The sequence below is a fragment of the Phacochoerus africanus genome, chromosome 3, assembly GCF_016906955.1.
Source record: "Phacochoerus africanus isolate WHEZ1 chromosome 3, ROS_Pafr_v1, whole genome shotgun sequence".
Classification (NCBI taxonomy): Eukaryota; Metazoa; Chordata; class Mammalia; order Artiodactyla; family Suidae; genus Phacochoerus; species Phacochoerus africanus.
The window spans coordinates 78,509,881-79,663,313 of NC_062546.1; the positions used below are offsets into that span (position 1 = coordinate 78,509,881).

At 37.9% G+C, this 1,153,433-nt stretch overlaps 1 protein-coding gene across 1 annotated transcript; it reads right to left on the reverse strand.

Annotated features, from left to right (window-relative positions):
• Nucleotides 1-12,781: 12,781 nt before the first annotated feature.
• Nucleotides 12,782-844,936, reverse strand: THSD7B (thrombospondin type 1 domain containing 7B). The gene is made up of 28 exons (XM_047772023.1): nucleotides 844,782-844,936; nucleotides 683,547-684,357; nucleotides 646,800-647,048; nucleotides 633,092-633,261; nucleotides 572,815-572,970; nucleotides 560,631-560,828; nucleotides 474,087-474,278; nucleotides 472,112-472,346; nucleotides 462,310-462,425; nucleotides 437,165-437,294; nucleotides 432,365-432,468; nucleotides 297,951-298,145; nucleotides 286,230-286,493; nucleotides 245,045-245,223; nucleotides 158,199-158,204; nucleotides 121,967-122,100; nucleotides 113,647-113,797; nucleotides 63,448-63,589; nucleotides 61,946-62,061; nucleotides 58,893-59,010; nucleotides 41,855-42,000; nucleotides 35,600-35,759; nucleotides 33,845-34,018; nucleotides 33,649-33,744; nucleotides 31,233-31,315; nucleotides 28,621-28,813; nucleotides 25,284-25,371; nucleotides 12,782-13,701 (listed from the first exon to the last, which is right to left on the reverse strand). Exons 1-28 carry the CDS (start codon nucleotides 844,918-844,920, stop codon nucleotides 13,620-13,622), a joined length of 4,827 nt encoding a protein of 1,608 aa, XP_047627979.1. The 5' UTR covers nucleotides 844,921-844,936; the 3' UTR covers nucleotides 12,782-13,619.
• Between the last annotated feature and the right edge of the window lie 308,497 nt (nucleotides 844,937-1,153,433).

The window sequence follows — 1,153,433 nt, forward strand, 5'->3', positions numbered from 1 at the left end:
CTTCCCAAGCCTCTCCTTAATCCCCCAAAAAAGTTAGTCAAGGCTTATTGTCAGTGTTCCTTATTGCATATATGAGCTTTCCCTAGTCTGTAAATTCATTAAAAATAGAAATATACTTAGGAAACCTTTGTCCAGTTGTCCTAATGAGCTTCAAAATCTCAGCAGTAGCCACAGACTCAATGACTATTTTTGTCTTTTGGAAAACAAATGTCATTAACAAGTTATAATTTTTGCTTACTGTAAGACTTCATACCCTTATGACCTTTGTATAAAAAGGTGATAATTCCGTAACATATCAGGATAAGTGGATGAGAACATGACTGACTGAGGGGGAAGGTGCTAGTCACCCCCACTACAGTGGGGTATTGATAGTGAAGCACACCTGTAGCCTGGGGGGGCAAACCAGTGCACTCTAGTGTATTGGTTGGTCAGTTGGGTTTTATTGTACTTTGGTTACAATACCATCTTTGCATGCATTTCTCAGACAACTTCTAAACACTATAACATATAATACATAAAATTTACAAAACTTCCATAATATCTGTTTCAAATCACTGAGCTTGGTAGTTAATGTTAGTGAAGAACTGTGCAGCACTTGCCAGTAAACACACCACTTCTTGGGGCTTCTGCCCACAGAGGAATGTTTTGAGGCAGAGTCATTAAACACTAGTCTTTCGAGATTCCATTACCGTAGTCGTTTCTCATTCAGGGACTATTTGCTGGACTGAGAGCTGGAGCACAGTACAGGGAAGGAAAACAGATGAATGGACCTGAGTCAGTTTCAGGTGAGGAATGTAGGAAGTCAAAAGTCTTGGTGGTCTGGATGATATCCTCTTACTCCATTATGTAAAATCTTCCTGTGGCTGCCCATTAATTTAGAATAAAATTCAAATTCTTCACCATGACTTCCATGGCCGTATGCTACATACTGCTTATTTCTCTAACCTCACTCAATCCTGCAATAAATATTTAGTGAGTACCTACCATATCCCAATCATATGGGATACATATAGGAACATAATTAAGATCTTCACCCTTATGATATTAACAACCTTTTTTTTTTCTTTTTGGTCTTTTGTCTTTTCTAGGGCCACACCCATGATATGTGGAGGTTCCCAGGCTAGGGGTCTAATCACAGCCACAGCAACTCGGGATCCAAACCACATCTGTGACCTACACCACAGCTCACAGCCACGCTGGATCCTTAACCCACTGAGCAAGGCCGAGGATTGAACCCACAACCTCATGGTTCCTTGTTGGATTTGTTAACCACTGAGCCATGAAAGGGAAAGTAAGGGAAAAATAAATAATAACCCATAAAATAAACAAGTATAGGGAAGAGAATTTTAGAGGTGATAGGGCTATGGGAAAAATAAAATGTTGGGGAAGTCAAAGGGGATTGAGAGTAACAACAGGAATGGAGTCAGCAATTTTTTGTGTGTAAAAGGCCAGATGGCATTCTAGGCTTTGTGGACCATAGCGTCTCTGTTGCAACTGTTCAACCCTGCCCTTAGCACAAAGGCAGCCATAGATGATAAGTCAATGAATGGGTGTGTTTGTGTTCCAATAAAACTTTATAAAAACAAGCAGTTGATCTGATTAGACTGGTGGGCTATAATTTGAAGACTTGTAGTGAAAGTGTTAAATTATCACTGGAGAATGCCTCATTGAGAAAGTAGGATTTGAGCAAAGTTACTTTCTGTCCCATTGTGCTATATAATTTTAATCACAACATTTACTATCACATTAACTTTTTAATGTTTTATTGGATGTTTGTGGGCAAGCTTTGCTTCTGTTTCTCCTAATGATTATGTAAGTGCCACGATGGCAGTGAGATGGTTTCCTTTTTGCTCAGCACCTGGAATAGTGATGGCACATAGTAGAGATCCAGTAAATATTAGTGAAGTGAATGGGTGGAGAGTGAATGTCATTTCTAAAGAGAGCAGCCTATATTTAGTTCCAGCAAATTGTAACCATGAAAGATCAAGGTACTTCTTACTAGATCTTCTGGGTTTTCAAGAGAAGCTAGAGATCCAAATTTTTATGTAAATTCTCTCAATTTCAAGTGATTGCAACTAATGAAAAACATAAAATCATTTTGCATGTCAGACTAAATGATTCTGCAAGCTAGTCATCCAGGACTTCTATATACATTTATGGAGTATATACATCAGTAGGTCTTTTTGAATTTCATTTCTATACTTAGTGGTGTGAAAGGTGATTTAAGTGACTTATTCATTGACTAGTATGTAGTAATATAGACCACATTCACATCTTAAGACTTCCTACCACTATTCTATGACTATAAGAACTACACGTGTTAATATTTTATATACTGTAGGGGTAATATGCTCTCCTAAGGAAAGGAGTTCACAGATTTCATGCATAAACTTTTGGAATCTATATATACCTATGGAAAATACTCTTTCACTTGCTTTACTTGGCTTTGCTCTAAAGGAGTGAAATTCCCAACTCTTTGGATCTGTGTGGTATAATTTTCAAGTAAAGTAAAAGTAGGACGGGATTATATTTCATTTATTCACAGTGTATCTCCTTGCACTGAGCCTAACCCATGGTAGATATTTAATAAATATGTATTGTTGGAATGAGAGAATGAAATCTGCATTAATTATGATATTTGAAAAATAGGTATAACTAGAATAAACATATTTTGAGTAACTATTATTTGAAAAATTATTGTTCTCAAGCCATGGTTTTTGAAAATCTAATATATTAACACAAATTCAATACATGAATGATTGTTGAATCTATAATGAATGAAAACTTCAGTGACCTAAGGGCCCTAACTGAAAATGCTATATAGTACTATTGTAGGTAATATCTATTACACTTTTGATATGTAGTAAATTCAAATTATTTTATATTTACTTTTATTACAAGGTAGGGAATTTATTAATAAAACCATGGTTATGGCAAAGTCATATGACTCATACAATTTCAAGAAACTATGGCAGGAAATCACTATGAGTACCCTCAGATATACTTAGTAGTATGGCGAGCATGTTTCTTAGTATTTTTTTTTTTGTCTTTTTTTGTCTTTTCTAGCGCCGCACCCAGGGCTTATGGAGGTTCCCAGGCTAGGGGTCGAATCGGAGCTGTAGCCTCCAGCCTAAGCCAGAGCCACAGCAACGTGGGATCTGAGCCACGTCTGTGACCTACACCACAACTCACTGGAACTCTGGATCCTTAACCCACTGAGCAAGGCCAGGGATCAAACCCAAAACCTCATGGTTCCTAGTTGGATTCGTTAACCACTGAGCCACAACAGGAACTCCTGTTTTTTAGTATTTAGCATTATTTGTTACAGATCATTTGCAAGATAACAGAAAACAAAGCAAATGATAGTCTAACCTATAAAAAATGAGGCAAGAGATTTAGCACTGAGATTTTTTTCCTTTATGATGCTTTGGGATCAGGTTTAGAAAAGCATGAATGATGTGTTTTGGTATTCATTTTTTGTAATATGCTTATGTATGGGTGAATTTATTTGTACTTTAAGGGACAAAATTATTACAGATACTTAAAATATGTAGATAATATTGAGGATTATTTTTTAAAAATCGCATTATTAATCTTATGATTAGAAAATGGTAACAGGACTATTAATCCATACTGATAATTTGTTTTTCCTATGTTTTCCTTTTTTTCTGAAATTGAGATAAAATTAACATATAACACTAGGTTAACTTCAGGTACAAAATACAATGACAAAATACAAAATACAATGTATAGACTGTGAAATAATCACTGCAGTAAGTCTAATTAACATCCATCACCACATACAGTTACAAATTATTTCTTGTGATGAGAACTTTTAAGATTTACTCTCTTGGAGTTCCCACTGTGATGCACTGGGTTAAGAAACTGACTGCAGCAGTTTGGGTCACTTTGAAGGTATGAGTTCAATTCCCCACCCAGTACAGAGGGTTAAAGGATCTGGCGTTGCCACAACTATGGCACAGGGCACAGCTGTGGCCTGGATTCAATCCCTGGCCCGGGAACTTCCATATGCCACAGGTTTGGCCATAAAAAAAAATAAATAAAAAAACTCTCAACAAATTTTAAATATGCAATACCCAATTATTAACTATGTTCACCATGCTATGGATTATATCTCCAGGACTTAATAATTTTATAACTGGAAGTTGGTAACTTTTGACACTTTTACCTATTTATCTGACCCTAATAACCCCTACCTCCTAACTCTGGCAACTACCAATCTGTTCTTTTTTTTTCTCCCCTTCGGTAAGATTCCACATCTAAGTGACATTATATAGCATTTGTCCTTATCTGACTTACATCACTTAGCACTATGCCCACAAGGTCCATCTGTACTCTCACAAATGGAAGAATTTCCTTCTATTTTATGGCAGAATAATATTCCATTGAATAGATGTCACATTTTCTTTATCTGTTCATCTGTTGATGGATGGAAAACAGGTTGTTTCCACACCTTGGCTATTGTTAATAGCGGTAAACATGGAGTGCAGATATTTTTTTGAGTTAGTGTCTCATTTCCTTCAGATAAATATCCAGCCATGGAATTTCTAGATGATATGGTAGTTCTATTGTTTTGTTTTTTGAAGAACGTGCATACTATTTTCCATAGTGGCTACACCAGCTTACATTACCCCTAACAGTGCACAGTGGTTCCCTTTTTTCCACATCTGCACCAACACATTATTTTTTGTCTTTTTAATAAAGCCCGTTTTATAGGTATGAGATGATGTGCCACTGTGGTTTTAATTTGTATTTCCCTGATGATTAGTGATATTGAGAACCCTTTCATGTACCTATTGGCCATCTGTGTGTTATCATTGGTAAAAATGTCTAATCAGACCTTCTGAACATTTTTAATGAAATTGTTAGGGATTTCTTACCATTGATTTGTATGAATTCCTTAAATATTTTAGATATTAGCCCTTATCAGTTATGTGATTTGCAAATATTTTCTCCTATTTGGGAGACTGCATTTTCATTTTGTTGATGGTTTCCTCTGCTTTATAGAAGCTTTTAAATTCACTGTAGTCCCACTTGTTTATTTTTGCCTTTGTTGCCTTTGCTTTGGTGTCAGATCCAAAAAATACAAGCAAGACTGATGTCAAGAAGCTTATCACCTTTGCTTTCTTTTAGGAGCCTTATAGTTTTAGGTCTATGTCCAAGTCTTTAATCCATTTAGAGTTAATTTTTGTGTATGATGTAAAATAGGGATTCAAATTAAATCTTTCGTATGTGGGTATACAGTTTTCCCAGCACCATTAACTGAAGAGACTCTCTTTTCCCAATTACATATTTTTGGCTCCTTCATCATAAAGTAATTGGCCATATATGTTTGCATTATTTCTGGGTTCTCTATTCTGTTCCATTGATGTACATGTCTGTTCCATATCAATAATATACCTTTTTGATTACTAAAACTTTGTAATATAGTTAGAAAGCATGATGTCTCCAAATTTGTTTTCCTTTCTCAAGGTTACTTTGGCTAGTTAGGGTCTTTTGTCATTACATACACATTTTAGAATTGTTCTATTTCTGTGAAAAATTCAATTGAAATTTTGAATTGTGTTGAATTGTGTTGAATCTGTATATTCCTTTAGGTAGCATGCAAAGTTTAACAGTATTAATTCTTCCAACCCATGAGTCTGTAATAATTTCCCATTTATTTTTATTGTCTTCAATTTCCTACATCAGTGTCTTACATTATTCAATGTAAATATCTTGCACTTTTGGAATCTGTTGTCACTCTATGGGTTAAGAACCTGACTAGTATCCATAAGGATACAGGTTCAATCCCTGGCCTCACTCAGTGGGTTAAGGATCCAGCATTATTGCAAGCTGTAGTGTAGGTTGCTGATGCAATTTGGATCTAGAATTGTTGTGGCTCTGGCATAGGCCAGCAGCTAAAGCTCAGATTCAACCCCTAGCTCCAGGAACTTCCATATGCCATGAGTATAGCCCTTAAAAAAAATCTTGCACTTTGTTGATTAAATTTATTCCAAGGTATTTTATTTTTTCACAAATTGCAAATGGGATCGTTTTCTTAATTTCTCTTTCTAATAGTTTTTTATTAGGGTATAGAAGTGCAATATAATGATGCAAGTGACTTTTTTAATATATTAACTAGATTAACTGAATTTTTTTATTCTGTTTTTTTGTGGAGTCTTTAGGGTTTTATGTATATAATATCATGCCATCTCCAAATAGAGACTTTTTCATTTCTTTCTTTTCAATACATATACCTTTTCTTTTTATTGACTGATTTCTCTGGTGAGGACTTTGAATACTATGTTAAATAAAAGTGGTCAGAGTAGACACGATTGTCTTATTCCTATTCTTAGGGAAAAGTATTTCAGCTTTCAACCTTAAGATGTTAGCTATGGGCTTATCAAATATGTCCTTGTAATGTTGAGGTACAACTCCTCTATACCCAGCTCATTGAGTGTTTTTATTGCAAATAGACATTGAATTTTGCCAAATGCTTTTTCTGCTTCTATTGAGATGATCATGATTTTTATCCTCTGTTTTGATAATTTGATATATCACATTGATTGATTTATGGCTGTTGAACCAACTTTACATGCCTGGGACAAATCCACTTGATCATGGCGTGTGATCCTTTTAATGCATTTTAAAATTCAATTTACTACTAATATTTTTGTGGATTTTTGCATCAGTATTCACCAGGGGTATTTACCTGTCAATTACTTTTTTAATAGTGTTCTTGTTTCAGTAACAGGGTAATGCTGCCTTGTCAAATAAGTTTGGAAATTTCCTTTCCCCATCTAACTTTGAAATGCTATAAAATTGAGTTGTGGTGATCGCTGTACAAGTATAAATGTAGTAAAATTAATAAAAATAGAGTTTGATAAGGATTGGCCTTAGTTCTTACATTCACCAGTGAAACCATCTGGTGCTGGAATTTAGTGTGTTGGGAGATTTTTGATTACTAGTTTAATCTTAGAAGAAATCTGTTCAGATTTTCTATATTTTTTTTGAATTTTTGTCTTTTTTTTTCCACTGTACAGCATGGGGACCAAGTTACACATACATGTGTACATACTTTTTCCTCCTATTGTTGTGTTGTGATGTAAGTATCTAGACATAGTTCTCAGTGCTACACAGCAAAATCTATCTTTTTAGGGCTGCACCTGTGGCCTATGGAGGTTCCCAGGCTAGGGGTCTAATCAGAGCTGTTGCTGCCAGCCTATGCCAGAGCCACAGCAACACGGTATCCGAGCTGTGTCTGTGACCTACACCACAGCTCACTGCGATGCGGGATCCTTAACCCACTGAACGAGGCTAGGGATCGAACTTGCAACCTCGTGGTTCCTAGATGGATTCATTTCTGCTGCTTCACAATGGGAACTCCAAGATTTTCTATTTTTTATAATTCATTCTTGGTAGATTGTATATTTCTGGGAATTTAGCCATCTCTTCTAAGTCATCTGATTTGTTGGCATATACTTTTTCATAGTAATCGCTTATGATCCTTTGCATTTCTGTGTTATCAGTTGTAACATTGCTCTCATTTCTGATTTTATTTGTTGGAGTCCTATCTGCTTTTTTCTTGCTGAGTGGAGCTAAAGATTTGTCTATTTTATTTGCCTTTTCAAAGTAAAACAGCTCTTATTTTCAGTGATGTTAACTATTATCTTGTTAGACTCTTTCATTTATTTCCATTCTGATCTGTGTTATTTCTTTCCTTCTGTTAGCTTTGAGCTTTATTTGTTCCTCTCCTATTTCCTTGAAGGGCAAAATTAGGTTGTTTGAGATCTTTTTGGTTTACTAATGTAGACATTATTGCTATGAACTTCCCTCTTAGACTGACTTTTGCTGATTTCTGTAAGACTGATATATTTCCTTTTTTATTTGACTCAAGATTTTTTTTTAATCTCTTTCAATTTCTTCTTTGACCCTTTGGTTTTCAGTATTGTGTTCAATCTCCACATATTTGTGACTTTTCCAGTTTTATTCTTATAATTGATTTCTGATGTTGTGTTTGAAAGACACCTGATAAAATTTCAGTGTTCTTAAATTTATCAAGATTTATTTTGTGTCCTAACACATGATTTATCTTGGAGAATTTTCCATGTGCACTTGAGAAGAATGTATATACTATTGCTTCATATGGAATGTTCTCTGTATGTATGTAGTGTTCATTGCTCTAGTATGTCATTTAAGGCTAATGCTTCTGTATTGATTTTTATTTGGATGACCTATCTGTTGATATAGTGGGGTATTAAAATCCCTACTATTGTTATATTTCTCACTTTGGGTCTTTAATATTTGCTTTATATATTTAGGTGTTCCTATTGTGGGTGCATAAATATTTACAATGTTACATTGTTTTGCTGAATTGACATCTTTATTATTGGGTAATGACCTTCTTAGTCTCTTGTTAGAGTTTTTTTCTTAAAGTCTATTTTGTCTAATATAAGCATAGCTACCCCAGATTTCCTTTGGTTTCAATTTCCACAGAATATTTTTCCACCCTTTCACTTTTAGTCTGCATATGTCATTGCATCTGAAGTCTCTTGTAGGCAGCATACAGACAGTCTTTTTTTTTTTTTTTCTTTTAATCCATCTAGCCCCTTTGTCTTTAGACTGGAGAATTTGGTCCATAGACAGTGAATGTAATTATTGATAGGTATAGACTTACTACCATTTTTAAAAATGTTTTCTAATTAGTCTGTTCCTTCTATTCTTGTTCTCTCCCCTTGTGATTGCTTGATTTCTCTAGTGGCATCCTAAATTTCTTTCTCTTTAGTATATCTGTTATTGTTTTTTTGCTTTGTGGTTACCATAAGGCTTACAAATAACAAACTATATTTATAACAGTCTATTTTATTTCATAACATAATCAGTTTGAATACATTCTTGAACTCTACATATTTATTCCTCCCCTGACATTTTTTATATACATATATACACATATATTTTTTAAAAATTTTTGACTGCTCTGTGGCATATGGAGTTCCTGGGCTAAGGGTCAGATCTCAGCCACAATTGCAAACTTCACTGCAGCTGCAGCAATCCCAGATCCTTTAACCCACTCTGCCAGGCTGAAGATAAAACCTGCATTCTGGTGCTGCAGAGACACCACTGATCCCATTGTACCAAAGTGGAAACTCCCACATTTTACATTTTTGAGAGAACAATGTGCATCTTTTATCTTGCATATCTATTAACAAATTATTGTGATTATTTTTGCTACTTTTGTCTTTCAACCTTCATACTAACTTTACAAGTGAGTAAACCATCAACTTTACCACATTAGACTACACTGAGTTTTACTATGCTTTTGCCTCTACCAGTAAGATTTATATCTGCATATACTTTCCTGTTACTAATTAGTGTTATTTTGTTTCAGCTTTTAAAACTTCCTTATCATTTCTTGTAAGCTAGTCTATTGATGAATTCCTTCAGCTTTTGCTTATCTGGAAATGCCTTCTTTCTTTTTAATTCTGAAGGACAACTTTGCTGGGTAGAGTATTCTTTCTTGGCAGTTTTTTCTTCAGTACTTGACCTGGTTTGGGTCTCTTTGTGTTCATCCTATTTGAAAAACTCTGGACTTCATGGATGTAGATCATCTGTTCCCTTCCCTTAGTTACAGAAGTTTTCAGCTATTATTTATTTAAATGTTTTCTGGGCTTTTCTCTCTCTCTTCTTTTGAAATTTCTATAATGCAAACATTGCTCAACCTGATTTTGTCCTATAAGTCCCTTATGTTGTCTTCACTCTTTTTCATGATTTTTCTTTTTGCTGTTCTGATTGAATAAATTTCTCTGCCTTGTCTTCAAGTTTGCTGACCTATTCTTCCAATTCATCTTGTCCATTGTTGAACTCCCTTATTTTTCAGTTCAGAAACTGTACTCATCAGCTTCATTACATTGTTTATATAGTTTTATATTTTCTGTCTGTTGTTGAAACTCTGAATTTATTTATGTATCAGTCTTTTGACCTTGATAAGCATCTTTCTAATAATTATTTTGAACTGTTTGTCAGAAAAATAACTTAGTTCCAATTTGATTATGATATTTTCTGAGGGATTTTCTTGTTCTTCTTTCATTTGAAACACATTTCTCTGTTTTAAAATTTTCCTTGATTCTCTGTATTAGTTTCTAGGGATTAGGTAAAAAAATCATCTCCCCTAGTCTTGAAGAAGTGGTATTGTATAGAAGGTGTACCTTTTCATTCAATCCTACATTTTCCTCTCTCTCAAACCTCTTTGATTGTCCAAATAGATTTCTTAATTCTTAGTGGCTGCCAGTAGTTGAGGGTATGCCAAGACCTTTCAGTGTCCCACATCAGAGGGCATTATCACCTAGATTTAGGCTAAATGGATGCTGGATCTTCAAACAATAGATTTTAAGTTATACAGATATACCTCTTCCAGAAAATGACTGGAAGATGGACATTTCTGCTTTTTCACTCTGCACTTAGCCCCAGCGTGACAGATAAGAGCTATTTCTTTGTTTGATACCATACTATTGAGCCCATGAACACAAGCTGCACTGGCTATGAGAGCTAGGCTATCAAGGAATATGTCCTCTGTGTAGAAGCCACAAAATCTAGGCAGCCAGGCAGGTGTACCAGCTCCTTTTTGGAGATATCAGTGACAGGGGTGAGGTAGAGAGTGAGCCCAAAGATTATTCCACCAGCCTCCTTAGTCTCTGGAGAGGATTACAGTTGGCTCCTAAATATGTGCCTGCCTCTCAGGCAACAATTATAAACATAATTTAATTTCCTCTTTCATGGAATGCCTGGGCATTTCTGTCTGTGGCCTTTGTGCTGTGTCCTGGAGAGAGGTGAGCTAGTTAAGAAATATTTCTATTGTCATCCTGTGGGACCTGCTAATGTAAGCCCCACTGGCTACCACAGCTAGGTGATCAGGATGCCCTGATGCCTTGGTGGCAATGAAAAACCAGGGCACCAGATATGTGAATAAGCTCCTTACCAGGAGATAGTAGAGACCTGGGGTAAGACAGAGGGAGACCTTTAAGATGGTGCCCACCAGCCTCCAGGGCCTTTGGAGAGTATTTCAGTTAGCCCTTAGATGTAGATTAAATTAGATACCTGCCCCTTCCAGCCAAAGGATTAAGATATGCAAATAGGCCTTTTTCACAGAAATTCTGGACACTTTTCAACTGGGTGCCTCTCTGCTGGGCCCTGAGAGTAGCCATGGTGAGTTCATGCAAACTCTTTAAGAACTGTTTGTTAGCCATGGCCTTGTGCATCTCGTGGTCATAAGCCCTGTTGGTCTTCAAAGCTAAATGTTTTGAAGGCCTGTCTTTTCCGGTGCAGGTCTTAAAAGCTGAGGTTGCCAAATATGGGGTTCAAATATTTTAATTTTCAGAGAGAAGCTGGGCATTTTGAGTTTCTCCTGATATGGGTCATTGTTAACAGGGGTGGGGCTTATAGGGATTGTGTCTTAGCCTCTCCTAACCATTTTGCTGTGGGCTTTTTCCTTTTCTTCCTCTTTTAATTTTGTTGGGGTATAGTTGATTTACAATGTTGTATTAGCTTCAGGTTTACAATAAAGCAAATAAGTGATACCTATACCTATATCCATTTCTTTTTTTCTCATATAGGTTATTACAGAACATTGAGTAGACTTTCCTGTGTTATATAGTAGGCTTTTGTGGGTTTTTTCTTGTCTTCCTGATGTATAGGAGTCACTCAGCTACTTTGTGTTTTTCTTTTGGAGGATTGTCCCCTAGGTGGCTGTAGATTTGGCATATCTGTGGGAGGAGGTGAGCTCAAGATTCCCCTATATTGCCATCTTGAACCAGAGCCCCATTTTACATTTATTGTTCATGTCTAACTTAAGAGGAAAATGATTGCATTATCTTCATTTTGTGGCTCTGTTGTTTCTGAGGCAGAGGGAATTTATAATATTTGCATAGGATCTCACAGGCAATAAAGGGTACAGCTAAGATTTGAGCCCCAAGCAGCAGCTCTTGAAACTACCATGAAGACTACTGCAGCTTTCACTAAAGTGAATAAAAGGATAACTCTAGGAGTTGTTTCCTCAAATGTGATATTGACATAAGCTAGTCTCTTTCCATTTACTTTTTTCATTTAAAACCATGGTGCCATTGAATAAAATCAGTGTTAAAATGGTTAAAAAAAAGTCAGAGTATAAAAAACATCCTCTATCTTGCTCACTGTATCACATTTCTTACATTTCCATTTTCGCAGGCTTCTGAGTTCATTTACATATCAGTGTTTGCCTTAGGACAGTGGTTTGCTCCAATGTTACCTGAGCTTTAAATATTCCTTCAAAGCTACTCTGTCTAATCATGCTTGGGTCCATTTCATAGCATGACCGATAGTACTGAAAATGTGGGTTAAGATTCCTTTTCTCTATCAGTGATTTCAGTTGTCAAGCTCTAAAACAAACAGTGACACAAGGAAGCTGTTATTAAAGCTGTTTGATGGAATCATGGGCTCTTCAGAAGTGAATAAATCTAGAACAGTCAACATCACAGTCTCTTGAGCACTTTATTATAAATACAAGTAAATACCACAAGATGGCACCTTCTTACTTTTCAACATCAACAATTACAAACATTTATCTTCATAAAATGGTTTCAGCTTTTTCATGTGTTGTTTGAGATATTATTGAAACCTTTATAAAAGCAAGACTTGCTACAAACAGGATCAGCGTTCGATGTATATTAAATGAGGTCAGATAATTAAATTCAAAAAAAGAATTTATAAATATTCAGATAAGAAAATCGAAATTACAAAAGCAGAGTTTATCCTCATTAAACTGAATTACAACTGTGTGTGGTTAATGCTATATCTACATGGCTAAGTTTTTGTTAAAATACACAAATTTAGTTATTAAATAATTTATCTCATTCTCCAGTACAACCACCTATTTCATTTGTACACCTAACATTCAATACATATTTCATCCCAAACAGCCTAGCTTTCATCTAGTCCAGCAACTACATACATTCCATTTGTTTTCAATAGATGCAACCCATGAGGTGCCATCATCCCATCAGCTCCAAACAAAATATAATATTTAAAGGTACAAACTCAGAGAATTTCTGAAATGGCAACCCATTTTCTCTGTGTTCATGAAAATAGGCAATCCACTTTGAAAGTCTTTGAACCAATGTAAACGCTAGAAAACTCAGTGTTGAAGTATGGGAAGAATAAAGATTTGCACTAATATAGTGCATAACAATGCAGTGTCAGATTTGTCATTTACAGTAAATGCCTTGATTGGACTTTCCTCCAGATTGTCATCATGCTGCTGAGAATAAAGTTTACTCAAGTCTGTGGGAATTTCATCATGTTTTCTTCTTCCCATTTCCAAGCAGGAAGAGAAGGGTTTTTAGGTCCCTTGGGAAAATCAAAAAATTAAACACTCACACCCACAAGCAACTGGAAAGCAAAATGGCAGGCCTAATACTCCTTGACTCCATGTCCAAATGAAGTTGAGGCAAGATTACGTTTGCAGTATCTGTATTCTGCCCAGTATATCACATCATGAGATTCCTCAAAAAACTGAGAAGTCTGAGAGCTACAAAAGAGAAAGCAGTTAAGGCAGTTGATGTCTACATTTGGATTTCTTTTTCAGGTTACATGTCTAAGTCTCCATCGTAGGCTAAGGTCAGAGGCTTCTGTTGAGGAGGTGTGCTTTGATGTGCTTTTGGCTTCTTGCTGTAAAGGGAAAAGAGTTCCTGAGATAAAGTTCACAGAGCTCCATTTCATCTGCCAAAGTAAACTGTGAGGTACAGGAATTCAAGTGGTTAGACAAAAGATTCATTTCTCTGGACTGGTGGGTTCCTTTGTGGAATACTAGTAGCAGGAGAAGACTTTGTTTTTTTGTTTTTTTGTTTTCAAAATCTTAAAAATGGTTTAGTGGAAAGAGTAAATATGGTAAAAAGGCTACTTTGTTGATACTCAGCAATGTAAACATCTGGTGCTCACTAATTCCTACCTGATTGCAACCTCCACAGCATAGATGTTTCACATAGGCAGCTGGAACAGCAAGACTGCCATGTTTTACTCTGGCCTGGTCTGGTTTTTACTTTATTTTATTTTTTGTCTTTTTAGGGGCCACACCCAGGACATATGGAAGTTCCCAGGCTAGGGGTCAAATTGGAGCTGTAGCTGCGGTCCCAGGCCATAGCAATGCAGGATCTGAGCTGTGTCTGCAACCTACACCACAGCTCAGGTCAACTCCAGATCCTTAACCCACTGAGTGAGGCCAGGGATTGAACCCATGTCCTCTTGGATACTAGTTGGGTTTGTTAATGTTGAACCAAGACAGGAACTCCCTGGTGGTTTTTAAGTCAACACGCTTTTTCTATGGCCCAAAACCTGATATCTAGCTGCTAAGTCATAAGAGTCTGTCCAGAAAACCTCACTGATTCTGCACCAGGCCAAGCCCTGCTCCCTAGGTCTCAGTTCTCCCTGAGGCTGACAATTTTTCCAGGTCACAGAGGCGACTGTTCATTCCTTCTCCTGGAGAGAGAAGCTGAAGTCAAGTAATATTACCAAATCACACAGTGGTATCCCAGATCATTACAGCCCTTTGATTCTTAGTATGGGTGAATCTCAATTGGAGAGGATTTATAGTTTGAATTCTGCCACACAACTGCCCCACCCCCACTGTGAAGTCTCCCTTCCCTCTTCAGGGCCATGGATTTGCCACACCCTCACAGTCCAGCTCTTTTTGGGTTGTCCTTCTCCACAGGAAGCATCTCCCTCTCTGTCTCCAAATTTCTACGCTATTTATTTTACAGCAGCATCTGTTATTAATTGGGAGCACAGGAGTGCCAAGCCCTGTGCTGAGCATTTTACATACAATATCTCAGTGAATCCCACAACAGCACTGAGAAGGAGACATTAGGTTTGTCCTTACTTTACAGAGAAGGACTAGAGAGGTTATTTACCCTCCCCCAAGTCACTGAGTGGCATAGCCTGGAATCTAAGTTTATCTAAAATGCACAGGACAAATGCTTTTAATGCTTCAGGGCCTTCTCTTTGTATCAATGTAATTCATTAGGCACTTGGTAGAAATGTTTTTGTCTGTACAGGTAAGTTAATTTTTATGCGTTGAGTGAATGTATGTTAAAGACAGGCATCTTAATGTGCACAATTGAGTGGCCTTTGAACACTCACAATGTTGTCTAACCATCACCCCCAGGGTAAAAGTTTACCCTCTAAGCAGTCTCTCCCCATCCCCCACCCCCTCCCTGGCAACCACATATCAACTTTCTGCCTCTGGAGCTTCACCTATTCTGGGTATTTCCTATTAATGGAATCATACTATATGTACAGCTTTTTGTGTCTGGCCTCTTTCACTTAATAGTAAAGTAGAAAATTTTATGTGGATTCTACCATGATTAAAAAAAAAAAAAAGATGTTCGATAAAATAGTTCTAAGGAGAATCTCCTAGGTTAAAGTACTCAAATTCTAATTCGGGAAAAAAACTTTTTATGGTTTAATGTATGAAGCAATTAATAGATGCTAAAGAGGTAAATGAAATGATTTTTAAAAAACCTACCGAAAGCAATCATGGATCCCCACCTGGCACCCGCCGTGCACTGGGTGCTCAGCAGCTGGTGGCTGAGTGCTGGGCACTCGCAGGTAGATACCTTCTCAGCTGAGGAGGCAGAAACATGCCTCTGCGGAGGGACCCTAGGCCTGTGATTTCCAGCTTTTGAGGTCTCTTCTGTTCCCAAAAGAGCAGTTACTGCATAATTATCTGAATAACATTTAACTCAACTTTATATTAGTATTATATGTCTCTTATGATGGCTCTAGTCATATTTCCCGCCGTTGGCTCATGGAGGGTGGACCCAGTTTGTGTCCTGAGTATGCTAAATCTACAGCATTTAAAGGGACTAAGAAATCACACAAATGACAATTTAGGACATCTTGGAAGTGACATCTTGCATAACCATACTGGTGGTGCTAGTAGAGCTTGTCCTAAGGTCAAAAAGAGTGAGAAGAATTTCATTTCAATGACAATAGAGGTCTTCCCTCTCCCCCATTTCCTGCTGTTTTAGGGAAAGAGAAAAGAGGAGGAAGAAATGGAGGTGTTTCCAGAGTCTCTCACAATCTACTGTTCCCTGGCTTTGCTAAGGGCTATTTGACAAAGACATGGGAAAGCTGAGTCCTGGGACATGGGGAGGAAGGAGAGAGGTATGTGTGTGTGGGAGAGAGATAAATTAGGAGTTTAGGACTAACATACACACTACTATATATAAAATAGATAACAAGGCTCTACTGTATAGCATAGGGAACTGTACTCACTGTCTTATAATAACCTATAATGGAAAAGAATCTGAAAAAGCACATATTTATGCATAATTGAATCACTTTTTTGTACACATAAAACTAACACAACATTGTAAATGAATTACACTTCAATTAAAAATAGTATAATAAAATACCTCTGGCCAAATAATATTCCCTAGGATACATTTAAACTTGGCCAACCTCTAGAAGATAGGCCTGGAAAATTCTTCTTGAATATTGCAGATTTTTATACGTTTCCATGTATGGAATTACGAACCCTCTGTTCACCTCTTGGTGAGAAGAAAGAGGGAGCTCTTAATACGTTGGCCTGGGATTTTTGTGGGCTGTGGGGTGGTTTGGGATGGTTGTGATGAAGGCTTCATTTCATGATGACTCTTGTCATATATTGTAAGCTCTCAACTGGCAGAAACTGAAATCACAGCTATGAATATGTGAGATTTGAGAACCTCGAGAGTTTTAAAGGTCTCTGGTGTTGGCAAGCACTGAATAAGGTGGTAGTTTTGTTGGGCTGCTGTGGCTTTACAAAGCCTTCTGGCTGGTTACAAAGAACCCTAAGAAGAGGAGCTGAGTTGAGGGCTGACCACTGCCAAATCAGCATATAGGAGACTTATCTTTGGAGGCACCAGCTCCCTTTCTTTTCTCCCTTCCTGGTACTCATTAAGAAATTCATGAAGAAACCATTTTAAAAATCATTTTCTCTCCCCAGCTCTGCTATCAGGGGAGGTGTGACTCCCTCGCTCAAACTAAATCAAGACCCACAAATGACTGGCACATGGGCTGCTGCCACCACCAGTCATCCTGTATCCATGGTGAACATCTCCAATCCATCTCACTCTTCTTTCCTGGTGAGCCCAGGAATAGGCTCATAACCCTTCGTAATGGAGCACCCTTGACAGCCATCACCACTTTCAGTGTTGGTACAAGGGAGAAAACCACTACACAACCCTGACTGTGAGAGATCATTGCCTGACATATTTTAAAAGTGACCTCTTCCATGATTATTTGCATTTTAGCAAAGGATAAACCCATTAAGCCAGAAAAGCGAGCTCATTATGAACTAGCAGGCAAGCTGCGGGCACTTTTCAGCACCTTTGAATTTGAGCCACAGAGACCACCCTCAGGCCAGATGACTTAACAAGCAGCTACTCAGGAAGGTGGAGACTCTGGAAGTGGCAGCAGAAGGAGAGCCTCTATCCTGAGTTGTGCTGAACAAGGTAGAATAGATGTAGTTATCTGGAGTAAGTTCCATGCACTATGTCTAAATTAACTACAAGCTCACCCAGTGTTCATCCCCACTAAATTCACTCATGGATCTTCATTGCCAGTGAAGCTGGGGCATCAGTAATATTTTTAAAACTCCAAATGCTAATGACAATGTACAAAGGGTCATATCTAAACAAAGCAGCCCTTGAGGAGACTATTTTTTCTTTATTTTCTTAAAACACTTCCAAGTTTTATTAAAAATTATTTCATCTAAAGTGTTCACCTCATACCTGGAATATTATAGCCCCTCTCCTGTCCTAAGCTTTTCATTTTGGGGAGGAAATATAAAATCTCCAAAACTGGCATCCTCTAACTTTTTTGCAAGCTATTTAATAGAAGCAGATGCTGTGAAAATATCTATTTAGATTCTTTAGGAAGCTCCTATGTAATAGTAAGCAGTACGTGTTTTGATATTGATAGGTCTGGGAGTTCTTGTCGTGGCACAGTGGTTAATGAATCTGACTAGGAATCATGAGGTTGCAGGTTTGATCCCTGGCCTTGCTCAGTGGGTTGAGGATCCGGTGTTGCCACGAGCTGTGGTGTAGGTTGCAGATGTGGCTCGGATCCTGTGTTGCTGTGGCTCTGGCGTAGGCCAGTGGCTACAGCTCCGATTAGACCCCTAGCCGGGGAACCTCTATATGCCACGGGAGCGGCCCTAGAAAAGGCAAAAAGACAAATATATATATATATATATATATATTGATAGGTCTGTTCCCAAATCTGTACCTTACTCTATTTGGGAAATAAGGAGCCCCTAAAAATGTGAAAGATAGAGACATGCTTTGAGTCTAAAGAGTTTCTGGGGGGTGGGGGATTACTCAAGGGAGTGAAATTAGAGACTGAGCTGGTGGTCCAGTGGAAAGAGTATACATTTTGGGGTTAAGGCAAACCTGAAGTTGATTTTACCAGGCTGATGACCTCAGATAAGTTATTAAACTTTACTGAGGATCACTTACTCTCTCTTTATAATGAGGGTGATAATAGCAATGCCTCACTTGATGAATTGCAAAGACTAAATAAGGCAATGTATGTAAAGCACTTTGTTTGACATGCGAATATTAAAATTTTTTTCCTGACCTACATCTCTAAAGATTATGGGCACTGAATTATTTTTTTAACTTATCTACTTATTCATTTATTCATTTCTTCAATAAATATTTATATTCTCTAAAAAATTCCATAAAATATAGTCCACCTCTTCTTCTCCCCATCCCTCAGGTCCTTGGGGTTTGTCAGGAACATATTTATATGAATCACTACAATACCAGTGTGGAGTAAATGCCACAGGGGAGGAGGCGTGGACAAGTTATTCCAGACTGCTGGGTAAGGAAAATGTTGGCACTTGAGTTTTATTGGGAAGTACTGGTTGAAGGGCAATAGCTAATGATGAAAAATTAATTCTAGAAGAATGGGATAGAAGGAGTCAACCATGCGAGCAGAAACCTTCCTGTGAAATAAGATACCACCCTAAGTACCCTCATGTAAGGTAACTTTTCTCAAAACATTTTCCTTTAGAAAGAGCTTATAGCTTTACATTCAACTCCTATAAGTCTTTCATATTATGAGAGGCTACCTTTACATATAAAATTTTTAATGAAGATCTTAAATATAATGTACAGTACAAATAAAATGGTCAACTTTCCTAATATACAATAATAGATATTTGGGCCTTGGGATAAACCCTCTGAAATAGCAACACACATTCAAAGAAGAGCTATATCTCAAACAACTTGCATGGACATGAATCCAGTAAACTCCAAAAACTGAATTTGTGGAAAGGAAGACTAAACCAATCACAAAGTGATCTAAGAGAGAGATGCAGACTTTGAATAAAACTGTCATAGAATTAGAAAACATGAGTATTTCATAATGAAAGCATATATAGGATTGTTGATAGGGATATATGAGCATGTGGATAAAATGAAAGAGTATAAAATTTACTACTTCATTCATATAAAGCTAAGGAAGTGAAATTCCTAAAAAAATTTCCTTCAATGATGAAATGATTTAAATATCTATCTGAGCCTATACAACACACAGGGCATAGAGAAATAGTGGAAAATGAAGTTGAAAGAGTTGTTTGGGCTCAAATGGAAGACGAGTTGACTGGCAAGGCAGCTAGAACATGACTTTGCTTTTGCTGTCAATGGGAAGCCATGGCTGGTGTTGAAGTAAGAAAGGGGCTAAATTTTAGGAAGAGTAATCTCGCTATGGACTGCTGAATCCAACTATGGAGCTGTTGTGCTTCTTCTAAAGGGGAATTATTAGGCTGGGTATTGAGGAGAAAAAAAATAAGGCATGAGAAATACTATATATAAACATTCATATAATATAATCACTAAAAAGTAAAGGATTTTTATTTTTATTTATTTATTTATTTTTTGCTTTTTAGGGCCACACCTTTGGCATACAGAGGTTCCCAGGCTAGGAGTCAAATCTGAGCTGTAGCCGCTGGCCTACGCCACAGCCACAGCAACACAGGATCCGAGCCATATCTGTGACCTACACCACAGCTCACAGCAATGCCGGATCCTTAACCCACTGAGCAAGGCCAGGGATCGAAGCTACATTCTCATGGATGCTAGTCAGATTCGTTTCTACTGAGCCACGATGGGAACTCTGATTCCATTGATCTTTTATATTAAAAATTCTTTAGAAAATTGTTACCACAATTCAGTGAAGTACCTAATTAATCCCTAGAGCCTAGGGTCATACAGGAAGTGCCTCAATAAATATTTATTTATTGTTGAAGGAATGGATTAATGTTAACATAATTTTAAGTTGGAGGGAATGGAGAAACGTAAAAGGGCAAAATTTATGACTCATTAAATTTTAATTTTCATTCTTTTAGATATTCAAGGGAAGAAGGAACCATAGAATGTGGAATTCGAGGTGTGATATTAAGTAGAACACATCCATTTTATAGACTAATAGACTATTTTATGGTGTATTGGGCCAGGGCTTTGAGAGCTGTTTCTCATCTGTCAAAAACCTTCACGTTCTTTGTTGCAATTAAGACCTTTTCCATTTTCTAATGGTGAATGCTTCCTATCACTCTAAACCTCATGTAAGATTTTCCACTTCCTATTTGTTCATTCGGACAGGACATAGACAATACTCACAAAGCTTATCAGTTCAAGCATAATTGGCCAAATTGATTACAGGGTACCTGAAGGTGTTACTTTTTACTACAACACTGTAGAAACATGACTTGGATAGAAATCCAACTTCTGGAAATTCAATTTCTATCACCACAGGTGGTAGGAAGAATTAAAGTCACTTTATTTTCTTCACTAACTTTCACTGACCAAGAGCAATGATTTAAAAATCTGTGTAACCTTGGAAATGCAAGCCTAAAATACAAAGACTAGATTTGAACTGACATTAAAACTTGGGAAAAAATTCTCAAGAAAATAGTTGATGAGACAGATGATGAATATAAATATCTCGATTTAGAGAAAAAAGCAAAGTAGCACTTTGATCTCATGAAAATTAAAAAAAATTCCTTTAAATTCTGCCTAGGAAGTTAATAAAATATTCTCAGCACACTTGAAAATATTCTAATGTATTTACCTCTGTCTGGCTTCAAAAGGAGCTCTTCAAATAAAATATATTCTATCCAATAAACTAACCATCATTTTCTGAAAAATAATATATTTTTAGGAACTAGTTACTTACAAAATGGGGTTCCTGGAATGGAAAAATTTTCTCTCATAGCTGGTCAATATAGATAAACACTTGGCTCTATATTCGAAGCGTATGAATAGGTTGCTCAAACCAACTGGTGGATTTAACATAGCTGGTTCAAATTGGTCAGTTTGAGAAGAAAATTTAAGAAGTAGAATTTGTAGAGTAATGGCTCTCAGCCTTGGTTGCATAATAGAATTACCTGGGGGCACTTGTAAATATCCAGATAACTTGACCACATGGGGCTAGGACCCAAGTATCAGTCTCCAGGAGGTGTCAGGAAATGCCAGGTTTCCAGCAAAGCTGAAAACTACTGATCTGGATCAAAATTCTAAAATGGAAAAGCTCTAGACCACTCAGCCATCCTGACACCTTAACTTTCTAGAGACTTACATCCTGCCGAAACTGAATCAAGAAGAAATAGACCAACTGAACAGACCAAGCACTACAAATGAATTTGAATGTCATAAAAACACTCCCTACAAATAAAAGTCCAGGACCAGATGGCTTCACAGGCAAATTCTACCAAACACACAAAGAGGATCTGGTGCCCATCCTCCTTAAACTTTTCCAAAAGGTTGAAGAAGATGGAACACTCCCAAAGACATTCTATGATGCCACCATCACCATAATTCCGAAATCAGACAAAGACAACACCAAAAAAGAAAACTATCGGCCAATATCTTTGATGGATGTAGATGCGAAAATTCTCAACAAAATTTTAGTCAACCAAATCCAACAACATATAAAAAAGATCATACACCATGACCAGGTGGGATTCATCCCAGGTACACAAGGATGGTTCAACATATGCAAATCAATCAATGTCATACACCACATTAACAAAAGAAAAGTCAAAACCACATGATCATCTCAACAGATGCAGAAAAAGCATTTGACAAAGTCCAACATCCATTCATGATAAAAACTCTCACTAAAGAGGGTATAGAGGGAACATTCCTTAACATAATCAAAGCTGTTTATGACAAACCCACAGAAAATATAATGCTCAATGAAAAAAAGCTGAAAGCCTTCTCACTCAAATCTGGAACAAAACAGGGATGCCCACTCTCACCACTGCTCTTCAACATAGTTTTGGAAGTCCTGGCCACAGCAATTAGACAAACAAAAGAATAAGTCATCCATATAGGAAGAGAAGAGGTAAAACTGTCACTGTATGCAGATGACATGATACTACACATAGAAAACCCTAAAGACTCAACCCAAAATCTACTTGAATTGATTAACAAATTCAGCAAAGTAGCAGGATATAAGATTAACATTCAGAAATCAGTCACATTTCTGTATACTAATAATTTAATATTAGAAAAGGAATATGAAATACAATACCTTTTAAAATCGCACCCCAAAAAATCAAATACCTGGGAATACACCTGGCAAAGGAGGTAAAGGACTTATATGCTCAGAACTATAAAGCATTAATCAGGGAAATTAAAGAAGATGTAAAGAAATGGAAAGATATTCCATGCTCCTGGGTTGGAAAAATTAATATTGTAAAAATGGCCATACTACCCAAAGCAATCTACAGATTCAATGCAATCCCTATCAAATTACCCATGACATTTTTCACAGAACTAGACAAACAATCCAAAAATTTATATGGAACCACAAAAGACCCAGAATTCCCCAAGCAATTCTGAAGAACAAAAACCAAGCAGGAGGCATCACTCTCCCAGATTTCAAGCAATATTACAAAGCCACAGTCATCAAGACAGTGTGGTGCTGGTACCAAAACAGACATATAGACCAATGCAACAGAATAGAGAATCCAGAAATAAACCCAGACATCTATGGTCAATTAATCTTTGACAAAGGATGCCAGAGCATACAATGGGAAAAAGACAGTCTTTTCAGCAAGCATTGCTGGGAAACCTGGACAGCTGCATGGAAATCAATGAAACTGGAACACACCCTCACACCATGCACAAAAATAAACTCAAAATGGCTGAAAGATTTAAATATAAGACAAGACACTATCAAACTCCTGGAAGAGAACATAGGCAAAACATTCTCTGACATCAACCTTATGAATATTTTCTCAGGTCCGTCTCCCAAAGTAACTGAAATAAAAGCTGGTTGGAGTTCCCGTTGTGGCACAGTGGTTAACAAATCCGACTAGGAACCATGAGGTTGCGGGTTCGGTCCCTGCCCTTGCTCAGTGGGTTAAGGATCCGGCATTGCCGTGAGCTGTGGTGTAGGTTGCAGACGCAGCTCGGATCCTGCGTTGCTGTGGCTCTGGCGTAGGCCAGGGACTACAGCTCCGATTTGACCCCTAGCCTGGGAACCTCCATATGCCAAGGGAGTGGCCCAAAGAAATAGCAAAAAGACAAAAAAAAAAAAAAGAAATAAAAGCTGGTTTATTTTTACCAGTGGGACCTAATTAAACTGACAAACTTTTGCAAAGCAAAGGAAACCAAAAAGACAACTTACACAATGGGAGAAAATAGTTTCAAACACTGCAATCTGACAAGGGCTTAATCTCTAGAATATGCAAGCAACTTTTAGAACTCAACACCAAAAAAGCCAACCACCCAATGCAAAAATGGGCAAAAGACCTGAATAGACCATTCTCCAAGGAAGATATACAAATGGCCAAGAAGCACATGAAAAAATGCTCACCATCCCTGATTATTAGAGAAATGCAAATCAAAACTCCCAAGAGATACAGAATGACCACCATTAAGAAGTGCACAAATAATAAATGCTGGAGAGGGTGTGGAGAAAAGGGAACCCTCCTGCACTGTTGGTGGGAATGTAAGCTGGTACAGCCACTATGGAGATCAGTATGGAGGTTCCTTAGAAATCTATACATAGAACTACCATGAGACCCAGCAATCCCACTCTTGGGCATATATCTGGACAAAACTTTCCTTAAAAAAACCCATGCACCTGCATGTTCATTGCAGCTCTATTCACAATAAACAAGACATGGAAACAACCCAAATGTCCATTGACAGAGGATTGGATTAGGAAGACTTGGCATATATATACAATGGAATACTACTCAACCATAAAAAAGAACAAAACAATGCCATTTGTAGCAACATGGATGGAACCAGAGACTCTCATCCTGAGTGAAGCAAGTCAGAAAGAGAAGGACAAATACCATATGATACACTTACATCTGGAATCTAATATAAGGCACAAATGAACCTTTCTACAGAAAAGAAATAAACTTGTGGAGAATAAACTTGTGGTTGCCAAGGAGGAGAGGGAGGGGGAGAGAGTGGGGTGGATTGGGAGCTTGGGCTTAATAGATACAAACTATTGCCTTTGGAATGGATTAGCAATGAAATCCTGCTGTGTAGCAATGGGAACTCTGTCTAGTCACTTATGATGGAGCATGATAATGTGTGAAAATATAATATGTACATGTATGTGTAATTGGGTTATTATGCTGTACAGTAGAAAAAAATTGGGAAAATAACTATCAAAAATAATTAAAAAAAAGATAAAATGGAAAATCCCTGAGATTTACCACTTAAACCTTCTGATAGTATTTGAAAACCAAATAAAAGAATGTTATTTATTTATTTATTTATTTATTTTTTGGCCTTTTTTTGTCTTTTTAGGGCCACACCCGTACCATATGGAAGTTCCCAGGCTAGGGATCTATATAATCAGAGCTGTTGGTGCTGGCCTGCTCCAGAGCCACAGCAATGCCAGATATGAGTCACATCTGCGACCTACACCAGAGCTCAAGGCAATGCTGGATCCTTAACCCACTAAGTGAGGCCAGGGATCGAACCCACAACCTCATGGTTCCTAGTTAGATTCGTTTCTGCTGTGCCAAGATGGGAACTGCAAGAATGTTATTTCAAATAAGGACAAAAACATAATAATCTTCCACTTCAACTACTGTGTAATTCTACTGTTGGTGATTATTTCTGGGGTCAAAGGTCCTGATATAATGGCCAATGATCCTGACATAAGTTTTCTTTGAGCATAATATGTCACCCATGAAGATATGAAAGATAAACATTTTACCCATTAGTACTCACCAAACAAGGTAGGAAGTAAATACTAGGAAAATCATGATAAGAAAACCACCACCTGAAACGCCATAAACCCACATTTTTACACGGCCATCTGTTTAAAATAGAAAATAACAGGCTTAGTGTACAAAAGCTTTATTTCTATATGAATTAATTTATGACTTATTTCTCATCAGAATTCTAAGACTTGAATAAGTTAGAAGTGTAAGTGGAAATACTCACGTGTGACCACTAATAAATGTCAAAAAAGCAGGTGAAAATATAAAATTAAGATAGTTTATGAAGTTTTTCACAATGCCAAAGACCAGAAATCAGTACTTTATAGTATGTAACAATTAGTAGAATATTTTGAGTTTATTTTCATTTTATATATACTCGCATACATGTAATACAAAAGTATTGCCAAAACACCCACATGTGTACAAGTATATATTTTCTTTGGATTTGAAAGCTGCTAAAGAAAAATGGAATAAGTAGTCTGATCTATTATTTTATTTTTACTATGCAAGGTATATATAACTTTACATAACTTGACTGTATGTTTAGAGTGTGTGTGTAAACTTGAATTGTTTCTGGAAACCTCAGAGTTTTTGCTCTGTTTTACATGAGTAAACAGTTAACTAAATGAACTGGACTGACAATAGCAATGCCTTACTCTCCTAGAGGAATTATGTTCCTCTCTGAAAAATATACACACAAAAGTTCATTATACAATATGAATGCAATTAACTGTGGTCCAAGAACACCTATCAGCATCTTATTCTAAAGACTTTCGTGGTGATGAAAAACAATCAAAACCTATTATAAACAACACTTGTTTGGAATAAAATCACAGTTACTTTTAATTATATTATGACTACTTATTACAGTTTTTGCTTACAAGATACTTTCAAGCCTCAATCAGGTTATAGAATGAGGTTTCAATGTAGTAATGATATTTTTCTATCGTCATAAAATTTTGAACAAAGTTTTGATTCTGATCTCTTTGAAACACTAATGATGAAATTCCCTATTCCAGATTTTTCGTATTGGCAGTTAAAAAAAAAAAAGCCTTCCTGAGTGAAAATGCACCTTCCATCTTGGCCCTAAATCTCATAGAGCTAAAGTACTGGAAGATCCAGATCCAGTGCTTTTAAATCCCAAGTACAGAGGTACATGGTACGTGACCTTAAAGCCACATTACTTAAAGAAGAATTAATACAGCTTTTTATAACAGCATAATGGATAGGATCAAAGTTCAAACTATTAAAAAAAGATATGTAGTGAAAAATCACCTTTACCTGCCACCCTTTCGCCCTCTCCAAACAACCTCCATCCCCAGGAGCTACCATTCTACCAGTTTGGTGTGAAACACTTCATAGTTTTCTCTGCATATGCAAATATGCAAGTACATACACAAAATACATGTACTTAAAAAAAGACACAAATGGTGCATGCCACTCACTTTGGTACTTTTTTCCTCCTAAAAATATATTGGAAAATATTTCCATGCTGATTCATAAAGGTAGGTCTATCTCATTCTTTTTAGTACCTCTATGAGACATTGAAGTATTGTATCATATTTTTGTTTTTCTGCTTTTCTACTTATAGACATTTAGGGTGTTTCCATCCATGTGCTATATAATAAACAATCATAATGTCATTTACATACTTTTTGGTATACATGTGTATTTTTGGAGGATGAATTCCTAGGAGAAAAATTTTAGGTCAAAATGTATGACAGATTTTGCCTAAGTGTCCTCCGGAGAGGATGTTCCAATTTATATTTTCATTATGAGAACCCAGTGAAAGTTATAGTCTCTCCCTGACTAAATATATACTATATATATATGCTTACATTGATATGTACACAGTAGTGTATATGTCTGTATGTATGTGTGTGCACACACACAAATACATGCATATATATATATATTCACATACATGATACTGATGCTATAGTTAGACCTCGGAAGATTTAGGACCTCACTTGTGGATTTGAAAACTCACTTCCCTGGAACCTCAGCCTAATTCCCTTCCTGAAATAGGTTTTACAAGTGGTGGGTGAGCCTGGATATATTCCATATCATGCTTCCCTCAAATTTAAGTCTATTGTTGTCAATTAGCTAAATGTCATTAAATATCACAAAATGAATAAGGTATTTTTGAATATGTACAGCATGTGCAGACAGAAATGGGAATTAAACCTGAGTAAGATATTGTGATTGCCTTTAAAAGTTGATCAAGGGGTGTAGATCTTGTTTCTTCCACTAGATCTTGGGTCCTTGTTCTCTGGGTTTACTTCATTTCAGCATGGCATCAACGCACTTTGGTATGGCGAAGGCCTAGGGTCTGGAAGGAAAGTTCTCAGGGTGTATTTTGCCTGAGCTCTGTGTCTCTTCCCTCTTAATGCTCCTTTCATCAGTTATGCTATTTTGCTCATTTACAGGATTTTGTTTCCTAGAAGAGGTCTGTATGGCAGGCCCAGAAAATTTTACTTCACAGAGTGGGAAGTAGAGACCAGTGCTTTTTAAAGCCCCAATGACCTGCCTTTCAAACCTTTCTGCCCCTTGCTGGTGATGTGACCTTGGTCAAATTAATTTGCACAGCTAATTTCAGAATCCTCATGCCTAAAATAGGGATAACAGCATCTCATTATGTTGCAAGAACACAGTGAGATGAGTCAGGTACCATAACTAGCATAGAACCACAGAGTACATAGAAATCATCTAATAGATGTTTATTCTTGTCCTTAACATCCACTCATTTTTGAGTCCTGCAGGACTGGCACTGTGCCAATACTCATGACAAACCTGCAGGGCAGGTGCCTCTAGAGTGATTCATAGATGAGGAAACAGTTCCAGAGAGGTGAAAAAATTACACTCGGTCACCAAATAGGTGTCTTGAGCCATGATGCCAATAAGGTCTGTCATCCTCTGAACCTGCTTCTCTTAACTGTTTCCCTGGTGTTTCTTGAACCGGAAGGGTCCCTGCACATTCCCTAGGTAACTGCATGTTCCTGAGAATCTATTCCAATTTTTACTTTTAATTTCAATGGTATACACAAATCCACAGTTATATAAGCAAATCCTTTTGCAGAGGTAATTTACAGTTAAAATATTTTTAAAGATTGATATTTTGATTACTTAACTCAGTGACTGGGGTTGACACTTATTTTCAACCACCCATGAGAACATTTTATATCACCCAACACTCAAATCTGAGAATCCTTGAACTAGACCATATGGCCTTTTCCTTCTCTTTTTCTTCTTTCCTCCATTTTTCCCATCATGAGCAGTGGTCATAATATGAACCCTAATCCTCCTTGAAGAATTTATATTTCTTACTCATAACTGACATATACCTGGATCAAAGGGTTGAAGAGACCATCCTTTAAAAATATCATGTATTTTTGAATTGACAGGTCTGTTTTTCCCAGTGAGGTTTTTCACATCAGCTTTTTTATCCTCTGAGCCAGGTACTTTCATGCAGTAATCCAGGAAACCATTTGATCTCATTATCTCTGTATAGCCCTTCTCACAGCCACAGACTCCACCCTATAGCACACACAAAAAATGTTTATGGTTACACAGTGAGTTGTGTAGATGAAAAAGAACACTTTAAATGTTGGAATCACTAGAGTTCCCATTGTGGCTCAGTGGTAATGAACCTGACTAGTATCCATGAGGATGCAGGTTCAATCCTTGGCCCTGCTCAATGAGCTAAGGATCCAGCATTGCTGTGAGCTGTGGTGTAGGTCGCAGATGTGGCTCAAATCCCACGTTGCTGTGGTGTAGGCTGGTATCTGCAGCCCCAATTCGACTACTAGCCTGGGAACTTCCACATACTGTGGGTGCAGCCCTAAAAAGAAAAAAAAATGGAATCAAATAATATTTGCATGATATGTCAAGGCAATTTAGGGTTTTTAAGCACCAGACTTGGCAAAGAAAAAATCCAATAAATAGTTCTTTCCGAATTCCAAAGTCAACCCTTAAATAAATCATTAGTTTCTTTTCCTAGAGGTTTATAATTTTTAGTCCTTCCAAATGTGAAATCCAAATTCCTTGCCAATAGAGGACATTAACTACATCCTTTTCTCTCTTATAGGAATGTTTAAGGCATTTAATTAAAAATTAGCCTCAACTCTCCCCCTAGCTGTTTCAGATTCCTGCCCACTCACTCCAAACTGCCCGTGACCCTCAGAAACACAGCAACAAGAATTATGTACACATCTTTGAGTTTTGTGCTCTTTGAGGTCTATTGCTGCCTCTGTGACTTTCTACCATTGATCACTAATTACTCTGAACTGCCTCTCTGCTCAGAGGCTTAGTTTTGCAGTCAGGGGACAGACCAAAGCCTCAAAGTAGCCCCAGTGGAGAAAAAAGACTTGACCGAAGATAAGTGAGAGAGGAGAGAGAGAGAAAGATATGGATGCCTTTTACTAATCCAAGTGTCACACCACATCATATCATCACATTCCTCACTGGCATCATGACAGTGTGTCCTTCATATTTATCTGTAGATTCCTGGTAATTTTCATGTCCAGTAAATCTCTCCAACAAACCAATTATGATAAAGCATAATGGACAAGGATTTACATCTATCTCTGGAAGGGAACTGAAAATAATTGTTTTCTTTCCTCCAACAAACATAAAGGCAATAGAGGAGAATAGAAAATAAGCACAGGATTATGAATCTCTATGACTTTGTTGTTGGGGCTCCTTATGTAAAACTATATGTTGAATTTTCTGAACAGGTCCTAGCCTTACATAGCCACTCATGTAAATCCCTATGAATCGGCCAGATTTACTTAGGTCATCAATTGTTGAATGACTGCATGAGTTTGAAGAGCAACAGACACTCATATAATAATGAGCAGTCCAACAAACCAATTATGATAAAGCATATAATAATGACAATTATTACAGTATTTCCAGTAGTTTTAATTGAAGGCATTACTCAGTGTTCAGCGGAGAGAACTAATTAAGAAAATTGGTATAAGCTCAGTTATGAAAGCTATCTTTTCAAGATGCATCTCTATTAGAGTGAAAAGTTGTATCCAGTCTCATATGACAAAGGTTTAAGGGAAAAAGTTAGTTGACATCTTATCAAAGAGGGCCTTCAGAGAGTTGGTGGAAAGCCAGAACTTCTATTTTGCAAATATCACTATCCACGAAGTTGGTGCTGATCTCTACTTTTCCTTTTTTTTTTCCCCTCTGGAAACTTAATCACTAGCTTTTCTGTGGCAAAGAATTAACCTAACTTGAAGTAGAAGAGACATAAAATAGGAGTGAACACTTGAGTTATTTTTAACCAAATCACTTTTAGAAAGAACACACAATGAGAAAGACTTGTTTCTTTGAGAGCCAGGGCACAGTAGGAGTGCCATTGATTAGAATATATGACATATGCATTGTTTCCTGAGCAGTGATGGATGGGAGTTTAGGGAGGAGAAGAAAGATTTCTGCTTTAAAAAAAGTATATACACACACACATACTATTATTACTCATAGCCACATATTCAACATATTTGAAATCAGATAAAATATATTCACACTACAGTAAGGATAGGGTAATCAATTTTGCTAAATAATATTTAGCCAACATGAACATGCATTTATAATATCTTTCAAAATGTTTTAGGTATATGAAAGGCTAAGAATGGAGGGAAAAAATATCAACTGAGAACACTTATTGATAAATAGAGCTAACATAAATTAGGTATCTGAAAAAGAGGTGTAGCTGTAGATGGATTCAAAAGGGAAAAAAAAAAAAAAAAAAAAAAAGACTGCTTTCTTTAAGGCATGCCCAGAAAAGAAATTCTTCATAGCTGTGATTACTACTGCAAATGCCTCTAGATGGTATCATGGGCCCATGGAACTGCAGCTTGGGCTGTAGGAGACCTCAAAGCATCAGACAGCCTATGGATAGCACAGCAATTGAAACACTTGCCTGAGTCTCCAGCACACGACTCACCTGTGTACAGTAGGAGAAGGGTTTTCTGCAGGCTGGGTTACACTGCCGAATAGCAGCAGGGCGGGCCTGAGGGGAGCAGCCTCCTACGAAGGAAATCCCATCATCATTTACAGATTTTCCTATGATAAATAGCCATTGTTTTCCTCTCTGGCTCTGGCTACTTTGTAATGGTACTATTTTAAAAAATCTGTTTGCTGACAGTGGGGCCCAGTCTCATTTTATTGATTATTCCAGGATGGGCTATTTGAGATATGACGCTCTGCTAAGAGAAGATGTTTACAGTGGCAATTTTATACCCATGCACTGGCAATATGATTCTATCATATAGCTATAGCCATGCTTGAGGGCAAAGTCTACAAGTGCCAGGATCAGTAAAAGAATTTATAAAATCTCAGTTTAAGTTCAGAAGCAGAGCATAATACACTTGGGGATCTCTTCTGTGTGTGTATCTATCTATCTAGCTATCTATCTAAATTTCCCCCCAGCTCATGAATACCCCAACTAGGCACAGGACCAATTCTCAACAACAACATGCTAAAAGAAGGCCACTAATCAATTCTTGGGACCGCAATATCAAACACTTTGCCAGCATTTTAAATATATTTCAACCAGAACAGGCACACACATACTCACATACAGACTCCCACACATATTTTTAAGAGCAAATGTATACCATCTAGGAGAGATAATCATACCTCTGACATCGCACTTGCAGGTGCTTATTAAATACTTTTGAGTAAATGGATGGAATAATATCTCTATAATCTGAAAATCATTTATATATTAATCATGCCTTCCTGGACTCAAGCTACTAAGCAAAGAAGTTGACACATTATCCGAGGGCAATATTTAAACTGTATTTATATACTATGAATTGCATTGATAGGTTCTAGCCACTGAATTACTATAATTGTCAACCAACTATAGTTTATGATTTTGTAACTAGCAAAAAGCCTTGGGCCTAAGGCTATGTAAGGGATATAGTCAGATCTACATTTTCCCTAAGAATGAAGCAGCTAAATTCTCACTGTTACTTGAAAAATAAAACAAATAATCCCCACAGAAATTAAAAAAGCGAAAAACACATCAGGATCCAGAATTTGCAGGTAGGTGTGAAATTGATCACATGGGTGTTTGTGGCAATAAGCACACAGTTGCTGCCAATAGAGTTCGGGAGGGGGAGGTGCTTTCCACCCCTTAAGCCAGGAACCCCCCCAATGCAGTGTGTAAGCCCCAGGGAAAAGGGATCTCTTGGGAGTTGGGAAGAATTTGTTATGTTTGTACAGTTTATGCAACATTTTTTATTTCAAACTCTAATAATTATTATCATTGAATTATTTCAAGCTCTAAGAATACTTGTCAGGTGCCACACATAACCTGCTCATTTGTCAGATGGCTCTGTGATGGACACTGGGCAAGTGGTACACCATGCAGAGAATTTGATAGTAGAACCCTTACCACTGGGTTAAGTCTCTGCATACTGCTGCAAATGAGGCTTGCTCTGTTCCTGGTTAGGTAGATTTACAGTATAATTAGTTTTTAACCACAATTTACAAAGTGGGCAAGTAGCTTAAATTATTGTGTGGAAAAACTAGGGATGGAAGGGAATACCAAACATGCAAAAATAGGTAAATTAGAAAAAGGGGAAGTCGACAATCTTTCTATCTCTGTAGAAAAATGGAAATTCTCCTGTTCTCATCAGCTCTTAGCCACAGTACCAAGAAAAAAAATGACAATTTAATTTTCTTTGATAGGAAGGCATTATAAAAAAACCCTTTAAAATGATTGAGAAGACCATTTGAAGAATCAAATCGCACTCGCCATCATGAACGAGGAACACTTCCCTCTGTTTATATCAGATATTAAATAATAATCATGACTAACGCATGATTAAAAAATGAAGCTTCCAGTGCATCAATATAAGCATCTATAATTTAGAGCAAAATGTTTTTATATCATTAATGTGTTTTAATTTTTATTATATCTTTATCAACGCTTTAATTTCAATTTCTGTATAGGTTTCATAACATGATACATGAGCACAATAGTATAGGAATAGGATCTGTTGAGATATGTTCTGAACTACTTTTTACCAAAAAGGTACATCTTTTAAAATTTTAGAGACCATTGTTTTAAACTACCATCTGTCTTTTTCAGTCTGTCTCAGATCATAATATTTAAAGACATTTTATTGTGTTTCAGCTTATTTCTTTAAGTCGTTTGATCTACGATGGGACTTTAAATAGAAGTGTTTGCTTTCTAAAATATAAAGGTCTAACCACAATTTGCCATGAAGATCATCTAAGGCTACCTGCCTGGTCTTGCCTAGCTAATATTTTGTAAGTTAATTCTTCTCACCAACAGCAACACTCAGAGATCTTTTCGAAGTGCCCACATGAATCTTAGGCAGGAATACCTGTGACGTTAATGCCATCTGAACGTTGGCACCATACAGTTCGTTCATTATTGTTCCAAAGACTTGCTTTCCATGTGTAGTGATAACATTTACCTCCTGCAAGTAAATACGATAACAGCGGTTCTATTATACCTCACATAAAAGGAGAATACACGTTGATCAATCAAGGCTCAGAGTGGAAAAGTGCTCTTGGTACCTGTACAAGGGCGTGTTTCTAGAACCTGCTGGGGGCAGTTGTCTTGGTTCTCCAAAGACTGAATTATAAATGTCCTTGATCTAGATTGGCGGCCCAGAGTCTCAAAACTTCTTCCATCAATGCAGGTCAATTCGCAGGCGCTCCACTCTGACCATTCTGTTAAGTGACAGTCTCCTGGAAGATTTCACAGTGCACAGCAGAGCCAACAATGTGAAAACTGACTTGACACCATTCATAGGCACAGGGTTCACAATGAGGTTTGTGTGGTGATGCATTGATACGGGTGGGTTCCAGAAACTACACATTCCACTTGGACACATTTTATACTTAGAAATACTAAGACTGATGAAGTCATTTATGGTTTAATCTAGTGGAGCAAAAGAGTGCCCAACACTATATGGCCATGACTGTGCTTCAAATCATGGCAGTTTTATCTTGAGAACACTGTGTCTACCAGTGATAATAAAAATTTTTATAAGAAAATGTAAAGGAACTGTTTTTAAAGAGCAGCATAACATAAAATGAATGTTCATAGAAATCATATAAAGGGAATAGGTTGGTTACTGAAGTAGAATATCTTTGGATGTAAAGAATGTCTAATAATTAAACATTTGTGTGTATGTGCATGTATATATGTATATACATATATATGTGTTTGTACACACATTTTACATGCCATATTATAAGGATACAGAAGGATATATTAAGCTACCTTAAACTCCAGCCGTACAAACAATGTTGTCTTGTTAGGATTAAAATAAACTCATAAATTTTATGTAGCTAATAATGACCTTCACAATTACATAGAACTTGACTGTTTAACAGAGGGCTTTCATGAACCTATAGACTTACTTGTTCCCACCATGTCATTACCCGGGGGTTCATCCACTCATGGATTCAGTCAGTCTTTTTTTAAGAGCTGGCCAAAGTACCAGGTGCTGTCAGGTCAGGTATATTAACATATTTCTATATGGAGCAAGTGCTCAAAGGCGTCAACTTAAAAAATATGCACTACTTAAAAGTAGAGAGTTAAGTTTTGAGGTAAAATGAGGACTACAGTCTGGGAGGCAGCATTTCAGATAGCTCTGAGATACCACTCCAAAGAGGTAGGGGGAAGGGCAGTATATATGTTTGGTGAAAGGGGAGGTCCATGCTGCTAGGCACACATTGTGCAGAAGTTTGCTGCTAGTCTCATGAAGGAGCATATGTGTCACCATGAAGGATTTTAGTGCTTTTCTAGATATGAGGAGATGCAAGAATTGGGCTCACATAATCTTCTGGAAATATCTAACTCTCTGAAGGCCTGTCCTGCCAGTTTTCCCAGAGCACAGAGTGCCTCACTCCTGATCTATACCCAGAGTTTTTTCCGGGGGTGTTGATGGTCGGCAGGTGCAGTGGCTCTTGATTCAATCTGTGTAGAGGCAGATGGCGAGTGCCAATCTCCATTTCCCAAAGGGATGCGGCTATATGTCCCAGGTGAAACACCAGTGAAGTGATAATAAAAAGATTCTAACTTAGCTCTTCCATTTCCAAGGCCACTGCTTCCCACCCCCCCCCCCCCCCCCCCCCCGCCACCTCGGGCCTCTTATGCCTCCACTGAAGCTGTTAAGTATATTCCATAGTGATAGCCATAATTAAACATAAACTTGAGTTAGTTTAAAAACTTCAACTTTGATGAGAGAGCACTCCAGAAAAAAAGAGAAAATAAGCAAAGGTCACTGTGGAAAGCGCTCCTAGTCATTTGAAATTGCCTACCTGGGCAAGGCACAGAACATGGCTGCTTCAGGAGGCTGTCCTGAAAGGGCCTCTCTCCACACAGTGCATCACCCACATGTACAGTCCAGTGGGATGTCGAGCCATTGTGCACCACACAGGAGATGCTGCGGATCTGGACTCCTTCCCCACAGTCTCCACCCTGTTCAAGGAAAGGATGCTGAGAGCATTACTCAAATCATAATCATCTCCACGTTTTGGCCCCTGTCACCTCTTGCTTAAGAAAATCCTAGCTGTGTATTTTTGGCAGCTTCTTCCTCTAGAGATTTATCTTGCCATTGTTGATGATAAGGCATCTCTGAGCAATTCTCTTAGAGCTGAGAGAGAGACTGAAGTATAAATGCAAATTTATGCCCTGGGATTTATGCACTCAGAATATGACGATTCATTTTGGAACTCAGCCAGGATTGACTGAAAAAGAAAAACAATACCTAATTTGCCTAGGTGTATGTGATGAAATGGCCTCATCCATAACCACTCCCCAAGAGAGCATGTACAGCCACAGGGCATACGCGTCTCTTTTACTTTGCTTGTTTTTCTTTTGTAGGGAGTTCAGTACTTTCTCACATGGATTAGGAGGGTAAAACACTTATTACATGGTAAAACACTTATTTTTCTCTATTGCCATGAGTTTTCCCAGAATGCCTTCTGTGCTGGACATTATTCCTTGAAGATATTTCATAAAAATCTCACTCAGATTATTCTGAGCAATTAGAAAAAAATGTGCAGTGTCTCACAGAAACAGAAGCTTGGAATTGGAATACTCTTAATGGTTATCTAGCCCAACCATCTGCCTGCTGAAGGATTTCCTACCATAACATTTGGGCAGATACTCATGAGTATTATCTCCTCAGTTTTAGCCAGGTGCTCAAACCTCTTTCAAAGAGGCCCATTGGATGCTTAGATTAAATGTAGAGGGTAATTCTGATTTTGCATAAATGCTTTATAAAACAGAGTCCAAGACAAAATTCTATACTGAGGTGGTGAAATCCCAGGGGATAGCAAGGGTGAGGGTAAAAGAACCATCTCAGGAACAGACGGCAAGCAAAGAGAAGGTATTGTGTTGTCAAGTTACCCTCAACTTCACAGGTAAACTCAACTGGTTTCCTGGCCAATCATATCTTCCAGACAAAGCTTGGGGAGGGAGAACTAGCTCCTCCTTGGATCCAGTTGTCATGGATCAAGCTTCATCCCAGGGAGTACTAAGTCCCCTATACTTCTAAACAATGTCACTCAGCTCCAACTAAGTCTACAAGTTGGTGGAAGAGCTAGAGTTTGTCATGATTCCTACTAGTATGGTTAGAGAGACAGAGAATGAGCCTTTGCACAGGTTCTGCTGCTGTAGACAAGGACGTTACAACCCATTGTTAAATGATAGTCTGAAAAATGGGCTCTGCACTGGGAAACTCCAGCTCTTCCCCCTGCAGGACCTAGAAACTACACTGCCAAGCCATGGAGCTTCTGCGGCTCTGGCAGCAGTGGGAGTAAAGAGGGACAGGGTGGTTAGTTAAAGCAGTCATGACAGTGCTCCAGGCATGGAACAGGTGACTCAGGGGCTGACAAGTCTGCTGATCACCAACCAGGTTAAGGCACTGTGGCAGCGGCTGCTGAGTGTCATAGGCAGGTTGTGGATAAAGTGCCAGCAATGCAGGATGGTCTAGGGGTGGCTGCCGAGAAAAAGTGTTTACAAAAGGAAGTTTGGATTCAAAACCATATTGGCAAAAAAGAAAATGTGCAACTTGGAGGAGGTACAAGTTGTAGCAGCTTAGAGCCTGAAAGATACGAGTAGACACACAAATCAGGACCATCACATCCTATCTAAGAGATGTTTTAACAAGAATTATGAATTGTTTATCTAAGACGGCAATCCCCACACCTGATCTATCAGTACCTCATAATTGCTCTAATCATCTCTATGGCCATTGTGAAATTGTTAAAAAAATATACCCTAATTTGAACCTAAGTACAATTTTTTCTCCCCTTTTTGTCTTTTTAGGGACGCACCCATGTCATATGGAAGTTCCCAGGCTGGGGGTCCAATCAGAGCTGTAGCTGCTGCAACACGGGATCCAAGCTGCATCTGTGACCTATGCCATAGCTCATGGCAACACTGGATCCTTAACCCACTGAGTGAGGCCAGGAATCGAACACATGTCCTCATGTATACCAGTCAGGTTTGTTACCTCTGAACCACAATGGGAACTCCCTAAGTTCACTCTTTTTGACTGTGTAGGTGGCTTGCAGAAGTGCTCAGACCAGGGATTAAACCCAGGCCACAGCAGTGGAAGCACCAAATCTAATCACTAAACCACCAGGGAACTTCATAGGTACACTTTTTTTTTTTTTTTTTTTAGTTAAGTGGAGGTTCAAAATCAATTCATGATATATTCATTGAAAGCAAATGCTCTAGTAAATGTTTACTCTCTAGAGTGGAAAATAATTGAAATAAGTTAAATTTCTCTTTGTGGGAGGATTCTCTCTATAATGTATTATTCCAGATAATGAATCCATGGCTGAATTGTCTAACGTGTATGTGTTTCACTCTAGAGGGTCAGAGTTTCTGAACTTGGAGAGAAGACTCTGGGGATACAGCAGCATATCTGGAATTTGCAGTTACTGCTCCCTGGAAGCTCAGGTAACAGGAGATGGAACAGATGAGAGTTTTGTTTGACACTTCAGGAGATGGAGTATGGAGAAATGACAGGAAACAAGTCTACACCAGGGACCACTTTAAAAACCAAGACAAACAATAACGTGCTCCTAGTATGTTCAACCTTAATCTCTTATACCTTTGACAACAACAGCTGTAGTACAGAGAGAAATCAGCATCAGAGTGGTAATTTCATTCACAAAGTAAGCCTTCATCCAGTCTCATTCATGAGACTTTACACACTAGGGCCTGAAAATAGAGCCAGGCTTCTTAGAGCAAGATGGTCAAAGGCAAGGATTCTGTCACTAGCCCTCCACTGTCCAGATCAATAATGGACTTGGAGTATACACCACATTGGCATTACCAGATGTGGATAGGCAGATGGTGCTAATAATCATAATCATACTTTTCATCAAACCTACAATAACAACCTCAATTTATTTAGTTCCTTTTTTTGGCCATGCCTGGAGCATGGGATTGGACCCATGCCACAGCACTGACAATGAGGGATTCTTAACCACTAGGCCGCTAGGGAATACTCTGAGCTCTTAATTTATGTCAGGTATTATGCTCTCAGCACTGCATAGGAATTGTCTAAGCCCTACCAAAACCTGTAGCAAAACAGGTACTCTTGCTACCTCCATGATATAGATAAGTAAAGAGAAGTTTGGAGAGTTTAAAGACTTGGTGAGGAGTTCCCGTTGTGGCTCAGTGGCTTAAGGACCTGAAACTGTCACTCTGAGGATGCAAGTTCGATCCCTGGACTCCCTCAGTGGGTTAAGGATCTGACATTCCGCAAGCTGTGATGTAGGATGCAGATGTACCTGGGATTCAGTATTTCATGGCTTGGGCCATAGGCTGTAGCTCCGATTTGACCCCTAGCCCAGGGACTTCCATATGCTTCAGGTGCAGCCATAAAAAGGAAAAAAGAAAAGAAAAAAAAAAAAAAAGATTTGGCAAAAACTGCAGAGCAGGAAACTCGAAAAACCTGGACCCAAATTGAGCCTGCTAGAGTCCAGCATCTGAGCTCCTAACCAGATATTATAACATATATGTGGATACATGTTATCAGCTGAGGAACTTGGAAATAGTGAGGAAACCGTGAAAAAAGGTCTGAAGATAAACACTTCCATTTGCAAATCTCTTTCCACACAAGATGGTGGCAGAATTGGCACATCTACTGTGCCTTGTGCAAGAGCCTCTCCTTTGATGGGAAGCAGCCACTTCAACATCACCGCCACCTTAAGTGAACAGGCTTCCCACCTGAATCTGGCAGGTCAGGATGTTACAGAACAACAGAGAAGCAGGAGGACAGCTTCAAGGGATGTGTGCTTCCTTTGTGTGCAGAGGCCCACTTGCATTTTGATCAGTAATTCCCCAAACTCAATTTACACATGCAGTTAAGAAACAGCAACTCAATGAAAAGATACTATGCCATTTATCTCGCAAAGCATTCACAATCAGGCTCCAGGAAAAGCAGGAATGCAGTTCAAACTCAGGACTAACTCAAAGATCATCATGATTCCCTTTCTCTTTTGCCTCTGCTTTTTGGTGTGTCACTTTCTTTGTTCTTCTTGCTGCAGGGTGAGTGACTTTATCTATGAGGTGGGAAACTAGGGCAGCTAAGAATTCAGGAATACAGTTATCTTTGAACAGTTTCAATTCCATTCCAAATTCTTGGGGAAGAAGGCCAATTGACCTCATTTTGGGTAAGGTGCCCAAAGAGGAATAATTAATATAGATTTGTTTTTGTGAGAGCTTTGCCTAGATTGAGTTTAACTCCAGTTTCTTCCTGACTGGAAGTGTCCATGAGTGGAGTGACCTCTCTAGAAATTGGAGGCCCCTCTGAAGTTTCTTGACATACCTGCTGTGTTGGTCCCCTCAGCCTCTGTTCCCGGGTATCTCCAACAGCCTGACTAGCACTACTACAGAGAATGGTCACAACCTCCCACTCTTACCCCTGTGGTTTGGACAATATGTGACAAGCTCAATTTGTGAGAGCAAAATGAAACATTATATTTGGCATTTCTCCAGAATGTTCCTATGGGACAGATTGGCAGATTTGTCTTTAAAAAAGGGCTCCTGACACCTGAGAAGATAAAAGGGAAAGTAAAAAAGACCAAGTGAGGGGCAAAGCTGTCCTAATAAGCCTTTTAAGAGGTGGAGTGTGGTGTTTGTCCCCCATTCTTGCCCTTGTCTTCCAGTCCCTCTCTCCTTTTCCCAGCAATGGGCTCCTGAATTCTTTGAATATATTTTCACTATTCTCTCAACAGTTATCACATTTATAAGGAGAAATCTTCCTTCCATTTTCTTAATTGTGCTTCTAAGCAGCACTTAAAAGAATGGCTGAGGGTGTAGAAAAGAGGAGTTTAGACTAAGTAGACCAAGTATTCATATTTAAAGCCATTAGGTTACTACCGAATTAATTAGCATGGTTACATTTTTTTTTTTTTTGTAAAAAGACTGAATAAATATACCACACATTTTTGTTCCTCTGGGACTTATTACAGTACATGGGCATTAACTTTGCAAGATAGTAATGCTGCATAACAATGTCATCCTGACAGGAACACTAATCTTCTGTGCTGCAGATTTCCCTCTTTTTTTTTTTTTTTTCTTTTTGAATTTTGTCTTTTTAGTGCCACACCTGCAGCATATGGAGGTTTCCAGGCTAGGGGTCAAGTCAGAGCTACAGCTGCCAGCCTATGCCACAGCAATGCCAGATCAGAGCTGTGTCTGTGACCTAAACCACAGCTCACAGCAACACCGGATCCTTAATCCACTAGTGAGGCCAGGGATCAAACCCACAAACTCATGGTTCCTAGTTGGATTCGTTTCTGCTATGCCATGACGGGAACTCCTATGCTATAGATTCCTTAAAGCAGAATCAAAATTATTGTTGCCTAACTAAAGTCCACTTTAGAATAGGAATTGAAGGATAAACTAGTAAAATAAGAAAATAAGGAGAAATCAATGTGCTTTTCCTTAGACAAGGAGCCAGAGAGAAAATGCCATAGAGGATCTTTGCTGACACAGCAAAAGCTCTGGGTATGTGATATATTATGATGTTACTAGGCATTTATATTTCAGGTCAATAAAAAGCAATCATTGAGGAAAATGGAGTAACCGTGGTTCGGGTAATAAGGTTAAGATATAACTTTCATACACTTTTGGTTTTCTGCTCATATGCAAGATTTTGTCTAAGCCTAAAAGTGCTTTTTTTTAGAAATACAGTCCACAGGCAAACTGTGCATTTCCATAGCATCAGGGTTTTACCTAATTACATACTGCTTTGATATTTCCAACATGCCAAGAAGATAGGGAGTTGAGAGCACTGAAGAGACTGGAAGTCCCCTAACCCAGCTTATTTTAAATAGTGCCTAACAAATGGTTACATATTTCCTAATAATACACTCTATGTGGGGTTAAAGTCATTTGGTTCTTTTTCCCATGCTCTCTACTTCATAAAAATACATTGTTACAGCCCCTGGCACTGTAAAATGTATTTCATTAGCACATAGGTTTGACCAGACAAGTACTTTGGACAAACTAAGTGTCATTACTCTAAGTGTCATTGCATGACCTACCTCCAATTTACATGCAGACCAGTTGCTGAGGACCCAGCTATAGCAGGGGGTCACTGGGCAGCTTTTCTGCTGGGTAAGCTCAGTGGGGCATGGCCTTCCTTCTCCTTGGGTAGGCGTAATGATAAATCGAGTCCGGCTCATTCGACCTAAAAGGATAAGGAAGATGTCAGCTTTTCAGTTAGAGTTTGGCTTGGAAAGAGAATTAAAGGACAGAATGTTGCCTTCCATGCAGAAGTCTTCATTAAAACACACTGAACTTTTGTCATGTCCAGGTTTCAGTTTTCCTGCTATTTTAATTTAGGTTTCTACGGAGACACAGGCTATCTCAGGTCTGCAAAATGCTTAAGGATTTGAAACTCTGTCTTCTACTTCTTTAGTCATCCTAAATTCAAACTCTGTATTGTTGCCAAATAGCTTGATCCCATAAACCCTGGAAGAATGTTAGTTCCATTTAACAAATATTATGAGAAAAAGAATGTATATATATATATATATATATATATATATATATATATATATATATGAATGACTGGGTCACTTTACTACGCAGCAGAAATTGACAGAACACTGTAAATCAATTATACTTTAATAAAAAAATTTAAAAACCAAATATTTATTTATTAAACTCTAGAATAATCCAGGCATCCTGCCATGTGCTTTTCCTTAGACAAGGAGCCAAAGAGAAAATGCCATAGAGGATCTTTGCATCTGGTGATGAAATCTCCAGATGTACCTTCTGCCTTCATAAACCTTATATTCTAGGCTAGGATTATAATTATTAAGCAAAAATAAGAGTTGTATCTTTTTTGTTAGTTTATAAATCATCAAGGTGAAAATTGCGCATAATCCAAATTATCCTAGAAAATTCCCACCCCAAGATTCCAATAATGTCTCTGTATTAATTCAATATGGCCAATTTTCATAGAGTTGAGAGCCACTTTTTTTTCCTACTTGGGTACAAAATAAAGTTGTTGACTTGTGTAAAGAAGCCATGATATTTGAAGGATATAAGTTGAAATACTGCTATTCCATTTCCTAATGAAAGGAAATTGGTTAAGAATCACTTGGAAAGAGCAGAGCTCCCATGTTAACTTATTCCCTCCTGGGCATAATGTCATAAGCTCATTGAGTAGAAAAGTGGGTGAAATTTAAATATCTGTTCTCTCTCATTCTTTCTCTCATTTTTGTCCTTGCTCCTCTTTTACTGATGAGGTATGATGTGCATATCATTTTATTGCTATTCGTTATCTGTGAATTCGATGCCCTTCCATTTTTGTTATCAAATTAATGATATTGTATTTGTGGTAAATGTTAAAGGAAAAACAGGGTTCTATGAGAGCAAGTTCTGGGGATGCCACCCAGTCTGGGAAGGAATTCAGGGAACATCTCCCTAAGTAGTTGAACTTGAAGCAGAAATCTGATGGAGTAAACCAGACATGATATACAAAGAGTGTCCAACAGAGGAAAGAGCATGTGAAAAGGTCAGAGATGCAAAAGAGCAGAACAGGTTTGAGGACCTGACTGAAGGCCAGTGTGGCTGGACAGAGAGAGCAAGGAACAAAACAGAATGAGGCAATATTGGTAAAGGTATTAAAAGGGGGTCTTTTTCCAATGTCAAAGATTCTAAGTTTCTATCTTAAGAGAAATGGAAATATTGTGATGATTCAATTCAGCACAGAATTTACTTGATAATCTTAGGTAAGAGTAATTCTCAGATGCTCTTAAGATCAGGGAGAAGCAAGGGTGAGTCACATCTTCAGTGGCCTAGACCTTAGTGGCCACTGGAATATTATCATAGATTTGGTGGTACACTAATTCTCTCTGAGAAGACTCTTGAGGAAACCTAGGAAGTTCTAATCACTGGATTCTAAATTCCTTGAGGTTTGGGGTTCTGTCCCTAACATGGTACTCCATATATATGAAGCACTAATTTAATATTTAATTCAGATTTTCATAAACTTTCTATGTGATATTATCTGTTATCTAAGAACTACATGATGACATATCAGTGTAATTGTTCAGCAGATACCATGTGCTGAGAAATTTTCTAAATACTTTATATATACCAACTCATTGAATAATTATTGCAACCCTAGAGGAAAATTCTATTTTTGCATATTATAGATAAGGAAATTGAGGCACAGAAAATTTAAGTCACCTGTTGAAGGTAAAACAACAAAAAAATTTAAGTTGCAGAACAGGATTCAAACCCAGAATATTTTGCTCCATGGCTACTGTATGAGCCATGATGATAATTCAAGAGAATATCATGGACCAGGCAAGAGAGCAAGGATAGTATCTATCATGGTCTTTTATGGGAAATAGAAGAGGAACTTTGGGTAATGGTAAAATTTGTGAACAGTGGAATCTACCCATTTTACATCCTTGGGCACTGAGAATGACCGACACATTTGGACAGATATTTCTTCCCAGCATCACTCAAATCAGATCATACACGTTGGACTTCACTTTATTCATATGAAACATTGTTCCTACTTTTTGATGAATACATTTGACTCAAGATTTCACATTAATTCTTGCTTAAATACGTTTCAGTTTTAGAATCATCTTGATGTTTATTCTCTTGATCTAAATATCTATTACTCTAAAGTCATAATAATTGCATTCTGTTCTCTATCCTTATTTTTAGGAATAATGAAAATGGAGTGTCACCTTTATTACAGCTAAAGAGGTTCTATTTCATTGAAACCAAATAACTTAAAGCTTATTCTTGAATTGATGGCATGCATCATGACCATTAATGTAGGACTATCTTATTTATTTCCATTAAAGTGACAGATATTTTCTGCTGGACACAGAGGTGGGGGGAACCTAATGAAGTCAACAGAAAAAAAAAGCTATTACTTTTTGAAATAATACTTACAGCCACTCTCTGAAAGCACAGCTATTTGATTTCTTTGCCTTTTGCTATCTAAACACAAAGATTTTCAAACAGTGCCAATTAGATACCCAGAAGAATATAATAATCCTACACTTTGAAGTACATTATCATGTTTAATTGAATAATATAAACATTCAATTAAAAGAGTATTGGTAATAAAGGCTCAAGAGTGTATATAAAGGTACTTATTGCAACTGAAGTTTCTGTGGGGACACTTGATATCTTTATATAAGTGCCTTTTTCTGTGGTAGGGATATTTGGTTAGATAAATTAAGCAACCAGAGAAAGTATTCCTCAAATTTGGCACATTCCCCCCAAATCCTGAAGTTATAAACATAAAATTTAGCTATATGGGACATGGATAGTATGGACAAAGAGGGCCAACCATCTCCAATGGTAGTGACCTGATATTACCTGGGATTCCACACATCAGAAAGGATGTGATATTCAACCAAACACCTATCTCACAGCAATAAGTATTCTAAAAGAACCACTAATGACTGGAGACTTAAGGAATTATTTTGGTGACAGGAAATTTTCATGTGAGAGGGAAGGCAGTGAATGATGTGGCCACATGAAAGATACTTGAAATTATGGTGTGATACAGAATATGAGAGAGAATTTTAAAATAGGTGATGTATGGTGAAAAGAAACCTGGACTTGGCATCCAAATTCTGTAGCTGGAAACAATTCTCTCAAATTAATAGCTAGTAAATGATGTGACTGCATGAAAGTACTTGAACTCCTCTGAGCATGAATTTCCTCTTCTGTAAAATAAAATTAAGTATACGGAGCGTCCTTATTATCTGAGGATAATGCATGCTGGGGAAAATGCCATGTAAAAGTGAGTGTATTTCTGGATAGCATTGAGAACTTTGTCTAGATACTCATATTGCAACAGAAGAAAGGCTGGGGGAAAAATGTAATTGTAATGTATACATGTAAGGATAACCTGACCCCCTTGCTGTACAGTGGGAAAAAAATAATAATAAATAATTTAAAAAAATTGAGTGTATTTCAATGGGAATCACATTATTTTGAGTAATTAATAAAAAATGTCTAAATGGGACTTTGGAACTACAAAGGATGCCAGTAAGCTTATTTTCTCTAATATCAACTATTATGAAGATGATTGCAACTATGAAATTATTGGGACAAGAATAAATCAACTATTGATATTTCTTATGTAATTTTATGATTACCCTCTACAAGTTGTATCACAATTGGCTTTCTCAGTTTGATCATAGAATCTTTGGTCTTTGAGATACTTTATCAATTTTCTCAAGAGCTCCCTTTAATCTTTGGTGTAAAGATGGTTCCGTTTTTTTCATCCCTTTGTTGTGGGTACACATTCTCTTTGCAGCTAGAGATGGAAAAACCCTGATGCAATGCCAGTGTATGAGCATTAATGCAGGAGGCTTTTTGACTGGGGTATGGTTTGGTAAAAGGTCAGTTCATCAGTGACTATTTTTATTTGTTTGTTTGTTTGTTTTGTTTTGTTTTGTTTTTTCTTTTTTAGGGCTGCACCCATGGCATATGGAGGTTCCCAAGCTAGGGGTCTAATCAGAGCTACAGCTGCCAGCCTACACCACAGCCACAGCGACGTGGGATCCTAGCGTCTGCGACTTACACCACAGCTCATGGCAATGCCAAATCCTTAACCCACTGAGCGAGGCCAGTGATGGAACCTACATCCTCATGGATCCTAGTCGGGTTCGTTCACTGCTGAGCCATGAAGGGAACTTCCATTGGTGACTATTTTTGTATTATGGGGGTTCTGCTCCCTACAGATCTCACAATTATGCTGAGAAAACTGAGATAATAAGGACACCTTGGACTCATGTCATTTTGGTTAAATGAATTAAAAAAAAAACACCACATATAAACTACAATACAGTGTATCTAAAATGTAGTGCTTGTTAAAACCTATTATTTTAAAAATCATTTATTTTGACAGCGACTATTTCATATCAATTTCTACAACTGGCCCTGGAGAAAGCCTGCAATGAGTATAGAAAGCATGCAAATGGTATGCTTTTGGACTTTTTAACATTAAATGCACATGACTACCAAGTCCCTAATAATTCAGCCTGGTCCTCCCAAACCCCTTACACCCTAGACTATACTCCTCCTGTCCTCAGAGGAGGCTGCCTAAGAGTGAAGGTTGCTGCCACCTGTGTCCTCATGTGTCCACTCTGAGAATGAGAGAAATTTCTTGGACATTCTCTGGACAACTCTTATTTGGGTATATGCATCTATTTGAAACCTGAATTCAATAGCCAATAAAAGCAATATACTTAATGGGTAATACCAAAGAGAGATAAAATGGAAACCAATTCTCTTATTCATCTACACTTTAGGCTATAAAAGAGAGAAAAACATCAGCTCCAAAGTATGTTTCCAGTTTAATAAAGACCCCGATTACAGGAGATTAACTTTGCTAGCAATTCTCTTTGAACTATTCCTGTCCTCCCTTGAGGAATATTGGGAACTCATTATAAGCAACAGTGATAGTAGGCATACTATTAAATTAGCAATAATTTCAGGCAATAAAGGAAAAAGGATTGCATGGTAAGACCTCATGAAAAAAAACAGATGATGGGGTACACACACACACATACCCCAGAGAAGCCAGTACTGGTAATTGCATACAGGTTTAAAGAATACTAGACTGGATCACACTCCCATTGAACTCAGTAATAGTCAGACTTCACTCTGAAGTTCCACTGACAAAGGGGATGTGGGGAATTTTAAGCAAAGCCACCCCCCCCAAAACCGATTAAATATTTGTCAATGTATACATTCATGAAAGGAAAGGGAGTCAAATGCAGTAGTGCTTTTTTCTGCCCATGCTTTCAGGTCCAAGTTGCCAGCATCATGTGCTGTCACAGTGATAGGTTCTCAACAATGGTTTTTCTGTGGCCCTGAGAGATGCACACTGAATTAACTGAAAATTATGGTTTTGATAGCTCTGGACAATTTGAATATGACCCAAGCAAACAAAGCAAAATATTATGTATGAGAAAATGGAAAAGGAAATACAAGAATAACAGTGCAATGAAGAATAGACCTATCAAACCTTAAATAGTTCATTAAATAAAACATCTGAGCAACTTATATGAACAAAGCTATAAATTACAATCTACCATAGACATGTGCATACAAAAACAGTATAGTATATGAAATAGTAGTAGTATATGAAGTCGCTTTGAGCTTATAAAATGTTATTTGAATATTATTTTTACTGGCTTGCTTTCCACCTGGTAATTATTTCTTTTTAATATGAGTTGAATTTTCAGGGAATGTGCACAGTCCTTGGCAGGGAATGGCCATCTAGAGCTACCATCTATGATGAGTTGATATCCAAATGTCAAAGGACAAAGGACAATGTCCAATGTCATTAACATCCAGTTGATTATGGTCCTTCCTGGTTGCACCAAAAAATTATGTTACTGAATAAAATGTTCCACTTTTAAGCATTTTATTGTATGAATTTATTCTTAAGCTTTTGTGCCTGCTACCTAATAGTAGCCGGCAGAAAATAGTGGCAAATGACAAAATACATGAAAAAAAAAAAACAAAGGGATACTAACAAAAAACTCACTGATATTTATTGTATAATAACTTTTGTCATTTTGAAAGTATTCCTCATTATAGAAAATGGGCCTAGATTAATTGATTGAATACAATGTGCTATGATATAGAGATGCTAGAGCATATTCTTGCTTAGTTATTTTCCCTTCCTTATCCTGCTATTTTTGCTTCTGTTTCCCTGAGAGCTCACCCCCCTCAAATATACCATGTCCACAAGAATCCCATTCTCATTTCATATGTGGTAAACTGAAGCCCAGAGAAGTCAAGGAATTTTTGCCAAATCACATAGCTAGAAGGATTGTAACAAAAATTGGTCTTACTTCAGAAGCACATGCTCTCCAACAGATTTCATCTGGTCCAAGTCAGGTATGAGGTTCTATGCTGAGCTTGTTAGACCTCTTGAATAAGTGTGAGAAGTTCACTTAGGTCTATCTCCTCCAATACATGTGTTACCTGTATTCATGTGTCCTATTTTCCTTTAGAAGAAACTAATTAAAATTACAATACTAACACCTTTCTATGGGATGACTCTTTACTTGTTTTGAGGGACTTGTAATTTTCTAAAAGCAGCAGGAAGTTGGACTATATATAAAATGCCCAGTTAATTTCATGCTGCTCTTTATGCTGGACATTTGCTTTTTACTTCTCTTAACAAACATCGTCTGGAATTTCTATCCAAGGTTATTTTTCTTGGTAATATTTTTTCTTTTTTGGCTACTCTGGGGCATATGGAGCTCCTGGGCCAGGGGTCAAATCCAAGCTGCAGTTGGAACCTGATCCTTTAATCCAGTGTGCTGAGCTGGGGATAGAACCTGTATCCTGGTGCGTTAGAGATGCCACTTATCCTATTGTGCCATAGCAGGAACTCCTATCCAAGGAGTGCCCAGTTTTTCAAGTGCCAAGTTTATTTTCAATATACACCTTGGACTGGCTTGGATTTTGGATCAAGATTATTTTCTAGGAGTTTCCGTCATGGCGGAGTGGTTAACAAATCCGACTAGGAACCGTGAGGTTGTGGGTTCAATCCCTGGCCTTGCTCAGTGGGTTAAGGATCCAGCGTTCCAGTGAGCTGTGGTGTAGGTTGCAGACTCTGCTCAGATCCTGGGTTGCTGAGAATTGTTTCCAGCTACAGAATTTGGATGCCAAGTCCAGGTTTCTTTTCACCATACATCACCTATTTTAAAATTCTCTCTCATATTCTGTATCACACCATAATTTCAAGTATCTTTCATCTTTATATAAGTGCCTTTTTCTGTGGTAGGGATATTTGATATCCTGGGTTGCTGTGGCTCTAGTGTAGGCTGGCGGCTACAGCTCCAATTAGACCCCTAGCCTGGGAACCTCCATATGCTGTGGGAGCAGCCCTAGAAAAGGCAAAAAAAAAACAAAAAAAATTATTTTCTAATGTACCAGAGGGGAGAAAAATTATGGTCCTTATCTGCAACGTAAAGACAGACCTTTAGCATATGTTTGGTTAAACATATGCTAGCAATGGAAGATGGAACAGTTCTGCATTTGGAGTACAATGCATGGGTTTTCTCTATAAAGGGATTCCCTGGCTCATCTAAAAATTGCATCAGGCACCCAGATACCTTGCATCCCAGAGAATACTCAGGCAAGGCAAGGAGTCTGTAAGTTTTTTCAAGTAAAATAGACCAGTCCCAGCCATGACGATGTACTGGAGAGTGAGGTCAGCTAAGCAAGGAAGTAATAACACCACAATTTTAGAGGTAAAGACAGAATCTGGTATTACAGGAGTGAGATAGGTCGGTGAAGGGCAGAAGATTAGGCACTGTTGGCTTGGCTTGGAAATAAAGCTCAGGATTTCTCTGCAGTGAATGCGCATTCCAGCTGCTTATTTTCAGGTCTGTTCTTAACAATCACATTTCAGACTCTTTAAAAGCTACTAAAGCTGGAGTTCCTGGTATGGCACGGGGGTTAAGAACCTGACTGCAGCATCCGGGGTTGCCTTGAAGGTGCAGGTTTGATCCCCAGCCTGGCGCAGAGGGTTAAAGGATCAGTTTTGCCTGCCACAGCTGCAGCTCGGATTCAATCCCTGGCCTGGGAACTTCCATAGTCCGGGGTTGGGACCATTTAAAAAAATATGCTATCAAAACTTGACAGACCACTGGAAATACATAGCAGAAATACCTCCAATGGGGGTCTCTCCATGGGATGAAAAATGACAAGGTCACAGAGAGTGATTTTTGGCAGTTCTGGAGCTATTCTGTCCATCCCATTCACACATTCCCTGTCTCTAAGATTGTCTCCCCATTCTATGTTCCAATTACATGCACTAGAAAACAAGGATACATTTAGGAGGCTTAAGAATTCAGAAACTTCTTAAAGTGCTCACTGCCCTTTGTATTCCAAACTGAGATAAATTTCCTCTGCTTATTCTTAAATAACTTATGAGTATTTTTATAAAGTGATGTAGCATCCAACCCAGGGCCATGTACATAACATGAACATGTACATAGTGTCAGATTTAAAAGGGCCCAGTGGAAAAAATGGGGCTTAGGAGACATAACTGAGCACCTCAAACTTCTCTACAACTGACAAGCCACATGACCTTGAGCAGTTACTTAATTGCCTATCACCTTACCTGTGAAGTTATGTCTACGTTTCACAGTACTCTTGTAAAGAATTATTAAAATAATTCAAGCACCAATAATTGTACCTTTGACCAACAGATATTAAAAATTATTATTCTAATATTTCATCATTTTACAGTTTAAAAATAGCGCAAGCAAGGTCTGCAAAGGCTGGATCAAAGTCTTACAATTTTCTGTTGGAAAAGCCAACTCTAAAATTGTATATTCTTATCTAGTCTTTCTTTTTTTCCCATTCTACAATTTAGCTTTTTGTTCCCTGTCATAGGAGCTAATTACCTGATAATAGTGAACAAGTTTGAACTGTTATAACTATTGGGCTGTGCTTGATCAAGTATACCATACTGATCACATTTCATACAGATACTAAAAATGAAGGTTAAAAGAGTTGCCTGTTTAAAATATGAAAAAAGCTGGAAATCATAAACTTGTACTTTGGAGTCAATACAAAATTATTATTTCATTATGAGCTAGGGTTGATAGAAAAATCATAAGCCATCTGGGAAACACAAGAGACAGGCTGGATTACACAATGTAGAAAAATATTATAAAATAATTCAATGATAATAATTATTAGAGTTTGAATTAAAAAATATAAAAGAGGAAAATAATCTGGGATTAATAACATTCCTGGAATGTTATCGGTTAAACTATAATTATGAATAATTCATGAAATGCTAAATTTAGGGAGTTCTACATTCCACTGAACTGATGAAAATTCAACAGACCAAGAACATGACTAATCCAAATATTAAGCTCTTCTATTACAAGCTTTGATCTTTGAAATCTATCTGAAACAATCCCTTAGTAGAAACCTAGAATCAGTTTCTCTTTAACGTGAAATAAATTGGATTCAAACTGTTATGACCTTGAAATCATTAACACAATTAGAAAGTATATACCAAGCATCAAGTGTACATTAAAGAGATAACCCAGACACTTGGAGATAAAGGAAGAGCTCATTTCAAAATTTTCCCTCAGATCAATGTAGTTCTGTGGGTTTGATGGCAGAGTGTGGCTGTGCGGAAGCATTCAGGACTCCCAGCTCACCAGGATTTGCCCAACAGTCAAGGCAACTTCCTGAAAGGATACAATTGTGTGCATTTTGCCTTTGATGAAGAAGTCAGTCAAGAGCCGCAGGTGCAACTTGCGCACTTCAATGTGACTAAATAAACTCTGTCTCCTTGTGGTATCTGCCCTATTGCCACCACCAGTTGGGAAAAAGAAAGTATCACATACAAAGACAGCTGCAGGCACACTGTTTTACAAGAAGCAAGACACAGATGTTTTTTCAATGACAGTTTCCAACTTTTTCAGTGCCAAAGTTTGGTCTCTTTTAGCAAACAAGTTCATCTGTGCCATATATTTCTGCTTTTGATGATCATTGTTAGTTTGTTGCTTTTAGCTTGTGTTGCCTGAGGATTAAGGCATGATTTAAATACAAAATTGTCTCATTTTGGAAACATTTAACTGTTAGGGGGCTAGGGATGAGAAAAGAGTAGTGCTGGAAGATTGGAGCTGGAAGGCTGGAATGGGGTAGTAGTTTGGGGGCTGGTGGGATATAATAGAGTACAATATAGCATAGTGAGGTATAATATAGTGATTATAGACTGTCTCATCAGTGTTCTGGCAGTAGTTGCTTAAAAATTCAAGGGCCAGCCACTATCAAGAATAGTATGAATAACTTAAAAAAGTATATATATATATATATATATATATATATATATATATATATATACACACACACACACACGCATATATATATGTATAACTGAATCACTGTGCTGTACACCTGAAACAACAAGGCATTGTAAATCAACTATACTTCAGTTAAAAATTCAAGGGCCATGTGTCTTATTCTTTGTACTGTTAACTTTATTTTTTTAAGATTGAACCTAAATATAATTTTTAAAAAAATACCTATTTTCATATTTTAGTATGTAGGTCCTGACCTAGACACTTGACTACAACAGGTAGTCAAACAATGCTTGTGAGATTGAGCCCCGAGCAGTCTAGTAAAGAAAACACCAGTTAAAAGAGCTATGGTACCTTGTCATTTAATTCTGATATAACTATCACCTCCTCAGTGGCCTCTCTTCCCCTATGCCTTACTTCCTTGCAGGACACTTATTCTTTATCACATAACCTGGTTTTTGCTTCAATATAGCACTCATCTGTGTGTTACTTTTGTGTGTATTTACGTGTACATTTGCTGTCTGTAACTTCTTTTCACTATCTAGTTTTCCACCTTGAATATCAGTTTCATGAAGTAAGAGGAATTTGGTTACCTGGGATCTTATCTGTTCCATATACAGTATATCCTCAGCTCCTGGGAGAGTCTGGCTCTGGGAAAGTTTCCAGTGAGCACTGGTGAACTATGTGAGTAAACTTCTCTACAGCCCTGCCTTCAAGAAGAGAACTCAAAAGATCAGGGTCACCACATAATTTTTTTTCCACACTGCCACTTTGGACAATGAAAGAGTACACCTGTAGGTATCAGGATAATAGGTGTAAACTTTATCAATCTTGGTTGAATAAAGCAAAAGCGGAATAAATTTATATTCAGATTATTGGAGGGTTTGTAAAATATCAGGATTCTGGAATATTTTTAAAAGGCATTATTACATCTTTATTCACAACATCAAGACATCTTAAGGTCAAAAAAGGATTCCCAAGTTAGCTTAGTAGATCCTTAGGAGCTAGCTAGAGGTGATTTATAATTAATGCTACATTTATTTGCCAATAGATACTATCACATGACTTCCAAATGCCTTATATGACTTGATTTCTCTAAGTAGTTAACATTCCTTCCCTAGTCCTTCTGTGCCTTAGGCCATACACTGACTTTCCTTAGGAAATTTTCAATTATTTGTCTTCGTTATTCTAAGGATTAGAAAATGTGAATTTAAGTTCAAACCCTAGTAGTGTGATTCAGATGTGGAAAGTTTTTTTGTTTTGTTTTGTTTTATTAGTTTTTCTAGTAGACTAACAAAGTCTGATGGGTCCACAGCACTAAAAGAACTACTTGAAAAATTAAAGTTATATTTTCTAATACTAAACTTACAATTTGGGGTATTTTCAAAGGTAGTGTATTAGATAGAAAAATTAAAGTTATATTTTCTAATACTAAACTTACAATTTGGGGTATTTTCAAAGGTAGTGTATTAGCATAATATTGAGACCTATCATGTTTCAGTGGCAAAATTAGGACTTTCAGGCAAAATCACAACAAACAGATCTTCTGTCTCCTTGCATGAACACATCGTTGAGTAATGGAACTCAAGACTTAAGTTAATTAGAGAAAGAGGAAAATAGCCACTGGCAGGAGTTGGCTGACTTTATTTAGGCTTGTGATCTAGTCTGCAAGCTCTTCTTCAAGTTCCCCCTATGGTGAAGAGCCACAGGGGCAATGACAAATGTTAACTGAAATTCTCCCAATGAGCCAGGTACTGTGCTTCATGAGAACCAGAGGGATTCACCCTCAAAGAATTCAAAGAGGATCATTTATTCTTTAGATGGGCAGATATTAATTCAACTTATATATAATTAAAGCAATAGGAGGTTACAGTGGGAGTGATGGTGAGTTACTCCAGATGATGAAAGGAGCCAAGGCGGAAGGAAGTATACACCCAAGGATGTGACTGATATATACTATATTACGGCATAGTGGTCCAACATGAGAATGAAGGGTGATCAGGATAGAGAAGCAGGCACAGGTGAGATCCTACAGGTCCCTGTGGACCATGGTCACAATATAGGACTTCATCCTTTCTTTGTGTTTCCATGCCACCCTTTAGCTCTCTGAGAGTCATTGCTCCTAGAAGAGGCCCATAAGAACAAGACTGCAGTGCTTATGGCTATGGGATAACCAGGGCAGTTCAACCTGGAAAGATCAGGAACCAGTTATTCACATCACTAATGCAAATAACACCTCCTGCTTAGTGAATTCATCAACATGCAATTCCCTCCTTGTTTGTCTATTGTTTTCCCTCAACTAGGTTGTAAGCCCCTTGAGAATAGGGAAATTGTCTTTTCCCCCTTCAATGCTTCATGCCCAAAATACTGTATTACATTTGGCACATTATGACTTAAATCAACAGGAAAACAATTGTTCAGATACGTATTCTTAAATATCACTTAGGCTATGATTTTAATATATGGAATTTGAGGGAGTAAAAGGATGAGATGTGAGAGAAGACAATGAGAGAGATTGATTCCATGGAATAATCTTTAAAAGATCCTAGGGATACAAGAGAAGATATTTGCAAATTATACGATGGACAAGGACTTAGCTTTCAAAATACACAAATAGCTCATACAACTCAACAACAACAAACAAACAACCCAATCAAAAAGTGAACAGAAGACCTAAATAAAACATTTATCCAAAGAAGACATACAAATGGTAAATAGGCACATGAAGAGATGCTCAACATCACTAAATATTAGAGAAATGCAAATCAAAACTATAATGAGGTACCACGTTACACTGGTCAGAATGGCTATCATTAATAAGTCTACAAATAATATATTCTAGAGAAGGTATAGAGAAAAGGGAACCCTCCTTTGCTGTTGGTGGAAATGTAAGTTGGTACAACCACTATGGAAAGAGTATGGAGATTCCTCAGAACACTCAAAATAGAATTACTGTATGATCCAGCAAGCCCATCCTGGGCATATATCCAGACAAAAGTATACTTCAGAAAGATATATACACCCCTATGTTCATTGCAGCATTATTCACAATAACCAAGGCATGGAAACAATATAAATATCCATTGATAGATGAATATATGTACTTTATCTTAAGACATGGTACATATATATACAATGGAACGCTATTCAGGCATAAAAATAATGAAATAATGCCATTAACAGCAACATGGACGCAACTAGAGATTATTATACTAAGTGAAGTCAGAAAGACAAAGACAAATATCATATGATATCCTTATATGTGGAAGCTAAAATACTGCACAATTAACCTCTCTACAAAACAGAAACAGACTCACAGACATGGAGAACAGACTTGTGGTTGCCAAGGGGGAGGTGGGGGGATGGATTGGGAGTTTGGGGTTAGCAGATACAAAAAGTATTAAAAGAATAGATATACAACAAAGTCCTACTGGTTGGCACAGGAAATTATATTCAGTATCCTGAGATAAACCATAATGTAAAAGAATAGAAAAAATTATGTATACACATAGCTGAGTCATTGTGTTATATAGCAGAAAGTAACACATTATAAATAAATTATATTTCAATTTAAAAAATACTTAAAAACGAGAGATCCTAGGGTGTCTCTGCTTTTTTTTTTTTTTTTTTTTTTTTAGGGCCACACCTGCAGCATATGGAAGTTCCCAAGGTAGGGGTTGAATAAGAGCTGTAGCTGCCAGCCACAGCCACAGAAACACAGGATCCAACCCACATCTGTGATCTATGCCACAGCTCATGGCAATACCAGATCCTAAACCCACAGAGCAGGGCCAGGGATAGAACTTGCATCCCCATGGATACTAGTTGGGTTATTATCACTGAGCCACAATAGGTACTTCTGGGAGTCTCTGATAACCTTCTACTACTGGTGGGTAGGGAGGTTGAGGTGGAAATTAATATGAAATGAACACCCATGCTGTATCAGGTACAGTGCTAGACACCTGTGTAACTTCATAGAATTTACTCCTCAGACCTAAAACAAAGCCTCTAATGTGCATAAAATCCATTTTAGAGATAAAGGAACTGAGATTCAGAATAATTTTCCTAAAGAGCTTTAATTCAAACTTGGACTTACCCAACTTTAAAGTTGATGCCCAACTGGAAACTATTCTGTGCTACCAATCAGAATATTTGAGAAATTGGTATAGGTCAATCTCTGAAATCTTGGTTCTGAGATTTACCATTTGGTTTCATGAGGTGCTTTGCAGGCTCTCAATTATGCAGGCAATGGCATGTTGTTATTATTGGACATTGTGATTTCCCCATTTTCATTGTGAGTGATGCTCATTGTGGAAGTAAATTTAAATTTCCTTAGCTAAATTTTCCTAACATTATTTCCTGAGTACTGCTGTCAGATCTGTCTTCTCCATGATTTTAAAGCTGAGGACACAGATAAGCACTTTTTCCATGCTATATCCTGTCTTGACTCCTCAAACAATCTCAACTAAGGCAGAGAATCATCAAGCACCCCAGCACACCCATTTGTGAGTAGCTCAGAAATAACCCCATATCCTAGTGCCAGTGGTCCAGGCTAAGAACTTCTAACAAACTTCTTCCAAATATCTTTGGTGATCAGGAGTTCCCACCGTGGCACAGCAGAAACAAATCTGACTAGGAACTGTGAGGTTGCAGGTTCGATCCCTGGCCTTGCTCAGTGGATTAAGGATCCGGCATTGCCATGAGCTGTGGTGTAGGTCACAGACGCAACTTGGATCCCGCATTGCTGTGGCTGTGGCATAGGCTGGCAGCTACAGCTCCGATTAGACCCCTAGCCTGGGAACCTCCATATGCCATAATGTGGCCCTGAAAAGACAAAAACAAAAAAACAAAAACAAATATCTTTGGTGATCAGATCCAGGTCTTTTAAGCTCATCTCCCCCTGGATTCCAAGAATCCTCCAACTTGCAATTCTTCTTCCCTACTCCTCCCCTACTTACTGACTAGCCATAAAGCAGGATTTTTCCATAGGTCCCCACCCAAATGCCTGACATTTACCTCATGATAAACTGTAAATCTCTTTCAGGACCAGAATCCTATCCTAAACTGCAGCTCTGTGCTTTCCTGGTACACTCTCCTTGTTATCTTTCCATGGACCAATATCTTGATTCCTACTTTAGTTTGATGGCTGGAGTGCCACCTCTGTTGCCATTTGCCTAGCGTGTGACTATCAGTTGCCTTCTGTATTCCTTGCCATTGTGCCTTACTTACCTGGGAAATGTTGCTGTCAACCACTATCTGTTCACCAAAGATTTATACGCCCTTTCTTCCATGGGGGCAGTTTCCTCTATAATACTGTTGCTAAGAAATAACCCGCCATCTAGAAACTACATTTCCTGCTTGGCCATCTTGTACTGAGCTAGAGAAACGGTATCAAATTTTATCCAGTAGAATATATATAGCAGAAATGAAAAAAAAAAAAAGGAGTCTCCATTGTGGCTCAGTAGGTTACCAACCAACTAGTATCCATGAGGGCACAGGTTCAATCCCTTGCCTTCCTCAATGTGTTAAGGATGCAGTGTTGCTGTGAGCTGTGGTGATGGTTGCAGATGTGGCTCAGATCTGGCATTGCTGTGGTTGTGGTATAGTTCCCTAGCTTGGGAACTTACATATGCCATGGGTGCAGCCCTAAAAAAGAAAGAAAAAAAAAAAGAAAGAAAGAGAGAAAAAAAAAGAAAGAAAGAAAAGAGATGTATGGAACTTCCAACCTGTCCATAAAAACCTCCATAGGACCAGCTGGACATCACCCTCCAGAGAAATATATGTTAAGGTGGTAAAGCCTCCATCAACACAGCCTCTTGTGTCCTTGATCGCCTGTGTAAAGCAGAAACTCCCCCTCCCTTTACGTAAGTGAAAAATTAGTCTCTAATCTATGATATTAAGCTGCTATGATGGGGGAGAGTACCTGCTAGAGGAGCCAGCTTTACTTATTGAATACATACTTCTGAAAAACCACAGAGGCCAACAAATTTTGAATTGGTTAAACTTGGGACCTTTTGAATAAACACTGTTCCCCAGGGCCAGGGGCCCCTCCAGAATTTTCCAGTGTTACCCAGCCAGTTCTTTACTCTCTGCTTAGTCATGAAAGACTGATATGAGGCCAGGCTCATGTTGCATCCAGCTGGCTAACATACCTTACGTCCACTTGTCAGGCTATCACACGTAGAAAGATGTTTAAAAACTAAGTAGTGGGAACAAACACAGGAAATCCAAATACCTCCATGGCCACAAGTCTGCGAGCATGCTGTCCAGGCTGTCCACCCAGAGAGCTGACAGTTGACCATGCATTCCACCAGGCAGGGAGCACTCATCCTCTGAGGTTTTTCCAGGTTATGCTGCAGGTGGGAAGGAAATATGAATGTACTGGAGAATTCACATCAACCTCAAGTCAATCTGCTATCTTTTGATGGGATAATCATCTTTATTCTTTGATCATAATCATTCTACATTTTCGTAGGGAAAAATACCCTTGCTTATATAAACTGGTGGCAAGCCTAGCAAATGATGGTCCTTATTTCATGAAATAGAAACTTGCCAACCCAATTTTCTTTTCACGAAAGCCCCAACTTAAGAAGAGACCTGCAGTTAAGGTACAGGGAAAATCAGGCAATTATGTGATGCAGAGATCTCTCCTATCACTCAGCCAGCAAGGAACCAGGAGGATACCGCAGTGCTAAATTCAGGCACCTTGCACTTCTGGATGGGTCAATAGTATACAGAGAGCTCAAACTAACAGCTACCTAGCCTTAAAAATAAATAGAAAAAGGATAAAACCCAAATCAGCAACCCATCTAAAGTTCATTAAAAAAGACCAGCTATGCTAAAATATAACCATGGTCTTAAGAAAGAAATTGATGATTTAAAAAAAAAAATCAGGAGTTCCCACTGTGGCTCAGCAGGTTAAGAACCCAACTAGTACCCATAAGGATGCAGGTTCGATCCCCAGCCCCACTCATTGGGTTAAGGATCTGGTATTGCTGTGAGCTGTGGTGTAGATCACAAATGCAGCTCAAATCTGGTATTCCTGTGGCTATGGTGTAGGCCAGCAGCTGCCGCTCTAATTTGACTCTAGCCTGGGATCTCCCATATGCCACAGGTGTGCTCCTCCAAAAAAAATTTTTTTCAAAAGAAAAGATTTCTTTTTTTCTTGTCCTCTTTGAAACCCACATCTAGGCAAAATGACATATTTTCTAACAGCTAAGGTTGAAGAGGTCTCAGTAAAAGAGTATATAAGCCAAGAAACACAGAAAGAATGACAAAAATTTTTGCTTTAGGAATCACCCACTGTGCTTGAAGAAAATGCTGACATTCAACACATGTAAAATGAATGATTACAGCATGATTGCTTACTAAGTGAGCAAAATAGAAATTACTACATGGGATCTATGATCCATTCAAGAGATAATGGGTTTTCTATTAGGGCTAATAATTTGGGATTTCAAACTAACATTCTTTAAATATTTGTTGGACATATGATATTTGGAAAGCATATAAACTTGTTTATATATTAATGAATGATTTATATAATTCTTGGTATCAAAAGAGAAGATTTATTATGTACGCTAAATGTAAGATTTTCACTTATTTGAAGTTGTTGTAGACTGGTGATTTCTTTTTCCTGAAGCAGACAATGTATTGAGAGGGAGATGAAATGAAACAAAATGTTAAAATAAATTACTGACAGAAGTTCCCGTCATGGCTCAGCGGAAACGAATCTGACTAGTATGCATGAGGACGCAGGTTCCATTGCTGGTCTCGCTCGTGGGTTAAGGATCTGGCATTGCCGTGAGCCACAGTGTAGGTCACAGACATGGCTCGGATCTGGTGTTGCTGTGGCTGTGGTGTAAGCCGGCGGCTATAGTTCTGATTGGACACCTGGCCTGGGAACCTCCATGTGCTGCAGGTGCAGCCCTAAAAAGATTACATAAATAAATACATACATACATACATAAATAACACTTGGTAGATAGAACTTTGCCCTGTATCAACCAGTCTCCAAATTTCATTAAATGGGACATTTAATTTCAGATGATCTAGGGTCAAGGTTGATATTGGTCTTTGGTAATCCTGCTGGTTTAAAGAGCTTACTGAGACAATGCTTAACAGGGATGAATCAGGATAGGTGAGGAAGGGTTTGTTCTGATTTTAATTTCTACTTGTGGACTCCACTTACTTAAGAAGAAATGGGACAGTTTTTATTTTGCCAGTTTGTTAAATAAGTTTCTGTGGAATCCTGAGTTATCTGGCTCCACATATTTTCAATTGTTCCAAATTTTGCTTAGTGAGATTCTTATAATATGATAGAATATGATCATCTTTATTTTTGTTAAAATGCCTGTATAGTGTGTTTCACTATATGTTGGGAAGGAAGTGCCAACTTTTTTGGAACAGGTTTAATTACAGCTTTTGTCCAAACTCCATATATTTTGTCATAGAGAGAAAAAAAAGGAGCAATAAAATTACAAAAATTCAAAATCCACTAGTTTTAAATTTGGTAGGGAAAGTTTTTAACTTACTTTGAGACAAAAAATACAACTGTGCTTATTATCTAGCAATCACTTACTAAGCAAATTAGCAGAGTATTCTAATAACAAGTGTCAGTGTTCATGTTATATACAAGAGACAGTGTTTACTATATAAGCAAATGTATCACCTGCCCAATACAAGAAGTCACATCTAAAGATTAGGGTCACCTGATGTGAATACTTTCTTGGTAACCAAGTCATCTAAACAGGTTCTTTAAAAAAAAATGAAAAAATGTTTTTCCTTCTTTTATTTACTTTTAGGGCCACACCTGTGGCATATGCAGGTTTCCAGGCTAGGGGTCAAATTGGAGCTGTAGCTATAGGCCTATACCACAGCCACAGCAACATGGGATCCCAGCAGCATATGTGACCCACACCTGTGACCTACACCGCAGCTTGCAGCAATGAAATGACACAGGATCCTTAACCCATTGAGCAAGGCCAGGGATCAAATCCACATCCTCATGGAGACTATGTCAGGTTCTTAACCCACTGAGCCACAGAACTTCACAGAAAATATTTTTTTAATGAACCCATTTCCCCAGTGTAAAATTCCCTGGTTATTTTAACTAAGTTCCAACTGGTGAGGCAGAACTGTCTGATACTAGTATCTCTTACTGTAACTGAATCTAGGCTATAATGAGAGGAAAGCATTATGTCATTCATATCAAGCACTGGGGAGGTTGCAGGCTAATAGTAAGAAAAACACAGCCATGGGTGTGGGACACAAATATAAGTAAATCACCTGCTTGCATTGGTCCATGCCAACGGGCTTGCCATCACTGCGCACACAGCTCAGAAGGCGGGTCCTGATGCCTTGCCCACAGGTTGCATTTTCGCTCAGCTGGCATGCGCTCCACTCTACAGGCATAGGATCAGCACACTGAATTTCCAAAGTATGGCCGTTTTGAGCAAACTACAATATACCTTTGATTGTCTGTACTGATAGAGAAGGATAGCGTGCACAGAATCCTAAAACAATTTCCAAAAGGCTTCAAAAGACAGCATGCAATTCTTTTATTGCAAAACAAAAAAATCAATCAGACAACCCAATAAAAATGAGTTCCTCCTAAGTTTGCTTTCTTGAGATCAAAAGCCAAATGGCTTTTAGAAACCATCTCACAGTTGGCTGGGGTAGGAAAAGAAAAATACTAAGCAGGATGACAAAAGAATCATCTCTTTACTGAGGATAATTGAGAGGAAGAGAGAAAAAAAACCAGAAATGATACTAGTCTTTGAAGAGGCTTTCAAGGAATAAATATAACTATCTAAACCATTTGGTCTGTTTGGTACAGTGGAGCCAAGAGAGGTACCTCAGAAATAAAAAACCAGATATAGGGACCACTACAGAAACTCTAATTTAAATAAAATTATTCTCTCATGAGAGAAAGTTTTGTAGATCTGGCTAGTTTGTATTATAAACTAGACACTGGGACTTAGAATAAATTATCCCATAACTGATTCTTTTTAAAAAAGTCTTATTTTTGTGTGGGTAGAAAAAAAAGAAAAGATCCTTGATCATACACAGTGAGAACCTCTTTAAGGAGTGTTTTCATATTTGATAGATGATATAAGAGTTTAATAGGAAGAGCTAACCCATGTAGAGTAAATTCAGCATTTTAAAGACATGTTTGTCTGGTAAAGCAAATTTTATTGTATTTCTGCAAAATTACTATGAACACTAATGATTTGAAGCATCTTTAGCTAAAGAAAAAAGGGCAAATATACCACGTCAACTTTCACCTATGAAGACAAGCAGACAGCATCATAGAATTCTCAAGGAGGTGTTCCAAAAGAGAAATTTCAGTATTTCTGCTGTGACCTCAGGGGGGAATTGGTTTCAGAAAAAGGCTATTGCTTTGCTTGTACAGGCATGTGGTGGCTTGGTCATCAGTGCTGAATTAAGTGCTGAATTCAGTGCTGACATTGAACATGGTTCCACATTTCATGGCATTCTGTGTATCTACTGCTGGTGCAGGGAATGGCAAGTGGCAGATCAATGGAACTACATGGTCCTTCGGTTTTAGACACTGAGTACTCTGGTACCTAGGGAAATCCTGAATAAGGAAGCTTTTGTGATTTTTCAGTGCCCCTAAGACATCCCTGTCTAGTCAGGCAGACCATTCATCCTTAGTGAGCCACACAGAGCAAGTACATTGCAAGCTAGCATTTCTTGAATAATAAAAGCCATGAAAGAGCTCAAATTTTATAACAGCATTATTACATCTTTGTGGATTTCAGCCATACCTGTTAGATTGTACTGGAACTGGAAGCAGTTTTCATTGAGGAGGCAGGGCCGCACCTGCGAGTCTTCTGCGCATGTCCTTGAACTCAGTGAGGGCCGTAGCAGATGGCGGGTTCTTCTCTGCATTGTGTGTGGATCACATGACTATGAAAGTCAAAGAGCATTCAGAGTTAGAAAGGATCCCGAGTTTGTTGATAAGTTCTATGTGATTATCTGTATATAAGTAGGCATGGATACAATAGCTACAGGGCAGACACTATTAAAAGTATGAAACATAATATTTAGAAAATAAAACTATTATGTGATTCAGTATATATCATTTTGGGATTTTTCACCTGACAACTCTTTCTTGTTCTATGTTATGACAAAGCCTACATTTCTATCTCCCATGTATAATTAGGCACACAGAGGCTATTTCCATCAATTAAATACACTCTGTGCTCTCAAATCCGTCAGCCATGTAGCAAAAGATGAATGCATTTGAATGTTTCAATGAATGAAAAAAGGAAAACAAAGTCCCTTGTGCCTGCAGACAGTCTCACCAATAGAAATAATCACACAGGGAGTTCACCTATAGCACAGTTGGGTAAGGAGCCAGCATTGTCACTGCAGTGGCTTGGATTGCTGCTATGGTATGAGTTTGATTCCTGGCCACAGAACTTCCACATGCCATAGGCATGGCCAAAGGAAAAAACAAAATCACACAGAATATTTTAATAAGAAAAATAAAAAAAATGGAATTTACTGGGTCACTTTGCTATACATCAGAAAATGACAGAACATTGTAAATCAAATATACTTTAATTTTAAGTTTTTTTTAAAAACACAACAAATAGGTTGAGAGAGGGATGATGAAATCAATATTGCCATATACCAAAACTTTCTTCTTCTTTGGAAAACCCTCTGATCCACGGAAGATGAGCCACTGTGTGCTGTCACCAAAAAAATGTACACATATGAACTTAAAAGATCTCTTACAAAAATCATTTTACCCATGAGTCCACAAGTCCTCAACTCATAGAACCCTCTGGAGCCAGGTAAACCTGCCTGCCACCTGTCATCCATCTACTCTACCCACATAGAACTTTCAAAATCTCCCCCAACTGGAACAATCTCCTTTTATGTGTCCTAAATCTTATCCTTCCTCTTCTTCAAAACACTAATCAATGCTTCATCATTGACAGTATTTCTTTTAATAATGACAAATTCTTCTCTTCCTTCCTAAGCAACCTTCCACCCAGGCTCAAGAATTACTCTACAAGACTTGATTCTAAATATATACACATATGGTATACCTGCCCTTATATGATCATTATTTCTTTATTACCCATCTCCTTCCTTTCCTTATAAAACTCTCTGAGTGTGTTATAGATCATGGTTTCTACTTCTCATGTCACTCCCTGAACATCTTGGTATATATTTTACACAGTGGTTGTTCAACTTAATACCATTAAATATATGGTATTAAACAACAATATAACCCCAGAACCAAAAATCTAGAAGCAAGTAGATGTTTACACTTTAGGAAAAATAAATGTCTCTGAACTAAGGTTACCAAAGCATTGTTTTCATGTTTGAGATGTTTCATTTATTTGTTCTTTTTTGTTGTTGTTGTTGTCTTTTTAGGGCCGCACCCATGGCATATGGAGGTTTCCAGACTAGGGGTTGAATCAGAGCTGTAGCTGCCGGCCTTTGCCACAGCCACAGCAACGTGGGATCCAAGCTGCATCTGTGATCTACATCACAGCTCATGCCAATGCCAGATCCTTAACCCAGTGAGTGAGGCCAGGGATTGAACTCACTTCCTCATGGGTGCTAGTCGAGTTCATTAACCACTGAGCCATGATGGAAAATCTTATTTATTCATTTTAACTTGTCATATTGAAGTGAGAAAAAAGACTGTAAACTTAATATTAGCTATTAATCAAAATGGATTAGAGGGCCTCACTGAAACATGCAAAAAATACCACAAAATTGTCTTCTAAAGTTAGATGTTTAGAACCTCTGGAACACATTGACTATTTACATGACTTTATAGTTGATAATCTGTCAATACTTGTAAAGTAATTTTATGTTTTAACTGTATTGAAGTGTCTCCAGATGATCAAGAAGGGTCATTGAAATCAGGTAATAATTCATAATTATCTGCAAAGAATCCCATGCTAAATGCTGACCAATAACTTATTACTAGTTCACCAATTTGACTTTTGTTCTCATGAGAGAGAATAAGAACTTAAATGATTTACCAATGAAAGCAAATACAAGTGTCTTAAAAGCTACTCCTGATTAGTGTTCTACTACTTTTCTACCTTATAAAAATCAATTAATGTTTGAACCAAGTGAGCATATTCAAGGATTTAGATCTTCTTTGTCTAAACCATCAAATAAAGCAAAAGAAAAAATAACACACACACAAATATGCAAAACAAATCAAATTACTTTTTAAACTTAAACAATTCATTTTATATTTTGTAACTTAATTCTTCATCCAAACCTGGATAAGAAAGGGGTTTGAAGATAGGGGCATAATTTGATAGGCTTTAAGAATACCCTCCCTCATACCATACACACTATCAATCTCTAAGTCTGCTGGATATGCTTTTAAGATGATACCCTCTGCCTGTTATTCATAACCTTGTAGACTTTCATAACCACTTTCTAGAAATTAGTATATTGAAAACCAACACTGCAGCTAACCCTCTTACTATTTCTATCCACAGAAATAGGCAAAGAGGGGAAGGAAGGTGACTGAAATCTACAAACACAATCCAACCTAAACTCAGGTGATGTTGTACATTCCACCTTATAAAAATTGTCCTAGCACTCTAACAAGTGGTAGATGAGTTGGTGTTTCTCTTTACTCCTTTCTCTCTGTTAGTTATTTATAGGAGGTTCATAAAATAATGAAGAGATCACCAGGAAAAGGAGGGTAAGCTAAGGCGGAAAAAAAAGAATAGAAAAGGAGGCTTACATCTAGAAGACTTCTTTTAGAAGACTTCTTTACTGGATCAAGACTCTTCAAATATAAAAAGTCTGGATCTCCTCTCCCCTTAGAATATTTATACAAAGACATACTGTCAAACTCCTAAGCAGAGACGTGAGGAAGGGATGTGTGGATAACTAACCCAATTTTGGACCAGTCTCATTATAAAGAATAAGGTTATATAGCTAAAGTTTATTTACTAGGGAAGGAGATGACAAATAAGAACCAATAGTCTCTGGTGCCTAAGCCCCTTTATGAGACTAGATTTTGAACTTTGAAAACCAGCACTTACCTTAAAGTTAAGCCCTTCATCATGACCTTCTGCCCTCATACATTTTGTTCCCCCTAGCAATAAGGCTTTACCCCTGGGCCTGACCTCAACATCTGAATTCTATCAAAACTGAATCAGATATTCCCTCTGAGAGCCTCCAGGGACTCCTTGCACTCTTATAAATGGAATCACCTTGTCTAGTAAACATTTCCACTGCACTCATATTATGTGTGCATTGCCCCCATGGGCTTTGTGGAGATATCATATCTTAATTACCTTAGACCTTCAGAACTTTTATCTCTGACATATAATAGGTAAATAATAAATATTTGTTAGTGTAGTATAATTTGGTTCTTTCTGGGCAATAAGACTGGGCAATTTTTATAAGCTGCCATTAGCAGATAAAAGGTCAATCCAAAACTATGATCACACTTCCTAAATGTAAGGGTTTCTACAGGTCTGTATGATATGATAAAAAGAAAATACATGATTTCTGTGGTGGCCTAGAGATTAAGGAACTTCCTCATGCCACGTGCATGGCCAAAAAAAAAAAAAAATGGAGAGAGAATACAATATTTTCTCTACCTCTTCTATAAAATCTAGATATTTCACAAAATAATAGAATCTATCATTAAATAACTAAATTATATCAGTAAATGAGTTTTAATTTACCCATATAAAAATAACAGATAATTTAGATAATAAAGTTTAAATAAATACAACTAGGAATGTGTAATTTGTATCATTTGATATTTTTCTAACACTGAACTATTAACACTGACAGTTTAACAAAACCTGGTCTAAATCCAGGTATTTGTGAATTAAATCACTCTGTAAATTTCTTGTTTGGAGATAGCCATTAGTTCCCAAGGCCTGAATTTGTCAGCTCCCCTCAGATACAGAAACCCAAGGCTTTTACTCTGTTACAGGGCATTTCTGATAATTCTTCAATGGTCTCTCCTTCATTTAGCTGATGAGCACTATTGTCAATACCTCTACTGTCTATATTGCAAGAGGCAAAAACAAACAAACAAACAAACAAACAAAAAACCCACCAAAAACCTCCCAATTTATGGGAAAGGCAAGTACAGAGGAACATGGTAAACCTCACTGTGGGGATGCACTTTACTAGGCAGACTGGGGAATTCAACAGGAAAGATGACCTGTTTTCCTTACCAATAAATTGCTAGGAAGAAAAAAACAAAAGTGAAAGAAGAAGCCAGATGTATATTAAAAACACATATATTAAAGATGTATATTAAAAATGGGCAGAACTAAGCTATAATGAATGGCCCACTCAGATTATAGATCTAAAGCAAAAGTAAGAATAAGGTTGTCACTGAAGTCTGTACAATTTACCTTGGAGGGAAATGAGGAGGTTATAAGCTGTGAAGCTCTTTGTGAGTAAATGGCAAGTTTCCATCTCCTAATCTGGGTGGCTTCTTCAGGAATGTTTGCCTGTTAATTAAATTGGACAAACTGTTTTATGTGTTTTCTGTATTTGCGTTAAATTAGGAAGACTTTTAAAAGTTTAGAAAATATCTCTCCTAACGTCCTTGGAAAATTAGGTATCTTTTCCTTATAGGATTTGACAGTCTTGTGATAGCAGTCTTTCCCAAAATACATTGCTTTCTACAATGTGTTAATAGGTGCCAAGAAAGAAAAGAGTTTTGTAGATGCATTTAGGAAATATTGAACTAAACAGTGATAAAGAAGGATTTCTGTAATAGATCTTTACTATGTCTTTACAGAGTGTGCTTTAAATCATTAAGTTCATTATCTTATTTCTTCTAGGTCACAGGAGTAGACTATATATCCTAGCCTTTTTTGCAGGTGAGGGTGACCATATAACTTAATTTTGGTAAATGAAAGGTAAGTAAGAGGCCACGTGTGACTCTACTTTTCACCCTAAAGCCTTCTACATGATCTTCACCCTCCCCACTGAGCTGGAATGGTGATAACTGGAATGACTTTGAAAGACAAGATTGAAGATGGCAGATGCTCCATTAGCCTTGGTCCCCAGATGATTGTATGGAGCAGAGAGTGTCATTTTCCCACTGGGAAATCCCACTTAGGACTGTTTTCAGGGAGATATATTGAATTATGTTCCATTTGAACAATTAAAATGGGTTATTTGGGAGGTTTTTTGTGAATTACCTATTATTATATCATACATTGTGAGTCTCTAAGAGTTTCAAACTTGTACATATCAATTCAGCATTCCATAACACATTCTGGAAAATGTAGGCTTGCAGATTTAAAGACATAAATGAATGGAAAATTCTTTGTAAATTACACAATTATTAATTTATTATCTCTGTGAATCAACTGTTCTCCCTAAGAACTCTTCTAGTAAGGTTTCCACTCACTTTAAACAAATAGTTTTTTGAGAATACATTAAATGCAAGTCACTGTACCAATGAATAAAACATCATCTCAGAGAGGATTTTCTTTTTATGCCTTGGATTTCCAAGAGATCATACCTTGTCTCTCCCAAACACTTAGTTACATTTTAAAGGAACATGTTAATGTTTTAGAAGTTTAGTGTTATTTTATCCTTCCTATAAAACAAAGGTGTTTATACTAAATTTTCCTCTGAGGAAGTTAAGTTTAATTTACTAATTTGTGTGTGTTGAAAAATAAAGTGGCAGGTGAGTGAGATTGATCTAGGTCATCTAAGGAAGTTTTTTTTTTTTTTTTCCCAAACTTCAAGTTATGACATATTAGTGTGTTGTGAATACTATTAATAACTAATACTTTTATAATACTTACTATATGCTGGTCTCTGTTCTAAATTATTTAACTCACTTCACCTTCATAATAGCCTTGTAAGGTAGATATATTATTTCCTCCATTTTATCAGCAGCACAGAGAAGTTAAATAATTTCATCAATATCACACAGTTAGGAAAGGGAAGAGCTAAGACTTCAATCCAATTCAGTCCAATACTATAATCCCTAGAATGTGTTCTCAATTTGGTGGGTGAAAATCAGCACTTTTAAACTGATAAACCATAACATGGAAAGTGTTTGTCATATATTTAAGGTGAGAATTATTTCATAAAACTCTTATTTATGAGATATATGTGCATGTATGTATGTATATATATAAAAGTAAGTGATGATGTGTGTAGTCATTTGTGATATAAAATACTTTTTAAAAATTTTTTATTATAGTTGATTTACAATATTCCTTCAGTTCCTGCAGTGCAGCAAAGTGACACAGTCATACATATAAATACATTCTCTTTTTTTTTATACTATCTTCCATTATGTTCTAACCCAAGAGACTGCACATAGTTCCCTGTGCTGTACAGTAGGACCCCACTGCTTATCTAGTGCAAATATAAAATGTTTTTCTTATAGTGTGTCATGGTTAAAAATTTTCAAAAGCCACCAATCTAATGAAAGATGCTTATCAAAATAACTTTTCCATTAAATAGTCTGTCATGATCATTATTTAAAGACTATGTTTTCATTATAATGGTATGTAGTTTTGTTTTTGTTTTTTGTTTTTTGTTTTTTGCTTTTTAGGACCGCACCCACGGCACATGAAAGTTCCCAGGCTAGGGGTCAAATTGGAGCTATAGATGCTGGCCTACACCACAGCTCATGGCAATGACAGATCCTTAACCCACTGAGCAAGGCCTGAGAATGAACCCACAACCTCACGGTTCCTAGTCAGATTAATTTCCCCTGCGCCAAGAAGGGAACTCTGTGTAGAACAGGCTCTTAAAGATACAGCTTATCTTTTGGGAGATTAAATGGATAATAACAATGGAGACTGAGACTATTCTGGATATAGCCTTCTCCCTCAAATGAAGCAGTAGGCAACATTTTGTAACATGAACATATAGCTAGCATTGTGGTGAACATTTCATAAGATTATTTCCCTTCAACTTCCCAATGATCTAGGTGGACTTTTAATACCCTTGTTTTCTATAGACAATGAAACCGAAACTCAAGGAATAAAACAAACAACTTTATAGTAGGTGCTCAAACCAGGATTTGAATCTGAGAAGGCCAGTTGCTTCACAGTATCTTTAACTGCTCTACCTGTAAAATAGCTGTGCTTGTGGACATGTTGTGGTGGGAACAGAGGGTAAAAGCATGCATCCTGGAGCTTCACTGTGATCGTGGGTACTGTGGCTATTTATTTTAACCTGAAAAGCACTGAGTAGGGAGTACAGTAATGAGGTATGGAAAGAAGAGAGAGAACAGACACAAGGAACTGTGGCTTATAAGCTAATGAAAAATCAAGTTAGATCGCAGACTGAAGAATGGGAGAGTCAGACTAGCGATAGGACAATGAACAAGGCTTGCTGCCTGCCTCTGAGGAGCCAGCAATTCATGAAAGATGCTCCCAGTCTAGGGGCTTGATCATTATATTTAAAGAGTTAATTGGAAAGAGTGCCAGACAAATGTCTCAGTATGATAGGACAGGCAAGAGCAAGGGCAGAAGCTATGATATCATCAAGATGCTTATAGGTTCTGGTTCTGGTAGGGGTTTGCTGGCCTATTGCTAAGGGGAAGTTAGGATGATCCATAAATAACAGAAGATGTTGGCTTACCTAAGAGTGAGTGAAGATTTGATAATGGACAGGGACATACGCACATAGTTCTTCTAGCTGGTATTTCATGACATTAAAGAGTTGTAAAGGTACATGTTATCATCCAATCAAAGGCCTTGGAACAGATGAGTGATGTATGGCATATCCAATTGGAGAATCTGAGACTGTCACCTGTTTATATTATTTTGGGCACTTGGGAATGAAGAAAAATGACCAAAATACAAGCTAAAATACTTCCCTGTATTTCTAAAAAAAAAAAAAAAAATCAAAGTCATGAAAGGCAAAGAAAGATGGAATAAACTAAAGAAATATGATTTCTGAATGCACTATGGCCTGTATCCTGTCATGAAGGAAAGCGAGTGCTATAAAGGGCATTATCTGGACCACTGAGAACTTGGGACTATGGCCTAGAGATTAGCTATAAATATCGTGTCAATGTTATATTTCCTGAATTACTCAACTCTTCTTGGATTACATTAGAAAATATTCTTGTACTTAGGAAATGCATACTGAATTAACAATATTGTGGGGTAAGGGGGCATGATGCCTTTAACACATGATCAAATGATTTAGAAATACTAAGAGCATATATATGCACACATATACTATTATTTTTTCAAAAACATATATATGTGTATGTATATGTATGTATGTTTGTCTTGTGTATGAAGGGGAGCAGAGAGGAAAAGAGTTAATAAACCATATGTTTATAACTTAAAAATTGACAGTATGAATTTACAGTGAATTTGAAATATTTCTAAATAATTTCTGTTTAGGAAGAGAGAACTGTAAATAGCACTGACTCAGCAATATTTAGGAGAACTTAATGGATGACAGAAATGAATCCTGCTTCATAGGTATCTCTGATGCCACCCAGAGGATACCGAGGTGGCAACTCTCAACTGAATTGAGAGCACATAAACTCCTAATCTCAAACTCAATCACTCTCCTGCTCTTTCCTCTCTTTCCTTTCCTTCCTTCTTTCTTTTCCTTCCTTCTCCTTCTTGTTTTTAATTTTTTTTTTCATGTGATGCTTACCCCTCTTTCTTCCCTCTAAACCCCAACCATTTTAGGACCAAATAGAAAGATAAGCCAGAATAAGCAATACACTGCACTAGGGCTCCTGGCCTGTAATGGGCCCTAGGATGCAGTCTGGAATGAGAATCTCAGGACAAAAGTGTTGGTCTCTGCCAGCGGTGTATGTGTGCTGAGCCCCTCTTTAGATACCAGAAGACTAAAGGATAGTCAATTTTGTGACATTTTTGTCTTACTGTTTGTGCCCCATTCTATTTCCAGTCTCTACCATGAACCAAAAAATAAAAAGAGGGTCCAGCACTGCCTCGAGAATGTTTCTCCACTTTTGCCTTTCCTCTCCAACCAAAGAATATTGGGCCCCTTTCCTCTCAGCGGGGTCTTATCCTTGGCTGACCAAAGTCATTTGATCTGCTAGAGGAAAAGGTGTTATTAAGTTCCGTACATGGGGGCCTGAGAGCACAGAGGTCACCCACAAGGGGCTCTGATCTGGGTTCATTCTTTCTAGTCACACCATTGCTCTAGGCTGTCACTAACATGAATCTTTTCTTCCTTTTCTCCCCCTTCCCCATCACTCCTCTACTCTCCTTTGGCTAACTCTTACTCGTCTTCTAGATTTTTGTATGGCTCTTCTTTCCCTAGAAAATTCACCAATCCTCCCACGAGTTAGAAAATGTGCAAGCATATGGAGTTCCCATCGTGGTTCACTGGAAACAAATCTGGCTATATCCATGAGGACACAGGTTTAATCCCTGGCCTCACTCTGTGGGTTAAGGATCCGTGAGCTGTGGTATAGGTTGCAGACATGGCTCAGTTCTGGCATTGCTGTGGCTGTGGTGTGGGCCAGCAGCTACAGCTCCGATTCAACCCCTAGCCTGGGGACCTTCATATGTTGCAGGTGCAGCCCTAAAGGAAAAAAAAAATTGTGCCAGCATATGCTCTTATGACACCCTTTGCTTTTTCTCTATGAATACCTTCTCCTCTGTTGAAATCAATGAGGAATTTTCTGCTTTCCTCATTAGACTGGAGGCTCCTGGAAGACAAGGATCTTCACTGCCACAGCCCCCATGCCTAATATAACATTTGTTACAGAGGAGGCACTTAATATTGGTTGACTATATAATATCTGCAATTTATTTTGGTACTTATATGCTAAACACTGTGTAAAAGATTTACACATATCAATCCCCACTCCAACTTCTGAGATGTCCACTACCATTCCAGCTATTTATCTTACTGAAGTTAAGTAACTTGACTGAAGTACCAGTACTAAGAAGGGAAACAAGGAGAAAAGAAAATATAGTGCATTTGGGCTGTTCTCTAAATCTCCAACTTATTTCTTGCAGTTGTTTATTCAGCGTTGATCTCTTCCTAACACTTGCCTTTCAACATGGAAATGAGGATTGCAATAATAAAAATTAAGGCATGTAACCAAACTGCATTTTATCTGAGAAACTCCTGGAATAGGAAAAAAAAAAAGTCTGTGGCTGGGACTATGGTCTGCATAAAATCTGTCAATATAAACTAATTTTAAGGTAAAAATACTCATAGTATTCCTATCTGCAAGTACTATTATTTTTCTCTGTCACTGCCATATAATAAATATAGTATTTGCAAACTTAAAAAAAAAAACCCTACTGACAAAAATGAAAACCTAAGGAAAAGTAATACCATGAGATAAATCTAATCTAGTCAAATACATCACATCCTTCTTTAAGAAGCCATAATTTACTTGGAATTATTCATAGATATTTTTTGAAGTTATATACATGTATATATCCAAAACAGAAAGGAAGTTAAGATGTGGAGAAAAAATACACAAATTTTAAAAACCTGAAGTGTGTACAAAACTCAGCAAGTGGTTCTATTGTCCATTATGACCCATCAGACAAACCATTCAGGAGTACCCATCTGGTCCTGATATCATTGATGGAGAGGTTCTCTGAGAATCAATGCTGTACTACACCATAGGGGAAATTATATTTTCACATTTTTTCCTCCATATAACCAACTTGAGGGATTGGAATGATGCAAAGAAGGACTTTCAGGATAACCTTCATCTCCTGTAAATGCATGATTAAAATTCAAAGTGAAAACCTGGCCTTTTGTTCTTGTACATGAAACATACCTTTGGGATGAATAGAAATCACAAGTAAAATGGAATCTAGATCACAAACCTGAGTTCAAAACCATTAATATATACTAGTTTGATGGCAAAGTTAATAAAAGCCATCATAATAATGAAATATCATTGATGGTAAAGACAGATATCATGTAGATTAAAAAAAAGAATTGAGGAGGGAGGCAAGATGGCAGAAGAGTAGGGGGACATGCTCACCCTCTCCCACAAACGCACACAAAAAAACCACATCTACATGTTAAACGACTCACAGAATAGCAACCAAATGCTGGCAGAAGAACTTAAAACCTCCAATAACGGCAAAAATCTTGTGACATAACTGGGTAAAACAAGAGAAAAAAGGAGAGTGAGAGAAGGGGAATCAGGACCAGATGGGTACTCCTGAAAGGGAACTGTGAGGGAGAAAGGGAGCCTATACCCTGGAAAGTTACCTAATCAACGGAAAGATCAACCAAGTCAGAGGGATCTGCAGATGTTGAGAAGTGCGCAGCAGTAGGTGTGAGATCTGAAAAGCGGAGTGAGAGCTGAACAGATCATCTGAACTATTGGCACAGTCACCAAAAACCAAGACACTCGGGTGGGGGCTGGGCACCGAGACCTAGGCTGTGGAGGTTGGTCCCTCAGGAGCGGGCTAGAGTTGGTAGTGTGGAGACAGCCTGAAGGATTAGGAAGCAGTGTGTTGCGGGTGGAAGGAGCAATACACTAAGGGCTGGGGAGTGGAACGCCACAACAGAGGGAACCTGGGAGAAGATCTGGACCGAAAGGAGAGACAACGCACCAGTGTTGGAGAGGGGAGAGGAGGGACGGGCCACCATAGAATACTCCTTGTGCCCCAGTGAGCGTGCTTGCCTGCCAGCTAGCAGCAGTGCTTTCCAGTGCATCCCCCCTCCCCTCCCCCAAGTGCACCTGACCTGAGGCTTCCTGCCATCCTGGAGGGCTGGCCTCACCACTCCCAGGAAGCCAACCACCTCAGGGGCATTCCCCAGCCTGGCCTGCCCGCCCTCTGGAGGGGCTACACCCCCGTGGAGCAGTGCCCAGCACCACCTGCCCCCTAGAAGAGCTCTGCCTGGCCACGAGGAGTCTGCCTCCATCACGGTGTGGTCCTGGCAGTACCATCTGCCCTGGGGAAGCACTCCATTGCCTCCCAGCAGCCCGGCTAGCTGCTCCTGGCCTCGGGAGGTGCTGCACTCCCATGGAGCAGCTGCCTAGCACTGCCCATCCCCTGGAAGAGCTCCGTGGCCCAGAAGTGCTGGGGCAAACCCTGCCCAGCCACAGATGGCTGCCTCCATCGTGATTTGGTCCTGCCAGTCCCGTCTCCCCTGGGGAAGTGCTCCTTTGCCTCCCAGCAGTCTTGCTAGTCCCGTCCTCAGGAGATGCTGCACTCTGGAGGAGCAGCTACCCAGCACCGCCTGCCCCCTGGAAGAGATCTGCAGCCCAGAAGCACCAGGGCAAGCCCTACCTGGCCATGGGAAGTCTGCCACCACTGCGGTGGGAACCTGAGAGTCCTGGCTGCCCTTGGGAAGTCCTCCTTCGCTTCAGAGTGATCCTGCTAGCCCTGCCCACCCTCGGGAAACACCCTGCTGCATCAAAGAAGACCAGCCAACACCACCAGCCCTCAGGAAATACTCCACAGCAGTGCCAGGGCAAACCCTGTCCAGCCACAGGGAGTACACTTGCACCATGAAAAAGAAAATAACAAGCAAGATGAAGAAGTTCAGAAACCATTCCCTGTTAAACCAACAGGAGAACTCACCTAAAACAGTCAACAATGAAACAGACCTCTTTAATCTGACAGACTTGGAGTTCAAAAGGGAGATAGTGAAAATACTGAAGGAATTAAGAGAAGGTATGAACAGTAATGCAGATGCCCTCAGAAAGGAACTCGAAAATATAAGGAGAAGCCAAGAAAAACTAGAAAATTCATTTGCAGAGATACAAACTGAGCTAAGGGCAGTAAATGAATAATGCAGAATGAATGAATTTGTGATGTGGAAGATAGAATAATTGAAATCACCCAAAAAGGACAGCAGAAAGAAAACCAAATGAAAAAAACATGAAAGCAATAGAAGAGACCTATGGGATAATATAAAGCAGGCCAATCTATGTATAATAGGAATTCCAGAAGGAGAAGAAAAAGATAAGGGGATTAAAAATATATTTGAAGAAATTATTGTTGGAAACTTCCCAAATCTAAAGGATACTGATTTCAAGATACAGGAAAGACAGAGGGCCCCAAACAAGTTGAACCCAAATAGACCCACACCAAGACACATTATAGTAACAATGGCAAAAGTTAATGATAAAGAAAGGATCCTAAAGACAGCAAGAGAAAAGCAAAGTGTCAATTATAAGGGAACCCCCATAAGGCTATCAGCTGATTTCTCTACAGAAACTCTACAGGCCAGGAGAGATATTTAAAGTGCTGAAAGGAAAAAATATGCAACCTAGAATACTCTATCCCACAAGAATATCATTTAAAATAGAAGGGAAAATAAAATAAATTTTTTTTCCCAACAAACAAAAGCTAAAAGAATACAGTAATACAAAACCCATTCTAAAAGAAATATTGAAAGGGCTTCTCTAAATAAAAAAAAAAAGAGGGGGGAAGAACTAGGATAGAGGAAACCACAATCAGAGCAGTCACTCAAAAAAGCCAGCATACAGATCTAATTATGAAGATGTTTAAAACAAAATAAAATTAAAAAGAAAAAAAGACCTCAAAATCATAAAATGTGGGCAAGGGAAGTAAGGAAATGAAGAGATTATTTTTTAATTTTAGTATGGTAATGAAGTGTTTGAACCTACAAGACTATCAGGCTAAAACACACAATTATAGGAAGGGGTTAACATACTTAAAAAACAGGACAACCACAAATCAAAACCAAACATTGCATTTACAAAAAGTGAAAAGAAAAACACTCAGACCATCCAACCAAAAACAGAAAGAATGGAGAACCATAGAATCATCTGGAAAATGAGGTTTAAAATGGCAATAAAAAATCATCTATCAATTATCACCTTAAATGTCAATGGACTGAATGCTCCAATCAAAAGACAAAGAATGGCTGATTGGACAAAAAAGCAAAAACTTTCAATCTGCTGCTTACAAGAAACTAACCTTAGGGCAAAGGACAGATATAGATTGAAAGTGAAGGGGTGGGAAAAAATATTTCATGCCAATGGACATGACAGGAAAGCAGGAGTTACAATACTTATATCAGACAAAATAGACTTTAAAATGAAAGACATAAAGAAAGACAAAGAAGAACATGATTTAATGGTTAAAGGATCCATTCAAGGAGAGGATGTACTATCATCAACATATATGCCCAAAATATAGGAGCACTCAGATACATACAACAAATATTAACAGACATAAAGGGGGAAATTTATGGGAATACAATCATAGTAGAAGACTTTAACACCTCACTCACATCAATGGACAGATCCTCTAGACAGAAAACCAATAAAGCAACAGAGATCCTAAAGGAGACAATAGAAAAGTTAGACTTAATTGACATCTTTAGGACACTACATCCAAAAAAATCATAATACACATTCCTTTCAAGTGCACATGGAACATTCTCAAGAATTGATCACAAAGTTAACCTCAACAAATTTAGGAGCATAGAAGTTATTTCAAGTATCTTCTCTAACTACAATGGTATTAAACTAGAAATCAACAACAGGAAAAGAAATGAGCAAAAACCTACTACATGGAGACTAAATAACATGCTAATAAAAAACCAATGGGTCAATGAGGAATTCAAGTAGGAAATTAAAAAATACCTCGAGAAAAGTGATAATGAAGGCACAACTTGTCAAAATCTATGGGATGCCACAAAAGCAGTGCTCAGAGGGATATTTATAGCAATACAGGCCTTCCTCAAAAAAGAAGAAAAATCTCAAATTGACAACTTAACCCACCACCTAAATGAATTAGAAAAAGAAGAACATTAAAAACCTAAAGTCAGCAGAAGGAAGGAAATCATAAAGATCAAAGAGGAAATCAATAAAATAGAGATTCAAAAACAATAGAAAAAACTAATAAATCCAAGTGCTGGTTCTTTGAAAAGGTAAAAAATAACTGACAAACCACTGGCTAGACTCACTACAAAGAGAAGAGAAAGAACCCAAATAAAATTAGAAATGAAAAAGGAGAAATCACAACAGATAATGCAAAAATACAAAAAGCAATAAGAGAATACTATGAACAACTATATGCCAACAAATTTGACAACCTGGAAGAAATGGACAACTTTCTAGAATCTTACAGCCTGCCCAAAACTGAATCAAGAAGAAATAGACCAACTGAACTGACCAATCACTACAAATGAATTTGAATACATCATAAAAACACTCCCTACAAAGAAAAGCCTAGGACCAGATGGCTTCACAGGCGAATTCTACCAAACATACAAAGAGGATCTGGTACCCATCCTCCTTAATTTTTTTCAAAAGGTGGAATAAAACGGAACACTCCCAAAGACATTCTATGATGCCACCATCACCCTAATTCCAAAATCAGACAAAGACAACACCAAAAAAGAAAACTATCGGCCAATATCTTTGATGAATATAGATGCGAAAATTCTCAAGAAAATTCTAGCCAACCGAGTCTGACAACATGTAAAAAAGATCATACACCATGACCAGGTGGGATTCATCCAGGTTCACAAGGATGGTTCAACATATGCAAATCAATCAACATCATACATCACATTAACAAAAGAACAGTCAAACCCACATGATCATCTCAATAGATGCAGAAAAAGCATTTGACAAAGTCCAACATCCATTCATGATAAAAACACTCACCAAAGTGGGTATAGAGGGAACATTCCTTAACATAATCAAAGCTGTTTATGACAAACCCACAGAAAATATAATACTTAATGGAGAAAAATTGAAAGCCTTCTCACTCAAATCTGGAACAGGACAGGGATGCCCACTTTCAGCACTGTTATTCAACATAGTTTTGGAAGTCCTGGCCACAGCAATTAGACAAACAAAAGAAATAAAAGGCATCCAAATAGGAAGAGAAGAGGTAAAACTGTCACTGTATGCAGATGACATGATACTACACATAGAAAACCCTAAAGACTCAACCCAAAATCTACTTGAATTGATTAACAAATTCAGCAAAGTAGCAGTATATAAGATTAACATTCAGAAATCAGTCACATTTCTATATACTAACAATGAAAAATTAGAAAAGGAATACAAAAATACAGTACCTTTTAAAATTGCACCAATGGTCTCCAAAGGAGACAGTTAGGGGGGTGGGGGATGTGCTTGGGTTGTGGGATGGAAATCCTATAAAATTGGATTGTGATGACCATTGTACAACTACAAATGTAATAAATTCATTGAGTAATACAAAAATAAAAAATAAATAAAATTTCATCCCCAAAAATCAAATGCCTGGGAATACACCTGACAAAGGAGATAACGGACTTATATGTTGAGAACTATAAAACATTAATCAAGGAAATTAAGGAAAATGTAAAGAAATGGAAAGATATTCCATGCTCCTGGGTTGGAAAAATTAATATTGTAAAAATGGCCATACTACCCAAAGCAATCTACAGATTCAATGCAATTACCCATGGCATTTTTCACAGAACTAGAACAAACAATCCAAAAATTATATGGAACAAAAGACCCAGAATTGCCAAAGCAATTCTGAAGAACAAAAACCAAGCAGGAGGCATCACTCTCCCAGATTTCAAGCAATATTACAAAGCCACAGTCATCAAGACAGTGTGGTACTGGTACCAAAACAGACATATAGACCAATGGAACAGCATAGAGAACCCAGAAATAAACCCAGACACCTATGGTCAATTAATCTTTGACAAAGGATGCAAGAGCATACAATGGAAAAGAGTCTTTTCAGCAAGCATTGATGGGAAAAGTGGAGAGCTGCATGCAAAGCAATGAAACTAGAACACACCCTCACACTATGCACAAAAATAAACTCAAAATGGGTTAAGGACTTAAACATAAGACAAGACACCATCAAACTGGAAGAGAACACAGGCAAAACATTCTCTGACATCAACCTTATAAATGTTTTCTCAGTCATTCTCCCAATAGAAATAAGAGCAAAACTAAAGAATGGGAACTAATCAAACTGAAAAGCTTTTGCCTGGCAAAGGAAACCAAAAAGAAAACAAAAAGACAACTTAGCCAGTGGGAGAAAATAGTTTCAATGATGCAACTGACAAGGGCTTAATCTCTACAACATACAAGCAACTTACACAATTTAGCTGCAAAAAAAGCCAACCACCCAATGGAAAAACAGGCAAAAGAGCTGAATAGACCGTTCTCCAAGAAAGATGTACAGATGGCCTACAAGCACATGAAAAAATGCTCAACATCCCTGATTATTAGAGAAATGCAAATCAAAACTACCATGAGATACCACCTCACACCAGTCAGAATGGCCATCATTGGTAAGTCCACAAATAACAAGTGCTGGAGGGGGTGTGGAGAAAAGGGAACCCTCCTGCACTGTTGGTGGGAATGTAAGCTGGTACAACCACTATGGAGATCAGCATGGAGGTACCTTAGAAATCTATACATAGAACTACTATATGACCCAGCAATCCCACTCTTGGGCATGTATCTGGACAAAACTTTCCTTAAAAAAACCCATGCACCTGCATGTTCATTGCAGCTCTATTCACAATAGCCAAGACATGGAAACAACCCAAATGTCCATCGTCAGATGATTGGATTAGGAAGATGTGGTATATATACACAATGGAATACTACTCAGCCATATAAAAGAATGACATACTGCCATTTGTAGCAACATGGATGGAACTAGAGACTCATACTGAGTGAAATAAGTAAGAAAGAGAAAGACAAATACCATATGACATACTTAAAACTGGAATCTAATATACAGCACAAATGAATGTTTCCACAGAAAAGAAAATCATAAACTTGGAGAATAGTTTTGTGGTTACCTGGGGGGAGAGGGAGGGAGTGGGAGGGATCAGGAGCAAACCATTGCTCTTGGAGTGGATTTACAATGAGATCCTGCTGTGTAGCATTGAGAACTATGTCTAGATACTTACATCGCAACACAACAATGGGAGGGAAATGTATGTATACATGTATGTGTAAATTGGCCCCTAATTTTGTACAGTGGAAAATAAATAAACAGAAATAATAAAAAATTTGAGTCATTTCAAAAAATTAAATTTTATGTTTCAATATTTTTAAAAGTTGAAATAGTTACTTTAAAAAATTTTAATTCAATTTTTTTCAGCTGAGCTCATGGAAGATCCTGGGCCAGGGACTGAACCCATACCATAGCAGTGACCAGAGCCACTACAGTGACAATGCCAGATCCTTAACACACTGAACCACAGAGGAATTCTGAAATATTCATTCTTTTCATACTTTTTGAAGAAAACCCTGTACCTACTTTTGGAAAGCTTTAAGCAGTTACAAATATTTATTAAAATGAATTTGGGCTCTGAATCTGATATTTTAAAATTTTTAATATTACTAATTTTTGATGCATTTGCAATTCCAATAAAAATCCTATTTGATCTACCAGAAAGCAATTATTGCACTCACTTTTTTAGATCAGTAAACTGAGCTTCAAAGAGTGTCCGCAACCTTCAAAGTCAGACAATATAAAAAGCAGAAGCAAAAACAAAATCTTGATATCTCCTTTTTGCCACCTTCATGGATGTTAAGAATTGCATCAATTGTTGTCTTTATATATCTGCTTTATGAATAATGTTTTACCAATATTGATTCAATAGCAAGAAGACTAATGTTATAACAGTGGCTAGTTAGTCTTCATTTCCCCATTCTAAATTGTACATGTGACCTAAATCTTCCAAGTACACCATTCAATGATCTAAATGTTCCCATGTCAAAACCATCCTAAAAAGAAACTGAGGTTTTGAAAACCTACTTTAGCACATTGTGATGACATGGCAGGCATTGGCAGGGCCTATTTCTTTAAAAAGCTAAATCCAGAAATAAATGTCATTTTTCCATGTCTTTCTTTGTTGCCTCACAGATTTTACCGTATGTATAATTCACAATGAAGACAGTGATATGAGATACATTTGAGAACACTTTGAAGAACAGGAAGCATTCTACAAATACAAAGTAGTGCAGTCCATATTGCAATTGGTGATCACTCAGGTGAGGGGAGGAGTTCACGCTGGGCTGTGCCATGAGATAGCAGGTCAGCAAAGCACCATCTAAAGGAAAACCAAAGCCATCAAGTTCCAACTTTTACAAAATACCCAAAGGGTGGAGCCACTCCATCAGCACAATAGGAAACACATTGAAAACTTGTGGAGCACAAAAGAGATGATAGTCAGACTCTGCAACGTGAGTCAGTGAGCATAAGGAGAGCTGATGTCTGCTGAAGAAGTGTCTTTGGGGAGTGTAGACACACATGTGTGGTACTAACAGAACACCCCATGTCAAGGAATCTCCACTCCCTAATGCCACAGACTCAGAAATAAACAATAATTTTGCCAGATAATGTGGAGCATATTTCCTCAAGAAGCCTGGTATTTTCTCTTAGTCTGGAGGCCCAGTGCAACCAGAAGGAGGTGAAGGGAACAAACAGAAGTAAATGTGGGATAGATTGGGCCACGGCACATTTGAAAACTCAAGCACAGTTAATGGAAGTAAAATTCAAGAGCATCCTATTGAATAGATGCAATCAATTTTCATAAGATTAGAATAGCTTGTCATAGTTATGAATGAATAGGTCAAGCTGAAAGAACACAGATGCTGGCTTTTGAATTAGGCACAATTTCAACTTCAGGTATTAGGAGTATAATTCATTATTTCACCTCTGTATCTTTTATTTTCCTCTCTAATAAAAGGGGGGAAGTAATGCTCTATCAGGAATATTAACTGATATAATGCATACAAAATGCCTAGCATGACAAAGCACTATTTTGCATCCATTCTTTTTTTTTTTTGTCTTTTTGTCTGTTGTTGTTGTTGTTGTTGCTATTTCTTGGGCCGCACCCGCGGCATATGGAGATTCCCAGGCTAGGGGTTGAATCGGAGCCGTAGCCACCGGCCTACGCCAGAGCCACAGCAACGCAGGATCCGAGCCGCGTCTGCAACCTACACCACAGCTCACGGCAACCCGGATCATTAACCCACTGAGCAAGGGCAGGGACCGAACCCGCAACCTCATGGTTCCTAGTCGGATTCGTTAACCACTGCACCACGACGGGAACTCCATTGCATCCACTCTTATTAGGAAGAATGGTTCCGAGGATATAACTGAAATCAACATTCTATACTGAATGTCCATTTTACTTCCAATGTGTCCTAAGTTCTATTACAACTGATGGAGTTCAAAGAAGACAAAATGTGTCTATATTGGTTCTATATTATAGAGTGTGTGTAGGGGAAGGGGGGAGAAGAAGGAGGAGAGGTGAAAGAGATAGCACAAAGGAAGCCTAAAGGTAGTGGAAAGTGATTATTCCCTGTGACCACAAGCCTGCAGGGAATTCCTGAGTCTTCCATGAAGAATGGCTTGATAGGGAAAAGGCAAAAGGACACGTGAATGATGCCCCATCTATGAGCAGTGAGTTATTCCATATGCTTCTGGTGGAATCCTTCCTGTTATATATTAAATCCTCCAGCTCCTATTAACAAGTAAAGTTTTATGAAAGCATTCAAAATGAATTTCTTTGAGCTAGATGTTTATCGATATCGTACAAGACAAGAAGAAAAAAAAACAAAAGAAAAATCTCTAAGGTTTTCTTTGGAGGGTTGCAAATCATTGAAATATGAGTTACAGAGGTATTTACAAGCTTGGCCTAGATCGAGTACAGTAATCTATAAATGCTGTTCAAGTGATTTATGGCACAACTGTTCTAACACATTAACAATAGCAGGAAGTACATTTAATTTATTCTCAGTGATTCACATTTACATTATTCACAACAAGCCATTTATAAGGAAATATGCAACCCTTAAACTGAAGTGAATGCATCTCTAGTGGGTTTTGAACAGTTATAACTGTCTAATAAATGCTCGTATCCTAACTTACTATGCAACAATGTAAATGCTCACTAGCTATCCTGTAAACACTCTATTCTGTGAATCAGTGCACAGCTCTGGACCACATGGCAGAATCTGTAGTTTGAGAAGTTCTCTGGCCCTGAATGATAAAGAATCTATTTTCTTTGCTGAAATTTTGCTAGAGTGTGAACAAGGAAATCACCTTTTATTCCAGATCTTATGTTTTAGATTTGTCAGATGTAGCAGATGCTGAAAATCTCAAAGTTTTGAGATGCTGAAAATCTCAAAGTTTTTTGGGTTACTCTCTGGAAAATGTACCATTGGCAGACTCCTATGGCATTGGATGAATTTGCAATCCATTTTCATCAAAATAAAAATGTGCTTGGCTTTTCTGGATTCCTCATAGAAAATAACCACATGCATACAGCTTGGAGACTTAGGTGAAAAAGAAGGAGAGAAAAGAAGAAAGGTGGAGGGAAAGAGACAGGAACAGGGATTCAAGTTTGAGAAAATGAGAGATGTGGGAAAAGGAAGCCCCATGCTAAGTCACCAGGGATTTTCATATATTCTATCAGAAACTCTCTGAGGTATAGTTACCAAAATAACTATGCTAACGATGTGAAAAGTGAGGACTGTATCTCTAGATTTAGATGATTTAATTATAATTTGAAAAGTCAGTGTCTTACCAATAAAGGGTAGCTCTGATTTAAAGTAATTAACCTGTCACTGCCAAAGCTGTGTAGCCTTTCAGAAGTTTCAACTTAGAAAACTCAATGAGAAGAATATTGTTCTTTTATAAATTTAGACCATTAAATTTACAAATGGAATTATATTGTGTGTTTGGAACATAATACAGTTCACTGACTTCATGTCTTTGTGACTTGATGATGCTTTCAGTTGCTTTAACTATGCATTTTCTGTTTCTCAGCCACTGGTCAGTCATTCCTTGTCAACCATGCAAACAATTACGTGAACTAGAAACCATTTTTTTCCTATGATTACTAGCTAAATTTTGTTACAGCTCTAAGATATCCATAAATAAGAACAATCTTTTATAAAACAACAGTTATTTTCCTCTTATTTTGCACATCGGACCTTCCTGGATTAGTAAATGACTTTGACAGCTCATACAGCTGATGCATTTTGAACAAAAATACACCTGTTTTCAAGCCCTAAAAGACCACGCCCTGAGGCCTGATGCACATCTGAGAGTTCCATTGTCTAAGACTATTTTAAAGCCAGGGAATTATAACTCAATATTACAAGCATTGATATCATAGGCAGAACCGCATTATTCTAAATGCCATTATGGCAAAGACCGTACCCAACAATCTATTTCCATGTATCATTCAATTGTCCATGGCAACAGGAATTTTTTATGTTAACTACAAGGATGACTTACTGCAAATAGTTGTCCAACTACAATTTCAGACCATTTCTTTCAAACTGAGGGCCATTCACAATGAGAATAAAGTGTAAGAGTGTATTATATTAACAAAGTAATTCTCATTAGTGCTTCTCTGGGAAAGTAAAAGTCTGGTAAGGGAAGAGTAGAGCAAAGGGCAAACAGCTTTATTTGTTAATGAAAATGAAAGTGATATACTGCATTTTATTAAAAAATACACCCCAAATTTTTCCAGTAATACCTCAACAGAAGAAAGAATCAGAATAAATTAGTTTTGCAAACTGTCTAGACCGTAACTGGCTATTGTACTCTGGGAATAATTACTTAACTTTGTATATTCATATACAATATGGACATGATCATATCTGTTCCAAGTTCCCGTATTATGATTGTGAGATCATATATGTAAAGGTATGCAATTACAACAAATCTTTCTCTCACTGTGATTTCCTCAGCACTTATCAACGTATTCTGAAGAACTAGCTTCATTCTGTCTTAATATTGACTCTGTGTGTGTGTACATACAGAATAATCAGAGGGAAAATACATATATATCATTGTGTCATAAATTTTACCCTGTTTTTAGAGCTCCCATATATCTAATTTTTTCAAAGTTTTGCTGAGATTTACTCTTAAATTACCCCTATATTACCTACTTCCAATATACCAATCTCCATTCTAACAAAAATCTCAACATCACACACATTACTTCATACCCATGAATTTGGAGCCTAGATTACCAGAAATACTAGTTTCAAAATATTTTTGTTGTGTGAAATACCATAGAACTGATTAAATATTTATGAACGTGGTCAATAAATGTTATATGCATACATTCTATGTTTCTATGGCAATGCACATTTTGTAGCAAGATTTCTGAAATGTACACATAAGCACCTTGTTATATTATTTCATTTTAAACTTCTATAAATATAAACTTCTATAAATGTTAAAGTATATAGTAACAAGGGAATAAATGTACTGATCAATCCACAGTTATTGGACCACAGAAAATACCATGAAGTACTACCAGTTATGAAGAGAAAGAGAGAAAAAAGAGGAGTAGGAATAGGAGGAAGAGGAAGAGAAAAACAGAAGAGATGGTGAAAAAAAGAAGGAAAGAGGGGAGAACATATTTGAGGAGGAGGAAGCAAGGAGGTGAACAGGAGACAATGGGGGATGGGAGGGAGGAGGAGAAGGAGAGAGGAGGAAGAAAAGAAAAATAAAAGAAATGATATATGTTAGAAACTCATAGCACAAACCTCACATTCACTCACTTTGCATGCCCTTTGATTAATTTGACTGAAGTCAGTTAATTTTATTTTGATATAAGATAAATACAAGTTGACATATAGGTAAGAACTGTTTGATATCTGATCAGAGTATTTTAAAGATTATGGTAAGATTTTGGTTTCAGAGACTTCCACCTGCTCATCTGAGCAATCAGAAAATGATGTTTGACCACAAAGCCAAGTGAAATGTAATTAAAGGAATATTTTTAGTGGAAGTCTTTAGCAAGTGTTTAATTTTCAAAACAGAATAATCCTATATGCTGGCAATTTTAAAATAATCCCTTAATCGTCCATTCAAAACCTCCACTCTCTGCTCCCATTAAGCTGAATCCCTGCAGTTTGTTAACAGTGACCCTGACACTCTGAGTAAGACACATTCTGCTCTGTCCATAGAGGATGCTATGTCCTACAGTCCATATTCATGTTTTCTGCCTGTGCTTGACAGCTTATACTATTAACTTTCTCAACTTCTTGCATTTGCAATGATCTCATGATCCCACAACAATATTTAAAGGTTGTAATATATTTGACTATTTTCTACTGCTTTGTTTTTACCACTTGTGTCAATTCCTTTTTTCTTCCCTGAGATTCTGAGTTTTTTAAGGATTAGAAAAATACAGATCTTTAAAAGCACCCAGAAATGTGAAAGATCCCCAAGCTTACACTTAATAATTTGAATTAAATATCAAATAGGGTGTTTACTATTATGGCTCAGTGGTAACAAACCTGACTAATATCATTGAGGATAAAGGTTCAATACCTGGCCTCCCTCAGTGGGTTTAGTATCTGGTGAGCTGTGGTGTAGGTCACAGACACAGCTCAGATACTGTGTGGCTGTAGCTGTGGCACAGGCTGGGACCTGAAGCTCCAAATCAATCCCTAGCCTGGGTACTTCCATATACTCCACATGAGGCCCTAAAAAGAAAAAAAAAATTAAATAGGTATCTAGTTAACTTTCAACTAAAGGTGTTTGTAATGAATGACATTATTTTAAGAAGTCTTATGAGACTAATATATCAGTCATGATAGATCTATAGCTATCTTTATTACCACATGTGCATTTAAGTCAAATTCCTCATAAAAACAATCAGCAAAAAGGGATATTAACTTATCTAAAAATGACAGTTCATTTTCAACATCTATTCATAATACTCTAAACAAAGTGGGTATAGAGGGAACATAGATCAACATAATAAAAGTCATTTATGACAAAACCACAGACAATATAATGCTCAACAGAGAAAAGCTGAAAGCCTTTCTACTAACACCTGGAACAAAAGAGGATGCCCACTCTCACTACTTCTATTCAACATAGCATTGGAAGTCCTAGCCACAGCAATCAGACAATAAGTAAAAAAGTAAAAAGTATCCAAATTGGAAGAAAAGAGGTAGAATTATCACTATATGCAGATGACATGACATTATATATAGAAAACCATAAGTACTCCACACAAAAATTACTAGATCAAATCAATTAATTCAGTAAAGTAGCAGGATAAAAATGTAAGTCAGAAATAAGTTTCATTTCTGTATACTAATAATGAAGTATCAGAAAGGGAATATTAAAAAAAAATACCTTTTAAAATTGCAACCAAAAAAAAAAAAAAAAAAACAACTCTTGGGAATAACTCTGACTAAAAAGGTGAAAGACTTATACACTGACCACTACAAAATACCAATTAAGGAAGTTAAAGAGGTTTAAAAGATATTGAAAGATATCCCATGCTCTTAGGTTGAAAGAATTAATATTGTTAAAATGGCTATACTGCCCAAAGAAATCTACAGATTTATGTGATCCTTATTGAATTATCATGACATTTTTCACAGAACTAGAACAAATAATACACAAATTTATATGAGACAATAAGACCCAAAATTGCCAAAGCAATCCTGGGGGGGGGAGGGCTGGTAGCATAACTCTCCCAGATGTCAGACAAAACTACAAAGCTATAGTAAACAAAACAGTGTGGTATTGGCAGGAAAACAAACATCTGGGTCTATGGGCCAAAATAGCCCAGAAATAAGCTCACACACCTATGGTCAATTAATCTTCAAGAAAGGAGCCAAGAACACAAAATGGGAAAAGGTCTCTTTAGCAAGGGGTGCTAGGAAAATTAGACAGCTGCATGTGAATCAATGATATTAGAATACACCTCACACCATGTGAAAACATAAACTCAGAATTACTTAAAGATTTAAACATAAGACAAGACACCATAAAATTCCTGGAAGAGAACGTAGGCAAAAGATTCTCTGACATAAATCAGACAAATATTTTCATAGATCAGACTCTCAAGGCAATAGAAATAAAAACAAAAATAAACAAATGGGACATAATCAATATTAGAAGCTTTCACACAACTAAAGAAATTATTATGGAAGATGTGGTATATATGCACAATGGAATACTATTCAGCCATAAAAAATAACAAAATAATGCCATTTGCAGCAACATGAATGGAACTAGAGACTCTCATCCTAAGTGAAGTAAGCCAGAAGGAGAAAGACAAATACCATATGATATCACTTATATCTGGAATCTAATACATGGCACAAATGAATATTTCCACAGAAAAGAAAATCATGGACTTGGAGAATAGACTTGTGGTTGCCGAGGGGGAGGGAGTAGGATGGATTGGGAGTTTGGGGTTAATAGATGCAAACTATTGCTTTTGGAATGGATTAGCAATGAGATCCTGCTGTGTCGCACTGGGCACTATGTCTAGTCACTTATGATGGAACATGATAATATGAGAAAAAAGAATGTACATGTATATGTAACTGGGTCACCATACTGTACAGCAGAAAAATATATACACATAAAGATAAAAATTATTTAAACAATGAAAAGACAGGGAGTTCCCATTGTGGTTCAGGGGGCTAGGAATCTGACTAGTATCCATGAGGATGCAGGTTTGATCCCTGGCCTTGCTCAGCAGTTTAAGGGTCTGGCATTGCTGCAAGCTCTGGTGTAGGTCACATATACAGCTGGGATCTGGTGTTGCTGTGGTTATGGCATAGGCCTCAAGCTGTAGCTCTGATTTGACACCTAGTCTGGGAATTTCCATACGCTGCAAGTGCAGCCCCAACTCACCCCTTCCCCCCAAAAAGAAAAGACAACCTGGAGAATGGGTGAAAATATCTGCTAACAATGCAAGCAACAGGGTTCAATCTCTGAAACATACAAACAACTCATACGACTCAACAACAAAAAACCAAACAACCCAATTGAAAAATGGGTAGAAGGCCTAAATAAACATTTCTCCAAGAAAGACGTATGAGTGGCCAGTAGGCATAATAAAAGATGCTCAACATCACTAATTATTACAGAAATGCAAATCAAACTCTAACTCTAACGAGATACTATCTGACACTAGTCAGAATGACCATCATCAGTATGTCTACAGATAACAAATTCTGGAGAGGGTGTGGAGAAAAGATAACCCTCCCACACCGTTGATGGAAATGTAAGTTGGTGTAACCACTATGGGAAATAGTATGAAGGTTCCTCAGAAAATTAAATATAGAACTATCATATGACCCAGCAACCCCACTCCTGGGCATGTATCTGGACAAAATTATAATTCGAAAAGATACATGCACCTCAATGTTCATAGCAGCACTATTCATAAAACCAAGACATGGAAACAACCTAAATGTCCATCTTAAGGAACATGTAGTATATATATACAATGGAATGCTACTTAGCCATAAAAAGTATAAAATAATACAATTTGCAGCAACATGGATGGAAATAGAGATTATCATACTAAGTGAAGTAAGTCAGAAAGAGGAAGACAAATACCATATGATATCATTTATATGTGGGATCTAAAATATTGCACAGATTAACCTATTTACAAAACAGAAACAGACTCTCAGACATAGAGAACAGACTTGTGGTTCCCATGGGGGAGGAGTGAGGAAGTGGGATAGACTGAGAGTTTGGAGTTAGTAAAAATGAACTATTACATTTAGAATGGATAAACAACAAGGTCCTACTGTATACCACAAGGAATTATATCCCATCTCCTGGGACAGACCATGATGGAAAAGAATATAAAAAAATAATGTATATTTATGTATAACTGAATCACTTTGCTGTACAGCAGAAATTGGCACAAAGTTGTAAATCAACTATACTTCGATAAATTTTTTAAAGAAAGATAATTCATTTGGACAAAGTGAAAGTTGAGTACTTGCAAATGAAACCCACATAGTAAATCTTTACTTAAATTTTTAGGGATCAATATTTGAAAAAGTTTTTAGCTACATAAAAATTGATTTGGAATTATACAAGCAAGACAAAAAAAGTGTTAGGATCAGAAAGCAATTTTGCATTCTCTTCCTTTTGAGAGAGTATGTGTCTCTTTGTTGTTAGGATGTGTCTGCTTTAGGGCTGCCTAGTTGGCCATATTCTATATATATGATAAAAAGCATGCAAAGACTTATGAAATACCGTAGAAATACTCTCATACTACTTTCTATGAGGAGATATGAACAGTATAATAAATAAAAGGAACATGTATGGCATTTTCATATCTCCTTTTTATTAAATATTGTCATTTTTGGAATAAAGAAACATATAAAATACATCAAAGAGGAGGATTTGAGTTTTGGAGGCCAAAATATATACTGTAGTGATGAAATATGGAAATATAAGGAAATGAGCCTATCTCATAAAGACTGGAAAGACTGTGTCTTCTACAAAGAGTTCTTTGCACACTAGTTATTTTGGCATAGTAGTGACATATAAGGTCAATTTTTGAAAATTAATGGATATCAGCAATCAACAATAGGAAAATGAAAATAGCAATTTCATTTATCTAAGACAAAAAATATAAAAATGGAAGGAATAATAAAGTTAAGGTAGGCAAGACCTCCATATTGAACAATATAAAACACTGCTGAAAGAAATTAAATAAGACCTTAAAATGCAGAGGTATACCAGGTTTGTAGAGTGGAAGACTACTGTTAAGCTATCAATCCTCTCCAAATTGATATATTTATGCTTTTGATTCCATGCATGGAATCCATATAACAGCAAAGAGACTCAGGAGACCTCCCACAAGGCCCATTTAGGTCTTGTCTCATGAGGATCACTGGGAGAAGTAAGGTAGATTACTGTGGATCAGCTAGAGATGGACAAGAACACAGGACTCAGAGCAACCAGCACATGGATCTTGGCAGACAATGTTTCTGCTGCTGGTGGCACCCTTATGCTTTGCCCATGTGCATAGCTGAGCTGATGGCTCTCTGCAGACAGGGAGCTTAATTAGTTGATCTATCTGAGTTGGGTCCCCCAGTCAATGGGCCATCCTGGCCATGGAACCCAATTTACAATGCAACCTGGACAATGAAGCAAGTCAGCAGTCCTACTCAACTACTGAGCATAGCCTCTAGTCCCTTGTTTCTAGTTCTTTAACCAGGAAGCATTGCAAAAGATCATAGTCAGCCATGGAATTTATCCAATAGCCAGCCTTAATAGAGGATCAAGCTAGCAGCCCTGCATAACTGTTAAGGCATGCCTCCAGTTGTGCCTAACCAGGAAGCCCAGTCAGGGGCCCTGGGAAACCATGGAGGTCATCCTACAGTCCTGCTTAGGCAGAGCCAAATCAGAACCTTGGCCCAAATACAAAGCATAACCTCCAGCCGTGCCGACCAGGGTGTCTGACAATAACCATGGGCAGGCTTAGAGCCCAGCCTATAGTACTATTCCATTTTGAAGCTCACCATACCGCCCTATCCAGCAAGAAAAAAAAAATGCCTTTTTTACCTAACATCTTATTTATGAATTTAAACATATTTTTAAGATTACTTACAGAAATGAAAGAAAATAATAATATTCAATTACTGAAGTGCACAAAAAAATGCAAGGCATTGCCCATGAAGCCAAAGGAAACAACTGACATTTCAAGGGCTGTTCTTTTAAAGCACAAGACACAACAGGTGCCCATTATAAAAATTAAAAATTTTAAACACTCCTATGAAAGACCAAAAAAAAATGAATGTATATAATTAATTTTCAAAATGAAAATCCTTTTCAAAAGAAAATAGCAAAGAAGGAGTTCCTATTGTGGCTCAGTGGGTTATGAACCTGACTAGTACCCATGAGGATACAGATTTGATCCCAGCCTTGTCCAGTGGGTTAAGGATCCAATGTTGCCATTAGTTGTGGTGTAGGTCAAAGATGAAGCTCAGATCCTGTGTGGCTGTGGCTGTGGCATAGATTGTGCTGTACCTTGGATTTAACCCCTAGCTTGGGAACTTCCATATACCATGAGTGTGGCCCTAAAAAGCAAAAAAAAAAAAAAAAAAAGTGAAAAAAGAAAATAGCAAAGAAAAAAGTGAAGATAACACAAATAAAAAGTAAAGCAGAGGAATTCCTGTCGTGGCACAATGGGTAACGAATCCGACTAGGAACCATGAGGTTGCAGATTCGATCGCTGGCCTTGCTCAGTGGGTTAAGGCTCCAGCGTTGCCATGAGCTGTGGTGTAGGTTGCAGACATGGCTCAGATCCTGCATTGCTGTGGCTCTGGCATAGGCCGGCAGCTCTAGCTCCAATTCAGCCCCTAGCCTGGGAACTTCCATATGCCACGGGAGCAGCCCAAGAAATGGCAAAAAGACAAAAAAAAAAAAAAAAGTAAAGCAGAAAGAAGGCAACATAGGATAAAAAGGCAAAGTTTTGATGAAAAAGGACCAAGTGAAATTATTGAAGGAATTGAGTTTTTTGTGCTAAATACCAATGTAGAAAAGAATAGAGATAAAAAACAATTATAAAGGCAAGGAGAATTTGACAGAAGTACAATCATAATAGCATAATGTAGTAGACCACTGTCAGTCTATAACTTTTCAAATGGCTCATGACAAATATGGACATAAGAATATTGAAAACTATAATAAATAGAGCTTAATTTTTCCACATATGTGCATGCATCCTAAGAAAGGCATTAACTCATTCTTTTCAATAATGAAACATTAACAAATATTGATCATACGCCAGTCCCCTATACAAACCATGATATGTTTTAAAGCAAATAGAAACAATAAAAGATTAAATAGGAAAGCCTTTAAATTTAAGGCTTTCAAATAACTGAATCCACATGGGCCCCACCTAGCCTGTGGAGCAGTTCCACAAAAGGGCAGGGGCAACAGAGCCTGGGGACAGTGATTTAAAGCCATGAAGGACGAAGGGCATGTATACTCATTTTCAAGGCATTGGTAAAAAAATGTTTACTGAAGATTAAATAAAAGATTAAATAAAAGATTAGATAGGAAAGCCTTTAAATTTAAAAACATATATCTTGTAAAACAACTATTTAAGATATAAGGACATTTGTATTTTTATGAGCTTTTTAGATAACAGTGAAAATGAGACTACTTCATATCAAACTTAAAGTAAGAACCAAATCCTTACTATTCCAGTTGGTCTCACCTTGCCGAAATTCTATTATAAATAAATCCTATAATATCATTGATATTAATTTCCTTAAATGTTTTCATTACTACAAAATGCAGTATTAACACACATGAACAAGTGTTTTATTCCAGTTGGAAAATATGTAAGTTAAAACCCAAAGAAAAGGAGTTCCCGTCGTGGCGCAGTGGTTAACGAATCCGACTAGGAACCATGAGGTTGCGGGTTCGATCCCTGCCCTTGCTCAGTGGGTTAACGATCCCGCGTTGCTGTGGCTCTGGCATAGGCCAGGGGATGCAGCTCCGATTCTACCCCTAGCCTGGGAACCTCCATATGCCCCGGGAGTGGCCCAAAGAAATAGCAAAAAAGACAAAAAAAAACAAAAACAAACAAACAAAAAAAGAGAAATAGATTAAGTACAACAAACAAAAATAAATTAGAAATGAAAAGATTAGAATAAAGAAATTAAAATCACTGAAATAGACAGTCTTCTGGCATATATAACCAAAATAGATAAAGCAAAAAAAAATAAATAAATGAAATGAAAATGAAAGGAGATACAATAACAGATACAAAAAGTCTCCTTATATCCCACAATTAACTCAAGAGATAATACGCAGGAGAGACAACCCCCCTTGGTTGGTGGAGGACACTGGGAATAACAGAAGGGTTGCAAAAAGCCTGGACTCTGCTTGTGAACAATGTGCAGTGGTAACTTGTCCCCAAGGCAGTGTGGAAAGGGGTCTGCTGTTACAATTGCTTGGTTTCCTCAGACTGCCTTCCCACATGCCCCAGTCCAAACCAAATAAAAACTCCATCTCAACTCCCTCCATGCTATGGCACTGGATGTGGGATGGCCACAACCAGGGAAAAGACTTGGCAACAGGATGCAGAGATGACCGGATTCCAGGGAGGAGCCTGGGTCGGATGTGGTGGCCAATGTTAGTGTTTCTTCAAGTAGCACAAATCTCTGTTAGCAGCTGCACCACCACAGCTCACCTCCAATACAAACTGAATCCACATGGGCCCCACCTAGCCTGTGGAGCAGTTCCACAAAAGGGCAGGGGCAACAGAGCCTGGGGACAGTGATTTAAAGCCATGAAGGACGAAGGGCATGTATACTCATTTTCAAGGCATTGGTAAAAAAATGTTTACTGAATTAGGGAAAAGCACTGATGTGCACAGTGAATGTATTAACAAGGAAATAGAAAACATAAAAAGACAAAATTGTAAATGAAGAATTCAATAGCTAAAGTGAAAAAAAAAAAACAGGAAGGAATGAATGGCAGACTAAATAATACACAAGAAGACATAAGTTATGTGGACGATAAAATGGAAATCATACAGTGAAAATAGCAAAAAGAAAGATGAATTTTTAAAAAAAATGAAAACAATTTAAGATATCTCTTAAATTTTTAAAAAAATGAAAACAATTTAAGATATCTCTTAAAACAATTTAAGATATCACTACGTGTACCAAAATTCACATTACAGGGGTGCCATAAGGAAGAGAGAGAAGGGGATCAAAAAGTTATTTGAGGAAATTATGGCTAAAAATCTGCCAAAAATGAAGAAGGAAACAGATATTCAGGTACTGGGAGCACACAGGATGAACCAAAGATGAATCTAAAAAAGATCAACAAAAGGATATATCATAATTAAAATGGGAAAAGTTTAAGAGAGAATTCTAAAGGCAGTAGGAGAAAAACAAAATGTCATATACAAGGGTATCAAGAGAAAAACAAAATATTATATGTACAAGGGTATCTCTGAAAGGCTATTGCTTTATTTTTCTACAGAAACTCTGGAGGCCAGAAAGGAGTGACATGATATATTCAAAGTGCAGAAAGGGAAATTCTGCACCTAGGCTTACTCTACCCAGTATGATTACCATTTAGAATGGAAAGAGAAATAAAGAATTCCTCAGAGAAGAAATAACTAAAATCAATAATTAATCCTAACCTATCATAAAGGAAATATTAAAATTTCTTCTCTAAGTGTGAAAAAATAAGAATCTACAGGAAAGAGAAAATTTCACTAGAAGAGGCAAATATATAGTAATGATTGAGGAGCAACCATTTACATAAACTAGTTAAAAAGATTTAAGAGGAAGAAAAAGTTGTAAAAGCAACTATAACTATAAACAACAGTTAAGGGATAAGCATCAAAATGTAAAATATGATGTCAAAACTGGGAAACATGAGAAAGGGGAGTAAAAATATAGATCTTTTAGGATGTGTTTGCTCTTAAATGATTACCAATTTAAAACAAGTAGATATAGTTCAATAAATATGAGCCCCTTGGCAACCACAAATCAAAACCTATAATAGTTAAGCAAAAACGAAAAAAGAGAGGAACGCAAACATGCTACTAAAGAAAATTATCAATCTACAAAGGAATAAATTAAAAAAATTGAACAGGAAGAGCTGCAAAAACAATAGGAAAACAAATAATGGAATAGCGATAAGTACATATGTATCAATAATTACTTTAGGAGTTCCCACTGTGGCTCAGAATAAATGAACTCAATATACATGAAGATGAAGCTTCAATCCCTGGCCCTGCTCAGTAGGTTAAGGATTTGACTTTGCTGTGAGCTGTGGTGTAGTTCACAGATGCGGCTTGGATCTGGCATGGCTGTGGGTGTGGTGTGGCCAGCTGCTGTAGCTCTAATTTGACCCCTAGCCTGGGAACTTCAATATGCCACAGGTTTGGGCCTAAAAAGAAAAAAAAAATTACTTTAAATTTCAATAGATTATATGCTCACATAGGGTGATTGACTGGGTTAATAAACAAGACTATTCCACATGCTGCCTACAAGAGACTCACTTTAGAGCTAAATAAATAGACTGAAAAACAGTATTTCATGAAAACTGAAAAAAAAATAAGGTTAGCAATACTCTTATCAGACAAAACTTTACAACAAAAGCTGTTCACAAAAGACAAGGAAGAGCACTATACAATGTAAAGGGATCAATACCAGAAGAGGATATTTATTACATTTATTGATATATATGTGCCAAATATGGGAGTTCCTAAATATATAATTAAACACTAATAGTAAGTACTCATAGTCATAAAAGGAGAAATTGACAGCAATATACTAACAGTAGGGAATTTTAACACCTACTAACATCAATAGACAGATTATCCGGACCAAAAAAATCAGTAAGGAAACAATGGTGTTAAATGATGCAATGGATTAAATAAGACTTAATAGCCATCTATAAAATACTACACCCCAAACCAGCAAATACACACTCTTTTCAAGTGCACACAAGACCTTCTACAGGATAGATCACAGGCTAAACCAGAAAAGCAATCTCAAATCAAAGAGGATAAAAATTCTATCATACCTTTTTTCTCACAACAATATTATGAAACTAGAAATCAATTATAAGAAGAAAAATAGAAAAATAACAAATACATGGAGACTAAAAACCATGCTACCAAAAAGCCAAAGAGTGAGTGAAGAAACCAAAGTGATATCTTGAGACAAATGTAAAGAGAAACACAATACTCAAAAATCTATGGGATGCAGCATAAGCAGTTCTAAGAGGGAAGTTTATAACAATAAGTCTTTCCTCAAGGAACACAATAAACCTCAAATAAGTAACCTAATTTACCACCTAAAAGAACTAGAAAAAGAACAAACAAAACCCAAAGTCAGCAGAAGAAACAAAATGCCAAAGATCAGAGGGGAAATAAAATATGATCAAAAAAAGAGAAAGAGAGAATAGAAAAGATCAGTGAAATCAAGAGCTACTATAAAAAGAAATAAACACAATGATAAACCTTTTTCCAGGCTTACCAAGAAGAAAAGAGATGCAAACAAACAAACAAAATAAGAAATGAAAGAGGAAGAATAACAACTGATACCACAGAAATAAAGAAAATCATGTTAACACACTACAAAGAGTTAAATGTCAACAAATTGGACAACCTAGAAGAAATGGACAAATTTCTAGAAAGATAAAAACTGCCAAGACTGAATGAAGAAGAAACAGACCATTTTTTACAATCATTAGTAATTAGATCACTTTGCTGTACAACAGAAATTGACGAAACATTGTAAATCAACTATACTTTAGTTAAAAAGTTTTTTTAAAAAAGGAAGGGAATACAGAAACTCCTAGCAAACAAAAGTCAAGGGCTGACCAGAAGGCTTCACAGGGTAATTATACCAAATATATAAGAAAAAATAATACCTGTCCTTCTCAAACTATTTCAAAGTATTGAAGAGGCTAGAATACTACCAAATTCATTCTACATTATCCTGATATCAAAACCTGACAAAGATATTTCAAAAAAAAAAACAAAAAACAAAAATACAGGCCAATAATCTGATAAGCATAGATGCAAAAATCCTCAACAAAATTTGAGCAAACTGAATCTAACAATATATAAAAAGGGTTGTGCACCATGATCAAGTAGAACTCACAGTCATAAGGATGAATCAATATTCACAAATCAACTAATGTGATATTCTACATTAACAAAAGGAAGAATAGATATCACAAGATCATTTCAATAGATGCAGAAAAAGCATGTGACAAAATTCAACATATATTTGTAATAAAAACTTTCATCAAAGTGGGTATAGAGAGAAGTTATCTCAACATAATAAAGGCCATTTCTCAAACACACAGCTAATACATTCAACAGTGAAAATCTGAAAACCTTTTCTCTAGATTTAGGAACAAGATGTCCACTCCCGCCCCCTGCCCTCCACCCCATTTAACATAGTACTGGAAGACTTAGACACTGTCATTAGATAAGAAACAAATAAATAAAAGACATTCAAATTGGAGGGAATGAAGTAAAACTTCACTATTTGCAGATAAGATTATGTTTTATACAGAAAGCCCTAATATATCCACCCCAAAATTATTAGAATAAATAAATTTGGAAAAGTTGCAGGATATAATATTAATATACAGAAATCTACTTCTTTTCTATACACTAATAATAAACTATCAGAATGTGTATATATGTATGTATGTGTATTTTACATATATACATATATATATACACATATATATGGGACTGGGTCACTTTGCTGTACAACAGAAATTGGCACATTGTAAATCAACTATACCTTAATAAAAATAAATTAACAAATAAAAAATAACTATCACAATGAAAATAAAAATCAATATAGTTTAAAAACCACACAAACAATCAAGAAATGAAAGATCTAAACCCTGAAAACTAAAACATTAATAAAGAAAATTGAAGATGATTTCAAAAAAGGAAAGATGACTGGTGCTTTTGGATTGGAAGAATTAATATTATTAAAATGACTATACCCAAAGCAATCTACAGATTTAATGTGGTACTGATTAAAATATCCACAACATTTATTACAGAACTAAAAAAAATAATCCTAAAATTCACATGGAACCACAAAAGACACTGAATTGCCAAAATGATCTTGAGGAAGAAAAGCAAAGCTGAAAGTATTACACTTTCCAGCATCAGACTGTATGACAAAGCTCCAGTAATCAAATGAGCATGGTACTGGCACAAAAACATATACAAATGGAACCTATTGTCAATTAATCTCAACAAAGGGAGACACAGAATATTAGATCGAGAAAAGACAGTCTCTTCAAATAGTGGTATTGGGAAAATTGGACAGGTACATGTAAAACAATGAGATTAGCACATTACCTCACACCATATACAGAAATAAACTCAAAATGAATTAAAGACCTAAATGTGGAGGGAAGGAGTGGGATAGACTGAGAACTGGGGGTTAGTGGATGTAAACTATTACATTTAGAATGGATAAACAACAAAGTGTTACTGTATAGCAGCAGGAAATATATCCAATCTCCTAGGATAGATCATGATGGAAAATAATATTAAAAAAGAATATATATATATGTATGAATGATTTGCTGTACAGACAAAATTGACATAATACATAAATCAACTATACTTTAATTAAAAAAAACCCTAAATGTAAGATTTGAAACCAGAACCGTAAAGATCATAAACCATGTTCATAGAAGTGAACATAGTCTGAATATTCTTCACCTACAACATAAAGCACAGCAGTATTTTTTGGATCTATCTCCTAAAACAAAAGAAAGGCAAAAATAAACAAATGGGACAAACTAAAAAGTTTTTACATAACAGGGAAACTACTGACAAAATGAAAAGACAATCTATAAAATGAGAGAAAATATTTGCAAGTGGTGTGACCAACAAGTGAGACATCTAAAACATACAAACAGTTCATATAACACAATATCAAAAAAACACCCAATTAAAAAAATGTACAGAATAACTGAAGAGACAGTTTTCCAAAAAAGACATATAGATGGCTAATAAGCACATGAAAAAATTCTCAAAATCACTAGTCATTAGAGAAGTGTGAATAAAAATCACAATGAAATATAACTTCACACCTGTGACAATGAAATATAACTTCACACCTGTGAAATATAACTTCACACACAATGAAATATAACTTCACACCTGTAACAATGAAATATAACTTCACACCTGTGAAATATAACTTCACACACAATGAAATATAACTTCACACGCATGGCTATCATAACAAATGCTGGCAAGGACGTGGAGAAAAGAGAACCCTTGTACAACATTGGTGGGAATATTTAAATTAGTGCAGCCACTATTGAAAAAAGTATGGCGGTTCCTCAAAAAACTAAAAATAGAACTATCATATGAACCAGTGATTCCACTCCTGGCTATATATCCAGAAAACAAAAACAACAACAAAGTACTAAAACAGTAATTCAAAACGCTACATGCATCCCAATGTTCATATCAGCACTATTTATAATATCCAAGATACGTAAGCAACCCATGTGTCTATCAAGATAGGAATGGATAAAGAAAATGTTTCATTATTATTTATTATTATTCATCCATAAAAGAGAATGACATTCTGCCATCTGTAGCAATATGGATAAACCAGAGGATATTATGCCAAGTGAAATAAGTCAGGGAGACAAAGACAAGTACTATATCACCTATATGTAGCATCTAAAAATAATGTAAATTAAAATATATAGCAAAATTAATGCAAATTAATGTATATAGCAAAACAGAAATAAACTCAAAGATATAGAAAACAAACTAGTGGTTACCAGTGGGAAAGGGAAACCGGGAGGGGCACATTAGGGGTATGAGATTAAGAGATACAAACTACTATGTATAACAGATAAAAAATAAGGATATACTGTATCAAATAGGGAATTATAGCCATTATTTTATAGTAACTCTCAATGGATCATAACCTATAAAAAATATGGAAACATTATGCTGTATACCTGATACCATACAATATTGTAAAATAACTAAATATCAGTAAAATAGTTCAAACATCACATTATAATTAAAACTTGGAAAGAAAATGAAATAATTTTTTTTTGTCTTTTGTCTTTTTGTTGTTGTTGTTGTTGTTGTTGCTACTTCTTGGGCTGCACCCGCGGCATATGGAGGTTCTCAGGCTAGGGGTCGAATCGGAGCTGTAGCCACCGGCCTACGCCAGAGCCACAGTAACGCGGGATCAGAGCCGCGTCTGCAACCTACACCACAGCTCAGGGCAACGCCGGATCGTTAACCCACTGGGCAAGGGCAGGGACCGAACCCGCAACCTCATGGTTCCTAGTCGGATTCGTTAACCACTGCGCCACGACGGGAACTCCATGAAATAATTTTTTACTTTTAGAATTATTTAGAAAGTTTTCTAATAAAATATGTTATGATAAAGTGATGTAAATATCAAAAAGATAAAAACAATTATTTGCAAGTTATATGATTGTATGTAGCTTATAAGATTATATGATAAGGAAAACCTAAATGAGTAGACCAGTAAGAAAACTACCAGAATTAATAAGAAAATTTATAAAACATAGTGAATGCAAGATATACATAACACCCAGTAGTTTAACTTGACACTAGAATTAACCAGTTAGAAATGCATATGGAAAAAATAATGTTAATAACAGTGATAAAAATTTAATTATATACGGCAAAAAAAAAACATTCTCATGATTATATTTAAAAAAACACCTAAAATACAGAAAACAGAAAAGTGGAATAATTTTCATTTGGAATTTAATAGAATAGCCCATAGCATACCATACACAAAACTAGATGTCAAATGAATTAAATATCTTTACTTATTTTTAAGCAATTAAATTATTAGAACTGTATTTTAAAATTATAATCTGTGAATTCTCTAAGAAAGAAACTGAATACTTTTATATGGCATGAGATACATAAATTGAGTTAATATTCAATTTATAGAGAATCTAGTTAAAATTGGAAGATTATACAGAACACCTCCCAGTAACATCACTGAGATGACATTAAAAGGATGAAAATGAGAGTAAAAGAATTTGTTTATAAGATGTACAATTGATTATGACCATGGTATAATTTAAGGATGTGACATCAAAAATTTTAGGAAACCATAACAGTGATGTGATGATTGCTTTAGTTGACCTGACAATACTGAATTCCAAATCAGCAATGGGTAATTGTTGGAACTTGGTTCATTTTCTAAGGCCTCAAAGGAATAGGAATTCTAGCAGCAACTACATCTGAAAAAGGAGATGGATTTAGGGCTCAAAACTAGAGTACTCATTCAAAATATGTTTTTGAAATAATTAGAACCACCATACAGCTTTGATCACTTGGAGACATCCAGATGCCTTCAGCTATAGACTAGAATTTTATTGTTTTATTTATTTATTTTTTAGTCTTTTAGGGCCACACCCATGGCATATGGAGGTTCCCAAGCTAGAGGTCAAACTAGAGCTGTAGCTGCAGGCCTATGCCATAGCCACAGCAACATGGGATCCAAGCCACGTCTGAGACCTACAGCACAGCTCACAGCAACACCGGATCCTCAACCCACTGAGCAGCATCAGGGATTGAACCCTCATTCTCATGGATAGTAGTTAGGTTTGTTACCACTGAGCCACCATGGTAACTCCTAGAAATTTATTATTTTTAAATGTGTAAAACAGAATTCTCTGTACTGGAAACACTAGGCACAGTTAAGCACAGACTACCAAATTGAAAACAAAAGGATTATGTAACTGCCTATATAATAAACATTGAGACCTGTAGTGTTTTTCCCTGTTTTGTTCTGAGAATATTGTCAACCAGGATTATATCATTTGCGCAATGTCTGCTGAAAGCTACAGTCAACCCTAGATTTAGAATAATTTCAGCCATTAGTTCTTTAAATATTTTTCTGTAAATATTTTTCTGACAATTTCCTACTTTTCTTCAAGAGCTCCAATTAAAGTTAAATTAAGCCACTTGGTAATGTCATATAGATCATTTAGTTTCTACTCATTTTTTTTTTCAGTCTTGTCTCTTTCTTTGCTTTAGCATGGTTTCTATTACTATGTCTTAAGGTTTGCTCGTCTTTTCTTCTGCAAAGTTTAATGTGCTATTATTCCCATTTGGTAAATTTTTCATTTTAGATATTGTATTTTAGATCTCCAAAAGTTTACATATGATTCTTTCAATATGTTCTATTTTACTCTTCCGTATTTCCTTTAAACTCCAAGGCATACTTAAATATTTATTATAGCTGTATTTAAATCCCTTATTCTCAATTTCTATAATATCTGTTATTTCTGCTCCTGCTTCTATTGACTGGTTTTTCTCTTGCTGATGGATCACAGTTTGTTGCCTCTTCATATGTACAGTAATTAGGTATGAGATACATTTATAAAAATGCACATATCATAGGAATACAGCTGAATAACTCTTCACAATGTGAAAACAATTGAATTACCAGACCAGAACTCAAGAAACAAAATATTGTCAGCATTGCCTAAGCTTGGGTCATGCCTTCTTTTAGTCACTAACCACTCTTATACACTGTGAATGTTACACTGTTAAATTTTCTTTTAATAAAAAAAAAAAACTTTTTGTCCTCTATTTAAGTGTGAGGTTTTTTTGGTAGGCACTAAAGTTACTTGTGGATCCCCTGATCTGCCTAAATTTTGTTTCTAAATTTCATTAGGGTAATTTTAGAGTAGACTTTACTGTAGGGCTAATTTAACCCTCCTCCTAAGGTATAATCCTTGTGGGTTTGAAAAGGTATCTCTCTACTGGCTGGGTAGAATTAAAATATCTCCCAGACTTTCATGACCTTTGGAATGTATATACCCAGCAGCTTCCCAGAAGTTATTCTTTGTCTGAACTCATGGAGTTTTACTTCTTGTATGTGCAAATTAGTATTTAACCAAGAATTAAAGAGACCCCTACGTAGATAATCTAGACTTCTTTCTTTGCCTAGCTCTACCCTTTTCAGTATTTTGAACTTTAAATTTCAGTCTCCTCTATATCTCAGACCTCTGATCTCTGCCTCCTCACCATGATTTTGGTGGAGTTTCATTCTTGGCACCACCATCCAGAAAATTCCTCCATCCAGGAAGCCATGGTGATTATAAGGGTCACATTCATCATTTCATTTTCCTCCCTAAGGATCATGATTCCAAGCTACCTAGTGGGCCCGTATCTAAAAACTGTTGTTTTATATATTTGGCTCCTTTATTAGTTGTTTGTAATGAGAGCATAAAGTCAATCTAATCCAAATAAATCTAATAATATTCCATCCTTGCTAGGAGTAAATGCTCTCAGTCCTTTCCAATTCTCCTTAAACCTTATAATCATGCTGCTTTAATCATTAATGAGCTAATTAAATTTTGACATGTATGAGAGTCATGTTTTTAATTTTTTGAAAATCATCCTTCTGCAAGGTATAAAAAAATACTGATGTTCTTCTGTTGTTGTAATTGATCATATTTCCTGGGAAGATATATATGGATGAAATGATACAAAGTCATTTATAAGAGAAGGGTTAAGAATTGGTCAGGAGGAAATGAGTAAAATTGTCATACGTAGATAATTATTGAAGCTGGGCAATCAATACTAAAGTTGAGTGATCAATAGTGAAATTGAATGATTAATTTATGGGGCTTTTTATATGATTTTTTCTGAGAATTTATATTATAGAGATAACAGATAAAGATAGGACTAGAGAGAGGGAGAGAGAAAGATATACAGACAGAGAAATTGAGAGCAATGAAATTCTTATTTTGTACATCAAATTGGTGATAGTGAGAGTCAAAGAAATTGTACTGCATAAAAAAGAATGATAACAAACCTATTAAATTTTAAAAAGCATCCCAATAGACCGCTTTTATAGGACTATCATTTGCTGCAAACCTGCATGAAATTAGACACCCTTTTTGCGGGACCTGATGTGGTTGTGGAAATAAGAATGGTTCTGAGTGATATGAAACATTACAGGGGTGAAATACTCCACAAGTCCCTGAGTAATGAATTATCTGCTTCTGACAAGAGCCAATATCAATTTAATAGAAGCAACCAGAATTTGCAATCTACAATACAGAAAATTATCCCCTTTCTCCCTCACTTTCAGTTGTGAGTCAAAGAAAAGCACTGGGTAGCTGGAGGGTTGTCATCCTTAGACATGCCTTCCAGAGACAGAGTTTGTCATGCTCATGCCATCAGCCATGAAGGGAGGCTGATGAAACACTTGGACCTAAGGACTAGCAGTAAACATTGGGGTAAAGTGCTTCCCTGGAATTGTAACTTTCAGAGGTAGCACTAATGTGCTAAAAATGCTAAATGATCAGTAATAGAATATCAATGTTTACAGACTTTACCAAAAATAACACTGGAGCACCATGAAAATAAAGGCATTTTTCTTCTAATACTGAATTCTGGGGCACTTCTCAGAAAACTGGCAGGCATTTCTCTTTCTCTTTTAAAACAGTGTCTTTGCCTGCAGGAGTAAGAGCAGAGTATATGTGCCCATATTTGTGCAATGGCTTTCACTAATATATGCCACATACACAAAGAGTGAGAGAAAAAAGTAGAGAAATAAGATATATTTTAGAAATACACTAAGGCTATGGTAGAATCTAATTTTGATGACACTTAAGCCCTACATAGTTTCTTTGCAAAGTTTTCCTTTGTGATCTTTCTCCAGAGGTTGTTCTGGTGATAACATAAAGATTTGAGTTACTGTTTGATCATGGGGTTGCATTTGGACCACTGTTTAATGAATCTCCAGTTCCCACAGTGTGAGAGGATGCCCAGCTACAGTTCTAGCCAAGCTTTGATGCATTCAGCTGAGAGTGAATCAATTAAAGTTCAAATAGGGTGGTGGGGGGATGCACTGAGGGTTTGGGATGAAAACGCTATAAAATTTGTTTGTGATGATTGTTGTACAACTATAAATGTAAGAAAATTCATTGAGTAATTAAAACAAAACAAAGAAACCAAATAGGTTTGCTAAATTTAAGTCATCTTTCTGGAGAGGTTTTCTGAAGGCTTGCTTCTGTAAAGAAAGTATACATCAGTTTCAAAATTCATCTCCAAGACTCTCTTTGCTTTTCCTTATCAATATAATTATTTAAGAAATTTCTAGGAGTTCCTTCTGTGGTATAGTGAGTTATGATACAGCTTGTCTCTATGGAAGTATGGGTCTCCCAGGCCCAGTGCAGTGGATTAAGGATCTGGGGTTGCTGCAGCTGTGGCATAGGTCACAACCCCCCCTCAGATTTGATCCCAGGCCCAGGAACTTCCATGTACCATGGGTGTGGCCAATAAAGAAAAAGAAAAAGAAATTCTGGAGTTCCCACTGTGGCACAGTGTGTTAAGAATCTGACTGCAGTGGCTCAGGTTTCTGAGGATATGGAGGTTTGATCCCAGGTCCAGCACAGTGGGTTAAAGGATCCAGCATTGATGCAACTGTGGTGTAGGTTGTAGCTAGGGCTCAGATTCAGTCCATGGCCCAGGAACTTCCATATGCCATAGATGTGGTCATTAAAAAAAAAAATTCTTTGTTGAGCCTCCAAGGAGAGTCATTAATAGAAAATTCTTATTCTGTAGGGATTGATAACATAAATGAGGAAAACCACATATTTTTTCAGATGGGTCAGAGGCTGAGCATTTTCAGAATTCAGAAGTGGATAAATCTCTCCTGAAAATTCTATGAGTACTCATCAGCATAATTTTAAAATATGAAGGGAAGCATAAAAATTGAAAAAAATTAGGTAGATAAAAAATATTGTGTAATAAAAAATGAACAAATACATATATGTATTTGTTATATATACATACCTGCACATGTGTATTTTTACATACATACCTTTGAAGAATGAACACTATTTCAAAATGTTTTATATGTATAATTCCATAAGCTTCCTTTTACATTAAAGCATTCTACAGAAGTGAAATATCAGAATCAAAAAATAAATTATACATATGTCGATGTGTGTGCATACATGTGTGTACTTTAGTGTGTGTTATGGGAACAAAAAAACAACATGAGAAAAAGTGAAACACATAGCCCATTTTCTTCAAATTCTGTCTTAAATTGCATTTGTTTTTGCTTGACCCATTTCTAGGCTCCAATTCTTCCCAGTATAGTTAAAATGGTCTCATTACAATCTTTAATGCCTCTGTCTTTTTCTTCTTTGTTATAGTTGGCAATTGGCAGTTATAGGATGGTGCAGTAACTCACTCATTCAAAGTTATCTTTCTGATGCCTTGTTTTTGGGAAACACTATTAAATTAGGCATAAGTCATTTTTCAGCAAAGAATGTGACATTTTATTTTCTCTAACAGCAAGTATTAACTCATTTTGGAAGGAGGGATAATTCCTGCAACACTATAAACAATGTAAGGGGGGACTTTGATTTGCTTCTCCTTCCTCCTCTTCTTCTTTTTTTTTAAACCTGTAGTAATACCTCGTGCTATTCACTTTATAGTTATTATCTTGAGTCCTTAGGCAATTGCCGAAACCAGCTGTTGTTATCCTTATTTTTCTAATAAGAAACCTACAACTCACAAATGTAAGTACCTTGGCCACAATCACAGGGTCCAAAAGGGTTCCTGTGCATTAGCTGCACCCTTTGTCAAGATTCCCTTCCTTTCCTTCCTTGGCAAACTATTTAAATGAGGTAGACTGTTCAGTTTAGAAGGATCCTCCTTCATAAATCTAATTGTCAAAGTAGGCCAGAAAAGGAGACAACAGATTTACAGGAAGTGTGGCTTATATCTATTTCTTTTGTACTGAGTAGGAGTCTATAGACTTCCTGTGCTTTCAGTCGCTATGCCTCTTTTGAGCTCTTTAAAAGAGCAGGTGTCTAAGCTAAGCCTCAGTTTACTCATCTATACATTCTGGGGGTAACAGTATCTATTTCATAGTTGTTTTATGCAGATTAACTGAAATAATGAAGTACTGAGCACATTGTCTGGCACGTGGAAATCATCTGTAAATATAAGCTAAGTTTCCACATAATGCTAGGTGTTTATTCAATAGTTAACAAGCCATGTTGTGTGATAGGAACTATTATACGTCAGGAACAAACACACTCATAGAAAAAGAGATTGGATTTGTGGTTACCAGAGGTGAGGGAAGGGGGAATCAGGAGAAGGGAGACAAAAGGTACAAACTTCCAGGTATAAGATAAATAAGTACTAGAGATGTAATGTCCAATATGACAAATATAATTAATGCTGCTGTGTGTTAAAAAAATTGAGAGTAAATCCTAAGAGTTATCACAAGAGAAAAATTTTTTTTGTCTTTAAATTTGTATTTCTATGAGATGATGGAATTTTTATCATGATAATCATTTTATGATTTATGTAAGGAAAATCATTCTGCTGTGCACCTTAAACTTCTACAGTGCTGTATATCCATTATATCTCAATAATGTTGGAAATAAATAAATTTTAAAAATGCTATTTCAGGGAGTTCCCGTCGTGGCTCAGCAGTTGACGAATCCCACTAGAAACCATGAGGTTGCGGGTTCGATCCCTGGCCTCAGTGGGTTAAGGATCCGGTATTGCCGTGAGCTGTGTTGTAGGTCACAGATGCAGCTCGGATCCCGTTTTGCTGTGGCTCTGGCATATGTCGGTGGCTACAGCTCTGATTCGACCCCTAGCTTGGGAACCTCCATATGCCATGGGAGTGGCCCAAGAAATGGCAAAAAGACAAAAAAAAAAAAAGAAAAAAAATGCCATTTCAGAGTTCCCGTTGTGGCTTATGGGTTAAGAACCCGGCTGGTATCCATGAGGATACAGATTCTATCCCTGGCCTCATTCAGTGGATTAAGGATCCAGCCTTGTTGCAAGTTGTGGCATAGGTTGCATATGTAGCTCAGGACCCGTGTTGCTGTGGCTGTGGTTTAGGCTGGCAGCTGCAGCTCCAATTTGACCCCTACCTAGCCCAGGAACTTCCATATGCTGCTGGTGCAGTGCCCCTCCTGCCAAAAAAAAGGCCTTTTCCACCCAAAATAAATAAGTAGATTCATGCAAAAAATATTTTTTAATTGAAGTGTTAGAAATGGAAATTCATGGGAACCACAACAGATTTACTGACTCAGAATTTCTGGGCGGGGCAGAGGAGCTGTGAGAAAATCAGTGACTCAGAGGTTAGAAAGTGCATTTTTAATTATTTCATATAGTACATACAATCTTATTAGTGAACACTGTGTGAACTAATAAACACTGCTAAGTCAGCTATTGAATTCTTGGCTGCACCTGTGCAGTAATATTTATAAAAGATACCAAGAAGTATAAACTCCTTGGTGCACAGATATTCTGGCATTTGTATTTGGCCTCAGAGTGTAGGATACATAGAGGAATTCAAGAAATAGTTTTAATTGATTAATTGGTTTTGCTAAGTGTCTTTTCATTAACTGCCAAATCTACTTTCTTAACCATGCTTAAAAACATCATTAAGCTTATTTCACATTAAACAACATTTTTATAGCTAAATCAAAATATAAATTTCAGAGCATTGTGCAGATATGTAACAGAAACACATTTTTGTCTCTGAAATAATCTTTTTTTTAAGAGCTTATTTTTTTATTTATTTGTTTATATATTTGACTCTAAAGTCCTGGCCCTGGGTATAAGAAGAAGAAAAAATAATGCAGCAAACTGGTTTCCTCAACATATGTCACACTGCAGACTACCAAAAGAGAACTTGGTAAAATAATTGCCAAGATTTAGAATCTATGAATCAGCACAAGTATACAGAACAATTATACAATAATTGTTAGCTTTTTTTTTCTCAGAAGATGGGCACTGAAGTGCTAATTAAACTTCAGGCACATGGATCCAGTTTGCTAACTTTGCTGTAATCATGATCATAATCACCATCAAGCACTGCTTCAGCACCCATGAGGTTGGGGCATTATGCTAAGATGATACAATTTATTAAAATGATGCAACTTATCTGGAGACAGGGAATATAATCAGTTATGAGCCCTGATTACCATTTCTTTTCCATTTTAAAATCTTTATTTACACTTGAGAGCAGTATGCATCTGAGAAAGAAGGAGGCCATTGCAGTCAGGTAGACCTTAGCGACCCCAGATAAGTGTTCTAACATCACAGCAAAATGTAGTCCTGAAACTCCAGCACAGTGTCCATTGCATAAGATGTGCTCAGTGACAGTTGTTGCTGTTGTTGTCAGAGATCTGATTATTAATATATAACTTCAAAGGGATATAAGCAGTTGAAGAAACAACCTCCTCGCTTCATGATGACAGGCGAGTAACTGTCTGTGTCATCTTCCAGATACGTGAAAGGAGGTTAAAATATTTTCTCCAGTTTCAATGTCTCAACACTTCAAAAATATAGTGAGTATGCTGAGAAAAGCAAACCTTAAATAAATTTGGCTCCAAGAAACTGAAGGAGCAAACACAGAATGCCAGGCCATGACAACATGGTATAATATGTACCTTAGCTAAATATTTTAGCTCAGTAGCTTAAAAGGGCAATGTTTTCATGCAAAGTGATTATAGCTTAGTGGAGTCTTCTGTGAGCAAATTTGAAAAAAAGAAGTGAGGACATTGGTGATCTCTACAATTAATTAAATTTCTTTAGGTTGCTAATTCTTCTGCAGGTTGACTAATAACGAGTATATGTTACCACACTTTCTCAAGTATGAATATATGTCCTCAGTCATGGAATAATCATACAGAAAGCCAAATCATACAGAAAGCTATTATAGCTTTGCTCTTAAAATAAATACTGCATATTAAAGAAAAAGAAGTTATGACTCTAAATCTACCTTAATTCTTCTAAAATAAGTGAGCAGAGGATGTGAAATCAAAGGCATGGACTCCACGAGACAGAATAAGGCTCATTCTCAGCTCCAACACTTATTAAATGTAAAATTTTGTGCAAGCTATTTAGCCTTTCTGAGAATCAGTTTCTTCAGCTATACAATGGGACTGATAATAGTAGGCACTTAGTAGGATTATTGCAAGAACTAAAAGGAATAATTTTTCAATGGGTTTTGCACAAAAGAAGTACTCATGAAATGTTAATTTTCACTACATTCAAATTAACTTAAAATAAATGACTTGGTTGGACAACATTATTTTCTTACAAATTACCTTTTAACTAGGCCTCTTCATCTTAATATTGTATTCTCCTGTTGTTACAGCAGGCAGATAACAAGGTATGAGCAGAGCAAGGGGTTGGGCACAGTGCAGGTGGCAGGAAACCACACATCTTGTGAACAGTTGGGGTCCAGGGGCAGATAAAGAAAAACAGAAACCTCCAGACTGAGAGGAAAACACACATTTTAGGGGTGATAAGTGCCCTGGATGCAGAATAAGAAAGGTGGGAAGAGGTGCAATCTTCAGTGTCCAAATGTAACCTGTTGCTCATTATGCCCTCATTACAATACAATTAGCCTTATAGATAAGAAGTTCACATCCTGCCCTGGTTCCATGACGCTGCCCATCAAAGCTAAAAAAAAAAAGGATAAAATTCCCACCTCCAGTCGAGAATATGGTCCTGGAATAAAACTTAGGGAATATGACTCCCAAACCCCTCCTTCCCAATAACCATTGTTTGTATGTCCCTCATAACTGGTTTGTCAAAGAAACACAGCGCAGCTGCTGGCCTATCTGCCTGCCTCCCCTCTGGAGGCATATTTCTCACAAATCCTCACTTTATTTTCTCAAGTTTCATTTAGTTTCTGAATTCCTTCTGTGACAAGACAAAAAAGTTTTCTGGATGAACACTATCCCCAAAGAACAACTCAACTAATAACAATAACAATAAAAATAATAGTAAAAAAATGTCTTTCTGGAATAGGATTATAGAAACATCAAATATAATAATTTGCAATAATTAATAAGGGATCAACAATTAATAAATCAAAATACAGGACATTAACTGATTTCAAAAATATTTTCCATTTTCATACAAAATTTTCCACAATTTTTTCCACAAATTGTCAGTATCACTACTGAAATCAAAGTATTCTAATTATTTCTTTCCGAGTGTTTGTAACCATATAATATGTTCCTTATCCTCATTTTTTTTTTTAGCTCTTTAGGCAGGAACATTAAGTATAAAATATCAAACTTTACCTTCTGTGACTACTAAGTTGAATCATACTACTTGAAGAATATTTATTTTGCCATATTCCTGTTATGTCGTCATTTAAAAAAATAAAGAAGAAGAATGCAAAGGCTTTTTACTTTTAAAAAAGGTTGTTGTTTTTTTTTTCTTTTTTTCCCCCAGCTCTGGAAGAAGAATATGGCAAAAGAACACCTCATCTTTAGGAAAATAGCATAACGCAAAAACAGATCATCACTAACAGAAGCTAAATCACACAGCAGTGTTGCGCTACAAATATATATTGATTCTGCCAGGAAAAAATGGACCAGAACCAACAGATTATAATGAGAACCATTTTGGCACTAAAGAAGCCCCTTTAACAATGGGTGTGCATTTGAATCCTAGTGTGATCATTACAGGATCATTTTCCTTATTGTCTTCCCATGATAAAGCCCTTGAGAGAAGTGCTGGCATTTTAAATTGCTCAGTCTCACGGGACGAAATTCTTTTTCTTCCTTAGGCAAAATTGTCTTCCCAAGTTACAAGAAGAATGCTTTAGAGCGCCATACTGTGAAAGTATAGAGAACAACAGTGATGGTGGCCCCGAAGGATTAGGCTATAAACAAGAGAGGAGATGTTACCTGTGGGCATTTGCTCCAAGGTCCCCACTCAGACATGACACATTCATTGGGACACAGAAGGAAGCAGGACTGGGTTTCTGGAGGGATTTCATCCTGGTTGCAGAGGTTGTTGTCCACTGCTCCCTCTTCACCATCAGCGGTATTTACACATCTGTAAGGCAAGATTCCAAGATGTCTTGACCACTTAAAACAGTGGAGGGTAAATTTAAAAACTTTGTGATGTATCATGATCACCTACCCCCCAAAGATAAACATAAAAATAATACCAATAGAGAAACTAGGAAAAGACAAAAATCTTTCAGCTAGTCAGGCTTTATTGAGGCAGAGCCCTTTATTCAGCAGAGAGAAAAGGACTAGAGACAACTGTCATCCTTAAAGAACTCTCCATCTCAAGAGACTTACTACAGTATATTTACTCAGGCCTAGCACAAAGTGAATCTTCTTTAATTGCAACAATTGTTTCAGGCTCTCCTCAATAATTCCATCACTTTGAAATAGCTAGACCTTTCATAGTTTTGGTGATTCTCTTAAAACCTTCCTAAAGCTATGTAGCATCAAAGCTTCCCTAGGTTGCATCCAATATATATAAGGTCATAGTTAAGTCATGTGAAAAAAATACATGAACATGTTTTTCTTTCAGGTATTTTATGCACATCAGGCAGGAATTTTGGTATCATAAACCAAAGGCAAATAAACAAGTATTTTCATGTAGCAATTGAGCACATGGTTTAGCTGCACACTTATAACTGCATTGAGATCAGTACTGGTGAACGTGAGATAAATAATCTGCTATTGATTCAGTCAAAATAAAACCTAAATGTTATACCACTACATAACTGCCAGAATGGCTAAAGTCACAAACATGGCAGATATCAAGGGTTGGCAAGAATGTGGAGCAACTGTAATTCTTCTCACTCTGCTGGTTGGAGTGTAAGTTCTTTAGCCAACTGTTGGCAATATCCACTAAAACTAAAATACACATGCTCTGTAACCAGACAATTTCATTTCTGTTCATATAAGCAAGAGAAACTAAAACAAGCAGGGTTCTGTGGGCCTCCTGAGAACAAAAGCCTTTGTGTCTCCCAGTTTTTTCCTTCCGTCTCCATGACCTTCCCTGAGTTCCAAAGGGTAGGTTCAAACAGTTGTTAATCAGGGAAAGGAGGGGATGTGGAGACAAGGGTAAAACAGTCAAGAAACAACTTTGCAGCCTTATGGCAGGGCCCTGGGTCCTTCTCAAGGGATACACATATCTGAGCTCTTCTGCAGAAGTAAATGCCCTCAAAAATGAAAGATGTTAACTACTTAATGAAACTTTCCTCATTCCATAAAGAAGAAGGATGACCAGTCCTGGGGCCACTAAACACCAGCTTTGAAGAATGCAAGTTTGCACCTACCATCATCCTTATCTGTGGCCCTATTTTCCACTCCCAAACTGTAAGATCATTGCCTATTCTCTCCCAAGGGGGGCACAGTTTTTAAGGCATTAGCCTTCTGTGGCCTCCCTTGCCTGGCAAAGCAAAAAAAGCTATTTTTTCCTCCTTCACCCAAAACCCTGTCTTTCCCATTGGACAGAAAGCTGAGTTTTGGCAACAAAATGTTTACAAATGTGAACCTATCCTACAAAAACAGAAAAGAAAGAAAAAAAAAAACAGCCTGAACAAGTTCATAACACCACTATTTCATGGAATCAACAGCAGAATAGACTATCTATTGGGCCATAGTGAAATAGATGCACATATTGTACTAACCTCATTGCATTAAATGTTATACAGTGATGAGAATACCTGAACTACTCACATGAAAGCCTGAATGGAGATCACAACTATTATGTTGCCAAGAAGCTGGACGCAAGAGAGTATATATTATATAATTCCATTCATATCAAGTTAAGGAAGCGGTAATACTCATCTATGGTGTAGGAAGACAGAATAGCAGTGATCCGTAGAGTAATGGTTTTTGACTGCTAGGGGCTTAGGTAGTCTTGGTAATACCTTACGTCTTGGCCTCTGGGTTGTTACACAGGTGAATTCATATTGTGAAAATTCATGGACCTGTGCCCTACGTTGTGGGCATTGCTCTGCATTTACATTATATTCCAATTAGAAGTTTGTATTTATATTATTTTCTCAAAAATATTTAATAAAGCTTTACTATATATAGGCCCATTTTGCTAGGCATTAGGACACAATATTATTCTTTTTTTTTTTTTTTTTTTTGGCTGTACCTGTAGCATACAAAAGTTCCTGGGTCAGGGATCAATTGAACATGTACCACAGCAGTGACCTGTGCCACAACAGTGACAATGCCGGATACCCTAACACTTAGGCAACCAAGGAACTCCTAAATTATTATTTGTTAATAATGATTCATTTAGTAAATATTTTGGGGGTCCTACTATGCATCTTACTTGGGTGCTTGGGTATAGAATTAAAAAAAAAAAAAAGACAAGTAAGATCCCTCCTTCTTCTAGTGATAATGATCATATTAAAGGTGATAATGACAAGGATGATGATATAAATGATGCCACTTTTGATCTGGTAATTTCAGACACGATGCCACAGCCAAGGAATAAGCATTTTAAGAGGGCTGTGCTGGAGAGCTTTTGGTGCTCCCTAAATCCTGCTATCCTGGGGTGAATTATCCTATATCTTAGGAGTTTCTTTTATATAAACAATAATTTTTAATTCAGGAAAATTGCAAAGTAGTCTATCACCTGGTACAAAATAAAAAAGCTTTCTGAGGAGTTCCCGTCGTGGCGCAGTGGTTAACGAATCCGACTAGGAACCATGAGGTTGCGGGTTCGGTCCCTGCCCTTGCTCAGTGGGTTAAGGATCCGGCGTTGCCGTGAGCTGTGGCGTAGGTTGCAGACGCGGCTCGGATCCCGCGTTGCTGTGGCTCTGGTGTAGGCTGGTGGCTACAGCTCCGATTGGACCCCTAGCCTGGGAACTTCCATATGCCGCAGAAGCGGCCCAAAGAAATAGCAAAAAGACAAAAAAAAAAAAAAAAAGCTTTCTGAGGTGCTAAGTAATAAAAAATTAGATGGTGTATAAATCAAGTTACAGAGAATAGTAAACGGAGAGGAGATGTAAGTAGTGTCTTCTAATATAGCAAGGCAAAGTACAGAGTCATCTAGGGCCTTGAATTTCTCCTGTGGGGATAGTCAATGGTGGAAGGAGGGACCACAAAATGGCTTTAATGTCTTTCCTTGGTCAAACTTAAAAGCTGGAAATTGCTTTCCTTCTGGTCTGCACACCCTCAGCTGATGTTCTTTTATTATTTCACTGAAAAAGAAAGGTAATATTTCTGGTCAATGGAGTCCAGTCACCATTATGCAATAGTCTTTGTTCACTCCCAATAGGCCACACACAGAGAAAAAAAAATGATAGTAAAGGAATTTATTACACAAAAGGAAAAAAAAAAAGGAGGAGGTGGCATTATCTTCAAGGACAAAGAACAGGAGAGAGGACTAAAGGCAATAATAGAAAAGAGACTAGTGGTAAGGGACTAAGCCTTCAGGGGCAAACAAAGAAAGTAGCTCCATTTACATATCAGAAGACATGAAAAATTCAGGAATTTTGGGCACCAAGTACCTTTGGAAATGTAGATGACATGAAGGTCACTGAAAAGATGGAAGATTTACTGAAAGTATGTGTAAGAAGTACCTAAACCCTAAAATCCACTCTCCCAATTCCCAAAGCCTGGTGATGGCCCCACCCCTGCCCCTACAGGTAACTGAGGGTTTATGAACTGGAGAGAATCACAAAACAGGTCTTTGGGTTAGAGAACACATGGCCTGATTAAGGATGGGGACATGTTACTGAAAACCAGGTTTAGGAGAAATTAATAGCATGAAAAATTTACCACTACCTTCATGACTTAAATAAAGCCCATTTATTATTTTGTAATTCTGTAGTATGGAAATACAACGTGGAACTCACTAGGCTAACATCTGTGCTCTGGCAGAACTGTATTCCTTTCTGGAGGCTCTAGAGGACAACTATCTCCTGACCTCTTCCACGTTCTAGAAGCCACCATATGCCTTCCTCTATCCTCAAAGTCAGCAGCCTATATCTCTCTGCGCCTTGCTTCTGTAGTGACATTTTCTATTTTTCCCTTCCCATCTCCCCTTCCACTTTTAGGACTCTTATGGATACATACACTGTTCCGATCCAAATGATGCAGGACAATCTTCCCAGCTCAAGCCCCTTAACTTAATCATATCTACAAAGACACTTTTGCTATTTCAGGTAACATATTCACAGATCTCAGGGGTTAAAATGTGGATGTCTTTGGGGGTGATCATTCTGTCTACCACATCAACCTTCTTTCATGATTTAGGAAGAGCTTCTTCTGGTGGTTCTGATAAGCATAAGAGGAAAGACTGAAATTTAATGTATTCCCAAATGAAAATGCCCCTGAAATCATGTATCTTGTGTCATCAATTTTCTTGCCATACGCCCCTTTCATCATCACCTCATTTCTATTCAAACTCATTACAAAACTACTTTAAAGCACATCTATATTCATTCTCCCCATGTTGTTCTCTCCTTTTCCTTGATTATTACCTTTTGGACTTACACTAATCACACTTTTATAACCATTTCATAGATACCTCACATCAAGATCATCAGCAGACTCCCCTTTGCCAAACTCAATAGCCAATTCTTTTTTATTTTCTTCTTAGGGATGCACCCATGGCATATGGAAGTTTCCAGGCTAGCAGTCAAATCAGAACTGCAGTTGCTGGCCTACAACACAGCCACAGCAACGCCAGATCTGAACCACATCTGAAACCTACACCATGACTCATGTCAATGCTGGATCCTTAACCCACTAAGTGAGGCCAGGGATTGAACATATATCCTCATATTTATTATTCAGGTTGGTTACCACTGAGCCACAATGGAAATTCCAATAGCCAATTCTTATCTTAGTACACTTCACGGAACTATTAGAAAAAATTGATTACTATCTCTTTTTTTATAAAAACTCTTGTCTCCCCATTTTCTTGGTTTTCCTCCTAGTCTATTGGCTCTTAGTCTCATTGATAAGATCTTTCCCTTTGCTGTAATATATGAATATTGGCATTCCTCATGTCTCAATTTCTTTCTTTCTTATCAATATATGTCAGACTAATAAGCTGTTGATGCCCAAATTTATACCCCCATCACTTTCTCAACTCTAATCTGTAATATCTCAGATCAAAGTTTAAGGTACTATCTCAAATTTATGGTATTTAAAAAGCTAGCTTTTGGTTCTCTCTATAAAATTTGCTTTTAGCATTCTTCATCTCAACAAATGGCACCACCATTATGATTCCTCAGATTCTAAATCCTGGCAGCCATCTTTGGTACTTCTCTTTCTTCCACATTCTGCGATCACTTTATAAGCAAATCCTGTTATCTGTACCTTCCTAATATAGTCCAAATGCGACCTTCTCACCATTTTCACTATTACTAACTAAGCCCAATCCAACCATCAGCCTCTCTCACCTGGAATTCTGGGATGTCCTTCAAACCTTCATCTCTGTTTCTACTTATATAGCCCAGAATACCTTCTCTAGGCTACATCCAGCAAATTCCCTTTCAAATGTGAGTAAGAGCATATCATTCACTGTCTCAAATCTTTTATAGTTTCATCATGCAGTTAGAAACACATACTTTAACCTTATTTTAGAAGAAATACAACTTGAGTATTGGTAGCAGCCACATGGGATTTGGTGTTACCCATCTTGTTATAACAAGTCAAGAAGGTTCCAGCTTTGGAAACTCCTTCCCTCTGAAATTCTCTTAATAAGATCCTTACATTCATGAAAGTCTCTCACATTTGTTCAGGTGTTTGCTGAAATATTTTGCTGTTCAGTCTCTCCAAAACAGTATCCTCTATCACCCAATCTAATTTCATTTTTCTTCTTGACATTTTATAGCAAAGACATTCCATTATATATTAATTTTGGTGCTTAATTTTTTCTCTGCTGCTGTTGAGGACAGCAGCTTGTTTTGTTCACTTTTGTGTTCCCAGTGCCTAGAGCAGTGCCTGATACATAGAAGACAAGCATTCATAAATATTTTTTGAGTGAATAAATGATTGCAGTCATGTATGAACCATGAAAACATGAAGCTGTCTCCTAGTTTGGAGGTTTCAAGAAAATGAACAGATAATCTGTTTCATTCAGTGTAATGCCATTTTATTAAGGCCAGTAACAGTTTGGAATGCAAGATACCCAGAAAATCTTCTTCACATATTTAAAAGTGATCGTATATGTAAAGCATGTAACATAGTGAGTATGTACTAGTTAGCTAGGGCTATCATAATAAAATATTATATGCTGGGTGGCTTAAAGCACAGAAATTTAATTTCTCACAGTCCAAGAGGCTCGAAGTCTTTCTTTGATCAAGGTGTTGGCAGGGTTGGTTTCTTCTAATGCCTCTCTCCTTTTGGCTTGTAGACAGCTGCCTTCTCCCTGTATCTTGACATGATCCTTTCCTCCATGTCTGTGTTCTAATCTCTTCTACTTAGAAGGATATCAGTCAGATGGAATGAGAGTCCATGGCAATGATCTCATTTAACATTAATTATCTCTTTAAAAACCCTATCTCCAAAGATAGCCACATTCTGAGGTATTGCAGATTAGGACTTCAATACATAGATGGGAGGGGCACACTTCAGTCCATAACACATGGTATTTGCTGGTTGTACTTTTTTTTTTTAATGGATGCCATGCTTTGTCCATTTGAGCTGAGATCTATGGTTTAAAGGCTCTCTTGTTCAAGTGTGTTTTTCTTCAACCAATCTTGCCACAATTCTATCAGTAGCCATATATTCTCTTAAAACTTTCCTTTCTCTCCTGATATTTTGCCGTAATACTAAGAGGCCTGGCTGGGATAAGAGTGAGAGATGCCACAGCTCACTGACAGATATTCCTTGATCAGCTAGGTCAGTCAGTCATTTCTCAAATCCTTGATAGAATAGGACCCCAGAGACACAGATTTGGAAGAGAAAGAGGCAGAGGCCGAAGTTTGTGACAGCTGGAACAATTAGTCTCCTCCAAGCAGGAGGAGTTCCAGTTGTGGCTCAGTGGAAATGAATCTGACTAGTATCTATAAGGACACAGGTTCGATCCCTGGCCTCACTCAGTGCATTAAGGATCCTGTTTTGCCATGAGCTGTGGTGCCATGAGATGTGGCTTGGATCTGGTAGTTCTGTGGCTGAGGTGTACGCCAGCAGCTACAGCTCCTATTCAACCCCTAGCCTGGGAAACTTCATATGCCCTGAGTGTGGCCCGAAAAAGATTAAAAAAAAAAAAAAGAAAGACAAATACCGTATGATACTACTTATATCTGGAATCTAATATATGGCACAAATGAACCTTTCTTTCCAGAGAAAATAAATCCATGGACTTAGAGTGCAGACTTGTGGTTGCCAAGGGGGGGCAGGGAGTGAGATGGACTGGGAGTCTGGGGTTAATAGATGCAAACTATTGTATTTGGAGCGGATAAACAATGAGATCCTGCTGTATATAGGGAACTATATATAGTCATTTACCATGGAATATGATGGATGATAATGTGAGAAAAAGAACATGTATGTATAAGTGTGACTGGGCTACTCTACTACACGGTAGAAATTGACAGAACACTGTAAACCAAATACAAAGGAAAAAATAAAAACCATAAAAAAAATCTTGCCAAATCATTTCTAAATAGACTTTTGTGACGAACACAGGCCCAGTATTTCCTTTGCTTACCACTGCTTTATTTACAAAACAAAAACTTTAAACAAATTCCCCAGGTAAATAACCTAGCATTCCTTAAATTCTTGAAGGGATGTTTTCTTTGGATATTAAAATACATCCTGCTACGTTCATAGGTAGTTTCATATTAGTTTCCAAGGCCAATAGTTGAAGTTTGAAATGACCTTTTCATGGTATTGACATGCAAAATGAAGAGAATGTCCATGGACTATACTAACCACAGAGCAAAAGAGAAACAAGACATCACAGTCAGATTCACCTAATTCGTTAAAAGTGATGGCTGTGAATCACTATAGAGATGTGGGCTCACTCCATGCGGTTGGTTTTCCCACTGAAGACATTTGCAGGAAACTTTAAGGATTGTGGCTGCACTGCAGACAGAATCCCACTATATACATGGCAGTTCAAGGCACAGATGCTTCCAGGGATATTTAAAGATGAGCAAAAGTCAGAGGATAGGCTGTGAAAACCAGAGTGTACTTGGGTAAGCAACACTGCTGTTTTTATAAAAATTTATATAAATTCCACTGCCAACCACATTTCCCAAATACCTCCATTTCCACACACCTGATTTTCCTAGACTGTGTTCCTTCTCCACAGCGCAGGGACCTCAGCTCATTGTGGATTTTGCATGGAGACCAGTGTTCTACAACCCAGGAATACTGATTGCACTCCCTGTAACATGGGACTGCCTCATGAACCTGTCAAGAACAGGAAAGGAGAAAAAAAAATTATATACGACTGTTCAAGTTAGGAAAAAATAGCCTACCTTTTAGTAAAGTCTGCCGAACATAACCCAAGAACTAACTCTAGCCCAAACAGCCAAATTGGATTTCCCCAAAGCAAGATATATTTGGACTGCCTGAAATTACTTACTTGCCTAGAGAAACATACAGGGGGAGTCAACTAGAATATGATAGTATGCCTTTGCAGAAGAGAACAAAGGACAGTTATTTCCTATCACCAAGTAGGAATTCCATTTTCTTTTCATTCCCTCAAAGAGCTCACACAGCATCTATTAGATGGTCCAGCTCTCAATTATATGGTACACTCTATTCCCAGATATACTTTATGATGTCAACTGAAACAAATATAGGTAAGGCAAATTTACTCTTGAATATAAGAGGTTCTTAGAATGCATAAGGCAAGTGGTATTATTTGCAGTAGAAATTTCTTTTTATGCCTCCAAATGATCAATATTAACAGCAATCATTTAGCTTCCTGGGCATTGTGGATTCATGTGAATTTAGCTATTTGTAGGATGTTTTCAGAGCCTAGCTAAAACACAACACACAGAGACCCACACAGACACTCAAACACAAGATAAATAAACACATGTTATAGGCTGTGTGTGATTACTGACTGTAAATCCATATAGAATTACAGTAAAAACAATGAGTACAGTTAATGAATTCTTAGGTTACTTCCTATGTATCTGTTTGTGCAGATTTTTTTCCTGAAGTTTTACACTAATGAGTAGTAAACTAAATCTGTCTGCCTCTTCAAGAATGAATTTAAAATGCATTACTCCTCAACAGAGAAAATAGCATTCTCCACCAGTAAGGAAGAAAAGATCTTGGGTCATATATTATGTTACTCTAGATCACAAAGATGGCCCTAGGTTAAGATGCTAATGAACAGTGATTCAACTTATTACAAAATAGTTAATTAATGCTTCTTCTTTTAAACAAGAACTTAAGCCCCGTTGCTATCCACCTCTTGCCTTTCTGATTCCATAAAATTGCAAATGATGACCAGGCAGTTCTATCCAAGAGCAATTACTTGGAAGTTTCCACTAAACGCAGGGGAAATCACTCTTTAATGGGATAATCAGAAAACAAGATTGGAGCACTGTCAGCATGTTAGATGGAAATCAGATGAGAAAAGGTTATTTGTGGGACTACATCTTAGGAATCACAAATAATGTCAGAAACTATTTTTAACTGTGGGGTTCGATTTGGCTTTCTCATGTAGGGCATACAGCAATAAGGGAAACCACAAAGTGAAAAATATGTCAGGGCAGAATGAAAGGAGATGGGAAAATAGAAGTGGAAATGGGAAAGTGGAAAGAATTAAGAGAATCACGCTGTGAATGCTGACAACGATGGGATGAAAGGGCCTTAAGCAGTGCCCACATCAGAATAAGGAGGTAGTAACTTTTAAGGGAGCAAAGTTTGCCCCCCAAAACTCAAAGGGTAGAAGAGGTAAGAGAAAAATCTACAATGACAAGATGTGACATTCCCCCCACACACACACACAACCCAACAGACACCAGGAAACTGAGATGACACCAGTTGGGGGTTTAGCTGACCCACATACACCACGGAAATCAAGCTTTCACTGAACTTAAGGGTTTGTCTTATAACTTTTCAATATGTATCAGACAATTTAAAGAAAGCTTTTTGGCTTCCATAAGAGATATAAGAAAGTCTGGTACAGCATTTTGCACACACAAGAAGGATGAAAAAATTAGTATTAGATAATCATTTTTTCCCACCACTCATGCATGAATCTGAGAGCAGATGGATGGGATATCCTGTCTGAAATGGACCTATTTTTCTAAATTTATCCATACTAAGCAGAGCTTACAATTTTCACTCTCCCTCCTATATAAAGCCCAAGCTCAGGTGGAAAATAAAAATTTAGTTGCATATATCTTTGATATGTACATTTGTACACCTGTTCATATATTGGTTTACTGTTTTTACTATTTATGCTCCAGTGATCTATACCTATAGCAGAGTTGCTAACCTCATTGATAAGCTGTTGGAAAGCAGGGAGTAGATCTTTGTAGGGAGATATTGACCCATTTTTTGAACAATGGTGTGTAAAATGGAGCCTCTTGAAGAGTCTACATCACATGGATTTACCGAATTTTTTTTCCTTGTATGTTTCTGCATTTTTAATATTGCTTATATGGTTGCATCTGGATGTCAAATCCCTACCTTCTTTCAAAATCCAAGTAAATCCCATTGCTTCCCCAAGGCCTTTCCCACAACTCCAGTTGGCACGTCTTTGATACCCAGTGACAGTTAACAGTTTTAAGCAAACTTGCAGCCAGTTTATTTTTCTTTAATTTTACTTGTATTACAGTATAGTTGATTTACACAGTTGTGTCAATTTCTGCTATATAGCATAGTGACCCAGTCATATATATACATATATATATATATATTATTTTTTTCATATTATCTTCTATCATATTCTACTCCAAGAGACTGGATATACAGTAAGACCTCATTGCTTATCCATTCTAAAGGTAACACTTTGCATCTACTAAACCCAAACTCTCAGTCCATCCCACTCCCTCTACCCTCCCCTTTGGCAACCACAAGTCTGTTCTCTATGTCTTTGATTCTATTTCTATTCTGTAGATAGGTTCATTTGTGCCACATTTCAGACTCCACATATAAGTGATATCATATACTATTTGTCTTTCTCTTTCTGACTTACTTCACTTAGCATGAGAATTTCTCATTGCAACCATGTTGCATACCCAGTTGGTAACGACAGGATGCCTATGTGCAGGGCTGGGACAGTGGTGGCAATTAGGGCCATGCTGTGTGGAACTGAGGGAACAAACACATTCAATGAAGTCATCCTCTTTACGTCTCTCTTCATGTCTCCTAATCTCTTAGGCTGCTTGAGCTCTTTTTTGTCTTAATAGCCACATGTCTATTTTGGACCATAAATCATACTGAGAGAATATTCTCACAGAAATGAAATCTGAACTCTCCACACTTAAATACACTTCTGGTTTTAAGCAAAGTCAGACCTGGATGATGAGTGTTTGCATGACTACTTGGGAAAAAAAAAAAACTTGAGTTTTAGGAAGGCAGGGACTCTATTTCTATGGTGTCTGCATTTTATAAAATGTTCCAAAGGGGGTGATATCCATTAAATATTTGCTGAACTAAAAATAGTTTTTGCAAGGGCACAGATTGCTAAATGACTCTCATTTAATTTTCTAAAGAAAAGAGGTTCATAAATGAAAGATGCAAGGGGTATTTTAAAAAGTTCAAAGTACAATAAGAGGGGACAAAAATGAAAACCTTTTCTTTCCATTACGGGGCTTTGGTGAAGAATAGCCATCACTATGTTATCAAAAAGTGCTACTTGATGATTTTGTTACAGGAAAGAAAGGCTGTCCTCAAAGAATTGTGAGAGTTGTTTCTTTAGATTCCTTGTTCATAAGGCAAGGAATCTTACCTAGAGAATCAAAAATACCCAGGGAGGCAAAAAAGCAGCAGGCATTCAAGAATAAAAATTTACTACTGAGATATGCAATTTCTTCTCATGTTAATCTTTATGTTCTGGTGTTTTCATATTGCTATTTAGTTGGTGCTTATTACAGTTCCATAATGGAAATGTGTTAAAGCATGGACTTTATCAGGGAATCATATGGAAATGTTCTAAAGGAGAGAAATGAGCCATGGGAAAGTTAAATGAAAATCATTTCTAAATGGCACAAATTAGGAAGAAAATAACAGGGCTTAATAGGGCCACCAATGCTAAGAAATGCCACTGAAAAATCAAAAGCCTTTGAGAAAGGTACCATTTCATTTTCCTAGTAAAGAATCGTATTTATTACTTCTATATTGGTATTTTATAATTTTGTAGTTTCAGAGTCATAAACACATTTATTGAGTCAGTTTTTAAATATTTATTAAATAAGACTTTGCTCACTGTAACTGATGGATTTAATTAAGTACTCTTTCCTGATGCCACTCTCCAACTATAGACTGACTGGTATAAACTTGGAAGCAGGGTCTTGGTTCAGCAGTTGTCATTATTATATATCAGAGGCTTGGGGTTCAAGGCCTTAAATCAAATAACCCAACAACAACCACAATAAAAACAAAAACAAAGGAAAATTCATGGCCTACAGTTTTCTGTAGCAATAACTTTTTGCTCCAATGAAGCTGTGAGGCAAGACCCAGGTAGAAACATTCAGGCTTGGGACCTCCTTGCTGGGCATTGTAGGTCCTTAGTAGAATCTGAAATTCAGTTCAAAGGCCCAGATGGAAGTAGAGATTCCTGCAAGTCAGAGCCAGGGTCTGTCCCATTGGATTGTGAAAGACAATGGTCTCCAGGAGAAGTAATGGTCTCAGTAAAGCACTTGGGTTCCCCTCTCCCCCCAAACGTTGTGAATTCATAATCAAAGATGCACAATTTTGTACTTAATCAGGTCTATGATCCTCATCCCTTAATTCAAAGATCTTCCTTGCTAGTCATTTTCTGCTTCTCTGTACTTCCTTCCTTTATCCAGGGCTCACATTTTTCCTTTCAAAAGGGTCCGCTAGGCTATACCTTTCTTCACCTTTCCAAATTCTGTACCTCTTCTTATCCAATCAGCCATGAAATTATGCTCTCCTTCATTATGACTTGGTGAACTGGCTGGAAAGTATCACATTTACACAAATGATCTTTTGGTTCCATTTTTGTTCATCATGAATTTATATCTGTGCACAATATAGTGTGTATATGCAATGCTTAAAAAGTACAGTCTCAATGCAGCTGCACCCACATGCTTTACACCATGCCCATCATTGGTCCCTGGTTATCAATGATGCTATGATAACACTCTGTGCATCCTGATGACTTATACAAGACATTCTGTGTCATAGGTCTTGATTATCACAATCATTTCAGACAAGGTTGGTGTGATCCTTATTTACAGGTTAAAGTAACTAAAACTTGAAGAAGCTAAGTTAGACATGTATGACTTATACATGATGAAGCTGGTGCTCAAACTGAGATTATTTGAAAATCCCACTCTGGTGACACCAAGGTTTCCTGGGCTCTGCCTGTTTAGCTTGTCACTATGCTTGCAGAGATAGTCACTATCTTTTCAGTGATGAAGACAATGCTAACATTTATTAGTTCCTGAAAAAGTAAAGCCAAGACCTGAATATTTCAAGATGCCTATAAATGATGCATATTACTTTATTTATTAAAAATATTACCTAAGCAATTAATTCCTAGTCTTTGGGTATGGAATCTCTTCTCACCCTATGAGAAATCCAAGAAATATCTCAGAAAACTAACTACCCTACCCCCAAGTTGAATCACTTCTATGTGTTTTGAATGTTTGCAATTCTTTGTGTGAAGATGATGGGTTAACAAAATATCACAAATATTTTAAAATTGGTATTTGTGGGAAGATCATCATGTCTGTTATTCTGTGCTATGAGTTGCTCAAAAGGGCAACTTAGAGTCAGGATTTTCTGGAGATTTGGAGTCAGGTGATCCATATTCAGGAGTGTGGGTAACTGGCAGTTTTAGCCCAGATATTCAGTTTTGAGGCCCTGGCTAACCTCCTCCCCACTACGTTTTTACACACTACCTCCTTAGCCACACAGCAACCCAAAAGACATCCTTATAATTCCCAGAGATTACCATCATTCCTGGTGTGTAAGATTCATGAATGGTTTTAAATATGCATTATATGTTTTCATTTCAATTTTGATGTTAAAAAGCCTGAAAATGAATTTAATGATGATGACTAAGTTTTATTGGCAAGATTTATTGACAAATAAGTTGTTGAATTTTAAAGCCAATGGGAAGTTTATTAAAATAATGACTGTGGTAGCTTCATTCCCTAACTCCTAGGAATAGTGATTTCCAAACTTGATGTGTGGACCTGGAAAACTGTGGCATTATTCCAAGCATGAATGCATTCTCATGCCAAGCCCTGCCTGTAGTCTCAAAAATATAATCTCAGAAGTGTTAGTTCCAGCACTTGTCAAATTAGTGCAGGGAATGCTGTGATTTTAAAAGTTTTCATTTCACTTCAAGGCACTGCTGTATTTAAAACCACTCATTAGAAATCTTCTCAATCCAGGAGTTCCCGTCATGGCGCAATGGTTAAGGAATCCGACTAGGAACCATGAGGTTGCGGGTTCGATCCCTGCCCTTGCTCAGTGGGTTAACGATCCGGCGTTGCCGTGAGCTGTGGTGTAGGTCGCAGACGCGGCTCGGATCCCGCATTGCTGTGGCTCTGGCATAGGCCGGGGGCTATAGCTCCGATTCGACCCCTAGCCTGGGAACCTCCATATGCCATGGGAGCGGCCCAAGAAATGGCAAAAAGACAAAAAAAAAAAGAGAGAAATCTTCTCAATCCAGGTTAAATAAGAACACAAGGTTCTAAAATCAAACACTCAGGGAACCAATCCCTTTACATACAAGGAAGAGAATAAACGTACTAACAAAGAGTTATGCCTTAAACTATTTATATTTAAACAGATAAAACACACAGAATAGCAAAACACACATTCTAAAAGTGAATGTGTAAATAGGCATTTCATGAGAAGTTCTAATTTCTAGATTCTTTACTTTTCATTTTCTAATAGTCTATAGCACTTAACACTGTCCCTCTGGCCTGAATATCACTGCTGATCTTTTAAGTCTTCATTATCAAGACCAACCTTCATGCACAGCTAAACTGTCTCTGCCATCCTCACAGACCTATTTCTCTCCCATGAAGGGGCTGGAAGGATAGGAGGGGGAAAAGCTTGGGACTGATACTGATTAAGTGTGGCCCTCAAGCCATGTATGTACTTCTTCCCCTTCCCTAGGTTTCCTTCCTCCTTCAAGGAAGGATGTCACATTCAGCCTACCCATTACAGAGGGTGTTTACCAGAGAGGAACCCCAAAACCCACATCCAAAAGGCCATGATTAAGCTCAGTTACCTGTGCTGATAGAGGTTACACTGTTTATAATGGTGAATATGCAGAAATGCTTTTTTTAACGCATAATAATATATTCCCCCCTTGAGCATATTTACATTTCTTATTGTGCATTATTTAAGCAAATATAAAAATAAACTATGGTCTTAAAGTGAACTACATAGTGAGGGACATCAGTAAGAAAAATTGTTATTGTATAGCTCTCAAAAAGTACAGGATATTCTACAGCAAAATTCTCATGTGTGTGCATGTGTGCATGCACATGCACACACGCATACACACACACACACACACTCACAAGTGCAAATCAGAAGCCCTCTGTCCCTGGTATGTGCTGTAGAACTGAGGGAACATGTTGCCACAGGCAACTTGGGGCAAGGTAAACAGTGCCCATTCTGTACCACAGCACTGTGTAAACAATCATAACAAATAGAATGTGAGAAGGAAACTCACTCCAGAGTCTCAACTGGGAGGAGCCACCCACTGCCATGCTGTGATAGGAGATCAGATGGGATTTTGGAGATTGTTTGCAGTATGCTAGGGACTACCGTCATGGTGACTCTTTTGATTTTCATAGAACAGAATGCAGTTATCAGTCAAGCTAAAGCGGAAAAAAAAAAAAGCAATCACGTGCCAACTGACTGGTACTTTCAGAAAACTTTGGAAGAGATGAACTCGTAACCCTTCAGAAAAGAGGTTAGGGATGAGTATTGAGGACTGTACCCAATATAAGCCAATCATAGAAGGGTAAATACTGAATGAATTATACATATAGGAGGTATCTCAAATAGTCAAGCTCACTATAGCAAAGAACAGAATGGGAGTTGTCAGGGGCTGTGGGGAGGGAAAAATAGAGAATTACGTATAAAATTCAAGTTGTGCAAGATGAATCAGTTCTAGAGATCTGCTGTATCACACTGCCTATGGTTAACAATACTGTATTATACACTTAAAAAATCTGTTAAAAAGGGGTAGGGCTATCTTATGCCAAGTGTTCTTACCACTATAAAATTCAAAAGAGTGATGTGTCTCATAGGGGTTGGAATGTACCATGAAAACCTGACCATTGAAGAGAAATTTCTATCCTTACCATGGATGAGATACTGTCTAGGGTTCTGGTGCAAAGTTTAGATAGATAGATAGATAGATATACAGACAGAATGAGTCTAGGTCTAGAACATGACCACCAGCATCAGGTGGGGAAGAAGAAAAAGCTTTTTTTCCCCCTGTTGCAATAGAGAGATTGAAACAGACTACTTTGCCTTCGGGCAGGCGACAAATTTTTCCATGTTATAGACATAAGGCAGTGATGAAGAATAGATTATCAGATCTCAGCTTACAGAAACAGATGTCCAAAGGTAAAGAAAGGCAGGTATTGCTTGGAGTTTATGAAAAAAAAAAGGAGAATAAGGGGTTTAGGACTGAGACTTGCAATTCTCATATTATTTAAGTGTCCAACATAAGTGAAGGATTTGGGAAAACCTTTACATTCCTTTATTGGCCTTTCCTGGAAGAAGGTCTTGAACAGCTGCCACTCATTCTTACTAGCTGACAGCATCACACTATCCCTACTCTAGGATACAGGCAGCTATCTCTTCATGTAATGGATGTAAGAAGCCTACTGAAGAATGCCTAGGAAATCAATGTAATTTGAATTATTAAAAAACTGCATTTGTAGAAAGAAATAATAAGATCTAAGTTGCACATTCCTTAGGCGAAGAAACCCTATATTTGTGTGGCTGAACCATCACATATAAACGGACAAGGATGAGTAGCTCTAGTTGGGATTAATCTATGATGAACTACATTGGATGGGAGATTTGTCAATCCAGCAAGCCAATAAACCAATATCTAAATATAATTCCTTTTTTTGACATTTCTTGCCTTATTAGTCTAAATTTTTAAATTGTTCTTTCCCCAATACAATTTTTTCCTACTGTACAGCATTGTGACCCAGTTGCACATACATGTATACATTCTATTTTCTCATATTATCATGCTCCATCATAAGTGACTAGACAGAGTTCCCAGTGCTACACAGCAGATATCATTGCTAATCCATTCCAAAAGCAATAGCTTACATCTATCAACCCCAAGCTCCCAATCCACCCCACTCCCTGCCCCTCCCCCTTGGCAAACACAAGTCTATTCTCCAAGTCCATGATTTTCTTTTCTGTGGAAAGGTTCATTTGTGCCTTATATTAGATTTCATATATAAGTGATATTATATGGTATATGTCTTTCTTTTTCTGATTTACTTCACTGAGGATGAGAGTCTCTAGTTCCATCCATGTTGCTGCAAATGGCATTGTTTTGTTCTTTTTTATGGTTGAGTAGTATTCCATTGTGTACATATACCACCTCTTCCTAATCCAATCATCTGACGATGGACATTTGGGTTGTTTCCATGTCTTGGCTATTGTGAATAGAGCTGCAATGAACATGTGGGTGCATGGGTCTTTTTTAAGGAAAGTTTTGTCTGGATATATGCCCAAGAGTGGGATTGCTGGGTCATATGGTAGTTCTATATATAGATTTCTAAGGTACTTCCATACTGATGTCCATAATGGTTGTACCAGCTTACATTCCCACCAACAGTGCAGGAGGGTTCCCTTTTCTCCACACCCCCTTCAGTGTTTGTTATTTGTGGACTTCTTAATGGTAGTCATTTTGACTGGTGTGAGGTGGTATCTCATGGTAGTTTTGATTTGCATTTCTCTAATAATCAGGAATGGTGAGCATTTTTTCATGTGCTTGTCGGCCATTTGTACATATTCCTTGAAGAAATGTCTATTCAGGCCTTTCACCCATTTTTGCATTGGGTGGTTGGCTTTTTTGGTGTTGAGTTGTATAAGTTGCTTGTATGTTCTAGAGATTAAGCCCTTGTCAATTGCATCATTTGAAACTATTTTCTCCCATTCTGTAAGTTATCTTTTTGTTTTCTTTTTGGTTTCCATTGCTTTGCAAAAGCTCATTAGTTTGATTAGGTCCCATTGGTTTATTTTTGCTTTTATTTCTGTTTTTTGGGAGACTGACCTGATGAAAGCAATTTAAGAGATCTGTGGGATAATATAAAGTGGGCCAATCTACACATAACAGGAATTCCAGAAAGAAAAGAAAAAGAAAAGGGGATTGAAAATACATTTGAAGTAATTATGGCTGAAAACTTTCCAAATCTAAAGGATACTGACATCAACATACAGGAAGCACAGAGGGCCCCAAAGATGTTGAACCCAAACAGGCCCAAACCAAGACATGTTATAATAAAAATGGCAAAAGTTAAAGATAAAGAGAGGATTCTAAAGGCAGCAAGAGAAAAGCAAAGCATTATTTATAAGGGAACCCCCAGAAGGCTATCATCTGATATCTCTACAGCAACACTACAGGCCAGAAGGGCATGGCAAGATATATTTAAAGTGCTGAAAGCAAAAAAAATTTCAACCCAGAATACTCTATCCAGCAAGAATAGCATTTAAAAGAGAAGGGGAAATAAAGAATTTCTCCAACAAAGGAAAGGTAAAAGAGTACCTCAATACTAAACCCATCCTAAAATAAATACTGAAAGGGCTTCTCTAAATTAAAAAAAAAAATAGAGAGGAAAAAAGAGAAAAAGAAGAATTAGGATGGAGGAAACCACAATTAGAAAGCAGTCACTCAAATAAGCCAGCATACAGATCTAAATATGAAGATGTTAAGAAAAAAAAGAAAATATAGATTCTTTGTTTTTTTTTAATTTTAATGATGTGTTTGAGCCTATATGACTATCAGGCAAAAGCAAGTAGATATAGGCAGGTCTTAACATGCTTAAAAAATAGGGCAACCACAAATCAAAACTGATCATTACATTCACAAAAACGAAAACAAAAGTACCCAAGCATAAAATAAATGGAAACCATCCAACCCAAAAAAAGAAAAGAAGAAAAGAGAAACATAGAATCAACTGGAAAACAAGGCTTAAAATGGCGATAAATACGTATCTATCAATAATCACTTTAAATGTCAATGGACTGAAGGCTCCAATCAAAAGACACAGAGTGGCAGACTGTATAAAAAAGCAAAAACCTTCAATCTGCTGTCTACAAGAAACTCACCTTCGAGCAAAGGACACATATAGATTGAAAGTCAGGGGATGGGAAAAGACATTTCATGCCAATGGACAAGACAGGAAAGCAGGAGTTGTAATACTCATTATCAGACAAAATAGACTTTAAAACGAAGGCCATAAAGAAAGACAAAGAAGGACACTATTTAATAGTTAAAGGATCCACTCAAGAAGAGGATATTACAATTGTCAATAAATATAATTCTCATCAACTATAGACAAGGCCCTGGGACATAGAGGAGGAAGCTTGAAGACTGCAGCTACCTGGGGTTAGTAAATGGGAAATTTGGTGAGGCAGAATTTTATTTGTAGACAGTGATAGCTACTAAGCCTTCTGATATATCAATTAAGAGAGATATTCCAGTGAAGTATGGCAAATATTAGTCACCTTCAATGTGAGGCAGATGAGAATGTGTGAGAGGGCTGAGAAATGTGAAAAGGTCTCAATGTGAGGTTATGGTTATAAAATGTAGCGATTATCTCCACTATTTTCACAATACTTCCAATGTAACAAAGAAGAAGAGATACCAAGATTTGGTGGTGAAAATGAAAGAGACAAGTATAAAATGAATGCTCCTTTGTTGAAATCATGTAAGACTAGTATATTCTAGAACCTGCTGCCACATTAAAGTTTCCTCTTTTTTACCAAGAGCATTGTAAGAAGAAAGAAACGGCATCAGCTTTGTAAGTGCCCTGAATTCCAGAGAGTGTTGCTAACGAGCAGAGGAGCAGAAATTCTTGGGTATTCGCCAAGAAAAACTTCTTCATAATACTTTCACACCATCTTATTTCATCTTATGTTGGTCTAGTTGGGCTAAATCTGAGGTTATATGTGACCTGAAAAGCAATCTAGTCTTTGGAAGGTTTGCTCAGAACTTCCCGATATTCGCAGTAGGCAAGCACACAACTGGTTTCTGGGATGAAGTCCAAAAGGAAAGCCCTGCAATTGGCAAGCAATGCCTTTTCACATGTTTCTTGTCATACAGTGAGTGCTCTGGGCCCACCACACTACCATCTTTTAATCAGGGCAGCATGCAAATCCCTCCTACCCTGAAATGCATCAGTTCTCATGTACCACTTACACCAAAGTCTATCAGGGAGTTAGAATAGGACCAAAGAAAGAGCCATCAAAATGGCCTTTATTCTGTCTAGTAAGACCAATTTACAAACAAAGAAAGATATAAGAGGTGTGGTCTGCAAACCCCATTCCTAATTTGGCTAATGTCCAAAGGCTCCTCATAAAAGTCAGGAGAGGAACAGAGCAATACATCTTTTTATGCAAGAAAAAAGAAAACATTATTATTTCTTTATAGTTTGGGGCAAAAAAGAAAAGTATAAGTGATTGTTATAAAATATTCCTAAGAGACTTTGTGCACAAGATGTATGTCACATGTATACACACACACACACAGAGTTTTCTTTTTCTTCTGCAGATAAATTCATGAGAGAGCAGTTTTAAGGCTCCATTGCACTCTAACAATTTTCCCTGTTAAAATACACTCCCAGGCACAATACAAAATAGCTTTTTAAAATATGAACTCTTAGTGTGAGTCCTTCCGTAACAAACCCGAGGTGTCTAGGAGGAAATTAAAGTGAAACATAGAGCTACAAGTGATGTTTTATAACCAAGGATGGCACAGCCTGACCTTTGCAGAAATGAGAGGCAAGATTGATTGGCTAATGGAATCCCTGCCATTCACTTACATGGTGATAAATTGGGATCTTGGCTCTGATTCCCACCTTAATTTCATCCACTGAAGATTCTTCTTAGGGACTAATTGAAAGCTGCTTCCTTACAGAATAAAGAGTATTCTGGGGTAAACAGTTATTCTGAGGCCAAAAGTGAGGAAGAGGCAAAGAGTGATACAGAGCTTTTAGGCACTTCACAAGATAAAAGCAGAAGATGATTGCTGAAGGCAAATTACAGTTTAAGGAAGACCCGTACCTGGCCTCCATTTCAGTATATTTTGTTTTGACCAAAGGAAAGAGAGCTGATGATAAGGTAGAAGTCATGTCTGACAAGAGCAAATACCACTACATACAACGTAAGTGATGAGACTGACTATTTCTGGGTGCTTTCAAAATACAGGATCTTTGAAAAACCTAACAAAGAAGTTCTTAACATGTGTTACAAAATGATTGATTAACCCATTTACATAAAGTGGGCAAGTTTCTATAAACTTGAACCTGATACAAAGTTAAAACATAAATACATAGCATGGGCATAACCAATGACAGCTTTTCTGAGATGTTTATGGAGAACTGAGAATTTCAGATATCATATTTCCTACAAACAATCCTTCCCCCACCCTAAAAGAACTTTAGACACTGTGTTCTTGGTTTAAACTCTGTGCTCAATAGATACATATTGACATAAATGCAAATAAGTACAGAAATATCCTCTAAGCATTTGCTGAAAAGCATATATAGACAAACCATGATGCCGGTATCACTTGAAGTTAAAATGTTTGCTCTCTTTGTAGGAACTTTCCAGGACTTTAGTATTATGCATCAATAATTCAAATGTAGTTGCTTGTAACTATACTCTGGTCTTAGATACATTTTTTTTTCTATTTTTATGGTGGCACCCATGGCATATGGAAGTTTCCAGGCCAGGCATTGAATCTGAGCCGCAGCTATGACTTATACGACGGCTGTAGCAATGTGGATGCTTTAATTCATTGGGCCAGGGGCCAAAACCATGCCTCTGTAATGACCTAAGCCACTGCAGTTGGATTCTTAACCCACTGTATCACAGTGGAAACTCCCGGTCCTAAGATTTGAAATCATATATCCAAAGAAACTCAAAGTTATTCTTACATTTCTCAGATTTTATGGTTTCAGAATTCTCTCATCTCAGATTTCATTTTTGATTTCTCTTAATATAGGTGATAGTAATTGAACAAGATTAAACCACTTCCCATCTTAATCATGGATGTTTTGAGCTAATTATGAAAAGTACAAGTTTCTAAAAGGACTGACTTCTTCTTTCCCTGAAGGTAAGTACAATTCGAGGTGTTCAGGACTCACCATACCTATTAACTAATGGCAGACCCTGCTGGCATGAGGGAGCCAGGCTCACTGTGACAAATGGATCTCTCTGAAGGGAGTGACCTTCTCTTATATCTTTTAGGTTGCACTTAGCATTTTTCATGTGCAGCTCCCATAGTAGGCTCATAAACAATGCATGTTGAACTTCACTGAACACTAGGAAGTACAGGGCTTACAGTTCTAGATCTGAGTTAGCACCTCACTTGGGGTGGGGCAGGAGGGAGCTTTTTAAAATATTATTCCTTAACAGGAATCACACTGCTTTGAATTGATGAAATGGCATCTGTAGAGCAATTGAGGAGACAGGCAGCGTCAAGTACTTACTTGCATTGGATTCCTGTCCTCCCTTAGTGAATTCCTTGGGGGAGGGATCCTATTAAATTGATAATGTGGTCCTCTGCAGGGGTGGCTTCATTTCAGTGATGGGTGAAGTGATGCTTTGTACCATGTTAAGGATTAACTGTGGTCTAGTGAGCAAAGGAGTATGAAGGGAGCTATGAGAAAGGGGTTGTGATTAAGGTTTTGCCATTGATTTCTGGCTTCAGAGACTCTTGGTGTCTGTCTTTTCTCTTCACAACCTGACATTTTTACTGTCAAGAGAAGTACAGTTAGTGGTATATGGGTAGAAACTTTGAGGGAGGTCACTGTACTAAGTAATATTTGTTTTAAGTAAGATTAGCACTGAGGCATCCATCAGGTTGAAGCAATTTTGAAGCTGGAAGTAAACTGTATGATCTTCTATTCCAGGTGCATCATTTTCTTCCTCAAAAGTACACCAACACTCTCATCTAGATTAGCTTAATAAAATTTGAATAGTTTGGGGTTTTTGTTTGTTTGTTTTGCTTTTTAGGGCTGCACCTGTGCCATATGTAAGTTCCCAGGCCAGGGGTCAAATCGGAACTACAGCTGCCAGCCTACACCACAGACACAGCAATGCAGGATCCGAGCTGCATCTCCATCTACATCACAGCTCACGGTAACACCAAATCCTTAACCCACTGAGCAAGGCCTGGGATTGAACCCACATTCTCATAGGTACCAGTCAGGTTCATAACCTGCTGAGCCACAATGGGAACTCCTAAACTTTGAAGAGTTTTTCACACTGCATCCTCAATGCTAGGAGGAGGTGACAAATCGAAAGAGACAAAGGCCTTGAAGTTTTATCCTCTGGTCATCTCATACCTCAATGAGAAAAAGAGATGCACATCAGTAACAGCTAAGCCAGCAAAACAACCCGAGTCATTCTAGAAAGAGCATTATTATTTCTGATAAAGATACAAAAAGCTTTTTACATAGCCACATCAATTTTTGATATTCTCTTGAGTGGAATGGTACCTTCCAAAAAAAAGTCATTAAATTTATAGCTGAGGCATAAAAAGTGCCCTGTGCTGAAAGCCCTAATTAAAAACTATGAACAATTTAGGGATCATTTATGGCCTACAAGGTAGAGAATAAGGTATTGATTAGGAGAAGAAAGAAAAGAGAGTATGCATAGCATGAAAATCATTCTTCATTACAGATAAATGTAATTTGATAACAGTTAAACTGTTAGCAGCTGGAGATTTTAAACAGTTGCAACTAGACCTTTTGCAACTGACTTATTTACTAATTCATTAATTCGTTAGACATTTACTGATTTTCTACTGCGTAAGACCAGGAATCTCCTTAGACACTGGATAAAGATGATGCAAATTCTTTCCTTTTATGTGTGACAACTATAAACACATCATATGAATGGAATCATAAAAACATATGGCCTGAATGGTTCCTGCTGTGACACAGTGGATTAGTGATCTGGCGTTGCCACAGCTGTGTTGTAGGTTGCAGCTATGGCTAAGATTTGATCCCTGAATTGGGAACTTCCATATGCCCCAGGTGTGGCCAAAAAAGAAAAAAAATATATATATATATATATACGGCATTTTGTATCTTTTTACTTTGCTTAGAATAACATTTTCAAAGTTCCTTCATGTTGTAGCACAAATAAGTACTTCATAATTGTTTACGAATGAATAACACTCATTTTTATGGATATACCAAATTTATTTATCCATTCTTCAAGTTGATGAACATTTATGTTGTTTTCATCTTTTGGCTTTTATGAATAATGCTGCTATGAACATTTGTGTACAAGTATCTGCATGGATAGATATTTATTCAATTCTCCTGATTATATACCTAGGAATGGAATTTCTGTGTCATGTGGTAACTATGTTTACCTTTTTGAGGAACTGCCTCTGAGTTTTCCACAGTGCTACAACATTTTATATTTCCACCAACAATGCATGAGGGTTACAAGTACTCTATATTATTTCAAATACTTATTATTGTCAATTTTCAATTATAGGCATCTTAGTGGATGTGAAGTGATTTCTCATTGTAGCTTTGTTTTATATCTCCCTAATGAATACTGAAGTTTAGCATCTGAATACTGGTCATTTGCATATTTTCTTTGGAAAAATTTCTATTCAAGACCTGATGCCCAATGATTGTGTTACTTGCTTGTCTTTTTACTTTTGAGTCACAAGCCTTCTTTATATATCCTGACCACTACATCCCTATAAAATATATGATTTACAAATGTTTTTCCTATTCTGTGGATTGTGTTTATGCTTTCTTGATTATTTCCTTTGAATTGGAAAAAGTTTGTAATTTTGATGAAGTCCAATTTACGTTTCTTTCCTTGTGGTTGCTTGAATTTCAGGTATCCACTACCTGATCCAAGATTTCAAAGGTTTATACTGATGTTTTCTTTTAAGAGTTTTCTAGTTGTAGCTATATTTTGGTCTTTGATCAATTTTGAGTTAATTTTTGTATATGCTGTAAGAGGGTGATACAAATTCATCCATTGCATGTGGATATCCAGTCGTTCAAGCACCATTTGTTGAAAAGACTACTTTCTCTTCATTAAACTCTACTGACATCTGTGTTACACCAAACAAGAGTTTCACAAAGATATTCATGTCCTAGTCCCTGGAGTCAGCAAGAGGGACTCTGAGGATGTGGTTAAGTATATTGATAGATAATCCTGGATTATGAGGTGGGCCAGATGGAGTTAAAAGTGTCTTTCTAAGAGGATCACAGAAAGGTCAGATATATGGGGTGATATGAAAATGATGTATTCACTGTGAGTCATGGCAAACTCTAGAAACTGGAAGAGGAAAGAAATAGAATCTCCTTTGTGGCTTCCAAAAGGAATTTGTCTTACTGACATCTAAGAGATTTATTTTGGACTTTTCACCTCCTGAACTGTAAGATAATTTACATTGTTCTAAGTCACTAAATTTGTGATAATTTCTTTCAGCAGTAATAGGACACTAATGCAGCACCCGTGTCAAAAATCAATTATCATAAATGTGTGGGTTTATTTCCAGATTCTTGGTTCTATTCCATTTATCTACAGACCTGTCCTAATGTATAACAATTGTTAATTATTGTAGCTTTGTAAAAAGTTTTGAAATTGGAAGAGTCTTTGAGATTTGTTTTCTCAGGATTGTTTTGGCTATTCCTATTCCCTTGCATATTTTGTATGATTTTAATCCACTTGAATTTATTGAGACTGTTATGTGCCCCCAGCAAATGGCCTATGCTGAAGAATGCTCCATGTACATTTGAGAAGAACGTATATTCTGGTGTTAAAGGCTAGACTGTTCTGTACTTATACAGTTTACCTTTACTATTACTAGTACTCTTTATTTCTTCATGTAGATTTGAATTACTGTATATACTGTCCTTTCATTGCAGCATGAAATACTCCCTTTAGTATTTTGTGTAGGGCTAGTCTGCTATCAATGAATTCCTTCTGTTTTAGTGGATGAGAGAGTTTCTTAAGTTTCCCTCACTTCTAAGGGACAATCTTACAGAATACAAAATTCTTTTTTTAAATTATTTTTATATGATTTTTATTTTTTTCCATTATAGTTGATTTACAGTGTTCTGTCAATTTCCACTCTACAGCAAAGTGACCCCTATTTATTTTCTCATGTTATCCTCCATCATGTTCCACCACAAGTGACTAGATCTGGTTCCCTGTGCTAGACAGCAGGAGCCCATTGCTTATCTATACCAAATACAATAGTTTGCATTTATTAACCCCAAACTCCCAGTCCATCCCTCTCCCTGCCCCTCCCCCTTGGGAACCACAAGCCTGTTCTCTAAGTCCATGAGTTTCTTTTCTGTGGAAAGGTTCATTTGTGCCATATATTAGATTCCAGATATAAGTGATATCATACGGTATTTGTCTTTCTCTTTCTAAACTAACTTTACTTAGTACGAGAGTCTGTAGTTCCAGCCATGTTGCTGCAACTGGCATTATTTTGTTCTTTTTTATGGCTGAGTAGTATTCCGTAGTGTATATATACCATATCTTTTTAATCCATTCCTCTGTCAATGGACATTTAGGTTGTTTCTACATCTTGGCTATTGCGAGTAGTGCCGCAATGAACATTCAGGTGCATATATCTTTTTCAAGGAAAGTTTTGTCCAGATGTATGCCCAAGAGTGGGATTGTTGGGTCATATGGTAGTTCTAAGTTTAGTTTTCTGAGGTACTTCAATATTGTTATCCACAGCGGTTGTACCAATTTACATTTCCACCAGCAGTGTAGCAGGTACCCTTTTCTCCACACTCTCTCTAGCATTTGCTATTTTTTGACTTGTTAATGATGGCTATTCTGACCAGTGTGAGGTGGTACTCATAGTAGTTTTGATTTGCCTTTCTCTAATAATTGCTGATGTGGAGCATTTTTTCATGTGCTTGCTGGCCATCTGTATATCTTCTTTGGAGAAATGTCTATTCAGGTCTTTTGCCCATTTTTCAATTGGGTTGTTTTTTTTGCTGTTGAGTTACATAAGTTGTTTGTATATTTTAGAGATTAAGCTCGTGTCAGTTGCATTGCTTGAAACTATTTTCTCTCATTCTGTAGGTTGTCTTTTTTTATGGTTTCCTTTGCTGTGCAAAAGCTTTTTTAGGTTTTATTAGTTTGATGCTTTTTTCTCCTTCCCTCCCTTCCCCGCCACAGAATGTTGAATGTATCTTCTCCCTGCCTTCTGGACTTAACAGTATCTGATGAGAATTTAGCTATTAATCCTGATATTGATGATCACTTGTAAATGATTAGTCATTTCTCTCTTGCTGCTTTCAATATTCTCTTCAACTTTGACAGTTTTTACTATGATTTGTCTATGTGTAGATTTCTTTGACTTTATCCTATTGGAGTTTGTTGAGTTTTTAAATGTGTATATTGATGTGTTTCTTTTTTCACCAAATTTAGGAAGTTTTGGCCCTTACTTCTTCAAAAATTATTTCTCTTTGCATCTTTCCTCTTTACCTGGAACTCCCATAATGCATATGTTTAAATGCTTGATAGTGTCTCAAAGATTTCTGAAGCTCTATACATTTCTCTTCATTATTTTATTTTATTTTATTTTTATTCTTCAGACTGCATAATCTTAGTTGACATATGTTTTAATTAATTGAATTATTTTTCCTCTCTGTCCAAATATACTGTTCAGACCATTTAGTTAAATTTTTATTTCATTTTTTGTACATCTTCCTCTCTTTTTCTTTATAGAGCCACGCCAGTGGCAAATGGAAGTTCCCAGTCTAGGGGTTGACTCAGAGCTGCATCTGTCAGACTATGCCACAGCTACAGCAATGTGGGATCCAAGCCATGTCACCAATGTATACCATAGCTCATAGCAACACCAGATCCCCAACCCACTGAGTGAAGCCAGGGATTGAACCTGCATACTCATAGATACTAGTTGAATTCATTTCTACTGCACCACAACAGGAACTCCGTTTTCTGTACTTTTTTAATTTCAGGTTATCTGTTTGATTCTTTCTTTAATTTCAATTTTGTTATTGATATTCTCTATTAGCTTTGCCATCATGCTTTCTTTGGTTTCTTAAATATATTTAAAATAACTATTTCAAAATTTTTGTCTAATGAGCCCAATTTCTCAGTTTCCTAGAAACAGTTTCTATTGACTTCTTCCTGTGTATATTCCATAATTTTTCCTTTGCATATCTCATATTTTTTTGTTGAAAACTGAACACTAGAAATGTAATATGGCAACTATGGAGACCAGATTCTGTCCCCCCCGCACCAGTGTTTGTTGCTGTTACTATTTATTATTGCTATGGTTTATTTGTTTAGTAACTTTTTGGAAGTAGCAATGTGAAGTCTACATTGTTTGGCATGTCTAATGATGTCTCTGTTTAATGATTTGCCAGAGATTTTCTTTAATGCCTAGTACCAGTAAATCTTCCAGTCTTTGCTGAGGGGCTCTATGGGTTAGAGCATACATTCAGCATTAGGCTAGGCTATTTACCACTCCACCTTTGTCCTCACTTTCTGCTTGCACAGGGCCTCAAGTTTAGTCTGAGGAGAAAGTGTATTGCAGGGGCTTTCCTGAGTGTGCGCACTGCCCCGTGCATGTGCATGGCCTTTTACTTCTCAGGAAGAGTCAGAGTTTTTCAAAACCCCTATGGATATCTCATCTCCTAGCCTTTTCTTTTAAACTTATTTTTTTTTTAGTATAACTAGCATATGGTATTATATTAGTTTCATATGTACGGCATAGTGATTTGATGTCTATATACATTTTCTAAATAATCACCACACTAAGTCTAGTTACCATCTTCCACCATACAAAGTTAACACAATTTTAGCGACTATATTTCCCATGATTTACACTATCCCCATGACACATGCACTTTATAACTGGAAGTTTGTACCTCTCTATCCCCCATCCATTTCACTCACAGCCCAATGTCTCTCCCCTATGGCGACCAATAGCCAGTTCTCTGTATCTTTGAGTCTGGTTTTACTTTATTTGCTTTGTTTCTTAATTCTACATATAGCTGAAATCATGTTATATTTGTCTTTCTCTGACTTATTTCATTTAGCATAATACCCTCAAAGTCTATCCATGTTGATCATCTCAATTGATCAAGAAGAAGCATTTGAAAAAAATCGAGCTTTTAATTTATGATGAAAACTTTCAACGAAGTGAGTACAGAGGGAATGTACCTCAACTTAATAAAGACCATATATGACAAACCCACATCTAACATCGTGTAACGCCATGATGAAAAGCTGAAATTTTCCCTATAAGATCATAAGCAAGATAAGAATGCCAATTCTTGCCAGTTTCATTTAACATAATATTGGGAACTATAGCTACAACAATTAGGCAAGGAAAAGAAATAAAAAGCATCCAAATTGGGAAGGCAAAAGGGAAACCATCACTATTTGCAGACAACATAATTTTATATGTAGAAAATCCTAAAGATGCCGCTAGCAAACTACTAGAGCTTATCAATAAGTGCAGTAAAGTTTCAGAATACAAAATTAGTATATATATATATATATATATCTGTCACATTTATATACCCTAATAACAAATTTCAGAAAGAGCATTAAGAAAATTAATTTATAACTGAAGCAAGGATGAATGAAATTGATGAAAGAAACTGAAGATGACACAAATGAACAGAAAAATATACCACGCTCTTGGACTGGAAAAACAAACAAACAAAAAAAACCCCACAAAACAACAATTTACAGAGTCAATGTAATCCCCATCAGAATACCAATGGTATTTTTCACATAACTAGAACAAATAATTCTAAAATTTGTATGGAATAACAAAAGACCCCTTTTATGCTTTTTGTTACCCTACTGTTTGTGCCTACTGTTACCTACTCTTCCAGGTAGACATAAGCTAAACAATTCTCTGATTATTTTGGACTAATGTTCCAAGGAAAAAGCTGTTCATATTGGGCTAGTTCTGAGTCAGGTCAAACAAAGACAGTCTGTGAGCAGGGTATTCCAGTGAACATCGGACAGTCAAATAATGATATTTTTTCAAGAATAGGACTTTGAAGGAGGCCTAACCCTGTTTAGTCCTCTCCAGTGGCTGCCAGATGCTGATTTAAAAAAAATAAAACATGATTATAGGCAGCTTCTTTCAAGTCTACTGTGGAGTTGGGTTTAGGGACATGGAAGCAAGGTTAAGCTAAAAATGCCATAAAATTTTCTGTTTGAGATTCAGCCATTTTTCTTGGAAAAACAAAACAAAACAAACACAAAACAAACAGATCCTCAGATTGCAGCAAGCTTTTGATTAATTTACAGAGTTCTGAGAAACTTGATTTAGATTATTTTTTCCAGTGTTCTTCTTGCTATTATGCAGGAGAGGATTTAGGGAGAACTTTTCTCCATTAGTTTCACCAACATTGCCTATTTCTTTAAATCAGGTTTTACTGAGTTATAGCCATGCTCATTCATGTATGTATTGCTTTGGTACTACTATGGCAGAACTAAGTAGCTGTGACAGAGATCTTATTGCCTGCAAAATTATATTTGCTAATCTCTTCTCTACAGCTCACAGTCCATTTTATATGACATTATAATCTATACTAAGCTTTTAATGTCGCAGTTTTTATATTGTATGACCAAGTTTTGAAGGAAATTTTCAAATGGGATCCTTTTTGGTGTAAAGTAAAATAAAAATAAAATATGCTACTCAATAAGATGAAGGATTGATTATTTAGAAAGAAATATGTGATGTACTAGGAGGAGAACATTCACTATTTTCAACCTAAAAAAAAATGAATGACTTTAAGTCAACAAAATGAAACATTTTGGGTCAGTAAGCTAAAACAATCTACCAGGTTGAGTGAGTCAGGCAGCATGGTATATAGCCCTCTTAGCAAAAAGTCACTAGTCTTAATACATATGTAGCAACAAGGATGCAATTAGAGATTCTCATGAAGTTAAGTCAGAAAGAGAAAGACAAATACCATATGATATCACTTATATGTGGAATCTAAACTATAGCACAAATGAACCTATCTGAAAAACAGAAACAGACTCACAGATCGAGGACAGACTTGCTGTTGCCAAGGAGAGGGGGGAGTAGGATGGACTGGGAGTTTGGGATTAGTAGATGCAAACTGTTACATTTAGAATGGATAAGAGATAAGACCCTACTGTACAGCACAGGTAACTATATCCAGTCTCTTGGGATAGATCATGGTGGAAAATAATATTACAAAAAGAAAGTGTATGTGTGTATATATATATATATATATATATAATATATACATATGTATAACTGAATCATTCTGCTGTATAGCAGAAATTGGCACAACACTATAAATCAATTATACTTTAATTGAAAAGAAAAGAAGAGAAAAGAAAAGAAAGAAAAAAAAACTCTTCAGCTTGTCACTAGAGATTTCTCTCAATGTCCTCATGGATTAACAGATTCTGTTGAGAATACAAATGTTTGGGTTACCATCATACAGAAATAGGTGCATATTTATTCAGGCTTAGCAACTTTAGGTCTTGGTCTTCATGTTTTTCTATTAAATATTTTAATACTTATAAGTTGGAAAAAAAGTCATTGGTCTCACTCAGAGAAAAACTTTCTGTAAGACTTTAAGCATTCATCTTGACAAATCATTAAAACAATCTTAGAAGTTAAATATGAGAATGTGAAATAAATCCTTAAATTCAGAAAATTCATCTTCTACATAAACTGTTTATGTATGCCTAGGTCATGAAATGGAAGAAAACCCTAAGAATATCATGCCATGATTTTGTATACCTTATGACCACAAAAAGCTAACTGGAGCATTTAGATGGAGCATAGACACAGCAGGAGGTACAACATCACCAAAGTCTTTTGATTTGCTACCTAGCCTAGCCCCCAGTCAACAAAAGACTGAGTAGGCCCTGAAGCTCTACGTTTTATAATCTCCCCAGCACATGGAATCCAAACTACTTAGCCTTACTTTAAGTTCCCTTGTTAGTTCTTGTAAAAATTTGCACATGAGAAAAACCTGGATTCTCCTGTGACTGACATACTCACTGTAATAGCACTTAGCTCCTGGTCCCTAAGTCATCATAAACACTACTCTAGTCTGCTATAGAGATAGCCTCTGAAAACTTTACTGGTGGTTTTACTTATTATATGACCAACAATATTTCAAATAAAATTGTCATGGACAGAAATAACATGTGGATTTATTAAAACTATAAAAGCAAAGACCTGAGATGTATACAAGATATTGATGTAATCTTGAAAAAAGATTTGTGCCTTTACAAAACAAGAAGAGAGAGACATTCAAAGAGAGAAAGCTATTGCTATTCTGAATATTATTTGCTAAAAACTGGGGGATCCTAGAATCAACATCTTAATAGGAAGCTACATACGGAATTCTCAACACGAAGTTTGGAGCCAAAGAGATCATGCACAATGCCATCACATATACTCTGGAAGAGGAAGATTTAATATCAGAAACCTTTTCAGAGTCTGGTATATTCTGCTGATTCTAACATTTCAGAGCATTGTTTTCTTTATATCATAAAATAAGCCAAATATGGCCAATTTAAGCAGATATAAATCAATTTTCTGGATTTCTGAAATAGTCATTTTGCTGATATAAAGGAATTCATTCAACAGCAACATATAAGCAACTGATTCTCCTATGGGAGGATTTTTTTTATTCCATGTGTGAACAATGTTTTGATCAGGATTTACAAAGAGAAAAAAAAGCTGATTTGTGAAAGAAAACATCAAAGCTTCTTTTCACTAAATGAAAACAGAAAAAGATCAAAACAGATGGCAACACCAACCTGAGCCTTTGTAGAAGTCCATGTTGGCAGTGCATGACCAGCAAAAGGGAAAGAAAATTATATAGGCATTAGTTGAGCTGCTATTATAATGCAAAACTGAAAAAAATATAGAAATTCTTTCCTCTGGTTATTCAAAATTAACAGCTTACACTTTAGCTAGAATTTGAATGTTTCCCTCCCAATTTCCAAGCAAAATACCCCCTTCTAAGTGGAAGTAAAACATATGACTGTGTGGGAAAATAAAGAACACATGAATCTGAGACTATTGAGCAGATTTTCTCTGGCTGTCCTCTTGCTATAAGAGCCCAATCCTAAAACCAAGGCTTAAGGAAATACAATATGGCTTTGAAGCTTAACCCAAACTCCTTAAGAGGTAGCCCAAGTCTCAAGTCATAGCTTATTAGATATAGAAAAAAAGAAAAGAAAAAGAGAAGAAGACATAAGATTTATTATTTTCGAAGATTACAGCATAGATCAGACTAAATCTTAGAATATGGATTCCATGACACTTGTGCCCAAAGCCCACTTCTCCCCACAATGTATTTTTACTCTTTAATCTTACCACAATTATATTTTTGAATTTACTTAAGTGGTATTCTAATTACTGTCATCTCTGCAAATAGACTATATGTCCCTTGAGGGCAGAACTAGTATCATTTTGTTATCGTTGTTGTTGTTGATCACTGGATTCTCAAAAATTATCCAGTGCTTAGCATTGAGTATATATTTCAAAAATGTTTTAGAAAGGCGAATGAATGCATGTTATCCCAAGGCAATACAAATCACACATATTTAGATACATCTAAAAATTATAGCCCAAATTAAAAATTCTTTTTCAGTTTGAATTTAAGTTTTACTCTTTCATGCAATAGTTCAGACATCTTAACTTACAGAACAATAGTTCCAAAGGAACTAGGTTGGGTAAATCAATTAAATATCTATTTACCTGCATCCTGGGAATTCTAAACATATTTGAATCAATGCATGATCATCACAATCTATCGAATGCTTATTTACATCTAGAAGTCATTGATGTAGGGCTTTGCAGACTTAGCAAGTGGCCAGACTTACTGTCACTACGTCAAAAATATTATTAAAATGGATACATTTGCCAGCTACAAATTATATAGGTTAATCCAAAGAAGAATATATTTGTCTTTAGATAGATGTATAAAGATATTAAAAGTCCTTAATGATAAGAAGCTCAGGCAAATCTCTGACATTAGAAAGTGTCTGTTTTCACAACAGCTAGACATAGTTTACTCAGAGATAAGTGCTCAATGAACAATGAATAATGTTCACATTATTATTTTATTGCACATTAGTATTCTATCAATGGAATGATTCACGTGCTATTTTAATTCCATTACCAAATCTTGATGATTACCACCCATGGATTGGAATTTAAATCAATGAACAGAGATACTTGGGTGTACGGCCTCTTCTACTCCTTTTTTTGTGTAGATACACATTTTGGACCATCCAGAACATAGAGTAACTAGGGATTTAGGTTATATAGCTCCATAGTTCAAGGACTGCTAAAACTATTCTATTTTAGTTCATTGCACTTCTACAGAAAATACACACAAATATATGTAAATGATAAACATGTTATTAATATTAAAGGCCAAAAATTCTCTCCATGAATAATAATGGGTAATTTCCTTGATAGAGATGGTTACATTTCTACAAGGCAATAAATAAAAGCAATCAAAAGCACCACTTTGGTTTTTCTCCAGGATACATACTGAAGTTTACCAAAGCATTAGTAAACACATTAAATATGGGAAACTTTGAAGAACTAAGTTGTATTCCAGAAATTACATTTATTATTTTTCCTATTTGTCTTTTAAAAAATGTTAGGGCCATAAACTTGTTTAAAATATATAATTTTTGAGATTAATCCCCTATCGTTCTTGCTCAAAATTCTTTGAGATATTTCAACCACTTTATATATATATATACATATATATATATATATATATATATATACAGCTTCAATTTTTCTCCTTGGCTTTAGTCAAACCGCTTTTGGCTATTTCTGCTTTAAAGCATTATTATCATATAAATAAATGTGCCTAAACAGAACCTACTTAACCATCCCACTGAGCCAACTCCATTTCCACGTATCTAGATAGTAGGGTTTTTTTTTTGCCACACTATAGCATGTAGAAGATCTGGTGCCAGGGAGTGAACTCATGCCAAGCAGTGAAAATTCTGGATCCTTAATTTGCAGAGCGACAAGAGAACTCCACTAGTCTCTCTTGAAAGGTCAATTCAGGTCTTACTTTCCCTTACCTTAAAATTTCCCAAGCCTGTGCTTCTACACTCCCCTGAATTTCTGGGCTCAATAGATAGGTCCATAGATTTCACTTTTGAACCATATGTTCTGTCTCCCTAGATAGAGTCTGTGAACTGGAATTTGGCACTTGCCATCTGCCTCTACACGTACTGAATCATGAGCTACTGCAGCTGCTAACGCTCAATGCCCTTTGAAAGAAGCTCAGGGTGGAGATCAGGAGTAAGACACTCTGATCTGAGAAAAGTGGCAGAACAGGTCTTCAGATAGTTAGATGTTTTCAGGAGATTTTACGAGCCCAATTTTCATCTCCTTGAATCTGGAAAAGCACTGCAATCCGTCATGGGGACATCTGCTCCACATGACTAATAGTAACTGTCACAAGACCAGGAACAAACTTCTGGAAAATGTGTGCTTGGTTGCATGTAAATCCCCTTTCACCAAAATCACATATATACTGACATTTCTCCCTGATTCTTTGGAGTGGTATTTCAGAGCTATTGGAAATGCTGCCTCCCAGGCTATAGTCCTCATCTTGCCTCAAATAAAACTTAATTCTCAACTTTTAAGTTGTGCATATCTTTTACATAGACAAGTTCAAGTCTGTTTTGAGACTGGGGTCATAGCCCTTATATTAGACAAATTCAGACCTACTCCCTGGACTATTCAAGCACTGCAAGGCTCTTATCACAAGAAGAACCACAACTTTGGTTCTCTTACTCATGGCACACTGAGCTTTAAGTGACTCCAACATGCTATTGCCTCCTTGTAGCTCATTTCCCTCCAGCCACACCACTCTTCATGGACATAAAATTTCCCACTAAATTGTGCATTTCTTTGGTATTTAGTGCATGGTAGTAAGAATGAATTAGGCATTATATTCATTTATTCAACTGAAGAAAGAAAAGTTGAATGACAGACACAACTCAAACATGCTTCCTCTTTCCTTAAAGCACCTGTATTTTGCTGTCTCCTTAAAGGCCAAATGAGAAAAAACAATGCATTACCCAGGAATTTCATCAATGCTATTTTTCATTTTTGTTGTTGCTGTTGTGTGTGTGTGTGTGTGTGTGTGCGTGTGTGCGTATGTGTGTATGTTTAGGGCCACACCTGTGGCATATGGAGATTCCCAGGCAAGGGGTCGAATCAGAGCTGGAGCTGCTGTCCTACGTTACATCCATAGCAACACGGGATCCAAGCCGCATCTGCGACCTACACCACCGCTCACAGCAATGCCGGATCCTTAACCCACCGAGGGAGGCCAGGGATCTATCCCATGTTCTCATGGTAGCTAGTCTGGTTTGTTAACTGTTGAGCCACAACGGGAACTCTCTATCAATGCTATTTTTCAATAAGTACAACATCAAGTTGGTCATAATATGCTATTCTAGGCTTACAATGACATAGAAGGAATTGCTATACACTATTTAATAGCTGCCAATGACTTCTAAAATAATAGATGCACTGCTGTTAGAACCATAGTTCTCATTAATCTTCTGAAATCCTCCAAAAATAGGTAGGGAGGCAGAAAAAGAAATGACTCTTTGTATTTGATGGTACTAAAAATGGAAGAATAAACCTGGATCAAAGGCATAAGAGGAAATGGAAGGAAAGGAAAATAATCAGTATTTCAAAAAATGGAAAATCAAAGTTGGAACAAATAAGCTCCTGTGCTAACACTATGAACTCTGTGTGTGTGTATCTGTGTATGTGTGTATGTGTGCATGTGTGCACATGGGCACATGTGTGACCATGTGTGCCTGGGGAGAGTTACTTAACATACACTTTTAAATTTTTTTTTTCTTTTTTCTTTTTTTTTTTGTCTTTTTGCCATTTCTTGGGCCGCTCCTGTGGCATATGGAGGTTCCCAGGCTAGGGGTCCAAACGGAGCTATAGCCGCCGGCCTACACCACGGCCACAGCAACGCGGGATCCGAGCCGCATCTGCGACCTACACCACAGCTCACCACAACGCCGGATCGTTAACCCACTGAGCAAGGGCAGGAATTGAACCCGCAACCTCATGGTTCCCAGTCGGATTCGTTAACCACTGCGCCATGAGGGGAACTCCCACTTTTAAAATTTTTGAATAGAAAGAGTGATATTGGAGAGAGAAAGCTCCTAAGATTGGAGCTGATAAATCAAGTGTTTAGTCAAAATTTTCATTGTGCTTCCATCTAATAAGAGAACCAATCAGGCAAACAACAACATTATCAGAGGCAAATTGCTGGTTCTAAGAGTCCTTTAATCAGATGCAACTTGCTTAAATCCCAATAACCTAGAAAGCCCACTGGCAGCCCAGGCTAAAGGCATGTATGCTATGACTACATTAAGAGAGATATAATAATCCATCTAGGGAATCATCACTTTCCTCTTTTGCAGAGAGCTATTTACATGACACTTGAAATAGGCTGATTTACATAACATTGGACTAAGTTACTAAACAAAGCCTTTGTTGGAACCCAAGATCTAAAACAAACAAGGCAAAATTCCTCAAATAACAACTAATGCCCCAACAGTTTTGCTTAACTTTTTGCCATCCATCAGAATAACAAGAATTTTTTTTTTTTTTTTTTAAGTAGGATGTTGAGAGGAAGGAGGGGTAATGGACTTAGTGGATTAAGGTGAGTCTGAAATTTATAAAATAGCATGACAGAGTTTTTATTCATGTGAATATGGACAAAAGAGGTAGATTTAACCAGTGTAGGAATAGCAGGTTTTATTCTGCATTTTATTTTCTTTGAGACAAAATTCTGGACAGTCATGTCATAGGGAATTGGAACATTCCTAATATACTCAAAGAATGAGTTAGGAATAATGCATTCAAAAGAAACTAAATTATATGTAGGGAGTCATTTATACCCAAAAGCAATCTGGTGAGTTAAGATAAAACAAATATATTTTGTCTTCTCCATCTGAATATTTCTAAGCTATGCTGTTAACAAATATGCCATTTCACTATGCATATCTGTAAGGATTATGCATTTATATAAATAATGTATGTTATATATGTTACATAAGGTATATTATATATTAATTATAGACACCATAGATATATCAGATATCTATATTATACATCTATATTTCTTCTGAGTAAAATGAAGGTCACTTTTCCATTTTTATGACCCAAATATTTTAAGATGTATGAATTAAAATTTAATATCAAAACCACAACTTATCCACAATTTTGATTATTTATCACCAGACTTATTTGTTCTAATGACTGATTTTATTCATATGATCACTAACTAGCAAGTTTCTGAACTTGTTTTCATCTTGTTCACGTTATTATAAAATTTCTAAATCACTCGTTATTAATAAACCACAAATAGGATCATAAAACCCTGAAGATAAGAGCAGAGTCAGAATAAGAAACACTGGGTCACTTTGCAGTACAGTAGAAAACTGACAAAACACTGTAAACCAGGTATAATGGGAAAAATTAAAATCATTAAAAAAAAGAGAGAGAGAAACAAAGAAAGGAGAAAGACAACCATACTCTACATCTGAAGACAAATTCTGAGGTTGACAAACAACATTCTTAGTCTGTATTCCATAACTAAGCAGTTTAATTGTTTATAGCAAAGCATTTAATTTCCTGCATTCTCTAATAAAAAAATCTTACCTCAGAGGTGTTAATTTTCCCCCAAAGACTGTGTGATCTCATCAAATTAAATCTAAATGAAATGTGTTTTGTAGGAATTTAGTAAGTTATAAAACAAATGGAATCAGAATAATCTAGAATGATTCTAATTTTTTTCTCAATCTAAAAGTTTTGCCTTTTCTATAATTAGATTATCTCTAGTTTCTTCAGTGATAAGTAATACCAATGATCTAAGGATTTCTCTTTTAGAAGGAAAGTCAGCAATAGCTTCATGTGTTTAGAAAAACATCCTTTAGTGGCATTTGATATGCAGAGCAGCTACCAAAACACTTTGATCAAGATGGTTCTAATGATACCCTAAGATGTAGATTCATAATGGTCCTAAAGTAATTGCATCCACCAAACATTTATTGACACCTACTGTGTTCTCAATATTATGCTAAGCAATTAACTTGGTAAATCAGAGTTCCTAACCTCACTTTTTTAAGATTCAATTCCAAAAATACAATTAAAATGAGTTCTTCCTTTCAAGTCCACCTTGCTCTATAAGATGTACTCTCTCTGTTTATTTTATAGGACTCTAATCATCTCTATTTGGCCATGAGCCCTACACTTAGGCTTATTTCTTTGCCAAGAAAAGCACTACTTGATATTCTCTGAGCAAAATAACACAACCCACCCAAAGTCTCCATGTCACTCCAGGAAGACACTTTACCTACTAAGAATTTAAAATAATGCTAAATTAAGCATGACATGGGTAGGGGCACAAAGTACACAAGCATTGACAGGAAATAGTCACATACGCTTCTCTTTTTTTATGTGCACCTTCGGCCCTTACAATTAACTGCAGGTGTACAAAATTGCATGCAGATATAATTGGACCTGAAATTAGCTGACTGCCGGTATAACTGGTCAGTTGTACCCTCCCAAGGGAGTCTGGTGAATTATGCCAATTCTTAGGTAATTATAGGCATAATTATATGGATTTCCATGTAATTTTATTACTTAAAAAACTCTAGCACAGAAACTAAGATATGAATATAAGCTTTTGTAATTTTTTTATTAAGTGACAGTGTTTCTAGGTTTAAAGTATTTAAGAACTGAATTTCATATGACCAGTTCTTAGTCTGGGTGTCTGCCTGTGCTGTCAGTCATTGTTTACTTGAATCATACCCATGGGTTTTCCAATGAAGTGCTGTGGCAAGGGCATGGGTGATAAGATATTTTCTTGGGCTGAGTATTAAACCTAAAATGCCATTGTTCATTGTAGAAAACAGTATATTCTGATTAAGACTGCTTTGGCTACGAAAATAATGAAGTTGCAAGCTTTATTTTATTGCTTTATTTTTGTGGCTGAACTCACAGTGTATGGAAGTTCCTAAGCTGAGGACTGAATCCAAGCTGCAGGTGTAATCTACACCACAGCTGTGTTAATGCTGGATCCGTAACCCACTGAGCCACTCAGACTGGGCAGAGACAATTCAGGATCTTTAACTTGCTGCAGCACAGCAGGAACTCTGGGGATGCAATCTTTAAATCCACCTTTTAACAATGAGATCCAAGCTAGAAAAAGGCTTATTACTGATAATAAGTCTAACCCAAATATTACCTGTTTGGATATTAGAGAATGGATAAATCTAGCTGGCTTTATAGCAAAATTCAAGGACTAGTGCTCCTCTGCATTCTAATTCCAGCCACTCAGCTCTTGCCACATTCCTTGTGGGACCACACTCCACCATTTATCACAACTCTAGTCATCAGTCCTATTCTGGTTGACAGGTGCTTCAGCCTACTTTGTGCTTTATGCAACCCTGTTTGTTCTTTCCAGGCCTCCTGGAGTCTTGCTTCTGCATCCTGGCCCCTGAGATTGGGCCTGTAATATCGATCACCAGGACTCCCCTTACTGCTACCTCTTTGGACCTTTCCATTTTGCCTGCAGTGGTGTAACTCATCTTCCTATCTTAGTAAATACAAGAGCCTGGCACTAAAACAGCCTCATTATCCAAGCAAGGCCAATGATCAAGCTTCCTTGAAGCTCTGTCATGTTGTCATTATAGAGCTCATTGGACAAATCCAAGAACTATCCTTTAGTCCCATGTCAGCTGTGCTCCAGCAACACACCATTTGCAGGGATGACAATATGAATAGTGCACTTTGTCACTGAGAAACATGGGCAGGCCTGGCTGGTCAGTTAGCCATGTCCGGTGACATCAGTTAGCCATGCAAATCTCACACATGGCTTAACAGATCAGACTGCAGTATTTTCAGGGTCAGAGAAAAGACTGTAAATCTACAAAACATTCACAAATTTTAAAAAGGTCTGTAGTCAAAAATATTTGTCAGACATTGTTTTATATATGGTATATATATTATATATATCATCTTTCTCTTATAATGCATGTTTACATAGCAAAAAGTCCTACAACTAGCAGAAAGAAGCAGGTTTAATTTCTTAAAATTCATGTTTTTCAAATCTATTTTAATATAGAACCTTTTGGGGAGCAGAATATCTGATAATAGCCTTTCTAACATACCTAGAATATGCTCTGAAAAACTTTGTTCAAAAGTTCCATTTGTAAACATGGATCACTCATTTGGGAGACCAAGCACTTCTTTATCTATCATTTATTTATTTATTTTTTTTGTCTTTTTGCTATTTCTTGGGCCGCTCCTTCGGCATATGGAGGTTCCCAGGCTAGGGGTCTAATCGGAGCTGTGGCTGCCAGCCTACGCCAGAGCCACAGCAACGCAGGATCCGAGCCGCGTCTGCAACCTACACCACAGCTCACGGCAATGCCAGATTGTTAACCCACTGAGCAAGGGCAGGGACCAAATCCGCGACCTCATGGTTCCTAGTCGGATTCGTTAACCACTGAGCCACGACGGGAACTCCGTTTATCTATCATTTAATCAACAACTGACTACTGCAAAGGGTAGAAGAGACAGAGGTATCTCTATACTGATTCCAAGAGCAACAGTAGGATGCTGATGTTCTGCAGATCTGCACAGCTTTTAAGTTCTAATCCTCCCAGGTGCACCACTAATAGTAACTTTTTCAATTAATAGTCAATAGTTAAAGGAAGCAGTTAAAAAAAATTTAAAAGGTTTCATTCTGTTTAATTTTCCCAGGCACTACTTAAAAGACACTTTCTTCCCTTTTAATATCAATTGAAGAATCATCCACATGTCACTCAAATTTCAATGGCATGACAGGACACTTATCTCAGTGCAGCCAGTTAGTTAGACAACCACACTCCACACCCACGTATCTCTACTCTCACTTCTCATCTCCACCACAACAAGAAAAGTATGTGTGATATCTGAAGGATGGGTTCATTCTCCTGATGGCTAAAGACATATCCCTCTTACTACTATCTGGAAAATAAACAAGAAGGACCTATTGTATAGCACAGGGAGCTTATGCTCAATATTTTATAATAACTTATAATGGGAAAGGATCTGAAAAAGAATATACATATCTGTAACTGAATCACTTTGCTATAAACCTGAAACTAACACAATATTGCAAGTTAACCATGCTTCAAATAAAAAAAAAAAAAGAAATGATTAAAAAGAAACATGAAACATTCCTCTCTAAAAGCTTAAATTTATTGGGAGTTCCCGTCGTGGCACAGTGGTTAACGAATCCGACTAGGAACCATGAGGTTTCGGGTTCGATCCCTGCCCTTGCTCAGTGGGTTAATGATCTGGCGTTGCCGTGAGCTGTGGTGTAGGTTGCAGACGCGGCTGGGATCCAGCGTTGCTGTGGCCCTGGTGTAGGCCAGCGGCTTCAGCTCCAATTCGACCCCTAGCCTGGGAACTTTCATATGCCACAGGAGCGGCCCAAGAAATGGCAAAAAGACAAAAAAATAAAACTAAAAGCTTAAATTTATTTATTTATTTTATTTTTTATGGACACATCTGCAGCACATGGAAGTTCCTAGGGTAGGGGTTGGATTGGAGCTGCAGCTACCGGCCTACATCACAGCCACAGCAACACCAGATCTGAGCTGCATCAGTGACTTATACCATGACTTGCAGCAATGCTGGATCCTTAACTCACTGAGCAAGGCAAGGGATCAATCCCACATCCTCAGAGAGATAGTGTCAGGTTCTAATCTGCTAAGCCACAGTGGGAACTCCCTAAAAGCTTAAACTTTCAATTTGTATTTCTGAAGTTTCCTATGGTTCCTCTGAATATAGATGCACTGAAGATGTCTTTTTACATTTTTCTTTTTGAGGATTCTATATTCCTTAAAGCATCCAGATCCCTTGAACATTCTGTATTACACTTGCCTGTCTTTATTGCTTGTTTATTCTTCTCCTTCAAGGCTCAAATTTTATTTCATCTTCTTTATGAGGCCTCCTTAAGCACAGTGAAATTTTTTAGGCTTTCTCTTTCAAACAATCATTACTCCCTTAGCATGTGCAGGCCTTATCTTGTTACATAAATCTTAGGTGATAGATTGCATTGAAAATTCCCCAGTTGCATTGAAATCCTCCCTTTGCCTGTATGTCATTGTATTTCTAATGCCTGTCACAATGAAACATTCATTCTTTCCTTCATTCATTTATTCAACACATATCTAAAGAGGACCTCTCTAAATAATAATGACCATATCTGGCTTGCTCATAGTCCAGTAGAGAAAGAGAAGGAGGGAAGGTGGATTCCAGTCATGTAAATACAAATAATTCATGAAAGTGAAAATGGTCTTAGAACAATAAAGGACCATCTCTGTCAGAGTGGGAAAAGCCTGGAAAGATGTAACTTAACCTCTATCACTAGCAATAAGTAGAAATTTGTTGAAAAGTGAAGAGAATGATTTTTCAGGTGGAAATAATTAAATGTAGGAACACGTAATGACTAAAGATAATTGTATGCTCAAGGAATGCCAAGAATTTCTGGTGTGCAGAATGTAGAGGATGGAGAAAGAACTAAATGGGAGAAAGATGAGTCTGGAAAGTGCCAGACAGTTGAGTGCTTTGTGTGCCATCCCAAGAAGGGTGCTCTTTACCCTGTGGACCAGTAGATCTTGAATTTTGGTGTGTACTTCAGAAGATCCTAAAGATTCCAATGAAGGGAGGAGGTCTAGAGTGGAGTCCAGAAATAGGGGTTTGTAATATCTCTGGTAATTCTGATATAGGCTGTCTGTAGATGACATTTTGAGAAATGCCCTGTGTACAATAGGAAACCTAAGGGAGTATTAAATAGGAAATGTGGAGGCTGGATTACACTGGGAGCTTCATTCTCCATGCTAGGAGGCTTTGGCATGAGATCAGGCAAGAGCTGTCAACTTTTTTTTTTTTTAAATGTCTGCATTCATACAGCTTATGGAAGTTCCTAGACCAGGGATTGAATGCAGGCTGTAGCTGTGACAACACTGCCCTGGGCCAAGGATCAAACCTGTGCCTCTGAGTGACCCAAGCTGTTACAGTCAGGTTATTTATTTATTTATTTTAGGGCCACAACTGAGGCATTTGGTAGTTCCAAAGCTAGGGGTCAAATCAGAACTGCAGCTGCTGGCCTATGCCACAGACACAGCAACATGGGATATGAGCCATCTCCATGACCTACACCAGAGCTCATGGCAACAATGGATCCCTAACACACTCAGCAAGGCCAGGGATCCAACCCATATCCTCATGGATATTAATCAGGTTCTCAACCCTCTGAGCCACAATGCAAACTCCTGCAGTCAGATTCTTAACCCACTGCACCACAGCAGGAACTCCTCAAAAGGTGTCAATTTTAATGATAACATATAAATAGTTTGTTTACTTAATTAGTTGCTACTATGTTTGCATTAAACAAGATAGCATCTGAATGATCTACAGGTAAAGGCACTGAATTATCTTTTGTTTGATTAAGCATATTTCAGTATCTATCACTCTTGTCATACAGTATACGATCCCACCTAAGCCTCATAAAAACTTTAGGAGGTAGTCATTTCTATGTCCAACAGATGAGGAAATAAGGGCTCAGGGAGTTGAAGTTACATGCTCAGTGTTACATAATATGTACATGATAGGAGTGTGGATGAAAATCTAGGTCTATATCACTCCTTTTCCTATGCCATACTGCTTTTCCAAATAATTGCAAAGTAACTTCCAAAGCATGCAATGAAATGCAACAGACATCAATTTTGTGTCCAACAAAGCTGAATGTGAATTTGATATTACTAAAGGTTAGAAATGTAAGTATCCAATTAGCTTGTATCAGGATTGCCCTTCTGCAAATAACAAAATCTTAAACCCAAAGGGATTAAGCAAAATGGGAATGTATCGATTTTATGGCTGAAAATTCCATGGTAGACTCTAGGTATTACTTGATTCAGGAAACCAAAAAATGACTAGAAACCAGCTTCTTCCTCCCCATCTCTTGACTACTTTTTCTTTGTTACCTCCATGTGCCATTCCTCTGGTCCTGGCAAGATATTTCTTCCAGAGCTCCAGGCTCAAAGCCTCCAAAGATCAAGTCTAATGGAAAAGAGGATGTTTCCCTCCCAGCCATCTCTGTCAAAGGTCAAGTGCAGTTCCTACTGGGTCATATGTCCATTCCTTAGTCAACCTCATACCCAGGGCTACTCAGTGCTCTGATTTCCATGTGGGAGTCTTACTGTTTACCTGTGGATCCAGCAAAGGGTCAGTGCCACCCAAACATCACAGACTACAAGTAGGGAAATTGTTCTTTAAAATCAAACTGGGGTTCCAACATGGGAACAACAACACTAGCAAATATCCATCATATTTTTCCAAAGAAAAGAGGGAGATAATTGATCATGGCTTTATATTTTTATGACAGAATCAATTAAATTCATTGATGAATTACATAATGCTTTCCTAAATGTCCCTATTTCCTTAGGATAACACACCACAAAAAAACCACAAAACTTTAACAAAGAACATGTTTTAAGTGTTCTACACACACACACACACACACACACACACACACACTGGTTTCTTCAAGACTACTTTGTTGTAGTCCATTCAAATAAGATTACAGTATAAACAACTAATTGAATTCTATCATTTTATTTTCAAAATAACCCACTTATCAATTGAATTCAAACACCTGAAAAAAAGAACCCAAACCTTTAAACTAATTTGTGAGCACATAGATTCACAGTCATTCTTTAGCCAAAATACATGAGTTCTTTTAATCCTTTAATCAATACTTCCTTCTAGCAATTCATATCTTTTTATTCCCTTTCTAAAATCATTCAATTCTCTGATGAAAGTGGAAGGATTTTACTGATCCTCTCTTTGGTGGTTTGTTTCAGATTTGGAAGCAGTATAAAATTCCTGGGTATTTTCCTCTTTAGGTAAAATTTTATGTATCTTTGAGTGTATATGTTAATTTTCAACCTGCTAATTCCTCAAACCACAGTTCAACCCTCTAAGACACCATCCCTCTGTGCTCTTACAGGCCCCTTATTCAAAATTTTTAGCACAGTGTGCCATGATTAGTCAGTAGTCATAGCATAATGACAAATTAATTACACAAATAAAATGAATTTAATTAAGCTTAAAAAATCTGTTTATTGCTACATAAATGAAAAGCTCATTGAGGTCATAGCTCTGATTCTTCAACCTCCAGCAGTGTCTTGTAAATAGTAACTCTTGGTGGAATGAGTGAACATATTATAATATTATAATTATTATATGCAGTCATATGGTAACTGAGTCTTTTATATTTTCTTTTTTTTTTCTTTCTTGGCTGCACCACAGCACAAGGAATTCTTGGGCAAGGGATCAGATCTGAGCCACAGTTACGACCTATACTGCAGCTGCAGCAATGGGGATCCTTAACCCACTATGCCAGGCCAGGGATTGCACCCACATCCCAGTGCTCCAGAGATGCCGCCAATCCCACTGCACCACAATGGCAACTCCTATTTTACATTTTCAAAAAGTTGATTTTGCTCCTGAAAAGGGAGGAACATGAACATATCCAGTAGCCAGGGATTCTGTTCCTACAAGGTAGAAGCTAGTAGGGGGTACAATTCTATTTCTCCCCACGTCTTCCCTGCCCAGACGGTAAGGGTACTGACACTGGAGAGAGGAGGGAGAAGTGAGGCAGAGACAACAGGCCAAATGACTGCCAAGTTGGAAGGAGCTGGCTGGGTGCAAACACCTGGAGCTGAAGTTTCAGAGCTAGGAAATAAAGACTCAGGGATAAAAGACATCATACTTATAGACTAAGGAGGAAGGGGGCTGGCTGGCACACCAACTCTGACAGGCGGATGAAGCTGGCTTTCATGTGGCACTTACCTATAGGATATATGACTATATTAGGAGATAGAAACAGAGGGAGTAATCTGGTTACACAGACACTTACTTATCCAGCCCCCTCTGACTCATTGAATATGCATAAATGTGTGAACTCACCAGCAGCTCTTTGCTCTCCAGCTTTTTTCCCCCTAGGTTGCTACTTTCTATGTTATTTCCATTTGTAAGCACAGCATATCACAAAATATTGGGATTAATGATATTTAAACAAATTGTATTACACTATTATGTTTGCCAAGCGTGGCCCACATTGATCAACACAACAGATTACAAACACAAAACACTACTTAAGCTGCATAATGAAAGCATATTTTAAAATGTACCCCTGAGTGGCAGTTAGGAGTTTCCAGAGAAGAGAGAAGAATGGCACATGGCTGGGAAAAGGATAAATAAGCATAAGCAACCAGTTCTTGCAAAAGGGTTTACCTCATGAAACGTGTGCTGCAAAGACATGGCAATAAACTGGCTGCAAAGTGAGGAGACCTCTGCTGCTCCCAAGAAGTGGATGTTCCTACCTCAGCCATCAGGGGGCAATGGTTGTCTTTCATGGTATTAAGAACTAGAATAAACTGAGATGTCAGGTTGGTGAGAGAGTGCTAGGAATTATGTGTGGTGTATCTTCTATTATTTCTTTGGTAGTTCATGTTCTGAAACTATCTACTAAAGAAAAACATACCACTTAAAAGTTGCCAGTTATGTTTTATTGGAGGCACTTACTGAGGACTACAGCCCGAGCGACAGCCTCTCAGATCACTCTGAGGAGTTGCTCCAAAGAGATAAGGGAGGAGCCAGAACATAGGACTTTTTTGCTGGGGCAAAACAAAACAAAACATGTGATTGAACAGATATCTAAAGTTAATGACTTCAATGTTTTTCTATGTATGGAGAAATGCAAGAATCTGGCTTCATTGAAATTATTCCTTAGCTATGCAACTTAACTTTCAAGGTCCAGTATGCAAAGCATATCATACTTCCAGTTTTTCTGTATCCTGAGTTTCCCTCAGGGCTCACTGTCAAGGGGGGTGATCCTTGTTTACTGGAATGACAGGCAACATTGCCTACCTACCACACCCATCTCTTGTGCGAATGTTGCTCAACTGAACAGAACATACATGAATAATCCATGGCTCTTGGTACTTTGAACCTCCTAACCAAACAACAAATATTTATTTCATACTAAATACCAAGTATGTGCCAAGCATGTGGGAAACATAAATCAAACTCAAGCAAAGGAACAAACAAAAAAGATGCACCAACACAATCCCACAAAATTTGCAGCGTGAACTCTTTGTCCTCAGTCTCAGTTTTCATCATTCATGAAAAAGAGAGGAAGCGGCAAAATACCAAAAAACACCATCCACAATTCAAGTAATACAAGTTCTAGGGCAGTGATGATATCCAAAATATTTAACAACCTGCATGGCTGTATACCATAATAAATATATATTTAGTCTATCCCCTGTTCCTGTCATGGGACTCCTAAATCCTAAATCCCTTGGAGTTCCCTGGGTGATAAAGTCATCCTTCATTCTAATAAGGCAATTCTGGATGGTCCCTCAGATTGCATCAGGATGTGGACTGATCACCAGTGAGACCAAGTCATGATTAGAAGCCTGGATTTTTCAGTCCCAACCTTTGACTTTCCAGGACGAGAGAGGGGCTAGAAACTGAGTTAAACATCAATGACCAATGATTTAATCAATCATGACTATGTTATGGAGCAGTTAGTGTCAGAATTGAATTAAATGAAAAGATAGCCAGTTGATGTCCAGAGAGTTGGAAAGCTGGCTGGTGTGATGAGAAGATGCCCACACATTTGGTGTCAGAAGAGTTATGAGTAATGGTTTTCCTTTAGTCTAGGACACACCAAAAAGAAAAGTCACCAGTCAGAAAGAAGACCAGCTGGCAAACCCAATAGTTATCTATCCATGGCCTATCCTTTCTAAGAGGATGAGCTGTTCTAGGAACAGCCCAAGATTGGAAACTAAATGTCAAACCACTGCATATCGATTTCCCAACCTTATAAACATAATTCTTTTCTGCACACTCAGTGCTTACAAAGCAGAATCTAAGTTCTTTGACAGTTGGCACTGTTTCTTATTCAACACTTAATACATGGCAGTTGGCTCTAGAACATTGGCTTGGCAAACAGAAACAAGGATACTGCAGCCACCTATTAAAACTGCAGTTGTTTCTGTTCTGGACTGGGTGAGACAGTGAGGAGGGACCTTTTACTCCAAAATACCTTGGACCCTCAGAGAGCAGTGAGCAGGAGAGAAGGCAAAATCCACAGTGAGCTCCATAGAGCATGGGCCCCATGCTGTGCCTGTCACCCAGCAAGTTCCAATGGCCCCTGTGGACGGGGTGGGGAGGGGGCCGGTTCCACACTGACAACTTCTTCATGAGTTGGAAAATGTCTCTTAGGCTAACTGCAAAGCTTCCCCAGGCCGGGTTGGGATTTTCCAGTGCTTAGTGAATATCCTATTAGTATCTCAAGATATTCTTTTAAAAGCTTCCATGGCAAATCTTTTGACATTTTGACAGGCTACAAAACTCAATGCGGCAGGACCTTCCATGTGCTGCTGTTGTTTGGGTTTCAATGCAGTAAACACACATGCACTTTCACTCAGTGGTCTGTAAATAGGGTTGGATGAAATCCAGAAATTGATTAGTAGACTATTTTAATGCAGAGAAAAGTCCATAAAAAATTACCTTGACATAAAACTAAATCCCCTAAATGTATTTTTTTCAACTCAGAGGTATGTGTTGAGAATATATTTTTTTTTCAGAATATGCTAGAGTAGTAGTTTTCCACCATGGCTGCACATTTAGAAACATCAGGTGATCTCAAAAATATGATGGTGCCTGAGTTCCACCCTTAAGCTTCCAGTGTGCCCTAGAGCTCCTTAAGTAGATATTGCAAGAACTAGGCCATGGGCTGATTTGTATAGCATAAAGGAATAACCATGGCTCACTTAGACCATCTTGGTAAACTCAGTATAGCTGGAAGTCTAAATGACTTAATACATTTGGGTTCTATGAGCATGAAGAAAGGAACGGTTGGAAGAATGGCTATTGGGCAATTAATCACTGGGTGGGCAACAGACTGTATCTGCCTTACATGGTATCTCAAATGGTTCATAGAAATGTTCAGAGTGAAATGGGAAACTTACCAGAGCAGAGTTTGAAAATAAACATAGTTATCACATCAGTGCTTCTAGTACCCCTCCTGTTCTGGGTGAGAACACAAAGTAATTGCCCATGGCTCAGGAAAATATGGATTGGATTCAGTAACTTCTAAGCTTTCTCCTACCTCTAAAAGCCCATGGTTCAAGATACAATGGAAAATTTCCAATGTGAAAAGAAACAGGGCTTTTTGGCACTGAAAAATCTCATCTCTTATGAAGATATAACCTGGTCACATGGATAACATTCGGAGATTATACTGACAAATAAAATGAATGTAGCAAAAATTGAACATTGAATTAATGAAAGAAAAAGCTATTAAAAAAATAACAACCATAGCCTATAATCAGGGCACTGAATAGCTCCATAGTCCATTTCTACATCCATGAATCTGAAATGATATTTATAGCTTTACAATGGGCTCAGGAAAGTATGTCACTCCCTGAAGATTTTTAGATTGTGGCATTTACAGTGTCAAATAATAATCCTCTGGTGTATTCATTCAAAACACACATCTGTGGTAGTAGCCACACTGTGGAATGTCCTCCACCATGTGTTAGGGATATTTGAAAGATGAATGAGATGTGATCCTTGCCATCAGACATATAAATAACTAGTTTGGATACAATCATTCAGCACAAATAGTAGTAATTGGCCAAGTCTGAAATGCAGAAATGATCTATCTGGAGTAAATGTATATTGTGCCACAAATATAATTCTAAGTGTTCTGTTCTGCTCTGCTGAGAGATTTCTAATCAAACTCTGCTTTGTTCTCATTCACCGAGCAGGAAGGTTTACTACGAAGCAAACTTTGCCCTTATGAAGCTGGGCTTATAACAATGTCAATGAAATAATGCAAAGGAATAGAAAGCCCAGAGCCAAAGGAGTTGCAACTAAGATTTCTAACCACTAAGGCATTTCACTATTGCCCCATCCTTATTCTTTCCTTATTTATTTAAAAGAAAAAAAAAGCAACATTGAATTGCTTTCTTTTCCTCACCTGAAATTCATGCAACAAATATCCATCAAGTACCTCCTAGGTGGCAAGAAATAGGCTAACCACTGAGAAGAAAATTAAGCATACAAGGCAGTCACAACACTGTCATTTCTGGGTTATTATCATTCTGTTTTTGAGATGAAGGAATTGAGAAACATAAATTGACTTATTCACATTACAAAAGAAACACATACAAAGCTTGGAATTAAGCTTAGGTATTGTATACCTAGATGTTGTTTATTCAGAGCATCCATGGAAATGCCTTGGTCATTGTACCAGGAAAGGGTTATCTAAGCTGGTTAAAACCTCGGAAAAAGATGGCCGAGCCCATACTGTCCTCCAGCTGAGTTCAGAAGAAAGGGAAGTTTACTTCCATGTAAGAAGCGGCACAGGTTTTATACAAGGCAAGGCCAAGCAAGACTGTGATTGTGCTTTATAACCTCCACAGGGAAAGATTCAAGCTCTGGGTCTGCTCAAAAGTAACACAGAACATGGGGTGAGGATGCCTAATAGCTCAGGACACATGCCAGAAGAGTCTGCCCGGCTGTGTGCACGTCCCTTAACTGACAGGCCCTCTCATGCTCTGCATGTGACACAAGGACCATATGGTAAGAAGCGCACTCCGGCTCTGTGGTGAGCCAGGCTGTCAGAGAAGACTCAAAAGCCAGGCTGATGCCAACATCCCTTCTACTGTCCCTGATCCATGAGCAACAGCCTTGCCAGCTGGCATCTCCACCTCATCCAACCCTGTTCTGATCATAGAAAGCAAGCAGGGCTGAGGCACTAACAATTCTATCCCCTTGGATCAGTGCAGCCCTGACAGGGAGAGATAAATTAATGGGCCAGGGAAGGGCTCCAAAGAGAAGGCAGAGGCATGGGGTGAGTGTGACTGTGCCTTCCTCTGGGATTCTTTGCTTTTCACAAGGCTGTGTTGCACTTTGCAGGACCCATTCTAATTTATCTATTGAGGAGTCTCCCAACCTATTAGAGTGTGAACTTTTGGGGACAAGGATGGTCCCTCTGCCTGCAGGGGTCACAGCTCCCACCTGGCACTGTGGCTGGTGCAGAATGACAGCTCAATGGAGATGTTTGACTACTTTGGTGAACAATGATACTGTGGTGATGAATTAGGTAGAATACCTATTAAATAAGGACTGTGAAATTTCCATAATATGGCCCTGAGATCCCAGGAACAGCTCCTTCTCACCCAGAAATTCATACAAAGTACAGGTCATTCCACAGGCTGTGCTCAAATAGCAATGTGCTTCTGTACTAGATATACTGTTGGGCAGCAAAAACAACAACCCGGACCCCAGAGAAACGACCGGAAGTTGGAGGAGCTAACATTTTACTTCTGTCTGACCACAGAGTTCACCCACAACAGTTTGCTAGACATAACTTTCAATTTGGAGATGTGTTAAAAGTCTAATAAAAGTGCTGATAATTTTATGTACTGATTATAACTCATCCAGTATATTAAAATATCAAATGTAATTCTGTAGAAATTTTATCACCCTCTAGCATTATGAAAGCAATAATATATAATTGAGATTTAGTATGAAGCATTACCCTATTTTTTGGTTTCTTAATACCTATACTCTGCTGAAGTCTAAGGACACAAAGATGCTGAATATAAAGTATCTGATACCAAAGAACAGGATGTGAATGGACTGTTAAAAAGAAATCAAGTAATAAATGACCTTACCATTCTTCCAAGTGTTTCTGCTGTAACAGTGTCTACCTAGGAGCCTTCAGACATAAAACACATCTAGTATTTACAGGCATCTTTCTCCTACATATCCAGTGCTTTTAATGGAGAGTTGAAAATCAGTTTCAGTTCTGGATTCAGCTGCTTTCACATAGATAGAGTAACTAGTTCACTTCCTTATACCTAATTTGCTCCCATGTTTGATACAGGTGCTTCAAAAATATTAATGATGTTGATTTTGTAGAGAGAATATGTACCCTAGCATCTGGCATATGGCTAGCTACCATTTATAACAATTAGATTCTATGAGTTATAGAATTTGTCTTCTTCTCCTCCCCACCCCTCCCTTCTCCCTCTTCTTCCTCCCCTCTTCCCTCCTCCTCCTCCTCGTTCTTCTCCTCCTCCTTCACCATGATCATGATCATCATCATTGCCATAGATGAAACAGAACAAATAACTGGACAAGACCTTAAGAGATTTAACTAATTCAAGCTCTCCTTTTTTTTTCTCCAGAGAAGAGAAGCCACACTATGAGAACTAATATTGTCCACAAAAATCAGCCAACACAATAGGAATGCATTCTATCTCCAAGTCTAGAGCTTCCTCAGGAAACTATTAAACAATATAAAATACTTTTAGGTTATTAAGGGCATTGTAAGAGGAGGTATCTATCTGTTAGCATCTCGCTTGCTAAGATAATGTGACAAGGTTTTCCATATTTCAGGGCTCTCTGTCAGAAAGGAAAAGGCAATAGGTATTGAAAACTTTTTATAGTCTTTTGCTGACTTCACTCATTCTTTGACATACATTCTCCCTTTTAAAAATTTTAGTGACCAAGTAAATATATTATTTCTATATTTTAAGTGTTTAGGAACTGTCTCTAAGAAACTATTTTGAAGAAGATTTAAGACATTATCAGAAAGGCCTAAATGAATAAAAATAGAACAACTAAGACCCTTACTTATGAGAGATGTTCTATTTTTTTGTTTCCTTTTAATGTGTTAAGACATGTGATTATTATATTTAAGCCTCAAACTTGTCCTTCTATATTCACCTTAGAACCGCTAGGGCTGGAAGTCTGCAAACTACAATCCGCAGGCTTCCTTGCTAGAATTTTCTGATTAAATTTTGTGGCTCAGAATTACTCACACTAAAATGGACATCACCAAAAAGTTAGACATTCTGTTTCTGGTGGACAAAGCTATAAGTGGTAGCAACAGCAACAGAATCAGCAGCTCAAGTTCTACTAATGAAGCAATTTAGAAGCAGCAACTCACAGTTCCATAAAATAAGGAGACAAGAGCTCTTGCTTACAGCCACCTGCTGTGGTTCCAGTAGCATTGAAGGCGACTGTTCTAACAATCTTAGCAGCAAGGATGCTCTTACAGGCACCCCAAAGATAGTAGTATCTACTTGATATTTGGGTAATGTCATCTCCTTTTACTAATCCAGCTATTCTAACACTTTTGGAAACTTTTCTATTTAAAAAAAAAATTCTATGACTGAAATCCCTAGATTGCTGTTGATTTCTGAGCTAAAAAAAATGGTATGAAATTAAGATACACTTAATGTTTACAGTGACTTTTACAAATTTACAGTGATTATTCAGGCCAGTATCTTTATCTCCACTGTAGAGATGAGGAAAAAATGATACTTAGAAAAGTTAAGGGATGTATCCAGGATGATCTAGCTAATAAACAAAGGAATTAGAATTGGAAGTACTGTTCTACTGGGCTCAGCTACCCTCATTATTCAATGTTAAGTATTACCTATCTAAGCATGTTATAAACATTTTGAGTGTATTTTGTTCCAATTTTGAAACAATTCATGGTCACTTTATAAAATTTGGAAAAATACAAGAAACAAACATTGTCTTTTAAGTCTTCAAATGAACTGAGCAGCTCTGTGATCATTTATCCTGGGCCTTTAAATTTATGTGATATACAATATAGTATGTATCACATATGATGTCTTAAAAATCAGTGGTAAAGGAGGGTGCAAGGTCAATTTTAAGGCATTTGTCAATTTTCAGTTGCTGTCCAGTGAGAAAAATAGTATCAACAATGAAAAGAGACAATCAGTCAGAGGAAAGGGGATAAAAAGCAAAATGTAATGCTTTTTAGAGATAGAGATAGAAAACAACTGAATTGCCTCTTTGAGACATATGAAACTTATATTTTACAAAGGTAACTGGAATGATATAGTCACAATCTGTGTCTAGAAAAACTCATGTCCCCTCTCAGAGGCTCTAGATATCACCTGTCTCCTAGGACTCAGGCTTTGTTCACAGAGACCCCCACCTTCCACCACTGCCTCATCTGCAAACTCAGCTTGTTGTCTGGACAACCCCTTATTAAGTAAACAGTTCCAGAAGAGCCCCTCACCAGGCTTCCTCTAGATTTGCCTCAGTTTCTCTTTCCTAGGGCTCCTTGAGTAAGACAGAAGGCAAAGAAAATCATTCATTTTCTTAATGAAAATTTCACCTATTTGAGTTAAATGATTTTTGGTCCCATTTATACTACAAGATTCCTGTTACATTTAATATGTAATTACATACTTTATAAGTTACTGAAAGTTTGATATTATCAATGCATGTAGTATATTTATACCTATGCATTGCAATATGTGGATCACCAGTTTCTGACTATACATCAGAAGATTTTATCTTTCCTCTTCTGCTTTATTGATCAAGCCTAGATCTTTATGTGAAGCTGAATCCTACACTCTCCATTTCTTCCACCTCCAATTAAAACATCAATGCTATAGAGATATTATGAATTTTTCAACAATTCACTTTAGTATGCCCTTTCAGATATGTGTTGCAGAAAACTTCCTATCTCCCCAAAATTCTTGACCTCAAAAATTCATTCATAATTGCAGTGCAATCTACTGCATATTATTATTTGATTGATTTATTGTACTAAGTATGGGATTTGGATTAGCAAAATAAACAGCATTGTTGGAGTTGCCATCATGGCTCAGCAGTAACAAACACTGTTAGTGTCCATGAGAACCTGGGTTCGATACCTGGCCTCATTTAGTGAGTGGGTTAAGGATCCAGCGTTGCCATGAGCTGTGGTGTAGGTCACAGACAAGGCTTGGATCCTGTGTTGCTGTGGCTGTGGCATAGACCAGTGGCTACAGCTCCAATTTGACTCCTAGCCTGGGAACTTCCATATATATGCCTTGGGTGCAGCCCTAAATAAATTAATTAATTAATTAAACAGCATTGTTATAAAAATGATAAATATGTCTCACTGGCTTAAAAAACCTTAAGTTTTTAAATGTGGAAAAGCTTTGAGAAGACACCAGGAAATATCAGAAATCTATCCCACATGCCATTCTGAGGTTTTAAGTGGTGTTGTTTGGACATTTTAGGCTTTTTTTTTTTTTAAGTAATTCAGCCAATGTTAAAAGGTGAAAACAACAAGGTGACAGTTTGTGAGAATTTTTGATACTGTTTTAGCCTTGTTCCTCTAATACTATGAAAGAAAAGATGGTGGTGGTGATTATCCCAGAATGACTGAATATGAATTCTGAGTCTGTCCTTTAGTAGCTGGGTGAACTTTGGCAAGTCATTTATCTTGTTTGTGCTTAGTTTAATCATCTAAAATGAGGACAATAATAATGCTTCCTTGTAGGAGTGCTGCGGAACAAATGAAATTAAAATAAACCATTATGTGTATTGACTTTTGAACTATGTCTGCATTAAGTTATTCTTTGAATATCTGATATCTTTTATCATAGGCTTTTCAAGTTCCTTTAAAAGTCTCCAATGCTCATTTAAAAGAAAATAAAACTTATATACATACAGATTTTATGAATGATTTAAAATGACTTATAGAAATATTTAAAATAAGGTAAAAAAATAAATCAGTAAAAGTTATTAAAAATTATCATTTCAGGACCTTGGAAAACGACCAAAGGTAAGCAATGCCTTTATTTGTGCTAATTCATTCATAAGACTAGTGATTTTGTGGCCATAGTGCTGGACACAGTTCTGTTTCCTCAGCTGGGGTGGCACAATCACATAGCTTTACCATTTGGCGTTTACAAACTCAGTTCAGGTCAGGTGGCAAAATACGCAGAAATTTCAGTGAGGAATTTTAGAATTGAGGAACGTGTAGAAAGCTTGGAAAAATAAACTCTTCATACAACCCTGGCTCATTCTTAAACTACACATGCAGGTAGGACACGCCAGGGATACAGAGAAAAAGACTGAAAACCTGGGGAGAATTGAGGATTTGTTATGCCTTTGAGTCCATTTGTCAACCAACACATAACTCAGGTGACAGAGGCAGGAAACCTTAGTGGAGCACCATGTCTGCATACATCACTGGTTGCCCATGAACTCTGAAAGGGATCCAAGCTACCAAACACTAAGCAAACACACTGGGACTGTACATGGCAGGGCATACAGATATTGCAGCTTAAATCCAAAAGCTTAATTGCCTGTCAAAACAGGCACAGCAACTCCAGGAATAAAAGGACACTGACATAAAAGTAACCACAACATGTCATCTACATGGTTTGGTTTCTCACAAAGTAAATTACTAAACATGTAAAGAAATAGGAAAGCTATCAATGCCTGGGGTGGTGGTCAGGGGAAGTCAATAGAAATTGACTTCAATTGCATTTAACACATGAAGAATTCAAAGTAGATTCTAAATCTTCTGAAACTTTAAGAAAACATATACAAAGAATGAGAGGAAAATATATTCAAAGCACTTAAAATATGGAAATAATGAGCAAACAAATTAGAGGACAGATCAATACCAAATTAGAAGAACAGGAAGAAAAATTAAGAGAAATGAACTAGAGGCTCAGAAATCTGTAAAGCAGTATCAAGCATTCCAATGCATATGTAATTGGAACCCTAGAAGAAGACACAAGCAGGAAAGGGGAAAAATTTGTGAACAAGGATGGCCCCCCAAAAATCCCAGATTGGTGAACAATATTAACTTATGCATCCAGAAATGCAATGAACTGCAAATAACATAAATAGAAGTGAGACTGCACCTAGATCCATGAGAGTCTCATGCTGATATAGATTATCATAAAGTAAAATCTTGAAAGCAGCAAGAGAAAAATCACAAACCACATAAAAAGGAAAAAACTATATGATTAATGACAGAATTTCCTTCAGAAACAGTGGAAGCCAGAAACATTGGAATGTTATTCAAAGAAGTATCAGAAAATAAAATAAAATCAATGATGAATTCTACATCCAGCAAAATCATTCTTCAAAAATAAAACTTTTCCAAGATAAAGAAAACCTGAATGAATTTGTTGCTGGGAGAACTGTAGTATAAAATATACTAAAAGGAGTCCTTTAGGCTGAAGGAAAATAACAAATGATGAGTTAGCGACACAGGAAGAAAACACTGGAAGAAATGAAGAGTACCAGAAATGGTAAATATAGGATAAATGTGTAAGACACAAACACACACGTCTCTCTCTCTTTTTTTTTTTTGTCTTTTTGTCTTTTTTTCTTTTTTTTTAGGGCTGCATCCCTGGCATATGGAGGTTCCCAGGCTAGGGGTCAAATTGGAGCTGTAGCCACTGGTCTATGCCAAAGCCACAGCAATGCAGGATCTGAGCTGTGTCTGTGACCTACACCACAGCTCATGGCAACGCTGGATCCTTAACCCACTGAGCAAGGCCAGGGATCAAACTCGCCACCTCATGGATGCTAGACGGGTTTGTTAAGCACTGAGCCATGATGGAAACTCCTATTTCTCTTTTCTTAAATCTAAGACAGAATTATGTAAAGCAGAATTTACAGTATCATATTGAGGGGTTTATAATGTATATTGATGTAATATAGTTAACAAAGGATGGAGGAAATGGAGCTACACTTGTACAAAGTTCCTATGTTTTATCAGAAGTTAGTGTTATTTTATATTAGATTATAATAAGCGAAAGATATTATAATCTCCAGAGCAGTCACTTTAAAAAGTAAAGGTATATTTAATATTAATACATAAATGACTTTAAAAACCAAAAATGTCAAGAGCAAGGGTGAAATTATTAAAATACATAACTGAGGATAGAAAGAATATAAGAATAAATAATAAATCAAAGAAATAGAAAATAAGTAGCCAAATACCATATTTAAATCCAATCATATCAGTTACTAGATAAAATGTGAATTTGCTAAACATATCAAATGGTAAGATTTTTATATTGGATACATAACAAACTCCAACTATATAATGTCTCTAGAAAACACACTTTAAATTTGAAGACATAAACAGGATTAAAGCATAGAAAAATTTAATGAAACAATAAACAGAAAAAAAGATACGATTGCTATACTAATACCAGATTTCAAGAGAAGAACTATTACTGGAAAAAAGTATTTTCATAATTAATGATAAAAGTAATAATAAATTATAAACCTATAAAAGTTATAAAGTAGAAGCACCTAACCAAAGGAGTGATTGCAAAAGGGCAAGAGAAAAATGTGAGGGGATAAAAGAAATGTTACAAAACTTGATTTTGGCAGAGACCAAACATTTCTTTCACTGCATAATTAGAATGGCTAGATTTTATTGTACATAAATAAAGCTATAAACAATTAATAAAAGACAGGGGGGAAAAAAGGACACATACACATAGGAAAGCATCCTTAGACTACATAGGACTGACATAAGGTTTTTCAGGTCTCTGGACAATTTGTTTTTTCAGGGTCACATCTACAGCATATGAAGTTCTCAGGCTAGGGGTCAAATTGGAGCTGAAGCTGCCAGACTATGTCACAGCCACAGCAATGGTAACACCGGATCCAAGCCTCAACAATTTATGGCAACACAGGATCCCTAACCCTGAGCAGGGCCAGGGAGCAAACCCCAATCTTCATGGATACTAGTTGGTATTCAGGAAACCCCTCTAGGTAATTATTTTGACAGGGCTCCTCCAAAATAAATGCCAGAACTCTTCTAGAAGACTTCATATGATCCTGACAAAGAAATATTGCTCTGGTTGGCAAGAATAATTTCTTTGCCAGGTCGTCCTTCAAGAAGCAGAATTTAGGAACTTCCTGGTGCCTTGGAGGATTAAGGATCCAGTGTTGTTACTTCCTTGGTGGGATTTGATCCTTGGCCAAAGAACTTCAGTGTGCCACAGGCATAGCCAAAAAAGAAAAAAGAAAAAGAAGCAGAACCTGGCCATCACACCTCAATAAAGCAATAAGCCCTGAGACTTCTTGGTTAATCCTGCCTAAAACAGAGTCAAAGATTGCTCTTAGATGGAAAATAAGACCAAACCCCAAGTAGCTCAGGCCTGGTTCTGGCTCAGGACTGTACGCAGACAGCAGTGCTGCTGCTACTAGATGATTCTAGAATCAGGATATTTTATTTTTATTTTTATTTTTATTTTTTTTCTTTCATTTATTTTATTTTATTTTTTTTTAATTTATGTATTTTTTTTTTTATTTTCCCACTGTACAGCAAGGGGGTCAGGCTATCCTTACATGTATACATTACAATTACATTTTTCCCCCAGCCTTTCTTCTGTTGCAACATGAGTATCTAGACAAAGTTCTCAATGCTATTCAGCAGGATCTCCTTGTCAATCTATTCTAAGTTGTGTCTGATAAGCCCAAGCTCCTGATCCCTCCCACTCCCTCCCCCTCCCATCAGGCAGCCACAAGTCTCTTCTCCAAGTCCATGATTTTCTTTTCTGAGGAGATGTTCATTTGTACTGAATATTAGATTCCAGTTATAAGTGATATCATATGGTATTTGTCTTTGTCTTTCTGGCTCATTTCACTCAGGATGAGATTCTCTAGCTCCAACCATGTTGCTGCAAATGGCATTATGTCATTCTTTTTTATGGCTGAGTAGTATTCCATCGTGTATATATACCACCTCTTCCGAATCCAATCATCTGTCGATGGACATTTGGGTTGTTTCCATGTCTTGGCTATTGTGAATAGTGCTGCAATGAACATGCGGGTGCACCTGTCTCTTTTAAGCAGAGTTTTGTCTGGATAGATGCCCAAGAGTGGGATTGCAGGGTCATATGGAACTTCTATGTATAGATTTCTAAGGTATCTCCAAACTGTTCTCCATAGTGGCTGTACCAGTTTACATTCCCACCAGCAGTGCAGGAGGGTTCCCTTTTCTCCACAGCCCCTCCAGCACTTGTTATTTGTAGACTTAATGATGGCCATTCTGATTGGTGTGAGGTGATATCTCATGGTAGTTTTGATTTGCATTTCTCTTATAATCAGCGATGTGGAGCATTTTTTCATGTGTTTGTTGGCCATCTGTAGATCTTCTTTGGAGAAATGTCTATTCAGGTCTTTTGCCCATTTTTCCATTGATTGATTGGCTTTTTTGCTGCTGGGTTGTATAAGTTGTTTATATATTCTAGAGATTAAGCCCTTGTCGGTTGCATCATTTGAAACTATTTTTCTCCCATTCTGTAAGTTGTCTTTTTGTTTTCTTTTTGGTTTCCTTTGCTGTGCAAAAGCTTTTCAGTTTGATGAGGTCCCATGGGTTTATTTTTGCTCTAATTTCTATTGCTTTGGGAGACTGACCTGAGAACATATTCATGATGTTGATGTCCGGGAGTGTTTTGCCTATGTTTTCTTCTAGGAGTTGGATGGTGTCCTGTCATATATTTAAGTCTTTCAGCCATTTGGAGTTTATTTTTGTGCATGGTGTGAGGGTGTGTTCTAGTTTCATTGCTTTGCATGCAGCTGTCCAGGTTTCCCAGCAATGCTTGCTGAATAGACTTTCTTTTTCCCATTTGATGTTCTTGCCTCCCTTGTCAAAGATGAATTGACCATAGGTGTCAGGGTTTATTTCTGGATTCTCTATTCTGTTCCATTGGTCTGTCTGTCTGTTTTGATACCAGTACCACACTGTTTTGATGACTGTGGCTTTGTAGTATTTCTTGAAGTCTGGGAGAGTTATGCCTCCTGCTTGGTTTTGGTTTCTCAGCATTGCTTTGGCGATTCTGGGTCTTTTGTTGTTCCATATAAATGTTTGGATTGTTTGTCTAGTTCTGTGAAAAATGTCATGGGTAATTTGATAGGGATTGCATTGAATCTGTAGATTGCTTTGGGTAGTATGGCCATTTTTACAGTATTGATTTTTCCAACCCAGGAACATGGAATATCTTTCCATTTCTTTACATCTTCTTTGATTTCGTTGATGAAAGTTTTATAGTTCTCGGCATATAGGTCCTTTACCTCCTTGGTCAGGTGTATTCCAAGGTATTTGATTTTGTGAGGTACAATTTTAAAAGGTATCATATTTTTGTATTCCTTTTCTAATAGTTCATTGCTGGTATACAGAAATGTGACTGACTTCTGAATGTTAATCTTATATCCTGCTACTTTGCTGAATTTATTAATCAGTTCAGTAGTTTTGGGGTTGAGTCCTTAGGGTTTTCTATGTATAGTATCATGTCATCTGCATACAGTGACAGTTTGATCTCTTGTCTTCCTATATGGATGCCTTTTATTTCTTTTGTTTGTCTTATAGCTGTGGCTAGGACTTCCAAAACGATGTTGAAGAGCAGTGGTGAGAGTGGGCATCCCTGTCTTGTTCCAGATTTGAGGGAGAAGGCTTTCAGTTTTTCACCATTGAGTCTTATATTTGCTGTGGGTTTCTCATAAATGGCTTTGATTATATTCAGGAATGTTCCCTCTATACCCACTTTGGCGAGGGTCTTGATCATGAATGGATGTTGGACTTTGTCAAATGCTTTTTCGGCGTCTATTGAGATGATCATGTGATTTTTGACTTTTTTTTTGTTAATGTGGTGTATGATGCTGATTGATTTGCGTATGTTGAACCATCCTTGTGAACCTGGGATGAACCCCACCTGGTCATGGTGTATAATTTTTTTTGATATGTTGTTGGATTCGGTTGAGAATTTTTGCATCTATATTCATCAGTGATATTGGCCGATAGTTCTCTTTTTTGGTGGTATCTCTGTCTGGTTTTGGAATGAGGGTGATGGTGGCATCATAGAAAGTCTTTGGGAGTATTCCTTCTTCTTCAACCTTTTGAAAGAGTTTAAGGAGGATGGGCACCAATTCCTCTTTATATGTTTGATAGAATGCACCTGTGAAGCCATCTGGTCCTGGACTTTTGTTTGTAGGGAGTGATTTTATGACCTCTTCAATTTCATTTCTAGTGATCGGTCTGTTCAGTTGGTCTGTTTCTACTTGATTCAGTTTTGGCAGGCTGTAAGATTCTAGAAAATTGTCCATTTCTTCCAGATTGTCAAACTTGTTGCCGTAGAGTTGTTCATAGTATTCTCTTATGGTTTTTTTGTATTTCTGCTGTATCCGTTGTGATTTCTCCTTTTTCATTTCTAATTTTGGTTATTTGGGTTCCTTCTCTCCTCTTTTTAGTGAGTCTGGCCAGGGGTTTGTCCATTTTGTTTACCTTTTCAAAGAACCAGCTCTTGGTTTTATCAATTTTCTCTATTGTTTTTTGAGTCTCTATTTTATGGATTTCTTCTTTGATCTTTATAAGTTCCTTCCTTCTGCTGAATTTAGGACTTTTTTGTTCTTCTTTTTCTAATTCATTTAGGTGGAGGGTTAAGTTGTCAATTTGGGATCTTTCTTCTTTTTTGAGAAAGGCCTGTATTGCTATAAATTTCCCTCTGAGCACTGCTTTCGCAGCATCCCATAGATTTTGAGAGTTTGTGTCTTCATTATCATTTGTTTCAAGGTAGTTTTTAATTTCCGTCTTGATTTCCGCATTGACCCATTGGTTTTTTAGTAGCATGTTGTTTAGTCTCCATGCAGTAGGTTTTTTCTCTTTCCTTTTCCCATGGTTGATTTCTAATTTCATGGCATTGTGGTCAGAGAAGATACTTGAGATAATTTCTATGCTCCTAAATTTATTGAGATTCGCTTTGTGTCCCAATATGTGATCGATTCTTGAGAATGTTCCATGAGTATTTGAGAAGAATGTGTATTCTGCTTTTTTTGGATGTAGTGTCCTGAAGATATCAATGAAGTCTAACTTTTCTATTGTTTCCTTTAGGATCTCTGTTGCTTTATTGGTTTTCTGTCTAGAGGATCTGTCCATTGATGTGAGGGGGGTATTAAGGTCTCCTACTATGATTGTATTCTCATCAATATCTCCCTTTATGTCTGTTAATATTTGTTGTATGTATCTGGGTGCTCCTATATTTGGGGCATATATGTTGATGATAGTAACATCCTCTCCTTGGATGGGTCCCTTAATCATTAAGGAGTGTCCTTCTTTGTCTTTCTTTATGTCTTTTGTTTTAAAGTCTATTTTGTCTGATATGAGCATTGTGACTCCTGCTTTTCTGTCTTGTCTATTGGCATGAAATATTTTTCCCCACCCTTTCCCTTTCAATCTATATGTATCTTTTGTCCTAAGGTGAGTTTCTTGTAGGCAGCATATTGAAGGTTTTTGCCTTTTTATCCACTCAGCCACTCTGTGTCTTTTGATTAGGGCATTCAGTCCATTGACATTTAAGGTGATAATTGATAGATCAGTATTTATTGCCATTTGAACCTCGGGTTCCAGTTGATTCTATGGTTCTCCATTCTTCCTTTTTTTTTTTTTTTTGGTTGGATGGTCTCCTGTTATTATCTGCTTGAGTGTATTTTTTTTTCATTTTTTGCAAATGCAATATTTGGTTTTGGCTTGAGGTTGCCCTGTTTTTTAAGTATGCTAACCCCTTCCCATAATTGTGTGTTTTAGCCTGATGGTCCTGTAAGTTCAAACACTTCATTACTATATTAAAATGAAGAAGAGAAACATACAAACAAACAAACAAAAAGGGTTCTTTAGTTCCTACCATCACTTGCCCACATTTTATGGTTTTGATGACTCTTTTTTATTTTTTTCTTTTTAATTTTATTTTGTCTGAGGCCTGTTCATGATTAAATCTGTATGCTGGCTTATTTGAGTGACTGCTCTCTGATTGAGGTTTCCTCAGTCCTAGTTCTTCCTCTTCTTCTTCTTTTTTTTTTCTTTTTTCTTCCCTTTCCTTCCATTCTTTTTGGTTTAGAGAAGCCCTTTCAATATTTCCTTTAACCTGGGTTTTGTGTTGCTGTATTCTTTAAGTTTTTATTTGCTGGAAAAAAATTTTATTTCCCCTTCTATTTTAAATGATATTCTTGCTGGATAGAGTATTCTAGGTTGCATATTGTTTCCTTTGAGCACTTTAAATATCTCTTGCCATTCCCTCCTGGCCTGTAGTGTTTCTGTAGAGAAGTCAGCTGATATTCTTATGGGGGTTCCCTTGTAGGTAACATTCTGTTTTTCTCTTGCTGCCTTTAGGATCCTCTCTTTATCACTAACTTTTGCCATTTTTATTATGATGTGTCTTGGTGTGGGTCTGTTTGGGTTCAGTTTGTTTGGGGCCCTCTGTGCTTCTTGTATCTTGAACCCAGTAGCCTTTAGATTTGGGAAGTTTCCAGCGATAATTTCTTCAAATATATTTTCCATCCCCTTATCTTTTTCTACTCCTTCTGGAATTCCTATTATGCGTAGATTGGCCCGCTTTATATTATCCCATAGGTCTCTTATATTGCTTTCCAGTTTTTTGATTCGGTTTTCTGTCTGTTGACCGGATTGGGTGATTTCCATTATTCTATCTTCCATATCACTGATTCGTTCTTCTGCATTATTCATTCTGGTTTTTACTGCCCTTAGTTCAGTTTTTCATCTCTGCAAATGAATGTTCTAGTTTTTCTTGGCTCCTCCTTATATGTTCTAGTTCCTTTCTGAGGGTATCTGCATTACTGTTCATCTCTTCTCTTAATTCCTTCAGTATTTTCACTCTTTCTCTTTTGAACTCCAGGTCTGTCAGACTGCAGAGATTTGTTTCATTGTTGACTGTTTTAGGTGAGTTCTCCTGGTGGTTTGACTGGGGGTGGTTTCTCAGCTTCTTCATCTTGCTTGTTGTTTTCTTTCTCCTGAGGGAGTTGTACTCTCCGTTATCGGGCAGTGTTTGCCTTGTCACTGCCGTGGAATATTTCCTGAGGGCTGGCGTTGTTGGTCAATCTTTTTTGAGGCACTGTGGCTTTTCTGGAGTGTTGATGGGGCTAACAGTGTTTCTTTGGAGCAAAGGAGGACTTCCTGAGGGCAGACAGGACTGGGAGGTCCACACCACGATGGTAGCAGATGTCACTTGGTCATGCAGAGCTTCCTCTGGTGTTTTTAATCTGTGGGGTTCTTGCAGGGGGTTGGCAGTGTTGGGCAGCTGTTCCTCAGGAGTGAAGCACCCCCTGGGGGCTGGAGAAGCTATCTGGGTCACTGAGAACCTAAGAGGCTCTTCCCTAGGGCAGCCCAACTCAGAAGGACAGCCTGAGAATGTAGGCAGATCTTTTCACAGTCTGGCCAAGCTTGTTGCAGCTTTTCTGGGCTGCAGGGGGTCCTCCAGGGGGCTGGTGGTGCTGAGCAGCTATTCCATGGGAGTGGGGCACCCCCTGGGGGCTTGGGCGGGTAGCAGGGCTGCTGAAAACCCAAGAGGCTCCTCCCCAGGGCAGCCAGACTCAGAAAGACCATCTGAGATCTTTTCCCAGCTTGGCCAGGCTTGTTGCAGCTTTTCTGGGCTGCAGGGGGTCCTGCCTGGAGGTGGCAGTCCTATGCAGCTGATCCTCTAGAGCTTGGCACCCCTTGGGGGCTTGGGTGGGTAGCAGGGCCTCTGGAAATCCAAGAGGCTCCTCCCCAGGGCAGCCCGACTCAGAAAAACCGTCGGAGAATTAGGCAGATCTATTCATGGCCTGGCTAGGCTTGTTCTAGCTTTTCTGGGCTACAGGCCTTTTCTTGGGGGCTGGCGGTGTTTGGTGCTGCTCTGTGGAAGTGTAGCCCCTCCAAAGGGCAAGCAGACCTGTGCAGGGACAGCCCCTGCGGTGGTAAGCTTCAGGCAATTGTTGAGGCCAGCCCTCCCGGATGGCAGGCAGCCCCAGGTCTGGTGAGAGCGTAGGGGGTGGCGGGGGTAGGGGGAGGGGATGCACTGGGAAGCACAGCTTTCAGCTAGCTAGTGGGCCTGTAAGCTTGCTGTGGCGTGGGGGGTATTCTATGGGGACCCACCCCTTCTTCTCTCCCCTCCCCAGCACGGGCGCAGACCAGGCTCTTCTCCCAGGTTCCCTCTGATGCGGCTTTCCACTTTCCAGCCCCTAGAGTATTGCTCCCTTCCTCTGCGACAGCTTTGTTTTCTAGTCTCCCAGGCAGTCTCTGCCCCATCAAATGGTTTCTAGACCTCCCAAGCAGTTTCCGCTCCACCCCGCCCCCCCAGCCTGTTCTCGGGGTCTAACCTCTGGAGCCTAGGTCTCGGTGCCTAGCCCCCACCCAGGCATCTCAATTTTTGGTGACTGTGCCCGTAGTTCAGATGGTCCGTTCGGTTCTTGATCGGCTTTTCCGTACTCCAACTTACTGCTACACTCTTCTCTGCATCTGGAGATTCCTCCGGTTTGTTTGATCTTTCCCCTGTGTAGGTGACTTTCCAGGGTGCGGGATCCCTTTCTCCTCCGCAGTTCCCTTTCGGGAGCGCCCGTCCCGCTCAGATTCACCTTCTCTCACTCTCCTCTTTTCTCCCTTTCTGCCCAGTAATGTCACGAACTTCTTGCCATTATTGGAGTTTAGGTTCCTCTGCCAGCGATTGGTTGCTGTTCTGTGCGAGTCATTTATTCTGTAGATGTGCTTTTTTTGTTGTGTTTGTGGGAGAGGGCGAGCGTATCCCCCTACTCCTCCGCCATCTTGTCCTCTCTCTAGAATCAGGATATTTTATATCAAGGAGGACATTTCAAAACTCAAAGTCCTTGAGAAGGGACTGAAGCCCTCCTTTCCCAGGTCCATGGGCAGTACTAAGACTATACTTATGCATATAAATTCAATTTAATCAATTTACTTTCAAAATTGTTTCTTTCAAACAAATCAAATCTAAACTTGGCTCAACTCATCATTCTTCAAATAATATTTTAGGTGTCTTCTTCTTCAACAAATACAGTAATTGTTGCATGCACGTGATACAGCAGATTTGACTCTGATCCAGAGAGTTTATTCCATCAAATGGAACTCCAGAATTTTTAATTTTTTCTTTTCATGGCTGCATCTGTGGAATATGGAAGTTCCCAGGCTAGGAGCTGAATCAGAGCTGCAGCTGCCCATCTATGCCACAGCCATAGCAATGTTGGACCCAAGCTGTATCTGCAACCTACACTGCACCTTGTGGCGACACTGGATCCTTAACCCACTGAGCAACGCTAGCGATCAAACCACCATTCTCACAGAGACGATGTCAGATTCTTAACCTGCTGAGCTACAACAGGAACTCCTCCAGAATTTTTAAGTCACAAAACTTCAAAGTCAGTGGAATTTGTTGCTGAGAGGGAAAGACAGTGGACTTTCCAGTACGATTTATATTCTGAAAATCCCAAACCCACAATGCATAATTGAGGTTTGACCTCTCCTGGGAGTGGAAAATTCCTAGATTTTGCATTGAGGTGGCTCTATTTCAATGGTTTGAAGAGAAGCATGAAGGAAAGATTGTTACTTTCTGGCCCTGGAGTGAGACCCATTTATAAAGTCCCACCTATTGCTGTCATTGTAAAATGATGGTTGACAAACATCAGATTTTGGATGAATGAGGATATTCTATTCCTGGAGGGATTATCTATTTTCCTTATAAGTGTATAATTATGCACTGTGCTGACCTTCCAAATATCTTCAACCTCCTCAGGTCTACCAGCTGAGCCTCTATTGTTATCCTAGAGTAAACACTACTTTCTTCAGAGAACACCAATTATGTAATTGTTATGTCTTGCAAGCCACTGAGGATGAGTGTGTGTGTGCTGAGTGTAAGGTGGCCAATTCACCTTTCTTTAAATCTCTGCACAGGAGTCCTTTCTGATGCAGAGATTTTTTTTCCCCACTATTGCCTCCTGAGCCCAGGAACCTGGCCAATTTGCAATAGCTTGGAGGACATTCCCAGACAACAAAGGCTTGAAATCTATTACCACTGAATCAGGTTTTCATGGGGAGGTCATCACAAAACTTGAAAGAACATAGTATAAGAGAGAGTTCTGGAGAGAAAGATGCCCTCTCTGAAGCTTTTTTCTTTTTCTTTTTTTTTTTGTAGTAAATATTAAAGTATGAATCTTCTAGTGTGCCCTACTGACCCTCCCTCCTGAGTGCTTATCTAAGACTTCCCACATCCCCTTTATTTTCCACAAAGCAATGTCTGAGAATGAGAACAGAAAGTCAAAGGAAGGTAGATTCAACCTTCTTAGAGAAATGAAGTGTTTGTTTTAATTGACATTTGTAATAGGGAAGAACAAATCTGACTCCATGTTAGATCTGTTCTTTTCCCTGTGCTTAGTCATGTTGGCTCTGCACCTTTTGTAAAACAATGTTGCCTACAGCCTGAAATATAAGGGCTTGGATCTGTAAGAGTTCATTTATATAGAGATAAAAAATTGCAGGACAGAAATAACATTTATTTTGTTGGAGGCTTATAGGAACATCCTAAGGAGACAGCTGTAAGAACAAAGGATCCTGACACCAAGAAGTTTGCAACAACCAACGATGTCCCTTCTTCACTGTGCCATTAAAATGGCTTTACTGAAACCCTTTGAGAAGTTTCAGGTTTTTTGGGGCCCAAATTACTCATCCCCTTGTATGGCCCAGAAAGAAATCTTTTTCTGCTCCAAACTCCAACATTTCAGTTTGTCTGGCCTCACTGTGTTGGGCACACAAATTTGCATTTGGTAACACATTAACTGAAATTTGCTAGAGAATTTGGATATGTTTTTATCCTGGAATATTAAAGAAATCAAGATAAGGGGTAGAAAATGCTAATTCTGACAAGAAAGTAGTTCTCCGACAGTGTGTAACAAACTTCTAGAGCTAATCCCCCTTGAGCAAAAGTGACAATGCTTAAAATGAAAAGGCATCAAAGGGCTTTTTGTGCCTACAGGTCACTCTTGAAACAAAGCTTCTAGCTGTATTAACCACAGTTCTAGCTTCTGTAAATTTGATACTTTAACATCTGCCCTATATGCATATGTTGTAGAGTCCTAGTTGTGGACAATATGCCAGAGCCACCTTGCCATGACTTCCTGCTCCCTCACCCAGCCCAACCACTTCTCAGGAGGCATTCTCTTCCCTGGGGGTATTTTATTCTAATGCAAACCAATCAAATCCAGAGCCCACACTCAACCATCTCCTTTGTCAGAATCTCATACTCTCAGCTACCATACACCTATCCTAGTCACTCCAGGGCCAGGTATCAGACCACTAGAGGTAATGCCTCCTGTCCCAGAGCCTGCTGGAATCATTCAAACAAACCCATTCTAAGCCTGCTTAATCTGCCTTGCCTGTTCCTTCCCATGGAGATCATAATTAAAACTCTTGCCCACTGTCCCCCATTCCTCTACCTCCTGCCAAGCCTCACGCTATCTAGTGTGGATCTGCATGGTGTAACGTGCCCTCACTTTCCCAGACCAGAGGAACTGTTTTTTCAGTGGCAGTCATTTTCCTGATCTGTTGGCCTTCTATACATCCAATGTTCTATTCGTTTATTATATTTTGAAACACGGGCTATTTATCATGCATGGTTACCACACTTTGTACAACATTACCCCAGAAGGCTATTCACAGGTTATTGGTCCAGATATGATCATGTGATACAAAGCAGCCATCTGTAGACTGAACATTGGCCTAGAGTTGGTCTAGTACAAAGCGCTAGTCTTTATCTGTATTCTTTGATGGCAAATAAATGCAGAAGTGATGGATCCATGAAAGTGGGCTGATCAATACCAGAGTGTCCCCTACCACTGCAACCCAACAGTAGTCCTTGGTCCAATGGCTTAAGCAGATCCTGGGGGCTTGTTAGACCCATAGAATATCAGTCCCCTCCAAAGACCTCCTGAATAAGAGCCTGCACTGTAATGAAAATCCCTAAGTGCTTGTTTGCTCATTGAAATTTGAAAAGAACCATGTGTGATGGTCATGAGAATGAGTTTGTCCGTACCCCAAGCTGCTGAACTCTGAAATAATTCACTGTGTTTGCATAAGACCAAGCTTCCAATCAGCTTCTCCCAACCTATGACTGATTGCAGCAGGAGTATCACGCAGGCCCATTCTTAGAAATGTGGGACTGCCCTGACACGTAAATTTGGCTCATGGACTCTCTGATGGCCTTGGTGAATTTTCCTTAGAACTACCTTCTAAGATGTTTGTACCCAGTCTTTTCTTCCCTCTCTCCTTCATCCAAGGTGAGACATACACTGTGGTCCAACAGATCTCCTGACACACCACATTTCTTGTCACAGTCATTTCCCCAAATAAAAGTGCTTAAGGGTTTAATTCTTTCTTAGGGTTTGTCTTTAGGACAACTTTAATTAACATACAGGTCTATACCATTTCAAGTGGCAGCTTTCAAGATCTGCGGAGGTTACAAAACTACAAAGAAAGAAACTGGCTGGAGTTACAGTTGTGGTTACTTGATTATGGATATAGACATAGACATAGATATAGATATAGGTATAGATATCTTGCCTCACCAGCAATACAACAGTCTTACAAACCTCTTCCTGAGATCCAAGATTGAATATCAGATAGATGCTGAAAACAAGACAGATACACTGAAATGATCAAAAATCTAATTCTACCATTGGGATCTAATTCTCATTTCACTCAATTATATTTGATAGCCATTTTAGCTAAAGAGAGTAGTAAGTATCTTTATTTAAAAGGACAAATGTTGGAGTTGTTGCTGTTGCTTTGGGCTAGCTCATAATGAGAAAATTGTCAATTTATATGGATTAGATGGAAGGGAAATAATACAACACAAACCTTGGAAGCTGAACTCTCAACTGCACAAGAGGAGTTGAGGGAGAATGGCTAGGACCTAGATTATATAGATGTAATAATGACTATCATTTTCTAAAAAAATATACAGGGAAAGGATTTTTCCAGTTACACAGTATTTCATGTATGAACATAGATACTTTGCATGAATTTCTTCAATTTCTTAGTATTCTAAGAATGTTATAAATTCAATTCGTCATCCTGAAAATAAACACTACAAGCCACAACCCATGGAGTTATAGATATGGTACAGGGCTGAGCCTGACAAGAAGTAGTTTTCAAATAAACATTAATTTGAGGATAAGGTATGCTTAGCACTATAAAGGGGACAATCAGTACACTGACTGAATCATCAATGGGATCTCATTTACGTTTTTCTATATTCCATAAGTAGATGCCATTTCCAGTTATCAGGGAAGGAAACCAGAGTTCGCAGAGGTTATGAACCTTGAATGAAAAAAATGCATCAAGCAAGTAATCTGGAAACTGAAAACACTGAAGTCCAGTGCTATTTTTATTAGTTTCCATCTACATTGCTTAACATTCTTCACATGAGGACACAATAGAAAAGTTAGACTTAATCAACATTTTCAGGACATTACATCCAAAAAAAATTAGAATATACATTCTTCTCAAGTGGACATGGAACATTCTCAAGAATTGATCACATACTGGGGCACAAAGCTAACCTCAACAAATTTAGGAGCATAGAAATTATTTCAAGTATCTTCTCTGACCATAATGGCATGAAACTAGAAATCAACCACAGGAAAAGAAATGAGAAAGAACTAACTACATGGAGACTAAACAACACGCTACTAAAAAACCAATGGGTCAATGAGGAAATCAAAAAGGAAATGAAAAAAATACCTCGAGACAAACGATAATGAAGGAGGTATAAGACTTACATCCTTAGAACTATAAAACATTAATCAAGGAAATTAAAGAAAATATAAAGAAATGGAAAGATAGTCCATGCTCCTGGGTTGGAAAAATTCATATTGTACAAATAGCCATACTACCCAATCTACACATTCAATGCAATCCCTATCAAATTACCCATGACATTTTTCACAGAACTAGAACAAACAAGCCAAAAATTTATATGGAACCACAAAAGACTCAGAATTACCAAAGGAATTCTGAGGAACAAAAACCCAGCAGGAAGCATAACTCTCCCAGACTTCAGGCCAATATTACAAAGCCATAGTCATCAAGACAGTGTGGTACTGGTACCAAAACAGACGTACAGACCAATGGAACAGAATAGAGAACCAAGAAATAAACCCAGACACCTATGGTCAATTAATCTTTGACAAACGAGGCAAAAACATAAAATGGAAAAAGACAGTCTTTTCAGCAAGTATTGCTAGGACACCTGGACAGATGCATGCAAATCAATAAAAATAGAACACATCCTCACACCATGTACCAAAATAAACTCAAAATGGCTGAAAGACTTAAATATAAGACAAGACACCATCAAACTCCTGGAAGAGAACATAGGTAAAACATTCTCTGACATCAACCTTATGAATATTTTCTCAGGTCAGTCTCCCAAAGCAACAGAAGTAAGAACAAAAATAAACCAATGGGACCTAATCAAACTGACAAGCTTTTGCACAGCAAAGGAAACCAAAAAGACAACTTACAGAATGGGAGAAAATAGTTTCAAATGATGCAACGGACAAGGGCTTAATGTCTGGAACATATAAGCAACTTATGGAACTCAACACCAAAAAAGCCAACCACCCAATGCAAAAATGGGCAAAAGACCTGCATAAATATTTCTCCAAGGAAGATATACAGATGGCCAACAAGCACATGAAAAAATGCTCACCATCCCTGATTATTAGAGAAATGAAAATGAAAACTACCATGAGATACCACCTCACACCATCAGAATGGCCATCATTAAGAAGTCCACAGGAGTACCCGTCGTGGCGCAGTGGTTAACGAATCCAACTAGGAACCATGAGGTTGCGGGTTCGGTCCCAGCCCTTAGCTCAGTGGGTTAATGATCCGGCGTTGCCGTGAGCTGTGGTGTAGGTTGCAGACGTGGCTCGGATCCTGCGTTGCTGTGGCTCTGGCGTAGGCTGGCGGCCACAGCTCCGATTAGACCCCTAGCCTGGGAACCTCCATATGCCGCAGGAGCGGCCCAAGAAATAGCAAAAAAAAAAAGAAGTCCACAAATAACAAATGCTGGAGGGGATGTGGAGAAAAGGGAACCCTCCTGCACTGTTGGTGGGAATGTAAGCTGGTACAGCCACTATGGAGATCAGTATGGAGGTTCCTTAGAAATCTATACATAGAACTACCATATGACCCAGCAATCCCACTCTTGGACATTCTTCTGGACAAAACTTTCCTTAAAAAAGACACATGAACCAATATGTTCATTGCAGCTTTATTCACAATAGCCAAGACATGGAAACAACCCAACTGTCTATCCCCAGAGGATTGGATTAGTAAGAAGTGGTACATATATACAATGGAATACTACTCAGCCATAAAAAATAACAAAAATGCCATTTGCAGCAACATAGATGGAACTAGAGACTCTCATCCTGAGTGAAGTTAAGTTAAAAAGAGAAAGATGAACACCATTTGATATCACTCATATCTGGAATCTAACATAGGGCAGAAATGAACCTTTCCAAAGAAAAGAAAATCATGGACTTGGAGAATAGATTTGTGGTTGCCAAAGGGGAGTGGGAGGGAGTGGGTTAGATTGGGAGCTTGGGCTTAACAGAGACAAACTATTGCCTTTGGAATGGATTAGCAGTGAGATCCTGCTGTGTAGCACTGAGAACTCTATCTAGTCACTTATGATGGAGTATGATAATGTGTGAAAATAGAATGTGTACATTTATGTGTAACTGAGTCACCCTGCTGTATAGTAGAAAAAAATTGTACTAGGGAAATAACTATTAAGAAAATAATAAAAATAAAAAAAAATAAAAAAATAAAATGAAAATCTCAAGGCCCTGCAACAAAGAAAAAGATATAAATATAAAATTAAAAAACAGTGTAGTATCCACACATGGAATTCTCCAAATACTTTCATATCTCTGTCCTCCTACATGTGGTATGCTTATAAGTACTGAGTATGAAGACAAGCTTAAAATGGGGACAATCTCAGAGTTCCCATCATCGCTCAGTAGAAACGAATCTATCTAGTACCCATGAGGTTGCAGGTTCGATCCCTGGCATCGCTCAGTAGGTTAAGGATCTGGTTTGCTGTTAGCTATAGTGTAGATCACAGATGCCACTCAGATCCCACATTGCTTGTGGCTGTGGCGTAGGCCAGCAGCTATAGCTCCAATTTGACCCCTAGCCTGGGAAGCTCCATATGCTACGGAGCTTTTTTTGCTGGCCTACGCCACAGCCACAAGCAATGTGGGATCTGAGTGGCATCTGTGATCTACACCACAGCTAACTGAAAAAAAAGACAAAAGAAAAAAAAAATGGGGAAAATCTCTGATTTTTGACCATTCCACAGAAATAGAAGCAAAAGTGATGGTGACTGAAAAAAGGCATGAGGAAACCTTTTTTGGGGAGAAATGTTCTATATATTGATTAGGGTGTTGGAAATGTTTTGTGTTTTGACTTCAGATGGCAGTTATACGAATGCATACATTTGTTACAACTCATTGACTGTACTGACTCATATACTGTATACTTAGGATTGTGTTTCATTATACATAAATTAAACCATTAAAGTTGATAATATGAGTACAAAAAATGTCCCAGAGTTACAACAATGGTATGCCTATAGATTATAATATAGGTTCTCTTTGGATGTATGATTCTCTGCAAATAGCAATGACAGAGTTAAAGTTTTATTTAAAAATATATATTTGCCCTGCTGCTTCTTTGAAATGATTTCATACAGTTTATAGCCTGTTATTATATAAAATATATAACATATAATAATGACTATCATCCTCTAAAAATGACATGGAAAATCCTTTTTCCTATTGCATTACAGTCAATGAACATAAACACATTGCATGATTTTCCACAGTACTCCAAGAACATAAATTCATCACCTAAAAATAAATATTACAAACCATGACCCAGGTAGTCAGAGGCATGGTATGGGACTAAGACTGACCAGAAATGATCTTCAAAGTAAGGATAATTTGAAAACAAGGTGTGTCAGATTAATGAAAGTGGGGCTTGTCTCATGGTATAAAAATCCCAATTCAATTAATTATCCAGCTTATATTTATTGCAGCAGTGAAGACAATTTTAGCTTGGCAGAGTTAGCTAGTTCTACCACATTTTAGTCTTAATCCAGAAGAAAGGTAGTTGATTTGGAAGGATTCACTTAGTGCCAAGGGTCAAGTTTAGCAAGAAGCTAGATTGTATTCAGTTTGCCCTTGAGGTTTCATTAACGGAATCAATATATTTGCTTTGAAATGTTGGAGTTGTTCCCTCTCTCTTTCTCTCTGTGTGTGTGTGTGTGTGTGTGTGTGTGTGTCTATGACTATCATTTTTTAAAAAAATATACAGGGAAAGGATTTTTCCAGTTACACAGTATTTCTTGCATGAACATATATACTTTGCATGAATGTGCTTATACAAACACATATATACAAATACACATATATGTGTATGTAGCTATCTATTGATTGGTTGACTGATCCATCTATCTACCAACCTACCTACCTAGTTCTCTATAATTAAGGATTTATGCTGCATAGTGAACTGCTAATTTGATTTACACTCCAACTTAGTAAAAGAACTGCTAAAGTACAAAATCATTACGATGTAAGAACATTAATGTTGGAAGAATAATAAATACAAGGATCCTATCCTTAATGCACAGAACCCGACTTCATCATCATTGGTTTTATTAGCTCATATATTTTCAGATTATGCTAAAATGTTTCACCAGACATCATTTATTGGTTTATGAGTTTCTTGTATTAGGCTTAGGATCAGAATGAGAGCTGACAAATCAACACTTTTAGCTTATGCATTGATCATCAGTGCCCAGTTAATTCCTTCCTGTTTAAATTACTCAATTCATTAGTCAGACCACAACTGCCAAAGCACTTCCACTTGCATTCAGAGGAAGCTCAATGTTCTTCACTGAGGGAGAGCCCTGCTTAGATTTCTATGACTTCCTCTACAATTAGCTGCTGAATTTAACTTACCTCTGCTCTTCTGTGACTTCAGAGATGTTAATTTCCTTGCTAACCCACAATTAGAGGAATAAATCACCAGCAATTTTTTGAAGAAATCTTGAGTTAAAGCAAATTACTTGAGTGATTCCTGTTAAGTTCAAATTGCTAATGCACTGAGGACCCCTTTGTGCGGCTGTGTGTTGCAGTGGTGTGGGGTGGGAGATGGAGGAGGCTGTGTCTCTAAGGTTTATTCCACTTCTATGAGTTTCCCTTCTCAGAGCAATCTAAAGAAACACTGACCAATATGGGTAAAGCATAATAAATGGAGGAATGAATTCATTTCATAATGTTGCAAAGTAAAACCTAATAAAAAAACTTTCTTGACATTATATATCTTGACCTCTTTGATAAAATACCTTTACAAAATGTGTTGTTTTATTTTAAAAGATGTAGTTAGCACACCTCCATGTAATACTGAAGTGATCCTAATATTAGTAATGACTTCACTTAGTACTCCATACATACTAGGCTATCATTTTGGTAGGTGCTTTACGGTGAGAGGTGTAGTCACATACTCTATCATTTGCCACCTCGGAATGTCTCTTTGACATTCTGTTTCAAGCTGAAAACAATCAAGGACCAGAAGACTCAGGAAGAAACTTTGACTTTCCCAACTGCCAAAGAATGCAGATGCAGGACCTGTTCCAGGAAGGGAGCCATCACCATAGATAACTATAGTATGAACTAGGTGAGTAGACAGGGAAGAACCTAGCAAAGTCTGCCTGCTAAATTTCCTCTCTGTGTCCCACTATCTCTTCATGGCACGGCAAACATTTGTTTACCAAACATTTGCTTTTTCTTCTTCATGGAAACTCTCTTCCTCTCCTCAGAAGTTCTAAACCACTATCCTCAATATCCTCTTTTGTTTTTGGCTGAAGATGACATTGAAGATGAGGATTTCAGCCACATTAGTGAGTTATTCCTGGGTCTTTCCCATGTATACATGTTATTAAACTTTTGTTTGATTTTCTCCTGTTAATTTGTCTCATGTCAATTTAATTCTTAGAGCAGCTAGAACAATATAGAAGGGTAGAGAAGATTTCTCCCTCCTCCTGATGCTATTCTACTAAAGAGATAAATTCCCCTCATCTTTGCCAGATTGTGGAATCTCTTCATTTCAGTTTATGACTACTCTTCAATGTAGACTGCCACTTGCTATCTGGTTATACAAGAATGAAGTCACTGGCCATTGCAGTCACTGACCTTTAACACAGATGTTCAGGTTGGAGATCAGGAGGAAGGCGCCTCTGTGTTCTGGGAAAAACTGATAGAACAGACCTTTGGATAGTTATTTTCAGAAAAAGATTTTACGAGCCCAATTTCCTTCATCTTCTCATATCTTGAAAAGCACTAAAATCATTAATGGTGGCATCTACTCCTGTAACCAGCAGACTTCTTGTGACCAGTAGCAACCTTTTCGTGACTAGCAGCAACCTTCTGCCAAAATGTGTGCTTTACTGCAGGTATGCCCCCTTCACCACAATTACTTATATACTGACCTCCCCCCTTTCCTCTTTGGAACAGTTCCTCAGAGCTATTTGAAAGGCTTTTCCCAGGCTATAGTCTTCACTTTGCCCCAAATAAAACTTAACTCACAACTCTAACATTGTGCATTTTTTTCCCAGTGGACAGTGTTTACCTATATCCATGGTATTTACTACAAAGGGAAGGAGGTAGTGAATCCTTAATTCCATGATTTTATAAAAGGGTGCTAGATAAAGCCCTAAAAGAACTGCACTTTTAAAGTAAATGTCACAGTTCAGGGTGATTCTAAATGTTAACTATCTCTGCCGAGCAATTGATTTTACTCATGTGAGGTACTGGAATGTTTAATCTTACAAACCTAACAAAATTGAAAAATGTTCCTGTTTTTTTCCCCCCTTTATAAGAAACCACAAGTCTGAAAGGCCCTAAGCTTCAAGTTACAATGCACATTTTCAATAATTCTTTCTTGTGTAACTGTCATGTTCTAGGCTATAGGTGAGGCTCTAACAAGGCACTGAGTAATACACTTAATGGATCTGTAATATGCACTTTTTCTGTGTGTGATAATGCTTAGAAATGCTCTCAGTATGTTGTATTAATGTGTGTATGAACAAACTGATACACATTACTGAATGCTTGTTGGATGTCAGGCTCCATGTTAGAAAGTGTGCAAATATCATTTTGTTTAACCCTCATGGAAAACGTAAGAAATATATAATATGTATGCCTATTTTACAGATTTGAAAAATAGCTTCTGTGAGTGTAAATGACTCTCAGTAGTAAATGATTGGGCAAACCTAAGTGGGCTGACTTAAAACAGATCTACTTTGCCTCCTTTGGTTTATTGGAGGGTCAATGCTCTAGACCACAGAAACTTGACAAAAGTGTGGCACAAATTGAACTGAAATGAGAACTTGGCCATCAGCCTGAATGAGTACATCTACAATATCTAGATATTTGCTTTTGAGACAAAAAGATGTCTCTGAACTATTGACCTAATTGCTTTAACATGCATTTCCTATGGCAGATCTATTTTTTTAATTTATATTTTTGGCTGGGCCCACAGAATATGGAAGTTCCCAGGCCAGGGATCAAACTCACACCACAGCCATGCCCAAGCTATAGCAGTGACCATGCCAGATCCTTAACCACTAGGCTACCAGGGAACATCCACTCTGGCATATCTAAACACAGAGTCAAAGTTTACATTTAGGTTAGGTTGTTATGACATTATCTTATCTTATGCCCTCACATAAATTTTCTTATTCAACATTCAATTCTTTATTCTGAGATTACAAAATGAGTATTTTAACTAAGTCAGGGTTTCACTAGAAAGTGATGGTTTTCAAAGAATAGGAAGACTTTAACTGAAATTGAGGGCTTTTACCTGCATTCTAGGATAAAATGGTGGGTGTCTAAAATATGAGCTTTTGCTAATTTTCCCTAAATTATCAGGGACTAGACATAACTACAATCTTTTACTAACCTGTTTTTCTTCATAAGTTGGCATTTTTACTTGTTTTAGATTTTAACCTCCGCAGAGAATAGACTTTTGGTTGCCAAGGGGTAGGGGGGAGTGGGAAAGAATTGGGATGGATGTGGAATTTGGGGTGGGTAGATGCAAACAATTACATTCAGAATGGATAAGCAATGAGGCCCCACTGTATACTGCAGGGAAGCATATGCAATCCCTGGTTTAGACCACGATGAGATATAGCATGAGAAAGAGTTTGTGTATATATATATGACTGTGTGTATATATATATGTGTGTGTGTGTGTGTGTGTGTGTGTGTGTGTGTGTATGACTGGGTCACTTTGCTCTACAGAAGAAATTTACACAACAATTTAAATAAACTATACTGTAATAAAAAATTAGCAAAAGACTTTACCCTCATCTTTCCCTCCAAGATTTAGTTTCAGTATCCTCCTCATTGATTGTGGATCATACTATATTGACTGATCTCCTGCAATGTACTCATCCTCAGAGAATATCCAATAGGCTTCAAGGTGTGGAGTGACTCCATCTAATCACTTCTTTGTCATTCAGCCACAGTTACCATGTTGTATTTCTCAGTCAATCCTCTCATGGCCCAGCTCATGCTCCCCACTGATGCTGTACTCTGTTCATGAAGCCACTTGAAGAAGCTTCAAATGTCATGGCTCATGGCACAGACAGAGAGAACACCATTATCCACTGATGGGCATCAATAAAGACTAAGCAATTTTTTTTGTTTGTTATATTATTATTGTTTTGTCTTTTTAGGCCACACCCACAGCATATAGAGGTTTCCAAGCTAGGGGTAAAATTAAAGCTGTAGCCTCTGGCCTACACCAAGCCACAGCAATGCCAGATCCAAGCCATGTCTGTGACTTATACCACAGCTCATAGTAATGCCAGATCCTTAACTCACTTGAGTGAGGCCAGGGATTGAACCTGTATCCTCATGGATCCTAGTCAGATTTGTTTCTGCTAAGCCACAATGGGAACTCCCTAGGACTAAGCAAGTTAATATGAAGAAAAGAATGTATGAATATGTATAACTGGGACACTTTTCTGTACAGCAGAACTTGACAGAACATTGTAAAACAACTATAATTTTTTTTAAAAAAAAAGGACTAAGCAATTAAAATACTTGTCATATGTAAATATCCTCTGGATCATATAAAAACCCTGGGGTGCTATTAGCGGTGATCTTTGTCACAAAATGTTGAAAGAAAAAAGGATAAAGATGAGATGGATCCTCCAGGGCAAAACTGAGAATGGATGCACAGTTAAAGGAATAAGTTGTGAGGAGATAATGAAAGGGGGCAATGAGGAAAAATTCTGTTGTTACCTAGGAAAGCATTTATGTATCTGTGTCTTTGCCAGGCTGAAACTATCCATATCCTGTTTTCCACAAACACCAAGATGTATTCAAAATTCTGCAGGTTGGCCCAAGCTTGGGCTTATCAGACACAACTTAGAATAGATTTACAAGGAGATCCTGCTGAATAGCATTGAGAACTTTGTCTAGATACTCATGTTGCAACAGAAGAAAGGCTGGGGGGAAAATGTAATTGTAATGTATATATGTAAGGATAACCTGACCCCCTTGCTGTACAGTGGGAAAATTAAAAAAAAAAAATTCTGCAGGTTGGACAGGTCCCTGTAATGTCTATTTTACCTTATGTTTATAGTAAACCACTGAGTTTAAAAGAGAAACGGGACCCTGGATTAGAATAGAGTGAAACAGTAAATGTCCTCTGGATACCAGTATTACATATACATAATTGGTCCCATTATGCAACTAATAGAAATTTCCTGATCTTGCCTCATCAACTTCTATCGTAACTTCCACATTTGCTCCTCTCCTAGAAGAGGCTCCCCAGCTACCCTGAGTTTCCTGCAGTTCTGCAGTTTCCAGATGCTTGTGAGTCTGACTCTCAATCACAATCATTCACAGGAATTCCAAAAGCTCCTTGTCCATATTCTGTGCCCAGGGAGCCTCGGTAGAGTCCCTACTAGTGGTCATGGTCACAACTATGTCAAATGTTCAGTAGGGCTCCATCTCTCAGAGGCCAAAACACTAGTATTCTTGGCAGAAGTGGAGAGTATATCCCCTCCCCCAACATAGCACCCTGGGATAGCTTTTATCTCTCCAAGAGTTTCATAAAGGCTACCATGAAAATAATTTCTTACTATATAATGCCTCTCCCTCTTCTTATTCACATCCAATCCAAGTGACCAAATCCTACCCTTTCTCTTTTTTTCTCCCTTTGTCTCTGAATGATTTCTATAGATGACTACAAAATACCCAACAAACAGTTAAAAACCTTCTCCAATATTCAACTTCTCTCCTCAAAAGTAAGATACCCCCACAGTGGAAGTTCCCATTGTGTCTCAGCAGTAATGAGCCCAACTAGTATCCATGAGGTTGCAGGTATGATCCCTGACCTCGCTGAGTGGGTTAAGGATCTGGCATTGCTATGAGTTGTGGTGTAGGTCACAGATGCAGCTTGGATTCCATATTGCTATGGCTGTGTTGTAGGCAAGCAGCTACAGCTCTGATTTGACCACTAGCCTGGGGACTTCCATATGCTGCAGGTGTGGCCCTAAAAAGCAAAAATACCCCCACAGAATATTTCCAAAGAGGGTCACTGACCAGTAAACTTTATAACCTCTGAAGCTTAGATTGGGACTTGTAGGACATTTGTTCTAGATTATTCAACTTGAGAAGATACATAGGATCACCTGGTTGGATGCTCTCATTTAAGGATATGAGGCTGAGATCTCAAAGGCATGACTAGTGTCACGAAGCTACCTGATTATGAAATCAATGAAAATTATCTAAATCATGATAATAAATTCTCTACACATAAAATAATATTTCTCTCTCCCTTTATAGAGATGTGATACACTAAACTCAATAGTCTTAAAGTAAATTTTTTATTCTCTGTGCCTAACAGAATACCTTGGCACATAGGGAGTGGAGTGGTTCAAAAAATACCAGTGGAGCAGAGAGTTATAGAGGGCTGGGGGAGTAGGAGGTTCAAACTATTGGGTGTAAGAATGGCTACAAAGATGTAAGGTACAACATGGGGAATGTAGCCAATATTTTGTAAATGGAGTGTAGCCTTTAAAAATTGTATAAAAATAAATTTTAAAAGAATTTTAAAAAGAGTGAAATCACAATAAAAATATATCTTCAATGATTATTATACTACTCAAAGGTACTATACTATAAATATATACTCAAAGGTACTATAACATCATTAATTTCATTTCATATTTATCTGAAAATATCTAACAAGTCACAAAAAGTATTACTTATACTACCATTTAATGTATGGCTAAGTTCTTTATGTCTTAGATATTCAAACTGCAGTGATAGTAAAGCAAGTTTTCTATGGTACAGTGAGTTCTGCTATGGTGCTTGGCATCCAGGATTACAAGAAAAGTAAATTACCATCAAATTTATATTCTCAACATGAAGGTTACATTTTGTTTCATCTTGGTAGAAAATATTCCTTTGAAATTTTTGATCCTTAAAAGGAAACCAGCTTTCCATGAAAACCAATATTAGTTTACTCTCTTAAAGTTGAACATGTGTGACTTTAAAAATAGGAGCCATTGAAAGAGTCATGAAACCTTCCTGCTACTTAATAATGTCTTTATTTCATGAGGGTAATTTTAGTCAGCAGCCTCTGGCAGTCAGAATTACATTATACTGCTATTGGAGATTTTTTAAAGGACTCAAGAATTTCCCCCCCATATTTCCAGGGAAATTTCTTCATTTAAGAAATAGGTTTTTCTATATTCTATCATAAAAAGATTATATAAAACTGGTATATCTGGAAATGAGTCTAGTCTCAAAACAAGGCTGTAATAACCATGATTAATGATATGGTATTCCTGGGGATCGACATGGTTTATCAAGAGTTGAAAGAGTTTTTAGGATCTCGGATACTTTTGCTAGTAAGTTGCAAGAAAAACTAATTCTATCAAAAGTTATTATACCATCAATGTTAATAAACAGATCTTTATCTTTTTTAACAAGCCAAAAGAGATGCTTACAGTAAGAGCTTATGTGTTTAGTTTTGCCTGCGAGAAGCCTAAAAAAGGAACCAGCAATCTTTTTTTTTTATGTCTTTTTGCCATTTCTGGGCTGCTCCCGCGGCATATGGAGGTTCCCAGGCTAGCGGTCTAATCGGAGCTGTAGCTGCCAGCCTACACCAGGGCCACACTCACTCACGGCAACGCCGGATCGTTAACCCACTGAGCAAGGGCAGGGATCGAACCTGCAACCTCATGGTTCCTCGGATTTGTTAACCACTGCACCACAACAGGAACTCAGGAACCAGCAATCTTTCTGGAAGTCTTTATCTGGACTAGAGTTTGGGCAAGGGTTGGCTGGGATTAGTATTTCTTTTTTTTTTTTTTTTTTTTTGGTTAGGAACATTTGGAGAATCAAATGAAAATTATAGCTATTCTCTGCATAATAAAAAAGAAGGAATGAACAATCATATAAAAATTTTCCTCAATTTTAGGTGGTTCACTGATCCCAGAAGCCTAGATGATTGGAACCTCTCAAGAGTAAACACTGAGAATATTAATTTTTAAATCCCTAAGGTCAGGTACATTGTAGACACTCAAAAATGATGGCTAGATTAAAAAATTATCCTTCTGAAAAAAATTAATGAGAAGTTACCATTCTATGGCTATAAATTATATACAATTTTTTAAACTGCCCCTGTTCTCAGAGTATTTAAACATAATGATCACTTTAGAAGTCTTCCAATTATAAGAGTTTATCTTATAAATAAGTGGATCAGAGATTTATGCTGCCAGAAAGATCAAATACTACCCATGGTCTTCTAAAAGTGCAGCTGAAGGAGAGAAGTTATTGATGTAATGGTAATTATAACTAGCAATAACTTAAAAGATCTGGCTGCAGGGAAGAAATCTGTGTATAAATCTGGCCATATTTGGGGGAGTGGAAAAAAAAACTGTAAAACGAAGAGGACTTAAAGAGATAAGAAATGGGCCTATTGGTGGGAGGGGACAAAATTTTGACAGGGAGCCCTGATGAATGTATATAGACTCAAATTTAAGATGTAAGAGGAGACAGACCTACATTAGCTGGGGTGGAAAGTGTATTGATTTGGTTGTTGGGAGACCAACAAATCAATCACTCTTTGGCTGTAGGAGACCTCAAGAAAGTCACCTAAGAGCAGTGGGTGGAATCTATCCATTACTTATAAAATGAGGGGGCAAAATATTCAACACTGAGTCTTTGATAGCTTTAACAATTAACTTTCTTTGGTTCCTGTCTACTTACAGGATTTCAAGGATGGCTTAAACTACAACTCATCAATTTCTTCTTTTTTTTCCCTTTTGTTTTAAGCTTAAATTTTTGTGACGCTGATTTGGGCCGCATGATGGTTTAAAAAATAAAAGTAAAACAAGCAAAGTACAAACAATTGAGTTTATGTTGAAATGTGATTCACTAGAAATAAAACTTATTTTTGCAAACCAAAATTTTTAATGATTATATTGGGCTATAACAGGGGTGAGACTTTAATTTCACTTGTTATCTTTGTAAAATGTGCTATTTGAAATTTAAGAAGTATACATTTGGTCCAAGTATAAACATCAAAATGTGTTGGAGAAGAATTTTGTCCTTGAAAGAACTACATGCATAGATCCATTTAGTTATATGATCTTCCATAGTTCAGAAATGTATGGGAAGGAGTTCCCATTGTGGCTTAGCTGGTTAAGGACCCAATGTTGACTCCCTGAAGACGCAGGTTCTGTCCTTGACTGTTCTCAGTGGTCAACGATCTGGCATTGCTGAAAGCTGCAGCATAGGTTTCAGATGTGGCTCAAATCCTGCATTTCTGTGGCTATGGCAGAGACCTGCTCTGATTTGACCTCTAGTCTGACAACTTCAATATGCCTCAGGTGCAGCCATTTAAAAAAAAAAAAAAAAAAAGTATGGGGTCAGGGGCCATTTAGAAAGGCTGAATCTATCATTGGGTGGTTAATGAAAAATGAGGCTTGACTTTCTAAATCACTCATTTACTCACTCTAGAGTTTCTCCCAATATAGCCCTGGGATGATGAATGTTTTACCCTTGGAAGTAGCTATTTGTGTAGAGAAAAACACTTCCCTAATGGCTGAGAGAGTAAATCCCAGAGTAAACTTCCCTGTATTTTGGAATTACTATGGATGAAGGATTGAAGGAGGTGATAGCTAATTTCCTGCCAATACCAACAGGGAAAAGGGTTCAAGTGTGTGAAGTGTCTAAACAACTGGGGATTAGAAGTTAGCAGCTTTTAAGAAAGAGGAAGAAGGCAAGGTTTACAAGCTTATTGTCTTTTTGTCTGACTATAGTAAGTATTACACCTGTTTTTTTGAGTATTATTTAATTTGAAATGGTATATTCTTTGAAGTTTTTGTGCATTTTCCTAATGTACTGCCAAACAGAGTGGTCTATGTAACATATATGGCGGGGGGGGAGAAAAATCAATAATTACACTCTGGTAAGTGATAAGTGATAAAGGGTACCCCAGTATTCCATCAATGTGCAAAGTAGCACTCAAAGTGGTCTGGGATGAAAATGGTTATGAGTCATCAGTCTTGGAGAAGATGACATAAAACATGGTTATTTACACATGGGAGTTACAGAGGAAGAGAGCAGAAAAACAGACTAGGTGGGCAGGATGGGGGTTAGGAAAATGCACTGTTTGTGGGGAGGAAGTGTGGTCTGAATGCAATTCTTGATGACTGGGTAAAAGTGTCTATAGCACCAGATCATAAAAGCAATGGTTATAAAGTGAAGGAGGTTAAACCTTCTCAAAACAGTAAGGTAGCTACAAAAATTATGGAAACAATAACAACCACAACAACAAAAAGAGAGTTCCTGTTGTGGTTTAGCAGTGAGAAACCTGACTAGTATCCATGAGGATATGGGTTCAATCTCTGGCACTGCTCAGTGGGTTAAGGATCCCACATTGCCCTGAGGTGTGATGTAGGTCTCAAATGATGCTCAGATTCCACATTGCTGTGGCTGTGGCACAGGCCAGCAGCTGTAGCTCCGATTTGACCCCTAGCCTGGGAATGTCCATATGCCACAGGTGCAGCCCTAAAAAGCAAGCAAACAAAAATTATATACACACACACACACACATATGTATATGTATATATGTGTGTGTGTGTATATATATATAATGGAAGCAAAATATAGCTTAAGAAGTTAAAACTAGATACAAGGTAGAAAATATATGCAGGGAGAGTAAGAGGATAGTCAGAAGAATGGTCTAGTGATGTTTAACAAATGCATATGCTTCCTATGGAAAATTAGATTTCTACTTTGCTTTGATCTGCTCAACTAGATCCTTAAAAAGTGCAGGAAAATAAGTAGTCAGATTGTATTCCCTGTCCATATACCACATGATCATTTCTGATTAGAGTGTATAATGAATGGAGAATATACAGGGTCTCAACTAAATACTATTCTCATTTTTTTTCTGTATTTAACTTCTGGAAATACACATATGAAGAAAAACTTGCAATAAGTACCAACTGACTTCCTTAAAAGTAAATTCCAAGGAACATATTATAGTTGATATGATCTACTCTCCTATAACTTATGAACTTTCATCTTCTGTAGTCTTAGGTACAAAATGATGATATTAAGGAAATACAGGGGTACAATTATCAGAGAATATTCTGTTCATTACACCCAGCATACTGTGCTCTGCTTAATAAGGCTATGAAGCAGAATAATAATGTTAAGCTATTTTCAACAGTGAAAACTGAATCAGTAATTTTCTGTTAACTACAGCTTTAGAATTTAATAATGAATGTCCTCTCTTCATGCATCTTGGTTGATCAAAAGGCAGGAAAATTGATTTCTCTTAGGAAAATGATATGCTATTATTCAATTTATTTACTAGTAAAAATGTATATTCAAAAACATTATGCATAAAATGTAATTACTAAGCAGATAATTCCATATTAAAAAATGGTAAAGTAGTAGGAAATGTGAAGATTTAAAGCGGAAGTTTTCACTGGTAACTACGCCTAGTCAATTATGATGGAGTATGATAATGTGAGAAAAAAGAATGTATACATGTATGTGTAACTGGGTCACCATGTTGTACAGTAGAAAAAAAATGTATTGGGGAAATAGCAATTGGTTACAACCTAAAAAAAATAAAGGCTGAAGTTTTAACATCATTTTCAAAATAATGCCAAGGATATAATATCCAATGGTAGGTAGATTTCCTGAGTACTAGTATTATTCTTCTTAAAATACATTCTGATCAAAATGAAAAAAATAGAAAATAAAGTAGGAGCCCAGCATAACATATATCTATTACATTACTATTCTCTGCCTTTTAGAAAATTTCAGACTTTAAAGATTGTCTGCATCTTGCCTCACATCTGTGTTGCTTTGTTTCTCTCAGAGCCAGAAACCAAAGGTAAAATGGGACTCATGAGCTGACCTTTACCACGAGCCATTCTTTTATTTGAAGGTGATAGTGGATTTTCCTCATGGTGGAAGTTGTGAGGCATTGAGTGCAATCACATATCTTATTGTTCAAGTGTGTGCAGTGGTGATAGCAGAGGGGGAGTGGGAGGAAGCAGCTCTTAGGACAACAGAAGCCTGGCATAGCTGCATTGTGGTTTATTAGCCTCAGAATGTTCTCTGATTACTTATAATAAAGTTAAACTCTTGCTGACATTTAACCTGCATCTTTGTGGCCAAAAATAATAAGATCCATTCTATAAGCTGTTAGAGGAAGCAATTGTTAAAACTATAAAGGAAAAGCCTTCGTGAATTTGGCTCTTAACTTTCTATAACTGTCTATCCAGAAAAACAAGACAGAGTCAAGGAACACTATGGATAAAACATGGGGAAAAAAAAAATTTACTGCTGTCCAAAAATGTCCCCCTTAGTTTATTGCCATAGTACTTAAAAATTACATCATTTTTAAGTGCGAAATTCTTGTTATTTATTAACTGCTAATTTATATCAGACACTATGCTTGGTACTTTAGATATATCATCTAATTTAATCATGGCAAGATTCCTGAAAAGTAGCCATTGTTAAACATTTTTTATGAAAGAAACTGAGGAATAAATGGGGCTGGAATGACTACTCGTCTTCTTGACTCCAAATCACAAACTTTCTCCATTAAGCCTTCTTATCTCCTCCTAACTTAGCTTGAATTAGGATTTTTCTTTTGCAAGGCAAATTATAGTGGGCAGATGACAATATTATGCCTATCAGCCACTTATATCTTATTATAACTTATTTTCAATTTAGATGATATCTTCCCTTAGGGTTGATTTAGTTGATATAAGAGTGGGAGCAGGGAGGTGCCTAAATGAGAGAAAGAGATGATAAGAGGTTCCTTGTAGGCATAAAGACACAAGGAATATTTGGTGGCTAGAATATTGAATCCTGGAAATAGGTGTAAGATGGAAAGAAAAGTTTCAAAAATTAAATTCATAATTTTTCTGTTAGCTAGCCCTATTTAACTAGGGTTGAAATCTGCTCTTAAAATTAGAAAATAAAGATGTAAACAAAACAAACAGAGCATTACTCATCATCCTGTTATGTAGTTACAATCCACTGAAGTTATCCAATGATAGTCCACACTGAGGGGGAATTCAGGAGGGGAAAAATAGGATGATGCATTCTGTTCTTTGGATGTATGGGCCCCAAGACAGTTAAGATTCATATCTAAGGAAGAATTTCAATGATTCCAGATTCTTGCATTTTACCACGCATAGAAAAGCATTAAAATCATTAACGAGATATCTGTTCTTTGTGATTAGCAGTAATCTTTCATCAAGTTGTATGCTTAATAATATGTTTTTCCTAGTGGAAAAAAATTCATATATCTATTTCTATATGGATATGTATATATACTGGCTCTTCCTCTACCAGTTTAGAGCAATTCCCTTAGAGCTACTGAGAGGCAATTTCCTGTGCTATAGTCCTTATAAGGTCTCTGAATAAGACTTAACTCACAACTATTCACATTATGTATTTTTCTTTTAGTTAACACTTCTGGCAACCATGAAGGAACCAGAGTGGACTTTTTTCCCTCCCCTGAACTCTATGAGGATCAAGAGCTTTGGTACAAGCAAGTGTCCCTTGAGTCTATCCACCTCCTTGGTGAGTCCAGATGATTGGGTAAATGTCTCCTGGGTCTCACATATTTCATCTTAGTCAACAATTTTGGGTTTCGTTCAGTGACTAAAAAGACACCTGACTTCTCAATTGAAAGATACTGAGAAAATGCTCAGTTGAAAGACACTGAGGAGTTTTGAACTGCATGAATATGTAGGAGGCTCTCCTGACATTTTTCCTTGAATTGGCTACTCTAACAGAGTTTGTCAGAATAAAAGTAAAGATACCATGAAAGCTCAGCTCTGAATATAAGGGACATGTCTCCTCCCAGCTGGTTATAGCTTTCTCAGGCAACAGTCAAATTTATGGAGGTGGTGGAGGCAAGCCCTCACTTGTGCAGCAGTTGCATACAGAAACCCACTCATGAATTTAAAGAAACTCACTCCTCCATAAATGCGTATATGAGGATTGGCCATCCATTGCTGCAAGTGCCCAAGGTGGTTTTAGACTACTAGAGTGAGAAACATGTCAGAGCTGAAATGGTTCAAGGTACCAGTTAGAGGAGTTAAGCTCACAAACATCATACCAAACCACCACAAAGACTTCAACTGTAATTTCATCCTGAAAAACTGATCTTGAAATTAAAAAGTTTCAAAAACAGAAGAAATAGGGGTGCTAAAGAACTAATCTCCAACTAACATCCCAGCCTGGTTTATGTATAGAATTTATACTTGCAAGTACTTAGTTCATTGGGAACTAAGAACATCTTGCCCTGAACTGACACGATAAGGTATTTTTGACATCCTAAAACTAGAGAGAACAAGAGTCCTTCCAGGAGGAGCTTGCATTTCTCTCCCTGTGCCTTTGAGATGTAAATAGTATACCAGGTCACAGAACTCTTATCTAAATCATCTCCAATTCTAGAGATAAAGGTGGAGGAAAAAAAAAAAAAAAAAGCCTTCTTAAACCCAAGCAAGTAAAATTAACTTATTCCAACTACTATATATAAACTAGTGAGTTTTCTACCATAATGTCTGATTCATAATTAAGTTTTAAATGAAGCTATGAGATCTGTGGTTATGTCTGTTTTTTATGTCTATGTGTACATTATGGATATGCTATGCTTCTACCTTAAGATGGCATTATCAAAACTAATTTGTAGAAGAGCTGTATTTAATTGACTTAATGTAAGTGCTTAAAAATTAAATATTTTTAAATATAATAGAAAGTAATCAAAATGAATTTCAAAGTTCACATGATGTAGGAAATGTTTAATATTAAATTAATTTAAGTTATTGGTTTAATTAATACAGACATGTTTTACTTTTATTGTACCTAGGTATACTAAAAGTCAAATAAGATCATATTATTTCTATTACAAAATTAATCAGCAAGAAAAATAACTTTAGATGATGGCTGACTTGGTCTAATGTCTCTTCAAATTTTAATGGGTAAGGTAAACATAATTGTTAGAAACAAGTAAAGTAAATAAATATAAGTGGGGTAGAGCACTTAAGTGAAATTTTTGTGAATGTTTTATGATACATCTACTTAAAAATAGTTTCTTCAGATTTTCATAACTTGGAACCTCAGAGTTTTACTAAATGATAAAAATTTAGGGAGTTCCCGTCATGGCGCAGTGGTTAACGAATCCGACTAGGAACCATGAGGTTGCGGGTTCGGTCCCTGCCCTTGCTCAGTGGGTTGACGATCCGGCGTTGCCGTGAGCTGTGGTGTGGGTTGCAGACGCGGCTCGGATCCCGCGTTGCTGTGGCTCTGGCATAGGCCGGTGGCTACAGCACCGATTCGACCCCTAGCCTGGGAACCTCCATATGCCGCGGGAGCGGCCCAATAAATAGCAAAAAGACAAAAAAAAATTATTGACTCTAGATCATTTCCAAATAAAACAAATTACTGAACCATTAATATCAAATCAGGCTTTCTTTTACAGAGAAACTAAAGATACTGGTAAATATGTTTGCTGCCAGATTGAGACATTGCTATAAGGAAACTATACATGTTTTTTTCTAGAAACTATACATAGTATTTATGTTTGCCAATACACAAATGCTAATGTAAAAGATAATTCATAATTGCTTACTTCTTAGTTTTCACTAGAAATTAAGGTTTTTAAAGGTTAAGGATTCTAATTAGAATATCTAATTAAAACCACTGAAAGTTAATAATAAAACATCTTTGTATGCATGGGAAAAAATTATAAGGAATGGAAATGTATTTTGTTAAGTGAAAAGAAAATTTTGTCCTAGAGAGTGGTTAAGAGAGAGAGTAAGAGGTAGAGAGGTAAAGAAAGAGGAAGTGAGAAAGGGAGAAGTGTAGGGAGGGAGGGCGAGAAAAAGGAAAGACAGAGGACAAAATCTGAAGGTTAAAAAAGGACTTTATAGAAGCTTATATAAAAGAAACCTTGAGAAAAGAGTTTAATATGTGGCCACGACTGGCAAAGATTAGAAAAAATTTAATTGAGTAAATAAAGTTTAATATTAAATGTAAGTTAATGCAAAATAGAATTTGGTTTTCTTTCTCTTTTAAGAAGACAAACATTTCTTAGAGTATTGCTCTGCTTTTGATAACAGACCCAAAAAGTTTCTTTGCCTTGTAAGCAATCTTTTATAACCATCAGTATTTGCTTTTAAAACCTTTATTGCCACTTTGGTTAAGTGAATAAGTATTGTTTCACAGTGACTTACGATCTTATTTGACAAAGTCTTTTAAAAATTTTTGATAGCTTTGAAAAGCTTCCTCCAATCCAATTTTAAATAAAGTTTTTTTGACCTCTTGCTATCTCTGGGATGCTTCATAGGGCCTCTGAAACATCTCAAAGAAAGATAATACACTAACTAAGCTTATTTGGTATGTTAAATTACATGGTAAATATTGTCAAATGAGTGATGATAAACTTTCTCAGATTATACTGTAGAGCCAAATGTTATATAAAATTTGGGAGTTCCCATTGTAGCTCAGCAGGTTAAGGACCTGACGCTGTTTCCAAGGATGCAGGTTTGATCCCTGGCCTTGCCTAGTGGATTAAGGATCCAGCATTGCCATAGGCTGTGGTGTAGGTCGCAGATGTAGCTTGGATTCCATATCACTGTGGCTGTGGCATAGGCTGCAACTGCAGCTCCAGTTAGACCCCCTGGCCTGGGAACTTCCATATGCTGCAGGTGCAGCCATAAAAAGAAAAAAAAATGGGATATTATTAAAATATATGCTAGTATGTTATATTTCTAGTTATTGTTTTAAAATGCTGTATGTTACAGAGATAACCAAATTTCCTTGTCAATTATATTGTAATCCAATCTTTAACTATGCTATTTAAAAGTTTTGATCATTTATAGACAGTATTAGTTTACTCTAACACATTTATAAAGTTGTCTCTTCTTTAAGAAATAGAAAGAACTTTATTTATTTGCTTTTTAGGGCCTCACCTGCAGCATATGGAAGTTCCCAGGCTAGGGGTCGAATCAGAGCTACAGCTGCCAGCCTACGCCACAGCCATAACAATGTGAGATCTGAGCCTCGTCTGTGATCTACATCACAGCTCATGGCAACACCAGATCTTTAACCCGCTGAGTGAGGCCAGAGATTGAACCCGCATCCTCATGGGTATTAGTAAAATACGCTTCCACTGAGCCAGGACAGACACTCCCTAAAAAGGACTTTTGACAAGATCATATTTCTAGAAACTTTCAGATCATATCACTGAACTGGGTAAGAAATTATGGAATTCTAATGGAAAACCTGATGACTTCATAAAACTGTTAACACAAGATCAAGATTTACAAGAATTAGTTACTTTGGGCTGAATGATAATTTTATGAATTTTTATTTGAAATGTTATTGCCTTCTGATCTTTGTTATCTAGATATGAAAAAAAACATTTACCCCTTGGGATAATTATAGTTTACAGCAATTAGGTAGATTATAATTTTGTAAACTGAATTTAAACATTTATCTTTTCTCTCTACATGATCTCTCCAGAATTTGGAAACTTTTAGTGAGTATTATTGGCATGGCAATATAGTTATTTGGATAAGTTCAGTAAGAATTTCTTCTCCTTATAACAAGACATTGTTATTATATTACCATGGTCCTTGACTGGAATGTCTTAGTTGAGAATATGAATAGAATCAGATATGACCAGACAGCTTTCAAGAGTTAAGGTGGATTTTATGAAGCAATAAGGCCCTTGGAAAAACAACGCTGTGCTTTGTTTGAAGGTCTCTCAAGGAGTCTCATCAGATAAATAAGGAAGGGTACTTCCTGGCAGGTGCAGGAGTCACAAGACAAATGTGGGGGAATTTCAAGAAAAGAAGAATCCACCCATATCTATAGGTATTATAGTTGGAGTGTGATGACAAGTCCTTGGCATGGCTTTCCTGACCTTGAGAGGACTTTTTAAGCTCAATCTGATATTCCTTATGAAAAACTTCTGCAAAGTTAATTTGAAGGAACTTATCTGATCAATTATAATTATGTAAATAATCAGACCAAGTTTACCAAAACCAGACTTATTTTGCAAACATATTAGTGTTAATTTGTCTATATTTGGTAAAAATGAGGGTAATTTTAGAGAGAAAAATATATGTTTCAGTGGATATTAAAAGTTGTAGTGCTATTAATTATTTGAGGTTTGGTCTTTACTGCCTAAGACTCACTTCCTAGATGGTTCCTTATTACTATGCTGCATTATTGTATGATTTAATTGAATTATTATCCTAAACTTGTTTCTGAAGCTTATCATAGTAATCTATCTTTGGATGAAGATCAAATATCAACTGGGAAATTATGCATACTGGAAAAGACATCATTTAATGACTCTCTCCACAGTAAGTGGAAGGACCCTTATCAGATACTCAACCAACTCAGTGTGCAGAAAACCTGAAGGAAATTGACACCTGGGTTCATATCTCACACCTAAAAAGGACCCCTATACCAGACTCATTTATAGAGAAGGCTGCTAACTCCAAACTCACCTTAAAATGAAGCTCTTACAGAGAAGAAATGACACCTATGTTGGGACAAGAAGATGATGTTATCACAGGTAGCCTGCCATTTCAAGAGGCAGTACCTGACTCATATGATTATTCAGTTTTTTCTTGATTTCTTGGACTTTTGCACAGGAATAAAATGTTTTTCTCTCATAAGCACAATCCTATGCAAATTTTTAAAAATCACTCCAATTGTTGGGTTTATGGTCAATTACCTATGTCTATTACTTCTGGTTTATCTTAGTGGATTTATATTTTCCAAGGCTCTGATGGGATGGCCTTTAGAAAATTTCTTTTAGAAGAAAAATTTTGTAGTTCTGTTCAGGCCACTATTGATATTACTTGATGGGATCCCCTCATTTTGCCAGTCAATCATATTTGCTCTGATCCTGCCTACAAATATGAATTTTCTTTAAATTTACTCAAGCTCAATCAGATCAGTGAGTGAATTTAAGTCAAAGAACATATATTAGGAGGGACTATCCCTCAGATATAGTGTGGATTTTTATGATTAACATTAGACTATGGTCATTTAAGTTTATAATCCCCCTCTAAGCTGGAAACAATTAAACTATAATAAAGATGCAGCCTGACAGTGCTTGGAAACTAGGCTAGATGCTTTATGAGAAATTTCAAAATGTCATTTCCCTCAAAGATAGCAATGGTTATGAAACTGACAGGATTAGGCAATCAGGAACTTACTGTGTTCTACACAATGGAACTCAATGGCTTTGCAGCACCAATTTCTGGCCCTGGCTTCTACCAGGATGGATAGGAAGATGTTCTCTAGGATTCCCTTGGGTCAAGGCCACATATCTGACAGTTTGGATATGACTCCAACAATTTACCATCAGTACAAGCCAGATGGATCAAGAGATCTGTATTTCATTGGTATGATCATTTAGCAGCTATTTTTGTGCCTTTAGTAGGTTTGGAAGATGTAGTTGCCCACATGAGGCCTTAACAAAGTTCACTCAACAGGGCTTAAATGATGGAATCAGGCTATAAGCTTACTGAAATATGAGGTCTCAATGATGAGAAAGGGGTATTACAAAATCACATGGCCCAAAATATGCTTACAGCATCTCAAGGAGGTACCTGTACCATTAATTCAAAACTGAATACTATGTTTTTATACCAGAAAAATCCTGTACTGTAACACTTTTAAAAATAAAAACTCAGATTTCTGCCTTAAGTGATTCACTTCTTTGTCTTGGTGATCTTTAAAGAGCTAGTTTAATATCCAATCTCCTGGGATAGACCATAATGGAAAATAATATTTATTTATTCATGTTTTTAAACAAGTGGCCGCACTTGCAGCATATAGAAGTTCCCGAGCCAGGGGTCGAGCCACAGCCACTGTAGAAGCAACTCTGAGTAGCTATGTTGTGAGCCACATGGGAATACAAAATAATATTTTAAAAAAGAGAATATATATATATATATACACATCATATATATATATATATGATTGATTCATTTTGCTGTACAGCAGCAATTGGCACAATATTATAAATCAATTGTACTTTAATTTAAAAATGAAGTTTCAAAAAACCCAATATCAACAACAACAAAAAATAAATAACTATTTTGATTCTGGATGCTCATGGTTTAAATTCTTCCTTATGACTATATTATTGTTGCTAGCTGTATTACCTATATCCTGTCTATTTTGTAAGACTGTTGTTTCTTGCATTACCCTATGTGTAACCAGATTGCTGACAAAATTAATGATGGCTAAATATCTTGAAGTAATTAATCACATACATAGCTCTACATAAAGTTAAATGTAATAATGCAACTCTAGATATGGGAAGAAGGAACAAGGGAAAAAATTCTCTGGATCATAACAGACTAGTAAAACAGATGATCCAGAGAATTTTTAGGTTATTAACAGGGCCTAATTCAGATATAGCACATGAATGGCCTATCAGCAAAGTTCTCACTCAGCCCAGAAGTGAGCCTTCCTAGCAGTGTGGGACGAACTGGTCATACAATGCCTCCCAAACCATAGTCAAATTTATGACCAAAAAGGGAAGCTCTAAACAAAAAGAACAAAAAGTGTCATTCATCATTCTCATACAAAGTGTTAAGTCACAGTCCACCAGAGTGGCCCACAAAAAGTGTGCCCTAAGGGGAATTCAGGGGGAGGAAAACAACATGAAACCTTCTGTGCTTTGGATATATGGGCCCCTAGATTGTTGAGATGCACATATAAGGAAAAATTTCAATGACCCCAGATTCCTGCATCTTCCCATAAGGGAAAAACACTAAAATCATTAACTTGATATATCTGTTCTTTGTGATCATCAATAACTTTCTCCCATGATGTATGCTTAACAACATGTCTTTCCCAGCCAAAAAATAAAAATAATAATACACACACACACACACACACACACACACATATCCTCCCCTCCTTCTTTGGACTAGTCTCCTTAGAGCTACTGAGGAGCTGTTTCCTGACTTAGAGTCCTCAGAAAGTACTGAATAATACAACTTACAACTTTTATGTTGTGCATTTTTCTTTCACTTGATAATCTCATTTCCCTCCCATTGCAATATTGGGTATGTACTTGTATCCTCAAGTACCAGAAAAGGAATTGACAGTTAAATGTAAAAGTACAAAGGATGAATACAGTTGAAAATAGAGATAATCAAGAAATTGCTTATCTTCCTTATTGAAATACAAAGATTAGCTCAGACCAAGACCAGATTAGAAGCAATACTCTTAAAAAAAAAGAAAGAAAGAAAGAAAGAAAAAGAAATGAAATGAAAAAAGAACAGTTTTAGATTCAAAAATTAAACAGCACTGATTGCATAATAAAATCAGGTAATAATCACAGCACATAGAACACCGGAAACAATCTGGAAATTAGTAAGAGTTGTACATTAATCTACTAGGAATGATGTAATTCATTTCCTTCAAAGAATTTTCCCCCAACTTCTAACTCTTAAATAGTTTATCTTTCTTTCAACTGACATTGAAATTAGGAAAGGCATAAGCTTTTAAAGAGAAAGTGGAATATAACTAGTGTAGCATGAAACAAGTTCTGGCTCAAAGTTGTGCTGACTTCTAGTAGCCTGGGGTGAAGCCCCAGCTAAACCTATCTGCAACTGGCATCCACACTTGTATTCACATGGCAGCAAAACAATAATAGTCCATCTAGACAAAAACATTGAAGATAGGTAGGTAAAATTATTGATTAATACATTGCTTGGCATCATGTAAATATAACTGAGCAGCTGATGTATTTCCTTTGTCTCCCACCTCTATATAAGCCCAGATTAATGGACAAAGTCAAAAAAAGTAATAGTCCTAGGAAAAAAGTTGGCCATACCTATAATTCCTGATGGTCTTTTTCAGTAATTAATTCAGAAAAAAATATGAATGTGTTTTCTCTCTCTTGCCACCTTTGCCTCGTCTCTTTTCACATGGAATCTGGTTAATGGTGGAAAAAAAAAAAAAACAGTATTTCTGGTGTGTGTATGAGCTGCATGTATGTGTACATGTGTGTTTGTGTTTCCTTAAGGATTAAATGAAAATTTCATATTTGTTTTGTTAAGAGGTCCTAAGGTTTATTACACAGTGTTATTTTGCACATAATAAGTATTCAAATTGAAAATGGCCTATCTTGCTGGAGAAAATGTCCTTGTAACAACCTGGGACAATCTGTCTCTAACTTAAAAATATAAGGACACACAAAAAAACTCCATTCCAGAGTTCCCGTTGTGGCTCAAGGGGAACTAATCTGGCTAGGAACCACAGGTTGCAGGTTCAATCCCTGGCCTCTCTCAGTGGGTTAAGGATCCAGCATTGCCATGAGCTGTGGTATAGGTCGAAGATGCAGCTCAGATCCCACTTGCTGTGGCTGTGACTTAGGCCAGCGGCTGTAGCTCTGATTAGACCCCAAGCCTGGGAACCTCCATGTGCCACAAAAAGCAAAAAACAAACAAACAACAACAAAAAAAACAACCTCCATTCTTATGTTCACTGCAGCATTATTTACAATAGCCAAGATGTAGAAGCAACCTAAATGCCCATTGAGAGATGAATGGATAAAGAAAATGCAGTATGTAAATACAGTAGAATATTATTTGGCTTTAAAAAAGAAAGAAAGCCTGTCACACACGAAAACATGGTTGAACTTAAAGACATTATGGTAAGTGAACTAATTTAGTCATAGAATGACAAATGCTGCATGATTCCACTTGTATGAGATGTCTAAAATAGCAAAACTTGGAGTTCCCGTTGTAGCGCAGTGGTTAACCAATCCGACTAGGAACCATGAGGTTGCGGGTTCGGTCCCTGCCCTTGCTCAGTGGGTTAACAATCCGGCGTTGCCGTGAGCTTTGGTGTAGGTTGCAGACGCGGCTCGGATCCTGCATTGCTGTGGCTCTGGCGTAGGCCAGGGGCTGCAGCTCTGATTCGACCCCTAGTCTGGGAACCTCCATATGCCATGTGAGCGGCCCAGAGAAATAGCAAAAAGACAAAAAAAATTAAAAAAAATAAAATAAATAAAATAAAATAGCAAAACTCATACAAGTAGAGAGTAGAATGGTCATTGCCAGAAACTGGAGGGAGAGAGAAATGGGGAGTTACTATTCAACAGACATACAGTTTCAATTATACAAGATGAATAAGTTCTAGAGATGTGCTGCACTATATTGTGCCTTTGATTAACAATACTATCATGTACACTTAAAATTTTGCTAAGGGGATAGATATCACGTTAAGTATTCTTACCACAATACAAAAAAAAAGGGGGGGATTAGTTGTAACTGTCTTGGTCTAAGGATCTCAAATTAAGATAAAATAAAATATTTGAAGGAAATTGAAGACGATTTAAAGAAATGGAAAATTATCCCATGATCTTGGATTGAAAGAATTAACATTATTAAAATGGCTACTACTCAAAGAAATCCACACGTTTAATGTGATGAATCCCTATCAAATTACCCATGATATTTTTTACAGAACTAGAACAAATAATCCTAAAATTTATATGGAGCCACAAAAGACCCAGAATTGCCAGAGCAATACCGAGGAAAACGAAAAAGGCAGGAGGCATAACCCTCCCATACTTCAGATAATACTATAAAGCTACAGTAATCAAAATCAGTGTAGTATTGACATAAAAACAGACATATGGGTCAATGGAACAGAATAGAGAGCCCAGAAATAAACCCACACACCAACAGAAAATTGGACAGCTGTATGTAAATCAATGAAGTTAGAACACACTCTCGCGCCATACACAAAAATAAACTTAAAATGGCATAAGGCTTAAATAGAGGCAAAGCATACTCTGACATAAATTGTATCAATGTTTTCTTAGGTCAGTTTCTCAAGGCACAAGAAATAAAGGCAAAAGTAAACAAATTTGACCTAATCAAACTTGTAAGATTTTGCATAGCAAAGGAAACCATAACAAAAAATGCAAAGACAACCTACATACTGGGAGAAAATATTGCAAAATATACAAACACCTCAAACAACTCAATAACAAAAAACAACTGAATCAAAAATAGGCAGAAGGCCTAAATATATATTTCTCCAAAGAAGACATATAAATGACCAAAAGACACATTAAAAGAAGCTCAACATTGTTAATTATTAGAAAAATCCAAATCAAAACTGCAATGAGGTGCCACCTCACACCAGTCAGAATGGACAACATTAAAAAGTCTACAAATAACAAATTCTAGAGAGAGTTTGTAGAAAAGTGAACCCTCCTACACTGTTGGTGATAATGTAAGTTGACGAGGCCACTAAGGAAAACAGTATGGAGGTATACCAAAAAGCTAAAAATAAAGGTGCCATATGATCCAATGATACCATTCCTGGGCATATATCCAGAGAGAAGTATAATTTGAAAATATACATGCACCTCTATATTCATAGTAAATACATGGAAACATCATAAATTTATATCATGGGATGAGTGGATGAAGAATATATGCACAAACACACACAATGAAATATTAGCCATAAAAAATGAAATAATCCATCTACAGCTCCATTGGTGGACCTAGAGATTATTACACTAAATGAAGTAAATTAAGTATAAAGACAAATATCATATGGTATCACTTTATATGTGGAAACTAAAATATGACACAAATTATCTTATCTACAAAACAGAAACAGGAGTTCCCTTTGTGGATCAGCAGAAATGAATCTGACTAGCAACCATAAGGATGCAGGTTCAATCCCTGGCTTTGCTCAGTGGGTTAAGGATCTGGCGTTGCCATAAGCTGTGGTGTAGGTTACAGACATGGCTCAGGTCCGGCATTGCTGTGGCTGTGATGTAGGCTGGCAGCTGCATCTCCAGTTTGACCCCTGGCCTGGGAACCTTCATATGCCGTGGGTGTGGTCCTAAAAAGCAAAACAAACAAACAAACAAAAACAAAACCAGAAACAGACTTAGAGACATGAAGAATGGACTTTGGATGCCAAGGAGTAGAGGAAGGGTATGGTGGGGAAAGGTTGGATTAGGAATTTTAGACTATCAGATGCAAAACATTACATATAGAATGGACAAACAAGGTCCTACTGTAGAGCAGAGGGAACCATATTCAATGTCCTATAATAAACCATAATGGAAAAGAATACAAAAATATTATATATACACATATGTATGCACAGAACATATATATGTATAGCTAAATCACTTTGCTGTACACCAGAAACTAATACAACCTTGTAATTCAACTATACTTCAATTAAAATAAAATAAAATGAACCATTTCCTTAGTTACTTGTTATTACTGTGAGCAGAAACACAAATGTGAAAAGGGTTCAACCAACTGTATCCCATGTTTACATATAAAGGGTTTAGTTGGATAATCCAGAATCAGTAATACTTAAATTTGTTATTTTCATAAGAATTATCTTTGTAAAAAAAACAATCATAAATACATGCATGCATAGTTCTCTGGAACAACTTATGGGCTGTCTAGACTGTCCATTATACTCTGTGAAGCCTCAGACTTCAGAGGGAAAAATTTTCATACAGAAGATAAGCATATTTATCACTTTCTCAAAACAATGCTCTGTTAGGATCTCTCCAGGGACCAAAAATTATTTTTTTAATTTAAAAGCTTTAGCACCCTATTAAAATCTTTAACTTCCTTTACTTTCAAATATCATTAGTAATTAATTTTTAAAAATATTGTCTTGTGTATTGAAATGGTGAATTATCAACATGAAACATAATTAACATTTACCCTTGGGGAGTTCCCATCATGGCTCAGTGGTTAATGAATCCAAATAGGATCCATGAGGACAGATCCCTGGCCTTGCTCAGTGGGTTAAGGATCTGGCATTGCCATGAGCTGTGGTGTAGGTCGCAGAGGTCACAGACGCAGCTAGGATCCTGCGTTGCTGTGGCTGTGGTGTAGGCCGGAAGCTGTAGCTCTGATTCAACCCCTAGCCTGGGAACTTCCATATGCTGTGGGTATGGCCCTAAAAATACAAAAGATTTAAAAAAAAAAGAAAAAGAAAAAAAGAAAAAAGAAAAGAAAAATTTACCCTTTGAATTCTGTAACATCTAGCAAAAAGAAATATCTAAAAAGTTACTGTACAATGGCCAATTATGCTTAGTTGGTACCCAAACAATATCTTTAGAATGTTAGCGGCCAAATGCTAATTGACGGCCAGGAAATATACACATTTTAGTTCTATTCACTTTATCACTGTTTATAATGTCATCATCTATGCCAGCTTGGTGTTCATTTGATTTTATGTCCTGTTCAATCTATGTGCATTTCTCCTTAGTGAAAATCAAATTCCCATTGATTTCTTTGATGGATTTTTCTAAAGAATATCTAGTTCTTGAGTTGTTCAAGCATTTTCTCTACATGATACTACACAGAAAAAATATGTTGTTCCACTGACCTCACAATCAGTGGTGTTTGTGAAGCAATGGGGGAGGGAGACAATAAAAGAAGGAGAGGTTTTTCTCTTCAAAGGAGTGGTTTGATATAATTTGTGATTTCAGGATGGCAACATGTATGAACTTTTTTTTTTTTTTTTTGCTTTTTAGGACCACACCTGCATCATACGGAGGATCCCAGGCTAGGAGTCGAAACGGAGGTATATCTGCAGGCCTATGCCAGTGAGACACTGGATCTAAGCTGTGACTGTGACCTACACCACAGCTCATGGCAATACTGGATCCCTAAGCCAGGCCAGGGATTAAACCTTCAACTTTATAGTTCCCAGTTGGATTTGTTTCTGCTGCACCACAATGGGAACTCCTATAAAAACATTCTATACTGAAGATGTATTTAGGATGTGTGTGTGTGTGAGTGTGTGTGTGTACATTAGGAATAATTCTGGGTTCCAATTCAGAATTTCCTTTTTATTTATTAATTTTTAAATTTTTTAACATTGATCAAAGTATAGTTGATTTATGTTTCAGGTATATAGCAAAATGTTTTAGTTACATATCTATATTCCTTTCCAGATTATTTTTTATTTTAATTTTTATCTTCTTTTTATGGCTGTCCCTGTGGCATATGGAAGTTTCCAGGCTAGGGGCTGAATTGGAGCTGCAGCTGCTGGCCTATACCACAGCCATAGCAATGCCAGATCCTTTACCCACTGAATGAGGTCAGGGAATGAACCCACATCCTTATGGATACTAGTGGGGTTCTTAACCCACTGAACCACAATGGAAACTTCATCCTTTTCAGATTCATTTCCATTATAAGTTATTATAAGATACTGAGTATAGTTTTCTGTGCTATACAGTAGGTCCTTGTTGTTTATCTACTTTATATATAGTAGTATGTATCTATTAATCCCAATTTACCAATTTATTTCTCCCCTTCCCTTTCCCCTTTGGTAACCATAAATTTGTTTTCTATGTCTGTGAGTCTATTTCTGTTTTATAAATAAGTTCCTTTGTATCATTTTTTAGATTCCACATATAAATGATATCATAAGATGTTTGGTATAACTGATACACAATAAAAGCTGTATACATTTGATATACATAATTTGTTAAGTTTGTTATGTGAACATTATGAGCTTCCCATGTACATATCGACCATGATAATATAAGCACAAAGTAATAATATATACATTATCTCCAAAAGTCTCCTTGTGCCCTTTTATTTATCTAAGAACCTTTAAGATGAGTTCTACCCTCCTAAAAAATTCTTAAGTGCACAACACTGTATTATAAACTATACATAGGCTCTATGTCAGTATTTCCTATTTTTAACCATTCAAATCATGATTAATGTGCATCATATCATCTACAGAGTAACTCCATACTGATTTTAAAAGCTACAGTAAATTTTTTCAAATATACATTTTAATTCAACAAACAAAATTCTTAAAATAACAACAAAAAAGCAAGTTACAGTCATCAAGCCTAAATTGGTAAACACTAAAGAAATAAAACCTAATTATCTCTGCTCTATTTGTTATGGGATTGGGTGGGTTAACATTTTCTTGAGAAGAGGAGATATAGGAGGACGAACAACTGGTTACCATGCTTTTCCACTTGTTAGCATTATAATAATACCTATTGTAAATTATGAGTAGGTCCAATCTGAAACAATCATATCCCCAAATCTACTTCTACATCAATGTTTTGAAACCCAAAGTGCTTTCCTCATAGAAATTAATGTATGTATGCATATGTAAACATATATGTGAGAATATCTCACCTAGTTGTTATTATATATTTCATTACATCCTTTAAGTATAGGAAGTTACTTCTGCTTTTATTATAAAAATTAGTATCAGTTGAAATATTTTATCCTTTTAGTTTGACCAACCACAGTGCATCTTGTATTAAGCATTGTCCTATGCTTCAGATCTAAATATCCTACTTAATATACAGTAGTGTACATATATTAATCCCAAACTCCTAATTTATCCCTCCTCCTATGTTTCCCTTTTGGTAACCATAAATTTGAATTTGAAATTTATACGAAATAGATACTTAACAAGAATCTATTGTATAGCACAGGGAAATCCACTCAGTATTCTCTAATAGCAAATATAGAAAAAGAATCTGAGAAAAAATAGATATAGGAGTTCCCATTGTGCTGCAGCGGAAACGAATCTGACTAGTATCCATGAGGATGTGGGTTTGATCTCTGGCCTCACTCAATGGGTTGGGGATCTGGCATTGCCATGAGCTGTGGTGTAGGTCACAGACATGGCTTAGCTCCAATTTGACCCCTAGCCTGGGAACCTCCATGTGCTGTGGGTATGGCTTTAAAAAGCAAAAAAAAAAAAAAGAATAGATATATGTATATGGATAACAGATTCCCTTTGCTGTACACTTGAAACTAACAATACTATAAGTCAACTATACTCCAATAAAATTTAAAAATGAATAAATACCCACCTACTGATTAGAAATCTGCACCTAACTACCTGCAGAAACCTCAAACTAAGCATCCTTGGAAGTAATTGCATCATGTCTATCCATTAATAGTGTTAGCATCTTGTCAGCTATTCAAGCTTAGAAGATGATTCTTTCTTGGCCCTCTCTGCCCCAAGGTTCAAGCCATCAACATGTCCTATAAATTCTATCTCTGAAATGACTCCATGGGCTATAACCAGTTACACTTGATAACTCACTGTTCCCTGACTACACCATGGTCTGTGGCCCTTGTGTTTCCTCATGCCCAGAAGGTGTTTCTTCTGTTTTCTATTTGTTAAAATCCTCCTAGAGACTCAGCTCAGCTGTTTCTTTCTCTATGGAGCCTTTCCTAACATCATTAACTAGAATGAATTGTTCCTCCCTTGCTGCTTCTGGAAATCCATCTATAAATACATAAAAATACATACCCAATAACTAAAACTCAATGAGGCAGGTGCCATGGATCAGTACCTTCAGGGCAGGGGTTAGATCATATTCGCTCCTGAGTATATTGCTCCTGGCACAGTGCCCAGTATGTGCAGTGATCATTAAAGGTTTCACCTGGGAAAAGGGGTGTCTGCTTTCTCATACACTGGGCCATTAGAGCCGGGCATTAGCTAGGACTCTGGAGACAAACTCTCCTGGGTTTTAATCCTACAACCATGACTTTCTAGCTAGGCGACTATAGGCAAGTACCTAAACCTCCCTGAAGGTTATTTCCTTCATCTCAAGAAACACCATGATAGTAGTAACTTCCTAATAGGATTAATCCAACACTTAAAACAAATGATGGAGGTAAGGCATTCTGCTTGTTAGTTGGAACTCTTATTCCCTGGAGCAGGAGAGCCACCAAGACACCTGAGGAAATGACTGCTGGTGCAGAAGAGGGTCAAGGGATGAGGAGCAGTGGGTCCCAAGGCATCCTGTTGGGGACACCTCTCAGTTCCAAGTGGGACAAACTATAATCTCGTAGCTTTTACCCATGGCTTCTGTCACTTGATAACTCCCTCATTTAGCTGTTTGCTAGAACAGAACACTATGTGTGTTTACATGTCCAGGTGTCTGAAGTATACTTCTATTTTTCAGGAGAACCTAGGCTGTCTGAGGCAAAAGGATCTACTACAGCTTTATTTTTTTTCCCTCACCCTGTCAGTTCTCCCTCTTGTGGAACAGGTGAGAGACTGGAACACAACCAAGGTGGAAAGGGTGGTTTTGGGAGCATGAGCTGAGGAGAGACAGCCCTAATTGGAGGCTGGTGAGAAGAAATAGCTAGCCTTAGGAGGGTGCTGAGCATTTCATCTGGGAAAGCTAGTTCCAGATGTCCAGTCATAACTGAGGATGCTCTCAGGAACACCCAAGCCAGGATTGCCTATACCAGCATTTCTCAAACTCTGCTCCATGTTATCTCCTATAATTACTCAATGGGAGATTCTAGGATTAAATAAGTTTGGTAAATATATCCTATCCACTCTATCACCTGGAGAGTTACATGGTATCGTAGTATATTGAAAGTTGTAAAAATGCAAAATAAACACATTTAATTTTGTTCAGTCCTGTATTTCTTAACATTTTTGAACATAAGAATTTATAGGAGTTCCCTCATGTAGCCCTGGGTTAAAGATCCAGGATTGTCACTACAGCGGCTTGGGTCACTGTTGCAGCATGGGTTCGATCCCTGGTCCAGGAACTTCCAGATACTGAGGGTGCAGCCAAAGGAAAAAAAAAATTATACAGCTATCTCTACACTTATTCTTGCTTTCTTGGTGAACATGCAAATGATAGATGAAAAGCTGCCCTGTACTAATAACTAAAGTAGCCAACCATGTTGTATTGAAAAGTGAATCTATGGCTAAGCTCTTATGGAATGCAGTTTCCACTAATCCGAAGGATCCACACCATCTAGTTTTTGCGACATTGCTCCTGAGAGTCCTAATAGGCTCTGCCATTTATTTATATAATCACTGATTTTTAATATTTTCCTTAACTCCAGTTACTCTGAAACACTCTTCATTTATAGGAGACTTGAGGGTTAGTAAACTACAGCCCACAGGCTAAATAGAGTCCACTGCCTGTTTATGTAAAGTTTTTTTGTGGAACTCAGACACATTCACCTGTTTATTTATTGTTCATGGCTGCCTTTGACATAAGTCAGCAGAGCTGAGTAGTCCTGGCAGAGATCACACAGCCTGCGAAGCCTAAAAAATTTACTATCTGGTCCTTTAGAGAAGAAGGTTGCTGACCGCAGTTTCTCTGATAATTTTTTTTTTTTAATTTAGAATTAGATGACATCTTTCCTAACTTTTCAGAACTTGTTATCCACACTGTTTCAACCTGGAAAATGTCTAGTTAATAACCTTATCTAGTGCCATGACAAAACCTTATACCTGTCATGGAAGTAAAACTAAAACATCAGGCATTCCTGCTGTGGTGTAGTTGATTAAGGACCAGACTGCAGCGGCTCAGGTTGCTGTGAAGGCATGGGTTTGATCCCTGGCCCCATGCAGTGGGTTAAAGGACCAAGCATTGTTGCAGCCATGGTGTAGGCTGCAGCTGGGGCTTGGATTCAATCCCTGTCCCTGGAACTTCCATATGCTACAGGTGTAGACATTAAAAACAAACAAACAAACAAACACCTAAAACATCAAAAACTGGTATTTCTATACAAACTGCAAAATGCATGGCATAAAGGACATTTCAGAGTTTTGAGAGGTAACTAACAGGTGAATGCATAGCACTCTGGGAGAATTTTTTTTTTCAAAATTATGACTTGATTTTTAAAACTTTACAAAGTTGTCTTTTTAAAACTCTAGATGCTTCCCACAGTCATTCTCATGGTTAAAATTTTAATCTTATTAATTTATTAATGCACTTAAATTTAGCCTCTTCTGAACACTAATGAAAATCTCTATTTGAGTTATAATTAATTAGAAAGTTCTTGAAACATGCAATTTAGCTTAATCAAAAGTGAGAATTCTCATCCCTTCTCAATAAGGATAGAACTTCAGAGTAATTGCTCAGTATGTAGAACACTCTACATGTGAATTTAATAAAATAATCTAATACTTAGAGCTAGCTTTTTGTTGAATCACAGAATTTGATAACTACATGAGAACTATGATAAATGTCTCGCATTGGTATTTTATGTCTATTAGCATGTGTTTTATGTTTTTGCTCCTCTTATATTAGGTGAATTTGCATTGGTATTTTAAATTAGCATAGTATATTGTAAATAAAAATGACTTTCTAAAAACTCTGTAAGATAGTGTGGGCACAGATTTTTTTGTAACTATTGAGGCAACAGCTATGATTTATTATTATTGTTATTATTATTATTATTATTATTATTATTATTATTATTTGGCTTTTTAGGGCTGCGCCTATAGCATATGGAAGTTCCCAGGCTAGGGGTCAAATGGGAGCTGCAGCTGCCAGCCTATACCACAACAATAGCAACACAGGATCCGAGTTATGTCTGTGACACACACCACAGCTCCTGGTGATGCCAGATCCCAAACCCACTGAGCAAGGCCAGGGATCGAACCTGCATCCACATGAATACTAGCTGGGCTCGTGACTGCTGAGCTGCAATGGGAACTTCCTAGCTATGATTTTAAGTTGCTGATGAAAGAACACCCTGAGCTAATTTCTCTGTAGAATCACTAATGATCATCTAATCCTATGTTCCTATCCCAAATGTTAAAGAATGTTACCAAAGTACTTCAAAAGTGGTTAAATCCAAAGACCTTAAAACTGAATGAATATCTAAATACATATGAGCAAAGACTCCAATATGGTGGCTAGAAATACATAAGGAGAATTAATGATATCACTCAAGCACATTGCAGAAAGTTGTCCTATAATGTATTTATTATGACTAAATGAAAAATCTCAGAGGAAAATGCAGTTTTCTCTTCCCTCCATCAGAACGTTCTACACTCATTCATCTACTTCTGAGGTAGTTCTTTTCAATATGTGGTTTGTGGATACCTAGGGAGTCCTGGAGACACTTTCAGAGGGTCCAGACATCAAAATTATTTTCATAATAATAATAATAATGCAGATGTTATTCTTTTAACTCTTAAGACATTTATTAATGATGATTCAAAAGCAATGGTGGGTAAAAACACTGGTCCCTAAAATAAACCAAGGAGTGGCACAAAACTGTACTAGTTGTCATTGCGTTCCTCACCTAACACATCTGGTTACACATCTTTATAATATTCTGCCTAATTTTAAAGTATACATTAAGCATTTCTGCATACTGAAGTCTGGTGGCTTGGCTGAGACAAGATACTTGTACTAATTGAGGTAAAGGCTGAACTAGCTCCTTTGATCATTAAATGACACGTATATTTTGCAGACAAACTATGATTATATGGAATTAAATACTTAGCAGACAATTTCTAAAAAAAATGAAGTTTCTGTCATTTTAAATAAAACAACTAAGAGTATTTGTGTGATTGCTAAAATTCAAATTGCTGAATGAAAATTAAAATTTTGGAAAACTTGATACTGTCACCACAAACTTGGGAGCTCCCCAATATTTAAAGTCTTTCCTGGTAAGATCAGTGATGATATTAATGAATATGAATTCTTTTTATTTTATTTTTAGGGCCACACCTGTGAAATATGGAGGATCCCAGGCTAGGGGTCAATTTGGGGCTACAGCTGCTGGTCTACACCATAGACATAGCAACACGGTATCTGAGCCTTGTCAGTGACCTACACCACAGCTCATGGCAACGCTAGATCCTTAACCCAATGAGCAAAGCCAGGGATCAAACCAGTCAGGTTAGTTACTGCCAAGCCACAACAGGAATTCCTGAAGTTTTGATACTATGTGATGAAATAGGTCAACACTTCAGCATAACATGATCAACAAATGTATTCCAAATGACCAATGTATGATGTCAGAAAATTATGCATGGATTAAAGATTTATTCAAAGTGCCAGATAGTCCAATGGATTTTAATGTACTAGATTAGAATAAGTTAATTGTCATGATTTCAGATTTCACATCACAACTAAACTTAGAAAAAATGACCATCTGTCAAGTTTGTGTATATTATTGACACCATTCAAAGTTACCTATAAAAGGTCTACTAAAACACCTTTCTTTTTTCTATCTACATATCTGTGTAATTCTGGATTTTCTTCATATACTTCACTAAAGCAACCTGTTGCAGGAGGCTGAATGAGAAGAAAATATGAGAAGTCAGCTGTCTTCTATGATACCAGATATCAAAGATATTTGCAAAATGTAAAACTCTCTTAAAGCTGGTTTGAAATATATAATTACTCTCAATAAAACTATTCATGTTAGCATTAAGGGATTTTAATTACTTCTAAATAAATTAACACTTTCCAATATCTTACTTTAAATTTAAAGTACAGTAAACATAGGTAGATGTGACCCATATAAATAAAAGCTATTTGAGATCCTTATTTGTTTTTGATAGTGTAAAGTTTTCTGAAACCAGAAAATTTGAGAATCACTGGTTTGAGGGCTCTTTCCTAAAAGGCTTGAAGATGAAACGCTCCTAATTTCTTTCTCATTTTGACCAAAATAATTTAATAAGTATTACACAAATCTCACACTCTGGCATTGTGACAAGCAATTAATACTTATTGGCAGCCACTAGGTACCACAAACAAGATGCTACAGTCTGGGCAGGAGGAAAAGGATTGAACTGAACTAGGACTTCAAACACCTGTAAGCAAATACTAAGCAGGTGGTACACATGAGTAATGTAATCTATTTGAAAACTAAGCCCTTTCTGTTTTCTTGAAACCCTCTACATTATTTTTATATCATTTATGTTGCTTTTGATAGAGACTTGAATTCCAAAAATAATATTTTCATCTTCAAAGTATCCTAAGAAAGCAATAGTGCAAGTCTCAGTATAAAGTGTCACCTGATAGTACTGCCTTCTGGTCCCCTCCCAGCACAGGAAAACCTTCTCTGCCCTCCTCCAGCTATACCTCTTTCCTGTGGGTAAAAACCATGCAGAGTCAAGGGGACACGCCCAGTGGCAGCCTTCCTTCTAGAGTTTATTTGACCACCTTCCATGAACCCTGGAGCCCAGAATTCTCCACCAAATGAGTTTGAGCCGTTTCCATGCCAAGATCTGCCCTCCTGAGGAGTGTAGCCACAGCCCTCTCCCCACTTGGGTATTCCTAGGTCTAAACACTGGGTACGCGGTGTCTGCCTTCAGTGTCCTCCTTCATTGTTTGCCGGTAGCTTGTACAAGTAGGCTGGGGAGTCTGGGGTAGAGCAGAGGCTGCCAGAGCAGAAGCACAAACCATGGGCTGAAAACTAGATCTTCTGATGGCACTGCACTCACTCCAGAATTCTGAGAATCTCAAATTTGAACATAAACTTCTGTGCAGTTATGAAGGTATATTTGTTAAGGCAGAACAATAAACATTTTATAGAATAGTTTGTGGCCTTGGTTTGTAACTTAATTACTGAACACAGGAAATGTGGGTATCTATTTGTGTCCTCTCCTCAGCTCACAAATATTTAGGGATGAACTTGGCTACTGATGCTTGGCCTAGACATAGGAGAACATTATGGGGAGAGACAAGGTAGGTGGTCATTATATTGACATAATCTGTCTGAAGAGGAAGGCATTCTCAGATTCACCTGAAATTGGCTAGATATTCTCATTTTAAAAAGGATTTTATAAATACAAAAATTTTAACACAAAATTTTCTGTTTTTAAAATCCTGACAACTAATCAAAAATATTAACACCTACTGAACAGTCTAAATAACACTCTGATGGCCTGAACTTTCTGATGGACCACCAGATTATAATGCGTGGGCCTGAGGAAAGTTGGTAACATGATGGAGTTTCCAAGGACCCTCTCCTATAATCTTCATGAGACTCATGATAAATAACTATGCCAATAATAATAGCTACTACTTATAGAATGCCAAGTGCAAAGCCAGGCATTGTACTAGAACCACTGAATATATTATTTCAACAGCATTCATACTTTCAAATGTGTTTTCACCAGTGGGAAAACTTTAGAGTTAAACCATCATTTTTTACCTAGCCAGTCCCCTTTATAATAAATCTTACCAAGAAATCTGTTTATGCTTTTGCATGATGACTTGACTGCAGCAAGTATAAATAATGTGCCATTTAGGTAAGAACAATTTATCTGGTCTGTAGAGAGAGTAAGCTTTGGCACAAATTGTAATTAAGTGAATTAATCTGCTTCCCATATTGATTCCAAGCCTGTTAGTCAGTAACAGATCCTGGGCAAGTGAAACTTGAACCCTTCTGATCAGTGTGGGTATTGGGCATGAAACTCTTCTGTTTCTATGCCAATAAAGTGTCATCTCTTGATTACAACTTCGTTTATAGCCTTTCCATAACTACTTCAAATGGTATTCTAGATGGGCTATAAACCAGTTAATCGGAATAAATTAAAATTTGTACTTAGCACTAAAATGTAAATTAATTGTATGTTTTCTCCCAAATCTAACCATTTTAAACATCTGGTATATACATTTTAGTTCTTCATTCAGGCTAATGGTGATAATTTTAGCAAGTTGTTAAAAAAAAACACCCTTCACTCCCCAATCATAGCAGTCCAAGGGATGCAGCTAATGTGTCTGCATCGAAGCATCTCTTACAAACTCATTAGAGAAAGAGCCGGTCCTCTTTGGTTCATCATAAAGCAAAATAGAGCAGAACGTTATCATCTGCCCACCGCCAACTGGACAATGAAACCACTGGCCTTATTGCGAAGAAAGTTTAAGGTTTTCAATAAGCAAGGGCATTTAGTACAGAAAATTAATCTTTTCACTGCCATATTTTATACTCGTGAATATCAATTTTCACCAGCTGTGATAGCTTCTTTTGTAGCATCTGCTAGAAAGTTGAAAAAATGCATAGTAATTGTCCTTAAGCATAGCACTGCTTTTTTTATTTTTATTTTTTTTGATGATTAAGGCCAATGGAACTATGGGAAATGCAAATGGTATAAATTATATAAAGATTGAAAATGCTCATAACTTACTTTTAATTAAGTAATAAGACAGAATAGATTTTTCTATAGTTTTGAATAACGTGCTTTTTCAAATGACAGGCAATAATTCATGCAGACTATCAAACATTGAGTTTGAGATGTCCATATTTCACTTTTACATTCCAAAGCTGTTTCAGTTCCTCTCTCTTAGTTCTTTGCTACCCTTAATTAGCATTAAAGAGCTAACTCAACCAGTCATTTCCCAAGAATTATTCAGCATTTTACTCAATTATCTTTCTGCTTCGGCTTCCTGGATGTAGATAACTTTAATTCTAATGCTTACCGTTCTAAGGAGAAAAAAAAAAAAAAAGAATGCAGATAGGTCTATATTCAGGTCACCAAATGTTCCATTTTTATGGATTCTTTTCCCTGTACTTTACTGTATTTGTTGTTTCGGCTTCATATAGGCATGGCTTCAGTCACTACATGTAGAAAAATCACCATATTTTAAAAAAAGTTGATACAGCAATTCAATTTTTAACAAAAAGATGCAATCTCTTTTTTAACAAACAACAAAAAAAAGAATGAACCATACTGATACAGCAAAATGGCTGAATTGATCTTTTCTTCTTACTCTAGATCCTAGGGCTTGATTGTGCTTGTCTTGTTGCTAGCTCTGAATGATAAATTCAAACACTATAAAGAAGCCATTAGGGCAGAAAATGTAAGGCTAAAAATGGAATCTGAACATAAAGTATCTTAAATACACATGCATCACTCTCTTAGTTCCAGCTGCTATATCAGAAATACCATAGACTGGGTGGCTAATAAACAACAGATACTTTTTCTCACAATTCTGGGGACTGGGAAGTCCAAGCTTAAGGTGGTAGCAAGTTCAGTGTCTTGTGAGAGCCTGCTTCCTGGTCCACAGAGAGCCATCTTTTGTTTCCTCACTTGGAAAATGAATCTAGGGAGCTCTGTGTCTTTTATAAGGGCACCAGTCACCTTCCAAAGCCCTACCCTCAAATGCTATCACATTGGAAATTAGGTTTCAAAATATGTATTCTGGGTGGACACAGATATTAAGTCTATATTCAGCCTATTCTCCAATGACTTATAATTTACTCAAGAGCAAAGAATGTTATGCTTTAGCTTGGAAATTCTACACACGCGAAAAATCCATTTGCCTCTAAAATTTTTCTTTTTTTCTTCTTTTGTAATTGTTAGGAAAGCATGTGGACTTTAGTGACATGGTTATGATAGCTCATTCCTTAGAAAAAAATGATAGTGGCAACAGAAAACAAGATATGTACCATCTAGCAGTTTCGAGTCTCAGGATCAATTGGGACAGACACACACAAAATAACACTACAAATAACTACATGGGTATGTACATATTAATCGATGTGCTAAGTGTCTAATGTCTCATTGTTTTGCCTTTTCTAAGATTCCACTTGCACCTGTTCTGGAGTAATCATCCCTCAGGGGCTTTTAACATGTTTTTAAAGCAGCTATATATCTAAATCTAAATATATAAATCTTTTTAAATGAACAATTTCCCTGAGATTTATCTTCCATAAATATGGGCTTTTATTTCACCTTCATACAAAATGATATTCAGCTCTACGTATGCTTGCCATCTGCTATTGTTACTCACATTACCAAATGGTGTTGCAACATTAGTCCACAGAAGGTTTTACTTGGATTGAAACATTCGGGAGGGATCCAAAGAAGATACTAGACTCGCTTTCCTTCATTAGCACCATTACAAGCTGTCTCTGGTATGTATAACATTCCAATAGGCCTTTTAATTACTGATAAATAACCCGAGAAAGATTTGTATGGGCTGCATAGAGCAGGGAAAACAGAAGACAGGTGATGTATGAATGCATTACGTATTTTACATTTAAGCTTGTTTATTTCTCATATAGAGTGAGGAACTGGCAAGTTGGTTATGCCGAATAACTTGTAAAACGGAAGGATATCCTTGTCAAAAAAAAAGCATCACGGAAGAGCCCTAGTCAAGGCAACTCATATCTGCATGTGGAAAGTATTAGGTCACATTTCTTAACACAGCAGAATTTCAGATATTTGATCTAAAGCATTAATTTTTGCCATCTTGATATAAGGCGCAAAATGTTACCTAAAACTAATACTCATCAAATTAATTGTCAAAAAGAGAGTAAAATTAAGAGTATACAGTGGTCATTTTTGTTCACGCTTCAACACACATTCCATCCCAAATGATTAGTCTAGCTGAGAGCTCCTGGCTAATATACATTAGTATCTGTACATCTTAGTATACATTAAGGTGTAATCTGCACAGCAGCACCTTGGCCATCCTCTGGAAGCTAATCTAAATTGCAGTATCTTCCCCCTTTCCCTCAGAGCTATAGAACCAGAGTCTGCATTTTAGCAAACCCTGTTACATGATTCATATGCACATTAAAGTTTTAGGGAGTTCTCACTGTGACACAGTGAGCTAAAGACCCAGCATTGTCCCTGTGGCAGTGCAGGTTCCATCCCCAGCCCAGTGCAGGATCCAACAGCTGTGGTGTAGGTTGCAGCTGCAGCTTGGATTAGATCCCTGGTCCAGGAACTTCCATATGCATGGGTACAGATAGAAAAACAAAGTTTGGGGGAGTTCCCGTCATGGAGCAGTGGTTAATGAATCCGACTAGGAACCATGAGGTTGCGAGTTCGGTCCCTGCCCTTGCTCAGTGGGTTAATGATCCGGCGTTGCCGTGAGCTGTGGTATAGGTTGCAGATGCGGCTCGGATACTGCGTTGCTGTGGCTCTGACGTAGGCCGGTGGCTACTGCTCGGATTCAACCCCCATATGCCGCGGGAGCGGCCCAAGAAATAACAACAACAACAACAAAAAAGACAAAAAAAAAAGAAAGAAAAGAAAAGCAAAGTTTGGGAAGCACCGTTCTACCAAACCACTGTCTCATAAGTGGATTTCAGGTGTTTCTGAAACACTGATGGCACCATCCATAGAGACTAGGGTCAGAGACCAGCCACTAAAGTAGTTTTGAATATATATAGTCCAGTTTGCCAGAGTTTTATGTGTATCATGAAGTTTAAAAGAGCTTTGGTTAGGAGTTCCTGCTGTGGCTCAGTAGATTAAGAACCCAACATAGTGTCAGTGAGGATGCAGGTTCAATCCTTGACCTGACTCAGTGGGTTAAGGATTGGTGTTGCCTCAAACTGTGGCATAGGTTGCAGATGCAACTTGGATCCCACATTGCTCTGGCGGTGGTGTAGGTTGGCAGCTGCAGCTCTGATTCAACCCCTAGTCCAGGAACTTCCATATGCTGAATGTATGGCCCTAAAAAGAAAAAAAAAAAAAGTTTTCATTAGAAAATATTTGTTTGAGCTAATCAAATTCATCCTATCACTCCTTCCAGAGATGAGTTTAGGAATGGACACAAAATCCAGCATCAGCCATTGAGGTGTGACATCCTTCGTGGGAGGGGGGAAGGCTCTGGGAAAATTTTCTTATTCCTAAGATTCTCAAAAGTGAGAAACTCTCTTACTCTTCTGATCACTGCCGCATAAGGAGATTATGCCCACTGACGCTGCAGACTGTATGAACCTCCAGAGGAGGAAGCCAAAGCCGAGAGATGGAAAGAAACCATGTCCTTGATGATAACTTTGCTGAGCCACAGAACCAATCAGCCTCTGAGCCTGCATGACCACTGGGTTTCTTGCTGCATGATGTCATGTAATTCCTTGTTTCAGCCAGTTTCAGTCTAGGTTTCTATTAGTCACAAATCATTCTTATATAGAGGAGAAGTGAGTCCAAACTGGTTTCATTTACTTTTATTTTTTTTACTTTTATTATTATTATTATTATTTTTTGTCTTTTTGCCTTTTCTAGGGCCTGTCCTGCGGCATATGGACCGTTTCCAGGCTAGGGGTCCAAACGGAGCTGTAGCTGCCTGGCCTACGCCAGAGCCACAGCAATGAAGGATCCTAGCCGCGTCTGCAACCTACACCACAGCTCAAGGCAACGCCGGATTCTTAATCCACAGAGCAAGGCCAGGGATCGAATCTGCAACCAGTCGGATTCATTCACCACTGCGCCATGATGGGAACTCCTGGTTTCATTTATTTTTAAAGAAGGTAAAGCAGGTCTAATGGTATGGACATCTAGAGCCTGACCATCTATACTTTAAACCCTTCACTTGAGTTTCCACAGATGCAGGTTCCCAGTGGAAACTCCTGAAGCAATGAAGTTCAAATGAACTTAAATAACTCTTCCTGGCATATTATTCATTCTCAAGAAGTGTTTGCCAAATGAATGAAGAATGACACAGGTACAGAGAATGAAAGTTGTTTTCCAAAACACTGATGATGACCCTAAATTCAATTTTATTTTTGACATCTTCTCTTTTTGGAAGCTACCTGGGCTAATTAATAAATTGCTGTTACTCAGAAGTCTCGGTCCACATCATACACTTACACAGTTGTACCTGTCATTTATTTTTTTCCTTAGGGCGACACCTGTGGCATATGGAAGTTCCTAGGCTAGGGGTCAAATCAGAGCTGCAGTTGCCAGCCTATGCCACAGCCACAGCAGCACCAGATCCAAGCCTTATCTGTGACCTACACCATAGCTCATGGAAACACCAGATCCTTAACCCACTGACCGAGGCCAGGGATCAAACCCACATCCTCAGGGATACTAGTTGGGTTCTTAACCCACTGAGCCACAACAGGAACTCATTACATTTTTATATGTCTCTTCCCATGTCCCTAATCATATAACATGATGATATACATGTGGGATTTGTTGAATAATGCAAAGTAAAATACATCTACTAACCTATTGTTACTACTCCCATGTAATGCAATTTTCTACCTACTTATGAGTATTTGCATAACCACCAGGTAAGTTTCCTCATACAGGAAAAGACAGTTGTTGGGGGTTGCATGTTCAGTTAAATCATCTCCCAATAGAGGTCACTTGCTCATAGTAAAGGCAATTTGCCTTTAGTGGGCAGGGAGAGTCATCCTCAGGGGGAAACTCTGCAGGATGAGGCCTGAGCATCCCTTCCTTGTTCTCGTAAGAGAATAATGCACATCTAGTCCGCATGCATGTTGCTGACATTTCCTATTGCATTTGTGTTCACTTGTATGGAAAAGATATTCAAAAAGGAAAGGAAAAACAATACAGAGGCAGGGCTCCTGTTCTAGTTGATAATAGGTGTCAGGTCATCTCTCTGAGCCCTAGTTACATCATTTACAAGATGATGGGATTGCCTTTGCCAGCAGCCCCCAGCCCTAGTTACACATTAGAAGCAGTTGAGGATTTTTTATTTATTATTTATTATTTATTTATTTTTTAGGGCTGCAGGTGTGGCATATGGAAGTTCCAAGCTAGGGGCCAAATTGGAGCTTCAGCTGTTGGTTTATACCACAGCCACAGCCACAGCCACAGATCTGTGACCTACACCACAGCTCAGGACAATGCTGGATCCTTAGCCTACCAAGTAGGGCCAGGGATTGAACCCACATCTTCATGGATACTAGTTGGATTTGTTACCTCTGAGCAACAATGGAGACTCCCAGAATCACCCGAGTATTTTTAAATACAGGGAGGTGGATCCCATCAGCAAAAATTCTGATTTATTTAGTCTAGGTAGGATGGAATGCTTCCCCAGTAAGTCAATGTGCAGCCATGACTGGGAACTAGTAGGTTAGATACTTTTAGGTTTCTTCCTAACAAGCTAGTATTCTAGTATATGACTGTTCTAGAACTTCTTAGTTGTGATCAGTCAGTTACTCTCTTTTCATGCATAGAGAACACCATCTAAGAGTCTGACATGCTAGTCCCATCCTACTCTGCCTCCTCTTACATTTTCTTTCAGGTCAATAAAATTATATTTGGTAGCAGCCACAGAGAAAGGGACATAGTGTGAGGTTCATCACCTAAAGGAAAAACAAAGGCTATATGTAGGGTCATTCTGAAGCCCTCTGAATTACCTTATTTCTAGCTCCTGAATTGGGGCATGTTTTGGTCTCTACACCCAGATTTGATCTTTCCCATCACCAGTATCCACAAAAGGCATGGGATCAGTTTCAGGGGAGACCAGATGAGATGGCACAGCCAGATAATTATAAATCTGTTTTTAACCCAAATGCAAACAACTCAAAATACACATACAGCTGTCCACTGGTCTGTAGTAAAGTGTAGTTTTATCGGGAAAAAGAAGGTGGACTTCTGGTTATGATATGGATTACACAGACCACATACAACCCCCAGTAAAGAATATACTAACTGAGCAATTTCAATGCATCTCAGTACTTTAAATCACAGAAGGATAATACCATCAGCAACCTTTCACTGTGATCTGGCCAAATTCCAATTGCCAGTGTCTAAATCTTTGTGCCCATGAGCTTCTACCAAAACAGTAGAAGGATCACTTATGCTTGGCCCAAAGTGCACAGAGTGGACATTCTCCTCAATGAGGGACTCTCTGAAATTTCAATACAGCTATCCCAGTTTCCTGGCCCCTCATGTCTGATCATGAATTTTGTATAGTCTCCTGGAGTTCTCCACAAGCTTAATCTTCTGTGGCTACTATGGCACATAGCTTCATAACAGAGGTACTGTATTGTTTCTTCCCTTCTCTGAAGCACTTTTTATTCTCTTCCCAGTGGTATGCTCTGCACTTGATATACAAATTCTTGATCTCAAATCCTATCTCAGGTTCTGCTTCTGGGAGAATCCAGCCTAAAACAACACTGCTATCAGCTTTCAAGGTGCTCATTAAGAACTAAGCAGTATCTCTCTTGTGGGGGTGGTGTGGAGAGGCAACCAAATATCAAAACTAAGAATAAATGAGAAAACCATACAGTAAGGAAAGGAGACCCAAGTAAGGGTGAATGAGGAGTGTGAGGGGCTGGTGGAGGCAGAATCCAATGCAGACAGTCCCCAGCTTATGATTTTTTGACTTTATGATGGTACAAAAGAAATACACATTCAATAGAAACAATAGTCCAAATTTTGAATTTTGATCCTTCGCTGGTCCAATGATAATCTCTCATGATTCTGCACAGGGGCAGGGAGCAGCAGCTGCCAGTCAGCCATGGGATCAGGAGGGTAAAGGACCAATACATTTACAACTGTTTTGTAACCCAGGCAACATTTCAGTTTTTTTCCCTTTCACTACAGAATTAAGTAAATTACATAAAATATTCAACAATTTTGTTATTAAACGAGCTTTGCATTAGGTGATTTTGCTCTACTATAGGCTAATGGAAGTATTCTGAGCATATTTAAGGTAGCTAGGCTAAGCTATGGTGTTTGATAAGGTAAATGAATTCAATGCATTTTTGACTTAAGATATTTTCAACTTACGATGGCTTTATCTGGACATAACGCCACCGTAAATCAAGATCTATATTAAATAGTTACTAGGGTAGGACACTTTTAGTAGTTGAATTTGAGCAAAGACTTAGAAGTATAAAAATACACTTATGCTAGTATCGAATGTCCTTTCAAATAAACAAAATACAAAAATTTGGACCAACAATGACTTCAACTCTTCTGTGTTCCCTTGCTTCAAAAACAGAGAAAAGAAACAGCAATTTTCACTCTGTGTTGCTGCCATTCTAGTTTATGACAAATGGTTCCCATTGGCCCCTGTTTGACATACAGTACATTGGAAAGCCAACTCAACTCACATTTCTTTCCCAATATTGTTATTCAAACTAATTTACCTTGGATTCTAAGGGCGACAAGATTGGTGTCTATTAGGATGGAAGATGGCTTTGGACAACACTTTCGTTACTTAGGAATATCCTTTGGAGGCACACTTTACAATTGGTTCCATCCATGCTTTCAGCACAGGTGATAAGCACAGTTCCTTACCTTGTCATCTAAGAGAAAGATTTATCTTCAGGGAGGAAAGCAACAACTCCAATCTGCCTTGGGCAGTCTATATTTAAATGGTAGCAGAGCTTAATTTTAATCCAATGTAGAGGGAATTTGATGAGGCGCTTTTAGATAAGAAGTGATAAAGTCAATCCACATATTTAATTTCATTCAAGAATGCTTGATGATTCATAATTAAAAGGCAATTTCTATTAAAAGAGACATTAGACATTAACCAATTGATTTATAGGATCATCCTGAGACTGTAAAATTCTCACTTTATAAGAGAGCCTGTCTAAAGGCTAATAAAGACATCTAAAGATAGAAGTAGCTCCTTCCTCCTGATTTAGGCAGTTTCCCTGGCCTGAGGGCCTTGCTGATTTGACCATGAGGTCACAGAATGAGGCCAGATCAGGAAATGTCTTATAAACTATATTATATAGTTTTTTCTTTATCCCAAAGGTAATAAGAAAGAGGGAGAGGAAGCATGATTGATAGATATGGTGGTTGTTTAGGAGAGATGTGAGCAGAGTCTAGCAAGAAGGCAGCACTCAGACACTTGTTCTCTTTGGGAAAAGAGCTATGACTTGGGAGGAGCCAGCAGTCATTGATGTGCTATGATGTGGGAAATGCTAAGACAGACATTTAATGTACCCATGTGGCATTCACACTTTTTTTCCATGATGTCAGACAGGTTATATTACAAGTCATTATCTAGAATTATATACTATCTGCATTTAGGAAGATCTATAATAATATACAAGTTAAAATGAAATGTCAATTATTTACTGAAGTTGAATATACACATAGGCTATGACCTAGGAATTCTACTCTTACGTCTGTACCCAATAGAAATGCATACATGTGCACACCACAAGATGCGCACAGGAATCGTTGCAGCAGTGTTATTTATAATAACCCCAAATCAGAAACAACCCAAAAGTCCATCCACTAACAATGAAAAATGGATAAAGTGTGAGATATGTATATATATTATATATAAAATCTAATAATGGGATATATACAAGAATACAACATAAAGCAATGACAATGAACAAAATTTTCTATACATTATAACATGGATAAATATTACAAACGTCGTGCAGAGGAGAAAAAGGCAGACACAAGAGTACATAGTGCAGAACCCATCTGTATAAAGGTTTTTAAAATGATAAAATTAATTTGTCCTGTTAGAAGTTCTATTTGGTGAAAGGAAGGTGGTTGTAAAGGAGGTGGAGCTCAAACGAGGGCATATGAGAGGTTGATAAGGTATTATTTCTTGATGCGGGTGGTAAATGAATGGGAAGATTTCCTTTGTAAAAAGTCACAGAGTGCTACCTGTAATGACTTGTTTATTTTTCTGTTACACTCATTCATAAAAACATTTATATAAAGATCAAAGAGTCCCAAGCTCATAGGAAATTAGTTATGAATATCTAAAAATTTACGCCCATTTTTGCCACTAGGGAAACGGTGCAATGCCATATAAGATGTTTAGAAATAAAATAAAGCAGACTTCCCATAGAGGAAGTGGTGACAGCAGGTTTACTTTTGTATATAAGCTGAGTGATTACAATGAAAATATTGGATTTTGTATATCTCAGTAGCTAAATGTAAAAAGAAAAGCAATCTGCATAATTTAGATGTAAAGGGCAACATGGTATAAGTGAAAACAAACTGAATTAGAAACAGGAATTATGTGTTAGAGACCACGGAAAATTAAACATCTATCAAGTTTTTAACCATATGCCAGACAATAAGACAGGAAGTTTATTTTGATTTTATATTAATTAATATAATAATCTTATAAGGTAGTTGTTATTAAACCCATTTTACAGATTATGAGACTGAGACACAGAAAGGTTAAATAATAATAAATAATCTCCTGTACCCACAGCTAGAAGATGCAGGGTAGCCTTTGACCTCAGACTTGAATGACTCTTAACCCCTTATATACATCAATGGGTAAAGCTGGGCAAGTAATTACCCCCTTCTAAGCCTTAGTCTCTTCTTCTGTAAAGTGGGAAGGTACTCCCAGATTTGCTTCGAGTTGCAAAGAACTAGTGGTTGTATTCCTTGCTGATATTAGAAATGGCAGGTCAAGTCAACCACCGAGAAAATCTTTTCCAGAGATGACCTCAGCAGAAATTGGAGCTTCTGGGGCAAGACTCTCAATTAGGCAGTGTTCACCAATTTGCCTGATCAAAAGAAGCAGCAAAGACAAAGCTTTGCTAATAAATACACATTCTCATATCTACTCTAACCCTGCTGACCACAGTTTTCAGAGCAAGGGCCTGGGAAAGTATTTTTATACCAACCTTTCTCCTACCCATGGTGATGGTTCCATTCTTACAATCAGTAAAGGTTATGAAACAATACTCTATATTTCAAAAGGTTTAAATAAGCTTCTCAAAGAGACTATTTTTACCATGACTCAAGTCATACAGAAAAAATTAAATCACAATTCAACAAGTTCTTTTCCACTGGGTTCATTCAGGGGATTTAGTCAGGGCCTAGGTAACTTGCTTTCTGCTAACTTAATATTGGGATAAAGCTTAAAAAATCTAAAGAGTACAAACCTGCAACTAGTAGATAAATAAGTCCTGGAGATCTAATGTTCAGCATGGTGATTATAGTCAACAATTCTGTATGATAAATTTCAGTGTGGCTGAGAGTAGATCTTAATTGTTCTTACCACAAAAAGGAAATGATGGTTATATATGAGTGATGTGTTAACTAATGCTATGGTGGTAATCATATTGCAATACATAAATTTATCAAATCCAGTTATTATACATCTTAAACTAATGAGAGAGGAAGGAAAGGGGTAGGGCACAACCATTACAAGAATGATACAACCATTAAGAACAGCATACCCACAAAAATCAGTTAGAACCAAGTATGCTCAAGATGGTGGAAGAATCAACTTCCAGTAGACAATGCACCTCATTATATGCTCATCGTAATACATTAGTGAAGTGATACACCACAGGTGCCATAAAAGGCCAAAAGTGAGCTATGGCCCACTTCTGGGAATCCCTGCCTGCCCCGCTCCAAGACAGAGTATTCTTCCCACTCATTAGCCAATAAAATCACCTAGCCCATAAATCTAATCACAGCCACACCTCAGGGTGCTGTTCCCTCTTGAGAAGGACCTCATTCTGTATATGGAATGTGTATCCCCCTGGGCCACTCTCTCTGTCTTTTTTGTTGTTGTTGTTGTTGTTGTTGTTTGAGGCTTATGGAAGTTCCCAGGCTAAAGGTCTAATTGGAGCTATTGCTGCCAGCCTACGCCAGAGCCACGGAAATGCCAGATCTAAGCTGCATCTTCAAACTACACCATAGCTCACGGCAATGCCGGATCCTTAACCCACTTGGCGAGGCCAGGGATTGAACCTGCAACCTCATGGTTCCTAGTTGGATTCATTTCCGCTGCACTGAGACAGGAACTCCTCCCTTGGCCACTCTCAATTTTACAAATGACTGCATGCCCTGGGGCCACTCTCACCTTCTGAGGGGCCCATACTCTGTCTTTGGAGTATGTATCTCCCTGAATAAACCTGCTTTCACTATACTATTGCTGCTCTTAAATTCTTTCCTGCTCAAGCCAAGGACCCTCAACTGGGTCCTGATCATCCTCTCATGCCCCTTTACCCTGTATGGTGTTATGTGTCAATCATATCTCAAGAAGAAGAAGAACTAGAGAATCAGCATGCTGTTTAGAATCTTTCTTTTAAACAAATCTTTAGCAGGTTATTCGAAGGAAGTGCTACACTGCTCTTTAGGACTGCACCTAAAGCATATGAAAGTTCCCAGGCTAGGAATCCCTGCGGCTGTAGGCCTACGCCACAGCCACAGAAACACTGGATCTGAGCTGCGACTCACACTACAGCTTGGGGCAACACTGGATCCCAATCCCACTGAGTGAGGCCAGGGATTGAACCCACATCCTCATCAGTATTAGTTGGCTTCTTAACCCACTGAGACACCGCAGGAGCTCCAAGATCCGTATATTTTTTTAATGCATGAGAGGAAAAGGGAAGTTTCCATGCCATATTTATAGCTTAAAAGATAGGATGCTTTAGGAAAGAACTGAAATGTAGGTCCTGCCAATATTTTTTTTCTAGAGAAGTACCAAGCAGGTCTACTTGAAATATTTGGTTAAGACAACAGTTTTGCAAAATTTCAAATACAGATGATGCAATTTTCTGCTGATGTTACCTAATATAATATTCCAGAACTTCAGGAGTTAGGGGTTAGGGATAATACAAGGTACGAAAGCACACTGAAAGTGTTCCAGAGACAAAATTTTATACAATTTGCATGCTTCACAATTTTATAGCTGCCTCCTGCCAATCCGGGGAACCCTGTCTAGGGACAGCATTAGGTATATTTGCCAAGCTAGCTTAGTAGAGAACACTCCAGAGGTACATGGGAACATCATGCATAACAACTAGAAGTGAGTTTGAATATACACAGAGAAGAAAAACCCAGTTACTAAAAAAAAACAGTAAAATGCAAGAAAGTGGGCAACAGTTAGAGGAAAATTGCTTCTCATGAGTGATTCTGTCAGTTTTCAAGAAAAATGATCAAATTTGCAAAAAGATTTTAACAAGCCTGAAGGGTAGTCCTTTTGGAATGATCTAGAAGATGGTATGTTAGATGCAAATGCAGGAGGAGAGGAATCTCTTGAGAAGAAAAATACATTTTTTTTTCTTGGAGAGCAAGAACAAAAAGGAAAAGTTGCCTCTCCTCCAAGCTCTACTCAGCTCAGTTAGTGCAATGTCATAACTTGAGAATGGAGTTCGGATTGACAGACAAGCATAAAGAATACAAATGGACAAACACCAGCCCTTAGAAGCCATTTCACTCTGCCTATGAGACGGACTTTATAGTGATGATAATTACTGTGTTGGGAAGTGGTGAAATGTTTAGCAGTATCTGCCTTTATTAAATCTTCCTCCATGGGAGGAGGTTATTTATTAAACAACCCTGGGGAATAAATCATTCTGCTTCTCTTAATTCTATCACATATAGAATTTCATAGTTAGAACAAGTTCTCATTAAAGGTGTAGTCACCAACCCCCACCACCCCATGCAAGAAGGATGAACCTGAATGTGCTTAATCATGGTAAGAGTGGGATTCCCATATTAATGCTCAAGAAAACGACTTCTTGCTCCATTAAAGTCTGGGGCTCCTGCCAAAGCACCAATTCCAAAGTGAGCAGGACTCTGCCAGGAATGATTTGGACTAGGCTAAGATGAGTAGGAGTCCAGCTGGTGGAAAAGAAGCAAGAGGCCAAAACTGGTTAAGTCCAATTAAACTTTAAGTGTAGCCATATTTTTCTGTATAAACAAACATTCTGGTTGAATGACATCCTATTTCCACATCCTAACATGCTAGTAATAATTAATGAAGCTGGATCAAAATGAACATGAGCTATTTCTCTTTGGAAAATGTTTCTCATACAAAGCCACATTCTAGTCCATGCTAAAATATACCTGTATATCTTCAGAAAAAAAGTATTCTTTAAAATATGATTACCTTGCTATAAGAAATAAAATGCATTATACTTATCACCTCCAAATTTAGACTATTCTTTGGAGAGAAAACACCCTTTGAAATATCAGTTGTTTCTAGAGAACTCATGTATTTAATTTATATACTTTCATTCAGTTGAAAACATAATCAAAACTCTTCCAAAAATGTATTTAAATAGATAGATAGCATGCATTTAAAAATATAGATAATGAATTTCAATGTAAGATTTTTTTACTCAAACAGTGGATACATGGATTTGCAATATGTAAGCAACATAGAATTTTCTGAACTCCCTTGTCTTCAATTGTGTAAAGAACTCATAGAAAAATGTTAAGTCCAATGGAGCTTTAATGTCCTCATATTTGATCTTTTATTAAGCAGAATACCAAAAGAAAAAATACAGCAAAAATAAACAGTACAAATGCACTTAAATCCGCTCACCACAGTATAGACTGAAAAAATTTGTTATAATATGTATTTGATTATGCACAACAGAGTCAAGGGCATCAGCCAACTGACCTGATAATCCAAGAAACTATTTAGAAGTTCTCCCCTTAAAGAAATCCTTTGGGTAAACTGCATGCCTAATCTATTTAGCATCACAAATATACTTAGCAGACAGCCACAAAGGTATGGCTGTCACTTTGGCACTGCTGGAGAAAGAGCTATCCTGTTAACAGGTTTTAGTTTAAAAAGGAGGCTTTTTCTTGAGAGATTATAAATACTGATTTCACTAACAGATTTAGAGCCATTTATGAGCTTGGATACATAATACCAACCTTTTTATTTATACCCCTGAGTTAGATTTCAAAGGGGAGTCCAAACACCCAGGATTTTTCAGGCAACTCATGAAAGACTCTTTGGGCAGTAATAATTTGCAGGTTCTTATTTCTTCCTTCTAGAAGAGCTTGTGTGTTTTGAGAATTCGAATGACAAATCACAGCTTAAGAGACCAGAGTTCTAATAGACATTTTTCTGTCTATCCAGACAGAAGGCTTCTTTTCAACTAAAGCATCCAGAAAATATAATTTGACAATCCACAGGATGATGTACCAGTAGCTAAAATGAGTCTCAGAGGTAGAAAGACAGCCCTTGGCCTCAGAAAGATCTCATGTTCTAAAGACAAATGAAGGAGGAGGATGATAAAGCATATGCAGGTAATACTAACATTTACATCAGCATGTGCATAATATATATGAATACACATACGAAAGTTCAATTTCTTAACAAACAGCATGCTAGGCTTCATCTGATATACACTGAATTTTCCTCATGCATGGGTACTAGAGATATGCACCTCCCTTACTGCTATGATTTGGTTACAATTTTTAAAGGTCTTATGAGTGAATGGATGAGAGAATATTAATCTGGTTCCAAAAAATAGAAAAATAAATCTAAGCCTAAAAATCAATTGAAAAGGAGACAGATAACCTAAGGCCAGCAGTAAAATTGAACTTTATAGAAGAACCAGCCTCAGTGGGTGTACTTCTAACTAGATCATATTTCCAGCTTGGAGAAACAAATAGCGATCTCTTCTGAAGAAGGATTGCCATGAATAATAGAAGCTGGGAAATATTTCCTGAATAGTGAAAATTCCTGACAACCCAATTTATTTTTGGATGAATTAAAAAAATATGGATAACTTCAACAGATTTTTATATTAACACACACACACATATACAAAGGGGATTCTCTCATATATAGAAGATATATAAAGAAATCCACAGACAGCTTTCCACAAATACACTTAAGTACAGGTAAAAGTTTGCTTTCTTTAGAAATTTGAAAGGGGAGGATTATTACTTACTGTCTTGATCGATCAATTAACTTCTGTTAAAATATTAAGTTGAGATTTATTGAGATGAAGTTTTTCGATTCAAGTTTAACTAAGCCACATAACTTCTAGACACCTAAAACCTCTTGATATCAGAATACATGCCACACTAAATTTGATTTCTGATAATTAAATTCCAGGATTCACTTCTGAGCACCACATCAGCATCTTTGGAGGGCTACAAGCCCCTCCCTGAATGCGCAAACGCTAGAAACAGCTCCTATAGGCAAAGCCACCCTCGTTTAGTTTTCACATGTGGAATTTACCTAAATTATTCTTGAACCTGGGCTTAATTTTTAGCATGTATGACTTCTTAAGGTTACAAGTTTTATACATCAATTAACTGTTTAGAATGAGTTTCCTTTAAGTTGTAACAGGCATACCAGTACCTTTATCTTATACTCCCAAATTTGATACAGATGTTTCTGTACATTTGCCTATACATATGGAAAATGTAGTTTTATAATCTGTGCTCAAATGAAGTCCTTTTACTCCCTTGATAATTTCTTAGCTCATAAAACTAGCATATTAATATTAGTATTTAACATGTGTTATAAAGGCTTAAGTTTTTTTGATGGTTTTGAGGGGAGAGAATTATCATACATAATTCATAATTATAAATGCTTGGTAGATTTTTCCCTTTTTAAATGCCTGCATAATCCCCTAGGGAGAGTTAGTCTTCATGCAAAGTACTCATTTGAAAGTCCTCCTTTGACCATCAGCCTCAGACTTTCACTGCTCTGATTATTTCTTTCCTGTGTTCATTAATCATACCCCATTCTTCCTTCCCCTAAACCACTGTACTTGTGTTTTGTTTTGTTTTGTTTTTGCAACCTTTATGTTGATTTTGCAATCCTCTTCATCATCTTTATCCAATATGTTTTATATCTACTTTAAGAAAATGGGATCATTATGTTACCCTACATATCTATACTTTTTTTTCCTTTTTGGCCACACCCTGGCCAGGGACTGAATCTGAGCTGCAGCTGCCACCTACACTATAGCTGTGGCAACACCGGATCCTTAACCCTGTGTGCCAGGCTGGGGATCAAACCCGTGCTGCCACAGAACAACTCTTGATCCTTAACCTGCTGCACTATAGTGGGAACTCCTATCCTACATAATCTTAAACAACAAGACAAGCCTAATACTCTGTCCTACGTTAGAACACAAAATATTTTTGCCATAATAATAATTTTTCATTTTCAGTGAGTTATGCATCTTTTACCAAAACTAGGGGAAAAAAATAGCTAGAGATTGTCAGTCTTGAATTGACAAATGATATCTAAATACAAATAGTATTAGATATGCTATTCAAATTAATTAAAAACAGGTGTGTGGATTTCCCTTCCATTAAACAACGTTTATAGAAAATCGAATCAAGATGGAGTTAAGAGGGCATAAATGAATATAACAGAATGAGTAATAGAAGCCTGCATAGCCATTTGTTAAAGGAGTTTCAAAGTCATAAAGGATCTACTTCCTCATATAAGATACTCTTCACCTTTCTAAGAATAAAGAGCTTTTAACAATCACCATCTTGTACTCCACCTATTCAACTGATTAAAATTTATATATTAGTCCTAATACAATAAGAGAACATAATCATGGGAGAAATTTGCATTATTATAATTCTTAACTAAATCTTAAGACTCTGCTACATGGGCAGAGACAACTGAAATACTCTAATCAACTCTGATTACTTAAGATGGTAATTTTCCTAGATGTCTATATGGAAGGGTATCCTTCAGGATTATATTTATAAAAAACAGCTTTCATTTGGGATCCAAGGTAGAGAAATAACTCAGAAGAGATATGAAGAGGTGTGGAAGCATTGATGAGATTAGGAACAAAGAAAACTTGGATGAAGGGTTAAGTGAAGGAAAAAATTGAACATCATTTTTGGAGTATATGGATGAGACCACTAATTACATCTATTGCCGTAAAATAATTGACATTCTTTCAACAATATCTCTCTCTCAGACACACACACACACAGCCCTACCTTTCATAATATCATGATTGATCAAATTACATTTCAAGATAATTTAAAATACAATTTTATTTCATTTTTGTAAACATTCTTATTGCTGTTACCAAGTTGTTCTCAGTATTACCTAAGAGTGAGCAAAGCTTCAATGACTAATTCTATTATATTAATTTCTACCTTCTTACCACTATTCCAAACTTGAATAGCTTTTTATGAGCTACTTATAACAAGATGATTTCCATTTCAACAGGAAATAATAAAGGGGACACTTTTTCAGCTTTTTACTTGTTGCTTCATGCACTTTACCTGATTCTTGAGATCCAGCTTGGGACACGGTCGACCTCCATTGTATGGTTTTTCTTTCAGCCATTTGGATCGAATTCTTACTCCAATCCCACAAGATGAACTGCAAGACCCCCAACTGGACCAATCACTTAACTTGCAATCAAATGGGCAAGGGATGATGCATTCTTCTTGCATATAACCTGAAAGAAAAAAGATTGAAAAGAAGGGAGGAAAGTCTAATCAAAACGTACTGATCAAATTTACTTCTGTTTCCATGATCACAGCTTAGATTGCCTAACAATATTGCCTCAGGGGTTTCAATAAACAGACAAAAATGTTAAGACTGTCTCTACATTCCAAATGTGTGCCAGCTGTTTACTTCCTAGGCAATTCTGAGATTGAGGAAGCATGGAAAAGTACATAGTAAGTCCTGCTTTATGATAAGAAGAAATGAAGCAGCTCAGGGTTAATGATGGTACTATCTCTCCTGGCTGGACCTTGTGTCCTACAATTCTCAATCTGGGAACAGGGAGCATAATAGAGTCAATCTTAGTACCTGTCCTCTGCGAGGCTTTCACAAAGAAAGATTTTTGTTCTCCTGTTGCGACATATGTTTTTATAACATTTTCTTAGCCTCTTTGCTGAAAACTCCATCTTGTCCTTCCTTACTTTGTCCCATCTTCCTGCTTGAGAAACAGTCACGGTGATGGTGAATGACTTAAGCTTAAGAACAAAGACCTAAGGGCATGGGTTATTCACGGGGTCAGCGGAATGAGGACATAATACATTGGTCTAGGCATGCCAGACCTGTGCAGATTGGCACGCCATTTGCACAAGCATGATATGTCTTCTAAAGAATAAGAGAAAGAGAAACCTCATGGCCACGTGGTTTATGAGTGGTCGTTAGCAGAATATGCATTAGCAAAGAGAACCAAGGTGCAAACCTAGGCACATAGGGTTGCCAAAGCACAGCGAGGATTCTCTGAAATGCTATGCATAGATAGCTAACTCACATGCTAATAATTCTTAAATGCCTAAAGTTTAAAGTTTAACCATCTACCAGCTAAGTGACTTTTAAAATAATTAAAAAAAAACCCATATCCTGCACCTACAACCCCTTTTTCACTTGACATAATCCTCAATAGCACAATAAAAGCAGTGTGGTTTCTTGAGGCAGGGCTCTTGGTCCCTGAGACCTTGAGTCCCCCGGTTCCCACCTTTACTTAAGATAAATGTCTCTGTGTCTTGTTTTATGTTAACTTTTTTTTTTCCTTAAGTTCCATAGTACCCGTTCTTCAGCCCCATTCTGCTGAGCTGGTCTTGGCATTCTCCCTTCTGTGTAGTGTGATGTGAACTTCAGAGGGAGACAAAGGATGGACTATACATTAGAAAGAGCAGGATATTATCAAAAGAAATAAGGAGGAATGGTGAAAGATTACATATGAGATATTGGACTGGAATTAAGAGGAGTGGGTTGAAGTTGAAATATAGATGCAGAGGTTCTAACTTTACTAACTTACTCCTGTCCTTACCCCACCTCTTGCTACAGTCTTTCTCTGGATGTCCTCTCTTCTATCTATCTCTACTGACCACTACCAAATATGTATTTCCAACTCTGATCTCTCTACTAACTTCTATGCCATCAAGAGATTCACACTAATTGGCTGCCCAACAACTCACAAATTCAACATGCCTACAACTGAGGCCATCACTTTCCTCCTAAAACATTCTAATTCTCTTGTTTACCTCACTTTAATTAACTGCAGTATATCTGATTTCTGCACACTGGTATATGTGCCTATATAATCTCTTCCCTTTGAGTTTGGGCAAGGCCAGTGAATACAATAAAAGTCAGTCCCCTGATTAGGTTATGGTATGTGCCAAAAGGGAAAAGACTACAAAGATATTATTAACATGCCAAATTACTGATTTTGAGTTAATCCAAATGGAGATCATGGTGGGTGGGCCTGAGTTAATCAGGTGAAAATCATTTGGACCTTTCTGAGAGAAAGATATTTTTCCTACTGGCCTTGAAGAAGCAAACATGCTGTAATATGCCTATGGTGTGGCCACAGGGCAGGGGCCTACAAGCAGCCTCTAGGACCGGAGGGCAGCCCCTGGCTGTCAGCCAGCAAGAAAACAGCCCTATAGGTGCATGAAAATAAATTCTGTCAGTGATTCCAAGGAAGCTTGGAAGAAGAGGTTTCCCAGGTCACACTTCTGGTAAGACTTAAATCGTGGCTCGCCTCTTGATTGTAGGCTGGTGAGACTCTTAAGCAAAGAATATAGGGATACTATGGCTGTACTCCTAACCTATGGAAACAGTGAGATAATAAATGTTTTGAACTGCCTTATCTATGATAACTTGTATGCAGCAACTGAATAAATAAAAGATAATCCAAAATAGAAAAAATTCAGTTATCTTAGACTCTTCTCCATCATTCTACACATTATTTTATTTTATTTTATTTTATCTTATTTTATTTATATTTTTTAGGACTGTACCCACAGCATATGGAAGATCCCAGGCTAGGGCTCATATTGGAGCTGCAACTGCCAGCCTACACCACAGCCACAGCAATGCCAGATGTGAGCTGTGTCTGCAACCTACACCACAGCTCATAGCAATCCTGGATCCTTAACCCACTGAGTGGGGCCAGGGATCTAACCCATTGTCATTATGGATACTAGTCAGGTTTGTTACCATTGAGCCACAATGGGAACTCCCTCTACACATATATTAATTGGTGTGATAAGTTCTGGTGTTGAAGCATCATAAATATGTCCCCTACTTTATAATTCTTTTGCTACTCCTTGTTTCAAGATCATACTGCTTCTGGCCCAGAATCCTGAAATACACTCTCCACTAGTCTCCCTTTCTCCTAATCACTATCTTTTGGCACTAGTCAGTCTGAGGAAAGAGTTACTTTTCTAAAATACATAATAACTTGTTCTATTCCTTTTAAAGCCTTTACTGGTTCTACATTGACTTGAAAATAAAGGTTACAACCACTTTGCAGAAAATCTAAGTTTTTTTTAATAAGAGATTCTAAACAAAGGTTTTCAACTTTGGTGGTAAAATACGTTCCCTTTGCCCAGGATATACTGTGGACCAATTCAACTAAAATCTCAGAGAATGGGACTTAGGCATTCTAGTAGTTTTCAATGATCCTCAGGAATTTCTAATGTGTAATCAAGTCTGAGAACCACCTCCCAAACTTGCTTTCCTTTCTGCCCTTCCCTCTCCTATACCTTGAAATCTTTCCCCATAGACTATCTCACCTTCTCCAAAAATACTTATGCCTTTCCTCATGAACACACACTGCTCCTTCTCTAACCAGTTTAGTCTTTCTGGTTCATTATTTCAACTACTCTTTTGCTGGTAGAGTTGGCCCTCTGGGCCCACCATTCCTTCTGCCATGCCAGTCTGGCAAGTCTTCAGACCTAGATTAGCCCAGTCATTTTCCTAGTCTGTGCTTAATTCTGGACACCCAGCAGAGATTAAAAGAGTGCTAATGCCACACACTGCCTGCTGATTCTTCTGAGCTGTCTTCTCAATTCCACTCAACATTACGGCTTTTCCAAGACTTTGCCACCTATTTCAAAACTTTCAAAATCAAGTTCCCTTTCTAATTCTGACCAGTTTATAAAGTGAAATTTTGGCCTTGATAACTTTGAATAGCTCATTATCTAAAATTTGACCAGTAAATTCTATTTTACTTAAGAAAACTGGTTGATACAAAGATGACTTTTTTTCTGGTAGGTGTAATAAAATTTAGTATATAAGTATGCTATTATTTGAGTTTTAGGAATGTAGGAAAACTGTTAATGTAGATTATTTCAATACTGTATACTTTCTAATACAGCTGTATTTAGGTATCTGATTAGGTTGTGGGTCCAAATAAGATACTTGCAGTATCATAAGCATCATTTTATAATGGTGAACATTAGAGTGTGGGCTGATAGTTTTACATACGCAGTAAAGATATTCCTCTACCAGTATGGAGAATTTTCAAAACATTCTTTCAATGACCCAAAAGTTTAAGAAGAGATAATAATAATTTAAGTGCTTTCCAACTCTCTTCTTTCCCCCAAATAAAGAAATGAATAAGAACTATCACTTTCCTATGAATATAATTATATATATATTCCCATTTTTTTCCTTCTCTCTTCCTTTTACAATGGAAAAAGGAACCATTTCTTATATAAGGCACAATTTCACCACTTGTTATCTCTTCAAGCCTCCCTCTAACTGTACAGTTATATTTCTCTTACATTAATATTGGAATGATGTCACCTTCCCCAAATAACACTCACTGATGAAAGAATAAAAAAAGCCATCAGGAAGGATCTTTCTGTGTTTCAAAAAAGATTTCTCCATTTGAGATTGTTAAAGGACCAGTTCTCTATTGTTTAATATAGTTAAAATTCTACAATCCTTTCCAAGGAGCCTTGATGGTTAGTTCAGTATCAGGTACATAATAAATACTAATTATAGGATTAAATAGAGGCCAAAGGCATTACCTAGTTTTACAGAGAAACTGAGTCACAAAATGATTTCATTTGATATTGAATAAAAAAAGAACTCATGTAGAATTAACTTCCATGGTATAACAGCTTCAAATATGAAATTTTGGGAGGTTTCCATGACTTGCAAATATTTGAGTACCTACTTATATCCTATTTTAAAGCAAATTTTTAGTTAGATGGCCTCATATTGCTTTTTTATTTTCATTTTTTTTATTTTTATGGCCACGCCTGCAGCATATGGAAGTTCCCAGGTCAGGGATCAAATTGGAGCTGCAGCTGCTGGCCTATTCCACAGCCACAGTAATACCAGATCCAAGCCGTGCATGTGCAACCTACACTGCAGCTCGTGGCAACACCAGATCCTTAACTCACTGAGCGAGGCCAAGGATTAGACCCGCATTCTCAAAGAGACAATGTTGGGTCCTTAACCTGCTGAACCACAACAGGAACTCTAGAAAACCTTTTAATTCAATGAGATTTTAAATCATTTTCATCTATTCTTGCATATTGAATGATTTTAGAGAGCCTCTTAGCAATACTATTTTGCTTTTCTTTCCCCATGATAAGCCATAAATCCAGAGGATCTCTATGAAAGTCCAGATCATAAATTCAGTGAGTATAAAATAATTTTGAAATTCAGCAGGTCTATTGAAACAGTGACTTTTATCTTTCAGAAAAGTTATTTTCATGCTAGAGTATACCACAAAGGAAAGACCATAGTGAGAACTATTAATAATTGCATATCCTAATAGCTATCTCATAATTGAAAGAATTAGTTTTACCCACATACTTAATACTCACAGTTTTTGGCAGCTGAATGTGATCAAATGTTACTGCCTACAAGGTTAACCTGCCATAAGAGAATTCCAATTCCTGATGATGGAAACTTCACCAATGTTTGCAAAACTCATTTACATAAAATATATCATAGACTAGCTTCACTAACATTCATAAATCTAAATCCAATGGCTATGAAAGGAGGAGTTTTTCTACTGAAAATATTTCACACTATAATTTATATGCAGAATATGGTGTTTGGACCATCATATGACTTGGCCTGGGGATGCTTTCAGTTCTACTTCAGTTATCTGTATGCATATGAAATTAGGTATGAAGCAGTCATTATAGAATTATCAACAGAGAATACATCCAACACAGTGATTCTGTAAATCATATACATTGTACATAGTAGGGGTTTAAAAACTATCTTTTGATTTCCAAGGGGGGAAGTTTTGGGTTAATAGATGCAAACTATTACATTTAAAATGGATAGACAATAAGGGCCTACTATATAGCATAGGGAGCTATATCCAGTTTCCTGGGATAGACCATGACGGAAAAGTATATATATAAAAGAAAGTACATGTATATAATGTGTGTGTACGTGTGTATGCATATGAGTCCCTTTGTTGTATCACAGAAATGAACACATTGTAAATCAATTATAATTTTTAAAAAAAAATCCATTGATATTATAGAGAAAGATGAACTAAATAGAATCCACTAATAGAATCTCTATGTTATAACTGGAAGAATTTATTTAACGACTTACATTCAATAAGACTGAAGCCCAGGAACATGGGATGGCTTAAATCTATATTACTAGTCCCCAAATACTGCTCTTTAGGTTGGTGAAATAGATGTAGGTGAAAACAGATCTCTGAATAGAGTGATAAAACCACTTCCCAGGATATCACTTGCTGTGCATTTTTTTCCCTTGGGCATTCAAGTACAAACACCTCCCTTGCCCTCCCTATCCCCAACACCCCATAGGATCTTGATTTGGAGGATGTGAAAGAAGGAAATATGGATATTAAGCCTGAGAATAACCTAGATTAATTTACTCATATTTTCCAACTGTGTAAAGTGATGACAAACATCCTGCTAGACAGTGAACATTCTATTTATTAACACTGCTGAAATGATGAAAACAAAGTACCAAAAAATAAAAGAGGGAAAAGAAGGAGAAAACAAGGATTACCTCTTCTCTACTTCAAAATGAAGATCTGAAAAGACTTCATCTTCCCATTTTATGTTCTTGCCTCCTTTGTCAAAGGTTAATTGACCATAGGTGTCAGGGTTTATTTCTGGGTTCTCTATTCTGTTCCATTGGTCTGTCTGTCTGTTTTGGTACCAGTACCACACTGTTTTGATGACTGTGGCTTTGTTATATTGTTTGAAGTCTGGGAGAGTTATGCATCCTGCTTGGTTTTTGTTCTTCAGAATTTCTTGGGGAATTCTGGGTCTTTTGTGGTTCCATATAAATTTTTGGATTGTTTGTTCTAGTTCTGTGAAAAATGTCATGGGTAATTTGATAGGGATTGCATTGAATCTGTAGATTGCTTTGGGTAGTATAGCCATTCTTAAAATATGAATTTTTCCAACCCAGGAGCATGGAATATCTTCCCATTTCTTTACATCTTCTTTAATTTCCTTGATTAATGTTTATAGTTCTCAGGATATAAGTCCTTTACCTCCTTGGTCAGGTGTATTCCCAGGCATTTGATTTTTGGGGGTGCAATTTTAAAAGGTATTGTATTTTTGTATTTCTTTTCTAATATTTCATTGTTAGTATACAGAAATGTGACTGGTTTTTGAATGCTAAGCTTATATCCTGCTACTTTGCTGAATTTGATGATCAGTTCAGGTAGTTTTTGACTTGAGTCGTTAGGATGTTCTATGTATAGTATCATGTCATCTGCATACAATGACAGTTCTACCTCTTGTTTTCCTATTTGGATGCCTTTTATTTCTTTTGTTTGTCTGATTGCTGTGGCTAGGACTTTCAAAACTGTGCTGAATAATAGTGGTGAGAGTGGGCATCCTTGTCTGGTTCCAGATTTTAGTGGGAAGGCTTTCAGCTTTTCTTCATTGAGTATTATATTTGCTGTGGGTTTGTCATAAATGGTTTTATCATGAATGGATGTTGGACAGAGATTGGATTAGGAAGATGTGGTGTATACACACAATGGAATACTACGCAGCCATAAAAAACAACGAAATTATGCCATTTGCAGCAACATGGATGGAACTAGAGACTCTCATCCTGAGTGAAGTCAGTCAGAAAGAGAAAGACAAATACCATATGATATCACTTATATCTGGAATCTCATATATGGCACAAATGAACCTTTCCATATAAAAGAAAATCATGGACTTGTAGAATAGACTTATGGCTGCTAAAGGGGAGGGGAAAGGAGTGGGATGGATTGGGAGCTTGGGATTAATAGATGCAGATTACTGCTGTTGCAAGACATGTTTTTATAACATTTTCTTAGCCTCTTTGCTGAAAACTCCATCTTGTCCTTCCTTACTTTGTCCCATCTTCCTGCTTGAGAAACAGTCACGGTGATGGTAAATGACTTAAGCTTAAGAACAAAGACCTAAGGGCGTGGGTTAATTCATGGGGTCAGCTGAATGAGGACATAATACATTGGTCTAGGCATGCCAGACCTGTGCAGATTGGCACGCCATTTGCACAAGCATGATATGTCTTCTAAAGAATAAGAGAAAGAGAAACCTCATGGCCACGTGGTTTATAAGTGGTCGTTAGCAGAATATGCATTAGCAAAGAGAACCAAGGTGCAAACCTAGGCACATAGGGTTGCCAAAGCACAGTGAGGATTCTCTGAAATGCTGTGCATAGATAGCTAACTCAAATGCTAATAATTCTTAAATGCCTAAAGTTCAGAGTAAAAGTTTAACCATCTACAAGCTAAGTTCTTTTAAAATAATAAAAGAACTTATAAAATAATAATAAAAAAAAACATATCCTGTACCTACAACCCCCTTTTCACTTGACATAATCCTCAAGAGCACAATAAAAGCAGTATGGTTTCTTGAGGCAGGGCTCTTGGTCCCTGAGACCTTGAGTCCCCTGGTTCCCACCTTTACTTAAGATAAATATCTCTGTGTCTTGTTTTATGTTAACTTTTTTTCCTTAAGTTCCATAGCACCTGTTCTTCAGCCCCATCCTACTGAGCTTGTATCGGCATATTGCCTTTGGAATGGATTAGCAATGAGATCCTGCCGTGCAGCACTGAGAACTATGTCTAGTCACTTATGATGGAGAATGATAATGTGAGAAAAAATAATGTATACATGTATGTGTAACTGGGTCACCATGCTGTACAGTAGGAAAAAAAATAATGTATTGGGGAAATAAAAAAAAGAAAAAATGAAGATACGGGAGAACTTTGCGAATTAAAATTATATCATATCTTCATTTTTCAATATTTATAAAAATCCATTATTTTAATTGTATACATTTTAGTTCTACTATTTAACTAGTAAAATATACCATACTAAGATGTACCCCATTACTTAAGTCAGGGTGGTTTGAAGTAGGTATTTGTCCAGGAGAGGAGGGGAAAATATGGAGGCAGATGTTTTGACATGATTACAAGAAAGACTTTGAGAAATAAGATTAATACTTAGCCATTGTTCTCAAGGGAAATACTGATTGTTAAACATTTATTTAAAATCTCAACCATTAGCATGTGTATATGTTGTGCAAACTCAGTAAGGTTGCCAGCTTGCTTTAGTGAATTTACATTTTGGCCTGGGAATACTGCTCATGAACAGAAGTTATATTTTTTCAAAGAAAGAGTCTTTCAAAGATGGGCCCAACTTTGTTTAAGCTTCTAGGGGCCTGAGAGGGGAGAGTTGGAAAATACTTATCATTATCTCTTTTTAAAATTTCAAGTTATTAAAATAATATTTTTGAAAAGATTCCCTACTGATAGAAAAATAACTTTATTGCACATAAGAAAACTCATCACCACACTCTAATATTAACCATAATAAAATGATGGTTATGGTATTGAAAATAACAAAGTATCTTATTTGAACCCACAACCTAATCAGATACCTGAATACAGCTGAATTAGAAGTTACACAGTGTTCAAAGAATGACATTAATGAGAAAGTTTTCTAGCATCCATTAAAACTCAAGTATTTCATAGCATAATTTTGTAATAAATTTTATTACATTTACCAGGAAAAAAAAGTCATCTAAGTGTCAGCCAGTTTTCTTAATCAAAAAGTATAATTTACTGGTCAACGTTTAGATGATGAGCTATTCAAAGTTATTAAGGCCAAAATCGTCATTTTATATACTGGTCAGAATTAGAAAGGGAACTCGGGTCTAGACTTGACTGAGATACACAGCTCACTATTAAGTAGAAAAAAAGAATCATTATGATAATTCCAGAATGTTCTCATTAATGTTGGAGTGACAAAGTAGAAAAATCAACGTCGACCTTTGTGAACTAAAGTGTGGCTCTTGCCATCAGCCTCTACATGGATTAAATCATGAGCCACTGCAACTGCCAATGCATGGCAACCTGGAGCAGAGCTCAGGGTTAAAATCAGGAGAGAGGCCTTCTGTGCTCTGGGAAAATTGGAATAACAGGTCTTCAGCTAGTCAGATATTTTTAGGGGAAGATTTTATGTTCCCAATTCTTGCATCTCCTCATATCTAGAAAAACACTAAAAGCTTCCATGGTGACATCTGTTCCTTATGACCTTCAAGAGATCAGCAACAAACTTTTGTAACAGGTATGTATGGCTGCATGCACCTTCCTCTCACCTTTATCATATCCTGATATTCCCCCTTTCCTCTTTGGGTGGTATTTCAAGTGCCTGAAATACCACAGCCTGGGCTATAGTTAAGGATAAAACAAAGAATGTCGAGGTCATCTGTGAATGTAGTCACCTCCAAGGTTGAGAGCCCCTGAATCCAGCATGCTGTGAAAATTCAGGATGCTAGCCCTGATAGCTGAGGTGCATATCAAAGGAATGATTTCAGTGAGGCCAGGTCTCTTTTGTTACTTCAACCTGTCCCTTACTGCCGAAACTCCTATATAGCCTACCTCAGAGTGGTTTCTCAGGTCTACCTGAGATGCTGTCTCCTAGGCTAATTTTACCCCAAATAAAATTTGACTCTCAACTTTCAGGTTGTGCATTTTTTTATGTTGATACCTTAAAGAAATTCATATTTTGATAGAGAATAGTCCTTATAAATAAGAAAAAAAGAAATGTGGTATATAATCAACCACTTAAATTATATGATGTGAAAAATATATATAAGTTATTTAACAATTGTAAAAAATGAATTCTGGCTTTAATTTTATAATCATTTCATGTGAAAATATTTCTCATCAAAATTCTGTTTTTTTTTACTAGTTGCTCAGGTTTTTTTTACTAATTGCTCAGTCTGGCTCACTTACTATAACTAAATGTATCAATGTCAATTTAATCAAATTGTCAGAACACATAAAGAATTGGTCTTTTAAATTGAAGTGTCCCGATTTCACCTAGATGGTCTGCAAGTGTTCATACAGACAGAATTTGAGTATTAATAAACTCATGCCAGGTTTCTCTAGGCAGACAGGAGATGTTTTTCCCACAGAAGATGTTGAGGACATTAGAGAGTAATGGAACACTAGACACAGAACAATTTGAACTGTTCAATTAGGACTGGATGTACCAAAGCAATTTTTTATCATTACTACAAATAAATGCTGCTAAAATTAAAGTGACCGAATGCTTTAACCACATAATAAACTTGTCATTTAAAATACTTCAAAGACACAGATTGTTAACAAGCCAGTTACTACTGGGTAATTCTTAGAGCTATGGTTACAAGAGCTTGTATGAAGTCCACATCATCTTGCCCTGAGAAAATCTTGACTTAAATTACACCAGACATTCTCTACTTTACATTTCCTTTTGAAGAGCTGAAAGCTGATCTCGAGCATGTCTGAGTCAGTGCTGTTCTTTTCATGTTGTGAGTGCACCTATCCAGGTATTTTAGGTTTTGCTTCTGGACATATGGCATGATTACACTTCCCTGCCCCTGGAAGTTAGGTGTAATCTTGTTCCTTGCTTTAGCCAATGAAATGTGGGCAGAAGTGAAGTGTGACACTTCTAGGTGGAAGCGTCAAGATGTTCCCCATAGTGGCTGGTCCATCCTGGAGTGAAGAGCCCCAGCCAGTGCCAGATGGACATGGATACTGAACGATCTTAGTGGCTTTCAACCACTGAGATTTTGAAGTTGTCTGTTTCATTTGTTACCATATCATAACCCCTCTCACCCTACTGGATCAACCTTGGTATAAGAAAGCATATCTTTGGAGGATGAAATAAAAAGCCCCTCTGGAGCAAATATTTGGAGTACTTTGAGAATCTATATATAATGTCTGGAGAAAATAAGATTAAGTTTTATCGGCAGTTAGCACAGTCTGAATGACAGCACCTTTAATTGAGACTATGACTCTGCAAAAGTTGAGCCTTTAGAAATATATTTCAGGAAAATTTGTAATTTGTTATTTTAAAAAAGGACCAGCAATATGGATAATAAATCAAGGTCTGACCTTATGTGATCTGGAATAAAATATTAAATTTCAGTAGTTCAATTTCCTCATGGCAAAAATAAAAATGTAAAAATACTTGTCATTTTTATCTCCCTTTAATAATGTGAGGTCAAAAAATATAAGTGGGAATTTGTGGAAAAATTAACATTCAATAGAAGTGGCATACTAATATTTTACCACTACTAAAAGCTATATAGCAAAGTAAAAATGTTTTCCCCTTATCCTGTTTTCAATGCTAGTGACTGATAGAGAATATGATTCTGTGAAGTTGTTTCAGCAGAAAAATTATAGGGTAATAATTTTCAAATTTGGGTGTCATTTCTCACTCCAGACCATTTCCATGTAAATTAAAGGCTAGAATAACATTGACAAAATGAGTGATTCTGTACTGGATCAATAAATCAATAATTGCTTGAGTCCATTGCTGGCTTTCCAAGTCTGCTGCCATCAGCCAAGGGCAACCACTCATTATCTCTCATCTGGACAATTATAGTCACGCCTTCACTGGATTCCAGGCCTCCAATATCTTCTAACCCATGCCATGTCTGACCAGCTGCCATATTAATGGTCCAAAAGCATAATTTTAAATAGATCATGGCCTAACTTAAAAGAAATATTCTCTCAAGCATGGCAGAATTTTGATAAAGGATAGACATGAAGAAGGCAATCTAGGCAGGAGAGAGGCCGCAAATTAAATTAAGAAGATGAGCATGAATCCCAAAGGTTCTCAAGTCAACAGAGGAATCTTCTGTATAGCAATCTGAGATTGGGGAGAAGTATAAAATTGGCTGCAGGTGGAGCCACATTCGGGGGTCATGCTGGAGGGCTTAGAAAGTTAAGAATTCAGATAATTAATTCAGGCGTGCTATTGTGGAGAAAAGACAGCATAAGAATAGGGCACTTTCTCAAGAGATGATTAGAAAATTCCTAAGTTAAGTAACAAATAGCTATGTCTTAGTCTAAAGAAACACTAACTGTAATAGATAGAATTACTGTGATATATATTACTAAATATATGTTATTATATATTGGCAAAGAATAATATAATAAAACATGAAAGAGTATTACTTATAATTAACTACATCTGACATGAACAAAGGTTAATCCACTGGGTACATAAAACCTACTACTCAAAAGACCAATGAACCAGCTCTTTAAATAGCAGTTTCATTTCCCAACTGTTAAGATGAGTTTAACATAACTAATTCTAACAATCAGCCATGGCCAGTTCACAAGTAGATAGATGCTTCTAAGTATTCCATGCAATTCAGAAATATACGAGCCTGGAAAGAAAGTGTTTGTCCTTTTGCTTCATTTCAGAGGTCCCCAAAGGAAACTCTGACCTGAATCCAGGCATTATATTGTGCCAGGATATTGGATTTATTTATTATCTACCTGCTTATTTATTTTCTTGTTTATATGTTTATTTTGAGGCCAAAAGTTCAACACTGGAGGATTTCATATGAAAATAAAAATTTCTGGCTTCTCTTGAAAACGTGGAGGATATGAGAACACCAGAGTCCTCATGTCAGCCTGGTAAATTACCTGGAACCAAGCAGCCAGGCCTCTTCAGATTAAACATGTATTTTCCATCTTCTGAAGTCTCTTGGATTATGATCTACATTTCTAAGGATTTCACCCCCAACTAAATAAAGCAAAGGGAAAACTCAACTCATAATTCCAGTATGAAAAGAGATGAAGTGGAGGCTGCTTGTACTGTAGGAAAAAGTGGAGGATACTGATCCTGGCCAGTCAGGGATCACCCTTATTTATCACATGAAGGGATCCATGAGGCATCCATCCAGAAGGCTTCACTTTGGAAGAGGCACATATAAGAGAGAGTCCCTGAAGTTTAAGCATCATTGGGTAGGTTGAGTTCTATTGCCATCAGTAACCTGCCTATTACTAACACCTGCATTTAAACATAATTGCTAACGGTGCACATAAGAAACATCACAAAATACCTCCAACAGCATGAATACTGAGACTGAGGTAGATGAGGGCATTCAGAACCAACATCCTCCAAGCCCTGTAGCACAGGACAAAGCTCATCAAGTAATAATTTGCACTTGGAACAAACTTTAGGATGAAATTCCACTTATTTTTCATTTGCTGGAAGGTCGGGTCATCCAGACAATGATTTGTATTCATGAACAATGAAACAAGTTGTTACTATAAATTCTAAATCATGGATTGCAAGATGAAGAAAATTTACCTACCCAAGTTTGCTTTTCCAAAGAACTATATCTTTCTCTGAGCTATTGCAGGAATCAATGTATTGGAATGAATTCACAGTACATTAACTCCTTGTGAGCTACTGTGAAAAAAAGCCTTTGAAACATCGCTAAGGTATAAAATTAAATATGACTCCCAGCCTTGATTTATACCACATCTGATAATGGTGAATTTGTTTCACTTACTAATAAATTTGTTTCCTAATAGATTGTGCATCAGCCAATCCAGAGATTCACATTTATGCTTCTCTTGGCTTCTATAGACAGATAGCTTATGATTTTATTTAATTAGATTTAATGAAATAAGTACTAAATGAAAAAAAAAGAAGATGCAGGAGGAAGGTGAGGTATTTCATTTTATTTTTCTCTAAGAAAACTTAAACAGTCAACAGTTACATTACTAGCATCAAGGAACTATGGATAATTCCAATTCATAAAAAGAGGGGGTCTTTTAAATCAGGAAAAAGTCACAAGAGTGATCAGAAAGATGTCTCAGAAGAAAAAAAGCAACAGAAAAAGAGAGTCCACTCATTTCCTGGGATCACTGTAACAAACTGCCACAAACTCAGTGGCTTCAAATAGCAACAAGTATTCTCTCATAGTTTCAGAGGCTGCAAGTCTGAAATGAAGGCATTGGTAAGGCTGTGCTCCCTCCAAAGTCTATGGAAGATAATCCTTCCTTCCCCTTCCACTGGCTCCTGACATTCCTTGGCTTGTAGGAACACACCTCCAAATGCTGCCTTCACCACACAAGGATGTCTTCCTGGTGTATCTGGGCCTTATATCTCCCTCTCCTTTCTCTTAAGGGGACACCAGTTGTTGAATTTAGAGCCCACCCTAACTTAATTCTATCTGCAAATACCTTATTTGCAAATAAGGTCACATTCACAGGTACCAGAGACACAAATCCAATCTACTAAAAAGAGAAATGAAGACTCCGATAAGGAAGACAACATAACATATGGATGAGAATTTGGCCTTTGATAACCACACTAACTAGGCCTATACCCAATTTTATCAAGAGCTACCTAAATCCTCTAAACTTCAATATTTTCATCCTTAACAAAAGTTGGCTGACTATGGCTTTCTACTCAGATCCAGCCTTTGCCTCTTTTTGTAAATACGGTTTTGTTGGAATAGTGTTGCACCATTAAAGTGTTGTAAATGACCTCTTTTCCACTGCAAGAGCAACCTCTGATTTACAAAATGGGAATAGCAATAGCACCCACTGCATAAATTATTTTGAGGATCAAATGAGCGTACCAAACAGTGCTGAGGAGACAATGAGCACTCAGGTCAGTCAGCTGTTTCTATTAGGTAGGCACAGTGCCATGGTGTATAATGGCATGGGCTTAAAAATAAGAAAGAGCTAATTTCAAAGTCAACCAGGGCACTTATTAATAGTGGTATTAATTTGTGGCTGTCATGAAACCCCTTCAAGCTTCAACTTCTTCATCTGCAAAATGGAGGTAATTATTATGGCTCTTTCAAAGAACTGCTCTGTGCATTAGAGGGTCTGGAACAAGGGACTGGCCATTGTGGCAACCATTTGTGGTTTTGCTTTTTTTTCTCTCTTTAGGGTCACACCTGAGGCATAGAGAAGTTCCCAGGCTAGGAGATCTGAGCTGCATCTGTGACCTACACCACAGCTATGGCAACACCAGATCCTTAACTCACTGAGCAAGGGCAGGGATTGAACTAGCATTCTCATAGACAACAGTGAGATTTGTTTCTGCTGTGCCACAATGGTAATTCCCTGCTACCATTCTTATCTGCCAGTAAAGTAGGTATAACATCATCTCAGTGCATGAAATGTGGATGGAGGTAGAAAGATAGTCCAGTTTGAGAAATCCTATATAGGAAAAGATCTAACATTGTGAGTCTTCAAAGGAATGCTGCTATCACATCAAGGCTCATACATCTATGGCACAGATGGATTGAGAGAGTGTTCATGTGAATGTTTGTCCTATTGACCACATAAATAGGACTGGTAATGATTAGCTTGTGGTACATGACAGCTAATAGTTTCATGCTAATTAAAACGGGCATATTTAAACTATTGAACAAACAAAGCTTGAAGACCACTAAAGACTGAGATGATGATTTAAGACCTTAAAGAAAAACACATTGCACTCATGATCAGCCCTAGTCCTAACCTATCATGTTCCTCTTCCTGAGTTTCCCAAGCTCTCTGAAATGGCTTAGAGGGACTTCCATAATCTCCTGTGCTTCCAGGTCTCTCTGTTATAAAACTCGGTACCTTTATAAGGCTCAACATGTAGTAGTATTTTTTAAAGTGGAGATAGAATTCAGGAAGCACTGAAGACAGCTTCTTTTGTTTTATCTCATGCTCTGTGCAACCATCTCAGCTTTATAGGGGTGTCTTTATAATCAACATCATCATAGAACCTGAGGCTATAGTTATTTATATTTAGAGTGTAGCTCTGGTCCAGGAAAGTGCTAAAGTATTCCATGTGGAGTTAAAACATACTACTCATTCTTCCAGTGTCCCAGAAGATGACTCAGAAAATGAGATGGGATAAAATCTTTAACTCTCGTCATTTAAGAGAACTGAGATAGTACCAACTAAGGTATTTTAAGGTATGAATTTTTGTTTTGGAACAGCTGGAAGCAGTCAGGTGGAACTTATCCACACCTAGATCATGCAAAAATGTAGGGGCACAATATATAGACCACAGAGCTAAAAGTTTGGCTCTAACTTTTGTGCCATATATGAGACCCAAAATCTGAAGGCTGTCAACAGTTCAGTTCTAAATGTACAGGTACAGAATTGAAAGCAAAGAAAGAGTTGGAGGAAGAAAACATTCTCAGCATTTAAAGGCTTTCAACTACTATCATTTTGGTATACTCCTTATTTTGTTAATGCTCTTATTTTTAGTGGGTTTTTTTTTGTAAATTATATTTAATACTATCTTATTAGCTACATGACGATCATACTATATAGCACAAGGTACCATAACAGGGATATTCATATCATTACTTGACTGGCCAAGACTGGAATGAAGCCCAGATAATTTATCACTGCTGGAAAATAAATAGAAAATTATAAACATGTGTAAAATATATAACGCTGTTCAGTGCCCCCAAAGGAGTAAAAACCTATATACCAAAGAATAAACAGAGGCAGTTAGTATATTCATTAAATGACATTTTTGGGAGTTCACACCATGGCACAGTGGATTAAGAATCTGACTGCAGTGGCTTGGGCCACTGTGGAGGCACAGGTTAAGTCCCTGGCCCAGAAACTTCCATATGCCATGGGTGTACCCATAATATTAAAAAAAAAAAAAGAGAGAGACACACACATATGCACACACTCATACACACACACTCTGGAACCAGACTGCATGGATGAGAAAACTATCTCTGACATTCCCAGTGGAGCAAGCTTATGTAGATTTCTTAAACTCGCTATTCCTTGAATTCCTTATTTGTAATATGGTAACAAAACTAATACCTAGTTTAAACTGTTGATATAAGAATAAAATGAGTTAATAGAGAGATAACACTTAGAGACAGGTATAGCCCATTGTAAATGTTCAATAAATGTTAACTATCATTATTTATCAAGAAAGAACTAACAAATAGCACTTCCATATGATTCAGCAATCCCACTACTGGGTGTATATATATTTAAAGGAAACTAAATCAATATATCAAAAAGATATCTACACTCCCATGTTCATTGCAGTATTTTTCGCAATAGCCGATATATGAGAACAATATACTGTCTGTTGATGGATGAATGGACAAAGAAAATGGAATAGAATGGAATATCACTCATCTTTTGTGATATTCACCATTTGTGACAAGATAGATGAACTTGGAAGACAAGCTAAGTGAAATAAGCTAGACACAGAAAGAAAATTACTGCATGACTTACCTGTATGTGGAATTTAAAATAGTTGAACTCATAAAAACATAAAGTAGATTGATGGTTGCCAGAGGTTGGAGGGTATGGGCAATGGGGAGATGCTGGTCAAAGGGTACAAAGTTTATCTTGTATAAGATGAATAAGATTTGAAGATCTAATCAACAGCATGGTGACTATAGTTAACAATACTGTATTAGATACTTGAAATTTGCTAAGAGGGCAGACTTCAACTGTTCTTACCATGCAGACAAGAAATGGCAACTAAATGGTGACATATACATTAACTAGCTTGATTGTGGGGAGTATTTCACAAGTTACATGTATATAAAAACATCAGGTTAGAACCCTAAATATATACAACTCTTATTTGTCAATTATACTCCAATGAATATGAAAAATTAAATTGGATATTTACCACAAATGTAAGTTAAAGCACAAGCTAAATAATTCTATTTATACTTCAGGAATACACAGACTTTAATATAAACAGATGCAGAGAGGATTGGAAGGTTATAAATAAGATATGAGGGAAGCTAATAGGGTTGGAGATACAAAGTGATGGGGAAATTATGAAACTAAATTAAAAATAAAAGAAGGATGTGCATGGACTGAAGATGAGAGCAAGCAGCAACTCATCACATCCTCTCTCCAGGAATTTTAAGTGAGAGTCATAGAGAAGTTGGTAGAGACGGAGGAGGGAGGGGAAGGCTAGGCTATGAAGGAAGACTCAGGAGACCAAGGACACAGTGGTAGGAATTGGAGTCATTCCGCGGCGAGCAGGAGCAAAGGGCAGGACCAGGGACCACTGTGTGCTTCCTTCTGAGATGAAGAAAGTTCTCTTTGCTCCCTTAGCTCCCCATGTATGCAGCAGCCAGCCCGAATACCTGAGGTTACTTCAGTTTGTCCTTACTCTTTGAAATTAAAAATAGCCTAATAATATGTCTGTTTGATTGGGCACTCTACAGAGAAAGTTTCCCTAGGACATACATGATAAAGTGCTTTAGTTCAACTTGTGACATAAGGAACTATTATAATGACCTTCAAGATAACTGCTGTTATCTTGGTCCTGCTCAAAGCCCTGCAGTGAACATTTGGCAAAAGCAATGGGAAAAACAGTGTGTTTAAGATCCCTGTGCATGGTGACCCATCCTTCCACTGCTTTATATCATATCAAGAGTTTGAAAAGATTTTAAATATTTTAATTTCTTCCATGTGATATTATACTAAGGGTGAGCTGTGTGGGCTCTGAGATTATATTCCTGTTAAACAGATATTATAAATAACAAAGGCAAACCCCTTGGCAGAGTGACTGACAATCAACATACACTCAAAAAGCTAATATCTGGCCCCTCACATTCCATAAGTATGGTTCATAGTATTCAAAAAAAAACTTGTCAAAACTTGTAACATTAATTGTTGCTACTTACATAGATAATATAAATGGAAAGGAGTGTAACTGAAGAGAAATCTGGAACAAAGCTCCTGGGATTTAACAGCCTGAGATATGACAATAAGGAATGTGGGGGGATATGGACAGTATTAATAGTTTTTTGTTTTTTCCCCTAGAAGAACCCTTTGGGAAAAAGAAAAAAGGACATAGAAAGTAAAGTGCAGATAGTATTGAAAATTACAGTATTTTAGGCTATGAAATACAGTAGACCTCTTGGCAAACAATTTCTAAGAAGAGAATCAAAAAATTGTGTCTTGCAACTGACAGAAACCATAGAGATTTAAGCCAGATTTGAAGAAGAGGAAAGACAAATGGAAAGAAAAATGTATTAAACTGAGAATAAGACTAGTATCAAGAGTAGAGGAGACCAAGTTCTTGCAAAGAAAATAGTAGAGTAGGAACTGAAGAACAATAATCATAGCCACCATTGTCTCTAGATCAACATAGGGAATATGGAAAATAAACACAGTCAAATTAAGACTCGGGTTAAATCAGGGTAGGAAATAAATTCTACAGTTACATCTTCACATTGTCATGCCTCCTTCCAAATAGTGTCACTACTGAAAGGAACAATGAGCTGTTAGGAGACCAAATCTCATTGGATGCTGTACAACTTGGCCTGGGCTTCAAGCCATTGAGACATCATCTTGGCCCAGGAGGTGTAGGGCTAGTAAGAGGGAAAAGAGCCATAAGATGTTGACACACATCTATGGCAGTGCTCAATTCTCACAAAAATCCATATACATACCACTAAAGAATATGTGGATACTGATGATACTGGGCATCAAAATGAACTCAATGAGATCCATTTGGGGAAAGTGATCTAATTTATTTTTTTTTTGATGGATTTGCTACACTGGTAGAGGAAAAAGAAGAGGATGCTAGAGGTTGAAGGAAATGTTAATAAAAAAATCTCTTCTTATTCCCTCATAAACAATTATAAGGAGCTAGAGGAATTTTTGTGGTTACTCAAACAATGTTGATTAGTGGATCAGAGAGATCCTGAGGTATGTCTCCCTGAAGCTGAAGGGAGAGGGGGGAATTCTTGGTTCTGCTTTGCTTGACATTTTGATTAACAACTTAGATAAAGACAGATGGTATGCTTATCAAATTGGGGGATGGTAGAGAGTTATAGCTAATATGTTGGATGTCAGACTCAAAATTTAGAGAGCTTAACAAGCTGGAATAATGAGCTCCAGCTAAGAATATGAAAGGCAGCACAGGGAGAAGCACCATGTGGCATTATGGTATCCAACAGGAAACTGAACATATACATTCACAATGGGGGTTCAAAAAACTTTACAGCCATTTCTAAAAAAGCAGACTTCAGGATTTTTTTAAAATGCAAGTTGAAAATGCACCAGCAGTTACTATACACATTAAATTATGCACAATGTAAACTTCATCTGCCAAGAAGTATTTGAGATGGCTTACAAAACAAAACCTGCACAAAGGTGCTATTAAAATGGTCCAGAAAAAAGTAAAAAAAAATATGATGCAAGAATGGGAATACTATAAACCTATTTATTCAGAAGACTTTATTTGAGCATCTCCTCTGGCTGAAAGAATGTTTTTTGCCCACTACACATTTATCCATCGCCTTTTAAATCCTATTTTCTCCTTAGAGCAGCCTTCTCTGGCTCCCCAGTTAAAATGATGTTCCCTTTTACTCTTCTTTCCTAGTACCCCAATCAAGTCTGTCATAGCACTTAGGATAAAATGAATGTATATAATCCATGTATACATTTTCTTAACATATCTCTCCATGACTGGACTGCAAGCCCCATGAAGGCAATGACCATGTGTTTTGTCTAACACTATAGCCAAGGTTTGGCATGGACTTTACACATAGTAGAGTTCAATAAACATGTCCAGAATGAATTAATAGGTAAGAATTAGGAGCTAAGAATTTGAAGGAGAAAAAGGCATGTAAAGCGGTTATATTTAATATAAACCATGTTCTCCATGAATGTATGATCACATTTCTGTGAAAATACAGAGCTGGTCTAGTGAAGTTGGGGGAAAAGGCTTTTTGAAGAAAATAACTTGACTTCCAGCTCAAAAGATGAGGAGGAGTTCACTTTAAAAAGACAAAGACACAAAACAAAGAAGATGGGCAAAGGAATAAAGTCATACAAGGACAGAAGGTGCGTGGGGAATGGTGGGAGGAAGTCCAACATGGACACAGCATATGATACATGACACGTGGGGTTGGAAGTGACACTGGGACGTCTTGTTCCCTAACTATCATTGAAGCGCCTATTGCCAAATGGAAACATATTGGAGAAAAATGAGCATGACGGTGAAGGAACTAGTAATTTCATATGAGTCAGAGTACAAAATACTCTGGATATTTAACCTGGAAAATAAAATACATATATATTTATCAATATAATGACCATTGCATATATTTTCAGATTTCTGAAATGCTCTTAGATAGACAATACTTTAGATCTATTTTTTTAATCAAATAAATTAATTTGGAACCAATGAGTGAAAGGAGTTAGATTTAGATTAAAAAAATAAAGATCTTTCACATTTTAACGCTATTCAGCCGACTGTCGTAAAACTTGTAGTCACTGGGAGGTTTAAGCAGCAGGTGGATCACTCTTCCACTACCATCTAAATTAAAAATATCAATTAGAGTTCTGAAGTCATCTCTTCTAATTGTCAACATCATTCATACCCCCTAACTTGCCACCTCCAAGTTATTCTGGAGTTTATATTCCAAATCTGTAATTACAGAAATTTCTCTCTTAATTTCAAATATTTTCAATTGTGTGTGTTTAACATATCTAATAATTGCTTTGTTCAGCTCTCAAACTACCCAAAACTGAGGTCTCCATTTTCTACATTCAAGCTTGTACCTTATTCTTGTTAATGTCATCATCCATCATTGACCCCGTTTTCAAAACTAGTCCCAGTTCTGTCCTGTTTCTCCATCTTTTATTAGTGTTATCCCTCCATCTTTTATTAGTATTATCCCTCCTGACTTACAAATACTGTCTCATCCCCATGGACTCTGCCTTTTTTCATCCTCACAGGGGCCCTTGAAACTCTCTTCTGATGATTTCTCTTCCTTTAATGTTGTTCTTACTGAATCCAATCTCAAGCCTGAAGCCAGAAATGTCTTGCTAAAATAAACACAGCCCTCATTACAACTCTACTTTCTAAAAGCAGCAATGTCTTCACAGTCTGAGATTTGAAGAGTCGGGGGAGAGAGAAAGACAGAGTTAGGACAAGGACTTCTGGGTACCTCATACCCTCTGCCAGTCTTATCGATGAGATAGCCTGTAGGGAACATCTACTTTTTGAAAACAGTTATATCTTTAAATTTCTATTTTCTCTATTTTATATATATTTACATATATACACACACACATATATATTATATACGTGTGTAGTTGATTTGCATGCTGTGTTAGTTTCAGGTATGCAGAACAGTGATTCAGTTACATCTGTATCTACGTGTGTGTGTGTGTGTATATATATATATATATATATATATATATATATATGCTTTTTCATATTCTTTTCCCTTATAGGTTATACAAAATATTGAGTATAGATCCCTGTGCTATACAATAGGTGCTTGTTGGTTATTTATTTTATATACAGTAGGGTATATATATATATATGTAGGTATGTGTGTGTGTGTATATAAATGTGTATGTGTGTAAATATATATACACATATCTCCTAGTTTATCCCTTCCACCACCCACCCCTGGCTTTCCCTTTTGGTCACCATAAGTTTGTTTTCTATGTCTATGAGTCTCTTTCTCTTTTGTAAATAAGTTCATTTGTATAAAATAAAAAATAAACAAATGGGACTTAATTAAACTTAAAAGCATTTGTACAGCAAAATAAACTACAAAGAAAAAAAAGACAACTTATAGAATGGGACAAAATATTTGCGGGTGGTGCAACTCACAAGGGACTAACTTCCAAAATACATAAATACTTCATAGACCTCAATATCAAAAAACCAAACAACCCAATCAAAAATAGGAAGAGTTAAATAGACATTTCTCCAATGACAGACAGATGACAAACAGGCACATGAAAAAAATGCTCAACACTGCTAATTATTAGAGAAATGAGAAATCGAAACACCTCACATAGGTCAGAAAGACCATCATCAAAGAGTCTACAAATAATAAAAACTGGAGAGTGTGTGGAGAAAAAGGAACCCTACTACACTGTTAGTAGAAATGTAAATTGGTACAGCCAATGGAGAACAGTATGGAAGTTCCTTAAAAAATTAAAAATAGAGGGGAGTTCCCATAGTGGCTCAGTGGTAATGAACCTGACAAGTATCCATGAGGATATGGGTTCAATTCTTGGCCTTGCTCAGTGGATTAGGGATCCAGCATTGCCATGAGCTATGGTGTAGGTCACAGACGTGGCTTGGATCTGGCATTGCTGTGGCTGTGGCATAGGCCAGCAGCTGCAGCTCTGATTTGACCCCTAGCATGGGAGCTTCCAATCCTGCAGGTGCAGAACGAAAAAAAAAGTTAAAAATAGAGTTACCATATGATCCTGCAATCCCACTCATGGGTATATATATAGACAAAAGCATAATTTAAAAAGATACATGTTCCTCAATGTTCACTGCAGCCCTGTTTACAATAACCAAGACATGGACGCAACCAAAATGTCCATCAACAGAGGAATGAATAAAGAAGAGTGGTACAGATATTCAACGGAATATTACTTAGCCATAAAAAGAATGAAATAATGTCATTTGCAGCAACATGGATGGACCTGGAGATTATCATAATAAATGAAGTAAGAAGTCAGGCATAGAAAGAAAAATATTGTATGGTATCACTTATATGTGGAAGGAAAGAAGGAAGGAAAGGTGGGGAGGGAGGAAGGGGGAAGTATGAAGGAAAGAAGGAAGGGAGGGAGGAACTTCTACTTCTGATGAGTATGTCTTAGGCAAAGATAATTGAGTAAATATGTCACCAGAGTGAAAGTTTAAGAACTACCATCCTAAGACAGGTGTGGTTCTATGACACCTAAATATCAGCAGTTACTTCTCAGAGGACAGTAAATCTTAAAATCTAACATTTCACCTTTTGTTCCTCTTTCAGCATTATATACTTTTTGTCCTGTAAGTATTAGGAGGCTCTGTTCAGTTTTACGTTGATATATACATAGTTATATAATAAAATAATTTTAGCACAGGGGCTCTGTAGCATGAGTCACTTAAAAAACAAGTTCAAATATTACTCAAGGTTTTTTTAAGTGCCTTGAATAGCACAGACACTTTAGCACATGAACTCCTACAGAAGTTAACTCCAGTCATGTCCAACCTCATCTGCCATCACTTGCACATGTCCTAGTCAAACAGCACTAGTCACTTTCACCAAACTACAATGCGTCCCTTCCTCTCCTCCTTCAATACCCAGATCAATCATTCCCTCTTCTCTGAGACACTGTGGCTTAAATCATCCCAGAACTAGCTCATCACTGTCTTCCCTGAACATTTTGTTTATATTTCTCTTCTGGTATGTTCAACATTTAATTAGGTTTACTTATTTACAAGTATTTCTATCATAAGAAATTCTCAAAAAAATCCTATTAATTAGTCAAAATCCTTATGCTCATATTTTAGAAACATGTTTGTATATGTGTATGTGTATATGCATATATACACATGCATATATATGTATACATAGGCATGTTACACATATATTTTGCCACCTATTCTTTTGAATTATAAAACCATCAGTTAGATCTTAAAATTTCACATTTTTTTTCAGAGTTCTCATTGTGGCTCGGTAGGTTAAGAACTTGACATAGTGGCTTTAATTCCTTGCTTAGTGGGTTAAGGATCCAGATCCAGCACTGCTGCAAGCTACAGTGTATGTTGCAGGTGTGGCTCGGATCTGGTACTACTGTGGCTGTGGCGTGGGCCTGCAGCGGCAACTCCACTTCTACCCCTAGCCTGGGAACTTCCCGGGGAGGTCATAAAAAGAAAAAAAATTAAAAATTAAAAAAAATTTCATGACTTGGGATATAATTCATATAATTTATGCATTTAAACTGCACAATTCAAAGTTATTTATTATATTCGTAGAGTTATAGAAGCACTACTATAATCAATTTTAGAGCAGTTTTATCACCTCAGAAAGAAACTGCGTATTCAATAGCAGTCTACTATGGACTGTATTGTGTTCTCCCCAAATTCATATATTGAAGCCCTAAAATCTCCACTGTGGTAGTTATTTGAAGATGGGGCCTTTTGGAGGTAACTAGATTTAGATGAGGTCAGGTGAGTGGGGCCCTCAGGATGGGATTAGTGCCCTTCTAAGAAAGATCATCAGAGAGCTTTGTCTCTCTTAAGTATACTCTTGTTCTGTCATATAAGGACACAGCATGAATGCAGCCATCAGTAAGCCAGGAAGAGAACTCACCACAACCAGACCATACTGGCACCTTGATCTTGGACTTTCAGCATCCAAAACTGTGAGAAAATAGACATACCTTGTTTAAGTCACCCAGCCTACAGTATTTTGTCTGGTAGCCTGACCTGAACTGACTAATACACACTCTACCATTACTCTCCTACCTATATCTCTCCCCACTACCAGGCTCGGCAAGAAGTACTCTACTTTCTGTTTCTATAAATTTGTCTGTTTCAGACGTTATATGTAAACAGAATCATACACCATATGGTCTTTTGTGTCTGACTTCTTTCACTTAGTATAATGATGTCAATAAACATTTCATTTGTGTTATATCATGTATCAATACTTCATTCTTTTAATTGTCAAGATAATCTGCATTATAAATGCTACATTTTATTTATCCATTTATCAGATAATGAAACTATGGGGTGTTCCCATGTTTTGGCTTTCATGAGTAAAGCTGTGAAATATTTGAGTTTTACATGAATATACGTATTCATTCCTTTTGGGTGTATATTTCATTTCTGTTGGATCATATGGCAACTCTATGTTTATCTTTTTAAGGAACTGCCAAACAGTTTTTCAAATCAGTTTACATTCCAATCAGCAATATATGAGACTCCAATTTTTCTCACAGCTTCACCAACACATTTGTTGTTTTGTAGCCATCTTAGTGGGTATGAAGTAATAGCATAATGATTTTGATTTCCATTTTACTAAAGACAGCAATACTGAGCATCTTTTTCATGTACTTATTATCCATTTGTATGTCTTCTTTGGAGAAATGTTTATTTAAATCCATTGATCAATTTTCCAAAGATCAGGAACAAGACAAGGATGTCCACATTCACCAATATTACTCAACATAGTTTTGGAAGTCCTAGCCATGGCAATCAGAGAAGAAAAAGAAATAAAAGGAATACAAATTGGAAAAGAAGTAAAACTATTACTGTTTGCAGATAATATGATATGATACCTAGAAAATCCTAAAGACACCACCAGAAAACTGTTAGAGCTCATCCATGAACTTGGTAAAGTTGCAGCATACAAAATCAATACACAGAAATCAACTGCATTTCTATATACTAACAATGAAAGATCAGAAAGAGAAATTAGGGAAACCATCCCATTTGCCATCACATCAAAAAGAATAAAATACCTAGGAATAAACTTAAAGAGAAAAAAAGACCTGTACTCTGAAAACTATAAGATGCTGTTAAGAAAAATCAAAGATGACAGAAATAGATGGAAAGATATACCATGTTCCTGAAAGAATCAATATAGTCAAAATGACAATACCTAAGGCAATCTACAGATTCAATGCAGTCCCTATCATATTACAAATGATGTTCTTAGCAGAACTAGAAAAAAAAAATTAAATTTGTATGGAAATACAAAAGACCTCAAATAGCCAAGATAATACTGAGATGAAAAAAAAAAAAATGAAAATGGAGGAATCAGTCTCACTGACCTCAAACAATACTACAAAGCTACAATCATCAAAACAGTATGGTACCGGCACAAAACCTGAAATATAGATCAATAGAACAGGATAGAAAGCCCAGAAATAAACCCAAGCCCCTATGGTCAACTAATCTATGACAGAGGAGGCAAGACTATTCAGTGGATGTCACTGCAATAAATGGTGCTGGGAAAACTGGACAGCAGCATGTAAGAGAATGAAATTAGAACATTTTAAAAATCATACACAAAAATAAACTCAAAATGGATTAAAGACCTAAATGTGAGGCCAGACACTATAAAAATCCTAGGGGAAAACATGGGCAGAACACTCTTTGACAAAAGTCACAGTAACATCTTGTTTGATCTACCTTCTAGAAAAATGACAATAAAGACAAAAATAAACAAATGGGACTTAATTAAACCCAAAAGCTTCTGAAGAGCAAAGAAACCATTAAAAAATGAAAAGACAGCTCACAGAATGGGAGAAAATCTTTGCAAATAATTCAAATGACAAAGGTTTTATCTCCAAAATATACAAACAATTCCTACAACTCAACAACAACAAAAAACAAATAACCCAATCAAAAAATGGGAGAAAAATCTAAAAAGACATTTCTCCAAAGGGAAACCCTCTTCCACTATTGCTGGGAATGTAAATTGGTACAACCACTATGTAAAACAGTACAGAAAACTAAATATAGAACTACCATTTAATTCAGCAATCACACTCCTAGGTATATATCCAGACAAAATTTTCATTTGAAAAATATGCATGCACCCATATGTTCATCATAGCAGCATTCACAATAACCAAGACATGGAAATAATATCAATGTCTATCAACATATGAATGGACTAGAACGATATGGTACATATATTCAATGGACTACTGTTCAATTAAAAAGGATAAAATAATGCCATTTGAAGAAACATGGGTGGACTAGAGACTCTCATGCTAAGTGAAATAAGTCAGAAAGAAAAAGAAAGACACCATACGATACTACTTATATGTGGTGTCTAAAATATGGCATAAATGATCTGTCTATAATACAGAAACAGATCATGGACATGCAGGACAGCCTTGTGGTTGCCAGAGGGCAGGGGGGAGAGAGGGGGTTGACAAGGTGTTTGGGGTTGGCAGGTGCAGACTGCTGCATTTAGAATGGATTGGTGATGGGGTCCTGCTGTACAGCACAGGGAAATGTGCCCAGTATCTTGGGTGAGAACCTGATAGAAAATGAAAAAAAGGAGTTCCCGTTGTGGAGCAGTGGTTAAACAGTCCGACTAGGAACCATGAGGTTGTGGGTTTGATCCCTGCCCTTGCTCAGTGGATTGATGATCCGGCATTGCCGTGAGCTGTGGTATAGGTCGCAGATGCGGCTCGGATCCTGCGTTGCTGTGGCTCTGGCATAGGCTGGCAGCTACAGCTCCGATTGGACCCCTAGCCTGGGAACCTCTATATGCCACAGGAGCGGCCCAAGAAATGGCAAAAGACAAAAAAAAAAAAAAAAAAAATGGCTGTGTCACTTTGCTGTACAGCATAAATTGAAGGAACATTGTAAATCTACTGATGTTCATAAAAACTAAAAAATAAATCATTTGATAATTTTTCAACTAGGTTATCTTTTTTTGTTGTTTTTGACTTAGAAGACTATATATTCTGGCTTCAAGTCCCTTCTTATCAGATACACTAAAAATATTTTCTCCCATTCTGTGAGTCTTTATAAATTCCTGATGGTGTCTTTTGCAGCACATAAATTCTAAATTTTGATGGAATCCAACTTATCTATATTTTCTTTTGTTACTAGTGCTTCTGGTATATATCAGATGACTTTGCCTAGCTGAAATCATGAACACTTAGTGTTTTTTTTTTTTTCTTCTAAGAGTTTTACAGTTTTAGCTCTCAACGTTTAGGTCTGTTATCCATTTGGTGTTATTTTTTGTGTGTGTATGCCATAAAAGAGAATGGCCAAACTTTTTTCATTTGCATATGGATACCTAGTTTTCAAGTATCATTTGTTGAAGAGATTATTCTTTCCCCATTGAACAGTGTCAACAGCGAATTTCTTAAAAGTCAGTTGATGGAGTTCCCGTCATGGCACAGTGGTTAACGAATCCGACTAGGAACCATGAGGTTGCGGGTTCGATCCCTGGCCTTGCTCAACGGATTAAGGATCTGGTGTTGCCGTAAGCTGTGGTGTGGGTTGCAGATGCGGCTTGGATCCTGCGTTGCTGTGGCTCTGGCATAGGCTGGTGACTACAGCTCCGATTAAGTCAGTTGATCATAAGTGTAAGGAGTTTATTTGTGGACTTACTGTTCTGTTCCAATGATCTATATTTCTATCCCTATGTCACTGTCTTGATATCCACAGCTTTGAAGCAAGTTTTAAAAATGGAAAGCGAGTCCTCTATCTTTGTTCTTTTCTTTCAAGACCTCTATTAATTCTTGGTCTCTTGTAATTTTATATGAATTTAGAGCCATTTTGTCAATTTCTACAAAAAAAGCCAGCTGGGATTATGATGGGAAATGTGCTGAATCTGTAGTGAATTTGAGAAGTGGTGACTTTTTAGCAATAGTAAGTCTTCTGACCCATGAAAGTAGTATATCTTTCCATTTCTTCAATTTCTTTCAACAATGTTTTAATTTTCAGAGTTCATACTTTTTACTTTGTTGAAATTATTCTTAATTATTTTTCTCTTTTTATGCCATTATGCATGAAATTGTTTTAATTCTGATTTCTGATTTATTACTGGTATCCAGGACTATGTCTGATTTGAAATACTTATCTTTTACTTTTTCTAGCTTTGAATATCATTGATGGTATATTGATCTTATATCCTGAAGATCTGATGAATTTCTTTATTAGCTATAATAGTTTTATAGGAAAATTCTTCAGGATTTTCTATTTACAAGATTATGATATCTACCAATAGTTAGTTTCACTTATCCATTTTTCACCTAGATAATTTGAAACTTATCTTTATTGCCTAACTGGGTTGGCTAGAACCTCCATTATAGTGCTGATTACATGTCCAAAGTGGACATCCCTGTTTTATTACTGAAGTTAGGGAGATTTATTTTTTTAAGACAATGTAGGCAGAGAATTATTTTGCACTTCATAAGCTATCTACCTGTTTGCCTCAAAGGAAAAAAAGATTGATATACATTGATTCATAGAGAAAAATAGTTTAGAAGTCCTAGTTATTTCTGAATTAGAATAAGATAATGATGCTTCTTATTTCAATTAAGTAAAAGAAATCTATACATGGATTTTTATCACAAGCCCACAGATCTCAGGAGAAAGGTGACAGCACATATGGCCTTTTCTAGAAATGTATTCCAATAAAATTCACAGATACTAAGATATAAGGCCCTAATCTAACTTTCTTTTATTGTCTACCTCTAATCACTGAGAGAGAAACATTTATTCTATTTTTGGAAATAATTCTGGATAAGAAATACAGGGTACATGAAACTGTGTAGCTGGTTTTTCCCTGAAATTTTTGTTTCATTGTAATTCCAAAAACTAAAGTATGATATGACTCAGAGAGGGAAGACAATACCCAATTCAGAAGTTCCTAAGAGTTCTGCATTATGAAACTGTGACTACCTCCAGTGAGTATTACTTATGTATCTTTATATACCATTATATATGAAAGAGCCTGATGAAAACCAGGTGTTCCTTCAATGTTTGTTAAAAAGAATAAATCAGTACATCAACAAATGAACCACTGTTTCTATATATCCCTTAATTGGATGACTTCTTGGACTGTGAGTTCCTGAAACATTTTCAGTAGCAGAACTCTCTCTTCAAAGATCTTATCAGCAAGTGTTTGTTTCTAATAATTGGTTTTTCTTTTTTTCTTTTTTTTTTTTTTTTGTCTTTTCAGAGCCACACCTGCAGCATATGGAGGTTCCCAGGCTAGGAGTCGAATCGGAGCTGTAGCCACTGGCCTGCACCACAGCCACAGCAATGAAGGATCTGAGCAGTGTCTGCGACCTATACCACAGTTCATGGCGATGCCAGATTCTTAAACCACTGAGCGAAGGTAGGAATTGAACCCACATCCTCATGGTTGCTAGTTGGGTTTGTTAACCATTTAGCCATGATAGGAACTCCTGTTTCTAATAATTTTTTTTCTTTTTTTTTTTTTTTGGTCATTTTGCCTTTTTGCCTTTTCTAGGGCCACACTCGTGGCATATGGAGGTTCCCAGGTTAGGGGTGTAATCGGAGCTGTAGCTGCCAGCCTATTCCAGAGCCACAGCAACGTGGGATCTGAGCCACATCTGCAACCTACAGCACAGCTCATGGCAACACCGGATCCTTAACTCACTGAGCAAGCCCAGGGATAGAACCCTTAACCTCATCGTTGTTAGTCGGATTTATTAACCACTGATTCATGACAGGAACTCCTCTAATAATTGTTAATGAGATAAAACTAGAATACAAAATGCGATAAATAAATAAGATAAAGCTGAGGTTTGACTAGATACAAGGGCATACCCCCAAATCCCATTAAAAAAAGTGAAAAAAAAATACTGATTACATCTTACTTAAAGAAAAAACTAAAAGTTCTAACTGCATTCTTCATTACAATATTTTAGCCATTGTGATATTTTGCTTAATTATTTTTCAGATTACTATATCAATTGTTTGCATAAATCCCCTTGGTAGATACTACATACATGAAAGAATGAAGAAAATAACACTATACCACTGCTTCTAACACTTAAGGGAGTTTCCAGTTCTTTTTCATTTGCACAACTTTTAAAAAAGTTTAGCTTCAAAACACAATAGCCTTAACATATTGCAGCATGAAAAATAATGATCCCCAAAGATATCCAGGTTCTAATCTCTGGAACCTCTGAATGTTACCTTATATGTAAAAGAGATTTTGTGGTTACGGTTAAATTAAGGATATGGAGATGAGAAATTTATCCTGGATTATCAGCACAAACTGAGAAATCCTACACATCCTTACAAGAGGGAAACAGAGGGAGACAGGGCATATAATTGACACAGAGGGTAATGAGACTCTGAAGCAAGATTCTATGCCACTGGCTTGAAGACACAGGAAGAGGCCTAGAGTCAAGGAAACTAGAATCTGGGAAAAGGCCAGGAAACAGATTTCCCTCTAGAGCCTCTGAAGGGAGTATGGCTCTGACCTCGCCTTGATTTCGACCCAGTAAATTTTGGACTTCTGATCTAGAGAACTGTGAAAGAGTTAATGAACATGTATTATTTTCAGGCACCTAGTTTATGGTTTTGCTATAGTAGTCATAAAAAATGAATACATTTATGTACATTAAAATTCCTTATACATAAGCACATATTTATATTCTGTGTTTTGCTAACAATTATTAAGTATGTGTAATGTGCTGACTCTCTGCCAGGTGTTTGTGATGATACAGTGATGAGTTAGACAGTCCCTTCCTCAAGGACCCAGCACCCCTCCATGGCAGACTAGCAATAAAGTAGATAAAAATATGGGAAGCACCAATATTGGGGACCTGCATCTCATTATGGGATATAAGGTAGGAGTTCCTGCTGTGGCCCAGTGGGTTAAAGATTCAGTGTTGTCTCTTCAGTGACTTGGGTCACTGCTGAGGTACAGGTTTGATCCCAGTCCAGTGTAATGGATTAAGGATTTGGTGTTGCTGCTGCTGTGGCATAGGTTGCAACTGCGGCATGGATTCAGTCCCTGATCCAGAACTTTCACATGCCATGGATGTGGCCAAAAAAAAATAATAATAAGGGATATAAGGCAGATATACTCAGCTCTTAGTGGGTTTGGGTTGGGGAAGAGCTGACTGTAACGATTCCCTGAGGTTTCCCAGAAAAGTTGATATTTCTAACCTGAAACCTGAAAGGTTATTAAAAGTCAACTAGAGAGGTTCATTGTAAGGAAGAAAATTAAAGTCCTAGCAGAATTACAGCATACAGGTAGAGAAGGCAAAAACCTCGTAAGAATGAATGATATGTTTTGAGATATCCAAAATCCCAAGATGGGTGGAATTCAACATGGAAAGGAAGAAGGATAAGGCTTCAGGGGTATACAAAGGGTAAATCAAGAAGGGCCTTGCATGCCACACCAAGGGGACTGGGCCATCAGTTGACCATATGTTCCAGCAATCCCACTCCTGAGCATATATCTAGAGAAAACCATAATTCAAAAAGATCCATGCATCCATATACTCATAGCAGCATTATTCAAAATAGCCAGGACATGGGAGCAACCAAAATGTCCATCAATGGAGAATGGATAAAGAAGATGTGGTACAGGAGTCCCCATCATGGCTCAGTGGTTAACAAATCCAACTAGGAACCATGAGGTTGCGGGTTCGATCCCTGGCCTTGCTCAGTGGGTTAAAGATCTGGTATTGCCATGAGCTACGGTGTAGATTGCAGGTGTGGCTTGGATCCCATGTTGCTGTGGCTCTGGCGTAGGCCGGTGGCTACAGCTCCGAATAGATCCCTAGCCTGGGAACCTCCATATGCCATGGGAGCAGCCCTAGAAAAGGCAAAAAGACAAAAAAAAAAAAAGATGTGGTACATATATGCAATGGAGTATTATACAGCCATAAAAGAGAATAAGTAATGCCATTGGCAACAATATGAATGGACCTACAGATGATCATACTGAGTAAAGTCAGACAGAGCAAGACAAATATCATATTATATCACTTATATCTGGAATCAAATAAAAAATGATACAAATGAACTTATTCACAAAACAGAAACAGACCCACAGATATAACAAAAAAAAAAAAAATTATGGTTACCAAAGGGGAGAGGGGAAGGGAGAAAGATAAATTAGGAGGTTTGGATTAACATAGACAAATTACTATATATAAAATAGATTACCAACAAGGACCCACTATATAGCACAGGGAACTCTACTCAGTATTTCATAATAACCTATATGGGAAAAGAACCTCAAAAAGAATGAATATATGTAGAACTAAATCACCTTGCTGTCCACCTGAAATGAACACAACATTATAAAACAACTATGTTCCAATAAAATAAAAGTACAACTTACCTGACAAATGAAGAAATAAAAATAAAACCTATGAGAGTGACAGTCATATTGTGAAAGAGTCTTCTCATTGAAATGAGACAAAATGTTGGTGTAAGGAAGAAATGAGTATGAACCAGTGGATGGACCTTCCACTGCAGTGGATCTGAGGTAACAGTGAGAAAAGTCAGAGCAAATATGGGAAAGCCACTGGGATAGAGGAACATGGGAGTGAGAGAGAAACATCTCTAAAGCAGTGATGTCATGTGAATTTTTAACAGCAACATTCACATCAAAAACAAAAACAAAAAAAAGCAAAGCAAGCAAAATCTCAACATGAAAAACACACACATTCATCTTGTCAAACTTCAATTTCTTTGCCTCACATTAGGAACTGTTATTCCTCCTCAAATGGTGATTTGAAGAGCTTTTCAACATCTCCAGAAACATAAAGGTACAGAGGTTTAGGAAACAGGTCATTTAGCAAAAATTTCAGATGACTAAGGAGTTTCCATTTATTTCTATAAGAGATATAATTATTTAGTACCTCCGTGTTATAGACTCATTAGCAGAGTTCACAATAGTTTTAAAAATTTGTGAAATCTTTGATCTACACAAGTCTTCGCCAGGACACTTTATAAAATGCTCTCCTAACTAACTGAGTTAATAAAGATGTAAATTTCAGTCCTCTAGCTTTGTCAAAATAAATGTGTCTCTGTGTAGTTGTGATAAAGCTTTCAATAATAATCAATACCACACAGAACATTTACTTTCTGAAGGTTTTAAGATTAAATTAACATTTTCCAGTAATTTCTAACATATAAAATATTATTCATTAAATTACAAAGGTTTTTTAGTTTGTTTTGCTTTGTATACTATTCATACCTCCTTTTTGTTTTATTTTGTTTTTTTTTTAGGGCCACACCTGTGGCATATGTAAGTTCCCAGGCTACAGGTTGAATTGGAGCTGCAGCTGCTGGACTATACCACAGCCACAGCAACGTGAGATCTGAGGCCTGCCTGTGACCTAGGCCACAACTTGGGGCAAGGCCGGATCCTTAATCCAATGAGCAAGGCCAGATCCTTAATCCAATGAGCAAGGCCAGGGATCGAACCCACATCCTCATGGATACTCTCTCTGCATTCTTAACCTGCTAAGCCACAACTGGACCTCCCATACCTTCTTATATATGACAGGAAATTAATAAAATTGCTGTTCTAGAGCTCAGCTGCAAATGCCAAGTTATTTCTAGATAAAATACTAATGAATATAATTAATTGCCTTTCAAATCAATCATAATTTATATGGAATCAGATATGAAGCAGATTACATTTTCACTTTATATTCAGATGAATTAAAGTTTTATTCACATAATCATCACTGGATCACTAGGAAAATTATTTTTCTTTTTTTATTGCAGTTTTATTATTTTTTTTTTAGTTGTAATCAACTGTTATTTCCCCATACACTTTTTTTTTCTACTGTACAGCATGGTGACCCAGTTACACATACATGTGCACATTCTATCTTCACACATTATTATGCTCCATCATAAGTGACTAGACATAGTTCCAAGTGCTACACAGCAGGGTCTCATTGCTATTTCATTCCAAAGGCAATAGTCTGTATCTATTAAACCCAGGCTCCCAAACCACCTCACTCCCTGCCCCTCCCCCTTGGCAACCACAAGTCTATTCTCCAAGTCCATGATTTTCTTTCTTTGGAAAGGTTCATTTGTGCCATATATTAGATTTCAGATATAAGTGATATCATATGGTATTTGTCTTTTTCTTTCTTTTCTGCATTTTTCCATTCTCTCAAAAAACATTCCCTTCCACTAGTAGCAGTGTATATCCCTGTATATCAAGGGAAAAATAGAATTGGGTATTCTATAGTGTTTGTTTGACTATATATTGCAGAGGCCAATTTTCAATGGCTCTGCATCCATTATACCCAAACCTATTCTACCCCAACAGCTTTTAACACACACACACACACACACACACACACTCAGAGCTTTTATCTAGGCATGCATGTTGTCTCTTGCCATATCTAACCTTGTTTTTTCATTCATTCAGCCAACATATACTGAAAGCCTGTTACAAGCCAGACCCTGTGTTAGGTATTGAGGATGGAGAAGTGGACCTTGATTGAGTTCTGAATTTCAATGAGCAATCATATTACAAGAAAAATCAAAATATACACAGAATTTTTTTAAAAAGATAAATATATTCATAAAGGAATCATAAGGATGATAAGGTAGACTGATTTATTAGAGGAGTTAGGCAAAGACTTGCTATGATCAGAGAGCTGAATGAAGTCAGGGAAGAAGGCAGAGAAAGGGAGAGAGAATGGAGTATGATGGGGCATGGGGGTGATTTTGTGTCTTATTCTTTTGACAAAAGCTGGAATAAGAGACAAAGTTGGAAGATAGCTGAAAGTAACTCACCTCAAATATCTTTATTTTTTACATGCTATTCCATTGCCTGAACTAGGTAATTAGAGTCAACATCTGGCTTATTGTCACATACAGTTGGGAAATATATCAAATGTTTGGACATTAAGCACTGATGGAATTCAAAATAAGCAGACAGTTGCTGACAGGCTATATATGTAAATTCCATTCTTAAACTTTTTTTTCTTTTAATTAAGTGTGATTTTAATATTAGTCCCCTCAGTGACATTTCTAACAACAAAGAGACCTGGCTAATGTTAATCTGTGGTTTAAATCTTCCATGAACTCCATTAGGAGAGAGAATCCAGAATTTAGTGAATTGTGTTGCCCACAGCTATAGTTACAAGCAGGGACCACGTAGAATCTCCTCAGCTTGAGGAATAACTGTTTCTGCTATCATCTTAGGAAATCCCATTTGTGTCTACCAAGTACAAATGGAAGACAAGACCTATGTTAGACCTTAGAAAGGCAAAGTATTTACTGCTCTTGCTAGGAGAGCCAGATTGAGATCACTGCTCTCTGCTTCAGTTTGTCCATGAAGAAAAGAGAATTCTTAATAGTGAGTTAACTAATAGATATTAAAAAATGTCTATATTAGTGACTACATAAAAGTATTCTATTCCCTTGATAGATGGATCTGTCTCTTAACCTTAGAAGTGACCCAATGGGGTAATTCCGTTTACTATTTTTAAAAATATTTTTTGAAGTACTACAAAATATATTGAAAATACATCATAATAGTTATGAGCCTCTGGTAAATATTGATCAATGCACTGTTTTCACTTGGTAAAAATCTTTTAGAATCTCTAATAGCTTTTGCTATTGCTCTGTAAATTGGTTCTGTTTTCAATGCCTCCTCTTCCTTGAGGATATTTTCTTTTCTAACCTGAAATGATTATTTCTAAATTATACACACACAGACAAACCCATGACAAATTAGAGGTGAAAGATAGTTAATATATTACAAAAAAGACAACTAGCATTGGAATAATCTTGTCAATTCTATCTCCAAATGTTATCTTAATTCTCCTGTTTCTTTATTGATGCCATCCTAAGTCTAACCTAAAATCATGTCTTACCTTGACTATTGCAACAGTCTCCCAATAGCATCTTTGCTCCTTTGAAGCCAATCTTTACACATTAGCCAAAAGTAATTTTTTTTTATTTAAAATTTTTTTTATTTATTTACTTTTGGCTGTGCTCACAACTTGTGGAACTTCCCAGGCGAGGGATCGAACCTGTGCCACAGTATCAACCCAAGCCCATGCAGTGACAGTGCTGGATTTTTAACCTACTGTGCAATAAAGGTACTCTTAGAGTGACTTTTTAAACACCTAATTTGGATCACATTATGTACACCTCTTCCCATCTGATGGTTGCACTAGATTTAGATCCAAACCCCTTGCTTTGTCCCACCAGATTCAAATGACAGGGCTTCTTTTTTTTCCAGAACTTCTTTTCTGCCTTACATCCTCTGGACATGCTTTTTCCATTAAGTGGAAATTACCTGGCACATATTTATCAGATGATTGTTACCTTCTCACCCTTCAAATTTACGTCACTTCAGTGAAGATTTTCCTAAAGTCTAAAGAATTTCTATTCAGGATCCTAAGGGCTAATCCAGACTTGAAATTCCTTTTATTAATTTGTTTTGTTTCTATCCTCCACTAACAATAAACCGCACAATATCTGATTTTCCCATAATTATAAACCCAAATTATAGAAGAGGACTAAGTACACAGCAGGTACTCAATATACAAGATTTGGTCAATTGAATGAATGAACCAAAATGTAGGTAACATCAGAATCATGGGTGGTCTTAAGTCATTCCTCTCTTCTCTTTTTAGAATAATAATTAGATATCCATTAACTAAAATTGCTTCTGTGTATTACATCAAAGGACTTGGAGGTTTCCAGTCCACCTGTTCATCTATAAGTAAATAAAAGTGGTCTTGGTGGGGGATGTAGATACAAGGGGGTTGTCAAAAACCAGCCCCACTCCACTCACTGAGATGAGAAAAGAAAGAACCTTGAGAATGCAAAACTGTGTGAATACCCATGGAAAAAAGAATGTTTGGAAGTCCAGCCTACCTAAGGGGAGATTCCAGAATGTCCTTGGAGTAGGCTAGAGAAGAGTTTGATTGCAGAGGAGTGGGAGAAACTTCCTAAGGTAGCCAGCCCCCTTCTCAGGATGATACTGCAAGGGGGTTTTGAAAGAAGTGGTAGTTACTTCTATAGCAGAAGAGGTAGAGTAGAAGAGGTGGTAACCATAAAGTAAAGCAAGCTATTAAAAAAACGTAAAAAAATGGGAGTTCCCGTCTGGCTCAGCAGAAGTGAATGCGACTAGCATCCATGACGACACAGATTCTATCCCTGGCCTCTCAGTGGATTAAGGATCCGGCGTTGCTGTGAGCTATAGTATAGGTCACAGACGTTGCTCGGATCTGGTGTTGCTGTGGCTGTGGTGTAGGCTGGCAGCCACAGCTCTGATTCAACCCCTAGCCTGGGAACCTCCACACGCTATGGGTGCGGCACTAAAAAGACAAAAAAACAAAAACAACAACAACAACAACAACAACAAAAACTTCAAAAAATGGGCAGAGAGAGAACACAACAACATACCACCAAGGAGAACCACCAACTTACAAAAGGCAGATAAAAACAGGGTAAAAGGAACAATCTTTTCCTTTCACCCTCCTTTTGTTTGTATATTTTACTGCTTCTGTCCTCATTTGGATGCCTTTTACTGTTCCTGCCTAATTTCTCTAGCTAGGATTTTTTTGTGGCAATATGGATGGACCCTGAGGATATTATATTGAGATGTTAGACAAAGAATGACAAATGCTGTATTATACCACTTATATGTGGAATCTAAAAAAGCCACACTCAAAAAGCAGAGTGAAATGGCGATTTCCAGGGGAGAGGGTGGAGGGATAGGGCAGGGATAGTATAGTTTAATGGCACAAATTTGCAATGAGTAGTAAATAAGTCCTAGAGATCTTAATGCAAAGTATAGTAAAAATGGACAAAAATATTGTGTTAGAATCAAACGGCTAATAGATTACAATCCTTCCAATCACTAAGAAGGAATAATAATTATGTAATATGATAGGTGTTAATTATCACTATAATTGCAATCATATTACAACATATACATATATTGAATTAACATGTACACCTTAAATGTATGCAATGCTATATGTCAAATATATTTCACGAAGTTAAAAAAAAATAAACCAATATGTGCATAAAAGCTGAAAATCAAAGATTAGAGTCAACCAATGTTGGCCTCTATAAAATGGGCCCATTATTTGACTGTGATGTATTTCATGTTTTTGAAAGTAAAATCACAGAATGCAATTCTGTAGACTTATCCAGGAAGCAGAGCGATGATAGCACCAATTAAAAAGTCATTAAACCTTAATTTGCATTCCTATAATGATCCGAGTATATACTAAATAAAATGAGCCAATACACTGGCAATAAAGACTAAAGATGAATTTTCAATTACTTGACTTGAATGTTAAAATGGAATTCAATTTGCCATTTCTGGCTTTATTGAGGAAGCTTATTAGAACATAAGACCTTAATGACAGAGACCAAAATCTACCACTTTTTTTTAGAGTTTCCCACTCAAACATGAATTCTGTTCATACCTTCCATAAAACCTCTATGTATTTTAGTGCTTACTGAAAAAAAAATGTGGTAAAAACTGAAAAATAGAGCAGGAAATTCATAAGCTCCACTGTCATCATTAGTCTCAAAATCTTCCATCAATATTTATCCCACCTGTATTTAATTATCCTTCTTTTGTCTGTTCATCCATAGCTTTTAAATTATCCGAGGTTCAACAAAATAAAAAGATAGTCTTCTCTCTGATTAACATCTCAAAAATTCTTCCAGATTGCCTAATTTCTTTTCTACAGCTTTAGTCTATTAATTTGGATGTACTTATACATTGTACTGTAAAACGTTTAAAATTAACTTTTTCATTGGTATTTTATCACCCCACTTACAAGAAATAAAAGGCCTGACACCTTCTATATATTTGATCAGAGCACCAATAAACATCCTAAAATGTATTTTAGCGCTTTGGCTTTCTTGGAAAGAGAAGCAACTATGCTCACCTCCAATGAACAAGCAGCCAGAGGTAAAGTATAGAGGGAAGTAAGTCAAAGATGGCAAACAATCAAATTCCAGCTAATCAGTGAGATATGGATATGTGCCTTGCATGTGTCCATATTTTATGAAAGACAGTGTGCTCTTGACAAAGGAGAATAGAAATAATTACTAACAAACAAGGCTACCAATCTTAGAACTGGCGCCAACCTCCTGGGCTGTTACTCCTCACCCATCTCCTTACCAGAGCTGTTGCAATGGGCAGGGTCAACAGGTCTTCCATTTTTATCAGAACAGGCTATTGCTCGAAAGCGTGTGCCTTCTCCACATTCTTTGTTGTCTCCTTGTACCCGCAATCCTCGAGGAGACTCCCTTCTGCCTTCAGGAAGAATACAATCTGACCAATTTCCATAAGGGTGAGATATAAACACATCACAAGGACATGGTTCTGTTTCCACTAGAGGGTACAAGTCAGCATCCTGGCATTTCTCCTTCTTCCTGCTTTTCCCTGTTCCAACAAGAGACAATGATGTATTAATTACATATCTGCTCTTTGTTAAAAGTCACTCACATTGTATTTAAAAGCTCTTAGACATTAATTATTAGAGAAAAGCAAATCAAAACTACAATGTGGTACCACCTCACACTGGTAAGAATGGCCATCATTAATAAATTTACAAACAACAAATGCTGGAGAGGGTATCAAGAAAAAGGAACCCTCCTACACTATTGGTGGTAATACTGATACAACAACTGTGGAGAACAGGATGGAGGTTCTTCAGAAAATGGAATATAGAAGTGCCATATGACCCAGCAATACCAGTCCTGGGCATATATCCAGGCAAAACTACAATTCAAAAAGATACAGGTAACCCTACGTTCATATAAGCACTATTCACAATAGACATGGAAACAACCTAAATGTCCATCGACAGATGAATGGATTAAGAAACTGTGGTACATATATATAATGCAATACTACTCAGACATAAAAAAGAACAAAATAATGACATTTGCAGCAACATGGATACAACTAGAGATTATCATACTAACTGAAGTATGTCAGAAAGAGAAAGACAAATACCATACAATATCATTTACATGTGGAATCTAAACTATGGCACAAATGAACTTATATACAAAAAAGAAATAGACTCACAGACATACAAAACAGACTTGTGGTTGCCAAGGGGGAGGGAGGAGAGAGTGGTAGCGACTGGGATCTTGGCATTAATAAATGCAAACTATTACATTTAGAATAGATAAGCAATGAGGTCCTACTGTATAGCACAGGGAACTATATCCAGTCTCTTGGGATAGACCATAATGGAAAAGAATATTTTAAAAAAACATAGGAGTTATGATCATGGCTCAGTGGAAATGAATCTGACTAGCATCCATGAGGATGCAGGTTCAATTCCTGACCTTGCTCAGTGGGTTAAGGATTTGGCATTGTCATGAGCTATGGTGCAGGTCACAGATGCAGCTTGGATCTTTCATTGCTGTGGCTGTGGGGTAGGCCAGCAGCTAAAACTCCAATTTGACCCCTAGCCTGGGAACCTCCACATGCGGTTAGTGTGGACCTAAAAAGACAAAAAAAAAATAATAATGTATATATACGTATAACTGAATCACTTTGCTGTATAGCAGGAATTGGCACAACATTGTAAACCAACTATACTTTAATAACAAAAAAATTTTTAAATTAACAAAAGTTCTTAGACTATTAAGTTTTAAATGAAATAAAGCCTTTCTCCTTTTCATTCTTGGTTTTACATGGAAGTAAATCCCTAGGATAATGGAAGCAACTACCAGAGCAACTGTGAGATTTAAGTTAATTTAAAAGAAATTAAATTTCAGGTTTGAGAGGGGCAAAAAATACTTAGGTATTTGCTACAGTGGCTCAACAGCTAGAAGAGTCATTATTGATTTATTTAATATTGATTTCCCTATAATTTGTTGATAAAAACAGATTACCTTGTCTTCATTTTCCTTGAAATTAATGGTTTCCAGGGAAACCAACCAAATGGTGTAAATATTGACTCCCTCCCTTTTTTTCAAGTAACTTTTAAAAAACAGTTTATTCAAGGAACAAAACTATATCCTCCCAGACAATGGCTCTGGGAGTGAGAACGATATCCACAAATGAGAATGATGTGGACAAAGTGGAACTTACTTTGGTTCCTACTATCAGGCAGCTCATAAATACTAATAGAAACAAGAGATTAAAATAAATACTGAAATCATGCTGGATAATTTAATCTAAGAAAAAGGGATGACTTGCACTTTGCACTTTGAGAGACCTTTTTAAGTATTTTAGACCATGACCTTACCTTACCAATTGATTTTGATGGACCTTTTAACTGTAATCTTAACTCTGAGTAATGAAAATGCAGAGTCATTTTTCACAGTGATGTATACTTGATAATCTTATTTAATGGATTCCAAGACAGCCTGTAACTTGACTCAACATTTCTACAAACACACTTTCTAAAAACTTTTCCTAGACCTATAATTTCACTTTGTCTCCTCATTAGTGCATCCTTAGCTGGAGTCTTGGCTGTTTATAAAAAACCAACAAACAAACAAACAAAAACCAATGTAGGCAGCTTTACTAGTCTATTTCCAGCCTTTACGGCTGTTTTGCTCGCTACTAGCTGGTGCATTGAATATTTTCTCATTGACAGATAGTTTACATTATACACCACAAGTCTATAGCTGTCACCTGGACGATTGGCTCTATGTCTTCTGTGATTCTTATGGTCACGATAAGTAAAGACTCCTGCAGGACCTGAAGTGATTTTATAGAAGCCTCAGCCAAACCACTGTCCCTCTGGGAGGAAAGTACTCACTTGCTTCTCCCATTAGGGGAACTTACTGAGAATAAGTGTGAGAAGCACAGCCTCTATCACCACTGCAAAAATTTTCTGTATGAGAAAAATAGCAATGGGTGGGAATTGGCTCCTTATCAGTATTTAACATGCCCAAGTCTCTGCTGCTTTCCAACAGTCCATAAAGCACTGTTATCTCCACATCTACATCTTCCACTCTCTTATCAACATACTTAACCCTAGTTCTGAGTATACTTACTCCTTAAAACTACTTACTCTTGCCAAAGTAATAAAACAAAGAACTGAACTATCTTCTATTTCCTTTCAGACTTGATCATTAAATGAAAAGTCTGAGTGTTGACTATACTGTTTCTCTCAAAATATCCTTTCCAAGTTCCAGCATACCTTACCTTTTAGACCCTTGCCCCTACACCATGCCCAAACCATCAATCTGGGGACATCTTCTTTGTTTGTTGAATTATTTTCCCTCTGTACCTCTTGTAACTGATGGGGTTCCTCAGGGCACTGCCCTAGGTTCTCTTCTGATCCTACACCTTCACCCACACAGAATTTAAATAACTATATATATCCCTTAAATTCTTAATTACTGTCATCAGCCCAGCTTTCTTACTCAAGCTTTTGATCTATAGACTGGAAATTTCCACCCAAAGGACAAAACTTATCCTGGCAAAATCCACACACATGCTTTTAACATAACAACATTTCAGTCTCCTTCTGCACTTCCCAGTTCTACCAATATGACCAACACAAACACTGGAGTGTCACACTTGAGGCATTCTGTTGTGCTACTTTTATCTGTTTAATGATAAAGATCTATCATATCAAACACCTAACTATGTCTTGAATCAGTCCACTGTATGCGTTTTGATTGATGTCACCCATATTTAGCTTTCCTCCAAACCCCCAGCTTAAACCACCAAAATGACTTCTTCCAAGATCTTAATCCCTCCATGACTCACTCCCTTCAATCTATTCCCTGCCCTGCAGCCAGGACCAAATCACAAAGTTGGAGATCTGATCACATCATTCATCTATTTAAAGCTCTCCAGTAATTTACCACAGTTCACAGAATAGAGTCTAGATTCTTTACCTTGGTCATTAAAGTTCCAGAGGATCCGGGCCTATTTTCCTTTCCACTGTGTTGTACCACTCTGCCTTTGTTATAAGTAATAACGAGAATCTTTTAGTTCCTAGAAGCTACTCATTTATTTTCTGGAATTTGTGTGTTCTACTCCAGAAATTGTCATCAGTTCTACCCTTCTGCCATAACCAATTAATGACCACTTGTCCTTTTCAGTCAAAAGTAACAGATTGCTCTCTCCAGAAAGACATCCTTAAACATACTCTTCATCTCAGTTCTGGAAGAGGTGTTCTTCTGTACTTGCATAGCATGTGGCAGACAAAATGATGCTCTCTAGGAATGTCTGCATCCTAATCCCTGGAACATGTGACATGCCACTTTACATGGATCTTGGAATAAGGAGACTATTCTAGGTTATCTGGCAGAGCCCAACATAACCACATGATCTTAAATTCAGAGAATCTTTCCTGGACTGAGTCATAAACATGTGGGTGCATGTGTCTTTTTTAAGGAAAGTTTTGTCTGGATACATGCCCAAGAGTGGGATTGCTGGGTCACATGGTAGTTCTATGTATAGATTTCTAAGGTATCTCCATAATGATCTCCATAGTGGCTGTACCAGCTTACATTCCCACCAACAGTGCAGGAGGGTTCCCTTTTCTCCACACCCCTCCAGCATTTGTTATTTGTGGACTTACTAATGATGGCCATTCTGACTGGTGTGAGGTGGTATCTCATGGTAGTTTTGATTTGCTTTTCTCTAATAAGCAGGGATGGTGAGCATTTTTTCATGTACTTATTGGCCATCTGTACATCTTCCTTGGAAAAATGTCTATTCAGGTCTTTTGCCCATTTTTCAATTGGGTTGTTGGCTTTTTTGCTATTGAGTTGTATAAGTTGCTTGCATATTCTAGAGATTAAGCCCTTGTCAGTTGCATCATTTGAAACTATTTTCTCCCATTCTGTAAGTTGTCTTTTTGTTTTCTTTTTGGTTTCCTTTGCTGTGCAAAATCTTGTCAGTTTGATTAGGTCCAATTGTTTATTTTTGCTCTTATTTCTGTTGCTTTGGAATGTGTAGGGAAAAATGTTTTCTTTTCCAGCTTCTAGGGGCTAATTACATTCCTTGTCTCATGCCTCTTTTCCTCCACAGTCTTGAAAAATCACTAACAGTGCATCTGTTTGATTATTCTTTCATAGTTATGTTTCCTGTGACAGTATGGAGGTATCTTAGAAAACTATACATAGAACAACCATGTGACCCAGCAATCCCACTCCTGGGCATATATCCAGACAAAACTTTCCTTAAAAAAGACACATGCACCCACATGTTTATTGCAGCTCTATTCAAAATAGCCAAGACATGGAAACAACTCAAATGTCCACTGACAGATGATTGGATTAGGAAGAAGTGGTATATATACAAAATGGAATACTACTCAGCCATAAAAAAGAATAAAATAATGCCATATGCAGCAACATGGATGGAACTAGAGACTCTCATACTGAGTGAAGGAAGCCAGAAAGATAAAGACAAATACCATATGATATCCCTTATATCTGGACTCTAATATACAGCACAAATGAACCTTTCCACAGAAAAGAAAATCATGGACTTGGAGAATAGACTTGTGCTTGCCAAGGCAGAGGGGCAGGGAGTGGGGTGGTTGGGGATCTTGGGATTAATAGATACAAATTATTGCCTCTGGAATGGATTAGCAATGAGATCTGCTATGTAGCACTTGGAACTATGTCTAGTCACTTATGATGGAGCATGATAATATGTGAAAATAGAATGTGTATATGTATGGGTAACTGGGTCACCATGCTATACAGTAGAAAAAAAATGTATTGGGGAAATAACTATTAAAAATAATAATGAAAATGACAAAAAAGAAAACATTTTTCCCTAGACATTTCAGAAAAAAAAAATGCTATCTTACCTACACCTTGTTTATAGCCCTGTGAAACATGCACCTGACTTCAGAGTTACAGAACTGTAGGATACTAAATTTGTCTTGTTTTAAGCCATGAGATTTGTGGTAATTTGTTACCACCCTAATGCAGCACTCATATAATAGCTATTGTAGTACATACTACACTGTGTTGTAATTGTCTGTAGCAAAATTCTATCTCCCATTCGACTCTAAGCTGTTAAATTAGCATCATGTCTACCTATTTTTTGTAGTGTTCCCAAGGCCTAGCCTACAGAAATGGCAAACAAAAATTGTTCCATGAAAAATTTAGAAGTTTTTTTTTTTCTTTTTTTAAAGGGACATGGGAGGAGGGAGGGAATGGGGAAGGAGGGAGGGTGGCAAGAGAGAAGAAGGAGAGGAACAGAGAGAGAGAAAGAGTGAATAGGAAGAAATAAATTAATGGTTCATGTACAAAGTAATCAAAAGTTACTGGCACAACAAATATTCTGTACAAATATACACTCTATATTGGTGATATCCTTCTTAATTACATGGCATTGCTATTTGAAGGAGGATTTAAACAAGTTACTTAATGTGGAGATGGTTCTCACAAAAAGAAACTTATTATCAGAGTCCTTAACTTTGATTACATTCTAGGCATAATCAGTATTTACCTCTGAATTCAGAACCAGTTATACTTAAAAAATATTTAAAAAATAAATCTCTACTACAACTCTAACGACATATTTCACCTTATGTCAGATGGACACTTGTAACTGATTCTACCAAACAAACAAAAAAACCCAAAACAAAAAAGACCACTGTATTTAAAAAGTTGGGTATTAGTTATCCAGTCATTTTGAAAAAAATATGTGTGTGTATGTATATATAAATATACAGATAGATATAGATATAGATAGATCTAGACAGATCTCCTACTTGATGTATTGATTATTTCAGTATTGTATGAACAACTGCTTTAATTATCACTGAATCTAAATCCTGTGATTTTACATACCATATAGAGAACACCCAGTTATTAAACTAAAGACTCTGGTTAAAAAATATAGAAAAAGGAAAATAAACACCCTAGATGGTCTCCTATACAATGGAGAGGATTGTATTTGTATCTGTATGCTTCTCTATTTATGTCTATGTTAAAGAGAGAACCATATTGCTTTATACTCTAAACCCTTGCCTATACTATCATCCTTGTTACGGATTGCTTATTAAATTTACTACCAAATTACATGGGAAAAACCAAAACACAAGCATTAGTATCACAACAATAAAAATAAAGCTTGAGAAGTCAAATTTTTCACTAACTGTTTTTTTTTTTAACCAATGATTATACAAACAAAAGAAAAGCAAAAAGCATTTTGTTCTCCATCCAAATCTACAAAGATCAACTCATTGCAGTTGCTGACTGTGAACTCAGTGCTTCAGAAAGAGGAAATTAAAGACAATAATAGGATACTCTGTGTTTTGGACAAAAAACCCTTAGATAGTTAGAAGCATTTCACAAAGTGTTTTAATGAACCTCACTTCTTGCAACTTCCCATACATAGAAAAAGCATTATGATTACTAACTTGAGATTTTTGTATTTTGTGACCAGCATTAGGTTTTCACCAAGATGTATGCTGACTGCAGGTATTCCCTAGCAAAAACAAAATCACAGCAACTATCCTTCCTCCTACCAATGAGCTGAGAGGTGGTCTTCAGGGCTAGAGTCCTCAGTGAGACCCTGGATAAAGCTTAACTCACAACTCTCATGTTGCACATTTTTCTTTAAATTGAAAGTTTTGATGACCACAAAGGGACCCAAAGCAGATGTTTTCCTTTGCCTGAACTCTACAAGTATCTGCAGCCTTGGTCCCATCATGGGTCCCTTGAGCTTGCCCACCTCTTCAGGGAGTCCAGGTATATCTCTCCCGGGTCTTGGATCTCCTATCTTGGTTGAAAGTTATGAGTTTTATTTGGTGGTTGTTAAACTCCTTGCCATGAAGAGTAGGTTTACCTTGAACTTAGGTTCAAGAAGAGGCAGCTAGGTTAATCAGTTAAAAGACACTGGGAAGATTTTGCTCAGTTGAAAAAGAACAAGGTCCTACTGTATAGCAGAGGAAACTATATCTGATCTCCTGGGATAGACCATGATGGAAAATAATATTTAATAAAAGGAATGTGTGTGTACACATGAAAAAAGGAGTGTGTGTGTGTGTGTGTGTGTGTGTGTGTGTGTAACTGAGTCACTGTGCTGTACACCAGAAATTGGCACACCATTGTAAATCAATTATGCTTTAATTAAAAAATAAAATAAATAAATAAAAACAAGGAATGGTTTATCTTAGTTGAGAGATACTGGAATGTTGCTCAGTTGAAAGACACTGAAATTTTGGACTAGGTGATTAGGTAGGGGGTTGGACTGATGTCTTTCTTTGAACAGCTTAACAGGATTTGTCTGAATAAAAGTGAGAGCTTCCAGCTCAGAAGATAAGGGACACCTCTCTTCCCAACCAGTTACAGCTTTCTTATTCAACTAGGAAACTTATAGGAGTGGCAAGCCCTCATACATACAGTGGTCTCATAGGGAAATTCATTCATTAATTTAAAGAATTTTGGCCTAGGGACTCACACAGAAGATTGGCCACCCTGTGCTCCAAGCACACATGAACGTTTCAGACCACTGAAGGAGAAACTTAGACATGCAAAAGAACTGAAATAACCCTAGGGTGCCACCTCGAGAGGTTAAGTTCACAAATAGCACACAGCCTAACACACACTTCAACAGTAACTTTATCCTGATAAACAGACACTAAAACGTGAAACAAAGCGTTCAAATGAGAAGTGGTACCACATAGACCTCTGCTCACACTCTGCCAGGTTTGTGTATTTATGGAGCTTACACTTGCAAGTAGTTAATTGAGAAATGAAGGAAATTGTGTCCTGAGAAAGATCAAGATGGGACGATTCTGACCTTTCAAAACTGGTCAAACTCACCTTAACACAATGCTCTAACAGAAAAGAAATGATACCCAAAGGGAAGGAGACGATGACAACATCAGAATCAGAGAGCTATTCCAAAATGCCATACCAAATCTTGATTTCTTGGATTTTAATACATGAAACAAATGTTTTTCTATCATGGGCATATGGAAATTTTTAAAAATCTATCTAATTTTTTGGCTTATGGTCAATTACCTACATCCAGTACTTCTGGTTTTACCCTGGTGGATTTCTCCTCTCCAAGGCTCTGGATGGATGGTCCATCAAAAAGCTTTTTAACATAAATATTTTTAATATCAATATGAATTTTCTTTTAAGATTACTCAACTTCAGTTAGAACGATGAACTTAATTTCATTCAAACACCAAAATCTCCTGCTTATCAGGAAGGACCCTTCCTCAGTTAAGGGATGGATTAGTATGGATAACACCAGGCCATAATCATTTTAGTGTAAAGGTCCCTATTTTGTACTTATAATAGAAGACATTTAGTGACCTACATTAAAAAAAAAAAAAAAGTTGGATTTCTGCCAACAATCTGCTCCCTGGTCTTGGTGATCTCTTAACAACTGATTTGATGCTGGAAGTTCATGGCTTCAATCCTCATTATGACTTTATTAATACTTTTAACCATATACCTTGTATTCTGCTTATTTTATAAGATTGCTGATTCTTGTGTTACCCACTGAATCTCTAACAAAAATAATCATCACTAAGAGACTTGAAATGATTGAAATATAGTTCTATATAGAATTAAAATAATTATAATAGCATAACTTCAGATATGAGAAGCAACAAGGAAGACTCATTTCCTGGACCATAACAGACTAGTAAGACAGGTGGTCATTCACCTTTATGATAATTATTAGGAGGTCCTGGTCCAGTCATAGGTATATCATTGAAATCTTCCCTCAATATAGGAATGAGCCTTCCTAGGGCTGTGGGACAAATTGGTTATGAAATGCCTCCCAAACTTTCATTGAATTTATGACCAAAAGGAGTAAACATCAAACATGGGAAGAGGAAAGATGCTCTTCATCCAACTCTACGAAGATTAACCTATTGTAGTTGCTGACTGACAGTAAACTCAGTGCTTTGGACAGAAGAAATTAAAGATAGTAACAGGATATCCTGTGCTTCAGACAAACAGATACTTAGATAGATGCATTTCAGGAACCATTTTAATAAACCCTATTTCTTACATCTTCATATATATAGAAAAAGCAATATGATCATTAACTTGGGATTTCTGTTCTATGTAACTAGCAGTAAGTTTTCAACAAGATGTGTGCTAACTGCATGTATTCCTAAGGACAAAAAAATCACATAAACTAGGCTTCCCCCTACTTCTTTGGAGCAGTTCCTCAGAGCTATCTGAGAGGCTGTTTCCAGGGCTATGCCCTCAGTAAGACCCTGGATAAACCATAAGTCACAATGTTCACATTGTGATTTTTTTTTCAGTTAACAGTACTAAGTAATTCATTTGACTGATTCTTTTTTAAACAACTCGTATTTCATGAAACTGGCCAGTTGTCATCTGGATACTAAGACATACAGAGATCAATTAGGTAGGCAAAAGCATAGTAGCTAATAATTTAAAAGAGAACTAGTTTTTCAATCTGAGTAATTCTTGGGATAGAGTTTGCATAAAAAGGTGTAAGAGTTCTTCAGTATTTACATTAAAAGCGTATGTTAAGTAAAAGTCAAATTCATTAAGGTTTTGATAATTAATAACACAAACTGCACTGGTTGTAAAATGAATAAATATCTATCCTAGGATTTTCAATATTTTTCATTTTCAGTTTGCAGGTACAAAGTATCATTGCCAAAACTCAAAAAAAAAAAAAAAAAAAGAAAGAAAGAAAAGAAAAAGAAAACAATTGGCCACTAGTTAAAAACTTTCTTTTCCCCTTTAGGGAAAGAAAAATTTCCCTTAGGAAATTCTCTCTCCTCTCACTGCTACAGAGAGTTGCTAGGATAATGACTTCTGAAGCATTACCCAGGAAAACACAAACCAATTTCTATTACATTGCCCCTGAACTTGGAATTATTCCTATCCTATATATTCTATCCTATTATATTGTTGCTCTATAAGAAATTTGTTTCTTAGAAATGTAAGCAATGTTGCATGAAATTATATAAGAACAAATTTTTATAGAAGAGAGATCAAAATATAGTATATCTTATTTGATGTTTCTGCTTATGATTATATGTTTCACCTGTACTTATGAATGGGCTGGCTCATAGTTTGTGTTTCAGAAATTTTGTTAAAGGAATTCAAACAAAAGGATTCTTGAAACCAAGAGAATTAGCACTTGAATTGCTTATGAGCACAATGGTCATCTCTGCTTAATTCTTCAACATTAACACAAATTTTCTTATCCCAATTATTATTTTGGAATTTTCCCTTTAGTTCCTCATTCCCTGAATTTAGTTTTCTGCGTACATGAGAAAAATACAATGAAGAGAAGTTCTGGCATAGTTATGTAGACAAGAAGGTATATTACTACATCAATTACTTGTATATTATTGGCAAAAAACTGCTCTAGGGCCTTGATTAAACTATTCTTTGTTTTAATCTCCATTAAACTTCAAGGATGTAGATAGAACTTATAATTAATATATACAACAAAGCAGAATCTATTATGTAATTTGATTTTTTCTTTCCATGACTAAAATTCTAAAATATCTAGTTATTTATAAGGTAATGGCAAAAGACGATTATATAGGTGAGATCTGCCTTTAATGTTCTGAACAAACGTGGGACTACTTTCAAGCTTGCTGAGATCATGGCATGAAAAACAGCAGAAACCTTGTTACTAGCTACTCCAAGGAAAGTGGTGGATATTGCCATTTATGACTACAAAGATTATAAAGCTATACGAGAGGAACTTCATAGCTATAGAATGGTTCACATCTTTCACTGGTTTCACAAGTATTAACTGAGTACATACTATGTGCCAAGCATAAGCACTGGGGATATATGATGGCAGGGGCTGAGTGGGGAGAGGGAGATACCAGAAACAGTTTCCTATTCTTCTGGAATTTACCTTCTCCTTGATGGGTTCAAGAGAGTATCAGTTGTCTGAAACTAAAGAGTAAAAGGCACACCCTACCTGTGAGCTGTCGCCGTCTACTTCGAGTTGTTTCACAATTTCTGGAGCAGGGCGTAAACTTGGACCACGCAGTGAAGGTGCAGTCATCATGACACGGGACTGTACATTCTTGTGCAAGGGGAGGCATACCATTTGTCTTCTTGAGGCACTCTGTCATTTCTGCCGACTGGTTATTATCAGAGATGCATGAGACAGCTAAAAAACATGGATTCTTTTGTTACTATTTTAATTAAATCAGTCTGCTGCTGGTTCTTGGACAAAATAGCAGAATTCCCCAATGTTAGAAAAAATTTGGTTATCACTGTGATTGCAAAAGGTGTTCAACACAGCTAACCTTATTTCTCTCTGGAAATTAAATGTGTATTGTTGCCAGTGGAGGTATTTGAAAATTTAATTGGTTTCATTATTAATCCAAACCTTGCATTGACAGCAACCAAAATAACATTCAGTCATTTATTGTATTCCTGCTTGTGAGTATTTGACCTCTAGGGATGATATAAAACTAGAAAAGGGAATCTGCAAAAGAGTAATATGAGAACAAAAAAAGGACAAAGCCATCAAAAACCATCTGAATTTTTCCTAGATATGATTTTTGTTTGTTTAAATGGCACTTATAGAAGTGGTCCTACTTTCTCTTGACAATCAGTATTAAAAAAAAAAATTCTGCTCTCTGTAAGTAAATGTTTTTCCCTAACATTTCAGGATCAGTTAAAAATTCAAAGCATTTTTTTTTCAAGTACAGGCACAATCTATCCAGATAATCCTGTTACAGATATTCTACCAATCATAGATAACTCTTCAATATTTCTCAAATACTTTTTCAGCTAGGATGTCTCTAGTCATACCATGAACTAATAATCTCAAAGTAAAACATTTATGAGATTTTGCTTCATTTTTTATTTGATTCTTTGGGCTAATACCATTTATTTTATTCAATTATGAATGAATGATATATTCATGCATATTTTATTCATTCTAATTAAGGACTTGAAGGATATATCCTTATTTTCTAGACCAGCATGTCTCAACCTTGGTACTACTGACATTTTAGATTGGCTTACTACATTTTGTGGGTACAGGAGTGTGTTTTGTGCATTGTAAGATATTTAGCAGCGTTCCTGGCCTTGACCCATTAGATGCCAATAGCACACATGCCCTCCCACATTTGAAAACCCAAAATGACCCCACAAACTGTCAAATGTCACCACCATTGAAAATTACACTTCTAAACTAATTTCTAACCAGGGATGTCTATGATAATATAGAGAAGGCATAATTTCAGACCTACTACATCAGCATCTCTGAAGGAGAATTCCACCTACATTTTTGTTTAAGTATTCAAGGTCATTCTGATCCAGCCTGTCCGCTTACCACCAACATTTGGCATGATGCCTTTGGACATGGTATGTGTAAATGGATATTTTGCTCAATTCATCATCCTAGAGATGATGGATCATTTTTATTACAGTTCTTTAAGATCTACCAATTTTTAAGGAATTAAGAGACCACAGCTTAGGATCATTGTTGTTAAGAACTGTTTATATAAACAAGGAAAGTGTACATAGGGGCTTTCAGTTGTCCATTTCTCTTATATTCTGAATTCCTTCATTCTAAGCACAACACAGAACAAGTCAATCTGAATACCATCCATACACCCATCCCAATCTACTTATTTATTTACATATTTATTATTTATGAACTTGTAAAAGCCAAATATATCCAAAGCTTTAGGACCAAGAATTAGCTACTATGACAATGGATGCCAATACAATATTTCCCATTTTGTACATCTGCTCTGTGGCAGGTGGGACCATTCATTTTTTTGAATACTTTTTGTTTTTATCCACATCCTATGAACAAAATCTATTGCACATCAAGCCAACATCACCTGCATTTTCTTTGTTGGGAATATTACAGCCATTAATGATGAATACAACAAGATACTTTTTTAAGTAGGGTACAAGTAAATGTTATTTGAATTCCATGTGTAGATAACTAATTTCGAGTCAATTTGGGGGACTTTTACTGAGCCAAGTTAGTTTTTTTTCCAAGATTACAATGCACGGAATAACATGAAGAGGAATTTTAAATGTTTTAAAATTTTAAATGTTTCAACAAGCATTGTTATTTGAAAACTAAAACCTCTATGAATATACAAATGAAGAATTTTTTCTGAAGATAATAAATTATTTTAAAATGTTCACTTTCTATAATTTCATTGGAATAAGTTTAAAATTTGAAAGGTATGATAAACATTCAATGATATTTTTAAGCTATACAGACTGTGAAATTTGTAATACACTGGATTTATGAATGTCTAAAATGACCTATTTTGCATAAGAAACTAAGAAAGAATAACTATAGCATATGAGAGAATTCACAGACACTGTTGTCAAGTGGAAGGAAAGCAAATTCCAACTCCAAACATCTGGGAATTATGTGAACTGAGATATTTAAATTCTTAATTCTTTAGTCTCCTCTTTAAAATGAGTATAATAAGAGCACGTATAACAAAGGGTTGTGAGAAAACTCAAAATCGTGTGTCATGCTCACCAATGGCCAAACCAAGGATATTATTATTATTATCCCATATGTGTGTGGTGTGTGTGTGTGTGTGTGTATGTGTATACAATTTTTTTTTAGAAAAAGAGATCAGAATTATGGATACCCAAAGTGGGGATAAGGGGAGAGGAATTGGATGAAAGCAGTCAAAAGGTACAAACTTCCAATATAAGTACTACAGTTTTAATGTAAAACATGGTAAGTATAATTAACACTGATGTATGTTATCTATGAAAGTTATTAAGAGAGTAAGTCCTAAGAGTCCACCTCACAAGAATAAACTTTTTCTATTTCTTTAATTTTGTGTCTTTTAGTGATAGACAGTCAATAAATTCATTGTTATATTATTACAATGTAGGTAAGTCAAAATGTAAGTCAAATGATTATGGTGTACCCCTTGGACTTATATAGCACTGTGTATCAAATACATCTCAGTAAAACTTGAAGGAAAACAAATGAAAAGACTATCTTTACCCCCATGGAATTATCAATCTTTGCTTCTTGTGAAATATCAATTGACTGTATTTGCAGTATCTACTTCTGGGTTCTGTTTTCTGTTGCATTGATTTATGCACCCATTCTTTTGACAATACCCTGCTATCTTAATTAATGCAGCTTTATATATAGTCTTGAAATTGAGTATCATGGGTCCTCCAACTTTGTTCTTCTTAGTCAGTATTATTTTGGTTACTTTAAGTCTTTTGCTTTCCATATAGATTTTAGAATCATAGCTATAAAATAGCTTATTTGAGTTTTGATTGGGATTGTGTTGAATGTATAGATTAATTGACACATATGGCATCTTAACAATATTGCATCTTCCAATCAACTAATTTTAAATTTTGTTTTAAATTAAATAGGCTGATAGCTTTAGCAAGTATCCATGCACACACTCTTGCTTGACATACCTCATTTCTTCCTTGGCTATCCTCAGAATCTGAAGGATAAAGGTGATGAGAAATCTGGGTGAATTTTCACCTGATTCTGTACTACACTTAAAATCACAGTATGTCAGCCAATATATTAGATATGCCCTCAATACATTCACTGCATTAACAGGATTATACAGAACAAATCAGATCCATCACTCTTGGATAAACTGATGCTGCAGTCTAATGGAGACATTGCATGATTCTAAGGGCTAAAGAATACATTAAAAGTTGTCCCATGAAATTTGATCCATATTATTCTCAAGACCACCACTCTAGGTTATTACTAATAATCAATTAACTCAAGAGTGAGTGGCAACTGACACACGACAAAGCCTGCAATGATCAATATAGCACAGGTATCATAGTTTTCAAATTTCGTTGTTTAAGGTTCTAATTTATTTTCAATTATGAAAAAAAGCACTAGAAACAAAAACATAAACCAGATAAATAAAACAATTTCCTTCTTGGGACTGTTGTAGTCAAAAAGGAATCATTCAATAAACATTTATTGAATGGCTGGGTACTGAACTAGCCTAGAGGATAGGCAAAAAATGAAGGAACAGCAAGTGAATAATATGCAGGACTGGAAATTCAACAAAGGAAAAAGAGTAGACACATACACAAAGGAAATGAAAAGAGGAGACATTTAGAGAAAGCGGAGATAACTAGCAGCTAGAGGTAAAACCCAATTCAGAGATCCCTTCCATTGGGCAACTCATGGGCAAAGGATATTTTTAAATGTTATTTTTAACCTAAAACATAGTTCTGTGACCAATGTTAAATGTGTATAGACTCCTTAAGTCAGATAATTTCTTTTGAGGATCAAGTCTGAGGTAGTAGGTAGAGTGAATTTACCAAATTGTGGGTCTTGGTGTCTAAGAGAACTAAGAATGACTTCCAGTCTTTTTAGTTATCTTGGGCAAATTGTGTAAACTCTCCTAAGACATTTAACTCATCTATACAATGGGAATTATAATACCTACATCATAGGATATATTAAGGCAAATGAATTACTTAGTACAGAACTAATAAGCACTTGGTACATCTGCCTGGAGAGTTATCTTTTATTATGAGGAAGGCTTTCAGAAATGAAATGTAACACATGGCTTGAAAGAAGATCCCACCATCACTTGTCTTGGTTCAGGAAGAATTTTCCAAATCCTCTCAAACCTTCTTGACCCCTAAGAAATGTGATCAGAACCTCCCTTAAATTATAATGTTGAAGTCAGTAGCCTCTTCTAAAGACTGCATGGCCCTGCCAAGGATATTGTTACATTTCCAAGTGACACTTGGAGCATTCTACTTAGTGTCTATAAAAATAATATAAGATAGTAACTCCAGGAATAGTAACTGAAATCTAACCTTTACTGGGAATTCTTTCCAGAAGCACGAAAATAAAAATCCTCATCACTTAAAGAGTTTAATGAGAAAAGAGTGAATATTTACACAAAAGAGTGTTGGCCATATTTATACCTCACTTGCTGGGTGTGGTCCTATACAACAGAAACAGCTGTCATGTTCCTCTGTGCCTATGCTGAATTTATAAGAATTTTAACATCTAAGTAATACTCAGAGTCATATAGCAAAGCTTTTAGAGCCATTAGAACTATTTGAGCTTAATTACTAAACATAAGGCAGAAACAATCCCATCTACCATCACATTAAAAAGAATAAAATACCTAGAAATAAACCCACATAAAGAGGAAAAAGACCTGTGCTCTGAAAACTATAAGATGCTGATGAAAGAAACTGAACATGACACAAACAGATGGAAAGATATACCATGTTTTTAGATTGGAAGAATAAATATTCTTAAAATGTTAAAAAGACTATACTAATCAAGGCAATTTATAGATTCAATATAGATTCAATACAATCCCTATCAAATTTCAAATGGAATTTTTCATAGAACTAGAACAAAACTTTTCTTTTTTTGTTCTTTTTCTTTTTTCTTTTTTTTTTTTTTTTAAGGTTTGCACTTACCATATATGGAGGTTCCCAGGCTAGGGGTCCAATTAGAGTTGTAACTGCCAGCCTACACCACAGCCATAGCATCACCAGATCTGAGCCATATCTGTGACCTACACCACAGCTCATGGCAATGCCAGATCCTTAACCCACTGAGTGAGGCCAGGGATCAAACCTGCATCCTCATGGATACTAGTCAGATTCATGACAGGACCTCCCAAAACATTGTTAAATATGTATAGAAACAAAAAAGATCCTGAATGGACAAAGCAATCTTGAAAAAGAAAAACACAACTGGAAGAATGAGGCTTCCTGACTTCAGCCTATACTACAAAGCTACAATTATTGAAACAGTATGGTAATGGTGCACACACACACACACACACACACACACAAACAGAAATGTGTATCAGTGGAACAGGAGAGACAGCCCAGAGATAAATCCACACATCTATTGTCAACTAATCTATGACAAAGGAGCAAGAATATACAATGGAGAAAAGCTGGTCTCTTCAATACATGGTGCTGGGAAAAGTGGATAGCCACATGTAAAAGAATGAAATTAGAATACTCCCTAATACCATACACACAAAATAAACAGACAAACACAATTCAAAATAGATTAAAGGCCTAAACTTAAGGCCAGATATTATAAACTCTTAGAAAATATAGGCAGAACACTTTGACATAAATCTCAGCGTTATCATTTTGGATCCACCTCCTAGAATAGAACAAAAGTAAACAAATGGGACCTAATCAAACTTAAAAGTTTTTGCACAGCAAAGGAAATCATAACCAAAACAAAAAGACAACCCATAGAAGGGGAGAAAATATTTGCAAATGAAGCAACTGACTAGGGATTAATCTCCAAAATATACAAACATTTCAAGCAGCACAATATCAAGAAGACAAACAACCCAATCAAAAAATGGTCATAAGTTCTAAACAGACATTTCTCCAAAGAAGACATACAGATGGCCAAAAAACACATGAAAAGTTGCCCACCATCACTATTAGAGATATGCAAATCAATACTACAAAAGGTATTACCTCACACCAGTCATAATGGCCATCATCAAAATGTCTGCAACAATAAATGCTGGAGACAGTGTAGAAAAAGGGAACCCTCCTACACTGTTGGTGGGAATGTAAATTGGTACAAGCACTATGGAAAACAGTATGGAGGTTCCTGAAAAAACTAAAAATAGAGTTACCATTTGACCCAGCAATCCAACTCCTGGGCATGTATATCTGGAGAAAACCATAATCCTAAAATATTCATTGCAGTGCTATTTATAATAGCAAAGACATGGAAGCAACCTAAATGTCCATTGACAGAAGAATAGACAAAAATGTGGTACATATATACAATGAAATACTATTCAGCCATAAAAAGAACAAAATAATGACATTTTCAGCAATGTGGATGGACCTAGAGATTATTATAATAAATTAAGTCAAACAGAGAAAGACAAATATCATATGATATCACTCATATGAGGAATCTAATAAAAAGGATGCAAAATAATTTATTTACAAAACAGAAACAGACTCATAGATTTCAACATCAAACTTATGGTTACCCAAGGGGAAATGTGGTCGGGAGGGATGAATTAGGAGTTTGGGATTAACATATATATGCTGGTATACATAAAATATACAACTAACAAGAACCTATTGTATAGCACAGGGAACTATACTCCATATTCTGTAATAACCTATATAGGAAAAGAATCTGAAGAAGAATATGTATAACTGATTCACTTTGCTGTCCCCTGAAATTAACACAACATTGTAAGTCAACTATACTTCGATAAAATTTAAAAAATAGCTTATGCTCTGGCATCAAGAATAAACCTTCTTAAGTTAACTTTCTCTACCTTCCTGGTGGTCTAGACACTAGACAGCTAATGCACATGGATATTTACTACATTTCTGCCCTAATAGACCTTATTGAAACTGACCCATTTATTCATCCAACCAACCGTTCGCTTGGTCACAAAATATATATAAGGAACTATAAATAATTATAAAAAGCATTGCATGTGAGTGTAAGCAGATGTACATGTACAGAGAAATAATATAGCTTTCAGGAGACTATAGTAGCAGCAGTGACAGACAGGTAGACAGAAAATAGTAGTACAATATTGCAGTTTTCCTAATGGCAGTAACCAGTGGGGAAATCCTGGTATATAAGAGAAAAGTAAGTACTTCCATCTTGAATAGAAAGGAGTGTAAGGGGCAAGCAGGAGAAAAATAAGGCATTACAGAGAATTTACCTGTCAGATATCTGCTATTTAGTTGAACTCTGGGTCTTTTGGATCAAAGCACATCACTTGCAGGTCACAATCAGGAGAAAAGATTTCCTTTTTGGTGCTTTTCAGTATTTAAAGTACTGTAATATCCTAGCGGGAAAGGTCTTTCCATCAGGCAAGGAAGAGGCATTTACTACAGACCATTCCTGTTATATAGTTAGTTCTACCTAGAATGAATCATTGACGAAGAAGGAAAATTCAATGCTTAATTATATTTTATTTATTAAACTTGAAGTATTGCTGTCTTTACTGGAGGAAAATTGTACTCTCAGGTAAAATTAGCTCAAATAGCTGCAGAACAATCTGGCTGTGTGTTGTTTGAAATTGAGCTCTCTTAAGCTTTGGACAGAAAGCTCTCAGAATAGCTGCCTGGAACAGCTGGGTATTCTCCTTAAGGAATGACAGGAAAGCAGGTGGTTGAAATCCTCCAAAGGTCTCTGTGGTGCCTGAGGTCACATTTTTCTATTCAAAGTGTTTAGCAGTATACAAAACACATAGACTTGAGTTCAGCTTTATCTCTCTCTTAATCATGACACAGCCTGAGCCTTGAGAAGAAGCCACCAAAATGGGGAAAAGAGTTACTAATTGCTTTCCCCTATTATGTGATTCTTTTCAATTCTAGCAGCATGAAAAGGATTGGCCTGGCAGGAAATGTAAAATTATCTAAGAATTTGGAAAAGAAATAAAGCAAGGACCTATATAAATTCTCCATTCATCTCACAGCTAATTTTTTGAAGACAATGGCTATTAATGTGGGCTGGTTAGGCAGCTTTCCTAGACTTTAATGATGACTGAAATCAGCAGATTATTAACTAATACTAAATGGCTAGTCTTTCTGCCCCTTATCACCTCTAGACTCTGAGAGTCAGACATGCCATGATAAGTTGGTCTTCTTTTCAATTATAATATGAAGAGGATAGGGGTTGCTGACCTTATGATGAGAAGTGATAATGTTCTACCTGGAAAGACAAAGTAAGCATTGAAGCTCGCTACTTCAGATCAGTTCACGTTCATCAGTTCACCAAGGCCATCCACATTACTTTCCTGAAGTCGCCCCAACACAAGTTCAACTCTAATAGCTGATAAGAAAGGATACGAAGAATTGCTTTCAAGAGGTCATGATTTCCAGGAAATGAGGGTGACATGCTAGACAAATAGAAGGGCTCTACTAGCTTGCTGTCCTGCAATCGTGAACTGCTTCAGTTCAGGGACAGAGCTCAAGGTGTTAGCACATCAAGGATAGGAGCGGGGAGGGTGGGCAGCCAATGCTCAGCTAGGACCACAGGCAACGTGTTCTACATGGCAGACCCTGCACTAGTGGCCTGGGATGTACAGATAAAAGAAACATGGAAATAAAATTTCACTCCACCCTAGGTTCTACAAGAGCCTGGCTCTGGAGACTTAGGCACTGAGCAGTCAGGAGCTTTCCAGGACAGAGGGGACATACAAAGGGTGAATAGGATGCACCCAGTGCAGACACGAACCTAGCCAGGGGCTTGTCACACTTTATTATGCCTGTATAAAAGGAACACACAATATGACAGGCTGGCTTCCTTCCCTTGCTATGCACCTTCTTTTTTTGTTTTGCTTTGTTTTTGTTTTTCTGGGGCCGCACCCATGGCATATGGAAGTTCACAGGCTAGGGGTCAAATTGGGGGCTGCAGTTGCTGGCCTACACCACAGCAATGTGGGATCTCAGCCACATCTGTGACCTACACCACAGCTCACTGCAATGCCAGATCTCTAATTCACTGAGTGAGTCCTCATGGACACTAACCGGGTTTGCAACCAATGAACACTTTCTAAGACCATTTACCTCTCCCTTGATAATGCTCATTACACTTGTAATGACATGTTCCATGTCTGTGTAGTGAGATCACTGATTTAATGGTGCAATGCCAGGTTGCCCCTAGCACATGGAAAGTCTAGTGTTGTAATACAAGAGGAGGTCACAAACCACAAGTCTAAAGAGGTAGAAGTTATAACCGAAAGTCACAAACTTGTAATAGATGACTTTAATTCTACTTAACATACATGTCTATATGAACATACATGTCTATATGACTTGAAATATCAGAATCTAAGAAAAATTCTGGGATGACTTGGAGGTTCCAGCTGGAATGTGACAGCACAGGGATTGTGGGCCCAGGCCAGGGTCTTAGGCCAGCCCTCTTCTCATCTCCCTCCCAGCTGTATTCTACAACCAGAGGGGTCTTTTTGCACTTGTGAGTGGGCCCAACAGCCAATGCCCCAGAGCTCAGTTCATAAACTGGCCACCCCATCCACCTTTCAGGCCTGGGGTGCACACAGAGGTAGTGTAAGCTTTCCCCAGAGGTAAGATTCAAAGAAGACGCCCTGTTAACTTCTTGAAGAGCAGTTAGGGTAGGGAACTCCAAGCTCCAGACAACTGGGAAGAATTATATAAGAGGATGATGAATGGGGGAGCAGGGGCCCCAGTGAGGGGTCCTCATATTTGCAAAGGAACAGGCTGGAAGGGGGCCAGAGAAGGACCCCCTAAGGCATGGAGGCCAAGGCAGGTCACCTCTTGCTGAGTCTAAGGGCAGACCTGCACTCCACTCCAATCACTTCATTAAGAAAGATGCAATCTTTCCTAAGTGCTCCCTTCCTGGTAATCAGGAAAGGTACAAAGGCCAATTAAAGCTATTACGGTTTGAGACATTTTACTTCTTTTCCTTCCTAGTTAAAATAATTATTTTCAGCTCAACATGCAGTTTATTTTTTCTTCTTTAAAGGGCTGCACCTGCAGAAAATGGAAGTTCCCAGGCTAGGGGTTGAATCAGAGCTGCAGCTGCCAGCCTACACCACAGCCATAGCAATGCTGGATCCTTAACACCCTGAGTGGGGCCAGGGATCAAACCCACATCCTCATTGACATCATGTGGGGTTCTTAATCTACTGAGCCACAGTGGGAACTCCCTGTCTTCTCATTTTTAAAATATTTTATTGAAGAATAGTTGATTGACAATGTTGTGTTAATTTCTGCAAGGTGTTTCAGTTATACACATATCCATTCTTTTTCAGATTCTTTTGCCATATAGGTTGTCACGGTATAGTGAGTAGATATCCTTATACAGCAGGTCTAACTAGGCCCCTCCAGGATAGTAGCCAGGTGCCTGGGGCACCCAAGCAGGGGTCTCAGATCTGCAAGAAGGTCCTTCATAAACACTCTGGGTCTTTGCCAGCATCTGCAATAGGTGTGGCCCCCATCCACTGGGTGGCTGCTTGCCCTGGTGACATCCACCACTAAAGTCTCATCTTAGGTTGAAAGACTCATGATTGACTCCCTCTAAGGATGATCAAGGACACTGTCCTCTAAGCTTATGAGGCCTCAGCACAGCTGGGTACCTGCTAGGGCCCTGTGATCCGTGTCATGGGAGAGTCAGGGCAGATTCTCCTGTGAAGCTTGCTGGCATCAGCAGCTACCATACCTTCCTTGGGTATGTGGGCACTGCTGAAGAATCTTTAGCACAGAAAACTCAGGAAGTATTTGAGGAGACATTAAGGCCCTCCTGCTGGAGAAGTGCTCCTGTAGGGCATCTCTTCTAAGAGTCTCAGACAGGACATGGATCAGAAAAACTTCAGCTTTCTTCTGTTTCCCTAGCCAAATTCTCCATCTCTAAAATATCAGCCCCGAGTCAGGGAAAAACTGTAACACATGTCCCTTCTGCTCCACTTACCCTCCCCCACATTTTTCTCTTTTTCCACCAATCACCCATCCTAGCAAGAAGAGGAGAGCTTTTTATTCTTCCTGTTTTACAGACACTTCCCCTGCATAGCATCCATCACCCTCCTGGAGTGGCTTGATCCTCTCCCTTTCCCTGAAGCCATACATGATAGGATGCCGAGAGAGGAATCTGATTGGACTAAGGATCCACATTAAAAAGCACTGAAAAAATATGAAGCCTGCCATATACAAGCTTTACCACTAGGTACTAATGCCCTGGACAGCCCAGCCTGTGACTGGCCAGGGTACGGATGTCTCTCCTAATAACGAAGGACACACATTAAGGTGCCCCAAAATCATAGAGAGATTCTCTGAAGCCCCACCATGAAGAAGGAGGCAGGGGTCATTGGGCAATGCATCTTTGGGAGAGGAGGGTGCCAGGTGCTAAAGGACTTAGGTGCTCTACTGGATAGCCCAACATCATTGGTCCCTTAGTTTAAGAAAAGACCTATGAGATGTGTGTGTGTGTGTGTGTGTGTGTGTATCACTATGTTTCCAGGGTGTTATTGTTCTTCTGTTGCCAATGTAACAAATTTCCAAATATTTAACAGCTTAAAAGAACAGAATTTTTTCTTACAATTCTAGGAGTCAGAAGTCCGAAATCAGTTGCCCAGGCTAAAATTACGATGTCAGTAGGGTTGTTTTTTTTTTTTTTTTATACAGAGGCTCTAGGAATAATCAGGTACATTGCCATTTCCAGCTTCAGTGGCTGTCTATTTTTTCTCTCCCAGCCCCTTCCTCAGCCTTCAAAGCCAAGAATATGGCATTATCACATCTGTCTCTGCTTTCGTCATCAAAGTGCTTCCCACTTCCCTCCTATAAGGTCTGTTGTGATCATATTGGACCCACCTGGGTAATCCAGCAACCTCGCTCCACCTCAAGTCCCATAATCAGTCACATCTGCAAGATCCCTTTTGCCATGTAATGTAAGGTAGTCACAGGTTCTGGGGATTAGGACTTGGGCATTTTAAGCGGGGGGAGGGGGGCTCAGCCAGCCTACACCACAGAACAAAGGTATGTTTTCCTGCTCTGATGCACTCAGAGCTTCATTCACTGGAATGAGAACCAAGCTTACCTCATCTACTTCCAATAACAAGAAGAAAAACAGAGTTAACACAATCAGGTTTAACCATAACTTTCCCAGTCCCTGCTCTCACACCAGGTTGGTTTGGTTCTGTTTAATTATTTCATTTTTCAAACACCCTGCCTGGCTTCCCTTAGCCACCCAGACAACTGTTATAACTACTCTCTCCACATTCTGTTAGGTACTCTTAGGGAAAACAAGTGGACAGGTAGAAATATTTCTCATTCAAGATGAACAATCTATAAGAATGTCCATCTATCTTAAACAAAAGTGCTTTCTAGGGAGTTCCCACCATAACTCAGTGGAAAAGAATCTGACTAGCATCCAGGAGGACACAGGATGTTCTACCTCTGTCCTCGCTCAATGGGTTAAGGATCCAGCATTGCTGTGAGCTATGGTGAGGTCACAGACACAGCTCAGATCTGATGTTGCTATGGCTGTGGCATAGGCCAGCACCTACAGCTCCAATTTGATCCCTAGCCTGGGAACCTCCATATGCCATAGGTATAGCCCTAAGAAGACCAAAAAAAGTGCATCCTAATGACATACTGAGATTTGGGTCAGTCTGAGCCATGTGAAATGCAAAGCCACTTTCCCCCATCCAACTGTTAACACTTTAATTGTTGGCTTCATGAGTGAAGAAAGGGACAATTTCTTTAGAGAATTACTGAAATTGAGAACGGATGAGAAGAGCTGGAAGGAATAGGAAGTTCTATGTCCTGGAACAGAAGGTCGAGTCTAAGCGCTCTTTCACAGCAAGTATGTCTTTTTCATCCTGCTCTGAACTGTCCACTCTGAGTGACAACAGCCATGAACCACTCTCACAGTCCACTTCATGAGCCAAGAGCTGCCAGGGTTGGGGTGCACATCAACACAGGCTCTCAGATGCTGCATGGAATAGTCTTCCTGGCTTGTTTGCCCAATTACACTGGCCACAGAGGAGTGGGAGAGACTGCTCCAATCCTTTCCCCAGGTAGCCAGCACTGGGGTGGGGCAGGGCCAGGAGCCCTGGCAGCTTAAGTGCAAACAGAGAAGGAGGCTTCCTAGCACGGCATTTCTCAGGCATGGATACTAGTGTCACCTCGGCCTGACTAAGCCAACTTCTCCACTCAAGGATCAGTTCCAGGCCCTTCCCCTTTGGATGTCAATCACCTGAGCTCAACCTACCAGTTCTTCCACGTTCTCTCATTCTCTCAGTGGATGCCCTGGCCATTCCATTTCTGTGACAATTATATATAGTCGAGAAGATATTTTCACTTGCTGTTATCCAAATGAGTCAATTTGGAATTGAAAGCCAGTTCTTGCCATATTCCAAGGCTTTTCGTTTTCCCCTTGTATTTTTTTTTTCTCTTCCTGTGCCAGGCCTAGCATGTGAAAGCTCAGTATTTGGAGGTCCCATTCTTCAAAACTATCATTTGAATAAAATGTGTGCTTATTATTACATGCTGAATGACATATAGGCAACTTCTGAGTGGCACAGCATGAGCTGTGGAAATTGCATTAAACAATAAAGCCGTAATTGCTTGTTGGGGTGCTTTAATTGACTCCTAAGTACCATATGCAAGCTGCATGGCTACAGGAGCCCAATTAGAAGGTTGCTTATGGAAAGATACAACTTATTTTGCATGCTGGAAACATATTCCTCAATTATGGTTGCTCTCTCAGAAAAAAATTCAAATAAATAAGAAATGATTAGTAAGGTAATAGTGTAGACTCAGTCCCTCAGTCACCCTGAAGCACTTTCTTCAGACCCTAATACAAGATCAGGAAGTGAACAGTTAAAAATATCCATTTGCTTTATTCCAAGGCATTTTTTTAAGCCTGAGAGCTGCCTGTACTCACAGCTAATCAAGGAAATATACACAGATAGGGCTCTTAGCTTCAAGGGATTTGTCCTCTAATTGAAAAACACTGGTAGGAATGACACACTTCAGGGAAAAAGCAAAAAAGAGAATGAAATAAAATTATCAGTGATTCTTAAATCATATCAAAAACAAAACCAAAACACAAACAAAAAGAGGTGAGAGTCATAGAAGGGAGATCTTAAATTCTGACTGCTAGTCTTGTGTGGTAGATTTCCAGAAGGGGATGCTAGGAATTACAGTCAAGTTACAGCCTTGGTTGGAAGCAAAGTGATCAGGATCAGCTGTGGGACCCTGGGGAGTGGGTGCTGAGAGTAGGAAACACAGGAGGTCCAAGCTGACTACTTAGTAAAATCAGGAAATCAGAGGTTCCAAACAAGTAGGGTGAGCATTTCCAAAAACTTGAGTGGAAAAAGCAGCCAGTAGGAATCCTAAATTGTCCTTCTCTAGGACACAGTGTGGCCTGACAAGGATGTCTGCATGAACACAAGTGTTCCTGAAGTAGCTTTAGACCCCCGATGATCTCCATGAGCCAAAATGAAACTACTCAAATAAATAAGCAAGTACAGAGAATAACTCGCTTTTAGGCAAAGCTGAGAGATTAAGACTCTTAACACCCCAACACTCCCTCCCCTAAACCAGGCAAAAAAAACAAACCAAAAAAACCCCGATATACTCAGAATAGACAAGAGAGGGTATGCAGGGTCAGCTTTAAAAGTTTGTAGCCTTTCCTTCCAGTTAGATTGCCTCTCTGAGTCCTCTTTCCTATAGAGAAATATAAAAACACATATTGAAGGAGTTCCCGTCGTGGCGCAGTGGTTAAAGAATCAGACTAGGAACCATGAGGTTGCGGGTTCAATCCCTGCCCTTGCTCAGTGGGTTAATGATCTGGCGTGGTGTGAGCTGTGGTGTAGGTCGCAGACACAGCTCGGATCCCGCGTTGCTGTGGCTCTGGCATAGGCTGGCAGGTACAGCTCCGATTGGACCCCTAGCCTGGGAACCTCCATATGCCGAGGGAGCAGCACAAGAAATGGCAAAAAGACAAAAAAAAAAAAGAAGAAAACCATTTATGCATACATGTAAATCATCACTTTCAGCAAGACATTTGGCAGCCAACACTCTAAATTAAACCATGACAGTGACTATGAAAGAGCCATCTTTGCAACCAAAGTTTTTATACATCAGTGACACTCCCTGATTTTACACCTTAGAGTAGCTCCATTTACCTCAGTTGACTTTATTCCATTAAAAATAATTCAATAGGGAATGACTGCTCATGGCACAGTGTTTCTTTTGGAAATGATGAAAAGTTTCCGGAATTAGATTGTGGTGATGGTTATCCAACTTTGTAAATATACTAAAAATTACCAAATTGTGTATTTTAAAGAGTGAATTTATATATGTATAACTGATTCACTTTGCTGTATAGCAGAAATTATCAAAACGTTGTAAATCAACTATACATCAATAGAACTTTAAAAAATGAAAATAGAGTGAATTTTTTCTCAACGAAGCTACTATAAAAAATTCATCATTTAAATATTCTGAACGGCAAATAAATAAATGTAATTTTAGAAAAATAACTCAGAAATCATATTAAAAAATTGTCAATTAGGGGCTGCATTTCCAGAAATCTTGGGAATAATAAGCATTACCAGCTAGCAAGAAACTATTCTCTTAAAAGTTATGCTCAAAACCATTTATATTAACTTTTATAAGCAAGTAGTAATAAAATTAGGTTTATTATTAATGCAGTTATTTTCTCATGATTCTGGCCCACAAAGTTTTATTTTTAAATTGTGTCTTCCATTAAGAAACAAAAAACGTTTCCCTAGACTTTCTGTGCTGCCATATTTACCAAGTTAGAATTCCGCAGAAAGCTATTTGCAGAATATGGTCAGTTGATAAGAAAAATAACGGTTTAATAGAAGACAGAATTTTTGTCCTCAGAGGGCTCATAATCTACACAAAATACTCAACTTCTAGCATGTGGGGGGGGGAAACTCACTATACTATCTATGAAACACCTGCCTCTAAATATATTCAGAATATATTAGCACTGCATGGTGGTTAGAGTTAATTTCTTACCATGTTATAAAAATCCATCAGATAAGAAATCACCTAACTCTCCTTATAAATGTGTGTTCTTTTTCTTTCCTTCTTTCTATATCATGGCCTCATTAGAGGTGTAAACTAATGATGAGACGCTTTCTAGTATTTCCAAGTCGTTTTTTTCACAGCCACTAAAAAGAGATGAGATTCTTTCAGAAATATCTCCCATGTCAAAACTCTGTGTCTAATGCCAAATGAAGTCCTCAAATTGAACCATATGCAAGTTTTTTTGACATTTCTTTTATATATGTGAGAAAAAAATTCACACACACTTCACTCTATAGAACATTGTCTATAACCATGCAAAACTCTGGAAAGGCTTTATGCTCCTCCAGTCCCTATTCTCTGTACATGTACAGGGAAATATATATTTGGCAGGTGTTAGAGAATAAATATGCTAATTCACACACTGCATGTAGAAAATGATTTATTCCATTTTTAAAGGGATATGGCAGTATTTACATAATTTTCACCTGTATCTCTGCAAACAGCTGTTGTGTAACCAACGTTGAAATTGGGAGAAAAAAAGGGCCTGGGTGTTGTTTTAACAGTTTCTCTGGGTTTGACAGATTGATGGTGCTTTAGTTACCTGCTGCACTCCACAGAGAGGCACAGGGGATTGTTGGGTCAAATCATTGCATCAAGTAATTACAAATTTTTAAAAATAGGAATTTAAGGATTCAGGATTGTCACTGCTGTGGCTTGGGTTCCCTGGCCCAGGAACTTCCACATGTCCCGTACTTACTCTTGGAGTATAAGAGGTAAGATTCTTAAAAGCCTTTGTAAAACAGGAATTTTAATTCTATCTGCCATGAAATAAGTTATCTTGATAATGAGTGCTGTATGATTAATAAGGAAGCTAAACTTCATGGCATATAATCATTCCGGTAACAGTAACTAAGTAACCAACGAGATGTGAAACTCGAATTTAGAAATAATTTCGTGTTCTCTATTGAAAAACCACTTCAAGGATCCAGGATATTAATTATTGCATTGCTACAGAGAAACAATAAATCAGCCCAATATCCACATTTATCTTTCCCCACTACAAAAACAGACTACATTTTCTTGTGGATCTGTCCATTTAAAACATCTTCTAAGGAACTCTCCTTTTTCTACAAGTGGTTTCTTCTTTGTAGATCACTATGGGTACTCATGCCTTACATGGGACCATAATCATCACCATTATGATTGATTGTTTGTTATGAACAAAGCTGATGTCAAGTCAAGAAGATATTTGTTTTCATTTTCTTGGGTCTCCTCCTCCATAGACTCTGCCAAGATGCTGCTGAAATTATGTTTATTCATTCCCATTTCCTCTTTGGTCCCTCTGGAGACCAAGCAGTTGCTACATCCTTTATGAAAAACAAATCTGTTATACTTTAATTCTGTTCTAGAATCTCAAACTTAATAAAACCCCATAATAATGATTCATTCAGTGCCACCATGCACCATATATATGTATATTCACTGCTCATACAACTCAGTTTTTCTGACAAGACTTTTTAATGAAGAACAATTCACTTCACATAATATGTAGATGGATTCCTAAAAAGTTGTATGCAAGAAATATGAAAGAAATGAATCTATTTTACACCACAGAGAAGCCTGCTAGGGAAAGGTTTTCTATCCAGAATAATGGTATTTAATCTCAAAGATTTCTTTTTCAAGGTAAACAACCGATACTATGCTTATATGAAACTGAATTAGTTTAAAATGATATACATCTCAAAATCAAATGCCTCCAATTTCTTATGTGTAACTTTTTTACCTTATAAAGGAGCTGAATTAAGATTAAAAATGTCTTCCAATGTCTTACCAGTTACAAGTGAGGTTAGGAATTTGATCTACTTTACCTTTAAGCACTGAGAACTAGTCTTTTTTGTTTGCTTATTATATATGTGTGTGTATATACATCTATATTGTAATTTTATTGGAGTATAGTTGACTTATAATGTTGTGAGTTTCAGGTGTACAGCAAAGTGATTTAGCTATATGCATACATATATCCATTCCTTTTCAGATATTTTTTCCATAGAGGTCATCACGGATTATTAAACAGATTTCATTGTGCTATACAGTAGGTCCTTGTAAGTCTTCCATTCCATTTACAGTAAAGTGTATATATGTCAATCCCAATAACAAATTTTATCCCTTCTCCCAATGTTTTCCTTCTGGGAACCATAAGTTTGGTTTTGAAACCTGTGAGTCTGGTTCTGTTTTGTGAATAAGTTCTTTAATATCATTTTTTATTAGATTTCATTTATTAGAGCTCTATGATATTTGTCTTTCTCTGACTCACTTCACTTAGTATGATAATCTCTAAGTCCATCTGTGTTAGTACAAATGGTATTATTTTGCTCTTTTTATGGCCAAATAATATACCATTGTATATCTGTATCACATCATATTTATCTACTCCTCTGTCAATGGATATTTAGCTTGCTTACACTGTCTTGGCTATTGTAAATAGTGCTGCAGTGAACATCGGGGTGATGTATTTTTTGAATTATGTTTTTCTCTGGATAGATGCCCAGGAGTGGGATTGCTAGATCTGGATAGATGCCCAGGAGCGGGATTGCTAGATCTAAGGGTAGTTCTATATTTGGTTGTTTTTTTTTTTTTTTTTTTAAGGAGCTATACATTTTGTTATTTGGAGATTATCTACAATTTTAAGAATTCTGACGAACAGAATTAAATTTTTTTCGTATTACTCAATGAATTTATTACATTTTTAGTTGTACAATGATCATCACAATCCAGTTTTAAAGAATTTCCATGCCACAGCCCCAGCACAACCTCCCACCCCCAAACTGTCTTTTTTGGAAACCATAAGTTTTTCAAAGTCTATGAGTCAGTATCTGTTCTGCAAAGAAGTTCACTGTATCCTTTTTTCAGACTCCACATGTCAGTGAAATCATTTGATGTTGGTGTCTCATTGTCTGACTGACTTCACTTAGCATGATAATTTCTAGGTCCATCCGTATTGCTAAAAATGCCGTATTCCATTCCTTTTAATGGCTAAGTAATATTCCCTTGCGTATATGTACCACATCTTCTTGATCCATTCCTCTGTCGATGGACATTTACGTTGTTTCCAGGTCTTGGCTATTGAAAATAGTACTGCAATGAACATTGGAGTACATGTGTCTTTTCGAGTCATGGTTTTCTCAGGATAGATGCCCAGGAGTCGAATTGCTAGATCTAATGGTAGTTCAATTTTGAGTTTTCTGAGGAATCTCCATACTGTTTTCTACAGTGGTTGCACCAATTTACAATCCCACCAACAGTGTACTAGGGTTCCTTTTTCTCCACACCCTCTCCAGCACTTATTGTTTGTAGACTTTTTGATGATGGCCATTCTGGCTGGCTTAAGGTGGTACTCATAATGGTTTTGATTTGCCTTTCTCTAATAATGAGTGATGTTGAACATCTTGTCATGTGTTTTTTGTTCATTTTTATGTCTTCTTTGGAGAATTGTTTGTTTAGATCTTCTGACTATTTTTGGATGGTGTTTTTTTGTTTTTGTTTTTGTTTTTTCTGGTATTGAGCAGTAGGAGGTGTTTATAAATTATGGAGATTAATCCCTTATCAGTCAATTAATTTGCAAAGATTTTCTCCCATTGTGTGAGTTGTCTTTTCCTGTTGTTTAGGGTTTCTATGGCTGTGCAGAAACTTTTAAGTTTGATTAAGTCCAATTGTTTATTTTGTTTTTATTGTCAATACTCTAAGAGGTGGATCTGAGATGTTGCTGTCATTTATGTCAGAGAGTGTTTGGCCTATGTTCTCCTCTAAGAGTTTTATAGTATCTGGTCTTATACCTAGGTCTTTAATCCATTTTGAGTTTATTTTTGTGTATAGTGATAGAGGAGAGTGTTCTAATTTCATTCTTTTCCATGTGGCTGTCCAGTTTTCCCAGCACCACTTATTGAACAGTCTGTCTTTTCTCCATTGTATATTCTTGCCTTCTTTGTCATAGATTAGTTGGCTGTAGGTGCATGGGTTTAATTCTGGGCTTCCTGTCCTGTTCCACTGATCTATATTTCTGTCTTTGTACCAGTACCACACAGTTTTGATGACTGTTGCTTTGTAGTATAGTCTGAAGTCAGGGAACCTGATTCTTCCAGCTCCATTTTTCTTTTTCAGGATGTCTTTGGCTATTCTGGGTCTTTTGTGCTTTCAAGCAAACTCGAAAATATTTTGTTCGAGTTCTGTGAAAACTGTCCTTGATAATTTGGTAGGGATTGCATTGAATCTGTAGATTGCCTTAGGGTAGCATAGTCATTTTGATAATATTGACTCTTCCAATCCAAGAACATGGTATGTATTTCCATCTATTTGTGTCATCTTTGATTTCTTTCATCAGTGTCTTATAGTTTTCAGTGTACAGGTCTTTTGTCTCTTTAGGTAGGTTTACTCCTAGGTGTTTTATTCTTTGGATGCAATGGTAAATGGGACTGCTTCCCTAATTTCTCTTTCTGATTTTTCACTGTTAGTGTGTAGAAATGCCATCGATTTCTGTATATTAATTTTGTATCCTATGACTCTGCCAAATTCATGGATGAAATCTAAGAGTTTTCCTGTAGAGTCTCTAGGATTCTCTAGGTACAGTATCATGTCATCTGCAAATAGGAATAGTTTTACTTCTTCCTTTCCAATTTGGATTCCTTTTATTTCTTTTACTTCTCTGATTGCTGTGGCTAGGACTTCCAAAACGATGTTGAAGAGTAGTGGCAAGAGTGGACATCCTTGTCTTGTTCCTGATCTCAGCAGGAATTCTTTCAGCTTTTCACCATTGAGAATGATGTTTGCTGTGGGCTTGTGGTATATGGCCTTTATTATGTTGAGGTAGGTTCCCTCTATGCCCACTTTCTGAAGGGCTTTCATCAGAAATGGGTGTTGGATTTTGTCAAAGGCTTTTTCCGCATCTACTGAGAGGATCAGCTGGTTTTTATTCCTCAGTTTGTTAATGTGTTGCGTCACACAGATTGATTCATGGATACTGAACAACCCTTGCACCCCTGGGATAAATCCCACTTGATCATGATGTACAATCCTTTTAATGTATTGTCGGATGCAGTTTGCTAGTATTTTGTTGAGGATTTTTGCATCGATGTTCACCAGTGAAATTGGCCTGTAGTTTTCTTTTTTTGTGGTATCTTTGTCTGGTTTTGGTATCAGGGTGATGGTGGCCTCATAGAATGAGTTTGGGAGTGTCCCTTCCTCTGCAATTTTTTGAAATAGTTTCAGAAGGATAGGTGTTAGCTTTACTCTAAATGTTTGATAGAAATCAACTGTGAAACTGTCTGCTCCTGGACTTCTGTTTGTTGGAAGATTTTTAATTATGGTTTCAATATCAGTACTTGTGATTGGCCCATTCCTCTTTTCTATTTCATCTTGGTTTAGTCTTGGAAGATTGTACTTTTCTAAGAATTTGTCCATTTATTCTAGGTTTCCGTTTCTTTGGCATGTAGTTGCATGTAGCAGTCTCTTTTGATCCTTTGTATTTCTGTGATGTCCATTGTTACTTCTTCTTTGTCATTTCTAATTTTATTGATTTGAGTCCTCTCTCTTTTTTTCTTGATAAGTCTAGCTAAGGGTTTATCAATTGTATAGACCTTTTCAAAGAACCAGCTTTTCATTTCATTGATATTTTCTATGGTTTTCTTTGTTTCTATTTCATCGATTTCTGCTTTGATCTTTATGATTTCTTTCCTTCTACCAACGTTAGGTCTTGTCTGTTCTTCTCTCTCTAGCCGTGTTACATGTAAAGTTAGGTTGTTTATTTGAGCTTTTTCTTGTTTCCTGAGGTGGGCTTGTATTGCTATAAACTTTCCTCTTGGAACGGCTTTTGCTGCATCCCATAGGTTTTGGAGGGTTGTATCTTTGCTGTCATTTGCTTCTAGGTATTTTTTTAAATTTCCTCTTTGATTTCTTCAGTGATCCATTGGTTGTTTAGTAGCGTGTTGTTGAGTCTCCACAGGTTTGTGTTTTTTTGCAGTTTTGTTCTTGTTGTTGATTTCCAGTCATATAGCATCATGGTCAGAAAAGATGCTTGATATGATTTCAGTTTTCTTAAAGTTATTGAGGTTTGATTTTGAGCCCAGGATGTGATCCATTTTAGAGAATGTTCCTTGTGTACTTGAGAAGAATGTGCATTCTGTTGCTTTTGGATGGACTGTCCTATAAATATCTATGAAGTCCATCTGTCTGATACATCATTCAGGGCCTGTGTTTCCTTAGGGATTTTCTATCTGGATGATGTGTCCATTGCTGTAAGTGGAGTGTTAAATTCCCCCACTCTTATTGTGTTGTTGTTGATTTTTCCTTTTAAGGTTGTTAGCAGTTGCCTTATATAATATGGTGCATAGATATTTAAAATTGTTATATCTTCTTCTTCTTGGAGTGATCCTTTGACCATTAGGTAGTGACCTTCCTGGTCCCTTAAAACATTCTTCATTTTACAATATATTTTGTCTGATATGAGTATTGCTACTCCAGCTTTTTTTTGGTTCCTGTTTGCATGGAATATTTTCTTCCGTCTTCTCACTTTCAATTTGTATGTGTCTCTAGAGGTGAAGTGGGTCCCTTGAAGACAACATATATATGGATCTTGTTTTTGTATCCATTCAACCAGTCTATGTCTTTTGCTTGGGGTGTTTAGTGCATTAACATTTAAGGTAATTATTGATATGTATGTTCTTATTGTATTTTATTATTTTCTTTGGATTTGGTTTTTGTTCCTCCTTTTTCTTCCATTCTTCTCTTGTTCTCTCCTCTTCTGTTTTGGTGACTCTCTTTAGTGTTGTATTCAAGTTGATTTTTCTTCTTGGTTTGTATATCAATTGTAGATTTTTGGTTTGCAGTTATTCTGAAGTTTTGACATGAGAGTCTCTCTATGTATATGAGATGGTTTTAAGTTGTTGGGCTCTTAATTGCAAGTGCCTGTCCAGTGTTCTGCATTTGTACCCTCCTCTTCTCACAATTTCTGATTTTGGTGGCATAATTGTGCATGGATGATTTTGTATCTTTACTGTATATATCCCTTCACTGTTGAGCCTTGTCATTTGTGGTATTTTTGTTTCTGGTTGCAGACTTTTCTTTCCTATCTAAAGAAGTTCCTTTGGTATTAGTTGTAAAGCTGGTTTAATGTTGCTGAATTCTCTTAGCTATGTTGCATATCTGTGAAGCTTTTTATTTTTAAAGAAACCTCCCTACTGTTCTAAATAGTGGTTGTACTTATTTTCATTACCAACAACAGGGTATTAGGGTTCCTATATATCCACACTCTCTCTAGCATTTATTGTTTATAGACTTTTTGATGATGACCATTCTAACTGGTATGAGGTGATACCTCACCGTAGCTTTGATTTGCATTTCTCTAATAATTTGTGATTTGTGGCATCTTTTTCATGTGTTTTGTGCCATCCGTTTGTCTTCTTTGGAGAAATGTCCATTTAGATATTCCAACCTATTTTTTTTTTGATTGGGTCGTTTGTTTTCTTGATATAAAGCTGTATGAGATGTTTGTATGTTTTAAGGATCAATCCCTTGTTGGTAGTTTTGTTTTCAAAAATTTTCTTCCATTCTGTGGGTTGTCTTTTCATTTTGCTTAATTATTTCCTTCACTGTGCAAAACGTTAAATTTAATTAGGTCCCATTTGGTTTTTTGTTTGTTTGTTTTTTGTTTTTCTTTTGTTTTTTTTGTTTGTTTTTTCATTACTTTATAAGGTGGATCCAATAATATATTGCTGCCATTTATGTGAAAGAGTGTTTTCCTGAATTTTCCTCTAGGAATTTTAAAGTATCTGGTCTTATGTTTAGGTCTTTGACCCATTTTGAGTTTTGTGTCAGAGAATATTCTCATTTCATTCTTTTACATATAGTGCAGTTTCCCAGCACCATTTTCTTTTATCCATTGTATATTCTTTCCTCATTTGTCAGGGATTAATGGGATTAATTATTCTTTCCTCCTTTGTCAAGGATTAGGCCATACATGTGTGGGTTTATTTCTGGGCTTTCTATGATATTCCACTGTTCTATATTTCTATGTTTGTACTACTTACTTACTGTTTTGATAACTGTAGCTCCACAGTATAGTCTGAGGCCAGGGTTCCTGATTCCTCAAGCTCCATTTTTATTTCTCAATATTGCTTTGGCTATTTGGGGGTCTTTTCTGCTCCCATACAAATTTAAATTTTTTTATTCTAATTCTTTAAAAAATACCATTGATAACTTGACTAGAAATTGCACTGTATCTGTAGATTGTTTTGAGTAGTATAGTCATTATGACAATGCTGATTCTTCCAATCCAAGAGCATGATTTGTCTTTCCATCTGTTTATGCTATCTTCAATTTCTTTCATAAATGTCTTACAGTTTTCATAGTACAGGACTTTTGCCACTTTAAGTAGGTTTATTTCTAGGTATTTTATTTTCATCATGCAATGGTAAATGGGATGAGTTTCTTAATTTCTCTTTCTGATCTTTAGTTGTTAGTGTATAGAAATGTAAGGGAGATTTTTGTGCATTAATTTTGTATTCTGCAACTTTACCAAATTCACTGAGGAATTGTAGCAGTTTTCTGGTAGCATCCTTAGCATTTTCTTTTTGTAGTATCATGTCAATGCAAAAAAACTGACAATTTTGCTTCTTTTCCAATTTGGATTCACTTAATTTTCTTTCTTCTCTGATTGCTGCAGCTAGGTCTTCCAAATCTATGTTGGATGAAATTGATGAGAGTGGACATTCTTGTTTTGTTCCTGATCTCAACAGAAATGCTTTAAGCTTTTCACCACTGAGAAAAACAGAGACTGGATGAATGGATACAAACATAAGACCCACATATATTCTGTGTAAAACTTCCACTTCAGATTTAGGGACACATACAAACTGAAAGTGAGAGGATGGAAGAAGACATTCCATGCAAATGGAAATTAAAAAGATTACTCATATCAGACCAAATAGACTTTAAATTAAAGAATGTTATGAGAGACAAAAAAGGACATTACTTAATGATCAAGGTATCAATACAAGAAGAAGATAGAGCCACTGTAAATATGTATGCACCCAACTAGGAGCACCACAATATATAAGGCAACTGCTAACAGCCATGAAAGGAGAAACAGACAATAACTCAATAATAGCAGTGGACTTTTACACTTCACTGATATAAATAGATCATCCAAACAGAAAATCAATAAAGACACACAGGCCTTAAATGACACATAAGACCAGATAGTCTTAATTGATATTTGGAGAACATTCCATCTGAAAGCAGAAGAATATACATTTTTTCCAAGTACACATGGAACATTCTTCAGGATAGATCACATTCTGGGCCACAAATCAAGCCTTAGTAAATTAAAGAATACTGAAATCAAATCAAGCATTTTTTTCTGGCCGCATTATGAGACTACAAATCAACTGCAAGGAAAAACTGCCAAAAATACAAACAGATGTTGGCCAAAAAATATGCTACTAAACAACCAAAGGATCATTAAGGAAATGAAAGATGAAATCAAAAGATATCTAGATACAAATGACAATGAAAACATGACAATCCTATGGGAAACAGCAAAAGCAGTTCTAAGAGGGAAGTTGACAGCAATACAATTTCAATTTTGGAAACAAAAGAAATCCCAAATAAACAACCTAAACTGATACCTAAAGCAACCATAAAAAGAAGAACAAACAAAACCCAAAGTTAGTAGAAGGAAAGAAAGTATAACTTTCAGTGCAGAAATAAATGAGCTGGAGATGAAGAAAATAATAGAAAAGATCAATGAAATGAAAAGCTGGTTCTTTGAAAAGATAAACAAAATTGATAAACCTTTAGCCAGAATCATCTAGAAAAAAAAGGAGCTTGCTTAAATCAATAAAATTAGAAATGAAAAAGGAGTAATTACAACTGATGACACAGAAATACATAGGCACTTCAGAGACTACTACAAGCAACTATATGCCAGTAAAATGGACAACCTAAAAGAAGTGGACAAATTCTTGGAAAGTTACAACTTTCCAAGACTGACCTAGGATGAAATAGAAAATATGAATATAGCCAATCACAAGTAATGAAATTGAAATTGTGTTTAAAAAACTTCCAAAAAATGAATTTCCAGGACTAGATGCCTTCACATGAAAATTCCATAAAACATTTAGAGAAGAGTTAATACTTGTCCTTCTGATACTTTTCCTAAAACTTGCAGAGGAAGGAACACTACAAAGTTCATTCTATGAGGCCACCATCACCCAATACCAAAACCAGACGGACACCACATACACAAAAAGAAAATTATAGATCAACATCATTGATAAACATAGATGCAAATTCCTCAACAAAATATTAGCAAACTGAATATAACAATATATTAAAATAATTATACACTGTGATCAAGTCGGATTTATCCCAGGGATATAAGCGTTCTTCAATAACTGCAAACCAATCAATGTGATATACTATATTAACAAACTGAAGAATAAAAGCCATATGATCATCTCAATAGATGCAGAAAAATCTTTTGACAAGACTCAACACCTATTTTTGATCATAACTCTCAAGAAAGTGGGCATAGAGGGAACTTATCTCAAAATAATAAAGAACATATATGACCAACACACAGCTAACATCATTCTCAGTGGAGAACTAATTAATCTTAATGTGACTGATGATATTCAAGTCACAGATTTAACTGCTTTGAAGAAGTACCAGCCACCTGCATGATTCAAACTACTAAGGCTAAATGGGCCCTATAACCAGATCTTCTCCTGATAATACAATATTTTACACATTTGCTTCAAGTCTTCACAGCAGCCAAGTGAAAGCTGTTTTTAAATGAGAATTCTCGGCCAATAACTAGGATCCAAGCACAATCTGAGGAGGCAACACGTCCATTCAGGAGAATGAGTCTAGCTCTGGCCCACTGGGCTAGGCTTACTGAGACTCAAGCATATTTATATGCAAAATGAAGGAGATGGACCAAGATGATCTGGGTATCTTCCAGCTCTAATAATCCTTGATTATATTATGAATGCATGCATGTACAAAGCATTCTGTTATGTATTGTTACAATCCATGATTTTATTGAGAATTTACAAGATTAGCATAGACAGCTGGTACTAAAGCAAGCATTTATACATAATTGTTTTTATTATACTTAGTGACACATTGCTAAGTACAAACAGCATGCTAACACATGATGGAAAACATTCTAAAATTTTGGTAAAAACAAATTTCATACTTCCGGCATTTTCAATGACAAATATAAATTAGACTTCCAGGTAAAGATAGCAGAGTGGAAACTTGAATACACTTCTGCTTCCTGTTTAAACTTCCTTAAAACTTTCTGAGTCCTTAACACACTGAGAGAATGAGAAAGAAGAGAATGGTACCATGATTCTGGAAGTTGTAAATCAAGGGATAATAGAAAAAGGATTAAACAGCCCAAAAAATGTTAAATTCTTAAATGGAAACAGCAAAAATCAAAGATTAATGTGACTTACATCACAGAATCTAAAGAAGTAGGGCTGAATGGGGAGAAACAGTTCTGTTTTAAAAATCAGAAATTGCTCAGAGTTGTTTACAAAGCAATCAGATCTCCAGCTGATTCTCTCACAGCACACTGAAAGAATATTGACTCCCCTCCACTCACCCCTTTTGCAAAGGACTGGAGGATAAAATGAGTATGTCAAACAAAGGCTGACTGAGCTGGAAGCCAAAGGCCTAGTGGAGAAGATTTAAGACTATTTGATCATGGTCATTCATACTGAACACTGAAACATCTCACCTTCTTCCTTAATGCCAAGAAACTGACAAATAAGTCTTCCTCCTCATGGCAGACAATTTGGAAGTCTTCTTTGGGAAATACAATGTATAAGAGGAAAGACCTAACTCTGCTGACATGAGAAATTTCCCAACTGAACAGCCCAGCTAGATCATGCTAGTCTTAAGCTAGCATTGGCACCCAGATTCATGTAATTCACTTAATTATCATTCAAGTGTGAGAACAGAATGAAGATGTTTTCAGACATTTATGGTTATGAAAACTTTACCTCCACGTCATCTCTCAGGAAACTACAGAAGGATGAATTTCACTAAAAGAAGAGAGTAAATCAAGAAAGAGCAGAGGACAGAATGAGTAGAGAGGATGAGGTTGAAGAAAAGTCCCAGGATGACAGATATAAATATAGTAATTGAGTTTAGATTGAATAGGTCAGAAAGATCCATGAAGAGTTTTTCTGAAATATGAAACTGATGTATCTAATCATCTTGAGAAAACATTTACTCAGTCAGAAGTTTGGGTTTTTTTTCAGTGCTGAGAAGATGAAAAACTAAGTAAAGAAAAAAATCCAGAAAATGAATAACTACAGGGATAATATAATGTTACATGAAAAGAATGATTATCATAGTTTACCTATACATATCAAGGGTCTCAAAATTCATAGTCATGCTAACATAAACACTGAATATATTGATCTAATAATTTTACATAATACCTACATATGGTACTGGGAAGTGTACCTGCCTAGTGAGGGCAGGTGAAACAAGAGAGCTACATCCTTATAACTCATAGTGAAAAGGCAATAGTTAATACTTAAATCTGAAATCAGAAGAAGACACAAACCAAACACAGTTTCTTGAGATATGGTTCAAAAACCAACATAATTAGCTAAAATCAATTAAATCAGTTGACTCTAAAGAAGGCCAAATCAGTTGACTCGAAGGATGCAAACTTCATAGATTTTTTTTTTTTTTTGCTTTTTTAGAGCTGCATCTGCAAAATATGGAAATTCCTAGTCTAGGAATCAAATCAGAGCCACAACTGCTGGCCTACACTACAGCTACAGCAATGCCATATCAGAGCCATATCTGTGACCTATACCACAGCTCACAGCAACGACAGATCCGTAACGGATCCTTAACCCACTGATTGGGGCCAAGGATAAAACCCACATCGTCATGGATACTAGTCAGGTTCATCATCACAGAGCCACAATAGGAAATCCTAATTTTTAAAATTTTTGTTGTAGAACTGTTTGACCCTTCCAATCATGGACATGTATACATTTGATAGAATTAAAATTAAAACGAATGAGGGAATGATTAAAACAGGTTAAATCTAACATCTTTAAAATACACTCTGAAGTATATATATTATATCAAATACATAACATACTGGATTACGTATCATAAATATTTCCCTTATAGGCAAATTCTTTTCAACTTGCCTCCTTTTGGCAATAAAATACAATGGACTTGTTTTGGTACCCTAGTATTCCACCTATTGCTTTCTTATCTTTCTCAACAAAAATGACAGAACAAAAAGTGGCAGGGTTTTTTTTTTTTCTCCTGACTTTGTGAAAAGAGCAGAAACAGCTAATCATGCATTTCATTTATTAATGGCATACTATGTGCCAGGTATTCTATTAGGCATTATGAAATAAAAACACAAAAAAGAAATCCAGACTTTGGCTGCTGACAGCTTAAGTGGTTGGTTGGAAAAGCGGCTGGTTAGATGGGTGATGTAATTTACTTTTATCTTCCAAAGGAGAAACTAGAACAGGATGCAGAGAAAACTATTGATAACATGAGGAAGATGAAATGCAGTGGTCGTTAGCTCGTAATAAGACATGTGCTAGCATGAAAAACAGGGCCAATAAGACAATTATTACTGAGCTATGCAGAAATGGAAAGGTAGTTGTCTACTTTAAAGTCCTTCATTCACCTTCTTATTTAGAACGATTCTGCTTTTTTTCATGCAGTCCTCAATGATTACTGGCTTAAAAGTCACATAATCTCAGATTTTATATCCATGTTTCTATTTCTCCATTTCTAGGGGAAGAGCTTTAATTTCTGTTTCCCTCTGATTTCACAAGTCACAAAGAAATAGTCCAGTGGCAACTCTAAGACACTAGACATGAGCTGTTATTGAGGGCATCTCTATTCCTCCAAGCTGCTGTGTGCTAAAGCAAATAAAACCAGAAATCAATTTGAGTCTGCCGACCACAATTAACAAAGCCAAGCCAAAATAATCTCATTTTATTCTCAGCCAAAACAAACTCATTAGTGACTGTGAAGTATCTTCTTCTGTTCAAACTGTGCAACCTTTTGGGGAAAAGGGATGCAAACACGCAATATTGTCTGAAGTTGTTTCCAAACAAAATAAAAACCAGGAAGAGGTAGTGGGAAAGTGCCAATCAAAATATCCAAGAAAATTGTTCATGGCCTGGTTGTGAAATAATACAATATTCTTAAAATACTTGACTTTAACACATTTGGGTACTGCTAACAGTCAAGTTGCCCAGTAGCATGTTTTCTTGGAAATGTTGAACCATTATAAAACAAGCCAAGGAGTTGCCGTCGTGGCTTAGTGGTTAATGAACCCAACTAGGAACCATGAGGTTGCAGGTTTGATCCCTGGCCTTGCTCAGTGAGTTAAGGGTCCAGCGTTGCTGTGAGCTGTGGTGTAGTTTGCAGACGCGGCTCGGATCACATGTTGCTGCGGCTCTGGAGCAGGCTGGCAGCTACAGCTCCAATTAGACCCTTAGCCTGGGAATCTCCATATGCTGCAGTTGCGGCCCTAGAAAAGACCAAAAGACAAAAAGAAAGAAAGAATGAAAAAATAAAAGAATCCAAGAAGATTCAGTAATCTATACCAAAGTGAGAGTAAGCTTGAATAATTCCAAGCAGAGCTCTAAGACTCTGTTATTTAAATATGACTGAAGATTCTGAAAATTACGTGATGGTCGTCTTTTTTGTGGTCAGGATTTCAAACGCAAATAACATAATGAACACATTTTCTGAGTAGGTAACAACTGGGAATTAATGCGTTAGGATAGAGCTAAAAAACACAGTCTTCTACTTAATGGGTTTCTTTTAAAATTTCTTTCCAAATGGGAGAAACTTTGACTACATTTGTTTTTTAACAGTGAATCCGTAATGTTCAGTTTTTTCACACAGTAAAAATATGCCTGGAATGAAACCCAGACATTTGAATATGACATCATTGACAAAAATGAGTTTGTGCTAAAATCAACTGAGTTGATATGTTATCCTTTACTAAACAATTGAATGTAAGCTACCTGAAGAATCCAGAATTAATTTACCTAATATACTCTTTATTCATAACATAATTTCCATATGGCTAGGGGAAAACCAAGGGGTTAAATAACTGCCTAAATTACTGACCCATACTTTTATTTCATTACTATTTGTCTTTTTAGGTCCACACCTGCAGCATATGGAAGTTCCTAGGCTAGGGGTCAAATTGAAGCTGCAGATGCCAGCCTACACCACAGCCACAGTAACGCCAGATCTGAGCCATGTCTGCGACCTATACCATGGCTCATGGCAGTGCCCACTGTGAACCTTAACCCATTGAGTGAGGCCAGGGATCAAACCTGCATCCTCATGGATACTAGTTTGATTACCACTGAGCCACAACGGGAACTCCATACTTTTTTTTTTTTAATTTTTAAGAAAAAAATAATGAGAAAGGAGAGGATAAAAATAGCTTAGCCCTTTGGTAAGGATTCTTAGAATAAAACTCCATAACTTTTTTTTTTTTAATCTGGAGATTTGGTTAACTTCTAGATAATTCCTCAATTCATCCCTCTTTAATATTGGAAGATAGTTCCTTTTCCTTTTATTAACAGAGAAAGAAGGTAGTGTGCTTACATTCTCTATATCATCTTCAGATATAGGAGAGCTTTTCTTTCTTGTCAGCCATTGGCTATCAAAGGAAAATATCATGAGTCCTTTATAGCTAACATGCATGCATAACCCCCCCTTTCCAACATTTTCATGCATGCATAACCCCCCTTTCCAACATTTTCAGGCACACTGAATGATTTATGTTATGGACTGAGTATTTGTGTTCCCTAAAATTCATATGTTGAAAGTTTTACTCCCAATATGATGGTCTGATGAGGTCATTGGGAGTAAATAAGGGTTATATTAGGTCATAAGGATGGGCACTATGATGGAATCAGTGAACTTATAAAAAGAGGAAGAGAGAGAAAAATATCTCTCTACATGTAAAATAACCAGGAAAGGCCATGTGTGGACACAGGTAGAAAGTGGCTACCTGCATACCATTCTAGTCTCCAGAGCTGTGAGGAAATACATTTCTGCTATTTAAGCCACCTGGTGTAGGATTTTGTTGTGACAGTCTGAGCTGACTAATATAGATTACAAATACAACAGCACTTTAAAGCCGGAAAAGTATTCAGAGAAGTCTCATACCAAGGGTTAAAAATTGGTGGCCTTTTGAATTAGTCTACAGTCTTGTTTTGTGGGTGTTCATAGAATTAAAAAAATACTATAAAAAATACTTTAGGGGGTGATAGCTCTGTAATTTATCACAACCCCCATTCATGTCAGTCATATTCTCCTGCCCTAATAACACATTTGTGCAACTTGATTTATGATTTTGACTCTGATTACTGCTGATCTTCTCCTTTTATACATGAGGAAACAAAGTTCAGAGATGTAAGGTAACTGGCCCAAGTTCAGGCAGTAATTAAAATGAGAAATGGGTCTAGAATCCAGATTTCTTGATAACTTATCTGATTTTCTACTACATAGTCTGCCTAAGGGATATGTTGGTTAATTATAGCACCAAGACATGAGGCTAGAAAATGATTTGGTCATCTGAATAATTTGAAATAATTTGGTGTAATCACCAAGAAAAAAATATCAAGCAAAAAGGAGAAAAATAAAAAGGCCATTTATTTTTTATTTTATCTATTCATCTATCCAGATGGATTGTTTCTGGAAAAGTACATAGTAACTTTGAAGATAAAATATCATTGCTTTAATAATAAAGAGACAAAACAAAAATTCTCATATTCTGTTCCTTAAAGTAGTTCTATCAGAATTGACTTCAGAAAGAATTTAAAGGTCTTTTGTGAGGAAAATATATTAGAGATTATAGCAAAGGAAATAATGGAAAAGTAAAAAATAATTATGGAAATTCTGTATTTTGATATTGCAGTAGAGGAAGTAAATCCATTAACATGTCTATATTTTAATCTAATTACATTATGTAGGTACCTATGAAATATTAGAGAATTATTGACTTTTTGTTTTTTTTTTCTTTTTGTGGCCACACGTGCAGCCTATGGACGTTCCCAGACTAGGGAACCTTCATCCTGGTGCTGCAGGGACACCACCAATTCCATTGCACCACAGCAGGAACTCCAGAATTATTGTAATTAATATTCCAAAAAAGTTTCCCTTTCCAACACAACCTCAAAACCTTTGTGTTACATCTCCTTCTGATATTTCTTCTCCTCAAAATATCCTATTGATATATACAATTAGTAAAATAGAAATAGGAGAAAACCTAGGCATTAATAGGCCTTTCCTTCAAATCTTGCAAAGATCTGAAAAAGCAAAAATAAATAAATAAATAAAAATCACTCCCCAGATAATAGGCCCTTGAATTCCATAAATGTGTATATCGGTAAAAGTGAAATGTTACATTTGAATGATGCCTTGGTTAACCAAGAAATTTCCATAGATATTATTTTGTTTGATCCTTCCCCAAATTCTGGAAAGCAGATGAGGCAGGGAATTACCTCCACTTCAGAGAAGAGGAAACTTGAGGCTTAGAAATGCTAGACCTTATGTCCAACACAGTTGGCCACAAATCCATATTTTCTGTAGCCTTTCAATTCCACATTTCACATGTTAAGAGTTAATGCTTCTATGGACATTGCAAATTCTGAGGACATTTTTAATAGTCACTAAGTTTTTAATATTCATTAAGTTCATAGAACTCAGCATGTCCTTATTGGCTAAGTTAATTTTTATCAATGATCACCTAAGCTTTAAAAGAGTAGCAGTTATTCAGTTAATGTAGCCATGCAAGACATATATATTTTTTGACTGAGCCTATGGCATGTGGAAGTGCCCAGGCCTGGGATGGAATCCACACCACAACAGTGAACCTGAGCCACGGTAGTGACAACTCCAAGTCCTTAGCTACTAGGCCATCAGATAACTCTCGTGATAGATATGTTTTAAGCCCATTTTTATCCTTACTGCTGGATTTCATGTTATTCCTATATTACAAGTTAATTACCTATTCACTAATTTATTCATTATTTCAATACAAATATATAAACAACTCATACAACTCAACAGCAAAAAAAAAAAAAAAAATTGAAAAATGGGAAAAAGACCTCAATAGACTTTTCTCTAAACAATGCATACAGATGACCAACTGGCACATGAAAAAATGCTCAATGTCACTAATTATTATAGAAATGCAAATCAAAACTGCAATGAGGTATCACCTCACACCAGTCAGAATGGTCATCATTAACAAATCACCAAATAGCAAATGCTGAAGAGGGTGTAGAGAAAAGGGAACCCTCCTTTACTGCTGGTGGGAATGCATATTGGTACAAGCACTATGTAAAACAGTATGGAGGTTCCTCAGAAAACTAAATATGGAACAACTATATGATCCAGCAATCCCACTTGTGGGCATATATCTGGAAATCTATAATTTGAAAAGATAGATGCATCCACATGTTCATTGCAGCACTATTCACAATAGCCAAGACATGGAAAGAACCTAAATTTCCATCAACAGATAAATGGATTAAGAAGATGTGGTACATATATACAATGGAATATTACTCAGCCATAAAAAGAATGAAATAATGCCATTTGCAGCAACATGGATACAACTAGAGATTCTCATACTAAATGAAGTAAATCAGAAAGAGAAAAACTAATACATGTGGAATATGAAATATGACACAAATGAGCCTATCTTCAAAACAGAAACAGATCACAGACATTGAGAGCAGACTTGTGTTTGAGAGGGTGGAGAGGGGAGAGAGGACAGGGAGTTTGGGGGTGGTACATACAAATTATTACATTTAGAATGGATGAGTGATGGGATCATGCTGTACAGCACAGGGAACTATGCCCAGTCACTTGGATTAAAACATGATGAAAGATAGTATGAAAAAAAAAGGATGTATATATATATATGTGTGTGTGTGTGTGTGTGTGTGTGTGTATATATATGGCTGGGTCACTTTGCTGTATAGTAGAGATTGAAGCAACATTGTAAATAAACTATATTTTAATAGTTTTTTTAATCCAAAAAATAAAAATTATTTATCTTTTCTGATAATCAAAACATGCCTCCATACTTGGAAAATATGAAAAAAGTATAAGGAAAGAAAGAAAAAAAAAACATTTCTTATAATTTCGCAAAAAAAATATTTTTTAATACCAACTGTCTTGGGAGCTTTTGTGTTTGTGAATGTGGGGTTGAAGGGTTGTGGGGAGGATAGAAAGATAAATAAAGAAAAAACCCCACCGTCTACATAGGACCTTACAGTGGAGCGGGAGAGATGTCATATGCATCTCTAAGAAGAGTACCTGACTCATGGCCTGTATTCCTAGAAGTTCATGGAGTCCTGGATGTGACAGAATGTTCTAGGCAGTATCCAAAGTTACAGCAGCCCATGACCTATCTTTAAACTGTAGGTCTGGAGTAAATCCAGACCAGATAAAGGCCAGATACCTGTTGCAGCATGCTGCACCTCTGTCCTATTGCTTGCCTTCAATGACAGCCTGTTCTTAAAGCACCTACCCCCTTCTTGGCGAACTTCCTTGGTAGTGACACATTAAACTTCCAGGTAATCCCTCTAGATTTTACCTCCTTCTCATCTGCTCTGAAGCCTTGACACCAATTCCTCTTTTCTTTTCTTTTCCTTATTTTTTTTTCTTTTTTCCTTTTCTATGGCCGCTCCCGCAGCACATGGAGGTTCCCAGGCTAGGGGTCGAATCGGAGCTGTAGTTGCTCGCCTGCACCAGAGCCACAGCAACACGGAATCTGAGCTGTGTCTGCAACGTACACCACAGCTCACAGCAACACCGGATCCTCGACCCACTGAACACGGCCAGGGATCAAACCCGCAACCTCATGGTTCCTAGTCGGATTTGTTAACCATTGAGCCACGACGGGAACTCCCGTATTCCCCTTTTCTTTAACTCTCATGGCACTTTTACATAAATCTGTTTGTTTTGTTTTGTTTTTTCTTTGTCCTGGCACTAAACACCATCAGGCATTTCTTTTAAATACAAAGTCTAGGTCCCTACCCCTCTGTGTGTCCTCCTGACCTCTGTACAGACTGGCGGCTGAGATGCCTGGAGGAGGTACCTCACCAGTACCAGGAAGGATGTGTAGGATTTTGCCTGATAACATGAGGAAGGAGGAAGTCCTACAGAGAAGGAATGGTATGGCCAGTGAGCCCTCCTTGGACTAAGTCTGCAAGGGAAATAAGATGATAAAAGTGCCTATACATAAAACTGTGGAAGGCCCTGGATGCCATTTTAGGGGCTTTGGTCGCTGTAGGTAATGGGAAACTGTGGAATCTGCTGTGCTGGTTTTAAGCAGAGGAATATGTTACAGATGTCTGTATAAGTAAGAGTCTTCTTTGGAAACAGCTGCAGGCACTAGAGAACCTGCAAATCCACACACACATTTACAACCAAGGACATTGATATAAATGGTTTGTGAGGCTCATGCCTGTGTTGTGATGCCTGGAAAAGTAGTTACTAAAGCCCCACTAAAGTAATTACCCACTGAATAAGTATTTGCTAAGTACCTTCTAAATTCATTTAATTTTGGCAGTGATGGTATCCAAAGTATAGCTTATGGCTTCTGCTCTCAATGGGTCTATAAGCCAAACCTGATAGCTCTCACTTCCCTTGAACCTGCACATGATGACAAGTGATATCAAAAGCAGAAATCAGGAAGTCACTGAAGCTGCCAGCAGGGCTGCTCATTGAGACCCACTCTCCAGAACCCGTGCCCCTTGTTTCCTGGGATGGTATCTTTCATAAACCAGTAACAGGTTTGGCACTGCTTAAGATAATTTTTCAAATTAATTTAGTATATTTATATCTACTTTCAAACATTTTTGTAGATGTTATAAGTTTACATCTAAATCATCTACTGTCTTCAAATTAAATCAGATCTTAATCATGACCAAAAATGCTCTTGCAGATGCTATTATATAAGATTGAAAAGTAAAGTCTATTTGAACAATTTTATAAAACAAGAGAAAAAGAAATAAGGTTCGTTCTCATTAGGACTTTGGTTACCAATTTTAAAAACATATCTTTTCAGGGAACATGACCACGAGGAAATTTATGTGAAAATAATTGACTAAACAATTTTCTATTCTGTAAAAGAAATTTGCTTTACTTGTTCTCAGATATTTGAAATAGGCAGCATCTCAGGATTTGTGCCGGAGGGCAGGAATGCTCACTTAAGCCAAAAAAAAAAAACAAAAACCAACCAAACAAACAAAAAAACCCAAAGCCCCAACCCCCCCCCCCAAAAAAATAAACAACAACAACAACAAAAAAAACACCATTAAAAAGGGAAAGTGGAGTTCCTGTCGTGGCGCAATGGTTAACGAATCTGACTAGGAACCATGAGGTTGCGGGTTGGGTCCTTGCCCTTGCTCAGTGGGTTAACGATCCGGCGTTGTGGTGAGCTGTGCTGTAGGTTGCAGATGTGGCTTGGATCCCGAGTTGCTGTGGCTCTGGTGTAGGCCGGTGGCTACAGCTCCAATTCGATCCCTAGCCTGGGAACCTCCATATGCCACAGGAGTGGCCCAAGAAATGGCAAAGAGACAAAAAAAAAAAAAAAGGGGGGGGGGGAAATATCAGTGCAAAGGCACAAGAGAATAAATGCAGAAATATTTTGCTTTGAAATGTGAAAAAGTGATAAGAATAAAATGCATACTTAGAAGAGAAGTCTTTTGAAACAGAGGCTAAAACCTCACTCTCCATATGAAATGTTCTAACAGTGTGAATAGAGTGAGCTACAGGGTGAATTATCATTATAGCTCAATTATTGCCCAGGTTATTGCAATTTCATCACTATTATTTGTCTCATTCTATAAGACTGTTGATCAATGACAACATATGGAGCTGAAACATCAGAGAGTAGGTGAGCAGCAGCGTTAGAGCTGCAGTAATGCTCAAAAGACAATGAATTAGAGCATTCATTTCCTCCAAATATATTTTTCAAACAGGAATTATTTCCAGTGGTTTCATTTAAAGTATGTTCAGATGTCCTCAAAAACTAGCAAATGGAAATAGGAAAAAGGGAGAACTTAACTAAACAGCTACTAAAACACTGAGAGCTTAATATTTGGGGTTTTTTTGATGGATAGTTGATGTACAATATTAAATAAGTTTCAGGTGTACAACATAGAGATTCACAATTTTTAAAGGTTATGTTCCATTTGTAGTTATCAAATATTGGCTATATTCCCTGTGTTGTACTATATATCCTTCTAACTTATTTATTTTAAACATTGTAGTTGGCACCTCTTGATTCTCTACCCTATCTTGTCCCTCCCTTTCCTGGTTCATAACCACTAGTTTGTTCTCTATCTCTGTGACTCTGTTTTTTGTTGTTTTTATATTCACCAATTTGTTTTATTTTTTAGATTTTATGTATAGGTGATATTATACCAGTATTTATTTTACTCTGACTGACTTATTTTACTTTGCATAATACTTCCAATTCAGTCCATGTTGCTGTAAAGGGAAGATTTTCCTTCCTTTTATGGCTGAGTACTCTATTGTGTGCATATATATCACTCTTCTTGATCTATTCATCTGTCAATGGACACTTAGGTTGTTTCCATACTTTGCAATTATAAATAATCCTTCTAGGAACACTGGAGTGCAAGTATATTTTTGAATTAGTGTTTTCAGTTTTTTTTTTTTTTCAATTTTTGGATAAATACCTGGTAGTGGACTTGCTAGATCATATGGTAGTTCTATTTTTAGTTTTCTGAGGAACCTCCCTATTGTTTTCAATAGTGGCTGCACCATTTTACATCTCCACCAATAGTGGCAAGGTTTCCCTTTTCTCTATATCCTTACCAATGTTTGTTATTTGTGGTCCTTTTAATTATAGCCATTCTGACAAGTATAAATTATTATATCACTGTCGTTTTGATTTGCATTTCTCTGACTAACATATTGAGTATCTTTTCACATGCCTGCTGGCAAATGTGCATATCTTCTTTGGGAAAAAAATGTCTATTCAGGTCTTCTGCACATTTTTCAACTGGGTTGTTTGGGGGGGGTGATGGTCAGTTCTGTGAGTTATTTGTATGTTCTGGATATTAACCCTTTATCAGTCACGTATTTTCTGCCATTCAGTATTGTCTCTGTTTCATCAATGGGTTTTTTTTTGCTGTGCAAAAACCTTTAAGTTTAGTTAGGTCACACTTGTTTATTTTTTCTTTTATTATTTTTGCTTTGGAGATGGAGCCAAAAAAATATAACCACAATTTTTGTCAAGAGTATACTGCCTATATCTTCTTCCAGGAGTCTTAGAGTTTCTGGTTTTACACTTAGATCTTTAATCCATTTTGAGCTTAACTTGGTATATGGCATGAGAAAATATTCTAGACTCAATATTTTACATGTACCTGCCCATGTACCACTTATTGAAGAGCCTGTCTTTTCTCCACTGTACATTCTTGCCTCCTTTGTTGTAGACTGACCATAAATGCCCAGGTTTATTTCAGGTTTCCTCCTGTTCTATTGATCTTCAAGCTTCTAAGAGGGGAAGTAGATTTGAAGATTTTTAATTGTAACATGTCATTTTTTGTTTCTAATATTTTTGGATTTTTATTTATTTTTTTCTTTAAATATTTTTAAAATTTGACTTTCTTTTAAAAAAATTTTTTGTTAAAGTGTAGTTGATTTACAATATTTCAAATTCTTTTGTACAAAAGAGTCACCCAATCACACACATTTCCCTGTGCTGTACCATAGGATCCCATTGTTCATCCATTACAGATATAACAGTTTACATCCCCCAAACCCCCAAAGTGCCCACCCTACCACTTCCTCCCCTTCCCCCCAACCCCAGGGAACCCTAAGTCTGCTCTTCTGGGCCATGCTCTGTTTCTGTTTTTTGTTTGTTTGTTATTTTTAGCTAAGATCATCTAGGTTTCATATTTTAGATTCCACAAATAAGTGATGGCATATGTTTTTTTTTTTTCTTTGTGGCTTACTTCACTTAGTATGAGAATCTCTAGATCCATCCATGTTGCTTCAAATGGCATTAGTTTGTCTTTTTTATGGCTGAGTAATATTGCATTGTATATATGTATCACATCCTCTGAGGCCATTCAACTGTCAATGGACATTTAGGTTGTTTCCACGTCTTGGCTATTGTGAACAATGCTGCTATGAACATAGGAGTGCATCTATCTTTTTCAATGAAAGTTTTGTCTAGATATATGCCCAGCAGCAGAAGTTCTGGATCATATGGTAGCTCTATATTTAGTTTCCTGAGGTATCTCCATACTACTTTCCATAGTGCTTATACCAATTTACATCCCCACCAACAGTGGAGGAGGGTACATTTTTCTCCACACCCTTGCCATCATTTATTATTTATTGTCTTGTTAATGATGGCCATTCTGACTGGTGTGAGGTGGTACCTCATTATAGTTTTTATTTTCATTTCTCTATTAGTGATAGTGAGCATTTTTTCATATGCCTATTGGTCTACTCTGCCTATAAGTCTACTCTGGAGAAATGTCTGTTTAGGTCTTCTGCCCATTTTTCAATTAGGTTTGTTTGTTTCTTTCTTTCTTGTTGAGTTTCATGAGTTGTTCTTATATTTTGGAGACTAGGCCCTTGTCTGTTCCATTGTTGGCAAAGATGTACCCCCATTTTGGGGGTTGCCTTTTTGTTTTTTTAATAGTTTCAGTTGCTGTGAAAAAGTTTTGAGTTTGATTAGGTCCCACTGGTTTATTTGTGTTTTTATTGTCATTATTCTAGGAGGTGGATCAAACAAGATTTTGGTGTGATTTATGTCAAGGAGCATTCTGCCTATGTTTTCCTCTAAGAGTTCAATCTAGAGATAATGGACAGATTCTTAGAAAGGCACAACCTACCAAGATGGAAGCAGGGAGAAGTTGAAAATATGAACAGATCAATCACAAGTACCAAACTTGAATATGTGATTAAAAACCTTCCAAAAAACAAAAGTGCAGGACCAGATGGCTACACAGGTTTAATTCTATCAAACATTTAGAGAAGAGTTAACAACTATTATATTGGAACTCTTTCAAAAAATAGTGGAAGAAGGAACACTTCCAAGCTCATTCTATGAGCCACCATCACCCTGATACCAAAACCAAAGATACCACAAAAAAAGAAAATCACAGACCAATATCACTGATGAACATAGATGCAAAAATACTCAACAAAACACTAGCAAACCAATCTAAGAATATATTACAAGGATCATACACCATAACCAAGTAGCATTTATCCCAGGGATGCAAGGATTCTTCAACATCCACAAATCTATCAATGAGATACACCACATAACAATCTCAATAGATGTATAAAAAGCTTTTGACAAAATTCAAACCCATTTCTGATAAAAACTATTCAAAATGTGGGGATAGAAGGAACCTACCACAAAATAATAAAAAGGCATATATGAAAAACCCACAGCTAACATCATTCTCAATGGTGAAAAATTGAAAACATTCCCACTAAGATCAGGAACAAGACAAGGATGTTCACTTTTACCACTATTATTCACCATAGTTTTGGAAGTTCTAGCCATAGAAATTAGAGAAGAAAAAGAAATAAAAGGAATCTAATGTGGAAAGGAAGAGGTAAAATATCACTGTTTGTAGATGATATGATACTAAGAGAACCCTAAACATAGCACCAAAAAATTGTTAGAACTCATCATTTAATTTGGCAAATTTGCAGTCTATGAAATAAATACACAGCATTTCTATATATATATACTAAAAATGAAAGATCAGAAAGAGAAATCAGAGAAACCATCCCACTTACAATCACATCTAAATGAATAAAACACCTAGGAATAAACCTACATAAAGTGACAAGACTTATACTCTGAAAACTTTAAAATGTTGATGAAAGAAATCAAGAACAATACAAACAGATGGAAAGATATACATGCTCTTAAATTGGAGGAATCAATATTATCAAAATGACTATACTACCCAAGGAAATCTACAGATTCAATGCAATCCCTATCAAATTACCAAAGACAATTCTCCACAGAACTAGAACAGAATATCTTAAAATTTGTATGGAAACACAAGAGACCCTGAATAGCCAAAGCAATATTGAAAAAGAAAAATGAAAATGGAGGAACCAAGCTTCATGACTTTAGACAATACTACAAAGGTAGAGTCATCAAAACAATACAGTACTGGCACAAAAACAGAAATATAGACCAATGGAACAGGATAGAAAGTCCAGATATAAACCTAATACCTATGGGTTACTAATCTTTGACAAAGGAGGACAGAACATACTGGAAGAAAGACAGCCTCTTCAATAAATGGTGCTAGGAAAACTGGAAAGCTACATGTAAAAGAATGAAAGTAGAGCACTATCTAACACCATATACAAAAAAATAAATAAACTCAAAATGGATTAAAAATCTAAATATAAGGCCAGGCATTAAATTTGACTTTCATTAATACCCAGTAAAATCTTTTCCTGGGCATTTACTAAATCTCACATTTAGTGAATCATGCACATATAGTATTTGTAATATGTTTTGACAAATATAACTAAAAAAATGCCTTTCTTACAAACATGTAATATATTTCCAAGACAATCGTAGCAATATCTGCTACCAAAGAATAAAAGTATGCATATGAGAGATGTTTGGAAATACTTTAGGTAAGCATTGACACTGTATCCGTTATCTATTTCTGCATACAAATGACCCCAAAATAATGGCTCACAACTATGGTTTGTGTGTAACCAGAGAATCATCCTGGTTTTGGTTTGACTACTCATGAAAATGCATTAAGCTGGAGGGTAAGCTAGATGCTGAGTTGAGCTCTCATGGATGGAAAAGCTGGACTTCTTTTCCACATGGTTTTGCACCCTCAGGGAGTACTTGGCTTCCTCTATTGATGGTGGCAGCTATCCAAGAGGGCATGTTCCAATGGGCAAACTCTTACCAAATCTATGCTCATGTCATCTTACAGAAGTCCTAGTAGCCAAGCAAGACACTTGCTTAAACACAGTATCAGCATTGGAGGGGACTACATTAAAGGCACAGATTACCAAGCTATAAGATTCATTAGGAGCTATCAATAAAATTCTCTACCAGACACATCTTTTTGGATTTGAAAATTGCTCTCCTTTGGAAGGGTGAGTGAATAGCCTCATTCTGTCGAGATGCTCACTGTTTTGAGGATTTATGAAGAAAAAATGTCTAATATTTAAGGTCAATTCCTATAGAGAGAAGGGAGGGAAATTTCTAGCCCATAAATTGGTGGATCATGGACTCAGTCCTAAATGGATGCCCTAGGCCAAGTATAGCCTTGAGATGTGGATACACGTGTGAGATAAAAAGTATTGAGCATAAAGACATATAAAACCGAAAACCCACCACAATGTTCCCTTGGCCAGAATTTACCCTAGGGGTTGTGAAACGTTCTTTTCATCAAGAACCCCAATGGCCCATTGATACTCAATTATGGATTATTAACACTATGGGACCACCAGAGCAGACAGGCTTCAACAACAACTCCCGGGATGCCTGAGAAGCCATGCCTGCAGTGGACTTCGTGGATCCCTGTTATTTTCCTCATTGGGTGTGCATGACAGATTACTTCTATAATTTTCATGAAAGAATGAGATAGGACAGATGGGCAAAATAAAACAGTGTCGACTTTACATATAGAATACTTAATATGTGCCAGGTAATATTCTATACATTTCAGTTGGATTCTGTCATCATTTTCATTTTATAAGGAAGGAAATAGAGACAAAACAAATTAACTAACTTTCCAAGGTATTGTTATGTGGCAGAGCTAGCAGTCAAAGCCAGAAAGTCTCACTCCAAAGCTTAGGCCCTGAACCACTGGTCATTCTCCCTTTGCAGGGAATCCATTAATTAAAAAAAAAAGTAATGGTGTGACTATATTTGCATTTCTTTGGAAAATTCATGATGAATTGGATTTTTAAAAGCATTCATTAATTGGGAATTGCCAAGAACTTCCAAAACAGAAAGAGACTCAAAGATTTAGAAACCAAATTTATGGCTACCAAAAAGGAAACATGTGTGGTACATAAATGAGGAGGTTGGAATTAATATATACCACTATTACATACAAATGAATAAGTAACAAGGACCTACTGGTTAGTACAGGGAAATCTATTCAATATTCTGTAATACCCTACATGGGAAAATAATCTGAGAAAGAATGGATATATGTGAGCATATAACTGATTCACTTTGACGTACACCTGCAACTAATACAACGTTGTAAGTCAAATATACCCCAATACATTTCTCTTTAAAGGGAATTGTCTATTCATATATTTTAAATTTAACCAGACCTCTACTCCCTTCCCAGATACCTGTGTCTCTGCAAAGATAATATTTATTTTTCTTGCTAGTGAACTGATATTTCTTGTATTTTCCATCCTGTCATGAGACACTTTTAGAAGAATATATCTGTGTGACAACGTATCTTTAAAAAAGGAATCTTTTATCTTACAGATATCTTCCTGCTTATGAATGTGTCATTTAGTTCATGTAAAATAACTATCAATCATATATTATTACTTATTTCATAGCACAACTTCGATAGGCCATTCTAATCTTCTGGCCTTGCAGTATTGAAATGACCATCTACACTTCAATGTTAGAGTTGATGGCAACCAATTTATGTTTATTGCTCTGGCTCCAGCAAAAATAAAACTCACCATGAGAATATGAGGCACTTAAAAAGCCTTAAAGTTTTTGTCTCTTCTTTAAAAAGCATAAATATTTGAGGTCTGAAATTCATTCATGATTATTTCTTTCGCAAACCATCAAAAACTCAAATCATTCCAAATAAATCTATTAAAGATACATAGAGTGGGTACTTACTAAATTTTTCACTTGGTTGTTTACTTTCCCATTTCCTTGCTAGACCACAGTAGTCCCTTGCTATATTTTTTATTTAACAGTTATTTCCAATCTCTCATAACATCTGCTTTAAGCCTCACTGTTAATTTCAGGCAAAATGAAAATGCCTATAGAATACTCCCTTTTGATTAGATGATCAAGACACAGAAAAAAATGACTGTTCAGATACCCAGAAAGACATGGAATTCAAACTTCAAGCAGAATAGGACAGAGTTTATGAGCTACTTTTTGAACAAAAATAGTGCCACCTTGATTCTAAATTTCATAACTACCAAAAATACGTGAGATTACCATTGATTTCATAATAGACTAATTAACCATAAAGGCAATTGCTAAACAATTCAGTCACAAGTGATGATAAAACCTGATGTAAAACTTAATTTAAAGCTATTTCCTATCTGCCAGATGTTACTATGTTATTTAAAAGGGAAAAATGTATAAGATTAATTAGTTATAGAAAAATCTATAACAGAAAGTACCTAAATGTAACAATATGTTATTTTTATGTTGCTTAGCAGTGAGTCTGAATGTACGAATATTAAAGAAAAACTCATCCATTTGTTCAAACTATAAATAGGAGTAAAAGTTATCAGTTCTTCCCAAAAGTCTACCTATAGGGTATTTAATCAGTTTCCTTTTCCCTTAAAAGATATACTTTTAAAGGGTAACATGCCATGCATTACACATTTGCCAGAATTAAGATATCCAGAGTAAGGAGTTCTTTTCTAACTGCATTAATTATATTCACACATTCAATATCCAAGATCTCCCAGGCCATGGATATGTGAAAGCAAGTCAGTTGTTATGCCAGCCCTTAAGAAACTCATAATCTCATGGGAAAGATAAATATATAAGTAAATAACAACAAAGTCATGAAATATTCCAGTGGAGCTAAGCACATAGTTGTCTGGAAGCAGAGGAGAGAGAAATACTGGCTTTGCCTCCAAGGCCAGCCATGTAGTTAGAAACATTAGTCTAAGTCAGAGAAGAAAGATCAGACATCAGACCCAGTTGGGGGGCTGGAAAAGGAGACCATATGGCTGGAAGACTGGCCTTCTCTAATCAACAGTGATACAGACATTGATTAAAATGTGCTGTATTTTTTTTTCTTGTAGCTACAGCTTACAAATTCTTCCAAAATAGACCCTACCTCTTTTGCAAACCTATGTGGAATTTCCCACAGCATGTAAGATAAGGATTCTGAAAGGTTTGAAGGAAGCTTTCTATGGGGTTGAAGCTTCTATTTTATTTGGCAGAAGGAAGTATTAGATCCTTTGCTTCACATGTATTTACTTAATAAGCCTTTAGCTGGAAAAAGGAAGAGGATAAATCCGGATAGATTCTCACTGCTAAAGAGTGCCAAGCCTGATAACAAACTAGTCTAAGGTGAGCTCTGAGAGGTCTGAAGGAATCACTCCTCACTCCTATGATTCTTTTGGGAAAACCTACTCCCTTGTCCAGGGCAGGATAGAGTCTCCTCTTGCTTTGGACACACTACAGCTTTCTAGGAAAGGGAGGATTGTTGGGTAGGTCAATAAAGGATACACGGGGATGCTGGGACACATAGACCACTGTCCATAGCTGGACACTTGGCCTTGGGGAGAACTAGGTCAAAGCTTTACCACCAGTCAGATGCCAATAGCAATGGGACAGATGTAACAGTACCTCTGGTAATTGACACAAATTGTAAAATTTCAGGTGAGGTTATCTATGTCTCCCTAAGTTAGCATCCTGCCATCCCCATGACTCAGTTTGTTTCTGACAACTTTTCTTACAATCTGCATCTCCACACACTCCTGACCTCTTACCAAATCTGCACCTCTGTCTTTCCAAAACTGAGTCTGAGTCAGTTAGTCATCACCTAATGCGGAACATCTGGATTGAAGAGAATTCCAGAATGAGGCCAATTCACAGGTGCCTACTCTCCTTTGTGGATAATCCAACATTTCTATTGTATTCCAGGGGACACTGGTTCTAGGCAATGTTAATTAGAGTTTATTCTGCCATCAAAGGAGTTGAAGAAATTTCATACCAAATCTACCTGTTGGAAGCTCCCAAAATGGACTTATATATTAAGGCTCTAAAACATTTCAGAAAAAAGAAATCTTGTTTAACTCCATTTAATAGTTAAATGAATCTCTTTTAAAGATAAGGCCATATTTTTGTCTTGAACACTTTTTACCCATTTAACAATTAAATGCATTTCCACAAAGAGTTTAACCTTAAGTCTAATTTGGGAAGCACCACTTTAGTTGGCTTCAACTGGAACGCTGAGATCTGTTTCCATGGGTTGTGAGCAGAGTGTCAGAGACACAAGACACATACACAGCAGTTTATATGCCAGGAATCACTGATGGATTATTTGCCTCAAATGAGGGCTGCAGTCGTGGCAGGGATTCTGAATCCTAAGGATCCCACCCAAGGCAAGCCACATAAACCATGAGAAAATGACTTTAAAAACAAATACTTTGCTGTACACCTAAATTACACAATATTAGTCAACTGTACTCCAATGAAATTTAAAAATAAATAAATAAAAGAAGGAGTTTCTGGAGCTGAGAGGGTTGACTCAATTTATGAGCCAACTCAGCTTTCTGAAGTCCCAATAAAACTAAATTGTTTTTGGAGTTACTGCTGTGGCAAAGTGGGTTAAAAATCTGACTGCAGCAGTGGCTCTAGTCACTGTGGAGGCAAAGGTTTGATCCCTGGCCTGGTACAATGTGTTAAAGATCTGGCATAGCCACAGATGTAGCTTGGATTCAATCCCTGACCTGGGAACTTCAATATGCTACAGTTGCAGCCATTAAAAAATCAAAGTGGAGTTCCCACTGTGGCTCAGCAGTAACAAACCCGACTAGTATCCATGAGGATGCGAGTTCAATTCCTGGTCTTGCTCAGTGGGTTAAGGATCCATGTTGCCTTGAGCTGTGGTATGGGTCATAGATGTGGCTTGGATCCCACATTGCTCTGGCTGTGGTGTAGGCCGACAGCTGCACCTCTGATTTGACCTCTAGCCTGGGAACTTCCATATGCCACAAGTGTGGCCCCCCCAAGAAACAAAACAAAAACAAAAACAAACAAAATAACAAAACCAAAAAAAACAAATTGTTTTTAAGTGGGAAAGGAAACAAGTTTCTGTCCCTCCTTATATTCAAACACACAGACTTTCAGAAGAAACGTGGTTCATCTCACATGATCCATCTACCCGTTAATTTCACGGCCAGGGATCACTAATTTCCTGGATCATGTAGGAAGATGAAAAAAGTAAGAGAAACCAGAATCTTCATTTTGTCCTGACTAGCATTCAGAATCCATCTTTCCTTTGTAATTCTATACATTGCTTTTAAAAATCTCTTTCCTTTTCCCTTTTTTAGGTAAAGGGGTGCTTTGAAGATAAAATAAATAATGAAACTATTGGGTGCCTTGTGGTTCTGGGGAGATTAAAAGAAAAAAAATCTCAGTATTATAAAGAGGCCATTCATAAATAAAACATGTAGTTGACAACATTTCTCTTCACGCTGTCCATCTGCTAGTTGTCTTGGCTACACGTGGGTCTTCCCTCTGCCTTCCATGTGCTCAGTGTCTTTGCACTGCAAGTTACCCAGAGTCCAGTGCTGTTAATCTACATTTCATCTCTTCCCAAAACTCTATCAAGATTCACTCAACCGATGCCTCATTCTATCAGAACTCTGTTTTCTATTTAGCTGGAAATCATCGCTAGTAAAAAAGTCCACTCAAGTGATAATCGACTCTGCTTATGCACAGTTGAATAGTCTTTAATTTTACTAACCAATAAACTAAAGCTTTTGAGGCCCTGACTTGCCTCAAAATACAGTACTTCCCTGGATGGTGATTTAAAAAAAAAAAATCAAACATACGACTGGGATGGTCAATGTAAAGCATACTTGCTAATTAAGTTATTAAATGATACCCAAACTTATACAATGTTCTGCCACTTGACCTTTAAATGCTGGATATCCTCAGTGCTTCGTCTTAAGCCTTCATCTCTTCTCATTTAACATTCTCTATCTCTCTTTCTTGCAGACTGGTAGGTCCCTTCTAGTCCCAAGGATTCAATCACCCATGGTGATACCGGTTACTACCAGGCTTGAATCTATAACTCAGACCTTTTCATTTAGCCTCAGTTGTCTACCAGGCATCTTCTGCAGGGTGTTTTTTTTCAGGCTATGCAAATGTGGCATGTCCAAGGTTCTACTAATGACCTTTTCTGCATCTTGCTCTACTCCAAAGCCTACCTCATTAGTGGCATGGCTTTCATTGCCATCCAAGCCAGAAACCTGAGTATAATCCTAAATAATTATCTCCTTTTTACTCCCCTATTCAATTAATCTTGGATATTTTACTCTTTGCATATTTCTTCAGCCCATCCTTTTCTTTCCACCTCCACTGGCATATTGATCATAAAAGCCACTCTCCTGTCTTCACTGGATTATGAGAAGAGCCACTTACCTGGTCTATCCATTCCAGTCTTTCTTCTCCAACTCATTCTCTACATTGCTACCAGAGGGATCTTTTTAAAACATAAATCTAATCATGCTGTTCTCCAGCCTAACCCTCTGTAGTGGTTCCATTGTTTCCATTGTAAAATCTAAGTACATTACCATGGCTTACATGCTCTGGTATGCTCTCCCTTGCCTTCCCACTAATAGAGCTTTACTTCAAACACTCTATTTCCTAGCTATAATTTAGTCACAGTAATTCAATTTCAATGATTCCAATACACTGAACAACTTCATTACATACACATTTATATATAATATTCCCTTTGTTGGAAATATCCTGTCTCCTCTTCTTGACCAAACAAGTTCCCTTGATCCAGTCTCAACATTAATAAACGCATTCATTTTACTTTGAACTTTTCATTTATAACACTGAGAATAATTGCTAAAATGTATTTGTTTAGTACATAATTGCATCATTAAAAGATCCACAAGAGTAACACTACATATATCTTGTTCTCCATTCTATACTTAGTACCTTGGTACAGAGCAGGTTGTTAAATAGTACTTCTTTTTGTAAATAATTAATTTAAGAAGCCTTATTAGTGACATTTGATAGCAATATTACTCTTTCCAGTCGCTATCTGTGTATGCCATAGCAAAAGTAGCAGATGTGAGAAACTTATTCTAACAAATTCTATCAAATTAACAGTTGTCACACCTTATGATTTATCTTGGAGTTGGCAGACAAAACACTTTAAGAAAGACATTTCTCTGTCTTAATCTCTGGTAGTTCTTTTGATGTGATAACTTTAGCATATTTTAGTTCTTGTTGGCTGATCATTGAGTGAGATTTTGAAAAAAGCATGGACTTATTTTAAAAATGAGAGAATAGGTATTTTAAATGGCTATCACATGTAACTGACTGAGTATTCAAGAGTCAAAGAAAGATGGTCTCAATAAAATGTTTAACACAGCAGGTAATAGCAATAGCCTACTTTGAAACTATAACTGGAAGCAGAGTTTGCAATAACTATAAGTGGGTCAGACAGCCTTGCCCTCCTGGCATAAGTTTTTAAGGCAATTGAAAGGTTCATGAATTAAAGATAGACCTTTCTAAAATATTACAAATCTATAGCTATCACCTGGCACATTATTTAACAAATTGCTAAGGATTTTCATGAACTTTGCACATGCCAGGCATGATTCTTACAGATAGCATTAGAGTACTGTGTCCCAGCTGGCTTTAATCAACTGAAATGGAATGCAATCAGCATCACGAATTAATAATATTTCTTTTCATGGTCATTTTGTTCCATAAAGATGTGACAAATGGGTAAAAATGCTGTTAAAAAAATCACAAAATAATGTCTCCATAGGAAACATAAGTTAGTTTGATTTGAAGATTTCCGTGATTGCTTATACATGATTTCCCAAAGCAATAGACTGGAACAGATGATTTGGAAACCGTTTTCCATTTTGATCATAGGGTCACATAAAGGGTTTTGTCACAGGACAAAATATATCACCAACCTTATCTAAATGTAACAGTCTGTGGAAATATTTACACATACACACACCATATAGTTACATACACACACATAGGCATAAACATTCTCATTCAGGAAATCATGATTTTACAAAACTATCCAACCAGATAGTGTCTATCTAACCAGAAAACTATCATTTCATAAATATTATATACTGTTACTGACTTTTTAAAACTTTCAGATTTATTATCACTTTTTAAAACTTCAAAAAGAATAAAGAACAATATTCTGTAGCCTGAGCTATGCTATCCATATGCACAAATTTCTAAACTTTCAAGACAAGAGGAATAAAAAACACAGCATTTAGATTCCAGTGCCTTGACTTTGACCTTGATTAAGTTAAACTGTTGTGATTCACCACCCTCCAGGTAAAACTAGAAAGTTAAACAGGAAAAAAAAGCATTCATGGAGATAGGATAACAAACTATTCTATCCAGCTCATGAAATATGACCACTGTTTCAGATAAACACTTTGATTTAATGTGCATTGGCAGACAATACAAAAATTATGACTGGGCCCCCATATGACACTCATACTCACTACAAAGCTTGAATTACTCATTTGTTTATCTCATAAAGCATAGGCTGGTGCAACATAAGGACATTTCTAGCATACTCCATGGAGACATAATCTGTAACTGTTTAAAATGATAAAAGGCTAACAAAATGGACTGAACACTGCATATCGAGGGCATATGATTAACAGTACTCAGAAAATCAAAAACTAGAGAACACCCAAGAAAAAACATGAGTGTAAACATCTGGCCTTGCAGTTAGGGATATTGTCACTAGGCATTCAGTGGCAAACAATTGCTTTTTAGTTACTAAATCATGCTTGACTTCCGACACCACCTTGTATAACCTGAATCTAGATTGTCTATTGGTGACATTCTAATCACACCTTTTGTTGAGTGTCTGCAGCAATTGGATAGCCATGAAATTTTGCATTTGGTTCTTTCACAAGATCTTTCTTCACATGAGAGCCTTTGAGATGGATCAAATACCTCCATATAGATGTTTCCACATTGCTGAATTAACAGAAACAAAATGATTAATGGTCCAATTTAAGTGCAGCTACTGTGAAACTCTGGTCTAGATTCCCCTAATAATGCAACTTTTTTTGGGGAAAATGAATCCCAACAACTAAAAGAACAAATAATTTGATTAAAAATGGGCCAAGGACATGAATAGATATTTCTCTAGAGAAAATATATAAATGACCAACAAATATATCAAAAGATGTTCAATATCACTAGAGATCAGAGAACTGCGTATCAAATCCTCACACCCATTAAGATGGCCATGATCAGAAAAACAAAACAAAGCAAAACAAAAACAAAAACCACAAAGTGAAAAACAAGCTTGGGAAGTTATGGAAAAATTGGAATACTCGTATACTGCTGGTGGGAATGTAAAAGCGTGCAGCCATTGTGGAAAACAGTTTGGTGACTCCTTGGAAAATTAAAATAAAAGTACTGTATGATCCAGTAATCCTATATCTGGATAGAAATCCAAAAGAATTGAAAACAGGATCTTGGACAGATTTTTGCATTCCTGTGTTCACTCACTGTAACATTCCCTGTCTGCCTCTTACTTTTCAGTATCCCTCCCTGAGAGGGGAGGAGATTGATTGAGGTATTTGGAATAAGGTGGGCAAACAAAACCCAGGGCCTTTCTTTTTTGTTTCTTTTTCCCCCCTCACTCCTAAGTAGGCCTTCCTACAGAGATCATGGCATTTCCCCTACTCAGCCATACTATGGATATGACAAAGCCTGTCCCAATCTGGTGTTGCCATGATTGGCTGATAAGTCTGTTTCATTCTCACATTCAGAGACTCATTTGTGCCTAGATATAAGTCACATTAACCAGTATCCATTGAATTAATTTCCACATCTTATCCCATTGTTTTTTTCCTCAGCTGATTCAATACTCAAGGCGCAAAGAGAAACACTACTAGGGACCTCAAAACTGAACGTGTGTATTAGAGACAATTGCTTCTGTCATCTCTCTAACCTTCCATTTTAGCCACTTCTGGTCCACCATGGAGTTAATGTATTGCAAAAGAATGATGTTACACATTAGTCAAATTATTTCTATCATTTCTGAGGACAGAATATGAGGGTTGTACACTATAGAATGTGCTCAGTCTAACATCAGGATACATTCTTCTAAAATAAATATCTAGTCTGGTCCAGAGGTTCTCAACTGGGGGTAACAGCACTTCTCTAGGTAGAATTTTAAAATGAGAAGCATTATGGTTGTCACAATGACTAGGTAGCATTTGGTATCTCAGGACAGAGAAGCTAAATATTTTGCATTTTCCATTTCAAAACAATCCTACATGTAATTATTAAATAATCACTGTAGAGAAAAGCAAACTAGAATATCAGAAGATTCAGCAACATGCCAAATATCCCCTGGGTTGTTAAGTAGAGAAACTGGGATAAAATCTATCTGCTGTGGGGAAAAAAGCCCATTATTTTCCTAAGCTATTTTTCTTCTTTCTGAGCCACATCTTTCTACTTTTTTTCAGAGAGTTTTGTGTCTAGAAAACATGACCTGCCTTACACTTGCTTCCTCCTCACGTTGGTCTCCTCTCTGAGAGTCACATGGTAATCACTTGCTCGAAGCACTTTCCTTTATTACCCTCATCGAGAAACCAATTTATTAACAATAGCTGTCTTACAAATTTCCTCCCAAACCTCCAATCACAAGCGATGTCCTTTCTTTCTTTTTATAATTCAATTTAGAAATGAGGGCATCCATTTTAAGTCCAGTTCCCTTCACGGTGCTGTGATTTCCCTCTGCTTCCTTCCTTCCCATATTCCCAAGGATGGCTACAAACACTTTCTCTAGCTATTTTTATATTTCCTTCTCTCCCAGTACTCAGTAGAGCATTAAGGCACTTGTGTTCAGTTGCTCTTCTCTAGCTAATTCTGCAACTACCAGAAACACACCTGCTCCAGTGATTTCTGGATGCACTGAATGCCCACCATCTGACAGGAACAGTTGTGCTTATTTGTTGGAGCAGAAGGACAGCATGGCTAATGGCACAAGACCGGATTGATGACATAGTTCTTGGAAGAAAAGGATCACAGGTCAGTCCTTAATTTGTCTTCTGAGGATATTTATTATTTATTCAGGAAAAAAAGTTTGTCCTTTGTCAGTTTTAAGAGACAGTTTAGGCTGGTTCATCCTTATGTTACAGAGAAATAGATTACAAGTTCCTTGAGAGTGGAGCTCTATATTTATCATGTATGCTACCTGTGACTATGTACACGTAGTCAGTTATAATATCACAGAGAAGATATCTTCCTGATATTAAGGGACCTTAATAAAAAATCTTCAGGAGTTCACATTGTGGCTCACCAGTAACGAACCCAACATAGTGTCTGTGAGGATGCAGATTCGATCCCTGACCTTATTGAGTGGGTCAAGGATCCAGTGTTGCCATGAGCTGTGGTCACAGACATTACTTGGATTCCACATTGCTGTGGTTGTGGCGTAGGCCAGCAGCTATAGCTCTGATTTGACCCCTATCCTGGGAACTTCCATATGTTGCAGGTGTTAAAGACTCTAAAGAATAATGAACATCCACAGATATAGGCTTTACTATTTTTTTTCTATCCTCCACCCCATCCCTCTCTCTCCATCAGTAAACCATTTCATGATATCTGGTATACCTAGAGGCTTTGTAGTTAATTAAATGATATGACTTTGGTATGTCAGATTCAAAACCTCCTTTTCTATAGCACTCAGGACCACATCCTAAGCAGAATTTTGGTTTCAGTGAAGCAGCATCAACTATCATGTTAAATTAACATCGTTAATTGAAAATATATGGGATTTTTAGTTTCCCTTGCATGTAACTTGTATTACTTTATAATTCATAAGCCCTAGAAGCATAAAGGATATTTCCTAGCTGTATGTATTTAAACATAAAAAATAGCATTAAAATTAAACTAATTTAAATCAAAACTAGGTATGTGTAGCAGTTAGATTGCAAGATGCCATTGTCAATTTTTTCTCTCCATTTTGTGCAGGCCATTCCCCCACTGAGATCAGCCTCCACAACTTCTCAAATTTGAATCCACTGGCCAATAACTGTTTTCATCAATAGAATATGGCTTTCCAGAGCCTTGTAGCTTCTACTTGGATCCTCTGGGACACTGGCCCTGACAGAGGGTACCTACCAGGTAAGATGTCCACCTATTTTGAGACAGCCATAATATGAGGAAGCCTAAGTAGCTATTTGAAGGACCAATATGGAGAAATACCTGAAAAGCTCCCACTTTTTCCACATTCTTGGCCAGGCCTCATATATGTAGCAAGAGAAGCTCTCAGGAGACTTAGCAGCCATCTGACTGCAATTGTTTGAGGGATCTCGAGTAAAAAATGCCAAACTCAGACAGTCTCTCCCCAGAAGCATAAGAAATTATAATATAATGTTAAGTCACTACATTTTGGGTTTGTTACATGGCATTAAAGAGCAGAATAGTGTCCATAAGTTTTTTTTTTTCCTCTTAAGAAAAATGCTAATATATGACAATAACTTGAAGTCACTGCCAATGGCCAAATCTGGGACAATTTGAGTAACAAATTAATGATAGTAATGTGTTATAACTCATTGACTAAAATAACTATCCATGAGTCTACAATGATGTAAGTAATTGCACCCATAAATTTATGAGAAAGAAGAGACAATTCTTCCTGCAGTAGTATTTGAGTGGATAAACATAGTTGTAATGATGGAAAATCATCACTTGACAAATATTATATTTATAATTTTTGCTGATAGGAATCATTGATGGTTGATAAAATCAATAGGCAAAAGAATGATGAGAAAAACAGGTATGTGTACAGTCACAATAACTTTCTACAAAAACACTAATTATAATTTAGAGAAAAATAGTGGAGAAACCTCCCAGACACCACATTAGCAAAATGATCAAAATGAATATGTAGCAAGACATGTGGATATCATGTAACTCCTGATTTGATGCTATTTTTGCCAAAAAGTAAAACCTCAATCTAATCATGAGAAAAGCATCGGAGAAACTCAGTCTGGAAAACATACCATAGAAATAAATGATGAATGATCTTCATAATTGTTAGATTCACCAGAAAGGCTGAAGAACTACCTCAGATGGTAGAACTTACAGGATTCCTAAAAACAAAATATAATATGGACTCCTGGATTGACTCTTAGACCAGACAAACCAACAAAACACAAAATAAAATTCATGGGTTAACTGGTGACATTTAACTAAGATCTGAAGATCAGTATTATAATATGAATAGTATTATCTCAATACTACTTTTGGATAACTATATTATTATTGTAATCATATTAGATGTTAAGAACAGGGAAAGCTGGCATACAAAAATCAATCTGTTATTTTGCAACGTTTTTATAGGTCGAAATTGTCTTAAATAGAAAGTAAATATCAACACATCTCAAAATTAGGCTGGAGGAGTACTGGGTGTGACCTCAAAGTTGCTTCACTTTATTCTTGAAAAAGAGACATTTAAATGGTGATAGAATATGATGGAGGATAATGTGAGAAAAAGAATGTGTTTGTGTACACACACACACACACACACACCAGGGTCACTTTGCTGTACAGCAGACATTGACAGAACATTGGAAATCAACTACAGTAAAAAAACTAAAAAATAAAAAGATGATCCAAAAAATAAATAAAAAATGCACTTTAGGCCAGAAAAAAAAAAGAAGTGTCCTGTCTATATCCATTGCAATATTATTCACAATAGCTAAGGCATGGAAATAACCTAAATGTCCGTCAACAGATGAATGGATTAACATGTGGTACATATATACAATGCAACATTACTCAGCCATAAAAAAAGAACCAAATAATCCATTTGCAGCAAAATGGATGCAACTGGAGATTCTCATACTAAGTGAAGTAAGTCAGAAAGAGAAAGACAAGTACCATACAACATAACTTATATGTGGAATCTAAAATATAGCACACATGAACCTATCTACAAAACAGAAAGACTCACAGACATGGAGAACAGACTTGGGGTTGCCTGGTGGGGGGGATGGATGGGGAGTTTGGGGTTGGTAGATGTAAACAATTACATTTAGAATGAATAAGAAATGAGACCTTACTGTATAGCACAGGAAACTATATGCAGTCTCTTAGAATAGAACATGATGGAAGATAGTATGAGAAAAAGAATGTATACATATGTGCACCTGGGTCACTATGCTATACAGCATAAATTGACACATTATAAATCAACTATACTCTAATAAAAGTAAAATAAAATTTAAAAAATAATGGAGAACTTTTATGTATGTAATATTTCAAAAACAGTTTGTTTTTTTCCAAGTTGACCTAGAACTCAAGGCTGATAAACACAAATGTGTGGTTTTCTGTCTAAAAGCCCTGCCCTGTGGTCTGTCTTACTGCTGCTTTAGAGTTACCAGCACAGAGCACAAGACCATGAAGAGTTACCATTGTGCAACTGCAATGGATCTGCTGATAGTTTTACAGGTGTCTTGACTTTGGTTTGAAATGCAACCCATTCTGGAGGTGGGGATGGGAGGGAGGGAGGGAGGTATAGCTTCTTTAACATCATCAGTGCAAGAATTTTCTGATGCACTGGGTAGATCTTTGTCTAGCACTTGAATCCTGCAAAATTCTGTCCCACTGGCCATAGCAAGTTGAACCAAGCATGGAAGGATGAAAATGAAACTCTTAAGGATTGAAGTGGAATCAGTCCGAGGCCATTGTTCAGTTCCAGCAGAACTCTGAACATAATCAAAGCAGAGGTAAGGGAGGAGGCAGCTTGCTTTCTAGCTTTTCCTGCTTCAACTGTATATTTCAGCCATGGCAGGTAGTTAGATTTCTTTATACCCAACATAAATATTAAATTATAAATAGCCCCCAAACAAGAAAAGTCACCTTGAATATTTTGGATGATCTAATCCTCTGATGAATGGCTCTGCTGACACATTAGTACTGATAAATTAAAAACTTTCTTCTACTGTCTCATGAAAACAACACAACTTTTAAAGATCCAAAAACTTTAATCCTCTAGACTTTTTTTAATACTCCTCTAATTAGTTAGCATCTGTGTTCTTTGAAAATTAAGGCTATTTTTTTTAATTTATATAATTATTTTTTATTTTCCCACTGTACAGCAAGGGGGTCAGGTTATCCTTACATGTATACATTACAATTACATTTTTCCCCCACCCTTTCTTCTGTTGCAACATGAGTATCTAGACAAAGTTCTCAATGCTATTCAGCAGGATCTCCTTGTAAATCTATTCTGAGTTGTGTCTGATAAGCCCAAGCTCCCGATCCCTCCCACTCCCTCCCCCTCCCATCAGGCAGACATAAGTCTCTTCTCCAAGTCCATGATTTTCTTTTCTGAGGAGATGTTCATTTGTGCTGGATATTAGATTAAGGCTATTAAATAACATTCATGAATGGTTCACTAGTGGAATATCTTAACATCAGAATGGGGTTCCAAGTACATTTAAATATATATATTAAATATATATATATATACACACAATTAAATATATATATACAATTAAATATATATATATATATCAGCAGAAATAAACAAACTGCTTGAATCTTAAAAAGTAGAGAAAAACAAACATTTCAAACTTGGCAGGGCAATATTCTCTGCTTAAAACAGAAAAAGGTTTTCCTCTGGAGGTGCTACAGCTAAATTCTAATCAACATTCCCTATGCAAGCAAAATCACCTAAAATTCAATATTCTGGCCTTGCTTAGGTTTTTGTTACCTTCAAAACCAGTATTTGGTCTATTTACTCAAAGTGCACTGAAGGACAATAACTACAACTGAAAATCACCTTGCTGCCCCCTCTGTCCTTAATCTGATTCTGACCTGTCTAACTAAGGTAATACTTGCCAAACATTATTTCTCCTCCTAAACCAATATTATCACTAACTGTTGCTGATTTATGTAGATGCTGTGAGCAGCGGTTATTCACTTTGGCAGGAAATTCAATGTGGACGAAAAAAAACAAAACAAAAAAACTCTTTCTAAGAGGGGAAGATAAAAGAAAGGCTAAAATAAAACTCCTTCCAAGAGAGAAAATAAGCAAGATGGGTCAACTTATTTTCATGAATCAGCTGCTAAATTGTTCTGTGTTGTTCTATGCACCCTTCACAGCAATAGCAGAAAGATGAAGAGAAGATACTTGTTTCCAGAACCCATGAAGAGAGCATTCCCCTCCTTGGCCAGCTATTACTCACAGCCAGTGCTTTGATTACCTTACCTGTGAGCATTCAAAACATCCCAACACTAGGCAATTCTCGGCTTAAAGAGGATGACTATGTAATTTCTAACCTATGAATGGTTGTATTTTAAAAGTGCATATGCTATGATGAACTCAACTTGAATCTCCAGATAACTATTATATTTGCCTATATAAATAAAAATTTCCTGAGATACATAATAGAAATCAAACCCAATTTTAAGCATATTTAACTGTCTTCTATAACATAATCTATACACTCAGATATAAACTTGGAATGCCAGGAGTATATGTCCTTGCCAGACATCCTGCTGGGTGAGTCACTGGTGCACAGGAGAGGGGAGCTAGGGGGACCAGGGGAAATGAAAGTATTTGTGGGAGGCATTCTGAGAAGTTAATACTAGGCTGAAGGGTCAGGAAGAATAAGACATGGGGTGTCAAAGAAGGGCTAGGAGTGGACTCAGGATGTGGAGAGAAACACAGGCAGGGTTTATTCCCCATCCTATCACTTCCCTTCTCTCTCCCCATCCACATTTTAGCATTTGTGGGACTGGTGCCAGACTGGCTAAGCTGAGCAGGGAAGGAAAGAAGAGTGATGGTGGAATAAAGTGTTGCTTCCTCTTCCCCTTCTTTGGCCACTAGCTTTGAGGTACGAAAGGGATAGCACAGAACAACCTCTGGGTCAGATCTGGACCACTGCCCATTTGCAAATAAAATTTGATTACATCTCATATGTAATCATCCACATATGTCTGTAGCTGTTTCTGTGTTAACTGGCCCAACTGAAGAGTTATAAGAGAAACCATATGGTCCACAAATCCAAAAATATCTACTTTATGAAGACATAAAAAAAGTTCGCTTACTCCTAGTTTAGATCCATCCTCAAGAAAGGGTTGAGATGTAGATTAAGAATAGTCATATCAGGGGAAAGAGCTTTTCCATCCAGCCCTCTCTTGACTGCCTCACTCTGTCATCACTAAGCATGTCCTGATACAGTCTGCTATGCAGTGGAATTGTGCAAAAGAGGGAGACTGGGGATGACAAAGAAGGGTATCAGGGAGACCAAGGGATCAGGAATAAAAAAGGATGATGAGCCGTGGCACAAAATGCAGAACTAAGGAGAGAAAGTGAAGAGAAAGTACCTGGGAAACAGAAGGTAATGAAACACCTTTAGCTATCCAAGAAAAGCTACCTTTCTTACCAAAGGTCAAATCGAGATTCCTTGGGACGTTCATTTATCTGCATGTCAGTGCTATAAATTTTGGATTTTCTCTTTTTTCTGCCTCTGTTTTTAATCCACATAATAGGGATCTTATTTTCCCAACTAGGTAACAGCTTCTTTATGTGCAAGAACTATGTGTCTTTATTGCTTTCCATGGTGTCTGGAATACTCTAGGTAGTTCTGAGTAACATAATCGAGTGACTGACAAATTAGGTACAGAAGCTATTGATTCATGGAGAAGTACTCAGACACAAGAAAATACAAGATTTAATTTAATGACCATCCCTAAAAATTCTGAAAATGTACTGATTAAAGTATCATTATTTTTTTATAAAACTTCTATAAATTTTCATGAATTTCAAGAAGTTGCCACTGGAAAATACATGTATTTTTATTAAATATTTTTGTTTCTTATCCATTTTAGGAAATTCTGAAAAGGCTGAAATTTTATCATTAAGCTTTGTTTCTGAACATTGGCTCTCCATCACATGCTTCTTAGGGCAAGACTCATAATGTTCTGAGTGGTTACATGCTGAAGAAAAGACACCGTGGAGATATTCCAATGATGATAGTAATCCAGTTAAAAGAGAGCCAGACAGCAGCAAAACACAACATTTTATAGCACAGACAACTAGAGAAAAGTAGACAAAATCCAAAATCCAAAATTTTATAGTACAGACAACTAAAGAGAGCCAGAAATAATGTTCAATTCCTAATGTCTGATGACTCAAAAGAACTTCAAAAAAACTTCAATAAAAGATTGAGTTTTTTAGCATCGTGATAACTGTGTATTTGGCTAGCTTGCTATATACTGCCCTTAAGGGAAATATGAATATTGATTAATGCAGTATTAATATAGAGCTAAATATAATAGTAATGGCATAACATTCCTAGCCTTAACTTTATTGAGACATTAATCTTACTTAACCTTACAATCACCATGTGCCTACATTATCATCCATGTTGGAAGCTGAGTCTATGAATGATTATGTAAGTTGACCGAGGTCATACAGTTAGAGACACAGGAAGCCAAGATTGGAATTCCAGTCTGCCTGGCATCAAAAGCATAACTTGTGTCTGCTGCTTTCTGTTTTCCTTCCAAGAATAGCTACTTATTTTTAATACACATAACCTAGAGTTCATCATCATTATAGTAGATGCTGGGGAATTGGGGGTTGGACAACAGATATGAGTTTGTAATTTGGATTCATAGAGTTTATAATTTGGTCTTATCACATCACTCATCAAAGAGTTAAATATTAAGCAGCAAATCACACAAATTCATAAATGAAAACCATAATCAGTGTTGCAAAGACATTATTGTCACAGATCTTAGCAGTCAAGGGGACCGTGACGTTTTCACCAACTGAGGAGGATATCGCAGGAAGATGGCAGGGGTTCACAAACGGCTGGAGGTGGAAAGAGAACTACACCTGTTCTAGGATCTGAGAAGAGGCCTGTGCAGCTGGAACAGAGTCTGGGGGGCAGGGAAAGGGTTTCCAGGCTTGGAAAAGAGCACTGACATCCAGGCCTTTGCCAATGATGTTAGTGATTATAATTTCATCATAAGAGTAAAGGAAAATCACTGAAGGCAAGTAAATGGTAGCATTTAAGACCCCAATTATTACAGTTAGAATGGATAAGCATGAGGTTCTACTGTAGAGCACAGGGAACTATATCCAATGTTTTGTGAATGAACATGATGGAAAAATAATATAAAAAAAAGAATATATGTATGTATGCATGTATGTATGTATGTATCTGTGTATGACTGGGTCACTTTGCTATACAGCAGAAATTAATACAATGTTGTAAATCAACTATACTTTAATAATAATAATAATAATAAATCACACCAACACGTGGGCAGCAGAAGAGAGAATGGATTGAAAAACTAACTTGGGAGTTCCTGGTGTGGCACAGTGGAAATGAATCTGACTAGAAACCATGAGGTTGCAGGTTCGATCTCTGGCCTTGCTCAGTGGGTTAAGGATCCGGCATTGCCGTGAGCTGTGGTGTAGGTAACAGACTCACCTCGGATTTGATATTGCTGTGGCTTTGGTGTAGCCCAGCAGCTGTAGCTCCAATTGGACACCTAGCCTGGGAACCTACATATGCCACGGGTGTGGCCCTAAAAAGCAAAAAACAAGAAAACAAAAAACAAAAACAAAAACAAAACAAACAAAAAAACCCCACTAACTTGAACTAGGGTAGTGGTGGTGGAGATGGGAAGTTCTTATTTTATGGCTGAGTAGTATTCCATTGTGTGTGTGTGTGTGTGTGTGTGTGTGTGTGTGTGTGTGTGTGTGTGTGTATCACATCTTCCTAACCCAATCATCTGTCGATGGACATTTGGGTTGTTTCCATGTCTTGGCTATTGTGAATAGCGCTGCAATGAACATGTGGGTTTCATGTGTCTTTTTCCAAGGAAAGTTTTGTCTGGATATATGCCCAAGAGTGGGATTGCTGGGTCACATGGTAGTTCTATGTATAGTTTTCCAAGGTATCTCCATACTGTTCTCTACAGTGGTTGTACCAGCTTACATTCGCACCAACAGTACAGGAGCGTTCCCTCTTCTCCACACCCCTTCCAGCATTTGTTATTTGTGGCTTATCAATGATGGTCATTCTGACTGGTGTGAGGTGGTATCTTGTGGGAGTTTTGATTGGCATTTCTCAAATAATGCCATTTACAAAAACATGGATGGAACTAGAGACTCTCATACTGAGTGAAGTTAAGTCAGAGAGAGAAAAACAAATACCATATGATAGCAGTTATATCTGGAATCTAATATATGGCACAAATGAAACTTTGATTTTCAGAAAAGAAAATCATGGACTTGGAGAATACACTTGTGGTTGCCAAGGGGAGGGGGAGAGAGTAAGTTGCTTAGGGAGCTTGGTGTTAATAGATGCAGGCTATTGCCTTTGGAATGGATTAGCAATGAAATCCTGCTGTGTAGCACTGGGAACTATGTCTAGTCACTTATGACGGAGCATGATAATGTGAGAAAAAAGAATGTATACATGTATATGTAAGTGGGTCACCATACTGTACAGTAGAAAAAAATAATGTGTTGGGGAAATAAAAAAATAATAAAATAAAACCCTTTGAGCACTAAAAAAAAAGAGAGAGAGAAAGAGAGAAGGGGAGTTCCTAGAAGGTAGATGTGTGATACCTTGGTGCTGGGCTGGAGATGTCTGGGATAACCCCTAAACTGCCAACTGTTTCCTCTACCACATAGACCCTCTTAATATTTCTTTCAGAAACTTATGGTGAATTGATGTATTAAATTTCTTTAGTTCTTGGATCCATGCAACTGCATGAACACCAAACTCATTCTGTTGCTCACTAAACCTTTCTGTGTTAAGAAGATTTGGGCAAGTTTAGTGGAGAACAGGAAAACTAGTCAGACATCACTAGACAGTAAACTAATACTGCTTTTCAAAGGAAGAAATATAATCACAACTAGTATATATTTTGGTACTTATACCAGAATATATACTAGTGGTGATTATATTTTCTTTCTTTCTTTCTTTCTTTTTTTTTTTTTTTTTGGTATTTCTTGGGCCGCTTCCACAGCATATGGAGGTTTCCAGGCTAGGGGTCCAATCGGAGCTGTAGCTGCCAGCCTATACCAGAGCCACAGCAACACGGGATCCGAGCCGCGTCTGTAACCTACACCACAGCTCATGGCAACACTGGATCGTTAACCCACTGAGCAAGGGCAGGGACCAAACCCGCAACCTCATGGGTCCTAGTCGGATTCCTTAACGGCTGAGCCAGACGGGAACTCCTCTCTTTCTTTCCTCTCTCTGACTGTCTTTCCTTCTTTCTTTCTTTCCTTCCTTCCTTCTTTTTCTCTTTCTTTCTTTCTTTCTTTCTTTCTTTCCTTTCTTTCTTTCTTTCTTTCTTTCTTTCTTTCTTTCTTTCTTTCTTTCTTTCTTTCTTTCTTTCTTTCTTTCTTTCTTTCTTTCTCTTTTGTTAAAGTATAGCTTATTTACAGTGTTGCATTAGTTTCCAGGGCAAAATTACATATGTATGTGTATGTATATTCTTTTTCAGATTCTTTCCTTATAGGTTATAAAATGTTGAGTAGAGTTCCCTGTGCAATACATTAGGTTTTTGTTGGTTATCTATTTCATATATAGCAGTGTGTAAATGTTAGTCCCAACTCCCAATCTATCCTTCCCCTCTTCTCCCCTTTGATAATAACAAGTTTGTTTTCTATGTCTGTGGATCCATTTCTATTTTGTAAGTTCATTTGTAGCTCTTTAAAAATGTTTTATTGATTCATATTTTAGATTGATAATAAAAATATTTTGGATTTTATCTTTAATAGTGAAATAAAAATAATGAGATAATTAACAGTGCAATGTTTCACATGTAATTCCTTTACATGAAATTTCAGAGGTGTTCGCAATGAAATTCAACACAATTAAGCCTTAGAGTAAGAGGATATCAAAGTCTGATGCTACCAGAAACGGGCCACTGTATTTGTTTATGAACATTCTTCTAATTTTCAGTAGTGAAACTCTTATGGGACAAAATTCATTCAATGAAAAAAATTAGACATTTAAAAAACTTTTCTTTAATTGATTAGGTTTACACATGTTTTCTAAGAATAAGATGGCAAATCTCATAGAACCATGTCCCATTTTATACGGGGAAGCAATGAAGAATGTCAATTACTTCTAAATAGCTAATTAGAAAGCAAAAATCCCTATATCACTAAGGGAAAGACATTGTAAAAGCTTTGTAAATTTTTGCCTCAGTAGTGTTCTGAAAATTCATCCAGCTGAGGAAAAAATGTCAACTTGGACTATCTGCTTTTCAAAATGTCAGCATAACTTTCACAAAAAGGCCCCGAAGAATAATCAGAAAACTCCAAAGGCCACATCTGTAGAGTTTGACAGCTTTTATATGAAATAAATAATGCTGTTTAGCTATTGTGCTGTAAATAAATATATTTGTCTAGAACTCAGAATTATTTTCAGTCTCTAACAATTCTGAAATTGTTTTTGGAAAACATCTTTTTATTACATCTAGCTTTGCACATTTCAGAGTCAAAGCTTGCTTAAATCATGATTCACTCATATTTATTGATTTATTACAATAACTGGCAATAAGTACTTAATGATGGAGAAAGGTATGGGAGAAAGAAAGGGAGATGGAGGGAGAAAGCAAAAAGGGAGCAAAGAAGTGTTAAGAAGATGGAGTTCCTATTGTGGCTCAGTGGGTTACAAACCCAACTGGTATCCATGAGGATGTGTTCACAATCCCTGGCCTTGGTCAGTGGGTTAAGGATCCAGCATTGATGCGGGTGGATCCCACATGGCTGTGGCATAGGCCAGCAGCTGTAGCTCTGATTTGATCCCTAGCCTGAGAACTTCTATTCGCTGCAACTAAAACGCAAAAAAAAAAAAAAAAAGCATAAGAAGAGACGGGTGTAGGGGGAAAGGAGAGATGGAGGAGACTGGAAACAGAGGGGAAGAAGAGAAAATGAAGGAGAGAGATTTGAGCCAATGGAAGGAAGAGGACAAAGACCTCAGTGGAAAAGCATCAGCCAGAGGTTGGATTAACTAAACATAATAAGACAATACTCAGTTTCCCCTCCTTGATATCCTGTGATAAGTTTTTTAAGAAAACACTATAATGAGGTTCTTCTGATATTAACAGTAACAAATCAAAACCACCCAATTAAAACATGAATCCACTGCATAGGGATAAATGCTCTTGGATAAAATCAATAAGGAGGTTTGCAGTGCTCAGCAGATGTCTCTGAATGTCCAGCCTGGCAGTAGCCTGGGCTTGCCCCTCACCTGGTCAGGTGTTCAGCTCTCTCTAATGCTTGCCTGCTCTTCCAAACTGGGATTTCAGCAGGAGATAGGCAAATACTGCCAAAAGTACACCCAGCTTTCACTTGGCAATGACAAATTGCTTATTAGCCACTAAAGAAAGGAAGAATACATTGGTAAAATAGAAATAAAGCCACAAAATGTGTTCATAAATGTGTTTTCCAGGAGAGAACTTAAGTGTTCTAGCATTAACCCACAGAGATATTTTATGCATTTATTATTGTCACACTTGAAAATTTATCACAAAACACATTTAAGTTTTAAGCATGCCTGCTATGTGTAGGAGCTCATAGTCATAGAAAGTCTGGTGTTTACAAAGAAAAAGAACCCATATAGACATACAAGTTAAGAGACTGACAAGCAGTCATTTAAAGTATGATTTTTCAACTGCATATATCAAGGAAGTTACATTCTTGTGACATTTTTATATTGATTTGTGTTGGTTTACTTGTTCTTGTTTGAAGACTCTAGTCATTTTCACTTCTGTACATCAAGTATTTTGTTTCTAAAGCAAGTTCATTTCAGTGTCTTCTATTTATTTTGGTATCTCCAAACAGCTCTGCATTTGATAGGCCTGAAATCAATCAACCCTGGACAAGCTGGCAATTTCTTACTAGGAAGTGCAGTACAGGAGACCTGCAAACATAACTTTTGGGTGGATTTCATGATTTAAAAAAATAGATCACTGCTCCCTGTCAATCATTTAACCTACCATTTTTAGGACTCTAAGTGGCCTTGTGCAACTTCCTATGAAATTTATTTAGTTACATTTATACTGAACATCAATTACATGTCTAGCAAAGATTAAGCTTGCTCACATATTGTTGTAATGCTTTACAAAAAAAAAACCTTTTTTTAAAGTCTTATGTAGAACTCTGATATGTAAATTTAATTTTTAATTTTTTTAATTTTTTAGCTGCCCTATGGCAAATGGAGTTCCTAGGGCAGGGATCAGATCCAAGCCACAGTTGAGACCTACACTGGATTCTTTAACCCACTGTGCCAGGCAAAGGATCAAACATGCATCCTGGTGCTTCAGAGATGCTGCCAATCCCACTGATCCTGGTGGGCTGCAGTGAGACTCCAATGGTTATTTGTTTTTATGTATTCACTCTTCCCATTCTCCTTCCTGATGAAACACTAATTCTGTGTATCTATCCCTCGCCACTATGATCATGAGCTTCAAAAGAAGTTAAGGCCCTCATCAGTGCCAGAGCTAGGCTTGAAGAGTCTAAAGGTAACACTCCTTGAACTATTAACTGGATCAAGACCTCTAGGAAATTGGTTCTTGCTATTCCTTATTAGCAAGCTTGGTTCTGGAATGGGCTTGCAGTGCAAGCCAAATCAGTGAAGCATGAAAGAAGATTGACAAGGGCTTCTAGGAAAAATGCTCCTCACACTTAAAATAGGACACTGGGAAGGTATGCCTCCTCTTGTTTGGATGTCATGGTAACATTAGATATTAAGTTTGGAATTGTATGGCCATGGAGAAGCCAGTAAATGAAGGTTGCAATGAACAGAGTGAAGGCAATCAGGAAAGAAGGACTCTGGTGGATTAGTGGGTTAAGGATCCAGTGTTGTCACTACTGTGGCTGAGTCACACCTGTGCCCTGGGCTTGATCCCTGACCTGGGAACTTCCACATGCTACTGGCATGGCCCAAAAGAAAAAAGAAAAAACAAAACAAAACAAAAACAAACAAACAAAAAACAACAATCAGGAAAAAAAATGAAGCAGACACAAATCTTGACATTTGAATAGGAGGATAATCTGAAGAGTTTGCAGACCAAAAAACATCCCTCCAAATATAGTTATTGCATCTCATTTCACCTTATCAAATAAGAGAAATAGATCTTATTTCCATTTTACAGATATTAAGGTTAGCTAATGTGTTGATTGTCATGCATGGTGCAATTTTTTTTTTTTTTGCAGAAATTCTCTTTAAGCTCTGAAACAATCATCTGAGATTGTGTCTCCTCATTTAACAGATCACACAACTGATAAAGGACATGCGATCCCACCATAGTCAGGCAACTATGAATAAAAAAAATAGTGCAGGTGTGATAAACCCCATCATTAGGTTTCCTTCTGAAATATCATTTGGTTGGGCATAGGGATTTTCAACCTGCTTTCACTCTTGTCCTTATTTTTTTCCATGGAGAAAAGAATGAGAAATTTTTTTAAGAGCCAAGAATGAAAAGTAAGCCAAGTACAGGTCATCTGCTTGCTTTCTGTTCAGTTTAGATCTTTTCTTCTCCCACCTGAGATGGGACCTTCTGTCTGAGACTAGTTTTTTTTTTTTTTTTTTTTTTTTTTAGAGGAGGCAGGTTAGACAGCTAGAATTCAGAATTCAGAGACGATTTCTCCTTAATCTGCAACTGCTAGTCTAGTGACTACTTCCTTCCACAGCAACAGAATCCTGACCAGATATACTACTTAATGCCAACACGTACAGCAAAACCACAGACTGGATTAGAAATAAAAAAACACTGATTTCGAATAAATCTGTCATACCATCTCATAAAAACCAAACAACCAGTTGAATTCAGTTAACTATGAAATGGAGTCGGCTGACCTCTCTTCACAAGGAAGAGGCCTGTATTGATCAAGCTGACTCAGATCTGAGGATTTCTTCCTCCTGGGAGAAAGCTCCTTGGGAAAGGGTCAGTCATCTGGAGCTTTGATTTTGCATTTAAATTTGTCTTCTTGGTTCTTTCTTTGGACTAATCCCCTCCTGTTTTTGTACTCCTGATTTTATCAGTATTTCCCTTGGTTACACAAAACGATAGTTTTTGAACTTTTTTTTTTTTTTTCCTATAGGAATACACATTTGCTTTCTTCAATTGTCTACTGCTAACAAAGGAAGAAAAACTTTCCTTTAAGAATCAACACGAGGAGTTCCTGTCATGGAGCAGTGGTTAACGAATCAGACTAGGAACCATGAGGTTGCGGGTTCAATCCCTGCCCTTGCTCAGTGGGTTAAGGATCTGGCGTTGCTGTGAGCTGTGGTATAGGTTGCAGACGCAGCTCGGATTCCACATTGCTGTGGCTCTGGCGTAGGCTGGCATCTACAGCTCCGATTAGGCCCCTAGCCTGGGAACCTTCATATGCCTCGGGAGCGGCCCAAAGAAATAGCAAAAAGACAAAAAAAAAAAAGAATCAACAGGAGTAAGTAGCAATCCCTCCTAAAACTACGTCTGTTAGTAATCATGTCATTTTAAATATAACTATTTTGAGGGTAGATATGATAGAAGCTTTTTTCTTTTCTTGTTATTTCAAAAGGTGTCTAATAAAATTCAAAGCAATGAATGAGCAGCTTCTAAAATATTTAGTACTTTTCTCATTGAATACAATAAACATGATGGATTTCTTTAATTATTGGATGACTACATTTTTCTCTTCAGAAATATTAATTCTAGCATTGTAAATACAACTATGGACATGTAACCCATGAAAGATGAGATATAAATCATCAGTTTATGTTTTTATTCATTAAATGTACAAATATTTATTGAGAGTCAACTGTGTGTCCAGCTACACAAGGCTTCAGGGCTATATATGTTTAAGGGGTTGATGTCTGCATTAAGGCATTTAGGACCCAGAGAAGTAATCACAAATTGCAAAACAGTATGATAAGTAAAATAAAAATAACATTATGTGTCAGATTCTCAGAGTAACCTCTTACTTTTACCTCTGAAATACATTATATCCCTAAGAGTTTTGACAGCACGGGAAAAGATAAGCTAAGTCTAAAATGACTATGTCTTTTTTGGTCAATCATTGCCAAGAGCCTCAGAGAGTGATACATTTTTCTATTTAAAATTCACTTGCAAAATGACTATGTCCTAGGGAAAAACAGGGAAATAAATGAAAGGTATTACTGCTGACAATAAGGCAGCATTTTGCTTTGCAAAAACTGGACCATTTATTCTTGTCAAATAGAATCTCATTCATTTTCCCAAATTGTCTCCTATGAAACAATGAATATTCATCTGTGAATTTTATGGAATTAATACCTTTCAAAATTACCAATTCACTGCAGTTTGTTTCCAGTTTGGCTGGGAGACCAATCTGTCATCAGGTTTCCAGTCAGATTCATTCATATAAGCAAGAGACGAAACACTCACCTAGTTACTACTACTTAATCACAACAGCTTCTTTCACTCCCTCAATAGATAATAAACGTCAAAGAAGAGATTCAAGCCCAGATCTGTATGCAGCCACAATTCTCTCCTTAAAACCACAAACTACCTGCCAACCTTGTCAGTGAAGAATAGACACTTTAAATCATTCTTTTTTTCGTATGAGAATATTTTTTTTAAATTAAAGGATAGTTGATTTACAACGTTGTGACAATTTCTGCTGTATAGCAAAGTGACCCAGTCATATATATATATATGTATGTGTGTATATATATATATACATATATATATATATATATGTATATATATATATACACAAACACATATATATATATATACACACATATGACCCAGTCATATATATATATGTGTGTATATATATATATATATACACAAACACATATATATATATACATACATATATATATACACACACACACACACACAATACACACACACACATACAATTTTTAATATTATTTTCTATCACGGTCTATTCCCAGGAGACTGGATATAGTTCCCTGTACTGTATAGTAGGACCTCATTGCTTATCCATTCTAAATCTAATAGTTTATATCTACTAACCCCAAACTCCCTGTCTATCCCTTTCTCTCCCCCTCCCCCTTTCTTAGGATATTTCAGTGGGTAGTGGGAGAGTGCTGGAAGGTGATTCTGTCAGGCAGTAAGGGAGGAAGAGTTCATAGAAATACAAGAGGAAATGCTGAACGCCAAGGTTCCAGTTCAAGAAAGACAATAAGGGAGGCCCCTTCATGACTCAGCAGAAACGAATCTGACTAGCATCCATGAAGACACAGGTTTGATCCCTGGCCCCGCTCATTGGGTTAAGGATCCAGTGTTGCTGTGAGCTGTGGTGTAGGTCACAGACATGGCTTGGATCTGACATTGCTGTGGCTATGGCTTAGGCCAGCAGCTACAGCTCTGATTTGACCCCTTGCCTAGGAATCTCCATATGCCATAGGTGCTGCACTAAAAAGACAAAAAAAAAAAGACAACAGGGAGGGCTCACAGCATCTAGGAGGCTAGGCTACTTGTTCCCTTGCTTGTGGACTGGATGGTGTTTCTATCATACCACCTTTGCCTCGATGTTAAAATTTGTTCCAGTTTACTCTGTCAGCTGTGCTGGGTTTTGTTTGTTTGTTTTGTTTCACTTGCTCTTCTGTTTTGTAGATTTTTTCAATCCCAAGATTTCTACTCACTCATAGTTTCTTGCATTCAGAATGTCATACTGAACATGATCCATCATGGCTTCTTTGGCTTCATTCTCATCACATTCCTTGAGTTTCTTCTTCAACTTTGTGCACAATTATGTGTTAACTGGCTCAGGCCAATGAGCTTTCCCAGGAATCAGGAATGTGGAGCCAAACAGTAATGAAATGATTGGATATGGGCTGCCCTTTCTTTCTTTCTTCCTTTCTTTTCCCTTCCTTTCCTTCTCTTTCTTTCCTTCTTTCTTTCCTTTCTTTCTTTCCTTTCTTCTTTCTTTCTTCTTTCCTTTTCTTTCTTTCTTTCTTTCTTTCTTCCTTCGCTTCCTTCCTTCCTTCCTTCCTTCCTTCCTTCTTCCTTCCTTCCTTCCCTTTCCTTCTCTCTCGTCTCTTCTCTGCTCTCTCTCTCTCTCTCTCTCTCTTCTCTCTCTTTCTTTTATAAAATTTTATGGCCACAACTGTAGTATATGGAACTTCCTGGGCCAGGGACTGAAACCAAGCCACAGCTGCAACTTATGCAACAGCTGTGCAATGCTGAATCCTTTTAACTCACTGTGCCTGGCTGGGGATCAAGCCTGCACCTCTGCAGTGAACCAAACTGAGGCAGTCAGATGCTTAACCCACTGTACCACAGTAGGAACTCTAGAGCTACCTTTTCAACAGGGGCTTTGGAATGATTTTACAGAAGTTGTATGAGTATCAGCCAATATTCTCAATATGTTTGTGATAGAGATAACAACATATCCTTCATTCCATGTCTAATTCCCACAACAACTAACACTAGGTTTTTGTACCTTCAAGACAACACAGTGAAGCTCTATGCCCTACACAGATGTTCCAAGTCTGGAAATTAGAATTGATCAGAGGCTATTTTTAGAAATTTCTTATACCCACTTAAATTTATCATAACCATTCATAAGGCTATGGTTAGTCAATGTCTGATAAAATCTCAGCTCAAGGTCTCAGTGATTTTTTTCTCACCTTTAGTCAAAGATTTATCATCTACTATTCATTAAGTGAAAAAGAACACAGTTAAGAATGCCAACTCATGAGGAAAACTGCATGAGGTTGAATCCTGGTTCCACGCTTTCTTGATGAATGAGCCTAGCAGTGTTAATCTCCCTGAGATTTAGTCTCCTTATACATAAAATGGGTGCAATGATTAATATCCACCTTAGAGGATTTCTGGAGTACTAAATACAACAATCCATATAGTTAGAATAGAGCAGAAAAGTCATGTTCATTAGCTATTATTATTACTATATGCCAGGCTCCCTACTACATGCTTTCCTCCTATAATTGCATCTTAATCATCATAACATCTCTACTGGAAAAATATTATTTCCTATCTTTGACAGTGATGGTGGTAGATCTGGGATGGGAATTAAAGTTTTCAAGGGAACTTTCAGACCAGTGACTTGCAACCTTATAAAAGCTTCTACTCAAAATCAAGATTAGGGTTTAAATCATGATCCCATACTACTGGGGGGAAAGGAACTGAATTTTGGAATGAGCAAATGACTTTTTCAAATTTAAAAATTATATTCCCACTGTGGTATTAACACTCAACAACCTTAATGCTCTACAACCTTAAAACCCTGCTTAATTCAACATTTGAGGAGTAATGGCAATACATAGGCAGCCACAATGCGGAGGCTTAGAGTGCATAAAAAGCATCTGCTTTCCCATAATGTCTCAATGAATCATTATGACAAATAGAAATAAAGCCTGTGCATCTCACTGTATAGTTGATGCTGCTTTTCTGCTCACAAGGCACAGAAGTTAATTATAATGAACAGATGTGCTTAGATTGGACAAGAATTTATACTCATGTAATTCAGCATGGACTAAAACAACACAATATGGTTGGTATGTTTGTATTTCTTGGTTGTTGTTGAAAGGAATCCACTGCTCACCATCCCACAGTGTTCATTTGAATGCCCTTGAGGACTGGATTTTCCTATCACCAACAACTTCACATACATTTCACTCCAGAAGAATCCACTTTACACATTGTCATACTGCCTCACTCTCAGGGTGCCTGTGATTGAATGGTTTAGCTGATGGCATGCCAAACTAAAGATGCAAGGATTATGGGTCTCTTCCCCATCTGGGGTGTCAATTTTATTCAGTATCTCACCCCTTTCTTACTCCTTCTGGAGTAGGTGATCAGATAAGAATATGTGGCTTCAGTAGCACAAACAAAACTCTTCTATAATAGCTCAGAATGCATATGTATGATGTTTACATACTAAGTACAAAGCATACAAAATCATTCATTCATCTTCATTCATTCAAAAGACACTTGTTTTAGATTTATCCTGTTCAATAAATGTTATTCACTATTTAGATTAAGCCTACTCCAACAGTGAATAAGAAACTTCCTTTTCTACAGTGTACAGAATTTAGCCTCTAAGAGATACAATGCTCCAGTGTACTCTATGTCACATTGAAAGATGAAAACAATAATTCTCATGAGGCTAATGAAGAAGATAAGAATGATGAAAAATTCTATAACTTGAGTATTAAATATGGGTCAACTTCTTTGCAAAGACCTTATGTAACTAAGCTCATTTAATCTCAGCTACTTTATGTCACAGCTATAGTTATGGTTATTTTAAAGATGGGAAACCAGAGGGTTAAAGTAACCTGTCTATAGCACATGCTAGCTCAAAGTCAGAAAGCCTGAATGAGAGCCCAAATGCACTTTTCTGCAGTGCCCTGGGAAGCAAGAGTAAAGGAGGAACAATTCTGTCTTGGAAGCTGGGCAGGCTTCACAGAAAAAGTTCCATCCACTCTGGGCCTTGAGGATAAGTAGGATTTTGTCAGTCAAAGAAGGGAAAGGGTATGCAAGGTAGATCCAGGTATAGAGAAAAATTAATGAATTTGCTCTAATTTGGACACATTTCCTTCCAGCTCATCTTTGTGAACATTTCATATATACATGAAAAAAAATATATATATACACACACTCTCACATATGTATGTGTATAAACTCTCTCTTCCATTTATATATGAAAGCATGACCCCAGGCATTTGCAACAAAGTTGCAACCCCAACACTGGACCAAATATTGAAGTCAAGTTCGAGATGGCCTAAATATATAGAAGTAAACTCAGAATGAAGGAGAGATTCTACATCTAATATTATTTCCTTAATCAAAGACTGAGGCAGCCTCTTTTGAAACAGTTTGGCAATTCCTTGAAACTTGAAACACAGAGTTTCCATATGACCTAGTAAGTCCATGCTTAGGTCTTAGGTCCTACCAAAGAGAAATGAAAACATACATTCAAACAAAAAGTTGTATACAAATATTCATAGTATAATATAGTAGGCAAAGGTTACAAGTGTCCAAGTGTTCATCAGTTGATGAATGGATGGATGGACTAGGGCGCATCTATTCAGGGGGGTATTTCTCAGCACCAAATAGGAATAAAGTACTGATACATAATATGGATGAAATTTGCAAACATTATGCTGGGTGAAAGGAGCCAGTCACAAAAGACTACATATTATATGATTCCATTTGTATGTAATGTTCAGAAAAGGAAAATCTATGGAGTCATAAATTTGATTTGTGTCTGCCTAGGGAAGGAGCAGAAGATGAGAAGTGACTGCTAATGGGTATGGGGTTTCTTTTGAGGGTGATTATAACACTAAAATTAGATTGCAGTGATGATTGCACAATTCTGTGAATAAAACTAAAAATATTGAATTATACACTTCAAATGGGGCCATTTATGGTATATGGATTATGTGTCAATGAAGTTGTTTATGAAAAAGTAAAAAAAAAAATCAAAGGCTGATAAATCTTATTGAAAGCAGATGATTTCAAAGTAGCTACACTTTCTAATAAACTTGGGTGATGCTTTTTGGAGAAAAATAACACATTTTTTTCTTAATATAATAATGGCCCAGTAGGTTGAAAAAGTTTAGGAGTGATATGCTATGTAACAAAATACACTGATAGCATACAGAGAAATATATATCAGAATATATGACGAACTACAATGTAATATAATTATGATATCTTTAGACATGTGTGAGATCATATGCAAAATGTAGGTACTGTGACAAGAAAAAACAAAAAGGAAGAGTCTACATGGGAACCTCTATCAGTTAGGAATTGTATTCAGCTGCTAAAAACAGAAATCCAACTACAGTGGTTTGAACAGATTAAATTCTCTTCCAATTTTATTCTCTCTTATGAAACAAAACCAGGGATAAGTGGTCCAAGGCTGATAGAGCAGCTCCCCTGGGCTCTTTCTGTCTTTCTGCTCTGTAATCCTTGGTACAAGACCTCCATTCTCAAGGGCACAAGATGGCAGCTAGAGTTCCAACAGTTTCAAACAAGAGCCAGGCAAGAGCAAGCTGAGGGGCAAACCTAGTCAGCCTCATTTAAGGATATTTCCCAGAAGCCCTACTCAGTAATTTCTGCTTATAATTCACTTCCTAACTCTAGCTTTGAAGCTTCCTGAGGAATCCTGGGAAGCAAAGGTTTTGTAAAAGCTGAGAACCACCAAATTTTCCTGTTATTAGGGAAAAAAGAGAGAATTCAAATTGTGCAGGCAACTAGAAGTCTCCAACATAGGGTCTGATGAAAAATCCAAACAGTTGAATTAGTTGAGAAAACAGCAGCAATAGTACTGATGGCACATTTGCAGTGTTTTATACTTTACAAAGTGCTTTTGCAGTCCACACAATATTGAACATGAAGCATTAAATAGCGATGACCCAGATTAAAAGGGCTTGGATGTGCAGGTACAGGTAGTGTCACTGAATGTCACAGGTAGTGTCACTGAGTGTCACAGGTAGTGTCACTGAAATAACTCTTTCTGTCAAGAGTATTCCAAAGCCTCTTCTGTGGCAATGGCAGATGAAGTGGTGGATGGACATGGATGAATTTCCCTCAGGTGAGAGTTATAGTTTAGGGAGCAATGCCCAGCTATGTTCATTATCATGTGGAAAAGGAAGTCAGTAGCTGGCAGACAACAGTGGAAGCAAGAAAAACTTTCCAGGGAAATCAATAGATAAGCACCAATTCCTTGAGCTTTGAACAAGTACACAGTGAATAAGCACTCTGAATAAGAGAAAAAAAAAATAAACAAGACTAATGCCCCTCTGAAGAGAATAGTAAGAGTCTTGAAGCTGGAAGCAGACGTCACACACAATACAGGTCACATGTAGTAAGACAAAACAGACATCACAGCATCCCCAGAGAAATGGAAGGAAAGTATAGAATGGAACGTTTCCAAAACCCAATGAGAGATACATTATTCTTGGTCTCATGACTGGGTCTCATGACCCACTACATTCCTACACAGAAATACACACTTATTTCTGTGTGTCTTATAACGTATGAAGAGATTCCTTTTAGGAGATATTTAAACTCTAATAGAGTAAAAGTTTTAGGGTCAGAAATAGTCAGACAGACAATCAATTTCTACTACAAAATCCTATTTAAATGAGTCTTATTCCTTAATATGTTGCACATGACATCTTCCCAAATTTGACGGAATTTAAAATTCTTAATACTCTGTGAGAAAAATTATTCCCATTTACAGATGGGCAAACTGAGGAACAAGGAGGCTAAATGGCTAAAAATCAAGGTTACACGGCTACTAACTAAGAGACAAAATTCAAAGTCACATAACTATATTCCAAATTTGATCCTATTTCCATCAGAACGGGATAGAGAAACGACCTATAGGATCACAGCTTTCCAAAGTTACTGTCACCCAGAATACACTCCCTCCACCTTCTGCTGTCAGCAGTCTTCTTTGTCCTTAGAGGAGGACTAGTTTTTAATAGATGTGTTTGGGATACTTAACCCCATCTCACATCTCCTGGGGTGGATACCAGACTTAGGGTTGGCATAGGAAACCAGTGATAAGTGGTTTGAGGACATAATCCCAAACCAAGACATGACGCCTCAATTTGCCACACCCTTTGGAAAGGAAAAGTTCTCACTGTCCTGTGGTTAGTAAGCCTGGACCAGAAAGGTACTTCCTTATGGCTGAGAACAGCCAGAGAATGTATCAGAAAACTCAGGACCTGATGACATCATTTGATTCCTCAAATTCAGTCATGCTTGACACAAGATCTAGACCCTAAAGTTTTCAACTGAGACAATAACCTTTTTTTTTTTAGTAATTAGCCTAGTTTGCTACATTTTGTGTTACACTAATGAAAAGAATTTTAACTAATAAAGTGAGCCTATAAAAGATAAAAATATGATGTAACTGTAGGATGTAATTAATATTGATTATTTATAACTCAATCAGGAAATATTACATGTAACCTAGGATCAATATCTTTTAGAATTTAAGTGTTTTGAGTTAGTAAAACTGTTTTACCCTGAGCAGATTTTAGATTTTTTTCTGGCTGAAGATGTCTGTGGATAAACTAAAAAATGTATTTGATTACAAAGAACATTCTAGAATCCTTATATATGTTTTTGACCAGACCTCATTTGACCCTCTAAAATAAATAGTCCAGTTACTGTATTTCAGGGAGTACCTCTATAAGTAGGAAACTGCAGAAAATATAGTAACAACATATCATGAAAAAGTTTTCCAATAAACACTATTTGAACACCTTATATTCATAAAGAATATTCTATTTTATATAGAAACTATTTGAAATAACTGCTCAAAGATATTAGAGGATAATGAAAATAGATCAGAAAACTACTATGTGGGACAGAGTCATTTTATGGATAACAATAATACCTGATCTATATTCTGCAAAAATAAAGAAATAGAATCAAAATATTCAAAAATTATATCAACATCAAAAAAATTGTACCAGTATAACAGGAGAAAAACAGTCAATCGCATTCAAGGATCAGAGTAACATTTTGAATAAGAATTACATACAATGGAGGATAGAATATACAGTGGAGGAAAGATAGACTCTTCAATAAATGGTGTTGGGAAAACTGGACAACTGCATGTAAGAGAACAAAATTAGAACATTGTCTGACATCAAATGCAAAAATAAATTCAAAATGGATTAAAGACCTAAATGTAAGGTCAGACACTATAAAACTCTAGAGGAAAACATAGGCAATACATTATTTGATATAAATCACAGCAACATCTGTATGATCCACCTCCTAGAATAAAGAAAATAGAGACACAAATAAAACAATGGGACCTAGTTAAACTCAAAAGCTTCTGCACAGCAAAGGAAACCACTAAAAAAATGAAAAGACAACCCACAGAATGTGAGAAAAAATTTTTAAATGAGTCAACTGACAAGAGTTTAATCTCAAAAATATGCAAATAGCTCATACAACTCAACAACAAAAAACAAACAACCCAAATGTAAAATGGGCAGAAGACTCTAACAGATATTTCACTGAAGAAGACATACAGATAGCCAGCAGGCACATGAAAAAATGCTCAACATCACTAATTATTAGAGAAATGCAACTTAACACTACAATGAGGTACCACCTCACACCAGTTAGAGTGGCCAACCTTAACAAGTCGACAAATAACAAATGCTAGAGAGGATGTAGAGAAAAGGAAACCCTCCTACACTGTCAGCAGGAATGTAAATTAGTACAAACACTATGGAAAACAGAATATAATTACCTCAGAAAACTAAATATAGAACTACCAGCAATCCCACTCCTGGGCATATATCCAGACAAAAATTTCACTGAAAAAGACACATGCACCCATATATTCATCCCAGCCCTATTCACAATAGCCAAGACACAGAAAGAACCTAAATGCTCATTGATGGATGAATGGATTAGGAAGATGTGATACATATACACAATGGAATACTACTCAGCCACAAAAAAGGACAAAAATGCCATTTTGCCGCAACATGGATAGAACTAGAGACTCTCATAGTAAGTGAAGTAAGTCAGAAAGAGAAAGACAGACACCATATGACATCACTCATATGTGGAGTCTAAAACATGGCACAAATTATCTATCTACAAAACAGAAAAGATCATGGACAGACTCGTGGTTGCCAGGGGGAGGGGGAGGTAGTGGGATGAATTGGGAATCTGGGTTTAGCAGATGAAAACTCTCGCATTTGGAGTGGACAGGCAATGAGATCCTGCTCTAGAGCACAGGAAACTATATATCTAATCACTTGCGATGGAACATGATGGAGAATAATGTGAGAAAAAGAATGCATATGTGTATATACATACACACACACACACACACATATTTATATATATGACTGGGTCACATTGCTGTACAAAAGAAATTGACAGAACATTGTTAAATCAATCACAATAAAAATTTTTTTAAAAGAATTACCTTTAAAAATTATTTCAATTTATACTCTAAATTCTACAGACTTTCCCCCTCTATGGTTTTACTTTTATTCTTGAAATACAGACTATGTAAGAATCTGCCAAGTCAGAATATTGAAAAGTCTTAATTATCCCCTGGGAGTAATACATTTATACAATGTGAACAACACTCAATGATCATATAAATCCTGCTTCTTTCACTGGCTCACTCTCTCCACCGACCCTTTTCCTCACTCAAGTTAAGAAATATACAAATCTGATCACTGTTTTTTTTCACAGCAATTAGTCCTTATTCAGATGACTTGACTTCTGTGAACCTAGATTTTTTTCAATAGTTTGGGAAACATTATAGAAAAAATTGGAGGAAGAGAAACAACAAGGAAATTGTTACAGCCATTTCCTAAATTTTTTTGGGGGGGGAGTGTCATAGATTATTTTTACCACAGACAAGAAGACCATGGCATTTTTTTAAGATAAATCATTTAACCATCACTATGTCAAATAGTTTAATTTTAAAGATTCATTTAAAGCTACCATTTATGCTAATCAGTTTTCCATACATGCAGCCTAAAGAAGACTATAACTTCTTTTTTTAATTTATTTTCCTGAGGGATAGCTGATTTACAATATTGTGGTGTACTGCAAAGTGATTCAGTTATATACATATACATACACCTTTTTCTCCATTATGCTTTATCACAGGGTATTAAATACAGTCCCCTGTGTTATGCAGTAGGACTTTGTTTATACATTTTATATATAATAGTCTGCATTTGCTAATCCCAAACTCCCAATCCATTCCTTCCCCATACCCCCGCCCCCTTAGCAACCACAGGTCTCTTCTCTATGTGAAAACTATAACTTCTAGCACATATGTGATAATATTTACCTCTTGGCTATAACAGCTAATGTATTTCCACCAGATATATCCTACTGAAATAAGTTTAATCCATGTAATGAGATGATATCAAAATATATGGAATATATACAATATGAAGTCTTAAAAGTCAAAATACAAATTTAATAAAGGATTAAAATCATATGGAGGATAAATACTTAAAATTCTGAAAATGAACACACAATGCAAAAAACTTGGCTTGGTAGACATTAAGCATATCACAAAAATAGGAATATTATATCAGTGAAATTACCAGTGTATGAAGAGACTGCTCAAAGAAAGAAAATAGACCCCAGAAATAAAGCCTAACAAGAAAGTTTGATAGGCACATTTTCAAATTGTAGGATAGTTGGGAATAACTTGCTGGCTATTTGGGAAACAAAATATTTTAAATCTCTGTCTTAATCTCCCCCCCCAAGTGTATTCCAATACAATTAACTAATTAAATTAGACACTTAAATGTAATAGCAAAAGAAATAAGTAGATGTTTTTATAATCTTGGGTAGAAGAACTTTTCTAATTATAACAACAATTTTAGAAAGTGAAAACTGAAAGTTGATAGATATGCCACAGGAAAATGTTTTAAAAATTAAGTATATCAATGTCTGAACCCTGTCTAAAATAGGTAAAAACATATAGAACATCCTAAAAATAAGGTTAAAAGCAAATATCAAGTTGGGAACATATTTTTAAAATGTAGTGCAAATAAAGCCTTATCATTCACAATTTACTAAATAACTCTTTCAAACTCTAGGGAAAGACAAAAAGATAAACAAATAGCCAATATAAACATAGGCAAAGAAATTAGAGAGGTAATATTTACAAAGGAATGTAATGAACCAAGAAACACTAGCAATCAAAGACATACAAGTACAAAAACAAGCTTTCAGTAATCCATTTTGACTGACAAACACTAAAGATCTTGACTAGACCTAGCAGTAGCTAAAGGAGTGAGGGATAGACACAGATTGTGATTATGATGAGAGAATGAAATGATACATCTCTAGAAACCAATCTGGAAATATTTAACCAAAGTTTTTTAAAGATAGATACTCTCTGACTTAGTAGTTCTAGAGGTAAATCCTAAAGGTAATCATGGACAAAGTTGTAGTGAGTACGATTCCCAATAGAGAAACAACTTCATGTCTATCAGTAATAAATTAGTTACCACAAAATGGAACATTCATATCATCAGAAGATTTCTATCAATAATAAAAGGACTCTTAGAAATGTCTAGTTCTATCAGGAGCTATTAGGAAGGAAAAAATCAGGTATGTTCCTACATATAATGCATAAAAAGATGTTTGGAAGATTTCTCACTAAAATATAAATAGTGGTTTCCTCAGGGTGGGAGATTTCAGGTGATTTTTATTAGATTATTTTCTTACAGAATTCCATGAACCAAGGAGATTCTTTGTAAATAAATATAATATTTTTATAATCATAATGTAAATTATATTTTGGAAACTAAGAAAATTATATAAATCTATAAAACAAGCCAAAAAAAGAAGTTGCTTATCTGAAACCTGTAATTTGACAACTATGTGTTAATGTGTTCTAATGCACAATTTAAGTCTAGGATACATCGAATATTCATAATGATTCTGAATGAAATAGGTCTTCTTCTCAGAGTTCCCATTGAGGCTCAGTGGTTAATGAATCCAACTAGGAACCACGAAAGGTTGCAGGTTTCATCCCTAGCCTTGCTCAGTGGGTTAAGGATCCAGTGTTGCTGTGAGCTGTGGTGTAGGTTAGAGACACGGCTCAGATCCCACATTGCTGTGGCTGTGGTGTAGGCCTGCAGCTACAGCTCTGATTGGACCTCTAGCCTGGGAACATCCATATGCCGCAGGTGTGTCCTCAGAAAAGATAAATAAATAAATAAATAAATAAATAGGTCTTCTTCAATGTGGCATGCAATATCTAATGGCACTCCATCACTTCGAAAACCCCTACATCTCTCCAAAGTCAAAAATTATTTCTGATGGCTCACTACTCACAGATGAAAGACACTTAAGCAGGAAATAAGCTGCTCTGGAACCTCATCAGGAAGCTCAGAGCCAGCACAAGAAATCATCACACAGTGTTTGAAAAGGCTCATTCTTTTCCTTCTGGTGATCTTTTCTTTTTGAAGTTCAGATAGAGCAGGGTCGTCTCCATCGCAGCAGAGGCTGTGGTTTGAGTTTGTGTAAGTGTGATGTGTGCTGTCATAGGGGTAAGTAGGAAGAAGAAGAAAGTGTTAACTGAACTACTCGAAGGAAAGGATAATGGGAAGTCTCCATTTTTTTTCCCCTATAGTGCACTGCAAATGTAATAGGGAAGATCAAATCTGATTCCATATTTGATCTGTTTCTTTTACTTTAACCTTTGCGCCCTGTTGCCTGTGCTTAGTCATGGTGGCTCTGCATCCTTTGTAAAAGAATGTTGCCCATAGCCTGAAATATGCAGGATAGCCTAATCTTAGGACTTTGACCTTTAACAGTATAACATGTTGTTACACAGTGATAAAAAGTTGCAAAACAGAGAGTAACATTTGTTTTGTTTTAGGTTTACAGGAACGTCTTACCTGACCTACCTGGAGTGGACAGCTACAAGAGCAAAGGATTCCTGCACCAAAATGTTTGTGACAATCAACCACCTTTCCCTCAACTTGCCCTTAAAAGTGCTTTGCTGAAACCATTTCAAGAACTCAAGGGTTTTGGGGAACAAGACACCTGTCTCTTTGCATGGACCTACAATAAACCCTTTTCTGCTCCAAATTCCAATGTTTAGGTTTTCTTAGCTTCACTGTGCTTCGGGCATATTTATTTGCAAGGGTAACACAAATAGACAAATGCTTATCAGGTGAGACAGCAGGGATACAATGATAAAGAGCTTGTGTGATAGTAACTATTGCCCTGTTTGCATCTCTACCTCTCAGAAATATTCTTACCTCCTGCTGGCAGGTAATAGCAGCTACTGAGAGTGAGCTCTAAGACTTCCTCTGTCATCAGAACAAGTCCCCAGAGAGGAACATCCCTGCTGCTCAGATTCTGGAGTCCTCTGACTGACAAAGCTACCAAAGTCAAGAATGATAAATCCTAAAATGCATGCTAATCCTACAGTTCACTGTGAGAATTTATGTTTGTACAAACAAAAGTACAATTTATGTCCTAAGAGTGTCCAAATTGTATACAAATAGTAAAATCATTTTCAGTGTTATGTGACAATAGTTTCTTACCTTATATTACAATATCTGGATGGTGTCTTAGAAATGGAAGCCCGGATTTTGAAGTGCATACTTCACATTTGGCATTTAACCTTCCCATGATCACACTTTGATAGATAATGCTGCAGTTTATCCAGAGCATTCTCATGACATCTCTAACATTTTGTCTTGAGAAGGTAAGTGAACAGCACATTTGGATTCAAGCCTGAATTTAATATTGATGAAGTATTATTATACTTGTATACTTATATACTTATCAATGAAGTAGAATTTAATATTGATTTAGAGCTTCCTCTTACTCCTGAATTGTCAACATAGATTCCTAGAAAGTTTAGTATCTTTTTTGATCTTGACCTGCTTGTGGTCACATCTCATAGTGGGGTTCTGGGAGTTTCCATGACTGAAGGTAGTATATGCTAAGACAGATGAAAAAGGAGCTGCTCACATGTCTGCTGGGAGCACCAGCAACAAAAGTATTAGTAGCAAAAAGTCAACTTGACCACTTCTTCTATTAAGAATTTGTATGTGTTGTTAAACCTGAAATGAGGGCTAATCGCAAAATAATCTTTCTCTTCCAAGGGAATACACTAATTCATAAAACTTCTGCAGAAGCCCCTGTTTCAAACTAGTCCTTCAAAGCAAATATAAATGAACAACAAAGAATCCCAAGACATCCAATGAAAATGAATGCTTAATTAAAGGCCAAGATAAACAGAGATAATACAGATTATAGAAGAGAATTTAAAACAATCCTGTACTGGGGATTAAGATGGCAGAATAGAAGGACTGGAACTCAACTTCTCTCCTAAAAACAAAATTTACAACCAAATGCTGAGCAATCTTCAACCAAATGAAACAGAAACCTTCAAAAAGATATCCTACTCCAGAAGAAAAAGAGGAGGCCACAACAAGGGTAAGAGCGGCAATTACATGATATAAGCAACCCCATAACTCCCAGGTGGGAAGCCCCACAGACTGGAAAGTAACTGTTTCACAGACTCACCTACAGGAGTGAGAGTTCTGAGCCCCACATCAAACTCCCATGTGTGGATGTCTGGCACTGGGAGAAAGGGCCCTCAGAGAATCTGGCATTGTAGGCCAGTGGGGCTTGTGTGCAGGAGCTCCACAGGACTGGGGGAAATAGAGACCCCATTCTTAAAAGGCACACACAGACTTTCACATGCACTGTGTCCCAGAGCAAAGCAAAGTCTCCATAGGAACCTAGGTCAAACATGACGGCAGTTCTTGGAGGACCTACTGGGAAAACAGGGGTGAATGTGGCTCATTGTCAGGAAAGGACATTGGAAGAAAAGCTCTCGGGATTATCCAGCATGCCTTTCTCTGGAGGTGGCCATTTTGGGAAAATCTGGCCCCACCCATCAGCGCTGAGAAACCCCAGGGCAAACAACAATCCAGGTAGGATTAAAGGCCCACACACCAGCTAAAAGGCTGCCTAAAAACCCCTCAGGCACACAGCTGTCTCTAATCCCATCCAGAGACTGAGCCTCACCCACCAGAGAGATTAGAATCAGCTCCTCCTACCAGTGGGCAGGCATCAGCCCCTCCCATCAGGAAGCCTACAGCAAGCCCCTATACCAACTTCAGCCACTAGGGGAGCAGACTGCCAGAAGTAAGAGAGGCTACAACTCTATTATCTGTAAAAAGGACACCACACAAAAAAATCCTATAAAAATAAAAAGAAAGAACTAAAACTCAGATGAGGGAGAAAGAAAAAAAAAAAAAACCAGAAAAACAGCTAAGTGATCAGGATAGTCTCGGCCTCCAGGAAAAAGACTTTAGATTGTTGATGCTGAAGATGATGCAAGACATTGGAAATAAACTGGAGGCAAAGATGGATAACTTACAGGAAACACCAAGCAAGGAAATATAAAATATAAAACTTAAGCAAGAAGAGATGCAAAATACAATAAAACTGAAACAAAAAATGCATTAGAAGCAGCCAACAACAGAATCCAGGAGGCAGAAGAAGGAATAAGCAAGGTGGAGGACAGATTAGTGAAACTCATGGATGCAGAATAGAAAAGAGGAAGAAGATTGAAAACAAATGAAGACAGTCTCAGAGAACTCTGGGACAATGTTAAATGCACCAACATCTGTATTATAGGGGTGCCAGAAGGAGAAGAGAGAGAGAAGGGGACAGAAAAAATATCCCAAGAGATAATAGCAAAAAACTTTCCTACATGGGAAAGGAACCACTCACTCAAATCCAGGAAGCACAACGAGTACCAAATAAAATAAATCCAAGAAGGAACACCCCAAGACACATATTAATCAATCTGACCAAAATTAGACAGAGAAAATACTGAAAACAGCTAGGGAAAAGCAACAAATAATATACAAGGGAACCCTGATAAAGTTATGGGCAGATTTTCCAGCAGAAACTCTGTAGGCCAGAAAGGAGAGGCATGATATACTTAACATGATGAAAGGAAAAAAACTCCAAACAGGATTACTCGACCGAGCTAGGCTCTCACTCAGATTTGAAAGAGAAATCAAAAGCTTCACAGATAAGTAAAAGCTAAGAGAATTCAGCAACATTAAACCAGCTTTACAACTAATACCAAAGGAACTTCTTTAGATAGGAAAGAAAAGGCTGCAACCAGAAACAAAAATACCACAAATGACAAGGCTCAACAGTGAAGGGATATATACAGTAAAGATACAAAATCATCCATGCACAATTATGCCACCAAAATCAGAAATTGTGAGAAGAGGAGGGTACAAATGCAGAACACTGGACAGGCACTTGCAATTAAGAGCCCAACAACTTAAAACCATCTCATATACATAGAGAGACTCTCATGTCAAAACTTCAGAATAACTGCAAACCAAAAATCTACAATTGATATACAAACCAAGAAGAAAAATCAACTTGAATACAACACTAAAGAGAGTCACCAAAACAGAAGAGGAGAGAACAAGAGAAGAATGGAAGAAAAAGGAGGAACAAAAACCAAATCCAAAGAAAATAATAAAATACAATAAGAACATACATATCAATAATTACCTTAAACGTTAATGCACTAAACACCCCAAGCAAAAGACATAGACTGGCTGAATGGATACAAAAACAAGATCCATATATATGTTGTCTTCAAGAGACCCACTTCACCTCTAGAGACACATACAAATTGAAAGTGAGAAGACGGAAGAAAATATTCCATGCAAACAGGAACCAAAGAAAGCTGGAGTAGCAATACTCATATCAGACAAAATAGATTGTAAAATGAAGAATGTTTTAAGGGACCAGGAAGGTCACTACCTAATGGTCAAAGGATCACTCCAAGAAGAAGAAGATATAACAATTTTAAATATCTATGCACCATATTATATAAGGCAACTGCCAACAACCTTAAAAGGAAAAATCAACAACAACACAATAAGAGTGGGGGAATTTAACACTCCACTTACAGCAATGGACACATCATCCAGATAGAAAATCCCTAAGGAAACACAGGCCCTGAATGATGTATCAGACAGATGGACTTCATAGATATTTATAGGACAGTCCATCCAAAAGCAACAGAATGCACATTCTTCTCAAGTACACAAGGAACATTCTCTAAAATGGATCACATCCTGGGCTCAAAATCAAACCTCAATAACTTTAAGAAAACTGAAATCATATCAAGCATCTTTTCTGACCATGATGCTATATGACTGGAAATCAACAACAAGAACAAAACTGCAAAAAACACAAACCTGTGGAGACTCAACAACACGCTACTAAACAACCAATGGATCACTGAAGAAATCAAAGAGGAAATTTAAAAAAATACCTAGAAGCAAATGACAGCAAAGATACAACCCTCCAAAACCTATGGGATGCAGCAAAAGCCGTTCCAAGAGGAAAGTTTATAGCAATACAAGCCCACCTCAGGAAACAAGAAAAAGCTCAAATAAACAACCTAACTTTACATGTAACACGGCTAGAGAGAGAAGAACAGACAAGACCTAACGTTGGTAGAAGGAAAGAAATCATAAAGATCAAAGCAGAAATCGATGAAATAGAAACAAAGAAAACCATAGAAAAGATCAATGAAATGAAAAGCTGGTTCTTTGAAAAGATCAACAAAATGGATAAACCCTTAGCCAGACTTATCAAGAAAAAATAGAACTTAAATCAATAAAATTAGAAATGACAAAGAAGAAGTAACAATGGACATCACAGAAATACAAAGGATCAAAAGAGACTGCTACATGCAACTACATGCCAATGAAATGGAAAACCTAGAAGAAATGGGCAAATTCTTAGAAAAGTACAATCTTCCAAGGCTAAACCAAGATGAAATAGAAAAGAGGAATGGGCCAATCACAAGTACTAAAATTGAAACTGTGATTAAAAACTTCTAACAGACAAAAGTCCAGGACCAGATGGTTTCACTGGAGAATTCTATGAAACATTTAGAGAAAAGCTAACACCTATCCTTCTGAAACTATTTCAAAAAATCACAGAGAAAGAGGCACTCCCAAACTCATTCTATGAGGCCACTATCACCCTGATACCAAAACCAGACAAAGATACCACAAAAATAGAAAATTACAAGCCAATGTCACTGATGAACATCGATGCAAAAATCCTCAACAAAATACTAGCAAACTGCATCCGACAATACATTAAAAGGATTGTACATCATGATCAAGTGGGATTTATCCCAGAGGTGCAAGTGTTCTTTGATATCCATAAATCAATCAGTATGATACACCACATTAACAAACCATAAAATAAAAACCATATGATCCTCTCAATAGATGCGGAAAAAGCCTTTGACAAAATCCAACACCCATTTCTGATGAAATCCCTTCAGAAAGTGGGCATAGAGGGAACCTACCTCAACATAATAAAGGCCATATACCACAAGCCCACAGCAAACATCATTCTCAATGGTGAAAAGCTGAAAGAATTCCTGCTGAGATCAGGAACAAGACAAGGATGTCCACTCTTGCCCTACTCTTCAACATCGTTTTGGAAGTCCTAGCCACAGCAATCAGAGAAGTAAAAGAAATAAAAGGAATCCAAATTGGAAAGGAATAAGTAAAACTATTCCTATTTGCAGATGACATGATACTGTACCTAGAGAATCCTAGAGACTCTACAGGAAAACTCTTAGATTTCATCCATGAATTTGGCAGAGTCACAGGATACAAAATTAATATACAGAAATCGATGGCATTTCTACACACTAACAGTGAAAAATCAGAAAGAGAAATTAGGGAAGCAGTCCCATTTACCATTGCATTCAAAGAATAAAACACCTAGGAGTAAACCTACCTAAAGAGACAAAAGACCTGTACACTGAAAACTATAAGATACTGATGAAAGAAATCAAAGATGACACAGATGGAAATACATACCATGTTCTTGGATTGGAAGAGTCAATATTATCAAAATGACTATGCTACCCTAAGGCAATCTACAGATTCAATGCAATCCCTACCAAATTATCAAGGACATTTTTCACAGAACTCGAACAAAATATTTTTGAGTTTGCTTGAAAGCACAAAAGACCCAGAATAGCCAAAGACATCCTGAAAAAGAAAAATGGAGCTGGAAGAATCAGGTTCCCTGACTTCAGACTATACTACAAAGCAACAGTCATCAATACTATATGGTACTGGTACAAAGACAGAAATATAGATCAGTGGAACAGGACAGGAAGCCCAGAATTAAACCCATGCACCTACAGCCAACTAATCTATGACAAAGAAGGCAAGAATATACAATGGAGAAAAGACAGACTGTTCAATAAGTGGTGCTGGGAAAACTGGACAGCCACATGGAAAAGAATGAAATGAGAACACTCTCCTCTATCACTATACACAAAAATAAACTCAAAATGGATTAAAGACCTAGGTATAAGACCAGATACTATAAAACTCATAGAGGAGAACATAGGCCAAACACTCTCTGACAGCAAAACTTCTCAGTTCAACCTCTTATGGTGGATCTTAGGTGGATTTGTAATTACTTCTTAGGGTAATTACAGTAAAAACAAAAATAAACAAATGGGACATAATTAAACTTAAACATTTCTGCACAGCAAAGGAAACCCTAAACAAAAGGAAAATACAACACACACAATGGGAGAAAATCTTTGCAAATGAATCGACTGACAAGGGATTAATCTCCAAAATGTATAAACACTTCCTACTGCTCAATACCAAAAAAACAAACAACACCATCCAAAAATAGTCAGAAGATCTAAACAAACAATTCTCCAAAGAAGACACATAGATGACCAAAAAACACATGAAAAGATGTTCAACATCACTCATTAGTAGAGAAAGGCAAATCAAAACCCCTATGAGGTACCACCTTAAGCCAGCCAGAATGGCCATCATCAAAACGTCTACAGACAATAGTGCTGGAGAGGGTGTGGAGAAAAAGGACCCCTATCACACCATTGGTGGGATTGTAAATTGGTGCAACCACTGTGGAAAACAGTATGGAGATGCCTCAGAAAACTCAAAATAGAACTACCATTAGATCTAGCAATTCAACTCCTGGGCATCTATCCTGAGAAAACCATGACTCGAAAAGACACGTGTACTCCAATGTTCACTGCAGCACTATTTAAAATAGCCAAGACATGAAAACAACTTAAATGTACATCGGCAGAGGAGTGGATCAAGAAGAGTGGTACCTATTTAATGATTAAGGGATCCATCCAAGGAGAGGATGTTACTATCGTCGACATATATGCCTCAAATACAGGAGCACCCAGATACATACAACAAATATTAACAGACATAAAGGGAGAAATTGATGGGAATACAATCATAGTAGGAGATATTAATACCCCACTCACACCAATGGACAGATCCTCTAGACAGAAAACCAATAAAGCAACAGAGTTCCTAAAGGAAACAATGGAAAAGTTAGACTTAATTGATATCTTCAGAACACTACATCCAAAAAAATCAAAACACACATTCTTCTCAAATGCACATGGAACATTCTCAAGAATCGACCACATATTGGGACACAAAGTTAACCTCAACTAATTTAGGAGTATAGAAATTATTTCAAGTATCTTCTCTGACAACAGCAGCATGAAACTAGAAATCAATTACAGAAAAAAAATGAGAAAAAACCTACTACATTGAGACTAAACAACATGCTACTAAAAAACCAATGGGTCAATGAGGCAAATCAAGAAGGAAATTAAAAACTACCTTGAAACAAATGATAATGAAGACACATCCTCTCAAAATCTATGGGATGGTGCGAAAGCAGTGCTCAGAGGGAAATTTATAGCAATACAGGCCTTTCTCAAAAAAGAAGAAAGATCCCAAATGGACAACTTAACCCTCCACCTAAATGAATTAGAAAAAGAAGAACAAAAAAGTCCTAAAGTCAGCAGAAGGAAGGAAATGATAAAGATCAAAGAAGAAATCAATAAAATAGAGACTCAAAAAACAATAGAGAAAATTAATAAAACCAAGAGCTGGTTCTTTGAAAAGGTAAACAAAATGGACAACCCCTGGCCAGACTCACTCAAAAGAGGAGAGGAATAACTCAAATAAACAAAATTATAAATGAAAAAGGAGAAATCACAACTGGATACAGCAGAAATACAAAAAACCTTAAGAGAGTACTATGAACAACTATACGGCAACAAGTTTGACAATCTGGAAGAAATAGGACAATTTTCTAGAATCTTAGAGGCTGCCAAAACTGAATCAAGAAGAAACAGACCAACTGAACAGACCGATCACTAGAAATGAAATTGAAGAGGTCATAAAATCACTCCCTACAAATAAAAGTCCAGGACCAGATGGCTTCACAGGTGCATTCTATCAAACATACAAAGAGGATCTGGTGCACATCATCCTTAAACTCTTTCAAAAGGTTGAAGAAGAAGGAATACTCCCAAAGACTTGCTATGATGCCACCATCACCCTCATTCCAAAACCAGACAGAGATAACACCAAAAAAGAAAACTATCGGCCAATATCACTGATGAATATAGACGCAAAAATTCTCAACCGAATCCAACAACATATCAAAAAAAATTATACACCATGACCAGGTTGGGTTCATCCCAGGTTCACAAGGATGGTTCAACATACGCAAATCAATCAGCATCATACACCACATTAACAAATGTAAGGTCAAAAATCACATGATCATCTCAATAGATGCAGAAAAAGCATTTGACAAAGTCCAACATCCATATCAAGACCGTCGTCAAAGTGGGTATAGAGGGAACATTCCTGAATATAATCAAAGCCATTTATGACAAACCCACAGCAAATATAATACTCAATGGGGAAAAGCTGAAAGCCTTGTCACTCAAATCTGGAACAAGACAGGGATGCCCACTCTCACCACTGCTCTTCAACATCGTTTTGGAAGTCCTAGCCACAGCTATTAGACAAACAAAAGAAATAAAAGGCATCCATATAGTAAGACAAGAGATCAAACTGTCACTGTATGCAGATGACATGATACTATACATAGAAAACCCTAAGGACTCAACCCCAAAACTCCTTGAACTGATTCATAAATTCAGCAAAGTAGCAGGATATAAGATGAACATTCAGAAGTCAGTCACATTTCTGTATACCAGAAAGGAAATATTAGAAAAGGAATACAAAGATATAATACCTTTTAAAGTTGCATCTCAAAAAATCAAATACCTTGGAATACACCTGACCAAGGATGTAAAGGACCTATATGCCCAGAACTATAAAACTTTCATCAAAGAAATCAAAGAAGATGTAAAGAAATGGAAAGATATTCCATGTTCCTGGATTGGGAAAATCAATATTGTAAAAATGGCCATACTACCCAAAGCAATCTACAGCATTCAATGCAATCCCTATCAAATTACCCAGGACATTTATAACAGAAGCTAGAACAAACAATCCAAACATTTATATGGAACCACAAAAGACCCAGAATCGCCAAAGCAATCCTGAGAAACAAAAACCAAGCAGGAGGCATAACTTTCGCAGACTTCAAGAAATATCACAAAGCCACAGTCATCAAAACAGTGTGGTACTGGTATCAAAACAGACAGACAGACCAATGGAACAGAATAGAGAGAACCCAGAAATAAACCCTGACACCTATGGTCAATTAATCTTTGACAAGAGAGTCAAGAACACAAAATAAGAAAAAGAAAGTCTATTCAGCAAGCATTGCTGGGAAACCTGGACAGCTGCATGCAAAGCAATGAAACTAGAACACCCCCTCACACCATGCACCAAAATAAACGCAAAATGGCTGAAAGACTTAAATATACGATTGAACATCATCAAACTCCTAGAAGGGAACATAGCCAAAACACTCTCGGACATCAACATCATGAATATTTTCCCAGGTCATTGTCCCAAAGCAACAGAAATAAGAGCAAAAACAAACCAATGAGACATAATCAAACTGAATAGCTTTTGCACAGTAAAGGAAATCCAAAAGAAAACAAAAAGACAACTTACAGAATGGGAGAAAATAGTTTCAAATGATGCAACCGACAAGGGCTTAATCTCTACAATATATAAGCAACTTATACACCTCAACAGCAAAACAGCCAATTGCCCAATGGAAAAATGGGCAAAAGACCTGAATAGACTGTTCTCCAAGGAAGCTATACAGATGGCCAACAAACACATGAAAAAATGCTCCACATCGCTGATTATAAGAGAAATGCAAATCAAAACTACCATGAGATATCACCTCACACCAGTCAGAATGGCCCTCATTGATAAGTCCACAGATAACAAGTGCTGGAGGGGTGTGGAGAAAAGGGAACCCTCCTGTACTGTTGGTGGGAATGTAAACTGGGTACAGCCACTATGGAGAACAGTTTGGAGATACCTTAGAAATCTATACGTAGAACTTCCATATGACCCCACAATCCCACTCTTGGGCATCTATCCGGACAAAACTCTACTTAAAAGAGACACGTGCACCCGCATGTTCATTGCAGCACTATTCACAGTAGCCAGGACATGGAAACAACCCAAATGTCCATCGACAGAGGATTGGATTCGGAAGAGGTGGTATATATATACACAATGGAATACTACTCAGCCATAAAAAAGAATGTTGCCAGGACATGGAAACAACCCAAATGTCCATCAACAGATGACTGGATTCAGAAGATGTGGTATATATACACGATGGAATACTACTCAGCCATAAAAAGGAACATAATACCATTTATAGCAACATGGGTGGAACTAGAGACTCTCATACCAAGTGAAGCAAGTCAGAGAGAGAAAGACAAATACCATATGATATCACTTATAACTGGAATCTAATATCCATCACAAATGAACATCTCCACAGAAAAGAAAATCATGGACTTGGAGAATAGACTTGTGGCTGCCCAATGGGAGAGGGAGGGAGTCGGAGGGATCAGGAGCTTGGGGTTATCAGATACAACTTAGAATAGATTTACAAGGAGATCCTGCTGAGTAGCATTGAGAACTATGTCTAGATACTTATATTGCAACAGAACAAAGGGTGGGGGAAAAATGTATACATGTGAGAATAACTTGATCCCCATGCTGTACAGTGGGAAAAAAAAAAGAAAAAGAAGATGTGGTACATATACACAATGGAATATTACTTAGCCATTAAAAGGAATGGAATATGGCATTTTTAGCATCATGGATAGACCTGGAAATTATCATGCTAAGTTAAGTCAATCAGACAATGAGAAACCAACATCAAATGATTTCACTGACATGTAGAATCTGAAAAACGGACACAATGAACTTCTTTGCAGAACAGATACTGACTCACAGACTTTGAAAAACTTATGGTTTCCAAAAGAGACAGATCGGGGGTTGGGGCATGTGCTGGGGTTGTGGGATGGAAATTTTATAAAATTGGATTGTGATGATCATTGTACAACTATAAACATAATAAATGCATTGAGTAATAAAAAGATAAAAATAAAGCAATCCCGTACTCAAATATTTAAAAAGACATTTCATGTTTTATTTTAAAAGGCTGATACTTGAAAATATTGTTATCCTCTATATCTATCTATCTACTTACTCACATATGTGTTTTTAAACACTTTTTGAGGAAAGGGGGTAACATGAAAATATGAAAAAAATTGAATTTGATAAAAATAACATGGTTTATATTTATAAACATTCAATAAACATGTTAAAATATAATAGACATGACTGAAAACCGTACCAAAGATCTGGACAATTTTTTTTAATTCTAAGGGAAATTAAGGAGACAAAAGATAAGAGGAAAAAAAAGTCTTAAGATATCACAGGAAAAAATGAATAGAAATTATATATAATATTAAATAGAATTATTTACTGTAGAGACATGTATATCTTCAAATTTCTTTCATGAAACATAGAGAAAAACTAAAACAACAAAATAATATCTTATTTTTTTTAATGGCTGCACCCACGACACATGGAAGTTCCTTGGCCAGGGTTCAAATCTTTTGCAGTTGTGACCTACGGCCATAGCTGCATCAACATGGGATCCTTAACCTATTCCACTGGTCTGGGCCTTGAACCCACAACTCCACAGTAACCTGAGCCACTGTAATCAGATTCTTAACTCACTGTGCCACAGTATTAACCCCAACAATATCTTATTATAACAATAAATACATTACTATATTATAACAATAAATAATATAGATGAGGAGAGAATGAAGATGATGATAATAAACACATTGGCAAGTTCTATTAAAATTTTAAAAGTCCAGGGACAAAAATTTCAGGGAACAAAAAAGCACAAAGACAGTTACCTAAAAATTCAAGCATGTAACGATTTTGCATCATGTCAACTTGGCTAGTTTCCCAGAAACTTGGCTAATTTCTCCAGAATTCCCTTTTTTGTAGCTCAAATACATAGTTGCTAATCTACTGACTTGCTTTCTGGGCATGAAGCAGCAGCTCAGCCTACAACTGATCTACCTTCCTCTTTTAGGCCAGGTTGTATGTTTAAATCTGACAAAACACCTAGCTTCTGCAGGGTACCCGCATGACTAAGGTAAAAGTTAGACCAGAGTTTCAACTCATCTTCTAAACAGTGCTTTCAAGAGTTCCAGGTGACTCATGAATTCTTCCTGATTTGCAATGGGGGAGGGGAAAAATTATTTCAGTGCCAGAATTCCTATACTCAATCAAGCTCTCATTTCTGTTTGAGAGGAAAATAAAATCATTTTTTTAATTATTTATTATTATTTTTTTTCCCATTGTACAGCTAAAATCATTTTTAAACACATAAGATCTCAGAAAATTTACCACCTTAGGACTCCCAAAAAGTAAACCGAGCAAAATTAAATATGAATCCAAGAAAAAGGTAAGAGAACTAAACTTAAGTTCAAGTCTTAATTTTACAATCATGTAACAGGTCTAGAAAGTCCCATGAATATGTGTTCAAGAAGACAGTATTCACCATCAAAAAGACTGTTAAACCAAAATCTTGAATGTATAAAGTACATAGTTGCTTAGAAAAATGAGTAACATCTTTTTTTTTTGATGCATAAACAAAAAAAGGGAAACTTCAGGAAAAGAAAAAATCCTAAAAGAAGGCCATGGTTCAAAGATGAAAAAAGTTAAATATGGGGTGACCTGAAAAAATTAATAATCCATATCAGAATTTTCTAGGAAAAAAAAAAAAAATTTCACATACTGATGAAGAAACTGCAGAGATCTAGGGGCCTACTGAGAATACAAAGTCATATGAATTTTTATTTATATTTAACTTAAAGTAGATATTACTATAATAATCTCACAATGTACTTTTTTTAAAAAAAATCTTTTATCACTCATAAGAGTTTGCCTTTAAATTAGCCTTTCTATGTTATTATCTCTAAGTATACATTTATGTCTGAATTTTTTTTTTTTCTTTTTTTTTGCCTTTTCTGGGCCGCTCCTGCGGCATATGGAGATTCCAAGGCTAGGAGTCTAATCGGAGCTGTAGCCACAGGCCTACGCCACAGCCACAGCAATGTAGGATCTGAGCCACATCTGCAACCTACACCACAGCTCACAGCAAAGCCAGATTCTTAACCAACTGAGTAAGGCCAGGGATTGAACCCGCAACCTCATGGTTCCTAGTCGGATTCGTTAACTACGAAGGGAGTTCCAGGACGGGAACTCCCATGTCTGAAAATTTATTCTTGTTTTTAAAATAAATGAGGTGAAGCTTCTACCTCCATTGTAATTGTTGAACTTGAATTTTCTAAAACAATGCTTAGCACATAGTGCTTGATAGATATTTCTTGAATCAGTTGATTAATTTTTAAGATTCAGGAACATTTAGTTTGCTGCTTAGACATTAATAGCACAATCTTATATTCAGGATACAACCAAGTATAATAATGAAAATAACCATATGACCATTAAGAAACAATTAAATTTATAGTAACCTCAATTTATTAACGTTTATCGGAATTATTTGAACTTTAATTTTTGAGAATAAGATCATCCTATTTTTGAAACAAAAATAAGGTATTTGAATTACAGCAAATCTCTGGCATTCATGTCTCTCATTTTTTCTGTTGTAACATTTTAAAACAAAAATACTAATTTTATTAATTTTTTCTAGGAAGTGAGTTTAGAAAAAGTATTTGTTTTATATGACATAATTTCTCCTGATTTTCTAACTTTTTATAGATAATGTGTATCACTTTTTATAATCAGAAAAAATGAATGTAATTTAAAAAATGAATGAGGAACTTCTATGTATAACCATATGGAAATGATTTGTATTATTAATATAACATAAAGTGGCAAAGGCTATAATACAAATGAATCTGTATTTCTAAAAATTGCCTCTCTAAAAAATATTTTAAAAATTAAAAAATAATAAACAGTGCCTCTGTGTGCATCTGTGTGGATGTTTGCTCATACATTTCTGGAGAGATACACACCAAATTACTTTTATTTAAGCACTGAAATTGTGGTTGGAGGAATGGAGGAGAAGGATTGCATTTATACTGTATTGTTTTTCTTTTCTTCTCTTTTTTAATGGTCATAATTTCATTTTTTAATATATAAAAAGGATGAAGTAGAACCCATTCCTTCTTGCTTTTAATTCTCTTCTCTTTGACCATCATGAACTTCTGTCTCCACTGAAACAGTCCCTTCAGCTGTTATGTTTCCAATATTAGAAACAAACAAAAATAAATGAACAAACCCCACTACTTTATTGCCTTAACATCAAAAGTTGTTACAAGATTTTATTTTATTTTTACCAGTCACTGTCCTCTTGAATCCATTGTAATCATGCCCTTGAAATCTTCCCCATACCTCTATATAACTGTTGTCAAGGTCAACGAAAACCTCAACATTGTTCTACCTTATGGGCAATTCTCCAACCCATCTTATTTGTTCTTTCAGCAACATTTAGCACAGTTAATTCCTCCTCCTAAAATATTTCTTTCCATTGATGCCCAAGATTCCACACTTTCCTGGTTTCCTCCTACATGTGGTCTCTTTTCCTGTCTTCTTTGCTGTTACTTCTCTTAGCCTTGATTTGGTCCTTGGACTCTTCCTGAGCCACATGGAATCCCCTGGTGATCTCATTGAGTCACATCATTTAAAATCAACTATGTGCTCACATCTCCCAAAATTATATCTCCAGTCATCTAGGATACATTTTTTTCCATAGCATTCATCCAATCTTTTTACAAACCCCCAATAACACTATTTTCAAAACATACTCAAAATCTGATGATTTGGTTATTATGACTCTAATCATTGTGCCTTGCTCAGAATCCACATCCTCATCCCTCACAGCATTCTAGTAGCCTCCTAACTGGGATCTTCTGCTTATAATTCACTGTCCACCCGAGAGACATGAAAATTAGCTCATATCATATCATTGAAGGCTTTCTGAATGAAGTCTTCAATGGCTGCCCATTCCACTCAGACTAAAAAATCAAAAGTCCTTATAAGGTTCTTCACAATTTGCTTTTTCTTCTCCAACTTTCTGGCATTCTCTTTCCCTTTTATCTTCCTAGCTTTTCTTCTAAGGCCTCACTGCTTTTGTCATTCTTTGAATGCAACAGGCACTTTACTATCTCTGGACTTATGTATTTCCTAGATATAAGCATCATTCACTCCGTCCTCTCCTCTAAATCTTTGCTCAAATGTCACTTTCTCATCAAAAGCTTCCTTGATCAGCATATTTAAAATTAAACCATTTTCTTCACCCAACCCCTGCATTGACTATTCCTCCTTCCTGATTCATATTTCTCGCATACTTATCACCATCCAGCATATATACCATTTCTTTATTTTGTTGATAATTGATTCCTCTTCACAATAAATAAGTCCCAGGAAGTGATAGATTTTAATTTTGCTTATTATATTCCAGTATCTAGAACTAGTACTTATGATACATTAGGTGGCCATTAAATATTTGTTTTAATAATTAATAAATGAGTGAATTAATGAACAATAATGTCTAAAAGAGCCCAAAATACATACTGAAAATGGGGTCCTAAGGCAGTAACTTGAGAGTCTGGAAGAGAAAAGTAAGAACAGCAGTTTAAAAGGGAGCTGAAGGCAGCTGGGTTAATGCCCATTATAAACTTTAATGGGCCAGCTGTGATGCAGTGCTGGATGGAGTAATTTCTTTAAAGAGCCAGTGGGAGGGATGTTTTTATATTGTTTTATGAATTATAAGAAAGGTTATAGATTCCAATTATAAAAAGAGTTTAATTCTTTTGTCAGTGATGAGAATTGCAATAAATAACTCCATGCCTATTACAGCTACCTATACTTTATTCTCCACACATCTTCCAACATGGTTTCTAGAGCTTTGATGCTTTTTTTTTTTCTGAATATTTCCTGCTGTCTCTGTCCTCATTGGCCTGGCTGTACTCTGCTGTTCTTAGTCACTGCAAAAGCCTTTTCAATTTTTCTTCCCATACACATTCATTCTACCACCTTTTACTTTTCCATATTCCAATATCAAATCAATGTCATCCTAAGTACAAATGTTTTTTCTTAACTGATTTCAACTTTTTCTTTCTCCAGAATATGCCTTCTATTACTGATATCCTCATGAATTCTTATAAATTTCCCATCTCTAGATTCTCAAGCAGTATCAATCACATGTTGAGGACAGCTTATTCCTTCTATTCCACATTGAATGATAACTTTTGAAAAATTTATTTCCACGTAGAAATGTCCCAGTGAATCGCAGTTGGATATACACACACACACACGCACGCACACACTCTTAACCTTATCATTGCTGGACCAAACTCTGTCATTAAAAAGGTAGATGAATGGAGATGGCATACCATACAATTACTATTTAAAGGAAGGAAGGAGGGAAGGCAAGTTTCTAAATTTTCCTGACCTTGTATAAATTATAAAATAACTTGCCCAGGTTGAGTTGTTCACTATAGCTATTTAAATGATATGGAAAAAAAAAAAAAAAGGAGTTCCCATTGTGGCGCAGTGGTTAACAAATCCTACTAGGAACCGTGGGGTTGCAGGTTCCATACCTGGCCTCGCTCAGTGGGTTAAGGATCTGATGTTGCCATGAGCTGTGGTGTAGCTTGTGAATGTGGCTGGGATCCTGCATTGCTGTATCTGGCATGGGCCAGCAGCTACAGCTCCAATTAGACCCCTCGCCTGGGAACCTCCATATGCTGCAAGTGTGGCCCTAAAAATGACAAAAGACAAAAATAAATAAATAAATAAATAAACAATATTGCAATAACATGTATGGTTATTTTAGCTGGAATAGTTAACTTTCTTCCCCCCTTTCTTTTAGTATAGAAACTTGAAGAGGGCAGGGGGAATAGGAAAAAGATGCAATTAAAATAGAATTAAATTTATAAATTCTAGGTCTGAGATTCTTATTTGATTTCCCTTAGTACATAAAATGTAGAGGAATAATTTTATCCATGAAACATATTTTTGAGAAACCAATCAACCTTTATCTACTCCTATTCATTCCTTAAATTAGATAAATATTCTTCATCAAGCATAAAACAGTGAGCCACATAAACACTCCTGTAAGGAATATTGTTCAATAATTTATTGCCCAATTGAGAGAACAGATGTAAAAGATTGCATATAACATCATGTTTTGTAGTAAAAACAACTTCTCAAAAGTATAACAAATCTATAGAAAAAGTTTAAAGACTGTATCTATCATTCACTGGTGCCAAATCAATTTCCTATACTGAGTAGAGAAAAACCCATGATACAATAGCAACAATACAAAGTCTAAAATATCTATAATGTTTATGTTTAATAGCCAGTTCAATTCACAAGTTTAAATATTATTAAAAGGGTAATAACAGTGCAATGCTGCTTTTCAATAAAAGATATTTCCTGAAATCTTTATATCTTAATAAGTAGGTAATAGTTGCACTAAAATTTCACTACTTTGTAAACTTGTCCTCTGAGATTTCTTAATCTGAACACTCAAAACGCAACCTTTCAATAGCATAAGATGCATCAATAATTCTTATAGTTCATCATATATTTATACATGTTTAAAGAGTACAACAAATTGGTAAAATTGCCACAGAATATTGTCTGTGCTATAGAAGTTAGACACTTTGGATTTAATCCAAAAGTATGAGAAAATGATATACAGTATCAACTTCAAAGCCATGTAATGCATCATGATGGAACTTGACTTTAAATATTTAAATTGCCATGTTTATGGAATCATCTTTTGGTGATCAGTTTACTCCTTTTAAAATATCTGAGTATTTCTACCTGGAGTTTGTGGCTTTAATTTTTTTTTCAAATATGATCCAGTTGAACTCAGTATATTTATCTATAAAACATGTGGAAAGGCTAGGGAAAGGATGGTATGGGTCACCCTACTAGACATTTATGAAATCCTCTCTAACCCTCATATTTATAAATTGTTGAAAAAGACAACAGATCTATTTCTTAATTTAATTAAAACATAGTTGATTAATAATATCACGTTAGTTTTAAGTGACTTTTTACAGTGATTTTTACAGTGATTCAGTTATATATATATATATATTTTTTCTTTTCCAGATTCCTTTCCCTTACAGGTTATATACAAAATATTGAGTATATATGGATATAAACAAGAGTACAAAAATCCAGTCATTAAAGGGATAATAATGAAACTTCACCAGAGAATCAGGTGAAGTGGAACAGGCAAAGTAGAAATCATGAACCAAATAATCTGCTATGCCAATTACAAGAAAGTCAATTCGAAGAAGATAGTTTGGGTTGGAAACTATTTGCTTATTTGTTTTCTTTTTGATGGGGGGGGGGTTAAGATGGAGCTGAGTATATTAGAATGGCCCAAGCAATGAGCAAGGAAGTCACAACATCCTTGAATTCCTAGTCACTATGAAAGCAGCTCCTTTGCCCCCTTCCTGTTTGCCTATTTCTGTCCCACCCTAACCTTGAAAGAACCTAGTTAACCTATTGAATATATTCTTAGATAAAAAGAAGTAAGAATGAAGTAAGAATTAAGTAGTTGAGGAATGACTAGATCTCTGTCCTCAGTAGCCCCCTTAGCAATCCTATAACAGACATCTTAAGAGTTAGACAGCCTGTAGGTAAGGGAGATGATGCAGAATCCAACCTCCTGCCTCAGAGACTCACTGAGACTCTTCCCCTCTTTTCCCCTTAAAACTGTCCTTTAAAAACTGTCATGGCCGAGTGGGATCTTTGGAGTTGGTCTCTGGACATGAGTCCATCTTCTCAGATTATCAACTTTTATGATTAAAGCACTTTTCCTTTCTACTGACACTTGTCTCTCAAATTACTGGCTTTTGAGCAATGCTGAACTTGAGTTCATTAACAACCTAGGCTTGCCCCTAAGGACTGCTACCTGTGAACGTTAGTTTTCTATGTCAACTTGACTGGGCCTCAGGGTGCCCAGATACTTGGTCAAACATTATTCTGAGTGTGTCTGTGAAGGTGTTTTTCTGGATGAGATTCACATTTGTATTGGAGACTGAGTAAAGCAGACTTCCCTCCCTAGTGTGAGTGGGCTGCACCCAATCAGTTGAAAGCCTGAATAAAACCAAGTAGAACAAAACAAAATAAAGTAAAACAAACAAAAAAAAGACTAAGTGGCAAAAAATCCTGCCTGATTTTTTGAGCTAGAACATTGTTTCTTTTATGTATAAATCTCAGAGTATAGCTGATTTACAGTATTGTCATTTTCTGCTGTACAGCAAAGCAACCCATTCTTACACATGTACCTATACATTTTTTTTGTATCCTAACTTCCATCGTGTTCTATCCCAAGAGATTGGATATAGTTCCCTTTGCTATACAGCAGGACCTTACTGCTTATCCATTGAAACTTCCTTCACTGTTTGTGGGAATGTATACTAGTACAACCACTATGGAAAACAGCATGGAGGTTCCTCAGCATACTAAATATAAATCTACTATACGATCCAGCAATCCCACTCTTGCATATAGCTGAACAAAACTATAATTTAAAAAGATACCTGCACCTCTATGTTCACTGAAGCAATATTCACAATAGCCAAGACATGGAGACAACCTAAATGCCCATTGATGGATGAATGTATTAAGAGGATGTGATATATATATATATATATATATATATATATATATATATACACATTGGAATACTACTCAGCCATAAAAAGAAAAAATAATGGCATTTGCAGCAACATGAATGTAGCTAAGTGAAGTAAGTCAGAAATGGAAAGAGAAAAGCAGATACCATATGATATCACTTATATGTGGATTGTAAAATATAGCACAAATTAACCCATCTACAACAGACTCATGGACACAGAGAACAAACTTGCGGTTGCCAAGGTGGCCGGGTAGTGGGATGGACAGGGAGTTTGGGGTTAGTGGGGTTAGTAGAACATTGTTTCTTTCTGACTCTTCTGGGTCTCTAGCCTGCCCACTGCAGATCTTGACACTTAGTCTCCATAATCATGAGTTAATTCATTATAATCAATCAATCAATAAATTAATCAATCTCTATGTGTATGCCTGTCTGCCTATCTGTCTGTCTTTGTCTGCCTAGCTATATGGTTTTGGTTTTTACCCAGGGAATTTTTACTAATGCAGTACCCAAACCAGATGGAGGCCCATGTGTTAAGGGGCCTCAATCTGCACCTGGCAGCTCCAGCTTCTGTGCATTTATTAACAGCTATGATGATGGTAATGGAATTAGGGAGGTTCTTCCAAATATCTTCAATTTATCTGTCCATAAATGTGTAGACTATTTATCTTGTCAAAATTGTCAGACAGCATTCAATTTCAGTATCCGTGTTAATCAATCATTGCTAAATATGAGCTGCACAAAATGATTTAAAATTCCTTCTGGCATTATAAGTTTAGAGTCCATGGTAGCTACATTGCTTTCAGTTGCAGAATATGAAAGGGAGAAAGAATGAGATCCTGCTGTGTAGCACTGGGAACTATAACTAGTCACTTATGATGGAGCATGATAATGTAAGAAAAAAGAATCTATACATGTATGTGTAACTGGGTCACCACTCTGTACAGTAGAAAATTGACAGAACATTGTAAACAAGCTATAATGAAAAAAAATCATTATATAAATAGCAAAAAAAAAAAAGAGAATGCTTTCAATAGCATTCCATAGAGATAATTGCCTAGTTTCACTAGCTCCATGGATGGTGCCTTATTAACACCTCACATTGTAGAATATCTGTTTCATAGAAAGTTCTATGTTAGCTGGGTAGCAAAACTGAGTGACTGAAAGTAATCACAGATAATTATTTAAGAAATAGATGAAAGAAAGAAAGATAATTTTTAAGTGTAATGAGTCAAGCTGAAGAAAATTAGTAAAAAAAATTGTAGTTAAAAAATAATATATATGACAATAAATTTGCAAATAATATGTCATGAATTTTCTTCATAGTCTAGAATCTCACAGATCAATAAAGACGTCCAGAAGAAATAGGTTATATGTAATATATAAAGTAAAAATTCCAATTTCAACTCCAATTTGAATTTTTTTCACCCCCAAATTCAACTCCAATTTGATTTTTTTCACCCCCAAATTCCTGATCCATTTACAGAGAATTTCACTCTCACGTTCTGGGGTCACATGCTGTACCATGACTTATTGATAGCCATAAAACATGTATCATAAAAAGTTTTTTTCAGGGAAGAACTCAATCCTCAGTGAATGACAGAGTTCAGTTCATGAAGGACATGGATTTACATAGCTTAATCTAGTTCAGCCAAAAGAAGATAAAGTATTTTGGGACTTGAGATATTAATAGAAACAAATCAGTCACCAAAACCTGACAATTTAAATTAGTGTAAACTTAGAAATTTTACAAATTAAAAGGACTTTCTCATTTCACAAGGGCAATATATTTTATTTAACACTGATGTGTTTTTCATTGTCATTTGTGCTGTTTCAGGGATGGGAACATGATATACAACAAAGTTCAAAATTCCCAGTGGATCGTATAAAGGGAAAAGATACAAACAGGAAAAAAGATAGGTGTATGCATATATTAAATATATTTTATACGAAATGACAAAGAATCTGTCATTCCAATACAGTATGATTAAATAAAACAGAAACATAAAAAACATAAACACTTATTCAATTGAGTCTGTGTAGCTTATTTAGACTATTTCTTTAGCATTTGTTGTTATAGTATTGCTGGCTGTGCTAGTGTTTTAATCGGTAAGATTCTTGTTTTTCTATAGTGATGCCAATGAGAAAATATGAAGAAACTGGAGATAATTAAAAGCTCACCTAAGAAATTATATCTGAGTTGTGTGAACAAATACAAACAGTGATACTAGAATAAGGGGGAATAAAGGAAACATGAAACTGCATGTTAATAATTAGGTAATATGGGCATATGTATTTATATATGAATTGTAGTGCTGAAAATATTTACAGAATAAAATGTCAGCATTACTTAGAATTTCATGATAACTTAGATTCCATAAGATAGGCCACAAGTCATCAATTTTTCTATAAACTAATTGGATACCTAGAATGTGCCAGACATTATGTATGAGGGATACAGAGATGAATACAATACAATTTTAACCCACAACTAGGAGACAGAAAAATAAACCAACAATTACAACCAGTACTCAAAGTGCCTGGAAGAAGGAGTCCATGGAAAAAGAGAATTTCTGATCTAGAAAGCAAAGTGAAGAGTTTGAGCAAAGGGAAGAGAACAGAGAAACAATCCAGGGAAAATTAAGTGTAGAGCTGAGTTAAGTATTGAAAGAATAGGAGCAGGCAAGTGAGAAATGAGGTTAGGAGCTAGATCATGAACAGCTCTGTATGTCATGTTTTAGAAGTGAACATAGATGCATTAAAAATGTTAGGTAGTGACATAATGAAATACTAATTCTAGAATAATCATTTAGAAACATCAGGCACAGATTTAGAGATTTATATAGTTCAGAAATGGTAATAAGGCATTGAACTAAATTGGCAATAGTAAGGAGAGAGAGAAGATAATAGATTTGGGGTAGAATCTGTAGGATTTTATGCTTAATAAGATATGATTAGTTAAGAATTGGGAAGATTCCAAAGTAGTATCACAGCATTACCATCCTTTTGAATATGGAATATAGAAATAAATAGAGAGTTTTGATGTATATCAATTAGGGATTTAAAATTACAATCGAGAAGACTTATTCCAGTTACCTTAAGCCAAAGAATCAGTGAGAGAGACAGAGAGGGAGAAAAAGAGGAAGAAAAGAAGGATATGAAGTATTTTAAAGAACCAGAGGAAAAAATAATGATTCCACATCATAAAACAAAATATAGGGCAGTGCGCAGGAAGGTTCTACGGAAAGCACCACAATTGCTTCACTCAACTTACTATTCAAACTCCAAGACACTACAGCCTTAATGACTAACTGGGAAATTATGCCACCTATACCTTGGCAAGGAGAGGATAGGCATCTGACCTACAGTTATACCAAGAAATAAGAAAACTCACTGCTCTTATTAGGTTTCTAGTGCAGATATGGAGTGTTAATATATGAATTTAACCTGTAAGATGAAATAAATAAATGAAGAGCAAGTTATGCTACACATATAAAGGCCAATGCAGAGCCATGACAAAGTCACAATCTAGCAGTTAGAGAAACTGGGATGATGAAACTGACAAATATGGATAGTTAGCTCGAGGGGATAAATAGTCTAATAAAACTTTAGTATGTAAAACCAGTTGTGGAGGCAAAGTTATTTTTAATAACATAAGGAATATAAGAAAAAGAAGGTACTTATGAAATGCCAACTGTGTTAACAGTAGATTATATTGTTATAATAATACCAATACAAATTAAATTTAGCAGATTCTAAAATATAAACACAGAATAAATAGCTCTTTCCATGGAATATAATTATATAATTCACATCACTCCAAAATCAAGTCTTTCAAGGGAAGTTGCTGATAAGATGGTACAGTATACAATTTTTTAGTCTGCACAAGTATTTCAGAATTTAATTATGAGTCTGCAGTTTTGAAATTGTCATATTACCTTCCTCCTTCCAATGGTAAATTCTGAAGTGCTCTGGATCTACATATAGAAATAAATTCTTAAAAAAATAGTTCTTAGCACAACTCCAGCTTAAAATGCAGTTAACCAGTTATTAACCACGAGCACAAGTTGTAAGAAATATTATTTATATGAGAAGCATTCTGATTAGCCCTTTAAATGAAAAGGCTCTGTTAAATTAGACCTGTTTAATCATAAGGAGGTGAACCTAATGCTGTAGACCTGTTTAATCATAAGGAGGTGAACCTAATGCTGCACTTCTGGTTCCAGAAGCAAGATTTCTGACCTCAGCACTATTGATATACCAGAACTATGTCAGTTGTATCACATACTCTGCGGTTGTGACCACCAAAAATATCTCTAGATGTTGCCAAATGTCCCACAGGGAGTAGATTCATTGACGGTGGAAAACCACTACTCTAGAGAAAGTGAAGCAACACTTTTTGCACAATCTGATATAGGCAAGGGAAAAAAATCCTCTCACTTTCACACACATTCATGGAAAAGCACCTATCTAATAACTACACAAGTTCGGTTCAAGACCTTGACATCAGAGAGTCAGCCTATATGGTATTTTATCATCACCTTGTTATCTGACACAAGAAATATACTTTTGAAGCAATTTGTAAAATATGCACACTACAGAGCAAAGCCTATGTAGCCTCTCCTCTCTAGGAGGGCAAACTCCCACAAGGACAGTACCTTTTTCTATTGGGTAATGTATTCCTATCATAGTAATTTTAATATGTCATGTTTCCTTTTTTCCCCCTTTACAGAATAAAATTATACATACATGTACCTTTATTCACCATATTTGGCCAAAATTTCAAACTTCCTGTCTGGCACACAGAATAATAATTATTGAGCAAACATATATTGAGAAACCACTGTGTTTATAGTATAGGAATTTTGGGGGCATTGATGGTATACAGGTGAATATGGTACATTCTCTGCATTGTGGGAGCTGAAAAATATAGTAAGGGGGACATTCAAGATATAAAATAATTAGGAGTTCCTACTGTGGTGCAGTTGGTTAAGGATCTAGTGTTGCCACAGCTATGGTATGGATCCCAGGTATGGCTCAAATTTGATCACTGGCCCAGGAACTTCCTTCAATACAACACACTGAAAAGAAGAAAAAACATAATTTAATTATAAAACATAAAGTATGGGTAAGTAGGGAGTGCACATGGATAAGTGCTTAACTGCAGTTGGAAAAATGGGATAATTTGGAGAAGGAGCTAATATCTAAGATGGTACCAGGAGGAAGAATAGGATCTCAACAAGTGGAGGAAAGGAAGAAGGGGATTTCAAAGCTAGAAGAGAACCTTGGAAATGATGAGTGCCTTGAGGACCATGGTGGTACCTAGGCAATGGCTATTGTCTGAGACAATAGTGGGAAAAATGAAGCAAAATATGAGGTTAAGAGAATATTTAGGGCATAGTACTAAATTTCAATGGGAAGAAGTTAGCCACTGAAAATTCTTTAGTAGGGGAGTGATAAGATCAGATGAATTTGGAGTTTCCATTGTGGCTCAGTGGCTTATGATCTCAACTAGAAGGTGGGTTCAGTCCCTGGCCTTGTTCAGTGGGATGAGAATCTGGTGTTGCCATGAGCTGCAGTGTAGGTTGTGGATGTGGTTGGGATCTGGCATTGCTGTGGCTGTGACGTAGGCTGGCAGCTGTGGTTCCATTTCAACCCCTACCCTGGGACTTCCATATGCCACAGGTACAGCCCTAAAAAGACAAAAAAAAAAAAAAATCAGATGAGTTACTCTAACAGATGGGCCTGGCTTCCAAACTTAACAATGGATTTGTAAGAAATGTGCCTTGAAACAAAGAGAACAGGCCAGAGGTTACTACAATACCCAAAAAGACATTGACAGTGGTCTAGAAAAGAGGGAAGAGATTGTAAAGGGCTTATGAAGATGGAGCTGACAGGATTTGACTAATGAATGGGTGGAGATGCAACTAATTGAAGTTGAAACACCAGGAAGAAAAATCCAGCTTCTGGAGGAGGAAGGTAAATTCATCTTTGGAAACAATGAAGCTGAACTATCGGTGGATTGTCTATATGGTGATTAATGTTGAGCAGGTAAAAATTCTCATCTCCAGTGAAGACAGAGATTTTTCCTTAAAATAAAGATGTAGTGATCATCTCTAGAGCTTGGAAAGAGTTGCAGTTATCTGGGGAGGCATTATAGAGGGGGTGATCGAAGCAAAGAGGAGACCTATGAAGAATGTGCCATGTAAAGTTTGGGCAAAGGAAGAGAGGCCAAGCTTAGAAACTGGGATCTAAGTACTAAAGAGAGGTAGAGAAGTTCCAGGGAAAAAAATGGGACATGAGATGGGGTGAGGAGTCTGCAAAAGAAAGGTAGACCCTTGTGGGCTTAAAAAAAAAAAAAAAAAAGACTGGATTTAAAATTAAAAGATTATCAGTGATTACAGGGAAAGTGGTTTCTATGGACATTGAGCCATTTTGTAAAAAGCTCTTTAATCTTTCTTCTTCATTGCCCCTGAATCTATGTTCTGATATTTTCCTTTAGAGTTTAGAATAAAGGAAAAAGTTCTTCTTTTCAACTCCTGAATTTAACTCTACATTCAGTTACATCTCTTCCCTTCTCTGGAATCTTGCCTACTCTTGTATTTTTTCCTTCCTTAACAACTTCCATATGTTCCCCTCACTACTCACTTTTATTTGTTATTCATATCTTACAGGGAGTCTTATCTTTATTCTTTGAACCCTGAGCTATACTGCTGCTGATTTCCTTTTCTTTGGCAAATAGCCTATAAAGGCACCTACTGAATATCTGTTCTCCTTCAGTCCTTGGTCTTGAAGCAATGATTTAAAAAATAAAATACAATTATTTTTCTAAGACTCTTGAGTATTCAGCTATATTCACCAAATTGTCAAGTAATTTCATCCATCTTTATTCACACAACTATTTCAAAAAATTTGGCAACACCACACAGTTTTTTTTTTTAAATTTCTATTCCATCATGTCATGTCATGATACTATAGCCAAATTTCTCAGTAACATAAAGGTGTTAGTTGATATTTTGTGAAAAAGAAAAAGCTCTGTGGACAAAAGGGTATGGGAAAACTCTCTGCTTAAAAAAAAAAAGTAATAGCTCCTTCACTGAAGTACTTTAAGAGCTCTCAGTATGTTAATTTTACATTGAGGACCTTTTGGTCACAGAAGTCTTTTTAATGTAATCAGTGAATCTCTCCACTCATTTATTTTAATTAACCATATTTTGCAATATTTACTTTCTCTCTGGTTTCTAAATATTCCCATCTTCCATGCTTTGTAAAAGGAAATGATATGAACACATCCTGAGCAACTATAAATACTAGTAAAAAAGCAAGAAAATTGAAACCATCATTCCTACTGTAGATGGGAAAACTGAAGCACAGATGAGTTAGTAGTTTGGTCTAATTCACACAAATAGTGACTGGCAAAACTTTGACTTGAGTTACAAACAGTGACCAGCAAAACAATGATTATTTTTGTATACTGAAGAAAAACCACAGTCCCAAAATGTCATCGCTTGTGCTAACACCCATGATACCAAACCTAGATTTAACATCTAACCTAACTGCAGTTTCAGTTATCCCCAGAAGGGTCATCTTATTCAACCAGTTTTGAGTTTTCTACTCAGAATCAATGAGATAATTGGCCATGAGGGCCCTCTCTCCCCCCTAGTGGAAGAAGAGGCTATCTGCATGACACAATCTTTGCCATTCTCTTCCCCTTCAAAAGAAGATGGCCTGGCTTAAAAAATGATTCTTTCTTTTCTTCTGTGTATAGCTCCCTTGCCCTACTCTTCTTCCCAAGCAAACCTTCCATTTTGTACAGCCCTTCTAATTGCTAGAAAGGAGCTTCTGGACTCAAGAATCATCTAAGAAAGCTAATTAAATTTTCAAATTTTCAGTTGAATTTTGTTTTTGAACAGATTAGTGACAGTGAGCAGATTCAACCTCTGATGGCATTTGGGCACAAAGAGAAACACAGTCTTGTTTGCCCTAGGGTCCTTTTGAGTTCAGTCTTCCCCATCATTTCCAAGGGCTGTCAGTGAGTTTGTCTTGGTTGAACTCCACGTTTTTTGCTTTCAAGCTCATGATCTAATTGCTTTTCAACCCCTCTTTCCCTGGGTGGAAAAACCCTAGGCCTTAGCTCTGCATTTGGATTCCCCATTTGTTTGGAATCAGTCCCCAGGTTCCATGCTTGGAAGTGTCATGGGCAGCAAGTTCTCCATTTGTGTGGAATCAGTCCACAATACCCATTCTTTGAGGTCTACTGGTTTTTCCTCAGACTAAATTTCCATAGGAATTGGTCATGGTCACTTTGGAGTTAAACTAAGTCCAACCTAAGAACAGGACTGTGTCTGGGATCAGACTGGGTCTAATTTAAGAACCAGGCTGGTCTAATGTTAGCTGCACTGTGTCCAGTGGGAGGCCTCGGGTGGATATTAAATAAAGGATAGTTACTAGCTGGAATATTGGAAGTACCTGGAAGCTGAATAGTGTGGTTCTGAGAAGCCCAAAGGCCCAGTTAAAATAAATGAGATCTTTTATAGCCAAAGAGCTAAGCATGCCATCTTCTGGCACATGGACTTATTTTATGTTTAAGAACTACAGTCCTGGGAGCTGCATATGTTTAACAAAATGGCAAAGTTTTACTAAAAACCACCTAGAATTAAAATAGACATTATGGGGGAACATTCCTAATAGTTAAAATCATTTAAAAAGTATACTTAAAATCAAAGATTATGGAAAATACAAACAAACAAGGATTATACAGACACCTCCAAAATATTTTTAAGGTTCCAAAATAGCTTCATAGAAAGATTCATTGCAAAAGCTAATGAAAAGTTAGAGATAAAAAGTGACTAAAACAAAAGAGGAGGACACTGACGTATAAGACTGACATAACTTCTAAGTCTTTCCTCTATCCTTCTTTATTTGGGTACTATACATTTTATTTATTTTTTAAATTTTATTGGAGTATAGTTGACTTACGATGTTGTATGAGTTTTAGGTGTAAAGCAAAGTGAATCAGTCATCCATATAAATATACTATCTTTTTCCCATATAGGTTGTTACAAACTACCGAGTAGATTTCCCTGTACTATACAGAAGGTTCTTGTTAATCAACTATATGTGTATATGTTATCACTATCCTCCCAAGTCCTCCCTCCCCCCAGTGGATTTCATCTATGGTAACCATAAAATTGGCTTTGAAAACTATGAGTTTGCTTCTTTTTACAAATAGGTTCTTTTGTATCATTTTTATTAGATTCCATATATAAGTGATATCATATGATATTTGTCTTTGTCTAACTTACTTCATTCAGTATGATAATCTCTAGGTTTACCCATGTTGTGACAAATAGCATTGTTTCATTATTTTTGATGTCTGTATAATATTCCACTGTTTATATCTACCACACCTTCTTTATCCAGTCCTCTGTCGATGGACTATACATTTTAATATAATTCCTTCTGAGACTATAGGAGATCTTACTCAGACATCTTTCACTCCTAGGACAAAGGCCAATCTAAGGGCCATAGTTAATTTCTTAAGCCTAGGGAGAATCTTCAGAAGTTTTTGTAAATGGATTACCTCCTGAAATTCATGAAATAAAAAGGTGAAATAAAGTAGGAGGCCACCAGTCTGACAGCTTTGATGATAGCTGATTATCAGAGCTTGCTAGGATTTTTTCTTTTTTAAGGCCTTATTCTCCTAAACTAGATGTACCCAGATGGAAAGAAACATTCCAACAACAAGTGAATTGAGTGTGTCAGTCTTTTTGCCAATTCCCAAACTTACCCTATTATCTCAAAATACTTGCAGATATTGGGACATCAGAAATAGAAATGTCTTATAAACTCTATGTTGGAAGAATCTTGGATAGCGTCTCTGTACATTTGTGACATAGATCTTATACCCCTTCTTCTCTAAGGACGTCACAACCATTCTTTGAAATGCAAACATTTCTCATCAGAAGCTAAATAAGGAGGCATTTGGAAATTGGGCTAATGAGAAGTTTCATAAATCTTCTCCACACATATTAGGAACTATAAGGTCTCTGCATCTATGTGTCTGTCCTTATGTTTCATATACACATATGTTTAGATAAGAGTTATTTTTCTACCTCTAGATGGTACTATTAAAATTAATTTGTAAAATCCAAAATAATTGGGTTAAAAGTCAAGCACTTGTAAGGACTGGCTAGTTTAAAACTCTCATCAGAAATATAGACACTAACTCAAATGATTATTTCAAGTTCATGTGATCTAAGATAATCTTGAATAAATAAAACTAGTTTACATTTGTTGGTTTACTAAAACAGACACATCTTTATAGTTACCACATTAAATATAATACTTTTATCCCAATTTGTCAGCAAGAAAAATAACATGGTATAAAGTTTTCATAGGCAATCTAAACTTAGTTTTGGGGAGAAAATGACTTAGATAGATGTAATTAGGATAAGAGATATAGAGAACCTTTCTAGCAACAATTACATTTTATGCTATATGTACTTAAAAATAGCTTCCAAATCTTTTTTGGTAAATTTAAACCTTAGAGTTTTGCTAAGTAAGTTAAAGGATGAGAATTCATTGAATATGTAGAGCATTCCCAAATCATTAAAGAAATAAAGATGCATTTGTGTTTAGGGAAATGAGAGTAGTTTTGTCTAAACTAGAGCTTCTGGTTATAAAGGACAGACAAAAAGTATATAAAGCACTGAAGAGAGAAAGAGAATTTTTCATTGTGTAATCAGGCTTGCAAAAATTAAGTTGTTATCATAAGGGTTTTAAATTAAGCTCTAATATCAATAGTGTACTTATACAAAGCTAGAACTTAATTATCTTTCATCTGCTAAATAGATAAGTATTGTTCCTTATTGATCTGTGGTGGGTATCACTCTCCTTGAACTATGAATACTTATATGGCTGGTATACAACTGGGCTATGCTTCTAAAGCCATCTAACTATGCCCCTAACAGTTCTAGAAAGGGTCTACCAGAAGGCATTCATGATTCAAGAATTGCTTCCTTTGGCAGAGCCTCATTTCCCTGGTTAGGAGTTAAAACAAATGAGAATATGATCAAGACCATTTCCTTAATTCATGGAGGCACTGCAGATTCCACTACTAAGACACCAGCTGCTCAACACAAACCCTTGGACTCTCAGGGAAAGTTCATTTTTAATAATAGGATAGCTCTTGATTATCCTTTCCCTGAGCACAAAAGTGTCTACGCTATGGTCACACCACCTACTATATCTGGATTGACACTTGTGGGGAAGTTGAAACTAAGTTTTGTAAGAGTAATGAGTAAGCCACTGAGTTTGAAAGGGTGACTCCTTCATTGGAGTCTGATTGTCTTGGGTCTCAGGGATCATGGCTCTGAAGTACATTCCAAACACTGGGAATTATCCTGTTTGTAATAATAGTTTAGTGTCTGTCTGGCACACTGTATCCTCCCAAAAGTTTTAAAAGCCTGTTTGTAGCCATTGACCAGCAGGGAAATGATCTTCCTAAGACTAGAACATCAGAAAAGAATCAACAATGACTAAAAACCTCCCTTTTGGGGCAGAGATAGGGCTTGGCACACTCTTAACTCCTGGGGACCACTAAGAACAAAGAAAGTGGCTTGGACAAAGTTTGAGAGACAACCAAGAGCTAGAGCTGGGCTGGATGATAAATTTTAGACAAGAGACTAATGATTGCTGTGGAGGTGGGAAGGGTGGATGAGAGGAGAAAGAATGAAGATAGTCAAAATGTACAAACTTCCAGTAATAAGATACCTAAGTTCCAGGGATGTAATATACAGCATGGTGACTATAGTTAACACTATTGTATTGCATATTTGACAGTTGCTAAGAGAGTAGATCTTAAGAGTTCTCATCACAAGGAAAAAAAAAAAACTTCAACTATGTAAGGTTTTGGATGTCAAATAAACTTGTGATCATTTTGCAATATAAACATATATCAAATCATGATGTTATATACCTTTTAATATAATGGTATAAGCTCAATTATATTTCAATAAAACTGGGAAAAATTGGGGGGAAAAAAGAAAAGAAGCAATGAGAATGATCAGCTTCAAAACTGTGACCAGCACAGGCATTCAACAAAACATGGTAACTCTGATTACCACAGCAAGGCAACAAAGCAGCAAAGCAGTAGCTGAGAATCATGTTACTGCCTGAAGTTTTGATTCTGTTCCTCAGTTAAGCCGACAGTCTGATCAAAAGGGGACATTATAGTTAAAGAGAAAAAACATGGGCTCAGAATGGTATTACTTAGGCTAAAAGCCCATTATACTAAATCTGGATTTAATACCTAACCTAACTGCAGTTTTGACCTTCCCCAGAAATGTATCAGTCTGGAATTTTCTGGACTGCAACAATCAGGGAATCTCCCACATGGACGTTCTCCAGCCCCAGAGGAAGGAGACCCAATCTACATGATAAACTGTGCCATCATCACTACCCTCCAAAAAAATTGATGACTTGGGTTCAAAATCCTTTCTTTTCTTTTGTTTATAGCCCCCTTGCCCTACCCATGTTTCTGTATTAACCTTCCATTTTGTTCTTTTTCTTTTTTTTTTAATATTTTTTTTTATTTTCCCACTGTACAGCAAGGTTATCCTTACATGTATACATTACAATTACATTTTTCCCCCACCCTTTCTTCTGTTGCAACATGAGTATCTAGACATAGTTCTCAATGCTATTCAGCAGGATCTCCTTGTAAATCTATTCTAAGTTGTGTCTGATAAGCCCAAGCTCCCGATCCCTCCCACTCCCTCCCCCTCCCATCAGGCATCCACAAGTCTCTTCTCCAAGTCCATGATTTTCTTTTCTAAGGAGATGTTCATTTGTACTGAATATTAGATTCCAGTTATAAGTGATATCATATGGTATTTGTCTTTGTCTTTCTGGCTCATTTCACTCAGTATGAGATTCTCTAGCTCCATCCATGTTGCTGCAAATGGCATTATGTCATTCTTTTTTATGGCTGAGTAGTATTCCATTGTGTATATATACCACCTCTTCCGAATCCAATCCTCTGTCGATGGACATTTGGGTTGTTTCCATGTCCTGGTTATTGTGAATAGTGCTGCAATGAACATGTGGGTGCATGTGTCTCTTTTAAGTAGGGTTTTGTCCGGATAGATGCCCAAGAGTGGGATTGTGGGGTCATATGGAAGTTCTATGTATAGATTTCTAAGGTATCTCCAAACTGTTCTCCATAGTGGCTGTACCAGTTGACATTCCCACCAACAGTGCAGGAGGGTTCCCTTTTCTCCACAGCCCCTCCAGCACTTGTTATTTGTGGATTTATTAATAATGGCCATTCTGACTGGTGTGAGGTGGTATCTCATGGTAGTTTTGATTTGCATTTCTCTTATAACCAGTGATGTTGAGCATTTTTTCATGTGTTTGTTGGCCATCTGAATATCTTCTTTGGAGAAATGTCTATTCAGGTCTTTTGCCCATTTTTCCATTGATTGATTGGTTTTTTTGCTGTTGGGTTGTATAAGTTGTTTATATATTCTAGAGATTAAGCCCTTGCCAGTTGCATCATTTGAAACTATTTTCTCCCATTCTGCAAGTTGTCTTTTTGGTTTCTTTTGGGTTTCCTTTGCTGTGCAAAAGCTTTTCAGTTTGATGAGGTCCCATGGGTTTATTTTTGCTCTAATTTTGATTGCTTTGGGAGACTGACCTGAGAACATATTCATGATGTTGATGTCAGAGAGTGTTTTGCCTATGTTTTCTTCTAGGAGTTTGATGGTGTCCTGTCGTATATTTACGTCTTTCAGCCATTTGGAGTTTATTTTTGTGCATGGTGTGAGGGTGTGTTCTAGTTTCATTGCTTTGCATGCAGCTGTCCAGGTTTCCCAGCAATGCTTGCTGAATAGACTTTCTTTTTCCCATTTGATGTTCTTGCCTCCCTTGTCAAAGATTAATTGACCATAGGTGTCAGGGTTTATTTCCGGATTTTCTATTCTGTTCCATTGGTCTGTCTGTCTGTTTCGGTACCAGTACCACACTGTTTTGATGACTGTGGCTTTGTAGTATTTCTTGAAGTCTGGGAGAGTTCTGCCTCCTGCTTGGTTTTGGTTTCTCAGGATTGCTTTGGCGATTCTGGGTCTTTTGTGGTTCCATATAAATGTTTGGATTGTTTGTCTAGTTCTGTGAAAAATGTCATGGGTAATTTGATAGGGATTGCATTGAATCTGTAGATTGCTTTGGGTAGTATGGCTTTTACAATCTTGATTTTCCCAATCCAGGAACATGGACTATCTTTCCATTTCTTTACATCTTCTTTGATTTCTTTGATGAAAGTTTTATAGTTCTCGGCATATAGTTCCTTTACCTCCTTGGTCAGGTGTATTCCGAGGTATTTGATTTTGTGAGGTACAATTTTAAAAGGTATCGTATTTTTGTATTCCTTTTCTAATGTTTCATTGCTGGTATACAGAAATGTGACTGACTTCTGAATGTTAATCTTATATCCTGCTACTTTGCTGAATTTATGAATCAGTTCAAGGAGTTTTGGGGTTGAGTCCTTAGGGTTTTCTATGTATAGTATCATGTCATCTGCATACAGTGACAGTTTTATCTCTTCTCTTCCTATATGGATGCCTTTTATTTCTTTGGTTTGTCTAATTGCTGTGGCTAGGACTTCCAAAACGATGTTGAAGAGCAGTGGTGAGAGTGGGCATCCCTGTCTTGTTCCAGATTGGAGTGAGAAGGCTTTCAACTTTTCCCCATTGAGTATTATATTTGCTGTGGGTTTATCATAAATGGCTTTGATTATATTCAGGAATGTTCCCTCTATACCCACTTTGACGAGGGTCTTGACCATGAGTGGATGTTGGACTTGGTCAAATGCTTTTTCTGTGTCTATTGAGATGATCATATGATTTTTGACTTTTTTTTTTGTTAATGTGGTGTATGATGCTGATTGATTTGCATATGTTGAACCATCCTTGTGAACCTGGGATGAACCCAACCTGGTCATGGTGTATAATTTTTTTTGATATGTTGTTGGATTCGGTTGAGAATTTTTGCGTCTATATTCATCAGTGATATTGGCCGATAGTTCTCTTTTTTGGTGGTATCTCTGTCTGGTTTTGGAATGAGGGTGATGGTGGGATCATAGCATGTCTTTGGGAGTATTCCTTCTTCTTCAACCTTTTGAAAGATTTTAAGGATGATGTGCACCAGATCCTCTTTATATGTTTGATAGAATGCACCTGTGAAGCCATCTGGTCCTGGACTTTTGTTTGTAGGGAGTGATTTTATGACCTCTTCAATTTCATTTCTAGTGATCGGTCTGTTCAGTTGGTCTGTTTCTTCTTGATTCAGTTTTGGCAGGCTGTAAGATTCTAGAAAATTGTCCATTTCTTCCAGATTGTCAAACTTGTTGCCATAGAGTTGTTCATAGTATTCTGTTATGTTTTTTTGTATTTCTGCTGTATCCGTTGTTATTTCTCCTTTTTCATTTCTAATTTTGGTTATTTGGGTTCTTTCTCTCCTCTTTTTAGTGAGTCTGGCCAGGGGTTTGTCAATTTTGTTCACCTTTTCAAAGAACCAGCTCTTGGTTTTATTAATTTTCTCTATTGTTTTTTGAGTCTCTATTTTATGGATTTCTTCTTTGATCTTTGTAAGTTCCTTCCTTCTGCTGACTTTAGGAACTTTTTGTTCTTCTTTTTCTAATTCATTTAGGTGGAGGGTTAAGTTGTCAATTTGGGATCTTTTTTCTTTTTTGAGAAAGGCCTGTATTGCTATAAATTTCCCCCTGAGCACTGCTTTCACAGCATCCCATATGTTTTGAGAGTTTGTGTCTTCATTATCATTTGTTTCAAGGTAGTTTTTAATTTCCTTCTTGATTTCCGCATTGACCCATTGGTTTTTTAGTAGCATGTTGTTTAGTCTCCATGTAGTAGGTTTTTTCTCTTTCCTTTTCCCAAAGTTGATTTCTAATTTCATGGCGTTGTGGTCAGAGAAGATACTTGAGATAATTTCTATGTTCCTAAATTTATTGAGATTCGCTTTGTGTCCCAATATGTGGTCGATTCTTGAGAATGTTCCATGAGTATTTGAGAAGAATGTGTATTCTGCTTTTTTTGGATGTAGTGTCCTGAAGATATCAATGAAGTCTAACTTTTCTATTGTTTCCTTTAGGATCTCTGTTGCTTTATTGGTTTTCTGTCTAGAGGATCTGTCCCTTGATGTGAGGGGGGTATTAAGGTCTCCTACTATGATTGTATTCTCATCAATATCTCCCTTTATGTCTGTTAATATTTGTTGTATGTATCTGGGTGCTCCTGTATTTGGGGCATATATGTTGACGATAGTAACATCCTCTCCTTGGATGGGTCCCTTAATCATTAAGTAGTGTCCTTCTTTGTCTTTATGTCTTTTGTTTTAAAGTCTACTTTGTCGGATATGAGCGTTGCGACTCCTGCTTTTCTGTCATGTCTATTGGCGTGAAATATTTTTCCCCACCCTTTCCCTTTCAATCATATGTATCTTTTGTCCTAAGGTGAGTTTCTTGTAGGCAGCATCTTGAAGGTTTTTGCCTTTTTATCCACTCAGCCACTCTGTGTCTTTTGATTGGGGCATTTAGTCCATTGACATTTAAGGTGATAATTGATAGAGGATTATTTATTGACATTTGAACCTCATGTTTCAGTTGATTCTATGGTTCTTCATTCTTCCTTTCTTTTTTTGTTTTTTTGGTTGGACGGTCTCCTGTTATTATCTGCTTGAGTGTATTTTTTTTTTTTTTTGCAAATGCAATATTTGGTTTTGGCTTGTGGTTGCCCTGTTTTTTAAGTATGCTAACCCCTTCCCATAATTGTGTGTTTTAGCCTGATGGTCCTGTAAGTTCAAACACTTCATTACTATATTAAAATGAAGAAGAGAAACATACAAACAAACAAACAAAAAGGGTTATTTACTTCCTACCATCCCATGCCCACATTTTATGGTTTTGATGATTCTTTTTTATTTTTTTCTTTTTAATTTTATTTTGTTTGAAGCATGTTCATGATTAAATCTGTATGCTGGCTTATTTGAGTGACTGCTCTCTTATTGCAGTTTCTTCAGTCCTAGTTCTTCCTATTCTTCTTTTTTTTTCTTTTCTTTTTTCTTCCCTTTCCTTCCTTTCTTTTTGGTTTAGAGAAGCCCTTTCAATATTTCCATTAACATGGGTTTTGTGTTGCTGTATTCTTTAAGTTTTTGTTTGCTGGAAAAAATTTTTATTTCCCCTTCTATTTTAAATGATATTCTTGCTGGATAGAGTATTCTAGGTTGCATATTTTTTCCTTTGAGCACTTTAAACATCTCTTGCCATTCCCTCCTGGCCTGTAGTGTTTCTGTAGAGAAGTCAGCTGATATTCTTATGGGGGTTCCCTTGTAGGTAACATTCTGTTTTTCTCTTGCTGCCTTTAGGATCCTCTCTTTATCACTAATTTTTGCCACTTTGATTATGATGTGTCTTGGTGTGGGTCTATTTGGGTTCAGTTTGTTTGGGGCCCTCTGTGCTTCTTGTATCTTAAACCCAGCATCCTTCAGATTTGGGAAGTTTCCAGCGATAATTTCTTCAAATATATTTTCCATCCCCTTATCTTTTTCTACTCCTTCTGGAATTCCTATTATGCGTAGGTTGGCCCGCTTTATATTATCCCATAGGTCTCTTATATTGCTTTCCAGTTTTTTGATTCGGTTTTCTGTCTGTTGACCGGATTGAGTGATTTCCATTATTCTATCTTCCACATCACTGATTCGTTCTTCTGCATTATTCATTCTGGTTTTTACTGCCCTTAGTTCAGTTTTTCATCTCTGCAAATGAATGTTCTAGTTTTTCTTGGCTCCTCCTTATATGTTCTAGTTCCTTTCTGAGGGTATCTGCATTACTGTTCATATCTTGTCTTAATTCCTTCAGTATTTTCACTATTTCTCTTTTGAACTCCAGGTCTGTCAGACTGCAGAGATCTGTTTCATTGTTGACTGTTTTAGGTGAGTTCTCCTGTTGGTTTGACTGGGGGTGGCTTCTCAGCTTCTTCATCTTGCTTGTTGTTTTCTTTCTCCTGAGGGAGTTGTACTCTCCGTTATCGGGCAGTGTTTGCCTTGTCACTGCCGTGGAATATTTCCTGAGGGCTAGTGTTGTTGGTCAATCTTTTTTGAGGCAGTGTGGATTTTCTGGAGTGTTGATGGGGCTAACAGTGTTTCGTTGAAGCAAAGGAGGACTTCCTGAGGGCAGACAGGACTGGGAGGTCCACACCACGATGGTAGCAGATTTCCCTTGGTCATGCAGAGCTTGCTCTGGTGTTTTTAGGCTGTGGGGTTCTTGCAGGGGGTTGGTGGTGTTGGGCAGCTGTTCCTCAGGAGTGCAGCACCCCCTGGGGGATGGAGCAGCTATCTGGGTCACTGAGAACCTAAGAGGCTCTTCCCTAGGGCAGCCCAACTCAGAAGGACAGCCTGAGAATGTAGGCAGATCTTTTCACAGTCTGGCCAAGCTTGTTACAGCTTTTCTGGGCTGCAGGGGCTCCTCCAGGGGGCTGGTGGTGCTGAGCAGCTATTCCGTGGGAGTGGGGCACCCCCTGGGGGCTTGGGCGGGTAGCAGGGCCACTGGAAACCCAAGAGGCTCCTCCCCAGGGCAGCCTGACTTAGAAAGACCATCTGAGATCTTTTCTCGACTCGGCTAGCCTTGTTGCAGCTTTTCTGGGCTGCAGGGGGTCCTGCCTGGAGCTGGCAGTCCTATGCAGCTGGTCCACTAGGTCTCAGCACCCCCTGGGGTCTTAGGTGCATAGCAGGGCCGTTGGAAACTGAAGAGGCTCCTCCCCGGGACAGCCCGACTCAGAAAAACCATCCGAGAATTAGGCAGATCTATTCACGGCCTGGCTAGGCTTGTTCTAGCTTTTCTGGGCTGCAGGCCTTTTCTTGGGGGCTGGTGGTGTTTGGTGCTGCTCTGCGGAAGTGTAGCCCCTCCAAAGGGCAAGCAGACCTGTGCAGGGACAGCCCCTGCGGTGGTAAGCTTCAGGCAATTGTTGAGGCCAGCCCTCCTGGATGGCAGGCAGCCCCAGGTCCGGTGAGAGTGTAGGGGGTGGTAGGGGTAGGGGGAGGGGATGCACTGGGAAGCACAGCTTTCTGCTAGCTAGTGGGCCTGTAAGCTTGCTGTGGCATGGGGGTTATTCTATGGGGACCCACCCCTTCTTCTCTCCCCCCCCAGCACGGGCGCAGACCAGGCTCTTCTCCCAGGTTCCCTCTGATGCGGCCTTCCATTTCCCCGCCCCTAGAGTATTGCTCCCTTCCTCTGCGACAGCTTTGTTTTCTAGTCTCCCAGGCAGTCTCTGCCCCATCAAATGGTTTCTAGACCTCCCAAGAAGTTTCTGATCCAACCCGCCCCCCAGCCCAGGGACTAACCTTCGGAGGCGAGGTCTCGGTGCCCAGCCCCCACCCAGGCGTCCCCCATAACCTTCCATTTTGTAGAACCCTTGGAGCACCCTTTTAGTTGCTAGAGAGGAAGCTGCCTGACTAATCATCAATCACCTAATAAGACCAATTAGATCTTCATATTTAGTAGGCTTTTTTTTAACACTACTCAAATTCTCTCTCTTCTGATTTTTTATGTCAGTAATTTAAGTCAATTTTTTTGTTCCAATATTGTCCATTTTCATTGGGCTAAAACCATTGAATATTTTCAATTCTTCATGGTCCTTTACATTGTTAAGTACCACTGATTTTTTCACAAAATGCCTTTTAGGTATATTCCTTCTCTTTGGGGACCATTGACTGAAATCTCCCTCCTTGGTCAGGCATGATAATAGCCACTTGCATGACGTGTCTCAAAACAGGAGGCTCTGCTAAAGAACCTAGTGCTGCCCTGAAGACTAACCAGGAGGATTTAGGGTGGGTCAATGGGAGAAAGGAGACAACCAACCTGCCAAGAACCTTGGCACTGAAATCCAACTTGGCTGAGAGGTATGCATTTGTCACCAAGAAGAGTCCTGGGCCACACCAAGAATGGGCCGAGTAAGACGACTGGCCAGGAAAACCTGGAAACTAACCCCATTCCCATAAAACTGCATACTGTGAGCCAGAAGTTCTGGCTTCCCTTACCCTGCCGCTCTCTGTGTGCCCCTTTCCAATAAAGTCTTGTTTTGTCAGCACCTGTGTCTCCTCAGACAACTCATTTCCAAGTGTTAGACAAGAATCAATTCTCAGGCCCTCTGTGTCCACTGGTTAAACCACCTAATATGTGGATTAAATTATGCATTAATTTTTTTTAACAGCTGGAACTGGGCATATGGAAGATACCAGGCTAAAGACAGAATCAGAGCTGCAGCTGCTGGTCTACACCACAGCCACAGCAATGTAGGGTCCAAGCTGTATCTGCAATCTATGCTACAGCTTACAGCAGTGCCAGATCCTTAACATAGCAAGTGAGAGCAAGGAATCAAACCCACATCCTCATGGAGACTATGTTGGGTTCTTAACCCACTGAGCCACAATGGGAATTCACATGGATTGAAATTTAATCTGTAGAGTTTGTTGAATCCTTGATATGAATCCCATGGATATGGAGGGCTGTCTGTATATTTACTGAAAAAAATCTATGTAACATGCAGTTTAAACCCATGTTGTTCAAAGAGTCAACTGTATTTAAATCCAGAGCAGTGGTCTGAGTTTTGAAGCTCCTTTGTTAGTTTTTAGAGCCTCTCACATAAGTGGGAGTGCCTCTTTCTCTTGCTGCTACAAGAGGAATGTTGAAGTTTCTGCTTTCTTTAGAGATGCAAATAAAAATGTAAGAACATAAGTTTCCAACACAATCCTCAGATGGATCCTGGGCTAAACAGAAATGAAAACCTTGACCTTCATAACCTGAGAGCTAAGGGAAGTTGGGAGATTCACACCTATTTGAAGATACTGAATTCTGGCCCTGGACAAGAGAAGGATAATCCTATTACACTTACAGTTTGCAGTAAACTTTGAAATTCATATTAACATTCCTGAAGGGAAGGTACTTCTGTAACTAAGAACCATGCAGTCAGAAGAGAAAATTATTGCTCCACAGTTTAGCAGATAACTGCATTCTTCCAACAACAAAAAAATATTACTCCCTCTTTCCACCCCTACCCCTCATTTCATCAGGGAAAAACCTAGAGGCAAGGGTATGGATAGGGTGAGGGTGGATGGATGAGTTACTTTGGGCTTTGCCTTTAGCTTATTATGTTAAAAAAAGAGAGTTTGGCATGAGAAACATCTCTGAATCTGCACTTAGTTAATATTATGTTACTAAAGCATCATGCCTTAGGTCGCTCACCTCCTTTAATATTTACTTTTAATTTATTGCCAGTTTTTGAAAATGTAAATATTCTACCTGCAGCAACCAAGAGAGCCACAAAATCCTACTCTAAAATATGCAAAGGAAATGAAAAATACCTCTCAAAATCATTATTCACTTATTAAAATACAATCTTTCCTATAAGCCACACTTTACTTTCTAAACTAATGTCCGTGGTTTTATAAAACCTATTCTTTTGTTCAAATCTGAGGATATTTTCACTTAAAGAGTTGCCCTACATTTGCAATTTAATTTCTGCACTCTAACCTGATCTTCATTTTATTTTCACACTTTAAAAAATTATATTGAGAAAGATTTTTTTTAACTTGCAAAAAACATTTATAATGAATCATTTTGGTATTAGGTGTTGATTAATAAGATAAATTAACAAAGACCATTACACCCAACGTTGAAGTCAAAACTGAAGTTAGAGGAGTTACCTTCGTGGCGCAGTGGTTAACAAATCCGACTAGGAACCATGAGGTTGCGGGTTTGATCCCTGGCCTCGCTCAGTGGGTTAAGGATCCCGAATTGCTGTGGCTGAGGCGTAGGCCAGTGGCTACAGCTCCAATTAGACCCCTAGCCTGGAAACCTCCTTATGCTGCCGGAGTGGCCCTAGAAAAGGCAAAAAGTCAACAACAACAACAAAAAACAAACAAACAAACAAAAAACTGAGTTAGAAATCCCTTTGAGAATGATCTTTGATACAAAGAATACTGAGGTCAGACTTTTTTTTTCTGGATGAGTTGAGCACTCATTATCCAAAATGAAATCACGGAAGTTACTGAAAATAGGGCTGTTCATTGCAAGTGGTGTCTTGCCCTCCCTTCTTGAAATAGACAGGAAAGATATCACCTACTGTCTATGCCCATTTATAAAAAGTTATATCTGTGGATGGGGTTCCAGATGTAGCCAGTTACTCACCATTCTCTCCGGAAATGCCCAGAGTTCACAGCTAATATAGCTCATTTTTGCTCAAGTCTTGAAGTAAATAGAGGTTACTCAACTTTTATTCCCAGCAAACCTTTCTCCTTTCCCTTCAATACCAAATATAAAGCAAAAGTAGAAATGACAGTGACTGGCTTTGTCTTTAACTATTGTTCAGTCATAGTTAAATCCTATCTACCTTTTTTTTCTCCCAGAATCCACTGACATGATTTCTTCTTGTGATCTATATAGATGAATGCAACAGAAAACAAACTTGTGCAACTTATAATGTTAAATGACTATGACTACCTCCATCTGGAGAATAGAAAAACAAACAAATAAACAAAAAACAGTCATCTAGAGAGATTATTTTAAACTTTTAAAATGCAAGGATACTTAAAGTTGAACTTTTTCCTACCTATTTCTAACTGCCTTTCCTTTAAAAATATAAGAAATCCAGAACTTTTTCTGAAAGTGTATTACTTTGCCTGATTTTCTTCTGGAAGAGCATCTTTTAAAGAGATCCTTTGATCAAGAGGTAAAGACTGTCATCTATAAAGTAAGTCACAGAAATAAAATGTACACATAGGAAATACAGTCAATAATATTGTAACAACTTTGTAGTGTGATGTATAATAATTGGTTTTATTTCTGTGATCATAGCAAATAAAAATATCAAACCACTATGTTGTATATCTGAAACTAATATAATAAGTTAATTACAACTCATTTTAAAAAATATATAGGAGTTCCCGTGGTGGCACAATGGTTAACGAATCCGACTAGGAACCATGAGGTTGCGGGTTCGGTCCCTGCCCTTGCTCAGTGGGTTAACGATCCGGTGCTGCCGTGAGCTGTGGCGTAGGTTGCAGACGCGGCTCGGATCCCGCGTTGCTGTGGCTCTGGTGTAAGCCGGCGGCTACAGCTCCGATTCGACCCCTAGCCTGGGAACCTCCATATGCCAAAGAAGCAGCCCATAGAAATAGCAAAAAGACAAAAAAAAAATAGAGATCCTTTACAAGGAAAACACACAGTTTCCATCAAAACTATTGTGTAAGAAGACTATGCCTCTTATGGTCACAAAAACCAATTGAAAGAATCGAAAGATTTTCTCCTCTGGCCAGGCCCATGGCATGTGGAAGTTGCCAGGCGAGGAATTGAACTGGAGCCACAGCAGCAATCCAAGCAGCTGCAGTGAGAATGCCAGATACTTAACCTGCTGAGCCACAAAGGAACAAGAAACAAAAGATTTGACCCAAACTTAAAGATCTGCCTTCTTTGGTCCACATAAACATTGTTCGGTGAGAACACCAAAGAAAGAATGCAGGTACTTCATGGAGGTCAAGGATATTTAAGGCAGCACAATTTTGATCTACAATTTCTACTCTGTATCTATTATATTGCCATAGATGTCAAGCCTCCCCACTGTGAAAGAGTATGCCAACACACTTTTGAATGAGAGGAAAGTACTATCCTAAAGAAAAATACTGCTGAGTCCATTCAGCCAGTTTGAAAGTCGTCACTATGACTAGCAAAACAAGAATCACACATCAGTCCACAGTCAAATTCACTTCCCTTTCAGCCATACCAGCCTCCTCACTTTTTCTTATTTTAGTACTGAAATTCTACCCTATTAAAGGCAGATACATCAAAGTATGTTAGAATATTTAAGTTTCTTCCTCTTAGACATTCACTTGCCATAGAAGCTTAGCTACCATCTCTTCTTTCTTCAGATTAAGCACAAGAATCTCTCCTTAAAGGATGAGACAGCTAGAACAATGGAATTCCAAATGTCCATATCCTCAAAGATGGTAAAAGTATTTAGTGACACCCATGATTCAATCTGCCCTTCTATATTCTTTAATATTTCTTCTTTCCTGATTAGAAAAAGTATTATGTACATGTATTCTTACTGTGAATCAATTAACCAGGTCAATGATATAAACCCAATGAGATAAAATGAGGAACAATCCTGTTTGGGGGAAGTTAGTGGCTGAGAAAGATCTTTTTAGTAAAAAAGAAAAAAAAATGTATGAAATAAGTGGGTTACTGGGCTGACCCAGAGGAAAGGAACTCATAAAACACTGAACCAAGTAAAAGTTTGGGATGCAAGGTAAGCAAGAAAGACAACTTTTACTTTGAGGGTTTTTATTAAATTCTGGAGACCCAAGTTTCCACTATCATGGCTGCAAGACTTGCTATGGAGAATCTTGTGAAAGACCCTCATATCAGAAATGATAACCACAGGCTTTGGTGTAAGGATGAAGTGGAAATAGACTCAGCAACAACACATCTTGGCAAGGCCATTTGCATGTCTACAATTTAACACTGGGTGCTGAGGGAAACCAAAATCTCCAGTGAGAACTTACAACCATAAGCTGGCATTTTCATGACTTTCTGGCCTGGATTCATGTTCCTTTTGTGATTTGAAATATCCTCAAGAGAAATTTAAATGGAAAATGTTTTCAGATTGCTTGGGCTTCCATGGGACAGAAGAATGTAAAAGCTACCTGGCCAGCATGCTAAGAAAGGGAAGGAAGGGACTGAGGGTCTCCTCGTTCCTTATTCAGACTGCCTTTGATCCCCCTGACTTCCGTGTAGCCCCTTATCTCCACCCTTCTCTGCCTGTGGTCTTAAGTCCATGACCTCTCTGTTCTATACCTGAAGAGAGCCAACCTCCAGGCTCCTGTAAGAATAGGAAGAGGTAGAAGCCTGGCTGTGCAGGGTGAAAGGCTGGGTATGGAGAGTGCTCACTGCTCTTTAGACTCTCAGAAGCCCCTGCTTTCTCTCTCACCCCTTATACACACAAACACACACACACACATCACCTTGAACACTTCCTTCCATAGAAGGTAGTGCCTTTCCAGAGTTGTCTGGACCAGATCACTTTGTTTCTCTTCAGTTTCCACACCTTCGACCCTGCCAACATTTAAGTATAATCCTATTGTGCAAATTACTTTACCTCTATCTCCATCTACTTCCTACAACCTATATTATGATTGGGGTTACAGATGGCTCCTAATTTACTTGAAGTTGAGTTTATTGTGCTCCTTGTCCTTTGGAACAATTTTATAAAGGGGATCTCATTGAAGATTACTTTTGTGTTACTTTATTGCTTTCTTTGCTGGTTTTGAAGTAATTTTAGAGAAAAGGTGAGAGTAAAAATGTCTTTGCTCCACTATCTTAAAGTTGGAAACCCATTCTACTGCCTTAAAAGTACAAATTTCCCAATAACTAAACACTAGGAGTTCTCTAATGGTGGAGTCTAATTTGGGGAAAACTCAAGGAGATGTCATGCCTAGTTTAAAGGACTATCAGTCCTCCAGAACTCATTTAAAATACTTACAATGCTGGAGTTCCCATAGTGGCTCAGCAGGTTAAGAACTTGACTAATAGCCATGAGGATACGGGTTGGTCCCTGACCTTGCTCAGCGGCTTAAGGATCTGGCATGATCCTTATGGTTGGCATGAGCTGTGGTGTAGGTCACAGACGAGGTTCAGATGTCTCGTTGCTCTGGCTGTGGCATAGACCGGCAGCTGCAGCTCCAATTCAGCCCATAGCTTGGGAACTTCCATATGCTGTGGGAATGGCCTTAAAAAGCAAAAATAAATAAATAAATAAAATACTTCTAAAACAGATAAAATAAGTTACCATTACAGGAGAAGACTCTACATAATTTAGGAGAAACATCACTAAGTGGCTTTGCAATGAAAAGCAACCATAATGATACTCTAGCATCATAGAGCTTCAAAGTTCCAGTCACCATATAGAGTTAAATTGTACACAAGGTGCCATTTTTAAAATACTTCGTTCTTGAAGATATTGCTGATCTAGATATTTTATAACAACTTTCCAGCAGAAAAAGCAGAAAGCAAGCACAAGTCTTGTAATCACATGATTATATTATTACAACAATCTTCTGGTATATGGAAGCAAAATGTTTTCAGGAAGTGGTCTCTTCCTGTGATTTCCAAAGTCACTTTGTAGCTTCCTAATAGTCCTAATCAAACTGTCTTGCAAATCAGGTTTATATCTGCAAATGTATTGACAGAGACATCATTTTCAAAGGTGTAACAATGGTGGCCTGAATTGTGATCCCTAAAATTTATATGCTCAAGCTAATAAACTAATGTATTTGGAGAAAATAAAGATTCCTAGAAACAGTCTTTCATCTGTACAGGCCAGCAGTACACCCTCACTGTCCTATCTCTGGGGTCTATTCCACTTTCCATCCCTATTTTAGGTATTAGTTTCCAAGGATCTTGGTCACTTTTCCTTCAACAAGATATCACACTGGCCCATTACATTGGTAACATTATGCTGAATGAAACTAGTGAGCACGAAGAAACAACTACACTAGACTCACCGGTAAGGCATGTTTATGTCAGAGTTTGGGAAATAAATTGAGGAAATTCAGGGACCTTCCACTCCAGTGAAATGTTTAAAGGTCCAATAGTGTGAGGCAGGTTGAGATAACCCTTCTAATAGAAATAAGCCCTATTATATTTGGCCCCTCCTACAACAAAGACATGGATAGAGCATCTATCAGGACTCTTTGGATTTTGGGGGAAACTTATTCCTTATTGGAGTGTGACTCCAACCCATTTGCCAGGGGATCTGAAAAGCTGCTAGGTTTGAATGGGACCCAGTAAAAAAAGGCTCTGGAGCAGGCTCAGGCTGCTGTACAAACTTTTCTGTCACCTGCACCACAGGACCTAGCAGATCTAATGGTGCTTGAAGTGTTAGTGACAGACAGGGATGATGCTTGGAGCTTTTGGCAGGTTCCTATAGGTTGATTGCAGTTTAAGTCCTTAGGATTGTAGAGCAAAGCCCTGTCACTCTCTGCAAATAGATTCTTTCCGTTTGAGAAACAAATTTTGGCCGGCTATCAGGCCTTAGTAGAGGCTGAATGCTTAACCATGGGCCACTAGAGTTACCATGCAACCTGAGCTGCCTATCACAAACTGGATATTACTGGATATTATCTGACTCACCAAACCACATATAGGGCATACACTACAGCATGCCATCATAAAATGGAAATGGGATACATGTGATCAAACCCAAGTAGGCCTTGAAGGCACTAAGGGCTGTGAAGAAGTGGCCAAAATGCCCATGGTCCCCATTTCTGCTAAATGGTCTTCTGTGTCCCATCCCACACATATGTCCTCATGGGGAGTTTTCCACCATCAGTTGACAGAAGAAGAGAAGACTTGGGCCTGGTTTAGGGATGGTTCTGCCTGATATGTGGGCACAATCTCCAAATGGACTTCTGTAACATTAGAATCCCTTCTGCCACATACCTGAAAGACAGAGGTGAAGGGAAGTCTTCCTTGTAGCTAGACCTTCAAGCAATAGACATGGTTGTTCACCTTGCTTGGAAGGATAAATATTCAGATGTGTAATTATATATAATATAATCCACAGGCTGTAGTCAATGATTTTGCTGGGTGGTCAGGGACTTAGAAGGAACATGATTGGAAAACTGGTGACAAGGAAATTTAGGGAAGTAGTATGTGGATAGACTTCTCTGAATGGGAAAAAATGTGAACATATTTGTGTCTCATGTGAATACTCCTCAAAGAGTGACCTCAATTGAGGCAGATTTTAACAAGTGGATAGGATGACCCATGCTGTGGATATTTCTGTCAGCCTCTGTCCTCAGCTACACCTGCCATTGCCCAATGAGCTCATGCACAAAGTGGCCGTGGTGGTAAGAATGAAGGTCATACATAGGCTCAGCACCATGGGTTCTCATTCACCAGGGGCAACCTGGGTCTAGCTATATCTGAAAGCCCAGTCTTCCAGGAGAAGCAGTCAATGCTGAGTCCCCAGTACAGGACCATTCCCCAAAGTGATCAGTCAGCTACATGGTGACAGGTTGATTACATTGGACAACTTCCATCATAGAAGGTGCAGTGTTATTTTTTATCTCTTACCAGAATGGGTACTGACTCAAATACACAGATTCCTTTCCTGCATGCAGTGTTTCTGCCAAACTACCTATAGCCAAATACCTCTACAAGGATGTATTGCCATCTTCTTCTACAAGGATGAAGTCACTAGCCATTGCAATCACTGACCTTCAAAATACCCTGAAAGGAGTTTAGGGAGATTAGAAATGAGACACTCTGTTCCCTAGGAAAGACTGGCAGAAGAGGCTTTCAGATAGTTAAATGTTTTCAGGAGAAGATTTTTTGAGCCCAAATTCTTTCACCTTCTTATATCTAGAAAAGCACTAAAATTGTTACTGGAGACATCTGCTCCTTGTGACTAGCAGTGACCTTCTCATGACTAGCAGCGACCTTCTCACGACTAGAAGCAAGCCTCTGACAAAATGTGTGCTTGACTTCATGTATCACTTTCACTAAAGTACTATATAATACTTACCTCCCCTTCTGCCTCTTCAGAGCAATTCCTCAGAGCTATCTGAAAAGCTGTCTCCCAGACTATAGTCTTCATTTTGCCACCAAAATCCCTTAACTCACCATTCTCACATTATGCATTTTTTTTCAGTTGACACTACCACCCATGGACTTACACAGGGCCTTTCCATTATCCTGGGATTCCACACAACATTGTTTCTGATCAATGAACTCACTTAACAGGAAGAGAGGTGTGGTAAAAGGCCCATGCTCACTGAATTCACTGGTCTTACTATGTTCTCCATTATTCTGAAAAAGTTGGCTGGATATAATGGTGAAAAGTTTTTTCAAGACTCATTTACAATACCAGTTAAGTGTCACTACCTAGCAAGCCTGGGGAAATTTTTCCAGAAGCATCCAAAATGTGGTGTTTTTTTTTTTTTTTTTCCTTTCCCATGGCTGAGATTCATAGGTTGAGTGATCAAGGATTAGGAATGAGAATAGCACAACACATTATTACCCCTAGTGATCAACTAGTAAAATCTTTGCTTCCTATTCCTCTGCAATCTTATGCTCTGCTACCCTATAGGTCTTATTTTCAAAGAGATTCCTCTAAAAACACACAAAGATTCCATTAAACTGGAAGTTATAACTGTCACTTGCCCAAATTGGGCTTCTTATGCCTCTGAATCAACAAAGAAGGGGGTTACTATGGTGGCTGGGATGACTGATCCTACCTAATACAATAAGGTTCACAACAGGAAGAGAAAGAGCTCTAAAAATGCATTTTAGTTTAATTCTGAGACCAGTGATATGCAGTTGGTCCTACAAAGTCTGATTTTTCCACATACATCCCTTCAGTGACCGAGTGGTCAGATTTTAAGAATAAAGCACTTCTTAGCATACGTCCTATCACTGGCACTTGGATTATGAATAAATTGGAGAAGTGAGCAGTTGATGAGCTTCTGACTGCTTTTCAGAGATTTCAATATTATATACCTTCTAGGCACTGATGAAAAAAGGCACTTCAGGGCTGAGATCAGAAGCCTATTCACAATGTCTTCTGGACATTTTAATAGTTCCTTTCAATGTATATTACATATAAAACATATAGCAAGTACGTACATAACCATAAGGTTTAAATCATGATTATTATAATTAGTTAATTCATTCAGTAAATAGTTAATGAGCACTTTAAATGTACAGTATGTATACTCCTGGGTCCAATCTTGACAGATCCTTCATTCCTTGACTAATATTCAACACACACTGGGACCATCAGCACTGGGGTATGCTAGTGTCTCAGAAAGATATTTGCTTACACTGCATTAGTCTTTAGGTGCACTAGATAGTTATGGTTAAAAGATGTTCCTTTATCTGTATTAACTAAGGCCAAGCTTAAACTCAAAGACTAATAAACCATCAATTCAATAATATCCCAAATTATTCAGACATAAAAATACGCAATGGCTGACAAAAGCAAAAAGTTTTGAATTACATTTGAATAGAAAAAAAAACTGTTTTAAAATCCCCTTACCTCTTGTCTGTACCCCCTTTCCACAGGCTTCACCAGTAACCATTGTTTCCTGCCTGACCGACTCAGGCACCAAGATACAGGGGCTCCATTTCTGTGCCTTCCACCTGTGATGACAACAAACATCAGACTAGAAATGCCACCATGGCAAATATACAAAAACAAAATACTGGAAATTAATGAATTTGAAATCCAAAAGCGTAAAGATAGTTATTTAATAAGAATGGACTTGAAGACAATGTCCTAAAAAGGGGTTTTGGCACACCCTAGGGCTGGCAATAATACCTCTGCCCAGAACCATGTTTAATGCAGTAATTACTTTTCTTTTTAAATGTGGACATTTTGCACATAATCTTTAGTTCATAGAGCAAAGTGGCCATAAAAAGCATTAGAGTATAGAACAAATAAAGAAGGTTTAGCTCTTTATGAACCTAAGACTGTTTAAATAAAAACAATAAAAGAAAATAAAAGAGAGAAAGTCCCTACTTCTCACTGGAGGGTTAGAGAATCAGGGTTTGAACATCTGAAAATTTTGGATGCCAACCTCCACACTTGATCTTCTGGCTTCAAATTTTTTACCAGGTATTTCCTAGCACTTTGGGGTATCTCTAATGTCTCAATAGGTTGTAGAATAAAAGGGAGGTGGGGACAATGGGGACTTGTCTTATGTGATAGTTCATCTCAGGGGAGAGAAATGGATCTGTCTCTGGGGAAGTACAAATATTTCTACTCCACAGAGGAAAAAGACTCTAAGGAAGCCTTCTGGTTTCCCAATATTTTATTAAGGTCAACAAAACTCTATTTTTATGACCCACAGATCAGACTATGACTTGGACCCTTAAACCTGTGTCTTCAGAACATTCTAACAAACCCAAACCCTCAATGTAACCACAGGTTCTGCTCCTTGCCTGAGTATAGTTTTACATTTTGTCACACGAGTCAATACCTGTGATTAGAGACACTACTTCAAATAATGAAACAGAAACATGAAGTAAAAATATCCTTGACCAGTTTTGCAAGATGAAGAAAGTCTAGAGAGCTGTTGCAGATCTATGTGCATGCAATTAAAACTACTGCACTGTACACTTAAAAATGGTTGAGATGGTAAATTTTAGGCTTTGTGTTTTTTAACCACAAAAAAAGAAGTCTCAGTAAAAGAAAAATTAATGTGTACTAGAACATGAAGCAGACTTCTTTTGCTCAGGAAAAGTCACTTTATAAGAACTTCTTATTTATGTGAACATAGTTTAATACAGTGCACGGAGGTCAATGAACACAGCCACCCATTACTCTCACCACCACCTCTCTTTCACCTAGATTAAGTGAGTCTCAGGTTTCTTGGACAACTGAAGATAACTTAGGAAGCAGTGGTCTTAAGGGATAGATACAGACTATTTTGCAGAATCAAGCAAACAACATTAAAATATACAAGTGAAGGAAATATAGAATTGACTTCATTCAAATGGCTTCCATATGGGAATAGCTGAAGAATTGGGAAGAAATCAGTAAAGAGCTAGATGGAGACACCTGCCACATTTGAAGAAATTGCCCATTAATTTTAAGTAGTTATAAATGTACTTTATAGACCCATAGACTCATAAGTACATTTCTAAAACACAGAAACTGAAATGGTAAGGGGGTTTCATTCAGCTTTTCAACTAGGCTATGTGATTCCTTCAGATCCCTCAAGTTCACAAGAAGGTTTTCTAGACCAAAATGAGACCAAAGAATTCAATCTAATTTAGTGCGCTAAAGAAAAGGAAGAAATGTTCAGGACTCTTGTTAGACTCATGGTTTCAGAATGATAAGCCTGGGCTCAGAGAGGTTAAGTGACATGACTGAGATTATAGACGTCAAGGCAGGCCAGCCAGCTGTCAATCCTAAAACCCTAAATACTCAGCCACAGACTCTTGGCAACACCCATTTCCAATTCTGTACATCAGTTCTATACAATCTATACATCGCCCATGCTGTCTTCCCTTTTGCTTATATTGAAGGATTCTTCATTCCAGAAAGAAGGACCATTAGAAGCAGTAGAGGACCACTAAACACCACCTTTGAAGAAGAATGAAAGCATGCATCTACTGTAATCCATATCTGTGGCCTTATTTTTCACTCCCAAACTATAAAACCTCTTCCTACTCTCTCCCGAAGGGGAACACAGTCTTTAAGGCATTAGCCTACTGTGGTGTCCTTTGTCTGGCAAAACAATAAAGGTTTTTTTTTTTTTTTCTCCTTCGCCCAAAAGTCTATCTCCGTGATTCCATTTGGCACTAGTGAACAGAGGCCAAGGTTCAACAATGCTTTCTGTCCTTTCTGTTTTCCTGAAAGCAGGAAGTAAATCTCTCCTATGAAAGATTCTTTCTCCCTGCATCTGGAGGTAGAAGGATGACTTTTAAGGTCAAAAATAGGGAATTTGGGGCTATAAGCAAAACTTGTTACTTCAACTCACTACCCCAAGCTCAAACTCTATTTAGATTCTTCAAGGATTGAGCAACCAAAATCTATGCTTCTTTGTCCTATGTATATTCATTCACACATTTATTTTTTCTCTTTCTTAAAAGTATAAAAGCTGCCTACTTTATCTTACTTCTCAGGTCTGATTTCTATGGGACCTCCATGCACATGTGTTAAAATGTGTTACTTTTTCTCCTACTACTCTGTCTGGAGTTATATTTACTATTAGTCCAGCCAAAAGAACTCAAGAAGCATAGAGAAGGAAACTTCACCCTCCTCAACATTTAGTAACGTAACAGGTTGAGAAATACTCAAATTCACAGAAAAACTTCTCTAGATATTTTGATTCTATTTTAATTTGGTAAACGCATGTATGTCTCAGCTTAACAAAGTAAAAGAAGAAGAATCAGTGTAAAATGATCAAGGTATACATTAATTTCCCTCCCTAACATACCAATGAGGGGAAAGCAGAACCTAAATTGGAACCGTATTGCTCATAACTCAAGGATGTGTTAACTAAGGGGCAGAAAGTCATGCTGATAACTTGGACACATGTTAAGCAATGCTCTGGGAGAAATGATACAATCATACAATCCACAGACAGTGGAACTGATTTCTGGGGAAAATGGCATGAGGTTGCTGAGGAAACTAGTTCAAACATGAGTGGTTAAATTGAAGTACAACAGGAGAGTAAAGAGAGTGGACAATAGAAAGGATGAGCCTACTAAAAGTTTCCAGGGTTTTCTCTGATTATAATAGCATGGGAATAATAAAATATCTATTAATATTTGATTTGCCTAATTTTTTCAGTTGGTCACTTTCCCTGAGAACCCCCTCACTGGTCCCAGAAGTTTCAATATTTATATGCGGCACAAAAGGATGGATATTGATAGGGTTCCTACAATGGTCCTGGGGTTGATAAGGGAAAACTAGCAGCCTGGGCTCATTCCAGTGTTTATTCGCATCCTCCTTAGACTGTTCATCAGACAGAAACAATGGCAGCAAAGGGTGATAAAATTGGTCATGATTTGGACTTCTTCAATGGCATTCTAAACTTCAGCTCATGGGAGGTCTTCTTAAAAAACAAAAGAAAACCAAAATATTTTTCTTGAATAAATTTGCTCTTGAATTCCATAGCTTTCGGATGCAGTATCTCAAATAACCAGGAGAAACACTAGACATTTTTACTAACGGTATTTTTAAGTGTGCTGATAACAAACACACTTAAAACATGATTTTTAAGTCCATGGGCTTTTTTTCACAAAACCCAATAATAATAGTAACCAAATTGAATCTAGCAGTACTTTAAAGCAGTGATTCAATCCAATGTTAAAAAGAAATGGAAGTTTAGCTGCATGTTGGTAAAGAAAGTAAATTACAAGAGTCCTTATCACTCACATAAAAACTTAATGGAAGTTCATGATTACACATGAAAAACTCAGGTATTGCTTTTATAAATAATAATCACCAACTTGCCAAAAGGGCACATATAGGTAAAAAGATGCTCATTTTAATTTTCTACAAACAAAAAAATACCCATGCATTAAACTTTTTCTCTAAGAAGATTTATTTATTTTTTTTTTTGTCTTTTTGCCATTTCTCGGGCCGCTCCCATGGCATGTGGAGGTTCCCAGGCTAGGGGTCGAATCGGAGCTGTAGCCACCGGCCTACACCAGAGCCACAGCAACGCGGGATCCGAGCCGCGTCTGCGACCTACACCACAGCTCAGGGCAGCACCGGATCCTTAACCCACTGAGCAAGGGCAGGGATCGAACCTGCAACCTCATGGTTTCTAGTCGGATTCATTAACCACTGCGCCATGACGGGAACTCCAGAAGATTTCTTATAATGCGTATATAACAAAAACTGAGAACCAAAACAATTTTTGAACTAAAAGAAACAATATCAAAGAAGTAGAAATCTCTTCTTAGTTCTTGATTAGAGGCTTTAGGGTAAGAACGATATAATGAGGTAAGGTGTGTGTGTGTGCATGTGTGTGTGTGTGTGTGTGCGCACCTGTGTGTGTTTCCAGGTATGGACTTCATCTTGAATCTCTTTGGATCCTGATTCTGATTGATTGCCTAGCTGGCGGAACTCCAACAGCTCAATTACAATAAAAACATTGTTATTTCTTTTTCCCTGATAATTAGACTTTCATATTCTTTACTCTCTCAAAACACATTCTAGATAAGAGGGGAAAACAGTGAGGTATCTGAAGATAAACAGTGCTACCCCTTTGTATTTCTCACTATGAGTATCTCATATAAGAACCATGTATTACCTGAAAGAAAATAAGTCATGACTTACACTAAGGTCTAATGATCATTTGAAAAGTTAACTAGTTACCGATACGTGGGGCACAGTGACACATCTTCACACTCTCGCTCTTCAAATAAGGTATCTGGACATTCTTGGCCTCCATTGGCTGCTTCTTGGATGATAATCCTGTATCGAGACTGTTTTATGGTGGCGTTTCCTGAAGTAAAGGAAAAATAAAATTATTGGCAGGCCCTTTTATGTGAATGCAGAGAAAAGTCCAGGGTTAGGGAACAGCTGAAGAAAGAAGATAGAGAAGTAAGAGCCTCTGGAAAGACTACCTGGGAAATGAGAAAAATAAGCAAAAACCAGGGATTAATTAATTTTTCTTCTGTGAGAAAGATACATTACACTTAATAATTGTGATTTCAATCTATGTGTTCTTAGATGCAATGACTATTTCCCATTGTCTTAATGTATTTTAAATTAATCAGAATTTATATTACCTATGGCATAAAAGTTCCAGGGCATAATCTGTGAGGCTCCAGAAACACTCTCTGATCTCAAAACAACAGCTCAGGGGCTGAAAGTTTGACTATTAACAATTCTCTCCCTCAGGTGGGGCACTTCCTTCTTCAGCATACTTTTCAATATGCAACCACTCTTACTAAAATTGATACATCAGTAACATATTTATTTACAGCTAATAGTTTATTAGATTTCTCATTCATCATAACCTGAGATAACAGGTGTAAAATTGGAAATTAGAGAACAGGCGCTAAAATTATGACAGAGAAAAAAATTGTCTCCATGGAGACTTTGTTGAGCAGTAGACGTGGGAACAGGCATCTCAATGAAAAGATAGCTGTGTTCACTTTCATGTTTGGGAGCATTTATTTCATAATCTTTATGTGCCTCTGAATCAACAACAACCAAAGTCAATGATGGTGCTTAGCAACTATTTCAATTACCATATGTAAGATACTGAACTTGATATGCAGATACAAATTCTTCCTTAAAAATTATTTTATTGAAGTACAGTTGATTTGCAATGCTGTGTTAGTTTCTGCTGTACAGCAAAGTGATTCTGTTATACATATATATAGTCTTTTTTAATATTCTTTTCCATTATGGTTATATATGAATAATAATATATATATTCTTATATACATACATATATATATATATATATGAATCACTTTGATGTATAAAAGAAATTAACACAACATTGTAAATCAACCATACTTATATAAAATTCAAAAACAAAATGGAGAGATGGGGAAGTTTAGAAGAAAATTGAATTAATTTTTAGTTCCGAAACAGACAATATACTGTTTTAACAGTATAAGGAAGAATATTTCTAGAAAGCAAGTAAACTAAGTGGAGCAACACAAAAGGGAAAAAAGTAGATTTTATTAAAATTATATAGTCACGTGATTTCTAAAAAATTACTAGTGCAAAAAGACTTCTACTGAGAAGCAGTGGACCTATGAACCAGGTCCATTCCCTTTCCTCCTCCTCCCAGAATATTTTGAACTCTTTCTGTATTTAGTTCTTCTATAGTTACCTCCAAATCTATAAATAATATATTCTTGTCACGTACTTCTTGTTTTAGTCACTGTAGGCATCATCTATTGACTTTCTGCTATCATTGATGAGTATTTACTTTGTACTATCTTTCCATGTTTTATTTTATCACTATTTCCATGCCTCTCCCAGTTATTTAAAGACTTTAAATAACCTGCATTTTTTTCTGTCCCACTTCTTACTCCCGTTCTCCATCAGATCAGCCAGAAATATTCTAAAGAGTCACCCTGGGTAGACAAGCTTCTATTGCCTCCTACTTCCTGCTAGGCTAGGTCCTGGCTTCATGTGCTGTGTGGTCAGTTTCTCTGCTCTTCAGTCTTTGTATACTGAATCTTTCATAAAGGAGTTTAGATTTATTGTCCATTGATGGCTTTCCCCTTTTGTTTTTGATGAGGAATCTGGGCTTTTAAAATTCATTTCTACCATTTTAATGAGATTATGAGAAGGGTAGACCAACACACTTGTACATTTCATGATTCTGAACTATGAGTTAATGAGAGGGATGGGATCTTTTCCATCTGTATCCTCTTCTTTCCAATTCTTTAACCTGCTTTGCACCCAGAGATCTGACCATAGAGGGTATGTATCAGTGGCTGTTTTGTCCATTGGCTTCTGGTTGGCTTTGGCCAAAGGTGGTTTGAGACACAAAAAAGAAAAGAAATTGAAAGAGGAGAAAGATTGAGAGAGAGAACGAGACATATACAGAGAGAGCAAGACAAACAGACACAGAGAGATATATCAGGATATATATTCCACCAAGCTTTATCCTCTAAATCAACTCTAAGTTGGTTCCCTTGGTCCAAAAAGCCACAGTTCCTATGGAGCAGTGCTCTCCTGCAGCTATTTTCTCTAAGTTGTTCTAATTGCTTCTACCTATATCAACTTTCAAGCTCCCAACTGTCACTAGTGAGGTCCTATTAGTTTACATTATATTTATCCACTTTTTGTAAACAGTTCTTCCATTAATTTTTCTCCAGTTATCCCATTTGAGTAAGCTATCTCTTTCTTTCCAGGACATGCTTATAAATTCAAAGGAGAGTGCTAGTTGAGAGAGGAATAGTATAATTGGTCCCTTTTAAAATGCATTTAAGGTCCAGTGAAGGAGTATAGAAAAAGGTTAAAAAGGAAAACAAAAAGTAAAATTAAAACAGTTCTGCATAATAATACAAAAGCTATCTTAATTTGAGTGGGGACAATCTGGATAAATAATTGTGCCTTTAGGAAAAAGTCTCCTCCCCTACCCGCATTTCCAATTACAGTGCAGTTATTCTAATAATTATTATTTATTCTTAGGATATGAACATGAATATGGGAGTGTGTGTGTATACATGTTCTGTCCAAGTGTTATCTTAGGAGACCAGAAATAAAGATTAAAGATAATAGGAAAAATGAAAGGGTTGACTTTACCCCATATTGAGGTAGAACACAGCTCAATGCCTCTCCTTTCAAAGGGCACGCATATGCCACACACACACACACCACACAACATACAGAGTGCACACTCACACATACCATACACACACACCATACACATCGTGCACACTCACACATAGAGGTATTCTGCTTAATGGTTTAATTTGAGGTCAAATAACTCTAAGTTTCAGAAAAAAATAGTTGCATTGATTATCATGCCCTACAGATGTTCACATGAAGGTTGAAAAGAATGGATTCTATGGGCAAAACAAACTTTTAGAATTGAGGTCAAGTTTTTCCAGAGAGAAAACTGATTGGCACTGGACAAAAATTAAGAAATACTTCTATGTCTTTGAAGAGGGAGAAACAAGAGAGAATGGAAGGAACTGCCTTCGGGGTCTGTGATACATCTCTTTGGGGTGTCTCTTTCTAAGTAGAAGTGTATATGTTTTTTTCCCTTGAACATTGGAATGGCAATATGTAGCATTTGGTTTTAAAGGATTTTCCCCCTCTCTGTGATGTAAAGTGCCTCAAATTATGACCAAACCTACAGCAGAGTTGGTTATGCAGGACAGATGTGATTTAGCTTGTATCACGGGAAACTCAGGGGCAAGCAGCAGACACACTTGGGATGAGGCAGCCGATAGTATGCTCAACCCACCTGTATCTTAAAGCCCTCAGGAGGATAGCAGTTGTATATTAGTGTAGGATAACAATTCCAGAAAGCTGAGAGATAATAAGCAACAAAAGAGATGGATGTCTCTGACAACACTCAACATAATGGTTTGAAGCCAGACAAGAGGAGGTGAGCAAAAGGCCAAGTGGAAGCTTTCACAGAGTGTTGTCCAACAAAACTTCCCTTTCCATGAGTACACAAGAGGATGATTTCAGGGAAGTCATACAGAGAGGCAGACAGTGGAACCCACTGGGATTACACATGTATGTAAAATTTTCAGGAATTATCACTTTATGTCAGATCTACTTCTGGGCATTTTGCATATGTTATTTTATTATTGTAATTCTTTATGAGGTTGGTATTATTTCTATTGTTATTAATACTACACCCATTTTGCAGATAAGAAAATGCAAGTTGTACGAGGCAAACAATTTCCAGAAAAATCACCAAGCTAGAATTAAAATGGCAACTCAATAGACATCAAAACCCATAGTTTTTCCATAAAAGAGACTTTCTAGTAAGATGAAGATAAGAGCGCAACCCAGGGAGGATATCATATGATAGGCTTTTTGTTACTCTGAAGGGTTACCTCTTCCTTTCTAATCAATTCTGCAATAGTACCCTGTTGGCAGAAGGTTTCCAATGTCAATAAAAGCAATGCTTGTAGGGCTTTTTGAGTGATACTTTCAGCCTCATTAGGCCTATGAGAAATAACAATAAATTAAAGGGCCTGTTTGCAAACATAAATAACTGCTCAAGCATAATTATTGCTAATAAACTACTAGTCTGAAGTCCATTTTAACATATGTATCTTTTATCATTAATAAGTCATCGGGCATAATTAAACTTAGCTTATTAATTAGTCAAAAGAAGTTACATTTAGAAAAGATGACAACTGAAAGATCAAGAGCCACATTTCATGTTGGAAATATATGACTGGTCAATAGACACTGAGGGATATTTATAAATTCTCTGTGAAGGTCCATCCCAGTCTTTCCCGGAAATATGATGGCAAAGATGGAAGAAATTAGCACATAAAGACTGCCTCTGGGTGACTCATGACGAGGTAAACTAGGACATGTTACACTGAATTGAAGAGTCATGGGTGTTGAGCCTTGATACCAGGGTTCTTTAATCAATAACTGGAAGTAAATAATTGACCCCTTAAATTTCCAGTTGATTTGAAATGTGAGTAGGGAAAAACAGGTACAGCATGGTGAACATAAGCAGAGACTGATAGGGAGGCGGGTTGCAGATGGACACAGGAGGGCAGAGGTCCTGGAAGCAACCACATATGCAAAGTAGTTGCATGATGGATGGGTGTCAGCAAGGCATGGAAGTTATTCCAATACCAATCTTCAGAACTCTGACGGCTGGTTGATACAAAGTGAGCTCTCTGGCTTTCCCTTGTTTCTGAAATGCCTCAGTGACTAAGAGGTCTAATAGATTTCAGCAACCTATTCTGCTACAAGGCACTAATATCCTTCCAGAATTATTGCCTTGTAGATCTTGGTTCCCAACTGGCACTCTCTTTCATCCTCCCCACTTATTGGTCCAGTTCATCATGAAACAAACAAAACCAAAATTCTATGGATCATTCCTCCCTAATCAATCCATCATGAAGCAGAAAGATGGCACAAATGATATTTTAAGGTCCACATCATGTAAACAATCACATATTAAATACTTCCTGGGGTTGAGTTGAAACTCTAGGTCCTATTAGATTTCATACAATTTATTTAATTCTGCTAGGGCTTAGCTTTCTCAGCTGTAAAACAGGCCACGTACAAGTTTCTATTTTATATGATTGCTCTGAGAAGTCAATGAGATAGTGCAAGTAAAGTAGGTCCACACTGCCTGGTACAGGGAGTTTTTGCCAGCACAGTAGGAATTCACAAAAGAAGGTGAGAAGAAAGGTTTTAAAAATATTAGGAGAGGAGTTAGCTGGTGGCCTAGCAGTTAAGGGTAGGTGTTATCACTGTTGTGGCTTGGATCACTGCTGTGGCTCAGGTTCTGTCTTGGCTCTGGAACTTCTGCAGGCTGTGGGAACTGCCAAAAAAAATTATATTAGACTAGCTTCAATAGTTGAGACTCTTTCTAAATTAGCAGAAAAATGTGACAAAATGTCTTCTACTCAGTGTGGAGTCTCATTCATGTTCTGAGCATCTAAGAGTGGACTATGAGTGGCTTAAATCCATTCCATGTTTCTGGTAAATTAAACTCCAACTGCAAGGCAATTAGCATTGGCCACCTTCCGGTATCACTGGAGAGGGGTGGGTAGGGTGATCAAACACCCTGTTGGCTCAGGGCGGTCCTAGTTAATGCCTGTTATCTCGGCTTAAATATTAATAGCTTATCAAGTTACTTCAGAAGGACCTTGGTTTGTATGAAAAAATTATATAATCACTTGTAAAAATACCATCACCCCCATATAAATGTAAGAAACAAGCACATTGTTTCACACTGCACCAAAGGGTTGTATTTTAAATTCATAGGAAAAGTTGAATGCATGGCTGTTTTTAAAATTATCTATTCCATCTGATCAGTGGTCTTTATTATTTCCTTCAACAGAATTCTGCTTGAGAGAGCAGTTCATGCAGCCAAACAAAACTGTTTTGCGCCCCAAGCACACTTGCTTATGAATCATTAAATTAAAAATTAAAGAGAAAGGAGAGTATAGGGCTTACCTCAAAATAATTGACTAGAGCTACTTGATATGTGTTATTGCAATAGAAACATCACAAATAGATGCTAGGTAACTAAAGAGAATTTGCATTGCATCAAAGTGGAGCCTGAATATGAGGATAAAACCAGGTTTACTTGGCAAAAATTCCAAATGGTCATTAAGAAGGCTGTCTTCAAGTCTACTCTATAGACAGACAAAGATAGCAGTATGATATTAGGCAGCCTAGGTTTCCTCAACATTAGATACCCTAAAAAGTAGATTCTCTCTACTGATTAATTATACATAAGAGAATACCCCCTTTCCAGTTTATTCACAACCATTTTTGAGATTCAGTGCTGATTTCCTTTTCAGAGAAAGTGTAAAAACAGGACTCACCAAATATTTCCCACCTAAATTTGGAGAAATACTGTGACTCTGAGTTTCCAGAGAAAAAGCACTCACCACATACAGTGTTGTCATCACTGATAAATATTTATCAGGTATCTGCTATATGGAGGAGATGTGCCTAGGTGTCATGTGCTATACTGAAGCAGACATACATGCCCTATTAAATCTCCCCAGTGAAGCAGAAGTGAAATATGACGGATGGATGGATAAAAATGTAGAAATTCACCATAGTTTTCTAAGCATCAGGAATGATCATATAAACTTTGTATTTACTATCCAAAGGCCACCAATCCAGTGTGTTCTTTCTTTGCTCAAAGAGAAATGCTGAAGGGGTGAAAAATGAAATGCTTAAATGGTTAAAAACGCAATGCCCTAGAAGAACCTTGAGCAGCAAGTTTTCACATACTTCCTTCCTATTCATCTTGGTGTCTCATATAAAAAACAGATACATCAAGATCAGTCTCCTGCCCCAGAATTCCCTCCCAGCTTATACCTCCAAGTACTTCAAAATGAACATGAGGATGAAATTAGACAAAACTGCTGCAAATGGAATTAGTTTATCTTGTTAATACTCCATTGTATATATGTACCACATCTTCTTAAGCCAATCATCTGTTAATGGACAGTTACGTTGTTTCCATGTTTTGGCTACTGTGAATAGTGCTGCTATGAACATAAGGGTGCATGTATCTTTTTCAGTGAAAGTTTTTTTTGTTTTGTTCTGGGTTTTGTTTTTTTTTTTTGTCTTTTTGCCATTTCTAGGGCTTCTCCCATGGCATATGGAGGTTCCCAGGCTATGGGTCTAATCGGAGCTGTAGCCACCAGCTTACACCAGGGCAACAGCAACATGGGATCCGAGCAGCATCTGCAACCTACACCACAGCTCACAGGCAATGCCGGATCCTTAACCCACTGAGGAAAGCCAGAGATCAAACCCACAACTCCATGGTTCCTAGTCAGATTCGTTAACCACTGAGCTACCACAGGAACTCCTGAAAGTTTTGTCCAGATGTATGCCCAGCAGTGGAATTGCTGGATCGTGTGGTAGCTCTATATTTAGTTTTCTGAGCCACCTCATACTGTTTTCCATAGTGCTTGTACCAATTTACATTCCCAACAACATCGAAGGACAGTTCCCTTTTCTCCACACCCTCTCCAGCATTAGTTATTTTTGACTTGTTAATGATGGCCATTCTGACTGGTGTGAGGTAGTACCTCATTGTAGTTTTGATGTGCATTTCTCTAATAATTAGTGATGTTGAGCCTTTTTTTTCTTATGCCTGTGGACCATCCGTATGTTTTCTGTGGAGAAATGTCTATCTAGGTCTTTTGCCCATTTTTCAATCAGGTTGTTTTTTTTGTTGTTGTTGTTGAGTTGCATGAGTTGTTTATATACTTTAGAGATTAGGCCCTTGTCTATTGCATCATTGTCAAAGATTTTCTTCCATTCTGTGGGCTATCTTTTCATTTTTTTAATGGTCTCCTTTGCTGTGCAAAAGCTTTTTTTCAGCTGATTTATTTTTATTTTTTTTAATTGTTATTTCCCCAATACAATTTTTTTTCTACTGTACAGCATGGTGACCCAGTTACACATACATGTATACATTCTATTTTCTCACATTATCATGCTCCATCATAAGTGACTAGACATAGTTTCCAGTGCAAAAGCTTTTGAGTTGGATCTAGAGACTCGTACTAAGTGAGGTAAGGCAGAAACAAAAAGACAAATACCATATGATATCACTTATTTGTTGAATCTAAAATATGGAATAGATGGTCCCATCTAAAAATAACAAACAGGAGTTTCCGTCATGGTGTAGTGGTTAATGAATCTGACTAGGAACCATGAGGTTTCAGGTTTGATCCCTGGCCTTACTCAGTGGGTTAAGGATCCCACGTTGCCGTGAGCTGTGGTGTAGGTTGGAGATGCAGCTCAGATCTCATGTTGCTGTGTCTCTGGCGTAGGCCGGCGGCTACAGCTCCGATTAGATCCCTAGCCTGGGAACCTCCATATGCCACGAGAGCGGCCCAAGAAATGCCAAAAAGTCAAAATAAATACATACATACATACATACATACATACATACATACATAAAACAAACAATATAAACAGATCATGGCCATGAAGAGCAGATTTGGGGTTCCTGGAGGGAAAAGGGAGAGATGGGATGGATGTGCATTTAGGGTTTTTTTTTTTTTTTAAGCAAACTGTTATATTTGGAATGGATGGGCAATGGGATCCTACTGTGTAGCACAGAGAAATGTGTGTGATTGGGTCACTTTGTTATAAAACAGAATTTGATGAAACACTGTAAATCAATTACATTTTAATAGTAATGATAATAAATTATGCATCTAAAAAAATGAGAAGTTGTGAAAGAAAAAAATATTAAACAAAATTGCGAAGCTTTTCTGTTTAACTTCTCAGCAATGTTGAAAATAGGCTCCAGGATACATACACACATTCTACATTTTGAAATGTTGCCTGAAAAAATGTATTCTATATTCTTAAATTTCCATAATCCTCATTCACTTTTCAACAGAGACCAAATTCAATGGCTCTGGCAATAGACAAGACCTCTGGGGCTCTGATTTCTAAGTCCAGCTTTTCATTACTCAATTGCTATACAACCTTGAGCATTGCACTTAACCTTTTAGAGCCTCAGTTTTATTGCTTGTCCTATGTGGGTAATACTCTCAAGCCAACTCACAGGACAGCTGTTAGGAATGCACTCTCCACCTCTGCACAAACAGACACACATAGACACCAGTCTCACACACACACACACACACATACACACACACACACACACACACACACACACATAGAGCCTGAATCCCTGAGTATAGTGGACTAGGAAATTACCTGTTCTGACACAGAGAAAGAGTCGGGGTGTTTTTCTGTCTTGGCCTGATTCCAGAAGGAATAGAGGAAAAAAAAAAAAAAGACACCCAGAGATTTCCTAATCAGATGCCTTCTATTAATACATAGCGCTATGTGGAGCTGGATTTCTCACCATTTTATGTAGAAGAAGAACACCCAAGACATAACTGTTTATGCAGTGTTCTGGATTATTCTGGAAGAGGAACACTGAAATCATAAGGAGGAGATACTATTCTAGAAATTGAGACTACAACAAAAGAAAAAAATAAAACATTGTTCTTGTGCTCATAGACCTTACATTCTAATGGAAGGAGAAAGTCAATTAAATAAATAAATACCATGGAGTTCCTGCTATAGCACAAGGGAATCAGCAGCCTCTCTGGAGGGCTGGAACATAGGTTTGATCCCTGGCCTACCACAGTAGATTAAGGATCTGTCATTGCCAGAGTTGTGGTATAGGTCACAACTGCGACTTGGATTTTATTGCTGGCCTGGGAACTCCATGTGCCATAGGGTGGCCAAAAAAGAAAAAAAGTCAAGTCAAATATTTAGTGTCTCATATGGCAATTAAATGTTGTGTAAAAAACAAAAATAATGTAGAAGAGAGTGAGAGAGAAGGTGTGTGTGTGTTGGGGGGAAGTGATTTTAACTTAAAAGCCTCAATGGGAAGAGAATATTTGAGCCAGAACATGAAGGAAATTGGGAGGTCATCTATGATATCTAGGGGAAGAGGAGTCTAGATAGAATAATATTTTCAAAGGTCCAGAGTCAAATTCCAGAAAGAGCAAGGAAGACAAGAGTCACTGGATCACTGGGCTTACTGGGGTACTTAGGGGAGATAGAAATGGTCAGTGTCTCCACATGGAAAAATAAATTAAATTTTTATCTAATATCATACATAAAATAAATTATTAAAGACATATATAAAGTTATCCAAAGATAAAGGTAGGGTAAAGCTTTATGTCTTAGGACTGGAACAAATACCTTAAAAGACAAAAACAAAAATCATACATGATTGGTAAGCTCAACTACATTGAAATTAAGCCCTTCTGCTCATTAAATGGCAGACTTCATGCTGGCTGGTAATACTTGTACTACATGGAACCAAGCGAGACTCACTCTTCAGAATATAATCTCTAAAACAATGAGACAAAGGCCATTTACCATGTTTCATTTGCTTTCCAAATTAACTTAATCCTTATAACAATCCTAAAACACAGTTACTCTCATCATTCTCATTTTGCAGGTCAGAGGATGGTGGCAAAGTGAGGTTTTGTACCTTGTCCAAGGTACCAGTAACATGACAGAGAAGACTTGTAACCCAAGCAGTCTGGGTCCAGAGCATGTGTTCTTACCTTCTCTGCTTTGCTGTCACCTTCCCCCGCCTTGCTCCTAATCCCTCTGATCATTGAATTTCCCCAATACAAGAAGAATTGTAATCCAATGCTATGGTAATCAAAAAATCTGGGTTAATGTTTTAGTCATGGGATATGACAACTGTTGCCATGGATCAAAACTCAAAGTCAGGTAGGATCCTGGCCCCAGAGAAAGCCAGTGAGGACCAAGACCAGCATCATGGGCATATGATCTGTGTGGGTTCACGCAGGCTTGGTGGGGCTCTTGGTTTAATGTTCTGCTTCAGCTTAAAAGTCTTAGTAATTTTGGAGCAAGGCACTCATATTTTCATTTTTCTTTGGGCTCTGCAAATTATATTGTTGGTCCTGATACGAACAGATGGTAGAAACATGGTGAGTTAGTGAGAACCTCTTTGTTTTTGAGCTCATTTTACTTCTTGGGAGTATACACTCAGAAGGTAACCAGGAAGGGGGTTGCTCCATCCTGGAGTTGACAACTGCTTACTCTTTTGTTTGTTTGTTTGTTTGTTTCTCTCTCTTAGTGCTGAAGTATCTTGAATTAGAGAGTTTACATAATCATCTAGTGATGTGAACTCCACAGGATAGGCAAATAACACAAGTACATACTGGGTCATGAATACATGCTATTAAACAATGTTGAGTTATGGAAATTTATATACTTGCCTACAATTCATATTTCTTTTTTATTCAAGAAAACAGATTCTCATTTTTCGGCCAGGTAATTGAATAGTTTTCCTACTGGTTTCCAGTACTGTCTAACCTCATTATTTTCTGTACTATTATTTTCTTCCTAAAACAGAAGTCTGATTTTCTCACACCCATGCTTAAAATTTAAATTTTATATCATCATTCCAGCTAATGTCCAAACTTATTAGAATGACATAAATCTCTTCATGAGCTGGCTGCTACATGACACTCTAACCCTGTTTCTTATCACTCCCCCATTATATATGCATTAGGCATTCCAAGCACTATAGGCTGACTGTAAGTTATTTACTTAAAATGGAGTCTTCTGCTGCCAAGCCTCTTCACACACATTCTCTCTTCTATCTTTAAGATATTTGTATCCCATGTTTACTTAGAAACCCCTGATCTACAAAATCTTGCCTCCTCCAAAAACTTAACTAAAACAAGACACCCTTCTCCTGGCTGCTTAATACAGTGTGTTCATTCCTTTTATAGAAAGAATATGTTCTTGAATTTATATACTTGAATTCCTATTTAAAAAAAAACTTGGCTAAAGTAAACTCATCCTAGTCATCTCAATATTACAAGAAGTTGGCACAAAACTTGGTATACTAAACCCTATGCAAAACATTACTGAATAAATGATACATTCATCCATTATTAGTCATTAAATAACAATTTAGACATTGCTTTGTGGCAGCCACTATTCCTTGTGTCTAAACACTGAACAAACCTTAGAGTTTACATTCTATGGGGGGCTGGGCAGTGCTATGAGGAAACTAACATGGGGTGATGGGGAAGAAAGACAAAAGGAAGAAGGTGATTTGTAAGATTGTCAGACAAAGACTCTGAAGTATGACATCTGAACTACAAACAAAGCATTGATCAAAAGGCACCCATACAAATGGCTGGGAGAAGAAAACTTCAGGGACAAGGAAGAGCAAATAAAAGTATGAACACGCAGAACCAGCATGGTCAGTAAGGAGACCAGCATAGCTGGATGTACGTCAAAGAAAGTGTAGAAGGTAGGTCCTGAGTTCACAAAGCTGCTTAGTAAGAGACAATGAGGGTAGAGCCCTCCTGATGATTCCTTACATGTGAGGGTAGATCCACTTTTATAGCCCTTATTATCCCTAGATTTTTTCTGCTTCCCAGATTTGTCTCTCCTTTGGAAAGGATGCGTGGTAGCTAAATCACAGCTTGGGGAGAAAGAAGTGGACAGATGTGGCTCTTCCACTTTTTGCTTCTCTTCCTTCAGGATACATCTTCCCAGAGGATGTACAAAGTCTGATCTATTCTCAGCCACACTCATTGAAGTTTTTAGATGTCTAACAGGGGCCATGACCAGGTAAAGTCTGTCTAAGTCTTTGTTGGAGAATCAGCTGTTATTTTGATCTCCCTCAGTTTTAATGAATTCAATTGCTAGGGAATTTGGTTTGGAGGGAAAGGGGTGGGAAAAGATAGATTTCCTCAAAGTCCAAGACCCCATGTAAGCTTGTTGGTCATGTATTATATTATTTCCATGCAATGTAATATATATTTACTAGGCTTCTATTATTATTCTACTAGAAGAAAGTGTCTCTCTTTCATTTTCTCCCCACACATATGTGCATGCACACACTTAAGTACTTTCTGTTTATAAAATTAATAATTTTTATGGCTTTCACTTAGTATTCATAGATTCTAAAATTTAGGGGAGACAAATATGAAATGGGGGACAAGGAAGTAATTATTGAATACTGACAAACTATTGCTGAGCTAGCCTCTTTACATAGGATAAGAGAAACCAAGGAAGCAAGCTGTTTCATGATGCTACGTGTTATATCTATGCTAAAGAGAAGAATACAGAGTCTCAAGGAGGCTAAGTAAATTTCAGAACACACAACTACGAAGTGGAAACACCAAGAGTCCGCTATAAGTGTGTTAGATTCTAAAAAGGACAAGATCCTTCCACTACACAGGCTCAAAGCAGAATATAAGTGCCAAATGGAATGCAATCAAATATCAGTTTGATTACATTCAATGGAATGTAATCAAATATCAGTTCCCAGATTCTAACTGGCTCAAGTTAGAAATTAACAAATTTCCCATAGATCTTATCATTGCATTCCTGCAGGCTACATTCCAACTCTGGTTATCATCTATAACCTAAACCTGTATTCTAAATCATATTATGAGAAGCATCTTTAGATGTCAAAGAAAATTACATTTAACTTGGAAAGATCTCAAATGGCAGGGGCTCTGCTATTCCTAGTATACTTACTTTGGGATATTTTCTTCCTTATCTTTTAAACCATGTCATTCAGTATCTACTCTATCTGAACGATGTCCGTGTAGTAACTTAAATTTGAAGGAACTACAATAGATGAGCAGGATATCGAGTAATGATTTTTCTATTTGAGAACACTTGAAAGGAGTAGCCATCTACTTCATTTGAGCATGAATTTAATATCTTCCTGATTTGTTTCCTTACATAAATTATTTGATGTTCTTGTAAAACCAGTAGATTCAAATTAACATATTAGGATGCCAACATTTAGCTTCACCTTCAACTCTAGACTTCATTTTAGTAATACAAATTAGTTTATAAATCTACTATCATGTTGGCTAATCTGATGCGTCAAAAACCTTCTGAAACCACATTCTCACTGAAAATCGTATTAAAATTGAACCAAAGTCAAGGAAGTGGAAATAATGAATTTATTCTTTTTAACTGTAGAAAATTATTTAATAAATTTAAAGTAACCTCCGAGCTGGAGGAAAACTAATTTACTCTATTTCTTTGTAGAAAGTACACTAAAACTCTAAAAATAAACCCCTAATTAGAAATGGGTAACTTGGCTTCTGAAAGGCAACTCATTTACCTCTGTAGGCTAACCAGGGTTATACTGTGTTGCATTATACTGTCTGTAGAGAATTCTAGAGATTACATAAAGGAAACTAGCCATAAGTTAAAAAAAAAAAATTGAAAAGAAAGAGCACTCACACATTCAAAGAAACACAGATTTTTGCCACCAAGGCTAACAATAAATCATTACGAATATCCATGTGAGCCACAGAATTTATTTATGGTAATGAAGCTTGACTGTTGAATGAAGGAGATTAATGGTGCTTGAAAGCAACTTGTAGATGTAAACTGGAAGTCATAACAGTGGATTCTAGATGTGAGACAGAACTTCACACATCAAATCTCCATTTACCTCTTTTGTTTACTTTTTATTTATTAAATTTTGTTTGGTATGTTAAGATCTTTTTAAAAGACATCCAAAGCAATACTGTCTATGAGAGACTAAGGGATAGGAAGGATAGCAGAGGCATTTTGATATAAATTCAAGTACACACAGAGACTGCCTCTTTTGTTTGAAGTAAAATCTCTGGCCCATATCACACTTAGGGTGAGTGCCTTTACTCCCAGTTTCTGTGCTACATAAAGATGTCATTCTACTGCATTTCAATTCCCTGGAGCTTCATTTTCCTTTTATATATTTCCACTTAATTGACAACAGCTCTCACCCCAAACTGAAGCTCTGAAGTCAAAAGAGGACGGTTTTTGTGGTGGAAGCCTATCTGGCAGGTTCTGCCACTCCTCTGCTTGTAGCTCAGCCCTGAAAGGAATGGATGGAAATATAAGGGAGGAAGTGAGTCAGGCTCAGAATTTCCTTCCAAAGAGCTGAGCATGGGTCCTGGAGTGGTCAGTATCAGCAGTGAACCACCACTGATGAGGAGAAATATATTCTAGACAGAGGGGAATCTGACTTTCCTTCCTGCCTTTTCTCTTAGTTCCCTGAAAAATTACTGCATAAGACATAATATACTTTGCAAGTGCCTATGCTTTGAGGCAAGTTGTGTTCAAGTCCTCCATTGTCCTCCACTAGACAGCACTCTTCACACACAGTACTTAGCACAGTGCCTGGAACACAGGGATTGTTCAGCAACTTCTCACTGACCAAAGAATAGTTAAAAGCTTAGGATGCTATGAGCTTTTGTCATTTATTAGATTTGCAATCTTGGGACCCATATCTAAGCCTCTATTTCCTAATATGTAGATTGGGTCACAACAGTCCTTTCTGTATAGGGTTGAGGTAACAATTAAATAGGACAATGCATGTCCATAAATTGCAGCTATTATTACTTTGACAGGACAAGGCAGTTATAATGAAGCAAAGCAGAAGTTAGATGATTTTAACAGTAAGAGTTTTAACCTATCTGGCTTTTTCTCCCTATACCTTTAAAGGTTCACCTTTATAGCAAGTTTAATTTAAACTGGGTATCTTGACTTGGTCTTTGTTGTTGGACCAAGTGCCCAGGGGTGCATCCCTTGAAGATCCCATTGCTTCTTTGATGGAACAAGACTAATGAAATATCTGCTACTTTATCATGAAGCTGTCCTGATGGTCAATGAGCTAGCACATGCAAAAGCCCTGTGTGACAGAGCTGTGCTGTATAGGCCTGTGCCATGGGTTCCAGAGAACTTGACATTGAATTCTTAAATTGCTAGTAAACAGGCAGGATGAGTTGTGCCTATGTAAAAACAGGGCTTGTTGTATGTTGAAAATAGGCAGCCAGTCAAAGAAATCTGGATTCTGAGTTCCCATTGCAGCTCAGCAGGTTAAGGACACGTAGTTTCCCTGAGGAGTGGGTTTGATCTCTGGCCTCGTTCAGTGGGTTAAGGATCCAGCATTGCCACAAACTGTGGCAATAGGTCGCATATGCAGCTCAGATCTGGTGTTGTTGTAGCTGTGGTGAAGGCCGGAAGCTGCAGCTCCAATTCAACTCCTAGCCTGTGAACTTCCATTGCTGAAGGTGCAGCCATAAAAAGAAAGAAAGAATAAGAAGAAATCTGGATTCCAACTGTGGCTCTGCCTCTGACATGCCAACAACCTCAGACCAGTGGCCTCATCTTTTTGAGCAGGCATTCTTCACTTGTTAGTCATGTACACTCAGACCCACCTCCTGGAGCCACTGGAGAAGGCAAAGAAAAACCCCAGTTGGTGATGCTGTGAACTCCATGTCCCCATAAATGTACATCAAACTCTGGACCAGTTTTGCAATCTTGGGATCCATAGAAGACTGGAGGAGGTAGGAGGGAAAGAAGAAGAAGGAGGAGGCAGGGAGTAGGAGGGAAAAATGTGGACTGAAAAGGCTTCCCTGTGAGCTAAGACATCAACAAACACTTGCCCTTGAAGGAAGGTGTAGGTCATGCCAGTCCAGAGCTCTGCCAGATTAGTAGCTCCCCTTATAACCCAGTGAGGCTATTCCATATCTGGATGGTCATAGGGCTCTAATGAAATGCTCCCCAAACTTTCCTTTTTGCATCTGATTTTTTGGCCAAACCAAATCCACCTCAGACTGGGTTTTAAAAGTGACAGGTGGAAGATACCAAATTATAATGGGAAAAAATGGGAGGGAAAAAAACTTTAAAAAAATAAAAGAATTTAACCTATCATGCTTTTTCAGATACATGAATTGAAAGGAAGTGTCTTTTATGAATTTTATTGGCATAACTCCTTGGTTTGGCAGGAGTATGATTGAGAACTACAATTTCAATAAACCCAAGTGTTTATCATTTCTCCTGCTAATTTTTCAGGGACATTTATTGAGTACAGGGGCTATGTAGTGATCTATGGGCTTTAAATTATGAACTAAAGGGGACGCATCCCCCCAGGGAAGCCTATAAAAACAAAGGGACCTATACTCTGTGTATTGAGCTGTGGCTTGGAATGTATATGTGAGAGATATGTCTCATTTTATTTAGTTTTTCAGGAATCCCTTGGGAACAGAAAACATCCACAATTCATAGAGGCTATAACTTAGATTTACATTAAGTCACTTTCTCCAGAAAAGTCATCAGGCTATTATATTGCCTTCAACACTACTGTGAGGGCTGGCATTCCAGGCCCCAAATCCTGATTATTAAAACAGAGTATATACTTCATCATTTGGTGTAAATTAGTACTCCATCCTCCATTTCCCAGGTGGACAAACATAGAGGTGGGCTAGTGGGGATAAAGAGGGGACTATGTGCTTGAAAGGAGTAAGGAGAGAGGCTGATTCTAGCATGTCTTTGAGTGTGAGGAATATGATTTTTGACACATGTGAAATTCTGAATGGCCAGTACCTTTTCCCTTAATTGGCCTGGACCCACTGAATAATCTGCTAATGCTTTGGCTTCCTCTAAATGAAAGCAAAATAGTTAGGAATTAGAACTGGTAGTGGGAAAGATATGAAGACTGTTGACTCATTCATTTAACAAAAATCAACACCTACCATGTGCCTTCCAGATTTTAAAATCTATCCAAGAAAAATACAGACATGAAAACAAGTGCCACAATAGCAACACGTGGACAACTAGTTACTGCAGGATACCACCATAATAAAAGACGTGGTTCCTGATCTTAAGGAACTTACACCATTGTCATCAGCATCAGCAGAAGTTCCTTATATTTGGCATTCTGCCCAATGTCCTATTCACATTTAGTGTTTATAATCACTCTGTGAATTGGGTGCTGATATTATCTCACTTGAGAAAGGAAGAAGCTGAAACACAACAAAGTTTAAATTGAGTCTAAAGCGACTTGTTTGGCAACTATTGGATTTGAACCAAGGAAGTTGAACTTGAGATTCAATCCTCTTAACCACTCTGTGGACCTTGAATTCATTGAACTCTATTGAAGTTGAACTTGAGATTCAATGCATTTAACCACTCTGTCTATTCAATGCTCTATGGACTTGGACATTAAAAAATTACTGTCTTTGACAGTGGAAACTCAAGATGTAACTCTAGGATATTTGATGCAGGAGCAAAGGATCCCCCAAATGAAGTTTCCTACCAATTCCCCATAACAGTTTGCCTTTGGCCTTTCTGTTACCATTTTACTGCTGTCCAGCTTGTCCTCTAGAGATGAAAGTTAAAGAACCTCCCTCGGCCTTAAATGATTAATACTGCAAAACAATTAATCACTAGCTCCATAGTTTCTAGAAATTTATAGGAAGAGTTATTTTGAATATGCCAAATTTTATGTAATAAAATATCTAATAACTTTACCTCTTACGTATTTTTCCCTCCAATGGAAGTGGTATACATATGTGGGAATCATTATAAAATTACCCAGTAATAGTGAAAAGGGGGATGATAATTATAATATAAGCAAAACAAGAGAGACCATGAGCTGATGATAATCTTTAATTGGCTGATGACTACATAAGAGTGCATTCTGTTAACGATTAGTATCTTATACCAGCATTGTGTTAATTTATGCATATGTCTGAAATTCATATTATTAAATGTTTAAAATATAAAATAAGTCCCTTTAAACATAGCCTGAGGGAAATCTTGGAAAATCAGTACTGATATGTGACTTTAAAGTAAAAACATTAGATGGAATAGTTATAAGATCAGCAGCCAAAATAATTAATTTTCAATACTACCCAGGTAAACAATTATCAGTGATCTCCTATAGTTAGGCTAAAATGTACATGAAGATACCTTTTAAAGTATAAAGCACTAAATGAGTGCTTCTCATTTCTGCCAACTTTTTTTTTTTTTTCTTTTTAGGCTGCCCCTGTGGGCTATGAAATTTCCTAGGCCAGTGATCAAATCCAAGCTGAAACTGCTACCTATACTGCAGCTGCTGGAACACTGGATCCTTAACTCACTGAGCCTGGCCGGAGATCAAACTGGTGTTTCCTCAGAGCCAAGCTGGATCATTAGCCAACTGCGCCATAGCAGGAACTCCATTTTTTTTTTCCTGCCCACTTATAAGAATCACTTATAAGAATCACTTATGGGGAGTTTTGATATTGCAGATGTCCCTTCAACATGAAGAGACTCGAACATGAGATAAGGTGAATCTGGGACATCTATGCATTGAAAAAACTCTATGAGTCTGAGAACCTTTACATTATACAAACTGTTGCTATTATTAAACAACCAACTGTGGATATTCATGCAGGCATTTGTTTTATAGGCGGAAAGAAAAGAGAAAGTAGCGAGAACATCACCAAAGAAGGGTTCTTGATTATTTGGCTAATTTCCTACTGGGTCTTAAAATTTGGAGAGTCCATGTCAGGGCCACAGCTTGATTGTTATCTGATTTACTTAAAAGAATGTGGAACTGCCATTAATCCTTTCAGGAGAGGCTCAGATGAAGAGGAGTAAGAAGTGGGGACCATGGCTGGCTATCAGCCAGAGACTATTCACGGCCTGAGAATACTTTTAAGTAAGTCATAAGGATTCAGATTATGAATCCAGCCAAGACTAAATAAAACCTGACACACCTCATCCATTGCTAAGACACAAATCACTCGTGATATATTCTACCTTTGGCAAATATCTTGGCTTTCTAAGGGGATTATAATGGATTTGGATTTGGATTCACATAATCAAGTGATTCCCTGGTCATACCAAAAACCCATTAATTCATAATATCCTATAGTAGGACCCACACATTGGAATACTTTAGAAATCTATATGTGATTCCATTGTTCAGCCTAGTTTGGGGACCAGGAAACTTCACAGCTTCAATGACCCAACCCAAAGCTACAGCTGAAAAAAGAGTTCCTCCATTCTTGTTAGTTGTGATTGCTATCTGCTCAAACTCTTCCTTTTCCTAATCTCCAGTTTAGGTTAAACCACTTCACTCCACCCCACACCCTACTCTACCTCCAAGCTTTTCACATTAAAGCTTTGACCATGTCACTGCCTTGCTCAAAAATGTCTAACTAACCCCACCCCCACCTGGAGATTTGTCATCAACATACAGGTATTACCTGGGAGCCTGTGGACAGGTTGAATTCCAGGTCCTATCTAGGTCTAATGAAACAGAACCTGTATTTTAAAAGATCCCCAAGGGACCTGTATAAGTATTTGAGAAGTATCACTTTAAAATATTGTTTCTCACAGATCATAGACACAGAGAGCAGACCCGAGGTTGCCAGGTGGGAGAGGGGAGGAAGTGGGATGGACAAGGAGTTTGGGGTTAGTAGACATAAACTATTACATTTAGAATGGATAACCAATGGGGTCCAACTGTACAGCACAGGGAACTATATATAATCTCTTGGGTTAGAACATGATGGAAGATAGTATGAAAAAAGATTGTATATATGTGTATGACTGGGTCACTTTGCTGTACATCAAAAATCGAAGGAACACTGTAAATCAACTATAACTTTTTAAAAAACTTTTAAAAAACTCAAAAAATATTATTTCCCAAAGTATCTTCTGAGGGACACTCTCAGAAGAGTATTGACTGCCTGGATTCAAAGCATTTCTCTCTCTTTACAGGACATCTGTCCATTCAAAAAATATTTATTGAGTGACAACTATGCCCTATACTATGCTGGGTTTATAGGACTTAGTGATGAAAAAGACAGAAGCAGAGTCTGCATTTGTGGCCTTATAATCTAGCAAAAGCAACATTACCAAGGAAAGATATGTATGGGAGTGTCACAAAAGGATGTCCAAGATGTTATGGGATGATCTGGATAATGAGGTGAATGGGGAAGGATCTAACATAGTCTAGTAGATGAGCACGGCTCCTGGGGAAAGGCTGCTACAGCAGGTTCCCCCAGATATACAGGTCCAGGAAGGAGGGGTAGCTGAACACAGTGCCAGCCTCACACAGGGCAGGTGCAAAGGCTTAGAACAATGACAGAAATGCTTGCCCCATGCTTAGCCCATGCAAAGCAGTGAGTGCTCTAAGAACTTTCTTCATGTGTAGGTATGGCTATTAACTCATTTTATAGATGAGAAAACTGAGGCACATAAAGATTTAAGTGATACATCCTGTTGGAGACCATTGAAACTGCTGAACAATGCAGTAAACAAATTCAGCACACATGCAAAAGCACAACCACTAAGAGATAGCTTTATCATTAACTGCACTTGATTTTGCTACGTTCGCTCATTAACCTACATCACCTTCCCTAATAAAAGGCATGTGGGATAAAACCTAAGCGGCTTTGTTCTGTGGAATGGAGTGCCTCCTGGTCCCCCACTTTTCTAAAGGAAAGACTCTTATGTGCTTTGTTATGCCATGTTGTCCCTCTTCCAGGATCTCCTGTTGCCCTGCAGCAATGGACATGGAAACATCCAATGTCAGAGAGCAAACCTTGGAACTCAGCCCTGGCCATCTGGCTCCAGTGGCTATGTTTTCAGTCATTACAAGCTTGACCTGGGAAGAATATGGTGCATCCAAGGAGCTGAAAAACAGGCTGTATGTCCAAAGTTTAAGTAGCATTTGTTCAAGGATCTATGTTCCTTTTTTTTTTTTTTTATCTTAAGAGAGGAAGTACATGACCATTCAGAGGTAGCTTCTTATAGCACAATTGTTTGGAAATATTCCATAGTTATGGTATTAGAATTTCTAGCCATTGAGCTGAAAAGTCTGCATTTTAATAATGTTCCCAGGTGATTCAGAGGCAATACAGTTTGAGAACCACACATAGAGAGGTACTATTTCCTCCAATTATTGCCCTATAATGGTCCCCACTAATTAACCCACAGTTATTTAATAATATATTGGTCCCAAAGTATAAACAAAACATGAGGGTAAATAGGATTGAAGTGGAAAGCTGGGAGAAATCTGAAAATTGAATCTATGCTCCTCCAGGGCCCCTGGCCACTGGGCTGTAAAAAGAATTATCTAGGCTTAAAAAATCAGAGGCAAAAAAGAGACCACAGAGGCTTAGAACTATTTTCATTACAATGCCAATCATTTAAATAACTAATTGAATCTCTGGAAGTTCGAGTCAAATCTAAAATTGCTGGAAGAGCAATTATTTCACAGGCCCTGTGATTCCTCCATTCTTAGGCAGCACTAGGAGAAGATGCTCATGCAGCAGAATTTGCTTGAAGGTAGAATGCATGCAACAGTAGCAGCTAAAGCATTCTCTGGCCACTAGGGCACACAGGCTTAACAAAACTAATATGCCTCCTGAAGTGTCAGGGGACTATGACAGCTCTAACATGAATATCTGGCAGCCAATAGGGTATTCTTTTTAATTCAGCCTTTTCCTTAAAATCATTTAACAGAAGAAGTTATGCTAATCTCTTATGAGGAAGAAACTGAAAGAAATAGCTGAACTTCAATAAACCTCTATTGTCATAGACTATTTTATCTTCCTGAATTTTCCCAATATTTATCTTCAAGAGCTTGACTGTTTTTCAGGCACATTGCTATTAAAATTTCAAAAGCCAGCTTCCTAGATGCTGCCTTTCCAATGGTTCAGAGTAGAGATCATACCTTTTCTGTTCCATTTTCTGTCTGGAAATGACATTCTCCTGACTACTCAACAAGCCCTGAGTAGTTTGTTGCTCTAAGATTTTGCATTTTCATTCAAGAAAATAAGTTTTGGAGTTCCCATTGTGGCTCAGCAGAAATGAATCTGACTTGCATCTATGAGGACTACAGTTTGATTCCTGGCCTCACTCAGTGGGTTAAGGATCCAGCATTGCCACGAGCTGTGGTGTAGGTCACAAACACAGCTTGGATCTGGCATTGCTGTGACTGTGGCATAGGCCAGAGGCTACAGCTCCAATTTCACCCCTTGGATGGGAACCTCCATATTGCCATGGGTGTGCCCCTAAAAAGAAAAAAAAAAGTTTTGGAGAGTTTCTGGAAGAGATTGCTATTTCCACCCCTCAAAAGATCAGAAAAAGATTCCATGGTATGTTCAAAACTCTTTTGTATTCAATACATTTATTTCTGATTCTATCCATAAGTTAAGTTTACTGGATGCTGCCGTGTTAATTCTGACAAAGGATCAATTAAAAATATAAAATGTCAAATAATAACAACTTTGTGTAGGTGCCCCACCCTTGTAATATAAGACGCTGATGATGGGAAGCTTTAAGAGCTGACATTACTCCTTGCCAATCACTGACAGGTGGCTTGATGTGGCAGGTTGATTGTAATCAATGTTGGTCATATTATCACATCACTTCCATGAAGATAAGTGAGTCAAAGAGCAATTTGGGAGCAATAGGGCAGTTCCCATTGTGGGTTAAGAACCTTACATAGAGTCCATGAGGATGTGGGTTCCATCCCTGGCCTTGCTTAGTGGCTACAAATTGGCTGCAAATTGCGGCATAGGTCGTAGATGCAGCTTGGATCCAGTGTCGCTGTGGCTGTGATGTAAACCTTAGCTACAGCTCCAATTCAACCCCTAGCCCAGGAATTTCTATGTGCCACAGGTGTGGCCTTAAAAATTAAATAAATAAATAAATAACAGAGCAATGCACAGTGTCGGAATTTTAGGTGTTAATATGCTCAGTCTCTGTGGAAGGTTCTCTTTTTGCAGAACTGCATGCTTCCCTCTGCATTTTTCAAGGAAGCTAGTGCAGTGAGACAGTGAGAGCCAAGCCCTGCCTGAGTCAATGTAACTGCCAAAGCAAGGCCAGGGAGGTGTGGGGGAAACCCAGTTCACTCTGAACTCTAGGCTTAATATTTTTTCCATCCCCCGTTCTCTTGAATGTGTGATTTTTAACTGTGGCAATGGTCAGATCCATGGGACCAAAGCAAGAGTGTGAGTCTAGGGGAAAGGACCAAGTTTCTAGGTCTTATGCCAAATCAGAGCTTTGGGATTAGGAGTTCTTGTCTCTCCACATGGATGAGTTCATCAGGGGACTGAAATAAGTGTGAGGGAAACGAGCTGCTCTAAGAAAGGCAGTCATTTTACAAAAGTGCTCCTGTGTGTTTATTAGGACTTGGATATTAAGTTTCCTTACAGCCCACCAATTACATCCAGGTGGGTAAAGCATCACCATTAAGAATAAAGAAATAAAAATCATATCATGTTAATTTCTGTACCTGTTCAACACGTTTTTAATGTATCGGTCCCTCTTCTTCAACAGGCTTATAGTTATCAGTGATGTATGCAGAGTGCTGCAGGCCCTACATTTTTCTTTTCTTTTTATGGCTGCACCTGCAGCATATGGAAGTTTCCAGACTAGGGGTCAAATCATAGTTGCAGCTGCTGGCATATATCACAGCTATGGCAACACCGGATCCAAGCTTTATATGAGACCAATGCTGCGGCTTGTAACACCACCACATCCTTAACCCACTGAGTGAGGACAGGGATCAAACCCACATCCTCATGGACACTATGTCAGGTTCTTAACCTGTTGAGCCACAGTGGGAACTCTCAGGCCCTACATTTTAATGAAGATGGCTGGAGTCAGGCTCCACGCACACAGGAGCCACAGATAAACTGTGATGGTATTGATGCTTTCTGAGGGACCATATTTGAATGGCTATTCAAAATGCCACAACTAATAGAAGATGAGTACCCCTATAATGCATGCCTGTGAAATCATGACACACAACAACTGAATATATTTTCTCTGGCAAATCCTAATGGAGCTGGAAATCCAAAGTTTCATTGACAAATTTTACTAACTTTATCCCAAGGGTGATGATGTGCAAATGGAAAAGAAGGGAGTTCCCCTTCCACCACCTCTCACTTGTTGAGCAGTGGGGAAAGAGCAGGTGGTCAGGAAGGAAACAAAGAATGAAGGGAATGGCATCCACTTACCTGGTTGGCACACCCTTGGGCAGGGCGTCCACTCGCTGAAAGCAGTCACAATGCAGTCCCTTTTACACGGGAGCAGACAAGGGCGCACAGTTTCAGGCCGGGTAGATTCTGGACACCTGACAATTTGAAGAGACCTTATCAATGTCTCTTGGAGAAAGTAAATGGTTTAACTACCATCTGAAAGAACCACCATCTTTCAGAACCCAAAACCCTGAGACCCTGTTCATTTTTATAGACAAGGGAACAAAGACCCGTGAAGTGAAGTTACCCACGCAAGAGCTCATAGCTAGAGGCAGAGCACGAAATAGACTTGATCCCTCTTGACCCAGAGACCAAAATACATTACTTTTCACCTGACCATAAAAGTTAAAACAATCACTGAAACTAATGCAAGACAAATACTGAGTACCTTCTCCAACTGCATGAATTCAAATAACATCTGATTTTTTTTTCAGCATGCACAAATGTGATATTTTTTTAAATTTTATTGTAATATAGTTGATTTACAAAGCTGGATTAGTTTCATTTGTACAGCAAAGTAAATCAGTCATACATATACATATATCCACTCTTTTTTCCCATATAAGTTATTATAAACTATTGAGTAGATTTCCCTGTGCTATATAATAGGCTCTTGTTAATTATCTATTTTATACAGAAGTGAGTATATGTTTTCCCATCATCCTGATTCCTCCTTCCACCCACGATTTCCCCTATGGTAATCATAACATTGGTTTTGAGTAAGTTTGTTTCTGTTTTATAAATAAATTATTTTTAGCATTTCTTATAAGATTCCACATATAAATGAAATCATATCATATTTGTCTTTCATTGTCTGATTTACTTCACTTAGTATGATAATCGCTATTTGCATCCATGGCATTATTTCATTCTTTTTTATGGGTGAATTTGATTTAGTTTTTAAAAGCATTTTATTCAGAAACATATCAAATCAGTGATGCTATATAAGGCAACATATGGGTATACTGGAAAACAAACAAACAAAAAACATCGAAGACCGCTTAAAAACACTGTACATGTTTCCTATGTAACATAATTTCAGAATATTGCAGTAATTGGAAAGTGTCTCTTTTAGAACATGTAAATTGGTGAGTTGGAGTAAGCAAGACATGAGAGTAGTATGTTTGTTAGCAAATAACAAATATACTAACTAGCATTAACAAGAGAAATATTTCAATTCTTTTATTTTGCTGATAATGTAATGTTCATATTGAGAGGAATATAGTCAGCAGATTCATAATCACTCAGAAGAACTGAAGTCTCAGAAAATGGCAAAAAAGTTTTTATTTTTACTTGCATGCTTGTTTGCTTATTTTTATGAGTATAAGGGGCTAAAATACATATATATTATCTTACACAACAACAATATGCCAGGTTGAAAAACAAGAAAGCACTCAACAACAAATATTTACACTAAAAATGTTTCCAATAATTTTTTAAAATAAAGCACAGAGATGCAGGGCATATAAAGCTTAATATAACATGAACTTTGATATTAGATAGTGGTGAGTTAAGTGATTTTCCTATATTCTTTCTTTTATTCCTAATGACATCAGTGAGAGGCATTATAATCTTCAGATTTTCAGATGGTACACAGAGGTGCTAAAATAATAAATAATGGACCCAAAGCCACATGGAGACAGAACACTTGAAGAAATATAATGAAAGCAAAAAAATATTTAGGGAATTCCCATAGTGGCACGGTGGAAAGGAATCTGACTAGGAACCATGAGGTTGCAGGTTCTATCCCTGGCCTTGCTCAGTGGGTTAAGGATCCAGCATTGCAGTGAGCTGTAGTGTAGGTCACAGACGCGGCTTAGATCTGCCGTAGCTGTGGCTGTGGCGTAGGCCAGGGGCTATAGCTCCGATTAGACTCCTAGCCTGAGAACCTCCATATGCTGCTGATGCGGCCCTAAAAAGACAAAAAGACAAAAAAAATTAGCAAGTTCATACAGACAATTAAAACTTTTCAGTAGAATAAAACAGAAAATGGAGGAGATAAAATTAATGGAAAAAATTGTAGGTTAAAATGTCACAGAGCTGAAGAAAAGTTGAGAATTCAGAGTGAAAAGTCTACCAACTGGATACAAAATGACCAACATGCAAACACAAAGAATGTCCAATTTTCAAACACCAAGAAAAGGTAAGAGAGGAAAGTAATGGCTGAGGGAACAGAAGAAGAAAACCAGGTCACCTAATAAAGAAGGGGAGTCTGATTGAGATCAAATATTGTCAGTTTACATATTTAGGAAAATGAAAATGTATTCTTAGTTTAAAACATTAGAAGCAATTCCAACACATAGGCAAAACATGAAGTTTGTGAATATAATGTACACAATATTATTCCTTCCACCGAGAGCTGAGGACATAGTGGGTAAAGGACAGGAGATGTTAGCAGAAGGGAAGAGAATGGGGCCCTGGGTGTGCTCATACAACAGAGCAGGTGATCAGAGAGCCAGTGAAGAGAAATGAAATAAGAAAGTTCTAAGTATATGAATCAAACATTCTAATGCAGGAGTTCCCATTGTGGCTCAGCAGGTTAAGGACCTAATGTTTCTGAGGATGCGGGTTTGATCCCTGGCCTCGCTCAGTAGGTTAAGGATCCAGTGTTGCTACAAGCTGCAGTGTAGATCATGTAGATCACAAGTGCAGCTGGGATCCCATGTTGCTGTGGCTGTGGCATAGGCCTCAACTGCACTTTCCACTCAACCCCTAGCCTGGGAACTTCCATATCCTGCAGGCCCTAAAAAGAGAATGAAAAAAAAATGCTAATGTAACCAACCAATGGAATATCAACCACATGAGGGGAGTCGAATCAGGGGAGGAGTTAGTGTCAATGGACATTTTACATTGATAATTGCACAGATAAATGAATGATATATGAAAAAAATATAATTTAAAGCTAAGAGGTAAACATTAGAAAGAGAGAGGGGATGGGGTTATATAGTGGGGCTTGCTTGTCTTGACAGAAAGACACAATGGAGGTAGATTAGAAAGTAATAAATTGGTTGCCAGTGGCAGGACAGGAGGCAGAGGAGGGGTGAAGGGGAGGAGAGGCGGATTCAAGGCTATTCATTATATAGCCTTCTATATTATATGTCTATATTATATGTTCTATATTATATGTCTCTTGTATTTTATTGAAATTTGTGAACCACATGGAGGCCTCCCAATCAAGATAAAGAGAGAGGGAAAGAAAAAGAAACAGAGAAACTATTAAAAAGTGGTTGTGTTTGGGATGTGTGGTCCTAAGTGGAGTGGAAGATGGCTAGAGACTTGTTGCTTTCCATCATAAGTCTGTATTATTTTACTTATACTATGGAGCAAATAATACTTTAAGTAAAATGGAGAACTGTATGGTGTTTCTTTAGAAAATTAAAAATAGAGCTACCATATGATCCCACAATCCCACTGCTGGGTATATATCCAGAGACTACTATAATTCAAAAGGATACATGCACCCCAGTGTTCACTGAAGCACCATTTACAACAGCCAAGACATGGGAGCAACCTAAATGTCCATTGACAGAGGAATGGATAAAGAAGATGTGGTACATATATACAATGGAATGTTACTCCACCATAAAAAGGAATGAAATAATGCCATTCGCAGCAACATGGATGGACCTAGTGATTATCATATTAAATAAAGTAGGTCAGACAAAGACAAATATATGATACTGCTTATATGTAGAATCTAAAATATGATACAAATAAACTTATCTACAAAACATAAATAAACTCACAAATGCAGAAAACAAACTTACAGATACCAAAGGGGAAAGAGGGGAAGGGATAAATTAGGAGTTTGGAATTAACATAAACACAATGTTATACATATAAAACAGATAACCAACATGGACCTACTGTATAGCACAGGTAACTCTACTTAATATTTTGAAATAATTTATTAGAAAAAAGAATCTGAAAAAGAATATGTGTGTGTATGTGTATATATATATATATATATATATATATATATATATATATATGAATCACTTTGCTGTGCACCTGAAACTAACACATTATAAGTCAACTCTTCTTAAATAAAAATAATTGAAATAGAAATGTATATACTCAGAGGAAAAGAACTGGTCAACAAATTCGGTATTAGTGGTTTTGTTATTAATTGCCCTTAATACACACAAAAAACTGTCTATCAAATAGACCAATTCAATGAACGTAAAAATAGAATGAAAAAATTGGTGTCTTTAGAGGATAGAGTGTTATTTAAACAAGCTATTCTTGGAGTTCCTGTCATGGTGCCGTGGTAACGAATTGGACTAGGAACCATGAGGTTGCAGGTTCGATTCCCTGGCCTTGCTCAATGGGTTAAGGATCTGGCATTGCCATGAGCTGTGGTGTAGGCCAGTGGCTACAGCTCCGATTAGACCCCTAGCCTGGGAACCTCTACATGCCATGGGTGCAGCCCTAAAAAGACAGGAAAAATAAGAAATAAAAAAAAAAGTTATTCTTGTAAGGAAAACTTATGTCTTACTTTAGAAAAGAAAGCAAAAAAACACTAAATTCACTCCCAAGTCCTTTATTCATGCCTTGAAGTCTACTAAAATTAAAGCAAAGTGCTATGTATTCCATCTCTTCTCCAAATTCTCCTAGTATATCACTGGAAATGAAAGTACAACTTGGGGAACATCAATTTCCTGTGTGCTCAGTGGGGTGTTGGGGGTTTTGGGTGCATGGGCCTAGCCAGGACATGTTCACTCATATATCCACAAGTAGCTCAGAAAATTCTGTGGTGCTGGCTTGGTTTCCAGCTTCTGGAGAGGGTAGCTTACTCTGCAGAGTCTTGCTTCATACCAGTTAGGATACTGCCTACTTTTATTTACACTTTACTGGCATCACTCAGGATAAATACTCATTGGGCATAATGCCAACTCTTTATAACATGGTACCCTTGCTCCATCTGTGTCCTTTCTCTAAGCCCATAAGAGAGAAATGATACCAGCTCCTCAATGGCAACAGTCAAGCTTAGGTTCCATTGCATTCATAGAGGCCACGGACTGAAAATGGTCCTGAAATGTGATTTCTGGTTGGACAGAAGCCAAGCATTCTCTCACCAGTAAAACTTTATTTTTGTTCATTTCTTCTGCCGCTAATGTGTACCTTTTCCTTAGAAGTTCAACTTCCTCTTCCTTTCTACTTCCATGCTATCTACCCCTCCAGGGATCATTGCAGTTCCAATTACATAAATTTCCTTTTAGTCTTCAAAAATGCTTTCCTTAACCATTAGCAAATTGTGTGCCCTCTACTTCTAAAAACTATATTTATATTCTGTGGTGTTTATTGTCACTGACCAAAAAAGGCTTTTGACATCTTTTGTGCGCCTGGTTTTCTGCGTGTGTGTGCGTGTGTGTGTGTGTGTGTGTGAGACCGTTCATACATGTACATGCACTATATATACACTAATTTTGACTAATTTTGAATGCGGTGATGGGAGAATTCCATCTTACATTATATCTCTAAAATGCCCAATCTTAATGTAGTACAACTATTTAGTAAGAGTAAGTGCATAATTGAAAGCATTCTATGCTCTTGGAACCTGAAGACAATCCTTGGGGATATTTATTCAGTCACTTTCCAGATCAAAACTGAAGCCTTAAAAACCAAGGAAACATATGGATTAACTTTTTATTTAGTAAACACAGTAGGGCTCCTCACCTTTTGCCATAATTTATACTGTCATGTAATGCTCTGATCCTAGATTGGCAATACTCTTGATAAAAGGGTGAATGCATTCATTTCACTTCCATATATATATATATTTTTTTTTTCCTGGGCTTGCACTAGGGCATATCATAACAACTGCCTCTTGGTCATCCTGTAGGCTTCAGTTCCTTATAAGCACTATTCTGAAATGCATCAAATTCAGCTACAAAGATCTGCCATTTTTCAGTTATGTGCCCATAATCACGATGTAGACACAGCAGTCTATCAGCCCAGAAACTGAGGAACTGTCTCAACCTGCCAACTTTTTAAAAATTAAAAGTGTAAATGGAGCTCTCATTTACTATATCTCATGGAATACCCACTGCCCTCACATTAAGGGCAGACAGTGTCCTACAGGACTTTTGGAAGGCTGAGTTGTGTTATTTTAATCTCTTCATCATTATTTTTTGCACACTGCAACTGGAAAAAAAAAGAAAAACTCTGAATAGTGAAACAAAAGCAAACAAAACCCCCCAAATATCCCAACCAGCTCTCACTTCTGTTTCAGTTATGCCCGAGCTAGTCCTCATTTTCTGATATGATCAGTGCTATTATTCATACAATGGTAATATTCTTAACCATATAATTACATGGAAACCAAAATACCAACCCAGGGAAGCAAGAACCTGTGAGGACTTCTGTGCATCTCAGTGCAGTAAGTTTAGAGATAAAATATATTATGTTAGCCCATCCAGTCCATAGAGATATGTTTCTTTCCTGAAGGCCACTCTTTTTGTAGGATATTTGCTATTACTTTCCTCATTCTATTGTCATCACCTCTACCTCAAGAGTTTCACAAATGGCAGGGGATTTTTTTTTTGACTCTAATGGCTTTCACATAAGAAAAAGCAAAAGTATATTTTTCTGAAAGGGCAGAGCAAAGGATACTTTCTACTGATAATCTCACTGTCTCACTGAGTGCTTCACTGGACACCAGGTATTATTTTCTTAGCTCAATTAATCTCATTAACCTCAAGAATTTTAATTAACTTTATTTTAAGGCAATGCAGGCTCCTCTCTTTTAGCAGGATCATTTGGAGACATACAGTAAGAATTAAAACTAGATTTTTAAGTCTCCAGCTTCATTAAGTGCAGAAAGTAATTAGTAGCATCTGTGTGTGTGTGTGTGTGTGTGTGTGTGTGTGTGTGTGTTGGGGGGGAAATATATGTGCAATTCATTTCTCTGTATTGGAAAATTGAGCAAAAGTGGAGGTTATTCATTGTAATAATAATATTTTAGTCTCACTTTTGTAAATTATCAAACAAATTCATATGCATTTGTGAATTATGCTTTAAAGTATAACCTTTTGGCCATGTGACTTTTCTGGACACAAAACATTAACATTTGTGAAGTTCCTGTTGTGGCTTAGTAGGTTAAGAACCTGACATAGTGTCTGTGAGGATGTGAGTTCTGGTTTGATCCTTGGCCTGCTCAGTGGGTTAAGGATCAGGCATTGCTGCAAGCTACAGTGTAGGCTGCAGATGCAGCTAGAATCTGATACTGCTGTGGCTGTGGCCATGGCCTCATCTGCAGCTCTGATTCAGCTCCTAGCCTGAGAACTTCCCTATGCCACATGTGTGGCTGTAGATAAAAAAAAAAAAGATATATATAAGCTGGTGGGGCTCAGATACTTTATAAAAAATTATCATTCAAAATAACCATAAGGCTAGACTAGGAAACAGAGGGCTATTTAAACATATAATCCAACTTTTCATGGCCAAATAGCCTTTACTATGTGATGATAATGTGTTTGGTAGTTGCCAGTCTCAATTCTAACACAGCTAAGAAAAAAGCAAATTACATTCATATCAAGTGGATTTTTCCTGCTGTGATTCAGAGGTGAAAAGTTTTGTGGAAGGGAGAAGATCAGACTTCAACTACACTAAATTTTCTCAGCACTGTAAAGATAATAATTTTCTGCATTTCATGTAGCATTTATTTCTATACCTAAGCTATATTTATTTTTCAATAAATATATTTAAGCTAATATTTCATGTATTTTTAAGCAGTTTAAAATTTACATTATAAAAAATGAACATTATCAGGGCTGCAACCCTTAAGATAAAAGGAGTTCTCTTGTATACATAATATCATTATAAGTCTTCTTGAATTTTACCATAACATCATGAATTAGATGACCACCTGAAGCAAGCTGGCATGTAAACATTATGTCCATGTTTGGCTCTATTGTCCATTCACTCAAACAGTATACATGGTTTTAAGGGTACCAAGTAAGTTGAAACACACTGTGATGCAAATTGATGTTCCACAATTATCACAAGCAATTTTTATTTGGATGTTGGAGAAATAACATTTATGAGTTCATAAGAGCAGAAGGTCATATGTATGATCTGCTCATTACTCTTCACGGCAGTCCCCTTTGCCCAAATTTATCATGATACATAAAATACTTTTTCTTAAGATAAGGGATAAACACCAGAGTCTCAATCTTCTGCAATTCATATACATTCCCTGTCAAACACTGTTACTTTCCTGGACATAGTTCTAATTAACTCATGAATTATAAAAATGTTCGTGGATAATAACCACATGCCAGACTTATTCTAAAAGTTGTGGTGGCAACAGTGAAGACCATTCAGCCCTCTGGAAGCCATATTTAGGAGAAGAGAGGAATGTCTTCCTGAATGTGCCTCACTTCAAGTCATAGTTATCTTCCCTTGCATTTGCATACGTCTGTTTATCGGAGGCTCCAATCCCAGCAGTATCCAGCCAGTCTGCCCTATTTGTGCCATCAGCAGTTTCTTTCCCTTAACTGAGCTTCCAGGACTTTGCTTCCACACAGCTCAAGTGGTTTCCATGGCAGTGCAGAGAAGGCGCAGAGCCCATCATCATGTGCCCCACGGTGAAATTAATCAGGTGTTTGAGTCACCCGTGACAGCAGCACCAATTGGAATGAATTAGGCAGAAGAACTAATGTCATGGCCCAGGTGGCCAGGGAAGGCAGGAATGCACTTAAGGTGGGATGGGGCCAGGGCTTGATGCTGCCAGGATTTGTTGTGATTCAATTTCTGCTTCTTTCTGAGCATCAGATTTACTCCCTCTTCCTGCTTTGCTCACCACCTATGACCATGGCGATGGCAATTCTCCATTCGTATACTTGAGCATCATGAACAGGAATAAGAGAGGGTTTCAGTTTCCTAGCAGAAAAATTCCTGGGAAAGGGCCCTATGTTGCCTAGTTTGTGACACCAGACCAAAGTTTGCACCAGCCCATTCTGGTGACCCACAGTGGCTGGGGTAGGGTCTTTCGCCATTCAGAGGGGACTAGTTTCAACAATGTCATTTGGATATCTCTATGGATAGGCCAGTTACCCAGTCTCTCTATATGACATAGGTCCCTTACATTTTCTTTTCCATGAGCTTTCCTTCCAGGACTTGAGTAAGAGTTATGTCTACTCATTTGGTCTAGAGAAAAAAAAACCTACAGCTGAGTTTTTCAGTCACTTGCTCTTTTTCCTACATCACTTGCAATTGTTCTTGACCCCTTTTGACATCTATATCCTAGTCCCCATGTCCAAAATCTCCTATAGTTTTTAAAATGTACATCTCCATGTGCTGAGTATTGCAAACATGAGATTGTAAACTCACTTGAGGGTATGAATTAGTCTATTCAAACTGGCTGTATGGACTTATTGCAGACAAGATCAATGGGCCTCTAGAGAAGAGTATAACATGGCCCTATATTTTCAAAGTATGTAACCTACCTTCATATGGACCTCATCTTTATGTTATTGGAAAGAGTCCAAAATACTGATGTCAGCTCTAGAAAAAATTTTCCTAGAAAATTTGATGATTCAGATTCAATATTTGTGGTCATTATGTTTACTGCTATTCATTAATTAATGTATACATTATAACTTAAAAAAGTATCTGCCTTTGGCATACTTTTTAGTCTGTAAGAGCCAAACAAAATAAAACAAAACAAAAATCTCTTACTCTAGCACAGAGACATATTTGATGCTTGAAAAATGCTTATAAAATCACTCAACTATGCAATAGTCCTATACACTTTCAATAAACTACTGATAAATACCTTTTTGTCACCACTTGTCCTACATGACTCTTGACACAGAAGACCCTCCGTGTCTGAATGCCCACACCGCACGTAGCTTCTCCATTCGAGCCAATGGTTGCATTAAGTGCAGTGACCAATGTGTCTTCAGAACAGGGGCCCCAAGGTGAGGTCTCCCAGTAGAGCTGCATACAGGAATGGTCATTGCATGAGCGATACTCTTGAAGGGCCTGACTTGGAGGGCATGGTTTTCCACCTGCAAAAATCAAAATCAAAAAGAATACAGAGCTGTTGCTATTATTATCATGTTGCTGCCATTGTTAGTCATTCTTATTTGTGTTGGTTTTGCCATTTTAATGGTCTGGAAAGATGGCCTCTTTGATATAATCTTCCAAAGGACTGAGCCACTGCACCCCACTTCTGTCTCTATAGTCATGGTCCTTTTTTTCTGAGTAACAATACATTGCAACTTCTCTCCTAAATAACAAGTGGATGGCACACCAGTTAGATTTAAGAAACTAGTTGATTCTACCAGCCACCTCTGCATAATGTATCTCTGAGATAAACTTAAAAGAAAATCTGCTTTATTTTAATATTATTATGCCTAAATAAATGAGTCATTTAGATATTACAGCTCATGGTCTTGAAGGGATATTAAGTCAAAGACAAATCCACATATACCAATTACCTACACATTAACTCTCTTTCCTAAGACAGTATAGTGTTATTTTCATCAGAGAACCATTTAAGACATCCATCCTTCTTCAAGCAGTGCATTTTATTGCAATTTGATAAATCCAGAACTCTCTCTTAAAGTTTGGCAGGATAGAGTCCATCTTTAAACTCTGAAATAATATCTGACAATGTGTTATCCCCTGGCAGCAAGGCCAGACAGATGTGCATCATTACACTCTTGGGTGACTCAGACAATCAAATTTCATTACTATCCTTTTTTCACATTTTTATACCCATGTAAAAACTGGTATTTATCTAAAATATTGATTTTTTTCCCTACTCTTCCATACTATAATGTCTTATTCAGTGGGCTAAATGCTCCAGAAGATTTGTAATATTGGTTTCCTTATTCTTGTTATTTTTCCCCCATTAAATACTATTGACTTGTTTCCCCTTCCAGAAAGGTAACAGATAAGAGGAAGAAGCAACTTCCCTTTAAGAATATGAAAATCTTCATTCCTCTTAACCCTGGCCCCATTTCTTCATATCACAGTACAAAATGTTATCCAAAAATGAGTTCCTCAATGGAGATCCCTGGTGCCTCAGCAGGTTAAGAGGTCCGGCACTGTCACTGCTGTGGCACAGGTTCAGTCCCTGGCCTGGTAACTTCCACATGCCATGGTCACTGCCAAAAAATTAAGAAGAGTTCCTCAAGCCAATGGCCATATCACTTTGCTATCCCAACTGAGCTTTCAGCAGAGGAAGCCAAGGGAGGGCCTGAAAGGCATGAGGGATGTATCTGGGGACAGAGACCATGGCTCAAAATGATAGGAACAGCTGCTTCTCTAATTTGTTCTGATGTCTCCTGTTTATAGCCCCATAGCACAATTTAGCTTCTTCAAAGCTATTTTCACAGTCTACATCTTCTTCCCTCTCACAGCATGCCAGCCTTACAAAATACGAGACAAGGACATACAGATCAGGTTGCTTGCCAATGTTAGTGGCATCCCCAAGTCAAGACACCATATCTCTTGATTCCTAATTTGGAACTCATTTTATAAGACATAGTCCAATTATGTTCCAAACTGCATGAGATATCTGAAGCTGGATGTACATCAACCAAGGTTTGTATTCTTCCCTAAAAAAAGTATAATGAAAACTAACATTCATCCAATTGTCATGGCCTGTACATGGACTAAAACAATGCATGTCCATATGGGAACTCAGCAGAGATAAACTGGATGCTTTGAGACAAAAGGCATGCTTGCAAAGCAAACTGTTCATGTGGATTTAGGGAACAGAAACTTTTCCTATTACTCACCTTCTCCAGCCAATGCCAGGATCGTCCTTGACCTCGTCTGTTTCCCATCTGAGTTTTTATTTGAACAAGACTGGGAGCAGGATGACCACTCTGTCCACTCGCTCAGCACACAATCCATTCGGCAGGGGATCTCACAAGCCATCTGTTCTGGAGGAGGAGATGCTGGGCAGAGACTCCCTGACACATCTTCTCCTGCAATCAACCAGATCAAGACAGATACTGACGAGTGTTACGTTGAGGCCAGTCCAAGGAATATTTAGGTTCATCACTTCCTCTGTTACTTCAGTTTAGCTTAGAAGACCTCACCTGGTGTCTAAGCCAAGAGTGTACAGAAAAAGTTGTTTTCAACCTTTCATAATATTTATGTCAAGAAAAACTGTCAGGAGATAATTTGGCATTCAGAGAGGTAGTTACAGCAGCAAAACTGCCATTTGTCATCATTCCAGGGACAAGTGGCCTTCTTCCAGGAGCAATTTAGGATGGATAGCTGGAGACAGACAGGACTGACTATGCTATTGACAACGATATGTAACAAGTACCTGTTTTTCTGCAAAATGGGAGTCAGAGTAGTCTGTTGGCCTGAAAAATCACAATTTATGTTGAGCAATCTATTCTACCTCCCTCAAATTATCAGTCTAATTGTCTATTGGGTGTTTTCACCTCCAACTATATAATCTTAAGCAAGAATATCGCACAAGCATTCTTTTATTCTGTTTGTGCATAGTGGTAAACCCTAAACTACAATGGAAATGAACCTGTGGCCAAAATTGTATAACGTGTTGACACGAAAGTTGAAAGTAAGTCTAAATCTCCCCTAATCTATTCCCCTGTTAGACAATGTGACAAACTACTCAAATATATATATAATGTGACAAACTATTCAAATATATATGTAACTACTCAAATATATACACTCATATATATGATGGGGATGGGGGATGGAGTTTTAAAATTAAAGGTAAGACATAGGTGATGATTTCTAAATTGCTTTTTGATATCTCAAATGATTACAATGAATTTTTAAAACTCCTTTAGCTTATTTATTCACTATCTTTAGAATTCAAATATTCCTCTTTATAGAGAACAAGTCAACACTTACTGTTCTCCACATTCACAGTTACTTCATAAAAACAGAATACATGAAGAGGAGTGATGCCTATTTATGGTTTGAAGCAACAACATGAAAGGTGGAATGGCAACCACAGGAGAGAGGCAGTTTTATCCATGTGACTTTAGGACTATTGAATTCTGTCGTATTATGTCTGACACATTAAACAACTGCAAATAGGGACTAACATTTACTCAGCATCTCTTTTGTGCTAGGCACTGTTCTCCTAAGATGCTCTTAGAGGAAGGTGTGACCCATCTTACTTTGTAGATAAGAAGTCAGTGGCTCTAGAAGGAAAATGTGCTCAGAGTCATATGGGCCTGAGTTGGGAAGCCATTGGAAATCTTCAAATACCAACACTTCTGGTTTCTGCATTAACCATATTGTGTCTCATTCTGAGAGATGGATATTCCTCTTCAGAGGAAGTGAACAAAACAAGCTGAGAGTAAACAAAACTGCCTGCAGAAGAGGCTAGTGCCCTCCTAATATCCACATTCATATTTGTAAATGAGGCCAGGCTCATCGCCCCTGAGGTACAAATAAAACTTTTCAAGCATATTATGGGAAGTAATAGAGATTCTAGCAGATGCTCAAGCTGAAAGATCTGTTCCAATCACTCTTTTCAGTCTCAATCTATTTTCAGGTTGAGTTGACACTGGATATGGACATGCAAATATGCATGCAGACAGACAGACAGACAGACACACACACACACACACACACACACACACACACACACACTGACACAGCTTAGGGGGAGTGCTTGCCTAAATACAGAAGTGGGAAGGTCAAAGAAAACATACAACCTACATCTAACCAAAATATTCAATTTCCACATTTACGTATATTATAAATTACAAGCATAATTTTGTACACACAAAAATTTAAAGCTGTGTCTTACAAAGAAGATTTTGAGGAATAAGAGATATTGGAAGCAATCTTATTTTGAAAAATGGGGGGAAAGCTGAGAAATATTGGATTAAAATAGTAAACCCGGTCTCACTACTGGACAGTAGTGACTGCTGAAAATTCTAGTTGCCATGTAAACATCCTCAGATGGAAATGGTTATGGAATGTTTTTCAACCCTAATTGGCCAATGGCCATCCTTTTGGGAGGAGCATCTCTCCCAGAAATAGAATTTTTTATTAATATGTTTTGAGAAAATCCTGCCTTCAAGATTTACAAAATCATCAACTACTGTTTGATAAGCACACACCCTGTCCAAGGACTATACGAGATAAATATAAATAAAAATGCTATGATTTATTCCCCTAGAGCTCATGATTAATAACAGAGATGAGCTATAAATACATAAAGATAAAACCTAGTCTAAAAGTAAATGTCAAGTTGCAAACGTATGTTTGAGTGAAGACTGTAATGATATAAGGAGGAGAAGGATCTCTGAGGAAAAACTAGCCTGATAGTAGCAGGCTTTCCACAAGGAGAACAAGAAAGGTGGTAATCAGGGAGGTCATGTCAGGCAATGCAAGTGTCAACAAAGGTATAATGATAGGAAAATAGAAGGTATGTGGAAGACAGTACTGAAACTGCATGAGGAGAAGAGAGAACTCATATTGGAAGAATTATTTGATATCATATTCTGAATAACTCTGACATACCATGTTTTTTCTATTTCTGCTCACCTTAAATTCCCAAATGATTGGGCTTCCCAAGACCCAATTTTTTCTTTTAATGGCCACACCAGCAGCATATGAAAGTTCCCAGGATAGGGGCTGAATCTGAGCTGCAGCTGCAGGTCTGTGCCATAGCCATGGTAACACTGGATCCAAGCCTCATCCCAGACCCGGGCCACAGCTTGAGGCAATGCCAGATCCTTAAGCCACTGAGCGAGGCCAGGGATTGAACTTGCATCCTCATGGACACTACGCCATGTTCTTAACCTGCTGAGCCACAGTGGGAACTCCTCATGACCCAAATTTAACATCCTCCCGAGTCATCTATCATTCAGGACCCTTAATACTCACTTCTGAGGCTGAGATGCCTTTTAAAACCTAAGCTTTCCCACAAACAGATATACCCAGGTCTACCTTGCAGTGAATGTCAAAACCCCCACCAACACTTTGCTAGCTACTCTATATGTGCCAATTCAGAAATGTGAGCAAACAGATGAGTCCTTCTTTAGGGAAGCCAAACTAAGAGTCATAAGCAGACTCTGCAACATTAGTGTGTGACCTATTTCATAAGAAATCTTGCCAAAGAAAAGCTACATAATGAAAGGCTCCTCATCACAGGTGGCCAAACAGGACAGAGGTTAAGTGTCTGAAGGTGAATCCTAGCACTACATATCCTCTTGAGTATATCAATTAATTTCATTGAACTTCACGTGCAATAATGAAATAATAACAATTTTCAGGGAGAGTCTGAAGGTTAGAAATCTCTTATGCAACATATATAGCAGGGTGTCCAACAGCAAGGGAAGACTCAATATAGAGGGACCTTAAAAGGTGTTGTTTGCAAAGATGTATACCACAAAACCTAATGGCATTCCTGACCTAAAAAATCTAGATATTTTTGCCATAATGATGGAAAGCATTTGCTTTACCCTGTGTGTGTGTGTGCGTATATACACACACATACATATGTATACATATATGTATATACATATAACTACCAACAACCTCAAAGACTGGTTCACATAATATATAAAGACTGTTGTTTATAATTATCCAGATTAATTTCTTTATATGTGGCTCACCGAAAAGCCAAAAATAAAGCCCTTGATCATGAATAACCTCATCTACCCACTTACATTGATATAATTATCTTCCCATTGCCCAGAGAGAACCTATTTCAAAAGAGGAGCATTTTTACTTTCCTGATTTCATTTTTGTGGTTGGATCAATGAGACCAACTGAAATCTCAGGCAAGCGTGGAAAATAAAGCAGCACGTGGGACAGAAACTTAGTCACTATAAGTGATTTTCACAAGTTCTTATAATCTAATATCATAATAAAATTGAACATACTTAAGAAGAAAATTGAGTTCATCTTTCAAGAAGACTCTAAAATACCCCCAGTCTTCATCAGGACTCCCTGGGATCAATAATGACAAACTTCACATACTCTCCTCATGGAATAGACTGATTTAAAATAAAGCAGTTGTGATTCTGGAAATATGGGATATGGTGCTACTCCAATCTTGTCATTCAGTATTTATTAATAATTTAATATGGTGAAATCCACATGACATAAAATTAACCATTTTTGAGTGAACACGTCAGTGGCATTTAGTAAATCAGGGAGGTTTTTGCAACTACCACTTCTATCTAGTTTCAAAATATTTCATTATTCCAACATAAAACCCTTTACGCATTAAACAATTACTCCCAATTATCTCTTCCCTAAGACCCTGGCAGCCACCAATTAATATTCTATCTCTACAGAATTACTTATTCTAAATATTTTGTGTTGATGGAATCAGATGTTGTAAGCTTTTGCATCAGACTTCTTTCACTTAGCATAATATTCTGGAGGCTTATTTATGTTGTAACCTATATCACTACTTCACTCCACTTTAGGATGGAATAATACTCCATTGTATGCATATATCATGAATTGTTTATCCATTCATCTGTTGATGAGCACCATTTGGCTACTGTGAATAGTGCTGCTATGAACTTGCTTATACATGCCCTTGTTTGAGTACCTGTTTTCAGTTATTTTCAGTATATATCTAGGAGTGGAATTCCAGGATCATATTCATCACTCGATTTTGCTTGTTTGTGATTCTGGAGACCTTGGCATAGATGACCGGAAGACTGGTCTTGGCTATAATTCAAACTACTGTTCTCATGCTTGCCCATTCATGGCTAAAAACAACAGTTCTTAGATGAAGAAAGAAAAATTCTTTTTTTAAAAGTATAATTTATTAGTGATATCATATGGTATTTGTCTTTCTCTTTCTGACTTATTTCATTTAGTATGAGAGTCTCTAGTTCCATCCATGTTGTTGCAAATGGCATTATTTAATTATTTTTTATGGCTGAGTAGTATTCCATTGTGTATATATACCACATGTTCCTAATCCAATCATCTGTCAATGGACATTTGGGTTGTTTCCATGTCTTGGCTATTGTGAATAGTGCTGCAATGAACATGCGGGTGCATGTGTTTTTTTAAGGAAAGTTTCGTCTGGATATATGCCCAAGAGTGGGACTTCCGGGTCATATGGTAGTCCTATGTATAGATTTTTCAGGTACCTCCATACTGTTCTCCATAGTGGCTGTGTAGCATTGAGAACCATGTCTAGATACTTACATTGCAACACAACAATGGGAGGAAAAAGTATGTATACATGTATGTGTAAATTGGTCCCCATGCTGTACAGTGGAAAAAAATTAAAAAGTATAATTTATTGACAGTGTTGTGTTAGTTTTAGATGTACAGTAAAGTGATTCAATTATATATATGTGTGTGTGTATACATATAGATACACATTATTTTTTTCTCATATTCTTTCGATTATAGGTTTTTACAAGATATTGAATATAGCTCCCTGTGCTATACTGTAGGTCCTTGTCATTTATCAATTTTCCATTATAGTAGTGTGTATCTGTTAATCCAAAATCCTAATTTATCCCTTTCCCTGCATTTTCCCCTTTGATAATCATAATTGTGTTTTCTATGGCTGTGAATCTGTTTCTGTTTTGTAAATAAGGTCATTTGTATCATTTTTTAGAATCCATATAAAACTTTTCAAACAGTTTGTCTTTCTCTAACTTACTTCACTTAGTATGATAATCTCTAGGTCCATCTGAGAGAAGGATTATTATTATTTTTTTTTTTTTTAGTCCCTGTACCCATGGCATATGTAAGTTCCCAGGCCAGGGATTGAATCTGAGCCACAGCTGGACCTAGGCCACAGCTGCAACCTACACCACAGCTGCAGCAATGCTGGATCATTTAACCCAGTGTGCTGGCATTGGGATCCAAGCCAAGCCTCTGCAGCAATTCTAGCTGCTGCAGTTGGATTCTTAACCCATTGCGACACAGGGGGAATCTCCAGAGAGATTCTTCAACATATGAATAAGCTCAAGATTTCCTAAAAAATGTTTCCTAAAAAATGGTTTAAATGTATATGCTACTTAAAGTATAAATAGCTCATGGCAGACTCTCTATTGCTACTAGTCAAGCAATCATGTAAATTTAACGCTAATGTAGCTTTCAGACTTTGGGCTTTCCACAACAAACTAGTGTTTAAGTCATAGCTATGCTATATCCTATATCCTGTGGCATTTCTGTTATAATCCTAAGGAACTAAATTTTAATATTATGAGCTACCACCTCTCTTTTATAATACTAGAACAAACAGTTATAATTCCTAGTTTTCTGACCGATACTATAAGTGTCCAAAACAAGAAAAGAATATAAACAAAGCAGAAAGAGAAATCCAGATATCTACAAATCTGATTTTAAACACATATCAACAACAAACTTCAAACAACCTTATTCTTCCAAAAAGAATGCAATTTGGGTACTTTATTGATATTTCTTCTCGTATACTCTTACACTGTCTATGGAAAATAATAAAACATTTATCAAAATACTCTACATGTCATAAAATTTTATGTCCTATTTAAATCTCAGAAAAGAATGCCAATAAATGTTGATTAAATCCTTGCCAAGAGCTGAGTAAGATGTCAACGGATGGTACATAGGAAATTTACTGGAATTCACATGCACTTAATTCCACTTTTTAAATTTAAATGTTATCTCCATAAAGATAAGTAGCCCCTGGTCACTTCTGGACTGGGACCCTAATCTGCTGAGGGAATGTTTATATTTCAAACCAATAAAATATGAAACAAAGCTAAGGGCTAAACAGAAGCTATGTGCAGTAATGCAATGCCAACAATGCAATTAATGTTTCTGCCTGATAATTTTAAAATTTGAAGCTAATTTGTCTATCTAGTTTAAACATATAGGAAGGCAAATAAAGAAACCTGATGTTGGGTTATCATTTTCATAATAACAAAAACAACTGCAATAAATAACATCAGCATCTGATATTTTGGAGAGCACAGAGTGACTGATATTCCGTGTAAATCACATTGATTACTAAATATTCATATTGACAGCATTACTTAGGCACTATTGTCACATCTGAGGTACAAAGAAATTAAAAGCACTTGCTTGAGTCACATGGCTTATGTGTCTGAGCTGGAATTGGAAAACATACCTGCTAGACATTACAAGCTAAATTTTTAACCATTTTGCTGTATTGTACCCTGGTTCATATCTCACAAATGTCTTTCTTATTATATTACTTTTAGCTGACGCTAAACCATAAAGAAGGGATTGTGTACAATTCATTGCCAGCTAGTCAGTAAATTTAGTATTGGAAAGAGAAAGCCCTGAAGAGTGAGCAGCTTAATTACCTAGGAAATGCATCACAAGATGAGGCAGAATAGGGCAATATGCTCCAAAAATGGAAAAGATAAGCAGATGAGAGAAAGTTCAGAATGGAGAGATGGAAGAATAAGATAGGAAGCAAGACCAAATAGGAACAGGAAAGCATGGACATTCAGCCAGATCAGTATAATGTATGATTAGATAAATGACACAAACACACAAAAAATATAATAATGATGTAAGGATGCTCATAAAGTGAAAAATAATAACTCTAATAGCAAATAAAAGAAAAAAAAAGAGCTGTTGATATACACCGGGGAGACCAAACATAGGGGAGACCAAAACAAATGTTAAAAGGAAAATACTTTAGGTAAGAAATAAGAATAGCTAAAAATAAGAAAATAATATTTCCAACATATTTACAAAGGCCAGAATTTAGCTGTAATTGCATCTAATAGCAGATGAGCTGTTTGTTCTGAGGCCTAATTCAGAAGTTATATCAAGTTCTTCAGCATCCAAGAATATAATAACAGCAGCTAACACCTGGATCACTTAGAAAGTACCCAGCCTAATATTACATCTTACAAGCATCTATTAACTCATTTAATCCTTAAGGCATCAGTAATAGTATATATGTACATAGTAGATGTTAGTTATTACTGCATGTATCAACTGCACGTATCAACTCATTTAGATGTCACAATACTATGAGGTAAAAACTAACAGTATGTTCATTACATAGATGAGATTACTGAGTCTCAAGTAAATTAAAATTATATGCTCAAAGTCAAAAGCAAATAAAATGCTGAAGCCTGAATTTGGACTTGGGCAACCCAGCTCTAGAGCCCATTTCTTCAACACAATGCTTCATTGACACACATATCATCTACTCACTGTCAGGACAATTTATGTACCTGGCTACACAAAACCCGATCTTGTAGAGAATCGGTCAAGTGTAAAGCATCCCAACTCCTTTAGCTCATGAATCTGATGTGTTACTCAGGGTGAGAGAAAATGCAAAAGGGCAGACACAGTATACGATTTATGTGCAAGCTACAATTGCTTAAAAAAACCCACATAAAAATCTAACAAAATGTTTTAGGGCTGAAACATCACATTTTCTTGGTCTCAGTTACACATTCTGGGGCAAAGTAACCACTATTTTTATGTGTGTAAAGGCCTTGAAAATTACTCATTATGACTCAGGTTTGGGGAAAAATAACTATTTATGTACTTCTGTTTTTGGACACCTATCAAAACATGACCTTGAAAATCACTTTTTTTTTTTTTTCATAAAAGTGGCATTATTCACAAGCCCTGATTTCTGGTTGGTAGCTGGGGTCAGATGGGAGATGGGGAATGGGTGGCAGACAGAAATACATCCTTTTAAAGTAACTGAACACCTTGTGATAAAACAATCTTTTCAGTTACCTCGGTCTCAGTTTTCAATGTTTCTCTCTCTCCTTTCTTTCCTTCCCTTTGGGTGGCAGACAAGGGTAAGAGGAATGTCCATCAAGGTCACATATTTTCCTTTGAAGCTTTCTGGTTCCCCATAGGGCTACTTCCATCTACTTGGCCTTTCTGTATCATTCCCTAGTCTTTGAAGGTGCACCTACATCTACCGCTCATTTTTAGAGTCCCATCACAGCTTTCAATTTTCTAATCCATGCACTTTCTATTCACTTCTATCTGACTGCAAGCTCACTGCACTTTCCTTGGGCAGTCAACACTTCCACATCCCACACTGAGGTATGATTTCAGGATGGTCCCATGTTATAAACTGTGTAGAGCAGGTTTAGAGGGTGGTGAGCAGCTAGCTCAGACCCACTCTGGACCAAAACCCAGCACAGCACTGTCTCACTATTACAGCCCCATGTATTTATGCTGGGGTACAGGAAACCCTGTGTGCACAGTCTCTTCCTGCAGGCTCAAATCAGGGAACCAGGCACCGGTTCCTCTGTTTTTGCTTTCCTTTTAGCCTATCTGAAATGAGGAAATGTTTCATTTTCATAGCCTTGGATTTTTATCTGCAGAAAGAAAGGCGGCCAAGGGCTGTCATGTTCATGTACTTTTCTCAACATCCTCTCTAGATTCCTCCTTTCTGATGCAGGAAACTGGCCAGTGAAGGATATTGGCTTATGTTAAAACTGAGCCTTCTGGCCTCTCATCTTGATATCTTGAGGGAGCTATTTGGAATTTACAAAACACTTCTCTCCAATATGTCTGGTTCTTGTGGTGAAAACTTGTTTTCAGGATTATCATCTTTGAAAAGAGCTTCAAAATTTCATTTTTAGGCACTGAATTTCTCTGTTTGCATTTGAGGTATAATAATCTTAATTTTTTTTGGACACAGTGGATAGCTCAGAAACGTGGTGAGCAGGCAGGGAGGTCCTGTTCAAGAAGGCACAGAGACAGATACTGAAAGAAAAGCACACCGATGTTCCTCAAAACACAATTTGAGGCCATCTGCTTAGTGTGGAAACCTGGTTTCTCGTGATAATTTTAGACAGAGATGCTCTATAATTTTTAAAAGATGAATCCAGAATGACAATGATGGAATAAACGACATTTGTAATGCAAGACATGCTTCTTCAAAAGGGAATATCTTGGAGTAAGTAAACAATGCATTATAATGGCCAGAATATTTGATGAGGAGTTATGATATCTGGATTGGAGTTCTGCCTTGAATGCTTACCAGAATGTGACCCTGGAAAGTTGTGAAGCTTTTTTAGGTTCAGATGCCTTGTGTAAGGGCAGTGGGGCATTACCATCATCCCTGATTATATTATCACATCTGAAGACACATCAAAGAGGCTAATGTAAAATATACTTTGGAAATTGCAAAGTGCCACTTATATATAATGTGGCTTTTTATTACTGGTGAAAATGGGGATAAAAGGCATACCAAATAGAAAAATGATCTGAGTCAAAGATACTATCTATTTTTTTCTCCATTCTGATTTTGTCTTAGCTGGAAAAAATAAGGAGAACTGAAATAATTATAAAGGCAGAAATAATATTCCTCATTTCATCTATCTACCTACCTAGATACATATCTAGTGATTTGGAAAAGGATATGAACCAGCTTGAAATATGTGGTATACCTTTAGAAAGTGCTTTAAATTGCTAAGTTTTCAAATATTTGAAAACCAGTATTTTGAAGATAAACTGGGGAAGTCAGTAAACTGACAATATACCAGTAAAGAATGATCCTTTCTCTCTGAAATTAACCTTTAGGAACATAATTTTAATGCCTTTTAAGTGGAGAATATATTATGATTTATTTAACTACCTCATTTTAATTGCACAATTAAGATGTTTTCAATTTCTGTGTGATACACATATTGCAAAGAATATTTTTGACCATATCATTGATTGCTTTCCTAAGAATAAATGTCTAGAAATGGAAAAACAAAGTCAAGGAATGTGAACTTCATTAAAGTCCTTGCATAAAACATTGCCAAGTTATTTTTATTTCATTATTTATCATCACCCTTAACTTTTAATTTACATACAGTAAAATTCTCTCTTTGTGCTATCAGTTCTATGGATTTTTTCAAATGCATAGAGCCTTGTGTCCATTACCAAAACCATGAGACAGAACAATTCTATCATAAAAAGAAAAAAAGTGTTCTTGTTCTGCGCTTTTGGAGTCAACACCTACCCCCCGATTTTAATCTCTGGAAAACACTGATCTACTCTCTGTCCCTACAGTTTTGATACTGTCACCCAGAATGTTCTAAAAATGATATTACACAGCGTATAACTTCTATAGCAAAGTGCCTTTGAGGTACATCCATGTTGCTACACATATCAACATTTCATACTTTGGCTGCTATGTCATATTCCATCACATGGATATAGCATATTTTGTTTATCCATTCTTCTGCTGAAGGACATTTGAGTTATTTCCACATTTTGGTGATTTTAAATAAAGCTGATATATAGGTTCTTATGTAAATATAAATTTTCATTTTGGGGGGGTAAATAAGTAGGAGGGGAATTGTTGGGTTATATATAAGTATAAATTTTATAAGACACTGTCAAACTGTTTTCCAAAATGGCCATACCATTTTTCATTTCATCAACAATGTATGGGACTTTCTTTTTTATTCTTTTTTGACCACTCTGCGGGATACGGAATTTCCAGGCCAGAGATCAGATCCAGGTCACAGTTGCAATCTACACTGTAGCTGTGGCAATGCCAAATTCTTTAACCTACTGTGCCAGGTCGAGGATTGAAGTATGCCCCAGCACCCCAGAGATGCCACCCATTCAACTGCACCACAGTGAGAGCTCTCCCTTAGCCCCTTATTTCTTATGTGTGGGCTTTCTAGTGGCTCTGAAAATTTTGTTGCTTAATTTTAATAATTTTTATAGGGGTATAGTGGTAATAACATTGTAATTTCTTTTTTTCTTTTTATAGCCACACCTGTAGCATATGGAAGTTCCAGGCTAGGGGTCGAATGGAAGCTGCAACTGAGACCCACAGCAATGTGGAATCCGAACTGCACCTAAGACCTATGCTGCAGCTTGTGGCAATGCTAGATCCTTAACACACTGAGCAAGGCCAGGGATCAAACCTGAATCCTCATGGACACTATGTCAGGTTCTTAACCCACTAAGTCACAAAGGGAACTCCAATTTTTTTTTAATTTTAGGGTTGCACCCATGGCATATGGAACTTCTTGTGGCAGGGATTGAATCCAAGCCACAGCTATGACCGAACCAAGGCACAGCAACATTGAATCCTTTAATCTACTGTGCGGGATGGGGATCAAACCTGGGCCTCCGCAGCAACACAAGCTACTATAGTCAGAATCTTTTTTTTTTTTTTCTGTTTAAGAATTTTTTTTTTTTTTAATTAATATATCTTTGATCTACAATGGTACTTCAACATCTGTTGTACAACAAAGTGACCCAGCCATATACACATGTGCATTCTTTTTTTTTTTAATACTAACTTCCATCATGTTCTATCCCTGGGAGTTTGGAGATCATGCCCAGTGCTGTACACTAGGACCCCCATTGCTTATCCTTTCCAAATGGAGCAGTGTACACCTACTAACTCCCAAATCCCCATTCAGCTCACTGCATCCTGACTCTCCCTGGCAACCACAAGTCTTCTCTCCATGTCCAGGATCAGTTTCTGTTTTGTAGATAGGATCATTTGTGCCATATTTCATATTCCACATATATGTGATATCATATGGTATTTATCTTGCTCTTTCTAACTTACTTCACTTAGTATGAGAACATCTAGTTGCCTCCATGTTGCTGCACATGGCCTTATTTTGTCCTTTTTTATGGCTGAGTACTATTCCATTGTGTATATGTACCACTTCTTTTTTTTTTTTAATTTATTTTTTTCCCACTGTACAGCATGGGGATCAAGTTACTCTTACATGTATACATTTTTTCCCCACCCTTTGTTCTGTCACAATATGAGTACATAGACATAGTTCTCAATGCTACTCAGCAGGTATAGTCAGAATCTTAACCTACTGTGCCATGATGGGAACTCCTATATTGTATTTTTGATTTACATTTTCCTAATTACTAAAGACATTGAACATCTTTTCATGTTTTTATTTTCCATTTCTACATCTTCTTTGGTAAAATGTCTATTTAAATCTTTCACTCATTTTTTAATTGGATTATGTCAGGGATCAAATGTTTCTATCTTCCAAAAATCTGTATGTTGAAGCCCCAGCCCCCAGTATGATGGCATTTGGAATTGGGGACCTTGGGAAGTAATTAGGTTTAGATGAGGTCATGAGACTGGGACTCTCATTATGAGATTAGTGTCCTTATGAGAAAAGGAAGAAAGAGCACACTGTGAGAAAGTATCTACAATCCAAGAAGCATGCCTTCACCAGACACCAATCTGTAGGTTCCTTGATCTTAGACTTCAAGAATGGTTCTAAATAAATATTAGTTGTTTAAGCCATTATTTTGTTACAGTAGCCATAGGTAAGACAGGTTGTTTTCATATAATTTTTACAGAGTCCTGCATATATTCTGAATATAAGTTCTTTTTTAGACTTGTGATTTGCAAATATATGATCACAGTCTCTGTGGTTCTTCTCTTAAGATTATCTCTTAGAAAGCAAAGTTTTTCAGTTTTAATTAAACTTTTTTCTTTTATTATTATTATTATTATTATTATTATTATTATTATTATGTTTACTGCTAGTTATTTCCCCAATACAATTTTTTTTCTACTGTACAGCATGGTGACCCAGTTACACATACATGCACACACTCTATTTTCGCACATTATCATGCTCCGTCATAAGTGACTAGACAGAGCTCCAAGTGCTACACAGCAAGATATCATTGCTAATCCATTCCAAAGGCAACAGTTTGTATCTATTAACCCCAAGCTCCCCAACCACCTGTCTTCCTTCCCTCTCACTTGGCAACAAGTCTATTTTGCAAGTCCATGATTTTCTTTTCTGTGGAAAGGTTCGTTTGTGCTATATATTAGATTGCAGATAGAAGTGATATCATATGGTATTTATCTCTTTTTGACCTAATTCACTTAGTTGAGAGTCTCTAGTTTCATCCAGTTGCTGCAAATGGCAATATTTCTTTCTTTTTATGGCTTAGTATTCCATTGTGTATAGATACCACATCTTCTTAATCCAATCATCTGTTGATGGACATTTGGGTTGTTTCCAGTCTTGGCTATTGTGAATAGAGCTGCAATGAACATGCAGGTGCATGTGTCTTTTTAAGGAAAGTTTTGTCCGGATATATGCCCAAGAGTGAGATTGCTGGGTCACATGGTAGTTCTATGTATAAATTTCTAAGGTACCTCCATACTGATCTCCACAGTGGTTGTACCAGCTTACATTCCCACCAACCGTGCAGGAGGGTTCCCTTTTCTCCACAACCCCTCCAGCACCTGTTAATTGTGGACTTCTTAATGATGGCCATTCTGACTGGTGTGAGGTGGTATCCTGTGGTAGTTTTGATTTATATTTCCCTAATAATCAGGAATGTTGAGCATTGTTTCAAGTGCTTGTTGGCCATCTGTACATCTTCCTTGGAAAAATGTCTATTCAGGTGTTTTGCCCATTTTTCCATTGGATTCTTAGATTTTTTGATGTTAAACTGCTTGCATATTGTAGAGATTAAGCCCTTGTCAGCTGCATCATTTGAAACTATTTTCTCCCATTCTGTAAGTTGTCTTTTTGTTTTCTTTTTGGTTTCCTTTGCTGTGCAGAAGCATGTCAGTTTGATTAGGTCCCATTGGTTTATTTTTGCTTTTATTTCTGTTGCTTTGGGAGACTGACCTGAGAAAATATTCATAAGGTTGATGTCAGAGAATGTTTTGCCTATGTTCTCTTCCAAGAGTTTGATGGTGTCTTGTCTTATATTTAAGTCTTTCAGCCATTTTGAGTTTATTTTCGTGCAGGGTGTGACGGCATGTTCTAGTTTCACTGATTTCCATGCAGCTATCCAAGTTTCCCAGCAATGCTTGCTGAAAAGACTGTCTTTTTCCCATTGTATGCTCTGGCATCCTTTGTCAAAGATTAATTGACCAAAGTTGTCTGGGTTTATTTCTGGGTTCTCTATTCTGTTTCATTGGTCTATATGTCTGTTTTGGTACCAGTACCACACTGTCTTGATGACTGTGGCTTTGTAATATTGCTTGAAGTCTGGGAGAGTGATGCCTCCTCCTTGGTTTTTGTTCTTCAATATTGCTTTGGCAATTCTGGGTCTTTTGTGGTTCCATATAATTTTTGGATTGTTTGTTCTAGTTCTGTGAAAAATTCCATGGGTAATTGCATTGAATGTGTAGATTGCTTTGGGTAGTATAGCCATTTTTGCAGTATTAATTTTTCTACCCCAGGAGCATGGACTATCTTTCCATTTCTTTACTTTCCTTGATTAATATTTTATAGTTTTCAGCATATAGGTCTTTTACCTCCTTGGTCAGGTGTATTCCCAGGTATTTGATTTTTTTGAAGTGCAATTTTAAAAAGTATTATATTTTTGTATTCCTTTTAAGCCTAATTTGTCAACCTTTCCTTTATAGGTTATGATTTGATGCCACATGCAGTATGCCTTTAAAAAGACAAATTTTTAGGAATGAATAGAAAGTGTGCTGTCTTCTGCAAACAAACACTGAGTTGAAACTTCCATATTAGGACCTAAACTTACATAATTTTGGATATAGTGAACTCTCTAACCATTGTGTTCTTGTGTCTAACAGTAATAATACATTTTTTTAAAAAAAAAAAATGCTACTAAAGCCTAGCTTTTACCAAGGCAAATTATTTACTGACGCAATGACTTAGGGTCCAACATTATAACATACTGACAATATGTGTGATGCAATGCTAATTAGCTTCTGGGTCAGACAATACATGTGTATTATCCAAAAAAATATAATGTACAATCTATGAATATGGGACTTTGTCTTTTTTTTTTTTTTTTTTGTCCATTCCCATGTCATGTGAAAGTTTCCAGGCCAAGGACTGAACCCATGCCACAGCAGTGACAACACCAACAGATCCTTAACCCTCTGCACCACCAGGGGATTCCAGGACTTTTTCTCTTTTATAATATTTAATCGAATACCTGACACGATGTCTGGTGCGTAGTAGGTCTCAATAAATTCTGTCTGAAAGAATGAATGAGAAGGGGTAGATGTCTATTTAAGGTATAAACCATAGCTAAGATTTTAGTAGTCTGTACCTCAACCTCAGGGTAGCCTGCAATGATAGAGCTGGGATGGATCGACATGGAGAACAAGCACTAACTGGGAAACAGGCCAGGTTTTTAACCCCAACACTAACTGAGAGACAATGCAGTATAAGGGATTCTGGAGTCAGATTACTTGGGTTCAAATCCTACCTCTAACACTTATTGGCTATTTCTTAACCATTCTGTGCATTGATGTCCTCGTTTATACAATGAAGACTTCTATTTCATAGGGGACTATTCTGAAAATAGCACCTTTTTCACAGCATTCATATTCTCCTAGGTTATTGTAAAAATACAATCAGTTGATGTAACTAAAGACCTAAGGTGGGATCCTGCAACATAATAGTTAATATTATAGTTATATGATATAATTATGGTAATAACATACTGACAATTAGACCATGGCAAACTCTTTTCATCCCAACAAACTTTTAAGCTCAAGTCCCTGGGAAACTTGTCTTTGAATAAAGTACAAGAAAGGCAAAATACACTTGCTTTTTCCTTGAGTTTAGACATCCTCTTCTCTCTAAATCATACACCTACTACTATGAGAACTCTGATCTTGCCAGTTCTTCCCTTTAGGCCCTATACAATTTGGGATCCAGGAAGAATAAGCAGAGTTCCCCAACATCTTCTAAGGGTTTTTGTACTGGGGAAGAATTCTGCAAAAGCAGAACATCTTAACACAGTCAGATATCTCTGACTGTGTGATTCTCAGAGGACAGCCATATTGTTTCCCTTTAAAAGCATAGTTGATGCCTTTTCTCTATGCCTAATTCCCTGGATATTCAACAGTCCCTATTTAATTTTGAGAACATGGAAGACATCTAATGATTACTTTTGTAGTGTAGTAAAGAGGTATAATAAAACACCAAACCACAAATCGACATTGAAGTTTTGCGGTTTGCACTGTTGAATTAGAATAGAATCTTAACTCTACCATTTTCTCATTTAAGTGTTGCAAACTAATTAAGACTCTAAAATCATGACTATATACTACTTTTCCAATTTGTATCACAAACTTTGTTCAGATATAGGATTGCTGTACCATAGACCAGAGAATACATTAACTGATTCTCAGAATATTTCATTATCTATCAAAATTTGAGATCCATACAAAAAACAAAAAGCTCTTAAAGACTTAGTTCAGTCTTTTGTAAACCAGACAGATGAAAAAAAAAAAAAAAAAAACATCTCCAGGAGTTCCCCAGTGGCTCAGTGTGTTAAGGATACAGCATTGTCACTGGAGTGCCTTGGGTTGCTACTGTGGTGCAAGTTCCATCCCTGACCCGGGAACTTCCACATGTTGTGGGCATGGCCAAAAAATAAAATGAAATAAGATGTTTTTTAAAAAAAATCTCCAAATGAAAATTAGGTAGATCATGATCAAAAAAACAGGATGGTGAAAGAATGAACATTCAAGGTTTATTAAAGCTCTTATTCAAGTCAAGCTGATGTCAGGTGGAAATCTATGCATAATAAATAAAAATGTCTGCACCTAGATTAATTACATGGATGGTATGAGGTCCAAGAGTATATTGATTTGTACAATAATAATTTTTACCTACTATACCGCACCAGTATTAAGACTAATATTGATGTCTAGCAAATAAATGAATTCTCAGATAGAATAAACCCTATCTCTATTTTTCTGTCCTCCTCAAACTTATCTATAATTACAGTAATTCAATGGATACTGTCATTTTTCCGGCCGACCTTACATAGTCCAAAAAATCAATAAGTAAACTTAGGTAAAATTTAAAATATAAAAATAAAAAATGTAAGCTTGAGATATTTCAAAATACAAGAAGAAAACTCAAACATTATAAAACCCAAAACTGACTTGATGCTGTTGCTAAATTCTCAATACTTCACAAAAGTAATTGTGACATTTGATTCAAGTTGTATGCCCAAAGTAACAAAAGATGAATACAGACATTTGAAATCTGTGTACTATTTTTCTTCTGCACTGAGCCCAGAAACGAAACTTGGTCTTATTTCATGAAATAAATATTATTTTATTGGATGCCTGCTTTACTTAAGAGGTCAAATCCTTAATTACATCATTAATAATTATGTTGACATTTATTGCCTACAAGGCATGGTTTCTTTGGAAGCAATTTAAGAACATTAGATATTTCAGATCATTTATCTCATTCTAACTGGCCCACTGGTTAGAATATTTTTTTAGTCCTTCCAGGCAGTTAAAATAGCACTTATTAGGTTATTTGTAAATAGAAATTTTTCCCTGAGACATAATAAATGGAAGGAAACATCTGCTCAATAAATTTAAGATTGTATAATGTCTTAAGTCTTTAGCGGATTATATTGCTGGCTTGGTCATAGAAAATGATGTATCTTGAGTATTTCTGTAATCCCCAGTGCCTAGAACAATATCTCCTTCATAATACATATTCAATAAATGCTCATGGAATTTAACTAAAGTATAATTGAGCTGAACAGATGTTTTAGAGCCTAAGACAATTCTGGCATCCACAGAGGTAGCACAAACTGAGGAAATTTTGAGATGCATGGGAATGTACTAACATAAATATATCTGATCAGGGTCCTACTGCTATGAGTAAAAACAATGATTCACTAGCAAACAGACCTGGATTTGATTCTAGCCTGCCCTTAATAGTTGGGGATCACAAAGTAAGTTATTTCAACTCTCTACATCTTGGCTCCCTTATCTAAATAGGTGAATAATGATCCCTACCAATATATCACAGGAATTGTATTATAACTGAATGAGTGAAGCTTAAAGTAAAAGGGAATTCCTGTCATGGCTCACTGGTTAATGAACACGCTTAGTATCCATAAAGATGCAGGTTCAATCCCTGCTCTCGCTCAGTGGACTAAGGATCTGGTGTTGTCATGAGCTGTGGTGTAGGCTGCAGATGCGGCTTGGATCCAGCATTGCTGTGGCGTTGATGTAGGCTGGCAGCTGCAGCTCCAATTCAACCCCTAGCCTGGGAACCTCCATATGCTTAGGGTATAGCCCTAAAAAGACAAAAAAGCAAGATTAAAAATAACAGGTGCATAATAAGTGTTCTATATGTTCTCGAGGTGGTGATGATGATGACAACGACAATGATGATGACACGTCTACCAACCTCTATTAATGCTTTTATATTTTGTATAAGTTCATTTTGTATAAAAGCTAATGTGTGAAAGGCTTTTCCAACATAGGAGAAAGGTAGGAAAAATGTGGAAAATAATGGATATACCAAAAAGAATTTATGCAAAGACATGCAAAGCACCGTCTGATTTGTCAGTCTGCTTGCTTAGGCAGTGGATTTATCTGTCCATGATTTTTATTTTGCTTGGGGTCATGTCCCATTAGCATACATTTCCTCAGGGGGAGATGCTGAGAAACAGCACTGAAAGGCAGGAGGAATGTGTCAAAAGAAAAGCTTTGCAGCAGGGGCTCTCATTTAGGCAATCAAAAATGACTAAAAGTGCCAAGAGGGAAGATAGCAGAATATTAAAAAAGAGTCAAATTCCCATTACACATACCTCTCAGAAGATACAAGAGCAACCTTGCTCTGAGGCAACCTCAACAGTGCTATCTGAGCTTCCTTTAAATATAAACACTGTTATTGGAAGCCTGAGCATCTGACACATTACTCTGCTTACAGACCTGGCCTCATGCGACTTTCCAATCTAGTTTGACCAGATCAGCCAAAGCTTGGGAAACCATATTTTCTTTCTTTGTGAAATTTCACAAACTGCAAAAACTTAATCACAGACCTGTTTTATACATCAAGCGAAAGCTGGGCTGAATTATGAGATCTCTGCTAAGTATGCAAAACCCACCCACCCTTGGACATCTGAGGACCACGGGGCACTTGGGTTCAACTTAGAAGTGATTGTACATTGTTGACCATCATGCTATGGCTGAGGTTCCTGTCACTTCACACATGAGATTTTGGCAGCATGGAAAGGGGAAGCCTGTTTCCCTCATAATTGCTTTACCTAAAATCTCAGGTCTGCAAAAAATAATTTTGACCCACTCTTCCAAACTGAGATGTGGACATGGAAGAAGAGTATGTGTGCTAATTTGCCTCAAGATACAAATAGCCCCAAAGTCAGACAAAGCAATGGTGTTTCTCTGAGTTAGAAAATATCCTTTAGTCCTCTTCATTATTTAGCTATTATAATGGAAGGGAATATCCTGACAACTGGTTTTGGCAGAAGTTGTTATACTTATGTGTGCAAAGGAATAAGTATGTAAACAGAGAAAATTAAAAAAACTTTCAATGTTAATCTATATTTTAATAACCAAGCATATCTTGACAAACTTTCAAATACAGAATGCATGAAATTCATAAAATATATATGAGCATGATTGCATTACTGTTTCTAATTTATTTTCCCCCTCAACAGCATTCTGCCTTTGAATTCTTATTTATTATGCCTTTTACTCAATTGAGTACCCAGGCAGAAAATACCATAAAGCTTTGCTAATTTCATAAAATATTGAAACACTGAAAGTGCAAATAGAATTTCTCTATCTTTGTGTACTTCTGGACCTATCTCACAGTTTAATCTAAAAACCTAGTTAAGGAATGCATGATTTCTTAGACACTTACCCTTATAAATTGTTTTCAGCACCTTAGAAAAGAAATATTCAAACAAAATTCAAGAATAGCATTTCCACTTATTCAAAAGTAGTCAAAGAATGTTGCCTTGGGGATCGATTAGCAATGGGATCCTGCTATGCAGCACTGGGAACTCTGTCTAGACACTTATGATGGAACATGTAATGTGAGAAAAAAGAATTTATACATGTATGTGTAAATGGGTCACCACACTGTATGGTAGAAAAAATATATATATAAATAAATGATTTTTTAAAAAGTAGTCATAGAGCTAATTCAAAAAGATCAAGAGATTTAAGACAATAAACATGGCCAATGTCTTGACACAACCCTACCAAAGCTATATGTATCCTACCCTATTGCAAGGTTTAGAACTGAATTAAAATCTCCTAAGAGAGTAAAGAAGTTCCTGCTGTGGTACAGTGGGTTAAGAATCTAACTTCAGCAACTTGAGTCAGGAGTTCAATCTCAGGCCGGCACAGTGGGTTAAAGGATCTGATGTTTCCTTGTCTGTGATTTAGTTCTCAGCTGTAGCTCGGATTCAATCCCTGGCCCAGGAACTTCCATATGCCATGGGTGTGGCCATAAAAAAATAAATAAAATCTTGAAAGAAAGTAAAAACTACTTCTAAGTGGTTATCTTTATTAGGTCAACATTTTAAAACCTATTACACTGTTCTAATTTCCTAAACTATAGATCTCCTTCTGGTGCAGGTACATGGCACTCTTCAGGACAGCATTCTCCCCCACACATGACAGAAAACAAAGGCCTTATTCCAATGTCTCTCTTCAGGGACTCTGACTTGGTTTCTAGAATCTGTAGTACCTGCCTTGGAATCTACTATGCTTATAGGAATTGAGACTAATCTCTGCTAAAGGCTTATATCTCTCTTTACCTTCTACCAAAGACATGACTTTAAGACTTAAATATTTATTGTATACCATGTTGAAATTCTTTTTTTTTTTTTTTGTCATTTTTGCCATTTCTTGGGCTGCTCCTGCCGGGCATATGGAGGTTCCCAGGCTACGGGTCAAATCAGAGCTGAAGCCACTGGTCTATACCACAGCCACAGCAATGCGGGATCCAAGCCGCATCTGCAACCTACACCACAGCTCATGGCAATGCTGGATCCTTAACCCACTGAGCAAGGCCAGGGATCAAACCCGCAACCTCATGGTTCCTAGTCAGATCGGATTCGTTAACCACTGAGCCACAACGGGAACTCCATGTTGAAATTCTTATTAGAGTTCATATTTTTATTTTAATAGATCCATTTCCATTTGTTTCCTGGCCTTTAGTGTCAACAACTTTATATGCGAAACATAGAATATAAACAGAAGGATGGTAAACAGAAGGAAAATCTATATAAAAGTATATAAATATACATAGTAACAACATTAAGTGATTCTTATTTCCCCAAAAGAAAAAAGGGCTTGGGAGAAAAGCACATAATACTTCCATTAATATGTAAAATCTATGGGATAATGTTATCAGCTAGAATCAAAGCCTTTAACTTATTAGTTTATTTCTTTTCCTCCCATCTAATATTTACTGACATGGAAATTTTAATAATAAAGTAAAATGCTATTACCATTATTATTATTACATGAGACTCCGAATTTTATTACAAAGGAAATATTTTTAAAAGTATTTTATTTACACATGTATAAATGTATTTAAGTTTTAGGTTTCAGAAGAAAATTTATTTTAAAGTGTAATATAATTTCCAAAAGAGAAGTAAAACTTAGGTAAAGAAATTTTCCATTGCCCTTTCTATAATCCCCAGTTCACTCAGACTACAAATTTACTATTATTTCCCAGAATTTCCTTTTTACGAAGCATTGTCTTATCTGGGTTCTGCACAAGATACAAAACAAGCCACATCTATTTGACTGACTCAATTGTCAAAATTTTGGCATCACCTTTGCAGTCTCTGACCTTTCCCCACTGCCTTTTAGGCTTATGAAGATCATAATGTCAATTATAAATCCTAACTTAGCCTCTAATACTTTCTTGTCATGACATGCTAATGCTATTGGCAAAATTCCACCAGGTATTCAGATTTTGCGTGGCCTGGGGAAAAGTGAAAATGAAATGTGAAGGAAGGTAAGTTAGAAACATCAGCGAAAAATCTAAATAAAACAATTTGCACACTCCCTTGTCCCCTTTGTTAGCAGTATCTTGAAACTTATTAGATTACATGGAATTTAATTTAATGGATTAAAATTCATTTCTTAAAACACTCTTGATGGATTAGAAGGAGTTGGTGACAGAAGTAAACCTAGGGACCTCATCAGCTAGAGATAAATGGGCCCAGAAATCTGTTTCTCTATCTCTCATTTCAGTCTTGACTTTCTATTCATGAGCTCCTATTTCAGTGTTAGGTTATTATCAGTATTCTTTGCTCTTCTCCTTCTGTTATGTTAACTTGATTTTCCATATATTCTAGGAAGAAAAATATAGTCACCCTATTATGTTATTCTTCAAAAGTCATATGTAATACACAATATGTATTCCTTGTATGTATATCTGTACATTCACGTTTGTATCAATCATAGTAACTATGTACAATAAGAATAACTTTTTAAAAAGCTATGTTTGTTTACCTCTTGCTCAATTAAGACACTATACTTTGATGACAAGTATGAGGAAATAAAACTGGCTGAGGTCTTTGGTTTAACTTTGGTCTTTTGCTTTTTTCTTTGAAAAGACTTTTGTGTATACTTTTAGAAGTTAAAAAAACCAATCAATTTTAAACAGCATAGAATTTAATTTTACAGACATTAAAACATAAATAAACTTGAATAAATGGCTTCAGTATATCAAAGCTCCACCCTAATGCAATAAGTACATCCTAAAAAGTTTAATCACATAAAATATAGAATTTCATTATTGAGACTTTAAAGGAATGCCTGGGACAAGACTGAGTAGTCAGCTGGGTGTTCTTGGATCTGGCTCTGTGATCCAGTTCCACTCATCATTTGTCATCACCTGGTGGTTGTTGTCTACTTTGGTATAAGTGACAATTAAGTGACAATGAGAATTCTAGGTCCTAAGCTGGCTGAGACTTCCAGGATCAAGATCAAGTTTCCAAAATGAGTTTGTTGGTATTGGTTTTATTAGCTCAATTTAGCTAAGAGAGTACTGAGAATGAAGTGGATAACTCGCTGCTTATCCACTTGAATCTGGTTTAAGCATTAGTAGGTAATGATACATGTTATGTATAAGAGATTATACTATGTTATGGCATATGTAATAGCAGATAATCACATAGATAATCAATAGACCATCTGTTGTTATATATGCCATACCACACTATTATATGTGATCATCTGCTATTATATACGCCAAATCATACCATTAACTGTATAATTTATAAAACATCCAATATTGCAGTTCCCGTTGTGGCTCAGTGATTAACAAATCCGACTAGTAACCATGAAGTTGCTGATTCCATCCCTGGCCTTGCTCAGTGGGTTAAGGATCTGTCATTGTCATCAGCTGTGGTATAGGTTGCAGAGGCAGCTCGGATCCCACATTGCTGCGGCTCTGGCTTAGGCTAGCGGATACAGCTCTGACTGGACCCCTAGTCTGGGAACCTCCATATGCCATGGGTACAGCCCTAGAAAAGACAAAAAGACAAAAAAAAATCCAATATTGAATTAATGTTTTAATCTAAAAATACTGTATCTTATACAACCTTTATATTATGTAGGCTAGACTAATAGCATCAACTAAAATCAAAGATATTAAACATTATATATACAATACATTATACAGTATATAATTAGTTATATATAATTATATGCTAATTTAGTAAAAAATATTCAAGAGGAGGGACAGAGTTGGTGATATGTGACACCAGACAGACTTAAGATGTGTCAGATATATATCTGATAACTGATATCTATCTCTCACTGAAATTTAAATTTTAAAAATAGTCACAGAAAATTTTGACAGAAATTATGAGCTCTGTCAAAGAAAAATCAGGGATGGGCACTAGTCAAAGTGGCATAAACATATTTTATTCAGGACTCTTGTAACCAGGAGTAAGAAACTTCAGTATGGAACTGGGCTCAGTTGTGAACACAATAAGGAAAAGCGAGGATTTACAGCCAAGGAGCAGAGTCGGGAGTCATTGGATGGAAAGTCACTAAGAGGGTAGTGAAATCCTTGCTAAAATGACCAAAGAGGGTTTCTGCTAAAGTCAGGCCAGGAGCATCAGCTATTACCTAAGAATTTGGTCAGATACTGGGGGCAGTCAGGTACCAAGGGTGGGGCTTCTCTTTAAACTGACTTAGCAGCAGTCTTGCTAAAACTCTGCAAAGAAAGACATGAAAGCCCAATGTGGGCCTGGTTGAATAGACGGTTTATGGGAGTCTGACTAAAGCTTGGTCAAGGTGAGAATCTCCATCAGTCCCTAAGATGCTAACACTCCTCAGTGCATTTAGATATAGATCATGGATGGTCTTCTTCAAATGCAGGCTTTCAAAGCACTATGTTCCTGATAAGGTTCCTTGTAACTTTTTAAAAGCATAAAGATATTAGCTCATAGAATTTAGGAAAGTTTAGGTAAATGCCATAAATCTGGACCTGAATTGAACTACCTTCTTGTTCTTAAACATTTATTCAGGTATTAACTATTAAGGAAAGACTCCTAGTTCTTATTTTGATTCCTAAGCCATTATTTTATATAATCTGCTTTTCTTTCTCAGGCCTCCTCTCCCTCACATTTTAGTTTTGTCCCTGGAGCAGTCCTCAAGACTCAGTGCATCATTTTACATGTTAAACAAACTCAGTATTCATCTTCAAAAAGGCTCTATGTTCATGACTGACTAGAGACTGCCTTAAGCTACATAATTTCTGAACTAAAAGTCACAGGACAAAAATGCCACTCTTTGTAAAGAAAATGCTGACTTGGAGATGGGGTCTACCTTAAAGCATTTGGTATTATCATTGGTCTCAATTCAGACCATGTTTTAATTTGCCTTAAAACTGTGATACATGCTATCAAAATGTGGACATATTTTCAATTACCAGGTTTGACAAAAATCTTGACAAATCAAATTAGCCTGGAATAATTTTCAAGCATTCTTAAATCTTGCCAAATACTGCTAGGGTTTCCTTGTGAAGGCTTTTTATGATTCCGATATGAATAGCTGGATTCCATACCACTTCAGTGGCTCTGAAATACAAGTGGAGACATGGCCTTTGAAAATAATACCAAAAGTTCATTCATGAACATAAAAGAATCAAGGAAAAGACAGCTATAAAACTATGATATCTGCTAGAAACAAACAAAAGGTGTGAAAACTGACCAGAATCAAAGGGTGGTAAATCCAAAATCCAAAAGTGACATAGTCCTACACAAATTCCAGCTCTTAAAGATATTTAGTAACATAAATACTTTTTAAATTGTTGGCTTTTTAAGAACATATTAGAAAACATGACTACCAACACTGTTGTGGTTTTATATTTACGATTTAACATTTGGATTAATGCTAGAAGCCCTCTTTCCTTTATTAAGTTCCAAGACAGAATCTGTTCCTATTTTTCATAGCATGATATCCTCATTCAGAACACTGAACCTAGCACAGAATATGAACTTAATAAATAAATACAAGTTGAATGAATGAATGTAAGTCTAATAAGAAAGGCTGACTTTCTCCCCAGCTTCAGTGAGGTATAATTGCTCTGTTAGTTTAAGGTATACAATGTCATGATTTTAAAACACCTGAATACCTCAAAATGATTAACCACAATACAGCTAGTTAACACATCCTTTACCTCATATAATCACCATGTTTTTGTTGTTGCGGTAGTGGTGGTACTGAAAACATTTAAGATTTATTTTCTTAGCACCTTTGAAGTATACCATATAATATTGTGGTTTTGGGTTTTTTTTTTTGTTTATTTATTTATTTAATTTTTTTTTAGGGCTGCACCTGCAGCATCTGGAGGTTCCCAGGCTAGGGATCCAATCGGAGCTGTTGCTCCCAGCCTATGCCAGAGCCATATCATCGCCAGATCTGAGCCATGACTGCAACCTACACCACAGCTCACGGCAACGCCAGATCCTTAACCCACTGAGTGAGGGCAAGGATCAAACCCGCAACCTCATGGTTCCTATTTATTATTATTAAATAAATAATCCATGGTTCCTCATGGATCCGTTTCTGCTGCACCATGACGGGAACTCCACAATATAATATTGTTAACTCTAGTTACCATGCTGTAACTAGGTCACCAGAATTTCTTCTTATTACTAAAAATGTGTACCCTTTAACCAATAGCTCCTCATTTCCCCCACTTTCCAGACCGTGTCAACCACCATTCTACTCTCTATTACTATGAGTTTGATTTTCCAGAATCCACATACAAGCAAGACCATGCTGTATTTATCTTTTTCTGTCTGACTTATTTCACATATCATCATGCCCTCAAGGTCCATCAATGTTGTCACAAATGGTAGGGCTTCTTTCTCTTTTACGGCTGAAATAATATTCCTTTGTACCTACATATCATGTTGTCTTTCTCTATCAAAAGACATATTGTTTTCCTGTCTCATTTCTTATGAGCAATGCTGCAGATATTTATTGGAGACATTAATTTAATTTTTTGGATAAATACCCAGAAGAGGGATCATATGGTAGTTTTATTTCTAATTTTTTGAGAACTCATACTGTTTTTAATAGTGGCTGTACCAATTTACTTTCCCACCAACAGTGCACAGAGTTCTCATTTCTCCATATCCTCACTGATAATTATCTATTGTCTTTTAGATGATAGCCATTCTGACAGGTGTGAGGGGCTATTTCATTTTAGATTTTTATTTTCTTATTACAGCCATACCTGAGTCATATGGAAGTTCCTAGGCCAGGGGTGGAATCAGAGCTACAGCTGCAGCCTAAACTACAGCCATGGTAAAAGTGGATCCAAGCTGTGCCTGAGACCTACACTGCAGCTTGTGGCAATGTCGGATCCTTAACCTACTGAGCAAGGACAGGGATCAAACCCACATCTTCACAGAGACAATGTCGGGACCTTAACCTACTGAGCCACAACAGGAACTCTTCATTGTAGTTTTGATTTACATCTCCTTGATAAATAATGATGTTGAGCATCTTTTTATGTATGTGTTGGACATTTGTATATCTTTGAAAATATTTCTATTTAAGTTCTTTGCCCATTTTTCTATTGGTTTGTTTGGGTTTTTTTGCTATTGAGTGGTATAAGATTCTTATATATATTGGAGTATTAACCTCTTATTAGATAGATAGGTTGCAAATATTTTCTCCCATTCCATATATTGCCTTTTCATTTTGTGGACTCTTTTGCTGTGCAGAAACTTTTTAGTTTCATGTAGTCTCACTTGTTGATTTTTAATTTTTGTTGCTTTCGGAGTGATATCCAAAAAATGTAATTGACAAGACCCATGTCAAAACTTTTAATATTTTCTTCTATTTGTATAGTTTCAGTTCTTACTTTTAAGTTATTAATCCACTTTGAGTAACTTTTTGTAAGTGGTGTAAGGTAAGGATCCATATTCATTTTTTCACATGTAAATAGCCAGCATCCAGCTTTCCCAACACCATTTATTGAAAAGACCATCCTTTCTTCACTGATTCTTCTTGGGCCTCTGGTCAAATACTAGTTGACTGTATATGGGTTTATTTCTGAGTTTTCAGTTCTGTTCCCTTGTTCTATGTGTCTGTATTCATAGTAGTATCATATTGCTTTGATTACTAGAACTTTGTAATATAGTTTGAAATCAGGATGTATGATGTCACCATCATTGTTCTTTCTCATGATTGCTTTGGCTATTTTAGGTCTTGTTTGGTTCCACACAAATTTTAGGATTGTTTTTCCAACAAAATTTTTCTAGGGATTACGGTGAATCTATAGATGGCTTTGGGTCTTTAATAATATTAATTTTCCTGGTCCATGAACACAAAATATCTTTTCATTTTTTTTCAGCAATGTCTTATAGTTTCAATGCATAGATCTTTCACCTCATTGGTTAAATTTATTCCTAAGTATTTTAGTTTCTTTGGTGCTATTTAAATGAAATTGTTTTCTTTATTTCATTTTCAGATAATTAACTGGTAGTATATAGAAATGGAACTGATTTTTGTATATTGAATTTGTATCCTGAAACTTTACTCATTGTATGTGTTATCCCTCAGAGTTTTGTTTTATTTTTTGCTTAGTGGAGTCTTTATGATTTTCTACATATAATAAGATCATGTCATGAGCACAAAGAGACAGTTTTACATTTCTTTTTCAATTTGGTGCTTAAGGCTAATTTTTAGTACTTGATTTTCATTTTATTATCTGATAATAGGCAGGTACTTATGTAAATTCCACGAAAGACACTTTAAAATAATAACCATAATTGCAATGACAAAAATAACAACAAAAATAAACTCGTGGAGCAATGAACTGTTAATTAAGCAATTTCCCTCATTGTGAATCATATAATCCTTACATGAGTATTAGCACAGATATTAATACTAGTCTTATTTTCATAAAGAATCTGAAGTACAAGAACATTAATTAAGCTGAGGTACAAGCTGCTCCAAGACAGCTAAGGCATGCTAGAGCCAATATTACAAACATAAATCTTTCTACTAATATTTTTTATAAAATTTTATACTATAAGTTCATCTAAATAATTAAGGTACATGATTATAATATTAAAATAAATTGTTTGAAATAAAAAATTATGAAATGTATATTTGCTACCCATATAATTTTATATTATTTTTCATACAAAATACTGCCTTTATTGAGAAAATCTTGAGTTTGAGACCTTAAGAGCACAATTATGACATAACCTCATGTGTGTGTGTTTGTGTGTGTATGTGTGTGTGTGTATGTTGTGAATATAGGATGGGTAGTTTGGATGAAGTCACAGAAGGGAAATGGGTTCACAACTTTAAATGGGCTATGTCCCATTGCTCAAGTTCAAATTTTATGAACAAAAGTATCCAACAGTTAGACCATAAAATCATCTTTCTCATGGCCAGGATCCATTTCTATTTATTCAAATCTCACTTCATGAATGGATATAAAAGCTATTTGAGGTCATTTGCTACCTTTGAAACGTAAAAAGAAGCCAAAAAATATAGCTAAGAAAGAATAGCTAATGTTCCTGCAGTTGATAGGATCAAAGTTTCAAAGAAACAACTGTAACATGAATATATTCTCTTTTTTCCCCAAATGAATTATTCTAACAACCCTTCAAAATAAATGAAAGATAAAGAGTTCAAAAGCCGTATTACATCCCAAAGCCTGATGTACCTAGAGGGCTAAGTTCTATCTTCTGAAATAATTATCTTACAAATTTTAACTAGAACATAATCTCACTAAATGACATAATGCAAAAGTGAACACAAAAGTTGTACAAGAAAAACGTTAAATACTTTCTGAAGAACTTGATATTTACTGCTGTATTCTTTGATATTCCTCTCATCTCTGGCTTAAATGCTATTTAAATGTACTGCTATACATCAAACCAAATCAGCCTAGTAATTCCTTATAAAACTCTCCCACTCAAAGTTTACAAAGATTTGACAGTGACTTGTATGTATTTTAGAAAGAGTTTTATCCTTGAATGTTTTCTGTTTAAGCTTGCAAAGAAAAAAAAAAAGAAAGAAAAAAAAAAACACAGAGGCTCCTATGTGACTGTAAGAGCAAATACTTGAATTGGCTTCAATAGATAATTTAAAATAAATGGATCTATTTTAACATCATTTTATAGAGTACTTCATTTCCTCATAGATTTCTGCACCAATTATGCAAATGTTTCCCAACTACATGTGGCAGAAATGCTTAATATTGTATGCCTACAGGCTTAGGTATGAGCTATTTATGCTTATTGATTACTTAGTGGTAACAGGCACTTAAATGTCAGAAAGTGAAAGCTTGATAGACTGAGGAACTTAGATGATACAGCATCACTGAGGAAAAATAAACAGCATACTGTGTTAGTTTGCTTGGGCTGCCATAACAAAATAGCACGGCCTGGGTGACTTTAAACAACGGAAATGTATTTTCTTACAGTTCTGTAGGGTGGAATTCCCAGATCAAGGTGTCAACAGTTTTAGTTCTTTTTGTTTCTTCTGAGGCCTCTCTTCTAGACTGGATGATGGCTGGCTTCTCACTGTGACCTTGTCTTATGTGGTCATGCTTCTGTAGACGTACCTACTTTTGCCTCATTGTGCCTCCAAACGCCCTCTTTTTATTTGGATACTGGTCACAATGGATTCGAACCCTGACTCTAACTGCCTCATTTTAACTTAATCACTTCTTTGAAGGCCCTATCTCCAAACACAGCTACATTCTGAGGTACTCAGGGTTAGAATTTCAATATATGAATTTTGAGGGGACACAATTCAGCCATAACACATGCCAAGTGACCATAACTGTCAGAGTTTTAAAATTCAGATCATACTTGGTAAATTGCTCACTACCTCCATGTGGTTAGAATCACAGGTACATTAAATAATTGTTTGGGAATTATTGTATCAGTTTAATCATTTGCAGATTCCAGCAGTACCAAGTTCCTCTTCTTAAATTTAAATACCTAGGAGTTCCCTGGTAGCCTAGCTGTTAAAAGACTTGGTATTGTCACTGCTGTGGCTCAAGTTTAATTCCTGGCCTGGGAACTTCTGCATGTCAAGAACATGGCCAAAAAAATTAAATAAAATAAAATATCAGAGTTCCTTTGTGGCACAGTGGGTTAAGGATCCAGCTTGTCACTGTAGTGGCTTGGGTCACTGCTATGGTGTGGATTTAATCCCCAGCCCAGGAACTTCCACATGACACAGGTACGGCAAAAAAAAAAACAAAAAAATTCAACAAATATTGGAGACCCCACTGTGGCTAGCACCCATGGATCCCAACTAGTATCCATGAGGATGCAGGTTCGATCCCTGGCCTCACTCAGTGGATTAAGGATCCAACATTGCCATAAGCTCATAAGCTGTGGTATAGCTTGAATCTGGCACAGACATGGCTTGCATCTGGCATTGCTCTGGCTGTGGCGTAGGCTGTCAGTTCTAGCTTTGACTTGACCCCAAGCCTGGGAACTTCTACATGCCATAAGAACAACCCTAAAAAAAAGGAATTCAATAAATAAGTTTACAGACGTAAGCAGATTTTTAAAAGTTAAGAGGTACAGCAGTATTGACATTATTTCCAGGTAAGCAATGTAGCCACAACACTGACTTCACAATATTGTCTGACCACAAATTAGGCACACTGTGGGACCTGGTAATAGTTCCTAGTAAAGAGATTAAACTCAGTTTCTTGCAGCAAAATGGGGCCCATGAGTATGGTTATGTCACAGGTCTTAGGTGAGTTCCTGGGAAGGGCCACCAAGAATCCAAGAGTGAGCCATAGTAAAGTGAAAGCAGGTTTATTGAGAGAGCTACACATTCCATAGGCAGAATGCAGCCCGTCTCACAGAAAGTGAGAGCAGCCCTGGGAGCCTGTGTGGTTAGTATTTATGGACTGGTTAATTTCATAGTCTAATAAGTGTGAGGATTAATCCAACAGTTTGAAGAAAGGGGTGGGGATTTCCTAGAATTGGGCCACTGAACAATTTTTGCCATTTAATGATTGGCCTCAGAATTGTCATAGCATCTGTGCGCATGTCATTTGGCTGCTAATATGTTACAATGAGTGTAAGTGAGGTTCAAAATCCACCGGAAGTCGAATCTCCCATCATTTTGGGCCAAGAAGGTTCTAACCAATTTTTTTGTGTGTCCTCAATGGCTGAATGGCTGTGTAATTCTTTTAATGGTTGTGCCCTGCCCCTTCCCCTCCTGTCTCACATTCACTCACATGGTTACTTTTTTCTTATCAATTAAAAAAAAATTATTGAAGTATAGTTGACTTACAATGTTGTACTGGTTTCAGGTGTACAGCAAAGTGAATCAGTTATGTGTATATATATATATATCCAATCTTTTTTCCCATATAGGTTATTATAGACTATTGAGTAGATTTCCCTGTGCTATATAGTAGGTCCTTGTTAAATATCTATTTTACATAAGTAGTGTATGTTGTTCTTATCCTCCTAATGATGCCTTCCCCTCATGGTTTCCCCTATGGTAACCATAAGCTTGATTCTGAAATCAGTGAATTTGTTTCTGTTCTATCAGTAACTTACTTTGTATCATTTTACTAGATTCCACATATAAATTATACCATATGACATTTGTCTTTCTCTGACTTACTTCACATAGTATGATAAACTCTAGATCCACCCATGTTGCCATAAATGGTATTATTTTATTCTTTTTTAAAGCTGAGTAATGTTCTACTGTGTATATGAACCATATCTTTATCCATTCCTCTACTGATGGACATTTAGGTTGCTTCTACATCTCGACTATTATAAATAGTGCTGAATAAACATTGAGGTTCATGTAGCTTTTCAAATTATGGTTCTCTCTCTGGGTAGATGCCCAGGAGTGGGATAGCAGAATCATATGGTAGTTCTATATTTAGTTTTTCAAAGAACCTACATATTGCTTTCCATAGTGGTTGTACCAATTTACATTCCCATCAACATTGAAGGAAGGTTCCCTTTTCTCCACACCCATTTAAGAATTTACTGTTTGTAGACTTTTTGATGATGGCTATCCTGCTTCATTGTAGTTTTGATTTGCATTTCTCTAATAATTAGAGATATTGAGCATGTTTTATTATGCTTTCTGGCCTTCTATCTGTATTCTTTGGAGAAGTGTCTATTTAGATCTTCTGACCACTTTTTATTAGATTGTTTACACATATACATATATAAAGCTGTATGAGATGTTTGTATATTTTGGAGATTAATCCCTTGTCAGTTGCTTTGTTTTCAAAGATTTTCTGCCATTTCTTTTCATTTTGTTTATGGTTTCCTTTACTGTGAAAAAGCTTTTAAGCTTAGTTAGGTCCCATTGGTTTATTTTTGTTTTACTCTGGGAGGTGGATCCAAAAAGATATTGCCACAATTTATGTCAAAGAGTATTCTGCCTATGTTTTCCTCTAAGAGTTTTATAGTATCTGGCCTTTTGTTTAGGACTTTAATCCATTGTGAGTTTTGTGCACAGTGTTAGACAGTGTTCTAATTTCATTCATTTACATGTAGCTGTCCAGTTTTTCCAGAATCACTAATTTAAGAGATTTTCTTTCCTCCATGGTATATTCTTGCCTGTAGAACTACTTGACCACCAGTGCATAGGTTTGTCTCTAGGCTATCTATCCTGTTCCACTGATCTATTCTTCTGTTTTTTGCACTATCCATTTGTTTTTTATGGGAGAAAACTTCCTGTGCCAGAAGTTATAGATTCAAAGAGAATTAAAGTCTATTTCCTGTCTTTAAGATGGTCAGACTTTAATGGAATCAGCTATGGAAGCCAAGGCCTATTTGATCATTGTTATAGGTACTTGAGAATAGCCATGATAGCACAAAGGCAGACATGATCAATAAGCAACCACATGTGCCAAGATCAGAAAAAGCCTTCACAGAAGTGGTGGTAAAGGAACTGAAGTTTGAAGGAACAGGAATTCACTGGACTCAAGGAGAAAACCACACAGCTCAGGCTTCTGTCCCTCCATGCTTCTTCTATCACTTACGTAAGCCCCAGCTTCACTGTCATTAAAATATTCAATTCAATGCCATCTATTAACATCCAAAGCCACACTGACTGCCCATCCTACTGCTCATTTTGTTTCTCTTTTTCTCTTTTCACCCCTTTTCATGCTGCATGATTTGTTGATAACACTTTTCTTCCTATAAACCATTTGCTTCTTGCTCTGGTGGCCAAAAGATGAACATTCAAAGAGTATATGGACATTTGTCACCATGGTTGCCTCATATGCATTAATTTAATTGTTCTAGACTAACTGAGGGTTCTTTATAATATGTATCCATTCTAGGGCAGTAGGGTTTCATAGAAAAGTGACATAGTAAAATGAGTGAAGCTTTGGATCAGAATGACCTAGATTTGAGAAATAACATCACGCATTTCTCATCTTCTGTGCTTGAGCAAATAATTTAAATCTCCTAAGCCTAACTTCCTCATTTGGAGTAAATAAAGTGTTGATAATAAATTACCTGGTTTAGCTGTTAATATCTGAAAGCACTGAACCAAGGTAGATGACTGAACTAGTAGATGCACTACTCTCATTTTCCTTTACTTCACTTTTGCATCTTGCTTGCCTCTTGCTTCCTATACTGTCCTAAAGCACCTATTTAAATATCTATTTCAATTATGCAAAGTAGCAGGATATAAGATTAACATTCAGAAATCAGTTGCATTTCTGTATACTAACAATGAAATATTAGAAAAGGAATACAAAAATACAATATCTTTTAAAGTTTCACCCCCCCAAAAAATCAAATATCTGGGAATAAACCTGACCAAGGAGGTAAAAAACTTATATGCTGAGAACTATAAAACAGTAATCAAGGAAATTAAATAGGATTCAAAGAAATGGAAAGATATTCCATGCTTCTGGTTTGGAAAAATAAATATTGTATAAATGGCCATACTACCCAAAGCAATCTACAGATTCAATGCAATCCGTATCAAATTACCCATAACATTTTTCACAGAACTAGAACAAACAATCCAAACATTTATATGGAACCACAAAAGACCCAGAATTGCCAAAGCAATCCTGAGAAACAAAAACCAAGCAAGAGGCATAACTATCCCAGACTTCAAGCAATGTTACAAAGCCTCAGTCATCAAAACAGTATTGTACTGGTATCAAAACAAACAGACAAACCAATGGAACAGAATAGAGAACCCAGAAATAAACCCTGACACCTATGGTTTATTAATCTTTGGCAAAGGATGCAAGAATATAAAATGGTAAAAAGACAGTCTTTCCAGCAAGTGGTGCTGGGAAAACTGGACAGCCACATGTAAATCAATGAAACTGGAACATGTGCTCATACCATGCACAAAAACTAACTCAAAATGGCTTAAAGACTTAAACATAAGACAAGATACCATCAAGCTCCTAGAAGAGAACATAAGCAAAGCATTCTCTGACATCAACCTTACAAATGTTTTCTCAGGTCAGTCTCCCAAAGCAACAGAAGTAAGAGCAAAAATAAACCAATGGGACCTAATTAAACTGACAAGCTTTTGCACAGCAAAAGAAACCAAAAAAAAACAAAAAAAAAAAAAAAACAAAAAAAAACTAAAAGACAACCTACAGAATGGGAGAAAATAGATTCAAATGCTTCAACTGACAAGAGCTCAATCTCTAAAATATACAAACTGATACAACTCAACAGCAAAAAAGCCAACAACACAATGGAAAAAATGGGCAAAACACCTGAATAGACATTTCTCCAAAGAAGATATGCAGATGGCCAACAAGCACATGAAAAAATACTCAACATCACTGATTATCGGATAAATGCAAATCAAAACTACCATGAGGTACCATGTCACACCAGTCAGAATGGCCATCATTAGTAAGTCCACAAATAACAAATGCTGGACAGGGTGAGGAGAAAAGGGAACCCTCCTAAACTGTTGGTGGGAATGTAAACTGGTACAACCACTATGGAAAACAGTATGGAGGTAACTTATAAAACTACATAGCACTATCATATGACCCAGCAATCCCACTCCTGGGCATACATCCAGACAAAACTTTCCTTGAAAAAGAGACCTGCACCCACATGTTCACTGCAGATCTATTCACAATGGCCAAGACATTGAAACAACCTAAATGTCCATTGACAGATGATTGGATTAAGAAGATGTGGTACATATATCTATACACAATGCAATACTACTCATCCATAAAAAAGAACAAAATAATGTCATTTGTTGTAGAAACCTGGGTGGAACTAGAGACTCTCATACTAAATGAAGTAAGTCAGAAAAAGAAAGACAAATACCGTATGATATCACTTATATCTGGAATTTAATATATGGAATAAATGAACCTTTCCACAGAAAAAAAAAAAATCATGGACATGGATAACAGACTTGTGGTTGCCAAAGGGGAGAGGGAGGAAGGGGGATGGATGGGGAATTTGGGGTTAATATATGCAAACTACTGCCTTTGGAATGGATAAGCAATGAGATCCTGCTGTATAGCACTAGAACCATATCTAGCCACTTATGACAGAGCATGAAATGTGAGAAAAAAAGAATGTACTCATGCATGTGTGACTGGGTCACCTTGCTGTATAGTAGAAAATTGACAGAACACTGTAAACCAGCTATAATGGAAAAAATAAAAATCATTGAAAGAAAAAAAATCTATTTCTTTCTAACATCAATATCCTTTCCCTCTGAACTTTCCTTCCTAGAAAACCAGTGATAACTTTCCTCAAGCCTCACCTGATCAATGCACACCCCATCTGCTTGCTCTAATTGGATAAACTTCTCACTTACATAATTGCTTTTATTTTTGTCAATACATTAATTTGTATTCACAGCTCCAACCAAGTAATTGCATCTATTATTCTTCTCCCATTTAACTTTAAACTTTGGGTCTCAGCAAACAATGTGTCCACAAGTTGTGACTGCCTAATGAAGTTAAAAAAATGTATCCTTTCCCTTACTCAGATACACTAACACCAAACATACCACTTTTCCTTGCCTAGGATACCTCCTGCACAGAATCCTCCAAGAATTTACTCTGTTAAATCTTGAGACCTGTTCAAATCTTAAGTAGAGAACAATGATCCTCAGCCTTATTTGCATATTAGAATCACCTGGGAAATTTTTTTTTATAATTTAAAATACTTTTTTTTTTTTTAGTTTTACTGAAGCATAGTTAATTTACAAAGGCTGTGGTAACTTCTGCTATACAACAAAGTCATATATACACATATATCTATTCTCTCTGGTTCCTTTCTCACATAGATTATCACAGAATACTGGGTAGAGTTCTCTATGCTATACAGAGAATATACATATTCCAATCATTCCATAAACCTCACCTGGGAATTTTTTAAAAAGTATACTGATGCCAGTGTTCAATCCAAATTCAACTAAATCAGTGTGTTCAGGGATACGAGCCACTGATACTTTTTAAAAGCTTACCAGGTAATTCTAAAATGCAATCAGAGCTGAGAACCACCTGTAAGTGGCAACTGGCTACCTATGATTGTATTTTGGGGGCTTTAAACACTTTCATTTATGTTTACAGTTTTTCCTTCATTAATTATATTGTTGAATTAAAGATTGTTTCTCTGTTAGGTTTGACCAGGTATTAGATGCATGTCCTGAGGCAAGTCTTTTAACTTCCCATAACTACCATGTTCCTCAGAACTTAATGTTCCTCAGAACTTAATGGGGCTTCCTACTCCCAGGAAATGTCAAGAATTAAATGAGAGGGCAAGTTGTAAGGTGACTACAGAAGAGTCAACAGCTGATTAAGAATCACACTTAAAAATAACATGCCCAGAGTTCCCGTCATGGCTTAACAGTTAACTAACCCGACTAGCATTCATGAGGATGTGGGTTTGATCTCTGGCGTTGCTGTGAGCTGTGGTGCAGGTCACAGACGCAGCTCGGATCCTGCGTTGCTGTGGCTGTTGTGTAGGCTAGCAGCTACAGCTCTGATTCAACCCCTAGCCTGGTAACCTTCATATGCTGCAAGAGCGGCCCTAAAATAAGTAAAAAAAAAAAAAATACTCTTCCTCCAAAATCAGCCCCCCCATCTGTGCCCCTTAAAAAAGAAGGAAAGATGAAGGTCATACAGATCAAAAAAATAATAATAATAAAAGGAGAATATTTGCTGAAAATATCAACTGCTTCCTTTGACAGAAAGGCATAGATTTGTGCTATAAATGTATTTCAGTAATACAAGGAAATAAGTTAGTAGATGCTATTAATATGGAGAAATATGCTGACAACAATCTGTTGCTGATGTTATCCTTAACACAGTGATAAATAATGTATTAGAAGAGCAAGGAGGGTCTGAATTAATGCAAACTACTGTAAATTAAATGTACAGCTATTGTAGAATCACTTCCCTGGGATTTAAGATGCATGTAATATTAAAAAAAATATTTAAATTCGAAAGTAAGGCTCTTCAGGACCCTAGAACCTTAAACTACGGAACCATTCCTATCTAGCTGTATGTTTACAGAAAGGAACAAAATTGAAGATAAAGAATTTCCAAAGTTGAGAGTGATGGTCAAAGTCATCCAAAACCATAACACTGTAGAGGTCTCATATCTACTCAACTCAGAGATAACCCTGAGAAATAGCTTTTGCCTCTACTGTTCCAAAGCCAAAAAAGAACCAAATATTACATGATTAAAAAAATGAAATAAGCATCAAAGGACGTGGTTTAACCATTTATTCATTTAGTTTCCTAAAAAAACTTCAGTGAGTAGACCGTCATTACTTAAATTTTCCAGTGGTAATAACTTTAATTCTTCCTTATACTGACTGAAGGGATTTCTTATAAATTCCATTCACCTGTGGTAGAAGAATCTTTGGGATTCTCTGGAGTCCCACTGGGACCAAACAGAACAAGTTTAACATATGTTGCACATGGCAGCCTTTTAAATGCTTAATGACAGCTTCTACGAATCTCAGAAAGAGTCTTTTAAAAAAAAAAACATGATTTTTCCACTGACAACTCTTTATTTAACATTAAAATGGGCATTAGAAAAATGGTACACAGTGGCCTCCTGCCATCTTCTTTCCAATAAGATATGGACTATGGGGGGATTGTAAGTAGTTGACCTAAACAGAGCAAAGAAACTGATGAGGGGAGTAGGTCAAAGACCCTACTTTACTTTTATTTATTTATTTATTTATTTATTTATTTATTTATTTGTTTGTTTGTTTGTTTGTTTGTTTATAGGGCCACATGCACAGCATATGGAGGTTCCCAGGCCAGGGGTTGAATAGGAGCTATACATGCCAGCCTATGCCACAGCAACACAGGATCCTAGCTGCCTCTGTGACCTATACAATAGCTCACAGCAACGCCAGATCCTTAACCCACTGAGCAAGGACAGGGACTGAACCCACAACCTCATGGTTCCCAGTCAGTTTCCTTTCCTCTGCGCCACAATGGGAACTCCAAAGAACTAATTTTCCTCTTTGTCTCTTCATTAGACTTTTTACATATTCATACCTTAAATATATTTAGAAAAACAGTAAAGCAACTTTTTTAAAAATTGATTTTTCTTTTTTTTAAAAAAAGTTGCAACTTTCAACTAACAGACTGAAATGTTATTTTCATGGTGCCCACCCCAGATGCCATGCAACAGACCATTTTTTACTTAGAAACCTCAGAGGACTCAGCAGCACAACTCTTGTTTGTCATTCTATTCCAATTATCATCACATCATCAATCAGAAAAAAAATTTTGATGTTAATTCCGTTACAGCTCTTAACTGTTAAGTTTCCCTTGAGATTGTCAACGGCAACCTTTCCTTTACACACTTCCATTTCTCACTGAATGGACTACATGCTCCCGACTGACAATAAAAATGTTGTTTAGAGAGGAGAATGGTAGAGTGTGCTCTATTACCAAAGTTCATGCACAGGTTTGGGTGATGATAGGCTTTCATTATTCTTATTCAAAATTTTTATTTTTGAATAAAAATTCAGTGTGAGAAATATAGTACATTGGACTCTGTTTTCTGAAGTACAAAGGCCCTACTTTTTAACACACACACATCTTATTCTTTATTGATATGAGTTAAAAGTTACCAACATTATTATCAATCACCTCAATTCTTTTTGTTTTTGTTTTGCTTTTTAGGGCTGCATCTGTGGCATGTGGAAATTCCCAGGTGAGGGGTCAAATTAGAGCTTCAGTTGCCTGCCTATGCCACAGCCAAGAAACACGGGATCTGAGTCAAGTCTGTGACCTATACCACAGCTCATGGCAACACAGGATCCTTAACCCACTGAACAAGGCCAGGGATTGAATCTACATCCTCATGGATACAAGCTGGATTCTTAACCTGCTCAGCCACAATTTCAATCCTTAAATTCATTAAGCAATCCACTACTCACTAATAAATTATACCTTTAATTACTAACAAACTAATTACAAAGTTTTTAGTGTGGAGTCCTTAGCATTTTCTGTATATAGTATCATGTCATCTTCATAGAGTGACAATTTAACCTCATCTCTTCCAATTTGGATATCTTTCATTTCTTTTGCTTGTTGATTGCTGTGGCTAGAACTTCCAATACTATGTTGAATAAAAGTGGTGAGAGTGGGCATCCTTGTTTTGTTCCAGATTTTAGCAGGAAAGCTTTCAGCTTTTCTCCATTGAGTATTACACTTGCTGTGGGCTTGTCATAAATGGCTTTTATTATGTTAGGGTATGTTCCCTCTATACCCACATTGGTAAGAATTTTTATCATGAATGGATGTTGGCAAAAGACCTGAATAGACATTTCTCCAAAGAAGATATGCAGATGGCCAACAAGCACATGAAAAAATACTCAACATCACTGATTATTAGAGAAATGCAAATGAAAATTACCATGAAGTACTACCTCACATCAGTCAGAATGGCCATCAATAATAAGTCCACAAATAACAAATGCTGGAGGGGGTGTGGAGAAAAGGGAACCCTCCTGCACTGTTGGTGGAAATGTAAGCTGGTACAACCACTATGGAAAACAGTATGGAGGTACCTTAGAAAACTATACATAAAATTACCATATGACCCAGCAATCCCACTCTTGGGCATATATCCAGACAAAACTTTCCTTGAAAAAGGTACATGAACCTACATCTTTGCTGCAGCACTATTCCCAATAGCCAAGACACGGAAACAACCTAAGTGTCTATCAGCAGATGATTGGATTAAGGAGTGGTGTGTATATACACACAAGGGAATACTACTCAGCCATAAAAAGAACAAAATAATGTCATTTGCAGCAAAATGGATAGAACTAGAGACTCTCATACTAAGTGAAATAAGTCAGAAAGAGAAAGACAAATACTATATGATATCAACTTATATCTGGAATTTAATATATGGTGCAAATGAAACTTTCCACAGGATAAAAAATCATGGACTTGGAGAACAGATTTGTGGTTGCTAAGCAAGAGTGGAAGGGACTGGGATGAACTGGGAGTAGAGTTAATAGATGCAAACTATTGCCTTTGGAATGGATAAGCAATGAGATCCTGCTATATAGCACTGAGACCTATATCTAGTCACTTGTGATGGAGGATAATGTGAGAAAAAAATATATATATTTATACATACATATATATACACACACACATGTGTGTGTGTGTGACTTGGTCACTTTGCTGTACAGTGGAAAATTGACAGAATGCTGTAAACAAACTATAATGGAAAAAATAAAAATAATTAAAAAATTTTTTTAAAGTTTTTCGGTTGCCTTCATCTCATCTCTTAATTTAAAAAAAAATGGAGTATTGGGCTTGAGCATGATCAAGGTCTAGTCCATGTGTAAAGTAATTAAATATTTTTTAACAAATAAAATTAGATGTTATTTCCTATTATGCTGCTAAGAACTAGAGAATTGTACCTTATTAAAATTGAATAATCTTTCTTTACTCTTACACACATACCAACATCAGACAATTGAACACAATTATTATTTTCCTATTCAGGAAAGAACAAATCAAGAAATAGCTTTATTTTAGGCATTTGGAATACCAATGGGGAATATAGGAGTTCTTGCTCTATTCACTGCTTGTTATGTTACATCTGGGAATAAATTATCCAAGAATTAGGAGCAATTATTTTTCTTTCCAGAGGCCAAAATTAGAAAAATGTGGAAAGAATTCCATTTAAAAAAAGTTTATATAAGACTTCCATTTTTGGCTAAGATGGAATGGCTTAATATACACCAACAATCACACTGAAAACAAACTTAAAAAGTCAAGTAAAATACTGTTTGTCTATCTGCCTATCAATCTATTGACTGATTGACATAGGAGAACTGCCAAGTCATACAGAAATATGCAGGTCGGGATTCCAGAAAGATGGAAGCATAGGGACTAGACTGGAATCTGCAATCTCTGTCCTTAGAGCATTTGCCACTTTTGGTGTGAATCTGGGCTAAACAAATAGAGCCCTAAACCTAAGAAACCCTATGAAGCTTGTATGAGTTTCCTAGGGCTGCTGTAACAAATGACTGATGTGCTTTAGGACAACAGAAACCTATACTGTCAGACAGTTCTGAAGATAAGAAGTTCAAAGTCAAAGGGTCAGCAGTGCTGCTCTCTCTACAGAAGCTCTATGGGAGAATATGTTTCTTTTTTTAGCTACTGATAGCTTTTGCTAATCCCTGGTTTGTGGTCACATATCCCTGTAACTTGCTTTTGTCTTTTTACTTCATCTTATCTCCGTGTCTTCTCTGGATATCTGTCTGTCTTCTCCTTGGTCTTAAGAGAATATTTTGCATGGCATTTAGAGCCCACATGAGACAATCCAGGGCTCTCTCCTTATCTAAAGATCCTTAAACTTAATCATATCTGAAAACACCCTTTTGTCCAAATAAAGCAGTATTCACAGGTTCCAGTGATTTGATGCAGATATCTTTACAGGAAGCATTGTTCAGTCTACCATAGTCTCAAAGAAAATAATAAAAAGAAAATCATACATGAGCTCATTCACAAAAGCAGAATCATTAAAAGAAAAGTGTAATAAATTTGTTACATAGAAATGAAAAAAATCTTTTCTTCAAAAGACACTGTTATGAATGTGAAACTGTACAGTATACAATGGGGAAAAGATGGTGTGAGAAAAAGAACCCAGATTCAGAATATATTGAGATTCAAGCACTCTTAGAGATTAACAAGAAAAAAAAGGTAGAGAGACCATGGGGAAAATGGACAAAGACCAAAAAGGAATTTCACAGAATAGATACACAAATGAATGACAGAGATATGAAAAGAACTCAATCTCTTCAGTCATCTTTTGCACTTAATGCAAATTAAGCCATATATAAGATACTGCTACTCTCCTGCCTGAGCAGCTAAAAGAACAGACCAATAGCATCAAAACTGAGTGTGTAATATTTATCACTTTCCACTGATTCTGGGGTCCTAACTGATACAGCAAATTGGAAAACTGAGGAGCAGCTTTGGCTAAAAGTGAACATATGAACACAATATGATTTGACAGTTCTGCACTGAGCTTTTAATGCAGCAAAGTCACTCATAGAAATGACCGTCAAAATAGAAAAGATAAATAAATCTATTATAGCCAAAGGATTGGATGCTTTTAGTAATGAAAGACAATAAACTATGTGTATACGTATCACTAATATTCAACATGGATGAATCATACAAACATGATGTGTAATGAAAACATGATATTTCTACATAAAATTTAAAAAGATGCAAAACTAGACTATAATGTTACTAGTCAGAAATAATAGATACCCTGCAGAAATAGAGTTACAGACATAGAAAACAAATTTATAGTTACAAAAAGGGAAATGGGAGGGCAAATTAGGAGGATGGGATTAACAGATACACACACTACTACATATAAAATAGGTAAGTAACAAGGACCTATTATATAGCACAAAGAAGTATACTCGATGTTTTATAATAACCTATAAGGGAAAAGAACCTGAAAAAGAACAACAACAACAAACAAAATTATATATCTGTGAGTGTATATATGTGTATATATATACAACACAGATACATAAATGTATATATGCATATACATATATTATTTTTTATATATTCAGTTATATATGTCTCTCTATATATAGGTATAGACACTATATATATATATATATATATACACATACATACACACACACATTACTAAACGTATATATAGAGGGAGTAAATCATCCATACTTTAATTTAAAAAAATTAAAAAATTAAAAATAACAGTTACCTTGGAGTATGTATGTAACTGAGATGGGCATAAAGAGGAATTCTGGGCATTTGGGAATGTTCTGTTTCTTAATATGGGAACTGTGTACATATTTGATAATTTATTTTAAAATTTCATTCAGGAAACACTGATGTATGCTGATTTCTATATGTATATTATGCTTTATAAAAATGTAATTTAAAAAGAAACAAACTCATTTAAAAGATCAGTTCATAAAAAACCAAGAAAGAATAAAAACGTGAAGAGTAGTCTAAACCAATATAAACACTCAATTTAAAGTTTTTACATAAATTTTATGTATATAATGCCACAATAACATGGGAGATTTAAATTAAAACTGGTGATTTAGTCCTCTTGCTAATTCAACAAGCACATATACATATCATAACCAAATTAGGGTGGAAATGAGTAAGATATATATATATATACAAGATGAAAAAGGCACTTCCATGATCTTGAATAATTTATAGCTATCACAGAGAAAAGTATATACGTCTGGAATTTCTAAGGGAGAATGCAGTGGCACAGATGTAAGGATCTGAGTAAAGGGAAAATCTTTAAAGATTTAAAAATATTCAGGTTTCCAATGTTACTTGCAGAATTAAAAGCATGTAATTACATGAAGATTCTCCAACAGTCAGGTCAGATTCTGAGACTATTTCTTTCCAAATATGAGTTACATCCCTGGAAATGTTTGACTACCAGCACTGTTTTCTCATTAATCATTCTAGCCACCTGGTCATTGGAAAATATTTTACACTGGCTTCACCATTTTCGTTTTCTCTATTAAAACCTATTTCCAGGTAAAGTTCAAAAGTGTAAAGCAAGATTCTCATATTTACATATTTCCCTTAGTTAAGCAGAATGTAAAGAAGAATTTTCAAAAATCTAAGATAGGGAAATAAATTACCCTCACTTATTCAAAGTAAAGACGCAATGTGGCATGTTTATTTTCAAAATTCTTTTACGGATATTCATCACAGCATGATTTTTTTTCCTCGACTACATGAAATGAGTACTGGAATTAGCTTTCACGATCCTCTAAGGATGATTACCCCTAAAACCAAATATTTAAGATCCTTAGAGATCAACTAAAAGGAGTTAGCTAATAACTGCATTTTAACATGTGACAAATGTAAATATATTTATAGGTATACATGGAAAGGTGTTTTAGAAACATTAAGTCAATATGCCAAGTTTTGTTAATTATTGGGACTGGAGGAAAAGGGTGGATGGGGAAGAGGCTTTGATGAGGGTGATGGGGAACATAAATTGTCAATGTTATATAAATCCTTATCTTTTAAGTACTTCAAATGAGCATAAAATTGTATTTTGTGTATTCTTTTTGGTTTTTTTTCTTTTTAGAGCCACACCTGCAGCATATAGAAGTTCCCAGGCTTGGGGTCAAATTGGAGCTGCAGCTCATGGCTTGTATCACATGCACAGCAACGCTGGATCTGAGCTGCATCTGTGACCTATACCATAGCTCATAGCAATACTGGATCCTTAACCCACTGAGCTAGCCCAGGGATTAAACCTGTGTCCTCATGGATACCAGTCAGGTTTGTTACTGCTAAGCCATAACAGGAACTCCTATATACTGCATATTCTTAAATTTTTAAAAGATTAGGCACATCATATTCTCTTCAGATATATTTTCTAGGGTAATAAAGGAAATTGAAAATAAAAACCTGAGAAAAGCATTGTTTTTAAAACATCTTCACCATTGCCAGTGAAAAGCTTAACACAGAAGCTAATGGAACACAACTCATTTGTAGTATTGGAGGGTGTAGCCATCATTCAACCAATCATGGGGCAGGTAGCACAGGACTGTGGTGGGAATGCTACATAACTCAGCTCTCCCCCTATTGGTATGATGAGGAATCTTAAAGTCACCTATTCTGATGGTTCATTTCAAATAAATAATGCAAATCTAGGACATTCAAATTTCCCTACTTAAAATTCGTAAGTGAAGCCACGGCAATATCATCTCTAAAAGTATCCTAATATTCAAATAATAAGGGTAAGAAAATAACAATAAGGGAATTTAAATCTGGGAAATAAAAATGATTTCCGAAAGATTTTTCAGATACAAGTGCTCCCTTACCAATCTATCTCAGCAGAAAGTTTTTTGTCCTTAATGAGAGTTCAATGACAGTCCACAGAAATCATGATTTTATCAAGATACATGATCTCATTATATGTATAGAGCTCCTCCCTTCAGCCTTTTCTAAGCTCATTTTTACCACTCAAAGAGCACATGTGCAGTGGAGGGGAAGTAGGGAGGGGAAAGGGGGGAAGGGGGCAGGGCAGGGGGATTTTTCTGGTCATCACTCAGATGGCTGCAGACTAGCTTTTTAAACGCTGAGTGTCTTTTCCCAAAAGGTTAAGTGGTGGCAGTAGCAGCAGTAGGATGGTATGGCAAGTGCAGCTGCTAAAAGCTTGGGAAGAACTGTGGAAGAAATGTGAAGTTTTCCATTTACTCTCAGTAAGCAGATTTTAGTTCAACAAAAGGCAACCTTTTCTCAGTGTCCAGATTTCCCATCTGAGGTTTTAGGGATGATGAGGGAGGTTATAGCACTGAAAGAATATAAGGAGAAAAGAGCATTTCTATTTTCTTTTCAAAATTTGGGGAGAGGGACAGGCAGTGGAGAGAGGAATCCCAGAAGGACGAAGACAAATGAGGGTAAGAGAAATTCACTCATCCCATTGATTTCTGTGCCCACAACACCTCTGAAGAATTTCTGATAAATGACCAGATAGACTCATTAGTATTTCTGCTTCACTTTTTCTCCCCCCTTTGGTAAAGAAGTAATGAAAAGTAGGAGCTAAATAATTGAAGAGCACACAAGCAGAAAGATGGAGTAGAAAGAGAGGCATGAAGAATGTACTTGCTAGTCCTTAGAAATAAAAGCTTAACTTACCCACTGCCCGCTCCCTGCCCCAGCACACACTCCATGCATGGCCATATATGCCTGCATGAGTGTGGGCTGCAAGGAAATGGCCCAGGTCACTTGCTTTGATTGATACAGGACTCAGTTAGCAATGACCTAGTAGACATGGTCTTATTCTCACTAATATAATGAGCACTTCTTACACTGAAGAGAATCACACATTCCCAGCTTTCACAAACAACATGTACTAACCTCTCAGGACAAATATTGATACCCTGAGATTATGGGAAGATAGTGCTGAGGTTGTTTCAGTGCTCAGCTCCCTGAGCCCAAGAACAAAGATTCCTCTTACCTCTTCTAACTAGACCATTTCTGAGCTGCCAACTGTGTTTTATGCATCCCCAATTCATCTTCATGATACTTAGGACTTTCTCAAATGTTGCCTACTCAAACCTTCAATGCTCTCCATTTCATAATGTCCAAAAGTGTCTGTCTCTAGTCTGGTGTCTCTATTTATCCCACTGGTTAAATTTTGGTCACTTAATCTTTATTTTAAAAAATTTTACATGATTTTATACAGCTCTAGACTGTTCCCCAAAACTCATGTAGCCCAATCCCCAATATGACAGGATGTGAAGGTGAGGTTTTGGGGAGGTGATTAGGTCATGAGGGTGGAACCCTTATAAATGTGTTTAGCACCCTTATAAAAGAGAACTAGAGCTCCCTTGGCCCTTTCTTGCATGTGACTGACACAAGAAGGTGGGTGTTTATGAACAAGGAAGCCAGCCCTCAGCAGACCCCCAGTGATCTTAGACTTCCCAATTTATCTATAGTATTCTGTTATGGCATAAGAACAGACTAAGACACAGACTTACATAAAAGCTACAAAAATAAAGCAAAGTACTTCTGCAAACTATTCAATAAGACTGCCTGAATGTTACATTTCACTACCACACACTAAACTAAATTATTTCTTTCTCCCCCCACCCCACTGTTGCCAACCTCTTTCTTCTTCCCTCTCTCTTTCCTCTGGGTTTCATAAACAATGTAGCTTAACATTGAAAATAGTATGATTATATAATTTCTGGGATTTTTTTCAGATTTTGATACTTATACCAATAATGCAAATTTAAGTCATATCCTATTTTGCACTCAGTTATCACGACTCTTTTTCTCCTTTAATCTGAAAGAATTCCTCAGTCTTTGTGTATATTTCGTGGCTGACCTTTTGGAAGTTATTTTGCAGAATGCTCCTAATTTGTATTTGTCCAAAGTTTCTTCTTGATTGCATTAGATAATTCCTCATGATTAGATTTAGATTGTACAGTTTGGCAGGCAGGAGTACCAGAGAAGTGATGCTGAGTTTTTCCCAGGGTACCAAAACAGGAGGGGACTGTTGTCCATTAGCCCCATTACTGCTGATATTTGATGGTTTAAAGAGTTATCTGCTAATTCTTTTCATCTTGAAAATTACCCATTTACCCTTTGTAATTAAAATGTATCTTGTGGACATAGACTTTCAGATTATGCAAATATTCCTCCTCAAACTTTCAGATTATGCAATTATTCCTCCTCAAACTTTCATCCACCAATATCCTTTCATGATTCTTGCCTGACTAAATCATTACCATGATGGTTTCAAATGTGATCTTCCAGTTCTATCATTCATTGCCTATGTATTAGTTAGCTCTCTTCTGCAAGTAATAGTTTTCCCATTGCCTCATTCATTCCTTCCTTACTACATTCATTCAAAGCAGATTTATATGTTATCCAAAAGATTTTGGTACTTAACTCTAATATATTTGAAGTTCCAATTCCCCAAGATTTGGCTGGTAGGAACCACCTCAAAGTGGCTCTGAATTCTTTTGCAGTGGCCTTCCATTCTTTGAGTATTTACTTACGTTTGACACAAGAAGATGTTCCAGTTTCATGTTACCCTTCTCCAGAATCCCTGGAATCAGCTATTTTTCAAAGGAGTCCAGGATCATCTTAGTGGACATTAACATTTAGAAACCAAAATATCAGAACTAGGAGGTATCACTGCTTTTAGACATCCCCCCAACACCAGGAAAAAGCTGGAAAATAAATGTGTGTTTATATACATATATACATGCATAGAGACACATATGCACACATATATATACATGCATTTATATGTAGTGCTTGCCTTTTTCCAGTTTTTAAATAAACTTAAAATTCAGTGTAGTTTTATATTTATAAAAAAGCTGTGAATATAGTACAGAAAATTCCTATATATTCCACATCCCACTTCTCATATTATTTACATCTTACAGTGATATGATACATTTATCACAACTTAATGAATACTGATACATTACTATTTAGTAAATTCCATATGTTTCCCAAATTTCCTTACTTTTTATCTAGTGACTTTTTGTGATCCAGAATCCCATCCAGGGCACCACATTACATTTATTCATTATGTACTTCCTTTTGGCTGTGACAGTTTCTCAGGTTTTTCTGTGTTTTTGATGACCTTAAAAATTTTGAGGAGTACCAGTCAGGTATGTTACTGAATATTTTTTAATTTGGAATTTTCTGATAGTTAGATAGAGGTTATGAATTGTGGGGGAGAAGACAGAGGTAAAGTTCCTTCTGCTTACTTCATACCAAGGGCATATACTATCAAGATGATTTATCACTGTTGATGTTAACCATGATAAGTTGGTTTAAAAAGTGAAGTAATGTTTGTCTGGCTTCTCCGCTGAAAAGTTATTATTATCTGCTACGTTACAATCCAGAAAAAAGTCCACATATGGCAGCCACACATAAAAGCTGGGAAGTTAAACTATATTCACTTGAGGATAGAGTATCTACATACGTTATTTGGAATTCTTCTGCATGTTAAATTTGTCTCTTCTCCCTTATCTATCTGTCTGCCTGTCTATCAGTATAGACTAGTAGATATTTATTTTTTATTTTTTGTTATAATCATACTATTTTATTTTCTTGTTCAAACTGTTGTAGCTTTAGCCAGTGGGAGCCCTTTCAGGTACCTCTGTGTCTCACATGCCCACATCATTTTTTTTTTGTGTGTAAATTTTTAGCACTCCCTGATTTTCCTGCACTACAAGATGTTCCAGGATCATTATGCCCCAGTCTTATGTCTTACTATTCTTCTTTCCTCTGAGAAGAACTGTTTCCATTTATTAGAAATATGGTTTTATAACCCAAGGTCTGGGTTCTAGGTGTAATTATTACTACTGTGATGTCATTGCTTCCAGCCGACAGAGTGAGGAAATATAGGTGTACATAGCACCCCATGTAGATACACATATCTATATATCCATCTGTATCTATATTCAACAAATCTGTGTTCATTCTGGTGTCTCAAACTTTAACCTATTACCACAAGGATCATTCTACCCTTTTTCTCTTTGTAATCTTCCATTCCAACAGTGAGAAACCTGGCTCCCATTACCTGGCATCTATTTATTTTATTGTTTAATTGCAGGATACGTTTATAATTGCATTATACATGAAACCATAACATGTATAATGGTTTCAGGGTTCTTAACATATATACCTCCAAGTTGGAAACAGTCTAATCACCTGAAGTTGCTTACGTATACTTTCTTTTGCTCTTAGTCTTACAATTTCCAGTCATTTCCAAAGTTAGGCAACTACCTACACCCTCCAATAAAGTGATTTCATATATTTTAACACAGATTATTTTGCCATAGTCTTCATTTCATCCAAGGATTCTAAATTAGTAAAAAATAATTTTCCTCATGGCTTTTCCAAAGATTTTCTCTTTGTCTCTGATTTCCTGCAGTTTCAGTAAGATATACCTAGGTGTTTTGTTGTTGATTGTTTTTGGTATTTATCCTAACTATTCTTGAACTTCCTAAATTGTGCCATTCCCCCCTTTTCCTTTTGTCAATTACATCATGATATGACTTTTGAAATTGTCCCACAGTTCTTGAATTGTCCCCATTTTTTTCATCTCTTTTTAATTTTTATTTTGGGGAATTTTCTATTGATCTATATTCTAGCTGATTCTTTCTTCACTGTGTCCAGTGTAATAATGGAACCAATCAAAAGGCTCATTCTTTATTTCTGTTAACAGTAATTTTTATTTCCAGCACCTCCTTTGCTTTTTTCTTATATTACCCATCTATTCTTATACATTGATACTTTTTCTACTAGAATGCTTAACATTTTAATTATTATTTTAAATCATTTTAAATTCCCTGTCTGATAATTCCAACATCTCTGTCACAACTGAATCGGGTCTAATGATGCCTTTTTCTTTTCAGAGTGTGTTTTTCTTTGGCATACCTTGCACTTGCTTTGTTGAAAGTTTGACATGCTGTACCAGGCAATAAGAATAGAAGTAAACAGAAGTTCATTGTGTGGATTTATGCTAATCTGCATATAAGTTAGACTATGTCAATTTTGCTTCTAATATAAATATCAAAATCTTCTGGTTAAATATCCTTGATTTTGTCTTCCGTCTTGACATTGGGCTTGCTCATACATTCCTCCTTGGAGAGAGTCTGTTTCTTTGCAACTCTACCATCTGTTATGAAATAACATTATACTATTATTATAATGAAGCCTTGTTGGTGGGTGGGAAGGTCCAAGGAAGAAGGAGCATTCTATAATCTTATGATTAAATCTCAGCCTTTTACCAGTCTGATGTCTTAGGACAGTGACCTTCACAGTGTTTCTATAAAACCATACATTGTACTTTCATCTCCTACTCTCTTCACTGGCTATAGCATTATTAATTGATTCTCTGTTGAATTGACCCTAACCTCACATAATTGAGAGGTGGACTACAGGAGAGAGGGAAGAGCTCCTTTCTCCTGGTTGGGATAAAGTTTTCAGCCTTGATCTCTGGTAAATTACTTTCTTAGGGAGAGCAACACTTTGTGATCGAGGAGACTGGCATATTTCACAATTGCTATGCTCCCTCTCCCTTGCCAGCACCAGGAAGGGATCTTTTGGTATCTTCAAATAAGAATTTGATGGTTCCCTGCAGGGAGAGTTCATAAAAGTATGGACCAACCCCCAAAGATGTAGCTTCTAGGAGTTGCTGACTGTAAAACTAGCCCACACTCCACCTCAGATAATTGGTCAAAGCTACAATTTATGTCTTCTCTTTGTTTACAGTTCCAGCTGCTTCTGCTCAAGGTACACAGACCACTATATTTTAGTGGATGCACCTGTCTCTCCAGATGTTAGAATGACAATTTACTGAGGCCTTGGTTCTCTAAAGGGTCCAAAAAAATTAGTTAATTTTCAGTTTTTCCAGCTTGTCCTTGTTTTAAATATGGAAGCAAAGACTTTCAAGATCTTTACATATTAGAACTAAAGCCAAAAGTTTCCATCACATTTTAATGTCTATCTGTACTACTCTCTATGTATCTTTTTATACATCTATTTATCTATCTACATATTATTCATCATATACCACAGGCCATCATTTCATAGTGACATCACCAATTCTAAATCAAAACCAGAGTTCATTACCCCAAAAGGAACCTTGTGTCCTCCCCACCTCCCAACCCCTATCCCAACATTAGTCATCCACTATTTCTCTCTTTATGGATAAAACCTTCTCAAATTGTTCATGGTTATGGTTGCACAATCTGTGTCTGCTAAAAACCACAGAACTGTATACTTTAGATGGGAAAATTTAAATTCATATGGTATGTGAGTTACATCTTAATAAAACTATTAAAAAAGTGAGTTCATTCCAAGATTTCCCCTTTCCATATTTGAGACTCATTTCTTCAACAGTGCAAAATCTGGATCACTGAATAAAAAGTAATTTCAGAATTCCTAAAGCATACCTCTCTGCAAAGAAAATTTTTATTAGACATTTAGAGTTCAGTATGTCATCAGAGTTACATTCTTTCTGTGTCAGTTGAACAAAAGCATATGATCCAAATACTCTGTTTAAAAGTTACTGGAGTTAGTTCTCCTCCCCTTGATTGTGACTTTGCTAATTTATTTTAAATACAGTGCAATTTATTTATTTCAATTAGTTTTTGCTTTAACTCCACCTCCCCCTTAGCCTTTGAATTTTGTTTCTTTTCTATTCTTTTTCTATTTTTTAAAAATATGTGAAACATTAATATGGCTCTAAAAATCAGGTCTGTAAAAAAGACACATTCACAAAAGTTATTCTCTACCTGCTACCACCACCCCCAATTTCTTCTATCCTTCCCACTCAATTCCTACTCACATACTGTAGGCAACCAATCTTAATCTCTGAGTATCCTTTTCTGCATTAATATTTCTTATACAAAAGTAGCATAATATAGTAGCATTTCTGCACTGTGTATCATTAATACTATGTCCTGGAAATTAATCTACATCAGTTTATCAGATCTTCCTCATTCTTTGTTTACAGCTGCATGTGAGTTCAATGTGTGGATACATCATAGTTTATTTACCACTGTCCATTCAACACGATTTCTATGTATGAGTATTTAGATATTTACCAGCATTTTTCAATCAAAAACAATGCCACAATGAATAACTCTGTGCTATATCACTTTGTATTATAGGAGACACACTTTCTGGGTAAATAAGTGGTAATGCCAAGCCAAAAAGTACGTGTAATTTCTTTTTTTTTTTTTGGCTTTTCTAGAGCCAATCAACAATACATAGGAGTGCCCACAGTTTCACCAACAGTTTGTGTTATACTTTATTAACACATGACAATCTGATAAGTAAAAAAAAATCATATCTCAGTGTAGTTTTCATGTATACCATCACAAGTTAAGGTGAATTTTTAAGTGTTTAACAGCCATTGATATATGTGTTTTTTGTGAATTGTCTAGCATGCTTTTTCAAAATTTATATTGATCTTCTTCCCTTTTCTCCCACTTTTTAAAGAATTCTTTATATAGTAGTAGTGTTAACCTGTTATCTATGATATACAAAATAAGCAATGACAAGGGAAAAATAACTCTTCAATCAGGAGAGATTTTTAAAACCACAAGTTCCTCACACCATGCACAAAAAAACCCCTCAAAATGGCTTAAAAACTTAAACATGAGACATGACACCATAAAACTCCTAGAAGAGAATATAGGCAAAACATTTTCTGACATAAATCCTACAAATGTTTTATTAGGTCTGTCACCCAAGGCAATAGAAGTAAAAACAAAAATAAACAAGTAGGACCTAATGAAACTTACAAGCTTTTGCACAGCAAAGGAAATCATAAAAAAAAAAAAAAGAAAAGACAATTTACAGAATGGGAGAAAATATTTGCAAATGATGCAACCAACAAGAGCTTAATCTCCAAAGTACACAAACGACTCATACAACTCAAAAAAAAAAAAAAAAAAACACACACACACAAAAAAAAAAAAAACCAAAAACAAAGCAATGCAATCAAAAAAATTGGCAGAAAGGAGTTCTTTTTATGTCTCAGTTGGTTAAGGACCCAAGATTGTTTCCAGGAGGATGTGGGCTTGATCCTTGGCCTCACTCAGTAGGTTAAGGATCTGGAATAAGTCACAGATGTGACCTGGATCCAGTGTTGCTTTGACTGGCACAGGCCTCACTTGCAGCTCCGAATTGACCCCTGGCCCAGGAATATCTATATACCACAGGTGCAGCCATAAAGGGGGAGAATTTTTGGCATAATACCTAAATAGACATTTCTCCAAAGAAGACATATGGATGGCCAGTAGGCACATGAAAACAGCCTCATCATTACTAGTTATTAGAGAAATACAAACCCAAACCACAATGAGGTACCACCTCACACTGGTCAGAAAAATCCTCATTAACAAGTCTGCAAATAACAAATGCAGAAATGGGGACCCCCCCATACCCTTGTTGGAAATGTAAAATGGTACAACCACTATGTAAAACAGCATGGAGGTTCCTCAAAAAACTAAATATAGAATTACCATATGATCCAGCAATCCACTCCTAGGCATATATCTAGACAAAACTATAATTTTCAAAAAGATATATGTACCCCTATGTTCAGAGCAGCACTATTTACAATAGCTAAGACATGCAAACAACTTCAATGTCCATCAACTGATAAGGAGATTATGAAGATGTGGTATATATATTCAATGGAATACTACTTGGCCATAAAAATAATCAGGTAATGCCATTCACAGCAACATGGATGCCAACTACAGATTATCACAGCAAGTGAAATAAGTCAAAAAGAGAAAGAAAAATGATATAATATCACTTACACGTAGAATCTAAAATGTGGCACAAATGAACCTATCTAAAAAACAGATTCACAAACACAGAGAACTGACTTTTGGTCACTGAGGAGGAAAGAGGAGGGAGTGGGGTAGACTGGGAGTTTGGGATTGGTAGATGCAAACTATTACATTTAGAATGGATAAACAACAAGGTCCTACGGTATAGCACAGGGAACTATATCCAATTTCCTGGGATAGACTATGATGGAAAGGAATATAAATATTCCTGAGTCACTATGCTGTACAGCAAAAATTGGCACAACATTATAAATCAGCTATGTTGGAGTTCCCGTTGTGGCGCAGCGGAAACAAATCTGACTAGGAACCATGAGGTTGTGGGTTCCATCCCTGGCCTCGATCAGGGGGTTAAGGATCTGGTGTTGCCGTGAGCTGTGGTGTAGGTCACAGAAACAGCTCAGATCTGGCATTGCTGTGGCTCTGGCGTAGGTTGGCAGCTACAGCTCCTATTTGACCCCTAGCCTGGGAACCTCCATATACTGCAGGTGTGGCCCTAAAAAGAACAGAAAGACTAAAGAAAGAAATAAATAAACTATGCTTTAAAAAGGTAAAATAAAAACACAGGAAACTACTTTGTTAACTTCTATGCATGTAAATTTGAAAATCCAAATGAAATAGATAATTTCCTAGAGGAACACAGTTTGTTAATGTTCACTTCATTAATAGCAGACAGGTGAAAGAGATGAATTTTCCTAGAATAAAGAGAGAACATGCTCATAAAACCACACCACATCAGGCCCATATAGTTTCAAAGGGAATTCTTTCAATCTCAAAAACTAGACAGCCGTTGTGCTACACTACATATTGTTAAAGAAAACAGCATTGATAACTTAACCTGATAAAGACTATTTAATACAGAATACAAAAATATGCTTAAAAGTTAATATAAATATTCTAAATAATCTAATATTAATAATTTAAGCAATCTAATATAATACCAAGAAAATAATCCACATGGCCAAGAGGGATTTATACATGGAAAGCAAAGTAAGTTCAGTATTAGGAAATCCATTTATATAATATATCACTTGACAAAATTCCACTTGCATTAATTAAAAAAATAAGAAAATGGAAATTAATGGACACATTCTTAAAATGTATTTGCCTTAGTCCTAAAGCTATCATCTTTCTTAATGGGGAGACACAAAACATATCTCCACTAAGATTAAGATAAAATTTCCCAGTGTTTCTACCACAATTCATCATGTATTAATCAATGTATTTAGACAACAGAAAATAATTACTTGGGGTAAAAACTGAACTAAGAAGAAGTAAAATAATATTTTTGTGGGGATATAATTATGTACTTGGAAAATCCTAGAGAATCAATGTTAAATTAACCTAAGTAACAAAAGAATAAAGTAGTAAGCTATAAACTTAACATAAATCAAGTCTTGAGTTATACAAATAATACTTAATTTGAAGATACAAAGAGAGAAAAACACACCATTCACAATAGTAGCAAAAGGATGAAACATTTAGGAATCATGTTAAGAAATGTACAAAACCTATATAAGGAAACTATTAAAAACAGTCCTGAAAAACACAAAGGGTGTCCTCACTCTTTGATAGGAAGACTCAACATTACAAAGATGGAATATCTCCTTATGTTAATGTATAAAGGTAATGCAATCCAAACAGACATACTAACATACTTCTTTCCCCCTGTGGGGCATTATCTTCCCAGGACCACCTACTCAGATCAGGCATACCCTTTTAAGTCTCTTCCCAGAAGTGAGAGCTCTGAACTGGAATGCATTGTTTTAATATTTTCATAAACAGAGTGATTTTGTCCCTTTCTTTTGGTGGCTTTAGGTCAATTTTAGGTCTGCTGTTGGCTCTCTTGCCCTCTCTTTCCTACAGTGTCCCCCTCGATCCCCACCACCAGAGACCCTTGTTCTCCCTGAAGGCAAGGGCAATGGAGATAGCCCAGTGGATTTGGTGGTAATTTTCCACCTTGATGTAATTGTAAAATTGGTTCTTCTCTGTCTGCTAGTTACACTTCTGTTGTAGATTGTGTGCAGTTTTATTGTTACTCTCACCATTTGCTTGTTTTTGAGGAGAAGTTGGGAACATTTGTCTTACATGGTCTTCATGGGCAAGTATACCTAGTACCTCACTTAATCTTTAAAGGAAATCTGTGAGGTTAGGCTGTCAACTCAATTTCTAGATAAGAGTGCTGCAACTGAAAATTTACACTCATCCAATGTGAAATAGCTAAAGAGATAAGGAGCTAAGAGGGTACAGAGTTTGGAACATTATCTAGGATGCACAAGTTCATTTCTATAATTTGTCATATAGGTATTAGAAAAGATTGATGCTTCAAGCCATGCCATGTCAGAAGTTTTGTGTGCATCCCTTATCCTAAGGCTTTTGGCTTTCCTTACCCAGTTTATATAATAAGTAACATCCTTTAAATGACAAACTCCTGAGTTGATTAAGAATCCGCTCTGTTTACAGGAAGTCCACTTATTGAGGGTATCAACAGTGTAGGACCCAGAAGTGCCAAAAGGCTCTGCAGCCATTCATTCCTTGAAAAACTGAGTCTACTACCTTGATGTACTTTTTTATCAATCAAATTTATCCTGTCACTTGTTTCCATCTTCACAGTCCTCCCCAAAATTAACCTAACATACAGTCACATACAACCCAGCTTATGCATATATACATTAAAGTTCAGGGGTGCGCATGTACACATTAAAAACAAAACAAACACTTGCATGACATGGCTACTCACCAGGTTTCTGGACTGTGGAGGAATTTAGTAAATCATTGGAGAGGGGTTGGGCTGTGAAGGTGTATAGACCCTATTCACTAAGGGGTTGGTGGGTGAGCAACCATTTACCATTATGCTAAATTATTTTACTATTTCCACAATGAGTACGTACTTGATGAATATCAGCCAAGCAAACCCATACACATACATTCACACACATAGTCCTTTTTTGGCTATGGAAAAATACATCGAGATCAGACTTCAAAACAATATGTCCAGTAAATCAGCTTTTTTATTATACAAAATATTTTATTAGTTATTATAAAACCTATGTGATATAGGTTCCCGGGTGGAATACAAGCACAAATAATGCATCTCCCTGACCTCAAAGAATTTACACAAAGGTTATTTGCTGAGCCTTCTGGGGTAAATTATAGGCTAGGTCAATATAGTCAACTATTTTGGAAACAATACATCCACTGCAGAGCTGAAAGACACTTGAGAGCTCAGAGCACATCTAGTACTGCTAGAAACACTAGCAGTGGGGAGAGGGGATAGTTACTAGAATATGGGGGTGGTGTGGATTCTGTGGTCTAATAAATTAAGAGAAATGAGGTCAGAAATGAAGTGAGACAAGGTATTTGTTTTCCTGGGCTTCTTCCTCCTTACAGCCCTTAAGGTAGTAATGGTCTCTGTGAATATTTAGAGACAGGTACAAGGGACATGGCATTCAGCATTTCTCAACCTTATTTGACCAAGAGCAGATTTTAGAAGCAATAATTTAGCTTAATAAAAAACCTAAGCATTTTCTATGGCTCTTCTTCCCTTGTCCCAGGATTTCCAAAGGATAAGGTGAAGAAGGACATATTAATGTTCCCTTTAAGGAGAAATAGTTTTCTTTTTCATAAAAGTATTTAATTAATAAGACTTACAAGATTTCAAAATATATATGGCATGAGTAAAAGCATGCAGTTACAACAAGAAGCATAAAAGTGATGTACAATTGGCAAGAGTTTAGATAAATAAGCACAGATTTTTCCTATTCATGCAGCAATTGGAAACTCTCACTAGTCTGGACAAATGCCAATGGCTTTTCTGCTTCCAAGTTTTGCTTTCACAATTCTTTCCACTTAGAATTTTCTGCCCATCTCCCATTTCTCTACTGCATTATGTCACACCAATGCTTTGAGTCTCAATTCAAATGCCACCTTATCGAGAAATTCCTCTAACCCCAGTCACCCTGGCTAGAAAAAGTATTTGTGATTAATCACCAAGAGCATTTTAACTACTCTTTCCTTTTGAGTTTTTCCTTGCTCATACCATTTCTAAGTGCATCTTGTTCCCTCCTCTACTGTAGAATCCTTCATGATTACACTATGCATCTGCCCTCATCCTAGAATCCATATAGATGCCCTCACCATGCTTGTTGAATACACACACTGTATGATGGCATATTATTTATGATATGCACATGATCAATCTGGAATAAGCTTACACAGTCATAGGATTTTCCTTACCTCCCTCTTTTCTCCCAGTCTGAGGTCATCTCTCTAATCCCACACACAGGAGGCAAAAACTTATAAAACACAGGTGTAACAGCAGTAATTCCTCTGCTAACAACTCATCCAAAGGAAAACGTAAAGATTTAGTTATATACATAGTCATCTCAGCATTGCTTGTAATAGCCCCCCAAATGGAAACATTCTAAGTATCCCACAATAGGTTATCTTTAAATAAATGGTAGTACATTGGCTGTATGATTCACAATGAAGTCATTAAAAATGATGTCCAAACACACATACATGATACATAAAGTGATCATAACACAGTGGCAGGACATTATTTAGTATATATACTACAATCTGTGCCAACATAACCAGGGATATGTAAGACTGTGCCATGCTGCAATGTGGGGGGTAGGATTTGGAGGTACCCAAACATAGGGGAGACCAAACAGAGCTTCCTGGAGGAGATGACACCTAAACTGAGATGAAGGACTGAGTGATGGTGGGAGGGCAGCTATGGAGTGGTAGAGAACACACTCCAGGCAGCTGCAATGGTATAAATAAAATCCCAGAGACAAGAAGAAACCAAAGTTTCGGGAACTCCAAATAGTTTATGAAACAGGCACAGACACCTAGTTAAAGACAAACAAACAAACAAAACAAACAAACAAAGAGCCAAAGAGGGACAAGCACAGGGTTCCTTGCTCCTGTACCAAACTGGGTCGAAGTAGAGAGGCACTACCTCCTCCCACCTAAGCTTTAGACTGAGTTCCCAACTGAGACTTGAAGATGCAACAAAAGAACAATGAAAATACAAGTGATAATTAGAGATGTCATGAAAATTTTTGAAAATAAATTATATCTGGATTAAAAAAAACTACAGTGATATTTTGTAATAACAAACTGATGTAGAGAGAATGAAGTTGAGGTGAAAATAATAAATCCTACCACTAATGGACCACAAAGCGTTTTATTGAATGAATACTTGCCAGGCTGGTAGTGAAGGGAACTGGGGTGGCAAAATCTGTGCTTTTAAACCTGCTTACCATTCTCAGGAGGACTGGCTTCTCCTGCAGAAGTTTCCATCAGCACCTCTGCAAGCTGTGCAAACCTTCATTAAGAGAGAAGCTCCTCTAAGTCCCTAAGACCTTTTGTAAGGTCAATGGCACACTGCAGCAGGCAGCTTGGCTTTCATGATTCTCCTGTCAGCAGCAGTGTCACTGTGACATGGCAGCAGCTCTCAACCCTGCCTTAGCCCCATGATAAGTGGTCCCAATTCACTGCCAGCTAACAGCCACCAGGCTGTCAGTGGGTAGCTGTCTCCCAGAGCACCAGCAGCAGCTAATGGGGCAGGGGCCCCATCAACACATGAAGGAAAAGGTGTGATCCCCCACAGCCCTGAAGAAAGCCTACGTTTTTTAGAAATGTGATTTCCTGACACTGTGAACTGCAACTCCTTTCTTCCATGAATTCAAGTGATAGATATGCATATGTGCTTTAACCAGCCCCCAGGGAGCCCTGTCCAGTACTTAGCACTGAAATTGTCACTCTGACTCATGAAAGCCTAGAAAAGGATAGCCAGAAAAGCCATGAAGACCAAAAATCACAGTCATAAACACTCAAGAAGACTTTTGCCAAGTGTTGTCAAAGTCAATGGGTTCAGAAAAAGAGCAAGCTCCCTTTCTGCAGGCAGATCTGGCAGAATCCTTGTCACCATGGCAATCCCACACTCCCCACCCTCCTCAGAGACCACTGGGAGCAGATGTTAGGATATTTATGCCACATTCAACTCAGACAACTTGTTCCAGTTCTTTGAGCAATTTGAACACAGAAGAATTAAAAACTGGCAATAGGAATTGTAATATATCAAGAGCCTATTATATTATATCCCATATTCTGAATAACACATGATATGGACAGTTTAATCTTTTATTTATTTATTTATTTATTTGCTTTTTAGGGCCACGCCTGCTGCATTTGGAAGTTCCCAGGTTAACGGTCAAATCAGAGCTGCATCTGCTAGCCTACACCACAGCCACAGTAACACCAGATCCAAGCCACGTCTGTGACTTACACAGCAGCTCATGCAATGCTGGATTCTTAACCTACTGAGCAAGGCCAAGGATCATATCTGCATCCTCATGGATATTAGTCAGGTTCTTAACCTGCTAAACCACAACTGGAACTCCCTGACACTGCCATCTTTTAATTTTTACATATTTTTTTTCTGGAAAAATGTCACAGGGAAAGTATATCTTCTTCTCAATGAATCATTATTAAAGTATATTTAAGTAAATGTTGATGTAAAAGGAACAATTAAATGTTTAGCATTACATGTAATAATTTCATGTTTAGAAATTGTTTAATTTTTACTGAACTCCCTAAAACTTCATGATATGGTATTATTAGCAGTTCTGTTATTGCCTCTCTGTAATTCCTTACTATGGAGGAATGAAAAGCTGGATATCCATGAAGAGCTGTCTTCTACGTTCGTCTTTATGGTTTCACCAATCTCCTTTTACAGAGAATTGTTCCTCACTCCAAAGCCAACAAGTTTCATAAAATCACCCCCAACACCTCCACTGTTGATGACAGAAAATACTGAGGACACCAAAAGGGGCAGTTAAGGCCAGAGCAAGGCTTCAGCCATCTGGGTCTTCACAGTCTAAATTGTGGGCTACTCCCTTCTTATTAATCAACAATTTTTCCTGACAACCTGTATTGGCCTTCCACATGTAGGTAACTTTATGGAAGTTGCTGGACATGTTTCAGGGCTGAATGAGATGATGTCTAAAATGCCATCTACGATTACAACTCACCAATTAATTTGGGCCTTACAACATGCTAGACAAGGTGGGCAATTTAGAATCATTAAGACGGCTTCCTTGAAAATAGAAGCATATATCATAGGAAAGAAGCTCAAATTAAAACATACCATTGAGTAATTAAGTGTAGAGCTGTGTAGTAATAACTACACAGAAATAGCATAATAGAAGAGGAAAGAAGGGATCAGTCAATTAAGGCAGCATAGCCAGAGCAGGCTCCACTTGAAATGTAGAGAAAAGTACCATGGCCAATAAAGGAAAGGAGTGACCAGAAGACCTAAGCGAAGAATCTAGAGGCTCCTGTGGATGAAGCAGATTTGAACCTGAGCTCTGGAGGGTGCAGACCATGCGTAATGTAGGCCTTATGGCTTCCTACAGGGTGACCATGATACCATGAGAAAAGGCAGGGTCTGTAATGTATACTACAATGGATGTGGATATCACAGGACTTCAGCTAGAGATTATGTTGCAAGGCCCATTTATATATAGTTCTCCATTGGTTTTAATTTTCTGATTACTTCCCTTATGAGTTATTAGCAACAAACATGAAAATTCTTGGGAAGGGAAAGAAACCAGTTTCCATATCAAGAATTTTGAGGGAGTTCCCGTCGTGGCTCAGTGGTTAACGAATCCGACTAGGAACCATGAGGTCGCGGGTTCGGTCCCTGCCCTTGCTCAGTGGGTTAACGATCCGGCGTTGCCGTGAGCTGTGGTGTAGGTTGCAGACACAGCTCGGATCCCGCGTTGCTGTGGCTCTGGCGGAGGCCGGTGGCTGCAGCTCCGATTCGACCCCTAGCCTGGGAACCTCCATATGCCACAGGAGCGGCCCAAGAAATAGCAAAAAAAAAAAAAAAAAAAGAATTTTGAAAACCTCACTTTCAATGAAAAGAGTTGGCCCCCAGGTTTCACACGGCTAGCAGGTGACTCTTCATAACATAGCAGCAATAACAGAAGCAGTAAGAACTGAGCATGTAATGGAGAAAGGTCAAAGAGGAAAATGAGATGGGGACTAGTTACCAAAGGAGAAAATGATTTGAAGAGAATTGGTGGCTGATGTGGAGGGGCTGAGCTTAGGAGAACTACCGTGTGGTCCAACCAGGGCACTTTTGAGCCTGAAGGAGGCGGCATTTGTGATCAGAGGACAATGGAATAAACTGGGTTTCAGTGAGCAAACCAGGGTGAATGGTCACCCTATGAAAAGCACTTTTTCTGTCCTTCCTATTCTAAAACACTTGGATGCAGCTAATATTTTTAGAAGGAAAAAGTTCAAATTATTGTACTATAGAATATAGCAGCACAGAAAACAAGCTGCTCCCAAGGACTGCAGAGAACGGGGTAGCATGTGGTCAACCCTAGAAGTTAGATGACAGCAATCACCAAAACATTATTCCTGGGAGAACTATTCTACAAAGTGCCATATGCACATAAAGTATTCAGTGTTCCAACAATTTTAGGAACCTTCTAGGGAAACATAATCAAGTAGGATTCCTCAAAGGTGTTCTCCATAGAGCCCTTTCTATGGCAAATGTGTATTATGAGTTTCCATGACACAGATAATGTGTACTGCATTTTCCACTTTTATTTAACCAGAAAATTTATTTTTCCATGTTATTCACTGAAAAGCCCTGGAACTAATGTCCCATGGCACATAATTTGGAAAATGTTCTGTTAAAGGGATTAGATTTTCAGACACAATACCTACCTCTAGTGTCCCAACTCATAAAATCAAGAACATCAAGGTAGCTCTGTTTTAAGAAATGGAATATCCATTTGCTGATAAATGGTATGGAAGAAAGAGAACTTGGCAGGCTGCTAGGTGACTGGACTCCACTCTCAACTCCACCTCCCTGAAAAATCAAGCCCTTTTGAATCTCAATATAATGATAGAGTCAAATTCAATGCCTAACAGTCTTTTGGCTCATAAATCTTATGATGCCTACGGCACCATTAGGGAGATCTAGCATTTCTCTAGCTCATCAAAGGAATCCTGAGTACCTAATGTGTCAGGAACTTTACAATTAAGTTTTAAAGCTACTTGATGAGCAATGAGGTCTTTCCTGCAAGTCTGGGGCTGATATCCCCTGGGGGTTTTCCATGGCAAATAAATATATTTTTTTTAATTTGGCATAGGAAGTTCCTGTTGTGGCAGAGCAGAAATGAATCCGACTAATATCCATAACAATGAGTGTTTGATCCCTGGCCTCACTTAGTGGGTTAAGGAGCCTGTGTGCTGTGAGCTGTGGTGTAGGTTGCATTGTAGCTAGGGTCCTGCATTGCTGTGGCTATGGCATATGCCAGCAGCTCTGATTCAAACCCTAGCCGGGGAAATTCCATATGCCACAGGTGCAGCCCTAAAAAGCAAAAATAAAAAATAATTGGCATAAAAATCTTAGATTTTGAAGATATATTATATCCTGTTAGGAGGGCTGGTGGATGGGGGGTGCATTTGAAAGAAAATTAGAGAAACTTAATTACCCAAATTGAAAAACACTGAACAATATAGAGAACCACACATCAAAGGAAATGCTGGATGAATATTCTGTTATAATCAGCAAAAGTTATTATATCATGCAAAATAAATAATGAGTGGGTTTTTTTTTTTTTTTTGCTTTTTTTAGGGCTGCACCCACTGCGGGAGGTTCCCAGGCTAGGGGTTAAATCAGAGCTTCAGCTGTTGGCCTACGCCACAGCCACAGCAATACAGGATCTGAATCGCGTCTGCAACCTACGCCACAGCTCAATACAACACCAGATCCTTAACCCACTGAGCAAGCCCAGGGATCAAACCCACAATCTCATGGTTCCTAGTCAGATTCCTTTCCACTGTACCATAACAGAAACTCCAATAATGAGATTTTTTTTTTCATCCCATCTTAGCCCCCTCTCTCAGGATGCTCACAGTTGGTCTGGGGGGCTAACAGAGCTGGTTGTTGCTTTGGCATTCATTTTAGGCATCCCAAATGACACCTCCCAATCTTGGACTTCTAGCCTTCTAAAAACAGAGGGATCAGGAACACATCTGCCTAAGCCATGCACTGGCCTGTCACATTTATTCAAGGTTATTAACCCTTTCCTAACAGAACATTAGCTAAAACAAAGTAATTTAGATTCCCAAACACTCCCTGCTCTCTAGACCATAAAAAAGTAGTGCTGCTCTGGAGTTCTGTGTAACACTGGCACACATGGTCTGTTTGGCAGGTTCCCATGTACAGCACACAAATTTTCTCAGGAATGGACCCAGCATCCCTTCCTGACATGTATCCATACTGTGGTTGGTCCACACGCCCACTGTCCATCTTAATCCTGGGAAGCTATGCCATCATTCCCCAATGCCTGCCTTCACAATGCAGGCAGAAAAAGCCATAGCTACTTCATATCAAAGATTAGGCAATGGACTAGGCTTTAACAGACACAAAAATGCCTTCAAATGTCATCTGCTGGTAGAAGAACCAGAAAATGACACAGGGAAGCAGAGCCCACACTCTCTTTATGCTATTTTTTCAGCCACTTGTTTTTTATGAACAGAGTTTTTAAAAGGCACCAGGGATAAAACCTCATGGCTAGCCCTGTGGCTAGAAAGTCCCCACAGATTTTCTTCTTCAATAAGCTTTTGCTTTTGTTTTTAATATTCTGATTTTATGATAGGGAGCTTATTCTTTTCTGAGTTGGCATCTGCCATTTGGGGTTTTTTTTTCTGAGGATATTCAAACATTTGATCAAACATATCCTTTATATTCTCCAGCATGTAACTCTACACTATTTGTTGCATTAAGGGAGTCAATGGGGAAATGAAAAATAAAGCAGAAAGCAAAAGGTAGTCATCAGTGACTACAAATAATTATATATAATTAAAAAGAGAATAAAGAACTCTTCTCAAAAATTTCATTTCGGGTGAGTGAAAGGAAGCCTCATATCCCCAAAAACCTATCATAATCTCCAAATATATTTCAAATTAGTTTTGGCCCATCTATGCTTTATGAATAATTTTTTTTCTTTCTTCCTTCCTTCCCTCCTTCCTTCCTCTCCCTGCTTTCTTCCCCTCCTCCCTCCCTTCTTTCTTTCTTCCTTTCTTCCTTTCTTTCTTTCCTTTCTTTCCTTCTTTCTTTCTTCTTTCTCTCTCTCTCTCTCTCTCTCTATTTTTCATCTTTTTAGGGCCACACCCATGGCATGTGGAGCTTCCTGGGCTAGGGGTCGGATCAGAGCTGCAGCTGCTAGCCTACACCATAGCCACAGCAAAGCAAGATCCAAGCCACATCTGTGACATAAGCCACAGCTTGTAGCAACACCTTAACCCATTTAGCAAGGCCAGGGATTAAACCTGTATCCTCATGGATTCTTGTCAGGTTCTTAACCTGATGAGCCACAGTGGGAACTCCTGAATAGATTTCTAGAACAATGGGTACTCTTATTTTTCCTTACCTCTGATTCCCTGACTTCCTTGCCTCTTTTTCCAAGATATGGTCTACGGAATTGGGGATTGATTGATTGATTGATTGATTGATGGCTGTACCCACAGCATATGGAAGTTCTTGGGCCAGGGATTAGATCTGAGCCACAGGTATGACCTATATCACAGCTGTAGCAATACTGGATCATTTAACCCACTGTGCCAGACCAAGGACTGAACCTGTGCTTCTGAAGTAAACAGAGCCACTGCAGTTGGATTCTTAATGCACTGCGCCACAGACATAGACATAGATAATATAGACACAGATGGATATAGTGATGTGGATTTTTTAAAAAATTCCCCTAAATTGCATAAGGAATATAAATATTAGTCAATGTCTCATATACATTTCATTATTTAATAATAGCCGTCTCAACTCCTGCTTTCCTATATAGCATGCCAGGATTAAGTAGCCAGACCTTGGAAATATACTAGTTCAAAAGTAAGAAGGCAGCACAAGTATTTGCCTTGTGACCTCACACAAATCATATAACCTCTCTTGTCTTCAACTTCCTTTATTGTAAAATGAGGCTAATTCCTGTCTATCATGCAGGGCTATTGTGAGGGGTATAATTAAGTGAAAAAAAAAGTGTTCTGTAAAGTGTAAAGTACTAAATAAATAGGAAGGTGCCATTATCTTTCATCAAAACTGCCGAAAAACATATGCATTTTTCATCCTTATTGCATACCATAAACAAATTTGAACTCTAAAAGTGAAATCGGCCAAAGTAAAATGTTAGAAACACAACTGAGCCATTTTTCACAACAAAGAAATTGATTTTCCATAGATGCTCTTTCCTGTTGCATGTAAAGATCCACATCCATCAATCCCTAAGTCCCCTATTTTGACACTGGGTATAATTATGGCTGATCACATAGCAGCTTGGCTCATGTTACCATCAGAGCATGAGACCACTAAGTTTCCTCCCTCTTACCACATGAATATGGTAGAATTTATAGTAAATTGTGTTGTTATTAAGGCATTTTTTCAACTAACTAAAAAAAACAAAAGCCATTCTTTTCAAGAATATGATCTGAGCCTGATGCTTGAGCTACATGAATACCTTCTTATATCTTTTACAAGCATCCTTTTTTTTTTTTTCTTTTTGGCTTTTTAGGGCTACACCCAAAGCATATGGAAATTCACAGGCTAGGAGGCTAGGAGTCGAATCAGAGCTTTAGCTGCTGGCCTACGTCACAGCCACAGCAGCACAGGATCCGAGCTGCATCTGTGACATACACCACAGCTCATGGCAACACCAGATCCTTAACCCACTGAGTGAGGCCAGGGATCCAACCAGCGTCCTCATTCATACTAGTCAGGTTCAGTACTGCTGAGCCACAATGGGAACTGCTACAAGCATTCTTTTAAATATTTAAATTGAGGATTAATAGGCATTCTACTTTAGTAGACAAGATTAACATCTAGAAAAATAAAAATAGCTACCAGATCCTCCACTGAGCCTTTTTAAATTATTTTATTTAGCCCTCAAAACCAGCTACATTGTACCAATGTTAAGTTTTGGTTTTTATTGATTGAACTATGATCATGTGAGATGTTAACAATGGGGGAGGCCGGTGAAAGATATCAGGGAAAGCTATTTTATTTTTGCAACTCAATTATTTCCATTAAGTCTAAGATTGGCTCAAAATAACAAGCAGAAAATTTTAAAAATCTCAAAATGGCATCCTATTCCCACGAATCTGGAGACTAGACCTCAGGGAAGAATCATTTGCCTTAAGTCAGTTATCATACCCATTAATTTATACCACAAATTCTTTTTTTAATTTTTTTACTGTATTCCCCAATACAATTTTTTTTTCTACTGTACAGCATGGTGACCCAGTACCCAGTTACCCGTACATGCAGACATTCTTTTTTCTCCCATTATCAAGCTCCATCATAAGTGACTAGACATAGTTCTCAGGGCTATACAGCAGGATCTCATTGCCAATCCATGCCAAAAGCAATAGTTTGCATCTATCAGCTCCCAATCCATCCTACTCCCTTCCCCTCCCTCTTGGAAGCTATACAGATGGCCAACAAGCACATGAAAAAAAGCTCACCATCCCTGATTATTAGAGAAATGCAAATCAAAACTACCAGAGATACTACCTCACACCAGTCAGAATGGGCATCATTAAGAAGTCCACAAATTGGAGTTCCCGTCGTGGCGCAGTGGTTAACGAATCCAACTAGGAACCATGAGGTTGTGGGTTCGGTCCCTGGGCTTGCTCAGTGGGTTAAGGATCCAGCATTGCCATGAGCTGTGGTATAGGTTGCAGACGCAGCTCAGATCCCACGTTGCTGTGGCTCTGGCATAGGCTGGCAGCTACAGCTCTGACTGGACCCCTAGCCTTGGAACCTCCATATGCTGTGGGAGCGGCCCAAGAAATGGCAAAAAGATAAAAAAAAAAAAGAAGTCCACAAATAACAAATGCTGGAGGAGGTGTGGAGAAAAGGGAACCCTCCTGCACTGTTGGTGGGAATATAAGCTGGTACAACCACTACGGAGATCGGTACGGAGGTACCTTAGAAAACTACACATAGAACTACCACATGACCCAGCAATCCCACTCTTGGACATGTATCCAGACAAAACTTTCCTTGAAAAAGACACATGCACCCATATGTTCACTGCAGCACTATTCACAATAGCCAAGACATGGAAACAACCCAAATGTCCACCAACAGATGATTTGATTAGGAAGATGTGGTATGTATACACAATGGAATACTACTCAGCCATAAAAAAGAACAAAATAATGCCATTTGCATCAACATGGATGGAATTAGATACTCTCATACTGAGTGAATTAAGTGAGAAAGAGAAAGACAAATACCATATGATATCACTTATATCTGGAATCTAATATATACCACAAATTTTTTATACAAAGTTATTTATACAAAACAAGATAATAATTAGAATAAAAAATTAGATAACATTTTTGCAATAGTAACCATATGACAGGAACTATCTTAAGGACTTGACAAAGATCAAATCAATACATACATGAACCCTATGATGTGGGCCTCATTCTAATTTCTACTGCACACTCAAAAAATGAGATGCTAAGGGGAGGGAGCTTGCTCATGTCACATATCTAGCAAGTAGGGAAATGAGGATAATACTCAGGATACACGATAACATTCAAATGGCAGGAAAGAGGGAGTTCCCACTGCGGCACAGCAGGTTTAGCATCTGGTGTTGTCTCTGAGGCAGCACGGGTTCGATCCCCTGCCTAGTGCAGTGGGTTAGGATCTGGCGTCACCACAGCTGCAGCTTGGATTGAATCCCTGGCCTGGAAACTTCTATATGCCCTGGGTGTGGCCTGAAAAAAAAAATAAAACTAACAAAACAAATGGCAAGGAAGAAAGGCAGAAACTAACAGAGCAAACATGAAGTGAACCCAGGAAGGAGGCAACATGGGCATCCACTCAACAGTACAATTTTCTGAGTGCATCCAACAAAAGCTGACCGTGTGATCAGGAGATGATAAGCATGCTTAATCTAGGACCAGTCAGTCCTTCTTCTAGGGGTCCTCACACAGGATGCTCATACTTATAATCTACAGGACCTAACTCATATACATTTTGAGGAAATGACAATAAGTTTTGTGGGGAAGAATCTAGTAACCTGACATGCTATGGCCAACTGATGTCATTGCAATAAGTGATTCTGTAAAAACAATTCATAGGTTGTTAATATTATGTGCTCCAGCACACAGCTCTCCTCTGCCCTGACTTAATTCAGAGAAAGATTTCAGAATATCTAGACTAATAGTGTTCCTCTCAGATGCACTTGTGAGAAATACTAGATGGAAATGATCTGAGACTGTGCTCCTGCCAAGTTTCTAAAGTATAGGGTTCTACTTAGCTTAATAAACACACACCCACCTGCCTTACTGTTATTCTAAAGAGGAAGACTCACTTCCCCTCACATCATTCTCTCCTACCTCCTGTAACATCCTGTAAAATAAGCAATCCTTATTTATCAATCAGTAAGCTGATGAGCATTTCTGGATAAGTGAAATTCATATTTATCTCAAATCTAAAATTATAACTTGCAGCATGATGTTATATAAGTTTTTTTAATTGCAATGCATTCAAAATATGCTGCAAATGACCTAATTTTCAAGTATTTAAAAGCAATCAATTAATTAAAATCCATTATTTAATTAAGTATAACCTTTTCTTGGTAACTCTGGAAAGACTCCAGGCATCTCCTTGCCTCTGGTTTTTCCATCAAGAGAAATTCTCCTGGGAGTGATTGGAAATATGCAAGGTCTGACTTGGGCTGAAGTACAGGATAATTAAGAGTAATGTAGAACTGTCCTGTTCAAAATGGCAATAGAGGAGGCACAGAGTAACCCTCTCTTGCAGAGAAGTATGGAAATTCCCACTAAGGTAACCTAAAAAAGAGGTCTCCAGCCTCTGGGTTCATGCCTTCAGTGACAATGAGCTTGTTATTCTAATCATCATTGCTAGACACCTGCTGGGCACACATTCAGATGTTATGCCAAAATTTGTCTTTTTCTTTTTTTTTTAAAATAGGTGTACCCATAGCAAATGGAAGTTCCTGGGCCAGGGATTGAATACAAGCTGCAGCTGTGACCTATGCTGCAGTTGCAGGAATGCTGGATCCTTTAACCCACAGTACTGGACTGGGATTGAAGCTGCACCTCCGCAGTGACCTGAGTGGCTATAGTTGGATTCTTAACCCAAAACACCACAGTGGGAACTCTTAAAACATGTTATCCTTTACTTGCTACCTATTTATTTTCTGGAACAATATCACAGGGAAACTATGTCCTCTTCTCAACGAATCACTATTAAAGTTTGTCTTGGAGTTCCCGTCGTGGCGCAGTGGTTAACGAATCCGACTAGGAACCATGAGGTTGCGGGTTCGATCCCTGCCCTTGCACAGTGGGTTAACGATCCGGCGTTGCCGTGAGCTGTGGTGTAGGTTGCAGACACAGCTCGGATCCCGCGTTGCTGTGGCTCTGGCGGAGGCCAGTGGCTACAGCTCCGATTCGACCCCTAGCCTGGGAACCTCCATATGCCGCGGGAGCGGCCCAAAGAAATAGCAAAAAGACAAAAAAATAAATAAATAAAGTTTGTCTTTATTTATTTATTGGTTTGTTTGTTAGTTTATCTTTTTAGGGCTGCAACCACAGCATATGGAAGTTCCTGGGCTAGGGGTTAAATTAAAGCTGCAGTTTCCAGCCTACACCACAGCTCACGGCAATGCTGGATCCTTAACCCACTAAGCCACAATGGGAATTCCTAAAATATAATTAAATAAATGTTGATTAATAGGAATTACCACTTTCGTGTTTAAAAAGTTTGCATTTCAGAATTCCCGTCATGGCTCAGTGGTTAACGAATCCGACTAGGAACCATGAGGTGGCGGATTTGATCCCTGGCCTTGATCAGTGGGTTAAGGATCCAGTGTTGCCGTGAGCTGTGGTGTAGGCCGCAGATGTGGCTCAGATCCCATGTTGCTGTGCCTCTGGTGTAGGCCAGCAGCTACAGCTCCAATTCGACCCCTAGTCTGGGAACCTCCATTGCCGTGGGAGTGGCCCAAGAAATGGCAAAAAAAAAGACAAAAAAAAATGTTTGCATTTTACTGAATGCCCTGAAACTTCATGATATGATGTTATGAGCAGTCTGTTATTGTCTCTGTGTAATTCCTCTGCTATGAAAGGGTGAAAAGCTGGTTATTCCTGAAGAACTGTCTTCTACTTTCTCCTTTATGGTTTCACCAATCTTTTTCAGAGAGTCTGCTCCTCTCTGTCCTCTCAATCTAGGACAATGCATACATTCTATGCTGCTTAGCTGTCTAGATCTCAAGTTGTCAGGGAAAACCAGATAACTAAGTACTAATATCAAACTCAATGATAATTTCTGCCAGACAGAAACAGGAAGCATGTGTGGGATTTATGTTTTCATTGTATTTGGTGATCTCTCTCTTGCTGTTAGCTCACATCAGGGGAATGAGTCAAAATGCTAAGAGCGCAGCTAGAAATGGGCTTCATCTTTGGCCCTGCACCAGTCAGTTGGCAGCGGCTTTCTTTAGAGCTGCACTCTAAAGTGAATTTCAGCCCAAGCCTCATTTAACCAAAAAAAAAAAAAAAAATGCATATTCACCAATGAAATTTATCACACGGGACTGAGCTATGACATCTGTGTTGTAAGTACATGCTGGTACATATATGTAAGTATATGCATTTGCTGACATTGATAAAGTAGAACAAGTACTGATTAGGAGTCCTAGGTCTGGAGTTCCAAATTCTGATGTTAGAACTTGCTGGTTGAGTGACATTGGGCTATCAACATCTTTGGGCTAAAACGGCCTCATTGATAAGATGAAATAATAACTATAATTCCCATTTAGGCTGCTGTGCAAATCAATTGAAAGAACTCTTTTAAGTTCTATAAATATTTATTGAGTTCATTCTAATATGCCAGACACTCTGGCATCATGCCAAGAATAACACAAGGAATGAGTCAAGGTCTCTGCCCTTGAAACATTAAGAGTCAAATGGGAAAAATAGACAAGTGAGCAGATAATTTCAATACGATGTAGTAAAGACATTGATAAGTGAATTACGAAGTGTTATGAGAACATGAAGACACTAGTCACCCCATCAAGTAGGATGACTTCTGCAACAGCTGATATAAACTATGATAGGTGCTGGGTTTTATATAAAGAAATCTATTGACTAACATTACAGCCAGTGCTCAGACTGTTGATTCAGCAGCTCAGTGTCTTCCAGGACTCAGTGTCTTTATACCTCTTCCCTACTGTACACAGCTGTGCCTTCATCCTGAAGCCACATAACCTGTACAGTATATCATGTCCATGTAAAATATAACCTGTACAGTGGATCATGATAACAACTGAAATACCTTGCCTTAGTCATGTTCCTCTTCTCATATCTCTTTGGTCCAAACAGATATAACCTGACAAATCTGTGAACCAATTACCTATAAAGGAAATGTCATTATCATAATTGACTGTAGCAAAGAATCTGAGGTATATGGCAACTATAACATTCACTTGAGACTCTCAACAAGCTTAAAGAGGTGGGATAGGAATGGAAGGATGGCTCCCTGAAGGGCATCAATCCAAGTTTTTAAAGGACAAGTTAGAATAACCAAAGGAAGAAGAGGAGGATGAGCATTTTAGGCAGGGGAATAACATAATCTTGACTGTGAAGGCAAATTACCATAGAGGTAATAGGTAGAGGTAGCACTTACAATGAGCTATGGACTTCCTAGATACTTGTTGGATTGAAAACTACCTGTGGAGTAAGAAAAGTATTACAGTCCTAAGATACCCTTAAATTAACTTTCCAAACATTTTTTGTTTAATATTTCTCTGATGCAAAATGTATGATTTCTCTAAACTTTTTTCTTCCTACTTCTTAGATATTTCTCCATGGAAAATTATATAATTCTTGGAGCACAGCACACAGCTCAGTAAGTATGGAATAAATAGTACAGCAATTAAGAATCCACAGTGTGTAAGAAAGGGTTACACACTATGAATTCTTAATTTTGAATCGCCAATCATAAAGTATATGTATAAATTGTTATTTTAATTTAGAAGTACAAAAAGGTCTTAAATATAAGTCTAAGTAAAATTTTCTCTTAATTGGTTTTGTGTGGGATGGATTAGCCTTCCCAAGAGAGTTTTATTTCATTATATTTTCCAGAAATCACTCGAATGAGTATAGCATAGGTAAGACTCTTATTGCATTTCCTATTTCAGTTATATTGGCCATTCTATCAGTGGAAATTACTCCATCATAATAGAAATATATTTTAATCCATGTTCTTTACTTTTCCTATGTCTACACAGGGGGAAAAGTAGAGATGGTATGTCAGTATTAACCAGCCAAAGGCCACATGGAACAGCCATACACCACTTTAAAATGCATTTCAGAATGAGAAAGCAAAATTATATCCCTGTTACTAATACTATAAGTAATCCTTGTTAATAATACTAGTGGAGTTCCCTGCTGGCTCAGGGAGTTAGGGATATGGCACTGCTACTGATGTGGCTCAAGTCACTACTGTAGCATGGGTTCAATTCCTGGCTCAGGAACTTCCACATGCTGCAGGCATGCCCTCCACCCTCCAAAAAATTGTGGAATACACAATTGAATTGAGAGGTTCAGGGCACATCCAGAAAGTTGTAAGTAATGGGAAGGGTGACAACTTCACATCAATTTTCACTGAAAGGTTGGGGTGACCATTTAATCATATCAGTTACATTTTGAAGTATCAGTACATTGTATGATTTCTTTTTCTTTTCTCTCTCTTTTTTTTTTGGCTTTTAGGGCCTCACTTGCAGCATATAGAGGTTCCCAGGCTTAGGGTCAAATTGGAGCCACAGCACTGCAGGATCCAAGATGCATCTGCAACCTACACCACAGCTCAAGGCAATGCCAGATCCTTAACCCACTGAGCGAGGCCAGGAATTGAACCTGCATCCTCATGGATACTGGTCAGGTTCTTTACCATTGAGGCACAATGGGAACTCTCCATTTTGCTTTTTGACTCTTAGGAATGGGAATAGAAAGTAGACGGCCTAGTGAAAATTTCATAAGATGTAGAAAAAGGAGACAATCTTTCTATAAGAGGCATATGCATACTCAGGAAGCAATTTACTCTAAGCTATTTCTAAATATTATAAACTTGGAGAAATCAGACTATAGTTTGATTATGGAATACTGCTGGGTAGTGACGTGAATACAGTCATTTCTTCAGGTGCCTCAGTAAAAGAGAAAAAAGACAAAAGGTATTTTGCAATGTCTAGGTAGGTAACAGAGTGGAAAGAGGAAATAATTTAAAATACAATACCTGTTTATCAACCGTCAACATACAGCAAATATACTTAAAACTGCATTGCAGTTCCTCTCTCTTTAGCATTTAAATTGATTTACCAGCTTACATCCATTCCCCACCCTCCTGTCAAACATGGATGGGAAAACTCTGATAAGAATGAGTCTTTATTTTTCTCTTTTTGATTCCCTCATTGCCAAACATTATTAAAGTTTCACCTTTAATTTCACTGTAAGACATCTCAATGAAAGGGAATGAGGAACTTGGCTATAGGAACTCTCATATTTAATTTCCTTTGCAGTCTGATTCCTGTAGTGTGAATAGCAGCCTGATCTTATTGGCACTTTGAACTGCAATGTCAGGTTCATTTCAAAATTTAATACAACATATTTGTCATCACCACACATCCTTTGGTAAGGACATTGACACCAAACTGCAGCCAGCTGGTAGTCTGAGAAAGATAGCTTGCTAAAAATGAAAATTCCCTCTTCTAAACATAAATAACTCATCTCACATATTATGTGCCTTCTGTTTCTGCAAAAGTATGCTATTGCTTTCCACTATTTGATCTTTTAGTAATCTGTCTGGGTAACAATAAAGAAATAAAAGAATATTTACTCACTGCTTGCTTCTGGGAAGAGAGTAATATATTTCATGGATTTCAAGAATAATTTCCCCAGCAGGAAACAAGAAACAAACGGTTAGAATCAATACCACTGCTGATTATGACGAAATGTAAGACATGCCTTTCACTATTCTAGCCCACCTCTGTAATATACCAATGTGACAAGGCTGCCCATAGGCCCCCTTCTGCCTAGAACAGTGTTTCTTAAAGTATGATCCCTGGACCAGAATGATCAGCATCAACAGGGAACTTGTTAGAAATACCAATTATTGAGCCCCATCCCAGACCTACTGAATCAGAAACCCTCACATTGGTGATGGGGTGGGGTGGGGTTCAGACTTTTGTGTTTTTAGAACCCCTCTGAGTGATTCTGGTATATACCATAGATTTAGAACCACTGAACCAGAAAAAAGGAAATAAAGCAACATGACACCCCAACACTTCAGATGGGTCCCTTAACACCCAAAAAAGTCTGCTTTTCTTGTTCTTGTTCACATCCAAATCCTCTCTGGAATCACTACCAAATGAAAACAAGAATAAACTAGTTCTCCCTTGAGAGTCATAAAATAACTCAATTGTTAGAAAACAAAACTCAGGAGGATGGTGTAAGTTACCAGCATTGTCTCTGTGTAATAATCTCTGTGGGAAAAGAATCTGAAAAGGAATGGATGTATGCATATGTATAACTGATTCACTTTGCTGTATGCCTGCAATTAGCACATCTTTGTAAGTCAACTATACTCCAATGCAATTTTTTTAATGTTTTTGTTTTATTTTGCTTTTTATGTTTTCAAAGGGAGGACAGAAGCAGTATATTGAAGCCCTATGGATATGATTCAACAAGTGAGAAATAGTGAGGGCTTTTCAAAATATTGAATGAGATCTCAAGAGAGATTGTATAGTTTTTTCCTTGGAAGGAGATATTTAAAAATCATCATTCATATGGTCTGAGTTGAACTTAATCCTATACCTCCTACAGGAGTGGATCTACTAAATAGTTTTCCCAGTAGCCTTGTCTCAGTTTGAGTTGCAAACCCTGTGACAAAAGACTCATGAGCATGTATTTATTGTGTTTATTGGGGAATAATGGCAGGGAACTAGTGCAAGAGTAGGGGAGTGAGACAGGAAATAGAAGGAAGATGATAAAGTCTATGTGATCAAAAAGATCAGACCACACATGAAAAGATGCTCAACATCACTAATTATTAGAGAAATGCAAATCAAAACTATGAGATACTATGTTGCACCAGCCAGAATGGCCATCATTAAAAAGTCTACAAACAATAAATGCTGGAGAGGGTGTGGAGAAAAGGGAATCCTCTTAAACTATTGGTGGGAATGTAAATTGATGAAACCACTACGGAAGACAGTATGGTGATTCCTCAAAAAACTAAAAATAGAATAATTATTTGACCCAGCAATCCCACTCCTGGGCATCTATCCAGGAAAAACCATGACTAGAGAAGATACATGTACTCCAATGTTCATTGCAGCACTATATACAATAGCCAAGACATGGAAGTAACCTATATGCCCATCCACAGAAGAGTGTATAAAGAAGAAGTGGTATATATACACAATGGAATATTAATCAACCATAAAAAGGAAAGAAATAATGGCATTTGAAGCAACATGGATGGACCTAGAAATTATCATGCTAAGTGAAGTTAGTGAGACAACAGCATCATATGCTATAACTTTTATGTGGAATCTAAAAACAGGATATGATGGACTTCTTTACAGAACAGATACTGACTCACAGACTTTGAAAAATTTATGGTTATCAAAGGAGACAGGTTGGTGGGGGAGGGGCTGGGGTTTGGTGATGGAAATGCTCTAAAGTTGGGTAATGATGATTGTTGCACAACTATAAATATAGTAAAATCTTTTGAGTAAAAATTAAGAATAAAATGCAGGAATAGTAAAAAAAAAATCATGAAATTACGACAAAAAAACGAAATCAGACCATTAGTAAGTGGTGCTTCGTTTCACTGGGAATTCTAGGACACAGCATAGTGCATACAACTCAAGGTTATTCTATCTGAGGGTCAAGGGAGTGGTATTTATACACTGACTCTCAATCATTGGTTGAAGGTTGCTCCCTGGGATTGTTCATTGCCTGGCACTTATGACCACATATGTGGGCAAAAAAGGCTTCAGTGGCTGGAAAAATTCCTTAGGCAAAGAGATGCCAGTGGTATCAGTTGAATATCTGGCCAGCATGCACAGAAATGGTAAATGGCCAAAGGATCTGGGCAGGAAATAATAGCACTTACTGAGTCTGACTACTCCAAAAGGCCATTTTTCTAATTTACATTGAATATAAAATGCATGTCCATGTTGTTTTCCCCTTTGGAAACCCTCTCAACACTTGGCAACTTAGTTCTAAGATTTTCAAACCTTAGGCAAAGATACGTTTGTTTGTTTTTTTTTTCCTTTACTCAAAATAGAAACAAAGAATCAAGAGAATAAGAACAAAATGATAGTTACTTGTTCAAAAAAATTCCAATTACTCTTATTCTTTCCATCATGCACATCTTTATCAACTGTACACTTATTTGAACCATTGTTCAAAACTTTTAGGAGATCCATCTTGAATTTTAATTTAAAGGCACTGTAATCTCTGCAGTGGCGCTCATTTTGTGTTGTCTCAAATAGGTTGACTCACTGCAGGAAAATACTTGTATGGCAAAGAAATACCTGATGAATAATCTTTTCCTAATTCTTCCTAAAATGTGACAATATAAACATTGTGCTAAAATAGCAGAAAGTTTTGTTAAAAAAGAAAGAAAAAACATATGCAGAGAAGTAAAGCAGTACTCACTAACCAATATAAGATACAGTATGATCGAAGAGTTTAAAAAATAACAACTTGAAAACACAAAAGGGGTTCTATTTGGAATTCTGATGATTCACAAGATATTCTGATCAATGACTTCTACGAATGGAGCTTGACTTTATTCTCACACATCAGCCCAAGAACATTTCTTGAGATTTAAAGACAAAAATAAACAAAACGAAAATTCCAACTCCAGTCATAGATTTTAAAAAAACATGTTTCAACATCTTACTCCAACTCAAGTAAATCAGCATCTTAATTTGCTCAAGCAAATGATCATTTTAGGACACTTTCCACCAATTAAAGTCATCCTAGAAAAGGCATTTATGGTGACAGGGCTTATAAGCACATGCCATTTCAGCTGAGATTAAATATCACATTTTTGGATTGCTCAAGATAATGATACAAGGCAAGAACTCATAGAAAAATACCACTAAAAGAAAAAGCCAAGTTCCCTTAATGATGGGAAATCATTCCTTATGCTTTCTGTGCAAATATATGCACCACTTAAAGAAAATCAGAGACACCACAGAACTCTTAACTCTATGTACCTGTCAATGTATATATCATGTTCTTCCTGATGTATTACACTCTTCTGCAGCATGGGCATTGCTTTCTACAAGTGTAGAATGTATACTGCATTACCTATGAATAAAGATGTTTGCTGAATAAAAGACAGCCTCTTTGGCAAATTACAAAGCCAATAATGTCATGACTACTCAGAGTCTGACCACTCCAGTAGGCAGTCAAGGACTCTGTGGTGTCATCTGTCCACTTTGCATCATAGAGACATGAAGGATAATAAATAGTGGCCACCTGCCAGTCACTGGAAATGCTTCCCACTTACAGCAGCATTATGTGGATTTTCCCAACCTGCTTTGGGAAGATGTTAGCTGACGTTAAACCTTCATCAATGGCAAGTGAAACCTAGCAGCAATAAACCAGTTACATCTTGGAGAAAAAAAGTTGAAAACAGAGGATTAACTTGATAATCTAAAGGAGAAATGTGTCAGCTTGCAGTTTTCATCACACAATTTACTTTCAAATGCCCTCCTTTTTTATGGAAATATAATTGATTTACAGCACTATGTTAGTTTCTGGTGTACAGCAAAGTGATTCAGATATATATATCACTACCTATCACTATATAGGTACTTGTTGTTTATCTGTTTTACACATAGTAGTGTATATATGTTAATCCCAAACTCCTAATTTATCCTTCCCTCCTTCCCTTTCCCTTTTGGGAACCACAAGTTTGTTTTCTATGTTTATGAGTCTATTTCTATTTTATTAAGTTAATTTGTATCATTTTTTTTTTAGATTCCATATACAAGTGATATCATCGGATATTTATCTTTATCTGACTTACTTCACTTAGTATGGTGATCTCTAGGACTGGAGAATCAAGATTGTTAAAATGACCATATTACCAAAAGCAATCGACAGATTGAATGCCCCTATCAAATTACCAATGGCATTTTTCACAGAACTAGAACAAATAATTTTAAAATTTGTATGGAAACTCAAGTGCCCCTTTTGAAATGTAGGAGACATATGTTTCTTTCTTGCTTTTCTTTCTTTCTTTCTTCTTTCTTTCTTTCTTTCTTTCTTTCTTTCTTTCTTTCTTTCTTTCTTTCTTTCTTTCCTTTTTGTCTTTTTAGAGCCGCTCCTGTGGCACATGGAGGTTCCCAGGCTAGGGGTCAAATCATAGCTGACACACTGGCCTATGCCATAGCCAAGGAGATGTACTTTTCAGTGAGACAAGAAAAACTTATATATACTCTATATTCAATAGACTTCTTTTGACGTATACTGATGATTAGATGCCCAAGGACAGAAATCAAAGCTAATCCACGAAAGTACTGGAAATCAGATTCTAAACCATAATAATCACTCATGTAATCTATGATACAATTTTCTTCCTGGAAATAAATGTCATTGACTAACAGATTGTTTACTACAATCACAAGGCTATTTGAGAAAGAGCAACTTTAGTGAGACTAACTGGAAAGTATCACCAACAAATCAAAATAAAGAATGGATCAAAGTACTGTATCTATAGAGATAGCTGTAGAAATTCATAGACAACTATTTGAACCTTAAGTAGTCCAAAGTAGATCATGTTCTTAAACTAACCCAAAAGTTTTAGCTATATCAAATTGCTATTTCCAGTTATTTCTTGGCTTCAATGTGACATATGTTGTGTATTTTCGAAGTCTTCAAGTTAATGGTCTGAATGAACTTCTGGAAAAGAATCATGTCTTCAAAGTGGTGGGAGTGATGTTCATAAGACACTCAAGCATCCTATAGAATCTTGATCACAGCCATGTGAAAATCTCTTGACTCTACAACCTGTATGAGGTGTATACATTTTGCAAGGAATTGAATGTTACTTTTGGTATATGGGACACCTGGAGGGAGTCAATATGGAAAAGCCTTAAAATAAAGGACAAAGCAACTAAACTTGCAATTATAACAAGCCTAATTAGATCTGTTACGCATTTGATTTTTTAATCAAAAAAGGTTTATTTCTTTGGGTGTCATCCATTTACCTATGAATAAATTCTGAAACAAAAAGGCCTATGAGGAGTTCCCCTTGTGGCACAACAGAAACAAATTCTACTAGGAACCATGAGATTGTGGGTTCGATCCCTGGCCTCCCTCAGTGGGTTAAGGATCCAGCATTGCTGTGAGCTGTGGTATAGGTTGCAGACATGGCTTGGATCTGGCATTGCAGTGGCTCTGGCAAAGGCTGGCAGCAACAGTTCTGATTAGACCCCTAGCCTGGGAACCTCCATATGCCACAGGTGCAGCCCTAAAAAGACAAAAAAAAAAATGGCCTATGAAACAAATACTGAGTGATGAAAAATATCGTGTTTACAAAAAAAATAAATCACAGAAGATTCATTAAATAGATCTCAACCATATTTTTTTTCTCTTCAAGGATTTTAATGAGCAACAACAGTTCTATCAACTCCTATAAATATGGAAAGACTATGATAAGGGGTGGAGAATCAAAGGGAAGCACTTCTTGGGCAAACTTTGATCATCAATCATCCAAAATCTCATAGGAGCTAAACTTCAGAAAGTGCAACCAGATCAATTTCTCACTGGACAAAAGTCTGTTCCAGACGTCAGGAAGACAATGTGTTCTTATAACCACAACTACAGCTATTGCCCCACAAAAGATGAAGGAGCCAACCAGGCATTTAAAAATCATGAAGACTTCATGAAACTGTTCTGAACCAGTAGTAATTCTTGCTTCTCCCATAGAAATTGAGAGTGTAGGAGTTCCTGCTTTGGTGCAATGGGATCAGTGGCAGTTTTGGAGCACTGGGACACAGGTTCGATCCCCAGCTTGGCATCGTGGGGTAAGGATTTGGTGTTGCTGTAGCTGTGGCTTAGGTTTCAACTGCAGCTTAGATTTGTTCCCTGGCCCAGGAACTCCATATGCCATGGGCTGGCCAAAAAAGAAAAAAAAGCAAAGAAAGGAGGAAAGAAATTGTGACGTGTAGGTCAATGCTGAACAGTAGTTATTTCACAGGAATAGGCAATAAAACTCTAGAACAGCTGCAAAATAGTCAAGTGGATAGCTTTGTAAAAAGTGTTCTGCACTCAATTACAATATATGTGTGTGGTGGGGGGTGGGGCTTCCCCACACTACCCCAAGCAAATTCTCCAATACCGGCTGGTTTACCCTTCAACACAATTCTGGCATCGGATTCCATAGGCAAAGGGTTCAGTCCCACAAGACTTCCCCCACTTAAGACACTGATCTCAAGCCCAGGTTACCTGTGCTTCTAACCAATCAGCTACAAACTGAGGAGTCCAATAACCTGTTTCAAACTCCAGGTTTTTACCTGTACTTGTGAACAACTGGCTAAAAGTCAGAAGCTCCACAAACCTCTCCTTGGGTTTTATTAATTTGTTAGAGTGGTTCACAGAATTCAAAAAAACTGTTTGACTTACTAGATAACCAGTTTATCATGATAAGATAAAATTCAGGAACAGTCAGATGGAAGATCTGCATATGGCAAGGTACCGGAAACGATGAGGCATCTCCTTGTCCCAAATTTCAACACATTCACCAACCTGGAAGCTCTCTGAACCAGGTCCTTTTGGGTTTTTATAGAGGCTTCATTACATAGGCATGAGAGATTAACTCATTGGCCATTAATGGTTGATTCAACCTCCAGCCCCTTCCCCCTCCCTGGATATCAGGGGGTCAGATTAAAAGTTCCAACCTTCTAGTCATGATTAGTTCCCTTGGCAACCACCCCCACCTTTAGGTAGTTTCCAAAAGTCACTTCATTAATATAACCCAGCTGTGGTAGAAAGGAGCTTGATGTGAATAACAAGAAACCAATTTTACCTTTATGGAAGTGATTTCTGGCACTGAATACCAGAGACCAAATACTATTTTAAAAAAAAGATGCACTCTTAATGCTCAAGAAATTCCAATGGTTTTAGAAGCTGCATGCCAGAACAGGGAAAGAGACCAAATATGCCTTTCTAATTATAAATCAGAAGCTCCTGCTCTGCAATACTGTCAAAGGCATACAACACATTGTAAAAGAAGTCCCTGGCCTGGTGGACAAAATATGACATCTTTGTAAAGTCTCCAATACCTATAAGATGACAAAGCCTGTAGGGCATTTGTCACTGAGTCTCAACCAAACAAATGATCTTGTTTCCACAACTCCAGGTTGGGAAGGCAAATCAGTATTGTTATTCTAATTCTCATCATTATTTTCATTTTATAAAGGAATGCTCTTTCCACGAATCCACTGGGACTGAGAATAGCAATAAATCTGCATTACAAGTGAAATAAGCTCATAGCTTATTTTGAATGGTTATGTGCTAGGCACTTCGCTAATCACTTTTATATAGGTAATTTAACTCTCACAATCTGAAAATGAGAAGTTTTATTATCCCCACTTTATAGCTGAAGGAAAAGATGCCCCACAGTTAAATAATTTGCCTAAGATCATCTAGCAGAAAAGTAGCAGAATGGAAGTTCCAACTTGTGTGACTCTAGAGCCCAGGTTTTAAATGTTTATACCGCTCTTCTTAAATTAAAAAATACCACTCTTCTTAAATTAAAAAAGTGAGCTTGTGTGCCACTGTTAATAAACTATACGTATGTCATCACAGTTCAAAGAGTATTTGGTAATATTAGAAGCCACTGCTAGTTTTCACTATTTAGTCAAAAAGGACTGTAGCTAATACAATCTGGTGTCTCCCTCTATTTAATTAAACAAATACCTGACTTCATGAGGTAACTGTTTACATTTCTTGGTAAAATGTATATTTGTCTAATTATGACAGAAGGAAGTATAAATGGAGGAAGAGGGAAGGAGAAGGAAGTATAAACGGAGGAAGAGGGAAAAAGAAGAGGGAAGAAGGAAGGAAAGAAGGAAGGGAAGGGAGGAGCAAGGGAAGGAGGGAGAGGGAGAGAGAAAGAGAGAGAGTGGGAGGGAGAGGAAGGAAGGGAATAAGAAATGCACTGATGAATGTCAGCCCTGTGTGGATACTAATATCCATCCTAAGTTCACTTTGTAATTTCCTCCTGGTCTATGGATTTCTTCACTCCATAAGTCAAAACATTTCACTCCACACACTGAGTGCATATAAATTATGACTTCTCGTGGCAGAGCTGATTAATACACATACTGGATACCCTTCCAAGAGACCAAATATTTTTTTAACTTGAGGATAAAGGTTTTAAATGTCACTTTTCTCATTTCCAGGTGACTGAGATAATTTTCTAAATCACACCTTCATTTCACACAATGACTGTACCAGAAGCTTGACATGATGAATGAAAGACACCACTGTTAATAGTTTTGTAAATCATGACAATTTATATTTAAAAATGGTTCTTTAGGGAGTTCCCATTGTGGTTCAGCAGTAAAAAACCCAACTAGTATCCATGAGGATGCTGGTTGGATCCCTGGCCTCACTCAGTAGGTTAAGGATCTGGCATTGCGTGAGCTATGGTATAGGTCTCTGAGGCAGGTCAGATCCCATATTGCTGTGGCTGTGGCTTAGGCCGGCAGCTGCAGCTCAGATTCAACGTCTAGCCTGGGAACTTCCATATGCTTCAAGTGCAACCCGTCCCCCCCCAAAAAAAAGGTTCTTTAGAAATGTTAGCATTGTGTCTAGAACTGATTCTGATCTAGTGTAATATTAATGAAATGATAGAGCTTAGTGTTTTGGGTTTTGTTTTTTGTTTTCCTTTTTAACTTGGAGGGAGTTGAAGCCCTGGAATCTTTATAAGGCAGTATTTGTTAATAATATGTAAAAGCATGTTACATATCCACATCAATAAAGGCACATAAAACTTGTTTGGTATTGATAATCTGAAGGCTATCCAGACCATTTCTGCATTCAGTTTGTCTTAATCAATTAAAAACTCCAGAGAAGTCTTTAGGTCTACTGTATCACATGCAGGGAAAATTAAAGTGTTCCTTTTTTTTTTGGCTTTTTGCCTTTTTTCTAGGGCCACTTCCCATAGCATATTGAGATTCCCAGACTAGGGGTCTAATTGGAGCTATAGCCGCCAGCCTACACCAGAGCCACAGCAACGCGGGATCCGAGCCGCATCTGCGACCTACACCATAGCTCATGGCAATGCCGGATCCTTAACCCACTGGGCGAGGCCATGGATTGAACCCGCAACCTCATGGTTCCTAGTTCCTAGTTGGATTCGTTAACTACTGCACCACGATGGGACTCCTAAATAGTGTTCTTTTATCAGGGAGTGCGCAGCCTCACATTACATCAAGGCAGCTTACTTTGTAGCAATGTGTCACTTGACTTAAATATTTAAGTCTAGAAAAGGCTGTGTTTCTCTCCCTTGGGCAAACTATGAGCTTCGCAATGTGTTATTTAGCAGATATCCCTTAACAACCCTTGTGTTTCCTGGGGGTCTTACCTCGCTCATCCTGACAGACAGCCTTGAGGATGCGGTGTCCCAGGCCACACTTGCCATGATCAGGGATACAGATCCCTTCGGATGTCAGCCATCGGTAACACAGTGGATCGTCACAAGGGACAGATTCCACCAAGTGAGGGCAACGCCCCGCAGGCCCTGTGGACTCCATGAGGACATGGCGCTGTCTCATTCTAAATCCTAAAATGAAAGGGAACAAAAGGTTCATGAGATTCCATCCTTATCCAGCCAAGGAAAGGAAGCAGTGGCTTGGAAATTTATGAAAATTTATTGTACACCTGCAGCTCTAAGGCATGTATTATTTTCACGTGTTTTATTTTATGGGAAATGGGGAGATAAGGAAATGATAGGAGAGACAAAGTGGAAAAAAACTGGAACAGGAAACCTAACTTCTGAGCATTTACAACTTAGCAGTTGGAGAGGCCAGGCATAGTCAAATGGAATAATAAATAGCTTATGTCCAATGGTATCAGTAAGCCAGTAAAAATAAATGATGACTCGCAGAAACAAGCTAAACAGAGATAAATCCCCATTTTCTTTTTTGCTGTTGTTTATGACATTCCTGTTACCCTGTATTAAGCTGAAAGACATCTATACATTGACATATCCTGGTTGCCTGAAACTTCACAGGTTCAGGCCCTGAGATCTCCCTGTATCACTCTCCTGAGATATCCAGGTCAGCCAGCCCAGTGAAGATAGAATTTCCCTGGACCACACTCCCCACCTTGGCTAGACATGGGTCACTAGACTAGTGGTCAGTTTCAAAAATGTACTGTGGGACTAAGATCCAAAGTTATACCATAATGAGGATATGGATGGGTCTCACAGGCTATAAGCCTACATGGTCATAAACCCAATGTCACAGGATCTAGCTATAGATCCTGTGCAAATTGAGGGATATGGGTCAACCATAGATGGTAGGGAGTGGTGGGATCTGTGGCAAAATAGAGGACTGTGCTTTACTAAAGTGTGTGGCTTCCATTCACTGCTACAAGGAAATGTGAACTCTCTATTGTCAAATCTTCCAATTTTGTCTAGGAAGCCGAATCCAAGTTATGTTTGGATTTTACATGAAACCTCTCTATTTTTAAATGATAGAAACTAATTTATACTTTTAAAAGCTAAGTGAGGGAAGGTAGTATGAAAAAAAGAATGTATATATGTGTGACTGGGTCATTTTGCTGTACAGTAGAAATTGAAGAAACACTATAAATCAGTTATAACTTAATCAAAATAAATAAAAAGTGATGGAGAATGAGATGTAACCCTTCAGTGTCTGAGTTTTCCATCTCTTACCCTCAGTATATAGCACTTCTAAAAGCTAGGCCGAACTTCTATGGATCTCATATTTAACCTTCTATCCTCTAATTCTCCAAATTCAATCAATGGATTTATGTACCTTTATTACTTTTTTTAAAAACAAAACCAATCATATCATCTGCTACTATCTTAAAAAATAATGGCTCAGTTATTCCTTGGGATAAGTAAAAATGAATGAATGAATGGGTGAATGAATGAATGACTTAGCCAGGAAGATAGAGATCATGAGAACACTAACGTCACAGAAGAAGGTGGTATGGTACCCCACCACTTTTCCCAGAAGAGGAGGGGAGAAAGACAGGTTCCAGAGTATGAGAAGTACAAGAGGTAACAAAGCCAAGTGTATCCCTCTGGGTTTGCCAGGACCACACTTATTTCCCCACAAGTGGTAGTGAAACAAAAAGATGGACAGGGAGTTTGGGGTTAGTAGATGTAAACTACCATTTGGATTGGGTAAACAAAGAGATCCTGCTGTGTAGCACAGGGAATGTTATCTAATCACTTGTGATATAACATGATTTAGGATAATGTGAGAAAAAGAATGTATATATTCGTATAACTGGGTCACTTTGCTATACAGCAGGAATTGATAAAACATTGTAAATCAAATACACACACACACACACACACACACACACACCTCAAGGTGTAGTTGGTAAAAGATGCCTCCTCTGAAGTAGCCCAGCCAAGGAGGCTGGAACAAATGGACACACGGTTTAAGGCCACAAGAGGGAGCTGAGCTCCCTTAGAATAAGGCAGGACTGGGCAAGGATTTTAGATGCACTGCCATAAGTGCTTTAAATGGGTTCTCTTGGTCTAGGCTTAACACATGAGCTTCTTTTAAAAGACACTCTTAGAGTTGTACTTTATGGATTGGCCACCTCTGGGAAGGCGTCATTCAGCCAGTCAGAGACCATTCCCTCATGGCACTGAAAGTATTAATTTCAGAGGCAATTAAAACAATAGATGGCTTCTGCTGTGTTTCATGCGTCCAAGTCTGTGTCACCCACTAGTCAAAAGAAAACCTGCAGAAGAGTTCAGCCCCTTTCCTAGGTCACCCTGAGAATAGCTCAAGGCTGTATACTACACTTGATGGACATCAAACTACATGACCTTTGAGTCCTCACTGCCACATCACTTGGGTGACCTCTATTCTTAGATGTAATGCCCATGGGCTGCTTATTTACCATCTTACGTTTGTGCTTGTTTAGTTTATATCTTTAAGCAGGACATGACATGGGTCTCCATGATTTACAATGATTGACAACTAGCTCAGAATCTAAGCAGTCTTTACTAAAGGATGCTTGGTGTCCTATTACCTAGAGCTTAATGCCATTGAGGGGCATGTGTATTTTCCTCTATAAATCAAGCAGCATCTATCTTGCCATAAATCTTTAGATTGCATCTCTTCAGTCAATAAATTCTTTCAGTCTTTCATCTGCACTGCCCTTGTCCTGACTCTAACTAGGATCAAATCAAAGCACAAGCTCAGCATAAAACAAAAAACCTTGGATTCTCTTGTTAGCCCTTAACTTTAATCACACATTGGTGTTCATGGCTGCAATAGACATCAGTTTTCCCTTGGGTGTTTCTGCTCTGAAAGATACACAATGGCCAAGTCCCTGGTGGTTGGGGCCAGCCAACCACTTACCTTCATTTACTGAATTCCATATTAATCAGACATTGTCATTCAGTAAACAGTAACTGCCATATGTAGATCGCTGTAATATACTATGGTAAGCCACAGGAGGGACAGAAAACATAAATCTATTTTTCGCAGAGCATACAGTCCAACAAGGCAAAAAGCACATGCTTTCACGAAGTATCTATGCTCTGCTAATACTACAGTAGCCACTTTTCTGATATATCCCTAAACCATTTAATAAGTTACTATTCTCATTTTGCATACAGAAAAACTAAGACTAGATGATACCTTATTATTTCTTCTAAGACATGTAACTGATTAAATGAATATGTGTGAGGGATAAATTAGCAGTTTGGGATTAACATATACACACTACTATATGTAAAATAGATAACCAACAAAGACCTACTGTATAGCACATAGAACTCTACTCAATATTTTGTAATAACCTATAAGGAAACAGAATCTGAAGAAGAATATGTATATGTGTATATATATAAAACTGAATCACTGTGCTGCACACTTGAAACTAACACAATAATTGTAAATCAACTATACTTCTATAAAAAATGGATGTGTATGATATTCAGCTTAGGTTTTCCTCAGCCATTACCTCCTCACAAGAAAGAATTCAATTCAGCTCTAGTGTATGGCATGTCCTAGCCCCACTTCATACAGTAAATCCAACAGTACCATGGATCACTTCCTTGAAATAAAGCTATACAGATTAGATAACAGAATTTTAGGTACTGGGTAGCAAGATGTTCTAATAATCACTTCCTGACCACAGATTCAGTTCACCTTTAGTGAAACTAATATTGAAGGGTTTTTTTGTTTTTTTTTTGTTTTGTTTTGTTTTTCCTCTGGACTCAAGGATTTAGTATATATTCTACTGGTTTAGTGCATAGTCCACTGAAGATAATTGTAAAAGGGTGATTTGTGGGTGGGGAGAGAAAAGGAAAGAAGTAAAAATGGCAGAAGAGAGGTCAATTTTTTTTTAATTGAAACCATAGAAAAATTACAGGAGGCTCAGGAGAGCCAATCAGGTTTAAGGACTTATACCTTCACTTTTCGAGTGGGACCGAAGTGTCGACATGAGTTTCTAGGAAGCCACCCCACCCATGGCCAACACTTATCTCCACACTAACTCCACTGGGATGGGCTAAAAGCAATAGCCAGCAAGTTGACCTTATTCCATCTGAAGCACTCCCTTTGCTCCTCATCTCCAGCAGCCTTGGGCACTGGGCAACAACCCTGAGTCAAAGGACCTGAGTAGACTGGATCTTTGATTCCAGCTCCTTAGAAATCAACCACCATTCCTGCAGGCATAGCATTTTATGACATTGTTTTTAGTGGACACCCTGTTATGAATACAGGAAATAAGAAGCATCAGATTATGGGTAGGGGAGTCCTCAAGGCTTCTGATGAGGAGTAGACCCAGCCCGCCAGCAGCCCCAACACACACAGGTGCCGAAAAAAGGCAAAAGAACAAAACTATTGTACTTACAATCCATGACAAAGCAAAAGTATTTCAGAGATTTCTCGTTAATGGTGGATCTCTCTAGCAGACATGGATGGAAGTGGAAATTTTCCCCATCATTGTTACAGATCCAAAACATGTCAGTGTTTTCCTACTTTAGTGAGTTAACTAAATTAATTTGTTTCAAAGCATAAAAGACTGTATTCATAAAGATAGTCATGGCCTCTCAGTTTCCAACTACCTTTTCCTATGGGGATTTTTAGAAGGTTAGGTGCTATCATGGAAGGTGGGGGAGTGGATACTGTTCTGGAGAGGGGAAGAAGGGGGGATTCCCTGAAGTCTTACTGAATAAGTAGTTACCAATGGTGACACCCTATCCAGAAGCCTCCATCAAATTCCTCTTTAGAGCAACTTTTGTAGGCAAGCTTGCCTTTCTAGAATGGATCTGAAAAGGACAGGGATGTCATATAAATATATGTCTATATATCAGAAAGAATTTTTTATTTTATTTTTTTTCAGGTAAATTATTATTTTATTGTGCATTATAAAGACATGGATGTGATGAGTTAGTTCCACATTGTCCACTTCACTGAGATTTATTTTTGTAGCTTCCCTCAATATAAAACATTTTCTTATTCATGTTATGAGACACTATCATTATTTCTGAACATGTTTTAATTAATGAGTTAAAATTTATTATATACCTAGTGGTTTAAACAAGCAGTTATTTATTGTATCAGAAATTTAGGCATGGTGTGGCTTGATTCTCTACTTAGATTGAAATCAAAATTTTGGCTGTATTCCTTTCTGGAGGTTCTTGGTAGGAATCAGCTTCCAAGCTCATTCAGTTTGTTGGCCCAGTTCAGTTCCTTGCAATTGTAAAACTGTGGTCATAGGACATGTCCTCTGGCTGTAGCTAGAGGCCACTTTCTAATCACAGGAGTGACTATCCCATCAAATTTCAAGCCATGGTGATTGTACTCCAGAGGGCAGGAATTTGGGGGGCCATATTTGAGTTCTGTCTACTATTAAGTGCTGATAAACAATTTTTGTTACTGATAGTGACATGTGGTGAGAATTACATTCTCTTTACTTTTCACATGCCATGTTCTTAACTCAAGTCCTCATTTTCTCTCCTTCAGACTTTTCTAATGGCTTCTCAATAGAAGTCCTTGCTTCTTGTATTTCTGCCACCTAAATTTGGCAATACCTCCAAGCACAATTATAAACACTGTGACCTCATCACTCAAAAATTTTTACTATCTCCCTAATGCCTTGTATTTTTTATTTTTATTTTATTTATTTATTTATTTTGCTTTTTTAAAATTACTCAAATGGATTTATCACATCTGTAGTTGTATAATGATCATAACAATCTGATTTCACAGGATTTCCATCCCACAACCCAAGCACATCCCCCCACCCCCCAAACTGTCTCCTCCGGAAACCATAAGTTTTTCAATGTCTGTGAGTCAGCATCTGTTCTGCCAAGAAGTTCCGTCTGTCCTTTCTTCAGATTTCACATGTCAGTGAAAGCATTTGATGTTGGTGTCTCATTGTATGGCTGACTTCACTTAGCATGACAGTTTCTAGGTCCATCCATGTTGCTAAAAGAATTTTTAAAAAATGCATTATATGTGTGGGTAAAGTTCTTCCATCAGCAAGTTTTTAGGTTATTCCTCTTTCATTTATCTCTAATTATAACTCCCTGGGAGAGTATCAAAGATAAAGCAATGAATGATAAAACCTGATGCAATTTAACTTCCTCTGAAAAGCATCCTGGTTTTACTTGACAAGTACCAGCTTGCTGAGCACTGCTCCCCTTGTGTGTCTGTCACAGACCTGATGGAAGGTGTGAAGGCTGTGTACATGACAGATTTTCTCATGTACTCTAAATAGCTGAAAGCCACAAGCCTCAGATGATTCCTGATTGAAAGGTATCTTTCTGAGAATAATGGCCACATGAAGATAATTTCTATAATCACTAATTTCTTCTACTAAATGATAAAATACTGTATGCTTTCCCATCCTTTTCTGCTATTAAAAAATGTGATTAAAAGGGAATAACACAGTCACTGGGAAAAAGATGAGTGAAAAGAAAAACTAATTATCTCCAACTTTACACATTTCTTTCTTGCGGTGTTTGCTTATTTCTTCCCCTCAAATTCCCCTTCATCCATATATAAAAAAGAGTATATAATATCTAGGAAAGTATGACTATTCTAAATTTCTGCTAGTTGGTTCATTGCATTTCTAGGGTAGGGAATTCAAATATGAAACTAAAGAGTTCAGTTTACATCCCGGAGTTGTGTAATGTTTAATGCATTAGCCTGTGTGCTCCAGTCTCTGTGGAATTCTTGACTACATTTAGTTTGTGCCAGTCAGAGACTCTGACAGAACCCATGGTAGGACCACAGGATGATCAAGATTAAGAGTATCCTGGAACTCATGCTCATAAGAAATAATGAGATGACTTAGCATCATCATAACAGGCTTGGACTCCTTGTAGGCATGGAATCATTTCCCTAGAGGGAAAACTCCTTTGTTTTTATTATTCTTTCCAAGAAGGATTATATAGGGAGGTGGTCCTGGCAGGTTTTAGCAAGACCTTAAAAAAAATCAAAATTCTCTCTGCTCTAGTGAAACATTTATAAATAGCAAACTCCCAGACCTGAATAACAATCACCTCACCTTCCTCTCTCTCCTGTCCATGATTACTTTGTTCCTAGAGCAGATCAATCAGCCTTAGTAATACTCATCAATCCCAATACATCCTTAAACTCTGCAGGTGGTTGTTGACACTACTACCTTCAGGTACTGTCTCTACCATTTCCTTTAGCCCCAAAGACTGAGGTTTTCTTTGAGAAAAATTTATTGTTGAAGGCAAAACCACACTTCCCAGTTACCTAGAACCCTCAAGCTGATCTCAGAACACCCTCCCTTTCTCACACAACTACCGTCTGCATTTCCTCTCTCTCCAGATGACACACTGTGGAGGGTGGGCCCCATGCCTCATACTATATCTCCTATATCAGCTCAGAGGCTCACTCTCATGGTTCCCACTAGCCAATGCAGTGCACATGGGCACAGGGCTTCTCTGCTAACCTCAATGCTGGAGTTGTGCCTTGATCTAAACTCTTTGGGCTCATGGAGTAAATCACAAAGGAAGCCAGTGTTGGAACAGTGGACTGAGAAGACAGGAACTCAGGTTCTCAGTGCTGGCTTGGCTATTATTAAATCACTATGGGTTGTATGAGTATTTTGTATATTTTGCAGATTAGTGCCTTGTTAGTTATATCATTTGCAAAGATTTTCTCCATTCGTGTGGGTTGTCTTTTTGTTTTTTGAATGGTTTCCTTTACTGTGCCCAAGCTTTTGAGTTTAATTAGGTCCCATTGTTTTATTTTTGTTTTTATTGTCATTATTCCAGGAGGTGGATCAAACAAGATGTTGTTGTGATTTATGTCAATAAGCATTTTGCCTATGTTTTCTTCTAGGAGTTTTATAGTATCTAGCCTTATGTTCAGGTTTTTAATCCAATTGAGTTTATTTTTATGTATGGTGTTAGAGAATGTTCTAATTTAATTCTTTTACATGTAACTGTCCAGTTTTCTCAGCATCATTTATTGAAGATACAGTCTTTCCTCCTCTGTATGTTCTTGCCGCCTTTGTCATATATTAGTTGGCTATAGGAGCCTGGATTTACTTCTGGGCTATCTATCCTGTTCCTTTGATCAATATTTCTGTTTTTGTGTCATTACCATATTGTTTTGATGATTATAGCTTTGTAGTACAGTCTGATATCCAAAATATACAAACTACTCATATAACTCAACAACAAAAAAACAAAACAACCCAATTGAAAAATGGGCAGAAGACCTAAATAGACATTTCTCTAAGAAAGATATATGGATAACCAAGAGGCACATGAAAAGATGCTCAACATCTAATTATTAGAGAAAAGCAGATCAAAACTATAATGAGGCACCACCTCACACCAGTCAGAATGGCCACAATTAACAAGTCTATAAATAAAAAATGATGAAGAGGGTATTGAGAAAAGGGCATCCTCCTTTACTATTGATGGAAACATAAATTGGTGCAACCACTATGGAAAAGAGTTTGGAGGTTCCTCAGAAATCTAAATATAAAACTGCTATGAACCAGCAATCCCACTCCTGGGCATATATCCAGACAAAACTTTCATTCAAAAAGATACATGCACCCAGGAGTTCCTGTCCCCACTCAAAGGTTAACAAACCTGACTAGTATCCATGAGGAGACACGTTTCATCCCCAGCCTCAATCAGTGGGTTAAGTATCCAGCATTGCCATAGGCTGTATGGCAGACACAGCTCAGATCCCACGTTGCTGTGGCTATGGTATAGTCTGGCAGAAATAGCTCCAATTTGACCCCTAGCCTAGGAACCTTCATATGCCATAGGTGCAGCCCTAAAAAGACAAAAAAAAAAAGATACATGCATACTAGTATTCATTGCCCTATTATTCAAAATAGCCAACACATGGAAATAACCTAAATGTCCACTGACAGATGAATAGATTAAGATGTGGTACATATATATAATAGAATACTATTCAGTCATAAAAAGAACAAAATAATGGCATTTGTAGCAACATGGATGCTAGAGATTCTCATACTAAGTCAGTCAGAAAGACAAAGTCAAATACCATGTGATATTGCTTAAATGTGGAATCTAAAATATAGCACAAATGAATCTATCTGCAAAACATAAACAGACTCACATAGAGAACAGACTTGTGGTTGCCAAGGGGGTGGGGGAAGGGTGTGGGATGGGCTGGGAGTTTTGGATTAGTAGATGTAAACTATTACATTTAGAGTGGATAAGCAATGAGATCCTACTGTATAGCACAGGGATCTATATCCAATCTCTTGGGATAGAACATGATGGAAGTTAGTATGAGAAAAGCACATCAATCATTAGCATAGACCTACCCTCATCTAATATGACTACACCTTAACTTGATTACATTTGCATTAACCAGATTTACCAAAAAAGGGCATATCCACCTGTACCAGGGGTTAGTGCTAAACATATCTTTTGGGAGAACACAATCCACCCCACAATAGATAATATCTAAAGAATGACGCACCAGGGTCCCTTTGTCAGAGCTGACTTATGCAATAGAGAGATAAGAGCCAATAACAAAAGAAGTTAGGCAAAAAAATCATCTTTGGCAAATGGGGTGAATTAGGGGTTAGAAAGGTGTGAGCTTCCCAGATGAGTTCCATGGACCTATTGTGGGTGACATGGAAGAGGAAGACTGGAATAAAAGTTGAAAGTGTAGTTTTTCACAAAATATTTTGTTAAACTGAACCTAATTAAGAGAAAAATAGAAACAAGAGCTGGAGAAATAAGAGATTATAAATAGAAAGAGAAGAAGAATGGAAGATTGTAAAAACAAAATATTATAAAGAGAAAGAGAAAGAATGAGACCGAGATCCATTGACCTCTTGATACTTTTGAACACAGCCCTATCGTCCCTTCAATTTTAGCTAGATGAGCTAATAAGTTTTCTTATTTTGGCTTATACAAGTTTGAATTGGGTTTCTATCACTTATAACCAAAAGTGTCGCAGTGAATTATAGGGTGCACTTGGCCTTGTGTGGTTTTTCTAGCTTTAAGAGCAAAGGAAGGCAGTGCTCAATGCAGCAAGGTTGTAGCAGCACAGATGGTCACAGCCACAGTGGCTGGGGAAGCCTAAGTCCAGCCTCAAATGATATTCTAGTTAGTGACCTTAAAATGGAGATGCACCCATCAAACATAAGATTGGTTCTAATAACAGGTAAGTTACCCTGGGAGCCTCATACCTAACTACAAAAGACTTGCATGGTCAAATTATACACAACGGATTGCAGATATTGGAATTAATGGGATACTATTTGTATTCATAAACTGAAGAGGCTTGGGGGACATTATGGTTATGTGACTAACATAGGAGTAGCATGAGCTTTCCAACACCCCCCCATGTTCCATCGAGATCCAGATTTCTATCATCTGATAAAAGAATTAAAGTTAGTTTCTTTCTGTCCTAGATAAAATGGCAACGTATATCCTCCTATTCTACCTTAGAACAAACAAGGAAGAATAAAGAGAAAAGCTAAGGGACATGCGTTTGTGAACCTGGGCATGCACGTGTGTACATGTGAGCCCCCCTGGGAAGTGCTAAAATATGGGTTTTCAAATAGAATTAAGCTGAGAGCACCACCTTTGTAACATCAAGCATTTTTCCATATACTCTTTGTTTCCATGGTATAACTGGGGGGCATTAGTGCTTAGCAAACATAGCATAACTTATGAAATGTCCTTGGATCTCATTTCTCTTAGTAAAGGAAATATTTCTTTTCAACACTGCCATTTAAGGGAACATAATATCAATACAAACTAAAGGGCCAATAAAAGAAAAGTCAAGATGTCACCAAAAAAGAACATTTTAAGATGCAGATGTGAAAAAAAAAAGATGCAGATGTGTATGTGTATATATATGTGTGATATACATACATACATATATATATATATATATATATATATATATATATATACACGAAACAGTATATATGTGTGTGTATGGTGTGTGTGTGTGTATTTATATACATATATAAAGCAGTAAACTATAAACTAAAGAAAACAATGAATTACCATTGTGGTTTAGTGGGTTAAGAAACTGACATAGTATCTGTGAGGATGAAGGTTCAATCCCTGGCCTCACTCAGTGGTTTAAGGAACTGGCATTGCCACAAGCATAGGTCACAGATGCATCTCAGATCTGGTGGTGTTGTGGCTGTGGTCACAAGGGTCACAGCATAAGTCATAGATGTGGCTCAGATCTGGTGGTGGTGTGGCTGTGGCATAGGCCTGCAGCTGCAGCTACAATTTGACCCCTACGCTGGGAACTTCCATATGCCATCGGTACAGCTATAAAAAGAAAAAAAAGAGAGAGAGAAAGAAAACAAGATTGCAGAGATCTACAAATTTAAACCAGCAATAAGCACACAAAACTTGAAGATTTCACCTTAAGCCTGAGGAAAATACCAAAAAGTAAACAACATATATAAACGTCCCTCATGAAAATTTAAACTGTAACATCAAATTCAGCATTTGATTCAGCCTTTGGAAATCTGAAAATAAGTAAATAGATACATAGAGCAATTGTTTCTTGATGTGATTATAGAAATCATGTCTAATTTTTGAAGTATATCTATGACATATATATAACATTAAGTTGTGGTTAGCAAATACTTGATCCTGTCTAAAATTTCCATAAGACATTTGGCACATGACAAAAGGTCCTTGAAATTTGGTCCCAAACAAAACCATGTGACGTGGGCCAATCAGGCTCATGGATGTTTTGGACAGGACCAAATATCAAAGACCTCTTTCTGTGGACCAAATGTCTTACGGACATTTTGGCCAGGACCAAATTCCCTTCAGGTTTAAGTTATATACCATTTTTGATTAATAGTCACTTCACCAGCTATGAGGTTAGTTGGAAGGTCATTCAAGTTGGGCTTCTGTGCTCCATAAAAAATGTCCCCAATGGCATCCTTAATAAATGAATAAGCTGGTTATCTAAATTTTACAAACAAATATTGTCCTAAGCAGACTTAAGCAGCTATTTAGCTACCAGAATAAATATGTGTGCACTGGAAGGAAATGAAGCCCAAACAGATAAGGCACTCACCTTTTCTCCCCTGAGGATCATGGCAGTTTTCATGGATGCACAGGCCCCAGGCTGACCAGGAAGATACTATACAGTCTGTAGAACAAGGGATATTGCAGAGCTGAGAAGCTGCAGGGGCAGGTCCCAAACATAATGTTTTTTCCACAGGTCTGGAGACTGAGGAATAACAACAAAAAAAAGTCTAAGTCACATTCTCTGAGCATCCCTACAATTGCTCCTCTCTTTATTTGTGTGCCTGCCTCGTTCACATCAGCTTCATGGTTAAACAGATTATACGCAAACAAAAAAATCAACACTCTTCCAATACACACTACTTAGCTCCACAATATTACATTTAGGATGAGGAAAGGCAAAAAAAAAAGACAGTGACAAAGGGTTTGAATTTGTGTTTCCTGCATGACAGAGTATTATTCCCTGGGAATCCAAGAGAGGACTGAAAATATAGATACACATTATGTAGAGTTATGAATTTTAAAAAAATTAAGTGGCTTTGTAAAGTTTCAAGATGAGTCTATCTTGACTATATAAATGACCGGGTCACCATGAAAAATTTAAAATCAAACCCCAAGGGGGGGTGTTTAGCATAACCAATCTACTGCCATTACTCCCCTGAGGGGTGGAGCTCTCAAAGACATGGAAGAAAGATGGGTCTTAAAAGAAGAAAACTCAGGATCTGTGACTGCAGAATTAGCCCTGGATGTCAGTTTCATTAGAAAGGCTACCCAGAGGCAAAAGGAGTGTCTGAGGAGCCACAGGGAGTGCCAAACTAGGAGTCTTCTAGCTCTTCCTGGTGTGTACCTATGCACAAAGAAAGCCCAGAATTGGGCCACTACAGAAGGCAGTAATCATCTGTCCCTCAGTGGGGCTCATCAAGTGTCCCCTCTATGCAGACCCATTCTGGGCACCATGGAAATGTACAGATGAAGGAGTATATGTGATCCTGGTTCTGCTCTGCAATGACCCAATTGAAAAAAACAGCCAAATGATGGAGTTCCTGTTGTGACTCAGTGAGTTAAGAAACTGACAGCATCCATGAGGATGTGGGTCTGATTCTTGGTCTCCCTCAGTGGCTTACAGATCAGGCATTGCCACAGCTTGGCACAGGCTGCAGATACGGCTTGGTCGGTGTTGCCATAGCTATAGTGTAGACCTGCAGCTGCAGCTCTGATTCAACCCCTACACCAGGAATTTCCATATGCCACAGATGCAGCAATAAAAATAAAAACAAACAACAAAACACAAAATAGCCAAATTCATAATTACACTTTCACAGAGCAATCTCACGCTAAGCATGTTGTAGGGCAATTCAGTCTGTGAGCCAACGGTTTAAGTTCAGATGGTTTTATCTTACAGACCGCCTTGTGTCATTGTCAAAATACTTCCCATGTGTCACTTCCATCCACTTAAGCAGATCAGAAAATGGTCAAAGATGGAGGATGGAATGACACAATTGGGTGGTAAATCAACCCATCTACTTTACCTCCTCACTCTTCACATGAGTTTTAAGTTAAATAAAGATGGAAATAAATCACAGCTCCAATGAGCAGAACTTAGAATGTAAACCAAAACAACAGCAATATTTAAAAATATTGTCATGAGTAGGTTCTAATCCATGGGGAATATAGTGTTTCCAATGAACAATGGAGCAGCCTGAGGTGTTTATGAGTGGGAATGGGAAAAGCAAAAGGTTACAAAGGAAAATGGTTTGTTTGCCATGGATTCTTTTACTGTCTGCTGAAATAATTCAACCTAACTTAAAATAAAAGACAGGAGCAAATCAAGATTGCTAATGTGGGAGTTCCCTGATAGCCTAACAGTTGAAAACTCAGTGTTGTCACTGCTCTGGCTCAGGTTACTGCTGTGATGCAGGTTCTATCCCTGGCCCAGGAACTTTTAAATGCCTCAGGCATGACAAACAAAGAAAATCACTAATATAAATTGTCAAAGCTTGCAAGCCATGTGGAAGAGATAGACAAAGGGAGAGAAAAGAGATTTTGAGGCAAAGAAATGGAGTTTCTGGGGAGGCTGAAAAGAGGGGGTGATCAGAGATTACACTGGCAATAACAATAGCCAGATGGTGTGCTGGAGTGACCAGAACTGGGGATTACATAGGACACTGATGGAGGGGCTAAAGAAGAACCTGCAAGATTGGGAAAGGTTTGGTAATTTCTTCCCCAGGAGTGAGCAAAGGAAGATCCACAAGATAGCTATTCACTTATTACATCACGCCTTCATTCCAAAACACTGAGGAGTCATCTAAATGAGGCCCTGTTGAATGCTATCTGCTTCCAAGGAACTGACTCTCAGTCAAGAAATGTAAGTCAAGTAGCATTTTACCAAAATTGATGGAAAGAGATGCTTCAAAGCATTGTATAAATAGAAAGCTGCACAGCCAGAGGACTTAAGGCAGAAGTATGTTTGGGTCCCAGCCCATGTTTGGTTACCACATGTTCTCACAAACTCAAACTTTTATTCTAAAACCAAAATCTAAGTAATGATGGAAAAAAGAAGTGAGGCATGAAAACTGATTAATCTAATTGTTTAATAAACATTTATAGTGCTTGTCAAGCACTGGTTATAAATAGCAATTTAACCTGCATGACTTTAAGATATATATTATTATTATTCTTAGTTTAAAATGAGGACACGGACATGGAAATATTTACTCACTTGCTCACATTCCCAATTAGTGAGCAGTGGAGCAATGGAGTGGGAGCCAGGTAGTCTCATTCCAGAATTTGTGCTGTTAACCCTGCATTATGTGGCCTCCCCATCAGTTATTCAACCTACAATGCAAAGTGCTTACCATAAGTTAATACTGTGTTGAGTGCTGAAGCTAGGTTAGTAAGTGAAACAGACAAGGTTCCCATCCTCATGGAGCCTGTTTATCAATATGACTTGATACTAGGCATACATGATACATGAATCCATGAGCCTCAACAACAAGACTGGAAAGCCATTACTGTGGCTTCTCTATCCTTCATCATGACTGTCTTCCTATAACACCAGATAGACCTTAAGTGTCTGATGATCAATGCTGAAAAGATACTCCAATCTCTCAGTTCCAGACACTTGCTGCTACATCTCTGAACATGGGTTGGGCCCTTCAGTTGAAACTGGTCAATCCATAGGTGTAATATGGTCTGCACTAAATCTCATCAGAAGCTCATAATGTTTTAACTGTCCATTAGGCAGTTAAGCCTTGGGGTTGGCAGGGCAGTTGGAAAGAACTTGTTCTGAGGCTGCATTTGTCAAGGACACTGTTTCCATAGATATTATGTTTATTTGGCTTATTTTGGGATGGATGTTGATGATTATTGGGAGGTGAGGGGTTAAGTCCCCCCAGGTACCCTTTGATAAATGCTTCACTGTCAATCAATTGGCTGTTGAATGTGAGAGCTAATGGTACGCTTAAGATCTGGAAGTAGGGAGGGACTTGGTGTGCTAGCAAAGAACAGGGGGATTTCCCTGGAGACAGCAGTGACATAATTGGAGGCCCAGGAATGGGAGTAGGGCCATTTGTCAGAGCAATCAAGCCTCTTCAGCACCTGCTGCTTTGAGAGACAGCAGATCTTAAGCCATATCAATAAATTCTTTCAGTCTCGGGGCCATGTCTAAGATGCTTCATTTAGGCACTGAATCAATGGGCTTGGGTCAACCTTCTCTTTTCAGCCCCCTTGGGATACATCTGTTCTAGAAATAAATCATGAGTAAGTCACAAAGCACTTACCAGCTTCAGACCACTTAGGTAGTTATCTCCCTGAGAAACAGTGAACACAGGATATTGCTACGCCTATTGACTCTTAGAGCTAGAAGGGAGCTTTAGAGCTAATTTAGTTTCCTTCATCAATTTTACTGAAAAAAACTGAACTCCAAAGACCTCAGGTGGTTTCTCCAAGTTCATTCAGCAAGTCCAAGGCAAAGCAAGCCTTGAGCTTTGCCCCAGGTGGCTGCTTGCCTCTATCTGTCTCTCTTGGCTTTCCTTCCATGGAATGAGGGTATCAGACACAACAGATAGGGTCATTTGTACCAAGGATATTTTTTTTATGAATCACAGTGACCACAATGGAGGCAACCAATGACATGACAGATCCAAGACATCCATGTATGTTGTAGGCTCAATTTAATCGTTTATGTATTTATTTATTTATTTTTGTCTTTTTAGAGCTGCACCCACAGCATACGGAGGTTCTCAGGCTAGGGGCTGAATCAGAGCTGTAGCTGCCAGCCTACACCAACAGCCACAGCAATGCTGGATCCAGACCGCATCTGCAAACTACACCATAGCCCATGGCAATGCCAGATCCTAAGTCCACTGACCAAGGCCAGGGATCAAACAAGCATCCTCACGGATATTAGGTGGGTTCATTAACCACTGAGCTACATGGGAACTCCATTAACCATTTAAACAAAAACTAAATCCCTCTCCTATTTTACTACTAATCCTTTAAACAAAATCCAAATTCCTCTCCTACTTGATTACTACTTCAAAACTCCTTCAAGCCCCATCTCAGACCTCCTCAGTTAGATAGTCAGTGTGATACTCTTCAATTAGCCCTCAATTTTCCTTGACCAAACTCTAGCCATGATGTCTGTGGGGATAAGAGTTGTTTTTCTAGTCCCCTGCAAGTTTCTCTCTAGATATACTGACTGAAACAAGTTTATTTCTGTTTGCTAACTCTGACTGCTCTAATACAATGGGTCCCTGCTGCAATTGGCACACTTATTCCATGCAAGTCTGTGCTGGTCCTGCTTTTTCAAGTTGCTTTAGACCAGGTCACCTTAATACCTTCTGCCACTGCTGTGTTGACCAACTGCTTGACTAGGTAAGCAGTTCCTCAAGGTTTTATAGGCTATTTAGGTTTTATAGGCAGCAATGTTACTTTCTATAGAGACCTCTCAAGGCCACAAAATGTTAAAGAGACAAAATAACTTTTATCTCAGATCATTTGAGATCACTCCATAGCAGTAGCTTTCTAAATGTTAGGGAATACATTACAGTATGATAAGTGATCATACATACACAATAGTCATTAATGCTTTGAATATTTTGGTGCCCTAACCTGGAATTTTTTCATTTGTAATAAGAAATTACTAAATTGACCTGCCTTATAAGAAACATACAAGTCTGTTACTAATGATTGCAAAGTCACCTTAAATAATGAATTACTCCAGGAATGGAATGCTAATTAACAAAGGGGAAGTAATGCTATATATTTGATATGCTTAATGTTAAAAAAAAAAACTATTCTTAATTCTAGAAATGAACAAAGTTCATGGTTTTCCTTAATGACAAAGTGATTTTAGATGAATGTACAAATTCAATCAAAATGATTTGTAATTAAGAAGAAAAATGCCTGTTGTGATCATTAGCATGTGACCACCATTGTAAAGAAAAATGAGTGGCTTCACATTTTGTTCTTAGAAACTAAATCAAGCTCTAATCCAAATTAATTTGAGTTAGCACAGAAATAAATTGGCAAAGATTCAATAAGAGTATATTATCCCCCACCCCTACCGCTGGCCACTTTGTAACATGTAAATTTCAATGCCATTAAATGCCTCAGAAAGACATTAAACAACAATTGCATCATCATAATAATATTTAATTAATTATAAATAACAATAAGATAGCTCTTTGTAGTGTATTTAAAAATAAGCAATGATTGCTTAAAGTAAAAATTGTTATCGGAGTTCTCACTGTAGCACAATGGGTTAAGAATCCAACTGCAGCATCTTAGGTCACTGTGGAAACATGGGTTTGATCCCTGGCCTCTCATAGTGGGTTAAGGATTCAGCATTGCCACAGCTGTGGCATTGGTAACAGCTGTAGCTTGGATTCAATCCCTGGCCCAGGAACTTCCATATGTTCTCGGTGCAGCCATTAAAAAACAAAAACAAACAAACAAAACCCATCTGTTACCACAGAAATTAATGGCATTTTCTTATTTTTAATATGTCTATTATTGGATGAAACATCAAATCAGTCTTTAAAAATATAAAAAGCATTCAAACTAATTCTGCCATGGCATAATGAAACTCAGCTTTCCCTCTGGACAGAAAGAAGGATCTTGATCATGGTCAAAAAATTAATCAGGAGTTCCCGTCGTGATGCGACGGAAACGAATCCGACTAGGAACTATGAGGCTTTGGGTTCGATCCCTGGCCTCGCTCAGCGGGTTAAGGATCCGGAGTTGCCATGAGCTGTGGTGTAGATCGGAGCCAGGCCTCGGATCTGGTGTTGCTGGGGCTGTGGCTGTGGCCGGCAGCTGTAGCTCCAATTAGACCCCTAGTCTGGGAACCTCCATATGCCGTGGGTGCGGCCCTAAAAAGACAAAAAGACAGAAGAAAAAAAAAGAAATGAAATTAGTCATAAGGTAGCGATTTTTTTCCCTAGTATTTTCAAGGAGGTAGAGATGGGAAGAAAATAAAGGTGATGCCACTTCCAGGGAACTCTTCGGGGCTGGATGATTTTGCCTGCTTTCTCTCTTAAAGGTAGCTGAGTACCTCTACAAAGAACACATTCCACCTTCAGTTGATTTTACATAAGATATTTGATTTGCAGAAAGACACTGGCCTTCACAAAGATGTTAGACTAAAAAGTTATATACATTTCAATTTTCCAAATGAAAGGCAGGCCCTGTAAACCCCAAAGGGAATTCTCACTTGAAACTCGAGACCTCCACATTCCACAGGGCATCCACGAAACTGCCATCATATAAACAGCAATTGCTAAAAATTAACTCAAAACTAATGAAAGAGCCTACTTATGTAAAAATGCTGCTTTCTCAATGATTTTTGAGAAACAATTTGCCTCTGACATATTCATTTAGGGAGTATACTGACTTGGCAGAAATTCAATCCACCTTACTGCTAAAATAAATAGGCTTCTTCCACAAACTGAAGGAGTCAAACGGTTGAAGGGGAAAGATAAATAATATTACAATTTTAACCAGAAAGCTATTTTCCTTCAAGAAGCTTCATGCATTATTTCAATTGCCTTTTGCCACTGGGATTTGAAAAATAATGTATCATTCTTTTAACTTAGTGGGTAGAATAAAAGCAAATATGTCTTCTAGCACTTAAACAGGCAGCTTAAAGAATTAAATCACATCTCAGCCTATTAAATTTAATAAGGCTTAATTTTAGCCATATTGAGACTCTCTTGGCAAAGTACTGTGCAATACGGTTTGGGAGGAGAATATGTGTGTGTACCCAATAAATTTAATATCTAAAAATAATTCCTGCAATTAGAAATAATTATGTGAAATTTGGCCACCTGTCAAAATTTTTTTTCTAACTTTCATTCATTCCACATGGCAAATTGGAAAATACCTACCAACTAGTGGATTTTTATAATGCTACAGAGTAACAAGACGATAGGTAAGATGGAAAAAATAGTCAAAATAAAAACGAAGGCAATATAAATGATGTATGTATACAGTTTTAGAAAGTAATCCGATCAATATCTAACAATTATCTAATTAGTGGAGAAATACAGTAACCTTCAGTTCTCTAGTCATATACTTCCTTTTTTATTCACATATTTCTTAATGATATACTCTCTCTTCTGTCCCTCTTTTGAGAATTTCTTTCTGATTGTTTCCCAGACTTTTAGCTCAGAGCTAAAAGGGGGGTGATAGAGAGGATGGAGAGAACCAGAGCTAACATAAACAGCATCTTTTACACTTTACAGAGTTAAAAATATCATTATTGATGACATAGAATGGAAATGAAATAAGGAAAGATGGATCAGTGGTCAGGCAAAGAGAAGTAGTGAAAAGGCAGAGAGGCAGGTAAGTGAAAGAGTTATATCCCAATATGTCAATGGCAGAAATATGCACCATCAGGGAAGTGTAGCTTTTTAAAGGGTTTTTTTTATTTGTTTGGTTGGTTTTTTTTTTTGCAAAAGTCCCTTTCATACTCAGCACTTTGCAACCTGGAAATCATTTTCACATAGAAACAATAATAAGAGCTCAATGAGAGTCAGTTTTCCCAAGAATGACTGCAAATGCCTATTTTACTGATTGTTAGAAATAATACATAGCCATAAGCCACTTGATTCTAGACATTGCGATACACACTTAAATGCAATTTTGCATTTATTCATCACAATCACTCCTCGGTAAATTCAACTATCATGCCCATTTTATAGATGAAGTAATTAAGGATAAATTTTGTGCCTAAAATGACAAAGCCAAGGCCAAACACAGGTTCAGGACTCTTAAAAGTCCATAACCTTTAGCAGTATACCAACTACGATTTTATATTTGCAATAAAAATTATTATAGAAAAAAAATCTACTGTCACAGTAATAACTAATCAGGAAAATAAATAGGGAACATTACGTCCTTTTCTAAAAAAAAATTCTTGAAATGAGATAAAATAGGAAAAAAATAGATTTAAAAACATCAATAGTAAAGACCAAACCTTAGGAAAGGTAAATGTTGTTAAAATGAGGAGCCAGGTGGATGTTTTGATGTGATAGTGAAAGACACTGAAAATTATTACTCAGGGTTTGATGGAGAGGATGACATTAGATTATAATGAGTATTTTCATCTTAAGACTTAAGTTTAGAGCCACATCTAAGGAATTATAATGAGTTCACAATAACTATACTCCTGACCCCTTCCACCAAGATTTTCTTACAGGACAAGGATGGACAAACAAGCCATGAAGGCAGCTTGGACACTGGAGAAGGAAGCCAAGTAGGTGCACAGCTCACCTTCCACTAGGCATTCACAGCATCACTAGACAATTCTTATTCTTATCAACCATATCCAACCTCTCAATTGCAGAAGTACGGAGGTGGCAGTAAAATGTCCCTAAGTTCATTGGGCAAGATGTGTTTGAAAGATACAAAAAAAAAAAAGGTTGAAGTAAGAATGTGTCAGAAAAGGGACAGGGAATGGGGAGATCTGGTAAAAAAGGTCAGAAGGAGGCAAAAAGTAGCAAAGCTGGGTCTCCCAGACTTCAATACTGGTCACATGATATGCTCTTAGTCCATCAGAAAATCAGACTTTCAACTGTGTGGACTTAGATAGTGGATGTTTCAGCTTGAGAATAACCAAGTGGAAATTATTTTTTTGGCCAGGTCTGTGGCTTGTGAAATTTCCTGGGCCAGGGATCGCACCACAGCAGCTACTGGCACTCCAGTGACAACACTGGCTTCTTAACCCAACACCACAAGGGAACTCCTGCATGGCAATTTTTAATAATGGCAACAAGAAGGAGAAATCCATATTCTCAGAGGTTATGTGGTCCTCCAAGAAGAACGTGACAAACTCCAAAGTTTAAAGCCATTTCTAAAGGACCAAAAAAGGAGATGTGGGGGAATACGTGGTGATTATTTTAGAGAACAAGAAATAGCAATTTTTCTCTAAAATAAATATGCACACCACCCTGTTTTAAAAGGAAAGGAAAGTGAAGGGTTCACTGTACCTGATATCCTTGTTAGCATATGCTGCTTTAAATTTGCAAATTGTTTTAGATTGAACAAGTTAATTCGACTTCAAAGGAAGGCTCATGGGATTCACCAGTTCCCTAGGTAGTGATAGGAATGAGTCACTGCATAATAATTTTTTTAATGCAGAATAGTTCTCTTTTTTGTATGAGAAACTGCATTATACATTTTCAGAAGTAAAACAAAAATTACCAACAAAACCTCTTCATTGCAAAACTGGATGAAAGCTCTTTTTCTCCCAGGCCTAGTCATACATTACAAATCCTCCTTTTATAGTTTTTCATTATGTCAAAGCCCATGTTGTAAAGAGTAGCTTCTAACATAGCTAAACCAAGGCCTCCAACACAACTGCATCTCAGGAGAATTGGGTCAGAATTGGGAAAGGCGTAGCAGAGAATTCAGTAAGAATTTGTTTGTTCTTCTTTTTACAACCGCACATAAGGCATATGGACATTCCCAGTCGAATCAGAGGTGCAGCTCCCAGCCCACTCCACAGTCACAGCATACCAGATCTGAGCCGCATCTGCAACCTACACTGAAGCTCACAGTAACACTGACTGGATCCTTAACCCACTGAGCAAGGCCAGGGATCGAACCCACATCCTCATGGATACTAGTTAGGTTCTTAACCTGCTGAGCCACAATGGGAACTCCCCATAAGGATTTTATCTTTAAAAAATAGCAGATTAGGGAGTCCATATTCTGAGTAATTTATGGAATATGATTTTATAAGGCCAATTGGCAAAATATGATCATGAAAACCCATTAAACTGAAAGTCTACCCCTACCTGTGTGAATTGTACAAATTTTTCCTACAATTAAGCTTCTGTAAAATAATGAGACTATTGAGCACTTTTAACCTTTGTTACATTATCTCCTCTCTAAGGTCCCTTTGTAAATGTTTTTCCCCTAATTGTTCCTTCCTTGCCCTATGACATTATCACATCACAAATATACTGTGGTATGTATGTTATATACATAGTAATATAATATGTTATAATATATAATAATTATAAAATAATAAATATTATTATAAAAGATATAATGCTCCATATGTAAACTGTGTAATATTTTTTCACCCCAAGAACCATTTTCATACTTGGGGATAATGATATCCACTTTGGGAATACGTGGACTAGACTGCATACTGAACTTAAACTGAATACTGAGCAATCTCCAAGTATAGTCTGATTCCATCAGCAAAACATTCTATGAGGTAACTACCACTAGTATCTCCAGTTTCCAATGAGACAATTGAAATTTTAAGGATCTGCCCAAGCTGAACCCAATCAGGTGATTATGGCTTTACTTCTTCTTCACCATGTTAGACCTTCCAGCTCAAGGCTCTGACATTTTTGGATCCATTGCACATTTTCATGGCTGTAGGCTGGAACCTATCTTTTTAATTTGACTACAGTGCTTCTCAACACCTGTGTTTTGCTTGAAGTTGGAATCTATATGCTGATACTTTTTGCAACAGGCAAGAAATAACACATGTGCTGATAAGATGTGCTCTTTTACTGGTAGAATTCTGATGTATGCAGAGAATACAAACTTTTAAAACAGCTGAAATGCTGTACAGTGTTATGATTTTTTTTTTTTGCTTTTTTGTTTTTTTAGGGCCGCACCCACGGGCATATGGAGGTTCCCAGGCTAGGGGTCTAATCGGAGCTGTAGCCACTGGCCACAGCCACAGCCATGCCAGATCTGAGCCATGTCTGCAACCTACACTACAGTTTATGGCAACGCCGGATCCTTAATCTGCTGAGCGAGGCCAGGGATCGAATCCGTAACCTCATGGTTCCTAGTCCGATTCATTTCCAATGCCCACTACAACAGGAATTCCCATTTTTTTCTTTTGTTTAAATAGTAGTCAAGTTAGTAAAATGCTATCTGGAGAAGTTCCATACTCTATTTTTTTTACATTTAAATATATTATGAGAGCAAAATAGGTTATAATATCAAGAGCACGATTTATATTTTAAAATTATACCTGTCTTCTAGGAAGTCTTTGAGAGAGAAAGCAACAAAATAATGAGATAACAATTATTAATTTAAAAACACAGTTGCAGTGTTCTCATCATGGCTCAGCGGAAACCAATCCAACTAGTAACGGCGAGGTTGTGGGTTCAATCCCTGGCCTCACTCAGTGAATTAAGGATCCGGTGTTGCCGTGAGCTGTGGTGTAGGTCACAGATGCCACTCGGATTGGACATTGCTGTGGCTGTGGCATAGGCCAGCAGCTACAGCTCCGATTAGACCTCTAGTCTAGGAATCTCCATATGCCATGAGTACAGTCCTAAAAAGCAAAAAAATAAAATAAATAAAATAAAAAATTAAAACAAAAACACAGATGGTTTTATATGAAAAGCAGCATGTACGCTTTCATAGTTTTTTCAACATAAATAAACATTAATTCTGAAATTGTTCTTACCTATTTTTATTTATTCATATACATATGTATGTATTTTTTAATGGCCACACCCACAGCCAATGGAAGTTTTTGGGCTAGGGACTGAATCCCAGCCACAGCTACTAACTATGCTGTAGCTGCAGCCATGCTGGATCCTTTAACCCACTATGCTGGGCCAGGGGTCAAACACCAGCTCAGTAGCAACCTGAGCCAATGTAGTCAGATTCATAACCCATTGAACCATGGCAGAAATTTCATGTCCTTACCTATTTTTAAAAGGGAGGGTGAGTTGAATTTTCCAAATAATATGGATTTTTATATCATAAAAAGTGATACAGCTGCATGCAGCAATTGATTTTTTTAATGTTTTATACATTCTTAATGGAGATTCTCTAACAAATATTGTGTTGTTCAGTCCAGTGAAGCTCAAAGGTAAGACATGTTTATCATGACTGTTATATTGGTAGGATAGGGGAGGACTCTCAAAGAACAGTAATCATGATTATACAGACATTTTAAGACATTGGCAGCTAGAGATCTTTAAAGTAGAGAATGAAACTTGACATAAAGTCAGCCTTCAGGGGATCCCTATAGGGTATTACAGAAAACGATGAGTTGCCACACCTGAGGACCAAAGTGTTACTTATCCAGAGCCATCCTACCTCCATTCCGGCCAAACAGAATATAAACAGGACACAGACCCCTCATACTACCACTCCTGCTTTCCAACATATCTCTTATCCTGAGAACAAAGACAGGACCACATTTTGGAGGCTACCTGGCAATAACCAATTTTGTCCTCTCTTCTTCACATTGCTTGTTAACTAATTACATAGCTCATGTTTCAGCAATATTTTCTCTATTTATAATGATCAAAACCAGATACATATTGCTACATATTTAGAGAAAAGAAACTTCTCAATTCCATTCGGCTTACACTTGTGTGGTCTGAGAAAGTTCTGCATCTCAAAAAGTATGCAGCCAGAACATCGGGAAAATGGTAGTCTATGTGGCATGCCTTTCCTCTCTGAGCTAAGCTCCCCTGGAATCTTATAATGGAAGAGATCCTAATGATTTTTAATGATATCTTATATACTATCCTATTTCTAAAAATGAGAAAATCAAGGCCTAAAGTGGTTATAAGACATGTCCAAAATCAAAAAATTGAGTAAATATCAACCTAGAATTCCTGAACTGATACTCAGTTGACTCATTTATGCTGTCTCTAGTTTTAAAACAACAACAAAACAAACAACTCCTTAGAATTACCATTGTGGCTCAGCAGGTTAAGAACCTAACACCCGAAATAGTGTCCATGAGGGTGTGGGTTCAAGCTCCGGCCTCTCTCAGCAGGTTAAGGATCTGCGTTGTGGCAAGCTGCAGCATAGGTCACAGATGTGGCTCAGATCTGGCATTGCTGTGGCTGTGGTGTATGGCAGTGGCTGCAGCTCTGATTCGACCCCTAGCCTGGGAACTTCCATATGCCTCAGGAGTAGCTGTAAAGAGAAAAAAAAATTCCTTGATTAATCCTATCATACTCTATTCACATCTATATTCACTCATTTAGGGCTCATTATATACTGCAGATGACGATGTTCCTCCCATGAAATGGGCATGTTTTTTCTCCTTTCCAATCAGGTTGCAAAATCATTTATTTCTGAGAGTCGTTATTAGCAAGTTTTTAGCTAGTTGAGTGCTTATTGCTAAGAAAAAAAAAATACAGGGCATTTCCTTTTTCAATAAGAAGTTTAAAAGAAGCATTCTACCTATGATAGAAGGCTATGTAGACATTTAAGTAGTAACACATACACTGGGTTAAATACCCACCACAATATAGATTCTACCTGAAAGCCACTCTATCTGATCTGCTCACCAATGCAACTCCAGCTCCTCCAACACTGATGGACACATAGTTGGCATGAAGAAAGCAGTAAATAAATATATCAATGCATTAATGTAGTTACATGAGTTTCAAATATAACATAGATATTAAACAAAAAAGGAGTTTGGTGGCACACATCTGATGAACATCTAAAAGAGTAGAAGATGCTTAAAAATCCTGACATACAGAGTCCTACATAGAGTTATATAGGTTGAGTATGCCAGGGGGCGAGTAGGGGCTGAAATCCAGCCTGTATTTCTCTTGCCATACCATACTTCCTGATTTAGGCCCTTATGGATATCTTTTTCTAATACTCATCCCGAAAAGGAGATAGTTTCTTTTTTTTTCTTTTTTTTTTCTTTTTTTTTTCTTTTTTTCATGTCCACACTCACAGCATATTGAAGTTTTCCGGCCAGGGATTGGATCCGATCCACATCTGTGACCTATGCTCAGCTAAGGTAATGCAGAATCATTTAACCCACTATGCTGGGCTGGGGATCGAATCCTCACCTCCACAGTGACCCTAGCTTCTGCAGTTGGATTCTTAACCCAGGGTGCCACAGTGGGAACTCCAGGGAGACCTTTTCTACACTATATGATAATGTAGTTTATGCTACCCCTAACCCAGCTCACATGCCAGCTTAAAGAATGAGAAGTTATCTATAGAATCAGTTTGGCTTAAAAATTCTGCCTGGAAATTAAAAGGAACCCTGACAGTCATAAATTACAGTGAGATGTTTTGTAATTGAAAGCTTTGAAAAAAAACAGAAATGGTTGGAAATATGTTTTTTTAAAAAATCCTGAAAGATACATAGCTTAAATGTTAAAAGAATTCAGGTGACTGATCAAGAAAAGAAACATAGGTCCACACTAATGAAAATATAGTAGGTGGAAGAACTAACCAGTAACAGATTCTCAGTGTTTGAGATTAGCCAGGGTAGCTCATTACAGATAAGATACTAAAACGCAGAGTGAAACATGGCTAGTGGAACTAAGAATAAGGTTAATAGAGGCAGGCATCAAAGGTTAGAAAGTTAAATTTATTTGTTCATGATTCCAAAGTCCAAAAATGTAAATAGAAGCAGTGCTAAAGTGTCCTCATAAGGTCACTTACCTTTTGTAAGCTCTTAGCAACAAGCATTGTTATGTTAAAAGGAGAGACTGCAGTGGTCACTAAAGGAAACATTGTGGAAGCAGAAAGTACCTACTTAACAAAAATCGTTGTCAAATAAGACAGGCCAAAACTGAGTTTAAACTGTAATAAAATGGAGAACTACAAAATCCTCTTCCCAAGCCACTGCCAGTTCAAGGCAAAAAATAGTTATCAACACCAAGCCCTTTTTCCAGGCACTGCTACAAAGTGCCAGAGAAGAGATCACATAATCCCATATCTTGTTGACCTCACAATTTGATCAGATGAACTAGATTTACACATAAAAACTAGGGACTAATACAAAGCAGGTGTGTAATCAGGCCTCCACATGCCTAGTACCAACTTTATAGGAGGTAGGTATTCCCAGGAGAAAAAAAGATCAGGGACAGGAGGAGAAATTCTGAAAAAGCCTGTAATAACCTAGGTGTAACTGAGAAGTTGGTCTGCCAGGCCCTGTGCCTCTCTCTCTTTTTCCTGGTGTCTCATTTTTTTTAAGGTTCCAGGTAGGTTGGACCCTCTTGCTGCCTTTTGGCCAATTAAACACACACTGGTGTGGTAGGAGGCAAGCCTGGGCTTCTAAACACTCTGATGTTATTCTTTCTATTCCATATTAAATTTCCACTCTCACAATATAACTAATCCCATTTTGCATCTTGTAACATGATATTAAAAGGACATCAGCAGGAAAACACTTTAATGAAATGAAATTGCACTTACAAATAAATGTGCAAAAATAATAATCATCAAAAAATATTCCTATTTCTACAATATCCATGGCACTACAAATTTAACCCAGCAACACATTAACACACTAAAAGAATTAAAAAATTAAAAGAGCAAGATATTTTCCCTGAAAATGTAAGGATGGTTTGACATTGGTATATCTGTTATTTTAACTTACTACATGAACAGCCTAAGGAAGGAAACTCAAAAATTCCACTCTCTGTGTGTGTGTGTGTGTGTGTGTGTATAATGCTGTAATACATAAGATAACATGCTATAATATATACAATATAACATATAGATGCTATTTATTTATATGTAAATTTCATAGCCATTAATTTAAAAAATACCCCAAATCCTCTCCCTCAAAATTAAGGAACAAACTCCCTGACTTAATAAATGCCATCTAACATAAATCAAAACCAAATCACATTTAGAGGTGAGAAATTCTAGATATTTAAGCCAGAAACAGGTCAGGGATACCAGCTAACATGTTATGACTTAACACTCTATGAGATTTCCTGGCCAGTGCAATAAAATTTATAAAGACATGAAAGTTATAAATATTAAATGAGAAAAGACAAACATTGATATTTACATATTTACTGCCTAAATAATTTAAAAGCATCAAATTAAACAACCCTAGGAATTTATAAGATCATATATCAGATAAGTTTTATGTATTGTCTTTATTCTTTTAGTCTTATGTTTATTTTTAATCTTTTTTTCTTCTTTTTGTCTTTTTAGGGCCAGTTTGTAGCATATGGAAGTTCCCAGGCTAGGGGTTGAATTGGAGCTACAGCTGCCAGCGTACAACAGACCCACAGCAACATGTGATCCAAGTTGTGTCTGTGACCTACACCACAACTCATGGCAACACCGGGCAACACCAGATCCTTAACCCGCTGAGCGAGGCCAGGGATCGAACCTGCATCCTCATGGATACCAGTCAGATTCGTTTCCACTGAGCCATGACAGGAACTCTCAATTTTTTTAAGCTACTTACTACACTTTATAACAATTCTTTCCCACTAATAAAAAATATTGTTAGCAGGAGTTCCCGTCGTGGTGCAGTGGTTAACTGGTCCGACATGAGGTTGCGGGTTTGATCCCTGCCATTGCTCAGTGGGTTAACGATCCAGCGTTGCCGTGAGCTGTGGTATAGGTCGCAGACGTGGCTCGGATCCCGTGTTGCTGTGGCTCTGGCGTAGGCTGGCAGCTACAGCTCCAATTGGACCCCTGGCCTGGGAACCTCCATCTGCCACTGGAGTGGCCCAAGAAATGGCAAAAAGACAAAAAAATATATATATTGTTAGCATATTATTCATCAAATAGGGAGACACCTATGTAAAACAACCACATGAAGAAAGTTTTTGGTACTAGTTTAAGTAAACCTCTAGTTATATTTATGTTTTAATCTATACTAAAACCCAAGTTCACTGTATCCAATAACAAGCAGACAAAGATGATAATAAAGAACATTAAATGCAAACTGAAGACTGTGACAGTGAGCACCAAGAGTCGGGTGGGGAGTAGTCTGCCCCAGAGGAGAAGTATTGTATTACTCATATTGTTTAGAATTATCAGTTCATAGAAATATGTTTTCTTTACTTTCAATTTTGAAATAATAATAAATTCACAGGAGGTAGTAATAAATTAAATATGAATGGATGTCCTGTGTAATTTTCACCAAGTTTCTTCCATGATAAAACTTTTTTTCTTTTTAGGGCTACACCTGTGGCATATGGAAGTTCCCAGGCTAGAGACCAAATCAGAGCTGTAGCTGCTGGCCTACACAATAGTAATGCCAGATCTGAGCTGCGTCTGCAACCTACACTGTAGTTTACACTAATACTGAGAGAGGCTAGGTATTGAACCTGTGTCCTCATGGATACTAGTCTGGTTCATTGCCACTGAGCCACAGTGGGAACTACCATCTTCCATGGTAACTTCTTGTATAACTGAAGTAGAATATCCAAACCAGGAAATGGATATTGGTATAATATATAATTTTACATAACATTCATCGTATGTGTGTGTGTGTGTGTGTGTGCGCTCATAGTTCTATGCAATTGAATCACCTGTTTAGATTCATATATCCTGAATCACAATAAAGATACAGAATGGTTCCATCACCACAAGGATCTCTTTGGGATCCCTTTATAGCCACACCCACCCACTCCTATTACTAACTCAACTACACCTACTAATCTGTTCTCTTTCTAGTTTTTCTGATTGAGTTTATCATTGCTTATATGTTCTCTATAGAAGAGATATGCTTTATTTATTGCCTTCCATTTGCATTACCCTGCCCTTGGTTCACCCCTGGGCTGAGATAATACTCAGAGAAACTTGGCATCTCACTTCAAATGACTAAATCCCAAATACTTGACTTGGCCAGCTCATCTCTGCATCATCTAGCCCCAACCCAGGCTAACCCTGGGACTCACTTTCTGCCTGTCTCCCCTGCAACACTCCACTATGTGAGAGGTTCTTTGCTACATCAGAGAACATTCCAAGAAACACTGCTACCACAGAACTTTGCACATTTTTCCTCTGCTTGGAACACTCTTTTCCCAGAGACCTGCAGTCTCACACTCCTTGTTTTACCTAAGTTACTGCTAAAATATCACCTCTTGAGGAAGAATTTTTAAGGCACTACATAGCCTTACCCATGTATTAATCATTATCTTTTTTCTTAGTCTACTTTATTTTACTTCATAGAATCAATCACCCTGAGATATGTTTGTTTGTTTTTTTGCCAAATTATCCATTCTCTCTCTCTTCCTATCAGAATATAAATATCACAAAAAGGACTTGGACGATTTTGTTTACAGCTATATCTCAAGTGTACAAAACAGCTCCTACATATAGTTTATTTTTAATAAATATCTGTTGCATAAAATAAATTCTTACTAATGATCATGGAGATCCTCTTTAAATAGCAAGACAATTCTCTCTTACACAGTTGGCAAAAAATTGAAAATATTTAGTACTGGCAAGAATATGAAGAAATCAGCACACTTGGACATTGTTAATGAATTTTAAATGACACAGCAGTTTTTGAAGGAATTTTGGCAGTATTTATCAAATATGAAATCCAAAAATCCAACAAGTCCCCTTCTAGGAATCCTATTAAATTACTGACATCTGATATTTGAACAAAGCTAGATGTATAGTTAAATGTTTTCCTCAACATTATTTGTTAGGAAAAAATGTCTTAAATGACCTCCTAATGGAAGTGATTAAATTAAATAATATCATACCATGGATGTTATGTAATTGTTATTACAGGGGGTCTTCTATTTGTTTACTCTCATAGAAAAAAAATCAATTGACAAAAAGCAAATTGTTGAGAATTATGCCAGGTATAATTATTTTATGTGATAAGGGAAAAATAGATCTAAATGCACATACTCTGTGTGTTGTATGCATATGAAATTAGGCCAGGAAGCATTTATGTCAATTCATTTACAGTAACCATCACTGAGATTATGGCAGCAGACTTGAGGGAAATGTTTTAAGTTTCTGCACTCTATATTTCCTACATAAATTTGTATACTAATGCATTTATTTTATAAATAAAACCTTATTAGAAAAAGCAAAACTAAACTAAATACAGTCTCTTTAAACCACTGCAGAATGAGTTATGATTGACAACTAATACTATAAGGTATTTGGCACAAGGTGTTATCCTTTCACTGAAGAGATTCTTTATAAAACACAATTCATAAACCAAAGGAATGAATTGCTAATGGCAGAATTTTAGCAAGAATATATCTAATATGCAGGGCTTCCTAGAGCAACTCACAATGGACCATGAAGGCAAATACAACATCTGCATCAATCAAAGGACAGTTTGGAGGAATTTTTAACTCTCCTTTTATTCACAACCCATTGGCTGGCAAACTACTCAAGAGCTTCGCACTGGGCATTCAGGACTCCATAACTGGAATTTAAATGACTACAAATAGAGAGAGAGAGAGGGCCTTCTCTTTTTCCTGTTTCTTTACCTTTTTAATAGCAGGCGCCTACTGCAATTGGACTATCTTCTGGCTTTGTCCCATTGTAGCAATACTCCCTGAGTGGATTCAAATCTGTATCACATTATGCTACATCCAAATTGCCTCCACAATGTGTTGCTTTAAATCCAGAAGAGCAGATTCTCTCATTAGTTACTCAGTTTTTTGAACATAAAAATTAGCAGAAGAATTTCTCAGATGTTCTGCTAAGAGTGTGGGGATGACTAACTGCAATCTAGTTATCATTACTTGAAAATAATTCTATGCACATACCCTACTGACCCTCAATCAACAGCAACATGTCCATATGGTAGGTGCTGCATATTAACACAGCAGTTAACTCTCAATGAATAATTATAGGATATGCTTCAAGCTGAAAATAAAAGGGAAGAAAGAAAAAGAACAACATAAAGCTGCAAAAGGGAATAGATGGAGGATGCAATGTTGAATGATAAGATAGAAAAAAAGCAATAGTGGAAGAACTCAGTAATATACAGGAGCAAATACTTTAGCGAAGAGTCTAAAGTAATATAGTAATACCACCTTACAAAATGTATTTGAAATATAACAAGATGAGGTAAATGATGCTCTAACTTGCTGGGCCAAAGCATTCAACTGGAGAACTGTACACAATACCTCAAAAAAAATTCCAAATTTTATATTAAAAAGGAGATGGGGAGTTCCCGTCATGGCTCAGTGGGTTAAAAACCCAACAGAGTCTCTGTGAGGAGGCTGGTTTGATCCCTGTCCTTGTTCAGTGGTTTAAGGATCCAGCATTGCCACAAATTGCAGCAAAGTTTGGAGATGCAGCTTGGATCAAGTGTTGCCATGGCTGTGGTGTAGGTTGGCATGTGCAGCTCCAATTCAACCCCTACACCAGGAAATTCCATATGCCGCAGGTATGGCCATAAAGAAAAGAGAGAGAGAGGAAAATAATTCAAATTTGTAAAACTTACAGAACATAGTGTTTTCACATACATTTTCTCACTAAACATCATAGCTATGCTCACCTACTCGGAAATGAATCTAAACATATGGTGGGTAACTCAGAGGAGGCACAAAAAAAGGATAAAGGAAGAAAAGTAACCTTTGGAGAACATGGTAAACTCAGCCAATCTGTTAAAGCACATGGACCCATACATTGATATTCTAGACTGAAAATCCATCCCAACCCTTCCCCAAAGGGTTAAAAATTCCAACTTTACAAAAAAAGACACACAATGAGCAATGAAAAAACAATCAATATCATTAGTCACCAGGGCAATGCAAATTAAAACCACAAGTGAGATACCTACCTACCAAAACAGCTAAAGCAAAAAGATTTCTTAATGAAAACATCAAATGTCAGTAAATATATAAAGCAGCCAGAAGCTCATAGTTACACAGAGCTGAGAGGTGTGTGAAATCATATGATCCATTTGGGGAAAAAAAAAGATTTGGAGATTTTTTTTAATAAAACTATACCCATCCTATTATCTAGCAATTCCATTCCTAGGTATTTACCCAAGATAAATGAAAGTATTTGTTCACGAGAAAGCCTTGTACAAGAGGGTTTATGGTGGCTTTATAAAGAGTGGTGAAAGCGATCCTGATGTGAATCAACAGGAGAATGGATAAAGGGTGCTATATTCATTCGCTGAAATATTACTCAGCAATATGAGGATAACACGGATGAAATTCACAAATATCATGAGGAATGAATAACACAGAAAGCTACATGGTATAGGATTCCATTTATATAAAATCCTAGAACTATGTAAACTAACTGAAGGTTATAGATAGATGAATGTTTGATTTTAGTGGGGGTTGGCATTGGAAGTGAAACGGGACTGACTGGGAAGGGAGGGAAGGAAACTTTCTGGGGTAATGGAAATGCCGATGTTTAAAAATGCATTCATTACAACATACAATTATCATCTGAACATTTTACTGTATGTAAAATGTATGAATGTAAAAACACACCTTAATTAAAAATCACAGAGGTAATGTTAAGGTAAAATGAGAACTGCAGCTGTGCTGTGCAAATACTTTATTAAAAATCTCACTCACCCCTTGCTGTACAGTGGGAAAAAAAAAAATCTCACTCAATCAAAAGCAAAACTTCTGGAAAATTCTATTGACAATACATTCACAGTGGAAATTGTAAAGAAAGTAGGGAAAGGAGCTTCTATCCCAGAACAAAGCCTGACAAATGACAGGTGATGTTTGGTAGTGTAGACATGACAAGAGCAATCTCAACAGGATTAACTGAAATTCTGTCCCCTACAATCCTATTTAGTGGCAATATATAGACACTATTTTTTTGACCCTTAAACTTTTGATTGGCTAAATATAGTATGGTTAATATGAAAAGAACTGAATTATCAAGAAGAGGAGGAGGAGGAAGAGGAAGAAAGAGAAGGAGGAGGGAGAGGGGAGGGGGCAGGGAGAGAGAGGGAAGGGGAGGAGGATGATGAGGAAAGGGGAGGAAGAGGGGATGGGTGGAGAGAGAGGGAAAGGGAGGAGAAGAATAAAGATATGAGTTAAAAGAAGAAAAAAAGATAAGCCACCAAAGAAGAAGAATTTGGAGGATACTATTGAGGCAGAACAATGTGTCTAATGGCCTAGTGAGGAATGCTACTGAGTTGAATAGTTTGGTGTAAGATATTACTCTTTATTCCTCCCTCAAATCTTCAAGAAAATATCTTCTCATTAAATCACTGTTTCATTGGAGCTCTATTAGGAAATGTTGTTCAGAAACTGAGTCTTGGGAGTGCCCATTGTGGCTCAGCGGAAACAAATCTGACTAGCATCCATGAGGACGAAGGTTCTATCCCTGGCCTCGTTCAGTGGGTTAAGGATATGGTGTTTCCATGAGCTATAGTGTAGGTGGCAGACTTGGCTTGGATCCCGCATTCCCATGGCTATGGCATAGGCCAGCGGTTACAGCTCCAATTTGACTCCTGGCCTGGGAACCTCCATATGCCAGGGGTGTGACCCTAAAAAAGAAAGAAAGAAAGAAAGAAAGAAAGAAAGAAAGAAAGAAAGAAAGAAAGAAAGAAAGAAAGAAAGAAAGAAAGAAAGAAAGAAACGGAGTCTTGCAGGACTTGCCAGATGGAGATGGGTCAAGGGAGAACCAGCCATGGATGCTTCCGCTCCTGCAAATTTCCCTTCAAGTTCCATTAAAGTTTGTGACAGATGCAGAAAGCTGAGCTAGACTTATACCCAGGCCTCAGAAATGCAAGACCTCAAAGGGTCAGAATAAAGTCATGGGCTGAATCTCATAAGATGGGATACATTTTAGGGTAAAGGCTCCCCTGGAAAGGAAGTCTGACCCCCAAATTATAAGAATTCCAAAGAGGATTTGATAGAATAAAGCTCCCAAGGGGCTGCAGAGGGAACTCTGTGATGAGCACATATTTTAAATTCTTGCACAAAAAGGAAACATAACTGAGACCAGGTGTTAGTGACTTTAGCATGGCATTAGAATAATGATATAAGGGGTTTTGGTTTGAATAAATAGGGCCTGTAAAAATGCTGAAGAAAGCAAAAGAGAGAGGGGGGCACTTTAAAGGCTTTAGGGTAAGAAAAATAAATAAAATGGCTGGGTGACTTTTCAGCTTGGGCAAATCGAATAATGAGATATAAAGGGAAGAATGACAATGGTAGTTTAAGAGTTATCTAGTAAATATTCTCTCAGTGCTAGCTACTGAGCTAAGCGTTTTATGTTTACTATTTTATACAATGCTTACAACAGCCCTATGAAACCAGAGCTATTATTAATTAGCCTTATTTTAGGCTCAGGGGAAACAGGTTCCCAGAGGGTAAGTGACTTGTCTAGGTCACATTGGCAGTGGGGGACATGGGCTGAGTCTGAACACAGCATTCTGAGTCCAGAGCCTGCCCTTTAAGGCATCACGCAGTCATTCACCTTTCAAACTAATATTGTTGGGTTATTGCTGAACTCTTTGTCTGCAGGTGAAAAAGGCAGAAACATCTCCGTTAAGAAAGGATCAAAAATCTAAAGTAGGCAAAGAGACCCTGTAGCTTTTCAAAATAAAATTAGTCCCCTGTTCCAGGAAAATTACAGGCCAGAAGAGAAGGAGAATTTATCTAACCAATGCCTTAACCAGGGTTGAGATCAGAGAGAGGGGCCCACAGGTGTGCTGTTTCCCTTTGGTAAACAACAACAACAACAACAACAACAAAAATCATTCAAGCCCTCACCTCACAGAGCTGTGGAAGGCCTGGCCCCTAACAAGGGTTTGAGGATTCCCCCAGAGTGAGAGAGCCCTTCCCAAAGTAGATCCCATCCCTGTCAGGACCACCAAGCTGGGCTCCTCTGTAGCCTTGGTTTTGATAGGGATAGAGTAGGATAGTTACACAGGTAGTTGTAGAAGTCCCAATAGGGGACCAAAGATAGAGAGGAAAACCTAGGGACATTTGGGAGACCACTGTAAGTTAACAGTCACTCAAAAATCCATCAGAACATCTTAGAATGAAGCAGACTTGCTTAACAACAACAACAAAAATAAGCAAAAGCATAAAATATGCCTCAGATCATTAAGTGAAAGATAAAATGAGGCCAGCATTCAAGCTCAGCTGCATTCAAGTTGAGCAGGATAATGAATTTAAGAAATTTAAGAGAAAGAGGACATTCCAAAGCAGGAGACCCTCATTATACAGAAACCTGAGATGATTCAACACATTTTAGCATACATTACCTCCCTTCTGCTGATGTGAATAAGCACCATAACAGTCCTAGTTTGACCTCATAGAGTCAAATATTCTCTTTAATGATACAAAGGAGGAGCAAGTGATGTAAACTTGATGTCTTCTGGAAGAATGAGGAAGAAGGTGGTCTCCCCCCCCCACTTTCCTTAGATTATAAAAATGGGGTAAATGACCTTATCTAGGTCACATGGGTGGTGGGGTACATGCACTGAATCTGAACCTAATCCTCGGGGCAGAGCCTCCTTGCCTGCCCGCTTGTATCCCTCACAAGCATCCTATCTTAATAAATCTACTTCTTGTCTATCACTTTGTTTCTCACTGAATTCCTTGTGTTCTGAGACACAAAGAACCTGAGACTCAGTAACTCCAGACACCAGGTGAGTGATTCTAATTGAAAAAACAATGGGTTCAAGTCCAAATCTTGGTTTAGGCTGGATTAGAGTCAGGGGTGTTTTACTTTCAGTCTGACTACTGCAAGTGTAGGCACAACATCCTCCTCATTCCCCACCAACCTTAACTCCCACGGGCACTGTCAACAGGAAGCCTCTGTTACTAAGCTGCAGAAATTGGTCAACACCACCAAAGGCTTAAGGATACCACATGGAAACTACATCGATTGCATAAAATGCAATCTGGACCTCAGTGTCAAAGTTTATCGGCTCTGCCCATTCACAGGGAATCATCTTGTCTGGTCTTTCCTTCCAAATGCCAAGCCCACTCCTCCCCTTCTTTGAGGACTTACTTCTTGCAGAGGGCCCTCTGCCCAGGAGCATTGGTTATGAATACAAGTCTCTGAGTTAGATTCTCAGTTCAAATCCTGGCCCTTCCATTATGACATTAGGTTAGTTACCGGCAGCTCAAAGCCTTGCTTTTTCCACATGTATAATGGGGACAGTAATGTTTATTTCATGATATGGATGTTGTGAGGATCTGATGAGATGATTCATCAAAAACATTTATAGACAATGACAGCTCACAGCATTGCCATGTACGAAGCAGAAATCCACAAATATTAGTTATTTGCATTATTTCCAGGTTCTGATGAAACCCAAAAGGACCCTGTGGGGCTCCTGAGCACAAAAGCCTTTATGTGTCCCCCATTTCTTGTTTTTAGGAAGTGGGCCACATTAGCCTCCAGGGACTTCCCTGAATTCCAAGTGACAGGTTCAGACAGGTGCTGATGAAGGAAGGGAGGGGATGCAAATACAAGGGAGCAACAGTCGGGTCAGACAACAGTAGTGCAACCTTGGGGCAGAATCCTGGTTCCCCCTCAAGGGATGCACATAATAATGTAGGCATCTTATACACCTAAGAGAAAAGTTATATTCCTTATGTTTATTTGGGAAATGAATAGTTAAAACTGAAGGGCTTTGGAGCCCTTCCTTGAGCTTCTCCCTCATTTGATTGCACCCTTAACACAATCACCTGTGAGCTAAAGATTAGGCACCCTGAACACAATTGCCTGTGGGTTAAAGATTTTAAGCACACAATGCTTTTCAGGTGTGTTATAATGTCTGACCAAAATGCACTTTTCACATGTATTTTTATTTGACCACCATCAGGATCACGCCAAGACCTCCTGGTGCTAGTTTTGATGATTAAGATTCCCCCAAAGAAAGAAGAATGCATGGCTGTCACAACCCTGTTTCTTATATGAAACCCCATTTTTCTCCTTTTTACTATAAAACTCCTTGCAATTCTTTTCCAAGGAAAGGCACAGTCTTTAAGACATTAGTCTCTTGTGGCCTACTTGCCTGATGAAGCAATAAAAGCTATTTTTTTTCTCTTTCACCCAAAACTCACTCTACGCATTTCTATTAGGCACCAGTGGGCAGAGGCCAAGTTTTGGCAACACTGAGAGATCCAAATATATAACTCTAGAGCCATACAATAGTTATTGTATCTCTAAAGCCATACGATAGTTATGTACTATTATCTCTAGAGCCACCCAATAGTTATGTATTATTAGACGCATATTGGATACAATACAGTAGCCAGGAGCCATCCAGCCACAATCAGCTATTGAGCACTTGAAATGCAGCTAAACCAATAGATGTACTCTAAGTACAAAATGCATAAACATGTTCAACATCTAAAACACAAAAAAGGGAATTTAAATATCTCAATTATTGTTATACTGATTGCATGTTGAAATGACAATATTTTGGATATGCTCAGTTAAATAAAATATATTATTAAAGTTAATTTCACCTATTTCTTTTAACATTTTTTTTATTTTGAATTTTTTATGTGACTACTGAAAACTTAAAATTACTACCTGACTCACGTTTCTGACTCGTGTTAGATTTCTACTGGACAGTGCCGTTCAAAGTATGGTCCATGGGAAAACAGTGTTGGCATTTTCTAGGAGCCTAGAAAGGCCAGATCCCAGCACCACTCCAGACCTGCTAACTCACACTTTGTGTTCAAACAGACTGGAATGTAATTTGGATGCTCATTAAAATCTGAAAAGTGCTATCCTAGAGGGAAAACCAGATAGCCGTCTACATAGTCTACAGGTGAGGGAGGGGGATCCCTTTTTTACTCTGTGAGATAAAGAAATGGAGGCCTCACTTGTACAACTCCCTTTTTCAGACTCCACTAAAATTCCTATTTCCCACCCTCTCCCAAGGAACTCTTTCCCTTTAGGCTGCTTTAAGATATATTATTTAGGGCCTTACTGCATGAGACATTTTAGACATTGACATGGAGAGAGAAAACAAACCAATTTTGAACATGGAAAAGGATGGATTCTACAGGGTATGCAGTGTGATTATAATCCCAGGCCACATTCAAAGGCTTATTTTTAAATAGACAGTAACCACACAGGAAATCATACTTCATTATGAAATGATTAGAGTTCATTAAGCATCCTTTATGGTGAAAGAATATGAACATACGACCCCTGAAGAAAAAGTTGAAGACTGAGAGTGTTCGGTAGAGAGAGAAAAACGTAGCAAGTACAGTGTGACTATCTTTAAATTTTTGAAGGTTTTGTTTGTTTGTTTGTTTGTTTGTTTTTAGCAAAACAGATTAATTTTAGATAGCTCTTAAACACAGAACTGGGAGAAAGGAATGGAAACGAGGAAGCAATTCAACATAATGGAAGTCTATGTAAGAACTGGAACTTTATAGAGCAATAAATTAGTTATCACTGGCATGCAATCTGAAACCATACTCAGGGATGCTTCAAAAGGAAATCACTGGGTCTGAGAAAGGTTTGCACCAGACAATCCATCCAGCCCCGTTCAAATTGTATACATTATTATTCTACTATCTCAGTAAGGGTAACAGGAATGGTCAGAACTATACTACTAAGGTTACACTTTGACTTTGAGCCTTCACCTGCATAAAGAGAGAAGAGAAGGGTTGGTTTGGAAAGGAGAAACAGTCACTAATGTTGAGGTGCTGCTAAATGCATTGCTACTATGTTAGAGAACTCAAGTAAGGAAATGTCCCTATCTTACCCGTAGAGCAGATCTATTCCGTTACTCTGTGAACTGGAGATAGGCACTTGCCATCTGCCTCTACAAGGACAGAATCATGAGCCACCGTGGCTGCTGATACTCAGCAACCTCCTGAAAGAGTTCAGGGTGGAGGTGAGGAGTGAGGCACTCCATGCTTTGGGAAAACTGGCAAAACAGGTCTTCAGAGAATTAGATAATTTTACGAGATTTTTTGAGCCTGATTCTCTCATCTTCTTATAACTAGAAAAGCACTAAAATCCTTCTGCTCCTCATGACTAGCAGAAGTCTTCATGAGACTAGCAGAAAACTTCTGCAAAAATGTGTGCTTGGCTGGATGTATCTCCCCCTTAACTAAAATCACATATATACTGACCTTCCCCCTACCTCTTTGCCATGGTATTTCAGAGCTATCTGAAATACTGCTTCCCAGGTTATAGTCCTCATTTTGCCCCAAATAAAACATAACTCCCAACTTTTAAGTTGTGCATATTTTTTTAAGTCAGCATCTCCAGTTAAAGAGAGAAATTTCCAAGGACACATACGCACAAGGCTTACCTGAAAACAGAAGTGTGTTTGAGGAAGGAGTGGTGATTCTGGTAATTATGGAGATATCAATGATTACACAGTACAGCCTTTTGAGCAAGTGGGGTGAGGCTGCAGATAATGTTAAAATATCTGAAGGAATTAGGCATGCGACATGTGTCTTTTCAGTGACTGAATCAGCCAGGCTCTTGAAGTCAACCACACCTGCCCACATCCAAAATTAGTTATGTGTCTCACCCACTTCCCAGCCCCTTGCTATCTCCTCTAGTTCTTTCTTAGTATAACTGCCTACCAAGGTGGCTCTTACAGGAGTAATAAAAGACCTCTTTTCCCCCTAGCTTCCACAATCCTCTGGATAAACATCAAAACTGTCAAATATAGGAGTTCCCGTTGTGGTACAATGGTTAACAAATCTAACTAGGAACCATGAGGTTGCGGGTTCGACCCCTGGCCTTGCTCAGTGGGTTGAGGATCTGGCATTGCTTGAGCTGTAGTGTAGGTTGCAGACGCAGCTCAGATCTGGCATTGCTGTGGCTGAGGTGTAGGCCGGTGGCTACAGCTCTGATTAGACCCCTAGCCTGGGAGCCTCCATGTGCTGCATGAGTGGCCCTAGAAAAGGCAAAAACAAACAAACAAACAAACAAACAAAAACCAAAACTCTCAAACATATTCTGGTATGTCCTTGAACATCAACTATCAAGTATACTTGACAAAATTTTTTTCCACAGCCTACACTTTCCCCCAAATGCTCACCCATATTCTCATTTGGAAATGACAATGAGGGACACAGAAACAGACCTATTTCATATGTGCCCCACCCCAAGATAAAAATGGTACATAGGTGGTCCCCGAGAGAGGGCCGGGGGGTGCCTGGATGGGGGCTGGGCACCGAGACCTAGGCTCCAGAGGATAGTCCCCGGGCTGGGGGGCGGGGCGGAGTGGAAACTGCTTGGGAGGTCTAGAAACCATTTGACGGGGCAGAGACTGCCTGGGAGACTAGAAAACAAAGCTGTCGCAGAAGAAGGAGCAATACTCTAGGGCGGGGAAGGAAGTGGAAAGCCGCATCAGAGGGAACCTGGGAAGAGCCTGGTCTGCGCCGCTCCGTCGATGGGGAGGGGAGAGAAAAGGGGTGGGTCCCCATAGAATACCCCCCACGCCACAGCAAGCTTACAGGCCCACTAGCTAGCTGAAAGCTGTGCTTCCCAGTGCATCCCCTCCCCCCACCCCCACCATCCCCTATGCTCTGTCCGAACCTGGGGCTGCCTGCCATCCAGGAGGGCTGGCCTCAACAATTGCCTGAAGCCTACCACCGCAGGGGCTGTCCCTGCACAGGCCTGCTTGCCCTTTGGAGGGGCTGCACTTCCGCAGAGTAGCGCCAAACACCACCAGCCCCCGAGAAAAGGCCTGCAGCCCAGAAAAGCTAGAACAAGCCTAGCCAGGCAGTGAATAGATCTGCCTAATTCCGGACGGTTTTCTGAGTCGGGCTGCCCGGGGAGGAGCCTCTTCGGTTTCCAACGGCCCTGCTACCCGCCCTAGCCTCCAGGGGGTGCCCTAGTGGATCAGCTGCATAGGACTGCCAGCTCCAGGCAGGACCCCCTGCAGCCCAGAAAAGCTGCAACAAGCTCGGCCGAGCTGGGAAAAGATCTCAGACGGTCTTTCTGAGTCGTGCTGCCCCGGGGAGGAGCCTCTTCGGTTTCCAACGGCCCTGCTACCTGCCCTAGCCCCCAGGAGGTGCCTTAGTGGATCAGCTGTATAGGACGGCCAGCTGCAGGCAGGACCCCCTGCAGCCTAGAAAAGCTGCAACAAGCCTGGCCAAGCTGGGAAAAGATCTCAGATGGTCTTTCTGAGTCGGGCTGCCCTGGGGAGGAGCCTCTTGGGTTTCCAGTGGCCCTGCTACCCGCCGAAGCCCCCAGGGGTGCCCCACTCCAACAGAATAGCTGCTCAGCACCACCAGCCCCCTGGAAGAGCCCCTGCAGCCCAGAAAAGCTGCAACAAGCTTGGTCAGACTGTGAAAAGATCCGCCTACATTCTCAGGCCGTCCTTCTGAGTTGAGCTGCCCTAGGGAAGAGCCTCTTAGGTCCTCAGTGACCCAGATAGCTGCTCCAGCCCCCAGGGGGTGCTGCACTCCTGAGCAACAGCTGCCCAACACCGCCAACCCCCTGCAAGAACCCCACAGCCTAAAAACACCAGAGCAAGCTCTGCATGACCAAGTGACATCTGCTACCATCGTGGTGTGGACCTCCCAGTCCTGTCTGCCCTCAGGAAGTCCTCCTTTGCTTCAACGAAACACTGTTAGCCCCATCAAACATCCAGAAAGCCACACTGCCTCAAAAAAGATTGACCAACACACTAGCCCTCAGGAAACATTCCACGGCAGTGACAAGGCAAACACTGCCCAATAACGGAGAGTACAACTCCCTCAGGAAAAAGAAAACAACAAGCAAGATGAAGAAGCAGAGAAACCACCCCCAGTCAAACCACCAGGAGAACTCACCTAAAACAGTCAACAATGAAACAGATCTCTGCAGTCTGACAGACCTGGAGTTCAAAAGAGAAATAGTGAAAATACTGAAGGAATTAAGACAAGATATGAACAGTAATGCAGATACCTCAGAAAGGAACTAGAACATATAAGGAGGAGCCAAGAAAAAACTAGAACATTCATTTGCAGAGATGCAAACGGAAATAAGGGCAGTAAAAACCAGAATGAATAATGCAGAAGAACGAATCAGTGATATGGAAGATAGAATAATGGAAATCACTCAATCCGGTCAACAGACAGAAGACCGAATCAAAAACTGGAAAGCAATATAAGAGACCTATGGGATAATATAAAGCGGGCCAATCTACGCATAATAGGAATTCCAGAAGGAGTAGAAAAAGTAAGGGGATGGAAAATATATTTGAAGAAATTATCGCTGGAAACTTCCCAAATACCTTAAAGGCTACTGGTTTCAAGATGCAAGAAGCACAGAGGGCCCCAAACAAACTGAACCCACATAGACCCACACCAAGACACATCATTCAATAAAATTGGCAAAAGTTAGTGATAAAGAGAGGATCTAAAGGCAGCAAGAGAAAAACAGAATGTTACCCTACAAGGGAACCCCCATAAGACATAATCAGCTGACTTCTCTACAGAAAACACTACAGGCCAGGAAGGGGAATGGGCAAGATATTTAAAGTGCTCAAAGGAAAAAATATGCAACCTAGAATACTCTATCCAGCAAGAATATCATTTAAAATAGAAGGGGAAATAAAATTTTTTCCAGCAAACAAAACTTTAAAGAATACAGCAACACAAAACCCAGGTTAAAGGAAATATTGAAAGGGCTTCTCTAAACCAAAAAGAAAGGAAGGAAAGGGAAGAAAAAAAGAAAGAAAAAAAAAAAGAAGAAGAAGAGGAAGAACTAGGACTGAGGAAACTGCAATCAGAGAAGCAGTCACTCAAATAAGCCAGCATACAGATTTGATCATGAACATGCTTCAAACAAAATAAAATTAAAAAGAAAAAAATAAAAAAGAGTCATCAAAACCATAAAATGTGGGCATGGGATGGTAGGAAGTAAATAACCCTTTTTGTTTGTTTGTTTTATGTTTCTCTTCTTAATTTTAATATAGTAATGAAGTGTTTGAACTTACAGGACCATCAGGCTAAAACACACAATGATGGGAAGGGGTTAGCATACTTAAAAAACAGGGCAACCACAAGCCAAAACCAAATATTGCATTTGCAAAAAATGAAAAAAAATATACACTCAAGCAGTTAATAACAGGAGACCATCCAACCAAAAAAAAAAAAAAGAAAGGAAGAATGGAGAACCATAGAATCAACTGGAACATGAGGTTCAAATGGCAATAAATAATCACCTATCAATTATCACCTTAAATGTCAAAGGACTGAACGCCCCAATCAAAAGACACAGAGTGGCTGAGTGGATAAAAAGGCAAAAACCTTCAATATGCTGCCTACAAGAAACTCACCTTAGGACAAAAGATACATATAGATTGAAAGTGAAAGGGTGGGGAAAAATATTTCACGCCAGTAGACATGACAGAAAAGCAGGAGTCGCAACGCTCCTATCAGACAAAATAGACTTTAAAACAAAAGACATAAAGAAAGACAAAGAAGGACACTACTTAATGATTAAGGGATCCATCCAAGGAGAGGATGTTACTATCGTCAACATATATGCCCCAAATACAGGAGCACCCAGATACATACAACAAATATTAACAGACTTTAAGGGAGACATTGATGAGAATACAATCATAGTAGGAGACCTTAATACCCCCCTCACATCAATGGACAGATCCTCTAGACAGAAAACCAATAAAGCAACAGAGATCCTAAAGGAAACAATAGAAAAGTTAGACTTCATTGATATCTTCAGGACACTACATCCAAAAAAAGCAGAATACACATTCTTCTCAAATGCTCATGGAACATTCTCAAGAATCGACCACATATTGGGACACAAAGCGAATCTCAATAAATTTAGGAGCATAGAAATTATCTCAAGTATCTTCTCTGACCACAATGCCATGAAATTAGAAATCAACCATGGGAAAAGGAAAGAGAAAAAACCTACTGCATGGAGACTAAACAACATGCTACTAAAAAACCAATGGGTCAATGAGGAAATCAAGAAGGAAATTAAAAACTACCTTGAAACAAATGATAATGAAGACACAACCGCTCAAAATCTATGGGATGCTGCGAGAGCGGTGCTCAGAGGGAAATGTATAGCAATACAGGCCTTTCTCCAAAAAGAAGAAAGATCCCAAATGGACAACTTAACCCTCCACCTAAATGAATTAGAAAAAGAAGAACAAAAAAGTCCTAAAGTCAGCAGAAGGAAGGAACTTATAAAGATCAAAGAAGAAATCAATAAAATAGAGACTCAAAAAACAATAGAGAAAATTAATAAAACCAAGAGCTGGTTTTTTGAAAAGGTGAACAAAACTGACAAACCCCTGGCCAGACTCACTAAAAAGAGGAGAGAAAGAACCCAAATAACCAAAATTAGAAATGAAAAAGGAGAAATCACAACGGATACAGCAGAAATACAAAAAACCATAAGAGAAGACTATGCACAACTATATGGTAACAAGTTTGACAGTCTGGAAGAAATGGACAATTTTCTAGAATCTTACAGCCTGCCAAAACTGAATCAAGAAGAAACAGACCAACTGAACAGACTGATCACTAGAAATGAAATTGAAGAGGTCATAAAATCACTCCCTACAAATAAAAGTCCAGGACCAGATGGCTTCACAGGTGCATTCTATCAATCATATAAAGAGGAATTGGTGCTCATCCTCCTTAAACTCTTTCAAAAGGTTGAAGAAGAAGGAATACTCCCAAAGACTTTCTATGATGCCACCATCACCCTCATTCCAAAACCAGACAGAGATACCACCAAAAAAGAAAACTATCGCCCAATATCACTGATGAATATAAATGCAAAAATTCTCAACAAAATCTTAGCCAACCGAATGAACAACATACCAAAAAAATTATACACCATGACCAGGTAGGGTTCATCCCAGGTTCACAAGGATGGTTCAACATACGCAAATCAATCAGCATCATACACCACATTAACAAAAGAAAAGTCAAAAATCACATGATCATCTCAATAGACGCCGAAAAAGCATTTGACAAAGTCCAACATCCATTCATGATCAAGACCCTCGCCAAAGTGGGTATAGAGGGAACATTCCTGAATATAATCAAAGCCATTTATGAGAAACCCACAGCAAATATAAGACTCAATGGGGAAAAACTGAAAGCCTTCTCCCTCAAATCTGGAACAAGACAGGGATGCCCACTCTCACCACTGCTCTTCAACATCGTTTTGGAAGTCCTAGCCACAGCAATTAGACAAACAAAAGAAATAAAAGGCATCCAAAGAGGAAGAGAAGAGATAAAACTGTCACTGTATACAGATGACATGATACTATACATAGAAAACCCTAAGGACTCCACCCCAAAACTCCTTGAACTGATTCATAAATTCAGCAAAGTAGCAGGATATAAGATGAACATTCAGAAGTCAGTTGCATTTCTGTATACCAGCAATGAACTATTAGAAAAGCAATACAAAAATACGATACCTTTTAAAATTGTACCTCACAAAATCAAATACCTCGGAATACACCTGACCAAGGAGGTAAAGGACCTATATGCCCAGAACTATAAAACTTTTATAAAACTATAAAAGAAATCAAAGAAGATGTAAAGAAATGGAGAGATAGTCCATGTTCCTGGATTGGGAAAATCAATATTGTAAAAATGGCCATACTACCCAAAGCAATCTACAGATTCAATGCAATCCCTATCCAATTACCCAGGACATTTTTCACAGAAGTAGAACAAACACTCCAAACATTTATATGGAACCACAAAAGACCCAGAATCGCCAAAGCAATCCTGAGAAACCAAAACCAAGCAGGAGGCATAACTCTCCCAGACTTCAAGAAATACTACAAAGCCACAGTCATCAAAACAGTGTGGTACTGGTATCAAAACAGACAGACCAATGGAACAGAATAGAGAACCCGGGAAATAAACCCTGACACCTATGGCCAATTAATCTTTGACAAGGGAGGCAAGAACATCAAATGGAAAAAAGAAAGTCTCTTCAGCAAGCATTGCTGGGAAACCTGGACAGCTGCATGCAAAGCAATGAAACTAGAACACACCTTCACACCATGCACAAAAATAAACTCCAAATGGCTGAAAGACTTAAATATACGACAGGACACCATCAAACTCCTAGAAGAAAACATAGGCAAAACACTCCCAGACATCAACATCATGAATATGTTCTCAGGTCAGTCTCCCAAAGCAATAGAAATTAGAGCAAAAATAAACCCATGGGACCTCATCAAACTGAAAAGCTTTTGCACAGCAAAGGAAACCCAAAAGAAACCAAAAAGACAACTTACAGAATGGGAGAAAATAGTTTCAAATGATGCAACTGGCAAGGGCTTAATCTCTAGAATATATAAACAACTTATACAACCCAGCATCAAAAAAGCCAATCAATCAATGGAAAAATGGGCAAAAGGCCTGAATAGACATTTCTCCAAAGAAGATATACAGATGGCCAACAAACACATGAAAAAATGCTCAACATTGCTGATTATAAGAGAAATGCAAATCAAAACTACCATGAGATATCACCTCACACCAGTCAGAATGGCCATCATTAATAAATCCACAAATAACAAGTGCTGGATGGGGTGTGGAGAAAAGGGAACCCTCCTACACTGTTGGTGGGAATGTCAACTGGTACAGCCACTATGGAGAACAGTTTGGAGATACCTTAGAAATCTATACATAGAACTTCCATATGACCCTGCAATCCCACTCTTGGGCATCTATCCGGACAAAACTCTACTTAAAAGAGACACGTGCACCCGCATGTTCATTGCAGCACTTTTCACAATAGCCAGGACATGGAAACAACCCAAATGTCCATCGACAGATGATTGGATTCGGAAGAGGTGGTATATATACACAATGGAATACTACTCAGCCATAAAAAAGAATGACGTAATGCCATTTGCAGCAACATGGATGGAACTAGAGAATCTCATCCTGAGTAAAATGAGCCAGAAAGACAAAGACAAATACCATATGATATCACTTATAACTGGAATCTAATATCCAGCACAAATGAACATCTCCTTAGAAAAGAAAATCATGGACTTGGAGAAGAGACTTGTGGCTGCCTGATGGGAGGGGGAGGGAGTGGGAGGGATTGGGAGCTTGGGCTTATCAGACACAACTTAGAATAGATTTACAAGGAGATCCTGCTGAATAGCATTGAGAACTTTGTCTAGATACTCATGTTGCAACAGAAGAAAGGCTGGGGGAAAAATGTAATTGTAATGTATACATGTAAGGATAACCTGACCCCCTTGCTGTACGGTGGGAAAGTAAAAAAATTTTTTTAAAAATTAAAAAAAAATAGTACATAGGTAAGGAATGCTTGTAATTCTAAATATAATGAGGAATCCCCTGTGTCAAGCTGAGTTTAAAAATACTATATGATGTTCAAAATAGGAAAATAAAGCTCCTTTAATGTCTTCTTTCTGACAAAAAAGGAAGACAATATATTAACCTGTGACAACAGGGTCTAAATTATACTGTATAAGTTGTTTCCCCTAACTAAGGATAAAAGAGAAATCCAGAGAAAGTCTTACTAAATTGAGCTTCCCAGATTTAAGAAGAGAATGATCAGACTGATGCCAGGTATAGCCACTACATTTTTAAGCCTTAAGTCTACCTCAAGCCATTTGGAAATTTGAGTTCAAAAATAATCATCTTTATCTTCTTAACAGGTTACAGAGTTTCAAGGATCTGTGACAGTAGGCTCACAATAGAAGTTTTCTGCAGGATCATAATGAAAAGCCATGTAGCTTAAATAAGACAAAAATCCTAGCTAAAAAAAACAATCAGAGTTAGCAAGTCATTAAAAGCTTTGATGCTAAAGCTGCAAACTCCACACTGAGCCCTAACATCTAAAGTTATCATTGGAGCAAGTTCTTACAGGAGCTCTGTAATTTCTGGGGCTGATTTCCAGCCCCTACAATTTGAATATATTCTAAATTTAGGTGGAAAGAAATTACTAGACTAGGGAGTGTGAAGGAAAAAAAAATCAGCGTTAAGTTAGTACAGATGGAGCATATTTTGGAAGCACATTAAATTTTAGGCCAGAGCAATGGATGGAGAAGTGGGCAGTGTGTCAGACGTCTAAGGCATGGGCCTTACCTTAGGTCTACAACTAACCAACTCTGAGAATCAGGTAAAGTCAACTACTGCAGGTCTCAATTTGCATATTTAGGATAAAAATACTGAGTTGTGTCCATCTTCCCTAACCTTCCTCCATTCTTAAGAATCATCTGTTTTATCACTTTAAATGAATTTCTACTATACTGTGCTAGACCCACTGAACCATAACATCATGGGAGGAGCTGAGGACGGTCTAAGTTTGTTAGGTACCATAGGTAATTCATATCGCCAGGTTTGGTGATAATTACTGCTTAAATGATATCTTATTTTCCTCTCAGTGCCGAATTTCATTTCTTTAACTCTTGCTTCAAATAATAGTTTCTCACAGCCTAAAGACATAAATGTGGAGGAGTAATCTTAAAATCAACCACTAACTACACAGTTTATTTAAATGCAGTTATCAGTCTTAAAAATGATAGATGTGGTTTCAAGCATTATCCTGTCTAACGAATACTAAATGAGTTTTATCGATTTCAAAATTTATCCTAACTAGAAAAAAAGAAAATTACAGGTATTGAATTTTATGGAAATTATGTACTTGTAATGCATACAAGTACATCAATTCTATTTCAGGGAAAGAAGACTATACAGGTAACAAGAAAAATATTATTACATATAAACAAATTATCTTCAGAATATAATTAATTTTTCATTTATTTTTTTCCGCTAGTATTTAACATACCTATCACATGAGAATGAAAACTGTCATCTAGACAGTATTCTATCATCCTTATTTTATAAAAGGGTAAACTGAAGCCAGAATTGAATAACCCATTTACCCATGGTTAAATATTATCACCAGTGGTATAGGAAAAATTAGAATTCCATTTCCTTAATTTCTAGCTCAATATTTCTTTCCACATAATTCCATTTTATCAAAGTATAATAATTTCAATTGCATATACACTTGTAAATTTCTGAAAAAAAATTTTAATTTTGTTCCTTTGAGATTAATAGGAGGAGGCAATTTAATGATAAAAACCTTTAATTGTCTAGAGTAGAATCTCCAGAACATTAGCTCTACCAACCAACAATATTGGTAGAATCATTTAAAATTTCACATCTCAAAAATTTCTGCAGGAGAAGCCAATCTGATAAATATTTATGTCTCTATCCTTAATAAATTCTTCTTGTAGCTTGTTGGATAAAGCTGCACATCCATAGTCTGACACTTCTACAGTATCTATTTGATTCAGGGAAACAGAACACATTTCCCAGGAGTCAATTTGCAATTTTCAAAAGAGAGGACGTTTCTAAGTAGAAGTATCTGTTGATTGTGTGTGTGTGTTTTACAGTAATAATTGCCTTTTGTGTTTAACACCACAAAGGTGTGTAATACTGAAATATGAGCTTGATTTTAGCCAATCAAATATTTTAGAGGGCATTGGGCACTTTATGGCTTCATACTTTCATACTGTGAAGATACTAGTTCCTGATTATAATTAGAAAACCAGTAGATCATGGACTATATACAATTAGTTACATTTTTCATTGAAAAAGATATGCTAATCAATGTGTGTGCTTGAGTATTGTTGTTGTTATTAGGAGACAATTTCTCCAAGGATCTGTCCTATTTTTTACATATATTGTGACCACAGATACTGACAGCTTTTGTTTCAGACTATTTTTTAAAGTATGTGTACACAGCAAATAGCCTTGAGGAGAAGGATAATGTCACCGTCTGGGGCAAGGGTTGTACAGGTTGGCTTTCAGCCCCTTATATAAGGTTTAATGTCCCTCTCCTGTTATACAACTCCCCAGGTGTGCCAGCATCACATGGCCCCTACTGTGTTGCACTATGGGAACTGAGGCTCCAGAAACCAGTACAACTGATGATGTTCTGGCAATAGATACTACTGTAAATGAGAAATGTCTGACCAAGGGGTCTCATGTCTTTTGCCAGTATCTATAAAAAGATCTCAGACTAACACATTAGCTAGCACATAGCATAGTATCTGAGACCCTTAACTGTTCCTGACATATGTATCTGTTACTCACATCTGAGCTTTCTGATAGTTCTTGCTACAATGACTTCATATAATTCCCTTTAGAAGTGTTTGTCTTTCAACTTTATTTATATACTAAGAAATCGTGATGGATCTTTTTATGACTGCCCATATCAGTTAAAAAACTGAACATCCCTGGGAAATGTCTTGAAAAAGTCAAAACTTTTGTTATGTGTTCTATTTATTATACCATTCCAAAATTCTCACATCTACCACTTTTTTTGCATCAAACTGCTACAAGAGAATTATTAAGTCATGGTACACAGATTTCATCCTTTAAAGTCAAAAACAGGATGCTTTAAATGGGATGTTTATATACTCAATTCCCAAATTTCTAGGAAAGTACCAAATCTGTTAGCAGTTAGCAGTCAATTCTGAAGGCACTCATTGAGAATTCAGGGATTGGTGCCATGTTCTTAATGATTGACTAACTTCAAGTAGATGTTAATGTTATGGAGCTTAAAAAGTGACCCTTCTTGTGCATGTCATACCAGATGCAGGACAGTAAATTGTCCAGCTAGTGCCTGGGTCATGCCCTTCCCAGAGAGAATTGATTACATTATCCTATTATTTCCAGCGGCAAGATGTTAACTTATGCTCAGAAAAGTCCTGCTAAGTCGCTCAAGGCCACACCATATAGCTATAATAAAAGAACAGAATGAGGGAAGGGAGGCTGCAGCAAGTTTGAGGCAAGAAATAGATGGGTCCCAGGCTGGGCAACTAGAATTTGTCCCCTGTGGACAGATACTTCAAGATAAAGATGATGGTAGAAGCAAGGAGGAGCTGAGTCCTGCTTGGATAAAAAGATAAAGAGATCACATATTTTTCATTCTTGAGGTCAAGGAGAGTTCCTGAACTACACATGCATAGACAGGTTCCTCAGGGTTCAGTAAAGTGCAGGGGCGCCTGACCACAATATGTCCTGTCAACTTTCCAGAAACCCTTGCAATAGAATCCATCTTGGCTAAAAGATGCTCACACACAGGGGAATCAGGCCAAATGTGGACTCAAGGCCAGACAAAAGCAAGATGATAAGCCAGGGGAAACCTGGAAGAACTACCCCCAGACACGTGATTTAACCCACCCCCAAAGTGTGTGACTCTCTTTCTCTGTCTTTCCCTCCAGAGTCCATCTGTGCTTTCCCCTCACACATCTTCTCTCTATTCTCTCATAATAAACACTTTACTTGCCTCACTACTCTCTGTTTCTATGCCAAATATTTTCTCCAAAGTGACAAGGACTGGGGACATACATCAAGCTTGCTGTCCATTGTGGTCTAGTGGTTAGGATCTAGTACTCTCACCCCACAGCCAGCCAAGAACAAGTTGAAGTTGGAAAGGTAGGCAAGGGCCAGATCATACATGGCTTTGGGAGAGATGTGGAGATGTTTTAATTCAGAGGAAGTCCCTTAAGTCATTGTGAGTAGTAACAATAGAATCAGATAAGCTTCCTTGTAAAGTTGCTTCAGCTGGTGTGTGGAAAAGAAAAATAATAATAGCTCATAGTTACTCAGTGTTTATTACATAAGGATCTGTTCTAAGTGATGTGTAAGTGTGTGCTCATTTCATCCTGATAGCATTCTATAAGCTAAGAGTTATCATTATCCCCAACACAGCTTATAAGAGACAGTGAAAATTTGGACAGAGGAAGTGTGTCTGCAGAGACCATGTGCTGAACCACATTAAATATGCTCCACTCTATTAATATTGGGGTAAGAGTAGAAGAAGGAAAATAAATCAGAAAACTATTATAGTGGTTTAGTATGAGAATACTGATATAAGGAGAAACAGCTAGAAATAAAGAGAACAAAGAAACAAAATAGATACAGAAATAGAGTAGAAGTGTAACTGAAAAGACCCTATGGGTCTTCTGCTGGACAGACCCCTCCCCCATATCCTCTGCTTTAGCTCCTCTCTTAAGTACCTAGATAACAGTGTATGAGGCACATCTCCGGAGATGTTTTACAGATGCTGAAACCTCCACCAAAAAAGAAGAAATTCACTATCTGATGATCATGAGCAGATAGGATTGATAATGTTATCAACCTGAGGATTGATAATGTTAATCCCTGGGATAAGGCCCAGTAACCCGATCAACCAATAAGAGAACTGTGCATGAGCTGAGCATATGCCCCGGGATGCTCCTCCCTTGCCTGGCCCTGAAATGCTGTGCTGAAATCCATGGAGGAGTTCAGGCTTTTTGAGCACTTGCTGTCCTGAACTCCTTACCTGGAGCCCAAAAGTAACCCCTGCACATCCCTTCACCACAACCCAGTGGATTGACTTTACTACACCTGGGTGAGCAGATGTTAAGTTTTGGTTTGGTAACAGAATTAACAAAATTTGGTGATGGACTGAATGTGGGCAAAGGGGTAAATGACAGTGAAATATCAAGGATACTTCCCAGGTTTTGAGTGTGACCACTTGGCAGGAGGAGAGACAACTTTCTGAACTGTGGGACCCTGGAAAAGAATCTGATAGGGGTTGAACAGGAGAGTAAAAAGCCCAATATCGGAAACACTGAATTTAATGTGTTATAATTTATTCAAAAAGAAATATCTGGGTCCAGTACTGAGCTCCAAGATTAGAAAAAATTAGAACAACTCAGATACATTTCACCAACAGTCAGAAATAGAATTAAAGTTTTAAAGTAGATCTTGAAAGAATAAAATGAACTACAATTTTATATTCCACATGGAGACATGGAGAATCTTAGAATTAGAAAGGGCTTCACGATTCAGCTGCTTTTTCAACTATTCTCTTGACATGGAAATTGATTCTCCCCTCCAGTATTGAGAAAATGGCCAGAAGACACAAGGAGTCATTTAAACATTCTTAAACACACAGAGAGATTTTTACTAAGTGACTCTGCTCTCTTGAGGACTGAACCTGCTGAGAATTTCAAACTAGAGTATGGAAAAGTGCTAACCCAAAAATAAGTTGCTAAGAAAGAAAATTTCTTTCAGGAAGAACTGGAAAATAAGTGGATTTTTTTTTTTTATGTCCTACTCACTTGCTCATATTAAACCTGGCTGGAGAGAGAGATCTGGAAGGAATAACTCTGTTTAAGAAATTGTACTGCCAAGAGGAACCTCATTACCTCTTGGCTTGGTGTTTGAGAAAAGTCTAATCCAATAATAAGTTTTGTGAAATACTGAACTAAAGATTGTAAATGCACTGTTCTCAGCATGTTTTTGCCAAATGCAATCTTCCACTCTGAAAAGGAGAACTCAACTGCTCATTAATGACATGCAGGTGTATGTGAACAATTGCAATGAAGAGAAAAGCTGTCCCAAAGCAAAAAGAAATGCCTGGAACTGAATAGTAAGACTAGATGCAGGGGTTTCTATTCATTTGTTCAAGAAATACCGGCTGAGCTCTTCCTACCTTTTGCTGGACGAGGTGCTGACTGCTGTGAAGTCAACCACGGGTACTGAAAATGTTATTGTTTCAAGATTTATGCCAGATGAAAATAAGAGGAAAAGGACAAGGAATGAGAAGAAATTTTAAAAAAGGATGATGAGGAAGAAGGAATATACAAAAGAAGAGGAAGGAAACAGGTTGAGGGAGGGAAAAAAGAGAAGGAAAATGCAAGGGAAAAGGCAGCTTTTATAGCTGCCCCATACTTCAGGCTTATACTGGGTCTCATCTAGATGATTATAATAAATTCTTAAAAATAGTCTATTGGTCTTTTTTTCAACACATACTCAAGTTTTCTTATAGCTGGCTCTCTAGAAAGTGGAGCTTACCATGAGAATTAAGGTGTTAATACTTCATCTGCGAGGTGTAAGGCTAGGAGGCAGTGACAGGGGAAAAATACAGCAGGAGTAAAGAAAGGAAAATAGGAAGCAATGCTATGCAATGCATTATTATACTGGCTACCATTTTACTGTAAACTTAAAGATATATAGTAGATTTATGTATTTGGAAAATAGGATTTCTCCAGAAAGATTAAAATAATATATTAGAATAATATACAGGTGAAGTGGGAATAGCCTGGCTCCTCGTAAATCATGTTTTCCTTTGGTGATGTTTCACTCCTCAAGGAGCTAGGTCTCCTTGAGGTTGTCATTTGGGTCAAAATATCCAGCCCCCCAGCTGCTACTCAGGAAGCCAGATCCCATGCATAACATGAGGTTTTATCCATGTCTGAAAGTGGACTGAGAACAACGTCCTTGTAGAGAGAGCATCAGCCAAGAGAAAGAAAAAGTGGTAAAAGAACCATGAGAAGAGGCAAAGCTTGAATTCAGTTCAAGCATCTTTTATGTACCAGGTACCACACTAAGTTCTGGGGAAATAACAGTTAACAGCACAGATGAGGTCCCCAACCTCGCAGAACTTGCACTGTAGCCTGGATAACAGCACCTACAAGCAATGTAGTTATAATGTGGTGAGATAAAGTGTCTGGGAAGCAGAGCCCCTATGTCATTTCAAAGGGCTCCCAAAGGGAACAATTTCTAAGAAATAGAGGCTATCCAGGTGCTAAGTCAGAGCCAGGGAGGAAGTTCATAAGGGTGAAGCGGAATGAGGGGGCCCTCATCATGGTGGTCGGTGGTCAGACAGTGTAGCTTCAAAGGCATAGAATGTTAATGAAAATGTTCACTATTGCTGGAGCGCAGAGTGTTGCCTAGGGATGGAAGGGTAACACCTTAAGTCCTACCACTTCATAATGATTATAAGGCCAAAGACCATATCCTAGAATCCTACCTCTCTACCCTAAATCCACAGTCCTTACCTTCATCCACTCCATATTCACGTCTAACTTGACTACTGGTATTACTCTAAATACACCATGACTCCCCACTTGTGTCTTAACTTAAATGGTGTACTTCACCTGGATTCTTCCCCCTTCATATGAGGACCTGTCTAAAGCATGCCCTTTTAAGGCCCATGTAAAAGCTTTTCTTTTTAACAAACACACCCTATGGGGTCTTCCACAGGACAGATCCCCTCTTCCGCATCCCACTGGTTTAGACTTTCCATCTCTAAAATTTCTATTTTTTCTTAAGGCATTCATCTCATTTTTGTAGTTATGTGTTTGTATCATCTTCCCTCTGAGACTGTTAAAGATCAAAAACTGGTAGACATAAGTAATTTGGAATCATTTGTGGTTTTCATAATCTCTTCTCTGGAGAACAGTGTGACAGGGAGTATATTTAACTCTAAAAATTATTTAAAAATCAACTACCTAGTGTATTGAGCGAATACCACTTGGCAAAGCCACCTTTTCAGTCAAAGCTGGCCTGTCTTTGTTTCTTCTCCTCTATATTCCTCCTCCATAATTCTGCATGGACCATTTCCATCACTTCTTGGTCCTCATATTTTCTGTTTTTATAAATTCATCCCAGGGTCTCTGGATCCCCTGGCCTTGGCATGGAATGCTGAAATCCAGATATGAGATCATTTTGGTTTTGTCCACAGTAAAGCAATTTATTTCTCTATGCTACCCCAAAAGCAACCAAACCATACCAAAAACAAACAAACCAAACCAAAACAAAAACCAAACACACTATCAAGATTCAGTATTTCACTTTCTCACTTGAAGTATTTTCCATTTAGAATTCCATAGCATTTGCAATTTGTTATGATGGATGTTGGCAATTGGAAATAAAAAGAAGACTCTCAACATGTCTTTCAGGGGCTTTACAACCTAATTAGTAACAAAGACAGTAATAGCAACGGCTAGAAATGAGGCAAACAGTGATGTGTTGTTATGGAGTATGGACTTAGCACACTTTTAGAATGAGAAGAACTGAACTGGTAAAACCACTGGAAAAATACAAACTCACATCTAGTTCTAGGTCCTTGACAATCTTACTCCTCCTGATGCCACAGGCTCTGGTGTCCATAGTACACAGTATTGAATTATCAATTTAGTTGTGCTAATTTTGAATAAATACATAACATATAAAGTAGAATGTACATTCTTTCTTTTTAGGAGATCAAATTAAGTAGGACTCACATGATATAAAAAGGGCTCATTTTTCTACAAACTTATTCCTCCCATCCCCTCACCCCCCAGAAATAATAATGTCGACTCAATGGTAGGCTTTCTCCTCAAATACCCTGCCTCCAATTTTTTTTTTTTTTTTTGTCTTTTTAGGGCAGCACCCATGCCTAGGGAAGTTCCCAGGTTAGGAGTTGAAGTGGAACAGTAGCCTACACCATAGCCAGAGCAACTTGGGATCCGAGCCACATCTGCAACCCACACCACAGCTCACTGCAACGTGGGATCCTTAACCCACTGAGCAAGGCCAGGGATCGAACCCATGTCCTCATGGATACTAGTCAGGTTTGTTACCACTGATCCACAATGGGAACTCCCTACCTCCATCACTTGTCAAGGGGAGCTCTCTTCTGCTCTCATTTCTGTCATGTTAATTACACCTTGAGCTAAATAAAATATTTCAACATCAAGAATAGTGTGATAATCTAACAAATGCTTAAAATAGCCACTCTTCACTATTTTCACTAAGTATAGTAATTCAATAAATATTTTCTGTATCAACTTAAGATACATTTGTTAAACTTGATTAAAACAATCACTGAAGTTCCTGTCATTGCTCAGCAGTAAGGAACATGGCTAGGATTCATGAAGATGCGGGTTCAATCCCTAGCCAGACTCAGTGGGTTAATGATTAGGTGTTGCCATGAGCTATGGTGTAGGTCGCAGACGCAGCTAGGATCCAGCATTACTGTGGCTTTGGCATAGGCTGGCAGCTGCAGCTCTGATTTGACCCCTAGACTGGGAACTTCCATATGCCACAGATTTGACCCTAAAAAGACAAAATAAAATAAAATAAAATAAAATAAAATAAAATCTGTTCATCTGTATTTATCTATTTCTAATGTAAATTACTTTACTGTATAGCACAAAAACTTTTGCAAACAGGACTTGGCCCATTCATGAAATTCTCTTGGCATACTGACATTTATGTACTTTTTAATCCCTTGCCCCATCTTGCCCCTCTCACCACTGTTAACCACTAGTTCGTTCTCTATATCTTTGAGTATGTTTTGGTTTAATTTATCCATTTGTTTTACAGATTAGACTCACATATAAGTGACATCATGCAGTATTTGGCCTTCTCTGTCTGATTCTTTTCGCTAAGCATAATACCATCCATATCCATCCTGTTGCTGCAAATGGAAATTTTTCATTCTTTTTTATGGCTGAGTAATTATTCCATTGCATATATGTATATACAAAATTTTCTTTATTCACTCATATATTGATGAACATTTAGGTTGCTTCCATGTCATTGCTATTATATACAATGCACCATGAATACAGGGGTGCATGTATCTTTTCAAATTAGCATTTTTGTTTTACACAAAACAAAAATATATATATATTTTATAAACACACACACGCACACACACATATATATATACCCAGCAGTGGAATTGCTGGATTATATTGTAGTTCAATTTTTTTGAGAAACCTCCATACTATTTTCCACAGAGGATGTACCACTTCAAGTTCCCACCAAGAGTGTACAAGGGTTCCCTTTTCTCTATATCCTAGTCAATGTCTGTTATTTGTGGTCTTTTTGATGATGGTCATTCTGACAGGTATGATGTGATATCTCACTGTGGTTTTGAGTTGGATTTCTCTGATGTTAAGCATATTTTCACATGCCTTTTGACCATATGAATGTCTTCTTTGGAAAAAATGTCTATTCAGGTCTTCTGCCTATTTAAAAAAATCAATGCTGTGTTGTAGGAGCTGTTTATATATTTTGGGTATTAACCTTTTATTAGTCATACCATTTGCAGAGATTTTTCTCCCATTCAATAGTCTTTTTGTTTTGTTGAAGGTTTCCTTTGCTGTGCAAAAGCTTTTAAGTGTAATTAGATCCCATTTGTCTATTTTTTATTCTATTTCCTTTGCCTTAGAAGACAGATGGAAAAAAATATTGCTATTATTTATGCCAAAGAATGTTCTGCCTATGTTTTCCTCTAAGAGTCTTATATTACCTTGTCTTACATTTAGATCTTTAATCCATTTCAAGTTTATTTTTGGATATGGTGTTAGAAAGTGTTCTGATTTCATTCTTTTACATGTAGCTGTCCAGTTTTCTCAGTACCACTTATTGAAGAGACTGTCCTTTCCCCACTGTATGCTCTTGCCTCCTTTGTTGTAGATTAATTTACCTTAAGTGTGTGGGTTTACCCCTGGGTTGTCAATTCTGTTCCACTGATCTATGTGTCTGTTTCTGTGCCAGTACCATACTGCTTTGATAACTATGTATTTGTGGTATACTCTGAAGTCAGGGATTGTGATTCCTCAGTTCCTCTTTTTAAGATTGCTTGGCTATTCTTTTGTGTTTCTCTGTAAATTCTTAAATTATTTTTGCTACCTCTGTGAAAAATGCCACTAGTGTTTCTCGATTGGGATTGCAGTGAATCTATAGATTGCCATTGGGTAGGATGGTCAATTCAACAATATTGATTCTTCAAATCCAGGAGCATAGTGCATCTTTCTGTTTGTTTTCTCAAATTCTTTCATCAGCGTTTTATAGTTTTCCAAGTAAGGAGGTCTTTTACCTCCTTACTTAGGTTTATTTCTAGGTATTTTATTCTTTTTGATGCATTTGTAAATGGGACTATTTGTTTAATTTTTCTTCCTGATAGTCTGTTGTTTGTATATAGGAATGCAACTGATTTCTATATACTAATTTTGGACCCTATAACTTAACTGAATTCAGTGATGAAATCTAGAAATTTTGTGATGTTATCTTTAAGATTTTCTATATGTAGTATCCTGTCACCTGCAAACAATAACAGTTTTACTTCTTCTATTCCAATATGGATTCATTTTATTTATGTTTCTTGTCAATGCTGTGGTTAGGACTTCAAATACTATGTTGACTAAAAGTGTTCAGAGTGGGGATATTTGTCTTGTTCCTGATCTTAGATGAAATGCTGTCAAAACATTGAGTGTAATATTACCTTTTGGCTTATCACACATGTCCCTTGTTAAATAGAAGTATGTTCCCTCTATACCCACTTTCTGGAGAGTTGTTTTTTTTAATCATAAATTGATGTTTAATTTTGTCAAAGGCTTTTTCTGCATCTTATGAGATAATAACATAATTTTTATCCTTCAATTTGTAAATGTGGCTTATCACATTGATTTGTGGATATTGAACCATCCTTGCATCCCTAGGATAAATCCCACTTGATCATGGCGTATGATCCCTTTAATGTATTGTTGGATTAATACTGCTAATATTTTGTTAAGGATTTGTGCATCAATGTTCATCAGAGATATTGGCCCACAAGGTTTTGTGTGTGTGTGTGTGTGTGTGTGTGTGTGTGTGTGTGTGTGTGTGTGTGGTGTTTTTGATTTTGGTATCAGGATGATGTTGATCACATAGAGTAAATTCAGAAGCATTCCTTCATCTTTAATTTTTTGGAATATTTTGAGGATAGGTTATATCATTTCTCTGTTTGGTAGAATTCACCTATGAAACCATCTGTTCCTGGACTTGTGTTTGGAGGGAGGTTTGTTTGTTTTTATTATTGATTCAATTTAATTACTGATAATTGGTCTGTTCATATTTTCAGTTTCTTCCTGGCTCATTCTTAGGAGGTTTACATTTCTAGAGATGTGTCAATTTATTGTAGGTTTTCTGTTTTATTGGCATATAGAGTAAATAGTTAGGATTCTTTGTATTCCCATGGTGTTGGTTGTAATTTTTCTTTTTCATTTTTAATTTTATTGATTTGTGCCCTCTCCCTTTTTGTCTTCGTGAATCTGGATAAAGTCCATTGGTCTAATGTGTTTTTAAGCCCTGCATTTCCTCTGTGATTTTATGTCTGGATAATCTGTACATTGATGCTAAGAGTGATGTTAAAATCTCCTGCTTTTACAGAGTTGCAGTCAATTTATCCTGTGTGTTAATGTTTGCTTTAAGTATTTAAGTGATCCTATGTTGCACACATATACATTTATAATTGTTATGTCTTCTTCGCTTGATCCCTTGTTCACTATGTAATGTCCTTGTTACAGCCCAGTTTTAATTTTTTTAATTTTTACTTTTTTCCACTGTACAGCATGGGGACCAAGTTACACATACATGTAGACATTCCTTTTCCTCCTGTTGTTCTAGTGCAATGTAAGTATCCAGACATAGTCCTCAATGCTACATAGCAGGATCTCATTATAAATGCATTCCAAAACCAATAGTTTGCATCCAATAACCCCAAGCTCCTAATCCCTCCCAGTCCCTCCCTCTCCACCTGGGCAGCCACAAGTCTATTCTCCAAGTCAATGATTTTCTTTTCTTTGGAAAGGTTCATTTGTGTTGTATATTAGATTCCAGTTTTAAGTGATATCATACGGTATTTCTCTATCTCTTTCTGGCTTCCTTCACTCAGTATGAGAGTCTCTATTTCCACCTATGTTGCTGCAAATGGCATTATGTTGTTCTTTTTTATGGCTGAGTAGTATTCCATTTTGTACATATACCACATCTTCCTAATCCAATTGTCTGTTGATGAACATTTGGGTTGTTTCCATGTCTTGGCTATTGTGAATAGTGCTGAAATGAGCATGTGGGTGCATGTGTCTTTTTTAAGGAAAATATATGCCCAAGAGTGAGACTGCTGGGTCGTATGGTAGTTCTATGTATAGATTTCTAAGGTACCTCCATACTGTTCTCCATAGTGGCTGTACCAGCTTACATTCCCACCACCAGTGCAGCAGGGTATCCTTTTCTCCACAACCCCTCCAGCTTTGCATGCAGCTGTCTAGGTTTCCCAGCAATGCTTGCTGAATACACTTTCTTTCTCCCATTTTAAGCTCTTGCCTCCTTTGCCAAAGATTAATAAACCATAGGTGTCAGGGTTTATTTCTGGGTTCTCTATTCTGTTCCATTGGTTTGTCTGTTTGTTTTGATACCAGTACAATACTCTTTTGATGACTATGGCTTTGTAACATTGCTTGAAGTCTGGTATAGTTATGCCTCTTGCTTGGTTTTTGTTTCTCAGGATTGTTTTGGCAATTCTGGGTCTTCTGCAGTTCCATATAAATGTTTGGATTGTTTGTTATAGTTCTGTGAAAAATGTCATGGGTAATTTGATAGGGATTGCATTGAATGTGTAGATTGCTTTCGGTAGCATGGCCATTTTTATAACTTTGATTTTTCCAATCCATGAACATGGACTATCTTTCCATTTCTTTACATCTTCTTTAATTTCCTTGATTAATGTTTTATAGTTCTTGGCATATAAGTCCTTTACCTCCTTGGTCAGGTGTATTCCCAGGAATTTGATTTTCTGGGGTGTAATTTTAAAAGGTGCTGTATTTTTGTATTCTTTTTCTAATATTTCATTGTTCATATACAGAAATGTGGCTGATTTCTGAATGTTAATCTTATATCCTGCTACTTCACTGAATTTGTTAATCAGTTCAAGTAGTTTGTGGCTTGAGTCCTTAGGGCTTTCTATGTATAGTATCATGTCATCTGCATAAAGTGACAGTTTTATCTCTTTTCCTATTTGGATGCCTTTTATTTCTTTTGTTTGTCTAATTGCTGTGGCTAGGACTTCCAAAACTATGTTGAATAGCAGTGGTGAGAGTGGGCATCCCTGTCTCATTCCAGATTTGAGTGAGAAGTCTTTCAATTTTTTTCCATTGAGTATTATATTTGCTGTGGGTTTGTCATAAATGGTTTTGATTATGTTCAGGAATGTTCCCTCTATACCCACTTTGGCAAGAGCTTTTATCATAAATCGATGTTGGATTTTGTCAAATGCTTTTTCTGCATCTATTGAGATGATCATATGATTTTTTGACTTTTCTTTTGTTAATGTGGTGTATGACGTTGATTGATTTGCATATATTGAACCATCCTTGTGAACCGGGATGAACCCCACATGGTCATGGTGTACCATCTTTTTGATATGTTGTTGGATTCGGATGGCTAAAATTTTCTTGAGACTTTTTGCATCTATAATCATCAAAGATATTTGCCAATAGTTTTCTTTTTTGGTTGTATCTTTGTCTGGTTATGGAATTAGAGTGATGGTGGTGTCATAGGATGTCTTTAGGAGTGTTCCTTCTTAGTCAACCTTTTGAAAAAATTTATCGAGGATGGGCACCAGATCTTCTTTCTATGTTTGGTAGAATTCGCCTGTGAAGCCATCTGGTCCTGGGCTTTTATTTGTAAGGAGTGTTTTTATGACATATTCAATTTCATTTCTAGTGTTTGGTCTGTTCAGTTGGTCTATTTCTTCTTGATTCAGTTTTTGCAGGCTGTAAGATTCTAGAAAGTTTTCCATTTCTTCCAGATTGTCAAATTTGTTGGCATAGTTCATAGTATTCTTATTGTTTTTTGTATTTCTGCAGTATCTGTTGTGATTTCTCCTTTTTCATTTATAATTTTGGTTATTTGGGTTCTTTCTTTCCTCTTCTTGGTGAGTCTAGCCAGGGGTTTGTAATTTTGTTTACCTTTTCGAAGAACCAGCTCTTAATTTTATTAATTTTCTCTATTGTTTTTTGAGTCTCTATTTTATTGATTTCCTCTTTGATCTTTATAATTTCCTTCCTTCTGCTGACTTTAGGTCTTTTTTGCTCTTCTTTTTCTAATTCATTTAGGTTGTGGGTTAAGTTGTCAATTGGAGATCTTTCTTCTTTTTGAGGAAGGCCTGTATTGCTATGAAATTCCCTCTGAGCACTGCTTTTGTGGCATCCCATAGATTTTCAGTGGTTATGCCTTCATTGTCATTTGTCTTGAGGTATTATTTAATTTCCTTCCTGATTTCCTCATTGACCCATTGGTTTTTTAGTAGCTTGTTGTTTAGTCTCCATATGTAGGTTTTTGCTCATTTCTTTTCCTGTGCTTGATTTCTAGTTTCATGCTATTGTGGTCAGAGAAGATACTTTAAATAATTTCTATGCTCCTAAATTTGTTGAGGTTAACTTTGTGCCCCAATTTGTGATCAATTCTTGAGAAAGTTCCATGCACACTTGAAAGGAATGTGAATGTGTGTTCTGATTTTTTTGGATGTAGTGTCCTGAAGATGTCAATTAAGTCTAACTTTTCTATTATTTCCTTTAGGATCTCTGCTGCTTTATCAGTTTTCTGTCTAGAGAATCTGTCCATTGATGTGAGTGGGGTATTAAAGTCTCATAGTATAATTGTATTCCCATCAATTTCTCCCTTTATGTCTGTTAATACTTGTTGTATGTATCCAGGTGCTCCAATATTTGGGGCATATATGTTGATGATTGTAATATCCTCTTCTTGAATGGATCCCTTAATCATTAAGTAGTGTCCTTCTTTGGCTTTCTTATGTCTTTCGTTTTAAAGTCTATTTTGTCTGATATGATAATTGCAAATCCTGCTTTCCTGTCATGTCCATTGGCATGATATATATTTTTTCACCCCCTTACTTTCAATCTCTATGTGTACTTTTTCATAAGTTGTGTTTCTTGTAGGCAGCAGATTGAAGGTTTTTGTTTTTTTATCCTAACAGCCCATTGACATTTAAGGTGATAATTGATAGATGATTATTTATTGCCATTTTAAACCTCATGTTTCAGTTGATTCTATGATTCTCCATTCTTTCTTTCTTTTTTTTTGGTTGGATGGTCTCCAATTATTCTCTGCTTGAGTGTTTTTCTTTTCATTTTTTGCAAATGTAATGTTTGGTTTTGATTTGTTCTTGCTCCGTTTTTTAAGTATGTTAACTCCTTCCTGTCTCTGTTTGCTTTAGCCTGATGGTCCTGCAGGTTCAAACACTTCATTATCATACTAAAATTAAGAAGAAAAAGAAAAAAAAAGAAATTAAAAAAAGAATCTATTTATTTCCTTACTTCCCTTGCCCACATTTTATGATTTTAATGTCTCCTTTTTTCTTTATATCTTTATTGTGTCTTAAACATGTTCATGATTACATCTGTATGCTGGCTTATTTGAGTGACTGCTCTCTGATTGTGGTTCCCTCAATTCTAGCTCTTCTACTCTTTTTTTTTTTTTTTTGGTTTAGAGAAGCTCTTTCAGTATTTCTTTTAGAATGGGTTTTGTATTGCTGTATTCTTTTAGCTTTTGTTTGTTGAAAAAAAATTTTATTTCCCCTTCTATTTTAAATGATATTCTTGCTGGATAGAGTATTCTACATTGCATATATTTTCCTTTCAGCACTTTAAATATCTCTTACCATTCCCTCCTGGCCTGTAGAGTTTCTGTAGAGAAATCAGCTGATAGCCTTATGGGGGTTCCTTATAATTGACACTTTGCTTTTCTCTTGCTGCCTTTAGGATCCTCTCTTTATGATTAACTTTTGTCATTTTTATTATAATGTGTCTTGATGTGGGTCTATTTGGGTTCAACTTGTTTGGGGCCCTCTGTCCTTCCTTTAAATTTCCAGTGATAATTTCTTCAAATATATTTTCAATCCCCTTATCTTTTTCTACTCCTTCTGGAATTCCTACTATGTGTAGATTGTCCCGCTTTATAGTATCCCATATTGCTTTCATGTTTTTTTATTTGGTTTTCTGTCTGATGTTCTAATTGGGGGATTTCTATTATTCTATCTTGCACATCACTAATTCATTCTTCTGCGTTATTCATTCTGGGTTTTCACTGCCTTTAGCTCAGTATGTATCTCTGAAAATGAATTTTTTAGTTTTTCTTGGCTCCTCCTTATATTTTCTAGTTCCTTTCTGAGGGCATCTGCATTACTGTTCATATGTTCTCTTAATTCCTTCAGTATTTTCACTATCTCCCTTTTGAACTCAAAGTCCGTCAGACTGCAGAAGTCTGTTTCATTGTTGTCTGCTTTAGGTGAGTTCTCCTGTTGGTTTTACTGGCAGTGGTTTCTCAGCTTCTTCATCTTGTTTGCTATTTTTTTTTCTTTGTGGAGGTATACGCCCTGTGGCCAGGCAGGGTTTTCCCTGGCAGTGCTGTGGAGTGCTTCCTGAGGACTGGCGTTGTTGGCCAGTCTTCGTTGAGGCAGCATGGCATTTTCTGAGGGTAGGCAGGGCTAGCAGGGTCACTCTGAAGCAAAGGAGGACTTCCCAAGTGTAGGTGGGACTAGCAGGTCTACACCATGATGGATGTAGACTTCCCATGGCCAGGCAGCACCTGCTCTGTTATTCCTGGGCTGTGGAGCTCTTCCAGGGGGCGGGCACAGGTGGGCAGCTGCTCTGTGGGAGTGCCAGTACCTCCCAAGGGTGGAAGCAGCTAGCTGGTCCACTGAGAGACAAAGAGGCACTTCCCTAGGGCAGCTGGAACTGGCAGGACCGCCCCACAATGGAAGCAGATTTCCTGTGGCTGGGTTGAGCTTGCTCTGGCATTTCTGGGCTGCAGGGCTCTTCCAGGGGCTGGTGGTGCTGGGCGCTGTGCTGCAGGAATGTAATACCTCCTGAGTCCTGGAGCAGCTAGCCAGGCCACTGGGATACCAAGGGACACTTTCCCAGGGCAGCCAGAACTGGCAGGACCTCCATGCAATAGAGATAGATTTCCCGCAGTTGGGTGGAGCTTGCTCTGGTGTTTCTGGGCCATGGAGCTCTTCCAGGGGACAGGAGGTGCTGGGCAGCTGCTCTGTGGAAGTGCAGCACCTCCAGAGGGCAGGAGCAGCTAGCTGGGCTGCTAGGAGACAAAGGGGCACTTCCCTAGGGCAGCCAGGACTGGCAGGACTGCCCCGCATTGGAAGCAGATTTTGCATGGCCAGGCAGAGCTTGCTCTGGCGTTTCTGGGCTGTGGGGCTCTTTCAGCGGGCTGGCAGTGCTGGGTGCTGCTCTGTGGGGGTGTAGCCCCTCCAGAGGGCAGGCAGGCCAGGGCAGGGAAAGCCCCTGTGGTGGTCAGCTTCCTGCAAGTGGTGATGCCAGCCCTCCAGGATGGCAGGCGGCCTCAGGTCAGGCACACATGTGGGGGATGCACTGGGAAGCACTGCTCACTGCTAGCTGGTGGGCAAGTGTGCTCGTTGTGGCCAAGGAGTATTCTATGGTGGCCCACCCCTCCTCCTCTCCCCTCCCCAACACCAGCACCTTGTCTCTCCTGCGGGTCCAGTTCTTCTCCCAGGTTCCCTCTGTTGTGGCTTTCCACTCCCCAGCCCTTAGCGTATTGCTCCCTCCACCCACTTCCTAGTCCCCCAGGCAGTCTCCACACTGCTAACCCAGCCTGCTCCCGGGGACTAACCTCCACAGCCTAGGTCTCAGTGCCCAGCCCCCACCCAGGCGTCTTGGTTTTTGGTGACTGTACCAGCAGTTCAGATGATTTGTTCAGCTCTCATTCTGCTTTTCAGATCTCAGACCTACTGCTGCGCTCTTCTTGGCATCTGGAGATCCCTCCCATTCAGTTGGTCTTTCCGTTGATTAGGTGACTTTCCAGGGTGTGGGTTCCGTTTCTGCTCCACAGTTCCCTTTCGGGAGTGCCTGTCCAGTCCAGATTCCCCTTCTCTCACTCTCCTATTTTCTCTTGTTTTACCCATTTATGTCATGAGATTCTTGCCATTATTTGAGGTTTAAGTTCTTCTGCCAGAGTTTAATTGCTGTTCTGTGTGAGTCATTTAACTTGTAGATGTGGTTTTTTTTGTGTGTGTTTGTGGGAGAGGGCAAGTGTGTCCCCCTACTCGTCCATTATCTTGCCTTCCTCCAGTTTTTAAATATCAATTAACTTCCCTATTTTCTGTGCTCCCCTCATATCAGTTCACATACCGCTACTGAATATAAACATCTCAGTTTATTTTCATATGTTATCCCTATCCCTGCTTAGAACATACTTTCCTGTAGATCCTCCAAACTCTCTTGAAGAATTATCTCCACTATGATGAGTATTCTCAGTCAACATTAAATGGTGTTTTATATATATATATATATATATATATATATATATATATATATATATATAAAACTTAAAACACTACTTAAGACACATTACCTAAAACACTATAGAATAACTGATAGTACAATTATGTTACAATTAAAATACTGTACATTAATGAGGCACCTTTATAATCCCAATGCCTATGACAGACTCCAAAATATAGCTAGTATATAACAAATTATTTTTTAAAAATTTCATTATCCATATTTTACTCACCAAACCAATATATTTAAAATCAGGACATGTTCCCTTATCATGTAGTGTCTGAATGCCAACTCTCGGCTTAGCATGATAAAGTCATAAGACTATCAAGGGCTATTCAGTCTTAGAGATATGGAATAGTCAACTAATACATTTAACAATTCAAAGCTAAAGTGTGTCCATTCTTGAAGTAGCTGTGTCCATTTAATGCTAAAGAATGAATCTAAAATGCATGGGAAAAAATCCAGGGAAAATTCTGCCTCACTGCAACCACATTAATAACTTTGCCCAATTTTTAATTTAGTTTTTAGGTTTCTGTTTTGTGTTCTTCACCATATAAATACAGTGTATCTCTAGACCATTTCACTCCACATTTGTTGATATACCAATCCCTAGGCTACACTGTTATGAATGGAATAAAATTTTCTGTCTTTATTAGATTTTTGAAGGTGAGTCCCTTGTTTCAATGTTTTACTTTCTGAGAAATGACCCTTGAATGTGGGCTGAGTGGTTTTAATTTCACCTGAGAAAAAAACAAGAAGAAAATGGTCTCACCAAACCCAAGCTTTTAGATTTACAGGTAAGCATCATACTTGCTGGTGCTTCTGAATTATAAAAGAGAAACACAATTCTCTCTACAACAAAAACTGGTGCATGAACTCATAAATACTCTGCTACATTTTCATTCACAATCTATTGGCTTGGCTACTAGTAACACTTCTCGTATTGATTCTTACATCACTGTTTTGGCTGCATTGAATACACCACCTGGACAATGGACAACAGAACCAGATAAATATGCCATAGATATTATTATAATATTCCTAAAAATACCATGAATTGAGGTCCAATGGGAAATTGGATATTAACAAGAATAATCTGGCAACAGACTACACTGAAGTCCTACTTCAGCCTCAGCATCCAGCAAGAGATTCAGAAGCCCTTGAAGAGAATTAGCATTCTCTTCTCTTTTATTTCTCATTCCTGCATCTAGAAATCCTATTGCATTTTAATTCATAAGACATCCATGTAAATGGATCTTATCTTTTTCCCTAAGATTTTGGGTCCCTCTAAAATCAGGTTCTTGGAATGCAGAGCAGCTAATTCACAGTGGATGGTGGGATTTTGTAAGGAAGAATAGTTAAGCAATTCCACTGCAGAGATTTAACAGAGTATCCTGGAGCCTAAGGAAAACATAACCTTTTGGGAAAGTCAATTGTGACTGAGAAAAGAGTTTCCAAACTTGGTGCTATTAAAAATCCCTTCTTCTGGAGTTCCCATTGTGGCTCAGCAGGTTAAGAACCCAACACAGTGTCCATGATGATGTGAGTAAAATCCCTGTCCTTGCTCAGTGGGTTAAGGATCCAATGTTGCTGCAAACTGCAGCATAGGTCACAGATGCGGTTCAGATCTGGTGTTGCCATGGCTGTGGCATAGGCTGGTAGCTGCAGCTCCAATTCAACCCTTAACCTAGGAAGTTCCATATGCCATGGGTGCAGCGTTAAAAAAAAAAATCCCTCTCCCTACAAAGTCTAATATAATTTTAAAAAATAACCATAAAACAAACAAAAAAGAGATAATCGTCGCAAAAACTGAAATGCAAAAATAAAAAAAGTAACCATTTTTTTCCTTTGTAACTGCATTAGCAGAAAAGGATAGAAATATTTAAAATCTGTCTTCTCAATTAAAAAAACACATGCACTGGTCCCTTATAATTGTAATTCAATTTCTCTCTCTCTTTTTGGCCCGAGCCATAAAGAAATTTTCATGTTTCCAGATTTGACAAGGCATATCCATAAATGATAACAGTAGTAAATGAAAGCATTTATAGGAAAGGAAAGTAATGACCAAGTAATCTTTCTGGTTTCCACACAAGAGTAAAAGCATGATGACCAAGATAAATAGTTAGCTATACCATGCCTTTAATGCAATGTGGCTGTGCTGGATTTTCCAATACTGCAATAGTTTGACTACTGTATTAAAAATCAAGAGCACCTGAGTACATGGTTGCATCAACAGCCACATGTTGTATCTCGTCCCCACCTCTAAGCACCCCACTGAGAACTGTATTACCAGGCTTAGGCTTTCCTTTTTTTGTTTTTTTTTTCCTTTCTTTTTTTTGCTTTTTTTTTTTTTTTTTTTTTTTTTTTTTTGCTTTTTAGGGCCACATTTGCAGCATACTTAAACTCCCAAAATAGTGGTCAAATAGGAGCTGCAGCTGCCAGTCTACACCACAGTCACAGCAACGCAGGATCCAAGCTGCATCTGTGAACTACGCCACAGCCAAGGGCAATGCAGGATCCCCAGCCCACTGAGCAAGGCCAGGGATTGAACCCGCATCCTCATGGATACTAATTGGATTCATTTGCACTGCGCCACAAGGGGAAATGCCAAGCTTAGGCTTTCTAAAGACTTTCTGTTTCCCTGTGAACCAACATATTAATTTGGAAGTATGCCTTGGCCTAAGATCTTTTTCTTCTTCTTTTGATGCTTGAAGCATATTGTACCAGGGCTTAATTTCTAAATCTGCATATAACACCCCTTCTATTTAATATTCCCCAATATATAGCATATGAGTCCCAACTCTAGAATACCATCCTTCCACTTTCCTCCTAATTATAATCTTCTGCCCAGCAAGTTTCCATTTAGAAAGCTGGAAAGATAAAGGAAAAAGAACTTTAGAAATAGGTGATCTATAAGAAGAGCTACTTTTACTAAAGAAACTTTAGGAAGATGAAAATGTCCATAAAGATTAAATGTAGAAGCTGAAGAGTTCATAATATACCATTTCTACAAAATTCTTGTATAAGTGTTGACCCCTGAAGACCCTAGTACTAAAGGATAATAGTAAAAGGGAAGAAGGAGAAGGTGGAAGACAAAAATAACCAAAGTCTGAAAGAATAAGCTGAAGCTTTTTATCTAATTTCAGAAAAGTATGCATAGTCATGTTTTATCCTGGAAGAGAAAGTGCATACATGGTTATTTTCCAAAGGTTACATTAGAGGAGGAAGAAAATTGACCTCTTATTTTTTAAAATAACTCCAGCCCTATAAATGTGGTACTGTAACTTCAATTATTGAAGCAAATGCTAAGACGTCTATAAAAATGATCTGTCTTTGAGTAATGTGGTTAATCAGCCAAGGCTGTGGCCATGGCCTCTGGAATGATGAGAGGCCACATCACAAAAAGAGGCACCTGGTATGAAAAGCTTTACAGGATAAAATAGATGCATTTTCACCACAAGAAAGCACATACCTATCTCCCTAAGAATGTTCTTCAGTAGAGGATGTACAGGCACACTCAAGGAAACATCCCTATGCTTAGCACTTCCATAGAGGGTACTGCTGGGATCTCTAATGTGTCTGGAAGAGGCCATACATTCTTCTAGAGCAGAAGCATTATTGTACATGCTTGGTTTTTCAATCAACTGACTTAAATAAACTTGGGCAGGTGTTTCAGTACTTATATGTTTTCACTATCCCAAACTTTGAAGCAAATGGACTGCACATGCCTTACAGAGAGCCTAGTATGGAGGAAAAAGTTGTTTTTCCTCCTCCTTTTCCTCATCCTTTTTCTTTTCATATCATTTAAAATCTGGCAATAAAATAATGGATCCTTGACATTTGAAAGTGCTATGTCTGTGGAAATTCCCACATTCACAAATTCACAAAAAAAAAAAAAAAAAGCTTTCTGAACAGAAAAAAAAAAAAAAATAGATGCTACGAATTCTTTGCCAACTGACTCACTCCAGTATATCAACCCCTTAGTGTGTAGCATTCCTTTCTGCTAAGATCTTAGGTATGTTTTCTCATTTAATTTTCACAATGATCCTTTGAGATGAATGTTGTTATTATTACTGGTATTTTTAACTATTGCAAATGACTGCAAGTAGCATAACCTAAAGATGGTGTGAAAAGAGACAACACGAAACATAGCTGTGAATGCTGAGGGTCCATTATATCAAGGAGGATACAAGGGGATGGTGTTGGGATTGATTTCTCTTCCAACCAGCAGCTGACTCAATCCCCGGAACCGGCTACCTACCTTCCTTGGTCTTCCGTGCCGTGACCACTGGTGTGCTCTGGGCACAGTACACCTCCCGGGTCTGGATCCCACCTCCACAAACGGGTCCTGTCGCATGCCAGTGAGCGTCCTGTTGCTCAAAGAGGAGAGAGACTTGGCATTCTTTCCATTCGGAGGTCCTCCAGGAATACCTGTTTGATTTGATAGGTTTAAAAGAAGAAGTAAGGAACATATACAATTCTATAGGAAACTTGAGTCATGACATCAAACGTGCAGGACAACTTCTCTTTCTAGTACCAGATCTTTGCCTTATGGATAGAGATTTATGAGCTTTGAATACTAAACCCCTTTTATTTCCTAGAGAAAAATCACAGCAGCCTATTGTGCTAATAGCATATGACCAGAGGAGCAAGGGAAGGAAATATGGATAAAAAATAGTAGACATGACTTGGCCCTAAAACTGTAAGAGAGTAAAGAATTAAAGGAAGGAATCGGAAACCAAATGAGCCTAAGTCATGGCAGGTGAACTTGTTCTGGTGTTTCATTTCACAAACCTCTCTCGACAACCTAGGTGAAGAAATTGGTCTTGCTTTTAATTAGTAGGACAGTGTTTGAGTGTGCGAATATATTATTTTAAATGGACAGAGATTACCTCCAACTTTTTAGCCTTCTAGATATAAGAAAGTATTTCTGTTTGACCCCATTGGGATAAAGGTATACATATTAAAAATGAGTTCACAATGTGCCACTATATTTAATTGATGAGTTCTTTTATTTATTTATTTTTCTCTCTTTTGTCTATTAAGGGCTGCACCTGCGGCATATAGAGGTTCCCAGGCTAGGGGTCTAATTGGAGCTGTAGCTGCCTGCCTAGGCCACAGCCACAGTAATGCCACATCTGCAACCTATACCACAGGACACAGCAAGCCTGGATCCTTAACCCACTGAGCAAGGCCAGGGATCGAACAAGCAACCTAATGGTTCCTAGCCAGATTCGTTGCACCATGACATTTCCAATGAGTTCTTTTTGGCATATATAGACAAGCTGTTGTTATCCTGATCTAAACCCTGTCCTCCTGGTGTATAACTGGTTGGGACAGACACTATTAGACACACGAGCACACATGCAAATAAGGGGACAAAACACAGTGAAGTTTGCATATGACTTGCAGAAAACAAAACAACCATAACAGCATTACATTCATACCTGGAGAATTACTTCAGATAGAATTTCCTTTTGTGGTTTATGAAAGCATTCCTAAAGCCTACAGCATTAATATATAACCTTATAGCACTCACATAAATACCAGGCGACTCATTAGCTTCTGGGACAATAAACAAAACCTAAGAACATTCTCATATCTGCTGTCCCATTTCAGATTTATGGGGGGGGGAAATATTCTCAGTTTTGTCATTATTTAAAAGAAAAAAACAGGAATAAAAATAAACATGTGTCACCAAGCCCCTGACCTTACAGAAATTAGAATAAAATTGAAATCAAGTGACAGTCATCAAAACCAGGAAGCAAATTTCTAAGAAACTTAAAAGTGAGGAAAGCCTCTCACAATGAATGTCATGGTTCTAAAAAGGGTGAAAGCAGAAGATCATCAGTCTTGTGAAAAGCCCATTGTAGCAAAAGGATTTGAATAACCCTATGAGGTTTGTCACAATAGCATCCTTCCCCCTGTGTCTCACTGCTTCATGTGCAAAGTTTTTCAAGGGAAAAATCAGTCAGGGGCTGGGCAAGAGTCTGAAGAGAGGAGTTCAGATCTGGTTTGTACCAGGTGAACATATACAATAAGATATTTCTCTATTCCTGGGCATGCGAGAATGAGAAAAGTCCATTTCTTCCCAAAGATGGTCCTTCTCCAGAGGAGCAGCTCCAAAGTCCTTTCTCCCCACCAGAGAGAGATGTCACTCCAGGCTCCATAATCACTTGGGCAGAAGGTTTGTCTCTCATGACTCTTAGTCTCAAGGCACAGGTGGCTCTGGGTTCCAGGGCATCCACAGTGAGGGAGGGGTGACTTGGGTGGATGGTTACCTCATTCTCATTTCAAACTTCTTCCTCTAAAGATTACATAAAAGAAGAGCTCTCTGGTTATTAAAGAGGTCAGATATAATCCTGACTCCGAGAGTCCTATGACACAGTAACAAATAAAGTAGGCAAAAGGGGGAGGGGGCGGGCAGGGTAGTACAGACAGTAAGCCTAATTTAGAGTCAAAGTGACTTGGTTTGAATCTGAGCTTTGCTACTTACTACTTATGCGATTTTGGTTCATTTCTATTTTCCCTTCTATAAAATAAGGGTAATAATACCAAACGTGGAGTGTGCTGGTAGCCCAGTGACGAAGGATCAGGCTTTGTCACCGCTGTGGCTCAGATCACTGCTATGGCGTGGATTCAGTCCCTGGTAGGGGAACTTCTGCATGCCAATTAATAATAACACCACCAAATGTGGATCAGGGCATATAATAAATATTTAATAAATGCTCATTCCCTTTATTCTTATGTCCTATACCTGCCTTTTGCCTCCTGCTGCTTCAGAAAACACACACACACACACACACACACACCCCACTAACACTATGTTTATGAGACTTTAACTGATTTCATCAAAATCCTAATATTACAAATCCAAGATTGCCATGGTCTAACTTTCAAGAATCAAAGTTCAGCAAAGAGCATAAGAGAAACTTAGAGAGTTTAGGATTATTGCAAGCCACAGTAATTGTTCGCTTGTTTGAAAGGAATGGGCCATGCTGTATGAATTGCTTTTTCAATTAATTTATCATGACCCTATAAGAATTAGCAATGGAGGGATTTCAGAAGCCATTATGGAGAAAAATGAAAAAGAAAGTTTAATGACTATGGCTTCATATAAGGTAACAAAAACCCTGTTGGTAGCTCATTAGCCAAAAACACCCCAATTCTCATCAGTGGCAAACAACAATTTTTCTAAAGAAATAGAAGGCATTTATCATGACTGCTATTGTTTACTACCTCAGAGAAAATACCAACCCAGCAAGTGACAGAGGAAAATCACACTAGTGAAGGCCATCTATATTCCTTTTTCAAAGACGGCTCTTTTCAGTCTTTCCTTTTCTCTTTATATTTTGCAAACGTGCTATCTATGTTTAGTCACAGATCACCCAGAAGCCATGAAAATGGAACAGCCTGAACTCCACCAACCTGGGAAAATGTCTCTAGGATCTAAGAGAATAAGAAATCAAAGGCATGCGCACGGCTAAATGTTGCTCACTCTCTTCTTTAGAAGTGGTTAGAGATGGTCTTCCAGCCTCCAGACAACTTGGCTTCCTGAATGAGTCTCTTTAGAGGCTAAGTCCTCAGCAAGGATCAGGACTTTCCACACTCTTTCTCCCAATTGTGATGCCTTTCAACCGAGCCTCACGTTGTCCTTCTGCTTAGGAGGGAAAGAGGGAGAGTCTCAAAGGCCTCCTGTAGGTGAGCAGCACTTCAAAATCCATTGTGGAAATGCCTCAGGTAGAGTAAATGGTCATGACATGAAAGCAATTAGTTTTTCCTCATGGCCCCTTATGAATGTGACCATGGGAACCATTTGTCTTGTCAAACAGTCTGGTTGAACAGGATAGATGGGTCATTCATTTATTCAGGCTTCTAGGGTATCATGACCTATCCTCCAGGTAATAATAACAACCACAATATTCTGAATGCTCATGCTGGATCAGGTACTGCACTAACAAATCTAGGTGCATGACTTCATGTACTTCTCCCAACAGGCCTCGGAGGAAAATACTACTCCCTCTTTTACGGATAAGAGAATCAGCATAAGAATAAAAAAAATTTCCAAGGTCCCATAATTTAAATAAGTAGAAGAGCAGGGCTCAAAATCAGGAATATCTGATTCTAAAGCATATCTTCTTAAGGAAATGATAGTCTGGTAAATTATAACAGTGAATAGTAAACTTGTGAAAGTTGGTTGGCATATATAGAAAGGAATTTGCCCACTATTATTTTGATAACTCAGCTCTTAATGACCAGTTAATGAGTGATTAATGGCTAACAACATTATAAATTATAATTCAACTTCAGCACATTGTTAAATAGATTTAAATCTCAAAAAAAGAAAAAAAGAAAAGAAAAAAGAAAAGAAAGCAATCCAGTAGGTGACAGTTACCTGCCACATCATGGTGAGGACAAGTAAATGTTAGTCTTGGTCTGAGGAAGTGCTTCCTGGACTGAAGCAAAAAAAAAAAATCCTCAATTGGCAACAGCGGTATTGTCACCAAAAACTGCCCAAAAATAGTTCACACTGCCAAAATAATTTTCCTTCCAATCTTAAACAGAAACACAGTTGAAGAATTTCATATAGCCAATCATTTTATAATTCAAACACTGTAGTCACACAGGGTCAAATTTTAGCACTTTCAGGAGATAATTACAAGTTCAAAAGAGAAACAAAATATAAGCCAAATAGAGGAATCTCTAATTGTAAAAATTCAAATTTCCACTAAATGGTGCAGTGAATTTTTTGAAGGGTCCTACCTTTTCAAGGTCCTGATATCAAATTCCCTATATGGCTCCCAAGTCATTGTGAATGTTGGGTAAACCTGCCATTGTCCCTTCATGTGAAAATGACTCCAATTTCCCCACCTTTGGTGAAAGAACTCATTGTCAGCAACTCTGGAACCCCACACCTGAGATGGGGAGTGCTGAAAACTCATATACTGAATGCACAGGAATACCTGAGTTAATATAAACATATGGATGAGACACTGATGGCAGAAAGGTGTTAAACGGCTAGGACTCCCTAGGAGAAGAAATAAGCCTGCTCAATAATACTCAAATCTCTTAGCCATGTGTTCATGTCTCCTTTCTTTCAAGAAGTAATGCTTGAGCTCCATCTATGTGCCAGGAAAGATTTCAGACAAAAGAAATGCATAGCTGTGAGAAGGACAAAGCCCTTGACCTTGGGAAAATGACCTTCTAGTGGGGCAGACAGATGGAAAAGAACCAATATGAGCAGGGCATCAGATAATGTGTCCATCAGAGAGAGACAGACAAGGAGAGCTATTTCAGAGCCACAGTCAGGAAAGACTTCAGAATCCTGAATCAAATGAAAGGGTAAACCCAAGAAGAGGTGGGCAAGGAGAATTTTAGACATAGAAAAGAGCACATTCAAAGGTCCCAGGGAAGGAAAGAGCTTGGCACATTCTGGGAAAGCACAGAGGCCAGTGAATTTGGGACAGGCAGGTAAGTGGTGTTCCAAATCCACTAGGAAATCATTGCAAGCTTTTGAGGAAGGTGATGATACCAGATGTGATTTAAATGTTTAAAGAATCGGAGTTCCTGTCATGGCTCAGCAGAAAAGAATCTGACTAGCATCCCTGAGGACGCAGGTTCAATCCCTGGCCTTGCTCAGTGGGTTAAGGATGTGTCGTTGCTATGAGACGTGGGTATAGACTGCAAATGTGGCTAGGATCTGGTGTTGCTGTGGCAGTGTGGTAGGTGGGTTACAACTCTGATTTGACCCCTAGCCTGGGAACTGCCATATGCTGCAGGTATGGCTCTAAAAAGACAAAAAAAAAAAATTAAAGAATTACCCTGGGCACTGAAGCAAGCCTAGATGAAAGGGGAGTGGAAGAAAGGAGAACTTTGCCAGCCCAGGAGAGATGATGGTGGCTTCAACCAAGGCAGTCACAGTGTAGCCGGTGAAACATGATCAGTTCCTATATGTACTGTGAAAATAGGAAGAACCCTCTAATGGATTCGATGTGGACGGGAGAGAGAGGAGCACAGAATGACTCCAAATTGGTTTTGTCCCTAATTTAGCAGCACAATTTCTTGACACTGAGTTCTTTCTTGAGACAGCCCAGGAAAGGGGACAAGAACCCAGATATCTGCACAGCTAGGTATTATAGCTGTGAAATTCAATTCTTCTCCATTTACCTTCTAAAATCTGCTTTCTGAATCTTTCTCCAACTGCTGGAACTCACTGCCCAATTTCTTCATATTTCCCCCATAATTTAGGCCTTCTGTTAGGAAATGATCAATAAAGGTAATTGCATGATCCAATTGAAAATTAATTTTAAATATTTTATTATTCTAAAAAGGTATATGCAGTTTAAAAGGAGAAATCACAATTAAGCCAAAGAAAGAAATGTCTAATGGTGGGAGTGCATAGTCCTGTGAAAAGATAGAGAAGATAAATTGGGGATTAGGAAAAGCTACTTGAGGGCCTGAAATTCAATCACCCAGGAAGCCACCTTGTCTTCCTAAGAGTGATGTTGTCTAACCCAAGGAATCCACCAAATTGACTGGGGGTGGAGGGGATGCAGAAGGAGTAATGAATGAATTCATTGCCCTGAAACAAGGAATAGAGACACCCTAAATTAGAAAAGCCAAAATTAGAAAAGTAGGCACATTTAGTGACTATTTTTAAAAGACTTCTATCCTACTAACGTCACATAAAGTGATTCTAATAGCAGTAGGATGGCAGGACCATCAGGGTTTTATAGCAACCCTGCCCTTTAGAATGCATGTTCTGCCACTTTCAGAAGGCTTAGAATTGCTTACAAAGCATGGATTCTTTCTCCTTTTAAAGGCTTGGATTTGAAGCAAAGCAACACAGAATAGAATCATATATGATTTAATGATGACAGATTGAAAGAATAATTGCATTAGTTAATAGTCATGTTTTGACTAAACACGTATAGATCTGCAAACACTCATGGAATTGAAACCTTAGCTGAAGGTATTCAAATTAATGTGCGTATATTAAAAATCAGTGTACTGCGGCATGACTAATTTATGATAATGTCTGTTGTCCTTTTAAAGTTGTAAATGCATTTAGAAAAGAATTAACTTGTCATTTTTTTTGCTGAACAGATGACCAAAATAATGGAAGCCGATCAAGCTTTGTACATTTTATGCTCTAGTAATTTCTTATTGAATAGAGTGGGACTATTGATTATGGAAAGCTACTATGAAGTGCGAACCTCTTTGCATCTTCAGCAGATGGTTTTGCTAGCCAAACTCCACATATGTATTATTAATAGACTTCTATCGCTTGGCACAGCATTTAACAGTACGTTAATTTTCTTACACTAGCAGGAGAAAAATCTTCCATCCAGGGGAATTGAAAGTGGCATAACAGGGACTCATGAAACAATAAGCACCAGTACAAGATGGACTCAATGAAAAGGTATCAGTCTCCTTCTGCTGAAACAATTTACAGATTCTTTAAAACTGTTGTTTCTTTCCTGAATCAGATTCTCCTGAGGCTTTCAGGTCGTGACTCCTTTACTCCTCAAGTGCTTCAGAAAACTGCTTAATTAAAACGATTCTAAAAAAGCTTCCCATCCATTAATTTCACAACCATTTCTTGAGCTCCTGTTATGTGGCAGGATATTAGGTGTTGTGGTAGATGATCAATGGGAAGCAATACAGTGGATGTGGTAGGCAATGTGTGTGCCATTCTTTTCTGGAAGGCAAACTTTATAAATTCAAACTGTGGTCCATTTCTCACCCTTCTTTAAGTGACTCTTTTTTGTTTGTTTGTTGTTTTAAATATTATTGGGTTTTTTAAAAATATTATTGGAGTATAGATGATTTACAAAATTGTGTTAATTTTAGGCGAACAGCAAAATAAATCAGTTATACATATACATATATCCATTCCTTTTAAGGTTCTTTTCCCATGTAAATTACCACACAATACTGAGTAAATTTCCCTATATTATACAGTAGATCTCCTTTATGTATCTATTCTATATATACCAGTATGTGTGTATGTGTGTGTGTATGTATACATAAAACATCCCCTCAATTTATCCTTCCCCCCATGTTTTCCTTTTGGTAAGCATAAGTTTGGTTTTGAAATCTTTGGGACTGTTTCTGCTTTGTAAATTTTCTTGTATCATTTCTATTAGATTTCACATATTAGTGATCTCATACGATATTTTGTCTTTCTCTGACTTATTTCACTTAGTATGATAATTTCTAGGTCTATCCATGTTGCTGTAAATGACTATCTTTTTTCTGGATGGGTAGTATTCCACTGTAATATTATAACTAATGAAGAAAAAAAATACTATCTGGAAAACTAGACACACTTAGCAAAAGCAAGGCAGCCACTGGGGACCACATTGCATCAAGCTCTCTGTGTCCATTCCTTCTCTGGGTAGATGTTCTTATTTAACCTCCTTTATGATGCCAATTTTAGATGCTCTTTATAAGAAATGACTTTGAATCCTTTACACAGGTTATATAATAAGTCTATGTATGAAATAAAGTACCCTGTGCATAATATTCTAGAACTGCTCTGCATTTTTTGAGCATTGATTCATTTATCCATTGTTTACCAAGCAGTTTCTCTCAGCCAAGGCTCTTTTATAAGTGCTATCCATTCTAACGTAGAAGAGAAAAAGAAATAAACAAAAAAATCTACATCCATATGTTTGGATGATTTGTGGGAACATATCAATTAAACACTCTTAGAGAACATGGCTGTCAGGTTCTAGATGCTCCATTTTTTAATGAGTATATTATAGAAGATTCTTAAGATGAATAAACTAAGTAAACACAGGCTGAATTTTCCTGAATCCTCCAGAAATTAACACAGTGACAGGCTGAAGCAGGTGTTGAACAAACACTCTTCATGACATGTCAAACTCATTCCAGTACTCGCTTCATTCCAATGGGCAAAGGAATCCAACTTCCATGCCAAATTTTACCCACCACCTCTTCCCTTGGCTCCATTCCTGGCTTTAACACCCATCCAAAAGAGATCCATCAGTTAATCCACAGAGTTTTCTCAGTTAAAAAAAGAATTTTATCTTGAAAATCTGGAAGTGGGACAGTGCCTTAGAGAGATGCTAGGAAGAATCAGGCTGGTCACAGGAAGTTGTCTGACAAGCACATCAAAGCAGGCTACAGGAAAGCCAGATAGATTTCTAAGTATGAAATCTGCCCAGACAGACCTTTTGCAAAGAATCTCTAGTTCCCCCATAATAAAAATAAATTCACATATACCAGAGATAAGAAGGGATGGATTATAAGACCACATCTGTTCAGTGCTAGACCAGAGTGCTAAAGCAATGTTTAGGAAACTGGCTTCCTGTGCAGTATTATTACTCAGTCTACATAATACTATTAGCCATGTAGCTTCTGCCTTGAGACCTTCTTAAAGTTTTACTCTATATTGGTCACTATCACCCTTTCAATAACACTGTCTTACAGTCGATTTTAAACTCCATCTGATCATTTAAAAGGTAAAACAGCCATTCTTGCATGAAAGCTGTTGCCTTCTGGTGATGTGGTGGAAGTCACTGGTAGGTCCTCTGAAGTGTCACTTCTAAGAAAGATGTTGACATTCTTTCTCAATGTTCTTGTGTGTTACAATGTCTTCAGCCAGAACAGGCTCTCCCCTTAAGCACAAAGGGTCACAGCTGTTCCAGCATCAGGTCATATCTCAGCTCTCTGTGTCCTCTGCCTTTCCTTTATGCTCTCTAGTAAACAAGTCCACCTTATCATTTACAGACTCAGAATCTTTTCACCTCCCTCTTAGTTGAGATGTAGGATCTAATACTTTAGATGCTAATTGGGACATAAGAAATAACCAAAGTGCCAAGGTACCTTATTAAACCCACACCTTCCAATGTTTTGAGACAGAGAATAATGTAACATTTAAGGTCATGATGTGCAATGACAGTAGATAAACACACCAAGAGAAGAGTTAGCCAGGATCAAGCAGATTTAAACCATCACTCTCATTTCTATACCAACCCCATAATATATGATGTGAGTTCTTAGTGTTATGTTGGGGGGGGGTACATAAATTTATAAGCAGACTGAGTAATACTGAAAGAGGGGTTTCATGAAGTCTACATATATCTTGGTCAAAAACAGCATAATTTTGAAACATGCTTAAAGTTACACAATGCTAACTCATGTATACAGTTGACCCTTGAATAACGTGGGGTTAGGGGATAATCCTGCATGTAGTCAGAAAATTTGCTATAACTGCTAGAGTCAGCTCTCTGTATCCACAGTTCTGCATCCATGGATTCAACCAACCTCAGATGGGGTAAACGGTAGTATACACTACTGAAAAAAAAATCCCCATCTAAGAGAATCTGCACATGTCAAACCAACCCATGATATTCAAGAATCAACTGTCCTTCTAAAATATCCAAGTTAGCTTGACAATCTGGCTTCTGTCTCCTTTCAGGTTAACCCATGCTGGCTGCCCCAAGGAACTTCAAAAGTATTCTGACTCAGGGACCTCTTCTAGAAGGGGCAGCTCTAGGTCAACATTCCCTTCATGGAATATTGCGTTAGGGATTGGCACACATAGTGTTTGTAGTGAAATGGATGATCAGTGGAGTCTAGATGGTGAGAAGAGTAGCCCCCAGCTATGCAACTAAAATCCTTTGTTTGTTAATATTCATATGCAAGAAGGAAGCAAATCTCTAGATCATCTCTTCTTAGAATATTCTTCCTTTAATTACCTGAAAGGCTAATTTCCTCATTTCCTTCAAGTTTTCCACCCCTACAGATCCTGCTTGTTCAAATGAGGCCCCTCTAATGACACTTTTAATTCTGTAACCCAAGTTGAGCCCCCATCAAAATTTCCAAGAAGCCTCTACATGCTCTAACCCTTTAATTTTTCTGTACCTCATATAAAAGTATATAGTTTATTTTATTACTTTGGTATATCTTCACTAAAATTTAGGTCCATGAAAAAGAAGGGATTTCATCTAATCTGCTCTCTGAGGTAACCCAAACAAACACTGAATGTAGTGATTGGCACGCAGCAAGAGCGCAGAGTATATTTACTATAGCAAAGATGGTGGAGGGGTAAAGTCCAAACCACATTCTAAGAAAGGATATTTTTTTCTGGGGAGAAGCATGGTGAATTAAGTTGCTTGATGCATATGAATTGTTCATGAATTCTGGGAAAGGAGAAATGGACATTTTTGTTCCCTAAGAGATTTGAGTTTCCATTTCCCTTGTTCACAGTGAATTTTAATCACCGGTATCAAACTAGAATAAAAGTTAGCACACGGCCTTTATGCTTTCCTGTGGTAGAGGCCATGGCTCAGATTTCAGACAAATAAAAATGTCAGCCAATGTTAATTTTGTTGCTGTTATTTATGTATTCTTCTTTCTACAACCAAGTGGAATCCTTAGTTAACACATCCTTTTCCCTGGTAAACACTGGTTGGTATTCAGTAGAGTTTCTACGACCCCTATTTCCTACAAATTCACTATTTGTGAAGGTTTTTAAAAAGTGTCATGCTCAGTAACATTTCCAAACAGCATAACTAGAGGCTCAAGTTCATTTCCGGTGAACTTTGTCAGACCCAGTTTTCAGGTGTTTAAGATTCATTCAAATGAATCTCAATACAGAAATTAATCTTGAGTACATCCTGAAGTATTACTATTCCACGTTATTTTGTTAGAAAAAAATGACACTCACGAATACATGTATATGTGTATCTATACCCTTATCTGGGTATGTCTTCTCTATGACTTTTATGAGGGTCAGTGTGATGCAGTGGAAAGAACATTGACTTTGAAGCCAAATGGACTTCAATTTGAAACTGAGCAATACCAGTTTACACCCCTTTTACTCTTAAAATGTCCCATTTGGATGATAAACTCTATGTTATTCTAAATAATCTTTATAAAATCTCTGATCTAGTTATTAGCCAACAGTAGATACTCAATAAAAGGTAGTCATTATTTAACTAAATTTGATCCAACTCAACTTTCTCAACATCATCAAAGAGGCACCACTGTGACTTCCAAGAAAACTGTAAAAGTTATAAACAAATAAAAGAACAAAAATGGACAGATGTCTATAAAAAAAAAAAAAAACTCTTGAAAATATCAGGAAGAGGTCATTAGCCATTCCATGATATGCAGAAAGGAGAAAAGTACCAATGTCAAGGTCATCATTAAACTGAGATTCTATTCCTGGCAGCCTAACATTGAGAACCTTCCTAAATTAGGCCTCCATAGGGAAATTTCCAAATCACTCAGAAGAAATAAATTTTTACTCCATTAAATTACTACAGTATGCCTCCCAAGGAAAGGAAGGATTCTCTTATTGGAGAAAAAGTACCTACCTTCAAATAGCAGCAACAAGAATCAGTATTCTTGCAGTACCTTCTATGTGCTGAGCACTGGGACAAACAGTGCTAGTCTGCAGCCATTCAAGCTCCAAAACAGGCAGTATACTTAGACACATTTTATTGAAGACAAACCTATCTCAGAGAAGTGGTATAGCTTATCCAAGGACATACATTCAATAAGTGATGGTGATGTAAATTTATTTATTTATTTATTTATTTTTTGGTCTATCAACATACTTTTTATTTATTTTTTATTTATTTATTTTTTTTTTTGGTGATGTAAATTTAACCAAAGGTCTATCCAAGTTCAAAAGGGACCGAGACCTCAGGTTTTCCTTCCAGCCCTATGCTTTGCCCCAAAGTTAGTATCTTGAAAGATTGGACACATAATATAATTAAAGAGGATTCTGTGACAATGGGTTAATCTGTAAAGGATCATAGACTACATCTGCTTTCTCTGCTTTTCAGGCAAGAAATGACATAAATCTAAGGGGTCATTTTATTAAAAAATGAATAATCAATGATATAAGGAGTATGTTGAATTGACCTTGATTTCAATAGAGAGGTAGAGGAGGTGAGTGATTAAAAATCTGTGAACAAGAACTTGCTTCTCTATCTCTCTACCCCTACCCAACTCCATGCATGCATTATTTCAGGTTTAAGGGATAGCAAGGCTCCTTGACAACACCACTCAGCGGGTCTGTAACCCACTTTCCTTTCTTATGTTCCCATATAATTAATTTATACACGAAGTTATATATATATAAATTTGCCCATCATCACTAAGGAAATGACCTCAAATCTTAGAGATGCTAAGATATATCTAAAATAGCTACATATTTAAGAAACAGTTCAGGGCTGCTTTCCAGATGGAATTATCACAATTTCATCCCCAACAGACTTCTGAATAGCCAGCCTCAGTGATTTCTACCATTATCAAACTGGGCCTATCATGAGCCCACAAGCAAAACACACTACAGACTTCTCCAAGAGCTATACAATCAGGCAAAATGTAACCAATATAAAGATATTAAAACATATCTACTAATTTATGTAAACACTTCCCCCAGCATTCTTCAGTTCCTTAGGCACTCTGAAATAGAGACAAAGTTCCAGAGTGGCAGTGACTTTTAGAAAGAGAACAGCATTAGAAACAGGGTGCTGCCACTCATTAGCTATGTAATCTCAGAAGTTATTTCATCTCTCTGAGCACCGGTGGCCTCATGTACAAAATGCAGATTTTATGAATAGATTCTTAGGTTGTCATGAAATTAGATGTGACATATCAGGAAATGATAACTAATGGTCACGGAGCGTTTATGGTGTGCTGGGTGCTGGATGCAATAAGAACCACTAGTGGAAGAGTAAATGGAAGCACTAGGTTTAAGTCACTTGCCAAAATTCACATAATTAGAAAGTGGACTGGAGCCCAGGGAATCAACACAGCCCATTCTCTTACCCCACTGTGCTACTCTGCCTAGTAGGAAATCCTGCATTGAGTAAAGACTCAACAAATGTGAGCCCCAGCCGCAGTTATTATTAACATTCCTCTTCCCCATAAAATGAGGTAATAGAGAAGAGTGAATAATCACGCTGAAGAATACACAGTACCTGGGACATGGATGCAAAAGTTCGCCTTCAACAATACAGGCCTCTTTCTCGAGAAGTTCAGGGCAATCCTTTCCACCACCGATAGCAATGTGCTTCACATCCCGGCTCCTGCTCCTAAATCCTGGTGAGAGGCTCCCTGAATGGCACGTCTTAGAGCAGGGGCTCCAGGAGGACCACTCGGTGATTTCGCAGTCTTTGGGTATGATGCAGGACCGCACAGTCAAAGGGAAGGGATCTTTCATGCAAAGGCTGCAGGAATGGAAGCACAGAAGAGTAGGCCATAGATTTAATGACTGGAACCAATAGTAGGAGGTGCCTACTCAGGGAAAAAAATAAATAAAAGGAAAACCAGCATAAGCTTTCAAGTAGGAGAAAAAAAAATTTTTTTTTTTGTCTTTTAGGGCCACACCAGTGACTTATGGAGGTTTCTGGGCTAGGGGTTGAATCAGAGCTGTAGCCTCTGGCCTACGCCAGAACCACAGCAAGAGGATCTGAACCTCGTCTGCGACTAATACCACAGCTCACGGCAGCGCCAGATCTGTAACCCAATGAGTGAGGCCAGGGATCAAACCCGCATCCTCATGGACGCTATTGTGGTTCATTAATCACTGAGCCATGACGGGAACTCCCAGGAGAAAATTTTTAAATGTTAGAGGCATCATGATAAAATATTGAAGGACATACATTTTCAGAATGAAAGCTCTATTTCATCTGGAACTGTTAAGTTACTTCACTCTTACCAGACACATATGTAAGGTCAGTTCACCTTGTACTGGTCCAAAGCATTATCAGAAATAGTGGAGGTTCTTCTAGTGCATGTTCCCCTGTGATACAGCCTATAGTTACCATCTGTTCACTCGTTCCTAGGTGTCACACGCTGTGGTGTACCTCACAGGCAATTTACCAAACTCTCATGAGTTTACATATTCTTATGTCCATTTGTATATGGTAATACTTAAGGTCAGGAGGGCTAAGTCATTTGCCTAAGGTCAAAGAAAGGTAAATGCAAGCTTTAGAGTATCAATTTATCCATCTCTTTAAATACTGGGCTATTAAAAAATAAACAAATGTGACATTACGTTTCCTCATACTGTTAGGCTCTGAGCATCAATTTCCTCATCTGCAAATTCAAGTGCTTTCAAATACTAACAATGTAATTGGCAAGCAGATAAAAAAAAGATAAGATGATGTTACAATGAGATGACTCAACATACAAGCACTTACAATGATCAGGAGAACAACTAATGAGACAGGGATGGACCATCTGAAAACTCCAGGGGTGGGGATGAGGGGTTTCTAAGACAGAAGAACGACTGAGTTATATTTTAAAAGATTAATGGGAACTTCTTAGATACAGAAAGAAGTCTATTTTCAGTCAAGGAAGTAGAATATTTGAAGCCTTGAGATAAAATATGCATAAGTGATTCCCTTCACTGTACATTGAAACTGATACAAAATTGTAAGTCAACTATACTTTGAGAAAATTTTTTTAAAAATTAAAAAAATATATTTACAATAAACAACTATGGGGAGTGTCCATTGTGGCTCAGTGGAAATGAATCTGACTAGCATCCATGAGAACAGAGGTTTGATCTCCAGCCTTGCTCAGTGGGTTAAGGATCTGGTATTGCTGTGAGCTGTGGTGTAGGCCACAGACATGGCTTGGATCTGGCATTGCTGTGGCTATGGTGTAGGTCTGTGTCTACAGCTCTGATTTGATCCCCAGCCTGGGAACCTCCATGTGGCATGGATGCAGCCCTAAAAAGACAAAAAAAAAAATTATGGGTATAGGAATTAGTGGTATGCTACAGGTGGATTCCCTATTTAACACGGACCAATTGTTAAATTTTCAGGAATTTTGCAAGCCAGTTGATTTCATGTAAGTAGCTTAAAATTAGCCATTGTGGGACTATTTACACTATAGAAATCAGAAAATGTTATAAATAAAGCCCATCCCCAACCCTATGCTAACCCCTTCTACTCTCCAGAACTGGTGGTCAATATTCACTAGCATACCAATGGGGAAAAGTAAAAGCCAGCTTGTCAATTGTCATAAATTTGTCAAATTTATGACACATAAATTTCAAAGAGGAAGTGGATAAATATAGGCATGTAGTTATTCAAAAGGTATGTCTGGAAAGGTTTCATATCATAAACTAAGGAATTTGGATTTAATTGAGCATTACATAGTGTTAAGTGGAAGAAAGTCAGACTCACACATGAAGACAACAGTTAAGTATTTATTAGCATTCTTTTCTCTTTTTTTTTAACTTTATTGTTAGCTTTTCCCTTATTCAGTTCAAGACATCCATTACGTTGAGGAAGAAAAGAATAATTCTGACAGGAACGTAAATCAAATAAAAGGTCAGTGTTCAAACAGTGACTTTCAAAATTAGTCCTATGAAACCTGGTAGAATAATAGCCTATGGACAGGATTTGGCAGTGTTTTCTCTGTATGTATTTAAAAAGAGAGACATATTAAAATATTTTCAAATTTCTGATTTGGGAAAATATGCAGATTAAAGGAACCACCAAGAAAAATGAATTATAAAAGATAGGCTCAGGAGAGAGTGAAATATAATCATATTTGGCCATATTAAGAGAGAAATATAGTGAGATTTCCAGAATGATTTTCTTCATGAAGCTGTAGAAGGTTAGTATGGCTTCCAACTGTCACATGATACAAGATAAACTTTTGGTCCAATCATTATTTTAAAGCCTATTCAGATCATATTATTCCCTTCAAAATGAAAAAGGCAATGTATACCTCATCACCATTACTCATTCCAATTAGATACTTGGGAGGCTTGGGATTGAGACAAAATAGGAAGAAGCTTCCCTGAAAATGTCCCACCTAAATCAGAATATATGATCAGTGTACAGTGTGGAGGAAGGGAGGGCTGAACTTTTTTTTTTTCTTTTTCTGGCTTATGACACAACAGAAAGCTGTTGCTCAATCAGAAGTTCCTAGATTTTAACTTCCAGAAATTTTCTGGCCTAGTTGTGCCCCCAGCAAATTCATATGTTGACGTTCTAACCTCTAGTACCTCAGAATGTATTTTATTTGAACATAGAGTATTTAAAGAGGTAAATAAGTTAAAATGTAGTCACTAGGGTGGGCCCTAATCCAGCCTGATTGTGTCCTTATGAGAAGAGATTAGGACACAGGCAAACACAGAGGGAAGACCACATGAGGACCTGGAGTGAAGACAGCCATCTAGGAGTCAAGGCGAGACGCCTTAGAAGAAACCCAGCCCGCTGACACCACACATGATCCAGCCTCCAGACTGGGTCAGAACACATTTCTGTTTAAGTTACACAGTCATTGGTACTTTGTGAAGGTAGCCTTAACAAACCAAGGCAGAAATTTAATAATGTTTTAAAATTTGCATATGTTTTTAGAAAAAGAACATTAATTTCCAGGATGGATTTTCTTCTTCCTTTCATAAAGATCCTACACCAAGCAGTTCTCTGTCTGCAGAAGTAGTGGTTTGGTTCTGACCATTTACCAGTTTTCACTCACTGTTGCTCTTCTTCCCTGAGGTGACTCTTCCTATTATAAGGGAAGGAATAAGACTCCAACAGTGCAAGCTCTCACATGGAGCTGCAGGAATTAATCACAGTTTTGGTAATTTTGATAAATGTTCTTCATTCTTGGAATTAGGAAGGGCATATGCTGCACTGATTACATTTTTGCTTATTTTAATGTTCTTTTTACTTATTTTAATGTTCTTTTTACTAACATGTCTCCTTGGGTACAAAAAATAATCATAAAAGGCACCACATAAGACCCTGGCCTAATTTGATCAGTGAGTTTTCTTTTTACCAAAATAATGGAATAAGTACTGAATGGTGAATTAGAAATATCTGTATCTCGAATTCTGCATCCAATACATTTGCATGCCCTTAGTCTCATGGCTCCTTAGTTTCATTATCTGCAGGAAAACAGAATAATAAAATGTGACCTGCTTACCATCCAGAGTGGTGGGACCATTTAGACCTTATAATCTAAAGCCCCAAACAGAGATTATCATCTAGCTACAGAAATAGGACTCAATCCTTCCATAGAAGGTGGTATGCCTTTTTAATAAAACATAAACTGTTGATTTGTATTTTAAAAAAAGAGAAGCTACGGTAATTATACCTCCTTGACATTTACAGGGTATGTTATCATTTGTAAATTACTTCATAAGTACTCAACAGTAAAGGAAATTCCTAAAACCCAAAATTGCTCTAGTTATTGTTACTTCCTCTGGAAATGTACAGAAATTTCTTTACTTACAAAATAAGGAAAGAAATTCTTAGAAGATAAAAATCAACAGCAAAGATCCCTCATTTCATTAATATTTGAATTACCATTTTAAAATAATATTATCTAAAACATTCAGAAATGTGGAGTAGGAGTTCCCGTCGTGGCTCAGTGGTTAACGAATACGGCTAGGAACCATGAGGTTGTGGGTTTGATCCCCGGCCTCACTCAATGGATTAAGGATCCAGCATTGCCATGAGCTGTGGTGTGGGTTGTGGATACAGCTCGGATCCTGCATTCTGCGGCTGTGGTATGGGTCAGCAGCTACAGCTCCGATTGGACCCCTGGCCTGGGAACCTCCATATGCCGCAGGTGCAGCCCTAGAAAAAGAAATGTGGAGTGAAATAATAAACACTCTCACGCTTCACTAGCATAGGCCAATGTGTGCCTAAGAATTCATTAAATAATTAAAAATTTATGCAAACTATTGCCTTTGGAATGGATAAGCAATGAGATCCTGCTGTATAGCACTGGGAACTATATCTAGCCACTTATGATGGAGCATATGAGAAAAAGAATGTATATATGTATGTGTGACTGGGTCATCTTGCTGTACAGTAGAAAATTGACAGAACACTGTAAACCAGGTATGATGGAAAAAATAAAAATCATTTTAAAAAATTGCAAATTCAGAGGAATCCCGTCTCCCTGAAATCTCAGTTCCATCTCTCTCCCCCAGACACAGCCACTCTCCTGCAGTTGATTTTTATCATGCTCCACCATATTTATATATTTTAACTGAATACATATATGTTCATAACCAGCATTCATTGTCTTGCATGTTTTTAAAAGTTTTACTTAAATATTATTTTATTACACAAATTACTCTAAACTTATTTTCCTCACTTAACATTATGACTTCTAGATACCAATGTTGGTAAATGCCAATAATATAAATTCATTTTTATTAATGATTAATATCCCAAAGTAAATACATGGCAATTTATTCTTTTTCCCAGTAGTATATACATTTTGATTGTGCTTAATTTCCTTTTTTTAAATTTTTTAAAATTAATTAATTTATTTATTTTTGGTATTTTTTTCTAGGGCTACACCCACAGCATATGGAGGTTCCCAGGCTAGGGGTTGAATCGGAGCTGTAGCCGTCGGTCTATGCCAGAGCCCTAGCAACATGTGATCTGAGCCTCGTCTGCGACCTACACCCCAGCTCACAGCAAAGCCAGATCCTTAACCCACTGAGCAAGGCCAAGGATTGAACCCGCAACCTCATGGTTCCTAGTCAGATTCATTAACCACTGAGCCACGACAGGAACTCCATGGTTGTACTTAATTTCTTATAAAATTCCTCAGGATTATATATGTGTCTCCATGTTGTTATATGTGTGGGCAATTTCCTCTAGTGTTTTTGACTGGAGTTAGGCCAAAAATACATAAACAAATGTAATTGGTTTGTGATTTTTTCTCTTTCCTACACACTCAAAACTCTCAGTATTATCAGATTGACTTTTCCAAAAACATTGAGAAAGGATATTTGTTTTTTCAGGTTACCATTGAGCTATACTCAGACTTTTCTGAACTCATTAGTGACTATTCTGATTCCCTATTCTATGAATTAATCACTCATATTGTTTATGCATTAATGCAGGTGGACTAACAGTTCCACAAAGATGTCCATATCCTAATCCCTGAAAGCTGTGACATGTTATCTTACATGTCAACAGAAACTTTACAGATGTGATTGCTAAGGATTTTGAGAAGAAGAGATTATCCCAATTTATTCAGGTGAGCTCAATTGTAATTACAAGGGTCCTTCTAAGAGCAAAGAGTTGGTAGATGCAAACTATTACATTTAGAATGGATAAGCAATTAGGTCCTACTGTATAGCACAGGGAACTATATCCAATCTCTTAGAACATGCTGAAAGATAGTATGAGAAAAAGAATGTATATATATATATATATATATATATATATATATATATGTGTGTGTATGACTGGGTCAGTATGTTATATACAGCAGAAATTGACATAGCATTATAAATTGACTATACTCTAATACAAATAAAATTAAAATAAATTAATTAATTTTTAAAAAGAGGGAGACATAGCGGCCAGAGACAGAGAAGAAGATGTGATAACAGAATCAGAGTCTGGGATAATGTAAGGCCAGGACCCAAGGGGTGTGGGCAGCCTCCAAAAACTGAAAAATGAAAGAAAGTGGATTTTCCCCTAGAACCTCCAAAAAACCCCAGAGTAATGTCTTCAAGATTTCTTAACGTTCAGGCATCTGACCTCAAAAACTGTAGGATAATACATTTTATTGTTTTAAGCCTCTTATTTGTCTGTAATATTTTATAGAAGCCATAGGAAACTAATGCATTTATTTTTCTACTTGAGTGAATTTTTCTAATTGAATTTAAGAAGTATACTCATACACATATAGATGATGACAGTAAATAGACACATATAGAGAAATAATGATAGACTCTATAAGCAACCTGTTGTTTTTTTCTATTTTCTACAAATAACTTCCTGTAATTTTATTTTAAATTGTGTTTATAGTCTTTTTGTTGTACCCAATATTTTAGTTTGGTTTTAAGTCTTTCCCTTTATAGTCTGTGCTTTCTATACCCCCATCCCAGTGCCCTAAATTATGCTTTTATAATTTTTCTTCTAGAAAAAACCTTTATATTTCTGATTTCATATTTAGCTCATCAGCCAATCTGATAAATATTTTCATGTAAGGTGTTTTATACGAAGGACCGCCTATAAAACCAACTACAGGCCAATTTCAATGATGAACATAGATGCAAAAATCCTCAACAAAATACTACCAGACTGCATCCAACAATACATTAAAAAGATTGTACATCATGATCAAGTGGGATTTATCCCAGGGATGCAAGGGTTCTTCAATATTCACAAATCAATCAGTGTGTGATACACCACATTAACAAACTGAAGAATAAAAACCATATGATCCTCTCAACAGATGCAGAAAAAGCCTTTGACAAAAATCCAACACCCATTTCTGATAAAAACCTTGCAGAAAGTGGGCATAGAAGGAAACTACCTCGACATAATAAAGGCCATATATGACAAACCTCCTATTTTAGAAACACCAACATTAAACATATTTGTAATTCTTTTTCTTTTTTTTTTGTCATTTTTTTTTTGTCTTTTTGCTATTTCTTTGAGCCGCTCCCACGGCATATGGAGGTTCCCAGGCTAGGGGTCGAATCGGAGCTGTAGCCACAGGCCTATGCCAGAGCCACAGCAACGCAAGATCCGAGCAGCGTCTGCAACCTATACCACAGCTCACGGCAACGCCGGATCGTTAACCCACTGAGCAAGGGCAGGGACCGAACCCGCAACCTCATGGTTCCTAGTCGGATTCGCTAACCACTGCGCCACGACGGAAACTCCCATATTTGTAATTCTTGTTTAACCTACCTAATTTTGATAGTTTCTCCTATATACAGTATTTTTCTTTCAAAGGGATTTTGTCAAATTTATCTTTAAATTTTGTATTAATTTTAACATACTTTGCAATCAAATTTTAATGTCCAATATTTCTTTTCTTATTCCCTACTTATTTTTAATATTATCCAATTTTATTTCATTAAATAAATAACAATATCTTTGATAATATTAATTATAACTTTTTTTTTTTTAACTTTCGTGATCCCTTGCTCTTCTGGATGAGAATGAAGTACCACAAGCACGTATTGGAAGCTCTTTGATCACAAGTGGGGCCCAAAGGATGATAAGCATTTCTGTTGGCTGATTATGCAACACTCAGACCATTTAAATGGAGGCCCTTGAATGCTGGGCCATCAGTCTTTACTCTTGAAGCCACTTTTTCCCTAAGATAGGAATTCTCCCATTTCTTATTCTATGTGTATAGAGCTGGTGGTTAGCTTTATGAAAACTGGCCAAAAGCTGTTAAGACAACTTCACAAACTATGGGTGATTTCATCTAACCTGGATGTTCACAGAGTGATCTTTCACTCTTAGACTATATTCTGTAGGTTAGGGAATAATATTTAGGCACATTGAACACATTTGTCCTCAGAGTTGCTTACTACCTATAATTCTTAAAACTTCCAAGAGTCGTATACTAGTCAGAATAGGATAAGCTATACTTTGATAATAAATAAACCCTGATATATCAATGATTTAAGAAAATCAGTGTTGGGAGTTCCCGTTTTGGTGCAGCAGAAACAAATATGACTAGGAACTATGAGGTTGTAGGTTCAGTCTCTGGCCTTGCTCAGTGGGTTAAGGATCTGGCATTGCCGTGAGCTGCGGTGTAGGTTGCAGACGTGGCTCGGATCTGGCATTGCTGTGGCTCTGGTGTAGGCCAGCAGCTGTAGCTCCAATTAGACCCCCCAGCCTGGGAACCGCCATATGCTGTGGGTGCAGCCCTAAAAAGACAAAAAAAAAAAAAAAAGAAAGAAAGAAAGAAAGAAAATCAGTGTTCGTGTTGCTCTTGCATACAGTTTGATGCAGATTTTCTGCCACCTTTGAAGGCATTTCTCTACCTGAACACTTAAGGACCCAGTTTGTATCCGTCTTAAAAATTCACTATCTAGAGTATGTGGCTTCCAAGTTCACCTTTTGGTAGAATGGAAGATAGAGTAGGAGGATGGTCCAGAGTGATTTAGGACTTTAGCCTAGAAGTGGCTTATGTTACTTCTGCCCACATTGCGTTGGACAGATCTCAGTCAAATGACCCCAATGTTACTGAAAAAAGGAGAGTGAGATATCTTTCTCTGTTATACAGGAGGCAGAAATATGATAGGCAAATGGCTTTGTGTCTGATACAGCTATGTCACGTAAAATGACTTGCTTCTTAGAGATCTTCCAACTGAAGGGGAGCTTTCAGCTTTTCTTTTTCCACTCTGCCAGCTGAACTACCCCTCATTTATTTACTTTTCAGCTCCCAAATGTGTTAACATTTCTCTTTATATATTACATCCTTTTCTATGATATTTGTCCTTGAGAGTTTATGCCTTATTTATTCCTTTGCTGTTATTTAATAATCTGGGATTCCAGATTATTAGCAGTAATAAATGGTTATGTTCTGTTTGCCATATTTAATCAGAAACCTAAAAAGTTATTTGACACAATGTTCTGCTAAAACCATATAATAATCTAATCTATAAATCAACAAATTCCTAGAGAGCTAGATCTATCTTATACATGAGAAAAATACTGGTTAGAAGTAATTAAAATCTATGAGTAAAGCACAGAAATGTGAAAGCATTTTCATTCCTATTATTCTTGTTCTAAATTATGTAACATTTGCTTATAGAACTTAGTATTTCCAAAATATGCTTTACCATTAAAAAGCTATTTTTGTGGAAGTAAAATTGCAACTAACTAAGAACGTACTTCAGCAACCTTAATAAAACTCTGGGCCATTCAAAAGTACAGTTATTCCAATTATTTAGCAAAACCACTGCTATCCATGTGGTAGCAGCTTACCCAAATTATAGCAGAATAACAAGGGAACAGTTGTTTCTAGAGCTTAAGCACTCTAACTAGGAGAATGATTGCAAGAACGCATCATGAAAATAACACCGGGGAATAAAACATGATAGTGAAAAGAAAAAAAAGGAACCAGAACTTAGATAGGCTTAAAGGAGAATAGATTCGGGAAATTGGATAGAATATATGCTATTTATTTTAATGATTTAGACTCCAAACTGGTAGCATTTTTCTGCCATCAGTCAAACTAATGGGAATATCTGGGGAAAATAAAATAATAACCTAAAGAAAAAACATGTACACACTAAGTTTTATGTGAAATCCCTGGCTGTTTTAGAAAATAGACTAAAAGTGAGCAGCCCACTACATACATGATTGAGGAAGTAAAGATGTTTGAAAAGTTGAGCTTTTAAAATTTTGATGGAAGAAAATTTTGAAAACTCAAGAAACAATTTTAAATTACCAAGACAAAATGTTAAGGATTACTGAGAAATTTTAGGTAGAAGATTATGAATTTCCTTTTCTAAACTCGCTTCTTGGTCAAATTAACCTAAAGTAATTTATATCTTATAGGACTAAAAAAATATTTCTGTTGGGTTATAACTTATAACCAAGGGGGGCTCTGATTGAAATATATGTAACTTTTTTTTCCTTCTAACTCTCAATAAACTAAAACTAGGATATTAAAATGACTCAAATTCTTATTTTGATTTATACCATTTTAAACTAGTCAACAGATAATACACCCAAAATCATGCACTAAAGCTAAAATAGCACTATGAAATTATATTTCAAATATACTATTCAGTTAGTTGGTTCTGTAGGATACAGAGATTGTTCTATGATTACAGAAATAAGCACACAGATATACTGAGATATGACATTCTTGAGAAGAAATATCCTTGAGAGTGATATTATATCAAAATGTAATGTTTTTAGTATTGTGTTCATTTCCTGTTACCAGAAAACATTATTCAACAGAGACTTAAAATGCAGGGTAAGTCTCAGAATAAAATGGATTTTATCTTCTCCCAATTTCTTAGAGTACTAAGAATGATATGTTCGTACCTATTTGTGAATGTATGTGTAAATGCTTAGATATGAAAGCAACATCAGCAATCATTTGAAGGTCTTCGCTGCTACCTTCATTTTATAGGGAATAAAACTGATGTCCAAAAAAATTATGTGATTTTCTAATGGGCATCCAGCAAAAATATAGAATGACCAAGACTAAAATTCAATTTTTCTCTCTTTTATACCAAAACTATGCTTACATTAATCCATGTGAGAGCTCTTCTCATCACAAACTCAAATTTGTAAGACTTGAAAGTTGCAATGAAAAAAAAAAACAAAAAAAAACCTGTCTTGACTTCCAGGTTTGTATAACACTGGCAGTTGCCTGATTCTGAATTGCTACTATCATTAGTAGGTGGAATTTCCTAACATAATTATACCAAAATAAGAAGAAGGGTAAAACAAACCACACATTATCCCTGTGTTCACCATTACAGGATACAGAGACTTAACACACACACACACACACACACACACACACACGCATGCACACACAAACATACCCTCAAATCACAAGTAAAAAAAACATTCTAACATATTACTCACTGACCCTCCTCAGATACAAGTTACTGGGTGTGGAAAAAAAAAAGAAGAGGAGGGGTGTCCAAAGAGAATCTGTAAAAAAGAGGAGTTAAAGACTTAGATGAATCACAGACAAATTATATCCAGAAAAGGTAAGTTTACCAATACCTTCAAACAAAAAATACAGGTCAGAACTTGGTAGTCCAGAGCAGTCTCGGAGAAGCATTCCTTTGGAGGGTAATCATATAGAGAGAGGATGGCTGGTAGCCCAAAGAGATGAGGCAGTGAAGGAAAAGAAGGTAAGAGTGGAAGAAATTAAGGATCTTACACAGGCAAAGGTGAAATAAGACACCAGTCTTCCCCTCCACTACCACCAGCAACAAGATCTATATATGAAATGTCACCAAAGATGGCGGGATGATAGAAGAGGATCCTTTTGAAATAGGAGTTGTGTTCAAGATAGTACTAAAAACAGAAATAACCCAGACTATATCTATTCAAAACCACAATGAAAACCCAGAAAAATGTGAAAGATTTTCTGCTGGTAAGACGTTTCCTCCAAACAACAAGGAATGAAGCAGTAAAATACTATCAATCAATACATGAAACTGCAGAAAATATCCTCAAGTAAGCTTTTAAAAATATTTTTAAAAACTTGAATCAGAACACAAAACTCTGGGATGGACTAGGAGTTTGGAGTGAGTAGAATTAAACTAAAAATAAAATAAGATTATGTTTTTTTTAATACACACACACACACACACAGTTGTAAATCAACTATATTTGGATAAAAAAGAATACAAAAACCAAGACCGCAATGGATAGAAAAGAGGAAGGAACAAAATGAGAACTGATTGAACTCAGAATGAAAATAGAAAAATTAATTTCAAAAATGAATAACGAATTACAAGATGCTCAAGAAAGAAAAGATTTAAATGAAAACATAATAGAAGGTTTGAAGGAAAATAGAGGGAAGAAAAAAACCAAGAGGAATAAGATGGGTCAGAGAAAGTAGAAATGTAGGCAGGGAAGTCCAACATATCTGTATTAGGTGTCCTTAAGGGGAAAAATCAATACACTGGAAAAAAATTAATGTTTACTAACATAATCCCCCCAAAAAACTTTCCAAAAATAAAAGAAGACCAGAATCAATACATTGAAAGGATCCATGGAAACATGAACCAGAATAATCAACTTTAAGATACACATTGGTAAAACTATTAGACTTTCAATATTTAAAAAAATCCTGTTTTCAGGCAAAAAAAAGATGAAAAATTTATAAACACCCAAAAATCTTCTGGCAACAGACTCCTCAAAAACGCATAAATGAAGAATGCAGTGAGCAGCAATGCTCAAGAAAAGTAAAAAGAATACGTGAACTAAGACTATTATATCCTGCTGTTTCTCAAATAGTTTTTAATCTACACCACAGCCACAGCAATGCAGATCCAAGCTGCATCTTTGACCTACACCACATCTCACAGCAATGCAGGATCCTTAACCCACGGAGCAAGGCCAGGAATTGAACCTGCGTCCTCATGGATGCTAGTCAGATTCATTTCTGCTGAGCCTCAACAGGAACTCTGAGTATTTCATTTATAGAGCTATAAAGCTAAGATTATAATGAGAGTGGGATCATGAGTGGAAGAATAATATATAAACGTCATATGTTCTGATAGGTAGAAAGAACTTATCTAAAAGATGGAAGGATAATAGAGAGAAAAATGGGAAAGTAAAATACTAAAATAAAATTAAAAGTCTTAGGAGGGATTCATTTGAAACTGATATAACACATAGTAATAGATTAGATTAGAAAATGGGAGTGAGAGCACTATAAAAAGTGTAAATATAAAGATAAATCCTAACATAAAAATGCAAGCATTTCTAAATACACAAAATACATTTTAAAATAAAAAGTATACACCATGAGTTCCCATCATGGCTCAACAGAAGCTAATCTGACTAGGAACCATGAGGTTGTGGGTTTGATCCCTGGCTTTGCTCAGCAGGTTAAGGATCCGGCATTGCCATGAGCTGTGGTGTATGTCACAGACGTGCCTTGGATCTAGTGTTGCTGTGGCTCTGTTGTAGTAGGCCAGCAGCTGTAGCTCTGATTCGACCCCCTAGCCTGGGAACCACCATATGCCATGGGTGTGGCCCTAAAAGCAAACAAACAAAAAAAAAGTATACACCAAATAAAATACAGTAAATAGAATATTATATACACAGCAATTCAACTTAATATTACAGAAGGAGACAAATTACAAGTCCACAAATGTGAATAAGCTTAAAGCATTTATTAAAAGAATGCTAATGTTTTTGTTGATTCACAAAGCAAAACCTAACTCTACGCTGATGCTGAATTTGAGACACACACAAACTGGGATGAATTGAAAAAGCTAAAAATAAAGGACCGAAAAAATATTTTTCAGAAAGTTGAAGACAACAAGAATGGATGTGCTGCAATCCTTATATCAAAGTGAAATTAGCCCAAAAAAAATTAGAAGTAACAAACAAGGATACTCAACAATGCTAAAAGCTACATTTTGCAACAAAGATATAGTAGTTTGGAATACCTATGTACAGAATATAACCAGCAACAATGTATGGGAAAAAAAAATAGAAGAAACAAGAGAAAATGATAGAAACACACTAATGGGAGAATTTAACAACCATTTTCAGTTTAAGTCAGGTTTGGTGGACAAAATATAAGGAAAGATTGAAAATATCTCAAGTGTATAATATTCATTATTAAGTACAAAAATGTATTAAATAATACACACCAATGATAGAGAATATATCTTCTTCCTAAGTGAACAAAGAACATTCATAATGATTAGCAAAGATCACAACACAAAGAAAACATCAGTAGGTTCTATAAAATGGAAATATTACAAACAACAATCTGCTTACAATGTAATAAAATAGAAATTAAAAATAAAAACAAAACGAAAAGCCCTCCCTACCTGGAAATTAAACTAAAATACCTTTCATCAAACATGTCTTGGGTGAAAGAGGAAATACAAAAAAAAATCTGTACAATTTTTTAAAATAAAATGACAAATAACATTGCATGTTCAAAAATCTATGGGATTCACTTAAAGCAGCTATCCGAGGAAAACTGATAACTCTAAAGGCTTATGTCAATATATAAGAAAAACTAATTAGATCCCCTATCTAAAAACCTAGAAAAAGTATAAAAATAAACACAAAGGAAGCATAAAGAAATAAATAATGAAGAAAATGCAGAAATTAATGAAGTAGACAACAAAAATGTAAACCTAATTAACAAAGCAAAATTCTATGTTTTTTTTAATCAACTAAATGGACAAACCATTATTGCAAACAATTACTGAAGAGAGAAAGTACACTTATATAAAAATAAAGCAAGAGGATAAATAACCCTTGATACCGGATATACTCCTATGTAAGTAAATTTCAACTTCTAGGAGGAATATATCATTTCTCTTAAGAATACAGTCTATCAAAAAACCATGGAGTTCCCGTCGTGGCGCAGTGGTTAACGAATCTGACTAGGAACCATGAGGTTGCGGGTTAGATCCCCGGCCTTGCTCAGTGGGTTAAGGATCCGGTGTTGCTGTGAGCAGTGGTGCAAGTTGCAGACGCGGCTGGGATCCCACGTTGCTGTGGCTCTGGTGTAGGCTGGCGGCTACAGCTCTGATTCGACCCCTAGCCTGGGAACCTCCATATGCCGCAAGAGCGGCCCAAGAGATGCCAAAAAGACAAAAAAAAAAAAAAGTACATAAAAAACTGTTCCTAGTATGAAAAGACTAGTCTCCATTTAAGGAAAAAAAAAAAAAAAAAAACAGAGAAAGATTTCAAAGAAATACTTCACAGCAGGTCTAGTTGGACTCACAAAGAAATTCTACCAAATCTTTAGTTACCAGATGATCCCAAAGCTATATTAATTTTTTACATCTTAGAAAATCAAGGAAAACTTCCACAACATTTTTTACAAAGTAAGGATAATACTATATAAACCAATTAAAAAGTGCAAAAAAAAAAAGAAAATGACAAACTGTAGTATATATGACAAATAAAAAATGGTTCAATATTCAAAAATACATTGATATAATTTACCATATGAACAGATTCAAAGAAAAATTTTGCATAATCATCTCCAAAGAAATTCAAGAAGCTTTTGACAGAATTCAAAATCCACTCCTATTACAAACTCTTGACAAAAACTGGAATGGATGGATAGCTCCTTAATAATATTAATTACACATACACACACACTGTGACAGAGAGAATACCACTTCCCCAACAGGTCCACAGTTTAATCCTCAGAACTCATGAACACTATGACAAAAAGGTCTTTTGCATGTGATTAAATTATTTATTTATTTACTTTTTAATTTTTTTATTTATTTATTGGCCATGCCTGTGGCATGTAGAAGTTACAGGGTCAGGGAGTGAACCTGCACCACAGCAGCTCCCCAAGCCCCTGCAGTGACAATGCCAGATCCTTAACATGCTGCACCACAAGAGAACGCTAGATCGGGAATCTTGAAAAAGGAAAATTACACCAGATTTTCTTGGTGGCTGCCATATAATCACTAGTTTCCATATAAATGAAATAGGGATGTAGGAAGAGTGATGGTTAAGGAAATCTTTCAGAGAAGATGTGAAGAAACTACACTACCAACCAAAGAATACAAGCATTCCTTAGAAGCTGGAAAAGGCAAGAGAACAGATTCTCCACTAGAGCCTCTTGAATAAAATAGCTTGCTGACAATTTAATTTTATTCCAGTGAGATCCATTCCAGATTCTGACCTCCATAACTATGAGATAATCAAGGTTTTAAGCTAATAAGTTTGTGGTGATTTGTTACAGCAGTGATAGAAACTAACAAATACCCTAATCCTAAAACCAAATCTTACTTAATGGGGTAATTCTGGAGGAATTCTCAATGAGATCTGAGAAAGCCAGAATGCTCACAGCCTTCAATACTATTTAATATTTTTATGAGTTCAATACATTAGAGAAAACAATTAGAGGCATGAAAATTAGAATAGAAACTCTCTGTATTTACTAATAACATGATTTTATATTTGGAACTCACAAGAAAATAAGTGATAAGAAATGATTCAAATAATAAAAGAATTCAGACAGCTACAGATTATAAAATTAGCGTACATAAATCAATGGCATTTTCTATTAACTACTTAGGGAATACATCAGATGACAAAACATTATCCAATAGCCACAAAAATGTAATACACTTAAGAAAACAACTTGAGTTGTTCAAAATCTCTATAAATAAAACTATAAAACACTCCTAATAGACACAAAAATAAACTTGATACAAGTGAAAAGATACTTCTTGATTTTGGTTATGATGTCTCAACAACAAGATGTTAGTTCTGAAAGAGAAATTAGGATGGCAAATCCCATTTACAATTTCATCAGTGAGAATAAAATGCCTTAGAATAAATTTAATCAATGAGACAAAAGACATGTATAGCATATTTTAAAACATTAATGAAAGAAATTGAAGAAGATACAAATAAATGGCAAGATATTCCATCCTTATGGATTGGAACTAATATTGTTAAAAAATTCCATACCACCCAAAACAATCTACAGATTCAATTCAATATCTATCAAAATTCCCAGGACCAGAACAAACAATCCTAAAATTCAAACATTCAAAATTCCCAGAAGTAGAACAAACAATCCTAAAACTCTATGGCAAAATTCACAGAACTAGAACAAACAATCCAAAAATTCATATGTAATCACAAAAGACTCCAAATAGCCAGAGCAATCCTGATAATGAATAACAAAGTTGGAGGCATCACATTTTCTGGTTTTAAACCATATTAAACAACTATCACAATCAAAACAGAATGATACTTGCATAAAAACAGATACACAGATCAATGAAAAAGAATTTAGAACCCAGAAATAAGCCCACACATGTATGGGTAATTAATTTACAACAAAGGAGCCAAGAACATACAACTGGGACAGGATAATTTCTTCAACAAATTTTGTTGGGAAAACTGGACAGCTACCTACAAAAGAGTGAAACTGGACTACTATCTTAAACCACATATAAAAATTAACTCAAAATGAATTAAAGATTTGAATGTAAAAACCTGAAATCATAAAAAATATAGGGGTTTATATAGGTTTTGACAATACATTTTTGGATTTGACACCAAAATAAAAATAAACACATTGGACTATATCAAACTAAAAAGCTTCTGCACAGCAAAGGAAACCATCAACAAAATGAAAAGGCAACCTACCAAATGGGAAACTACATTTGCAAAGCTTATATCTGATAAGGGGTTAATAGTCAAGATATATAAAGAACACAAACATTTCAATAACAAAAAAGGGGGATCCAAATAAAAACTGTGCATATCTGAATAGAAATTTTTCCAAAGAAGGCCAAAACATTCATGAAAGGCACTCAACATCACTAATCATGAGGAAAATGCAAGTTAAAACTGTAATAAGATATTGCCCCACACGTCAGAATAGCTATCTTCAAAAAGACATAGAACAGCAAATGTTGTGCATTGTTGTTGTGAATGTAAATTGATACAGCCACTATAGAAAACAGTAAGGAGGTTCCTCAAAATTTTAAAAGGGATACTATTATATAATCCAGCAATTCTACTTCTGTGTATCTACCTGAAGAAAAAGAAAAAAAACTAATTATAAAAGACAGATGCACCCTCATGTCCAATTCAGCATTATTTATAATAGCTAAGAAATGGAAATATCTTCCTAAAGATGAATGGATAAAGATAATGTGGTATGTGTGTATATACACACACATATCTATAGTTCTATAAATTTATACATTTTATGTATGTTTTATATATAATGGAATATCATTCAGACATTAATGGCAGGAAATCTTGCCATTAAAATATGGATGGTCTTTGAAGCCAAGATGCTAAGTGAAATAAATCAGAAAGAGAAATACAAATATCATATGATCTCATTTATATGTGAAATCTAAAACAAAAAACCAATCTCAAAAATACAGAGAATATATTGGTGGTTGCTGCCAGAGGTGGAAAGTGAGTGGGGGAAAAATGAGTTAAGAAGTTAAAAGGTAAAAATATCTAGTTTTAAAATAAATAAGAATTGGGATATAATATACAGCATGGTGACTATAGTTAACAATATTGTATTGAATATTTGAAAGTTAGAGCATAGATCTTAAAATCTCTTATCACAAGAAAAAATATTTTTGTAGCTATGTGTGGTGATGGATGTTAATTAGACTTGTAATTATTTTGCAACATATACCAATATTGAATCATTATATTATATATCTGAAACTAATATAATGTTATATATCAAATATATCTCAATATTTTTTTTGTCTTTTTGCCTTTTCTTGGGCTGCTCCTGGGGCATATGGAGGTTCCCAGGCCAGGAGTCTAATCAGAGCTGTAGCCTCTAGCCTGCACCACAGCCACAGCAACACAGGATCCGAGCCACATCTGCAACCTACACCACAGCTCACAGCAATGCCAGATCCTTAACCCACTGAGCAAGGCCAGGGATCGAACCCGAAACCTCATGGTTCCTAGTCGGATTCGTTAACTACTGCACCACAACGGGAACTCCAAATATATCTCAATATTTTAAAAATAGAGGAACATGTATTTTTTTCTTTTCTTTTTTTTAACACTTTTCACTGTTATTGATTTACAATGTTTTGTCAATTTCTGCTGAAATAAACCCAAACACAGATGATCAATTAATCTATGACGAAGGAGGCAAAAACATACAGTGGAGGAAAGATAGCCTCTTCAATAAATGGCACTGGGGAAACTGTGACAACCACATGCAAGAGAATGAAATTAGAACATTTTCTAACATGTATTATTAAAATATATTAGTTCTATGTTAAGTTTATAAATTTAATATAATCACAAGAAAAATTCCTATGAGCCAGCTTCACTGAACTAGATGAATTGATCATACATTCTATAAGAAATGATTATCTTTCAAGAAAGCAAGGAAATACAGAAAAAGAATTGTTATCATAAAGGACTACCCAATCAGATATTAAATTATGATAGCAAAGCCTCTTGAATTAAAATAGTGGAGGGGAGTTCCCATTGCAGCTCAGAGGGTTAAGAACCCAATTAGCATCCATGAGGACAGGGTTCAATTCCTGGCTTCATTCAATGGGATAAGGTTCTGGAGTTGCTGGAAGCTGTGTCATAAGTCCCAGATGAGGCTTAGATCCTGCATTGCTGTGGCTGCAGTTATAGACCAGCATCTGCAGTTCTGAAATGACTCCTAGCCTGGGAAATTCCATATGCTACAGGAGTGGCCCTAAAGAAAGAAAAAAAATAAGTAAAATAAAATAAAATATTGGAAGACTGGATCATAAAAAGACAAAGTAGAATAGAAACCCAGTAAGAGATCTCAGCTATACAGAAGAAATCTAATACATGATAAAGATGCTACCTCAATTACAGGATCAAACAGCTAGTTTTTTTTTTTTTTTTTTAATAAACAGCACTGGAACACTGACTTTTGAGGAAAGATAAAATTAGATCCATTCCCCACACCATATATAAGAACACAGTGCAAATTCATCAAAGACTCAAATATAAAAACAAAATTAGGCACAAACTAGGAGAAACCATGGGTACATTTAAACCAGGTGTGGGAAAAGCTATGACTAAACTTCCAAATGCAATAAACTATATAGAGAGATGAATGTGATTATTTAGAAATTTTTTTTAAAATTTTACATAACAAAAATTACCATAAGCAAAGTCAAAGCAAAAATTGCCAACTAAGGGAAAAAGTGAGAATACATATCACAGATACAGGGCTAATATTCTTAACTACAAAGATGTGGAATTGACAGCAAAGACAAAACTTCTTATCAAAATCAAGGCAAGCAATATAAATGGACAATTAGCAAGATGCCCTAGAAATATGGCCCCTAAACATATGAGCAAATGTTCAAATTCACACGTTAGAAGAAACGCAACTATGATATCATTTCTCACATTTAGGAATGGCAAAAATTTCAAAAACTTGACATTATACTCTCTTTGTAAATTTCTTGATGGAAATATACAAGATGGCATCATTCCTATGAAGGAGATTTTGTCAATATCTAACAAAACTTGTATGTATTCATCCTTTTACCCAGTAATCACAGTTCCAGGAATTTATCCTGAAGATATATCTTCAACAATATTCACATATATGATCTATCCATATTCCGCTGGTACAGCCATACATTTTAAAATATATATATATATATAATCCAACATTTATTTACTGAAGAGTCATTTGTGATTGAAAAAGTTTGGAAAATATCAAGACACCCAAGCATAGGAATTTGTTCAAATAAGCTACGGTGTACATTCTCAATGAAGTACTATGCAAATGTAAAAAAAGAATGAATACTCTGAACAACAGATGTGGAGCAATTTCCAGGAAATAATATTAAGTAAAAAAAAAGGCAAAAGAAGTGATATATCATGCTCTACTTTGTGTAAGAAAGAAGAGAAAATATAAAGAAACACAGGGAAAGTAAACTGGAAAATAAGAACATTCATTATCTACAAGAGGTAGAAGACATATGATGAAAGTATTTAGGAGAAAGTAAAACTTCTTTCCACTAAACTTTACATACACATCTGGCTTTTAGGAACATGCTAATACTAAATATATTTTTAATTAAATCAATAGAGATGTGGAGAGGGGTACAATTAAAATTTAAAGAAAACTGGAATTCCAGTCATGGCTCAGTGGTTAATGACTCCACCTAGTATCGATGAGGACGTGGGTTTGATCCCTGGACTTGCCCAGTAGGTTAGGATATGGCGTTGCCATGAGCTCTGCTGTAGGTTGCAGACACGGCTCAGATCCAGTGTGGATGGGGCTGTGGGGCAGCTAAAGCCAGGAATCGACTCCTAGTCTTGGAAAATCCATATGCCTATACCATGGGTTCAGCCCTGAAAAACAAAATACCAAAGTGAAAAAAAAAAAAAAAACTTACACAAAACTAAACAAAGAACAAAAATTGGTGCATTCCCATTCCCACCAACACAACAAAAACAAGAAAATATTCTCTATTGCTTTCAAAGAACAAAGTATGGGAATAATTTTTGGTTGAGGGTCTACATTTGTTTATGTTTATGGAGCTATAAGAATAGGAGATTTCTTTCCAAATCTACTTTGGTGGTAGAGGTAAAAATCAAAGTAAGAGTATTAGTTGAGCCTTAGAAATGATGCTTATTTCATAGTCTTAAAATTTATTATCCGTCAGGAACTCCTTTCAGGGGAAATCACAGAGTGTTTACTTAATTACAGTGGTCTAAGAATTTAAGGTATGTTTAATGTGTACCAAATGATCATAGCTCTTAAAAGACCATGCATGCCAAATGTGCCTCTATATTAAAATAGAAAAATTCATACATGTGAATTTTATTCCTCTAAACAATACATATGAATCATTTCCTACTCATATAAACAGATTACTTAGTCTAAAACTCAGAATTCCCAACTCAGCTAAACTTGTTCTTTAACATAAAAAGAAACAAAGTGAAATGAAACAAAAAAACTGAATAGAGAAAACAACTTCATTTCATTAAGTTAAGGCATTGTCAAAGATCAACAACAGCATCCCCAATATCTGAGAAAAAGAATGGCTACTAGGCTATAGGGTAGCTATTTTAAAATGTCATAATGGAACATTAGAAAAACTGTCAGAGGATAAAGATAGTGGAATAGAAGGACTGGAGCTCAACTTCTCTCCTAAAAACAACAAAATTTATAAATGAGCAATCTCCAAATGGACGGGAAACCTTAAAAAAGATACCCTACTCCAGAAGAAAAAGAGGAGGCCACATCAAGAGGTAGGAGGGGCAATTCTGTGATATAAACAACCCCATACCTCCTGGGTGGGAAGCTCCACAGACCGGAAACTAACTGGTTCACAGAGACTCACCTACAGGAGTGAGAGTTCTGAGCCCCACATCAAACACTCACATGCAGGGATCTGGCACTGGGAGAAAGAGCCCCTGGAGCATCTGGCATTGAAGGCCAGTGGGGCTTGTGTGCAGGGGCTCCACAGGACTGGGGGAAACAGAGACAATTCTTGAAAGGCGCACACAGACTTTCATGTGCACTGGATTCCATGGCAGAGCGAGGTCTCCATAGGAATCTGGGTCAAACCTGACTGCAATTCTTGGAGGACCTACTGGGAAAACAGGGGTGAATGTGGCTTGTTCTGAGGGAAGGACATTGAAAGCAAAGCTCTTGGGAATATTCAGCAGCTGCCTTTCTCTGGAAGTGGCCATTTTGGGAAAATCTGGCCCCACCCATCAGCCAGCACTGAGAAGCCCCAGGGCAAACAACAATTCAGGTGGGGTCACAGCTCTGCTCCTCAGTAAACAGGCTACCTAAAGACCCCTCAGGCACAGAGCTGCCTCTAATCCCATCCAGAGACTAAGCCCCACCCACCAGAGGGATTAGAATCAGCTTCTCCTATCAGTGGGCAGGCATCAGTCCCTCCCATCAGGAAGCTTACAGCAAGCCCCCATACAGACATCAGCCACAAGGGGGACAGACACCAGAAGTAAGAGAGGCTACAACCCTATTATCTGTAAAAAGGTCACCACACCAAAAACCTATCAAAATGAAAAGACAGAGAACTATAACTCAGGTGAGGGAGAAAGGAAAAACCCCAGAAAATCAGCTAAGTGATCAGGAGATTATTAGCCTCCAGGAAAAAGACCTTAGACTGTTGATGCTGAAGATGATGCAAGACATTGGAAATAAACTGGAGGCAAAGATGGATAACTTACAGGAAACACTGACCAAAGAGATACAAGATATAAAGCTGAAACAAGAAGAGATGCAAAATACAATAACTGAAATAAAAAAATTCACTAGAAGCAGCTAACAGCACAATACAGGAGGCAGAAGAATGAATAAGCGAGGTGGAGGACAGATTAGTGGAAATCACGGATGCAGAACAGAAAAGAGAAAAAAGATTGAAAACAAATGAAGAGAGTCTCAGAGAAATCTGGGACAACGTGAAACGCACCAACATCTGTATTATAGGGATGCCAGAAGGAGAAGAGAGAGAGAAGAGGACAGGAAACATATTCCAAGAGATAATAGCCAAAAACTTCCCTAACATGGGGAAGGAATCACTCACTCAAATCCAGGAAGCACAATGTGTACCATATAAACTAAACCCAAGGAGGAATACACCAAGACACATAGTAATCAAACTGACCAAAATTAAAGACAAAGAGAGAATCTTGAAAGCATCTAGGGAAAAGAAACAAGTGACATACAAGGGAACCCCAATAAGGTTATTGGTAGATTTTTCAGCAGAAACTCTGCAGGCCAGAAGGGAGTGGCATGATATACTTAACATGATGAAAGGAAAAAACTTCCAACCAAGATTACTTTACCCAGCAATGCTCTCATTAAGATTTGAAGGGGAAATCAAAACTTTCACAGATAAGCAAAAGTTGAGAGAATTCAGCAACACTAAATCAGCCTTGCAACAAATACTAAAGAAACTTCTATAGGCAGAAAAGAAAAGACAGCAACAGGAAACAAAAATTCCACAAATGACAAGGCCCACCAGTAAAGGTATATATACAGTAAAGATCCAAAATCATCCATGAACAATTATACCACCAAAATCAGAAATCATGAGAAGAGGTGGGTACAAATGCAGGACAGTGGAGATGAACTTGCAATTAAGAGAACAACAACTTAAAACAATCTCATATACATATAGACTCTTACATCAAAACTTCAGAGTAACTGCAAACCAAAAACCTACAATTGATACACAAAAAGGAATCTCTGAAGAAGAAATATATCTCATAGTAAATAAGTGCACAATCCACCATGAAGGGGGTCATTTGACATCATTCTTGGGATGCTGAAGTCTTCTTAGAACTGATTCTGATTTCCTCTCCATCAAAGAATTTATGATAACTACAATTAAATAATGCAACTGTACAATTAAATAATACATTTCTACAATTGTATTATTAATAACCATTTCTCTCCATGGTACAATGTAAGGTCTATAATGTCTTGCTTATCACATCACCATTACATCATCTAGAATGGTGAAATGCTTATATTGAAGAATCAGTAAGATGTAACAAATTGTGAGGACATATTTATATAGTTACACTGTTTTTTAACCAATTTATGCATTTTATATCTTACTTATTTTCAGAGGGGGTGTATTTTTTTTTGCTATTCTTACCAGTTAAGATATTCTTTTTATTATGCTATATAAAATATTTAATGGTATATAAGGCTTTTTTCTTTATAAATTTTAGTTGCATAATATATACAATTTTAATGTAATGCTAATTTTTAAAGAAAAATTGAAATGTAATAGATAATACTAAACAGTAAAGATGAAAGCCATACAAAATGGGCTAAAGTATAGAATAAATTTCCTATTTGTCTCAACATATTTTCCATTCCACTTCTCCAGAGGGAGTCACTTAATCTGTTTCTTCAGCTCCATGATATAATAATCTGTGTGAATGTAATTATGTTTAAATACATGTATTTTATTTTGTAAAAAAATAAAAATAAAATTTCACAACAATAACAAAAAAAAGAAAAACTTCTGTCAAAATAAAAGAAAAAATAAGATATTCAATGCGGTAGTGAACAACAATAAAGGCTTTAAACCCAAGAGCCAGTCAATGATAGGGAAGAAGCAGAGTGGCAGCAAGAGTAATATGAATGCCCACCACATTGTACATACAACTATGAGGGGAAAATTGCTGGAGGTGATTATCAAAAGTTAGAGTAATCAATGAGAGAGTGATTAAAGGGCATTACTTAAAGCTCTCTGGCATCCTAGATTAAGAAAGTGACTTTTCAGCAAGATACAAGCAGGAACTTGCATTATTTATGGAAGTAAAGATGAAGTCCTCCTATTCTAACTGCTAGAACAACCAGCCATTGTCATCATCAAAACAGAAGAAGCAAAATGCCATTTGTCTCTACAGTATCACAGGGTCTAAAGGTAGATATAAGTACAAAGAGGAATTTGTACTTGAAGACAATTTTTACCTATTAAGGAAAATAAAGCTGATCCTAGAAGTCAACAGTCAGAAAAAATGACAATGTTTTCTTGAAAGCATCAGATTCACCAAAAGAGAAATGTATATGTTTTAGAAATGGATTTGCAACTTTTTAGCAAAAACCTTGGTGGACTTACCTGATAGAAATAAGATAATATTGTCAACTATTCAACATCAGAACCATCAAGGGTACTGTTTCTATTTATTATGGTAGAAGGTAGAGAAATAGACATGTCCCCACTGAACAGCATATTTTTCTAGTAACCCAATAATTTCATGGTCATTTGTGAGTCACTTTATAATGCTTCCATGACTAAGTGCAAAAGTATAGATTAGATTTTTAAAAAGTGTAGTATAGATTTCATGGAATAATGTTTTTAAACAGTTGTTTTGATGTGATACACTCCCTAGTACTCTAAGGAGAACAGGGTGACTTCTGGCTTCCATTCCAGCATCTAAGCAGCTTGGAAGGTGTGGCTTCCGTCCTCACAACAAGGCTGAATGAGCTGAAAGTCAATAATGTTTCTGAGACTGATCTGAGATCTGTAGGCATCAGGCAGATATTTCTGCTCCAGAAATTGGAGAGACAAAGGTAGGTACAGAACACGACAAATTACTATAGGAGGAACAGCGTGGGAGCAGAAACTGCCACTGGAGACAGAACCAGGGTAGGAAAACTTGAACTGAAATTGACACATTATTGGTGTTTCAGTACAGACATATTTTTTATTTAAAAACTCCAGTGTGGAGCAGGGAAATTCTAATAGAGATTCCATATTTTCATGAGTTTCACCTCCAAAAGTTCTACCAAGTTACCACCAGTGAAAACAAAAATCTCTTCATGCTTCCAGCAAGGGAAGGAATCCTAGCTACTTTGAAATACACCACAAGAACTCTTTCAAAAGCCTGCCCTCAAAGGAAACTGTTTTATCCAGGCCTAACAAACTGGGATTTTATCAGAGCCTAATAGACCTGGAGGAAGGAAAATATTCAACTCCATCCCCCTGTAGTCTTCCTGCATTACCTAAGTGGGGAGGAAGGACTGAGGAATATTCTTGAAGGCCACATAATCAGACACAGTTTAATGAAAGATTGAGACATAATCATAGGACTATAAAATACTTCCCCTTTCCTCTAAACCTGGAATGTCATCAACAAGTCTTCTGCATAATAACAGGAGATTAAAACAGAAAGAAATGCATGTCCCAGACTTTAGGAAGAATTATCTAAGGAATCACCCCCAAAAGAAGGAAAAGGAAGACAAAAACAAATAAGGACACCAGAGGAAAATTTTAGCTTATAACACCTATAGTTACAGCAAACATAGCCTAACTCCTAGCTAGATAATTACAAAACCTCAAACTAAAAGCCTATTTATCTCAATTCCTTACACTCAATACATCATGTCCAGCTTTCAAGAAAAGAATACGAGGCATACTAAAAAAAAAAAAAAAAAAAAAAAAAAGACCACAGCATTTGAAAAAACATAGGAAGAATCACATTCAGACTCAGATAAAGCAGAAATGTTGACATCATCACACTGGGAAATTAAAATAATTATAATTATTATGCTAAAGGCTCTAATGGTAAAAAAAAAAAAGATAATATGCAACCAAAGATGAGTATTATGAGCATAGAGATGGAAATTCTATGAAAGCATCAAAAGGAAAAGAGAAATAAAAAACACTGAAAAAGAAATGAAGAATGCCTTTGATGAAGAACCCATCAGTAGACTAGATAGAGCCAAGGAAAGAATCACTGAACTTGAAAAAGTGTTAGTAGGAACTTCTAAAACTAAAATATAAGGAAAAAAGAATTAAAAAGACAATATCCAGGAGTTCTTGTTTTGGCGCAGTGGTTAATGAATCCGACTAAAAACCATGAGGTTGCGGGTTCGGTCCCTGCCCTTGCTCAGTGGGTTAAAGATCCCGCGTTGCAGTGAGCTGTGGAGTAGGTTGCAGACGAGGCTCAGGTCCCGAGTTGCTGTGGCTGTGGCATAGGCCGGCGGCTACAGCTCCGATTGGACCCCTAGCCTGGGAACCTCCATATGCCACAGGAGCGGCCCTAGAAAAGGAAAAAAAAAAAAAAAAAAAAAAAAACAAAAAAGGCAATATCCAAGGACTACAGGACAATTACAAATGGTATAACAGCCATTTAATGGGAGTATCAGAGGGAAGAAAAAAAGGAACATAATTATGAGTGAGATTTTCCAAAATTAATGACAACCAACCAAACCACATATCCAGGATACTCCCGAAACTCATCGCATAGGATAAATTTTTTAAAAGTCAACACCTGAGTATACCATATTCACACTGAATAAAGTCAAACACAAAGAGAAAAATCTTGAAAGAAGCTGGAAGTGAGGATGCAATGTAGAGAAATACCTTATTTGAATAGGAACAAGGATAGGCATTTCCTCAGATTTCTATTCAGAAACCATTCCAAAAAAATGAGAGTGGAATGTTGAAAGAAAAAAAATACCACCAACTTAAATTTGATATGTAGTAAATGTATCTTTCAAAATTTGAAAAATAAAGACTTTAGCAAATAAAAATTGAGGGAATTTGTCACCAGGAGACCTGCTTTTCAGGACATATTAAAAGTAGTTCTTCATAGAAAACAAAGTATATAGTTCATGATGATGTATTTAAGATCATTTAAAAATAAAAATGGAGGAGTTCCCATCATGGCTCAGTGGTTAACGAATCCGACTAGAAACGATGAGGTTGCAGGTTTGATCCCTGGCCTTGTTCAGTGGGTTAAGGATCCCGCATTGCCTTGAGCTGTGGTGTAGGTTGCAGACGCGGCTCGGATCCCTCGTTGCTGTGGCTCTGGTGTAGGCCGGTGGCTGCAGCTCCGATTCAACCCCTAGCCTGGGAACCTCCATATGCCACAGGAGCGGCCCAAGAAATAGCAAAAAAAAAAAAAAAGACAAAAATAAATAAATAAATAAAAATAAAAATGGAGTAACTATGGTTCAAGTATCCGAAATGGAGCCAGGTGACCATTACGGATATGGTTTTACACATGTTCCTGTATCACTAAGATGTTAAATTTTCTAAAGTGTGTCAAACTCAGGGTCGCCACCAGCCACCAGCCATCTTCAAAACAATATCTGCTAGCATTTGCCAGGTGCAACCTTATTGTCTCAAAGTCTCTCCTTGTAACTATGAAACCATTTTTGGACTCTACCCAATGTTTATCAAGCACCCTTACTTCTTTTGTTTTGTTTTGTTTTGTTTTCCTTTTAGGGCCACACCTGCAGAATATGGAAGTTCCCATGCTAGGGATCAAATCACAGCTGCAGCTACCCACCTATGCCATAGCCATAGGAATGTAGGATCTGGCTGCATCTTCGACCTATGCTGCAGCTTGCAGCAAGGCCAATCCTTAATCCACTGAGTGAGACCAGATATTGAACCTGCAACCTCATGGATACTAGTCAGGTTCTTAACCTGTCGAGCACAAGAGGAACTCTAAACATTCTTACTTCTTGATAGCGCCAATTCTTGTCAAATACTTTATGTAACTGGTTTTTACCTATATACATCTCCCGCATTTTGTAGTCCCGTGGAACACAATTCAAGTGCTTCATGAATCTAATCTCCTGGGTTATAATCCTTAGCTTGGCTGGAATAAAAATTCTCTTCTATTCTTTATTATAAATTGTTCACTGATTATTTGTGCTGACATTCAGAAACTTGGATCTACATAAAGGACTGTTGGAAAAAAAATAGATGATGTTAGAATACTTTATCTTCCTCATTCATAATTGATTAACTGATAATTTGTTAAAATATTAATATTATATATTTGGTGATTATAGGTTAGTGATAAGTGAAATTAATGACAGCAATGTCTTAAGGGATGGGGAAAAAGTTACCAGGAATATTCTATTATAAGGTATTTGCACTATGTGTGAAAGCAACTTGGATTAGTTGTAAATTTACATTGCAAACTCTAGGGCAATAACTGAAAGAAGGAAAAAGTATAACTGATAGGCTAAAAGAGGAAACAAATGGCATAACATAAAATGATAAATTAAAATTTAAAAAAATGGAAAAACAGAGGATGTAAGAAAGTGGAACAAAGAACAATGGCAGTGAAGAGAAAACAAAAATAAATGTTAGGCATTAATCCAATTATAGCAATGGTCATTTTAAATGTCAATGATACAAAGATACCAATTAGAGGCTTGAGATTGTCAAACTGTCACAGTGGAAAATAAACATGACCTGACTATATATTATCTATAGAGAATTTACTTTAAATACATATACAAAGATTAAATAGTAAACAAATAGAGAAAAATGCATCATACATGCTATTAACAGTAATCAAATCAAGCTGGAATAGTTAAACATCGATTCCAGACAAAGCAGATTTAAGAGCAAGAAAAATGAGAAATAAAGAGAGGTAGGGAAGTTCCCTTTGTGGCTCAGCAGTAATGAGCCCAACTAGTATCCATGAGGTTTCATGTTTGATCCCTTGCCTCATTCAATGGGTTAAAGATGTGACATTTCTGTGCGCTGTGGTGTAGGTCACAGACACACTTCCCAGGTCTGGCATTGCTGTGCTTGGGGCATAGGCAGGAAGCTGTAGCTTCGATTTGACTCCAAGCCAGGAAACATCCATATGCCGTACCTGTGACCTTAAAAAGAAATAAAAAAGAGAGAGAGAGGTAGTATACATTACTATAAAGGGGTCAATTCTCTAAGAAGATAGGAGTTCTTGATAAGCATGCCCCTAACAACAAAGCACCAAAATATGTGAGGTAAAAACTGATAGGACTGCAAATAAAAATAGATGAACTATTTTTAAAAATAGATGAACTATTATAGTTGGAGACTTCATCACCCCTCTACCAGTATGGACGGATACAACAGACAGAAAATCAGTAAGAATAAAGTTGAACTAAACAACACCATAAAGCAACTGAATATAACTGGCATTTACAGAATACTTCAGCCAGCAATAGCAGAATCTTCAGCTTTTTAAATTTTTTTTTTTTTTTTTTTGCTTTTTAGGGCCCCACTTGCAGCATATGGAAATTCCCAGGCTAGGGGTGAATTGGAGCTGCAGCTGCTGGCCTATGCCACAGCCACAGCAACACAGGATCCGAGCCACATCAGCAATTTACAGTATAGCTCATGGCAAGGCTGGATCCTTAAACCACTGAGGCCGGGGATCAAACCTGCATTCTCACGGATATTAGTTGGATTCATTACCACTGAGCCACATTGGGAATTTCATTTTTCTCAAGCTTATACAGAATATTCGCCAAGACTGACCATATTTCTGGGCCAAAAGGAGCACTTTAACATACCTAAAAGAGTATAAATCATTATAAAGTATGCTTTCAGGACACAATAGAAATAAAGCATAAATCGATAAGATAAATAAGGCTGGGAAACCCCCAAACACTTGAGGATTAAATAGAACATTTTTAAATAATACATGAGCAATGAAGAAATCTCAAGAAAAATTAATCAATATTTTATTTATTTACTTAATTGTTATTTCCCCAATACAATTTTTTTCTACTGTACAGAATGGTGACCCAGTTACACATACATGTACACATTCTATTTTCACACATTATCATATTTTAAAATAAAATTAGAATTTATTAAAATTTGTGGGATGTAGTAAAAGTGCTTACAGGGAAATTTACAGCACTGAATTTACATATTAGAAAAGAAGAATTATCTAAAATCAATAACCTAAACTTCTACCTTAAAAAACTAGAAGATCAAATTAAATCCAAAGTAAGCAGAATGAAAATAATGAAAATTAGATTTGAAATCAATAAAATGAGAAACAGAAAATCAATAGAGAAAATAACTGAAACTGAAAGCTGTTTTTTTGAAAAGTTCAATAAAATTACAAACCTCTAGATGGGTGAACTAAGGAAAAAAGGAGAGAGAAATGAAGGAGAGAAATGACACTACACTAATATCAGTAATGAAAGTGAGGTCATTACTATCCCTAACATTTCCATGGACATTAAAGGATAATAAAATAATATTATGAACAAGCCTATACCCACAAATCTGCTTAGAATGGATCAAGTCTTAAAAGACACAATCTGCTAAAATTCACACCAGGATAAATCTATAATTTAAGTATATCTATGTCTAGTAAATAAATTTAATCAATAATTAATAACCTACCAAAACATAAAACACCAGGCCCAGATGGGTTGAATTCTATCAAAACTTCAAGGAAAATTAATATAAATGTTTGACAACCTATTTCTAAAAACTGAAGCAGAGGACCTATTTCCTAATTCCTTATATGAGGCCAGCATTACCCTAATACCAAAACCAGATAAAGACATTATGAAAGACTAAGTGCAATATCTCTCATGAACATGTACACAAATATTCTCAACAATAGCAAATAACATCCAACAATATATAAAAAGATGAATCTATCATAACCAAGTATGATTTATTCTAATTGTGTAAAGTGGATTAAATATTTGATAATCAATTAATGTAATCTATCCTATAAACACAGTAAAAAATTATTTAATATCTTTATATGCATGCATATATACGTGTGTGTGTATATGTGTGTGTGTGTGTGTGTGTGTGTGTGTGTGTATATGCAGAAAAAGCATTTGACAAAAACCAACACCAATGCATGATAAAAATTCTCAGCAAACTAAGAATAGAATAGGACTTCAGCTTGATAAAGAATCTCTATAAGAAAATTACACTTAGCATCACATTTAATGATGAGAAATCAGATGATATCCCATTAAGATTAGGGGCAAGGCAAGAATGTCCCTCTTACCACTCCTATATGATATCATATCGGAAGTCACAGATAATGCAATAAGGCAAGAAAAAGAAATAAATTTTGTATATACTGAAAAGGAAGACATATAACTGTCTTTTTAGCAAATGATGTTTGTCTAAATAGATAATTCCAAAGAATAAAAATATCAGTAATAACAAAAAAAACCTCCTGGATAAAATAAAAAAATATATATATAACAATATTTCAGGATACAAGGTTAATATACAAAGTCTAATTGCTTTCTCGTATAACAGCATCGAATAATAAGAACTTGAAAGTAAAAACACAATACATTTATGTTACAACATCTAATACATAAAATAATAAGTAATTGACTAATAACATATATACAAGACCTATATATGAGAAGTACAAAACTCTGATGAAAGAAGCCAAAGATTTAAAGATATGGAGAAAAGAGTTCCCATCATGGCTCAGTGGTTAAAGAACCCAACTACCAACCATGAGGATGCGGGTGTGATCCCTAGCCTTGCTAAGTGAGTTAAGAATCCCGTGTTGCCATAAGCTGTGGTGTAGGTCACAGACGCAGCTCGGAGCTGGTGTTGCTGTGGCTGTGGCGTAGGCCAGTGGCTACAGCTCTGATTCAACCCCTAGCCTGGGAACCTGTGCCATAGGCATGGCCCTAAAAAGACAAAAGACAAAAATAAATAAATAAATAAATAATAAACAAATAAATAAATAAATAAATATTCTATGCACATGAACAGAAACAGTACTATCAAGATATTAGTTCTTTCCAAACTGATTTATACATTATGAGAATTTCCAATCAAAATCCTGGCAAGTTGTTTGGTGAACATTGACAAACTCATTCTAAAGTTTATATGAAAATGCAAAAGTTCCAGAACAGTCAACCCAACATTAAAAATAAATTCAGAAGATTGACACTACTCAGCTTCAAGACTTACTATAAATCTTCAGTATTTAAGACAATGTATTACTGGCAACAAATAAATAAGTAAAAGAATAGAATAAAGATAGAAGGCTGAGAAATAGATCCACACAAATATAGTCAACTGATATTTGACAAAGAAGCAAAGGCAATTCAAAGAAGAAAAGATAGTCTTTTTAACAAATGGTGTTAGAACAACTGGACATCCACACACACGAAAAAAATGAATGCAGACAGAGACCACAAGACCTTTCACAAAAAAAATTTTGTTTTGTTTTGTTTTTTTGTCTTTTTGCCTTTTGTAGGGCCGCTCCCACAGCATATGGAGGTTCCCAGGCTAGGGGTTGAATCGGAGCTGCAGCCACCGGCCTACACCAGAGCCACAGCAACGAGGGATCCGAGCCGCGTCTGCAACCTACACCACAGCTCAAGGCAATGCGGGATCCTTAACCCACTGAACAAGGCCAGGGATCAAACCTGCAACCTCATCGTTTCTAGTCGGATTCGTTAACCACTGAGCCACTATGGGAACTCCATCCTTTCACAAAAATTAACTCAAAATAGATCACAGACCTAAATGTAAAATGCAAAACTATAAAACTCCTGGAAGATAACACAGGAGAAAATCTATCTGACTTTGGGTTTGGAAATTTTTTCTTTTTAGATGTAATGTAACACCAAAGAATGAGCCATGAAAGAAATACTGATAAATTGGATTGCATTAAGATTAAAAAAAAAAAAACTCTTCTCTGTGACAGATGCTGTTTAAGAGATGAGAATGAAAAGACAGGTCACAGAATAAAAAAAATATATTTTCAAAACACATATCTGATTATGGACTGGTATCTAAAATATACAAAAACTTTAAACTCAAAAATAAGAATAAAAATTAAAAATTGGCAAAAGAACTGAATAGACACCTCACCAAGGAAGATAGATGGGAAATTAGCATATGAAAAGATGCTAACCATCATATGTTATTAAGGAATTGCAAAAGAAAAACAATAATATACCACTACACATCTATTAAAATAGCTATAATTCAAAACACTGAGAAAACCAAATGTTGGCCGGGGTGTAAGATAAAAAAGAAATCCCATGATACAGCCAGCCACTTTTGAAGAGAGTTTTGCAATTTCTTATAAAACTAAACATAAATTTATCATAATATCCAGGAATACAGAAGTTGGTATTTATGCAAATCAGTTGAAAATGTATGTCCACATAAAATTCTACCCCCAAATGTTTTTAGCAGCTTTATTCAGAATTGCCAAAACTTGGAGGCGATAGTAAAAAGATTGGTGGAAGCCTGGGGTTTGGGAAGAGTAAGGGTATAATCAATAGAAGCAGCAAAGGGCATTCTTAGGGCAGTGACATTGGTGTGTATGTTACAGTACTGGTAGATACATACCATTAGACATTTGTCCTAACCTACGGAGTATACAAAACAAAGAGTGAATTCTAATGCAAATCAGGGGCTACAGCTATGTATTAATATTGGCTCATCCATTGTGTCCAATGTACTATACAACTTAGACTGATGCAGGGCATGTATATGAAACTTCAAGTGTGGAGGAAGAGTGATGAGGAAATATATGGGAACTCTGTATTTTTTCTTCATTTTTTCCATTAACCTAAAATCATTCTAAAAAACAAAATCCATTAATTTAAAAAAAAAGAACATGGTTTTAAAAAAAGCAAACTAAAAGTGAAATCATTCTATGCAAAATTCCAATATAGAATATTAAACAACAATGTTGTACAGAAACCCATATACATATTCAAACAATAATCACCCAAATCATATGCTTAATCTTTTAGGCTTCACAGATGCAAGCAATAAAATGTAGAAAATCACTATTCAATGGACTTGCCAAATTATATAGCATAACATAAATCAAAATGAAGCTTCAAAGATAAAATATGCTCGTTTGTGAAGTCAAATGCAAAAAAAAAAAAAAAAAACAGAAAAAAAATCAGTCCTCACATTACTTTGTTCTTCAAGAGCCAACATAGTCCTTTAAGCCAGCTGTGGATCCTGAGAAAAGAGTAGCTGATGATAACTATTAATTCTAGTGATGAGTGTTTCATTATTTGGTAATTCAAATACTATTGAAAGGCATCTTGATAGGGGAGAAACTGGGTAATATACCAGTGATTCCATTTAAGACCTTCTAGGGAAAATTAAATAAATACTACTCTAAAAATATTTCCAAGATTTATGTCATGATGATTTATACTACAATGTAAAGTAAAACAATGACAAATAATTTTGAAGCTCAAATTATCATTTTTAAAAGTTTTAGTTCTTTCCCTCTATAGAGATATGTAATTCTAACTACTGTTGTGCAAGTTAACATTTTTATCAAATCAATGTGAAAGAAAACATTCTTGAATTAACTTGTTGATATTATACTATAAAATATCTATAATCCAGATATAAAAGAATCTTCTTAATCATCAAAACAAACAAAAGTTTAAAAAACAAACATGAATAAATATTTATGTAAGTTATATCCTAAGTTTGAGAGTGAACTTGAATTTTTGTCATTATAATAAATGGCTTTGGCTTTAATTACTATAGTAACCAAAATTTAATGGCAGGAAAGATTCTTTAAATTATATAAGTTTTTTAAATTTTTCAAAAGTTACACACATATTACTTCATATAATCCCACAATAGCCCTTTTTTTTCCCTACCCCTATACTGTCCCTACTCCCTTTCTTCTCCACAGCTGGTAACTAGTTTTTTCTCTATGTATGTTAATATGCCTCTTTTCTCTTTTACTCCCTTTGTCTGCTGTATTTCAGATTTCACCTCTAAATGGTATCATACAATGTTTGCTTTTCTATGTCTGACATACTTCATTTAGTATGACAATCACTAGCTCCATCTATGTTGCTGAAAATGTCATGATTTAATTCTTTTTCAAGGCTGAATAGTAGTCCATTGCATGTATGTAGTACTTCTTTAAACATTCATCTGTTGAGGGAAACCTAGGCCAAAGACCTTTTTTTTTTTTTTTTTTTTTTTTAGGGCTACACTCTTGGCATATGGAGGTTTCCAGGCTAGGGGCTGAATCAGAGCTATAGCTGCCAGCCACAGCCACAGCCACAGCAACGCAGGATCTGAGCCATGTCTACAAACTACATCACAGCTCATGGCAGCACCGTACCCTTAACCCACTGAGCGAGGCCAGCGATGGAGCCCACAACCTCATGGTTACTGTCGGATTCGTTTCCGCTGCGCCACAGTGGGAACTCCAAGACCTTTTTTTTTTCTTTTTTTTAAACTAATACGTTGATAAAATATGAAAATACCTGACATCTTCTAGAGCTGCACTACTAATTATGCTGGAATGCAGAGCATTGCCTAGTCTAGGCTCTGTGATATTTATCACTGAAATTCAAAACTTCTCAAATGAAACTTCTAAAAACTCAAATCCCAAATCTGTTTATAATTTTTCCCATTGTAGAAAATCATAAAGATGTCTTATCAAGTCATGCTGTAAAATATTTAGGTGAATTAAACAGAAACAGTGAAGGCCTCCTACCTTAACAGAGCATTTTTCCCATCACTTCTTGTACACCAGACCTGCCGGGTTTGAAAACCTATCTCTATGTCCCAGGGCTTGGAATGGTGATGCGCCTTGTAACTGTGATGTCTAAAAGTGACTCGCTCCTTTGAGTCAGAGATAAAATCCAGAACAGTTCTTCCATTTAGGTTAAGTTCTTTGAGATGAGGCAGTCTACATTTATGCCAAGGTCCAACTTTAAGGCTAAATGTATATTCCTCTGCCCCAAGAGGGCAGGAAATGGGAGTATCACAGGCTCTTGACTCAGTCAGATTGGGACACTGGGACCCTCCATACAGAGGGGGGGCCAGGGCTGAGCGCGTTCTGTGCTGTAACTGTTTTCCACATCTTTTGCTGCACTTGGACCACTGTGAGAACTCAGAGACCACACAATCCTGTGGGCAAGGGATGAGGCAAGCTTGTTCCGTGGGGGGCTGAGGGGCAAAGTGTTCACATATTTCATTCACAACCATGGTCCTGTTCAGCTTCTGAATACAGTGCACAGTCCGGTGTTGCAGCCCATGCTGGGCTGTCACACACTCTGTGGCCCGAGGCCTGGCCTGGCCCAGGGCAGGAGGAACCAGCATGCAGTGCTGCCAGTCGGAAACTTCCCACTGGAAGAGGTCTCTGTGCCAATCACAGACTCGGAAGCAGCTTCTTTCATTTGGAGGCCTGCTGCTCTCATCACAGTTAGACTGGTGAATTGTCCACCCTTCAAAGTGGAAACACCACAGGGCACGGCTCTGGATGCCTCCAGGCCCACAGTCTCCTGTACACCTTCCCCAGGGGCCTGTAGGCAGAAAAACAAGGGTGTTGATTACTCAGAGATTCCAAATCACCATCCACACAAAAACAGGTCGATCTGCATACCTCACCATAAAACCAGTGTGAAATCATGAATTTTGATGGGAAGTACAATTTAAAGGTCAAGAATGTGGATTCTGCATCAGCTGACCCTTGTTAAAATCCCCACTCTATATCTTCCAGCAATAAACTTGGATGAATGACTCCAACCTTCTCAGCCTTAGCTTCCTTTCCTACACAAGGAAGGAGATAATAAAAACACTGACTTGTAGAGTTGTTCTGAGGATTGGTGATACAATGTGATGCCAAGTTGAAAATACACATTTAATATATGATTGGGAAGTTCTCATTGTGGCGCAGTGGAAACGAATCCGACTAGGAATCATGAGGTGGCGGCTTTGATCTCTGGCCTCGCGCAGTGGGTTAAGGATCCGGTGTTGCCGTGAGCTGTGGTGTAGGTTGCAGACACGGCTCAGATCTGGCTTTGCTGTGGCTGTGATGTGGGCCGGTGGCTGCAGCTCCGATTGGACCCCTAGCCTGGGAACCTCCATATGCCGCAAGTGCGGCCCCAAAAAGCCCCCCTCCCCAAAAAAAATGATTGGCATCATTACACTGATTATGTCCCAAAACCTATATATGTAACTCAATATGAGTAATTTCCGGGTAGGCAGAGGTTCATCTGAAAGAAAAACCCTCAATCTAGGATTTTAATAAAGTAAGATTTTTCAGGTTTCCAATCCTTCAGCTCATACCCTAAGTAGCCCAGAAGAGAAATACATTTTACATTTTTAAAGTAACTTGCAAAAGCATCCTAAATATATGTTCATTTTCTAAGTAGCTGATCTTAGCTTTAGTTTTTGCTTGCAGAGTGAATTGCATGAAAAAAGAAAAATCTGCTGTGTGGGGGGCTGTGCAGGGGGAGGTAAGGTAATAAAAGAGGCAGCAGCACTAAATTGCCTATGGAAATTTTACCCCTACAAGCCTTGAAGTATACCCACTTTGATTTCTGCTTGATATCGACACCAAGTAAAACTTCCAGTATTAGCTTGCAATATTCTAAATCTTTTAATTACTGAATGCTTATTTTGTGAGAAAGTTTCAAGAAATGGACAGATGAAAAGCTGCCCACTGATGTTTCTCATATTTTTTTATTTTTTGCCTCTAATCTATAGATATACCAGATGGTCTTATCCAGAAGGCTGACCATCTATCTTTCCACAAGGACAAGTAGATCATATTTTGTGTCATTGGAAAAAAAAATAGTTTCCTCCCTTTCGCTTTACTTAAATATGTAACATGAATCTGAAAAAAGTTTATCAGCTTAACTCTGTTACCTTGGCTCCTTTACTAGGTTTGTGACTATGAATTCCATTCACGCCCTAAGAAATGTTTTAATTTATACATTAATTTATACAGGCAAGGGAAAGAAGGTAGTCTTTCTCGCTTTCCCCAAATCTGATCAAACCCCCACATGCCACTTAATTCTTCATGTGATTTATTTTCTCTCATGCATCCACTACATTTCTAGAGACAGTAAATGGGTACAGTGTCACATGCATTTAGGACAAGACATAAGGCTTCCCCCAGAGTAACAGGTATTTGCATTTGGGGCCACATGCTGCAGTGAGGATCTCTCATGTTGGCAGGACAGTAGTTTGGGGGTTCTGATGTACACAGCCCCAGTTCTTCCTCAAGTGTTCTCGTGTGTAAATCTGATATTTTAAGCAACACCGTGTTAGGCTATGGCACTGATGATTTTGTCCCTTTGTGAGATGAACATAGAACATACTCTTATCTTTCAGTGCTCCCACACTGAAGTCTTCTCTTGCTAAAACAGATGAGTTTTGCTGGAGTAAGTCAGCCTATAGGCACCCAAAATCCCCTTGGGTTTGCCCATACACTTCCCCAGGTGAATTGTCCCTGCACTGCCTGTTCATGGTACATACAGTAAGTTCATGTGGACAGAAGGGTTCTCAGCATAAGCTGATTCAATCATTTGCCCTTAATTCTGGTGGTGTCATCCGGACCACTCACAATGCAGTACTTTGCAAAATGAGATGTTCATTGTTACACGACAGTTACTTGCAGGCTCCACATGTCCAGGTGTTCTAGAGCAGTTTCAGTTCCAGTCCATTCCCTGGCCAGCATTTCAGGCCATGCATGTAAATGGTCATTATTACCAAAAACATACAAACACAAAACCCACAGGTACTCAGTCTTTTTTTTTTTTTAAAGTGTATGATGGCAGCAAACTTTTAAAATCTAAGATCTGTCTAGAATGGTATAAAAGTTATTGGATAAAGTGAAAAAAAAAAAAGCCTTTTTTAAGGTGCTGGGTTTTAAAATAGAGGTTGTCAGTTTCTTCTTATTTGCTTAGGAATTAGATACACACAGTTTTCCACTTAGGATTTTTTGGGGTAGATTAAAGAATGTAAGACTATAAAAGTGGAGCTACCTCTAACCAATCCTGAAAGACTTAACATTAAATTTAATCAATCTAGAATATCTTAAAAAGTGACCCTTATTCTTACATTTAAAACATTTGAGGAGTTCCCATCGTGGCTCAGTGGTAAATGAATCCAACTAGGAACCACGGGGTTGCAGGTTCGATCCCTGGCCTTGCTCAGTGGGTTAATGATCCGGCGTTGCTGTGAGCTGTAGTGTAGGTTGCAGACACGGCTCAGACGCAGCTGGGCTCTGGCGTAGGCCAGCAGCTACAGTTCTGATCAGATCCCTCACCTGGGAACCTCCATGTCCCGTGGGAGCAGCCCAAGAAATGGCAAAAAGACCAAAAAAAAAAAATTGACAGACATGTTTTCTTATTAGTAACATGCTGTTTTCTTCTAATTTTCTGCATACTTTCAAAATTGTTAAGGTAGCACTTTTTTGTTAAGCAAAATCATTAATATTTTAAACTGTATAGATTAGCATTCTTCCCTTAGCTTTAATATCTCTATCTATACAGAATTCTACCCAACAGTCAAATTTTTCCTAGATCAATGGAAGACAAAATATAACTGTTAAGAAATAATCACTACCATTTGTTGAAGTCTAGCAGTGGTGTGCTGGGTTTGGCTGCTACCAGGGGATGGTTAAATATTCAGGAACTTTACCAGGTGGTTGTTAAATCATTCATGGCTGGAAATCATCCATGGCGGGCATATTTACATCATGCTACAAATCAAGGCCAATCAAGGCTTTTAAACAGAGAGCCAGATGGTTTAGAATATACCACTGGTAACTTGACAAGTGCCTCCCTTCCTTCCTTCCCGTTCCTTACAACAGTCCCATGAGGTGGGGCTGGCTTGCTCATTTTATCAGTTGCAGAAAATGAAGCTCATAGAAATTGCAACACACACCTAAGCTTACCCAGCTAGACTAGAATGGGACTCCAGATCTGTATGACTTCTAGCTTGGGTTCTCGCCCTGCATTTGAAAGGAGCCTTTTCCAGGATGTGTTTAGGTGTGTGTGATCCTAACATCACAAAGCAGATCAGTTTCTTCTCTTAGATATGATCTCTCCTATTTGTTTGTTAATATATCTTCATATGTGAGTAGACCAAGTCACCAAGCTGGTGTCTGCACCATTTTTATGCCCCATAGTCCTGGAAATTTAGGGTAGCAGCTCTTGCATAATAAGACACAGGCATGTTTATAAACATTAGTCAGTATATTTAGAAAGGTACAGTCAAGGGAGAATAGTGTTTCCTCCTGATAAAGCAAACTTTGCAGGCAACTGAAAAACATGTGAATAACAAGCAAATGTAAAGTGAATTGGGTATGCTTAGAATAAATGAAAAACAAGTTACAAACAAGATAGGACGAGACAGAGACAAGACCTCTCAGCAATTGACCTATAACAATTTGCATTTCTTAGGCAAGGAGAGAAAATGTGTTCTGTGAATTTATTCAGTTGTGTTTGGCTATAAACTTTAAACATACACACTAGTGAAAAATTACACAGCCCTGAGGGATTTTGCTATTTCAAAAAAACATGCATATCAAAGTAAAATGTGACCTGCAGTTTGACAAATCTTAAATCCCTTGTCTAAGTTCAGAAATAGAAGAGCCAATTAAAATTTTGAGCAGTTGCATGAAGACAAAGAAAATCACCTTTAACTTTGACATACTGTATAAAACATATGGTTATACTGAGAATGTATATCTGAGATAAAAATCTAAAGACACAAAAAACCTATATTTAAACATCAATCATTTTCTATTTCTTAATTGAAAATAAGACCCAAGTAATACAAATAACAAATTCAGAACAATCAAAGGGTTAAAAGTTTAATTATGTACATAATGTGGCTTTAAACTATAACTTAAGCTTAGTTTATGGTATAAACTATATATGGAATGTATTAGTTTATATACCATTTCTATGGTAAGATAGGAACAATAATTTTCTACTTATTTACCTGCAGCAAGATTATGTGAAAAACATCATCTACCTGCAAGCCATAAGATAAATACAGCTACTCAGGAATAAACTGCACAATATTTTAAGTCACGTCAGTTTTAATTAACCTGTTAACATTTCAGTTTAGAAGTAAATTTTTTGGACAGGGAAGGGTAGCATGGATGAACTCTCAGGCAATATCTACATTTAAAACTCTGTGATCCATCTTTTTTTTGCCTGTGTTTTTGCAGAAAATGCAAAGCTGTGAAAGCTCTAATGTAATATTCCTCTAGAAGTGCTGGCAAATTGTATTCTCTTAATTAAGTTATCCTTAAATGGATTAGTTTAGATGAATGTATCACCAGATCTAAATCATCACTGTTAAGGCAGCCTGCTGGATGCCTGAATTTTAGGTGTGGTGTTCATTAAGAAGCCTGTCACAAAGAAAAAAAAAAACTGTTCCAGAGGACAAGGAATAAACACAGTCCCAGGAGCTTTCACATAGTACTCACCACTGTTTGAGGCAGCAACACTGATTTAATACCATTCATGCAATAGGAAGAGATGTTTGTTTTATTATTTTTTTTTCACAACAACTTTCATTATCCTGACATTGCTTTATTTTTGACTTGGGCAAGAGCTTTGAGAATGACATGAATGACAAAGCTGAGCTATAGTGTCTTAAACAAATTATCAGTGGATAATTACACTCCAAAGCACTAGAAACCTCAGCACTGCAAAATGTGACATAAAACAGCATTGATTTATTTGTCAGAAGCCTGACCTCCAAGAAATGGCTGGAAATTTCTGTAGTAACTTCCATTTCTCAAAAAGCTTTTACATTGATAATGGAAGAATTAAAGTGATATTTCCATTATACAGTGGACAATTATCTAGAAAATCACACTTTCTAAACTATATCAAAAACACAAGGGAGGCAAAAAAAGGGGGGCCAGTGAGCATACATTAACTAAAGCAACAATTATTCATTACCTGCTACTAATAGGTAGCATATTAGACTTTGGGAATATAAAAATGAGACATTAAATACTTCTTACAAGATATTAAATATTTAATGCACTAAATATCATGCCAATTTGTTTTTGAGGTGGACATGTGACCCCTTCCTCAGGCCTATCTAGCCTTACTTTGTACACAGTATTAATAATCTTAAATTTCATCTCCCAAAGCTCATTAAATTGAAAGCAGCAAACGAGAACTTGAGAGGGACCACTGGAGGCAGGTACACTGATGAAAGCCCGAAGAAATGCTAATTCCCAAGTCTACATTTCAAAATCTATCATGATAATTAAAACCTTCCATTAGCAGAAGATGTATAAAGCCACCCAGAACTTTCTAACCTCTCAGAGAAAAACTTATGATTAGATATACCCATTTGTGAGCTAAGCATCCTTTAGCAACAGACACACCACATAGAAAATGGAGAAACAGGAAAAAAAAATTAATGGGAAGGAATTTAAACCCTAATGCATTTCTCTTTTTTTCATTTTTTAAAGTTTTATTGAAGTATAGTGTATTTATAAGGTTGTGATAATTTCTACTGTACGATGAAGGGATTCAGTCATCCATGTACACATTCATACTCTTTCAGATTCTTTTCCTATATAGATTATCACAGAATATTGGGTAGAGTTCTCTGTGCTTTACAACAGGTCCCTGTTGGCCAATCATTCCATATACCTCAGTGCACATAAGCCAATCCCAAACCCCAGTCCATCCCTCCTTAGCCCATCTATCTCCTTTGGTAACTAAGTTTTTCGGTGTCTGTGAGTCTGTTTCTGGTCCGCAAATAAGTGTGCCCATTTTTTAGATTCCACATATAAGTATTATGATAATGATGTTTGTCTTTCACTGTCTGACCACATTTAGTATGATAATTTCTAGGTCTATCCATGTTGCTGCAAATGCCATTATTTCCTTCTTTTTTAGGGCTGAGTAATATTCCATTGTATATTCATGCCACATCTTTATCCATTTCTCTGTTGATGGACATTTAGGTTGCTTTCATGTCTTAGCTATTGTAAACAGTGCTACAATGAATTTTGGGTACATGAATCTTTTTGAGTCACAGTTTTCTCTGGATAGATGTCCAGGAGTAGGATTGCTGGATCATATGGTAGTTCTACTTTTATTTTTCTGAGGAACCTCCATACTGTTTTCCATAGTGGTTGTACCAAAGTACATTCCCACCAACAGTGTTAAAAGGGTTCCCTTTTCTCCTCACCCTCTCCAACATTTACTATTTGTAGACTTTTTAATGATGGCCATTCTGGCTGGTGTAAGGTGGTAGCTTCTAGTAGTTTTGATTTGTATTGCTCTAATAATGAGATGTTGGGCACCTTTTCCTTTGTCTTTTGGCCATCTATATGTCTTCTTTGGAAAATGTCTAATTACATCTTCTGCCCATTTTTTGATTTGCATTTCATTTAAAAAATTCCATTGCACTTTTTACAGTAATCAAAAAAGTCCCTTATTAATATTAAAACTATTTTCAAAATACACGATTGTGGCCTGAAGAATGTATGCTAAAATTATTCCATCAATTCTCTGTAAAAAAATTTAATAGCAACAGTTAAAAGTTACCAAACATCTTTATATATATAAAGACTTACTTTTGAAGACAGTTCATGATTCCACTACCACTCAGAGTATTCAGACTGAGTATTTTCTTTTGTCCATGCCTGCAGCATGCAGAAGTTCACAGGCCAGGGATCAAACCCCCACTATAGCAGTGACCTGAGCCATGGCAGATCTTTAACCCATTGAATTAACTCAGGGAATTCCTATATATTTATACTTGAAGTACGCATATACATTGCTGTTAACAATCTTTTTGCATGATTGCAGTTTTGTTTTTTTTTTGACACCTAACCGCACATTCTAAGTCCATTTCATCTTTGTGGACAGATGCCTCTGCCTGAAAAACAAAGCACCTCTGTCACTTATCATTTATGATTACAAATTATTAGTTGCCAGTGATGAGAACATCCATTAAAAGAAGCTTGACAGCAAAGCAGATTAGAAATATATCTGAATGGCTAATCAACTAATGCAAACACCACAGAGACAGAAAACCACCTTTACAAAAACTGCTCATCAATATTTCTGGTTTGGGGAATTCCTGTTGCGGCACAGTGGAAACAAATTCAACTAGTATCCATGAGGATGTGGGTTTGATCCCTGGCCTTGCTCACTGGGTTAAGGATCTGGTGTTGCAAAGAACTGTGTGTCGTGTAGGTCACAGATGCAGCTCAGATCCTGCATTGCTGTAGCTCCGATCTGAACCCTAGCCTGGGAACTTCCATGTACCACAGGTATGGCCCAAAAAACAAACAAACAAACAACAAAAAACAAAAATTTCTTGTTTGAATTCTACTTCCTAAAAATTCTGAACCCTAAAAGGATATCTCAAACTTCATAGACTTCACTGCATGCTGACACAAAGTGGGTCTTTTCCAATCACTAAAATCTACTGCCTGCTAACAGTGTAGACGTTGGGAATGGAAAGGAAATCTTTTAGCCCACAGTTTTGGGGGAGGAAATGAAGCCCAGATAAATTTAATGATCTGCTCAAGGTCACACAGTCAGTTGGAGCAGAAATGGAATTGACAATTGCCTTCCAGAGGCCCAATCCAGTGATCTTTACAGTATATCATGCTGGCTTTCATTGTAACACTCTAAGGTTGCAAGGCAAGAAAAAGGGTGCCGTAAATGATTGTAATCCAAGGTGGAAGGGAGAGAAAGAAGGAAAAACACAACAAACAGATGGAAACTACATAAAAACACATATTATACAAGCAATGGACTTTCTATTAATGCTGAGAGAAGTTAATCTCCTGGAAGGCGGAGGAGACAGCTGTTCCCAGGGGCCCTTCACAATTGATTATGTGAAATGGGATCCTTCCTACCTTTGCATGCTTGACAACACAGACTCAAGCTACTGTTCAAGTACATCCAGCAAGGTTCAGGGGTTCGGCGAACACAGGAAGCCTCAGGCACCAGTAAGAAATTATGTGTCTGCTTATTTCACTTAGTATGATCATCTTTAGGTCTATCAATATTGCTACGAATGGCATATAAGCCAGAGAAAGACAAATATCATATATTTCTTATATGTGGAATCTAAAAAAGAAATGATACAAATGAATTTATACACAAAATAGAAATAGACCTATTGACAAAGAAAACACATTTATGGTTACCAAAGCAGAGAGGTGGTGGGATAAATGAGGAGTACGGCATTAATGAATGCACAAAACTACATATAAAATAGATAACCAAAAAGTACCTACTATTGCACAGGTTCTAGCACAGGGAACTATACTCAAAATATTTTGTAATAACCTATAAGGTAAAAGAATCTGAAAAAGAATACACATACACACACATAAAGCTGAATCACTTTGCTATATACCTGAAACTAACACAACATTATAAATCAACTATATTTCAATAAAAAGAACAAAAAATGAATGTGCCCTCAGAATAACTACAGCAATAATAGCAACAGGTGCCATTTTTTTTTTTTAGCACCTACTATCTTCCCAATGCTATATGCACTTTACTGATATTGTTCTGATTTGCTAGGTCAGATCATCAAAGCCTGAGGTCAAAGAGCTTTCTCAAGTTTAAGAGCTCAGGTGCCTGACATAGAACTCTCCAGTTCTATCAACTCCAAACTTTGCCCATAAAAACTGTGGTTTAACTACTTTTAGAAGTCATATCTCTTGAGCAAATGAAGCCTTGCAAAACCCATTAGGTAAAATATATTTAGAAGGGGGTGTGTTCTGAATGCAGCTGGTGTGAGCAGCTTGGGGCCCCACCCTTCCTCTCCTGCCTAAAGCCTCACACCCCTGCCTCAGTCCCAACTTAATGGCCTGGCTTCAGCATGGCCCTCGAAGTTGTGGAGCCCTGATACCTGTCAACGGAAATGGATGGGGTGTTCTCATCCCATAAATGTGGCTCCACTCAACTTTGACTTTACTCACAATGAATGCTTCAACTAAGCCCCTGGAGACACAGAAGAAAATCATCTATTCTGCTGTTTCGTATCAGTTGAGTGGAAAAGACAATGATGAGTAAGCCACGGAGAACAGACTTGTGGTTGCCGATAGGGAGGGGGGAGGACGTGGGATGGACTGGGAGTTTGGGGTTAGAAGATACAAACTATTACATTTAGAATGGATAAGCAATAAGATCGTACTATATAGCAAAGGGAACTATATCCAATCTCTTAGGATAGAACATGATATAAGATAAAGTAAGAAAAGGACTGTGTGTCATATATATATATATATATATATATATATATATATATATATATATATGACACGGTCACTTTGCTGTACAGCAGAAATTGGCACAACATTGTAAATCAACTATACTTTAATAAAAATTAAAAAAAAAAAAAAAAAAACAGGAGTTCCCACCATGGCTCAGCAGTAACAAACACGACTAGTATCCATGAGGATATGGGTTCGATCCCAGGCCTCACTCAGTGGGTTAAGGATCTGGTGTTGCTGTGAGCTGTGGTGTAGGTCACAGATGTGACTTGGATCCCTTGTTGATGTGGCTTGGATCCCATGTTGCTGTGGATGTGGCATAGCTCGGCAGCTGCAGCTCTGATTTGACCCCTAGCCTGGAAACACCCATATACCTCAGGTGCAGCCCTAAAAAGCAAAAAAAAAAAAAAAAAAACAAAAACAAAAAATAAGTAACCCAGAGACAAAGTAAATGTGAATACTGCACAGTGCTCATTGGAAGGCCTTTCTCGCTTTGCTTAATGGCTAGCAGGCAGTGATAGTGATGACTCTTCAGGGGGACCAGAAAACTGTTTGCTTTATACCACAAGGAAAGCAAAGTGAAACAGGTGCTAGGGAGGCTGGAATTTTCAGGCTGTCTCTCTATGCCCTAAAATGAGAAGAAAGTGTTATTTCCACAGTGAATAATCAGTACCTGTTGGGCTTAATGGAGGAGGCCTTGCATATTGTCTATTCTCTCATTCCCTGAAAAGGTAGCAGTATTGAAACTATACACTTTGGCTTTAAAAATATATAAAGCAAAAGGACAAAATGGTATGCAAACATTTTATTTACCATTAAACAACTCAGGAGTTAATTTTGTTGAGGATAAAAATTGTACCAGGGCAGGCCTAAGATAGTACTTTTTCTCAGTAACTCTAATTTTCTAAAGATTACATGGAGTCTATGTGCTTCTCAACACATCTTCTTTCTAGAAGTAGCTCTTTCTATGGCGACAAGTGTGAGAGAACAAAACATAAGCTGCATTTTGGTGGCCAGAACATCTAGTTCATCCAATTATTTCTCAAAGGAATATTATTTCTGTTTTGAAACAGCAATTTTAAGATTTATTTGAGCTCTACACTTATCATCTGAAAAATAATTTCCAAGTTACTGTATTTGAAAAAATATCTGAGAAACAGCAGAACCATGGGAAAATTACAATTTTTTTTCTATCTATAAACAACTGGAAACACCTCTTTATAGTGCACGGTCAGAAGAGCACAAAAGCTTCCTAACAAGCATACTGAAGACTCTATAAAGACTTTAAAAAGACCAAATCCAATCACTTATCAACCTTATTTCCTAAATATCCACTCTGCCTAAGTTTCTTGTTATTATTTTTCACCACATCCATGACATGCAGAAGTTCCCAGGCTAGGGATTGAACCCGCACCACAGCAATCCCAAGCCAGAGCAGTGACAATGCCAGATCCTTAACCCACTGAACCACCGCAGAACTCTTCTTTTTTTTTTATGAGTCAAAATTTTATGTCAATTGTGCTAAAATAAATATTACATAAAATTTACCATCTTAACCATTGCTTAGTTGAGTGGTATTAAAGTGCATCCATATTGTTATGCAATCATCACCACCATCCATCTCCAGAACTCTTCATCTTGCAAAACTGAAACTCTGTCCCCATTAAACAATAACTCATTTCCCTCCCTTCCCCCAGCCTCTGGTAACCACCATTCTACTTTCTGTATCTATGAATTTGACAACACTGCATAGTTTAGATAAGTGAGATCATATAGTATTTGTCTTTTCGTGACTGGATTATTTCACTTAGCATAATATCCTCAAGGTTCATCCATGCTGTATCACGTGTCAGAATGTCTTTTCTTCTTAAGGTTGAATAATATCCCATTGTGTATTTATAGCACATTTTTTTTTATCTATTTTAGGTTGCTTCCACATTTTCAGTGTTGTGAATAATGTTGCTATGAACATGGGTGTACAAATATCTCTTTGATACCCTATTATTTTAAGGGAAGCACCTGCAGCATATAGAAGTTCCCAGGCTAGGGGTCTAATCAGAACTATAGCTGCCAGCCTACACCACAGCCACAGCAATGCCAGGTCCGAGTCGAATCTGTGACTTACACCACAGCTCGTGGCAATGCAGAATCCTTTAACCCAATGAGGGAAGTCGGGGATCAAGCCCGTGTCCTCATGGTACTAGTGGGATTCATCACCACTGAGCCATGACAGGAACTCACGATGGCAGCCATTTTAATGGACGACATGCTATCTCATTGTGGTTTTCATTGGCATTTCCCAAATTATTATTAACATCGAATATTTTTTCATGTGCTTACTGGCCATTTGTATATTTTCATTGGAGAAATGTCTATTCAAGTCCTTTGTCCAATTTTTAATAAGATGTTTTTGTTGTTGCTGTTCAGTCATACAGAAATAAATTTCATAAAACTTCCAGAGATTCATTTTATAGAAAAACTTTTATTTCCTTTTTTTTCTCAAAAACAAAAAAAAATAAAATCAACATTCTTTTTTATATGTGGATTCTTTTCCTTTCCTTTTTTTTACTGAAGTACCTATAGGTGATTTACAGTATTGTTTAGTTTCATGTATACAGCAAAGTGATTCAGTTATACATATGTATAATATACATATGTATACACATTATACATATACATAATCTTTTTCAGATTCTTTTTTCCTTATAGGTAATTACAGAATATTGAGAATAGTTTCCTGGGCTATACAGTACATCCTTGTTGATTATTTACTTTATATATAGTAGTGTGTATACATATTCATCCCAAACTCCTAATTTATCCCCCTGCTGCTTTCCCCTTTAGTAACCATAAGTTTGTTTTTTTATGTCTGTAGGTTTATTTTTGTTTTATAAAGTAGAACACTTGTATCATCTTTTTAGATTCCACATATGAGCAATTAATTTCCAAAGTATACAAAAAGCTCATATAGCTCAGTGTCAAAAAACAAACAACCCAGAAGATCTAAATAGACATTTCTCCAAAAAAGACAAATGGCAAACTGCCATGAGAAAAATGCTCAAAATTGCTAATTATTAGAGAAACACAAATTGAAACTACAATGAGTACCATTTTACACCAGTCAGAATGGCTATCATCAAAAAGCCTACAAATAATAAATACAGGAGAGGATGTGGAGAAAAAGGAAACCTCCTCCCCTGTTAGTAGGAATGTAAACTGGTGAAGCCACTTTGGAGAACAGTGTGGAGGTTCCTTAAAAAACTAAAACTACAGCTACCATATGATCCAGCGATCCCACTCCTGGGCATCTATCTGGAGAAAGACGTAATTCAAAAAAGATACATGCACCCCAATGTTCACTGCAGCACTATTTACAATAGCTGAGTCATGGATGCAATGTAAGTGTAATGTAAGCAACAGAGGAATTGATAAAGATGTTATACACATGCACACAATGGAATATTACTCAGCCATAAAAAGAACGAACTAATGCCATTTGCAGCAATATGAATGAACCTTCAGATTATCACACTAAGCAAAGTAAGCCAAAAATAAATAAAACATGATATTGCTTATATGTGGAATCTAAAAAAAAGTCCATATTTCTCTTTTTTTTTTTTTTTCCTATTTAGGGCTGCACTTGCAGCATATAGAAGTTCTCAGGCTAGGAGTCAAATTGGAGCTGCAGCTGCCAGTCTATGCCACAGCCATGGCAACATGGGATCTAAGCCACATCTGTGACCTGTACCACAGCTCACAGCAACATTGGATCTTTAACCCACTGAGCAAGGCCAGAGATCAAACCTGCATCCTCATGGATACTAGTTGGGTTCATTACCACTGAACCACAATGGGAAATCCCCAAAAGTCCATGTTTCTTAATCCCCATGGACACTACCCTCATCAAAGTTATCACCTTTTCTTATATGACTAAGAGTAGACTTCTGTCTGGTTTCCCAAAATCTGCTATGTACTTCTACTTCCCCACCTCACTTCCTGCCATCAGTTCTTTCCCTTTATTGCAGATATAAAGGTATATAAAGATATATATATATATATATATATATATATACACACACACACACACACACACACACACACAAACACATATATATACATCTTTCAATAATTCAAATCTGTACCACTTTTGGTTCAGTGTGTCTTCTGGATATCATATCAAACATACTTAATGCCCATCAGCAGCTCCCTATTCCTCTTAGAATAAGTAAAATCAAAATTTGTAACTTGACATACAAGTGCCTGCCTGATATGGCTCCATCCTACCCCCTTAGTATCCTGATTGCCTGGGTCACTCATATTCACTCACTGCTCTCTCATGATGTTGGCAACCTTCTAGTTCCTCTAGTGCCCGAAGCTCCTTCCTAAACCTGGGCAGCCACATTTACTGTGCTTTAAACCCAATCTCATGCTCCACTCCTTAGAGTCCAACTCAACTTCTACTCATTCTTCAACCATAATTCACTTCCTTAGGGAACTCTTTCCTAGTCTCTGACTGTACCCTACTCTTATACAAGGCATTCATCACTCCTGCAATTAAAAAGACACCTGTATAATTCATTGTTTAATGTTTGTCTCTCTCACTTGATTCTAAACTCCATAATGGAAGAAACATTCAAGTCCTGTTCACCAGCCTATACCCAGCACTAACCCAGAGCTTGGCACATAGTAAGCATCCCAATAATACCACACATTATTGAAGCTGGAACAAAGCACTTCACAGGAAGCAGAATCATGTTTTAATATAACTAATAGTAATGCCATTGGTGAAAACTCATCACTCTATTGGACTGATAATTTTGTCCAAAGGAGGAAAAAGTTAACGAAAAGGTCTCCTCTGTGTTTCCATAGCATATGCTTAAAGGAAGAAATCTCCAAATTAATGCCCAATAGAATTCTTAAATCTGGCTTTACACAACTCCATTTGCAATACCCAATATTCTTGTTGCAATTCTTTGGACCTCTTCTTGCCAGGCTCCATAAAGACCATGTATTCAGAGATGGAATGTCCAATCTTATGATTCACATGTTAAAATATCCACATCTACAGAAAATACCTTTGATCTCAGACACAGTTCTAATCAGAATATCCTAATCACTCCAGGAACATCACCGAACAAGATGTTATTATTCCTTTTTCTCAGAGGATTCAGATAAATAAGAATTGCCTATCATATCCTATCATCACAGCCTACCACTCATGAACCTAAAAAGTGGCAGGAGGTAGACTTATCATGATGGTCATGGGCTTGTTACAGTAACAGCAAAGCCATGCAGCAGACTCTGTGCCCAACACTTTGTAACAACTGTGTCATACAGTCCTCAAAAGAGCCTTGCAAAATAAGATGATTTAAGAAAAACTCTTAGAGGCTAAATTCCCTAGATATTTTCAGGAAAATATGCAGAAGTAATAAAAAAAGAGAGTGAATATGATCTTTTCAGAGTTTGTTGACATAATATTCTCAGATTCCCAGGAAAACACTACACTTAAGAAGGCAAGGGTCTGGAAGGCCCACTTTAAGGCTATTAACTTGTAACACTCCTCAGCCTGAGGAGGAAGCCCCAGAAGCAGAGCAAAATCTGAGAAACCTTCCAGGATGCAGGCTTCTAGCTGGAACCTTGAAGATTCCGGGGAAACATCTTCATGTTCACACCCCAGTGGGGTTCTCAGTGAAGGCTGGAGTGTAGGTCAGGGACTAAGCACCCACATGTGCATGGGATCGAAGGATGGGAGAACCATGTTTAAGAAATATGTTTTGTTTACAGACACACAGAGGTTTATTGGAAGGTGAAGGAAAGATATTTTTGAAAGTGAACATGGCCCACAAGCCTCTGTGTTTTCTGTTGCCAGAAGTCTACTCCATTAAGGTTCTGTGGGATGCTCCAAAGGAAAGAATCCTCTTCTCCTGGGATACACCTCCTAGCTCAAAAGTGAAAGATTCCCCCTGAAACTTATGCTGCCTGGAATAAAACTGATAATTAGAGAGATGTTGATGTGAGATCTTGCTTCCCCAGAAAGGAAATATTGGCCATGGGTGTCCAAGTAGAGCAGGTCAAGGCAATGAGCATCTCCTAAGATCCAAGGGCTCAACATAGTGGGAAAGCAGTGCAAAGGACCAGGCACAACTCAGAAGTTCTAGAGAGAGTCAGCAGCCAGCCTAGCAGGATTAAGGGGCTTCAAAGTGGTGACCAATGTGAACTGATGGCTAAGGAACAAGTGGATCTCCCAGAGAAGAGAGAAAGAACCCTGGTAGTAGGAAGGCTTCAAAATAAACAATCAAGGAGTTCCCACTATGATTCAGTAGGTTGAGAACACAACAGAGTCCGTGAGGATGGGGGTTCAATCCCCAGCCCTCACTCAGAGGGGTAAGGATCCAGCATTGCCACAAGCTGTGGTGTAGGGCACAGAGGCAGCTCAGATCCCGCATTGCTATGGCCGTGGCATAGGCTAGCAGCTGTAGCTCTGATTCAACCACTAGCCTGGGAACTTCCATATGCCGCAGGTGCAGCTATAAGAAGAAAGAAAAAAAAAGTTCTCAAAATAAACAATCAAACCAAGTTAAAGATGAATGGAAAAAAGTATATTTCTTGAATGCCTAAATTTGTGGGGGGGGGTCACTAATTCATTGAGAAATCTTGCAAGAAACTCAAAATGAAATGCCATAAATATGTATACAGTTGTAAAGCAGAAGTAGGAGGATAGAGAACTAAGAGACACACCCACAAGGACTGGCCACTAGTGGCCTTCAACTAGAGATCCCCACTAGTCATAGTAAGGTCAATGTTTAATTCTAGGCAGATAAGACTGAGTGACAAAATGAAAATCAATGACCAATGAGCAGATAAAGCTGGTTCATTTCTGAGCTGGAATAAAATCAGGACAAATAACTTGGAGGCTTGATTGCATAAACATTAAATAAGAAATTCCAGAATAGACATTACCCTCCTTGGAGGAAGGTGGGACCTCAAGAAAATATCCCGTCGAGGCAAAGGTTACTGTTGGAAGAACTGGCAGCCCAGGTCTTCAAGAGCTGGAGAGCATCAGATATTCTTGTAAATGGCCACAGACTGGCACGAGATGAAGACGACTGACCTGACTTCATGATCTTCTCCAAGAGAAGCGGACCTGAAATTTTTAGCTGAGATCGGCGCCCAGTATAATAATCACAATCACCATCACATATAATAATTAAAGGGAATAAGAGAAGTAATAATAAATACATACCCCCCCACACTGGCCCAAGGGCTGACAGCTCCATAGGATAGTCAAGCCCTTCGCTTAACAGTGCACTGAGAAAATCCATCCTCATCACCCTTTTCTAGATGGGTGAGCACAGGGCAGTGGTCTGCAGCCTCTGTCAACATGTTTTTGCCCCTCCACCCATGAGGACATCATGGGAATTTCCCAGAATGCTTTGTGGGAATTCAACTTACACTGAAAGTGAATTGAAGAAATACCATTTGTGATATGGGGATATTTTTCATTCACATGATAAAAATAATAATTATTATAAGGTAGCATTTATCACTTGACAGACTTAAGGTCTATATACAGACAAATGAGAAAAAAAAAAAAAAAACACTGGATTTTAACAGTTCCTGGGGACAAAAAAGTACTATCCCCCTGCCTTTCCTGCCTCATCAGATTCCAACTAAAGATAACACACCATCATTCAGGGAATTCCTAAAATATTCTCAGCGGAATGATGGTACCCTGAGATTAGCGGGTGGGGAAGGGCTCTGCTATTAGATAAATTTGGGAACAATGCAGAGTTAAACAAAATTTAAAGTTTTCCTTTTCTGTAGGATTCATCAAAGATTTTAATACACACTACAAAACCCCAAGGATTTATCCCTAGTGTGTGACATTCACACATTTCTTTGCCTATCTCACTCTTTTCCTAAGGCAAAGAAACAAACAAACAAAAGTATTTTGCATGTATGATGCTTTTCTCTTGTTAGATGAGGTTGTTGGTCACATTTTATAACCTTAATAAGTTGAGATAATATGAAAAAAAATTAAATATGATAACATGAAATATGTATATGTATTTTGCCCACTGATTCTTAACCTCTTAGTATATTTCATTCGGACATCTCAATACCCACCCCTAAATTCATCACCTCAACTACAGACAGTTCTGGCTTATCCACATCAGCAAACTTCATCCCATCACCAACAACCTCAGTAAGTCTCTTTTTATTTCTCTGCCTTCTACACTAATAAATGAGGAACTATCCCCCTCTAGTTAAAATACTGCACTTCCGCATACAAACATCAGAGTACTGATATCCAAGAGGTTAAGGAACTTTAGTTCTCTCACCATACAGAAACCACAAAGAAACTGATGAGACACAGACAGATATTTCTGAATCATGCATAAAATGATTCATTTACATTCATTGTCATTTTCAAGTGAACCATACTCTGTTACATCCTGGATAGTCAAAAATCACCACTTAAGTCATGGTCTAGATGTGGAAATTTATTCTATATCATAAAAGTCCCCTCCCCAGGCACTAACTTGCTATAACTCTTTATCCCCCTTGTGATTGCAGAGGATTAGTCTGAGCACCTCATAATTCCTACCCTGATGAAACACATTATCAAAAGCCTATACCACTCAGAAGAAATTGAAGTCCACACTTCCTAATCTACATCAAGATTTACTGGAGGTTTTTTCCCTTCCTTCCTTCCTTTCTTCCTTCCTTTCTTCCTTCCTTTCTTCCTTTCTTTCTTTCTTTCTTTCTTTCTTTCTTTCTTTCTTTCTTTCTTTCTTTCTTTCTTTCTTTCTTTCTTTCTTTCTTTCTTTCTTTCTTTCTTTCTTTCTTTCTTCTTTCTTTTTCTTTCTTTCTTTTCTTTCTTTTCTTCTTTCTTTCTTTCTTTCTTTCTTTCTTTCTTTTCTTTCTCTTTCTTTCTTTCTTTCCTTTCTTGTTCTTTCTTTCTTTCTTTCTTTCTTTCTGTGTTTAAGACAGATGTAGTTTCCCCATGAATCCCTGTCTTTGATTTTTTCTCAGCTGACCACATAAACCATGGGAAATGCCGGATAAAGGATCTACTAGGTCCCAGAAAGAGATCACACAACCTCTCTGACTGCTCACCTAGGGGAAAGGAAGAATCAAAACTAGCTTTCATTCTCTCGGGGTACTGGTGACTCCACAGCTCCCGTCTGACTTTCTGTTGGAACACAGAATAAGCACCGTACAGCCTTTGGTATTCTTACTGAACAGTCTTTTTGGGAGTTAAATACCATGATTCCCTCTTTGATCTGCTTCTTTCTTGGGACAATCCCAACAAGCAATGGAGGCTAAGCACCACTCACAGTGTGACCAAACCTTTGGCTCTCCTACAGGGATGGATGTGAACATGTCAGTGGTCTGGAGGCCTGGCCTGAGCAGGAGTGGGAAGGTGCAGAGGGACAATGGTAGGGAGCTGCAACCAGGAAATCAGCCTGACTGCCTGGGGCATGGCGAAAGGACAGAAACACCGTGCAGTGAGCAGGGCTCTGTTCACTGCATCCCTACAAACTGGCCTCAAATAATTCCCTCAATTTACTCTTCTGAATGTCTAAAGTGAAGAGTCAAGGATCACAACGACTTTAAATGAAGAGAAAGCGGGTTTGTAGGAAGGTCTTCAGAGCTGTGCAGACTTAGTCCAAATCTTGATCTTGCCATTCAGCACTCTGTGACTTTGAGCAGCGCTTTTTGTCTCGATCTTCATTCATTTCGACCCGTAGGCTGGTGAGAACTGGGACAATGTATGTAAAGCTCTTAACACAGTGCTTGGTACAGGGCAAGCCCTGAATGAGTAGAGGGTCCATGTCGGAGGTGTTATCTTGATCTATAGAAATATTGATCCTAAGTTCTCCATACAATAGTTAGTGTCAGCTAATTCTTTGTTGTGTAGGGTTGTCTTGTTCATTGTAGGATGGTTAGAAGTACCTTTGGCCTTCACCCAGGACATGGCACCACCCTTCTACACCCGCACTGTGATTGATGATGGTCAAAAATGTCTCCAGATGTTGCCAAATATACCCTGGGGAGTAAAACTGCCCCAAATAAAAATTGCTGATCTATCTACACTATATCATTTTGTCCTAACAAAAATCCTCAGAGGTAGGTAACTAGTCAATTCTACGAAGAAGCCACACTACCTGTGCAGGATCTCAGCAGTAATAAAGAGCTGACCCAGGACAGTGACCCAGGACAGTGTCCCTGTGCTCCACATCTTTAAAATGGGTGTTTTTTAAGCAGAATAAAAGTACCACTGATATACTGAACATTCTAGTTCAACTTCTGGCTGCCCAAAGCAATGTTTATGTGACTGCATGTTTTACCTCTCCACCGTTTTTACTAAACTTCGATAAACAAATTTCCAGAGCCACACTCCCCATATGTTTCAGTACTATGTCGTTAAGGCCTTCTTCACCCTTCTCCTCTGCTCTATAAAAAACCTGGACTTGGGAATCAAACAGTCTGGATTTGAACTGCAGCCCTTCCACCTTCTAGGTATGTGATTGTGGACAGGTAACATAATCGTACCTTTGTATCCAGCAGAAAAGCAAACCAGATTTTGTGGACTTCACAGTTGCTTGGATGGGCAGCTCTCCAGGGCAGCCAGCTATGCAGCGCATTAAGTCAAAAGTACAAAATCATAGTTGTGGAGGGAAGCCCGCCCTCCTCGCTCTTCTGCAGGGCCAACACTAGGTGGTGTGATTTTTTTTTTTTCCTTTCATTAAATGTACTCTGCCTATCCACAGGCTCTAAAAGATTAATCCTGGAGTTCCTGTTGTGGCTTGGCAGGTTAAAAACCTGACTAGTATCCATGAGGATGTGGGTTTGATCGCTGGCCTTGCTCAGTGGGTTAAGGACCCAGCATTGTGGCAAGCTGTGGTGTAAGGTGCAGATGCGGCTTGGATCCCACATTACTGTGCCTGTGGTGCAGGCCAGCACGCAGCTCCAATTGAACCCCTAGTCTGGGAACCTCCACTTTTTAAGTGTGACCCTAAAAAGAAAAAAAAGAAAAAGATTAATCTTATCTTTCCTACAGAAATACAAATTAAAAATAATCCAACTTCCCCAACAAATTGCATACAAGGCAAGCATAACCCAAATGCCCCATTTAGTCTAAGAGACAGTGGAAATGGGCCCAGTACTATTTCATGTTTGTGGCCAAGGGCGGTGGTGGCTCTTTTCCAAGGCAAGGGGCCAGGGTCATTAGCAGTGGGAATTGCCCATGAGGGGGCAGTCAAGACCTGTCGCCCAGCATGGACATATGATTCCTTTTCATCAGGTGTGCATGAACATGACCCTTTTTAGCTTTCAACCATTCCCTGTAGTGATTTTGAGTAAGGAAGTTTTAACAAGATGCTTAAAATCTTATAGAGAAAATGTCAAATATTTCAATCACTTTCCACTCCCAGAACTTCAAAAAATAAAAAAATTCTTGAGAAAACACATTTTTAAAAGACACACAGCACCCTAAAATCCCAAGCTGAGTCATAATTCTATATGGCCATTCTGAACCCAAAATACAGACTGAAATGAAAAACTATAGGTCACAGTTTTTATCTTGAGTTAAAATTTTATAAGGTTAAAAAAATATATTCTGAAAGATTCTCCAAAGGAAGAGATCAAGAAAATATTTTAATTTTTCTTAAGGATTGAAAAGACGACAGTCTGATACATAAACAACATAGGCGATATGTTTGATAGGTAATATATTCATATCATAGGTGATATGACCAATATTAATTCTGCTTCAGACATCATCCCTGATTTAAAATATCCCCCTTAACATCCCTAAAGTTATTTTTAATGTCCTCTGAATACCCTTTTCTATACTCTTAAGAATGCAGCCAACATAAATTTCACCGTTTATGCTAACTTGTCACACAATTGGAAACGTGAGCATGTGAGAAAAAGCAATATTAAGACACAACTTGTTAGTGCAGAAAGTACTTTAGCCAGATAAGTCCATATTTATCTTTTTAAGAGATGAGGAGAAGAGGTAAAAAAGCAAAACTGAGATTTCTGCCTGCCTCCTCCCAGGTCAAGACTTGTTGGGGAAAAAAAATAAGACCTTCTCTCAGACACAGAAGTGTGAAAAATGAAAACAGCAGGCTAAAGTTACATGGAAAAATAAGCTAAATTCATAGTTTTGTCCTTTTAGCACAAAAGAACAATGTTCAGAGCATGCCATATATAAATATGTATGTATGTATACATACATATGTACACACACACACAAACACATATATATATTTGTATATAGAAAGTTATCCCTCAGTATCTACAGGGGAAAGATTCCAGGATTCTCTACAAATCCCAAAATCTGTGGATACTTATGTCCCTTGTATAAATTGCTGTCATATTTGCATACAATGCATGCACGTTCTCCTGTATACTTTAAACCATCTCTAGATTACTTATAATACTAAATACAATGTAAATGCTAAATAAACAGTTGCCAGCATGTGACCAAATTAAGTTTGCCATTTAGAAATTTCTGTAATTTTCTTCCCAAATATTTTGTCTGAGGTTGGTTGAATCCCTGGATCAGGAACTCAGATACAGAGGTCCAACTATATTTATATGTGTATAAATATGTATTAAATATACATGTATATATATTCAGTTAAAAAAAAATGAGCTCTGGGAGTTCCCTTCATGGCTCAGAGGTTAACGAACCCGACTAGGATCCATGAGGGTGTAGGTTCAATAACCTCAGTGGGTTAAGGATCCGGTGTTGCCGTGAGCTGTGGTATAGGGTGAAGATGCAGCTCAGATCCAGTGTTGCTGTGGCTGTGGCATAGGTCAGCATCTGTAGCTCTGATTCATCTCCTAACTTGGGAACTTCTGTATGCCACCAGTGGGCCCTAAAAAGCAAAAAAAAAAAGGAAAAAGAAACATAAGCTCCATTTTTATATGGCTCTTCATAGTCCAAGTAAAATAATCTAGTGTCTAGTGCCCATTTGATTTGTAGTTAGATCATTTTAATACATAAGCATAAAGTATTTGAAGATTTGAAATATACCCACTTATATAAAATATTCAAATCACTACTAAATGCCATAAATAGTATGTATAGTACTATTTAAATACTATAAATATCAATGTGATACTATTTATTACTGTAGTATTATAGCACTATTTATAGTGCTCACATATATAAACTTAAATTCAGTATTAAGAAAATGCTATGTAGAGAACATAGATATCAAAATTATATCAGAAATGTAAAAAACCTAAGAGGCCACTTCTGCCCTAAGATTGTGTAGAATCCCACGAGGAAAGAAGACGTAGCCAAAATAAAGTACATATAAAGAACAACGAGTAGCTGCTCCAATCAATGCACAAAGGCTTTAGAAACACTACTGAATCAGAAAAATCATTCACTCTGAAAACAGGATATCTCCTGAATAGTAGCATATGAAAACTACACTTTCTTCTCAAAGATGGAGGTGGAAGATGGGAACGATGTGAACAATTCATTCCAAAGTGTCTTGATCTTTTCAATCAAGTGGGAGGGAAACAGAAAATTTGAGCCCAGCCACTGTGAGACACATGAGGAATTCAGTAGGAATGAGCAGCCATGCCTCTAAATCTGCTGGCTGATATTACACTACACAAAGAGTTAAAGGCTACCTTGCATCCATGATAAAGCCTTTCAATGATATGCCCCTTCTTTTCTAAGTCTCTCTGGGAAAGGAATGCACACACCTTTTTGTTTAATACATCCAGAATGACGTCCATGCATAGACACTAGATAGCAGTTGGAGGTATTTCAAAATAACCCTATTTAAGCAAAAGTCTATGTGTAGCAGGTATGTCTTTTCAAAAAGTTTTGGAAAATCATGGCTTCAAGTACACTAAGGTGAATAACCACTCTCTGGTCATGGTACTACATTTCCATCATTTATAGTCAGTCACTCCTAAGTCTGACAGCATAACGGAGAAGCAGAAATGAGTGCTTCTCTGAAAAAAATTGCAAATATAATATTATCCATGTTGGTGATATAAAACAAAGAGGTAACCAAAATATTATGTGTGCTGAGACTTTGTCAAAAACTCTATGGACATTTGTATATGGCTATTAAGCAGGGACATCAGGAAATAAAGATCAGCTTTAAAAAAAAGAAATCGTAAGGTAGTTCTATCAAACAGTTGTAAGTGAATAGTGAGCAGTTCATGTGAATTTGTGAAAATAATGAAAAATTGCAGCATTCATGATAGTCTTAAAAATACTTATAATTCCACATGAAAAACTCTGAATCATTTAATTTTTTTTGAAGGCAGCTAGTCATTTGTTTTAAGTGTTTGCACATTCTGAATATATGGAAGCACATTTTATGTACTTTAGAGTTCTGCTGATGTAGTGGGTAGTACATCATCAAACCACTGCTGCAGCAATTCTAAGGTCAAAGCTATTGCTTTTGGATTTGATACATTTTGTACATGATTTATGGATTAATTTTATGGAAAATATGTAAGCTATATGTCCCAAAAAGCATTTTATGGTATTATAACAATAAAACATTATAGTTATGAGACGCCCTTCATCTAAGCATATCAAAGCCCTTTCCTGACATTAGTTAATCCTTGTAATACCCTCAGAGGCAAGAAAGTATTACCCACACCATCTTTTTTTAGAACATAAAGAGCACTGGGGATTTTCACAAGTCTTCCTAGGTTGAGAAATGCTATAAATCATTCATGCTTTCATTCATTCTACTATAATGAGCTTTGGACAGTATGCTAGGACTTGGGGATAGAATGGTGGGAAAAAAGTAGAAACACCATCCATGCCCCCCGCCCCGCCTTGGAACTTACTATGAAATATATGAAGTGCTTTCATTTGTGGGAAACAAAATAACATAGTACCTTTTATCTAGGATTTCACCCTTACAATCTGACAACATACCTCCCTACAGCATCTTCTAGCAGCCACTAGCTAAGCTTCCAAGCAGTGAAAATGCATTCCAAACAGGAGAGCTCCTCTTGCCACAAAACTTACTGAGAATTTACTTTGTACATATCCCTAATACACACATTGGTCAGTGGGACTCTAAGCAAGCGAGAGAAAGTAAAATTAGGAAAGAGAGGGGTATGCTTAAATGGCTTTGTGAAGCAGGTACATTACAACAAAGATAAGGCAGGTAGCCTAATGATAAGAAAAGAAATCCAATACTCCCCCCAAAAGCCAATAGTAGGACTCAAAATTCACGATGGTCTGAGGCCAACTGGCATCAGGGGCTGAGAGTCATGGAGCTCATTTTCTCTCTCTCTCTCTCTTTTTTTTTTTTTTTTTTGCCTTTCAGGGCCACATCTGCAGCACATGGAGGTTCCCAGGCTAGGGGTCCAATCAGAGCTACAGCTGCCAGCCTACACCAAAGCCATAACAACATCAGATCTGAGCTGCATCTGTGACCTATACCATAGCTCACAGCAATGCCAGATCCTTAACCCATTGAGCAAGGCCAAGGATGGAACCTGTAACCTCATGGATCTTAGTCAGATTCAATTCCATTGCACCATGACGGGAACTCCTCATTTTTTCTTGATGATGCTCAAAGCAGGATGTTTGTAAGAAAGAGCCCCACATTTTCAATCCTCCCTGTATCTATACCCTTTGCAGTGTGACTGTACCAAGTCTACCCAAAGGTGACATTTACTTCTTTATCCCTTGAAACTGAGCTAACGTTTTGACTTACTTTGGCCAAAAGAATGCAGTGGACGTGACTGTGCCAGTCTGAGAGAGGTTTCAAGAGGTCTTGTGTACCTCTGCTTCCTGTGCACTCCTGTCACAACAACATGAACCACCCTGAGCTGGCTGGAGGACGAGACATCATGTGGAACAGAAACAAATCTTATCAGTTATAACCATCTCAGGGGAGCCAGCTTCCAGCATACCCTTCCACTGACCAAAGATGCAAGAGCAAGTCCAGCCCAGATCAGCTGGGACTACCCCAGACAAGCAGAACCACCTAGATGATCTACAGATACAAATAAAATAATAAAATTATTGATTTAGGCCCTGAATGTTAGGGTGTTTGTTACCACATAATAACTACTGTAACTGAAATTTAGCATTTAGTAACTGTTCCATAATGATGAACCTGAATAAAATAAATTCTACACTGACCTCTGCTGAATAAGGCAATGACTCATGAATACAGTTTAGAGATATTTTCATCTGAAATGGTCACGAAAACAATGCATAAAGGAAAAAAATCCAAAACCTCTGATAACTCCAATTACCCACTGTGGCTTATTCCCAAGTGTGCCATATCATCTTAATTTTGCTAAACATGAATATCATATTTATAAAAAGGCCTAATTAGGGGTGTCCGTTGTGATTCAGCAGGTTAAGAACCCAACGTAGTATCTATGAGGATGCAGGTTTGATCCCTGGCCTTGCTCAGTGGGTTAAGGATCCGGCATTGACATGAGCTGTGGTGTAGGTCACAGGGGTGGCTTGGATCCTGCACTGCTATGGCTGTGGTGTATCCTGAAGCTGCAACTCTGATTGGAGCCCTACGCCAGGAACATCCACATGCCTCAGTGAATCCATAAAAAGAAAAAAGAAAAAAAGAAAACTAAAAATGATAAGTTAGAGGATACTAGACATATTATGTGATTTTTTATGCTTTGAAAATGATCTATTAGATGGATCCAATATGAATTACAACTATAATACACCTTTTGAAAAATCTACCTTTCAAGTAATTTTTCAGAAACACATTATGGGATACAGGGAGTATTTTATTACTTGGACTCCAGGCCAACTAGGACCTGCCTGGAGGAACTTTTGTGTCAAGTTGTGTGAAAAGCTTATTATATTAAGTACCCTAATATATTATAGGGGAGACATGATGTCACTGAATGCAAGTTTCTGTGCCCAAGTCATAGTGAGGCCAAATAATACAGAAACATTAGAGTTTAGAGCAGAGAAAGGTTTATTGCAGGGTCATGCAAAGAGAATGGGTTGCTCATGCACCCCAAACTCCAAACTTCCCCAAAACGTTTCAGAAAGGCATTTTTAAAGGCAAGGTGAGAGAGGGACCTGGGTGGTTGTTGCAAACATCTTGGTGTAGGAATCCTTTGTTCTTGCAGCTGTCCCTGTAGGTCAGGCCACAGCATTCCTGTAAACCTCCAACAAGACAAATGTTATTCTCTATTCTACAACTTTTTATCTCTATATGAATGGAAAGGTATTATACCCTTAAAGGTTAAAGCCTTGAGAACGGACTATACTGTATATTTCAGGCTATAAGCAACATTGTTAACTCAAAGCAAAAGCAATAGAATATAAAGGTTAAAGCAAAAGAAACAGACCCAATATGGAGCAAAATTTGTTCCTCCCTATTACAATGAGGCTGTTCTAAGAGAAGCGGAGCATTGATGATCATTGGTAAACACCTGCTAGAGATGTCTTTTGTCTTTGGAGGAAGACGTGGATAGAGACAGAACATTATGAGTTAAGTCACCAGCTGGGAACCACTCAATCCTTTATAGACAGTTATCTTGACACACTAAAACTTTAAGGTCAGGATCTGCTTCTCATATGCCAACATCTACCCCAAGAGATGTAGCTCAGTCTTATACAGAGCACAGATATTTGGCTACTATGAATTGAATTAAGGCATAACACTTCCCACCTTGGCCACTATAATCTTTCAGCCTGCAACAGGTTGCCTAAAAGTTCTAATAAATCATTCTTTACAAACCAGTGCTCCATGGAACACTAGTCCATAAGAGCTCTGTATAAACAGGATACCATGATCAAATAACTTTGGGAACTGCAACATAGTGATATACCTCTGCTCTTGGAGATTAGCAGTGTAGGTTAGCATATTAAGGGTTCCAATCACTGTCAAACTCTTTGTCTTGAGTAAGACACCACACTTGAGCTCCGCGTTCTGGTGCATTTCTGTTGCTGGATTGGGCTGCACAATAATTTGCTCTTCTTTGATGAAGTGGATTGCGAAGAGGGTAGAACACCCTTTGCTTGGATTGTAAGGGGGTGGAATTGGATATTCCATCTCAGTGTGAGCTAAGCACTTGCATCGTTAGGTCTCATTACCCCTGTCTTCCCAGAGGGGAGAGAATACAGGAAAAAATGGTTTGTGGAGGGGTTGTTTGCCCTTAGGGGAGTGGGGATTGGGAACTGCTTTGCCTCTGAGCCTCATACTCCTCCCCCAGGAGCAGGCAGTGGTCTGGATAGTGAAGGAAGATTAGCCAGCATTTCACACAAAGAGCAGGGATCAGCTTGTCTGAGGGCACTGTGGTTAGAACTTGCTTCCAGAAACCTCTGACTGTCTTAGAGCTTACAGCCAAATAACCGAAGCCTTACTTTTGATCATGTAACACTGTGAAACATTTTGGAAATCAGGATGTTTGAGAGGGTATCATTTCCAAAAAGATGCATACCCAGGACTTGAATGATTTTCTTTAACCAAAGAAGACCAGAAATGGATATTCCATTACTCATTTTTTGGTATTAATTCAGTACATAATTTATCTATATATTGGTAGACTGAAATAAAAACAATATAAAAAAAAGGGTTCCAAGAAATCCCACAATAAACTGTTTTAATACTAAGTAACATTTTGATGAACTTCTTGGTTCATATAACACAGAAGAACACACAAGAGGACACTGACTCTGGAATAATGATCTAGAGAGATTGTAAATAGCAGAAGATTCTACTTGTACAATCGTAGTAGCCAGGAAAAATTAATTCTTCCTCAATTTTAATTTTTCAGCAATCCTTAGGAGCCGTAGACTTTGCCATATCATAACCAAATACAACTGTATACCTTTGAAGGTCTTTAAAATAGTTAGTAATTGCCAGTGATTTTTTTTTTGTCTTTTTGCCATTTCTTGGGCGGCTCCCATGGCATATAGAGGTTCCCAGGCTAGGGGTTGAATCGGAGCTGTGACCGCCAGCCTGTGCCAGAGCCACAGCATCGCAGGATCCAAGCAGCATCTGCAACCTACACCACAGCTCACTGCAATGTCAGATCTTTAACCTACTGAGCAAGGCCAGGGATGGAACCTGCAACCTCATGGGTTCCTAGTCGGATTCGTTAACCACTGAGCCATGATGGGAACTCCGCCCGCCAGTGATTTTTTTTAAGAGATGGTTTTTGTGTTTTTTTTTTTTTTTAGCCATATCCATGGGAAATGGAAGTTCCTGAGCTAGGGATCAAATCCGAGCTGCACCTTCGACCTACGCCACAGCTGTAGCAACACAGGATCCTTAAGCCACTATGCCAGGTGGGGACTGAACCACCAATGCCACAGAGATGAGCCAGATCATTAACCCACTATGGGAAACTCTGCTAGTGATTTTTAAAATGTGAAAAAACAGAAACAATCTAAATGTACAATAATGAGGTAGGAGTTGGATGTATCCACAAAATGAACTATCTTTTAACTATTAAAACAATGCTTATAAAGTATAAAATGCTTCTAATATTATTCTTAGTGATAAAACAGGAAATATCTTATACTGTACTATTTCAATTACATAACGTTTACACAGAAATATACAGATGAAATAAACTGGACAAATAACTGTGGTTTCTTTAGTTGATGGGATATGAAAATGTATAAATAGAGCTGCATATTTTTCTATATTTTTAATATAACTCACTATAAAATAAAAAGCCAGTTCTAAGTCATCAGAAGGAGCCAAAGGTTTGTTCACCTGACTAGGTCCTACTTATTTTTGTGGTCTGAACTTAGATACAGTTGCTTCTGGAAAACTATCCAGAACCCTATACCTATAGTAGATACCTTATGCTATATTCTTTCCTATCATGGCATTTATAAACTGGAATTTCATTTGCTCACTTACTTGTTTATAGATACTCTAGACTATAATCTCTCTATCTCATCAGTATAAATGCAATGTCTACCACAACCATGGAATGTAGATGGTAGGTGTTAAATAAACATTTACTGAATAATTAAAAGTTTGGATGTTCTCTCATTTCCTGAATGTGTTGCAAAGATAATATAATATCAGTGTTCTGGAACAACAATGAATTTCTCCCATTCAAATGATATATTTTATTAAGGCAGCTGATTTTTTAATTAACTTGTCAATAATTTAAATTTTCCATGAAATTTTATCTAGAAGCCATCTCCTCCATAATCAGTTAGAGGATAATAGAGATTTCTGCCATTTATTATATAATTTAATCAGCATGACAATCTAAGAACTATGGTTATATATGCTCTTATTTGAGGCTCTTAATTTGCTTCAGATTAGAACATAATCCTCTAAATTCGTGAATCACAACAGTAAACTGTTTTAATATCAAACTCCTACCTAGGTCCAAAAACAACTATTTTAATAGCAAAATCTGTTTTAATTCCAGAAGTGAAATTCTATTCAATTATCCTCAAATTTTCATGGTATGGTACTTGGGATAGATATATAATATATATAGTTATAGAAACAATAATAATAACTAACATTCAGTGAGAATGTTTACTATGTGTTGGAACTAATGCTATGAGACCTAATTTGGCCCTCACTTTATGAGGTAAACAATGTGATTTCACTCTTTGATGATGGGGAAATTGAAGTAACTACCTTGACTTTGCAATAAACATCAGAGTCAGAATTATGAACCCCAGAATCCAATTTATTAATCATAATCATTCCTTTTACAAATATTTATTGAGTTTCTACTTTAATAAAGACATTTCTCTGTGTTCTGGGACTATACCAATGAACAAACATGCCCCTGGGCTTCTAGAGCTTACATTTTAATCAAGATAGAAACTTGAGCACATGCATGCATGTAGCAAAGATGGCTAAAAGTCCACCAAAGCATACATTTCCTCTTTTGTAGAAGACATCTGTCGCTGATAAACACTTGTTCAGCCAGGATTCAATTTCTCAGCCCCCTGTGCATATAGATACAGCCACATGACTAGACCACATCTTGCGAACTGAAGGTGAGCTAAAGAGATTTGTGTACTTTTTGAACAAAGGCTTCAAGGAATCATGTGTGGGGTGCAACCCCCACTTATTTCTCCTTCTGTGATCTGAATGAAGGAAATAACAAAGTCCTAAGAAAAAGAGGAGCCTCCATAGAGAATGTGTCTGAGTTTCCATATCACTACTTAGAGGAAAGATGCCTGCCAACCAGGAAGACAAGCCCTGGACGGCTTCATGAGAGCTAAATAGTCCATCTATGGACTAAGTCATTATATTGTGTGGGCTATTTGTTATAGCAGCTGGCACTATCCTAAATAATACAGAACATGGTACCTTGATTTGGGTGTTGCCATGAAAATAACCTAAATATGTGATGTCGATTTATTGGCCAACCAATGAGTGGCATGAAACAGATATCACCAGCTAGAAATGTGAAGATGCACATTATACAGCTATGAAATATTTGAGAACACTGTTGCCTGCAACAACAGGGAAGGCTAGCCAAGCATCTACTTAGCCGTTGGTTCCAAGGGGCATAACTTCTGAGTATCAGTTTGTATTAGGCTACAGTTACTGCTTTTTCCAATGTATTATTGAAAACAAAAAACAAAAACTAATAAACTCAGGGGAAAGTTGACTGCTTAGCAAACAGAAACTAAAGGACTTTGCTGGGATGCAGAGAAAAATAGTCAATGACCATAAATGTGAGGAGATGAGAAAGAAAAATAAGGATTAATGCTTATTAAAAATTCTAATTTAAACAAACAGACGCAGCTAGAAACAAAAATAAGCTTATTATTGATTTTCAACTCATACATATTATTTCAGGTGGCTGCCATAAGGCCAAGGGTGAGAGGGATGAGTTTGAGGAAGCAAAGAACCAAAAGCAATTTCAAAATGGATATATAAGAAAAAATGTGGGTAGGGCTATAGACACATGACACTGATTGGAACCAAATATATCAAAAGGCTAATAAGTTTTGAGGGAAATTTCCTGCCAAGAAAACAATAAGCCTGGCCTTTAAGGAGGCTTGGATTCTCAAATTCTTAAAGCAATCCTTGGTCTCCCTAAGATCTCTCATGGACAGGAAGCAAGTTGCCTTACATTACATGGATTCTCTTAAGACTGACTCCTAAAGCTCACTGCAGATGTGGCCATGGAAGAAACTGAACAAGGACAGAGCTTCTAAGAAGGCAAAGCAAAGAACCGCACAGAACAATGGAGAAGGGATTTGCTCCCAGATGCAATCTAGCTTCTAACTAGGAAAAACCTTACATGGAAAAGCAGAGTCTTCAAAATCCCTGTCCCAAAGTTTCCATTATTGTTCTGCACTATTGATCGTATGGTTCTCAGTCTTCCCTTTACTAAGTGGGAACTGTGTGGTATGTATGTGGTCACTGTTCTACCCTTTTATTTAAGCTCATCTTTCAATTAGATCAACAGAACACAAGGAATCACATCTCAACCTGATCGAGAGAACTGAGCATGACTCAGAGATGCTGGACACTGAAATGAACACAGTATCTGAAAGGGGACTTTGAGCTGCCTTGCTGAATGAGGACATGAGCTATGTTCTATGTGAAAAAAAAGTCCTTGTACAGAAATTTGTGTCCAGAGAAGCAGATGTGGCAGAGATGTCTAATTTCCAACAAAAACTGTTCCTCTCCTTCCATAGTATATTATTATATGAATTGCTGGGGACAGCGTGCCAGTTAAGTCCTCAATGTCATCACCTCCATCCCCTTGCAAGTAGGTGAGGCCATGTGACTAGTTACTCTCAAAATAATTCGAAAAGAAATGATATGGGCCAGTCCTGGGCCAAACATTTTAAGAAGCGAGCATTCTTCCCATACACTCATTTTCTTCTGTTGACTTCAGACTTGAGAGAATAGCAGAGTCTCAAGATGAGAGGCATCTGGGACCCTAAAGCCTCATGTGGAGGAGACTCATATGCCAAACAGGAACACATACCTTGAACTATGACACAAACAATAGATTAACTTCTACAGTAGCAGAACCAGGAAACTATTTGGGGATCTTTTTGTTACCACCACTTAGCCTACCCTAAATAATCCACACCCACATACAAGAGTCTAAATATTAAAGTTCTAGGGGAAAACAAAAACAGGGTTAGGAATACAACTCTATCCCAATTAGTTGGAGGTGACTGAGATATGAAGATCAGAGGTCTCTCTGAAAAAGTTACACTTTATTTTTTAATTTATTTTTTGGTCTTTTTTTTAGGGCTTCACCTGTGGAATATGGAATTTCCAAGGCTAGGGGTCAAATCAGAGCTGTAGCTACTGGCCTACACAAAGCCACAGCAACTCCTTATCCGAGCCATGTCTGTGACCTACACCACAGCTCACGGCATCTTTAACCAACTAACTGAGTGGGGCAAGGGATCAAATCCACGTCCTCATGGATACTAGTCAGGGTCATTAACGCTGAGCCATGATGGGAACTCCCTGAAGAGATTACATTTTAGTTGTAGAAGGAGTAGCTGGCAAAATCTCTGGGACAGGCATTTGGGGCAAAAAAATATAGCAAGGAAAACTTTTAAGGTATAAACCAATTTTATGCTTTTGAGGAAGAACAAATAAGACAGCATGGAAAAATTATTGAGAGAAAAGGGAGAGAGACAGAGCTAGCTGGTGTTTCAGTCTTTCTGGCTTTGTAAGGACACTAGAGAGATTTTAAGTTTAATAGGAAACCTTGGGGAGGTGTGAAGTAAAAGAATGACATCAATGATCTAGTTCATTCTTCTGGCTGCATGGAGAATGGCTTTAAAGCATGTAAGACAGAAAGAAGCAAGATGGAAGGATAAAAATCAGACAAGAGGCTACTGTAGGACTCTAGTCATGGGTGAAGGTGGCTTGTTGAAAGGCTGGTGTTGTTGATGGTGAGATATGGTCAGGTTGGTCTGTATCTTGAAGCTAGAGTGGAAACAGCTCATGTATGGATATTGTGCATGAAGAAAATAACCACAGATTGGATATTGTGGATGAAGAAAAAATGAAAAAACAATAATTTTTATAAGTTTGACCTGGAAAGCTGAGTGGATGATGATGTTATTTACTGAGATGTGGAAAACAGGGGGAATGTTCAGTTAATTGGGTGTGAGCAAACTAGGAATTACATGTGTGTGTGTGTTTATCAGAGTACCTTATACAGGTTATGTATTAAATATCAACTTTTTTTTAAACTTTATAGCTGTGCCCATAGCATATGGAAGTTCTCGGGCCAGGGATTGATTCCAAGCTACAGCTGCAGCCATATCAGATCTGTTAACCCACTGCACTCAGCCAGGGATCAAACCTGAGCCACTGTAGTAGGATTCTTAACCCATAGAAGGAACTCCAAATATCAACTTTCTTTTTTTTTTGTCTTTTTGTCTTTTGAGGGCTGCACCTGCGACATATGGATATTCCCAGGCTAGGGGTCTAATTGGAGCTATTGCTGCCGGCCTACGCCACAGCCACAGCAACGCCAGATCCAAGCCTATCTGTGACCTACACCACAGCTGACGGCAACACCCGATCTTTAACCCACTGAGCAAGGCCAGGGATCGAACTCGCAACCTCATGGTTCCTAGTCAGATTTGTTTCTGCTGAACCATGATGGGAACTCCCAACTTTTAATATAGGTATGCTAATACATGATTTTTGGCTTTCAGGTCATCCCTATTTTAATAAGGGGTGGTTGCTTAATTTTGGAGGTTTTAGAGAAATCTATCACATCTCCCTTTTCCTTTTAAATTTTAAATCAACTGAGAAAACAAATTCAGGGAGCAACTTACACACAGAGATCTAAATAGCACATGTATGATGAACACTGATGCTGATTAGAGGATATAAATTTAGATGCTCAACTAAGAACCCTCACTAATACTAAGCCCCACCTCCTTCCCTGTCACAGGCTGCTCTCAACCAAAGCAGGCTGACACTGTAGTGAGGACCCTAAACACATAACCCGGAACATGGCCATGCATGCTTTCTGAGAAACCAGCCCAGAAGGGCCTGGGCCACACACACCTAGACTGTTCTCCCCAAATCCATCTACAGTCAGGAAAGCCTGTCCTGAGAAGAAAGTGAGACAATAGATCATGAGTTCAGGAACACTACCCACCACAGAAATACATATAAAAAAGGCAGGGGGCGGGGGGAGCAATCTCTCTCTTTAAACAAATGCAAATAAGTGAATGTTATCAATGTCTGGAAAACACCCATACGGGAAACAGTGAGGACAAAAGAAGGGACTCTTCAATGGATGGCTGTCATTTCAAAGATGAACCCATACTGCATCAATGGCCTTTTCCTTTACACTTTCAAACTCAGCTCTTGGAACTTGGGAAAAGATTGAAGCAAAATTGAGGTTTTACCTTATTTCAGATAGTAAAGGAAGAAGAAAAATAGGAGAGAGAGAGAAAGAAAAATGTCTTGTCCATTAGTTGAATTTGGATTGAAATTCCCTTTTCCTGTTTTCCAATCTCATATTATATGGTGGCTCACACCCAGGGGAAAAATTGTCACACTTCCTTCAGTGACACACTGCCAGGTCACATTCCATCACTGCCATCACATCTTCCCTGCTCCTGATGATTTACTGACAGAACTGATAACTCCATCGGAAGACTCTAGTCCTCGGGCCTTTTATCTTATTCTTTCTTGACTAACCATCTTCCCTGAGGGATTAAATAGTAAAACCACTAAAAAGAGTGCCAGGAAGGAAGGAAATGTGTGGCACAAAATGCTGCTCTTGGGCACTAGGCTAGCTCAAAGCTCCGTACTCCCCTTTAATTTTAGGTCTAATCTGTGCACTGAAAAGGCATTGCTCTCAGGTGTCTTTCCCATGCATCCCAGGCTCTGCTCTGCGCTGTAGGGTACCACCTTTCTCAGCTTCCCTTTCTGATGTAGGACCGCTCCCTGCAAGGCACCTGTGGTAGACTGGAGATGCAAAAGGTAGGGGCAGCCACTGGACTTCCTCCAGAGCCTCGTCCCACAGGGCAGCCATTCCCTCTTCAGTCCCAGCCCTTAATGGCAGTTCCCAACATGGCACTGGTTCCCACCAGATGGGCTCTGAGAACATAAAGTTTATGTATCTTTACGGCACACATTGTCTAAAATATTTACCAGCTGGCCTCTCACAGAATATGTCTATCGACTCCTGCAATAAATAAAATTAGGCCCTCCATCAAGAGGCCCAGTGGGCTCTGTGATCCAATTAGTCTAGACCACCATTGCCAATAGAAACATGGTGTGAGCCACCATGTAATTTGACATTTTCTAGTAGCCACAAAAAAACAGGTTAAATTAATTACAAAAATATATTTAATCTAAGCCAATGTATCCCATAAGCCTTTCAACATGTTATCAAATATAAAAAAAATGTTGAGATATTTTACATTTTTAGTACCAAGTCTTCAAAATCCAGGATAGATTCTATACTTATACATATTTCACTTTGGATGCTAAACTTTCACTACTTGATTTCTATGTAGAATTCATAAACTTTACAGTTGGAAAAGTAGACACACACTATATACCTATCAGAATGAATAAAACAAAAAATAGTGACAAGTGACAACACTAAATGCTGGCCAAGATGCAACGAAACTGGCTCACTCATACACTGGTGATAGAAATGCAAAATGGTACAGTAACCCTGAAAACAGTTTGGCAGTTTCTCATAAAACTAACATGCAACTACTATATGACCTTGCACTCCTTGGTATTTATCCATTTAAATAAAAAATTGTGTTCACACAAAAATCTGTATAAAAATGTTTGTTATAGCTTTATTCATAATAGCCTGAACCTGGAAAAATTGCAGGTGTCCTTAAACAAGTCAATGGTTGCACCAATGGTGGTATATTACTTAGCATAAAAAGGAACTAAGTATTAAAGTATGGAAACAACATTGATAAGTCTCAAATGAATTAAGTGAAAGAACACAGACTCAAAAAGATTCTAAGTATGTGATTCCATTTCTACAGCATTCTTGGAATGACACAACTGTAGGAAAGGAGAATAGATTAGTGGGTGCCAAGGTCAGGGATGGGGGGTGTGGATGTGACTAAAAGAGTAGAAAAGTACACATCAGGGATAGTTGTGGTAATGGAAGTGCTCTGAATCCAGTAACATCAATGTCAATATCCTGCTGATGATCTGGTGCTATAATTTTGCAAGATGTTATCACTGGACAAACTGCATAAAGGAGACATGAGATTTCTCTGTCCTATTTCTTACTGCATGCAAATTTACAACACAAAAATTTTAATTTTAAAAAAAGGAGGTTCACATAAACAAGTATATCCAATAACAGAAAGTCCCAATAACTGAATCAAATATTAGGGTTTTGTTTTTATTTTTTCCTTTTTTGGCCACACCACAGCATATGGAGTTCCTGGGCCAGGGATCAGTTCGGAGCCACTGTTGCAACCTACCCTGTGGCTGCAGCAACACCAGATCCTTTAACTCACTGTGTGGGGCATGGATTGAACCTGTGTCCTGGTGCTGCAGAAATTCTACCAATCCCATTGTAGCACAGCAGGAATTCCAAATACCAGTTTTTAAATTTGAAAAATTAATTGAACTTTAAAAAAAAATGAATCTTTAGTCACTCTTGCCACATTTTAAGTGCCCAATAGCCACATGTAGCCAGTGGCTAAAGCAGTACACAAGGTGACTCTAGATCATCTTTGGTGCTAGAGTGGCTAAAAATAGAGCTGAATTTGAGGCATTAGAGAGGAAAATGGCCCCACAATATTACTCCCAGAAAGCATACCTTCTACAAAGAAACACACATCTACTCTAAACACTCTGCAATTCCAAAGGACATAATGAAACCTCCGTAGTATTAAAAACTAACCAGTTGTGACAAACTGCTTATAGAGAAGCATTGTTCTTCAGACAGCTCCTCAGCCAGTTCACAGGACTTTGTCTCTTAGACAAGATGTACATGTCCTCCCGAAACTTGCTTGTTTCAAAAAAAAATGAGTAAGATAAATAAAAAGCAAATTATTTTTCATTACAGCTTTCCACACCAAACCCTATTTTTGCACAAACAATGGAGTTTAGCGTGATGAGCGGTGATGGCTCTGCTCAGAAAGTCCCTCTCTTTGATAAACTGACAGGTGAAATTGGAAGATGACATGAAATTGTGGCTCCTCTCTGCACCAGCTATGCGCCATGCAGTAGAGCCAGAGGTAACAGGCAGGGATGGTCTGTGTTACTGGAGCCCTGGAGAGGGTTGTGCAGAGCTCAGGGGCTCTGCTGTCCTTGGTGAGTATGGTGGTTAGCTTCTCTGGGGAATAATGGGAGCATAGCTTCACGCACTGTGCTCCTCACATGTGTGTTCCCATTGGTGGGGCGGGCTTCTTTTAAATGTACAGCAAGTGGATCATGGTGTGAGAAAAACAGCAGGCACAATTGTCCAAAGGGATTGCAGCAGCTGAGCAGTTCTGGAAGGAAGTCAACTGCCCCTCAGTCCAGCACTCAAGGCCCTCCACCACCTGGACCTTTCTGCCTGCTGGCTTTACGTGTAGCCGCCCTCCACTCATATTGGTTTACCTGCTTCCTTCAGACACTGCCTGGCTGAGTCTTAGAACTTTGCTCAAGCTGTTCCCTCTGCCCACAATGGGACCTGTTCTTTTTGCTTTTAAAATATTTTTTAAAAAATCTTTATTTTTGAATCGAGGTACAGTTGATTTACAATGGTGCGTTTGTTTCAAGTATAGAGCAATATATGTATATACAGTATATAAGTATATCTACACAGTTTCAGGTATACAGCAATATATGCATATATACATACATATATATAACGTATATAGGCTATTCTGTTTCAGATTCTTTTTCCAGTAGAGGTTATTACAACATACTGAATATAGCTCCCTGTGCTATACTTGGCCCTTGTCAGCTATCTATTTTATACATAATAGTATGTGATAAGCAATGCTTGGAGCATGATTAGCAGGGCTGCTAGCAAGGACATAAGGCACGTAGTTGCTACATGATTGCAAGAAGGGTGGTATGTGGAGAGCAAAACTGCTGACAGGTGTGTAGCTGCCTTTTCAGCCGGGGTTTTTTTCTCTAGTTCTTACTTCAGCAGAACATCTAATAGACATCAGGATCTTAACTAAGATACAACAAACAATAAGTTAAAGATGTTCACAATATAGTCATTTAAGTGCATTTGGTAGAAATATGTACAAATAATTATCAGGCTTCACAGAAATACATCATTTATGGTAGGTTTGCAAGATGTGTAAAAGTTTAGCAGGTGGAAAGGACCTGGTCAGAGGCATGGCATGGGGTGGAAGGATGTAGGGTGATACTGTCTAGACAGAGAAAACTCATGTGCAAAGGCAAAGAATTAGAAAAGTATACAGAGGGTTGAAAAATAGTTGAGTGGCATACTAGAGACACTGCCAAGGACAGGTTATAAGGGCTTGCTTTGTCACGCATAGGTGCTAAAAGGTATTCTTTGGGTAACTGAGAGCCACAAAAGGATTTTTCAGCCAGTGACCAGAACATACAGACATCTCTCTCATTTATCCATCAAGTATATATTGAGTACCAAGTATTGAGTTTAAATTGGAGGCATAAATAAGAATTTTCAGTTGGATGGTGGAAAGAATCAAATCAATCAACAATCAAAGAAAATAGGGTAACTCCTGGACAGAGATGCCTGCAAGGTGATACAAAGAACAGAGGATGGGGCACTGGTTAGAATGGCAAGAGGTGACAGGTGTCAGGAATAGCTCCCTGGAGAAGATGTCACACTGGGGATGGCTAGAGGATGGGTTGGAAGGTGTTAGATGAGAGATAAAATGAGGGAATAGAAATTATAATAATATATTTAAGAGAATTTCAGAGTTTGTTCATAAAAAGTATTAAAATATTTTGGAGTTCCCTCATGGCACAGGGGGTTAAGGATCCAGTGCTGTCACTGCAGTAGCTCTGGTCGCTGCTTTGGTGCAGGTTTGATCCCTGGCTTGGGAACTTCCACATGCTGAGGGTGTAGCCAAAAAAGAAAATTAGTGGTTTACTGGAGTGGAGGCAGGGACAGGGAAGGAGCAGAGGGAAGAAGAGAGAGTGAGACTAAAATCTTTAGCCCACTGAGTTTGGGGCATGGCAAGATACTGGGAACCGTAAAAGCAGTATATTTGCAGAAAAAAGAGTCTGCATTCACATTTGTACACAATAAGAGGAAACTTGAAATAATTCACGGACGAAATAAAAAGAGAATTGAATAGAACGAAGATTTTGGAAAGAAAAAACAGGATGCCAGATAACAATAACATCATACTTTTTTTTTTCTTTTTTGTCTTTTTAGCTATTTCTTGGGCCGCTCCCACGGCATATGGAGGTTCCCAGGCTAGGGGTTGAATCAGAGCTGTAGCCATCAGCCTACGCCAGAGCCACAGCAATGCAGAATCTGAGCCGTGTCTGCAACCTACACCACAGCTCATGGCAACGCCGGATCATTAACCCACTGAGCAAGGGCAGGGACCAAACCCGCAACCTCATGGTTCCTAGTCGGATTTGTTAACCACTGCTCCACGACGGGAACTCCTTATGTTATTTTTAATATTAATTATTGCACTACTTAGCTAATAATGGTAAATACTGAGCCATCTCACTTATCAAAATAGCACAGTAAGTTAAAGCTCACTAAAATAATAAACCCTATTTTATTTGTTTTCTTGCTCTATAGACTAGGTCTCTTGCACAGTACAAAATGAATTCCCTGCAAATTTGTAACCTTCACTTGTAAATATACAAAGGGGTTTTCCAGAAACTATATTTTGTTTGATGACATCATCACTCCAAGAACATAAATGTGTACTTGTGAATCCATGTGTGTATCCAAAAGTTCCCAATGTTTAAAGCATAGATATGTACATTTCCAGAGACAAACTCAGCTTGTTTTCAGTCTTACTACTATGCTCTTACGAAGTTTCTTTGGGTTTATTTGGTTCTACCTGCTATCATCTTTGTAACCTCATTACCTATCAATGAATCATTGTTTTGAAATCTTAAAAATGTTCCTACGCTTGTGTGGAAACACAATAAGAGGTAAGTATACTGTGTTGTCCTGTTTCACAATATTCTTAAATATTTTTTGAAATTTTCCCAAAGCTTAAGATTTTATCTGTGTGATATTTTTAACTTAATAATATTTTAATATAAAGGAAAATTCACTTTCCATATATTTTAAGAAAAAAATATTTTTTAACAGAAAGGGAATTGAAGACTCACTTTCTCAATACTGAAGCACACATCTACATCTAAAGATACTGAGAAAAAATCAGAGTTCCTGACTGAAGAAAGGGAAGAATCTACTCCCAAGAAAGTTAAAACAAAAATAAGACACAAACGCCCTTTCTTCGGCTTCAAAGATGTTAATCATTTCTTTTATTGCTTCTCAGCAGAAACTTTGTAAATAAATGTATAATGATACAAGCTAAGGTGCACATTAATGTTGAATCCATTTGCTCAGAATTTAAAGAAAAAGGAATTGGACATTTCTTTTTGATATTTAGAACTTAAACATGCTTTTGTGTGACTTCTCAAACAAGAGATGAAACAGCCACAAAAGCATCGTGCGGGGTAAGACATCATATGGCACTGAGTGCAGAAGGGCCCTCAACACTAATGAGGCCTGTACAACTGACAGAACCTAAGGGACGTCCTGACATCAAATGTTTCAGGACCAGGAACCAATGCTTCAGCTTCCTCCTCTGTGCTGCTGTTCTGCTTGACAGTCTGTTTCCCACACCCTCATCTGCCATTTCCAATCCAAACATTGTCCCTCTGACAATGAACAGATGACATTAGGCCCCTGTGGTGACAGGAGGACTACAGCATCCAGCCTGTACTCCCAGGTCCCACCTCTGTTCACGTCACACAGACTAGCCGTTTGCCCAAGCTCTCTGCCAGATTAACAGATAGCTGTCCTTTCTCCCTTGTTCTCTCAAAGGCATGTGTCTCTCTTCCAATACCTTCCTCAAATTGATTCCACCACATCTAATAATTAAATTTGTCTTACAAAAAGAGAGACAGACTGACAATACACATAGCCCTTTCTTTCAATCCCAGGTTTGCCTCAAGTTCTAGCACTTTTTTTTTTTTTTCTTTCAGGTTAATAACTGTGGACACACACCACTAGTCCACAATCTCTCATCTACATGCTAATATCCAGAGAGATAGGAAAATAAATTATTTTGCAGCTCATTTGAGGGTACCACCTGATCTTCAAACTTGGCAGAAAAATCTGACGGAAACTGACACTCGAAGTGAATAATCACATTCTGCTGTGGAAATACCACTATGGCTGGTTGAGACAGCGTGCTGGTACTGTAACAAAGTGTACATGCAATCTATTACCTTTTTAAAACATCTGTATTTTAAAAAGCATCTGGCCACAAGTACTCAGGGGTAATGTATTATAAGCCTGCACTGTCTTTCATATCAATCTCAATACTGAAGACTAATTGCAAAAGAATTTACACTATGTCTTTGATTAATGGAGAAGCTGATATGAAAGACCAGTGGTTTCCGACTTAAGGAGCCCATCTACAGAAGTGTGGTCTAATTTACACTGCAAGATAACATTAAAGTGAATTAACATGTCTAGACACTCTTCCTCTACCATTTAATATTCTCAGAGGATGTATCCTGGTGTAAGTACAGAGAATTGGTATAATTAAATAAACCTTAATGATTCCCATGAGAATCAACAGTTTATACCTGAGAATAACTATGGCTGTCCTCCCTGGTGGGAGCCTTGCAAAACAGTCTCTCCAGAAAGGTGGGTGGAGTGGTGAGGGGTTTCACACTAAGGTGTCAATATTTGTCCAACTTACCACAGAGGTGAGTAAGAAGAGTATATGCACCATCATTATGAACTGAGGTCAAAATTGAAGCTCTCTGAAAGATGTAGTTGGAGAGAGATGGTGACAGATGACACTTGTCAAAAATGTCTCCCAAAGTCTATTGGATACTATAGTCTTATATACTCTGAAACTCTCATATTTATTATTACTCCTTACTTTAGGAAATAAAAATAGGGCTACCAGTTTGCAAAATACTGCTTATAAAAATTTACCTTTATTATTAGTTGGTTAGGAAAGCTCTCAAGGGTCTTTATCATCTAATTATTCATACACCAAACACTTACCGGTCTGTGGAAGGGAAACAGCAGCAGAAGTAAGGCTATAGACTCTGAGGTGAGTCTGGCTGGGCATAAATCCTGTTCAGTGATTTTAGGACATAACTTCACCTCTCAGAGCTTCTGTTTCCTCACAAAGGAGGTTATTACCTACTTCAAAGCGTTCTTGAGAGGATTACATGTGATTTTCTATGTAAAGCATTTAGCAGAGTGTCTGACACATCCTAAGCATTCAACAAATGTTAGTGTAGCAGAACAGGAACACTCCGGATCTTTTATTATGCAAATTTAATTATTTTGTTTTACCATTCGCTGCTATGTTAGAAGAAGGGAACACAAATATTTCCATTTCTCTTCATTCCCTGGGAGGTTTTGAAGATTAAGTCCTACAGTACTTTCAAAGGAAGGGGAACCAATTCTTGTGCTAGTAGTTCAGATTCTGAAATTTATAGGACATCAAAGTCTACTTTGGAAAGAAAACATGAGTGGCTGGTGTTTAGGGGAGAGATAAAGAATCAGAGGGGGGGAGGCAAAGAGAGGTTTCCTGAAATTACAAAGAAACTCTTTAAAGTAGGAGTAATGGTACAAGAAAGGTCTTTGCTTCTAGAATAAAAACTCAGCTCTTATGACACCGACTGTACCCAGGAAGGCAGAGATTACGGTATGTCAAAGAAGAATGAAATTCATATGAAATGTTATATGTCAAGGGAAGTGCACTCAGAAGGCCTTGAGGTATCCATCCTCACCAACGATTTCTACTCCCATTCTTGACACCAAAACACCAGAAAGCTGCAGAAACAACAGATGTCTCAGCAGTAATCTCTGTGAACAATGAGTGATAACTAGAAAAACTCCAATTTTTATCATAACCAAATCTAACAAAGTTGAATTCCCTAACAGTCCATCAGAGTTATAGTCAAAAATTGTCTTTACTCCTAGCAATAAATAAAGGCCTTATTTCTTAGATACCTAGTGATAGAATGAGACTTGCATCCTCTACTCATCCTCTAATGAGATTTGCATCATCATTAGGACTCTACTTGTGATAGTCTATGGGTAAACAAATGTGAGCAAGAGATAGGGTCACTGCCCTTTGGGAGTTTATATGAAGGGAGACAGATACTTTAAAAGTAATTTTAATAAGTAGTGATTCGGTACCAGAAGTAGGAGAGAAAAATGACTCAGAAAAGCTAAGCCTAGAAATGTGAGAAGGAGTTAGGCAGGTAAAGTGCTCTGGGCTGGAGAAAAACATGGTCAAAGTTCCAGAGATAAGAAGTGAGAGAATAAAGTAGTTAAGGAAATAGAAGATGTCTAGTTAGAATTGAACAAAGAAATCAAGGAGAGGTGTTCCTGTCATGGCTGAGTGGTTAAAGAATCCGACGAGGAACAATGAGGTTGTGGGTTCGATCCCTGGCCTTGCTCAGTGGGTTAAGGATCTGGCATTGCCATGAGCTATGGTACAGTTTGCAGATATGGCCCAGATTCAGCGTTACTGTGGCTGTGGCATAGGCTGGCAGCTGCAGCTCCAATTCAACCCCTAGCCTGGGAACCTCCATGTGTATAGCAAGGGCTGCACTAAAAGAAAAAAGCAAAAAAAAAAAAAAAAATCAAGAAGAAAATGGCTTGAGATGAAGACTGAGGGAGGCAGAGGTCTGATGGCAGAGGACCAAATTCTCTGAATGACTCTGATGAATTGACCAGAGCAGTTCATGCTTAAGCCAGGGCAGCTCTTGTTGTCATGAGTACAAACATCAGGTAAAGCCCCTGAGAGAGCAGATAAGGGAGAGGTGCATGCTGAGCAGCCTGGAAGGGGAGCTTTAAAGGGGGACCAAACAAGCTTGGACAAGGCATCAAAGAACTAGATGTGGTGTGAGTGAATGTGTACTTGTGTGATAATGTGTTCCTGTAAATTAATGAGGACATTAAATGGAAATTAAATAGGCAATATACTTCTCCCTTACTGGATATAGATTATTTCCAGGCCAGGATATTGTCACGGACTGAATGATTATTTCCCCCCTAAAATTCATATGTTAAAGCTCTAATTTTCGATGTGATAATATTAGGAAATGGAGCCTTTGGGAGAGAATTAGGGTTAGAGGAGGTCATAAGGGTGGGGGCTTCATGAAGAGATTAGTGACCTCATAAGAAGAGATCAGAGATCACTGAACTCTCTTGCTCTCTGCTCTCTCTCTCTCTCTTTCCCCTATAGCAATCTGCCAGCCAAGAAGCTAGTCCTCACCAGAACTCAAACACAGTGGTTCCCTGATCCTCAGATTTCCCAGCCTCCAGAACTGTGAGAAATAAATATCAGTTGTTTAAGCCACCCAGACTATAACTATTTTGTTACAGCATCCTGAGCTAAGGCAGGCATTTAAATTTTTACAGACCAAAGAAAAGTACTCCAGGGTTGATAATATTTGAAAACTCAAAGCTGAGGGAAAGAATGACTTTAAGAGAGCAGGCATGGCTCTAAGCTATAGTGGAAAAGCCCCAAAGAGCACTGTAGCTGCTGGCCTGCAGGGGAGGAAACAAGTCCTAAGCAATGAGGCCAGGTGCACACAAATACAGCAGCACCACCAAAAGGACTGCCATCACACAACTGTGTGGTTGCAAGACCACTGACAATACATCTATTGTGTAAAACTCTTTCCTGACACACAAATCTGTTGAAATGGAAAGTAAGGCCAAGCAAGTAGTTGCGAAGACATCTGAATACTGAGCACAGGGCTTGAATCCTGACTCAGCCACATCCCAGAAGCAAGGCTGAGTTCCTAGGTTCTCTGAATTTCCCTTTCCTCATTAGGAAAACAGAGGAAATTTCTTTCAAGGCTCTGTTGCTGGCAGAAACCCCTCAACAAGCACAAGCTAAGGAAGATGACTTATTTTAAGAATGAGGATGATGATATGGAAACTGCTGGCAAGACCTGTGGTCAGGTCTCCCCAAGGAAGAGAAGCAGAAACTAGAAAGCTGGTGGAAAGCAATTATTCTCAAAGGCTCTGAGCCCCAAACTCTGCTTTATTTTCTCCTCCACATCCTCTGCTTGTCCAGCACAAACTTGGTAAACTGTGGCTCTCCATGACCTTCAGGTTAACATTTAGTAACTAGAAGAGACTAACTAGTTTCTGTGAATCACAATCTCTAATTCCCAGGAGACTATCTGAGTACCCAGCTCTGTCCTGGTAAGTCATGCACACCACCCTGGAACCCTCTTGGAGGGAGGTAGAGAGTAAGGCTGGAGAAGGATCTTAAAGAAGGGTCTGTGAGAAGTTCTCCTGTGGTACAGTGGGTTAAGAATCCACCATTGTCACTGCTGTAGTGCGAGTCCCATCCCTGGCCTGGGAACTTTCACATATATGCCATGAGCACGGCCCAAAAACAAACCAAAAAAGGGTCTGTGAAGTGACATGTACCCCAAAAGAGGATGCTCTACATGGGAATACCACAGAAGATTGTATTTAGGATTTAATTGCTACATGTAGATCAGCTAAAACAAAAAAAAATAATTATAATGTTATAACCTAGCCCCTTACTGTAGGCTCACAAAGAATTTAGCAAATGTTCATTTCATGCAGCTGGATCCTGAATGGCTAAGATGAATCTGTCTGAGTGGGTTTGGCGTTCTTCACCACATGGACATTTTTTAGGTAAGTCTATGCCACAGGCAGTATTTGTATTTGGACGCCAGTTGTTGTATTTGGAAATAATACAATTCACCTTACAGCTTAAAAGAGTTTATTTAGGAGAAGCATGAGATAGTTCTATGTTTCAGAAATCCCTATCCAGTCTTTTAAATGTGCATATGAAAGCAGAGGGAAGGCTATTAATCATGACACAAGTGGAATACACACATCAGGAGACTAGAAATGTCAGAAGGTGACGTTAGAAAGCCGTGGTTGTCCTACACATCTCAAATGTCATTAGAAAGACCTTGAATTTGGCTCTCCAATGTTCAATAATTACCTGGATGCGACATGAATACTGAATTTACTGAACAAAACTAATACACTTTGAATAATAAGTTTCAGACAGAACAAGAATTGAACATGCAGGCTTTTCTTCAGTGAGACATATGTACCTTCCCTTCAAGAGTTAATCCAAACCATCAACTTCTAGAAAGACACATGCACAATTTACCTGAATGGATGCCCCTTTCCATATATTTCCTCAAAGCTCCTTAGTACCTTGTTACCAAAAATCGTCAAGTTCAGGGTCCTACATGGTTATATAACCATCTTTTGCATAAAGAGCCTTATTGCTGAGGCAAAAGACTATTACTTAAAGTGTCTGACTCTCCAAACTCTGGATCACCCTAGATCACTATCTTCCTTCAGAAAAAGTACTTCCACAAGCTCAGTTCCTCCAGTATCAGTTACTGAACTTCCATGGTTCAGTATTTGTTACGCTGGAATTAGATGTTGGGTATATTAAAAAAATAATATTTTTCCAAAATGAATGATTGGTATAAAGACAATACCATGTATGTTATCTATCACTTCTCTGGGTTCAGGATGGGGTGGGTGGTAGAGCGTTTTTCTAGATGCTTATGAAGACACAGGGGTGACTAAGCCATGGTCTCTCTTTCAGAGATCATTTATAATCTAGTTGAGATAAAAAGACCTAAGCCTTAAACCACGTGGGCTCAGCTAATGGAGGAAGATGGGAATGACCAAACAGAAAAGCCTCAGAATAGGAATTGAGTAGTAGAAGAGGTGGTACAGGCTGTAGTGCATGGAGAAGGCTCTGTGCTGTAGGTAAATTTCTAGCTGAGTCTTAAATGATAGGCAGGATTCAAATGATTGGAGAAAAGAAAAGAACTCATTTGCTTGCTATACAAGCAAACACAAGTGAGGCAGCAAAAGCCTTTGCAGGATGCACTACATACAACAGTTAGAAAGACTGAGAAGCTTCCTATAAGGCAATGGTTTTCAGGTGAGGTTGCCTTTGGCCCTCAGGGGACATTTGACAATGACTGCAAACTTTCTCAATTGTTACAACTAGAGGGAAGGCATCTCATGGGTACAGGTCAGAGATACTGCTGTACATCTTGGAATATGCTCAACTGGCCCTGCCTCAACAGAAAAGTATCTGGCCTAAATTGTCAAAAGTGCCAAGGTTGAGAAGCCTGCTATAAGAGATTAAAAAGGATTTAAAGTGGCTCACTGAAGTTGCATTCTTTACACCAACTGAGAGAAAAACAATGGAGGGAAGGGATGTTGAGGAAATAAATAGTATGGAAATTTAGTTCTAAATTTAGAGGTAAAGATTCCTTATGCAGACACTTGCTGAATAAGTCCACATGTTTGATTCACTCGATGCTCACAATCCCACTCTTGGGCATATATCCAGACAAAACTCTATTTTAAAGACACATGCACTCACATGTTCATTGCAGCTCTATTCACAATAGCCAAGATATGCAATCAACTCAAATGTTCACTGATAGATGATTGGATTAAGCAGATGTGGTATATATACACAGTGGAATACTACTCAGCCATAAAAAACAACAAAATTATGCCATTTGCAGCAACATGGATGAAACTAGAGACTCTCATCCTGAGTGAATTAAGTCAAAAAGAGAAACACAGATACCATATGATATCACTTATGTCTGGAATCTAACATATGGCACAAAGGAATCTTTCCAAAGAAAAGAAAATCATGGACTTAGAGAATAGACTTGTGGTTGCCAAGGAGGAAGGGGAGGGAGTGGGAGGGACTGGGAGCTTAGGGGTAAATAGGTGCAGAATGTAGCCTTTGGGGTGGATTAGCAATGAGATCCTGCTGTGTAGCACTGGGAAGTCCACCTAGTCACTTACGATGAAACACTTAATGTGAGAAAAAAGAATGTATACATGTATGTGTAACTGGGTCACTATGCTGTACAGCAGAAAAAAAAATTTATATATATATATAAATAGATGATAAAAAAATGATAAGATCCACCCCCAAATCCATTTCCTACTATTGGTCTCTAGGGAACCAGTTCAGACAATGTAAATAGTTCAGCATCACTATTAGGATATTGACTCAAAGTATAAGCTTTCATAATGAAAGACTAAGAGCATCACATTGAAGATAGTATTTATTATGATAATGATAAAAATCACAATGTTCATTTATTCCTGAGAAGCCTTTCCTTTCTACTCTCTATAAAATAGTTCCCTTTATCAGCTACACCCCATCTTGTTATATATTTTTCATAGTACTTACCCATTTACAACTATCAGAAATTAGGTAAATAGTTAAGTAGATAGGTAGGTAAATAGATAACTAATAGAAATTTCAGTTCTTATCAATGTCCTGGCCCACTAGAATGCAAGCTCCATGAAGGTAGGAACTTTATTCCCTGCTCTATGTATTTCTGGATCTAGAGAGAGCTAAACCTGGCTCTGAAAAGTAGGTGCTCACTAAACATCTACTGAATGAACAAATGACAATTACTAACATTCATACAGCACATGCTATTACAAAGGTCTTTCATGACTGTATTTCAGGAATAACACATGCTGATATAATAACCCAAACTCTGGTGAGTGACAGAGATATGAGCCTACCTCTTACCTACCTTTTAGCCAGCAAAAGTGCAAGAATGAAAAGAAAATTATAATAAAGTGCTAAGTGTCCCAATATTGAATGGAGCAGAGACCTGTAACAATGTAGCAGAGATCTGTAACAAGATATGACTATTAATTTTATCAGTGAGAAACCACCAGGTCAGAGGACTTAGCTGAACCACCTCAAATCATTAGTTAAAAGGTGAAGATGAGATTCTTAGACCTATCTACTGACCCTTTAGATATGAAGATGAATACAATGTTGCTATTTTGCAGCACACATATAACCCAAGCAGGGGCCTTATCTTCGCTTTACCAATATCTGGTTTCTTCCAACTCTGCTGGCTCTGAGGGTGTTCATGCGTGGCTCTGTATCTGGTTGTGAAGCATTCCACCACTACTTAAATTGAAATGAGATGGATGGAGATGTCTACACAGTGAGATGACCTGCTGTCAGCAGCCTGACAGTATCACACAATTAAAAGTCCTTAGGCAGAGCCATGAAGAGGATGGGAGGGAAGGGCAGGACAGTAGACAAAGTCACCACAATGTATTCAGAGTTAGATAACAGAACTGAAATCAGAGATGCGCTTCTACTCTGACATGACTAAATGGTACTTTCAGAGCCAATGGAACCCAGAATAAACTTCTGGATTCTCTGGTAGAGATGTTACTGCTTTATGTGACTTCAATACTTGCACTTTATGTGACTTCAATACTTGCACTTATTTTTTCAAAATGGATTTACTAAATATCAACTATGTGCCAGACACTTAGCTGGTCCTCATCTGGAGCCATTTCTGACTCTCATGACTGGTGGGGAGAGTGTCCTGGCCAGATATGGTGTTAAACAATCTGCAATGCATGAAACAGAACCCACAACAACAAATGATGTGTTTCCAAGTGTCAATAGCCCCAAGATTGAGAAATCCCAGTGGAGAACTTAAAGATCAGAAGAAAGAATCCCTACCCTCAAGGACTCAAGGTATGCAAACAGTGATAACCCAGTATGATAAGCCCCATAAGAGATAATGTCTAAGATGTCTTAGAAGCACATACGTCCACTTAGAAGTATCTACATCCACGCTCCTGGGAGAGTCCCAAGAGGAAACCATGGCCCTCTATCTTTACTCTCAGGCACTCAACATCTGACCTATGTTATTGTTAATCTGGGTCTTAAAATCCAGTGCCAGATAGCACATCAAAGACTTAAGGAACTTAATCCTCATGATTTTTAAGTTATTTTTGTACTTGACTGTCTGCAGAACCAAAAAGCCCCACATGGTATTTTAGGTTTAGAGACTGTTGGAAGCATTTTTACTTTTAAGAACAGACCAGGCTGATGTGTCAAATAACTGAAATTACACTGTCATTTGCAGATAGCTATGGAAAAAGGACTTAATTCAAAAATGAATGAATGAAAGACCACTTGGATGTCACATCGCCGGTGGTTAACAACAGGTGCAATGTATGAACTATCACTTCCTCCGTTGTAAACAATGATGTATTTACTATGGTACCCCTCATCTAAGTGAAACAAAATTTTCTACAAATGTGATCTCCATGCAAATAAAAGGCTTTCTATAATATAAGCTCTTGTAGAAAATTCAAGATCTTTTTATTTTGAACGGTCTCTCTCTCTCTCACACACACACACATACACTCACACAGAGAAATCAACCACATCAAACAAAAGAGCATAGTCAAATTTAATCTTATGCCAAGAGACCATACTTTATCTGGTGAACTAAAGAAATACACCAAACACTTTGGGTTGTCCAATACATCCTAAACTCTGTTTTACAAACAGAGACATTTCACAAGTTGACATCTAAAGATGCAATGTCTGCATGTATTGCCTTTGGAATTGATTAGCAATGAGATCCTGCTGTGTAGCACTGGAAACTATGTCTGGTCACTTATGACGGAGTATGATAATGTGAGAAAAAAGAATGTATATATGTATGTGTAACTGGGTCACCATGTTGTACAGCAGAAAAAAAATGTATTGGGGAAATAAAAAAATAAAATAAAATAAAAACACAATAAAATAAAATATTGCATTGCTTCTGGAAAAAAAAAAAAAAAAGATGCAATGTACCCTAAGGGCTGAGTAATCCGTTTCACAGTTTCCCTTTAAAGTTGAGTTCCATCTTATTTTTAATGTTTTTTTCCAAAATGGGCTTCTTAAAATAATTTGTTTCTATATGTTCAACATGCTGTCAAAAGGACATTCTCATTAAGATGAGTTTCCACCCATTCCTCTACCATTATATCATTTAACAATGCCCTGCAACGTGAGGAGAATTTAGAAAGGGCTTTCCAATCTGGGTTGCAAATAGAAGTTTTGGCCACAAGGTATTTTCCTGACCTAGTCCAATCTGGGCTACAGTCTTTTTCTAAGAATACAATATTTATTCATGCCTTTAGTATTAGAATGGATTAGGTATGAAACCATTTAGTCTCAAGCCTTGACATCATATAAAATTTATCTGGATATCAGAATTCTCCAAGTAACTATTGCTGAAATCAAGCCAACTAATATCAATCACGCTCAGAAAAGTAGTCCACATATCATTCCATGTTTTACAAAGGATAATTGTTCCATAGATATTAAAAGAACTCATGATGAATCAATTTGACTTGGAATTAAAGTGGTATTTAGGTGATACACATTTAAATAAAAATATAAAGCTCTTTGACCAAGTTTTTCACTGGCAATATGACCCCTATAGAAACATTAATATGATTTTTGCCTGTATTTCTGCTTTTTTTATGTTACCACCAAAATGGCACAAGATCGTCTCTTTATAATTCTTATTCATTATGTTGTACCCTTGCAACAATTAATGGTCCGAGTATAGAATTCAAGGTCTGACCAGGCAATAGACTTCATTTATCTCTCACTGATGTAAATTTTACAAACCATGTTCCATCAACATGTACTTTTTTCATGAGTTGTTTATACTCTGATACGGAAACATATTAAACTGGGCACCTCTAATCTTTTCCAGAGAGCACCAACCTTCATTTCTCCAGCAGGCAGTCATCTGTCTTTATTGGATGTTAATCTGATTCATATCCACAGGAAACACTTACTTGCTAAAATGCTTCATAATGTAATTTAAACATTCTGGTGATAATTAGTATACATTTTAGTCATCTAAATTTTCTCAAACCTAATTTCAGCTGCCCACAAAGTGACTTTGCCTTCAATTGAAAAATGTCTGATTTAACTTCAGCTTCATTTACTATGGCCTCTTTTGATAACATGAATATTTACTATCTTAGAACTGAGACAGCCTACATATTCACATTCAGGAATGCCCGTCTGCATGCAAATTTTCACTATTAGTCATAGACAATGATGTGACATAGAAAATATTTTTAGGTTACCCTAATAGATTTAAATGTAATACCTTCAAAACTAAGAGGACACTAAGATTAATTTGCTTGTCATCTTCACAGCTAGGAAGAAAATGTTTTGTATAACACTTATTTGAGTAAAATTTGAGTACATTTTCATCATGGAAAATTCTTTAACTTATGTAGATTCTACTTTTTTTTTTTTTGTCTTTTTGCCATTTCTAAGGCTGCACTTGCAGCATATGGAGGTTCCCAGACTAGGGGTCTAATCGGAGCTGGAGCCGCTGGCCTACACCAGAGCCACAGCATCACGGGATCTGAGCCACATCTGCAACCTACACCACAGCTCAAGGCAATGCCAGATCCTTAGCCCACTAAGCAAGGTCAGGGATCAAACCCGCAACCTCATCGTTCTTAGTCGGATTCATTTACCACTGACCCACGACGGGAACTCCTTACGTTCTACTTTTTGACACTCAAGTTTCATGGAGTCTATGAGTGCTTATTGAAAAACATTCAAATCTTTGGAGTTCCCACTGTGGCACAGACAAAATGAATCTGACTAGGAACCATGAGGTGTGGGTTCAACCCCTGGCCTTGCTCAGTGAGTTAAGGATCCAATGTTGACATGAGCTGTGGTATAGGTCGCAGACATGCCTCAGATCCTGCTTCACTGTGGCATAGGCTGGCAGCTATAACTCCAATTAGATCCCTAGCCTGGGAACCTCCATATGCTGAGGTATGGCCCTGAAAAAGGCAAAAAAATCAAATATCTGATGAGAAATATTTGATAACTCTAGAGTTATGAAGAACACTGAAAACCAGATGACACAGAATTTGAAAATTGTAAAATGGTCAATAAATATGAAATGGGATACATGATATTTAATTAACTCATAATTGTTAAAGTGTTACCTTGAGTTGAAACAAACATTTAATTATTCAGTTATGTCCTGCTGATTTCTAGAAGGATGTGAGAGAGTGGGCTAAATTTTCTCTTCCAGAATTAGTGGCAGAGGGTGGAGGGGAAGAAGAGCATGGATGCATCAAACAAACCAGTTGGATGAGGATGAGGATTGCAGGACGTGTTCTTTAACTTCCTTCGCACAAATTCCAGGCCATGTCACAATCAAACGTGCATGTTTCACACTAATAGCCGTGTTTATTCCTCAAAAACAGCTCAGATGGGACTGATGATATTGCATTTTTTGAGATAATTCTGACTGCTTTTGTATTTAATGGTGTGAAAATTGCTCTCTATTCAATATTATTATTCACTCAGATCTTTCTTCTTAATAATTTGAAAAAGATGTAAGTCTATGATTTATTGTAATGTGTACACACACACAGCCATAGTCTCAAACAAGCTCTCTCTCCACTCTGGCAATACTGAAAACTATGTAATCAATACTTTATTAGATTTAGTTTAATTCTGAGGCAGAGACAAAAATGAAATCTTTTGAAGGTGAAACTTCAGTTAACAATATAACACAACTGTGCTATTTGAAATCTATGTGAAAGAATCTAGAAAAATAAGCTTTTTCCTTCACCTCCTCTTTGGATAATAACAAGCCTAGACTGTGAGTTCATTTGTCTCTACAAGAGAAGCCAAATTAATTGGCTAACTTGAAATTCATGACACTTGGCAACCACAGAAGTAATTATAACACAAAGTTGCCAACAACATAGGTACACAATTACTTCTGTTAAGATGTCTCAACTTCTTCCTACAGTCATGCCAACCCAAGTAGCCAGGTCCCTAAGCATTCTAACATCTCACAGCATCACTGATACGAAAAGTCACAAGGTGCCTGTGCAACCAAGAAAAGGATGGGTAGCTTCACTGATGGCCAAGCAGAGCTAGTGCCCCAGGGACAGAAGATAACAGATGATATTTTCTGCCTCCTACCCTACAATTCATTTCCTGGGGGAATTCAAACATAAACCAACTGACATGCTTTGGCAGCCTTCACAACCTTTCAACTCCACCAGATGACTTGTTCATAAACATTTGTTGGCTCAAGAGGAAAATGCTTGGTGAAACGAGTTGGCTAAGTACTAAAATCATATTTTCATTTAAAAAGCTTGAAACCATTCCAGTTCTCCTGCTTTGTATCAAATAATGCCTTAAAACATTGGCAAAAGAGTCTCTTCTGATATGTAATACAAATATTTCATAGGATTTTCTGAGGAGTAACATTTAATAAGACTATGTTCATTTTTAAAAGTATTTTACAAAAGGTAAGAAAGTTAGAAAATGTACTCATGCATGAGTAAACAGTACTTTTATATGCTATCCAACCACAAAGATATAGACTAATGTAAGGATTTAACTACTTACAGATATTTATAAGGGAAGTTGGGATATACTATACAACAAAAATTCGGTGAACTCATGAATATACTTCAAAATACTATCAAAATCTAACAAAATGAATCTCATATATTCTTTATTTCTTATTTTTTGACTGTATAATTCTTGAAAGTAAATATTCTCAAGGAAATGGGAAATTTTACTCAAATAGTTGGGTTTAATAAAATGTTCATGTGGCTGGCTGATTATCTTGAACAAAATTTGAAATGATATCAACATTATCACACTATTTCTCCAAACAAAGACTGTTACTGGGATTTTAAAAGCAGATTTCTTTGCAGTTTGGCATATAGCCATAATTTTCCGGAAAGACAAATTATTAGAGTCAGATATGTAACTTTCCCCATGAAGAAGCCTGTTCATTTGTTTTCACATTCTTTATTTCATCCATCATAGGTGGTACATTGAGACTTTAGTAATAACCATGAACCATAAGTAAATTATTTGTTTAAGAATAAATAATGTAATTTATAAAATAAAGAACTATATTCACATGACCTTATGATTAATCTTATGGAATAAGGAGTATGGGTATGAGAGAGAGAGAGAGAGAGTGTGTGTGTGTGTGTGTGTGTGTGTGTGTGTGTGCAATGGATCCGGGGAAGGCGGATAAAGGTGGATAAAGGTCAGCAGCCCAATCTGTGAATGTACACACCTCTAATTTTATAAAAAGCCAACTTTGAATCCTCATCATAATGACATGTTTTCTTTTGACTGATGAATTCAAATTCCCTCCATAATTATCAAGGAATGTTGATTTTTCAGAGACTTTCCATCTTTTCACAATCAAGACACAAAGGCAGAGCTGTAAGTGCACCGAATGCACAAATACATTCAGGAGGCAGTGGTGAGGGTGGGGAGGTGAAAGGTGATTTTTTTTAGGCATCAAAAAAACAGACAGGAAGAGAACATACAAGGTAGGGTTTTGTGACTAGAATTCATAAAATATAAGTAATATAGTCTAGGGAAAAAATGTGATGCTATAAACTCAGATAAATATCTGATTTGAATTTTAGCATTACCATATGCACTTCTTAACTAGGAGCATGTTACTTGACCCTATGTAACTCTTTTTCCTTGTCTGTAAGATGGACTGTTAACACCCCCCTGAGAATTAGTCAGGATATATGCAAAGAGCATATATACCTAACACAGAGTATGTACACATTCAAGGGGGCTTATAGTCATTCTATGTGAAGAAGGTCATTGAGAGAAGAAAATGAAATTCATATGAAAGAGTCTTTCCAGTACCACAAAGGAAAGGCCAGTTTAATGAGTCTGCATCCCAAAAGCTGCCATGTAACACCTTATATTTCCTTTTGATACCAAATGTGAGATTTTTGGTCACTGACTTCAAGAATTTGAGCAACTCTTCTATTCTGGGATCCTATTTTCTCTTTAATTCACTCTCTAATTTTTATTAAAGGCAGGGAAACACAGTAACCTGCTCCCTCTTCCCTCTAGACAGGTAACCAAGCCTTTTCTCATTTTTGGAAAGGCCTCCCCACTTTCATTACTAAAACTTTCAATTTCCATTTTTTGATATTGTTCTAAAGGAGCAGGACTCCAAAATAATCAAGTTAAATCTCTGAGTTTTGTATGCTATGCATTTGTAAGTAATGCCTGAATGTTTCCATTCCATCAAAACAGAAAAATAGCATCCAGTTATACTGAACAACATTTAGTCAACTCGTCTTGAGAATTCAATTCGTATTAAATATTATGGAGGATGATGGAAGACAAACAATAAAAGCAAAGAGGGACAGTTCCTGATTCAACTCTTCCCATTAGGAGGGTCACCATATAGTTGTTAAGTGATTTACAAGCCAACAAATAAAAAGATTTCCCAGTGAAAAACGTCAAACATTCAAAGAGTTCAAACTTGAGTTAGACATGGAGAGTTAATTTATTCAGACACCACAATAAAGTTTAATGACTTCAACAATACATGACACCTCAGCTATTAGTTTTTGCTGCCCACCTGCTAAAAAAAGAGCCAGTAAACTATCTTTTATCTTCTAACTGAAATCTAGTTATGTCATCAGAAATATAAGGAAAAAAATCTGAGCACAAAATGGAAAGTTACTCTGATGCAGTATTTCAAACGTTACTATTGCTTTAAAAGTAAAGAGAATGGGGGATAATTAAGGCAAAAAGAGGGAAAAAGAAGGAAAAGAAATGGGACAGTGATATGGAATCAAATATATAGCAATTAAAGCAGAAAACAGAAAATAACACTTGTAGAATGATCTAGACATCAGTTAGTGATACTTAACAACTTTTAGTGAGCCCTTCTTGAGAATTCGATTTGTGTTAGACATTAAGGAGGATGATCAAAGACACAGAGTAAAAGCAAAGTATCATTCCAAATTTCCAATAACTTACCAAATAACCTAACGGGGGGAAGGTGTGTGCAGGACCTGTTCGTGCTGAGATATAGCAGGTACGAGGAAAAGGTGTGGGGTTGGGAGCTACCAGGTCCTGTTCTGACGCTGAAGGTTCTCACCATCTGGGACAGCCCACATGAGCCATTCTGGTCCTCAGTTTTCTCACCTTACCATGAGGAGACTGGACTATGTGATTGCAAAGATCCTCAGAATATTCTAAGAGTTCAGGTCACTGAGGAGGCATACCCCATAATCGAGATATAAAACATTCTTGAAAGAATGCAATTCTGAGGAGAAGCTTAAAGCAGGGGAGGTAAGCAGATTACTGACAACGAACCCAAGAGAAAATTACAGGTAGGCAAAGGAAAAGTCATGTACAAAACCCCAAGGCTAGAAATGAGAGTCATATGTGACAGGCAGAACTCATACCTCACTGGCTGCCACATGGACTCAAAAATAGCAATAATGAGATGGGAAAGAAGGGAGGCTCTTGGAGACCAGAAGCTTGAGAGAAGACCAGGAACCTCAGAAAATGCACAGGTATAAAATAATGAAAGAGACTCTGAATAAGAAACACATTTGTAAAGGCAAAGAAAAAATGTTTAAATGGGGAAGAAACTGAGGTGCGATTAAAAGTCAGGAAAGTATAAAAATAAATTCTGGGTTGAAAAATAAAGCAAGTAGGTGTGAGAAAATGAATGAGCATGTAGAAAGGTGGATTAAGGTTAGAAGGTGGATAAATGGTCAAAGATTTGAGCATATTTCTGAATAGCAGCCTTTAGTACTGCAACAAAATGGGCATTTCAGTGTCCCTGAAGCAGACAGGAGAGTTTGGCTTTTGCACATATTTTAGTTTCCAAACCCGAAGCATCTCTGAGCAGAACAAGTGGAGAACAGGCAGTGAAACTGTTGAGAGAATTCTGATGAAATACTTTCTTCCTCCTGAACTCAATACCAATCATTTGTCTAAAACTGGACTTCAAGAAACATCAAAAGCAATACAATCCAAACAATAATTATTATCTTAGCTAACATTTACTGAACTCTTCCATGCGGCAGGAACCATGCTGTGTTTTAAAGACAGTATCTCATTTAGTGCTTCCTGTAAATGGAGAGCAAAAGTTGTAGGTGGCCAGAAATGGTGAGTCTAGCCTGCTCACCCTACCCTCGTTTATAAATGAAATTCAACACTCCTGGTAAGCAAGAGTGTTAACAAGTCAGGTGCTTAAGGCAAGAGTGAGGTCTCCATCAGGTTACACCACACCAGGGAAGTCCAGGTAGAAGTATCATTACCATCTCACACAGGAGAGTCCAAATGAAACCCTGGCATTAAAAGGAAATCAGGGAAATGTCAAACGTGAAAAGGACTGCATGCATAAAAGTTAAATGAGGCAATCTAATAGAACACATGCTCTTAAAACCTGAAGCCTCTCATTTTTATTCTGTAATGTAAACATCGTATTACTACCTGGAGGGTAGATGGGAAACAGCTGAGGACAGCTTAGTTCTCCAGAGGAGTAAACTAAGGAAATCTCATTCAAATTTATAATTAACTAGATCGCTTCTGTAACACTATGGGAGATACCATTTCAATATGCAATGGCTTGTTGAGGTTTCCTTCTGGCAACTAATGTTAAAAAATAAAATAAGAACCTCTGCAGAGGTATGCGTGGTAGTTCTCTAATTAATGATCAAAAGTACATTTACTTCAGCATAATTTCACATTTTTATGTAAAGTCTTATTTGACTGTAATTAGCACAGACTACAGAATTTAATTAGGACTAATCATTCCTTAATGCAATCAGAATCCCAGAAGAACAATATCAACAGATTTTTATTGGTATTAGTTATGCAAACTTGTAAAATATAGAGCCAATTAACCTATAACAATGCTTCCAAAATATAAAATAAAAATAAATTATGGGTGCATTACCAAACAGTTTAATGAGTACACTAGGAACATAATAACAGAGTTAATAATCAAACCCCACAGGATCGATCTCCCTTCTTAAGTGCTGAAGATGGCAGTCACAATTGTTAAGCATGTTAAAATATGCTACCTTTTAATGAAATTAAGCATTAAAAGACCTTCCAAGACACTGCAAATTCTAGGAAAGCACAACACAGCTCCCCAGTTAAATTCTGAGAGATACAAATCCACAGTTCCTAGATCACATAACAAAATGCAATTATAGTGTCCTTAACTTTCAAAAAGTTAAGCCGAGGAGGAAAAGTAAAGGTGAGGGGAGCTTAGTAAACATTTCTGCAAAGCAGAATGGGCGACAGTATTTCTCTTGTCCTTTATAGCCTAACTCTGGAAGATTCTTTTTTCATCCTTTTTAACCCCTCTGGAGAGAAAAATGAGACATTCTTGCTGCAATTTCTGAAAAGATAGTAGTAAATATGACTGGTCTTAACACAGAACTCTCTGATGAAATGTCTGAGACACCTGGAATCCACCCTAAAAAGTTTGGAATATTTCACACAATTAGATTTGGAGGTCCAACTGTTCTCCATCCACTTCCAAAAAGTGCCAAACTGAATACACTAGCACAGGATGGATTCTCTTGACTGAGCCCTGAAACAAAACCTGAAAAATACGAACTGGCATGCAACTTCCACTGAACCAAAAGTTCTTCCTGGCTAGGCTTTAGGCAGACATTCAGGGGGAGGTGCAATCTTTGAAATATGTCATCTAAACAGTATGCTCATATTTCTTAAATATTGTGAGTTTCTTCTCATAATACCGCAGATTCATAGCAGCTCTCTGGTGAGACAGATGTCAAAATCATATGCTAGGAGGGCAGAGGAACAGACTTTTAGATTTGAGGAATTAACTCATCTCTTACCTGCTGTCATACTTTTTCAGTATTTCTAGGGTGAGTTCAACCAAGTTCATATTGATGTGCAAAAAGGATAAATCCAAACCACCACCCTGACTGTACAAGTAACAAAAATCTCTGACTTAATCTATCATCCTCCACACTTTTAGCCAGAACCTTCCTAGTTCTCCATTTGTTTTTTTTCAGTCAACAAATAAGTTCATCACGTTCAACCTTTCACTGAACATAACTGAGTAGAGCTAATGAAAAGAACTCACCAGGAATTACTACAAGATTGTGTTCTCTATCTGGGATAGTTGTGTGGCTTTAATTTTATTTATTTATTTATTTATTTATTTATTTATTTATTTAGCACCTGCAGTATATGGAAGGAAGTTCCTGGGCTATGGGTTGGATCAGAGATGCAGCTGCCAGCCTACATCACAGCCACAGCAACACCAGATCCAAGCCACATTTGTGACTGAAACCACAGCTCACAGAAATACCAGATCTTTAACCCACTGAGTGAGGCCAGGGATCAAACCCACATCCTCATGGATACTAGTCAGATTTTTAACTGGCTGAGCCACAACGAAGACTCCTGTGTGGCTTTAATTTTAATTACCACGTACTAGTTATCTCCTTGGTGCCCAGAAGTGCAGGGTAGGATCAAAAAACATGGGTGCTGTCTTTATGAAACTTATAATCTTACCTGGGGAAACAGTACACTCTCACAATAGCATTAATAACTCTTGAGGTGGAATACTAGTCCTTAAATAAGGAATGCTGAACACAGACACTGAAAAGAAGGAAGAGACAGGGTATTTAGCTAAGACTTCAACAAGGAGGAGAATGTTAAGCCAAATCTTGCCTGGAACTTTAGCTTTAGACAAAAGGAAAGCAGCAGGTGTGTGTCTGTGTGGGTATTTCAAGACACATAAAATAGCAGATGATGGTGAAAATGAATGCCACTCATTCCTTCTTTTACCCACCACACTTATGTGTGTTTTAAGGTGCTCAAAGCTGTCGCTTAGGTGTTTGCTTCTCGTAACAGCTTTAGACTAGGATCTTGAGAACCTGAGACCTGAACTGCCCATCCTCTTGCAGGGAGCCACAGTGTCCTCTGCAACACATGAAATCAGATTTGTATATCCATACCAGGGGGCAGTCTCTACCCTACAGCCAGGAAAGACTTTCTCTCTCTCAAAAGGGTGTTGGTGAAGTCCAATACTCCAAGTCACTTGATATGATAAACTTTATGCATAATCGAATTCTTCTGTAAAATTTTACAAAGCTCTTCCAGGCTTTGCCATTAAAAGCATTTCTCCCGTTCATCCAACACAGATGGGGTGTATAGAAAAGAACCTTAGACATTTTACTGGAGGTTGAAATTTATGAGTGTCACACTCAGTTGTACAGCAAAACATATTCCTACTCCATAAAAACAAAGAAGAAAAATGTACTTAATTTTCTAATATAGTTGTCTTATTTTTTTTGACCGCATCTGAGGCATGAGGAAATTCCTGGACCAGGGATAGAACCCATGTCACAGCAGCAGCCCGAGCCATGGCGGTGCTGATGCAGGATCCTTCCTTAACCTGGTGATCCACCAGGGAACTCCTAATAAAGATGACTTCATCTTTGCTTTGCTTTTTCCATTTTGTTTCATATTCTTTTAGGAGATGATCAGTGGCCAGGAGAGGAGATAGAGAAGAGGTTTGAGGGAAAACAAAGTTTATTATAGTCACAGGTCCCAGAGAGATAGTCACATCAGGCCATGGGGAGACCAATTGGGGAGGGCCACCAAGGGAGTGGGTCCAACCAAGTAACTGGGAAGAAGAGAGAACAAGGAACAAGTGGCTTTATTAAGGATCAGGGAGCCCACATGGGCATATTTGAGTGTTACTAGGTCATGGTCAAGGGAGGGTAGGAAGGAGAGCTCACGGCAGGGGCGGGAGGGGGGCACTTTATCACACCTGTGCACCTGATCACCTGGCCGGGGTGCTCACAGCCTATCTGTGGGGATGTTAAGGCAGCAGAGAAATATGAAGTTTTAAAGGTTACCACACAAGTCTTTTTTGTTTCATTTTTAAAGTTTTATTGAAGTATAGTTGATTTATGATTTGTGAACATATCTGCTGTACAGCAAAGTGACACAGTCACACATGCACACATCCATTCTCTTTCAGATTCTTTTCCCATATAGATGATCACAGAATACTGGATAGAGTTCTCTGTACTATATAGCAAGTCCCCATTGACCAACAATTCCATATACCTCAGTGTGCATATGCCAGTCCCAAACACTCAGTCCATCCCTCCCACCTACCAACCTGTCCCTTTGGTAACCGTAAGTTTTTCAAAGTCCGGGAATCTGTTTGTGTTCTGCATATACCTCATTTCTATCCTTTTTTGAGATTCCATATATAAGTGTTATCATATGATGTTGGAACTAGAAATTATCACACCAAGTGAAGTTAGTCAGATGGTGAAAGACATACAGGTCTCTTAGTCTCTTTCTGTTTATCAGTTTATTTTAGGAGGTAAACTCTGTCTTTTATGGAAAAATATCAGGCTTTTAGAGTTGCTAATGCATCTTCTTGCCAAAAGGGCATCTTGAGGGGAGCAGGAAATTTAAGTTATGCCACAGTGATTAGATGGTGTCCTTTATTTTTGTCAGGATCTTTCATCAGGGTCCCCAACCAGTCTACTTTATCCTGAGGACTTGTGACATTTTCTGCTAAGGTATGACTGCTGTTTTGTTGTTTTTGTTTGTTTTTTCCTTAGTTTGATCCAGCCTACTTCTTCGTCCACTTTATCCTTTGCTCCTGAAGGGAAACCCTTTATGTCTTAGCACATTCTATAGCTCGACTATGACTTAAGGTATATGTCCTGCAACCTGTGTGGTACTAGGCTTTAAGCTCAGTTTCCTCCTGCAACCCCTAAAGCTCATCATGGAACATCTGAATCAATTCTAGGAAATAAAGCACCCAGGTTAGGGTGTGTTCTAGCTTCACTGATTTGCATGCAGCTGTCCAGGTTTCCCAGCAATATTTGCTTAAAAGACCGTCTTTTTCCCATTTTATGTTCTTGCCTCCTTTGTCAAAGATTAATTGACCATAGGTGCCTGGGTTTATTTCTGGAAACTATAACACACCCTCATACCATGCACAAAAATAAGCCCAAAATGACTTAAAGACTTAAATATAAGATATGACACCATCAAACTCCTGGAAGAGAACATAAGCAAAATATTCTCTGAAATCAACCTTACAAATTTTTCTCAGGTCAGTATCTCAAAGCAAAAGAAATAAGAGCAAAAATAAACCAATGGGACCTAATCAAACTGACAAGCTTTTGCGCAGCAAAGGAAACCAAAAAGAAACCAAAAAGACAACTTACAGAATGGAAGAAAATAGTGTCAAATGATGCAATTGACAAGGGTTTAATCTCTAAAATATACAAGCAACTTATACAACACAACAGAAAAAAAGGCAAACAATCCAATGGAAAATGGGACAAAGACCTGAATAGACATTGCTCCAAGGAAGATATACAGATGGCCAATAGGAACATGAAAAAATGCTCACCATCCCTGATTATTAGAGAAATGCAAATCAAAACTACCATGAGATACCACCTCACACCAGTCAGAATGGCCATCATTAAGAAGTCCACAAATAACAAATGCTGGAGGAGGTGTGGAGAAAAGGGAACCCCCCTGCACTGTTGGTGAGAATGTAAATTGGTACAACCACTACGGAGAACAGTATGGAGGTACCTTAGAAAACTATACATAGAACTACCACATGACCCAGCAATCCCACTCTTAGGGATATATCCAGACAAAACTTTCCTTAAAAAAGACCCATGCACTCACATGTTCATTGCAGCTCTATTCACAATAGCCAAAACATGGAAACAACACAAATGTCCATCAACAGATGATTGGATTAGGAAGATGTGGTATATATATACATGATAGAATACTACTCAGCCCTAAAAAAGAATGAAAGAACACCATTTGCAGCAAAATGGATGGAACCAGAGGCTCTCATACTGAGTGAAGTTAAGTCAGAAAGAGAAAGACACATACCATATGTTATCACTTATATCTGGAAAATAATATAAGGCACAAATGAACCTTTCCACAGAAAAGAAAATCATGGACTTGGAGAATAGATTTGTGGTTGCCAAGGGGGAGGGGGAGGGAGTAGGGTGGATTGGTAGCTTGGGGTTAATAGATGCAAGCTACCTTTGGAATGGATTAGCAATGAGATCTGCTGTGTAGCACTGGTAACTATGTCTAGTCACTTATGATGGAGCATGATAATGTGAGAAAAAAAATGTATACATATATGTGTAACTGGATCACCATGTTGTAGAGTAGAAAAAAAAATTGTATTAGGGAAATAACAATTAAATAAATAAATAAATAATGAAAAAAGAAATATCTACAATCATACTCTGAAAAAACAAAAAAAAAGCACCAAGGTTAGGCAAGGAGTCATTAACTCAGACTCTCTCTGTGACTAAGCAGTTTTATTTCACTGTGACTGGAAGGGGTTGTATAGGACATAACTGTCAGGTCACTTGTTTCTACTGCTTCTTCACCTCTACTTTTCTACTCTCAGGGACTTGAGGGCCTTGCCATGCCCTCTGCCACCTTCTGGTGGTGGCTTGCCTCTCATTTGCCTCTCCAGTGACTAAAGCAGAAAATTAATGGATAGCAACAACAAAAATATCTATACTGGTTTTGCATTTTCAAAATATTATCCCCACTGAGTCCAGGATATGACAACATCCAGCCAAAATCAAGGATGTAACTTATATGGCATATTTTATACTTTAAACTCCAATTAAATCTCTCAAGCACATGGATTTTGTCTTATACTTGTATTCTAGTTTTATGAGAATAAAGTGAATGTCAATAAAACAATTTTCTAAGTAGGATTTTGACTAAAGAAGAGGAGAAAAGTGAGATACGGAGGAAATAAAAGAGAAGAAAGGCGGGGGAGTTCCTGCTGTGGTGCAGCAGGATCTGGTCTCCCTGCAGTGCCAGGTCTCAGGTTCGATTCCCAACCCAGCACAGTGGGTTAAGGGGCCCAGCATTGCTACTAGCATAAGTCATAACTGAGGCTCAGATCTAATCCCCACCCTGGGAACTTCCATTTGCTATGGGGCAGCTGAAAAAGAAAAAAGAGAGAAGGGAGGAAGAATGGAGAAGCAGGTTCCACATCAGGAGTAATCCTAGTTCAGATTTAGCACAGTCCATTTTACTCAACTTTATAATAATCCTTGATGCTTAGTGTGATTAATTTGGTGGTACTGGAAGAAGATTCTGAACCCAGAGTTGTCGATTACATTATTGGGCTGCTTTTCTCAGGATGAAGAATAGACAAGATACTAATTTAGATTTTCAATAGTAAGAATATAAGAAAAAATAATTCCCATTACTACTTAGAAAATGCATTCATTCAATAAAGATAACCCACTCCCCAATCACTCTAGTCCATTAAAAATTAATCATAAATGTTTCCAATTCAGACCAACATCAGAAAGAATACAGTATCTCATTAGTAAAGTTAAAAGACAGCTCTCTCAATCATTTATGTACATGTCTATATATTTGTTAGATGTATTTGTTTTGGCATCTAACGTGCTCTTTCCAAAGGTGTCCAATGAATACTGATTGATTAATGATGAAATTATGTTCTTAAAAGACACAATTTGGGTTTTCAGTGCATTTCTATGTTAAAAACAGCGTCTGACTCATTAGTTAGTAATTAAAACAGTCTGAATGTCTTTTGCAATTACCTACTGAATTGTGAAGTAACTTCTGCCTGCCTGCTAGCCTTGTGCACAGACAGATCAGGGAAAACAGAAATTAATGCTATAGCAGTATCTTGGCACAAATGTCAACACATACAGGATTAATCCATTAAAAAATGAGTGTAACTTTAACATGATTACATTTTAAAATTACATGTTGCTGTTCAAAGATACAAAATGTTGTGTGAGATGAAGAAAAAAAAAGCTGATTCCTTAAGCCCTTCAGGAGCAAAATCAGTTGGTGGATCAAAAGATGAGAGCTGAAAAATAATTCTTAGTTGGAACACATTTCTATTGACTCTGATCTCAGTGATGATATGTACACTGTCGTCCTTCCACCTAGAGATAAACAAGACCAGGCATAAAAATGAATAGTCCAAGCAACTCCAAATGGCATGGACAATTCTACCTTCAAGAAGTATTGTTTTCTCAATTTCCTTCTTAAAGTGAGGACAGATCAGGCAACAACCACCCTTCCTTCTTAGTGAGGTGGTCATGAGGTTTTCTGTCAAGACAATGAAGTCCTAAATAATTATTTGCCAATCATATTCTTTTCCCAAGTAAGGGGGACAGGATGGCTTCTGTATAGATTCACATCACACTTTCTCAAGAAATGGCCCCCCTACACTGGGTAATTCTGTTTCAAGAAACAGAAATGTACTCAGACTAGTTTAAATTAAAAATGGGTATTTAAAAAGCTCCTGATATGGCATAGGATGGGCAGCATCTTGGAAGCCCTGTGATGTGGGCTCCATACCCGGGCCTGGCACTGCAGGTTAAGGATTTGATGTTGCCAGAGCTGTGGCTTAGTTCGAGGCTGTGGCTCAGATCAGATCCCTGGCTTGGGAGCTCCATATGCTGTGGGCCAGCCAAAAAAAAGGGGGACTGTATTTAATGGAAGAAATAGTAAACTAGAACAGAAACATAGGCAGGAAGAAGTGCTTGGTCTAGGAGGCACAGGAGGTAAGGAAGCCTTGTTATGCTCTCCATTACTCCAGGTTACAGGTTTGCATATCCCTGCTTCTGTGATTCTGGCTTTACTATTCACAATCTGTCCATCTCCCCTTCTCCAACATCCAATTCCATCTCAGCTTTCACTGCTCTGAAGACACATCACATCCGACAGCCATTGGCAAATGTCCATTTCTCACCTTCTGGTCACAGTTCTTGCCATAGTTTCCTCTGAGATAGATATTCTCAGCAAGGAAGTTCCGGGTTAAGTGGAAGTGATACAACTCCTCCACTCCAGGGGCAAGTTCTGAAATGCTCTAGAGGTCTGTCAATAACTTAACCTGCTGCTCTGAAAAACTGAGCTTACCTGTTGGAAGGACTGTGGAAGACAAATGGGTCATGGTAGCAATGTAGTCAGGTTAGTTCAGGGACCATGAAAGTCCCCAAACTGAGCAACACTCATCAACAATTACTCTAATAGGAAGAACACAGAAAAATCCAAATGAATGCCTGTTTCCCTACTTTCTAGAAAATGTGAACAATACTTGCTATTTAAAAAACCCTACATACAGGTCTGCACACATACTTTAATGGACTGTATATGAGCATAGGTACTTATGTGTATTATTTCTATCATCTGAAGCAAGTTGTTTAAGCTTGTGTATGCATAAATAGAGGAGTATGTTTATCCATTTCTAAAACGGTTCCCTAATACCACATGAGACTGTTTTTGGAACCAAGTGAGGTAAAAAAGGCAAAATATCTATCTCAGGCCTCAGTACCCAAGGAACTCTCCACGTATGCTGTTTTCATTCTCAAGCTACAATGCAAAGTCCTTACAAACCTCTCCATGATTTCCTCTCTCTCACACAATAAGCAGTATAAATCTCTTACCTAATGCCAGGTCTATTCAGTTATGGATTTCCTTCCAAATCTGCTTATACATCAAGAAACCCTTCTTGCAGAAATCTTTGCTGATAAAGGCAAGGAGTCAGTGATGAGGCAATGGATGAGCTGGCTTTGAAGTAGAAACATGGTAGAAATAGCAGGAGTACATGGAAAACACTTATTTTTATATCCCTCTCACTCACCCCATCAGAAAAAAATACTTATGTTATTGTTTTCAATAATAAGTATGCATACATTTCTACACACATAGAAATATATATATGTATACACACACACACACATATACATATATATTCATCATGAGCAAAGGGGTGGTTCTCTCTCGCTGTGTCTCTCTCTCTCTCTCTCTCTCACACACACACACCCCTCTTCCCCATTTGCCAATGGAAGTCAGATGGTATTCATACATTTCTTTGTGTCAGAGGCTTCTAGCTCCATTTGGCCTGTGTGCTGAATCTGGTCAGCAAACATGTTTTTATTTGGTTACAGAATGTTTTAAATGTTTATGAATTACCTACTCATTTAAAACTTTCAACAATGTCACATAAACACCCATACATCTACTATAGAAGTTCTGGTTGAACCAAAACCACTGGGACTGCATCTCCAGAGGCAACCTGTCCTTTTTAGATGGAGTTCAAGTTCTTCGTTTTACTAAAGACTCCACTGCTTTCTACTATATTCTTGACCATGAGGCTGTTACCCACCATTTGTCATCTTATGCCTGGCTTGCTCTCTCACTCACTTTACCTTCATGGCCATTATGGGCACTTGTTTTTGTGCACTCTGAACTATGCTTTTAAATCCATTTCAACATCTTATTCAGATTTTTAGACTACGGGGGGAAAGAAGCACACTGGTTTGACTTGCTTTTTATATTGCCTGAAAGTGTCATATTCAAATGGAGATGACAACTAAACCTGTGACATTATGACAGAGATAGGAGCACTTGTTGATGTGTTCTTATATATAGCTGAAACGTCCAAAGGATCCTCTTAGTTGCAAATGCCTGTTCTCACAACCCTTGATTATTCATGGTCTGCTTCTCCAGTTTATGAATCATTCAGGTAGCCTTGTTTCTTTTAATATTGCCCACTGCCTGATTGTCTCTGAGTGTTTCTTCCAGTCCAAGAGCACAAGGAGAAAAACAAAGGAACTAAAATCCCTTTATTAGAGTACAGATAAGGGGAAAAAGATACAAACAATGACTTAAAAACAGGACTTCCCATTGTGGTTCAGCAGTTTAAGAACCTGACATTGTTTCTGTGAGGATACAGGTTCAATACCTAGCCTCACTCAGTAAGTTAAAGATCCAGTGTTGTTGTGGCTCTTGTGTGGGCCCCAGAGGCAGCTCCAATTAGACCCCTGGCTAGGGAAATTCCATATGCTATAGGTACAGCCATAAGATGAAAACAAAAAAACAAAACAAAACAAAAAAACAGAGCAAAGATTTTAGGATTTAACTTTGTTTTCTCTATTCTTCAGCTCTTCAGATAATCTAAAATTGGACCAGTCAGTTGTAGTTGAGGCTGTCAATGGCCCCTGCATTGTCTTGAGACCATTCTGTGTGCTAGGAGCAAGCTAACTTTCAATTGCAGTTAGTTAGCTGACCTGTGTTCCTAAAATGATGGAAAGGTGAGTCCACAGATGTTCTACTCCATGGCAGGCCAGAAGGGCCAAGGAGTTAACACCCAAGGGGGCAGGAAATTCTCCAACCCGTCTTGAGACATGGTGTGCCATTGTCCTACCTCCTCACCCCTCAGTTGTGTGTTCTACCTGGTTTTCCAGATACCCACTGTAACATTGGTTTAACAGCTCACCAGTATCAGCTGCCTTCTTTTTGCTGCATCACTTCCTCTTTCATTACAGGCTTTCCCTGCACTTACCAAGTACATTTTATTCCCTCAATCCTGATCTCTAGATCTGCTGAGGGAAGAACTCACACTAAAACATGTGTGTCAGAAATAGCTATTCCATTGTATATTTGTACCACATCTTCTTAGTCCATTTACCTGTGTTTTTTTTGTTTGTTTTTGCTTTATAGAGCCACACTCTCGGCATATGGAGGTTCCCAGGCTAGGGGTCCAATCAGAGCTGTAGCTACTGGCCTACAGCAGAGCCACAGCAACAAAGGATCCAAGCCACATCTGCAACCTACACCACAGCTCACGGCAATGCCAGATCCTTAACCCACTGAGCGAGGCCAGGGATCAAACCCAAATCCTCATGGATCCTAGTCTGTTTGGTTAATCACTGAGCCACAAAGGAACTCCCTTAATCCATTTATCTGTTGATGGACATTTAGTTTGTGACCATGGCTTGGCTATGGAGAACAGTGCTGAAATGAACATAAAGGTGCATGTATCTTTTTGAATTATAGTTTTGTCCAGATATATGACTAGGAGTGGCATTGCTGGACCATGGGTAGTCCTATATTTAGTTTTCTAAGGAGCCTCCATACTGTTCTCCATAGTGGTTGTACTGTTCTCCATTTACATTCCTACCAACAGTGAAGAAGGATTCCGTTTTCTCCACACCCTCTTCAGCAATTGTTACTTGTAAAATTGTTTTGTTTTTTGTTTTGCTTTTTTTTAGGTCCCACTCAAAGCATATGGAGGTTCCCAGGCTAGGGGTCAAATCATAACTATAGCTGCCGGCCTACACCACAGCCACAGCAATGACAGATCCAAGCTGTTTCTGCAACCTATACCACAGCTCATGGCAATGCTGGATCTTTAACCCACTGAGCAAGGACAGGGATTGAACCCGCAACCTCATAGTTCCTGGTCGGATTTGTTTCTGTGTAGACACAACAGGAACTCCTGTAAAATTGTTAATGATGGCCATTCTGACCAGGATGAGGTGGTACCTTCTTGCAGCTTTTATTTGCATTCCCTATTAGCGATGTTGAGCATCTTTTCATGTGCCTATCAGTATCCACATATCTTCTGCCCATTTTTTGATTTGGTTATTTGTTTTTGTTTTTGTTGTTGAGTTGTAATGGAATATTACTCAGCCATAAAAAAGAATGAGATAATGGCATTTGCAACAACATGGATGCATCCAGATATTCTCATACAAAGTGAAGTCAGAAAGAAAGACAAATACCATATGATTTCATTTGTATGTAGAATCTAAAACACAGCACGAGTGAGCCTACCTACAAAACCAAAACAGAAACTGCTTCATAGACATAGAGAGCAGACTTGTAGTTGCCAAGGGGGAGGGGGAAATGGAGTGGGATGGACAAGGAGTTTTGGGTTAATACATGAAAACTATTACATTTAGAATGGATAAGCAATGAGGTCCTACTATATAGCACAGGGAACTATATCTAATCTCTTGGGATAGAACATGATGGAAGATAGTATGAAAAAAAGAATGTATATGTATGACTGGATCATTTTGCTGTACAGGAGAAATTGGGACAAAACTGTAAATCAACCATACTTTAATAAAAAAAAAAGAGAAAGAAATAGCTAGACTACCAAGAAGCAAACAAGTAAATTAGTTTCTATGATTTACACAGAAGCAAATGACACTTTAAGATGGAAACCCCTTCAGATCAGTTACAGCCTTTAATCAGTGGAAGTTGTGTTAGAGAACAAATTTTATGTACCATGCTTTAGTCATTTAAGTATGGTCTTGGTACCTTGAGACAGAAGATTATTGTGAAACAAAGACAGTTTAGTCAAGCTTTTTATCTCAGTTGATCTAAAATGTCTTTTTATTGCCATATCAATCAACTAAATGATTTTTCCAAGTCTGAAATAAAAGTATATATTGGTGTATTGGGCAAGAGAGACAATGAGAATAAAAATTTAATTTGTTTTCATGAATGTGACTTTGTAGCTTATGTGAATGCTGAAGGGGACTCTGTAATTTTCATTATGGAAGAGTGACTGATGGAGAAGGCAAAAGCCAAGAAAGAAATTCTGTTTTCGGGCCCGGCAAGCCTTCCCAAAATTGTGAAAACCAACAGTTGTGGTTTGGCATTCAAAGTTTATGGACCTAACTTCCAAAACATTCTTGAAAAATTTAATTTTAGCTTTGGGGCAATGGTGAGGAAATAAGAGAATCCGAAGGAAAGAATTGAGACAGAAGAAAATTTAATGGGATGAAAGAAATGGCTAGGGGACTGAATACAAACAAGGACTAAGGATTCTTCATTCACTGCCATAAAAAAGGAACAGCAAACAAATGGATCCATTTACTTAATTTGCCCATTTCTCCCAGCTCCTCAACTGGGACACACTGGGACTCACCCAGCTACTATTTAGTATTTTAAGACTTGGAAAAAGTGATACAAGTATAGACGTCAAAAGAGAAAAGGTCCCCCTCTCCACCCCGCAGCCAGGCATGTTAGTAATGTCCAATAGCACTGAGGTAACCAAAGAAGGTACTTTTTTGCAAATCTATCATTTAGCTAACTCGCCTTCCTCAAGATCATGGTTGACCTCCACATTTTAATTTCTCACTGTCCTTATCAAAGAAGCTTATCACTCATGTGACTAAAGCATTTTTTCTGTACTTCATTGATGGAAGCCATGTTAGCATAATTTACTATGTAAATTATTTACTCTATGACTAAATCATAAGTTATTTGAGAGCTGAGATCCTACCATGCTCAATTTTTCTCACTAGAATCTAGCACTGCATTTGGCCCATTAGAACTGCTCAAAAAAAAAAAATGTCTTGAGTTAAAATGCTAAATTATATAACTAGTACTTTCTGATAAAGTAAAAAGTATAGCCTTTCTATTGAATCTCTTAATTGTTTAGACATTATATCTAACAACCATATTTTTAAATTATAGTTGATTTAAAATGTGCCAATTTCCACTGTACAACAAAGTGATTCATTTTATATGCATTCTTTTTACACATACACTCTTTTGTTAAAACATCATCTTTCAACATGTTCTATCCCAGGAGATTGGATATAGTTCCCTGTGCTATATAGTAGGACCTTATTGCTTAATCCATTATAAATGTAATAGTTTGCATCTACTAACCCCAAACTGCCAGTCCAGCCCACTCCCTCGGTTCTCCCCCATAGCAACCACAAGTCTGTTCTCCATGTCTATGAATCTGTTTCTGTTCTCTAGGTTACTTGTGCCATATTTTAGATTTTGTAAATAAGTGACATCATATGGTGGGTCTTTCTCCGACTTAATTCATGCAGTATGATAACTATCTTTCTTATTTTTTTTCAGTATCCAAATGTGCCAACAGAGATGATATGACAGTTTTGATGTTTTTCCAACATCTGATTCTCCTGTTTTACCTGCTGATTTGTGTTACAAAATCACCTCATCTGTCAGGTGAGGTGATTCAATTCTGAATATTTTACTTTTAAGGGAATTTTCATTTGTGAATATGTACAATTCTCAGAGAAAATGCCATTGGCCGGGCCCTGTGGTGTGTCCTAACCTGTCTCTCCATCTGAAACATGGAATGAGATGGGGAAGGAAACATTTCCCTAGTTCCTCCATGGAGCTCATTTAATGTACAAAGCTGTCACAAACTTGTCCACTGTTACAGGAGATGTCCTCTGAAATAAGGCCACTTACCCCCATGTTTTGCAAAACACCTCCATCACGAGCAATTAGCATCAATGACAGTGCTGTGCACCCCACGTGTTGGCACAGCCCATCTGCTGACCATCCTCGTAATGCTCTCAGACAGGCTCAGGTTCATCGGCTCCCTGCCTGGTACTTGCCTCCTACCATTCTGTCCATCTGCTGTCTTCCTCACTCTGACCTTTTAAAGTCCTGTCGATTTGCTGACTCCCTGCCATCCTTACTCTGGCATGGTGACCACCTTGGGCTGACACAGTGATCTATTCTGCCGGCCTGTCCTATTAGCTCAGGCCTCTTTTTCCACTGACCAATCCATCCGACCTGCACATCACCGAATACTAACAAGAGTGTCTGCTCTGAGCAGAGGAACCAGGTTGGACATTAGGGGAAGGAGCAATCAATTCAAAGCCTGGAGTCTTGAGCTATACTCTTAGCTCTGTCGTAAACTAGATGTATAAGCTCAGACAAGTCACTTTGCTCTTGACCTCTGCTGCCTCAAGGCCACAATGAGGAGATTGCACTATATTATCTCTCAGAACATTTTGAGTGATTAAAGTCTAAGGTCATCCTTAACATTGGTTAGCCATCTCTAGGAAGACCATTTAAAAAAAAAGAAATAAAGCAGAGGATATGTCACTTTCAGAACATACACACAAAGGATGAAGAGACAAAGCATCATGTTAAGAATCAACATATAATAGAGAATAGACTTCTGGTTGCCAAGGGGGAGTGGGAAGGGAGTGGGGAGGGAGTGGGATGGGCTGGGAGTTTAGGGTTATTAGATACAAACTATGATATTTAGAATAGATAAGCAATGAGACCCTACTGTGTGGCACAAGTAAGTATATCCAATCTCTTGGGTTAGACTATGATAGAAAATAATATAAGAAAGGAAATGTTTGTGTCTGTGTGGGAGGGTGTGTGTGTGTGTGTGTGTTTAAGGTTAGGCCTCTTTGCTGTACAGCAGAAATTGGCACAACATTATAAACCAACTATATTTTAATAATTTTTAAAAAATTAAAAACAAATCAACATGTGAGACTATTCTGCAAGTCCATGATTTTCTTTTCTGTGGAAAAGTTCATTTGTGCCACATATTAGATTCCAGATATAAGTGATACCCTACGGTATTTGTCTTTCTCTTTTTGACTTACTTCACTTAGTATGAGAGTCTCTAGTTCCATCCATATTGCTGCAAATGGCATTATTTTGTTCTTTTTTATGGCTGAGTAGTATTCCATTGTGTATATATACCACATCTTCCATGCTGTACAGTAGAAAAAAAAATAATGTATTGGGAAAATAAAAAAAATAAATAAATAAATAAAAATAAAATAAAAAACCAAAAAAAATGAGACTAGTAGAAGGTATTATGACCCTAGCATAAGCCACTATCACTGTCACCTCTAAAGGAATCATCCAGTTTCCTCCCATGAGCCTTAGATTCCATTTTACACCCAGCCCTTAGTGTAATCTAGATTAAGTGTTAATCAGGTCACAGGACTACACTTTTCCCCTCTCTCCCAGGGTTTTCTATTTGACTTAGAAAAAATTCCAAATGCCCTACCATGGGCCCCAACCTCTCTGATCTCTTTTGAGTTTTTGGCTTCTGTTTTTTTTTTCTTTGGCTGCATCCAGGCACATGAAATTCCAAGGCCAGGGATCAAATCCTTGCCACAGCTTCAATGAGAGCCACTGCAATGACAACACCAAATCCTGAACCCACTGTACCACTGGGGAACTCGTCTCTGATTTCATCTTGCATCACTCTCTCCCTTCTTGAGTTGCAGACACAGCAATCCATCTTGCTCAGGTCTTTCAAACATTCCAGGCTCCTTCCCATCTATCTCTGGCAACTGCTACATGTTCTGCTTGGACTGTCCCATCTAGCAAATCTTCAGAGGGCTAGATCCCTGGGTGACTCTGGTCTCAGCTGAAATATCCATCTCCTTGCAGAGGTTGTCTCCTGATCCCTCTGTATCTACAGTAGCCCCATCTTCCTGCATCACCAATCATGCCTCATTAAAATCTTGCTTGGATTTCTATCATTGACTTTTGTTTAAATTTACCTTATTTATTTGTTTGTTATTTCTCTCCTCTTCCTAAAACAAACTTTTGGAGAACAAGTTTTGAGAAGCTTTTGGGATAAACACCCAGAACAATGCTAAAAATGACAAATTCTTGTTCAGGGGATGAATGAGGGAAGGGAGAGCTACCGGGCTATTAAAGTATTTTTGCTGGATATTAGATTCCAGTTATAAGTGAGGAATCTAATATCCAGCACAAATGAACATCTCCTCAGAAAAGAAAATCATGGACTTGGAGAAGAGACTTGTGGCTGCCTGATGGGAGGGGGAGGGAGTGGGAGGGATCGGGAGCTTGGGCTTATCAGACACAACTTAGAATAGATTTATAAGGAGAACTTTGTCTAGATACTCATGTTGCAACAGAAGAAAGGCTGGGGGAAAAATGTAATTGTAATGTATACATGTAAGGATAACCTGACCCCCTTGCTGTACAGTGGGAAAATAAAAAAAAATTATTTAAAAAAAAGTATTTTTGGAGATTTTTCAAACTTGATTTTTTTAATTGACCAGGAATGGAACAGATTGTGAATGGAAAAACAAGGATAGGCATCCTTGCCTCCAAATCTGACAGAGAAAGTTGAGAAACTTCTTTAAAAAGTAGTTTGATTTTCTCTTCTGTGGAAAGGTTCATTTGTGATATAGTAGAAAAAATATTGTATTGGGGAAATAACTATTAAAAAAAAAAGTAGTTTGATGGAGTTCCCATCATGGTGCAGCAGAAATGAATCCAACTAGGAACCATGAGGTTACTGGTTTGATCCCTGGCCTCGCTGAGTGGGTTAAGGATCTGGCATTGCTGTGAGCTGTGGTATAGGTCACAGATGCAGCTCAGATCCCACAGTGCTGTGGCTGTGGCACCAGCTGCAACTATGATTCAAATCTTAATCCTACCCAGGTACTTCCATATGCCACAGATGTGGCCATAAATAAATAAATATTTTTTAAAGGTAGTTTGAGATTGTTTAGCCCTTTTCCTGACCACAGTGAGACCTCAAGTAATTTGGGGGAGACTGGCCCCCACTGATGTGTGAATACACTGGTTTCCTGTGTGGGGAGTTGTCAGTGAAGGCTGTCCTTAGTGCAGCTTCAGGTAATAGAACTTTGTCCACACCCTCTGAAAATAGTTCCATTTCCCAGAGAAATTTGCCTAAAAACTTAAGACTCCTTTCACCACAGATTGCCACATTTGGGCATATGAGGTTTCCTCACAAATTCAGTCTGTATTATTTACTCCACCACCCAAGGTCAGCTCTGGTATGATAGGTCAAAATCAAAAGACTTAACAAAATTGAGACTGCAGTACCTGAGCTCATATCTACCATCCCTATCCCATCCCTGAGCCAGAAACACCAAAGTACAACCTAAAATCATCCTGGCCCAATTTGTTTCTCTTAAGGAAAAGCCTTTAGCGAATCTGTGGAAATCTAAAGTGCATATAAGAAGATGTGGTATATATATATACAATAGAATATTACTCAGCCATTAAAAAATGAAATAATGCCATTTGCAGCAGTATGGATGGACCTAGAGATGATCATAACTAAGTGAAGTCAGACAGAGAAAGACAAATACTGTATATCACTTATATGTAGAATCTAATAAAAATGATACAGAAGAATCTATTTATAAAACAGAAACAAACTCACAGATTTCAAAATCAAACATAGTTACCAAAGGGGAAACCATGGGTGGGAGGGATAAATTAGGAGAGTCCTAACAAGGACCTACTCTACACAGTAGGTGTAATTTCACAGAGAAATCTACTCAATATTCTATAATAACCTCTATGGGAATAAAGAGGATACATCTATACATATAACTGATTCACTTTGCTGTATTCCTAAAACTAGTACATTTTAAGTCAACTACACTCCAAAGAAAATTGTTTAAAAATAAATAAATAAAGTACATTAGTGGTTTCCTAGGGATGAAATGGGAAAGAGTACTAATTATAAAAGGGCACCAAGGACCTTACTGGGCTTGTGGAAATGTTCTAAAACTGGATTTTCAGGATGGTTGGGCAACTTAGTATATTTACCAAAAATTATTAAATTCTGTGCTTAACATGGGTGAATTTTATGGAATGTAAATTATATCTCAATAATATTTTGTTGTTATTGTTGCTGTTTTTAAATTAAATCTTTGGTCTTAATTAGCTGAGTTCCTGTTCAGCTGCTGTTGCCACCAATAACCTCTGGAGGGTACCAAGTTACTCACCACACCCACTAGACGAATCTTTAGCATGTTGAAATAGCATTAGACCTATTTCCAAAATTATAAGGTGTCATATGAGAAATACTTTCTTACCAGTGGGAGCTGACAAAGTGACAGAAATAAACTTTCTGGGATGATGGTTTACAAAGAGACACTTGTTGCTGTTGGCAGAAATGGTTATTTACCCTGTGATTCACGTTCTCAGCTAACATACACTGAACTGACTGAACACCACCAGTGCTGTTTGACATTTCCTCAGGAAACCCAGAAGACGCATTCCACCTACCTCCACATTTAGAAGCTTATGTTATTTGCTTTAGCACACCTGCTCATCTCACATCCTTTACAGCTAGACATTGGGTTGGATTTCATGGGCAGAAAATACCAACTGAAGTGGGAAAACATGCACTTCACAGACAGTGCTTACTGTCCACTTGATAACTCATCATAGACCTTCTTGTTAGTGCTTATGGAATATTTTCTTTAAAAGAGCTTATATTCTGGGCTTTCACATTGTACTTTCCTGAGGATTACTACCTTAAAGACAGAAACTGTGCTTACACTCTGCATCATTCGAAACACATCAGCTTGCCTCAACAGAAGCACACATTTTGGGGTGATAAGTCCCCTGGAGGTAGGCAAAGAAAGGTAGAAAATGGAAAAAAATCTCCAGCATCAGAATGTAACCTGTTGTTCATTATACCCCCATTACAATAAAATCATAATAAAATTACCTATGCAGAAAAGCAGTACCCATCATGCACCAGTGCTATGACATTTCCCATCAAGGCTAAATAAGGACAAAAATCCCTCCACCTTTCTGAAGGTGGCACTGGAATGAAAATCAGGGAATAGGACCCCCAAACCCCTCCTTCCCAGTGAATATTCTACCTATTCAATGGAATGTCCTTTATAACAGGTCTGCCAAAGAAATGCAGGGCAGCTGCTGGCCTCTCTTCCCTACTCTCTTTAAGAGGTATATTTCTCACTTAAATAAATCCTCACTTTACTTTCTCAATTTCCATCTCATTTCTGAATTCCTTCCATGATTAGACAAGAACCTTTCCACAGAACATACCCTCAAAGGAGACATGGCCAGAATAGAATTAAACTAAAAAGCATAGTCCAAAATTAAGTGAAAAAGAAAAAAACGTAGATGATTTAAATTATAAATGCCATATCTAAGATGGAAGGTCGACCCTCACAACCACATAAGCACTCACTGCAGGGCCCAGATTGACAGACAGCACCTCTTTCTTCTTGCCCAATACTCTGCCCTTTTTCTCCTTCTCAGAGTCCTTTGCTGGGTGCATAAAACTACAACTCTCAGCTCCAGCAGCTATCACCACATTGAGGGTTAAGTTCACCAGGAGAGAATCTTGTCCTGTGCAGTTGCTTTCACTGCCAAATATGTATCCTATGTTATGTGCAGACTGGCACCTTGTTCTCATTTCTGTTAGAGCTGGGGTACTCTGACGTCTTTCAATATTACAAACTGCCTGGTGGTCCCACCCCAGGAAGACATTTTGCCAAGCCCCTGGATTAAGTCTCTAGAAGTCATTTCATAAGTTGCACTACAGAGAAAGTCTAAAAACAATTTGGATTTATGATAAAGAGGCTTTTGTTCTGTAATAGATACAGAAAATGAAATCGGCTGAGTTTATTTTTCAGTTTAGCATTAATTTATTCCATATACCAAGTCTCCTTTGAGAGTTACATGAAAAAATTGATACTTTAAGTTTGTAATATAAAATTATTTTTGGAGACACATTCTATGGATTTCAACCAAAAAGAGGTCAAATATATCACGATTTTCTTGTCTAATTAAAGTAGACAGTTTAACATTCTAAATATGCATGCAATTCCCAATAGGAAGATGATTTTTAAAGAAAAATAAAATGCTTAATCATACCCCCTTTATGTCTAATACTACTAGAGTTTATCGATTCATTCTCCCCCTGTTTTAGAGTTTACCAAGTTTAAAAGTACACAACTAACATGCATGGAACCAATTATGAAAGCAGAAGGGCATCCACTAGCTGAGGTAATTGCCGATCTTGGAAAAGTTTCAGAAACATTTTAAAAATACATATGGTTATATAAAATTATTTTTCTCTCAAAGTATTTTAAAAGGTAGATTAACACCAATTATACCTTTTTAGATTTATGCACTCATATTCCTATATAACATTATCTTTCTATTTTGGTACACCCATGTGACATATTCATATATACAACAAAGAGTGATATTAGAAAATGCAAACAAATTCATGTAAATGATCTAGATAAATTATATGAAACAAAACACTCTTTTAAAAATTTAATTATAGACTTCATCAGTCTACTTCACTACACTTTCAACCTGAATGATAAATTCAAATCAATTATTTCTCAATCATTTTAGGCATCTGGCAGTTATAGCCAACTCTTAAGCAATTTGGTCACTATCCATGCCATTTTGCTCAGTTACCAAAATGTGTAAATTCAGTTATTTTGATCAGCCTAACAAATCACATACACAGTGAAAGAGTCTGATCAACTGCCCAGCAACTGACATTTTTATAAATCTAGAAAACCAAATAAAGGGATAAACTGTCTACTAAGGGATTACCTGGAAATATGGTCTTTTAAACCTCAGAATATATGTTCCATTTATTTACCAATTATCTCTCCACCCAAGCCACATCTTCCATGCTCTGCTTTGTGATTCTGGGGCTAGAAGTCTGAGAACTACAAACACTTCTCATATTCCCTTGACAGCTGTTCTCTGGTTAGCTTCTGTCACTAGGAGACACTGATGGAAGAGGAGAAAGACGGGAAGGAGAGAAAAGGAGAGCTAACTCCATTTCCAACCCCTGTCAGTACTCTTCTAACAGCAGTGGATAGTTTAAGTTTCCCTCCCTTTGGTATCTGAGGAGGAGCCCCAAAGCACATCTGCAGGAACAAAACCAGCCCTGCAAAACTCTCCCCAAGGTCCTAGTCTACTGGATAGTACTTATCAGAGTTACCAGTTCTGGCTCCATGGTGGCCACTCCTTGAGCTACTAGGTGTTCACTCCAATGTCTCTTCCCTTTGTTATCCCAGCCATAGGAGTGATAGTCACCTTCTACAACTACAATTATACCTACCAATTTTCTGGGCTATCTCTCTGTCTACTTGATACTCTGTTTCCCTACTGACTAAAGTCAATCTGATTTACATGCCTACAGCATTTTCTATTTAAAGAATGGAGCTTAACAACATAATGCATTTTTAATGAAAAATCATTTAATGTAGAGGTTCAAACTCTTATTTGCTCTAAGACCTGTGTGAAGAGTTTGGTTCAAACTCTTATTTGCTCTAAGACCTGTGTGAATTTGGAAAAATTCCATAATCTCAAGGTGTCTCCTCACTCATATATATTAAATATAACAGTAATAACTATTTAAGAGGTTATTATAATTATCATTTGTTTTGATGAGCTTCAAAGAAATGATGCAGATTAGTCCTTCAGCACAGTTTCTGTCATGTGATAAACATTCAATACATGTCTGCATTGTTATTAGTGGTATTATTACTATAAATCAAACGCAACATTCCACCCAGTGTTGCCAGGTGATTACATATAGTTTTGAAACATACCTAGAAAAAAATACCCATAAAACTGATTTCTAATAAGCCATAACTCTAAAACTACAATATTCTACATCACCCCTTACACAAGACATCACAGAAATGGAATGGCCTACATTAATTATCTTATATCTTAAAGATCAACAATGAAATCTTTGTTCAAGATAAACTTCAGTATCTCTAGTTCTTAGTAAATTTTACCTAAGAAAATTAAGTTCACCATTATATATATATATGTATATATCACATAAAATGTATAAAACTTTTTATTAAAGTAAAATGGTACATTTTGACACAAACCATATAAAAGCATTTTTGAATCATAATACCAGAATATTAAAGACATAACAATACACAATGCAAGGAGCAGAGAATTTTCAATAGGATAAAAATAAAGTCATAATTTCAGAGGAACAATCATTAAATTCTTATATAAACCATAACAAGAAAAAGAGCATAATCTGAATCATCATTACTTAATCACTTCCATTTAGTCTAACTTTCATTAAAGATAAAATCCTTTTGAGATTTGTAGCTATACATAGCATTATCTCACATTACTTCAGTTTTAAAATATTATTTCCCTAACCAAGTCATTAAGGAATAAGATATATGCTTTCTTTAAAATCCCACATACTAACTTGTACTCTCCAGAATACCAGAGTTCAAAAATATCACCATAAATATTAAAACTGAAGAGTGTTAACTTTAGTGAACTTAATTATGGAAAATACCCAATGTAATAATGCACTAACAAAACAGCAATTTCAAACAGATGGGCAATTATAATGGCTTGCTACAGATGGCATAGCAGTACAATGCATTTGTCAAGTTTGGTTTTGATCAGAAAGGTAAATTGAAAACACTTTTCTACCAGCACAATAATAGAATGAATATGCAGAAGACTTGGAAATCTGTTTCCACAGATAATTTTTGAAAATAATACATTGTGCTTGTCCTGTAATGACAAATACAGGTTTTTTTTAAAAAAAGCCTACAAAAAGCACAGAATAAATAAAAATAAAGATATTTAATCTTTAACTTCAATCTATTTGTCAAAAAGATGTATAAGTAGAAACTAAGTAATCTACATAGAAATGCAAGAACCATTAGGACTATTACATAATGAAAGAACCAAAAGGGAGGGATGTAAAAATGGATGAGATGTTAATCCCTCATTTGAAAGGAGAGTTAGGTTAGTTAAGAAAGCTCATAGAATTCTCAAGGGCCAGTAGAGATAGGACATCACCTGCTCCTCTAGAAAAATGAGAAGACTGAATATAATATAAAGCAAGGGAAGAAGAAAGAAACCATATCCGTCAACTACAACTTTGCACTTCCTAATATTCCTTGGCTCGAGATACTGGGGCGAGAGCATCAAAGTGACAGAGAAGGTAAGACGAGAGATGAGAGAAGGTATGAAGAGGAAAGCAATGAGTGGAAGAAATTATATAATTATAATTTTGATTGGGGGGGAGGGGGGAGGTTAACAATCTCCCTGAATCCAGTGATTCTTAAACTTGCATGCACATTATACTACTGGAAGAGTTTTGAAAATAAACCCATGTTTATGAAACTGCCTTACCCCCCAAAAGAAGTTTAGATGTGTTCTGGGGTGCAGACTAAGCATTGAGATAGTATAAAATCCCTACAGGTGATTCAACGCAATGTGTGAAAACCATCATTTTAATCCACTAGCACTTTCTCCCTAGTAATATCTTGCCCTAAATCCAAATATATTTAATGTTTATAAGTACAGTGTTTTAAATGAACTAAGATTCACCCTTCATAATCTCTTCAAGATTTACAATAGAAAAAGTTTTCAACAATCCTAAATACATTTCAACAGGGACTGATTAAATGTTATGGGAAATTGTAATGGAATGTTATGTTGCTAAAATTATGGTATTAGGTCTTTTCTTAGGAAGTAACATTTCATCAAGTGCATGCACTTTGTTTAAAACACCAAATCACACTGATAGACATAATGAAATATTAAAAAAAAAACCAAAAAACTTGTTTCTACTCTCTCTGTTTCCCAGAGTAAATTGCTTTGTTTTTACTGGTGATACTAACCATCAGATTTCTAAATAATATGCTTATACTTCTATAACTTAGTTTATCAGTGTTGGACATCATATACTAACGTTCACAATAGATAGGGGCATAGCTCTTCCTACTTCTGAACACTTCCTATCCCAGACAAGTTAGGTAGAAAATGTTGGTTGCAATCCAACATTTATTTGTGGTCTAAGATTCTAAGACCATCATGGTGATCCATTCTACTTGACAGTGGGATGGTTTAGGTGTGGGCATATAACTAATCCTGTCACAGAGACTGGATGGGAAGGCTTCTAGGGAGTTACACCTGAAAGTTTTCCTAGATCCTAAGAAAGAAGCTTCAGGACAGATGATCCACTTTCTGTTTCTGGATTTCACCATGACTGAGTGTAAACTCTTGGAACTTCTGTAGCCATATTTATGGCCATCTGAGGATAAAGCCAAAAGAGAGGCAGGAAGAACTAAACATTTATGAAGAAGTGGAACCCAACCCTGGTCAGTGCTGTGACTGTAGCTTCCTATCTCAAACACCTTATTAAGTGAAATATTATATTTAATTTTAGTAAACCAAATAGAGTTGGTGTTTCCTGATGCAACTGAATGTATCTTAACTAATATTCTTTGATTACTCACTCCATCATCCATTACAATTTTACTGTATTTTTTTGGTTAAACCAATGATTCAGTGTTTGCATTTTGTATCTGTATAAGTTTTGTTCAGTGATAAACAAGGATTATATTTGCTTTTCTATGCAATAGTTAATTTTCATGGAATTTAAAATGTATCCCATTTTTCATATCATTAGTTTGCTTTGTGCTCTATAGCTCTTTCTTCCTAAGCCATACACAAGATTTTCAAGGTAATCTTTCACATGGTAGAACATGTATGGTGTGACCATGTAATTTAATATCCTGCCTGGGACTTTTCTGAGGCTGACAGTATGCATTATCAATGATTATGCCAGACCAATATAAAGTATAAATCAGGATGGTACTGAGAAAAACCAAGACAGTCTCCATAAACATACCCAATAAACCATCAATGCATTTTTAAATTAAGGAGCTCCCTCCTGTGTTTTCCTTTCTTTATTTACAAACTAGACTATTTGACTTTTAGGCCTCAAGCCACAGTTCTGTAATTTACCATCACAGACCTCCTAGAAATTCCATTTGTCTTACTTCTTATTGTTTTATATATTCTGTATATGGCTTTTGTGTTTTTTTCTATATTTAGGTAGAGAGTATATTCCAATAATTTCTGCTTTCTTGGATTATTCCACTGTTTTATTTGAACACATCATTAACTGGCTTCCTGGAAAAAATTAATTTTTGAAGTATGGAGGTGTGAAAGGCTCTTTATTCTCCATTTAAGCATAATTATCTGGAGGTAATTTTAAAAGCTTTAATATATGACTTTATGGCTCCCAATCTTCCTACCAGAATCCCAATGTAATTTTATTCCCTGTTCTCAGTATATAAGCTTTTATTCATTTTTCTTCCTCTGAAAAATTTTAGGATGTTCTCTTCATTTCTGACATTCCATGTTTCACCATTTGTACTTTGGAATAAATTTGTTTCATTTAACTTAGCTGGACCTTTGACAGGTCGTTCAATCTAGTTACTTAATATTCAATTCTGGGAAATTTCTTGTGTTATACCATTATTTTATCACTTCTTTTTTAAGTTGTGACTTTCTGAAATTATTACATATCAAATATTAGTCCTCTAAAATTGAATTTTTAATGGTTTTATATTTTCCTTTCAGGTTAATTTTTTTACATATTCCTTTCCTTTTTGTTTTGATTTGTTTATTTGATTCTGATTATCCTTCAACTTTATCTTCTAAATTGTTATTGGATTTTTTGTTTTGTTTCTTTCAGCTTATTGAGAATAATTGACTTACATCACTGTATAAGTTTAAGGTATGTAGCCTGATGTTTTTCTTTATATTTAGTGTAAAATGATTACAATAGGTTCAACTAACATCTGTCATAGATACAATAAAAAGAAAAGAAGAAAAAAGTTTTTCTCCTTGTGATTAGAAATCTCAATTTACTCTCTTAAAAACTTTTTTCCATATCATTCAGCAGTGTTAACTGCAATCATCATGTTATACATTACATCCCTCATACATACTTATAACTGGAAGTCTGTGCCTTTTGACTGCCTTCCTCTAATTTCCACTCCCTCCCTTCACTACACCTCTGGTAACCACAAGTCTGATCTCTTTTTCTGAGTTTTGATTATTGGTATTTTTTTCTCTAGATTTCACATATATAATCTCACTTAAGTGAGAGCATGCTGTATTTGTATTTCTCGATCAAATTTAACTTGGTATAATGCCTTCAATGTCCATCCATGTTGTTGCAAATGGTGGACTTCCTCCTTTTACATAGCTGAATAACATTACACACACACACCACAATGTCTTTATTCATTCATCCATAGAAAGATACTTTGTCTGTTTCCATGTCTTGGCTAAAAATAATGCTGTCATGTACATGGTAATGCAGATAATTTTGAGTCAGTGTTTCTGTTTCTTTTTATATACCCAGAAGTGGAATTGATGTATCACAGACAGTTCTATTTTAAATTTATTGAGGATCTTCCCTCCACAGTGTTTTTCCATACTGGCTGTTCCACTGTGGAAATCTCACCAACAATGTACAGGGGTTCTCTCTTCTCTCATCCACATAGCATTAGTTATCTTGTCATTTTTGCTGAGGGCCATTCTAACAAGAGTGAGGTGATAGCTCATTGTGGCTTGAATTTGCATTTCCCTAATGAGCAGTGATGCTGAGCACCTTTTCATCTACCTGTTGGCCCTTCATATATCTTCTTTGGAAAAATGACTATCCATGTCCTCTCGCCATTTTTTAATTTTAATTTTTAATTTAATTTTAATTGTTTTTTTGTTGTTTGCTATTGAGTTCTACAACTTCTTCATAATTTTGAATATTAACCCCTTATCAGTATATGGTTTGCAAATATTTTTCCCAATCCATAGGTGGTCTTTTCACTTTGTTGATGGTTTCTTTTGCTGAACAGAAGATTTTTAGTTTGATATAGTACCATCTGTTTATTTTTTTTATTTTGTTGCTTATGTTTTAGATGTCATATCTAAAAGACCATTACCAAGATTCATATCAAGTAGTTTTTTCTCCTAGGTTTTCTCCTAGAAATTTTATGGTTTCAGGCCTTAGATTCAAGTCTTTATTCCACTTTGAGTTAATTTTTGTAAGTGGCATAGGATATGGGTCCAATTTCATTCTTTACTGAATATTCAATTATCCCAGCACCATTTACTGAAGACACTGTCTTTTCTCCATTGACTATCCTTGACTCCCTTGTGAAATATTAGTTAACTATATATGTGGGTTTATATCTGGGCTCCTGAATCTGTTCTACTAGTCTATATGCCAGTTTCTATGTAGTACCGTACTGATTTAGTGACTATAACTTTATAGTATAGCATGAAATCAAGAAGTATGATGCCTTCTGCTTTGTTCTTTCTCAGGATTTCATTGTTTATTCAAGGTCTTATATGGTTTCATATAAATTTTAGAATTCTTTTTTTCCTACTCCTGTTAAAAAAAGTCATTGGAATCTTGATAAGGATTACATTAAACTATAGATAGCTTTTGGCAGTTTAACAATATTACGCCCTCTAATCCATGAATAGGAGATGGATTTCCCTTTATTTGCATCTTCTTCAAATTCTTTCATCAGTGTGTTATAGTTTTCAAGATAGAGATCTTTCACCTCCTTGGTTAAATTTATTTCTGTCATATCTAAAAGATCATTACCAAGATTCATACCAAGTAGTTTTTCCTCCTAGGTTTTCTCCTAGAAATTTTATGGTTTCAGGCCTTAAATTCAAGTCTTTATTCCACTTTGAGTTAATTTTTGTAAGTGGCATAGGATATGGGTCCAATTTCATTCTTTAGTGAATATCCAATTATCCCAGCACCAGTATTGGTTTTAAATTCTATTATAAATGGGATTGACTTCTTATTTCTTTTTCAGAAAATCTGTTCTTAGTGTATGGAATCACTACGTTTTTTGTTATGTTAACTTTGTATCTCTGAATATTACTGAATTCATTGATCAGATCTAATAGTCTTTTTGTTGAGTCTTTAGAATTTTCTATATATAAAATCACATAATTTGCAAGCAGAAAATTTTACTTCTTCCTTTCAAATTCTAATATTTTTATTTCTTTTTCTTCCCTGATTTTTCTAATTAGGACTTCCAGCACAATACTGAATAGGAGGAGTAGTGATAGTGGACATGCTTATCTTGTCCTTGATCTTGAAGAAAATTTTCAAGTTTTCGCCATTGAGTATGTTAGCTGAGGGTTTGTCATATATGACCTTTATTGTGGTGAGATATATCCCTTCTATGCCTAATTTGTTAAGAGATTTTTATCATGAATGGATGTTAAATTTTGTCAAATAAGGATTCTTTCATTCTATTAGTATGAGGTACCACACTGATTAACCTGGGTATGTTTGAACCACTACTGCATACCACTTTATCATGGTGAATGATCCTTTCAATGTGCAAACTGTTGAATTCAGTTTATAAGTATTTTTACTGAGAATTTGTGCATCTTATTAGGGATAGTGGCTTATAGTTTTCTTTTGTAGTAGTATCAATTTCTGGTTTTGGTATCAGGATTGTGCCAACCTATTCTCTCCTCTTTGATTTTTTGAAAGAGTATGAGAAATACTGGTATAAATTCTTTAAATAATAGGTAAAATCCACTAGTGAAGCCATCTAGTCAACTTTTTTTGTTGTTGTTGGGAGATTTTTGATTACCAATTCCATCTCTTTACTATCAATCCAACTATTCAGATTTTCTATTTCTCCCTGATACAGTCTTGATAAATTGTATATTTCTAAGAATTTTTCCATTACTACTAGGTTGATCATTTTATTGGCATGTTGTTGTTCACAGTAGCCTCTTGGGATCCTTTGCGTTTCTATGATAGCAGCTGTCTCCATTTTCATTTATAACTTTGTTAATTTGGTTGCTCTTTTTCACCTTGGTTAATCTAGCTAGACTGTTTTCAATTTTGTTTATCTTATCAAAGAACCAACTATTAGTTTGGTTAATCTTTTCTACTGGTTTTCTATTCTCTACTTCATTTGTTTCTGCTTTAATATATTTTTCGGTTTTTCCCTTTTTTTTTTGGGGGGGGGCAGGCTGTACCTAAGGCATATAAAAGTTCCCAGTCTAGGAGTCAAACTGGAGTTGCATCCCCAGCCACAGCAACAACAGATATGAGCTGCATCTGCAGCCTGTGTGGCAGCATGCAGCAATGCTGGATCCTTAACACAATGTGTGAGGCCAGGGGTCAAACCCCCATCCTCACTGACACACGTCAGGTTCTTAACCTGCTCAGCCACAACAGGAACTCCTCTAATATTTCTAAATTTCTTTTCTTCTGCTATCTTTGGGCTCAGTTTGTTCCTCTTTTTATAGCTTTCTACAATATAAAGTTAGGTTATTAGAGAACTTTCTTGCTTCTTAACATAGGCTTTTCTTGCTATGAACTTTCCTCTTAGAACTGTTTTTGCTATGTCCCAACTTATACCTGTAGTACTTCCATTTTCATTTGTCTCAAGAAACTTTTAATTTTCCACTTAATTTCTTCTTTGATCCAGTAATTGTTCAGGAGAGTGTTGTTTAATTTTCATATATTTGTGAGTTTTCCAGTTTTCCTCCTGTTACTGATCCTGTTTAAGATGATTATTGTGAATCCCCTGTATGAGTGTTGATAGATCTCCTTTTCTCTAGAACAGTTATTAGATCTTTATTAGTTTATTTGATGGTGCGATTTTTACCTTTTGTTTGTTGTTTTGTTGTTGTTGTGATCCTTGATTCCTTACATTAGTATCTGTGCATTTGAATAGTCTGGTTCCTCTTCCAAATTTTGCAGGTTTGTTTTGGCAAAAGCAGATCTTCACCAGTTAGCTCAGTTGGGTTTCTGGGTGTGTCTTCTGGTAAAGTCCATGGTCAGATGGGGTCCATTAAAATGATTTATTTTCAGTGAGGCAATTGTTCAAATTCTGAGGTACCACAATGGCTAAGAATAGCTGGGTAAGACTGCTGGTATGGTTCTCTATCCAAGTGAGGATGGGCTCCACTGTTGCCTGGATTCTCTGGTCAAGTTTACTAGATGGTCAGGAATGGGTACGATACTCAGCAGTAGATGGGGCTATTGATTAGCTTCTCTCCATGGCAGGGCAACAGAAGGATACCCAAGTCCTGTAAGGCTCATTGTTTGAGGACCTTATTCAGGCAAGAAAGTGCACTAAATACCCTGGCTGTCACTGTAAAAAGGTCTGTTGGATGGGCTACACAGCTTCCCATGAGCTCTGGTTAGGCTCCCTGATCAGGCACACTGGAAGCTGTATTCAGCAATGAGGAGGGTTATGGATTAGTTTCCTTGCCTGGGCACAGTGGGAGAAGCAGCACCAAAGCTGGAAAAGCACTTTTTTGTGCTCTAAATCAAGCTGACCTACACCCCAAGTTCCCTGGCTAAACAGGCTCATTGGCTTTGGTCTGCAAACTATCATTTCTGCCAGCCTTTCTCCAGCTCAAACACCAATGGTCATAGAGTTTCCAGATATTCTTGCCAGTCCTTTTGGTCAGATGGGGCCAGGAGCCACAGTGGGTAGGGCTACATCCCAGCTTCCCTGCCTGTATGGAAAGGGAAGGGAGTTCCTGTCACGGCTCAGTGGTTAAGGAACCTGACTAGCATATATGACGACAAGGGTTTGATCCCTGGCCTTGCTCAGTGGGTTACAAATCCAGTGTTGCCATGAGCTGTGATGCTGGTTGCAGATGCCGCTCAGAACCCATGTTGCTGTGGCTGTGGCACAGGCTGGCGGCTATAGTTCCAATTGGATCCCTAGCCTGGGAACCTCCATATTCCATGGATGTAGCCCTAAAAAGACTATATATATATTCTTGAAGTCCTACAATGTGTAAGGCATTATATTTTCTGCTTTCTGAAATTCAAAAATTATTAAGACTTAAACATTTTCTCCAGAACAGCTCACAATCTACTGGAGAGAGAATTCAAATAACTAATTTTAAAACAAGATCTGTTTTGTGGTATTCTGCACAGGTAATAGAGGTATTCTGCCAATAGAGGTATTTCCTAACCAGTGCTGAGAAGAAAATGAAGTGGTGTAAGAATACAGCCAACATATCTCACTTACGGGCAGGTTTTGAGAATGAGATAGGCTTTTGAAGTTAATTCTGACTGTATGCTGAGTAACATGCTACATACTTTGCATGTATAAGCTTATTGTTTTACAGACCAGGGGCCTGGTTATAAAGTGTGAGATATATGAAAGGAGAGAAAAACCAGACAGTACACCACAAAAAATTAAAACACTATTTCTTTCTACTTTACCAAAGATGGGATGAAAACCAAAGTTTCCAGAAAATACCGTAAGAAAATAACTGCACAAGCTCAGGGTAGTTAAGGATTTTCTTAAATAAGATTCTAAACATATTAACTATAAATTACTGATAAGTTTGCATTAAATTTAAGAACTTATTTATTCATCTTTTTTTTTAAGTCTGCACCTGCAGCGTATGGGAGTTTCCAAGCTAGGGATTGAATCAAAGCTGCAGCCACTAGGCTACACCAAGCTACAGCAATGCCAGATCCCAGCCATGTCAGGGACCTATAGCACAACTCATGGCAACGCTGGTTCTTAACCTACTGAGCAAGGCCATGGATTGAACCTGCATCCTCATGAATACTAGTTGGATTCATTACTGCTGAGCCACAATAGGAACTCCCTAAGAACTTCTGTTTTTAAAAGACAACACAAAGAAATGAAAATTCAGACATATCAGGAAATACATTTGCATTATATATAATTAGCAGAAAGCTCACCCCAGGTACATATAAGAAATCCCTACAAATCAATAAGAAATAAAGACCAAAAAAATAGATGTGGACAAAAAAAATGAGTATATTTAACCAAAAGGAAATTAATGGCCAATAAAAACAAAAAGATCTTCAACTTCACCAGTAATGACAGAAATGCAGATTAAAACCACAAAGAGAGGACTTAAACACATATATATTCACATAGGCACACAAATAAAAACAAAAAAAATTAAAGTATGATTATATCATATATTATTAACATATGGAGTAATAGAGATACCCATGTAATATAAAAACAAATGTAAACTGGTTTCATCACTTTGGAAAAAAGCTTGCCATTAATGGTATATTAAAGGTATATATACACATGTATCCAGAAAAAACTCTAATTCAAAAAAATGCATGTACCACACTGTTCATAGCAGTACTATTAACAACAGTCAAGACATGGAAACAACCTAAATGTCCGTTAATAGCTGAATGGATAAAGAATCTGTATGTGTGTGTGTGTGTGTGTGTGTGTATACATGTACAATGAAATGCTACATAAAAATAATGAAATAATGCAATTGGCAGCAACATGGATGTACTTAGAGATTATCATACTAAGTGCAGTAAGACAGAGAAAGACAATTATCTTATGGTATCACTTGTATGTGGAATCTAAAATAGGATATGAACAAACTTTTCTACAAAACAGAAACAGAATCACAGACACTGAAGTCGAACTTATGGTTACCAAAGGGGAAAAGTGGGAAAGGGATAAATTAGAAGTTTGGGATTAGCAGATGTAAACTATTATGTATAAAATAGATAAACAACAAGGTCTTACTGTGTAGCATGGGGAACTATATTCAATATCTTGTAATAAACCAAAAAAGATATAATGCCCAGCAAATCCACTCCAACATATAGACCCCACAGAATCTCATGCACAGCCCTAACATGATATGTTTATAAAATGTTCATAGCAGCACTACTTGCAATAGTAAAAAATGGAAACAATCCAAAAGCTCATTAAAAATAAATGAATAAACAAACTGCAGACTATTCACTCAATAGAATGATAATAGTAATAAAAATATACAGTGATAGAACATTATATAATGAGTCTCAGAAACACAAGACAAGTGAAAGAAGCAAATCACAGAAGATCCACATATAACTTCATTTACATAAGGTTCAAAACTTAGTTATTTTCTTTAGGGAAGCATCCATTAGCAGTAATTCTAAAGAGAAGAAAGGGACGCATTATTACAAACATCAGAGAAAGTGCTTTCCTCTGGCGGATAAAGAGTAGACTGTGAGGAGTTCCCATTGTTGCTCAGAGGTTAACGAATCTGACTGGGAACCGTGAGGTTTCGGGTTCGATCCCTGGCCCTGCTCAGCGGGTTAAGGGACCGGTATTGCCATGAGCTGTGGTGTAGGTTGAAGATATGGCTTAGATCCAGGGTTGCTGTGGCTCTTGTGTAGGCCAGCAACTACAGCTCTGATTTGACCCCTAGCCTTGGAACCTCCACATGCCGCTCGGCCCAAGAAATGGCAAAAGGACAAAAAAAAAAAAAGAGTAGACTGTGATAAGGATGAAGCATTTGGTACAGGCAATAATCTACTTATTGGCCTGGGTTGTTATAGCATGGCCTATTTCATAATTATTCTTTAAATCTACATTTATATGGAGTTCCCACCATGACACAGTCGGTTAAGGATCCAGCATTGTCTCTGCCATAGCTCAAGCTGCAGCTGAGGCACAGGTTTAACCTCCAACCCAGTTCAGTGTTAAGGATATGGCATTGTTTCATCTGGTATTCCTACACCTTCTGTGTTGTAGGTCACAGCTGTGGCTCAGATTCAGTCCCTGGCCTGGGAACTTCCACATGCCATGGGTACAGGAAAAAAAAAAAAAAAAGTAGTACTTTAACATCATTGTACTCAGAATTTTTCCTCCAGTGTCTTGTATTTCCACACTCAAGTCTTAGAGAAGTTTCTTCAGCCCAGAGCAACCCTATCTCCTCCCTTTCTTCTATTCATTTCTCCCCAGAGTCTGTTTGCTGTGTCTTCAGTGGCTGACATTATAGCACTACTTTAGAGGTGCTGCCCTCATCCTGTCCACTCAAGACTGACCATGAAGTAGCTTAGGGCCATCCAAGCTCTCCACAGATCTGCTGCTTCTAAAACCAAGGTCTTACTCAACTTTTAGGATTTTTTTTTCCTTTTTTGGCCACCCTGCAGCATTTGAAGTTCCCAGGCTGGAAATCAGATCCAAGCCACAGTTGTGATGTCAGGCCAGTAGTCAAACCTGCATCCTAGCTCCAGAGTCATTAAAACTGCTGTTCCACACTGGGAACTCCAACTTCTAGGATTTTTATTGCCACTGTGAAGAAACAGACAATAAATCTTAAGACTATAGATAGTGTATTGCTGCTGTAACAAATTATCACAAACTCGGTGGCTTAAAATAACACACATTCATTCTCTTACAGGTCTGGAGGCCAGAAGTCTGAAATGGGTCTCATGAGGCTGAAACCAAGGTGTCATCAGGACTATGATTCTTCTGGAGGTTCCAGAGGATACTCTACTTCCTTGTCTTTCCCAGCTTCTAGGAGCTTCCTGTGTCACAGCTTCTTCCTGTCTTCAAAGCCATCAAGAGCCACTCTAGTCTCTTCTCATGACACATCTCTCTGATAACTCACTCTTCTGCTTCTCTTTTGGGCATAAAGACACTGGTGATTACATTGGGCCATCCAGAAAATCCAGGATGACTTCCCATCTCAAGTTCAGCTGATTAGCAACCTTCATTCATCTGCAACTTGAATTCCATTTCACTATGTCACATAACATATGCCAGGTTCCAAGTGGGGAGGAAGGCCTGGATTCTGCCTACTGCAGATACAAAGATTACAAAATCTAAGAAATCTTTTTAAGTTCTACAATTCATTTCCTTTGGTTCTCTATCCCCTTGCTGATAAAGTAAGTAATTGAAAGTTGCCTAAGGCTTCTATTCTTTTCCATGTTTATAGAAGTTCATTAACGCACTGTTCACGAACAGCCCACATGGACTTCCCTCCTCTGTGATCATTTATCTTCCTTAAATATAAAGTTAAAGAATCAATATGTCCATAATAACAAGTACCTCCTTGTTTCAGCTGGACATACCTATGCAGGGAGACCTCCATAGGCAAGGACACCAAATTCTGCCAGAAATGACCTATCCTGGCCATTCCCTCCTGGTTTAACTGTGTACATTGAAAAAATATATGCCCACATATATACCCATAACACCTATAAGTTCATAGGGTATATTTCCATGAGAAGCAGAAATCTGATTTTTTACCTGAGAAGTTTGCAAAACTATTTAGTCTCACATTATCAAGCAAGTCATTGCCTCCCAGAAGCCCACGTTTCACCTCCATTCTTCTATTAGTAGGACCATAAGTGAGAGTGGCAGCTTCAAAATTTCTCCAAGGAAGCAGGGTAGGAGACACGTTGGATAGGGAAGCCTGGAGTTAAGGAGCTGTGCATTAAAGATGCTCTTTGAAAAGCACTCATCTGAAAGAGTAGTGAAGTACCCATTTCCAAGAATGCAGTGAAGATGAAGAAGCTTGTGGAAAGACAAAGAGCATCCCCATCCTGATACCATCCTGTTGTTACCAGCAAGGCTAGACAGTCCGTGGAAACTTATATTTGGAAGAGTCCTGAGAGACCATTCCAGTCCAGTCCCGATCATAGGAGCCTCTGAGGGATGGGTCGCCCATATCTGCTGCAGTATCACTTCAAACAGCACCTAGAACTCCTTAGCCCAGACTGGTGGGCCTTTCAGCTCTGAGTTCTGACTCGGGACAATTTTAATTCTGAATCAGGTAACCCGTCCTCCAGTGCTTTCCCTATCTTAATATGATAGATTAGATTAGACTCCTGTCTCTGAAGCCCTCTTCCAGAGTTTCTCTCTCTTGCCAGACCTCAGCTTCAGTTGGGGATCAATTTTAGAACTGTTTCAAGCACAGAAGCACCCCTAACTATCTCTGCAATTTATTTATGGGAGAACTAATAGAGATAAGAACAGCTCCCTTCACTTAGACGTGTGTTCTATTTCTGGTCACCCAGGTTTTCAGACTTCAGGTGGGAAAACATTTGGCCAAGGAGCAATAATGGCTTTATGTAACTTGAAGTTCAGCCCACTCTGCTGAAAAAACCAACAAGGAAACTCAAAGTGATGCCTCTGACCAAATAAAACATGTTATTCCAAAAAGTTCATGAAATGAGTGTTTTGACAACCAGGCAATTTTAAGAGAATGTGGAAAGTAGTGGGTTTCTGCAAAACCTATGTTTTGAAGCAGAGTGAAGCAGTAACATTCAGAGAATGAGAAGTTCCATGACAAGAAGAGACAGGACATCAGAGTGCGGTTCAGTAATTCACTTGGACAAATGCTATAAATTGGAGTGAAAAGATGCTGAGTTGCTATTCCATGGAGAGAACACAAGCTTACCTATTTCGATTTCTACTTCCCTACATGACCGTTAAGTCTGGGAGGAAAGCTGGACCATCAGACAAGGAAGCAGGAAGTGATGAAGTCATAATGACTGAAACAAATGTGCTGAAACTGTAGGATATCAAAAGAGCCTCTCAACAGGCTGAGGACCCCAGGACAGGGTCTCATCCCTTAGGTTTCCTGGCAACTCTGCCACCAATACCACTTGAAATCAATTCCACTTTTGAGAAAACTGCCAGAATCCCAGGATGGAGAAAAACCCTAAAAGTCAAGAATGCTACCCCTCCCCTCTGCCACTTCCACCAGCACTGCCACCCTCTTTGAAGTGTGTCTGTCTGAAACCCACTCTGGAGGAAATTCAGCCCACTTTGGGGCAGTTCTAACTATGAAACTGCTAGAAAACCTGTCTCTAAGATCTCAGGCCTAGTTTTGTTCTCCAAGGCTTCCCAGAATAAACTGACACCCTCTCCCACATAAATATCATTCAAATATTTAACGACAGTTCTATTCATCCCCAGTCTCCATTACTCTAAGGCAAGTGTCTCCAATTTCCTCAGAATGTGACAGATCCTCTGTCCCTTGCTGTCCCTTTCCTCTGAGCTCTACAGGCCTGTCAATATTCCTCAAAGCCAAAAACCACCACCTGATTCCTCAGATGGGGGATAATGATCTGAGAATGAAAGGTGACTTTTACCTCCCTGCTGAATAAAACTGTATCTGTCTGAATCAATGTGTCCAAATTAACTATTTTGGCTGGTGCACCAGGTTGTTAAATCATATTGTTCTTGTAATCAACTCAAATCCACTAAATTATTTTCATAGTACCGCTGATAAACCACATACCTCCTTTATCCTGTGCTTGTGTAGTCTGCAGCTTATGTGACAGACACAACTCTAGATCGGTACTTAGAGAAATCCTGAAAGCTACTTTTGCTTTTAGTTTTAAAAAAAAATGGAGCTTCTGGTATTTGCCCTTTGATAAATTCTAAATTATCCTGTTTTCTATCTACTAGTTCATGACTGCTACGTTTGAACTTGTTTCCATAAAGTAAATTCATTCAAATGGAAAGAAGTATTCATTTGTTTTCCTAAATGCATTAAAAATTCTGTAATTAATAAGGAAACAGGCTTGACAAATTTTAACACTGTATACCACTGTAAAAAATTAGGACTCTGTGAAATTTCATTCTGTTACATAAAATAATTATTCTAACTATTGAAGCCCTTTGCATATCCTGATTTAGAGGCAAAATATTCATCATCACTTTCAGCTTTGTATCTAACTAATACATATATCAAATAATGGCTAACTTTAAGGTGCTGAGAAAAATACAGACCAGAGGGAAACTACTAACAGCTCTAAGGTACACTGTTAGCAGCTAGTATTGGTTAATATTGCAGCTTTACTTCTTACAATTTGGGTAGAGCTTTTCTGTGAGTCAAGAATCCTTCTAGCTCTGGACTATTACTCAGCTCAAGTTTTTCACACTTTATCCACAAAGCAATAAGATATGGGATCATGTGAAGTACTGAAACCCAACAGGCCTGAATTAACTCACATGCAGAATGTTTCAACCCAGGTACAAAACACAAGACTCAGGAGGTTCTTTGCAATATAATAACAAAGAAAATGAAATTCTTTAGCCAGACCAACAAAACTATTTATCGGGATTCTGTTTAGATTTCAAAAGGGAAATATTAATAGTAATGACCCTTGAAGCAGGTAAGGCAAAACAGATTGTACTGGCTTGTGTAACTGAAAAGTCGACAGTAGCCACAGCAGGACTCTGGGCTCACCAAGTACCACCAGCTCTCCATCTCTCACCTCTGCTCTTCTCCATATTAGCTGTGCATGGGAGCAAGATGGCTCCCAAAAGCCATTGTCCTCTCAGAATCAATTCCTGATTGCAAAATCACATCTCTTGGTGGTAACACCATCCCAAGATCTGGGAAGCACCAAACAAACCAATATAGGTTCATTGGCCTATAGGCGAGACTAACTCACCTGCTTCCCCTCCTGATGCAGGAGGGAAGCCCTTCCTGAACACAGTCTTAAGAAGCCAGTAGGAATTTGAGCTACTGGGAACAGAGTAAGGGGCAGTGGATGTTGGCTGGGCTCAAACCTCAAATGGCTACTAAGTAAACCTCGTAAAACCCTTATGGTACACTCACCGTAGGAGGATGCTTTGCCAGATAAAACAGCGAGATGGACTACTATTAGTGAGACCAATAGGCAAATGTGCAATGTTTCCAGGTACAAAGAGCCAAGAGATCTCTTTCCAATTTGCAAATCATGTAACCACATTCTCCATTTCAGTCACTGTAAGTTCCATTCCCACTACAGGGCCAAACTGGCATGTCTGATGCTCAAGAAAGAATTTTGCTGACATGAAGTTACAAACCAGTCAGATCTGTCTTGCAAAGTACCTTTGAGATCAAAGGTTTACTTCAGAATTCATGCAGCTAGCCTCCTTACGTATTTAAAGAATTTAGGGTAAATTTAATCTTAGTCCATGCCTGATTTTTTTTAAGTTTCTACTGCCTGAGAGTAAGAACCTTAACTTTTTTATATTCAATAAAGCATGCAGTTTTTATATTCTTCTTTTCTGCTTCCTCCTATGGATGAAATGCCCTCACTTTTGTCCTATTTTTATTTTCATATCTGCAAATACAACACTCAGAGAAATTTCTATAGAATTTAAAAGCCGAAATATTTGATTATTAAAAAGAAAAACCATCATATCCTAAAACTACTTGATACTCCCCAAAATGGTAAGAAAACTAGAGATTTATAGGAACTCTGAGGACTGATTCTGACTGGATCTGGATTTCCTGAGATGGCATATCTCTTTCTCTGAGAGTCTCCTTTTTAAGGAGCATAGGAAGCTATTATTAACACCTAGAAAGAATCCACACAGAGTAGATTATGTTAGTCATATCAAATCCAATTCCCTTCTGGAGTGAGGCTCATTTAGCTTGGTGGTTTTCTAAATTAACTTACAACAATTGGCTGTTACAAGCTAAAACTTACTCAGTTAAAGATCAGAGCAAACAATAGTTCTTTAAATTTCCACTTATACATCAGCTCCACCAAGGTGACCCAATATAATCCAGCAATTTGAAAAATCACCTTAATTGGAGTTCCCATCGTGGCGCAGTGGTTAACGAATCCGACCAGGAACCATGAGGTTGTGGGTTCGGTCCCTGCCCTTGCTCAGTGGGTTAACGATCCGGCGTTGCCGTGAGCTGTGGTGTAGGTTGCAGACGCGGCTCCGATCCCGCGTTGCTGTGGCTCTGGCATAGGCCGGTGGCTACAGCTCCGATTTAACCCCTAGCCTGGGAATCTCCATATGCCGCGGGAGCAGCCCAAGAAATAGCAACAACAACAACAACAACAGATAAAAAGACAAAAAAAAAAGAAAGAAAAGAAAAATCACCTTAAGTTGCACACAGTTCTATTGCTAAGTCTTTGGTTTCAAAAGGGGGCAGAGCCCCCCAAGTCAAGACTCAGGTTCATCTGTGGGCAGTCCTTGTTTCTACACCAACAGTGTTACTTCCCTTCTCTCTCTATCAGCATCTCCTAGGGCCCCTCTGATAAAAGTCAATACAAATATGTGGACATGAAGGACAATAACAACTAAGAAAGCAAGATTATAGTCTTGATAAAAAGCAAAAATATTTTTGCTCCGGAGCCTATTCAGATACACAGAGCAATGACAACAGATAACCATATGCAAATGCTTGATCAAACCAAAACATCTGGAGATTGTAGGCTAAAGCCTGAAAACCCTGACACGCATTCGTTTACAGTCTGGCAGAAGAGGCAAGAGAAAAAATGTAAGACAAAGAGTAGGAAAGTTTTTTATGTGAAGTCTTAAAAACAAGGCAGAGACAGTAACTGGTCAATATTTCAAATGGAGAGGAAAATCACCAGGAGATGAGTAGACCAAGAAACATTTATGAAACACATTCCCTTTTTTTCACCTGGCTACCCTTTGATGGGTTTCTTTTAATCTTGGTTTAAACATGACTTCGTCAGGGAAGCTTCCTGAATCTCAGGCCATATTAGAACACCTATTCCTTCTAAACTACAAGAGTAGCCTGCTTTTTTTCTTTTGGAGAACATTTCACAATCAAGACTTCATAATGAATCTAAAATATGGCACAAATGTGCCTATCTACAAAACAGAAACAGACTCACAGACATAGAGAACAGACTTGTGGTTGCCAAGGGGGAGGAGGAGAGAGAGGGATGGATGGGGAGTTTGGACTTGGTAGATGCAAACTATTATATTTAGAATGGATAAGCAATGAGGTTCTGCTGTACAGCACACGGAAGTATACTGAATCTCTTGAGATACACCATTATGGAAGATAATATGAGAAAAAGAATGTATGTAGATAGATAGATAGATAGATAGATAGATAGACAGACAGACAGACAGATAGAGATAGATAGATAGATATATATGTGTGTGTGGATGACTGGATCACTATGCTAGGCAACAGAAATTGACACAACATTGTAAATCAACTATACTCTAATTAAAAAAAAAACCTTCATAATGAATACTGATTTTTCTGATTCCTATACCGCAAACTCAGTGACTGCAGGGATCATGCCCATTTCCCTAGCACTTAGCAGTGTCAATAAATAACCCAATAAGCAATTTTTGAGTGAATAACTAGACAGACCACCTAACTCTCTCACTCCCTGGAAGATGTTTCTAGAATAAAATCCTGACACATATGACTATTTAGATGAGTGGGTGAGGCTGTATTTCTGACACATGTATCACTAAACAAATATTGGACATCTCTTCCATTCCAGCTCTGGCAAAAAGTTGGCAATTTTAACAACTCTCAGTACCTTAGATAAGGGAGGCGGTAACAAATAAGATAATGTCCATGAAATTCTCAGAGGAAAACACAAAACACTCTTTAAGGCTTAGGAGTTACTGGTGCTTTCAGAATAGATGCTTATTTATGGCTTAGGATTGATAAGATTAATTTATGAGGAAAAGTGATGTGGGGTTAATGCATCAAAACGGTAGAGTGGCTCTGAGGTCACTTCTCTTCCCACTATGGTGCTCTAGTTAAACCTGACCCACATGCTCTCTCTCAAATGACTTCCACATATTTGTATATAAATGGCCTAACAATAAAGTACCTCTAGAAATAATCTCTATATATACAAGAAAAGCTTCAGGATAAGGACATACAATTCTTACTGCTTCTCTGTTTGAGTCCCTTATTACTTGGGGAGTAAATATTGGAACCTAATATGAAGAGATGTTTCCAAAGCTGAAAAGAGTTGTTCTTTACAATAGCTTAATGTGTTCTTTGAAACCAATAATCGGATTAAGCAGTAACGTCTTTAAAGGAGTGATTTGAGCCTTTAAGTCTAATAAAGAAGTTTGTCTTTACTACAAAATGAATCAAAGAATGAATTTTTATCCCTGCAGAGGGCCTTCAACTGTCCATTCCTCTGTTCTCAATTTACACATTACAAAACAAGTGAAAGATTTTTACTCAGGTTAAAGTACTATTCTTTTTTCTCCACACAGCTTTATTTTTGTAATGTTATGCTACATTTTATTGGGTCAGTAATAAATAAAGTCTCCTGTCATGTTACCCACACAATATCTCATATTAATTTATTTATCTTGGTCTTTATTTTTTTTCCTGAGGAATGTATAACTTTAACCAAATGAAATGTGATTTATCTAAAGTTATTTGGCTAAAATTACAACTTACCATAAACATTTGCTTTGGAAGAATCCATACGAAACTGTAATTCTAAGTGGCTTATGAATTTTTTATTTCCACTAATAGCAAATTTCAGATACACACAAGGGAGAGGGTGACCCACTATTTTGATGTTCTACAAGGCTATCTGTAGAGTCAAACTCCATAGGCTGGCCAAGGTCAAAGGTGAAATGGGCTCAAGGTCTTCAAAGTATTTGATAATGGAGAACATATTCAACAACTCAACATGAAATACATGAGGAATTTTAGGTTCCCTTTTTTTGCTTTTTTTTAATTGTTATTTTATTTTTTTAGGGCTGCACTCACAGCATATGAAAGTTCCCAGGCTAGGGGTCACATCAGAGCTACAGCTGCAGCCTATGCCACAGCCACAGCAACTCACGATGTGAGCCACATCTGTGATCTACACCACAGCTCACTGCAACGCCAGATCCCCAACCCACTAAGCAAGGCCAGGGATCAAACCCTGGCCTCAGGGATACTAGTCAAATTGGTTTCCACTGCACCACAACGGGAACTCCTGAATTTTAGGTTCTTTGAAAACCTCTTTAAGGTGCCAGTAAATCATGCATTTGACATAATAATTCACGAAGAATAAAAATATTAAAACGTATTTTGGTCACTTAGACGATTTACTGTCTTACTTGGATACAAAAACCCTCCAACAATTAGTCCTCTGCCACTGAATAAGCCTGTACCTCAATCATCTCAGACATTTCTAGGGAAGGAGATTCAATAACTAACAAGGAAACAAGGCTCACACAGAAGAAAGTTTTCTGCCCAGACTACCGTCTCTCAGTGCATTTCTGTTTTCTTGAAAGTGGGAAAAGGGAGCTACAGTACTTTACTCACATTAAAGTGCAGGAAAATCTCACTAAAACAATTAATCTGGAGTTTCTGTTGTGGCTCAATGAGTTAAGAACCTAACATAGTCTCCATGAGGATGCAGGTTTGATCCCCTGGGCTTGCACAGCCATTAATGATCCAGCATTGCCATGAGCAGTGGTGTAGGTTGCCTATACAGCTCCGATCCCGTGTGCTGTGGCGGTGGCATAGGTCAGCAGCTGCAGCTCCAATTCGATCCCTAGCCTGGGAACTATCATAAGCTGAGGACACCCTAAAAAGAAAAAAAATTAATCTGACAAAAAATAATCTAAATCCCAACGTTATTTCCATATCATGATCCATTAAACAATATTTAGTTAATGTGATTTCAATGTGTTCATTATAAGTACTCTGTTTTTTTCTGACCTCTCTTTATTTGAAAGGTATTAGATTTTTTTTTTTAACCTCAAAGAGACTTACCTGCTTTTTAATGACAGAGAAAGGTTGATTTAAGATTTAGGTTGAATTTGGGATAGTTCTTTTTTCTGACAGTCAAGGAGCAATGATAATGTTGGTGACTACTCTACCTGAAACACTTGAGTTCAAAAACCCATCTACCCTATCCAACTACCCTCCCTAATAAAATTATGATTATGGGTGTTCCCATTGTGGCGCAGTGGGAACGAATCTGACTAGGAATCATGAGGTTTCAGGTTCGACCCCTGGCTTCCCTCAGTGGGTTAAGGATCTGGCATTGCCATGAGCTGTAGTGTAGGTCGCAGGTGCGGCTCAGATCCTGTATGGCTATGGTTATGGCTGTGGCATAGGCTGGCAGCTGTAGCTCTGATTTGACTCCTAGCTGGGAACCTCCATATGCCATGACTGTGGCCCTAAAAGCAAAAAAAAAAAATTATATATATATACTTATGGAGCTCTGCTGATTTCTGCTATCTGTGCTTTCTTGGATTTTATTACAATGCTGGTAAGACTTAGTTTACCGGGAAAAGGAAGATATTCATATCAATAGAGAGCTGATGGTGTCATAATTCACAGGCAAAGGCAGGACTATCAGGTATGGGGCAGAGGTGACAGAGCCCATTGGTGATACATCAGTGTGAAACACCTGCAGGACATCCCCAGGTGAGTGGGGACATGGCAGGGAGAGACATATTTGAGAATGGTGTAAAGGGAGTTGTCAAGTTTCCAAGACAGAAAAAAATGACAGAGAAAAAGGTATGTTATTTGATGCAGAGCTACAATCATGGAAAATGTGATCTACAGAAACCCCACATGATTTCTAGAAATGAACAGATTACAGAAGTTCAGTCTGATAGTACAATCTAATGCAGATGTACATGTAACTTAGAGTCAATAGCCAAAGTAAGATTTCCCTTATTTTGTTCTTTCATCTAATTGGAGAGCTTCTTCTCAAGGAAATGATCAGTGACAAGGCAAATGGATGAAAGAGAGAAACCAAAATAATCTGCAAATTGGATAATTTCTGATCAAGATGGGCTGTTATCACAAATCCTTAGAGTTGACCTGTCTCTCCCACAGAAAGTCATATCTCTAACAGCCGATTAAAGAGAAAATCAACAACTGACCGACATTTGATATATTTTTCTTTGTTATAAAAGGTAGCATTGTTTATGGAAGCATTCTGACAAATCTGGAAAATCATTTGAAAGGTGATTCCCTTACCCTTGTGCTTAAGGAATTTTTTTTAAACATGAAATATGCAATACATCAGAGATTACATACCATGAGGAGAAAAATAATGTCAATAATTCTTCAGCTATTTTAATTAACCAAATATTTCTAACTGCCCCTGTCTATGCCAGCTCTCATCTCTCCAATTTTTCCTTCTAACATGGTAATAGCTGAAAACACAACAATAAATAGAAAATAAGAAAGCATCCAATACTTTCTCAGCTTTCTCAGCTGCATAATCACAAACACTAAGTTCATGCAAGGAGTTCCCTTGTGGCTCAGTGGGTGGGATCTAGCATTGTCACTACTGCGGCAAGGGGATTTTTGTATGTTCCTTTCTTTCTTTTTTGGCCACCTGGCACATATGACATTCTGGGGCCAAAGATCCCATCCAAGACACAGTTGCGACCTATGCCACAGCTGTGGCAATGCCAGATCCTTAACCCACTGTGTTGGGTGGGGTCAAACCTACATCCAGGCACTCCAGAGATACCACTGATCCTGTTGCACCATAGCAGGAGCTCCTGTGGTATGAGCTTGATCCCTGGCGAAGGAACTTCCACTTCCCATGGGCTGGGCCAAAAAAAACATGGTTATATTAAAAATAACCTATTTGAGAGTTAGGTTTTCAGACCCTCACTTATTATAAACAAGGAAGAATTTCCTGCCTAGGATAGTAGTTACATACATTAATATATGCATCTCTTTTTACTCAAAAAAACAAAAGCTCTGGGTCACCCCTGAGTACTCTGGGGTGAGATAGCAGTGGCAGTGGATGGGGCCAGAGGGGAGAAAGTACTAAATGATTTAAATTCTCTTGCCTGGGGATCCCTTTCATAAGTGCTGCACATTCACAAGATGGCTGAACAGAATTAGGGGCAGAATTTGTATCTGTGAAACAACGTGAAAGGAGCAAACCATCCAGAGATGAGTTGGTGAGATGTACCTACAACACAACAGTGAGAGTCATCATAGATGAAGAATGTGCTATGATTATTGGGAAAAGAGATCACTGTTACTGGTTAGAAAGAAAGGAAGGCTTCATGGAGGAGACAGAGATGAGCTGAGGCTCAAGCAATAGCTGATGATAAGGAACGTGTCCACCACATTCACGGTAATAGGGAAGATCCAACTTGGCAGGAATGGCATTAGAAAACCATACCACTGGGAGTTCCTGTCGTGGCTCAGCACTAATGTACCCAACTAGAATCCATGAGGATGTGGGGTCAATCCCTGGTCTCTCTTAGTGGGTTAAGGATCCGGCATTGCCATGAGCTGCGGTGTAGGTTATAGATGCAGCTTGGCACTGGTGTTGCTGTGGCTGTGGCATTGGCTAGCAGCTGTAGCTCTGATTCAACCCCTAGCCTGGTAAATTCTATATGCCACAGGTGCAGACCTAAATGAATAAATCAGCAAAAAAGAAAAAAGAAAAGAAAATCATAGCATGTAAGGTAATTAAAGTTATAAAGGCTAGTATACCAAGTCAAAACAAAGGGGACTTCTACTTATAGGTAATATGGAGTAATTCAAAATCTCAGTAGCACAATAACATATGGGGATCTGGAGGAAAGTAAACAAATATCTTCCATTCCAGAACTGACTGGGAAAAAACATGCCAAGATAGTGGAGAACAATTTGGAGGCTGATGCTGGGGTGGGTGGGGAGGAAGCACAGGAAATCAAAGGTAATGTGGAAAAATTCTCAGAACATGCGAATGAACTGAACTTGGGAGACAAATGAGGGAAGGGAGTCAAGGGAACTGGCAGCTACAGGGATGCAAGCTCAGGCAACCAGACAAAAGATGAGGCCAATGAAAGGGATGAAAAATTCAATGTTATTGGAAGCTGCTGAAAGGAAGCTTCTTAGGAAAGATGCCATGGAATTTTGTTTTCCATGGCCAAGTGGACCAGTGGCTAATAGGGATTCAAGCAACAGCAAAAGAGTTATGGAAGAGACTCGCCATTTCCACTGTCAAAGCAATAGATGTACCTTGATTTCCAGAGTCCTGTGGGTGGTATTATTTTCCTTCTCCCCCATTACTTCTCTATTGATCAAAGTTGGCATGAGAACAAAAATTCTATTTTGGCAGCCACATCTGTTATGCCTCACAAAGTCGGACTGGTTTATTCATCAAATTACTCTATTACAGACACAGACACAATGAGGGCTTCATCAATGCCGGTCTTCATCTTATTTTTCTTTTCAAAAGCTCTGTCCACCCATAGCAGCATAAAATAACCACCTTCCCCGTGATACACCATGGTACAAAAAAAAAAAAAAAAAGGCACAATGTGTCTCAATACAGTCTACTACAACAAAAGCCAAGGACATTGTCTCTGACGTGTAAACTAAAGGAAAAGAACATTCATTTCAGATCCTATGCACTGCAAGTGCCTGAATAAAAGCCAAACACATGACAACTATGCATGCGTGTGTGTATAAAATACATACGGAAGAATGAAAAGTATTGTATTTGAGGAGAAGTGAGGTGTGGGATTAAAATTAAAGTGTTTTAAATGTAGGAAAAGAACATACTTCTGATTGCCTTTTCCCACTGAAGGATAAACTTGAACTGATCTCATCTTCCTTCAATCTCTTTTTTTTTTTTAGTTTTATTGAAATATAGTTAATTTACAATGTTGTGATAATTTCTGCTGTACAACAAAGTGATTCAGTTATACATGTACACATCCATTCTCTTTCAGATTCTTTTCCCATATAGATAATCACAGAATATTGGGTAGAGTTCCCTGTGCTTTACAACAGGTCCCCACTGGCCAGTCATTCCATATACCACAGTGTGCCTGTGCCAGTCCCAAACCATGGTACACCCCAACCTCCCACATTTTGCACCTTTTTTTTTTGTTTGGTTTTTTGTTTTTTGTTTTTATGGCCCTACCCGTGGCACATGGAAATTCCCAGGCTAGGGGTTGAATTGTCGCTACAACTGCTGGCCTACACCACAGCTCGTAGCAACACAGGATCCTTAACCCACTGAGTGAGGCCAGGGATGGAACCCACGTCCTCATAGATATTAATTGGGTTTGCTATTGCTGAGCCACAAAGGGAATTCCCAACCGATACCCTTTGAAAACCATATATCCCTCTGTGGCACAGTGGGTTAAAAATCCAACTGCAGCAGCTCAGGTCACTGCAGAGGCAAGGGTTCTATCCTGACCTGGCGCAAAAGGTTAAAAAATCTGGCATTGCCTCAGCTATAGCTTAGGTCACAGTTGGGGCCTGGATTCAGTCGCTGGCCTGGGAACTCCCATATCCCTCAGGTGCCATAAGTTTAAAAAAATAATAATTAAAAATAAAAAAAAAATTTAAAGTGTCATATAGCACAGGGAACTATAGCCAGTCACTTGTGATAGAACATGATAGAAGGTAACACGAGAAAAAGAACTGGGTCACTTTGCTGTATGGCAGAAATTGACAGAACATTGTAAATCAACTATAACAACATTTTTTAAAAAAAATTAGTTAATTAGAATTTATTTAAAAAGCACATCCATTCTCTTGATATACAAGTGGCTTAAAGTGGCTAGTGACTGGTCGGCCCTAGAATATAGTTAATATAGTCCATCTAGCTCTATGTCCAATGTTAAAGAGAATTAAAATGACACAATAATAATAGCTTAACTACATTGCTGCTAGTATTCACTAAACACTGTCCATAGACTCTCCTCATCAAATCCTCACCACGATGCCATGGTAAAGATTTAAGGACCCCCAACATGTAGATGAAAATGTTGAGGCTCAGAAAAGTATAGTAATGTTCCCTAGCACTAGGAGGTAGTTCGAGAAGGCTAATGTGACCCAAAGCCTATCAAGAAATGTTCCAACGGAAAAAGAGCAGATCTGTGCATAAACACAAACATTAGCTTAAGTTAGAACAGAAGGCAGTTTTACATCAGAATCATTTCTTAAAAGACTTTGGGTGCTTTTAAGTATGAAAATGAACCCCTAATTGTTTTTGGATCCATAAGCCTAGTCTCATGGTCAGATTCTGCATAAATACTGTAGTTTTATCATCAAAGAATATAAACATCTTTTACATTCAGCTTAACTTTTAAAGTTTCCTGAGTGCTCTACAAATAATGAATTATAAGTATTAGCCTCTATTCACTAGCTAACATTTCTATGTGATTTAAGGATAAAAATCAAAATACAAACAATTTAGCAATTTTAGAGAATGAACTGGTAGAAGTTTTGGTTTTAAAATGATTAAGGATCTGGCGTTGCCATGAGCTATGATGTAGGTCGCAGACAGGGCTTAGATCCCGCATTGCTGTGGCTCTGGCATAGGCTGGCAGCTACAGCTCTGATTAGACCCCTAGCCTGGGGACCTCCATATGCCACAGATGCAGCCCTAAAAAAGGCAAAAAGACAAAAATAAAATAAAATAAAATGATTAGAATTTAACATGCACTCAGAAAAAAAGGGGGAAATTGTATGTTAAAGTACTAAAGTGGCTTAGGTATATCTAATTTCTTTTTGCTATACTATATCCATTTTCTGAAGTTAATGCTAACCAAAAATCTCTTTTTATTAATAATGAATTTCCCCTGGTGCATATATAACTGCTCTCTATCTTCATCTACAGAAGATGCTGAGATTCCTACATCTTGCCAGACAAAAATTCTGTGGGTCTACAAATTCATTTGGCAATAACTTGTTTATACAAAGATAAAGCAGTGAACTTATCCATGTTTAAGTATAAAACAATGGAAGATATAAATTTATTTTCACTGGAAATGAGAGAGTGTTCTGGCATCCTGAACAATCCATTAACTACTATACCTAAACAAAGCCTTTATAATGTTATGTTTTTCATTTCATGAATTTTTATAGCTAATGTGTTTTCAGGCAAGAATAATGTGGTGATTAGAAGAGAGTTCAATAAGGCTATGTAGCAATGCCGTAGTATGGAGGTTAATGAATTTCTCAGTGACTAGAAAACAATTATTGATCACCAATTTTTGGAAAGCTTTAAATCAAATTTTTTTACTACCAAAAGTTTCTGAAAAAAATTCCAGAGGAGCTAATAAAAGGTTTTGAAACTAATAAGACATTGATTTTTTTCCAACTTTGTATGCTAATTTGTGGATTTAATAGCCCCTAATTTAATTAGACTAATGCCTTTTGTGTGAACAGGGCTTGTAGAGAAAGGCTGCTTGACAAACTGAGTTTGTGAACTGATGTATCTCCAAAGACAGAAAATTAATACCCTTCTAGTTTGGGAACCTCAGTTGACAGCATAACCTAAATTGCTATGGATTTGGAAGATCCATAGAGTTTTATACTTGTTACTTATTTACTTGCCACTCAGGGTCAGTAGAAGAGATTAGGAATGGTTTAAAATTTCAGTTAGGTCTACTACCAATCAGGTTAATACAATTCAGCATTAGAATGTGAAAAAAGAGTAGACTTCATTTGTATGATAATGTTGAATGACTGGAGTAGGAGGCAGAGAAAAGGAGGAAGAAAGACACTGATTACAGAAATGAGAGGAATATAATTAAAAGATATCGACAATAAAAAATCCAGGAGTCTCTTCACAAATTGATATTTTTCTATGACAGCCACTAGGTAGTAATCAAAATAGATCCAAGTTTACCTTTCCTTTCCTGAGTCCAACCTATATAAGAATATATTAAAAAATAAAATAAAATAGTCAACCGCTAAATAGAAAGAAAAAAAAAAGGAAATCTATAAATGAAGTGATTATCCCCTGAATAAAGTCTGATATTAAGATATTCTCTGAGGAACAGAAACCAGATTTACAAGTATCAACTGCTTTATCTACACCCCAGTCAGCCCTCCCACCTTTAGGGCCCTCCAAAGTTCTCTGGGACATTACCACCCCCTGGTGGCCAGAAGGGGAAACCACTGATCCTTCTTATTTCCTTACCACTTTATCACTCACCCAACTCTAAGAATTCACATTGTACTTTTACTGATTCCATATCTTTAAGTCTGACTCAATTAATTCCACCTTAAGGAATAAATTTTCAGATCCATCCACATATTCAACTATCCACTCTATATTTCTTCCAAATTGTAGTAAATTTCTTTAGGAAAATAATTTTCTTCCTCTCTCTTTGCCCTTTTTCTATCTCACTCTTTGATCTCCATAATGAGCTAAAAATGGATTAATGAGTTAAGGGTTCAGATAAATCATCACTAATAAGTGTATTATTTCTGATGGCAGGATTTCAGAAAAGTATATCCAAAGACATAAATGGGACATAATAATATGAAGAAAAAAATTACAAATGTAATTGAAATAAATATCAGAACCAGTACTTTCTACATTAAATATAATTTTTTAAAATGTTACATCCAGGAAATCCACATTAAATATAATTGAGAAAATAAGAATTATTACTGTCTACATCAAATAATTTGAAAAGTGTCTAAAATGTCATTTGAAAACTCTACTCTTGTGTCTCCCATCTAGTAAAATCTTTTAACTAAATATGCCTCTATGTTATATATTAAAAGCTAGTCTTAGTTTAATTTTACTGCTTTTTGTTTTGGACAACAATGGCATCTACATTTTTTCATCAACATGGAATATTTTATAGACTATAATATGAATGATATAATTTTTATTGGCTGGTGTTTGCCTAAACACTCTTTGTGACACTTTTTCTAGAGATAAAAGCTTTCCATGTTCCTTCCACTAAGAATCACATGGCTATGGAGAAGAAAATATCACCTTCCCACAGCACAGAGCAGAGCTAATGGGTGTGTGCTGAGAATACACCTTCAAAGCATAAAAGAAAGACCAGGAAAATGTAACTGATATTATTAGCATTTAGTTCACACATGACCCTCCACCACCCCAAGAGGCAGTCTCAGAAAGAGAAGTGTGATGGTTTGGAACTAAACTTAAGCTTCAATTCTCAATCTACCATATAAATAGCTATTTAACCTTGCACGAATTGCTAGGTTTTCTGAGCAATGATCTCATCTGCAAAATGTGGCTAGTAAGGCACATATTCCTAGGGTTGTACCAAGGTATGTATGTACATGTGCACATATACATACACACATGCATACACACTGATACATACATACTTATATCTCCCTCCCATCCTTGGTCATTGATCTTCTTACTACATCTTTTTCATGTGGGCATCACTCATAGGTTTGCTCTCCCGTGAAGCTGTAACAATAGTGGCAGACAGATCTGGTCTTCTATCTTTATGGCTTTATGGCCAAAGGGAAAATAGGACTTTTCCTAACTAAAATAATCAAGAAAAAAAAAATCTTGGAAAGCATGCTTATTGGCCCACACTGAGTTAAATATCCATCGCTACACAAATTACGCCACCCTGACGAATGAGGTAAAATAATGAACCAGCTCGAGCAGGACTTAAGTGGCATGAGGTCTCAGTCAACAAAGGCTGGGTGGCCCTCCTGAGCAGACACAGATGCTGGTCATATACAAAGACCATGTTAGCATCTTGGATGCATCATTTTCTAACATAAATATATTCTTCCTTTTCTTTCAAGTAATTAATCATTATTCACCCCTCAAATAATACTATCAGTCTGGATGACTGCAGTAGCTTTCTAGCTGACTGCCACTTCCAGATGCCTCTTCCCACCACTGTTCTTTCACATTATTTCCAGGTTCAGGAATCAACAGTGGTTCTGTGTTGCCTGTCATAAAATATCAAACCTCTGTCACATGGCTTTGAAGTCCCTCCACTGTCTGGCTGTCCCTTATCCAGCCATCCTTATCTGCTGCTATTTCTTAAGATGAACCATTCTCTTCAAATTCTTAATACTCTATCATGTCACAGTCATTCTCCCCCAGGTCTCTGATTATGCTAATCTCATTAGCTAAACTCTTCTCCTCTTGCATTTCCAAATTCCACTAATCCATGACAACCTAATGTTCCAGTTTTGCCCTATTTTTATGTGCAATTCATACTGATCCCACCTGCCCTTGAAATTGTACAGCATCCAAGTGGTTTAAATTATATAATAATGTATTACTTCCTATTTGTTGTGCCATCTCTCCATTTAGGTTACAGGTACTTTGAGAGAATGGCCACATCACAGAGTTACTTTCCTCTAAGACGTCCTCCTTAGAGATATTGTCCTCACAGTGCCAGTCATAAAGGGCACTACCAACAAACACCGGATTTTCATGCCTCTGGTAAACAGAGAAACTTCAATACCCTAAAGGGTTAACCCTAGGATTAAAAACAAACAGAATTGCTCTGTGATAAAAGTCATCTGTCTCATTTCTCTGTAGCTGTCATGAAAATGTTATGTTTCCCATTCAACATTTAGGCCCAGTTCTGCTGCTAGATAAAGGTCATCTTCAGATGGTCACATGATAGGAGGGAGTCAGAAACTGGAAATTTGCACATGTTTACAACTATTTCATGGTGTGCAACTCTCCCACAGGGGAGACCTGGTATTCTGTTACACAAACAGGTCAGCAGTTGGTCCTGTAGACACCAGCAACCATCTCTCAGATCGATCTGAAAACCTTAACTCATGAACCCTAAGTAGCCAAGTCATCCTTACATTAAGCTAAGAAAAACAGCAGTTCTTCATGTCTTAACTGAACTGATGTCCATAGCTGCTCTTTTCTGAAGAAGTGATGAAAACGTTTCAACTGAGTGGCATCTTCAGGTGTTATTTCTTTTTCTATTTTAACTTATGAATCCACAGAATGTAAAACCTACTGGAAATCAGATGCAAGCACATGAAATTCTGAAACACACGACTGCATAGAAAAATAAGATGTACATACTGTAGTACTATTGATCTACTTCTGCGGAAAGCAGCAGAAAGGGAAGTCAGATTAGGAAGGGATCAGGAAAGTGAACAACTGCTGATTTACAGTGATAAGTGTTTCAAACCCAAATTGAATAAACTAAAGCAACCATCTGTTTTATAAACTGAAATGATTAATTTTTAGTAAATCTTCTGATGGGGCACTGTTTTTGGCAGAGCATTAATTTATAAGAAACAGAACAAACAGGCAATCCAGCACATTTCATAAAGGATAACTACATTTCCCAGTTATCCATCTGGGTCCTCTTCATTTCAGCGGTTTAATTAAAACTCAATGGTATTATCAATCTGTTACATTTTTCATGTTGATGGTTATTACATTTACAGTACAGCAGGAGTACAAATTAAAGTGAGAAGATGATAAATCTCATCTCAAAATTTCATTTCTGTTTCTCTAGTAACTAATACTCTGGTAATATTTTTTAGCTCACTCATAGAACAATGTCCATGATTTTTTATGATTAAAATAAAGGGACAAAAGGAGGTGTTATTTTTTTTCATAACATATTTTTTCTGTTTTTTATGTATTATATTTTATGACTCTTCTATCAATCTACTCTGTAGCTATATCTGAGTTAGGCTCATCAAAATCTGAAATAAACTTGTTTTTTTTTTCTTGTCTTTGTATTGCCACATCTGTGGCAAATGGAAGTTCCCAGGCTAGGGGTCAGATAGGAGCTGCAGCTGCCTGTCTATGCCATAGCCACAGAAATTCAAGATCTGAAACATGGCTGCGACCTATGCCATAGCTTGTGGCAACACTAGATCCTTAACCCACTGAGCAAGGCCAGGGATCAAACCACATCCTCGCAGACACTATGTCGGATTCCTAACCTGCTGAGCCATACTGGGAACTCCAATAAACTTGTTTTATGACTTCATCTTTTTGTGGCCACACCCATGTCATGCAGAAGTTCCAAGGCCAGGAATGGAATCCACACCAGATCAGCATCCTGAACTATAGCAGCTACAACACCAAGTCCTTAACTTCTAGGCCAATGGGGAACTCCTTTATGACTTTCTTATTAAAAATATTTGGGTTTTCTCCTAAATGGATCTTTTAATATTAGATTTCCTCGAATTGAAATAAAAATCAGACTCTTGCCTTTGGAATGGATAAGCAATGAGATTCTGCTGTGTAGCACTGGGAACTATGTCTAGTCACTTATGATGGAGCATAATAATGTGAGAAAAAAGAATGTATACATGTATGTGTAACTGGGTCACCATGCTATACAGTAGAAAATTGATAGAACACCGTAAACCAGCTATAATGGAAAAAAATCATTATATAAAAAAAAGAAAAGAAGCAACTATATAAATAAAATGAACATTTTGAAAGATGGAAAAAAAAGAATTCCAAAAGAAAACTGGAAGGAGTACAACCTACTTCTTGGATAAAATTGTATCTGTGCGTAGCAAATTTATTTCCTTCTGATTACTTTAATTATAATTTAAGCACCTATAGCATTTGTTCAGCATTTAAATTTTAACAACAAAGCTTCTCTTGGAAAAAAAATGAAATAAACATTTTGAAATAAGAAACAAATTGAAATAAGGAACAATTCAATTATGAATTCTGGGGATATAAATCTTTAGGTAAATTATGGTTATTTTCTGTTAAATCATAAAGAAAAATAAATGATTACTTTTTCATATCAAGAATGACTCTTAAAACCACTACATTAAATATGCATTCTTTGTGGAATACAAGGGGTACATTCACATAATCTCATTAATACATGATTATAAAATGTTTTAAGATAATGCCAAACATAGGATACATTGGGTTACAGTGAAAAAATAAATTGCCATACAAGTGCTTTCAAAATATTAAAAATTATATGATTACATGCAAAGTTGTAAAAAAAAAGTCCATTTGAGGCTGACTTTACAATAAAAATCATATACAGAGCACCTGTCTCCCTCCCCACCTCCCTCCCTTCTGATTTCTCTCACACTTGGAGAGAATGCATGTGATAAGACTGTATATAATCCAGTGTCAAAAAAAAAAACAGAGGAAGGAACATTCCCAAATCATTCTATGAGCCTGCCATCACCCTGATACTGAAACCAGACAAGGGTACCACAAAAAAAGAAAATTACAGACCAATATCACTGATGAACATAGACACAAAAATCCTCAACAAAATACTTAGCAAACTGAATCTAAATATATATCAAAAGGGTAATACACCATGATCAAGTGGGATTTATCCCAGCAATACAAAGATTCTTCAATATCTGCAAATTTATCAATGTGATACACAACATCAAAAAACTGAAGAATAAAAACCATATGATCATCTCAATAGATGCAAAAAAGGCTTTTGACAAAAATCAGCCCCATTTCTGATAAAAATGATCCAAAGAGTGGGGATGGAAAGAACCTACTTCAAAATAATAAAAAACATATATCTAAAACCCACAGCTAACATCATTCTCAATGGTGATAAATTAAAAACATTTCCACTGAGATCAGGAACAAAACAAGGATGTCCACTTTCACCACTATTATTGTAGCCACAGCAATCAGAAGAGAAAAAGAAATAAAAGGAATCCAAATTGGAATAGAAGAATAAAACTATCACTGTTTGCAGATGACATGCTACTTTATCTAGAATACCCTAAAGAACAGCACCAGAAAACTGTTAGAACTCATCAATGAATTTGGCAAAGTTGCAGGCTACAAAATTAATACACAGAAATCAACTGCATTTCTTTTCTTTTTATTTTATTTTAATTTTTTTTATTTTTTTTGTCTTTTTGCTATTTCTTTGGGCCGCTTCCGTGGCATATGGAGGTTCCCAGGCTAGGGGCCGAATCGGAGCTGTAGCCACCAGCCTATGCCAGAGCCACAGCAACACGGGATCTGAGCCACGTCTGCAACCTATACCACAGCTCACGGCAATGCCGGATCGTTAACCCACTGAGCAAGGGCAGGGACCGAACCCGCAACCTCATGGTTCCTAGTCGGATTCGTTAACCACTGCGCCACGATGGGAACTCCCCCAACTGCATTTCTACATACTAATAATGAAAGAACATAAAGAGAAATAAGAAAAACCATCCCATTTATAATCGCATCAAAAATAATAAAATACCGAGGAATATAAACCTATCTAAAGAGACAAAAGACCTATACCTGAAAACTATAAGATATTGAAAGAAATCAAACACAACAAAAAAAGATGGAAAAATATACCATGAACTCAGAGTGGAAGAATCAATATTGTCAAAATGACTATACTACCCAAGGCAATCTACAGATTCAGTGAAATCCCTATCAAATTACCAAAGACATTCTTCAAAGAACTAGAGCAGAATATCATAAAATTTGTATGCAAACACAAGAGACTCTGCATAGTCAAAGCAACATTGAAAAAGAAAAATGAAAATGGAGGAATCGAGCTTCCTGACTTTAGACAATACTACAAAGTGACAGTCATCAGAACAATATGGTACTGGCATGAAACAAAAATATAGATCAACAGAACATGACAGAAAGCCCAGAAATAATCCCAAGCACCTATGACAAAGGAGGAAAGAACATACAGTGCAAGAAAGATAGTCTCGTCAATAAATGGTGCTGAAAAAACTGGAAAGCTACATGTAAAAGAATGAAAGTAGAACTCTATCTAATACCATATATGAAAATAAACTCAAAATGGATTAAAGACCTAAATATAAGGCCAGAAACTATAAAACTCCTAGAGGAAAACAGGCAGAATGCACTTTGACATAAATCACAGCAACATCTTGTTTGATCCACTGCCTAGAATAATGACAATAAAGACACAGATAAACCAACGAGACCTAATTAAACTCAAAAGCTTTTGCACAGCAAAGGAAACCATTAAAAAAACAAAGACAACCCACAGAATGGGAGAAAATCTTTGCCAATGATGCAAAGGACAAGGGCCTAATCTCCAAAATATATAAACAACTCATGCAACTCAACAGCAAAAAAATAAATAAATAAACAACCCAATTAAAATACGTAAATAGACATTTCTCCAAAGAAAACATACAGATGGTCAAAAGGCACATGAAAAAATGCCTGACATCACTGATTATTACAGAAATGCAAATCAAAACTACAGTGAGGTACTAACTCACACCAGTCAGAATGGCCATCATTAACAAGTCGACAAATAGCAAATGCTGGAGAGGGTGTGGGGATAAAGGCACACTCCTTCACTGTAGGTGGGAATGTAAATTGGTATAGACACTATGGAAAACACTATGGAAATACCTCAGAAAACTAAATATGCGAACTACCACATGACTCAGTAATCCCACTCCTGGGCATATATCTGGACAAAACTTTCCTTGAAAAAGATATATGCACCTTTATATTCAAAGCAGCACTATTCACAATAGCTAAGACATAGAAATAAACAAATTGTCCAATGACAGATGAATGGATTAAGAAGATGTGGTGTACAAAAGAACCAAAACCAAGCAGGAGGCATAACTCTCCCAGACTTCAGGCAATATTACAAACCATAGTCATCAAGACAGTGTGGTACTGGTACCAAAACAGACAGACCGACCAATGGAAAAGAATAGAGAACTCAGAAATAAACCCTGACACCTATGGTCAATTAATCTTTGACAAATGAGGCAAAAACATAAAATGGGAAAAAGACACTCTTTTCAGCAAGCATTGCTGAGAAACCTGGACAGCTGCATGAAAATCAATGAAACTATAACACACTCTCACAGCATGCATGAAAATAAACTCAAAATGGCTTAAAGACTTAAACATAAGACAAGACACCACAGGCAAAACATTCTCTGACATCAACCTTATGAATGTTTTCTTGGTCATTCTCCCAAAGCAAAAGAAATAAGAGCAAAAATAAACAATGGGAACTAATTAAACTGATAAGCTTTTGCTTGGCAAAGGAAACCAAAAAAAAACCCCAAAAAGACAACTTACAGAATGGGAGAAAATAGTTTCAAATGATGCAACTGACAAGGGCTTAATCTCTAAAAGATACAAGCAACTTATACAACTCAATAGGAAAAAAGGCAACAACACAATTGAAAAATGGGCCAAAGACAAGAATAGACATTTCTCCAAAGAAGATATACAGATGGCCAACAGGAACATGAAAAAATGCTCAACATCACTGATTATTAGAGAAATGCAAATCAAAACTACCACAAGATAGCAACTCAAACCAGTCAGAATGGCCATCATAAAGAAGTCCACAAATAACAAATGCTGGAGGAGGTGTGGAAAAAAGGGAACTCTCCTGCACTGTTGGTGGGAAGGTAAGCTGGTACAACCACTATGGAAAACAGTATGGAGGTATCTTAGAAAACTATACATAGAACTACCATATGACCCAACCACCCACTCTTGGGCATATATCCAGACAAAACTTTCCTTGAAAAAGACACATGCACCTACATGTTCATTGCAGGATAGCCACTATTCACAATAGCCAAGACATGGAAACAACACAAATGTCCATCAACAGATGATTGGATTAGGAAGATGTGGTATATATACACAATAGAATACTACTCAGCCTTAAAAAAAAAAGTAATGCCATTTGCAGCAACATGGATAGAGCTAGAGACTCTCATACTGAGTCAAGTAAGTGAGAAAGAAAAACAAATACCATATGATATCACTTATATCTAATATAAAGGCACAAATGAACCTTTCCACAGAAAAGAAAATCATGGACTTACAGAATAGACTCGTGGTTGCCGAGGGGGAGGGGGAGGGAGTGGGGTGGTTGGGGAGCTTGGGGTTAATAGATATAAGGTATTGCCTTTGGAATGGATTAGCAATGAGATCTGCTGTGTAGCAATGAGATCTTCTGTGTGGGAACTATGTCTAGTCACTTATGATGGAGCATGATAATGTGTAAAAATAGAATGTGTACATGTATGTGTTACTAGGTCACCATGCTATACAGTAGGAAAAAAATTATATTGGGGAAATAACTATTAAACAATAATAATAATAATGTTAAGTTAAAAAATAAAATTAATGATTTCAAAAAAGCCCACAGTCATTATTTAGTCATTACAGACATGGAAAAAAAAAAGATGTGGTGTATACACACAATGGAATATTACTCAGCCATAAAATGACAAACTAATGCCATTTGCAGCAATATGGATGGAGCTAGAGGTTCTCTTACTAAGTGAAGTAAGCCAGAAAGAAAAAGACAAATACCATATGATAGCTCTTATTTGTGGAATCTAAATTATGGAACAGATCACTGTAAACCAGCTATAATGGAAAAAAATTATTTAAAAAATAAAATATGGAACAGATGATCCAATCTAAAAAAAATAGAAACAGATCATGGCCAATGAGAGCTTGGGGTTCCCAGAGGGGAAAGGAGAGGGAGCTGGATCGATGGACATTTTGGGGGAGCTTTTGGATGCAAACTCTTATATTTGGAATGGATGGGCAGAGGGACCCTACTGTATAGCACAGGGAAATGTGAATGATTGGGTGACTTTGCTAAACAACAGAACTTGAAGAAACACTTTAAATCAACTATGCTTTAATGATAATAATTTAATTAATTAATTTTTAAAATGGTGCTGGAAAAAAATGCATATCCACATGCAAAAAGTCGGACCCTGACCTTATAATACCTACAAAAATTAACTCAAAATGGATTGAAGAGCTAAATGCAAGCACTAAAACTATAAACCTCCTTGAAGAAAGCACAGGAGGAAAGCCTCCAGACATTACATTTTAAAATGATTTATTGGATATGACATAAAAGCGCAGAAAACAAAAGCAAAAATAGACAAATGTCTTTGCATCAAACTTAAAAACCTCTATGCATCAATGGAAACAAAAGAGTGATAAGGCAACCAACCTACAGAATAGAACAAAATATTTACAACTCATAGGTGTGATAAAAAGTTAATATCCAGAACACATAAGGAACTTGCACAACTCAAAAACAAATAAAAAAAACGATTTAAAAACAGGCAAAGGACTGGAATAGACAATTCTCAAAGAAAACTATGTATGAATAGCTAACAAGCATATGAAAAGATTCTCAACATCACCAATCATGAGAGAAATGCAAATTAAAACTATAGTGTTATATCAGGTCACACCCATTAGGATGGCCACTAGCAGAATAACAAAAAAATAACAAGTGGTGGCAAGAATATGGTGAAATTGGAACTTTTGTTCACTGTTGGTGGGAATGCAAAAAGGAGCAGCCATTATGGAGAAGAGTATGGGAATTCCTCAAAAAATTAAAAATAGAATTACCATATGATCTAGCAATCCCACTCCTTAATATATATCCAAAAGAATTCAAAGCAGGATCTCGAAGAGATATCTGCATATCTGTGTTTATTGCAGCAATATGCACAATAGCCAAGGGAGGGTTGGAAGCAATCCAAATGTCCACAAAGAGGTGAATGGATAAAGAATGTGTGGTATATACACAATGGAATATGCAGCCTTACACAGGAAGGAAATTCTGTCATATGCTACAACATGAGTAAACCTCACAGACATTTTACTAAGCAAAATAAGCTAGTCATAAGAGATAAGTACTATATGATTCCACTCAGATGAAATATATAAACGAGTGAAAACCATACAAATTGAAAGTGGAAAGCTGGTCAACTTGCTGTGCAGAAGAAAACTGACAGAACACTGTAAACCAGCTGTAATGGGAAAAAATAAACATCATTTAAAAGAAAAAAGAATCTATGTCACTGCTGTAGCATGGGTTTGATCTCTGGCCTTGGAACTTCTGCTTGCCACAGATGCAGCCAAAAGAGAAAAAAAATAAAAAAGGTTTTTGACACACACACACACACACACACACACACAAACACACAAAAGAAAGGTGGTAGGCTGCCAGGGGCTCAGGTGAGAAGGTTGGGGAATTATTGCTTAGTGGGTACAGAGTTTCAGTACAGCAAAATGAAAAAGTTCTGGAGATCTGTTGCAAAACAGCTAATACACTCAACTCTACTGAACTGTACACTTAAAACTGGTTAATGTAGTAAATTTTATGATATGTGTTTTTCACCTGAATAAAAAAAAATATTGGTAAACAAAACAACTGCAAGTCTACTGCACATAACCTACAAGAACACACAAAGGACTGGCACTTGGGGTGAAAGAAGTGTTTTAGGGCACTGATGTACAAATAAGGGGGTTAAAAATTTGGCTTTGTTGTTTTTTAATAGAAAGGCAGGCAATAGCTAGCTTGATGAAAATAGATACCAGTCATAGAAAAGAGGGTATTACAACGTTAAATTTAGGAAAATCTATAATTCTGTCAGGTCATCCACTTTAAAGTTAAATGTAGCAAACACGAGTTCACCAATCAAGGATAGCAAACAGAATGTATATCTCATCTCCATATTTCCAGATCACGGGAGAAACTGAAAATGGAAACACATAGAGATAAGGCTGCTTATTACATTTTTTAGGTATAATTTCTGGTTGATAATATATTATCAACTAGAAATTATATCATTGCCAAAGAAGTAGATATTCCTTTTCAAAAAAATGTTGCTTTATCAGATATACCTCCCTTCTACTTTCCACTACCTTCAGAAACCTGGAATTGGCAAGATTCCTCCTAGCCTAGAGAAACCGATTAAGAGGAGGAGGGAATAGGAAGGTCATGAACTCAGGAGAATCAGGTGGTGCTGAACATATATAATTATATGACATTATAATAGTGTGTGGTGTTGAGGCAGGAGGTAGATAGGCTCCAGGAGAGCCTCTTATTTACACTTTCTGCGGCAGGAGATAGGTGGGCTCCAGGACAAACATTTATAACCAGCCACCTGTCTGTACTTCAAGATAGAAATAACAACAGGCACAAGGCAAATAACTGGTACTTGTCTTCTGGTAACTTGTTAAACAAAATGATAGGATCAAAAGAGAGTCTGAGCCCTGATTGGACAAAGGAACAAACAGGTCATGTACTCCCCATCCTCAGGATTAGGGAAACCACAACTATACAGGCACAGAGAGAAACCTCTAGGTCAGACAGGGAAGGGGTGCCAGGCCATAAAAAGTCTAGATAACCTTCCCACCATGCTTTGCTTTGGAATCCATTTTGGCCAAAAGATGAGCATGCAGATCAGGGAGGGGCCAGGTCAGGTGTAAAAAATAAAACAAGATAACTGGCTAAAGGAAGACAAAGACCCAGAAGAACTATACCGCATCTCACAGCAACCCTGGATATTTAACCCACTGAGTGAGGCCAGGGGTCAAACCCATGTCCTCACAGATAGTAGTCAGGTTCATTACCACTGAGCCACAACGGGAATTCTGAAACTAAGGTAAAGTTGATGCTGGACACAGTCCCCTTGGACTTGGTTGCTCATATCCACCAGAGATGGGGGGCAGGTAATCTGAGAATCAAGAGGCCAGTCAGTGAAGGAGAAATGAAAGAATACTGCATGGAACACTGGGGTTTTTTATTCCTTTGCAAAGATGTATGAAAGTATACCTGTGATTAAATAATAAAAACTAAAAAGAAATGCATACTAAAAAGCACAAGGGCAAACCCAGGCTCCAATTCCTCCAATCTATGTTTACAGCGTGCGGAATTTCTAAGTAAAATAGTCATTTTTGTGCAAAGCCAGAGCTAATCAGAAAGATAAGGGACATTTGCGTTCTCACAATCTAGTGACAGGGTGCAATTTGGCCCAGTTGCTCTATTGACTAAAACAACAGTGCTCTCTTTTGCAAATAATGGTTTGCAAAAAACAGGGGCTTTATGAATTCCATCTTCTAATGATGTTCCATTAACATGCTAATTAACTCTATAATTAAGAAAATGTTCAGAATCTTAAAAACCTAAAAAATCAAGGAAATGCTGAATTAAAATTGCCTCCAGTCCTGAAGACCATACTGTCAATTGTAACAAATTCCAAACATGTTACCTTTTTCATTAACAAAGTGTGCTTTCCACCTTGGTATGATTACCTGGCCTATGGTCTGACTTTACAAGGGAAATAAAATATAGAAGGCCTGCCAGTATGGTGTTCAGTGTGGGTCTCCAGCAGGAAATGTCTCCTGAACTTCAATTTAGAACACACCTGCCTGTCACAGTTATAGAGATAGTTCTCTGGGTTAAGATGCCACACATTTAGAACAAATCTATGGGGAGGTAAACATTCTTAGAATAAACAATCATTAACATAATTTGATCTGGGTCATCTGAATGAATCAAGCCAGGCTCCTAAAAAGCAGATTGCTGCAAGTTAAATGAAGTGTGGACGTGAAACTGAGAGGTAACGCCTGCAAAGGATATTGCCTTCTTTGGTTCTGCAGGAGGCTAACCCTAATTACCAGGAAATAATCAATAACCCACTTTGGCAGAAGGAAAAACATACTCCATGGTATTACTGTTTTAAGCAGCTATTTCTTTTGTGGTTGTTTTATGTGAGTACCATATTTAGTCAAGGGTTTCAAGAGAGTAAAAAGGACTAAAGTTATTGAATTGTCAATTATTGACTATTGCTGTCCTAAACCACATGCATTTTTAAGAAATTCATCGCTTGGGAAACTGCTTTGCTTTGGGGCTTGGGAAGCACTACTTTAAAGGACTAGCACTAAAGCCACTTTTTAAAGGAGTTCTAAATTGAGTGCTTAACAAGGAAGACCTCAGGTATAAACAGTCCACATGGAGAATGCCAATCCTGCCAGCCCAACCATGCTGGGTACTCCTTCCCTGGGCCTCCCAGTATTAAAAGGAGCTGTGGTCTACTTTATTTGCCCAGGCCATAACACCAGTATAGTATATGTACTAATAAAGGGAAGATATTAATGTCATTTTAAACTCCAGTGGTTGAGTTTAGATGATTTTCATAATGGAGAAGCCAATTTAAAACCACACTTGTGGAAGTTCCCGTTGTGGCTTAGTGCATTAAGAACCCGACACAGTATCTATGAGGATACAGATTTGACCCCTGGCCTTGCTCAGTGGGTTAAGGATCTGGCATTGCCATAAGCTGAGGTATAAGTCACAGATGCTGTTTGGATCTGGTGTTGCCATGGCTCTGGTGTAGGCCTGCAGCTGCAGCTTCAATTTGACCCCTAGCCTGGGAACTTCCATATGCCACAGGTAAGGCCATAAAAAGAAAAAGAAAAATAATAAAATAGCACTTCTGGAAAATTACTAAAGAGGCCAGGTTCCCCGTCTGGTCCCAGCAGCTCAAATTCAGAACCCACCACAGAGGACAATAATAAAACTCTGGACATTTTCTATCATTATCCTTCCCTCCAAGGAGTATGAGTTATAAACCCTTTAGCAGTAGATCAGAGTTTACCCTAATGTCTTTATTACATGCATTCAGAAAACAATAAGGAGAGGTTCAAAGAACAGGTCTCATCCAGGCAGGGATAAGAACAGACAATGTGGCAACTATATTTAGCAAGTGACTCAATAAGAGGAAAGGGGAGATGGATTTAGTTCCCCTTTACTTTTTATTTCCAACTTGCTGAAACTAGACTGGAGAAATTAACATGAAAGAGACCTGGGCTTTGATTCTTTACTAAAATAGAATTTTGTGGGTGAGAGACTATGTAACAAAGGTTACTCCAGAAGTCAGGTGACTTTGGCTTTTGTTCTAAAGGCTGACCTTCTACAAGTGGATTTTGTTTCTAGACCCAGAATTCTTAACATACAAATTAAAGAAATTGTATGAGAATAACCTCTGTAGTCTATTTCACTTTTCAAACAATCCATGACTAAATGTATTTATAATCAAACTAAATTCACAAATAAAAAAAAAAAGAACTTTTCAGAGTACGTGGAAAATGAATGGAGTTTACAGATTCAAATTTATTCAGACTACCACTCATAACACTGTTTTCGAACTGTAATTAGTGTTCCAGAGATTTCTTTCCTACAATTCTAAACCATTCTATTTTAGTGAAAGGATGTTAAGCATTTGGATATTGTACTTGAGATGATATGCCAAAGTAAAGAAATCGCTCAAGGCACATTTGAATTTTTATGACTCTAACAATGTCAGTTCACAAGATGGACTATTTCCTTTGGAAAACAGAGTCCTCCAGGGTGACAGAACAGACGGAGGGCCAACTTTTACTTATGGCTCAGGTTACATAGACATTACACCTTAAATAATTTATAGGATGTGATCATACTTAAGTCTCATCTGTGGGAACAGACTGAACTGAAACCAAATATCCCCCAATCTGTATACTAATCACTATTCAATAGCAGAGACACAGCAGAAAGTCCATTAGGCCAGCCAGAGTCTGGAGGCACATGCTACTTAAGTACTGAGCAGATGCTCAATTCTGGTTAAAATGCTTAGTTCCACTCCACCCCCAGCTGAGAGCTCAATAAATGTAAGCTGACTCACTGACTTAATTAGACAAGAGCTGGCTTTGGGAGGCCATAGACAAAACCAGGCAGCCATCAGCCTCTGCCATTCCCACATGAAAGGACCCAATATGGTATGCTATTTTAAAATAAGTAAATAATATCTATAAACACCATGCAGTAGAAATGTACTTCCACTGGCTAAGAGGAAATAGGAGAATGGAAACAAAGTGAGGAATGGTAATACTACCATTCCAAACTGAAGAGTTCATGTACATTCAAAAGTTGTGATCCAAAATTTGAGATTGGGTACTTTCATCATTTGGAAAAAATCATAATAGCCTAGTCCAAAATTTTCCTTATGCAAGTTACTGCTGGTTTATTTACACTGACTCCAGTATGAGATGATGACCAGTGTCAATTTGAATGTTATTTTTTTTTCCAGGAATTTCCACAAATTATTAGAGCCTCATAATAATGCTGACTGGATTAATTATACATTTTATTGTTAGGAGTTAGGAGCTCTGTTGTCTATTATTATTATAATTATTAGGACATGTCCACTGCATGTGGAAGTTCCCAGGCCAGGGATCAAATCCAGTGCACAGCAGAACTCCCTTGAAATCTGTTCAAAGAACTGCAATGCCATGACTGAAGAATGAAACCAATGGTTAATGGCCACCAGCATCAGGATTCAGGTCCTTATCCTCTATAAAGTACTAAGTGCTATTTGCCTTCCGCATCCCTCCTAAAAGTGTGCAGCATGTCCAGATGCCATGTCCAGAGGCATCCTCCACCACAGCTGAACTACCTGGATCAAAAAGGAAGAAGGGCATTTTTTGGATGCAGGATCAAGACCGTTCTTTGGGTTCTAACCTGTCTTTCTAGTTTAAGCCACAGTCGCAATTTGAGATTTTCTATTTGTTTCTTTCAAAGAGGCCAAAAACTAAGACTTTCAAAGAATTCTAAGTGGAGCACCTGCCACATTTTAAATTAAAAAAAAAAAGAATACTGCATCAGCTGTAAGTTTCACTTCATGCCTGTGGGAAGCAAAAGGAAAAAAGCATTTTCTAGATCACATGCATTACTATGAAAGGCACTATGGGAAGGTGGGAAGTGGGCAGGAGTTCCAGAGATCCAAATTCAAAACTGAGCACTGTAGGTCCATGAGCTATGTGACTTGGATCAAATTTCTGAACGTCTTTATGCCTGGCTCTTCTCACTTGGAATAAAGGATAACCATGCCTTCTTGGCATTATTTTAAGGAAATGAGTAAGTACTAGTTAACTAAACACCACCCTTTTAAACACACCTGCCTGCATGCAGCCACTAAGTCCTTTCAAGGCCACAAAGTTCAGTCTGAAACAATACACCTGAATATTCCCATCGCCCATCATGGGCAGAGGTTAGTACATACCCTTCTCACCTAGTTTCCCACAGGACACAGACCACGAAAGTAATCTTACATTTAAAAAGCAAACTGAAATCTGCTCTCCAGCACTTTTCTTTTGGCAACTAGAAATAGATTAAAAAAGAATTAAGAAGCCTGCAGTCTCTGGTCTTCTTCTTCCCTTTAGCAAAGTTTCGACCCCCAAAAAGCAATTAAGCAATTATTAAGCAAAGTAATAGTAGCCCTTTATCTCCTTTTATACCTGAAGAGAAAGAGCTATTAGGTTATTTTTACAGTCATTATAAATTGTGTTTTGATTACAAACACTTGACAAACTTACAAACTTAGAAATAAAGGGTCATATTGAGAAGAGATTTCTTTTTTGCTATACCTAACTGTAGGTATTATAACCATTCAAAAATATTAAGCACTTATTATATAAGTACTAATTTGGGATCCAGACTCTGGAATAAAAGTCAGTTTGAATCTTGGCTTCTCACTGACTTGCTATGTGACTTTGTGCTGAGTATTTAATCTCTCCGTACTTCAGTCTCCAGATCTACAAAATCAAAAGACTAATAGGACCAACCTCCTAATAATTCATTTGAGGCAAAAGACTATAAAAATTGATACAAAGCAACTGAAAGAATGCCTGACTCTTAAGAATAAAATAGTAAATGTTAGCAATTATGCTTAGACGTTACTGAGTAAATCTCACAGGTCTTGAGAGAAATATGATAAAGACTGGCTAGGCTAGTTAACCTCTTAAGAGTTTGAAAGAACACTTTATAATAAAGTCACTGAAAAACTGTCTGTACTCATGTTGCCTGCTGCTATCACAGGAGAAAAGACATCCTATCTCCACATTTACACTACATTTACACACAATAAATTTATGATAAAATTGTTTGTCTTTGGACTGAGTGCTTTGATTATTTCTCTACTGTGAAAAACCCAATCATTGCACCTTGCTTTGAAAAAGATTGTTTAAGTCTCTTAACTCACTTCAGAACACATCTTGATCCCCATATGTATGTTTCCTCAAAACTGAAATGTCTTAAAGAAACTGAAACCTCACCCTCTCACATGGACGTAGTTTCCCTCCATCTATCTGATACTCCACCCTACAGGTAAAACCTCTTCTATTTGGGGCATTTCATTGCGCCAACTGTCCAACTCCCATCTAAGATAATGCAGGAGCCATTTGTGTATTCTTTCTAGCTATAATGCAATTATTTGCATCTTGAATTTTTCTAGTATAAAATGGCATTTTAACTATCTCATTGTATTTACCTTATCTACCTCTATCTGTTTTCAATAATGTTACTAATAATATAGCTCAAATTACCTAACTCTGAAGTGCTTATCGTGCAACAGACACTGATCACAATTAACATAACTCATTTCATCCTCATAGGAAGTTATGTCAATAAAGTCAATAATAATAGTTATATATTATGTAATATAATTATTATTATGATGTTTTCAAAGGTGATAAAACTAAGGCAGAGAGAATGTAAGCAGTTAGGGTCACAGAGCTAGAAAGCACAGAGCTAGAAGCACATGTACCACTATGAACTTTAATTCTTCCCTTCTTTTCTACCTTCCACCATCCATCTGTCCTTTTATCTATCTCCATCTGTCCTTTTATCTATTTGCCCATTTTCTCATCCAGCTATCCACCAAGCATAGAGGGGAAAGAAGAAGGAATGAAAGCATTTGCTTAGAAAGAAATTTGGTATTTAACTAATTCAAATTTATCAATAGGATTGGGCAGCTATAAAGTTCTCACTTGTAGTAAGTTCAGTATGACGTGTATTATTAAAGAAACAATACATGTTTCTTTAATGAACATCAATTTTTCAAAAAAAAAAAAGTAAAAACTGGCTCTATTGAAGAAACCCAGCATATCTGAGGGGGTGCATGCAGTCTTACTATTCAGTGGCTACATTATGTAGATATGAACATTATATCTAAAAGGAAGGACATGATCAACAACTGTTTCTTTTCTTTCAGGAAGAAGAAAGCGAGACAGGTGTATGTCTAAACCATCCTTCCTCCCTTAATGAAACTGCTATTGATTTTTCATCCTTTTGAGTCATTGCCTTGAAGCAATTTCTTTTAGCTGCAGGTTCTCACATTTAATTTGGATGTATGCTTAAGGGAGAGTTTATCAATAAAATCTCCAGAGGAACACCAAAAGGTTTTTATTAGAAAGAAACAGTGAAGCAATTTTATCAGTTTTTTTAAACACAAAGATGATCAAAGAATTATTAAGGAATGGCATGTAAAGAGCAATTTCAATGTGAATTTGGGTCATATCAACATAATAATTACTGAAAATGTTCTCAGTCAGTATCAACATTAAACATCTCCATGAGCAAAACAAAAATTTGGTGCTAACAGAGGAAAGGGCAAATATACTCATCCACAAAAACTGGCCTTAAAGCTAGCTTTGCTGCCCATAGTTAACATCTCCCCCAATTCCTTTAGCATCATCCTTTATTGTGTTACCCATTCCTGAACAAAGCATGGTCTGTGCATTATTTTTTTGATCTTAAAATTCAGGTACTGTAAACTCAAATTTTATTTTTTATGTATTGTTTTAAAGACTTCATTTTTGCCTATGTAATGATTGTTAATTTTTTAGTTTTTCCTTCTTTCTTTATTTATTTATTTTTTTTGTCTTTTGGGGGGCCATACCTGTGGCATATGTAGGTTCCCAGGCTAGGGGTTGAATTGGAGCTGTAGCTGTCAGCCTACGCCACAGCCACAGCAACACCAGATCCAAGCTGTTGTCTGCGACCTACACCACAGCTCACAGCATAACCGGATCCTTAACCCACTGAGCAATGCCAGGGATCAAACCTATGTCCTTACAGATACTAGTCAGGTTTGTTAACCACTGAGCCATGACGGGAACTCCTAAACATCAATGTTATACACGAAGTGAGGTGAAGGGAATTTAAGATATTTGCCCCAAATTATATAACTACCAAGAGGTAGAGCTAGCATTCAAATTCCTATGTATGTGCTTCTAGGACCCATATGCACATAAGCAAAGAGCTTTGATTCTCCACCATGTACAAAAAAAGGCTCCAAATAAATATTTTCAAGACATTCATTAATGCTTTGGGACCATGAATTTTTTTAGACTCAATGAAGATACATATTTACAATGTAAACAACCACAAAACCCATTTGCAAGTTAGAAAACACTCCTGAATTACAACTTACTTTAGAGTCTCAAATATATACCAGAGCCATCAAAACCAACTTGGAGACAACTAAGTACCTCTCAGAACACAGCCCCTTATCTCTAAAAGTGTGCCACCTTCTAGAATGACCCCATCAGGGACTGGACTAGTTGCAGAAACATCTGCCAGGTGACTTTTCTCTGCCTTCCTCTCTGAACTTTCTCTTCTCTCTCTTGGCTCCTCCCAGCCTGCACCTCTTAGTGTGTACAGTCTATATTCAGTCCCAAATGGTTTGCACCTCAAGGTGTTTTTTCCCACCCTGGCAGAATTTCTCCATAAACTGAAGACACAATATTTGATTCCTCTTTCCCTGGGAAACTGTTCCAGGAGTCCCCAAACTCTTGAAAGGAGCTCAAATCAAGGGAGATACCTCTGCAAAGACCCCATTGGGGCCCCAGCAGTCAACATAAAGATGAGTGTGTCTGCCTGCCAGCAACGCCTTCCTATGCTGTTCTGCTCTCAGGGTTCTCAGTGAGTCATTCCATTATGCTAGTAATTTGTGTTCTCCCCCAAGGAAATCATGCAGAAACATGAACAGTAATAATCGCCAAAACCAGAATAGAACAATCAATAACAACAGAAAAGGTCATTTGCCAGATTACAAATACTAAAGCATCACATACATTTGGATTTATTCATTCTGAACATTGTTGGAAGATGTTCACAAAGCCTCCATTAACAACGCCATCCACCTTCCCCCTTTATTTCCAGTATGGTTTTGACTACAGGTTATGCACAACCTGATGAGTATTCAAGGTTTCACAGAGAAATAGAGCTCAATCTGTATTTCCCAAAGTCACATGCGTATTTTTGTCATGCATTTATTCTTCTATTTGTTATGTATTGATTAAGTTCAAAACTAAGAAAGACATTGGAATCAAAACTGCGAGGGACTTCATAGGTCAGAAAGAGAAAGATAAATACCATATGATACAACTTATATGTGGAATCTAAAATATGGCACAAGTGAATCCACTTGCAAAACAGAAACTGACTCACAGACATAGAGAACAGACTTGTAGTTACCATGAGGGAGGGAAGAAGGAGTAGGATGGACTGGGAGTTTGGGATTGGTCAATGCAAACTATTGTTTAGAATAGATAAGCAATGAGGTTGTACTGAATAGTACATGGGACTACGTCCAATCTCCAGAGATAGACCATGATGGAAGATAATATAACAAAAGCACATATACACGTATATATATATATATATATATATATATACACACACACACATATATATACATATATACATATATATATACACACACACATATATATATATGTGGGTCACTTTGCTGTACAAAAGAAATTGGCACAACATTGTAAAACAACTATATTTTAAGTAAAAAAATGAAAAAAACCTGAGAGACTTCAAAAACAAATTTTGGGAGGTCCCATTGTGGCTCAGTGGATTAAGGACCCAAGGTTGACTCCATGAGAATGTGGGTTTGATCCCTGGCCTCGTTCAGTGGGTTAAGCACCCAACATTGCCACAGCTCCAATTCAACCCCTAGCCTGGGAAATTCCATATGCCATAGGTTCAGCCCATAAAAAGAAAACAAACAAACAAAAAAACCTATGGTTACCAAAGATAAAATGGGGGGGGGGATGGATTGGGAGTTTGAGATCAGCATTTTCACACTATTGTATATGGAATGATTGGCTGACAGGGACCTGCTGCACAACACAGGGAAATCTAATCAGTATTCTTTAATAACCTACATGGGAAAAGAATCTGAAAAGAAATGGATATGTGTATGTGAATAAATGAATCATTATTTTGTTGTACAGCAGAAATTATACAGCAATGTAAATCAACTATATGTCAATAAAATTTTAAAGTATAAAATTTTACTTTTATACTTTAAAAAAAGTAAAGTTCAGTATATATTTAACTAAAAAAAAAAAACTGTGAGGGATACAAAGATGAGTTTAGGGAACAGTCTTGCTCTCAAAGGGTCCCTGCTCTGAAGGGATGAACAGCAGAGCACCAGCCTTCATCCATGAGGGGCAAAACTAAGAATGTACTCTTGCTGTCTTCTCCTGGCCCTTCTCTCTGCCTGATTTCTTACCCTCCACCTCACTTCTCCAATCCCCTCATATCTTTCCATGTGTCAGGCACCATTTCCTTCCTGTCCTCTCTGGTGCCATAAGCTAAAGGTACTACTCAGGTGAATTTTCTAGGGCAGTCTCACATTTAATTAATCTCTCCTGTTGTTTCCATCCTTACCTATTAAGGGTTATCTATTTTTACATATTTAGAAAATATAATCAATATCCATGCCTCAAAACACCCTACTTCTTCCCGATATAGAAAACTCTAGGAGTTCCCACTGTGGTACAATTGGTTAAGAATCTGACTGCAGTGGTTTGGGTCACTGTGGAGGCACAGGTTCAATCCCTGGTCCAGTGGCAGTGGGTTAAATGATCCAGCATTACTGCAGCTGCAGCTCAGATTCAGTTCCTGGCACAGGAATTCCCATATGCTGTGAATGCAAAAAAAAAAAAAAAAAAAAAGAAGAAGAAGAAAAAGAAAGAACAGAAACAAGAAAATTCTAATTCACTCAGTCTTTGTAGCTAGTTTTTTTTTTTTGTCTTTTTGTTGTTGTTGTTGTTGTTGTTGTTGTTGTTGCTATTTCTTGGGCCGCTCCCACGGCATATGGAGGTTCGCAGGCTAGGGGTCAAATCGGAGCTGTAGCCACCGGCCTACGCCAGAGCCACAGCAACGCAGGATCCGAGCCGCGTCTGCAACCTACACCACAGCTCACGGCATCGCCGGATCGTTAACCCACTGAGCAAGGGCAGGGACCGAACCCACAACCTCATGGTTCCTAGTCGGATTCGTTAACCACTGCACCACAACGGGAACTCCCTGTAGCTAGTTTTTTATATGGCCAATGCAATTACCTAAGGGGTAAGGCCATTCATTTAAAACTACATTCTCTATCTGCCCTTTCAGTAGTGTGTACTATTGATTAATGTGTATATATGTACAGATTATGTCCTAGATAGATGCTGTGTAGATTTGGGCTCTCAAGGAAACCTCTCTCCACCAAGTGAGACTCCAAGGTTCATGATAGACTCCTACCTGGAACCTGCATTTTTAAAAGCAAATGGTCAGGCGCTCAAGTCTTTTGTTAAGAATATTCTAGTTCAAATTCCAACTGCACTACTCACTTCCCTGTGTGACCCAGTAATTATATGGGAATAATAATCTCTTGGGATATTTGAGAAGACTCTATGAAATAAAGCCTATAGAAGCCATCAGGGATGGAATATTGGTCAATCAATGTAAATACTATGATGGCTGCTATTACTGCTAGCATATTTTGTGGGAAATTTTTATAAGCGTTTCTTATAGGTTATTAATTGAGTGTATGACACAGTATCTTATGTAGCTCTAAAGATTTTTCAAATGAGCCTAGGAAGCAAATTTTGACAGTTCTACTCAACATTTCTCTGTAGAAAAAATTAAAACTATTAAAAAACATGAAGTGTTTTAAATCAAAGCTGTCTTATAAATTCCCTGAAAAGATGGAATGAAAACTGAATCACTCAATTTTGAGAACTTTAAGATATTAAATTTTCAGGTAAATATAAAAACTTCAGATAAATGTTTTTTTTTCATCAGATATAGCAGCCTACGTCAAATTTCCTCTACTATTAGTGTCATTCCTGTCACCTAAAATACTGCTACAAAAGAGATGCCCCGCTGCTTTATGTTGGTGACATTTATTTTTCAGCTTGAGAAGGAAAAGCAAAACCTCTAAACTGAAATCTTTGTGGGCCACTGAAATACAGCAGTTGTCTTTTCAAAAGAAGGAGAAAAAAGGAGACAATGTTTCATTATTTGAAACCATAATTATTATCTCAGCTCCTCTTAAGCAAAATAAAAATTCTCAGATTTTAAGAGGTAGATTTTCACTACCATAATAAATTGATAAAACAGTTTATGAAACTAAATTGTCAATTACTTCTAGGAGTAAAAATTAAGATAATCACTTTTATTTTTTAAACATTAAAAATTAAATTTATTCCATGGTCCTTATTGGTCATTTTATCATTTTATTGTTTTACTTTGTATTTTCTCTCATGGTTATCAAACATTTTTTGACCCAATGTAGGTGAATAAATAAGTGGATTATAATGTATCCACTTGTACAGATTTGAAAATAAAACATTTAAATTTTTGCTTAAAATTTTAAAAACAATCAATACCTCCTACCTTTGTAATTATTCAGTGAATAAAATTTTAAGACTGCTTTATTCTATATACACTTTCCTTTTTGTACATTTTTAGTTTATAAAGTGAATTCTTTTTATCTAGAATTACTGAAATTAGAAAATTTCAGTATTTGTTTATTTCTACATAAAAGTCAGATTATATAATATTTGTCTTTCTTTGTCTTACTTGAATTAGCATAATTCCCTCAAAGCTTATCCATGTTGTCTCTAATGGCAGAATTTTCTTCTTTTATGGCTGAATAGTATTTCATTGTGTGTATGCATGTGTGTGTGTGTGTATGTATGTATGTAAAACACATCTTTTTCCATTCATCTGTCAATGGAAACTGGGGTTGTGTCTATGTCTTGACTGTTATAAATAGTACTTCAATGAACATGGGGGTTCAGGTATCTCTCAGGACAGTGATTTCATTTCCTTTGGTTGTATACACAAAAGTGAGATTGCTGGATCATGTGGTTGTTCCATTTTTACTTTTTTGAGGAAATTCCATAATTTTTCCCATAAGGACTGTATGATAACCTCAAAAATCTCAGGTTAATTTTATGTGCCCTCACTCCCCACCTCCAATAAATCCTCCTTTTCTACTAGGGACCGCCTAGCACGTAAAGGAATAAATAAGTGCATTTTTCTTTTCTTTTCTATAAATACACATGCATATATTCACACACACACACTCATATATATATATATATATATATATATATATATATATACACACACAATATATACAATTACACACATATATTATTTTTCTTCCTACCAAATATTTAGAATACACTTTGGAAGACCAGGTATTTTTAAGTTAAAAGGCTCTCATAGGGAACCTGCCTACATCTGAATACTAAAAGTTTACCCCTAATCTTATTCCCCTGAAAATTTACCACAAACAGGAAAATAGGATAAACAAGGGAATAAAGAGTATTTCAAAGACTTCTATTAAGAAATGGAGACGAGGAGTTCCCGTCGTGGCTCAGTGGTTAGCGAATCTGACTAGGAACCATGAGGTTGCGGGTTCGATCCCTGGCCTTGCTCAATGGGTTAAGGATCTGGCATTGCCATGAGCTGTGGTGTAGCTTGCAGACGTGGCTCGGATCCTGCGTTGCTGTGGCTCTGGCGTAGGCCAGTGGCTACAGCTCCGATTTGACCCCTAGCCTGCGAACCTCCATATGCCGTGGGAACAGCCCAAGAAATGGCAAAAAGACAAAAAAAAAAAAAAAATGGAGACGAAACGAGAAATGGGATCACAAAAGAACAGAGCAGAGGTATAAGTAGGGGAGACCAGGTTAAATGTGCTAGAAGGGGGAGATGGCTCTTCTCTCTTCTTCCATCAGCGACAGAGAACCTCAATTTGCACTCTCAGGAAAACACCAAAGCTTGACTCATCTGGTGGCTGGGAGTATCCCCCATTGCTATTCAACATTCAGAGACCCCTGCCTGCCTACCTCCTTCCTCTGATGTAAAAAGGTTTTAACTCTAGCCCCAAATGTCCTCTTCTATAGGACTCAGTGTTTTTCTGTCTTTGCAGGAAATTCCAAGTTTCCTCAAATTTTTTTTTTCTTTTTCCTGCCACACCTGCTGCACATGGAAGCTCCCAGGCTAGGAGTTGAATTGGAGCTGCAGCTGCTGGCCTATGCCACAGCCATAACAACACCAGGTCTGAGCAGCATCTGCAGCCTATGCCTCAGCTTGCAGCAACTCTAGATCCTTAATCCACTGAGGGAGGCCAGGGAACCTTCATCCTCATGGACATCATGTCAGGTTCTTAATTCACTGAGCCACAACAGGAAATCCAGGTTCCTTCAGTTTTAGATAACCCATGATAACAATTTGTCTCAATATATAATGAGGAATCTATCTCAAACTGGCTGTCACTGGGTTATCTACCTACGACAAAAAGTGATGCATTATTCCTGATACGTGTGATTTCATTAGATGCCAGAACATTCTATGGAAGCTTGAGGAAGAGAACAGACACTATCATGATCAGAGAAGATGACTATAAACCTAGATATTAATTTTGGACCCATGAAATGGTCTTCTTAGTACATAAACAAAATAATTCATGCAAAGCACTTCACACAGTATAGCTCTTGTCCAGTGTTCAAAGTAATATTTCTCACACAATCTTTGAATTCCCATGTTTTTGATGTCCCTCTGTTAGCTTTTCTATCATAGTCTTCTTATGTGCTACATCACCAACTAGATGGTAATCTCGCTGAGAGTGAAGGAAAGAAATCATCAGTGTCTCCACAGGGCCAAGAATATAGTGAGTACCATGGAAACTGCCTCGTAAATACCTGATAGCCAGCCAAAGGAAGGAAAGAGAAGGTAGAGTTAGGTTTTGTCAAGTTCACTACCACCTAAGCAGGATGATGATAAGGGCCCTCATCCCCTGATCTGGAAAGCTGGGTTTTGTTGCCTCCTCTACCAATGATTTCCTGTATTGTCTTGAGCAACCCACATAGAATTTGAGGCTAAGACTTCCCTACAAATCCCCTAATGTTACTAAGAGGATCACAGGGGATAAATGTGAAAATGAAGCCTGCGGGGTCCATCCTCTCCCTCGAAGTCACTTCACCTCCCACAGATTCGGTTTTTGTAGCTGAAAAATGGGAGGCAGTACCAGCTCAAGCATTTTATGAGACTGCAGAATTCCTAAACCAACCACCGTAAAGAAGTTCTCAGATAAATGAAAAAAAAAAAAAAAAGACATCAATGAAATACATATTTGCTAGAAGAATTTTTGTTTCTTTTCGCCTCACTTTTACTAATTCCTTTGTCCAAATTATTAAATCACAGTGAGATCAGAGGGCCAATCGTGGAAGGTACCTGAAGGCTACCAGAGCCCTCACTGCTTCTCCGCAACTGGGGTGCACCATCATTTTCTCAGCACCAGCTGCCCCAACCCCTGTCTTCCAACTAGGTCAAAGATGGCCCTGCTCCAGAGCAGGAAGCCTCAGCCAGGGTGCTGACCTGGTTTTCCCATGTCAAGAATGCAACACTAGCTCAATTTTATCTCCTAAATGGTGCTAAGTGTTTTAGTACGTTATTCAATTTCATATTTTAAACAGCTTTATGGGGTAGATATAAATAACCATATTTGAGAGAATATGGTAGGGGGCATAATAAATGCTACATAAGTGTTTATTGAGTGAATGATGGAAGGAATACAGAGCCAAGTAGAATACTGAGGCACAGTAGCCCAAACTCACATGCTAGTAAGAACAAAGCTCAGACAAGAACCAGTTGCATACAACCTCAAAATGCCTCTGTGATGGCCTAAACTGTAATGTTGGCCATTCATGCATTGATTTTAAATTGAAGTTTCCTCCACATAAATATTTGAAGTAGCTACTTCTCTTCATCTGGTTCCAGAGCTGCAGGTGCTGGTCTAGTTTCTCAGGTGTTTCTCCTTTGCCTAATGAGCAGGCTGAGGGCCAGGAAGACAGCTTGGAGCAACAGGGAGAGAAACCCCGACCTTCTGGAAAGCCACTCTGGACATCTCTGCTATATTTTTTTCATCTGTCTTTTCTCATGAGAACTCTCAGCTGAATTCATTGATACTAGCTTCCACTATTAATGACCTCCTATTATTCAGACTATGGAATGTGGAATGAGTACCATGAAAGTCCACCATCTGCTCCCTCACAGCCAGGCTCCAGACCTTCCATCATTGGCCATGTGGAAGAGGAACATGAACTGTACCTGAAATGGGGAGCAGAGGATGGACTGAGTGCCCCTCTCGCCCATCCTGTCTCTGTTGCTCCAAGCTGTCTTCCTGGCCCTCAGCCTGCTCACCAGTTATGGAGAAGGCCAGGTTTGATGATCTCAAGGTCCCTTCCAGTTCTAAAATTCTAAGAAAATCTTTGCTTCAATATATGTTTCACAATGACACAAATGATCATAGTAACCTTGGAAATTACTAAAAAATAAATTATCCATTAGCTGACCTCTGGTGTCTGTACTGACACTGGTCTTCAGGCTAATTTAATCAACCTAAAACATGGTCCCCCACCATCCAATAAATTAAGTATATCCTGCATTTGTCCTTTCCTCCATTTTCTAAACACTATATTCTTTGACAATCCCAGAATGCCCATCATGAGACTTAAGTGCACTGATCCCAGATTAAGAGACACCAATAAATTTTACCCTTTGACATTTAGAGTTGCAGACCTAAAAGGAAATGCATCACTTTTAGGTCAACCTAGGGGTATCAGATATCAGTGACATATACTCCACATCTGTTCACTGATTCATTCTGAACACTTTCAACATACCATCAAATCTGATTCTGGGCCTTGGGTTCTATAATAATTAAATCATTCTCCTGCCCTGAAAGCTGACTCATCTATTTCAAAATCAATCCAAGGCAAACAAATCAGAGAGTCTGACAAAGATAGAATAAGGGATGGCAAAGTCTAGCTTTCATGCATCAGTGGCTTTAATATTGAATACGAAATGATTTCCAAAAACCTCTTTAAAAAGTACCCTTGATTTGTAAAAATCCTGCTGAGGATGTATATTTTTCTTGAGAGTTACAAATAAAACTCCCTGGGGGAATCTCTCCTTGTCAAAGTTCACCTTAATGGAAATGTCTTCAGAATATCAAAAGGACTTAAAGAGCTAAAGTGATTTCCTGGATAATTTGAAAAGATTTAACCTAAGTGCAGAGAAGTGTTTAAATATCTGTGAAATTCTTCTCAAAATATCCCCTTTCCAGTCCTCTTGTTACCCTCCTTTACTGACCTTATTGTCTGTTTCAGAACTCAATGACAAGAAAGGACTTGGATTTTCTTAGGAAAATATCCTAGAATTTTAAAAAAGTGTGAGAAGCATTGAGGAAAGGATATATTCTTAAAACATCCAAAGATCTGCATCAATATAACTTAGAGGGAAATTCTTGGTGTTTCAGAATGGATCTTCAAGGGTCATGGTCTCCTTGCTCCATACTGAGATCAGTCAATGGCAGCCTTCCTACTAAAAACAGGAGCTATGTCTTACTCTACTTTGCAACTCTCAGAGCATAGCATCTGGCATAGAGTAATGCATAAAAACTATTGGCTACATGAATAGAATCTTAGTATTCTAGCACAAAAGCAGGCAGAAGAACATAAGACATCACTGCAGCACTACTAAAAACAGCCAAGACATTTCCATCGACGGATAACTGGATTAAGAAGATGTAGTACATGCGCACAATGGAATACCACTCAGTCATAAAAAAGAACAAGCTATGCCATTTGCAGCAACATAGATATGTGTATATGACTGGGTCACTATGCTATACAGCAGAAATTGACATAACATGTAAATCAACTATAATAAAATAAAAATTTTAAAAGACTTCTCTATTAGAATTATCAGCCAATCCAAGGAATGAGAACATCTTCCTGATTTACAGAACTAAGTTAAAAATGTTCTTCTCATGGTCTTCAAAGTATCATGAATTTATCCACTCCTCTACCATCACACCTTATGATGGAGACTGTATGGAAGAGATACTTTCCAAAAGGAGGATGCACGCATTTGGTTTTTTTTGTTTGTTTTTTTCACCCGTGACATATGGAAGTTCCCAGGCTTGGAGTCAAATCTGAGATAAAGCTGAAGGCCTATACCACAGCCACAGCAAGGCAGGATCTGAGCCACATCTGCAACCCCCACAGCTCACAGCAACACTGGATCCCTGACCCACTGAGCGAGGCCAGGGATTGAACCCAATATTCTCATGGATACTAATGGGGTTCATTTCTGTTGTGCCACAATGGACATTTCCTGCATTTTGTTTATTCAGGAATACACACCCATCCATTTGTAGATTCACAAACAAAACTCATTAAGTTCAAGCTCCATGCTAAAACCATGGCCGTGCATCCTTATCTTTCTCTCATCAAAATCTGAGCACACCAAGGCTGATGGATGCTTTATTTTTCTCTTAAGTTTTCAATAACTTCTAAGCTGTCATAAAATATTCATTTAAAAAATTACAGAATTCATGAAAATAAAAGGGAGTGGTATATAAAAGATCGATTTAAGATAAAAAGTGTTCCTTGAAAATATGAAGTATCAAATAAATGTAAGCTGATAAAGCTTTAGATAAACAGACCCTTTTTTTTAATAAAGTGTAATAAAAGGTTTTTTCCTGTGGTCACACTGTATAATAGTGAAGATGTTTTCCATACTGAAATATAGAAAGGTTTTGCTGTGCTGTGTGTGTGTGTGTTTCAAATTAAGCGATGGTTCTGAAGCAACCTTGGTTCTACTCATCAATAACAACACACAACTCAAAGACATCTCTAGGGTAAAGGAGCCAAAGGAACTTTTTTTATGTGTCACAAATAGCTTGTTACAAAGACAGAAAAGGAGAGCAAGAACAGACATACTCACACACACGTGCACTAGGTTTTGAGCAAGTCCCCATATTTTATAGACCCAATGGGTAAGTATCATTGGTTCAGAGATCCTATTCTCAACATTGGTGGGACACCAAAGAAACGTTATAACTCTCCACTGCAAAGATGTCAGACCTTCATTCATGGCATTCTGATTGGATTCTCTTTGAACATACGCCATTTGAAGGAAAATTAATCAATCTCTTTATCATTCTCACTGCATCTGGAGCCATAATCATTACCCAACTGCTGAGAACGAAATGAAACCACTAATCGCACAGAGAGTAGAGCTTAGTGTTCAAATCAGGAAAGTTTTTTTTTTTATTTCCCCAAAACATTATTTTTTTTCCACTGTACAGCAGGGTGACCCAGTTATACATACATGTATACATTCTTTTTTCTCACATTATCATACTCCATCATAAGTGACTAGATATAGTTCCCAGTGCTACACAGCAGGATCTCATTGCTAATCGATTCCAAAGGCAATAGTCTGCATCGATTAACCCCAAGCTCCCCAACCACCCCACTCCCTCCCCCCTCCCCCTCAGCAACAACCAGTCTATTCTTCAAGTCCATGATTTTCTTTTCTGTGGAAAGGTTCATTTATGTCGTATATTAGATTCCAGATATAAGTAATATCATATGGATCGGGAAAGTTTTTATTAAGCTCTAATTTCAAAAGTGATTTTTCAGGACGAGCCACACCAGACACGCTATGTGCAGGAGGATGCATTACCCAAGGGGCCTGCTAAGTATCCACAAGCATATTATTAACATGTTAACAATTGGAGAACTTGCATGTTTAAATTATTCAATGACTGAATCTTAACATATCTTACAATACTTAACATGTACTATTCCAGATAGGAATATCAGAATTTGTCTGATTCTCCGAACATATAATGCTGGCAAGTACCAAACACAGGAATATCAAGCTATTCATAACCTGCAAATTTTCCCACCAGCAGCTTTAGGAACCCTACTTACAACTGTAACATAAATCTAATGAACTGCAATGAACAAGATTCTCACCTACCTGTTACTTTGTGAACTTTTTAAAACCTCCCATTCTTTCAAGATACTATACATAGCTGTGATTCATTGGAAACTACAGGCATGTCCTTGTACAAAGCCAATTTATATTAATCTAAATATATTTTCCAATTGATTTACCTTTTCTTCTGTGTTCCCAGAAGAAAAGTTATAATGTCAGAATACAGTTTTAAAATCACATTTAAGAATGCAATAAACATCTTTGTACCATATAGTTGAAACGATAAATAGTAGTTACTTGAAGTATATATAATACACAGTGAAGATAAATATTAAAACAAAAACAAGACACTTAACTCCCAAAAGGCTAGAATTATAGAGCACCAGGCACAGACTGCACGATTGATCTTTAAACAAGAGTTTTAGGAAAGAGAAAAACAATTTTTCTCTTCCATTCAAACCAGATGCTCTGAAAAATATAAGCCAAAAGATACTGGCCAAGTTCTGCTATGTCTTAATAGTCTTTTCATTTAACTAAGGTTATGTCTCATAACATGGCTTATTGATGCTTTCAATGATGTTGTACCCATTGATTTGTTTGCTGGAAAACAAGACTTGTTATGATAAGGTAGTAGGAAGGGCCTTCTGGACATTAAAAGCTTTAGTTCCTCACTATTATATTCAAAGTGAGTTTTTGTTTTTGTTTGTTTTTTTTTGGGGGGTTGGTCTTTTTTAGGACTGCATCCACAGCATTTGGGGGTTCCCAGGCTAGGGGTAGATTCGGAGCTGTAGCTGCCAGCCTACACCATAGACACAGCAATGCCAGAGCCAAGCCATGTCTGAGACCTACACCACAGCTCAGGGCAATGCCGAATCCTTAACCCACTGAGTGAGCCCAGGGATTGAACCTGTGTTCTCATGGATACTAGTCAGATTCATTTCCACTGAGCCACAACGGGTACTCCCCAAGTGAGTTTTAACATATACAAGCTTCTATTAGGCAGGAAGTACTGCAAATACATTTTATTCCTACATTTAATACCCAGAAAGTCTAGAAAATTCTACGTAGTGCCATGGTATCATCAATTTTAAAGCAAGGAGTAGTTTAATCACTAAATAACAAGCTTAATAACCAATCATGGCAATATATAAGATCTATACACAAACTATTTCTTTGTACTACCAGTGAACAATCTTCAAATGAAATTAAGAGAACAACTTCATTTAAAATGAATAAAATGCTTATACATAAATTTAACAATAGAAGTACAAGATTTATCCACTAAAAATGACAGAATATTGCTAGGAGAAATAAAAGAAATGGAGATACATTTCATGTTCATGAATTGAAGCCTCAGTATTAAGAAGAAAGCAATTCTTTCTAAATTGAACTACAGATCTGACATAATCCCTATCAAAAGTCCAGCAGGTTTTTATGCAAAAATTAACAAACTGATCTTAAAATGGAAACTGAAATACAAAAGATTCAGAATAGCAAAAGGAGTTTAAATAGAACTAAATAAATAGTTAATAAATAAATAATTTCCCAACTATAAGACACATTATAATGTTATTAAGATAAGCTACAGCTACCAAGACAATGTAGTACTGGCATAAGAACAGACATACAGATCAATGGAAAGAGCTCAAAGTTCAGAAATAAACCCTAATATTCTTGGTCAATTGATTTTCACAAAGATGCCAAGGCAATTCAGTGAGGAACACACAGTCTTTTCAATAAATAATGTTGGTATCATTGGCTATCTACATGCAAAAAATAAATAAATAAGCTTAAACCCTTCCACACAACACACAAAAGAGTAATTCAAAATGTGTCATAGACGTAAATGTAAGAGTTAAAACTACAAAAATTTTAGAAGACAGAGAAAATTTTTGATAACTCGAATAACGCAAAGATTTCTTAGCTATAAGACTAAAAGTATTATTCGCAAATTAAAAAAAAAGATAAAATGGAATTTAAAACTTTTGCACTTCAAAGCCATCATCAAAAACTGAAAAGGCAGGCCACAGACTGAGAGAAAATATTTGCAAACCTCATATCCAACAATGGGCTTATATCTAAAACATAAAAGGAACTCTTGAAACTCAGTGACAAGGAGACAACCAACATAATTTAAAAATGCAAAAAGGACTAGAATAGACATTTCACAAAGAAAATGTACAAATAGCTAACAAATACATGAAAAGACATCATTAGTCATAAATGAAATGCAAATCAAATCCACAAGGAGATGCTATGCCATACCCACTAAAATGAGTTCAATCAAAAATATGGACAATAACAAATGTTAACTAGAAATATAGCAAAATAGGAACCCTCATATATTGCTGATGGGAATGTAAAAGGTATAGAAAACAGTTTGCAATTTCTTGAGAACTTAAGCCTCTGTTTGGTACAGAGCCTAGCAATTCCACTATCCCCCTCAAAAAAAATGAAAATGGATATCTACCCCAAGACTTGCATACATATATTCACAGCAGCATTATCTATCATAGCCAAATGTCCATCAACCTGTGAATGGATTAAAAAATGCTATATCAATACAATAGAATACTATATTAATCAGTATTATAAAGCAATGAAATATTGACATATGCCATAATATGAAGTTCAAAAATATTATGCTAAGTGAAAGAAGCCAGACCACTTCCTGATGATTTCATTTATATGAAATACCCAGAAAAGGCAAATTTATAGAGACATAAACTAGATTAGCAGTTCCCTAGGGTTGGGAGTATTGATGGGGATTAACTGTAAATAGGTTGTGGTGATAGTTACACAATTTGGTAAATGTAGTAAAAAATAATTAAAATATGCACTTTAAATGGATAAATTTTGGGTAAATAAATTATACTTCAATAAAGTTATTAAAAAGAATTACTCTTTCATACTAATAATTACAACTATTATAACAGTAGGGAATTACATAAAGAGAAGCCACCACTTGGCATAAAACATTTGTTTATGTGGATCACTAACCACCAAAGTAATAATGAATTAGTATGAAATCTATGAAAATATATAAAAATTGGTAATATTTTTTGTCTCACAATCCTCTTTATTGAGAATGGCAACACTATAAGCAGTTTCTGAGTTTAAAATTTCAAATGGGGAAAATCGAAGACCTTTGCATAATGAAAATTTAACTAAAATTTGAAAGGGCACTGGGCAAGTCTTGGTTCATCACTTAGTATCTATGCTATGTAAACTCAGTTCCTGACAAGCAAAAGAAATAAAAGGTATCCAAATTCGAAGAGAAGAGGTAAAATTGTCACTTTATGCAGATGACATGATAGTATATATAGAAAACCCTAAGGACTCCACACAAAAACTATTAGAACTCATCAAAGAATTCAGCAAAGTACAAGGATATAAGATTAACATTCAGAAATCAGTTGCAAATCAGTTGCATTTCTGGATACTAACAATGAAATATTAGAAAAGGAATATAAAAATATAATACCTTTTAAAATCACGCTTCCCAAAATTAAATACCTAGGAATAAACCTGACCAAGGAAGTGAAAGATTTATGTGCTGAGAACTATAAAACATTAATCAAGGAAATTAAAGAGGATTCAAAGAAATGTAAAGATATTCCATGCTCCTGGGTTGCAAGGATTAATATCATAAAAATGGGAGTTCCTGTCATGGCTCAGTGGTTAATGAACCCAACTAGTATCCATGAGGATATGGGTTCAATCCCTGGCCTCGCTCAGTGTGCTGGGGATCCAGCATTGCTGTGAGTTGTGGTGTAGATCACAGATGTGGCTCGGATCCTATATTGCTGTGGCGGTGGTGTAGGGTAGCTATTGTTGCTCCTATTATACCCTTAGCCTGGGAACCTCCATATGCTGTGATGCAACCCTAAAAAGACAAAAAAAAATCATAAAATGGCCATACTACCCAAAGCAATCTACAGATTCGATGAAATTCCTATCAAATTACCCATGACATTTTGTAGAGAACTACAACAAACAATCCAAAAATTTATATGGAACCACAAAAGACCCAGAATTGCCAAAGCAATCCTGAGGAACAAAAACCAAGCAGGAGGCATGACTCTCCCAGACCTCAGGCAATACTACAAAGCCACAGTAATCAAGACAGTGTGGTACTGATACCAAAACAGACATATAGACCAATGGAACAGAATAGAGAATCCAGAAATAAAACCAGACACCTGTGGTCAATTAATCTTTGATGAAGGAGGCAAGAATACAAAATGGGAAAAAAAGTCTTCAGCAAGTGGTGCTGGGACAACTGGACAGCTGCATGCAAATCAATGAAAGTGGAACGCACCCTCACACCATGTGCAAAAATAAATTCAAAATGGCTTAAAGACTTAAACATAAGACAAGACACCATCAGACTACTAGAAGAGAACATTGGCAAAACATCTGACATTAACCTTACAAATGTTTTCTTACCTCAATCTCCCAAAGCAACAGAAATAAAAGCAAAAATAAACCAATGGAACCTAATTAAACTGACAAGCTTTTGCACAACAAAGGAAAACATAAAATCAAAAACAAAAAGATAGCCTTTGGAATGAGAGAAAAGAGTTTCAAAGGATGCAACTGATAAGGGCTTAATCTCTAAAACATACAAACAACTGATACAACTCAACAGCAAAAAAAACCAACCCAATTGAAAAATAAGCAAATGACCTGAATAGACATTTCTCCAAAGAAGATATACAGATGGCCAATAAGCACATGAAAAAATGTTCAACATCACTGATTATTAGAGAAATGCAAATCAAAACTACAATGAGGTACTACCTCACACCCATCAGAACAGCCATCATTAACAAGTCAACAAATAACAAATCCTGGAGAGAGTATGGAGAAAAGAGTACACTCCTTCATTGTAGGTGGGAATATAAATTGGTACAAGCACTATGGAAAATAGTATGGAGGTACTTCATAAAACTAAATATAGAACTACCACATGATCTAGCAATCCCACTCTTGGGCATATATCTGGACAAACTTTCCTTGAAAATATGCATGCACCCATATTTATATTGCAGCACTATGCACAACAGCCAAGACATGTAAACAACCTAAATGTCCATTGACAGATGAATGGATTAAGAAGATGTCATATATATACACAATGGAATACTACTCAGCCATAAAAAGGACAAAATAATGACATTTGCAGCAACATAGATGGAACTAGAGACTCTCATACTAAGTGAAGTCAAGTCATAAAGAGACAAATACCAAATGACCTCACTTATATCTGGAATCTAATATATGGCACAAGTGAAACTTTGCATAGAAAAGAAAAGTTTTTCTCCATGGACTTGGAGAACAGACTCGTGGTTGCCAAAGTGGAGAGGGAGGAAGTGGGATGGACTGGGAGTTTGGGGTTAATAGATGCAAACTATTGCATTTGTAGTGGATAAGCAATGAGATCATGTTGTATAGCAAAGGGAACTATATCTAGTCACTTTTGATGAAACATGACGGAGAATAATGTAAGAAAAAGACTTTATATGTATGTATGACTGTCACTTTGCTATAGAGTAGAAATTGACAGAACACTGTAAATCAACAATAATGGAAAAAATTAAAATCTTAAAAAAATAAACCCAATTCCTTTTTCAGGATTCCAACAATATCACAGGCTGTTGTCATGACCATATAAGATAAATAAAACAGAAACTTGTAATCATTTTTACATTATCACCAAATATAAAGGTATCAATCCTTGACTTTTCTCATTTCAAGTCTGAAGATGGAAGCAGTCATTCACATGGACCCATAGAAGTTCAAATCCTGGTTTGGTCAAGCAGCCCCCATGTTCTCAGCTCTTAAGTAAGCTTTGAGACTACATTCAGCCCAGTAATTATTTTAGATAGGATCCCACAGCTCCTGTTTTGAAAAAAATAAACTAGAAAGTTTTTTAATGGAAATGTCAGGGGATAATATTTATTGGAGGGCCAATATTTGAAACATCTAAGGTGCCTGGAGGAATGTCAATAGAAATAAGCAATGAAACGGAAATTTTAAAAATATTTATTTTAGAAGATGAACTTTAAAGTGAAGAAAAAGAAAAGCAAATGACAACTTGATAAAAATGAGATTCATTATACATGCATGTCTATATATCCCAAATCAATCATGTTCTATGTCAGATGGTGGGAAGGACAGGGAATAACCTCTTACAGTAGCATCCATTAAATAGCAATAAAGAGGTAGCATTAACTGAGTACTTAAAATGACCATGTAATACTCTGAGTATAGATAATGTACTTTGAGTTTTACTATAGAATATGAACAGCATTTCACATAGACTTTCTCATTTACTACCATTGTAGTGCTGAGAAAGCAAAGGTTGAGGTCACACACAGCTTGGCGCAGCACCCAGACAGCCTGACTTTGGTGTCTGTCCTCTGAACCACTCCATCACCCTGTCCAGGGTGTAGTGTCAACATCTTTACTGTCTACAGGTTCTCTAGAATACAGCTAAATAATTAAGCCCCAAAATGGTTTTATGAAAAAGATCTGAAAGGAAGCCACTCTTCTTCAACTTTGTGAGTATATTTAAGAATAAAAATCTTTGAGCAGCTGCACTCAATTAAAAAATTATTAACTCTGAGGAAAAAAATCCATACAAAAGAACATATCCATGTGCTATTCTTACCAATTCTTGTGCTACTTTTGTAGTGAAGTGTATCCGTGAATGAAGTCCAATGTTGGGTGACAAAACTATTTCCACAGTAACTTATTATTTTCCTCCTTTGGGGGGAAAATGATCAACATAAGGAGATATTAATAGCACAGATTCCTTACCTGAACTGAAGTTTGGTTACCATAGTAATTCCAAAGAAGAAAAGAAACAAAAGGATGACATGGTTAATTCATACTCACACATCTGCTATGAAGATAAGCTTTCACAGTACATAGTATTAAAGACAGTAGTAAATAAGAGTGGTATGAAATTTATGTTTTTTGAATGATTTATCTGATTAAGTCTCAGATATTATCTGTGGTACTAACGTCTATAGCATAGATGTCACCTGTGGCTGTTAGGCTTGGGAAATTTTGTTGGTATATCGAAATAACTGCATGAATTGAGTAAATCCATAATCAACCCATAAGAGGATAGGCTACTTTTTTTCTTATTTTGTTCCAATCAAGACTGTGATTCACAGTTTAAAAAAAAATGCCATGGTCATGGAGATGTTTATAAAATAAACTTTTAAAATTGCTTTATGAATTGGTAACGCTGTCTTTTGGTCTTTAATTCATATTTCAATCTCACTTTGATAGGTCTGCCTTGTTTTCATCTTTGACTTTTATACTTTGCCTGGAATCCTCTATTTTGTGACAAAACTCTACTTAAAAAAGACACATGCACCCGCATGTTCATTGCAGCACTATTTACAATAGCCAAGACATGGAATCAACCCAAATGTCCACTGACAGATGATTGGTTTAGGAAGATATGGTATATATACACCGTGGGATACTACTCAGCTGTAAAAAAAGAACAAAGTAATGCCATTTGCAGCAACATGGATGGAACTAGAGACTCTCATCCTGAGTGAAGTAAATCAGAAAGAAAGGCAAATACCATATGATATAACTTATATCTGGAATCTAATATACAGCACAAAGGAACCTTTTCAAAGAAAAGAAAATCATGGACTTGGAGAATAGATTTGCAATTTAAGAATAATTTAAACTTACTTTAAATATCAAAATCCTACCATGAAAGAAAAGGTCGAAGGAAGATAATTTCCATGTGGCCATAAAGAAATTTCTCCATTGATAATCTGACCACCAGGGAAAAATTTTTCCCCTATCAATTCTCAATGCAATAGCTCAGTCAGACACCAATCAGAGCCAATAACATTTAAATTAAATTAAATTAAATTTTAACCTGGGGAAATTCTGACTTGCTTAATTTTATTATAGACATATTTTGTAGTCTATGCTCTAAGAGAATAACTGAGTCAATCACCACAAAAATTAATATTTCAACATCCTTTCTATCCCAGACTAAATAGTTTAAAATAGAAGTGATAAAAAAGTTAGAAGACTTCCCATTAACTTGGGGGACATGACACATGTATACATTTTCACTCCTTCCTGAAAAACAGTAAAAGCATTAAAAGCTCTAACTCAATATAGGCCAAACTATAGCACTGGAGGTAGACAGCAGAGAGCAATTAATTTTGAAACATGGAGAGCAGAAAGAGGAGCAGTAAGCAACCAGAAAATGCAAAGGAAGCTGAAAACTCTGCCAGCAGAAGAACACAGTAGCAACAACAGAAAAAGCTAATTTATTCTTGCAGAATTCTGGGAAAGTTTGGGACCTAGAGACCCTAGAAAAAAAGTAATAAGGCTTGTGTGGCTTGACAGGGAGGGATAATTAAAAGTCTGCAAATGGACCGAATTGGCCCCACAGATCCCTTCCCTCTGTCCCATCTTCAATATCTGCAGGAAAAGAGACCACCAAATTCAACTCCTCAAGAGGACATATTTGAGAAGAGCACACAAAGTGAAACATATGGGGTATCATATGCAAAAGATAGGAATTAAGTGAAAAGCCCTCTACTGTTATTCTTTTATCAGTAGTCCAGTGTAGGCAGGGTTCATTTCAGGAGACACCATGACAGTAAATTCCATGTGTTAATGTGACTGCACAAGAGAATGCTCAGATATCTGGCTAAACATTCTTGATGGGTGTATCTGTGAGAGTGCTTCCAGATGAGAGTAGCATTTGAATCAGTAGACTGAGTAAAAGCAGATGCCCGTGCCCCCAATATGGATGGACATCATCTAATCTGTTGGAGGTCTAAAGAGAAGAAAAAGACAGAGTGAGGAAGAACTCACTCTCTGTACCACTGTTTGAACTGAAGCATTGCTCCTCTCCTATACTTGAACTAGGACTTGTATTATCAGTTCCCCTGTCTCCCTGGCCTTTGGGCTTGCACTGGAACTAAACCAATGGCTTTCCTGGGCCTACTGCATTCTCCACAACTGCATGGGTCAATTCCTTAAATGAAATCTCTGTCTCTCCCTCTCTGGAAATCCCTGACTAATCAAAAAACTGAATAGCCTCTGTAGTGAAGACTGGTAATAATGACTGAACCTATTTCCACTTCTTAGATGACTGCTCAACTACAAACTACATTTCCCATCTTCCCTCATGGTTAACAGTGACCATGGGATTACATGCATGGTCAATGGAATGTGACCAGAAGTGATGGATCATGGCAAATTTAAAATACATACCTATAATTGTTTTCCATTCCTCCAATAAAAAGATGAAATCCAGACTCCCACCTGAGAGATTTCCTTGCAACCAACAGAATGCCGCAGAAGTGACCATGCATGGCTCTTAGGCTAGGTTAAAAAAGCTATGCACCTGTTGCTCTTTAGAAGCTTGTTCTGAGAGTCTTCAGCTATCACATAAGAATTCCCACTACTCTGATGCCTTCATACAGAGAGAGCACATGGACAGGACCTTATATATAGTGAGAAAGCAATACCTGAAGATTACCAGTCATTTCAGCCTCTTCTGTTTGAGTCTTCCCAGATATGTGGATGAAAAACCCTTCCAGATGAGCCAGCCTATGCCCTATCTGATTGCAACAGCATAAGAGACCCCAGAGGAGAATACCCAGTTGGGCCCAGATGTCCTCAAAGGTGAGAGTCAAACTGTAGACTGTTATTGCTTGAAGCCACTTTTGGAGTGGGCTATTACATAGCTATAGGGAATTAGAACATGTATAAAACTTTTATGTCACTTGTTGAAATATCTTTTTTTCAGACTTCAGTTCTGTGCTCTTTTCATCGCTAGAAGATGAAGATGCCTGTGTTCCAGTTTGGTTGGGCAAAAAAGGATAATGCCCTTCCACCAAATGGAAGAAAACTGAGTAGCTGATGATCACATGGAGAACTACTGGTTAATCTGGAGCACTCTGAGAGCGTCACATGATAGAGAGAGGAGCTGCTATTGTTTTAAGCCAGTACTTGGGAACATCTTTGTTATAGCAACTTAGCCTTTACCTTAAAAATACCTATAATAAGCCCTGTATAAAAGACCCTGAGGTACTGCTGGATATAGATTTTTAAAGAACACATCCTCCAATAAAAAAGCTACCTCATCACTCAGAAGAGCCCGACAGTAAAGTCCAAACATCTAAGTCAAGTGCACAGAATGTCAATCAGCTTTTAATGCCACACCTTCAATAATGGGAACCTCTAAAAATATAGCCGATAAGCAACAGCGATTATAAGAAAGTTCCCCATATCAGAGGCCATGATCAAACAAATAAGTGAATAAAAGAGGGAGAGATTTAGAGGAAGTATAAATGGTGCAGAGAATGAAAAGGAAAAAAGTATTAACATCCTCTAAATAAAAAGACACTGTATCTGTGAAACAAGATATAACTTTAAAAATCATAGAACAAGTAAGAAATCTTAGAGATTTAAAATGAGATAGCTGAAATAAAAACACTTAAAGGGAGGGATGAAATATGAAATTGAATAAACATTTTATAAATTAGAATAAAATATAAATAAAAGAAAAAAACAGAAAATATCTAAAAATTTAAGATCATTTAGAGAAGTGAAATACCTAAATAGTTTGAGAAGGAACAGAGACAAAAGAGGAGGGAAATCATATTAAAAAATCATATAAAAATAAATAAGCATGAAGAGTTTATATTGGTGAAATGGTCTCCTAACGCCCAGTAAGATAAAGAAAGGACTCACTCCAAAGTACGTAATCATGAAGTTTCAGAATTTTGTGGATAAAAAGAAGATTCCAGAAAGAGGAAGAGAAACAAAAGGTAACATACAAAGAGACGAGATCAGAATGATATAAAACTTCTTAGCAGCAAATCTAGAGGCTGGATTACTGCAGAGCAAAACCTCAGAATTCCAAAGGACAGGTGCTTTTTAATCTTGAACTCCACACCCAAGCTATGAGTCAAGCATATGACAAGCAGCAACCCTTTTAGATGTGAAAAATTACTTCCAATGTACACTATTTTAGTGGTTCTAGAAAATAAAACAACAAAAGCAAGGAAGAGAAACACAAAACCGGGAACAAAGTGTTCAAGATGAGAAACTGCAGCAATCCACGTTTAATGGGGAGGACAGAAGAGTGTGGAAACATCTCCCAAAGAAAAAAATATAATAGAGTGTTTGGAAGAGTGCTTAAATATTGCAAAAAGTTAATAATGGGCATGTCAGCTGGAGCATGGCGGGGTGGGGGGAAGCAGCAGCAGACTTGAAGAAAGCAAAGCAAAAGGAAAGAGGAGACAATTTTTTTCTGCTGCTGTTGTTTATTTCTGGGTAAAACAAAAGGCTAAAAAGAAAGGAGACAGAAGTATAGTACAACTGCTTGGCTCAGCAGAGAAGAGTATCCATGTAGAAATTATAATCATTGTTTATTGATTTAAGTATTTTGATCTAATTTCAAGGGAGGCAGTAAGGAGGGAAAAAGGTAGGTAGAGAGAAATCCTCAACGAATACCACAGAAAAACAATAGGAAAGTCTAATATTTATAAATCAAGAAATATCAGTAATGAATACATTGCTTGAAAATATGGAGATAAATATCAGGATAGTCAGCAAAAAGAGTTGAAACTGCTTCTGAGGAAATGGAAGACACCAACAACTATATTTTCTCATCATAAGAACTACAGTAATAGTTAAATTTTTTCCTATGGGCACTTATCCCTTTTATTAAAAATGTATTCCAATATTCTGTGATAATCTGTATGGGAAAATAATCTAAAAGAGAATGGATGTGTGTACATGTATAACTGAATCACTTTGTTGTACAGCCGAAATGCTAACAACCTTGTATATTAACTATACTCCTATAAAACTTAAAAAAAAACTAGCATCTCTTGCTTTCCAGAGATGATCAGAAATGGTACTGAAACCAAGGAACAAGAAAATATGAATCATTCATTTTCATGTTTACTGATTTATATTTGATTTGGTTGCCATACATATCATATCCTCCCCTCAATGTACATTTTAAGTTCTTCAGTAACAAACCACATATGTTCTATTTCTTCAGTCTCTTCACTTTTCAACACCCTAAATACACATACACACGCGCACACGCACGCACGCACGCACATACACACACGTTCGCACACAGAAAACACTGCTCCTCATTCCACAAGTACATGACGTGCTGGGGCTATTTTATGCAACAATTATTTACATTCTAGGTACTTGGACTAAATAAGTGACTAAAATCAACAAAACCTCTATCCTCTGGGAGCTCCCACTATAGTACCACTCGGAAAAAATGTCAGAGTAATTTATTTTACATTATGTAGCTAATATAGACTTTTTTCTGACTTATTGGAAGCATTATAAAATTAGAACTTGTGAACTCCAAGGAATAATGATTATATCTTAGCAGTGAATCCTATGCCATATTTGTCTACACTTTTTGATAACAGAAATCACACCACTGAGAGTTTACTGTACACATGGCTCTAAGACAGATTAGTAAACATGTAATTTAAAAGATTTCAATATAATCAAATTCTCAGAAGAAATATATCATGAATTTCTGGCACACAATCAAAAAATTAGCTTTCTCTTAAGAACATTTTATTGTTTCTAAGATTTATAACTTAAATATATATATATATGAAATATAGATGTATACCTACATACACACCATTTTCTTTAATGTCCTCTCAACAATGAAAACATCATTTAAGTTATAATTAAATAGGAACCTAAACTCCTTTTTTCTTACACAATGTCATTTTCATAATCTCTTTTTTCCTTTCAAAAAGATTAATTCTAACTTACTTAATTCTTAGGACATAGGTCATTATTCTCACCCTTTTTATTCACTGGGAAGGATCTACTGAAATTAAAACTTTCTCAGAGTCTGTCACAGAAAGTTTTAGACCTAAAAATCAGCAAAATTACATATGACCTTTTACTAATAAAGTAGATATAGCTGTCAAACTGATCTCCCCTCTTCTGTGTGCCTCGAGGGAAAAGTATGCAAAAAATTTATAACATAAAAGAATAAATATTTCAAACACCAAATTATTTATAATAATGGTAAAAATAATAACATTTCTCAAGTAGCCACTATAAACTAGGTATTCCAATATATTTGTTTTACTTAACTTTGGAAACTGTCCCATAACGTATTTATTATCTGCACTTTGCATGGATAGATAAGGCTCCTAGAGGTTAAATAACTTTCTCCTCTCCAGACCCTTAGGATCTGAATGTGAGTTTGCCCCTACACAAAGCGCTAGCTCTTCCTAATACAGTGAGTGTTTTCTTAGGATGGCTTAAGTCTATTACAAGAACCTCTTACAAAGGGATCAATATAGATTTTTTTCTTTCAGACTTTATTATTCATAGCAAAATTGTTCTCTGGTCTTTTAATAAACACTTAAAAAATGTAACCTGCAGTGATGAAAATGTTCTGAAACTAGATAGTGTTGATGTTTCCACCACACTATGAATATACTAAATGTCACTGAATTGTATACTTTAAAACAGTTAAAACAATACCGTTTATGTTATGTGTATTTTACCACAAGAATTTTTTAAAAGTCACTTGGCCCCAAAGAAGTACATTAGGAATTTATCCTTGACATACACAAGATCACAAATTTCAAGGCTGCCACTTCAAGGCTGTACATTTAAATTCTACCTAATTGCTAATGACTTCCAAATTTATATCTCCAGTAGAGACCTTTCTCCTGAATTCAGACCCAAATATCCAACTTCCTGGTCAGCATCACCCCATGAATATCTAATAGGCTTGAAAAGTTAACATGTCCAATACCCAAGTTGCTCATCTTCCCTCCACACCAGCTCCTTTCCAATGTGCCCAAGTTAAATGATGGCAACTCCACTCATAATTGCTCAGGGAAAAGGCTCAGTGTCACCCTTTTTTCTCTTTCCCTTCCCCTGCCACATCAGTAAATCGTGATGATTTTACCTTAAATCAGGGTTTCTCAATCTGGGCACTACTGCCATTTGGGGGCTAAATAATTCTTTGTTTGGGGGAATGGTGGTTGTCTTGTGCATTTTAGAATGTTTGGCAGCATCCTCAACTTCTAGTCACAGATCTTGGGAGCACACCCAGTTGTGACACTCCCAAAGTTCCCTATTGGGCAGAATCAACCCTGGTTGAAAACCATGACCTTAAATGATATCCAGCCTTCAACCTCTTCTCACCACCTTCACTGCCATGACCCTGGTTCAAGCTATTATGGTCACTCCTTATTTCTGTAGTAGCCTCTTCACTGGTCTCCCTGCTTACACTTCCTCAAATGACCCCCACAATGATCCTATTAAAATCTTACATTTTTTTAAAAAAAGATCATGTAACCACCCTAAAAACTCCCCAGTATCTTTCCATCTCACCTACAGTAAAAGCCAAAATTATCTTCTGACCCATGAGGACATACCTGATTTGTACCCCATTACCCCTCTGACCTACCTCCTGTCACTGTCCCCCATGTTCACTCTGATCCAGCACTCCAGCCTCATCTCTAGTCCTCCAACATGCCACACCCACACCTGCCTCAGGGCCTTTCACCCCCTTGATCTTTACCACAATATTGCCATGGTAACATTCTTTACCCTAATATTGCCACGGCTGGCTCCTTCACTTCCTTTAGGTCTTTACTCAAGTTCCCTTCCTCAGAGAGACATCCCATGGCCCACCTACTAAAATATCAGCCTCACCTATCACTGCATTTCCTCTTCCTTGTCTCATCTTTCCTGCTTGCCACTTGTCCCTCATCAAACCTGCTTTCCATGAAACTTCTTGATCATGGTTATTAGCCTGTTTTGAGGAGCAAGGATTTGTCTGTTTTATTTCCAACTTATCTCATGTATCTGTAATAAGGCCTGGCACCTACTAAGGTCTCAGTAAGGACTGGTGGAATGAATGAACCTCTCAGAAGCAGGATTGAGGAATTTTTTAAGAGACCACTGGTTAATGTGGCTTCAGAGACCCTTATCTATCCATCTCTACAAAGCAAGCAGACCCAAAGAGCTGTATGCTGACTTAAAGCAACAAGCAGCCTCACTCCTTATCTGATACTCTTGCTGACATGAGCCTTCTTTCTTGGCATGGATGACAGATTGCCTGACACTAAATATAGATCCACAGATCTCATCACAATGATGACAGGCTTGCCAGATCAATGACCCCACAGCCTACAGCTCACCAGATCACGCTCCGTAAAGAAATCTTTAGCAACATAATATATCACTCACTTATTATTCATCAATCCATTGTTTTTCCAAAGCCAGGACTCACTTATAAATGCTTGTAATTTGGATGAGGTTGACTAACATCTATCCTATGGACCCAGGGGAAAAAAAATAGACACCAGCAAAGAGCTTAAGTGATTGGTCTACAGTCTAAATCCACAGAATGATTTCTAGGTTTCTAAAATAAGGTGTATTTATCCAGGTCTCCATGGAAATCTGCTCAAATTCCAGATTACACTGGACCTGTGTTGCTGGATTTGATAATATACTCCAAAAATGCAACTAGTTTCAAGTGCAATAGTTTTTTCAATTCAAATGAAATATAATAAAGGTATAGATCCTAAGATGTTAAAGTTGTTTTTGAAGGTGACGATGCAGAAGTGCTCTAAGGCATATGACTACTCAAGCTGGTTTATCTCTTACCTTTGAAGTAATTTTGTATTCATGTCAGTACTATTTATAATAGCAAAAATCTAAAAGCCATGGAAACTATAAATATAATAAAATTCATTCAGTTAAAAAACTTTTTTAAAAAGCCACAGAAATGACAAGCAATAGGGGAAGAAAAGATAAACCAAGGGGGCATGAATTAAACCAACTATCAAATAAAAGTACAAAAGAAAACCAGGCAACCATTAAAAAAATCATTCCCTGGCTTCACTCAGTGGGTTAAGGATCTCAGGTTGGTGCAAGCTAAGGCATAGGATGCAAATGTGTCTCAGATCCAGTGTTGCCATGGCTGTGCTGTAGGCCAACAGCTGCAGCTCTGATTTGACCCCTAGCCCAGGAACTTCCATATGCTGCAGGTGCGGCCATAAAAAGAAAAAAAAAATACATCATGATAAAAAGCAATCTGCAGAGTATGATTCTGATTGTATGAAGCAGTGTTTGTGTGGATATACATACATGTATATGCAAATTAGACATTTTTTCAGATCCACATTCTCCACCATTCATTCCACTCTCTGTTTCCTGCCTAGGAGGCAGGTCTGTATAGAGACATCAATGGGTTCCTTTTGTTTTGTGGCTTCTGTCTGGATTCAGCCAATGAGAGCCCTGGCAGGAGATGTGAGGGCAAGGACCATTCATACCCCTAAGCCCCTTCCCAACTGTTCACTGCACTTTGTTTATATTCCTCTAAAAGACACAGCATCTGTCAAGCATCTGCTCCATAAAAGTGTTCTCTCCAGATTCCAGAAAGCAATTCTTTCTTTGCTCCTGCAGACCAGGAGGTCATTCCACAATTCCTTATAGCTGTTCTTAAACCTTGCACATTCGTTCCTCCTTCTGTAAACAGTCCTTTTATTAAAGTCTTCTCAGTTATCTACTTGGCATGTGCCATTTCTTTTCTGGCAGAATCAAAACTAATAGTAACAGTAAAACTTACGTGTATATGTAGTGTGTGTGATTTATACACACAATTACGTGTAAAGATATATTTACATATGCAGGGACAATTTCTGAAGGATTCATAAGAAATTAGAGAGTGGAATACATAGTCTAGGCTTTGGCTTTTAATTTGAGGTCTTTTAAATTTTTTCTACTTTTAAAATATCTGCCCATATACAAATAATAAATTTGTAATTTAAAAATGAAACCACATGGTAAAAATACATTTTTATCACCTTTTTGATGGCATATTAATGAGGGAAAGAAGTAGTGAACACCAGGAAAATGAGACCTATGGCACAGATATTAATTTTGAACAACTCAAGTCATCTGAGGAGACAGACCCTCGCTTCTGAAACTTACATGTGACAGTTATCAGAGAGTTCATCCACTGCAGAGTGGGTCTGTGCCATCTTGTGCCATTGACCTACTTTTATTTTAATTTTTTTTAATTATTTATTATTATTTTTTTCCCACTGTACAGCAAGGGGGTCAGGTTATCCTTACATGTATACATTACAATTACATTTTTCCCCTAGCCTTTCTTCTGTTGCAACATGAGTATCTAGACAAAGTTTTCAATGCTATTCAGCAGGCCTATTTTTAAAATTTGATTCAAAATAAGCACATTATCTTAGCTACATTATTCATGCTTCGAATTTGCTACTGTCCATATTAACTGCAATTTTTGGAGAACTTTAGACAGGAGTACAGTCTTACAAATGTGCTTATTTAGATGTGAAAAATATTTAGTCTTTTCTGATTAAAATAAAAGAGTCCCATTCACACAAATGCAATATTGACTTTTGGAGCTATTTCCAAAGCTTCCTCAAACTACTGTGAGGTAAAAAAATGCAAATCACTAATGGGGTATTAGAGCCCACAATTAAATTAATTTATAAGGGCTTTAATGCAATTAGATTTCCTCCAGGCTATATCTCTAGTTGTGCTGGGGGCTTACTTAATATACTTTAAAGTATAATTCACTTTTGTTTTGGCAAAATCATTTATACATTACAAATATCACTTGTATACACATTTCCATGGTGATATAATATGTCTACAGCCTGTTTAATTTACAGGTTATGAGGCTAAAATGAAAACTCTCCAAGGACCACAGATCCACTACAACATCACATTTTCCAATTCTAAGATATTGGGTGTATACAACACCTATATTTGCAAGAATGGACTCTTGAAACAGTAATACATATTTTAAATGAGCTGACTGTGAAACTTGAAGAAAACCAAAATCTAGAGCAAATGAAAATATCTGCCAAGATGTTTGGGATTCATAATGTAAGTCATTCAAGTATTAGCCTTTGAAATTAAATTTAACAGATCTTTTACACGGCCACATGATGGAAACATTTAAAGAAGAATGTAAGTTACATGCAGATCTCCAAACCTCAACTTATCTTATTCACATAGCTAAGAACTAGGTAGCTAAGGATCTCAGAATACATTAAAGTAACTGTATAGTCACAACTAATAGGGAAAGTTGTTAGGATAGTTTTCTATCCTCCCAAATGTAGATATACAGGATCTATGCTAGAAAATATTCAATAATAAATAGCTAACTAGTTTGTCCCCCTAAAAAAAAAGAGACATACATTACTGGTCCAAAGTATTTTTAGCTGAAGATATCAGCTAAATTCAGATGTCATTTTTGCTACAAATGTGCAGCAGAGCAGTGATATATTTGTCAAAGGAGAAGCAGATATAACTATGGAAATCATAACTTTAATTGACAACAACTAATTCAGAAGGACAACAAGCATCACGGATGGAGGTGACAATTAGGAAGGAAGCAGAATCAAATGTAAACTTTATGACAAAGCAGAAGAATCAGTTTTTTCCCCTTTGGCTATTTCTCACTACTCCATAAATAAGTCCAAAGATGGAAAGAATATTCTTCTCATTAATGAAAATGGGACAACGGAAGAGCTGTGACCTTCCTACCTGGTTTCCAGATGAATTGATGATCCTTTTTGCCTTCCAAATGAGCTGTATGAGGCAGCATGAGTAAAAGGAAGAGAAACAGCTTCCTTGTGCTCCTCCATATCCACCTAGCAACAGTCAGATTACCCTTTGGAAACATTCTTCAGATATTCAGCCTATTCCTAAAAGAAAAAAGAACATCAGGTAAGTTTCTTCTATAAAGAAAATATAAAAGCTCACCTGGACTGCTGGAACATTTAACATGATGCAATTACAAATGTCCCATAATGGTGTTCCCACCATGGCTCAGCGGAATAAGGACCAGACATTGTCTCTCTGAGGATGTGGGTTGATCCCTGGCCATGCTCAGTGGGTTAAGGATCTGACTCTGCTGCACACTGCAGCATAGGTCACAGATGCGGCCCAGATTCTGCATTGCTGTGATAGTAGTGTAGGCCGGCAGCTGCAGCTCCAATTCTACTCCCAGCCTGGGAACTTCTATATCCACAGGTGTGGTGATAAAAAGAAAAAAAATTTCCATGACTATAAAAGGAGTATATAGAATCTTAACATGTCAAAGTCAAATGTGTTAGTCCATAGTTTCCATTCTTACCTATGAAAGGCACTGTCCATTCTAGCGACTTTTACTTTTGTCTTTAAGAGCAGGGTTGGCAGATACCTGGCATGCTCCATCCTTCTACTCAAACTCCTTGAGGAGCCCATGATTTTTGGAGAAAGATCTGCCTAATCAGCAAAGTCCAAAAGAGGGCAACACACCCTCTAACAGTGGTAATTAAGAAGCTGAGAAAGATGGAGGAAAAGGCAACTAGTTCTTCTGTAGAGAGAAATCTCACACAAAGTGTGTCTGAGATGTGCTGGGGGGAAGGGCTGGAAGGCACCAGGAAGGGGATTTCAGGCTTAGAGAACTAGGTGCTGAAATGCATTTTGTGTTTGGGGACTGGGGAGGAGGCCAGTGGCTGCAGTGAAGGACACAAGGAGAGGGAGGAAAGGACAGAGATGAGATTTAGAACATAGGTTGGAGAGCAAATTATAAAGATCCTTCAGTGTCATGTGAGGGAGTTGTGCTTCATTCTGTAAATAACAACAATAAGAATCACAGAAGAGCAAATGACTTTTAAATAACTGCCACCAGTGTTCACAACAGATTACAGAGGAATTGAGGCCAGTTAGGGAACTAGAGAAATATTCCAGGCAAGGGTTTATGAGTGAAAGGATCAGGAGAAATTTGAAAGGTAGTGCAGAGGCTTGGTTCAAAGGATTTGGTTAATAACTGGATGGAATGCATGAGAGAGAAAAGATAGAAAGACAGATTCTGGCACTGAGGGGACCCTTCTACCAAAAAGGAGAAAAAAAGAGGAGCAGTTTTGAAAAAGAAGACAAAGAGAATTGCCTTTAGACAATATGAAGTCTGATGTGCTTATAAGAAATTCAGGTAGATTCCCAAAAGATAATAAGAAAATTCTACCTGGAGTTAAAGAGATCAGGGTTAATTTGCCACAGTGCATGCATTAGAAAAATATATTAAGAGACTTAAGTATAGGAAGATAAAAGGATTGAACAGTAAGCAAGGATGTCAAGGGTAGAAGTTATTGCCCCCAAATATTTAGCCATAGAATTGCTAAAAGAGGAGATCAAATCTGACTGCAAACCTCCTAGTGACCACAAAAAAAAAAAAAGTGGCTACTATAGTACTATAGCCCTCATAAGCCCCCATTTATGCAGGAGTAAAGTATACGCCCTTTTTTACTGTTTCAGAAGAAGCCATTGCCCTGCTCCAAACACTGGTGGAGGTTTACCCCAAGAGTTCTTAGAAACACAGATGCTGCGCTGAGCATGACACTGAGCACATCACCTCATCAATAAACCAGACAACAGTAACCCATGGTCAGTGGGGTCTTGGGCTCTTCTAGAACACTCCAAGGGTATAGCACAAAGCAAAAATCTGTGAAAATGAGTCTATGAGGAGTCAAGCAATGCAGTTCAAGTATACAGCTACCTGAGGGCCTGCCTTGGTCCAGGGATGAAGAGAATATTTGGATAAGCAACTGTAAGCTTTTCCTCATATTTCTGCATCACATATGAATATCGAGAAGAGTAGAAATTAAATCAGACTGAAATTAAATAGAACTCTCCTGGTTGACTGTTCGTCCCAGTCAATAGCCTGTTAGACTATTCCATGGAATCTCTGGGGCACTACCAGATACAATTCATAAATCTCTTGACTAGATGTGAACTGTACCCTCTTACATGAGACATCTTTTTGTGTGCACACATGCGCACACAAACACACACACACAAAAGGTGATTAATTCTTCATAATATAGATTTGCTACCAAGAATTTAGACTAGATATTTTTCAGAAGGCACTACTGCCATTAATTCGAAGTCAGCACCTGGAAAAAAATCTGAACAGTGCTTACATAAAACAAGATATCTTTCAAGTGAATCCTGCAAATCAAATTAGTTGAAAAACATAACCCCAGGAATCAAATGAATAGGCCTTCTGTGTAACGATGGATTTAAGTAACTGTCGTGTTCAAAAATTGTTGATAAAAATGGTTTGTGTTTTAGGGTAGTTGATCCCAAGCTTTTATTATCACTATTAATAAATTAACGATCAAGAACAGCTCTCTACTGAGGCCACTTCTTTGGTGATAGAAAATCACCAGGGTAGAGGAGACAACTCTGTTCAATCTCATCAGTGGGAGACAGACTTGCAGCATATCTAAAAACATATCTATATCATTACTGTGTAAGCCAAAAAGATGGAGGACCAAAAGCATGTTTGTTAAACTCCAAATGGCCTTAGGTGGGAAGATAAAAATATTTAAAAGAATTAGGAGTACCACTGAGACTGCATGTGAGCTGGAATGATTAGCCAATAATTTATATATCAGTATTTTAAATTTCGCATCCATTTTCAGGTTTTAATCGAAATACCTGCAGCACAGGTTGCTGTGAGCACTGATCTTTCAGGATTTCTCTCTGGAACAGAGCCCTGTGTTGACCCTCCAAAAGGAATCTACTGGCTTTAAGGGTCCTTTTGTGTTCACCTAAGGCAATGGGAGGTCCCTGAGCAGAGTGGCTTGGGAAGCCTCCTGGACAGCTACAGTCATCATAATCTCCCAGCTGATAACAAGAGAGGGACAGTAGAAGTCTAAGACTTCTTGACAAAACAAACCAAAAAAAAACAAAAAACCCTGGAATACAGATCTAAGAGAATGCACCAAAGCATCTCAATTCAGAATGTCATGGCAATCTTAATCCTAAAAACAACCACACATGTTTAATGTCTGTGTTACCTATAAACCTATACCTTGTTACCTCTCTTCTTGCAAGAAGCTTGAGACAGAGGATGCGAAAATCGATTGGATGAAGCTTTCACCATTGTCATGCCTCAAGCCTCATATCCATTAGTAAATGGAGAATCTCTGTTGAGTTGATGGAAAAGGCAGGATTGAATCTGAACTCAGGTTTGTCTTATGCTAAACTATGCTGCCTAGCTCTCCTCCAAAGGCCTGAAACTCACTAAATGCTTCCCTGGAAGACCCTGGGCATCATTCTTGTATCCATTACTTGAAAAGTCACACAAGAGTTCACAATAAACAAAATGAGAGGAAACAAGAAACAATTAGAGCCTCCACTTCTCTGTTTGTAAAACACAAATGGAAAAATGCTGTAACTCAGATGAAAAAATATTTTATGCAGGAAGCATGTGCTACCCAGAATGGCATGAATAATTTATATCAGGAAGGTCGTTGAGTCTCCAAATCAACTTATTTACTATATATCTTAGCATCCAAAATGTATTTGCAAGGTTAGCTCTAAACCAATGAATACTGAAAGAAATTAAAAAAAAATACACAGTCTCTCCTTTTAGCCTCAGTTTTCTAATCATTTAAAGGCCATTCAAACTATGAAAAATATGCCTTATACTTCATATGCATTTCATTTTCCCTTAAGTGTATTCTTATCATTGAAGTCCTTGAATATTTAAAAGGTACACAACTTAAAATAAAACCAATTCCAATTTGCTTTCAGCCTGAAGGAACAGCAAAGAGTAGGAGAACAGCAAACTGGACTGTGACTCTCACCATAGCACCATCTCATGGCAACTGTGAAGAGATGAAGGCTCGATAAAGGCAACTGAGTAACAGAATGCAGGATGCCTGCTGTGGAGATCACCTCCACTGACCGGCATGGTGACTCTAACCAGCTGCCCAAGGCAAGGAACTGTTAACTAAACACTGCTGGAAGAACCACAGAAGCATTTGCTTTTCTCAACCATTTGCCTAATTTCTGATTGCATTGCATTTCAGTCCTCTTACGCTGTCAGTGTACAAAATATTGCCTGAAGCACTTCACTGAACTCTCACCCCAGCCATATGAAGTAAGTTATTCACATTATCCCCCACTGTAGAGATGAGGAAACTGAGGCATGGAGAGATAAGTGACAAGCCCAAGGTCACAGAGTTAGCAAGCTATCTGCAATCCAGCTCAGTGGCCCTCATCTCAAGCAGAGAAACTAACATTGTGAGCCAATTATCAACACAAGTTATGTTTCATATCCCTGAAAATGTAGCTGCTTTGTACCTCTGTGGAGGGTCTCTCAGCAGCAAGTGCCAGGCAATTTACATATCATTTCACTTAATCTTCACCTAAAAAGATGAGCAATTATTCCTATTTTTCAGATGTAAAAGAGACCATCATTGAGGACATTAAATAATTATCCCAAGGTCACCTCAGCTAGAAAACATCAAAGCTGGATTAGGAAATAAGCCTGACCCCACAGCTGGGATCTATTTATAGCATCACACATGGTCACACAGACTGGGAGCTTTAGGGCCCTATCTACAAAATGATGAGGACTGTTATTTCAGAGTCTTTGGAGGGTAAGGATAGAATCAAATAATGGAGGGAAAGTTCAGAGATAAGCACCCACCAGAGAGTGAGTGTTCATTAAAGGCTTATCATTTTCCTATTGTCATAATTCTCTCAAAATTCAGAAAAACCTGATTCTGGTAACATTCAGGGAGTGTTTGAATGCATGTCTTCCCTGCAGCAAAGGACTGGAGGGGTGATATTTTCAACCTCCCAATCTTGTGACTTTGTGCCATAGTTCTACAGAGCTAAAAGCACTGTGCACCGAGAGCCCCATTAAAGATTCACACTGACCCTGTGAAGGAGAAAATAGGTATTATCATCTCTATTTTATGAGAGGGTAACCTCTGGCCTGGCAATGACAAGATGTTTAGTAACTTCTGGAAGCCTTTTAACCACCAGCCTCTTCCTCTACACACCTCACTGCAGAATCCCAAATTTTATATCAAATGCAAGCATGAGGGGGCCTGCAAGCATATCATAAAAATATACCATGGTTTTTGGTTTATACTATTAATAATTGCAATAGGTTTGCATCACATAATAAAGCCACAGAAAATTTTGCACCAGTATTTGATATATCTCTGAACAAACTTTGGCCACAGGACACAACTGATAGAAAGAGGTTTAGAAACAGGTTTGCCAAAACCTTTGAAACCAAACTTGGGAGCTGTGATTGGCATGCTTATATTCTCCCTTTCTTCTAGAACTACAGTGTTTTAGGAATGCCCACCAGCCCTGGTTTTTAAAAATCATATTTGCCTATCTTCTTGCATCAAGGATGGCCATATGACACAGTTCTGGTTAAATGTCAAGAGGAGGAAGGGATATTTCACCAATAAAAATATAACCCCAGGAGTTCACCTTGTAGCTCAGCAGGTTACAAACCCAACCAGTATCCATGTGGATGCAGGTTTGATCCCTGGCCTTGCTCAGTGGGTTAGGGATCCAGCATTGCCACAAGCTCCAGTGTAGGTTGCAGATGCAGCTTGGATCTGGCATTGCTGTGGCTGTGGCATAGACCTTCACCTGCAGCTCCAATTTGACCCCTAGCCTGGGAACTTCCATATGCTACTTGTGTGGCCCTAAAAAGGAACCCCCCTCCCAAAGTGTGAAAATATGGTTCTTTGCCACTGGCCCCTTTTCTCATCCTTCCCACCTAGAATAAAGATAATAATGCCCAAAGGTGCCAGAGCTATATGAAGATTCAGGGTGAATGCCACGCCCTAAGGATGAGGGAGCAGGAGGCAGAAACCTGGGACTCACACACCATGATGGAACCGCAGCAACTTTCCTAGACTATCAAATTCTGGACTTTCTGATTGGTAAGAAAAATAAGCTCCTTTGTTTTCAGCCACTTTTTTGTGTGTTTTCTGTTACATGGGCTAAAAGCAACTTTCCCTCCTACAGTATCCATGTCACTGGATGCAGGGTTTATATTTATAGACACACCTATCTGTCACAGTGTGCCTTTCTCTGTGACTTCTACAGACTGAAACACAACTCCTCATAGGATTCAAGCAATACACTGAAACTGTCTGGAAACCTGAACATGGACATCCCCAGTTTTAACAGGTGAGGTTGGTTTATTCCCCAGTTGGCTTCTTTAGGTAATATATGTATTATTCATAGAAAAGCAGCCACATCTGTTGTCACTTTTCATAAGTGTCATCTCAGTAAAGAAAGGGGCACTTCATCTATGACAAACTATAAATCAGAGAGAAAGGCAGTAATTACTCTGGTCAACTGTTTCATATTCCCCAATAAGAATAAATTCACTCATAGAGATATAGTCTAAAATAAGAACAGTTGTCAAGCTCTCCCTGGCTACAATGTTGTCAAGCCATCCCTGATTTGAAAGGTATAGGACACATCCTTGGAATTTTAGAACCAGCTCAACATCACCTGATGGAAAATCATCTTTATACCTCATGGAATCATGGCCTCATCACTCCCTTGAATTCCTGGTTATTCCTCAAATCTTCCACAACTTCCGCCTTAGTTACTTTTTTTTTCACTTGGGACAAAGCCCCCAAATCTCCTCCTTTTGTTTGTTTTTTTACTTTTCATTGTCCCCTTCTTCTTGGCCTCCTTTTCTAGTGTTTCCTCTTAGTTTGACCTTGGAACTGATATACCTCTAACTTTGTCCTCAAATTCTTTTTATTCTTTAGCTGTGATCACTCACCCAAGTGATCTTATCTAGTTCTCCAGCTTTAAATATTGTGATTCATGATTTCCATTTCTCCATGTCTATTCCCACATCTCTAATCCTGATTTATTTCCTGAATGCACAGACTTACCTTACCATTGAACATCTCCACTTGGATGTCTGATAGCAACCCAGATAGAATATACATAATGAAGTGCATGATTCTCTGTGTAATCTATAGCCCAATTCTCCACTCACTGCCCCCAACCCAATAAAGGCATCACACTGCCCTAGACCAGAAGACCCAGAGTCCTCCAAAAGTCTTCTTCTCACATCTGAAAACCAATCCATCAACAAATCTAGCTGGCAACACCTTCCCAATATACCCAATGTCAAGCCACTTCCCATTCCCTTCCTTAATGCCAACCACTATCATTTCTCACCTGACCTACTGTTAACAGCTTCCTACCTCATTTTCTTGCCTTCACTCTTGGTGACTTCGATGCATGCTCCAGAGAAAAGCTCGGATAATCTTTAGGAAAGAAAAATACACTTCCCTCCTTAAAATCCTTTCATGGCTTTCCATCACAGAATAAAATTTAAAGACTCTGCTGGTTTCACGTCTGCTTCCTCTCCTTCCTGTCATTCTCCATTCACTGCTGTAGTCTAGACACACAGGCCCTCTTCTTGTTCCTCAAGGGTACACCTTCTCAAGGTCTTTCTACTACTGTTCCTCAGGTACATACACAATGTACTTCCTCAGTTTGTTAATCTCAAAGTCTCCACCAACCACCATCTGTCTAGCACAGCTGCAATCACTCCATCCTCTTCATGTTCATTTGTGATTTCTCTGTAACACTTAGAGAACATCTATACGTGATAACTGAGTGTATCTCAGTCTATTTGTTTATTTTCCTCTCCTCTAGTTATCATCTAAATATTAAATCTTGCTCACTGTTATATGTTCAGTGCCTAATATATTACCTGGAAAACAGTATATGTTAAATAAATATTTGCTAACTGAATGAAGGGATTATGGACTCCACATTTGTAAATTATTTTCTAGTTATGTTTTCATGATCTTGGACCACAATTCTGATGAAAGGGCTTTCACATATAATAGGAGACAAATGGATGGAAAACCCCACATTTTCACACTGATTTGAGTTTTTGAATTTTCTCCTCTGTGCTCAGTAAAGTTTATTTAGGTAACTTGTGAAACCCAAATTGGTAAGTAGTAGAAAATTTTCTCCTGCTTAACAATTACAAACATCCCATTAAACCATTCTCAAAAAAAATCAAAGAACAGAAAAGTTTCTATACTATCTACACTTTTTAAATCCTCAAGTAGAGGACGCTTTTAAAGTTGGAAAAAATAAAAGTTAAATAATTTGATGGGAATAATATGAAAAAACCATAATAGAGTCACTAAAGAAAAAAATAAAATCTATGTCAACTTCTGTTTGGAGAAGCTTAGGTTAATTACAAAAATGAAATGCAGGAGTTCCCACTGTGGCTCAGTGGGTTAAGAATCCATCTGTAGTAGCTCTGGTCACTATGGAGGTACGGGTTCAATCCCTGGCCTGGCACATGGATTAAAGGATTTGGTTTTGCTGCAGCTGTGGCATGGGTCACAGCCATAGGTTGGATTCAATCCCTGGCCCAGGAACTTCCATATGCCGCAGATGCAGCCATAAAATAAAAATAAATTTTAAAAATAAAATTAAAAAAAAGAGAATGAATTCAATTTGAAAGCATTATATCCTAGAAACAGTAATGAAATCTATGCAATAACTTCTATAGATTTTAAGAAATAAAATAGGCACCTAATGGCATTAGCCTATAGTAGACCATCCTTCTTGAAAAAGAATTTGATAACTTTTTACCAAATTTTATAAATATATATATAAGTGTATATATATTTATATTATATATGAGTGTAGAGAGAATGTAATTTTATGTGGGCTTGTATTTTAACAGTTGCTCTGAAGAGTTTTGTAAGAATTCAGAAGAACTTGAATGTGTGAACAAGATAAAATTCTCTTCTCAAATGATATTGACCTTTGAAATTAAAAAATACTTAATTACTCATTAATATTTTCTGCAATGTAAGATACTAAATATTTAATGTCAGAAGAATTATCAAGTTAACTGTAAATATAGCTTTGTGTTCTCTTGATTAATTATGCATCTACTATTGCAACGGAACTTTTTGAAATATGTGTCCACAGTTGACATAAAATAATAACATGCTTATAAGCTTATAGAATTTTCCAACAGTCTTCCATTATCTTTTAGAAGTGTTCATTTATTATGGGGAACTGACGATTAGCAAGCTGCTCATCAGATTCGGAAAATTTGGTAGAATTTACTTTCATCCTGTCTCATCTCACTCTTCCCAAAAGAATGGAATGATATCTGAAAGAGGGCATTCCAAATGATGTTGAAATGCAAATGGTGTTTTTAGATTCTTCCTTTATTGCATGAACAACTTGTAAGAACATGGTTGACCAATGGAAAACAGACTATATTATTTCTACTAGAATCTCCAAGGGTTCTGTTTTGTTTTGTGTTACTGTTTCTAGATGTTTCAAATAGAGCAACAAAGCCTGAACACATTTGTTTTAAAATATATTTCATTTACCATGTTAGTATCTTAATAAAAGGCAGTAAGCTTATTTAATGAATACCATCTACCTCTGATTTTACTGAAACAGGCAGAAACTGATAATACTAAATTAAAAGCCACTTTTCATCTTCATGAACTATATTACACTCTTAATGTGTGTGTACATATACGTACATACATGCACACACAAAAATACTTTTAAAATAATAAAAAGACTAAAACACAGAAAAAAATTTTCAAAGAGGGATTTCTCTCAGAGAAAAAAGTTCACTGGGTAGCCTGGCAATCTGCCCCTGGAAATTTTACATTTAGAAGTTTAATTACAAACTTAGATAAGTGGATTATAATGAAAGATATCTCTAGCAAGGGAGCCCAGACAGAAGCATCATGAATGCATTAAAGAAAACACCAGAGAGAGAACTTTTCCATCAGCAGGAAGATTTTAATTAAACAGCAATAGGATGGATCTCTTCTGCGAAATGATATTTCTGTAACTCACAGTTCATTAAAACTATTTACTATATAATATATTCTTTGAAACCATCCACTCTGGAAAGTATGTTTAAACCATCCACTCTCAGTTATGAAGGCAGAAAACCATGAGTATGGGGCAGGGGAAAGTGCTGTTGGTAAAATGTGAGAATGAAAAACCATTTCTTTGTTTGCATGTTGTCTTTGGTCAACCAAACCAGAAGTGGTTCCACACTGCAGGGAGTCCTCTGGACTTCAGAAGAAGGCAAATGAGCGAGCAGTGACCATCAAAGAATCCACTGAATGTCAGTAGTGGTCCATTAGGGACAACAAAGAGGATAGCTGAGTTGAGGGTTTAATAATGTCACTAGCCCACACTTTCATCCTTGGCATGAAATCGGGTATTTACTGGGGGTACTAGGTTGTTAAAGACATGCACTCACAGAAGCCTCAAGAATATTCCTGTGGCCTCTGCAGTGTCCAACCCAAAGTTTGTTCCTTGAGGTCACAATTTTCTTCATTTTGCATTCCTAGTTTGTAGCCCAAAATCTAGACCAAGCAGGTGCAGGGTAAATATTGGATAAATGAAGGAATCAATGAAAGGAATATGCACAACAGAGTACATTCTATTCTAATAAAATTACAATGAACAAAAAGAATTGGGCTAGGAAAGCCAGTAAACCCAAACACATACAAAAATTACTCTAATTATGCTTTGCAAAACACACTGCAAAGCTTCATTCTTACAGGTATCTTATATTTCACCTTTCCTAGACACCTAATGTTTACTCTTCACCCTATCAACATTACACCTTTTCTAACACACACTTTCCACACTGTTGCCAATTCCTCAGCTGAAATGAGGTGCAATGTTGTACGATCTCTAGGGCACCAAAGAGGTAAATTTTTTAGTGTAATGGTACATGGGAAACGAAAGGCCAAATAGATATTTTAGTAAAGGTTAATTAATGATTAGGTACAGTTATCAAAGAAAATGATTCATGTCCCCTGGACCAGTAATCTTGTTGAACTCGGATGCCTTATAATTTCTAGAAATAATGACTCATATTTTTCAGAGTTAAGAATGAATTTCAGGAAGACTTCAAAAGACCTGGACCTTTAAAATAACATATTTTAGCACAGTATTTTTTATTTATTTATTTATTTATTTATTTATTTATTTATTTATTTTTGTTTCTTAGGGCCACACCTGCAGCATGTGGAAGTTCCCAGGCTAGGGGTCAAATCGAAGCTGCCAGTCTATGCCACAGCCACAGCAATGCAGAATCCGACCCGCATCTGCGACCTACACCACAGCTCATGGCATGCCACATCCTTAACACACTGAGCAAGGCCAAGGTTCAAATCAGCATTCTCATGGTTCCTAGTTGGGTATGTTAACCACTGAGCCACAAAGGGAACTCCAGAACAGTGGTTTTTTGGTTTTTTGTTTTTTGTTGGTTTTTTTTTTTTGCCTTTTTTGGTCTGTTTTAGGGCTGCACACATGGCATATGGAGGTTCGCAGGCTAGGGGTCCAGTTGGTGCCGTAGCCACCGGCCTATGCTACAGCCACAGCAACTCGGGATCTGAGTGGCATCTGCAACCTACACTACAGCTCACAACAATGCCAATCCTTAACCCACTGAGCAAGGCCACGGATCAAACCCACAACCTTTTGGTTCCTAGTCAGATTCATTAATCACTGAGCCATGATGGGAACTCCAGCACGGTATTTTTTATTAAAATACAAAATACAATGTCCTACACATCTAATATATTTGCTGTATCAGAGCACCAGGTATTAATAGCAACACAGACATGACCTCTTGTCAGTAAGGGGAAGAGGAATAATGCTTAGAAATCTGAAGGTTGGGAAGAGATGTCTGTGGGAACAAAAGCTATAGTCTGAGAGAAAACTCTTGAAATCATTCCAACAAAAATGATGCCATCTAAATGCATTAACAGAAGCACAAAGTGAGCTTATGAAAAACTAGTGAAGTGATGAGAATGCAACTAAAACAGGCTTTCTCACAAATATTTAAAAAAGAAATCCTATTCTGCTCTGTTGGATACGTCACTGGAAAAGTGACAATCACACCCACCCCATGGGTATTTACAACACTTTTAGGGAACCAGGTAAATTTCATCATCAAGCTGATCAAATAATACCCATGTGGAATTGAATATTAATGAGACAAGAAGTAACAGAATACGTCACTGGTGGGTCATTTGCATCATTTTGTTCTGTGGCCACAGATGTAATTTAATCCACCATCTGCTTTAGAAATTTCCATTGTCACAGGCTGTGGTCACTGACTAAGCTTAGACAAGGGGAGATGATTCACTCCCACAAATCTTGGCCACTGTTTTTAAAAGTAGAGGGATAGTTACAGAGGATCAATAGTCTTAGGAGAAGAACACCGCCTCACACTGGTGATGTCGACCTCTAGTGACACTATCAATTCTTCATCCATGAGATCACAGTCCCTTGACAATTTCCAATACGTGTCACTGGTCTGCTAAACCTGCTCCTTCTCTTCCTCTAGAGCAACTCTTCTTGTACCTTCCAGCTCACAAACACAAGAAGAAATGAATGCTGAAGCCAATGCTGAAACATATAATATTGGTAGCACTAACACAAACACTTAAAGAGTCAACAAATCAAAAGGATGTTAGAAAAGATGTCTATAACTCAAAGCTTCTCAAATACTCTTAGCAGTAATTCAATATTTCTAATGACAGGGAATGAATTCAGTGCCCACAAAGCAACTCATTCCATTTTGGGACAGCTCCAATTATTAGGACATGTATGTCAACCTGGAATAGTTATTGTCCTTTATCTAAAGCCTTTGATATTAACTCATCCTTTTGCAGTTATAGTTTATATATATATATATCTTATATATATCTTATCTGTCTGCCATAAGACAAAATTCCAAATTTGCTCTTTTCGAGGCTAAACATGCCCAGCTGTTTTAACTGTTCTCCATTATTCTCGGTTTCCACACCCTTCACCACAATGGACCCTTTCTGTAGACATGCCTCTGGAAAGTGAAGGTCAGTTCTCTGGAGATGGACAGAGCTGTGAATAGTTAGCACCCAGAATTACAATAGGTGGCCAGGTAAAGGGGATTTGGATGGGGTAACAACTGTCCCAGAAACAATCCCGAGTACAGGGGTAAAAACTTGTGCACAAAAGTACTCATATCGTGGAGTTCCTGCTGTGTTGTAGCGGGATAAGAATCCAACTGCGGCTTGAGTCACTGCAAAAGTCTAAGTGTGATCCATGGACCAGCTTGGGGGGTTAAAGAATCCGGCGTTGCCAAAGCTGCAGTGTAGGTCGCAGCCACAGCTTGGATTCAACCCATGGCCCAGGAACTTCCAAATTATGTGGGTGTGTCCTTTAAAAAAAAAGAAAAGGACTCATTTTGGAGATTATTATTAACATTAATTCAAAACATGGTAATGTTAATTAGAAAGACAGTAACCTAAATGCCTGTTATAAAGAAATACTAAAAATTTTAGCTGTATTCACATGGTAGAAATACAAGAGATTTTATTCTTCTTTGTCTCCTGACTTACTCAAGCATTTTTTTTTTTTTTTTAGGGCTGCACCAGGCTATGGAGGTTCCCAGGCTAAGGGTCTAATCAGAGCTACAGCTGCCAGCTTACACCATAGCCACAGCAATGTCTGCAACCTACACCATATCTCATGGCAACGCCAGATCCTTAATCCACTGAGCGAGGCCAGGGATCAAACCCACAGCCAGATTCATTTCTGCTGTGCCGTGACAGGAACTCCAGACTTAACTCAAGCTTTAAAAAAAATTTAATTAGCAAGTGCAATTCAGACTACCTTCATTTTACAGGTGTTTTAACAAAACACTCTGTGTATACCCAATGCCAAATGTGGCACAACTTGGAGCATATACTGAGTGCTTAATAAGCATCTGGTGCCTGTTTGAAGAAGCCAACTCAGCCAGGCCATTTCACAGTGATGTGTGGATTTTGGCAATTTATCAATGAAATGATGTTTTTCCCAGGAAGAAAAATCACCCGCTACAAAAGCAACTTTAATGATTATTTTTTAAATAGCATTGTTTCCCCATGTAGCCATTCTTCTCCAAGTACCAAAGAGGGGATGTGTTTCTCTATTCCTCAATGCTCATCTAAACACAGTTACCATCAACTTTTAAGGGAAATGCCCAGGGCAAGACAGGAAGTCGACCCTTGGGTTTTATGTCCCACGGAAATAGTAAAGGCTTGTTGCAGGATACTTTTTATGTATTTTATCATGAAAATTAAAATAAATGTAAACAATGTGCCTCTTTCACAAAGGTAATCTCAGCTTGACTGATTTGCATTGAAGCTGATCCTATGCTCAATGATGCAAGTTGACAGTCAAACAGATCAAAATGTCTACTCCTTCTATTCTCCTTTGCTGTTCCTCAGAGTGGCAGCCAGCCATGGGACCCTCTTCTTGTTCCTCTCAGCCAACCCAAATCTATTGGAATATCTTCTTTTCCCCATATTCTGTGCTCTACTTGGCTATCCATTTGGAGAACTGAGGCCAAATTCTACCACATTGATAGTCACTGCCCCAGCCAACTGCCAGCTGATTGCATTTAATATTATATGAGTTCTAGCACAAAAGCATCTGGATGGTCCCTTGAACACTATTAAAATCTGACGTACATGTAACTCTGTGATATTATGTCTCAGCAACATAGTGAACAGAATCCCTTGATTCTGCTTCTACTCTAGCATGATATTTCAGATCAAATACTGCCATCATAAAATATTCAATAAATACCACAATGCAGAGACAAAGGAGAGTGCTTGGTGCAGGTGTAACCAAGAAAGCTTGCATACGGCCCCTCTTCCTAGGATGTTCACCAATAAATTTCCAACTACTGGACATATAATAAGCAAAGATCTAATTAACTAAACCAAGTAGCTTATGAAAGTGCCAATTTCCCGTTACAGACCATAGGCATTCTAAGTGTTCCTAGAATGACTTTAAGGAGGAGAATCCAAAAAAATAGGTAGATGTAAACAAGGTTGGACTCACAGACCTAGAAAAACCTATGGTTAACAGTTACCAAAGGGAACAGGCGAGCGGGGGGGGGGGATAGACTGGGGGTCTTGGCTTGGCATATGTACACTGAGGTATATGGAATGATTGGCAAAGTGGGACCTGCACAGAGAAATCTACCCAATATTCTGTGATCATCTATGTAGGAAAAGAATCTGAAAGAGAATGGATGTGTGTACATACATAGCTGAGTCACTCTGATGGACAGCAGAAATTATCAAAACCTTATAAATCAATTTCACTTTAATAAAATTTTTTAAAAATATAAAAAAAAAACAAGATTGGAACATGTGACAATACATGGAATTTCAAACAAGGGAATGGTATGAAGTCAAGTACTGATATTGGGGATGATGCTTCAGAAAGAGTCCAAAATGTAAATGGTCTGAAATGTGAATGCTTCTGAAATGTGAAAGCAATGACAAAGATATCAAGTGTTTCTCTAGCAAGAGACACTATAAAGCCACTTCAGGATATAAATGACAGCAACATATTTTATCTGACAGGGCAGATAAAAGATAATGAGCCCCAAAGTAGAAGACTAGGGCAGTAGACCTGCTGTAGATAGTGACCACTGTGGAAATAGAAAAATGGAAGGGCAGCAAGAGACAAGACACAGAAAGTGCAAACTGGAGGAAGAAAACAAATGGTCATAGCTAACAATGAAGTCTTAAGATGAGAAACAGAATTGGAGAGAGAACCTGGTTAAGAGAAGTAATGACAAGTTTTGTTGTCACAGTTTGATGCAGTGATACAACACTCAAGTAAGAATACCTACTGGAGAGGTGGAGAGGTGGAACTAAGAGGGGGCAAAGTTAGAGAGGACTTAGAAAATCAGGCCCATTAAAGTTGTTAAGTCCCTGAAAGAAAAAATAAGGCCCACTCTCTGAGTGAGAAAATGCAGTACAGAAAGAGCCAGAAGCTAAAGGCTAAGCCTAGTAGTCTGTTCATATTCAGGAGGAAGAAGTGGTTTTTGCTCATGGTGTCTCTTCTCTGTAAAATGCTCTTTTCTACTTGCTGGCTTGATGAACTTTTCCGCAGCACTAAGAGCTAGCACCACATAAACAAGATCTTCTCCAGCACCTATAGGCAGAGTTACTCATTCCCTAGATCCCACAGTATGTTGTGCAATAATCATGTATATATTCCTTTGCTCCATGAGACTGTGAACTCTGCCATATCCTGCCTTATCAGTTTTTATATTCCCAGCACAGTGCCCAGCACAGAGAGACACTTAATAAATGCTTATTAAATGTTCAATGTCTAACATCATTGAGAAAAAAATGACCTGACAGGTATGAGAGGACCTCAAACAGAAAAATTGTGTGGAATGATAGCAATACTATCTGGGTCTGAGCTAGATGATAGGTTTGGGACATTGAGCTGCTGCTGAGACTTTGGGGAATGGAGACCAGTGGGGAGGCATTAGGTGGAGAAGGTGGGAATTGCTGGGGCACATGAGGAAGACTATGGAAGCCAGCCTCCGAAATGGCCCCCTAGGATTCTCACCCCCTGGTATAAACACCTTGCACAGGCCCTTCCCACCATGAACAGGAAAATGTGGAAGTGAAGGGGGTGACTTCTTAAGCTGGGTCATCAAAGACATCATCACAGCTTTTGCCTTACACACTCTTGACCATTTATCTGGGGAACACCAAGTGTCATGTCATGAGAACATTCCAGCAACCCTACTGAGAGTCCATGTGTTAAGGACCTGAGTCCTCCAGCCAACACACAGCACTAATGTGCCAGGCATCTGGGTGAGCCCTCTTAGAAGCAGATTCCCTAGCCCCAGTCAAGCCTTCAGATGACTACAATCCCAGCTGATGTCTTGAAGTGCAACTTCATGAAGGACCCTGGGCCAGATTCCTGACCTACAAAGACTATCTGAGATAACAAATACTAATAGTTTCTTTGGACTTATTCAATTTTGGAGAAATTTTTTATACAGCAATAAATGATTAATACACTTAGGTTATTACTATTTCTCTAGATTTATTACCCAAAAGGAAGAAGATAAGGGAACACCAGTGATGATGACTCTTAGAGAGCAGAGACTTGATTATTTTGCTGATGGATTAAAGACAGAAAAGTGGAGTGAACCTGACTCAGTATTAGAAGTCCTCATTCTGTCACCAGCTTACTCTGTGATTCTGGTCAATTCCTTCATCCTTCTGAACTTCTTTTCCTACATGTCCTGCCAAATGAGAATAGTAAAACCTAACGAAGAGGTTTATTGTGGGGTTGTCATAAATGAGATAAAATTTCTTGAGTGCCTGTCATTGTAAGATCTAACACATAATAGATGCTCAATAAATATGGACTGAATAAACTTCAGACAATTCAAAGAAAAACCAGATTAAGAGACTAAGAAAATTTAGTGGAAAAAACCACCATAGAAGGTGAAACATAAAATAATGAGGTTCTAAAATTAGACATCTGTCTTGCACAGAACATTTCTATGCCAGATCTTGCCTCCTATATGTGTCAGAATAGATCCATCTCACTTCTTTAGCAAATCCTTTCCATGGTACCCAAATCACTAGCTTTTGGGCACATACCCTAATTCAGAATAATATCACTCTCTCAATACATATTTAGTGAGTGTCCAGTGCATATAAGTATTATTCTTGGTGCTAAGAATTCAGTGCTAAACAAACTTAAAGCAGGTAAGGGGTGAGATATGCGGATATCTGTGAAATAGTGCTATAGGCATCCGGAAGCATGGAAGCCAGTGGAGTTAGAGTAAAATAAACAAGAGGAGAAATAGTGGAAATGATGCTAGAAAAGCAACAGAGTGAATATGGAGCCTCAATAGAACACTTCAGTCGATGTGGCTTTTATTATGAGTGAGGTGAGGAGCTTCTGGAGTGTTTTGAACTGAAGAATGTCATGGTGTGACTTACATTTTAGATGAATGTCTCTAGCTATTGTGCTGGGAACAGACTATAGGACAGGAAAATAAAGCAATAGGGGACTGGATATGAGGTATTTATGAATGAAGGTGGAATGCACTGGTCAAATTCTAAAAATTTTTGGAAGACAGGGCCAACAGGATTTGCTGATGGATTATATGTGAGTAAAGGAGAAAAATCAAGGATGACTCCAAGATTTTGAACATAACCAACTGAAAGAATGACTTGTGACTAACAGAGAAGGGAGGCTGTGAGGTGACAGGAGCAGATGCGAGGTAGGAGGGATGTCCGAGTTCATCATCAGATGTTAAGATTAAAATGACAATTAGGAACCCATATCCATGAACCAATAGTTTGAGGGAGAGCCCTGAGCTGGCGATATTTGGAAGGTGTTATAAAAAAAAAAGTGTGAGGTTGGATGATGTCACCAAGGTAATGAGAAAAAGAATGGGAGACCAAGGACAGCACCAGGTTCACCATCACCAAACATGTGCTCCCTCCACTCACCTCTCCATCTCTTCTCTGTTCTCTCTTAGCTTATGTCCCAACCTCCCAAGGTACCACAACTACTCCTTAAATAAACCACAAAGCATCTTCTCCAATCCACTCCAACAGGAAACTGGGCTCCAAACTTAACTCCTCCAGTTTTGGCTTCTGGCGTGATTTTGTTTCTCTTGCTGCTCTCTTCATCACGTGATCAACAATCGAGAGGAGATGGCCAGTCCCTGTGGTCATTCCCACCACAGTTCAGCTAATGCACTGGAAATCTTCCCTCCCTTCTTTCCTGATACTTATAGTCCTGGGCTTTTCTTTTGGGGTCATACCACTCCTCTTCAGAAAAAGACCAACAAGCTTGTAAGAAGGCTCCTTCCAATGAAAATTTAAAACCTCCTGTGGCTGCATATGCTTGACCATTCGTTCTTTCTTGGATTCTACCCATAGGCAGGTTTGTATTCACAACAAACCAAGCCTCCAATCAGTTCCTTTCTCTCTCATCTTATTTGGTGACTGCCACTCACCATTCCTTTGAGCGCACCTCTAGGACCTTTGCAAATGCTATTCTCCAAATTGATAGTTGCAACCTTCTCTGTTGGCTGCTGTAGCTACCATCTATTAGCACATAAAGGTAGTGAGTGTTAAATTTGGCCAACTCTAGTCCACCTTCTGCACCAAATTCAATTAGGTGAACAGAGAATTCTTAATTTGGGTTAAAATGGCTTTTAAAGCAGAATTATGCATAATACTTATCTCCTCTCAAAAATCATTCACAAGCATGTGATAGCCTCATTTCAGACACTTCAAAATAGGGAATGTTTTCTCCTTTTAAAAATGATGAAATCATAGTTCATTAAGATTAAGCAACTCCTCTAAAGTCAGATTCATACTTAAGACTTATGACTCCTGGTTTAGTAACCTGTAAACACCTCACAGTTAAAGAAATAACAAGTTGGTTGATAACAGGTGTCACCAGTAAGACACTACTAATTTCAGAGGACATTAATCTGTTGATCTATTGTAGCTGATACTTTCTCATATTCCTTCCCATGCATGTGAAAGACACAGGCATTGTCAGCCCAACCCAAGTTTCCAGAGAGGTCATAAGACTGCAGCGTTCAAATTGTATCGCTACTCTTGTAATCTGTCCTTCCCTGCTGTCACTCCCATTATGGTTCAATTAACAGTGGAAACCGGGAGCGACTTGATGAACATCTGTCACATCCACCTGGAAATAATTCAATAAAAGCTCACTATGGGAAGATATTATGGGACGCCAGCCTACTTTCTTTTCCATTTTCACACAGGGTGGCAAGAGTAATTCAGATAATGGGAAGGAAAAGGGTACTCCATCACCTGGAAATATTAGGTCGATTTCCCAGAGCAGCATTCCAACACATATTGTAAAAGAACATAAAAATAATAATACAAATGGATTGGACTCATGAAGCTACATGATCAAAGTGGCATCACTGTTCTAGATCATATAAATAAAATATGTTAGCAGGAGCTGCTATCAAGCAAACTACCACTATCTAAATAGTGTGTACTGTATAAAAGAACATATTTTTGATGTATTATCTAAGCATTTCATGGGATGGGCAAAGATGATCTGGAAGTGGACAAAAAAGTGAAGGCCCATTTGCCTTATATTGTGTGGAATGAATAGACAATGACAATAGCAATTTAAGATAAGCCTAGAATGAACATACTTCTGTGGGTCTGAAATTCCCACATTAAACCCAGTTATCATTGGCTAGACCTTTAGATTCTTTGCTAAATGTGCATTACTTGATGATTTCTTCAAACTAGTTATTTTCAGTGCTCCAAAGAAAAGATTCCAAAAACATAGTGAAAATGTGCTGCCCAAACTTAAAAAGCTACTTATTTAATAATCATCACTTTAAAATTGTTTTTGATTAGCATATCTAAATAACAAATCTCTTTTCATTTAAATTTTTAATTATGTTCCTCAAATCCTGTGCTCAATTATGCTTTTAAGACATCTGTTTGGAATGCTACTCCCATCCAGAATCAATTGAGGTACTGGGCTTAGGAGGGATAAAAGGCTACAGAAACTACAAATATTTCAGAATTAAAAAACGAAGACAGGGAATAAATACAATTGCCTTGAAGTGATACAATGGTAACAGATAGATAAGGGAGGCAAACTGCTCTTCTCTACAGATGCTTAGAACAGCAAGAAATAGGCTTCAACTGCAGGTGCAGGAGATACAATTTAGCTTAAAAGATAGATGCTATATCATGTCCAACAATGGAGAATCTTTATTATGAGAGATAAGACTCCACTTTTTTTCCCTCAAATTATTGTAAAACTGTTTGATTGTTGTGTGAGGTTTTGTTGGAGTTGTATGAATTTTGCAGCTGTATCTGGTAGACTGCAAATCATTCCTCCAGATATATGATTCTGTCTCTACTTGATAATTATGTTGGCAAATTTCACATAGCTATCAAAACATCTCATAGACAATGAGTAGGATAGATCCAAGTGCAGAATGGACCCTGGGGAAGAACCATACACAGGATGCCTAGAAGAACTTGGAAAAGAGACATTAGTTTTAACACTTTCAGGGTTAGGGAAGGAGAGGCACAAGGTCCTGCCGCTTTCATCCACTTAGTGCTGCATCCAGTGGAAATGAAAGCACTTCCACCCTGCAGCCTGAGCCAGAGAGGACATGCCAAAGGTTACATGGAGAGCCTGACTTCAGCAACTCAAGAACTTGTCATCTCATCTGTTGTTAAACATTTAAACTTGGTCACCTAATGGAGTGGATGCCTATTTCCAAATTGATGGCAATTTAAAATCAATATAGCTAATTTTCATTTTAATTGAATGCTTATACATGAAATTATTTTCCATAGAGGATGAGCCACATTTCTGGTGACTATTGAAACGAATCCATTCGAAAAAGAGTAACATCACATCAAGAAACCCATCTGGGTTTCTATTTTAAAAGAATAAAAATTAAGCATGTAAAAAAAAAGATAGTTTCTGAAATCTTGGGAGCTCTCTCTCCCTCTCTTTTTCTCTCCCACTGAAAGAAAATGTTAAAAATGAAGATTTAAGGAAAAAAATTCACAGGAATTCTGAACATTACTCAAATGATGCTCATAATCAAATGATCTCTCTCTTCAAGATATAAGTAAATTGACCTAAGTTTAAGAGAGGATTTAGCAATAACATCAAAGTCATTTTAAAGGAAATCAAGAATAAAGCCATGGCACTGCATGCAATAATAAGAGCCTCTAGGTGGAATGTAACAAGCAAGAACTGGCCTCGGCCTACCAAAAAGGCAGGTGGGGTGGCCTCTGGAAGTTCCCTCAACCTCCTCTTCTATTTAAACCCTCCCAACCCCCTAAATGTCCAGTTGTGTTTGAGTCTCAGTAATGTGGGAACAGTTCATTCTTTCCCTTGACAAGTATTTATTGAAAGTCTACAACTTGCCAGTGGCTGTCCAAAGACTGCAAGTGCCTGGCCCTCCACTGACATGGAGGAAATTCAGACATATGAATAAATACTTAGGCAAATGCCTTTTCAAGAGTGATAAATACTTTGAAGGAAATAAAACAGGGTGGTGTAATACAAAGCAGGGGTATGGACCTGTCTAGTATAGAGGAAAAGGTGCCTGGAGAAGGTGCCCTTTGAGTTGAGACTTAAATGATAGGAGCAGCCAGCCAGTGAAGATCCTCAGAAGGAACAGGGGTGATGCGAGCAGTGCGAGAGTTATTTTAAGGCCACAGGAGGGTGTGAGCTTGGAGTATTTGAGGGGCAAGGAGTGCTTCTGTCTCAACAAATGAGGGAAAGACAGGTAAGAGAAGTCAGGGGGATAGGCAGATGCCAGGTAATATAGGGCTTCTTAAGTCCTAGTAGAGTTTGGATTTTTTCTAATAGGGAGCCTTTTAATATTTTAAGCAGTTGGGATATGGGGTGATATGACCTGATGCAAAAATGACTGGAAAAAGAGGTGTTCAAATTTAGTCAAGATGTACCCATGCTTCTCTATATGATACAACTAAAATCTAAATAATGAAAAAAATACATATATAAATATACAGAAAAATCAAAGAGATACAGCTCAACATAAACAGTGAGTAAACTGAAACCATAGGTGTACTAAGTTCCAATTTAAAAGTAGCAGAAACATCCAGAAGTTCATCTCTTGCTACAGAAAGGAAACTAAAAATGCTTTATATAATACAGCAGACCTGGAGATCCTGCTATGGTACAATGGGTTAATGATCTGGCTTGTTTCTGTGGAGGCACTAGTTCAATCCCCAGCTCAGCACAGTGAGTTAAAGATCCAGCATTGCTGCAGCTGTGGCCTAGGTTGCTGCTGCAGCTGGGATTTGATAGCTGGCCTGGGAACTTCCATATGCCACAGAGGTGGCCAAAATAGAAAAAAAAAATTAAAAATAAATAAATAAAGCAGACCAAGGGGAAGCTAATTACTTGAAGCAAGTACCCGGGAAGGAGTTTCTCATGTTTGGAGAAAGGAGTAAAAGAATAAAAATCTTTGCTGACCATGCCTGGGCTACGGCTAATAGAAAATATTGGTAAGAAGAACAACAGAGGAGTTCCGGTCATGGCTCAGTGGTTAACGAATCCAACTAGGAACCATGAGGTTGCGGGTTCAATCCCTGGCCACGCTTGGTGAGTTAAGGATCTGGCTTTGCCGTGAGCTGTGATGTAGGTCACAGATGCGGTTTGGATCCCATGTTGCTGTGGCTCTGGTGCAGGATTAGACCCCTAGCTCTGGCTCCAATTAGACCCCTAGCCTGGGAACCTCCATATGCTGTGGGTGCAGCCCTAGAAAAGGCAAAAAGACAAAAAGAGGTACAAAAAAGATTCTAGAAACCAGGGACTCAATCAACATGTCCACCTCGTCCATGGTGGGATTTCCCACATCCCCAATGTCACCACAAGTCATAGGTGCAAACTTCCATCTTAAAATTCTGGCAGAAGGGGTAAGTAAAAAGAGATAAAAAGCCATGGAACTAGCTCTCATTAAAAATGATCTAGGAGTTCCCATTGTGGCTCAGTGGGTTAAGAACCCAACCTAGTAGCCCTGAGGATCTGGGTTCGATCTCTGGCCTTGATCAGTGGGTTAAGGATCCAGCATTACTGCAAGTTATGGCATAAGGTTGCAGATGTGGTTCGGATCTGGGGTTGCTGTGGCTATGTTGTAGACCTGTAGCTGCAGCTCCCATTTGATCCCTAGCCCAGGAACTTCCATATGCTGCAGGTGCAGCCATAAAAAGAAAACATTTTTTTAAATGATCCAGCTGCCTTTCCTTCCACATCTTCCCAAGTTCCCCTTTCATCTTTCCTTCCTTTTCACCTTTCAGCCCTGGTGACCAGAGCTTTGGTGGAAGCAGGGAAATGAGGGAGGATGAGTACCATGCTAAGACCATGGTGATGTGCAGAGAGAAAGCAGAATAAAGCAGAAAAAGGGACTGTGTTTGGGCTTCAACAGAAATAGGCAGGGTGGTGGAGGTGGGGTGGTTGGAAAGTGGGTTAATTGAGCAAATTATGATCACTGAGCAAAGAAGGAAGACTATCAATGATAATGGGAGCCATTTCTTACTGAGGACTTACCTATGTGGAAACACGGAAAACTAAAAAGAACCTGAGGTGTTCAGTTAGAATTGGAAGTATTAGTATGAACTCACAGGATTTATAATAAATAAATGAATATATATGTGTCTATGTATAACTCTACATATATGTAATTATAGACATATGTACATATTTGTATACATGCATGCATATATGCATACAAATATATTTATTATGTATATTTTTCCTAAAAAACAGAAATGACATTCTTCTAAAGAGCAATGATACCCAGTTATCCTAAGAGCAATGACATTTCAATAACAGTGAGGACACAGAGTTTCTTGAAATTACCTTAAAATACTATCCTTTTGGGAACTCTCCTGCGCTGTTGGTGGGAATGTAAACTGGTACAGCCACTATGGAGAACAGTTTGGAGATACCTTAGAAATCTATACATAGAACTTCCATATGACCCCACAATCCCACTCCTGGGCATATATCAGGACAAAACTCTACTTAAAAGAGACACATGCACCCGCATATTCATTGCAGCACTATTCACAGTAGCCAGGACATGGAAACAACCCAAATGTCCATCGACAGAGGATTGGATTCGGAGGAGGTGGTATATATACACAATGGAATACTACTCAGCCATAAAAAAGAATGACATAATGCCATTTGCAGCAACATGGATGGAACTAGAGAATCTCATACTGAGTGAAATGAGCCAGAAAGACAAAGACAAATACCATATGATATCACTTATAACTGGAATCTAATATCCAGCACAAATGAACCTTTCCACAGAAAAGAGAATCATCAACTTGAAAATCATGGACTTGTGGTTGCCTAATGGGAGAGGGAGGGAGTGGGAGGGATCGGGAACTTGGGATTATCAGACACAACTTAGAATAGATTTACAAGGAGATCCTGCTAAGTAGCATTGAGAACTATGTCTAGATACTCGTTGCAACAGAACAAAGGGTGGGGAAAAAAATGTAAATGTAATGTATACATGTAAGGATAACTTGATCCCCTTGCTATACAGTTGGAAAATAAAAGAAAAAAAAAGAAAAAAAAATACTATCCTTTGGAAAAAATAGCTTATTCTAGGCTGGGCTAATTAAAGTACAAGATAACAAGATAAGCACAGCAGTTCCCGCTGTGGCACAATGGAATTGGTGGTGGCTCTGGAGTGCTGGAACACAGGTTCAATCCCTGGCCCAGTGCAGTGGGCTAAGGATCTGGCATTGCCACAGCAACAGCTGTGGCTCAGATCTGATCCCTGGCCAGAGAACTCTATATGCCTTGGAGCGTCCAAAAATGGTGGGAAAAAAAGAGATAAAACCTAGGACATCCTATTATGCTGGAAAGTAAAGAAGTACTCAAAGAATGAGGGGAATATGTCAAAAGGACACAAACCAGCTTGAAGAGCTACCATTGGCCATAGGCCAAACCAGGACAATTCGAACATTAAAAAAAAAAAAAAAAAGCTAATGAGAGAACAGGGGTACAGAATTACATTCTCTGAATAAAATAGGAATCCTTGCTCCTAAATTAAAATAAATGAATAAAAAGATAAATGGCAAAAAAGGGGACAATTCTTTTCTCTCAGCCAAATGTGAATCTGCAAAAGCAAAAAGAATGGCAGAGGTTGATAATCACCACTTGGCAATTGGGACACTGGCAGTTAGCTCAAGCAGGAGTATCAGTGAATGTCAAGCCTGATCAGTGGGGGTTTGGCATAATACAGCAGAATCTCTCCACAAAATATTAATCAAGCAGAAAGGGGTAACAGTGCGTTTAGAAGTAATAAACCAGGCAGACACCATCTTGACCCTATAATCAAGTGAGCATCAACAGTAATTTGGTGGGTCAACATAGCCTCAGGTTGGTCATGGGAAGACACTTGGTGGATCCATGTGAAGGATCATCCTAGAGGACCTAGGCCTGTAGTTTTTAAGACTCGTGAGGATAGAAGAGATGGGGAAAGATGGAGGAAGTGCTCTAGACTAAAAGAGAAGATAAGGATCTGAAAATTGCATGCAAAACATGATCCTGGATTGCATTTGGGCCACATTGAAAAAAGACATATTCATGGAACAGATGGTGAAATTTGAGTGAGGTCAGGAGTATGGATAATAGAGTTGCATCAATGTTGACTTCCTGATTAGCAGGGCTATACAGTGGTCATATAAGAGAATGACCTCATTTCTGGGAGGCACATGCTAGGGTATCTAGGGATGATGGACACTGAGTCAGAAAAAGACTGTATATACACATACACACAGAGAGAAACAATGAAGGATGGAGACACAGCAAAATATTAACAATTAGGGAAACTAAGTTAAAGAAATATAAGGAATCCTCTTCTGTTATTTTAACTTTTATGTTGATTTGAAGCCATTTTGAAATGCTTTAATCAGCAACAAAATTTCCTAACCAAAACACCAAAAAAAAAAATTTAATGGTAGAAAGCTAAGCAATTATCTCAACAAATAAAACATGAATTAACTCCATATAAAACTAATTTTGTGCAGAAACTATAAAAATAAAGTTACCTCGGATGCTTTTATTTATAAAATAAAAAATAACTTTCAGTAAAAAGGAGGAAATAAATCATCAAAGACAAGCATAAATTACATTAAAAGTTATTATAAGAAGATTAAAATTGAAGTTATGGAGACTGGATTCATTTTATACAGCTGATGTAACAATTAGTACACACTTAGCAGCTTGACACAACACCCATTATCAGCTCAGAGTTTCTTTGGGTCAGGCATCTGGGCACAGTTGGCTCATAAAATCAAAAGCAAGGTGCCAGGTGATCTGAGTTCCTTTCTGGAGGCTCTGGGGAAGGATCCACTTTAAATTCACTCAGGTTGTTGACAGAAGCCAGTGCCCTACGGTAAGACTGAGGCCCCTATTTTCATGTCATATATCAGCTCAGTCCACCCTGAGCTCCTGTAGACTTCCCTCTCTTCCTTGTCTATGTTCCCCTATACCGCAGAACCATTCTCAGCCCTAGACTCTCTCTGACCCTTTCTGCTCCATCTCCTCTGCCTTCCTCTTCTGTCACATCACTCTGTTTTAAGCCACAGAGAGTTCTCTGCTTTTAAGGGCTCATGAGATTAGACCAAACCTCTTGGATAATTCAGGATCATCTGCCTACTTTAAAGACCATAGTATGAATTAAAGCTACAAATGTCCATATAACATATCCACAGGGATTATGGTGTGAGCATCATTTGGGAGTTGTTATTCTTCTATGACAAATCTAAAAATATAGTGGTTGCAGTCTGCATTACTGACCTTAATTCTTCTTCTCTCTCTGTGGTTATGCCTTTTATCATTGACTTTGTAATTCCTACCATAAAAGCAGAAGACATATCCACATCCCTTGCCTTTGGCTCAGGCAACAAAGATGACTTTTTCCATTAGAAAAAGGCAGAAATATGGAGTTCCCATCGTGGTGCAGCAGAAACAAATCCGACTAGGAACCACGAGGTCAAGGGTTCCATCCCTGGCCTCTCTCAGTGGGTTAAGGATCCGGCGTTGCCGTGGGCTGTGGTGCAGGTTGCAGACACAGCTCAGATCTGGCATTGCTGTGGCTCTGGCGTAGTCTGGCGGTAACGGCTCCAATTCAACCCCCAGCCTGGGAACCTCTATATGCCATGGGTGCAGCCCTAAAAAGACAAAAAAAAAAAAAAAAAGAAAGAAAGAAAGAAAGAAAAGAAAGAAAGAAAGAAAAGGCAGAAATAATGCAAGATTGAGCCCCAAGAAATTTGGAGTGTTTTAACTTGCCCTCTTATACTGCTTCAATCATGATGAGAAGAGCATCCTCTCTGGGCCCCTGGTTCAACGAATATGAGAGACACATGCAAAATAGCCAACCCAGTGGAACCTAGCCAAGATCAACTGATTTCCAACTGAGCCACAGACATGTAACCAATAATATCACTGTTTCAAGCCACGGAATTGGGAGATGATTTGAAGGAACAATAGCTAACAATATGATGAGATAAATGCTAGCCTACACAGAGTCATAGAAATAAATAAATAATCTGAGAGTTTTATAAGAATTCACTCAGAATCCATACAAATTAGAAAATAATAACAAGACATCTAAGAGACACAAAGGGTAGACTGAAAGCCAACAGAACACGCAACTGATATTCTGCAGGAAAAAAAAAAAAGAATAAAATGAAATGACGGACAAGAATACTTACAAGGATAACAAATGAGAATTTGACCTAACTTAAGAAAGACATAAACCTTCAGATCAAAAGAATACCTTTAGTCCAAAAAAGAAAATTAAAATAAATGTACATCTGGATATATCACAGAAAAACTACAGAACACAACAAATTTTAAAACACTACAAATTTTCAGAATGAAAGGAAAGATGATCTATAAGGGAATAATTACTCTGACAGCAGAGTCCTCATCAGCAATTTAAAAAACAGAACAATGTCTTTAAACGGGTGAGGAAAAATCAGTTTAAATCTCTAATTTTATAACCAGATAAATCATCACTCCTGAGTCAATGTAAAGATAGTTTTAGACATACAAATACTGGAAAACATTTACAACTATTAAAGAAGAGTATTAAAGAAGAGTGGGAGAATTCCTGTCGGGGCTCAGTCGTTAATGAATCTGACTAGCATCCAAGAGGATGTGGGTTCAATCCCTGGCCTTGCTCAGTAGATTGAGGATCCGGCATTGCCGTGACCTGTGGTGTAGGCCAGCAGCTGTAGCTCCAATTCGCCCCCTAGTCTGGGAACCTCCATATGCCATGAGGGTGGCCCTAAAAAGTAAAAAAAAAAAAAAAGTGAGAATAAAGAGGATATGTAGGATGTAAGAAGTAATAATGAGCATAAAATATTGATGAAGTGCATTAGTAAATTTAAAATGTAATTAACTTATATGACATAATTCTTTTTATGCTTCAAAATAGATAAAACCATCCTTTACCCATTGCCAAATAATATATGAACAAAATGTTCAATAAAAACATAACTACTTGGGAAATGAAAATTAAAACCACATTAATGTACAATTTTATATTTTCCCACACTGAAAAAAATGTATCTGCTATTATAGTCTTTTTTTTTTTCTTTTTAGGCCCACACCTGTGGCATATGGAAGCTCCTCAGCTAGGGGTCGAATCAGAGCTACAGCTGCAGGCCTCTGCCACAGCAACGCCAGATCTGACCCACATCTGGAACCTACTTGCACCAGCATGGGATCCTTAACCCACTGAGCAAGTCCAGGGATTGAACCACATCTTCGAAGACACTATGTCGGGTTCTTAACCCACTGAGCCACAACAGGATCTCCTGATATTATAATCTTGTAATAAAGAACTCTTACATACTGCTAGTGATAGTGCCCAGTGGTAACAATCCTTGTGGAAAACTAGCATTATCTAGGAAAGTCAAAGATACACTAGACTTTATACCTGCAATTCTACCTCTAGTTATATTATTTGCCTTACTGTTCTTTAGCATATTAGAGAAATCTTTCAAAACATACTCAAGGAAAAATATATTAAAAAATATTTACTATATCATTGTTTTTAATAGCAAAATATGGAAACAGCCTAAAAGACCATTCATAGGAGAATTGATAAATCATCTTTAGTGGACTCATACAATACAGCATTAAACAGTTATGAAAATGGATGAACTAAGATTACATTTATCAACATAGATAAATCTCCAAATGCATAAAGTTGAGCAAAAACGCAAGTTACAGGGTGATATATAAAGTACAAAACCATGCACGTAAAATTTTAAAACATCAAATAGTACGCTATATTTTATAAATGCACATATACTATGAAAATACCTATTGAAATTATAAACACCAAATAAAGGCAGGTGCTAAACACATCAGAGAGGTGAAGAAGAATGGGTCTGAAACAACATAAGAGGCTTCCAATATTAAAAAAAAGAGAGAGAGAATTAGAAAAACTTCTGAAGCAAATGTGGAAAATTACTAAGATTTGGTAAAGCTGTGTGGTGTATACACAAATATTATTTACTTTACATTTGTATTTCTCTAATATTCTGTACAAAAAATATCTGAACTTTTTTTTTTTTTTTTTTGGTAAATGCCATTCAGCTTAGAGAATGAAATGCAGTCTAGGAGGGTATTTTAGTGCATCAACCCTCCCAAGGGTGCATGCATCTACAAAACACATGGCAAGAGAGAGTAAGTCTGCATTAATACTTATGAAACACTAATGGAGAAATAGCAGGCTCCCCAGCCCCTGCATGGTTTACTAGGGAGGCAGCGTGAAGCTCTGCCTATACTCCACAAAGCTCCACAGCAAGAAGACTTCCTGTTCTGCTCAGGGATAAGTCTGACCACAGGTGAATTAACAACAAAGGTCATCAACTTTAATGGCATTTAAGGCAAGATGACTTCAAGGCTCAGAGAAACACCGTGGTGTCTTAAAAAGAGTACATGTTTAGGAGATGGAAAGACTTGGGTTCAAATACTGCTCCCCCCAATTATTTAAGTACATTCCTTACTCTTTCTCAAAGCTTCAGAAGTCTCACCCTCAAAATGAGGTTAACATGACTTCATCTGCTGGATATAGTGAGAAATAAGTGAAATCACATCTATGAAACACACAACATCTAGTAGGCAGTCAACTTTGAGTATCTTCAATTTCATTCAGGCAATACTGATGTAAACAAAGACAAAATGCTTCAGAAACCAGATATGTGATTGGTGGCAGGAAAAGGTATATTTTTCAATGAAGAATATTTAAGTCTTTACAACCTAAGAAATCAAATGGCTTTTTGTCTTTGAAAAAAGTCATGTAGGGAGTTCCTATCATGGCACAGAGGAAACGAATCTGACTAGGAACGCTGAGGTTGCGGGTTCAATCCCTGGCCTTGCTCAGTGCTTGGTGAGGATCTGGCGCTGCCATGAGCTGTGGTGTAGGTTGCATACATGGCTCAGATCTGGCATTGCTGTGGCTGTGGTATAGGCTAGCACCAACGGTTCCAATTAGACTCCTAGCCTAGGAACCTCCATGTGCCATGGGTGCGGCCCTAAAAAGACAAAAGACCAAAAAAAAAAAAAAAAGTCTCATGACATTTCTTAGCATCAATCTCCTCACCTGGGAAACACAATTTTATATTTTATTGTTTTTAAGTTTTCTTGAACTATGGTTGATTCACAGGGTTGTGATAATTTCTACTGTACAACAAAGTGACTCAGTCACACATACACATATATCCGCACTCTTTTATTTTCCTACATAGATTATAAGAGAATACTGGGTAGAGTTTCCTGTGCTATACAGCAGGTCCCGTTTGGCCAATCATTCCATATACCTCACTGTGTATATGCCAATCCCAAACCCCAAGTCCATCTCTCCCACCCACCCCCACCTTCCCATTTAGTAACCTTAAGTTTTTCAAAGTCCGTGAGTTTGTTTCTGTTCTGCAATTAAGTTCATTTGTATCCTTTCTTCTTAGATTCCATATATAGGTGATACCACATAATGCTTGTCTTTGATTATCTGACTAACTTCACTTAGTATGATAGTTTCTAGATCCATCCATGTTGCTTAAATGGCATTATTTTAAAAATTTAACCAGCAAAGGTACTGAGAGACTCAGAGACCCCTCCACTAAAGTGCCAGGCATAAAAAAAAGTCACTCAATAAAGAGTAGTTGCTATTATTTTTGTTGTTGTTGTCAATGCTCTTCTTCTCTTCAAACGGAAGCAAGGAGAAAAGGGAAGAGGATAAGAAATTGGGAATTTGTGATCACAGTATGAGAAATTAGTTGTGAATTTTGAAACCACAAAAAATCTTGTTCAATCTAATATATCTCTGCCCAAACTTTCAAGAGAATAAGAACACTTCAGCCTCAACAAAACTTTGCATAACTAAAACCCCTATAGCTTTCTCAAAATGATTGGCAGACTTACTTCTTGGCAAAGATGAATAAAAAAGGTCTATAAATGCTTATGTCTTAAGTCTTCATGGCTCTCAACAAATATATTTGGAGAAGCATAATAAAATCTAAAATAAAGATTTTTAATGAGAATTGCTCTGGACAAAGTTATTAATCTATATTGTATACCCAATTTAGCATCTGCCTTTTTATTACATGTTCTTCTATTAATTTTCAAATCTCAGGAACCATCTAAAACTGTAGGTTATGCTTTTGATTCTCAAAGTATGATCTCTGGACCAGCAGCATCTAGAAACTTAGAAATGCAGAGTCTTGAGCCTCATCCAGGCCTACTGAATCAAATACTACAGGGGAGGGTCCAGCAATCTGTTTCACCAGCCTTCCGGGTGATCCTAACTGTAGGCTGAAGTCAAGAAGTCCTGGGCTACGTAATAGGAGATCTCAGTTTCCACATCTTGAGACGAGCTCAGCATTAACTGTAATGCCTGCCCACACCTGCCACTGGCATCCTGGGAAAGGAATTCATACATGGGCCTACAGCCTAGAGAAGACCCCTAAGCTCCCTTACATCCTTGATGCTACAAATGATGGTCCCTGCACTTGCAGAAAGTCCTTCGAAGTATATCCACATGCTGATCTTTTAGGTGCTTTCCTATAGCTTGGGAAGAACCTTCAAAGGCCCACTACAATCTTAGCAAGTGCCTCCCTGCAAGAAGAGGTGAACAAGGTAGAGAGGGGCTTTTTCATTTTAGAATTCCACATGTGTTGCTTCTAATATATTCATTCAAACTAAATAAAAGCCTGAAGTGGGGAGAAAAAAAAAAACTGCCAAGGTCTGAAGTAAAAATCAAAGACATAGACAGTCTTGAAAGCCAAAGATGTGTTGGCAGGCCATTTGATGTGGTTTTGAAGGGTGTGGCTTAGGTAGGGCCTGTGTTCAAGAGAGAGATCCTATCAGGTTCAAGAATTCTCATCCCCGCTTGAGGATCACCTAAAAATCATACACATTTCTCAGGCTTTTCTACAGAGAAATCTCTTAAAGGGACATGAATACACTGTACCTGAAAAAACACACAGTTTAGCATTTCAAAGTTAACACTAAATCCAAATAAATATGCACCTTTTGCCAAACTAGCAACTAAAGACTTTCTCTGAAAGACATGGTGCCCCTCCCAGGAATACCCACCCCCTTTACACCAGGAAACAGAAAGCACCCCAAACCCCAACCCCCCTCAAATATCCTTTCTCTCCTCAGCCTATAGTACCCACCCAACAGAAAGAAGCTTCTTGATGCCAAAGACTGCCTTTCAGAGAGCTCTAGATGGAACGAACCCCAAGCAATCCTCAATGCATATTCATTTCCACCATGGAAGATTCATTCTCAAATACCATTGGCCAAATCTGACTTTCTCACTCTGTGCTTATTCTTGGTCCTCCATGACTTCATTAGCACAGCGGCACCTTGGTCAGCCCTAGAGACTTCTATATAGGGGAGCAGTTTTCCTTGCCAGAAGGTTTACTCCAAATTAAAGTGATTTCATTTATATCCACCCACACCAACATGTGTTCACAATATATCTTCATTCCCAACTCTAATTCAGCAATAAAAGTCTTTCTCAGCCAGGGGGTGGAGGAATAGAGGGGCTACACATAGAAACAAATGTGTCAGATGAAAACTTCTCAAATGTGTCTCCTGTGGGCAGAGCTAAGCTTACATAAACTCTAAATAACCCATACAGTTACATATGGATCCAGCAGGATACATAAAAATTGAAATCTCAACTTTTCACCATTATTTTTATTACTGATATTTACTGTCCATCAATAGAGTGCTAGGAAAGAAAGTTGCTAGTAAAGTCTAACACTGTGTTAAAGTTAATATAGAGATTTGTGTATCATAAAATCTATATAGTGTGTCAACATGCAGTTCTCTTTTCTGAATACCAAGCTCAGGTCATATTCCCACTGAATCTTACACATAGGAATAAAAAAGTCATATTCTTGTAGAGCGATTTTCAATGAATAACTATGATGATGTCTTTGTTGCTTGCAGTCTAGATGAATTACTAAGTAAGGTTAAAATAGAATCACGAAGTGCTTTTTAATAAAACAAGGGCATCTATAAACAATTCTCATGTTGATTATTTAGCACCAGCTTCATAACTAAAGAAAATCAGGCAGGTACGAGGGTGTTGCTCCTGCTTCTTGCAATACATAAATTTTATTATCAAATAACTGCAGCAGACAGCATTTTCATTTATTTAATGAACAAAATGATTGCATTCCCTAGTCATGGCTCCTTTCCCACATGACACTAAGCATGAAAGAGAATTTAAGAGAGGCTTTCAGACTTTTATCTCCTTATCTGGTGTCTCCTTGGTCATCATATTTAGATCCCTGTCGAGAGAGGCAATGGCTTGGGAAGCCTACTCCCTTGAGCCCAGATTGCTGTGGATGTAACTAATTCATGACAACTCAGGACTCATTTTATCAGGAAGGCTTTCTACCCTTGATTTGACCCCTGGTGATAAGCATCCATAAGGAAAAAAATAAAAAAACTTCCACTTGGTCTCAGGAATCTAATGAGTATTCCCAGGGTCAAGATGAAGGACAGGGACAGGAAGGTGTCTGAGCCCCTCCTGCCCTCACCAGAATTCCCTAATCAGGCCACCCACCATGGCCAGTAAAGGCCATAGTCCAAATATTCCTTCTGAATATTCGACACATCCTAGGGTTGTATAATGTCCCAAGAAATCAGTGGGAACTTTCCATCTAATCTCCAAAATGTTCAGGAATAACTTTTGTTCCTTTTCTCAGCCACACATGCGGTGTATGGAAGTTCCTGTGCCAGGGATCAAATCTGAGCCTCAGCTGCAACCTATGCCACAGCTTCAACAATGCCAGATCCTTAACCCACTGTGCCATAGCAAGAACTCCAGAATGACTTTGGATGACACCTCTCTCCCCTAACAGCTGTGAAATATGACTTGCATTTTTAGCATAGTTATATCCTTTAGAAACATTATAAATCCACATTCACAGATTATGTAAATCTACTCTGGAAGGAACAAAAAAGTACACCTTGTTTAGCTCACCACCACACAACTCCTTTCCTAATCCAAAGTTCATAATAGGTTAGCATACCACGGCATTATATAATCATGTGTAATAGTTAGTGCCTTTCTGATTTTCTTGCTTTGTAATGTGAAATCCCAGAAAAATAAAAGGAATGTGTATTTAAATGAGGACTTTTTCTACCTGGATCAATTATGCTTTTGTGATTAAATGTTTTTTGGATAAAAAGAAAAAGAGCCAGTACACAAAATCTTACTAGAAAGCTTACTTAAAATCTGCACGCCTCTTTCTGCCACACTGTGAAATATGTTTCCCCAGTTAAAAGAAAGAACTCCTTCTCTGATCATGATGGCTTCTAGTCCTTCACTGGAGCAGAATTTAGGACCCATGCCAGGTCCTCAATTCTTGCACTGTTTCTTACACTGAGGGTAATAACTCTCACTGTTAGACATTTGACTGAGCTCGCTTCCAGAATCCCCCCTTCACAGCACCAACCTATTCCAACCCCCTACTCCTTTCACCTCCATGATGATGGGCCCAAGGTCCCAAAGCTCAAAGGACTTTCCTTTCTCTGGTACTTTCTTTTCTTTTCTTTTTTTTTCACGGTTTTGTATTATTTCTTTTTAAAATCATTTATTTATATATATATTTTTTTCTGTACAGCATGGTGACCCAGTTACACTTACATGTATATATTCTCACATTAAGTATTCCATCATAAGTGACTAGACAGAGTTCCTAGTGCTACACAGCAGGATCTCATTGCTAATCCATCCTGAAGGCAACATCCTGCATCTATTTACCCCAAGCTCCCAGTCCCTCCCTTTCCTTTCCCCTTGGCAACCACAAGTCTATTCTCCAAGTCCGTGATTTTCTTTTCTTTGGAAAGGTTCCTTTGTGCTGTATATTAGATTCCAGATATAAGGGATATCATATTGTATTTGTCTTTCTCTTTCTGACTTACTTCACTCAGGATGAGAGTCTCTAATTCCATACATGTTGCTGCAAATTGCGTTATTTTGTTCTTTTTATGGCCGAGTAGTACTCCATTGTGTATATATATCACATCTTCCTAATCCAATCATCTATCGATGGACATTTGGGTTGATTCCACGTCTTAGCTATTGTGAATAGTGTTGCAATGAACATGCAGGTGCATGTGTCTTTTTTAAGGAAAATTTTGTCCAGATATACTCACAAGAGTGGGATTGCTGGGTCATATGGTAGTTCTGTGTATAGTTTTCTAAGATACCTCCACACTGTTATCCATAGTGGTTGTAGCAGCTTACATTGCCACCAACAGTGTGGGAGGGTCCCATTTTCTCCACACCCCCTTCAGCATTTATTGTGGACTTCTTAATGATGGGCATTCTGACTGGTGTGAGGTGGTATCTCACGGTAGTTTTCAACATCACTGATTATTAGAGAAATGCAAGTCTCTGGTACTTTCTAATCTGTAAAGACAATTATGATCTAGTTTCCCCTCCCAAATCTAAAATCTCTTCTTTTCTCCCTTTTTCCTGTATCCTCTTTGAGGTTTGAGTTGCTAAGTATATGTGTCCAATTTCAAGTTATCTAGAAACAAATGTTTACATGGAGTTTGGGGTACAAGATTTTACTAAGTACCAAGATCTGGGAAAGAGAGAAGGAGGGAGCAGAATTGGGCAGAAGGAGAAGTCACACTCCACTTCAGACTTTACAGAGTCTTAGCCAACCCATCTTGGAGTTCAGGAGAGAACTCTGCCGGTAGAGTTATACCATCTTAAATCAAGATGACTAGACCCTCACACATCCTCTAGCTCAGGCACCGGATGTGGCTTCCCAGGTTGTGTATGACCTCATGCAGGCAGGATCTCTGTAGCTGAGACAGATGAAAGGAGCTGACATTTGAAGGCTACTTGCTGACCACACTTTCTCCATCTCGTTGTTGCCCAAAGGAGGGCTTACATCCATCCTGGCCTCAGTGTTCATCACCTGTTTGCACTCATTCAGTCTAGACCCTCCTCTAATAAACTACCTTTTACAACTTCTCAATCTCCTTCCTAGGTTCCATAGGAGATAATTAGAGAGTAGGAGAAAAGAAGAAACCAGAGTCCTTCTTTCCCTATCTCTCTGTTTGGGTGGCCTTTCTTCCCTGGTTCCAGCTCCTGCTAGAAAATCCTGTCCTCTGTAGATGGAGCATCCAATAGACAGTCTGGCCAGAATCCCAACCTCCACCAAGTGGTCCCAGCTTCTGGGTTTCTGCAACACTCTTCCATCCCCTTGTTTCCACAGACTCAGGAAGGACAGCAGCTTCCAGCTGCCACTTCCTAGTTGCCACATATGTCCACTGTTTGGCTTCTCAGCTCTTACATCACCAATGTTACCAACACCTTATGCAAAATTATCTCTGTTGGAAATACCTAGAATGATTTCTGTTTGCTTGGCTGGACCCTGACGAATACAGCTTTCCCAGAAAAAAAACCACACACAAAATCCCAGCATCTAAAGAAAGATCAAAATCATGGGGTTCTGGCCAAAGAGGGCAAGGGGCACCATGTGCTCTGTCCCCAAGAGGCCTGTGACCTCTCAGAGTACAGTGTGCAACCCACAATGGACGATTCTCAATGACTATTTTACACATTACCCTCATGCAACTGGAGTAAACCAGAGCTCAAAAGGGACCCCACATGCTCCTTGAAGAACAAGAAGTCCACCAGAACCACTCAATTCTCTGATAATACAGCACATAAACAGCCACCTCAAAACTGTTGGGTGCCCTTTTCTTGGAAACCTCCTGTACTACCCTGCACAGAGAAACAGGCTTACTAACATATATACTTTTTATCCGCAAACCAGGGGATAAGTTACTGCACATGGGTCATTTTTAAATATCTACAATAGATGCATGCCTCCATTACAGCACGGCATTTTCCACTGGTTCTTCACTTATCTGTTTCTTCCACTGAAGCATGGCACTGACTCTTTTTATTTTTTTTTTCTGGTCACACACCCACAGCATGTGGAAGTTCCTCGCCTGGGGATGGAACTCACGCCATGGTTGTGACCTGAGCCACGGCAGTGACAACACTGGATCCTTAACCCACTAGATCACCAGGGAACTCAGGAAATAACTGTCAAAATTCACCTGTAAGAAAGGGTATGGCCTACAGTCAATTCTCATTAATTTTCCCTTGAATGTTAAAATGTTTTATTTTATTTTTTCTATTTTTATGGTTGACCTATGCTTAGGGGATGGTTATGATATGGGAGAAAAAGAACAATGGGACATTCATCAATATGATTCTGTTATGAGGGATAAAGATGTTAACATAGGTATCATCAGAAGTAACTTCAGAGGAAGCTAGGATTCCCCTTGGCAAATGTAAGGAATGTAATATTTAAGCAGACTTGATAAAATTCTGACTTTCCTCCAACAGGCACCAATAACTATAACAATAGGACATTGCCTTACTTGAAATGAACAATTAATCTTGACAACAGAGTTATAACCAGCACTTCTAAATCTGTTGAGATCTATGAAAGAAAAGAAAGAAATGTCCTACTAGGAACTTAAGGAAAAAGAAAAAAGAAAAAAACCACTTGGTACAAGTGAATAGTTATTTTGCTCAAGTTCAAAATTACAATAACATTTTTTTTTTTTAGAGAGGGAGACCACGCCAGTGAGCACCTGTTCAGAGTTCATTATTCAAGGGGAGGGGGGAGAACATTCATTGAACAATTACAGTACATGAAGGACTGTGTTTGATGCTTTCACATAAATTTACTTGTTCAGTCCCTAAAATAAGTCTGTGAAATATCACCCCATGGAGAAGAAAATAGAGATCTGTAAAGATTAAATTACTTGCCCAAAGTCAAAGAGTGGAGTGATGGGGTCAAAAATCATAGCCAAACCAATCTGATGTCAAATCCCCATATTTCTCCATCCATCCCCACTGTACTATAATTTGGGTGAAATGATTGCTCCCCTTAGTGAAATCACTTTATTTACTATTTTCAGAAAGGTTTTGCCAAAGAGAAGAGAAATTTACTCTGCACTCCACTTTGAAATGTCAAATTAAAGAACATAGCTAACTTTTTACTCTCTGGATAATCCAGAGATAGAAATTGGGGGTTGAATTTATGGCATTTTTTTCCCTTGAAATCACCTCACTAAATGAATGCTCTAATTATTGCTTTCTTGCTAAGATAATATCTGTTAAATGTATGCCTATTTATGAAATGACATTTATCCACTTTTTAGAATTAACCTATCTTTGACCATAATAATGGGACCAGATTAATATAGTTGAGATTAATGAGTCAATTATTTTCAGACAAGGTGAGAGGAATACAAACTATTTCACACTGATAGTACCTCGTGGTGTTTTTTACTTCCTGTGTAGCTCTTGACACCTATACAATAACCCCAGGGCATATTTTCCCCAACCTAACAGTGATGAATACTGATATTTTTCCAAGAACACAGAAATCATCTGGATGAAAAAGGAAGTGATAGTTCAAGAGTGCAAGTTATTCTTTAAAATCAATTGGCTTTAAATCCTTTTATTTGACAAATTCAGCTGCTTCAAAGTGTCATTTTTATAGTTCAATTAGCCTGCTAGGAGGACTTAGGTTCCACTACAGGTGAGACAAGAGACACTGACAAAATAGCAACAAACTAACATGAGAAAACACTAGAAATCTCCAGAACCATTGAGAAAACTTTCTCATGAGAGTACATATGAGATTGCATACAAATCTATTTCTACTAACTTATCCTTTCATTTCTTCAGACAAAATCTAAAATCTTTTGTTCTCCATAGAAGATCAGGGTGTATATGGTTGCAAGAGTTAAGAAACGGTTCATTGCTATTGGTTTTTTTTTAATTTATTGTATCAATTTTTATGATTTCCAAACCTATCGACTGAAGATTCCCAAATATATTTCTCTGGCTCTGATTGCTAGTCTAACATTCAGACTCATATATTCAAGCCCCTGGAAGACATCCCCAGCTGTATCACCTGTAGACATCATAAACTCCTCCTCACTCCACTTGAAAGTTCACCCAGAACAATTAGCCAATATTTGGTTTTTGGGTAGCAAGACTCTACATGACCATTCTTCCTGTTCCTGTTTGTAGATATTTTCTCATTTATATAACAAACATTCATTACCTCCAAAAGAGAAATGAAAGTAAACAATAAACATATAGGTTTCGAATATTTTTAAACAGATTATGAAGTCAAATCTTGAGTTCAAATCTTGGCTCTGACACTTCTAATTATGTGACTTTAGCCAAGGTATAGAAGCCCTTGGAGCTCTGGTCCCTGGTATGTAAAATAGAGGACGAGGACGGCAATAATTCTTCTCTCACAGAGCTGTTAGAAGACTTAACTAAGAGGAAGGAACACAAAGGGAGTGGCACAAGCATGCACTCCTTATGTGCAGCTGCACGGATGATAGTTAGAAAGCTCTTCTTGCCATCTTCCATCCTCTTTGGTAAAATCTTCAGCTATCCAATCACACAAACCAAAAATTCCAGAGTCATTCCATATGTTACCTCTCATTTCCCAAAGCTCTAATCTCCTGCCTGTCACTTTACTTACTGCATGTCTCTTGATTCTATTTTTTTCCCCTTTCCCTGGCCATCTTTTGCCACTTCCTACCTGGTTTCCCAAAAGGTTCATTCTCCACACAACATCCAGAGAAAGTTCCCTGTAATGCAAGTCAGAATACACTCTTTCTGTGTTTAATACAGTGGAATACTACTTCGACCATTAAAAAAAGAAATTAATGCCATTTTGCAGCAACGTAGACGGACTTAGAGATTATCGGACTAAGTGAAATAAGTTGCACAGAGAAAGACAAACATCATATGATATAGCTTATATGTAGAATCTTTAAAAATGACACAAATGAGCTTATTAACAAAATAGAAATAGGCTCACAGACAGAGAAAACAGACTTATGGCTACCAAAGAGAAAAGAGAGGGGAGGGATAAATTAGGAGTTTGGGATTAACACATACACACTACTATACATGAAGTAGATAACTCTAACAAGGACCTATTGTATAGCAAAGGGAACAATATACAATATCTTGTAAATCTCTATAAGGGAAAAGAACTTGAAAAGGAAGGTGTGTGTGTGTGTGTGTGTGTGTGTGTGTGAGCGTGCGCGCGTGCAGAACTGAATCACTTTGCTGTACACCTGAAACTAATACATCATTATAAACCAACTATATTTCAATTTTATTTATTTATATATTTTCTTTTTATGGCTGCACCTGTGGCATATGGAAGTTCCCAGGTTAGGGGTGGAATAGGAGCTGCTGCCGGCCTATACCACAGCCACAGCAGTGTGTGATCTGAGCTACATCTGAGACCTACACCACAGCTCATGGCAGTGCCAGATCCTTAACCCACTGAGTGAGACCAGGGATCCTCCTGGATACTAGTCAGATTCATTACCACTGAGCCACAATGGGAACACTTATACTTCAATTTAAAAAAATTAAAAGAAATAAAATCCTCCAACTGTCCCCATCTTAAGGATAAAGTCCTAACTCTTTTGCAAGATTCCCAAGGCCTTTGGTGATCGATCCTATTGCTTTGACAACCTCATTTCTTGCCAATCCCTCAAAATTCCTATGCCCCAACCATTTAAATCTATTTAGAGCCCCTGAAACTCACCAGGTTTGACTCTTGGCCTCTGTTTGCACAATTCTCCACTACGTGTCTGCCAAGCTTTTCTTCTACCTCCAATGCAGTGATAACCTCCCCAGAAAAGCTTTCCTTACCTGCCCTACAACTACCCAACAGAAGTGGTGATTTCCCTGTTGTGTACTCTGTGTGTCTTCTTATATATACTTCCATAACTGCTATCTATCTGTCTTGTACTCTCTACTTTTTGATTTTGTTTTTCTTTTTTCTTTTCTTGTTTTGTTTGTTTTTTGGCCACCCCACAGAATATGGCATTCCTGGGTCAGAGATCAGATCCAGGCTGCAGTTGTGACTTACAACACAACTGAGGCAACACTGGATCCTTTAACCCACTGTGTGGAGCCAAGGATCAAACCTGCATCCTGGTGCCACAGAGATACTGTCGATCCAGTTGCACAAGAGAAGGAACACCATGTACTCATTCTTTTATCTGCCTATTTTCTTTGCTAAACTGAGTTCTCCTTAAAGCTAAAATCCATGTCTTTTAAATTTAATATCCTCAGAACCATAACACAATATCAGGCACAGAGCACTCAAATGCTTACTGAATGAAGGTTTAACCTATACTAGACACTAAAGATTTAGCAGCCTCAATTTAAGTAGAATATTGAATATCTTTTAAATACTTTGTAACAAATACCTGATGAATGAAAAACGTTTAAAATTCTAGATTAAAAGACTTTACTGTGATTTTTAAAAATGCCATTGAACACATGTCCTTGAAATAGGACATATATGTACATACATATACATAAAAGAGTCATTTTAAAGCCCACTTACTCTACTAGGGTACATGCATCTTCCCAGACCTGTTTAGTTTCTTTGCTGGATACCATCAAATTAGAAAAAGCAAGTAAGATCTAGATGCTGATCAGGCCCCAAAGAACAAGGAGAAAAAAAAAGGGGATTACAAAACATTTTAATGCAGTGATATGATTAATGCATTAAAAAGAGGCATTGATCATTTCTCTGAAAATCTTTTCCCTTTACACCCCCCACTTTGAAGGTCAAGTGTCTCCTGAGAAGAGGAGGGAGGGTTCTGCCTTGAGGAAGAAGGTCAATCCTGGATGCAGAGTCTCAAACTTAAGTTAATTAGTCCACAGTGAGCTAATCTCCAAGGTCAAGGTTTTGGAGCAAAACTAAAAAGTTCTAGGTTTTCTCTATTACATTTATAAATTTCCCATTTATAGCAAAAAAAGTAAACATGCTGAATTCAGATCATAGCCTTTTACTATAAGCCTCAGGGTACTAGGGATGGAGGATGTGATGGCAGGGAAGTTTGCACCTGATGGGAAGTAGATCCTTTTCCTGTTTCTCATTTGCAGCAACTAGGGAGAGGGAAGGAGAAGCAAGAGGTAAAAGGAGCATCCTCCCAGCCAGAAGTGGTCCTCAGGCAGTGGAGAGGAGGCATGGGTGGGAGAAATCCTCCAGTTGAGGAAGAGACTCCAGTGTGAGGGCTGCTTGGTCTTTGCTGCTCAGAGCAGAGTCTGGGAAAATCAGCCAGCAACTCTGTCAATTCCTTGGTCCAGTGTGGCAGGGGAGCAAGGTAGTTGAGAAATGGATGACAAAGGTTTGGAGGTGGGCCCACGTGTTCTCTCACTGACTCTAGAAGCCCAGCCTGGTGAGTCTAAGTAGCTGAGAGGTCCTGGCTTCTTCAACACTACCCAGGGCCTGAGAGAATGAGGGAACCCGAAGAGACTTGTATTTATAGAGAAGACTTGTGGAGACCTAAGGCAGGAAAAAGGTGGGGATTTTTGGATTTTTGGAGGGGGGCACACCTGGAGCATATGGAAGTTCCCAGGCTAAGGGTTGAATCAGAGCTGTAGCTGCCAGCCTATACCACAGCCACGCAGGATCCAAGCCTCACCTATGACCTACACCACAGCTCACAGCAATGCCAAACCCTTAACCCACTGAGTGAGGTCAGGGATCAAACATGTATCCTCATGGATACTACTCAGATTCATTTCTGCTGCACCACAATGGGAACTTCAAAGGAAAAATACTGTAAACTTTAAAAAAAAAAAAGGAAAAAAAAAAAAGATTTCAGCAGCAGTGTTCTCTCAGCCCCCCAGAAGGCAGGACAGGACTGTCACACCTCTGCAGGCCTAAGGCCAGGTGCCAATGGCCAGACCCAAATGGCCACAGCCCTTGGGACTCCAACGAAGGCCCAGAATTCAGTGTACCAGACTTACAAGCCTCTCCTGCCACGTGGCCCCAATCCTGGGACAGAGGACAAGGAGAGGGAAGAAACTCAGGAAAGGCGGATATTTACCTGTAAAAAAATTGATTGCAATAGGAACACCCTTCGCCTTTTTTAAATGAAAAGAGATTGGTATGCCTTAGAGAATTAGTGAGATTATGTTCTCATAAACCCTGGCACCAGTGGAGGGGGGTTGACAAGCAAGATGAGTTTAATTACGGAACATACAAAAGCTACATTTATTACACATCTTCATGTGTATTAGTTTAAATATCAACTCTATGGCATATGTAAGTGATAAAAGGCCCTCTGTACCTCTATGTGAGCCCAAAGCATGATCCTTCTCAGTTAGGAATGGTCAAGCAAACTGCTCACTTTCCTTCTCTCTATACCCAAATCACAATTCAAGAAAGCGGATTCTCAAGGAATCCCAGTTCCCATATGTATAACTGAATCACACTGTTGTGCAGCAGAAATTAACATTCAAATCAACTATAATTCAATAAAAATTTTTAAAAATGAAAAAAAAGAAAGAAGACCCTAAGAAAATCCAGAATTACAACCAGATCAACAACAACAAAAGACCGACAAATGTGACTACTTGCTGGTCAGTGATTTGATCACCAAAACATCTATTCACACAATTCTTTCATACCAAGGCTACTAACAGCAAGTACCCTATTTGAGCATTAGCATTGAACTTGGGGCTTATACATACGTCATTTTATTTATTTTTTTACCACAAACAAATGACTGTGGTGTCATTAACCCCAGTTTATAATGAGGTCAAGTGGAGTGAATTAAATTGTCCAAAAATCAAAAAGTCAGTAATTGGACAGCCAGCATTGAATTCAGGTCTGTTTCTGGACCTGGGTCCATTATAGTTTTTCTTTCTGCCTCTTAAATCAGATGCTCCTCTATTCTAAAGAGACTAGAACATTATTGAGTATTCAGAGCAACCTAGGCAGGGATAGAAAGAGATAGTTTAAATCATCACAAGATGAAAATTAGAGAATGGATAAGGATATCAAGGAAGAAAGATTAACGTAATTACATCATTTATTCATTCATTCATTATAAGCTGGAGACACAGCGCCAGAGACATGCAGTGCCTCGTCCAAAGGGAGCTTCCATACTTTCTGAGAAGACAGACATTGAGCAAACAAGTGACACAGCCAATGACTTCAGTTAATGAGAAGTGCTATAAAATATTTAGCAACAATAAAGAGTGACAAGATGGCTATTTTAACTAGAGCAGTCAAGAGTAGGGTTCTGAATGAGATGAAGAAGGAAGCCCTGCAAGCACTTGGGGGAAGTGAAAGGAGGTCTGAATGGAGAAGGGAGTGAGCCTCTAACTGGGACAATTTCTCTAAAGGCAGAGGGAACAGAAGCCTGGAGGTAGAAAGTTGATGGTCAGAAGAAAGGCCAGCATAGCAAAAGAAGAGTGAATGAAATGGAGGCAGAAGAGAAGTGGTGGAAAATGAGTCAAGAGCGTGAGGCAATGACCAAACCATGGCAGACCTCACAGGTCATTCTCAGTAGGACAAGAAACCTTTGGAAGACAGGGGGTGGTGGGTTAGTTTTATATTTTCAGTGGTTCCCTCTGAATACAGAAGCTGTAATACTGGTCATCATCAATTTAAGAGTCTTAAATCTTTTAAGAAGATGAAGTCTATGCAGTCTTAGAAAAATCTCAGTTGAACAGCTGTGATTTACTTTGGAATACATGTAGGATATACCTTGAAAGTAGAGCTGAGAGGGCTTGCTAATAGGTTGAATATGAAGTGGATGAAGAGAAAGAGAAAATAAGTAAGACTAATCCCTAGGTTTTCTGGCCTGGTAACTAGGGAAATGGTAATGCCATTCACTGAGGTGGGGAAGACACAAGAGGAACAAGACAGGCAGAAATAAATAGTTATTACTTCAGACACACAAAGTTAAAGATGACTTCAGCCATCCAAGGAGACATATACATTGGACAATGGACAGGAGAGCCTATAACTCAGGAGCAACTGGGGCTAGAAATAAAAGCATGGAAATCTTTAGCACACAGATGGCATTTCAATCCATGGGAGTGGATGAAATCTCCTAATGAGTGCATATGGTTAGATAAAGGGAGAGGACCAAGAGCTGAGGCCTGGAGCACTCCAACACTCAGAGACCAACAAGGGATAGATGAGGAGAGGGAAATAGGAGAAGTCATAGGAAAAAAATAGCCAGCTAAGTGCTAAACTCCTTTGGAGGATATAAGGCTGCAAGGTGGTTTACCAATTGTTATAACAGATATAAAATGTTAATATATGTAAACTAATGAATCTCAGCCCTGCTAACCAAAGAACAATATGAGATTAGAATATTGGTGTGTATGTATACACACACACACACACACACACACACACACACACACACACCTCCTGACAGTGAAGATGGAAAAGAGTTTTTTAATTCTCTTTTCTCAACTCTGGCAAAAGTAGGCTATGTTACCAACTCAAAAAAGGAGACCAAATTAATATCATTGTCTAATTTATAGATGGAACTCAGCATCAGTGAAATTCTCACTTGGGATTACACCCATGGGATGTTTGTATAGCAGCACACATACTCCATTTTTGAATAAATACATTTTAAATAATGTAATAACTTTTCCAAAATGGCCTACACTGTTTTGACTAGCAATTTCTTTGGCTCTGGAAATTAACATCAAATTCTTTAATTTCATATTTGAAAACAGACACCAGCTGAATGCTCTTCCCACATGCAATGAGCTCCTTTTTAATAATGCAGTCTGCTGTTTTCTGAAAAAAAGATTAAAGAGTACAGTCAGAAACTTCCTAAATAACTTTGATGAGATTGGTTTAATTTCTTCCCTGAAAGCAAAGATAAACAGACATTAATTCTCAGTCATTTTCTCTGTCCTTACGCAACTCAAACGTCTGTGTTCTTTTATCAATATCAAGGATGAATTCAGCCCTTTATCTATCATCCCAAATGGGCTCCTGTCTCTCTTCTTGGAGTATGGAACATTCAGGAAGGACAGCAGGTTTCCAGAAAGGAAACATATGTAGCAGTCTTTTATTTCTCCATTGTTTCTGGGAAACTAAAAGTCTAAGAGATAATATTTTAGATATTCTTTATGCCTAAGCAGAAAACACTAAAACAGGTGGCCCCCAGTGGCTAATGGGGTTAAGGATCCAGCATTGTCCCTGCTGTGGCTCAGGTCACTCCTGTGGCACAGGTTGGAGTTCTGGCCTACCAAATTTTGCAAGCTGGGACATAGCCAAAAAAAAATGCTACAATAAATGACTGAAAATAGAGTTAACTCCCCAAGAAGATAAAAGATATTATTCAAAAAAATTGCCCACAGAGTAAAGAGAGAAAAGGTGTACAAGTCAGATAACCAAAGGGCATAATCTACTTCTGATATCAATGAAGAGACAGATGTTAACACCCAGAGCCACCTCCCAATGGCAAAATCTAGCAAACTCACATTCTACTTTATAGTTATTTATATCATCAATATTCCTAATTCAAAGGTTTTTTAATATTCAATAACATCTCCTATGAGACTAGCTAGCATTAATACTTCCATTGAAATAATGAAGAGAAATGTGGTAGAGAAGTCACCAGAGAACCATACTGGACGCAGAGAACTCAAAATATGACCCTACTCCCCTCTGCTTCCATGAATGATGTAGAAACACAACAAATATAGCCTCCTTTTTCTACAACTGAAGATACATTTTTATTTCATTTTGTTTTGTTCCATGACTTGGAAATCTACCCCAGCTTTACAAGTACCTTATTTGAAATACTGGGCTTTGTATGAAGATAGAGTCATGATCACTGAGCAATGACCCAGGATCAAAGTGGGGTGAACAAGGTCACGTGGGCTCTGGTGGCAGATCTGAGGTCACAGCTTTAGCTCTACTGCTCAAAAGCATCTGGTTTCTGTCAAGTAACTTAATTGCTATAAAATATAGAGAGTAGCACCTTTCTCACTGATTTTATGAGGATAAAATGAGACAATGAGCACACTGGAACAGATATTTATATCCAACATTGTTTCATTAATGATTTAAAACATTTTATTGCTGCACGCAGTTCAGGAGGTAGCATAAATCCATGAGAAGCCACTAATTTCCTCTTCTTTGAGTCAATCTCAGAGTCAAAGCAGTTCAAATGGAATGTATTTGCCTCTACACTCACACATCCCGAATGGATAATCCCCAATCCTAAACACCATCAGCACAGCACTAAACTCTGAGAACTCCACATATTCACACAGTCAACCAAATGCTCCCCTTTGGGAAATAATGCTAGTGGCAAAACCAGAAAGCAAAACCAAACATCATTCCACTCACTCTCACCTAGATATATGAGGCTTTCTTAAAGCATGTTATCTACCAATTTGGAAGATTCTACTACTGTTTTAAACTGGAACAAGGTCTGTGAGAGAACATTTAAAAGGCAACTCTCAGCTTGGTGAGGGGCAGGAAAGAGTCATGGCCACTGAGCTACACATTTTTGCATGTTCTATGGCAGATGGAACAACCAAGGGCAATGGTCAAAACAGCCACCATCAGGAGATGGCAAGGAGCAGTGTCCTTGGTGGCCTCTACTGTACTAGATATTAATCTTTTAGCTCTTGGATTATAAGAAGCTTCAGCAGGTTGGGGCAATGACTTTTACTAACCACTAGAGAAATATCTCAATCTTTTGACAACCAATGTGGTCATACCACTGGGTACTACAACTACACAATAGTCATAAAAACAACTCAACAGGAAAAACTTCTGATATAACTTCTGGCTACATTATTGAGCTCTAAAATTCCGGGAATAAATCTCAAAAATACTGGGGCAGGGGGAGAGGATTTAGATGCTATGATAAACATTTTAGACAAGGAGTGAAAATTACACTGAATATTTTAATTATTTTAGCGAATTTAATAAAGTTTATTAATTCAAGTGATCATCCATGTCTCAACAAACTTTTCTTCCATCTGACCTCAAACCCCTCTCATTCCCTTCTCCTCACTGAAGCCTGAGTGAGTGGTCCTATTACACATTTAAAAAAAGGGGTGCTTAATGATGACCTAAATTATTCCACTGGGCTTTTGCACTCAGCCTGAGTGAAAAAACACTTCTTTCTATGAACCGGGTTCTAAATCAGCAGGTTTTAGAAATGTGACTTTGAATACACAAAAGTAAAATTGCAAAGTAGGATATTTCTAAAAATATTCATTACAAAGTGCTTTAAATTATGAGTCCCACACTTGACCCTTCATAGTTATCCAGCCAAGATTAGCTCTAATTATTGTCTTAAATCTAAAAAGGAAAAAAGATGGGTCATTAAAGTACCAAACAGCTAAATGCTAAAAAAAAATAAAAAATATAAAAATATAAAAATGAGAGGGATAGGGAGGGAGGGAAAGAGAGAGAGAGAAAGAGAGGGAGAGAGGAATTCCTAGAAAATAATCAAGATCTATGGACCTAACTGCCCTTTACTCTTAAACTTAGAGGATTAATTTCTACCTGTATGACAATGACCCATCACAGAGTCCATTAAAAGATTATTAAAAGAGTGATGATTTATCTGGAAAACCCACAAATTCTTACCTAGCTACCAATATTTCTAAAAAGAAGGCAAAGACAAAAGTAAGATTCAGGTTCTATCTAGAGGACATCAGGTAGGGCCAAGAGACAGCAGTGGAAGGAGAGTACATCCCAAGTCTGCTATCTAATAAATAAGTCATTTAACTTCCTAAGTTACAGTATCTCAACTATCAAATGAAGAGTCTAGTATCATCAGGCTCTAACATAGTGCTTGCTATATGATAGATGCAAGACAAATGATAGCTATATATATATATATATATATATATATATATATATATATATAGTCTTTTTGCCTTTTCTTGAGCTGCTCCTGAGGCATATGGAAGTTCCCAGGCTAGGGGTCTAATCGGAGCCAGAGCCACAGCAATGCGGGATCCAAGACATGTCTGCGACCCACACCACAGCTCATGGCAACGCTGGATCCTTAACCCACTGAGCAAGGCCAGGGATTGAACCCTCAACCTCATGGTTCTTGGCTGGATTCATTAACCACTGCGCCACAACAGGAACTCCCGATAGCTATATTTCTAAAAAATACATTCCAATTATTACATGAATGGTTGGATACTATTGATGACCACTGACAAAGTGGCTGGGCCATGGGGGACAGTATCCATCCACAGTGGCCAAACTGGTAATACAAAGAAGTTTAATCATGGTTGCATCCTCAAAACAGGTAAATCTCTATTTGAGAAAACAGCGCACTTACAAGAAAATGAAGCTAACATATTTGCTAAGTGCTAAAGGAGCAGAGCAGACAATTATTGCAGGAGTTCCCTAAATATAAGAGACATCAGTGTCCTAGGCAACAGAAACAAAGGCCACAAAGAAGGGCTGTGTTGGACTTTAAGGAAGAATAAGCCTTTCCTTAAATGTATTAGGGCAGAAGAGGGAGATAGTGTACCAAGCGTCATCTGCCAAGACAAAGGAGTACATTCTCAAATGGTGATATCTGATAGAGTCTTAAATTTTCCTAAAGCCTCAAAAACTATTTGACCCTAAATACTTAAACTTTACCTTTGGTACATCAACTTTTAGCAAGTCCACTAACAGCTGATGTCCATGGATAACTGGCCAATATGTGTAGAGGAAAAGCCAAAGGACATAAGCCTTGGCTATCCAATAGCTATACAGTCTTTGCTTGTTCATTTAATACCTTAGTTTCCTCATTCATAAACCAAATATAAATGTCTTCCTACCTATAGGAAGTTTGTTTAGGAAAAGTTTGTTATAAGGGTCAAATAAAAAGAAGAATGAACACTTAGAAGAAATGGACAAACTCCTAGAAATATACAACTCCCAAGCCTGAACCAAGAAGGAAGAGAAAATATGAGCAGATAAATTACTAGTACTGAAACTGAATCAGTAATAAAATATACTCCCAAAAAATAAAAGTCCAGGACCAGATAGCTTCTTGAGTGAATTCTACCAAATACTGAGAAACGAGTTAACACCTAACTTCTCAAACTATTCCAAATTTTCAGAAAAAGGAATGCTTCCTAACTCACTCTATGAGGCCAGCATCACCACAATACCAAAACTAGACAAAGATATGACAAAAAAAACTAAAATTATGGTCAGTATCATTGATAAACATAGACGCAAAATCCCTCACCAAAGTATTACCCAACTGAATGTGACAAGACATTAATAAGATCATACACAATGATAAAGTGAGATTTATCCCAAGGTTGTAATAATTTTTCAATATCTATGAATCAATCAATATGATACATCACATCACAAAACTGAAGAATAAAAATCATATGATTATCTCAATAGATGCAAAAATTCAACATTCATTTATAATTAAAAAAAAAAAACTCTCCAGAAAGTGGATATGGAGGGAACATACCTCAATATAATAAAGGCCATATATGACAAGCCCACATCATACTCAAAGGTGAAAAGCTGAAAACATTTCCTCTAATATCAGGAACAACACAAGGATGTTTCTTTCTGCCACTTTTATTCAACATAGTATTAAAGTCCTAGCCACAGCAATTAGACAAGGAAAAGAAATAAAAGGAATCAAAACCAAAAAGGAAAAAGTAAAACTGTCACTGTTTGCAGATGATATGATGCACTACACAGAAAATTCTAAAGCCACCATAAAAAACTCCTAGAACTCAAGAGTAAGGTTAGCAAAATTTCAAGATACAAAGGTAATATATAGGAATTCCCTCATGTCACAGTGGGTTAAGGATCTGGCACTGTCACTGCAGCAGTTCAGGTCACTGCTGCAGTGTGGGTTCAATCCCTGAAACAAGAACTTGCACATGCTGCCAGCACAGCCCAAAAATACACACACAAAAAAGAGTAATATACAGAAATCTGTTGCATTTCTATACACTAACAATGCAATAGAAAGAGAAATTAAAGAAACCACCACATTTACCAACACATCCAAAAGAATAACATATCTAGGAATAAACCTACCTAAACCTGTACTAGGAAAACTATAAGACAATGATGAAACAAAATGAACAGATGCAAAAATGCACCATGTTCATAGATTGGAAGAACTAATTTTTTAAAAAATGACCAAACTACCCAAGGGAATCTACAGATTCAATGCAATCCTTATCAAAATATCAGAGCATTTTTCACAGAATTAGACCTAATAATTTTAAAATTTATAAGGAAACACAAAATACCCCAAATAGCCAAAACAATCCTGCGAAAGAGAACAGAGCTGGGGGTATCATACTCCCTGACCTCAGACTATACCACAGAGATATAGTAACATAGGTCACAGAAACATAGGTCAATATAACAGGATAGAGACCCCAGAAGTAAACCTAGGCACTTAAATGCTCACTTAATCTATGACAATGGAGGTATGAATGTACAATGGAGAAAAGATGATCTCTTCAATAAGTAGGGCTGCGAAAACTGGACAGCTACATATAAAAGAATGAAATTAGACACTTTATTATAGCATATACAAAAATAAAATGGATTAAAGACTTAAATATAAGACATGACACCATAAAACTCCTAGAAGAAAACATAGACATAAATCATAGCAGTATGGGGGGGGATCTGGCTCTTAAAACAAAGGAAATAAAAGAAAAAATAAATAAATGCAACATTAACTAAACTTAAAATCTTTTGCACAGCAAAGGAAACCACCAGCAAAACAAAAACCAACCTAGAGAATGGGAGAAAATATTTTCAAATGATACAACAACCAACAAGGGGTTAATACCCAAAATATTGAAACAGTTCATACAACTTAATTAATATCAAAAAACTAATTAAAATTGACTAAAATCCTGAATAGACATTTTTTTCAAGAAGACAGCCAAAGGTCACATGAAAAAATGCTCAACATCATTAATTGTAAGAGAAATGCAAATGAAAACCACAAGAAATATCACTTCACACCTGTCAGAATGGCTATGATCAAGAAGTATACAAATAACAAATGTTGGCAAGGATGTGGAGAAAAGGGAACCCCTGTTCACTGTTAGGAGGAATATAAACTGCTGCAGCCACTGTGGAAAACAGTATGGAGGTTTCTCAAAAAACTAAAACTAAAGCTACCATATGACTTAGCAGTTCCACTCCTGGGTATGTACTCAAAAAATGCCCCACTAACTCACAAAGATATATGCATTATTTAAAATTAACAAGATATTAAAGCAACCTAAGTATCGATCAACAGATGAATGGATAAAGAAGATATGGTATATATACAATGAAATGCTACTCGGTCATAAAAATGAATGAAATTTTGCCATTTGCAACAAGATGGATATTTGAGTTGTAGGGTATTATGCTGAGTGATAAAAGTAAGACAGAGAAAGACAAATACTATATGATATCACATATGTTGAATCTAAAAAATAAAATAGGGGTTGCCACTGTGGCTCAGCATTAAGAACCCAACATGGTCTTGGTGAAGATGTGGTTTGATTCCTGACCTCGGTCAGTGGATTAAGGATCTAGTGTTGCCACAAACTGGCGTAGGTCAAAGATGCGACTCGGATCCTGTGTTGCTGTGGCTATGGTGTAGGCTGGCAGCTGCAGCTCTGATTTGACCCCTAGCCTGGGAACTTCCATATGCCACAGGTGCAGCTATAAAAAGAAAAAGAAAAAGAAAAAAGAAAAAAACTAGTGAATATAACAAAAAAGAAAGAGATTCACAGATATAGAGAGCAAACTCCGGGGGAGAGTGAAGCAGGAAGGGACAAGACAGGAGTAGGGGATTAAGAGACACAAACTATTATGTATAAACTAAACTACAAGGACATATTGTACAGCACATGGAATACAGCCAATATTTTATAATAAATTTTTATTGTTAAAGTTTTATTGATGTGTAATTGACTTACAACGTTGTGATAATTTCTGCTATACAACAAAGTGATTCCGTTATACATGTACACACCCATTCTTTTTCAGATTCTTTAATAATAATAGACTTGTGGTTGCCAAGGGGGAAGGGGATGGAGTGGGAGGGACTGGGAGCTTGGGGTAAATAGATGCAGAATGTTGCCTTCAGGAAGGATTAGCAATGGGATCCTGCTGTTTAGCAATGGGAACTCTGTCTAGTCAATTATGATGGAACATGTAATGTAAGAAAAAAGAATGTATACATGTAAGTGTAACTAGGTCACCATGCTGTACAGTAGAAATATATCTATGTATAAATGATAAAAAAAATTGAGTGTAACCTTTAAAATTGTGATCACTATACTGTATACCTGAAACCTATATAATATTGCACATCAAAAAGTATTACAGAAATATTAGTTACTAAATATGTAACACATATTATTTTGGGTCTGTAGTTAAGACCCTTATTTCTTCTTAATGTAAAGATACTACGAGGAAATAAAAGTTTGAGTTGCCTCTTATGAAAAGAGGATCAAAAAAAAAATCCATGGGCAAAGTGAAGATATTTGAAAATGATTGCTCGCAGGCCTAAAACTCTGAAGCACCTTCCAAATATGGAAAATTAGGAAATAGGGGGCACAGTTTCAAAAGATTGTGAGAAGAAAGGCCAAATAGCTTTATCGATGGCAATTACCAGTTGATGAGTATTTCTTTAATGTATTTATAATTGACCAACATATGTCATCTTCTGTTAAGTAAGGCCACTCCTTCCATATCTAAAAACAATCTAAAATGAATCAATGGGTATTTACATATCATTTGCCACAAAATATGTAACTCATCATTTCAAGCAATATACAATCAAGATGAATTTTTAAAAAGTATAAAGGACTAAACTCAGAGCAGTTCTGAAAGGGTATAAGTAAGAAATTGTATAGCAAACTAAACACAGTAACAGTAATACAGTCAACAAAATACATTTGGAAAAAAATAACCTACCACCCATTTAAATTACTTAAGGTAAATATTTAGAATGGAAAAGATATTTTTGAAACTGGGAGAAAATGACTATCTGAAAAGTTTGAAAGTATAAAGGGAAGAAAAAAATTGCACTTACAGTGAAATGTGACAGTAGAGAAAGAGAACATTGCAGTATCTTATTGAAATTCTAACTTTAAGGTGAAACTCAAAACACCTTAATGCGCTATCTGTGTAAGCTGAATAATAAAGGCAAAGGCAAAGAACCCCCAAGAGGAAATAAAAATGAAATCTGAGTACTTGGAAAAACATACTCAACATCACTGGGGACCAAACATATTTGTTTGGTTAAGTTCTCTATTTTATTAATTTTCAATGGAAAAAAAAATGTTCATTACAGGATGCAGCTAATTTTCCATCTTTTAACGTAATGTCCTAAATAGTTTTACGTAAAAAATTTGATTTGTCAAATGCCAAACATCTGTACCCTTGATTACAGCCCAGCTATTGAGACTCTGGTTTTTCAGGCACCATATGTCACAGTATTTCACTTCAGTTCAATCTTTGTTTATGCACATTGAGATATGTGTGCGTGTGTGTGTGCGCGCGCGCGCGCGTGTGCATGTGCGTGTATGTGTGTGTGTGCTCACACATGGGTGCACAAAAAAGAAAATGTCTTCTGGTACCTAGAAAAAGAAAAAGCAGAAAGACTGGTAGGAAAAGCAACAAGATTTGCATGTGAACATAAACTAAGCCACACACACAACCACTCACAGATCCCGATGATGATGCTACCCTGTGGGGTCACAACTTAGAGCTTGTATAATAAATACATATCTTTTTAAGATAAAAGGAGGCCAGAGAGAAAAGGAGATTTTTTTAAAGGAATGTTTTAATGTATAATTACTCTACAAATAAAAAATAAAGTGGCAAAGCATAAGTAAAATAGATATAATGTTTATGTTTCAAACAAAAATAAATTCCAAACAAAGTTTATTTCCAATATAAAATCTGACCCTTCTTCACCTGATTTCACCCACACACCCATATTTTCCCCCAGGATCTTCCTGGCTTTCCTTGTCCCTATTAATTTAGATTCCCAGCATGTGTGCCTCATCCTATTAGTAAGGACTTAACCCTTCTCCACTAAATTTAAATGAAGCAACCCAGCAAAGAACAATGGGCCTGGAGTCAGGGGAGCCAAGTTATGGCCACAGCTTCTCTTCTAATTAGTTATGCAACCTGATCCAATTTACTGCACACCTGCCTCGAGTAAGGTGAGAACAGAGGAGATGCAAATCAGTGGTTCTACTTCCACCTCTCATCTGTCCCTATGAGCTCCTTGTCTGAGGGTGGCTGGAGGAAAAACCCAAGAGAAGAGCCAAAGATTATGGCTGAATGTCCACATATATGAAGCAGAGGTAAAGCAATCCCCAAGTCTTGGCTCAAAGGCTGCTTTGTGCTCAGTATCATTTGGGGCACTCTGGAGGACTTTTTATAGAGCATGAGAAATGTTCCTTGTCCTCGGAGACAATTTGTTCCTTATAGAACTTACTCTCTGGTTATAAGAAAACTTGAACATACATGAAAGAAAAAAGAGAGCAAGGCAAGATTCATACTTAGGTGATGAATATTTGACAAAAGGTATGAATAGCCTACAGAGACTTTAGAGGAAATAAGATTCTGCTCTTTCAACAAATATTTATTGAGTGCACAGTCTGTGTCAGGTGCAAAAGAGGCATCGTTTAAGCTCTCAAGGAGCTTATAGTCTAGTAGGAAACACTCATCAATAGAACCCCATGATGCAACATGAGAGATAAAAGGGGAAAGGAATCTAGTAAGGAAACTTGGAGGGCACTTCCTGAGAGCAACATGAAGGCTAAAGCCTAAGGACAAAAGAGCATTCGCCATTAAAGCAGAAGAGGGAAGCATATTTCAGACTGATATAGCAATGCAAAGGCCCTGTATAGGTAGGTGGAAATGAAAGGCCATGTGGCAAGCATGCAGAGAGCAAGGAACACAAAGGATGCTTGGGAGGAAGGCAAGATCAGGCATACTAGGTCCTGTAGGCCATGTTAGCAGTTTCACTTTGCGGGGCGATCATCTTCAGATGGGTGTCTCTGGAAGCTGTGTGAGGAAGAAATGGAATAAGACAAGAGTAGATGTGGAGACGTGTTTCAGAGACAACATCAGCAGACTAGATGAGACGTGATAATATAGCATGCTGGACCAGGATGAGCCATGGAGAGGGAAGAGATAAAGATGACCAAATTTCCTGATGAAGTGGATGTGAAGGTGTGAAAAACAGAAATGGTCAAAGGCAGCCACTTGGGTTTCTGATGTGCAGAACAGAATGAATGAGCATCATGAACTGAGAAGGGAACACAGAAAAAGGCTATTTCAAGAAGCAGATAAAAGGTCAAGGGCTCTCAAGATGTTAAGTAAAATGAGGACTGTGAATTTAGAAAAATAAGGGTTATTAGAGAACTCAGCCATTTTTTTTTTCTGTTCGCACATAACATGGCTTTTGTTTTGTTTTGTTTTTGCTTACCTGGTTTTGGTTTTTGCTTTTTTTTTGGCCATGCCCATAGCACATGGAAACTGCCAGGCCAGGGACCAACCCCACCCCCTGCCCCCCACATAGCAATGATCCAAGCTGCCACACTGAAAATGCCAGATCCTCAACTCACTGCACCACAAGGGAAATCCTTTATTTTTTTGCTTTTTATGAAAGTAATTAATTTACAATGTTGCATTGGTTTCAGATGTACAGCAGTGATTCAGTTATATATATAACTTTTCAGATTCTTTTCCATTACAGGTTATTACAAGGTATTGAATATACTATATTCTGTATTCAGGACCTTAGCCGTTTTAAGTGGAGTGAGAGGTCATGAGTCATGGAAGAGTGGCTGAGGAGCTGGAGATCAGGAAGCAGAGAGCATAGAGCATAAGTATCTGCCAGTCTTCACTCATCTGTCAGCATGTACATGGCTCCTACATCAATCCACTCACACAACACACAAGAACAAGGTATACATACATCTCAGATACTTCCTGGAAATTGGTGCTCTTTCCCCTGAATAATCAAAAAGGTAAGAAATGGGCTAAATTCATTTCTGGCAACTTGAAATAAAGCATGAAATGATCTTCTTTTACCCCCCCCCCCCCCAGTTATCTTCCTCTCTTTTTATTTCTATCCCTCTTGTCTATTTGTCTTTCCCCCGCCACTACACACATATATATCATCTTTCAGTGTAACTGTCTCTGAATACCTAAATATGTCATATCTTTCTGTTGACAAATGCAGGGTACATCTTTCTATCAACTCAAGAAATTTGACTGTATCTTCTGCTAAAGAAAGTGGTCCATGATGCACAGAGCACTGAGAGAACTGCTGCTTGGCTTTCCATCCAGTATCCGAGGCTGTGAGGTGCTTTCTTACACTCAACCCCCTACTGTCAACCTCCACCAAACTTTGGCCACATGCTAACAATGGAAACCAGCCATCTGAGTAAGTTTCCTCAAGTAAGACTTTGCTTTCATCTTCTTGTGTAGAGAGATGAATTGTCATCACTCACCTAGCCCAGAGGAAATAACATCTCCCCCTCCTTTCTGCTTAAGGCCATACGTGCTGCTGCTTCTGTTTGGTTTACATGTTTTAAGAATATCTATTTCCATCTTTTTCCAGGATGTTGACCCACATAGGTCTGGACAACAGAATACCATAAAAAGGAGTTGTCTAAATATCTTAGATATTGTTACACCCTTTATTATGCTGAGCAGTCCAAGTCAATAAGAGACCCCCCCCACCACAACCCACCCGAAAAATTGGGTCAGAAATCCTGGAAAACTCTGGAGCTGACCTAATGCTGCCAAAAGAATTGGTGACTTCTCGTGATTCCCTTTGCTGTTTTGACTTGAAGGTGAAATCTGCTTGTTAATCACCGAAATTCTATTAACTACATTAATATTTAGCATATTTCCTTTTCCTGTACTTGTTTTGATTTTCTAATGCTAGATTTCTATTTATCAGCACATGCTTTTTGATAAGAGAAGTCAGAAACTCCATAATCAAAGACATGGAGATAGAAATATATAAATTCACCAACTAATCATTAAGTACACCGGATCACTTCTATCACTGGACATGTAGAGATGAGACAACTTCCAGGGTAGAGAAAATAAGGAGTGTAGTGTGATTTGGGAATCACCATGAAAGCATTACTGCTAAGCAATTCTTCTTTCACATACTGGTTGCATGTGAAATTCCATTACCTCACTCTTTGGTAGTTTTATGACTATTACAATGCCAACAAACACATCTGTCCAGGCATCATGAGTGAAGAATTTAAGGACTGATTTTGTGAAGACAAAAGCGTCCTCTTACCTCCCACAGGCCAGACAAAAGCCTCCTCTTACCTCCCACCTGGTAAGACAAAAGCCTCCTCTTACTTCCCACCTCCCACAGAAGTAAAAGTGCACATGGAAATGGAGAGGAAGAAAGAGGCTGAAATCTGAAAGCATCCTTTCCCAATATTCTTTGGATCAGCCCTACTGAAGTTGCTTATTTTTTATTTTTTATTTTTTATTTATTTATTTATTTTTGCTGCACCTGTGGAATGCTGAAATCAGGCCAGGGATTGAACCTGCACCATAGTAGCAAGAATACCAGACCCTTAACTTGCTGAGCCACCAGGGAACTCACAAACAGCTCTTTAAGAGAAATTGACAATGAAAGAGACCATAGGCTTGGCACTGAACATGACCCTTTGGGAAAGAGAAGATGGGTCAGATTCACCTCCTTCAGTTTATCTGGGAACTATAACAAATGTACGAAACAATGTTAAACCACAGAAGATAACAACAAAGTCTCTTAATTCTAATTCTAGGGGTTTGGCTTCTTAATTTGAAGAAATTTAGTAAATTGAGCCTATTTCATGTCTGCCATTTCCTGAAATCAGTTTCACTGCAGTACATTTAAATAATTAGGAACTACTTTCAATTTCAGAAAGTCTACCTCAGAGTATATAATTTCATAAGTAAAAGGAGGAGACTAACACTCCTTTAATCTGTGCATAACACTGGAGGACCTGTGATAGACAGAATCATGTTGTTCCCCCCCTACAACCGTGTCCATGTTCTCATGCCTAGAATCTGGAACTACGTCACCTTACATTGCAAAGGGAGCGAGCAGCTGTCAGGATTTTGAGATGGGGAGGTTATCTTGGGTTGTCAAGATGAACCCAGTGTAGTCGTATGAGTCCTTAAAAGCAGAGAACCTTTGGTGGCTGGGTTAAAGAGATGAGAGGGAAGAGGGAGGGAGATTGGAAACATCAGAGGGACTGGACCATTGCTGCTGGATTTGAAGATGGAAGAAGGAGCATAAGCCAAGGACTGCAGGCAGCTTCTATAAGCTGGAAGGGGCAAGGAGAAAGGTCTCCATGGAGCCTCCAGAAAAGAACACAGCCTGCCCACATCTTGATTTTAACCCAGTGAGACCCATGTCAGACTTTTAACCTAAAGATCAGTAAAAGAGTAAATTTGTTCCATGAATTTAAGCCATTTAGTCTGCAGTCTTTTGTTTTAGTAACAATAGGCAACTAACCTATTTTCCTTTATATTTTGAAATCTATAAAATGCGGACAATGGCCTTTACTTTTTTCTTTTAAACTGTTGCAAAAATAACAAAGCAAATACTGGACAAAGCTTTTTAAAGAAAAGAGCCTGAGGAGGAAGGAATAGCATTGAAAATTTTCTTAAGTCCCCCTCCTTTTCCTAAATTTTACAGGACTCAGTCAATCAGAAAATAAACCAGAAACCTAATATATCTTAACAGTTTCCTGGCCTCCCCAGGTAATCAGAGGCAATCTTTCATATTGATCATAATATAAAACTAGTTGAGTTATAGAGACACATATCTTGTCAGTTCTTTGGCAAGTGTAAAGCCTCCCTTGGAAAAATACAGTAATGAAATATTCTCAAAGTCAGCATGCAGATCTCCAACTCCTAGGCTAGTTAATGAGATGCATAGCTAGGGACTTAGCATGCATCTCCAGCACTGGTTCTGCATAAGAAACACAGTTGATTCTGATCTCATCACCTTATCCATTTTTTACAGAAACATCTATCAGCACAGAGAAGACACTCTATGTATTAAAAGCTTCCACATCCACCCTGAGCTATCAGAAACAGGACAGCAGGCCATGTATTAGTGTTTGCAAACCTAATAAAATATTTTTCAAGTAACATATTTAATCAGTCAAACACTGATTATATTTGGTATATTCAAAATACGAAAGCCCAGCCACACAAAACAGTTTGTCAACAGGCCAGAAAGTTAACTCTAAAATAAGTAACTTTGGGATTTGTCTATTAGATGGGTCCCCAAGACTGTGCTTCCAAGTGAACATAATAGAAAATCACTTTGTGGAAATGAACCAAAGAAAGGATCTTAGCCTCGTGTAATATTAAACAATCAGAAGGTGCTTCTATATAACAAAAGAGTACAAATTCCAAAATTAATATTTATGTAACTTTTAAAAAAGAAAAGCAGAGAAGGGACAAAACATGTCAAAAGCAACTATATTCATACCAGGTTTTAGCATCAAAAAGAAAAAAAAAAGCAACTATATTCAAATCTTGGCTACTACTTTCTATCTTTGGGCAAGTTTCTTAATTTCTTTTCACCTTGGTTTCCTCATGTGCAATAAATAGTATTCTAAGAGCATTAAATAGCATCTAATAGAATTTTTAGAGCATTTAAAGTAGTCTTTGAATTCGTGGATCTGCTCCCCCCTCCTCTCCTCACTTCATTTCTCCTTCTATAACACCACTCCATCAGCGGCCTGGCCATTTAGACATCCCCAGAGTGTTTCTGCATGAAACCTTCTCATTTAAATTTCTTATTTATACCATGGAGAAAACAACAACAACAACAACAACACAAAGAATGGATTAATTGCCCTCCAATTAACAGCAGCAGCAAAATAATTTAGACCTAAATCCTATCTTCTCTGCCACCCTAGTACTGGGTGTCTTTTTCTTTTTTTTTTTTTTTTTTTTTTTTTTTTCTTTTGACAGCCATACCTGAGGCATTTGGAAGTTCCAAGAGTAGGGGTCAAATCAGACTGCAGCTGCCAGCCTACACCACAGCCATAGCAATGCAGGATCCAAGCCACATCTGCGAACTACACCACAGCTTGTAGCAATGTCAGATCCTTAACCCACTGAGCAGGGCCAGGGATTGAATCCACATCCTTACAGAGACTATGTTGGGTTCTTAACCCACTGAAACACAATGGCAACTTCAGGACAGGTGTCTTGATGGGTAGAGGGTACCACATGGAAGAGTTCCTCTGGCATTCTCAGCCTAAATGGAGTCCCAAGGTACCACCTATATTTGGCTTTTCCCTCTGAAGAGCATCCACCTTCAAACCATTCCCCACTACTACCTCACTCCCAATAAAACAGCATATTTTCCTTCCCTAAATGGAAAAAAAAAGAGAGAGAGAGAACTGAGCTCAGCACACTGCTGTGAAGATTCAAGGAGATAACAGGCACAAAATGTTCTATACAATGTCTGTGCCTTAGTACATACTCAAAACATACTAACAATTATCTTCATCAATTGAAACCATCATCTTCATGGTAGGAGCAGCTTGTGACAAAGTCTGCTAAAGAATCCAGTCAATGGAATACAGTTAGTTCCTCAGATCCATTTTTTCTATGTCTTGGTCCATTTTCTAATACGAACAGGAAGAATTCAAAAGAAGGAACTTAGCCAGATGTCCTCTGTTAATCTAGTAAAGAACCACGAGCAATTTCCCAGGGAAATCAATATTAGAAGCTATGACACGATAGTAGATTCTAAGCTTCGAGGAAAGTAGGATAAAAACCAAGAGGACAAGAAAAATGAACTTTAGAAAATTGTGCCCAAGTAATAAATTGGCTCAGATGAGATCTTTGTGGAGAATTGCAAATGGGAATGCAATGAAAAGTAAAAGTCTAGATTTTATGTAGAAATAAGTAAATGTGTGAAGATACAAGTTTAGAAAATGAAAAAAAAAAGTTACTGGCAAAAGACATAGAAAAGCTTACAAAGCAAAAAAAGAGATATGGAGAGGAAAGGTTAACTGATAATTGTAAGGAAGTGATCTTGTGCTTTCAACTATGCTTCGAAAAAAACACTATCATCTGCTTTCTTCAAAGCAAAGCAAGTACTATCTGACATAAGAAAAAGGAAAATAAAACCGAAATTGAGACAGTAAGTACTAAAAAGTACTTTAGCAGCTGGCTATCTTCAAATCAGCAGGGACTTAATGGCCCGAATTTTTAGATAGTTGAGGACTTTCCAAATGTTATTTCTAAGAGCCCCATTCTCCAAGGTTATTTGTTATCTCTGCATTTTCATACTAGGACATCCTACATGGCACTGCACTTCTTCAAATGACACACATAACCAACCAACAGAAAGCATGTACTGTGCCTATCTTTGTAAGTATTGCCCATGTCATAAAAGGAGGTGCTTACTGATAATTCTGCCTTGTAATCAGAGCCCAGACTTCTTCAAGGAAAGGTCCCTAACAATACTCTACAAAATAAATTAGAATTCACATGTTTACTTAGAGTGAACAACCTAATTAATATACATGGCTAAATCTAACTCTCTAGGGAAATTAGGGCATCAGAATCACCTGGGGTGCTTTTAAAAATGTTAGAGTCAGGAATTCCCATTGTGGCTCAGTGGGTTACAAAACTGCCTAGTATCCATGACAATGTGGGTTCCATCCCTGGCCTCACTCAGTGGGTTAAGGATCCAGTGCTGCTGTGAGCTGGGGTGTAGGTCACAGGCAGAGCTCAGATCCCACATTGCTGTGGTGTTAGCTGGTAGCTACAGCTCTGATTTGACCCCTAGCCTGGGAACTTCCATATACAGTAGCTGTGGTCCTTAAAAAAAAGTTAAACCCACCTAACCCACCCACTGAGCCATAAGCTTAGAGGTAGATATCTTGCTTTTAAACACTCTTCCTGGGGAAGTTTACAAATACTAAAGCACATGTGCTGGGCCTTCTTCTGCTGGCTCCTTCCACTGGGAAATTCCTTCCTTCGATTAGACATACTTCTGCGTATTTTAGGACAGAGCTTAAGAGCAATAGCCTTCAAATCAATCAGAGCTAGAGTCAAAATCTCATTGCAGAATGTAATAGCCAAGTGACAGTCCCCAGTCACAGTTTCCTCATCTGTAAGATGGGAATAATGCTCCTATTTCACAAATATGCTCTGTTGGACTAAATGATTAAATGACTGCAAGTGTTTGACATGCTTGAAGGAGTGCTGGGTCCTCCTCCATCCTCCAGTAAGGACCATTAGTAAACCACTGGGCAATAGCAGTGACCACAATCAGTCCCAGGGAAGGCCTCTGATAGCTTCTAGAAGGACAGCATGCCCCTTGGTATTTAATTTCAGCACAGAATACTGCAGCCTGCTAGGTATTCTGTGCTCAATTAAAGCATCCTAAAGTGGGTTTGGGGGAGGTATGTCTAGATGAGGTCTTAGAACCATAGTCCTCTTACCTCTGACCAATCACCAAGGATGGCAGTGCACTGGTCTCCACATCATTCAGAGAAGTACAAGAAAAAAGAGGTTTTAACTTCCTCTTTATAACACATAACTCATCCTCCAATTATTCCCTGGTTACTTTCCTGTCTAGTGTGAATGTGGCCCACTCTCCCTCTCCAGAGGAGCTTGAAATTAAGTGCTATGTCTTGATCCGCAATAAAGGGCCAAGCCATCTCATTGTGTGTGGACAGCACACATTTATTGAACTCCTACCAGGACCCATGTACACTGCAAGGCTGTGCCCTGCTGAAGCCTGGAAGAGACTGGGCAGATTCTTGGTCACAGATAGGCTGTGGCAGGTATCACTGAGAGAGGTTATTAAAGATGTGAATACTTCCCTACTGAGTCTGGAGCCAGGGCAGAGAACATGCATTGCCTTGCCATATGCACGAAGACTCAGAGTCAACCACAGCTAAAGAGAGCAAGGCGGCCTTAGAGAAGTCTTGGCCACGTATCTCCAGCACCAGCCAGAGAGGCAAGTGATAACAGAGGAAAAAGACCTGTTCCACCTGGTGCCAGGTGCTGTGCTTGTCAGTCACAGAAGAGGATCCCCAACTCTGACTCTACAGGACCCTTCCCCCACCCAAGTAGCTGCTTAGGAGTCTGGGATGGAGGGGAGGGGAGGGAGGGGAAAGAATTTAGTCCATCAGAGCCAGTCCCAGCAGACACATTCTACGGGAGCCAGGACCAGGAAGCTCTGAACTTAAAGCAGAGTTTACAGTTTCAAACTAATTATAAATAAATATCAAGTATGACAAAATTATCAGTAGGGACAGAAAAGCCTTTAATTGGAAATTTTACATTTTCTTTCTTTCCCTCAGCAAGGACATGGCATTTGAGCCCTTAAAAAGTCAAGCTGATATAAGTTATCAGGAAAAAATATTCCACGTAAATATATTGCTCAGTAAAAACTGTCCAGTCATACCTTCCACCTTTGTTTTCTTTGTTTTTTAATCTCTCATTAGAAAATTGAACTTACAGGGAGTTCCCATCGTGGCACAGCGGAAACAAATCCAACTAGAAACCATGAGGTTGAAGGTTCAATCCCTGGCCTCACTCGGTGGGTTAAGCATCTGGCGTTGCAGTGACCTGTGGTGTAGGTTGCAGATGCAGCTCAGATCTGGCATTGCTGTGACTCTGGCATAAGCCGGCAGCTATAGCTCCAATTAGACCCCTAGGCTGGGAACCTCCATATGCCCGCGGGTGCAGCCCTAAAAAGACAAAAGACAAAAAAAAAAAAGAAAAGAAAAAGGAAAGAAAAAAGAAGGAAAGAAAATTGAGTTTACAGAAAAATTGCAAGAGTATTAAATGAACTACGTGAAACTGGCACTTTTATAAGTCAAATATGGTCAAATATTGATGATCATATGGTTCTAATACTATTCTTATAATTTATCTGTAAGTTGTTTTTAAAACAGCAAGTTTTCATTTAAACTTCACCTAAATTCTCGAACTGCTAACATTTTGTAATATTTCAGTGTGTTTCACAAGAATAAGAACTATGTCTTACATAATCACAATATAATTTTCATATTCAGGAATTTGACATAGATATGGACGCTTCTGGTATCTAATATATAGTCCATATTCAAATTCTTCCAGCTGTCCCAATAATGAGCTTCATATCATTGCTTTATAATCCAGAATGTTACATTTGATCACCATGTCTCTTTAGCTTACTTTAATCTAGAAAATTTCTCAGTCTTTGTAATTTATAACAATGTTAATTTTTTGAGAATACAAGCCAGGTGTTTAGCAGAAACCCCCTCATGCTGGATTTATCTGAAGTTTTCCTATGTTTCCCTGCACCTGTGGCAAGATGACAGAAGTGATGCTGTGATCTTAGTGCATCATTTTGGGAGGCACACGTTGTCAATTCATCACATTGTGGGTGATGCTGACTTTGTTCACTTGGGTAACAGTGATTCCATCAGACAAGTCACCGTTTTCCCTCCGTAAATGACAGTATCTGGAGAAACCAGTTACAATTTTATATTCAGTTCAAAAATGTCTACTGAGCACCCATCCTATCCAGGCACACATCTCTTCCTTCAAAGGTCTCATATTCAGTGGAGGTGGGGGAATCTGATGATTTACAAATAATGAGGGATTCAGTTTTCTAGAAGGCAGCTGGAGGGATGCAGGGATGTGTGTGCTGCCATTTTCAACAGAGAGTCAGGAAGGTTGAGCACAAGCTTGAAAGGGAAAGACCAGAGCCAAGAGAAAGAAAAGAGCTTTCCAGGCAGAAGGGCTAGCACAGGCAAATGGCCTAAGGGACCTGGTATGTTTCAGGGACGGCAAAGAGCCAGTGTGACAGAACAAAATAAGCTGAGAAAGGAGGAGAATCACAGATTTCTCTGGATTCTTTCTGCTACAGCTGACTATATTGTAAGGCTCTTTAAACTCCTTCCCTGAATAAAGAGGGGGGTGGAGGTGAGGGGGGTGGGGGGGGCAAAGGGAATGTATTAGCCAATATAATTTGGACTTTCATAGTCAAGCTTATCTCAGCCACAGCTGGACTGGAGGGTAAAGTGATAACCTCAGGGGCATCTCTCCCTCTCTGGGTCTCGCCTCTGATTTCTCCTCCCAAAATAGGGACACAGATGGCCATTCCAAGCCCAAGCTTTCATCCTACTCATTTAATCATCCTGGGGGAAGGGAGCGCCTCTTCTGCAGCAGATTGAGGATAATTCCTGAGAGCAACATCCATTGACCTTGCTTGCCTCGTGTCCCATTCTGGAGGAAATCCCTAAGGGATGGGGGCAGAGGGAGAAGTGGAGGGGGAGAGGGAGGGTGTTATGATTGGCTCCATCTGGATCCCAAATCCACCCCTAGAGCCAGAGCATGAGGTCAACCCCACCTTAGGACACAGGGAGAGAAAGTGAGCAGTGATTCTCTCCAAAGGGAGATTAAGGTCCTTATTCTAAGAAAGGAAGAAGGTGCACTGAGCAGGAAAAACAACAGATGTGCACTAACATTGCATTTACATAATTATATGTGGTCTCCTTAAAAAAAAAAAAATAATGGTCTTGACTTTCAAAGCCCCTGATAAATGACAATTTGACAGAGATTTTCTGCCATTATATTTTTTTTCAAGGACACTAGCTTGGATCCTTTTGTTCCCAGTGTTGACAGTGGAGGATTGAGAAGAAATAAGCAAAACAAAGTATTAAGTACACAGATTTTTGGTGGTTTTTGTGTTCATTAAATCCTCTTTCACCCTTGCATAAACACCTAATTCTCCACTGAGAAGAATCCTGAGATGCCAGGATTTCAGGAGCATAGAAGTCCTATAGCACCGAAAATGACAATTCTCCTTTTATAACAGCATCATCTTATTAGAGCTGTAAGCAGACAAATCCAGTGTCCTAAAAAATCAACTTAAATTTGAAAGCCAATGCTCATTGCTAAATGAAAAAAAAGAGAGAGAAAGAGAAATAAGGAATCTGTGACATTTTTTATACCATTGGCCTTAACCCCCATGTTAAACAATTTCACATAGAGGCTAAAAAACTAAATTAAAACATAAATTCTGTGCTGAGCTAAAAGAAGCAAGGGACTGTTGTCTTTCCCTAATTTGTTCCAGGTTCTTTGTAAGGCTGAACACAGTTCAATTTTTTTCTTAAATCAGAGCCTTTTTTTTAAAACAAAGTTGACAAGTAACACCAAACAAAATCTTAATATTTTTAAAAGTTCAGTTTGTAAAGGGAAGCATTCAAAATTGCAGACTGTCCAGATGTATTCACCCAAAGTTGATCCTAATAGGATCACTGTCTTATTTTTCTTACTAGCATTGTTTTTTGGCTCAGATGAAAACAAACCAACAAAAGAGATGTGTAGCTTTATACATAGTGAGGAAAGTTGAAGATATTCATTCTTAGGATCTATTCTAACCTGTCACCTAAATGCAAACTGAAAGAATCATCTTACACATTTTTAGAATGACTAGGAAAGTTCAGCAATATGACCATACACAAAACACATCCCCAAATTATTGTTTTCTTAAACGACCAGAAGTAAGCCTATGGAAATAGTTGAATAAAGATCCTCATTCATTGTGGGAACAGATAAATAGAAGTTTGGGTAGAATATTTATGAGAAATGCACCAGTTTTATATTAGAACACTGCAAAACTTTTCCCAGATATATGGCTATAAATATAAACAAATGTGGCATTCATTTACATTCTCAGAAAAAAAAAAGGTAAATTTGTATAGCCTTTCTGGAGGGTGGTATGGCATTATATATTAAGTCTTACAAAATATACTTTTTAACCCAAGGAACCCTACGCAAAAATGTATCATAAGGAAATTATCAGAGATGAAAGTTATTTATCTCAGTGTCACTTCTAGCAAAACAGAACAAAACAAAATCCAAAATTTTAAGAATAGAGAATTGATTAAACTATATCTCATTCATGCAATGGAAACTTATGCAGCTATTAATATCTCAGTTTTATTTCATTTCAAGAATATGAACTAGCCTTAAATAATATGCTATTAAAGCTAGATACCAAATTGGAGAGGCAGAATATTCTCCATTTCATAAGATGTATGCATGTAATAGACACTTAACATTGGAAAAAGATACCTTCAAAGCTTCTCAAATCCCCATGTCTGCAAGCATCAATTTAACAATTTCTCCCATAAAATGCAATCAGATATAATGAAATCATGTTAAGGAACTCTTCACTCAATACGTGAATAAACTCTAAAGAGCATGGGACAGAGAAATGCTTTCTTCATGTTCCAAAAAATCCCAGGCCAGATCCTGACCTCCCTCCCTGATTCTCTCTCCCTACTAGAACAACCTTACTTTCAAATTCCCTGAATCCTCCAATTAAACTCATAACCTAATTTGTTTGCATCTTTTTTAAAATACTGTTTTCCAACTTCGGCCGTTTGCTTCCTAAGTTCACAATATTTACTGAACTTAATGTTATCTATTACTCTCTCTATTTCTTCTTTATATCAGCTCTTGCATTTAATGTAAGTATTTTGCTCACATATCAGCTATGAAATTAAGGGTTTGATGTTGTGATTATTTTTTCTAGTATATATTAAAATAAATACCTTAATCAAAGGGAAAAACATCTAATAAGTCTCATATACTTAAATCATTGCTATCTATTCCAAAAGGAAACACATAGGAAACCCAAGTCAATGGATGCTCATAGGTGACCTAGGTATAGTTTAACAATGAACAAAGTTTAAATAATGTCTTAATCCAGATTAGTGTCTCTCAGAGCACCAAGTCAAGAATCAAGGTAAGTTGACCAGGATGAATCTTTTATTTATTTGTTTATTTATTTGTTTATTTATTTGTTTATTTTTAGGGGCACACATGCAATATAAGTAACTTCCCAAGCTAGGGGTCAAATCGGAGCTGCAGCTGCCGGCCCACACCACAGTCACAGCAACATAGCATCCAAGTCATATAAGTTCATGGCAATGCTGATCCTTAAGCCACTGAGTGATGTCAGTGATCAAACCAGCATCCTCATGGATACTAGGTTGGGTTCATAACCCACTGAGTCTCAATGGGAACTCCCCAGGGTCATCTTTTAGAACAGGCTGTAAATTTAACATTCTCTGCCTGACTCACCTACTCAAGTCAATCCTCCCTCAAATCAGTGAATCCTATGCTTCTTCTTTCCAAAATTCAATAAGCAGTACCATTTATATAGGAAATAAAAGATCTGTTTAAAGCAATGCAGATATACTTTCCTACAACTTTCCATTAAATCAAGAGCTGGCAAGCTTTTTTTGGCAAGAGCCATATAGTAAATATTTTTGAGTTTGTAGACCATACAATCTGTCACAACTACTCAACTGTATCATTATAATGCAAAGTAGCCACAAATATGTAAATGAATAAGCTGAGTGTGGTTGTGTTCCCATAAAACTTTATTCATAGACACTAAAATTTGAATATGGTATAATTTCACATGTCATGAAATATTATTCTTTTTTAAATTTTTTTCAACTATCGAGAAGTATAAAAACTTTCTAATCTCAAGAGCCATACAAAACCAAGCAGAAGGCTAATGTGGTCAACAGGTCACAGCTTGCCAACCTCTGCTTTAGACCATCAGCATTGGCAATCTTACTGCTTATACAAACAGATGGAAGCACAAGTCTAGTGTTCACAATAATTTTTCCTAAAGAGCTTTTTTTTTTTTTTGCATGAACAGAAAATTATCAAGATATATTTTATCAAAAAACATATTTTTAAAAAAGGCTTATAGGAGTTTCCTAGTGGCCTAGCTGCTAGGGATTTGGCATTGTCACTGCTGTGGGTACTTCTATGGCTTCAGTTGGATACCTGGTCCAGGAGCTTGGGCATGCCTAGGGCACAGTCAAAAAAAAAAAAAAAAAGACTTCTAACAAGAACTATAATTGGTATAATTTAACAAGACGTACATAATTACCAGCAAATCCATTCCAAGACTCATCTAAGTGAGTGCACATGAATAACAGAGCTTTACTATATCTTCCCTTCAGAGACCTGTTTTCATTTTATTTGGGAAGTTAGGTATCTTCAGCCAGGAACAAAAAGCAATGTATGCAGTTCATGCCATTGTTCTGCAATAATTACTCTGAGGAAATTCTGACCCTGTTCAAATATCAAAGCAAAATAGAAGCCCAAGTTCCTGACTTGCACTGGAGAGCAGGTGCAATGGAATGCTGGGAGAGACAGAGAATGACAAAAGCCTGCAATGGCCCATGTCAGGAAACTGGAGGCCATTAGGCCCTGCACTGCCACTCACTCTCCAGCTAAGGCACAAGTCACCATGCCACTTTGCTGAGCCACAGACCTTCATCTGCCAAATGGGAATCATTTCACTCAAAAAATTTTTCTGAGAATCAAGGGGGAAAAGCCCTCTGTCAACTGCAGAAGATAATGCAAAATTGAATGAAATCTCAAAGAGAAACTTGGTAGAGTCAGAACCATAGAAAGAAGCGGTACAGACTCATTAAGTCACCTAACAAGCATTCTCACTTGGAAGAATACATCCATCATTTCACCCTCTGTTGCTGGAAACAACCAAAAAGCCACTCTGTGGCACTCTCTAAGAAAACAAACAAAAAGGACAGAATGACCCCTGGATCCAATCACAGCATTTTCATAAATATTATTCTCAATTTCTCAGTTGCCATTAAAAGTTGTGTGAGTTCTGAGTTGAAATCAGGAGTTAAAAACCTGCAATTGTCTCCAAACTCCTATCAGTATAAATACAGTCAAGCCGTCTGTCAATTCTACATGCCTGTTTAAGTCATTTCAAAGAGCAGGTCGCTCCACTTTTCCTCCTCTTGGGAAATGAGAAGCATCCATCATTAATTTTCCAACCAACATGAGCTTTGTAGTCACACTGTGGGCCTAATACAAAAAGTTTGACGGCTCAGGGCTCACCAGCAAGTCACAGCAGGTCTGGGGGCAGGTTAAATGGCTTTAATTAAGAATAATAATAAAAAAAAGAAAGATCACTTTACACATGGGTCAATATTTTTCCTTCAAAACTGACATAGGCATCCTGGGACAAATTCATTGCATATTCATCAAAAAGATGCCGGTGCAAGACCTCAGAAAGGATATTAATTAAAGAGAGGAAAAGTAATTAAATAGGAAAATAGTGTGGTACATAAGACCTGCTTTTATCCAATCATATTATTATTTTATCTCATGAATCAACTGATTTAATAATGGTCTGGGAAGTTCACTTACTCCTGGCTGAATGCCAAATGGTGTAGCTCATTCATTCTCAATCGCATCATCAGATATACATGAATAGATTCATGTTCACCCAATAGGAACAGCTTGTGTGAACTTTCAAAAATAATATAAAGCATACAGAGCAAAGTTTACTGTAGTCCAAAACAAAACAGTATCCTGAATTTGGATATTTGAATATTGCCACTTATTAGTAGGATAACCTAGAAAGCTAAAGGTGGTGACATTAAAGTGAAAAAGGCCTGAGGCTGGATTTCACTCTCCTCCCTACTTGTCTGTGACCTATAGAAAATTGCTTCAAGTTTCCAAACGTGTCTCTTCATCCTAAGAAAGGAAGATATTGATGCCAACTTCTTTGAGTTGCTCTGAGGAGTGATTACAATAATGGATGTGAAGTATTAAGCACTATGCCTGCACATATTCCACAAATAGGAATTGTTATTATATTTATTTTTAATATTAAGAGTATTATCATTTTGCTCAGCTCTCAGTTTCAGCTTACAGCTACTTTACCAATATCTTATCAGAATCATGTAAGCTACAGCATGGAAACATGCTTTTTATTTTACAAAGGGCCAAATACATATAATACACAGTTATCGATTATCAAGGCTCAGGTCAATTTATTGCTGTAAATGTTTAATATTATTTTCAGATAACTTTCTGAATATGCCATCAAACTTTTTCAGGGCAATCATTATACAAACAACCTGTGGGCCAATTAAACAAGAAAAAAAAAAAACACTCTTTCTAAGCTGAAATAACTGAATGTGCTAGAAGTGTGCTTCTAGGAGTTCCCTCATGGCTCAAGGGGTTAAGGATCCTGCATTATCACTGCTGTGGCTCAGGTTGCAGCTGTTGCTGGTTATTTGATCCCTGGCCCTGGAACTTCCCCACACCATGGACATGGCCAAGGGAAAAAACGAAAGTGTGATCTAGCAAAACCTGAAGGGCTCCAGAATAAGCTTTCAAATTACTGATATTTAAAAATCCAAACTATACTTTCTTTAGAATGAATTAATCACCTACTCACAATTCACAAGATCCTAAAAGGTTTGGAAAAGATTGCTCTCACCGAGTAATTTGCTTTATATTGTACTTCATTCATATTTTGTCTATTTAGCTAAGAGTGGAAACAACACTCAGGTGCAAAGCAGAGTCTTAGCTCTGAACAGAGAGGGACACTTTAGGAGAATAAATGCATGATAGGTGGCAGGTAAAAAACTGCCAAGTGAAATAGGTGAGGATTTGTACCTTTCCTCCTTTGGAGCATAACCCTCTGCCTTCTTGGAATGGATCAAGATCTAGATTACAGAAAGCTGAGAAATTACTATTGGGTAACTTCTTTAGACGAGATGGATGGATGGATGGATGGGTGGATGGATGGATGAATGGATGGATGCATGCATGGATAGATAGATAGATAGATAGATAGATAGATAGATAGCATAGTTTCATAAAATTCTTTTTTATGAAATTTCGTTTCCTCAGCCCTTTTTCACCTAATTAGCCTATTGTTACTGTTAATACATTTTATTTGGAAAAGGTGCGATATTCATATACTGGGGTGGAGCTTAATTAAGAACCAGTATTTCAGTGGCTGAAATATTTATCCTATTTGCATTTTATAAACCATAAGTATTTTTACTTACACAGATTGTTTTTTACAAAAAGGAAATGGTGGTAGACGGCATTAAGATGGCGGAATAGAAGGACTGGAGCTCAACTTCTGTCCTAAAAACAACAAAATTCACAAATAAAGACTGAGCACACTTCACCAAAATGGACCGGAAACCTTAAAAAAGATACCCTACTCCAGAAGAAAAAGAGGAGGACACATCAAGAGGTAGGAGGGGCGATTTCACGATATAAACAACCCAATAACTCCTGGGTGGGAAGCTCCACAGACTGGAAACTAACTAGTTCACAGAGACTCACCTGCAGGAGGGAGAGTTCTGAGCCACACATCAAACTCTCACGTGTGGGGATCTGGCACAGGGAGAAAGAGCCCTGGAGCATCTGGCATTGAAGGCCAGTGGGGCTTGTGCGCAAGAGCTCCATGGGACTGGGGAAAACGGAGACCCCATTCGTAAAAGACACACACAGACTTTCACATGCACTGAGTCCCAGGGCAAAGCAAAGTCTCCAAGGGAATCTGGGTCAAACCTGACCACAGTACTTGGAGGACATCCTGGGAAAACAGGGGTAAATGTGGCTTGTTGTGAGGGAAGGACATTGAAAGCAAAGCTCTTGGGAATATTCAGCAGCGTTCCTTTCTCTGGAGGTGGCCATTTTGGGAAAATCTGGCCCCACCCATCAGTCAGCTGCTGAGAAGCCCCAGGGCAAACAACAACCCAGGTGGGCTCACAGCCCCACCCCTCAGTAAACAGGCTACCTAAAGACCCCTCAGGCACACAGCTGCCTCTAATCCCATCCAGAGACTAAGCCCCACCCACCAGAGGGAATAGAATCGGCTCCTCCTACCAGGGGGCCAGCATCAGTCCCTCTCATCAGGAAGCCTACACCAAGCCCCCATACTGACCTCAGCCACAGAGGGGGAGACATCAGAAGTAAGAGAGGCTACAACTCTATTATCTGTAAAAAGGTTACCACACCAAAAATCTATAAAAATGAAAAGACAGAGAATTATAACTCAGATGAGGGAGAAAGAAAAAACCCAGAAAATCAGCTAAGTGATCAGGAGATTGTCAGCCTCCAGGAAAAACTTTAGACTGTTGATGCTGAAGAAGATGCAAGACATTGGAGACAAACTGGAGGCAAAGATGGATAACTTACAGGAAACACTGACCAAAGAGATACAAGATATAAAACTTAAACAAGAAGAGATGCAAAATACAATCACTGAAATAAAAATTTCACTAGAAGCAGCTAACAGCACAATAGAGGAGGCAGAAGAATGAATAAGAGAGGTGGAGGACAGATTAGTGGAAATTACGGATGCAGAACAGAAAAGAGAAAAAAGATTGAAAACAAATGAAGAGAGTCTCAGAGAACTCTGGGACAATGTGAAAGGCACCAACATCCGTATTATAGGGGTGCCAAAAGGAGAAGAGAGAGAGAAGGAGACAGAAGACATATTCCAAGAGATAATAGCCAAAAACTTCCCTAACATGGGGAAGGAATCACTCACTCAAATCCAGGAAGCACAATGAGTACCATACAAAATAAACCCAAGGAGGAACACCCCAAGACACATACTAATCAAACTGACCAAAATTAAAGACAAAGAGAAAATCTTGAAAGCAGCTAGGGAAAAGAAACAAATAACATACAAGGGAAACCCAATAAGGCTATCGGCAGATTTTTCAACAGAAACTCTGCAGGCCAGAAGGGAGTGGCGTGATATACTCAACGTGATCAAAGGAAAAAAGCCTCCAACCAAGATTACTCTACCCAGCAAGGCTCTCATTCAGATTTGAAGGAGAAATCAAAAGCTTCACAGATAAGCAAAAGCTGAGAGAATTCAGCAACATTAAACCAGCCTTACAACAAATACTAAAGGAACTTCTATAGGCAGAAAAGAAAAAGAGAAGAAGGAAAGGAAAAAGAGCAACAAAAACAAATCCAAAGTAATTAATAAAATGGCATTAAGAACATACATATCAATAATTACCTTAAATGTTAATGGACTAAATGCCCCAACCAAAAGACATAGACTGGCTGAATGGATACAAAAACAAGACCCATATATATGCTGTCTTCAAGAGACCCACTTCACTTCTAGGGACACATACAAATTGAAAGTGAGAGGATGGAAGAAAATATTCCACACAAACGGGGATCAAAAGAAAGCTGGAGGAGCAATACTCATATCAGACAAAATAGACTTTAAAATGAAGAATATTTTCAGTGACAAAGAAGGACATTACATAATGATCAAAGGATCAAGCCAAGAAGATGATGTAACAATGTTAAATATCTATGCACCCAACACAGGCTCACCACAATATATAAGGCAATTGCTAACAACCTTAAAAGGACAAATCAACAATAACACAATAATAGTGGGGGACTTTAACACCCCACTTACAGCAATGGACAGATCATCCAGACAGAAAATCAATAAGGAAACACAGGCCCTGAATGAAGCATTACACCAGTTGGACTTAATAGATATTTATAGGACATTCCATCCAAAAGCAACAGAATACACATTCTTCTCAAGTGCACATGGAACATTCTCTATATCCTGGCCTACAAATCCAACCTCAGTAACTTCAAGAAAATTGACATCATATCAAGCATCATTTCCGACCACAATGCTATATGACTGGAAATCAACAACAAGAAAAAAACTACAAAAAACACAAACACATGGAGACTCAACAACATGCTACTAAACAACCAATGGATCACTGAAGAAAGCAAAGAGGAAATCAAAAAATACCTAGCAGCAAATGATAATGAAGATACCACACTCCAAAACCTATGGGATGCAGCAAGAGCCGTTCTAAGAGGAAAGTTTATAGCAATACAAGCCCACCTCAGGAAACAAGAAAAAGCTCAAATAAACAAGCTAACTTCACATCTACAGCAGCTTGAGAGAGAAGAACAGACAAGACCTAAAGTTAGTAGAAGGAAAGAAATCATAAAGATCAGAGCAGAAATCCATGAAATCGAAACAAAGAAAACCATAGACAAGATCAATGAAATGAAAAGCTGGTTCTTTGAAAAGATCAACAAAATGGATAAACCCTTAGCCAGACACATCAAGAAAAAAAGAGAGAGGACTCAAATCAATAAAATTAGAAATGGAAAAGGAGAAGTAACAACGGATACCACAGAAACACAAAGGATCATAAGAGACTACCATATGCAACTATATGCCAATAAAATGGAAAACCTAGAAGAAATGGACAAATTCATAGAAAAGTACAATCTTTCAAGACTGAATCAAGATGAAATAGAAAAAATGAATGGACGAAACACAAGAACTAAAATAGAAACTGTTACTAAAAAACGTCCAACAAACAAGAGTCCAGGACAAGATGGCTTCACAGGCGAATTCTATCAAACATTTAGAGAAGAGCTAACACCTCTCCTTCTGAAACTATTCCAAAAAATTGCAGAGGAAGGGATACTTCCAATCTCATTCTATGAGGCCACCATCACCATGATACCAAAACCGGGCAAAGATACCACAACAAAAGAAAACTACAGGCCAATATCACTGATGAACATCGATGCAAAAATCCTCGACAAAATACTAGCAAATGAAATCAAACAATACATTAAAAGGATTGTACATCATGATCAAGTGGGATTTATCCCAGGGACGCAAGGGGTCTTCAATATCTGCAAATCCATCAGTGTGATACACCACATTAACAAACTGAAGAATAAAAACCAAATGATCCTCTCAATAGACGCAGAAAAAGCCTTTGACAAAGTCCAACACCCATTTCTGATAAAAACCCTTCAGAAAGTGGGCATAACGGGAACCTACCTCAACATGATAAAGGCCATATATGACAAAGCAACAGCGAACATCATTCTCAATAATGAAAAGCTGAAAAAATTCCTGCTGAGATCAGGAACAAGACAAGGATGTCCGCTCTCACCACTACTCTTCAACATAGTTTTGGAAGTCCTAGCCACGGCAATCAGAGAAGTAAAAAAGATAAAAGGAATCCAAATTGGAAAGGAAGAAGTAAAACTATCGCTATTTGCAGATGACATGATACTATACATAGAGAATCCTAAAGACTCTACCAGAAAACTGTTAGAGCTTATCCACGAATTTGGCAAAGTTGCAGGATACAAAATCAATACACAGAAATCGATAGTGTTTCTATATACTAACAATGAAAAAGCAGAAAAGGAAATTAGGGAAGCAATCCCGTTTACCATCACATCCAAAAGAATAAAATACCTAGGAGTAATTCTACCTAAAGAAACAAAAGACCTGTACTCTGAAAACTATAAGACACTGATGAAAGACATCAAAGATGACACAAATAGATGGAAAGATATACCATGCTCGTGGGTTGTAAGAATCAATATTGTCAAAATGACTATACCACCCAAGGCAACATACAGATTCAATGCAATCCCTATCAAATTACCATGGACATTTTTCACAGAACTTGAACAAAATATTTCAAAGTTTGTTTGGAAGAACAAACAACCCGGAATAGACAAAGCCATCCTGAGAAAGAAAAACGGAGCTGGAGGAATCAGGCTCCCAGACTTTAGACTATACTACAAAGCAACAGTCATCAAGACTACATGGTACTGGCACAAAGACAGACATATAGATCAGTGGAACAGGATAGAAAACCCAGAATTAGACCCATGCACTTACAGCTAACTAATCTATGACAAAGGAAGCAAGACTATACAATGGAGAAAGGACAGCTTGTTCAATAAGTGGTGCTGGGAAAACTGGACAGCCACATGGAAAAGAATGAAATTAGAAAAATCCCTAACACCATACGCAAAAATAAACTCCAAATGGATTAAAGACCTAATCCATTTTGATATAAGACCAGACACTATCAAACTCCTAGAGGAAAACATAGGCCAAACACTCTTTGACATAAATGACAGCAACATCTTCTCAGATCCACCTATCAGAGTATTGACAATAAAAAGAAAAATAAACAAATGGGACCTACTCAAACTTCAAAGTTTCTGCACAGCAAAGGAAACCCTAAACAATGCAAAAAGACAACCCACAGAATGGGAGAAAATCTTTGCAAGTGAATCGACTGATGAGATTAATCTCCAAAATGTATAAACAACTTCTGCAGCTCCATACCAAAAAACAAACGACCCCATCCAAAAATGGGCAGAAGATCTAAACAGACAATTCTCCAAAGAAGACATACAGATGGCCAAGAAACACATGAAAAGATGTTCAGCGTCACTCTTTATTAGAGAAATGCAAATCAAAACCACGATGAGGTACCACCTTATACCAGCCAGAATGGCCATCATCAAAAAGTCTATAAACAGTAAGTGCTAGAGAGGGTGTGGAGAAAAAGGAACCCTAGTACACTGTTGGTGGGATTGTAAATTGGTGCAACCACTGTGGAAAGCAGTATGGAGATTCATCAGAAAACTAAACATAGAACTACCATTTGATCCCACTCCTGGGCACCTATCCAAAGAAAACCATGACTCACAAAGACACATGTACTCCAATGTTCATTGCAGCACTATTTACAATAGCCAAGACATGGAAACAGCCTAAATGTTCATCAACAGATGAGTGGATCCAGAAGATGTGGTACATATACACAATGGAATATTACTCAGCCATTAAAAAGAATGAAATACCAGAATTTTTTGAAACATGGATAGACCTAGAAACTATCATGCTAAGTGAAGTCAGCCATACAATGAGACACCAACATCAAATGCTTTCACTGACATGTGGAATCTGAAAAGAGGACAGACGGAACTTCTTTGCAGAACAGATGCTGACTCACAGACATTGAAAAACTTATGGTCTCCGGAGGAGACAGTTTGGGGAGTGGGGGATGTGCTTGGGCTGTGGGATGGAAATCCTGTGAAATTGGATTGTTATGATCATTATACAACTATAGATGTGATAAATTCATTTGAGTAATAAAAAAATAAATAAGAAAAAGAAAAGGAAATGGTAACAATAGCTATTTTAGAAGAAAACTGGGACACTGGAAATTCTGTATGGGACAGATAATTTTTTGCTGATTTTTGTACAGTTTGGGAGGAAAATGGCACATTCATTTTAAGAAAATATTAGTACATATAGTTAATGCTTCTGCAAAGAAAAAAAAATGATTGGAATAGAGTCCTCTCCAAAAGTCCTTTCATTCTAAAAGTCTAGGACTCCAAACTCTTGTGGTGTGTTCAGGCAGCCATTCTCCAAAGGCTGGACCTTGGTTTATATCTGCCAAGGAGAACATGAGAAATACACTGCCATTTATAGAAAAGCCTGGCTACTATCTTTTGCAGATCAAGTTGTTCTAAACAGGCTTTAAAAATAAATTAGCTATTCCAGATATAAGTGATATCATATGATATCTGTCTTGCTCTTTCTGACTTACTTCACTCAGTATGAGAGTCTCTAGTTCCACCCATGTTGCTGCAAATGGCATTATTTTGTTCTTTTTTATGGCTAAGTAGTATTCCATTGTGTATATATACCACATCTTCTTAATCCAATCATCTGTTGATGGACATTTGGGTTCTAATACATGGCACATATTAACATTTCCACAGAAAAGAAAATCATCGACTTGGAGAATAGACTTGTGGTTGCCAAGGGGGAGGGGGAGGGAGTGGGATGGACTGGGAGCTTGGGATTAATAGATGTAGTTGATTGCCTTTGGAATGGATTAGCAATGAGATCCTACTGTGTGGTACTGAGAACTATGTCTAGTCACTTATGATGGAGCATGACAAAGTGAGAAAAAAGAATGTATACATGTGTGTGTAACTGGATCACCATGCTGTACAATAGAAAAAGAAATAATACATTGGGGAAATAAAAAAAAATTAGCTATTTTTTGTTCTGTTTTGTTAATTGAAATTCTGGGTTTGGGGTTTTTAATTGAAGTATAGTTGATTTACAATGTTATGTTGGTTTCAGGTATACAGCAAAGTGATTTATATATATGCGTGTGTGTGTATATATATATATTCACATTTACATATCTATTCTTTTTTGGATTATTTTCCATTGTAGGTTATTACAAGACATGGAACACAGTTCCCTATGCTGTACAATAAGTCCTTATTGTTTTACATCCAGCCTTTAGACATGGTTTGCTTGGTCTGAACAATGTTTGGCATCTTTTTACATTAATTTCCATCAGTTGAAAATCAGATTTTATACAAGAATTGTGATGTCTGGCTTCTGCTGGAATGTCTCTAAAGGGCAACCACACTTGTGGTGACCATCAGCCTGAGCTCAGCAGGAGCTGTCCTTTGAAGGCTGGATGCTCTCGAGGCCCCCACCATTCTCTGTACTCAGTGACAGCCCGTACCTAATGTTAGCAGGTATTGGATTTTGGGTCCTCTGATCTAGAGAATAAATTCTTCCAAAACTGCTTTACAGTTGAGAGCTTAGTCCCAATGCCTATCTAAAACCTACACAAATGAGTTATGGATAGAACCTGCTAATGAACTAGACGCCCCCTTCGCCTGCACTCAACACTTTTTTTTTCTTTTTATGGCCGCACCTGTGGCATATGGAAGTTCCCAGGCTAGAGGTCTAATCTGAAATGCAGCTGCTAGCCTGTGCCACAGACACAGCAATGCCAGATCCAAGGTGAACCTGAGACCTACCCTGCAGCTTGCGGCAATGCCAGATCCTTAACCCACTGAGCAAGGTCAGGTATCAAACCTGCACCCTTGCGGATACTAATTGGGTACTTAACATGCTGAGCCACAACAGGAAGTCCTCAACTCATTTTAGCAAGAAGCTGACAGACAGAAATCACCTCAAGAGAGGGGACTTGAAGATGAAATGAGACTCACCAGGACCCTCTGCCATGGGGGCAGGGGTGTGGATACTGCATCTCCAATGTCTATCCAGGGGGTTTCATGTTCAGTGCAGGGGCACAAATCCAGCATGAAACCCCCATAAAGAAACTCAAGCACTCCATGTGAGGAGCAGGGCTGACTCAGGGATTCCAACTACAACATCACAGTTTATCTCTTTATCAAACAGTTTTGGTGCCATTGTGTGGTCCTCAAAGAGCATGCTGCAAGGATCAGACCATGTTGATCTAAGTGGCATACAGACCAGCTCAAATATATGGAGCCAAAGGACATGGCTAAACATCCACGTATCGCACCCACTGTGCTGCCAGAAAAAAACAGTAGAGTGAAACTCCCTTCCATAAAGACACTCCCTTCCATAAAGAAATGCAACGTAAGCATGATCCAACAGCCAACTTGATTAAGACGTTCCCAGGGAAAGCGCACCACTTCAGCAGCCACAGAACACATGACATATATTTTATGGTTTCATTTCTAGACAAGACATATCTTCTGACCACTTTTGCAGTGGGCAACAGGAGATTAACTACAAGACACCGCTAGGAACCAGGCAGAGGTATCCACGGCTCTCTCCTTTTATACTTAGTGACCACTTTTATAGTTGTACAGAGACATTTTGAAAAAGCTGTCACTTCTCTCTGCTCCCAGAGAGAAGCCCGAAATAAATGACTGGGGTCTGTTTTCCTTCTCGCGTGGCAGGAGCAATCGCTTTGAAAGACTACTCACTGGAAAATTCAAAGTTCAGCTGAGCTCTTCTGTGCCTGCTATGCTTTCTAGGAAAAGCTTTCATGGGCCATGAACTCAGGCAGCAGCACATGACAACACAAATGAAAACTGGAAGAGAAAGGCTCCTGTCACACCTCTCTCCTCCAAACGTTAACTATCCAGAATCTTCTTAACTAAATCCAACCACTTCTTGCCCTGAGTGTAGGTAACACACACCCTGCCTTTGCATGAATTCTAAAAAGGGACCTCTTACTCTCTAGGGAGGAGGATTTGTAATAAAGCGTGTCCCTCTTCCTGACTGATGAATCACAAAGTGAAAGGCTTAACAAGTTTAACATTGGATCTCCAGCTCAACCCACCTACTCTGCTGGTACCTTGGACAGTTCACAAAATACACAATAGTACTGGCTGGCATTTTTCTCCTTACTGCCATCACCACCACCCAAGACTTAGCACTGAATATTGTAGTCAGACTCCAGCAGTAGGCTCCTAGGTGGTCTCCTGGCATTCTCCCTTGCTTGCTCACAGGACTGTCCACACAACAGGCTGAAGAGATTTTAAACTGTTGAACATCACATCATTCCCACGCTCAGCATCCTCCTGGGACTTTCATCCTCATTCAGAAAAAAACCATGACCAAAGTCTCCAACTTCACTATTCACTGTATGATCTGTGGGCCAGCAACAGTGCTATTACCCAGAAGCTTATTAGAAATGAGAGATCTCAGGTCCTGCCCCAGACCTACTGAATCAGAACCTGCATTTCAATAGACTCCCAGGTGATGCCTAGGCACAATAAAATTTGTGAAGTAACTGATCTACCAAATCCAACATGACCCAACCCCAGCCTCTATCCAACTTTATGTCCTCCCACACTTTTTGACTCCATTCCAACCACAGTGGACTACTCACTGCTCCTCAAAAATGCTAAGAGTACTGCCACTCCCAGGGACTTGCTCTCATTCTTCCCTCTGCCTGGAATGCAGACATCTGCCTGGACATCCACCTGGCTCACTCCCTCACCACTTCCAGATACCTTCTCACTGTCATCTTCTCTATGAATCTTTCCCTGCCCACCCCCACTCCTCAATTCCTAGACCCTGCTTTAGTTTGATCATAGTATTTATTCCTGCCTATACTGCACTGCACTCCATTATATTACACTACATTAAGTTACATATGAAAAGTTATAATCTTCATAACTACAAGGACCTTGGCATTTTTTCCCACTGCTTTATCCCCAAGACCCAACATACAGTAGGTATTCAATAAATATTTAATGAACAAGTGAATATATGAAACTAGTGCTTCTAATGAACAGTGGATTAGGCAAGTATTCAAACTTGTTTTTATAGACATGAAAAATAACTTAGGCACTTGTGACTTCTAGGAGAAAATAAGTTCCAGGTGGCAAGTAACATGATCAAACCCCCAGCAAAAGGATACAGGTTTTAAAAAGGCTAGATGGCATAGAGGTAATATTAACTGCAGCCAAAAGCCAGACAGTGATTCAAAATAGGAAACGAATCTGTTTAAATTTTGGAATTCCTAGGGATGAAAATAACCGGTTATACCAAGCATTAATGAGGATGTGGAGCAGCAGGAACACTCATTCACTGCTAGTGGGAACACAAAACGGTACAGTCCCTCTGGAAGTCATACACCAAGATATTCACCCAACTGATTTAAAAACATATGTGCATACAAAAGCCTGCACACAGAAGTTTAGAGTGACTTCTTTAATAATCATCAAAACCAGAAGTAACTACATTGTTCTTCAATAGGTGAATGGACATACACATAACAGTACATTCATACAACAGATGATACCACGGAGTGATAAAAGGCACATGCTATTAATCCACACAACATGGATAAATCCTAAATGCACAATGCTGAATGAAAGAAGCCAGTCTGGGAAGGCCATACATTGAATGATTTCCTTTGGAGGACATTCAGGAAAAAGTAAAACTCTAGACAGAAAAATAGATTAGTGATTGCCAGGTATGTGGGGGTGAGGCAAGAAAGGTGAGTAAGTGAAGCTCAGAGGATATTTTTGGTAGGGAAACTATTCTGTATGACACCTAAATGATAAATACTTGACACTATATATTTTTCAAAGCCCAGAGAACTTTATAATACAAAGAGTAAACTGTAACACATGTAAAATAAGAAAAAAAATCAATCAAGAGGCAGGGGATATCCCAGGATGGAATGCAGATTGTGACAAAAGAATAGAACTCTGCCCCAAATGTATGGAACAACCTCACCAAAGGGGGTTAGGAGGAAGAGGTGCTGACCTTCATGACTTTAGAAATGACTGTAAAGTATGAGATTACAGACAAAAGGAACTGCCCATGACAGTGTACTTCAGTTGATAAAGTTGTTTCTCAAGAGGATACAAGTAACAATTTTTTTTTTTTTTTTGCTTTTTAGGGCCACACCCAGGGCACTTGGAGATTCCCAGGCTAGGGGTCCAATCAAAGCTACAGCTGCTGGCCTGCGCCACAGCCACAGCAATGCCAGATCCTTAACCTACTGAGCGAGGCCAGGGATCGAACCCACAACCTCATGGTTCCTAGTCAGATTCATTTCCACTGTGCCATGAGGGGAACGCCCAACAATTCCTTTTTAAAAATAAATTTTATTGGAGCATAATTAATTTACAAAGTTGTGTTAGTTTCAGGTGTACAGCAAAGTAAATCATTTATACATATACACATACCTATTCCTTTCCAGATTCTTTTCCCATATAGATTTTTACACAGTATTGAATACATTACCCTGTGGTATACAGTAGGTCTTTGTTGGTTATCTATTTTATATATAGTATTGTGTCAATCTCAATTCCCTAATTTATCTCTCCCACTTTTACCCTTTGGGAACCATAAATTTGGTTGAAAATCTTTGAGTCTATTTCTGTTTTTTAGATTTTTTGTACCATTTTTTGTTAGATTCCACATATTTGTGATCTCATATGATATTTGTCTTTCTCTGCCTGCTTTCTCACTTCATTTAGGATGATAAATTCTAGGTCCATCCATGTTGCTGCAAATGGCATTATTTCATTCTCTTCAATGGCTGAGTAATACTCCATTGTGTATATGCACCACACCTTCTTTATCTAGTCCTCTGTTTATGGACATTCAGGTTGCTTCCATGTCTTGACTATTGTAAACAGTGCTGAGATGAAACTGGGGTGCATGTATCTTTTCAAATTATGGTTTTCTCCAGATATATGCCCAGAAGTGGGGTTGCTAGGTCATATGCTAGTTCTATATTAATTTTTTAAGGAACCTCCATACCATGCTCCGTAGTGGCTGCACCAGCTTACATCCTCACCAATAGTGTTAGAGGGTAGCAATTCTGAAAACACTGTATATGCATCCCTGGATTGGACAGGTGAACAGATGACCGACAGTGGAAGCTGAGTTTCTCACTATTGCAGTAGAAGATTACAGACAAACAAGGGGAGGAGGCTAGAATAAAACATGTGGTTATTAAAATCAGTGGTATCAATAGGAAGTCATGTTGAGCTCTAGACACTCTATACACACATATATTCCCTAGCTCTATCCGCTGAAAGGGTCTAGAAGAAAAAGAACATATTAGATCTTAGTTTCCAATACCAAGGTGTCTTGGAGACACGGCTGACTCCAGTACTTGGGCAGCAAATATACAAGATGAACCGGAAACATCTCATGGTGCCAGAAAGTAAAGTTGTACTTCAAAAGCCAAAATGATGGGGGTATGCCAAAGGGCTGCAGGAGACAACTGAAAGAACTCTCGATAGATGAAACTAGAACAATGTGAGCAACAAAATAAATACTGCATTATATACTGCATTATAACCCAAAGTATGAGACAGTCATGAGTCCACGCTGATATAAACTACTGAATAAATAAAAAATAGAGTAGGAAACACATTGCCTTACAGAACAATTCCAAATAATTTATATGAAGATATTTCCCTTCAAGGAGATAGAGCACTTCTCATGCTTTAAGTTTCCAATAAGCCAAGGACAGAAAAAGGGGAAATAAAAAGTAACCTGATAGACATGACCTCAGCCAGCTGATCAAGGTTAAAAAGTTAACATCAACCATGATGAATCATGTTGACGGTAAGTACCATTCACATGTTGAGAAGAATACTTCAGCTCTGTGCTCTTCCTCCCCAAAATTTATAACCCCAATTCAATCATGAGAAAAAATATCAGCCAACTCAAAATAAAAGGACATTCTACCAAACTCCTGACAATAAACTATAACTGTCAGGGTCATTAAATCCATGGAAAGCCTGGGGAACTAACATAGTCCAGAGGAACCACCATAGTCCAGAGGAACCTAAAGAGACATGACAGCGAAATATAATGCTACCTGGGATGGGATCCTGGAGTGAAAAAGAAAATTAGGTAACAACTAATAAAATCAGAATAAAGCATAGAATTTAGTTAATTACAGATCAGTATGTGTTCATCAGTTGTGAGTAATGTCCATTGTGATATAAGATGTTAAAAAGGGAAAACTGGATGCTGAGGATATAGGAACTCTCTTACTATATTTACTTATTTTCTGTAAGTCTAAAATTATTCTAAAATTTAATGTTTATTCCAAAACATGAAAGAAAAATTGAATATAACACATCTCCATGTCCTCTCGCTGTCATCTCTCCTTGTCATTTATTGTCTCCTCTGAAAACATACACAACACTTTGTCATTTGCATACATCATCTTATATAGTCTCATAACTGCCCTCAGAGCCAAGAATTATTCTAGCATTTTAAGACACAGAAATAAAAAATATAAAAAGTGCCCAGGGACATGTAGCTAGGAAGTAGGGGAGATGGAATTCAAACCTATGTTTTCCTGCCATCAGAGCCCACACTCTATCCTACACCATTCTGTCTCCACAAATTAATTCCTAAAACTTCTAATATACTGTGGGATGGAGAAGAAAAAAAGTTTAACCCCACAACCCTGAAGAAGTAATTCCACCAACATTATGACTTGCAGGAGTCAATGTTGCAAAGAGTCAATGTTGGCAATGCCTTGGCTCAGTTATATTTGGTCATATTTACCAAAAACAGTAATCACCCCTTGCCTAAATCTCCTTGCGGTCCCCACCCTCCATGTGGGCACCAGCATTACCAGATAACAGCAGGCTAAGGCTCTGGAAGCAGATGGCACACTCAAACTGGGAAATATGAGGAGAGTTCAGTAAAGATCTCATTTACAAAGGTGTTGGCTGACTGTGGAGAAGCCACAATAAATAGTTTCATGTCCCAGAACTAGCAACAGCAGAGCTGTTAGCAGCCCTCAATCTGAGATGGTCATAGGATAGAGCAGGTGACGGCCTGAGAGAAAGAGCCAGGTGCAGAAGGCTATCTGACGGAAGCTATAGACCCTGCAGGGAGGGTGTCAGGGGAATAAAGTTTCTTTTTCTTTTGTCTTTTTGTCTTTTCTTGGGCCGCTCCTCCAGTATATGGAGGTTCCCAGGCTAGGGGTCTAATTGGAACTGCAGCCGCCAGCCTATGCCACGGCCACAGCAATGCCGGATCTGAGCCTCCTCTGCAACCTACACCACAGCTCATGGCAACGCCAGATCTTTAACCCACTGAGCGAGGCCAGGGATTGAACCGCCAACCTCATGGTTCCTAGTCGGATTCATTAACACGGCGCCATGACAGGAACTCCAAAGGTTCTAATCTTGGTGTGGAAAAAAGCAAACCCTCCTACACCAGTGGCTATAAACTGGTGCAGCCACTATGGAAAACAGTATGGAGGTTCATCAACAAACTAAAAATAGAGTTGCCATATGATCCAGCAATCCCATTTCTGGGCATATATCTGGACAAAACTTTCATTCAAAAAGATACATGCACCTCTATGTTCATAGCAGCACTATTCAAAATAAAAAGACATGGAAACAACCTAAATGTCCATCAATGGATGAATGGATAAAGGAGATGTGATACATATATACAATGAAATACTACTCAGCCACAAAAAAGAATGAAATAATGCCATTTGTAGCAATACAGACCTAGAGATTATCATACTACGGGAAGTAAGTCAGAAAGAGAAAAACAAAAACCATATACTGTCACTTATATGTGGAATCTAAAATAAGACACATATGAACCTATCTACAAAACAGAAATTTATCAGATTCATAGACATGGAGAACAGACTTGTGGTTGCCAAGGGAAAAGTAGAGTGTGGGGAAAAGGACTGGGAATTTGGGATAAGCAGATGCAAACTATTTTATAGAAAATAGATAAACAACAAGGTTCTACTATGTAGTACATGGAATTCAATTCAATATCCTCTGATAAGCCATAATGAAAAAGAATATGGAGAAGAATATATGTATAACTGAATCACTTTGCTGTACAGGAGAAATTAACATGACATTGTAAATCAACTATTTCAATATTAAAAGAAAAATTCTCCCCCCTTACTTTTTTCCCACCCCAGTGCCCCTACTGGCCAAACCCAATCAAAAGCTTAAAGTGGAGCTTGAAGATGCAACCAATATGGTTCTGCCTCTTAGAAACCACAGCAGGATAAACTAAAGAGAAAAGTGGGTCTGTGGGAGCAAACAGAAGCTCTTTGACCCACAAAGGAAACTGGCTGGCTGTTCTAACTACACACAACTACAACTGACTCTGTGTCTGACTTAAGGAGGTCAATTCTCACTGCCGTTTTAGAGTCAGAGGCTGTCTATATTCTGACTCACAAAACAGATCACTTCTCCCATCCCTCCAAGTTGGACACAAAAATGGTTTAACGTATTATATTTTCCCCTCATTTTAATTCAAGATAACCTAAAAAGACTGAAGTTTGATCCCTACTTAACTGCCACAATGAAGGGGTCTATTCCAACAGAAGGTATAGCAGTTGAAGCAAGCTGATAAGAGACAGTGATTATTAATGGATGAGTTGCCCCCAAGAACGATAAAGATATGGATTGTACTGAACCACTTGTACTTTTACTACTTTTCCAGAGAAAACGAAGGAAGAACAGCCATGTACTGAGCTCAGTTTACCAGCAGGCTGTGTGGACATCATGCATTTCTACCTTAAGTTGATTTACCCACTAGCCCAAAAAGGCCTAACACCTGGACTGCCACATCCATCAAATGACTGCAGGGGGCACCCTTTCTCTAGAACAAAAAGTGAGGCTGAAGGGGTCCAAAATGCTGGCCTGACCCCAAGGAATCCATGTTTATCACTATCAGGAAGTAGCACGACCCCTCAGTCTTATAATTAATAATTAATAAAGTATTCTTTAAAAGAAAAGTACTTGAAAGGAAATTGTTTTAAAGTACTCAAATGGAAAAAGTGACTTCAAGAAAAAAGGATGTATGTATCCCTTTTCTCACACCATCTTCCATTATGCTTTTACCTCAAGAGACTTGACATAGTTCCCTGTGCTGTACAGTAGGAACCCGTTGCTTATCCATTCCAAATGTAACAGTTTGCATCTACCAACCCCAAACTCCCCATCCATCCCATTTCCTCCCCTCTTCCCCTAGCAACCCAAGTCTCCTCTCCCTGACCTTGATCTGCTTCTGTTTTGTGGAAAGGATCCCTTGTGCCATATTTTAGATTTCACATATAAGTGATATCATGTAGTATTTAAGGACAATGAATTTCTAATAAGAGAAATTAAATTAATTAAGAAATGTAGGTGTTCCCATAGAAGCTCAGTGGTTAACGAACCCGACTAGCATCCATGAGAATGCGGGTTCGATCCCTGGTCTCACTCAGTGGGTTAAAGATCCGGCATTACCGTGAGCTGTAGTGTAGCTCACAGACCCAGCTCGGATATGGCGTTGCTGTGGCTGTGGTGTAGGCCAGTGGCTACAGCTCCAATTGGATCCCCTATCCTGGGAACCTCTGTATGATGCAGGTGTGGCCCTAAAAAGACACATAAAAAATGTAATGTTAAAACTAGATAAGGAATACAATTTCAAGACATGAAAAGTTCATAATTTGCTATTACACTGTACTGTCTTCTTATGGAGGCATATACATGTATATCGGCATACAGCAAAAAACAAACTGGGGCCAAATTTATCAGGAGATTAGAGTTATGTTACCAGGGCGCTCATTGCTAAGCCTTAGAGCTTAATGTATAGTAGTTCTTATAAGCTAAGTATTGCTGGGTCACTATGCTGCACAGCAGAAACTGATACAACACGGTAAATCAACTACACTCTAATAATAAAATTTAAAAAACTCATTGTCCTTAAAAAAAAAGGAGAAAGGGATGCAAATAACTAATTAGCTCCCTGTTGTCTGTAGCCATACACAGCCTCTTCTTCAATACAATCTGAAGCTTTCAAAGAATAACACCCAAGACCCTAATATACTGGTTGACTACCTTACAAAGCACCACATTATTGAAACACCCCCACCTAAACTTTGTCAATCATACTGATCTTCATGGCCTTAAATTCAATAAAGAATCATCTCTGTTTCCCCAACATTAATACATTTAAGAGTAAACCTCAAATGAAAAAGGTGTGTGTGTGTGCGTGTGTTTGTACAACCATTTATAACACCTGTGCTAAGGGACAAAGACCTGACCTAACAATGAGCTTTAATCTCTACACACTATGAATTCATTATATCCTTTCCGTAACTCTTTAAGGAGAATCTTTGCCAGTGAGCATAGGAAGGATAGTTAAATTACTGAAGACCACATAGTTTTAAGTGGTCTTAAAACCATAGATTTAACCAGTATTCACAGAGCAAACTCTTTCCAATGTGCCACATTTTCTTCAGAGGTAATAGTGTTCCAAGCTTTGCAGAGAGACTATAATCTCATTTTTTATTCTATATTCAATAGCCAGGTAAAAAATTATGTCTGTATTTTCTACCAAAGAGCCACTGTTGACCTTTAACTTTCTCATAATATCCAGCCTTTTATGTGTGGTCCTATGTAAAGTATTTATTTTAGAATTGTGTTTGGATGGAAGTTTCCCTTTCAAAATGGATGTTTCCCCTCCTTTCTGAAAAAGAATTTTATATCCCCACACAATATGCCTCCCAGCCTTGACTGCCAGGAAAAACAGCACCAAAACTGAGACTCAATCAGTAGCTCGATGAGGTTTTGTAGAGAAATGGCCTTTTTCTTCTTCTTCTTTTTTGGTTTTGAGTGTTCATGATATTATTTGATTGCATACTTACTGAAAATTCAGACGGAACATATTCAAGTCTTTAATATTTGTATGTATATTCCAGGAACTATGATGTAATTCATGATACATCTAAAACCATGAAGTAGGAATCCATAATATCAAGGATGTTACTGCATAGTTTATTAAGTGTTTTATAAATGAGCATCTTTTCCTTTATCTGAACTATGGCTCATCATTTTTTATGAGCTTCGATTTACTCTGACAACCAATAGCATTGAATCTGTTGTTAAATAGCAGCTCTGTTTGTTGCAGGAGAAATGTTTCCTAGCATCACCCATCATTAGGTGATAATAGTCCTAAATAATAATAATGGTATGAATAATTTATTTGGTTAGATAGCAAGTGTCCAAGCAGAGAAGAAAGAGGAAGGTCTGACATTTCTAAACCATGCTGTTGCAGTTCAGCAGGTGAATTAAATATTTAGTGGGCTGCTTAATATTTCATTGTAGACAAATCATCATGGATTTTACCCACTCTGGGGTACAAAAGCAGTGATCAAATGCCACGTGTATATATACATTCAATTCATAAAGCATTTCAGAGGCAGTGCAGTCAATAGTACACATGTAGGGATGGTTGAAGGACTGCAATACTGGCTTGTCATAAAGCAATTATAGCAGTTTGCTGATGGAAGGTTTTGTTATCCTCCCAGGAGAAATGATCTGAGGACAAGTAGATTTCACTCCTACTTTGTACATTTCAGAAATCAAGAGAAACAATGTTCCCTGCTCCTGTTAGCAAGGAGGTCAGTACTTCAGCCAAAATATTCTGGCTCCCCCTCTACTGCATAGCTTTCTCCTCTGTCTTCACTGTATATGTATATTGCTAAAATCTATTTGGAAATGAAAGGAAGTTAATTCTCCAAGGATCCATGGGATTGTATTGCCTCTGGCTGTTCTCACTTCCTTTCCCACACAGTACACTTCTGCCAGCTTTGAAAATCTCTCGTGATGGTAATTGGCAATTTACCCCATTAAAGTTCCCCCTTATATTTAAAGTGTTTTCCTTATTACTAGCTATTTCTTACACTGTCCCTAATAATGCAGGAGAAAATAATCCATCTCAACTTGAGAGTATGACTCAAGGAGGTTTACCAGGACTTGCTTATTAAACAATTGTTAACTGTTCAGAAACCACACATGGATTTGCGTTATTGTAACAGCCACTCATTTAGATACAAGCAGCCCACTAAATATGCAAAAGCCATTTCTCTACAATAACAGTTTAACCACCATGGTTGACATTATGCAACTGGAATGAAATAATGCTACAGTTTAAGATACTATCATTTCCTTCTCTGAAGTCTCCTCTTTAGTTCTAGCCTTCCATATCACAGCATGTGTGAAAATTACTGCCTCTGCTGTATCCATTCAAAGCTGCACAATCACACCCCAGCCCTCAGACACAACTCCACTCAGTGCCTTGCCAATTGCATTACGATACTATTCAAACCATCCTCCTGGCTTTCAAATGCTCTCTTATACTTGTTAGAGCCTCTTTAATGGGCCCTTCTTTTGCTTCATTGCTATTTTTCTTCTCCTAATATAGATGCTAACCAGAGAAAGTTGAAACAGAGAGAGGAAGGAGGAAGAATAAACTGTGTGAATTATATTTGCAGAGACAGTCTTAACTACCTCAAGCTGAGATCAAAATAAACCTTCTTAAGGAGCCTGAGGATGAACCAGGCTCACCCCACCATCTCCATTTCTTATAATGGGTCCATCACACGCACTCTCAAAAGATTCCAGACCGAATCGAGTCTACAGTATGGGAACTGAACGCTGGGGGTCCTCTGCTTTTCTCACCTATAAGATGATAAATCTGAACTGAAAGGCATTGCAAGATTTTTCTTAGTTATAAAGTTATTTGTGTCCTTGTTTCTCCAGTGGTCATGGCAGGTGCCACTGCAAGTTACATCATTTGCCTTCCAAGGAATAAAATAAATTGCGGAGTAGAAAAATGTAAACCATAAGGATTTGAGACCATTCCTAGAATGGACAACATATGTACAGAGGATGAAGGAGAACTAGGAGGAAAAAAACTCCAGGTCTGCCAGAGACAGTTAGGAAAGACTTGATGAATGAGGAGGCTCTGGATGTGTGTTCAAGGGTGAGTAGGAGTTTACCTGGCAGGCAAGCAGGCTGAGCACATGATAGGCCAAGAGAACCACACAGGCCATAAAATTAAAGTCTTCAAAATCCTAGGTTATTCTGAACATTACAGAAGTTCTGTGTTATCAGAAGCAAGAAAGTTCAGGAGAAGAAAATCCAGAAAGTTGATCTCTCTCTTCCCCATCCTCCCCTCAGTGGCCCTCTCTCAATCTCTTCCTCTTTTTCTCTTTCCTTCTCTCCTCTTTATTCCCTCATTCTCATTCAACTTTTAGAGTCTTAGCCTGTCATCCCACACGTTAAGACAGAAAACATGAGAAAATTATGAAAGCTTATGCAAATCTGCATCTACTTGAAAAATAGCTCTTCTTGCAAACATTTTATTTCCAAAATACAACTACTACAGCAGTTTGATACAATATACTACTCTCAACAGATTCACTTGGCTGTGTGATTAACAGATGAAACCACCCATCTTATCCTTGATTATAGGTTTTAAGTTTTCTATTCTGATTTGGCAGCAATGTGTCATACAATATTACAATCCTCTTTGTCAGAGAGATACCATAAAATAATTATCCTGATAGATATTGAATATAAGCCACAGAGAACTGAAATTGGCCAGGAGATGGTAGATTTGAGTTTCAAATCCAACCAGTCTCATCCAGGAGCTTACACTCCTTAATAGGAGGTTTAACTTCCTCCAGAAAGGAAGAGGTGGTCATAAAAAAAAAAGTTATTATAAAATAGTTGAAACATATGCAAATATAATGCCTGGGTCAAATTTTGTTGGTGCTTTAACAAATATTATTAAGGATATATTACACAAAATATTATAGAACCTAATTTAATATAAAGAATAATGTAAGTGTTCAAATACAAAAAAGAAGAGGTAAAAATGTCACTGTAATGCAGATGACATCATTCTATGTATAGAAAACCCTAAGTATTCAACTCAAAAAACTTCTTGAACTGATCAACAAATTCAGCAAGGTAGCAGGATATAAAATTAACATTCAGAAATCAGGTGCGTTTCTGTATACTAACAATGAAATACTACAAAAGCAATACAAAAATAAAATACCTTTTAAAATCGCACCCCAGAATGGGATTAAGATGGCAAAATAGAAGGACTGGAGCTCAACTTCTATCCTAAAAACAACAAAATTCACAACTAAAGGCTGATCAATCTTCAACCAAATGGACTAAAAACCTTCAAAAAGATATCCTATTTCAGAAAACAAAGAGGAGGCCACATCAAGAGGTAGGAGGGGTGATTACACGATATAAGCAACCCCATACCTCCCAGGTGGGAGGCCCCACAGACTGGAAACTAACTGGTTCACAGAGACTCACCTACAGGAGGGAGAGTTCTGAGCCTCACATTGAACTCCCACACGTGGAAATCTGGCACTGGGAGAAAGAGCCCCTAGGGCATCTAACACTGAAGGCCAGTGGGGCTTGTGTGCAGGAGCTCCACAGGACTAGGGGAAATGGAGACCCCATTCTTAAAAGACGCACACAGATTTTCACGTGCACTGAGTCCCAGGGCAAAGCAAAGTCTCCAAAGGAATCAGGGTCAAAACTGACTGCAGTTCTTAGAGAATATCCTGGGAAAACAGAGGTGAATGTGGCTTATTGTGAGGGAAGGACACTGAAAGCAAAGCTCTCAGGCATATTCAGCAGCGTTCCTTTCTCTGGAGGTGGCCATTTTGGGAAAATCTGGCCCCACCCATCAGTCAGCTGCTGAGAAGCCCCAGGGCAAACAACAAGCCAGGTGGGCACACAGCCTCACCCCTCAGTAAACAGGCTGCCTAAAGAACTCCCATGCACACAGCTGCCTCTAATCCCATCCAGAGACTAAGCCCCACCCACCAGAGGGAATAGAATTGGCTCCTCCTACCAGGGGGCCAGCATCAGTCCCTCCCATCAGGAAGCATAGAGCAAGCCCCCATACCAACTTCAACCACAAAGGGGGAAGACACCAGAAGTAAGAGATGCTACAACCCTATTATCTGTAAGAATGTCACCACACCAAAAACGTAGAAAAATGAAAAGACAGAGAACTATAACTCAGAGAGGGAGAAAGAAAACCCCCCAGAAAATCAGCTAAGCCACGAGGAGATTCTCAGCCTCCAGGAAAAAGACTTTAGATTGTTGATACTGAAGATGATGCAAGACTTTGGAAATAAACTGGAGGCAAAGATGGATAACTTAACAGGAAACACTGACCAAAGAGATACAAGATATAAAACTTAAACAAGAAGAGATGCAAAATACAATCACTGAAATAAAAATTTCACTAGAAGCAGCTAACAGCACAATAGAGGAGGCAGAAGAACGAATAAGGGAGGTGGAAGACAGATTAGTAGAAATTACAGATGCAGAACAGAAAAGAGAAAAAATATTGAAAACGAATGAAGAGTGTCTCAGAGAACTCTGGGACAACATTAAACACACCAACATCTGTATTATAGGGGTGCCAGAAGGAGAAGAAAGAGAGAAGGGGACAGAAAAAATATTCCAAGAGATAATGGCCAAAAACTTCCCTGACATGGGAAAGGAACCACTCACTCAAATCCAGGAAGCACAATGAGTACAATATAAAATAAACCCAAGGAGGAATATACCAAGACACATATTAATCAAACTGATCAAATTTAAAGACAAAGAGAAAATCTTGAAAGCAGCTAGGGAAAAGAAACAAATAACATACAAAGGAACCCTGACAAGGTTATCGGCAGATTTTATCAGCAGAAACTCTGCAGGCCAGAAGGGAGTGGCGTGATATAATCAACGTGATCAAAGGAAAAAAGCCTCCAACCAAGATTACCTTATCCAGCAAGGCTCTCATTCAGATTTGAAAGGGAAATCAAAACCTTCACATTGAAGCAAAAGTTGAGCGAATTCAGCAACACTAAACCAGCTTTATAACAAATACTAAAGGAACTTCTATAGGCAGAAAAGAAAAGACAGCAACAGGAAAAAAAATTACTGCAAATGACAAGGCTCACCAGTAAATGCATATATACAGTAAAGATACAATATCATCCATGAACAATTCTGCCACCAAAATCAGAAATCATGAGGAGGATACAAATGCAAGACACTGGAGATGAACTTGCAATTAAGAGAACAACAACTTAAAACAATCTCACATATATATAGAGAGAGAGAATCTTATATAAAAACTTCAGAATAACTGCAAACCAAAAAATCTACAATTGATAAACAAACAAATAAGAAAAATCAATTCAAATACAAGACTAAAGATACACATCAAAACACAAGAGGACACAACAAGAGATGAAGGGAAGAAAAAAGAACAACAAAAACAAATCCAAAGTAATTAATAAAATGGCATTAAGAACATACATATCAATAATTACCTTAAATGTTAATGGACTAAATGCCCCAACCAAAAGACATAGACTGGCTGAATGGATACAAAAACAAGACCCATATATATGCTGTCTTCAAGAGACCCACTTCACTTCTAGGGACACATACAAATTGAAAGTGAGAGGATGGAAGAAAATATTCCACACAAACGGGGATCAAAAGAAAGCTGGAGGAGCAATACTCATATCAGACAAAATAGACTTTAAAATGAAGAATATTTTCAGTGACAAAGAAGGACATTACATAATGATCAAAGGATCAAGCCAAGAAGATGATGTAACAATGTTAAATATCTATGCACCCAACACAGGCTCACCACAATATATAAGGCAATTGCTAACAACCTTAAAAGGACAAATCAACAATAACACAATAATAGTGGGGGACTTTAACACCCCACTTACAGCAATGGACAGATCATCCAGACAGAAAATCAATAAGGAAACACAGGCCCTGAATGAAGCATTACACCAGTTGGACTTAATAGATATTTATAGGACATTCCATCCAAAAGCAACAGAATACACATTCTTCTCAAGTGCACATGGAACATTCTCTATATCCTGGCCTACAAATCCAACCTCAGTAACTTCAAGAAAATTGACATCATATCAAGCATCATTTCCGACCACAATGCTATATGACTGGAAATCAACAACAAGAAAAAAACTACAAAAAACACAAACACATGGAGACTCAACAACATGCTACTAAACAACCAATGGATCACTGAAGAAAGCAAAGAGGAAATCAAAAAATACCTAGCAGCAAATGATAATGAAGATACCACACTCCAAAACCTATGGGATGCAGCAGAGCCGTTCTAAGAGGAAAGTTTATAGCAATACAAGCCCACCTCAGGAAACAAGAAAAAGCTCAAATAAACAAGCTAACTTCACATCTACAGCAGCTTGAGAGAGAAGAACAGACAAGACCTAAAGTTAGTAGAAGGAAAGAGAATCATAAAGATCAGAGCAGAAATCCATGAAATCGAACAAAGAAAACCATAGACAAAGATCAATGAAATGAAAAGCTGGTTCTTTGAAAAGATCAACAAAATGGATAAACCCTTAGCCAGACATACATCAAGAAAAAAAAGAGAGAGGACTCAAATCAATAAAATTAGAAATGGAAAAGGAGAAGTAACAACGGATACCACAGAAACACAAAGGATCATAAGAGACTACCATATGCAACTATATGCCAATAAAATGGAAAACCTAGAAGAAATGGACAAATTCATAGAAAAGTACAATCTTTCAAGACTGAATCAAGATGAAATAGAAAAAATGAATGGACGAAACACAAGAACTAAAATAGAAACTGTTACTAAAAAACGTCCAACAAACAAGAGTCCAGGACAAGATGGCTTCACAGGCGAATTCTATCAAACATTTAGAGAAGAGCTAACACCTCTCCTTCTGAAACTATTCCAAAAAATTGCAGAAGAAAGGATACTTCCAATCTCATTCTATGAGGCCACCATCACCATGATACCAAAACCGGGCAAAGATACCACAACAAAAGAAAACTACAGGCCAATATCACTGATGAACATCGATGCAAAAATCCTCAACAAAATACTAGCAAACGAAATCAAACAATACATTAAAAGGATTGTACATCATGATCAAGTGGGATTTATCCCAGGGACGCAAGGGGTCTTCAATATCTGCAAATCCATCAGTGTGATACACCACATTAACAAACTGAAGAATAAAAACCAAATGATCCTCTCAATAGACGCAGAAAAAGCCTTTGACAAAGTCCAACACCCATTTCTGATAAAAACCCTTCAGAAAGTGGGCATAACGGGAACCTACCTCAACATGATAAAGGCCATATGTGACAAATCCACAGCGAACATCATTCTCAATGGTGAAAAGCTGAAAAAATTCCTGCTGAGATCAGGAACAAGACAAGGATGTCTGCTCTCACCACTACTCTTCAACATAGTTTTGGAAGTCCTAGCCACGGCAATCAGAGAAGTAAAAGAGATAAAAGGAATCCAAATTGGAAAGGAAGAAGTAAAACTATCGCTATTTGCAGATGACATGATACTATACATAGAGAATCCTAAAGACTCTACCAGAAAACTGTTAGAGCTCATCCATGAATTTGGCAAAGTTGCAGGATACAAAATTCATACAAAGAAATCGACAGCATTTCTATACACTAACAATGAAATATCAGAAAGAGAAATTAGGGAAGCAGTTCCATTTATCATCACATCCAAAAGAATAAAATACTTAGGAATAAACCTACCTAAAGAGACAAAAGACCTGTATTCTGAAAACCATAAGACACTGATGAAAGAAAAAAATCAAAGATGACACAAATAGATGGAAAGATATACCATGCTCTTGGATTGCAAGAATCAATATTGTCAAAATGACTATACCACCCAAGGCAACATACAGATTCAATGCAATCCCTATCAAATTACCAAGGACAATTTTCACAGAACTTGAACAAAATATTTCAAAGTTTGTTTGGAAGAACAAAAGACCCAGAATAGACAAAGCCATCCTGAGAAAGAAAAACAGAGCTGGAGGAATCAGGCTCCCTAACTTCAGACTATACTACAAAGCAACAATCATCCAAACCGTATGGTACTGGCAAAGACAGAAATACAGATCAGTGGAACAGGATAGAATGCCCAGAATTAAACCCATGCACTTACAGCTAACTAATCTATGACAAAGGAAGCAAGACTATACAATGGACATACAAAGACAGCCTGTTCAATAAGTGGTGCTGGGAAAACTGGACAATCACATGTAAAAGAATGAAATTAGAATACTCCCTAACACCATACACAAAAATAAACTCAAATGGATTAAAGACCTAGATATAAGACCAGACACTATCAAACTCCTAGAGGAAAACATAGGCCAAACACTCTCTGACATAAACGATAGCAACATCTTCCCTCTTAGAGTATTGACAATAAAAACAAAAGTAAACAAATGAGACCTAATCAAAATTCAAGGTTTCTGCACATCAAAGGAAAGCCTAAACAAAAGGAAAAACAACCCACAGAATGGGAGAAAATCTTTGTAAGTGAATCGACTGATGAGATTAATCTCCAAAATGTATAAACACCTTCTGCAGCTCAATACCAAAAAGCAAACAACCCCATCCAAAATGTACAGAAGATCTAAACAGACAATTCTCCAAAGAAGACATACAGATGGCCAAGAAACACATAAAAAGATGTACAGCATCACTCATCATTAGAGAAATACAAATCAAAACCACTCTGAGGTACTACCTTATACCAGCCAGAATGGCCATCATCCAAAAGTCTACAAACAATGAGTGCTGGAGAAGGTGAGGAGAAAAAGGAACCCTAGTACACACTGTTGGTGGGAATGTAAATTGGTGCAACCACCATGGAAAACAGTATGGAGATGCCTCAGATAACTAATCATAGAACTACCCTTTGATCCAGCGATCCTACTCCTGGGCATCTATCCAGAGGAAACCATGACTCGCAAAGACACATGTACTCCAATGTTCACTGCAGCACTATTTTCAATGGCCAAGACATGGAAAAAACCTAAATGCCCATTGACAGAGGAGTAGATCAAGAAGATGTAGTCCATATACACAAGGGAATATTACTCAGCCATTAAAAAGAACGAAATACCAGCATTTTTAGCAACATAGATGGACCTAGAAATTACCATGCTAAGTGAAGTCAGCCATACAATGAGACACCAACATCAAATGATTTCAATGACATGTGGAGTCTGAAAAAGGACAGAATGAACTTCTTTGCATAAGAGATACTGACTCACAGATTTTGAAAAACTTGGTCTCCAAAGGAGATAGTTTAGGAGGTAGGGGGATGCACTGGGGTTGTGGGATGGAAATCCTATAAAATTGGACTGTGATGATCATTGTACAACTATAAATATAATAAATTGATTGATTATAAAAATAAAGTAAGTGTAAATGAAAGAGAGAATGGATGGAAGAAAGAAAGAAAATGGAAGAAAGAAAGAAAGAAAGAAAGAAAGAAAGAAAGAAAGAAAGAAGAGAGAGAGAGAGAGAGAGAAAGAAAGAAAGAAAGAAAGAAAGAAAGAAAGAAAGAAAGAAAGAAAGAAAGAAAGAAAGAAAATTGCACCTCAAAAAATCAAATACCTTGTAATATACCTGGCCAAGGAGGTAAAAGATTTATATGCCAAGAACTATAAAACATTAATCAAGGAAATTAAAGAAGATGTAAAGAAATGGAAAAATATTCCATGCTCCTGGGCTGGAAAAATTAATATTGTGAAAATGGCCATACTGCCCAAAGCAATCTATAGATTCAATACAATCCCTATCAAATTACCCAGGACATTTTTCACAGAACTACAACAAACAATCCAAAAATTTATATGGAACCACAAAAGACCCAGAATTGCCAAAGCAACCCTGAGGAACAAAAGCCAAGCATGAGGCATATCTCTCCCTGACTTCAGGCAATATTACAAAGCTACAGTCATCAAGACAGTGTGGTACTGGTACCAAAACAGACATGTATACCAATGGAACAGAAAAGAGAACCCAGCAATAAACCCAGACACCTAGAGTCAATTAATCTTTGATAAAGGAGGCAAGGACATAAAATAGAAAAAAGACAGTCTTTTCAGGAAGAATTTCTGGGAAACCTGGACAGCTGCACACAAATCAATGAAACTAGAACACACCCTCACACCATGCACAAAAATAAACTCAAAATGGCTGAAAGACTTAAACATAAGACAAGACACCATCAAACTCCTGGAAGAGAACATAGGCAATACATTCTCTGACATCAACCTTACAAATGTGTTCTCAGGTCAGTCTCCCAAAGCAACAGAAATAAAAGCAAAAATAAACCAATGGGACCTAGTCAAACTGACAAGCTTTTGCACAGCAAAGGAAACCATAAAAAAAAAAAAAAGACAACTTACAGAATGGGAGGAAGTAGATTCAAATGATATAACCAACAAGGGCTTAACCTCTAGAATATAATAGAAACTTAACAGAACTCCACAGGAAAAAAGCCAACAACCCAATGCAAAAATGGGCAAAAGACCTGAATAGACATTTCTCCAAGGAAGATATACAGATGACCAACAATCACATGATAAAATGCTCAACATCACTGATTATAAGAGAAATGCAAATCAAAACTACCAAGAGATACTACCTCACACCCGTCAGAATGCCCATCATTAAGAAGTCCACAAATATGGAGTTCCCGTCATGGCACAGTAGTTAATGAATCCGACTAGGAACCATAAGGTTGTAGGTTTGATCCCTGGCCTTGCTCAGTGGGTTAAGGATCCAGCGTTGCCATGAGCTGTGGTGTAGGTTGCAGATTTGGCTTGGATCCTATGTTGCTGTGGCTCTGGTGTAGGCCAGTGGCTACAGCTCTGATTGGACCCCTAGCCTGGGAACCTCCATATGCCATGGGAGCAGCCCAAGAAATGGCAAAAAGACAAACAAAACAAAACAAAACAAAGCAAATCAACAAAAAAAAAAGAAGCCCACAAATAACAAATGCTGGAGGGGGTGTGGACAAAAGGGAACCCTCCTGCACTGTTGGTGGCAATGTAAGCTGCTACAACCACTATGGATAACAGTGTGGAGGTATCTTAGAAAACTATACACAGAACTATCATATGACCCAGCAATCCCACTCTTGGGAGTATATCTGGACAAAATTTTCCTTAAAAAAGACACATGCACCCGCATGTTCATTGCAACACTATTCACAATAGCCAAGACATGGAAAGAACCCAAATGTCCATGATCAGATGATTGGATTAGGAAGATGTGGTATATATACACAATAGAATACTACTCATCCATAAAAAAGAATGAAAGAATGCCATGTGCAGCAACATGGATGGAACTAGAGACTCCCATCCTGAGTTAAGTAAGTCAAAAAGAGAAAGACAAATACCATATGATATCACATGTCTGGAATCTAATATATGGCACAAATGAATCTTTCCACAGAAAAGAAAATTATGGTCTTAGAGAATAGACTTGTGGTTGCCAATGGGCCAGGGGAAGGAGTGGGACGGATTGGGAGCTTGGGGTTAACAGATGCAAACTATTGTTTTTGGAATGGATTAGAAATGAGATCCTGCTGTGTAGCACTGGGAACTATGTCTAGTCACTTATGATGGAGCATAATAATGGGAGAAAAAAGAATGTGGACATGTATGGGTAACTGGGTCACCATGCTGTACAGTAGAAGAAAAAATTGCTTTGGGGAAAGAACAACATAAAAATTAAAAAAAAAAACAAATACAAACAGGCCAGGGGTTCCTTAGATAATAGAAACTAAACTGTTTTTTCAAATGAAATCAAACTTCTACAGATCACCACTTGTTAAAATATGTTTATTACACTTGGAGTGGATATATATCTCAAAGAAAATGTTCTACACATTTTAAAAAACTTTCTTGGCACTCCCATTGTGGCTCAGCAGGTTTAAAAACCTGCCATAGTCTCTGTGAGGATGGGAGTTTGATCCCTGGTCTTGCTCAGGGGGTTAAGGCTCCGGTATTGCTGCAAGCAGTGGCATAGGTCACAGATGTGGCTGTGCTATATCCCTGCAGCTGCAGCTCCATTTGACCTCTAGCCTGGGAACTCCCATATGCTAGCTTGTGGCCATAAAAAGAAAAAGTAAATACATTTTAAAAATATAAAAAGCTTTCCTCCTTTAAATTATCTTTTTCAAATTTTAGTTAAGTAGTTAATGTACTTACATAATGATTCAATCATGTCCACGGTATTGAGAGCAGAAGTAAACTAAAAGTGACCCGTCCTGGGATCCACAAAAGTGGAATCACCATTGCATTCATAGAGATACATTAAATAAGAAGCAGCTTCCTAAGAATAACTTACTTGGCAATGAATAAATTTGTAATTATCCCACTGAAAAGGCAATTTTTTGGTATCTGAAAATTCTGTGTTTCTATCAAAATAACAGTAGTCCAAAAGAAGCACCCCACAGGGGCAAAAGGACTATATATAAAATATAAATAAATAGCAACAACAACAACAACAACAACAACGAGTTCCCGTCGTGGCGCAGTGGTTAACGAATCCGACTAGGAACCATGAGGTTGCGGGTTCGGTCCCTGCCCTTGCTCAGTGGGTTAATGATCCGGTGTTGCCGTGAGCTGTGGTGTAGGTTGCAGACGCGGCTCGGATCCTGCATTGCTGTGGCTGTGGCTCCGATTCAACCCCTAGCCTGGGAACCTCCATATGCCGAGGGAGCGGCCCAAGAAATAGCAACAACAACAAACAACAACAACAACAACAACAACAACAACAAAATATATATATATATATATATATATATATATATATATATATATATATATATAAAAGTGTATTTGGGTTATCTAGGTGTCTGGTGTGTGTGTGCACGCAGGCACATGCATGTGTAGTCAAACACTCTTTGCCATTAAAAACTGACTCTGAATCTGAAAAATCAAATGCTGATTAGCTGAAAAGGAGGTGATGATTTACAATATGTCTGAAATGACCTGAATTAAATTATAGACATGCTTGGAACACAGGTCACTGAATCTGAAGGTGAAATTGGGTTGCAAAAATAAAGCAATCTATGGAAACTATTGATGAACAAGTAAAGGATTATTTTTCAGTCACTGAAATAAAATAAATAGGCTCCAGTTAATGGTTCCAACTGTTTAAAACAGAAATATTTCTAACATTTGTGGAATTTAAGTATTAAAATTATCTTTTCAATCTCCTAATACATTTCCAAAATGTATTTTGTACTAAGAAATTAGACTACTACACTGTAGGTTAGTAATAACACTAGAGTAAAACCCCAGGGCCAGCCAACGTCTTTCTTGCTCTATGAAAAGAAATCTTTTTTTTTTCTTGAGCTAACAGATAAGTGTTAATTACTAGCCTACACGGCAAGTCTAGGTAGAAAATACTTCTCTTGTTTAGTATGGAAGAGTAGAAAAGGAATTCCTTCATCAAGTAAGAGAGTGTTAAGTTTACAAAGGGTAATTTTATCTATTTATTTACTTACGTATTTACTTATTTATTTTTGCTTTTTAGGGCCTCACGTGTGGCATATGGAAGTTTCTAGGCTAGGAGTAGAATAAAAGCTGAAGCTGCCAGCCTACACCACAGCCACAGAAATCATCTCCTGAGGGGATCCAAGCTGCGTCTGCAACCTACACTGCAGCTCATGGCAATGCTATATCCTTAACCCACTGAGCAAGGCCAGGGATTGAACCTGCGTCCTCATGGATACTAGTCAGGTTCACTACTGCTGAGCCACAATAGGAACTCCCTGCAAAGGATAATTTTATATGAACCCCAAAAATGAACAGTTTCACACTGAAAGTAGCTATGTGAAAGTCTACAAGGCAGTAAGTACAAAACTAGCAAGTGAATTTCAATTTTGCTACCTTTAATAGCAACGGTAAGGCCTAAAGGAAGTTAGGAAATGAGGAAAGACTACAAAACTATGAAGAAAACATTATGAACTACTTCTATTGTCGATTTCATGAATGTTTATAGGCCTCTGAGTTTTCAGAGGAAATTAGCTAGGTAAACTACAACCAAACAATTGTTGTTATTTTAAATAAGCTCAACAGAGAGTGATCATAGCTGGGGTAGTCTTGGCCAGTGTTGACTTTGCAAGAGAGTAAAAAGTCTTTACTGGCCAGTTTGGTTGTTATTAATTTGGTTTTGGTTTTGGTACAATATTGATAATATGTCAGTGGTTCCCAACCTGGAACAGTATCACCTCTCCAGAGGCTCTTTTGGAAATCTGTGTAGACATTTTTGGTTAGCTGAAGGTAGAAACTAGCATTTCAAAGATATAGAAGGGGACAAGGATGCTACGTATTCTTGATTACACATAATAGTCTTATATAAGGAAGAATGATTTTACCCAAAATTCTGTTAGTGACCCCATGAAAAAATACTGGGAGATTTCCCTACCCACCACACCCCCTCTCTTTGTTTGTTATTGTTGTTGTTGTTATTGTTTGTCTTTTGCCTTTTCAGGGCCACACCCACAGCATATGGAGGCTCCCCTCTCTTTGAAACGTAATTGAGGGCACAGGAAGCAATCACTATAACCTACAACCTTGCAAACAGACCCAAGAACTGGATACAAAGTTCCAGTCATGACTAGTCCACAACCAAGAGTAGATCCGGCAAATGTTGATGTGTAAAATAAGGGTTGGGGACATGCAAGACTTAAGGAATCTAGCTCTGAATCCTGTTTTTCTAATGAAAGAGGGAAGACAGTAAAACTGAACTAAATGATCTGGAGAAAAGCATAATTTCAGAGCTTAGAGTACTATACTAACCAATAGCTTTCCTTGAGCCTCATGTAGGGGCTTCAGTAAATGAGATTCCAAGTAGGAAATGGTCACAGAAAAGAGCATGGGGAGTTCCAGTCGTGGTGCAGTGGTTAACGAATCCGACTAGGAACCATGAGGTTGCGGGTTCGGTCCCTGCCCTTGCTCAGTGGGTTAACGATCCAGCGTTGCCATGAGCTGTGGTGTAGGTTGCAGACGCGGCTAGGATCCTGCGTTGCTGTGGCTCTGGCGTAGGCCGGCGGCTACAGCTCCGATTAGACCCCTAGCCTGGGAATCTCCATATGCCGCGGGAACAGCCCAAAGAAATAGCAAAAAAAAAAAAAAAAAAAAAAGACAAGAGCATGGGAAAGAGAAAAAATAATAGAATGTGTAATTTGTCTAGATTTCTTTCTTATAATTTTAGGAATGATAACCCTTTCAGTTCTCTGAGAATCATCTTACATACCAGCGTTTGCAAGGCTGTGGCTTGCCTCGTGTCTAATCATCTCCAAGCAAAGTCAGATGTATTAAATGCCAAGACAAAATTCCCCAGCCCATTTGGTACAGGTATGCAAAATGCCCTGTGTACAAGTTCTAGTCTTAAGTAACTGTGTTTGCATACAGTAGAGAGTACCTAGATACATCATTTTCCTTGTAAGAAGGTGCTCATGCTTTGAGACCAGCATCAGTTGGTATCAGGCTCAATGCTTTGTCTGAATGGTAAGACTGAAAGGGAAGGATGAATAAAAAGCCAACCATAAAATGTCTCCCTATATGTTCAGAAAATGGAAGGGACTACGCTCAATAAAAATGATTATAATGTGTGCAGAATTTCATTGCTTTCCATCTGACCAGTCTCAAAAAGATCATGAACAATTTTTATGTGTAATCAATGGTCTATTTATCTGCAACACATGAACAATACCATTTCAAATAAGTCCTACTCCATGGTCTTCACCCGGATGTTTCATCTGCGCTAGTTGGATGCTGCTAAACAGATGTCTGCTCTGAGTGTGTTCATTCTGATGAGGTGGCCTACAGAAAGACTTATGTGCCCTTTAATTGTTTTTAAGTCCATCAATTCAAAATGAGGAGAGGTTATATAATTAATGTGTGTGCATTAGTGACTTGTGGCCTTGAGACAGCTAGAAAAATGTGGCCATTTAAATCTTTCCCCTGACTTAGGGGTGGAAGAAAGTGATGAGTATCTAAACCAACCAATGGTGACTGGCATCATTTCCCCAAAAGAAAATTTCTCAACCTCTCTCAATACCCTGGCTCCAGTATCTGAATTTACTGATTCATCTGTGTGCTAATCTATTGTTCTAAAGAGCTTAAGTGAACAAAAATTGGATTTCTACAAAAAAGTCCCAGACACTTCACTTAATAATAATAATTCCTTTCTTCTTCTGGACAAATGAATCTTCATTTCTCTTCTTTACAGGTCATCAAGTATGGCATCTTAATATCTTGGCCAGTAAAACTGACAACGGTATATTCTGCCAAACACTCCTGAAATTTAACTAGGGTTTCTTCATAAATGTCCTGGATACAGAAGCACAAAAAATCCTGTTTATAATTTTAAATTACTATTAAATAGAACCTCTAATCTTAAAAATGGAAGCTCTTTAAGGAAAAAGACAAGTTCATAACCTCAGTCTTGATATAGTTTATATTGTGACATACCTGTAACTTCATAAAGAGTGTCTTTCCAAATCTCAACAAATACCAACTTTAGAGGAAGCTGAAAATTAGAAGAACCCAAAATTTGATTAGAAGGATATAGATTAAATTATTGGGGAATGTTTCCTTTTTAGAATTTAGTAACTAATCACTGAAGATCTTGAATTTGACTATATAATTAAATGATGCTCTATTACCACCTACAGAAAGTACTCAACTCCTATAATCCACTCACAAGATTTCAATGAGACCACTGTAGAACTACACTAGTTTCCAAACAGAATCTCTCAGAGTTGTGTGAATGAGTTATCCATCTAGTTTGCCTTGAAGATCCACAGCTTTCAGCAGGAGTCTGTACTATGTCAAAATTTACAGACCTTTCAGAGAAGAGCCTACTAGAAGCATAGGGCAAAAAGTGAAAGTGTCCCTTCTCAGGATGAACCAATGACTGCATCAGGTTCCCTAACATCTGCCTGCCATGTTCTCTGCAGTCCCTTGAACTTTTCTCCCTCATAAATGATACTTCCTGACTTGTGCTTTTAGGATCGTTTTAGAAGTCACAACCACCTGGTGAGGTCCTGCTGAAACTACTAAAAAATTATAAATTAAAAAAACCCTATATTGTGTGTAAAAGACATCAAAAAGCTGTGAGACCAATGAAGGCTAGATGAACTAAAATTACATAGTGCAAAGAACACTTTTTAGGTGAGAAGAAGGTAAATAAGAGTGAGGTATTATGTGTGTATGTATTCAATATGCAAATGAGACAATAATCAAGCGAGAACCAGATTCACAAATGATCCAAGTTTAGAGTTAGCATACAAGAACTTCAAAAACTATATGTGATAAAAATAATCATTCAAGATGAACGATAATGCCATGAATGCTTATTGAAAGCTCTAAGCTAATCACAAAAAAATCATACAGCTATCCATAAAAAGATTGGAAAAAACAGAATAATAAAAAAACAGAATAATAAAATTCTTATTTAATCCACAAGAAGTCAGGAAAAAGAGAACAATAAAAAGAAAATAAAGAGCAAGATGTAGATGTGAAATCATTTATGGCATTAATTGTATTACATGTAAACAGATGAATAATCAAAAGACAGAAACTGTCAGAAGAGATAAAAACAACAATAGCTAACTATATGTTGGTGTCTTAGTCAGGATAATAGCTCCCATGAAGATGGCCATGTTCTTCATTACCTTACATGGCAAGAGGGACTTTGGAGATACAATTAAATTAAAGATCTTAAAACAGGAAGATTATCCTGGATTGTCCAGGTGGCCCAATATAAACACAATAGTCTTTTTAGGTGAAAAAGGGATTCAGGAGAGTTGGCATCAGAGTGAGAAGTGCAATAGCTGGCGTTAAATATGGAAGGGAGCCATGAGCCAAGGTATGTGGGTAGCAGCCTCTAGAAGCTGGAAAAGGCAGGGAAATGGATTTTCCCCTAGAGACTCCAGCAAGAATGAAGGTCTACCAACACTTCAATGGAGCCTAATGAGATCTATTTTGGATTTCTAATTACCAGAACTGTAAGAAAATAGATATGTGCTGTTTTAATTCAACATGTATATGATAACTTGTCACAGCAGCCATAGGACACCAATACAATTGGTTATAAGAGAAAAATTTCAAATATAAGGATATAGATAAGCTGAAGGTAAGGATGACAAAAGATACATCAAGTAAATACTAACTAAAAAATCAAGTGTGACTACATTAATACTAGGCGACATAGACTTTTTGGCAATATTGTTTGTTGCATATAAATGGGAATGTTTCATAAATATAAAATTGTCTGTAAAACTAAAAGACATGGAAATCCTAAATTATTTAAATACGAGGGAAAAAATAAAACTAGACAAATCCACTATCATCACTGGAAAGTTTAAGAACCATCCCTCAAGAACTGAAAGAACATCTGACAAAAGATTGGTAAGGATAAAGAAGATGTGAACAATACAATGAACACAACTGATCTAATGGAAGTCATATAAAACAATGCCAGCAACATCTTTTTCAATGCATAGAAAACATTTCCAAAGTTAATCAGACATTGGATCATAAAGTAAAAAACTCAACAAAACCAAAGGGATTGAATCTTACAATGTGCGCTGATCCCAAGGGAATTAATTTTAGAAATAAAAGAAGATGAGGAAGAAAATGCACCTTGAAAACTAGTAAAACACTTCTAAATAGGAAAAAGTAGAAATTATATAATGTTTTAAGTGAGTAAAAGTCAAAATGTAAAATAAAAACTCAGGCAATGTGGCTAAAGCAGTGCTTAGAAGGAAATTTAGCTCCATGCATATATTAGAAAAGTATAAGGGTACAAAATTGATTATCTAAGCTTCTGTCTCAAGGAACAGAAAAAAAATTAAAATTGAACAAAGAATAAGAAAGGAAACATCAAAGACAAAAACTAATGAAACAAAAAGCAGATATACAGAATTCAATATAGTCAGAAAGCTGCTTCTCTTAAAAGATTTGAAAATTGATACACACTTAGCAAGACTGAACAAGAAAAAAAGGAAAATGTACAAAGCATGCTTATCAGAAATTAATGAGAGGTATCACTTACAGACAAAAAGATAATGAGAGAACATTATGAACAAATTTGTCAACCTAGATGAAAGGGACAAATTCACTGAATAATACAAATTACCAAAATGTAAGGAAACATAAATGAGTATGTGAATCCATAATTAAAAACCTTTCTACAAAAGCCCAAAAGGTTTTACTGATGAATACCTTGAAACATCTAAGGAAGAAACAATATCAAACCTAAATATACTCCTTTACGGAATAAAGTAGAAATACTTACCAACTTATTTTATGTGACTAGGATAATTCTGAAACTGAAACTCAAGAAGGGTATTACAAGAAAACAAAGTAGAGACTGTTATCACTCATCAACATAGATACAGAAATTCTAAACAAAATTTTAGCAAATTAAATGCAGCAGTATATAAATGGATGATACAACATAATCAAGCAGTTTCATTCCATAAGTGCAAGTCTGGTTTAATATTTCAAAGTTAATTAATGGAACACGAATAATAAAAGAAAAATTCCTGAATGGTACTGTATCAAAATTAAATAACTTCCTCTTCAAAAGACACTGTCTTAAGCAAAGGAAAAGATAAACTGTACACCGAGGAAAAAAATTTTCCTATATAACATGTAGACTGCTATGCAGGATATACAAAGAGCCCTTTTAAGTCAACAATAAAAAATACAAACAACAAATTTTTAAAAAGACCAAATATTTGAAAAAACAATTCACAAAGATGAAATACGAATGGGAAATAAGCAGATGAAAGTAGATTATTTATCAAGGAAATGTAAATAAAAGTAAAATGAAATTCCACCACTAACCCACAGGAATGGCTGAAGTCACAATGATGGACATTACCAAGAAATGGCAAGAATGTGGAGAAACTGGAAACCCCATACTGTACACACAAGAATGTAAGATGCTACTGCTACTCTGTTAAAGTATTCAGAAGTTCCTTAAATGTTAAATATACACAACCAATCAGCATAAGAATTCCACTCATATATTAGTAACTGAAAGAAACAAAAACACCCGCACAAGAAGACTTGTACCCAAATGTTCACTGGAGCGGAATTCATAACAGCCAAAAACTAAAACAATCCAATGGCTTTCAAATGATGAAAAAACAGTCAAATGTGATGTATTGATACAATGGAAGTCATTTCTGATACATGCAAGAACATGAAAGAATTTCAAAAACATCTCAGTGAGAGAAAAAACTAACAAAAAGACATGTTTGTATGATTCCATTTTCATACAATTTCAAGGATAGACAGTATAACTGTAGAGAGAAAAAAAGATCAGTGGTTGCTTGGGTGTGGCATGGGGATTTACTGAACATAAGCACAGAGGAAATTTTTCTAAAAAACATTATTTTTAGAGCAATTTTGGGTTCATAGAAAATTTCAGAGGAAATAATATGCATTTGAAGTTCCTCACAGAAGAATTTTTGAGGGATGTTACAAGTCTTCTAACCCCAGATTATGACATTTAAAAATGCTCAGAATTATTAGTCATCAGGAAAATGCAAACTCAAAGCACGAGATACCACTTCATACCCACTAGGACCAAAAAGACAGGTAATAACAAAGATTGGTGAGGATGTAGAAAAATTAAAATATTATATACTTGGGGGGGATGCAAAATGGTGCTTTAAAAAACAGTCTGGTTGGAGTTCCCGTCGTGGCGCAGTGGTTAACGAATCCGACTAGGAACCATGAGGTTGCGGGTTCGGTCCCTGCCCTTGCTCAGTGGGTTAACGATCCGGCGTTGCCATGAGCTGTGGTGTAGGTTGCAGATTCGGCTCGGATCCTGCGTTGCTGTGGCTCTGGTGTAGGCCAGTGGCTACAGCTCCGATTCGACCCCTAGCCTGAGAACCTCCATATGCCACAGGAGCGTCCCAAGAAATAGCTAAAAAGACCAAAAAAAAAAAAAAAAAAGTCTGGTCATTCAAAAGGTTACACATATAGTTACCATCTTATCCAGCAATTCAATTCCTAAGTATACTCAACAGAGATTAAACAGATGCACACAAAGATTTGTATATGCATGGTCATATTATTAGCCATAACAGCAAAAAGGTAGAATATGCCTAAATGGCTATTAACTGATGAATAAAATGTGATCTATCTGTGCAAAAGAGACAACAGAAAGGAATGAATACAAATAAATAATGAACATGAATGAATCTTAAAAACATTATGCTAAGTGCCAGAAGCCCATCACAGAAGATCACATACTGTATGATTCTATTTATATGAAATTTCCAGAATAGAAATATCTATAGAGAAAGAACATAGATTAGGATAGCCAAGGGATGGGACAGGGAAGCAGGGGGACAGAGGGGAGGAGTTGAGGGAAGCCAAGGAGTGACTGCTAATGGAAATGGGGTTTTTTTTGGGGGGGGGATGATGAAAACATTCTATCACTTATTGTGGTGATGGTTATACAGTTCTGTGAATGTATTAAAAATCACAACTGAAGACTTTAAATGGGTGAATTATATGGTATGTATATTGCGCTTCAATTAAGTTGTTTTTTTAAAAAAAACATTCCTGCTGTTTTGATTCAGTTAAGGAAACAACTGGATGGTGGAGTAGTTGCATAATTGTACCTTACCAAGTTTCTTTATCCAAGAGCAATGCTAACAGGGGCAGTTTTCTGTGGGGAGTGGATAGGAGTTAGTTCTATCTTCTGATTTTGTGAATTTGCTTTCCTTGGACTCTTAATTTTTCTCTCTTTTTTTTTTCTTTCCCCATTATTACTAAGTCTCTAATGGATGCCCCTCCTATGCCAAGTCACCCCCTTCTCCACCAGATACAGTGACTCCCTGAGACTATCATGTCTCATGTCTATTCCCATTAAAGTTATTTCCTTTCAGTACCCCAGGGGCCAACACTCTGATCTACCTAGTCTTAGGCCTCCTCTCAAAATCTCCAATCTAAATGGTACTTTCTCTTTTGCTAGTGAATATTCTATGTGACCACAAATCCTCCTGTTTCCCTTCTCTCTTTTCTCAGATTCCTTTGCTGAACTTGAGTGTTTCTCTAACTTGAAGTAAAATGGGAGTTCCCAGATGGTCTAGCTGTTAAAGGATCTGGCATTGTCACTTCTGTGGTATAGGTTCTATCCCTGGCCCAGGAACTTCCAGGTGCCATAGGTACAGCCAAAATAATAATAATAATAATATTTATTTGTGGTAAATTGGTGTTTGTAGTGTCCTGGGTCTCTTAGTCACGCTGTGGTTTTATTTTTTCTCTTTATTGATTGGTATTCTTTACTGGGGAGATGTGTGGATAGATGTGGATTTAGACAGATGTCATTACCTCATGGGAATTTCAAACCATTATGTAGCATTTTTACTACTATCAATATGCTAACTATCATACTGGAGAGAGTGTACATTATAGTCCTGGAAATCTCCAAGGACTTTCATCATTTTACGGAGAAAATTTTTAATCCAGACAATAGGAAACAAGATACAAGGTGATACATATGAAAGCTCTATTAGCTACAGAACTTGTACATGTTATAGAAATCTAGAATAAAAGTGGCGATAAGTGTGACAAATGATTGATAGAAGCTTCATAAAGAAGGCAGGATTTTAACTTTAATGAACAAAGACAATTTTTATAGAACTGAAGACTAGATATTATAACAATACCTAGTTCAATACAAGTGGCCAGAGGAGTTCCCATCGTGGCTCAGCAGTAATGAATCTGACTAGTATCTATGAAGATTCAGGTTCTATCCCAAGCCCTGCCCAGTGAGTTAAGGATCTGGCATTGCCATGAACTATGGTGTCACAGACTTGGCTCAGCTCCCGCATTACTATGCCTGTGGTGTAAGCCAGCAGCTGCAGCTCCATTTGACCCCTAGCTTGGGAAATTCCATATGCCACGGGTGCAGCCCTAAAAAGACAAAAAAAAAAGTGGCCAGATAGTATTTTAATATTTTGAGATATTAAATAGGTTTTATTTTCTCCACATTTTCTTGTATTAGCTATTCTTCCCCCACCTCAGTTGGTTAGGTGTAGTACCTATACGGACAGACAATTCTTCAAAAGTGAGGTGTGGAGAAGAGTTGAATTTCAATATACACACAAATCTCAAAAAAAGGAAAGGCTCCCAGGCACTAGGAGTCTATAAAGAGTTAGAAATGAAACACCAATGAGTTTATAATTTGGCCAGGTTCTGAGAACACAGCCCCTTTCCTTCCCCAGGCCTTGGGAAGAGCTCTAGATAGGTTTCAAATAAAAAAGAGCCTGGGACACCTTGACATTGGGCTCTATTCTTTCTTTCGTGCAAACAGAAGGACCCCTTGTTCTATATTCTTTCATCCTCTAAACCATCCCCTAGATGACGTTTTTACATATCCATCTTAACTTTGCTGTTGTTCAGATTTGAAAGCCAGTTTTGAAAGTAATACATTTTCATAATGTTTTACTCATCTCTCCTGCTTTGGCCATAACTGAATCAATTACTCTTTATATAATTCCCATTATGTCATTCAGCAAGCTACACCTGATTTGCCCATAACTGAATCAATTACTCTTTATATAATTCCCATTATGTCATTTAGCAAGCTACACCTGGCTTCTTTGTAGGTGTCTCTCCTTCATTAGGTTGTAAGCCTCTTGAGGGCATAGAGAAAATCTCATCTTTGTATCACCAGCTTAGCATACTGACCAACACCCAGGAAAAGCTTGGTGAACTGAACAGAAATTATTTATTCAAATTAAAACTAAGCAGAGAGAAATTAGGGAAACAATCCCATTTACTATCACATCAAAAAGAATAAAATACTTAGGAATAAACCTACCTAAAGAGACAAAAGACCTGTATTCTGAAAACTATAAGACACTGATGAAAGAAATCAAAGACGACACAAATAGATGGAAAGATATACCATGCTCTTGGATTGCAAGAATCAATATTGTCAAAATGACTATACTACCCAAGGCAACCTACAGATTCAATGCAATCCCTATCAAATTACCAAGGACAATTTTCACAGAACTCGAACAAAATATTTCAGAGTTTGTTTGGAAGAACAAACGATCCAGAATAGACAAAACCATCCTGAGAAAGAAAAATGGAGCTGGAGGAATCAGGCTCCCTAACTTCAGACTATACTACAAAGCAACAATCATCCAAACCATATGGTGCTGGCACAAAGACAGAAATATAGACCAGTGGAACAGGATATGAAGCCCAGAATTAAACCCATGCACCTGCAGTCAACTAATCTATGACAAAGGAGGTAAGAATATTTTACGGAGAAAAGACAACCCATTCAATAAGTGGTGGTGGGAAAACTGGGCAACCACATATAAAAGAATTAAATTAGAACACTCCCTAACACCAAACACAAAAATAAACTCAAAATGGATTAAAGACCTAGATATAAGACCAGACAGTATAAAACTCTTAGAGAAAAACACAGGCCAAACACTCAGACATAAATGACAGCAACATCTCCTCAGATACACCTCTTAGAGTAAGGACAATAAAAAATAAATAAACAAATGGAACCTAATTAAATTTAAAAGTTTCTGCACAGCAAAGGAAACCCTAGACAAAACAAAACAAAACAAAAAAACCACAGAATGGGAGAAAATATCTGCAAATGAAGCGATTGACAATGGATTAAGCTCCAAAATGTATAAACACCTTCTGCAGCTCAATACCAAAATACAAAAAACTCCATTAAAAAATGGGAAGAAGAGCTAAACAGACAGTTCTCCAAAGAAGACATACAGATGGCCAAAAAATACATGAAAAGATGTTCAACATCACTCATTATTAGAGAAAGGCAAATCAAAACCACTATGAAGTACCACCTTACACCAGCCAGAATGGCCACCATCAAAAAGTCTACAAACAAGAAGTGCTGGAAAGGGTGTGGAGGAAAAGGAACCTATTACACTGTTGGTGGGAATGTAAATTGGTGCAACCACTGTGGAAAATACTATGGAGATGCCTCAGAAAACTAAAAATAGAACTACCATTTGATCCAGCGATCCCACTCTTAGGCATCTATCTAGAGAAAACCATTACTCAAAAAGATATGTGTACTCCAATGCTCATTGCAGCAATATATACAACAGCCAAGACATGGAAGCAAACTAAATGTCCATTGACAAAGGAGTGGATAAAGAAGATGTGGTATATATGTACAATGGAATATTACTCAGCCATTAAAAGGAAAGAAATAATGGCAACATGGATGGACCTAGAAATTATCATGCTAAGTGAAGTCAGTCAAACAATGAAACACCAACATCAAATGCTATCACTTACATGTAGAATCAAAAAGGGACACAATGAACTTCTTTACAGAGCAGATACTGACTCACAGACTTTGAAAAACTTTAGTTTCTAAATGAGACAGGTTGGGGGTGGGTGAGGCGCTAGGGGTTTGGGATGGACATGCTATAAAATTTGGTTGCAATGATCATTGTACAATTATATATGTAACTGAGTAATAAGAAAAATGCTATAAAAAAAAAACCTAAGTGGTGATTCTCCTGGTCATATATCTGGACAAAATTTTGATTCAGAAAGATACATGTACCCCTATATTCAGAGCAGCATTATTCACAACAGCCAAGACATGGAAACAACCTAAATGTCCATCGATAGAAAATGGATTAAGATGTGGTACATATACACAAGGGAATATTATTTAGCCATAAAAAGGACAAAGTAACACCATTTGCAGCAACATGGATGCAACTAGAGATTCTCATACAAGTAAAGTATATCAGAAAGAGAAAGACAAATACCATACAATATCACTTATACATGGAATCTAAAATATGACACAGAGGAATCCGTCTACAGAAAAGAAACAGTCTCACAGACATACAGAACAGACTTGTGGTGGCCAAGGAGGCAGGGGAGGTGGACTGGGATTTGGGGGTTAATAGGTGTAAACCATTATATTTAGAATGGATAAGCAATGAGGTCCTGCTGTATAGCACAGGGAACTATATCCAATCACTTGTGATAGAACATGATAAAAGATAAAACAAGAAAAAGAGTGTGTGTGTGTGTAACTGGGTGACTTTGCTGTATAGCAGACATTGACAGAACATTGTAAATTAACTATAATAAATTTAAAAAAAACTAAGTGATGATTATCCCTTCATTAGGATTGTGAAGTTTGTGTTCACCTTTTCTCTTTTTTAACATTAAAAAGATTACTTTTTACTGAGGATTGAAGTATATAAGGAAATGGCCTGGAAGCAATTTCAACAACTATAAAAACTTTAAAAACCAAATTGTTGTAATTTTACCTATTAAATCTTGGCAATATTATGCCTTTAAATAGTGATTTAAAACATCCTTACACCTCCAATAACCTAATTTTGTACTGAATATGCAAATCTAGAGGTCATTTCATTTAATAAATATATACCTCAATCAGCTGCATACTAATGAGTTAATCTGAAAGCTAAATTTCAATTATGAATTATAGACCCTCATCTCTATTTCTTGATTGCCTGAATTATCTATTTCTGGAAATTTCCAATATGTAGAAAATGATCTGCTGAAAAGACCATCTTTTTGAAAATCAGTTTCATTTAACCAGGTGAGGTGAAAAGTGATGTGTTTATAAGTTTTCATTTTTATGTAACTCTCCTTAGCAAAATGACAATTTATAATCTCCTAGTAAGCAACTGGGCTAACTTAAGGCATGCTGCATAGGTTTGGATGCTTAAACTAAGTGATAAAACTTAAGATCCCTGAGGTTTGTAATTCAGGCACACACTTCAGCAGGAATATTTATCCTGCTTCAGTTCTGAGAAATTAATTTGAATTGAAAAGAGAATGGTTTTCCCTCTCAACTCACAGCTCTCACAGTTTATTCTGAGCATGTTTTCTCCTAAGGGAAAAAAATCAAGTAGAAAAGAATTTTTTTTCCTAAGCTGAGTATGACATACATCAGCTGACATTTATACTTCAGTTGAAAATTAATTTGTGTGACTATAAAAGCAACAGATTGTGTTATTTCACAATGTGACGATCCAATTCCAATAACTATCTCAAACAGCAAATCTGAAAGAAAAATAATTAAAAAGTCCCAACTCACTTTCAGTGAATGCTTCCAACAGATCACTAGTGCTACCTCAGAGCAGAACAATGCTCTAATCAAAGTAAGTTCTTTCTCATTCTTGCCATCAGTTGTGATTGGTAGTGTTAGGCATGACTCTAGTATCTTAAGGTTGTCTACCAATAGGTGCCTTAACCCCATTCTGGCTTGGCAACTTACTTCATTGAATCAGCTGAAAAGAAAATCAAAATGCCTTCAAGTCAGCTATTCAATGCAGATCACCGAATTGAAGTTTCTCAGCTCTAGCCTCCAAATGGTATCCTCACAATCTTGCATTATATTCATGCATTTCATTCCTCCTCTGTAGCAGTCAGTTTAGACTAAGTTATGCCACAGTGACAAACAAACCAAATATTAATGGCTTCCAACCACAAACATGGCTTGTTTCTCAAATACACTATACATCCATCAGAGATCTGAAAGCCAGCTTGAAAAAGCAGCTGCTACCTGTAACATGCCAGTCCCAGGGCAGAGGGAGATAAGAACACAGTTGAGACTGCACAATGGTTCCTACAGTGTTCGCTTGGAAATAGTACTCAATCATTTTCTTTCATATTTCATTGATCAAAGCACATCATGTGGACAAGCTATGGACAAAAGGTACCTGCACAAGGGACAGCAATATGCTTTTAATAACACAATCAGGTAATAATAATAATACTAAGGTAATAATGCCATACCTCTTAAAACTAGCAATCTTTATATTTCCCAGGAAGAACTTCAGATACTACTCGAACTCTCCCAGAGACTTTGATCTTGTCATCCAAAGGGACAAACTGTCAAGCCACATTGGTGCCTTTTCTAAACTGACACTCTAGGCACCTTCTACAAACCAGACTCGTCCCAAAAACTGAATCTTGAAAATCTTGAAACCCTTTTTTTTTTTTTTTTTTTGTCTTTTTGCTATTTCTTTGGGCCGCTCCCGCTGCATATGGAGGTTCCCAGGCCAGGGGTCGAATCGGAGCTGTAGCCACTGGCCTACGCCAGAGCCACAGCAACGCAGGATCCGAGCCGTGTCTGCAACCCACACCACAGCTCATGGCAACGCCGGATCGTTAACCCACTGAGCAAGGGCAGGGACCAAACCCGCAACCTCATGGTTCCTAGTCGGATTCGTTAACCACTGCGCCATGATGGGAACTCCTGAATCTTGAAACTCTTTAAGAATCCAATACTATCTAATATTCCTAGTAGCCTTAGAAGTAGTAAGTTCCAGAGCATAGGGTAACTTACTCCTGGCAAACAGAAAAGAGTCATTTACATCAGGAGAGCTGAAAAGAGAGCACATATGAAGAAATTGTCAGAGTTCATAAATTTCTCATACTTAATCAAAATGAAACAATACAGATATAAAGGAAAAACTATTCCAACTCAAGACTTGCTTGAAAGAAAAGTCATCCAACTTCCATTTTTGAAGCATCTTTAGATTTCATTTTTAAGGTACCTTAAATATTTTAAATAACATTAGATTATGGATTTCATCATTTTCTAAACTTTCACCCTCCCCATATATTCATCCTAGGCATAAATTAAAAATCAACCTTTTCTTAAAATCACCCTATGTTTCCTTCTGAATGTTAGGCTCAATTCTTGATATTTATGGGAATCTTGTGTGTCTTGGCCACCAAGAAATGTCTCACACAAAGATTACTAAAATCTGGCTTCCTTCCTAACCTGAACAGGAAAAAGCTGATATAGCTTTTTTTTTTTAACATTTGCCATACCAATCTTCTTCCCTATAGTATACCTAGCCACTTCTTTTTTACTTTAAAATAACTTTGTTCATTATAACTGGCACTAAAACTATTAGCTGAATGATTGATGAGGAATGAGACACTCAGTGATGCCATTATAACCCTATATAAATTACTTACCAGACAGAGGAGGAAACACATAACTGCAAAATGGAAGGATCAGAGTCCCCACTCTAGTCCTGCCATTATCTATAGTATCACTAAGATTATTTATTTTGATATAATGCAATCTGAAACATCAATAAAGAAGCAAAGTTAAACAAAATTAATAAACATTTTAGACAAAATGTTCTGTTCACAAAAACAGAGGAATAAGCTAAACATTTTAAGAAGCACTCAAACCTAGAAGGTGAGACATTTCGCAGAATAACTGGACATATTCTTCAAAAGCTGATGACATTAAAAAATGGACTGATCTGAAACAGACTCACAGACTTGGAGAACAGACTTGTGGTTACCAATGGGGAGTCAATGGGATGAACTGGGAGTTTGGGGTTAGTAGATGCAAACTATTACATTTAAAATGGATAAGCAATGAGGTCCTACTATACAGCACAGGGAACTATATCCAATCTCTTGGGACAGACCATGATGGAAGGTAATATAAGGAAAGGAATGTGTGTGTGTGTGTGTGTGTGTGTATGTATATATATACATATGTATATATATGACTGGGTCACTTTGCTGTACACAACAGGGGAAACTAGAACATTCTTTGGTTCTAGATGAGATCGAAATTTATAAATTTACATATGTATATATATGTATATAGAAAGAAAGAGAGGTCAAAGTAAACATACACGGTGTTCAAAGTAGTCACCTTTGCATATTGGAATTTTGTGACTTTATTTTTGCTTTTAGATATTGCCTGTTTTTATGCAACTCACATGTACTGCTTCTGTAATGAGTTTTTTTTTAGGCTTTTCCTCACCATAGTTGCATGAGTTAACACTTTGAATTATAGCTTTGAGATGGGTTTCTGACATTCTTTGACCCTTATGTATCTACTTCACTTAAACCTTTTTCTGTCTCTAAACTATGAGGAAGGGAGAAGTGGGGGTGAGGAGAACTCAGTTTTTGGCTTGTCACTGGGCTTGGCACTTGACCTAAGCTATCACATTGAATGTGCAGGATAACCATCAAGCTGGGGATTGCAACCCCTCTTTTACAGGTGAGAAAAGATTCCCAAGAGATACACGATGTGCTTTAAGAAAGTGCATTGGGCATCGTCTGGGATGCCCACACCCCAGCTTTACTGAATTTCTTAGCAAGGACTTTAAGGTCTTTCCCCCAATCCCAAAGACCTCTAATAAACAGCTCGCTGCCTAAAGGGGAAGTCTGTAAGAGAACTGGGACAAAGAGATATCAAATTCTTGACTTTTAGGTTTAAAATTGGCCTTGTATATATGATCAAAAAACAGGACTTCCCGTTGTGGCTCAGCAGGTTAAGAACCCGACTGGTATCCATGAGGATGAGGGTTCGATCCCTGGCTTTGCTCAGTGGGTTAACAATCTGGTGTTGCTATGAGCTGTGGTATAGGTTGCTGATGCAGCCTGGATCCCACTATGCTGTGTCTGCGGCAAAGGCCAACAGCTGCAGCTTCAAACCCCCTAGCCTGGAAACTATGTTGCAGGTGTGGCCATAAAGGAAAAAACAAACAAAAAACAAAGGAAAAAGAGCAGAAACCTTTGAAGGGAAAGAGAAGAGTCAGATACAGTCAGGTTTCTAAGTAAGGAGGATGGAGGGGAACAATCAGACCCCTCCAGCTTTTCTCTGGCATTCTGGAAATGGTAAGTGGCCCCCTGCCCCCCACATCTTACTGTGCCCATGCTGCCATAGCCCAGAATACTGGGTGGTGGTGGCAGCAAGGGGAGAGGCAGAGGAGGTAGACACCTCCGTCAGCTCTCTACGTGACCTGCTGCAGCAGGGCAAGCAGGCCAACCTTATCTTCACAACGAAAAGGGCAAGACAGCAACCTGAAGGGTCTCCCACATTGAAAGAAGATACTGTGCGGAGGGCAGGATGGACCTAGAGAAGGGAGAGCAAGTGGGATCTGGGATATTCTGCAGAGGTCAGCATGAGGAAGGCCTGGCAATGCCCAACATAGTGAAAGGCTTTCCATCTTAGAGGCTGCCAGCTTGGACAAGGCTGAACTTTGAAGGCCAGATACCTCTCCCATAACAGGTGTCACCCAGGGGAGAAAGGCAAGAGAATTTCCAAAATTAAATAAATTTTAAAAAAGAATAAAAACAGACATAATGAAGTAACTCCACAATTCTGCCATTAGGCTGAAAGGCATTTCGAAATCGAGATTATCACGCCAGAGAAAAATATTGCGATACTTATTTACATTTTCAGTATATGGCTTAAAAATAGTCTATCTAGTATAATCATTTATCCTTATTTACAGAGCCAGTGAATATCAGTATAACTTGCCTTGCAAATTGCACTTCATAGGGCTACTAGTATTGCAAAGGCTAATAAATACTTCATCAGGATGACAATTTTGTAGCTTAACAACAACAAAAAATTCTTGCATAGATTGCCTTTGAAATTCAGAACTAAATGTGAGTTCTAAAATAGAACTAAAGAACATATACAGAGAAATTCAATTTTTTTGAAATGTAAGATTCATTTACTAAAATTAAATTGCATTTATTATTTCAATAATATTTCTTCCTTGTAAGGAGGAGTTAGTCAATGACTTTGAAAACCTCTTATTTGTGCATTTGTCATTTCTTTCATGCATTTTACAAAACAACAACAACAAAGTAAGAAGTCTACAAAGTATGGTCATGTCACTGGCAAGTCCTTTAACATCTCACAAAAAAAGTCTGTTCCTAGCCATTTCTGCAGTATATATAGCACTGTAGTTCTAAATGATACAAGAAATGAACCAAATAAAAAGCAGCCCAAACAGAAAGAATGTTCTCAGTCTCAGAGAGAATCTGTGCTCAGAATCATGACTTGTAAAAGCTCCGTTTGGATTACTTTTGTTTTGCCCTGGAGAATACTTTAATATTCAGCTGGAAATATAACCTCTGGAGGTCAATGTCCCCTACAAACTGGGAGGCAAATAGGGAAGACAGGGTAAAGGTGGTGAGAAGTACTGCCTTGTTGCCATGACTTGAAGGCAGAGATAGACCTCACTTTTTGAAAAATATTTTGCTTTATGACTCATTAGGGAAAAAGTTTCTTCATGACACACATTGGTCCCCTCTGGCCAGCTGGACCCATGTGACCTACACTTCAGAATTTTGATATAAATAATCCATGAACCAGTAAGTTTTCTCAAGAAAGTCCCAACTCTTGAGAATTTCTTTTATCCAACTAATGAAGGCGGCTTTTGAAGAGTAATCCATAAAGCAACACTGAAAGCACTGATCAATTTGTTTGTGGAAAAGGAGGCAATGAAACAGTGGAGCCTCATTGATTATTTGCTCCATTGCTCTCCACCTTAGCCCTACTCTGCAATGTAGAGTAATCAGGGCAGGAACCTGATTACTACAAAATGCATTCCCACCCTCCCTTGCCAATGGACTTGTGGTTAAAATTCTACAATGGGAAGCTCTGGCAGGAGGTTGGGGATGGAAGGATGAGAAAAAAATGGGTATTTTTTTAGCTCTCCCCCCCCTCCACCCCCACCTTAGGGCAGCATTTTCATCGATGGCTGTGACTACTGCCTGATGCCAGGTCACTCTGGTTAGCTCTGCCCCTGAGCTCTAGCAAGACCACCCCCTTTATTTGAAACAGGAAGGAAGGGGGCAGGACACAACCTTTAAAAGAACAACATAGGAGTTCCAGTCGTGGCTCAGTGCAAACGAATCTGACTAGCATCCATCCGTGAGGATGCAGGTTCGATCCCTGGCCTCGCTCACTGGGTTAAGGATATGGCATCGCCCTGAGCTGTGGTGTAGGTCACAGACACAGCTCAGATCTGGCGTTGCTGTTGCTGTGGCGTGGGCCAGCAGCTGCAGCTCCAAGTCAACCCCTAGCCTGGGAACATCCATATGCTGCGGGTGCAGCCCTAAAAAGACAAAAATAAAATACAATAAAATAAAAGAACAACATAGCTACTGAGGATACAAAAAAAACAAGGTAGAGCCAACTAGGTCCAAGATGGCAAAAGGTTCAACTTCCAGTGGCCCTTGAGCCGCATTACAAGCTCACTGTAATACTTAAGCAGCTAAATAATATTCCTACAGGCACAGTGACTGTTGCAATAGCTGACCATAGAAGGACAAAAAGTGGGCAGTGGCCCAATTCCTGGAAATCCCTGCCCCTTCCGCAAAATAATCAGAATAATCCTATTTGTTAGCCTATGAGTTTACCCAGCCTAAAAAAAACCCACCGCCCCATATTTCACGGGAGCTCTCTTGCCTTTTGAGATGGACCACATTCTGTCTATGGTATGTGTATCTTCCAGGTTGCTCTTGCCTTCTGAGATGGCCCATGCTCCGCCTGTCTCTCCTGATAAGTCTGCTTCTTACATATCGCTTTGCCTCTTGTTGAATTCCTTCTGCGCTGAGACATAAAGAACTTGAACTTCAGGAAATCCTGGGACCAGGTGTGCAGTTTTAGTTAAAAGACAGTGGGTGCAAGTCCCAATCTGAGTCTTGGCTGAGTTCCATTCCATAATTCAAGTCCCAATAAAAGTTGTATGATTTCAATTCTACTCTCTGCTTCCATGTATTTGACTTTTTTAGATTCTACATATATGTGAGATCAGGCAGTGTGTTTTTCTTTCTCGGTCTAGTTTATTTCACTTGGCATAATATCATCCAGGTTCATCCATGCTGTAAGTATTTTAAAGGCCAAATAACATTGTGTGTGTTTGTATCACAATTTTTTTACTCACTCATCTATTAACAAATGTTACTTTTTAGCTCTCAAAAGCATCTTTGGAACAAGTCTCCATCTAATTCCCTCCATTGAACAACTTGTCTTGAGTTCTGTTTTCCCAACTCAGTTCTGCCTGGTACAGGGACCATATGGACCACTAATAAAGAAACCATCCCAAGACTTAGCTCTCTTGGCAGAAAAAACACAGTAACCCATAATCAGCCATAAACTGTTCACCCAGAGGGTATACAGCAGGTATAAAAGTCCTAAGAAAAAGATGATGAGGGAAAAGTGTACCCAAACAGGACCTATGGGATGTTCCTGGGACAGACCCCTCCCTCATATCCTCTGCTACAGTTCTTCTCTGAAGTACCCAGAGAACAGTATCTCATGTACATTTCCTGGGTCATTTTACCATGCTAAAACCCTCATCAAATGGAAGAAACTAACTACTTGATGACCTTGAGCACAGAGCCCCCAGGCCTACTGGTGCCTAAGTATCAATAATGCTAATTCCTGAGACACCACCCTGCTACCTACCATCAACTAATCAGAGAATTGTGCATGAGCTGATCATATGACCTGGGATGCCCCTTCCTCACCTTCAAAAATGCCTTGAGTTCCCCTCATGGCTCAGCGGTTAACAAACCTGACTACAATCCATGAGGACGCGGGTTCCATCCCTGGCCTTGCTCATTGGGTTAAGGATCCAGCATTGTTGTGAGCTGTGGTATAGGCTGCAGACATAGTAAGTATCCCTCTTGTTGTGGCTATAGTGTAGGTCAGCAGCTATAGTTCTGATTCAACCGCTAGCCTGGGAACCTCCATATGCTGCAGGTGTGGCTAAATAAATAAATTAATAAATACCTTGCCGAAATCCTTCAGGGAGCTGGGTTGGGTTGGGTTGGCCTCACCATGCATTGGGCACACAAACTTGGAATTCAGGAACAAAAGTAGACAAAAAGATTCTTTCCTTTCTTTAAGTGCCTACCATTAACGAGGAGATGTGCCAATATGCTAGACCCTGGGCTACAAAGATGAGGGAAAGCAAACACAGCCCCATGTCACAGCCTCAAGTTCACTGGGGAAACGAGCCCCTGTGGAAGATCAGGCAAACACATGTAAGCTTACAACAACATCCACTCCATTCTTCTGTGATACTTGTAATGAAATGGTGAGATGGGTATATGAGGGAACAATGTGAGCAGAATGGGATTTTATGTTTTGCTTAGGCAGGGATTTCACCTGTGAGACACACTAGATGAAAAGGCAAACATCTGCACCCAGCTAAAGAGAACCCAGGGAGACACAGATAGAACACAAGCCCAGACCTCTTCTAGGGACCTCAGTTCACCCTTCTGGTGGTCCAACCATCCTGCCACCACCCACTTTGCAGCAGCTCACAAGTGGCAGCCTCCTCCCAGGAGTAAATGTCAGGTCTTTTTCAAGGTAAAATATCAAATTTATGGAAGTCTTTTTGCACTTAATGATTTTACACGTGCAAAAGCTTACTACCATTTGGGATTCGTTTCTGATCTTTTTTTAATGTGTCTCTGGCAAGGTTTTTGGCTATTATGCCCCCCACTAAATGTCCCTATGAACCCTTGTGGATTTTATTGTACCATTTTGCATAGCATGGTGATTTTTTTTAAGTGTGTGTGTTGCATTACAACAGAACTGACTTTTTTGGAAAGAAAGGGAAATGGTGCTTTGAAAGCATATGCAGAAAAAAGGGGGACCAGGAGCAGGGCTACTGCCCTGATGAGAGGGAGCTAAAATACAAGGAACTAAAGGAAGGCTGGGGCTCCAGTTCTCGTTGTGGCACAGTGGGTTAAAAACCTGACTGCAGTGGCTCAGGTCATTGCAGAGGTGTGGGTTCTACTTTCAGCCTGGTGCAGTGGGTGAAAGGATCTGGCCATTACTGCAGCTACAGCATAGGTCACAGCTGTGGCTCAGATTCAATCCCTGGCTCAGAAATTTCCATATGCTATAAGTATGGCCAATAAATAAATAAATAAATACACAGTAAGGCTGGGGCAGAGGAACTGGAAAACAGAGATAGCAGTATGGTCTGGGAGGCAGCCCGAGAGCTGGAGTGGGAATCAGGGGCTGTTTGTGGAGCCTGCCAGGGTGGGAAGTGGTGATGGGCTACAATGGACCAACAGAAAGGAGTCAGGCACCCAGACAAGTATCCAAAGGAAGTGGTAAGTAGGCCAAATATAATGCAAGCCTCCATTTTCTCAATGATAAAATGCCAAATAATTTGGGGCCAACTTGTATGGATACATACACACAGACACACACACAGACACACATTCTTTTTGGTATATATATAAAATTGAAAATATCCACTTGTAAAAATTGAACTTACCATTACACATGTACATTTAAAAATCAGGCAATGTGAAATCATATAGTGATTCTTACAAGACTACTTTTTACACTTCCACATTTCCACATAAGCAGTATGCACCTTCACATCCTTTCTAGTGACATCAATGTTTATCTTCACGATGGCTTCCCCTCTCCCTTCTAGTTAGTTATCTCTTTAATTATGGAATTGTGTGACACTTCTCTGGGCTCAGAAACTTTGTGGAGCCCTAACACACTGCCACTAGGATTGCTCAGAGAATGAAGAGTTTAAAAAGTACTAAGTGTCTGGTGGGTTTAAACGCTGATCCAAAGAGATCAAACTTCACTAAAGAATCTAAAAGGTGTCCTTAAATACTTATCTAAAACATAATGGTTTGAAAGAGAACCTTGCATGAAAGAATTTCTAGGTGATACTCTGAGGAATAATTTGCTGCAGCGGAGGGAGGTGTGGGGGAAGGGCTGAGGGAGAGTTCTTAAAGAGTGAAAGGCAAATCCAAGGTAGACAGGAGAGAGGGGCGAGCCTTGGGGAAAACTGGAATCTGCTCACCCTGCAAAAAGGACATCAAATTCACCGGGGGTGGGATGGGGCCAGAGGGGGAAAGAGAAGCCCAAACATACACTCCCAAAAGCCCTATCTATGGGAGACAGTCTGCAACCTTCTCCAACCCACACTTCCTTCAACTTTGGACTTTACATTTCACCCAGATTTGGTAAAATGTAAATTTGTCCTTCTACCATATCTGTCCAGTACACTCACTTAAGACAGCTTTCTTCATCACCTCTGACATCACTCCATCCCCAGGACTAGTCAGTCCATGGCCCCCAAGTAACCAGAGGACCAGGTATCTGCATCCAAAACAGTCTGTCCACCTTCTTCTACCAGATTGTTTTAAACTGAATGGGTCTGCATGTGTGCATATCTACTCCTATTTATAGTAAAATCCCATTTATTATATGTTTAAAACCCCAGAAAATGTAAATAAACAGAATTTATAGGGCCATTCAATGGCAATTGATTTTCTCTGTGTTTCTGGGAATACTCCAAGTTCCTAAATCATCAAAGCAAGATTAACCTATGTTCAATGAAGTTTCCAAGTGTTTTTTTTTATTCTAATATAATTCATTTTAAAAATGCTTAAATTAGTTCCTACTATACACACAGTAATGTGTTGAGCATAATGGAGAGAATCCAAATGTAATATAAGGTTTGGGACTTTGAAACAGTTTCAATACTCATATGAAGTTGGAACAGAAATTAAGCTACAATATACCACTATTTATCTGAATGCCATTCACCAACAAAGACACTTTTCTTTCTGCTCTAATGTGTCCTGAGAAACTAGGTTATAAATCAGATTATATCTTCCAAATGAAAAAACATTATAAATTATAACTAGAGGTTGTTCTGCTGACCAAGGACATGGCATTTAAAAGAATGTACATACATACACACACACACACACACACACACACACACATCCAATATCATGTCACAAAACAAACCAAAATTTCAAGAAACACTGGCAGCCATTTAACATTAGTGTCCCCAAATAGGATAATAATTATGTAGAAATTACACAATGAGATCCAATGTACTCAAGTGTACACAGAGCACAAAAATAAAACCCTAATGTAAACTCTAATGTATCATAAATTTTACTTAATACTATAATTCTAGCTCTGAAAAACACAAACCTATCATTAACTATAGTTTTGCTTGACTTGTTGGATTTGAAAGAGCACTTGGGGGAAGGCTTGATGGCCTGAGTCTTTTTTAAAAATGAGCTAAGGCGTTCTTTTTCTCTAGATAAATTTCCCAGCAGATCATCTGAGTTCTCAGCCTTCCTCACTGACCTTAGAGCTGACTTAGAGGACTAGGGTGGGTGTTTAATAAATGTCTGCTCCTGATGGTTACAGTGGCATTAGTGGGTCTTTTCTCTTTTAAAAGGACTGACCTAACATTTATCCCCTTCCATCTCTTCTCTCTCTTGAATTTTCTTAAAGGCACAGTTTGAAAACAAATGAAAAATTGAGGAAAAGGCAAATAGGGAATAAATCTAGAGTCTGCAAACAGGTGCCTAAGAATTCCGTGGGGAAACCCTAACCAGCAGCAATTATTAGATAGGAGACCGAGGTTTTCTTCAAAAAATGATTTCCATGGTAATGCTGTAAACCAGAGTATTCTACAAGCAGACCATTCATTCTCTCAACCCTCTGGATCAGTAACTTTGGTGCCCATAAGAGCACCGGTGATTGAGTCTATGTTCATCTTTATGCATTCTTTAAAACTCTGCCTCTTTTAACTTCTTTACAACTCTCCCAGCAAGAGGAACAGGTCTGTGTACTAAGCAATATTTCCTCTCAGCCCTTGCAGAGTTAAAATGGTAGCTTCCATAAATGACTATTATATTTTCTACTAATAAATCCTAACTAAATGTCCTTCTACTTACCCATGACTTACTCAATTTCCAAAGGCTAATATTCCAATTTCAACTTTATTTTAGAGCTATTCTTTTTGGCAAAGTGTCATATACTTCAATCTTTTCCAGTTTCCACTGAGTGCAAAATTACCCATTTTGCTTGTCTCAATCTTCAGTAGTTATTTTGGCAGCTTGAAAACAGAGTCAAAATGGTAGGATCATGGGAAAGTTGCCAATTCATTCTTGGCTTCTCAGTACATCGAGATTCTTCTTTTAATCATCACAGTAAAACAAAACTGGAACATGTCCACTGGATTTGACAACTGGGAAGCAATTCATAACTTTGGCAAGAACTTTTTCAGTTGGAGCAGCAGGGACAGAATCCAGGCAGGGTTATTTGAAGAGTGAATGCATGATGGAGACAGGAAACAAATTCTAGCAGTTCTGAAGGTAGAATGGGAAAGAAAGGCTAGAGGTAAGGTGGTAACTAGAAAGGGAGTCAACAGTAGATTCTTTGTTTTAAATGGGAAGGACTTGAATTTCTAATGGTACATTCTATAGAGCATTAAATTTCACTATATCATATCTGTTTCATATCGCTCCCATTTGTCTCTGCTCTTTTTTGTAGTTGTTCTAAATTCACGAGGATGAATAATCTCATTTGTTTATACAAATTTCTCCCTCCTTTTTGCAACTGACTCAACCTTTAGGACCAGAGGTGTGCTTTCTTTCCCAAGGCTTTCCCTCTACCCTCTTCTCATTTGTTGGTTCCAATGGAATGTTATTTCTAAACACGTCTGGTCCCAACAGCTAAGAATGCTTATCCCCTTTCAAGCGAATGGTTTGCCTCTTCCTTCTTTCTTTTGCCATAATTTTTCATCTTCGATTTGCTATCACTTTCTTATTACTTAAATGTGTATGTTTTCTTAGGGCGTGTGTGTGTGTGTGTGTGTGTGTGTGTGTGTACATGTGCGCAGGCATGATCATATGTGTGCCCTACCAAATTCCCATCATCCTGTGTTCACTTCCTAAACCTTCACAGCATAAATGATTTCATACTATTTTGGGTATCTCTTAGCTTTCAGTTCTTGGGGCTGATTGACTACTTTGCAATTTCAGATGCTTTTATCTTGCAGCCATTTACCAAACATTTAGGCTTGCCAACTTTGTTGCCAAATCAATGGATAATTCTGTCACTGTGTGCATTTCTCTGCTACACTGACACATGCCAGGACAAAAATTGTTTACCTTAGATTATAAGGATTTGGGTCTCACTTTATTTAGACTATGAGTATCACAAGTTTTTGAAACACAGAGTGTCAGAATGAGATCAAGTTCTCTGCAGACCAGTAAACCAGGGATAAGCCATTCTGCCCACATTTTCAGGCTGCAGGGGAGTTTATTTTTATTTTTGTTGTTTTTAATGAATCTTGAAGAGGTTTCTTAAGCCCTGAGCTCCAAAATATTATAAAAAAAGAATTTGTGTTAAAGAAAAATACTGATGTCCAGTCTTAAAGACAAGCATATATGACCCAGAATCAGAAATAATGTTGGAAAAACTATAAGAAAAACAAATACTGTGACAGGGGGCCCAATTTCTTCTTTTCCATGGTGCATTTACTAATCTATAAAACTCCACAGATGCAATTTTTACCTTTGAGGTATCCTTCCTTGTTTTCTCCTACCTCCCTGTGCATGAAAATTCCTGAAGGGGATGGCCAATTCCTGGGTATGACTGTACACCCCACTGGGCCAAGGATAGTGCACTGCACACCAGAGAAACACAGTGATCCTTATTGGCTAATATTCTCCTTGAGGAATCTAGAAGGCTAGAAAGACTTATTTTACTCTATGAAAATGTCCTGAAGTCCTTATAGGCAAAGTGCTAAGGAAGTGTCTTCCTGATGATTTGATGTCCTCTTCTGTCCCTGGCTTACAGAGTCATACTAGCAAAGCATCGTATTCTGTACCCTTGATGGGATTCTCCAAGGGGGTTCTACCTCTATAAGTTATACAGGCTTGCTAACTTTTAGCTAATTCCTTTGTCCACAAATACTAAGTGATCTCCTGGTACAGCTTACCACTGTTTTACTCAATAGTCACTGGAAGCCCTATGCAGGCACATGTAAACATATTTTATCCCATCTCTTGTATGCATACTTCCAAGAATTATTTAACATGATTGAATGTCAAGGTCCTTTATCCACGGAATAAAATACAGTACGGTGTTGGTGCACAGGAAAATCCTGTGAATGAGGTTAAATCATGCTATGACCCTGGCATGCTGAGAAAAGAGGGCCATGCTTCCATTGGGTTAAGATCATCTTTTTCACCTGCAGCTGAGCTGTTCAAAGTCACCAACTCGAGTCAGCAGAGAAGATCCAGCTAGAGAGGAGCAAAGAGAATGGACTTGATGTGCCTTCATTACTTTAAACAAGATTTTTATAAAAATGGTCCCATTATAAATATGGCATTATAGCTATACCTTAAGTCAAATGTATAAATAAAACTAAATGCACCACTCTCACTTAATCTGGCATATACCAGTTATACTGTTTTTCACTGCAAGCTGTTAAAATATGAATAAGATGCATTTCTGCATTTATAAAGCTCATATGTAGTAAGAGAGCTAGACGTATATAAATAAGGTGGTTGGGCTTTGCTAAGGGTAGAGGCTGTGCATGTCACATGTCACCAGTTAGACGGAAAATCCCTGAAAATCAAGGCTGGTGTCCTATATTTACTTTTCATTTTTTTTCTTTTTAAGGCTGCATCTGAGGCATGTGGAAGTTCCTAGGCTAGGGGTTGAATTGGAGCTGCCATTCTATACCACAGCCACAGCCACAGCCACACCGGATCCAAGCCGTATCTGTGACCTATGCCACAGCTTGCAGCAATGTGGGACCCTTAACCCAACAAGCAATATTAGGGATCAAACCCACATCCCATGGATACTAGGTAGGTTCTTAACCCACTAAGCCACAATGGAAACTCTCCCTATATTTGCTTTTATCCTCTCCATGTCACGGATACAGCAGGTGCTCAATAATCTTTGAATTTATTCATATAACTCACAAACAAATGCATCAAATGCATCCTGCATTTTCCATTGGTTTGTCTTGCTGTGCAAAGACTGCTTAGTTTAAAAAAAAAGAAAAAGAAAAGAAAAAAGATGTACTGCACTTGGGAATATATTATGTCCACAAGCATTATGTTTTAATTCCACCAACTCTATAATCCAAATGAAATATCTAATATTCATGCACATAATATTAGATGACACATCCTTAGAGTCTGTCTCCACAAGGAAATTCCTCCCTCTGAAGTTTAGAATGTTTCTCGCTTTCTAAAAGAAGCCTTGTTCATAATATTTTTCTTTTAATAAGCCACTGAAGTCGGATTTAAGCTCCTGGTGTAATGTTTCACCCTCCGAGAAGAGACTTGGAACTATTAAAATGTTTCCCACTATCGTGTACAGCCGGGTAGAGGCTGCACTTACAAAGGAGACACGGGACATTTTTTTTTTTTTTTATTTCATGCAATGAAAGGCATGTCACATTCTGCTTTTTCAACTGAAGCATGCCACAGCCCAGAGGGTCGGTTCCTGTCAGAAATTCAACTTGAGAAAAGCCTCCTTCAGATCACTGAGAAGAACGCTACCTGTCAAGCAATGAATCAAACCTATCCAAAATCACTACAATTTGGTCAGAAATATCACTTTGGTGGGCCACATGTCATTTCTGACTGCAGGAATCCTAAGAATATAGTAAGAAAGGGCTGAGAAATACTCACCAAGTGTAAATGAGAAAAAGTGGTTAAGTTTATCATTCGCCCTAGAGATAATCAGGTCCTCGCCTCAGCCCATTTCAGACACATCAGGCTCCACATATACACCAGCGAACCAATCCAAACAAACAAATAAAAACAATAAAGCACAAAAGAGACTGGAATTGTTTAGCCTGGATAAGAAGGGCGAGAGGGTTTCGTGTGTGCGAACAGTTGCAAAGTGGAAGCAATTCCGAGACATTCCATCTTCTCTGGTGAAAGGCATAGGGGATTCATTTTTGACAGAGAAGATACAGAGAAACTTTGCTGCCTTACGGGTTTTCAAGGTAAACTTGTTCCTGTGAGAAGTCACGGATGTGTTTTGTTTTTTTGTTTTTGTTTTTGTTTTTAAAGAGATGATTCCTGCTGGTATTTAGGGGCAAAATGAATAAGGAGTTGAATGGCCTCACATGTGCAGATCGATGGTGTACCCCTTGGAAGGAAATTGTTCATAGTACAGCTTCTAGTCCTGTCCCATTTGGTCGCCACCACTTGAGCTAGTCTAACTATGATATATTTGTAACTGCAAGTTACAGACTGGATTTCAAAAGCTTGAAACAACAACAATCAAAAACATCTCAATGATAATTTTCTTATAGTTGAGACATTTGGAAATAATATTCTAGATATATTAGGTTAATAAAATGAATCATTAAATTAAACTTCAATACTTTTTCCCTTTTTTAAATGTGGCTACTAGAAAATTTAAGATTACATATAGGAATTGTACTTTTCACTTGCGTTCCATTACTATGGAAGAGTGCAACTTTAGAAGCAGATGCCCTGAGGGCAGATCCTGACCTGGAGGAACAAGTCATTTACTGTTTCTGCGTCTCTAAGATGGGAATAATGATAAAACAATTGACTCCAAGAATTTTGAGACAATTTCATAAATTAATATACTTCGAACAGTATCTGGCACATGGTATTGCCAACTAAAAACTGCCATCTCCCTCTCTGAGGATTAAGTCGCTAGCCTCTGCAGCCATTGACCCTCAACACCCCCTAAAAGGAGTCTGGGGCAGAGATCAGGAGTGAGGCACTCTGTGCTCTGGGAACACTGGCAAAAGAGGCCTTCAGATAGTTAGGTATTTTTAGAAGATTTTATGAGCCCAAATTCTTGCATCTGCTCATACTTAGAAAAGCACTAAAATCATTAATGGTGACATCTGCTCCTTGTGACCAGCAGCAAGCCTCTTCCTAAAAGTGTGCTTGACTGCATGTACCTCCCAGACCAAAATTACATATATACTGACCTTCCCCCTACCTCTTCGTTACCTAGAGCTGTCTGAGATGCTATCTCCTGGGCTATAGTCCTCATTTTGCCCTAAATAAAACTTAATTCACAACTCTCACAGAGTGCATTTTTTTTCTTTCAGTCAACAGTATACACTCCAATAAATCCGTTATTGACATCCCTTACACAGGTCCCCTCTGGAGAATATGGTGACATGTAGGTACTAGTCCTCTGTTTGAATAGCCTCAAAGATGGGAAACTAACATTTTCTTGAGACAGCCTATGGAACTTCTGGACTTCTCTGAATGTGAAAAAGTTTATTCCTTGAATGAGTGAAAATCTCTCTTTACAACTTCGAATCTTCTGAGCATCTTTATATATGATTGTGCCAGAGGCAAAGAAAGAAACTGGGCATATTCCAACACTGTATTTCTATAGAAATTTTTGAAAGACTTTGGTATTGGAAATGGGGATATTATATATTCCCAGGGAAGTTCATGTCAAGAGACCTTATGCTGACCCAGCAAAACCCTTTTAAGAAACACATCTTCAAAAATATGATTTATCATACAGGCTTCACCAAAGAATCACCCTTCTTTTCTTAACAAAGTTGTCCCATTTGAACAAGGACACTTTGCTCTTGGGATATACACAGAGGAAAGAGGACAGACAAGGACACTTACCTGACCAGATCCCAGCTCGCTTAGCCCAATCATGAAAGTGACCAAGGCCACTTCCAATATCCCCACTCAAGCCTGAAGACTGGTTTTCCCCTTTTCCTGTTCTCTGTGCTAATTTCAAAAGCTAATGCTTTGCATGACTGCATATTAGGCAGAATAGTTCTGTCTTAATGACAAGCCATTAATGAAAAGGACTATGATGTGGATTTCCTAAGCATGTGTGTATTTTCTGAATCTTCCAATGGTTCTACCGGAAGCCCCACTTTTATATATGAATGTCTCAAACTCTTTACAATTCTAAGATATTATCATCTTCGCATATAAGGTCTGTGACAAATCAAAATGCAGCCTTTTTCCTATTTCCTAATGACACGTCTACTTCCAGGTAGAAGTGATTCAGCAATACCCTTCCTGTCAGCCACCTCCATCCATCACGTATGTAGCCTCTGGCAGTAAGTGAGTATGAGTGTGGGTGGGGGAGTGGGTGTATGTGTTGTGTGTATGTGTGCATGCATGCACATAGATATGCACATGCTCTCACACTACAATAGGAGTTAAAATTAAACTTACTGACTCAAACTTCAGGCCCTAGGGCTCTCTAGTGTATGAGAAACAACATGGGTCTTGCAGATCAACAGACTGGGATATGAATCTTGGCTCTGTAGTTTACCAGATGTACTGGCCTTTTTTACACCATGTGCCAGAGATCCATGAACCTCCCTTTCCTAGTACAAAAAAAAAAAATGAGACTAAATAATAGAAACCACTTTGCAACCTTATTATGGAGATTATACATGCTGATTCTAATGTACCCAACCTGGTATGCAGCATAGCATAGATAATCAATAACTAGAGTCACTCCTGTTGCCTTCCCGGATATTATTAAGCCTTGCCCCAGAGATCCTCAAAGGGCTATTGTCACCCTGCTCTTCATCACACTCTCCTCTCTAAGCTGTTCCAGAGTTCTCAGTAGAGAGTGGTGTCCTTTTTTATGCAAGTCCTTTACTATCAGAACTGCACAAGTGGATGCTAATAAGAAAATAGATTCAATCAAACATTAAAATTAGAATTTACCACCTGAGTTGTTCGGACAGAAAGAGGGCTTTGTGAACTGGCATAATCAGAGAAAGCTCAGTGGAAGTATATTTAAGACTGGATCTTGACTAATAGGAGGAACTTGGATAACTGGGAGCTGGGGTGTAAAAGGCAACACTTGGGGCCTTTTGAAATCAGAGTGGGTCTTGTGGGTGACTTGAGGGGGGACAGGCCTAATAGTGGAAGGTGGGTAATAGAAAGTTCATGTCTGGCATAAGTCAATGTGATGTAGGACCTGGACCTGGCACACTATTGTTTCTGTTCAAAAAAAAAGCATAACTTAAGTTGTGTTTTTCAGGACCTCCTTAGCAGTGTTTCATTTTAGCTGGAAGAAGTCCAGATGAAAGCAGCAAAGAATTTTCTTTAAAGAGTCTGTAAAGTCAGCACCGTCCCTTCCCTCTCCCTGATTGGTTAGAAGATTTTCCAGCTCTATAAGGAGTTAATTCCTGTGACATGAAGCCCTGTTAACAATACTCAATCAGAAAAATGAATGAAAGTCAATGCAAAATAAACTGAATTAATTTTGAAGACCGGGAAAGGGGATGAAAAAAAAAATTATTTTCCCCACAAAGAAAAAAGCCTTGTTGAACTTCTCCCACATACATATATTTTAATTGTCTGAGACAGCTGGAGGGGTAGAAGAATGTATAGTTGTAGTAAATGACTTGGGTTAGAAACTCGACTCTGTCTCTTACAAGAAAATGATTTAGTGTGGTTAGTTGCATGTGTGTGTGTGTGTGTGTGTGTGTGTTTGGGGGGACAAATTAAAGTGATGGTAGAGTAGCTTTATAGGAATTGAAAACTCAACTAAGGAGTTCCCATCGTGGCTCAGTGGTTAACGAATCCGACTAAGAACCATGAGGTGGTGGGTTTGATCCCTGGGCTTTCTCAGTGGGTTAAGGATCTGGCATTGCCGTGAACTGTGGTGTAGGTCAAAGATGCAGCTTGGATCCCGAGTTGCTATGGCTCTGGCGTAGGCCAGCGGCTGTAGCTCTGATGAGACCCGTAGCCTGGGAACCTCCATGTGCCACAGGAGCGGACTTAGAAAAGGCAAAAAGACAAAAAAAAGAAAGAAAAAAAGAAAGAAAACTCAACTAAAAGAGGTCTAAGTACTTGGGACTCTTCAGTAATATAAATATGCACAAATAATAGTAGTTAAGAGATTGTAACAGGTATAAATGTTAGACATGACAAAATTAAAAAGTAAATTTAAACGAATTTCATGTTCAACTACCTGATAATGCCAATAGTTGAATTTATGCCTGTTGTGAGTGAAAATACCAAGAGATGATATCGAAAACATTTACCAAGTGGTGGGGCTTAAGCACCAACTAATCAGAACAAGCTCCAGCAATAGTCCTGGGGCAGCTCCCCAGTGCAACCCCCAACCCTCCACTCCCACCCCTGCCACACTAAGCGGTTGGCAACTGAATTAGTAGCTATAACAAGAGGTGATCTAAGAGGTGTCAGGGGAGTGGCTGTAGGACTGAGATGGTAGTAGGCCCTTCAGGGGGCTTAGAACAGCACCAGTTTACCTGCAGGTACAGAAGTGTTTTGATGTTTTTACAACCAGCAAGGCTGTATCAGGGCATACTGGCTAAATCACCCAGAATATAGCCAATGTAAGCACAAAAGGCAGAAATCAATAGAGGAGTGCCCAGGAGCAAATTCTGCAAAGAGAGATTACTGCACGGCTTAGCCTCACTATAATTAAATTTTTTCATTTATGTCTGTTTCGTGGTGTGGTTTTTACAAACACCCATCTGAAAGAACCCCAAATTCAAATACGCATTACGTCAAAATTATTGTCCCAGACCAGAGTAATGGTGCCCGACTGCCATGAAACTGAGAGCTTTTCTCAACATTGTGATTCTTCTGAAAGTAACACACTGTTCACTAACCTAACACTAGGGCGAAAATATCAGTCAACCCTCATGCAGACAAGTGGAAAGCAGCAAAGAGCTGCTCTCCTGTCAAGGCACTGAAGAATCATTTGTGCATTAGTTACTTAGGATTCTGTTTTTAGCTGCAGCATATTTAATTACAAGAGGCTCATAATTAAAATATGCCTAGAGAGGCAAAATCAAAAGCCCAGGCATCATGTCCCTTGCTGCCAAATACCTAAATTCAACAATGACAGCCTTTGTTCCAGGTAGGAAACATCTCCATGCCCTCACCAATCCTCACATCTAGGTCAATGTCCACCTTTTTCTGAATGGAAGGATACATTTTTTTAATTTCAAAAAAATCTACAGATTCCCACATCGCAGAAAAAAAAATGCAAAATTAGCTAATGACCAAGAGCTGGGATGAAGAGCTTTTAAATGCACTGTGTTTTATTTACCACAGGAGCATATGCATACCTTTTTAATTTTTATTAAAGTATAATTGCTTTACAATGTTCCTTCAATTTCTGCTGCACAACAAAGTGACCCAGCTGCACATACACATATATTCTTTTTTTTTCACCCCATACTGTCATGTTCTAACCCAAGAGACTGGACACAGTTCCCTGTGCTGTACAGCATGCATACTCTGAAATACAGTAGTTCTTATATGTGCTAGATGACTTAATTGTTCAGCTTACAAACCAAGCCTGGGTTGAACTCTCCATCTCTGCAATAAGCCTGAGCCCCAGCCAGTGTGAAACCCTAGTCTACCCCATCTCCAGACTGGTTTCAGAAGTTAACTGAAAGGTGGGATGTAAATGGATTTCACTAATATTCTATTTCCCCCTTTAAATGAATGCTTGATCTGGTACCTAGAGAATGCTCCTCTTAAATCATGGGTAGATTACAACTGATAAAAGTAATTAAGCATCTCTATTTTGTTTACCTGGCCCACTCCAGGCAACATGGCTCCAGGTGAACGTATAACACCAAGATTCAAAGATTGTGATCTCTCTTTTCCTCCTCAGTCATTAGCCACATGGGAGCTGAAAGGGAACTGTCCCTAATCCTCTCTGGCTTGCTTTCATCAGTAGCTACTGTTACCTATTCTCAATAACCATGCATGAAAATGCTAGTCAAAACATCCACACAATAATCCCAATGAATGAGAAATGTTCCTTATAGGGTGAATAAAATGTTTCTCATCTTGGAGCAAGGCTGCCACAGACTTCCCATCTGCAAAAACCCTGGTCCCACTCAAACTCGCCATTTCTGAAATTTCTAGAATTAAAAGTGGAGTTAAAAATTCTACTTTCACAGGTTTAATGTTAATTATCACTTGGATATTAATCCTGTTAACAGTGCTAAATCAAGGACCTGTGTTATACTTAGGAGGCTGCCTGGTGTTCAAGCAAATGCAGCTGCTTGTTTTAGAGTTACATCCCCAGGAAAACATCTTTTCTTGTATTGTTTTGTTTTGTTTTGTTTTGGTTTGGTTTGGTTTTTTTAGGGCCATACTAGCGGCATACAGAAGCTTCCAGACTAGGGGTCGAATCTGAGCTACAGATGCTGGCCTACACCACAGCCACAGCAATGCAGGATTCAAGCCGCATCTGTGACCCACATCACAGCTCATAGCAATGTTGGCTCCTTAACCCACTGAGCAAGACCAGGGATTGAACCCAAGTCATCATGGATACTAGTCGGGTTCGCTTTCACTGTGCCACAACAGGAACTCCGAAAATGTCTTCTTTTAAAAATATAAAGCACTTATGTGCCATTCACATTCAAAAAATCCAAAAGGCTAAGTATCTCCTGTAAATAGTTTTCGATACTAAAATACCCTTTAGTTAGTCAAGGACTCATCCTTTATTACTTCATCTGCACAGTGTCTCTAATGCTGTGCTGTTAATGGATCAATGCTTTTCTCCACCAAGTAGGAGAGTTGTCACTGCTTAGAATCTTTTAATCTGTTTATCTTGATGGTATACTTAGTACATTGTATCATTTGTCATTTTGACTCTTAACTCAATAGGACCAGTCACTATTCTTCATCACTCTATTCAAACTATTGAAATGATGTTATTACTTTCATGCCTAATCTTTGTAAAGGTGTGCAGAACAGCAAAATTGCAGTTTGGGCAAGATTTTTCTTTCTTTGAAGGAATCAAAAAACTTCAGCTTCAGTCTGTGAAGTATAATTAAAATGAGTTACATGCCTTGGAATTTTTCTTGTTTGGACACTTCTCTACCACTTGCTTAGCTCCTATCTTTTTCATTCTGCTTATTCAGTCTGTTATTTAAGGACAAACTTTTTTTAAACAGATATTAATGAAAGAAAATTATTCCTTCAGAAACAGGACCTGCATCAAGTAGATGAGGTCCTTAAAATTCTTTCTGATGAAGTACATTTTAGCGGTACCATTTTTCTCTAGTTCTTTACGTTCTTTCTCTCAAAAGGCACGCTCAGCACAGAACAGAAATGTACTTTTAGTTGCCAATTTATTAATGTCAATCCCCAAAGAGTGGAGCTGTGTTTATACTGCTTTTATCATCAATAATTACTGTCTGTCCATCTAACAGTCTTTATATTTCTTAGCCCTTCAACTAGTTAAAAAGTAACAACTTTTGTTTAAAAATAATGGGGGAATGCTTAGGACTATAAAGATAATTTTTCAAGCACTGATTTAAATATTATGGTAGATACACAGTATGAAGCTTCCAAATGGACTATCAAAGTCTGTCAGTAATAGGCAGTCCTTTCCTGGACCACACATCTCCAAATACTTAGCACAGGTAAATCTCAAATCTTCAGAACTCTGAGTAATTTAGAGGTGTTTAGAGCCACTAGAACAGTTTGTGCTAATAAGCAAGATAATCCTACTTTAAAAAACATTCCACTGGAATCTGTTGTTACAGGGTTAGGAGAATTATCTTCATAATACTTTTTCACTTAAATTTACATGAAGAAGAGTTTCCAGTCCCCAATTCCCAGCAGGTAGGTTAAACACACACATACAGTGCCCGGGCACAGTAATAAGCCAATTCTAGATGTCTTCCAATCCACCTAGTTGGCTCTTCCCCCCACAGAAAGCAGGGAACTGGCCATATTAAGTTTTAAAAGAAGGATGCTGGTATTAATGGTATCAAGGTTTAAAAACAGCAGTGCATCAAAGTGAAGCCTCAAAGACAAGCACTTTATATAGCTTTTAACCCACAAGTACATGAGTTTTTCCCTTACCACTGCAAAGGACTCCTTGATTTGGTTAGGAACATACTAAGAGCCTTTCATGAAGCCTCAGCCAACAGCTGTAGTATAGCCCAGACTGTGAAAAGACTTCCCTGGAGATCAGGATCTCCCAGTTACTTGAGAAACCATTACTGTCCTGGGAGATAAACATATTACTTTGACATCCAAAGATTGCCTGGCAAAAGGAAACCTCAGATGCACATATGCATACACACACACACACACACACACACACACACACACACACACACACACACCCCACAAAGCTGGCTGGCATGAACCCTGCCTGTATGACTTACCATTTCTATGATAACAGAGCACCCACAGGTGCACTTCTGAAAAACACCAAGAAGGCTGCTCCCTCCAGGTTGTCGTTTACAAGAGCACAAATGTACTGTAAGTGTGGAAAATGACAGACTGCCAGCAGAACACCCTGGCAATGAACAAAGCACCAAAAACCCCTGGCATCTCCTATAGATGCCATGATCTTAGTTAATTCTAACTTGCCCAAAGGGAATTGAATTGTAATAGCTGTTAAGGGATGATCAGAATAATTCCAAGAAAAACTACCATTAGATCATTCGAACTTCCCTGAAATAAAGTTTCTTTTTTCCTTGTATTTAAGAAATTGAGAGAGCTTAAGGGTCTCTACCCAAGCACATGCATCCTATGCTTTCCAACTTCAAGGCTCAAAACAAGGCAGACAGCAAAAAGGGAAGGGTTCATTTGCATATTCAAAGAACTTTAATACCACAGGAGGTGTTAGAAAGGAAAGGTGACAGGAGCATATGGGTGATGCTTTAGAAATTACACATGTCCTCCTCCTTGTCCCTCACTCCCAAGTCCTGTGCCCAGTTTTCTCTTGATAAACAGTGTGATGTCATGCCAGACCCTCAAGACCCATTCTCCCCAGCTCACCCCTCGACCCCCACAGTGACAGTGGTACTGTAAATTGTTGCTGCAGCCTCCTGACACTCCACTGATAAATCAGAGGAAGGTGCAAAACTTCTTGGCTTGCTCGGCTACCCTCCAGAGGCACTGAATGTCCACAGGCAGATTTCAGAGTCAGCTCTACCAAAAGGGAACCCTCAGTCAACCTGTTTGCGAACCTCGCAGAACTCCCAATCATGGGCTCTGAGGCCCCAGCTCAAGACAGGGGACCCCTGGCTCCCTTCATTAGTACCCCCAGAGCAAGCTGGAAGTGGAGGGAACAGAGCTCTTGCCATCCCATTCCCGCGGCTTGGTCCCACTGCCTGAGATCTGTGTCCAAGTCTCTGTGTGGGGTACCCCACCATTCCAACCCTGGGGTCTCTGCAAGCTGCACTCCTGGCAGCCCGCCCTTCCCACATCCTCAAGACAGGCATCCCAGCAGCTCCGCTTGCAAGTTGCAGCTTCTGGCCGGGAGAAGGGGGAAAGAAGGTTGCCCTGGGAGGAAAGAGCAAAGTCTGTGCCCAGTGCCCTGGAGTGCCCCCATACCCCGGGCCGCTGCCACCTCTCCGGCCAGGTACTGGGCATCCCTGGCTCAGGGCGCAGCGCGCCGCACTCACCCGCCTCTTCCGAACCTCCGCCGCAGCGTCTGGAAGCCGCCGAGCCCCAAGCTTCCCGAGCGCAAGAAAGATGGTGGTGTATGTCGGGAGACCACCCATTCCAGCGTCTGGCAACCCGGTGGCGACTCTGGCTCCTCAGCACTGAAGAAGGAGGAGGAGGAAGGAACGGCGCAGTCGGACGCCATCTGCTGTACACCTCTGCGCTGCCATTGGCTACCGGGTGCGTCCCGGGGAGCAGCGGGGCTCAGGCAGCGGGGAGCCACCTTGCGCCTTGCCTCTTTCGGCAGCCGCTCGTGTCTCCCCTCCCTTCTTCCCCCTCCCCTCCCCTCCGCCACCTCCTCCTCCTCTTCCCTGGAGTGCACCCGCTGGTGCACCCACCCGATCCTCTGTTCCCCCAGACCAAAGCCGAGGAGCGCTAGCCTCAAGCTCATCTCCTGCGCTCCCGAGACTGGTTTCTGCAACTTTGAAGCTTGGGGGGCGGGGAGGGCGTGCAGGTGCTGACTGGAGGAAGGGACTCCCCAGCTGGCCTGAGCCAGAGGTAACCAGGGACAGGAGCGAGCTCTTTGCTGCTCCTTGGAGATCCAAGAAGTAATAGAGGAGAAGGAAGAAAAGAAAGTAGGGGTGCTTTACTCCACGTTTATAACCCCATACCTCTCCCCAACACACACACACACACACACACACACCCCACCGGGCCCAATACCCCGGCCTTCCTCTGCAGTCCCTGGCGCGAGAGGGCTTCAGTGTTACAGGGAAAAAGACAAAGATCCTAGTGGAATACGTGGAAAAGAGAAAAGGGGAAAATACAGAGTGAGTCAGGGCACAACTGAGGCTGGGTCAGCACCTGCCTGAACATCCCTCTGTTGAAGAGCTCACAGATGCTGTCAGCCCACGCGGAACAGAGCCTGTTAGAACCCCTAGCTCCAGCCAGGTTTTTTGTTTTGGGTTTTTTTTTTTTTTTTTTTTAAGCGTTTGTAGTCCTGGGGCGCGGGAGGCAAGGAGAGGGATGTGCTGTGGCAGGGGGCAGAGGAAGGGAGCAGGGAGCGTCTATGGCAACCAGGTGCTAGATGCCAGTGGCCAGAGAGAAGAAGAGAGTCGAGTCGAACCAGCTAAGGTAGGAGTGCAGAGAGCACGTGGGGAGGCTGGAAGCAGCCACAGTTCTGAGAATCCTCTGCTTACTCTGAAATTGTTCCAAATCCTCCTGTGTTTTGACACCTTTGATCTAAGGAACTTCTTAAACTTGTTCAGAGAGATAAAGTTTCTTCAAAAGGGAAAAAAGCATTAGGACTACTTATTGCCAATTACAGGATATGTTGCTGGTCATATCTCTTTAAATGTGTGAACCCAGCAACAACAAGGATTGTATCTTTTCAATTTTATCCAATGCTTGGCACGCCACCGGTGCTTAAAAAGAAGCAAAATAATCCTGAGAAAATTAAAGCTTGATGTCATAGCACAAATTAGATTTAAGAGATAAACAGAGCAGCTAGGGTTGTCATAGGGGAAAAAATTAAAAGAATATAAGTACCGTTGGAATGGGAAATGTGAATACGATGATGAGCGATTCTGATCCATCTTGCTGTGGGACTGGATTCCAAAAGTGGGAAAGGGAGCCCACCTTACTTAATATTTTAAGCAGAAATTTCTACTTCCCCACTGAACACTGGCATCACACTCTGGATTATGTTTTTCTTTCTGACATCAGTGTCTTCAATCAGCTTATCCAGATCCTGGAATATTTCACCAAATCCAAAACCATGATATATTCCCAAGAAATAAACTGCCAATCTCATGACCCTAGGGAAAGAGAAACTGGTCAATTATGTTTTATTGTAATCTAAATATGTACAGATCAACAGCCAATGAGCTTCCTTTAAGTAACTTCAGAAACAACAGCCGAAGAAAAACATTTTTGTTTTTTTCCCCTGAACAATTAGGTCCCGATTTCCCAGACTTCAGTTTTCCTAGAATCAAGGCAGCATTTTCAGACCACATCCCATGCATGCATCCATATGGTAGAAAGATCTGTGTTTGCAATCCTTGTGGAAAGCAGCTATCAAAGACCCAATTCTGAGTATGTCATTTATGTACACATTTAAAGTTATGTATTCTCCTCCCTCTTCAGAGACAGTGATACATATGTTTTTCTTTTTTTCAAATTTTTCTTTATTAAAGTATAGTTGATTTGCAGTGTTGTTCCAATTTCTGCTATACAGCAAAGTGACTCAACCATACATACACACATTTTTTTTGTATTGTTTTCCATCATGGTCTATTCCAGATGATCAGATAGAGCTCTCTGTGCTATACAGCAGGAGCTCATTGCTTATCTATTCTAAATGTAAACTGCATTTATTAACCCCAACTCTAAGTCCATCCCACTTCCTCCTTCCTCCCCCTTGGCAACCACAAGTCTGTTCTCCATGTTTGTGAGTCTGTTTTTGTTTTGTAGACAGGTTCATTTGTGCCATATTTTATACTCCACATATAAATGATATCATATGGTATTTTACTTTCTCTTTCTCACTTACTTCACTTGGTATGAGAATTCTAGTTGCATCCATGTGGCTGAAAATGCCATTATTTCATTCTTTTTGTGGCTGAGTAATATTCCACTGTATATATGTACCACATCTTAATCCATTCATCTGATGGTGGACATTTAGGTTATTTCCATGTCTTCCTATTGTGAATATTGCTGAAATGAACACAGGTGTACATGTATTTTTTGAATTATAGTTTTGTCTGGATATATGTCCAGGAGTGGGATTGCTGAATGATATGGTAGTTCTATATTTATTTTTGAGGAACCTCCTTACTGTTTTCCATAGTGGTTGTGCTAATTTACATTCCTACCTACAGTGTAGGAGGGTTCCCTTTTCTCTACACCCACTCTGGCATTTGTTCCTTGTAAACTTATTAATGATGGCCATTCTGATTGGTGTGAGGTGAAGTGGTACCTCACTGTAGTTCTGATTTGCATTTCTCTAATAATCAGTGATATTGAGCATCTTTCCATGTGCCTACTGGCCATCTGTATGTCTTCTTTGGAGAAATGTCTGTTGAGATAATATGTTTTTCTTTAGACTAGAAATTTGATTTCAATGTGCATTTTAATTTAATATGCTAGCCCATTCACATTAACCCCTTGCTCTATGTCAATGATAATTATGGTACTATAAGAATATTTTGATTCTTAAGGCATAACTTTCATCCTCTCTTGGATTATCTATATTTGGTCTCCTGCTCTTTGAAGCTAGAATATTAGAGATAATAACTGTATTATTATGTATGGCAATCATGTCCTATATATTGAACTTAAAATCAAAAACAAGTAATTCATAAGAACAAGTCTAAATTGTTTCTAAAATACAAAGAACCATTAACTTTAAGCACTTCTACCTTTTGTTAGCTCACTGAGTCCTTTAAACTGCAAAATAGTCACTTTTCATTAAGGTGCTATGCCAACAACAGGTATGTCAGTATAATTAAATATTATAAGGTGCCTGAACTTTCTCTGACATTGTTCAATTGCATACAAATTCAGTAGAAGGGGAAAAAAAACAGGCATTTCTAGCTCATATTCCCAATTTATATTTTAAATACATGTTTTACTGATAATGAGGTTCCTGCCAAGATAGTCAACTTTGGTCCTTAATAAAAGCACTGCCCTCAAAATATAAATTAGTTTGGAAACATTAAAAGGATAATCTAGTCAGGGAAAAGATGTTTTCAGTGAAGATTTAGGGGACTGGGGTGGGGGAGGTGACCAAAGAAAGGATTTGGAAGAAGGTAGTTTTGAAAAATAGGTGTCGTAATTAGGTGTAAGGAAGAGATCCATATTCCAATGTGGAAAATAAGCCAGTGATTATAAATTCCTATACCACCCCCCCCCACAGATGCCAAAGGCTCCAATCCCCTCCAGGCTTCCTTCCAGTGATAATGAAAGGAAACAAGAGAATAATAGAAAAGGAGAGGAGGTAGGAGGGAAGGTCCCTTGGGATCAAGTCACTGGTGAGAACCAAGGTGGAACCACAGTGGAAGGCAACACTACATTATCCAAATAGCACTGGGGTTCAGTTTTGTGTTTGTGTACCTTTGTCATTTTTTTTTTTCTGAACACAGTCTTCATACAGTCTTGGATGGAAAAGGGCTGTGTAAATAAAATAGACAAGCATTGGCATTAAATCAAATAAGAGATAAATAAGGCATGGAGATAAAAAAGCCCAGGTTTAAATCAGAGAGAGAAATGCAAGCCTGAGCCAGTATTTTGGGCTCCCCACCCAGGAAGTCGCTACTCAGGCCCCAACTAGCCCATCCAGTTTTATAGGATTTCCAATCAACAAATGTAAGTTTTGAGCTTGGTCCAGTAATTTGATCTTGATGTATCAACATCTTAAAAAACAATGTGAAGACAATGTATTAAGAGTAGTGCAGCAGCGGAACTCTACTGGCTTCCTGCCCAGCTCAGACCCTCTGAGGCCCCACACTTTCCCTGAGATACTCAGCATTCACAAACCTGGTTTGTCCTGAGACATCAGCTTCAGTTATTCAATCAACAAAATATTTGTTGACCATCTACTCTGTCCCTGGTACTGGACACCATGTTGGTTGTTCAATGATATAGCAGGCTGAGTCCTTGCCCTAATGGAGTTTATAATCTAATGGGGACATCTGACAATAAACAAGTATACAAATGATTATAAACATATAAAATGAAAGAGGAGTTCCTTGCTAGCCTAATGGGTTAAGGATCTGCTATTGTCAGGGCTGTGGTGGGTTCAGTCCCTGGCCCAGGAACTTCCAAGTGCCATAGGCATGGCCCAAAAAATAAAATAACAAAACATGAAATGAAATATAAAAAATAATAAAATAAACAAGTTTTGTGGAAAGGAAATGCAGTAGAGGGGAACAGAAAGGATGGATCAGGCTCAGGTGGGGTCTCTCAGAGGAAATGATGTTTAGGCTGAGACCCAAAGCAAAGTAAGAGGTAAACAACATTTATTGAAATTTTTCTAGATATGAGGCATTGGGCTAAGGCCTTTACATGTATTATTTAATCCTCATAACTAACCCATGAGATAGGCACTGTGATCAAGTTTATTTTACCATATAGACATACTGAGTTTAAGCAATTTATTCAAGGGCACACAGCTGATAAGTTAAAAAGCTAGGATTTGGCCAGGCGGTATGCACTGTGTGTATTTTTAACCCCTAAGATACATTGCATCTTATATAAGTGGCTATCAGTCAAGAGGGGAGAAGAGAGAGACGACAGGACCAAAGACCCTGTGGCTTGGAGAGCTTGGAACCCAATGAACTCATTAGGACCGAAAATAGCTGCAGACTAATGAGCCTTGGGGTTGAGGAATGTAACACAGGGTAGGAAAGACAGGCCCAGAGCAGAGCTTGCAGAGCCAGGGGTTGTTTTTTTTTGTTACACCTGCGGCATATGGAAGTTCCCAGGCTTGGGGTCAAATTGGAGCTGTAGTATATGCACAGCCACAGCAACGGGAGATCTGAGCCTCATCCACAACCTACACAGCAGCTTGTGGCAACACCAGATCCTTAACGCACTGAGTGAGGCCCGGGAGCAAACCCACCTCCCCACGGCTACTAGTCAGGTTCTTGACCCACTGAGCCACAGTGGGAACATCCCCAGGGGGTGGTTTTAACTCTGTAAGTGGTATGATCTAATTTAGACTTTTCAAAGTTCACCTGCATGCTTTGCAGAGACAAAGCAGCAAGAGTGGAACAGTCATCCAGGCAAGAGATGAGAGTGGCTTAATGGAAAGGGAGAAAACAGCACAGGCTGAAGGGCATTTGGAAGGCCTTTTCCATCGCTTCATTTCTCCTTCTTCCTTCTCAACTTCTCCCCCAGGCTGGCACCCAATGCTTTACTGCAACATCCAAAATGCTCAATTTTTACTGCACTCACTGGATCTTAGTCTCTTTACTTGCCATGTGTTCGTAGTGTGCATAGAATGAATAGCGATGAGCCCCCCCATGTGGCCAGCTCTGGGACCTTAGCTTCTAAGCTCTTAGAATCTTCCCTCCATACTGAGTGTTATCCGAGGTTTCTGTTTTTCTGCTCATCCTCCAGCAGTATTTATTGACCAAGAGATCTAGGGTATGATGGATGATCCCTTCTTCCCCACCACTTTCTAGCATCACTAAGCTATAGCCAAATCGGTGAGGCAGTCACTCAATCCACACTAAATGAGAGGACATGGGCAGATGACCTCCACCTACATATAAGAAATGACTCTGATTAATTTGGAAATAATAAAACCCCTGGAGTGACAACTTGGATCACATTCATAATGACTTGGTTTGTAAAGACCAGGTGTTATGTAGATTGGAGCTTGTTATTATCCAAAGACTTGGCAACCCTAATCCTCCTCTACCGGGCACAAAGCCACACAGTACTAACAGACCTAACTTTGATGAGATGGGCAAGAGAGCCTCTCTCTTCTATTTTGCTGTTTTCCAAGGACACCAGTCTATCTGATGGGCAGCAGGTCCCTTTACAGGTAGAAAGGATAGGAAACACTGGAAAAATGACAATATTGCCAACAGATTGCAAGCTACAGCGTTCAGGAATGTGGTACATGAGGTGGAACAAATAGAAGAGGTTCTTCTCATTTCATCATTGGAATGATAATACCCCATTATCCAGAAACAAAAAATCCCCAATACTTACAGTGTTTATATATATATATATATATATATATATATATACAACAGAAATTTTGTAACTAAAACTTTCTAGCCTTTTTGTCTTAGGTTCTGAATTATACCATTTCCCTCGATGCTACCTCAATTGATTCTCTACTTTTCTCCATATTATGTATTATCTTCCTGAAATACCCACTGTATCACTTTGATTCCCAGAAAACTATTAGTCTTTTCATCTTAATACCTGGTCCTTTTATACTTATCAGCTCCTCCGAAAAGTCTCCCCTGATCCTTCCCTATAGAAAGAAAATGGCATGGGCCATCTCTCTGTATCTCCTTACCCTGCCTTACTTTGCTTCATAGCATTTATCGCTATCCAAAATTTTGCTACAGATGTTTATTATCTAGCCTCTCATTAAGAATATATATAAGCCTTAGGAGTTCCTGCTGTGGCTCAGTGCTAACAAACCCAGCTATTATCCATGAGGATGCAGGTTCATTCGATCCCTTGCGTTGCTCAGTGGGTTAAGGATAAAGGCACTGCTGGGAGCTGTGGTGTACATCACGGATGCATCCCAGATGCTGCATTGCTGTGGCTGTGGCATAGACTGGCAGCTGCAGTTCCAATTTGACCCCCAGCCTGGAACTTCCATATGCCCCAGGTGCGGCCCTAAAAAATGAAAAAGAATATAAGCCCCATAAGGTCAAGGACTAGGCACATACCCCATATTTACAATAGTGCCTGGCACATGGTGAGCACTCAAATATATTAGGAATGAAAGAATGTATAAATGGCATAAATTACCAGTTTACTGACTTTTGAAATCCTTCCTACTTGGCTCCACCATACCTTTCCAACCATGTTTCTCACCACTGTCTTCTTCCTTCTTGTTTCAGGGGTCTCCTGGCTTGCTCCTTCCCAGTCCATGAAGCTCTGATTCAGGGCCTCTCCGTGTCTTCCTTCCCAGCCTTGCAGATCTGACCTCCCCTAACAAATTTTCCTAGATCTAATTTCATTTCACATTTATCTATTTCTTCCCTTTACCAGACTTGTATAATGCTCACTGTCTGTGCCATTCAGTTTTTCAATTAAGTGTACACCATCACATACCATTCTCTAATGATTTTATAGCCATTAGCCTAGCCTTCTCAACTGCATTGTTCTTCCCTGAGGGTAGAGGTGAAAACAGATTCTTTCTTTCTTTCAATCTACAAACTTTGGTACACTGCACGTACTCAGTAAGTACTTGTTGACAGACTAGGTATGTGGAGAATCTGAACAAAATGTGTAGGCTTCCTTTTGTCATGTGATGTTAAGAGAAACAATTATCACCTTATGTTTGTGACAACCAAGACCCTTATCACCTTGTGTTTGTGGGAGCTGATCTTGCCAGGTGCCCGGCAAGACTATTCATTCATTGAACAAATATTTACTGAGAATCTGCTTTGTGGTAGATACCATTGTAAGTGCTGGGGCACTTCCAAGAGGAAATGATTATCTGAGGAAACAGACACATAAATTGCAAGAGAACAAGCTTTAAAGGCACCTCATGGATACAGTGGAAACCTCAAGGAGAAGCATCTGACCTGGCATCTGGTGAGCCAGGGATAGCTTCCCAGGTTGGATCTATCTGGCCAAAAATCAGAGCCGGGGGAAAAGAAAAAAAGAAAAATTCCTCAGATTGGCTTGAAATAGTTCATCGGTGTAGCATTTTACAGAGTGTTATGCTCCACTCATGATTTTATTCTAAAAAATCACAGCCCAGACTCTGTCTCAAACCGAGAATCTGCCATGGCAATGTCCATGGCAATGTCCATGCATCCTGCAAAACCATCCATTCCACTCAAATACTTAGGATTTGAACTCTAAGGATGCCATTTTACACCTCATTGCTTCTCTTTGCTTCCTAGGCACCACACCATCCCAGCTTTCCTCTTTTGCCCAACTCATGTGTGTTACAGCATATTAAATTCCCAGATTAAAGTTCCAGCATATCAAAACTCCATTTTCCTTTCCATCTACACTTTCTCTTCAAATGAATATGTCCACTCCCTTGATTTTAGGTAGCATCTTTTTACTAGAAAATACCTAAAACAATTCCTCTGGATATAGTAGTCAGTATAGGCAACATTGTACTACAGTAATGTAGGAACCCTCAAAGTTCATTGGCTTAACACAAGGCGTATTTCTCTCCCATTCTGGAGGAATGGTGACTCGGCTTCATACTACCCATTGAGGATCTCAAGACTGAAAAGAGTTCTCCAACAGAAGCATTGCTAGTTGCTCTAGTTGAATAAGGAGCAATCAGAGAGAACTTCAAATTCCTTCTCTGTTTCAGTCCAAAGCAACATAGTCCATTGGCCAGAATAATCACATGACCCTCATCAAAATACAAAGCAAATAGAGAAAAGCACATGGATATTCAGTGAGTAATAACTGTCTTTGCCACACAGACACCGGGCATCCTTGGTCCTCCAACTCCATATCCATGGGCTTGGTTGCCATCTTTTCAGCATCACTTGTATACTTTGAACTGAAGATTGATGCTTTTCTCTCCAAACTTCACATTGAACACTGACTTTCCTCCCCAAACCTGCTTGTCTTCCAGTCTTCCTTGTCTCAGTATATGATGCCATTCATTAAATTGCTCAATCACCATATCTAAGAATCACCCCTCATTCCTTCTTTCTTTCATTTCAGTTACATAGAAATAACTAGTTTTGTTATTTCTATCCCCCGAATAAATTTTACATGCATCCACATCCACTGTCAGCACCTGTGTCTAAGCCACCAGTCTTTCATGCAAGTGATAGTAGCAGCTTCCTAATTAATCTCCTTCCTTACACTTTTGTCCTTATACAATCCATCTTTTACAAAGCAGCCAGAGTGATCTTCTAAAATTGTACATTGACGAAATCTTTTCCCTCCTAAAAACCTCCCTAAGATTTCCCAATACACTTAGGATAAATTCCAGATTTCCCACAGTGGGTTAAGGATCCAGCATCACTGCAGCTGTAGCTGGGATTAGATCCCTGGCCAGGGAACTTCCATATGCCACAGCTGTGATGAAAAAAAAAAAAAAGAATAAATTCCAAATTCTCTGTGTATTGCTTATATCTTTCTCTGAGAAGTCCTCTCTTACATCTCTACTCTGCCGACCCTAAACTACAGCCTCCTGTGCCAATTCAGTGCTCCTTAGGGCCTTTGAGCCAACTCTGTGCTGTGCCTGGAATGTTCAGTCCCCAAATCTGCATGTGGCTGCATCCCTCTCATCATCCAGATCTCAAAGTCAATGTCAATTCCTCAAAGAGGGCTTCCAGGACACACAAATAAAGTAGCCACCAGTCACTCTATCACATCACCCCCATTTGTTCCTTGCATAGAACTTGTCACTATTTGGTACGTTGCCATTTCTATATTTGTTTGCACATGAAATGTAGGCTCCATTAGAACCCAACTTTGTCTACCTGTTCACTCTTGTACCTCTCAGAGCCTAGAGGAACAGTACCAGGCACACAGAGTAAGTGCCCAATAGACAGGAACTAAGAAATACATTCATCAGTTCACTTAGAAACTCTGGTGCCATTGCTCATTCCCATCTTAAGAGTGAGAACTGGCTTCATTTCCATATGTCCTTTTAATACAAAAGACTCAGACTGAAATCTTTACTTTCAACTAACGAAAACAAATCCAAAGAAACAAAACAGTGAAGTGATCATCTATGTGCTAGTGATTTGCAGTCTTCTTGCCAATCAGAAGGAAGAAGTTAACTAAAGAGGCAGCTACTTTCTTGTCACATCAAGAGGTTCTTTTGACCTCAGTGATTAAGATGATATGCCTGATGTAGTGAACTTTTATATTATGTTGCCAGAGAACTGGGAAAATAGTCCTTTTGTCACACTGAGTTATCAATTTTGGTGATGGCTGTCACTGTTCTGAAAGGAAGTGACTCACCCAAGATTGGAGGCGGGGGAGTGGGGCAGTGATGAGATGAGAGTCTAAGGGCCTTTTTCTAAGTCCACTGTAGTAAATAGAAAGTGAAGGTGTCATAAAACACAGACATATTTTGATACCAAACATTATATAGTTTTTGTCCAATTTCTAAAGCCTTCAAGGAAGGAGAGCCCTCCATGATCCTGAGCAATTTCCTTTCCCTAAACTAAGGATGCCCAGAGACTAAAGATGGTTTATCTTCTAGTGTTTCATTCTATCCAGCTTCTCAAAAAGGTCAGGACAGGTAGCTGGGGCCACATAAAAGAATGCCTTCATAATGGATAAACCAAACTTTATCCAGCACTGTTTGTCCTGCAGACATTCTCTCATTTCACTTCTCAGTTTTCTCCTGATCCTTCCCATCGCTTACTCCTTGATTTGGCTTCCTGTTTTTGACCTCCCTTCAAGCCCATTACCACAGTACCTCTTGGCATACTTCTCCTACTAGGACAATGGCTCTTCCATATCAGTCATGACCTGTCCCTCTCTCAAGTGACACTGCTTCAGTTGTTTGAGGACAACACCTTACTTAGTCTGATCTTTAGGTCCTTATTTGTCAAAGAGGACTCCCACTTTAGGTTAACAATTAGAATGACAACTTCCTAAGCAAGACAGGTGTTATGGATGGAATGTTTATGTACCCCTAAAACTTACAGGCTAAAGCCCTAAATGCCAGCATCATAATACTTGGAGGTGGAGCCTTTGGGAGGTAATTAGCCTTAGAGTGGGATGTCATAAGAGTAGGATCCCCATGATGGGATTAGTGCCCTTGTAAGGAGAGACCAAAGAGCTCTCTCATGCATCCTCTCCCTCTCTCTGTCCCTCTCTTTCCCCATATCTCCCTCTTTCCTCCCCTCTCTCCCTCTCTTTTCTCTCCCTACCCCCTTCTTCATCTATTCCTCTCTTCTTTCTCTCCCTCCTCCCTCATCTCCCCCCACCCCCATGTCTCTGTCTTTGTCTCTATCCCATGTGAGGATGGCCATCTGCTAAGCCAGGAAGAGGGCACTCACCAGAGCCTGATGAGGTTGACACCCTGACCTCAAACTTGTAGCCACCAGAATTTTGAGAAATAAACGTGTGTTGTTTAAGCCACCCAGACTATTGTAATTTCTACAGCAGCCCAAGTTAAGTCAATAGTTATTCACACATCTTAAAAGTATGCACATTTTCCCCAAAACATGTTCTATTAATGCACAACCTTTAGAGTCAGTCAGGGAGGGAGGACTCTTTGCTATTTCTAGTCTAAATTTCTCAGGACTTAATTTAATTAGAGCTCATACCAAAATGGAGATTTTGACCTCAAGAGAAAAGAAAACAAAACAAAACAAAAAATCAAAAAACCTTCCTATTTCATTCCTATAAAAAGAACTTTTTCAATCTTTAAGGAACCTTATTTCAATGGTATTTGATCTATCCCTGATTATACAATTATTAGCCTTTTGGTGATCTAACCAATGACATTTAAATGGCATTTATGTGCAGGGCTTGAATTATGGAGTCACAAAACTTTTGAGCTGAAAGATACCTCAGCAAAAATATAGTCCAATTCCTGTATTTAAAAGATAAGGAAAGTTGAGACCCAGATAGCTGAGGTGTCTTGTACAAGGTCACACAGCTTTTCAAGAAAGAGAAGGGAAGAAAACACATGAGACAGCCTTCTTACCATTTCACCTGTAGTTGAAGAAAAGTTTTTAAAAAGATAAAAAGGCTGAAAAGTGGTTTTAGGCTCTTAAAAAAAAACCCTGATGCTTTCCCAATGCACTTTATCACACTTCAAGGATGATATGTCATTAACACAAAGAAACCCTTCAGAACACAAGAATGTTGGAAGATCATAATTTCGGAAGGTGTGGTTAATTCCAAGACCACTGGGGTGAAGGGACATGTGAGGGAGAGGGAGGAGGGGTCTTAAGAATACAACCTAAATCATAGTCCCTGGAACCAGTTGCTCCTGCTTCTATCCTAATGGGAGTCTTTTGCAAGAGAAAGCTGGAATGTTCAGCTGCACATAGATTGCTTTATTTAGCAGACAATCTCAAAAAAACAACATGTTCTCTTGTGATTTGAGGCTTGATTGTCTCATTTTTTCTTTGTGGTGTTACTCCACCAGTAACCACCTGCTAAATGGCTGGAACAGATATGATCACTTGGTTCAGGGTCCTTGGTGCTCTTGCCTTCTCAGCAACCATGCTCTCCCTGGAGCTTCCATTCACTCCTGTGGCTCCATTGGGAAAGGCTCCAGTTCATTCTCCAGCTCTGACTTTGGAACCAAGCAGGACCCTATGGGGCCTTCCCAGGACAGGCTCCCCACCCATACTCTTGGCCTGCCTCTTATTTACAGAGAAACTCTAGCCTCCTAGGCCTTCCTTGAGCTTCAAAGAATAAATTTAATCAGAGAAGTGAGAAAATGTAAAAAGAAAGGAAAACAATCAAACCAGACAAAATAATAAGTACAGCCATTCAACAAAGTCAAAGACATTTAGTTCCTCCTCCAGGGCTGTAGACAATATTCTGACCAATATCTCTTGAGCTGTTTTGTAGATTTTGAAAACCCACAAGGTGAGAAATTAACAGTATGCTACCCACAAGCACATAGACCCTAGAACTGTTGGAACCAGAAGATTGATGTTGACTCTCAATTACCTCAGCACCAACAAATCAGAAGAATGTCTAGGAGCTGATCACACACCAGGAAACCTCGCCCCTATCCTGTCTTTAAAAACCGTTCGCTGAAAGCCTTTGTAAAGTTCAGGTCTTTTTCTCCCCTGCCCCCCGCCTTTTTTTTTATGGCCTCACCCGTGGCATATGGAGGTTCCCCAGCTAGAGGTCTAATCAGAGCTACAGCTGCCAGCGTACACCACAACCACAGCAAGGAGGGATCCAAGCCACATTTGTGACCTACACCACAGCTCACTGAAATGCCGGATCCTAAACCCACTGAACGAGGCCAGGGATCGAGCCCACAACCTCACAGTTCCTAGTCAGATTTGCTTCCACTGCGCCATGATGGGAACTTGAGTTCAGGTCTCTTAGGCACTAGCCACCTGGACTCCTTGCTTGAAGCCCTGCAATAAATTAAATGCTGCACTTTCCTTCACCACAACCTGGTGTCGGTAGCACATGGACAAGCATACCCAAGTTTGGTTCAGTAACAACCTTTCCCTTGAACTTTAAACTCATTTCTAATGGCCCAAGGAAGCTCTCTACCTTGATGTGAACAAGCACCTTAAACTCAGCAAATCTAAAACAAAATCCACAACTTGCTTCCCCATGACTACAAATCAGTCTCTTGTATAACCTACCTCACCTAAGTTACTGGTGTCACCAGGCCCTAAGTTGCCAAAACTGAACCCTGAGAAGCATCTTGACTCTTCCTTCTGCCTCACCAACCACATCCAGCTGATCACTAGTCTCTCTTGCCCACCTCTTAGGTATCCCTGGAATCTGTCTCCTATGCTCTATCCCCCCATCTTCTGCCCAAAGTCAAACTCCATCACCTTTTGTCTAAACTGTCAGGAACTTCCACTAAAATAATCTTATTTTCCCAACCTTCCACAGACATAACACACCTTTGCTAAAAACCCTTCTGTGGCTCCCTACTGCCTAAAGAATAAATTTCAAATTCCTTAACATAAAAAAAGATGACTTTACATTTCCTTACTTTAAATTTATCTTTTTTATTATTATTTCCCCAATATAATTTTTTTCTACTGTACAGCATGGTGACCCAGTTACCCATACATGTATACATTATTTTTTCTCACATTATCATGCTCCATCATAAGTGACTAGACATAGTTCTCAGTGCTGCACAGCAGGATCTCATTGTTAATCCATTCCAAAAGCAATAGTTTGCATCTATTAACCCCATGCTCCCAATCCATCCCACTCCCTTCCCGTCCCCATTGGCAACCACAAGTCTATTCTCCAAGTCCATGATTTTTTTTCTGTGGGAAGATTCATTTGTGCCATATATTAGATTCCAAATGTCAGGGATATCATATGGTATTTGTCTTTCCCTTTCTGGCTTACTTCACTCAGGATGAGAGTCTCTGGTTCCATCCATTTTGCTGCAAATGGCATTATTTTGTTCTTTTTTATGGCTGAGTAGTATTCCATTGTGTATATATACCACCTCTTCCTAATCCAATCATCTGTTGATGGACATTTAGGGTTGTTTCCCTGTCTTGACTATTGTGAATAGTGCTGCAATGAACATGCGGGTGCATGTGTATTTTCAAAGAAAGTTTTGTCTGGATATATGCCCAAGAGTGGGATTTCTGGGTCACATGGTAGTTTCATGTATAGTTTTCTAAGGTACCTCCATACTGTTCTCCATAGTGGTTGTACCAGCTTACATTCCCACAAACAGTGCAGCAGGGTTCCCTTTTCTCCACACCCCCTCCAGCAGTTGTTATTTGTGGACTTCTTAATGATGGCCATTCTGACTGGTGTGAGGTGGTGCCTCATGGTAGTTTTGATTGGCATTTCTCTAATAATCAGTGATGTTGAGCATTTTTTCATGTGCTTGTTGGCCATCTGTATATCTTCCTTGGAAAAGTGTCTATTCAGGTCTTTTGCCCATTTTTACGTTGGATTGTTGGGTTTTTTTGCTGTTGAGTTGCATAAGTTGCTTGTATATTTTAGATATTAAGCCCTTGTCAGTTGCATTGTTTGAAACCATTTTCTCTCATTCTGTAATTTGTCTTTTTGTTTTCCTTTTGGTTTCCTTTGCTGTGCAAAAGCTTGTCAGTTTGATTAAGTCCCTTTGGTTTATTTTTGCTTTTATTTCTGTTGCTTTGGGAGAATGACCTGAGAAAACATTTGTAAGGTTGATGTCAGAGAATGTTTTGCCTATATTCTCTTCCAGGAGTTCAATAGTGTCTTCTTTTTTTTTTTTTTTTTTTTTTTTTTGCTATTTCTTTGGGCCATTCCTGCAGCATATGGAGGTTCCCAGGCTAGGGGTCGAATCGGAGCTGTAGTACACCAGAGCCACAGCAACGCAGGATCCGAGCCATGTCTGCAACCTACACCATAGCTCACGGCAATGCCGGATCATTAACCCACTGAGCAAGGGCAGGGACCGAACCCGCAACCTCATGGTTCCTAGTCAGATTTGTTAACCACTGTGCCACGATGGGAACTCCAAGTGTCTTATCTTATATTTAAGTCTTTAAGCCATTTCCAGTTTATTTTTGTGCATGGTATGAGGATTTGCATGTAGCTGTCCAGGTTTCCCAGCAGTATTTGCTTAAAAGACTGTATTTTTTCCATTTTATGTTTCAAAGACATTCTATGACTCCACCATCACCCTAATTCCAAAACCAGACAAAGATACCACCAAAAAAGAAAACTATCAGCCAATATATTTGATAAATATAGATGCAAAAATTCTCCTGGCTTTAAATTTAGATTTACTGGGCCTTAATATTACATTCTGAAACTTTTATCCATTAGTAATGGATCTGTTCTCAAGAGCTGAATGTGGTAAGAATCAACCCAAGCCCTCATTCAGAGAGAAGGATCTGTATTGTGGTGAAGAGAAAGGGCACAAAAAGCAGATAAAACTGGATCAAGTCCTGAGTCCACCATGAACCACCCCTGTGATCTATGCCCTTACCTGTAAAATGCGGATGATAATAATACATCATCATGGGAAATAGGTGAGATGTCTTCAATGTGCCTAACACCAAATCTAGCAATAAAGGGCAAACATCAATATCATTATTATTACCATAATAGCTCTTTAAATATTTTAGGACAATTATACTAGGACCCTCATTATTCTTCTCTTTAACCCAAACATCCCCACTTTCAACAATGTTTCAAAATCTCATTGCTTTGAGAATGGCTGTCCATCCTGGTTAACTCCTGCAGACCATTAAGAAACTAACCATGACTTTACCATAAGACTTCAATACAAACAGGAACTCACCCTTCCTAACAGTTTAAAAGTGATTAGTAAATACCAAGTCTCTTTTTCCAAAAATGTTTTCTTTTCTTTTTTTATTTTTTTTCTGTCTTTTTGCCTTTTCTAGGGCCGCTCCTGTGGCATATGGAGTTTCCCAGGCTAGGGGTCAAATTGGAACTGTAGCTGCTGGCCTACACCACAACCACAGCAATGCCGGATCCTTAACCCACTGAGCAAAGCTGGGGACTGAACCCGCAAACTCATGGTTCTTAGTCAGATTCATTAACCACTGCACCATGAAGGGAACTCCGAAAAATGTTTTCTTTTTTAATCATTATGGTTCTAAAGGATTAAACTCCTCTTTACTTTACTGTGTACTTTCACTTCGTAATTGGAGCTTTCAAGGAAATTTTAGAATGTCTCAGCCCACAAATTAGTCTCTCCAGTCTAAAAATGTGTCTTCCTGGTTTTGGTCAGAGATTATTGGCAAAAAGTAAGGGAGAGTTTTACACTTCCTTTCTGTGGCTTCCTAGAGCAGGGCTATCAATCTACTGTTCACCAGCTCTGAATTGACAGTCATTTTAATAAGTCAAAGAGGGTAGTTGGGAGAGCAGCAAATTGGTCTTCTCTTGCTAAGAGAATGAAAACAGAGAGCAAACACTGTACTCTAATAAAGTAAGATAAGTACTCCCAAGAAGTCAAGATATTGTTAGCGATGTCTTCAAAACAGCAACAGATAATAAGATTGGGCACTGAGCCAATGAGACCTAAGAAGAATCTATTTGTTTCTTATGTGAGTTGAATGATTCTTCAACCAAAAGCACCAGGCATTTTACATATAACACATTCAGAATGTTGTTACTGTCATCTAAACTGTGAATATTAAGGATGTTTTAAAACAAATAAACAAAAAGTAGCATCATGAGAAAGAGATCTTAAGTCTAAAATACCTCAGTCCCCAGAGTTCCCATCATGGCTCAGCAGTAACAATCCCAACTAGTGTCCATGAGGATGTGGATTCAACCCCTAGCCACACTCAGTGGATTAAGGATATGACATAGCTGTGAGCTGCGGTGTAGGTGGCAGACATAGCTTGGATACAGTGTTGCTTTGGCTGTGGTGTAGGCCAGCAGCTGCAGCTTTGATTCAGCTCCTAGCCAGGTAATCTCCATATGCCACGGGTGTGGCCCTATAAAATAAATAAATAAATAAACAAACAAACAAACAAACTTCAGTCCTAATGTTGGCCCATCATTTAACTAGTCCTGTGACCTTGGGCAAGAGACTTAATCTCTCTAGATCCCCATTTACTCAAGTCTAAGATGAAGAAGGAGAAATGAGAACATCAATTATTTTACAATGGGGACCAAGTCAATGTCCATCATGGGCCTAACACAGTGTCTAACACACAGTAAGTACTCAACAACTGTTGGCACATGACATGGGTTAGGTAACAAATAAAACTGCTATGAACCTCATTTCATTTTTGCTTAGAGACCTAATGCAGTGACATTCAGTGAAAAATTTAGTCAACAGTTTTACATTTTCTCTCTTCATCCGTCTGTTTTCAATCTATAGAAAATCAAATATCAGTAGGATTTTCCCTACTGAAATGACCATGAAGAAAGGCCCTAAGTGAATATTTCCTTTGGCACACTGTATTTTCTAGTTCCATAAATTTAGCTGCTTCATAGAGGCCTATAAATGATAAAGAAATCTTTTTCTCGGAGTTCCCATCGTGGCACAGTGGTTAACGAATCCGACTAGGAACCATGAGGTTGCGGGTTTGGTCCCTGCCCTTGCTCAGTGGGTTAACGATCCAGCGTTGCGATGAGCTGTGGTGTAGGTTGCAGATGCGGCTCGGATCCTGCGTTGCTGTGGCTCTGGCGTAGGCCAGTGGCTACAGCTCCGATTCGACCCCTAGCCTGGGAACCTCCATATGCCCTGGGTGCAGCCCAAAGAAATAGCAAAAAGACAAAAAAAAAAAAAAAGAAATCTTTTTCTCTAAAGTTCTGTGCAAGGTCAGGGAGTACCAAGAAATTAAGAAAAAATAATTCAAATATCATGATTGAAATATTCTTCAATGTAAACTATTTTCCATCCTGGCAAAAATGTTGATCATGAAAGGAAAGACTTCTCCTACCCACCTCACCAAGCAGAGAGGTGACTTTAATTAGGTGCTAAATACAGGAACATATTGTCAACCTGAAAAATATTATTTATTACAACCAAAAGAGATGTAAGCAGCAAGCTCTGAGAGAAGGTTGGGGACTACAGGATGATTACCCAAGTCTCAGAATTCTATGGATTGGGCAGTAATTAGATTAGCTACCATTCCATCAGGAGTTGGATACTGAGGTACACAATTCCCATCCACATTGGTACTTGGTGTTCAGAAGCATTAATTAATTGCAGAACTATGTACAAAAGCTAAGACATAGAAGCAACCTAAATGTCCATCAACAAAGGAAGGAAGGAATAAAGAAGATGTGGTACATATATATACAATGGAACATTACTCAGCCATAAAAAGAATTAAATGCCATTTGCAGTAACGTGGATGGACCTAGATATTATTATACTAAGTGAAATAAGTCAAACAGTGAAAGATAAACATCATATGACATCACTTATATGTGGAATCTTAAAAAAGGATACAAATCTAATTTACAAAACAGAAATAGATATGCAAACTTTGAAAACAAACTTATGGTTACCAAAGGAGAAAGGTGTGTGGGGGAGATGGATTGGGAGTTTGGAATTGGCATATACACACTGTGGTATATGGAATGGATGGTCAGTAGGAACCTGCATTATTCCATAGGGAACTCTACTAAATATTTTACGATAACCTATATATGGGAAAAGAATCTGAAAAAGAATGGGTATGTGTATATGCATAACTGAATCACTGGTGTACAGCAGAAATTGACATGACATTGTAAATCAAAACTATACTTCAATAAATTTTTAAAGAAGTATTAATAGGTGCTGAATACAGGATCCAGATTAACTAAATCAAGTCAATACAAAATGCCAAGATATATGTTTAATGAGCTGTTTTCTTTTCTAGTATTAATCTAGATAAGTAAATAAACCACATCATCTTAATTCAGGAATATGTGAAACTTATTTTCTTTTTATTGATCAAAGTGGTTTATGGTAAATTAGCATCCTTTCATGAAAAGTCCAGTGCATAGAAAATATTGATAATAATATTTGGTAACATTTATTAATTTCTAGAAATGGACATGCATATGGTTCTTTAAAAATTTTTATTGAAGTTGGCATACAATATTATATTAGTTTCAAGTGTGCAATGTAGTGATTCAATATTTATATACATTATGAAATGATTACGAAGAAAATATAAAAACTATCTATCACTATACAAAGTTATTGTAATAATATTAACTATATTTCTTGTAGCTTATCTCTCTGACTTATTTTCTAACTAGAAGTTTGTATAACTTTATCCCTTTCAGCTATTTTTCCCAACTTCCCATCCCTTCTCTCCTCTGGCAATCACCAGTTCTCCGCATCTGTTGGTCTGTTTCTATTTTATTTTGTTTTTTCTACATCATACATATAGGTAAAATCACACAGTATTTGTCTTTTTCCGTCTGATTTATTTCACTTAGCATAATACCCTCTGGGTCCATCCATGTTGTTGCAAATGACAAGATTTCATTCTTCTCTATGGCTACTGTTTTTTATCTATCATTTTATCCATCAGTCTCTTGAGAGACACTCAGGTTTCTTTCATGTCCTAGCCATTGTAAATAATGTTGTGATGAACACAGGTGTACATATATCTTTCTGAACTAGCATTTTTGTTTTCTTCAAATAAATACCTAAAAGTAGAATTGCTGAATCATATGATAGTTCTATTTTTAATTTTTTGAGGAAGCTCCATACTGTTTTCCATAGTGGCTATACCAATTTACATCCCCACCAACAGTATAGGGGGGTTCCCTTTTCTCCACACCCTCTCAACAATTGTTACTTGTAGGCTTATTAATGATGGCCATTCTGACAGGTTTGAGGTGCTATCTCATTGTGGTTTTGATTTGCATTTCCCTGATGATTAGTGATGTTGAGCACCTTTTCACTTTTGTTGACAATTTGTATGTCTTCCTTGGAAAAATATCTATTCAGGGCCTCTGCCCATTTTTTTAATTGAATTTTTGGGGTTTTTTAAATGTTGAGTTTTGTGGGTTCTTTATATATTTTGGATATTGATGCTTTATTGGATATATCATTTGCAAATATCTTCTTCCATTCAGTAGGAAGACTTTTCATTTTTTTTGATAGTTTCCTTTGCTGTGCAAAAGCTTTTTAGTTTGATATAATCCCATTTGTTCATTTTTGCTTTTGTCTCCCTTGCCTAAGGAAGCATATCCAAAAAGATATTGCTAAGACTGATGTCAATGTGTATACTCGCCTATGTTTTCCTCTGGGAGATTCATGGTTTCAAGTCTTACATTCAAGTCTTTATTTTAAGTTTATTTTTGTATATGCTGTAAGAAAGTGGTCCAACTTCATTTTAACTGGCTGCCCAGCTTTCCCAACATTGTCTTTATTGAAAAGACTGTCTTTTTTCCATTGTATATTCTTATCTCCTTTGTAATAGATTAATTAATGATCTAAGTAAGTGTGGGTTTATTTCTGAGCTCTATTCTGCTCCATTGATCTATTGTACCTGCATTTGTAACAATACCATACTGTTTTGATTACTGTAGTTTTTGTAGGATAGTTTTAAATCAGAGGGAATGTTACCTCCAGATTTGCTCTTCTTTCTCAAGGTTACTTTGGCTATGCAGGATCTTTTCTAGTTTCATGAAAATTTTAGGATATTAGTTCTAATTCTGAGGAAAATGCCATTGGTATTTTGATAAGGATTGCACAGAATCTGTAGGTTTTGTTGGATAGTATGGACATTTTATAACTTCAACTCTTCCATTCTATATATGCATATAGTTATAAGCACTTCATGGATATTTAATCATTTAATCCTCTCAGCAACTCTCTGAATACCTAACATAGATGATATTATCATCTCCATTTTACAGAGGAAAAAACTGAGGCACAGAAAAATAAAGTACCCATGGCTACTTATCCAGTAAATTGGTGAGCCAGAATTTCAACACAAGGATTCTAATCCAAAGCCCTAAATAATAATATCCATACCAGTGATTCTCAGGTGGTGATATTACCCCCAAGGGGTATTTTCAGGGTTTGACTGGAAGAGAACACTGCTGGCATCTAGGAGACAGAAACCAGGGATGTTTCTAAACATCCTAAAAAACACAGGATAGCAACCCCCCCCCAAAAAAAGAGAATTATCGAGCCCAAATTATTAAGAAAATAGAAGTTGAAAAACCCTGCCCTGTTTTATGTTTTCTGCTGCCTCTGGGATCAGCTCTATCCTTGCTACCAAAAAAAAAAAATGTGGCCTGCTGACCAGCAGCACTGCATTACCTAGGAGCTTGTTAGAAAAGCCCACTCCAGATGTACTGAATTAGAATCTGTATTTTAATAGGATCCCCAGGTAATGCATCTGCACACTGAAGTTTGAGAGGCAGCTAGTTATACTGTTATGTCCATCATGCTGTGATAGGTCTCAAATAAGACAAAGACAGCATTTGTTCCACCCAACAGCCTAGGCTTTCCTTGCACAGGCACAGGAAGGAATGGTTAGGAAGGTGGGGTGGGAGAAGATGACCCAAGACCCATCTGGGATGTAGTATTAGGGGCTGAAAATGTCTTCAGTAGATGGTGACCTGAAGTAGTGGATACAATCAGAAGGCACGCACAATCTGGGTCTACCAAAGGGACAAAAACAACAATCAAAACGCAACTCTGTCCTTAGGACTAAGAGTGTGAGACTTACACAGATGGCCAGGAGCCAGGTAAATGCAGGTATGGAGTATAGGTGGAAAGAACTAACACAATTGGGATTTGGAAAGTTGAGGGGGGGCAGGGTAATTGTCATAAACACACAAACCACCTGGGACAGCAAACTTCCTTGCATCTGGGTAGCAGATGTGCAGACTGGGGATTGGCCTGATTTAAAGGCACAAGTGCAGAGAAGGCCCACCCACCTGATAAGATTTGTACATATTTCCACAAAATGTAACTTTCCTAGAGCACTTTTTTTGTTTTCCTTTTCTTTTTATAGCTGCATCAGTGTCCTATGGAAGTTTCTAGGGTAGGGGTCGAATAGGAGCCACACCTGAGGCCTTCACCACAGCCAGAACAACAGCAGATCCGAGCCACATTTGAGACCTGTGCCACAGCTCATGGCAACACCAGATCCTTAACCCACTGACCGAGGCCCAGGATCAAATCCGCATCCTCACAGAATCAACCTTGGGTCCTTAACCCACTGAGCCACAAGAGGAATTCCTAGAACAACTTTTTAACAGTCAGTAAGGCAAAAGCACTACCAAAATACAAAACTCCAACAATCATTCATCATTCTAAGACTAAACTCCCATCTTTTAAAGATACATGTGCACATTGGCTAAAGGGACAAAGAGTTCCTACTCCCAAGTGGCCCTCAGACTTGACCACAAAATGCTGTAGAACCAACCAACGCTGATGTGTAAACCATTCCATGATTTCCCATTTAGAGGTTTAAGATAATACTTGTGTCAAAACATGTTTCCTCCCCCACAGGTTTCTCAGAACAATGAACAAAATAAAAATCTTTTGTGAGCTTTACCAAATGTTAACTGGGAAACCCTACTGTTTTTAATTGTGCTTGAATAAATGCAGACCAGGATCTATGCGTGCAAATAAAGTGGTTTCTCTCCCCCGTTCTGCCTCCAAATCAGCTTTGCTGATTTGATGGGTGGGCATTCCCAAAGGCAAAGGCAAGATTGAGGGAAAATCCTAAGAGCCTAACCACTGTGAAAACCATTTCACGGTAAACTAATAATTTAAGAACACTTTTGTTGTGGTTATCCAAATGATTTCCCTTCCCAGAATTCTCTATTCCTAAATCACCACTCTAACTATTACATGAAAATTATAGCATTTGGGGATCAACTGGGTCTTAAAAGATTTTCTAGTACAACAGTTTCTAAATGTGGGGTCCTCTGATTTGGGGAGAGAGAACCACTGAGAAAAAGCCCAGAGATTTTTAAAAATACATATTCCCTGGGTCCTACCCTCAGAAATTCTAACCCAACGAGTGTCAAGTGTGCCCAAGAAGTTATGCTTTTAATCATCTCCTGAGATTCTTCTGATGTTTAGCAGGTTCCAGTAACATTAGCAAGTTCAATGTTACCATTTTATAAGTTAGGAATGCAAGACCCAGACAGTTCATGCATTGTAATAGCAGGGCTAGCATCCTAACCTCCAAGCTTAATTTATTTTGATCACCTAATCCTAATATTTTTTTCATTTGATCAACAGCACTGCATCACAGTAAATGATAACATCTCAGAGTGTGAACCACCAAATGCAGAAGAATACAGCATCTGGAATAGGATTTCTATCATTTTTTCCACTTCTCATCCCTGCTCATTTTAATCCATGTCAGCATGAAATAACCTCCCAGATATTCCTGAACACAGTCTTCTGGCCTTCACAGAGGAGTATAGGAAAGCTTTTCAATCAACAGTCTGCAAACAAACTATGCAATCAGTGACATTCCATCATTATCTTTTCTCCCTTTCAATCTCTGACAGGTTTATTGCTCTCGAGCTTGCAGGAAATTTCTGATTACATCCCAAAAGAAGAATCACACTATTATAACTCAGGAACATTGATGTGTTGCTTATGTGGCCCTATTGATTGGTCATCTTTGACTATTCTAATTGCCTTTTTACGTATAAATACGCATACTTTTTAAGAGGAAGTCAATTTAAGGAACCCATCCACTGTTTTTTTTTTTTATTTTAATTTTAGTTTTTTTGCTTTTTTTTAGGGCCGCACCAGCAGCATATGGAAGTTCCCAGGCTAGGGGTTGAATCAGAGCCAGCTTACACCACAGCCACAGCAACGTGGGATCCAAGCAGTGTCTGTGACCTACACCACAGCTCACGCCAATGCCAGGTCCTTAATCCACTGAGCAAGGCCAAGGATTGAACCCTCAACCTCATGGATCCTAGTCAGGTTCGTTATCGCTGAGCCACAACAGGAACTCCCTACTGTTTTCTTTAATTTCCTTCACTGGATTCTTAATTTTCGAAGAAGTAATTTGTCTAGCTTATTCACAAAGCAAATAGCATTAAGAAAAAGTGCAATTATTAAGGTAATGGTATTGTTTTGGTTTGGGTTTTTGAGGGTTAAGGAATACCCCGCAAAACACAAAGTTTACTTATTTGTTTTTAGGTAAAGCCCCACTCCAGCTTGTGAAAATATATCTGTGGACCAAAAAAATTGTTGCTGCCATTTCATTAGACAAGAGATTTACCTGCCATCAAGACTTGATCCACAGCAGCCATAGACAATGTACCTCGAGGGGAATTCAGAATGCAGAAAAACAGTATGCTGGCCCTAAATAGTAAAAATGCATATGAAAGGAATAATTTAAATTAACTCAGATTCTTATATCTTCCTATTCATGGAAAAGCACTAATATTATTAACATGAGAATTCTCTTTTGTTATTAGCAGTAATTTTTTTGCCATTCAACTCCATGTTTATTTGTTTGTTTTTCCCTAGCAAAAACTCCTATATACTCTGGCTCCTCCCTCACCTCTTTGGAGCAGTTCTCCAGAGCTGTCTGAGAGGTTATGTCCAGGTTCTAGTTCTCCATAAGATCCCTTAATAAAACATAACTCGCAACTTTTAGGTTGTACATTCTTCTTCATTCGACATATCCAAACTCTGGCTGAGTTCATTTCGCTTGCAATTCTGCTCTGGGATACAGGTGTACTGTCACTATGTCTATTTCTGTTTCAGGCATTAAGACTGAAAGAAAAGAAAAGGAGGTAATCCTAAGAACCATGACCTTCCTGTACAGTGTTCCCGATGTTTAGTCCATAAAATAAATGTACGCTCATTTTTGGTATCTTTCTTTTCTTTGGTATTATCAAGTTAACAAAAATGTTTTTATAAAAATCCCAAAGCATGTTATATTTTTTTCTCCTCCATCTATCAAATCCTACAAGCCTTAGAGCCCACATAGTATCCCGACACCTGTGGGAAGCATTACAGAATAATCTGGCTTCCATTCTTCCTACACATATAGCATCATATATGGTCTATACCCTTGCTACTCAAAGGCACACAGCAGCAGCACCACCACCACTACTCAGAAACTTGTTAGAAATGACAATTCCACTCCAGGGTATACACCTGGACAAAACTTTCCTTGAAAAAGATACATGCATCCCTATGTTCATTTTAGCACTATTCACAATAGCTATGGAAACAACCTAAAAGTCCATCAACAGATGAATGGATCAAGAAGATGTGGTATATATACATGATGGAATACTACTCGGCCATGAAAAAGAACAAAACAATGCCGTTTGCAGCAACATGGATGGAACTAGAGACTCTCATACTAAGTGAAGTCAGAAAGAAAAAGACAAATACCATATGATATCACTTATATCTGAAATCTAATATATGGCACAAATGAGCCTTTCCACAGAAAATAAACTCATGGACTTGGAGAACAGATAACAAGACTTGTGGTGACCAAGAGCGAGGGAGTGGGATAGACAGGGAATATGGGATTAATGGATGCAAACTATTGAATTTGGGGTGGATAAGCAATGAGATCCTGCTGTATAGCACAGGGAACTATATCTAGTCACTTATGATGGAACATGATGGATGATAATGTGAGAAAAAGAATGTGTATATATATATATATATATATATATATGTGTGTGTGTGTGTGTGTGTGTGTAACTGGGTCACTTTGCTGTACAATAGAAATTGACAGAACACTGTAAACCAATGGCAATGGAAATAATAAAAATCATTTAAAAAAAAGAAATGACAATTTTTGGCTTCACTCTGGACCTGTTGTATCAGAATTTACATTTTAGTAAGAGCCCCATGGTTCATATGTACATTCAAGTCTGAGAAACACTGCCCTGTGCCACATAAGACTTCATTAGAGTTTGCTTTGGATCTCATATCCTCCAAGTCAACTTTTTTTTTCTTTTTGCAACCATACCTGTGGCATATAGAAGTTCCCAGGTTGGGGGTCAAATTGGAACTGCAGCTGCAGCTGCAGTCTATGCCACAAGCACTGCAGTGCCAGATCTGAGCCATACCAACAAACTACTCCACAGCTTGCAGCAAAGCTAGATCCTATAGTCCCACTTCTCTTACCAGTGACTGGGAAGCAGAGAGTTATGGGCATGGGACACAATTCCAGCCAAGTTACTGATATGGGAGGGAGGCATGGAACTTTTCCTGGGAAAAGTTTCTGAACAACAAAGGGGTATAGTGACTAAAAGTCCCATTTTACAACTTTAGACTTTTCCTGATAAAGATATACCCCTAAAACTAAAGAAAGCATCTTGTGAAGAGAGCTAGCACAAAAAGAATATTCAGAATAGTCTAGCACAAAGTTGGAAGGGATCTCTGTAGGCACTGAATTCACCAACCCTAGAGCTGCCTTTATTTCCAAACTTCCTATGTGACATAACAATCATCCTATTAAGCTGTTTGAGCTAGATTTTCATTGTATGAAACACAAAGTATTCTAACTGATAGGACTGGACTGTTCACTGAAGTATCAACCAATAATTGAGGGTGGACATTCACCCTTTATGTATATTATGGCATGAAAACGTGTCAATTCTATGAGGAAGGTTCCGTGGTCCCCATTTTACTGACATGAAAACTAAAGTTCAGAGAGATTGAACAACATTTCCAAGATTTAGGATTTGAACTTAGATCTGAACTTAGATTTGAACTTAGATCTGCCAAATCCTATGGGTCTGGCATCTTTTCCCATCCTCCTTCTGTGGCTTGACTGGTTAATAGTCAAAATAATTTACTGACACTGTTTTCTTGGGTCTGTATAAGAGTTCATCTCTGTGAGGATTAGGCTCCATCCAAGGATGGGGAGAAGAGTCTTTTTACTGGTTTTCCTGAGAGAGGTTTATTATTTACTTTACTGATGACGCTGCATGAACAGATGTGTGGCTTATTTAAAATGGGAATAGTCTCATCCTACAATACTCTATTCCCAAAGAATCCTGCAGCATGCCAAGCAGGTTCAAGATGAATAAAATAATGAAGCTCTCAGTTTGTGGAACTATTCATTGTAAAGAGATGTTGTGTTATAAAATTAATGAATCCTTCCAAGAGAGTTGATAACAATGAACCAATAACCAATTCCTGACACGTACACATGGGTCTGAAGGAAGATGAAACCTCTCCAAATAGTGCCAGAGGAAAACATAGCACTGTACTGCTTTTAATCTACCCGTTCCCTTTGAAAGTATGGGGTTTGGCTTTCAAATTTGCCCAATTTAAGAGAGCATCTGCGTTCATTTGTTCAGGTGTTTTTTTCTGAAAGAGAAGACCAAAAAAATATCCGAATATGGGGAAGTCTCCAAAATCACAATCTAAATATTTCATGTGCCATTCCCACGTGATGGGCTGGTAGAAGTCCGACACTTGAAAGGAGGCCAACAGTTTACTCAGTCTAGACTCTGAAATTAGAGGAGATGAAAGGCTTTTGGACCAATCTTTAGCTCTGGAGGGAGTATCATTCTTATTCTTAGAAATGTCACTTCCCAGGTGTCTACACATATCTAACAAGCAGCAATGTTTCTGAAATGAAACAAGAACACAAGCTTAGACACAATTAGCAACATTAAAAGAAAGAAGTTGGCTTTCCAAGAAAATAAGGCCCTGCCCTCTCATAAAAATGAATGTCTTGGGACACTGGTCTCCCACTCTCCATGTGCAGGCTATGCTTGGAAGGTCACCCTATGTATACAGAATGTTAAACCTAGCTCTTAATTAGGTCATTTAGTCAATACGGTGGAAAATGCAATCCCAATGGTCAAGTAATGCATATAAACAGTATTTATCTTTCTTCAGTTCAGCCTTAAAGATCTTTTAAATCTGCTGTTGGAAGTGACCAATTATTTCAGTTCAAAGAGATGAACTAATAATTCTGTGCAGACACAGCACTGCTGATTAACTCTAGAAATGACATTAATTCACCTGGCATTATCTCAGATATTTCACTTTAGCTTCTTGAAATAAAGACTCTGACTCATTACTGTGAAAATAAGAAAACTTTCTCATCCTCAAGTCAACACAACAATGAAAAAAAGACTTATTTCAGCATTTTATCTTCTGATTAAATTTCTGAGTTTTGCACAAGCATCCTAGTAACTAGGAGGAAGATGGAGATGTCTGGGAATATAGGAAAATGAACCATCCCAATTGCTAAAGTTAAACATGTTCTACCAGTTTATCCTTTGTATGATTAAGGAATTTTAATTTTTCTTCCTAATTAAGAGTTAATTTAAAACCACCTTTTTGGGAATTTCCCAATGTGGCACAGCGGAAACAAACCCGACTAGTATCCATGAGGATGCAGGTTAGATCCCTGGCCTTGCTCAGTGGGTCAGGGATCTGGTGTTGCTGTGAGCTGTGGTGTATGTTGCAGATGCAACTCGGATCATGCCTGCATTGCTGTGGCTGTGTCGTAGGCTGGCAGCTGTAGTTCCAATTCACCCCAGCCTGAGAACCTTCATATGCCATGGGTATCGCCCTAAAAAGCAAAAAAAAAAAAAACTAAAAATAATAAATAAATAAATAAAACCATCTTTTTGATTAGATCAAGTCCCCCAGTAAGCCAAAGAAGACCTATGATATGCTTGGTGATTTTTATGTATGATTTAGAAGAGTATCTCCAAACTAGTAATTTTATCATGATAGATATTTAAACTACAGACACTTAGGGGAATTTAGAATCTTGAAATATAAGTAGGTTTTAAAAAGAAAATCAATTTATTAGTTAACATATTGAGATCATACTGATAGACATTTTGATTAAAATTGAATATGTACAAATTTTAATTTTACATTGAGCATAAATGCTAAAAGCATGTTATCTTTGATACACACATACATATATTTTGATAAACATATAATTCTAAATTAATGATAGATGCAAAATAACCCAAGAATTAGAAATACTGAAATCATAATCTCTGTTCCTTTTGCATAGTTTATGTCATAACAACAACAACAAAAACACTTTAAATTGTGAAACAGCATTGAAAAAAGAAAAAGTTTTCACTCTTTTCAGCCAATCCTTAGTGCTCAAATTCTCACTAAATAATAAAGGTCTATGGCTTTTAAATTTTCCACTAACATAAGACCTTGACACAGTTTAGGTTACAGACTATTCAGAGATATATAATTATATGTTTGTATGGATTATTTTCTAAATTTTGAGGATATTCTATTAGTGTGAATCCTTATTCTTTTTATATAATGTTCAAAGCAAAGCCTAATGGCAGTTGGGTAATAATTTCAAATTCTCCACCTCACTGTGAATATTGCTTCAGATCCCCAAAGCTTTTGCCAGCACACGAAGACTTTATAGAAATAAAGAAGTTCTTTTTAGCAACCTACTGGGAAATCTGCGAAGGCTAATATTACGCTGACTGTTCTTACAGGCGAATAAAGGTTTTCTTCTGGAGAGGACAAAAAGTTGCTATAAATGTGAATTCTAATAGCTATAGAGGTAGATGAATAGAAGGCATCTCTCTTTTTAAAATCGTTTTCCACCCATCAGTAAAGATTAAACAATCTTTGTGTTCAAAAAAATTTGTAAAGAGGGCTCCCTTCTAAATAGAGCTGCAATTCAATCCATCTATATTTCATTTTCCCCTCTGGTTAAAATTTGCTGACCCACCCAAATCAGAGAAGTTCTGTTCTTAGAGTCCTGTTTTAAGAGGACGGTTTACATAATATTATGAAGTGGGAAGAGACAGTAAAATGATCTATTCCAGCAGGTTTTATTATACTCCAAGGTTGGGAACCTTCTGTGTTGTTTTTATTTCCCCAAACCCCAACAGCTAATATGATCTGAGGACAGAGTTCAAAGGATCTGCAGTAGGATCAAATGAAACATGCTGAGTACAACCAACAGATCATAGAACTCACTTGAGACTCAGTTTACTAATTCCTTCAAATGCATTTTATACTTTTCAGGTGTGTGTCTCTTCCCAGCTTAGCAAGCAATGTGACTGACTGACCTGTTTCTCTGGGATAGCCTCTAGCCTATCAGCCATTGCACATTCTCTAGACCCCATCCTTGCTAAGTCACTGGGACAACTTGCTTTCTGAGCAATCAGGCTCACTTGGGTATAACTTGACAATGTGGCACACCTCAAACCTAAGCCCCAGCCCCTCACCCTTTCCTACCTCCACCACCACTACCAGAAAACCCTTGAACAAATACTTCCTTAGGTTGTTAATTTTATCTGTCCACTCAACTGGCCAAAGGGTGTCCAGATAAAACATTATTTCTGGGTGTGTATCTGCGAAGGAGTTTCCAGACGAGATTAATGTTTGAACTGGTGGATTCAATGTAGATGGCCCTCTCCATTGTGGTGGGCACCAACCAATCCTTTTGGAACTGAATGGAACAAAAGGTAGAGGAAAAAAGGAATGAGGGTGACTTTTTTTTTCTCTCCCCTGGCTCAATGTTGAGCTGGGACTACTTCTTTTTTTTTTTTTTTTTTTTTTTGTCTTTTTAGGGCTGCACTTGCAGCATATGGAGGTTCCCAGGCTAAGGGTCTAATCAGAGCTGTAGCTGACAGCCTACACCACAGCCACAGCCACACAGGATCCGAGCTGTGTCTGTGACCTACACCATAGCTCATGGCAACACAGGGTCCTTAACCCACTGAGCAAGGCCAGGGATTGAACCTGCAACCTCATGGATACTAGTCAGTTTTGTTTCCACTGCGCCACAATAGGGACTCCCAAGCTAGGACTTCCTATCTCAACTTCTTCATCCTCAGACTAGGACGTACCATCATCAGCTCAGGTGTTTGAACTCAGATTAGAATTATATCATTGGCTTTCCAAGGTCTCCAGCTTGCAGATAGCAGATCATGAGACTTCTCAGCTTCCATCATCGCATCAGCCAATCACTCATATTAAATCTCCTTCTATACCCTATTGGTTCTGCAACCCTGACTAATACAATTCCCTTTTTAGACAATTTTGAAACACATTTCATAAGGTTCTCTAAAAAGTCCTGACAAGCGTGGCTGTGTCACCTATAGCATTGGCCAAGACACAGTCACTTAATATGAATTTCCCTCCTTCCCGGTGTCATTTCCCAGCCCCTACATCCAACTCCCTGGACTTAAATTCCTAAGTCATCTACCTACATGCAAGTCTCTGACTCAGGCTCCATTTTGAGAAAGACCTAGCCCAAAACACCCAGAACATCATAATCATAACCGTGGTTACCTATGAATGTGAGCCTGCCATAAGCTTCTTTCTTTACTCAGAAAGCTGACAGTCCTAAATAAGATCAACAGCACTGAGTCATGTAGTGAAGATATAAGAAGGACTCAAACTCAGGTATACTGGAGACTTTTGGCATTGCCTTCCATGTGTGACTGTTCAGAATAATACCCTGTAGATACTGAGAACTTGGCATCAACTAAATGTAACATTTCAAAGTGTTTCAAACTATCCAGGTGCTTCCTTACCAATATTAACAATAATAACTACTTTTTTAATTTTTATTTTTTTAAGCCATACTTGTGGCATACGGAAGTTCCTGGGCCAGGGATTGAATCCCAGCTGCAGCTGTGACCTATGATGCAGCAACAGAAACACTGGATCCTCAACCCACTGCACAGGACAAGGATCACACCCACACCCCTGCAGCAACTGGAGCTGCTGCAGTTGGATTCTTAACTCACTGCACCATAGCAGGAACTCCAGGAATAACTACTATTTATTGAGGGCTTCCTATGTGCCAAATTCTGTGCATATTTTTTGACCTCATTTCATCTTTACAACAAACCTGTGTGATAAACAAGACTGTTTCCTCATTTTTGGTATCATGGTGCCAGCTAAATAAACAGACGCTAGGCTCTTGTTTATTGAAATTGAACTGAACCAAAATAAAGTTGGGAAAGCACAGATCTGTTCCATCTTCCCACTTCCTTTCAGAAGAATGAAGTAGACCTCATGCTCACAAATTTCCTGAAAATATCCACTTTGTTCTTTGATAACATATTCTGATGCCTTCGAGAACAAAGGGAAATGTATTTTCAAAGCACGAGGTAGTAGTCTCTTCAAAGGAGGAATAAAAATGTTAGATTCACTCAAGGAGATTAGTATTGTGGAATCATGGAGTTATAGGAAACCCCAGGAGGTTATCTAGTTTATAACCTTGCCTCCAGGCAGAACTACAACAAAGCTATAAAGAACACATCTCCACCTGTGTCTCCAGTTCAAATCTTATTATAACCCATGATAATTCCAATCTCCAAATGATAAAAAGATCCCTCTGATCCAACAATTGGCCAGTTTATTTCAAGCGGTGTTTGATAAGGCCAAATTCCAACAAGAAAGCTTTTAGTGAGCCAGAAAATGAAAACTCCAACAGGAGGAGAATTTCAAAAAGCTCCGTAAAGGCCAAAGACTCCGGGAGTATGCATTTGCATCAACACGTTTTTACTTTTTGAAACTGCAAATCCTGAACTCTGGGAGAAATTAAAGTGCGAAGAAATTCTGAAACTATAAAACTTCATTACACCAATAAAATAAATACCTATTTCTTATAGGTCAAGAGTAAACGATCAACATTACCTGGACCTCTTTATTGGATTAATAAACATGGTCTTGTTCAAGAGCCCTCAGGCAAATGTACAATAAAATGTGAACAAGAAGAGGAAGAGAAGGATAATATCTTTAAGCACCTTCTAACCCAACAAGTGAATTTTTATATACACATTTTTCCATTAAAAAATGCAAAGATCATTTATGAAAATAGGATGATAACAACGGGGCTTAAAGTGCATGCATCAGAACTCCATTATCATCTTGCTCATTATTAGATGGTTTTTGCATTCAACGTGGGTCAAGACATGCCCTCGGATACGTCTCAACCACACCAAGCAAAGCACAGCATCAGGTTGCCTCACAGTATCAGGTTTGTTTAAAGAGAGTCAAATATCTTCATTCACTACAAATGAATAAAGATAACAAATAAACTTAATCAGCTACATTATTAATTAAGGAAAGATTGCTTAAATTCACTACTATGTTATCCATAGAGGATAAAGATGCTAAATCTTGCAGAGTCAGCTATATTGTAATGGGAGTAGAAATTGGCTTTTCCTTGATGAAATAATACAAGCACAGAACATGAGTTCTCCCATCTCTTTCATGCCTGGCCCCACGAGCACCTTCCATGCTGCCTCACAGTTACTCACACCAAAGCATTGGTGTATCCAACACCACACATTCCATAAGTCTTTAGACTCTGCCTTTTCTATTTGTGGCCATCCATTCTTAAGACACAGACCAAATTAATGACAAGTATAGGCTGCAGGGCAATCCTGGCTATTGGAAACCCCTAAGACAAATGGCCTCTGGAAAGTTAACCAAACTTGTTATTGTTTTGATCTTTTATTTATTTATTTTTTACTCATTTATTTTTTCCATATGCACCTGTGGCATGTGGAAGTTCCCAGGCTAGGGGTCGAATTGGAGCTATAGTTGCCAGCCTACACTACAGCCACAACAACACAGGATCTGAGCTATGTCTGTGACCTGCACCACAGCTCACAGAAATGTCATGATCCTCAACCCACTGAGCAAGGCCAGGGATTGAACCCACATCCTCGTGGGTACTAATTGAGTTCTTAGCCTGCTGAGCCACAATGGGAACTCCTTGTTTTAATTTTAAGAATTTTATTTGAATGTCTCTCTAAAAGATGTTTCTGCCTTAATACAATATACAGTTGACCCCTGAGCAACACAGAGGTTGAGGAAGCCAACATCTGTGTAGTTGAAAATTCGAATATAAGTTTAAGGTTGGCCCTCTGTATCCACAGTTCTACTTCTGCAGATTCAACCAACCATGGACTGTGTAGTACTGTAGTATTTACTTTGAAAACATCCACAGATAAGTGGACCTATGCAGTGCAAGCCCATGTTGTTCATGAGTCAACTGCATTAGAATAGTTTAGTTTAGCACAAGTAAGATATTATAGTATTAGTACTAGTGTTATAGCATAGCAGTATTATAGTGCAATACAGAATATTATAATTATAGTATATTAACATTAGTATTATAGTATATATACTATATATGTATGTGAATATATATATACTCTCTATATATGCTATATACATATATAGAGAGAGAGAGAAAATTAGTGTAGTATATTAGTACAGTCTGGAGCATATAACCAATAGATATTACTCTAATAATGAGGTTAAGTAATGTTAGCTGCTTTAACAAATCCTAGAGGCTTAATACAAAACCTTTTCTTTTTTCACTGGTATTTCCTCTAATCCATGAATATGAAGGGAGTTTCGTAGTCTCTTTCCATTGTGTGCCATGCTGTTGTCATCTCCAGTCAGCAGAAAGGTAAAGAGAAAATAGAAGGGGGCACCAACTTCTTAAAAGTTTTGCGTATATGTACCACTCATCATTTTCATTTTCATTCCACTGGTGAGAACAAATCTGCAACTGGTATAGTCAGCTAGCCATATCTAGATGCGAGGAGAGTTGGGCAATTCAGTCCCAGCCTGGGAAACCATTCACCAGCTAAGTTCTATCATATAGATGATGCAAACAAATTTCACTCATCAGTAGCCATTTCTCCTACACTGGATTTTTTTTTCCTTTCTTGCATACTGTTCTAGATCACACCCTTAAAAGGCTTTTTCCTTTACCTGTTGTTTGTTGAGAGGTGAGGGTTTCAGAGAGGTGACATTTGCTATATGGCTGAAGTAGAAGATACTTCATGCAAGAGTAATCTCTCTCTTTAATATGCTTGCTTTACTCGTAGCCCAATGCATTGTCTGAAGTTCTTGCCCACTTGGGTATAATATTTAGCAGATATCTACATGGCTACTCTTCTTCCTGCTTTCAGGCCTCTGACTATATAATATTAAGTTATTATTAAAATTGGCAAAATTGGTCACTCACATGAGGGGTCTTGTGCAGACCTACCCTATTTCTAATAAGCTTTATGGCATTTTTCTGTATTTATATATTTCAAAGCTAAGGCAATGTTCTTTAAATGCTTACAGACTTTATATTCCAAGGAAAAAGGAAATTCTGGTAAGCTCTTTATTTACTTAACAAACATTTATTGAGCACCTGCTATGTGCAAGATGCTGTCCTAGATCGTGGTACTCCTGAGTTAAGATGCACAGGAATCTCAAAGAATTTATAGGTAATATAAAGAAGAAGTACAGTCCTCCCTAAATTTTCTTTCCTTTTTGTCTTTTCCCTTAAACAAAACAAAACCCCCAAACCAAAAACAAAAAAACAAAAAACCACAAAACCAAAAAATAAAATTTCCAAACACTTATTAAAAATTAGTCCGGTAGAGGGCAGCACACACACATTCACATACTTCCACTAGCACCCTTGCACCCCCAATAAATCTAGCTAAGTAGGTAGAACAAAGTGGAAGTTTTTTGTACAGTGCCCAGACATGGTAGGTAGACGATTAATGCTTAGGGGAAAAAACAGAACCAAACAGAGTAGCAAGGGAGAAAGCATTTACAAACAGGCAAACGTGCTTTAAAAACAATGAATATTCTAAAAGATAACAAAGAACACCCTAATTTATTCCTCACGCCTTAGTAATTGTTTCAAAAACAGAGTGTACACAGAATGCAGTAAAAATCCACTTAGAGTGAAAACGCTGTATAATTCAGCTCTATTATCATATTACTGTGTGTGATTTGTTTTCTCTGAACCCTGATACAGCTATGAAAATGAGAAAATCAAGTGTAACACTTTTTCATCAGTGAAAATAGAGATAGATGGGACCTAATTATTAAAACTGTCATGGACCTTAGTCACCCACATGCTTAGATAAATTGTCCAGTTCTTCAGCACATTCTAACCATGAAAGAGAGCAAGAGATAAGCACTAACTCATTAACACTGTACAAAATTGTTCAGTTTATTAATAAAAGACTAATAACAGAGCCTCATGGGTACAGAAGGGAGATTTATAACTAGCATTTGCCGGGAAAAATGTATACATATACTGTTCCTAAATTGAAAGCAAAAGTTTTTTCTTCTTGCAATAACCCTATATACAGAGGTCTGTATATTAGGTTGTAATTACAGTCTTCAAACCAGAGAATTGCTAAATTAGCACATCTAATGAAATCAATACATTTCCAGGCACAAAGAACCTTTGTGAGCTCTGAAAGGAAACCTCTTTAGCATGGCATGACTGCCTTTTGTTTCCATGGAGTGCTGATTCATTACCTCTAAACAGTTGACTAATGATTGAACATCTATTACTGAAAGAGTAAGTAAGGTACAATATCAACAAGTTTACTCATTCCTACTTAAAGAGGAAAAAAAAACCAACAACCTTTTATTTGAGAGTAATAAAGTTTCTTTGGCAACATCAGTAGCAGAAATAGCTTCTCCTTTCTCTTTTTGAGATGAGTGCAATAGAGGTGAATAAATAAAAATTAGAAAAACCAAAATGGCAAAAAATTTAAAAAATGAGAAACATAAAGCATTTTCAGGAACCCTGGGTCGCATAAGACATTTTATCTTCCCTTCTGCTAAGGTTACAGCCCATCAAATTTTCACCCTGACATTAGGGTGTTTTAATACTGTATTGGGTGTCAGAGTAAACATTTGTCATGCTTTCAGGTCAATTTAGAAAAAAAAATCAATATTTTAAAAGAGTATATGTCAAAATGTCCCCTACCCCTTTTACCACTCTGAACTTTTTTAAGCTTTAAAAAGTTGTCTTCAATTTCTTGCTTCTAAAATCTAAGTGCTTTTTCCTCCCTATTTCATCAATTCTTGAAAATGAAAAAAAAATTGAACTATTCAATCTAACTTTGTTGATAAAAGAGAAAATGGGTTCCCATAGCTTCTCTCTGGTCATGACAATTTCCTGAGGCGTAATTCTTGCAAATATATGCATTTTTGCTGCAGGTTCCAGCTGAGAGGCAGCAGTATAGGGGGAGCCCAAGTTTGGCCAGAAGGATAACTTAGCAACTAAACTCCCTTCTATGCTGGGGAGAAAATAGCTTAAAAGTGTAGTACCAATAGCACTTTTGCTTAATAGACTTTGTAAAATGGTAGAATTTACTTTTATTTCCTGAAATATTTTTTTTAAATTTTTTACAAAAGTATAGTTGATTTACAATGTTGTGCTAATTTCTGCTGTACAGCAAAATGACCCAGTCATTCATATATATTTTTTTAAATATTATTTTCCATCATGGACTATTCCAGGAGTTTAGATATGGTTCCCTGTGCTATACAGTAGGACCTTGCTGTTTAACTCCTCTCTAAATGTAATAGCACTAAGCCCAAACTCCCAATCCATCCCACTCCCTCCCCCACCTCCTTGGCAACCACAAGTCTGTTCTCCATGTCTGTGAGTCTGTTTCTGTTCTGTAGATAGATTCATTTGTATATTTTATTTATTTATTTATTGTTATTATTTTTGTCTTTTTAGGGCTGCACCACAGCATATGGAAGTTTCCAGGCTTGGGGTTGAATCAGAGCTGCAGCTGCTGGCCTACACCATAGCAAGAGCAATGCCAGATCCTTAGCCCACTGAGCAAAACCAGGGTTCGAACCTGCATCCTCATGGATACTAGTCAGGTTCATTACCACTGAGCCACAATGGAAACTCTCTCATTTGTATATTTTAGATTTGACATATAAGTGATTTCATATGGTATTTGTCCTTGAAAGGTCTTTAAGAAATGAATTTTCTCCAAAATAATTCAAGAAAAGGGTGGACTCTCACTAGATCCTAAGTTGGAAATGTTCTTACTTGTGCTGGAACTTTGGAAAAGTTCAGTGCATTGCCCTGAGACTTACAAATTTTATATTTGCCACTGATCCTCCACAGTTATAAGCTGGTCAGCTCTAATGGTCTGCATATTCATGATTCTCAAGTTGTATCAATTCTCACAGGAAGCATAGATCAGTTCTCAAGAGTCACCTACCCTCCTCCTGCTTTCAGATAGTGAAAGTAAATGTTTGAGCAGCACTTCACAGTACACAAAGTGTGTAGTGTATTATAGCTCCCATAAGGCACAGAAGTTCTGTAAGGTAGATCTAATGTAATGCTATCCTTGTGGAACAGTGAACTATAAGACATTTACACCACAAACAAATCAACCTTGACTCTGCCAGTCATTAGGCATGGAATTATGTCACCTTACGCTTCTAACTGGCAGCTTTTTGCGTATGATTTTTATTCTCTTCTACTGACTTGTAAAACCTTCCAGTGATCATATCATATACTTTTGAATCATCTTCAGCTCTAGTACAATATTAAGAAAATGTAAATTGTTCAATAAATTATTGAAGGAATAAAAAATAGTGAATGAATGCATGAACAAAGCATGACTCACTAGACAAGAAGCTGTTAACATTTAGCCTGAGAACTATAAAGTCAGAACTTTTGAGTGTTAAGAAATATGGCTTCAGGAGTTCCCCCTATAGCTCAGTGAGTTAAGAACCTGACATTGTGTCCGTGAGGATGCAGGTTCAATCCCTGGCCTTGCTCACAGAGTTAAGGATCTGGCATTGCCACAAGCTGCAGTGTAGGTCACAGATGCAGCTTGGATCTGGTATTGCTGTGGCTATGGTGAAGGCTGGCAGCTGCAGCTCCAATTCGACCCTTAGCTCAGAATTTCCTTATGCCACAGGTTGCCCATAAAAGAAAAAAAAAATGTGGTTTCATGTCTGAATCCCTGCCTATTCAATTTTTGGCCTTAATCACTTTCAAAATATGAAGTAGGGATGGAGCACAACTGATAACATTTTTTTTTTCTTTTCTGCAGAGAAACTCTACCTCAAGGTCAACATACATTAAGCCATTTGCCCCACCCTTCATAAAGTCCTCCTTGCCTAAGCCTTAAGATCTTCCCTTCCTCTGAATTTCTATAGCATTTACAGTTAAATCAACACTCATTCATTGCCTAGCTCTTTTACAAATTTTTTGGCAACCTTGTCACTCTTTTAAAGTCTTCTATAGTTTTTGGATCAGCTAGTATTTGGCATAGTAGCAGAGTCACATGATGGGCATGCATTAAATATTTTTATTTAGATATTGGTTTTATTCACTCATGCATTCAGCAAATATCATCAAACACCTACTCTACCAGGGAAAGTTCTGAGCATAGAGATACAGCAGGAAACAAAACAAAGCCACTGCCATATATCCATAAAACTATAACTCAAAAAGATACATGTGCCCCCATGTTTATAGCAGCACTATTCACAACAGTTAAGAAATGAAAACAATCTAAGTGTCCATCGACAGATGAGTAAAGATGTGTTACATAAACACACTGGAACACTATTCAGCCATTAAAAAATGGAGTAATGTCATTTGCAGCAACATAGATGGACCTAGAAATTATCATACTAAGTAAAGGAAGTCAGACAAAGACAAATAACGTATGATGTTGCTCATATTTGGAATCTAAAACATGTCGCAAATGAAACCATCCACAAAAATAGATTCACAGACATAGAGAACACATTTGTGGTTGCCAAGGAGTGTTTTGATTGGGAGAGATATGGAGTAGAAGGTTGTGCTTAGCGGATGCAAGTTATTATATGTAGGACAGATAAACAAGTTCCTACTACATAGTACAGGGAGCTATATTCAATATCCTATGATAAACCATAATGGATAAGCATATTATAAGAAGGAATATATACATATATGTGTAACTGAATCACTTTGCTGTATAGCAGAAATTAACACATTTAAATCAACTATGTTTCACTAAAAAAGGACACCACTGATAAAACAAAGCAAAACAAACAAAAAACAGAAACAAAGCCATTGCTTTCAAGAAGTTTACATTCTAATTGTGGGAGACAGACAAATAAGCAAACAACAAGTACTACTCATGGTGAGAAGTGCTGTTGAAACTGATTAAAACCCTGCAGGGACACCCCCAAATACAAAGGACCCTCCAGGTACCCTGTCTTTTGTTTGTAGAAAAGCTGAAGTTTCCCAGGACTCCCTAAGTCACAGAAGAGTAGGTTCAAGCATTGATGATTAAGGTAACAGAGTCACGGAATTTTGCAGTATCTGATACACACTTTTGAGTTGTTTTACAGACACTCTAACTGCCATCAAAGGGGAAATGATGTCTGACAAGTGGGGTTTTTTAAGCAGCTCCTTTGTCCCTTTGCTGCTTGCATATTTCTGTTGCCCTTAAACCATAAATATAGAAATGAGATGAGGAGAAATTTAACATAATTCCTGACATGTTCTTCTGAGTGCACACCATGCCTTGCCTAGCATGTTAACTCTTTTCCTAGATTAAAAGAAGAATAAAGAATTAAGTAAAGGAATTCCCACTTTGGCACTGTGGGTTAAGAATCAGACTGCAGTGGCACAAGTCAATGTGGAGACACAGGTTCAATCCCAAACCCAGCCCAGTGGGTTAAAGGCTTCAGTGTTGCCACAGCTGTGGTATAGGTCACAGCTGCAGCATGGATTCAATCCCTGGCCAGGGAACTTCCACATGCCTTGGGTGTGGCCATTAAAAAATAGTTAAGTAAACAATGACTGGCCCTCTACCCTCAGCATCCCCCTTAGTAATCCTGCAGGCAGACTATATGGGCAAGTTTACAAATGAAAAAAGATAATGAGAAACCAGACAGTCTGCATGCAATGGAGAATAATTCAGAACTTGACCTCCTGTTTTGATGACTCACTGATATTCTTTCCCCCTTCCCTTTTAAAAACTGCCATAGCTGATCAGAATCTTGAGAGTTGGTTTTACAGACAGGAGTCCACCTTCTCCCCAGATTGCCAGTCTTCTGATTAAAGCAATCCTTTCTTTCTATTAACACTTGCCTCTTGAGTAACAGCTATCAGGCAGCAAGCTGAATAACACTGAGTTCAGTAACACTGTGGGGAAAACTAAGCAGAGACGTATATACCTTATATAATACAGCAGAATGACCCAGAGCATTGGAGATGGGGCTAGTGACAACTTTAAGCAGATTAGATAGGGAAGGCCTTATTGATATTTGTGATATTTGTACAGTGAGCTGAAGGGAGCAGGGATATGAAATAGGCAGTATTGGTTAAGAATAAAGTGCAAAGACCCTGAGGCTGGTTCATGTTAAATATACTTAAAGAGCATTCAGGCATGTACACTGGTCAGAGTAGAGTAAGTAAAAGATGAGTGCTAGGAGATGAGGTCAAAATGTTGTGGGAACCAGAATGTAGATCATTGTAAGGACTTCGGTTTTACTCTGAGTGAGCTGGAGAGCCATTAATGAGCTTTGTGAAGGGGACTGACACAGTCTCATTTAGATTTCATGCAATCATTCTGGCCATTGGATGCTGATGAAGATGAGAATGCAGGGAAGCAATAATGGAAGCAGGGAGATCAGTAGGAAGATATTCACTTGTCCAGGAGGTAGTGAATGATGTCTAGCTTCCAAATACATTCTGAAGATAGAGCCAATAGGATTTACTTCTGAAGAAGATGTTAAGAAGCAGAGTAGGAAAGGAGTCTGGCAGGATGCTGAGATTTTTGGTCTGAGTGACTAGAAGGAGAGGATTGCCTTTTGCTAAACTTGGGAAGACTGTGGAAAGAATAGGTTCTTGGCAGAAAACCGCAAATTAACTCCTGTCCCTGCTTCATTTTAGGTGCTTGTTAAATGTAAAAGTTGTTAAGCATCTAACTGCTCCAAAAGAAAGGCTCAGACTGTAGATATAAACATGAAAGTCAATAGTATACAGTATCATTTTAAGCCATTAAAACTGGAGATCATTTAGGGGATAAGGGTAGCTAAATAAGAAGTGGAGAGACCCAGCCTACAGCCATATTTACCTAGATGTCTGGGAGATGAGAAATAAGGAAGAATAAAGAAAAGGAGAGGTAAGAGAATTAAGAAAGACTAGTTAGATAAAAGTTTATCAAAGGAAGTGTTTCAAGAAGAGAGATATAATCAGCTAGATCAGATCATGCCAGTAGATGGAGAAAGATGAGGATATAAGATTGGATTTAGCAACTTGTTAAGGCCATTGGCAGCCTTACTAAAAGTGTATTGGCTAGAGTAGTGGGAAGGGAGCCTGGTCAGAATGGATTTAAGAGGGGAGTGGGAGTGGGAGGGTGGGGGGTGGGATTGAAGTTGAGAAGAAAGGTTTCTGCATATAGACTATAACTTTTGATGAATTTTTCTTCAGAAAAATGTGTTTGTGTGTGTGATGTGTGGCCAAGGAGGACTTTTTTAAATATGGAAAAATACTATCCCACGTTTTTACATGCTACTTGGGAATGATCTGGTTGAGCAGGAAAAATTGATGATCCAGAATAAAATGTATATACCTTAAAATTATCAGCTGGATAAAGGATATTAAATATTTTGTCTTTTATATAAACAGGGCAGAGGACCTAGCACTGTGCTTTAAACTTTATTTACTTATTTATTTTTTGGCTATTTATTCTCATTTTTGTACTGAGTTTTTTTTTACTGGTTTCTATTAGTTTGGTATCCTTGATGGAATCAGGGCATTCTTTTTTTTTTTTTTTTTTTAAGGGCTGCTCCTGAAGCATATGGAAGTTCCCAGGCTAGGGGTCGAATCAGAGCTGCAGCTGCCAACCTACACCACAGCCATCGCAATGCCAGATCCGAGCCATGTCTGTAAACTTCACCACAGTTTACAGCAATACCAGAGCCTTAACCCACTAAGCAAGGCCAGGGATCGAACCCACATACTCATGGGTACTAGTTCGATTTGTTATCACTGATACACAATAGGAACTTCTCCTTTTTTTAATTTTACTGAAGTATAGTTGATTTACAATGTGTTAATTTCTGGTGTACAGCAAAATGATTGAATTATACATACACATATTCTTTTCCATAATGGTTTATCATAGGATATTTTATATGGTTCCCTGTTGTATACATTAGGACTTTATTGTTTATCCATCCTATAAGGGCAATTCTTTTCATCCCTTTTGCTCCCTTTTTTGTTTGCATTTTGTGTCATGATATCTAAAATGTTGCTTTTGGAAGAGGATCAAGATGGCAGAGGAGTAAGACATCATGCTCACCTTCTCCCAAAAACACATAAAAAAAAATCTACATTTAAAACGACTCACACAGAACATCTACTGAATGCTGGCGGAAGAACTTAAACCTCCAAAAAGGCAAGAAACTCGACATAATTGGGTAGAACAAAAGAAAAAGAGAGAGAGAGAAAAGGAATCAGAATGGGACTGGCAGTCCTGAGAGGGAGCTGTGAAAGAGAAAAGGAACCCACATCTTGGGAAGCCACATAACTGACGGGGAGATCAGCTAAGATGGAGGGACCTCAAAGACACCAAGAAAAGCATAGCAGCTGGACTGAGAGGGCAAAGTAGAGTGAGAGCCACACAGATCATCTGAACCACCAGCTCGGACACCACAGCCTGAGACACTTGGGTGGGGGCTGGGCACTGAGACTTAGGCTCCGGAGGTCAGTCCCGGGGAGAGGACTGGGGTTGGCTCTGTGGGGACAGGCTGAGGGGCTAAGGGGCAATGTGCCATGGGAAGGGGAGCAGTGTGCTATGGGCTGGGAAGTGGAATGCCATGGCAGAGGGAACCTGGGAGAAGGTCTGGGCCAGCAGGAGAAGCAAGGCACCACTATTGGGGAGGGAGAGAGGAGGAGGGGCTGATCGCCATAGGAATCTTCCTGCACTAGCAGGTAGGCATGCACACAGGTTCTCAGAGGGTGGGACACCTCTGTAACAGGCTGCAGGTGGATAGAAGCGTCTTGCACAGGCTAAGGAGACTGGGTGCTTCTTGTGCAGGCTATAGGTGGCTAGGCAACTCTTGTGTGGACTAAAGGCAGCAGGGGGCTAAGTGAAACATGGTGCTTCTTGTGTGACCTACAGGCAACAGGGACGGACCTGGTGGTCATCTCGGAGGCCAGAGGGAGGCATGGCCTGCCACCACTGGGGAACTGTGAGTGGGCTCCACCTGCAGCCCAAATCACCTCAAGGGTCAGCAAAAAAAAAAAAAAAAAAAAAGAGGGCACTGCAACCAAACACCATTCATTGTTGTTCTCCTTCCCCTGGAAACACACCCACCCTGCAGCTGTCACTGCCAAATGCTCTGGGCAGCATCCAGATGCTTGATCACTGTCCCTTCCCAAGACCCTACAACTAGGAGCGGATGGTGCAGTACCTCCTGCATGGGCTAAGCGGTATGGGGTGCTCCTAGCATGGTCTGCAGGTGGCAGGGGCAAACCACCACCACAATTATCTGACCTGCACAGGAGGGTGTGGCCCACTGCCACTGGGAATCCCTGAACAAGAACCACTTGCATCCCCAACCACCTCAAAGGGCACCACAGAGGAGGGCATTGTGACCAAATACAACCTGTTGTTGCTCTCACATCCCTGAGAGCATACCAGTCCAGCTGCCCCCACTGCCAAATGCTCTGGGCACTGCCCAGATACTTGATCACTGTCCCTTTCCAGGAACCTACAACTAGGAACAGCTGTGGGGGCTAAGCAGGTGGTGGGGGCAAACCACTGCATTTTTCACTGACTTCAGAGGTGGGCATGGCCCCCTACCACTAGGTTCCCTGAACAGGAACCATCTGCGGTTCCAATCACCTCAGAGGGGGGGCACTGCAATCAAACACTAGCTGTTTTTCTCACTCCCCTGGGAATTCAGACACCCTGCTGCTGCTACTGCCAAATGCTCTGGACACCTTGTAGATCTGCCTAGAGCTCATTACCTCTTCCCAGGGCTCTGAAACTAGGAGTAGCCTGTGCCACCTTCCTGCAGTCCTTGCTGCTGTTGAGATCCCAGAGACCAAGCACTGACTTGGTCTTACCCAATGCCTCATTCTCCCTGAAAACATACTGAGCATCCTAGGGATAACAGCCTGCTCACACTGAAGAAAGAGACAGCAAATATTCAAACTCCCATGCCAAATATAAATAGTAACCCCCACACAAAATACAAAGGGGAACTCTTGCATAGAAGTAGCCCTCAAAGACTACAGGTTGGCTTCCCGAAACTCACAGAAAAAGAAAAACATAAGCAAGATGAAGAAGCTCAGACACGATTCCCAGTTAAAGGAACAGGAGAATTCACCTGAAGCACCAAACAATGAAACAGACCTCTGCAGTCTGGCAGACATTGAGTTCGAAAGGGAGACGGTGAAAATACTGAAGGAATTAAGGCTGAATATGAAGGAATTAAGATCAAATATGAATGGTAATGCGATTCCTCTAGAAAGGAATTAGAAAATATAAGGAGGAACACAGAAAAACTATAAAATTCATTTGCAGAGAGGCAAACTGAGCTAAAGGCACTAAAGAGCAGAATGAATAATGCAGAGGAATGAATTAGTGACTTGCAAGATAGAATAATGGAAATCACCCAATCAGGACAGCAGACAAAACCTAATGAAAAAACACAAAAGCAATATAAAAGATCTATGGGTTAACATGAAGCAGGCCAATCTACACGTAATAGGGATTCCAGAAGGAAAAGAAAAAGAAAACAGGATTTAAAATATATTTGAAGAAATTATGTCTGAAAACTTTCCAAAGCTAAAGTAAACTGATATCAAGATACAGGAAGCTCAGAGGGCCCCAAGCAAGTTGAACCCAAATAGGCCCACACTAAGACATATAATAATAAAAATAGCAAAAGCTAAAGATAGAGAATTCTAAGGGCAGGAAGAGAAAAACAATGCATTAATTATAAGGGAATCCCATAAGGCTATCAGCTGATTTCTCTACAGAAACACCACAAGCAAGAAGGGAGTGGTAAGATATATTTAAAGAGCTGAAAGGAAAAAAAAATCTTTAGCCTAGAATACTCTATCCAGCAATATTACTATTTAAAATAGAAGGAGAAATAAAGAATTTCTCCAACAAACAAAAACTAAAGAACACTGCAATACTAAACCCATTATAAAAGAAATACTAAAAGGGCTTCTCTAAAAAAAAAAAAAAAAAAGTAAGGTGGTATAGGATGAGGGAAACTACAACTGGAAAGCAATCACTTAAATAAGCCAGCATACAGATTTAAAAGAGGGGGGGGGGGAAAAACCACTGTAAAACCAGTGATAAACACAAAGAACAGCAAAAGGACAAACATGAAGCTGTTAAAAAAGGACTTCAAAATCATATAATGTGGGGAAGAAAAGTAAAAAAAAATAGATTCTTTTTTTTTTAATAATGTGTTGGAGCCTATAATGACTATCAGGCTAAAGCAAACAGATACAGGAAGTAGTTAAAATACTTAAAAAACAGGGCAACCACAAGTCAAAACCAAACATTACATGCACAAAAACTAAAAAGAAAAATATTCAAGCATAAAATAAATGGAATCATCCAATTGAAAAAAAAAAAAAAAAAAAAGGAAGAAAGAAGAAACATAGAATTGACCGGAGAACAAGGCTTAAAATGGCAAAAAATACATATCTATCAACAATTACCTTAAATGTCAATGGACTGGATGCCCCAATCAAAAGAAACAGAGTGGCAGATTACATTAAAAAAAGCAAAAACCTACAATATGCTGTCTATAAGAGATTCACCTTAGGGCAAAGGACACAGATTGAAAGTGAGGGGATGGGAAAAGATATTTCATGACAATGGACAAGACAGGAAAGCAGGAGTTGCAATACTCAGACAAAATAGACTTTAAAATGAAGTCCATAAAGACAGACAAAGAAGGACACTATTTAATGGTTAAAGGATTCATTCAAGAAGAGGATATTACAATCATCAATATCTATGTCCCTAATATAGGAGCACCCAGATACCTATATGAAATACTAACAGACATAAAAGGAGAAACTGACGGGAATACAATCATAGGAGGAGACTTTAACACCCCACTCACATCAATGGACGGATCCTCTAGACAGAATCAATAAGGCAACAGAGATCCTAAAGGACACAAGGGAAAAGTTAGACTTCATTGACATTTCCAGAACATTACATCCAAAAAAATCAGAATATACATTCTTCTCAAGTGCACACGGAACATTCTCAAGGATCTATCACGTACTGGGGCACAAAGCTAACCTCAACAAATTTAAGACTGTAGAAATTATTTCAGTTATCTTCTCTGGCCACAGTGGCAAGGAGAAATCAACCACAGCAAAAGAAATGAGAAAAAACTAACTAAATGGAGACTAAATAACATGCTACTAAAAAAACCAATGGGTCAATGAGGAAATCAAGAAGGAAATTAAAAAATACCTCGATTGGGTTGTTGGCTTCTTTGCTGTTGAGTTGTATAAGTTGTTTGTGTATTTTAGAGATTAAGCCCTTGTTGGTTGCATCGTTTGAAACTATTTTCTCCCATTCTGTGAGATGTCTTTTTGTTTTATTTTGGTTTCCTTTACTGTGCAAAAGCTTGTCGGTTTGATTAGGTCCTATTGGTTTACGTTTGCTTTTATTTCTGTTGCTTTGGGAGACTGACCTGAGAAAACATTTGTAAGGTCGATGTCAGAGAATGTTTTGCCTATGTTCTCTTCGAGGAGTTTGATGGTGTCTTGTCTTATATTTAAGTCTTTAAGCCATTTTGAGTTTATTTTTTGTGCACAGTGTGAGGGTATGTTCTAGTTTCACTGATTTGCATGCAGATTTTGCACAGAAATGCAAATCAAAACTACCATGAGATACCACCTCACACCAGTCAGAATGGCCATCATTAATAAGTCCACAAATAACAACTGCTGGAGGGGGTGTGGAGAAAAGGGAACCCTCCTGCACAGTTGGTGGGAATGTAAGCTGCCACAACCACTATGGAGAACAGTATGGAGGTACCTTAGAAATCTATACATAGAACTACCACATGACCCAGCAGTCCCACTCTTGGGCATATATCCAGACAAAATTTTCCTTAAAAAAGACACATGCACTCGCATGTTCGTTGCAGCACTATTCACAATAGTCAAGACAGGGAAACAACCTAAATGTCCATCAACAGATGATTGGATTAGGAACATGTGGTATATATACACAATGGAATACTACTCAGCCATAAAAAAGAACAAAATAATGCCATTTGCAGCAAAATGGATGGAACTAGAGACTCTCATACTGAGTGAAGTAAGTCAGAGAAGGACAAATACCATATGATATTACTTATATCTAGAATCTAACATAAGGCATAAATGAACCTTTCCACAGAAAAGAAAATCATGGACTTGGAGAACAGACTTGTGGTTGCCAATGGAGAGGAGGAGGGAGTGGGATGGACTGGGAACTGGGGGTTAATAGATGCCAACTATTGCTTTTGGAATGGATTAGAAATGAGATCCTGCTGTATAGCACTGAGAACTATGTCTAGTCACTTATGATGGAGCATGATAATGTGAGAAAAAATAATGTATACATGTATGTGAGACTGGGTCACCTTGCTATACAGTAGAAAGTTGATAGAACACTGTAAACCAGCTATAATGGAAAAAATAAAAATCACTATTAAAAAATTAAAATTAAATAAATAAAAATAAAATGTTGTTTTTCATAAGAAAGAGAACCACAGGGTCAAAAACAGGTTTGGGCTCTAGAAGGCAGCTGTTTGAACTGGCCTCACAGATAGGTAAGATTCTTACCAGATTGGTGTCAGTTTGAACAAATTTGGCTTTGGGTCACCAACAAAACTAGAAGAGGTTCACCTGTCTCCATTTTTTCCTGGGTTCCTTGCTTTGATAGAGAGAGTTGTTCTTTCTGGTTTTCTGCTTTCAAGAGTGTGGGCTGTTGGTTCTGCATTCAGAGGACTTCAAACATCAGGGGTGGCACCCATGGCATGAAGTGAGCAACTATTACCCCCTCTCACAGGGTCATCTAAGTCTAAATCCTCTCCTCTTCCAGGAGAAATTCCTGCTTTCCAAATATACCCTCATTATAACCCTCACTCTTACATCTGTCTTCCTAAATCGCATCATTTTGCCAAGGATACTTGGGTGTTCTGTGGCTCCTCTGGGAAACACTGGAGATGGACAAAATCAGTCCTTTTGAAGTTAGCATAGAAAAGAAAGAGAATAAGATTACCTTATCCCAACTGGCAGCATTTTTTTTGTACTGGTATGCAGAGGCTACCAAATTAATTCTGAATCACAAATTTCTTCACTAAAAGATTCTTTAGCCGAGACTCATGAGTAATTTGACAAACTTAAGCAGCCACTAACTAGACTCATTTCTCTAGTAAATCCTCCCTCTCCTGGTCCTGCAACTGCCTCCTTATATCCTTCACCCTTGTCCTTCTGTTTTCTTTCCCTCACTTATATCAATCAACTCCTCTTTCCTTCCCCTTGTCCAGACTCCCTAATTTTTTCTCAGTGATTCTCCTAAGATTCCAAAATACTGGTCACCTCTAAAGATCCATCTTCCTAGTGGATGCAAACTGTTCCCTTTGGAATGGATAAGCAATGGGGTCCTACTGTATAGCACAAGGAACTATGTCCAATCTCTTGGGTTAGAACATGATGGAAGATGGTAAGGGAAAAAAAAAAAGAATGTACATATATGTATAACTGGGTAACTTTTCTGTACAAGAGAAACTGAAGGAACATTGTAAATCAACTATAATACATTTTTAAATGTTTTTAAAAAAATCCTTATTCCTACGAGCCAAGTCTATAGGCAACTGTAAAACTTGTACCTTGGACCCAAGCTGAATTAAGATTTAAGGATGAACTAGATAATTAAAGATTTCCCTAAACTCAGAGGGGACCAGCAATTATCCACAGAAGAACTTAGAATTCTTTGGGGTACATAGGACCCAGGGTTACTGATCTAATATTGAAATGTACACATGTTGGACAGAACCTCAGAGGCTAAATCTTAAATGGAAAAAGTTGATTAAACTCGGAAAAGGACCTACAGGAGCTCTCTTTTCCACAACAAACCTAAGGATCCAAAATTAAAAAAAAAAATGTTTTGGGTTTTTTTTTGTTTTGTTTGTTTTTTTGTCTTCATCCAGGGAATGTGAAAGTCCCTGGGCCAGAGACTAAACCTGCACCATAGTAGTGACTCAAGCAAACAATGCTGGATTCCTAACCTGCTGAGCTGTCAGGGATCTAAAAACAAACAAACAAACAAAACAAAAAAAACACATTTTTTTAAAGGCAAAAACATAGGTCAAAGTTCTCTAAAAACTACACCTGAACATTCCAGTAAAATTTGGTCAGGCTGTAATTTCAGTCACGTAAACAAAAAAGAAAACTGGAAGATAATTTAACAATACACTAGAAAATACCTTCAAACAAAACTCAGGAGATAAAGAAAGTGTTGCAGTAACAGCAATTCTTTTATCTCATTTTGTCATTAGAACTAAACCTGATATTAAAGACCTAATTAAAGAACAGAAATTAGAATGGGAAATAGCTCCTTTACCTAAACTACAGTGCCTGGCAGAACATCTTGAAAAGGCTTAAGGACAAAAACCATACAAGATGAAAAGAAATGCATCTAACAGCTGGTGGCCCACTTCCCCACTTGTCACCTGGTAACAAGGACACGTGTGCATACTGTAAACAGAAAAGACACTGCATGAAAGATCGTCCTAGCTGGCAAAATAGAAACTATGACAATGAAATATCAAAAAACATGTCGGTGAGGAAGTTCCCGTCGTGGCGCAGTGGTTAATGAATCTGACTAGGAACCATGAGGTTGTGGGTTCGGTCCCTGCCCTTGCTCAGTGGGTTGACGATCTGGCGTTGCCATGAGCTGTGGTGTAGGTTACAGATGCGACTCAGATCCCACGTTGCTATGTCTCTGGCGTAGGCCAGTGGCTACAGCTCCGATTCGACCCCTAGCCTGGAAACCTCCATATGCCGCAGGAGCGGCCCAAAGAAATAGCAAAAAGACAAAAAAAAAATGTCGGTGAGTGTGCTCCAAAAAAGAAAAAATTGTCCAACGTGACAGCTTATCTGTAAACACTAAAGATCATTCAGTCATAAAGATAGATGATTAACCTAATCAATTACTGGTAGATGTGAGGGTGACTCTTTCCACATTAAGTTCTGCCACCTTTTCTCAAGCTTCCTCCTTGAAGTAAACATATCACATAGGTAGTGGGTATTTCAAATAACACAGATTTGTCCATGTCTGGGGCCTTAACTGTAACCCTTGGGCCTTTAACTGAAAACAAAACAAAACAAAAAACCTTCTTGCTCTGTGACAACACCCCTACTTTTTAATAGAAAGGGCCACTGGCTTTACTGCAGAGGATCTCTTCCTTCTTCATTGTGCTTATAGACCAGGACAGTTTCAATCTTTTTGCCTTCACCTGGGAAGGATGACAGTATACTTGACAGGCATGCCCAGAGTTTCACTGAAACCCCCTTCTATTTTTCTCTGTTCCTCAATCAGACTTAAATCATCAAAATTTTCCTTGTGATTCAGTTCTAACACAATATGTAGATGATCTCTGTTAACCTTTGTTTGAAAAACTAAAGTCTGTCCAGAGAATTCTATTTTCTTGCTGAGAGCCTTAGGAAAAAAAGGACAAAGGTTTTGCCCAAAATGGAGTCCATTATTTCAGGCATCACCTATCTAAGGAGGGGGAAAACACTCTACTGACATATTAAAAAGTTATTCTAGATTCTTTACAAAATAACAACTGACAGGATTTCTAGGTTTAAATGGATATTGCAGGTAATGGGTGCTGAATTTTTCTGAGATTGTGACACCGCTGGTGTCATGAGATCTAGCCAAGCCCTTGGGATTTTAATTAAATTTCTTGGAACCCATAACCCATCACTTACCATAACCTCATCCTTGACCTTGCAAAGGCTTATTACCCTTGTCTTAGGGCAATGGAAATTCATGGTTCCTCATGCAGGACAGAAACATTACTACTGACAGAGAACACACAACAGCCATACAATTAACCTCTTATAGGACTGTTATTCTTGCCTCACATTACTATCCACCGCAGCCACACCCATACAAGAACTTCCTGCCTGCCTTGACCCAGAGAACTTTCCTGTACCTCAAGCGCATCTGTTACAGACTCCCATTGAGAATCCTGACCTAACATTTGTGGATGGGAAACTGAAACCACAGGTTTTCAACCAGGATATGATGTCACTAATTTAAACTCAACTTTAGAATATCACCCCCTACCTGAGATAATAGCATCCCATATGGCAGAACTTACGGCACTTACTATCACTCGTTAACCAGCCAAAGACCAGAGATTGAACAAACATACAGACAGCAGGTCTGAGCTTGGAATAGTAAATGATTTTGGAATGCTTAGGACACAAACTATTTCTTATTTTTCCTGGCATGGCCATCAAAAATGGACAAGTTAATTAACTTTTATTTTTTGCCTTTTTCGGTGGGGGGGGCTCATCTATGACACATGGAGGTTCCCAGGCTAGGGGTCCAACCAGAGCCACAGCTGCCAGCCTGTGCCACAGCCACAGCAATGCCAGATCCGAGCCATGTCTGTGACCTACACTATAGCTCACAGCAACACCAGATCCTTAACCCCGTGAGCAAGGCCAGGGACTGAACCTGCATCCTCATGGTTCCTAATCGGGTTCTTTAACTACTGAGCCACAAAGGGAACTCCAGCTTTCAAGTGCACTGTGTATAGAGGTGGCTATCATAATGGCTGTGGCCCACGCAAAAAGAGATCATAGAGAAGCTATAGAAAATGCTTTGGGGGAGTTCCTGTCGTGGCACAGTGGTTAGCAAATCCGACTAGGAACCATGAGGTTGCAGGTTCGATTCCTGCCCTTGCTCAGTGGGTTAATGATCCGGTGTTGCCGTGGGCTGTGGTGTAAGTTGCAGACGCGGCTCAGATCCCGCGTTGCTGTGGCTCTGGCATAGGCCGGTGGCTACAGCTCCGATTAGACCCCTAGCCTGGGAACCTCCCATATGCCGCGGGAGCGGCCCAAGAAATGGCAAAAAGACAAAAAAAAAAAAAAAAAAGAAGAAGAAAATGCTTTGGCAGACCGCTGTGCCAAAAAAAGTAGCCTTAACCAAGATTATGAGTCTCCGCAAATTCTCAAAGAATAAACCTCTGAATGGATTCAGAGAATCATTATAAAGTATTTACGTTTAACCCCCAATTTCAAAAAGAATGGGGCAAGTCTGGTTGTACCCTTCACTCATATAACCTCTGGTTGGTTCTCTCAAGAAAACCACTTGATGACAACAGGTAGTTTTAAATGTTATTAGTTATATTTCTCTATGAAACTACTCATCCTAATGGAGACAAATTGGTTACTGTCTTAAAATCAGCATTGGTGGGAAAATTTTGGAAAGACAAATGAAATTATTTTCAGGCCATACGTTACCTATAACAATGTAATTCAAAAAAAAAACTATAAAATTGGGACACAACCAAGAAACAAAACCTCAGAGGGCTTTGGGACATTCTCAGATAGATTGTACTCAGCTTCTACTCTCCATGAGCTTTGAATATATTTTAATTATCGTATGTCTCTTTTAAGGATGGGTTGAGATATTTCCTGGCCAAAAGCCTCTAACCCTAATGGTTGCTAAAATGCTGTTTGATTTTGACTTTCCAACCAGGAATAGACCAACCTTTATACCAAATGACTGAAGAACACATTTTATGAGAACCGTTATAAAAGAACTCCATAAAGTATTACCCCTCACTCCAAAGACAGTACTGTCCTTACCACCAAAATCTTCTGGAATAGTTGAAAGAATCGATATAAGCTTTAAAATGACGATGTTCAGAAACTCTTAGACTCCTTCGGCCAAGGATACCAGTCTTTATAACTACAGAGCCCATGCCCATGAGAACACATCAAATATCACTCTATGAATTGGAAACTGAAAGGTCCTTGCATTTTAGGATTTCCCTCTCATACTAGACTTTCCCTGCTGCATGCAGTTATGGCAAAATATTGCAAAGGACTCATATGGTTTAGTCAGACCTATTACTGAAGTTTAAGGCTGCCTTCCTTTAACACCTTTTCTTTTGTCTGTTTGTTGGCCATTCCTACAGCATGTGGAAGTTCCTGAGCCAGGGATTGAACCCATGTCATAACAGTGACCCAAGCCACAGCAGTGACCATACCAGATCCTTAACCCACTGAATCACCAGGGAACTCCTCTACAACATTTTCTTAGACTCATCATGATCCTGGACCAGAAGATTTTGCCTATTGGAAGAGACATCAGAGAAAAACTGTTCTTTAATCTCATTGGAAGGCAACTTATTAAGGGCTATTAGTAACAAATGTAGCAGTGAGACTCCAGGTAGTCTATTCCTGGGTTCATATTTCACAACTTAAGAAGCAATTCTAAATTTGACCCAAGTGAAAGACTACTCCAACTCAGACAAGAGCTCCAAAATGAGGCTCATTCTTCAATATTCATGTATTTTACCTAGGTTTTCATATAGCTCATTGCTTTTGTGAAAAATCAGACCAGTGTCCCATTGGTGGGAATTATAGAAATAGGTAGGACTGATGAATTTATCAGTAATCTGGCAGCAGCTGTTAACAATACCATCTCTGCCCTTTGTGGAATAGAGAGCAATATAAATTCATTGTCATGAGTAGTGCTGGGCAATCGCACTGCTCTAGGTATCTTGTTGGTTAGGTATGGTGGTGTCTGTGCCATTGCCAATACTTCCAGCTCTATTTGTATTAAGGATACAGACAAGATAGAACAGCCTATAATGTTCCATATACCAAGCCATATATCTCATGGCCTATGGGATTTGTTCTCTTGCTCTGGGTTGAATAGTTAGGGTTCTAAATTTCAAAGAATATGAAAGGGATTATTAATTGTTCTTAGTTTTATCATAGTGATCATGATGCTAGACTACTTCATTTTGTCTAGAGCCTTAAATGCTTCTGCACAGCTGATCTCTCATGAGATGATCACCATGATGATATAACAAAAAGGTCCAGAAAATCACATGATACTGTTGACTATGGAGACAATTAGTCCTCAAAATGGGAAGACCTAAATTCCTGGACTTTCAGGAATTACTCAACCTCTCACGATCAAGAGAATGACCAAAAGAAAGGATGAAGTGACTAAATATATGAACGAATAATGATCAGACCATACAGGACTAGAGAACTCTGACCCACAACTTTTGGAACCAGTCCAGGAAGGCAAACCACACTTCTGCAGCAACTGGCTCAGACTCGTCACTGACTTATAGCTCTCCTATTTTTTCATACCCTCTTCCAACACAAGACCAAACAGAAAAAACAAAATATGTTCCTCACAATGAGTCACATAAGATAGCCTACTTCTAGTTAGCCAGCCTCTGGCTTTCCAAACAACTTCCAATCAGAGCATAGCTGAAGCCATCTTCTTTTTGTGCTGTAAAGCTTTCCCACCACTCTGACTGCCTTTAAGCCAAAAGCAAAGGGGGAAGGTAGCTGACTCCCTTGATGGTACAAGCTCTGAATAAGTGAATTCTCTCCCATTTGGGGTGATCATTGTTTATTTACACACAGGAAAAAGAGGTGAGGGGCAGACCCTGGCTGAATCTTGAGAGAATAATCCATGAACTAATTCAGAGGGTTATTAGAAATCAAGGTTTTCTCTGGATCTTGGATCTCTCACAACAAATCATGCATTCCAAAGTGTCTGTGTTCAGGTTCTTTGAAAATCTATTTTATCAATTATGTCTTTTAATATTTAAAAAAGCCCATTATCCAGCTGTCGTCAGCAGACAAGTTATTGAATTGCACTTCTATAGACAACAATGAAAATGTTGGTTTGTTTAATTGGTGGCTATTATGATACTGGAGCCTGGGATTACATGAAAATGTGTTTTTACTGTCTATAAAGGGGATAAATCATATTTCATTTGGAATGGGAATCTAATTTACAGCTTATGTGGTTTTATATTACCTGATGGCGTGCTAAAAGGGTATGATGCAGACAGCTAAATAAACCATACAAATTGTTAAAAATTTAAATATTCACTTAGCAGAAGCTACTAAACTACTGAGTTCATTGGAGTAAGGCAATCAAATGTGCACATTTTTTAAGAGAAAATGTTCTTTGGGGGATAAATGCTTCTATAGTGTTTTGAATTTTTCTTCCCCAAGTATCTATTATTCAGTTATCTTTACAACTGCAATGCAACTTCATGTTCTTTGCCTTACAAATGGAAAAATGGCTCCTAATTTTTATTTTTGAAATTACAGATTATTTACAATGTTGTAACCATTTCTACTGCATAGCATAGTGACCCAGTCATACATGTATATATAATATCTGTGTGTGTATGTGTGTGTATATACATATTTTTTTCTCATATAATCTTCCATCATGTTATATCCCGAGAGATTGGATATAGTTCCCTATGCAATACAGTAGGACCTCATTGGCCACCCATCCTAAATGTAATGGTTTGCATCTACTAGCCCCAAACTCCCAGTCCATTCCACTTCTTTCTCTGTCCCTCTTGGTAACCACAAGTTGGTTCTCTATGTTTGTGACTTTTGTTTTGTTTTAGGCAAGTATATCTAGAAGAGAATAAGCCTTGGAACAATGATAAAGACTTGTTCTTTCCCCAAGGCACAGAATGAAGAACACTGTGCAGTCATTTCTGGGTTCAGAATTCAAGTTACCAACAGTAATATCCTCAACACAGACAGTTCAGAGAGAGCCTGAGGAGCTGGGGAAATGGTTGATATTATCTAAATGTAGGTAATGCCATGTGCATCTGAAGCAATGATTGAAAATTTAGGCTAAATTTATATGCCACTCCTTCCTACAGTATAGTTTATAAGACTACTGATTCTTGGGGATAACCCATAGGAATACTGGAAAGCAACATGTTAATTAAAGGCCCTTCAAACTTCAGCTGATAACCAAGAATAGCATTGGCAGAATCAATAACAACAGTGAGAAACACTTCCTGTTAGACCTTTGATCTCCCAGCAGTTGGAGGGATAAAGTTTCAACCCATCTTCTAGTTTCAGAAGGCTGAATTGTAGGTTAGGAAACCCAATAGAAATGACTTGTGGATTCTTGATTACATCACTTGGCAATAATTGCTGATATCAGCACAATCATCTAACTTTGGTATGTGAACCTTTCTCAAGGGCATGAGGTTTCTCCATGGCATAGTTGGGTATTTTCTGACCCATCATGGAGTGATTTAAGAATTGCTGGGTGGCAAGTTCCTTCCCCAAGTCTGCCAATGCATGCCTAAAGTGAACTCAAAGAGAATATCCTCATTACTTCCTCAGAATGATGACTACGCTTCAGAGAATGGTCACATATATTCCATCATCAGCTTTGAGTGTGTGCCCCAAAGGCCACCCTGGGGTATGAGCAAGTGGAGGTTTAGGGATTTCTCGCCAATCCCACTGAATGAGACTCTCGGGAATGGGATCCTATAATTTGCATTTTAACAAGCTTACCATATGAATCTTATACATACTGATGTTTCAGAACCATTGCCTGTGATCCTCAAGCCATTCTTGGAGAGCAATAAACCAGGGACTTGTTTTACTTGCTGTTCTCAGCAAAAAATAAATATTTGTTAGGTAAATGAGTGAGTGAATTACTAATGATAAAAATTATCTGAAGTATGAGGCAAATAAGGGTCAAAGATTACTTTTCCTATTTTATATATTAGAAATATATATAATATATACACATGTATTTATATATAAATACAAACATATATTTATATATAAAGATCATGGTTGTAATGAACTGAGCATATCCGGGGAAAGGGATTTAAGATGGACTTTGAAGGGATACAGATATAATAGTCAAATCGAGTGAACACATGTTCTTTTTATCTCTTTATTCAACATTTATGACTTATCTTAATGCCAAAACTATATTAATTAACAAGGTGGCAGTTTTCCTAATATTCCACTCTTTTGGAAATCATATGTAAATAAATTAATAGATAGATATAGATATAAATATTTATATATATATATTTATTTTCATATTCTATTTAACTTTTATCAGAATACCTGGGGCACCTGTTGGAAATTAAGATTCCCTTGCCCTTTTCCAGACCTACAGTCTCTGTTCGTACAACAATGGGGCTGTATTCAGTACCCTGGACATCAGCCACCTTTCATTATTAACAAAATACAGTGAAAACAATGATGGCAATTCAATACATTGACTTAATTTATTATCGCAAAAGCCTGGAATAGAAGGTTCTGTTATCCGTATCTTATATATGGAAGAACATAAGGTGAAGAAGACAAATCATTCTTTCATTACTCAGTAAGCAGAAGATTCACGGGCTTAATTCACATCATCAGCCTACACTGCTTCTAACACCATGGAAAAGACAGCTGACACATATAGAATATGCTAATTTCTAAATCTTAAATGTTGAGATTAAAGGAGTATAAAATGCAAAGCTATCATGTCATATCATATCATAATATTTTCTAGCAAGTTAAATAAGTATTTAGTGATAGTCTCATAGGTAAAAAAAGTTAAATAGTAATATTGGAGTCAATTATCAAGGCAAGACAGTATAGGAAAGGTTCAAGACAATGCTCCATGCTCAAATTAAGGCCCAATAAACTAACTATAAACCCAATGGTATAAAGGCAGATCATGCTACAAGGAACTGGGAGGATATCTGGGAAAAGGGATTCAAGCTGGACTTTGGAGGGAAATAAGATTTAATAGTCAAATAGAATGAATAAGGGTTCTTTTTATCTCTTTATTCAACATTTATGGGTTATCCTTTAGATAACAAAAACTATATTAATTAACAAGGCAGCAGTTTTCCCAATATTCCATGCTTTGGGGAATCATCTGTATCCCAGTGCCTGAGGATTGAGTGAGAATGACCATATCCGCCTGCCTCAGGAGTGAACACAGGACTCAAACATGGGCAATTAAGCCCCCCATTCTCTTAACTATGGTGGGATAAGCACATGACCCCAGATGAACTGATCAGAATCCTCTCAGGGAGTATTCTTTCAGATAAATTTAAAAAAATATATTAACTTTCTCATCAAAAGCTATATATTCCAAGTATTCAGTGGCTGCATAAGGCTATCTTCTCTGACTATAGGAGGGGGCCTTCATCTTTGAGAAAAATGCAGTTAAATGCCATCTGCATGAGAGGCAGTGGGCAAAAGAATGAATACTGATAAAAAACATTTGACTCCTGAACCCAGGGCTGACTGGAACTTGGACTTTTTCAATATTTGAGCCAATTGATTTCCTTTTATGCTTAAATTGGTCTGAGTTGGGTTCCTTTATTTGGCAATCAAATGATATTCCCACCAGTAAAGCAATGTTAGAAGGTGAAAAAAATCAATAAGCATATAGTTTAGTAAACAAGAATCCTAATAATTATAATGCAGTGATACATGTTATAATTCATATTAAGCATTAGATGCTATGCTAGCACATAAAAGAGCCACTAGATGCCTTATCTGGACTTAGAACTATCAAACTCCTGCCACTGAATGATATCAGTGGGGATTTATTAGACTTTATCCCTCTAATCTTTGTCTTCTATTATAAATATAAATGATTATTCAAACCAATCAGTAGATATTGTCTTCTAAGTATTAGAAACAATAAGCATTAAAAAAATGGCACAGAAATGACTGCAAAGAGTCTTCCTTTACCTCCTTGACTTATTAATGAAGTTAGCATTTATAAGGAATTTTAAGTAAGGCCTTTCTTTATTAGGAAAACTTCCTCAAACTCAATACCGAAAACACTACTTACAGCCTCTTAAAACCCCTAATTCCCCAGTTAAGTAAAAAACACCCAGTTCAAAACGGTCTTCAGATCCAAAGACATTTGGGAGCCAGACAAATATTTCCTGGAAACTGTTCTGAACTGTTTGTAGCCTCAAGGGAGTATACTTGAGGATAGAGGTAGCACAAAAGGAGGAAAAAGGAAGAAACTGAAAGGGGAGAACTCTAAATGTAGCATTAATCCGTGTATATCCCATGAACTTCAGTAACATATAGAAGGCAGTCACCAGTCATGTCACAGTTAGATTGACTTCAGGTTAAAGCCAGTAGTCATCAATGGCAGAAAATAAAGCAAATGCTGTATAAGATTGTCAAAGAAGGAACATCCAGGTTTGGTGGGCTTCACTGTAATTCAAGGGAAGAGAAAATTTCCAGCTGAAGAAACTATTAAAAAAAGTCAGTGTGAATCCCTAGATCAAATGGTAAAAGATACTGGGACTTAGAGGGGAAGTGGGCTTCAGAAATAAATGGCTAAATTGAAGTATGTAGACTGTAAGCAAAAATCATGGAATACATTCAATTCTGTTCCATGGACTAGCCAAGGTTGTATTCTATGTAGAGAAAAGAAGAGGGAAAAATAAAACCCTCTAATCCCAGGATGGATTGCTAATCCCAGGATGTTATGAGCCTTGAAGACTTTGAGTGAGCCTAAATTTGAGCAAAATTATCCCTAGTTGGTGCTTTCCCTGACAGCCACACTGAGATGGTCTTGCCACTTAAGCAAACTCGAAAAAATGACTTCTTTTTTTAACCTATTTGTTGTTTTATTGTTGATTTACAAGGTTATTATCATTTCTGCTGTAAAACAAAGTGATTCAATCATAAATATACACCCATTAATTCTCTTTCAGATTCTTTTCCCACACAGATTACCACAGAATATTGGGTAGAGGTCTCTGTGCTACATATCACAACTCTTACACCCCAGGTCTGCCTCCAGAAGGAATGGGGAAGGAGGAGGGAGGGAACACTTCTTTTTTTATAGTGTACACCTTGTTGTTTCTAAAAGAGGGCTTAAAGAAAACTCAACAGTAGACAATAAACTCCTTAAAGATGGGTACTGTCACCCCCATCTCCATCTCTCTGCCAATACCACTCTTGTAGCTCTGCACATGGTAGAGGAGGATTAATATGATGCTAATGAATGCAGGTGGATTAATTAATATTCAGCAGAATAAATAAAGCTAAGAGGCCATCATTCGCTTGCTCCACTAAAATAACGAGCCGTTATAGCCACGTCTATCTAGGAGGATCCCAGAGCCTCATGTGATGTTTGCCTCACATAACTGCTCTAAATAACTGACATTAGAATGAATGAGTAAATGCAATGGATTCAAATTGCTACATCAAGTCTCTCATCCTGGTTCACGTACACCCCCAAATCACTAATGTAGTCTTCAATACAGACAGATCACTAATCAAGATGGAATGGCCAGCTTCTCCTTGCCCCAGTCTCTCAGTTTTGACAATGTTAGATGAACTCTGGATGAGACAGTCAGAAAAATGTCCTTCTCCAAGGAAAAATTCCCCAGTTACTGAGATGGTTTCCTCAGGTTCCCCAGATGAATTTACAGAGAGATAGATGTTGACCTTGAGGAAGGGAATTTTTTTCCTACTTGCTTTTAGTCAAATGTTGGGCCCAAGTCTTTGACTTTGTGGCTTATTTGCAGAAGAGCTCCAGTGTGCAGGCATGTTGCCTGTTTAAGAGAATACATCGTGTGCTTAGCTCCGGAAGACTGCACACTGTTTAACCAAAGGATCTAAATCTTTGGTTACATTTTGTTTCTTTCCACTGTTTTATGCTTGACAGGAGAGAAAAAAAAAAAGGCAAGATGCAGAATATTTTCCAAGCAACGGATCTATGATTTTCATTTTAAATGTAGAGTGACCTGGGTAGGGTTAGGCAAGCACCCTCTTGTGGCCAGGGGAAGCAAACTTATGAATGGGATGAAATTTAGCCCAACTCATACAGTTCATCTGAAATGTTTCTTCAAAGCGGATGGTGATGCCAAGTGACCCTTCAAAGTCCCCCATCAGTCCTAAGAGAATGTGAAAGCCCATGTAAATTTTTGTGTTTAATGCATCCGGATCCTGATACCCGCTTGTTTACTAGAAGAGTGTCAGAATCACCATTCACTCCCAAGAGGGAAGAAATATCAGCTTGAACCATTCTACCAAGGAGGCTTCTTCCTCAGATCACCTATTAAGAATGAATATAATTTCTTCCCTTGAGTGCAAATGGGAGAAGCTTGAAATTGAACAGGAGCATCCTGGAGTCAGAGGACGGCTTATCTAAATATATTTATCCACAGCTGCACCATCCCTTATAATTCAATCCCTGGACCACTTTGGTTTGAGAATCCAAGAAAAGTGCTCTCTCCCAGAGACATACAGAGAGACAAATCATGGATACATTTCAAAAAGGTGCTGTGAAGCCCATTCGTGAAATTTCTAGGGGATCCTTGTGCTCCAAGTTAAACACTCTTACTCCAAACTTTGCCTTTTTTCCCCTGTATCCTCTTACCTTGCTTGAACTAGGAGAAATAGCTCATGCTGGGGGGACGGGGGACGGAAAGAATAAGAATCAGGAAGCTCTGGGACCACTCTAAACCATTTAAAGAAACCTTTCAATTACCCAAGCCAAATTCTGGATTCCCACTCTAAGCTGCAGAGCTTTCACAGAAGAATGAAAATTGGGAGCAGTCTTTCATTTAGCAAGTACTTCTTGACCACCTCCTCTGTCAGCCAGATGTAAGAGCAGTCATTAAGATTAGAGAGGAAAGGTGCTCTTCTGCTCTAAAAAGAACTCATGGAGAAGGTAGACAAGTACTGCGTCATAATAGAGTATGATAAATGCTAATATGGATGTTAAGGTGAGTGTTTTGCAGGAGTGAGGACTGGGGGTGTTGGGATGGCTGGAGAGAAGCAAAGAGGTCTCCATAGAGAAGCTAATGCCTGGGCTGAGTCATCAAGGAATAGAAGTAAGCTGTGGGGAGAGGAAGGCTGCAGGGGCACATGCAGTGGCATAGAGGTGAGAAAGAATGGGATGCCTGCAGAAGGGAAAGCAGTGATAAAGCTGGAACAGAGGAAGTGGTTAAGGGGAAGGCTGGAGAAGTAAGCAGAAGTTTATCTTCAAGTGCCTTGTAAAGCATGCCAAAGCCTGGATATTATTGAAGGAAAAGAGCAACTACAGAGGTTAAGATGAGGAGTGTCCTCCAATTAACATTTCCAAAAAGTCATCTGTAGATGCCCCCAAAATATTTAATTGCTGGATTGATAAAGTGTTCTAAGACTTCATAGAAGAGATGTCAGGAGTTCCCATCATGGTGCAGTGGAAACGAATCTGACTAGGAAACATGAGGTTGTGGGTTTGATCCCTGGCCTCTCTCAGTGGGTTAAGGAACTGATGTTGCTGTGAGCTGTGGTTGTGTAGCCCAGCAGCTGCAGCTCTGATTCGACCCCTAGCCTGGGAACCTCCATATGCCACAGGTGCAGCCCTAAAAAGCAAAAAAAAAAAAAAAAAAAAAAAAGAAGGAGAGAGAGAGATCTGGATAGTTCCAAAACAAATAGACAAATAACAACCAGAGCACTTACACATTTACACCTTCCAAAGAGCCTTAGCTTTATAGGACAGGCAGTAATTCACTTTGCTGAAAGTTCTCCTATGTATAGAACAAAATGACCACATTCCCAATAAAAATGAAAAAAACATCTATTTTCATAAATCTATTTATTTTCATTGCACTTTATAAAACATGGAGTGTTAATTTTCTACTGTTGCTCTTACAAGTTTCTACAAATTTAGTGCCTTAAACAACACACATTTATTATTTTACAGTAGATCCGAAGTCTAACATGGGTTTCCCTGGGCTATAACCCAAGTGTCATCAAAATTGCATTCCTTTCCAGAAATTCTAGGGGAGAATATGTTTCCTTGACTATTCAAAATTCTAGAAGCCAATTCTTGATTTGTTTCCCTTTGTCTATCTCCCGAGCCAGCCAGTTGAATCAGTCTCTGACTTTTATTTCACAGTAACATTGCCCTCTGATCACAGCTGGAAAATGTTCTCGGTTTTAAACACTCCTGTGATTAGACTGGGCCCATCTATATAATCTGAGATAACCTCCCCATCTCAAGGTCATTACATCTGCAATGTAAATTGAGATATTCAAAGGTTTATGGGGTTAGGACATGGGCATTTTGAGTAGGTATTGGTCTGCCACCACAAAGGTATCTGGCAGTTTGTCCTGCCTTCTGTTGTTACTGCCTGACCAATGAAAGGCAATTCAACAATAAATATAGTATACCTTCACCTACTTTTTTTTTTTTAATGGCTGCACTTACGGTTTACGGAAGTTTCCAGGCCAAGGGTTGGATCCTTTAGTCGCTCTGCTGGGCCAGGGATTGAACCCATGACTCAAGCTGCTGCAATCAGATTCATAACCCACAGGGCCGCAGCATGAACTCCTCACCTATTTTTTTGTCTTTCATTTTTAGTTCACTTAAAGCATTTAATAAAATGCTTATTTATATCCAAGGAGTGTGTTAAGGCCTTGAACATGCCCTCACTGCCATCAACCCCTGCATAGAAAGATAAATCAGTGAAGAAATCAGTGCTGGCAGATGAGGCCAAGTGTGGAAACTCAATCTGAGACTCTGGAACAAGTGGAAGCTGAAGAACGTGGCTGACACAGGCCTTTGACAACTTATCTGAGTAATAGGATTCCCCTGAAACTAGGACGAGCTATGAAGATGAAGATAATACTAATGCATTGAAAACTAGTAAAGAAATCACAAATGTTCACACATTTAAAGTGAGCTAATCAACACTGTCAACAAGAATTCCCCATCTACCATGTATGTCCCAAAGGAAAAGTTAATGTATTTGTATATTTTACACAGTAACAAGCATAATGTCAATGGAACCAGTGAATTTAACAGCTTAAGCTTACCAAGTCGACCACTGACCAGAAGTTTAGATTTTAGACAAGAACCAGGGTTCTCTGCCCCCTCTGGCCATTCACCATTTTAGAACACCCCATGTTTCCCAAGACAAGTCCATGTATTTCAAAGGACATTATCTTTTCTGCATTCATTTGGAGGATAAAATAGCCAAGCATGCATATTAAACAAATGTTAAAACTCGGTAATCTGGCTATATTCAATATGTGTTTCCAGAGCACCCAAACACTATGATTGATTATGTTCCAAATACATCACTAGTTTAAGCTTAATTTCTTTTTTGACTCTATGTTGTGTTGTCTTGAAGTTCAAACTGTGTTCTGTGATATCAATTCTTAAAAAATGGAAGGCATTCTGCTTTGGGGGAAGAGATGCCTAGAGAGCCAGTGAGGTCACCACCATGTGGTGCCCTGGGTTGCTCAGAGGGGACTCATGCTTTGGGTGGAGTTAGAAAGAAGAGAGATTCTTTTCCAAATTGGAAATGCAACAGTTCAGTGATATGGAAGATATGTTCATCTTTAAGATGGTTCTGGATATTTATGAGCCATGTTAGAAAGACAGGCACCTGAGAACTGTCCCCTGAAGCCTCTGTTCCAGATCAGGCAGTCCCACTTGGACATCTACAGTGCAGTCCTACAGACAAAGTAGACAGCCAGCCTCTGTGTTGTGATTTGAGCTACCCCAGAGGTTTCTTTTTGCCCTGGTCTTGAGGGTCTCTCAGAAAAGGAAAGATTTGAGGGGGTCCTAGGAAGTCAGATAGGATTTGTATCAGCAAAGAGTACTGGGGGGAAGAGTCAAGGAAAAGGCCATGTGCAAAGCCTGATGCGTTTGGGTACTGGTAAGCAAAAATTTTGGAGAAGCACCTACTGGGAGAGATGGGAAGAGAAAGTTGAAGGGGACATTTAGGGTCTTCCAGTGTAATCCTGCGCGTGAGCCCATAAGGCAGAATCAGAATATAGAGGAAACTAAGCAACAGTTTACAGAATCTAGACTCTGACTTCTAGGCAATGACAGGTGGAAATTAGGCACTGGGGAGGCTCAAGGGATTCCACCTGAAGCCACCTTGGGTGGGAGTTGGCTAAAACAGATTGAGAAAAGAGATGGAGGGCCGTGTATTCAGGAAATGGTGATTGGAAATAAAGATCCACTAGTCCCACCTGTTTTGATTGCTTGGTGTCACTTTGTCTATTCCTTTTTATATCCTTCTCAATCACGTCCTTTTTGGGGAAGAAAAAAAAATTCAGTGTCCCCAGCTATAATGAGTGAAAAGGGAAGAAGTGTGTATGTTTACAACTCTTGTCCACGTGGTCTGGGCATGCCTGATTCAGGGGAGATTTCCTGCCCAGGAAGAGAAGCCCTGGGATAGAGAGCTGGACACCAAGTGGAGAGGGAAAAGGAGCAAGGAGCAAGCAAGACCTCAGAAATTCATTCTTCTGAACTAGCATCTTTCCATACAATTTTTCAGGTAATATCTTGGCATGCCTTTTTCTTAGAATAAAAAGGTAGGAAAGGAAGTGAAATAAAGCAACAATGATGTCAGAATGTTTAATACACCAAAGAGATGTATAGAGAAAATTGTCAAAACATGCTATATTTCTGCTTTTATATCTAGTGCTTATCCAATAGCAGAGGCTGTTAAACATATTAACTCCTTTAATCCTCATAGGTGGGATTAGGTAGGCTCTGTTTTCAACCCCCCTTTTACAGATGGGACAACTGAGTTGTAGGGCATGTAATTCAACTAAGGTCATACAGCTTGTAAGCAGCAGAACCTGATTTCAAACCTAGTAGTCTGACCTTAGCATCTGGGTCCTAACCTCTACACTATATTCTCCCATTTTGCTAGTGCTTCTCTAATTGATATTCTGCCCTCTTGATCATAATGACATTACTGTTCTCTCATAACATGATGTGAGCATTATTAATGATGTGGCTGTAAATCCATATTTGAAATAGTCTTCTTGGTAATCATATCTGATTATACTTTTATTTTTTACCCCCTTGATGCAGCTGACCAGGAGTTTTGAATGAATAGGACAATTGCCAGCATGGCCATTTTCTTTTGCACCCTTGTAGATGTTCCTTTGGCATTATCATCAATTCATGGGTTATTTGTAAAATATATGTTTGAGTCACTTGCCCATGTTGTGAGGAGTGAGGAGTAGTTTAATTAAACAAGATCACTGACCCTTAAATCCATTTACCCAGGCAACATAAATCTCACTAGATCAGAGTAGGCTAAACTCCAAGCAACTTCCACCCTTATTCAATTCATCAGGATTTTAAACACTTTGCCTAGGACATGACCAGCTGACTGTCATATAGGTTTGAAGAACACACCAGTGCCAAACAGCAGCATAGCTTAAGAACTGTCCTTTGTTAAGATAAATTTTGGCCATATTTTAGGTTACACATATAGGTGCTATCGTGATATTTGTCTTATACTTACTTCACTTAGTACGAAAATTTCTACAAAACAGAAACAGATCATGGACATGGAGAGCAGAGTTGTACTTGCTTGGGGATGGGGGAGGGGGAGTGGGATGAACTAGGAGTTTACGGTTAGTAGATGCAAACTATTATATTTACAATGGATAAGCAATGAGGTCCTACTGTACAGAACAGGGAACTATATCCAATCTCTTGAGGTAGAATATAATAGAAGATAGTATGTGAAAAAATCATATATACATGACTGGGACACTATGTTGTATAGCAGAAAGTGATACAACACTGTAAAAAACTATACTCTAATTTTAAAAAAAGACAAACTTTAAAAGTTCTAAAGTATTACTCCTGCCCCATAAAGGATTTTCCCCTGTAGAAGAGATGTACTTTAGACTACCTCTCTAGTAGAGTATTTCTTAAAGTGGAGTCCTCAAACCATTTAGATCAGAATCAACAAGGTTCTTATAAAAATCTGGATTCCTGGGCTTAAGTCTGTGTTTACGTAATGAAATCTTAGGGTAGCACTCAGGAAATCTGCATTTAACATGAGTTTTGCTGCTCAGTCCCTGATACAACAATAATTTCCAAGCTTCAAGAGCCCTTTGTTGGCATCTACCTCAACCCTCCAGCCAATATTTGAATATCAGAGTAAACAATCAGATAACAGGGATGCTGACTCACCTTCCCCTGAAAAGAGGATACATTTGATTACTGCCTTTCTACTACTCAAATATATTTTGTTCTTCAGTTTAATTATAACAACCTGGGAAGTAAATGTGCTTGCTTTTTTATCATCTCTATAGTTCTGGTTCAGCACTAGCATGCAATAGGCCACCACCGCCAGTAAACAGTTTTCATCTCATGTGATGCCTGATTAAACGCTAGTTGCTACCAGGAGTACTCTGTGGACCAGAATTCTGAGACTGAACTAGAGCACAGTAATCAATCTCTGATGCATTATCAATGTCTTCCAAGGAAACCATGCAGAGAAGTGGCAACTAGGGATGGGTATATGGTGACATAATGAGTCATCTCAACAATCTACCCTCCCAACAAATGAATATAGGAAGATATCCCAAACATTGCTTATGTGAGTAAATCATCTCTCACTTAGGGAAATGCATGCTTTTTTTTCAGCTCATCCCTGTCTTGGAAGGTCATTCCCAAAATAAGTTAGTTATCCATAAGGAACTAAAAACAAAACAAAACAAAACAAAACACCCAAACAAATAAACAAACAAAAACAAATAGAAACCCAAACGAGTCAATCAAAAAAATAGGCAAAGGACTTAAACAGGCATCTTTCCAAAGAAGACATACGAATGCCCAACAAGTACATTAAACAATGCCCAACATTACTAATCACCAGGGAAATGTGAATCAAAACCATAGTGAGCTATCACCTCATACCTGTCAGAACAGCTACCATCAAAAAGACAACTAACAAAATTTTGGTGAGAATATAGATAAAAGGTAACCCTCATGCACCATTGGTGGGAAGGTAAATTGGTGCAGCCACTATAGAAAATGGTATGAAAGTTCCTCAAAAAAATTAAAAATAGAACTACATCATCTTGAAATTTCACTTCTGGGTAACATCCAAAGGAAATGAAATCACTATCTCAAAGAGATGTTCATTGCAGCATTATTTACAATAGTCAAGATATGAAAATGACCAAAGTGTCTTTCAACACCTGAATGGATAAAGAAAATGTGGTATATATACACAATGGAATATTAGCCATATGAGAGAAAGAAATCCTGTCAGCTGTGGGAACATGAATGGACTTTGAGGGCATTATGCTAAAGAAATCAGATGGAGAAAGACAAATATCATATCTCATAATAGAATCTAAATGAGAAGTCCCCATCTTGGCACAGCGGAAATGAATCTGACTAGGAACAATGAGGTTGTGGGTTTGATCCCTGGCCTCTCTCAGTGGGTTAAGGATCTGGCATTTTGGTGAGCTGGTGGTATAGGTTGCAGACGCGGCTCAGATCTGGCATTGATGTGGCTCTGGCATAGGCAGGCAGCTGTAGCTCTGATTAGACCCCTAGCCTGGGAACCTCCATATGCCGTGGGTGAGGCCCTAAAAAGACAAAACACACACACAAAAAATCTAATGATCCAATTTCATAGAAAAGGAGAACAGATTGGTGATTGGCAGTGGCAGTTGCGGGGTGGAGTGGAATTTGAATGAAGGTGGTCAAAAGTACAAATTTCCAGTTATACAATAAATAGGTTCTAAAGATGTAATATACAGCATGGTGACTGTAGTTAACAATATGGTATAGCATATTTGAAAGTTGCTAAGACAGTAAACGTTAAAATCTCTCACCACAAGGAAAAAAAATATAACTATGTGAGGTGATGGTTAACTAAATTTATTGTGGTAATCATTTTGTAATATGTACATATGTCAACTCATTATATTATACACCAATTTACACAATGTTATATGGCAATTATATATCAATAAAACCAGAAAAAAATACAAAAAACTCTCCCAAACCAAAGTAAGGTAGTCAGAGTCTTTCAGAACTGAAGCAAGAGCCACTTTAAAAGGGATACTTCTGTGATCTCTTTCATGACCATGGCATATGTGGAGCCTCAAGTCAGGAGAGGCTGAGTGAAAGCTGTTAGAGATCTTGGACAGCTCCCACCATACTAGTGAAGGAAATCATAAAATAACAATTTCGAACAAGAAATTCAAGCTTACCTACTTTTTTATTTTTATTTTATTTATTTTTTTTCTTTTTTGTTGTTGTTGTTGCTATTTCTTGGGCCGCTCCCGCGGCATATGGAGGTTCCCAGGCTAGGGGTCGAATCGGAGCTGTAGCCACCAGCCTACACCAGGGCCACAGCAACACGGGATCTGAGCCGTGTCTGCAACCTACACCACAGCTCACGGCAAAGCCAGATCGTTAACCCACTGAGCAAGGGCAGGGACCGAACCCGCAACCTCATGGTTCCTAGTCGGATTCGGGAACTCCATTAGCTACTTTTAAATGGCAGTAGTCTAGAGTACTCTGGGATAGAGTCAGATATTCCCACATATCACAGCAACTCTGTTTTTATAATAGTGATGACCCTGGATCTTGGAAGCTTGAGGTGGGTAATCTTTTAAGTGTCCGTAAAATAAACTTACTTGGAAGCTCTAATTAGGGCATGTTTTTCACTCAGATACCTGGATTGTTATTCCACCTTCTTAGAAGAGCGAAAACCCTGATAGGGTGAAGAACTCTGCAGAGACCATGTACGCACACCAGTTATGACCACCATCTCGTGGGGAGATAGATCTTTCAGGCAAGCCACCGCATGTGAAGCAGACAAAACAGCAATTAACACATCTACATGCATCTGATTTCCTGTTTCTCTCTTGTTAGTATTTTTGGCAAAGATAAACTGGCTTCAGGAGAAAGAGATGTTGGGACTTAAAGTACTGAGATGAGTTAAAACCACCAGACATGTTTCAGGTTGTATAAACTTGCGCCTCTCTGGAGCAAGCATGAATTGCTCCATCATTATTTGTTATCTGCTCTCTTAGATTCCTTGACTGTGTGCTTAACTGACTGTCTTTGTACTTAGGTGACTCCTACTCTGTCTTCCTCATGCATTCTTTTTCCTCCATACTACCCTTAAAAGATGGTCTACCTCATGGTTCTGATATACTCTTCTCCCCACTCTCATCTCTCCCCTGGATAATCCAATCTGCTTACACTTGTGTTTTTAACTACCACTTTTTAATCTCCAGGTCAGACCTTCTGTTCTAAGCCTCAGACTCATTAATCCAATTCTTGGCCGAATGTGCTGATGTGGATATGCATAGGCATCTCAAATCCAGCCAATCTCAAACTGCTTACATTATCATCTTATCCCATGCAAAGCAATACCCAGCCAGAGAGCCAAGCTAGAAACCTGGGAGGAACCATATACTTTTCTCATCTCCCCATCTCCTACTAAGTTCTTCTTGGTTTAGCTCCTGAAAAGGTTCCCCCCCCCATTTTTTTTGTCTCTGAAAATGTTTCAAATTTCTATTTTCCTTACTTACCAATCTTTACTAAGACGGTCCTAGTTCAGACTTTTATCAGCTTTAACATGAATATCAGCAATAGCTACCCAATCATAGGCTGGCCTCTAGTCTAGTTTACAAGGACCTCTAACATTACCTCCTGTCAACTTATTCAGCCTTATCTCTCTCCTCTCCCCACTTCCCAGCACTACTAACCTGTCTACACTTCCTCCATGCCTTTGATCACACTGTTCTATCTCTGATCATCATTTTACATAGCTAAGTTCTAATATTTAAAATTTAGTTTGGAGTCATTTCCTACAAAGGTTCTTTGAGACTGATCTACCTACCCCTTTAGTCTAAGCCTCCATTCTCCATAATACCCTGTTATGCAGGAACTACCTCTTTCATCATTTCAACCACAGTGTGTTGTGATTATTTGTTGTCCTTGAAAGCAAGGACTTCACCTTATCCATGCTGGTCCTCAGTATTTAGTAAAGCAAGAAGATGCTAAATAAATGTTTGGTATGTGGCAAGATTAATGACTAAGAGAAATCAGAGCAGAATTTTAAAATTTCAATTTGTGGAACGTTTGTTAGGTTTTCATCTCATTTGGGCCACACATTGGAAAAGAAAAAGACCATCCAAATATTTAAGTTGTAAGTTATTTATATTAACATTGTAAATTCAAGAAAGCAAGAATGTTCTACTACAACTTTTAAGTAGAGAAGGGTTCATTATTGTCATTGTCATTATTATTGGAATAGCTTATAGGACACCAGGGACTAATACAGCTCACTTTTTTCTTCAGAAAGACAACTCAAAAGGAAAAATATCTGCTTGTGGTCGATATCCTATGTTTTATTTCTTCCTGTAAGTAACTGTAATTGAGTTATAAAAATCTGGAAATCAAAAATCTGGAACTGCAGACCCAGCTTTTACTGACTCACTCAGAGTGCTATAACTAACAGAGAATGAATGCTCAAGTGAGGCTGAAAAAGAAGAGTTCATTTCCTTCTAGCATGCCTTGTCTGCTTCAAAAGAGAAAGCATAGCCATGGGGAAGGACCCACTACTGCTGTCAGTGGCTCTGAGCATCACTCAAGTTACCAGCATTCGCATGTGGCATTTAACTTGCCCCCAAGTTCTGCTCCTAAAAAGTCGGCACAAAGTTTTCCATGACACTATGATTTTTACCCTCCAGAAGTGATGAGATGATTCAAGTGAAAAAGCTATCAAAGGACAAGCTATTATTCTCCACCGACTACTCATTGGCTTTCAGCTTGAGCACTCCAAAGACACATTGCCAAGAGGAGGTAGCATGAGCTAACTTGCCGTCTTTATTTCTGTGGCGAGTGGCTGCTGTAAAAATGATCTAGGCCAAAACTGTCCCACCCATTATCTATTTAGGTGGGACTGTCTCCTACTGCCATTTCTGTCAGCTGGGAGCAGAACTCTTGACGGTGACAGTAAACATACAGCAAGAATGTTTCAATTTGATCCTATTGGTGACTCACAAATTAGGATTACAGAACACTAGCTTTTTGCTCATGTCAACTAACCCCCTCCTTCACACACACACAGACACTTCCACTTACCCTCCCCCAACCCTTGCTTCCTTCAAACTTCTCACACCATTACTCAGTGTCTATTCTCCGGGGTCCCTGAGGATGAAATGTGCTTGTTGATTCACACACCCTGTGGGGACTGGTATCTGGGCAGAGGGTCCTCTGCTGAATTTTTTTTTAAGTACAGAAGATCCTCAAGATTCTTTTAAGACAAAAGTGCATTTCCTTGGCTTAGAATTTCTTCCTGGAAAAATAGCATTTCATGACAGGACCACACAGGAAGAGATCGCTCTGTCTCTCAAGGAGTGCTAAGCAAGTCACCAAATGCAGAGAAGTTCATGGAGGGATATTTAAAATTTATTCATTTGGAGTTGCCGTCATGGCTCGGCAGTTAATGAACCCGACTAGTATCCATGAGGGTGCGGGTTCCATCCCTGGCCTTACTCAGAGGGTTAATGATCCAGCATTGCCATGAGCTGTGGTGTAGGTCACAGACACAGCTCAGATCCTGAGCTGCTGCGGCATAGGCCGGAAGCTACAGCTCTGATTCGACACCTAGCCTGGGAACCTCCATATGCCACGGTTGCGGACTTAAAAAAAAAGACAAAAATAAATAAAAATAAAAATAAATAAATAAAATTTATTCATTTACTTTTGTATGCACACACGCCCATGCACATCCATGCACACTATACATATTTTGCCCAGAAACTCAGAAAGGAAGCTGCAACTTAACGGCAAAGGAAAATAGAAGAGTGAGAAGGAAGACGGAAATCTTTGTTCATCATGAGTAATGTTTTGTCAGACAAAGACATCCTAGCCAGCCTTCTCACAGCTGGAGCCGAGAGGAGCTTATAAGCACCCAGCACTTTGAGTTCAATAGAAAATGCCTGCACAGTTCTAAAGCCTGAGCACAGGATAATTTCATGCCTGCTTTCCATATGCCAGTGCTGTGTTGAGGGTTCCTTTATCACATTTAGCAGGCAGCTTCCCCATGCTTCCCCTGTGTTTGTATTGTGCTCTCTGACTGAGCTCGTCTATGTCAGCACAGACACTGTTAGCAGCACTGAGGGCTAAATGTAGAATCCACCTAAGAGGGCAAGGGAGCCCAGGAAGCCAGGAAGTGGGGAGCCACAGCCCACTCCCCTCCAGCTGCTGACAGTAACCACCTGTGGACACAGATATTTACAAAAACGAAACATTGTGCAGACCTAGCCTTGGGTTTGGAAGCAATACTCTAAAACATGGAGCTAGCTGTGACAGTCTGTTGAAGTCTAGTCCTTTCTGCTGACAGTGTTAGCTGAGGTGACTGGAATCTGAAAGCAGTATTTTTTTCATAAGAAAGTGAGCTCTTCTCACAGCAAGAACTGCCAGTAAACAAGTAATCAAGTAAACAATTTCATGTGGATTTCTGTTATGAAAATATCCATAATTCTTCCACAGTGCTACCCTCTCCATATCCTTTGGAAACTGGAGAAAGCTCTCATTGCCCCAACTCCAGAATGCATGTATGAATTTCATCATCCACCCTGCCTTCCATTTACGGAAAGATGACTGACTGTTGATCTTCAGCTGAGAGAGGAAGCCTCATGGGCAAATATTCATTCCTATGAGGATATCCATTATGTCACCTTAACAGTAAGAAAGTTAATTTCCAAAGATGAGTTGGAGTCTAACCAGAGAGGAAACTCACATCCTCCTTTCCTTGGGTTGAGGCAGACAAGGAAGGTTTGTCATGAAACACCATCATAACATTGTCAGGCATAGCTGCTCTGCTCTTAATGGGATTTGAAGAGAGACAGTTTCAACTCCATATGCTATTTGAAAGCTTAAAAGGGGGAATCTTTAATAATTAGAATACTCATTACTTACCCCTTCCAGAAATTTCCATTTTAATTTTCACTTGTCTTTTGTGTTGGAGGGAAAGAAAAGACAAAGTGGCAGGTAAATCCAAATACAAAATCCTAAGAAATCCTAAGAAAGCTCTGTCTGTCTCAATAATGGCACCTCCTTAAATACACGTTGTCACAGCCCCCAAATATATATCATTAAATCTCTACAGTTGTACTCAAAACACTTTGCTCCAGAAATTATACTAAGTTACCTTGAATTTGCCTCTCTACTCACTCTCCCATATTCAACCACATGTGGTGAATTCCATCCCATTCATAATGTGGTTCAGACAGGTTCACACACCGGAGCCCGTCATTGTTCTCCTGAAATCTCATCCAGTGCCCTCAAGAGAGAAGGCTGAAATTTCCAAATAAATACTTCTCACAACCACCAGATTAGGTATGCAATACTGTCCATAATTTGGTTTAAATAAATTAAATGTCCCTGTCATTGCTAGTTTTAATTTCATCACTATCCATTAAGTTCCTACCGGTGTTACACATTTTACCAAGTTAGTAAAGTGGAAGTGATTTCTACCATCTCAAGAACAGGGTTATGTGTGAGCAGTGAGAAACAGCTATTGGAATAGAGCCTGAAGTTTCACATGTAACACTGCATTTATTTGCCCTGTAATGTCAAGGATGAATTCCTCGGTTTCCCAAAACTAGTCTTAACTAACTGAACACAATAGCATCTAGCATGGGCTTTCCAGTTGCCATAGACCAGCCTCTTCCCAATTCCATACATATCTTATTCATTCTCAATTTCCCATCATTGAACTTCTGCTTTCACTCTTTTTATGGCCAGATGCTTCAAGTAAGAGTCACTGATGGGATCAGCTTGCCCACTCACATAGCTAATATCTTCCTCATGTTAATGAACTTTTTAACATACATACAGAAAAGTACACATATCATAAATATATAGTTCTGTGAATTATCACAAAGAGAGCAAGCTTGCATAACCCTCTGAAATCAAGAGACAGAACATCACCAACACCCCAAAGAGGCCTCTCTCTTATCCTCCTCCAACCAGTTAAAAAGTTCCACCCACAGAAAGTTATTCATTACTCTACAACCACAGATGGGCCTTTCAGATTTCTGAACTTTATATAAATAGAATCTTCAGGACGCATTCTGCAGCATCTGGCTTCTTTCACTCCTTGGGCTTTGTTTTTAATAACCATGATCACTCTGAGGCTCTGACCAATCTTACATTCCTCTAAAAGGGGTTTTACTTTTGCTTGTGGCGGTCAATTAGAGTAGAAGTGCATATTCATCCAATCTGAGGTAATTTAGGTGAAGTTTCAGTCTCGATGAGGATTGGTGAGTTTCAGTCTTTGTGAGAGCTGTTCTATTTCCAGTTTGTCTATACTCCTAGAAGGTAGCCCTTGAAAAGTTCCCTCTAAATACTTTAAGAGCTTATCAGGACTTTTCTCCCTTAGCAGATGCTTAATTTCACTGTTCCTTTAGTCCATCAAGACCACCAAAATTCCTCTCAGCCACTACTTTTTTTTTGGAGGCCCCCATGGCATGTGGAACTTCCTAAGGCAGGGATCAAACTCATGCCACAGAAGTGACCCACGCTGCCACAGTGACAACACTGGGTCCTTAACCTGCTGAGGCATCAGGGAACTCCAGAGTCACTTCTTTAAAATGTGCAAACATCTTGGGAGACAAAGCAAAATGCCAAATGTTATACCTGCATATGTGAGCTCCTCCTTTCTCTAAGACCTTCAAAAGTCGTTGCTGCCTTAGAAGATTTTTAATGGATTTAAACAGCAATTTTTAAACCAACTTTCCCAGTGCTGTTGGTAGGAGTGTTGATCTGATGCAAGTTAGTCTGCTAGAGCCCAACCATCTAGTTGCTACTCAGCATAAGTCAAGCTCAAGTTTTTCCTCTTCTAAGAGTCTTCTCTATTTACTCCAGGCCCTATGGTTCTCTTCCAATTGTGAACTTTAGTGGCACTTTTTAGTCTGCTTATTCATTTTAGTACCTGATTCCATTCTCTTTTTTTCTCCACTAGTTTAGAGAGTTACAATCATACAATGTATAATAAATATACATATGTGATAACTTATGTGCTATAATTATTACAACTACATATTTTTCAGAATTAGTTATAATTTGATATCTCAAACATTTCTAAATTCCCTGAGAGCCTAGGATCTAGCACTTACATTGCTTTATATTCACTGGAGAATAATTTGGAAATCCAAAAAATTGTAGAAGTGGACTAATTTATTATTTCTAGTCACCAAAGACAAGATTAATTTGATTAATATCACTTTGGGAAAGTTATTTAGCATCTCAAAACCTCAATTTCATTATTTGTAAACTAATGATAAGTGGTACTACCTCATTGGATTGTTGGGAGGATTTAATGAGCTAATGTATGTGAAATGCTTAGAACAAGGCTTTACATGAGGCACATTCCAGAATAAGACAGAGGTTTCATGTTTATTTCCTGCTTCCTCTCATTGGGCATGCTCTCTGGATACTGTAATATCTCACTGATGTTTAATGTTACATCATTATTCAATAGTTCTAGATAGGGAACAACAAGCTAAAGGATTTGTATAGGACTTGCACTGATTTCACCACAACTCACACAGCAAGACATATATAGGGACACACTGAAGGCAAAATCCCTAACTTTTTCTGGTTCTTTCTCCCACCTGTTTAATGTAGCCCACTGCAAAACACTCATTCTCTACACTTTCAGCATCGCCAATAGAGTCTCACACAGGTTCTTGAAAACTACTTTGACTCCCAACCCCTTGTCAGTATACAAAGTTCAGAGCTTTACAGCTGCTGGTATATACACTCAGCTGCCCCCCCCCACCACCCTGCCCTGAACCAAACTTGTATCTCCTTTGGGATAAACATAAACACATCTAAATTTATTTGCACCTATTGCCAATAGAAAGGAAAGTAGCAGGAAGGAAGTGGACACAAGGGAAAAGGCAAGGAAGAAAATTAGTATTTTGTTCTTTTTATGGCTGAGTAGTATTTCATTATGTATATGTATATCTTCTTAATCCAAAATAATTCCATTTGCAGCAACATGGATGGAAATACAAAGTCGTATACTAAGTGAAGTAAATCAGAAAGAGAAACACAAACACCACATGATACCACTTATATCTGGAATCTAATATATGGCACAACTGAACCTATCTACAGAAAAGAAACAAACTCATGGACATGGAGAACAGACATGTGGTTGCCAAGGGGAGGGAGAAGGAGTGGGATGGACTGGAGTTTGGAATTAGTAGATACAAACTACTGCATTTGGAGTGGATAAGCGGAAATTGACAGAATACAAATCAAGTCTACTAAAAAAAGAAAGGAAAAAAAAGAAAGAAAACTAGTATTTACTGAGCACTTTTTTTATCTGGAATACTTCATTCCCAGAGGAAAACCAGAAAGAAACTTTTGGTCTAAGTAAGCAAACAAACCTGCTGTGAACTACCCCTGGAGGTCCTCAGCCAAGAGTTCTCAGCCATAGTCCAATCTGGTTTAAGCTTAACCTGGCTCCCATTGTATTGGATTACTGCCTTAATTTTTCTCTGACCAAAGGTCAACTGCCTTCCCCAGGACTCACTAGCATCAAGTGCCAAATACCCTTTGCCTCTTTAGAGAAAGGAAGAAGCAAAGGCTCTTTGGCCCAGCAAAATGGTGCCTGTGGAAATCTCTACCTGCCTCTGAGGGAGGAACCACAGAACTGATATAGTCAACCAGAGAGGACTGTACTTTGCAATTGCCCCAGACTATAATGCAGCTCAAAGGCTGATAAACTAGAGTTCTTTTCTTTTTCTTTTTTCCTTTTTTTTAATGTTATTGGTGTATAGGTGACTTAACAATGCTATGTTAGTTTTAGGTGTACAGCAAAGTGAATCAGTTACACATATACACATATCTATTCTTTTTCAGATTATTTCCCCCATATAGGTTACTACAGAATATTGAGAAAATTTCCATGTGCTCTACAGGAGGTCCTTGTTACTTATCTATTTTGTACATAGTAGTGTATATATGTCAATCCTAACCTACATTATCCCTCTCCCCAGTGTTCCCACTTTGGTAACCATACATTTGTTTTTGAAAACTTTGAGTCTGTTTCTGCCTTGTGAATAAGTTTTTTTATCATTTGTATTATATTACACATATTAGTGATGTCATATGATACAATGCCATTTGCAGCAACATGGATGACCTAAAGATTATCATACAAAGTGAAGTAAGTCAGATAGAGATAGAGTGCTTTCCTTCTCGCTAACACTGCAAGATTAGTTCTCCTACAGTAGAATGGGTGACTACAAATAAAAGTGATTCAATTTTTGTACAAAAAGGGAAAAAATCAGACAATATGAGTAATACAGCTACAATATGCATATGACACAGTCCTTCACCACTCCAGGGAGATGGACCTGAGGCTCTCCCGAGGGCTCTGGAAGGCAGGGCATGCCAGAACCAGATTAGAAGCTGAGCTTGGCCTTGCCCTTTCACCACAAGCAGACAGTTTGAAGGGAATGTTTGAAGAAACCCCTTATAAAGCCAGGGAGCATGACAAAAAGAAAAGAAAATTGAACTCAGTATCCTCTTTTTCTGAGTTCCTTTAATTTAATGCTCTTCATGAATGTGGTCCCAGGATGGCAGTAACAGAATGTCTTAGACCTTCCATCACATAAGAACAAACTCCTTTAGAAACATTTTCATACTTTCGGGCATTACTTCAGACCAAGATAAAACAGAGAAACATGAGTTTCTTTTTAAAAAGGAAACTTTAAAAAGTTTAAAACTTTCTAACTGGACTTCTTAAATAAACTTCTATATATATGTATATATATACACACACATACACACAAAAATATCTCTATAAATATATATACACATATACATATTTATATATACATATATACATCTTCAATACATATACATGTTTATATATGTGTGTGTGTGTGTGTGTGTGTGTATTTTTTCCATTCATGAAAGTTAAACCCTTCAGCAGGCCTGGCACTTGTTAAAGGAGTGGACCATTCTGCCATTGCTTTCTGTGTCCTGCAATGGGTTCATAGCTCTTGGATGGCAAGGACATTAGGAGACCAGAATTACTAACCAGGGATCCTGGGCTGCCTGAGGCCATTTGAATTTCTTTGTACATGCAACGTCACAGAAGAATCTTTTTTGGTCTTAGCCTGTGCAGGCATATTTGGAAGTTGCGCCAGTCCACTGAGATCACCAGGAAGACATTCAGAAACTCTATTGCATAAAACTTTTATATCTAGTCCAGCCAAAGTAGAGATTATATGGGAGTTTTGTGGCACTGTATCAAATAATACAGTGTAATTTTTAATAAAGGTATCAGATGTTTTGGCATCAGAAACAGTCTAAATGAAACATTTTTAACATATGATGGCATACTGCACATGCCATTCTCAGAAGAAATAATTTAAACTGTAGGTATAAATTATATATCCTCACATATTTGCTTGTATACTCAAACCGTTTCTGCAAGAACACATGAGAAACAGGAGGATATAAGAGAAACAGCAAAAGTTAGACTTACTTGTAACTATACACCCTTTTGGAAACTTTTGAATATTACACTATGTGAATGTGATTGTCCTTTAAAAAATAAGTCAATATTTTTTAGCATAATCTTAAAAAATCATATGATGGCAGCTGACTTAAAAATATAGAGATCTTTTTTTTTCTTTTTTTTTTATGGTCACACCTGCAGCATATGGAAATTCCCAGGCCAGGGGTCAAATCAGAGCTGCAGCTGCTGGCCCATGCCACAGTCACAGCAACTTCTTAACCCACTGAGCCAGGCCAAGGATCAAACCCACATCCCCATAGAGACAATGTCAGGTCCTTCATTCGCTAAGCCACAAGGGAACTTCTAGAGATCTTCTAAAATCTCTTAACTTTGAAAATGAGAGGAGGCTGGTACCCAGTAGGTTGGGACAGATCGGGGGGGAATCCAGGGTTGACATGCAGGGGAAAGAACACCACTGACGAGATGGCAGATGAGTCATTCATTCAACAGAACACTGCCTCTGTACCAAGCACCTCACTCACCAGGGATGGGTGAGGGATCCTGAAGTTCCCAGCAAAGTTCTCAGGCCAGCAGAAGACTCAGAGATTCCAATAAAGAAAATCAAATACATGATGGGTGGTTTAATAAGGGGGAGGGGTATGACACATTATCTTCTCATATAACCACTTAAACCCATCAGTATGTTTATTTGCTGCAAGATAAATTCATTTTTTCACTCTGTGAACACCAGACAAAGGTGTTTATGACCTGAAGGTTGTGGTCACTGGTGCGATGAAACAATGACAACTCCAGCAGCTGTATGGACCCCTGCAAGTGGTCTCAGGAGCTCTAGCCACCAGGAGAAGTATGGATGCTTTACTCTGAAAGGCCAGAGTGTGAATTCTGCTACTTTCTTAAAGGGTTAGTTTGAGCAAATTGCCTAAGGAGCTTCAGTTTCCTAATCTGAAAAATGGGAATGAAAATCTCAGCATTGCAGCCCTGCTAAAAGGACTCTGTGTGTGTGTGTGTGTGTGTGTGTGTGTGTGTGTGTGTGTGTGTGTGTAGCAGGGTGTGGTGAGCATGAGGGACGTCATGTTATTCTCCTGGCAGGCAGAAGAAGCTCCATAGATGATGGTTGTTATGATCCTGGTTATTATTAATAATAATAGCTATGGAGGGTGGAGGAGACCCTGATGAATATTTAAGAGTGGCCTTTACTTTACTACAAAAGGAAAACATAGCTCATAAAGGATAAATGTAAACTAGAACAAATAGCTAAATATCTGCTTCCCTTATGAGCCCAAATGTTCCTCCCTCTAGGTTTATGGGGCCCATGATTATCTCTGTCAGCTGGGATATTCAGATAAATGCACTATATTAAAGAGCAGGGCTATTCTATAGAAATCACTCAATAAAATAAAGAATCCAGAAATGACAGAAGCCTGATGATTATTTTATTTGATCTGTTTATCTCTGTGTCTCTCTGCCATCTGCCACAGCCATACCTGAGGGTAGGCTCCAGGGGGTTTACCTAACTGTAGGGGAATAAAGGTATACAGTGGAAGGAAGAGCCAGGCCTAGGCTCTGAGGGGTCAGTGTGTGGCTGGTTGAAGGTCAGTCTGGATGAGGCAGAACTGGAGATGTGCTTTTTTCTCCCTGTCCCAGGTGCCCACAGAAGCCAGTTAAGGGCAAAGGACAAAAGCCCAGAGCAGGATCAGACTCTCCATTGAAGATCCATATCTTTCTTACTAAGAAATAGGTCAAAACAAAATAATGAGGACTAAGAAATGAGGTTGGTGATCTCTTAGGTGGAAGGAGGACAACCCTGATCAGGACCCTCATGCCCAGGGCTAGAAAGGCTGGGTTTGGTCATCAAGCCACAGGCAGGGACACAGGAGGCTAAAGGTGCAGCAGCTGCCAGAGAAGTCAGACTAATGGAGATCTACAAATGGCTGCCTGCAATGGACTGATCAGAGTTTTACTTGGCAGCCCTTCCCACAGAAAGAATGTGTTTTCCCTACAGGAGCCTATTCTGTTTTGAAATAGGAGAGGGAAAGAGGATGGAGCCTGGTCTTGCTTGGGCAGTGGCCACCACATCTGAGGGACCTACATCATGTCTCTCCTGAGCAGCTATGTCCATTCGTGGAAAAGAAAGATGTGGTGACATCTAGATTGAAGTCAAATAAAATACAGGCATTCCCATCATGGCGCAGCGGAAACAAATCCGACTAGAAACCTTAAGGTTGCAGGCTTGATTCCTGGCCTTGATCAGTGGGTTAAGGATCCGGGGTTGCCGTGAGCTGTGGTGCAGGTCACAGATGCAGCTCGGATCTGATGTTGCTGTGACTCTGGTGTAGACTGGCAGCTGTAGCTCCGATTCAACCCCTAGCCTGGGACTCTCCATATGCCACAGGTGTGACCCTATACAGCAAAAAAAAAAAAGAGAAAAAAATGAAGTCAAATAAAATACAAACTTCTCACCACAGTCTACCAGATGCTCCATGACATGGCCCTGCCCACCTCTCTGACCTGATCTCATGCCAATCGCCACCAGCCACCCTGTTTCCCATTTGAGCAAAGCTCAGTCCCACCTCAACATCTTGCCTTTGCCTGTCAGTGTCTGGCTCACTCCTCCTCTGATTATAAGTGCCTCTCTCATCTTATAGGCCTTAGCTCAAGGCCATCTTCCTAAAGAAACCCTACAGAGCCACCCCATCAACTAGAGTCACATTTCCTTTTATCTTCCATGGCACTTCTGACACCAAATGTGTGTATGTGTGTTTTCCCCATATAATCAATTTCCCAACTCTCCAGACACCAACAGGGTGTCCAATAATTCAATTAAATTCGGACATTAACTACCCAGAGTTATCACAGACCCTGCAGGGTAAGGGCTCAGTCCCATGAGATGGCTCCCAACTCCTGATGCCAATTTGAAGTCCTGAGCCTCCCATGCTTCTGACTGACTGGATATAAATCACGGGTTCCCACAACTACCTCCTCTGGTTCTATAATTTACTAGAATGCCTCATAGATGTAATGTATGAAACTTTACTTACATTGAGTGGTTTACTATATAGGAACAGCCACATGGAGAAGATGCTTGTGGTGAGGTGTTTGTGTGGTGATGGTTGGGGGGTAGGAGAGAGCTCCCACGCCCTCTCTGGACATGCCACCCAGGCAACACCTCAATGTGTTCACCAACCACATGTTCTCTGAACCATGACGTTTAGGGTTTTCATAAAGGTTTCACTATGCAGATGTGATGAATTAAATCATAGGCCCCTTAGTGATTAATTAAATCTCCATCCCTTCTCCCTCCCTAGGGGCTAGAGATTGGGCTGAAAGTTCCAAATCACTAACCATACCTAGGCCCTTCTGGTGACCAGTCCCCATCCTCAAGCTGTCTAGAAGGCTCCAGACACCTGCAATCTCATTAGCATACAAAGACATTCTTATCATTCCATAGATTCCAAGGGTTTTAAGAGCTCTGTGCCAGAAACTGGAAACAAAGAGCAAGTAAGTATGTCTTATTATATGACAATACCATACATGTTTTGTAAGGTTGTGTTGAAAACCAAATGTAATTACTGTATAAAATGCATTGTGGTAATCCATTAAATCTAATAGCCTGCCTCTAGCAACCCCAATTATTATGTCCTACTATACAAAGCACAGGGACCCATTCCAATCTCTTGGAGTAGAATATGATGGAAGATAGTATGAGAAAAAGAATGTATATATATGTACGACTGGGTCACTTGCTATATAGCAGAAATTGACAGAACATTGTAAATCAACTATACTCTAAAAAATGAACTGTGGTAAAAGTCTTTTAGTGTGAAGTTTTATGTATATCTGGCTGGGAGTGAGACTGTGTTTACTCTTTGCTGTAGCTGTAGGTGTCGGAGGCTCAATTTTTCTACAATGTCCTTTGTTTTCATCTCCTCTGCTATCTTTGTATTTCTCTAGAGAAATCTTCTTAAATAGAGTCTCAGCCCTGTAGTTCTTCTCACTGCAATCCCCTGTAGTAATACAGGAACCCCGCTGATGTGCTAGTAAATTGTGGGGTAGGAAAACATCTTAGAATCCTGTGATTAAGTCTTGGTCTTTTATTGCACCTGTGTCCCTGGGCTGTGACCTTCACAAGTGAGTTCTCAGCTGTTGTCCCCCCTCCCCACAAGATTAGACAGGAAGCCTGGAAGAAGCCAGCGCTGCCTATTTCCCTTACCTAATATTTGCTAGGCTCCAATAAAAGACACTGTGGTTAGACTCTGGTAAAGAAGTTTTCATGGAGAGAAGACTTTTGTTAAGGAGAACAGAACATTCTGAATATGTTTCAAAATGGTTACTTTTCCCTCCTCCCTTCCAGAAACATGAGGGAATTTTTCTCTACTCTTCACCCTGAGAACCTGAAGCCCATCCAGTCTTTCTCGCATTACTTTATTTCATTTTCTTCACTGTATTTATTACTCTCTAGACTCATCCTGCACATGTATTTGTGGGTATATAAAATTTGTCCTCCATCTGAATATAAGCTTCAAGAGGACAGAATCTTATCTGTTTTATTGTCATATCCTTAGTACCCAGAGTAATACCTGATATATAATATGTACTCAAAATACTTCTTGAAAGGGTTCTTGAAAATCTGATTTCCTGATCCCCTGAGATTGATTCCAGTGACTTAAGATACTACCTTGACATATCTATTTATATATTTATTTTCTTTTTTTCCTTTTTTTTTTTTTTGGTCTCCCCTTGGCATATTGAGTTCCCAGGCCAGGGATTAGATCCAAGCTGCAGTTTCAATCGAAGTTGCAGCTGCAGCAACATGGGATCCTTTAACCCACTATGCTAGACTGGGGATCAACCCTGTACCCTGGTGCTGCAGAGATGCTGCTAATCCCATTGTGCCATAGCAGGAACTCGTATTTATTTCCATTAAAGTACAGTTGATTTACAATATTGTGCCCAACTTCTGCTCTACAGCAACGTGACCCAGTTTTATTTATATATATATGGTTATATATAAATATATATACACACACACACACTCTTTTTCTCATATTACCTTCAATTATGTTCTATCACAAGTGACTGGATGAAGTTCCCTGTGCTATACAGTAGTACCTCAGTGTTTATCCACTCCAGATGTAATAGTTTGCATCTATGAACCCCAAACTCCCCATCCATTCCACTCCCTATCACCTCCCCTCTTGGCAACCAGAAGTCTGTTCTATCTATGAGTCTGTTTCTGTTTTGTAGACAGGTTCATTTGTGCCATATTTTAGATTCTACATATATGCTATCAATGGTATTTGTCTTTCTATTTCTGACTTCACTTATTTTAAGAATCTCTAGTCACATCCCTCTTGGTGCAAATGGCGTGATTTCATTCTTTTTTGTGGATCAATAGCATTCCATTATACCATATCCTCTTAACTGACCTGAGAAAGGGCTTTTTCTTCTTAATTGACAATGATTGCTCCTTAGCTTATTTTCTGATCTAAACCCAGCAAGCCCTTGGCCCCTCTTCTTCCATAGATTCATCACACACACACACACACACACACACAAACATCCTCTCCTGATCCTGCAGGGCAAACTTCCCTTTGAGCTCCCAAAGTCTCTCTTCTTGTGTCTCATCTCCCTCCAGTCACACAGCAATCAGTGCTCTTATCCCATCTTAAAAATACATTCAGAAAAATAGAAGAGTCTGTCTTGAAATGAGGTGATCATTAATTTAGTACTTTCTTGTCCTATTTATTCTCAGCCTCATATGAAAGACGAGTAATGTTTTAAACAAATTGGATTCTGCAGCTGGGAGGATGAGAGAGTTAGTATCAGCAATAATGAATATTCCTGAATTTTTATAGAACAACTATTGATTGCCTAGAAAAGTTTAGAGCTAAAGGTAACTCTACCATTAAACAGCCAGTTAAAAATTCCAAGATATTCATTATTGCTCTTTAAAAATATATTATGAAAGAAATTGAGTTGCATTTTCCTGCTATAAAATGAAAAGAGCTAAAGATGGTATGGTCTCAATAAGCCTACACTGTGATTAAAAAGAAAATGAATATCACAGAAGAAAATATTAGCTAAGATGAAATGAGAAAAGGGCAAGCAGAAATCCAGCACTGCTTTAGCTATTCAAACTCCCAGTACCTTCTTAATATTTAGTCATCAGATAAAGCTGAGTTTTTAAACCTCTATAATTTGAACAGTGATTGTATATGCATAGGAATCCTATTGACGTCCTGCCTCTAACTGGCTCCTCAGTTGCTGGCTTTCTCTGGGCCTGAGCTTCATCTTTTTTTTTTTTTTTTTTTTTGGTCTTTTGTCTTTTTGGGGCCTCACCCACAGCATATGGAGGTTCCCATGCTAGGGGTCTAATCGGAGCTGTAGCCATCGGTCTACACCAGAGTCACAGCAATTAAGGATCCGAGACGCGTCTGCGACCCACACCACAGCTCACGGCAATGCCGGACCCTTAACCCACTGAGCAAGGCCAGGGATCGAACCTGCAACCTTATGGTTCCTAGTTAGATTCGTTAACCACTGTGCCACGATGGGAACTCCTGGGCCTGACCCTCACTGCACCTCACTTTCCCAGCAAGACTCGTTCCATCTGAGCCATGAACTACAGTCCACCAGGAGCCCACACAAGGGCAGGCAGAACCCAGACATCCTATGCTGCTTTTCCCCTCCTGCCTTCCCCAAAGACACTTGACACTTTCCTTCTCAACATCTGGAGTGCTTTTCTCTACTCTTTTCTGCTTAACTAAAGGACTCAAAGGTATAGCTCCTTCCCACTTTCTCTGACACCTAAGATGATACCTGTCCTTTTCCCTAGACAGAGGCACTTGATTTTCTGATGCTCCTGAAGACAGGGCATATCTGTGTTTCTTTGTGTACTGTCCTTATATCTATGGCTGATAAAACATTGGGTCTATGATAATTTTTTTGGCCATGCCCATGGCATGCAGAAATTCCCAGACTAGGGATCAAACCTACACCACAGCAGTGACCCCAAGCCACAGCAATGGCAACACTGGATCCTTTAACCACTAGGCTACTAGGGAACTCCTATGATAATATTTTTAATGGTATATTGGATGAATGATACAGCTATAATCCCCTCTTCTCTGGCTCAGGTACGAAGCTGTCCATGTTCATATCAATCTTAGGTACTGCCCCAAATATGTCTTCTTGCTCAGGAAAGTGACAGTAATTGTTACTCTTTGTCCTTTGAGAACCTGCTGTGAGGAAATCACTGTATATACATTAACTCTCCTCAAATGCTTCACTGAAATGGGGTGAGAATTATTTTTAAAATCATGATTCACTAAGAATAAAAGAGACCCAAAGAGATTAAGTCATTTGGTCAAGTTCACAGAGCTACTGCCTGGCAGAAAGAGAATTCAAAATCAGATATCTTGGAAATCCTTACATTAACTCATCTCATATGCCCCACACCAACCTGCTCTATGCATAGTTCTCAAGGAGTTTTCTGCTTAGAGAAAAAATTAATTCTGTGAATGGGAGTCCTAGCAGTAGACTCAGCAAGCAACAACAGCCTCCTATGGTAAGAGGGTCTTCATTTCTGTTTAAGGTAAGTTGTTCACTGTACCTGTACCCTAGACAGTGAGAGCTAGGTTCATATTCTAAAATGTTGAGTGAAACAAGAGCTTGGGGCTGTTATTTTTATCTCCTTGTTGGCCTACACCAGTGGGGCCCTTTGCCTCTCCAGGAAGCACCTGCAAGTATCTGGAGACATTTTTGGTTGTCACAATTGAGGAGGTAAGTGTGGCTTAGTGTCACCTGGTAGGTAGAGGCCAGGATGCTGCTAAACATCCAACAATGCATAGGACGACCCCCTCTCCAACAAAGAATCATCCAGCCCAAAATGTCAATGGTGCTGAGTTGAGGAATCTTGGCTGAGAAGAAAGAAAGCTTTTATAGTCCTGCTCTCAGCCAGCCCCAAATGCCCCTCAGGTTGGCATCTGGGTAGCAAAAGGATCATTGTCTTCTTCTTGCTTCAGATAACATCAACTTTGGGTTTGGAGTCTGAGTGTTAGTATAAGAGGGGACTTTAAGGCCATGCCTGCACCTCTAAGGTACAGTCTTTAGAATGGGTCTGACAGCGTGTCTGACAGGATCACTCTTGGGATCTCGAGATGTCTCACATCTGATATCTCCCAGGTTTCCCATAAGAACATGTGCCCTTATCATTTAAAGCCCTCTTTGGTCATTTCTGTCACATCACAATCCCCACTTCCCCTTCCTCCATACCCTACTTCTCTTCATTATGAACTCTCCAGCCAGTTTAAAACTCTTTCTGCCTTTGTCTTTTGTCACACATTCTTCTTGGCATGTGCCAGCCAGAACCCCTGGATCCTTTCAAAGGCAGTTCTGGACTCACCTCACTGAGGAAGAGAGGGTAAGAAAGGCAACTTACTTTGCCACAGAACTTCTCAAATTCATCCACAATCCTGCTTATGCCACATGATTCACTGTAACAATCGGCTCACCTCATGATCAGTTCACCCAGTGTTGGGGCTTAGGGCAGAATTTGGGGACAGTGGCCATGACCATTCAATGCTGGAACCAGGTTTACTAGAAGAATTTCCTGAAAATTCTTCCCCTCTGAAAGCCCTCAGATTTGTTCTTACTCTTTGTCCTTCTACTCCAGAGTCCAAACCACAGAAGAAAAGGGGACCATCATTAAAGAAACAAAAGGAAGATAACATATGATAAGGCAAATGTCATTAAAATCGTATTTTACAAGATCTGTTCATTCAATATGTTCTGAGTAAATGGAATCCTTTAACCTTGAGGATGCACAGGAAAAAAAATGCCCTTGGCTTGGTGATTGTTAGGGGAGAGTTTACCCTGTGAATGACATGACTTTATATCAAAAAATAAACTAGGACTTCAAGATCTCAGAGAACAGAGCCTTAAATAATGTGTTGAGATGGTAACTTTAAAAGATATCTGGAGCCTATGCAAACTCAGAGTCAGAATTATATATTTCTTTCTCTTCCTCATAAAACATACTCCACAATAGAATATTTCACCTTTCATCTGAAAACATTTCTCTTCTCCTAGCCTCTGCCTCATAAATAACAGGAGTGAAGGAGAAAAATTAAGTCAGTATCCGCATTGTCTGAGATGTGTTTCAGAGGACAATTACTTTCTATAGCAGGCTTCAGATCAAAATAGTATCATGTTTTCATGAATTGGGTCAAGGAGTCTGTGTCACAACTCGAATAGTGTTGTAAGACAAAATGTTGTTTCTTGCCACATACAGCTCTGCGGGCTGATCACCTCAGAATTAGGAAATACCAAGAGTAGATACAACCTTGACACATCAACTGTAGTCAGCTACTCAGACAGCAGGGATGGGGGTGATGGGGGTACATCTTTACATTCTATGAGAATCTCAGAATCACATAGCACCTAGTTCACATCCCAACACTCTGAACACTGGCTGGGGTCAGCCAGATAAGCCACATGTATATCACAGAGGGAGACTAGATATTTTTTTTCCTTTTTACAGCTGCACCTGTGGTGTATGTGAGTTCCCAGGCTAGGGGTCAAGTTGGAGCTGCAGCTGCAGGCCTACATCATAGCCATGGCATCAGAGGATCCAAACCATACCAGCGACCTACACTGCAGCTTGTGGCAACGTCAGATTCTCAATGATCGAGGCCAAGGATCAAACCTGCATTCTCACAGTGACTACGATGGGTCCTTATACTGCTAAACCACAATGGGAACTCTTAAATTTGTTTTTTGGGTTTTTGACTAAACGTGAGATATGTGGAAGTTTCCAGGCCAGCGATCAAACCTGTGTCACAGCAGTGGCAATGCCAGATCCTTAACCTGCTTGGCCATTAGGGAACTCCAATGGGGACTCGATTGTAAAAGCCTTTGCCACCTGTGAACATGAGATGTGCTTCAAGAAAGATAATTTAGTGAATTCAAACTCAAATAAAATTGAACAAATACCCTCTACATGGTAGATGTAGAATATATGTAAGGATTTTACTGTAACATAGAGGAGACAGACAGGCAAGCTAATATTTACTGATCAGTCTGATTAGCTATAAACTGAGTAATCACCCAGAAGGCAGTGAGATTCTCTGGTGAGGGGTGGAGATGGCTGGGATGGTTCACCAAGAAGGCCATCCTTGAACTAGGGCTTTGTAGACTGAACAGGAGTTCTCTAAACAAAGTAAGAGAGGTAATCTAGGAAGAGAGAACATCTATCCATTCACACAACAAAATGTATTTGTGGGAGGGAACACAGAAGAATCTCATTATAGGTTTTATATATTTATTTTTATTTTTTAAATGATTTTTATTTTTTCCATCATAGTTGGTTTACAGTGTTCTGTCAATTTTCTACTATATGGCAAGGTGACCCAGTCACACATACATATATACATTCTTTTTATCATAATATCCTCCATAGTGCTCCATCATAAATGGCTAGATATAGTTCCCAGTGCTATACAACAGGATCTCATTGCTTATCCATTCCAAAGGCATTAGTTTGCATTGATTAACCCAAAATTCCCAGTCTATCCCACTCCCTCCCCATCCCCTTTGGCAACCACAAGTCTCTTCTCCAAGTCTATGAGTTTCTTTTCTGTGAAAAGTTTCATTTGTGCGATATATAAGATTCCAGATATAAGTGATATCATACGGTATTTGTCTTTCTCTTTCTGACTTACTTCACTTAGTATGAGAGTCTCCAGTTCTATCCATGTTGCTGGAAATGGCATTATTTTGTTCTTTTTTATGGCTGAGTAGTATTTGTTTTATTTTTTTGTTATTACTATTTTTTTTTTGTCTTTTGTCTTTTGTCTTTTTAGGGCTGCACCTGTGGCGTATGGAGGTTCCCAGGCTAGCGGTCTAATTGGAGCTGTAGCTGCCGGCCTATACCAGAGCCACAGCAACACCAGATCCGAGCCACGTCTGTGACCTACACCACAGCTCACAGCAACACCGGATCCTTAACCCACTGAGTAAGGCCAGGGATGAAACCTGCAACCTCATGGTTCCTAGTCAGAATCGTTTCCACTGCACCACGATGGGAACTCCGAGTAGTATTTGTTTTAGATTTTAAAGTACCTAAATGTGTGAGCCCAGGGATCCTCAGGAAACCATTGAATAAGGTGATTTACCTAGGAAAAGAGGACTAGCCAGGAGAAAGTTTTATGACTATGCCTGGGGATAGAGATGAGAAAGCCAGTAACTGTTAAGAGGTAGCTGCTGAACCAAGGGCAGTCTTGATGGTGTAGCCTGAGCTCTATGAATAGACAGTGATGCAGAAACAGACTGTAGGGGCAAATGTACATGAGGGAATTTTGAAACATGGTACATGGCCACCATGAATGACATCAAAGAGTAACACTAAGTATAGGGGACAAATCAGGGCAAAATAAAGCCCTCATTTGGCACTGAGAATTTTAGTTCATTACAGAAGAAAAAGTTAGCAGAAACAGATGCTTAGCAGGAGATGGCAGGTCCCCAGCAGACGTGGAAATGCCCAGAAGATGTCTAGTAGGAAATAATGGTAGCAAGAGGATACTGGCAGAAGAACAACAACAAAAAAAATCTAATGCAAGTCAACCTCTTTGGAAACCTATTATGATTCCCATAAGACCTTCCAGGGCTCTGTAGATTCTTATGAACATGATCCGGTGACATTAGAATTAATATTATTAATGGGATGTCACTGGTACCTGCAGGCTGAAGAAGTCTGGAGCGTTCAGAGTTACATATTTATTGAAGAGTGAAATAGAGCAATGTGACATTGGTTTGACTCTCAGGTGGCAAGAACACTGATATCAGAAGTTGGGAAGAATGGCAGTCATATTATATACAGGCAAAACACCTGTCAAACTTTTTTATATGGTGAGTAGGGAGACAGACATCCCTACTCAGTCTACAATTCTAAGAAAAGAGGCTGAAAAAAACAGCATATTAGCAATTACGTGTTACTTTGGACAAAAAACCTGGCTGATTTACAGGCAGAAATGAAAAAGGATAAAGAGCAAGTCTGCAAGGCTTTGCATGGTTGAAAAGCTGACTGCTTCAAGACTTCAAACACTAAGAAATGAGAATTTTTAAAAATATAGTCCTGAATAGCAAATATTTTAAACTCTTTTGATTGATTAAAGTGGCTCAATGTAAAGATTGTATTAAGGTTACATTGGTCCCACACATAGTTTTAGATATCCTCCAGGTGGCTGTTCTAGGTTGAACTAGAAAGAGGCATGGAAGACAGGATGCAATGAAGTAAATCAGTATCAAATATTATAGTTAGTAATCCTTGAGCACACTTTCAGGTACTTTGAGTTGCCTAGAAGCAAACGGATCAAAAGAAGACCAAGTTTTGAAGAAACATTATCACCAAACAAAAGTCTCTGCTATTCCAGTGGTACAATAATCTTTAGGTACTCTAGTTTGCATGAGCAAGAAGGGCATTAAAGCTATACAGTCCCCAAGGAGAACATACCTCCTGACACCTTCTTTAGGTGTCTTCAAAGAAGGCATGCAATAGAAAGAAGAAAAACATGGCCCATAAGATAGACACAGAGGTGAAGGAGAACAATGAACAAGACAGCTGTCTCCAGAGAGCAATATCAAAGCCTACAAAAGAAAATCCCCCCACCATCAAGGTAGGTGTCCTTGCAGATTCATAACTGCTAAGGACCAGTAGTTGGGCTATGTCTTATATGCTTCATTTTCCCAGATAAAAGGCTGTCCTGAGATTAACTTGCCCATCACTACATTTTGGATGTGGGGGGTGAAGGCAGGAAGGATAACTTGGCCTTTTAGTTCAGAGAATGCTGAGCTTAAGAGGGGCCACAATACAGTGACTGGATAGGACTTTGGGTCAGTCCTTGTGTGAAGGGAAGTGAATGTGTGCTGTGTGTGGGAATGAATAAATATTTAGTGACCAGAGAGTAGCAGAGGTGTTTTTCTGATAACCAAAAGTTTGTGAGAATTCTGGCTAGAAGGATGCTTCCCAGCCAGGACCACATTTTCCAGCCTCCTTTGCATCTAAGTAGGACCATGTGACTATTTCTGGCCAATGAGATGTGAGCAGAAATGAAGTGTGCCCCTTCCAGTCTGTGTCAATTGAGTATTCACTGTGCTTCCTTCTCTATTCTTGTCCCTTTATATGGGCACCTGAGACAGTACCTCAGGACAGAGTTAGCCTAGACCCACTAGAAAGAGTACCCACTTAAAAGAGGGCCACCTAGAGAAGTTGGTACAGCTTCTATGGAAAACAGTATGCAGGTTTCTCAGGAAATTTACCGTATGACCCAGCAATCCCACTCCTGAGCACATATCCAGAGAAAACTACAATTCAAAAAGATACATGCACCTCTATATTCAGAGCAGCACCATGCACAGTAGCCAAGAGATGTAAACAACCTTAATATCCATCAACAGACGAATGGACACAGAAGATGTGGTATATAGATACAATAGAATACTACCCAGCCATTAAAAAGAACAAAATAATGCCACTTGCAGCAACATCGATGGAACTAGAGATTATCATATTAAGTGAGGTGAGAAAGACAAAGACAAATATCCTATGATATCACTTACATGTGGAATCTAAAATAGGACACAAATGAACCTACTTACAAAACAGAAGCAAATACATGGACAAGGAGAACAGACTTGTAGTTGCCAAGGTGGATAGGTTTGCAAGAAGATGTAGGACGAGTTTGGGGTTAGCAGATGTAAGCTATTATACATGAAGGGGATAAACAACAAGGTCCTGCTGTATAGCACAGAGAATTACATTCAATGTCCTATGATAAACCATAGCGGGGAAGAATATTTTTAAAATGTATGTATATATACAACTGAATCACTTTGCTGTACAGCAGAAATTAACACATTATAAATCAACTATACTTCAATTTTTCTTAAAAAAAAAAAAGGGCCACTTAGAAATGGTATCTATCTAAGAAGAGTTACATTGGATTTGAGGACAAGAGAAATAAATTCCATTGTATTAAGTCACTCTGATTTTGTTGCTGTTGCTGGTGTTAAATAGCCTGACTAATATGACCAATACAGCCTAAAACACAGAGGTAAGAAATATCACATTGGGGTAAAGGAACTAAAATAGTTTATAGCATTAAAATACAAGATGAGCTTAGAGAAGTGGCAGGAGGTGAAACTGGAGAGATAGGAAAAGAATGGATAAGTAGAAGTTATACAGATAAGTTTGGGATCCAAACTGCATTTTTAATTAGATTCCAAAGTGATTTAAATATAGGTAGTTCACAGGCCACTCTTTAAGAAATACCTATATGTTCTTTGCCTATCTCTCCAGTTTCACCTCCTGGCACTTCTCTAAGCTCATCTTATATTTTAATGGTATAAACTACTTTAGTTCCTTTACCAAAATGTGTTGTGTAGCACTGAGAACTATGTCCAATCACTTATGATGGAGCATAATAATAGGAGAAAAAAATGTATGCATGAATGTGTAACTGGGTCACCATGATGTACAGCAGAAAAAAAATTATACTGGGGAAATAATAATAAAAAATAAAATAAATAAAATGCAGTTTGGGGAGCTCTGCCCCAGACCTACAGAGTCCTCATATCTAAAGAAGAAGCCCACAATAAACATTTTTAGCAAGAACTCAGGTGATTTGCACACACACAAGTTGAGAGATACCCGGCTAGATGGTAAAGAGACTTTGTGTATCATTTTATGATTCCTTTATTTTATTTTACCACACAGACAAGTGACAACTGGTAAAAGGTCATAACTGGTGAAAGAGAAGCAATATGATCATTCTCAGTAGGTTATTAACTCCATGAAGGCAAGTAGTTTGTCTCTTTTGTTCACTACTACATCCTAGTGCCTTAGGTAGTCTAGAAGTTAGTAGGTACTCAATAAATAATTATTGAATAAGTGAATCAGATTTGAATTCTAAAATGAGCATTGCCAAGCAAGTGCAGATAATTAACTGGGGAGGGAGATGACAATGGCTGCTGTTAGGAGGTTATTAAAACTGATGACGTGTGAGATGATACATTTTTAAACTAAGGCAGTAGCCGTGAGGATAGGGGAGAGGGAATGATTGTGAAATATATTTAGAAGGATGAATTACCGTGTCTTAGTAACTGGTTCAAGTAAGTAGGTAGGGTAAAAGAAAGCATCTAGAAAAACTCTTTTTTTTCCTTATCTAATGACAATGGCACTTTTCACCAAGATCCAGAACTTAAGTCAGTTTTCAGGAAAAGATTAGTATTAGATATATTGAGTTTCAAAGTCTGGTAATACATCTAGATATTTAGGACATGGTTGACTGTATGTTTCAAAAACACATTAAAAATAACCAGACTATAGATGCAGATTTGAGGGTTTGCATTCATTCACCCATTCATTCATTCACTCATTCATTCATTACACATTTACTGAGTATCTACCATATTAGACACTAGTCTAGGGGTTAGACATACAAAGGTGCCTTTCAAGATTCTTAGAGTTTCATGAAAGGACAAAAAGTTCAGTAAGCTCCCTGGGAGAGGTATGCCTAAGGAGGTCAGAAGTACAGAAAAGTTGAAAGAAAACTTCACGGTTGAGGCTTTCAGGCAAACTACTCGATAAGCAAAAACCTCAGCACAGACAGAAGCCAGGTATAGCAAATTCAGAGAGAAGCTAGATTGCAATGGGTTGAGAAGTGAATGGAAGATTAGAAAATAAGGACAGTGAATTTAACACAATTTCTTTCAAGAAATCTTGATGAACAGGAAAAAAGAGGAGATATGGGTCAATAGCCAAAGGAAGCCTGTAATCAGGCCAAAAATTCCATTTAGAAAAGGATAGAGGTGAGCATGTTTTCTAGGAGAAGGTCAGAAAAGTTGAAGTTATAGGAGAGAGAGGCAAAAATTGATCAAGCAAAATCACAGAGACTATAGAACAGGATGGAGTAAATTTACTTGACAGAATGAACTATAGATGGGAGGTAGAAGATTCTTCCACTGCCCATGGTAGGAAGGAAGTGCACAGATGGAGATGACGTCTGGAGGTGGGAGGGAAGGGTTGGAAAGGCAAAGGGGTCTGATCCATGTGTGGGAAGCACTGGTAGGGGGTTTGAAGATGAAGCCAATGTGGAATATTTTGGGGGGGTTGGGGTTGAAGGAGAAAAAGGAAAATAAAATAATAGGGTTATAATGTTTAAGGAGAAGCTAAAACCAATCAAGACAATGTGTAGAAAATATGCAGTATGACCATGGATTATATTAGTTTTTATAAAGATACACTTGTTCCCAAAATATTAGAACTTCATAGCATCCCAGGAGCCAGTTAGCTATTTATCTTTGCAACCCTATCCTAGCAGTGTGTCTTAGCCTATGATAAATGTTTGTTGTGTGAGTTCTGGACTTAGGAACACTATACAACCTTTATCTATCTCTAACAGCTACAAATTTTTATTTATAACCAAACTATTCCTAATTAAAAATAAATTTCCAAGAGTTAAAAGCAATAGCCATCTATTTCAGTAAAACAGCTTCTCATAAGAGCCCTGGACCAATAAAATTAACCAAGATTACATTCAGAAAAACGGCATGTGGTTCATTGCAACTGGGGGGTGGGAGGGAGGCAAGAATTCATAACACTACCTCTCATTGCTCAGAATGCTTTGTCAGCCTCTTTATATTCAGACAAGATTCTTTTGGATTTAGAGTAAGATTTAAATAATCTCCTAAAACAACATATGCTCAACTCATAATTGTTACCTAACATATGTTCAGAATGCATAAGCCAGAAGCCATGATTTATGCAAGAGGAGAAGGCAGCATGCCTATTTATCTTTTTCCCGTGCTCAGAATCCCTGCAGATCCAATATGAAAATAATTATGGAAATTGGCATCATAGCATTTCTTCAGGTTCACCTGAATAGGTAATAGAAGTACAATTAATCATTGACCTCATTGCTATCACCTTATGCAGCACCAGCAGCAGCAGCAGTAGCAGCAGCGTTGCCATCACCCTCAGGAGAGTTAACTCCCTCTTTGAAAGACCTGGATGCTACACCAGTGATTCACACAGTCCTTACACTTGGAAGGCTTATCAAGGCCAGGTGATAAAACTGCCTCCCAAATGTGTTGACTAAATCAGTTACTATTCAGCCCAGAAGTTCTCAACCCCCACTACACATTAAAAACTCATACAAAACTTAAAAAAATAGTTGGATACACCCTACTCCAAATCAAATATTAGAATCTTGAAGACGGTATGTGTGGTGGAATCCAAGTATTAGTATTTTTTTTTAAGTTTCTTAGGGTTTTTTTAATTGTTAAATTTTTTATTTGGAGATAACTATAAGTTCACATGCAGTTGTAAGAAGTAATACAGAGAGATCCTGTCTAGCCTTTAACCAGTTTCCCCTGATGGTAACATCTTGCAAATCTATAGTGCGGTATCATCATCAAGGTAACTGAAACTGATACATTCAAGTAGTGAACAATTCCATCTCCACAAGGATCATTCCTGTTGCTCTTTTAGAGTCATACCTACTTTTTTCCACTTCCACCCCATCCTCAATCCTAGGGAACCACTAATCTGTTCTCTATTTTCATGTCATTTCAAGAATGCTATACAAAAGAAAACATATAGTATGTGACCATTTGAGATTAGCTTTGTCCAAGAATGATTCCCTTGAAATTCATCCAAACTCTTGTGCTCATCCCTTTTTATTGCAGAGTAGTGTTCTACAGTGAGGATGTATCCATTCACTGCTGAAGGACATACGGGTTTTTTTTTTTTTTTTTTTTTTTTTGGTCTTTTGTCTTTTTGTTGTTGTTGTTGTTGTTGTTGTTGTTGCTATTTCTTGGGCCGCTCCCATGGCATATGGAGGTTTCCAGGCTAGGGGTTGAATCGGAGCTGTAGCCACCGGCCTACGCCAGAGCCACAGCAACTCGGGATCCGAGCCGCGTCTGCAACCTACACCACAGCTCACGGCAACGCCGGATCGTCAACCCACTGAGCAAGGGCAGGGACTGAACCCCCAACCTCATGGTTCCTAGTCGGATTCGTTAACCACTGCGCCACGACGGGAACTCCCTTTTTTTTTCATTTTTTAACCATTATAAATAAAGTGTCTATGAACATTTGTATACAGATTGTTGTATAAAAATTAGTTTTCATATTTGGGGGAAAATGTCCAACAGTGTATTTGCTGAGTCTTATGGTAGTTCCATGTTCAATTTTTTAAGAAACGGCAAAGTTGTTTTCCAGAGTAGCTGTTATCATTTTACATTCCACCAGAAATTTATCAGTGAGCCAGTTTCTCGGCATTCTTCTCCCCATTTGCCACTGTCATTAATTTCTATTTATTCTAGGTGTATTAATATCTTACTGTGGTTGACACTTGCATTTACCTGGAAGCTAATGATGTTGGACATATTTTCATGTGCTATGTGCCATTTGTATATCGTTTTCTGTCCTTTGCTCATTGTCTAATTGTATTGCTTATTTTTTAAACTTTGAGGAGTGCTTTATATATTCTAGTGACTACACCTTGTTGGACATGTGGATCACAAATATTTTTCTTCCAGTTTATAGATGATATTTTCATTTTCTCAATTGGGTATTTCATAGAGCAAATGTTTTTAATTTTGATGAAGTCCAGTTCATCTTTTCCTTGTATAGATCATGCTTCCAGTACTGTGTCAAAATAAGAGTGGCGAGAGTGGATGTAGTTGCCTTGTTTCCAAACTTAGAAGTTAATCCATCATTTTTTTAATATTAATTATATTTGCAGTAAATGCTCTTTTAGTTGATACAGTTCCCCTTTATTCCTATATTTTGAGTTTTAATACCTTTCATGGATAGGTATTTGATTTTGTAGAGTACTTTTTTTGGGTCAAGTGATATGATTAAATGATTTTTCCTTTTTAGACAGTTAATACTATAGATTCTAATGGTCAATTTTTTAATATTGAATCAGCTTTGCATACTTGGAATAAACCCCATTTAGTCATGGTGTAAAATTCTTTTACATATTGTTGACACAATTTGCTAATATTTTGTAGAGGATTTTTGCATCTAATTTCATGACTGACCTTGGTCTGAGTTTTTGTGTGTTTGTGTGTGGTCTTTGTCTGGTATCAGGATAATATTGGCCTCATGGAATAAATTGGGAAGTCTTCCTTCATTTTATATGGGAGAGTTTATATAAAACAGATGTTCGTATCTTGGCTATTGTACATAGCGCTGCAATGAACATTGGAGGACATATGTCTTTCTGAGTCATGGTTTTCTCTGTATAGATGCCCAGGAGTGGGATTGCTGGATCAAATGGTGATTCTATTTTCAGTTTACTGAGGAATTTTCACGCTGTTTTCCACAGTGGTTGCACCAATTTACATTCCCACCAACAGTGCAAGAGGGTTTGCTTTTCTCCTCACCCTCTTCAGCATTTATTGTTTGTAGACTTTTTGATGATGGCCATTCTGGCCGGTGTAAGGTGGTATCTCAAAGTGGATTTGATTTGCATTTCTCTGATAATTAGTGATGTTGAACATCTTTTCATGTGTTTTTTGGCCATCTGTATGTCTTCTTTGGAGAATTGTCTATTTAGATCGTCTGCCCATTTTTTGATTGGGTTTTTTGTTTTTTGTGGGGTTTTTTTTTTTTGGTATTGAGCAGCAGGAGGTGTTGATAGATTTTGGAGATTAATCCCTTGTCAGTAACTTCATTTGCAAATATTTTCTCCCACTCTGTGGGTTGTCTTTTTGTTTTGTTTAGGGTTTCCTTGGCTGTGCAGAAACTTTTAATTAGGACCATTTGTTTATTTTGGTTTTACTGTCATTACTCTAGGAGGTGGATCTGAGAAAATATTGCTATGGTTTATGTCAAAGAGTGTTTGGCCTATGTTTTCCTCTAAGAATTTTATAGTTTGTCCATTGACAGAGGAGTAAATAAAGAAGATGTGGCACATATACACAATGGAATATTACTCAGCCATAAAAAGGAAAGAAATAACAGCATTTACAGCAACATGGATGGACCTAGAAATTATCACGCTAAGTGAAGTTAGTCAAACAGTGAGACACCAACATCATATGCCATCACTTATATGTAGAATCTAAAAAATGGACACAATGAACTTCTTTGCAGAACAGATACTGACTCACAGACTTTGAAAAACTTATGGTTTCCAAAGGAGACAGGCTGGAGGATAGGGTGTATGTGCTGGGAGTTTGGATGGAAATGCTATAAAATTAGGTTATGATGATCATTGTACAACTTTAAATGTAATAAAATTCATTGAGTTAAAAAAAAACAACAAAAAAAGAAAATATAGGTTAAGTGATGGAAATATTAACAAAGACAACACAACACTCATAATTTCAGGGGGAAAAAAACTGTTCAGATTTCTTTAGAAGTTATTCTATTTTACCCTGAAGTAAGAATGAAACCAAAATGAAGAAAGCCTTCACTGATATAAATCCACCTATTGGTTGAATTAAAAAAAAACTGATGTTCATTATTCTTTAAAGTGTTGGTAGTATTCTCCAGAGAAATAATATGAGTGTAGATACTTCTTTTTCAGGAATTTTTATATTATAAATTAAAAATATTAATGGTTATAGAACTATTTACATTATTTTTTCTTGGCTGAATTTTAGGAGTTTATGGTTTCTGAGGAATTGATTCATTTCTCCTAAACTGTCAAATTTACAAATGTAAAATAGTTTATATAGTGTTTCCTTATTATCCTTTCAATGGCTATAGGATCTGTAGAAATATCCTCTTTCTAATTCATGATATTGGTGACCTGTATCTTCTCTATTTTTATCTTTGCCACTGTTGGTAGAGGTTTATTAATTTTATTGATTTTTCTAAAGAAAAATTTTGTCTTATTGTTTTTCTCACGTATTTTTTTATTTCATTAATTTCATGCTTTATTATTTCCTTTCTTTTACCTGTACTTCACTGAACTATCATTTTCTAGTTTTTTGGGGAATAAAAAAATGATTTGAGAACTTTCCTCTTTCCAAACATAAGCTTTTAGTTTTATATATTTTCCTCTTTTCCCTATTACAGTTATGTCTCATATATTTTGGTATATTTTCATTTTCATTCAGTTATGTATTTTCTTTTCTTTCTTTTGAGACTTACTTTTTGACCCATTGACTTTTAAAATTGTTGTTTAAAACTTTTAAGTGTTTGGAGATTTTTCTGTTGTCTTTCTGTTATTGATTTCTAGTTTGATTCCATTGTGGTCAGAGAACATACTCTGTGTGATTTCAATTTCTAACGTTTTTAATGGACCAGGATATGGTTTATTTTGGTGAGTGTTACATGGACAGTTGGAAAAATATGTATTAAGTTGTTTTTATGCAGGGTAGTCTGTATATGTCACTTAAATCCTATAGTTTGAGCGTGTTGTTCAGTTCTTCTGTATCCTCATTGATATTCTATCTAGCAGTTCTATTAATTGTTGAGAATTGAGTATTTAGGCTCCCAGCTATTTCTCTTTTCAGCCCTATCAGTTTTTCTTTTCAAGTATTTTGAGGATTTGTTGTTTGGTACACATAAATTTAAGAATGTTCTGTCTTCCTGGTAGTATGTTGTTTCATCATTATGAAACATCCCTTTTTGTATCTAGCAATTTTCCTGGCTATGAAATCTACTTATTTGACATTATCATAGACCCTCCTTTTTATTAGTATTTCATTGTATGACTTTTTCCATTCTTCTATTTTTAACCTAATATGTGGCTATATTTGAAGCAAATTTCTTATAGACAACATATTGTTGGAATATATTTTAATGCACTCTATCAATCTCTGCCTTTTAATTGATGTATTTTGACCATTTACATTTAAAGTAATTATTGATATGTTAGGGCTGAGTCTACCATTTTCTGTTTAATCTGGTTTATCCCCTCTCTGTTTCTGTTCATATTTTCCTATCATTTTTTAAAAATATTTAAACAATTTAATCCTTATGGTATTTTGTAGTGTTTAGCTTAGCTTTAGGTGGTTTTTGTTTGTTTTTTTCTTTTTGTTTTTTTCTTTTTAGGGCTGCATGTGCAGCATATGGAAGTTCCTAGTCTAGGGGTCAAACTGGAACTGCAGCCATTGGCCTATGCCACAGCCACAGCAATGGCAGGATCTGAGCTTCATCTACAACCTAAACCACAGTTCATGGCAATGCCAGACACTTAACCCACTGAGTGAGGCCAGGGATCAAACCAGCATCCTCATGGATACTACTCGTGTTTGTTACCACTGAGCCACAACAGGAACTCCCATATATAGTTTTTTTAATAGTTGCAATGGGTTTTACATTATGCACATATAACTTGTGACAGACTGTGGTGTCTATTTTATTGAGTATAGAAAAATTATTTTCCCCACTTTTTCAATGTACTTATCAAAATATTTCCTTTACATATATTGATTACCACATCACATGGTTGTCATAAATTTTATTTCAATAATAAAGTATAATTTAAGAAGCTCATAAGAAATAGAATAGGCTATTATGGCTTTTTCAAAATCTACTGTTATATTTTCTTTTACCTATGCTCATGTTCTTAAGTCTCCTTTTGTTATTTTTTCTATGCTTAGAGAACTTCCTCTAGCCATTCTTTTAAAGGTAAGTGCTAGTAAGAAATTTTCATAGTTTTTCTTATCCTGATAATGTCTTTATTTCCTCTTCATTCCATAGGAATATTTTTGTTGAATATAGAATTCATGGCCAAAAATACCTGAAAATTCTTGTGCCACTTCCTCTTGGCCTCCAGGCCTTCATATTAGAAATATGCAATCATTCAAACTGCTGGTATAAATAGTGTATCCCTTCTCTCTGGCTGCTTTCAAAATTCTTTGTTTTTAATTTTCAGACATATAATCACAGTGTATTTCAGCAGAAATTTCTTTGGGTTTATCATACATGGGCTTTGCTTGACTTCTTGCATCTGTAGAGGTATATATTTTTCCAAATTTATAGATTTTCACCATAATTTTTTCAACTACTTTTTCGATCTTCTTTCTCTTCCTTTTCTGTGACCCTGAAAATACAAATATTAGCTTTTTTGTTACTAACAGGTCCCTAAGACTCTAGGTTTTGGATTTTTGTCTTTTTCAGGCAAATTTCTCTCTGTGACTCATATTAGGTAATTTTATTCACATTTCCTCAGTTCATGAATTCTATCCTTGCCATCTCCATCCTGCTATTAAACCCATTAAGAAACATTTTTAGTTATTGTATTTTTAATTTTATAATTTCCATTTATTTTTTTATTTTTATTCTTTGCTGAGATTTCTATTTATTCATTTTGTTTCAAGAGAATTCATAATTACTTATTGAAAAATGTTTATGACAGCTGCTTAAAATCCTTATCAGATAATTTCCCCATCTGATTTCTCTCTGAGTTTGCTCCTGTTTTTGTCTTTTCCCACTCCTCTTGTGATTTTTTTGCTTTACCCCATGATGTGATTTTCAGTTGCATTCTGGAAATGTTATATACTATGTGACTCTGGACTTTTTTTTTTGGGGGGGAGCCTTTTTAGGGCTGTACCCACGGCATATGGAAGTTCCCAGGTTGGGGGTCAAATCAATGCTGTACCTGCTGGCCTACACCACAGCAACACCAGGTCTGAGCCAAGTCTGCAACCTATACCACAGCTCGCAGCAATACCAGATCCTTAACCCATTACAGCAAGGCCAAGGATCAAACTTGCATCCTCATGGATACTAGTCAGATCCATTTCTGCTGAGCCACAATAGGAACTCTTTTTGGTTTTTTTTTTTTGGATCCTTTTTAATCTTTTTTTGGCAGATAATTCCTTGTTGAGATATAGCTTGAGAGCTAGCTGGGTGTGTCCATTCATCTTCTGGCATGGCCCTATGATGCCGTCCCATGCCATCCCAGCAAAAGTGAGGCACTGACTTAAACCACCTTGTTGTCTCCTCCATTGGTCCTGCTGACACCAGGGAGGCAGGAAGCAGAGGGCTTACTCATACCAGTTTACTGCAGGGCAAAGGTGGAGACTCAGTTTCTCACAAGTTTTCTCTGACACAAGGAGAGGGAGGTGAAACAGACTGTTAACTCCCCTACTTCTCACCACCACCTCCTTCTGCCTCCTTATTGCTGGGTTGAGGTGGAGATGCTGCTGCACCTTGTCAATACCATCCTGGCAGGGGCATCAGAGCACTATTCATTTCTGCCAGATGGAGAAAGGAGTTAGTTCTCTGTTTCCAGGGGTACCACTTCCAGTGCATCCATGCTTTCACCCATAGAGGTGGAAAATCAACTTCTTACTGGGTCAGGTGAAATAAAGGAGCAGGGCTGAGGAGAAGTAATTTTAACACTAGTATTTGATTGGAATAGGTGATATTGCCAATAAGGTTTCCTATTGCTAAGCAATCTTTTTATCAGTTCTTTGGTCAGGGGAGGTGTCTTTTCTCAGAGTATTTTTAGCCTGTGCCTCTTGGGAGTTTAGGATATGGCAGGCAGTAAAGAAACCCAGGGAATTCACTGCTCTCCTGCACCTCCTTATTGTGCTTTTTAGTTGCAATGAGAAGGATCTGTGAAGAGTGGGCTATCCTACATTGAGAAAATACCCTTGAGTATTTTTAAGAAGGAACCAGGATTAAGAACTTCTTATTTGGGCCAAATGATTATTCTGGATGTTATGTTTCCCCAAATAATTAATCAGTTGTTCGAATCATATGATAAACTTCTATAGATATTAATTAAATAAGTTTTCATTGATGGATTGCTACATACCATGCAAGTGTCTATGTGCTGAAAATTGAGAAGAGAGAAAAATCAAGTCCCTTCCTTCATAGCTTATAGTCACCAGAGTGGGAGAAGGATGCTTGGAAGATAGGACATCATCCCCACTGTAACATTAGCTTTCAGCTCTTTGGCATCTCCTACTGAGGCCACCGAAATAACCACCTAACTGATCTTTCCTTCTTTGTATCCCCCTCTCTGAATGGTATGTGGTAGCTTCTCTTCCATTTTTGGAGTCAATGAATGACCACATCTGTTTCCTATCTAATACCCTCAATTCACTCTCACTATAAGATAAAGTTTAAAGTACTTTTAGCAAGATTTTAAAACACCTCCATGATCTCCAGAAACATCTCCTGCTACAATTTTCAAAATTTGATACTCAAGCACAAGGTGGTATCTCATCTTTTGCCTTCTTTACATGATGCACTCTCTGGAAGAGCCCAACCTTCTCCTTGATTGCTAGGTTAACTTCTCCATTACTTTCCAATAACCCTTTTTATGGTCCTTTGGGGTTCTGTCCTTAAAATTGTTTTAAAAATCTGGTTTACAGGAGTTTGGAAGACCTTATTCTGGGCCAAGTGTGTTACAGAGAAAGTATCTGCCTATTGGAGGTAAGCCAACACTTTATCAAAGGTTCACATTTTTAAGCATTCTATACAGGGACAAGAAATCTCTTTTCAGAGCCCATGGAATGCATAGTCTTTATTCCACGTTCCAGATGGCTTTCAACACAGCAGCTTAAGTATCTACAATAATGTGATGGGAATGGATAAAGCGTTAGCAGAATGGAATGAATCACTTCACCACGGCAACCTTCCCCCTCTTTTGGGAGAATTCTCCCATCATTTCTGAAAAGTTCTCACCAGTATCTGCCATTGACCCACTAAAACATATGGACCTGTTTTCGAGAAATCTTGGCATTAGTTCTCTTCTTTGTGCCACTAGCTGTAGGTCAGAAAATGAACCCTCTGAGTACCTATCAACTAGAGCAGGGTTTCTCCCTGGGCAAACTTTGAGATCCCTGATTTGTCTATTAAACAGAGCTACCTGGGGCCACTCTTGTTGTCTTAGAATACGTTCCACCTTTTCCTAAGCCAGTACCCTTGGTTAGTATCAAAATAGCACAGAGAATTTGTCAGAAATGTAGATTCCACATCCTCATTCCCACATATTGGATGTATTAGTTCTGCATTTATAAATAGAGTACAACAGAATAGAATAGAAAATATAAGAATGCATCACAAGTAGTAAAGTTAAGAGACTGTATTTCTCTGACTCTGTGTGTGCGTGTGTGCATGCATGTAAGTTACAATATGTATTTTCTACTGTGAAGGTCAAAATGATTGAGAACACTGAGATTTAAAAAAACACAGGCAGTAGGAATGTCTTACATTTAGAGCAGCTAGGACTTCATATCCCCCTAATGATGTATAGGGTCCAGAAAATGTCCTCAGCTCTAATTGGAGACAGCCCTTCCAGGAACTGCTTCTCCTGTGAGGTCCTCCCTGACCTCCTTCCTTAGGCAGCGTCTGTCTTTACTGCTTCTGAAACACCGTCTTGCTGTCCTTCTTGCACTCGTCGCTCTGACTATAATGTATTTGTCTACATGTCTGTTTTTTCTAAAAGACTGAGATTAGAAACTGAGTTATAGTGATCTATGTATCTGTCCAATTGTTAAAACAGAGTAGATATTCATTAGATTGGTCATTCAAAAATGAATAGGGCAAAGATCGTGAATGGATGCTAAAATTTATAGGAAAACTTTGATAAGACCCCAAATATTTATCTGGTGTACTATGGTTACTGTCAGAGAATGACCTTATTTTTAAGAAAACCCACCGAAATTCTGAAGGGAGGAGAGAGAAAAAAATTGAACTCTTTCCATAAATTTTAAATTATTTCAAAATCAAAATAATAATATTTTTAACAAGTAGAGAAAGTAATGGTCTTGGAGCTTACAGAGACAACTAGACTGCATTTACATAACTGCACTCAGTAAGCTTAGGTGTTTTAGATTTGAAGACCACAGGGAAGGAACAAAGTCTAGACCTGCTTCGTCCATAAAACGTCAAAAATAGGGGGCCTTGGCTATGCCTATATCCATCACCAGTCCATTTCATTTAGCTGAACTAATGATTCACTAAGTAGTTACAAGCTGGTAACCCAGCCATACAGTCAACGTTTCTAAGTGGCCTAAGGTGTCTGAATCACTGGCAATGCAAAAGCACCACTATCTGAACTTTACCTACCTCACCCCTGGCCAGGCACATACATAGCCCCACCTGGCCCAACCCTATCAGAGATTTCCCCTCTTAACTTTATCTCTTTAGAGAAGAAAATTTCCACCAGAAAGAAAGAATTACTTAGAAAAAAATTTCCCTGCAAAACTTCTCTGCCAGTGTATGTGAACACTCTTGTATTACTTCATCAAAGCTGTGCGAGGGAAAGGCCAGGTGTGGTGTTCTGCATGCATTATATCAGCACAAAACTGCCAGACTGAGGGTTCTGATTCAAATGACCAGTCGTTTCCAACACTAATAGGTTCAGCCAATTTTGTTTTTATTCAATGATTTTACTAGATGTTTGATGAAACTTCATGAATTTTGCATTGTTTCAGCTTTAGGCAGACCTCACTAAGGACCCAATGCCAAAATCTCCTCTTGGCCTGAAGCAATACAGGTGTTGGCAACAGAAGACCCTTTGTCAAATATATTCTTTTTGTGATTCAGAGTAATGCATCTGCACAGCTCCGATATGCAGGGGGTGATGGGAAAACAGGTGAGAGGAGAAAGTGACAGTTGCCCTTTTCTGACAGAAGGTCAAGGATGAGATCTCTCTGACTGGATGTCACCCCAAGCCCTCATATCCTGTTAACCACACTGAAAACTTTCCTTTTCACCTATGAGATTCTTAACTCTCTGCATACGGCTTCTAAGTGACTGGACAGGCAAATTCAGGATCAAGCACCATCATTCATAGCAACACACACAATAAAAGGTTAAGGGATAATGATGTTAAACTCTAATTTTTAATTTCTATCCTGAAATACACTATTTTGTGGAAACAAAAATAATGTAGAGAAGAGAGAAAGGGATAGATGGTAGGAATTAAAATAGGAATTAGGAAATCCCTAGGCTTCAATCTGAGTATTCTCAAAGTGAAAGCTTGGAATTAGCCTCCAAAAACACTTCTATGTTCAAAATTCAGTGTTTTAAGTAAATGTTCTCCTTTGTATAAATAGCCCTTTTCAAGGGGATGAACAGGCCAACCTGACCATGTTCTCCCACAGACAATTCATATTAAAGGTCACTGTTAGGCATACTCTTATACCTAGACTTTAAGACCTACTCCTGGAAGTCAGATCCATGTGCATATATGTGTGGATGGATATATTGAAAGACACGTACACACATACTACACACACACACACACACACACACATATATACACTATAATATATACTAATTACTAGATATAAATACATACATATATATATATATATATATGTGTGTGTCTATTTTTAAATCCCTAATGACATACTATTTCACAAGCAAGAGGCATCACTCCTCATTAGTAAAAGAAGCTAATTCAAAAACATTGCAAAGGTCACATTTACACAAAATGTATAGGACTTCTCTGTAAGCACATTGACAAGAACCAGAGACAGGCCACAGGACCAGCAAAAGTATCCAGAATGGGAGGACAGGAAGCTTGAAGGAAGACACCCTTCGAGTCATCAACATGCAGACCACAACTGGCTGTGCATATTAAATGAGAGCCCAGACATACGAGATGGTGCTAATGTGGATAAAATATGGATAAGGAGAGCTGGATATCAGCTAAATGAATAAAATTGAGACATTGGAAAAATGAAACACAGCCCTTCAAGCCAAGTGGCCAACATTGAATATCTGATTCAGGAAAGTTTAGAAAGGTGACGTGCAGACTACCAAACAGAAAAGAAACTGGATGAGTTTTAAGAGTCAGCTACTTAGTGAGTACTCCTAGACAGGGTTGCAGAGCCTTACTGAGTGGGTGCATGTGATGGGGCAGACTACATGTAGGGCTACAGGCCAAATGCTGGGTCCCAGACTTGACTCTACCATCACCTACAAATGTATTTCTTAACTTTTTTCTTTTTTCTTTTTGTCTTTTTAGGGCACATGGAGATTCCCAGGTTAGAGGTAGAATCTGAGCTACAGCTGCTGGCCTACACCACAGCAGTGCAGGATCCAAGCCACATCTGCAACCCACACCACAGCTCACAGCAACGCTAAATCCCCAACCCACTGAGTGAGGCCAGGGATCGAACCTTCGTCCTTATGGATACTAGTCAGGTTCATTAACCACTGAGCCATGACAGGAACTCCTGTATTGCTTAACTCTCTACCTCTGTCTCTTTCCATGAAATCAAGACATTATCAAGTCCTACTTCCCTTATAGAATTGTTGGAAGAACTAAAGAGTCTAGATGTGAAAGCCCTTTGGAGAAATTATCATCCATAATATATAGAAATATAGATAATTATTTGTATTCAATCACTGGGATCTGGTTAAACTACACTATTCAGAAAGGATCTCAGGATGCAGGCAACTATCTCATCCAGAAGGAGTTTGGGCAGGAAGCCTTTGTCTAAGAGAACCCCCAATTAGCATTTGATATTAATTATCCCTTCTGAGCACACAATCCATTCTCATTCCCTTCACTTTTGTGGCCTTCATATCATTCTCAACAATTGCAGCTCCCTCTGATTTTGATTTCTAAAGGTTATTGAGCACTCCTCCGTACACAAACCCCACTGATCAAATCCCTCAGGATTTCCCCACAGATGCCTTCTGCCATTTTTGCAATGGCCCTCCATCTTTCTGCTATCGGGATGTCTCTGATATTCCCCACCCTCTACTCTCACACTGAACAGGTGTTATGAATGCTGCCTTCCATCTTGTACCTGCTGCCACCCTGGTCCAGGTATCTGTAGCATCACTCTTGGCCAATGACCCTGGCCTCCAACCTCTTCTCTGGTGCAGTCCCTAATATTTTCAACTTACTCTAAGTCTGCTACCAGATCCATCTTCCAAAAGTACTGTTTTTTTGTTTTGTTTTTTTTTAATGGCTGCACATGCAGTGTATGGAAGTTCCCAGGCCAAGGGTCAAATTGGAACAACAGCTGCAGCTACACTACAACCATGGCAACACCAGATCTGAGCTGCACCTACAACATATGCCAGATCCTTAACCCACTGAGCAAGGCCAGGGATTGAACCCGCATCCTTACAGAAACAATGTTGGGTCCTTAACCTGCTGAGCCACAATGGAAACTTCCCAAGTATTGGTTTTTACACATCATCCCTTTCTGTTTTTTTAATTATAAAAGTAATATACTCTCCTTATATTTTTCTATCAACTCAAAAATAAATAGAAAAATACGTGAGATCATTCTTGCTCTTGTTCTCAAGGTAAGCTAAGGGCTTAACTCTAAGAAGACAACATATGATAAACTTAATGGGTCTTGGTTGTACCTCTCCACTGAACATCTACAAGGGCAGAACTTGGGGAAGAGTAAAGCTCTTGCATTTCCCTTAGACCTGTGTCTTTGCAACTGCTCTCCTGAAGGGTGGAGGTGGAGGGCATTTGCAGGTAGTTTAGGAACCAAAAGGAGGCTGGAGGATTTCAGGAGCTTCTCATACTCTTCAATCAGAAAATCAACCCCCACCCCACCTTTTCTCTATTTACCACACTGAGTTTCCAAGTAAGATATCATTGGAAGAAAAAGAATGGATGCAAAAAAAAAATGTTTGAAAACCATTCCTTTAAGACTATCTTCTTTGAACGTCTCTTCTCTCAGATTGGATTCTGTTAAAGGCTAGAGAGCTGACAATTTGAGGTTATTTTCTTGACAAGTGTCTGGGAGGCCGATGGCTTAAGTTATTGATTGAGCCAAGATTGATACATTTTAAATACAAGGCAAAGAAGTAGTTGGTTTAATATTCTGTTATGAAGTCTTCAAAACTATAGTGTGAGATTCTTGGGGAAAAGGATGGTGTCTTACACACCTCATGTGTGCCCCCAAACAGTGTCTCATGGATATTTAATAGTTTCTCACAATCACTTTGAACTCTATTGAAACTATCTTAGCCACAAGCCTTGCTTTAGCTTTCCCTTCTGGGTTTATGCAGGGTCTATGTATGTGTTTTTAGGACCATCACTGTCAAAGTTAGACCCAGATGTCCTAGCCCATCTTGTAAGTTTCTCAGACAGTGCCAGGTAGGATCTGAAATATTTGCAGACGATTTCTCCTCCTCTCATTCTACTTTCTCCTATCTCTCAAGGGACCTGGCCTGAAGGTGTTCTATCCAGATCTGCTCTGCCATGAAAGCTCTCTCCACCTCAGTCAGCAAAGAACTGCCTTACTTTATGCTCACCCTAAACTAAAGACCAATATATACAGGTTCTCCTTTCTTCCTCAACTTTATCAAACCATAGCCATCTTGTGTCCCAGGTCCACATTTCATTCCAGCTGATCTGATATTAGAATTAACAAGTCCATAGCTTAGTGTGAATCATCATGCTTCTAGTCTATCTACACATTTCTATTTTGACAGGCTGAGAATGAGTCACCCAAGTGGTAAGGGGTAATATTTTGAGACCTCATCAGACTTCAAGTCATAATAAGCAGGCCATACAATAATCATCTCTTCTGCCTGGGCCTTACTGTATAACTACAAGAAAATAATGTGCACACTTGTCCCTTCATCAAAGTCAGAAGAAATAAAAGCCTGTTCCTTTCCATGGCCACGCTACACATTTATTACACTATAGACTTGGCCCCACTTATTGAACAAAGTGAAAGCCTCCCATTGGCATGAAGATGTTCATCAAAAGGATATGAATTCATTATTTCACACTGGTAATATCTGAGTATCTGTGCACTCAGGGCAATGTGCTAAATAATGAGTTATGAGTAAGACAAAGTCCCTGCCCTCATGGGCATATAATCTGGTGTAATAAACAGATATCTAAAAGGAAATAGGGAGTTCTCATCGTGGCTCAGTGGAAATGAATCTGACTGGCATCCATGAGGATGCAGGTTCAATCCATGGCGTTGCTCAATTAAGGATCCAGCATTGCTGTTATTTGTGGTGTGGGTCACAGATGCACCCCAGACCACATGTTGCTGTGATTGTGGCATAGGCTGGCAGCTGCAGCTCCAATTCAGCCCCTAGCCTGGGAACCTCCATATGCCAAGGGTGTTGCCCTAAAGAGACAAGAGACAAAAAACAAACAAAAAAAAAGGAAATATGTTAACGGATCTTACAGGGAAAGAGCTGGAAGTCCATAGCAAGAACACTCATTCCAGGCTAGAATACCCACACCAGAGATGTACTACAAATTTCCTCTTTTTAGCCTCAGCTATATCATGACTTCCATTCTATACTCATCTATTGTTCCATGGACAAAAGACTGAGGTTCATTGCCACAGACACTGGTAACATATGCCTTCTGTGTGCTGAAGATGGTACCTAGCAAAAAGATTCTTGAATATTTAGCACACAATTAATATACGTTGAGTTGAATGATGATAGTGATAGAAAAGAGGAATCTGAAACATACAATATTCCAATTATATCCTCAATGAGTCCCCATCAAAAAGTAGGAAACTGACATCCAGAATCATGCTAAGTAGATGCATCTGTGAATTAAACAACACAAGGAAATTTGTTTTGCTCCTTCCCATCAAGACCATCTTTTCTCCATTATCAAAGCTTGGTTCCGAGCACTCAACAGCTTCCTCTGTAATCTAAACCTGGGTAGAATTCAGATATTGCATCTGAGGGCACAAGGGAAACCAACTAGAGCCACCATATTGGTTATACAGGTCATGGGCCTTCCAGCTGGAAGGTTGAAATATGGGGCAGGGGTGGGGGAGGTCCTCTTCATTCGTTCTCAGATGATACAATTTAGTTTGAGGATATCTTTTCTGGGACACCCTTCACTTAAAAGGATCAGATAGACATTAGGGTATGACCCAAAAGAGGAGACAGCTAAGAGGCTACTTATGGAATGGCTCTGCCCTAGGTTTTATGTGGGAAGGATCAAACAGGAGGAAATTCAAAGTTTCATAAGTAGTTCAGCTACCAAACCAGAGCAGCAGTGCAGCTAGGACTTCATGTAGAATCTGGGAAGAAATGAGTTCTTATTTTTATGATGAGTTTGTTTTGTGTCTTTTTTTGTACCTCAAGATGGTGGGATAAAGATTGGGAGATTTAGAGATTCCAGATATTGGCATCCTTTGAGAAAGTGGATCAAGGGAGTGGAAGGGGGAGGTGAGGACACAAGTGGAAAATGTCAGAAAAGAAGGCAATGAGCTTAAAGAGGGATTGTTAGTGTCATGTGATATGTTCCATCCCTTCCAAAATACAAGGAGAGAAAAATCAGTTCTCTCACCCTCCAGGGTTATCACTTTGTTCATAGTTCTCTGAATAAACCAATTCCATTTAGGTAAAAATTTATTGAGTGTCTGCTGCAGGTCAGACACTGTGGTAAGCAATAGCAATACAAAGATTAAAACCAATAACCAAAACCTACATGTTTCCTGCTCTCAAAAATTCATAACATGGGAAAAGGGAAATGCACAAACAAGTAATTGCAAACTGGCATTATAATGGCAAGAAAGGAAGTATGAAGTGATCATTTCAGCTTGGGTTGGGTGCCAGGTATCTTCTGTTTACCATTTCAGATCCACACCTCATTCTTCCTCATCCTGCTCTGTGGCCCAGGAGGCCAATCAATATGATCTGTGTCAAAGGCTCCTTGCTCTTCGTGTCCTATTCCTGTTGATTTCCCTTCAGGAAATTTAAGGGATGGAAAAGAATAAGGTTAGGGTACTTACTCTCTTCAACTCTCTTCCAACAAAGAGGGAAGTTTGGTGGCTGTATGCTGGCTGCATCCCTCCAACAGCCCCCTTTTCTCTGGGTTCAGGTAGCAGCTCCACTGCATAGGGAGAGGACAGATGATAGCCCCCTGTTTTACCCTCGGGGTCCTTATTACTCTCTCCTCTGTGGTTTCCCCACATCCTGCTCACATCTTTATAAATATTCTCAAATATCAAAGCCTCCTCAAGTTACCCACTTTGAATGAGCTCTTCCCTGCCTGGAGGTGACTGACACAGGTGAACCAAGAAAGAATTCATAGAGAGATGAGTTGAAGGGGTTTGACAAGGAGATTAGAAGAGAAAAGAAAATCATGTACTAGAAAGAACACATGCAAAGTCAGGAAGAGAGACTGCAAGGCATACTTGGTGAGTAGGTCATAGTTAAGGATTCCTGATGAATAGGATAATATGAGGAAATAGGGGGGAAAAAAAGCTAGAGAGGAGGGTGAGCCCAATGACAGACCTCCTTCTGTGCCATGCTAATAAGTTCAGACTTGGTCTTACAGCCACTAAAATATAAAACATGATCAGCTTTATAAATCTGGAGTAGAAATATGAGACCAAAGACATGAAGACTTATTGACAGGCTACTGCAGAAGCCCAGAGGAGTGATATTTTGAAATACAATGTAAATTTTTTACCTAATTTAAGAGTCTCTATCAATCCATATAACCACTAAAAGAATAAGAAAGGGGGAAATGTGGGGGGAAAGTTCAACAGATGTAACAGTCACCAATTAGGACAAGACATTTAAGACAATGAGAAGTGTGGGCTGACTCCCAGATTTCTCACAAGCGAATATTGTGGCACCACTAAGACTGTGGAATCCAGGAATCCAGGAAGAGGAAGAGATGTAGGGAGAAAAATGGCTAACTCCATGTTTCTTCTTCTGCCAATAGGTAGAAACTGGGACAAGAATAAGACCAGCTTAAAAATGATACATGTCGTTTTATATTTAACAGCACTAGGTGAATGACACATGAACTTTTGGGTTACCAGTTAAATTCAGCCAGGCAGGACTATCAGACAGAGGTTGTATCCAATGTTCACTGCAGCACTATTCACAATAGCCAAGACATGGGAATAACCTAAGTGTCCATCAATAAAAGAAGAGATGTATAAAGAAGACATAGTGTGTGTTTGTATGTATGCATATAGGAATACTACTCCATATATATATGGAATACTACTCAGCTGTAAAAAAGAACAAAATCATGCCATTTGCAGCAATATGGATGGACCTAGAGATTATCATACTACATGAAGTAAGTCAGAAAGAGAAAGAAAAATACCACGTAATATCACTTGTATGTGGAGTCCAAAATACGACACAAATGAACCTATCTGCAGAATAGAAAAAGACTCAGACATGTAGCACAGACTTGTAGCTGCCAAAGGGAGGAGAGTGGGGGAGGAATGAGTTGGGAGTGGGATTAGCAGATGCAAGCTATTATATACAAAATGGATAAACAATGTCTCACTGTGCAGCACAGGGAACTATATTCAATATCTTGTGATAAACCATAATGGAAAAGAATATGTATAGTATAACTGAGTTACTTTGCTGTACAGCAGAAATGAACACAACATTGTAATTCAACTATATTTCAATAAAATAAACTTTTATAAAGAGGATGTGATTCTCATGATCAGCTCAGAGGTCCTTCACAGCCAGTTTCCCCCCAAGAACACCCTGCGACTTTCCCTCCCTCCCAACTCCTAATGCTCCCACTATGAATTCTGTGCATAACTGCCTGAAACAGCCTTTTAAAGTTAAGACTGTCAACCGTGAGACTGCAGGGACAGTAATAGCAAAATAGGAAGGAAAAATTGTTTTCATTTTTCCATCTGAAAATTATATTTTCACTTGTAAGATATGGCACATTTAATTTTAATGAATTGGAAACCGAGCTGTTTTTTAATCGATTTCTCACTATGATAGCATTTTGAAAGGCAGACAAGTAACAAAGAGCAGAGCAAACAGAGAAGGTGATTGTGAGAATTGGTGCTCCCAGCCTTCAGCCTCCCTCCCACAAAGGAGATGGTTGTATTTTGAAATCCATATGTTGTCTAAAATTTTTGTCACCCCACTTCTCACAAAAGAATGAAACTCTGCATAGCTAAGAATTTGGACTTGATGTGCAAATAGTTTATTTTTGGTTTGGTCAGAAGGTCATCTCAGAAGTCCAGTAAATAGACCAAGTCTAGACTCCATCCTTGGAGAGAAGCCAGTGGTCTACAAATGGCAGTTTATATGCAGCTGAACAACAGCATGCCAGCTCCCAGAATAGGGGCAAAATCTCCAGTTTGATGTTTCCATTAAGCATGGAAATGTTTCCAAACTTAGATTAAGAACTGGTCATACTCCAGAACTATGAATCATGGCCAAAGAAACAAAAAAAATAGATGAAACATATAGCATGTTTTCCTTCCCAGTTCTTCATTCTGTGCCTACTTCTTTAACCCTTTTACTCTTCCTCATCATTTACACTCCTGACAATCCAACTCCTAGTCATACCTCAAAACCCAGAAGAGTAGTTAGAATCTATATAAATCATTTCCTTGTAAACCTCCTAAATCAGACAAGAGTCCCCCTCCATTCTATCACTTCTGGAGATTATATATGTCTGTTATTCATCACACAGAATTGAATCCACTATTTGCATGTCTGTCTCTTCTACTTAAATTTGGTTTCTTTGCGGCAAAGAATGCATCTTATTTATCATTGTGCCTGGCCCAGGGTCTGGTACCTAAAAGAAGTGTTCAGTGAGTGTGTACTGAATGCCAGCAGGTTCGCTTTTAGCCATGAAAAGGAGAAAATCCAGTTATGTTGTGACAAGCAATTTCTAAACTCCCTACCTGCATTCACACATTTAACCACCCCAACAACCACAGGAGAGAGCTAACATTAAGGTCTCTATTTACCAATAAGAAAACTGAGGCACAGATTGGAAACTACAGAAGTTTGAGTCCAAAATCTACCCCTTTAAATTCTATGCAATTAAAATCTACATGATTTGGGGTAGCACGTGGTGTTTTAGTCTTAGTTTTCTTCTAGATTTCCTAACATTTAAATAAAGAATTATTTCCCTCTGGAATCCATCTTGTCACCAGTTCCCCAGCAGTCCTTGGGGCTGTAACCCTGCCAAGCAGGCTGGGTGCAGATAAGCACAGGAACTGTGTCCAGGCCTGTGGTGAGGCCACTGGAATGCACTCACCTGAAACCCCACCACTCACTTGGCATCCTCCTAGGAACCGGAAGGTACACACACCTCCTTAGCCCGTGCTTGTGTGCTTAGTGGTATCGACAACATTATCCATTAAAGGCAGTGGAGATGGTAAAGGTTGGTATTAAAAGCCAGTAGACTCTCACATAAATCTGAATTGAAAAACAGCACAGGGCAGAAAGGAAAACATTCATCTTGGAGCATCTATATTAATGAATTGGCTCACACTGATTCTACCCTATTAGATGCCTTACTCAGTGTGCAAAGGAAATATTTAGATAACAGTCTATGGAGATGACTGTGTTTGCTTAATAAATTACTGTTTTCTAAAACATCCTCTTTTTAAAAAAAAAAACAAAACAAAAGGAAGATTATAAAAAAGGCATGCAGTATAAGCAAACTATGAGGCACAACATCTCTTCCACGATGAATTACCAGCTTCCACAAAAGGTATTCAAAATGCTAAGACAAGTCTACGTGTGTTTTAAGGTCATAATTATGTTCCTGAGGATTAACAATTTCTTTAGCTAATACCGGACATGTCACCACTGTTTGTTTTCAGCTTCAAAATCAAGGATGCCAAAATGATAACAAAAAGCAGAAGATAGCAAACAACAGAAAGGAGCAAAGTGGATGTCATCTCTCCCTTTCCAGGCAATGACTTGTGCTTTTCTGAACTTTTTTCATGAAAATAAATCCCTCAAGTCAGACTGACCTTATCCAGATGGATCCTGGAGCAGGGACCTCCAACAGTGGTTCCAAGGAGACATAAACATGATCAGTTTAGCTCCGGCCAGGCCAGCAAATGTGCTGACAGCTGGATAATCCCCCAAATGACAGTCCTAACAAAACATCTATGTTCACTATGAGCACCTGCCCGCAGCACTCTGGGCAAAACAGTCAGCTCCCCTCGGTTCTAACACACCATCATTGTCCTTGTCCATCTCTGGTCATTTATCAACTGGCTGGCTACAAGCCCTGCCACTTGTCTTCCTATGTCCAATTCCACGCCACTCTGGATCATTCTCCTTGCTGCTTCCTGAGCCATCTTTCAGAGGTAGAAATCTGGCCCAATGAATCTCCCTTTAAAAACCCTTCAGAGGCTCCCCCTACCACAAAATGAATGGTTAAATTTAAAACTCGCTCTCCAGAGAACCTGACCTCTCCAGAGACATTTCTGTGCTCCTGGTATGCTGCTCACGTTTTCCCATGGGATCTTTTGCTCAGGGCATTCTCTTCCTCTCTAATGTTCTCTTCTACATCCTAGTCCTTCCTCTTAAGATGGGCAGATGTATATTAACAATCACTTCCTTGGCTGTGTCTCTCAGATTGGGGTGAGGGCCATTCCTCTGTGTCTGTCTCCTGAATGCATTTATTTCTCAATGCATAATTTTTTCCTTTCTTTCTTTTTATAGCTGCACCTGCAGCATATGGAAATTCCCAGGTTAGGGGTCGAATCGGAGCTGCAGTTGAGGTCTCTGCCACAGACACAACAGATCCAAGCCGCATCTGGGACTACCCAGTGGCTCATGGCAACGCCAGATCCTTAACCCACTGATGGAGGCCAGGGATTGAACCCACATACTCACGGAGACTATGTCAGGCTCTTAACCCACCAAGCCACAATGGGAACTCCTCCCAGTGCATAAATCTATTAAAACATTTATCCTACCCTATTCATTCAGTTAGCCTCTCTCAAGAAGATTCTGGTCAGAGAGACAGACAAGTACACAACCGTTCCAATACCATGTGGTAAGTGCTACTTGAAAAGTTGCAGGAAGCTGTGGGAGGGCAGAGGCGGGACAACTGACCCTGATTTGGGGGGTAGAGAGATGATAGACGAAGAAAAAGTTCTTGTTGGAGGAAATTAAAGGTATGAAGGACAAGTAGGAATGGATTAGATTAAAAAAAAAAAAACACGCGCACACACAGAAGGGAAGTAGGAATAGCACAGGAAAGATCTGGATGTGAAAGGGGAAGAAATCAGGGCCAGGGAAACAGCCTTGGGAGGAAGAATGAAGGGCTCCACTTTGGATTTATTTCTACTGGAATGTCTGTCATAATAGGTGGTTGGACATTTAAGGTTAAACTGAAAGAAGAGTTCTGGGCTGGAGACATAAAATTGGAAGACATCAGCATAAATATGATGTTTAAACATCATAGGCTTGACAAAGCAACCGAGGAGACAAAGTAAAGATGGCCTAGGACCAGTCATAAAGTACTATTATCTTCTTTGTACATCACTGGATTGATTTAAGAGCTCTTTAGTAATGACTTTCTTGTATGGTCTATGTCTATAAGTAAAATTAACCTATAGTTTTCCTTATTTGTACTGCCTTAGTTTGGTGGTAGATTCAAGGTGTTCAGTTTTCCTCCCATTTATGGAATATTCTCATCTATTATTACTCTGAATATTGCCCCTCCATTATTCTCTAATTCTCTCCTTCTGGAGCTTTAATTAGGCATACACGTATTTCATATTTACTATCCTTTGTGTCTGTACTATATCTGGGGTAATTTCTTCAGATCTAGTTCTGGAATATTAATTTTCTCTTCTTTTATGTCCAATGTGCTATTTAGGCTGTACGTGAAGTTTTTTAATTTAAATTACTCTTTACTTCCAGGTATTCTGTTTACTTTTTCCCACATCTTCCTGGTATTATGTTTTGCCATTTTTTCCCTCTCTTGTCTTTCAACAAATGAAACATATATTCTCTATTTGCATTCTTTTGCAACATTTGCATTCTTCATGGCTCTGACTCTATAGATTGTTGTTTCTATTGACTCTCACTCATTGTGGCTTTTTTTCCTTGAATATTTGTTGATTATTGATTGTAATCTTCAGTTCCTTGAAACTTTATCTACAGAAGTTTGGGACCTGAGTCTTAAGTATATAATTCCGTTGAGGATTTGCATTTGCCAAGCTCTTCTGAACACTGTTAACTTAAGGACATATTGTGTCTGATGTGTTTGTACATTTTGTGTTTTATTATTTTAATTACACAAGTGGCATGAATTCTACCTTCAGACCTGCTGAGGAGGCATATGAGGTAGCAATTCTCTGAGGATCTTGCTTTTTTTCTTTTTACTACACACAGAACCAAGGCAAAGATAGAAAATTCTTCTGTAGAGCAGTCATGTTCTAGCTGACCTATCAAATGACCTTTGAGAGTTGAAACTATGTATAAGAATTTCTCCCACCCTCCTCAGGCCTCAAGCTCTATCACCTAAGCAGTATGCACCCTCACAGAGCCTCTCAAGACTCTAGGACACCAGAGCTCTCAGCTTTCATTCAATATGCATGACCAGGTGTTGTCAGCCTGAAGATGACTTTGACCAAGAACTTCTAGAAGCACATGACCTCAGGATAATCACCAGCTCTAATGCTTACTTACTTAGTGTGTTCTTATCATTTACAGTCTTTGATTATTCTTGTTACTTCCCTGCCAGCTCAACCTTGCTTTACAAATAGACGCTGAAGTTATTTATCCAGCGTTTTTACCTGCTTTATACCTGGAGGGGTTTATCTGCCCATCTACTCTCATATTTCTGGCAATGAAATCAGTTCCTTTATAATCTAATTTTTATAACACATTTCTCAACTATCCATCAGTCTGGCCTTGCAGGTAATCTGAATTAAGCAGGACATTTCTCCACTTACAGAAAAACTGTGAAGCACCTGTGAGGAGCACCAGCATTTCTCAGACCATTTAAGGAGGCCTCAGAGAGCAGGTCTCATGCCTTTCAGCCCCTCCCTGCCAGCTGGACTGGCACTCTACCTGATGCCAAGGCATCTGCATGTCACCCTCCTCACCCTGTTATTCCAGCTCCTCCCCACAACAGAACACACTTGGCTTGGGTATTCACTAGTATTTTAAAACAGCAACAGAGCCAACCAATTGCAGTACCTTCAAAGCTTAATTATCATTCTCTTTTAAAAAGTCAATTTCTTTAAACTAAGGATTCAAATGATAAAACAAATGAAAAATGGATTTCCAAAAGAACCACATTTTCTGCTATTCAGCAGGAAGCATCCCCACACACTGATTAAAATATTGGGATTGCGTCCTATCTTGTTAATCTCCAGTGAAGAGGCAGTATCATTTAAAATTAGCAAAAATCTGGAGATGTGGGAGGAAAACCAGAGCAAAGCACTTATAAATGTTAATTTACTAAATAGATATTTTACCAGGTCAGTTTTGGTTGGCAGTCAAATAACCAACCACTTATGTGGGAAAATGTGAAAGATGTCAGGAGGGTCTGTATTACCTCCCACCAGTTCCCCCAGTTACCAGTCATTAGAGCATAAAAAATTCCTTTATCACTTTGGATTAAGTCTCTCTCTCCCCTATCCCCTCCCTCCCCTACCCCTTCCTCCCTTTTATTACCTACCCATGTGTGCCTCTCTCTCTTTCTCTCTATCCCTATTCATTTCTAACTCCCCTTCTATTGGAAAGTTGCTTAGGCAAAATCCAGAAGAAATGGGTTTCTGTATTAGTCAGCTGAGGTTTCCATAACACAACCCCATAGATTGGGTGCCTAAACAGCAGACATTTCTTTCTCATGGTTTTGGAGTCTGGAAAGTCTAAGATCAAGGAGCCTGTATGTTTGGTTTCAGGTGAGAGCTCTCTTCCTGATCTGCAGATGGTTGCTCCAGATGGTGTCCTCACATGGTGGAAGAAAGAAAGCTCTCTGGCATCATCTTCTTAGAAGGGCACTAATCCCATCATGAGGGTCCACCCCTATGACTTCATCTTGCCCAAATTACCTCCCAAAACTCCATCACATCAAGGACTAGGACCTCAACACAGGCATTTTGGGAGGACACGAACATTCAGCCCATAACAGCTAACTAAAGGTATATGAGAACTTTAGTGGTAAGCCATGGAGAAACAAGAGTTCTAAAATCTGAAGAATATATAACAGGGAGAGTACAGCTGTGGGTCTCTGCCCAGGGGGGTAGAGAGAATTTATCAGTTCAGATTACAGTGTCTAAAAGGAATGATGAACTTAGACTTGAACTGTGGGTACATCCACATCAAAGGGGATCTGATCTACAGTGCAAGACATAGCAACAGGACTCTCCTTGTGTGTGATTACAAAGAAGGATTTCTTGGAGTCAAGGAGGGGGAAGTGGCTGTCCTCATGGCTTTTAACAGAATATCAGCACAGTGCACACAGAGATGCACAAAAGGACAAGGACCAAGCAAAATGTCAGTGTCCCTGCCAAGTCTGGAGTCCACACCAATACAGCTCCCCCTGCCTGCCTTGGTTGAGATGGAGTCACAGATTCCTAGGGCTACTCTTCTGGGTACCACACCTCCCTGACCCCACGTAGAAATCCAGTAATGGCAGAGCCAGACCAAGGGCATGTGAGACTCAGACATGCTGGGAAAGAGAGGGCACCAAGAGGGAGGAAGGGACACTAAAAGGTAGCACATTACACCTCCTTTTCCATTTTCCCTCTGGCTGATCTCACATTTGTACTTGACTTGCTCTCTAATTTCTTATTCATTCAGAATTGATTGGTATGGGCCTGAAAGGCAGTTTACTTTCCATTTATTATTGGTGTACTGTGGAGACTCCGACCCAAATTCACCTCTTCTCATGGGGGGCAGACCTGCTGTCAAAAAGCTGGAAGTAATAAGGGCCAGTGGTCTTCCATGACGGCCATGTGCAGCCCAGGGGGCTGGAATTGGGGCCTCATTCAGCCTGGGATTGGCTCAGAGCAAGGCCAGACCACCTCAGGTCACCTTGCCCAGTGGTACATTGCCCAAACTTTCAGATATACCAGCATCAATGCTTTTCTTTGCCTGTTCAGCAATTTTTTGTGCACTGTTCTATGAATCCATGTTCCCTTTTTAACCCAGTTTGCACTTCTTTCTAAGAAGGAATAAGACCAAGAAGTTGTTTTATTCTTAACTGAAATAAAAATTCAGCCACCACTCTTTATCTTTAGCTTGATAAAATTTTCTTCAAAAATTGCTTGTCTGCAGGAAGTCTCCCTTGAATCAAGTACTTGCTTCAGTCATTCTTGCTTCATTCATTGGATATAAATTAGAACATTTTATATATGAGCCCAGACTACACTGGCTTTGATGTTCCCTTTTGTGGTTCATCTATTCCTCCTTGCCAAGCACTAGGCCACATACATTAACTTTATTGCCTCATTTAAGCCTCAACAGCCTCCTAACTCAATAAGGACAACATTAACTCCAAATTGATACATATGGACTCTTGGATTCAGAGAGGGTAAGATATTGGCATAAGGTGACCACCTACTTAGATCAGTTCCAGGACTCAGGGTGGATAAGAAATATCTCTGTCCTCAAGAGCATGGCAATTCACTAGAGGAAACTAGAGTCTCATATAACTGTGTACAATAAAGGGTCATGGGTGTTAGAACAGCTATACTTGGTAGAGTAGGACACAGAAGTATGACTGGCCATTTCTAAGGGGCCAAAGTCCAAAGGCATCACAGAGGAGCTTTCTTGAGTTGAGTGATATTCAGGTCACTGGGTCACTAATGTGTGTGTGTTGGTGGTGGTTGCCTGATAGGGTGGGATTTGAGATTCATGTTGGCGGGGAGAAATAATGGAAGGAAAGTATACCGAATCCTCCAACCTTATAGTATAACATGCCTCTTCTCAGGAGGACAGAACTTTGCAATTTATACCATCTAGCATCATTTTCTAATATTTTCCTTCATATATACTTCATATCCACAACCAGATGATAAACTCTACCAGGATATATGATATACAACAGTTCTTAGCATGATTTGTAGGAGACACATTCAGAAACTGTTGTTGGTTTCTTGTCTAAGTGCTAGGAGCCAGGGGTTACCAGTGAGCATTACTTAGGAAAATTCTTCCTGAGAAGCAACAAGGTACATTTATGATCTTGCTTTGGTTTACCCAAGCAACCAATGAGCCTAAATCACTTTTGTTATTGAGAGGAAAAGAAAACAAAACTCTTCTTCACAACAGCTCAACACTGAGCAACACTTCCCCCATTCTCATTGTTCTAACCACACCAGGATTTCTGCATCACTTGCCAGTTCAAGAAGCCACTGGGTGGGAGTTCCCATTGTGGCACAGTGGAAATGAAAATTGACTAGTGTCCATGAGGATGTGGGTTCTATCTCTTCCAGCATTGCTGTGAGCTGTGGTGTAGGTCACAGACATGGCTCATATCTGGCATTGCTGTGGCTGTGGCATAGCCAGCAGCTATAGCTCTGACTGATTCAACCCCTAGCCTGAGAATTTCCATATGCCACAGGTATAGCCCTAAAAAAATAATAATAATATAATAAATAAATAAATAAATAAATAAATAACTGGTTATCAGAGGACAATGGTGCATCCTACTTAAGACTCAGCCAACCAGCACAGAGGAGGGAAAAACCAAGGTCATAACGGTGATACATGACGCAAATGGGAGAAACTCGAGCATCTCCAGGCTCCTTCAGCTGGGGTTGTGATCCTGGTAGCAGCTGTCTTTTTTTTTCCTCCCTCTTTTTTAATGAGCTATTTCTTTATACTCCCCTCCTGCCTCTTTCCCTTCTCCCCTGTCCTATGAACCTTGTCAAAAACAAATAGAGAGTGATAGTAAAAGCAGCAGGAGGGCATACTAAAAATAAAGACAAATACCAAGTGTTGTTAGGAAGTAGCCTGTGTTTGTCATGGTCCATTAATATGTGCTGTTTTTCTCTCCTCCTCTTTTTGTTTTATTTAGAAATAAAATGTTCTCAGATATGATTTTCTAGAGTTCGACCCGTGGAGTCTGGGTCCAATTTTGAGAACTGGAGACTGTAGGAAAAGATTGAGAAAAACCTATGTTTGTGTGTTGGGGGGTGCTTAAAGAGGCACCTTCAGCAGCAGGAATGGGATGGAGGGTTCCAGGGCTGCCAAATGAGGAAAAGACATCAGAAAACTCAGAGGATGAGGTAAAGGACTGGGAGATGTGAGTCACTCAACTGGACTACAGAACTCTTGAGTCTGTGGGAAAACACAGACACAAAGGCTGGAGAAGCCCAGCAGTTAGCAGGGATTCAGTGAAGCTGAAAAGGTCAGGCCTGAGGTCATGAGGTCTGGGCAGCAGGTGATACGTTCCTGTCTTGACCAAGAAGCAGACCTTGAAAAGTTCTGGCAGGTACAAGAGCCCATGTCTTTAAAACTGAGCTTTGAGACCAAGTTAGCCAGGATAGACCCCCCAGTCTGAAATAATGGATTTTTTTCTATTGAACTGTCTTAAGTTTGGCTCAAAGGATCAAGCTCATGATCTGACAGAAGAGGGTGATACAAGGTTGAGGAGGATTTATTGTCCTATTGTTTAATAACAGTGTTCATGTTGTTTGGACACATGAGCCCAATGCTCCCGGGCTTGGAGAAGACTTTGACCAACAGGTTGGCATTGGGTCAGGAGACCTGAGCTGTTGCCATGCTGCAAAAATAGATCCTGACCTGGACCACTAAGATCTCATGACTCTCGGCTTAGAAATGAGTTGTTTGTCTCCTCAACTTAGTGATTTTCTGTGGTGCATCCATGTGATGGGGGAATATGCCCCAATTGAGAAGCCACTGAATGGAAAGAGGATGTTCTCTTTCTGAGAACTCTATGGTCTATGAAGAAGAAATCTTGACCTGAACTAGTGTAGGGCCTCCTTTCAATGGCATATCCTTTATTAGAGTATTATTTATTTTAAGACTCAGACCATATCACACTTAGACATCAACGCTTCAAATATTGATAAGAAAGCCAAAACATTTAAAGACTAGACTTTAAGAATCAGAAATAATTTCATTTGGTATTTACCAAACACATTTCCACAAGAACTGAAGTAAGTGTGGCAAACTCTTTATGTGTCTCTCATAGAGAGCTACAAGGCATATTAGCATATTTAGTCTCTGAAAGTCCTGCTATAAAGAAAGCTATTAACGTTTATTTCATCTAAATGTTCTACCAATTTACTTGGCCACCAAACACACTTATTGGTGTAACTTGGAAAGATGGATCTAGCAAAAGATGAGCTGGTTCAGGGCATGTTCACCAGGGAGGTTCCTCGGCTGGGGGACCTGCCTGGCCATGAGGCTGACTCAGACATCAGAGTTCTCTAAGCAGAGTGTCAGCAGCCTTGAGACTCAGGAGCATTGCCTGAGGCAGAGAGTCAAGGGAGACACCATAACCTCATATATAGCTCTATATAGAGAGCTATATATAGCTCCTATATAGCTCTATATAGCTCATATATAGCTCTTAAAGACCCGAGCAAGTGGGCAGGGATGGTGTTAAAGAATTCAGGTGACAGGGAATGCTCAGCAGACTGGCCAGCAGATAGTTGTTAGTTGAGTGATCTGTCCACTAAGGATGGTCTTTGCCACCAGGCTGGGGTGCCAGGTAAGGCACCTAACTAGCTGGGCTAGAATGTACAAACCAGGCTTCATGGGGAGGGAGGTTTGTCAGGCCTATCTTAGAGAGACCTAGAGCGTTAGACCAAGTAACTGGACAGAACTCAGAGAAATGAACCTTGAAAAAAGGCCAAGATAAACCCCAGACCTGGGACCCCAGATGATGGGGAGAGGCTCATTCCTGGAAGCACTGACTCCCAGGGCCAATTGGCCAAAAGGAGGCTTAGGAACAATAGTCAAACAGCTTCTGGATCCTGAGTCTAGGAGGTAGAGTGTTCTGAACATGGACCTGAGATGGCTCTGCTTTCTACTGTCTCAAGGACAAGTCAAGGCCAAGAGCTGGCACCTCGCTACCCCACAGACACTGTGGGAGGACAAACAAATGCCCCCAGGAGGCTCATTAGCCCCCTTCCTCCTCCTATAGAAGCTCCTGCCCACTGATTATCAGTAGGGAGAGTCAGCCTTTTGCCAGGAGTCCACCCTCCCCACCCCCAGTAACTGGCATCTGAAATAAAGCAAACTTTCCTTCCCACTAACTTTGCCTCTTTATTGGCTTTAAAATGGTGAGCAGCCCAACATCACTTTCAGTTAACAATCACTCTGGTTGAATTATGAAGAAAGGATTGGACAGGATCCAAAGTGGACATGGGTGAACTTGCTGGTCTTGGCAAGGAGGTTAATTTGGACATGGCAGTGGCAGCAGCAATGAAGATAACTTAGTGCACTGCAGAAACACCTATGAGGCAAAACTGACAGGACCTGGTGATGGATTAAGCATCAGGATTGCGGAGTGGGAGGGACCTAGACTGACATGATGTTTCCAGAGGGATGAATTATGGTGCCATTCACCAAGAGAAGGAGGCTTGGCAGAGGACCAAGCCTGAGGAAGAAGACTGTGAGCTGGATTTCAGACATGCTGAGTCTGGGGCACCTCAGAAACTAGAAACTCCAAGATGTAATGTCTAGTAAGCTGCTGAATACAGAATAACTCTTGGCTAAAGATACGCATATATGAGCTATGTACCAAAAAAAATATATATTAATTGAGGCCATGGGAATGGCTGAAATTAAGTAGAGAAAACACTCAGAGTAATAATAAGAGAACCTAGATTAAAGAAATCTACACTTGAATGGTGGGAGAGGGGGAAATATTCCTGCCAAGAAGATAAATAGGAAATCAACACAGAGGTAGAAGAAAATTTAAAATTTAAAATTTAATTTAAAAACTCAGGAAATAAAAATAAGTCCAAGATGGCTTTCCATGTCCTGAGGGAATGCCCAGCACAGCAGCACTGACAGCAATTAACCTTGTTGCTCACCCACAGGGGTGAACCATGAGTCACGTAGATGGTGTGTGTGACCCCACCCCCACGCCATCAGGCCACACCCATATTCCCCTCACAGTACCTGTCTGTATGCCAGACAATACAGTGTCTGGCATATGGTAGCTTCCTAGTCAATACATGCTGAACTAAACTAATACATATAGTCAGACAACTGAGACATGGTTCCACCTTCTAAAAAGGACAACTCAGACATCACAAATGGTCCTTGTCAGGTAAAAACTTTATAGTCTATGAACCTCTATGCCTCTTCAGCCAGCCAGAGCATAGGGCGGGCTGAACACTTTTAAATACAATTGACATTTGGATTATTTGCACCACTGCCCCCCTCCACTCACATGGAGAGAAAATTAACTGATTTTTTTAGCACATTTTCTTTGCCAGAAATATTTTTAAGGGTAGTATTCATAGTATCAGCCCAGAGGTGGCATCAGCAGTGTTTATCAGCTTCCTCCTCTGGCCTCAGGCTGATATGACTGATTCCTGTCATTTTAGTCAGAGAGGGGTAGAAATACACAGATGAATCTTGAAGGATGGGAGTTACTCCTCAGCAAAGAATTCATAAAGATGCCATAATTCATGGTGGCAACAGCAGCAACAAAGCAAGTCAAGGAGGGCTCACTGACCTCCAGAGGAGGGAGGGAAAAAAACCAAAAGGGCACTGTTGAGACATAGTAGTCATGGGTACCTTGATGGATAGAATACAGACCAAATCCATGGGGATTAGAGAAATCTCCAATGACTGAAGAAACCTGACCTCCATTCAAAGTGCCCAGAGATTTCAGAATGCTCCATTCCTGTCTGCATGCTTAGACAAAGGGCAGTGCTAAGTATGCAGTCTCCAAAATGATGCTAAGTTAAGGACTGTTTCTATGAGGCTTTAGAAAGCGTTTGGACCCATGAATTAGCTAGCATCCAGGGCTCTAAAGTTCACGACTAGGAAGCCTAATTAAGAAGCCAGTAGACTGGCAGCCTCCTGGACCTGCCCTCCCATTCCATTTCTCCACACTGCATGCTAAAGGCAGGATTTCCTTTCTCAGGCTGCTGCAAAGTTCCTGCCTTTGCTTTGTGACCCTTATGGCCAAGTGTCCGACCACTTATTGGATCCTAATCTATGGATCATTCACAGTGCACTTAAATGTTACTATTTTCAAGTCTGGAATTTTTTTAAATATCAGAAGTAGAGTCTGGTAGCAACTAAGCTAACTCTTTCAGCAACTAAATAAACCAAGTAAGATCCTGCATTCAAACCTGTGTTTTAAAATGGAGTGTGTTCCACAGTGCTTTCTCCATGACAGCCATCACCATATTGGATATAATAGGATGTTTGCTTGCCCATCTCTAAGGGAAGGTAAGCTCCATTAAGGAAGAGACCATATAAGTTTATCTCTAAATTCCTACATCTTCATATGGCTCTTGGCTCATAGTTAGAGCTTTATTAACATTATTGAATAATCCTCAGTTCGATGATTTCATTTCTCACTTACTTTGGGGTATTTCCATAAATTAGATCCTAAGAGACAATAAAAGTAATTTAGTTCCATCCTCTTGACCTGCTCAAAAGAAAACAGAAGCCTATAAATATGAACTCTATGACCTGAATTTGGTGGCTTCATACCCTCTCGAGGGCAGTAGCTTTACCGGTGTATCACACCCAACTTATTTGTGTGGTCTCTTTTCATGGCTATCAGGCAATGTCACAGAGGACAACAAAACAAGGAGGGTATCTACAGTTCTTCCAGGAAAGACCGAAGGAATTCCAAGCCAGGAGGCTTTTCTATTGGAGAGACTGGAAGGTCTCCATAGATCATGAAGGGTTAAGTGATTTATCAACACTACTAGTTAGTAGCAAAGACAGCTCCTAGTCAGTGGCAGAGACAGACCAAACCCAAGTCAGACTTCTACTTTCCCATCTTTCAAACCACCTGCCTCCCAAACCTCAGGAATTTATATTCCAAATTTGTACCTTCGCATCTTGAAAGCCTCTCTGGAGCCTGTGAGCCAGGAATCTGGGAGAAAACTTGCACTGACTCATTCACCTACAAGAATGTGTCATGGAATCCCTCTTGTAGTCCTGTAATAAAAATTTCTGCTCAAGGCAGCTGCCACTTTTAGCACGACTGCTTATGCACACTTCAGACCCCATCACCTCATTTTCCCCCAGGATGTCTGGATTGAGATTTTCTGCCTTTCTTTCTGGCTGATGTGCTTGAATTCTTGAACTTCATTTCTGTTGTCCTCCACTTTTTGCCAAGTGCTGTAATTATGTTATTTCAAGCAGAGCTAGTCTTCTCCCCAGCACGGCATGGGGGTCATTTCAGTGACACACTGATGCCCAGCAACTAAGAATTTTCAGACTCTGGTTTCAAATGCCAACACTGATTTCTCTCCCATGTCCTCCCATGAAATAGTCTAGTTCTATGAGTTCTTATCCAATAAATGAGAATTCTACAGGAACTTATTATGACTTCTAACTGAAATATTGAAGTTTGAAGTCACTGGAGAGTGATTTGGATCTACAGGGGATAATTTTTGGACAGGATTGACCAGCTGTCTCTGCCAAGCAATTCCCCTTCACATTGAGGGAATTGCTTCTTTCATCATCATATTTATCAGCTCCTGCCCTGAGACACAACTTATTCTATGCAGACGTCTTCCTCTTCTTAGAATTGTCTGGGACTGTCAGGTTGAGTAAAGATTTGAGGGCTTAGGAATTCAACTATGATCTGTCTGAAGGTGATTCTTGGACTAGGGTTGCATGAATCACTGTTCCAGAGATAGCCAAGTCCGTAAGTTAGCTCAGGATAAAGAGTATCTGTAAATTCAAAATTCCCAAGGGACTGACAGAACTGTGCAAACTAACTCTACTAACATTGCTGTGCAGTGCAGTGAGTTTGGCTTTTAATTATTCCCATAAAAGATTGATTCTTTGTTTGAGGTACATTCTCCCACTGTGTAACAATATCTCTTTAGTCAAAGAATCGTGAAGTAGTTAATGTAACTGGACTCGATTTCAGTGAGTCCTTGGCTAGTTAGTGACAATGGCTATAGTACTAGATTAATGAGGCCAAGGTCAGGCAATCAATTTCCTTGTCCTATCCCATGTCCAAAAATGGTGACTTTTAACTTTCCGACACATGCATGCCCAGACCACAAGGACAATGGGTACAGAAAGGAAAAAGAAGACAATTTGGAACAGGAAATTTATCAGAAATAACAGCACAAACTCAAAACATATGCAGAGGTCTCCTATGACATTACTTAAAAAGGATATTACTTCTCTGTTTCTGTCACTCACTCATATATTTAAGAAATTCATCTACACAATCTGTCAGAATCTTATATATAATACTTTAAAAATAGAAACACATTCATTCATTCAAATATTTACTGATAAATCTACTATGTTACAAGAACTGCCTGCGGCTCTGGGAATGCAGAACAAAGCCCTTGCCTTGTGGAGCTTTCATTCTACAGGAAAGAGACAGAAATAAACATAGAATCACATTTAAAATAACTTCAGATGGTGATAAATGCTATGAGAACCATAAAATATGACTACAATTTAGAGAATAACTGGCATCAGTTAAGGGATGTGTCTCAACATTAGTTTAGGAGTGAGGGTAGGACTCTCTGACAAGCTAGACCTGAAAAGAAGGAAATGACCACCCAAAGATCAGGGAGAGAGAATTCAAGGTAGAGACAAAGGCTCAACATGGAGTCAGGCTTGGCATGTTCACAAGATGCAGAACTAGGGTGGTGGGGTCATAGTAGAAGAGGAGCAAGATGGGAGGAGATAATGTAGGAAAAGAAGACAAACCAAATCAGGCAGAACTAACTGTGAGACCATGGTAAGGAGTTTGCCTTCTTCCTTTTTTTTTTTTTTTTTTTTTTTTGCTTTATAGGGCCACACTCGTGGCATATGGAGGTTCCCAGGCTAGGGGTCCAATCGGAGCTGTTGCTGCTGGCCTACACCAGAGCCACAGAAACATAGGATCTGAGCTGCATCTGCAACCCACACCACAGCTCACAGCAATGCCGGATCCTTAACCCACTGAGCAATGGCAGGGATCAAACACACAACCTCATGGTTCTTAGTTGGATTCATTAGCCACTGAGCCACAACAGGAACTCCAGTTTTTTCTTCTATTACTGATTATAAATAAAAGCCACTAGAGAGTGGAGATAGATAGCCAGTGATAATTGTCAATGACTCCTGCCTCCCAGTATTCATACCCTTAGTTTATTCCCTTCCATACTGCATCAGCAATTGTTTATGCACAATAATAGCATATGACAGAAGTAGTATGTGACTTCTGAGGTTAGATCGTGGTTTTTCAACCTTAGCACTGTTGATACTGTAGACCAGATAAATGGGGGGCAGGGGGGCTCCACCCGCAGCGTGTAGAAATTCCTGGCCCAGGATTGAACCCATGCCATAGAAGTGACCCAAACCACTGCAGTGACAACACTGGATCCTTAAACTGTTGTGCCACAAGAGAACTCCAAGATAGTTCCCTGACCACTGTGTATGTGTGTGTGTGCATGCATGTAGCGGGGGAACTGTCCTTTATATGGCAGGATGTTTAGCAGTATTCCTGGCTTCTACTTTCTAAATGCTAATACCATCCCCCTAATCAACTGTTACAACCAAAAATATCTCCAAGCATCCTCAAGGACAAGGAGGAAAAATCACCCCAGGCTGAGAGACATCAAGGAAGATCCTAAAAGACATTGTACCTTCTGCCTTGTTCTTGCTCTCATATCACCTGCCCTGGGGCAAGTCAGTTGGAATGTTGTTGACAACACTGAAAAGACCTAGAGAAAGGCCTAGTTAGTAACCAACTGGGGTCCTCCTGTCATACCCTTGAGTGAGTCAGCTTGGAAGTAGATCCTCCAGCCCCAGTCAAGCATTCAGATGATTGCAGCACTGAGAGGCCTCTTAGACCTCTCAGATAAGCCTCCCTTGACTTCCTGACCCATGTAACTATGATATAATATACCTCTGTTGTTTCAAGTTAATTTTTTAGATAATTTGTTATACAATAACTAATATGTAGGGTGTAAGAATCAGAGTGGTACCACCTGAATTATACCTTAGGATCCATCTGACTGGTGTGTGGATAATGGACTCCAGAGGAAAAAAAGGGAGAAACTGAGTACTAATTAGGAGGTTGTTGGTATAATCTGAGCAAGAGGTGATGGTGGCCTAAACCAAAATTGTAGCAATGATCAGAGTCACTGGTAGTTATTATAACACTACTGTGACAATTTTAAAAAGGTACATAGTCCCCAGGGCATTTTAATTCCATTTTTTAGAATAATATTCTGAGGCTTTTTTTAGAAGAAACATTTAGACCATTTGATGAAAATTTGTATCAAAAAATACAAATCTGTGATGTCTATGATGCTAGTGGGAACTCCCTGGGGCAGTACAAAGTCTGCACAATGATAAAGGGAAATCCCAGCAGTGGTTCTTTTGAGAAGCAGTTCTATTGAGAAGTGATTCTATTGACAATGGAGAAATTTTGGATTAGTATTGGATTGCATGTGGAATATGAGGAGATGATGTCTGCTGAGTTGGATCTGAGCAATTAATTAACCAAAACAGAGAAGATGAAGTAAGGATTCAGTGGTTGGGGGTGAAGGAAAATCAATAGTTTTCTTTTGGTCATGGTAAGTTTGAGGTACCAAATACCAAAATGGAAATATCAAGTGGGAATTATTTTTGTGAGTTGGAGCTTAGGGTCAAGGCTGGAAAAGCAGATCTGGGAGTCATGAGCATATATTGGTGTGTTTAAAATCACAAGACCAAACAAGATTACCTAGAGGGAATTTTTTTGTTTGTTTTTATTTCTTGTTGTTTTTTCTTTCTTTTTTGGCCACCTCGCAGCAAATGGAGTTTCTGGCCCAGGGATCAGATCTGAGCTGCAGTTGTGACTTACGCCATAGTTGTGGCAATGCTGGATCCTTTAACCCACTATGCCAGGGCCAGGGATGGAACCTGCATCCTGGTGCTACAGAGATGCCACTGATCCCATTGTGCCACGGCAGGAACTCCCCTAGGGGGAATGTTGATAGAAAAGAATATTGCCGAGGGAGGATCAATGTGGCGGAGGAGTAAGACATCCCACTCACCTTCTCCCACAAACACATCAAAAAAACACATCTACATGTGAAATGACTCATGCTGAACATCTACTGAATGCTGGCAGAAGAAGTTAAACCTCCAAAATGGGCAAGAAACTCTTGACATAACTGAGTAGAACAAACAAAAAAAAGGGAGAGAGAGAGAAAAAAAAGGAATCAGGACAGGACTTGCGTTCTTGAGAGGGAGCTGTGAAGCAGAAAAGGAACCCACATCCTGGGAAGCCACCTAACTGATGGGGAGATCAGCTGAGATGGAGGGACGTCAAAGTTGCTGAGGATAAGGTCTGGGCCCACAGAAGCAAGGGGCCATTGTTGGGGAGGGCAAGAGCAGGAGGGGTGGACTACCATAGGAATCTCCATGCACAGGTGCACATGGGCTCTCAGAGGGCATCTCTGGTGAAGGCTCTGGGTGGCGAGATGCCCCTTGCTTAGACTATTGGAGACCGGGTGCTTCTTGTGCAGTCTACACGTAGCTGGGTACCTCTTGCGTGGGCTAAGGGCAGCAGGGGTTTGAGGGGTTAGTGAGACATGGTGCCTCTTGGGTGATCTACAGGCAGCAGGGATGGACTGTGGCAGTCACCTTGGAGGCCAGAGGGAGGGGTGGCCTGCTACCACTGGGGGCCTGTGAATGTGCTCCACCTGTGGCCCACCAGTCACCTCAGGAGTCAGAAAAAAAAAAAAGGCACTGCAACCAAGCACTGCATGTTATTGCTCTCACTCCCTTGTGAATACATCTGCCCTGCAGCTGCCACTGCCAAACGTTCTGGGCACCGCCCAGTTGCTTAATCACTGTCCCTGCCCAAAACCATATGACTAGGAGTAGCTGGTACAGCACCTTCTGCATGGGCTAAGCAGGACAGGGTGCTTCTTGTGTGGTCTACATGGGGCAGGAGCAAACCACCACAGTTACCTCTGACTCCAGAGGTGGCCGTGGCCCTCCACCACTAGGGGTCAGTGAACAGGCACCACTTGTGGCCCCAGTCACCTCAAGGGCACCACAGAGAAGGGCACTGTGACCGAACACCATCTGTTTGCTCTTGCACCCCTGGGAGCACACCAGCCCTGCTGCTGCCACTGCTGAACACTCAGGACAGGCTTGATCTCTGTCATTTTCCAGGACACTGCAACTAGGAGCAGCCTGTGCAGCACCTCCTATGTGGGCTAAGTGAGACGGGGTACTTTTGCATGGTCTGCATGTGTCAGGGGCAAGCCACTGCAGTTATCACTGACTCCAGAGGTGGGCTTGGCCCACTACCACTAGGGGTCCCTGAACAGGCACCACTTGCATCTTCAATCACCTCAGAGGAAGGCATTGCAATCGAAAACTACCTATTGTTGCTCTCACTTCCCTGGGAACTCACACACCCTGTTGCTGCCATTCCCAAATGCTCTGGACACCTAATAAATCTTCCTAAGGCTCATTACCACTTCCCAGGGCCCTGGAACTAGAAGTAGCCTGTGCCACCTTCCTGCAGGTCCTTGCTGCTGTTAAGAGCCCAGCAAACAGGCACTGACTACTATTAGCCCTAACCATTGCCTCCTTCTCCCTGGAAACCCACTCAGCACCCTGGGGATGACAGCCTGCTCACACTGAAGAAAAAGACAGCAAATATTCAAACTCCCATGCCAAAAATAAATAGTAACCCCCACACAAAATACAAAGGGGCACCCTTGCATAGAAGTAGCCCTCCAAGACTACAGGTGGGCTTCCTGAAACTCACAGAAAAAGAAAACATAAGCAAGATGAAGCTCAGAAACGATTCCCAGTTAAAGGAACAGGAGAATTCACCTGAAGCACCAAACAATGAAACAGACCTCTGCAGTTGGACAGACACTGAGTTCAAAAGGGAGGTAGTGAAAATACTGAGGGAATTAAGGCTGAATATCAAGGCATTAAGATCAGATATGAATGGTAATGCAGATTCCTTTAGAAAGGAACTAGAAAATATAAGTAAGAACACCAAAAAATTAGAAAATTCATTTTTCAGAGAGGCAAACTGAGCTAAAGGCACTAAAGAGCAGAATGAATAATGCAGAGGAATGAATTATTGACTTGCAAGATAGGATAATGGAAATCACCCAATCAGGACAGCAGACAGAAAGCCAAATGAAAAAACACGAAAACAATATAAGAGATCTATGGGATAATATAAAGTGGGCCAATCTAAGCATAATAGGAATTCCAGAAGTAGAAATATAAAAGGGGATTGAAAATATATTTGAATAAATTATGGCTGAAAACTTTCCAAATCTAAAGGAAACTGATATCAAGATACAGGAAGCACAGAGGGCCCCAAGCAAGTTGAACCCAAATAGGCCCACACCAAGACATATAATAATAAAAATGGCAAAAGTTAAAGATAAAAATCTATACATAGAACTACCATATGACCCAGAAATCCCACTCTTGGGCATATATCCAGACAAAACTTTCCCTGAAAAAGACACATGCACCCGAATGTTCATTGCAGCACTATTCACGATAGCCAAGACATGGAAACAACTCAAATGTCCATCAACAGATGGTTGGATTATGAAGATATGGTTTATATACACAATGGAATACTACCCAGCCATAAAAAATAAAAAAATAATGCCGTGTGCAGTGACATGGATGGATCTAGAGACTCTTATTGAGTGAAGGAAGTCAGAAAAATACCATATGAAATCACTTATATCTGGACTCTAATACATGGCACAAATGAACCCTTCCACAGAAAAGAAAATCGTGGACTTGGAGAATAGACTTGTGGTTGCCAAGGGGGAAGGGGAGGTAGTGGGGTGGATTGGGAGCTTGGGGTTAATAGATGCAAACTATTGCCTTTAGAATGGATTAGCAATGAGATCCTGCTGTGTAGCACTGGGAACCATGTCTAGTCACTTATGATGGAGCATGATATGTGAGAAAAAAGAATGTATACGTGTATGTGTAACTGGGTCACCATGCTGTACAGTAGAAAAAAAAATTGTGTTGTGGAAAATAAAAATTTAAAAAAATTAAAAATAAAATAAAAACTCTGATACTAGTCCATATATATATATATATATATATATATATATATATATATATATAAAGAAAAGAAAAAAAATCAATAAAACCAAGAACTGGTTCTTTGATAAGGTAAACAAAATGGACAAACCTCTAGCTAGACTCACCAAGAAGAGGTGAGGAAAGAAACAAATAAACAAAATCAGAAATGAAAAAGGAGAAGTCACAACAGATACTGCAGAAATACAAAAAAACAAAAACAAAAACAAAAACAACATAAGAGAATACTATGAAAAATTGTATGCCAACAAATTTGAAAAGCTGGAAGAAATGGACAACTTTATACAGACATACAGCCTGCCAAAACTGAATCAAGAAGAAATAGATCAACTGAACAGACCAGTCACTAGAAATGAAATTGAATATGTCATAAAAAACACTCCCTGCAAATAAAAGTCCAGGACCACATGGCTTTGCAGGCGAATTCTACCTAACATACAAAGAGGAACTTATACTCATCCTCCTTAAACTTTTTCAAAAGGTTGAAGAAGAAGGAATACTCCCAAAGACATTATATGATGCCACCATCACCCTAATTCCAAAACCAGACAAAGATACCACCAAAAAAGAAAACTATCAGCCAATATCTTTGATGATGAATATAAACGCAAAAATTCTCAACAAAATTTTAGCCAACAGAATCCAACAAAATATAAAAAAGATCATACACCACGACCAGGTGGGATTTGTCCCAGGTGCACAGAGATGGTTCGACATATGCAAATAAATCAACATCATACACCACATTAACAAAAGTCAAAAACCGTATGATCATCTCAATAGACGCAGAAAAGACATTTGACAAAGTCCAACATCCATTCATGATAAAAACTCTTACCAAAGTGGGTATAGAGGGAACATATCTTAACATAATCAAAGCCATTTACTACAAATGCACAGCAAATATAATACTCAATGGAGAAAAGATGAAATCCTAAAATCTGGAACAAAACAAGGATGCCCACTTTCACCACTGTTATTCAACATAGCAATGGAGGCCCTAGCCACAGCAATCAGACAAAACAAAAGAAATAAAAGGCATCCAAATAGGAAGAGAAGTGGTAAAAGTGTTACTGTGTGCAGATGATATGATTCTAAATATAGAAAACCCTAAGGAATCAACCAAAAACTACTTGAACTGATCAACGAATTCAGCAAAGTAGCAGGATATAAGATTAACATCCAGAAATCAGTGGCATTTCTGTATACTAACAGTGAAATATTAGAAAAGGAATACAAAAATATAATACCTTTTAAAATTGCACCCCCAAAAAAAATCAAATACCTGGTAATAAACCTGACCAAGGAGAGAAAGACTTATATGCTGAGAACTATAAAACATTAATCAAGGAAATTAAAGAGGATTCAAAGAAATGGAAAGATATTCCATGCTCGGGGGCGGGGGGGGGGGATTAACATTGCAAAAATGGATATACTTCCCAAAGAAATCTACAGATTGCTCCTATTAGACCCCTAGCCTGGGAACCACCTTATGCTGTGATGCAACCCTAAAAAGACAAAAAAAAAATCATAAAAATGGCCATAAGCATACCCAAAGCAATCTGCAGATTCAATGCAATCCCTATCAAATGACCCATGACATTTTGCACAGAACTACAACAAACAATCCAAAAATTTACATGGAACTACGAAAGACCTAGAACTGCCAAAGCAATCCTGAGGAACACAAATTAAGCAGGAGGTATAACTCTCCCATACTTCAGGTAAAATTACAAAGCCACAATCAAGACAGTGTGGTATTGGTACCAAAACAGACATATAGACCAATGGAACAGAATAGAGAACCCAGAAATAAACCCACACCCCTATAGTCAATTAATCTTCAACAAAGGAGGCAAGAACATAAAATGGGAAAAAAACAGTCTTCTCAGCAAGTGGTGCTGGGAAAACTGGACAGCCTCGTGAAAATCAATGAAATGAACACACTGTCACACCATGCACAAAAATAAACTCAAAATGGCTTAAATATTTAAGACAAGACACCACCAAACTCCAAGAAGAGAACATAGGCAAAACCTTGTCTGATATCAACCTTACAAATGTTTTCTCAGGTCAGTCTCCCAAAGCAACAGAAATAAAAGCAAAAATAAACAATGGGATCTAATCAAACTGACAAGATTTTGCACAGCAAAAGAAACTATAAAAAAAAAGACAGCGTTTGGAATGGGAGATAATAGTTTCAAACAATGCAACTGACAAGGGCTTAATCTCTCAAATATACAAACAACTTATACAACTCAACAGCAAAAAAGCCAACCACCCAATGGAAAAATAGGCCAAAGACCTGAATAGACATTTCTCCAAGGAAGATATACAGGTGGCCAACAAGCACATGAAAAAATGCTCAACATCCCTGATTCTTAGAGAAATGCAAATCAAAACTGCTATGAGGTACTACCTCACACCAGTCATAATTCCCATCATTAATAAGTCCACAAATAACAAATGCTGGAGGGGTGTGGAGAAAAGTGAACCCTCCTGAACTGTTGGTGGCAATGTAAATTGGTACAACTACTATGGAAAACAGCATAGAGGTACCTTGGAAATCTATACATAGAACTACCATATGACCCAGCAATCCCACTCTTGGGCATATATCCGGACAAAAGTTCCCTTGAAAAAGACACCTGCACCCGCATGTTCATTGCAAAATTATTCGCAATAGCAACACATGGAAACAAACTAAATGTCTATCGGCATATGATTGGATTAAGAAAATGTGGCATATGTACACAATGGAATATTACTCAGTCATAAATAAGAACAAAATAATGCCATTTGCAGCAACATCAATGGAACTAGAGACTCACACTGAGTGAAGTAAGTCAGAAAAAGAAAAATACCATATGAAATCACTTCTATCTGGACTCTAATATATGGCACAAATGAACCTTTCCACAGAAAAGCAATTCATGGACTTGGAGAACAGACTTGTGGTTCCCAAGGGGAGGGGGAGGGAGTGGGATGGACTGGGAATTTGTGATTAATAGATGCAAATTATTTCCTTTGGAATGGATAAGCAATGAGATCCTGCTGTATATCACTAGGAACTGTATCTAGTCACTTATGATGGAGCATGATAATGTGAGAAAAGAGAGTATATACATGTATGTGTGAATGGGTCACCTTGCTGTACAGTAGAAAATGGACAGACCACTGTAAACCAGCTATAAAGGAAAAAATAAAAATCATTATTTAAAAAAAAAGAATATGGCCAAACACTGAGTCATGAAATGTCCCAGTATTTAAATGTTGGTGAGAGAAGAGGAACCAGAAAAGAAAAATAAGTTTTGATCAGTGAAAACAGAAGAAAAAAGAAGAGAGGATGGTAGTCTGAGAATTAAGAGCATAAAAAAATTCAGAAGACTTGCGTGAACGACAGAGACACTGTCAGACCCAGACATGCACACTGATTAAGGAAAGCAATGCCTTGTGTGAATCAGACACTGAATAATTCTTTGTCAATCAATGAATGAGCAAACATACATATTGTACTTTCTTCCTGCCAGGTAGTGTTCTAAAGTGTTCATGTATGTTAACCCAGCTAATTTTCATCATTACTCTATAAAATAAGCTCTACAATTCCAATTTCCTGATGAAAGAAATGAGGGTTAAATAATTTGCTCGAGGCCACAAAGCCAGTATGTAGCAGAGCCAGGATTTGGACCCAGCAATCTGGCTTCAGAGTTAATGCTCTTAACCTCTGTGTCATGCTGTCTATAGATGAATGAATAATATCAATTCAAATTTGGAATACACTGAACTGTTGGTTTCCCTGTGCTCACTCCATCCAGGTGGCACAAAGAAGTCAACTGGCAAGAGATGGGACAGTGGGAGAAAGAAAGACATGTTAATTCAGAGCCATGCATGATTCACAAAAGCACTACCAAAGTGCTAGCCACTAAGTAGCCCACAGCTCCCTGACAGCATCAAAAGTTAGGCCATTTTGAATTCTTTTGAAAGAATCCATTCTCAGAGCTTCCTAGCCTCTTCTAGTTCCTATTTCTGTCACCCCTATCTGTGCTATTTAGCGCCTTCCCCTTGGTCCATGGACATCTTTGAGGCCCCATCTTATAGCCTTTTAGCCATCTTTTTAACTCCAGCTCTTGCTGAAGCAACCAGCAACAGGAAGGTGCAACCCTCACCTTGGTTAGGTCAGGTTCTACTCTATTGTTCTGCCCTGCCACATGGGGAGCTGATAGACACCCACTCAACTGTGTTAGCACACAAACAAATCCAGAAAACCCAGAAATGCAAGCAAGAGAATACCCCATAAATAAGGGGTCTTTGACCAATGGAGACAGGAGCTGCTGGACAAATACTCCCTTCTTCCAAGTGTCTGCTCAACAACTTTAAAGAACGTTCTACACAGTTTCTAGACTGTCCCTGCAAAATTGGGCACCAGGTGCCTACCCTCAATAATATGCCCTTGCATTGACTTTCTCATCTTTCCTATTTCGCTCCCCAGACCCTCAACTCTGTCCCTGGTGGATCACTTCCTGAAGTCAATTATGCTAGCCAAGCCATTGTAATAGACTCTGCTTTGCAGGTACATCACCTTCAGGCCATTCCAGTCACGTGGTCAGTAGCCCAGCAAGAGAGCTCTGAGGCCGTGTCTTTTAGAGCGATTTGTGATCACCATGTTCAGCCCTCAGAATTCAGAAACAGGCCTAGTTGCAAGCCCTGTTTGCACTGCTCACTTATCAAGTAACCTTAGATAAACACATAACTTCTCTGTGATTCATTTTCCTCATCTATAAAATGCGAAAAATAAGATCACCCTCCTATGGTGCTGTGCGATAATGCATATGATAATGAGGTGATGGAAATGCATAGACTTGGTAGGTGGAATGCTGAGAGTCTGTATGAATATGAGTGTGAGTGTGAGTGTGTGTATGCTGTATGTGTTCTTTATTTGACCAAGCCATCTCCAAAGTGTAACAAAATTATTCCAAAGTATATTTATACAATACTGTAGCCACTAGCCACATGTGTCCATTGACATTTACATGAAATAAAATTAAATGGAATTAAGTGTGCGTGCATGTGTGTGTTGTGTCTGTTCTTTATTTTACCAAGCAATCTGCAAGCCATAACAAAATTATTCCAAAGTATATTTATACTATACTATAGCCACTAGCCATATGTGGTTATTTACATTTACATGAAATAAAATTAAATGGAATTAAAAATTCAATCTCTCAATCAAACTAACCACATCTCAAGTGTTCAACAGCCACATATGGCCAGCGGCTTATGTTGCTTTCAACAGTGTAGCTATAGAACATTTCCATTGTCATGGATAATTCTATTGAACAAATGCTGCTTAGTGTTCTTATTGCCATGAAAGATAAGGCTGGGTGGGAAGGATGTCCTTTCTCAAACACTCCAAAGCTGTGTCCATTAGGCACCTAAATAGGAATTTTTCTCCCTGAAGTTTTCCATCCAATCAGGCATCCAGGCCCATCTTAATGGTGTAAGGCCTGGAGCCAGGATCTCTGGGCCTCCTCTGCCAGAGCCAGTTCAAAGTATATGCCCCTCAGGAGAGCAGGCACCATACTGCTGAGCAGTAGAATGATGCCTTCTTGCCCACTGCTTGGCAGAGTAGAAACTGGGTAGTAATAAAAAAGGAAGCAAGCCATCTAGAGAGCCACACATCATTCTTATAGAACTCCCAACATGCCTTTATGTACCTGTAGCCTGCCTGAAAGATGCAACATGGGAAATAAGCTACTGGCAGCACAAGGGATTTAAGAGTGGAAAGTCCACTAGGCTCTTATGCTATTCCCTCTAAACCTTTTGGAGGTTGGAATGATTTTCCACGGGGGCTGCTGAGGTGACCCCCCCAACTTCTCCTGACCTACCCATAAACCAGATCAGTGAAAGCAGCATTGTTCCTGGTAGAGATGGGTCACGGAAAATTGCAAGTGGCAAGTTAATGCTCTGAGCCTCCCTCTGCTGCTAGCCCACTCAGTGTCCATGGCTCCCATGCAGGCCTGTATCCCACCTCTGATACCCTATCTGTGTCCACTCAGAAAGTTAGAAGACTTGCTGATTTTGTTTGCTGAATTTCTCTACCATCAAAATTTACCTACGTGTCTGAGTCATCCGTGGTGATAGAAAAACAAGTAAAAATACTAGCTGCATCATATCTGAAATGAACAAAAATAGTGTTTTCTTTCTTTTTATGGCTTCACCTGCAGCATATGAAAGTTCCCAGGCCAGGGGTGGAATCAGCGTTGCAGCTGAGGCCTACACCACAGCAGTACCAGATCCCAGCTACATTTGCAACCTACTCTGTACTTTTCAGCAACACTGGATCCTTAAACCAGTAAGTGAGGCCAGGGATCGAACCTGCATCCTCATGGAGACTACATTAGGTGTTTAACCTACTAAGCCACAGTGGCAACTCCAACAAAAATATTCTTGAGATGTAAAACCTTAATCCAAAACTTCCCCAAGAAGAAATCTATTTGTCGATCTTCGAGCAACCAATCCGTGTGAGAAACCCCTCCCCTGTTTACACCCACCCCCACTTCTCACTGTGTGCACAAATGGACATGAAGGGTGATGATCATAGAGACTGAAATAGTGAAAAAACAATCCTCTCTGAGGGTTAAGTGTTGACCGCAGCCCTCATCTGACCTCTAACAGGTGACCCAAGTGCCCACCACACCTCACATATATGAAAAGGGAGACTGAAGCTCTTCCTACCAAACATTCTGGATCTTCCTGCTACACTTACTCCTCATCTCTCACACTGTCATACCTGTAACACGCAACACCCTCTGGGATGTGATATGCTCTTCCTCTGTCTGCTCTTCTTAGTTCTTCATGACAACCTCACTTCTCAATCCATAGCTCTGAAAAAATTTCCCAGCATTAATTTCTACCTGGCATCCCATGTAACTTGCCGAGGCTTGGGACGTATAGCTTAAAATATAGCCCAGAAAAAGAAGTATATAAGCAGAAGCATAATCCAACAGAGGAGACATGGCTAAATCTGAGAATTTTCACATTACACCAATACCAAAACTTACAGTAGAATTTCAAGTTTAAAAATTTTGGTTTTGGAGTCAGAAGGTCTGAGTTCAAATCATGATTTAACAGGTGCAGAAGTATAGGCAAATTACTATCCTCCTTACACCTCACTTTCTAAACTTTGACATGTGACCATAAGGCCTTCATGCTACAGATTTTTAGAGGAATAAATATGGGATATGATCCATCAATCCCACTTCTGGGCATATATCCAGACAAAACTATAATTCAAAAAGATACACACCCCAGTGTTCATTGCAGCACTATTTACAATAGCCTAGATATGTAAAACAATCTAAATCTCTGTCAACAGATGAATAGATTAAGAATATGTGGTACATATGTACAACAGAATACTACTCAGCCATAAAAAAAGAACAAAATAATGCCATTTGCAGCAACATGGGTGGAACTAGAGACTCTCATACTGAGTGAAGTAAGTCAGAAAGAGAAAGACAAATATCAAATGATATCACTCATATCTGGTATCTAATATACAACACATGATATCACTTTTATATGGAATCTAAAATATGGCACAAATGAACCTATCTACAAAAGAGACTCACAGACATAGAGAATAGACTTGCAGCTGCCAAGAGGGATGGGGAAGGGAGTGGGATGGACTGGGAATTTGGGGTTGGTAGATGCAAAGTATTACATTTAGAATGGATAAGCAATGAGGTCCTACTGTACAACACAGGGAACCATATCCAATCTCTTGGGATGGACCATGATAAAAGATAATATAAGGGAGTTCCTATCCTGGCTCAGCAGAAACGAATCTGACTAGGAGCCATGAGGTTGTGGGTTTGATCCTTGCTCAGTAGGTTAAGGATCCAGCATTACCGTGAGCTGTGATGTAGGTCATAGACTCGACTCGGATCTGGCATTGACGTGGCTGTGTCGTAGCCAGTGGCTACAGCTCCAATTCAACCCCTAGTCTGGGAACCTCCATGTGCCACAGGTATGGCCCTAAAAAGACAAAAGACCAAAAACAAAACAAAACAAAACATGAATTCATTACAAAAAAGATATCAGAAAAGGAATGTGTGTGTGTGTCGGCGTGTATGTATATATATATATATGTGTGTATATATATATATATACATATATATATATGTGTATATATATATACACATATATATATGACTGTCACTTTGCTATACAGCAGAAATTTGCACAACAGTGTAAATCAACTATGGGATGAAGTGTAACAAGCATTCAATATGGTGTCTTCCCCATAGTTAGTGACTAGTTAATGATAGCAAAAATTACTAGTATTATTAACCTTATCAATATATTTATCATTATCATTATTATCCACCTAATTATAAAGACTTCTTGAAAACTGATTAGAGTCAGCAATCTAAAGAGATGGAAGCAAGAAAGCCAAGATCTGTAGCCCTATAAGGATAAAATCTGCCCTCTTGACCCAGGAGCCTCCCAGCTGCCGGGCCACAGTTGCTACCCTAGAGAATTGATTAGACTTACATGATGGTTTATTTTGCCACTTTTTGCCTATTCTCCCCTTGACTGTGTCTAGAAATAGATGTTTATTCAACCAGCTAGCCAAGGGAAATTTCCCTTTGTGACTCTCGTGGAACTCAGGAATATAAAGAATGCAATCATTTACAAAACCTGGTGAATTGGCTGATTTTCCCGTAATTTTCACCACACACTTAAAGTGTTAGTTTCACGAACACGGTAAAGAGGATAAACCAAAGGACGATTCACTATTTCTCTAAACAAATTTTCGCAGTGACATTTTGCAACAAGATAAAAATTATTTCTTAAGGAAAAAAAAATTCTCATCTTTGCACACAAACCAAAGAACGAAAAACCCCACACAAGTGATATTTTTCTTCCCTGGAGAATGTCTTTCTTTCTAGAAGACCTGCCGTTCACCTCTGCAGTCACCTCCAGGTGTTAATAGAAAATGCTTTGGTGTCTCTACCTCCTGCAAACTATGAATCACTTCCAATCCCTGCAGAAATGAGAATTAACATCTTGAGTTTATGAGTCTGGCATTCATCTACAAAAAACAGGCCTCTTATTTGAGTATAAATATTTCTGGATGGAAATCAAGGCTTACAGAAAAAAATCCCAAACTTCTCACATGTGATTTCTCTCCACTCCTCCTCTTCAACCTTTAAAAAACATGCACACGCACACAATTTAAGACCCTTTGTACTGGTTCAAAAAGCTCCTGGCACCATAGCAAACACCAAAGTAATTTGCTCCAACAGAGCCCTTCAAGTAATTTGCTAGATAAATTCATAACTGCATCTTTTGTCCTTCCACGTTAATAGCCATAGCAGAGGTGTGTGGGGACCATAAGTAATTATTTGAGGGTGAGCAAAAATGGAGAGACAAAGCCGGGGTCATTCCAAATAAAGATTTTGTACCACTTCCATGGCATCAATGGCCCCCAAATGAAAATTAATCTCCTTTGGCCTTTATTGCCAGTTAGTAGGAATCCCATTCTTCATGTGCTGCTGAGGGCACCCATATTTTTCCAACTTAGTGAGGGTGGAGGAGAAAAAGTCACGATAAAGACATATACTCTCAAGATACACAATTACCAAGCCTGGAATCCTTCCACAGGCCCTGATTATAGGAACAAGCTGCCTGGATTTGCTCCCCAATATCATTCAAAATTACAAAGTCACCAGCACCTTCCTCTGCCTCCTTCATTGACAGCTTAACGAGGCAGCCAGTGGCTAACTGGCCTGAGAATTCCACTTGTCTTGCCCCTTAAAGTACTCGGTGATACTTTCATGGAAGCCTGTGCTTTTCCTCTGAGAGCCAGGTCAATCCTGGTACAAGGGTAGTTACTGGAGAAATCAACATGAGCAGATATTTGAATCATCTGGTATATTACATTCTCACCTTGTGTGGAACAACTGATTTATCTAAAACTAGGATTGTGAGATAAAAGACAGCACACCCAGTTAAATCTGAATCTCAAATAAGACAAATATTTTGTAGAGTAAGTATCCCCCATGCTATACTTGGGATACAATTATACCTCGAATATTTGATGATCTGAAGTTCAAATTTAACTGGGTGCCTTATATTTTTACTTGCTAAATTTGGCCATCCTACTTGGAATCCCCTTGTAGTAGATTATTGTTCAAAGATATTCATGCCCAACCCTCCCTCATCTTCAATGTGGGGGTTTAAATTCCTGCTCCATCAAAATTTATCTTAACCATGTAACTTGCTTTGGTCTCATAGTAGGCAGAGAGTACTTTCTCCCTTGAATTGGGTCTGGCTGTGTAAGTTGCTTTGGCCATCATGGCTTAGTGGAAACAAATCTGACTGCTATCCATAAGGACACAGATTCGATCCCTGGCCTCCTTCAATGGGTTAAACATCTGGCGATGCCATGAGCTATGACTTGGATCTGGTGTTGCTGTGGCATCAGCTAGTAGCTACAGCTCCAATTCGACCCCTAGCCTGGGAACCTCCATATGCCATGGGTGAGCCCTAAAGAGAAAAATAAATAAATAAATACATAAGTTGCTTTGGCCGATGAGATGTTAGCAGTTTGACACAAGCAGAGGCTTGATTTGGGTTTACGTAGTAGTTGGGCTTGAATTCTTGTACTTCTCCCATTATCATGTGCCAGAGAGCAGTTCAGGCCCTCAAACAAATGTGCGGAACATCCCTGAAACTTTTGAGGGCAGCTTTGAGGAACGAAGCCCCATCAAATTTAATACATGATGCAGAGCTGCTCTGCCAACCCCAGCCTACTCCTAGCCAGACTGTAGTGTTATTTCAGACACTGAATTTAGGGGTTGTTTGTCATGCAGGAGTGATGTAGCGCTTGCTAAGTCACTACTACTCAAACAACTTCTTAAAATAGCTAAAGCTTCCCTTCGGTCTTCACCTATTGTAGATGTGGGACCCCCAAAATGTGACAGGGACTCCACCAGGACTCCTCTTGCCAAACACCGTTCTAGGGTCAGAACTTGTAGGTTAAAATCCCACCTCTGCTATTTGCAGACTGTGTAACTGTGGGCAAACAGATGAGCTTCTCTGAGTATATTCCCATACCTGTGTTAGGAGGATAATTTCTCTCCATCTGCTCACTAAAGTGAGGAACCAATGAGCCAATGTATCGAAAACGCTATGGTAAATTGTTGGGTTCTGAATGAATATTCATTAAGCATTTAGAAACACGGCTTGCATAGAGTAAGTGCTACATATGTGCATTTTCTAGAGAAACCAGGGTGTACATACAGAATGCATAGCTATTTCCACCATCCAATCTCACCTACTCAACATTCTTTAGCACATGCACTGAGCAAAGCATGGGAGATAATTACAGAATAAGGAAAGTGTTAAGAGAATTGAGAAGAACTAACTCAGATGAGAAGGTCAAAAAAGCTTCCCAGAAGAAGAAAAAGATGTTAGATAGTCTTATTACATGCCACATTAAGTTATAGTGATCTCTCTCATTCACACGCACAGAGCCAGCTACACAAATGATGTCATGGAATTGCTTTCATAGGTTCTGAGACATCGTAATTACAGAATGACAGCAGAAGCCCCTCACTCATTCTACTGTAGATAGTTATATTTTCCCAGCATAAATACAAATAGGTGGTATGAAGGAAAGGAAAGAAGAGAGAAAAAGCCACAAAAGCCCCCCAGAAATGCTATAAATCAGCTTGACTCAAGCTGTCATTTTCAAGAAAGCTAGATTAACTTTTTTGTTTGGCTTGGTATTCAGTGGCATGAAACCCATTTTTCATGCATAAGATGTAAACTTTTAAATTTTCAATTTATATTGTCTTCGATAAAGCTTAAATGCATGCTTTTATCTACCAAAGAAAAGAATTATTAATAAATTTTTCAGTCAAAATCTATTTCTATAGCTATTGTCATTTTAAGCAGGTTTCATTACAGATACCAGAACTGCATTTCAACGTGCACCGGAGATGTGTGAAATTCAAACATGTGTAAATTCAAGCACTAATAACATCATTAATGGCCCTAATAAAGAGAATACTCCCCCCCAAAAGAGGAAGGGGAGGAAGGAAATTAGCTGCACAGAAAAATAAATCAATCAACATGTGTTAAGAATCTATGTACATTTAATGCTGAACATCTAAACCTAAATATAACATGTTTCCTGCCCTTAAGGAGTTCACAATCCCATGTAGGAAACAGATAGGCAGATGGGCAATTGATGCAGTAAGTGAAATAACAGCAACAGAGAAATCATGACACGGTAAGAGTAATGGGCTATGGAGACACAGAGGACAGAGTAGTGTAGAACTTTACACAAGTGTTTTACAGAGAACATGCAATTAGGTCCAATACTGGATCTTATGCAAAAGCTGTTGGTGACCAGATAAAAACACTGTACCTTTTCCTTCCTAACAGAACCTCCTTTAATTCAGGTATCAAGCAGTTTTCTTGGAAGATAGCTCTAGACCAAGGGACTGAGTCAAGTTTCTTCTGACCAGTCACAGCCATCCCATTTCCCTTTGTCTGTGATTGGTTTAGGAGTAATCATGTGACCCATTTCTAGTCAATGAGACATAAGAGGAAATGTGGTGGGCAGGTTCTGGGAAAATTTGTACCTGGTTAATAAAGAGGAGGGATCCAGGGGAAAAATTGCCTTTGATTCACCACATCAGCTTTTCTGCCTTGGCACATTGTCCTGGCTACATACATCAGACATCTTTTCCTTCCTAACAGAACCTAACCTGGTGATTGTAGCTGCTGCAACTCATGTAATGGCAAAAAGAGATGTCCCTAGCCCTCTGAGGTTGGCGGATAGCAAAGAGGAGAACAGAAGATGTCAAGCCACCAGCCAATCCAGGAAACACCCTCTCCAAATTTCCTGTCAAGCGACAGGATAAATTCCCACACAGTTCAAGACACTATCTCAGTATCTTGTTGCTTGTAGCTGAAACATTCAAAGTCACAGGGTATAAAAATAAGTAAGACCTTGTTCCTGATATTGTGAACAAGCTTATAGTTTAGGGGCATTTGGTCTGGCCCTTAAAGTGTGAGTAGGAGTTTATCAGAGAGACTGATAAAGCATGGTAGTCCAGGGAAACACATACAGCAGAAAAAATAAATATGTGGTAGATCATGAGGGCTCAGGCCTTACTAGGGATTCAGGCTTTATTTTGCAGGCAATAAAAGCTTAGGTTTTAAGCAGAGGTTAATTTAATAAAATTCACTCTGCCTGTGGTGCAAAAGCTAGAGAAGAAAGAAGGGAGGCCAAAGGAAAGACACCAGTTAGTGTGCTGCCTAATGAAGGTGAATTAAAACCTCCCCCCCCCCTCAGGCCTTTTTGCTTTGTGGTGAGGTAAAGCATAACTTTCCACACAGGTTAACCCAACTTTCTGACTTGGCCTGTCCCTTTTTCCTGTATTCAGGGATCCTCCTGGAGTGACACTAAGCTGTATTTTTCATTTAAATTCTTCTCTCAGAATGTAATTTGCTTGGCTTTAGCATCAACAATCACTCTAGGAAATTTGTCCTGAATGGCATTAAAAAACCATCGAAACCAACTCCCCCCCCCAAAAAAAAAAACCACAAAAACTAGGAGCAATTCCAGGGAAGCAAGTAAGCTTAGCAAAAAGAACAGAACAGGGGCCAAATGGGCAGCTTCTGGGAAAACTCCTACCTGATTAAGAAAAAAGAAGACGGCTCAAGGGAAAAAAGCCCTTGATTCACCCCTTCTGCCTTGGCACATTGTCCTGTCTCCATATATCAGACAGCTTTTCCTTCCCAACAGAACCTAACTTGTTCTTCCACTGATGGGCTATGCAGCCAGGAGAAGCCACTGACACCTCATCATCACCATCATCAGCTGCACCTCCCTGTCTGTACAACTTAAAAGGTCAGATAAAGTAACCCCCCATCACTTGAAGATTTCCAATTCTATGATGCTAAGATGAAAATACTAATATTCAGGAAAACCTACTCTAGGTCATGTACTATGCTAGGCCCTTTACATACTTTATTTCATTTGGTCTTACTAGCCACCCTCTGTGCACTATTATGTCCACTGTGCAGATGAGAAAACTGAAACCCACAGATCATGACAATCTTGCTCAAGCTCAATAAGAAGTAGCACAGCCAAGATCAGAACCCAGGTCTGTGTTTTTAAAAGCATTTTCCCCATGATAATCTAAATATACATGTTTAGTCTAGAAACTTTGGAAATACACAATATAAAGAATTATACTGTGTTGTCTTAAATCTGCACTGCGAATTATGAGATTGTGCTGGTTTTTATTTTCCTCTTTATGTCTAGATATAAAAACATTTTATATTTTCTTTCTTTACCATATGCTAATATTCTTTCATAGTTGACATCGAACACTTCACACAGCGTGGCACCCTGTTCTGTTTACCAAATATCCTTCTGAACATTTTCTGTTATTAAAATTCTTCATAAATATTTTGTGGCCTGCACCACATGTTTCAAACTACTCCCCTATTATTAGTTATTTAGGTTAATTTTTCATGGGGTTTCTTTTTTTAATATAAATAATACTGTGTGAAACACATTTTGGATTGATTTGGGGAAAATAGTTTGTAAAGTATGTAAGATATTTTCCATAGTCCTGTTCCATACTACTAATATGCTCTGCCATAAACAAAGTTTAAGCAATTCACCCTCACAATCTATTAAGGTGTCTACTGAACACAATCTTTCTGATACCATTTTTTTAAACCTTTAACCATCATAGTTAAAAATATCTTCTTCCATTTTCTATTATCTTGGATTCTTAAAAAGTTTGACCATGTTTTCTGTGTTTTTTACTTTGATTTCTTCTCTGATGAATGGGCTGTCCACTTTTCTATTGAGATCTCAGTGTTTTCCCAAAGGGAATGGGCCCCTTACATAGCAGCATCTTCAACCTACTGTCCGTCATGTATGTCAGCTGATGTCTATGACAAAGCTCCCAACGTAAGAATTCCTCATTCTGTTTTTCCCTCTGGTTATATAGATCATAAACATAATGGTATGAACCAGACAAGCAGGCGGCTGTGGCCTGAAAAACTGACACAAAAGATTTTCTAAGAATCGAATCTGTCAAGGTCACTCCATTGGCCTGCCCCATGGTGAACAGAGGCTGTGATCCAGATGACTAAGTTTGAACATTAAGGATTTCAGGGACCTCCTCCGAGTACATCTCCCTGAGATCACACCCGCTGTGGGCACTGATGATTCTGAGAAGTTTGCCAGCAAGAGGTTGACCACCTTCACAGCAGGGCCCTGACTATCCAGGTTACTGTCTCCTGCCCCTACAGACCCACAGCTGAAGTGATGACAGATATTTCTCTCCATTCCACTTACACAATAAAGTCATTGATTTGCTCTGACTCTCCCCATTTCTGGGAGCCCTAACCTTTTCCTTAGTCAGTGAGAGATGACCTGAATGCCATTTATTCTTTGTTCATCCATTCATTCAAACAAATACTTTGTAAACATCTATTTGCCAGGCACTGTGATTGGCAAGGAAGATAAAATGGCAAGCAAAAATGCACATAATCCATAACCTCCTGGATTCTAATGAGAAGTAATCTTAGCCACATCATCACACTAGAGCACAATGTCCTGGTAAAGCATAGAAGAGAAAAACATGAAGAGGTAAACCTAGGTGCACCAAACGGAGCCTTAAATAATACAAAGCCACAGACTTTGGTAACCACAGCTGGGCTCTGAAAGTGTCACTCTGGCTGTTGGATCGGGGGGGACATGGGAGTGGGGAAAACTAACATTTGGAGCCCAAGAGCCTGGTCTGGGAGAAGCAGTGGGAAAGTAGCTTGTACTAGGGTGGACAGAAAGATGGAGTTTATTCATTTGCTCTTTCCTTCTTTCTATTTATCTGCTCTGTTGAATTAAGTTCTTAACACCATATTAGTACCACTGACTAGGAGAAATGCACACAAGCAGGGGATAGGGACCTACCATAAATACTATTTTTGCTGTCATCTTTAGAATAAAACTAAGTCTCAAGTGCCCTCTTTCCAGATTGAACCTGGTAGTACAAAGCCAGCTATTCAGTATATTAAGCCAATGAATTCCCACTCCATGTGACATTTTCTGATACCAAATATATCATTGCAACACCAAACAGTTCTCCCATTCTCTGACTCCAACTGGGTTCAGTCCTGACAATAACTACCCAGGGTTAGTGCAGACCCTCAAGGTGAGGGCTCAGTCCCACAAGACTTGCCTCTCTCCAGGCGCCATTTGCAAGGCCCAGATTCCCAAGCTACTTGCACTTCTGCCCAGCTTGGGCTCAAGCTCAGGGATGTTCCCATTCTTCCCTCTGATGTCATGATTGGTGAGAACAACTCACATAGTATAAGGTGCTGTCCTTACTATTACAGTTTACTGTAAAGGCCTCTTATGGGTGCCGGATGAAGCAGTACACATAGTTTGAGATCCAGAGGGTCCTGACCCCACAGAGTCAGAGTACATCATCTTCCTGACAAGTAATACATTCACCAACTTGGAAGCTCCCCAAACTCCACCGTTTAGGGGCTTTCATGGAGGTATCATTTTGTAGGTATGATGGATTAAATCATTGGTCACTGGTGATGGGATTCAGTCTCAGGACCCTCCCCTCTCTGGACATGGAAGGATGTAGGAGCTGAAGGTGCTAAGTCTCTGATCACGTGGTTGGTTTTGCTGGTGACCAGCCCCCAGCCCTCACTTGAGTTATCTTGCTGGAAAACAAAAAACTTTCTCACCCAGAGAAATTCCAAGGGTTTTAGGAGCCCTGTGCCAAGCACCAGGGACAAAGACCAAATTTTTGTTTATTTGTTTAATTATACCATGCACTTCTTTCCCCAGTACATTTTAGTCCTTTCTCTATAAGGCAAAACATTAAAAGCAAATTTTTCTTCCCTGGAACTCATACTATCATTCTAAATCTATTTGAGGTCTTTTAAATGCATTGATTAATTTTTAAAAAGGTAGCAGTTCAGTGCCTACTCTGCACCAGATATTGTTCAAGGAGTTGAGAATATAGCAACAGCAATGATTGACAAGATTTACACCCTGAGAGGATTCACACTCTACTGAGAAGACAGACATATTAGCATATGTACAGTAGACAGACACATTTACATTCATATGTATATTTATCATCTCAGGTAGCGGTCAGTGTTATGAAGAACATAGCTAGGACAAGTGGATATAAAAGGGGGAATTTTTTTTTTTTTTTAGGGCCATGCCTGCAGCATATGGAAGTTCCCAGGCTAGGCATAAAATCATACCTATAGCTGCCAGCCTATGCCACAGTCATAGCAACACCATATCAGAGCCAAGTCTGTGACCTACACCACAGCTCATGGCAATGCCAGCTCCTTAATCCACTGAGGGAGGCCAGGGATTGAACCCATATCCTCACGGATACAATGTTGGGTCCTTAACCTGCTAAGCCACAAGGAGAACTCACATTTTTTATTTTTTTTTTTTAATTTTGTGGGGAATTATTTTAAATAGAGAGGTCAAGGAAGCCTTTCTGAGGAGAGGGGGACATTTGACTGAGCCCTAAACCTTGAGAGGAGGAAGTCACACAAAGACTTTGGGAAAGAGAATTTTAAAAAGAGGAAAACAAAGTGTGAGAGACTTGTATTTGCCAGTTTATGGTTATGGCTATAGCAAACCACCCCCAAATCTCAGTGGTATAAGAGAGTAAAAGTCTAATTCTCACCTAAACTAGACTGCATTCCAACACAGGCCCTGAGAGAGAGGACATGCACCATTCCACACAGTTACTGAGGGGCAGACTCCTTCCCACACATGGACTCATCATCTGTTAAGCCCTAATCCTCCTCTGTATTCAAGTCATAGATGGAAAAAGAGAACACAAGCCTGCCTGCACCTGGATGGTGTCATGGACCAGAATCAGAAAGGATTGTTTCGGCCCACATTCTATTGTCTACAACTCAGACACCCAACTGTGAGGAGGCAAGAAAACGTGTGTGTCCAGGAATAAAAGGGAAATGGTTTGGTAAACAACTAGTGAGTTTTGCCATAGGCCCCAAGACTGAAATAATCTTGGTGTTTGCAGAGGTCTGGAAAGGAAAATGGATTTTAGTCTAATTGGCAATCAGGTGCTGACCACATACGATTTTCATTTGGGAAAAAAATTTTCTCTGGCTGCTGTGTAGAGAGTAGGTTGGAAAGGAGTAAATCATGGAAGCAGAAGAATGGCTTAAGAAGTGTTTGCACTGGTTCCAGGGAAAGCACTGTGTGGAGGCTTTGGCAGTGGAGATGGTGAGAAGTGGTCAGACTCAGAAAACATTTTGAAGGTATCACAGACAAGACTTGCCTATGGATTGAAGGTGGGGTTTGAAGGAATCAAGGATAACACCTTAGTTTTGAGTCTGAATCCAGAAGAAGATGTGACATTTCCTTAGATGAGAAAGTCTAGGAGAGAGGCAGTTTCAGGGTGGAGCAAGAGAATTAGGGTCCATGTTGGCTATGATCAACGTGAAGAGTGGAGGACACCCACAAGCTGAGGTCCCAGGAAAGAATTAAATACGTGAAACAGGTGCTTAGGAGAGAAGTCAGCTCATTTGGGAGTCACCGAGGTGAAGACATTATTTAAAGCCATGGAATGGGATGGGCGTATTGGGTCAGGAGCAGGGATAGCATCTGTGGGGGTAAAGAAGGTCAAGGGCTGACAGACTGGGGGAAGAAGATATAAGGTCACTCTTATTCCAACCATTATTTTCAATGAAAAATTGATATATTTATCATCTGAGAGGCTTGTAGAAATGGGGAAGGAATGTCTATAGAGAAAAATGTAAAATCATACAGTGATCAAAGGGGCTATATCAGGGAAGTGGGGTGGACCATCTGGCAGAGCCTGGTGCCCATTGGAGATGTGTGTCCAATGATACATGACCAGCCAACCTGTTGGGAGATTTTCTACAGCAGTGCTCAGCTGCTTGGATGCAGGCACAGAGGAGGAGGATTTGGATTTTTACCACCAGGGCTTAATCAGATGAATTTAATAGGGGCAGCAGGCAAACAAGGATGAGTGCACTGTAATTAGGACATTTGGCCTCATCAGGAAGAGAGGTCTGGCCCTTGTTTTGGTATCTGGGAGGTAACCTCAAAACCCTTGGCATTTCCTCATTAATAGGAATGTGTTTTGTTATTCAAAGTGGGCCCCTCAAACCACACCTGAGAGTTGATAGAAAGAAGGTAGCTCACAGCGGAACTAGTCACATCTGATAGTGTTGGACAGGGGTCTGGCCCCTGCAGAACAAACCAAGTGTGTTTTTAAAAAGCAAGGGCTTTGGGCCATATGGCATCAGTTGACCTTGAGGCAGAGTTTAACCACCTGGACAATCAATCAATCAATCATTTCTACATAATGGAGCTCCATTAAAAACTCTCAACACCAAAGCTTGGATGAGCTCCCTGAGTTGGTAAATACTCCATGGGTATTGTCCCATATCAATGCTGGAGGCAAGTGGGTAACTCACCCTAACAATGGAAACTCTTGTGTTTGGAAACCAACCAGATTCTACCCAATGGGTCTCTTCCTGCAGCTGATTTTAATTATCCTTTCCTTGTAGCCAGCATAATTCTGAGCATAATAGCCTTCAGTGAGTTCTGTGAAACTTTCTAGCACATTTTCAAACCTGAGGATGGTTTTGGAAACCCCTCTGTTACAGGTTGCACTGTGTCTTCCTCAAATTCATATGTCAAAGTCCTCACTCTCAGGATCTCGAAAATGTGAGCTTATTTGGAAAACATGTCATTGAAGATGTAATTCATGACATTAAGATAAAGTCACACTAGAGTAGGGTGGGCCTCTAATCCAATATGACCACTGTCGTTATAATGAGGGGAAATGTGGACACAGACACACACAGGCAGTACATCATATGAGGGTGAAGGTAGAGACTGGAGTGATGCTTCTACAAGCCAAGGAATGTCAAAAATTGCCAGCGAAACACTACCTAGGGTAGAGGCATGGAGCAGATTCTCCATTAGAGCCCTTAGGAAGAATCAATCCTCCCAACACCTTGATCCTGGACTTTTAGCCTCCAGAACTGTGAGACAGTAAGTACCTATTGCTTATATTTATTGTTAAATATATATTGTTTAAGCCGCTTAACCTGTGGTATATTGTTATATCGACTCCAAGAAACATTCCCAAGTTGGTGACAGAACTTTGGGGCAGACTTGGTAGTGTGGAGCATGAGGCCCTTATCCTCACAATTTGGCTGACTCCAGTGAAGTGTCTAGACTAGATACAGAAGGGTATGATGAAATGTGGAAAGGCAGCTAGTGAGAAAATAGTAAGAACAAGAGATTGAAGGTCCCTGCGTGGTTCAAGAATTATTGTACTTGGGATACTAAAGAGAGTGAGATGGAAAGGCAGAGCTGGTGATCAGAGGGTGATGATACAGTCGCAATCTTACAATAGAGATTTTGGAGGTGGTGCAGTTACTGGCTATTACGAAGTCCAACGTGAAACCAAGGAAAAGTGAGGCTGAAGTGGAGGAGAGGAAATCACCCTGAGAGGTATGGAAGTAAAGGAACTAAGAGGGCCAGATATTGGACCATGATCATCTTCACAGATGGTAAAGTTCCCAGTAATGATGACAGGAATAGCAGGGAAGAAGGCAGACATCACATTCTTTAATGGATAAGAGGGAACATTTCCACTGTTCACAGGTGAAATCTAAAGGAAATGATATCAGGTGGTATTGGGTCTGACATAGGCTTTAGTAGAACCTGAGAGATGTCCAAAGGGTTAACAATGGCTTGAAAGTGTCAGTGAGGAGGGATCAAGGATGATACCCACCCACCTCCAATTCTTAGTACAAGGGAGGCCCTGACTTGTACTCAATCATGGATTCATCCAACTGAGCAGATACCCTAAAGATTATTTTTCAAAGGGTTATTTTTCAAAGAGTCAGTGTCTTTCCTAAGCATAAAAGTTATGTGATGACTCCAGACATCCAAGACTTGAAATAGAGAAAACACAGCACACTTTACATAGGTAGAAAGTTGAAGAGCTTGGATTTGAACTCTGTCTTCTGTGGCTCCAGATATAACACCTTTAAAACAGAAATATCTGCAGCCCTTCCCTGGGGAGGACTATACTTCCCCATCACCTTGACATCAGGCTTTGGCCAATAAGATGTGACCAGAAGCAGTGTGCATCACTTCTCCACATTAATTTCAGGTCCAGTGTGTGATTACTATGTTCTCTTTTCCCTCTGCCATAAAACCAGCAATGTTCTAGAGGAAGGCAGCTCCATCTAGAGGTCTCAGAGGAGGACCATCTGCAGCAGAGACTCAATCAATTTTCAACAACATGCAACATGAAGGAAAAATAAAATAAATGTCATTGAAAATGTCAGAGACTTTGGAATCACTTGTTATTGCTGCATAGCCTATCTTAACCTAACTGATACAGGGAGAAACCTTGGATTACCTGAGGTTCCAAGTTTGGGTACCTGGGTAAGCAGCAGTACCACTCACTAAGCCAGCAGATACAGGAGGAGGCAGCAATCTGCCCCATCATGCTGTTTCTTCAGATTGAGCTTCCTAATAATTATTTCCAACTTTTCTCCACATTCTGTGAATGAGCTTTGCAGTAATAACTCTCCACACAAGAAATAGCCCACAGTTGGGGACCCCGCCATTCTACCTCAGTAGAATTCTCCTTCCAGCTTTGTAGGGGATGAGGGGAAGTGCAAGGGCATCTGTACATGTCCAGAGATCACAAGAAAATGTCTCACTGCTCTCCAAAAAAACTGTCACTGTATCTACACAACAAAAAAGGGACTTTCTAGTAGATCGACAACATAAGAAGAATATTCCCATGGCTGGGAACAAGTAATTTTAAGACATGTATTATATAGCCAACAGCTCCTGACAACTTCCCCTGTTTCTATTATACTTTACTAAGTTATTCCTGCTCAAACAGCCGTAAAAAATAATGTGAGTAGAAGAAAGCCTCATTTCACTGAGAATTATATCCTCCTCCTCAAGTTTTTCCCAGCAACCATTTTCATGTATCCTGCAGGCAAGAGTTTACTGTGATAATGGCCCAGAAAGTAGAACCCTCACACATTTGTAACATCACCCCACATCCTTCCTGAGCACGACTGATAGGGTCCTTCATTACACTTATCTCCTGAAGACACAGAGGAGGCACCTGGTGGTCACAAGTCTATTTATTTGTCCAGTCTTTGCTCCTGTCAGCCTTCCTCTATTTTGTTTCTTTATCAAGTCCACCTGCTGGAGGACTTGAACCTTCAAGCCCAGCATGCAGTGGTGAATACTACATTATCGTTCCCTTTTACAGATGGAGCTGCCACACAGATGTTGCGACAGGAGGCCAGGGAAGGGACCGCTCTCACAATGCTTACCACAGCCTCCTCAGGAGTAAGCACTGAGATGAGTTCAGTTTAGACTTTGACCGTCACTACCCTGTATGACAGTAATTGTCACTAAGTGGTCCCCAGTCTCATGCCATCCAATTGACCCATCACCCACTATGCTGCAAGAGAGAGCTTTCTAAAATGCAAAGCAGATCACACCTCTATCCTGCTCAGAATCTTCAGCAGATCCCCATGAGGGAACAAGTTAAGTACCCATTCTTTAGCACTCAGACAAAGCCCCTCACCATCTCTCCTCAGGCTACTTTTTTAGATTTTTCCTTCTGCATGCTGCTCTCTTTGCAAAGACTTTAGAACTTCTCTACCAGGAGAACTCTCTTTGTCTAGTTCAATCCAAACCCTTCTCTGGAAGTTATCTTCGTGTGCCTCATCCCACTCCATCCCATCTCCATCCCAACCTCAGTGGGTTAAAGGATTTCCTCACCATGGCTCTATTACCACACCACAGTTAGAATCTCACTACTTGTTTATACGGTGGTGTTTCCATCCTGTTTTTATATTCACAATAAAAGAAACCATCTTACTCTAGCACCAGTGTCGTGTCCAACATATAAGAAGGCTTCATTTCTGTTTACAACCATCTATCATGTGAAGTGGTATGAATCAAAGGTAAGAGAGGCCCAGTCCTTGCCAGAGAGGAGCAGACAAAATTGTAGGGCAAACAAGCGCATTCACAGATAATTAGACTATATAATAAATAAAGCTATGTCACAAGAGGACCATACCTCTTTCTTAAAGGTATAAAGGTGAATGAACCAGAGAACACAGGAGGAATTATGACCTCATTACTGTCTTGATTTGGAGATTAAATAGTTTAAAGAGATGAAGATGGGTGCCTAGTTGACACAAGTTGGGCTTGTGATGGTTAATTTTGTGGCAACTTGACGGGGCCAGAGTGCCAAGATATTTAATCAAACATCATTTTAGATTTTCTTTTGCAGTGTTTTTAGATGAGATTAACATTTAAATTGGGAGACTAAATAAAGCAGATTGTCTGCCCTCATGTGGGTAGGCCTCATCTAGTCACCTAAAGACCTGAATAGAAAAAAAAAAGATTGACGCTCCCTCAAGAAAGAGAGAATTCTTTCCTGCCTGTCTCCGAACTGGGACATTGGCTTTTTTTTCCTAGTTTTGGATTCAAATGGAAACACTGGTTCTTCCTGGGTCTCCAGCTAATAGCCTTCAGACCAGAATTACACTATTGGCTTTCCTGGTTCTTAGGCCTTTGGATTCAGACTAGAACTAAACGATCAGCTTTCCTGGGTTTCCAAGCTCACCACTCACCCTGAAGGTCTTGGGATTTTTCCCTCTTCCATAATTGTATGAGCAAGTTCTTTACAATAAAAACATTTATGAAAGGATTTATGTATGTGTTTGTGTATTGTGTGTGTGTATATGTGTTGCACACACTTGTGCATGTGTGTGTTGATTACTTTTATTATTGGTTCTCTTTTTTTACAGAACCCTGACCAATATACCCTCTTACAGTGATAATAATCAAGATAACATTGCTTAATCAGAGCTTGGGCTCTCCAGCCAGATGGCATGAATGCAAATTCCAGCCCCACCATTGATTAGCTTTGTGACCTTGGACAAGTTATAAAACCATTCCAAGCCCCAAGCTCCCCATTTGTAAAGTGGGGATAATAGTGGTGCCTACTTCATGGGCCCATTAGGAGGAGAAGATTAAAAGAGTGAATACACAAAAAGAGCATAGAACAATGGCTAGCACATAGTAAGCATTCAATAAACATTAATGATTAGCATTCTCAGGCATCAGCATTTATTGCTAACTCAACAAAATGGTCACTGTGCCATCTGCTTTATACACATTGGCTCCTTGAATCTACACAGCCCTACTACAGAGCTCCAGAGTTTCTCACATTGTCCACACTGTAGAGTGAAGTAAAGGAAGGCAGCCTATCCCTGGGGTGAAGAGTGTGGCTTCAGAATCTGATATGCCGTCTATGGGACCCAGGGCATGTGATTTAAACCTTATCTTCCTTAGAGCAGAACTGATTTCTGTCATTTGGAAAATTATGTAAGATATAAAAAGCTTAGCCTAGTGCTAGGCCCATAGTAAGCTCTCTAAAAATTTATTAGAAGATACTATTAGGATATTATTAATAATAATTATTAAGAGGATAAGTCCACAGTGATATTGGAGCTGAGCCCTGAACCATGGTCTGGCTGAATCAAGCCTAAGGGTCTAACCCTTCTCTGTCCTCCACTGTCTAAGTAGCTCTGCCAACCCTGGAGCAGAGGCTGAGGACAATCCTGCAGGCCAGGGCTATGGACAGTAGATCAGTAAGAGAGTGAAATCAGAAAGCCCACCCCAAACAAACACAATGAGCACTGCCTTTCCCCTCCACATGGCTCCAACTAATTAAGATTCCACAACTCTTCCCTTGGTCCTCTTCCATTTTCACAATTTTACTTCCCAGTACTAGTATGAATTTATGATTCATAACATATTCCAATTATTTTTTGTTTGTGAAAATAAAAAGACAGGTAAAAAAATACTTTGCCAATGGACGCCCTCATTGTTTGTTTACATTCAATGCACCAAAATATTTTCTTCTCCAGAAATTAGAAAAATAAAAGCCTATCTCCAAGCAGGCACCTTGGGCCTGGACAAGACCTTGGGTGGGGTCTTCATCCTAGGATCACCCCCTCTGGGAATTCCTTGGGGGGACAAGAGGTGAGCTGGGCTCTCTGGAAAACTCGAAGGTAATGGGTAGGATGACACAACGCAGCAAGGGGACCACCTGGCCCCCCCATCCTTGTCTCCAACAAACTGCTCTCCACAGATCTAGTATCAAGGGCTTCTCTCCTCATACAGTTATGTCTCTGACCTTACAGCTTTGGAACACTAGCTTTGAGCTATTTTTGTATTAGTGATAAGAGGTATTGGCTAAGACACAAACTTGTCATCTGTGTGGGTCCTCTCTATGATAGTGCAGACCTTAGTGAGATGGTTGAGGCACTGTGTCAGCCACCAAAGGGGAGCTCTGGGCTTCAGAGAACAGGCCTGGAACCTCATTAGCCCAGCACCCACCACCCCACCAGGAGCATTGGGGCCACTTTGTGACAGTGGCCTCTCAGTTCTTACCTTCTCACCTAACTGTCCCTACCTCATGCTCTTCCTAGGGCCTCCTTTCCCTACAAGACTGGCCTCCTCAACCCACAGGGGTGCCAGGCCTGTCGCTAGGCCAGAAAGCCTAAAGTGATCTTTAAACGTAGTGGTCTTTTTTGGCTACTATACTCCCTAAAGGACTTTTTTAAAAGTTTTTGTAAAAACTACTTGATCTGATAAACAAATCCAGCAAAGTAGCAAGATACAAGACTGACATTCAGAAATTGGCTATATTTCTGTACACTAACAATGAAATATTAGAAAAGGAAGATATAGAAAGATATACAGATGGCCAACAAACACATGAAAAAATGCTCAACATCGCTGATTATAAGAGAAATGCAAATCAAAACTACCATGAGATATCACCTCACACCAGTCAGAATGGCCATCATTATTAAGTCCACAGATAACAAGTGCTGGAGGGGGTGTGGAGAAAAGGGAACCCTCCTGCACTGTTGGTGGGAATGTAAACTGGTACAGCCACTATGGAGAACAGTTTGGAGATACCTTAGAAATCTATACATAGAACTTCCATATGACCCCGCGATCCCACTCTTAGGCATCTATCCGGACAAAACTCTACTTAAAAGAGACACGTGCACCCGCATGTTCATTGCAGCACGATTCACAATAGCCAGGACATGGAAACAACCCAAATGTCCATCGACAGATGATTGGATTCGGAAGAGGTGGTATATATACACAATGGAATACTACTCAGCCATAAAAAAGAATGACATAATGCCATTTGCAGGAACATGGATGGAACTAGAGAATCTCATCCTGAGTGACATGAGCCAGAAAGGCAAAGACAAATACCATAGGATATCACTTATAACTGGAATCTAATATTCAGCACAAATGAACATCTCCTCAGAAAAGAAAATCATGGACTTGGAGAAGAGACTTGTGGCTGCCTGATGGGAGGGGGAGGGAGTGGGAGGGATCGGGAGCTTGGGCTTATCAGACACAACTTAGAATAGATTTACAAGGAGATCCTGCTGAATAGCATTGAGAACTTTGTCTAGATACTCATGTTGCAACAGAAGAAAGGCTGGGGGAAAAATGTAATTGTAATGTATACATGTAAGGATAACCTGACCCCCTTGCTGTACAGTGGGAAAATTAAAAAAAAAATTATA

What these genes read in the sequence shown, in the direction of transcription:
- THSD7B (XM_047772023.1), bottom strand. Translation starts at nt 844,920, where the DNA reads ATGTTTCCAAAGGGTAATCTGACTGTTGCTAGGTGGATATGGAGGAGC. An exon ending in TCAATTCATCTGGAAACCAG is followed by an intron (nt 684,358 to 844,781) that starts GTAGGAAGGTCA and finishes TTCTGCCTACAG; the next exon opens with GCCCCTGGGGAAGGTGTACA. An exon ending in CCTGGCATTGGCTGGAGAAG is followed by an intron (nt 472,347 to 474,086) that starts GTGAGTAATAGG and finishes TGATTTTTGCAG; the next exon opens with GTGGAAAACCATGCCCTCCA.